Source organism: Diabrotica undecimpunctata, chromosome 1 (assembly GCF_040954645.1).
Source record: "Diabrotica undecimpunctata isolate CICGRU chromosome 1, icDiaUnde3, whole genome shotgun sequence".
NCBI classification, from domain to species: domain Eukaryota; kingdom Metazoa; phylum Arthropoda; class Insecta; order Coleoptera; family Chrysomelidae; genus Diabrotica; species Diabrotica undecimpunctata.
Genome location: NC_092803.1, coordinates 130,017,079 through 131,170,511, shown reverse-complemented (window position 1 = coordinate 131,170,511; position 1,153,433 = coordinate 130,017,079). Strand labels below are relative to the sequence as shown.

The 1,153,433-nt window shown below is 33.2% G+C and overlaps 5 protein-coding genes and 1 non-coding gene across 22 annotated transcripts; 1 reads left to right on the top strand and 5 right to left on the bottom strand.

Moving 5' to 3' along the window:
• Positions 1-161,111: 161,111 nt before the first annotated feature.
• On the bottom strand, positions 161,112-195,326 carry LOC140431821 (facilitated trehalose transporter Tret1-like). 2 transcript variants are annotated; one of them, XM_072519702.1, is made up of 3 exons: positions 195,204-195,326; positions 166,218-166,276; positions 161,112-163,212 (listed from the first exon to the last, which is right to left on the bottom strand). In XM_072519702.1, the coding sequence occupies exons 1-3, from the start codon at positions 195,215-195,217 to the stop codon at positions 161,885-161,887; spliced, it is 1,401 nt and encodes a 466-aa protein (XP_072375803.1). In that variant the 5' UTR covers positions 195,218-195,326; the 3' UTR covers positions 161,112-161,884. The 2 variants fall into 2 exon arrangements, with proteins under 2 accessions (XP_072375803.1, XP_072375807.1); XM_072519706.1 differs by lacking the exon at positions 195,204-195,326 and adding an exon at positions 180,572-180,690.
• A 42,370-nt stretch (positions 195,327-237,696) lies between these two features.
• pico (ras-associated and pleckstrin homology domains-containing protein pico) lies at positions 237,697-877,081 on the bottom strand. 6 transcript variants are annotated; one of them, XM_072519677.1, is made up of 11 exons: positions 876,909-877,081; positions 801,368-801,475; positions 266,659-266,863; positions 260,571-260,812; positions 259,907-260,141; positions 256,395-256,848; positions 255,425-255,670; positions 253,203-253,372; positions 250,087-250,529; positions 247,791-248,666; positions 237,697-246,753 (listed from the first exon to the last, which is right to left on the bottom strand). In XM_072519677.1, the coding sequence occupies exons 1-11, from the start codon at positions 876,942-876,944 to the stop codon at positions 246,433-246,435; spliced, it is 3,336 nt and encodes a 1,111-aa protein (XP_072375778.1). In that variant the 5' UTR covers positions 876,945-877,081; the 3' UTR covers positions 237,697-246,432. The 6 variants fall into 6 exon arrangements, with proteins under 6 accessions (XP_072375778.1, XP_072375770.1, XP_072375791.1 ...); XM_072519669.1 differs by lacking the exons at positions 801,368-801,475; positions 876,909-877,081 and adding an exon at positions 483,470-483,801; XM_072519690.1 differs by lacking the exons at positions 801,368-801,475; positions 876,909-877,081 and adding an exon at positions 447,608-447,758.
• LOC140432944 (U6 spliceosomal RNA) lies at positions 865,597-865,703 on the bottom strand. Its single transcript, XR_011949850.1, has one exon. It is a non-coding gene; the product is annotated as a U6 spliceosomal RNA (small nuclear RNA).
• Positions 877,082-908,606: 31,525 nt separating the features above from the next.
• On the bottom strand, positions 908,607-992,406 carry LOC140431776 (venom carboxylesterase-6-like). Its single transcript, XM_072519661.1, has 10 exons — positions 992,178-992,406; positions 977,504-977,647; positions 966,474-966,621; positions 955,099-955,293; positions 953,566-953,762; positions 932,496-932,664; positions 930,309-930,481; positions 926,591-926,741; positions 925,817-925,952; positions 908,607-908,844 (listed from the first exon to the last, which is right to left on the bottom strand). The coding sequence occupies exons 1-10, from the start codon at positions 992,370-992,372 to the stop codon at positions 908,655-908,657; spliced, it is 1,698 nt and encodes a 565-aa protein (XP_072375762.1). The 5' UTR covers positions 992,373-992,406; the 3' UTR covers positions 908,607-908,654.
• Positions 992,407-1,002,492: 10,086 nt separating this feature from the next.
• Positions 1,002,493-1,030,125, bottom strand: LOC140435079 (uncharacterized). The gene is made up of 2 exons (XM_072523781.1): positions 1,029,724-1,030,125; positions 1,002,493-1,003,101 (listed from the first exon to the last, which is right to left on the bottom strand). The coding sequence occupies exons 1-2, from the start codon at positions 1,030,123-1,030,125 to the stop codon at positions 1,002,493-1,002,495; spliced, it is 1,011 nt and encodes a 336-aa protein (XP_072379882.1).
• Positions 1,030,126-1,079,693: 49,568 nt separating this feature from the next.
• LOC140431731 (facilitated trehalose transporter Tret1-like) lies at positions 1,079,694-1,145,821 on the top strand. Of its 11 annotated transcripts, none has more exons than XM_072519631.1 (5): positions 1,079,694-1,079,797; positions 1,105,409-1,105,552; positions 1,129,419-1,129,612; positions 1,136,745-1,136,947; positions 1,144,393-1,145,821. In XM_072519631.1, coding segments are annotated over exons 2-5 (1,569 nt in total). In that variant the 5' UTR covers positions 1,079,694-1,079,797; positions 1,105,409-1,105,550; the 3' UTR covers positions 1,145,563-1,145,821. The 11 variants fall into 11 exon arrangements, with proteins under 11 accessions (XP_072375732.1, XP_072375755.1, XP_072375741.1 ...); XM_072519640.1 differs by having other exon boundaries at positions 1,079,735-1,079,797; positions 1,105,361-1,105,552; XM_072519635.1 differs by having other exon boundaries at positions 1,079,741-1,079,797; positions 1,105,358-1,105,552.
• Positions 1,145,822-1,153,433: the final 7,612 nt, after the last annotated feature.

The window sequence follows — 1,153,433 nt, the reverse complement described above, 5'->3', positions numbered from 1 at the left end:
CCAAGACAGTTGAATCATAAGAGGAAAACTACCAAATAATGATTTACAATGTATAAACTTGATTTCGGATTTAACACAATGTATATATATATATATATATATATATATATATATATATATATATATATATATATATATATATATATATTGTTATGATGTTTTGTTTGTGAATGATGAACAATGAGTATTTTTTAATAATATAGGGTTTTTATCGCGGTTCTCAAAGAATTAGTTTGTAAGTACTTTTTTAAATTATCTTTATTATATCTATTATGAAACACACATATATATCTAACCTAGCCAATGTAAATTTAAAATAAACTATCTTTAAATTGAAATTCTTATGAAACTAATTAAATTCTATACTTCAAAACTATCAAACTATCTTCAAAATTGAAATTGTTATGACACTAACTAAATTATATTAACAAAATTTTGTACCTTTCTGTCACTGAATGACTAAATGAACTGTTTTCCACTGTATAGATTCTAATCACCACTCAATGTCTTCGTGCTTCGGTTATCCTTGTTTTTGTGAAATTACTTTTTCCAATTATCAGCTTCCACCAATTTAAAATATATTTCTTCTTAAGCATTTATAAACCACCAAGCAAACCAGCAAACAGCATTTATATTTATTCTTCTTTTCAGTATACCAATATCCAATCACCAAATATATTATATAATTTTAATTTTCAATTAATACTTCTTGCATTATCCAATCACCATTTATACATTACATAATTTTTAATCTTCAATAATATTTTCTTTATACTGTTTCTTAATATTCATTTAACTCACTATATTGAACAATTGGACCTTCTGTCTGACTATAATTGATCTAACTTCTATTTCATGCAAACTCTAATTAACTTTCATACTAAACTCGCCTCATAGTAACTGTCACTCATAACTGATGCCTTGAATCCAAATCACCGGGTATTTATATCTTTTTCCATGTTCCAGAATCATCTAGAAAGAAATAATGTTCGATTTTGTTCTATTTCTTCTATATTGATGTTCTGGAAAAAATATATGTTCGATCCACAGACATAACCATTATTCGAGAATGTTCGACCGTAAACAAAGGTCAAACTCTGTACTCTGGAGAATTCTTTAATTTTCTATTGATAATTTTGTTGACATTTAGGCTTTTCAGATCAGAATATATACTTAAATCAGTAACTATATATAAATTAAACATTTTAAACTAACATATTATTATAACCCCACTTTATATTCCTAATTATTATTTAAAATTTCACTTGGAGAGTATGTATATCTGGTTGCCTAATCACATGGCTCACTTAAATATATTTACAACATTATAATTATTAAAATACAACTTTTTACAATTATTATATGCTAATTTCTTAAAAATGCCCTTACATAAATAATTTTTATAAAATTCTCTAGTATATAACTTGTAAATTAACCTTTTAAACACTATTTTTCTTTCTCGTATATTCTATATCGTTTCAATATATATATATTTCAAATATATATATATATATATATATATATATATATATATATATATATATATATATATAAGAATAAGAAAAAATAATTTAACACCATTTTTTGCTCAATCTCAAAACATTGTATCTAACAATCAGAACATCTATTATCATTCACTACCTTTTATACCATCATTAACACCTAAATTAATACAAACACTAAAGGTTATTGACAATATAAAAATAGCAACAAAGAACATCAAAACTATTTCATCTTTATATTCTAAAACTAAATATCCTATAGACAAATTTGAAAAAACAAATTTAGTATACAGCATTAGTTGTACTCAGTGTGAGGCTAAATATGTTGGTGAGACCGGAAGAAATCTTTCAAATCGCATTATTTCTCACAAAAGTGATTGCAGAATTAAAAAACCATCTTGTGCTTTGGCAGAACATGTAATCGATAAAGACCATATTATGGATTTTGATAACATTAAAATTTTATGTAGTGAAAGTAATAAATTTAAAAGGACTTTTTTGGAAATGGTTTGTATTAGCAAAAATGATAATAGTTTAAACAAAAGATCAGAAATTCAAAATTTAAGCAAAATTTATAATTATATTCTTTCTTTATGATTTATATATAAAACTTGTAAAATGTCATATTTAATTCTCCATATATCTGTCACATTCTTTCAGACATCTGTCAACGGTGAATAAATCTTCTTCTTTTTGTTACTAAACAAAAAAGAATGTTTAAACGAAATTTTACTTTTGGCAATATAATTGTCAAAAATAAAAATTTTATGTTGGCATTTATGACATTGAGGCTATTTGTAATTGGTTGCTATTTGAACTTATTTATAAATTCAATTATTTTTATATTAAAAAATGTTTTCAAAATTATAAAAATTTATTTAGGATAGGTTAGGAGAAACATTTATTAGATTAAAACATTTTTGTATTAAATATTTTGAAGATGTAAGCAGTGATTTTTACTTACCAAACTAATTTTTATTTGGTAAGTTAACAAGGCTTATGATACAGTTCCTTTAAAACTCTTATTTAGTGTCTTGACGAAAACGGACCTTAGTAAAACATATCTAAAAGCAATACTGAACATCTATAAATGTCCTCAAAGCACTGTAAAAACAGGAAATACTTTCTCAAGGGTATTTACAGTAACGAAAGGCTTGAGACAAGGATGTTGTCTTTCCCCTACCCTATTCAAAATATATATCCAAGAAGCACTGCACCAGTGGAGACAAAAATGTGCGGGAATGGGGTTGAAGCTTAACAACCATTATCTGACAACGCTGTTCTTTGCAGATGATCAAGTACTAATTGCAAGCTGTGAAGAAGATGCAGATTATATGCTTAGAAAGCTCAAAGATGAATACGAAAAATGGGGGATGAGTATGAATATGTCTAAAACAGAATATATGCGAATAGGCAATGAAGACGAAGACCCGGATTTGGAAATTAGACAAATGAAAAGGTGCTACGAATACAAATATTTGGGAAGTATTATCTGCAGTAAAGGAACAACGGAACGAGATATAGACTATAGAGTGCAACAAGGCAGGAAGAGTGTTCAAATTCTGAATTCGATACTTTGGTCCAACAAAGCTACTATGAGAACTAAAATGACTATCTACAAAGTAATTGTAGAGCCCATTCTTACATATGGAGCAGAATGTTGGCAAATGACAGTAAAAGGAAAGAAAAAAGTTGACACGGTTGAAATGGACTACCTAAGAAGAGCTTGCCGTATATCAAGAGTAGAACGTATACCTAATTCTGAAATTAGAAAAAAAACAGATAGAGTACATACAACTTCTGAAAGAATAGAAACTAGACAGTTAATATGGTATGGACACGTACAGAGGATGGACGACAACAGATGGCCAAAAAGAGCTATGGAATACAATCCAAGTAATAGAAGGAAATGAGGAAGACCAGCCAAGTCTTGGATACAAGGTGTTATGGAAACCATGAAAGATAGAGCAATTGATGAAGACACCTGGAGAGATAGAAAAAGATGGCGATCGAAATGCGGGAAGCGGCAGAAGCTGTAGGATCCCCGCTTATATATATATATATATATATATATATATATATATATATATATATATATATATATATATATATATATATATATATATATATATAACAAAAATTGTTTTTTCTTTTTAGTTCAACCTTGTAAGTATTTTGTCTTTTTTAGCTCTTGATAATAATTGTAAACACAATTGAAAGCTCGAGAATAAAAAAAATAGTTAACCAATAGCCCTTTTATTTTTATTGACTCCAACCCATCCAAAACACTTATATATATTTATATATATATATATATATATATATATATATATATATATATATATATATATATATATATATATTGTAAATCATTATTTGAGAGTGCTCCTTGTAACATTTTACGTGTCTTATTTTATTTATTTCTATAGTGCATCTTGATTGTGATTTTAGTATAGTCTGTTTATAACGTCTTCAATTTCATCTGTTGATGATGGTAGTATTACAGTGTCGTCAGCATAGCGGGAATTGCTGATGATTCTTTTTCGCTAAAAATTGCATTTGCCTCTGCTAAAAAAAACCGATCGCAAATCATTGTGTGTTTAGAGTTATCTTACATGAAACGTTTATTTATTACTTTTGTGCACAGGAGTAGAACAAACAATAAGAACGTTTATCTGTTGGATTCGTGAAACACGCACATATTTCAAAAGTTATTTTTCCATCGTTATTTTAAATCCAACTTTATATGTTGTTACAAATCTAAGATAATTTTTATGACTAATAATATAATGACATAGATTTCAGAAAGTTTGTCAAATGTATAAACATCATATTTCAAAAATTCGACAGATGAAGTTTCTCTTTTTTAAACCTGTTCTGGAACCCTGTGTCATGTTGCTTGCAACATGTAGAAACGGATATTTCATTGCGACTTTCATTACTACATCTCATTATTTTGGTACTCTGTGCCAGTGTCGCTTTTGCTTCGGATATTTTCGAGATATTATTGTTCATTCCAAAAACATTCATTGTTATTTGTGTTTCTAATATTGGCGATAGTTAAGGTAGATATGCAGATTCAAGATTCCCTCTATAAAACTATATTGTTATTGGTTACTCGCATTTTATTAAAAAATTATATCCAATTACAATGCAACATTTTTAATTTATAATTTTAGTGTGACATTTTCGTCTTAGTGTTACTAAATATTTTGCAATTTAATTTATTTTAAAAGTAGTTTATTCAGTAGGTAAGGAATACTGAGTGATAATGTTACCTGTGAACAATATGAACGTATTAGTTTTTGAGGAAGAGGAGAGGCTAAGAGTATTAAGAAACTTTAACATTAATAGGCGTTTACTTAGAGATGAAAGTGATCCTTTCAATGAACTAACAGATTTTCAGTTTAAAGAATTGTATCGTTTAACCAAAGATATACGATTATCAATAGTTTGCCAGATGACATGACCTCTCGATTTGCCAGCGGCTCCGTTAAATTTATTGGTAATTATTTCGGGGTTTTTTCCGCCATACTAATTAATAACTCCCAGTGGTTTGCTCTCACTTTCATTTTTTTTTAATTAAAACTTTTTTTCAGAAATTTTAATATAGGTTGTTATAAGATGATAAGATGTTTACGTTTAGATATAAATAAACCACTCTAACTCTAACCAAAATTTTTAAAGTTTTTACTTGTATCTCTTTCTAACCAATGCCTCCAATTATCAAGCGACGTGTGTCTCTCCCTAAAACAACACGTCTGAAGGTGTTGACTAGAAGCGAGGCCACAAGCTACAAAAAGTTGATACAAAACGACAATTGACACCTTGAAATGGAAGACAGAGTACGACAACGTATTGTTTTTGGCGACTATTGATATCAACATGACACAGGGTTTACCCGCTGTAACTCTCAAAGCGTATTGAAGGTTTTGGCTAAAATGTTTCCCTGAAAAATCATCTTTTTAAACAAACAATCATTTGACAAACTATTGTAGGTCAACAAATAAAAAGCAAAAAATATCATCAACTTCTACAAATTTATTGAGCAATATTTTAGCAAGTAGTATCTCTTTAATCGTATTTACTTTACTCAGCAACATTTAAATTTCTAACCGAAAATATCACTGCTCCCTGTACAAATGTAAAACGATCACGTTACTACTAAATCGCAAGAAAATCCAAATTCTCTCGAGAGAGCACAACGTCCAGCGTGCACTGAAGTGGAATAACAGGTACACAAGTGGCGTACAGTTCCAGCTGCAGTCACAATTTAATTTATTCCTGCAACTATCGGCCCCTGCGGACTCCCCCAAAGGGTAAGAACCACCCCCATTCGTCTTCCGTTAAAAGCTGTTTAACGTTGACAATTGCCGAGCGCATGCAGAATGCATGAGAGTTGCATGTTGCAGTTCGGACGGAGACAAATGTGTTGGTTAAACATTTTAATATGCATCGAGTGCACTGGAGCTTTTGATAGTGATGAACACAATGTTCTAATAAACAAAGATAGCAGATTCTCTATTGTGATAACCTTTTTATTTTATTTCTCGGAATCTCGTACAGAAATAGAGGTTTTAGAAACACAGTAATGTACATGAGTGTTTTTAAAACATTTTTATGTTTGTTGGTCACATTAAAATTGGATATTTTACAATGTAAAATCTAAGCTTTCTTTTTTCAAATATTCTCCGTATTTATATGACTCAATCAAGTATTTGTATCTAAATACCTCTCGAAACTTTCCCCCTATTTTACTGTTTTCTTTCTCCAGTATTATCTTCTCAATGTATTTCATTTATACATAACATATAGTAGAAATTTTTTTAACCGCAGTACTAAATTTTTTAATAAATCCGAGATTTTTTTTATTATATTTACCAAAATATTTTCTCAAAGTATTTCTTTTTCGATAATATCGCTATTCACAGATTCTAAGCAACTTTCTTTGGGGTTGTAAGCAAGGCAACATTTTTAAAATTCAAGGGACGCTTGTAATCGAATTTGGAGTGAAAGTAGCGCCGAGTGACCTGAGGTTAGCCACCACCCTTCTCCCTACTCATATGTATACCCCAAAATCCCTTAACCCCTCTTAGCAGTGGCGACCAAAATACCTTTCTAGAGGTTTAATGTAGCCAAAAATCTCACTCTAATATCAATAGTAAGTACTACAACAAGGTTTTTGTAACATCATTATATAATGTATATATATATATATATATATATATATATATATATATATATATATATATATGTATATATATATATATTTATATGTATATATATATATATATATATATGTATATATATATATATATATATATATATATATATTTCGTTTCAATTTCCACTTCGGAAATCTTTCTCAAAATACCAAAATACAAAACTTTAATAAATTAAACAAATTTTGTTTTTTGTTACTTGGTAAAAAATTCTTCTAATAAATCAATTTTATCTGACTCATTCATATTGACAATTCAGACATATATTATACATTTTAAACAGACGACTAAGCCAATATTGCTGAGTGGCGTTCCTGGGATGACTTTATTGTAAGATAGTTCATTCGATCACATGAAATCAACTTTAACTTGAGAATATCCGTCACGAAATCATAGCATGTGATTCGTCTTTAAACAGACAACTACATGCCATGATGACAGTAAAATTTTTTGTGTTATCTTTTACTGTGTTATCAAATATCTTGTTCACTGACACACTAACGTACGCTTTCTCTAGATCTATAAGAAATATAGGGTCAGTTTTTAAATCTCTTTCCACTTTATTACCAGTTATTGTAGTGCAGTATTATCCAAACAGAACCTACCAGTGCAAAAACCGCTTTTTTCTTCAATGTCTGGGAAATATTATTCAATTATTTCTTTTAAAACTCTACCATACAGAATCCCTATAAAACTGGTTACGCTAATACCTTTATAATTGTTGCAAGTTTTTTAAGATCCTTTCTTATATATATTGAACTAACTGATGAATGATATCTACAATCTTTTGGGATGCTCTCCTCATTCATAAGACATTCATTAAAAATCTCTGCAATGTTTTCGATTAGCAGATCTGAACTATATTATACCAATTCTGTAGATATGCCTCCAGGTTCTGCTGCTTTCCCATTTTTCATACATTTTAAAGCTTTTTAATTTCATTTTTAGTAATCGTTTTATTTTCCCAGTAATTTCTTGAATTTCAAATTCGTTTCTTACCATAAGTTCTGGTGTAACCTTAGTTTTATAATGCTCTCACCATTCTTCTGTTTTCAATGACAATACACTTAGTCGTAGAGATGTAATATCTTTCATAAAAATAGGTAAGCTTAGATGGGCGGGACATGTGTTGAGATTAAATGAAAATTACCCACCCAGACGATCTCCATTAGCAGCACAAGTAGGAAATAGGAATAGAAGTACACCAAGACTAAGATGGAGAGACGATGTGGACGAGGACCCTAGGAAGATTAGTGCAGCAAACTTGACAACGGTTGACGATAAATAGAAACGACTGGCGTAATTATACTGGGGATGGTCGAGGCTCAACTAAGGCTGTAGCATCACTGATGACGATAATGATAAAATCTCAGCGTTTCCATCTTTAATGTTATTTATTTTTTAGCCCGGCTTCATTTATGAAAATATTTTACTGACTCCTGTCTCAAACTTTGCATATTGTATTTTTGTGTACTGTGAGCTTTTCTTCTTCTCGTAATTTCTACCTTTGTTATGTTGTTGTTGGTATGAAATGTATTTATCAGCTGTAATTTTTGCATTTGAAGCACATACTTAATAATGCTTTTCTAATTTAACACGTATCTTAATATATTTGGATGGAAAAAACCATTCATAACTTTTAAGCATAGACTTGCACACTTGATAACATAACATGTTGTCTATCAATCTTTGATCACTATCATTTTTAGTATCTGTACTTATTTTCTAATGACTCTATTGTTGTTGGCTTTTGTCGTTTGTGCAATAATGTTTTCTAAAACAAGCTTTTCTGTTTTCCTACTTATTTTTGTTAGAAGTTATGTCAGTTTTTCATAAAATTCCTCTTTCGTTGTTACATCTGGGTCATCGTTAGGTGTGTATACTTCAACAATAACAACTATCGTCTTTTTAAACGTTACTATTCTCTCATGTAACTCATCCCAACTCTTAATTTTCTCTTCTATATAATCCTATACCCACCACGTTACTAACCAGGACGTTTTATTAAGAATGCAAAAAGGAAAAGACTTGTTAACCACAATAAAAACAGCCAAAATTGAATACCTCAGTCACATCATGAGGAACAGCGAAAGATATGGGTTGCTGCAATTATTTCTTCAAGGAAAAGTAAAAGGAAAACGGAGACCAGGAAGGTTAAGAATTTCCTGGCTACGTACGTGGTTCAACACAACAACCACAAATCTTTTTAGAGCAGTAGTTTACAAAATACCCACCGACCAGATTACCATGATGGTCGCCAAAATCCGAAATGGATAGGCACTACAAGAAGAAGAAGATGGTTTTTGTATAGCAATGGACACTTCTTTTTCTGCTCGTCCGTTCTTATTGACTCCACTGTAAAAGTGTATATACATATAGTCACCAATTATTTAATTTCCCTTGCACTTCTACTTTGTTTCAGCAAGTACAGCAACATCAACTTTCATTCTTGACAGCTCTTTAAATACCTCCTGTCTTTTTAGCACAATCTTGTATATTCCACGTAACGATATTTCTCCATTTTTTTATCCGTTTCCATTGTTCAATTGTCATATCTTTGATTTGCCCTTATTCAGATTCTCTTGATTGAAGTTTTTAATACTTTAGGAGTTTTTTAAAATATGAGGAGTTTTCACCCCCAACCTGAAAGACCATGATTTTCTATCTAAATCTATTTCCTTAGCTGAAAAATTCCATTATTTTGACGCCGATAATTCTCACTTCACCCTCTTTCATTAGCTACATAACCTACATCCATTGTACGCCATACATTGACCAGGGGTCATGATGTGGACTTGAAAATAGGATTTGTCAGTACATTCTACTGAACTGTAGACATTTTTCCAAGTTTTAACGTAGTCAAGGAAACCTTTAGCAATTCGGAGATCCAATAACAATTATTTGACTCCCCAAAAACACATATGAGACTTTCTCAATTCTAATCCGAATTTTTCTATAGTAACCCCTATTCTAATTCAAGCTGAAAACATATGAAATTATAAAATTCTTACCCAATTCTTATGTTTTATTGTTTATAGAGAATACCATTATTTACATTTAGATTTTTGTTGAATTTTAGTGTGTTTGATTGTTTAGTTTTATTTGTACTAATATCATTCCAAAATTGTTGTCAGATAGTTTGATACGATTAATTAAATATTGAAGGAGTTCTCTAATATCTACAAGCAGAACAGTATCGTCATCATATCGAATAATATTCATAAATATTCTTCTTACGAAAACTTCATCTTAATTTTCGTAAATTGTAAACAATAACGGACATTCCTCTCTAAATGCTTAAAAAGATACAAGGATTATTGGCATATGTACATATAATTGACCGTATGATGTATTCTAGAACTATAATAGAGTGGAAGATAGAAGAAATATTATCATTTATGAAACTAGCCACAATAGACCTCTTAGGTCGAGTGGAAAGGTGTTAGGATTAAACGCTCACTCATATTAAACCTAACCTATCATTTATGAATTTATTTATTACCTTGAATATAAATTTTATTAAATTTTTGTATTTAATATTTACATAGTTTGAAAAATACCTAATTTAAACAAATTAGCTAACAAATCAATATTAAATACTGATAAAGGATATTTGAGTATTGCGCCGTCACTGGAGTCTCTACTCCTTCCTAGAGCCCAGTTAGGCAAACACGCATTCAAATTGTCGTCCTTTTCGTATGAAGAAAGGACACTACCCTTAGTGTGTACATCAGGCACGTGCGGTATGCGTCAAGGATTATCGGACAATTCCACCTTTGATTGAAATTTAATGAGAAACGGAATCTCAGATATTGATGACATTATTATATGTTTGGTCAAGGGATAGATAGAATTCTTGGGATGTAATCCTATCTGGTTAATGACTTGTTTTATATTTCAAACATGAATTATTTAGGTAGGATAATTATTATTGAAGGTATCTTGAAAAATTTAATCTGGAGGAATGGCGCTAACCAAACAATGGGTCCGAAAGGAGATGAGACACTTTGGCTGTCTTAATAATTAACTAGGATATTGACGTGACCCTTCCATTTCAAAGTTGTTTGCCTCGATAATTTGATCTCAACATTTCTACTTCGTTCATGTATAAAAAAATAGGCTGAGGTGACCAGATAAATATTTATTTTCTTCCTGCCACTTGCAAAAATTACCATACGATTGAAAAAGTAGTTAAGAAAAAGGTAGGCAAAACCCTAAAGAGATTTTAAATCCTCTTTATGGAAATATAAACAAAAGATAATATTTGAATTAAATTTATCGCGAGAGATGTGTAATAAAGATTAAAAGTTTAAAACAAACCGTTGACCATGACAAAATAATTTGTAAATATAAAATAAGGTAGAGCCTGTGAAGTACAGTTAAGTCCACGGTTCTTTACACGTGCTTCGTTATTTAAAGCAAACGAAATAATTCGGAAACTTACTCCACGCAACAGCAACACGCAACAGCAAGTGGCTACTGCTCCGATCACGGATTATATTATAAAATTTGACGTTATCAAATAAACAGAATGTAAAATGTTAGTTTTATCATAGAATAATAAACAATCAGAATGTCCACTCTGCTTGAAAAAATAAGTACGCGCAGAGGGAATGAGCCATGTTTTAGTCGGAACCAGTGCTGTTCAGTGACGTTTTATCTTGTGTGCATGATTTGGAACAAGTCTTAAAATCAATCACAAGTCTCAAAAACATCACACTACAATAGTAATGGGCGACTTAAAAGCCAAAGTTAGCCAGGGAAGAGTAGATGGATATGTGGGGGAATATGGTCTAGGAAATAGAAATGAACGTGGTGACCGTTTGATACAATTTTGCGAGACGGAAGAATTTGTAATAGCTAATACACTTTTTAAGCTACCAAAAAGAAGATTGTATACATGAAATTCTCCCTGTGATACAACGAATAGAATAATCCGAAATCAAATTGACTTTGTCCTCATTAGACAAAGATTTCGCAATTCTATACTGTCTGCCAAAACTTACCCTGGAGCAGACATCGGTTCAGACCATAACCCCATAGTAGTCATATTACGAACAAAATTGAAACTGGTTAAAAAACCCACACAAAGTAGAATTGATATTAAGAGATTAAGGGAACCACAAACAAAGGAACAAATGTAAAAACTCTTACTGAAAATCTACGTAATGCCCAAGATCTAACTAAAAATAGTTATTACATTGATCAGAAATGGGAAAATATAAAAGTAGCAATTATTAAAACAGCAAATGAAAACTTAAAACCAAAGAAAAGAAAACATAAAGACTGGATGACTAAAGAAATAGTACTATTAATGAATGAAAGAAAATCATTCAAAACAAAAAATCCAATTAAATATAATGAAACTGATCGATTAATTAAAAAGAAAATAAAAGAAGCTAAGGAGAGAATGTTACATGAGCAGTGCCAAGAACTAGAAGAAATTGAGAAAAAATATGACTTTTTTAACATGCATAAAAGAATTAAAGAATTAACAGGAATGAGAAAAATACTTCAAACTAGGCAACTAAGAGATGAAAGTGGTGCAATTATAACAGATATAAACCAAAAAATGCAGAGATGGGCACAATATATAGCACAACTTTTTGAAGACAAAGAGAGAACAGAAGCATCAAAAGAATTTAAGGATGATACTGGGCCTGACATTATACGAGAAGAAATTGAATATGCAATGAAACAAGCTAAAAGTGGTAAATCTCCCGGGCCTGATGAAGTTCCTCCCGAATTACTCAAAATTGTGAATACTGAATCTATTGATATTCTTTTAGATCTATTCAATACCATATATAGAACAGGTATAATACCTAAAAAAAGGCTCCAATCAACATTCATACTGCTACCCAAAAAAGTCAATGCAAAGGAGTGCAATGAACATCGCACCATAGCCTTAATGAGTCATGTCTTGAAATTGTTTTTAAAAGTAATTCACACTAGAATACATAAGGAATTAGATGAAGTCATAAGTAATACACAAATGGGATTTAGGAAAGGACTGGGAACACGAGATGCATTGTTTGCAGTAAGTGTCCTTTCGCAGAGATGCTTAGATATAAATGAGGAAGTATATGTCTATTTCATTGATTTTAAGAAGGTATTTGACAGAGTGCAGCATAATCGGCTTAAAGAAATTTTATTAAATAAAAACATAGACAGTAAAGACATTAGAATCATATGTAACCTCTATTGGAACCAAACAGCAAAAGTGAAAGTTGAAAATGAACTGACCGAGTATATCCAGATTCACCGTGGGGTCCACCAAGGGTGTATTTTATCAACCTTGTTTTCAATGTATACAGTGAAGCCATCTCAGAATTAGCGCTTGCCGAGGTCAGTGAGGGCCTTATAATAAACGGTGAGCCTAATAACACAAGATATGCTGACGACACCGTCCTTTTGGCAGGAACAATAGAAGAACTGCAACACCTTGCTGAACAACTAAATATATATTGCAACGATTATGGACTAAAAATAAATTTGAAGAAAACCAAGTTCATGGTATTTACAGAAGCACAAAACATCAAAGTTAAGCTAGTACTAGATAATACAGAAATTGAACAAATATCTTCTTACAAATACCTTGGAGCATGGATCACAGAAGATACTGATCAGACAAAAGAAATAAGATGCCGCATTAAAATTGCACGGTCAACTTTTAATAGAATGAGAAAACTTTTTTGTAATCGCGATATCAATATATCGCTCCGAATAAGAATGCTTCGATGTTATATTTTCTCTTCCCTTTTATATGGGGTTGAAGCTTGGACACTTAAAAAATCCAACATTAAAAACCTAGAAGCATTCGAAATGTGGTGTTACTGACGTATTTTGAAAATGTCATGGATGGATCGCAAAACAAACGAACAAGTTCTAGAACAACTAGGAAAACAATGCGAAGGTTTAAATTCCATAAAAATCAGGAAATTGGAATATTTGGGGCACATCATGAGAGGTGAAAAATACGAACTACTAAGGAATATAATGCAGGGAAAAATCAAAGGCAGAAGAAGCGTAGGAAGACGTAAAATCTCGTGGCTACGCAATCTCCGTGAATGGTTTGGATGCAGTTCAATTGAACTATTCAGGCGCGTAACCAACAAAATTATAATTGCCAGAATGATTTCCAATCTCCGATAAGAGCGGACTTGAAGAAGAAGAAGCATAGAAAAATCAACCAGGTTTAATTTATTTACAGCAACTATAAACATAATATTCACTATTTTATTCGTACTTTTAGTTGCAGAATAGATTGAATTATTTCACATGTACTAAATTATTAATATCTAAAAATTTAAATAACAGTTCTGTCGTTTCCGTTTAAAATATGGCGATCGCGTGCTGACAAACTTTAAAGGCGGCATCTGAGAGTGGACATTCTGATTGTTATTTATTCTGTGGTTTTACTTTAAATTTTGGTGCAGAATTACAGCTACATTTGAAGTAGCTTAATAAATTCTTGTAATATCATTAGTAATAAATAAATAAATAAACAATTTATTAAAAAAATATATTATTAAATATACAATAATATTTACAGTGTGTTGATGTAATAAGTATTTCATTATTATCACCTTCAGAATCTGAACTGTTATCATTAATACTAATTACTACAGGTTCGATATTAATATTAAACATATTTTCTTCTCTTGTAAACTACTGTTCAATTAATTTGTTAGTATGTTCTACACAATTTGCCTAGACGACATCGTTACACCTTTGAATTGCTTCCTTCCACATACGTAAAACATGTTTATCTCTATATTTTCCTCTGCCAATAAATGTATTATAGTAATAAGAATAAATATTATATTTGCCCATTCACACAGTTGAGGAATGGTTTTGTTTAAGTTTCCTCAAAACTTTTCCGAATTTTTTTAGAATATTCCTGGAAAAACTCCTAACTCACAAGCACAAGAATTCGTTTTAAATTTAATCGAGTACTTGAGTTAGAAAAAAGGAATGGGGGACAGTTGGAACTGTTGTCATCTGTTCAAGAGGTACAAAAAGTACATTTTTCAAATGTGCACTATTATAAAGCTTTAATGATAACAAGCATAATAAAATATTAATAATATTAAAATGTAGACTGTCTGTGTGAGTCCATTTTAAATAGGTAAAAAGAAATAAGCATAAGACGTACTTAATTAAATAAAAAAATTAAGTGAAAAATGATTTAGTATGTCAGTTACGTGCACGAAATCATTTTTTAAAATAAAATTTGTAAATTAACTTAAAGTGTCCTATCGACGAAAATCGTTTTAAAGATGAAGAGTGCAACGTTCGTATGCAACTTTTGGATTTTGACGCAAATAAGGTCAGTTTCTATGAAACTAATAAATAAATAATTGTTGGGCGATTTTTGCCATTTTTACGATTCTCATGAGATCAATAAAATTTATCACTTGACCGATCACTGTAAAAATTCTATTATAACTATTACTACTATTATTACTTATTATTACTAAGTATAACTAAGATAAATAATAATAATACTATTACTTATAAACCTCTGACGATGACGGCACTGAGTGGAATTTATAGCTAAACTTGAATAGTTTTGAAAACTCTACGTGCAATCGAAAGTAGTTTTAAACATTTTAGATAGTTTTTAATATGAAAGTTCAGAGTTTTTTAGGCATATTTCAAATGCCTCATATTTGTTGTAAAAAATCAAAATCGAAATTTTATGTTATAGATATTAAAGATTCTTCTTCTTCTTGTGCCACTCCTATCGGAGATTGGAAATCATCAAGGCTATCCTGACCTTGTTTACCTTGTTTACAGCTGGTCTAAAGAGTTCATTAGTGGTACAGCCAAACCACTCTCTCAAATTACGCAACCATGACATTCTTCTACAGCCTGGATTTCGTTTTCCTTCTATGTTTCCTTGCATTATATTCTGAAGTAATGCTTTTGAAGTATTAAAGATTAGGCTCTAGCAATGGAAATCCCATAGTGACAGGTCATTGGAAGTGATAAATTTTATTGATCTCATGAGAATCGTAAAAAATGGCAAAAGTCACGCAACATTTATTTATTAAACACCTGTATATAAACTGAATTCCTTTGCGGCAAAATTCAAAAATTCATACTAAAACTGCACTCTTTATCTTTAAAATACATTTTGATTTATGTCGATAGGATACTCTTACTAAAAGATATCGAATTGTTACCGTCGAGTTGATACAGATTTTATTTAAAAAATTGATTTTGCGTGCGTAACTGTTAACGAAATATTGTTAATAAACATCTCAGCTATATTTCTTGTTTGAAATATTTACGTTATACAGATTCTAGGTATGGATGGTGATGGTTTTCGTCCCCCCCCCCCCTAAGAGAGGGATTTCAGGGGAAGGCCTTGTTATTTTTGACTACCAAAATTGACATTATCAGAAAAATGAAGCTTTTCTGTATGATTTTTAGAGGATTAGTTGCATTTTCGTCTCTGACGACTGGACTTTTTGGTTTTAGTACGATTTATTATAATTAGTTTCTAAATACTTCTTTCTCTTCTAGTTCCGTGACCGTTACCGATCACTAAATATCATGTTGGCTACCATATTCGCTATCGTGACTTTATTGACAGCAGCTCTAAATAGCGATGTAGTCGATTCCAGCTTAGTCTCTTTATTACTATTTATGACTTCAAATTACAAATTAATCAGTTATTAGTTGGATATATCATTGAATGCGTTGAGCGCATTGAAACCGTTGCGAGAGAGTATAGAAGACAAATGGATGCGGAAATGGAGAGCCTGGCGGCGGGGAAAAATGTGGAAAAATTGTGGACAAAATGGTGAAACATAATAACTGAGAAGGCAATGAAAATATTGGGTAAAACCAAAACAGTTCAACAAAATGACTGGTTTGACGCAGTGCCAAGAAGCAACAGATAACAAAAATAGAGCATACCTAAAGACAAATCAAGCTGAATGCACAGGCAGAGCAAAGGATGAATACCGGACCCTAAGAAGAAAAGAAAACAGATAACATAGAAGAAAAAAAAGGTAATTTAAGGAAAAGCAGCTAGAAATCATAGCGTGGTTTAGAAACCAAAACGAAACTCGAAAGTTCTACAGAAATCCAAACATAATATGCAAAGAGCTTAAGCCAATAATGGAGCTGAATTCAATCTTGAACATGTGAGTTAAATTTGTGACGCTATCTATTCAACCCAAATAAAAGACCATCTACCATTGAAGAGGTTGCCGAAGCCATTAAAAAGCTTAAAAATAACAAATCAACAGAAATTTGCAGTGAGCTCAAAGAATGGTGGTCACGCTCTGCTACAAACACTGCATAAACTTTTACTTCTTGTCTTGCAAAATGTAACCATGCCCTGTAAATGGTCTCAATATACACCCGTTACATGAAAAAGGCGATCAGCTCCAGTATGACAAGCACAGAGGTATAACCCTGTCAATAACTGCTTACAAAATACTAGCAAATATTCTCTACGAAAGGCTACAAGTTTACACAGTTGGCATAGTTGGAAAATACCAGGCCGGATTCACTCTAAAAAAATCAACAATTGACAATATTCATTCAAAAGATAGATCCTCGAGGAAATATTAGAATTTAACATTAAAACCTATTCGCCAATTCAAGGCCGCATACAACAGTGTCAAGAGAACAGTACTATACCAATCAATACGTGAGTTTAATTTACTACAGAAAAACTTATCCGATTAACAAGAATGACAATGGCTAACTTAAAACCCAGTGTTAGGATACATGGAGAGAATTCTCGATCCTCTGATATAAAGGATGGACTCAGACATAATTGACATTGACATAATAGGACATAGCAAGCGAGAGTTGAGCAATATTTTCAAGAATTGGAAACGGCGGCGAAACAGGTCGATCTAGTCATCAATGAAGACAAAACCAAGTACATGTGGGTTACTCATTCTATAGCATGTGATCCTATAGCAAATGAGGAACGGGAGACAGTCTTTGGAAGTCATGTCTTTGAACCTGACAGCTTCATTTACCTTGGCTCGTTACTGGCTACAACCAACAAAACAAGCTAAGAAATCAAAAGACGAATAAACCTTAAAAATAGGGCATACAATTTCACTCACGAAATATCCAAAGAAGAACTAAAACTATCATATACAAAACACTGCTGTGGCCGATCCCCACATATGGAGCGGAGACATGGAGTCTAACGCAGAAAGGTGAAAGATTTTTGGGAATATTCGAGTGTAAAATACTGTGCAAAATATTTGAAACTATAAACAACCAAGGGCAACAGATATAATTTTGGGAGACCGGCCCTGGCAAGGTATGGTTAAGTTGTACTGATATTGTACTCCTAGTTTTTAATAAAAACAAGTGGTTTTATTAAATAGTTTTTTAAAATTAAAGTGTTTATCGACTAAAAAATGACTTCACACAATGTAAACACACCTTCCAATCTAACCAGTCCAGTAAATCAACGTTCGAATATCACAAACAGTTATGCATCAGCCGCTTCACATTCTTTTCCAAGTAAGACCCAAGCAATTGTATTTAGTTATTAGTATTTAGTATAAAAAATAGTATTTTTTCATCTAGATTATCTCATAATATTCTGATGTCTTTAGATATTCTAATATCTGCATGTATTTGGCAAACAAAACCATAGTAGATAACTTCATGATACAAAAAGGCTCTATAGAAGTACTCGGCGAAGTTGTAACAGCACGAAGACTTGTCTCTCCAGCAGAAAGGCTAGTCTTGTCTGGAGTCTGCCAGTCAATTCCTCATCAAGTATTAGTTGAATAATTACAGAATATTGGTTTAAAGCTTATTTCCCCAATAACATTTCTGAAAATTAGCTCGACTCTTCCCGAATATAGTCACATATTGAGCTTTCGGAGGCAAGTTTATATAAGCCCTATAACATCACCAATTCCAGATTCTATTCTAATAAATTTCGACCAAACACCTTACCGCATATTTTTGTCACAAGGTACACTCACCTGTTTTATTTGCAAAAATACAGGACACATATCATTCCAATGCAATAACAGTTCAGTAACGAAATCAACTCATATTAAGTCAAACAATTAAGTACCAAATCAAACAACTTCAACAAGTATACTACACAAGGTACCATCCTTGTGTAGTATACGCAGCAATCATCAAGTTATCCATTATCAAATCCGAGCATATCACCTACACATACAAATCTCCATGACAAAGAAATTACTAATACTCCTACTCACAGCAACACTTTCAATCAACCTCATTCAGCGGCAATACCGTTTTCACAAACTTCAGAAGCAATATCCTCCAACCTATCAGCTCCTTTTCCATTAGATACAACTGCAAAAAATTCTAATACAACTCATACATCACCACAATTTTCTGAAACAACCATTTCAACCAATCTTACAAATAAAACTTTAAGCTCGACTTCTGTCACTACCAATGAGTTTGCTCCAGTACTTTCAAATGCAATAAAGCCACAGCAGCTAAGTGAAAACTCTAATAGCAAATTCAGACTCAGCAATTTCATTAGAAAATCTGTTTGCGAAAAACAAACCATCTAAACCAAAAAAACCGCACTCAGCTAAAGTCCCATCTACACGGGAAACTCTTGAAAATTTCATTGATAGTCATACCCCACCATTCGTTTTAAATTACCAGCAATTGTCCTTACTGATTGATAATATCCAAGGCTTCCCCGACACTATTAGCGTCGTTAAAGAATTTACAACTGTTTTGGCTGGTCTACTCCATGTATTACAAAGCAACTATCAATATGCAAATGATAGATCTACAAAAAGCAAGTTTACAAAACTTTAAAAGAAACTACACAACAATTTAGGGAAAGAGATTTCTGACTTAGATAGTGACTCTTCTGTAGACAATTGTTCAGTATCATCTAACTCCGAATCTGTTAACAACATTCAACTCGATACTTCAATGGAACATTTATGGATTTTTCCATCGTCTTCTTATGCTACAGCTTCTTTTATCTGAATATTCTCCAGATATTATTTGTCTACAGGAGACAAACTTAAAGATCAATCAGTTGTACAATTCAAAAAATTTCACTTGTTTCCGCAAAACAGATTCAATAAGCTCTCTAAACTCATTAAAACACATTTTTCCAAAACATCCTTTTGAAAATTTGCTAAAATACCAGCTTTCCCAAGTTCATGAACATGAAAGAAGCGTCCAATTTTTATGGGTTCCCTCACACGTCGGAATAACAGGAAATGAAGAAGCTGACAGGACTGCACGAGAGGCAATTTTAAGTGATTTGTTGGAACCGATAGACAAGTGTGTTTCCAGTGACTTAAAAGCTTATTTTAAAAAGAAAGTGTTGTGTTTGTGGCGAAATAAGTGATCTCAAACTAATTCCAATCTAAATAAAATCAAAAATAATGTGTATCAGTGGTTTCCATCGTCGCGCAATAGACGAGAACAAATTGCGGTTGCGCGTTTACGTCTAGGACATACCAGATTAACGCACTCCTACCTTTTTACAAAGAAAAATCCACCTATATGTGATCAGTGTAACGTCCGATTAACAGACGAACGCTTTTTAAAAATTTGTAGTAAATATGACCAAGAAAGACAGCGCTACAAGATCCCAAACGCTCTACCACAGGCTCCAGGTCAAAACTATTTTGTTCCGTCGCTAACAACCTTTTGGTGGATGCGACATCTTTTTTCTAATAAAAAAAAGATATAATTTCGAATTATACCAACTCTTTAATCAACCAGATATCGTAACGTTTATTAAAACACAGCAACTTAGATGGGCTGGACACATAACGTCTGACATGACGATTGCTAGATAATACGGTTGTTAAAAAGTTAACGACAGGAACACCTACAGGAAGAAGAAACAGAGTCTGACCGCGAATTAGGTTTTTAGATAGAGTTGAAACCGACTTGGGAATTTTAAAAATTAGAAGATGGCAAAAGGTCGCCAAAAACCGAACAGAATGCCGACGAATCTTAAAGAAGGTCAGGATCCACAGAGGATTGTCGAGCCAAAGATGATGATGATGGTGATGATCATTGAATAACATTTCATTGGATATGTAACATGCATTCAGAACGTGCTGACACCGATGAAATTTCGGATAAAAAATCTGACAAAACGCGGGATTAAAAATAGCATCGGTGTGTTTCAAGATTTTCTACAAACTTCTCCAACACAATTAATATATTACTTTCATTTGCTCCATACTGTATGTAAGTACTTCGTATTAAAAATAAAATCGTAGTGAATATTACATATCTCTCTATATTTACACTCAGTGTACCTACAAACCCTCAACCAACTTATAAATCTTCTCTAGCTTACTTAAGGGGGCTATGTATCTCATATTTTAACCCTTTCCGAAGACAAACTGTAGCTTCATTGTCAGGGAAATGAAGAGCGGTAGGTACATATCCTATTGGAATCAAATTTAGCGTACTTTTAAGTTGTAACGAATTTATGTATGTGCCAGGTATGATTTTTTCTTTTAATGGATAAAAGGTGATATATAAAGCAGGGGTACTGAAATAAAATTTGGTAATTTAGGACTAACTCTTGTCGTTTTCGTTGAATTTAACGGATGATTTGTAGATTGGCCATTCGATAACATAACTGGTTTGTTTATGGACACAATGACCGTATTAAATATTATCATTTTAAAAGGAATACTGAGAATAAAGCTTTATTTACATTTTTTTAATAAAGCGCCAAAAAGATTATTTTATTCGTTGCAAAATACGCGTCTGAATAAACTTACCGGTTTAAACTTATCGGTAAAAATTAATTAACAAACTTTTAGGCAACTGATCTAAGGAGGTACGTTTTCATACGTTTTTTATGTTTTATTTGAAATTGGATTATATAGCAAGTACCTAATATATAGATAGACACTTCTCCAACCTTATGGATGTCCGCACCTATCGAGGTGTCAATATTGATTCAGATCATTTTCTAGTTGGCACAAGAATTCGGGCTAGAATCTCAAATGCGAAGAAGGAGAGAAGTGCCAAAACAAGGGGCCTTAATATTGAACTCCTTAAAAACCCGCAAACGGTAGAAAGGTTTCAAAACTATATCGAAACTTAATACATAACTAAAGAGAATCTAACAATTAGTGAACAATGGAAAATGTGTAAAAATTACATTAAAGACGCAGCAAATAACATTCTAGGGCCGTAAAGACCACCACCACGCAATGAGTGGTTTGATGCTGAGTGCGAGGACATTACAAGAAGAAAGAACAATGCATATAAACTGATGCAGCAAAGAAGAACCTGAGAAAAAGAACAAAAATATAAAGATCTCAGAAGAGAAGAGAAGTACATCCATCGGAGAAAAAAGGGAACTTATGAAAATAGAATATTGGAAGAACTTGAGGCATTAAAAAAGGAAAATCAAACAAGAAAATTCTATAAAAATCTAAATAAAGCAAGAAAAGAAATTAATTCAAGGATCGGACTATGTAAGGATAAGGAGGGGCACATACTCAATACAAAAATTTTGGCATATTATGCAGATGATGTTGACCTAGTTGCCCGCACAACACGCAAGCTAGAAAAAATGTTAAACGCCTTAAAAAATATGGGCCTGCAAGTAAATGAAGAGAAAACTAAGATAATGGCATCAACACCCAACAATAGAGCCAGAAACATCGGCCACCAATTCACGGTTGATAACTTTACCTTTGAAGTGGTGGACAAATTCACATACTTAGGCTCCCTGATCACCAAGGAGAACGTCATGATGGAAGAAATCAAGCGAAGAATAATCCTAGCAAACAAAGGCTATTTTGGACTAAGTCGACATGTGAGAAGCAGAAACTTAAGTCAAAAAACAAAAATAACCATATACAAAACCCTTATACAACCAGTGTTGACATATGGGTCGGAGACATGGACCATTTCCAAGGCAGATAAAAATCTCCTGCTTATATTTGAACGAAGAGTGCTGAGAAGAATATTCGGTGGCATCTGTGAAAATGGTGTTTGGAGAAGGAGGTACAACTATGAGATATATCACAGATATAAACATATATTTGGTATCCACAAGGAATCTACGTTCCTGTATTTGGCTGTATACCATATATTAAAAAATTAATTAAAATCCTTTGTAAAAGGTATATATTTAAAAACCCAAACGGGCTGTGTTAGACAGAACGTTTTCGGAATACATCATTCCATCATCGGTGTCTAGGAGTACATGAATGTAGCCACTAAATATATGGGTAAAAACCGGTTAACAAATAATTAATTACATTTGTTCGACATATGTCGCCATGTTACCTAATCCAACGGTAACTTTAACATCATAAGTATTTATAAGATATAATGTCGAACAAATGTAACTAATTATTTGTTAACGGGTTTTTACCCATATATTTAGTGGCTACATTCATGTACTCCTAGACACCAATGATGGAATGATGTATTCCGAAAACGTTCTGTCTAACACAGCCCGTTTGGGTTTTTAAATATATACCTTTTACAAAGGATTTTAATATATTTGGTGGTAAGGACGTAGTATCCTTTATAAAAATAGGAAGACTAAGATGGGTAGGACATCTGGCAAGATCACAGCAGAACAACCCCTTCTAGAAGAATCCTTATGTCACAATATGTGGGAAGTAGAAGTAGGGGTAGGCCAAAACTCAGATGGAGGGATGGTGTAGATGAGGATGGTAAACAAATAGGCGCAGCAAACTGGCAACAGTTGGCAAGGGATAGAACTGACTGGCGTAATAGACTTGGGAAGGTCGAGGCTCTTTTATAGGGCTGTAGCACCAATGATGATGATGAATATATAATTTAAGAGCTCTTGTGTCTCTCAATATATTCCTAGATTTTGTGTGCCGTTTAAAAATATAGGCCGGCCAATATTCAGTGGCAAAAGTGTAAAAAAAGATATGAACTACTTCTAATAATTTTATCTTCAATAATCTAGTTTTAAAATGGTAACCAATTGTCAATAGTCTATACATCCCACATTTTAATAAAAAAATTTTTATTAAAAAGTGGAAAACTAGAAAAATCAATTTACTTTTTAAGAGTTTTCCATAAAATCTTAACAGAGGTATTCGATTTTTTTTTCCTATTATTGCCATTGAACATTGAATGGTTGCTTTTTTGAAACGGTACGATAGAATCGCTCAAAACCCTAGGAACAAGACAAAGTTGAGCAAAAGGTAAGTAAAAGCGAAAAAATGTTCCTGTTTTATTATCTTAAAAGTTGTTTTATTTTTATTAAACTCTCGCAATATAACCAACTGTTATACTCTTCGGTGCCTTTTCGTGTCATAAATTTGTTTTAACCATCTTTGTTTTTGTTGCTTCATCAGCCTTTTCGTTTTAATATATTACTTATTTTTAGGCTTAAATTTAGGCTTAAATCGTGTTCTTGCATTTTTCTTCCATATTATATTTCAGCTATAGTTATATTCTAGTTACCTTATTTGTTATTTTTTTAACTTTTTTTTTATATTTTAATGCCAACTTCCTATGGATTAAATTTTTAAGATATCTGTTGTTAGACTATTAAATATTGGGCAATGAGCATCCTGACTGCATAGTCCGACATAAACATAAACTCTTCATTTTAGAATTTGGAGCTCGGCCCCCTACACCCACGCAGGCTTGTGGCCCAGAGAATAAATATTAATAATATTGATAAATAATAATAGTAGTAGCTGTTTGTACTACTCTCGATGAGCAGATGTGTACGAAAATTTTTGGGGGATACTCCAGCATACCAAGTCACCTAGGGCTTGGTAACACGGAAATATCCCCACCAGAGCTCAATCCTTTTGATACCGTAGGTATCTGGGATGAGTGAATTTTTGCCTTAAAGGGAGTGTGAGCCGTATGGCTAAATCTGGATAATAATATTATTAAAAAATTGGACAAATTACAGAATACATCCGATCAGTAATGAAATACTTAAATTTAAGAAATAATTCTAAACACTCCAAGACACTCACAACATGATCCAGAAAACAACACAACCCAACACTGCCTGAATACATTAAAACGAGAACTCTCCATTTATTCAGATCGCCTAAGGAGATACAAAGTAAGTAACAACCGGAAATACGACAATATACTTTTTGAGCATGCAGAGAAGGCTTTCCCTAAGAAACTGAATTCCACTGTAGAAATCAAAATAAATCCTACCCAAGCTAAGAAGAAACTCATGAGATTTGGGTAAACCAACATTCGACGCCAGCTTCTCATAACAATATGGATGGATGGATGGATTGAAGACACGACGACAAACTGTCAACACTACAGAAATATTCCTTATGAACCTTTCACTACTGACGAAGTATCGAACTTTATCAAAGGACTTCATAACTGTAAATCTCCTGGACCAGACGGAGTTTAAAAGTTCTGGCTACAGAAGTTTTGAAGTGTTCATCAGTTTTTAACAGAATTAATAAATCATGTTATTTCTAATTCATAGGAAATACCAGCATATTTAACAGTGAACCACTTATCTAATACCGAAGTATCAAAATAACACTCAAGATCCAGCCAAGTATCAGCCAATTAACTGTCTTCCAACTTTGTACAAATTGGTCACATCCTGTGTAGCCCAGCGTATCTACCAACACTGTTCTCTAAACAATATCATCATAGAGCCTTAACAGAAAGGATGCGCAAAGAGTTCCATGGGTGCAAAGAACAACTTATAATCCACTCAGTCATTTCTCATGAGGCGTACACCAAAAAAATAAACCTTTTTACTGCCTTCCTTAACTACAAGAAGGCCTTCGATTTAGTACCGCATGAATGGCCTATAGTCATATTGAAAATATATAAAGTCAGTAATAGTATAGAAAGAAAACAACTAATCTGGTTCGGACATGTTAAAAGAATGCCAGAGTACAGATGGCCTGGAAGAGTATTGGAATAGATCCCTCCTGAAAGAAGAACGAGAGGACGACCACGGAGAAGTTGGCGCAACGATATTGATGAAGCAATGGGGACAAGAGACTTAGAAGAGGCAACTGCATATGACAGAAAAATGGAAATTGGGGGCGGAGAAGCGGCGACAGCTTTAATCAATCCTTTATTATATATAATAGTATAGTGACCTTTTAAAAGCATATAATAACAGAGTGGAAGACTAAAATTCACCTTGAAATACCCAGTAAAAACAATATGGAAACTGAAGATATCCCAATTAACAGGGAACTTTGTCAGAGGGACTCGATGAGTCCACTTTGGGTCTGTTTAGCGATGAACCCACTATCTCAGCTACTAAACTCCACAGATTCAGGTTTTAGCATCAAAAATAAGAATACTGTTGTGGCAAAGCTTAATTATCTGCTGTATATGTATGATTTATATCAATGGCTTCCAGTCGAAACGATCTGGATGAGATGCTGAAAACTGTGGAAACATTCTCAAATGATATCAATATGCACTTTGGACTAAACAAGTGCCGTATTTTAAATATAGTCACAGAAAAGGTTCAGTCCGGAGGTTTCGATATGCAAGATAGCCAAAACATCGAAGCAATGTGTGAAAATGATATACACGAATACCTCGGAGTAAAGCAATCGCGGAAAATTACTTCCTAATTACCTAATTACTTACTAATTAAATAGAACTTCTGAGTTTGTGCGAATAGTAAGACTGCTAAATCGGTCATATCTTAATATTAAAAATCTGTTTAAAGCATTAAATACGTACGTTTGTTTCGCGCTTAGCTACTCATTTGGTACTATAAAGTTATCAAAAACGGATATAGAAACTCTTCAGCGGAAAGTAAGAACACCTCTCACAAAGGCGCAAAACCATCATCCACGCAGTGAGACATCTACTTTACATCGAGCAATTTGCGCAGTAGATAACACAACACCGCTCAAGCTAAGGAACAAGAAATGTAATAACCACCTGACTAAGCAAGAAAAATGCGCACCTGGATGAGCAAACCTCTGCATAGGCGACATCTCAATGAGGTCAGCCAAGAATATGTAAAGAATATAGCGTCGAACTATAGGTTGACATCAGGAAAGATGTGTCCCGAGATAGAGGGTTCCCTACTTGCCGTTCAGGATCAGGTTAATCTAACTAAAAGTAAAAGTTTCATCAGATAAACGACAAATGCCGATATGCATGTCAACCCAAGAAACCATCCAACATCTTACGGGGGGCTGCCAGGAGTTTGTAGGAACTAATTGCAAAGAACGCCATAACTCAGTAGAAAAGATTTTTCACCAAGTACTTGTTAGCAAACTGAGACTTCTCCAAAACGATGACCTCCCTTATTATTAATATGTCTCTGACAGAATGCTTAAAAACGACAACTACAAACTTTACTGGGACAGCACTGTGCTCACAGATCAACCGGTGGCACATAATAGACAGGATCTCATACTAGTTACTAGTATAATAATAAACTTACTTTTTGTGCGCTTTTTTGAGCTGATTCTTACTGATCTCATCACAAATTTATTACAATTTTTCTCTTATAGTACTGGTATCTATTTAATGCCCAAAGGTTTATTTCTTTATCGTTCTGAACATTTTAATTTTCTCGGTAATATCGAAACTTGTCTGAACTGTTTTTTGTATAATTTCCCTTGTCTTTAATTTCATTTTGATACTTTTTGCTACCGTTACTATAAACACGTTTTTTTCACTCCTGCTGTTGACCGCTAGCTCTAAAAAATAATTTCAGGTTTGTTCAAAGCAAATTAAATTGTCATCACTAATCCTGTGTCGGGTGCTATATATCACGTGACCGCGTGTCACGGCCCTTCCGGCGGACACCGCCTCCATTAATTTATAACAAACATCTCGTCTAGTTACACACAAAACTTTACTAAACGGATGCTACAAAAACTGATGATGATATTCAGAGCAAACTCTCTCTAGGGCGTTATTTTATACAGTTTTGTAGAAACACGAAGTTTTAGTAATAAAATTATATCATGAAAGTTAGTAGGTAAATGAATATGGAATATTTTCGTCTATAGAAAACAATCATTTACATAATAATTCATACTAACTCTATTCGAACGATAATAATAGAACCAATAATTTTATTTCCATATTAGGTAATCTGTGAAGAAAGCATTTTTCTAGATATTGTTCTGAAGCTATTTTCTTGTGGCATGTTAAAGTAATTACTATTTAAATGGTAATAAGCCACAATTAAAGGTTAAAGTACGTTTATTTACTTTTCAATTTCCACTTCGGAAATCGTTCTCAAAATACAAACATTAGTAAATTAAACAAATTTTGTTTTTTTGTTACTTAGTGAAAAATTTTTTTAATAATTTAATTTTATCTGACTCATTTATATTGACAATTCAGACATTCATTGTACATTTTAAAGTAGACGACTTTAAAATGATATTGCCAATATTGTTGAGTTGCGCTCCTGGGACGACTTTACTTATAAGATAGTTCATTCGATTACATGAAATCAACTTTAACTTGAGAATATCCGTCAGAAAAGATCATAACATGTAATTCGTCTTTAAAAAAAATACAGATGGTTGATCTGTGTGAGCACAGTGCTCTCCCAGTAAAGTTTGTAGTTGTCGTTTTTAAGCATTCTGTCAGGGATATATTGATAATAAGGGAGATGATCGTTTTGGAGAAGTCTCAGTTTGTTAACAAGTTCTTATTTTTATCAATTAAATGGTAAGTAGAAAACCCTCTGTCTCGGGAAACATCTTTCCTGATGTCAACCTATAGTTCGACGTTATTTTGTTTACATATTCTTGGCTGACCTCATTGAGATGTCGCCCATGTAGAGGTTTGCTCAGCCAGGTGAGCACTATTTTTTGTTGCTTAGTCAGGTAGTTGTGCACATTTCTTGTTCCTTAGTTTGAGCGGTGTTTTGTTATTTACTGCGAAAATTGCTCGATGTAAAGGAGATATCTCAGCCTGCGTCTGAAAATAGGTTCTTAAATTAGCACCCTGTTTATGCATTTGCTCACCTATGCCCATAAGTCCTCTTTCCCCTTGATACTGCGGTAATGTTTTTTTCTCTACTGCACTGCGTGGATGGTGTTTTTGCGCCTTTGTAATAGGTGTTCTTACTCTCCGCTGAAGACTTTCTATATCCGTTTTTAACCACTTTATAATACCACATGAGTAGCTAAGCGCATAACAAACGTACGTATTTAATGCCTTAAACAGATTTTTACTATTAAGATATGACCGATTTAGCTGTCTTACTCTTCGCACAAACTCAGAAGTTAGTTCGGTTTTAATTTATTTATGGTCAATTTTCCGTGATTGCTTCACTCCGAGGTATTTGTATATATCATTAGAAACCTCCGGACTGAACCTTTTCTGTGACTATATTTAGAATACGACACTTATTTAGTCCAAAGTGCATATTTATATCATTTGGAAATTTTTCCACAGTTTTCAGCATCTCATCCAGATGGTTTTGACTGGAAGCCATTAATGTCAAATCATCCATATAGAGCAGGTGATTAAGCTTTGCCATTGTTTAAATTTTGTCTATCTATTTTCTCTCTTAAAAATTTTGGTAATCCTACTGCAATAAGATTTATTAAAGTTAAGGTATCTATATTTTTGTTAGTTTCTAGTAGTAGACATTATTTCTTTAAGGCATAATCTAGGAGTGAATCATTCAAAAATTTGTAATTTACAGCATATATCACTGGGGACCATCCTTTATCTGCAAATGTTTTCAAGAAATTTTCTCTCCAAATTCTCCATTCTGAATCTAGTGTATTTTTTATCAGCATTGAGGTATACCAGTCTTTAGCAGTATTTTCTAAAAACAATCTTAAAATTTAAATTTTTTCAACATCCTTTGTGATATTAAATCTGCTACATTCACTCTCATATGTTGATAGCCACTGATTTACGTTAACAATATTACCACTAAATCTATCAACTATGAATTTTTTAGAAATTTGATTTATGTTTAGATTTTTTTGCAGTTGATTTTCTTCTTTATTTTCGGATAATTTTTCCAAAATCTGGATTAAATATTCATGAGAAATGTGGGGAGATGTGTATTGTTGAACTTCTTCTAAAAGATAAGATTAGATCTTCTATTGCCATATTTCCTCTATCATCCTTGTACATGTTTAATGTTTTTAATTTAAATTAAACCATACATTTCGTGTTTGATCACGTTTCTTTAGTGGTCTTAAAACTCTTTTATACCCAGGTAGATTGGCGAGTTTTGTGTGATATTTTATTGGCCATCGATTATTTGGAATGTAAAATTTTTCTTTTTGTTCAATACTTATTGATTTAACTGCTATTACATTGAATTTTGGATCTTCTGGATTGGATTTGGAACTTCATACTCAAATCTTAATCTCTCCATAGCAATTAATAATAAATGAATAAACGGACTAATTTTTTTTTAATTAACTTTCCAATTACTCACGTATTTCTCGCACAAACGTGACAATTGTTATAAAATTTAAATTTTAAGATTGTTTTTAGAAAATACTGCTAACGACTGGTATACCTCAATGCTGATAAAAAATACACTAGATTCAAAATGGAGAATTTGGAGAGAAAATTTCTTGAAAACATTTGCAGATAAAGGATGGTCTCCAGTGATATATGCTGTAAATTATAAATTTTTGAATGGATCACTCTTAGATTATGCCTTAAAGAAAGAATGTCTACTACTAGAAACTAACAAAAATATAGATACCATAACTTTAATAAATCTTACTGCAGTAGGATTACCAAAATTTGTAAGAGAGAAAATAGATAGACAAAATTTAAACAATACACAAGACTTACTTAATAAATTACGAAGATACGAAATAATAATGAATAGGAAGTTTATAGAGGAGATAGGTGATGTTCAAAAAAGTACAAAACCAGAAACAAAGAAAACTTTTAAAAATTTGCCATGCAAAAAACCATGCAAAATTGGTGAAGAAAAAGGTAAGAGTAACCGCTATCAGCCAGAAAATATATGTTGGTACAAATCAGAAAAAAATAAAAATATGTCTACAAATTCAATTTTAGAAGTTGAACTAAACACTGTTCTGTTCAAAAGGTCAAAGCGCCCAAGAACTCATAAAGCTGATAGTAAAGGTTTCTGCAAAAAACGAAATAGAGACAATACTTACAGATCAATACCCAGCTCAAAATTCTAATGATTTTAAAAATTATCTTGAACAGAGGAACATTCAACGGATTTTCACAGCAGTAGAAGTACCACGCTCAAATGGTTTAAACGAAAGGTTAAAGCAGACCTTAATGAATAAAATACGATGTAAATTAAATGAAGAAAAAAAATGGCATGGTCTAAAATAGCACAAGAATGTCCAAATAAATATAACGAGAAAAATCACACAGTTACAGGATTTTCACCAAAATATCTTTTAAGTGGTAAATCTACTGACTTGTTACCACCTGAATTAAAAGAGAAAAGCGAAAAAATAAAAAATTTAAAAAATAGCAGCACAGAGATCAACAAGATATCATCAGTACAACAAATCTATATTTGATAAGAAGAGAATACAATAGAAATTTAAAGAAGTTGATCTGGTTTATGTAACCAATGGTTATAAAGAAAACAGAAAAAAAATGGAAGTCCGAATTGGTCCATTTGAAATAATAGAGAAAGTGTCTGATTCAGTTTATAAAATAAACACAGGACATGGAAAAAGATTGATTGGTTTGTATCATATTATAAGGCTCATTCCTATGTCTATTCATAGTGATATATCATAAAAACACATAATTTGCACTGCATAGTGAAAATTATATCTTGTGGAGGAAAGATGTAAGCTTTGTGAATGCTTGGTATTACGCAACGCAGCAGCTTGTTTCGAGGTGACGGATACGTACAGCAGGCTGCTTGAATGACTGTGACATTTTTCTCTTTTAATTTATAACTATTGTCAGATAGATAAAATAAGTTCATATTTGGAAGCATAAACATTTAATTGTTGATTCTTTATTTTTAGACAATCAACTTTATTTTGATGTTCCATTATATATATATATATATATATATATAACTGTTTTGGATGGGTTGGAGTCAATAATAGGGCTATTGGTTAACTATTTTTTTAATCTCGAGCTTTCAATTGTGTTTACAATTATTATCAAGAGCTAAAAAAGACAAAATACTTACAAGGTTGAACTAAAAAGAAAAAACAATTTTTGTTAACTTACCAAATAAAAATTAGTTTGGTAAGTAAAAAATCACTGCTTACATGTTCAAAATATTTTATATAAAAATGTTTTGATCTAACAAATGTTTCTCCGAAAATTTATAAAATATTTTGAACATGTAAGCAGTGATTTTTTACTTACCAAACTAATTTTTATTTGGTAAGTTAACAAAAATTGTTTTTTCTTTTTAGTTCAACCTTGTAAGTATTTTGTCTTTTTTAGCTCTTGATAATAATTGTAAACACAATTGAAAGCTCGAGATTAAAAAAATAGTTAACCAATAGCCCTATTATTGACTCCAACCCATCCAAAACAGTTATATATTTGTTCCAAACGAGTCACAAGTACTTCTTTTTTCTTATTCTTATATATATATATATATATATATATATATATATATATATATATATATATATATATATATATATATATTATATCCGAATTTTTAGACCAATACAATTCCCATGATTAACTGAAATCTGATTGAACTACGTCTGGAATATGCTACATAGAAGACTAAGATGAAGCATTCCGGTAATTTAAAAACACTGACAAAATGAGAACTGCTCTAATTCAAATATGACAGAATCTGACCCAAACAATAATCGACATCGTAAGAAGTATGAGAAGTAGAATAGCTACAGTCATCATAGGATACATACGTTTTTGAAAAAATGTACATACATATATAAATTTTATGAAAATTTAGCAAACATTAAGTCTAGAGTCGAACCCGTGAAATGTTTTGTTCGTCTTTGAAATAATCACGATTGGAGCACGTTTTATGTGTCAAAAATATATTCTACATAATCTTTAAAATGGATCTATTGAAACGTGTAGCCCTAATAATAAGTCTTTACACTAACGTAAAAGTACACACTAACATAGAAACCTAAAGATCTCGATAAGAACTTTCTCATGGGTGCATCCCTTGCATCTACCGGGCCATTTATCATCATTCCACAGCCATTGTTACTAACCTACATAAAGGGGGTAAATTATGAGACTCGCATCCCCATCTTACACACATCTCACCCTCTTTTTCCTAACCTGTAGTAATGACGTTCACTTGCCACCTTTCTTCGGTTCAGATAAAAGGTAGTTTCAGTGAGGATAAAAAACGAAACGGAAGGAAGTAGAAATGATCAGTGTTGCATTAAAAGTTATTGTACTTAAAAAAAGATCAATTTACAGAAAAGAACCTGTCTAAAATATCTTTTTTATGTCATGCAATACCACCCTTCTTTTTGGAACTTATATTTAAATTTTTTTCAACAGTCTTAGTTCTTCTCCGACGGATTTCAATATTTTGTCTGTTATTTAAGTGTCGCAGATATTCTATTTTTTAATTTACTATTTTTATTGGGAATAAGGCACAATTTTACTTTAAAATAAGTTTATTAGGCGTTTCAATTTTTCACTTTGGAAATCGTTTTCAAAATACAAACCAGTAATAAGTTAAATTAATTTTGTTAATTTCATATAATCCAATAAAGTCGTCGCAGGAACGTAACTCAACAAAATTGGCAAAGTCGTCTACTTTAAAATGTATAATATATGTATAAATTATCAATATAAATAAAGTGAGATAAAACTAAATTAAAATCCACAAGGAAAATAATTCCTGTAGCTGGCTGTATACCACGTATAACAAAAGAGGTTATTCTTTGTATGTGGGTATATTTTATTTTATAAAAACCCTTAAAAGGGCAACATTACAAGCACGAACGTTTTCGGAACAACTGTTCCATCATCAGGTTAAAATGCAGGTTAACATGCCTGAGCCACCAAAATATTTGGGTAAAAACCCTTTAAATTGAAAAATGTTACCGAAGAATGTACATGATGTTTATAATATTATATGATGTTTAATATTTTAATTAGATTTTACTTCAGGTAACATACACCCATGCTTAAGTGAGTTCCAGTGTCCGGAGAGTACACCTCTTCAAACGGACTACGGTTGGCAACTCAGTTGCCAACCGTAGTCCGTTTGAAGAGGTGTACTCTCCGGACACTGGAACTCACTTAAGCATGGGTGTATGTTACCTGAAGTAAAATCTAATTAAAATATTAAACATCATATAATATTATAAACATCATGTACATTCTTCGGTAACATTTTTCAATTTAAAGGGTTTTTACCCAAATATTTTGGTGGCTCAGGCATGTTAACCTGCATTTTAACCTGATGATGGAACAGTTGTTCCGAAAACGTTCGTGCTTGTAATGTTGCCCTTTTAAGGGTTTTTATAAAATAAAATATACCCACATACAAAGAATAACCTCTTTTTTTTTTTTTTAAAACTAAATTAGTTATTGGAAGAATTTTCTAACAAGTAGCAAAAAACAAAATGTGTTTGATTTATTACTGTTTTGTATGTTGGGAACGATTTCCGAAGTGGAAATCGAAACCTCAAATAAACGTATTTTAAAATAAAAGTGTGGTTCATTCCCAACAAAAATGGTAAATTGCATTAAGATGCCACAAGAAAATAGCTTCAGAATAATATTTAATTTTTTAGTTTGAGCAATATTATTTTTATTGTTTTCTGTTGTATCTACTAGATTTATTTATTATATTAATTTTTTCTTTTTTTATCTTCTTTTTAGTACGTTAATTTTATATGAGCTTATAGAAACCAATAAACTAAATTAACCTTAAAATACTGCAGTAGAGGAAGATACATGAAACTGAAATATATGTTCTGTAGTGAAATATCAGTAGAGAATGAAATATATGCAAACTGCATATATATGCATAAATTACATGTTTTTGCTTATTTTTGATTACATATACTATATACAGGCAAAATATTATCAAAAATAGCCAAACACATAAAAAAGAAAGGAATAATGCCAGCTTTTAGAACAAACAACAACTTAAGGAAATATATTAAGAACAACAGAAGCCAAAAGAAAAAGCACCTACACAGTGGTGTAAACAAACTTGCATGTGACGACTGTCCAAATACTTACATCGGTCAAACAAGTAAAACCTTTAACAAAAGGATAGCAGAACACAAAAGGGCGTTTAATAATATAAAACAGATGCTATGTACGCACTTCAATTTCTAGATTATAATAATTCTTTTAATAACCAATTTCAAATCCTTCACATTCAAAATAAAGGCCTTGAACTATAATTATTAGAATAAATGGAAATTAACATATTAAAAAATATAGATATAATTCTGAATGACCAACTTGAGACAAAGAGTTCTCCCCTTCTCAACTTATTCAGTTAAAGACTATAAATAACAAAATATAGCTATAGCTATAAATACACTGGGGTGCAAAATTGACCGGACACTCAGATTTTTTTGTTTTTTGTTGGTGTTTAGATCAAAATTTGTTTAATTTGTTTGAATTGTATTTTATGCCTTATTAGCCATAACGTTTTTTTCTTGTTTAGATGTTTTGTGCGAACAACAACACTTTTACATAAACGTTTTGTTATTAATGTGAAATAGTGGCTTAGTATTAATTTAAGTTTATTGTGGTACTATACATAATTATAAGTTCGGCTGTAGGTTTTTGTATTGTCTCCTGTTTAAAACTTGCTTCAAATTATGACACAAGAAGAAGTAGCACAAGCTGTTGCTTTACTGGATGATGGGCTGAGCATTCGTTACATCGCAAATGCTTTAGGAATTTCTCGAAGTACAGTATTTGATGCAATACAAAGATTTTGGGAAACAGGACAATACGCTAGGAGGCCAGATCAAGGTAAACGAAGAACCACAAGTCAAGTTGAAGATCGCTTTCTTAGGTTACAAGCGTTATGCGATCATACATTTTCAGCACACCAATACTTGTTAAACGATTAAATGATGTCCATAAAAACACAGAATCCGTTCATACCATTCAAAGACGCTTAAATAAATATGTATTAAGATCCAGAATACGTGTGACGGAACCTCTATTAACAGCAAATCATCGGAGTCAACGTTTAAACTTCACTCGCCAACATCTTAATTGGACTGTTGACGATTGGAGTGCTGTGCTTTTCAGATACTCATCACATGGGCGGCCTAGAATATGGAGAAAAACTGGTGAACGTTATCAGCAATGTTGTTTTACTCCGAGATTTCAATTTGATGGAGGTGGTTAAATGGTGTGGGCAGGCATTTCTCTAGAGGCTCATACAGAACTTATTACAATTCAAGGGGACAATTTGAACATTCAACCGTATATTCAGCAATGTTTGGAAGATCATGTATTGCCATTTGCCCCATTTGTTGGAAAAAACTTTCTATGAAAGATAATGCTCGTCCGTACATCGCAAGAAAACACGGGATTACTTGGATGAAGTTGGGATTCGTTTATTACCATAGCACTCAAGGAGTAGAGACTTAAATCCAATAGAGCATGCATGAGATATTCTGAAACGACATTTTCAACGTAACCATGGTGAGTTTAATATCATGAATGATTTGGAGCAAGCAGCAAGACGAATGGGAGCAAATCACTCAATCAGACTTTGCTGCCTTAATCTGAACTATGCCTGATTGAATGAGAGTCGTAATTAAGGCTCGTGAAGGTATTACACTCTACTAAATATCATTTTCCGAGTAAAAAATTTTTATATTTAAAAAATAATAATTTTTGTTTTTTTGCAGATTTTTAAATTTTTTGAATTTTTTATCTGTGTAACATACTTGAGTTGTAATAAATTTGACTTTTAAATTTGTTTATTATTAAATACTCAATTGGGAACATCTTAAATTATTTTAAACGCCAGTTTTTATGAAAAATTTGAGTGTCCGGTTAATTTTGCACCCCAGTGTTTATTAAATAACAAAAATAGCTCACTAGAGAAAAGGTACTCGGACGAAACAGCTGTAGTGTTAATAAATTATACTAAAATTTGTGAAAGTCTTGAAAACAAGAGTTTTCAGTGTTTGATTATTTGATATACATAAGTATTAATCAATTAGCTCTAACGGAACTTTTTGTTTTAATTTTCGAACTGTGTGCGGTTTCGGAACTTAAAGTGCAACACTTTCGGATGCACTTTAAGTTTCTCTGTATGTTTTTTCACGCACTTTTTGATATTATCTTTGACGTATCTTAGTCCGACGTTTTAATGGGGGCTTCATTGATTATGATCCATGGAACTCCTAGTATTGTTCTTAATATTTTGGATTGAAATCTTTGTATTATTTCAATAACGGAATGTGCGACGGTCACCCACAATTCTAGTCCATAAATCCAAATTGGTTTCAGAATGAATTTGTAGATTTTTATTTTATTTTCAGTTGATAGTTTTGGTTTTCTGCCTATCAACCAATACAGGTTCCTCAACTTATGACCCAGTTGTTTTCGCTTGGTAAATATATGCTTCTTCCAGTTTAATCCTCTATCCAAGTACATACCTAGATAGTTGATTTTATATCCTTATGAGATTTCTTCACCGTTTAAATATACAGTAGGACATTTACAGGTGCAGTGATTTTTTTTTTCATTTAATTTGACTCGCCATTTTGTCATCCATTGTTGTATTTTATTTAAGTTATTTTGTAGGATTTCTAAGGCTATTTTGGGATCTTTGTTAGATAATAGTATTGCCGTATAATCCGCACAAGTGGCTGTTGTGATATTTGTATCTGTCGATAGGTCAACAGTGAATATAAGGTATAATATGGGTGCTAGGACGGTTCCTCGGGCACCCCAGCGAGAATTTGTTGTTTGGTTGTGTATTTATTTTCATTATTTACCTGGAAGTTTCTGTTGGTGACATAGAACTTTAAAATTATATAGTAATTGATTGCTAAATTCTGTTTTAGTTTACTTAAGAGACCTTTATGTCACACTTTATCAAATGCTTGGCTTATGTACAGGAATACCGCTGAGCAGTACCTATTATTTTCAAAGTCTTCATTAATTCTCTCTACAGCTCTTTGTACCTGTTTTATTGTTGAATGTTGTTTTATGAACCCAAATTGGTGTGATGGTATTAGTTTTTGTTGTCTAATATAGCTAACACTTACTAGGCATTAACTTAGTAAGTGTCAGCTATCTAAAAACCGCTGGAAGAAGACTAAAAGAGGGTGGGAATGTACATTTTCTGGTTGTTTTCCTGGGTTTAGTATTATTTTTATCTGTGCTAATTTCTGTTGTGGTGGCAAAGGATAAATCTTATACAGAGGTAAATAACTGTGTTAGAAATTGGAAGCCTTTCTTTGGGAGTTACTGCGTTTTTTAAGGTGTGTCGCAAATGTTTCGGCTTTTTCTAGTGGACTTTTCGCTTATTTTTCTGTTTCGTTTCTTAGTGGTGAGATTGTATAATTCTGCATTTGTAAGGTCCTTGTAGTCTTCCATTACGAGTCAGTGGCTTGGGTTGTATTTAGTTTTTGTAAGTATTTCTGACAAGTTGCATTTTTTTCTGCCATTATCAGTTTTTTAGTTCTTTTTGTGCATTATCGAGATCTGTTTTATACTGAGGTGATCTCGTTATTTGCCATTATTTTCTGAGCCTTCTTTTCTTTAATATGTTTTCGTATATTGTGTTGGAACAGTTTTTATTCGTATGAAGGTTATCTATTTATTCGTCTTTAGTGGGATGTGTAAATTGATTTGATTGTTCACTTGATATCTAAAATAACTCCAATTTGTTTTATTTTTATGTAATATGCAGCTTTTTTCGGTTGTTGATATGTTTTTACTTACGGTTATGATAACCGGTGAATGCTCAGAATTTGTTAATCTTATGATTATATTTTGTAAAAATGTCCTAGATCTTAACAGCCTGCTGTGCGTATCAATAAATAACTTTTTAATTTCTCTTAGTGTTAATGTGTTTTTGGCCATATAGTTTTATTAAGGCATCTTGCCAGTCATATTGCTTTTTGTACTTCTCTCTTTCTCTCTTTCTCTCCCTCTCCCATTTCCCTTTACAGGTTTTCATAGCTGGGCAGTGTAAGTCCAAGGAATTTACTTTTATTACTTGCTCAATGCTGACGACATCGATTTCCAATTTATGTTTATTCAATTTATATTCTATCAATCTATGTTTCTTTATTCATTACTATTGTTTTGGTTTTCTCAGTTCGTCATATTAATTTATTTTGCTCTTGTGTTGAATCTGTAGACTATCTTCATCTTGGGCCATTAATATTACGTCGTATGCATAACAGAGTATTCTCGCTTCTCTTCTCTCCATTATACATCTTCCTTGGTTGATGATTTAAATGACTTTATCCATAATTAAATTGAAGAGTATGGGACTTAATCAGTCCTCCTGCCGAGTTCCGGTTGTCTATGTTTATAGGTACCGTCAGTTGTCTCTCTATACTGACTTCCATCTTGTTGATTTCGTAGATGTTTTCAGTAGTTTTTATAATATCCAATGGATCTTCTCTATTATCCAAAAAATGATATTCTCTAATGGTTTCTCGGTAATTTGGTTTATGACGAATATTGCATCTGTGCACGATATTCCACTACGAAAACCTTGTTGTCCAGCTGTCAAAACTTATTTTCTGATTTATTTGTTTTTACAGAATTTTATTTATAAATTTCAGAGGAGTATTTTATAATTTAATAATCCTGTAGTTTTCTAGCCAAATTTAATTGGATTTTAATTCGTGTATCTTCTACCTTTTTTAATTATTGAACTAAAACTGTTCACAAGATATTGCAACATTGTATAAATACAGATTTATAACAAAACTATAAGTAAAATATAAAAAATAGGGTAATTGTATCAGATAGTAACTTATATTGTTCCTTTTCTACGATATAAAAAGTTTTTTTCACACGTGTAAATTAAATATAAAATTATTTTTTATAGCTACTGGGACAACCCAAGTTTCCTTTTTATATATTATTCATGTGAATAATAATTTTACTAGGTCCCTTCAAATTCTTATTATAATTTTTTTATTACTTGTTGATTCCTTCGTCACAACAAAAAATCCTAAACGCGATGACAAGTGAAGTGGGTAGCACAAAAACAAAATATGAACGAAAATAGCGATATAAAGTTTCATCACCTGATCCATAGCTAAAAACAAAACGTGAAACAAAAAGCGCATAGGTTTCTTACATCAAGGCAAAAAATATATGTGCTTCCTAATTATTGTTTACCGGTATTCTTTTGTTCTCTTACATTACGAGACCAATTCAATCAGGAAAGATCCCTTTTACCTCGTTCCTGTTTGGCAGTGGCGTATTATACGTCGCCACAAAGGTCCATATTCTTTTATAATATAATGTTTTAAAATACGAACTATTTTATTTTAACTTTTATTTTATTTTATATAACTATTTACCACAAAACTCAAAACTTTGAATGGTAAAAGGTGGAGAAGTTTTATGGAAATTTTTAAGCAGAAGCGTATAAAAATATATCTGATTACCCTAAAACCATGAAAAGTGATAACTAAAAAGTTTATGATGAGTTACAGTATAAATAATAAGTAAAGATTTAAGTTACAAATTTGAGATTGCGGCCATTAGATTGAAATGGTATGGAAAAAATTCTCGAAAAAAATAAACAACACCATGTTAAGTGGAGTTATATATTTTTTATTTTTTGAACAAACGTTGCTTTAAGCAATGAATAACAATAACATTATCACATGAAACTTTAAAAAACTTTATATTATAATATTAGAAACTTTGAAAGCTTCATTGCTAGATACAATGTGAAACTTTTTTTGTAGAAAGTTGTAGAGGAATAATTTTTTGTAGCGTTATATGTTTTAGACGGTGTGCTAAACAAAATTTTCTTTAAAAGAGCTAATGGATAATTATTATCTAGCAACAGTTGGTATAGGATTCTACGGTTTTTTTGTTGTAGTGATGTATCTGAAATTTGTATAACCCTACATTTTATTTGTTTAACTAAGTTAAATTTTATAGAATATTTATTAATATATATAAAAAAAGGTGTTGTAAGGGTGAAAAAGCGAAATAGTGATAGGTGGCAGAAAAATCACGAACCTTACATATGCTGATGATACCCTAATATTAGCCTGCTTAGAAGATGAACTGATTGAAATGTGATGAAACTGATGAAAGTGGATACCGTCAGCAGGAAGTACGGTCTTATGCTGAACAAAAGGAAGACTCAAATCATGATAATATATCCAGTCCCCACCTACTACGGTGGGGACTAGATATACTTCTGCCGCTCCTTGTGGAAATACTCAGAGCCTCTTTGGCTCTGAGAAATATTCCTAGGAAGTGGAGAGAGGTACGTGTGGTCTTTATACCAAAACCAGGTAGGATGGATACTACCAACGGCTTTCCGACCAATTAGCCTAACACCCTTTCTCTTGAGAACGATGGAAAGGCTATGCGAGAGGTACATAAGGGATGAAGTTCTGGTCCATAACCCACTTCACTCAAATCAGCATATATACTTCGGGAAGATCTACGCCATAATGTAGTGGAAAGAATTGAAACATCGCTGGACAATAAGAATCTACCCTAAGTATATTCATAGAGGGAGCGTTTGATAAAACCACATTCCCAACTATTACCCAACAGCTCAGCGTCAGGAATGTTCCCCTGGCCATAAGCGAATGGATATTCAGTATGCTCTCTAATAGAGCAATAAGCATAAATGTAGATGACGTTTCCGTAAGAGGCATGGTTACGAGGGGGTGTCTACAGGGAGGGGTGCTATCACCACTCCTCTGGAACATAGTTCTAGACATCCTGGTTGACCAACTCAGCTGCAACGGGTTCTACCCAATAGCCTATGCAGACGATATTGCTGTTCTGCAAAGCGGTAAGTTTGAGAACACACTATGTGAGAGATTACAAGTTGCTCTTCGACTAATAGAAAAATGGTACAAGAAACACTCACCATCTATAAATCCTAAGAAGACAGAGATGGTGGTCTTTACCAGGAAAAGAAGAATCACGGGCTTAATACCCCAAGGATTTTTAAACTACAGTCTAAATTTTTCGGACGTGGTGAAGTACCTTGGAATTACCCTTGACAAAAAATTAACATGGAACTCACATTCAGATGGTAGAGCTAAAAGAGCATATATTGCCTATGACAAATGTCGAAGAACAGACGGGCGCACCTATGGCCTTTCGCACAGGGTGGTCGCCTGGGTCTACACTGCTGTCATTACCAAACTAAACCATATTCAGCGGATGGCTTGCATAAATATAACAGGTGCCATGAAAACAACACCAACTGCTGCAATGGAGTTGATCATTGGCATCACGCCTCTAGACATATATGTCAAAGATGTGGCGCTGGTGACAATAATGCGACGGCGCTCAGCTGGTGCAAACCTTGATGTAGGAATGGTATAATTGAGAACTCGTTTCTGGTGGGGAGAGCTGGATGCGCTACGCCTATTACAGGCAGGCTGCGACCCAATTGAACCAAAGTTTGTATTTGACAAACCCTACAAACTAGAAACAAGACATTATAGGGAGACAAATGTGGCAAATGCCTATTGCATATAGATCGATGGCTCCAAAATGCAAGAAGGCTCAGGATGCGGGATATACTCCAGATTACTGAACCTAAGAATAAAGTGGGGTATGGGCAAAAATGCCAGCGTAGTTCAGACATAACTGGCTGATATCTTTATAGCCGCAAAAGAGATAACCCAGAAAGGTATAGCCGGGAAAACTATAATAATCTGCAGAGAAGCGCTACTAACCTGAATAGACCACGTGTCAGATCAGGGTTAGTAATGGAGTGTCACGAGTCACTAACTCAAGCTTCGGATGGTAATACCATCATCCTGAGGTGGGTTAAAGGACACGATAATAAAGGCCAATTGACCAGGAAGGCGGCAGGTCTAAGACACTTAGGACCTGGTGATTTTTTTGGTTGGTTAACTACAACAATCGCGGAAATTGTCGAATGTCACTCACATACGCAAACCGTAAAAATATAGGAAGAAGGGCAAGGGAAGAAGGGGATGTAGACTTGCCAGTAACCTTGAAAAAATAGCATCAAAGAAGTACTTGGCAATGACCAGGAAAAACCTACGCTTTACAGTTGGTTTTTTAATTGGTCATTATCAACTTAGCAAACACCTCCACACACTGGGGCTAGTATGTTTAGAGCATGTCCTATGTGAATGCGCGGAGTTATCGTTAATACCAGAGTACGCGTTCGGCGAGTCCTGGCCCACACCTGCCCGCATAAGGGAGATGTCTCCTGGTGACTTGTCCACCTTCCCAGAAATGGCAGGATAGACAATGAGCTAAGGACGATAGTTCTATGGGAGGATGCACAATGAGTCAATTAATGGGTATGAATTAAGATAACTTCTTATATAATTTATTGCGTAACATTAATCTAATTAGAACAACGGTAGATTTAACACGCATTTTTGATATCATCCTACTTTTTGTTTTAAACTTTATACTATTTGTTAGATGTACCCTTTGTTTTATTGATTTCTATCTTATTCCTTGCTACTTCTGTTCACCTAAAACATTAACAAACACTCTATTTATTTTATCAAAATCTTTTTTAATGTCAATAAAATATATTTTTAACTCGTTACCTTCCTCCCAGAAGTTTCACCACAAAAATCAATTTTTAATACACCTTTATTTTCAGAAAGTATATTAAAGTTGACGAACTTTATTCCAGTTTTTGCTTAGTTTCTTTTTCAATTCATAATAAACATTTCACCAGGTATTCTAGACAACGTAATGTGGTTACGTAATCTGGGGCATGTTATGCGTAATGAACGATACAACATACTTCAATTAATTATACAAGGGAAAATCCAGGGCAAGAGAAGTGTAGGAAGGAGAAGAATCTCATGGTTGCGTAACTTGAGGGAATAGTACTGATGCACATCAATCGAACTATTCAGAGGGCACGTAAAGAAGAAAAATGTGATTACTCTATACTTTGACCAATTCCTTAGCTCAAAAATTTGATCAGTGACAATAAATTACTCAAATACGGTGGCAATAAGAAATATTAAAATGGAATGAGAGGAGAAACTGAAGCAGTAGATACACACACCTTGAAATAACTAAATATACATAATTATACAAAATACTAAAGTCTATTAAATGATAAACAGGTGATCTTGAAAAACTTAGTGTTACATACTTAAAACTATCTCATCTAACATATTAAATAGTCCTTAGTTGGACGATTTACTCTTCAAAAGGATGTTGGCTATTAAATATATAATTTAATTTGTAATTTTAATTTCACGCAATTTTTAAGTTACTGTCTATTATAACAATTTTGCTGCACTTCTTTCACACTTTTTAAAATTAAAGTAAGTATTGGTTTTTCTTATAGCGACAAAGTACCTACCTCCGAACATGTTAATCATCAGCCAGCCACTGTTCCTATGTCCTAACTCTCAGCTTTTTCAGCACTTTAACATCGTCGATAGAGCAAAACAGGTTCTTCATTGTAGACTTTTCTTAATAATATTTTTTTATTTAAAGCATAACAGGTCTTACTACAGGTTATTACTTTATTAAATTTGATTCGCGATATTCCACTCAACAATTATCTTTTGTATAGTTTATTTACTGCGAACAAACACCTACCGTCAGTTGATACCCTTTATTTCCTTTATTTTAGCTGATCTATCCAGTTTTAACATTCGAAGCAGTTTACCAGTATAAGATGCTTGAAGCTATAGCAGACTATAGGATAAACCACTAGTATATTACAATAATCAAATATATTTATGAAAACGCAACATCAAGTGTTAGACTCGACGAAAATACTTAGAAATTTCGAGTTGAAAGAGATGTAAAAAGGCAGATACTAGCTACCGAAGTTATTTACCGCAAAACTCAAACATATGTGCAATCAGATAAATTGTAATGACCTGGGCATAAATATTAAGGCGAAATTGGCTAAATTTAGATTATATATAATAGTAATTAATTAATACAAATTTTAAACAGAAGTTAAACAAAAAAAAATCCATTGTTATTGTTCAAATAATTATCTAGATTTTTCCCAATTCATGTGTACGAATGATTGTTACATTTCATACAGTATGATTTTGTCATAAATTTTTTTGTTGTATATATATATATATATATATATATATATATATATACAACATATATATATATATATATATATATATATATATATATATATATATATATATATATACTATTCTTTAATTTGTACTCGATTTTCAACATTTATGCTATTATCCCATTTTTTATTATATTTTGAAAAAATTAAAAAGAATTATTTCATATTTTCATCTTAGAGAATCTAAAATATTTACCCACGTCACTGAATGCAGTGATTCCTCTCGTCTCTTGGTTGGATTTACTTCCACCACAACTAATTGTCTCTCAAGTTAGGGTGATTCTTTCTTGTTTTACAATAGAAATCATCTTGGTATTCATCAGGAAACGTTAGACATAACGGTTAAAACGTCCCTGTCCGAAGATAGACAGATGAGCTTACATTCATGTGTTATTAGAGAGACGACCATTTAATTTTTAAATATGGCTCTAATAATGACAGTCATATGAATTTTTTGTACAAGAAACTTAATCTCAGTGCTTTAATTTTAATGTAAAGGTAGTTTTAAAATAAATTTGGATTATTTTGTATAAGGTAAATTTTCAAAATTCGAGAAAACATGGTTTATTACAACTCAGATAAACGGTTAAAATTGTTCGACAGGTTAATTAACTTGCAGAGTAATGTACTAAGGAAGGTGTAAGTTTAAATTAAGTAGGTAAAAAATTAACTAGAAGAACCTGTAAAGAATTGATTTAACAAAAAAATGAGAAAAAACAAAATCTTCAGAATAATCATTCTAGTCTGAGACTGAGATAAAAATTGTATATCAAAGAACTTAAAAAACGATGGCCTGTTTGAACTTTATTCGCCTAAAAATTTCTGTTTAAATTTAATTGTTCTTTTTTAAATGGAACACTTATTAACCCTCTACTGTATAAGCAATTGCAAACATGAAATAATAGTTATTTATTGTACAAGACGATAAAATTTTACTTTATCTTCGAGAGCGTTTTTTAGCGTCGAGACGTCAGTCGAGACGCTAATTATGCTCGAGAAGATAATGCGATTTTATCGTCGTGTGCAATACAACATTTTTTTCTATAGCAAGAGTTCAAGTTCAGGTAAAAAATAGAATTTTAAAGAAAATTGTAATTTTTAGCACAAAAATCGCAATTGTGTTGGTTCGTTGCTAGGGATATGAATTACTCTATCAACAAATGTCAAACAAATGTTATTAATCCAGTACCTCGAATCAAGTGTTTAAGCAAACGAGTACAATTTGTGATGCTCCAAAAATAGATATTTCTAATAATGTTAATTGTAAAATTTCAGTTGTTTTTAATCCTTAATGTGTTTGAATTTGTAAATTTTATTGAATAAAAAAAAGTTAAAACATTTTATCTACTCTTGCTGTTAAAGTGTCACTTTATCTACCCTTGCGGTTAAAGTGATACTTTATCTACACAAAACAGTTGTTATAGCAACACTTTAACATTAGCTATGGAAAAAAAAATATTTTTTTGTAGGTATTGTGGTTTTTGTTAAGACATATTAAAGGTATTAGTATATTTAAAGTTTAGTCTTATATAAGTTTTTTTTTTGCAAACCCGTATATGGTTTCTTATGCAATAATCACAAACGGGAAGTTTTTTTGTAAATTTTTGAAATTTTTCTTAAATTTTAATAAAATTTTAACATACAAAAATACATTTTAGTTCTGGAAAATACTTTACACTTTATACATTTGATGTAAGTTTTTGTTGTACATATTTGACACTGTTGAAGATACTTTTGCCATTTATGTGTTTAATGTTGTCCGTACTCACGAGTTTTTCTTGTTCTTTTTGTTGGTGTTGGGGTTCTTCCATTGGTTAACACAGGTGGAGATCCTTGACGACTAGACGTTGGAGTCCCGTTTTGTCCTACTGGACGACATCTTTTTTTTGGTAGTGACTTCCTAAATTTACATAAATATTCACAAGCGGCTTGTCAAACAATGGTGTATAGCAATTTTGCTCATTTTTCTACGTCAGAGTATCCGAGCGTTTACAACGCATAGATACAACATATGAAAAAAAGTTCGTTTATAACATTTTCTTTAATCTCAGATGGATTCTGTAAATCACCAGCATCGAGTCTAATAGGTTTACTTCTCTGATAAGCTGAATATCAACTTTAACAGCTTGAGGTCATGAAATCTCTTTGTACGTTTTTTCTTTTCGGAAGTACCTACGTTTTATGGTTCTAGGTTCAGTACCAACATAAGATACTAACGTATTTACTGGCTAATCATGTTATATCGAACCAAGTTATTTGACTTATGTTTACGTCTTTAAAAAGGGTCACTTTTTCTACAATGAAACTATGTTCTTTTTTCTTTAGTTTTTTTTTTTCGGAGAGATTCCTGAATTTGGAACACGATTTAATCGGACCGTGACTAAAGGCAACAATCCATTTTTTATTAGATAATATTGTAATTTTGGACTATAAAACCAATTATCAATAAATATTTTAATATTAACGTTCTTCGACACTGTCTCTGTCAGTCTAGTGACTAAAACCTGATACACGACTAAGTAGGTACTTGATTTTTGTATCCCCACTTGTGAGGTTTTGCCGAATTATGTGGCCGAAAAGTATTTCGGCCACAAATTTGTGCAAATTTTCTAGTTCTACATCTGTGTTATCTGTTTCTGTACGGGCCCATGGTTTTTCTGTACGAGCCCACGTTTTTTCTTTTAGGCGTTTTTGTACGTTTTCCTTTACTGTTTTATTTTTCAGTTGGTTAATATCGTACTTCATAATTTTTGGTATTTGAACTTTCTTTAAACTAAGTTTCATTTTGGCGATAAGTGGATTGTGGTCCGAATTTATGTCGGATCCCGGGTACGCTTTAACAGATGTTATAGAGTTTCTAAATCGTTTGTTAATAAGAATATAGTCTATTTGATTTCGTACTGTGTGATCTGGAGTATCCTGGGGAGATTTCCACGTATATAGTCGTCTTGGAGGAAGATCAGGTGTTTTCAGTGATCAAAAGGTGTTTGTCACTACGAGCTGTTCTTCAGTTGCAAATTCAATCAAACGGTCTCCGCGTTCATTACGTTCCCCTAGACCAAAGGATCCCACTAAATTTCCACTTTGTCCTTTGCCAACTTTGGAATTAAAGTTTCCCATTATTAGTATTATTTCGTTTTTCCGAATCCTTTTGACAATATTAGTAAGGTCATTGGAAAATTCTTCTATGATTTCTTCTGGGGCGTCCGCTGTAGGAGCGTATACTTGAATAATGTTTGTTTTTATGGGAGTTGTGTTTAGCTGAATTAAGAGCATCCTTTCTGATACAGGTACAAAGTGACTGACACAGTTGGCGATTTTATTATTTATAATTAGGCCCACTCCATTTATATGTTCGTTCTTAAGATTTCCCAAGTAGAATATTTTGTGATCTTTGATAACTCGGTATCCCGTATTTGTCCAGCGCATTTCGCTTATTCCCATAATATTAATCCATCATCTAGAATGTAGTTTGGTTCGTGAGGATTTCTCTTGATAACGACTTGGAAGGCCTCACGGTTTGAGCTAGATTTACCTTCCCTGCCGGATCTCGAATTCCGATTTTCATGATCAGTAGTCGGAATCTTAAAGTTTTTTATCACCATGATAATTGTACTAGAGATACTTACAAGAAGTCTTTAATGCAGTGGTTTCTCCTTGCCTTCTGCATCCTTATGCCGTTCACTAAAAGTCTTAGTTCCTCCGCCTTCGAAGCCGATTTCTCAAACTCCAGGACAAAAGAGTGCCCTAAGATCGCAGTATCACAGCCGCCTAACTCATAATGTGAGTGTCGCCTGTGAGTATCTGGAATTAAGCCTACAGGATTTTTCCTTCCCACAGCCTTAATCCAGTAATGACATTACTGCTGCCTAATGTCATATCCTCAGTTGATCCGCGGGTACTTATTTGGCAATGCCTTATTAGTACCTGCCCTGCATATCTGCAGGAACTTTCCCTATCAGCCATATGGGACGTGCCGTGTCGAGGTTGAGGATATCCCCCGCCCAGTCTGTCTTCCGTGAAGTACAGAAGAGCCCCTACTCAGTTCGGAGCTCCTCCTCCACGAAAGCGGAGACCGGCCACGGTTACAGCAAATAAATCCACTATTTCGGTAAAAAAATATTTCAAACTGGAGTCTTACATAAAGTACCGTAAATTAATTACTCGTTTACGAATGAATAAGGTTATAGCGGATCTTTCTCTTGACTGCTGAGCAACCAAACATACAGATGCACAGTTTAATGAGTAATAGTTATGATATTATTTATATATATATATATATATATATATATATATATATAATAGATACAAGGGAAGAGAAACCCAGGACGACGCAAAATATCCTGGCTAAGAAATTTGAGAGAGTGGTTCGGTTGCAGCTCATTAGAATTATTCAGAAGCGCGGCCAATAAAATTAAAATAGCGATGATGATTTCCAACCTCCGATAGGATAAGGAACCTGAAGAGAAGTTATAATATAGTCAGAATTTTCTATGGGTAGGTAATGAATATTATGCATAGTAAAACTCTTTGAAATATTGAAACTATAAAAGCTTTCGTATACGGTAGAGGGTTAAAACCTTGAATTTATTGCCTATGTGAGTCCATTTCAATTTAGGTGAAAAGAAATAAGAATAAGACTTAACTGCTTTACTTCTTGTCCGGTTCAATGTATGTTTCGTAACCATGAACGCTTTTTATAGCATATCTGTCTTTTGCCCGCCACTTTAATTTGGATAATTAGGCGAGAGATAGAGATATAATATTAACGGTTCGATTCTCTCTATCTTCAGTCCTGACCCTCGAAGGATGTGTAGTGGTCATCGTAATGTAGTGTTTTGCTTATCTCCAAAGATCTGGTCTCTGGTCATTTCTCTTAACTCAGGCATAGGTCTTTTGCATATTCCAGTAATTTAGTCAATATATCTCGTTGGGGATATTTCTCGTGATCTTCGGCTTTCTACCTTTTCTTGTATAATGAGTTTTTCCATATTTTCTGTGTCTGCTCTCATAGCATGTCCAATCTATTTTAGTTGTGGAAGATGAACTTTGCTGTAAAGCCATTGCTTAGCCGATTGACTCATTTAAAATTGAATTATTTGTTTTGTGATCGATCTCGAAATTTGTAACATTCTTCTCCAACACAACATTTCAGTGCCGCCTATCTTTCTTCTTTCCGCTTGATGTAGGGTCCAAAACTCACATCCATATGTCAGTATTAAGATTATTCAGACTACAGAAAAAATAGCTACAGCCAACCAAATCCAAGAAAATATAAACGGTTACTATTAGACAATTATTATTACGATTACGATAACTTATTTCTAGATGATACTGACTAGGAATAGCATCCAATTGAATTATCTTCTAATATTAAATATCATCATGGACGACATAATAAGAAAAATGCGTATAATGAACAGATATACAGTAAGAAAACACAAGATTGATGTGCTAATAGCTGAAAATGAAATTTAATAGAATGGTCAAATCTTGAATGAATCTTTCTTATCGCGAATTCTTAAATTATCGCGAATTCTTAAACCCAATTCTACAAAGACAAACCAAACTACAAGACTGTGGGCATTTAAAACATTTGTCACGAAAAAGGCTTTTTATTTACTAATTTCTCTGGTCTGAGTGAAAGGTTTTCTCAATTTTACACTTTTCGTATGTTTGTTTTTGAAACGCTGCTATATTTGGAAATTTCTAACAATATGACAAAAATATTTATAAACGTAGTTAGACAAAAAAATTACTGAAAAACTACGGACACCAAATACTTAAATACAAATAGCTATTGAATCAAATTTCAAAAGAAATGTTTGCTTTTATTCCTGAATCCCTCTTTAATACACATCATTAGGAATAAAAACATCGTTTAATAAAGTTATAAACGAACCCCTTCAATAAGAGACTCGTGCTGGAGTTCAGAGGTCAACTGACCGGTGGTCATTGGTCACCACGTGACACTCTCACCCTTTTCTCAGTCCCTTCTTTTTCTATCACGCTAATCGTCTTGTGCTCTTCTGGCTCACTTTACCTCTGCACTGTCGTCGCCTCACGCTACTTTTCATTTATCAAAATGTAGTTCTGATTTATATAAACAGTTTTCCCTTCGGATAAAATTGGTTTGTGTTTTGTTCGGGGATTCTGTTTCAATCTACCAATTCCGATTCCCCCGTGGCAAAAAAGTTATGTTAAATTAGAAACTGTGTCAGAAGGTTAAGGGAAAATACTTTTTTAGTAAAAAAAAGTTTAAACATTTTTTAAATTCATGAATTTTAATAATGGACATAAATAAAATATTATGATTATTTTTTATTACAGTTTTTATTTACTGCTTTAGATACGCTTTCATTACTCGAGGAAGTTTGGTTATCATTATGACAAATTGGATATGTTCTACATAACCTATTTTGCTTATTTTAATACTGCTTAAAAGTTCGGTGTATGTTCCTATAATATTTAACACATTTTTAATCGTCTTGTGATTTGTCCGGGACATCTTACGCCAGTCATCAAAGACGAAAATGCCACTGAACCTCTCAAAATCATACCAACAAGCTGAATTTTGCCGAGAATAATAATTGTAGGAAACCAAAAAAATATGCAAAAAAGTTTACCACTTTTACCTACAGGCTTCCCCCTAAAACCTCCCTGGTAGGGGGGTAGAAACGTAGCGAAAAAGGATGGCAACATGGCCTTTGACGAGAGTGTTTATAAAGAACTAGATCGTCTAAAAAAGTCCGATTTAATAGAAATTTTAATATCTAAAAAGGTGCCAGACTCGTTAAAAGTGAGTGAAAGTATCAAACAACTGGTGGAATACAGAGAGACTGATAAATCCGCTGAAAATTTTGTGATCAACAGTGATATTCTCGAGTTGAGGTTAGAAATCAATAAGCTAACATGTGATCTAAAATGTGCTAATATTAAAAGTCAATACTTGAAAGCTTTAAACAGTAAACTTACAAAAGGTAACCAACGTCAGGATGAAATAATATATTTGTTAAAATCAAAAAATATTCTTTCAAATGCACCTTCTAGTTCGAACGTTGCTAAATCTTCAGACAAAACAGACCTTATAATACTAATGTCTGCATATCTACGGAGAAACAAGACAATCTTGAAATTGAAAACAATCATGAAACGTTACAGAAAAAAAAGAAGGTAAATGTAAGTCAACTACCGTCTACACATCGATTCCTCAACCGTCCAATAAGAAAAATGATCTTATCACGGAACAAGAAAAAATTATGACGTCAATCGTTTCCCTGGGAGAAGGCAGCTCTTCAGACAACGGCAGATGGGAAGAATTTCGTCAGAGAAGCAGACGACAGAGACAAGCTATTGTAGGCACAAGTACAAATATCACGATAAAAGGTACTCCTAAACTCGTGGATCTCCACATATACAGAATAGAACCAACTGCAACAGCTGCTTGTATTGTACAGCATCTAAAGCCTCATTTTCCAGAGGTCATTGGTGAGGGGATAAATTCCCGTCATCCTGAATTATATGCATCTTTCAAAGTACGGATACACCAAGAACACTTTAAGAAGGCAATGGATTCTGCAGTATGGCCTAAGAACGCTTGTGTAAATAGTTTTTTATACCTACAGGGGCAACCCCAAAATCAGGGGTAAGTTTTAATTTAAATTTAATGCTGTTAAATATTCAAAGCATAAATAGTGATAAAATTTGTGATATTATTTTAGAACTTACTTCTCATAAGAGCATAAATATTATCTGTTTAATGGAATTATGAGAATCAAATGATTATATTGGGAACGTCAACATTGAAGGTTTTATCCTAGCAAGTTGTTATTTGCGAGGTAACTCAATAAGAGGAGGAGGCGTAGGAATTTGGGTTCGAAAAGGTCTTAATTTTAATAACAAACTCAACTTTAGGATAAAGCAATATTGTGTTGATAAACATTCTGAATTTTGTATTACTTTTTTCAAAGATAAGAAAAATAACTCATATATGTTATATTAAATTGTTACAGATCACCATCTGGTGATTTAAGTATTTTTTTGAAAACCTCGAAGGTATTTTAAATTATTTATATAAACCAAATATACGTTTTGTAATGTGTGGTGATTTTAATGTAGATACCAGAAATATGACTAACGACCATGTTAATCTACTCAATGATTTACTGAATTTTAATATTAATTTTAATCTTGTTAATTGGCCGACTAGAGTCAGGGATACCAGCGTTACAACATTAGATAATGTATTTGTAAATTTCTCAAACTCCGGTTTGTCATGTGTACTTGACAACACTGTATCGGATCACAGAACAGTTTTAGTGGAACTTGACTTTGAAACGGAATTGTCTTACTTTATTCAAAAAAGACAATTTGGTGAGGAATCGATAAACCACTTTATCGTTAACCTCATTAACGAAAACTGGAATAATGTTTATGGAATCTTAGACACTAATCTAGCATTTCAAGCTTTTATAAATATCTTTTTGTATCATTTTAATAATAGCTTTCCATCAACAAGGAAAAAAATCAAAACAACTAAAAATAAATGGATTAATAATGTAGTAATAATGAAGTGCGAAAGAGTTTTGAATTAAGAAATTTACACGCTTTATCAAGGGCAGTACCAATTCTTAGAGATTTTTATCAACAACAAAGGAAAAAACATAGAAACCTTTTGACCAAACCAAGAAAAGATTATTACCAGAAAATCATTATTATTACCAGTTTATCTGATAATCCCAATAAAATCACGTGAAAGATTGTCAATGAATTTTCAAAAAGGGCTAATAACAATACTTGTTTAATGTATGATGATAATAATATAAAAACAGATCCCCAAGAGGTAGCCACTCTTTTTTACACATTTTTTAAAAATGCGCTCATTGATATCGTGTCGAAAATTCCATGTAATACAGTAGACAAAGACAGTCAGTCTGTTATTATAGATCATGAAAATTTCTTTTAGTTGTACCCATTTACTGGACAGGAACTGATCGAACTCCTGCATAGTAAACTTAAAAACAAATCCTCTAGTGGTTTTGACGAGATACCTGCATTTTTGGCGAAAAAGGTTTTACCTTTTCTAATCAATCCTTTAACTTATCTTACCAATTTGTCTTTTTGCAATGGGGATTTTCCTAATTACTTAAAGACAGGCAAAGTAGTTCCCATTTTTAAAAAAGGAGATCCAAAACTGGTCAGCAATTATAGGCCTATAACAATTCCCAGTATATTTTCAAAGGTATTTGAGTATGGATATTTAAAGAGACTAAATGGTTATCTAAAAAACAATAATATCACAACTACAAATCAACATGGATTTCAAGAAAATAAATCTACTAATACGGCAGGCCATGCATTTTATGCTCATTTAACCAGTTTGATTGATGCAGGCGAATGTCCTATTGGAATATTTTGTGATCTTAGTAGGGTATTTGACTGTGTTAACCATGAAATATTATTTAAAAAACTAAAAGAGATAGGTATTACAGGAAATTCTTTATAGTGGATTATGTCATTTCTAGACAATAGACAACAATATGTGAGCCTGCAGATGAGGATCGAGGATTGTGTGACCAGTTGTAGATCTAGTCTAGTTACTACAAACATGGGTGTTCCCCAAGGATCTGTAATAGGACCAATTCTCTTTGTAGTCTACATTAACGACATTTTAAGTGGACAGAGCGGTAAATTTCACTATATATGCGGATGATACGTTAATTATTCTATCTAACAAATCCAACGTAATCCTACAACATCAATATAATGATTTTCTTTCATCTTTATATTCTTGGTTTTGCGATAACTCGTTGCATCTTAATGCAGAAAAAACAATACATTTTCACAACAAAAATAAAGCTGGAAAATTTTCAGCTTATTTTTAACAACATGTAAACAGCTACGGTGTCGTTGGCAAGTTTTTGGGTATAACGATTGACGAAAGTTTGGATTGGAAGTTGCATTGTGGAGCGGTTGTTTCGAAGTTGAATTCCATTAACTATCTAATTAGAAATTTAAAATATGTTCTGACGGAAAATCAGCTAATTATGATTTATTATGCACTCATGGAGTCCAGGCTAAGATACGGGATATGTTTTTGGGGTACGTCTGGTTATGCAAATGGTATTTTCGTCATACAAAAGAAAATATTGCGCTATGTCGCTGGTGTCTCCCGACTAACTAGTTGTAGAGAATATTTAAAAAAATATAAGATTTTAACATTGGCGTGTCTATACATTTTTGAATGATGTGTTTTTATTTTTAATAACTTACATCAGTTTAAAACGAGTGGTGATATGCTTTATTTAAATACTAGATATTGTAATAAACTTTATATACCATTTTCAAAAGATAACATTAAATTTAAATCGTCTAGGGTATACGGGCTACAGGTGTTTAATCATTTGCCCACAGTTGTAAAGTCCACCAGTTCAATAAATGTATTTAAGAAGAATCTTAGGCAATTTTTATGTGAAAAAGTGTTTTATACAGTCGAACAATTTTTTAGTTCTTAGATATTAGCTGTATTTCATTTAGCTTTTAAATTCATTTCATGTCTTGTTTAGTGTTTAGTTTTTAGCAATGTATATTTATGACTAATTCTATACAAACTATGTTTGTCAGAAAGAAAATAAAGAATTTGATTTGATTTGATTTGAATTTAAAAAAAAAATGTAGAATGAACAGTTCTCTCACAAACAACGCTGGAAGCGACCGACTATTTTGATTGTCAGCTACGCGCGCGAAATCAATATTCAATAAAATTTGTATCAGCTACGCGGTAAAAATTCGAAATCTGTTGATTCAAGTGTCCTATCGACAAAAATCAAGATGCGTTTTAAAGTTGAAGAATTCAGCTTTTGTAAATAATTTTTGTATTTTGCTGCAAATACACTCAGATTTTATAAAGGTGTTAAATAAATAAATGTGGCGCGATTTTTCCATTTTTTATGATTCTCATAAGATTAATACAATATATCCCTTTCATTGACGGGCCACTATAAAGTTTAGATTACTAGAGCCTAACCTTCAAAAGCTATAGCATAAAATTTTAGTTTTAAGTTTTGGCAACAAATGTGAGGCATTCGAAATGTGCTTAAAAAACGCTGGATTTCAACTTTCACATAAAAAAAGGATCTAAAATGTTAAAAAATTTATTTTCTTTTCAATTAAACTAGTACGTTTTTCGAAAGAACTAGCCTTCTGCTATAAACTACACCCAAAATCGTCTTCTTGGGGACTTTCCCGTGACGTGCGATCGTTTGTAACGTAAAATAATAAATTCTGCGTATTTTATTCATATTTAAAATGCCTCATATTTGTTGCCAAAAATCAAAATTGATATTTTATGTCATAGGTTTTAAAGACTGATCTCTAAAAATGTAATATTTAGTACGACTGGTCAATGAAAGTCATCAATTCTATTGATCTTATGAGAATCGTAAAAAATGGCAAAAATCGCGTCACTTTTATTTATTTAACACCTTTATAAAAACTGCGTTTATTCGCGCAAAATACAAAAACTGCATACGAAAGCTGCACTCTTTACCTTTAAAACGCACCTTCACTTTTGTCAATAGGACACTTGGATCAAAAGATTTTTTACCGTCGAGCTGATACAAATTTTATTAAACATTGACACTCAAAATCGATGGTCGCTTCAAGCGTTGTTTCTAAGAGAACAGTTCATTCTACACAAAAGGTGCTAATAAATATTTTTGTTTAAAATTATCTCAGCTACATTTTTTATATAAAAAGTTTTTTTTCTACAGCGTACATATTCTTGGTAAATCGATTTGTTTGCTTTTTTACTCCCTTACGAGGGGCGTTTTAGGGGGAAGCCCGGGTGTAAAAGTGGTAATCTTTTTTGCATCTTTTTGGGGCCCCAAAATTAATATTCTCAGCAAAATTCAGCTTGTTCGTATGATTTTTAGATGTCAACTCTCTGACCACTGAACTATCTTTAGACCTTCAAAGCATATTTAAAAATAAAACTGAAAGAATTTCCAAGAATTTTCATTTATGCTGTATTATTATAACTCCTTACAAGGAGTTTGCAAATATTATTTCCTTCAGAAATCTTGTGTTCAGGGACGTCGAAGTACTTACTCCATCCATTTAGGTTATTGAGTGTACGAGATTATGACAACTTTTGGTTTCGCTAGGTTTTGTGCCATATATTTTAGGCGTTAAGTGTGTTACGCTACATTCAACGGAGTAATTAATCTCTTTAACGTTATTAATTTTTGTCTTGGTGTATAGTATATCCTAACTTATTCCAAAATATCATAAAAATTGTAAAGTAATTTTTCGTTTGGTTACAATAGACGACCATTTAGCAATTTTAATCAAGCCTAAATAACTAAACTTAGTTAAAGTCCGTAGCTTACCCCATGACGATCTCTTATTTAATCTAATAAATAACGCATGAAGCTCTGCTTTTACAATGATACTAAAACTAATTCAAAATCATTCTTGGCTATTGACTTGCTATTCATGAATCCTGTCGTCTTCTTGATGATTCTAGCTACAGTTTCCTTAACTAGGACCTCATAACCTCATTATGTAGGTATGGAAGTTTCCTACAATATTTTTGAGAACTGAGTAATACCACATAGTGCTGATACCAGTCCATACAGATCTTAATATTGGTATATAAAATAAGAGCTTGTTCTGCATATCGTCGTCCTCAACACAAACCTCGTAAGTACATATTTTACCAAGAACCGCTTTTTCTATTATTTCCATTCCTTATAACCAGTAGGGTATAAATACAAAACCTTATAATGCAATATAATCTAAACAGTTCTTTAAAAAAATATTTTTAAATAATATATTTAAAATTAAATAAGATAAATGTTTTATTATTTATTTATTTTTTTATATTTTAAACAAATTCAATAAATTATTATGTTTGCTCCTAATGCCACCTGTTAACCTATTAAGAAAGCATACGTTCTTTACGTATGACAAACCTGTTAATTTCAGACCAAATATTAACTTTAAAATATAAATAAATGTCAATGTAAATATAATTGTTGTATTAACTAAATATGTTTAAAAACAATATTTGTGTTTATATGAAATTATTTTAAAACGAAAATTATTAATGGCTTGTGTGTTAAATTTTGACAATCGTTACGAAATGAATCTTTTAGTGACAGATATTTTTTTAATTTTTTACTTCTCATTTAATGTCTATATTTTGTTAGATATTTTTTATGTACTTTTTAATTTAAATCTGCTTAGAGTAAGATGACTAGAAACGATGTCAAGAACTTCTATTCTATGACGGTACCCGTGACGGTGCTATTTCGTGGCGCTAATTCTGTGACGGTCGCCTCAACATTTTACTGTAGAGAAAAAAGTAATACAACGCCAGTATAGAAGCTTTGCTTCAATATATTTTAATGCTTATAAATATAGAGAATGTAGGCATACTAGGAGAGCTTTTTAACAGAATATATTATGCAGGAGAACTATTGAAAAATTGGTTCAAATTTATTTTAATACCTATATAATGAGCCAAACCCTAAAGCTATATATAAAATAATATGAAAATTATAAATGGCAAAGGACTAGCCAAGATTGGAAAGCGGATTAACAATTAAAACATCTATATCGTTGATACTAAAAATATCCGCTAGTTAACATATAAGATATGTTAATAACACAGCGGTTTGAGCAGATAGAGTGAAAGACTACCTATATACTTCTTATAAATAAACTAACCACAGAATGGAACGATCTTGGCCTAAAAAATTACCACGCTTAAAACCAAGAATATGGTCATAGGCCGAAACCCCAACTTGCATACTAACATCACTATTTATAAGCCAATAGAAAATATGACAAAATTAAAATACTTGGGCTACTTCATAACAGACAACCTAGTCCCAGTCCCAAACCTAAGAATAGGAACAAGGGTAGAAATGGCAAGAGCAAATTTCATCAAGGTGAAGCCCTTGCTAAGCGACCGCAGCCTCAGAATAATCGCCAGATTCAGATTTATCCAATTAGACTAGGCGGGATCTGTAGAAATTCAGACCAAAATGGACATTTTCCATAGGAAGCTATTTTTTTGCTAGAATCCCTTCAGGATGTGCCCAATATCGATAATCACGATATGCGCCAGTTGCAAACCCTGTGCTAAATTTTTTATTTAAGAAAATCTGAAAACAATTGAAAATTTCTCATTTTTTTGCTCCTATTTTCGTTTATAATTCGGAAAATATTGATCCTAGAGAAAAAATTATAACAAGTTAAAAGTTTCGTTATTTAATTTTACACAATATTTCGTTAGCTAGACATTGAAAATTTAATGTTTATTGTTGAAAAAATAGCAATAATTGGAAAAAAGTACAAAAAAATTAAGTGAATCCTTTAAATGTTTTCGACTTTCTAAACTTGACTTACAAGCTCCATATTCCGCCTAGAAAAACTTTTTAATATGTTTAAAACGTGTGCTAAATTTTGTTAAGATCGGTCGGAGAGGTTTTGCATAATAATTTTGCAATCCAGCCTCCTGGAAAAAAATCGCAAATTTTCAAATTTTTAGTAGGCCCTAAATAAGTCTTTCAGATAGTTGTAATTTTTTTTACATATAAAGGAAGGCTCAAACTTTCAAACCCTTTTTATAAAATTTAAATCGGTTCACTAGGAGAGCGTAGAAATTTTTTTTAAGTTTTAAACATTTTTTAGGCTTATAAACAAATTGAATAACTTTACGAGCTTTAAACATATCCTTTCAAAAAAAGAAAAAGACTTTAAAAAAAATTATTGAAGATTGAGTCAAAATAAAGTTTATTTATGAAAAAAAAATTTTTTTTCGTTCGCCTTTGTTTTAACAATTTAAATTATTTATTAACAATTTATAAATACATATTTGTTTACTAAAAGTAACAATTTACTTCAATGTATAAATTGCAAGCTCAAAAAAAATGCATGAAGAAAAATGCAAATACTTGTTTAACATACAATTGTTTATTGCTAATTTCCCAATTTGCAACTAAAAATGGTATTTGAAAATATGATATTTATAATCCTTGTCGTCAAGAAGTCGAGATAATGCAATTTTTAGCGCGCGCTATGATTTTGCGCACATTTCGAGTGAATGTCCCCCACCACCACCTCTCATGCATTCCGAGCGACATTTTACGCGAAAACGGTTTTTTATTTGTCTTTTTTATGGATGTTGCCATGAAGCGCATTACGTAAAACTTTTGATATAAAAAGTACTTGACAAGACGAGGGTATTTGTTTAAAAACGAGCCCTCTATCACTTACGGTTACACGGCAAATGTATGCCAACTTTGACCTTCAATCTTTTTTTTAAAGAAGCATCTTTTAATGTTCTTTAAGTGTATAAATTTTGAAATTGAAATATTTAAAGCTCGTAAAGTTATTCAATTTGTTTATAAGCCTAATATATATATAAAAAATGTTTAAAACTTTAAAAAAATTTCTAGGCTCTCCTAGTGAACCGATTTGAATTTTACAAAAAGCGTTTGAAAGTTTGAGCCTTCCTTTAAGTGTAAAAAAATTTGCAACTATCTGAGAGCCTTATTTAGGGCCTACTATAAATTTGAAAATTTGCGATTTTTTTCCAGTAGGCTGGATTGTAAAATTATTATGCAAAACCTATCCGACCGATCTTAACAAAATTTAGCACACGTCTTAAACATATTAAAAATTTTTCTAGGCGGAATATGGAGCTTGTAAGTCAAGTTTAGAAAGTCGAAAACATTTAAAGGATTAACTTCATTTTTTTGTACTTTTTTTTCAATTATTGCTATTTTTTCAACAATAAACATTAAATTTTCAATTTCCAGCTAACGAAATACTGTGTAAAATGGAATAAAGAAACTTTTAACTTCGTATAATTTTCTCTTTAGGGTCAATATTTTCCGAATTATAAACGAAAATAGGAGCAAAAAAATTAGAAATTTTAAATTGTTTTCAGATTTTGTTAAATAAATAATTTAGCACATAGTTTGCGACTGGCGCATATCGTGATTATCGATATTGGGCACATCCTGAAGGGATTCCAGCAAAAAAATAGCTTCCTATGGAAAATGTCCAATCCAAAACAGATCCCGCCTAGACTAAATAACTCTGTCGTGTATAGAGTAAATGCTTGGGCTATGAAATTCGGTGCAATGAAAAAAAAACAGAAATCTGCTATCATTAATCAAGATACGAAAGATCGCATACATAGGACATAAATCTGGGCAACAGAGATATGAGCTTTCAAAACTAATCTTTTTTTTTTCTTTTCTTAAGAAGATTTTTTTTCTTGTACTGATTTTCGCTTGTTTCTTTCGATTTTATTTATGTGTTTTTGTTTCATGCATTTCTTTTATTACAACATGTACAATAGTTTTTATGATGTTGTTTCTAAAATAGACCCTTTTTTTAACTTCCTCGTATTCTTTATGATTTAATACCGTAACGTCATTTGAGTCATTGAGTCAATTGAGCTAGAATAATAATATCGATCATATTATCGCCCAAGAAAACCTGACGCCTTGAGAGAAACATTAATATAGAACAATTTTTATTTTGCACTTTGTTTTTTAATTTTATTAAATAAATTTTACTTTCATTGTTTTTATGTTTTAATTTTAATTAAATGCGTTTTGTTGTAACCTGTCGTAGTTTTATTTTAATTTACAATTACGATTATCAAACTTAAGTGAGTTTCTGAAAATTGTATGCCGAAGTATGAGATGTCCGAAAATAATATTGCCAGAATGTATACATATGTTCGCTTAAATTTTTTACTGTGCCATTAAAATTCTTCCCACTGAATTAAATTCCAACTCTTGAACGTTGTCATTGTAGATGTCCATGGGAAGACTGTCCACTGAATTATCTCTACCGGAGCGGTCACAATGGCAAAAAATAAAAATTAAAGAAAGTCCTTATCAAGGGTTGTCGTCCAGCTAGTGCGTAACAATTGCCAATTTCCTAGCCCTTCCTGGTTCCCTTTACCTTTTTTCGAGGGATCCCTAATCAAATTATTCCTGTATAGGTACTTCCGATTGACCACTTTCGCTTCCAAAAAGAGAATGGACTAGATTTGAATAAACGGCTAAAAGGGCATTTTGTTCTGATAAAAATCTAATTTAAGGTAACTAGGGGTGATTTCGATAGACTTAACGGTGAGAAAATTATTTAATTTTGTCCGGTACGTTAATTATTTGAACGGAAAGAAAATATACCGTAAGGAATAAAATAAACAATAAAATATTAGTTATATTTTACGGATTTAAAACAGAATCATTTTACAATAATTTTCCTGAGAGCAATCTTTTCAAAATTATTAACGAACAGTCTTGTTTAACCTAACAGAATATTAAAAATTTTAAACCTTCGTCTAGTATGGCACCTGGAAAATAGTAATCTTCTTTTCCCTTATCAAAGTGACTTTCGAAGAGGTAGATCGACGTCAGATAACCATGTTACTTTACAAACCTCAATTAATGAAGCTTTTGCAAACAACCAAAAACTGATTGCTATTTTTTTTGACATAAGCCAAGCTTTTGAGAGAACTTGGAGACACTGCATTTTGAAAAATCTAAGCGATAACGGGATTCAAGGTAACATACTAGCATTTGTAAACAATTTTTTAAATAATCGATCAATAGAAATTAGAACAAATGGCCTTAAAAGCTCAACAAGAACATTAGATAATGGTATCCCTCAAGGTTCCATCATAAGTCCAACATTATTTTTAATAGCTATTAATAGTGTTATTCATGAAATTAGAGCACCAATTAAAGCCAGTCTTTATGCTGACGACATCGTCGTTTATACTAAATCAAACAATATAAAATCGGCAACTAAAATTTTACAAAACTTTTTAACTCAGATTGAAAATTGGACGTTAAAAACTGGGTTTAAATTCTCTACAGAAAAAACACACTACATAATTTTTAATAAAAACAGATCTCGGTATTCAACTTACCTAACTTTAAATAATTTAGCATTAAAACAATCAGAAGAAGTTAATTTTCTAGGTTTAACTTTTACCAGAACCTTAAATTGGAACTTGCATATCAATAATCTACAACATTCCTGCCAATCTAGCTTAAATATACTCAAAATTATGTCTAATAAAGTTTGGGGCGCAGATACTAAAATATTAATAAACTTATATAAATCACTCATTAGGAGTAAACTAGATTTTGGTTGCATTTGTTATAACTCTGCAAGCAAAACTACCTTAAAAAGGCTTAACGGTATTCAATCTACAGCTTTGAGATTAGCACTTGGTGCATTTAGAACTAGTCCCACTAGTAGTTTACAAGTCCTAGCTAAAGAGCCACCTCTAAACATAAGGCGACAACAATTATCACTAAACTATATTGCCAAAATTTCAATTCAAAAACAACATCCTCTTTTCTCTCAAATTTTCCACTCTGGCATCCTCTCTTTTAAAAAGGCAACAAACTGTATTCCTCTAATAGAAAGAATAAAAGTCACAAATTTTAACATGGATCAACTTAGTCTATTGCTATATACAAATGCAATCTCTCCTCCATGGACAACCCGCCTACTTACCATTGACCTAACACTAAGAAAGTATCCCAAATCATATACAAACTTCTCGATAATTAAACATCTTTTTGCAGAAATCGTATCAAATTACCCCAACTACTTACAAATCTTTACCGACGCCTCTAAAACCCAAGATGGACATGCTGCTGCTTACTATTCTGATGAAGAGAACTTCTACAGCATACACTTACCTACAAATTGTAGTATACTCACAGGTGAAACCACAGCTATATTAAAAGCCTTAACTTTTTTCAAAACGAGTAACAATATGAAGTGCGTCATCATTACAGATTCACTTAATGCCTTATTGAAATTAAAGCAAATTTATACAACAAATCCCATTATACAAGCAATAAAAAATGAATTAGAAACACTTCATTCCATGGGAAAGGACATAGCTTTCATTTGGGTACCATCGCATACTGGAATCTGGGGAAATGAAAAAGCAGATCAACTAGCAACTACAAGCCGTATCAACTTAGAAGATACTACAAAAATGACAAAATATCCTTATTGTGACATGAAACATCTGATTAAAGATCATTGCAGTAACATTTGGCAAAATTACTGGGAAAATTCAGTAACGAAATTAAACCCAATATGTCCAAAGGTGAACAGCTCTTTAAATAACCCCACAAGTAGACGAGATCAAGTAATTATAAACCGTTTAAGAATTGGTCATACTGCTGTCACACACAAATTTTTAATCACTAAAGATCCACCGCCAATTTGCAATAACTGCTCCACTTCATTGACAGTGAAACACTTCCTACTTGACTGCCCATGTTTCCAAAATCAAAGAAGAATGCATGGAATTCCAGACGACCTCAAATCCATCTTGACAGATAAGAATTTAAATGTATTAAGTTATTTAAAAGATATAAAATTGTATAATACTATTTAATGTACATAATCGTATTAAAACTATTGTGTTTGTCATCCCACTAATAACCCTGCGTGGTTGATGTGGTATAAGTGTTTTTAAATAAAAAAAAAAAGAATATTAAAATAATAGTTTCATTAATATTTCGATTAATTTACTTCGTATCGTATTCTTTACATTTAAACGCATTGTGGTCTGCTTTCTTCACTAATATTATCATTTTTTAATATCATAGAATTTTTTCGTTCTGCTTCCCTGTTGCTATTTTCTATGGCCTTAGATGGCCTCGACATTGCAGTAAACGTGCCGACACATTTGGCTATCATCTGGTTAAAAGTGTCCGCCTGTATCAAAGCTGTTTCTTATTGCTTTAATTTATTTGCTTTACCTAATGGCACATAAGTATCTAGATGTAATCATATATACTTATCAGAACTTACGAAAAGGCATCTGATTATCTTGATTCTAATAGACCGAATATATTTGATAATAAATATGTCAAAGGACGACACTACAAACTGAAAAGTTAGAGATAATAAGTACTACTACTACTACTTGTCGGTTTATAGCGTTCTCCGCCGTTTTCCGACTTCCAATCGCCACTTAGACTGGTTGTTCCATAGATTTTCGTCTATGGCCCTCTCTCTCAGTTCTTTATTTATTCCTTAACATTATACAGAAGCTCTGCGGTACCACCTGGGGAGCATCGGTTTCCACTCTCCGCTCTACTGCCTTAGCCCTTGTTTTCTCGACCGCTGAATATTGTGCTCCAGTCTGGCTACACAGTCCACACGTAAAAAAGGTCGACAATCAGCTGCACAACACTATGAGGATGATAGCTGGTACAATTAAATCAACTCCCACCCAATGGCTTCCAGTATTAAGTCACATCCCACCTCCACATTTACGACGAGTCGACGCACTTACACGTGAATACAAAAAGATCATGAACAATATAAACCTGCCGATCCACCAAGATACCAAGGATGCACGAAATACCCGTCTCCGTTCTAGAAAACCACCAATGAAAACGGCAAGAATGATACATGAGGAGTTCAACATCATGAATGCATGGTCCCAAGAATGGAACGAATGGCAAAATAACATGTCCTGCATTACCCACAAGCCACCAGGTTTTGATCTTCCACGCAAAACATGGTCCACTCTAAATAGGATCCGAACCAGACATGGCAGATGTGCATACATGCTACATAAATGGGGAAAGAACCCGTCTCCTCAATGTGACTGTGGGGAGAACCAAACCATCGACCACATTATTCAAGAGTGTCCCTCAAGATCCTACAATGGTAGCCCTGAAGACTTCCTCTTTGCAACTTCAGAGTCAATTGATTATATAAATACACTTGATGTTTGTTTGTAACTATTTAAAGTTTGTCAAATACCTATATTACTAGTGTTTGTGTATTTGTTCTAAATGTGTTGTAATTGCCATACGATAAATAAATGTATGTGTCCGAACCAGATAAGTTGTTTTGTTGTTAGGTCATCTGTGATTGTTCGTTTGATTCCCATTATTTCTCTTATGCGTTAGTTGGTACTCCTTTCTCTTCTAGATCTTCCTGCGGCTCTTCTACAAAAATCCATTTCCGTCGCTTTCAGCGTTGACAGTGTTCTTTCTTTCAGTGGCCATACCTCACAGCTGTATAAAGTGATACTTTTTAGTATAGTCTCATATATCCTCTTTTTATTTTCTTTGCTGATGGATTGGTCCCATACAATGGCGTTTAACATTGTGATGGCTTTTCTCCCTGACGTATTTCTCTCTCTGGCTTTGTCTAATGTTCCATCTTGTGAAATAGTGATACCTAGGTATTTGTAGTCACAGCAGTGCTTTATCGTAGTGTTATCGTCTAATATAAGATCTTTTTGTTCTGCTCCAATGCACAGGTATTCGGTTTTCTTTTTATTTACTTCTAGACCCCATATATCATACTCTTCAATTAATTTTAGTGCCATATAGTTTAAATCGTCATAATCTTGAGCCACTAAGTAAAGAGCGAATAAGATTTAACACAATGGTGATAGGTTTAGCTGAGACATACCGATGTTTATGAGAAATCCAGAAAATTATAGTCACAATATAATTGCCGTTATAATTAAAAACAACAATAGTGACTTATTTCTTAGATATAATGCTATAAACAACCGAAACAATCTCTACGCCTTAAAGCAAGCCCATCCAACCTAAACCTTATCCAAGTTTATGATGCTACATTCACGGTACACGAAAAATAACCAAAGACTATAATCTACTATAACCTATTGCAAAAAACAATAAATAAAATCTCAGATCGAGAAATTATTATCATTTTTGGAGACTAGAACACTAGGTTGGGAAAGCGATCGGATAGTGATGAAAACCTTATTGGAAATTTTGGTATCGGAAACAGAACTGAGCGAGTACAACGACTGCTGCAATTTTGCACTACTAACAACTACCGTCGGCAAAAAAACTCTATCTTTCAACAACATATACGGAGTCTGACTATCACCTGATGGTCGTACGAAGAATCAAATTGAATTAGTTATCCAAAACTTTGCCAGGTGCAGTTTGTAATACTGACCACAGCTGGCTAATGATATGAGTGTAAAACGAAACTTATGAGAATAAAGAGGATTCTTAATAAAAAATGCCCCCAATAAAGAATACAGTAGCTCTGGAGAACAATATCAAAGATAAAGTGACATATTTGAAAACATGTATCTCTAGAGTAGAATAGTTGTGGTAACAAATATAAAATGCCCTTATTATTAGAACAGAGAAGAGAAGATTAAACAACAAAGGTATCACAAAAGAGAAAGACAAAAGTCGATAGAAACAGCTCTTGTCCCATAACTAAAGAAGTTCTTTTCTTCTTCTTCTTCCTCTTAATAACTAATTCTACTTGTTCATTAGCGGAATAATACCTCTAATGTCCATTCGTTTATACGCTACACGTTACATTTTCTATTATTGTCTTCACGTCTCTTTGGATTTCTCAGCATATTTCCTGTAATTCTTCTCAGTACTCTTATCCCTACCGTTTCCAATAGCATTTGTGTTATGACTGTGTCGGTCGCATTTCTGAGGTATATGTCATTATTAGTCTTACACTGACTTTATAAATTCTTAACTTCATCTCAGTGTTAATGTGTCTGTTTTGTCATATAGTGTTATTAAGGCATCTATTTAAAGAAGTTATAGATACTATATGCGCAAAGGTAAAGCAGCATATTAACTCGCCACAAACAAGAGAGCCGTTTTAAAAAAATGAAGGTTTTCACATGCTATGAATATTTTCATAAATGGAGGCTACGGCCCAATGCAAAGAAAACCAAGGCGTGCAGTTTCCATCTGAATAATGTCCAAGCCAACAAAAAAACTCTCTGTTCCATCATCCTCTGAACCATCAACTTCCCATCCACCGTGATTCGCTTGATATCGAAATAAACAGACTGCGCTCCAGATATCCTCTATTTCTAAGAGCCAACTCCTTACATCAGGAACATTTTAACCTCACCAATGCTTCGAGAAGACGATATGAGAGCGACTCACCACAGGAAGCACACCAAATGGTCTGTATCGATCAGAAACCGCCAGGCTTTAAACTGACCTGCAATGCATGGACAACGCTAAATAGAATAAGAACAAGCAGGAATAGATGTGCTGACAGCTTATATAGATAGGAAAAGCCCTTACTCCTAAGTGTAACTGTGGTGCGCAACGATAGAGCGTTTGTCACATAGTTAAAGAATGCCCCCGAAGGCAATGCCCTGGAGTTTTCGATGAGTTCCTGAATGCGACCGAAAATGTTTTACATTATATTAATAATACATTAGATGTTTGTTTGTATTATTTTATGTAACGTTGTATATTGATTTTTAATTATGTGTTCTTATTGTATGCCATACGATAAATAAATAAATCAAAGAATCGTTGAGTGTTAGGTTCCAAGAAGGACTAAGAAAAAATAGTCCAAATAACACGATGGAAGAACGGTTAGACAAATATGTCTCTGAAGAACATTAATATTGGTATGAGTTAAGATATAACCATGTTGACAAGTGTAATTAGTGAAACAAACTAACCACACTTAAAGACAAAGAGAATGATGAAAGATAACATTTATTCTTTTTTTCTATAGTTTGTGTTATTCTGTAATTTTCCACTTGTAAGGATAATGTTATTAAATATTTTATAGCAACCACACTATTATTTGTATATGACAATAAAAATGCAAATATTTTTAACGGTGTATGCCCAGAAAACTATTGCTCGTAACCCTTCAGAAGAAAATAAAGGGATTCTGGACAAGAAGGGCGCAAGCAAGCCTTCTCGTCAGGGAAGTGTCAGACTGGCTATGACCTTTTTTGATTAATGTGTTGTTGGTCAAGAAATACACCGTCATAAAGTACTTTTTATGGCGTGTCATGTTCCGCATGTTATTTACTTTTCTTTTTTCTGTCCGATGGTTGGAGGAATGAGAGGGCTTTTGTAAAAACACGAAGGGAGAATTGCCATAAAAATGATACACTTGATTTGAAAAACGACTTGATTTTTGATCAGATAGCCTAGACGTAAGATATAAATTAGAAATTTATATTAAACATAAACAGGATTTCTTTGGTAAAATATTGTTCTTTGCTAAACAGAGATTTTGTTATTATTCGATCTAAGTATACCTTTGAAAATTTTAAAAAGGATTCTTTATATTGAAACTTTATTTAGAACTTCGACTAGTAGACTAATTAAGTGAGTAAAAAATAAACATTTTTTTATCTCAACTGTATAGACGGGTTTAACAGTTGAAATGTGTAGTATACTATATTATAAAAATACTCTCATTTAAGGATTCATCAATTTTTTAGTGGCACTGTTTTTAAATAAACAAACGTCAAACTCATTATTTAGCAGATAACTTAAAAACTTGTCTATTTAGAAATTTGACGTCAACAGACAACTTTTTGAGAAAAAAAGTTACACAAAATGAGATGAGTCGGTCAGAAGCACAATGGCCTAAGTGTAAAATTGATGTTTTAGTCTAGGCGGGAACTGTTTTGGGTTGGACATTTTCCATAGGAAGCTATTTTTTGCTGGAATCCCTTCAAGATGTGCCCAATATCGATAATCACGATATGCGCCAGTCGCAAATCCTGTGCTAAATTTTTTATTTAACAAAATCTGAAAACAATTGAAAATTTCTTATTTTTTTGCTCCTGTTTTCGTTTATAATTCGGAAAATATTGATCCTAGAGAAAAAATTATAAGAAGTCAAAAGTTTCGTTATTCAATTTTACACAATATTTCGTTAGCTAGAAATTGAAAATTTAATGTTTATTGTTGAAAAAATAGCAATAATTGGAAAATAAGTACAAAAAAATGAAGTTAATCCTTTAAATGTTTTCGACTTTCTAAACTTGACTTACAAGCTCCATATTCCGCCTAGAATAACCTTTTAATATGTTTAAAACGTGTAATAAATTTTGTTAAGATCGGTTGGATAGGTTTTGCATAATAATTTTGCAACTCAGCCTACTGGAAAAAAATTTTCAAATTTATTGTAGGCCCTAAATAAGGCCCTCAGATAGTTGTAAATTTTTTTACACATAAAGGAAGGCTCAAACTTTCAAACGCTTTTTCTAAAATTCAAATCGGTTCACTAGGAGAGCCTAGAAAATTTTTTAAAGTTTAAACATTTTTTATATATATTAGACTTATAAACAAATTGAATAACTTTACGAGCTTTAAACATATCAGTTTCAAAATTTATACACTTAAATAATATTAAAAGACGCTTCTTTAAAAAAAAAAGATACATTCGGTTTACTGGTTGCCGAGATATTGAAGGTCAAAGTTGGCATACATTTGCCGTGTAACCATATGTCATAGAGGGCTCGTTTTTAAACAAATACCCTCGTCTTGTGAAGTACTTTTTATATGAAAAGTTTTACGTAATGCGCTTCATGGCAACATCCATAAAAAAGACAAATAAAAACCGTTTTCGCGTAAAATGTCGCTCGGAATGCATGACAGGTGGTGGTGGGGAACATTCACTCGAAATGTGAATCGGTGAGTTCAAAATCATAGCGCGCGCTAAAAATTGCATTATTTCGGCTTCTTGTTAACCAATTTTGCTTTTTTTTTTTTGAATCCATGTCTCGGACGACAAGGATTTCAAATATCATATTTTTAAATACCATTTTTAATTGCAAATTGGGAAATTTGCAATAAACAATTGTATGTTAAACAAGTAATTGCATTTTTTCTTCATGCATTTTTTTTTGAGCTTGCAATTTATACATTGAAGTAAATTGTTACTTTTAGTAAACAAATATGTATTTATAAATTGTTAATAAATAATTTAAATTGTTAAAACAAAGGCGAACGAAAAAAAAATTTTTTTTTTAAATAAACTTCATTTTGATTCAATCATCAATCATTTTTTTAAGTCTTTTTCTTTTTTTGGAAGGACAAGGATCTTCAGGTCTTATTTCTTCCTCAACCTTCATTTTCCATTTCAATATCTGCATCCTCGATCTGTAAATTTAATGTTTCCTCTCCTTCATCTGTAGCTTTATCTTGTGCCTCTAGAAAATCTAAGGAATCCATCGACTCCATATCCATATCTCGTTCAACTTCTTCCAATATTTTACTGTGTTCAATATTTTTACATGTCTGACCATTGCAGTGAAGACAATAGTCAGAACATTTGAGACCATGTTTGATATAACTGCATGTTTTTGTACAAAGTTTTTTACATTTGCAACTAATATTTCTGAATAATGAGTCAGGTAGTAATACCTGCTCAGTTTGTATTGGCTCAAGACCATTTTGAATTAGTTCCCACCCCCACTCAGTAGCATTCAGGTTATTTCCAAGCCACTGCTGTAGTTGGAAATATACACGAAGCGAGTATTGCTCAGTTGCAGATTGTGTTGGTGGCAGCATGGACAATTGAACATTTTTGCAACCTTTTTTAAAGCACAAGTAGCGACTTTTATTCAATGTAAAATCGCACTTCGAGTGGCCCATATACAATACCGATACAATTTTTATTGCGTCTTTTAATGTACTTTAAGTGTATAAATTTTGAAATTGATATGTTTAAAGCTCGTAAAGTTATTCAATTCGTTTATAAACATAAAAAATGTTAAAAATTTTAAAAAAATTTCTAGGCTCTTTTAGTAAACCGATTTGAATTTTACAAAAAGCATTTGAAAGTTTGAGCCTTCCTTTATATGCAAAAAAAAATTTGCAACTCTCTGAGTGCCTTATTTAGGGCCTACTATAAATTTGAAAATTTGCGATTTTTTTCCAGTAGGCTGGATTGCAAAATTATTATGCAAAACCTATCCAACCGATCTTAACAAAATTTAGCACACATTTTAAACATATTGAAAAGTTTTTCTAGGCGGAATATGGAGCTTGTAAGTCAAGTTTAGAAAGTCGAAAACATTTAAAGGAATTACTTCATTTTTTTGTACCTTTTTTCCAATTATTGCTATTTTTTCAACAATAAACAATAAATTTCCAATTTCTAGCTAACGAAATATTGTGTAAAATTGAATAACGAAACTTTTAACTTCCCATAATTTTTTCTCTAGGATCAATATTTTCCGAATTATAAACGAAAATAGGAGCAAAAAAATGAGAAATTTTCAATTGTTTTCAGATTTTGTTAAATAAAAAATTTAGCACATGGTTTGCGACTGGCGCATATCGTGATTATCGATATTGGGCACATCCTGAAGGGATTCCAGCAAAAAAATAGCTTCCTATGGAAAATGTCCATTATGGTCTGAATTTCTACAGATCCCGCCTAGTCTATTTTGAGATATCGGCAACTAGAGAACTGAGCTAAAAATGAAACCAGTTTTTTTAATAACCAGTACTATTCTATTCACTTACACAAACATTCGTGAAACTTATACATTATATCAGTCGAATGAGCAAAGATTAACAAAAAAAATCTTTTCTTATGCAAAAAAAGTCAGTTGGGTAACTATGTCAAATATTAAGCTTGTACGAAAAAACATAAAACTTTCACTTGGGTCACCTATTCATCTGTTTGCGATCGAATATAATTATAATTCATGATAGACCATAATTCATTCAGGAAATGAAGATTAAAATGTTCATTAAATATTTTCGAAAAAACAAATTTGGATACCTTTACTTCTGGTTCTTCACTTTGCACATATCAAAAAATTTTGACAAATTTAAATCAGGTGACAGATACTTTTGATTAGGATTTTTGTTGCGACTATAGTGGGATGTATATTTGGCAAATTTGTTAATGAAATCTTTTTTATTTTGAATATCCGTTTCCCTTGTCTATTCTTAGGAGGAAGTTTGCCTCTTTTATTCAGTGACAAAGTGATTAATTCGCCACCTCTTGATTTGTTTTTATAGCTCTGGTGAGCAACCTTGAAGAGTTTTTTGAAAAATGGTTTGCAAACAGTTACCATATCACCTGATTCGTGTCTTAGAACGTTTAATGTGATTTTGAGCTACTGTACGTCGTCCTTTATTAACAACATTTACTTGTATATTAATGTAAGCAGTCTGTAAATTAAAAACAGATAAGTTGTAGAAACTTTGAAAAATATTTTTTCTTTCTTCAAGAGATAACAACAAACGACACTTTCGTGGACAGCTACAAACTCCATAAAAAAATTGTTTTTCAGACACAATTCTACCTAGAGAATTGAAATATGATTTTCCTGAATTTTTTTCCAACTTACCTTAGATCTTTTCCAAACTGACTTATTTTTTTTATGTTTTTTACCCCTACTTGATCAATAAGTTCATCTTCTTTGAAGCTTTTCCTAGTTGTAGAAGACTCATCATCAGATGGGGATGAAAGCCCGAGCCAGAATATGTTTTAAATTCGCTGGGTTCACAAGTACTGGATGTATCCGACAACGGAATTTCCAAACTATAACAATAATATTCTCTATTAATTAATTCAAGTAATCAATTGTCTTAAAGTTAAAGATTAACCTATACTTTTTACAACATCGTTAAGAAAACGAGCATGCTTTTTTCATTTTAAGATCATAATTTTAAGGTTATAATTTTAAACAATTTAGAATCCTAATTTAAATTTTTAAGCCGAGATATTTACAATCACTATAGATATAAATACAATAATTTACTCACCGTTATACAAGATTGCACAAAAATAAACAGTATAAAAGGCTGATAGTGCTGTAAAAAACGAATGAACGACAAGAGTGATAAAAACACACAAGACTAAAATATCATACTGCACACTGGTCCAACTATCACTTGGGCCACATTTCCGTATATGAAATGTTTACGTAGCCTTACTGTAGAATCTCTTGGTATACAGCAAAATATTAGTTGAGCCACTTTGAAATTAAAGATATGATAAAATGCCACCTATTGTACTACCTGTCTGAATTATACAAAAAAAAATCAGCTGGGCCACTCTGCTTCTGAGCGATATGGTAAATTAAAATCGGTTAATAAACAAAAAAGTTATGGCAAAATAAACAACAAAATCGCTGTTTTTGAAGAAAAAAAAAACATTTTCTATGGCTGGTCCAGATAATAATTGGACTGAATGAATATTTTTGTGAGTTGTTGTTGAAATGTTCCTTTTAAGTTTTCTGATAGTCGTTTTATGTAAGGTATTTTTATTTTCCTCTCATCGTGACTTCTAAATACTATAGGATCACGATTTGTGTTGTTCTGTTCCATTTAGTCTGATCTATAAAACTCCTTACAAATTCATGGTAGTACAAATAAGTGTATTTGCTTAATGAATTTTTGGTACTCCATTAAAAGTGGGATGCTGTAAGGAGGTGTAATTAATTTTCTTTGGTAATCTGATACGATACGAGGAAACACAAATAGTCCCGTCATCAGAGAGTTATCCCCTAAAAATCATACGGACAAGCTGAATTTTGCTGAGAAGAGGCGTTGCTTTTGCAATGCCTAAAAAGATGCAAAAACGTTTACCACTTTTACCCCTAAGCTTTCTACTAAAACCCCACTCGTAGAGGGGTGAAGACCGAAAAAAAAATCGATTTACCAATAATCTGTACGCCGTAGAAAAAACATTTTTTAATTAAAAAATGTAGTTGAAATAATTTTAAACAAAAATGTTTATTAGTGTTTTTTGTGTAAAATGAACCGTTCTCTCACAACCAATGCTTGAAGCGTCCGTCGATTTTAAATGTCAGTTACCCGCGTGAAATCAATATTCAATAAAATTTGTATCAGCTTGACGGTAAAAATTCGATACCTTTTGATTTAAGTGTCATATCGACCAAAATCAAGATCCGTTTTAACGGTAAAGAGCGCAACTTTCATATGCAGTTTCCGTATCTTAAAAACAATAAACTCGTTTTTATAAAGGTGTTAAATAAATAAACATGGCGCAGCTTTTGCCATTTTTTACGATTCTCGTGAGATCAATAACATTGATCACTTTTATTGACCATTCGTAGTAAAATTTTTAGAGATCAATATTTAAAACATATGACATGAGATTTCAATTTTAAATTGTGGCAAGAAATATGAGGCATTTGAAATATGAATAAAAAATGCAGAATTTAATGTTTTATATTACAAACGATCGCACGTCACGGAAAATGCCTCCGAGAAGACGGTTTTGGGTATAGTTTATAAAAGAAGTTTTTAATACGGCATAGCAATATGTTATTATCAGAAAACTTAACAGATGGAATTTTAGAGGTAATATTATTAATTACATTTCAAATTTTCTTTAACAATCGAATTTTTAAGTGAGGGTTAACCATTGCACATCTTCAATGAGACATCAAATAAATAGCACCCCTCAAGGGTCTGTAATAAGTGCAACGGTATTTTTAATTGCCATGAATAATATAACACCATCAAAATCTAGCTTGGTTAGTGGCAGATTATATGCAGATAATCTGGTGCTAATATCTTCGGGCAAAAATATATTTTCAGGATTTCAGGATTCAGGATTTCAGTTTTCACTCAGCAAATCAAAGTACTTGTTATTTACAAAGAAACGTGATTCGAGTAAACTACAGCTAAAATTATATAACCAAATCCTAAATTAGTTTTTAGGAATGATCTTCGATACGAAACTAACATGGAAAAAACATATACTGCAAATTAAAAAAAAGTATAAAAATGGAATATGATGAAAACTCTCTCTAATAAAAACTATGTATAATAATAATAAATTATAATATAACTACTTAATCTATGTTTTTAAAACCCTAATAAGATCTAAAATCGATTACGGTTCCTTAGTATATGTATCTGCCAAAGCATCTTTATTACACCGTCTTGACGTTATTCAAACTCCGGCATTAAGAATAGATAGCAGAAATTGGAGAGGCACCACTTAAATATAGAAGGATGCATTTAACTCTCTCATATGCATTTGACACTAATTCCAATCCGAACAATCAAACTAGATACAACATATTCACTGATTTTAAGAACTTATATATACTGAAAATATGATTGTGAAAACACCATTCTAAAAAAGAGTTAGGCAAACTTACATGGCTTTACAAATTCCGATACCAAATACCTATTCGAACTTCATAAAAATTTCTCCTACTTGGACAATAAGCACTCCTAAATCCGACATATCCTTTATTATCTTAAGAAAGAACGATACTCCCTACTCCTTAATTAAAAATACCTTTATCAAAAAACTTTTCAAAAGTTTTTTGAAAAACTTATCAAAAAGTTTTCTAACTTCTATCACATATAGGTACACAGATGCCACTAAAACATCACTAAAACATCAGCTGTCGTTACTTAAAATATTATACTTGAGTATAAACTACCATCCTTAAGCTGCATACATACCGGCGAGCTATTTGCCATCTACCAAGTTCTCACTCATATTAACTCCGGTAATATATCCAAAACTCTTATAATTACCGATTCCCTCAGTTTCATCAGTACCATTAAGCAGCTTTACATAATACATCCAATTGCTCTCCTAATTAAAAAAGATCTAGCTACCATACAAAACAGCAACCATAATGTACAATTTCTATGAGTTTGTTTTCACACATTGGACTTCAAGGGAACGAAGAAGCAGACCGCTTTGCCCAACAAGCAAGAAACAGTGAAACCGCCAGTGAAGCAAGAACTGTGCTAAATGACTTAAAATCATTTGTTAAAAAATTTGTGGTAAAGCCAGTAGGACAGTTCAACTTCAAAACTTCGCGAAGTGCAAACATATGTAAAACCATGGAAATATCAAATTTCCAACAGAGCTCATTAAGGCGTTATTACTAGACTTCGTCTAGGACATACCCGACTTACCCACTGGTAGATAATCGGCCACACTAATCCTATTTTATGTGACAATTGTAATGTTCCACTCAGTGTTAAGCATGTCCTTGCAGAGTGTCCAAGATACCAGTTGCACAGGCAGACCAATTACATCATCGGATCAACAAGTGAAATCTGAAAAATGTAAAATTGAACAATTGGTAAAATTCCTTAAAGACATTAATATACTTAACAATATTTAATATTTATAAGTAAATTATCTCATGTATATGTACATATGTCGCTAATAACCTCAAAGGTTGATGCGACAATTTTGTAAATAAAAAAAAACTTACACTAAATATATTTATTATTTCTTATTGTTTATTACATATTTACTTTGAATACTCTACAACTTACTATAATACAACTCCTTCCAACAAAAGTTTTTTTTATAATGCTCGTTTAAAGCTGTTTACATGTGTACTTATGTTATGAGCAAACTATAAAGTATTCGCATAATACGGTAACGTTCTGTTGATAGTCGTAACTTTTAATATAACATATCTTCAGTCATAGTTTAGGTTTCATATAAGGGGCCAAAAACTCGTAACTCAAGACAGAGCATTAAAACATCGTGAAAAATATTGCGCCAAAACTTACCACCTTCCCCATAAATTCGAACGAACGTTAGAACTAGTCAAAAAACAATAACGAAGAATTTACATACAACTTACAATCCTTTTTGTCCTGTTTCTTTAATTTTGTACCTGGCCAATACCTCACTACCTCCCAATCGGAAACGTCCACTGTCTTGATATAGGTCATATTACGGATAAAGGTCCTTAGAGGTCCTTTTGGTCCTTAAGTTGATTCGATTACAATTCTTTGAAGCGTAGGGGCCGTTTTTGAAATTGTAATTCTCTTGTAACGTTTATTCATTTGTCCAATTTCTTTCACACTCCTGTTTTAATTTGAATATAAATGAGAATGTTATCGATACTTTTTATCGTCATTAAATCGACTTTACAAGATGAATAACGTTAATTTGGTAGGTATTTAATGATCAATGGTGTTTAGAGGATTTAATTTTTTTTAATATGTACTTAATCATATAGTTTTAAAAATGAGACATAAAAAATATATAATTACTATTTAGTATTTTTATACTACTTATGTTAATACAAAATATTGCATAAAATTAAAAGAGAATAGACACCAAGATAACTCAAAATTATATTAATGTACCATCTTCTCTAAGATGTTTGACAGTAATCCAGGCAGTTTGTATTTTACGAATCTAAATGGATCAATGGAACTACACTTAAAGCTGCCGTACAATTGGTTTACAAGTTTTGTCTTCTTCTTCTTCTTCCCACTGTATATCATGACTTAAATTATGATTTGAAGCAAGTTTTAATATTTCCCTTTCCAATTATGTTGTGACAAGTATTCAACTTATGAATGAAAGGAAGCAAGAATGGATTACAGATAAAATATTGCAGATGATGAAAAACCGAAGAAAATTATAAAAGGTGAAAATGACAACGAATACAAAAAGTTGCATAAGACTATACTAAAGGAGAAAAAAGGAGCCACAGAAGCATGGCTGACGAAGAAATGTACGGAAATTGAAGCACTATAACGCAAACATGACGATTTCCATATGTACAAAAAAATTAAAGATGTACAGAACACCAGAAAACAACGAAATACAGGCATATTTGTACACATTGAAGGCCAGATTTTGACTACCATTAAAGATAAATTACGAAGATGGAAAGAATATATGCAAAAATTATTTAAAGATGCAGCACAAAGTCCGACTGAAACAAACAATCCCTACCGCCCAGAAATTAACAAACGAAGAAGTAACTATGGCCATTAAGTGAATTAAAGATGGGAAATCACCAGGAGCTAATGAGGTGCATGGTGAAATTTTAAAGCTATTAGAAAGAAGCACGCCAAATCACAGCTCTTACAAAGCTATTCAACATCTACAAAACTGGTTATATACCAAAAGACTGGTTACTATCAATTTTCATTCCACTGCCTAAAAAAGCCAACGCTAGAAAATGTGAAGAATTAATTAATTTAATAAGCCGTGTACTTAAAGTACTACTTACTATCATGCACTAGCGCATATACACCAAATTAGAAGAACACTTGAGTGAAGTCAACTGCGATATGTATGCATATTTCATTGATTTCGAGAAGGCATTTGATATAAAGTCCCACATGGAAAACTAATCGATATCCTAAATACATCAGGACTCGATGGTAAGGATATAAGATTGATCTCAAACTTATATCTCCAACAAAAAGCAACAGTGCGATTAGAAAAAAAACTGTCAGATCTTCACAGTCGAAAAAGGGGTTATATAGGGTTGCATGTTATCACCGGCATTATTTAACATATGCTCTGAAAACATCTTTAGAGAGGCCTTGGACGAATCAAAAGATGGAATTGCTGTAAATGGACAACTTATAAACAATATTAGATATGTGGACGATACAGTGTTGCTGGCAGATAGTGCGCAGGGGCTCCAAAGGATGATGGATAATGTTGTAGAACCATGTAACAAATACGGCCTTAAACTAAATTGCAAGAAGACAAAAATAATGATCATTAGTAAGAACACCAGCATAAACGCTCAAGTTACAATAGGCGATACACTGTTAGAAAGGGTGGAAACAATATGCTATTTGGGCTGCAATAGGAAGGATACTTGGGATCACAACTACGAAATAAAAACTCTTATTGAAATAACCAGAAGCTCTTTCAAAAGCCTTAGGAAGATTCTCTGCAACTTATCTCTAAGTATCAATATACCTACGCATAAGATTTTTTAGATGTTACGTCTTTAGTGTTTCCTTCTCTATGAAGTAGAAAGCTGAAGCCTTACAGAAGATGCCATAAAACGAATAGAGGCATTTGAAATGTGGTGCTACCCACGTATGTTGAGGGTCTCATATATACACTACACTATAAGTAATATAACTATTCTCCAGAGACTAAGAAAAGACAAACAAATTATTAACACCATAAAGAACAGAAAATTGGCTTTCAACTTACGAATACCCGTCAAAAAAATCATAACATGTGATTTGTCTTTAAAAAGACAACTACACGCAATGGTGACAGTAAAATTATCCTGTTATTAATCCCACAATAAAAGCATTATGTCTAGTAAAATAGAAAAGGCGGCAGAAATATATTCACAATTAAAAACAGGGGCAGAAGAGACCGGACTAGACATGAATATTGAAAAGACAAAAAAACTAACACAGGCAAGAGCTAGGGGAAACAGACGCACAGTTGAATTAGAGGATGATATTGAAACTGTAGATATGGCATGGAAATCCCTTTCAACGACGAGACTACACTGTACACCTTATGTTTCGCTGATGACAAAATACTGATTGCTCAGGATCATGACGACTTGAGTTACATGAGTCGGAAGCTAATAGAAGAATATAACAAATGGGGTCTCGAAGTCAACATTAAGAAAACTGAAACCATGTGTATTGGAGGGACAAAGCAGTCCATTATATTAGACGATGGGGTAGAAATTAGACACTGTGATGAATACAAGTACCTGGGTATGAAGATAACTCAAGATGGAACACTCGATGCTGCCATAAAAGACAGAAACATACAGGATAGAAAAGCCATATCCATGATGAACGGCATTCTGTGGGACCAAACAATATCTAAAGCGAACAAACAACTCATATACAACACCATACTTAAAAGTGTAATCACATATGGCAGTGAAGTTTGGTCAATGAAACAAAGAACAGAGAAACTGTTACTAGCAACAGAAATGGACTTCTGGAGAAGAGCAGCAGGCAAATCAAGAAGAGATCGGATACCAAATGAGAGAATACGAGAAATGATGGGAGTCAAGCATACAATAGTTCATGACATAAAAACAAAACAGTTAATATGGTACGGCCATGTACAGAGAATGCCAGATGACAGTATTCCGAAACAGATTTTGACGTGGACACCACAAGGAAGAAGAAAAAGAGGAAGGCCGAGAAGAAGCTGGAGAGAGGGAATTGAAAAAGAACTAGAGGAAAGAGAAATCCCTCCAGGCCTATGGTTAAATAGAGAAGAATGGCGGTTAGGAGTCGGAAGGCGTCTGAGAACGCTGTGAACCGACAGTAGTAGTAGTAGTATTGAAACTGTATAAAGCCTTACATATCTGGGAGTTACATCAAACACGAATGGAACAGAAGAATCAGAAATTCAAAGAAAAATAGTAAAGGGAAACAAAGCTTACCTTTTACTCTCCTATGTGTTCCGCTTCAAAAACAGACACTGGAGATCAAAAATCAGGGTTAACAAGACTATTATCAGACCAATAGTATGTAATGGATGCGAGACATGTGTGATGATAGAAGATACTGAAAGTCTTATAACGAAAAGTCGTAAGGAAGATATTTGGACCTATTTATGAAAACGGAGTATGGAGATCTAGGTACAATCATGAACTCTACCAACTGTTCAAAGAGGCACCGATCTCAGAATTCGTTAAACTTCAGAGACTTCGATGAGCTGGTCATGGTCATGTAGTGAGAATGGAGACCGAAAGATTGCAAAAAGAGCCCTAGATAGTAAAATCACGGCACAAGACCAAAAGGAAGTCCACGGAAAAGGTGGGAGGATAAAGTGACAGCGGATGCGCAAAATTTGCTAGACGTGAGAACCTGGAGAAGATCGGCGCAAGACCGTCAGGGTTGGAGGTATAGTTTGGAGAACACCAAGGCTCGATTTGGAGTGTATGCCATTGGAGAGAGAGAAAGAGATCTCATAATAAATAATGAGGAAAACACCAGGAAAAAACCTCATGAGACTATCCCGACATGGTAATGGTATGATTAACATCAAACCCTGATTATATATGTATATTATTTTAAAATATAAAGGATATGTCCTCGATATGCTATTGACTTAATAATAGTGGTATTTTCTTTCTATTGATTTCCTCTTTTAATATGGGTAACCAGATCCTACTGCGTTCTGCCGAGCAGAATTTAACATAAAAAGACCCGCTTCTCTCTTTTTACCATCTGTTTCTTTCAGGACTATACTTCAATCTTTCCTCTGAACTCAGTATTCATTTTCCTATTCGTGTTTACATATTTGAGATCTATCAAATTTTCTATTTTTGATATCAGATTTTTGTTCATTTTCAAAATGTTTCATTCTCAAAATGTCTGCATTCACAAAGTATGTTGTAAATACAATTCTTTTTTCTTTCTTCTTTATGGTTAGGTTTAGTTTTAGATATATAAGCTTATTTTAAACTCAAATTGTGTCCAGTAAAAATAGTAAATATTACATTTAATTTTATATTCCACGTTTTTAGTTCGATGTTTTAAATTTTCCAACCATTCGTCCTCATGTTATTTTAAATGTTTCGTCGTATTTAACTCAATACTTTTCCTGGAAAATGTAAATTGGTTATAGTGCAATTATTATACTATTTATTAATTACTTATAAGTCTATTAAAAAATACATAGTTCAATTATTAAGAATATTAACCATTGACTGTAAAGTAATAATTCCGTACTAAAGCTGTGCAAATAGAGGCATCTTGCAGTAGAAACAAAGTTCAAAGAGAATTTCCAGCTGAGGGCTATTTCCAAGATACAAATTACAAAGGACTTAATATTATTGCTTGCCCAGCAGTGGTGTTTGCAGAAATAATGTTTTGCTTAGTCAAGTTCTCTAACTTCACCGTTCTATTCATCCATTATCTATTCAGATCAGATAATCGAGGCCGATTGTTATACCAAGAGAAATGAAGTTTCAGTTTAGTAATAACGAGATGAAGGTATGTATGTAGAAAGTACCAAGAGTTGGAGTGAATTATTATTTGTGTAGTACATTTAACAAATTATATACGAGGAATATTAGATATAGTGTTTATAGGATCTATTAACAATTTCTTAAAACGTAACATAAAACATAGATAATGTTAAGGCTCATAAATCATCGAATTGATAATTTTTGTACATTCAATTTGTAATGAAATATATTAATATATATATATATATATATATATATATATATATATATATATATATATATATATATATATATATATATATAATATATATATATACACATATATATATACATGTTTTTCAAATTACCAATTCGATGATTTATGAGCCTTAACATTGTCATATATATATATATATATATATATATATATATATATATATATATATATATATATATATATATATATATATATATATATATATATATATATATAATACTGGATATTAGTGACTGTCGATATAAACAAACAACACAGTTTATTAGGGCTGCAGTCAGAAGTTTGGCAGGGATGTTAAAGAAACACTCTTTTGACTTTTTGTCTAGCTTTCGGATTGTTTTATTCCTTTTTCAAGGCACTGTAATATAGATAAAAATAATATGTAAATATTTACAAAATATCACAATTCGTCAGTGCAGCTTACTAGTCGTTGAGATTATTTATAAAAAGCTTTGACACTCAACATTAATAACACAAATATAAAATTTAAAATATAAAATAATGGACAAAATACATTCTAAAATTTAGGTAATGATAGTAAAACTTAGTTTATGAGATCTTTTGATGGTATGTTTTAACTCTGATACATAGAGAACAGAAAGAAAAATCAATATGATTAAAATGTAATGAGGTGTTCTTAATATTGTATTTGTTTTCAAGAACCAAGAGGCTTACCATGGATAATTTTACTTTTTAATTTTTAAACCTGTCTTAATGATATGCAATATGTTATGCATACAAGTTTATTATGACATTATGACGTATATATGTAGAGGTAAATATTTATTTTATTTTTGATGTTTTCAGTTTATCTATGTCAGACTTTTTATTTATGCAAGACGTACTAGATATTATGAAACACATTTCCAAGAAAACACGTTTTGAATGGTTTTTTTCTTTTGTCAAAATACAGGAATCTTCGAAATTAAACTCATATTTGAAAGTTAATGTATGTTCTGTAAGTGCACATGCATTTATTTTTTTGGTTTTTATGTCACTACAATGTGAGATCACCCTACTGTGAAAATCTTTTGTTTTTGTGTACAACTTCGATACCGTTTTCACATTCTTAGTTGTAATTTTTAAGCCACTAACATTTTTGAATATGTTCATTAGCTTAGACGTCAGAGCTGGAATATAGGGTAGGCAACCATAAGTTATTTAGATCCACAATTGGTGTTTCGCGTGATTTTGTTTTGTGTCATCTTGATTTGAATGGTACCGATTACGAGATGATGAACACTTGCGATGTCTGCTCCTCTTTTATTACATACATCAAGAAGAGATGATCTCCATCTTTTTGATATGGCGATGTGGTCTATTTGATTTTCTCTTATATGACCTGGTGCAGTCCATGTAACCTTGTGGATATTTTTGTGTTAGAAGATATTTCCACCAATAACTAAGCTATGATTGGAACAAAAATTTATAAAATGCTCTCCGTTTTTATTCATCACTCCAGGTCATGTTTGCCCATTACGGTTTCTAAGGTAATATTGTCTTCTCCAACTTTAGCGGTCATATCGCCCATCACTATTAGTATATCGCCTTGGAATATTTGTTGGGTTGTTTGTTCTAGTTGTTCGTAGAAAATGTCTTTATCTTCGGGGGGAGATGTGTTCGTGGGAGCATAGCACTGAATCACTGTTATCTTGCGGTATCTGGTATAAAATCTAGCAATCATAATTCTATCAATAATGGGTTTCCATGAAATAAGGCTTTTTTTTGGCTTGTTTGCTAAGTAGAAGACCCACTCCGCTCTTTTGACTTCCATTGTTTTTACCACTGTATAATAGGAGTTCTCATGTTTGGGTATGTTGTTTACCATTGCCCAACCATCTTACTTCTGATAGACCAACAAAGCTTAATTTATACTTTAAGTAGCATTAGGGTCACCTTTACCACGTCCAGGACGAATGCTTTTGACAAACCTAACGTCATCAAAACTTTTGAAAAAACTATGGTTTAAGTAAGTTACGTCGTAAGGTCTGGGGTGTTTTCTTGCTGATTTGCAAATGGTGATGTACTCCACGTGCAAATTGATATTCTTGTTTTTCTAAGAGACCCTTCAACAGAAGAATGAATACTGTCGGCTTCGATCTATGTATGCCTAACTTTTTTTTTGTCCTATAATCATGTTATTGTTTATATCCGTGCATAGCAGTGCATTAGAGATAACACAGTTTTGGTTTTAATAGGTACAACCATCGCTATAAAAATTATATTATTTGGTTTTTCTGACTCATTTTGCAGAATTTTTTTTTTTTCAATTACGCTTACCAAAACACTTGCAAACTCTTCAGAATTCAAGCTTCCATAAATAATAATAGCCATATTTATTTATTAAATTAAAAAAGGCAAGATTATGTATTTAAATATTTGTAACACAAGATTTTCTTCATGTATGTCTTTTTCCTTCTCAGATCTAGATTCATTTTTAATTTTTCCAATTTAAAACAGGCCACCTTCCAACCCCAAGCGTATTCAAAAACTGTGTTCTGTAGACTTTGATTGGCTCATCGACCTTTTTTAAATGATAAAATAAAGATTGTGCTCTTTTCGATTCGTCATTAGTTTTTCTTTCCCTTAGTCTCTTAACAGGCAAAGATGTCACAAGATTATCAACAAATATTTTTTCCTGGCTAGCTTATTATCTAAATTTTTTTTTAAATATTCTATGAACATTGAACATTTGAGAGATCCTTTGTGAGCTTGTTTGCGCGAGCATTTATTTTTTATAACTCTAGGTTGCCTTGGAACTTCATAAATCCACTTTCCTTCATTTTTCTTCCATAGTATTATTTTCCAGACTCTTTCAACTTTTTGTTACTTTCAGCATACTAGGTCTCCTTTTCCTTCTTTTATTGCTTTTCTGTGGATAGTTTTCGTAGTCAGACTCAAAGTTAAAATTAATTTTGTATGGTACCTAAATTCCTTGCATACTTTTAACTCATATCAAATCGTCTATATGGATGAATGGTCTAGTGAAAATAGGTTGGTCGATAGTATCTGCAGAAGAATTTCTAGGACTATTTTCAATTTCTTGCAAAGTGCTCTACTCGATAGTATCTTCAGAAACCAGACTATTGGTACAGTGGTGGTCATCAGTCATTAATTCAACCAAAGGAAATTCATCTAAAGGGGAAATCATACTGATATCTTTAAATTCCTTGGGTTTCTTTAGATTCCTTGGGTTTATATTGTTATTTCTATGAGAATACGATCGACTATTTTAAAAATAAATACTAAAACTACATTTCAACTGGAGAGGATATTATTTTAAGTGATTTCAGTATGACCACTTTACCGGCTGTTTTCAGATTAGTAAAGATTTGCATTTGTAGTGAGCTGCTAGTTGTAAACAAATAACGTATAAATTTCTATTGATGCCAACTACAATGATCCAATAAAATTTAAATAAAATGTTAGAGATCGGCTTAAAACGCCTGATTAAACCTTAGCTTGCTTAACCAGATTCAAAATAGGACAAAAAGGTAATTATGACGTGTTTAGGGACTGGTTTTAATTTAAGTGTAATATATTTGCTTTTTCCAGGTGTTAAAATATTTTAACAAATTATTAAATTATTTTGAAATAAATCACTACAACTATATTATGCATATCTATATTTAGATGTTTTTAGGTTTTTTCATTACTGCGGTTTCTTTGATTTACATTTTCCGTCATTTTATCGGCTAATAAATCAACAAACTAATCATCGCTCGTTAACAAAAAAAGTTCAGGGAATTCTAAACTGTGCTACACAAAAATATTCGTGATATTTATTGCACCTTAAATAATAATAGGTTAGAAAATACAATATTCTAACTTTATTAACTTACGTGATTTTCGTGCAAGACAAAATATGTTTACGATGATTATCTTAATAATGTTGCAAACAATTTTATTATGTAAATTGCAGTTTTTTAATGTATCACATTAACAAATTATAGCCTGTCGCGTTATAGAAACTAACACGATAATATTTAACACATTAATTAAGTAATTGCTCCCAAAATTTTAAAAACCAGGACCGAAGTGATTGAAGTTTATATTAAGACTTATAAAATGTTGACAATATCAAAGAACGTCTTCCAAGTAAACGTGCAAAATTGTTCCGAATTCGAAAAACTATCTGGTCATTATACATAAGTATAAAAATGGCATTTAAAGGAAAGAATTTGTATAAATATATTGTAAATATTGTAGACCATCTTGATCTCAATAACAACTTTTTGTTTTAATAAGGGATCCGAGTAATGTTCATGTTGGTAATTAAAACACGAATTCTAAAGGATAAAAACTAATGAAGTAAATATAGGGGCTGCTTCCTAAGCTGCTTTATTTTGCTGAAGATTCATCTGTGGGACCTTGATTGGAGATATTAAGATCTATTTTAAGCGGAAATAGAGTCCACGACCAAAGTGGGTTCAGTTCAGAGTCTGCTCGTGTCCTTCATATTTTTATTTTTAAAACTACAAGAATCGTTGATTTCTAAGTTCTCGTCTAGACTAGACCATTTCCTTTTGCTTCCGTCCTATCTTCGTGTCTATTTTATTGATATGAGTTTTGATAAAATACTGTCATGGTTTTTTTCTTTTAGTGCCTATCCGTTTCGGATGTTGGTGACCCTCATTTCAATCTGTATTTTGCACACTGCTGCTCTAAAAAGATTTTTGGTTGTTGTGTTGAACCACGAACGTAGATATTTCAGTCAGGAAGCTCTTCGCCTTCTTGATATGAATCAGTTATTTATGAAACATAGTAAGTCATAATACTTAAATTTAATAGGAGAAACAAAAAACTGTTTCCAGGAAATTAGATGTTATAAATTATTTTAAATATATAAAATACTGACAATAGGGTTTAAATGAAACATGACAAGGGTAAAATTACAAAATTTTGAATCTAAGTTTAAGAATAATTTTTCAATTAAATGCTATGACATAGTATGATTCATAAATAAACATAGTTGTTGATATATATTTTTATCTAAAACATAAAAATAACACGTAAAAAAATAACAAGAAACTATTGCCAAAAAAAATTTGTGTGCTTTTATAAACTTAAATTACATGTGATAATGTAAGAAACTATTCCCTATTGGCGAGTTGGCCAGTCTTATAACGTATTATAAAATTCTTTGTGCTCTTCTGGTAAATACTGAAGTGTCTTCTTTAAATCGCCTATCTTCTCTTTCAAAATGGGACACTTCGATTGATAAGCTTGAGTAGTAGGTAGTTGAACATCATATTGCCCTGGTTTTTTTAAAGTAAACGTACTCCTTATAGCGCCACCAATAAAATTACTAACAGTAACAGTACCTTTTGTTTTTGAGTCAAATACAAATTCGTTGTATTCTGAAATTTTAAAAGGTTCTTTCCTTTGTGCTTTGTTAGCAATACATTCAATAGAATTGGTAACTTTTTTGTAGAGAGTGGGCCACCATTTTTGAAAATCAAGAACGTCTGTAGTATCAACTAGCTTTACTAAAAACTTATGTCTCTTTCCAGGACGTAGTATTAGTTCCATGACTTCTTTAACAGTGTAATAGCGATCTGTTCGATGTAATACACGCTTAACCAGACCAAAGTCTCTATCATTCGGAAGGAATGAATGCCCTCTTAAAGGCAATCCCTAGAAATTTTTTTAATCGGCCCATATCTGTCAATGCCAAGAGAAAACGTATCATCGAATGATTTTTGTTTTGTCCTGCACAGTTGTCACTGTACAGGTACAAATTTTCAACGCCGGGCAAAGCATACATTTTCAAGTAATCCAATAGGAACCAGCAAACTTCGTTTGGTCCTTTCTTAGCAAGGTCTTCATGGTATAGGTAAAACATACCAGTTCCATCACCAACATTATGAATCGAGAATGGAAGCACGGATAATTGCCTAAAATAGTACATTTCCTGGATAGAAATGCATGGAAGTGAAATATTCTGCACATAGTCGAAAGTTAAACAAAGTGATGTACCCTTACTCGCTTTACATAGTTGTGTTGTATCCCGTATAGATTTGTAAAATTTGTTACTTCGTTTTTTGTGGACAAGCAATTCGGCAGCAGCAACACGTTTTGCAGTATCGTTTGTTGTGTTTTTGAGTCTTACGTTAAACGTTAGTCTTTCACATTCACAGCACGTGTCCACTTGTGGCCGACCAAACCGGTAGTTAAATCAATCTTTAAAAATTTTGTAATAGAATGGATATCCTACTTTTGTGTCAGGGTACCTAGTTTTAAAAAGATCGTACATAATTGTTATGTTCAGGGTTGAACAAATATATTCGACTTCAAGGGAAAACATTGAATGTGATCCATTATTTGAGCAACAGTGTTGGCTGGAATGGTTTTTCTGTTATTCTGCTGCCCTCTCTTCTCTTCAGGAGTTTTTGCCAAAAGTAGTAAATTTTGTAAGCGATTAATTTTGGTTGATGTTACGTCATGGAAGCTTTCAAATGCTTTCTTGCAGATCATTATTTTACGTTCTCCCAAATGAACGGTATAAACAAATGAACTGGTTCTCTCTTTAAATGATCTTTTCCTCTTGTTCTCCAATTTTTTTGGTCTTCGATTTTTTATAGGTATGGCCTCGATTAGACTCTGTAGGTTCATGGCTCTTGTTCATTTTTGGTCTTGAAGGAATATATTTTCTTCAAAATGTCCTGACGCTGTTCTTTCGTAATTTTATCCCAGCATTTCATCTTGCAGCTAAAATATAACCTAATTTAACATAACTTGCCTATGTATATTAGTTACAACTATTTACCTGCACGGTTTTCCGGTTTTTCTTTCACGTACTATATTGCCTTTGTAATTAACATACTCTGCTCCAGAAAATATTACATTTTTAATTCTATTGACTTTATACTCGTCAGTGTGTCGTACACCTTTTCTCTTCTTCCGTTTAACACTAACACTCATTTTGTTACTAAAATACGAATCTGAAGCAACAATAATGCTTTCGCAAACGACAGAGGCCAAACAAACAAAAGTTAGGTTAGAGGTTTTATGTATTCTGTCAAATTGGTAGATGAACGTTTATTTGTGAAACATATTAAGTCGGCGACTTAATATCTTTCATAAATAAACTGAATGAAATACGGTCTGTTAGTGAGGGACCTGTAATAGTACTTAATATGTTTCATCAGCAAATGATGCGCCTATGTGTAAACATTGGTGTTCTGTCTTATATAACTGAATTAACTTATTAAATTAAATAACTTATTCATATAGGCATATACCTACCTTTCGCAGGTATATGCCTATATCGTGATCAGGCTCTCTAGTGCATCGTTTAGGTAAAACTTCTTCCTTGTACCATGCATCTTATGGTCAGGATGGCATTACACCCCTGGATTGAGGATTCGCAGCATATACTTTACCGCTTATTTACACCTTTGATATTGTCTTATATGAACCATATCAGGGGATGAAAACTCTCTTCTGCGATGATTCTTACTCAGTTTATAGCCCCTCTTCCCCACATAGTCTTTTACACCAGCATGGCTCCCTTATTCTTGGTCTTGTTCTGTTTCTTTTGTTCTCAATCTCCAAGTCATTCTGTGCTTCGTTGTTCGTTTTCTCCAAGTATCCAGAACATCTTCATACCTCTCTGTCCATTTTTATTTGCATTACTTTTAGTTTTTAAAGTGAATACTTCCTATCGTACGGTATGATGTTTTTGCACGGGCACGAAATTATATTTAGCGTGACTAGAAAAATAGAGGCGGGTGCCATAGCATACATATATATGCACTTATAAAAATAAATTTTAACAAACGTCATTTTATTTTATTATAACAATTCTAGAACGACTGGATCGAGTTGGCTAATTTTGATTTTAAAATATTTATACAAAATAAAATTAAGCAAAATTAAATAATATTAAATAAAATAAAATAGAATTAAATAAAACTTACAAATAAATTAATTAAATTAAAAAAAGGAAAAAAATTATTAAAAATAAATAAAATTAAATACTATTAAATGAAATTTAATAAAACTTAAATCAAATAAAAATATGAATATATATATATATATATATATATATATATATATATATATATATATATATATATATATAGATATATATATATATAAATAAAATAAATAAAATATATATATATAAATTAAATAATATGCAATAAAAATAAATAATATTAAATAAAATTAAATAATAGTAAATAAAATTGAATAAAATTAAATTAAATTAACTAAAATTAATTAAATAAAATTAAACAAAATAAAATAAAATCGAATCCGAATAGTGACAATTATTTCATAAATAATACAAAAATTTAAGTAAAATTTTGCAAATTTATGTATTACAAACAGATATTTATTACTAACAATTTAACAAACGACAAACGTACTAAATAAAAACATAAAAACATGAAATTTTGTTATAATAGGAAAATACCCTGACCAAACTACATAGTACTATTAAGTAAAAGCTGTGCTTAAGTAGGTACTCTGTTTTTGAATAGAAACAATATTTTTAAAGGTGATTTGATTTTAAGCTTAAACGATAATAAGTGACTTTTAAGACTTTTTACTTCATCAAACAAAAAGTTATACAAACCAACATCAGTCGAATTTTTTATACTCTTTGTCAACCTAAAACTTTGTGCTCTAATAGCATCTTTAGATCTTGTATCGTGATCATGGAAGTTGGAGTTCATGTTATACTTACTTTTATTGGCATGTACGAGTATATAGAGTGGTCTCAGTTGGTCACATATATACAGAGTGAAGGTAGTGTATCTTTAGGTATCTTCAGTACTCTTCTTTTTTAGAAACTTTTTGTTTTTAAAAATTCTGTCTGCGTTAGAAACACCCCAAACAATATGGAGTGGAATCATGGAATCATGGACGTTAAATCTAGACACAATGAGACCACTTAACGCCTTTGAAATGTGGACCTATAGAAGAATTATGAGGGTTTCCTGGGTAGATAGATTTACGAACAATGAAGTACTGAGAAGAATAGGTAAAGAGAAGGAAGTTGAACTTACAATTAAAGAAAGAAAGTTACAGTATGTCGGACATGTGATGCGGGGCGAGAAGTATGGCATCCTGCGACTCATAATGCAAGGAAAGACAGATGGCAGAAGAAGCATCGAAAGAAGACGAATTTCATGGCTTAAGAACCTGAGAGAATGTTTTGGATGCAGGTAAAAACAATAATAATAACACACACATATATATATATATATATATATATATATATATATATATATATATATACAGTGCTAGTCAAAAGTCCGTTCCCCCCTCGTATCTTTTGAACGGTTATTGTTATAATAGTGAAATTTGGAGAGAGGTAATAAACAGACGTAGGCTTCTCAACTAGTCATAACAGGTGGCGTAATAGTGACAGATAACGTTACAGCGCCACTGTGACATGTAATTTTAAATGGGACCTTACGGCAAGTGATACCTCGTTTGAAAGGTATTGAAAATACCTATTCAGTCATAATAATTTTATTTAAGTTTAAGCTCATTTTGATAAATAAATTAAATAAATACTAGAATTGTAGCTTCTCATGTAATTGATAAATATTTAACAACCAGTTCTTATAATAGCTGTTCAAAATGTGCTCCATGTACTTCCTGACAGTAATGCATCCTATTTTTTAAACTCTTGCCGTACTCGTTCAAATGTGTCGGGGGATATTGCCTTACATTCTTCAACAATTCGTTGTTTCAAAATGTCAATATTGTCGATTGCTGTAGCGTAAACTTTAGATTTCAAGTATCCCCCACAGAAAAAAATCTAATGGTGTGAGGTCCGGTGACCGAGCTGGTCATTCTATCGTACCTCGTCGTTCAGTCCATCTACCACGATATTCCTCATCTAGGTAACGTCTTGCTGCACCATAACGGTGTGCAGGAGCACTATCTTGTGGAAACGTTATTTCCAAGTTGCCGAATTCATCTGGATTATCCTCCAGAATTGCAAGTATTAATGGTTCAATTGGATTTTGTAACATCTCCAGATACACTTCACCGGTTAAGTTAGTATTGAGAAAAACAGACCCAACTATGTGGTTCCCCAAAACACCAGCTCAAACATTTATTTTTTTTGGAAACTGAGTATGTGTTTCACGAAAGACGTGAGGATTTGTGTCACTCCAATACCTCACATTGTGTGTGTTAACATTTCCATTGAGAGAAAAAGTACTTTCGTCACTAAAACAAATTGTTTTTATGTAATTGGGCTGTTGGTTAATTTTATTGGACATATTTTCACAAAATTCTAGTCTTCGGTCGGGGTCATCATCTGAAAGTTGGTGCAGAATTTTTAATTTGTATAGATGAAGTTTGTTTTCAGCCAACACTTGGCGTACTGTCTTTTGACTGATTCCATAGATATATGCAACTTGGGCTGTAGAAGACGTAGGGTTCACTACCATTTCTGATATTATGTCAATTTTTTTTTCATCACTAATTGTTGGTCGACCAGATCGTTTGACCAGATCTTGAATACTACCTGTTGTAAACTTCCGAAGAAGATTTCTCAAATAAGATCTCGATATAGGACGATCGGGGTACCTCTCATGAAAAAGACGTTCCGCTGCATGGAAATTATTTCCACATTCACCAATTAGTAACACAGCTGCTACTGTATCGGATACAGTACGTACCATTCTGCCTTTGTAAAGAATAACAACTTGACTAAACTTGAATTGACCAAACTAAGTAGAAACAGAAACTAAATATTGGGCTATAAACGGTTTTGCAAACTAAAAACAACTAGAGAATTGACAAACGTCAACTTTTTTTGACAAATAACCAAAGGCTGAAGTTAGAATTTTTATTAATTAAATACCAAATTAGAATTTTAGTTTATTCGTCAAAAGCATCTTAAATCCAAACAAAACTAGTATGATTGAATAGGTATATTAAAATAATTGTAGTTTCGCATTTAATTAATAAATATTCTAACGTTCGTCTCTGGTTAATTGTCAAAAAACTTGACGATGACGTAAAAACAATTAAAGAATTGAAACACGTCAACTTTTTGACAAGTAACCAGAGGCGGAGATTTTAATATTTATTAATTAAATTCGAAACTACAATTTTAGTATTTATTTAATTTATTTATCAAAATGATCTTAAACTCAAATAAAATTATTATGACTGAATAGGTATTTTCAATACCTTTCAAACGAGGTATCACTTGCCATAAGGTCCCATTTAAAATTATCTGTCACAGTGGCGCTGTAACGTCATCTGTCACTATTAAGTCACCTGTTATGACTATTTGAGAAGCCTACGTCTGTTTGTTATCTCCCTCCAAATTTCACTATTATAAGTCTAACCGTTCAAAAGATACGAAGGGGGGAACAGACTCTTTTGACTAGCACTGTATATATATATATATATATATATATATACATATATATATATATATATATATATAAATATATATATATATATATATATAAATATATATATATATATATAAATATATATATATATATATATATATATATATATATATACATATATTTGTTGTTGATTTTATTGATAGTTCTTGTACCAGCTGCTTCACAAGCAGTTTCTTTTACGTTCTTTTAAATTTTTATTCCCAACTTTCATCGATGTCATCTTCCCAGTATCGCAGTAATTTTGACTTTCTCTTATTACTTTCTTATCAAGTTCTTTTGTTGTGGGATTCCATAAGAATTATTCGTCAATTTTTTCGACTTTATTCTTCCGCATCAAATGGTTTATATAGTATATTTGCAGTACTGTTAGAAGAACCTCTTGCTGGAGATCCTTTATTTACGAAGGAGGCTTAATTTTACGGCTATTTATAACTAAAAAGGAATATGTTAAAAATTTACGATATTTTAATGAACCAGTGCGACCCTGTGGTATTATTAGAAAAATCCTTGGATATTAAAACAATACCGCTCACACGCCCGTCAAAACAAAGGACCTTTTTTATAAATTTCGAATTGTCAGAGGTCAGGCATTTTTTTCACAGTAGCGCGTATTCGCCTAGTTTTGGTTCTAATAGATTCAGCCTTGATATTGGTTAATCTTCTGGAATTCTATTATAATTAGTTGAACTGAAATTTATCAGTATCGCATTACATCAATCAGCGATTGGGACGTTTAGAAATCCTTGGAGAGAATTCCTGTCTGCTGTTTTAGCAAATATAATAGGAACTAGCTGGCGCAACTCAGTCTGAAAATCCACCTCTATTTCACAAGACATCAATTCACAAATTTGATGAACATATACGAAATTAGGAATTTGCAAGACCAACCAGATAATGAAATATAATTTAAGTAGAGCAAATGAATAAATGAAAACTTCTAAAAACAATCCTGAAAATTCATCTATTTTATGTATTGAGTCAGAAATTACTATTTTAAAGGGAATAATTGAAGTTTAAAATAAGTTTATTGACGTTTCAATTTCCACTTCGGAAATCGTTCTCAAAGTACAAACCAATTTCCGAAGTGGAAATTGAAACGGCATAAACTTATTTTATACTTCAATTGTGGCTTATTTCCATTTAAATAGTAAGTGCTTTAAAATGCCAAAATAAAATGGCTTCAGAACAATATTGTGCCAGAAATACAAAATAGTACTTAACTATTGAAAGTGGTTAAAGCGCGGAATACTATCGATGTAAAATTCATTATAACAAGACACTATGACCAATATTAATTAATATTTAGGTTTTAAATAATACTAAATTAATAAAAAAACAGAATATTTTAAGTTAATTAATCTTCCTTCGCTCGCAAAAACGTTTCTTGGCTTATTTTAAATACCCTTGAAGATGCTCTGAGAGCGAAGGTACTTGGGCAAGATTTAATAAAAAAACTATTGGTATTGGTACAGTTTTATGCTAAGTATTGGCACCACCTATCAGTGACACCAGTGTCAACGTCAACAAGTAGTTTTTAGACATTTTTGGTAAACAGGAATTTGTGTTAGAATAAAACGTTTATTTTTGTCAACGTATCGTTTTAGTGTTTCATCTATAAGCAGACTTTTTCCATCACGCATCCCTATAGGTTATGGGCCTAGAGTTGTGAAAATTCAAGAAGCTTGCATAGTGGTAATCAGAAAACAAAAGTGTTAAGAAAAAAGTGTACAGAAAACGTAGTACGGAACTCAACGATGAAAATGGCGGAAACAAATGTTGTAAACATCAAACCCTTTAATGGAAATAATTTCTCCAACTGGGTATCCAGAGTTAAATTGTTACTGGAACAGTCTGGTGTCTTAGCTGTACTATCCCAAGATGAACCTGCAGATGATGTCGCTCGAGAAGTATATAAGAAAAACTGGAACAGTCTGGTGTCTTCGCTGTACTATCCCAAAATGAACCTGCAGATGATGTTGCTCGAGAAGTATATAAGAAAACGATGTGAAAGCCCGGAATCTAATCGTGCAATCAATGTTTGCATGACAATGTACTGGAAATGATTAATTCAAAACACCTGCTGAAATTTGGTATGGTAAAAAAACAAATATGGAAAAGATAAAATTATTTGGTTGTAATGCTTATAATTTAATTCTCTCCAGCTGAGAAGGATCCTCGTAGTGAAAAGCTGATTATGGTGGGTTATTTAGGTAATGGTTACAGACTATGGAATCCGGAAGAAAAAAAACTAATCTATGCACGGAATATAATTTTTGATAAAAATTCAATTAAAAATAATTAAATTTGACTACCTAAGAATGAACAAATTGCTCAAATTCAAACTGAAAATAAAGTGGAAAATATTCCTTTAAAGAATCACTGAACAAGAAAATGTACACGAAGAAGAAGAAGAAGAAGTTGAAAGAATTAATGAAAATAAAAGAAGTACACGAAATAAAAAGAGACCAACATAAAGACTAGGATTGTGAGTATAATACAGAGATGAATCTACTATTAGCTTTATCAGTAGGTCAATTTCTTAATGGTGTTCTTGAAACCTTTTCTGAAGCAGTCAAGGACATGGAATGGAAACAAGCAATCCAGGATGTACTTCAGTCTTTGAAAGAAAACAATACATGGACTTTAGTGAAACAACCTGAAAATATGAGTGTAATAGACTCCAAGAAAAAAAAACTGTGAAAAGAAGTGAATGGAAAGGTAGTTAAGAAAGCTAGATTGGTAGCTCGAGGCTTCCAACAGAGTAATTTTAGTAAAAATGTGTATGCACCATTAGCAAGAATGTCTACAATTAGAGTATTACTATCATTGTATGTAGAATATGATCTTTTTGTAAAACAGCTAGATTTTAGGTCGGCTTTTCTTTATGGAACGTTGAAAGAACCAGTGTATATGTATCAACCATAAGGGCTTGAAGGATATGACAAAAATATAATTTGTAAGTTAAGTAAATCACTATATGGTCTAAAAGAAGCTCCTAAATGTTTGAATACACTTTTTTATGAAAGTCTAACTGATCCCGGTTTTCAACGATCTAGGAAGGATCCTTGTTTGACTGGTTGTATTTTAAGGATTTTACATTTTTACTTGTGTATGTTGATGATTTGATAATATTTTCAAAAGTTGAAGACAATATTATTTTTGTAAAAGCTGAGTTAAAGAAAAAATTTAAATTGAAAGAGTTTGATGATGAAAAATTAGTATTTTTAGGTTTACATATAAGTAAAATTGGAAATGAAGTTTATATTTCACAAAAGAAATTAATTAAGAAAATTTTGCACAGATTTAATATGAGTGATTGTAAAATGTCAGATATTCCAATGCAAGCTAAACTTAACCTGTCATTTTGTAAAGATAAAAATTTGGTAGGAAATGTTAAGTTACCTTATAGAGAATTGATTGGTTGTCTGATGTATGTAACGTTAGGCTCTACAGTCGGTTCACAATTTGTTGATAGCTCACTACAAGTTTAACCCTAATTAGAAAACTGAAATACAGAGAGGATAGGTAATACGATATAATAGTAAAAACCAACCTAAAACTGACGGTTTAAGACGTTTTCGACTAACCCACCTTATATCTGAAGGAATACAATACCTTATAATCCTATTACGGGGGTATTTTGAATGGTTAGAGATGAACGACCAGTGTCGTAGAGTATATGATTGAAACATTTATTTGAACTAAATAAATATATTTTTTAAATTGTACTTATGTAAATTGTATTTTTTAATAAAACTTATTTATTTTATTCAAAAATAAAAAGATTCTTGCCATTTGTAAAATATACATTTATTTAATTAAGGAAAAAGGCGCCAAATGTCGCCTGGCAAAATTTCCAATGTGTTTTAAATGTATCCATTATTTTCGAATCCGGAGAAAACTAATAAATATTTTTGAAAAATTTAAACGCAGAATGAAAGATTACATTATTATTCAGGGCAGAAAGTCCCTGAAAACTTCTACAATGTTTATTTTAATATGTTATGTAACAGGGATGAAAATAAAAGAGAAAATATAGTATAATTTTTAATTGAAAATATTGCATGCAAAATTTATTTATTCTAAAAAATATTTCACTCATTTCATAAGAGTATGACCTGAGTTTACCCACGTTTCATCCTGGTAGAAGATGGGCCTTTCTTCAGCCCGGAATTTTCGTATGAATCTTAGATAATTTCTTCTCCAACATCATCTTCTCCTCCCGGTCAATCAAAAGTGATTTTCGGTCTGATTTCTCCCACCGGAAATTTAATTCTTTTAAAACTTGCCACAATTTAGTTCGTCCGATATGAGGCAAATCCGGGTCGTCTCTAACTTCTTGTAAAATTTTGTTTAGGTTTGGTAAAATCCATGAATTTTCCTTCGAATACCATTTTTGGCAAATTCATCAATTTCAATAGGCTTTTTCCCTCTCATTAAGTGTTCGTTTGTGTTTGGGTTAGCTATACCGTGTTTTTTTCTTTCTGATAGGAACCTATATAAAGTTTACTCTCCTACGCCAGTCATGTTGGCACAACTTTCGACTATGTTGCGAACAGTGTTTGTGGGATTCTGAGAAACCAGAGCATCGTGAACATTCAGGACAATAGTCTTCTCTCTTGGTGAATAGACAGACTTACTGACTGTACGCAACAGTACCGGTGTAAAACTTGATGATGTTGATGAAGCCATCACAAACAATCTAACAAAACGAGCACGAGCCAAAGGTACGTATATGTTCGTAGGTATATGGAATAAAAAATCACTCACGCACTGCATATAATTCGCAAAAGAAATATTCGAGACGCTAATTACTGCCGTAGACGCGGACACACCGACGAGTCGTAAATTACATGCGATCAAAAACGTACTAAACAAAAAAATTGTTTTCGTTCGTAATAACTTTACCCTTTTAAGTTAAGTTTCGAATATAAACTGAACAAACGAGGCAAGTGGCCAAAGCATACCCATTATATTATTAAAAATCTGGGGAATTCCATCCTAATTATCTTGCAACGAATAGTACCTTTGGATATGAATTCCAGGTTTTCTAGTAAAGTGATTAAACGCGAAGATTAGTATTGAAATATCCAAAGAGATAAGGTATTCTTATTTACAAAATTGTTAATGGTTAAATTCTTATTTTTATTAATATAATATAATTACATAACATTAGCCGTGAAAGTTTTAATTGTTTTTTTTGCTAAATATATTAGTATTAAAATATTATTAATATTTTATATATAACAGTATTAAAAAATATTATATTATTATTTAAAGAATAAACACCTCAGGAACGCCTATGGTTTACGACCGTTTTATGAGTTTGAGGCACATTTCGTGCTCTTAACAATTTATGAACGGAGAATAGGCCAGATTTAAGTTTTTGTATGTCATACTTTATTTAATTTCAAAATAATTACACTGAATAACATTGGAATATTTAAAAAAATGTTTTGAGATACTTGAAATCTACAGAAAAGTATGTCTTAAGTTTTGTTAAAGGTAGAAATAAAGAAATAGAGATAGTTTCCTATGTTGATGCAGATTTTGCAAACAATCAAATCGACAAAAAAAAATTTTAGTGGTTATGATATAAAACAATAATGTTATTTGTTGGAAAACTAAGAAGCAAAATGTAGTGCCACGATCTAGTGCAGAAGCCGAATATGTGGCGTGATCTTCATGTGTCACAGAAAGTTTGTTCTTTAGTCAGATGTTGGAAGAGATTTTTAAAATTATGTATAGTGTACATGTGTGTGAAGATAACCAATCATGTATTAAGATGGCTTCTACATTGGACTCAAAAAGAACCAAACCTATTGATGTTGCACATCATTTTTAGTCAGATTTTATTAGAGATTGTTTGGAAAAGAAACTTATTATTTTACATTATATCTGATCAGCAACAAGCTGATATGTTTACAAATTTATTGTCAAAAACTAAATTCACCTATTTTAGGGAACTTTTAAATATTATTGAGTTGTAATAGTTTTGTAGTTACGCTAATATAGAATTGCAGAAGGGTGTTGGTATTACAATTCTATATTGTAAATTTTTATGTTTAATGTTGGCACCAACTGACAGTGATACCAGTGTCAACGTCAACAAGTAGTTTTTAGACATTTTTGTAAACAGGAATTTGTGTTAGAATAAAACGTTTATTTTTGTCAACGTATCGTTTTATCTATAAGTAGACTTTTTCATCACGAATCCCTAAATGCTCCATATCTGCCTTTTAATTGAGTAAAGTTTATATATTTTTGTCTTTTTATTTGCTCAGAATTTTGTTTTTAAGTAGTAAGTGATAATTCCAATGCACCCTGTTCCCCGTTTTAATTATTTCCCTTCACTTTTTCCATTTTTGCCGTCCACTAACTCTTTCAAGTATTTAAAGTAATTGAGCCTCTTTAATTTATTTTCACCAATTTTTATTTCTGTTATTGTGTTTTTATTTCTGTTTTGTTCTGATTGATTATTGGTTCTATGTTCTTTGCTTCTCTTGTCAACGTAAGTGTTTCTTACACTTCTAACTATATAATATATGTAATTGATTTTTTCATCTCTGCGTCTCTGATTATTCCTTCTAGTATGATATTAAATACCGCCGTTGACAGACTATCTCCTTGTCTTACACCACGTTCTATTTTGATGTCGTTTGTATCTACTTCGGTTGTTTTGAGTCGTGCTGATGAGTCCTTCATTATCATTCTAGTCAGTTTTATTAACTTTGCTGGTATTTCCATCCTTTTTATTTCTTTTAATAATTGAAGTCTTTTTATGCTATCGAAGGCCTGTTGAAAGTCGATGAACAATATGTGTAGTTCTATATCATGTTCGTAGGTTTTTTCGATGATTTGAGTTAGTACGTGTATTGCCTCTGTGTTGATCTCCCTTTTCTAAATCCCTGTTGACAGTGTCTTATATGTATTTTTTTTATGTAACAATTTAATCGGTTTCTAATGAATTGGTACTTAGGATCTTATACGTTGTGTTCAATAACATAAAAGCTCTATACTTGTTGCATTTATTTGGGTCCTCTTTCTTAAAAATTGATGTGATCTGTCCGTTTTTTCATTTACAGGCATGTTTTCGTGCTTCCAAATTTTGACCATTAGTTGATACATCCATTTCAGCAGCTCCTCTCCTTTGTTTATCATCAGTTCGGTTTTAATTTCATCTAGCCCCGGAGTTTTATTTAAGTTTAGTTATTTTACCATATCTATAAATTCTGGATAGATAGGTGCGTCTTCCTCTGCTTCTCTATTATCTGTTATTTCTTTGTCGTCTGCATATGTCTCTTGGCTGGTTTTATATAGATCCGTAAAATGTTTTCCCCATCTTTTTTATTTATTTTTAGAGTTGTTTTTTGGTACTGTATTGTTGTTTTATATATTCAAAGTCTTTTGTTATCCTTATTTATTTCTAACTGTTGCATGTATTTAGAGATCCAGGTCTCTATCTTTCGTTTATAGAGTTTCGTGGCTTCTTGTTTTACTGTTATTGTTTTAGTTGTTCCTGACTTCTATTTTATAACCATTTGTTTCTTGTGTGGTTTTTAGTTTGATTGTTTGTGTGACATATTTCATCAAACTACGCTTTCAATTTTTTATTTTCTTGGGTTCCCTTTATTTGTTCTGTTTCTGTTATTTTCTGTTTTTTGTGTTGTTCCATTCCTTTTCTATATTCTTATTATTGTATCTTGTTGTTGTTGTTATATCTTAGTTTCTGTTCTAATTCTTCAGTATACCGTTGTTTTGTTTCTTGTATTTTCAATTTATTTATGTTCCATTGTTTTTATCTTAAATTTCGCTTTTAATCGTATATGATTAGTGTCCGCATTTGCATTTGTATCTATTTTTTCGAAATTAAGATATGGTCTATTTGATTGCCATCCGTTCTTCCCGGTATCATTCACGTTATCTTGTGTTCTCTTTTGTGTTTGTGTTTTGTACTGACTATATAAGTGTTTGTTGCAGAGGGATGCTAGGATGCACATTTTTCCTCCATTATCATTTGTGGCTTTATGTATTGTATTGTACTCTTTGCCCTCTATATTTCGCATAAGTCGCCCATTATTATAAAAATGTCATTCTGGAGATATTTTTAAAGGTTTCTTCTAGGATTTTATAAAATGCTACTTTATCGTCTTTGTTTGCATTTTCTTTGGGGCATAGCAGTTGAGTATCGATATTTTTGCTCGTTTATTCTCTATTCTGATATAGAATATCCTTCTATTAACAGCTTTTAACTGTATTACTTTTTCTCTTAAACTTTTATTCGCCATATAGCCTGTCCCATTTTGCTTGTTTTATTTTCTACCAAATAGGACCTAGTAAAGTTGTTTTCTTCAATTTTTTCTTTTTTCTTCCATCGTGTTTCCTGCAGAGCTAAAATTTCTGGTTTATATTTTCTTATTTCTAGGGCTATTTCTTGCATCTTACCTATTGCTAGCATGGCTTTGTTATTCCAGGATCCGATTTTAATTGGCTTTATTCTTTTAAAAAAAAAGTTACAATGAAGTAAAAACTTCTTTTTGTAAAATGGTATAAATGTTTTATTAAAATTTAAAAAAATTATCCAAAGTATCATAAATTTTCAGAACGTTTTCAATCCTACAAGATTATCATCAGTGAAAAACGTCTGTAAGGTAATTGGAACTAGCCATATAATGAGGTCGGATGACCTTGAAATTACATAATTTGAGTAACAAAAATTATAATGCTTAAGACACTTTGTTTCACTTTATTGTTTTTAATGTTTTTAATTTTAAGTTTTTTGAACAACAGCCAACCACTTTGAATTTCTATTTTAAATTTTACTCTCTTCCTCCAATTACGTTTTTTTTTCTGTGCGTCTTGTTTTGTTATTATCGTTATCTTTTTCTATTACCGGGTCTGTTTTCTTAGTCGTTATAATTATAAGTATCGTCTATGTATTTCGTATTAGTCTTTTGGGCGTCCTTCCCTGACTGTTTGTGTTCTTTCGGTCAGTTTACCATTTTCTTTTAGTTGTTGTTTTTCTTTATCACATACCCATTCTTTCCCATTTACGATCAACTTCTTATAGGCTATTTTTGTTTGTTTTCCTTTACTTTTTTCTTCTTCTGCTATTTTGATTATTTCGTTCTGTATTTCCCTTTCTTTTGATATCAGATCATTATTTATGTAGATGCGATCCTTATGGTACTTCAATTAACTTTTCTTATTTAATATCTCAGTTTTATCTGTGGAGGTTTTTGTTTCTAGGGCATAGACTGTTTCTCCTATTTTTGTTGCATTTCTCGGTTTTATTTGCGCCTGCATGAATGTTTTCATGCTTTCTTTTAATTTCTTATTATCATTTGAATATATTTTTAAACCTGATATAATCAATCGTTTTACTTGTTTTCTCCAGTTGTTCCATTCTGTCTTATAATTGTTTCTCGTCGTTTTTTAATTTTCTGTTTTCCTCCATAATCCCTTTTTATTTCTTTATTACTTTCCATTTGTCTCTCCTTATTTGCTTTATGATATTAACATTTTTTTTTTTTCGTTAATTGTTGCATCATGTTAATCATGACATTCTTTTTTTCTTTCTTTCTGTATTCTTTTTTCCTCTTATCTCTTTTATTTCTTTATTACTTTCCTTTTGTTCTTTCTTTATTTGCTTTACGACATTCACCATTATTTTTTTTTTTTCATTAGTTGATGCATCATTTTAATCATGAGATAATCTTTTTCTTCCTTTCTCTCTGTTTCACTTCTATAGGGTATTCGCTTTGTCATTATACTTCTAAAAAAATATTGATCCTGGTCTCTTCTCTTTGGTTTTTTTTCTTTATCTGTATCTATTTCGCTTCCTATTCCTTTGTCACGTCTATTCATTTCCTTATTTTAATTAAACTTTTAAATTAAAATGTCAATTAATTTTATTATTTTAATTTAATTAAATCTAACTTTAATCTAAATTATTTTAAGGCCGGATATACATTTTTATGATAAAATTATCTGGCTTTTATTTTAACATTTAATTTTTTGTGGGCACTAATTACTTTCCTATCAACCAAAAAAAAACGCGTAGGAATGCCTAAGTGGTTCGACCCCTCGGACTCAAGACATTCGGCTACCAGTTTTTCAAGCTTTGGCAGAATTATTTATTTACCCAAAACTTGTTAAAATTTTTAAAATAGTTCTGTTTCACTTGTTTGATGTTATTTCATTTATCCACTACTATCACCTGTATGTACTATAAACATAAATATAACTATTAACACTTATTTTTGAACTCTGTTGAATTTTCTAACTTCCCAATTCCCTAATTATTTAAATTTTATTGCATTACCTGCATTGCTTTTCATTCTTGGTTTTAACAATTAACTATAACCATAGCATTTGTGCTTTATAAGAGGTTAATAATACTAACGATTTACCCTTAGATTATAAATTTCTAAAATCTAAAAAAATTGGGTAAAAGGATTTACCCAATTTGAGTTTAATTTTAATTCAATAAGTATATTAGTCACATTTATAGATTTACAACAAACAACTGAAATAACATGTAAAGTAGATACCGAAGATTACCTATTCAAAATAAATATTTTTAATACTTATTGTATGTACCCTGTAAATAATAATATAGGCACCCACACCTGAAACTGCCTGCTTCTACAAGTTTATTATTTCGTGGCGATTACGAAACCATTATAAGCAATAACTACTTTACAATAACATGCCATATTTTCTATTTTTGTTGTCTTAAACTTAAACATCTTAGTTGATAAAGTCAAATAATTTAACATTTTTTTACCCATGTATTTAGTGGCTCAAAACATGTACATGCAGATAGCACTGATGATGGAATATTAATTCCGAAAACGTTCTGTTATGTAGCCCGATATGGTTTTTTCAATATTAGGTATACCTTTTATAAATGTGTTTTTTAAAATGTTCCTTGTAAAACAAACGACCACAGATCATTTAAAAATAAAGACCGAACCAAACATCAGCAGATTAACCGACAAATACGAAAAGAGTGTCGAAAAGCTAAAGAACAGTGGCTGCTAGACAGATGTGCAGAAATGGAGGAATTAGAAGAAAAACATGATCACTTTAACATATATAAACTCGTTAAAAAAGTGACAGGTCATACAAAACCTTGCAGTTTTAACAGTATTGTGAAGGACAATAAATTAATTACTGATCCCAAGGATCTACTTCAACATTTGAGAAACTACACACAGTAACTATACTCAGAAAACACTAGAAGAAACTCTGAAAGTGAATATAAAAATGAACCCTCCATCAAAATATTGAAGTCAGAAGTTGCAGTTGTAAGCTAATGTCTCTTTCACAGATGTGAAAGAGACATTAGCCCCACACAGTTCGGTTTCAAGCAAGGTTTTGGCACAAGAGGAGCACTTTATAGCTTAACTGTCCTACTTCAGAAATGCAGAGATCAATAAAAAGATGTCTTCCTATGCGTTATAGATTACTAGAAAGCCTTCGATTGTGTTAATCATTCAGAATTAGTAAGATTGCTCCAGGAACGTTCGATAGATGATAATGACCTTAAAATCATAAAGAACCTTTATATGAATCAAGTGGCATCTGTGTGAGTAGGACTGGAATCTACATCATATTTCTTAATCGAAAAAGGTGTACGACAGGGTTGTGTTCTGTCACCCCCCCGCCCTTTTAATCTTTACTCTTTACGATTTTCGATAGAGCCTTAAGTGACACTGAAGATGGAATCAAAATCAACGGACAGACTATTAGTAATCTTCGCTATGCTGATGATACAGTCATAATAGTTGATAGCCAAAAAGTGCTACAACGACTAACAGATAGAATAAACACTGAAGGAGAACGACTGGGCTTGAAGATTAATATAGACAAGACGAAGGTAATGGTGGTTAGCAGAACACGAAATATGCAACTAAATATAAGAGTAAACAATAAGAACATCCAAAAGGTCCCCAAGTTCAGATATCTCTCAGATATCTCAGTAGTTGGATAACTGAAGGTCTAGATCCAGACATAGAGATACGTAGCAGGATTAAGTAAGCCAGAACAGCATTCACTAATATGAGAACCTTGCTAAGCAACAGCAGCCTTAACTTAATGCTTCGAAATCGCTTTGTAAAATGTTACATTTACTCCATACCGCTATATGGTGTAAAAACCTGGACCATAAAGGCCAATGTGATGAACCGATTGGAGGCCTTTGAAATGTGGTTATTTAAAAGACTACTTAAAATTTCCCTGGACAGATCACACAACAAATGTCGAAGTATTAAATCGAATGGGCAGAGAACGAGAATTGCTGCCAATAATAAAAAGAAGAAAAACTGCTTATCTGGGTCATATATTTCGAAATTTCAAGTACCAGTTCTTAAAGCTTATTATGGAAGGGAAGATAGAAGGAAAACAGGGCATCGGAAGACAGAAATACTCATGGTTCAAATACATAAGGGATTGGACAAACCTCGATGCCCATGCACTCTTTAGAGCCACAAAAGACCGAGAGGAGTATGCAAGAATTGTCGCCAACATCCACTGATTGGATAGAGCACCATAAGAAAAAGAAAACAAGTGCCTATTCTGACTGTTCGGGTTTAAAATAACAATATTTGATCTATATTCAGCAAAAACATTTATTGCAGCAGTGCTGCAAATAGAATAACACTTTCATAGATATCTACCATTATTGGACTAAGACAAAAATGTCATGTCAGATAAGACAATTCATTGAACGTAAAAACAAAGCGTAGAATAATAATTCGTTGTCACTAGATATCTGAATATTTTATAGTTGTGGCAAGTGGACACCACTAGATTGGTGGATAAAAGAGGTTATTTCTAATAAACACATCAGTCCATTTTTGTAGGGATTAGTCTAACGTTGATATTTGAATTATATGGAATCAACAAACACCATTCACCGACACCGTCCATTCTTATAGTTGCAAGGAATATTGACCCCATTTCTCCAATGATGCACTTATTATTATCCATTTTTAATTCAATCGGGTAGATTTCAAAAGTCATCGGCTCTCAGTACGTATTGGTACGTCCTGTTTTATTTATTTTATCTGCTTAATCTCAGTTGAGATACTCCGACTGGTCTAATACCGAAAAAGTATATTAGCAAAAATTTATAGCTCGTTGCTTTTGACAAAATTTGACATTGGCTTATTGGCGAATATTTAGCGGTGTCCGCATCAAGGTTGGCTGTGTATTCAGTTCTTTCCTGAGAATTTTTAAAACGGTTTTCTTTGTTTTAGCCGCCACGATCGTAAATATAGATTTTTTTTATTCTTGTGTCTTGCGTGTTACACGAATATACGCTGTCTTCTTTGTTGTCTATATATGACTCACTGTTATAAATTCAGAAATGATTTCAAACTTCTTTGAAATAGTAAAATTTTTCGCTTTGGTAACCTAGAAACTATCTAGGATACTATGGTATATAAACTAGTTACAAAATATGCCCTGACGCTGATGCAACATCGATGACAACTCACTAGTAGTTTAAGTGTACTAAAATTATAAATATGTTGTATAAAATTCATAAAAACCAGTAATATAATGTAAATTTGCTTGACTAGAAGTCTCTTAACCCTTCACTGCATGATTTTTTATTTTTCGTTACAAAAAAGTTTGCAGACTGGATTTTCGTTACTTTTACAGGAAAAAATAAAAAAAACTTTGAACAACTATTTTTTTTTTATTTTGGAAAAATATAATTGTTGATTATGAACAACATTATGCAAATAAGGATATACTTAAAACAATATTTAGGAAAAATTAAAATTTTTAAAACGGTCTTCGTTTTAGTAAAGCAAAGTGCTACACCACACATTTCGCACAACACATGTGTATAGCCATTGCACTGTGGAAATTTTCACCTTGTTTTTCGGACCACACAGGCCAATGGTGAATTCCATCCATTCGACATCCTTTACTGGCATAACCTGTGCTGGGTCTTTTCTCTTCTTTATTTGTAGCGCCTCCTCAGTTTCACTTGCTGAAAGTCTTCCCCTTTTTGCAATGGTAATCGCCCTCCTGTCCTGCATAATGCTTCTGCCAGTTGTGTTCTAAACTGAGAGTGTGTGACTTTAGGCTTCGCGCCAGTTTTATAATCAGCTGAATTCTTGTAAGGAATCCAACTGTTAGCAACGGTTAAATCTAGTAGATGGTAAAATATTCTAAAATATCATTTTTTACTCCTTCATCATCATCAGCCGTTTTGAGTTCACTGCTGAACATGGGCCTCCCGTAAATAATTCCAATGCATTCTGTCTTGAGCACCCTGAATCCAGTTGTGCTGAATGCGCTTGATGTCATCTGACCACCTTGTTGGAGGACGTCCTCGATTACGATAAGCATCGTGTCTATGTCTCCATTCTAGACATTTTTACTCCTTAGAATAATTTTATTCCGTCCAACAAATCAAGATCGCCCATATGACGGTTGTATTCTTGTACAAGATATGGACAACTTACTTCTTTTGTTATCTTTTCTTTCTTTTTATATCTCTTGGCAGTAATTTTTGGGAACTTCGCCAGCGAAATTCGATAGAAACGTGACTTATTTGTTATCTTTTCACACTAAGCTACTTATTTTCACACCATCGCAAGTACCAACAAACTGTACATTAGTTCCTCTTTCTTCATTTTTCATAGCCTTTTCATCCGGAAGCTTACAATTTGGGATCCTAATCCTTCTTACGGTTCCTAAACTGTGAATACCTTGTTTGGAAAGAAATACAAGGAGAGGTATAGAAGAGTAATATTTGTCAAAATAAAGCCTGTGACTCATATTCTTAGGAATAATTCTAGCCAATCTCACCACAACATTTGCAGTTGCTCCGAGGTCAGGTTCAAAAGCAGGTATCGTTTTTTGATCATTCTCTTGTCCTGTATATAATTCTATACGATACACATATCCAGAGCTACTGTATAAGACACAAAATTTAAAACCCCATTTATGTGGCTTCTTTGGTAGATACTGTTTTATGTAGTGCCTAGCTTCGGTAGAAGAAATTTGCTCATCGACGGATATTGTTTCAATGGAATTCCGTTTAAAAATGCATCATTGAGGTGGTCAATTATTGGTCTAATTTTATAAACTCTATCGTAGTTTGGATTGTCACGGGATAAGGCATTCTCGTTAGTTTTGAAATGTAAAAATTGTCTGATTTTTTCTTTATACTCTTTATTAAAAAAATATTTTTTTAGATTTTTAAAGTGTATCCGGTTTTGCGGAGAATTTTGTCAATTTGAATTTCTCCAATTTTTTTCCGAAAGTAAAATTTGATTTTAATTTTAAATTTTTTGAAGCGAAGTTTCTATACTGGCGTTGAATTACTTTTATAGATAGCGTCGTTACGGGTAGCGTCATAGAATAGCGGTTCTTGACATCGATTCACTATTCTCAATTCGTTTCTAGTCATCATATACATACTTACTCTAAGCCAAATTAAATTAAAAACTGCATGAAAAATAACTAACAAAATGTAGACATTAAATGAGAAATACAAGATTAAAAGAATATCTGCCACTATAAGATTCGATTCTTAACGCTTGTCAAAATTTAATACATGTCATAACTATCATCCGATTAGTAATAACATTGAATCATATGTTTAAATTTTTATATTAATTCTCGTTTTAAAATAATTTCATATAAATACAATTATTATTTTTTTTATTATTTCATATTTTATTTAGTCACAGCGCAAGAGTCCATTTGTGTACCTAACGAGGTGTACCTAACGAGGGGATGGCCGTTCGGTATACGAAATGTCAAAACTGACAATTTGTTATTTGATTTTTGAAATGTTTCATAATTTTTTGTACGCGAAAAGTAAAAAGGAAATTTAATTGAAAACATTATGAAATTGTACAGACAATAGTAAAAACAGCAATTTTGTTGATTAATATATTTTTTTGTTGGTGGACATAACGGTATTAATTTATTTGTAAATAAAGAAATACCTCCTCTTCGTTTAAATATTTTATGACAAATAATGACGAGCAGTTTAGATTGTCATTAACTTTTATGAAATCGGCATCATTCATTGTCAAATTAATTGGTTTTTCTTAAGATAGGGGTAGGTTTTTAATTTGCGAATTTTTATATTCGATAGTATAACTTCAAGAGTATCCAGTTGAAATTTCAGAGTGATCAGAGCAAAATTGATGGAGTTATAGGCATTTATGAGTGAGTGAGTTGAGTGAGTGAGTGAGGTGAGTGAGCTTGGTGAGTGAGTGAGATGAGTGAGTGAGATGAGTAAGTGAGGTGAGTGAGCGCTCACATAAAAATTGGAATAAATACAGTGTCAAATTCTCATAATTATGCACTCGCGGTAGATAACAATCGAATTACTAGAACGGATAAAATAGTTGCAGATGCAACAAAAAACGAAATATTTTTGTCAACAGATGATCCAGTTTTAAGTTAAGATGAACACCGCAAAGTAACTTTTTTTATATTGAAAAATTAGCTGCCATTTTCTTAATTTTTAATATTTTTGTACTAAAATTTCAGATAATACTCTTGAAATGTTGTACTATAATGTACTAATCTTATAAATAAATTTATATTAAACAGTTTTTCAAAAAAATAATCTTAAAAATATGTTTAAAATATTGAAAATCCATCCTACCCCCCCTAATAGGACCATTAACTATATTTTGCAGCATTACATTTTCTGACAACATACACTCGCATTAGAACATATTCCAAATGGAAGTAATCGCATTCGCATTCCCCTCGCGCCTTCTTTGACCTCCGAAATAATTTGGAGCGCGACTCGCGAGATTTTTGGGAGGTTCGACCTTGGCACCGAGACATTGACGGTGCATCCGAGTTGGCCTTGGCCTTCACCGTGATGCACGTCTCCTCAACTGTGTTTTTTGCGATAGCGAACGTCGCTTTTTTATTCTCTCTCCTGTTGTTGTTTATTTGCGTTCGAGGCAATGCCGTGCGAACTAATTATATTTTGTAGCGCTTCAATAATAAGTAGATGCTATTAGGTTTCTTCAGATCTGAAATATGCATAGGAAGTTGTAAAAAACATGTACAGTATGACCAAGTATAATCAATTGTATAATTAAATTAGATATAAAAAAACTATCAATAAATAATCGGCTACACGGAATATACAATCATCTCTTTATGCTCTTGATAGTCCCGACGATATCTGTTTTGAGTTGGATGTGAAGCATACAAACTCAGTTTTTTGCATAAATCGTTTTAAAATATCGCTATAAATGACAATAATTTCACTATGAGTGAGTTGTAAAATGTGAACTTACCTTTTTATTAAACAAAATATGAAAAACTTCTTAAAAAATTAAACGAAATATGAAAAACTAAAAAATTCTATTTTATATTAGCCTACTTTATATTTTTCCTACTTTTTTAGCATATATCTCAAGAACTATTAGTTTTAGAATAATTTTGTATAGAACATAAAAAATTTTTAACCGCTTAACGCACAAATTTATTTTAAAAATACGTCACAAAATTATTTATTTATTTTATTACAGTAAAATAAACTACCAACAAGATATATCTAAAATAAAAAACGCATATCTTATCAGAAAAATATAAACTAACAAAAATCCTCATGTGCTCACCCGAGTTAACTTTTCACATTAAAAAATACTGCAAGTAAGAAAAGAAAATCTCAATTCAGGTACAATAGTTCTAAATATTTGTAACACTGTGTCATCATCATCAACCTGTATGCATCCACCGCTGGACATAGGTCTCTCTCAGCTCTTTCTATCTATCTCTGTCTTGTGCGGCTTGCATCCAGTTACTGCTAACACGCTACAGGTCGTCAGTCCATTTTTGGTGGGCGTCCTCTGCTCAGTATTGCTTCTTGCTTTGGTCTCCACTCTAAACTACGTTTTGTCCATCGGTTTTCTGATAATCTGGCGACGTGTCCTGCCCAATTCCATTTTAACGACCCGATTTTTTCGATAGCGTCTGTTGTTTTTGTTCTACGACGTCTTTCTTGGTATTCGGTCTCTCACAGAGACACCCAACATCTGGCGCTCCATAGCCATCTGAGTCACGCGAATCTTATTAACTACAAAAAGAGAAATCAAACGATTTCTACTTAGCGAAACCGAATTCAAATCTTAACCACTGTGTTTCCTAAAATTTGCGAAACAAACAGCTGGATGAATTACTCGGCAAGGGAATCTAAAATTGCATCCCACAAGCCGTTCATCCTAGTCAAAATTCGTAGTGAATTCAGTTTCTCGTACTTCCAACGAAGTAAATAACAAAACAGAATGACGGTATTAGATTTTTGTTTTGATAAAGTGCAGCAACAACCGTTGATACGTATTTCGACCTCCTTAAGTCTCTTCAGAACGGTATAGCCACTGCTCTGAACCAAAACAAAAATCTTTCCCGTCCTAGATAATAGTTATTAAAATAACTATATACAGACGTAACTACGCCATCTAAAAACAAAAAGAGAAATCAAACGATTTCTACTTAGCGAAACCGAATTCAAATCTTAACCACTGTGTTTCCTAAAATTTGCGAAACAAACAGCTGGATGAATTACTCGGCAAGGGAATCTAAAATTGCATCCCACAAGCCGTTCATCCTAGTCAAAATTCGTAGTGAATTCAGTTTCTCGTACTTCCAACGAAGTAAATAACAAAACAGAATGACGGTATTAGATTTTTGTTTTGATAAAGTGCAGCAACAACCGTTGATACGTATTTCGACCTCCTTAAGTCTCTTCAGAACGGTATAGCCACTGCTCTGAACCAAAACAAAAATCTTTCCCGTCCTAGATAATAGTTATTAAAATAACTATATACAGACGTAACTACGCCATCTAAAAACAAAAAGAGAAATCAAACGATTTCTACTTAGCGAAACCGAATTCAAATCTTAACCACTGTGTTTCCTAAAATTTGCGAAACAAACAGCTGGATGAATTACTCGGCAAGGGAATCTAAAATTGCATCCCACAAGCCGTTCATCCTAGTCAAAATTCGTAGTGAATTCAGTTTCTCGTACTTCCAACGAAGTAAATAACAAAACAGAATGACGGTATTAGATTTTTGTTTTGATAAAGTGCAGCAACAACCGTTGATACGTATTTCGACCTCCTTAAGTCTCTTCAGAACGGTATAGCCACTGCTCTGAACCAAAACAAAAATCTTTCCCGTCCTAGATAATAGTTATTAAAATAACTATATACAGACGTAACTACGCCATCTAAAAACAAAAAGAGAAATCAAACGATTTCTACTTAGCGAAACCGAATTCAAATCTTAACCACTGTGTTTCCTAAAATTTGCGAAACAAACAGCTGGATGAATTACTCGGCAAGGGAATCTAAAATTGCATCCCACAAGCCGTTCATCCTAGTCAAAATTCGTAGTGAATTCAGTTTCTCGTACTTCCAACGAAGTAAATAACAAAACAGAATGACGGTATTAGATTTTTGTTTTGATAAAGTGCAGCAACAACCGTTGATACGTATTTCGACCTCCTTAAGTCTCTTCAGAACGGTATAGCCACTGCTCTGAACCAAAACAAAAATCTTTCCCGTCCTAGATAATAGTTATTAAAATAACTATATACAGACGTAACTACGCCATCTAAAAACAAAAAGAGAAATCAAACGATTTCTACTTAGCGAAACCGAATTCAAATCTTAACCACTGTGTTTCCTAAAATTTGCGAAACAAACAGCTGGATGAATTACTCGGCAAGGGAATCTAAAATTGCATCCCACAAGCCGTTCATCCTAGTCAAAATTCGTAGTGAATTCAGTTTCTCGTACTTCCAACGAAGTAAATAACAAAACAGAATGACGGTATTAGATTTTTGTTTTGATAAAGTGCAGCAACAACCGTTGATACGTATTTCGACCTCCTTAAGTCTCTTCAGAACGGTATAGCCACTGCTCTGAACCAAAACAAAAATCTTTCCCGTCCTAGATAATAGTTATTAAAATAACTATATACAGACGTAACTACGCCATCTAAAAACAAAAAGAGAAATCAAACGATTTCTACTTAGCGAAACCGAATTCAAATCTTAACCACTGTGTTTCCTAAAATTTGCGAAACAAACAGCTGGATGAATTACTCGGCAAGGGAATCTAAAATTGCATCCCACAAGCCGTTCATCCTAGTCAAAATTCGTAGTGAATTCAGTTTCTCGTACTTCCAACGAAGTAAATAACAAAACAGAATGACGGTATTAGATTTTTGTTTTGATAAAGTGCAGCAACAACCGTTGATACGTATTTCGACCTCCTTATTTCGACCTCCTTAAGTCTCTTCAGAACGGTATAGCCACTGCTCTGAACCAAAACAAAAATCTTTCCCGTCCTAGATAATAGTTATTAAAATAACTATATACAGACGTAACTACGCCATCTAAAAACAAAAAGAGAAATCAAACGATTTCTACTTAGCGAAACCGAATTCAAATCTTAACCACTGTGTTTCCTAAAATTTGCGAAACAAACAGCTGGATGAATTACTCGGCAAGGGAATCTAAAATTGCATCCCACAAGCCGTTCATCCTAGTCAAAATTCGTAGTGAATTCAGTTTCTCGTACTTCCAACGAAGTAAATAACAAAACAGAATGACGGTATTAGATTTTTGTTTTGATAAAGTGCAGCAACAACCGTTGATACGTATTTCGACCTCCTTAAGTCTCTTCAGAACGGTATAGCCACTGCTCTGAACCAAAACAAAAATCTTTCCCGTCCTAGATAATAGTTATTAAAATAACTATATACAGACGTAACTACGCCATCTAAAAACAAAAAGAGAAATCAAACGATTTCTACTTAGCGAAACCGAATTCAAATCTTAACCACTGTGTTTCCTAAAATTTGCGAAACAAACAGCTGGATGAATTACTCGGCAAGGGAATCTAAAATTGCATCCCACAAGCCGTTCATCCTAGTCAAAATTCGTAGTGAATTCAGTTTCTCGTACTTCCAACGAAGTAAATAACAAAACAGAATGACGGTATTAGATTTTTGTTTTGATAAAGTGCAGCAACAACCGTTGATACGTATTTCGACCTCCTTAAGTCTCTTCAGAACGGTATAGCCACTGCTCTGAACCAAAACAAAAATCTTTCCCGTCCTAGATAATAGTTATTAAAATAACTATATACAGACGTAACTACGCCATCTAAAAACAAAAAGAGAAATCAAACGATTTCTACTTAGCGAAACCGAATTCAAATCTTAACCACTGTGTTTCCTAAAATTTGCGAAACAAACAGCTGGATGAATTACTCGGCAAGGGAATCTAAAATTGCATCCCACAAGCCGTTCATCCTAGTCAAAATTCGTAGTGAATTCAGTTTCTCGTACTTCCAACGAAGTAAATAACAAAACAGAATGACGGTATTAGATTTTTGTTTTGATAAAGTGCAGCAACAACCGTTGATACGTATTTCGACCTCCTTAAGTCTCTTCAGAACGGTATAGCCACTGCTCTGAACCAAAACAAAAATCTTTCCCGTCCTAGATAATAGTTATTAAAATAACTATATACAGACGTAACTACGCCATCTAAAAACAAAAAGAGAAATCAAACGATTTCTACTTAGCGAAACCGAATTCAAATCTTAACCACTGTGTTTCCTAAAATTTGCGAAACAAACAGCTGGATGAATTACTCGGCAAGGGAATCTAAAATTGCATCCCACAAGCCGTTCATCCTAGTCAAATCGTTTGATTTCTCTTTTTGTTTTTAGATGGCGTAGTTACGTCTGTATATAGTTATTTTAATAACTATTATCTAGGACGGGAAAGATTTTTGTTTTGGTTCAGAGCAGTGGCTATACCGTTCTGAAGAGACTTAAGGAGGTCGAAATACGTATCAACGGTTGTTGCTGCACTTTATCAAAACAAAAATCTAATACCGTCATTCTGTTTTGTTATTTACTTCGTTGGAAGTACGAGAAACTGAATTCACTACGAATTTTGACTAGGATGAACGGCTTGTGGGATGCAATTTTAGATTCCCTTGCCGAGTAATTCATCCAGCTGTTTGTTTCGCAAATTTTAGGAAACACAGTGGTTAAGATTTGAATTCGGTTTCGCTAAGTAGAAATCGTTTGATTTCTCTTTTTGTTTTTAGATGGCGTAGTTACGTCTGTATATAGTTATTTTAATAACTATTATCTAGGACGGGAAAGATTTTTGTTTTGGTTCAGAGCAGTGGCTATACCGTTCTGAAGAGACTTAAGGAGGTCGAAATACGTATCAACGGTTGTTGCTGCACTTTATCAAAACAAAAATCTAATACCGTCATTCTGTTTTGTTATTTACTTCGTTGGAAGTACGAGAAACTGAATTCACTACGAATTTTGACTAGGATGAACGGCTTGTGGGATGCAATTTTAGATTCCCTTGCCGAGTAATTCATCCAGCTGTTTGTTTCGCAAATTTTAGGAAACACAGTGGTTAAGATTTGAATTCGGTTTCGCTAAGTAGAAATCGTTTGATTTCTCTTTTTGTTTTTAGATGGCGTAGTTACGTCTGTATATAGTTATTTTAATAACTATTATCTAGGACGGGAAAGATTTTTGTTTTGGTTCAGAGCAGTGGCTATACCGTTCTGAAGAGACTTAAGGAGGTCGAAATACGTATCAACGGTTGTTGCTGCACTTTATCAAAACAAAAATCTAATACCGTCATTCTGTTTTGTTATTTACTTCGTTGGAAGTACGAGAAACTGAATTCACTACGAATTTTGACTAGGATGAACGGCTTGTGGGATGCAATTTTAGATTCCCTTGCCGAGTAATTCATCCAGCTGTTTGTTTCGCAAATTTTAGGAAACACAGTGGTTAAGATTTGAATTCGGTTTCGCTAAGTAGAAATCGTTTGATTTCTCTTTTTGTTTTTAGATGGCGTAGTTACGTCTGTATATAGTTATTTTAATAACTATTATCTAGGACGGGAAAGATTTTTGTTTTGGTTCAGAGCAGTGGCTATACCGTTCTGAAGAGACTTAAGGAGGTCGAAATACGTATCAACGGTTGTTGCTGCACTTTATCAAAACAAAAATCTAATACCGTCATTCTGTTTTGTTATTTACTTCGTTGGAAGTACGAGAAACTGAATTCACTACGAATTTTGACTAGGATGAACGGCTTGTGGGATGCAATTTTAGATTCCCTTGCCGAGTAATTCATCCAGCTGTTTGTTTCGCAAATTTTAGGAAACACAGTGGTTAAGATTTGAATTCGGTTTCGCTAAGTAGAAATCGTTTGATTTCTCTTTTTGTTTTTAGATGGCGTAGTTACGTCTGTATATAGTTATTTTAATAACTATTATCTAGGACGGGAAAGATTTTTGTTTTGGTTCAGAGCAGTGGCTATACCGTTCTGAAGAGACTTAAGGAGGTCGAAATACGTATCAACGGTTGTTGCTGCACTTTATCAAAACAAAAATCTAATACCGTCATTCTGTTTTGTTATTTACTTCGTTGGAAGTACGAGAAACTGAATTCACTACGAATTTTGACTAGGATGAACGGCTTGTGGGATGCAATTTTAGATTCCCTTGCCGAGTAATTCATCCAGCTGTTTGTTTCGCAAATTTTAGGAAACACAGTGGTTAAGATTTGAATTCGGTTTCGCTAAGTAGAAATCGTTTGATTTCTCTTTTTGTTTTTAGATGGCGTAGTTACGTCTGTATATAGTTATTTTAATAACTATTATCTAGGACGGGAAAGATTTTTGTTTTGGTTCAGAGCAGTGGCTATACCGTTCTGAAGAGACTTAAGGAGGTCGAAATACGTATCAACGGTTGTTGCTGCACTTTATCAAAACAAAAATCTAATACCGTCATTCTGTCTTATTAACTACCTTTTTTGTGAGTGTTAATGTTTCCGCTCCATAAGTGAGTACAGGTAACACATATTGGTCAAAGATTTTTCTTTTGAGGCATATGGATAGATCCGATTTAAATACATAGTTTAATTTACCAACCCTCTGCAACCCTCCTATTTAAATACATAATTTATCTCTGCTCAACCGAATTTCATGTCCTAGGTACTTATACAATGTAGTCTGGCACAATATTCCTTCTATCAACAGCAATATTTCAATTTAGCACCAGATTACTCATTATTTGCGTCTTGTCCATATTAATCTTTAGTCCAACCTTCAAGAAAGCGTGATATAATTTTTCGTTATATATAATTTCATATAATTTAACATTATTATTGCATCATCCATACGATCGGCTATTAGGAGGATGTCATCTGCAAATCTCAAATGACTAAGCTTCTCTCTATTTATATTGATACCTTGCTCGTTCAGATGTGCATTCTTACAAGTATGTTCTAATAGCTTTGGAGAGACTGTGTCTCCGTGTCGTACTCCTCGCTGTGTACAGAATTTATTTGTTTCTTGTTCAGATAGTCTTACGCTAGCTGTGGCATTTTGGTAGATATATTTGATTATGTTAGTGTAGCGATTGAATGACAGTCTATTCGGCATTCTGTCAATGCTTTTAACATTTTCTGATGGCTTATGGTATCGAATGCTTTCTCGTAGTCGACAAATATCAGTGCCAATGGTTTGTTGCATTCTGCAGACTTCTCTATCAGGTTCTTTATCACTAGTAAGTGGTCGTTAGTGCTGTATCCCGATTTAAATCTAGTTGATTCTCTAGGCTGATAGAAGTCTAATTTAGAGTCCAATCTTTTTTTGATAATTTTTTTGAAAAGTGTATATATGTGTGAAAGTAAACTGATAGGACCGTAGTTTTTTAAATCTGTTATGTCTCCTTGCTTGTGTAATAAAGTAATGACTGCATTATTCCATTGAGAAGAAGTTTTTTCTTGGTAGATGCATTCGGTGAAAAGCTTTTCCAAAGCCTGGATAATTTTATTTCCACCTAGTTTGATCGCTTCGATCACTACTCCGTTATCTCCAGGGGATTTGTTATTTTTCATTTCTAAAAGTGCCGTTTTGATTTCGTATGGAGTTATGTCTGGCAATAATTCTGATCCCTGGTTTGTAATTTTGGGCAGGGGCTGATCTTGCCTTTCGTCGGTGCTCTCATATATTTCGACAACCTAAAGGATTTTGGTTCAATCAGAAGTAATGTTTCCATCTTTGTTTTTTATTTTGTACATATTTTTGTTGCCCATGTTGTTCGTATTTCGCCTCAAAACTGTTAAACTTTTGTTTTCTTGAATTATTTTAATTATTATTTCTATTGTATTGTTTTCTCTCATCTCTTTTTGGATTGACCGGTGGATATCTTTATTTAATTTCTTCATTCTTATGTAGTTGGAGCCGTATTTTTCCGCCAGCTGTCTTCTTTTACCTATTAGCTCTTTGGTGGTATTTTGGCTTAGTTTTTCTTTATGGGTCAGAAGGGTCGGGCAGCACTCCCTTTCCGTTTCTTTTAGAGCCTTCATTGTGCCATCATTTGCTTGATATACATCTTCTATTTGGTCTTGCAACTCTTGTATATGTCTGGTTAGTGTATCTTCATACAGGTCGTTGTTTTCTGGGGGTATCCCAGAATTTTTTTTCTTGTTTTTAGGATCATCTTTGTACTTTCCAATTCGACATTTAATAGTATCTTAACTCGGATTACTCTGTGGTCGCTTCCCATTGAAAATTTGTTGAGTACTCCGATATCTTTGATTATTTCTTTTCTGTTTGTTATGATATAATCTATTTCATTTTTGACACTGCCATCTGGGCTGATTCGTGTTCATTTACGTTGAAGCTTTTTATCGAAAAAAGAGTTCATTATGAATAAATTTTCCTGGTGTAAGGTCAGCAATCTTTGCCCTCGTACATTTCTTTCGCCTTACTACTTCTTCATCATCTTATTTAAACCTCATTTTCCCAATAAAGTCGCCCATAATTATTGTGTTATATGCTGGTGTGGCATGTAACGCTGTTTCTAGGTCCTTATAAAATTTTTCAATTTCTTCATCCGAGTGGGTAGTCATTGGAGCATATGTCTGGATTGCCTTAAGGTTATACCTTGCATTTAGTTTGAAGATGAGATATACAATCCTGGGGCTTATGCTGATAATTTAAACTATATTTTGTATGGGCTTTCGATGTAAAATAAATCCTACTCCACCATTTGAAGTGTCTTCTTTACCTCTAAAATGAAATACGTGTCCTGATTTACGAGTAATTTAGGCTTCTCCTCTTCGTCTTATTTCACTGAGGCCGATGATGTCCCATTTTATGTTTTTTAGCTCTTCCTCCGTTTCCGTTATCTTCTGGTCTGATATAATAGTTCTAACATTGTATGAAGTCATTGCATTTGTCGCTCTTTGTAATAGTGTCTGACACACTTTAAACAAGGATTGACACAGAGGTATGTCACAGTCAGGGCAGAAGTATCTTGTCTCTCTTCTAATCTTCTTTCCGCGCGCATTTTAAATTCTGCTACTTATTGACGAGTTGAATTTTGTTTCATTTTTGTAGCCGGAATATACTCGAGGAAATGAGACCCTGCGAGTCTATCAGGTATAAGACTCATTGATGGACGTCTTTTGCTTCATTTAAAATAATCTCGATGGTATTTTTCCATTAAAAGTTATATTAACTCCAATTTATAAATTAATGATGAGTTATTCCCCTCAGTTTTGCGGAATAATACAAATGAATTCCACAAAGCCAAATCTAATAGGCGAAAGAAAATTTTCTTATAATACTTTTTTCCTTTTTTTCGTAAAAAAATGTAATCTGCTAGATTCCAATCGACACAGTCGACACCGCCCATAGTATTGTTATAGTCGATAGCAACGGTAAGCTTAATTTTTGTAAAATGAAAAAGACAGAAAAGATTTTATTTCACGTTCAAAGCGTCTATGTATCTATTGATACGTATTTCGACTTAAAAAGTCTCATCAGAATAGTTATTCATAGCCGTTCGAAAGAACGGCAAGAACGGCTATGAATAACTATTCTGATGAGACTTTTTAAGTCGAAATACGTATCAATAGATACATAGACGCTTTGAACGTGAAATAAAATCTTTTCTGTCTTTTTCATTTTATTCGGATCTACTCTGTATGAGTACGAGAAACAAATTCGTTAGGATTTCTGCCTAGATGAATAGACATGTCGTGGAATGCAAATTTTAGATTCCCCATGTCTTCTTTAACATCTTTATCATCGTCTGGTCATGTCTTGCAATTTTTAGAACGCTCCAGATTAAAGCAGAAATCTGAATTTGTTCCGTTCGAAACTATCTTACCGATTTTTTTAATTTTTGTAATATTTCTTTTTGTTACCTCCCGGGCAGCGTTGGAATAGACAGTGGAAATCAATGATATATCCTTTTTAGTATGTTTCATAATTTTTTGTACAGGAAACGTAAAAAGGATCTTACGAACAAATGCGATAAACTATAAAAAAAGGTTAAAAAAGAAACACCTTTAAAAGCTGCTGCTTTTAGAGTAAAAATTTGAGTGAAAATATTTCCCGGCGTGCTATGTACTCATTAGTATTTTCTTGATATATTTGAGTATTTATACCTGCAATATTTAGCATGGAAAAGAATAATGTAGGAGTTCACCTGCAACTTTTTCGAGACACTGAATAATTTTCCTTTAATTCATCCATTCTGTCCACTTTCTTCCCTTGGTGCTATTATAAAATGTTATCATCGCAAGTTGGCACTTACCACCTGTGTTTTCATCGATCTCATCTATATATTGCATTGTTAAGAGCATTAGCATGACTTTATGTAGCTTGGGTTTATATGACCCTAATGGCATGTCTTTAGTGAAGCCAAATATACTTGTATTCGTTTTCCGTTCCTTCAGTTTTGCTGAAAAAAATTCAGGAACTTTTATTTCCATACCAAGATTATATTGTGGTTTTGGAGTAACTCGAGTGCCAAAAGTATTAACCAATTATCGCACTTAACATTTCTCCTTGTTCCAGAATTTGGCTGAATTAACCTTTTAACGACAGAAGAAACGCTTTTGTCTAATCGAAAAAGTCCATCAGGCTGAGTTCCAACATAAACTTCCAAATTATTAGTATAAAAAGTTTTAGCATAGACTCTTGCTAAAATCTTCAATCTTTACTTCGCCGGCTTATATGGAATATACTGCTGAAATGCATATCTGCCACTAAATGATTCTACCATTTCATCAATCGTTACGAATTCAGAAACGGAGTTCGTTCTACATCAATAAATAAAATCATTAAAAATTTTCCTACAGGGAGCTAATTTATCAGACTGTTCTCTAAATTCTCTCTCGTTCACATTATCAAATCGTAAGCTATCAATAGAAGCTGAAAACAATTGAGTCCCAGGATACGTCGTAAAAAGTCCGAAAGTTTTAAAAAATTTTAAAAGTTGTTATTGCCTCAAAAATTGTAGAACATGTCACGCTCAAGAAGTGTCACCAGAAAAAGTTAAGAAAAAAGAATACAGGGATACACAAATTTGTGCAACAATCGAGGTAGATTCAATACGTTCAAGTAGAAGCATTACTAGAAGGTTAGATTTTAGCAATGTTACTGTAACGAAAGTATGGAAAAGTCACGGTTACAAGAATTTTAAATTTTTGAAAACGCAGCAGCTTTATCCAGACGATTACTTTTGAAAAATAGAGTTTTTTGAAACTCTAATAACGAAGGCTAATGAACCAAATTTTATTAAAAACACTTTATTCACTGATGAATCTTCTGTTTCTGTTTGGTTAGTAGGGAGACACAATCCTTCCATTACGAGGGTATTGGGCGCGGGAAAACCAGCACAGAAGTTTTGTTTACCGAACTCAACGTCCTCAAAAAGTTAACGTCTGCACTGGCATTTTAGGAGACCACATAATAGGTCCATTTTTTATTGAGAGCAACTTGAATAGTAGAGTATACCTCGATTTATTACAAAATCATGTTCTTCTCCTATTCTTAATCTTCCTGATGTAAATCTGGACAATTTTTGGTTTCATCAAGACGGCTGCTCAGTTCACAACGCTCAAATAATTAGATAGTATTTAACAATACTTGTTCGAATCGGTTATCAGTGGAACAGGCGATATTAAGTAGCCTGCGCGATCTCCAGTTCTTACATCCATATTCTTCTTCTTTTTTTTTTGAGACATTTAAAAAGCATCATCCATGATCATTCTCAGTCTAGAGCCCAAAATTTGGATCAAAGAATCGAATAAGAAAAGTCTCCAATTCTGTTACAGCAGAAACTCTTTCATCTGTCCGCAGAAGTTTTTATGACAGATTGGAATACTGTTCAGCCGTAGAAGGTCAAATATTTGAATCATTTTGTACGTAATTTGATATGTATTTAACAACATGTAAAATGTAAAGTACAAATTTTTCGAGGTAATGCAAGCCGAAAAAAGTTATAATCCTAATAAACTCATATGATTATTTTATCTCTCCATATAGAGAAGGCAGGGGACGGGAGGTAGGGCAGATCATAACAGTACATAAAAAGGGAGACCAACAAATCTGTGAAAATTATAGAGGAATAACGTTACTAAATACAACATATAAAATAATGACATCAGTAATAAAAAAGAGGTTATCAAAGATCACAAAGAAGACAGTAGGACAGTACCAATGTGGATTCACAGAAGGAAGATCTACAATAGATGCAATACACACAATAAAACAAATAATGGAAAAAGCAAACGAGTATAAATTAGAATTGGAAATGTTATTCATAGACTTCAAACAGGCATTTGATTCAAAAGGAACGGATTAATGATAGCACTTAAAAAATTAAAAATTCCACATAAACTCAGAAAATTAATAGAAATGACAATGAGAACTACAAAAATAAGCATAAAGACACAAAGAGGAGAGACAGAGGAATTCATTATAAATAAAGGGATGAAACAAGGAGATGCCTTATCAACAACGCTATTTAATCTAGCATTAGAATATGTACTACGAAATATAAATAAAGGAAATCTCAGAACAAGAGGTGGTCAAATAATTGCATATGCAGACGATATTCCTATTATTGCAAAGAACAGAAAAATAATGAAAGAAATGCTAGAAGAAATAAGAGAGAAAGGAGAGGTAATGGGGCTAAGATTAAATCAAGAAAAGACAAAAATATTAAGAATAGGGAAAAAACCAATGAATGAAAAAATAAAAATAGGAAGTTCTGAGTTTGAAGAAGTAGAATACTTCAAATACCTAGGAGTTACAATAAGTAAATCCGGAGAAAGGAAATCCGAAATAAAAGAAAAAATATTAGCAGCGAATAAAGCTTATTTTGCAAACAAAAGATTACTTAAAAGCAAAACACTGACTAAAAAAAGTAAGATGAGCATTTATTACACCATAATTAGGCCAATATTACTATATGCAGGAGAAACAATGACGATGGTTAAAAAAGATGAAAAAGACTTAAGAATAGCAGAGAGAAAGATTATGAGAACCATACTAGGACCAATCAGAACAGAGCAAAATGAATATAGAAGCAGAACAAATGCAGAAATTAAGTGAGAAATTAATGCAGAGTTAGATGGTTAGGTCATATTTGGAGAGCAGACGATGAGGCAGTGACATACGCAATGATAGAATGGAATCCAGGAGGAAAAAAGAGAAGGGGAAGACCGAGATCAAAGTGGCTGCAAGAAGTTGAAGAAGACCTCCAAAGGGCAGGAGTCAGAGAATGGAGAGGAAGAACTAGAGACAGGAAAAAATGGAGAGATATTGTCAAGAAGATAAGATAAACAAAAAAGACTGATCCACTTAAGAAATAGGATCTAGAAAGCATTTGTGGTTTAACCCCACACTGGGGTGTATAGCCATTATGTATGTATATAGAGAAGGCAGTTATAGGGGTGTATTCTGTAACACTTCCGTTAAATTTTAGAGGTCTCTAAAATTTTAGCGTCCGTCAAAATTATTTTTGTATTCTGTAATTTATGCATCCGATAAAATCATAACCTAAACCGTTAAAACACCCGCTAAAACAGAATATTTTGGAGGATGTCAAAAGTTGTCCTCTTATTTTTAGCAGTCTGTTAAATATCACTTGATTATTTTTGTTTGGTTAGGTTTATATAATTATTAGTTTGTTATTTATATATTATAGTGCAGATAAACAATTAAAAAAGACAAATGGCTTTTTATGATATATTTGATACAGCTTTAGTTGATGAAATAATAAATAATAATGAAAGGTAAGTCTCAGTTTATTTTATAATCCATATGTTACACCTATAACAAAATTCAAATTTTTTATTCTTTTGTAGAGCTGAATTCAGATTACATCAAAGAATAATCCGAGATATAAGCAATCCTTTCCAGCTACCCACTTCAACATTTACAAAACTTTTTAGATTTAATAAAGATGTTGCAACGATCATCAATGATTAGTCCGTATATGCAAGAAGGGCAAAGAATATCTGCAATTCCTAAAGAACTGAAGATTTTAGCAACTTAAAACTTTTATGGTAATGAAAGCTACCAATTATCCTCTGAACAAGGATACAATTTTGCGTTGCATTGATGAAGTGGAAGAAAAATTTATTTATTAGAAATTTTGTGGTTTGTGGAGCACGAGACATAATAAAACTTTAATAAAACGAAAATACAAATACAACGCGAACACAAATAAACTGAAATGAAAATGAAATATATTTTTAATAATACTAAAATAATAAGTCAAGCAGACTGTCAATTTTTTCCTCTTTCTTAAGTTTTTAGCCTCCGACACTTAGTTTTTGGTGAATTTCTACCTTACAAGTAGATTAAACACGATCAACGTGCGACGTTGTCGTATCTGATTGAAAACCTTTTAGAGGGTTTCTCTAAAAAAATATATTTAGCGGTTCTCTATAATATTTCTTTACAGAATGTCAATTTTACATAAAACTTTAAGTGGACCATTGAAAGTTAAATTTTAGAGGCCTCTTAAATTTAACGGAAATGTTACAGAATACACCCCATATATTTCTTTTTCTCAGTATGTCTATCACTGATGACTAGACTTCCGCAAATATGCATATTGCATATTTTGCATATTGTGCATATTTTATGCAAATATTTCATATTTTGGCATATTTGTATAAAAGTTTGCATAAAGTGCATAAAAGTTCAGATTTTTATACTGTATTTGGAAATTTTTAAACATACCAATTTATTTCAATTCTTGTATAAAATTTTGTAGTCATTTTAATCAAGAAATGATCTAAGTACGTAATCTCTACAGGTACAAAACATTTACAATTTCAAAGAAGATCAATTTAAGTAGCCCTCAACATTCTTAGAAAGTCTCGGTCACTGAGGCATTCAGTTATTGGATAATCGCTAAGGGTTCGCTCATTTGCATTTTATGATCTAATCCCCAAATCTATCTACAATTTATTGTATCTTAACAGCAGGTAAACGGCTAATAGTTTTGTTCCTAATTTAGAGATTTTCCAAAATCTCCCAGTTTATTGAATTAGGTACCTAAACATTTCTTAATTTGATGCTCAGATTTGTAAATCATTTTTGTTTTGATATTCAAAGCGTAAACACTCGTTGTGCGTAATTAAAAGGAAGATTGTGATTTTATAATGCCTAAAACAACCAGTGCTTCAACTTGGATTAAACCTTATAAAGAGCTGTCTATGGATATGGGAAAAATCTACTGTTCAGTCTGTGGCAAAATTGTAAATATCTAATATTTTCTATTAAATATCTAATATTTCATACATACAGGGTGTTTCCAAATGACACTTACAACGTTTGACTGTAGATACTTCTCGAAAAATTGAACAAAACGATATAGTTAATGAGGGGTCAAACTTATTTACTTTTCGAGATACAGGGTGTTAAAATTAAAAAAAAATTAAAATTCTTTTAGTTAATAACAACAATAACTTTAAAACCAATAAACGTATTTACTTGAAATTTAGTACTCGTAGGTTGTTTTTAAATGAAAAATAGCTTCCTTTAGTGAGAAAAAATTGTCCATGGTACAATACAATGGTGTGTATTTAGAAAAATTTTTCACCTTTACTTTTTTTTATGAAGTCAGCTATTCTAAAACACAATTATTTTTATTGTAATTGAATTAACAAAAAAAAAAACTTTTGTTGAATTTTAAAATAAGTTATATGATGTACTAATGGTTAGTAACAAAAACTAATTTGTGGATTAATACTGCATTTAAAACACTTAGCGAGTGTTTTTTTTCCAAACCAGTTATTTGATTAACCAAAAACACCTTGTATATTTTTATATTTTAAAGGTTGGGTTAAAATAAAGGTTTTTATTTTTATTTATAGATAGCATGTGAGAAGAAATTTCAGATAGACCAACATGTGAGAACTGCTTCACACATTGCAAAAAAAGGAAAAATAGGAGGAAAACATCAAACTTCAATGGCTAAATGTTTCCAATCTACTTCAAAAAAATTAGATGATTAAGAAACTTTTAATGAAGACTTGTGTCGCGCATTAGTGTCTGCAAACATACCGCTTTCAAAATTAGCAAATGTAAATTTTAGTTCGTTTCTAAAAAAATATTGCAAACTTAATGTTCCAAGTGATCGGTCTCTAAAAAGAAATAATGTGAACGGGCTATACTCGTCGGTGTTAATTGAAATTAATTAAATTAATAAAAAAGAAATTGCAGATAATTATTTTTACATATCTGTAGACGAAACCATTGATTCCTCAGGAAAGTATATTGCTCATTTATTGATTGGTGTTCTTAAAGAAGATACCTTACCAAAATCTCATTTTATTTCATGCCAGCAACTTGAGAAAACAAATGCTTTAACAATTTCGCGTTTTATACAAGAAACATTAGCAACTTTTTTTCTTCCGACAACTATTCCTTCTAATAAATTACTGCTTATTTTATCGGATGCTGCTCCTTATATGGTGAAAGCAGGACAAAATTTAAAAATATTTTTCCCAGATTTAATACATGTTACTTGTGTACCGCATGGATTAAACAGAGTTGCAGAGGAAATACGAAAAAAGTTTCCTCTTGTAAATACCATGATATCCAGTGTCAAAAAAGTATTTCTTAAATCTCCTATAAGAATTCAACTTTATAAAGAAATGCTACCTAACATTCCTCTTCCACCACAACCTATTTTAACGCGATGGGGAACATGGTTGGAAGCAGCTAATTTTTATGCAGATCATTTTGTTAAAATAAAGAACATAATTGATACGTTAACAGATGAAAGTTCCCAATCTCTTTTGGATTCTAAACAAACTTTTCAGAGTAACTTGCTTCAACAAGAACTTTTATTTATAAAATCAAATTTTAGTTTTGTTCAAAAAACAATTACTCAGTTAGAATCACCAAAACTGTCATTGTTCGAAAGTACAGCATTAATAAAAGAATTTGCGTCATGTTGTCGGAACGTTAGAGGTAATATTGGAAAAGATATTTTAAAAAAATTTGAAGCTACTATAGAAAAAAATAAAGGTTACCATATTCTTTCTGAAGTAGTCAGTGTTCTAGCTGGAAATATTTCGGAAACAATTAATTTAGAACCAAATGTTTTGGTTAGTTTGAAAAATGCTCCCGTTACATCAGTTGATGTTGAACGAAGTTTTTCCATATATAAATATATGTACTCAGACAGAAGCCACAAGTTTTTGTTAGAAAATTTTGAACACCACTTGGTCATTTATTGTTACCATAATTCTAAATAAGTTTATTCATACTTAAAAATGATGTAGTTACTTAAAATAAATGTAAATCTTAATAAATAGTAGGAAATGTAATGTACACTTTTTTTTAAATAAAATTGTTACTATGTTACGATTTTTTTATTTATTTGTATGCATATTTTGTAAAATATTTGCATATTTTCGGGTAAACACGTGCATATTTATGCGCATATTTTCTATATTTTTATTTGCATATTTGCCGAAGTCTACTGATGACTATTGCCAATGATACTTGCGAATCTCTCTGTCCGCTGCAATGTATATAAGTTTGACAAGACATTTACTATCTTCTAATTTTGCGTTTGTCCTCGATCTTTATCTCGATTATGGTCTGAAAAGTATTCTGGATCCTCCGAATCTCTCCGGTGCTGCTTGTTTTTAATTTTTCGATATTTTGATCAATCTCTCTCATTTATGGGTCAGGTTCAGGTACCCATTCTAAATAGAATAAATCTTCATACAAATAGAATTTTGCAATGTGCAACAAATAATCAGGATAATATCAACCGCATAAACCGCATTATAAAAAAAAATCCGAAATTTTATTTAATCGGATACATTTACATTCAACAATCTACTCTAATTGCGATAGGTATAATAAACAAATCAGTGTAAAATAATTATAAATATATAAAATTTCCCACGCATAGGTACATTACCAATAGGAAGGAAATAAATACAAGGAAGTTTAAAAAGTAAAGGGAAGTAACTGAAGTGTGGTAAGTGTTACGCGAGGGTTAAAGGTAACATCGAAAAATACCTGCTCGGTGGTTAAACTCAAGGGGTGGTCTTCGAAACCCTTCTGCCAACTCGGACATGATTTAAAGTTTGTTAAAAAGTGTTACCTTGGCCTTAAATTACAATTAAAACGGTCACTTGACCGGCCTACGAAATTTGTACTTTTATTTCTCTTGTTATTTTTGTTATTTTAGCCTAGGGGTGGGCCCTGTTTTATATGTATATCGAAATGATTGTATTATAATGTTATACTAAATTTATTTTAATGGAAGGGTCGTTTTTCAAAATGTAAAACGGTCAATCGTTTTTGTATTAGTTTCTGTCAAGAAAGTTAGTCTATTTCTTAGGGATCAGGCTAACGGTTATTTTATTTATGATTTTTAGCGCCAGTTCATAAGTTACTATCTACAGCTGGCAAACTGTCCTTCCCATTTTTCATTACAGTATACATTCATTGCATTTTCATTACAAGAATTAGGAACGTAAATGCAGACCTACAACCAGATATTTATAGGGTGGATAAGAAGGCACTTAAGAGAATTACTACAGAATTGTTAAAAGTAGAAAATATCCCTAAATTATCTTTATATCCAGCATAATTTATTATCGTTAAAAGCGATCTGGAAAATTGCCGTCTAATAACATTACTAAATACGACTTACAAACTAAATGCTTGTAATATCGATTTGATGATTTAAAGACTTTTCATTAAATCAACGATTTAAGCAGAACCATTAAAAATGGGGAAAGAGTTTTACAGACATGTCTCAGTTAACCTGGACATATTTTTAAAAAGTATACATTGGACATTGGTCATTGGTTGAAGAGCAAGTTTTTATACAAAACAACTATACAACCAATAGTAACATACTGCAGTGAGACATGGACAATGACAAAAATTGAACAAAAGTTACTGGAGATATAGGAAAAGAAAATCCTGAGGAAGATGTATGGAGGAATAATAAGGGACGGTTTATGGATAAGAAGATCAAATAATGAGTTAAAGAAATTATATAATCAACCTAACATAATAGGAGTCATAAAGGTACAGAGACTAAGATGGCGAGGTCACCTAGAAAGGATGCCGAACACGAGGACTCCAAAAAGGGTACTAAACTACACTATAGCTTTAAATAAGAGAAAATGAAGGCCAAAAAATAGATGGAATCAAGAAATAGAAAAAGATATAGAAGAAATTGGACTAGAAGGTCAGAAAAGAAAAATGAATAACAAGAAGGAATGGAGAAAAAACACATATCGAGCCAGAGAAGATCTCAGTACATAAAGGAAAGCAAAATGAAGAGAAAGAACAAACTTTTCAAGCCATAGGCATCTAAGGCCTTTAGTGCTATTGTATATATATATATATATATATATATATATATATATATATATATATATATATATATATATATATATACATTGGACAAATATGAAAAAAAAAGAACACATTATTCGAACATCAAAAGATCAATTTTAGATTAGAAAAATCAAATATGATAACTTTCTTAGAATCCATCAAAATTAAAATGCGAAAATAGTTTTCATGTGTCAATAAATTTATTTATTTTACTCCTGGTGCCTTTGCTCTAATTATGTTGGCAATTACATTGGTCCACATAATTTTATTAACAACTGCTCTGAATAATTGTATGGTCGTCATTTCCGCGTTTATTTAATATCTATTTCCGGTTGCAAAATCAGCTGAATTCGTTGTTACTTCTCATTACGCATGATATCTAAGTATGACATCTTTCTGATTTTTACAGTATGTATAACATCCAGATCATTTTTTAAATATTTGATTAATGTGTTGTTTGTGACATGATAGATGTGTGAAATTCTCAGCATTCGACCATAGCATCACATTTCGAAAGCTTCTAGTCGGTTAGATGTTGCCTCCACGAAGGTTCAGGCTTTCACTCCATAGAGATAGCACCTCAAAACTCGTGTTACTTTATTAATTTTCAGGTTCATATTATATCTTCCTAAGCTAGTTAACTCTCAAGTACAGCTCTTGTCTTTTCTATGCGACACCGAATTTCTTGTAAGTGGTATAAAACTCTTTATTGAAACTTAATCCTAGATATGTAACTTTGTGGACTGTTCCTAACGTTTCATTATTGGCTGTAAATTGGTGTTGTATTTCATCGTTTTTTATAACCATAAAAATTTCGTTCTGTACGTACAAGTTTCTGATTAGGCGTAATTTTCTTACGTAGATTAAAAGTCTCATTTTTCTGTTCCAGGAATTCTATTTCAATGCATTGACTCTAAACTGTTTTGGTTCTTTCATCGTTTTGTTGATCGTTCTATTTTTTTTGTGCATCTTTCATCTCTGTTTCTAAGTTTTCTCTGATCTTCCATTATTTTTTATATTTCTTCTCCCATTCACGATTGCTTCTTTATATTTTTTTATACTTTTAGTTTACGGTCTGTTACTGAATCACGTGCATTTTTATTTAATTTCAAATATCATCTACACTTATGTTCTCTTGATTAATATGCTTGATGTGTGACTTCTTCTTCTTTCGTCTTCTTCTTCTTCTTGTGCAATGTTATCTTTTAATCTCTGAATGTTCATTCCTGGATATATTTGCAGATTTTATGGAATTTTGAAATATTTTGCTTACGATGATATACTCAATCTGATTTCTTATAATTTTTGGGGACACATTTTATCATACATAAATTTACTAAAAACCCAGAGAAAGACTATTCCCAGTTTATTTATTTTATTGTTTTATCTATGGATTCCCATCAAGTGGGGTTCAACAGTATAAACTTGTTCAGTATTATCGTTTTTCTGTAGGTAACTGTAGGTAGCTAGAATCCTAGAATATAATGCCTTCATTACACTATCCAATTCTATTAATAACACCTAAAATCCCTGTTCAAAGGGTTGTTTAAGAATTCAAACCGTTTTTGAAATTGATGTAGATCTTATCAATCAAACTTTAAATTTTTCCTTAAAAAGTTCACATGATTACCATTTCAAAAGTAAGCTATCAACTTCATTTTAAATTCACGGAACTTTACAGAACCTGTTCAGTACTTGGGGTATTTTTGAAAACTGGAATTAAACAGGAAATGACCCCGATTGAAGTGTTTTCCGAACCATAGCCACGCTTTGACTTGAATATACCACTCTTACCGTGTCTTGTGCTACTTGTCTAACTTTAGACGGGTCGTTCATCATCCAGTTCAAATCAAGTTTTCAGGCAACTATTAGTTTGATACGGTTTTAATCCTTTTTGTAGGTATACTTGACTGGATATTATTAAAATGTCGTTATTTTCAACGTTTATTAAGAACTTGTTAAAGGGGTGTTTTTAAAAAAAATAGCATTTTTCTCATACATGACCTGACTTAAGATAATCTTTTAGGAATAAGGAAATAGATATAGAAATACACTGGAACACAAAAACTTGACAAGATGACATTGAGATATTATTATATTTATACTGCTTTTTGATGGTTTAATCAACGCTCTGCCTGACGTGACACATGGATCGACATTGACATTGTCAATATGATTTGTTTACAATTCTATAGTTTTATACAGCTTTCTTAAGATTCAATTAAAACAGTGGTGCTCAACAGAGCAAAAAACAAAACTTTTTACAGGCGTGAATGTGACAGTATTCGATTCCTGAAAATATGACTGATTTTCGTGAGGACTTTCTAAATTAGCCTACAGTTAAAATACTTTTTCAATTTTGACAAATTGTATGCAGTTATTCGAATATATCGGTAGCATTGGTCAAAAAACTGGAATCGGTCGTTTGTCTAAACGTACAGCTACAGCTTACAGAATATCGAACATTTCACTATAACATATATCGAACATATATAGACCAGAATATATGGTCAACATGTCTACCTTCTTCTTAAGGTGTCTTCTCCATTACTGAAGGTTGGATATAACTACAGCAAATTGCTCTCTATCTTGAGCTGTTCTTAGTATCGAATGTGTGTCCATGCCTGTCCAGTCTCTTACATTCTTCAACCAGGAGCATTTTCCACACTTCTTCCTTCCACTTTCCCTTCCATTATAAGTCGTAGGAAGTTGTATTTTTCTCCACTGTAAATATGTCCTAGATAACTCGTTTTTTGGTTTTTTACAATATTTAGGAGTTCTCTCTCAGTACCCATTCTTCTTAGCACCTCGTTGTTGGTCACGTGCTCTGTCCAAGAGATCTTCAGCATCCTTCGAAAAACCCACATCTCAAAGGCTTCTATACGCCTCATACTTGTAATTCCGAGAGTCCATGTTTCCACTCCGTATAGCAATATGGAATAAATAAACGTTTTTACAAATATGGTATCGGATTTCTAACGATAACGTAAGGTTTATTAGGAATTTTTTCATTCGTTGAAATGCGGACCTAGCATATTCTATACGAGCATGTATTTCGACCTCGTGGTCAAGGTCGTTTGTTATCCAGCAACCAAGATACTGGAATCTTTGTACTGGTTCTATATGTTTGTTATAGATACAAATATTAATGTCGACATTTGTTTTATTTGTTTATATTCAGTCCCAAGCTATCTCCCTCTCTGGTTATGACATTCAAAAGTTGTTGTAAACCCTCAGCATTGTCCGCAATAATGACAGTGTCGTCTGCGTATCTTAAGTTGTTTACGTATTCTCCGTTGATTTTTATTCATTCTTAAATATTTTCGAGGGCATTTTGAAAGATCTATTCGGAATATATATTGAATAACAGTTAAGAAAGTATACAGCCCTGACGAACTCCTCTTTTTATTGGCAATTCTGCTGTCAGATGATTGTCTATTTTTATCGACACCATTTGATCCCAATATAGTTTTTTAATAAGTGCTACAGTGTTATGGTCTATACCATGTTGTGTTAGGGTTTCTATGAGTTCTGTGTGTTTTACTCGATCAAACGCTTTTTCGTAGTCGATAAAATAGAGAAACACGTCTTTTCGCTGATCTCGACATTTTTGTAGTAATATCTGGAAGCCAAATAATGCCTCCCTTGTACCAAGCTCCATACGAAATCCAAATTGATTGTCGCTCAGGTTTCTTTCGCTTTCTCTGTATATTCGTTGATGTAAAATTTTGAGTAAAATTTTCAGAAAATGGCTCATTAGGCTAATTAATCGGAACTGTGAGCATCTATTTGCTTTATTTTTCTTGGGTATAGGTATAAATGTCGATCTAAGCCAGTTTTCTGGGAAGATTCCAAAGGTATATATTTTCTTAAATAATAGTGTTAACGTCTGAAGATTTTCTTCATTGATAAGCTTTATCATCTTCACGTAAATTTCATCTGGACCTGAGGCTTTTCGTGGCTTTGTCATATTGATTATTTTTGTAACTTCCGATGTTAATATATCAAGTATTGTTTCTTGTACTATATTCAATTGTGGTTCTGTTCTCTTGTCATCAAACAGATCTTTGATGTATTTTTCCCAGATATCTTCTACATTTTCTGGATTAGATACTATTTGGTTGTTATCATCTTCTAAAGTTTTTGGTAGTGATTTTTTTCTTCATATTTATGACTTCCTTAATCTTTTTGTATGCATTAAAGTAGTCATGCTTTTTTAGTAAATCTCCGAGTTCCTCACAGTTGCGGCTCATCCATTCTTCTTTGGCTTTCCTGATTTTGTTTCAGATGATTTTCTGGGTTTCTTTATATTTTTCTTCATTGCGATTTTTCTAAGATCTCCTTATGTCCATCAGTTCTAGGACTTCTTCTGTCATCCATGTATTCTTTGTTTTTCTGATGTTGTCTTGTAGTTGTTCTCTTTGTATAGTTGTGATTGTTGTTTTGAAGGTCAAATAGTTTCTATTCTTTCTTCTGTTTCCACGGGTGCTTCATTGAACTTTTCTTTGAGTGTATTATTGAGTGTTTTCTCTATTTCTGTCTGTACTATTGGATCTTTAAGTTTTTCGAGGCTAGGTTTTATCTTCTCTCTGTGTTTGATTTTCTTTAGTTTAATTGAAATTTTACCAACAACAGGATTGTGGTCGGAACCGATGTCCGCCCCGGGATATGTTTTAACTCCCCTCAAACAATTTCTATAACGTTTGTCAATTAATATATAATAAATCTGGTTTCTTATTATGCGGTTTTGATTGTCGCCAGGTGCTTTCCATGTATATAATCTTCTTTTTGGTTGTTTAAACCAGGTGTTTGCGATCATTAGATTTTCTTCTTGGAAAAATTGGACCAGTAATTCTCCTCTATCATTTCTTTGGCCCAAACCAAAGTTTCCTACTACGTCTTCGGTTCGCTTTTCACCTACTTTGGCGTTAAAATCTCCCATAATAATGTTTACAGCATTTTTCTTTGTGATCTTCATTAGCTCTTTGATCTCTGGGTAGAATTCTCGTACTGCTCTTTCTGGTTTTTCTGCTATAGGAGCATATACTTGAATAAAGTTAATATTACGAGGAGTGGTATTAATTTGCAGCATAGCTACTATGGTATACTACTCTATCAGATATAGGTATAAATTTCTTTATACATTTACTGCTTTTCTGGTCAACTATAAATGCGACTCCGTTATAATAATGAGGATCCTCATTGCCAGCATAGTATATTACATGGTTATCGATGTTTGTCTGTCCAGATTCAGGCCATCTAACTTCACTGACTCCGAGAATGTTGATTCCCATTCTTTTCATTTCTCTCACGATGTTATGAGATTTTCCTGGCATAAAGAGAGATTTTACATTCCAAGTTCCAATTTTTAACTTGTAATTTTTATTTTCCACTTTCGGGTGGTTCCTAGCATTTATAGTGGGGATTCTTAGCACCCCTTGACCATCTAAGGTCTGCCACGGACTAGGGGCCTTTTGTTTTCCGTAACCTGCCATAGTTATAATATCTTGAGAATATTTAGTGTGTTGGTTTCTCCTTGCCTTACACACCTACCTATGTCTTACAGTGATTTTTTAAAAATCACTGAAAATATTATGTTTTGAGAATCTGCTTTTATTAGATTATAAAAATAGAATATTGTTTTGTTAATGATTTAATAATAATATAAACAATGATATTTATAATAGTCTTTTTACAGCTGAAGCTTAATTTTAACTTTGTCAGAATATGAGATGGTGATAATTTTGAAACCCTCATTCTTTGTTAAAAAATCATTACATTTACAAGAAGTTGGTGTTTTTGTTGAAATATGCCGCAGAAGGTTGGTTGGTTCCATTTGTTACGGCACATTTACCGCTAAAAATATCTCAATTAGATATTTTCGTCCATTTGTAAATCAACGGGATGATGAGAAATTAAATTACGGATATTTTCAACAAGACGGTGCAAAATTAAATACAGCTAAAGAAATAATTGGATGTCTTTCCAGAGTTTTTTAGGATAGGATAAGCAAGAATACTGATATCCTATCTACAACTAGATCTTAGAAGCGAACTATAGTTATTTTGGATCTTTGGCTGATCTTCGTATTGTATTCGTTTATTTGGACATTTCTATTTCTGTTTTTCAAGCAATAAATTAATATTAGTAATATTGTTATCTAAAAAGTATGTACAATACTTACAATAATAAAAAGTATGTTTAATATTTATTATTATAATTTAATAAATGGCTTATAATTTAATAGGTCCCTAAATCAGTGAGCATTTTTAGCGTAATAGTGTGTATCAAAGGCTCATACTTTTCAGCATCCGTATAGGAGCATGTGTAAATATGAGACCGGGTCACGGAAGGTGCAATATAAATGGCCATACAGTGTACTACTTAGGTGAAAACAGTAATCTTTATCGAAATAAAGTAGCTTTTATAGTCTCCAAGCAGGTTGGGAGTTGTATTAAATCAGTATGTTACGTATCCAACGGAGTTGTCCTGATTCAATTGAGGTCCAAAATTTCTGTTATAATCTCGTTTAGGCATATGCACTAACAGCAGAAAGCAGTGACAAGTTAGAAAGAAAAAGTTTTACTCAGATTTTAAGTGTGACTGTAAATAGTAGAAATATAAAAATATAATAATGGAGATCTAAATGCCAAGATTAGAGTGATTAACGCAACTATAGACGAGATCGATTTGTAGAATTATGTAAGCAAGTTAATTTGTGTATTATGAATATGTTTTCTAAAATGCCGAAAGGGCGAGTTTACACTTAGAAAGCTCCATCAGATGGTCCCGAAAAAATCAGATAGGTTACATTACTATCATTGAGCGTTATTGAAACTCGGTAAAAGCGGCAAATATACAGGGTGTCCAGAAACTCTCCTGACAAACAAATTTTTAAACGACAATTTAACCCAATTCATCTAGTCCAAAATTGCTTCCTAAGGGGGCTAGAACTTTGAAGATGGCGCCTTGTAATTAGTTTTTTTTTAATTCCTCCAGAACGCTTCTAGACAAAAAAAACGAAAACTGGTATGATTATTTTTCATTAAGAGCTAAATCGATTGCATCAATTGCGAATTTCTAATACCGGTCATCGGCGTCCGTTCGGGTAGGTCAATGGTTATTTTAACGCATAACTTTTTACCCTTTACGTCTTTAACCTTTTAGCACTCGTTATACTAGATTATAGAAGAATCCTGAAGACATTATGGACGGAGCATGTAACAAACAACGAAGTCATGAGAAGAGCCAACAAAAGAATGGAAATATTGGAAACCATCAAGACACGAAAGCTGCAATACCTGGGGCATTTTATGCGTAATGAAAGATACAACATACTTCAATTAATTATACAAGAAAAAATCCAGGGCAAGAGAAGTGTAGAAAGCAGAAGAATTTCATGGTTGCGTAACTTAAGGGAATGATACGGATCCACATAAATCGAACTCATCAGAGCGGCAAGATCAGAATAGCCATGATAATTGCCAACCTCCGTCGCGGAAATGGCACGTAAAGAAGAAGAAGATACTAGATTTAGGTCGATTATGAAATCGAAAGCAAATTGAGTATGTAAACCATAAACCGACTTGGCCGTTCGGCGGAGTGAGTCGATTCGACGGAAGTAGAAAGACTGTCTACTTTTGATGGGCGATTGTCGCCGAATCGATGACGAACGACTGAAATCGAATGTGTAAACATCTCGTCGAACGAAAGCACAACGTGCAGAAAGCCGAGTAGAGTACTTCTAACGTGTATGCAGTTGTTGTTTTTAGTGCGATAAGCTGTAATTTTGGTAAAAAATGAGTGAAAATGGTCAGATGCATACATGGCAAGATTTTTGAATGCTTAATAAAACTATGATGTATTATGGAATCCACAAACTGAGCTTTATAGCAATCTACAAGCGGGGCGAGCAGCATTGAAAGCAATTCTACAACATATGAATAAACCGAATATGTCTGAAAATTACTTGAAAAATAAAATAAAAAATATTACAACAATTGCACACCTACAATAATAATTTCAAGTGATGCCGTTTTATACCACAATTAATTCAACATTTGTCGCCTATCGTGTAAACCTTTTTGCTTTCCACACAGATCGAATTATGGTCGAACGATCCAAATCGTTCAACCTAGATCGACCCGTGAAAACGCGCCTTTAGCCAAAGTTGTGCACGATTTTGTATCAGAACGGAATAAACAAATGCTTTTATGTATCCCCAAACAACCACAGGCCACCTTGCTGGCCAAGCAACTGGACCGCCTCGTCCAATCCAGTCGTCTTCGTAGTTATAAGAAAGTCCCGTACATTCCCACTAAAGTGGGCCGAGCAGCCGTCATAAACTATAAGTTTTGCCGAATCACATCATCTAACGAATCAGGTAAAACATTTTGCAGGAAATGTAAGTAATTAGCACCATTTAAACGAGTGAGCAATTCCACAGGTCCAAGTAGATAATCGTTAACTACTCCTATCCAGACGTTTATGCTAAACCTATGTTAATGCTTAAAATCTTGAACAACGTGGGGATTGTCACCAACGTACGAATAATATTGTTCATTATACACATTAAAAATTCCATTTTTGTGAATGTAGCTTTGTCGCAAAACAAAATGTATCTGAAAAAATCTTCATTTTGATTTTTCTGATTTTGTAACCATCTAGCGATTTTTTTACGAGAAGGCAAATCTCCTTGCTTGCAGCAGTGCTTGTACCTTTGTAAAATGAAAAGAATATAAATTTTCGTTGTGTAAGATATTTCCTATGAAAGATTTTAAAATTGTGGGATACATATCAGATAGTCTTCGAAAACTACTTTCTGGATTTTCCTCAACTTCCATTAAAATAACATCTTCATGTGCTACTATTACATCATCAAATGCCCTCTTTCATTATTTTTTGGACCATTGAACCTGTTTCTGTTAATCATTGATGAATAGCTGTAAATATTGAGTGCGTGGGATCACGATTGGGAAATTTTTCAGGGTAGCTACTTTGTGCAGCACGAGAGCACGAGAGCAGGGTAGCTACTTTGTGCTGCATAAAATCTTTTTCATTTCACCATAAACTAAAGCATATCAACGTATTTCTCATTAATAAAAACCATTTTTCTTGAATTGAAATTGTTATGTAACAATAAAACACTAAAAACTTTGTTTTCAAAACTTCCACAAAATTTATTTTAAACTCTTATCACTACAGCAGTTTCGGCTGATTGCCTTGAAAAACCACCGCAGAGGAAGCAATGAGATTGGAAATTTAATGTCTTTCTTTTCCTTCCTTTGATTTTCTCTGTCTTAAACTACGGAATGTAGCTATTGCAGTCTCATCATAATATTGACTTTGAAAAGAAGTCTCAAATTTTTTGTATTTATTAGCGATTCTTTTCTTACTTCTTCTTTAAGTGCGATCTCCGCGACGAAGGTTGGCAATCATCATGGCTATTCTGTCCTTCGAGGCAGCTGCTCTGAACAATTGCCTTGAGCTGCAACCAAACCACTCTCTCAGGTTCTTCAACCAGGAAACGCGTCTTCTTCCTACGCTTCTCCTACTCTCTACTTTTCCTTGAATTATGAGTCTCAAGATGTATCTTTTGCCTCTCATCACATATCCGAGATATTGCCATTTCCTTTCTTTTATTGTATTTTCCATTTCCCTCTCTCTACCAATTCTCCTTAACACTTCTGTATTCTTGACTCTATCTACCCATGGAATTCTTAACAATCTTTTAAATGTCCACATTTCAAACGCGTTTAATGTCCATGATTCAGCTCAATAGTAAAGTACACTATGTACATAGCATTTAATTAGCCTTATTCTGAGGGCCAATGTCAGATCTTTGCTGCATAAAATCTTTTTCATTTTCACGAAGTTGGCACGTGCTTTTTCAACTCTGACTCTTATTTCTGCAGTATAATCGTTATTTTCTGTGATTATCGTTCCCAAGTAAGTATATCTTTTTACTCTTTTAATCTGCTGGCCACCTAGCGTTAATATTTTTCGTTTGTATTGTTGTTCTTGCTAATTTTCATGAATTTGGTTTTTTTGATAAGAGAGAGTCCGTATTCTCCACTATAGCTTAATATTTTGTTCATTATTCGTTCTAAGTCTTCCAAGTTGTCGGCTATTATGACTGTATCGCCGGCATACCTAATGTTATTAATTAAACTTCCGTTCACTTTTATGCCGACTGTCTCGTTTACCAAAACTTCTTTAAGTCGGTCATGTTTTACTTTATCGAATGACTTGTTGTAGTCTATAAAGCATACATCGATTAACATCCATATTACTAGACCTCGCTAAACGATTATTGCAGATTATACAAACAGATTCATTCATACTGATAATCTGAAAACACAATAATAATATTTTTATTTTAGAGCTGATGAATAGAGATTAAAATATAAGTAGTATTTACTTTGGTAAGTATATTCCAAAAGTTTCTTTTAACCCTTTCCGACACGAATTTTTTAAAACGATATATAATTTTTTTAAGTTTTACCGATTATTAGAAATATTTTTCTACAATTTTTAAGCTCCTCAGGAAATTTGTCAAATTTGACATTCTGAAGTTATGTCATGTACACTACAGTGTACACAATGATTAACAGACACATATCAATATGAAATGATTTTTATTTATAAGACTGTAATTGACAAAAACTATTTATTTGGTATGAAAATCTGTAAAACAGTTTTGATTTCGAGCAATACATAATGATACTTGACATTTTGTGCAACGAATATACGTTCTTGATCCACAGTTGCTTTCTTTACAACGAGCGATTTTGTCACAGAAAGTCGGTAAATGGCCAAAGTTATCATAACGAATATCTTCAATCGGACGCACTTGTTTACCAGAAGGACCTGCTGCGTTACCTACAGGAGAACTACCTTGAGGATGTAGAGGATTATTTGAAACTGGTCTCCCCCGTTTTTTGCTGGGTATTTTTTCTGCCAAAATAAGTGCCTCAGCAACGTGTTGTCGAAAATGTATAAGGTCCATGACATTTTTTTGCGGTATTTTCAGCTCCTCCGATTGCTTTCTATATTCCAACCAGCTGTTGGTGACAGCCATGTCAACAGCATGTGACATTAATCGAACAGTCCATTCCTTTGTTCTGATAAACGATCTGTACAAAGAAATAAGAAAATCGCACTTGTCAACACCTCCCATCCCATTGTTATAAAGAGAAACTACTTTGGGGCGTGTCACTTCAATACACTCTTTTATCTTCTTATCCCATCTTCGACATACATCAGAAGAACTTACTCCAACGAAATTGGAACCCAGAGTAACAACTCCGCTATCAATCCACTTGGTCAGTACAACACCAGATTTTCTGCAGATAACGTTCTCGACGAAACCCCTGGTAAGTTTCTTTTTATTCTCTTGGCACATAGTAAAAGGTGGTTTAGAAAAGCGGTCCAACCGAATTGTACCAGCGGCATATATTGGTTTCTTTGACAACCATTGAAATAACCAATAAGAACTGAAATGATTGTCAAAATAAAGTTGTGCTCCTGGAGGTATTTGCTCGGATAGGTGCATTACTACAGCCGGAGACTGGCCAAACAACATATACTCTGCCTTCAGTTCTGTATTTGCACCTTGGTAGACGATGAAATCATATATTGTTCCACTTATCCCACATAATAGGAATAATTTTATACCCCATCTCGTCGGCTTATTTTTAATGTATTGTTTAATATTCACAGCACCCTTAAAAGGAACCATTTGTTCATCGATACTATATACCTCCTCCGGTTCCAACTGCCTGCATCTTTTTCTTATGGTATTGAAAAGGGGGAATACTTTCCACAGTCGGTCTTCCGGCTGTTGATCTTCGTTGGAAGTGAAATGCATCGTATTTTGTAGTTTGAAAAATCTGTTTACTTGCATATTTTCAGATATTAGAGGAACTGCAAATTTTTGTTCCCAGTACATTCGGACTCTCGGATAATTCAAATTACCCATTATTAACAGAATTCCAAAAAATGTCTTGACTTCTGCAATGCTTGTAGCGGAAAAGTTTGGCACAGAGCTAACAACAGCATATAAGTTTGTTTTTTCTACGCAGGTATTGAGGAGCTCATCCGTGAAATACTGGTAAAAAATTTCTACTGGACTGGGTAAACTTATCACTTCTTGTTTCTTACTTTTATAAAACTGAATATTTTTTGACATTTCATAGATCCCCTTTGTCCAACTGATCTGTTCTTTTTCAATTAAATTTTGTGACTTTAGGTATTCGCTTGCAAATTCGTGTGCTGTCTGACATGTGTGTATTTCTTGCATTGGCGTGTCTTGAATATCATGTGATTCGGACACAATTTCAATCAGCGCAGCTTCTTCTGGTTCCTCACATATATCGCCTTCCACCAATTCATTCTCATCTACAAACAACAGTACTCTAATATCACACAATTTTGCTAAAGAAAAAGGAATAAAAAACTAAGAAGAGTCCCACTTACCCCTACACTGCATATCACGATCTTCAAAGTAATTATCCTCTTCCATATCTAGTTCCTCTAAATCGGAATTATCTCCATTGATGATTTCATAAAGTTCCTTCTCAGTTAACGGTTTTTTCCAGTACCGTCTGTCAGTCATCATGTACACTGTAAAGTACATATTTGTAAACCTTCATGCTATCAAAATATTAGTTTTCTAAGAAACCAATAATTCATACCTGAATTCAACTTACCTGAAATTACAATAGACTCGAGAAAAATATAACAGTTTGATAAACACGCAAAAAACACCAGAAACACTTATAACTAATTTGAGGTTATACGCCAACGTGATATTCACTGTACTAAGAATGGTCACTTTACACAAAACAGTAGAAGGTAAACGTTTTGATGTGATGCGTCGATTTTATATGCAATTTGTCATACGACACTACAGTGTGCCGCATGACTTACAGAGAGTTGATTCGGAAATAGCCCATTACTAACATTTGAAGTATATGTACACTACAGTGTACGCCGTGTCGGAAAGGGTTAAAGAAATAAATTCGTCACGATTCTCTTCAAGTAACTCAGCCTAACTAACTACCATCGTTTTTGGTGCTGTTTCCTTTCTTAAATCTTGTTTATAAGTGACAATGGATAATCATTTTTGGAGTTTGAATAATAATTTAAATTATTGCTTTTATATTTTTATACTATTTTATACTATTTATACTATTTTTCTACTTATAGCTCAAGATACGAGCTAATATAAATAAAGATTATAAGAGAAAGATCAACTCGTGAAATCATAATATTAGGATATCTGTAACATATTAACGACAGAAGAACTACTAAGTTGATAAATGCATATTATATATATATATATATATATATATATATATATATATATATATATATATATATATATATATATATATATATATATGTATATATATATATATATATATATATATATATATATATATATTATATATATATATATATATATATATATATACTAATAAAAATATATTCCTTGACCTACTAAGCTATCCTTAAATACGTTACAGCCAACAAGTGGTTCACATGTACCAATTCATAAGAAATTTTACTACAAAAACTCAGGTATAAACTCATATGTGGACCCTCCTCTGGAATTTTTACGCTACTAGCACGTGGCTATCTAGTAGAATGGCTCGAGCCGGGCATTTACAATTATATCAAAATACATCTTGAATAAAGAACCCCAGGTCAGTTTTCTAGAAACAAAAAAGAAGAAATGGCGGGATTACCTGCTAGATACTGTTGTATGTCGTAACGGTAAATGATTGTGTAAATGACACTGATAAAAATTTTGGAGATGGGTCAGTGTGTTATTTATGTAATACCTACGAGGTAAGAGGATAAAGGTTTTTAACGGAATTATTACGCAATATGTATAAAACATAGTTGATTTAGTCGCTTGCGAATATATTGTTTTTAAACTTTATAGCAAAATAAAGTATCTGATGTTTTGAGGATGCTTCTATAAAAGCTTCGATTTTCTTACAGTTGGCAGCAGTAAGAGTCTAAGATACTTTATAAAAAAGCACCGGAAACATATAGAATTTCGGTAATAAATTTCTATAGAATAATATCTTTTTGTCATGGCCATCGAGCAAAAAGACAAAAGAGGGAATGTAAAGGTAGTGGGGGCAAAAATATTGTTAGACAGGAAGTGCCATCTTGAGAGGCCAAATTAAACAAGGAAAGAGAGTCTTTCCTTGTTTAAGAAATCAAATTTAGTTGGGTTATGTTATTATGTGTCCCAACTGTCACATGAAATCTTATTTATATTGAAGTTTTTTAACAATTGTTTCACATTTTAGACTGTTATCGTTAATACAATTTAATTAAAATTTTCTCGTCTAAGACACATTCTGAAAACTATTTTATAGCTACTGTTAATAAGTGTCGGAAAATTTAAATTTGGCGCATTCGCATTTCCGGATATGTCCGCCATCAGAGGCCACTTTTTTGGTCGCCTTTTCATAACGATTAGATTCCCTCTTTTGTCTTTTTGCTCGATGGTCATGGCGCAGTCTCCTTTCGAAGGTTGGCGATCCAAATGGCAATTGTAGTTTTGGAAACTGCTGCGCGAAAGATTTCTGCGGATGAGCGGTCGAACCATCTCCTCAGGTCTTTCAGCCACGAGTTCTGACGTCTTCCTACTGATTTTTTGCCCTGTACTTTTCCTTCCAGTATAACTTGAAGTAATTCGTATCTTTCGCCTCTCAACACATGACCCAAGTGTTGCATTTTCCTCCCTTTGATTATTCTTAGCAATTCTTTTCGTTTACACATGCGACGAAGTACCTCAACATTAGTAACTCTTTGTACCCGTGGAATTCTCAACATTCGTCTGTATATATACATCTCAAAGGCATCTGTTCTTTTTTCTATTTCAGAGTCCATTGTCCAACTTTCACAGCCATACAGTAAGACAGAAAAAACGTAACATCAGATCATTCCTATTCTAAGCTGCAGACTAAGGTCTGATCTTGTAAAAAATGTTTTTATGCTCATGAATGCTTTCCTTGCTTGTTCGATTCTTGATAGGATTTCTTTTTTTGGTTTACACTGACTATTGATATTTGCTCCCAAATATTTTATGGAATTTACCTGTTCTATTGTTTGACCCTTGGCATACACATGTAAGCTAATTGGTGTCTTTGAAAATACTAAAGTTTTAGTTTTGGAAACGTTTAGATGTAAACCGAACATTTCGCTGTGATGAACTACCACATTTATTATATTTTGTAGTTCTTGTGCGTTTCTTGCTATTAAGACGGTAAAAATAAAAATGCAAAAGCATAGAAGTAAAGAACATGAACTTAGAAAGATAAAGATAAGATAAGTAAGAGAATACAAAAATCTATTAGGATAGACAACCGGAAGCATAAAAGTAAACAAATGCAACAAACGATTGCGAAGAGTCTCAAAGTTCTCAGGAGAAAATACAAAAATAGTAAAAAAGAAATAATGAAATTAAAGGATAAAAATGGAAATATCACTACAAACAGAGATGACTTACTAAGGGTAGTAGAAGATTTCTATACAGAATTATACAGAAGTCAACAAAACCATCATGAGTAACTAACAGAAAAGTTAAAAAACTCGAAAATAAAAAGAAATAAATCGCCGGGAGAAGATAATATCGTTATAGAAGCCGTAAAAATTTGAGAAGACAGACTTTTAGAGAATATAAAGAAATTGATACACTTATGTCTGCACCAAAGTGAAACATCTACAAATTGGTACAGTGAATTTACCACTTTATTATAAAAAAAAGAGCGACCCAACCCACCTCTAAAAATACCGACCCAATAACCTGTTGTACCACCATTTTAAGTTATTCACAAGAATAATAACAAATGGAGAGGAAACAAAACTAAATTTTTACCAACAGGGAACTGGCAGGTTTTAGAAGAAAATTTGGCACCAAAGTTCACCTTCACTGCATAAACGGGGTTAAAGAAAAACCCATCGAATACAACCGACCATTGGTCCTAGCTTTCGTAGATTTTCGCAAAGCATTCGATACGATAGAAATTAACAGCGCAATCATAAGTTGTGGTATCCAGTTCAGCCTGCTGCCATGTGTCTAGTGGTATCAGTTTCCTTTAGACTCAGTAAAGTGCACCCTGAATCAGTATTTCTTCACCATTCTAAGTGTATTTAGCTGACACTTTTTGGAGCGAAGTAATATTTATCTGTTTTATCTCTTCGTAATGTCTTCTTCACGATTCTCTTATTAGGTTTCTCAATTTTTTCCTACATTTAGTTTCCTTGTAATGTCTTCTCTGCGATTCTCTTTTTGCCCTTCTTAATTTTTTATTATATTTAGTCAGAGCTTCATTCGTTCAAAAAATTTAATTTTTGTCTGACTTCTGTCCTTTGATTTGCAAGATTGTCATTCCACTTTGGTACTTTCCTATTGGAATTGCTCACTATTACCGGACAGTTGTCTTCAAATGTTGACATGACAGCCTCTTAAACTTGTTCGAAGGTTATGTCTAGATCTAATATGCTTCTAGCTCTGCTTGATATACCTTACTGTTACTTCGACTGTTACTTCAAAACAGATGTGCAGATGGTCTGAACAAGACACCTCATCTAACACATGTCATTTTTTACCAGTTCTAACCACATAAATCGTGGCCAGTGTTATATGAATAACCTCCTTTCTTTGTGAAGTTACGAAACTTGATTTATATCCTACGTTTAGTGTGTCCTAATCATGCCCCATTGAAAATTGTAGTAATCACTCGCATCTTTCATTGGTGTCTGTACTGCCCCAGATCATATGGTATACATTCGCATTGACATCCAATGATTAATTGCAAGATAAGGTAGCCAGATATTAAGAAGGTGGAAGAGTGGTCTGAAATAGGTGCACTATGTTGCCCTTGAGTGGAGAAATCAACTCTAAAGGCGGGAGAACCAATAAGGTCAACGGCATCAGGATGCATAAAGCAAGAAGAAACTACTACATTAAAGATCCTTTATGGATATCTTAAGAAAATTACTCATCATGGCAAGTAAAATAAATAACGGCTCTGAGTAACGGCACTTCTTAAATAAAGCAGGGGTGCGAGAAATCTTCGGACTTGTTACAATGAAAAATTGATAAAAATTGGAACTCGGTATATTCAAAGCCTACTGTCCACAATGTAATTTAAGAAAAGAGCAGGAATACTATTGCTATTGAAATATTAGGATAGAGCGAAGTAAGACGGCCCGGTACAAAAAAACCTCAAGAAACACCACAAAAAGCCTCAAGAAACACCACATCAACATTTTACTAGGCGACTTTAATGTAAGCATTAGCAAAAAAAGTAGCTGATATCACTGGAGGATACGGATTATTTACACGCAATGACAGAGGCAATTATCTGATACAATTTTGCCAAGAAGAGAAATATGTGGCATCAAATACCTGGTTAAAACTACCTAAAGTAGGAAACGAAGAAATAGAAAATATATGGCAAACCATAAAAAATAGCAAATACGAAAAGTAAGAAACAAAAAAAATGGATGACGGAAGATATTTTTTAACTCATGGAAGAGAGAAAAAAAATATATAAAGAAATCCAAAGAGCCATTGATTCAAAAATCAAAGAAGTAAAAGAAAAGTGAATAAATGAAATTTTTGAAGAAATAGAAAATTTAAGCAACAAACATGATACATTCAACATTTACAAAAAATTTAAAAACTGAAATGGGATCCATATATAGAAATAAAACAGGCTAGGAGCATCCACAATAAATGGAAGCCAATTATCCATAACCGAAAACTAAAATTGGACATCCAAACGAGAGTTATTAAATGCTACGTTTGGTCAGTCCGTCTGTATGGGGTTAAAGCCTGGAAAATAAAATTAAATATGAAAATATATGAAATATTAAATGAGATGGCTAGCAGCCATTAAAAATGACTTTATCGCAGAATTCTCAGAATATTATGGACACAAACATTACGAATTCAACAGTATTAAACACCATAAATAGAGAGTTAGAACTTATAATAACGATTAAGAAAAGGTAGACCTCGTATCTAGGCCATATAATGAGAAATGCCAAAAAGCTATGAATAATAAAGCGAAAGTAGAGGGCCGAAAAGGATCACGAATGTTCAATAATTACTAACAGTGGCGAATAATAGAGAACATTTTGATGTAGTGATCGCAAACCTCCAGTGAAAGAGTACACAAAAAGAAGAAAAAGATTAATTATTTCAGTCCATTTCCTGCAATCTCACACTAGCTGCTTCCACTCTCTTGAAGATGGTTGTTCGGGACCATCATATAGACAGTGGTGCTGAGACTTATACCGCATGGGATCTACCACATACACTGCAAGCGTCCGGAGATCGACTGCTATATCCTGTTTTTAAACCAGGAGGAGTAATTCAAATATGAATTCATTGTTATGAAATTTTGACACTAATGGCATTTCATAGGTTAATTAAGTTATATTGGCGATTTTCTGTATTTTCTGCGTTATTCTTTTAATTTTTAGATTTTTAGTCTGCTTTTATATAAAAAACATTTGTTTTTAGAACTCCTTAGCCACGTATTAGTATAATATAAAATTTTTGGATTACCGTCGAAGGCCGATATATTCAACCAAAAAAGACGATGTATTTGGTAAGTTTTCTAGTAACATTCTTTGGTGTGAATCTGTCTCTTTAGTTTACTCCTCCTGGTTTAAAAACAAAACAAATATAAAAGATAAGTACTTAAAAAAAAACAATTTTGAAAATAAAAAACTTTATTGCACATTTCTAGTTGATAAAAAGGTGTAATTACAGAGAATTGTAAATTGTAAATAAAGTTATTTTTTTCATATTAATTGTATTTGGATGTTGATGCATGGCACTGCATATCATCCACAAGTATTTCATATGATGGTACGTAATTACCAAGCGCCAAACGCAAGCATGAAGAGAGATGTTCGCCAGTTAGCCGATTACGATATTTTGATTTCACTATCTTCATTTGAGAAAACGCAGACTCACACAAGTATGTTGATTCAAAGAATGCTGTGAGCTGCAGAGCTACTTGTTTTAAAGACGGATATTTCTCAGACGATATGAGAAGCAGATATCAGACCATATATCTGGCTTAAGGCAATAAATTATATTTAATAGCCTCTTGATGAATGAGATGGCGAATATCAACACGTGCGTTTGTTTACAGTTGGGAATTTGCTGAACGAATGTACCATAATTTATCTGTGAATGCTGATATGCCGAATCGGCATTATCGCAACTTTCGAGTGAAGAGATAGCATCATAATTATTTCGATCGTGCACGTGTGGTGAGTCAGGACAGTCCCCGTATTTTCTCCGTGAATCGCGATCGACTTCAAAAACATTGGCGATCGACAGGTCGATCGCGATCGACTCTTTGAGCACCGCTGATAGGAGATATACTGATCTAAGAATCATCTCCCTCATACTTGTTCCCTTTATGATATTTACCGTTGGTATCAAAACTGTCGTATCAAAACTATAGCGAACCTTCTAATAGCAACAGTATGTTCTGTCTAAACTGCGTTACTCTGCTGTAAGGTCCCTGCAGGTAATTAGATAAGGTATTTCAGTGTTGACTGTACACTGCTGGTTATTACCTCAAATATATTGAATCGTTTCTCTGGTTACACTGTTTTGTGACTAGTTGTCTTTTTTACACAGACACATATATATATATATATATATATATATATATATATATATATATATATATATATATATATATATATATATAATATATATATATATATACATATATATATATATATATATATATATATATATATATATATATATATATTCAGGGATTCTACAGTATTCACTACCTTCCCTCGCTCAACCGTTTCCATCTCTCTCTGTTTTTCCATTCTCCATCGTTTAGGCCTCTCTTACTCATGGCGTCGTCTACTTCGTTCCTCCAGGATTTTCGGGGTCGTCCTCTTTTCTTCCATCCTATGGGGCTCCATTCGATTATTGTCTTTATCCATCTGCTGTCACTAGTTCTTTTTACATGTCCATGCCACTTTAGTCTTTTTTGTTCTATGTATGTTAGTATGTCTGCTTCTATTGATGTTCTTTACTTTATTTCGTCATTACTTCTCCTATCCATTCTTGTTACTCTGTAGCATCCTTCCAGGCATTCCATCTCTGTTGCTACTATCTTACTGCTGTTTTGCTTGTTTATGATCCAATTTTCAGCCCCTTATGTCATAATATTTCGTACTAATGTTTTATAAATCTGTGTTTTTGTCTTCATATTTAGGTGTCTATCCCACCACACTGAGTTAAGTTGTCGGATTGCTGTTCTTGTTTGTACTAATCTTTGTGTAATTTCTTCCTCTGTTGTTGCCTTTTTAGTGATTATAAACCCCAAGTATTTGAATTTATCCTTTCCTTTGATTGTTACGTTGTCATCAATCTGTAGATCTTCTATGTCTTCTTCACTTGTAGATAGGTATTCTGTTTTCGCCAGGTTAATATCTAGGCCAGCCTTGGTATATTCTTCTTGTAGTTTCTTCATCATGTAGCTGAGGTCGTCTTGGTCTTGTGCAATCACTACTTGATCGTCTACAAAGCTTAACGTATATAGGTATTCGTTCCGTACCGGTACTCCCATGCCTTCTCATTGTCTTTTCCATGTAGTCAAGGCTTTCTCTAAGTATATTTTGAATAGGGTTGGAGATGTGGAACAACCCTGCAGGAGCCCTTTTGTTGTGGTGAAGTCTCCTATGATTCTTGTTCCCATTTTAATGGACTTAATTTTCTTTATACAGAGCTTTTGTAGCTTCTATGAGTTCCGTCTGTATTTCTAATTTGTACATTGCCTCCCATAGTTCTGACATTTGTACAGAGTCATACGCATTTCTCAGGTCCACAAATGCCAAATGTATATCTCTATTTTTTGCTTTTTTCTTTTCAAACAGTTGTTCCAGTGTGTATATGTGGTCTATGCATGATCTTCCTGCCGTGAAGCCTGCCTGATCCTCCCCGATTTTACCTTTTATCGCTTGCTCTATCTTTTCTCGCAGTATCTTTCCATATAATCTTCCTATTGATGATATTACGTTTATTCCTCTGTAGCTTTTTACATCTATATAAGCAATATTCGTCAACAATTACTGTTTGAATATCACGTTTTCTTAACGTTTAATACAAAACCAAACATGTTTGTTGCAACTATAGATCTAACCATTTACATTGACAATGTCAAACCATAAAGTCACGTCATTCAGCATGGTGACCATACTACTACGGAGTAGTAGAAATTCCATGTCTTCCATAAATTACGATTTTTCGATGACGATGACTATTTGTGATTATACCCAAAAGTAGGCATTTATATTTAATTTTTTTTAAATAATTTCACCAAAATTAAAAAGGGCTTTAAATGGTATCTGAATATTAACTAATTCAGTACTATTGGATACACTTCTAATGAAATTTGGTTTTTACCGACTTTTCATTTCCAGGTACCCAATTGCATGTAATCATTATTTGGTAATTTTTCTTATAGCAATACTGTATATAGTATGCTACTAAATAAAATATGGATTGCAAAAACAGTAGTAAGTTACCTCAAATATCGGAAAATATTTCGTCGTGTGACAATGACCTATTCAATATCGCCAGCGGAAAAACCTAAAATTAATAAAATCAATTAAAATAATTTACGGCGATACTTAAGAAATATTTTCGTAGGAGGCGTTGAAATAATTTAGAAACAAAAGAATCTCCGCTAATTAAATTTCTTTGTTTGATAGTTAATTTGAATCCGTTTTAATTTGGTTACAACCGGTTCTTTGAGTTTGCGTCGTCTTTCTTCTCATTTGCGAAATTAAAATTGCATCTTTTCATCTCGGGACCATTTTTTATTTTTTATGTTTATATTATGATGGGATTTAAAGCTGTCAGTAATGCTCGTAGTCCACCTTTATACGAAAACACAATAACTTATATTATTAACTCTTCGAAAGTGTTGGAAGATATTTGTTTAATAAATATAGCAGCAATAACATTTATTAGAAACATTCGAATTATAGATTTATAAAAGGATGGTGGCATGTCTAAGAGAGTGAGGAAAAATATGGTTTTCTACATGCAGATTCTGAAAGGTTAAACGACATATTTTACGTTGATCAAATAATATTTTTGAATTTGAATGCCGAGAAATATGTTGAAATCTTTTACTATATTTTATATGAATAATTTGAATCCGTTTTAATTTGGTTACAACCGGTTCTTTGAGTTTGAGTCGTCTTTCTTCTCATTTGCGAAATTAAAATTGCATCTTTTCATTTCGGGACCATTTTTAATTTTTTATGTTTATATTATGATGGGATTTAAAGCTGTCAGTAATGCTCGTAGTCCACCTTTTATACGAAAACACAATAACTTATATTATTAACTCTTCGAAAGTGTTGGAAGATATTTGTTTAATAAATATAGCAGCAATAACATTTATTAGAAACATTCGAATTATAGATTTATAAAAGGATGGTTGCATGTCTAAGAGAGTGAGGAAAAATATGGTTTTCTACATGCAGATTCTGAAAGGTCAAACGACATATTTTACGTTGATCAAATAATATTTTTGAATTTGAATGCCAAGAAATATGTTGAAATATTTTACAATATTTTATATGAATATATAAACCAGCATGATCCTTTGATTATCACTAAAAATACGATATTCTCTGTATGGTTCGATAGACAACTTGAGAATCTTATTTGTTTAAAGAACGCTTTGCCATGCTTAATATAAAAGAACATGCTACGTTAGCAATCATAATTAATTTTGAAAGTTGCGATCTTTATGTAAGCAAAAAAGTAGAAACTGCTACATGTCATTTATAGAAAATACTGAGAAATCACTTAACTGAAATATAAAATCTTATAATTTGGTTAATTGTAAGAGAAATAATTTTGATATTCCAAATTGCATGAAATTACATGAAAGGCCAAAAATAATGCTAGAAACAGTAGAGATGAAAATCTTTAGAAAAATCAGTGGTAACAGACTATGGGACAGAGCTAAAAGTACAGAAATACAACGTAGATGTAAGGTGAAAAACATCGAGAACTGAAATAGGAAAACGATCAGTAAGAAGATCACGAACTCGATGGAACGATAACTTACTAGAGGCACATTGAACAAGTTGCAAGAAATTGCATGAAGTTGAATGATTCTGTTTTTAGTGAGCCGAAGTCAATTGTTTTTTTTTCTCGCTGTCTCCGTCTGATCAAAAAGATTTCCGTTATCACTAAAGCTGAAACTTATTATATTGGCTACCCATTGTTGTTTCTTACACCCAGTCTAAAATGTTTGTACCTTGTAGAAGTTTGTACAGGTCTTTTGCTTGGTGTGTCCTAAATATACCCTTGGTTCTCTTGGTTGCTCATACAGCGTTTGTTTTTTATGATCCAGCGCCTCACAGGCGCATAATACATGTTTTACAGTTTCTTGTAAATTGTAAATGCTTATTTTATTCAGGAATTCTCTTACTGGTGCATGCCCGATCAACATTCCTGTTATTCTTCTTAGTTTGTTTCTGCCAATATGAAGCAGTTTCTCTGTTCTTTTTCTACGTGGTTCACCAATGAAGATTCTTCCAAATGTTTGTTTTGGGATTCTCTACCAATATAGCTCATGACTCTCTTTGATTCAGTCCCTACAGCTCTGCGAACTGCAGTCTTTTGTATTCCAAGAGTTACAGCCTGTTTGTTTGATTCGTTTGATCTTTTTTTTTGCAAGTTGATCTGCTTTCTTATTACATTCGATGCTCTGATGTCCTGGTACCCAGACAAGCTCAATCTTGTTTCGGTCTCCCAGTTTATTCAGTTCTTTAATGCAGTCCTGTACTAGCCTAGAAGTGACTTCCTGACACACCAGTGCCTTTAGTGCCACTTGACTGTCAGAAAATAAATGGATCTGCCCTTTTTTAAGAGCTCTCTCATTATTTCCTTTTGCACATTGCAGTATCGCATAAATTTCCACTCAAAAAATGGTGCAGTTTCTCTCCAAGGCAAAGCTTTCGCTAATTTTTGTATTATTTGTAGTATATTCCTGCTCCCACAGCGTCTGTAGTTTTGGATTCATCTCTATACCAGATCTTACCCTGTTGATTATGGTAGTCCTTGTTTCTCCATGCATTCCTGGCTGAAATAGACACCCTATATGAATTTTTAAAATTTTATTTTTTTGTCATGTGATCTAATTTCTTATTAAAAGTGTCCTTTGTCACATTTCTTGTGATACTCATATGCTCTATCTCTTCATTGTAAAGTTTCAGTGATTGTTTTATTCTGTAGGCTCCCAAACTTACTTCTCCTTGTATTATCAAATGCATGGGAGGTAGACCTAGTAGAGCCCCCTTAGCTGCTAGTACGCACTGCACCAGTTATCTCCATACACGCAAGTCTTTGCACCTTGCTGAATTTGGATTTTGCAGCTATTTGAATTATATAAGTTCACCACATCGTCACTGCGTAGGTAATTGAGGGTTTGATCACCATTGTGTACACCAAGTGCACGATATCCGGTTTTAATGTCCATTTCTTCCCATACATACGCCTGACCCTTATAAATGTTGTAACTGCACTGCCTGTTATTTTTTCTAATTGTCGGTTCCAGGTAAGTTTCGAGTCTAGTATAACCCTGAGATACTTTACCTCTCCCTTTGGCTGAATTACTTATCCCTGCAGCTTTAGGGGACCTAATCCCTCTAGTTTCCGTCTGCGTGTAAAGGCGACTATGGTTGATTTGTGGGGACTTATATTTAGCCCCTCTCTATAAGTCCATTGTCTCACTAGTGCTAGGGCCTCGTTCATGCGATCTCTGGCTATTTTTCTTGCGAAATGATTACCAAATCATTCTCATATCCAATTGTTTTGTGACAACAACAACTTGTGTTTAAAGTTCCTATTAGTCCATTCATCACCTGATTCCACAGCAGTGGGGACAGAACTTCCCACTGTGGACTTCTTTTGTTGACCCAGGTCAACACGGTGTCTCCAAAGATAGTGGTATTTACCACTCTATTCCTGAGCATAGAGTCTATTCAATTCATATGTCCTCGACTCCTTTGCGTCTCAGAGCATTGGTTATGGATGTTATCGAAGGGTTGTAGAAAGCCCCCTCCATATCCAAACAGGCTCCCAGCATTACCTCTTCATTTTCAATTGTGTTCTTTACTTTTTCTACCTTATTGAGTCTGTGGAGTGGTGTCTCGGTTAAATTCCCTGCTTTATAGGCATGTTGTTCTTGATATATTGAAGATTGTAGAGATAGTGCAAACACTCCTGACCACGGCGCAGTAGACGAAATTTGGTTTACAGTAGAACCTTTCTGCCTGTAAGTGAATTTTGACTCCGCCTTCGCGGATCATGGAGCTGATCAGGAGTGTTTGCACTATCTTCACCAATGATTCATAATATATATTCACAATGTTGAGCAGTTTCTCTAATGTCTTCTGTAGGAATGACATTTAACTTATTGCTCTTAAATACGGCATCCGAAAAAAGGTTTATATCTTATAAATTCTTCGTATTTGTTATATACTGTATAAACTTTGGAATTTATTTGAGTAAATTTTTTTTTTATTTTCATCTACATTATTTTCCAATAACTTGCCTCCTTTAGAGAAAATGATATTCTATTCATACTTTTAGTTTTAAAGTATAACTAATACCGTAATATAGAAATTCCTTTGTGCTAACTTAATTTTCGTCGCTTCATTATATCCGTTATACTAATAAAGTTTAATCAGATGATGATTTTTGTCAAGTACTCTTAATTGAATGCTGGATCTAGAGACCTAATTTATATGCTTATTGTGTATTATGCCCATGCTTATGTGAAATCATCTAAAATCGTATATTTAGGCCATTATTTGATATTTTTCCGACAAGCTGTAACAGTTATAGGATGTTTACTAATTTTTAATAATTTAATGCTTTGTAAATCTTTTAAACGGAATTGAATGTTCTTATACATTGCTCTGCTGGGTATATACTTTATACACCCGAGATCAGAGCTAAAACACTACAAAAAAAAAGGTGATAAAACAGTAAGAATTGGTACTAGTAGGGGTATTCAACATCTCTTTGTCAACCATTTTCCATCTACTCCTGAATGTAGGTCTCTCCCAATTGCTTCCATCTTTCTCTATCTTGCGCCAATCTAATCCACTGTTTACCTGCCACTGCTTTTCTGTCATCTACCCATCTTTTTTGAGGTCTTTCCATGCTTCTTGTTGTCGTCCTTGGTCTCCATTCTAGAATTCTCCGTGTCCACCTGTTGTCACTATATCGGGCTACGTGACCTGCCCAGCGCCATTTCATTTTTGTAATTTCTACCACAATATCCCTAATCTTCGTTCTACGTCTTATCTCGGTGTTTCTAATCTTTTCTCTCAGTGATATTCCAAGCATGATTCGTTCCATTGCTCTTTGCGTTGTTTCTAATTTTTTTAGCAGATTTTTTGGTAAGGGCTACTGTCTCCAAGTCGTAGGTATAAACTGGTAGTATGCATATGTTATACACCTTTTTCTTTAAGTGTACAGGAATGGAGGTGTTTTTCAAGATATATGCTAGTTTGCCGAAAGCTCCCCATGGCTAGTTGTGTTCTTCTTTTAATTTCAGTATCTTGATTTGGTTTTCCCAGTTTGATGACATGACCTAGATATACATATTGTTCAACATTTTCTATGGTATGATTTTGTATTGTTATATTTGTCTGGTCTCGGCTCAGTATTTTTGTTTTGTTGTAGTTCATTTTTAAGCCTACCGCTCCTGAAACTGCATTCAATTGTTATAACTAGACTTCGGCAAATATGCAAATAAAAATGTAGAAAATATGCGCATAAATATGCACGTGTTTACCCGAAAATATGCAAATATTTTACAAAATATGCATACAAATAAATAAAAAATCGTAAAATAGTAACAATTTTATTTAAAAAAAAAAGTGTACATAACTAAATATTTCCAACTATTAATTAAGATTTACATTTATTTTAAGTAACTACATCATTTTTTAAGTATTAATAAACTTATTTAGAATTATGGTAACAATAAATGACCAAGTGGTGTTCAAAATTTTCTAACAAAAACTTGTGGCTTCTGTCTGAGTACATATATTTATATATGGAAAAACTTCGTTCAACATCAACTGATGTAACGGGAGCATTTTTCAAACTAACCAAAACATTTGGTTCTAAATTAATTGTTTCCGAAATATTTCCAGCTAGAACACTGACTACTTCAGAAAGAATATGGTAACCTTTATTTTTTTCCATAGTAGCTTCAAATTTTTTTAAAATATCTTTTCCAATATTACCTCTAACGTTCCGACAACATGACGCAAATTCTTTTATTAATGCTGTACTTTCGAACAATGACAGTTTTGGTGATTCTAACTGAGTAATTGTTTTTTGAACAAAACTAAAATTTGATTTTATAAATGAAAGTTCTTGTTGAAGCAAGTTACTCTGAAAAGTTTGTTTAGAATCCAAAAGAGATTGGGAACTTTCATCTGTTAACAAAATGATCTGCATAAAAATTAGCTGCTTCTAACCATGTTCCCCATCGCGTTAAAATAGGTTGTGGTGGAAGAGGAATGTTAGGTAGCATTTCTTTATAAAGTTGAATTCTTATAGGAGATTTAAGAAATACTTTTTTGACACTGGATATCATGGTATTTACAAGAGGAAACTTTTTTCGTATTTCCTCTGCAACTCTGTTTAATCCATGCGCTACACAAGTAACATGTATTAAATCTGGGAAAAATATTTTTAAATTTTGTCCTGCTTTCACCATATAAGGAGCAGCATCCGATAAAAGAAGCAGTAATTTATTAAAAGGAATAGTTGTCGGAAGAAAAAAAGTTGCTAATGTTTCTTGTATAAAACGCGAAATTGTTAAAACATTTGTTTTCTCAAGTTGCTGGCATGAAATAAGATGAGATTTTGGTAAGGTATCTTCTTTAAGAACACCAATCAATAAATGAGCAATATACGTTCCTGAGGAATCAGTGGTTTCGTCTACAGATATGTAAAAATAATTATCTGCAATTTCTTCCTTAATATTAATTAACACCGACGAGTATAGCCCGTTCACATTATTTCTTCTTAGAGACCGATCACTTGGAACATTAAGTTTGCAATATTTTTTTAGAAACGAACTAAAATTTACATTTGCTAATTTTGAAAGTGGTATGTTTGCAGACACTAATGCGCGACACAAGTCTTCATTAAAAGTTTCTTGCTCATCTAATTTTTTTGAAGTAGATTGGAAACATTTAGCCATTGAAGTTTGATGTTTTCCTCCTATTTTTCCTTTTTTTGCAATGTGTGAAGCAGTTCTCACATGTTGGTCTATCTGAAATTTCTTCTCACATGCTATCTATAAATAAAAATAAAAACCTTTATTTTAACCCAACCTTTAAAATATAAAAATATACAAGGTGTTTTTGGTTAATCAAATAACTGGTTTGAAAAAAAAACACTCGCTAAGTGTTTTAAATGCAGTATTAATCCACAAATTAGTTTTTGTTACTAACCATTAGTACATCATATAACTTATTTTAAAATTCAACAAAAGTTTTTTTTTGTTAATTCAATTACAATAAAAATAATTGTGTTTTAGAATAGCTGACTTCATAAAAAAAAGTAAAGGTGAAAATTTTTTCTAAATACACACCATTGTATTGTACCATGGACAATTTTTTCTCACTAAAGGAAGCTATTTTTCATTTAAAAACAACCTACGAGTACTAAATTTCAAGTAAATACGTTTATTGGTTTTAAAGTTATTGTTGTTATTAACTAAAAGAATTTAATTTTTTTTAATTTTAACACCCTGTATCTCGAAAAGTAAATAAGTTTGACCCCTCATTAACTATATCGTTTTGTTCAATTTTTCGAGAAGTATCTACAGTCAAACGTTGTAAGTGTCATTTGGAAACACCCTGTATGTATGAAATATTAGATATTTAATAGAAAATATTAGATACTTACAATTTTGCCACAGACTGAACAGTAGATTTTTCCCATATCCATAGACAGCTCTTTATAAGGTTTAATCCAAGTTGAAGCACTGGTTGTTTTAGGCATTATAAAATCACAATCTTCCTTTTTGTTACGCACAACGAGTGTTTACGCTTTGAATATCAAAACAAAAATGATTTACAAATCTGAGCATCAAATTAGAAATGTTTAGGTACCTAACTCAATAAACTGGGAGATTTTGGAAAATCCCTAAATTAGGAACAAAACTATTAGCCGTTTACCTGCTGTTAAGATACAATAAATTGTAGATAGATTTGGGGATTAGATTATAAAATGCAAATGAGCGAACCCTTAGCGATTATCCAATAACTGAATGCCTCAGTGACCGAGACTTTCTAAGAATGTTGAGGGCTACTTAAATTGATCTTCTTTGAAATTGTAAATGTTTTGTACCTGTAGAGATTACGTACTTAGATCATTTCTTGATTAAAATGACTACAAAATTTTATACAAGAATTGAAATAAATTGGTATGTTTAAAGATTTTCAAATACAATATAAAAATCTGAACTTTTATGCACTTTATGCAAACTTTTATACAAATATGCCAAAATATGAAATATTTGCATAAAATATGCACAATATGCAAAATATGCAATATGCATATTTGCCGAAGTCTAGTTATAACATATCATTTAGTTCGTGGATATTATCGGCTATTAAAACTATGTCTCTCTATTAATCTCAAGTGGTTTAAGTATGATCCATCGACGTTGATACCCTTGCTGTTCCATTCTAATTTCTTAAAAATGTCTTCTAGAGCAAGGGTAAATAGTTTGGGAGAGATGGTGTCTTCTTGTCTTACTCCCCGTTGTAGTCTTATGGGATTAGTTTTTGTGCTTTCGTCCAGCTTTATCTGCATGGTGGCATTTTCATATATGTTTAGTGTATCTTGAACCTATACGTGCATTTTCTAGAGATTCAAGCACTGTCCATAATTCTATGGAATCGAATGCTTTATAGAAATCGACGAACGCCATATGAATTGGAACATTATACTCGATACATTTTTCTATCAGTGTTCTTACGGTGTGCAAATGACCTATGATTAAAATGTTTTCTGAATCCAGCCTGCTCGATAGGTTGATAGAAATCAATAGTAGTAGTATTCAACATAGAGAGAGAATAAGGAACGAGGATTTTAAATAAAACACACTTGTAATTATCGCAGTGTATATTTTATAATAAAATTTACAAAATAAAATAATTACAATAACATAATGTTACATATGTTAAAAAAAACATAAAATTATTACACATGTAATTTATTTTTTTTTACAATCACTTGGGCAAGAAAATTTTTTGGCAAACATTGACAACGAAAGGATATCATTCACTAAAGTTGGTCACAAAATATAAAAAATTGAGATTAAAAATTTTACGCAAGATAAAAATATTTTCGCCATTTGCTTGTTTAACTCGGTTAAACCTAAATAAATAAAACAATATGGACAAACTAACTGTGGTGTCTCGAATACACCTCTTAAGATCACAAGTGGTTTAAGAGTTGCAAAAATAACTTTCATTTTAATAGTGATTGTAGAAAAAAAAATGATTGTATTAAGAGCAAAAATAACATTTTTGTTCTTAAGTAAGTGAGGCTAACTGTTTTCTTCATTAATAATGTATTACGTTTTTGCTCAAATGCATAAATGGTTGCCAAATTACTAAATAATACTGGGAATTTATAATATTATAATAATTATAAAATGCTATGATCTAATATAGCTACTTTGTAGAAGAATTTCAATCGATTAAATTAGTACAATACTGTCAAAAACTATTCAACATTAAGATAAACTTTACATTAAAATAATTAAAATATTGCATTTAAGAGTACAAAATCAACACATATTATCGAAAATATGTTTAAATAGAAATAAATAAATAATAAGATCATATCTCTAATTTTGTCATCATGTTGTCACATTTCCTTCAGCGCTTTCCTTCTAGTACATACTGTATTTCTTTAAAACTTTTACCTTTTGTTTCAGGCACGATAAATACTACAAACAAAATAGAAAAAACTGAAGTTATCCCGAATATCCAAAACGTGTACGGCCTACCAACTGCATCCGATAAATATGGAAAACCTAAAGTAACTAGAAAGGCCAGTAAGAGGCAAACACATGTCGACAAACTGGCAGCCATTGCTTTGATATTACTAGAAAATAGTTCCCCACACACTGTCAAAGGTAATGTACCAAATCCAAAGTTAAATGATACGAAAAATACAATAAGACTAAGAATAGGTAGCCAGAATATGGCGTCTGTATTAAAATTGTTCTCTTGGCAAAAGAAAAATGCTCCCAAAGCGGCTAGTGATATTGTACAACCAACATTGGAAGATAGTAAAAGTACTTTTCTTCCTAATCTATCTACTAAAAGAGTGGAAAATATGTTGGAAATAATCTGAACACCTCCTAATATTAACGAGGCTGTATTCGAATTAATGCTAGTTTTAGCAGCTTCGAAAATAGATTGCATATAATTCAGTACTGCCATAAAACCTAATAATTGTTGAAACATCAGAAGTCCACATGTAATAGTCAAACCTTTTCTAGCTGCTTTAGTGGAATAGATCTCTCTCCAATCTGATTTCTTTTCCTTATTTTCATTTATAACTTCTTCGAGATATGCTAATTCTTCATGCACCTTACTGGTAGTTCTTATTTTCTTCAAGCACGCTTCAGCCTCTTTATCTAACTTTTTAGCCACGAAGTAATAAGGACTCTCAGGTATAAAAGGTATAAACATTACGTAGAACAGTATTATCGGAATTAACTGAAGATAGGCGAACATTTGAATAGAAACGACAGGTCCAATAGCGTAAACAATAAAATACCCTATTGCTCCCATAATACCCATAATGCACCCTAGGAATCCTCTATTCGAATCTTCAGAAATTTCTGCAACGTAACTTGGTAATACAGCTAAGGTACATCCACAACTTATACCAAGCAAAAATCTAGTTACGTAAAACACAGCCACTGACTTGGCTAGTGCTATACCTATATAACAGAATAAAAACGGTAAGCTAAATATGATCAGTGTTTTCTTTCTACCCAGTTTCTGAGACACAAAACCAGCTATAATTGTTCCTGGGACGCTAGTAAAAGTTGGTAAAGAAGCTATTAATGACTTTTCAGCTGTTGTTATGGGCCGTCCAAGAGGATTGACATCTGGATCCAAGCTTTCCAGTTTTAGTAGAGATGGAGAAGCCCATGACATGGTTATTCCTGTCGCTAACGTCAGAATGTTTACTAAAAATAAATTGTTATTAAGTAAAAACTGAATACTACAAATAATCTTAAGGGTTACTTATAAGGTTATTTATTTATAAACTAGAGATTTTTCCCCTCGCCATGCGACGGTGGATTACAGAGTATGCGGCACTTGGGAATGGGAAAATTTTGTATCTCAATAGCATTGTCAGCTCCTCACACTTTGACGTTACACATTACGTCGAGAAATCTACAGTATTAACTGTCATAGTTTAAATATTATCAGCTGGTCGGCGCCAGTAATTCGCCATTTTTAATACAAATCAATTTTCAAATTAATTTACAAATTAATAAGAATTATTAAATAAAAAGTTTTATTATATGGGAATCGAGACCGTAACCTATGGCTTCGTAGGAAAACCTTCTAACACTTTGCTATGTGGACAATTGACAATAGTTATCGAGAATAGGTAAAAAAAAGCAGGGTAAGATATTAAATGACCAATATTTTTGGTAATTTTTCGAAAAAATAACTACTGATGAAGTAGTAAAATTTACGAGTAAGGATATTTGAATCATCAATTTGTAGATTTATCCACTTATTATACGCAAGGGAGATACCTCTAGGAATAATCAAAATGATCGAACATATTTACCAAAACAACACAATAAAAGTAAAGTAGAAGAAGTCCTTTATTGTTCAACCTAATTATGGATGAAATAATAAAAAAAAAAATAACTAAAAAAGGATACCGAATGGGAGAAAAACAACGTAAAATAATCTGCTATGCAGACGACGCAATACTACTTTCTGGAAGTGAAGATGATTTACAACGTACGCTGCACAAATTTAATATAACCTCCAGAAAATTTAACATGTTAATTTCTCCAAAAAAGACAAAATGCATGGTTATAACAGCAAAATTGGCTAATTGGCTATGCCAAAGCCATTATACAATAAAAAAAAAACAGCAAATTTTTTAAGATGTAAATTGGAACTAGAAGATCAGACAATAGAACAAATGATGGAGTTTAAATATCTAGGCATCACATCATATAGCTACGGAAAGCTCGAAACATAAGTTGAATATCAAGTGAATAAAACAAACACAGCCGCACGTTGCCTGAATGGAACAATATGGAGAAATAAAAATATCAGGAAGGAAATGAAAGGCAGAATTTACAAAACGGTTATCAGACCAATAATGACATACGCGGCAGAAACACGACCTGGCACAGAGAGGACGAAAAGGATGTTAGAAATAGCAGAGATGAGAACACTTAAAAAAATTTATGGTAGTCATGTCTACATAAAAAGAAGAAGTAGAAGGGGAGAAATTCCGAAAGAATGGCTAATATCTGAGTTCATCCTAATACCCAAAAAACTCAATACAATGAAATTTGAAGAATATAGAACGATCAGCTTGATAAAACTTATTTTAAAAGTCTTCTTGCAATATGCAGACCATGCAATACTCCTTGCAGCCAGTAAAGAAGCAGAAAATATTGGTTGATCGCACTACGCAGTACTGCTAGAGGTATGGAATGGTTCTGAAGACAAAAAAATAAAAATCATAATTGGCAGTAAGAACAATATTGAAGCGGAACAATCTACGTTGAAGGAAAAGTATCACAGGCATCACATTATATAGCTACGTAAAGCTAGAAACAGAAATAGAAGATCAAGTGAATAAAGCAAACAGAACTGCAGGTTGCCTGAATGAGACAATATAGAGAAATAAAAATATCGGGAAAGAAATAAAAGGAAGAATTTACAAAATAGTCATCAGACCAATGACATACGCGGCAGAAACACGACCTGACACAGAGAGGGCGAAAAGGATGTTAGAAACAGCAGAGATGAAGACACTTAGAAAAATTGATAGTAAAACATGGGAACCACATTATGGGATAGAGCTATAAGTACAGATATATGACGTAGATGCAAGGTGCAGAACGTCAAGAACTGGGTAAGAAATAGAAGAGTAGGATGGAACGATCATATAAGCCAAATGACAACAAATAAAGTAGTAAAGACGTCAAGAGACATTTCCCAAATGAGTCATGTCTACATAAAAATAAGAAGAAGAAGAAAATTTGTAAAATGAATTGCTAATAAATTAACCGGATCATTTCAAGAACAAAATATGAATGATTAAAACTCAGTAGGTTAAAATGTCAGTTGGTAGTTCAGAATTCTTTCTTAAGTAACGTTAGGGCCGCTAGGAGTTATCGTCTCGGACAAACTGCGTTTCTGTTTAATGTGTCATCCTAGCTATTTATTAGGTTAGATATTTAAAACTGGCATCGTAATATGATAAAAGAAGATCTCGTAATCTCGCGATATTCAAAATGATTGGAAAATTGTTCTTTATATAGTTTTAAACTGATAGTATTTTTTTAGTGTTGAGGCACATACTTTAACTAAGCTATGTATAAGAGACTGAAGGTGTCTTGTATATAGCTTAGTTACACATAACAAGTGTGTTATTGACGACTAGAAAACGATTGAAATAAGCCTAATTAATAAACAAACACAAGTTATGATTATCTAGATTAAAGTCATACTTGCTTTAAGGAGAAAATTCCAGACACCTACGGTATCATAAGAATTGGGCTCTGATGAAAATTTTTCGTATTAACGAGCCCTAGGTTACCTGGTATGATGGTTTCCCATAAAAATTTTTGGACGCATCTAGACGCCGAGGGCAGTACCACTGTCTCCATGATCTTATAGGGATGTTTACCAAAACCCAATTGTTATCTAGAAGGTTCTTTGGAATGACATCAATAGGAGAGAGAATAATACCTATCATACACTTTCATTTTTTAGTATTCCATTGCCTTGTATTTCTCTCCATTGCTCCACTGCATTATACTTTTCATTCAGCATTGTTTCCTTATGTAATCCCTAAACTTGGCGATTTTCTTGTTGTATTTACTATGCAGATTATTGTTGTTATTATGTTGTTGATATGTCTGATTATAGACACAGACACGTTAAAAAAGAATAAGAAGCAAGTTAAACAAAAACTAAAACTTACCTGTAAAGGCTGCCCAATGAAGGAAGTAGTTTGTCTTGCCAGACATGTTGAACTGAAAACTAATAAAAAAGTTGTAATTTCATAATAATTATAAATGTTTCCATAGTGTTGCATAAAAACATTATATATAAACAGTATTTTTAGTAGTAGTTGTATAACATTGACTTTATTAACCCTTTGGGGCCTAGTGGTTCCATGAAGATACCACAAATAAAATAATTTTTGTTAACGGCCTAGAAGTGATTGCTTGGAACCACACTGTCGGAGTGCATTTCTGTGTATATCCCTACTTTATACAAATCTTGCCGCCGTAATATTTTATTGTTCAGACACACTAGTCGACAGTTGTGTTGTATAAGTCACGAGTGTTGTGAAGTGAAGAACGACAAACAATATATTTTATTTGAAATCAGCAATTTATTCGGTAAGTTTTTTGTTATTTCTGTTTGTTATGCGGTTCTTTTGTGATATTTGATAATTTAGTGTTTGTAAAACTTAGCATAAATTTATTATTTGCAAATAAAATGTGTGGTTCTCCTATGGAACCACCAGGTCAGTGGGATATGCCTACATCTCTGTTTTTGTTTTACTTCAGGTGTTGGTCATGGACATTAGGAAGTTGGCCTCAGACGAGGCATATGCTTTGATTGACGAAATACCATCAGATTTACAGTCTGTCACTTCAGGGGCTCCATCTGAGGATGAATTAGATGAGTTTGAGGATGACGAGTTTTAAGTCATATCAAATAATAGCGACAGTGAGAATGACGAGGATGCTGACATTGAGGCAGCTCCAAATCAAAAATTCAAATGGACGAGTAATGCAAATTTTTTTACTACAACTGCGCCCTTTACCGAAAGTTTTGGACCCAGCATACCTGAGCAAATTGAAAGTCCTATAGATACGTTTTTATGTCTATTTCCTAATAAATTAATTGAAACCATGGTTTTTCAAACAAATCTGTATGCAACGCAGCAATTTGGTGAACGTATTATTCCCACGAATTTTGCCGAAATGAAGTGTTTCCTTGGAATAAATTTGATGATGGGACTTACGAAGAAGCGTAGTTATAAAAACTATTGGTCATTTAAATTTCAAGTAAGGGATCACTTTATATCATCGGTCATGTCCAGGGATCGATTTTCATGGATGTTGGGAAATTTGCATATGAACGATAATACAGTACAACCCCAGAAAGGTGACGAGGGCTATGATAAACTATACAAGTTACGACCAATGATTGACAGGCTAACACATACTTTTGCAAACTGCTATAAATCTGGTGAAAATCAAAGTATCGATGAATCGATGGTCAAATATAAAGGGAGAATAGGTTTTATAAAAAGGTCAATAAAAAGGGGGTATAAAATTTAAATACGAGCAGATAGTTGTGGGTTTGTATCGCAGTTCCAGATTTATACTGGAAAAGTTGGCTCTGGCGAAGAAGGTTTAGGTTCCAGAGTAGTAAAAGATTTAACCCGTCTACTTGTAGGCAAGCATCATAAAATATATTTTGATAATTTTTTTTATTCTATCCAGTTAGCCAGTGACCTTTTGAAAGATGGCATTTACTCATTTGGAACTATGAGAAAGAAACGTAAGAATCAGTCAACAAATTTAGTCAACAATAAAACAAAAATGGCAAGAGGAACTTCAGAAGGAGGATCACTGAAGAAGGTCTAGTATATCTAACGTGGATGGACAGCAAGCCAGTTCTATTTCTCAGTAACTTTCACAACCCAAATGATATCCAAACTGTTTCCAGAAAAAACAAAGATGGTACCTCTCAAGACGTTGCTTGTCTTCAAATAGTCAAAGACTATAACAAGCATATGGGATATGTCGACCAGTCAAATATTATGTATATTTCTTTATACAAAATAAATCGCAAGTCTAAGAAATGGTGGCATAGGTTGTTTTGACATTTTCTGGATATATCTGTAGTAAATAGTTATATTTTATATAGAGACCGGGCAGAAAACGTAACAAGTTTTTCTATGAAAGACTTTAGATTGGCTGTAGCGTTGGGATTAATTGGAGCTAAACCAGATCCAGATAAAAAGGGCAGAAGGAGTACTCAAGGTGTACCAAATAAATTTAAGACTATAGTTCCCCCTAAAATAAAATATGATAAATGTGCCCATCTTCCAATCCACGGAAATAAGGTTCGTTGTGCCTATTGCAGTACGCGTGCGCAACCACATCGTTCTAGGTGGCATTGTTCTACATGTCGTGTTGGACTCTGTTTAAGTGAACAAAACAATTTTTTTTATAAATTTCACCAAAAGAATTGATTCTGATTTTGGTCTAGTTTCCTAGTTGGACCTAAGGTCCAACCAAATAAGTAATCGCGGATCAACTGAGGGCATGACGTAGGGCAGCAGCTATGTCATTATTGCACTGGGGCTGTATAATCCATACAGGTCTAGTGTAAGTTACTCACAGGCGACAACTACACCTTAGTTCAACCGGCTGTGAGACTGCCATCAGGCAGGCAACGGGAATCCACCTGATTATCTTCCCAGAGTGCGTTATGAATGGTCTGAAATAGGCGACCGGGCAGGTGATTGTGGACGGCTAGGCAATATCTGCGAAATGGGATACTGGAAGATCAAACTTAAAATTACGTAAAAAACGCGGCATCGCAACATGGAATGTAAGCTGCTACAGCCAGGTAAATTGTATATATTAGAAAATGAACTGATCAAGGAGAAGATAGATATCTGTTGGATATCTGAGACACACTGGGAAGGCCAAGGACATTATGAGGCCACTCACTACAAAGTTTTCATGTCAGAAGCTAACAAATGAGGACAAAAAGGCGTAGCAATATTAATTCAAAAACGTTGGGCAAAATATGTACATGAATACTGTAACGATGCTCTCATCGTTTAACAGTTCGAACCGTGGGAGTGTCAATATTTGCGCATCCACTTCTACAACGTGACGGCGTAGGGCAATTCAAACGGCTATTTAAGGCGTGTGAATAGCGGAATTAGACAGTCTTGTAGCTAGCGCTCTAGGCTCCCTGACTCGCCGGTGTAGTGAACCAGCGAGACATTCTGGACAGAGATAGTTCCGTATTGAGGATCATACTCTGTCCCTAACCAAGCGGAACCCATCGGTATTGCGTATTGAGCATTACCGTGGATCTGCACAGAACCAACCGGGACAGAGATTTCCGTATTGAGGATCATACTCTGTCCTTAGCCAAGCGGAACCCGTCGGCATTGTGTATTGAACATTGCCGTGGGTCTGCACAGCTAAATATTTTGTTTGCGAGCATATTCGGAGCTTTCGCTGAATTGAAGCGAAAGCGAGTATATTAGTAGTACTAATTAGTTTCTTTTCTTTTATAGACGTTTGCCGGGGAAATTCATTCATCGCGGGACCCAGACGGAAACGTAGAATTCATTTTATTTTTGTTTTATAAGTATACAACGTAGAATTCCTTTTTTTTTAGTTTTTATTTATTGTATATATATACTTAATAGATTTATTTTTATTTCAAACCTGTGTTTTACTGAGTCTGTCGCCCCGAAAGAGCTACCCATCACAAACTGGCGCCCGAGCAAAAATTAATAACATGCCGACAGATAAAGACACAGACTCAGTAACAGGTACGTCGTGGATAAACCGACTTTGCAAAGAGGAATTGCAGAGCGAGGCCGAAAAATACGGCTTAGATCCCAAGGGAACCGTCGACGAATTGAGAGCACGACTCAGAACCTATTTTAAAAATCGCGAGGAAGCTACAGGAACAATCCCAAAAGAAAAAACTTCCAAGGGAACAGAATCCGACACACTGGCCCAGGAAATTTCGGGCATCCGAAGACAATTACAGGAATTAACAATAACGAAACAAATGGGGCAACCAGAATTGCTAAATCAAGTACGAAAGTGGAACACACACTTCGACAAGAAACATTCGGATGCAATAGAATTCTTAGAGAGGATAGACGAATTAAGCTTGGCCTACGAGATCGATAAACAAGATCTACTAAGAGCATTACCAGAATTATTAGGAGACCACGCCTTGTTATGGTACAGAAACAATAACAAAAATTGGAAGTCATGGACAGATTTCAGCGAAGATTTTAAAAAAGCTTTCTATCCCAGGGGATATTTGCTACAACTAGAAGAGGAAATCTGAAACAGAAAACAGAGACAGAACGAACCAGTAGATAGATATATCACGGAGATTCAAACATTAATCAGACGAGAAGGATCTTTTTCTAAAAACCAAGAACTCGAAAGGATATACAAAAATTTGTTACCAGAATATAAGCTTTATGCTCGCCGCCGGGATTTCGGAAAGTTAGCCGAATTACAGGATTTAGCCCAAGAATACGAAGCTCTAGAAGACGAAAAGACCCGAGCAAATCAGATTTACCGTGGAAACTGGAGACGCACGGAGCAAGCAGAGTACGATGCGAAAACGGCATGCTTTAGATGCAAGATGCCAGGTCACAGCCGTAAAAACTGCAAAAACCCATGGAAAAAGTTTTGTTCGCGTTGCGGCAGAGAAGGGGTTTACAGCAGCGACTGCTGTTTCAGGCGTCAGGGAAACGAATTACAGACTGGAGAAACAAGGAATCGTCCCAGTCTGTAAAACAAGATTCGACTCCATTCGTTTTCGCCGTTACACAGCCAGCAAGCAATGACATTCGACTGTTCGCATCACTAAAAATAGGGCAAAGAACATACAGAGCGCTCATCGACACAGGAACTACCAAAAATTACGTCGGGGATAGAGTAGCTCAGATATACAAGGACTCTCTAGATAGCTACAGCGGGAGAACAAGACTAGCAAATGGAGCGTCAATCGAGCTTAACCAGAAGTTGACAATTGAATGCGAGATCGATAAGTTACAAACCCGACAAACATTCATAGTAATGCCAGGGTTGACGGAAGATGCATTAATAGGAGTGGAATTCCTCAGGAACCATTCTATCGAACTTAAATTCGATAAACATACGACCAAACAATACATACAACATCAAGAAGAGACATGTAACACTTTAAAAGACTCCACTCAAAATACGGAGTTAGAAAGGTTCCTAAGAAAAGAACTAAGGGAGTTTGAGAATATAACAGGACCCACGAACTTAATAAGACACGAAATAAAATTGAAGAAAAAGTGCGATCCAGTCAAGCAGCCTTATAGGCGGCACAATCCCGCAATGCTACAGATCATCAACCAAGAAGTGGACAAAATGTTAAAAGAAGGAACCATCGAACCCTCCACAAGTGGTTGGAGTTCACCGATTGTACTAGTTAGGAAAAAGGATAACTCGTACAGATTTTGCATTGACTTTAGAAAAGTCAACGAACTATCAGATAAGGACGCATATCCGTTACCCAGAATATCGGAAATTCTGGATAGACTTAAGGAAGCAAATTTTATATCGACCCTCGATTTGAAACAGGGATATTTTCAAATACCCCTAGAAGAAACAAGCCGCCCAGTGACAGCATTCAGCGTACCCGGAAAAGGCCATTTTCAGTTCAAAACCACCCCATTCGGACTGCATTCCGCAGGAGCCACTTTCCAACGCCTACTGGATAAGGTAATACCTCCCGATATGGAATTCGCGTTTGCCTACTTGGATGATATCGTAGTAATATCTAAAACGCTCCAAGAGCATTTAAATCACCTACATGAAGTTTTCCGAAGACTGAAAGAAGCCAGATTACAGCTGAACTTCGAGAAATGCACGTTTTGCCAGTCAGAACTCAAATACTTAGGACATGTGGTTGGAGCAGAAGGAATAAAAACCGACCCGGAGAAAACCAACGCTATAACCGGACTTACAGCACCGAGAAATGTGCGTCAACTCCGCCGGTTCCTAGGAATAACATCATGGTACCGCCGATTCATAGAGAACTATTCGACAATAGCAGGACCACTAAACATGCTTCTGAAGAAGAAGATAAGATGGAAATGGACCGATAAGCAGGAAAACGCGTTTGAAGAGCTAAAATCAAAACTTACATCGGCCCCAGTATTAGCATGCCCCGATTTTTCGAAAACATTTTACCTGCAAACAGATGCGTCGAACTGTGGACTTGGAGTTGCACTAACACAGAAATACGACGGCCAGGATAAAGTAATTGCATATGCTAGTCGAACCCTCACACCAGCCGAGACAAAATATTCCACAACAGAAAAAGAATGTCTATCCATCGTGTACGGGATAAAGCAAATGAGGCCGTATATAGAAGGATACAATTTTAAGGTCATATCAGACCATCAGTCCCTTAAATGGCTGAAGAACCTTAAAAACCCGTCAGGTCGGTTAGCCAGGTGGAGTTTAGAACTGCAACAGTACGATTTCGAGGTAATATATAGAAAGGGAGTCCTCAACAAGGTAGCAGATGCTTTGTCACGACAACCACAAGAAAACCAGAGCGAAGAACCAGAGTCGGAATTATTAGCATCAGAACTGGAATCATGCAGTTGGTACGATAATTTATATAGGAATGTACTCCAGAACCCAGACGATTTCCCGGATTTACAAATATCAAACGGGAAATTATATAAACACGTTTGGAGCAGCCGTAATTTAGCCGACCCAGAGTTTAATAACCCATGGAAATTATGCGTACCAAGATATAAAAGGAAAGATATTTTGGAGGAAAATCATGACTCGACCACAGCAGGCCACTTAGGAATTGCAAAAACAATTTGCCGAATAGCGCAAAAGTACTATTGGCCTAAGATGTTTAAACAAATTGCAGACTACGTTAGAGCCTGTACGAAGTGCCTCCAATATAAACCGTCTCAAATGCAACCAGCCGGGAAAATGCAACCGTCCACTGTAGAAAAGCCTTGGCATACTGTCTCAGTTGATTTAATGGGACCATTCCCAAGATCTGCAAAAGGAAACATTTTCTTAATAGTCGTGCAAGACCGGTTTACCAAATGGGTCGTCGCCCAGCCAATAAGAGCAGCATCTACGAACTCAGCATCGACACTCTACGATCTAAAGTAGTCATGCAATTCGGTATCCCGAAGAAAATCATCTCGGACAACGGCGCGCAATTTACAAGCGGAAATTTTAAGGCGTTCCTAAAGTCCTATAACATAAATCACATTCTAACACCACCGTACTCACCTCAATGCAATCCAGTAGAACGAATGAACAAAGTACTGAAAACGATGATAGCTACTTACGTGGAGGATAACCATTAAGACTGGGACAAATTCATACCAGAATTCTGCTACGCCATAAATTCGTCAAGACACGATTCAACAGGATTTTCACCAGCGCTTCTTAATTTCGGAAGGGAATTAGACATAACAGAGGCGACAAATGGACAAGATATACAGGGGTATGCAGAAAACTTAAACAAGTTAGAAGCGTTAAGAGAACTAGCGAAAGTGCACATGGAACACGCTTTCGAGGACCAAAAGAAACATTACGATCTAAGACGAAGAGACTGGCAGCCGCATCCAGGAGATCGAGTCATGAAAAAGGAACACCATCTATCATCAGCCAGTGCAGCTTTCACCAGCAAACTAGCGCCGAAGTACTCAGGACCATACATAGTAACGTCAGTGATATCACCAGTAATAGTAAAACTGAAATTGGCCGATAGTAGTAGCCGCAAGCAGACGACGGCGCATGTAAAAGATTTAAAACCGTGGGGAGGAAGATTGTAATAAAGATACCGAGAGGGATAGATGGCATCACGAGGCTGTAGACACCATATACACAAAAAAAAGGTATGTTACTTTTTTTTTCAAAGAGAAGGGGGTGTAACGATGCTCTCATCGTTTAACAGTTCGAACCGTGGGAGTGTCAATATTTGCGCATCCACTTCTACAACGTGACGGCGTAGGGGAATTCAAACGGCTATTTAAGGCGTGTGAATAGCGGAATTAGACAGTCTTGTAGCTAGCGCTCTAGGCTCCCTGACTCGCCGGTGTAGTGAACCAGCGAGACATTCTGGACAGAGATAGTTCCGTATTGAGGATCATACTCTGTCCCTAACCAAGCGGAACCCATCGGTATTGCGTATTGAGCATTACCGTGGATCTGCACAGAACCAACCGGGACAGAGATTTCCGTATTGAGGATCATACTCTGTCCTTAGCCAAGCGGAACCCGTCGGCATTGTGTATTGAACATTGCCGTGGGTCTGCACAGCTAAATATTTTGTTTGCGAGCATATTCGGAGCTTTCGCTGAATTGAAGCGAAAGCGAGTATATTAGTAGTACTAATTAGTTTCTTTTCTTTTATAGACGTTTGCCGGGGAAATTCATTCATCGCGGGACCCAGACGGAAACGTAGAATTCATTTTATTTTTGTTTTATAAGTATACAACGTAGAATTCCTTTTTTTTTAGTTTTTATTTATTGTATATATATACTTAATAGATTTATTTTTATTTCAAACCTGTGTTTTACTGAGTCTGTCGCCCCGAAAGAGCTACCCATCACAATACCTTCCAGTAAATGATCGAATAATCAAAATAACTCTAAACACTAAACCAGCCAAAATGCATATTATACAGGTATATATGCCAGCATCCGAAGTGACAGAAGATGCAGTAGAAGAAACATACCACCTGATACATGAAACCATCTCTAACATTCCCAAATAAGAACCAATGATGATAATAGGAGATTGGAATACAAAAATAGGAAAAACTAAAATAGATGACCATTTGAAAGGAATGATAGGTAAACATGGCTTGGGCGAACAAAATTAACGAGGTGAACGGCTTCTTCAATTTGCCATCGATATGGATCTTAGTATAGTAAATACAATGTTTAAACATCATCCGCGGATATTGTCAACACGGTCTTTGCCTGGAAGACGATACAAGAATCAAATAGATTATATTCTTGTCACTAAACGATGGAAGAGCTCAATAATTAACGTGAAGACAAAACCAGCTGCAGACTGTGGTTTCGACCATAAAATGTTACAAGCAGAATTTCGCATTAAGTTACACAGTAAAACAATCACAAATAAAAGATAAAAATAGATTCCAAAACACCCGGAAAAGTTTTGAGAAGCATTAGCAGAAGCTGACCTACCAGTGACTACCGAGGACCCTGATAAAACGTGGGACTACACAAAGAAATAGATCACTGAAACCATCAACAATACTAATCCCAAAGACAAAACAGCTAGGAAAAAACATTGGATGACTGAATAGACTCTCAATCTTGTAGAAGAAAGACGAAAACCTAGAAACGGCACATCAAATTCAAAACAAAAAGAAATAGAGATATGCACTTATAATAAAACCATTGTGTATAACTAGAGGAACATGCTGACCGTCAAGAATCTAGACAACTTTTCTGAAAAGTCAAGTATCTAGCGAGTTCAAAAATTTAAACCGCAGACACAGATCATCAAAGATAATAATGTAAATACCATAACAAACCCAGACGGTATAGCAGGGGTGTGAAAACAATATTGCGAAATACTATTTTCTAACAACGACCCAGACAATAATATAGAGAAAAGAAGTTATGAAAAAGAACTTCAAATATTGAAGTCAGAAATTGAGGCGGCAATTAAAAAGCTGAAATTCAAAAAAGCAGAAGGAGAAGATGGAATAACAGCTGAAACACTCAAAAAAAATGGGAGAATTAAGGACGGTAAAGTAATGCTTAAAATTTGCAATGAGATCTGGAATACCGGAAAGTGGCCAAATGACTGGGGTAAACTCACGTTTATTCCCATATATAAAAAGGTTCACCGACAGATTGCAGTAATTACCGTACACTAGCATTGATATCACACGCGAGCAAAGTACTTCTAACCATCATCAATGAAAGACTAAAATCAATTATCTTACCACAAATTCCCCAAGAACAATGTAGATTCGTTCCAGGTAGAGGAACAAAAGAACATATTCTTAATATTCGTCAAATTATCGAAAAATCTCGAGAGTTTAACATAGAAACATATTTATGCTTTGTTGACTATTCTAAAGCCTTCGATGTCGTAAAATGGGATATATACTTAGAGAAATGAGTACGCCAGAATATCTAATCTATTTATTACAAAAACTATATGTAAATAATACTGCTAATGTAAGAGTTAATAATGTGGTCTTCGAAAATCTTATTCCAAATTAAAATCTGAAGGTCGAGTTCGACAGGGATACATAATATCGCCTATTCTATTCAATATATATATATATATATATATATATATATATATATATATATATATATATATATATATATATATATATATATTGAATATACATTTCCATTATATATATATACAGGGTGGTCCTTAAGTAATTGTACAAACGAAAACTGTAAATTCTACACTTTAAAATATTACGATTTAAGCCAAATTGCTTTAATAAAATGTTGATATTAAGAAAGATACAGGGTGTTAAAGTGCAAATTTAAAATTCTATTTTTCGCTATAACTTTCATGTTTGTAAAGATTTATGCAAAAAAATTTACAACTGGGTACTTTTAAATATGAGAAATTATAATTTGATGCACACTTTGATGTAGCTGATAGAGTGCGCCACATATGCCACAAATGTGGCATAAATTTGCACTTAACTTTTTTGCTGTTTGAGTTACCTGTATTTTTGATAAAAAATATTAAAGATACATTATTTTAACAAAAAAAAGTTATACTTCTTAATAACTTCAAAACTTAACAGTTTTCGTGATAATCGCATTTTACAAATCAGCTGCATAATTCTGATTTAAGGCAATTACTCCAAGCAACGAAGGAAAAATAGACAAAAACATTAATAAATCTAAATTTTGGTATAACATACATTTAACTAAAGCCAATAGTTAACAAAATATTAAATAAAATAAATATATCAGCAGGATAATTAATAATAGGATTTGACAAAAACAGAATAATAGGGATTTTACATCAAACATTTTACGTTATATGTTAAATTAAAGTCATAATCAAAACATTTTGTTTACAAACCAAATTAAGAAATAGTTAAACTAAATAACATAACTTTTTGTCAACGTAAGTTTTCGATATGTCCACATTTTCTTTAATTCATTTGTCAATATATTACATAAAAGATCGTCTCATCTTAAATAGTATCATTGGTTCTAAAGAAACTACTGCAGTATTTATTTCTTCCCATAGTTGGTTGCGAATGTTTATGGAATTCTTATAGACACGTTGTTTTAATATGCCCCATACACCAAAATCAAGCGGATTAAATTCTGGGCTACGTGGTGGCTATAATGTATAATGGATGAATATATTCTTTTGGATACATATCCAAACCTTATGGTATATTATGGAACTACATCTTATTTGTGGCAGAGGTTAAACTGTGATGTATTTGATTCATTGGTTACTTGTATAAACACGGAATAACCTATGGATGTCATTACTTATTTATATGATTACGTTACAGCTTACGAGTAACTATAATTACATCTCGAACAAATGGTCTATTATGATTAACTAACGAACTAATATTATGCTGAACTAAATTACCTGTGTGTTTACTATATTTATAACAATATCGGTTATTAGGCCAACGATGATGTTTTTGTAAAAATGAGTCTTTAAGGTTAGATTGGTAGCAAAAGTATTATGAAACAAGACACATATGTGTTATTCAATACCTGGGCTTTAGTTTCTAATTGTCCTAATAAAAATGGTCCTAATTTATAAATTAAATAATTATATATTATAATTATAAATAATTATATCAATATCTCACCACATTGCAAAGGAATATGACTGCCACGATAAATCCAACGTTCAGAACAGTTATATTTAAGTATGTTCTCACTGCCTTCTCTCTAGAATGTGGTGGTGTACCATCTTACATAAACCACATATTTTGGGTTTTCAGCATTTTACTATAGGGAAAAAGTAATACAACTCCAGTAGGTATAGAAACTTAAGAAGCGATATAAAAGGGAAATTGTAAACATGATGACGGCCAACGTCTGAATACGGACACGGCACCTAAAGAAGAAGATGAAGAATATTTTCATAAGACATTTAGCAGACATAACAAAAATTTTGTTGAAAATACAAAAAAAATTGATGAAAATGAAAATTGTTGTACAAAAAAAGTTGTTGTAATAAGAATAAACTGTGAATTATGCTTATCTACAGGTATTCAGTGCTTCACCGCACAAATATTACAACTAAGAATTATTATGCAGCTCACTTATAAAATGCGAATATCTCGAAAACGGTTAAATTTTGAGGTTATCAACAAGTACACCTTTTCCTTGTAAAAATAATGTATCTTTAATATTTTTTAACACAAATAGAGCTAACTTTAAGAGCAAAAAAGTTAAGCGCAAATCTATGCCACACATGTGGCATATGTGGCGCCCTCTATCATTTACATTAAAGTTTGTATAAAATTATAATTTATCCTTCTTTAAAGCATCCAATTATAAATTTTTGTCCAAAAATATTTACAAACGTAAAAGTTATAGCGAAAAATAGAATTTTAAATTTCCAATTTAACACCCTGTATCTTTCTTAATATCAACATTTTATTAAAGCAAGTTGGCTTAAATCGTAATATTTTAAAGTGTAGAATTTACGGTTTTCGTTTGTACAATTACTTAAGGACCACCCTGTATATAGTGAACATATTATCCAACAATAGCAGGAAGGAAAATCAAAAACCTACGTTATGCTGATGACACTGTTATATTGGCGTCATCACCAGAAGAACTGGAACAAATTATGAATAGGCTACGCACGGTGAGTATGGAATATGGTTTGAAAATAAATATGCAAAAAACCAAAGTGATGATCACCGATAGAATCAGAAACAACCAGGCAGAGATAAGAATCATGGCAGGTTACGAAGTGGTCAGGCAATTTAATTACTTAGGCTCAGTTATTACTAACAGTGGAGGATGCGAAGACGAGATTCGTCGACGCATCACAATGGCCAGATCGGCAACAGTCAAACTCACAAAAATTTGGAAGAACACTGACATCACAAAAAACACAAAATTACGCCTTGTTCGAGCATTGATATTTCCTATCGCCACCTATGCTTCAGAAACTTGGACAATAAAAAAAGCCGATTCAAAGCGTATAATGGCATTTGAAATGTGGGTCTACCGTAGAATGCGCATACATGCATCGCACATCCCACAAATAACTCAATTCTAGCAGAACTTAACATAAAACCTAGACTCATCACAACTATCAACCAAAATATACTGAGATATTTTGGACATATAACTAGAAGGGAATGCATGGAGCGAATGGTAGTTGAAGGTGACGTAGCGGGTAAAAGATCCAGAGGAAGATCTCCAGTACGATGCGATGGTTGACCCAAATAAATCAGATGACTGGTTACTTATTCTCCGAAGCAAAACAACACGCACAGGAGAGAGATAATTGGACAGAAATAGTCAAACCAATTACATGACGCCACTACATCCTTACGAAGGAGAAAATATTGAGGAGGAGATATTATGAGGAATAAAAATGATATGATTGCGGTGAAAACTAAATACATATGTTCTATTAGAGTGAATGAAAGGTTAAAGACAGAAATAAATTTGGAAACTATACTAGTGCGTTTAAACAGGTTTATGGAAGTGGAAATATTTAATTACTCGAAAGGATGAAGAAATACAAAAACTGAAATAAATAGGTATCTAGGATTAATACTACAAAGCTGATTCAATATCAGTGTAAGAATTCTTCAATTAGAAAAGTTTAATTATTGAAAAACACGAATAAGGACATAAATGACATGGTGATATATCGATACGCAAAATGTTATTTGTCTTTGAGCTGGTCTACGTTTAATACATTGTTCTTTTGTGTTGGCAAACACATGTTAAAATATTTAATTTTATTAATGATAATCAATAACTTAAAATAATTATTATCCATATTTTCAATAATATATACATTACTGGAAATATCACAAGCTTGGCTCAAATCAACATTTATAACTTTGCTTAAAAAACCAAACATAAAAATTGATTCATTTTTGAAAACTATACACAGCAGACCATATAAACTAATATAAACACAACTGAGCCGATCGCAGTTTGGTTTTACGGAAGCACATTATATAACCAAATGATAATGATTAGTTTTTGATATGAAAAAAAAAGTGGGGTCGAAGAAGGAACTGGAACTAATATAAAAAAAAATCCTGAAAAACAGTAAAAAATATATATAAGAATGAAGATATAAGATAAAAGGGAAATAAAATTGTCGAATATGAACATCAAAAGGTTTAGTAGGAATTTCTAAATAAAAATAAATTGTCAAACGTTATAAAATATTAAGGAAGTTTTACGCTTAGTTTTAGTATGGTACATTAAAAAAACGTTAACCTATATTTTAATATTATTTCCTAGTAAAAAATGTTACCTTTAAATCAAAATCAGCTTTAATTGCCTGGTAAAGGGACATAAACAAATTGTGCGTAACTAAATCGATAACTTAATTTTGGTGTTAATTTATAAAAACAAAATAATTGTACATACACTCATTGTCATTTTAAAACAGATCCGTATTTGCCTCATTTACGTAAATAAACGAATAACTACTTTGGTATGGAAATAACTAAACAACTTGGAAATTAAACAAAACAAATACATTTAAAATACTAGTAGTTAATGCTATTTCCTATCTTTAATTAGAAATAAAAACGATTAATACGTTTATTTTGATGTTTCGATTTCCGAAGTGGAAATGAAAGGATTATTAGACGTATCTAGCAATCTAAACGAATTTAAAATCTGAAAATTTTTAGTCTTAGTCTTTAGACTTAGTCCTAATCTTCGGTGTTTTATTTGTACTCGGACTTGGATTATTCTTTCAAATTATCAAACCTTGGAGGTTTGCAACCTGCACCACTGGGTGAAGGTAGTCAGTGATCAGTTTGCAAATCTCTCCGGGTCTATTTTAAAATCCCTGCTTTTATTACGGTGATGAGTTTATCTACGAGAGCATTTATTTGTATGAGTTTATGCGTACCCTTAGTTATTGTAATTCCTGAAATTTTTTGTTCATATATTACCTCAATTCTTTCTGCGGTTGATTTTCTTCTTTACATATTATTAACTTATATTTTTAATCTGCTTGTCAGTTTCTGTGATCCTGTTGCATTAGTAAAAATGCTGATTTTTCTTTTTGTTAAAATCTGACATTCTTTGTCAAGCCAGACATCCGTTCTTGTTCTTCTTTTTTCACTTTCCATGCCCAGTAATTCTTCAGCTGTTCTTTCATGATATTTCTGAACCGTTTTAATCTGCATTCTAGATTGATGTTTATATTTTGTTTATATTCTCTATTTTTGTGCGCATCTTTGAGTCCTACTACATTATATCGTTCATGTTTAGAACCTAGTAGAAATGAAAAGGAAGCTATGAGAATGGAAATTCTGAAGGCTGCTAAAAACCTAAGAGGAACTAAAATATATATTAATCAGGACTTCCCGAAGAAAATACTACATGAAAGGAAGCATCTTCTCCAGCACATGAAAATGGTACGCCAGGAAGGACACACAGCCGCATTAAAATACAACAAATTATGGATAAATGGTGAACCGTTTTCACTGGAGCAACTAGAAGGCATAGATGTAAATTACTGGAAGAAACCTAAAGAGAAGAAGAGTAACGCTAGGACAATAAACGACAGATCTCCCATATCTGATAATATAGATCCAAGAGAAAAATTGATGAAAATGGCGTCAAAAAACTAACAAAAAATATACCAAAAGATGGCGACAGTATAACGGAGTTGGCAATGAATACGGACATGAAACTGTTTTGTAAGAAAAGACGCAAAAACAAAACAAAACAAAATAAAGCAAAAAACAAAAATAGAAAAATAAGAATAGGAACGTGGAATATCAAAACACTTCTAAGACCAGGCAAAATGGAAGAGTTGGCAAAAGAAATGATAAAATACAAGATGGGAATACTAGCGCTACAAGAAATAAGGTGGGCAGGAGAAGGGATGATTGCTAGAAGAAATTACACAATGTACTACGCAGGAGAAAGCAAACAGGGGCGCAATGGAACTGCCTTTCTAGTGAGTAATAGCGTTAGAGCCAAGATTATTAACTTTAAAGCGGTTGATGGAAGAATATCATATATTAGAATGAAAAATAAACAAGCAAATTTAACATTTGTTAACATATATGCTCCTACTGAGAATGCTCCTGAAGAAGGAAAGAATGAATTCTATGAGAAACTTGAAGAATTGTACGAAGAAATACCAAAGAACGACATACTAATCCTGTTAGGAGACTTCAACGCAAAGATAGGGAAAGAAGACACGAACAGAGAAATCGCAGGAAAAGAAACGATCCATCAAAATACGAATAACAATGGTAGGAGAATATGTATTCTAGCAGCAGCAACCAATACTTTTATTATTAGCACTCAATTCAAGCACAATAAAGGGCACAAAGTAACGTGGCTAATACCTGAAACAACAGATGGAAACCAAATAGACCACATCCTAATCTCAAAAAAATGGAGAACAATTTTACAGAATGTAAGGTCTTACAGGGGAGCCAATGCTGATTCGGATCACATTTTGGTGATAGGCGACATGAAATTGAAGATACTTAAAGATAAAAACGACAGAAAGAAAAGAAAGAGGTGGAATCGGTCGAAACTAAATACAGATAATGCAAACAGAAAATTCTGCACTAAATTGGAAGAAAAACTACTAGTCCTAAAACCATCGAACATAGATAAAACATGGGAAGACATAAAAGATAGTATCTTAACAACAGCAGAGGAGACGATAGGACTAATGGAAGACAATAAAAGAAAGGATTGGTACGATGAAGAATGCGAGCAAGCTAGTAAAGACAAGGACAAAGCAAGACACAGGTGTGTGGCCACAGGGAAACAAGAAGATCTCCTACACTATAAAGAGAAGAAGAAAGAGTCAGACAAATGCTGCAAAACAAAAAAGAAGAAATGGATCGAAGAATGACTGCAGGAACTCGAAGCCAATAGTAATGATAATGCAAGACTATATAAATACATAAAATCACAAATAGGAATGGAGAACAATCAGAGCCTCCCTCATACAGCGAAGTATTGGCGACCATAAACAGATTAAAGACAAAAAAAGGAGCAGGACCAGACGACATTATAAATGAGTTCTTCAAGAAAGGGGGAGAGGAACTAGCCCACAGAATCCACAACCTAATAGAACGAATATGGGAAGAAGAACGCATGCCGAACGACTGGAATTGTGGTCTGATAACACCAATCCCTAAAAAGGCGACAAGACGAAATGCACTAACTACAGGGGAATCACGTTATTAAATACAATGTACAAAATATTAACTAATTTGATCAGACAAAGAATAGAAAAAGAAACTAGAACAAAAATAGGTGAATACCAACATGAATTCAGAGAACGTAAGTCAACAATAGATGCAATACACATTGTAACGCAAATCGTCTATATATACTGTTTATATAGATCTATATATACTGTTTATTGACTACAAGCAAGCTTTTGACAGTGTAATAAGGGAGGAGCTAATTAAGGATATGAATCAATTAGGCATCCAAGAAAAACTAATAAGTCTCACGAAAATGACGATGAAGGAACCCAAGGCACGAATCTTAACAAGGGAAGGCCCGTCAGATGAAGTACAAATGGAGGTAGGTGTCAGACAGGGAGGCTCCCTGTCAACAACATTATTTAACATTGCCATAGAGGGGCAGCAAGAGCAGCCAAAATTATGGGAACGATTATCGAATCTTCAGCCCAACTGATAGCGTATGCAGACGATATTGCACTGGTTACTAGAGATTTAAAAAGCATGCAGAACATAATATTAATACTAGATAAAGAAGCAAAGAAGAGAGGGCTAGTAATTAACCAAAGCAAAACCAAATACCTCAAAAGTTCAAGAGAGAATACAAACATAGAGAAAGAAATTAAGCTTGGTGCATATACATTTGAAAGAGTACACCGTTTCAAACACCTGGGAGTGATGGTGAATGACAGAAATGATAGAACGGATGAAATAAATGAACGCATCCTACTGGATAATAAAACCTACTGGAACTACCAAAAATTCCTGAAAGAAAAGAACACTAGTAAGAAAACCAAATTAAAAATTTACAAGACTGCAATCAGGCCAGTGATCACCGATGGTGCAGAGACGATGTGCCTAACACAAAAAGATGAAATGAGGTTGGAAATATTAGAGAGAAAGATAATTCGACGAATAATGGGACCGGTGAGGATAAGTGTAGGCGAATTTAGAAGATTAACCAATGAAGAAATTAAAGAAGTCATCGAGGGTGAAGACATAATCAAGTTCGTGAAGACGCAAAGGCTGATGTGGCTGGGACACACAGAAAGAACTAACCCAGACTCTACGCTAAAGCGAATAACTGGATGGAGACCAACAACAAAGAGACCAAAGGGGAGACCCAAAACAAGATGGAGAGATCAAGTCTTAGCAGACATAAAGAAGCTGAGAATCTACAATTGGAAGGAGCGCTGTAAGGACCGGAAAGAATGGAAGAAAATTGTAGACAGGGCCAAGTCACACACGCTGCTATAATAATAAAAAAAAACAACAGCGGACTGATTCTCCGCAATAAATGAATAAGAGAGCAAAAAAGGGGGGCAAACACTCCGCCAGGAGTGAATAAGCCATGATGATGATGATGTTTAGAACCTATTTTCTTTTTTATGTTTAAAATTCTGGCCCCTACCCTACTTTTTACCCAATAGTGATCAGAATCCACATTTACCCCTATCTTGCTGCGGACAATTTTTTTTATTTTGTTGTGCTGTATTATCATTCCTGTTCTACACCATGCGTTTATTTTGTATTCTACATGGTTCTTCTTTTTGGCTGAATTTCCAGTTTTTTTATTGACTCTCGTAAAATGAAAGTGTTTGCTTCGTTGCGCAGTTGAAGCAATCGTTGGTTTAGCTGCTAATTCAGCTGTTGTGCTTTCATTTTGCTGTGTAAACATATTTCGACATAATGTCGGGAAAATAATTAAATTCGCTATTAAATAGACTAGCCCGGTTATTTTGACACTCAAGGGAATTAAATTTTTCTCCGAAAATATCGAATCGACTATTTAGAATCTTGATCATTGCGTTTCGTTCTGTTTACTGCGGTAAACGCAATACGTAGGATCGATTGCGGGGAAGATTGTATTTGTAACAATATGATTCATGTAATGCATGACTCGATGTATTAGTTCTTTCAAATAAACACGTTTTGGCATGTTATTAGAAGACCTTATATACACACAGACCAAACAAACATCTGCGGCTGCTAGTACTCTTTCTATTGATAGATTAATATTTGGATATCCTTCTTAAAAATAATATACCAATTTGAGTATTTTACATCTTTAGGTATATAGTCGACTCTCATTCATCTACCCAATTGACACATTATTAATATGAATGAAAACTTATTTTATAAACTAGATTTAATGTATTATTTGATTAATATAAGCAGAAATACAATGTAAAGTGACCGGTAAGGAAACATATTTTCTTACGCGCCGCTAGTCAATGTATTCAAAATTTCCGAGAATTCACGATGTACACGTGATTTCAGCTAGTTTTCACCACTTACAACGCGTAAGTTTTGATGACCAATTTCATTTTCTGTTTGTTCGAGTACATAAAGAATAGAATCAAAGAGAGACGAGAACACATTGAAACTATCCAAAATTTTATCTTCGATAAGAAACCCAAAAGAACAAGAAGGTATCAAATGGTTGTTCAACATATCACAAACGTGTTTGCAATGGTGTTTAAACTTTGTTACGAGAAAAGTACTAGAAAAGATCAGAAAGTGTAGTATCGATTATAGATCAGAACTGAAATGTAAACATACGTATGAGGACGAATAAAGGCAAGTATCTAGTGCGGTATACCAGAAATAACTGCAACTGCGATGTGCGTCAACTTAATGAATGACAAAGATGGTTGCTTCCACCCTGTTGTCAAATCAATTAGTATTTTACAGATTTGATTTTGTTAAAATATCAACAAAATAAAATTGAGTACACAATAACTACAAGAATGATTTTATAATACTATATTACAATAATTATTTTAACGGTTTATTGGGACTGCCATAATGTTACGTTATTTGACAATATAATGACCGACTTCATATGCAATATTTTTTAACTGGATGTTAACAGCTTAGTCTGCCCTATTCGATTTACTGCGCAAATGATCTTGGTGGTTTCAGGTCTCTGTGTCTTAGCGTATTATGTGGTATTGTTTATAACTGCAATGGGTTGTAGCTCTAGTTTTTGGTTTTTATGAAATTAACGAAAACTAAAAATTTGTGACAAGCAGAAAAAATATAACAATTTTTGGAATAAACGACAATTTAATGATGAGCACGTTTACATATTTTTAATTGCTAATAACAGAAATTATGCCTGCATGAAATAAACTTAGATAATAGCTCGGAAACGTTACAGAAATACAATGGATTATGTGTAATAAGAAGAAACTACCTTTACTGCCATTAAAGTTACTATTCAAATCATTGTTTTATTTTGTCGTATGAAAATATGCATTTCAACCATTGTCAGTGCTAGAAGAGTCGAGGTGGCTTTAAAAAGAATTTCCATGATAACGTAGATAAATAATTACGTTTGACACCAATGAAAAAATACAAAAAAACTGATACAAATTGTAGATTTTGCAGAAGTAGTGCATTTTGTAGAGAACATAATACAGGTATGTAAATAGAAAGATGTGTAGCTTTAAAATACCAAAAAACTGATAGAAATTGTAGATTTTGCAGAAATAGTACGTAATACAGGTATGGGAATAGAAAGAGGTGTACCTTTAAAAATCAAGATAGTGTAACAAGAAAGAAAATAATAGCATGAGAATACGGTTACCATAATAAATTTTATGAACCAAGTTCTATTAATTGCATATACTAATTTGTCGATTTAGAAAAGGTCATTGACTATGCCCAACTAAAATTAAAAAAATCTAATTTATTGGATAATATTTAATTGTATCTTTAAGACGTAAATTGGATTATATGTAAAACGATAAAAATTTAAAGGTCATAAATGGCCAGGTAGACACAAATGAATATTTTTCCATCTATTCCGTAATGATTACATTTTGTTGAGCCTTTCACTCGTGTCTTTTCTAACCAGTTGGTGCGATTAATTACCTATTTTAAACTTTAAACACGCATTATCAATGTATATCTAACCACCGTTTTAGTATCCCGTTTTAGATTCACCTACTACACTTATCTTCTCGTGGTCTCCAATAAATACTGTTTATTGTCTATCTCTCATTCACCTTTAGTGCTCCGTATCTTATTCAATTTAATTTTATTTCTGAAATGATACCAATATTACAACTTCTGTTTCTATTTTTTTATTCTTTTTGCCTCGTTTAGTTAATGTTGTCTTAGATATATGTTATTCTTAACCTATTAGCTGATCACTAAGTAAGTATAATTGTTTTCATTTTATAGATCATAATTGGTAGCATTTGGTAGCATTTCTCAGTACCCACATCTTCCTCTAGTGCCCAAGTCAAACGGATTCTCTTAGTGATCTCACTGTTAAATCTTCGATTTCAGTTCCTTCTATTTCAATATTTTGATCTGTCATTACTCATTACTTTGTTCGATTTGATTCGATTTTTTAACTGACTTTCTCCGATTCTCTTTTAGATTCGTCTAGCATGAAAAAAATTTATAAAGACAATATAGAACAAAGGAACACCGATGAAATACAATAATGATAACAACATTGGTTTTGGAAATATAATACAATAAGAAATTGGAAATAGGAAATACAATAAGAACAGTCAAAAGAAGAAAAACCAGTTATTTAGGGCATTTGTTGCGCAACGAGAAATACTACATCCCTCAGTTGATAATAAAAGGCAAAATAGAAGGAAAGCGAGGAATTGGAAGAAAAAAATTGTCCTGGTTACGTAATATCAGAAACTGGACAGGACTTGGATTTGAGGAACTCTTAAGAACAGCTGAAGATAGACAAACGTTTGCCACCATAACCGCTAACCTCCATTGATGGAGACGGCACTTGAAGAAGAAGAAGAAATAGATAAGTACATAGTTGGGCAGATGAACTATGCCGGTATATTGGAAAGGATTTCTAAAGAAAAGTTCCCTAGGCCAATTTAAGTTAGTTTTTTACTCGACACAACTATATAGACAGGTTTAATTGTTGAAATATATAGTATAAGATATTACAAAAAGAATCTTATCTAGAGATTCATTAATTTTTTAGTGGAACTATTTTTAAATAAACAATCAAAACGTCAAACTTGGTATTTTGCTCATAACTTAAAAACTTGTCAATTAAGAAACAGACAAATAAAGACACACAACATAAAATATTCTACATTAAAATCAGTTTATAAACAAAAATGATTATTGCAAAATGAACAACAAAATAAAATCACTGTTTTTAAATATTGTTACTAACTAAATTCTTGTTTATTAAAATTTGTGTAAATGTACCAGAACTTGAGGGTATTATGGTGTTTGAATTTTGTACAAAAGATGGGTCAGATCGGTTAGGTATTTTTGGCGAAATTTAATTTGTTGATAAGATTTTTTGAAAAATAAGCTAATTTCTGATGCTAGTCCAGATAATTTGACTGAATGGATCTCAATAATCAGGAGCTTATTTTGCTGGTTAAGCCATATACAAAAGACGTTTGCAAAAGTTAAAAAAATATATTTATGTACACAAAATGATTTAATAATAAATAGTACTTTTTAAGCTTATAAACATTTACAATAACTCCGTAGAATTTAGTTCAAATTATATATACACCGTTATTTAGGCGCCACGCCCTTTCGGTAGGGATCTATGGAGGAGTATCACCGAGCCATAAGCCCTCATCTCTTGCCGCACTGCTCCACCATAGGCCGATCGGACACCAGCATATTCTAGTCTAAGCTGCAGATTCATCTAGAGTTTTAAACTGCTGCGTTAGCCTTTTTTATTTTTCTGTACACCGAGCTGGGGCTCGAACCCACATCCACTGAACCATTCGACAGTGAAGCGAATGAGAATCGGCCGCCTAGCCCGCTTGGCTATCTGAACGACAAGTTCAAATTAAATGGCTAAAAAATATTTGAAACCTGGGTAAAAAACACAACTTTAAACAATGTCCTACTACCGTTAGCAGCCAAGATAGCCCTTTGTTAAATCGTTAATTAACAACATTAAGGGCTGAAATTAACTAGATTTTACAAAATCCCGAAGATTTTTCGGGTTTAAAAACAGTGTAAAAAAGAAAGAGCAAATTTGGTCCAGTAGAACCCGAGATATGCAATTTTTTGTTTTCTATTTAGAAATTGTGTTAGATTTTTTGAAGAGCGCGCCTGCGCTTCAGTCGGCTACCCACACTCCTGTTACTTTGATCGAAATGCAAAGTACATACGCTTTGCCTACAATTTCTGTTCAAAATAATTTCAATAATTTTATTTGTTAAAAGTTTTGTTATAAAAGATAAAAACTTTGACTCTTGTTATAAGAGATGATTAGTTAATTTCACCCATTAATGTTGTTAATTAACAACAGTAAATTACAGTAGAGTAACATTAACATAATAAAAAGGCTGTTTTATTGCCTACAGTTCGTATTACTTTTTATTTTTTTAAAGTTGTATTTTTTAACCAGCTTTCGAAATATTTTTAGCCATTTAATTTTAATTAATTTCATAGGAGACATAACAGATTTAAAAAACTGCCGTACTATCAGTTTGCTTTTATGCATATATAAACTTTCCACAAAAATTATTAAAAAAAGACTGGACGCTAAATTAGACTAGAGAACAAGCTGGATTTAGATCCAGAGACAGCACTTACTAATAATAAAGAACCTGATAGAGAAGTCTTCAAAATACAACAAAACCATTAGCACTGATATTTGTTGACTACGAGAAAGCATTCGATACCGTAAGCCATCTTCTTCTTCTTCATTTACCACGTCCTTTTAGAACGTTGGTTACCATCATAGGTATCTTACTTTATTCACTGCCACCCTAAATAGCATGCTTGTATCAACACCATATCAATCTCGCAAGTTCTTCAACCATGAGGTTCTTCTTCGTCCTGGACTGCGTTTGCCTGCTATTTTGTAGCAACCTATATTTAGGACCTCTCATTACATGTCCGAAATACTCCAGCTTTCTCTGCTTGATGCTTTTTATGATCTCAGTAGTCTTGCTGTGACATTCTAGTATTGTGGAAGACCGAGAACACGTAGCAGCGAAGTAGGTGGATCCTCAATGCCAATTTTAAGTCTCTGTTACATAACACCTTGGACATCCTTCTAAAAGCCGCTCTAGCCTGCTCTATCCTAGATCTAATTTCGCCGTGACTTTCTGCGTTACAGTTTAATTGCTGTACAAGGTAAAGGATTTTATCAACTTGCTCAAGTTTGATATTATTTACATATATAGACGGTTTTATATGCTGTTATTTACTTATTACGAGTATTACTTAAGCCATCAGAAAATGTTAAAAGCATTGACAGAATGCCGAATAGACCATCGCTACACTAACATAATCAAATATATCTACCAAAATGCCACAGCTAGCGTAAGACTATCTGAACAAGAAACAAATCAATTCTGTATACAGCGAGGAGTACGGCAAGGAGACAGAGTCTCTCCAAAACTATTCACGACGCTTTTAGAACATACTTGTAAAAGGGCACATCTGAAACAGCATGGTATCAACATAAATGGAAAGAATCTCAGTCATTTGAGAATTTGCAGATCACATCGTCCTTATAGTGGATTGTATGGATGATGCAATAATAATCTTTGAAAAATTATATCACGCTTCCTTGGAGGTCGGACTAAAGATTAATATGAACAAGACGCAAATAATAAATAATCTGGTGCTAAATCGAAATATTGCTGTTGATGGAAGGGATATTGTACAGACTAGGTAGGATAAGTACCTAGGACATGAAATTCGGTTGGGCAGACATAACCAGACATGTGAGCTCCCACGTCGCATCGGATTAGCCTAGGCAGCGTTTGGTAAATTAAACTCTATATTTAAATCGCATCTACCCATATGCCTCAAAAGAAAAATCTTTGACCAATGTGTGTTACCTGTACTCACTTATGGAGCGGAAACATTAACGGATGAGCGGATGAATTTCATAGGTCATTAGTAGACTTCGGCAAATATGCATATTGCATATTTTGCATATTGTGCATATTTTATGCAAATATTTCATATTTTGGCATATTTGTATAAAAGTTTGCATAAAGTGCATAAAAGTTCAGATTTTTATACTGTATTTGAAAATTTTTAAACATACCAATTTATTTCAATTCTTGTATAAAATTTTGTAGTCATTTTAATCAAGAAATGATCTAAGTACGTAATCTCTACAGGTACAAAACATTTACAATTTCAAAGAAGATCAATTTAAGTAGCCCTCAACATTCTTAGAAAGTCTCGGTCACTGAGGCATTCAGTTATTGGATAATCGCTAAGGGTTCGCTCATTTGCATTTTATGATCTAATCTTCAAATCTATCTACAATTTATTGTATCTTAACAGCAGGTAAACGGCTAATAGTTTTGTTCCTAATTTAGGGATTTTCCAAAATCTCCCAGTTTATTGAATTAGGTACCTAAACATTTCTAATTTGATGCTCAGATTTGTAAATCATTTTTGTTTTGATATTCAAAGCGTAAACACTCGTTGTGCGTAACAAAAAGGAAGATTGTGATTTTATAATGCCTAAAACAACCAGTGCTTCAACTTGGATTAAACCTTATAAAGAGCTGTCTATGGATATGGGAAAAATCTACTGTTCAGTCTGTGGCAAAATTGTAAGTATCTAATATTTTCTATTAAATATCTAATATTTCATACATACAGGGTGTTTCCAAATGACACTTACAACGTTTGACTGTAGATACTTCTCGAAAAATTGAACAAAACGATATAGTTAATGAGGGGTCAAACTTATTTACTTTTCGAGATACAGGGTGTTAAAATTAAAAAAAATTAAATTCTTTTAGTTAATAACAACAATAACTTTAAAACCAATAAACGTATTTACTTGAAATTTAGTACTCGTAGGTTGTTTTTAAATGAAAAATAGCTTCCTTTAGTGAGAAAAAATTGTCCATGGTACAATACAATGGTGTGTATTTAGAAAAATTTTTCACCTTTACTTTTTTTTATGAAGTCAGCTATTCTAAAACACAATTATTTTTATTGTAATTGAATTAACAAAAAAAAGAACTTTTGTTGAATTTTAAAATAAGTTATATGATGTACTAATGGTTAGTAACAAAAACTAATTTGTGGATTAATACTGCATTTAAAACACTTAGCGAGTGTTTTTTTTCCAAACCAGTTATTTGATTAACCAAAAACACCTTGTATATTTTTATATTTTAAAGGTTGGGTTAAAATAAAGGTTTTTATTTTTATTTATAGATAGCATGTGAGAAGAAATTTCAGATAGACCAACATGTGAGAACTGCTTCACACATTGCAAAAAAAGGAAAAATAGGAGGAAAACATCAAACTTCAATGGCTAAATGTTTCCAATCTACTTCAAAAAAATTAGATGAGCAAGAAACTTTTAATGAAGACTTGTGTCGCGCATTAGTGTCTGCAAACATACCGCTTTCAAAATTAGCAAATGTAAATTTTAGTTCGTTTCTAAAAAAATAATGCAAACTTAATGTTCCAAGTGATCGGTCTCTAAGAAGAAATAATGTGAACGGGCTATACTCGTCGGTGTTAATTAATATTAAGGAAGAAATTGCAGATAATTATTTTTACATATCTGTAGACGAAACCACTGATTCCCCAGGAAAGTATATTGCTCATTTATTGATTGGTGTTCTTAAAGAAGATACCTTACCAAAATCTCATCTTATTTCATGCCAGCAACTTGAGAAAACAAATGCTTTAACAATTTCGCGTTTTATACAAAAAACATTAGCAACTTTTTTTCTTCCGACAACTATTCCTTCTAATAAATTACTGCTTATTTTATCGGATGCTGCTCCTTATATGGTGAAAGCAGGACAAAATTTAAAAATATTTTTCCCAGATATAATACATGTTACTTGTGTAGCGCATGGATTAAACAGAGTTGCAGAGGAAATACGAAAAAAGTTTCCTCTTGTAAATACCATGATATCCAGTGTCAAAAAAGTATTTCTTAAATCTCCTATAAGAATTCAACTTTATAAAGAAATGCTACCTAACATTCCTCTTCCACCACAACCTATTTTAACGCGATGGGGAACATGGTTAGAAGCAGCTAATTTTTATGCAGATCATTTTGTTAAAATAAAGAACATAATTGATACGTTAACAGATGAAAGTTCCCAATCTCTTTTGGATTCTAAACAAACTTTTCAGAGTAACTTGTTTCAACAAGAACTTTCATTTATAAAATCAAATTTTAGTTTTGTTCAAAAAACAATTACTCAGTTAGAATCACCAAAACTGTCATTGTTCGAAAGTACAGCATTAATAAAAGAATTTGCGTCATGTTGTCGGAACGTTAGAGGTAATATTGGAAAAGATATTTTAAAAAAATTTGAAGCTACTATGGAAAAAAATAAAGGTTACCATATTCTTTCTGAAGTAGTCAGTGTTCTAGCTGGAAATATTTCGGAAACAATTAATTTAGAACCAAATGTTTTGGTTAGTTTGAAAAATGCTCCCGTTACATCAGTTGATGTTGAACGAAGTTTTTCCATATATAAATATATGTACTCAGACAGAAGCCACAAGTTTTTGTTAGAAAATTTTGAACACCACTTGGTCATTTATTGTTACCATAATTCTAAATAAGTTTATTCATACTTAAAAATGTAGTTACTTAAAATAAATGTAAATCTTAATGAATAGTAGGAAATATTTAGTTATGTACACTTTTTTTTTTTTAATAAAATTGTTACTATTTTACGATTTTTTTATTTATTTGTATGCATATTTTGTAAAATATTTGCATATTTTCGGGTAAACACGTGCATATTTATGCGCATATTTTCTACATTTTTATTTGCATATTTGCCGAAGTCTAGTCATTATATACGTCTTAACGAGCAAAATAAGCACCGATTATTGAGATACATTTAGTCAAATTACTAGACCAGCCTTAGAAACTAACTCATTTTTCAAAAAATCTTATAAACAAATTAAACTTCACAAAAACTATTCAACCGATCTGACCCATCTTTTGCACACAATTCAAAAACGATAAGGCCCTTAAGTTCAAGTACATTTAAGCAAATTTTGATAAATAATAAAAAAAGTTACTGGCAATATCTAAAAACACCGATTTTGTTGTTCATTTTGCAATAACTTTATTTATTAACCGATTTAAATTTAGCATATCTCATTTTGTGTATCTTTTTTCCAAAAAAGTTGCCTGTTGACGTCAAATCTCTAAATAGACAAGTGTTTTAAGTTATGAGCAAAATAATGAGTTTGACGTTTTGTTTTAAAAATAGTTTCACTAAAAAATTAATGAATTCCTAGATGAGAGTCTTTTTGTAATATCTCTTACTATAAATTTCAACTGTCAAACCCGCTAAAATTTAAGTTCTTACCTAAACATTTTGAGAACATTGTTTAACAGCAATACTATAAATTTGTTTCGAGCTGCAATTAACAAATTGTAAATAGCCATGATAGCTAATCACTAACGTTTTGGAACAATTAACAAACAAACTTAAGCGTCAAAAGTTAACTAAGATACAAAATTAGTATCAAAATAATAAATTTAATTTTCCATTTAAATGATATTAAATACAAACTTTATTAGTATAAAAAATTTGATAAAAAACTAACAAGCTCAGTTAATTAAATAGTTATATCAAAAAAGGAAATTAACAGAATATATTGTTTATTTTAAATATTTTGAAAAGAAAAATCTTTAAATCTGGTACTGTGTTCTTTTAAAATTCTAATTACCAAAATACTTAGATTAGATATTTATCTTACCAAAAAACATGCATTTTCACTTTATTGGATAATTTCACAAACAAAGTAACACTCAAATTTCTATGTATAAACGGTTGATATATATACAATGTATTGATGTTATTTTAAATTTTTTCACGCTAATATATACACTATTTACAGAAGCAAACTGAACTTTCTAACGAACTGTGTGTATGTTTTTGTAAACTCAGATATGTTACTTACTGGTCAATAATAAGAATGAAAATATTTATGACGCAAATTTAGATTCCTTTTGATTAGACATATGTAAGACTGTAGGTCAAAATAAGATCACTAATTATCTAGATGTGGTAAATATTTGATCTGTTGGGTACTCAAATAAAGAGTGAGTATTCACAAAACATGACTAAATAGAGAATATACAAACAAAGCCCAATTCTTGCATAAAACCGTTTAATCAAAATTAAAAATATAGTCAAACTAGGGATTTTAACAAAAGTAAGTTATAGCCAATGGGCAAGTCCTATTGTTGATGACCGTATTCTTCTTTTGCCAGATAATATTGCTGCAAGCGTCATCTGTATCATTCAATCTTGTCCACTGATGGATACAGATTTTCTTCTCGTAGCATTACAACCCAGGGTGCATTTAAGCTAACTGCACAACTTGATACTATCTCACGCGATCGTCCACGATAGTTGGTTCAGTGGTTAGCCACATTGTTCTTAAATCTAACCATATGTACCTCTCCATCGCCTTCGTTGGCATCCTTAAAGCCTTTTACTTCGCAAGTCCATTATTAGGTAGCCTGTAAATATGGCATCTTAGGCGTTGGGATTTAAATTCTTAGACGACGTCGCTAGCGTTATACATAGTACTGCCATAAATATTGATACGTGTAAACGTGGCTTGTACGGCTGGCAAACTGAATGCAGTTAAAAGTTATGTTGACATTACTGATTGTTGACATGTACACTATAAACACGCCAAAACATTCCAGTCTAGTTTGAGCCGTTATGATACAGACAAAGAGAACCGTATTGCTGTCATTGCTCTTCATAAGTGTGGAATAGAAAGAGCTCGTGTTTTTGAATTACTAAAACCGTTAAATATTACGCGTGTTTGTGTGTATTGTACTGTTAAATTGTTTTTGGATACAAGAGGAGTAAGTGACCAAAAAAGATCCGGCCGGCCTTGCATGGCTCATGCTCTACAGGTTATTAAAGCGGCTAAGTCAAAAATTAACAAAAATCCTGTCTGAAAACAAAAAATTATTGCTCCGGGATAGATATTGCGCCGAAAATCATTATCAGTTACCAAGTTACATTATCAAACAAGACTTGGGACTTAAGTTTTCAATCGATAAACAAGACAACGCCTTATCGTTGCATTAAAATCCTGTTTACAAATAAAAAAAATAGTCTGGAGGAAACTTTCAATAAGCAAAACGATATAGTTTATGCACTGTCATCCAAGGAAGTCCTCAGGAGCTATGGATCAAACGAGAACATTTTCCTGCCTCAGTGATGGTTTGGTGGGGAGTGTCCTATGACGGCGTCACTTCTATATTTTTGTGAAAAGAGCATTCAAACAATAGCGTGTTCTAAACTACACATATTGTAAAACAGGCCATATATATCCAAACAAGACTCTGCATCTTCTAAAGCTTGCATCTTTAGAAGATGCTCGCATAAGATCTTCGCATAAGGCGAAAACAACTCAACAGTGACTTGAAAATCATATACCCAAATTTATTAGTAGTGAACATTGGCCGTCAACAAGTTCAGAGCTTAATCTACTTGACTACTAATTGTATTTATTTTTGGAGTGCATGGTCTGTACAAGACGTCACCATAATCAAGAATCATTAAAATAAGCTCTGGTAGAAGTTGTGAACAATGTGTCTATGGATGTCGTCCGTATAGCGATCGATGAATAGCCTAAGGGTGCGTTCATTACGGAGACCATAGCATGGTATCCTCGCCTAGAGCATAGCACTGACAGTGAACGCTCGCATTTAAAATAATGCATTTATTTTAGGTGGCGATGATAATATAATACCATCCTCGTTATGAACGCACACTTAGAGAACGTTAGAGTCTTCGGCACTGTATTAAGGCAAATAGCGGCCATTCTGAATAACCTTTTTGTAGTCGCAGTTTATTATGTTTTATGTATTATGAAATAAATTGAGAAAAAAACATCTTAAATCAACTCAGTAGTTTTTTCTTAATAAATACCTTGTATCAATATGTATGGTAAGACTAGGTATATCTGTTTGATCTAGTCATTTGTTCTCATATCGTATTGTTTAGTATACGAGTCGTGATTGGGTTCAAAGATCCTTTTGAGGAGTTGTCTCTTAAATCATCTTAGTTTTCTTTCCCTTACTTTTATTAGCGTTCATACATAGGCATAATCTCTTGGTGTCTATTGCAATATCCGCTTTGTCCATCTGTTATTTATCTCTCGATACGATCAGACTCTTTTATTCTTCGTTATAGCTGGCGGTTGAACATAAACGTTCAACATAACACATTCCATCAACCTTTGAGCCACACGGATCTTTGAACTGTTTCCCTATCATAGTCAATGTTTTGCAGACAAACATTTTTCATCAAAGGTTTTTCTTTTAAGACATATTGGGAAGTCGGATAATTTGAAAATATGGTTCAAATTTCCGAAGGCTGTCGAAGTTAGTCTTATATGACTGAGAAGCAAAACAGTTTAATTCTCTTTTCCTACGCGAATCTCGTGACCTAGTTATTTATAGACCATTACCTGGTCTACGAATATTAATTCTGCGTATGCATTTTCACTGACTTCAACATTTGTCATCATCAGGGTTATAAACATATTGATTTTCAATCCCTTTCTAAAGAGGCAATGTAGAGCTGGTTTAAAAGTAACTTGCTCTTATCTATCCTATTAGCACAATATCAACTGCAACCCTCAGATTTGCCCTTTTACATATATATTTCAAAAGTGTAGTAAACAGTTTTGGTCATACGATGTCTCCCTGATGCACTCCACGTTGCAGTGAATAGGGAATTTTTGAGTTTGACAATCACGCATTCTAACACTAGATGTGGCGTTTTGGTATACGTTTTGGTTCATAAACTAATAGTCAATTCGGCATTTTGTCAAGGCTTCCAACATTTTTTCATGCTTTATGGTGTCGATGGCCTAATCATAATCCACAAATATTAAAGCTGGTGGATTAACATAATCAGCACATTTTTTATTAGATTTTTTATTGCCAATAAATGATCGTTTGTTCCGTAGTTTTTTCTAAAACTCACCTATTAGAGTAAAAAGACTATTGTAGTAAAAGCTCGGCGTTGCTGCCTAAATGGATGAAACTTTCAACTACTACATATCCAGCAATTGGTCTGAATTTATGTTCTGTTACTGTTGGTTCTATCGAAAATCATTACTTTTGCCTTGTTTTTATTAATTCGTAATTCATGTTCCTCTTTAACTCTTTGAAGTTTGTCGAGTAGTAATGCTCTTCCTCATTTTTGGCTATAAACAATGTGTCATCAGCAAAACGAAGATTGGACACCTTGACTGATCTACTGATATGCCTCCTTGAAATAACTAATAAAATGAAATGCAATAATTCTACTAGTCCCTTAATTACTTGGTAATCGATCAACTTTAGTAATTCACATATGATCATATCAGGACTTGCAGCTTTACCGCTTTTTAAAGATTATTGCACTTATCACCTTCGATTCCATTATATCTGAACCTGAGTCTCGATTCATGTTGCATTCATAAGATTACGCTCTCTAAAATCTTAGAACAATTCTTCAATATATTCTTGCCACCTTTGTCTTTGTTTGATTTTATTCAGTTTCAACATTTATGCTTTTCTTCTTTTGGGTTTTATATATCTATTTTCGTTTGAGTTGAAATCTAGCAATAAGGGGGCTGTGTTGAGTGGATACCAGCTTAGGTTTATTACGTCGATGGTTCATCTATTGGTATAGGCTCTGCTACATGAATTTTTCAATCTATGAACACAATTTTAACCGGTTTTAGATAGATAGATTAAATAGATAAAAATCGACTAACTAAACAATTAAATAAAACAATAGATTAAATACTTTGGTTCGCAGTCTGAGGTATATTTTTATTTTTAAGTATGTATGAGAGTCTTCCGAATGCTGCCCATCCCATTTTTATACGTCTGCTTATTTCGGTAGTCTGATTTTCTTTGCTTACCTTGACATTGTGACCCAGATATGTATATTCATCTACGTGTTCTACCTCTGTCCCTTCGATGTTTATCATAGGTTTGTCATCTTTGTTTGACATTAGTTTTGCTGAAATTCGTTTTCAGACCTTTTTTTAGGGATTCTATGTGTAGCTCCTCAATCATCGTATTCAGTGCATTCCACGTGTTGGTTATTAGTACTACATCATCTGCTTATCTAATATGGTTCCAGTATCTTCCAATAATAGAGATTCCCTTATTTTCCCAGTCTATTGACTTAAAGATATCTTCTAAGGCAGCTGTAAATAATTTTGGAGATATTGTATCAATATCTATATTGCGAGTAAAATGTAGATATTCTACTCGCCTCCGCTCCACTGGTTTCGGCGTGAGGGAGTGTGTCGTCGTTTGTAGTAGCAACTAAAACACTAAAATTAACAACCAAAGTGATATCAAATAAACTGAATGAAATTATATAACACTATATTATAATATATAATATATATATATATATATATATATATATATATATATATAGATATATATATATATATAGATATATATATATATATATATATATATATATATATATATATATATATATATATATATATATATATATATGTATATATTATATAACACTAGCAGAAGAACAATAAGGTTTTAGGTCGGGAAGATCATGCACCGACGCTATATTTATAATTAGGCAAGTGCAAGAGAAATCATTAGAATACAACAAACCGGCATATCTATGTTTCGTGGACCTTACGAAGGCAGTTGGCCGGGTCAAATTAAAAGACGTACGTTACTGTACGCAAGGGAGATACCTCTGGAGGTGAAAATGGAGTTTAAATATCTAGGCATCACATAATCTAGCTACGGAAAGCTCGAAACTGAAGTGGAAGATCAAGTGAATTGAGCAAACAGAGCCGCAGGCTGCCTAAATGAAACAATATATGGAGAAATAAAAATATCGGGAAAGAAACGAAAGTCAGAATTTACAAGACAGTCATCAGACCAATAATAAGATACGCTGCAGAAACAAGACCTGACACAGAGACAAAAAGGATGTTAGAAACAGCAGAGATGAAAACACTTGATGGTAAAACACTATGGAAGAGAGCTAGAAGTACAGATATACGACGTAGATGGAAGGTAAAGAACATCAAGAACTGGGTAAGAAATAGAAGAGTGTAATCGAACGATCATATAACCTGAATGACAACAAATAGAGTAGTAAAGACGGCAAGAGACGGTTCCCCAATAGGAAGACGATTGGTAGGAAGACCAAGAAAACGATGGAACGACAACTTACTGGAGGCACAGTGAAAAACAGACAGAGTCATGTCTATATAAAAAGAAGAAGAAGATATTGATTTTGCTATACTTATATTTACTGGTTATAATTAAAGCTTTAGTGTTTTATACTTTTAGTTTCAACTTATTTAATGTTAAATAATTATAAACAGCTTCCAGAATCATATTCATTTTTGCCACTGCATTTTCTAAGTATACATCACTACAAGATATTAACATATCGTCAGCAAAAAGATTAACAAAGTCACAATCAACAAATAGATCAATATCATTTAAGTTGAGTATAAAAAGTAATGTAGAATTCGAAATATTTTGAAGAAGTCGAAACATTTAAATATTTGGGAGCTATAATTATGAGAAAGCCCGAATACGAAAACGAAATATAGGCCAATGTATACATGCTCTAACAAGGTTATTCAAAAGCAAGCTTACATCAAATAATCTCAAAGTAAGACTTATGTCAGTAATTAGACCAATATTACAACAAGATAACGAATCCAATTCAGAAATGGAAATCTGAGAAGTTAGGCAGCTGTATTATGTTTCCATTACTGTTCAATGTATATAGCGAATCCATTTTTGAAGAAGCATTACTATCTGGAACTGAATGAATAATAATTAATGATAATAAGAATACTACTAAGCAGAGTTTAAAAGCAGATTTTATTCAAAAGAATTGAAGGCAAAAAGAGAAGAGGAAGGACAAATCAGGTGGAGAGATGAAGTAGAGGAGGATATTAAGAAGCCAAATGTTGTCAACTGGAAGAAAAAACAGAAGACAGAAAAATTTGGAAAGAAATAGTTGACCAAAGCTATATATTTTATATGTCTACTTAAAAAGTAGACATTTGCGGCATTTAGATTAAACTTGGACAAAGCTTATATAATCTATATTTGGTCTTATAGAAGTTATCTTTTGAAAAAATGTACCGTAGATAATTATCATATATATGTTATTCTATTTTTAAAAATACGTTTATTTTCTGTACCTCAATGAGGAATTATTTCAGTAACAATTATTACTTTTATTATGCTAAGTGTGAAAGATTGAAATAAATTAAATAACAATTAAGATGGTATCAATTGATTTCGTTTTAAGGATAACATCAGATAACAAAACAATATGTATTATTAAAATTATGACTTCTTTTTTTACACCAAAAAATCATAGTAAAAATTATATAGGTGTAGGAATTAACTATGTTTCTTGTATCCTTTATTTAATCAATTTACGTAGGTTACTTCTTACTTAATTTCATACAAATATTTAAAAATTATTATATTTATAATATTTAGACTACAAGCCCATGGGACATTTATAAGGGGTCATTTGACCCAGAACGTATCACATATAAATCAATACAATATGTAATAATAACTTCAAGCAAGCAAGCAATTTGATTAAACCCAGCCTATGAGAAATGTTCACCCCTAAGAATTACGTTCGGGTGTAACAATTCATTGGAGCGAGGTGTGTTAACTCGTGTGAATACAGGAGTCACCCCACCGCGCTCCAATGCTCTAGACCATCCCTTTCCCCTCTATAGCACTCTGATGCGCGATAGGGGCACAACTATCAGCCAAATGCTCTTCATGTGGAGGTCCTGGGTAATAGAACCCCAACATGGTTTCCTAACCGATTGCAAAAACTCAGGACAGCGCATTGTCGCTATGATCCTGTTATCTTAATGTGGCTTATCCGCGAACTAAAATTACTTACTTGGACCTCAAGTCTCCGCTCTGAGCCTAGGCTCAGTTCGGCGACTTGGTGCTCAAGGGGTTGGGCCCTACGTGCCCGGGTTTTTGGGGTTTTTGTTAATTTTTTTGGTGGCTTGCGCCGGTTTTTGTTAGTGTTTTTTGTGATTTTTTTTTTTGTAGGTGGCCCTGAAACAAAAAATCAGAATTAGTGTAAAGTCCATACTATAACATAATATATATATATATATATATATATATATATATATATATATATATATAATATATATATATATATATATATATATATAATATATATATATATATATATATATATATATATATATAAACAATATACCAATATAGACTTTATCGTCTGTAGGCAACTGGTCCCACTCTGTGCTTTGCGATAGTCCTTGGGTGTTTTGAGCTACGAACTGTCTTCTATGTGCGTTGTTGTTATTTTGAAGTGTTTTCTCTCTAGTGTTTTTTATTTTCTCTCTAGTGTTTTATTTTCTCTCTAGTACTTTTTATTTTATTCTACTATTTGTTGTTTTGGTCTTTTGTGCTTCCATCTGTGGAAAGCGTCGTACCTCATCATCTCTCTTAGTATGTGATTGGGATGGTTCTCTATTTCTGCAAACTTTATCCTGGCTTTTTCTTTCATCGTGTCTGTCACTCTGATTTGTTGCAGTTCTCTGAAGAGGAATCTTTCTGCAACGTATCTTGGTACGTTGACTGCTTCTCTAAGGCTGTTGTTGTGGGCCGCTTGTATTTTCTTTTTTGATGTGTTGCATACGTGTCCCCAAGCGAGGGATGCATATGTCAGTATGGGCAGTATTATGCTGTTTATTAGTCTTAACTTTGTTTTTATTCTAAGTTTACTTTTCCTCCCTGTTAGTCCTCTTACAGAAGCTCTTGCCATGTTTGCCTTTTGTACTGTGGCTTCTACGTGTATGTTGAATGTTAAGCCTTTATCCATAATTACTCCGAAGTATTTTGCTTCGCTTTTCCACTCGATGGGATTACCTTGCACAGTTACCTGTTCTTCTGGTTGCTGGTGCCTCTTTTTGAAAAGTACAGCCTGTGTTTTGTCGGAGTTTATTGCTATTTTCCATTTTAAACTCCATTCTTCTATGTCGTCTAGTGCTGTTTGTAGGTTATTTACCGCAATGTCTATGTTTCTATGTTTGGCCGCTATCGCTGTGTCGTCGGCATAAAGGCTTAGTAGTGTACCTGGTATTCTAGGTATGTCTGCTGTGTATATTGAGTACAGTAGGGGTGACAGTACCGCTCCCTGTGGCACTCCAGCCTCCGGGCTCCCGAGTTCGGATAGGACTTGTCCTATCCGGACTCTGAAACGTCGGTTGCTCAAGTACGACGAGATCAGTCTTGTCATTGCTCCACTGTACCCGTATCCTCTCATTTTGTATATTAGTCCTTTATGCCAGACTCTGTCGAATGCTTTGCTTACGTCTAGTAAGGCTGCTCCTGTGTATTGTTTGTCGTTGAATCCAGCTGCTATGTACTCTGTTAGTCTGAGTACTTGTAGCTCACTGGAGTGTTCTGCTCTGAAGCCGAATTGGGCTTCAGGTATTATCTCTAGTCTGTCTGTTTCAGCTTGTAGTCTGCTGAGTATAATTCTCTCTACAATCTTGCGGATTGCAGGTATTAAGCTTATTGGCTTGTAATTTTGCGGGAATGTGCTGTCTTTTCCGGGCTTTGGTAACATTATGACATGGGCCCCTTTCCATCTGTTCGGGAATTTCTTAAATCTTAGCATTGCGTTTATGATGTTAGTTAGGTACACTATACTTACTCGCTGGTAAGTATTTTAGTGCCCTGTTTGTGATTTGGTCAGGTCCGGGTGCTTTTTTCGGCGAGCTATTTTTAATTAGTTCGTTTATCTCCTCTGATGTTGTAGGAGGGATAATTTCGTTTGGATTGTCAGGTCTTTCTCTTTGTCTTTAGACTTCTTCTATGAAGTCGATGTCTTCGTTAATAATAACTTTAGAAACTTTGCCGTCAATTTATATCGGTACAGGTGGCTACACAGGTAAGGTAACCTTATCGTTCATAGGAGGGAGGTATTTTGGTCAAATATTTTTGTACGGCATTTATAACTTAGGTATGTTATACAAAAATAATGAGCTATGACCTGATGCCGTACAACAATATTTGTACCAGTAGCAGGGACAATCTTTGATTTTCGCAAAATTTTGACCCCATTTTCGGCAATTTGACACAGTACACAGTACACAGTAATTCATATACATAGTTTCGGATCGTTATTTAGATTACTTTTTTGCAGTGCCATACATATCGTCTGGTACAGAGGTGAGAAATCTAGAGCACAACAATTGATTTTAACACCCCTTCGTTGAGGTCATTGAAAAATATACAGCATCAATTCCAAATGATTTCTTGATTCGTAAAAGATTAATGAAGAGAAGACGAAATATATGTGTATAAATAAAACGACACGAAGAGACAGAATAGGACAAAATGTGACAATCAACACCTTTAATTTCGAAAGAGTACAACGTTTTAAGTATCTGGGGGCCATCATCACAGCCGACAACGATGTTACTGAAGAAATAAAAGACAGAAACCAATCTGCAAACCGCTGTCTATTCGCACTGGATAAGCTCATAAAATCAAAAAATCTTACAAGACGTTCAAAGATTAAAATCTATAAATTCATCATCAGACCTGTAATAACATACGGATGCGAAACGTGGACCATGACTAAAGCAAACGAGAAAAGCTCAGACGCTTTGAACGAAAAATACTTAGAAAAATTTTCGGACCTCGCCATGACATCACCACAACCCAATATAAGATCAGAACCAATATCGAATTAAAAGCACTCTACAATGACGCCGATATTGTCCAAGAAATTAAATCACAGCGACTAAGATGGGCAGGCCACGTGCACAGACTGCATAATGAAAGACTTTTAAAACTGGTATGGGAGGAGATTCCCACAGGCAAAAGACCACTCGGACGTCGCAGAATGCGATGGAGAGATAACATCCAAGCAGATCTCCGGAAAATGAACATTCCATTTGACCCTAGGTTGATGGAAGACCGAACAAATTGGAAACAAGTTGTACAGTCAGCCAAGACCCACCCAGGGTTGTAGCGCTACGTGTTGATGATGATGTAAAAGAACTTTTAGCAACTAAACCGCCTAAAAGTTATGGTTTTTGCTAATGTTTATAAACAGTTATCTCTATTTGGAAATAGAATTGTTGTTTTTTCGGTAAGATAATTATCTCTTATATGGTAGTGATTTTTTTGACAAAATATAACAAAAACTATCAAACTAATTCATAGCCGGTTACAATAAATGGTACAAATAAAAAATTTGAAAATTGAACATATTTTTAAAGTACCCCGTGGTGTATGTTATGTTATATTTTAAGTACTCTGGCTGTTATTAGTTATTTAACAGTAGACAAACAAAAAAAACACAATGCCGTACATTTTTAACTGATGGATTTTGCACAACTGATATATAGTCTATTGAAATGTTACATTTTTTAGGGCTTAGCGTGCATTTCTTAGAGGACGCAATTTTATTCTTTTGAGATGTTGGGAAAGTAAGTATAAGCTTAAATTTGTGAAATTTCCACATTGTCACGCGGTCGCCATCTTGGAAAAAGTGGTGCAAAGGGAAACTGGCAACCTACAGAAAATTATATTAAATATTATTTGTAGCAAATTAAATTATCTACAACTTTATTTCTATTACTTTTTATCATAAAATGGAAAATAAATTAGTTATTAAAAGTAATAAATAAAAATTTTGTCACATTTTTTTTTGGGCCTTACAACTTTTTTGTGGTAATTTTACAAAAAATGACATTAAGGCAATATTAAAGAAGGTTTTTAAAGAATAATTTTCACTATAAATTTGTTTAATTTCATTAATTTCTCTGGATCTCACATTGCTCCGAAATTGACCGAGTTCTTAAATACTCGCCATCTTGGAATAAGGGATGCTAAGGATTTTCGCACTGTATCTCGTAAACTAGCAACCCAAAAGAAAATTTTTGAAAAAAATTTCTTTTATGCATGAGCCATAATTTTCATATGAGTTTGAAAGAAAAGAATATGAGTCAAAAATTACATGAGACTTTTTTTGTTTAAAATATCCCAAGAAACTTAAAAAAATGTTTCTCGGAGCAAAAACCGGTTATTTTTTAAATTTTTTTAACAAATTCTGTCCAAAAATTTTGCTCCGCACCCTTCTGATTTGTTTAAGGCGGCAGTTTTAAACAAGAATCCGTAAGAAACCGAATCATTTTTCCTACGGGATCGGCCTCACAAACTAGCTATAATACTTTTAAAGTCATTTAGAATCATTTTTTTTTGTACGGGATTTTGTTTTTGTTAATATTTGATTTCAATATTAACATAATATATATCAATGCCGTACAGAAATTGTTGATCGTAATATTCCACTTATCAGAGGGAAATTAATATCCTCTCATAAGTGCATGTACGGTTAAAAATGTACGGCATGTCCAAAAATATTATTTTATGTAACTAAATTTAAATCAGTGAGTTTCATATTGGCCAAACGACCTCATTTGTACTACTTAGTCGTAGTATTAGAAATGGGGTCAAAATTTTCCGAAAATCAAAGATTTTCTCTGCTACTGGTACCAATTTTTGTACGGCATTGGGTCGCAACTCATAATTGTTGTATAACCTACCTAAGTTATAAATGCCGTACAAAACCGTTTGACCAAAATACCATCCTTTTGCTTGAGTGGTAAGTTTACCTTACCTGTGTAGCCACCTGTACCGATACAAATTGACGGCATAGTTTCTAAAGATGTTATTACATATTTTAGTATTCTATATGTGATTCATTCTGGGTCAAAAGTTCCCTTAAAAATGTCATATGGGCTTGTAGTCTAATTCATGCAGAGTATTTATCAATCTTTTAACAATCTTCAAGCTCTTCATGTGGATCAATAAATTCTTATATGCATATGAACTTATTAAAAGTTTTATAACTTTTATAATAAATCAAACAATTTCTTTGTTCTCTATCAGAAAATTTTAATATTGTATATGTGCACCCCCAACTTTACGAAGCATACTTAGAATACGGTAATCAACGTCTTCTTGAAGAATTGAGTCCAAAACACCTTGAACTTTATGTCTTAGAAACGAAAAACTATTAATAAACCAGGAATTTGACCCAATCTTTTACATATATCACGTATTCTATAGATTTAGTGAGCAAAAGATCAGGATCTGGCTCTAGCTTGTTAAAAAATGTTATTTTATACCGTAGAACGGGGTGACTTTGTTAATTTTTTTTATATTTTCTTAATTAACTTTTGAATGGGTGATCCCAAAAATGTGGAAAAATGTCCATTGGGATGCATCTTATGTTTATGTAATTTATACTGTTAGTATATATATCTTTAAATTGAGGATTTTCTCAAAAAAAAATAAGTAATGTTATATCAAAATCACCCATTGATTGTGGGGTCACTTTGATATCCTATTTTAAAATAGCTTGGACGATGCATAAAAGCTGTAATGGTGTCAATGTCAACCCATTTTTAAATCGATCAAGCCAATTTTTAGATATTTCAATTTTAATTTTTGGGGTGACTTTGACAGCTGCTATAGGCACAATAATTAGTATATAATAAATAATTTTACAGGTAGCTAATACTTTATTCAGGTAAAAAACATTTTAGCAAATTAGTAAAACAGTATAAAATAGTAAAAAAAGCCAAAAGAATGTATTTTGAACGGAAACAAAATCAAAGTTATTTTTCTTTAACATCAACTCTGTCAGGAAATGTACATGTAGTTGCTGTTTCATTTGTTTCAACCGATGGGGTCTTCAGAATTGCTAAGATATCATCGAAAGGAGCGTTAAAAACGTCGGTCTCCACAACTTTAAAATGTTTATGGGTCTCATCCAGTGATTTAAGTCCAATGAGTTCGTATTCGTCAAAAGGTAATTTCTCTTGTATCCTTCCGGCATATACGTAATTTTTACATTTTTGTTTACCTGACATAATTTTTACAAGCACGTAAGTTCCAACATTCAATTCAGCAAGGGAGGGTTTTGTATTCATCTCATCTTCATATGATTGGTCCTCCACAGAATCTTCATTTTCAATTTCATTTTCGATTTCACTATTATAGCTGTTTAACTCGCTATCGGAGGAGCTGTCATCTGCCGTTATATGTCGACTTACACTTTTACCAGGTTGGATATGAAGTTTCTTTTTACTTTGCCGTTTAGTAACTTCTATCTCGGACTTCTTATTCATCAGATAGTCTGTGAGGCTGTCGTTAATCAGAGGTTCTACATAATCAACATCATGGTTGATTGGTGTAATCTTACTCAAGACTTTATTTGGATCGAAAGGGACCATGCCACAAGCCTCGAACCCATTCTTCAAAACTCTCTTAATTGCACTTTTTTCACAATCTCCACATTTGTACTCAGTTTTTCTAATTGTCTGATCTTTAGGTACACCAGTAATTTTTGGGTGTCGCAACTTAAATTCCGTCAAAACTTTTCGCCAAGAGACTTTCATGGGTTTAAAAAAAGACACATCCAAAGGCTGGCATATGTGTGTTGAATTACTGGGAAGGCACGCAAATTCAATATTGTGCAATTCACACAATTCTAAAATATGATCTGAAAAGTGAGACGCCAAGTTGTCGTTGATCATAACTTTTTTACCTTCCAGCCGTCTTGCGTGGGGTAATAATATGGTCTCAAACCAGTCTGTAAAACAAGTTACCTCCATCCACCCATTTTTTGTTCGGTTATATCTAGCTCCTCTTGCGCAACATCCACTACTACAACAAGGAGAGCCCTGTGGACCTCCTAATGTCCATGCATCCCACATATGTTCGCTGCGATATATTATATAAGGAGGGAGTAGTGTACCATAAGCAGCACCGCACATCATTATTGATGTGGCGGCTTTACTATGATTAGTGATTTGTTCTGGATATTTGGTCCCTCTTCTATAAAGCAATCTTCTTTTCCCCGGATCATCACTAACGTTGGTTTCATCGTAATTGAAAACGTGTGATGAAGGGCAATTTGAGAGAGTTGTTCTTAAATTATTGAAATATGATTCTATCGTTTCTTTTGTGACACCTGCCCGAGCTCTAGTAATGTTAGACGCAAGTCGTTCAGAGATTTGCTGACTCTGTCTCTCTAAAAAAAGTTTTACCCAGTCGTTACCACGACTTACCCCGTTTTTAAATTTAGAGATAATTCTTCCAGTTCTTTCTAAATAACTCTTAGTGAAAAGTTGTACATCTAGCGTCGATAATGGAAATCCCCAATCTGCACATTTGACAATGCAGGACACGATTGATTTTTCCTCCAGCTCCGTCAACGCAGTTTGGCCCCCTGGCTTTTTCACATGCTTCCCTTTGTATTTATTATATAAAGTACCATACGGAATTTTAAATCTTTCTGAAGCGGCTTTAACAGACAAGTTTCCGTTTACTATTTGAAGCAGAGCATGTTCAAGAGTTTCGTCAGAGAAGTTCTTGTAGCTTCTTGATCCCAACTTTCGTTTATACACTCGCGGCATTTTTTCTTTTCATGCAGATAATGACGAAATCCTAAAAATAATTAACGATTTGAAGTTTCATTAAGCAAACTATAAAAAGAAATAAAGTATCAAAGTCACCCCGAAAAATGTATCAAAGTGACCCCGGATAAGAAATCATTCAATTTCATGGAGTAGTTACGGAAATAAGTTAGGTTAAATATTTTAAAATAGTGACAACTAGACCTACATTAAGGCAACATACACAAAATTTCCTGCAATTCTATTGTAAGAGCTGTATGTTTAAATTTAGTAACACAATATAAAATCTTCAAATTCAAACAAAAACTTCAATGGTGAATTTACAACCGTATACTTTTGATATTGGCCACAAACACCTTCTGCTATAGTGAATCAACATGTACACTGAAATCAAGTTCAGACAACCACCATAACGGACGAAACATTTGGGTTGTATACTCTCTTGAAACAAAATATTCATGTTTTATCAAAGTCACCTTATAGAATCAAAGTCACCCCATTCTACGGTAGTGACTGAATATACGGTACAGTAATCGGTTCTAAAAATGTGAATATAGTTCTGAATATTTGTGGTTTTTTCCAATGGATACTAATGGAGATTTGTTTTCATATGAAACTGAACGCCACACCATAATATCTCAAGAAACCTGTCTCACGTTTCTGACAAAAATGATTGTGCTACCTTTCACCAGGTCTTAAAGGAATCGTTTGTCTTATATCCAGACTGGTCGCTAAATACACAATTAAATTCCATTTCTGATCCCTCTGGACATGATCCCCCACATTTTTGATATCACTTCAATCGCACTTCCTATATCTTCAATCCAATGACAAGATAAGAAGAGGTCGATAAAATAGAGTCAAAAGACCTGAGCCTACAGCAAAGTGATCATAAAAGTCGTTGACCTGTAGAAACTAGTGATTCCTGTGCTAGAGGTATAAAATCCGTAAGTAATGGCATTTCTCTCTGAATAGTCATTTTTAACTGTCTGCAGTTTTTCAAAAAGTTTTAATTAAATTGTTTTAAAAACCCCTATATTAAACAATGTTAAAGCATTGTTTATAAAAAATCTCACAAAATAATTCCTACAAAAGATCGGAACTAATTTTTTATCAATATTTACTTTTAATACCACATACTACTCCAGCATGCTATTTGTCAAAATGATAAAATTCATTAAAATTTACTTTATATATTGCATTTTCAATGTCACGAAGTATATGACAAAATAGAGGTTATCAGTGTCTTGTATTAATATTTTTAAGATAAACTTTTCCAGACACAATATTATATTAACAAATTCTACCACATTATGCAACTCTTATTTTCTGTCTTAGACGTTGTTTTGATATTCTTCACGTGCATCCAGATAAATATATGCTGACGGATATTCTTAAGTTAAAGTTGACTTCATGTAATCGAATGGACTATATTCCAATAAACTCGTCCCAAGAAAGCAACTTAGCAATATTGTCAATATCACTTTAAAAGCATCTACTTTAAAATATATAATGTACGTTCGACTTGTCAATATGAAAACAAATTTTTTTTAATTAATTAATGTTTTATATTATGAGAACGTTTTTCGAAGTGGAAATCGAAACATCAAATAAACTTATTTTATAGTTTATTTTTATGAACGAGAGAGTAATTAGCATAATTTTAACTGGTACCTCCGACCACTCCATGGGCGTGCTCAAGATTAATTAAAAAATTACTTTGAATAATTGTAAAAAATAAATGAATTATTTCAGTGTTATAAAGTGTTATGTGTATGTAAACAAAAGTGACCTCTTTTATCACACACTATATTAGAACTGACTGGCCTACATTAAAAAGGGTTTTAAAAAATTCACATTTTTTTTAATTTTTAAAAATTACAAAAGAGAAAAAGAGTTTTTAAAACCGTCTAAGGTATGTTAAATAGACGAATAAAAATATTAATATAAAACTTACAGCTACTTGTTACAAATCCAAATCAGATTCAGAAGATGAACTTTCAGAACCAAGATTTATAATAACTGGCTCGATCATTTTATCAGTAATATTGTCCAGCTTCCACATTGTTTCCTCTTCTTTAATAGTGTGATTTACTGCCTTTTCCCAGTTTTCAGGTTTTATATTATTTACGGCCTCCAAAAACAACTGTTTAACATCATGAATTTTAAAAGTGGTATTTTTTCTTGAAGCTTCACTCTTCATCTGTGCCCATACCAGTTCAATCGAGTTTAATTCACAATGATATGGTGGGGATCTAAGTACTGTCATTACACGATTTTTGGCAATTTCATCAATTTCGTATTTTTTAAATTTTTCTTTATGAAGGGCACACAACGAATAAAGTTCCTTTCTTATAGATCCGGGATGGTACGTAATATTTTTTGAACTCAGCCAATTCTGCAAGTCTTTTTTTAACCACTTGGTTGTGGGCAGTGCTTCTATAAGTCTGGGGTGACAACTTGCATTATCCATTACTATTACACAGTTCTTAGGAAGAAGATCTATCATTTGTTCGAACCATTCTTGAAAGACATCAGCGTTCATGTCTTCATGGTAGTCACCGGTACGAGTTGATTCAAAAGTTAATAAACCACCTTCAACAAAACCGTCTGAACTGCCAATGTGTACTATTATCAGCCTGCGTCCCTTTCCTGATGGTGGGTTTAAACCAGTAGATAAGTTATTTACAAAAGCGTGCCTTTGACTTGTAACAGTTTCATCCTGCCAAAATTTATTTGGTGTATGACCCTCGTTGATCCATGTTTCATCAAGATAAAATATTTTTCTTTTTTGGTTTCTCATTTCCTTTATGGTTCTTAGAAAATGTCTTCTCTATATGACAATATCGCTTCTTTCTAATAAAATAGACTTTCTGGGATTCTTTTTCCAGCGGAAGCCTATTTCTTTTAAAAGTTTCCATAACGTACTTCGACTCATTTCTGGGTAATCCTTATCATCTCGAACTAAGACAAGAACTTTATCCAATGTTGGAAATTCTTGTCTAAAGAAGAATTCATGCACTTTCCGTCGAAGTCCTTCTTTAAAATGATATTCTATTTGAAATTTTGGTTTCCCTGGAGCATTACGTGGCATTTCTCTTCTTTAATAACTCTGTAAATCGTAGATTTCCCAACACCAAGTGTACTGCTAACTAACTCAATGGTCTCACCAACACTTTCACATAAACGTTTGTCTGTAAATGATTTAAAACAATTAAATATTAATGTTTTTTCATTATTTTTCGGCGTTTACACGGCACTTGCAAATTTTCCATAACACTAGTATACACAATAAACTGCACCTTGCAACTGAAGTACCTACTTTTAGTGAACTGTTAAGAATTTTGAATACGTCACTTGGACCTTCCTATAAAATGGAAAAACCCACTATCACATTTTCTGTGGAATAAGTTTAGAAGGTAATTATCTAGTCAATTACTGTCGTAGATTCCTGGAATTAAAGAATTAAATGTTTGATTGTTGAAACCCTTACTTCGTGGAATGCACTCATTTCAGATAAAATAAAACGTTTTATTTTATCTAAAGAATTAAACTTTATTTTGCAAATAGGTAGGTACTTATTAAACTTTTATTGGTTATATATAACCAATAAAATAAACATCTTACATTTCTTGCAAATTCATTAGTACCTGTTAACCTCCATCACTCCGACACTGGCAACCTTATTTAGGGATTAGTAATCCTCACAACTATTGTATTCTATTCTGCTCCAACCTTTATACCTGGTGGTCATACTCAATTTAAAATTGTTTTCCTATATACTTCTGTAAACTTGTTGACAAATATCTGTTTTTCATTGAGTCACCCGTATCAACAGTTTAGGGATTTGCATACATAATTTATTGTTTTATTACTCTCTCATACATAAAAATACACTATAAAATAAAATTGTGGCTCATTCCCAACAAAAATAGTAAATTAGAAATATATTATGTTAAATAATACAAAGTAGGTACATATTAAGTAACATTATATATTTGATCATGTAGGTAGTATGTATATTTATATATAATTAATTAAATACCATAAAATTACTAACATATCCTCAGATGCTAATAAACTCTTCATAATAACCTTAAGACGGGTTATTAACTTTGTAGATGAGTATAGTGTCGTGTGATTTACAATATTACATTTTTGTTTTAGTTTATTTATTGATAGTATTCTATTTTTTATATACTACATTAATATAATCAAACAATATAATCAAAACAAGATTTTATTTCAAATAAACCAGGGTCACTACGAGAATTTTAAAAAGTTTTATAGATAATACGAATGATGACAATAATCCTACATGCGTTTACAATTTATTTTGTTTTTAGTTACGTTATTTATTAATCAAATAATATAAGCGTCATGCTTTTAGTCTTTTTATTTCTTCGAATATCTGTCAGCAACTCTTTGGCAATATGGGTGTAAATACTGGAAATGGCATTTCGAAAAACACATCTCCGGATATATCATTATCATTAAACAATCACACATCATTATTAAATTTTCTCGAGTCATCGCAAACAAAAACCCGCCAATAAATGTACTAACTGGGAGATCTTCTGAACCATAATGAAAAGCAAAATTAGTTTCAAGGTAAGACTTCAAATCATAAAAGATCTTGAGCCACAACGTCAAAATCTGATATAACAAATTCAAGAAGCGGAGAAGGTAGCTACGCCTAAAGAAAAAGCAGTACAATAAGTCAACTATAGTTTGGAAGTCAGGAACATGGTCAAAGTAAGGAGAATATGGCAGAGAACCAGAAATTCTGAAGACAAAAGAAAATTCAATAGAATCAGTAACCATGTTAGACAAAAAACTAATGATTTCAATGAGAATTGCTTTACAGAATATCTTGTAGAGTGAACTGAGTCCTGATGCAGATAAAGATTACTCACTACGGAAAACAACTCGGAGAGGTAAAAGACCTATTATTAGAATGCCTACATTCAAGAACGCACATAATCATTGGGTCAGATGTAATGAAGAGAAAGCTGAATTTTTTGCTCTATATCTTACTAGTCTGTTTCAACACAACAACATAGAATCCACCATCAACCCAACTCCAGTCTATTAAGCCGAAATGGAGATAAAGATGATGACTGTAATGGAAGTAGCTCAAGAGATTGATGCTAACATTAACCAGAAAAAAACTCCTAGAATTGATGAAATTTCACTTGACTTACGAAAAGAACTGCCATGAAAGTATATCATTATGCTGACAATTATCATGTTTGTTTTAAATGAAAACATGTTCCGGAATATTTTAAAACAGATCAGATAATTATTATTGAAAAATCAGACATAAGCAGAACAAGCAGAATAACAGACATAAAAGAGAAGTCCAACAATGCAACCAATTAAAAATGGAACAACAATCATTACATCAAGTATTTTAAGCTAGGCCTACCAAAAATGAACAGCGCGAATTTAATAGTGAATTGCGTAGATATAGAGCTTTCATTTCTACCAAAATTCCTCTCAAAAATTACAGAGGCAGACATTTAAAAAAACAAATTTAAAAAAAACTGCCGTTTCGACATACCGAATAAAAACACTTTGCGCAAATATTACGAAAATAATGATTAGTTGGAAACGATAGAGGATGTCAAACAGTTATCAAAATTAGATTATCAAAAACAATTACATATGTTTTGACGAAACTACTGATTCATGCAAACTGTATACTGAGCAAAAAAAATTTATTTATAGAATCTTCTAATTGGTGTTTTAGATAATAATTAGGTAAGGCAAGTAAATCATATTTGATTGCCTGTAGGCAGCTGGACAAATCTAATAATACTACAATAATTTTACGGTTTGTAAACGAAACTAAAGAATTGTTTTCTTCCTCTAACTCTCAATAACAAGTTCAATTTTCAGATTTAAAGTGGCTACTAAATAATTGAAACCAAAATTTTCTTAACGCTTCTTTAAGAATTTAAGTATACCGTTCGCGTCATAAAAAACTGGTACAACTCTTATTACCGAAAATCATGTTTTTCAAGTTGTGTAAGTTGATCTTGTCACATGTGTCATTCTAATTTCTAGGGCACTGTTGCCAGTTCAACGAAAATATGAAAATATGAAATCAGCTAAAAGCAGGGCTGTGTGACAGACCGCCAGTTTTGAGTATTCTCAAAACTAAAACATCGAGCATTCTCGATCAGTCAGTCACATTAAATTTGTTTAAACATGCATCCTAAAAAATTCTTATATTAATTTTGTAATTTTTCATTATCTCAATTAAGTACTCATACCTTGATTTATGTTTTATTATAATTTATGAAAATATTGCAATTCAAATATAGTGATAGATAAAATCAATCTAGACATAACTTTAAATTATTATAATAAAACATTACAGTGAGGTATTAGATTGTAACTGTCACTTTATAATCTACGTAGGATAAAGTATAATGTTAGTTTTTGTTAATGTTATCGTTCATATAATAAATAATAAATTAATCTTGGTAGTTGGCCTGTGACTAAACTTATTGATACAAAATACAGTTCGTGTTCGGTAGGTAATTGAAGTAAAAAATTAGGTACAGTAGATGCATTCCAATGTTCCCTGTGCCAATAATCTATGTTTAAAGATCCTTCAAATATTTTGGATATTAGCTGAACGCTATCTCTGGTTATTAAATTTATTAAATACGGTTTTTTGTTGTTACCAGTTTTATATGACGGGAAGTGTACCTATATAAGTAAAAGTTACCAAATGTTCTTCTGCACCCAAACCAGTAGGAAATTACACGCTTAGACGAGACGAAAAGCTAGGATTCGTTCGGAAAAATATTCCCATGAGATTTTTTTACATTCACTTTCCTGGGATACCGTAAAATGGGGTGAATAGAAACAGTTTTCAACTTTAAACATAAATATCGTAAAGTTTTATGAGATGTAAGAAATTGAAAGCTACCTTGGTTTATGGGTCTTGCAGTCCTCTACAAACCTACACCACTTTTTTTCTTTTAAGTACAAGGAAAAAATTTTAAAAAATTAAAACATGCTGTTTCTGTTCACCCCATTGAGTGGGGTGAATAGAAATAGACACTGTTTTCCAAGTATATTTCAACTGCAGAACCTGTGGGGCTTATAGAAACAGTCAGCACTGTCATGGGGTGACAAGAAACACTTGTTTTAATAAAAAAATTTATGTAATGTAAATATCAAATTATAAATGACCAAATATCAAATTACAAATGACAAAATGAATCATTGCTTATCAAGTTAATGTAACTAATAGATGGTAAAACTACTGAGATCATCAAGGAAACTAATGCTTGTTTTCATACGAGATAGAAAGACTTAGATGCTTCAAGTGGAAGCATGAGTTTCTTCATTACATCGTCCTTCAGGAAAAAGCACTCTTTTTCAATTGGTAAAAATGTGTTGTTAGAAATTGATTTCTTGTAAAAAATTCCAACATAACCATTGTATTCAAGGCGAAGATTTTGCTAATGTAAGAAACACATTTTTAGTTTTTATATATACTTTCACAATTGCAAAGACATCAACCTGGAGTGTACTGTCAAGTTCTTGATCATAGTTCGCCATATCAGATTGTTCGGAGTCAGATTGAATAACTTCTGCATCAATATCTTGGAGAGAGTACTCTGACTCTTCTTCAGATGAGGAATTAACATTTTTATGTTTTTTTACTTTTCCATGTTTGTTTTTTGACCTACTTGTTATTTTATTTTTAGACGTACTAGAAGTCCCATTGTCAGTGCTTGTACTAGCACCACCGGTAGGTTCGATCTGAACTGGGTCTTCTGGAATTGGCAAATCTGCCACAGAAACACTTTTTCCAGGCTCAAGAGAAACTTTCACACGTTTTTTTGCTATGTACAGTTGCTTCTGGTTGTCTGAGAGCTTTCAGGAGTTCCTTGAAAGTGTCGTCAATAGCAGCGACAGGAGTTGTGGCTGTTGGAGTTGTGGCTCCTGAGTCATTTAAAGATGGTAACATCTTTAGTACTTGATTGCGACAAAGAGGCACAATACCACATTTTCTAAAACCAGCAATTATGTTCTCGGATTTACACGCTTCAGATAGTTTTTTAGTAAACTAGGGAACTTACTCTTTTGTATAGTAGCTTCATATCTGCCAGGTCCTTTTTTCTAATCAGCAACAATAGCCCGCCATGCAATTTTCATTGGCCGAAATAATGCTACATCTAACGGTTGTATTCGATGCGTCGAGTTTGCTGGTAGAAATATAAAATAAACATTGTTTTCTGAACACGTTTGTATGATACCAAGTGAAATACCAAAAAAGAGTGAAGTAATTTAAAAAAAAGTAAAGGGATGATATGGGGGTGAGGGGGTACCTTTCCCAGCAAGTTTAAATATGACATAATGTCAAATATTAATTGACGTGGTTTTGTGTTTTTCCTAAAAATTAGAAGTTCGAAAGTTATTTACGGTGGATAATTTTATCTGAAAAGCTCGTATAATCTTTTGTCGGTAAATTTCAATTTTAAAAGAATTTTAGATAGTATCTCAGCTATTGTTTTCGAATTACGTTTGAATAACGAAGTATACGGTAATTTGCACCACTTGACGTCTTAATTTTATTATAAGTTCTCTGATAAGATTGTGATCTTAAGCCTAGCAATAACAGAATTCGATTTTTCGGAAGAAACTGGTTGATCTAAGATTTTGGCCTTGTACGGAGGAGTTTACACTTTTGTGTCGCAATACATTCTCTGTTTAGTTTTGCCTTGTCTCATATAGATAAAGTATTTTAAATATATTAAAAATTAGGAAGTATTCTGTTGCTAAAACAGTGGTTTTACACATTTTTTAGCAATGAAAACATTACAAATTAGGTTTAAATATTCCATTTTCGTTCAATTAATAGTCTTTATCCATCAAAGCATGGTTTGTCTAATGGCCAATCAGCATGTGAGAACATTTAGCAGCTAATTGGACCTCTTCGTCACGTCACCTTATATTAGCTATTTTCATTACATTTGTAGGTTTACATTAAGTAACTAATTAATATTTAACAGTTAGTAGTGTTTATGTACCAAACTAACACGGTAGAGTCTAACTCATAGTGACCGACTTTAAACACCGATGGACAAAAAATGGGTATCAGAAAACAAACTCGTCAACCCGTCTAACAAGCGTGGCGTTTAAATGATGCGTCAATAAAATGGCAAATATTAAAACAGTAGGAGATGGTTCACCGGTAAGTAGAAAATTATTCAAATCCCACACTAATAAGGCATATATCATGGAATGTCGAGAACGCACAAATTCGCTTGTCAAACCAAAAACCAAAACTTCCATGAAGAAACCAAACCAATCAAAACTATTAATAGTAACAAACCTTTGGGCATGAGCTGCTAAGCTTTTCCCTCTGACAAATTTAAATTCCTACCCTAGAACACCAAATCCATTAAATTCGACACTTTCATTTATTTTCTCAAAAATTCCTAGAAACTATCAAACCCTAAAATTTTTATTCAGAAATATTTTCTCCAAATACCCTTTTCACAAAAGTTATACAAGAGTTGGAACCACCTCTTTTGCTTGCCCTCACAAATCGTCTAATACATATCTCCATATATGTAAATTTTCTATAGAACTAATCGCCATCCTCCAAGATGTCATACTCACTCATAGTGTCATAGTAACTCACTCACTTAACGCTAGCGAACCTCTCAAATCCCTCTACCCCTCTTCAGCATTACTAGTTAAAACAATGTCCACAATAGAGAATATTTTCCGTCAGGGAAATTGTGTGTCACGTGGGCATAACAAGAAATGAAAACGCAGATAAGTTAGCTAATAAATCTAATGAGTAACTATTATTCCAACCAATTACATCGTCTCTTACAAAGACTTTCCAGAAATAAAGTCAAAAAATCATGCACCTGGAATGTGATCTAATCTTAGCTCGTTGACTGCCAAGGCACTGCCAAGGAAACGGGTCCAGGACGCCACGATATGAAAATCAAAATAATAAATCAAATATGCTGAAAAACTTACTTTTAACATTTCCACGTGCTGTCCACTCATTTTGTTTTTTGTAAAAAATTGTTTCGAAATATCTCGTGGTTGGGCGTCCCCGATCAGAATGGGTATTCTGACGCCCAACCACGAGATATCTCGAAACAATTTTTACGTACGCTTTAAAGATTCCGGTAGTTTTCGGCCGTTGTCGCCGTCGAACCTCTGGTAGGATAGCCGAGTCTGCAGAACCACGTATTTAGTATCTCTGTTGAGTTGGCGTGCGACACAGCTGTGCGTCTTTTGTGTGTTTTATTGGTGAATTCGTTTTAGTGTTCGCGTTTTTTTATAAATAATGTCCAGAAAACGAGGCTTAACTTTAGAGGAACTCGGGAACTATGCGAACATGAATGAGTCTGAATGGGAAGAATTCCTGAAGGATAATTCAGATGATGACTCGGACTATGAACTATCAAATGAGCAAGGTTCAACAAGTTCAATAAGTTCAACAGCAAGCGACGAGAGCCCTTTGTCACAATTACAATGGAACAACCTACTCTAGAGCCAACTGCTGAAAAATATTCAACGAAGAAGAATGGTGTGATGTTGAGAATGACCCACCAACTTTTAATTTTTTTACACAAGATGTTGGGCTAAAACATCAAGGTGAACTGACTATCGACATTCTGTTGTTTTTTTCTGATGCATTTTTGAACATGTTGGTTCAACAAACAAATTTGTATGCAGTCCAAGCAATTCAGAAAAATACACTTACAAGGTCTTTTCGAATGAATAGATGGGTTGAAACTGACAAAAATGAACTACGAGTATTTATTGCCCTTTTGCTACACATGGGCCCATGTACTTTACCATCAAGTGAACATTACTGGCCTCAAAATATTATGTATAAAATGTCATTTTGGAGGTTAGTAATGAGTAGAAATAGATTTCAATTACTGTTACGTTTTTTGCATTTTGCAAAACTAGATTTTTCCGACAACTCGGAACAAACAGAGGATCGATTATACAAAATAAGGAGAGTCCTCAGTCATTTGAGCAAAGTGATGGAACAGAATTATGTTCCCGATAAATTCTTATGCATTGATGAATCAATGATTCTCTTGCGTGGTAGGGGTAAATAAAATCTTTAATTTTCGAGAGATATTAATTTCGACGCTCCTTGGTGATAATATGCCAAAAGCTACACCAAATCCTCCAAGAAAATTTCATTACCTTGAAAGTATACCACCAACAGAAAAGAAACAACGACCAACAAGAGCTTGCCGCATATGTACCACTCATAATCGTCGTCGAGAAACAAGATATAGATGTGGTTCATGTGAAGAAAAGCATCCTTTATGTGTAGAATCATGTTTCAAAGAATATCAACATGAATAGGACTGTTCAAGCACATTTTTTATTGAACTTTGTATGTTTCTTTTTCATTTTGGAATTTTTAGTTTTTGTCCTTTTACCATAACCAAAAATAATAAATAAATCTGTTTTCTGATGTCCACCTATATTTTAATAACCTTTTGTAGACGCCCCAATATAAAATCTCCATGCATATCCCACGAATAATCTCGTGCTCGGCGCCACGAAAAACATTTACAAAAACGAGATAACTCGTGGTTGACGTCTAAGAACAGACAGCCAACCACTAGTTATCTCGTGCTTGGCAGTCAACGAGTTAGATAAAAACAAGCTTCATGAAACCAATATACATAGTGTTTACCAATAGCACCTTCTATAACATATCTAAAGCAACGGAGAAATATAAAACCCAAGAGTAATAATAACAAGTTGAAAAGCGCTCTAAACAGATGTAACAATAGTGAATAATTTCACAACAGGCAGTGATCCTAGATTAGTAAGAGAACGTCTTTATTTCAATAATGAATATGAAATGAAAGGATTATGAAAAATAACCAATGAGAAAATAAATGAACAACTTGAAAATGTTGATAAACTAAGAAAAAAGTAAGACTAAAGGAAGAGGAATACCAAAACTAAAATGGTAATTTTATATAGCAATAAAATGTAAAGATATGGATAGCTCAATGGGAAGCCCAAATGTAAGGGAGGCATCAAAAACGTTAGAACCAATAGAAGTGGACGAATGGGTACAATATTACCTATTAGTTATTAAAGAAAAAAAGAATTCTCACAATTTTCAACTCAAAACATGGCCATTCGCCTACAAATTCGAAGCCATCGCCTATAATAAAGGCAGGAATTACAGAATGGCATTGGAATTACAAGAAGATGGGAAACGGTAATACTCCATTCTTCAGATTAGTGAAGTCATGGCAAGTGAAGACAAACTTATGTGTACCAGAATTATCGTCAACGCCCAATGAAAGTATGATACTAAAAGAATCAGAATGGGGGGTAAATAACGATAATTCAATATGTTTTAACACTAGAGACGGTATTTATATATTTTTTAGCTAAATATATCCTAATTAAAATTGGTTTATCTTATTTATATAGCACACTTAAAAAAATTGTTAAGTTGTAATTATTCAACATTTCCAAACTCCGCTTGTGGCTTTCTCTAAAGGTGTACTAATTTGTATATTACCTTATTAATTACCTGACAAGTACATATTCATATTGTGCCGTTGTCGGTCCCTTTGTGTGATAACTCTAAGAAAAAGTTTTGTGAAACGCTGTAAGCAAAGACGCTATTAAATTTGGAGTAAATAGGCCTTCTTTTTTGCCCTAAATGAGAATAATAATTGAGTCTTGAACACGGGAACACGAGTAAACGGGTTCCTGCTGATGTACGGAACAATTTTGGATCAATAGGTTCCCCTTCTCTTTAAATTCTTATTCCATAAGAATATGATACAATATGAAGAAAACTCCTCGGTCTAGTCGTTTCAGAGTAGTATGACGACTAACGCTATGACAACAGAATTATATATATATATATATATATATATATATATATATATATATATATATATATATATATTACATTCTTTCAGACATCTGTCAACGGTGAATAAATCTTCTTCTTTTTGTTACTAAACAAAAAAGAATGTTTAAACGAAATTTTACTTTTGGCAATATAATTGTCAAAAATAAAAATTTTATGTTGGCATTTATGACATTGAGGCTATTTGTAATTGGTTGCTATTAGAACTTATTTATAAATTCAATTATGGGAGATTCCCCTGTCGTCGTTCGTGCAGTAAAGAGCTACTTACTGTCAACGAAGAAAAGAGGTGCGTGTTTGTGCCAAATAGAACAGAATCAAACCTATCCTTGTAAATTGAACAGGTATTTTGAGCATTGTACTTTGCTGTAATATTATTTTAAATTTTAGTTTGATCAAAATAATTTTTTATTCATTTTTTGTGACCAAAAATTTGACATTTCTGACTGATTCTTTATGAATAAGGTGGAGGGGGGGGGTTACCCCCCCTGATCCCAATGTAAATAAAAAATTAAATTCAACTGTCACTGTCAATATGTATTCTGAAAAAGATGTTGGTCCGTTTTTTGTATTTATAGAGTCAACAAATATAAATAATATTAGAGTTGGTTCTTTTAATAATATAAAAATTGCAAGAGATATTTTTAATTTAAAATTAAATAATATTAATAAAATTAGAAGCAAAGGTTCAAACAGAATTTCTGTAGAGTTTAATAATTATCAATCTGCAAATACATTCCTAAATAACAAAAATTTATTAGATCAAGGTTATAAAATTTATATACCTTTTAATTATATATCTTGTAAAGGTATTGTACGTCAAATAGATGTTGAAATAAATGAAAATGAACTTATTGAATGTTGTTCTACTAACAGCGATATTAAAATTTTGAATGCTAAAAGGCTAAACAGGAGAGTAGTCAAAGGGGATACAACTACATACGAACCTACAGGTACGTAAAAGGTAGGTAGGTAAAATTGGTTAATGTGTACATTCCCCCAGTAACACAATGTTACAATTGTTTAAGATTTGGACACACCAAAACAAATTGTAAAGCAAAAGAAAAATGTATGAATTGTGGTGAACTTAAACATACCGATGATTGTACTATGAAATGTTTCTTTTGCAAAGGTCCACATGTTTCAACAGCGCGTACGTGTCCGGAATATTTACGTCAAAAAAATATTAAAGAACTCATGTCTTACGAAAATTTAACTTTTTTTGAAGCTAGTGAATACATTCCCAAAAATTACATAGAAAAAGACAAATTTATTTTCAATTCAAAAGATTTTCCGTCCCTTCCGAGTAATAGTACTAAAGTAAAACCCCTTAATAATAAAACGATTCAGCACAATACCGTTTCACCATCAGAAAGAAGAACACACAATTTCGAATCTTCGAAAAGGACATTTCAGCAAGTAGTATCAAATACAAATAATAAAAGAAGAGTAATCCAACAAACTTATGATAGAAATGCACATGATGAATGTCTTTACGTTCCAAATGGTAGACCAGAGAATTACTCCTCTTTAACTGCCTTATCTCAATCTAAATCTCCAATACCCTCCCAATCGGAACCAAAATCTTCTAATTCATATAACGTAAATCCAAATTCAGCCTGGAATGCCAGTGCATCGCATAGTAATTATAATTTCGATACAATACCTTCACAAGATTTCCTAAAATCATGTATGAACTTTATTAATATTTCACCAGATAATTTAAATATGGTTAAAAAACTTGTTCTTTCCCATTCTAACCTTAAGTCCTATTGGACAATTATTCAGATAGTGATTAATAAGTTAAAACTTAGAATGATCCTAAAAACAAAAATAAAAATCATTCAATGGAACATCAGAAGTATCAATTCAAATAGGGATACTCTGACTGATTTAGTCTCTAAAGAGGACCCAGATATAGTAGTTATTAATGAAACTTGGCTTAAAGAAGATTTCAATTTTACTCTAAAATTTTATCACATTATTAGACAAGATAGGGATGATGGCTATGGTGGGGTAGCTACCTGTATTAAAAATTCTATTTCATTTCAGACTATTAAAAAATATAATTCGGACAAAGTCCCATATATTATAACAAAAATTGATGATATATTCCTAATAAATATCTATTCAAGTTCAAATAATGAAATATCAGTGCCTTTTTTAAATTCCATGTTAGAAAACCTAGATATAAAAAAATTAATCATTATGGGCGATATGAATTCTCATCATCCAATTTGGGATAAATGTTTAATTAATAAAGGTGGTAAAAAAATAGTTGACTTTATATTTGATAACGAGTTGACCATCCTAAATGATGGTTCAGCAACCTTGTTTCAGCTTCCCAACAATAATATCAGTGCTGTTGATTTAACAATCGTCAGTAGTAATCTGGCTTTATGTACCAAATGGGGAATTACTAAAGACTGCGGCAATAGTAACCATTTTCCCACATACATAAAAATCAACGACATTGAACTATCAGATACAACTTTTGTTAAAAATTATAAAATAAGAAATTCTTCAAGAGCTGATTGGGATCTTTTTTATGATGAAATATTAAACAACCTAGTAAATTTCTCAATAAATAAAATAAATTACAAACAATTCATGTCAGTTATCAATAAAGCAGCAGATGTTTCGATTCCTTATAAAAATTGTAGGATACAGGGTAAACCATTCAATCCTTGGTGGGATGATGAATGTACATTATGGGTAAAGAAACGTAAGGAAGCTTTGCACATATTTGACTCGTCACCATCACTAGAAAATTATTTGTATGTTAAACATATAGTTGCACAAACCAAGCGTAACCTTAGATTAAAAAAGAAAAATAAATTTAAACAATTTTGTGAAACATTAAATAGAGGATCCAATATAACATACGTATGGAATAAAGTAAAAAAATTTTCAAACCATAATAATTGCAAAAATTTTTATAATCCTTCAGATAACATTAAAAGAGAAATATTATATAATATGTCATCAATTTCTATTGATCCTGAATTCCGTTTACTTCACGCTAACCAAGAATTTGAACTTATTTCAATTTCAGAAATTGACACTGCATTGTTCAATAAAAGAAATTCTGCCCCGGGAATTGATGATATTTCTTACTCAATGATAAAACATCTCCCTCTAAAAGCCAAAAAAATCCTCCTAAATATATACAATGAATGTCTTAAAGGAGAACCCTTACCTAGCGATTGGAAAAAATTTAATATTCTTAACATCTTAAAACCCTTAAAGGACCCACTTCTTCCAACTAGTTTTAGACCAATTGTTTTATCCTCTTGCATACTAAAAACTTTAGAAATCATTTTAAAAAATAGATTAGATTGGTTTTTAGAACATAATCTCGTTTTTAAAAATACTCAAGCAGGTTTCAGAAGAGGTAGAGGAACTGCCAACAACTTAGCGCTCCTTCATACCTTCATTTTAGAAGCCTTTGAATCTTCCCATTCAGTCCTTGCCGTCTTCATTGATATTAAATCAGCATATGATAATGTGAATATATATAAACTTTACAATAAATTACAAAATTTAAATGTCCCTTGTCCTATAATTAATATTATTTTTAAAATTTTGCAAAACAGGCTTTTATATACTAGATCCAATAACGGTGACTTTTTGGGCCCGTCTGTAGTAACTAAAGGTTTACCCCAGGGTTCACCTTTAAGCACAATTTTATTTAATATATACATATTGGATCTATTTTCCATTCTTCCTGAAGATATAAATATTAATGGGTATGCTGACGATTTGGTTTTATATGTTAAAGGATCAGTTATCCAACAAATGGTTAATAAAGTCAATATGGCATTGTACAATGTACAAGAATGGTTGTTAGAACATGATCTATCTCTTTCTATAGACAAATGTGAAGCTGTATGGTTTTCGAAGGGAAAACGCAAAAATTTTACCCCAGAAATCAAACTTAGTAACACAATTATACCATTAAAAGATCAAGTTAAATTTTTAGGCATAATTTTTCAAAATCATCTCAAGTGGGACAAACATGTTGATAATATATTAGTTAAAACAAAGAAAAATATTAATATTTTACGTGCAATTTGCAGAGTGTGGTGGGGGGCAGACCCTAGGACTCTTTTAATAGTCTTTAATGCTTTAATAAGATCTCACTTAGACTATGGTTCATTCTTATTCAGACCTATATCTCAGAAATGTATTAATAAACTTAACACAATATTTTTTGAAGGGCTAAGAATTTCTTTAGGTTGTATGAAATCTACCCCTCACTTGGCCTTGCTAGCAGAATCGGCGCAATTTGATTTAAAACATAGAAGTTTAATATTAGCTACTAAATTTTTAAGTAAGATCGTTAATATCAAAAACCATCCTTTGATTTTGTCTCTTGTTAACTTACGGAATAAACTTATAATCAAACCTAATTTTTATAATGAAGATAACTGTCCTTACTTAGTTTTAACACTAGAATACTTTTTTCCATATTTTAACAAAATATATAAAGGTAATAATTTTCCATGTTATGAGATGGATTTTGATACATTAGTCAGTCCAGTAAAAACACTAAATTGCGAAATAACAAAGAATGAATATATGATTAGAGAAAAATTTGCAATATTTACTGAAAAATATATCAATGATTTCACGTTCATTTATACGGATGCCTCAAAAAATTGTAACAAAGTAGGTTTTGGCATTTATATTCCTAGTATCAATTACAAATTTTCATCCAGACTACCTGATGAACTGTGCATATGCAAAGCAGAAAACATGGCTATATACCAAGCAGTTAATTTATCCATTAATAGACAGATCAATAAAGTTATTATATTTTCTGATTCTCTTAGTGCAATTTCTAAAATTATTAATAGCAATATTTCTGCTTCGGTAGATTATTGGTGCCTTAAAACAAAAAATCTTATTACATCTGCAAATAGAAACGGATTTGAAATACTTATCTCATGGATACCGGGTCATTGCGATATACCGGGCAACCTACAAGCTGACACACTGGCCAAAATAGGGAGAGATCTTAATGTTCCTTTAAATATGAAATTAGATTCTCAAGACGTGTTACCCATAATTAAGAATAAAATTAAAAACAAATTTAAAAACACTTGGAAAACTTTAATTAGCAAAAAATCGTATCAGTATTACAGAGTACAAAATATTTTTCCTAATAAGACATGGTTTCAAAACTTTTCATATAAAGATAGGAGACACATTACAACTATTATAAGAATGCGGACCGGTCATTGTTTAACAAGTCAACATCTGTTCAAACTGAATTTGGTGGACAACCCTTACTGTGAGTGTGGCCTAATAGAGAACCTAAATCATATATTTTTTGAATGCCCGATAAGGATCATTCCGAGTTTTGACCTATACACAAAATTCATTTATATGAATTATAATTCACCAATTACTATATATTCTATATTAAATAAACTTACTGAAGAATCAGTCAGCATTTTGATAAAATTCCTTTCAATTAATAAATTAAATTTGTAATCGACAATGCTCAATACTTTTTGTAGTGTTTACTAACATAACCTATTAATTAACTATTAATGAATTTTTTTTCCTACAAAATTATTTGGCACAGGCACAAGTAAGTGGCCTCGAGTTGGTTTAGAGCCAGACTTTATCGGGGTCACCAGCAAATTGAGCTGGCGTATCACCATGATGTGAAAGCCATAGAAACAAAAGAAGAAGAAGAAGAATTCAATTATTTTTGTATTAAAAAAAATGTTTTCAAAATTATAAAAATTTTCGGAGAAACATTTATTAGATTAAAGCATTTTTGTATTAAATATTTTGAAGATGTAAGCAGTAATTTTTACTTACTAAACTAATTTTTATTTGGTAAGTTAACAAAAATTGTTTTTTCTTTTTAGTTCCTTGTAAGTATTTTGTCTTTTTTAGCTCTTAATAATAATTGTAAACACAATTGAAAGCTCGAGAATAAAAAAAATAGTTAACCAATAGCCCTTTTATTGACTCCAACCCATCCAAAACAGTTATATATTTGTTCCAAACGAGTCACAAGTACTTCTTTTTTCTTATTCTTATATATATATATATATATATATATATATATATATATATATATATATATATATATATATATATATATATATGTTCATAAGATTTGAAAAGAAAATAAGCTACGTTAAAGAATTAGGATAGGTTCTTCGATACTCCGTTGTATTAGTTTATTAATTATTGTAATTAATAGATTATACAACCCATTCGGACTAATAGGTCTGTAGGGGGAAAACAAAAAAAAAATCGATTTACCAAGAATCTGTACACCGCAGAAAAAAATGTTTCAAATAAAAGATGTAGCTGAGATAATTTTAAACAAAAAAGTATATTAGCATTTTTTGTATAGAATGAGCCGTTCTCCTAAAAACAACGCTTGAAGCGACCATCGATTTTGCATGTCATTTACTTGCGCCAAATCAATGTTCAATAAAATTTGTATCAGATCGACGGTAAAAATTCGATATCTTTTGATATGTCCTATCGACAAAAATCAAGATGTTTTAAAGACAAAGAGTGCAGCTTTTGTATGCAGTTATTGTATTTTGCCGAGAATAAACTCAGTTTTTATAAAGGTGTTAAATAAATTAATATGGAGCGATTTTTGCCATTTTTACGATTCTCGTGAGATCATTAAAATTGATCACTTTCATTGACCAGTTAGAGTAAAATTTTCATTTCTAGAGATCAATCTTTAAAACCTATGATATGAAATTTCAATTTTGAGTTGTGGTAACAAATATGAGGCATTTGAAATATGAATAAAAAACGCAGAATTTAATGTTTTACATTACAAACAATCACACGTCACGAAAAATGCATTTAAGAAGACGGTTTTGGGTGTTATTTATTGAAGAAGTTTTGTTCTTTTAAAAAACGCACTAGCGTAATTGAAAAAAAAGTTTTAAATATTTTAGATCGTTTGTTGTGTGAAAGTTTAAAACCAGCGTTTTTTAAGCATATTTAAAATGCCTCACATTTGTGCCAATACTCAAAACAAAAATTTCATGCTGTTGGTTTTAAAGGTTAGGCTCTAGTAATTTAAAATTCATAGTGACCAGTCAATGAAAGGGATAGATTGTATTGATCTCGTGAGAATCGTAAAAAATTACAAAAATCGCGCCACGTTTATTTATTTCGCGCAAAGATCATCATAGAGAAAAATCCTGAGATGGTTCGGAGGATCTTCAATGAACTCCTCCAGAAGCAAATGTTTCCCATAATGATTAAACAGGCAAGACTGACGTTAATACTTAAACCGGGCAGGGATCCCGAGATTGCCAACTCATACAGGCCGATCTGCCTTCTAGACAGCCTGAGGAAATTTTATGAAAATCTTATTAAAAATCGCCTAGAAGACGAATTACAGATAAATGGAAGTATATCTGACAAACAGTACGGATTCAGGAAATCTAGATCATCCATCGATGCGGTAAAAGAAATAGTTGACACTGTAAAAAGGACGAGGAAGAAATGGGCCGCCTTCATGATGTTTGATGTGAGAAACGCTTTCAACTCAGCCAACTGGGGTCACATTATCACCTCACTGGAAAAAACAAATGTGTCAGATTATTTGATCAATATAATTAAGGACTACCTCAATGAAAGGTATGTCCAAGTGGCAAAACCTAAAGACCTGAAAACATCAGCAGATGTACCGCAAGGATCCGTACTAGGACCAATGGAACATTTTATATAATGAAATCCTAGAAATCGACTATGGAGCAGAGACCAAAGCTATTGCATACGCAGACGATTTAGCTCTACTCATTCAGTGTAACAATAACTTGGAGTTAGAAATGTTAGTCAACAGAAGCTGTAGAAAAGTCAAAAGATGGATGGTGAAACAAGATCTAGAGTTGGCAACAGAAAAAACAGAAATTTTGATCTTGAAAGGCCCTAGAGCCCGCCCAAACCTGGCTTTTGTAGTAGGTAGTACAAGTATAGAGCCTACGTACGGTGCTAAATATCTGGGCATCCAACTAGACACAGGTCTAAGATTTACAAAGCACCTGATGAAAGTAGTCCAAAGAGCAGAAGAGAGAACCGCGGCATTAATAAAAATGCCAAATATCGGCGGCCCAAGTGCCCTCAAAAGAAGAATGTACCTTCAGATTGTGCATTCTACCCTCTTATACGGCGCTCCCGTATGGTACGAAGCCTTGAGAATGGCTAAGTATAAAGAACTGCTTGCAAAGGCACAAAGGAAGCCTCTACTAAAGGTAGCAAGCGCATACCGGACTACTTCTACGATTGCCCTACAGGTCATAACAGGTACGCTCCCCATTCACCTCCTAGCTAAAGAAAGAGACACTTTATATAACAGAGAAAACGGTCATTTACCGGAAATAAAATCCGAAGTAAGATCACATATGCTCCAAATATGGCAAAATGAATGGGAGGCACAAACGGAGAAGGCACAATGGACCAAAATGTTAATCCCTGATGTGGTAACTTGGTCTAAATGTAGGTTCAGAAGGTTAAATTATTTTTTTACACAATTTCTCACCGGCCATGGCTCCTTTAGGTCGTACACGTATAGAATAAAGAAGACAACAAATGATTTGTGCATAGATTGTGGTGTCATAGACGACGCAGAACACTGCATTTTTGCTTGCACTACTTTCCAAAGAGAACGGAATAATCTAATATCAAGGCTAGGAGCGATAACGCCCAACAATCTGATACAGAAAGCGACGCAAAACAAAGAATCCTACGATGTTACTGTCGATATAATTACGCAAATTATAAAGAAAAAGGAGACGCTAGAAAGAGCGAGACAGGAACAGGGTGGTTGAGGTAACAAATTGCATAATACGCTGTCATGAGTTCTTTACAGCTCGGCTGCACGACGGAATAGACGGCACCTTTACAGCCAGATCTGTAATTATATTACGTACGTAGTTTTCGCGACCTCATGCCTCTTTTAATTCACATTCCTTCCTTGTCAGGCTGAACACACCTGCACTTTTATGAACCCATATTTTGTTTCCCCACAATACCGTCTCTGCATATCATTTTAAGTGGTTCATATCGTTTTTAGGTAAGAACCCTTTTACAATGTTCTCCCAAATTTTCAGACTGCACAAGGCATCTCAATGTTTCGTTCACCGATTGAACTCGTCCGGGGGTGCCTTGTCCGAAGAAGGGGTGGTTTTTAGTTGGTAGGCGACTGGTCAGGGGTGCATGTGGAGCATATAATCCATACTTTGGATGCTATGTCCTAGCATGTGCTCCTTTCCGGATCGAATCCAACAGTACTAGGGACATCTTCCCTAGTCGGTTTAGAACTTTTCCACCTCAGTCCAAAAAAAAACGTTTATTTATTTAACACCTGTATAAAATCTTAGTTTATTTGCGGCAAAATACAAAAACTTCATACGAAAGCTGAACTCTTTACCGTTAAGACGCATCTTGGTTTTTGTCGATAAGTCACTTGAATCAAAAGATATCGAATTTTTACCGTCGAGCTGATAAAAATTTTATTGAAGATTGATTTCGCGCGCAAAATCGACGGTCGCTTCAAGCGTTGTTTCTAAGAGAACGGTTCTTTCCTCGCAAAAAAATGCTTATAAACAGTTTTGTTTAAAATTATCACAGCTACATTTTTATTTTAAAACATTTTTTTTCTACGGTGTACAGATTCTTGGTAAATTGATTTTTTTGCATTTTTAACCGGGGGGTTTTAATAATAATAATAATAATAATACAAGGGGTGTTTTAGGAGGAAGCCCGGGGGTAAAAGTGGTAAACTTATTTGCATCTTTTTTGGGAGTCCCAAAATTAATATGCTTGGCAAAATTCAGCTGGTTCGTATGATTTTTAGATTATTTTCGGTATTTTCATCTCTGACGACTGGAGTAACTAGGAAAGATCTCATTTGGTAGTAAAATACAGAAATTTTCCTTCAAGCTGGTTTTATGATAAAATATTTCATTGAAAAAACATAAAAAAGACTGTCCATTGGACTCCACAAAAAAACACATTAAAAAATTGGTTATTGTACGGATGTCAGAACCATACCATTTGTTGGAGTTGAAGCAGCAGTTGAAGTTGAAGTTGGGACTCGAATGCTAGCCTTTTAAAAGATTCCTCAAAGGTAACAATTGACATATGTCATACATAGAAGATTAAGATTATTTAATTATCAAAAAATTATTAATTAAAATTTATAATGAAATAAGAAATTTATCGAAGACTGTCTAAAATTAAGTTTTATAAATCTTGGTTTGCATAGCATCATAATGAATAATATTGTTCTGAAGCTATTTTCTTGTGGCATTTTAAATTAATTACTATTTAAATGGGAATAAGCCACAATTAATGGTTAAAATACGTTTATTGACGTTTCAATTTCCACTTCAGAAATCGTTCTCAAAATACAAACATTAGTAAATGAATAATATGTTGAAAATTGACTGAAGGTCAAAGTAAGTTAAATCGACAAGTTATACCCAAAAACAACAACTCAAGTTATTTAAATAATAGAGGAAACTAGATTGTAATGTTTCTAAGTATGATACTAAGTGTATTAAAAAATTGTATCTCTTAATTGGAATTGTAATAATTTGAAGTTAAAATTTGAAAATTTTTCCTGTTTCAATGAAGAATAACTTGTAAAATTATTAATTACAAATAATTGTTATAAATTAGTAATGGAATTTAAAAAAGTAGAAACTTTTTTTATTTTCTTTTTTCTCTAAAGTCTCCCACAATAAGAGGTTCATAATTAAAATTGAGATTGATTTTAACGGGTTCCGTTTCATTTCTTTGGATATCTCAAGGTCTTCTAAAAGGTTTATAAATCTAAAATTTTTTATTTGGGATGTTATGTAAAATTTTAGTGTTTTTGGTAGGAGAAAAGGAATGATTATTAAATTTAATGTGATTTCCAAAGTTTGATTTATCTGTGTTATTGAGATGTTCTTTGATTCTTTGAGCCAGTGTTCTCATTGTTCTACCTACATGTCATGTTACAATTTACCAAAAGACAATTTGTAAATACCACTTTTGTTTTGTTCATCAATTTTGTCCTTAGTTTTGCTAAAAATGGACTGGTTGTAGCTGCCATCTTATGTTGAAAAGGATGATTAGATGATATTTTTAAATTAGAGTAGAGAGGTAATTTTTAAACATTTATTGGGGTCAATGGTTATTGCGAGTAAGAGGTTATTGATGATTAAAATGGTGATCATAGTAAAGTTATTTGGAAGAGTATTTGAAGACATTTTGGAAATTAAATGTTAAGTGTTGGTAACAGTATATTTGGGAGTGTATATTAGGTCTTGGAGAAGAGTGTTGACAAAACTAACTATCGCTCTTATTGTAACATTAACTTTATGAAGTTTTGAAAGACAATGTAGTCTTAGCATCAAGGGATTGCTAGAAATAAAAGTTTTGGAAATTGAGTTTAAGTTCTTAAAACAAATTAGAAACGTTAGATTTTAAGTCATTTATAAGTTTGTTCATAATTTATAACAATTATACATATTTTATAATTTATAACAATTATTTGTAATCAATCATTTGACAAGTTAAATCTTCATTGTAGCAAGAAATATTTTCAAATTTTTACTTAAAATTCTTACAATTCCAATTAATAGATACAATTTTTAATACAATTAAGTATCAAACTTAGAAATATTACAATCTAATTTTCTCTTTATATTTAAATAATATGAGTTGTTGAATTGTCGATAAAACCTACTTTGACCTTCAGTCAATTTTCAACATATTATTCATTATGATGCTATGCAAACCAAGATTTATAAAACTTAATTTTAGACAGTCTTCGATAAATTTCTTATTTCACTACGAATTTAAATTATAAATTTTTTATTTCATTATGAATTTCAGTTCAACATTTTTTGATAATTTAATAATCTTAATTTTCTATGTATGACATATTATATCAATTGTCACCTTTAAGGAATCATTTAAAAGGCTGTCATTCGAGTCCCCACATTCTATCTTCTGCTTCAACTGCAAGAAATAGTCGAGTTCTATCACCCGTATCTTAACCAAATTTTGTAATGTCTTTACAAGTTATTCTTCATTGAAACAAGAAAATTTTTTAAATTTTAACTTCAAATTATTAAAATTCCAATTAAGGGATACAATTATTTAATACACTTAATATCATACTTAGAAACATTACAATCTAGTTTCCTCTATTTAAATAATTTGAGTCGTTGTTTTTGGGTATAACTTGTCGATTTAACTTACTTTGACCTTCAGTCAATTTTCAACATATTATTCATTATGATGCTATGCAAACCAAGATTTATAAAACTTAATTTTAGACAGTCTTCGATAAATTTCTTATTTCACTACGAATTTAAATTATAAATTTTTTATTTCATTATGAATTTCAGTTCAACATTTTTTGATAATTTAATAATCTTAATTTTCTATGTATGACATATTATATCAATTGTCACCTTTAAGGAATCATTTAAAAGGCTGTCATTCGAGTCCTCACATTCTATCTTCTGCTTCAACCCCAAGAAATAGTCGAGTTCTATCACCCGTATCCTAACCAAATTTTGTAATGTCTTTTTTGTGCTTTTTCAATGAAATATTTTAACACAGAACCAGCTAAAAGGAAAATTTCTATACTTTTTTACCAAATACATCTCTCCTAGTAGTGAATACTTTTAAAAACTTGGCGTAAGTGAAACATTGTAAACTTTAAATTAGTTATTTATATCATTATTCTAGTGTAGCATAGCTATGAAGATGGCTTTGTAAGTCGAAAGCGCTCGGCTAGGAAATAAATTTTTACACACTTCAAAAATACTTTTCTTTCCCCATTTTTGGATTTCTTAAAGAAGCTTCAGAAAGTGTCTACTCCATATAATAACGTAGAAAATTAATAGCATCTGATGATAAGAGATTTTGGTACAAAGTGGTAAATTGTGACTTCATCTTTACGACTGTTTATGTTGGTACCAAGGTATGTGTAGCTGTTTACCCGGTCAATTGGTTGTTGGTTAAACAAAATCCGGGTATTTAAAATTTCGCGCTTACTGAATACCTGTACTTTTTTTTTCAATAAGATCAAGTCCATGTTCTCTACTTTTATCGGAAATGCGCTACATTATTCTTTGCATACCATCTAAGCTATCTGCAAAAACTACTGCATCGTCGGAGTATCTAATGCTGTTTAGACGCACTCCGTTGACTTATACGCCTTCCCGAAGTTTTCCCAGTGTTTGCTCGAAGATATGTTCAAAGTACATGTTAAAGAATGCACTCTTGGCTCACTCCTCCATCTATTCTGTCAACTGATCATCCATTTTAATGTTGGCAGATTGGTTGTCATATAAATTATATCTGACTCTCAAGTCTCATCATCCAAACCCGCTTTTTTTAAACTGCATTAGCAGTTGTACAGCAAATAGCCTCTCGGGCGACTCAGCCAACACAGAATCCAAATTGTGTCCATCACATTTGTTCTTCGCATTTTTTATATATTCTGCTGTGTATTATTTTAAAAACGTTTTAAGTAAGTGGTTCATTAGGCATATTGTTCTGTAGTCTTTGCATGTTTTGCATTTAATTCTTTTTGTATTATTACGAAGGTCGACTTTAACCAGCTTTGAGGGATTTTTCCAGTTACATTCTTCTTCTTCAGGTACCATCTCCGCTACGGAGGTTGGCAATCATCATAGCTATTTTAATTTTTGAGGCAGTTCTCTAAAAAGTTGTTTTGAGCTGCATCCAAACCATTCTCTCAGCTTCTTGAGCCATGAAATTCGTCTTCTTCCGATGCTTCTTCTGCCATCTATCTTTCCTTGCATTATGAGTCACAGGATGCCATACTTCTGGCCCCGCATCACATGTCCGAGATACTGTAGCTTTATTTCTTTAATTGTAAGTTCAACTTCCTTCTCTTTACCTATTCTTCTCAGTACTTCTTTGTTCGTAACTCTATCTACCCAGGAAACTATAGGTCCACATTTCAAAGGCGTTAAGTCGTCCCATTGTGTCTAGATTTAACGACCATGATTCCACTCCATAGTATAGTACACTGTATACGTAACATTTTATTAGGCGTACTTTAAGAGCTAATGTTAAATCTTTGCCACATAGGACCTTTTTCATTTTTATAAAATTAGAACGTGCTTTTTCGATTCTGATTTTGATTTCTGCAGTGTAGTCATTATTTTCTACTGTCAAGATTTCGTTAGTATTATGGTTGTTTTTATAAATTTTCATAAACTTCGTGTTTTTTCGGTCTTTTTTTTCCAGTTACATATATTTTGTTAAATATAGTTGTTATCCATTTTATTCCCTGTTCATCGATAAGTTTTAGGAATTCTGTACAAAACTTGCCAGGCCCTACATCTTTACCATCTTTAGCTTTTTTAATAGCTGAAGTGACTTCCTCGTTGGTAATCGGGGGTCCTGTTTGGCATTCGGTATCTTTGGTATTCTGACTGTCATCTGCAAAAGTTACTTCCACATATTTCGTCTAAGTGTCTAGTTAACCTCGTCCCGAAATTATTTACTTGTCCTTCTGGCTGTCCCAAGGTATGCCATAATATAGTCATTATTATCTGTTTATTTTTATTCTACTACATTTTTAACTATATTATAAGTCTAAATTTATATTTTTTCTGATCTTGGTGTAATGATCTTTGGATTTTCAATGATAATTTTAATTTCAGACTGTATAACCCTTGTCAGGATTGTGTATAAACACTGAAAGATAATGAGTGCAATAAAACATTTGGTTTATATTATTTGTTTATTTAAAGTTTAAAAAAGGTAGTTTTTCCAAAAAAGGATAAAATATTAACATTATTATATATGTATGTGAATTATACACATTGTACAAAATGGTTTATTAAAACAAAAACCAATAGCAATAATAAAGTAAAAACTCTGAAAACTGTCTACAACGCCGTTTTGTTTGTGCTCAAGACAAGTAAAATATACGTTCGGAAATAATCATTACGATACAACTCGAAAATATCTCTTGTTGCTGCAAGTACACACTAGTAAAAAACTAGGCTCGAGAGTTGCGTACTTTCAGATACCCATGACTTGAGATGAGAGGGAAATATTCCTGTCATATGCGAGAGATGTATCACAACACTCCTCGAGACTTTCCCCAATATTTTAAACCTTAAGTTAATTTTAGGCGATTACTACTAAATACAATGGTGTTTTTGCTCGTGACATTCTGGATGATACCAGATGTAGCATGAGGTACTCTTCGTGCGGTTTGACTTTTTAATCTTTGTACTATAACCCACTACAAGCCAACTTGAAACAGACGAACAGCATTAAAGGAAAGCTTATAGTGGATTAAAATTATAGGTAGATTATCAGAAAATCAATGTAAGTTAAAGCCATAAAAGATAATAGCTTGACTTACTTATTTCAAGGATATATTCCAAGTATGAATGACAATGAGTTTAGAGCTCTTTAAAAGAAGAACTCTAAAAAAAGAAAAAAAAAGAAGCTAACTTTGAAGAGAAATAAAGGCAAAGAAAACTATGATATTCATTCAGCAGTACACATAGAATAGTTTGCTATCCTGATGACTCTCAAAATAACTATCCATATCTGATGAAGCTTTCAACACAGTAAAGAAGATTTGTTGAACACTGTAAAGAAAATTCTGTAAAGAAGAGACATATATTAAACACGTTAGTATTGAGATTTAAGTCAACTAATCGTATTTTCATGACAATATCCGAACTCAAAATTGCACACATCTTTTTATCGTATCAAAAAACCCATGTATAAATATAATTCTTGAAATAGGTATATATACTTGTCTACATACATAACTAGAGTAACTACATTTCGTAACATACATTAGTATAAAACATACAAAAAATATATAATAATGGCATTGTAGAGATCAATAAAGATTATATAAAAATTGTGAATCATTATATTACACTTACAAGAAATCGCCCCGCGTTTTATATTAACAGAACGATTAATGCTATATACATAAGTATTACATACAATAATTGATTGATCCACGTCCAGAATCTCTAAAAACAACATAAACCATCAACATAATTTTTATCCCAATTATAAATTAAATCATATTATAAATCCCAAAGAGTCCCCAAACTAAATCAATAATTACTATAGTTTAAAAATCAAAAATAAACAATGTTCTTACATAGGTCTAAGTCGAAATATATACAAACTTACAAACTTTATGAAGATGTAAATGATCATTGAACATGATTCAAGAATTTCAAGTGTATATTAGGGAAGTAGTAGTAATGAGAGACGAAAGATAAGACTAGTGCAAATTGGAAATACTTAAAAAATGCTACGAAAATTCGTCTTATTTTATATTTTCTTACTTTTAAGCTGCCATCTTAACGAATGAAATAAAAAGAGAATTGTAACACGTAAGTCTCAATTTTTATCGACGTTTACTTTTGTAAAGAGGATCTTCATAGGCTGATCAACATCCTTAAAATATTTTTTTAACATAGCAAGGTGAGGGAGAAAATTATGTTTCCATTTGCTCTAATTCCAAAATAAGAAACTAAAAAACTTGTATTTTGGACTAAGTGACAGACGACATTTAAGAGGTGACATTGCTGAAGTTTCCGATTTTAAAGTCAGCTCATTGTAGAGTCAAAGATAACAATGATGATGCATTGGGAGATAAATTTAGTGATTTAGAGGTGTTGGTGATGTTTTCCATAAATCTTTTTGAAACAAAGACAAAATAATAGACCAATAGATATCAGACATAAAAAAAGGAAAATACAAAGTCATTCCTTCTGTTAGATCACAGCGACCCTAGGATGTAAATGCTTATTCGTCTTAACCCTTTATGAGTTGACAGTATATCTGAGACACGTTTTCATTTCTTTTATAAATGCATTTTTTGCCGATTTCTTCAATATATCTTGAAGAAATAGGCAAAATATATCTTTGCCTATTTCTTCTTCCTTCTATTGCGCCGTCTCCTTTCGAAGGTTGGCGATCCAAAAGGATATTGTAGCTTTGGAAACTGCTGCACGAAAGATTTCTGCGGATGAGCGATCAAACCATCTCCTCCCTTGAGATGCAGATTTTATACTTCTTTAGTGTTCTTTACAACTTAATTGTTTTTTTTTGTATGTTCAATGTTGATTTTACTTTATTCCCTTGAAATATCCGTTGCATTTGGTATTGCATGCCATTATTGGTCGCACTTGCGATAGACCAGAACTTAAATTAGTATTGAAAATGTCACATTTAACAAATTTCGACAATAAAAGGGTTGAAAACAGAACTTTCGCGCAGACCTCTAAAATCCATATTGACAGTTCTAAAACAACACAGTTGTCGAAGGCAGTCTATGAATACAGAAGATAACACTATAAGATTATTAAATATGATACATATACAATAAAAGAACGTGGTCAAATGTAATAATAGTTACAAACTTTAAAGAATAGGTATCCAAGAAGTAGTACTTTTAAAACAAAATCTTCCCAGCTTTTGTAAGATTCTGGATCTGAACCATAAAGGATGATATTCAAACAAAACGAAATAAATAACTGACATTTTTAAACCCTGTAACTTTATAATCATCGTATAAATATTTTTAAACTAATTTAGGTAAAAATTGTTATAAAATTTATAAAACACACAAATTTCGCTACGTCTGTCTGTTGAAATTTTTAACTAAAAAATCCGCCGAATCCGTACCAAAAATTTTACAACTAAAACAATGTTTCACTGGATATTAGCTAAGGATAAGTCTATAAAGTGATCTGTCTTCTTGTTATACATTTTATACATTTTAATGTACATGATGCACTGCTGAGTCATCAAGTTTTCGTCAATTGTATGTGACACTGAGTGTTGTATTAGAAACACATAAAACAACAAATATTTGGAAATGTCCATCCAAAATCAGCGTTAAAAGATTTGAGATTAACACAATGATACAATTGATATATGTGTCGATATTTCGAATAACTATTCACAAATCAGACCAGCTTCTGCTGCTGCGAATATACAGACATACGTATATATCTTATAAATATTGATGTTCTTACAATATATAGAAACAATCAAAAAGTGGATGGGTATCAGACAATGATCTTTTTGTTACAGAATACACCAAAAAGAAATATCAAACAGTAAGAAGATTTAAACGGTTAATTAGCTTGCAAACCTACAAAACTTTTTAACACGTGTAAATAATAGCAAATAGTAACAAAGTAGTACCAATATCAGAGAAATATAGAAAACACTGTATATATAATCGAAACTATGCATAGTTAGATAGTAAAATGATGGAGCAAGGCGTGAATCGTTAAAATACAACACCACTAAAAATGTATACAATGAATACGACATACAAAAATCTTCTTGGAAAGTTTTAAAAATATTTTATAATTATGCATATGTAAATGAAAAGGCTTCTTTACTTTAATGCACAGAGGGCATTGTATACATACAATATACAGGAAGAGCATAGTATTATTACAAAAACACATGATCAACAAGTAATATCATTATGATACTTAATGTGTGGTGTTTCTATGTTTTTATTACTAATTTACCTCAATAATTTTTAAAATTTTGATACAGATTCGACAGATAGTTTTTAAGCACCATCAATGTTTGACATTTTTATTTATAAATAATTTAACTACAATTTTTAGATATATACAAAAAGGATTCCTCGCAATTTAGTTTGTCTAAGATTAAAAACTAAGTTAAGAATGTTCTTGACGTTCACTCAAGAAAAAATGGCACAATTAATTTAATAAATCACATCCCGGTGCAGACTTTTAGCTGGCATTTGAGTCGTGTACATATAAATTGGGAAAAATAAACTCAAATTTCAATTTCTTGGCCCTTTCAACCATCCTTGTAACGAAAATTTGACCGAAATATTAGTACATATGTATATGAACTAGACAGATTTTTAAAGTAAATTAACACAAAATCCAAATGTTTGACGCAGAATAGTAAATAGGTTGTAAAGCTTTGAGTAACAAAAGAATTTAGAAATGGATTTATTAAAATGTGTTCCTTCTTTATTGTTATTTATGTCTTTTCCAATTTAGGGTTTCTTTTAACAGGTAATAGAAAACTAGTTAAGTAGTTTATTCGTCTAGTTTTTTGATCTAAACTCTCCATGGAGATGTAGTAGTAGGTTCCTATTGATAAGAGATTTTACTATTCTTAACGTTGATTCACCTCGTGTTGAAATATTGGAGACTACGTTGAGATCATACTGTAAATTATAGAATGCAGATCCTGCAGGTATTGCCGTGCCTACAAATAGTTAATTGTTACTTGTAGATCTGAATTAATATCTCTCTATTATCTGGGCCTGCTGTACACAATGAGAAATCAGCTATAGTTGTTTTGCAAGGATATTCTTTACTATTACAAAAACAACTAAAAGTATTCGCGAATAAATGTTCCTACTATTCTGCTTTTTTTGTTCTATAGCACTCATATGGAATTGTAAATAACATATGATACGAGCTATTCCTATGACAGATGAGATGTAGAAGTGATTCGCAGTGTTTACCAGTTTTTTTTAAATCGACCATCAATTGTTGTGACTATTTTTTTTTTTATTTTCCTAGTCTCATGTATATAATTGGCTATAATTGTAACAAATGCATGTTTGTTCTACGATTAATAGAGAATGTTTATCATTATTGTCTATTTTCTTTTCTCCGCGATAAATATGCAGGTACTAAACGTTTCTAATTTTTAAGATTTGTCTGTCAAGAACACAATACATTACATGATAATTTTAAATACAAGAGATAAAATACCCATTCTAAATTCTGAATGTTACCCAAAAAATCAAGCATGAAGTGTAAATACAATATATTCAACACTAACCATAGATATCTCAGACAGTTAATGTATATGTTGAAAGCGGGAATATAGATAGGTATATGTAAATATTGCTTCCACTAAAATACATGTCAGGACACTGTAAATGATAACATTTAATATAAAATGCAGGCTTTATAACCATCAACTGTTTGTTGGAAGATCCCTCACTGAAAATAAAATGTTCAGTAAATAAGGAAATATTGGTAATTTTTAGATTTATGTCTAAATCTATGATTTTAATTATGTTTTTTACTGAACGCTCGAAAAACTGCAGATTTTGGTCAGATTCGATAAGATGATGATGGAATAATTAATGGACCACAACAGCACAACAGAAACAACTAATATCACACAGTTAACTTGAAATATGGTCTTTGCACCAATATGAGAACATTTTTTATATATTAGTCATAGTATACAAATGATTCGTCATTGTTCAGTATAACTAACCGAAATACAAGAGATTTAAATAACAACAGAATCTATTTTTGAATTCGTTTATTTTCTTAAATCAATTGTCGGCTTGCAATATAAGACAGATATAACAGACGGCATGAAACACATGGCAGATGAGCACAGAATTAACAAATGACCTATAACATTTACAGATGTGTAACATTGTTGCAGCGATTCGTAACTTCGGTCAAATCGTTACTGGTGTCCACAATGAAGACGTCATGCCTATGACCTGTTGTGATGGTAAGTGAAGCCAGCTATATAACTACTTCACTCATATCATGCTAATTAAAGCGTTTTGGGCGTTAAATGTTGAAAATGTTATTTCCTTCAGCTAAATCCGTTTATCAAGGAATTTTATATTATAGTTGTCGCAGCTCACCACATATTCGAACACTTGTCAAAGTTATAATTGCAGTAGCAATCGAAATCACAGCTAAAATAATTAATTTCGAAAACACCGTAGGTGTATTGGATCAGATATCCCAAGTTGTAGTATCTGTACTAAACATTAAATTGACACAAAATGTAGCTGAGATAAAAATAAAATAGAAATTATACAGAAACACACACTTAACATTGATTATTATACGCCAATTTTTTTTTCTAATATTATAATTTTTCTATTAAAGGCACGATACATAAAATATACGTTGTATCTTACGTTTATGAATACAGCGAAATTGTCTTGCCGATGATTACAAAGCCTGCCGACAAAATACATTTCTGACTAATAGAAGCAATGGCACACTTATTATCGGATTATGTTATAGGGAGCCTTTTAATCTCTCTCGTTATAAAATTGTCCAAAAAAAGCAGACGCTCGAATTGATTACACAGTTAATATCGAATATGGTCATTAGTATACAAGGAACTGATATGCCAAAACAGATTATCTCAAAGATTAGCTACTTCTGTGCCCATAATATTTTAAGGTTTTAATACTGGTAGTTCCAGTATCTCCTAGAATGTTGCAGAATGTCCTAAGCATACACGAGAGTCAGGTGAAAAGTTCTCAACCTAACCCAAACAATAAATATCTAATATAAATTAAATTACCGCTTCGTTAGTCTATTGTAATTCCTGTAAAAGTAAATACCAAATGAGAAATTGATCGGGGAAATAATTTGGATTGCATCTTCTCGTTGGTGTCGCTTCCATCGAAGATTGGAACTCTTGATTGGTGCTATCTTGACCTTATTTTCGAAGTCTTTTCGGTGTTTTGACAAATCTAATAAGCTGGAATGCCATTTCGTCATAAATATTTTATCGCTAACAGAAATTTATGGACAGTTGTTGATGGTGTATAAATATGACATTCACAGAAATGACAAAGCAGAATGAGGGATTTAAAGTAAAAATTGCTGAAACATTATCTCTATTCGCCAAATTTGGATCACTCTGACTTGCCATAAATTCCCAAACTCCCAACAATAAAATTTGGATATTGGAGGAATGTTGGGTAAAAAGTATTGCACTAAAGGAAGACTATCTAGAGAAATAAATGCATGTTCTAAATAAAAATTATAAAACTTATTTTCCACCAGTGGATCAAGAACTTTTCACCTTTTTCTCTCGAAAATTACCTAGTACAAAATATGCTACAAACTTCTATTTTTTTTTATTAAATTATTTTAGAAACGTTATTACTATTGTTTTACTCTTTTAAATAAATTAACAAAATGTGCATAAAGTACGTTTGTTACGGTTTCGTTTGTTTCTTTCACGATAAATCTGGTAATCAGGATTAATATAATTTCCCAGTGGCAATATAAAAGTTGGAGAAAAGTCTGGATTAAAGTTTGGAATAATAAAGCGGTAAAATGGATAAATGGATACATGGGGGAGTATTGGAGATTTACATTACATGATCAACATAAGGTAAGAGATATATTTTTATACAGTTTTTATATAATCATGTAACGCCATTGTTTCTCAAAACTTATACCTTATGGTAAATACTTCATAACATCTTCAGTTGGGAAAATATAAAATTAAAGCAAAGTTAAACAATTTACATTTTCCAGCTACTCTTATTCGTTTTTCGATCATCTGAGTATCATTCTAGACCCCTTTTTATCCTAGATTCCAACAGTTTTCCCGCGAAATGACTATTCTTCATTCCAAATCATTTCGATGTCAGATTAAAGATCTACGAATACTGTTCATTATCATTTCTTAACTATTATTCAATTGGTCAGTGACCAATATGTTCCAATAAGGTTTATTTTTCAATTATCTTTTATGCCATTTACAAATCTCGTTCATACGGTAATTTGTAGAGTGTAGGTTTTTATTTTGACTGGTACAATGTCGAACATTTTCTTTTCGGACGACTAATGAGCTGCTTTTTAAAAAGTCATATATTTTTCTATATGCCGTCCCTGGCAAATTATAATCTTTATTATATATGTGTAGTAGTCAACTGTTTAATTTCTCCGCCTATAATTTGAATACCATCACTAAATTAGTATTTCCTTAAATTTTTGTTTTGTTTCGCTTTACTGGATATTTTTTATGTTGCTGTAATAGCTCAATATAATTCTTAATTTCGACATTTAAGCTTATTTTGTTTTATTTTTGTCTTTACCGTCAACTGCTTATTATTTAATAAGCCTCTTTCATTGGTAATTGGATATTAATAAAGTAGTGCTATCCTTGTTCACAATTAAGAGAACAATTCCTTTCTAGCCCAATGTATCTCAAATTCACTTCTCAAAATCAGTTTTCTCAAATTTCATGTCCAATGTTTTCTTGTAGGTTTCCTACATTTTCGTACATTTATACTTCGTGTATACAATCTGGTCTATCTTTTAGTTAATTTGAAGTTGGATGTGAATGAAAATGATAAAAATATGTATTTATACAAATGTAGTTTCCAAAGCTGTTGACCTAGGTGTTCAAAAGAATAAAATTAATAAAACGGGATAAAATAAATATATAATCGTTTTAGTATCTCAGAAGAGATATGCAAAATATTTAGAAATTAACTTCCTATATTCAAAAAATTTTTACATTGAAGTTTATAGCTAGAACACCAGCTTAATACTTAAAATTATTATAGTTTCTTAAAGTAGCCTCTTTGACCCATTATCAACAGTAAAAACCTACAACATTCCCATTTGAGGTTATTTTCCGCAAGTTATATTAACACACGCAACATCAGTAAGTTTTTGGGGTACTTAAATGTGTTGTTTCACTACGTTTGGGGGGCGGGGGTGGAGGTCTTTTCGATTTAAATTCCATTGAAGACACCGACGACCTAGCGTCGCTTCGACCGTGAACAGGACTTGTGGCGTATTCGACTACGGCATCGGGAGTGTCTCTATATATGTTCTCGTAGACGTTATTGGGTCCATAGTGCTCTTGTACCCAATTGGAGACGTTGTGCTCTTTGTAGTCTGGTAGAAGGACTGGGGGATCACGGAAACCTAGTACTTCGTGGGGAGTGGTTTCGGGTTCTAGTTTGCACTTCTGTGCTACCTGTAAAAAGATAACCATAATGTATTTCTTAATTTTTTGAGAGATAAATTATTAGTTGCTTTGTTATAATAATATTAAAATACCATATGGATGCATGTGTGCTTTCCTAATCGAGAATACTACATAATGCTTATTTTTTGAGTTGTCTATCATAAATAAATTGTTATAATATCGTATCTGTGAGTTCTCAGCACAGATTAAACTTTATTCCAGATACAGAACACGACATTTACAAATAATTACTATATAACTATTTAACAAATTACTATATAACCAAGTGACATTGGCATTTCCTTGGTCCTTATGGTGAAATGTTAAATTATATAACGGTTTTCCATCTCTTTAAACAGCCTAGTTAGCTCTTTTAATGAAGCATAAATATTATTACTATCACTATCTATTTTTTTTAGCAATCACTTTGTGTTCTAAAACTATATAAATTGATAAAATTAATGAAATTTAATTAATATAATAGAGAAGAAATAACATGAAGGGCTTAATTAAATCTACGTTTATAGCTGTATCAAAAAAGACAATTTTTTTATATATTTTATATATATTTGTCCATTTATATATTTTATATATATTTGTCCATCAAAGCAATTCATTCGATTAACGGTTAAACGTTTTTAGCTCTAGTTTATTATAAATCTTCAACAAGGATTCCTAGGAAGGTCGTGAGACGCCGAATGAGTTCAACCATCGCGCACACCAATTGGATCTACTTCTATCCACTAATAATTTTCTTTTTCTTTTCTTGATTTTGGAAAAAATCTGTTTGCTGGCTTTGTGCGATTAGCCCACTTTTGGTTGAAAGGTTAGTTTAATAAACAAACATTTGGTAATCACATAATCTTCACATAAATATTGAGACGTTGTTACATCCAGAAAATATCATTAAGAATTAAAAAAAAAACTTTTGGATGAAAGATTGTTTCAAGAAATTCTGAAGTACTTAATAATTCTTATATGTTTTAAAGAGAGATCAAATCATATTTATTTGAATCGCAAAAAGTAAAGTTTGTAATAATACACACCTGCCATTTTTTCCTCATAACCCTCTGCAAATCCTTTAAAAAATCCATCGGGGGATCGACTAATTTCTTCGGGCTCGTCAACTTCGTCGTTTCCGCCCTCTTTGGTGGGGGTGGTTTTTTGGGTAGTGGAGGTACTTCCTGTGGAGTTAAATTAAAACTAATCTTTTTACCAGTCTTCTTGGGGCTCGTCGGTTCTTGGAAATTTACTTTTCGTTGAATACTAGGTGAGTTCTGGTATGTATTTCCTGAAGAGCCTGAACTGTTAGTAGATGCTATGCTGTTGGAGGATATCTGCCTGGGTAATGAAGTTTGCCTAATTGAGGATCTCAGACCATTATTGTTATTAAAAGCGTTAACACCTGGTAAAGGACTGGAGACTCTATACTGCGGAGAAGTGCCATAAACTATTTGTTCTTGGTTAGGAAGTGATCTGTGGGCCATATTAAAGTTCATAGGAGGGTTGCTCTGCACCGGCGTACTACATCCACTACCCGAGTTTGACAGTGGAGGGCTGCAAACAGGTGTATTCAACCTGGAGTGTGTAGGGGTCAAATCTGGTGACATTCCCTGCGTAGGAGTCCTCTCTGGACTTAGTACATTCACAGGTGTGATACTTCCATTCCTTTTTCTTATCGTACCGGTATCTTCGCCGGGTGGAGGAGGTAATGACATAAGAGATAGTTGACTACCTGTTAGTTCTGCGCCTGTCATTGGAGGTAGGTCATTGGGATTTGGAGGTGGAGGAAGACTGTCGAGGGAAAGGTTAGAATTATATACTTCGGGGGGAGGTGGCGGTAGCGAATAGTTAGGTGAAGTGTTTAATATAACGTCGCCATTCGTTTCGGGTGGTGGCGGTAGAGAAGTAATGGAGTCCGTCTAAAAAAATGAAAAAAATTAGCAAAAATATGGTAAAACCAATATGATTTATTTTTTATAACTTACAAAATGATATATTAATACCGGCATAAATTGCTGTATAAACAATATATCCGTTAGCGTAACATTCAACTGTTCAACTGCCGACATTTCCACAATGAAAAGTATTAATTAAGCTTTAATAAACCCTACTACTCAGAGTGAAAGCTTATTTTAACGAGAGAGTTTTGTGAGCGAACGTGTAAGGAAAGCAGAGACGGAAAGTACGCGTTAGCGGGTGGAGAACATATGAAAGAGGGAAAGTGACTGTGAGAGAGAGAGCGTATGAAAGAAAATTAAGCGTGAGAGTGGGAACGAGGTTTAAACAATAAACTAAACTCAATGTCAAACTGGAACATAAATATAGGGTCTGCAAAAATACGATGGAGATATTTTACTACAGTCGATAATTCGACTGTGTAAATTTTTCAATATTATGTTGCGGTATGTTAGTTTAAAGCCGTTCGATAATTTAAGTTTTAAAAAAGAATAAAGTGTTGAATAAAAATGTTAGAAATAAATTTCAAGTTACTGCTTTCTTTCTTTTCAATGTCAGTATGAAATTATCATAATAGAACGATCGTGGGAGCTACATAACTGATGGTAGCGTGAGTAAGCGGGAAATAACTTGTAAATGATATGTGTGTGCGAGAAAAGGGCGTATATATAAAGGAAGAGAGCCTGTGTAAGAAAAATCATGTATTTGCTAGCGTGTAATTGACACCGTGTTAGTGCGAAAGGGATCACGTAATTACAACAGAAACCACGTTCATACTCTATTTCACATTCGACATATACGACAGAAAAAGGGGGTGTGAGTGTGATAGTGGGCGTACTCACGTACTTACACGATCTCTACCATTCACACGCTGGCTGTATATTTTCTTACGAACTCACATACTCTATCGTACGCACTCGCTCTCTCTGGCACTCAATTTCTCAATTATGAATTATAATTACTCTTTTTTTATACTCCCACTCTACTCAATATACATTAAGGTATTTCCATTGTTTTCTTTCTCGCTCTCTTCCTCGCCCCCATGTTCTCTTTCACAGAAGCTCCCCTGCGCTCCCCATTTTCTTCTGTACGTACACACTCTCAGACACAGGCTCTATGTCGCACACATACTCTATTTTTGGCATTCTTACACTATATCTCCCACTGACACTGTCCCTCTTGCTTACACACGCTACCTTTTATAACAATTGTCTTCACAAATATAATAAGTTATATCATGGTGCTATTAAGTAAAATACGCAAACAGTAAGAGAAAAAAGAATAGTCAATTTTTTGAAAATTTCGGAAACAATATTTCAAGCGTTTTGTTTTTAATATGAATTAAGTCTTGTGTATGGTATGCAGACCATACTTATTACTTACCATACAAGAAGGCAGATTGCTAGTTGGTGAAACTGAGCCCCTCAAATAACCGCCGGTTGGAGAATAGTCTACCATATTTCCATTTCTCTCATTAAACGGCGAAACACCATTCCTTTCAGAAAACGGGGACACCCGATCTCTGACTGGTGTTCCACACAGTGGAGTGGAGTTTCCGCTTCTACTTCCCATAGACTCAATGGATCCTCTCTGTTTGTAAGAATGCTGTCTTTTAAGAGTACCTGTATTGGAGGAGTCGTCCGATTGGTTGGATTTTCGTCTGCTGTGTGTACGAGTTAAGGTACCGGAATTTGTGTAAGTTATGGGACTAGAAGGAAGAGGAGTGCCGTCCGTTTCGTCGCGAGTTTCACCGACCTCTTTAAGCTGGCGGGTTATGTTTGTCAGAGGAAGACTGGGTTTCATCGAAGGTTTGCGTTTTATTGTGCCTGCAAAATATAAAAGATGATTAACGAAACGAAACTATACTGTCAGTAATTTCAATGTATCAGAAGTGTCAAAGTTTCATACCAACATTCCATAAATAAAGCTTAGTGATGCGCCTCATTTAAATTTAATAAAATCTTAATATTAACTTTTATATTATCTTTCCTTCTTATCACTATAAACATACAATATAAAGTAATGTAGTGAAAGGATGGAATTAGACTTTGATTTTAATCTATTTTCTCTCTTTCGTTTTAGCTTCTGACCTGTGTTTCCAAATCATACAAATTTTTTATTCTCTAATGCACGGATTGGACTTTGCCTACTTTCTATTCAAAATAGTATTATTATATATTTTTCTTTCGTTTTCCATCGTGTAAACATTTTTTGTCCAGTACCATTTGTATTTCCAAAGTGCGGAAATTACTAGAAGAGCAAGACTAGCATGGGCAGGATTTGGAAATCTTAGTTGGATACTTAAGAATCGCAAAATACCCCAATACTTGAGGAGTAAAGTGTTCAACCAATGCATCCTTCCTATCATGACATATGGATGTCAAACCTGGACCCTAACCAAGGCAAACATGAATAAACTAGCCACAACAGAAAGAACAATGGAAAGAGCAATGTTAGGTATACGACTGTCAGATAAAAAGAGAAACGACTGGGTAAGATCCAAAACAAAAGTCGAGGACATAGCAACAAAAATTGCCAAACTTAAATGGAGCTTCGCGGGCCACACTGCTAGACAAAAAGACCAACGTTGGAATACTACAATACAACATTGGAGACCTTACGAAAGTAAACGACCAAGAGGAAGACCACAGATGAGATGGGTTGATAACATTAAAAGAATAGCCGGAACAAATTGGAAATATGTTGCTCAGGATAGAGACCGATGGAAGGAGTTGGGAGAGGCCTATGTCCAAACATGGACGACAGAAGGCTAAGAAGAAGAAGACCATTTGTATCAACTATCTTGTCGGTTGTAACGTATATATTTAGCTTAGGAGGAAGATTCTTTTTAGATCTATTTTTACCTTCTTACAAATCTTATCTCTGCTGTCTGCATTCTACTTGTGTGCTTTTTATAATGGATCCAACACTTTGTTCTTTGTTCATGTAATGTTCTATTTATTGTACCGCATAAATTTTTATCGTGTATCTTATGCATGTTCGGAATGCATACTGTCAGTTGTTTACTTTCCGTTTCTTGTAATATTTTGTAGTCTCAAAAGAGTAGGCATACACCGCGGTATTCTACTGATTTCCAGAGCTTGAGGATGTCTTCGAACATATGTTGATGAGAGTCGACGAAAGGTTGCTGTCTTGTATTAATCATTGTACATTTCGATTTCCCCTGTCTATTTCTTGAAAGTTTTCACCATTATCTTTGTCTGGTGAAACAAGCTTTTGTTTGTAAGATGTCAAGGATAGCGGATATCATGAAATGTTTCCCAGATCAAAACTTTTTTTAAAGTCAATGAAATATGGGTGTTAAGGTTAAATTCCCGGCGTCTTCTTATGAGTCGTCTAATTATAAATATGGTATCACTGCATGAGGGCCCTGTTTGGAATCGGTTTTGCTCTTCTTGTACAGTGTGTCCACGGATGAGCAAAAACTTTTTCGAATTAAAGCTTTTTTACGCAGACTACGGATGGAATGCATTGATCGGAGCGGTGGATCGGGGTATGAAAAAATAAAAACAAAAGAAACGCAGTGAATCGACAGATTGTGCGACCAAACACTACGTGGAGTAGCAAACGCAGTCCCATGCGTGTTCTTAATAAAATGAAATAAATTTAAAAAAATTAAAAAAAAAATTAAATAAATTAAATTAAAAACCATCATTTGGTGCGTAGACAATAAGAAAGCTGTTTCCCGCCTGGAGTCACTCCTGGAGTACCACATCCCGGTTTTATTTTTATTATTAGCGAAAAAAACATTCGTGATAAGAAGTTTTGCTTTCATCTAAAAATAATTTTAAAATTATTTTTATAACAGTGCATATACATTTTAACAGTGCTAACTCTTCAACAAAGAATATATCTTGTAAAGTACTGTACTATTGGGGCTGTTATGTATCCGTTAAGCTATGTATTACCCGTTAGGCGGAATGGATTAAAAATAGTATTAAAGAAATTCAATGAGATAGGATCTGTTGAAAGACAAAAAAATTGCTATTTAGTTCCTCCTATTTAGTTCTTTCCTCCTAAGGACCTCCTCATTGCTAACTCTGTCGACCAAGCTTATTCGTAGAGGTCGTCTGTATAACCACATCTCAAAGGCTTTCGGTGTTTAAACATCGCCTCACTTAAGGTGCGTTTCTCAATTTTACAAAAGGCCCTGCCTTCTGTTAAACATTGTTGAAGCAATTGGCATCTTGTTTAAGATAATGGTTTTGCATCCTTAATGTACAATTAAAAAATATCCTCTTGAAAGCAAAACCGATATACCCCGTAATTTCCTGGAAAAACTTCTCTCATTGACAATACTTCAGGTTAACTTTTTTATTTGGGTTACCCTTTATAGGGTTGAATATTTTGTAAAACTATTCATGATAAGTCTATATATAATAAAATATTGAAAATGCAATTATCCTTCCAATCAAATCGCTTTTCAATTTAATATTCTGGTTGATAGTAGTAAGAAAACAGTTCTTTCCATATCTTACCTGTTGGAAATTCAGAGTCAAATGCGTTTTCACAACTGGACGGTGCACCATCTGACATACATCCGCTGGAACTGGAACTGCTAGCCCTACTATGTCGTCCCGAACTTAAATCGGTAGATGTGGAGTAAGTTTCGCTTTGGGTTCCATAACCTGCCTCACTACTTTGGTACCTAAAAAATTAATTTGACAATATATTAAAGATTGAGAACATTTAGTTTTAGAATAATGTTATTCTTATACAATTAAGTGAATTGTTTGGAAAAGTATTTAGTATTTATTTCAAATTTTTACTTTCAATATTCTGAACATTTTTAACATAATATAATCCTATTTAATGATATATTTTAAGTATTTAAAATCTACTTATATATTGTTTAAATTCCTCTCTATAAAATTGGCTTGGTCATATTGGTTGTCAAGTTCAGAGAACCAGTTGTTGGTAATTATCCCCAAAGCACAAAAGCTTTTAAAATACCAAAATTCTGGGGAATTGTGCCACGGCCAAAGATGACAGTTTTAACACCTAATTTACTTACAATGTCATTCTTATACAATTAAGTGACCTTGTTTGGAAAAGTATTTAGTATTTATTTCAAATTTTTACTTTCAATATTCTGAACATTTTTAACATAATATAATCCTATTTAATAATATATTTTAAGTATTTAAAATCTACTTTTATATTGTTTAAATTCCTCTCTATAAAATTGGCTTGGTCATATTTGTTGTCAAGTTCAGAGAACCAGTTGTTGGTAATTAACCCCAAAGCACAAAAGCTTTTAAAATACCAAAATTCTGGAGAATTGTGCCACGGCCAAAGATGACAGTTTTAACACATAATTTACTTACAGTATGTTCTCTAATAATTCCTAAGGACCACCCTATAAGTTTTTGCTATGTAAGATGGTTTGTCAATACCGAAAGAACTGAGGGCAGATCTTCACAAGTTGTCATGGTGCGCACATCTCCAGTTTAACGTGGAAGATTTCTTCCAGTGTGTCGCAATAACAAGGGACTGATTTTCTACCTACCAATGAGCTTCGCTGCTGATTTCCTACCTGCCAATCATTACCACTGGTAAGTGATTCCTTTGTACAGATGAAGATTTATGAGTTATGCCAATTCTATATTCTATTTTACTTTTTAATATTTAATTAATTAACCAGCTAATTTGCAATACGTCGTACAATACTCAGACCTAATGGCACATAAAATTGATTCTCTTCTTCAGTGCCTTCTACTAGCGAGGGTTGGTGATAGTCATGACTTTGATGTATTTTAGCCATGTCGTTTGTCGTCTACCAGGAACTCGCCTGCCTAAATCGTGCCTTCCATTATCAGTTGTAAGAAGTAATATCTATCGTGCCTAAGTAAGTTTGTTTTTCGATTTTCCACTATGTCTACCAATTTTGGTTGCATGTTCATCTGTCTTACAACTTCTTCGTTTCTGACGTGGCCTGTCATGGTACAGCTCTTGTCATGGACTCTTTAGTATGCAGCGAAATATCTGATTTTCAATGTCAATGTTCCTTATCATATAGCACGATGCTATATACATAGCATTTCACCATGCAGTATCGCAGTGTTTAAAGCCATTTACAAAGAAAGATCGCATTCTTAGTAAAACGTTTCTGGAATTTTTATCCTTTTTTGTTATGTTTTTGATCTGGATCAACATATTGTTGATTGGACAGCCAAAGTATATAAATTTTTCTATGTGCTCTATAGGATGTCCATCAAGCGATTTATTGTGAGTGTGTGACTTAAAAATAATCATTGTTTTTGTTTTATTTTCGTTGACTTTGATATCATACCTTTCTCCTTGCACGATTCTATTAAGCAGAGTTTGTAGATCTTCTTGCTGTCAGCGATTAGTACTGCGTCATCGGCGCGACGTGTCGGATATTGGTGATAATTTTTTCATTTACTTTTATACCTTCATATGCGCTATTTATGGCATTTGTAAAGACTTCCTTTGGACATAAACTAAACAATAGAAGAGATAAAACGCAACCTTGTCTAACGCTTCTTTGATTAAGAATTGTGGCACTCTCGTGGGTTGTTTTACCTTGAACTATTTTTTAGATGGGATTAAACCATAATGGATTGTAATGATAATTACATTTCTATTCTAGTTTTGGCGTCTTGATTTCCAATTTCCAATCCGGAAATCGTGTTTAAAAAAATTCTGAAATAAATTGTGAAAATGATCTTGTACTTACCCTTGTGTTGGTGTTGTGACTGTAGAAGGAAATGACTGAACAGCTATAGAACTAACTGAACAACTCCTTGCGTGTGCTAAAATATCTAAATCTTCTTGGGCCAACTCGTCGATTAAACTCCTGTAATTATCCATTAACTGTTTTCCGAACTTTGCTATCCTCATCCCAACCATCCACCTTTCTAAAGTGTTTTGGTCTTCTGCACATAGGTATTTTATGTATTTTGTGGATTTTGGTTCTTGTAACCTAAAAAAAATATTTATTTTCTTTTATAAAAAGATATAAGAAAATATAAATATAAGAAATAATAACGCCCTAATGCGATTAGTATTATCTTATCTCTATTCACTGGTTTTATGTCTTTTACCGTAAATCTGTGCTATCTTCAGTAACTATCTCTGGTATAAGTATTGGTTACCCTCTTGATTACCTGATCTTTTTTGTCTTTTACTTAAATTTTTCTTAATTATTTTTATACAAAATATATATAAATTTTATCAATCCGTTTGTCTATCATTGTAAGCGGAGAATGTTATATATCTCACCATGCAATACATGTACAAAATATTGAATTTTTATGGCAGAAGTTTTTCAAATTCTCGTTATTTTAACAGTATTTTCAATATTATACATACTTAACAAAACATATATATATATATATTTACAAAACCCTTCTATAATCCATGTTAAAGGAATGAATTTTCTTAATCCTGGTTTAATAAGTTGCACTCCATACAATAATACGGTAGCATCTGGCTAATAGATTTGTCCTCGTCCTCTTTTGCAGGTTAAACTGAAAATAGGACAATCCAGTTCACAAACCAATGCCATATAGTGGTAGGCCTTAGTGACAGGACGTTGCCTTCTACATCATTTTTATAGGAATTATCAATAAAAACTAGTGAAGTTGTTACTGGTGTTAGTTTAAAAATACAAAGTCCTTTTAATATAATTAATATTTTAATCTTACCTTGGATGTTTAACAGCGAAACAAAAATCAGTCGGAGCCTTATATTTTTTCTTCCAACCCAACCCATAATAAATATGATTGTTGTCAAAAGTTGCTAAACATACGAGATCCTTAGCCGATTTAACCTTATCCTTAGGATAGTAGTATAAACCTGATGCTCTTAGCACAAAATGGTGTTTCTTCCACCCCTTCTTTGATTCGGCCTTGAGATAAAGTGGCCCTTCAACTTCTGGAGGATTGGTTGAAGAAAAATACTCTTCTAAAAGCATATTTCGTGAGTGCTCATCGAAATCTTGATTTTCTTTTTTGTCCGAAGGTGACAAAAGGAACCTTTCAGGTTGTAGAAAGAGTTTAATTTTATCTTCTCTTTCTACAAAGTAAATTTTGTTCTTCGAATCCCGCGTCCACAGCAGGAGGTTATCTACTAATAGTTCGTGGTCTTCATAAAATCTCTCTAAAACGTAAGGAAGTATTAGTAATATAGACGTATATCAATATATGAACTATAAAAAGACAAGATTTGTTGGGGTAAACTATGTTCCCCTTGGAGAAAAATTCAAGTAGCTTTATAGTCATGACTTGACATTAATGGACGAAATGGCGTATTTTCGCTGAATAATCTGAAGTTCGGCATTAATTTAGTGGCGTGTCTGCGATCTGTTAATTATTTTTAAATGTTAAGTGTTTATCTGTTATTCGCATGACTTACTTAATCAATACCGCTAAAATGTATCCTTTTAAAATCTGTGTGACTATATGTCATCATAAGCACGAATTAATGCATAAGATAATAATTAGTTTTAGTAAGAATAGCATAATCATCAATCTAACGAATTCCACAAAGATTAAGGTATGAGGCAAAGATGTATACTATCACCACAACTATTTAATATAATTATACCAAGAACCTTTTATGAGGAGGACGCATGAGGAATAAGAAAAAGCATCTCAATAAATGAGTGAAAAATAAACAATCTACGCTTAGCAGACGATACAGTTCAGCCTCTTTTCCAACAGCCAAGAAGACCTGATTTATCTCACACGGATGATTGGAAATGAGCGTAAAAGGTTTTGTCTAGAGTTAAGTATATCAAATAAAAATATATATATATATATATATATATATATATATATATATATATATATAAGTATATCAGATAAAAATCATGATAGTGGATAGGCAACTCAACAATGATCAGCATATAACCAAAATTGACCAGTTTGATATTGTAAACTCTTATATCTGGGATCATTAATCACTAAAGCGGGGACACTCCGGGAGGAGATAAAAAGTATATGTGATCTAGCCAAGATCGCTATGGAGAAGATGACCTAAACATGGAAATACCCCAATATTTAAATAACCCTAAAAATGAGATTGTTTAACAGCTTAATATTTCCAATACTGACCTATGGATGCGAATCTTGGACACTAAGGCAATCAGAAAAAAGAAAGACAGACGCCACTGAAATGTTCTGCTGAAAAAGAATGTTACGAATTCCATGGACCGACCATATAACAAATAATTCTATTCTAAGAGAACTAAAGATCAGTAAGAGACTCTCCGATTTTAATGGAGAGAACGGTAGAAGGCCGACGACTACGAGGAAGATCTCCAACAAGATGAATTGATTAGATTACAGGAATTTGCAAAAAACTTATGCGCGATGTAATAGAAATCACCAGAGACAAAAGTCTATGGAGACGGACCATACACGATATCACGTCGACCACTATACTCCCTCCAGGGGGTCCAGACTGAAGAAAGCGAGAGAGAGGGGTGAGAGAGAGAGAGGGGGGGTGAGAGAGATAGGGGGAGTGAGAGAGAGGGTGAGGGTGAGAGAGAGAGGGAGAGTGAGAGAGAGAGGGGAAGGGAGTGAGAGAGAGAGGGGAAGGGAGTGAGAGAGAAAGTCTTGACTAGGTAATAATTTTGTTTGGTATAAGAATGAACACAGCTACAAAAATTTTTATATTGTGTGTGTAATACGGTACTCTGAGAATAGCAACACTAAAGTGGAACTGGGCAGGTAACACGGCTCGAATAACAGATAACAGATGGACAAAGCGGATATTGGAATGGAGACCAAGGGATAATGCATACCGAAGCAGAAGGTCGTCCACCAACACGTTGGACTGACGATCTAAAACGTTGCCATAGAAATTGAATGCAAGAGGCACAAGATCGAAACAGATGGAAAATGATGAGGTCGATCTATGACCAGCAGTGGACAAGCGACGATTTAATGCTGAATACGGTACTCTGGGGTCTTGCGCCCTTGCTGTAGGGACACTGAATGAGCCAAGGAGTGATTGACTCATCATCAAACAGGCTGTAGGGTTCACTGCTGAACATAGGCTTCCCTCAGTTGTCTCCAGTGCCCCCGATCTTGTGCTGTGTAAATCCGATTTGTCGCAACCTGTTTATTTTTGTTGTAGCCCTCTTATCAATTGACCGTGTCGGAGTTATAAATATATAGAATGAATTCAGGCATATACCTTATATTCCTGAAAATCTAGGCCGAAACTGCATCATACGATTTCTCCACAGATTTTTTACTAAATTTGTCGCGACATTTTTTTAGGTCTGATATCATTTTTTTTTAGTTTTCCCATAATTGTTGCTATTATAAGTAGATCATCCGTGAACATAAAATGGTTTAAATATTTTTTGTTGATACAGATCCTGTTGTAAAAACAACAAAATTAATATTAGTTTATTTTTCGTTTCCACAAATATTGGCTTCAATCTTATGTGACAGACATAAAAATCTTGCCTAAAAATATTTGTCTCATAAATCTCTTATAAGGGACTTGGGTTTTAACCACTGACGCCGGCCTGTCGACACTTTTAGATAAATATTGGTTCAACCAAAAAGAATCACAGATGTGATTTTGTGTTGTCAAGTTGCTAGCCGAACGTGCGGCTGTGTGCGGTATTTGGTACCTATGCTCTCTTCGTCTCAAAAATGCAGTGAAAAGTGCATTAATTTTCGCTATATTCGCGAGCCCCAAAATACACCGGTATATAATGAACAATGGTAAAGCAAACTCTTTAATTAGTAATAGTGGTATTGTAAATATTCTCTAGTTATTAAATGTGTGGTATCGATTGGTTACGTTTTATTTTTCTTTAAGTACAACCCGATAAAACCAAACACATAAGGAATCATCGCCGTGAAGTCTGCTTACATATACTGAAGAAATCTCTTTAACAGTCCATGGTCCTAAAATATTTGGTAATGTAACCGTTGTGGAAAAGAATTTAATAAGCTTTCCCCCAACAATTGGTGGAGATCAGACAAAATTCCATCACTGATCCCTTTATCGACTTCGTTCATGGTTTTGAAAATGTCTTCTAACGCGATAGTAAATAGTATGGGTAAGATTGTATCTCCTTGTCAGACAAGGGGAAGTGCTAGCCTACTATTAATATATTAGATCAATGTCCATTAATGTAAAAAAAACAAGATTTTATCTATAAATTAAGTTCGAATTAGTATCCTGTACTTACCCATATACAAGTCAGGTAAATGTTCAACGATTGCCCATTTTGGTTCCATCTGAACGTGATTTTTATCTGCCAATAACCTAGTAACATAGGAACAAATCATCTTTTCATCTACTAGTAGTGATTTTGCCGAACCGTCTGTCGTAAACACTTTTAAAAACAACTTTTGAATATTGGCTTCCTTGATCTTCTCCATGGCCATCTTGATTTTTTCCGCTTTAAGTCTTGAAGCGTCATCCTAATAATAAAAATTGTTAATAGAAAAGTAGTACATATTATATAATGGAAGTGTACATATAACAAAATTTATGTTTTGTTGTTACTCTCTTTAAGTCGATTAAAACAAAATAATCTTTGTAGACTTCCTAACAACCTGGACTACAAGGTTTATTTATCCGACAAATCATGTAGTATAGATGGCAAATAAGTATATTAGCTCATTCTCTCTGTCGTTTTCCCCGTTTCAATTTATTTTCAATCCATATTGAAATTTAATCAATATTTGGCGTTATATAGATATAATAAAATCGGGAAAAGATTAAATACTATTTGAAACAAAAAAGATAATTCCTCGGCAAATAGTTGTTTGGTGTCAAAATAACAACAAAAGAAGATCTAGTAAGAATTCCTTAAGGAACTGATACTTTTATAACATGAAACAACTTACCTGTTGAATATTTTGAAGCCTTAAAGTCTGTGGTTTGGCTCCGCTACCTCCACTGCTCGCAGATGATTCGCTGGACAACATAGAAACAGTATCACTGAAGGCAGAATCGTTATCTGGAGATTCGGTCCTGCCTGAATCATTTTTAAGGATTAGATTGTCTTCTGTGTCGATTTTTACGCGCGAGGCTTCTGAGAGGGATCTACTGTGCGTTCTGTTTTCAAATTGTGACAAAGATTGAGCATCTGAAATTATAAATATTTATGTTAAATGAGCACATAGATATGCAAAAATATAGGGTATTAATTATAAATCGTGATGCTATGATTTTCTATCAAACGATATGCCCTAAATAATGCTTCAGCTAATAGCTAAAAAGTTTCTTATTTTTTTGTAAACGTTGAAAATAACAGATATTCATCTGTATGATATTATAATATCTTTACAACATTCAATATTGATCTAAGCTTGCTACTCCATTTTCTCTGGTATAATTTTTATAAACTAAATTTTTTAGGTTACCTGGTGTCACACACATTAAATAATTTGGACAACCAGAAACTTCTGACATCTAATCGTTTCTTTAGAATAGAAGGTAAAAATATACTCTTTCAGCAATTTCCAAACTGATGTAGTGGTACTTTTCTTTCAAACTAAATACTATGCTTTCAAATGAGACAGGCGCAGATCGGTTTTCATATCGACAAAACTCCGAGTAATGTCCACTGTTTCAGTTAAAGAAGTCGGGGGTTCTAGAAATAGAATTCAGCTTCTGCCAACAAATCCTACTCTCGAATCATTATCCTTTGGGATGTAGTAATTGTGTGTGTTCCTGTTTGGATGTTCTGTCAGAACGTGTTTGTATGTTGTGAATGACGGCACTAATTTCTGTTTGTTGGTCCTGGTGGTGTTTTGATGGCATACTGGAGGAGTGTATCTTCAGAGAATGTTCAGGGAAAGGGCTTGCTAAACGGTTATTTTCAGAATTGGTTGTGTTATCCTTAATTAGTGACTGAATTGAGTGATTATGTGAGCATGTGATAGAATCAATTTATCAATGGCTTTTGGCTCTTGTGTTACGCATAGGCGTAACCTCACGCCCCCGAAGGCTTTTGAATTCGAGGTCGGAACGACTGGGTGCATGGCGTACAATGAGTGCACGTTATGAACAGACGAAAGGGGGCGAAAGGTGAGTTCCTGGCGTCTAAAACCTGGAACCATATCGGCTAGGAAAAAAAACCATAACAGAAAATTCTGGTTCTCCAGGTTGGTGGTTGAAGCAACGAGTTTGGGACTCGTTATTCGTTAAAATATTGTTAATGCAAAAATACCCGATAATTCCTCGGAACACGACTAAACCTCGTATAAAATGATACCAGCAACGAATAAAGAAATTACTTTAGGGTGTTAGAAAGCAGGCTATAAGTATCAAACATCAGCTATCTGGGACTCTTGGCAACTAATGCCGGATACACACAGGCGAATTATTCACTATTCACCGAACTACCCTGAAAATGTTTACTTGTATTGGGGAACAAGATATAGGTGACTATTCGGTGATATTGATCTTCTTTGATTCGTGTAAAACACCGACCGACGATGGGAAATCTTGAATAGCGATTATTCGTTATACGAAACATATATACTCATTAGTCGCTATGTGCCAAATAGTTGGTATTTGCTATTCGAGAATCACCGAATACCGTATGTATGTATGTATGTATACGGTATGTATGTTAGATACTGTAACCGTAAGTGAGACAAAAAGAAAGGGAATGGATATGAGAGAAAAGGTAGTTAGTTACATTGTTAGCAAGGACAAACGTGCAAGAGTAAGAGTTAATAAACGAATTCTTAGAATGGACATAGACTTGTGGGGCCACAAAATGTCTATATAAAGGTGCGCTTATAATGGGCAACAAAAATTGCTCAAATATAGCAATAATGATCGAATGCGACATAACAAAATATCAAGCAATTTCAAGTAACGGCAACAAGTATCAATTTGTCAAAATGTTTAGCAACTACAATATTGAGCGATAAGAAGCAACTCGAAGAAACCATACAATACTTTCATACATCAGCAAGCAATTCATACGGCATTATGAGCTCTTTCGGCATTATGAGCATATAGCTCTTTCGGTATTATGAGTCAAAAGAAAAAAAAACGGAAATCGCCAATATCAGAGAACCAATTCCTGCATCGACAAAAGTTGCATTAACCCTTAAAGAATAAATAAATGCATACAAGACTAAAAATAAATTGACTTAAATTTCTATACCCACTGGATATTCGTATCAGTGGCATTGAATAATATGGAATATATGGAACAATTAGAAGCAATATTGCCGAAACAATTGCCGTATTTTTTTTAATTTGCTACATATCGTTCCACTAATTACTAAAAATTGATCCTTTCATGTTGTCGAGCAATTATTGCCCAAAAATTGCCCGTATAAGCGCACCTTAAGGCGTATATGCATCAAAGGACGATGCTAATGATACTGAAAAGGAAAAATTTGACACATGATCCTATTAAATAAAATGGAAAATAGAAAAGATGTATTAATTATGGGTAACTTTAATAGTAAAGTTGGACAGAAATAAAAAAATGAGATAATAGGACAATTTGGTGAAAATATCACCAATCACAATAGAGCATGGTTTATAAAAGTATATTTAAAGATTTTTAATCGATTCTAAGCATAAAGATATTCATAACTTCACGTGGACATAGCCCACTAGAAAATTAAAATCGATTGTTGAATATATAGCGGTTAAACAGAACACAAATATCAAATGGAACGATGTAAGAGTGTACCGAGGATCAGATCATGGATCGGTTAAAGGGAAAACTATATTCTATCTGAGATTTTTTTAGACTTACCAGATTCAAAGCGACGAAGATGATGTTTTTTTGGAAGATGTTGTGAGTATATTACAAAAGACCGATTTAGAAATGGCAATTATATCTATTAAAGCAAGTGTTTTATCCACAAAAAGATATTATTCGAGATTTACGATCGAAGTACTCGGTAGTTTTACGTCATCGTTTGAATATTACTCGTTCCCTGTCACACAAAAATTAGTAAAGTAATAACAGGATTCGAAAAATTTGGTTCTAGAAATTATTACTCTAAATGTTGCTCAGGTAATAAGCGTGTAAGCTGTATATTCGTGAAATGTTTGGAATGGAATATTGCGAGTTCTGTCACTGTTAAAATCAATGAAGAATGTTCATTTAGTACAATATTATCAAGAACAACTTCTTATTCATCGTACCCAGCATGATCTATCAAGACCAAAAACAACATGTTGAGTTTTGCGAGAACATGAGAAATATTTTATCAGAACGTTCCTTCAAACATTTTATTTACAGACAAAAAATCTTCATACAGTTTGTGTCGTTGTCGGTCTGTCCTTGTATGCGATAACTCTTTTTAAAAAAGAAAAAAGAAAAAGTCTTAAAACTTAGTTTAAGGAAGAACCCTATTGACTTTGGGGTAAACTAGCAACACTTTTATTTAATCAACTCTTTCAGTATCTGTTAGTGTTAATTGTATTGTTAGTATTATTATTTGTAAAGTGTGCTAAGTATTGTTATGATCCGAAATTATGGTTAAATGAGGATGTTCCTAACTAAATCGGTAGACCTTCGGCAAAGGCTATATAATAATGCGTTTAAGAATTTTGTAATATCCTTTGATACTACTCCTTTGTATGGGCTTATTGATATAAGGATAATAAATACTTAAACACCAAGAAAATAAATGGTATTTGATATCAGCCACATATCCTTGTACATCTTTCATTAACAACAATGTTAATTTTTATGTTCAAAATTTAGACATTTTGATAGTATTTGGTTATTATTACGACATGCCTTATATTATAAGAAAATTAACCGTCACAACTTTTATTGATGTATTTATTCCTTAACGGATAATGTCGACAAACAAAACGACTCTACTCAATCTACTCAATCTAACAGGCATGATTTTTTTCTGTGGGAATGTTTCAACAAAATCACCTTCATAAAATAACACCTAACATATAATAGACAGCACGGCGATTAAGTCCCCCGGAGGCGATGAAATAGTGGCAGATGCCTTGAAGGTGGCTGGAAAAGATTATGGCAGGTCCTTGCCAAACTATTCACTAGATGTTTGCAGGAAGCAATAACACCAACCCAGTGGTATAACGCAGAAATTATCATACTTCATAAAAAAGGGATGCTACCGACCTCAGGAATTACAGGCCCATAAGTCTACTTTCACATATTTATAAACTATTTACAAAAATAATTACGAAACGACTAGAAAATAAATTGGAATTTTATCAGCCCATAGAACAGGCGGGTTTTAGAAAAGGCTATGGAACAAACGATCACCTACTGGTAATAAAAAATCTTATAGAAAAATGCACTGAATATAATAAACCACTAGCTTTAATATTTGTCGACTATGAAAAGGCATTCGACACCGTAAATCAACAAAAAATGTTGGAAGCCTTGACAGAATGCCGAATTGACTATCGGTATATAAATATAATTAAATATATATACCAAAAAGCAACAGCCAGTGTTAGAGTGGGTGATCGTCAAACCCAGAAATTCCGATACAACGTGAGTACGCCAGGGGGACACCATATCGCCGAAACTGTTCACTACGCTTTTGGAATATATATGTAAAAGGGCAAAACTGACCGACAAGGGCATAAACATAAACGGAGAAAAGCTTAGCCATCTAAGATTTGCAGATGATATTGTACTAATAGCTGATAGGATAGATGAGGCCAAAGAACTTTTAAATCAGCTCTACCTTTCCTCGCTAGAAGGGGGATTGAAAATAAATATATCTAAAACCCAGATGATGACAAATCTTGTAGTCAGCGAAGATATATGCGTAGGAACAAGATCCATAGACCAGGTAATGGCCTATAAATACCTAGGTCATGAGATTCGCATAGGAAAAGATAACCAAACCGTTGAGCTTCTCCGTCGTATAAGACTGACTTGGGCAGCCTTCGGCAAGCTGAACCATATTTTCAAATCGTCTGATATACCAATATGCCTTAAAAGAAAAACGTTTAATCAGTGTGTTTTGCCAGTGTTAACTTACGGTGCCGAAACGTTGACCATGACAAGGAGAACAGTTCAAAAGATCCGTGTGTGTCAAAGGGCGATGGAGCGTGCTATGTTGGGCGTTTCACTACGAGACAAGATCCCAAATCGCCAGCTACGACAAAGAACAGGAGTGGCTGATGCAGTAGAGAGAGTAGCAACACTGAAATGGAACTGGGCAGGTCACGTGGCTCGAATGACAGATAATAGATGGACAAAGCGGATATATGTCCAGCAGTGGATAAGCGAGGATTGAATGATGATGACGGCGATTAAAAGTTAATAGAAAAAAAATTGGTCAACTAAAACAATATAATTTTGTTACTTTTTGTAATGTTGGCAGAAAAAAATTAACTAAAAACACAATTAACACTAAATTAACGAAAAAGCGGTTGCACTGATCTTACCAAATTTATGAGTAGAAGGAGTAAACCAGTATGTGCAGCATTGTAAGATCTAATCGGTGGTATTTCATTTTTTGGTGTTACCACAACCGTGTATTATTACTTATTTAATTTTTTGTTAAAGCTGATTCAGTTATTTTATTAATTTTCTTCATCTTAGGAAACCTCCATTTATAAACTGTTGCAATTATCACAACATGTAACTTATTAAGAGCTATTCAGAGAACCTTCTTTCAATACAAAACTGTCTAATGTAGGTATATAAACTTCCTTTTTGCTGTGAACTTAATATAAACTTTATTATTTTTCTACTATTACTTAATTCCTTAGTATAGATACGTCTGGTACCAACAACATTGATGACGGGAAATTTTCAACTTCTTTAGGTTTTTGAATTAGGCTAGCAATAATAAAACAGTTTTGTAATTTGTCGCGGCATAACTACAAGAAATCAATTATTTCGAAAGCGATAGATACTTTGTACGTAAACCGATAATTTGTATGATACTGGTAACTGATAACGGTAATTTTAACTGGTAATTTATATTACATTATGAAAATTACCTGATTGTAGTTTTTCTCTAGCTTGACCAATTTCTTGTTCGCAAACGGTTTCCAGAGCGCAGAGTTCTCCGAGGATGGCATCAAGGTCTACATCTTGGGAATCTTCTAGGTTGGCCATGGAAAACCTGTAACTGTCTATCCTAGGAGCGGTAATTTCGGAGTTTAGTGGTCGCAAGTGTGCCGTGGAATTGATGGGATCTAGACCCTAAAATAGAAAAACATTTAAAATTGTATTTTCAAAGACATAAACAATATTGTTCCAAAGATAATATATTCATATATCGTTTAAAATTACACAATGTAGGCAAAGTGACTCATAAACCTGTTGTTTAATTTATAAAATGGCTGGCAGGGGTGAACTAATAGGTTAATAAAACAACGAAAGCGGGATACCGAGAAGCGAGAATACATTGTAGTGCAGATGTATTCGGCGATGATGCCAATATATACATTTTCGGATGAATGTCTATTAGGTTTGTTCTTAGAATAATTTAATATTGTATGAATTGTCGCAGGGCGTTGATCTTTCCATAAAGCATATTACGTTTATTTCGTTTATTAAATTTTGGTAGTACGTAAACCATTTTTTTAACAACTTATAAAAGATGTCGTAAATTAAATCAATTTGGAACATAAAAGCCTTTATGTGCTTCTCTGAAATTAATATATAAAACGTAAAAAATACTGGATTAGGTTTTTATTTTATATTAGGAAAAATACTTTGAAATTGCCTTGTCACACGAAGCTCAATTTAAATTGAACAGACGAATTAATCGTCACAAATTGTGTGTATTTCGCATCTGATAACACTCATGTAACCATCACAGAAAAGTTAAATGTTCCTGACATAACAGTATGGGCTGGAATTTATGCGGGTGGTCTTGTCGGTCCATATTTTTTTAATGAAACGGTAAATTCTGATAATTACCTGTAACTTCTTATCGATTTAAAGGAAGAACTTGAAAATAATCCACAATACAAAGTATTCGATATTTTCAAGTGCAAGCCTCATTACGGATTGCAAGTTCTTGAGTTTCTAAATGACCAGTTTACTGTTTGAATAGGGAGAAGAGGCCCAATTGAATGGCCCGCGCGTTCGCCAGATTTGACGCCCTGTGATTTTGTCTTGTGGGGAGTACTCAAAGATAAAGTTTTTGCCACATTAATACGGGATATGCAGTACTTAAAAGGCAGGATTGCAGAAGAGTTTTAAGTTCTCTGTGCCAACTTTTAATTCTGTAGAAAGACGTGTTTCACTATGTATAAGCGTTGCCAAAAATGTATTGATGAATGTCGTTTACATTTTGAACACAAAATTTCAAACATGCACTTTTTTGTACCTACTTATTTACAATAAACAATAAACGTTTTTTTACTCCAGTTATTTTTGCCTTTATCAATATACAAAACGGTTAACTGAATTTTGGTCATTCCTACATGTAAAATATCATGATTGTCTAAGTAAAGGTTATGCTGAATAAATCATTTAGTGATTTTATTATTCACTTTACATTCGATCTGCAAATTAGAATAAACAAAGGCGTCGTCTAGTATAAATGTGTTCTTATTCTCCCTTAACTACTTAATACTAAACATTGAAAAGAACCTGCACCAGCATTATGACATGGCTATTCTGCGGTGTTTATTAAGTAGAAATTGTAAGTAGTCAATTGTACTGTTTAGTAACGTAGAAATTTATTATAAAACAAGAAAAGGTTGGGGATATAAGAAATTTGAAGGGGACTTTTACTCTCTAAATTGGAAAAAAGACAATTTTTAAATATTAAACAAAAAAAACTATTATATTGATGATCATAATGTTTTCTATTCATTATTAAGAATTTGAAGTATACAGAAAAAAATGTTGACACTTTTATTTGTTTTTCACGATTACAGAGGACGTCTTCCAAAAGATGCATTTTAATTTGGGGTACACTTTTCTGCCCCCTGTAAATTTTCTTTTTTAAATTTCAACGGGATTCAATTCTTGAAACCTAAAACTAATAAAAAATCTTTAAAAAGATTTTTTATATTTTTAAGGCCTTTATATGCGATTTTATAAACAGTTCGAAAAAACGCCTGTTTTGGGGTGAATTTACCCCTTTATTAAAAAGGTAAGGTGTTTTTTTTTTATTTTTAGAGGTTTATTTAGTACTCGTATATATAGTATCCAAAAAAATTTGGTTTACTGAGATTGGTCTAGTAGATTTTGAGAAAAACATCTCCTAGTTTTGAAAAATGTGATTTCGAGAAAAAACATTCTTTAAAGTATTTGTACTGTAATTTTATGGAATAAAATGGCCACAATAATTTTTTAACCTCTAATCAGCAATTCCTGTTTAGATTGTGTAAATTGTTGCCATTTCTCCAATTTTTATTCCAATTTATATTTTCATCCAATTTTGCCGAGGAACTGAGTACCTAATTTAAAATTGTTTTTTGTAGTTGAGCTAATTTCCTTAGAATTTTCTTTTATGTTATTCGAGCACGTTCTAAATGACCACCAGATCCAGGACAATTTTCTGATTTTCAAAAGAATATTATTTTCGATATATTTTAATATTATAAAACAACTTTTAGAAAACAATTGTCGAGTTGTTGATGCGCAGGTTAAGCGGGGCGCGCAGCGTTGTATAAAAACGAGTTTTAACTTAGGTGGGTACTGTTAAAAATACAGCTAACTTCGTTTCTATTGTGAATTTCTTAATAAAATTTTAGGACAGTATTTCTATGATACTAAGAATCTTTTAAAGTAAAAAAAATAAAAATCGATTTTTTGAAAATTTAGAAAGAAAATCCCCTTAATCAAATTTGAAGTAAAATAAATGGGAGTGAAAGAAGTAAAACTAAGAAGTAATAATTGCCAGAGAAGAGACAATCGACATTTTAACGATCGAGAAGTGGACAATTTTCAAGTGAACAAATCCAAAGGATTAAAGACGAAATTAAAAATAGGCAAACAAAATTTTAAGTGTTATTTGTAAATTTTTGAAATATAAAACGTAAACGGTACCGTTAAATCTAATTAAGTAACTGTAGGCAAAACTGTGGCAAAACGCTCTGTTGTACACAAACTCTCAAAAGAGAAAAATAGAAATATAATAAATGTGCACAGGAGAGTCGAAAAATAAATTTTTATTAATTGAATAAGATAATAGAATTTATCAGATCTTATTGTTATAGAGAAATATTTCTAATAGAACAGGAGATTATTAAGAATGTGTATAATAATAAAAAGTAACGGAAATATAATTGATAAAAAACTAATAAGAGTAATCATAAAATATTCTCATATAATGATAATAACAGGAGTATACTCTGTATGTAACGTACAAAAAAGCCGCTACGTTATATTTTTCTCTGAATTTCTTTTATTTGACTAAATTTTGTATAACTCTGAGAATATTAGTTTTTTTCTTTTTCGAAATCATTTTAAGTATGTCTTGTTAATAAAAAATATCTCCTACTATATTTTAACACAGGACAACAAAAAACCATTAAATATTTCTCAATTATCCACGATAATCCTCTCAAAAGGTACCGATTCTTTATTACTGTAAGACCCCGTTAGAGTAATTGTTTGCAAATATTCTAAATACTCCCTTTAAAGATATACACAACCGAACTTATTTGAAATCATCTGTTATTTCTTATTATTTCAAGCAAATTTAAGAAAAACAATATACGAAGTCAAACTATATTTATTTTAAAACAATTTAATCACAAATATCTAAAAATTAAAGAACACAAAAGTTCCTGAAAAAATAAATTAACACGATTTGTTTCCAAAACAGTACCGTAAAAAATTCAATATAAAACGAATAGTGTTCAATTGTTTTTTTTTATTGGTACCCCCATTTTTCTTATTTAAAGTACGCCTCAGAGTGTTTAAATTCAACTTCAAAAAAAAGCGCGTGTTTTAAAGTTACCATGGCAACATCATAGTTTTAAATATTGATCTAACCTGACAGGAGTACCTACCTTGTAACGTCAAATAAATAAAATATTACTAACAAATGTTTCAAAAGCTTTATTCAAATATTTAAAAATCTTAATCTTTTAAATGAATATGAAAAGTACAGTTGGTATTGTTTGAAATATTTATACTTCCGTTTTTTTAAATCAGAGGAAATGCTGTTCTGTTATTACTACCGACAGTCTCGGAAGCCAATGGGGTTGTATTTCCATTAATGGCACTCTCAATAATGTTTGAAAAATTCTTCTTATTGGTAATACTCTCCCCAATGTAACCAGCCGCAACATTTGCCGATATTTTTGCGGTATTAACCGCGATTCTGCTTTACTATTTAAGTAATCAATGTTCAGTAATCATCATTTTTAAGCAATATACAACCAGTAAAAACAATTAATCTTATGTGACAGATTGAAAATTAATTTTTGTTTTTCTCATTTCCATAACAACGAAAGGTATATTGATGTACATCAAAAATTCAACCATTTTACATTCTTAGCTCTTATTTCAATTTTTTTTAGTTATAATACATGATTTTAAAGTGTACCAATAAAAAAATAGCGTAAAGTATTCGTGGATAACTGGTCTTTAAAACACCAGTGGTACCACCCCTAGCCCTAACGCAAGCTTCAATTCACGTGGGCATGCTCCTAATCAAATTGTCACAGTTGTGGTAAGTTGTTCTATTCTTCAAGAGCAGCTTATACTAGCTGTGCGATGTTGTGTGGATCTCTTATTGCGGCCTATTACATCCATCTCTTATTATTCTTTTAAGCATATTCTACAAATACTCTATTAGGGATAGGCTTTTAGGAGGAAGGGCCGGGGATAGAAGTGGTAAACTTTTTGGCATTTTTTTTTCCAAAATTGACATTCTCAGCAAAATTCCGCTTTTTCGTATGATTTTTAGAGGTCAAATCTCTGACGACTGGACTAAAGTGACAAAATAACACATATTGGGTGTTTTTTTAGAGGTATCGAAATGTAAGTTGGTAACACTTTTTAAACTGTCGGCCATTTTGACAGCTGTCAAGTGATTTATGTTAAGTTTATTTTGGCATTTCAGCATGAATAGACTTGACGCCTGAACAACGCTTCCAAATTGTACAAATTTATTTTGAAAATTGTGGTTCTGTTCGAAATATGTATCGCGCACTACATCCATTTCATGGCCAATATAATACTCAAACAGAGCAAGCAACTCGATTAACCATGGAACGTTTTTGCTCCACGTTTACTCTAAATGATAATATGCATCCAAAAACACATCGTATAGTGTGTACAGAAGAAGTTGTTGCTGCTGTAGAGCGTAGTATACAGGAAGACCCGAATCAGTCTATCTGCCATCGTGCACAGCAGTTGGATACGTGTTCATCCATTTTATGAAAGATTTTGCGAAAAGATCTTGCTTTGCGTGCTTACAAAATATAACTCATGCAAAAATTGAAGATACATCATCACCTAGAAAGGCGTAAATTCGGTGAGTGAGCCAGCCGTGACGGTAATATACCAGAATTCATTATTAAATTATAATGCCAAAAGATTACCTTATAAAAAGTCAATTTTATGTCAATTTATAAAAATCATGTTTGTTGTATTCCATTTCAAACTTCCATACCTCTAAAAAAACACCCTTTACTTATAACAAATTCGTTAACATTGACATATCCTCAATGGTATTGTATTGTGCAATCATTAAGAACAAGTCTCCTTGAAATTGAATTATTAAATATGAAACCCGGATAATAAACGAATAATTGCTAAGAGATATGAAATATAAAAAACATATGGTATAATAAGATCTTTGTAATATCCTCCTGCAAAAACGCCCGCTACATTTTGCACGTAAAGCACACTATCACGTTTTAATGGGGCATTCCTTAAAATAAAACAGCTATTAATGATTTAAAATTTTTTGTCGAGAAATTACCACATAACGGATATCAGACACGCATTTTCCACTTATTATCTTCCAACCCAACGTAAAAATATAAAGCTGTTCATCTCTTTACGATCATTCCCAAATTGACATTGACATTTCTCCAAATCTCAATGGAAAATGCTCCAGTTTCAAATTCTTCGACCATAAAAAATTTATCTGTCACGATATTCTTAAGTAATCCACGAACTTACACACTGTTGTTTATCTTCGCCTCCTTACACGGATGATTCTCTCTAAGGCCAAATAAAAATTCAGGTCCTAGAAAATTCCTTTCAATTTCAATTAGCACAAATTTGCCGGTCAATTTAAACAAAATATAGTAATGGCAACATTAAATTATAACCATAACCGGCAGTAACAATTTCTTAAATACAATTCCCAGGGCATTTGTCAACAGAAATACAACCGTTTTGTGCTAAGTATAAGCATACGAGGACATTTTACTGCCATAACCATCCATTCGTTTTTCCTACGGCGACGTTGACGACTATATTCCGACTCGCAGGCGACATTTAACGAAAAAAATCAACAACAATTCATTATCTTGTCTGTATAATGGTTCAACATCTTTTAGTTCAACGCACTTTGTATTGTCATTTCCATACGTATGTTTATATATAATTTGAAGACTATGAACGTTACATCATTAATTACAATTAGTTTTTTTATTATTTTTCTGCGCTGGGGTGAAACGATCGATAACGGTTTGTTATTGGCGGAATATGTAATTCATTAACCTATTTTTCATAGATAGCCGACAAGTTTTTACCATGTTTACATTGTGTTTATAAAATATGAACATAATTTATGGTTTAAATAATATACAACCGCCTATATTCTTAATGTAGGTTGATAAGATTGTTATCTTATATCATAATGTGTTCAACAAGGCGAAAATGAAAACTTTTCATACACAGCCGTGCTCTATATGATGTCGGTGGCACTGTAAATTCTGAAACAGCGACTGAATACAATAGATTGCAAAAAAGGGGATTTTGGCACATCGAAAAATCCCAAATAAAATCTAGGATAAATGGGAATTTATCTAATATAGCTGTATATTTAATATAGATACAAATTTATATGCAAACAACTTCCTAATGGCCTAGAATAAGATGGTCTCAAACAGAGTACAGCAAAACTTATAAAATAAAATAAAATTGGCGGCGCACAAGGGAGAATATGCCTTACACAAATTATTTTAACTTATTGCGGAACGTCTGGTGTTCGAACAAGATCAGTAACTGACGAAGAAAACATAGAAAACAAAATTAGGAAGGCGACAGGCTCTGCATTAAAAGACTCCAAAAAAATATGAAACCCCATTAACCAATCATTGGCATCCAAGAAAAAGAACAATATAAAAGGAACTACACAAAAAGTGGCGAAAAACAGACGCTAATGTAAAATGATATTGCATCATATCCACTTATGACAGTGTCAAACCTCCTGCTAATAATTCCATTGTAAATCATGAGAAAAGCCAGAGAAACTACAATGGGACCCATTTCAGCATAACTTTGATTTAAAATATGGTTTTCTTTCAATATTGATATTAGTTGTGCCATTATGTAATATAGTTGTCTTTCCATCTTTTTCTGGGACGCCCTACTGATCTGCTATATGTACCTATTTGACATCTATCAATATACACACAACACAAAAGTCTAAGGATATTTTAATAATTTGACAATACCAATGACATAAATTTCATGACTATATAAATTTGCTTGTACTATAATTGTTGATACAGACACTCACTTCTTATCAAAAAAAAAAAAAAAAAATTGTAAAACTGATAGCAATACGTGTTTTAGAATGTTTTTTATAAGAGACAAAAAAATCGACATTTTTATGTTTTATTTTTAATTTTAGTCACTTTATACCATTCTTGCTTAATAGGTGAGATAAAGATATTGTCTTTTTAGCATGCAACGACAACATTTAACGTTGGAGGAGATGAATAGAGCCGTGGGCCTCCTTCAGCTGGTATGCGACAAACTCAAGTTGCTGACCAGCTGGGTGTCTCCCAAAGCGTCGTAAGTCGTTTGTGGCATCGGTTTAGAGCCACTGGAAGTCCAGCCGAGCAACATCCAGGACGTGGACGCTCTACAACCGTCGCTCAAGACCGATATTTAATTTTAAATGCCAGAAGGCAGCCAACAATCACAGCACCCGAGCTGGTTAATGAATTACAGCTTGCACATAATGTAACAATTAGCAGCAGTACCGTGAGGAATCGTCTCCATGAAGCCAATCTTCGTAGTCGGCGACCACTATGATGTCCACCTCTATCTAGAGGCAATCGCGCGGCAAGATGTACCTGGTGTCAAGAGTTTCAGAATTGGACTGACAATGACTGGGCCATAGTATTGTTCAGTGACGAGTCTAGATATGGATTTCATCCATATTCTCGTCGGATAAGAGTTTGGAGATGACCCGGAAATGGAGAACGATTACGACATCTTCAAGAAGTGTATGCATACAGAGGTAGTACATTAATGGTATGAGGCGGAATCATGATTGACGGAAGAACTGACCTTATTTTCCCACGTGGCTTTCTCAAAAGTCAGCAATATTTGGACACTATTCTTAAACCTGTTGTGCGCCCGTTTGCTACTGCTGTTAGAGAAAATTTTTACTTTATGCATGATAAAGCTCGACCACATATTGCGCATATTGTAACAAACTGGTTGGATAACGAGGGTATTGATGTATTTCCGTGGCCAGCACAATCACCGGACTTGAATCCCATTGAGCATGGGACATGCTCCAACGAAGAATTACTCCACATATGGGCAATATCTACAATGAGTATCAATTAAAAGAGCTTCTGAGAGAACAATGGACACAACTACCTCAAGCACACATTAACAATGTGATTCGGAGCATGAACAGTAGATGTAGAGCTGTGATAAACCAACGTGGTGGTCATACTTTATTTTAAGTTTATATTTCGTATTTTTGACATTTTATAGTGGTATGTGAAACATGGATGATTTTCAATATATTGTTTTTGCTCCAATTTTCTGTTTTTTTGCAATTTATGGTTTTTGACATATTAAACAACAATTTAAACTACAAATTTTGTATTACTTTTTTTAAGTTGATTACAGATAAACAAAATACGTCTATTTATAAAAATATCCCTAGACTTTTGCGTTGTGTGTATATTATTATACAATATTTTCATTTCTACAAGTAGTAACGAGAACTCTAAGGTCGGAGTTAAATTGGGTATGTATTATCTATGTCCCATGATAAGAACATAAGAGAGCTAGATGACAATCAGCACGATTAATGAAACTTAAAAAGAAAAACACCAAACCGATGGAGGCACGATAAAGTTCAAATAAGAAAGAAATGTTTTTTCAAGTAACATTCGTCAGATCACAATAGAGAAAATAGGGGTGCTACACGCCCGGTAACGCATTTTAAAAGAACTGTTAATGACATAAGTTAATATGACAACTTATGATAATAAGGAAATATGGAGTTACTTCTACGCATAAAATGGTATCTGTGTATGGTAAAATGATTTAAAAAAAAATTTATTAAATGCAAAGAAACACACAGGCTGTGAACTAACAGAAATATTCGAATATAACTCAGACCTCAATTCTATAAGACCTTCGTAAGATCTCTTCGTAAGGGTATGATGTATGGCACTAAATGTTGGGCAGTTAAAAACAAATAAGATTAACGAATGCATCTCGTAAAAATAATACTACTTAGATGGACAGAGTAATAAAAAAAGGATACGATTAAAAATCAATACATGAAGAGTAATGAATGTCCTAAGTTTTGGCACAAAATTCGCTAGTTTGAATATGAACAAAAACAAAATAACATCAAGTTGCCTTTGGAAACAAAAGTTTGTTTACTTTGTTTACTGTCAATTGAGATTTATTTATTTTAAAGTTTTCGTTTTAAGATGCTCTATAAATTAGAGATAAAAAAGTATCTACAAGTGAGTTGAGCGGGTACTCAAAGCTGAAATTGTCATCAGAATGAAAACATTTCACGCAGAACTATTTATAGAATACCATGTGTTAAACTTACACGTGGAGAGAAATACACCTTGCTCCAACTGATTATGCAGGGAAAGATCCAAGGAAAGAGAAGCATAGGGAGGCGTAGAATGTCATGGCTGCGCAACCTGAGAGAGTGGTACGGATGTACATCAAATGAACTTTTCAGAGCAGCCGTCTCAAAAGTCCGAATAGCTATGATGATTGCCGACCTCCGCCGCGGAGATGGCACTTGAAGAAGAAGAAGAAGATGTGTTAAACTCCCAAAAAATGGAAGATCACGTGCATTTATTGTACATATGCCAGAGAGATTGGCGAGAAGAGCAAAAAACCAGATTGGAATGTCAACGAGGAGACTGACTCGTCAATAAAGATCTTCTAAGAGTACGATATCGTTGGAATCGAGAAGAAAGACTCTTAAATATCGAAGGCGATGTAAGTGCCTTAAATTCTCTCAAACGCATTTCCTCATACCAAAATGTTGACGTCAACTGAGGCGGATACACTTTCCCAATGAAAAAAATATTATTATAGATGACGAAAAGTATTTCACTTACTCACGAGTAATTCTGAAATGAGGAGAAAGATTGATTTTATAGGGACAACGTAGGATAATGCCCTGATAATAATTCAAACACAAAGCAAAATTTGCTGATAAAATCATTGTCTGGTACGCAATTTCTAACAGGAGTGTAACCGTCCTTTGGTGGGAAGAGTGAGGGGTGAAGCTTTGAATAGTCAAAATTGCTTCAGTTTGCCGACGAACATCATGCTAATGACGATATCATGTTCTGACCAGCCATAGAATCATGTCATTACTCAAGAGATAACCAAAACTTGCTTCGACAACACCACATACCTTTTGTTCCCAAAAACGATAATGGTCCAAACTTGCCGCAGGCTCATCCAATAGAGGATTTTTGAACATTACTGTCTAGACAGGTTTATCATGGTGGATGGGAAGCCCAAGGTGAAGAACAATTTAAGACGACGAATTTACGAAAAACTGGGAGAAATCATCTGAATTCCGTCCAGGACCTCATGCGAGACATTCCAAGAAATTCGCGTCTGGTAGGCAGAATGGGGGAATGGGGATAGTTTAGTTACGTATTGAGTTATTATTTTATCATAACTAGATAGTATTTAAATAAATTTCTTATTAAAAAAATCCAATAAATATTTGTGCCAAAACTTTGGAAATATGTTACTTAGATGTGGCACAAATTATCAACTATTGATACAAAACAGAAATTGCATAGATTAACATGGTTAGCGGTCTTTCAATGCCGAAATCATATTCAACCAATGCGAATCTAAACGATAAATATAAAGTTCCCAAAAGACAAGCTGGGAGATGGATAGAGTAGACATGCCTGTGAAGGACTAATATTGGTTTTATGTAGGAATATTAGTAAGTTAACCGAAAAATATAATTTGGAGAGATCATCCCGTATAGTTGAGATCAATTATCATCATGAGTATATTATCATCCCGAGACAAAAAATTGTTGAGAACGATAAAAGTACGCAAGACTGCATACCTTGGACACATACTAAGAAATAATAAATATAGTCTTCTGCAGGTCATCATGCAGGGTAGAGTCGATGGCAAAAAGGGAATAGGTAGAAAGAGGAAGTCATGGCTGCGAAATATTCGAGACTGGACAAACATGACTGTAGACGAATTATTCAACGTTGCAAAAGATAGAGAAGCCTTTAAAAATGTGGTCGCCAACCTCCGTTAATGGGGACGGCATAGGAAGAAGAAGAATCCCGTATAGTAATAAAAAGAATAATTTATGATAGTAACATATTGCTTCCAACGTAATCTGATTTTTATTATTGATTCTTCTTGTTTATAGCGCTCTAATCTCTTAGCCGATCATCTAACTTCACAGCCGGTCATCTAATCTCATAGCCACTCATAATTTTCGCAGAAGCTGTTTTAATGAGTTACAACCATATAATTCTCTTAGTTTCGTCAGCAAGTTGTATTCTTCCCACACTCTTTGTACCCACTATTTTTCCTTGGATTATGAGCCGCAAGATGCCGTAGTTTTTGTTTTTTCTCTCCTTTCGAATTGCATTTCCGATGGCGAAAAAACGTCGTCCCTTGCCCTACATGTCTCAAATATATGACATACAATAAAGCTGAACCAAATGACAATGCTAGCTAAACTGATATTACGAAATTGAATAGAAATTGAAACAAATCCCACAATCTAAATCTACGATCTAAAACGTTTAAAACTGCTTCTTTTCAATTGCACAAATACGTTTTTCGAAACTAAACTAAAAGCTACAAATTCCACCCAATGCCGTGTTCGTGAAAGTATTTATCGTGGTGTAAGATCGTTGGTAACGTGAAAGTTTAAATTCGGCGTTTTTTAGGTATATTTCAGATCCCTCATATTTGTTGCCAAAACTCAAAAACAAAATTTCATGTTACAGATTTTAAAGATTAAGCTGCAACAACGAGATTAAGATTAAGCTGATCTCACGAAAATAAAAAAAAATGGCAAAACTCGCGCTACGTTTATTTATTTAACATCTTTATAAAAACTAACTTTATTTGCGGCTAAAATTGTATACGAAAGCCGCATTTTTCATCTTTAAAACGAATTTACATTCAAAATCGCCGGTCGCTTCAAGCGTTATTTCTGAGAGAACGGTTCATTGTACAGAAAAAGTGCTAATAAACACTTTTTTTTTTAAATTATATTAGCTACATGATTTCTTTTTTGAAATATGTTTTCTACGGGGTACAGATTCTTGGTATTTTTACGTTTTTCTTCCCCTAAAAGGGAGGATTTTAGGGGGAAGCTCGGAAGTGTGAGTGTCAAACCTTTTTTGCATCTTTTTTGGGGTTTAAAATAGACATTCTCAGCAAAATTCAGTTTGTTCGTCTCATTTTAGAGATTAAATCTCTGACGACTGGACTAAAATCATATGTTTTTAAATACGTTTAGTCCGCCTATATGTAATACACAATGAGAATTGTTGTTTTTTTAATAAAGGTTAATTAAAATGTTAAAATATGTATTATCTTTTTATTAAACTATTCTAAAGTACTGAGACGATATACCGTTACGTACAATTCATCATGACAGGCGACTGTCAAAACCTAACTTAACTACAATTTCCACTCAAACTTGATGGTGAATTCATATTTTGAAACTAAAAACTATCCGCTAATTCCATCAAGAATTGCTTTATACCAATATATACAATGAAACTAAAAACGAAAATCCAACGAAAAACAAATCAACAAAACAGGCAGTATAACTTCAAAGATAAGTGACAATTGTGTTACCAATTCCGGAAATGTACTCGTACTCTTCTGAAAAAGTCGTATTTACACCAATTAGAACCCAGCCGGCAACCAACATAATAATTCAAAATTTATTCCTTTTTATTTGTTAAGGTGGTATAGAAACAATTTTAATTGTGATTATGATTAAACGATAGAGTTAATGCGCTAGTTAGGTCCTGCTGTAGATAAATTAATAATACTAGAACATCAGCAATGAACTCGTCCTTGACACATATTTTAATTTCATATTCGTGTTTGTCATTTTCATAACGATGAGCACAAGTGGGTGTGGGACACATTTTACCAGAAACAATTTCTATTTAGCGAATGTTTACTCTTTAATCTAAAATACAGTGTACATAATGTTTTCAAGCTATTTCCTGAGTTATTTTCGCACATTACAAAATGTTGGACGCCTCGTCAAATAGAAATATGTAGTTAGAAATTCGTGCGTGGAGGATGCGGCATTCGGGTGGAAAAAGGTTTTCACACGAGATGAACTTTGTACATTCATAACTACAAGGATTTTATAACTTTATTTAATTGTACAACAGTCGCTAAAAATAAGAACCAGTAGGCAGCTTTTAATATTTCTTAGTACTTTTAGTTATCTTGGTTATATAACAAGCGAAGTACCTACGTTACTTTCACGGCAATAATTTTAAACTTTTTTCAGAAACTAATTTTCTTTTAGCTAGTACATTTATTTATTTAAGGTATATTAGCGTGACATTGATTTTCAGAAACAATCAAACCGCTGAACTGCAAAGAAGAATCACTTTATGGAAGAATCACCGCATATGGAGCTCTAACAGAGATCTTCAAAAGCAATATGCCAAATTATTTAAAAAATGAAGACGTTCGACCAATGTCTGCTTTTAGTTATGACCTACGACGCCGAAGCCATTTCCTTAACCCAGGCCACAGCAACCAAACTCAGAGTGGCCCTAAGAAGAATGGAACGGATTACTTGGAAATACTCTCAGGCACAGAGTTCGAAACGAAGAAATAAGAAGCAGAACCGGCATCACAGATATCATAGAGCGCAGAGCAGGCCTAAGTGGAACTGGCGGGCCATGAGGCCAGCTGATGGCCAATGAATGAAGGGCGATGGACCCAAAAAATTACTGTGTGGATACGACGAGCAGGCATAAGAAGAAGAGGTAGACCATCCACACGATGGACAAGACAAATTAGAGAAGACATATATTCTGCGTCCAAATATGGCATGTGGCCATATTTGGACGCAGAAGCCTAGATGATGATGATGATGAGCGTGATATTACAGATATCAATACTATATATATATATATATATATATATATATATATATATATATATATATATATATATATATATATATATATATATATATATATATATTATAATTAATTATTACTACAGCTGTTTCAATGCGTCAAGGGTGCATTTTATCTATTATTTAATGTATATCCCGAACATATAATTAGAGCTTCTCTTGAAGATCGCCCTGAAGGTGCCAGAGCCAATGGAATCATCATTAACAATATAAGATATTCCGGTGACACCGTAGTATTAGCAGAAACAGAAGACCAACTAAAAATATCGATGAACATATTATCAGAAGAAAGTCACAGGCTGGGCTTGGACATTAACTTTTCCAAAACCAAAATTCTGGTACTCCACAAAAACCCCCATGAACAAGTTACACCTAACATACAAATAAATGGTATCACCCTTCAGAGTTCCCAAAGCTTTATATACCTGGGCAGAGAATTAAATAGTCAACTAGACCACTCAAAAGAAATTAGAAGAAATAGCAAGATCTGGTTTCATGAATATGCGTAAAATGCTCTGTAACCCCAAGCTCTCATTAAGATTGAGAACACTAGTGTTATGTGTGGTCTCTATTATTATATGGCTGTGAGACCTGGACATTAAAACAGTATCATGTCAACAAATTAAATTCATTTGAAATATGGATGTACCGCCGAATGCTAAATATAAGCTGGACCAGCAATGAACACACGCCCTCTTCTGGTCAATACTATCAAAATTAGAAAGACGTCATATCTAGGACACATAATGCGTCATAGGGAATTTGAGCAGCTCCAGGTAATATTAGAAGGCAAGATTGAAGGTAAAAGGGGCATAGGACGAAAGAAAAAAGATCAAATTGTCCTGCTGCGCGAAATACATGCAGAAAGCTACAAAGATGGGAAAGCTACAGTGGTCATATTCATCAACTTTAAACAAGGTTTTTACAGAGTAACACGGAAAAAAATATATACAAGGCACTACGTGAAATAGGAGTTAATGAAAAATTAAACAGATGTTTAAAGTCAGTGAGGGGTTGCGACAATGCAAGCCACTGACATTGTTGTTGTTCAGTATCCTTCTTGAAATTGTCTTCAAAGAAGCCGGAATCAGCAGGACGGGACTTGTATATCAACGAAAATACCAATGCCTAGCATTTGCTGATGACATATTACTGATAGCCAGAAGTAAACAACAATTAAAAGAAATGCTAAAAAGACTACGAGCGAAAGCAAGAAAGAAAGGGATATACATAAACGAGGAAAGACCAAATGTATGGAATGGATAAAACGAGAACACATACATTACCTGACAATTATCACAGAAGTAAAGATATATAAATTCGAAGAAGTAGAAAAATTCCAGTACTTAGCAGCGACATTCAGTAGGAGACCATATATGAAGGAAGAAATTCAAGTGAGAATTATGGCTGGTAATCGTTGTATCTTTGCTTTAAACAAGTTATTAAAAAGTAAAAACATATCTAGAAGGGTTCAGAGAAGAATATATAAAACAGTGATAAGACCTATGCCAGTGAAACATGGACGATGGACAAATCCTAACAGGTCATGCTTCAAGTGTAGGAAAGAAAAGTCCTCAGGAAAATATTTGGAGGAAAGGTATGAAATTTAATGTGGATAAAAAGAGCAAATATAGGACTAGAAAAGATGTATCGAGAACCAAATATCACACAGATTATAAAGTCACAAAGAATGACATGGTTGGTACATATCCAAAGGTTGCATAGCAGCAGAAAAATTTTGTGAGGCAAAGTAAAGAAGAGAATTAAGCACGACTTACTCCAAAGTTAATTAAGACTTAAAAAGCAAAATACTCAGGGTCACATTAAGTACAACATGGACATTTTTGTAATATTTTTTTCATATATTTATTTTTCGCAAGAATTTGGTAAAATGTTAAAGCAAATAAAAAAGAAATATCTACAATATATTTGTTGCTTGTATATAATTATGAAGTAGGAATATTATATTGATTAATAATAACGAAACACTCGATTTCGTCCACTAGACAATTGTATTTTTTAGTTTTAGTATACTGATCAAGACTTTTTCAAGATCAACCAAGGTTAGATGGATTTAAAACCACTGTAGTGTTCCATTTTCTTACAATAATTTGAAATAATAATAACCACGTAGGTTTGCATGCAATAGTTTTCAATTAAAACTTATATCGTACATAAAAAACATTTATTTGTAGATTAAAAATACGTGATTTTTAACTTTAATAATTAATTTAAGATTGTTTCGAGCGAGGATAACTCAAGAAGTGTAGACAGGAGAATATAAAATATCTATAATGACACTAATAAATTATATTCACTATTAGTTATACTATAAATTGAATTACAATATAAAAAATTACCTTACTTCCGAACTTCCACCCCCTGAACATACTCTCGCATCACTCATTCCACCTTTGACATCTTATTTAACCACTGCATGATGAAAGCGGAAGAAGCCGATGAACACTATCAAGGTCGAACCGTAGTTCACATCCATGTCGACCAAAATATTAGACAAATGTCATTTCCCGCACGGAGAAATGGAAAACGAGAGAAAATCGAATCAAAATGGACAACAGCGAGACCGGCAAAACGGCATGGACGGATAACACACTCTGGCGACGACGAGATGCTTCCGCGTGTGACGTCACACTGCCAGGGATCGTCCACAGCCGCCTAACTTAGAGACGGGGGTGTTATTTACACCGAACTACTCGGGATCACCGTTACATAAGCCCTTCCACAAAATGTATTTTTAGAACGCTATTAAAACTTAAAAGAAAACAGAATGTCAAATAAAATTTTAAAAAATGAATGGCACTAGTATGTATTATACTGGTAAAAAAGAAAAGATGAATAAACAAGAAAATATAACGATGACCGTCAGTAGGGATGAGGTATTAGCTGTGCTTTTAAAAAACGAATATAAGATTGGATATATACAAATCATTGAAAAAAGTACAAAAAAATTAAATAAAGTTAGCAACATTAGCAGTAGAACCTTTTATCATGGTCGCAGTATGATATTGTGGAAATACTTAAACACTCAATATTAAAGATGACGAGAGATAATTCAGGCAATGGTATACGGAGAGGTTTAGATATCTGGGAATAGATACAACTAGTTAGGGAGATGTTGAAGAAGAAGTACGACAACAAAGCTAAAGCAAGTAAAGCGGCGGGATCTCTTAATGACACAAACACCCACTACAAGACAAAAACAAGACGAGATGACTACTAGAAACAACAGAGATTAAAATACCCTGACGAATATCAGGGAAAAATCTGTTGGATAGGAAGAGAAGCGAAAACATAAGAAGAGCACGCAATATAGAAGACATAAACGTATTTGTGACGAAACGGAACCAGGAGTGAAACGAACACATAGTATAATGACAGAGGATAGGATAGTACGAATAGCAGATAAGTCACCAAATGGACGAAGAAGTAATGGCAGACCAAGAAAAAGATGGTGCGACAATTTAAACAATTTAGGAAGCTAATCCTGAAGAAGAAACAGGCTTTAAAGCCTACATACAAGAAGGAAGAAGAAGAAGAAGTATACTGTAATTTTTTTTTCAATAGCCGGTTTTTGTTGTTATAATTGGTCGTACTGTAGCCAATTGGTTTATTGTACATCTTCCATTCGTGTAACTTTAGAGCTCTAGTTTTACTGTTAACGACACTTCATAGCCGGAACCGACAGTTTTACGTTCTCTCCGAAGAACGGTGACGGTTCAGTAAAATTAAAAATTAAAAAATTCCTAGTGTATGTGCCTGAGTCGAACCCGGGCCCTTCGACTTGATAAGCCAGTATAGTCGCGGTAATATATATTGTAGAACGCTTTAAATGCGGCGACGTTTGATCCCTTCTTTGTTGTTGCAACCTACCAGATGTCGTTTTAGTAAGACAAGCGTTTTAGTTGGGAAACAGTTTATTAGTAGAGCGGTAATTCAATTATTATGAATAGTGATGTGGCATGCAATAGTTCACAGCACTGATTTTGTATAAAGTGACAGTGCCGGTGTGAATGTAATTCCTTTAAAAAATAAACACCCGTAAAGAATATTTGAATGCATTTAAATGCTAAAACACGGCAAGTATGTTTCAATATGTACAAAAATCTACATAAGAAATTCAGCTTTGATACAAGCAACTTCTGATTTAACAGATATTCCACTTTCAACTATACAAAATAGTTAAAAGTGAACCCAATCATCGCAAGAAGCGATGTGAATACAAATATTCAAGACATTTAGATGCTTCAGAAGTAAAATGTAGAATAGAAGAGGCTAGGGAAGAAACGCATTTTTAAAAATGAAACAACTACAATCTAATTCTGCAATATCGTATCCTACTACATGCGACTGGAAAACTGAGATTTAGAGATTCCGCCGCATTCTAAAACATCCATGGACTGACCATATGAAGAAGTTTAAGACGTATGAATAGAGATCATGAATTGTAAGCTTGTTAAAAAACGGAAACCATCTTATCTTGAACATATATTCAGACAAGAGGGATATAACTTCAAAAAATGTTTATTCAAAAAATTCCTTTATAAAAGGCATATTAATATAAAAACCCTATCGGGCTACATCACAGAACGTTTTCGGAATAACTATTCCACCATCAGTGCTATCTGGATTTACATGTTTGAAGCCACTAAATATATGGCTAAAAACCCTTTAAATGTAGTTAGATCAACTTTGAATTACATCTTTAATATTAAAAAACTATTAAAAAAAATTTTACACATTACTCGTAACTGGCACAGCTTACTCTTAAAGCCGCTGGTGTAAACCAACCTTAAATAAAACTGTATTTTTCTGTACCTTTCGCGGTGTTTATTATTAAACTACATTCCACAATATAGTTGCACTATAAAAAATTTTGATTTTGACCAAATATATTATTTAAGGCCTATGAATATTTAAATTATGGTTTTCCCCTATATACGTGATTCCGTGGATTACAATATTATACTATTTCTCAAGTTGCCAAGATATAGCTATCAAATTTCCATTTGCTACTTGAACATTAAAAGATATTTAAAAAATTAAACTGTACAACAATGGTCAACATATTATCATCAAAAACGTCGAATTTAAGGTGTTATCCCTCAAAATAAGAACGAGATAGAATACTGAAAATATTGGGTCGTTCAGATCATGCAATATCTCTTGATCTCCAGACAGGCGTGATATCCCATACTGTCGGCTTTACCAAATTATTCTGATGTGATATTGTTATTATATTATTCTCATAATACAATGGACAGTTAGGAAAATTAATATTTTATTATGTTAATGTTAAAGAGACATTTACACATTCATTGTTTTGAACATGTTAAACTTTTATAAAAACAGATGGGTAAGTCATATTTAATTTATTGTGTAGTTAGTTTACTGTTAACTTGGGCCGTACTTCTTATTAATGTCAACTACTTTGTTCATTGAAAACTGTAGTTTCTAAGGCTCCTTGAAAAATTGCTTCTAAGTAGATGTTGAAGTGCTGCAAACGTCTATATGTGCAGCAGATACAGGTGTCCAAAAAATGGAACAATACTATAACCATTCTTTTACATAAAGAAAGAGATAGAACGGACCTAGAAAATTATAGACCTATTATCAGGTTGAACCACATATACAAGCTATTCACTAGGTTAATGACATTTAAGATTGGAGAAAAAAAATAGATTTCTACCAAACGAGGGAGCAGGCAGGATTCCGACCAAATTATGGTACCAATGATCACCTCCATACAGTAAAGACACTCATTGAAAAATCTATAGAATACAAAAAACCTCTTGTCCTCACTTTCATAACTTTTCATAAAGCGTTCGACACGACAACTTATTTACAAGATTTACAAAAATGCCACTATGATACACGATAAAATCCGACCAATAAAAATAAAACGTGGGATAAGGCAAGGAGATACATTGTCACCGAAATTATTCATAACGGCATTAGAGTATGCCTTTAAGATGGTCAATTGGGACCACAGATGAGTAACAATAGACGGCGAAAAGCTTAACCATCTCCGTTTCACATATGACATTGTCCTTATCACTGATAATTTAGGAGAAGCCACAGATATGCTAAATGAATTGGACTTTGCATGTTCGAAGGTGGGCCGCAGAATGAACTTGACCAAAACTGTGGTAGTGGTAGAACTGTGTAAAAGTGGTAGAACTGGTGGAGAAATATACGTATTTGGGTCATAAAATAAGAATCAGCAGGGATAACCAAACATGCGAAATCCAAAGACGAATTACTTTAGCGTGGACAGCCTTTGGAAAACTGCGAGACACACTTAGGGCCAAACCAATTAACCCCAAAAGAAAAGTATTACCAATGAGTATTAGCGGTCATGACCTATGGGGCGGAAACTATGACTCTAACCAAGACTACAGCTTCGAAATTGAGAGTGGCACAGAGACGAATGGAACGGTCTATGCTGGAAGTGACGTTGCGGGACCGAATAAGAAACGAAGATCTGCGAAGAAGGAGGAGTATTGCTGATGTTGTGGAACGCACAGCGGAACTGAAATGGAACTGGGCAGGCCATGTAGCGAGAATGCATGACTCCCGATGGACGAGCAAAATTACGAATTGGAGGCCAAGAGCAGACAAACGTGGTATAGGAAGACCAGTTACACGTTGGGCTGACGAGATCAGGTGTATCAATGGAGGAGTTTAAGAGAGGCATATGTCCAGCAGTGGACGTGATAAATGAAGGCTGGATGATGATGATAATGATGATGATGATGATGATGACATGTTGAATTTGGTGTTGATAATGACGATGTGTTTTATTAAATAGTGAAGTTGTTGTAATGGCAGACTAACTTGGATTGCTGGAATTTATGAGATATCCATGTGTATGACGTGTTTTGTCCTATGCTCAATCTCCGAAGAATATATTTGTCTTGATCTTTTTATTGGTTGAAGTTTGTGGTAGAAAATATTTGGTTGCAGAAGACTCAACTTGGTATTTATTAATTCTCTTAGATTAAATAATCTAACTATACCTCTTTAGAGATCTACCAATGTTTGAATTTCTGTGACTGTGTTCAGAGAATATTCTTGTGTTGCTGCTAGGTCCGCTTTTTAATTACCTGTAATGCCAAGGTACGATAGAGTGGCGACCTAAGTCCACTGGCTATGTTACTGGCTTACCGGTTTGATCTCCGGTAAAGACACCAGAAATGGTTTAATTACTAATTTAACTAAGCCGCCAATGTTCTTTGGAGAGCACGTAAAGCCATCGGTTCCGGCCATATAAGCAGTTAACACGAAGACCTGAGCCAGAAGACCTAAAAAATTGTAACCGTAAAATCGCCAGTTTGCATATATTGAGAAAGATTGCATACATTCTGGATTTCCTGATCTAATGGATAGGGAGAATGTATGTTTCTTACGGAGTAAATTGATGACAAGGAATCATGATTTGATGACAAAATTCTTGGATTTAATTTTATGTCAATTAATAATTTATGTGTGAATTCTTTCCACCAAACCTATTATGTAATTTTGTGTAAATCTGTGTTCCCAATAATTAATCTTTTTATATCCATAATTAGAGAGATTAATTATGTACTAAAGACATTTTCGAGAATACCGAAACTTATTGAGATTGGGTATTTAAACTTATAAAGAATTGAAAACAAACAAATCATTTTCAACTATATTAAAATTGAGAATGGCATTTCCATTCAATAACACAAGTGTTTTTCTATAGCGTAATACCCAGTTGTTCCCATCTTCTACCTTTATTATTCCCCTTCGTATAATTTCGCTCGTATTCGTATGCCGGGGGTGTAAAAAACGGAAAATACAGGAATTGTTTAAGCCGTTCAGGGGTTAATTATAGGTTAGGGGTGTTATATGGAAAAGTTTGAACCCATGTTGGGGTGTTGAGAGTCGATTTCGTATGGTTGACTGTGATGGATTGGTGCTAGAACGTGTTATGAATAAATATCGATTTGTATGACAAATGTTTTCAAACTAAATCATTCTGACTTCGTCAAGTGCGAAGTTATTGAGAAATTTTGTATGATTTCAATATTAATTATGAGTGGATTTTGCACAATTGTGTTGGATGGAAAATATATATGGAGTTTTCAAATTGTTATTCTGTAAAAGAGTTTTTATGTTTTACATGTATATTATTGTTTTTTTTTTTAATTAATATAACTTCTAGAATTATTATATTAAAAATGTTTTATGCACAATAAAACTGTAATGTTTTAAGTTAGATATTGTTTTTTATATAATACTTAATACACGTTGCTTTCTAAGTTTCAGAATAATGCAAACATCATCTTAACTTAAACTCCATTTTAATATTCTTGTATAGAGTTAAATTTTTCTAGTTTCATCTTTATGGTATTTACGTATTTACTTTTTGTATTTATCTGAATTTAAGAACAGCTCATATTATTTTTTCATAACAACATAACTATTTGTAAATAACTTGTTCAGTAGGGTTTTGTTGAAGTGAAGGGAGCATGCGACATCTCCTAGGGAGCAATCAGAAAGATAATTCCGCGAATAGATGTAACAAGCTGCAGGTGGATAGACAGAATGCTGAAGAGCCATGTTAGACACGCAATATCACAGTCGAATACAGTATAAGCAAAGATAGACAAAGCCTGTACGAAGGGAGAGTCTTATCTCCTCTTTTTTTGGTATCTGGTCATAGATGGGTTGATGCTAGAATCAACAACGGCTGACATCATCTAATGATTTATGCGAATGACCTGGTCATCTTAGTGAACAGTCAACTTAATGGCTCCGTCAAATATTAAATACCATAGACACTTCCTTTTGATGAAGCAAGGTAAAAAGAATTACACCCCTTGGAATTAGGGGGGATCTGATAAACACACTAATGGCAGCTATAGAAGAAGCCCTACTGCATCTCCCTTCTGTGTACATCGTTATAAGTAGGGGAGGTGAGAATCAAAAGTGGGGAAAAATAAGCACACAACCCAGGCTGAAGGGTTACACTTGATACATAGAAGGGTCTAAAACTGCAGAAGGGTAGGATGCAGAAATGTATAGTAGAGGTGGAAATGTAAATATTTCTACCCCACTAGGAGAAGGAAGCACACAACCCAGGCTGAAGGGTTACACTTGATACATAGAAGGGTCTAAAACTGCAGAAGGGTAGGATGCACAAATGTACAGTAGAGGTGTTGGAAATACTTGGGATAGAAATAAATATTTCTATCCCACTAGGAAAATATACCTGTGTTCCAGGCAGATATTCATGCAATCTCGTATTGTTCAAGAGAAATTAACATGAGTGACTGAATTTAAGTGGCTCAATATATGCACAGGTATAAGGCGAGAAGAAAACGACAGACTAGTGGAACAGACAACTAAGTGACTCCAAAAACGTATTATACCCATCCACTAGGGTATATCTGGAATGAGTATCATGACCTCATATATTTTGTTCAGTAAGATGTGCGGTTCCTGCATAGTATCGGCCAAAATAACTGTATCAGCAGCATAGCTCAAACTGTCGAAACAGAATTTCTTTTTCCATGCTTCAAAATAAATAATTTTCTGTTTTTTCATGATTAACTTCAATAGAAAATGATTCCTGATTGATTGAGAAGCTCTATGTCAATTATTTCTTGTATATTAATATTTTTCTCCAGATTTCGGATTACATTGTCCCTTGCTACAAATGTGTCTACTTTTTGTTTATTATCTACTCCACTATTCATTTTCTATTAGTTTCTCTTAATGGCTGAATTTGTCTATCGGTCTAATAAATTTTGTAGTTGCTGTATAACGATTCTAATTTAAATTTTAAATTTGGAATTTTAGTTTTTGTGCCTTTGATTGCGCCATTGATCAACCATCAATTTTTCCAAATTTCCTTTTAATTTTACATTTGTGTATGATGTAATTTTTTCTCACAGTTTTAGCCAAAATCTCCTACTCCTGACAGCTCTGTGGCCGTTTTTAATACATAATTTGGTCTTAACTTCTAGACTCCATTTCTGAACAGGGCGTTTAATTGAATGAAATAGGAAATGTAAATGGAGAATGATTAATATCCTGAATATAGATCCTAATACCAACAAGCAGACAAAAACAAGGCGTGTAATTCGATTTACAATACAAGCGTTGCCAGACTGAAACAATTACGAAAATAACATGGCGGATTTATATAATTGATTGAATCCGATAAAGTTTTATTAATTACACAGTAAATATTAAAAATAATCACGTTTTGCGGTCTATTTCCATGGGAATTGATCCGGCAGTTTTAATCAACTTTATGTCGAATATACGAAAGCAGAAATTGTATGCAATTACAACAAGAATGTTTACCTAGGAGCAAATCAATCAGGTTTATTGAAGTAAAACAATACGAGTCTCATGGCCAGCACCGCATTTGAACTATGCAATTATATGAAACTTAAAATAGAACTTTATTATGAAGCTATTTTCTTGTGGCATCTTAATACAATTTTCTATTTCTGGGTTACTGGGAGTTACTCAATTTTACTCTAAAATAAGTTTATTTTGACGTGTCGACTTCCACTTTGGAAATCGTTTTCAAAATACAAAAAAAGAACGATTTCCGAAGTGAAAATCGAAACGTCAAAATAAACTTATTTTAAAGTAAAGTTGCAGAGTATTCACATTAAAAACAGTACAAAGAATATTATTACTTATAATAACTTTTTATTAAATCATAATTGCAAGAAAGGCCTGTATAGATTTATTTTTAGTAGTTGCTTTCTTTTTAATCAGAAGAGTTTTTCCAAGTTAGCAGGGAATTAAGATGAAATTCCCATTTCTTGAGCTTAGAGCTTTTGCTAGTTTTCTAATCTTACAGCAGATCATGTTTCCGTTAGCACAGTAAAGTTCTGTACGGTTTGGAGTATGTATAATATGGAACCCAAAACACTAGCTTAAGTATCCTTCTTCATAACTATAAGGAATTATGCTTGGTCATTTATTGATACCTGTATGAAAGATTATCACTCAATTGACTGCAATTGCTTACCTTGACTGAGCCGGCTTCCTCCACTCTACTTATGTAATCATCCTTTTCTTTTTTTCTGTTCAGTATCCACTCCGTTACTCCTTGTACATTTCATTTACCTCTGATGTCTCTTATTTAATCGCTCACCGTATTTTTTGTAATTCTTCTCAGCATTGGTTTGATTTAACTTATTTCTCTACTATTAAGTCCAATTATTAATCTGGTCTAACGTCATTTTGCAGATTTTGTACTGCTTCCTCATGCTTATTTCCAACTAATATAATTGTCGTATCATCAGAGACTGTAGCAATAGTATCTTAGAGAACTGATCGAAGAACACTTTCTTGTGGGACACCAGCTCTTATTTGTCTCAGATCAAGAAATGCTTCTTCCTGATTGATTTTGAAGCATCTGTCTGATATAGATATGATTTAGTAGTAAGGAGTACTGCTCTGGGAGGTAACGGCGGAGTTTAGGTGTTAATCCTTTGTGCCACACTTTGTCAAAAGCTTGTATCACACCCAAGAAAATGGCGGAGCAAGCTTTTTTCTCCTCCAGTGCCATTTCTATAATGTTAGTGATCCTGTGCGCTTGATCAATAGTAGAACTAATTTCTCTAAATCCAGTTTGAGGCGGTGGAATTAAATTTCTTTCTCCGATTCTTAGTTTAAACCTTTGCAGTAGCAACTTTTCATAAAATTTTGATATCACGGTCGGAAACAGTGGATACTTCGTGTGGTGGTTTGCCAGGTTTGGGCATCATTATCTTTTCTGCCGACATATTTCAGTTTATGAGGCATTGAAGAGATACGTTAGTTTTAAAATTTTATATATATATATATATATATATATATATATATATATATATATATATATATATATATATACATATATATTCAGGGATTCTACAGTATTCACTGCCTTCCCTCGCTCAACCGTTTCCATATCTCTCTGTTGTCCCATTTTCCATCGTTTAGACCTCTCTTACTCATGGCGTCGTCTACTTCGTTCCTCCAGGATTTTCGGGGTCGTCCTCTTTTCCTCCTTCCTATGGGGCTCCATTGAGTTATTCTCTTTATCCATCTGTTGTCGCTGATTCTTCTTACATGTCCATACCACTTTAGTCTTTTCGGTTCTAGATATGTTAGTATGTCTGTTTCTATTGATGTTCTTTGCTTTATTTCGTCATTACCTCTCCTATCCATTCTTGTTACTCTGCAACATCTTTGCAAACATTCCATCTCTGTTGCTACTATCTTACTGCTGTTTTTCTTGCTTCTGATCCAATTTTCAGCCCCATATGACATAATACCTCGCACTAATGTTTTATAAATCTGTGTTTTTGTCTTCATATTTAGGTGTCTATCCCACCATACTGAGTTAAGTTGAGCTATAATAAGCTTAAAGCCAGGTGCTTTCCTCGAGTTGATGTGTTTTATCTCTGCTTCTAGTTCTTTAGGAGTAACCGGGTTGATTTTCGTTCTATCAATATTTACTTCAATTTGAGCTTGAAGTTATTCTCCATTATTTGACCGGAATGTGTTGTTTAAATAAGCTGCGAATCTTTCACTTTTTTGTTACTTACTGCGTACCCAACTACCATCGCTATTTCTAAAGGGAGGCTTCTGCAAGATCGGTCTCTTAAGCCGTTTTGTTGCTTTCCAAAGGGAGTATTCAGTGGTCTGATCAGTAATTAGTTCATTGAGATAATCTACAATGGACTATTGTTGAATAAGATTGATTTCACGCTTTAGTTGCTTGGGTAACATTTTTCAGTACAGTTTCTCTCCAGAGTTTCTGGTTCGATGCCATCTAAATCGTATTCTTCTTGTTTTTAGCTATCATATCCCTTATTTATTTAGGATAATTATTACCTTTGGTTCTTAGAGTTATAGTTGGTGTATTATTCCAGGCTGCGTGTTGGATGTTATTAGTAATCTAGATGGCAAATGAATAAGACATTTTTCATTTGTTTTATACATCTTTCCTCATTTCTCAGTCTCCTTTGATGAAGGCATTCCCCAACGAATGAAATTTTTTGGAGATATTGTGTTTCAAACTCTTAATTTAACCAGTTCCGTTTCTTAGATCTAACCTTTGATTTAACGTATATTGATTGCGCAAGAAAACATGTGACGGATGAACAAAATACCGTGTACACCACAAATATAATGGTTTGTGGACATCCATATAAACCTACGATGCACTTCTATAGAAACGGAACCTAATACTGGTAAAAATAAATAAGCATAAACCTTTACAGTACATCATGTGAACATAAGAAATTGTACTTGAACGACTAGTGAAAAAAAATCTGCGAACAAAAGTTTATATAGTAAAAATTAGAGATATGATGTCTTTATTGTCTAATTCAGTAATGAAGTATTACTTTTCTGTAACAACCGACTTTACGGACATACTTAATAAGCTTTTACATTTAGGCGTTCTTCGTTTTAACATAAGCAACACATATTCATCTGACCTTTTAAGGAGCGAAATAATTCCAATATCGTCAATCCGGCACTGTTAAACGTAAGGTTATATTAACTGACCTCTTTGACCTAAATCTTCCGACTTTATCTCAGCAAAAAATCTTGTTTATACTCCTTTTTCGTATATATCTGATCCATCGGCAAAGTCGTAAGACAATTACCAGGAAATATAGTCACGATTAAGGGTGAAAAATGTGCAATTGAGGAGAAAGAAATTGAATAGCATACTAATATTAACAATTACTGCCGTGAAATTAATATTAAATGAGATCTTATGTACCGTCGACCATTTCCGAGTTGTACAATGGATGTTTCATTCTTGATTTGAATTTTAAATGGATTGCTTTAATTGAATTTTATGCCTAAAGTGTTTATGTGATGAATTAGAATGTTGTGAAAATTAAATATAAAAACATGTACCTTCTTCACATACTAATAACAATAAACATAGTTTATGTAATATAAAACAACGTTTTTTCTGGGCTTATAGTCCATGGTCTAGAATTATTTATTCCTGATTTTTCGTCTATAGCTGGAGTAGATAATATCAAAGGCGATCCAACATAAGAAGTAGTAAGATAAATTGCCCCAATACCACAGAAGCTAGATAACTGTTACCAACGTTACAAGCAAAACCAAAAAGCTAATATTTAAGACAATAGTGAATGATTGTGAAGGAGATACTAAATGACGAAATAAAGAACTTTGAAACGGAATCCAAATAGAAGGAGAAAAACAGGACGTCTTAGATTACAGTGGAACGGACAAATAAAAACAGCAATGGAAAAAAGACAAGAAGATATATATGACAAGAGGAAATGGAGATTGGGATGCGGTAAACAGAATATGCTGTGTAATGCCAAGAATAAGTAAGTGAGTAAGTATAATAAACGAATGAAAATACATACTACATTTCCTATGTATTGTTTTAAACCGCATTTACTAACGTTAGCCAGTAGCCATTAAAAACCAAGATTTATACAGACCAGATATACAGCTAGAACAGAAATGGTGTTAGATCCTGTAGGTAAGAAAGAATAATAGGAAATATGGTTAAACAGTACCAAATTTATACAAAGAAGTTGGCCCAGTTACACAATTACTTTCACGTGTTTTTCTAAAATTTTATGCAAAATTTCTACATATATATCGAAATAGTTATAAGTATATTTATTAAAGTCTGATGAGCAACAAAACAGCCATAAGTATAGCGGTCAGATAAAGAGAGCGCGTCATTTAATACACTGATCACAATACTTCTTTTTGTGCAGCATTCTTAGGTACATTCTAAACTTACCTACATGTTCAAGCTGTTATATAAAATTTGGATAAAATAGACATTTTGGTAGACATATTACTATTTCGTGTTTATCCGATTTTTGATGTAAAATGACCACCCAGAGGTGCCTTAAGACATATTTTCCATTGTTTTCATCTCAACCGTTATAATGCCTGATTAGTCATCAATAAATTCATCTAAATTTTATTGTACTATGATTTCTGTATGATGAAATAATTAAGCAAAAGTTACTAATTTAATGAAAATTTTTAACATAAAAGTCAATATAAAACATCAAAATCTAACAACAAAGTAATATGTTTAATAATCTGTGTAATCAATTTCGTTTTGAAACAATAGGATCCATTCCTGTGTAAGAAGATTTTGAAGACCTTGTCTAGTATAAACACTGTGCAGAGAGGAGCAGTCCGTCTCTGAAGCATATCCCATACATGCTCGATGGGATTAAGATCTGGCGATTGTGCTGGTTACGGTAAAAGTGTAATAGCCTCATAATAAAACCAATCTCTTACTGTTACTTAGTATGTAGCCTTGCATTATCCTGCATGTAACGCAAATCAGGACCCGCGGTAGTGGCAAATGGAAGGACAACAGGTTTTAAGATACGATCAATATATTGGGATTGATTCAAAGCGCCTTCTATAAAAACAGGAAGAGTTGGATGATGAAAAATTATTCCAACCCACTTATATCATAACTTTCTGACCACTATGTAGACGAACACTTTATACATGCCGGAGTCTCTTCTGTTGACCAGGTCCTCTCCAAACTCTCACTCTTCTTAAATCAGGGTAGAGACAAACCCTAGCTTTATCTGTTAATAACACAGAACTCTATTCTTGTAAGCCCCACTACGCTTGTTATTGTGCCCACCTTAATCTAAGTGCTCGGTTTCCACGACATGGGAACCTTCAATAGATATCTGGCGTGCAGGTCAGTTTCATGTAATCTATTCCTCAAAGTTTGGTTACATACAGTGATGTGGGTATTTTCTAGGGCCCCATAGGATTTACGTGCAGTGATATGCACATTTCGACGAGCAAATCCTACCACATACCAATCCCGTCGAGGAGCAGTTGCACTGGTACAAACAAATGGGTCTTAAACACTCGAAGCTTCGAAGAAAAGATTCAAAGATCTACTAGATTGACCTGCAAATTATCCTACGTCTCCTAAGAGAACACTATCACTTCAAGGGCCACATGAATAAAATTGGACTAACAGAAAGTGCGAATTGCAGATTTTGTCAGTCAGTCTCTAGACGAGGCTTTCTGCGCAACTGTCCAGTTTTGGATAGGTTAACGGTCCATACATTTAAGCATTATGAACTCGGTCCCTACGACTTCGTAGAAGTGTAACCAAAGGCCACTTTAACCCATGTATGAGACACAATAGTCCTCTTAGGTCGAGTGGAAGGGTGAGTAAGCGCCCACTTATATTGAACCTCACCTAACCTAATATAAAATGTTTTTTCTCATGAAAACACTTAAAAAATAGATTAAACCCTTAATTCGAAGAGTTATTCTACACAAACAAAAATTAAGATTTTTGTTTCAAATACTCAAATTAAAATATAAACGCTGATAATAGTATGTAAGAGACTGAAGTGGGAATTGTCTTAATTGTTTTTGTGGACTTCACTCTAGATTCTAAAAAAGTTAGTGGAAAAAGCAATTCTGTTGTGTAAACATAACTTTCATTTTAAACTTTTAGATATTCCAAAAATATTTAAATAAAAAGTTTTAATCAATGCAGCTTAGTTAAACTTGAGACCAAATGTTTTCAATTTAACTGAGCACTTCTCAGATAACAAAGGTCGTTCTGTACGATGACTTTAAAAAATAAAAGTAAAACTATCCGCCAGAACAAAGACCGAACTACATTCAAACTCGTTTTTTTTTTTTCAATTCAAGTGCTCCCCTTAACTTCTGCATTTCACATCGGCTGCATGAAGTTTTGCATAGAAGTTATCCTGCAATAAAAATCGATATGATATTATGCAAAAGAAAATGTACGCTAGGTCAATATGTGACCTGAATTTAAAATGGAATTCGCTTAGGGCGAACCAATGTATATATAGATCTGCTTGATTAAACTTTTTCCTATTCCATTTCTTAAGCTAGAATTTATACAAGACCAAATTGGTTATTAAAAAGATGATGGATGAGGAGAATATTTTATTAAAATTTAAGTTAAAAGCATTTTGGAACATGGCGACAATAAGTATTTAAACTTTATTAATCGCAAAGACTAGGTTTGATCAAGAGAAGTGTAATAGGGTTTTTGTATTATATATTAATATTTTTAATTATATTTTCTATACAATAAAATCTTAGATCAAAAAGTCAATATGAAGATTGATTCGACATACTTATAACATGTATGAAATGAATCCCTTTAACCCCAAAGCGATTAAAAACGGTTAAAGGATTTTTTATTAAGACTAACAATAAAGCCAATACACACGCACACACATACATACATACATACATACATACATACATACATATTCACAATTTTTTAAAGATAGTCATATAATGTGAATTGCAAATCAGGGAAATCCAATCAACGGCCTAGAACGAATAGTTTCAAACTTATATTACATTTAAAGTGGTCCGTTATATATATGCGAATGATGATAAAGTCGAAAAGCTCTATAATCAAATCCTAGACATCTTACAAAAGCTTAAATAAACACACGAAATAGGTGACTTACTGTACCAAACTGTAGGTTTTTATGGTCTTGGATAACCTAACGATCGAGGACAGAGATTGTAATATTTTGTAAAGAAAATGACATGTTCATTGCAAACACGTAAGTAAATGCTTCCGAAATTCCGTCAAAAAAGTTACTACATATCCAAGAGCAGATATTGAATCTGATCATCAACCCCGTCTGGGAAAAATATTAAACTAATGTTAAAAAGAATCCAGCGACAAAAACCAAAAACTTAATTTTGATGATATAAGCATACAAGATAACATCAAAAAAAGAATTCAACCATAAAATAAAAAACATCGGAGAAGAACTAGAAGATCCAGAGGAACTATGGAACGAATTTGAAAACCAAATTAACGAAATCTCCACAAACAATTATTATAGAAGTAACTTAATCAAGAAAAATAAATGGATAACAGAAGACGTCTTGAAATTGATGAAACAATGTCCACTTCTAAAATTGAATGAGCAGAATATAAACATCTACAGAGAAGAATTAAAGGGAAAATAAAATTAGCCAAAGAAAAATAAATGAGAGGCATGAGATGACGAAATGGAGTATGTGATATTTAGACACGACTTATTTAATGTGCACAAAAAAGTTCTTAAAAGAAATAAGCAACACATTTAACAAAACGAGTTTCCTCTGTACTTGTTGACAATAACAACAAAATTATTGCAAATGAGAACGAAATAATAAGAGAATGCTAACTTTATAAGTCAGAGTTGTTTGAAGATGACAGAAATAATATTACCGAATTATACCAAAATTCTACTGAAGGATCAGAACTGATGAAATTAGAGGTTGACCACGCTATGAAAGATGCTAAAATCGGGAAAGCTTCAGGAGCAGGTCCAGATAATACACCGAGTTGCTGAAGCTAATAGATGAAGATTACTCTACAGCAGAATTAGACGCAAACGCGAAAAAGATCTCGAAGATACCCAATTTTTAGAAATGCCAACGGAACTAGGGAGGTACTTTTTGCGCTAAATAACTTATTAAAAAAATGCCGTGATCAAAGAAAAGATGTACAGTATAGACAGAATACTATAACTGTCCTTAAAGACAAAATAGAAGGCTTTAGAGGTGTAGGAAGAAAACAAGTAGTGTCTTGGTTAAACAGATTTGTGAATGAACTCAGATATCCAATGCAGGACAATTACTCCATGTTGCAGAATTTGCAATTACAAATCATGTTAGAATATGTATCTGAAGTATATGTATCTGTAAGATTAAATCCGTAAAATAGTTTCGAAACACAATTCAGACTTCTGCCTTAATCTGAGCCTTCTAAAAATTGCAAGGCATAGCAGACGTTGATAAAGATGTTAATAGAGACATGGGGAATCTAAAATTTGCATTCCACGACATGTCTCCTCAACTAAACAGAAATCTTTAGGCAGAAGTCTGAATTGTGTTTCGAAACTATTTTACGGATTTAATATCAGATGTCGCTATTGCGTCCGTTTCGAAGCCATTTTATTGTTGCTTCTTAAAGACAGGAAAGATTTATTTTTCACGTTGAGAACGCCTATGAATAGCTGTTCTAATGAGCTTTATTAAAGCGAAATACGTATAAACAGATACATAGACGCTTTGTACGTGAAATCAAATCTTGACTGTCTTTTTCATTTTGTATCTGTAAGACTTCTTCATTTCTAATATGTTCGGTCCAAGGAATTTTTAACATGTGGCGTTTCGCAAAAAGTTTCACTGATGATGGTCTGATAAGACCGAAAACGTTTGGAAATTTATAAATTATTTTAAAAAGATTTATACTTCCTTGTATATTTTTTTAACTAGGATATGCAGCCAACAAATGGGAATTTTTTAATTAAATGGGAAGTTAATATCATTCTCTTTGATTATGTACGAATGAATTTCTACGGAAAATGCGCGTATTTAATTCTGAACTATTTATTTTTGTCAGTTTTGCTACTACGTGATTGAAGGAAACATTATTGTAATTTGAAAAAATATGTTCGAACCAAAAATATAATCAATGAGTTTAAAAAGCAACATACTGTAAAAAATACGCAAGCTTGTAGAACATCTATCAAGTTTTACTAGACACAATGTCAACGTTGGAAAGCCCAATATATCGTTTATACTAATATTAACGAGATTTGATAAACAGTTTTCATCAAAAACCGCTTTAACAAAGTAGTATGTGTGTTATCGACCGATTTTGCATTCCGCTGTTGTAATTCTGACCCTGAAATTGCACAATGGCTCGCTGTTGAATTCATTCAACTCGTCCGCTAGTCTTGATGATATGCGCCAAACTGCTTTCATCTGAGAATCTCTTCTACGTGCTCATAAATCACTTCCTGCAGTGACGTGGGTGTCTAAGGGAAAAAATGAAAAATATTCTACTCCTTTTGATGTATCTGCACATAAATTGCTGCATTAGAAGGTAATCGTTTAGTCGTTTATCTACCTAGAGGGTAAACGAAGTGTAATTTTAAAACACCTACTTTTCTAATACCTAAGTATAAGCCGGTAAGACCGCATGCAGAAGTATAACAAATTAATGTTTTAGATACTTTTTATTAAATATGGCACTTTTTATTTTTCCGACTTTGAATAGTAATTCTTGAGTGTTTTAAAGTTTTATTGTTCTGCAAAATGCATACTTGCTTTATAATCCTAATATTAAATACAAAATTACTATAAATAATCACCTGGACTAAAACACATTATTAATATTTGATAGAAACGTCAAAGCGAATGATAAACTTTCAATGTACTGTCTTATAAATTGTTTTGAAGACTTTTGTTGTCAAATTTTACTTGTGTAATTATAAGATAGCGGAATATATGTAAAGTGCATATAGATGCATATATTGCATATTTTTGCTCATTTTAAACAGCATTGCATATTTAAGCTGAACACGATTTATTTTACATATTTTAAAAATCTATCTATATAAAATGCTAGAACGACAAGTCACACTGTTCGTCCGGTAGGGTAACTACTCCACCTAGGAAAGAAACCTAAACTACCAACATCTGACATTTCAATAATGTTTTGTTCTTGAAACGATACGGTTGATTTATTGCTTACAATTTTGATTTAATGACGTATAATATATATTTAAATAAAGAAATATTTATTAAATAAATATATTTATTCGATACAGAAATAACATTGTTTATAAAGAAATAAAGGCTTTAGAAAATTTATAAAATAATATGTAATGTCTAACTCTGGCAATAAATTAGCAATCAATTCCTTGCGGTTTGTTTTTTGGACTATATCTCGATTTTTCGGGGGATATTGGAGGAATTTTTGGGGATTAGTCAATATACCAATCAACAGCAATTATTTATCAATAAAATATGTCGCCAAGATGGGCCCTGTAACCCTTTTCATTGCCGAGATATAGCCATGGCCATGCTAGCTTTACCGTAAAGTTAACATAATCATTGTTTCTCGGAAACGGTTGCAGCAATAAATTATTGTTTCTTGTCGTAAAACTTCGTGTTGGTCTATAAAATAGATATGCTAAATTTACAGACATGATTTAATATATAGCGGTCGGCATGTCATGCAACAAATTTGCTCTAAGAGAAAAAATGCAGCGTCAAAATGAATTTATTCAAAGAAATTAAAAAAAGGGAATCAAAAAGGGTTACTGTAAGTGTTCAAATTGATGCCCATCTTGGTCAAGGCATTCACTGCAACGTTTCGCAATGAAGAGGCAGGTCCCGCAGGCTTCGCTGCCCGCGAAGATTTTCAAATTCTTCAATTGCAGTTCGGAGGTTGGGAAGGGTGAGTGGTCCTCTTGCAAAAACGAGGTCCTTGAGAAAGACCCACAGGAATAAATCACAGGGTGTCAGGTCACATGACCGTGTGGGACACTCAGCGAATCCTCGTCTGCCTATCCATTCTTCAAAATTAACATGAAGGTACTCCCGCACACATGCCGCGTAGTGCGGCGAAGCTCCATCCTGCATTAATGGCATGAAATGACGTATGTTCGCGAGTGTTGGATCGTTGTACATTTGCCCACGTAAATCTTCGAGCATTTCCGATTTTAGCCATGCCGATTTTTCTAGAGCGTTGTCTGACTTATTGAGTTATGCCGACCCCCGTATGTCTAAATTATCAATATAAATGAGGCAGATAAAATTTAATTATTAGGGAATTTTTTGTATCACCAAGTACCAAAAGAAAATCCCACGTAGAAATCGAAACTTCAAAGTAAACATATTTTAAACTGAAATTGTGGTAAATTCGTAATACAAATAATAAATGTCTAATATTAAAATGCCACAAGAAAAAAACTTCGGAATAATATTAAATAAAGACTTTATTTTACAATGTGTAGTTTATTCCCAAAGAAACCTTTGATAACAATTGAATACCAGAAGAAAATAATTTAAGAGCAATATTTAGAGAAACTATTGTTTTTGTCTTCCTAGCACACTGTGTGCTTTTCAGAAATATATTATATACTAAAACACCTTTTTCCATTTCAGTCCCTCTTTTTATTGTACAGCCTCCATAAACTCTTTAACAACTACCGCTCCTCTAATAACAAAACGGATTTATCGGCTTGGAGGCGAATTTAAATAATCTGATTTTAATTAAACTCAATAAAGTGTAAAACAGTAAACTGTAAATGTGTACTAAACACGTCGTTTATCTCTCGAAAACGAGCCCCACGGCTTCATCTCGCTTGAATCTCCAATGACACCTCCGAGAAAGCCGGGAAGTCACATTGACAATAATTCCGAGGATAGGCCAGATTCAGAACACGAAATGGTTCTGGAAACAACTTTATCGAAGCAATATCTAGACGATCAAACTAAAGAGAGAAATACACTTTATCAGTTTTTAAATTTATTGAATCATACTAATCAAAAGAAATTAGAACAATTTTTTGGTTAAAATAGTTTTTTTATATTCAAAGGTTATTTTACCTGTATAATTTCTACTTGAATTTCAGGAAAGTACGCTAATCTTTCTTTTGTAAATGGCTTGGTACGGTACGTTACTACCGTACCAAAGATAATACGCGGGTATTCCCGAAATCTGTAACGTCAGATACCAACTTTTTTTTTCTACCCTGAGTTACCTCTAAAACAAAACAATTGAAAGACAGTCGCAAGCCAGCCGTTGTAGAAAAAGTATCTTCCTTCTGGTGAAAGAATTTAAAGATTGTCGCAAATTAGTGGTTCAGAGGGCACAAATTCTCGCGTGTCTCATCTCTTAGTATATGTACTTACTTGACAAATATATCGCGACTTAGAAAGTTTAAAGGTTATCTCGATACTCGTGAGTGTGCGTTTAAGCTATATATGTTTATATATAGCAATAAGCAAATCTGCGAGCTCTAAGTCTTTTCTTCTTCTTCCTCTTTATAAGCAATCCTGTTTGTTCATTGGCGGATTAATACCTCTATAGAAGGTATTAATGCGCCGTCGAAGAAAGATGCGCCTTCGTCCGATACTTCTTCCGATTGGTGACTTATCCCTTGCTATTTCGACGACACGGGTCTCCCCCGTTCTGCTTATTTGGTAATTCCATTCTTTTTTTCTATTTAGTGTCCATTGGTTTATACACTATACGTTACATTTTCTTCTAACGTCTTCACTTCTCTTTCGATCTCTCAGCGTATTTCCTGTAATTCTTCTGAGTAGTCTCATCTCTGCCGTTTCCAGTAGCCTTTGTGTTATGGCTGTGCCGGGTCTTGTTTCTGAGGCATATGTTATAACTGGTCTTACACTGGCTTTGTAAATTCTTAACTTCATCTCAATGTTAATCTGCCTGCTTCGCCATATAGTGTTATTAAGGCATCCCGTCAGTCTATTTGCTTTTTGTACTTGATCTCTCACTTCTTTGTCCAGGCCTCCATAGCTGGACAGTAATTCCAACGTATTTTATTTAAATTACTTGCTTAATACTGATGCCATCAATTTCTATTTTATATCTGGTTGGTTCTTTCCTACTGCTTTAGCTTTCTGAGATGAGATTGCCATATTAAATTCTTTTGCTCTTATGCTAAATCTGTGGACCAGTCTTTGCAGACTGTCTTTATCTTGGGTTATGAATATTGCGTTGTCTGCGTAACGGAGTATTTATACTTCTTTGTTTCCCATTCTGTATTTTCTTCCTTTATTAACGCTTTTGATGATTTCATTCATGATTAAATTGAAGAGCATAACACTCAATGAGTCCCCCTGTCTTATTCCGCTGCCTATTTCTATAAGTTCTGTAAGTTTTCCATATATTCTGACTCTCTAAGTAAGAGCGGCAAACATTCCATCAGGAATGAAAGGCCTTGATAATGGTGATCCCCGGAACACAAAATCGTGGGCGAACACCCAGATTTGGAGCCTTTGAATGTGAATATCATTTCGCCATTGATACTATTTAAACACGTGATTTTCATAAAGTAAGGCATAATTGAAGCAGAAAAAAAAAACTATTCGAAGCTGTAACACTAACTGACTTAAAACATATACTAACGCTTTTGTTAATGTAAATATAATTAGACAATAAGTTAAAATACTTAGACAAGAAAAAAAAGAACCAGTTTTCTACTGTTAAACAGTGAACTTAATTCGACTGGCCTAAAACGGAAACTGCGTATGATTGACACTGTGCTGAACCGAACTTTACGTTTTAGACTATTTTGCCTACACAACTATAAATTCCAATGTCTCCCTGTTTAATTCCTTCGTCCTGTAGTGACGTATTCTAGCGCCTTTGCACATAATTGGTTCCACAGAATGAATATTTTGAACGGTAGTAAACTGCTAAAGTTAGACTAAAGTTTCACTGGAAATACCTAAATTAAAAACAAATGCTGTAAAATCGTATTATAATAGTTACAAACAAAAATACTTTTATTCAATTAAATTGAAAAAAATGTAATTGTAATTGTAAGTGGTACACTGCCAAAAAAAATTATGGCTTTTTAGAGGTTCATGCAACTTAATTTTTTTATCAGTATCAATCATAAAACGTGTAAAAATGGGTTCTAACAAACTGTTGCGTTTAAATCAGTTTACTTATTTATGATTTTTGCAAACACCGTGTACAAATTCAATAAAATTCTCGATTGCCTCTATTTTGTGCAAAAGTATCTATCTTGTATTTCTCTCTTAATTGCCCAGTTATTATTTTCTACCTAGCTTTGGTCTTAAAAATACACAATCCGGCAAATTAACAGGAACAGAGATAAAGTTTATAAAATGGAAGGAAGAAAAGGAAAGGAAAAATAAATTGAATTTGTTCTAAATGTGTTGTAATTGCCATACGATAAATAAAATAATCTGGATCTTTGTTACGACTTTACCCCAAAACATCATTTTTGTTTACTGTTAAACCAAACTGTTCTTAGTAGCTCAAATTGTGTTTAGTAGCGTCTGCAGGTCTTTCTTATTTTCACTGTATTTTATAATGACTGTATTTTTAGCATAACGAATGTTAGATAATGAATAGAAACAGTAATGGTTTTATGAAATTAATAATGTTTTTATGAATAGAAATTATAGTTGCATACATTTCTCAATATCGGCTTCCAACCATCTGATTAGGCATTTGTATTGCTCCCTACGTGGTAATCATGGTATAGAGAGAATGCTTATGGCAACTACACTAAGAAGCCAGACATGTTTACATGAAATAAAACAAAAAAAACGAAGAGTAAGAAGAGTTGATAATTCAGTACAAATAAAAAGAAAAAAAATTGATATGGGCTTTATTTGACAAACTCTGCTACACAGACTCCAGTATAGACTGGAGACCATGGACATACAAACGAAAAAGGTAGGGACCACAGGTGATATGAGTACATAACCTAAAAAATGTCAGTTAGAGACATTGATCGAGATACAGAAAATAGGCGAGCGAAGCGAAGGCATAATATGGCCAACCGTAGATGTTTCAAAAGTATGGAATGGAAATGAAATAATAGAATAAATTAAAATTATAAAATCAAAATGAAATCAATATGTCTGTGTAATTTACTCGTTACACAATGCCTTAATAAAAATGAAATCAAAAATAACACGACAATCAGGATATATAATCAGTCTTGTTTCCATACGCATATATGGGCGCTAAGTCGTGACAGTTTTTGGCAGGCTCTGGTTAAACAAAAATTCGAAGGGCACGAAATAAAAATTAGAAAAATTAAGTGTTGAAACACAAGACAAAACAAAAATATATTAAAAAGAATTGATGCAGCAGTAGGAAAAAAACTGAGAAAAGCAGACAATCATTTCGACATTATTGCTAGACGAGGACAGATTTTTAATAAATTAGACGAATTAGATGCGATTGAACGAAACTTATTATTACGACAAAGGTCTGAAAAATAGTACGAAATTCTATATATATATGTATACTCACGGAAGTCGCGTATTCTTAAAATGAAGACTTTATCAAAACAAGAAATAATAGTTGCATATTCCGTCATATAATATTGTTTACGGCAAGAATTTACAGTTGTATTAGGAGCAGTTGACATTTTAGCAATTTCACTTTTCAAATCGATGACAACCAGAAAAGACCCCAGTACTTAAGAAATTTTAAAAGAGAATAAATACTCTAAAAAAGCAAACAAAATTAATTAAAATGTTTTTATAATAATACCATGGTAGAAATCTCAATTAACCGAGGCCTTACAAAATTATTATAATTAAAGATCTTTCAGGACGGCATCATTACGTTCATTGTGTAACTTCAAATCAGTGATAGACAGTCCAAAATTGAAAGATTACACACTCCTTTTAAATCCACCGGATGTGAATATTCCCCGGGATAAGTGGTACATGTTTCCGGTTCTTCATTGTTGTAAATGGTCACCGCCAGATGTTCCCTGCTATTTTTATTTTAACAGTTGTCAATAACACATCTCCACTCGATTATAAGGAGAGATGGGCAGTCTGATATTAATAAGTAACTGTTACTGGGTAGAAAAAAGTCTTTTTGCCACATATCGTAGCCGCGCATGCAATACCTCCAATGTGACATATCTACCTTAAAACTAAAAGAATCATTGGAAATTGTCGTGTTCTTGAAGATTGCTTTAAATATGATATTTGTAGGATGTAGGAATTTTACTGGTATACAGGTCGTTCTAGGACGTTAAATTCGACTGAAAAAATAGCTCTGTTTTTACTATTTAAATCTATCCGCAATCATCTATATAAGAAATTGAAAGATTTTTCTTTCTAGGGTGCTTATACAGGGTGTGTCACGACGAGTCTACATTACCTATATATCGGAAACTACTTAGTACTTACACGATGTTTACACTAAATATAGCAAGAAAATAATTTAAACCAAGGATCAGACTATGTAAGGATAAGGAGGGGCATATACTCAATACAAAAGAAGAAGTATTGAAAAGGTGGGTGGAACACTATAAAGAACTACTTACTATCGAAGTAGAAGATCCAAATCAACCACCCACAGGAGCAAACAACAATACACCATTGGAGCCTCCATCAATTCAGGAAGTACGGAATGCAATACACCTAAAAAATAATAAATCTCCAGGAAGTGATGGTATACCCGCGAAACTTATTAAATGTGGAGGTGCTACTCTGACTAATCATATATATAAAATCATACTGAGAGCCTGGAATGAGGAACAAATCCCAGAAGAGTGGTGTACTGGGATCGTTTTCCCGCTACACAAAAAGAGCGATGAATTAGAATGTAGAAACTATAGGAAAATAACCCTCCTTAATACAGCATACAAAATATTTTCGAGTATTTTATATGGTCGCCTGAGTAAATATTCAGAAGAGCTTCTTGGCGAATATCAAAGTGGTTTTAGGCCTGGTCGATCAACCAGACCAGCTCTTTGTGCGAAGGCAAATACTAGAAAAAACCAATGAATTCAATATCGACACATACCATTTTTTCGTAGATTTTATATCGGCCTATGATAGTGTCCTAAGAAATAAATTGTATGAAGCTATGGATGAATTCCACATCCCCGAAAAACTGATAAGATTGGTTAAGGCTACAATGCGTAAAGTTGTTTGCAAAGTCGAAATACAGGGCGAACAATCACAGGCATTTGAAACGCATGTTGGGCTGCGACAGGGAGATGCGCTGGCGTGTCTCCTTTTCAACATAGCTCTGGAAAAGGCGGCCAGGGATGCCCAAATAGAAAACAGAGAAAACATTTTTAATAAATCATCCCAAATTTTTGCATATGCAGATGATGTTGACCTAATTGCCCGCACAACACGCAAGCTAGAAGAAATGTATACCACCAGCCACTAAGATAATGGCATCAACACGCAACAATAGAGATAGAAACATCGGTCACCAATTCACGGTTGATAATTCTACCTTTGGAGTGAGGACAAATTAACATACTTAGGGTTCCTGATCACCAAGGAGAACGTCATGACAGAAGAAATCAAGCGAAGAATAATCCTAGCAAACAAATGCTACTTTGGACTGAGTAGACATATGAGAAGCAGAAACTTAATCCAAAAAACAAAAATAACCATATACAAAACCCTTATATAACCACATATTATGACAAATGGGTCGGAGAAATGGACCATTTCCAAGGCAGAAGAAAATCTCCTGCTTATATTTGAACGAAGGATCCTGAGAAGAATATTCGGTAGCATCTGTGAAAATGTTGTTTGGAGAAGGAGGTACAACTACGAGATATATCACAGATATAAACATATATTTGGTGGTAAAGACGTAGTATCCCTTATAAAAATAGGAAGACTAAGATGGGCAGGACATATGATAAGATCACAGCAGAACAACCCTCCTAGAAGAATCCTTATGTCACAACATGTGGAAAGTAGAAGTAGGGGTACGCCAAAACTCAGATGGAGGGATGGTGTAGAAGAAGATGGTAGAAAAATAGGCGCAGCAAACTGGCAACAGTTGGCAATGGATAAAACTGACTGGAGTATAGACTTGGGAAGGTCGAGGCTCTTTTATAGAGCTTTAGCACCAATAATGATAATGATGACTTACACGATGTTTATGAAAATTGGTTTATGGGGATTCAAGCTATAACGAACTTATAAATATTTTGACAGACATGCCACTTCTAGTTATATCGGAAGTGAACAGCAATTTTGGTATTTTAAATGGAATAACTTCATTATTTTTTAAAACAAAACTTCATATTTTTGAGTTATTCATCTTTTTTCAAAAATTGTGACAGATAGAGACAAACTTTTCAGTTAGTAGGACCCGTTAAGAATTAAACAATGAAGAATGCATAAATTTACTCTTAATACAGGTGTGACAGATATTATTAGAACGTGTGCTGTAAGTGCTACAAGATATCCAGATCCACCACGAATTACCCGTGACACGGCTGATGAGAATTCTTTTCCCAAATACAGATAACCACTTATAAACATTTGCAAGAACCATAACTTTTAGACGGCATAGTTGCCAAAAATTATTTTACGTATTAAGTAATCATTTAGAATGGATGCCGTACATTTTTCAATCACCTCAACGAATGGGGGTTCAAATCAAGAGTTGCGCAATAGATTCCTCACCCCTGTTCCGATATGTACGGCACTGCAAAAAAAGTAATCTATATAACGATTCGAGGCTATGTGTATAAATGCCTTACTGTGTCAAATTGCTAAAAAAGGGAGCAAAATTTTTTGAACAAAAAATTTTCCCTGCTCCTGGTACCAATATTTTTGTACGGCATTGGGTCGCAGGTCATTACTTTTGTATTACCTACCTAAATTATAAATGCCGTATAAAAATGTTTGGCCAAAATGCTCTCCCCCCTTGAGTGGTCATTTTACCTAACTTGTGTACTCATTAGTACCGATAAAAATTGACGGCATAGTTTCTAAAGTTGTTATTACATATTGTAGTACTGATTTATGGTGGGTCAAGTGACCCCTTGACAATTTTCCCTAAAAACCCTTTCTTTTCACGCATTTTATATATAATTTTTTGAATTTTAAACTTAAAAACCTCAGGAAGATCTTTATTTTTAGGGCGTGGTGTAGGTTAATATTGTGCGACATTTACTTCCCTATTTACACTTCTTCTGTTTTTCAAAACTGACTTGAGTTTTGTCTCACTAATACACAACGCATCACACACGCGTTTATGTACGGATTGAACTTGTCGCAAAGAGCCTCCATTGGCTTTTTTAGTAGTAAAATAAGCGTGCAAATTAAATATTACTTGATTTATTTCTAAAACACGTCTCGTCATTTTCGCTGTCACTACACCAACAAACCCTTTCCAATCACAAGTACTACTATTTGCAACCGGTCTGGGAGTATCGGTAAAGTAAGGTATCGGTTTCTCCGAAGGGTTAAAAACCCAAGTACAAGCTATGAGGGATTTAATAAATATCTTTTCTTATGTTAATATCTCAGAGCTCACTGATTAGTATCACATTAAATTCTAAGTGATAACTAATCTATTAGACAAACACTAGAATATGACGACTTATAAATATTATAATAAGGAATAGAGGCAAACCCCAAAAAGTCATATTAGATCCATTCGATTTTGCTTTTTATTTTGTGATGAGTAAATTTTATCCAGGATTGAAATTTATAATCAAAAAATAATATTTGACGTGAAAAAGTAAATAATAAAAAATAACTAAAAATCAATAGACATATGGCTGTCCACCTCATCACAGGAAGGATTTTCAGTCACAAAAGACTACTGGAAAAGATTACACAAAAGTCGTGATCAAGTTGTCAGAAGAATGTTGTATACAACAAGTAATAATGAAGTAACTACAGTTTTTGTAGGAGACAGGTCTGCGAAGTTCGTGTCATAACGAGCCATAAGAGTATAATAGAAATAAAAAGGGCTTTGACTCCGAGTGCACAAAATGGTGTGTTAACAACGAGTAATTTTAGTATTTTTTAATTATACAAGCAAAAGGCAGTGTTTTTTAGTTGTTTGTAACTTAAGCTTAATGGTCGGTTTCTTTTCGAATGTATGCCTGTGTTGATACGAGGGCTGAACTGGGAATATTTGGTAATACCCTATGTGTTGCCATGGTAGAAAAATAAAATCTGTTTTAGAATTTCTTGAAATAATAAGTATGAAAGTACAATATCATCTATGATATTAAAAATAATATACGAGGAAACATACCAAACACTACATAACATTAAGAAATATAAATTAGTTGGACCACATGATTTCCACGGAGAAACTACAAACTTCTAATAACTGAGATCTTACAGCCAAGTATCTTGTTTTGTTACACGTCATTAAAAGTTCGGACATCCTATAACATAGTGCAATGTGAACATAACCTCGAATGAACAAAATTTTGGCGTTTGGCAGTGTTGCCATGTACTTATAATGTATACGTTGAAAGCGTCAAATATATTCAAAATCGAGAAAGACCATGCAATATATATTAATTAATTAATTAATTCAGAAGCAAATTATGTGGACAAGCACTCTGCAAAACTGCAAGTAACTAACAGTACAATCGTACAATAAATTTTCATCTGGTGAACATCTGTTGTAATCTGGCAACTGGTGGTTTGAGGGTTCTGACTCTATTGCCAAATCTATCCGCTAATCGATCAAAGGGGAATTGCCAAAAATTGCTAATAATTAACTGCAATTAATATCGAAAGAAACAAATAAATAATTAATTGTTCATCTGTTATATAAATTAAAAAAATTGCAGAATCCATAAAATAATATAATAAAAATGTACTTTTTTTAGATTTTTCTTTTTATACTTCAAGCATACAATATATGCATTATAAGTACATGACAACACTGCCAAACACAAATATTTTGTTCCGTGGAGGTTAATTATTCGATGTTATGTTCACATTGCACTATTTTGTAGGATGTCCAAAAGTTCTTATATAGCAAGATAATTCATAGAGCAAAAGATACAGTTTTAGAACTTAGTAATTTATTTGAGAACGGAATTCTTGCAATGAATAGAGTTCTGCTAGTGACGGGTATAAAGAATGAACAACTGAATTTAACCTCAGAAAGAATACTTCTGCATCAAAAATTATTTTTTCCAAGAATTTGCAAAACAGTCCTCGTATTCTTAGAATATTTCTTTAGAACCTACTTAAACGCATACACAGAGGTTTTAAGAATTAGTTTTAAACATAAATTTGCGAAAAAACAAAAGTAATTATAAATACGTGATAATATTAAAGCGAAGATGGTAATTGCAAAAAAGGCCATCAAATTTCAATATATGCATGAAAGTAAAAATTATTGTGTGACTAGAATTGTTTTTACAGTGTTTAAATATACATACATATAAGTGAAGTTATTAAGATAGATTTTTATGATGGTATAAGTACTTTAGAAAGTTGCTAAATTAACAACACCGGGGGAGAGATGGAAATTGCGGGACCCCACATGAGAATGTAATACCGGGGATAACAAGAGATGGGGTTATTAAGGCTTTAAACAGGATAAAAATGGTAAGACAGTAGGACCTGGTGGAATAACTGTGGAGGTTTGGAAGGCTCCAGGAGATGAAAGGGTTGATCTGCTGTGACAAACGAAGAGTAGAATAAATGAAGAAGAAAGGATGCCCAATGTATGGTGGGAGAGCGTAAAAATTTAAGAGAGAACTGTAGAGCGAAGGTTAAGAAGGGAGATATCGATAGGAGAACAGTTTTGGGTTTATGCCAGGAAGGAGGACAACGGATGATTTGTTTGCTTTGATACAGTTGATAGGGAAAACAGCGAGAAGAAAACAGAGCTACATGTGGTATTTATAGACCTTGAGCAAGGCGTACGACACAGTTCCTAGGCAAAAGCTGTGGAGATGTATGAGAGATGTATATCGTATTGGTGGAGGAGAAGTTGGAGGGTTAGAGAAGAGCTATTGAAGAGTGAGGACTTAAGGTTAGCAGTTCGAGAACTGAGTAAATGTGGTTGAGAAGAACAGGAATAGTTGGGGACATCGAATTCCTAGGGGAAAAATTAGGACGAGTAGGAGAATTTAAATATCTTGTGTTTAAATAAATCTGTGAAAAAATATTTAAATAATCTATTATCAAACAATCGGCTAAGGGATAAAAGATATACAAGAGTGTGAGGGACATGCGTTGATGTACAACCTCTAAGTTGAAGAACATTGAAATAATTAAACACAATTATAATAACACAATATACAGGGTGTTGTATTTAAAAATCTAAAGTGTCTAATGATATCAGAAAAACGGTAAATCTCGCAGTATTGCAGGCATTATATTTAAATCTCCATATTGCAGAATAGGCGTATCCCGCTGTTCGTACAATTTTGCAATAAGGGGTGTAAAATCAAAGGCGGCAATCTCCAATTTTTCTTGTTTTTCGTTAGGGACGTCATCTGTTGTTTTTTTATTATCTGTTATATATAACTATTTGTAAGAACCAAAAGCGGTCTTAACTTTATACAAATCGCAGTGAAAAGTTCATGTTGGGATCAAAAGTGTCAATCTCCATAGCTGAGTGCGTACCAAACACGGCAATTTCCGCTGCGGCCAATAAAAACCACGTAGCACACGCACGTGATCAACACATGGTTAGATTTGCCGTTATATCGTGCTATTATAATTTGTTTTACTTTTCGGAGTCGTTACATTGCTTTTGTGCTTTTTCTAAACTATATTTGTGTCTAAGAAATTAGTTTTATATACAAAAAATGTATTAATTTTTTATCATAGAAGTTAATGCGTCTCCTGTCACACCAACAAAGGCAAGGAAACGAATCTGAAAAATGGAAGAAAAACGTTGCAAAACGTCTAAGGTGACTACTTTTGTGAATGTTATGATTTCATTTCCAAGCCGTAGTTGAATTTTGATATTTTGTTTTTCGTTTTTGTTAAAATTTTGTTAAAATTTGAACCCACTTCAGTACTTATGTTCATAATTATTTTTTGTTAAGAATATGCCAGAATACCCAACATGTGGACATAATTCAAAAACATATACGTGCTGCTTGCTGAAAATAAACGATTTTCATAGCTTATTCTATGAGACCAAAGATAAAGCAACTCAAGATGCCTTTATTTTGAAATACTGCGCTGAATCGTACTGTCCGTCGTCGGCCGAAAAATGAAAAGTATCCTTAATTTTTTATCCAAGGATAAAGTTCCAGTATGCCAAGCAGCTTTTTTCAACGTGCTAGGGATAACAAAACACAGGCTTTCCTATGTAATAAAATGATTTAATGGAACAGGCTAAGTACCGATTGAACGCAGAGGTGGCGATCGAAAAACTGCGAAATATCGGGATAAGCTGGAAGGAGTGCAAAAGTTTATAAACCAACTAGAATGTACTGAATCCCATTACTGCCCTTCGGGCACGAAAAGAATGTATCTTCCATCTGAACCCAGCGTCTCAAAATTGTATTTAATGTACACTGCTCAGACAATTCCATCGAAGACTGTGAAGAGATGGTATTTTCATTATATATTTAACAGAAAATAAAATTTGAGCTGTAAAACTTTAAGAACAGACGTTTGCTCAAAATGTTTAGAGCTAAGTGAACGCATTAATGAACTTATTTCAAAGAAAACAGAGAAGACTTAGACACTTTGTCGTTTGACTACCAAAAAAATTTGGTCCTCCCCAAAGTTCCTGATCAAAGTGCTTATTATTTAAGGCAGCTTTATTTTTATAACTTTACTGCTGTTGAAGTTTCCTCAAAGTCTTTACTTTCAAAGGAAAATACATTTTAATACTGTTGGACTGAGGACATGTTTGGCAAAGGATCAAATGAAATTTCCTCTGAAGTCTTTTATCAATTCAATGGCACTGATTTTGGCAACATGTCAAAGAAGGTACCACTGGTCGCCGATGGATGCAGTGGCTAAAATAAAAACTCGATAATGGTTGGTATGTGCTGCAAATGGCTAACCGAGAGCGCAACACCAATTGTTAAATTACTTGAGTTAGTTTTTCCTGTAGTTGGTCACCCATTCTTACCATCCTATAGAGTTTTCCTTTGCTCACATAACGCTCACATAAATGCTTATAATATATAAATAACTTAAAACTGCGTGATGTGCGAAATCTTTTGAGAAAACATTTTGGTTTAGACTGAACACAACTCCATCAGCTTAACTACTATAAAGAGCTTTTTCAACGTTATGAACAAGAAGCAAACGAGAACTACTTGGAGAATCCTGTTCCAGAGTTAGAGTCTGTCGAAACCTGTGAATATATACAAGAACTTCCGAAAATTTTAAGTGTTTTGTATATAAATTGTTTACATATTATATTATTGTTTGTCACAATGATGTTTTATTAGTTTCAAAACTGGCAATATCCTTCCGTCAATCTCCAAGTATTGCCAACAAAAACGGCAATCTCCAAACTAAAATATTAAAACAAAAAGGAAAAGAAATAATTTCTTATGCTCCTCTTTGTGGACATACGATTACAAACCAAATTTTATATCATTCTTCATCATTTTTATTGTTTTAATTTAATTTTAGTAGTTTCGACAGTTTTTCGCGGTTTTCCAAAATTATGGAAAAGGGAGATTGCCGACTTTGATTTTACACCCCTCAATTCTGACCATCTATATAAGAAATAATTAAGCGTTTCCAGACTTTGGGTCCACTCTATATATATACACACATGTCCAAAAGTTTGGAATACGTACAAATAATATATCTACGTCTATGGTGGTTTTAAAACTGTTGTTGATATTCATTCTGGAGGGTTTTTAAATGAAAATGATAAAAAATTTGAATCGTTTTTGTATGATTTTGGTCATATTCAACTGATTAGCGTATTTACACATTATTTCAGTCTTCGTTTAAATTTGAATTTAGCTGTTTAAAAATGCCTAAAAACGTGATATCTCATTTTGACAGATCCAGAGTAATTGCTTTGTTACAACAAGTCAAACTTATATTGTGAATATTGCTGATGTTACTCAGAGTGCTGTATCGAAAATTAAAAAAAAATTCCAAGATACAAATAAAGTCAAGGATCGTCTCAGAAGTGGTAGAAATCGATGTACAACAGCAGCACAAGACCGGCAAATAACATTTATAGCTCGTAGAAATCGTCTGGAATCTATAAGTGGTAATCCAGAGAAATTTCTAGGCTTCAAGGACTGAATATTTCACGGCAAACAATAACACGCAGACTAAATGCGGTAAATTTGTATCGTAGAAGACCGCTACGTGTTCCTAAACTAACCTACCAACACAAAATAGTAAGGTTGCAATAGGCTAGAGAAATGGCGCATCATGATCCTAACTGGAATAACGTGATGTTCTCTGATGAGTCAAAAATTGACTTGGTATCTGATTCGCGAAGAACATTGGTTTGTAGGGCCCAGGACGACAAGCCCCACTAGAAACAGCTAAACCGCGTGTCCCATTTGAAGGTGGCAGTGTTATGGTTTGGGGTGGTATTATAAGTGGTACACGGACGTCACTGCTGGTTCTGGAGAGAAGAGTCACTGGTGCTGTATACATCAAGGAATTTTTAAATCCTCTCGTACGTCTATTCCGAGGGGCAGTAGGTGATAAATTTGTGTTTATGCATGACAACGCACCTCCTCATCGAACATCAGCAGTACAAAATTTTCTTGAAGAAGAAAGAATATCTACATTACAGTGGCCCTCGAATTTCCCCAACATGAACATTATTGAACATGCTTGGGATATTCTCAAAACATGCATCAAGAAGTGAAACAATCCCCCTATTACACTTTGAGAACTTAAAGATGCTCTTCGTGAAGAATGGGATAGAATTCCACAAGCCCAGCTCGACCAGTTAATCGACAACATGCCAAATCGCCTACAGGCTTGCATACAGGCCAATGGAGGAAATACTTATTATTAGTTTTATTAAAAATTATTTTTTTCTATACTAATTTATTTTTAAATGTAAGTTGTACATTGTAAGTTTTTCACTCCAAGAAAATAAAAATTTTTTTCGCATATCGTTTATCTGGTTTTGAGATTTATTTAGTATTGTTGATAATTGAAACAAAATGATGTTTAACTATTCAGAAGATTTTATATATAAAAATCAATAAAAAGATGAAATATTCCAATATTCCAAACGTTTGGACATATGTGTATATATATATATATATATATATATATATATATATTCGATAATACAAAAAATAGTGCTTACGTGATTTACTGGTATTAGATTTTCTATTGAACTGCTATTATGGTAGTTGACTTACCTAGAAAAAAGAATAATAAGAATTAGAATTATAAAATTGTTTTGTGGTTGCATGAACGAATTAATTATAAATGAAAGATACGTTGAAATCTTACATAACAACTGAATTGCAAATATATTCATTTTAAAGGTTATATAGGATGGACTACAATGATTGTGTGGAAAGTGCAAAACGTTTAGATTTGAACGTCAGCTAGACAGTTTTGATGCATCTTTTAAAAATTTTTTCCAATTTATACTCGAAAAGTGGTGTCAAGATAGATTTGGAAGAGAGAGAAATCGTGATAGTACTTTCAAAGACGACATAATAATTTTCATCATAAATACGAATAACTAATTGTACTTGATAGTAAAAGATAGTAGTGGATATGATATGATGATATACACACAACCAAACTTATATGGAATCACCACGTATTCAAACCACTACTTATTTCTTTTGAAAAAACTTTTCCAAAGAAAACTAAAGAACTATTTTTACGAAGCATAAAGGTTTTTATTAAAAATAAGCAAACCAATAAAAAAATCAGATAACACAGCACGGTATAGATCAGTGTGGTCCAACCTTTTAGACGTTGCGGGCCGTATTAAATTTGAAATTATTATGAAGGGCTAGAGAACTCGACTCATTCAAAAAAAGTTTATTTTAAAAAATAATATATGTATAAAATTTAACATAAAATAAAAAATCAATGGGATATTTGAGGCAAGGGTTTATCCTCTACTAACTTTTGCACATCTATATCTATGCTAGTCGTAGTGAGTCTAATACACGCTTCCAGAGAATCGTTTTCCATGCGATTACGTGTTTTAGATTTAATATGCTCCAAAGCAGAAAATGTACTTTCACATATATACGTACTACCAAACATAGAATATAGTTTCAACGCAAAGTTACGAAGTTTAGGAAAACGATCCTTGGAGACAAAAGGTAGGTACTAACGTCTTCATTTTTCTTTGTCTAAAAAAACGAATCAGACTGTAGTTCGCACAGCTCTAATTGGTATTCTGCTGATTGGTTCTGGATGTTCTATAATTGGATTGTTAAAAAGCTCAAGATCGGGTTTTAGTGCGTCAAATTTCGAGAACCTTTCATCGAATTCTCTTTTTATTTCTGTAAGAACTTTTGCAAACCTCGAGAAATCGTTGGTTTCTTCTTAATTTATTTCGGAACACGCAGGAAAATTTGTTAGTTCGTTTATTTTCATGCAGTTCTCGAAAAGATCAAGTTTTTTGCGAAATGTCTCAATTTGACCAATCAACTGTGATACTGTCTTATTTTTCCCCTGGAGTTGTAGGTTTAATGTGTTCAATGAGAGGTAATGTCTGTTATAAATGCCAGTTCATAAAGAAATGTTTTGTTCTTAAGCTTTGTTATAAATACATCCGTGTTAATAACAATTTCCGTTTCAAAAAACAGTAAGATCTCTTTTCTTAAAGAAAAAAAAATTTCTAAGGCATTTACCTGCACTCAACCAGCTTACCTCTGAATGTAGGGGGACGTCCTTATATTCAGTATTTAATTCCTCCAAGAAAGAGATGAATTTTCGGTGTCGCTGAGCTCTGTTTCCTCCTCTTAAGTTGTTTACTATCTGCACTACAGTTTTCATAGTATCGTTGATTTTAATTATCTTTCCGCAGAGAGCCTCAGAGATGGATAATGCAATGAAACATAACACAGTTAATACCATTTTCCCGCAAAAGTCCAGCCAATCCCGTTATACGTCCCGTCATTGCTTTTGGTCCGTAGGTGCAAACGCAAAAGCACTTTTGAAAACCGCCTATATTTTTCACAGCGTGACTAACTGCTTCAAATATATTTATACCTTTGGTGTGGTGCAGTTTTAGAAGTTTCTCAGTTACACAAAAATCTTCACTGATGCATCTAACAAAAATTAATAGATGATATAATTTGTCAGTAATATCAACAGATTTGTCCAGGGCTAAGGAGTAGTACAAACAATCACGAACTGTGTCGACCATTTTTTAAATACATGAGTATTTAGCTCATCAACTCTTCTAGATACAGTTTGATGGAAAACTGAAACACATTCAAAATTTTTGGCCATCTTTTCATCTACAAAGGATCGCGCCATTTTAACGTCACACCGCTTGATCATTTCTCCATCTCTAAATGCTTTTTTACTTTTGACAAGCTCTAAACATACTTCATATGATGCTGCTAAGCTTGATGATTAAACAGCTGTCGGTTTTGTAAATAGAGATTTTTGTTTATTCAATTTAGCTTTAAGTTCTTGTACAAGAATTGCGAGCTTTACCTTGATATTTGTCGTATTTTGTTTTGTGCTGGGTTTCATAATGCCGCGTGTACTTGGCAACAAATAATGGACTGAGGTTTGCCTTTTAATTCGATGAAGAAATATTGATTTTCCCATTTTCCTTGGAATGTACGATTCTCTTGGAAAATTTTGCGTTTTTGGCACTACTCATTCTGAATTTAACATTCAATTTATTCGCCACTGTTAATTCAACACGACACGTGCAGCTGACTAAAGCTAACTTCCCGCTCATCGGGAGTGGGTATTCAAGGTTAACTACTTTCTTAAGATTACGGAAAGCTAGACAGGGTTGGAACAGGTAAAAGTTATCAATGGCAATATTTTTGAAATGTGTTTGCGGGGGCTCGGGCGGCATGCTACCCGCGTGCCTGAGGTTGGACCACACTGGTATAGATTATTTGTTTGAGGTGTAAATTGGACGAAAATAAATAAACTAACTTTCGCTTTTAAAAACCAAAACGTGCCTTATGTGGGGTTAACGGATGTTCAAAGAGGAAACATTATAGGTATTGTGGATCTAGAAATATCTCAGAGGGACATAGCTGCTGCGCAGTGGTAAGCGTAACACACGTCGTTGTGTTAAAAACCTGTGCTAGGGATCAGGAGTTAGGAACGCTTAAGAATAGACAAAGATAAAGTCGCCAAAAAGTAACAATGGCTTACCACGGTCGTCTTATTGTCTAAGTAGCTAGAAGAGACCAAACACTTTCTCACCCGCAACTCCAAAAGCAACTTTTGGAAGGTACAGGTAAGTGTTTCAGTTGAAACAATAAGAAGACTATACAGCAGTAGACACTAACGGGTTCCCCAGTTAACCAGGTAGCACAAGATTGATCGCCTTAATTGGTGTCTTTAATACCAAAACTAGAACATTGGAAATTAGCAAAATGTGCTATTTTCAAGAGAAACGAGGATTTGTGTAAAATCATATAACCGTTGAATTCGCGTACTTAGAGGGTGAGAAAGACAAGCAAAAATGGAAACAGCCAGATCTGTTCACAGACATAAAGGAAGACATGTTTTGGGGAAGTTATATGGTGGGTGAAAAAACTCCTTTAATTTCCATTCAACCAACCATTAATTTTCATGCATGATAATGCACCTTCACATACCAGCTTCACATACCAGAGTCACTACAGACTTCCTTGAAGCAGAAGATATCACGATTTTGGAGTGGCATGCTTGCTCACCCGACCTTAACTCTATAGAACATTTATGGAATATGCTTGAAAAAGAATAGACTTCGCCGGGATAACCCACAAAATACCAGACAGCTAGTACAAGCTGCTCTTGAAGAAAGGAAACAACCTATCACAATAAAATGTTGACAATTTGTTTAGGAGCACGCCCATGCGAATTGAAGCTTGCATAAGCCCTAGGGTTAGTAACACCGACTACTAAAAATAATATAAATAAATAAAAACAATTTAAACATTATTATCTTGTACATTGAAATTTTGTATGCTATTGACTTTAATTTTTATGTATTGGTGATTAAGTTGCTTTAAAATAAATATTCTTTGACTTCTTAGGTTCTCTTCTCTTCTTCTACGGCACTACAGCCCAAAATGAGCCTTGGCCTCCTTTATTTTTTGCCTCCACCCTTGTCTGTCTGTGGCTGCTCTTCTCCATACACGGACTCCTAAACTCTTTTTAATTCAATTAAAATAGTAAGAAATATCAGATGATACCATATAAGTTCGGTTGTGTGTATTTGATAGTAGAAGGTAGTAGTAGATATGATATGATAGTACAAACGATATGTTCAGTTATGTTCCACCACTGTTAATCTTTACGTGTCTTATTATTCTTTTAAATTCTGGCATCCTATAAAGTTTTAACAAGAAAATTTTAGGGCTTATAAATACCCCCTAATGTTTTTTGTGCTTAAATGAAATTCTAATACATTCTAAAAACTGCGAGGGCGGTATAATTCAATAAAAATCCGGAAATGGAAAAACTTTTTTATCGCTAAGTATAGCGGAATGTAAAATTTAACGACTATTCATAGCGAGCCTCTGCAAAAGAGAATAATTGTTTGTTGGTTGTCGGTTAAGCTCAAAACGCCAGTTTGTTATGAAAATGTTTTGTGTTACGGTTCAAAATCAGTTTTAGGGAGATGATTTGGGCAAATAACCATGGCACGAGTTTTTCAAGCTTAAACAGTGGAGACAAAACAATATAAAATGTGTTACTGCCTGAGTGTAGAAAAATATTGTTCTGAAAATATTTTCCTGTGGCATTTTAAAGTAGATATTTTAGAAACTATTTTAATGGGAATAAGCCCAGGGAATTTAAGGGAATAAGGAAATATTTCCACTTCGGAAATCGTTCTAAAAATACAAACATTATTAAATTAAACAAATTTTGTTTTTTGTTACTTGGTGAAAAATTCTTCTAATAATTTAATTTTATCTGACTCATTTATATTGACAATTAAGACATATATTATACATTTTAAAGTAGACGACTTTAAAATGATATTGCCAATAGAAAAGATAGTTCATTCGATTAAAATAAATCAACTTTAATTTGAGAATATCCGTCAGAAAAAAATCATAGCATGTAATTCGTCTTTAAAAAGACAACCACATGCTATGATGACAGTGAAATTCTCCTGTTAGTGATTACACAGTAAATCATGAGAAAAAAACCCTCAAATTCTAATTTTATGTTTGTTATTTAAAAAACTGATGTATCCTTTTAACTAATAAAATATGAAAAATAAATGAAGTTATTGATTTACTATAAATGATTTACTATAGTTTGGCCGCTGAAAAGATGGAATGATCAGGTGGTTGGCACTCAATCTTAAACGCTCCTCTCCCATGTTATCACTTCTCCCACGTTTACACCGCTCGACAAACTCTACTGGTATTTTCTTTTTATTAACTTCCTCTTTTAATATAGGTAACCAGATCCTACTGCAATCTGCCGAGGAATTCATTTGTGTCTCATTTAGCATAATTAGAGCGGTTTCTTTGATTTTTCTCTTATTATCATCTGTTTCTTTTAGGACTATACTTGAATCATTCCATTGAACCCTATGTTCATTATCCCATACGTGTTTACATATTTGAGATTTATCAAATTCTCTATTTTTAATATAAGATTGATTTTCACTTATTCTTACATTTAATGGCCTTGATGTTTCACCTAAATAAAACTGATCGCATTCACAAGGTATTTTATAAATACAATTCTTTGTTTTTTCTTGATCATTGTTAGGTTAAGATTTAGACAAAAGAGATCTCAATGTGTTCGTTGTTTTGAATCGTGTTGAAATGTTGAATTTATTTCCTATCTTTTTCAGTTTTTCTGATAATCCTTTTATGCATTGTATTTTCCTCGTAATATTCCTTGTGTATGCTGTAGGATCCATATTCAAAGTTGTTCTGTTCTATTCGGTCGATTGTTGAAAATTCCTTATTTATAAACGATAATCATTTTTTAATAAAAATGTAGAAAAATATATACGATAAACTTGACACCAAAAATACGAAAGGAACATATACTAAATAGTCAAATATAGAGCATAATATAAAGTTTTTAGGAGAGATATTCAGATTAGAATATTCGAGATGAAGATAATATGTAAAATATTAGTGTACAAAATCTTACCTTGACACTTATGTACTTTTTGTAAAATTTTGTTAGATATGTAAATGTGTCGCAAAGTCGTGCATGGAATCGGTATGTAGCGGATCTGGAACATACAGGCATGGAGGAGGAAGAGAACGATCTACAACTCGTCGGCAAGACCGTTTCGTAGTTCTGAGGGCAAGAAGAAACCCAACATTCACGACTTCCAGAATTAACAGTATCTTCAGGCATGCTACTGGACGAGCGATTTCCAGTCAAACTGTTAGAAGACGGTTACATGCATCCAATTTAAGGGCTAGACGGCGCGCTAGCCATCCACGACTAACTAGGGAGCAGCGTGCATGCAGATATCGCTGGGCGATGGAACACTATCAGTGGAATTTCGAAAATTGGAGGAATTGTCTCTTTACTGACGAGTCCAGATTTCGTTTGTATACGAATGATGGCCGAATATTGGTGTGGACAGAAAGAGGACAGCGTTACAATGAAAATCTGAGACCCAACCACTCTTTTTGGAGGTGGACCCGTTTGCGTGTGGGGAGGCATATGTTTTGACGGTCGCATGGACGCATAGTACCAATAGTTGTTCCATTTTTTGATGCAGTAGGCGAACAATTTGTTCTGATTGATGATAATGCTCGCCCTCACCGTGCGAGAAATGTCAACGAGTGTATAGAAGCTCATGGCATTACAAGAATGGAGTAGCCATCGTGTTCACCTGATATGAATTGCATTGAACATGTTTGGGCCTAAATATCTAGGCAACAAAACAGGTTCCTTCAACCGCCCCAAACCTTAGATCAGTTGGAAAATACATTACGTGGTATGAATACGGTAGGACCAGATAAAGGACATGACTGGTTACTCATTTTCGAAGCCAAACAACATGAACAGAAGACAGATAATTGGAGAGAAATAGCCAAACGAGTTACATGACGCCACTACATCCTTACGAAGGAAGAAAGATACAGGAGGAGGAAATCTGTATGGCATAATAGATATGCAGTAAAGGTAAAGAGAACAAGGAGAAGAAAAAGAAACACTGAAAAGAATTTGAATAGAAGATTGCAGAAAAAAAGAGTATAGGCAAGAAAAAGTCCTTTTAAATAACGAATCTAAAAATCCACAAGGAAATTAAATTCCTGCAGCTGGCTGTATACCATGTATCACAAAAAGAGGTTTAATTATTTGTAAGTAGGTATATTTAAAAAACCCTTAGAAGAGCTACATTAAAATAACAAACGTTTTCAGAATAATAATTCCATCATCAGGTTAAAAGCAGGTTAACATGCCTGAGCCACCAAAATATTAGGGTAAAACCCTTTACATAAGTTAAAGTTACCAAAAAATGTACATATTGTTGTTAAAAGTGAATGATGTTTAAGATTATATTAGATTTAACTTCAGGAAACATATAACCATGTCTCACGTGAGTACCAGCGTCCGGAGGATAGACCTATTCTAAAGTAGAATCTAAAAAGATGTTTAACAAAGAACAGCATGGGATAGTAACGTAGAATTTTACAAAGTTTACAATAATTAAAGTCAACATTAAGTAGTTAATAAAACAACTTAAAACAAAAAGAGATGCACAAACCGGCATATTTGAAAAAGTTTGAAAATTAATTTTGATATCTAAATTTGTTCGGATTTTTTAAACGATGTAGAAATTTTAAGATATCTACAATAAAAATAATCTTTTAAATGCCTTTGTGAGGTTTTAAAAATTCTCATCGGAAACCGAACAAATCCTCTTTGAAGGAATCCTTCAAAATACCAGTTTCAATCTACAAAAGAGTTCTTTTTTTTCTCCGACACGATCGGACAATATAATAAAATAGTTTTACGGCTTTTTTCTCTTCCAGTCTTTTTTTAGAGGGTTATTTAAAGGATCCGACATTCTTTAGTCATTCCCCGGGTTATAAAAAGAAAGGCTAGTGTATTTTGAGTGCTACAAATCCATCTAATAGATTGGATAAATCTTTTCGACAACACAAAAAAAAAGGAAAACGAACGTGAAGATAACCGTGATGAGTTATGTCTATTATAAATATAATTAAGTTGGGAGAAAAAACATTTTAGATTTAAAAGTGGGTGTAAAATCTTATTTATTTAACCTAAAACAACAATTTTTAGAGCAATAAATTTGAAAACTGGATTAATATTTTAAAGTCCCATTAATTTACAACTTGTAAAACGCACCTTGCTAACAAACAGATATTTACAATGACAGGAAAAATACTTTGTTAGATTTAATATAAAAAAAATATGGAAGCAAACTAGGGATCAACAAAATTACAACACATTACAACAACATTACAACAACACATTATAAAATTAAAAAAGCATGCTAATCAATACACATCGAAGTAATCTAACAGCTAATAATAGTACAGATTACTCATTACGGACAGTAAAAACGATTCAAAAAACTAAATGAGTCCCTTTCCGCCCATCCGGCTAAGAAATGGTAATTGGTCAAAAGCAATAAACACAAAGATAACAGATCTGTATATCTAGAAAAGCCGTTTAAGTCCAACAATAATCAGGGAGAAAGACACATATTCAAACAGATAATCAAAAAAGTAGATAAAATAAATCCAACATTCAACGTTAAAAATGCTGATGTCTACTACTTCCAATTTAATAATTGCAACCATCAGCGTCAGCAACAAGGTGAAAAAAAAAATGATTTTTTATTTACCATTTATAAGGATTATTATGATTGTCCAGTGTATTAATATTGTAAAACCTCATATTAAAACAGTTAAGTCGCTTTTATCAGAAGAGCTTGACGAGTGCTCAGAATAGAAGCTCAGAAGACGCACAAATAGGATTCATTCAACATCAGAAAGGATAAAAAGAAAGCAATTAATGTGGTATGGGCACGTAACGTGGATAGGGATAATACATACTCGAAAATAAACCTGGTCAAAAAAGAAAGCGAGGGAGAATGTATGTATTAACATTAAATGGGAGAAAAGTCTTGGCTACGAAATATAAAGAACTGGACAGACATAAAGAACAGAGATGAGATTTTGCATGCCGCCAAAGATAGACACGTCTGGTCTTAAGATAATTCGCCAACATACTATATGTGAACCGTATTATGAGAAGAAGCTAAACCGTTTTTTTTTTGTTGCTGTGACTTATGTGTCCCCCATGGAAAAGATGTATATGTAATTATTGGTAGTATGATGCAGTATTGAGTCTTAATTTTGTTTTCCTAGCTAATATTCTAGCTAATATTCTTCTTCGTCCTGTGAGTCCTCTTATGGTAGCTCTATCCGTTACTGTTTCTAGACTGTCGCGTTAACATGTGGCGTGAACTATTGTGACTCCTAGGTGTTTAGTTTCATTTTGCCATTCGATGTGCCATGATAAATAGTGAATGCATTCAAATGGGACTTGACATCAACACAGATAAGACCAAATTCATGATAGTATCAAAGAGTCCAATAAATAATGAACAACTAACTCTTGGTGGACAGCAAATAGAGAGAGTGACAAAATATAAATATCTGGGAGCTTACATTAACACAGAATTAGATCCAGACCAAGAGATCAGGGTACGAATAGAAATGGCAAGGGCAGCGTTCTTAAAATTCAAGCAATTGTTCTGTGACAAAAATCTGAATACTGCGCTGAGACTGAGGTTTGTTGAATGTTACGTCTGGTCGCAACTATTGTACGGGGTAGAAACATGGACATTAAAAGCGCAAATAGTTAAGAAACTTGAAGCCTTTGAACTTTAGATATACCGGAGAATGTTGAGAATTCCATGGACTGCCAGGGTCACCAATGAGGAAGTGCTGAGAAGGATGGGTCGAGACAAAAAATTGTTGAGAACAATAAAAGTACGCAAGACTACATACCTTGGACACATACTGAGAAATGATAAATATAGTCGATGTATATAGAGTCGATGGCAAAAAGGGAATAGGTAGAAAGAGGAAGTCATGGCTGCGAAATATTCGAGACTGGACAAAATGTGGTTGTCAACCTCCGTTAATGGGGATGGCATAAGAAGAAGAAGATTCGATATGTATGTGTATGTCTTGCACTGTGAGCTGTATTCTTCTGTATCTTTTTTTCTTTTTGAGAAAAATAACCTTTTAAGATAACCGCTTGGGTCTTTTCTGGATTTATTGCCATTTTCCATTGGATACTCAATTCTTCTAACGTATCCAGTGCCGTCTGTAGATTTCTTACAGCCATATCCAGGTTCCTATGTTTTGCTGTGATTGCAGTGTCGGCTGCATAAAGGCTGATTAGTGTTCCAGGTTTTCTTGGAACGTCTGCTGTGTATATGCTGTAAAGGAGGGGTAACAAAACTTCCCCCTGTGCTACTCCAGCTTCCGGTATTCTGTGTTCAGATAGAACTGGTCCTATCTGGACCCTAAATCTCCCGTCGATTAGGAACAGGGAGATGACTTTTGTCATGGCCCCGCTGTATCCATAATCTCTCAGAGTCTCAGAGTCAGAGCAAAAACAGCTCTGATGTTTCTTCTGATTCCAGCTTACATTAAAAAAGAGTTGTCATCGATGAAAGAAAAAAGGTATCCTAAATCTATTTACTACAGGAATAATACGAGCAATTCATTTTAAATTTAATAGTAATTAATAATAGAAAAAGTTGTTTGCATTAAGAAAAAAAATTGGTAAATTGCAATATATTTTTAGAAAGATAGTTCAGTTTCCGATTTCATAGAGTACTTTTTTTCTAAAATTGTCTTCGTTTAGTTACAAGCGATTGTTTTGCACCTGAATATGTCACTTTTTACCTTCAACCTCGTATTGTGCCTTAATGAAATTGATGGTGACGAAATCATAAATTCTTATCACTTAAAGGGATCCATTTTGATGTTTACAAAATTTTAGAAGAATAAATTTCTTACTTATAACGGCACTTTAAATGTTTTGAAACCTCTGTAATAGGTTCCTTATACTATTTTCACTGTGATTTAAATCCAAACAGTATTCACATTTTAACGACATGGAGGCATTTCTGCATATTTCTCTGGATTCAGTCAATAACCTGGTTACTTGTTACGAATACTTCAACAAGCAAGACTTTTTATTTTTATCATTAATTAATCAATTAATTAATTAATTAAATAATTGTAAAAACTTTGGAACGTTATGGTGAAAAACGTTTAATTTCGCGAAGCGTTTAAAGTGGCGAAGCCAGTTGTTGATCAGATATTGATACTTTTATAAATTCTTAATTGATGTTAATTTCATCACTTATGTATGTTAAATTACTAGACCGATATCGCTTAGCTATCACAATATATGCAATCTTGTACAGGTACAAAAAGTCTTGTATACGTATAAAAATGTCTTATGCGAAACGGCCTGAGGTAATACAACCATAAAATATTTATCTTCGTTTCTTTCAATGTTAATTTCTTTAACTGTTCGAAACTAAACACTAAGTTCATTGTCGGAAAACATGTAATATTTCATACCAGAAATTTACCGTTTTGAGAACCGCCAAATGTATTTATACACAACACAATAAAAATTTTCTATTATGTTCACGTGGTTCACGTCTATAGCATTCATTTCTATTTTTGCATCACCGGTAATTTGCGGTCGTCGTGGACGCTATTCAACTATTTAATTAGTGTTAAATTGATTATTGTTACCACAAGTTGTTAATTTAAGTTAGCAAATATCCTTTGAATAAATGTTCGCGTTCCTGGAACGTTTTCCTAATAAGATGTATTATGTATTGTACGATGGTTAATGATGACTAATTATATAAGAGTTGTAGAATTCTTTCCTCTTTACTCTGTTGAATCTATGCCGAAGTAAATATAGTAATCGTTTAATTTTATGTTTTCTATTCTTCAGTTAATGTTTTACTACATCGCCAGTTTAACGGTAATAATTAATTGCGTATAAAAGCGATATAAAAAATATAAAAATAAGCGTCTCAAATTTTTTTTTTATAAACAAATAGTAATAATTTCAAACAGCTGGGTTGACAAAAAAATATTTAGAAATAAATACAGCTGCATTTACTGCATTAGTTGACGACTTACGAGTAATGGGAAAAACAAATTGGATCTCAGACGACTATACGAAGAAGAATTGAGGAGGCAGTAAAAAATACAGTCTGAAAGTAAATTAAGAGAAGGTAAGTATAGTTAATGGAAAACATGCGGCAAGATACGGCAGATTTAAAGGTACAAAAAGAGAAGAAAGGGAGAAAATAAGAATAGAGGACATAACCGGAAGAAAAAAAAACACATATTTACCAATAGTCCACGATATGGTGTTCTGTTCAGAATTCTTTCTATATGCGTCGATTTGCTTGAAATTTTGACAGTACGTAGAAAATAGCTTAAAGATCAAAATCTACCATGTGCCAATATGTGCTTTTCCTCGAGGATGGTTACTACCCCAACCCAAGGGGTGGCAAAAGTTTATAAAAAACACTAGGTCAATCGCTAGAATAGCAAATTTCAATAACACAAAAATTTTCGTTATAGTTTTTTCAAAAAGTCAATATTTTTGAAGTTATTCATGACTGAAAGCTCACCAATTAAATCTTAAAAAACCATGTTTTGAAAGGGTTTTTCGCGCATAACTCCAAAAATTTAGATTTTATCGGAAAAACTGTTTTGATATAAAATGAAGCTTATAAAACAAAGAGCTAGGTTTTTTATTATTACCGTTAACTTAATATTAACAAAGTTATGGCTGTCCGAAAGTAGACTTTTACTCATCGAATACAAAAAACCAAACATGTGATGTTGAATAACCGGAAAACGGTAAGTTTTTCATGGAAACTTATCGAAACTTTTTAAAGAACTTAGAAATCCCCTTAAATAAACCACTGGTAACAGTCATTTGCTCGAAAATTAAGGTAAGTAAATAAAAATAAAGCCCGCTTATATTTTTTGTGACGCAGACACTCGCCAAAATCTCGCCAAAACCACCCTGGTTGGAATTATTCGTTGTTCATTTACAATTTACTTCACTTATTAATATAGTCTAAGATCTCACTTCAGGATCACTACGTTCATAACGTAGTTCGTCAAACTCACATTTTTAAATACGTTTAAAATTAGGAGAATACATTGATGATAGGTTTTTAGTCAAAAAGTGGCCGCAAATATTTTTAATTCATGAATGTTAGGGAAAAGGGTATTATACTCACAATCCGTGTTGTTACAGGTATTTATAAAGACAAAGATAGGGCGACCAGTTTCGCTGTTTACAAGTTATACAAAATCATCAGGACCTCAAGAATCTAAATGATATCAGTATAACGAATTATCTCAGTGTATTATTAATTAGATAATACTTATATTTTTTTCGGAGCATACCCATGCGCTCAGATTACTTGGACTGAGTCAGTGTAAATAACTACAGCTGTTATTTCAGTGCCACTGTAAACAACTCAGCAGGAGCTGAGTTTTGATAAAAATGTTAAGTATGCATTATGTTGTATATATATTAACTATTATTTCGTTCATTTATTTTATAAATAAAATACGCTGCTCATGACGTAGATGCATGTTTTTATGTCAAATTAAAGCTAATTATTTTCTCAATATGATGATATAAGGTTGACTGAGAAAAAATGTCGAAAACATAAAAACGCGAAGAATCAAAGATAAAGTAAGAGACAGTTAGCGCGCAACGCTACTGGTTTAAAGTGTCAGTTGTGTGTCAGAGCTTGAAGTGTTAGAGTACGTCAGTAACGAATTCATAAGACGCCAACATTAAGTAAATGTACTGGTAATGACTCCCCTGAAGAAAGACAAACAGGTTTCTAAATTTTACAATTTTACAATACAATCGACTTATCATCATAGTCATTAACGTATTGGCATATGTTTTGTGGTGCATCATTGAGCTTCAGCAGCTCGGATCGTCTGATTAATAATATTCTTCCACTGTTCGCGGTCATCTGCTACATGTACTGCCTCAGTACACTGCTTGTTGAGAAGCTGTTTCGTAATGTCTGCCCATCGCTGTGGAGATCTGCCGCGTTGACTGAGTCCTTCCTTGGACCACCTACCAATCCATTTTGTGATCACTTTGATGGATATGACAAAGGAACTTTAAAATTCTAGAGTAACCATGGAATTCAAAGCAGTCGTCTCCATATTCACATTTCAAAAGTGTCTATGCGGCGTTTATCTGATTCTTTAACTGCATGTCTTACATGCATAGTAAAATATGGAAAAGAAAAGGATTTTAAATGAGTCTCTTCTTATTTGTAATAGTAATGTGACGATCACGCCAGACCCGTTTAGTTCAGTCATGGCTGCTCTGGCTAGTGAATGTGTCTTCGAATTTCGGGTTCACAACTGCCTGTATTGTTAACTAGAGCTCTAAGATATATCATAGAGGAGACTGCCTCTGATCCCGCAATAATTCGGGTTACAGGAATTTGTTGTTGGCAATCAATAACCAAGATTTTGGTTTTATTGTAGTTAACTTTGAGTCCAAATTTAGCACTTTCTACTTCGTGTTTTTTTAATAAGTTAGTAATCTTGACACCGCTTAGGTTTACTCCTCCCTTCCAACCATCCAAGACTCTGCCCAATATGAACTCTAAATAGATGTTAAATCATAAGAAAGATAAAACGTATCCTTGGCGTACTCCCTTTTCCAAAGTGCATTCGTCAGATAGGTATCCGTCCATTCGAATATATGCCAGGTTGTCTTGACACAATAATGATATGCTAGATAATAAGATGAGTCAAGCGTTTAGGTACGCCCATTGTCGTTAATATGTTCCATAGTTTGTCCCATCTAACACTATCAAATACCTTTGTATAACCAACAAAACATAAATATCGGGATCTGATATTCTCTGGTTTTTTCTATGATGTTTCTTACATTAAGGATTTGTTCTCTAGTCCTTCTGCCCTTTAAAAATCCAGCCTGCTCGGGTGCTATTTGCCTACTTAAGTTTTCTAGCCGACGTTGTAAGATCACCTTACTGGCGTGTTACATTAGAGCTAGTAGTCTATAGCTCCTCATTCCAAACACCTGGTGTGCCAGATTTCATTACACAATCGATGTGATATTCTCACTCCAAATACCGGAAGATGCTTCAAAACATCAGCAGTAATAACACAATCGACTAGCACAGAATTTCAGAAGTTAATTTACCATAAGCTTAGCAAGCAGTAGTAGCAGAGTGTTCCCGTCCAGAAAAGTAGTTTTTTTACTTAAAGTAAAACTGACATTTTCAAGAATAAGTCCTCTTCCACGAGAAGTGATCCAAAACTTAAGCGAAGGGAATAACTAATATCCAGAACCAAATTGATTCTAAGAATATTTCCCTCCAATTTTTAATATTAATCGTATATATATATATATATATATATATATATATATATATATATATATATATATATATATATATATATATATATTAATCGTATATATATATATATATATATATATATATATATATATATATATATATATTAGTATGTCCAGAATATCTTTAAATTTAAAACAGAAAATCACCAGGAGAGGACAGATTTGATCGGATCAAATTTAAGGACCTTATCCACTTAGTGTACGCAAGAGAAATACCTCTAGGAATCATCAAAACGATCGGAATTATCTAACAAAACAACATAATAAAAGTAAAAGTAGAAGAAGAACTAACTGACCCTATTGAAGCTGGCAATTGGATAAGACAGGGAGATTCCCTGAGTCCTCTATTGTTCAACCTGATAATAATAAAAAAAAAGAACTAAAAAAGGATACCAAATGAGAGAAAAACAACTTAAAATAATCTGCCATGCAGACGACGCAGTACTACTCTCTCAGAGTGAAGATGATTTACAACGTATGCTGCACCAATATAATCGCCAGTAAATTTAACGTGTTCATTTCCCTCCCAAAAAAAAATTTATGTTTGTAATAGCAAATTTACTAAAATGTAAATTGAAGCTGGAATCTCAGATAATAGAACAAGTGATGGAGTTTAAATATCTAGGCATCACATTATCTAGCTACGAAAAGCTTAAAACGAAAGTAGAAGATCAAGTGAATAGAACAAACAGAGCAGCCGGTTGCCTGAATGAAAAAATAGGAAAAATAAAAATATCGGAAAAGAAACGAAAGGCAGAATTTACAAAACAGTCATCAGACCAATAATAACATATGCGGTCGAAACACGACCAGACACAGGGAGGAGTAAAATAGGTTAGAGACAGCAGATATGAAAAATTGATAGTAAAACACTATGGGACAGAGCTAGAAGTACAGATAGAATAGGACAATCATATAAGCCGAATGACATCAAATAGAGTAGTAAAGACGGTAAGAGACGGTTCCCACATAGAAAGACGATCAGTAGGAAGACCACGCAAACGACTGATCGCCAACTTACTGGAGACACATTGAAAAACAGACAGAGTCATGTCTACATAAAAAGAAGATGTATATCTTTACCGTAAACTTCGAGCTAGCAGATTCTTAAAATTCCGAAATTAGACCTTTTTGTTTCTAATTATTAGTATTTATTCTAAGTATTACTCAATTAGTGCTATTATTAAAATAGTAAGTGATCAACGACAGAAATAATTTAGCTTGTCAAACTAACAAAAATATATTAATACTAGTAATAAATCTGATACCATAATTTCATGGTACGATGGCAATGGAAATTGACAACGACGTTAATAAGATATATCAACGACAAACACTAAATTTACACACCATAAAAGTGTCTCATGTACGTTCCATCAGTAATGGTGGTCGTATAATGCATGAAGATCGACGGCAAGGGACAAAGGTTCTATCATAATTCAGCATAAAGCCAACCATTACACGGACCATTAATTTTTGTGTAAAATTCTGGAAACAATCCTTTGATAAGGCTCTAGACTATAAATTCTAACTTTACGAGATTGCGGTTTAGGGTAAACCAAGTATATTTTGCATAATACTAAGTTTTATTGTATATTATGCTTTCTTTTTAATTTGGAATATTAAAGAATTTTTGTGGTTTCTTTTTGGTAATCTACTTTTGTATGAACTAGTTTAGGCGTAAGCAACTTAACAAGACGTCGGAGTACGACAATACATGGTAGAATTTATATAACTAAAGATTTATGTCACATTACATATCATATATTATATTTTGGTCTACGGAGTTTGAAGAAGTAGTGCCTTTGTAGATGTGGGTCCATATATATTGTAAGGAGGGTAAAAAGGTGCACTGCAAAATGAGAATATAAATAAGCTTTCAGTCCAATCTAAAAACATACTACACATAAAAAAATACTTGTAGAGGGGTTTTTTTCAGATCTAACCTCATGTATATACAAACAATTACAAAGCGACATTTTTTAATGTAGTCAAACAAAGGTCATGCCAACACGTGGGGCGCTATTTTTTAGTGTAGGTAACTAGTTACCAAAATGAGAATAAATTGATTTATCAAAAAAAAATCCAAAGTTATAACTTTCTAAGAGCATCCTGTACAGCACTACGTATATTATTATTCTAGGCCCTTCGCTCATGTCGGAAGAGATTTGGGCGTAGTTCTTTCAAAATTTATATACAATCTGTTTATATTATCTTAAAATGAATTTAAGAGCGCCATCCGTTATTTAGCCTCATAAAGAAACGAGCTCAGACAAAGGAATAAAAAGAAAATTTTAAAACAAAGCTAATGACAAAGCTAAACCTTTATTATTTTGTAAACAACAAAACAAAAGGTTATTAAAAGATTCTAGGAAAATTGTATCATAATGCAAAAGAATAAACAGTCGAGAGAATAAACTAAGTTGAGTTTGAACTAGTTTGAACTATGAATCATCAATCACTATATAGTAACTCTTGTGCCGGAATGTAAGTAGTATTTTGTTTATTTCTAATTTATTACAATTCAACAGACTTTTTCTCTTATCAATTTGTGGGTTGTTACTCTGTCTGCTAATGCAATTTATGCATATTAATTAACACAGACATGTAATATTGGCATAATTACTAAAACCTTTTTTGATCTATATCTTTTTGATCTATATCCTTATAAGACAGCACCCTAATATGGGCTTTTTATAATTTCAGCATTTAATTTACTTTGTACCACCGACCTGATGATGCTTTGCAAATTTTAGAAAGCGAAACCGGTCGTCTTAGGTAGTAAAATTAAATTGATTGTGAGGAAGTCTAATTATTTCTTTTTTACATTTTTTTTTATTAATTTAACTATTTACTAGGAATATAATTTAAATAAATTTTGAAACTTTGAAAATTAATTTGTATTTTTTGAAACGGTTACACACTGTCATTCTCCTTAGTTGCCTAAGGTGGTATTGAGAAAAAATATTTTGATAGTTCAGAAGTCTGTTTTTGTAGTTTCATTGAGTTAACAGTTGACCAGTTAATCTACATAAAAACACATTTTTATGTAGATTAGCCTGAGATTCACTCCACTATTCCTAGATAGCAGCATTTCTGGTTGGTAAGATACTATTATTAATATATATGGACGACATACTTTCTTTTCGTAATGTAAATGATATATGTACATATTTGTTGCCATTTATTTTTACTCGCTACAGCTTTGACTAATTTTCTAGATTATTTAAATGAATTTACAAATTTTGACAAAGTGTAGCAGTATAGAATTAGTTATATTATTCTATGAGCTGAAATATCGCGGTTGTTTAATCTAAGAAACTCATGTAAACAAAACAACACGAGAAGAAGAGGAAGAGAGGGATAATATTATTTTACTTTAATAATACTATTTATTGATCACACTTGCTAAGTTTAAACGTACATACTTCTAAATCATTTTTAGATTCTGAGTTTCTTCGTGTATACTAATACCTCTTGATTAATTTTTTTTTCTAAATGGCTGTTAGGCTTTCTGCTTGAGTGGCGTCGTCTTACAAACTCGGCAATCTTTTACACAAGCTAAGAAGTAACGATTTCTTTCGGCAAACAAAACCATCCGAGCGCAACGTATCATTTCAATATACCAAAAATTAAGTGACATTCAAACTCCCCTCATTATTCGCCCCCGAAGCAGTGCATTTCCGGCAGCAGAACGACGCGCCCCGACGCTGATGACTCACCCGCATTATTTGAGTGTCGAGAGAAGGGATGCGTCATCTTGTTGTCTGCCAGACTGTCTGATTTTGGCTGTCTGGGTCTAAAAACTTACCCTTTCCAGTAAATACTGATGAATTGATGGCTTCGAAAGAGAGGAGCAGAAAAAGGGAAAGTACGGGAAGTGATTTGCGATTACTGTTTTTAACAAGCCCGGTGCTTTCGGTTGATGAAATATATTTTTAGAAAAAAATACCGCACTTTACCAAAGAAAACAAAAAAAAAAAAGATTAAAACACAAAGTAGCTTCTTAAAAAAATACTACACTCATTATGGCAATATCGTCACTATATTTGTAAGATTTGTTAACTAACAGATGTATAAACGACACTATAATACTTATATTATGGGGAAATAGTCAGTGATCAGATTCCTCATTGTGGATTCGAAGATACCAATTTATTTGTAGATCTAAATACACAAATAAACAACAGAAAAACTTAAAACGAATTCGGAATTCAATAATAAATATTATGTAAGGAAAAATTACAGAACTGAAAGTTTCTACTTCTGGTTCCAAAAAAATAAAGAAAACCTATTATATATGTGAGAAAGGTCACCCAAATTATTCCATATATATATAAAAACTTTTTAAAAATTTACTCCCAGTTCCCTGTTCACAAATAAGATCGTTTTTACTTGTGAACACTGATAGCTAAAGCAAATTATACACCGGATTCGTAATATAAAACAAAACATCAAATAATTGGTTTTGCTTGACTTCAAAAAGTAGAATTAACTGACTTTTTTAAAATTATTATTACATAAAACACTTAAAAAAACATATTTAATCAAATATTTTAAATATTTGAAAACGGCACGTTGTAACGCGACGGAATGATAGTTGTTAAAAAATAAATGAACATTGAACATAAAAATCTAAGCAAAAAAATTTACATTTTCAATAAAAATAGCGTTTTTAAGTTTCCGACAGTCAGTCTTTTCTGTAAGTATACTTAATATACTTAAGTATGCTCATTATAGACTTAGAAGTCGTCTAATTTATATCTGAAGACCTGAAACTACTGTAACATTTCTTTTTTAATAGTTAGGCAACCTTTTATCAGGAACCTAAAGATGAACTGAAACTGTAAAGCCCGAAACTGGTTGTCCAAGTTACAATAGAACAAACTGTAAACCTTTTCTTTTTCTATGTTTTACCTATTTTTTCTTTAGATTTTTTTTAAGATTTTTATCATTAAGCTACCCAGGAAACTGAACGCTAGGTTGCTGTTTTTTTATCATAGTTACTGCTATTGCCCTATATGCCCGAAGAAGATAGTAACAACATCGTACGAAACCAGATAGATTATCGAGCAGAAAAGATAGATCCGGACCACAACCCTTTGACTACTGATTTTTAATTTAAATTTAAAAATTATCGAAGAAAACAATAACAACATCTAGATATACCATTGATTAATTCAGAGAACCAACAGTTAGAGACAAAAGGAAGTCAGAATTAGCAGAACTATGTGCAAGCAACAATCCACGACATACTAAATGTCCGGATGATATCCGAAATAGCATAAAATATAACATTCAAAATGCTTTCGACACTTCTCTTCAAGAAAAATAAATCATGGATGGCCGATGAAACTACATATTAAATAAGTTACTGGTATCAGAAAAAAAGCACCTATAACATCACTGAAATAAGACGGAAAGTTGATCCGGCACCAGGTAGATCTATGCAATACACGGAAAAGCTTTGCTTATTTGATCTTTGAAAATTGGAGAGAAGCCAGACACCCTGTCAACTGGGAAGAATGGTATGGCCCAAAATCCTGAATTATTATATAAATCCTGAAACATTTCGTCTAACCTAACCAGCATCGCAGGACACAGCTGTAATTTGGTGTCACCTAAAAACTTCCTTTTATGTGATTTTCTTGCAAAGCGATTTAAAAGGACGACCCCTTTAGACCCCAGCAGTAATCGGCCATCATGTGAGTGTTCCATCTATCCTGATACCTCTGTTTCTTGTACACTCTGATATATTCATTTGTTTGTAACAGTCCTTTAATGTTGTTACAAAAAACCATATTATCTTGCTGAGAAAAAAACGGCAAAAGATATTTTTCTAGTATGTATGTAAGTATGTAATTTTGGTGACCAGATTCTTTGACTTTAGTCTGGAGGCAAGCAACTAGGAAGATTCCATTGGAAGGTTCAAATCAGTAATAAGATCATCTAGCTTGTCCTAAGTAAAGCGTTCAGGACGTGTTGAATCCCCTTCAAAATTACTATCGCTTCCCTCAAATTTATTAGTTTGTAGTTCGTCAGATGACGTTTCTAACATTATCCACTGCTAATGTAGGTAGGCTGGTAAATATTGGAATGGGTAACTGCTCAAGCTGATGTGGAATAGGTCTGCTAAATCCAGGTTAGGATATATCCACTTATGTCGATTGTTACGATTAATGCCCTTTACATTCACAAGACAAAAATAGCAATCGTCGTCAAACAAAATGATTGTTTGATTCCCTCCATACCATTGGAACACCAAACTTAAACATTTTCGTTGTCCTCTTGTCCACTGCCGCAAGTTTTTAACAAAAGTTTTGCACTTCTAAATGGACACTAAAATAGGATTGATATGCCCTTTTCACAAAGTCACAAACTGGTTTTCTACTTTCCTGGTTTATATTTAAATATTTGTTGACTATGTATTTTCGGCAGCAAAACAATTTTTTTTGTTGAGCTGTATTATTGAATACTGGTACAAAATATATATTATGGAATATATGTAGTTATTATTTTCAGAAGAAAATAAAAATCAGCCAGCTTTAATAATGCGCATAAAACGAAAGCTCCTAAAATATAAGTAAACTTCTTAATTAAAGAGCGCTGAAGGTGCTAATTTAATACAATTATCAAGATTCAAATGATTTTTTAATAGCTTTCGAACATCGTGGTTTCGTAGCACATAAAAAATCATTACTGCAGCGAGGTGTGGTCTCTCCCTCAGGTTAAATAAAATCCCTTTCCCACTTCGGCCACGCGACCTTGCTGCTATCAGCAGATTAGATCTACGATAAAATCTCACAACAAAACAGTGCTTATTACTCGTATCTAATAGGATAGTAACGATCACCCTGTACATGCTATATTTCAATACAATCGCAATGTACAACAAAATCCATGAACCATTAAATGCGAGTCCAGGTCTGCGTTGCCAGATTTAGTTAACATGACTGGTTGTTTATGTATTCTGGAGTGGTATGTGCTTTTAGTCAAATAGACGAGCACATGACAAAGGATCGGTTAAACAGTAGATAGTTGGGTATATACGTTAATGTATAACTTAAAGTACACATCAAATAGGTAGATCGGTAACCCAGAAATCGCAACGAAAGAAGTAAACCCACGATTCCTCATTTGCAAATCTTGAGATTTTTCTTAGATGTTTCAGTTTACAACACATGAAAATATTTTTTCAAAATAAATGACAATTACTGATGTATTAAGGGTACTTACTAAGTATGTTTTATTCACTTAGCCCAAAATCTTACAAACGCAAGCTGTGTACAAACAGATGTGTATTATTATTGCTAGATACAGACGTTTATCGTTTTAGTTTTTCATTGTATTCATAGTACAAAAATTAAAAAAAAATACGAAAATTAATTTCAATTTTTATTTTTTTTTTCATGGTAGATATTGAAGTATTGATTTGAAGATTTAAACTTAAAACTAGTTAAACTTATGAATACAAAAAATTTCTTACAAAATTAAAAAAGAAGCTCAAAAACAAGACAAAACTGAGTATGGAAGAAATCTTGAGATGTATACCACAGCAATTTATGACAAGTTACCAATAGTTGGAAACTGTTTAAAGATACCTTCACACGCCAAAGAAAAACTGAAGGCATGCCTTCAGGCGAAATGTATTGATACTCCATTCGTCAGTGACGAAAATATCAATGAACCACTAAAAACTCATACGAACAAGCTAAATTTTGCCGAGAATGTCAATTTTGGGACCCCAAAAAATGGCGCAAAAAAGTTTACCACTTTTACCCTAAATTGCCCATTCGTAGGGGGAAAACAAAAAAAAATCGATTTATCAAAAATCTGTACGACATAGAAGAAAATGTGTCAAATAAAAATGTAGCTGAGATAATTTTGAACAAAAATATTTATTAGCACTTTTTATTTAGAATGAACAGTTATTTCAGAAACAACGCTTGAAGCGATCGGTGATTTTAAAGGTCAGTTACGTGCACGAAATCAATTTTAAATAAAATTTGTATCAATTCGACGGTAAAAATTCGATATATTTTCATCAGAGTGTCCTATCGCCAAAAATTGTTTACTGTATTTTGCCGGAAATAAAGTCAATTTTTATAAAGGTGTTAAGTCAATTAATTTTGCGCGATTTTTGCCATTTTTTATTATTGTTATTATTTTATTATTGTCGGTTAATTGCTAGCTATCAAAAGTAATGAAATAAAACAAAAAACAAAACTTTTTTGCAATTTTTTGAATCTATTTACATACTTTGCAGAAATATTTTAATAATTGTTTGTATTATTCTATTCAGTCTTTTACAAATAGTTTCTAATTGTCTTCAAGGTGCGTTCGACAACTTACCACCCTTAATATCGTTTTAGACAACACAGTTTAGTCATTTAAAACAAATAGTTAACGTATTTTTAATTCTTTAATAAAAGCCTTTCTATGACAAATTGCTTGACGTGTTGACCCATGTAAACCGATCCAAAGAAATATGCCTATTAGGAGATTTCAATGCTCGGGTAGGCAAAAAATTACAAGACAATGTGGTAGGAAGATATGGTGAAGACAAAATAAACAACAACGGAGAGCGACTCATTGATCTTTGTGAAACATTACAGCTTAAAATAATGAATGGATTTTATCAGCACAAAGATATACACAAATTTACCTGGGAACAACCAAAGAAAAAGATAAAATCTATAATCGACTATCTCATCCAACCAGAAAACAAAAGGTTCCAAACAAATGACGTAAGGGTGTATCGTGGTGCCGAATGCGGATCTGACCACTATATGGTGGTCGCAAAAATAACCATACACTACAGGAAAGTAAACAAGAACAAAATTGAACAGGAGAAGGTAGCAGCTTCCACAAAGATAAGATATAATATTGATAGCCTCAAACAAGAATCAGTACAATTCCTCTACAAACTTAGACTAGCCTCAAAACTAACTCACTTAACTCGAAGAGAAACAGCCGAAAAAGAATATCAAGATATAAAAAATTGCATTCATCAGGCGGCCAAAGAGGCATTGGGGTACGAAGAAGCTGATAAAAGAAAAAATCCTGAGTGGTGGAACGAAGAAGTAGGAAAATTAATTAAAGACAAAAAAAAAGCTTATCAAACATGGCTATCCACGAAAGACTCAGAAGACCGCAGAATTTACAGCAGACTCAACAGGGAAGCAAAGAAGGAAGTCACTAAAAGAAAAAACGAAATGTGGGAAGAGAAATGCGAAGAGATGGACCGATGCTTAGGAGGAACCAAAGTGACACAAGCTTGGAAATTCATAAAAAGTATTAGAAAAGAAAGAAAAGATGAGGGAAATATAAACCTGATTCAAAATAAAAAGTTGGAAAAATATTACGAAACGCTATTAACAGAAAGTAGGCACGAATTTATGGAAAGACCTGACCATATCTCAATGACAGACAATTCAGAGGTGCATAAGATAAACAAAGAAGAACTGAAAAAAGAATTGAAACAAATGAAAAATGGAAAAACATCCGGGCCTGGAGACATTCCCATCGAGTTGGTGAAACATGGACCGGATGCTCTTTTGGAAAGCTTAGTGAATATTTTTAATAAATGCTTAATTGAAGGCCAAACGATTCCAGACGATTGGAATTTGGCCCACATTAGCCCCATTTATAAAAAGGGAGACAGAAAAGAATGCGGAAATTATAGAGGCATTAGCGTAACTAGCTCGCTGGGAAGGTTATATGGTCGTATATTGAAAAGAAGAATAGAAGAGGAGTATAAAGAAATTGAAGAACAAAGCGGCTTCAGAGCAGGAAGATCGTGCGTGGACAACACATTTACCCTTTAACAAGTAATTGAAAAACGAACAGCTCGAAACCTCCCTACGCATCTGGTATTTATAGATCTGGAGAAGGCTTATGATACAGTTCCTTTAAAACTCTTATTTAGTGTCTTGACGAAAACGGACCTTAGTAAAACATATCTAAAAGCAATACTGAACATCTATAAATGTCCTCAAAGCACTGTAAAAACAGGAAATACTTTCTCAAGGGTATTTACAGTAACGAAAGGCTTGAGACAAGGATGTTGTCTTTCCCCCACCCTATTCAAAATATATATCCAAGAAGCACTGCACCAGTGGAGACAAAAATGTGCGGGAATGGGGTTGAAGCTTAACAACCATTATCTGACAACGCTGTTCTTTGCAGATGATCAAGTACTAATTGCAAGTTGTGAAGAAGATGCAGATTATATGCTTAGAAAGCTCAAAGATGAATACGAAGAATGGGGGATGAGTATGAATATGTCTAAAACAGAATATATGCGAATAGGCAGTGAAGACGAAGACCCGGATTTGGAAATTAGACAAATGAAAAGGTGCTACGAATACAAATATTTGGGAAGTATTATCTGCAGTAAAGGAACAACGGAACGAGATATAGACTATAGAGTGCAACAAGGCAGGAAGAGTGTTCAAATTCTGAATTCGATACTTTGGTCCAACAAAGCTACTATGAGAACTAAAATGACTATCTACAAAGTAATTGTAGAGCCCATTCTTACATATGGAGCAGAATGTTGGCAAATGACAGTAAAAGGAAAGAAAAAAGTTGACACGGTTGAAATGGACTACCTAAGAAGAGCTTGCCGTATATCAAGAGTAGAACGTATACCTAATTCTGAAATTAGAAGAAAAACAGATAGAGTACATACAACTTCTGAAAGAATAGAAACTAGACAGTTAATATGGTATGGACACGTACAGAGGATGGACGACAACAGATGGCCAAAAAGAGCTATGGAATACAATCCAAGTAATAGAAGGAAACGAGGAAGACGAACCAAGTCTTGGATACAAGGTGTTATGGAAACCATGAAAGACAGAGCCATTGATGAAGACACCTGGAGAGATAGAAAAAGATGGCGATCGAAATGCGGGAAGCGGCAGAAGCTGTAGGATCCCCGCTTATATATATATATATATATATATATATATATATATATATATATATATATATAATAAAAGCCATATATTCTGATGATCAAACGGTCCCAGAAATCAAAAATATAAACAATGACAATTAAAAAGCTACTTAAATTCTTAAGGATGTACATAACCCATCAAAATATTTCCCTTGTAACTTGCAGAAAACAATCCAGCCACAAAATACATCGGGGAGTCTGACACCGTCAACGGCAATTATACAACCATATCCTCAAAACAAATTAGAAGCAAGCTCACTAACACACTGACAAAGAAAACAGAAACACACTAATGAAAACCAAGTCGGGCACTTTCCAAGCAAACAGAAACACCCTAGAACTCAGTAACTCATTTTATCCTCAGCAGATGTATCCTCGTTAAAATGTTTGGCATGTAGTTTATGCATGGGTGTAAAAGTTCGGTGTCGCTTTGTTATAATGCGGTACGTTAATATCGTTTGGTGTAAAATAATAAAGAAAATGTGTGGAGAAAAGATCAAATTAAAAAATGTATTGTAAAAGATACCAAATCACTACAACTCTAATAATCTTTTTAATATAAAAATATCATAATAATAGTAATATAATAATAATAAAAACAGAAATAGATCAAATATTGCAAAAAGAAAGTGGCATGTTTCTGATCGTAATGAGTTGGACTTAGACCTCTGAAATAAGCTCTTCATGACAGTTATTAGTCGAAGATATTCGACTCAATTTCCTTCAAGATAGAATTAATTGCAAAATTTAAAAAGTAATTATTATTACGGAAAATTAGCAACGACCTTTAAAAGATAGTCAAAGATCAATGTCTTTTAATAATCTTTTTCAGGTATTTAAAAGCCACATGGAACCTTAAAAATTTACCCAGAAAATCTTTTTAATATAAAAAAAACACTACACAAAATTTTTGGAAAATAATTTTGCAATCTAAATTTTTGATTTTCAAAATTATGCAGAACCACCAAAAAAGATTTTAATATTTATTTTAAATTTTTGTTACATATAAAATGACATTCAAGCTTTCAAATAAAATCGAATCATTGAAATCTGTCCAAATAGAATAACTTTTTTCTAATTTTCAATAAACATTTTTCTTTCATAACTTACATTGAAAGTTCAACGAAAAACGCGTATTTAAAAAAACGCATTTACAATAATATTTGTAAATATATATAATAATTATAATTATATATATATATATTTATATATATATATATATATATATATATATAATGATAATTAACAATAAACAAATAACTTTGTTGTGCCAGGCACATACTTGGTAGACATTTTTTCTTTTGTGTAACATGGTTAAAACGTTGATTTAAAACTTCAAAAATAAAGAAAGCATGAAGCTGGCCTTCACGCTATCCGTCCATTGGTCGACAAGACATACTTAGGGATGTACAGTGTGTTCGTCCGAATTTTTCATCATCAAACTATTTTTGAGGAATGCATTTTAAATCTATATCAATAGTTTGATCGTATCTTGGAACCTGTCCTTCCATTTGCAACTGCTGCAGGTCCTGATTTGGCAATCAATTATTAAACACATTTTTTGTTAGATTTTTATGTTTTATATTGACTTTTATGTTAAAGCCAAATTTAGACCAACATAAAGTTACCATAGCCATAGCTATATCTCGGCCACGCAAAGAGATACAAAACCCATCTTGGCGGCATATTTTATTGCAAATTAATTGCTGTTGATTGATATATTAAACAATCCCAAAAAAATACCAAATCATCCCCCTGCCGCAAAACTCATGCCTGGAAAACCGAGATATTAGCCAAAAAGAGAACCACAAGGAATTATATACTAATTTATTGCAAAAGTTTACGCCAAGAAACACTTTATTGCTACAACCGTTTCCGAGAGACAATTATTATGCTAACGTTATGGTAAAGCTAGCACAGCCATAGCTATATCTTGTAAAGGGTTACAGGTTTTCGAGAAAACGAGAAATATGCTATAATCTATTTTATTTACTATCTAAGTGGTCGCACATATTTATTATTTAGGTACGCGTGTATACAAACTAGATCACTGTAAATACGTATTACCTCTACCGAGATTGAGACGCTACTGGTTATTAGATATCTACTTATGATCAATTTTCTGCTTTTCAGGAAAAATCATGTATTTAGTAATATTAAGACCAGTTCATACGTGGTTTTTATTTAATTTATTTGCAGTTTAACGCCAAAAATGCTTTTTAATGCTTCGCCCTTTTCCAAAACACAAAAATTATTGTAGCTTCATACTTAAACTACAACACCCATTGTTTTTCGGAAGCTGCAGTACTCATTGTTTCTCAGTGAATTAATAAAAGGCTCAGGACTACAGTAATAAATTAACAATGAAAGACGCATGTGTGTACTTATCTTAAAACTAATTTATTTCCATTTTTTGCGAGGGAGTGAGATCGGTAGCACACAATGTGAGGGATGTTTTAAATTAGCAAAAATTTAGCAATAAAATATGGACTATATCTCGTAGCTGCAATATTATATGGATATTGTAGCTTAGAGAAATATTGTCTAGTCTATGCAAAGAATATTTGAACAGAACAGAAAAGATTTATTTTCACGTTCAGAGCGACTGCGAAAGCCGTTCTGATGAGGCCTATTAGGACGAAATACGTATAAGCGGATGCGCAGGCGCCCTGTACGTGAAATCAAATCTTAACTGTCTTTTCCTTTTTATTCCGATATACTCTGTACGAGTACAAGAAACCAATTCGCTAAGAATTTTGCTTAGTTGAGGAGATATGTTGTGGAATGCAATTTTTAGATTCCCCATGTCTCTATTAACATCTTTATCAACGTCTGTTTTGCCTTGCAATTCTTAGAAGGCACAGATTAAAGCGAAATTCTGAATTTGGTTTCGAAAATTAGTTTACGGATTTCAATAAATTAGTAATTAATTCATAGTATTCCAATTTTCTGGTTTCAACGTTTTTGGCCGATATCTCGATTTTTCCAGAAAACAGTTTTGCGCTAAAGGGATGTTGGGGTGGGTTTTGAGGACTGGTCAATGTGCCAATCAACAGCCATTAATTAGCAATAAAATATGCCGCCAAGATGAGCCCTGTAACCTTTTTCATTGCTAAGATATAGGTATTGCTATGTTAACTTTACTGTAAAGTTAGCATAGCCATTGTTTCTCGGAAACGGTTGCAGCAATATGTTTTCGGGGGTGTGTTTTGAGCTAGGCGATGATTTAGTTTTGAAATACGAAGACGATCAGTAGGAAGACCACGTAAACGATGGAACTACAATTTACTCGAGGCAAATTGAAAAAGGACATGATTCATGTCTACATAAAAAAGAAGAAGAAGAAGAAAATGGATATGCTAACTTTACAGACAGATATTACTCCAAAATGAGATGAATGCATTGCTGACTAAACAGGCATTACAATGGTATGTCACTTTTTAAAATGAAATCAAAATTGATGTACACATGAGAAAAAAACTTTGTGTTCCTTAGACATTTTTAATGTGTTTACTTCTAGGAAACTATTACCATAGAATATTTAAAGATTGCATTAGATTAGCCCTTCCGCGGGCGCGCATGCGTAATTCTATTCATATTCCGTAACTTTTAAATATTTCGTTATTATAGTTACAATAAAGTAAAAGCATATTAATAATTATTATACTAGTTAGATGACTTTGGGGTGTATTCTGTAACACTTCCGTTAAATTTTAGAGGCCTCTAAAATTTTAGCGTCCGCTAAAAATATTTTTGTATTCTGTAACTTATGCATCCGTTAAAATCATAACCTAAATCGTTAAAACTCCCGCTAAAACAAAATATTTTGGAGGATGTCAAAACTTGTCCTCTTATTTTTAGCAGTCTGTTAAATAATATCATTTACGGTGTTGAGGCATGGACTCTTAAACAGAGGAATGTTAAAAATCTTGAAAGCTTTGAGATTTGGTGCTACCGCCGTATACTAAAAATAAGTTGGGGTGGATAAAATTACAAATGAAGAGATAATACGCAGAATAAATAACGATCCAGAAGTTACATTGAATATAAAAAAGAGAAAACTTGAATACTTAGGCCACCTGATGAGATGACAAAAGTACACATTCCCTACAAAATATAATGCAAGGAAAAATCCAAGGACGCAGAAATCCAGGCCGTAGAAGAATGTCCTGGATGAGAAATTTAAGAGAGTGGTTTGGCTGTACCACTAACGAATTATTCAAAACAGCAGTAAATACAATTATTAGAATCGCCCTAATGATATCCAATCTCCGATAGGAGAGGCACTCAAAGAAGAAGAAGAAATATCATTTAATTATTTTTATTTGGTTAGGTTTATATGATTATTAGTTTGTTATTTATATATTATAGTGCAGATAAACAATTAAAAAAGACAAATGGCTTTTTATGATATATTTGGCGAAGCTTTAGTTAATGAAATAATAAATAATAATGAAAGGTAAGTCTCAGTTTACTTTATAATCCATGTGTTACCCACTTCAACATTTTTAGATTTAATAAAGATATTGCAAGGATCATCATTGATATGATTAGTCCATATATGTAAGAAGAGCAAAGAATATGTGCTATTGCTAAAGAACTGAAGATTTTAGCAACTTAGCGAACACAAATAAACTGAAATATATTTTCAATAATAAAAAAATAATCATAAGTCAATCAGACTGTTAATTTCTTCTTCTTTCTTAAGTTTTTGGCATCCGACACTTAGTTTTGGTCAATTTTTACCTTACAAGTAGTTTAAACATGATCAACGTGCGACGTTGCCGTATCTAATTGAAAATATTGTAGAGAATTCCTCTAAAAAAATATATTTTAGGGGTCCTCTATAATATTTTTTTACAGAATGTCAATGTTACCTAAAATGTTAAGAGGACCGTTAAAAGTTAAATTTTAGAGGTCTCTTAAATTTAACGGAAATGTTACGAATACACCCCTATCTCTCATATAATAGTGTAAGTATAATTTACAGCAAAAATTACAGGTGTAGGATATCAAACAGAAAATCCAAGGCATCAGGGATCTATTGGAAAGGACTTAACGACTGCAAAAAGAGAACTGTCGAGAATAAATCGAGAGAACAAAAATATTTTGTTCACAGATCATAGCAGGATTATATGCTATGTTTGTACTACAATACACTTAACAAAATACAAATAATTTAGAAATGCATGGCAACGTTGTTTCTATGTTCACAGTGCAATTTTCATGGTACATTGCCCTATTACCAAGAAAAGGTGATGTTTTTTTCTCTAAATCAACACGATTCCATGGTCTGGTGCCTTTGTATCTAATTTGTGACCTTTACCCAACTAAATAGTGGGCGTGGAACTATGTTGTTCACTGTCCATTATCACTGGAACTAATAACAGTAATCTATCGCACTCAACAAATAAAGGGTTAAATTTTAATGAACGTTGTTATTGAGGAGACTTATTTTTAGAGTTGTCGACAGCTGATGCGAAGAAGTCTTGCATGAAAAATAAAATGGCTGTTTAAAAGCGCTTCTGCACTCTCGGTATTTTGCAGTTTGAGCTTTTTAGCATCATAAGCTATTTAAACAATAAACGAAGTCACTAAGCAGGGACATATCTTTAATAAATGGTTAAGCGTAAAAACGTCGTCCCGAAAGTGTCGCTTTGTGACATCTCAATATTTTTCAAATATTGGGAATAAATAATAAACAGTAAAATAAATCCCATATTTAACATTTCGAAAAATAACTAAATAACTAAAAATGTTTGAATGTCAAAGAAAATATTTAATTCATTTTAAAACTAGTTATTTATGAGCATTGATTTATCTTGGTCTTACAATTTTCAGGAAGCCGTAAGTTCCGTACGAGATTATGTTCTTAATTACGCTAAATTCTAAACCAATCCTTTTCCCTCGATATCGTATTTATGGTATTTTTTTTTTTTTTTCATTTTCTGACTTTTGATGTGCTAACACAAAAAGAAAACAAAATTAGATCACAAACGCGTAGGTTTGAGAGAAAGAGAGGAAGATAGATGTGTGGCAAACAAGATGGATTGACAAGAAAAGCTGATTAGATGCAGCATGAACACAGAGAGGAAACTCATTTTAACTCACGAGGCACGGTTGTTTCGATTCCCACCGTTAATGAATTGGTAGGGATGAGGGGTAACCGTAAACTTATTACCAATTAGCATAAATGCACTCGTGGATAGTTCAAACTTATCACCGCAACCTATCTACCTGCACCCCATGGCAGATAAAGGCCATAAAATCCTTGTAAACCGCTAAGGTTTTTAAAAGAATCATCGAAGTCCGAATGTATACAACTGGATTTGGAATTTACACTAAATTCTATTGATAACTACCTAAAAATATGCGAAAAGAAAAATTTCTCTTCTTTGCGCTTATTCCTCAAACATGGATAGTGAATTGCTCATTTATTATCTCTAATACGTCTAATATGCCATTCACAGATATAAATAATTATATCAGTTGCAATTTGCTTAACATACTTTCTTAATTTAAAATATGACCACGTAAACAAGAAGTGCAACAGGCAATCTTCCGCATTAGAAACCAGCGCCTTGAGGCAAAAATGCTGGTGATGAGTTAACCTACCTGCGGTGATGAGCTCTGCGATCTGAGGAGAAAGAGCTGTGATGAAGTACTGCCACAAAGGTTTTGTGCTAAGTCAAGTAGAGTGTCTATGCCGGTTCCCCCCGGCATAGGGAAATCAATGAGAGAGAGCGTTCTATCAATGTGTTGGAGAGAGACAGATGACGTCACATGCCCCGACGCGCCGTGGAAAGAGTCTACTGACTTATAGTTCAACTTTTATCTGCTAGATGTCACTACTAGTCACTTGGCATCCGCCATTTTTCAACAATAATTTATAAATTATTTAGCTGCCAAATCTTGTTGACTAGTTGCAAATTTTATCCGCTAGACGTCAGTAGTAGTCACTTGTCATCAACCATTTGACGACAGGTTCAGGAACCTCAGCCACCTATTTTCGATATTTACCAAAAACCTCTGTTCGACGATACTATTAGAAAAGAAGAATTTCGTACGTACACACCTTACATCAAGTCATTTAACAATAGCGATGTTGTTGAATTTATCATAAATCAATCAGATGCATTTTTTGCTATACACGAAACACTTTTGGAAATTAAAGGAAGTATAAAGAAAGTGGGTAATGGAACTGTTTCTCTTGCACCAAATGCTGGAGCCTTCTTGTTTGATACATGTACATATACCCAAAGTTCACACGATATGGAAATAGTTCGAGATCCAGGCGTAGTTAGCACTATTCGCAGTTTGTTGTGTTACACTCCTGAAGATTCCAAGTTTCTCAGTACCGCAGGATGGAACTATCCGAATAATCCACATTTATCAGGAGACAGCTTTAGTTTACTGATTCCGATAAAACATATTTTTAACATTTTCAACGATTACAATAAATTAACTTATGGTCGTCAAGTGTTTCGATTTGTTCGGGCACGTAATGATAGAGATTGTATTTTAGTGGAAGAACCTAATGCCACAACGACAACGACAGTATCTTTAACTGTTACTAGCATGGAACTCAAGGTCAAACATGTCTTTCCCAATGATGATGTGAAAATTGAATTAATGACACCGATTAAGAATAATACGGCGATAACTATACCTTTCCGTAAATGGGAGCTTAATGAACTACCTTCACTTACGGCAGGATCTCGACGTGAGATATGGAGTGTAAAGACAACTTCAGCTGTTGAACGTCCACGCTATGTCATTGTAGCTTTTCAAACTTCTAAACGAGATGACATTCACGCCAATCCAACATCATTTGATCACATTAGAATGTCAAGCATACGAGTGGTTATTAATGGAGAATATTGGCCTAACGAGAGAATGCAATTAGATTTTGATAAAAATGACTATGCTATAGCTCACTACAACTATACCGAATTCTTTCCCAGTTATGCCCATTCGTCAACAAAACATCCCATCTTGGATTATCAGGCTTTTAAAAAATATACCTTGTTTACGTTCGACTGCTCCAAACAGGATGATACGTCATTCAGATCAGGAACTGTTGATGTTAAGTTGGAAATCGAAGCAGAAGAAGGTTTTCCGGCAGGCACTCGAGCGTACTGTTTAATTGTTAACGACAGCCTACTCGAATACTTTCCTCTAACTGAAGTTGTCAAAAATATCATTTAAAAAGATTAAATAAGTTGAATAGTGTTAGTGATGAAGTGTTAGTAGCAGACAAGCAGTCATCATGAGAATAGCGTTCGTAGACATTCAGGGATTCACCGTAGATGGGTGGTTTGTACTCAAAGAGCTTAGCATTGAAATTGGAAATAAACGATGTCATTATATATTTACGTCTCCACAACCGTTTGCTACATTAAGTAATCAAGATAAGAAGACTGCTGCGTACTTGGAGAAAAACGTTCATGGCCTTCGGTATTCTAATGGGGATGTTGAATATTCCAAAATAAATGAAATACTAGAATCTAAGCTGTTGTACGCAGCTGACTACATTTACGTTCGCGGAGAACAAAAAGCAGAATTTTTACAAAAGAAATGTCATATTTTTGGAGTTTTTCCCGTCATTATTGATGCTTGCAAGTTTGATGGTACACCTTGTGCTACTGGAAACTTTATTCTTAATGCCAATCCATGTCACACCACTGGATTATTTTCCTGCACCGAGAGAAATGTGGATCACCTCCGCCAATGGTTTTGTGAAAAGATATTACCTATGTAAATTAGACTTTTTTAAATAAAATATTAAACGTATTATTTTAGTTTTATTAAAAAAAACAGTCTTCCTTTTTTACATATTTACTTTAATGCAAGAGGATTAACATTTGCGATTTACAAAAAATTTTATAATAATATTAATCGTTAGAAATACATTTATTACTAATACGATAGTTAAAAGTATAATCGATGAACCATAATGTCCGATGGCATCATTATTAGTTTTGTACCATTTTGAATGACTTTCGGTGTTATTTGGGGATATTAGTATGATCTTGTAGAATGCTCCTCCTGACTTTGGTATCTTTTTGAAAAATACTGGAAGCTGGCCATAATTCACAACATCATGATCCATTAGAGCCCATTCAGTTCGATTACAATCAGTTTTTACGTCGTTAAAACATATCGCTATGTTCTTAACATTATTTGGAACGTTTGTATAAAGGACATTATTAACAATAGCTGTGAGAATGATGAACGAGGTTGTTAGTTGAGACATCTTGTTGGCTGAATTCTTTTTAACGGGTATTGTGTTGTTTTCGGTAATTTTCTTTCTGACAAATGAAAGTCTGCAAATCGTTTTTCAATTGCAGTTCTATCTTCGTACCACTGTATATCGGCTTTTAACTTTTGTATTTTTTCGTAAAACTCTTCTGATCTACACCGTATGGAAGACATTGATGAAATGAAGCACGTTTGACGTAAAGAATAAATATATATTAATTTTATATTTGTTTTAAATTTTCCTTAGTCCTGACCTGTGTCTAATAATAAAATATTTATGTGTTAAATAGTATGTACATCTTAATTGGATTTTGTTGTAAAAAAAAGCATCATAATTTGATATTTGACAAGATTTGGTAGCTAAATAATTTATAAATTCTGTCTCTCTCCAACACATTGATAGAACGCTCTCTCTCTAACACATTGATTTCCCTATGCCGGGGGGAACCGGCATAGACACTCTACTAAGTCATTTGTAGGTTTTTAGTTTTAGTTTAATAATAAAATTTTTAAAAAGATGTAAATAAAAATTATTTATGTATTTCCCACAAGCCATATAGGTTATGACAATATCCTTATGTTAAGAATACTATTCCATTGATACTACCTTTTTTAATGTAGATATACCTGCAATGCCTTCAACTTTGCCACGAACTATTATAATTACCAGAAAGCCTTATTTCAAAGAAATCTTTAAACTGCCAATTGTCTTTTTTGTTACCAGCTAGGATAAGGTTTCATCATATGTCTCCTGCACGACATATCTATTTTGAAAACGTACGTTTGTGTAAACTATTTAATTCTGATACTACTTACATTTGGCATTTGGTATATTCCACAGCGATTTTTTTGATCTATTATGGTCCTCTAAAGCTAGACTACATTCTCTAGCCTGACCCTTTCTAAAAGGTCTAATAGCTTCTGAGACTGAACCTTCCATGTACCGTTGTCGGTGACTTTTCTCCGCCTAATGTAAAGTGCCGCACATTTGCCAGGCTATCACACTGACACAAAATGTGCTGTTTCTAGGTGTCCGAATCTATATAAATCATCATCTGCTAAACCTATCAGTTTCAATTGCCTATTCAGCTTACAACGCCCTGTTAACAGACCTACTATTGCTTTGACTACTTTCCTGTCTTAAATATTAGATCTGCTGTAAATTTTGGCGAATTTTCTATAAAGACCTGATTCACCTGTCTTTGTCCTGGTGGATTCCTCCACCATTCCAGAAATTTGTGTGCTACCCACTTTCTTGTAGCTGTTCTTGTTACTGCCTTTTCAACGCCGCATAAAGTTTCCGGTCCTATAAATAGCATTAATGAGCCGTGTTTCATCTGTACTACATTTCTAAGTAAAAGAGTAGTCGACTGAAGTTGACTGAATGTTATTAATTATCTTAATTATCTTTATTATTCTGCACTAGTTTTTTTATGTATTGTAACACATCTACTTTAACTCAGTCAAACGCTTTAACCAGATCAATAAAGCACATAAGGTTGGTTTGTTATATTCCAATTCTTTCTCTCTAATTTACCTAGATATGAATGTATCACCCATAGCTGACTTAATTTGCCGACATTCTACTTACGCTTACTTACTTTAATCGTATTGAAAAACAGTTAGAGTCCGAGAGAAAATGGAATACATCCAGAACTTATTAAATTTAGATGAAAAACATTAGCTAAATAATTACATGAGCTTATAAATATTATATGGGAGAGAGAAGAAATGCCCACATATTGGAACAGATCACTCTTAATACCGGTATACAAAAAAGGATACAAGCAAGACTTTTCAAACTACACGGGAATAGCATTGCTGGATCCTGTATACAAAATATTAGCGAAGAGTATATTCAAGCAAAATTAGAAGAGCACACACAACAAATAATAGGAAAATATCGACATGGTTTTCTAAAAAGGAGATCAGTCACAGATTATATTTTTACACTTAGAGAAACCCCGAAAATGTTCTATGAGTATCATCTTCCTATCTATGCTTTTTTTGTAGATTTAAAACAAGCATGTGATTCAGTAAGTCGACAAAAATTACTGAATTTGTTAAAAGATTTGAAAAGTATTCTAAAAAAATGTACGCGAACTACATTAAAACCAGGGATTCTAAAAAATTTCTTAGTAAAAAAATCATCATTTTGAAACAAAAATTTACTCAGAAATGGAAAATTGTCATCATCATGGGTAATTTTCACCCATATAATCCTTAATGCTAAACCAATCCGTCATCAATGTTTCTGTATCTGTTACAGTATTATTATTGGATGGACCCGACAAAACAAAGTATCACAAGTTTTTTAAAATTTTTATCAATCCAGAAATAGATTATTAGTGATAGAATTATAATTTCAAACTGTAATGTCCAAAATATCAAAAAATGATTTCCATATTTGAAAGTAAATGCATATCGATCAGACATCATATCCCTCACTGATATAATTCTCTGTTTCTGATTTCCCTGGTACGCTACTAGAATCGTAGTAAAACGGTCCAAATCGTTCATTTTATAATATAAAGCGCTGGGCTGTTTGTTTTTATGACACTATAACTTATCTCTTGGGTACATTTCAAATTATATTGGGTATGAAAATGTAGTATAGTCCCGGATTTTATTAAAGAGCCCTTAAAAGTTTATCAAACTTTAAAGTATTCTGGAAAGCGGTTTTTTGGTTCTTTAAACTTTTGACACTAAACTGAACTTAAATATATTAGAGAAGAGTTAGTTATTACTTAAAATATCTCACAAACGAGGAGAAAAATAAATTTAATATGAGAGGTTCATTCAAACTTTTAACTAGCAAATACTTTGATTCATAGAAAAGTTTCATAAAAAGCTTTAATTGGTTATAAAAATATGCCATTTCCCCTATTTCTGGTTGTTCTGTATAATTTATGGTAGGATGTATATCTTACTTATACCGGGTAAGGTAAGAAATTAAATATCTATCTGTGAACTGAAGCGTAAGAAATTAAAGGATCAACTGTGACAAAACTAACACTATGACCAACCAAAACGAATACCTTAATATTGCAATACAACGAACAAACTTAGAGCAAGTAAATGAGTATGTATACTTGGGGCATATCGCAAAATTGAACAAGGAAAATCAGAAGAAGGAAATTAAAATAAGAATTATGAATATTTTTAATTTATGGTTTGTTTTTTAACCAGGAGGAGTAATTCAAATTTACCGCGACGTAATGCTTGTCTGTAATTGGTCCAACCGCAGGCAAGTTTACTCCACTAAATTAAGATATTTTGACACTAATGACATTTATGAAATTTTAAAATTCAAATCGACAATTTTTTGTATTTCTCTTTAAGATTTGACAGCGTGATAAATTCAAATAAAGCATTACACAGTTCAGTGAGTTGTTGTTGTGTCTACACAAAGCATAAACGGCTAAAAATAACTCAATATGGTTCATTAAATAATCGAAGAAAAAATGCATCAGTTCAATCAGTAACACCTTACATTGATTAATTATATACACAGCATATAGCTATGGGCGATAGATGAGGATCTAGAAAATTGCTGCATAGATTGCAGGATAAACTGTCACCATGAAAATTCAGCTAGACCATAATTTGCAACCACAAACAATAGTATTTGGTAGAGGGTTAAGTCAAAGGCATACAATATCAACCAAACTGTTTATTTTAACTTTGGAAGAGATTAAAGTAAAATAATATGCGTAAACGAAAAATATTTAAGTCAACTTAGATTCGATGGTGATGGTATAATACTGAAAGCAATAACATAGGAAGAACTAAGTACTGATACGATAATATCAGATCTGCAAAAAGCATCACTAGAAAAATGAACCTTGAAAGGAAAATGAAAATTATGATTAGTGAAGTCCAAGAATATACTTCGAAAAGCTATCCCGGCAGATTGTAATAACCAAATCAGATGGTCATTAAATTACCAAACCAAAATTAAATGTTTGGTCAGACAATTTTACTATTGCAAATTATTATTAATTACTTACCTGATGACAACATCTACGTTACATTTGATTACACGTTTCTTAAGGTTAAGTCACTTACCTGAAACAAAAAATTATTTTATTAAAAATTGTTTTCAAACACACGATTATACAAAAATTGCTACTTCCATGTTTCAAGGTTAAACAATCCAATACAGTGCTGGTGAACTGTATAAAAGCTACTATTTAACTTATAGGTTAAAATTGGAAATATGAAGTAATCGTAAGTGTTAAAATAGTTATATTTATGTAAAATTCGTGGCGAAGGAAAGTATGCGACAGGACAGAATGGAAGAACGTGGTAAAGCCGGTCAAGACCCACAAAGGGTTGTAGCGCAATTTGTCAAATCTAGTAATGACATAAAATCCTACAAGAGGCAGGCCCACTTGATCCGCAATAAAATTTGGGGAAATATTTTAGTAGCAGAAGTAGACTAGTCCAGTAGATTAAGTATCAAAATCACGTAGCCGATTCCCGGCATGTTCCAACTCTTCCGAATACTTTCTCTGTCTGCTCTCTGCGCCGAGGAGCAAAATTTCCAAAGTCATTCCTGGTCTCGACGAGTTGTACTTCAGATGCAATAGGGAAATATATGTATATGCATGCAATAGAATTAGCTCAGAATATAATATGAAAAATACATTCTACATAATCACCGTAAGCCAATGATATATGAAAATGATGTTGACCAGTTAAAAAGATAGAAAAATATTTCCCGTATTGTCTAGCTTAACTAAAAGCTATAAAATTAAATATATATATATATATATATATATATATATATATATATATATATATATATATATACTTCGAATTCCACAAAAAATATCCACTTTTTGATGGCAAAAACACTGATTTTGAAATTTGAGGGCACATTCTTAGGATCATGTTTTTTTTGTTCTTTAGTAAAGGAAAAAGTAGTGCCGCTCAAAATACATATATATATATATATATATATATATATATATATATATATATATATACATTCGTCTTTAAAAAGACAAATACATGCCATGGTGACAGTAAAATTCTCCTGTTAGTAATTCCATAGTAAATTATGAGGGAAAAACCAGGAGAAAAACCTCATAATACTATCCCGACATGGTAAGTATTAAGTAAAGTCGTCCCAGGAGCGCAACTCAACAATATTGGCAATATCATTTTAAAGTCGTCTACTTTAAAATGTATAATGTATGTCTGAATTGTCAATATAAATGAGTCAGATAAAATTAAATTATTAGAAGAATTTTTCACTAAGCAACAGAAAAACAAAAATTTGTTTAATTTACTAATGTTTGTATTTTGAGAACGATTTCCGAAGTGGAAATTGAAACGTCAATAAACGTACTTTAACCTTTAATTGTGGCTTATTCCCATTTAAATAGTAATTACTTTAAAATGCCACAAGCAAATAGCTTCAGAACAATATTAACAACAATGGGGAAATAAGTGAAAAAACAAAAAAATTTCAAAGTTATAAATTGCAAAATAAAAATGTTAAATTCTTGGTTTGTCTCTATTATCTGTTAATTATCTACATCTAATACCTCAAATCATTTTCTTTAAATACAATAATTTTCCAATATGAAATAACAAGAATATCAGAATTTCCTTTGTTAGATTTTAAATAAAATAAAAACCTTGTTCACATATGGAAACGTGGAATTTGTTTTCTACTTTTACGACAAAAAGTCAAAAAGAACTAAACTAACAGCAAGAAGAATATCAGAATTTCTTTTGTTAGCTTTTAAATAAAATAAAAGTCTTATTCACATATGGAAACATGTAATTTGTTTCCTACTTTTATGACAAAAAGTCAAAAAGAACTGAACTAACACATTTTTTAGTGCCCCTTTCTAAAAATAAGAAGAGCTCTTTCTCAAGCGTTTTTACCACAGACCATTAGATACAAACAGAAAATGTTTACACCATTTTCGCTTGAAAATTCCACACATGTAAGGCACATGTTCACTGAATAAAGATTGAGAATTTAAAGTCAGGATAAAAAATCGAATTGATTCACCAGAAGTTTTCCTAGAAGGTCGGAGGATGAATTAATTGTCTATTATAGTGTAATAACTACTCTTTACTGTAACACGTGTATACAGAGTGTTAAAAGTTTCTATGTGGGTGACATATTTCAACCTGATTCAAATGCAAAGACTACACTAATGAATGAAAAAGTAAATTTTCTAGCACCCCAATTTATTCTACAATCTGTACATTAAATTATATTAAACACATGATTTAGTACATAAAATAATTGACACGTCTTATGTTATAATTGAGACATGAATCTGATTACTCGATGGCGCGCCATTAAATGCATTCTGTCGTCTATACTATTGGTACGGAGCTGAGGGATAGACGTTAAAGGCTAGAACCACGTCACGTCTGGATTCTTTTGAGATGTAGTTGTATCGGCACCGGCGGTTATTGAAAATACCATGGATCGAGAGAGTATCAAATGATTCAGTGTTGGAAAGAATTCATAAAAATTAGGAACTGTTGACAACAGTTAAAAGAAGAAAACTAGCTTATTTTGCCATATCTTTAGAAACGATACGTATGGTTTTCTGCAGTTGATTGGAGGAAGGAATACGAGGCATTGGACGAAGAAACTTCTCTTGGCTGCGCAACTTATGCCAATGGTACGACATGAGGAAGGCCAACATAATTATACGATTATGAATGTTAATCTTAAAGCTCCGTTATGGTTAGCTGCTGTTTGATGGTTATCGAATTTACTGCGCTTTGACAAATATTGAAAAATTCTTGGGAGAAGAGTTATGTTAACAATTATAAATTAAAACCGGAAACTATTGATGTAATTGTTTGTCGAAAACTTGTGATTTTATATAATTAAAAGTTATTTTGGTTCCACGTACATATAAGAACATTCCTTGTATCGGATGTAAGTAACATTCATATAATTCATATAATATCATTCATATAACTTATATTTAATTCATACAATTTAAAATTGCACACTCTTAAAACTGTGCACATATAATATTGGAATAAATTGTATATCTTTTGTACCAGACAGCACCCTAATATTGCTAATTTGTAATTTCAGCATTTAGTTTACCGTACCGGAGACCTGAGGGTGCATAGTAAATTTTATTATGCGAAACCGGTCGTAAATATATATAGATTGCTAAAATATTTTGTGTAGTCTTTTTAACGGTTTTGCGGCGGAGGTTGCATGACAATGGACGTCGCTAGATAATTATTGTGTATTCCTAGCCTAGAACACAGTTCATGGAAAAGTTGAAAACTTCTTTTACCGTTTTGATTTTAGGTCTCGAGCTATCAAACGGTTTGGAAGAAATCATCACCATGAAAATGGAGAACTTTAAACATGTATCTCGCCAACAATTTAATTTGCTATTGGGTGTAGTACCACATAATAATTGGATCCCATAACTCCCTTATATACTATCGTATATAACCTTCACTCCCCAACGATGAAGTATTTATCGCCCAAAGGGAACAAGACGTTGGTACTTAATAGACGCAATTGAGAAACTACTGAATATAAACTTAGCGAGTATAAGACGGGCAATCAAAACTAGGGAATGATGGAGAGTTATTATATGAATATGAATACAAATTCAAACTAGACTAGTATGTTGTTTGCTAACACTGTCCTTAGGCAGTAGTTCCTTCAAAAGACGCCACCTCCTCGATGATCTTAAAAGAAAGTAATATCACATTGATTGTTTGCTGTACCTTGTGCTAGCAACCTTTCGGAAAAGTTTTGTGTAAGTTATATTTAAAGGAAACATTATACACCTAATTTTTTAATAATTATGTTTTAACACATATCCGCCTAGTGTATTCTTTCCGGTGTTTTCACCGTGTGGTAGTTTACTGCACTTTTCTTATAATACGGGTGCAGTTTTATTTTTTCAATTATAACTTAAGTCATATTTGTCTTTATTACATATCCATCATAATAACGTCGCGAATTTGTAACTACTAATAAAGATAAAATAATGAATCTCCCGCCTGCACATCTGGTCTGTTTCGACGAATAGAGGAAACAGCGTTTAATAAAAATTAGTCAAATTGCCCTTTATAACCGAAATGCGGGTACCAATTTTTCTCCGATCCTAATAAAATTATATTAATTAGTAACATAACGTCGGCCATGATGCATTCTTTGTAGGAGGGAGCGATATCTGTGTACAAGCAGTTGATTTTCTCAGTGGGACGCTTGAACTCAATTTCTTAAAACAATATACGAACCACACACTTGCTTCACTCATTCAGATATTATATAAACATGACAATTGGTGTCGTAACATATTTTTGAGTATGGGAAGGATTATGAGCGGAGGCGTCCCATCTTTCGACAGGATGTTCCAGATTCTGAGGTGAAATTTGCATTATCATTATTAATTATATGAAAAAACTGGCCTCTGTTAAATTATTAAACTTTTTTCTTTTGTAGGACAGTAATTAGATAAAATAGGATAAAACAAAATATATACATTTTTTTAAATATTGTTTTTAGAAATCTGGGAATTGTATATCATGTATAGTTCATGGTACACTGAATACACAAGGTATGATACATAATGTTCCAAAATCGGTTCGCTTTCGCGCATGACGTAGTCAAGATCGCTTATTCCCGCAACATTTGAATGTAGTTGTATAGGAAAGACTTTTAATTTTAAGTTTTTTTTATATAATTTGGCTAATTTAATTATAGTAATTATAAAGAGATGATAAAATTATGTTATTATAATATTTATCCTTTATAAAACATAGGTATCCTGTATAAGACAAGTTTTAATTATCTTTTATTACACGTAGGTACAGGTTAATTAACTTATACTCCAGAGTTCGATATTTCAGATGTTTAAAAAGATACAGAAAAGTGGTAATGGAGGTACACAAAATTTGTACGTATATATACCTACTGAACTAAACACAAAATCAAAATAAATAATGACAAAGTCAACTTTAGTTATATCGAATGAGCTAGCTGGCCATCGAATATGAGTGTAGTGAGGGCACACAATATTGCACAACATTTAAATGACATTTTTGTAATATTCACACATAAAATTATCTTGGTATTGTTTATAATAATGATAACATTGTATATTTTAATAATGATAACATGATTTAACAAAGAAAAATATGTTATTTTGGAAGATGCTAAATTGATTTCCTCCGAAATAGTTCTTATTGCAAATTGCATAGCAGGCTGAGGCTAATTTCTTACTTAACAAATCGATATGAAAAAACCATTTAAGGTTTCATGACTAATAATTATAAAAATAAAGATTTAGACTTACGTCGTTGACCTAGAAGTAGTAAGAAGCTGCTCAACATACTTTTTGAACTCTCTGTGTTCGCCTCCTTGTACGTGTTTCTTTTGGTTGGTTAAAAGGGTAGCCGATGTTGATTTAGGCAAATAAAGACTAGGTACTGCCTCAGGTTTGAGTTTTAGACCCTTTTTAGAAACGTAATTTAAAAGTTCCTGTTGTAGATTTCTTTGGTAATCTTCAGTTTTAAAATGTGTATAACAAATTCTTGCAGTATTACAATTAAAATTATCCTATCTACAACAAGATATAATCCACAGTTTTCTGGTCACGCTATCTTTAGGAAATGTATGAAACCTAAAGATTTTATCTTCATTGTCACTATTGCAACAAGCAATTGCACAGTGTACTTTGAAAAATGTACAAAACCAGATATACAATGGCAAATAAAAACTTTCAGTTTTACAAAAAAATACTATACAGTATAAATAAATAGTAACTAAACAACATTTGTATAAAGACACATATATAAGCATATATCTAAATTATTTTTCTATTATAAAATAGATGACTCAGTCAGTATTGAGATACTTTAAAATATATTTATTATCTCATAACTTGCAATTTGCAATAGTCACCATTGATAACCGATATTATTGTTGAACTTTTGTTTTTATACAAGCTTTCTGTCTTGCCGGTGTAAAGTCGTCTGAAGTCGATATTTATTGTGTTTTGCGTTTGAACTAATTCGTGTCTTATTTTCATATTATTATATTGTTTGATAAGTAAATCTTGCATATAATAATCGGTAGGTTATAGTAATGTGTATATTTTTTATTTTACTAAATTTCATTATAACTCATCTAAAATACCATATTGAATTGTAAAACAGATTTTTCTCTATTGTACTCTATTTTGTTTTTATTTCAGTAAAACTGCTTGGAAGTGAGTGACAGTGAATCAGAATAAGCAAATCTACTACTATTTACCTATTCACAGTATTTCCTCTGCAGAAAATTTTTAAATTTCAAGGGATTTGCATACAAAAAGAGTACTTATATTATTAGTATATGTATGAAAACAAAAATAAATATTTTGCCTGAATCTCTAGGAGAAGTAAAGGTTTTACGCTACTGAAAATATATTTTTTATTCAATTATAACCAAAACAAAACATTTAAAAAAAATTAGATCACTTTTTAACCATAATTTCAAAATTAATGTGTACGTTAAGCTGTAATAATGGGTTCGAGGTGATTCAGGCGATCTTAACTACGTCACACTACTGGGCCAGCTGTCAAATGTCATGCGCAATATCATACCTTGTGTATTAATTGTACCATGTGTATAGTTATGTAGGCTGCATATTATGTTTGAATGAGATTAAGCCACAATTGATTGTGATGAAAATTACATTTTTAACTAATATGACGTTTTGATTTCCACTGCGCAACTTGTTTTCAAGAAAGATTATTTTAAAAAATTCTGCTAAAATGTATAACCAACGAAGCTGTTGCAGGTTATATTTCTTCAAAATTTTTTCAGATATTTTTTCAACTAAAAGCAGGCTGTTGCCTACAAGTTCGAGGCCAAGTAAGTCAACTGATAATTATTATCAGTTGACTTACTTGGCCTCGAACTTGTAGGCAACAGCCTGCTTTTAGTTGAAAAAATATCTGAGGCTGGTGTTCGACAAATCTCAGAAATGGAAACATACCTGACACAACGTGCAAAGAGTACAACGGAAAGATGCATCAATGATCATAAAAGGAAACAAACATGAAAAGGAGAAAAGTCAAAAAAGCTGCTCTCATCCTACTTAATGAAGAAAAATGTGTAGCAAACCATGAGCAGAATGTAGCAGGTTTTGGTTGCAAATACTAAAAGAAGAAGTTAACAACAGGAATATACCTACAATAGCAGCTTAATACAAAGACGGAGACATATCATCTGCAATTATACACAATATATATATATATATATATATATATATATATATATATATATATATATATATATATATATATATATATATATATATATATATATATGCAACACACAATATACAAACATATAATCTACATAATCACACATTACACAAACAAATAATATATAAAAAACACAAAACAGTCAGAATTTTATAACCCGAGGTTACAAACATCACGCTCAAATATTTTTTCACTTATCATCTAGGCCAAGTAGGTCTCTTCTTCTTTTTATGTAGATATGACTCTGATTCCTCCAGTAAGTGGTCGTTCCATAGTTTTTGTGGTCTTCCTACTATCGTCTTCCTTTTTGGGGGAACCGTCTCTCGCCATTCTATTCCTCCACAATCATTCTACTCTTCTATTTCTTACACAGTCCTTGATGTTCTCCAACTTGCATCTGCGTCGTATATCTGTTCTTCTAACTCTGTTCCATAGTGTCTTACCATCAATTTTATTGTTCTAAGAGTTTTCATCTCTGTTATTTCTAACACTCTTTTTGTTCTTCCTCTCTGGGTCAGGTCAAGTTTCTGCCGCGTATGTTATTATTGGTCTGATGAGAGTTTTGTAAATTCTGCGCCTCCGTTTGCTCTATTCACTTGATCTTCGAATTTTGTTTTGAGCTTTCCAGAGCTAGATAGTGTGAATTCGTTTGCAGCATACGTTGTAAATCGTCTTCACTTTGAAATAGTAGTATTGCTTCGTGTGCATAGCAGATTATTTTAAGTTGTTTTTTTTTTCATTTGGTATCCTTTTTTAGTTCTTACTTGTTTTTATTATTTCATCCATGATCAGATTGAACAATAGAGGCCTCATGAAATCTCCCTGTCTTATCCAATTACTTTTACTTTTATCGTGTTGTTTTGGTAGATATTTTCGATCGTTTTGATTAGGTATTTCTAGAGTTTTGATTATGTCAAGTAAGTCAAACGTTAGTTTTGAAAAAACATAACCTGCAGCAACTTTGTTGGTTATAAGCTTTCACAGAATATTATAAAATAATTATTTTTGAAAACGATTTCCGGAGTGGAAATTGAAACTTTAAATTAGTTAAAACTGTAATTTTGGTTACAATTGTGGCTTAATCTCATAGAAACATAATATTTAACTTAGATATTCTACAAGAAAACAGTTTAAGAACATTTTTATATAGGCCAGTTAGCCCCTCTGCATGTTGAGTTCACAAGGATCTTTTGTGCACCTAACCCCAATCTAATTAACTCTATAATGCCAATAGACTTGACTGCAAAAATATTTAGGTCCTAGGAAAAAACAGTTTCTTCTTTTTTGTCATCTTGTTAGCTTTCGCATGTCCCCTGATCCTTTTATAACCTGGAATCCAAATTAAAATTATTTTTTATTTGCTAATATTTTGTTAAGATATTGTTTGCAGTCTTAAACCAAGATGCTTGTGAGATGTGCAGCCAAAAATCGACGGTTAATATTTATTTCCTGATAATGTTTTTTATAGAGAACAACAAATGTTATAACGGTTTATAATGTTCTACGTCCTCTTTCAATTCTCTGTCTCGACTGCGCCATGTTTTGGCACGTCCTTTCGTCCATTGCACCGTCGATACCTCCCCTCCAACTTGTTCGTGGTCTACTTCTTCGTCTTCCGTGTGGTGTCCGTCTAGTATCTGCTTTGGTTATCGATCTGCTCCTATTCTCTGAACGTAACCGTACCACTTCCCTTGTTTATATTTTATGTGGCCAATCATTGTGTTTTTAACGTTTATAAGACTTCCGATATCCTGATTGGTAAACTATTTCACCACGGTATCTTCCAGCTGACCTCCTTCAGAAATCCATTTTCGTGGCTAGAAGTGTTTTTTCCATTTTGATTTTTAGTGCAAAACTTCGAAAAAATATGTGACAATACTTTGTATAATGGTCTGGTATATCCTTCTTTTATCGGTCAGATAGCCAAGAGGGCTAGGCGGCTGACTCGCATTCGCTTCACTGAAAACAACAAAGGAAAATCAAAAAGGCTAACGTAGTAGTTAAAAATTCTAAATGAATCTGCTACTTAGATAAGAATACGCTGATGTTTGATCGACCTACGGAGGCAAAAGATATGGGTTTGCTGCTTGGTGATACTCTTATAATAGAAAGACGCTGTAAAATATTAGCAAAACCTCTTATATTAAAGCGGTACCCATCACCTCTTACTAACTAAAGAACACTCTTTAGTTTTGAACTTGACTTCATGAAAGAATTTAGATAGTCCTAACGATAATGTAATCTACAAAAATTTAAATTGTAAGTTCTATTATATATACTGTTTACCTACGTATTACAAATACATAAGAAAACGGATGAATTTATTCTGATTCTTCGCATTTTAAGAATACATCTTTGAATATTTTATGTATAGCAGATAAAAGTGTTTTATATTAATTTGTATATTTGTATAAAAGTAAACCAAGTAAAGTACTCATTTTGTCATTAGTACTTTAGTGGTAAATAAACTCGTTTCCACGCAACTTCAAAACTTTATGCTTTTTTATTCAATATTTTTTTGTTTCGTTTCGTTTATTATATTTAAAAGAGGGTAGTGACGAGTTTTTATAATTAGCATTATTTGGTGATGGTGGCACCCCTTTTGTTTGCATAGCAACAGGGATTGCAACCTCCCTTTTTAATATTTTGATGGGTTTAAATGGAAAAGGCTAAAACAAACGCCGTTAATCATTTTCATTTTCATTAGTGTCTATAACAAAAGTTACTATATAAGTACTTTGCACAATGATCCAGTCGATCTGGCTAAATTTTACATATACACGAGATATTTAGTATAAGCGCTTTACGGGATAGTTTGCAAAACATTTAAATGTTCTTCGATTATCTTTCACTATACCATCGATTTATAGAGCCTTAAACTTTACTTTGCTATTATTTAATTACTTATATAAAAAATTAACGCCTTCTCGGTAACATATACTCGATAATAGAACAAAAATAGGTTGAGTTTACCGAAAGTACAAGCTGAATATAGCCGCAAATGTCAACCATGAAATAAAATATTTCGGTTTGGGATGTTTTTATAATGCATATTTTGTATACTTCAAATATAAAGAGAGAAAGCTTTTAAAAAGTAAATTTTGATGAATTCTGCAATTTTTAATTTATATGAAACAATAACGAGTAAATATTTGTCTCCTTCGAAATTAATTGCAAACATCTGTTGCAATCTGACAACTGCTGATTTGACGATTGCCAAATCTATCCTCTAATCTATCAAAGGGTAATTGCCAAAAAAAAAAATCTAATAATTAACTGTAATTGATCTCCTAAGAAACAAACATTTACTAATAATTCTAGTTTTATATAAAGCAAAAATTGCAGAATGCATAAAATAATATAAACAAAATATACTTTTCTAAAGTATATTTTGTATATACCTAGTATATATTTACCTTTTTATATTTGAAGCATACAGCATCTACATTATAAAAACATGCCAACACTGCTAAACCGAAATTTTTTGTTCCATGTTTGACATTTGCGGCTATAATCAGCTTGTACTTTCGGTAAACTCAACCCAAAAATAATAAAGGAGAAAAACGCTCCTTATTAGACTCATTGGTCAAAGAAGAAGAGAAAGACCCAGTTATAAAGCCAGAATGATGATGAATTAGTGCATAGTAAGCTACAATAGAGAATATGTAAATCTCTAAAAGGAAGCAAACAACGATAGCGATAGTATCTGACACATTCCGCCAAATATTGTGTGTATTTCCCATCAGTTTTTTGTTTTCTGGCTTTTAAGAAACAATTTATATTTGATTTAAAAAAAAACGGGTGTGGTAGTCCAGTGGGACTGCCGGTGGAAGTTACACTTCTATACACGTATTCGCCGTTACAAATTTATTTGGGAGTCAATCTGCACAATCATTACATATGTAATGCTATAGATAAGACATAGCAGAAAGAGAAACAGAATTAATAACAACTTACTAACAATTAATAAACAACTTTTGACCTGTAATAGGAGTATAGTAAATGAAGGATTGAATCAATATTTTGATGAAAATGTATATTTTTATTTTCATATATGTATGAAAGGAGTTGAATGCAAAAATTTTTTTACACATACTCTGTAGTAAAATTCATTGTTTATTTTGTTTTTAATATAATAATACAATACAAAATAAAATGCAATATTCATAAGTATTTAAAAATGACAATAATATACATAAAAAAATACACTACAATACAGTGCAACATAATTCAATATAATAATACAATACAAATTAAAACGCAATATTCATAAGTATTTAAAAATGACAATAATATACATAACTTTTCTACTTACGCATATATGTTTAATTTACCATGTAAAAATATTAATAAAAAAGTCCTCCCCGACTGGGAATCGAACCCCGGTCTCCCGCGTGACAGGCGGGGATACTGACTACTATACTACAGAGACCATGACACAAACGTATTTCAAAATTGACAGTTCTGGATCATACAGTGATTTATTGAGATTATTATTTTGAAATACAAAAGACTAATATAATTATGAACATATAATAAATAATACAAAACATATCACATAAATAATAATATTAATAAATATTTTATTATATATATAATATTATATGTATATATATATATATATATATATATATATATATATATATCTTTATATAATATATATATATATATATATATATATATATATATATATATATATATATATATATAATATTAAATTATATATACAAAAGGAACATTTTTATATTCGAGAGAGAAAGAGAGAGAAAATATATCTTCTGTCTCTCTCTTACTCATTATCTTACATATGTAATGATTTCACAGATTCACTCCCATACAAATTTCCAACGTGGAGCGCGCGTATAGAAGTATAAGTTCAATAATTTAAAAAAATGTCTCTTATATTCTTCTTTTAAATGTGTTTAATTCTGCCATTAAATATAAATATACGTATGTTGTGTGCTTCAAATAACAGTAGGAGAATTCTTAGCATATTTAAAAAGTTAAAAGTTTTGCAATTGTCCAATAAAATAAAAACACGAGAATTACTAAGACCAAAACAATGACAATGTAAGCAAAGCCATGGGAAACTGACGAGAGAAGCGAACAATCATATAGGAAGAATGGACGGCGAATAGAGATCATTGGGAACGATAAGGGAAGATATGACGAATGAGTCCTCCCGAAAGAATATGGTCCAGGAAATGCTACGAAGGCACAATTTACAGATTAACTAATCTCATATACAATAGTTCTGAAAAGTTTTTTTTTTTTTCATTCATTACACATACGGTCTATTAATTTTTTGAGTATGATTTTCTTAAATATTTACTACCAGTGATATCTTGAGCTTTTAGTTAAGTGAACTCCAAAAGGTCATAGATGTATACTGTGTTTATTTTACAGTATTATTCCTACCAATTTACCCCTATATATTACTCTGGATGATTACATTCTGCCTTAAATACCTGATCACTAAAAGCCTTATTCGTTTACCACTATTAAATTCTTTACGAATAATGTTCTTTTTTCAGAAAAGTCTGATATCATATTTAAACTAAATTATCATAAATTGATTAAACCATTAATAGTATTAAAGTTTATGTTTAAAATTACTTTTATCTCGAAAAACCATCTAGAAACGAGCTGAACGATGGTATGATTTCTTTAAATTCAAAAGTTAGCTCCAAATATGTTGAATGGAGAAAGTTTATTTTCCGTGAAAACTGGTCTAAGTCAAGCAGCAAGAACGGCAGAAATTTAGAAAGATAAAGCACGCCTTGTCGAGCAGTGTCGGTTTATAGCAACGAATCGAAGTTGGAACGAATATCGTTTCACTGTATTACGATACGGATAAGGATAGAGGGAAACGAACAACCGCGTGCCTAATAGATTTTGAGCCGTTATTAAAAGTTGATTTACGAGAAGGTACCCTTTCGAATATGAAATATACTTTTAGGGGGTATTGAGATGATGACGGTTACGGCTGGTATTTCGAACTATGATAATAATTAAATGTGGGAGACCTCACCCTTCGTGTTTAAAAAACTAATAGTAGATTTGGTCCAATATTAATTGATTTTAAAATATATATAGTTTAAATAGAAGCAAAACTACTCCAATGACATTCTCTGTCCCTCTTCGCCAAAGGACGCCTGAAATTTTTCATAAAATATCTACGAACGCACCATCATGTAGAAATAATTCACAACTTTTTTCTTTAAACAAAGTATAAATAATGAGCAAATATACAAAAATAACTATTCACATCCAAACCTGCCATACTATGGCACGATGTCCTGCGGATATGGCCTGCTGCATTCACAAGACAGTCAATTCCCCGATCATACAGTCGTCCATCTGTATGATCGTAGTCAGATCGGAATGTTGCATGACATATGTTATCAAGCTTTATACACGACATTATGTTATGTAATAGGATTAATCAAAATTGAACTGACTTAAGTCAGACTTCACAGGTTACAAACAGGGTAAAAGTGAAGCATAGTAGGCTCTGTTCCGAAAAGTAAAAAAAACATCCTTATAGATATTTTGGTCTATGTATGTATATTTTCCTACATCCTACATGGAGTATTACCATTTTTCTACGATGTAAAAGAGAAAAAATGCACAATATTGTTACATTTTACACCAACATTTCAATAATTTTGTTCGTATTAGGTGGATTCATATCATCAAGAAATTGACGACTAAGTGAATGTCGAATACTCGCAAGAGACCTTACAAAATTTTAAACATCACTACCTCAAACTTATCCCTTGTCGCTGAACTATTTTATCCCTAAACCAAAGAGAACAGGTCATTTGGAAACCAGTGTTGTAACCGTTTCAAAAGATTTAATAAAAGAAAATCATTATAAATTTCGATTACTTTTTTTTTAAATAAAACTACTAACCCCATCTATCTGTCAAGTACCTACCTGTAGCCGACTCAAGGATTCTTCTGTAATTCCCAAATATATCCGGTAGATGAGCACATTCATCACCTTGTCACTCACGCCCAGAATCAGGCGCCATGATAGCGTCTCGCTCTTTTCTCTTAAGAACGTCCAACCGTTAAGACGTGTTTCCAAAGTGGGTCTCATTTAGAGAGACCCTTATTGGAGAGGCTATAATGCTGATATATTTCTAATACATGTCGCAAGATAGTATTGGTATGGAGTTATTCCAGATCATGGCCCAGTAGCGGTATCTTTTTATGGAATACCTAACCCCTCTTATCTAGGATGGTGGTGGATTAATATCGGATGTAGCCGAATCAATGGTTTATTTGGTGACTGATTAAATAAGAAAAGAAACAGAGCAGATTAAGGTTGTACCAATTTTTATTATACCTACTTTCAAGACAACGGAAATGATTATGAACTCAAAAAAAAATGAAAATATAGTGAAGTGTTCTAATTTTATTTAAAGGTTTATTTTCTTCATTATTCCTAGTTGATAAATAACTATATTATTTTCAATGTAAACAAATTTCGAAATTTGGGGTTAATATACATATATATTCATTTACTTTATAACTAATTCTTAATTTAATACGATACAAAGGTTTTTTGTTTATGGTAATGTAAACATGAAATGGTATTTTGGTATCTTTTTGGGATGACATAACTTTTAATGTTTTCTTTTTGTTCATTACTAAGAAATAATAAAGAATAGTTTTCTTGTAAACCTTCGATAAATCTTATTTTTTTTGCTCGTCCCCGCCGAGCATAAACCAGGGGTGGCGTCAAATAATAAATTATAATTTCATATTATCTAATTGTGCTTGGATTTAAGATACGATATAGTTTCTATATGTTTAAGAAAACCCCGCCCAATTCTCTTCGACAGTGAGCGATTCTGGCCTTGCATATATCATTGTAGCACGGCAGTGTTACAGTGTTACGTATTTCATTCTCGTATTTTTTTTTCAGTAGGTACTCATTTCATTTCTACTACCATGACTACTATTATTGATCTTTTTATTTACTCCTCAGGAATACCGGTAGTAATAATACTAGGGTTGACGTAAAATGGGTATTCTGAGGGGTAAATCGAGGAGACCGATTAGGTATCGGATAATAGTATATAGATCACTTAAAAATATTTTATAACAGCTCTAACGGTCTATAAAAACATGAGTGAGTTGAAGAACTGAAAATTGAAATTGCAGGTCGTACCGTTCGACAACATGAAGACAAATTAACCGAGCAGATCCTAGATTGCCGACCATGGTTTTACAGAAAAAAAAGAAGAAAGAAAAAAAAAGCATAGATTAACTACAGTGGCAATCGTAAAAAACGTACTGGAAACAAGATAGAGGAAGTCAAAACTGAATAGATACCACTAAAAACGACGAGAGGAGACCTATATCCAAAACTGAACAAAATATAACCAAGAACTAGAAATCCGGACACTTCTTGGTTGTCGAAACCAGAATTTAGATTTTTACTTAAGTCTGTGCCTTTTACAATTTACCAGACAAAACAGACGATGAATGGACCGATATGGGGAATCTACAATTGCATTCCATGACATGGTGTCTTATACTGATAAAGAGTAAATAAAGATAAAGAAAGACAGTTATAGGATAAAATACGTATAAACGAATAAGCAGAAGTGCTATACGTAAAATCCAATCGTAACTGTCTTTCTGAATAAAGTAAGTTTAAGAAGATAGATCATAGGAGTTTATATATTTTTTGTTGAGAAAAAATAGAATATTTTATTATGTTTAAAGTTATTTATTATTAATTGATATAAACAGAACATGTTGATATGATTATTAAACCACTGCAACCAAACAATCAAATATTTATTTAATTGTAAATACAAGTCAACAATTTGATTCTGTGTGTTCATTAGAACATATTTTCAAAATTAATCAAAAGCTCACTATGTGTGTATGTATTGTATCAGCTTTATTTACTATTCATAATTTTACCAGCACAATGCATTGTTGTATGCATGACCACTCCTGCGTGAAAATGCACTCACACACGCCTGCAAATAGATTAATTCTCGAGATATGAAGATCAAGCAATCACAAACTTAGATCTGTATCAACAGTCTTTTTACTTTAGCTTGCGGAAGTTGCCGTAGGCATGGATTTTTAATGACGTTAATGTTGTAAAATGACAATAATGAAGAGAAGCATATATTGTTCCTATGAATTTCTTTCTTATAATCACTGATTGGCGTATCTAAACTATGGCGTCACAAAATTGCACAGTTTTTATAATTTTTCTAAGATTATTATGTGAAATCCACACGAATATTCACAAATGATATTAGCGCTCGCAAACTCCAATAAATTTATGCCTTTTTTATCATTTAAATATCTATCAGTTAAGCCATATTTCATCTCATTCTTGCACACAGCCCTTGTGTATCTATTAGTGCCTAAATTTAGTCAAGTTTGTATTCAACTTTTTCCAGCATGTTTTTTAAGATCGTCGATTTCATCTCGTCTGAGATCTTCTTCTTTATATATTGCCTCCTATCCATATAATTTTCCCAAGAAAACCAAGAAACTATGACACTTAAATTTCCATTTAAGTTCCTTTCTGTAGGGCCAATATACTCAGAATGCGGCATTAGTGCGAGGAAGTCCAATTACTCAGTCGTAAGAGAGACGAAAAAAAAATATTTAGGTAAAAATTGGACCATAGAAAGGACCATACTCCATACATAAAAATTGGACCATAAAAATATTTTCAAATATACAGGGTTATCCGTATTGACGGGTTGGAACAAACTTATATTTTTCTAGTAGCACACCCTGTATATTTATACATTTATGACTCTTCTCGATGTTCTCGTCTTTGAAATAGAAAGCCTTGGAATATGTGAGGTAGTCGTGAAGTACTTAAGATTATTGGTGTGTAAAATATTAATACACACAATATACTAATAATACCACACAATATACTACCTATAATCTATTTCTAATGAGTGTAGAGTAATAAAATCTCATGAAGTATTCAAAAGCGCTACAGGGTAATCCGTCAATAATCCGTCAATAAATTCCGTCCGCATTGCAAAATTCTGTCGTTTCATAAAGAGCAGGTAGGTATCACCCTGTTTTAAGGGATTAGTCCATTGTTATCGACAGATAAACACTGAGCCAGAGGCGCGCTAGTGGGTTAATTGACAAAAGAATATGCATTCTTAAAAATCATATTAAAGGAAATAAAAATGTAATACAGCAGAACAGTGTTATTAAAAAAATATAAAATGTAACAATAAAATATATACGAACCGAAATCGGGAAATACTCACAAACACACACGAATGAACTTTACATATTGAAACACTTGTGGGGAGTTTAAATCAATTTATTCACAAAAACTACAAAAACTTTACTGGATACGTTATTACAATTCTACATCACTATAGTCTTCATCCGAAGAACTGTCATCATCCCCTGGTGTTATAATTATAGGGTCAACCACCTGATCTACCAAGTTGTCCAGTTCCCACATTTTATCTTCCTCTTTTAAAACATGCTGGATTGCTTTTTGCCAGTTTTCTGATGTGATTTCCATAATGGCTTGATCAAACAATACCTTGACATCTTTCATTTTAAATGTGGTATTGTGCCTTGCAACATATCCTTTAACTTGTGCCCATATAAGTTCTATGGGATTTAATTCGCAATGATATGGCGGTAGGCGTAGCACAGTTACTTTATACTTTTCTGCTACATCTTCTACGGCATATTTTATGAAGCGAGATTTATGTTGTTTTACTACGGCTAGTAGTTCCTTCTTTATTGAATTCGTCTCAAACTGAATACCTTTATTTGACAGCCAGTTAATAATTTCTTGCTTTCTCCAAGCTGAAGTTGGTACCTTCTCTATGCGCCTTGAATGGTAGCTTGCATTATCCATAACCACGACCGAATCAGCTGGAAGAAATTTTAACATTTCCCCGAAGTAGTCTTCGAAGACATCCGAATTCATGTCCTCATGATAATCTCTCGTCCGACACGACTCAAAGCTTAACAAACCTTCTTTTAAAAATCCTTCTTCGCTTCCAATGTGAGCAATTATAAGCCTCTTCTCTTTTCCCGAAGGCACTTTAATACCCGTCGAAAGGCCTTCTATGAAAGCTTGGCGAGCACTTGTTACATTTTTATCTTGCCACATTTTTTGGACTATATAACCTTCGTTTATCCACGTCTCATCAAGATAAAAAATTTTCTTGTGCTCTCTGCGGTACTGTTTTATAGTTCTCAAATATTTTCGTCTCCAGCAAATGATTTCATCACTTTCCAGTAATAGTGCCTTTCGATTGTGCTTTTCCCAGGAAAAATTCATACTTTTTAAAGTTTTCCATAAAAGTTTTCTGGATATCAAAGGAATATCGTTATCTTGGCTTATCTCCATTAGTATTTTGTCAAGGGTGGGTATTTCCTTTTTAAAATAAAACGAATGAACTTTTCTTCGAATGTCACGTTTGGTGTCTTCACCTAAGATTTTTATTGGTCTTCCTGATTTTCTCTTGCATGGACTTAACTGGCCTGATATCTTTCTATCTCGCAATAATTTAAAAATCGTGGACTGTCCAATTCCAGTCATTCGGGCACATCGCTCAACACTTTCTTGCACAGACAAACTAGGGTGATCGTGTTTTATGCAATCATATACATTTAAAATTATAACTTTTTCACTAACAGATAGCGGAGAATTTTTTACAGCTCTTTTCTTTGGAGTAAATGTCGCCATTTTATAACTTTTTCACTATTTCTATATCACAATATTACTGTACGTTTAATTGGTGTAGTAACAATTACTAACTCGAATGTCGAATGTCGAATGATAATAATAAAATAAAAGAGGGATTATAATGAAAGTGTAAGTAAAACCTCATTACGCGTTATTAGTCTTCATGTTGATTTATTTTAGTTCTTAGTAATATTAGGAGGTGCGTCATACCCTTATCAGTTTCTTCTAATGCTTTTATTCGTTCAGTAAGGAAGTGAATTTGTTTTTATAAATAAAAATGTAATTAGCTTTAATGACCATATAATGGAATACGAGTTTGAAGAATAAGTTAATCGAAAAATTAAATAAAATTGGTTATCACAAAATATCCAAAATATGATATTTTGAGGTACATCAATTTTTGACGACGAAGTTGACATCCGTCCATTTGCCTACGCCCATGACGACACCGAAATTCAGGCAAATTTTATGACACTTCATGATTTATTACTCTACACTCATTTGAAACCAATTATAGTTGGCAATCACTTTGACACCTAAACTTGCTTAGTTCATGTTGCTTTGTTACTATTACTAACATGAATTGTTTTAAGAAGAAACGTATTGATATAACTTTTGTGTCAGGAGGGTGTAACAAAAATCTGCTACTACAACAAGAATTTATCATCAGCAATTCCTAGATATACGACAACTAAGAAGAGAAGCTATTCAAAGCGTACTAGAGCAGTTGCAACGGACTGGCCACGTAAATTACAAGAAATTGGATCAAACAAAAATTATTGTAAATGAAAAAAAAAAAGGAATAAATGTAATCCTGGTAGTTAATATCACTGAGAATTCGCATATTAGTACTAGGGAAAATTGCAAATGCTTTTGAAATTAGTGGTCATAGTGTACGAAGAATTTAAAAAAAGAACAATATGCATCCATATCATGCAAAGTTGAACCAAGAGATTACTGAAAATAATTATAATATATGAGTAGAATTTTGTCGGCGGGCGCAGGAAATAATTCAGAATGATGCATATTGGAATACGTTTTATTTGGCGATGAAACTAATTACCACAAGAATGATATTGTAAACCGACATAATTTCCACATATTATTTAACTTCTAATTTACACCACATTTTCACCCGCAGTTAAAATAAAGACGACAAGCGACGGTTCCCCAATAGGAAGACGATCAGTAAGAAAACCACGAAAACGATTGAACGCCAACTTACTGGAGGATAAGAGGATAAGACCATATTAAACATAATATGAAAACCAAGTTATTTCTTAAATCTCCACTGTGTTTATTTCCAATGTGTCTTGAATACGCCTGGTTAACCCAAAGGCCCATAGAAGTCACGTGATTCATAATGTCGGTTTATTTCTGTGCCATAAACATCTGACATATTAGTGTTGATGTGCTGTTTTATTTCATTTATTTATGTAAAAGATGGAAGTAGATAAGAAGCCACTTTGACCTCCGCGGCTTGAACCGTACGCGCATCGACGTTTTATGTCAAATCAAAACACCATCAGCGCTCTGGTGGTGCTCAGCTCAGCTAAAAATGTGAGGTAAAAAGGTGACATGACATTTGACAGAATACGAGACATTTATGACAATGCGCATGCGCGTACGGTTCAAGCCGCAGTCATGAAAGGTCAAAGTGCGCTAAAGTGGCTTATTATCTACTAAGATAAAAGTCGTTAAATTTTTAGGTTGAAATTGCTAGAAATTATGCCATAAGTACCTTCTTTTTTGAGGATCAAGTAAAAGGAAAAAATATATCTACATTTTTTGGACAACGAATTGCCGGAATTATTGGAAATATACCGTTCAACATACGTGAGAGAATGTGGATATGGAAGGAAAGAAGCGAGAAAGTGGGCTCTATGATCTCCAAATTGAAACAAGCTAGACTTTATTTTCTGGGTTTATATAAACGATAGGGTAAGATAAAACACCAGCTACAACTAAAGAAGATATAAAAGAGAGAATTAGAAATGAATGTATGAGTTTTTAGCAGAAATAAATTGACTAGTTCTATGCCTCCAAAGTTAAAATGCCATTTTAACTAAAATGTATTCAGTTGCAGAATTTGTTAAATTTTATATGAATTGGGAAACCGCTTTTACGTTTAAAACTATGCACACCGTTAAAAAGATGTAAAATTGTAATTCAAAATGTATTTTTCTTTATGTATTATATTAAATGTTTTTTAAACAGTGCGTCAAATAGAAAATATTCCAAAAAACGCTGTCGTCTTTTAAATTATGTTCACTTTCATGTCCCTCCTAAATATATAGAATTAATTTACCAAGTGGCGCTGTTTGCAAAATCCTAAGCAAACTTTCGGCAATATTTGCGAATATATTCTGTTTATTTTATAGTAGCCGCATGCCAGTTATGAAATAGGAGTATCGGCGGTCCGGAAGGGACTAACCTGAATCATCCTCCCGACTCGTGTAATGGCAATCACCCAACGGTTTTCCAGACATTTCACTACTTTTCGAGGTTTTGATGTTCGGCATAAACTGGAAATGTAAGTATATCATTTTAAAATAAAAACCTGATATGCTTTAGATATAGTATATGCAGCTCTTTACATATTCTTAGCTTGTTTAAGGGGTTCGAAAATTTTCGTTTTGCTTACAGTGAATATTCCTTGACTCTTCTTCTTCCAATGGCGTTACTAAAGACACCTTTACATTTAACAGATACATATTTCTGGAAACTTATTTTTTAATTTTCTTATATAAATTACATTATGTCAGTACATAATATCACAAAATAATGTTGCTCTAAATGTCGACAACGTATTTTTATGTGAATAATAAAAGTCGAGTACCTTTAGTGTTTTCGAATATTTAATTTATATGTCATTCTTAACAAAGCGCCTTGTCAAGATCGGTGCCAACACCGTGTGAGTTCGAGTAGTACGAAAATAAAAATCTGCGCTGATTCCTCCAATTTGGCGCGTACTATAACAGGACCAGTGCTGCGCTTCAATCGAATTTTTTACTCCTGCTTTGATTTTTTTCAGGCCTAGTCGCCTTTCAGACCCTACCGTTTGAGCTCTCCGGCCTCCTTGGCTTTTAGGCAAGTAATTGTTTTAAATATGAGCAGTATGTGCAAATCAAAAGCTTTGAAGTGTTAAAATAAAAGTTAACCAATAAGATTTCAAATATTAACAATACATGACCAGACAACAAATTACAGCTTGGCAGTTGTGAAACATCAAAACTATTTTGTATAGAAAATATGCATGGAAGTTTACTATACTCCATCCATATGCATGGAAGTTTACTATACTCCATCCATATGCATGGATGGTTTACTAAAAAACAATAAATATGGCATAATCAATGCCAAATTTATGCAGACGATACAGTACACTAGCGCGAAACTTTAGACTAGATTTTCCATATTTTTAAAATTTAAATAATATTTTTAAAATTGAGTAAAGTAATTTTATTATTTATATTTAAAACAAATTATATAATATTTAAATAATTCAATGAATTATTATGTTTGCTCCTAACGCCATCTGTTGACGTATTAACAAAACATACGTTATTTACTTCTGTCAGACCTGTCAAATTCAAACGAAATATAAAATTATAATGAAATATAAATAAATATCATTTGATAATAAATTTAGTTATGTATTATACACTCGGATGGACAAAAATATCGGATATTTTGGTATTTTTTTTTTAAGATAAATTCTGGTCAATCAAGTCGTTAATTGTGAAGAAGAGTTTATTTTAACAATGTTTAATGAACAATTTTAAGTTTTTAGGCAGAGAAAATTACGAAAAAATAATGCTTAATGTTAGGTAAATAAAGTTACTTTACTCTAAACTTAAATGCTAATTTAAATTGATTAAACAAGTCTTTTAACTGAAACAAGTGCATGATCAGTAACAAGTATTCATCCTGTGCAGCAAGCTAAAGCTGCTCTATCGTATTTAAAACGGAATTTTTTTGCCGTATGGACCTCATTAAGATAATAACCCACTATGGCAGCAGCATATGTTCTAGCATTATTGTACATTAACATGAATCTGTCATATCCAATGTAACCAATATATGCCAAAACATGATCTTGCCGGATTTTTGTTTTGCAGTTTTGAACGTAAGAGTCACCAGTGATCCGTGTAATCATCTCCACAAGTCTGGGCAAACAATCTCCACAAAACTAACGGTATGGGCGAATTGCATGTGGCGAATCATTCTATAACTCTTCTGTAGACGTGGTTTCGACCATCTGGCTTCCATAATTCTGGTCTCATCGGTGAAAAGAATATGTGTTTCGACTAGCTTTATAATTTTGGAGAAGACGTGGAACTTTGGCAGGGCGTCTAAGCTGTAAGTTTGCTTTTTTTAATCGTCGTCTAACTGTTTTTGAACTTTACCTTATCTAACATGTAGTAACTCATTTCTGAGGTGCGTCGATGTCAATGAGCGATTTCGAGTAGAATTAAGAACCAAAAAACGGTTATCAATAATTGCGGTTGTGCACCTTGGGCGTCCTTGATCAGGCCTTTGTAAAAAATTGTCTGTCTTGTGGTACCTTTTTAAAGCATTCCAAATTCTAGATTGACTGCTCTTGAGACGTCGTGACGTCGGTATCTTTTGGTATATATCCTTCTTCATACAAAATTACTAGTGTTGCCCAAATGCAAGAACAAGACGAGACTTAGACAGTCTTGGTCTTGGTCTTGCGGCAATACACCTGGTCTTGGTCTTGGTCTTGATATTGCACTCCCGGTCTTGGTCTTGGTCTTGCAGCAAGAGTCTTGCAGTTACCCATTAGCCTATTGCTATTTATTAAACGTTACTTTAGATCTTAGAAACGACGTAACAGAGTAAGTACATTTTAAGCTTGAATTAACATAGCCATAATAAAGACCAACCAAATTAATAAATGTCTAAACAACTGACACCGAGTGGGGTTTGAAGCCACGATCTAAGCGATCCGTGCCTATGCTCTAACTAACTCAGCTGTCTACCATGCCCCACGGAAGTCAATCTGTTTATTAATAAACATTTGCATTTACTAAGCTTACATTTGCTAAAACATGGTTAAATCATAAAAAAAACAAATTAATAACATAAGCATCCCTGTATTTTAAAGAACATTATCTGGCTAGAAAGAGATTGATGGACATGATGGGCAAAAAATCCACATACATGTATCAAGGGCACAGATTTTTTAGGTGATAAGATAACAAATTATAATCCACTTATTTAAGCAAAATAAAGGTTTTTAAACCAATCTTATCTCTACTTTTATATAAAAAAGCTAACTTGAAAAAATAAAGAATAGTTAAAAAACAATGATAATCAAAAGAAGTTATTTTAAATTAAGGAGATACCTATTTAATAAATACATTAATTTACCAAAATAAAGTAATAGGTACATAATATATGTAAAGGTAATAAGGTAATAAGTATATTTTTTTACATGTCCACTTTTTCCAGCGGTTATTAAAAAGCTTGTGACATCTCCACCGAATTTTGGTTTTTCAGGAAGAAATATTTGTAATTCCTTTTTGTGGAAAGATATTAGATGCTTTCTTAAACCTTACGTGTTTCTGTTGATCATTTCCATTTCAACCTTTATATGTAGGCACAATTTACACAAAGCAATTTGGGAAGCATGAATTACTTCGAAAAACTCATCAAATTTGCTTTTAGGTCTTTTAGATCTATAACTTCAACTCTCACTACTCCGACTATAACTCCGGGAACAACAAGGATTAGATAAAAAACAATTATTACATTAGACTCAAAGGAAAGCTCAATTGGGAATGAAGTTAAGTGATGTCGAAAAAGTAACGACTATACTACTAGTTACCTTATGTTCGTATCCAATACCCTATTTTATAAGTATCTAATAACAATCCGAGAATTATATATCGTTACTTCGTTATTCTAAATACTCCAGTATTTTGTTTACACGGTAGGCGACATTATCTGTTATTAATTAGTCTCGTTACTTTTGAATATTAGCCGCGTTTTTTCAGCAAATTTTGTTTAACCGAATGATCTCATCGCACATTCAGCAGAAACAATTTATAGTCTTAGGCCGATAAGAATTGTTTATTTAGATTCCTCCTGACTAAATTATAATGGGAAAAAAATTGAATTATTAAGTGGGTGTCCGTAACAATTATATGTTTTATTTTATAGGGTGACATTTTATTTTAAAAAATATCGATACAATATTATTGTCGGCGTCGCAATGCAAGAAGATCATTTTTATAATTAGAGGGCGGCTATTTTCAAAATATGGACAGTTAATTTCAGAGCGAAGAAGTCGTCTGCTGGAAAGAATGTACAAAGTATTTTATTTTTACATTGTAATTATGACCTCTGAGGACGTGTCAAATGTGTTTTTTTAATGAATATTTTGATTCGGTATGTATGTTTATGGTATTGTTCACAAGTAATGCTCATAAGTCCAGTTTTTCAAATTCTTATTACATATTTTTTGCGTCTCCTAGAGTCTTTAAGCATATACCCGAACTACTATACTCGCTAAAACCACACTCAGTCCTAACTGCAAGACGCAAGAGTCTCGCAGGCTTAGTCTTGTTCTTGCTTAAATATTGCACGCTTAGTGTTGGTCTTGGTCTTGCTAAAATTAGGCGATCTTGGTCTTGGTCTTGCAAAAACGCAAGAACAAGACCAAGACTGCAAGACCAAGACCGATTTTGGGCAACACTAAAAATTAGAATCTGTGCTGCTTGGGTTTCATCGTAGTGTTGAATTGGTGGCATACTTGGTTTAAACTTGGTTAAATCAAAACAATATTTAATTAAATTTAATAAAAATAACCGAATTACTATGGTTTTTCCTTTACCTGAAAAAGGTTTTTTGTAATAAAATGAACGAATGCCACTAACCGCTGAATAAAAGGTACAATATTTCAAACCAAATGAGTACATCAGCCTATTATATGAATAACATCAGTAATCTAAAATTATTTTGAAATAATAGTGACTACATAAAAGTTTAATTTAAAAATTTCAAAATATTCGATATTTTTATCCATGAACGTATAAATGATATGTTTAGTAATAATAATTTTATTTAAGTGAAATTATTTTAAAACGAGAAGTGTACTGAAAATTTAAACAGATGATTCAATATTGTTATTAATCGGACGAAATTTATGACTTTTAAATTTTGACAATAGTTGCAAATCGAATTTTTTATTGACAGATATTCTTTTAATTTGTTACTTCTCATTTAATGTCTGTATTTTGTTAGTTATTTTTTATGCAGATTTTAATTTAAACCTACGTAGAATAAATACATGATGACATAGGAACCAATTGATCGAGAGTAGTGAATCGATGTGAAGAGCCACTATTTTGTGATGCTCGTGACCACGCCATCCTGTGGCGCTAGTTTGGTGACGGTCGCCTCAGCATTTTACTATAGAGAAAAATGTAATACAACGCCAGTATAAAAGCTTCGCTCCAAAAATACATATTGATTTAATATCAAAATATCTCAAAATATCCTCACATTTCGTCAGTTGACACACTTTATTATCAATGTTGATAACTTTCAATAAAACAACACGCTGGCAACTTGTTCCAAAAAACAGCAATAATGCATACATCAATGAGTTATGAGCGCGGGAGACTCTTCGCAGAACGAAGCATCGCCATGGCAGCAGCCGGTCTAACTATCCGCATTAGATGTTTCACATCAGAATAAATGATGTTTTAAAAGCTTTTTAGACGTTTTAAAAGCAACGGAACAATTGTGATGTTATAACAGTAATAATAATATAATTAGAAAATCAGAGAGCTGTTTAAATTTATATACAAGCAAATGCAGCTTCTGTACAAAATAAAGAATTATACTTGAATACAGGTAAAGCTCAGAATAAAGAGCAGAGTGTTGAAAAATGCACGAAAAACTCTAAAAGTAGGGATTAAAAATGCCAAGATTTACAAATTTTAACAAACTTATTGGGACAAAAACAATAGTGATAAAACTAATTATGTGACACAGAAGAAAGGTTAAAGAATACAAGCGTCGACTCTTGTAATACAAACGCAAAACCTAGAAGATATTTCTAATATTAAAATTATGTCTGGATTGGATATGTTAAGTAGCAGGTAAACATAAAAAGAAGAAGCAGTAAATACTAGAACACATATCAGGACCCCAGCACTCTGACGGAAATGAAAGTTATCTGTTTGATTTTGTTTATAATCAAAAATATTTTTAATTATAAAACCAACAAAAGCCCACTACTACAACTAATCTTCAGTTTCATAGACTATATATTATATTAGTGATATAATTCCGATGTTGTCACAGAATATAATGCCCAGCTTTACGACCAACCCACACGATGGCCGTACATGTGCGTCCAAATTTTTTTATAGAAATAAATGTCTTACATCTGTTATAAAAATCGAAAATGAGATCTAACTTTGCTTTGTCAAAGAATATAAATTTTTGGGTCAAGCTCACGGATCATAAAGCAGTCTGTGGTTTGTGCGAAGGCGCCACAGTAAATTTAAATATGTCTTAAGCATGTGTTTGCTTTCCAGCGATATAAAAAGAGAGTGCATTTACACATCAGTGAAGTACGATATCGTTCAACTAAGGTAAATAGACGTCTACTAGTTATCTATACCAAGAAAATTACTGCAGTGTGATGCAACTGATGAGTTAAAAATCGTATTAACGGAATTATCCAAAGTATGTATGATTCATACAGCCAAGTAAAAACACACAATATTTTGTTAAATAATTTTTAACAAAATGTAATACAATTTAAAAATTTTCAAAAATTGTTGGATTGATATTACTCATCAGTCATCATACTCTTTTTAACTTTAGCCCGATGCGAGGTCGGCTTCCCTAATTAGATTTCTTCGTAAGTTTCTATCTTAGGTCATATCAATATCAGTTCCCTTTACCGACATGTCCTGTCTCTCCAGGTCTCCAGGCATCTCTCCAGGTCTTCTTTGGTCTTAGTGTGCGGTCATAACGAGGCGCCGACCCTCGCTCGGGCCATAGGATGGTATCATATTATCATCGCCACGTAAAATAAATGCATTATTTTAAAACTGCCAGCGTTCACCGTCAACGCGCAGCGCCCAGCCTCGAGCCAGGTATTGGACCATGGACTTGGACCATAGTATTCAAGCTTAGTATTTTTTCTATCCTCGAGCCTAGTACTCTACGATCAACAATACGAGGCTCCGACAACCGACCCTCGCTCCGACCATGGTATCGTTCGCCAGGTAAAATAAATGCATTTTATTTTAAATGCGAGCGTTCACTGCCAGTGCTATGCTCTAGGCGAGGATACGATGCGATGGTCTCCGTAACGAAAGCACCTTAGGGTGCTTCCATAACGAAGGGTGCGTTCATAACGGAGGCCACTGACAGTGAACGCTCGCATTTAAAGTAATGCATTTATTTTACCTGGCGATGGATACGATCCTATGGTCGAAGCGAGGCTCGGTGGTCAGCGCCTCGTAAGGTCGATCCTAGAGTATTAGGGCCGAAGGTCGAAAAAATACTAAGCTCGATTACTATGGTCCAAGTCTATGGTCCGATACCCGGCTAGAGGCTGGGCGCTGTGCTTTGACGGTGAACGCTGTCATTTTTAAAATAATGCATTTATTTTACCTGGCGATGATAATATGAGACCATACTATGGTCCGAGCGAGGGTCGGCGCCTCGTTATGAGCGCACACTTAGTCTCCTACTCCTTTCAGGAATTTGCAAATCAACAATTCTTCATATTGGGTGATTACCGTCTTGACATTAAACATGCTCGAACTATCAACCTATGCTCTCTCATTTTGGCATCAATTGGTGACATCCCTAGACTTTCCCTAATATACTCATTCTTTATTTGTAGCCTTTTTTTTATCAATCCACTCATCCATCTAACCATTCTCATTTCCGCCATATGCATTTCTTGTCCCTCTTTATTTTTAACTGCCCAACATTCAGTTTCGTACATAATATCTAGTCTTAGACCAGTTTTATAGAATTTTCACTTCAGTCTCACACAACACACCACTCATCACAGACGAAAAAATTGTTTCTAATAATAATAATGAGGTTAAAAATATAGATACTGCTTCCATCTCTGTTTCTAATGTGACTCCCATTATTATAGTTCATGTATTAACACCAATAAATTTGTCAGATAAATTCTCTGGTCATTCTAAATCAGTGTTCCATTCCTTGAAGAGGTTTAAGATATTGCGGTGTCCCGCAAAGTTGACGATGATATTTTGTTTAGGTCCGCTCTTGTACATGAGTTGGCCTTACAATTAACTTTTCCAAAACACAATACATGACATTTAAACTAATCGCACACAAATTGAACAATTTTATACCTATAAGTATCTGGGCCACGAGATTAAATTAGGAATAGAAAATCAAACAACAGAGTTAAACAGAAAAATAGGATTAACATGGGCAGCTTACGAAAAAGCAGAGGGAAGTTTTTAGGCTTTCAGGTTTAACGTATGGAGCAGAAACATTGACCCTTGCCAGAAAACTAATCAATAGGATACAAGTGGCACAGAGAGCAATGGAGAGGCCAATGTTGAATACGTCCCTTAGAGACAGAGTTTCAAATCAAATAGGTAGGAGAGAAACTGGTGTAACGGACGCAGTTGAAAAAATTACAACGCGGAAATGGAACTGGGCAGGACATCTTTCCATGGAACTGGGCAGGAGATGTTTCCAGAGTCCGAGATGGAAGATGGAACAAGAAAATTTTAGAATGGAAACATAGATATGATGCTTATCGTAATCGAGGACGTCCGCCAACAAGGTGGTCAGATGACATTAAGCGCGTTAAGCACAACTGGATTCAGGATGCTCAAGATCGGATGCAATGGAATTATTTACGGGAGGCCTATGTTCAGCAGTGTACTCAAAACGGCTGATGATGATGATGATGCTCCAGCGTTATTCTCTGGTAGCGCATTTAATTGGCACCGGAGTGTCCGGGGATCCCTTTCTTGCTAGTTTCAAGTAGTAAATCTAATTAAAATTATCTTTCTCTTGCATGATTATGGCGAGGTACTTTGGCAGCAAATTAGGAACAGAAAGCAAAAAAGAAATTAATCTTTCAATCTCTATTAAGATGCCTTGGTCATTTAACAAGTGTCCCCATGGGACACCAAAACTAATCTGCGTCAAATCTTGGTGTCTGTATATTATTTATACTTGAAGCAAATTACTGACTTGAAATGGTAATATAAACATTTTAATAGGTAATAATATAAAACTACCATTACGACAAAAGTAATACATAATTTTTAAATAGAGTACAATTGTCCAGAAACTTGAAAAAAATACGAGTACTGTAGCAATCTCTGGGCAAAGCCAAGAACTTATGAGACCACCTTAGTGTAACCACCAGTGAAATATTCAATTATTGGGATAAACACTACAATAGCTATTAAATTAAGCACCTGTACACAAATATATTTGTACACAAAAACATTTATAGTATCAATCCGGTTCCGAGGCTATACATTGTTTCATTGAGCAGTATTCGTTTTTACGATTGGTAGGTTGATAACCTTGCCAATCACCCTCCACATTTTATCCGGGTTTGGGACCGGCTGTGGTAATGGCAGAGCTACTCAATCCAGTCATCAGACCAATAATGACATACGCGGCAGAATCACGATCTGAGACAGAGAGGACAAAAAGGATGTTAGAAACAACAGATTTGAAAACACTTGATGAAAAAAAAATGATGGTAAGACACTGTGGGACAGAGCTAGAAGTACAGATTTACGACGAAGATGCAATGTGGAGAACATCAAGGACTGGGTAAGAAATAGAAGAGTAGAATGGAACGATCATATAAACCGAATGACAACAAATAGAGTAGTAAAAATGGCAAGAGATGGTTCCCCAATGGGAAGACGATAAGTAGGCAGACCATGTAAACGATGGAATGACAACTTACTGGAGGCATATCGAAAAAACAAAGTCATGTCTACATAAAAAAAGGAAAAGAAGATTATTTACTATTTATAAGATTATTTACTATTTATAAGATTATTTACTATTTATAAGATTATTTACTATTTACAAGATTATTATTTATATAAAATTATTTATATTTTATATTATCTTGAATATTATAATATTTAAAATAGCATAATGGAATTAAACGAATTAATCTGACAATAAATTAGTATGAACTAGTAATATACTGGTTAATCACAAAATCAACACAAAATAATAAAATTATTACTGCTGTACTAACAGAATATTCCGATACTTTTCTTGAACTTTCGTTGTACATGAAAAGAATATATTAGTACAAGAATAGCATACACGGAATAGCGCTTGTCTCATTAAACTACCATATTAAATTATTTCAGATTAAGATTGAATCTACACGATGGTTTAAATGACGGTATTAATACTCTTATATCTCGTAGGCCGGTCAAAATAATTAAATAACGCCAACCTAAAGTTGACGTTATTTATCCCACACTGATAATTTCTTGTAAGAACTAGTGTAACCCCATTTTTTGTCATCAGCGTTACGACATTGACCGATAATTGCTTTTTATGAATGTTATATTTTATATTTGGTGAAGATATGCAAAAGGTGATTACTTTTGTTAACTTTTTTCTTAAACTTAATATTTTTCTGTGTGTTTGGTTGATCAAGGACAAAAAGAAAAGCTAAATAAAGTGGTTCTAGCCATTAATGTTCTGCTATCCTATATGGAAAAACTACAGCAAATATCCAAGACCCATATTCTATCTAAATAATTATATACAGCATACTAATCTGAAGATATCAGCATCTTGACTAATTTTGTGTTAGAACTTATTCTTCTTCTTCTTTTTGTTCAACCCAGACACTACCTGTCTGACATTTTGCCTGTTCCATTTAACCATTTCATTTCATTAAACTTCACTAAGAAGTCGTGTACTTAATAAAAGCAGGCAACTCTCTTACAGAGAGTTTAGAGTTTCTCAGTGTTTGGAAGTATTTATATTGTATATATTTTGTTTTATTATTCTTAATATTTTCAATATATGACCATATTTAAAAGCTTCTTTTAAATTCCCACGTTAAAATTGGCATATTCATGTGTTTGTCGAATCTTAGAAATACTTATCTAAATCACCACATGTTTCTGGGAAATCATTAATTTTACCCCAGAACACTTAAGACAAAAGATTTTAAAAGATTAATTTCCTGAGGGGATGTATAAGCAATTTTGTACAGAAAGCTTGAGATGACAGTTTTAAAGATTACGAATAACCTAATTCGTATTAAATTATTAATAATTATTCGTAAATATCAATTCGTACCTACGGAAAAGACAGACCTAATCAAGAAACTCCGAAAATCTACCGTCAAGTCATCGAAGGCTTCATTTTTTTCTCCCCGGCTGCCCGTCCATCATTCTTTGCTGCGCCGCGATGCCGCAGCGAGACTTCGACGCCTAGCTGACAACTAGAACATCTCTAAGATAATACCACTCCAATCTCGTAGACTGGTTTTTGGAAGCTATCCAAGAAATGGGATATCAAATTCGGGACGTGAATGAAGAACACCAAACAGGATTTACGCTGGCACACGGTACTTTGAGATATAAGGTGTAATACTGTCAAAGGATTCATGAGACCTTTTGCATGAGATTTAACTCTTGTTTTGTTTGTATTTATTTACATTAAATATTAATTTGTTTTGTTGTATAATCCACTTTTGCAATAATTGTGACCTATTTGATTTAAAATGGATTCAGGATTTTTTTTATACTTTGGCAACTATGTCAACTTCGATCTCTGTCAATGATAATGACGTGCAACGGTAAGTAAATTAGATGGACTGTATAGACTAAGCTTTAAAAAGTTAGTACAGAAAATGCGGAACGATGGGCATACCAACACAAGGAAATATATTGCACTCACTACTTTTCGCAGATGATCAGGTCATTTTTCCACAAGAAAAAGAGGACATGAAATATATGAGAAGAAAATTAAAAGAATAGTACGAATCATAGGACCTAAAGATAAATATGAGTAAGACGGAATACCTTAGATAAAAGGAGAGCTTGCAGATCTAAACTTAAGCTTAGTAGACAAGATTATTAAAAGTTGCCCGACTTTTAAGTATTTAGGATGGATAATACATAGAGATGGAACACTACGAGATATAGAAATGTAAATAACCCATGAGAAGCAAGCTACAAAAGCACTTCCTGGGTGGATATGAAACAACACTCTCACCAAAGAAAACAAAAAAAAAAGAATATGTTACACCATCTATCGTGGAAAACATTACGCTATACGCAGACGACGTATGGCCAATAACTGGAAGTATGGACAATAACAATAAGAAATACAATAAGAACAGTAAAATTGGACTTTATGGGAAGATGTTTTCAAATTACCAGACGGGACAGCATAAGAACTGAGGAAATATGGAACCGGATATGAATATATTGAAGTAGAATGCTCAATAACAACGGAAAACAGAGCATTAAAATGGTATGGTCAAGACCATATGTGGCCAAAAAAGGCAATGGAATGCAAACCTTCGGGAAGAAGACAGCAAAGGAGACCAGCTATAAGATTGAAACAGACATAGGAAATGCGATGATGAAGAAAGATCTCAGAGAAGGTGACTGGGAGGATATACTGCTGCGGAGAGTTGAACTGACGAACTCATAATGGGAAAATACCAAAAAAGAGGAAGCATAACCTGAACCACTAATTCAACCTATGTTGTAGACCTTTTCTCAATCACTGACAGTGTCCAGTCACCACATACGTGACCCTTTTTAACTCTCATCTGCTGAGATCCACCAGACTAGACACAAGCCTCCTGTCAATGTTGCTAGTGATTTTCTTTTTGGTTTGCCCGTCTCCATTTGTTGCTATGACTCTTTTCAGAAGCTCCTTATTGTCTTAGTTTATTAAGATCTTTGCAATTTCTTAATAATTTAGATTTGGGAAGTGAATTGTGGTTCCCGATCTTTGTCGCCTGGCTAAGGATGACAACATTTCAGCCTAGAACACACTATTTTCGTCAGTTTTATTCGCGAAATTAAGATATCTTTCTATTTTTGTAGAAATTACTCATGATATTAAAGCATGCCTTTATTTTCTTCGTTTCTTCACTTTTTCATTTTAACATTAACAAATAACCCTAGTATTGATATTCTTATTCTCCTTGTTTATATGAAGCTATACTAAGATCGACGTAGAAAATATCTACAATTATTAGTTTTTCTACGTTGGGCACTAATATTTTTTTCTTGAGAAGGAATGTATACACTTGGAAATTAACGAGATGCAAAGTTTGCATATAATCAAAAAAATCTAGATCTAAATCAAATATAAACTTTCTTCTAGACTAAATCTGGTAATGTTTATTTCTGCTTTTTTTTTCTGAAGCCAAAAATTCATTTTTTTTGGTATAAGATACATTTACTACACATTTTTGTGTAAGAATTACTATGAAAAATGCAGTAATGTATAGCTAGCACACAATCTTGACAACTACAAAGCATAAATAATTAGAATTTTTGTAAAAGACACACTCTCTTACACAAGAAAACCAGTTGTTACTGATGCCAGGCCTAATGCGCTCCCAAAGCTGATATAAATACACTTAGGCCAAAAGGCGTATTATACCAAAATAACTTCGTTAGACGTTTGTTATTGAAAGCAGGACCACATGTTATTTCATGTTATTTCGTAACTACCTATCTATAACTTCTTTGATAGCAAGACGCCTAGAATTTTGGTCTTTGATTATCGCTTACAGGATGATTTAACACACAATATAAAAAATGCAAGTTGCTTAGTAAAGAAAACGAAACGAAATCTTAAATATGGTGATGGCCGAAATTAGAAAAAAATATTTTGCAAACTTTTTGTAGAACAAGTTAACAAAAACAGATGGTAATTAAAAAGTTCAATATTATATTCAATATGACATACAAAATATTCACTTTTTATGTTTTTCCCACAATTTACTAAAAAAAAATTCTAATTTAGAATTGTCACTTTATCATACTGTAAAATTAGTTCGGCAGTTGGGTGCCTTCCTGTATGCATGGAAGGGTGGATAGTTGAAAACTATTCTATCTTATGTAAAATTTTTCGCCGAATGTGTAGGTCCCCCATTTTAAAAAGTGACATCATAAACCATGGTGCATCATTTCTCTAACAGCTGCACATAAATAGAAAGTTTGAACCCATTCTGTTTGAACAATAATTTTTTTAATCAAAATTTTAAAAAACAACCCTCATTAGTTTGTAACGATGGGTAAAAGTATGTCTTAACAGCACACTATTGCCAGATTTCACCAACGATACCTAAATATTTAAGAATTACCTAAGTGGACTTAGGTACTTCTTAATTCTAAAACGGATTTCACCATTGCCTAAACCGCTTAAGAATTACCTTTGCGATCTACCTAAACATTTTAGATATTACTTATAGTTGAAAGTACGGTTATGTTTTTACAGTTTTGACGGATGTATTTGTGAAGTTTGTCAATAATTTGCTTCTTACATTAATTTGTGTGTTGTTATTTGGTAGTTAGTTGTATTTTTGTATTATTTTATATTAATAAGTGTTGATTTGGTACTATTCATAACCATTCAAATCCAGATAAAGCAATAAATAACTTTGACAATAGTTATGTTATTTAAGTAGGTACATCTTATAATTATAGATGGAGATGATGCAGAGCTGTTTAGAAACAGAAAAGGCTACTTTTCTATAAATGTGCAAACAGTATCTTCGCCAGACTTAAAAAGAAATATCATTATAATGTCGCTGGCCTGGATCAACCCATGACTCTGTTATATTTCAAAATAGCAGATTATCTTCTGACGCCATATTTGCATCTAAGGAATGAAGCACAAGTACGATATAATCGTAGCCACATTCGTAAAAGAAATATTGTTCCAAGACAATATGTGGTATTAAAATGGAGGTTTCCTGTACTTAGTGTAGACAAGAGATTAAGCTTAGAAAGAGCTACAAATGTAATAGTAGCATGTGCTATTTTACACAATATTTGTATTGAAGCAAAAGAAGATGAACGCCCCCAGACGATTTAGAAAACATTGGTCAGTTAATTGAAGCTGGCCAAATAAATCAACCGCTTGATAATCAAAATCAATATGACATTGCAAGAGATGGTTTTGTCCAATTTTGTTTCAATAATAGTGAATCAAATAGAGTAAGATGCTGTGGTGCGGCATGCCACAGCATCTTAAGACTAAAGTATACAATCAATGCATACTCCCTGTTCTCACTTATGGTTCCCAAACGTGGACATTTACAAAAGCAAACATGGAAAAAATCATAAAAACCCAAAGAGCAATGGAAAGACAAATGTTGCACATGAGACTAATGAATAAAAAGAGAAACGAGTGGATAAGAGAGAAAACAAAAGTGAGAAATGTTGGACAAGAAGTTGCAAAATTGAAATGGAGATTTGCCGGACACAATAGAAGACCGATGGAACAAAATTCTTATAAATTGGAGACCGTGGGAATATAAACGAAACAGAGGAAGGCCCCAAATAAGATGGGCAGATGATATCAAGAAGCACGTGAGCTCTAGGTGAATGACTGTAGTAACAGACAGAGAAGAATGGAAAAGGATTGGAGAGGTCCCTGTGTCCAAAGATGGACCGAAGAAGGCTAATTAGATAGATAGAAATAGAGTAATTTTTATAGTGTAAATCTTAAATACCTAAAGTTAAATTAATTAATTCTAACCGCGAAAATTAATACTAAAGGAAAAAAATTATATAGTCTACCTAACTAACTAGTGTTGTCTTTCAAATAAAAAACAGTGAGGTTATGACATCTTCTTTTTATTTATCAATAATAGTTCAAATGTACCCGAACTAGTACTTAAGAAAGCATTTTCTAGATAAGCAGTTCTTTTAGTTGTGAAGCGCGATTGTTCCTAAGTATTGATTTATGAAGTTCCTTTCGATAAGAATTAGGTACTTCCTAAGGCAATTGTTTATGAGGCCACTATAAATACTACTCGCTAAGTTGATCGAAGTTCAGCGAGTACGAGAGAAAACCATATTTTAGGTTATTTTAAGGGCAATAAGAGCATTTAAATTATTTTTTTAAAGCCTTATTTTTAAAAGGGTTGCATTTAAAAGAGCTTGAAGGTATCACTAATCACGAGTGTATGCAAACTTTGAACAGCCATATCTTAATCAATGTTTGTCTTACAGAAAAACTAAAGAAAACAAAATGTTCAGAAAAGCAAAACCTATATTTTCTTACTCTTCGGGATTTTTAAAAAAAGTCCCAAAGAGCAAGAAATTTAAAAAATTTTACTTAACCAAATTTTTTCAAAAATAAGCGCTTTGAACCGGTCAAACTTACAGATCATATAAAAAATACATAAATAAAGTAAATTGTAAACCAGTAACGATTAATTGGATTTGAGGTGCTAATTAGATGGCGATTTTCATGATTTTTTTTAACAAAAAAAAGTGACAACTTTATTTTAAGTGAACCTAAGCAAACTCGCTTAGGTTTGTTGCTAGACATTTTATTAAAAAACAAAAATAGAGCTTTTCTAATCAATTTAAAAAAGATTTGATCAGTTTTCTCCAAAAAGTGCTTTTTTTGGTTATTTCACGTTGAAATATTCGATTTGGAATTTGACAAATAAGAACCTACTTTTCATGAGCTACAACTCTGCTTTTACTGGGTCTACATCCTTCATAAACACAACATTTCTTTTTTTTTCGATTTTCGATAAAATACTTACTTTTTAAAGTTTATTTGTTAAAAACCGTCTGAAAACGTGTTTTTTTTTAAATGACTTACAAAGTATTGACTTAGTGAAAAAACTCAATAGAGCAAAAGTTACCTAGAATTAGCCAACTTATCTATTTCCGAACTTAGTTTGAACGAATGTTTTTCACCCCTAAGTAGTGGTTGCTTTCACTCCCCAATTAAAATCAACCCTCGGCTCAAGTCCAAAAGTGAAGGTAAGAGGAACCTGAATAAAATTTTCAAGCAAATCCGTCGTGACGAGGAAAATTACACTCCAAAACGGTCATTTACTAGCTTTTGGGCTTTATCTATGATTAAAGAATGCTTTTAACATGACTAATAATGTTTGAAACATTGCTTGCGGTATTAGTTATATTTTTTATATTACAATAATCATATAGATCAACAGGAACGAATTTTATGAATTTTACCACTTTTGAAAACATACAACTTCGAATCTAGCTGGGCACCAGATTATTCTTAATAATTTTTTTATATGTGCCCAATCGATAGCTGCTCGAGTCATAGACACATACGAGAACATACACATTATACAAAACACAAAAGGGACTTAACCTGAATGCAATCGGCCAATATAAATATAATTTTCCTTTTGTCAGTTTTTCTCTTTTATACTCTATTTAGGTAGTCCTTGAAGATAGTGCGATCTCTTCTTTTAATTCTTTTGGTTCATTTTCTAGTGTTTTACTAGTTTTCTAGTGTTTTACTCTACAGATGAGCATTTTCTTGGAAAGTACTCTTGATACGTAGAAATATTTTGGATTTTCTTTCTTTTCTATATTAACATTGTTAACATTTTCATGTCTGACTGTATCTCACAAAAAGACAAAATTAAACATACTCACTTTTTGTTGTCAACTAAACACCCGTGATCCTAAACTAATTCTACAATATTTTTAGTTTTCTATAACTTCATGATCAATCCATCCATTTCTTTCTCATTAACAGACTGTACATAACTTGCAATAACTGCAGAAATGTGTTGTTCTTTGTAGTACCCTGTATACGATGCAAGACTCATCGGAAACATATGAATAAAGGTTACCATTTTAGGAGCTACAAAGGTTCTTTGTGTGGTAATGAACCGGAGTTGTTATCGGTACTTTAAGCATATATAAGGGACATTTTTACATCATCTGAATACGTTACTATTATTATATACGAGGAAGTGTCTGTAGATATTAATATACATAAATTTTAATTATTCTTTTTATCGAAGTCAATGTACAGATGAAAGTTGATTAGTTTACAGTATAACTGTAAAGGAATAAGCTTCAGGCTCTACTTATGTTCCTCTATATACTTGCTCTTTTTATATATTCTTAATCATAAAAATGCACATTATAATAGTTGCTTATCGGTAAATCCATCCAGTCATTTGGAACACAACAATAAACAAAAATTCCTAAAGAAAATAATGTATTCAGTATTTTTCTAGCGAACATCATAAGCTATTGAGCCGAACTTGTGGACTATAAATAAAATTTCAAGGAAAAAAGTAATGATAACGGGGAAAACTTAGACAACAGTTTTAGAAAATGTAGAGCCAATATATACTCCAGTCTTCAGAGACGAAAATGCCACTGAACCTCTAAAAATCATACGAACAAGCTGAATTTTGCTGAGAATATCAATTTTTTGACTACAAAACGATGCAAAAAAGTTTGCCACTCTTATCCCCGGGCTTCTCCCTAAAAACCGTTCTAGTGGAGGAAAAACGGAAAGGTGTAGAAAAAATTGTATCAAATAAAAAATTTAGCGGAGATCATTTTTTACAAAACTGTTTATAAGCACTTTTTCTGTAGAATGAACCGTTCTCTCAGAAATCACGCTTGAAGCGACCGACGATTTTGAATGTCAGTTACGCGGGTGAAATCAATTTTTTAAATAATTGCTTGTATCAACTCAACGAGAAAAATTCGATATCTTCTCTATTCGATGTGTCCTATTGACAAAAATTAAAATGCTTTTTAAAGGCGGCGAGTACAGCTTTTGTATGCAATTTTTGCTTTTTGATGCCAATAAAGTCGGTCTCTCTAAAACCGTTAAATAAGTATACATTGCGCGATTTTTTGTGATTCTCATGAAAGCAATAAAATTAACCGGTAACTATGGAATTTCCATTATTTGACTTTAGATTTTGAACATTGGGCTCTAACAATGCAAATTTCATAAAGAACGATCAATCGAAATGATAAATTTTATTGATCTCATGAGAATCTTAAAAAAGGCAAAACACCAAGAAAAATTGATGGTAAAACACTATGAGACAGAGCTAGAAATACAAATATACGAAATAGAAGCAATGTGGAGAACATCAAGGACTGGGTAGGAAATAGAAGAGTAGAATGACCATAAAAGCAGAATGACAACAAATATAGTAGTGAAGATGGCAAGAGACGGTTCGCCAATAGGAAAACAATCAGCAGGATGACTGCGAAAACGATAGAACAACTTACTGGAGGCGCATTGAAAAACAGACAAGTCATGTCTACATAAAAAGAAGAAGAATATTTTGTAATAGGCCCGATGAAAAAAAGTAACAACCGATCTACGCAAAACGAGGATACAACAATGGGAGATATTTGCACGAGACCGGCAACAGTGGAGGAAAATAGTAAAGGCGGTCAAAACGCCGATGATGATGATCTTTTTTAAACCGAAATTCTATACCGTTGATTGAATAACCCAAATAGATCAGCAACGCATATGTTTCACTTCATTTTTGAAATTTTAAAGTACCTAAATTCAAGCTCAACATTATTTTATCAGGTCTTGATAAGTATTTTGGACTTTCATTTGAAATCATTGTTTTTTACTTGTTAATGTAGCCCAGCCCGATCGCCTGTCTTTCCAGAAGGAACCTTCCTCATTACCAATTAAAAAATATTTGCAAAAATGCAAAACATGGCAAACATTCTTATCTTGACTTAATAGAAAAAATTTCGAAAGTTTGATGATTACAAAATTAATATTTTTGCTTGTGTTTTTGAGCCTTGAAAATCGAAATCTTTCGTTTTTTTCTTTTTAGTTTTAAATTATTTAAAACTCGAAAACAATCAACTTCAGAGAACAATTACAAAAGACCTTTTTTGTTTCGAATGATAAAAAACCTAACATAATACCTGCCCAAGCCTGATTTTTATTATACTTATAAAAAAAAGTTATTTTTAATAATTTTTAATTAATTATATTCAAAACAAAATTATCTCAGGCACAGCTCGTTTCTCATAATTTTGTTAACATACTGAATTACATATCAAATAATTTTTAGTCATTAAAAATAACGGTGCAGTTCTATATTATATCGGATCCTATACTAATCCAGTAAAATAAGGCATAAAAGGGGGCAAACCTCGGAATGAAAGATAATAAGCTGAAAATTTGCATACGTCTTTATTTTGATGGTATAAAACTTACCTCAAAAGTCTCATATAATCACGTGTCCGCGACTTAAGATATTAAAGGTCAAAGGTCACGAAAATGAGTTTTCTGCAAATATCTCGTTTCCCTTACACTTTATGACATTTAAGGTAGTAAGAAAAATTGTAGAATGGAAAATTCTCTTCAATTTTTATCTCAAATACTTTTATGTACCTTCAACCCTTCTTAAGATAGAGCGAAAAGAGTGGGGGACCGCTTACCTGTTTATACGGTAACGGTATAGACATGCTTATCGACAAATTAAAAGCTGTTAATATCACTACAAAACAAGCCAGAGATGATGCTGATATTCTCATTGTAGAAACAGCTGTTGCAGAGTCTGAACATGTAGGAAAAACTTCCGTCATTGTAGGAGAAGATATTGATTTGCTAGTTATCTTGATAGGACGAGCTCAATCACATCAACAAGAAATTTTTTTTAAAAAAATTGGTAAGGGTAATGCGGAGACAAAATTATATTCATCGAAAAGTTTTGATAAATACCCTCATTCTAAGAAACACATCTTATTTTTACACGCGTTTAGTGGATGTGATACGACTTCTGAGATTTATAGGAAAGGTAAAATATCGATAAAAAATGTTCGAAAAAAATCACCATTTACATCAGTCACCTCAACTATTTCAACAAAAAAACTGCTCTGTACAAGAATTATTTTAAAATGGAGTACGTATTTTCTTAGCAGCGTATAAGGCTCCAACATCAGAAGACGATATAGACTCTTTTCGATACACCCAGTTCATCAAATCAACAAGACTCAACAAACCAGTGCAGTTATCAAGTCCTCCACCTTCAAGTGCAGCAGCTGGTCAGCATATCATTCGTGTCTATTATCAGACCCAAATTTGGTTGGGAAATGATTTAGAACCCCAAGAATTCGGCTGGGTAATGCAAAATGAATTTCTGGAACCAATAACAACATTATTACCGCCAGCACCAGAAGAACTGCTGAATACAATATTTTGCAATTGCAAGAAAAGTTCTAATTGCGGATGCAGGAAATCAGGATTGCAATGTACTTTAATTTGTGGGCAGGGTAATGGACAATCATGTCTAAACGCTTCATCAACTTCAGATGATTTCAATGAAGAAAGTGAATATGCACCTGATATTCTTGAATATTTTTATTCTGATACTTTAATAAACGAGAATGATGATGATGAATCCGATATTGAGCAGTCAGGGGAAGAAGAAGAAGACTATGAAGAAGAAAATTAATACAAAAATATTAACCATAGATAATAAAAGAATATATATTATATTTGTAACTTTAATAAATCGATTATTGGATTAATAAATAAATATATAATTTAAAAAAATAATAAATATGATTTTTTCAGTATTTAATTAAATATAAAAATGATTATTGTTGAATTCTGCACTTGATGATGATGATGATGAATCCGATATTGAGCAGTCAAAGGAAGAAGAAGAAGAAGAAGACGATGAAGAAGAAAATTAATACAAAAATATTAACCATACATAATAAATCTTGATTTTTAACGGGAAATTTAAATAACACTACACCGTCTTTTCTCGATAGATTACAATTTTTATACACACAACGTGTCGTAATTTTAGAGGAATTCATTTTTCACCAAACAAATAAATCGACTAGAACACAAACAAATTACGAAACAAATTCAAAATGCACAGTTTGCAAGTATGATTATGTTAAGGAATTAAAGTGGGAGACCAATATTTACGTTGAGCATTAAGGGGAAATATTATGAAGAGAAGAAATCTTTTATGTTTAACCGTAGTGTAATTTTCTCTCCCGAAAATAGATGGCGAAAGTGTTTTTGAGAACAGAAAAGTTGCTACGTTTAATTTGTGTACGGCTGCGGATCTATTTGGATTATTCAATCAACGTCTATACATTTTGCCATACAACAAACTCAGGACTTATAACTTGTAGAATGTAGAGCCGATGATGATCTTTTTTTATACCAAAATGCGGAATATTTTGCCATACAACAAACTTAGGACTTATAACTTCTAGCAAAACAAAATACATATATATGTTTAGAGATTTATTTAAACAATAAAACAAATGTAGCCTTATTTTCTTTTTTTCATTGTTCTCAATATCAATATCGCATGACACTTTTACAACTATAATAAACAGGTTAAGTTTTATTTACCAGTTTTTTAGCCACTGAAAAAACGCAGCCCGAAGTAATGAATAGTTCGCATATACGAAGCCCATTGCGAGATAATTACACCAGTGTAAGTGCAGAGGAATGTGGAAAAATGCGTATTAATTCGTCTACTATTTAGCGTTAATAACCAACCAGAAAGGGACTGGCCCGTAAGGATCAAATTATAATTTTAATATTTTATTTGTAAACTATTATTTGAAAATGTGCACATTGCAATAGATTTAAACCATTCGTATACGTTTGATCATATAAAATAACGTTGCCAAAAACTATTACAGGAATCTGCTTAATTCTATGTTGTATCAAATCACTTATCCATTGATGAGATTTTCTGCTAAACTAAGTAGCTCATCTGTCTAAAATATTGGTCGCTTATATAAGAGTTTGCGACTATCAACTTTTCCATCCATTGCTTCCATATAGCTTCTTTGTGTTTTTCTGTTTGTCTTAATTTTCTAAGGGTTCTTCTTTAGCAGTAGAGAGCCCTTCGGTATTATTTGAACGGATTCCTAACCCGCTCGTAAGTAACTACCAATTAATTTGTCGTCGGCAAAAAAATACCTAGCACCAGCAACCTTGTAAGTTTTAATGCATTCATGCACATTTGCAAATATTTCTAGGTTTTTTGACGTGACAACGTCTTAAATTAGGTTGTGGCTCGGAGTCATTCATGAAAAAGTGTAACGCCCGCTCACGTCTGTTACAGTGAGTCACCGAACGAGAGAGAGGCCCGCCGGACCGGCGAATGCCTTGCGTCTCTCTCCCACTCAAACATGATCGGTCCGCTGCGCGCGCAGCACTAGAGAATTAGGCGCGTTGAATCGGTGCGTGCTTCCGTGCTTGTGTCTCTGTCAGTGTTGTTCCGTCTACCGATTTTTCGGTAGATCTACCGAATTTGATTCCTATCTACCAATCTACCGAACTGCCCCTTGAATCTACCTAATTTTAAAACAAATATCACAATGACTTGAAAATAAATTCGGATAATACAATTTATCTTTTTATTTCTGTTACCATCAAAAAACTTTTCAGTGTAACCTAATACTTGGTATTTTTAATACGTTTGTATTAAAATTCATTTGATACTTCCCTATAGTGTTTAAAAATATATTTGCAAAGATGCAAAGAAAGCGAAATACCCCGAGATTCAAGTTCGTAATTTTATACCTAATAATAACATATTGTATAAACATCATTCCGTAATCATAATCATTCACACACGTCTCTTCAATTCTCAAAGAATCTCAAGTATCAAGTGATAAATTATTAGCTAAATGACGGTGTGTGTGCTGTCGGTTTTCTTTGACTGCCGACTTAATCCATTAGCAGATAATGGTTGTTACATCTATTTGAACCAGAACGTTTTAACTTTCTGTAAATATTATGAGCTATAACTATTTCTCAAAATATTATTAAACCTTATTTGTATCATAATAGCTGATGTGAGCATTTGGTCCCAATAATTTGATTCTTTATTTATTAAACAAAATTCAATGAATTATGGTTATTTCTAATAATTAGTTCAGCATAATTATTTAAGGTCTTTAACTTTTGAACCATTAAGTCGCCACCATAATGGGAAACTTGTCTATTTTTAGTTTTATGGAAAAAAGTTATTCTTTCTAAAAAGTTCTGAATGATCTAAAACTTAGAATACAATCATCAGATATTAAATTTTTTTAGTAATATAGGCAGTTTATCAAAAAATATGAATTTTATGTTCATATTTTTTGACAAACCTCGTGTATATGGCTTTAGGTCATAAAACTAAAAAAAAATTCCATTATGGTGTTCACTTAATTGGACGCACTGTATTATAATATATATATATATATATATATATATATATATATATATATATATATATATATATATATATATATATATATATATATATATATAATTTACGTCATTGCATATGATCTACCGAAACCTACCGAATTTTGCCGAAGGCATCTCCCGATATTGGATAAGCTCCACGGAACATCACTGGTCTCTGTCTTTCTCGAGCGTCCTTGGCGTTCGACACATTACAGCAGAAACACTTCCTTTCATTTCATATTTCTCCTATCATCGTCCTATCCTCAACAAAATCACTCAAATAGAAATTAGTTAAGTTTAAGTTTACATGTACAATGTTTTAGTAAACAAAATATATTTCTATAGTTAAAATTTGTGCAATTCTTATTTTCATTCAATTCCTTGTTCCTATTGTGCAATTTAATAATATTCATATCAATAAATATTCTACCGAGAAAAAGACGTTGTCACGTAAAATCTTCGCCCGTAAAACCGACTTTACAGGCAACCGATTTTTTTTTGTTTTAAATTTCTACTCCACAATTCCAATTTTATACAAAAAGCATTAACTTTATCCCTCGTATCTAATATATGTGTATTAGCTTCTTGAAGCTGAAGGTTCAAAATATTTAGTTCCTCGAATATGTCAACCAAGTAGCTCAATTTCATCAAAAATAACCATCTTGAAACATCTCGGCTTCCGGTCTATTTCCGTCTGTTAGAAAAATGGCGATTTCATGTCTCAATTCAAAAACATGTAAAAATTTCCCATCTTGCCTTACAATAAAATAATAATGGAATGTACTGCACCCCTATTTTTTTAAAGTGCAGAAAAGATTCTAGTTTTCAAAGGTTTCATTTTTATGTAATTAACTACTGTTATAACCGTAGTTAGCACAATATTCAAGTAAGGAGACAAATCTATGGAAGACAGTGCTTCCCTGTGGATCATACAGTGTGTCTATATACAATTGGAGACTTTTGTTTCTCAAGCGCTTGCAGACTTTTAAATTTTCCGGACTTTGCACGAGCAACATCGGTGCATATTCCGACGCAATTCTTCCACTCTGTGGAAGTTCTTTCTGGACGCTTTCAGTTCTATTGGTTTGCAGAAAAGTAGTTCTTCTACTACTGATATACCAACACAAAATCGAACGTAGGCAATAAAATGAGCACCTTTGTGGCTAAATGTTGCCTCATTTCATCAAGCTGAATCGAAAACAGCTTCTTGAGTAGCTGATCCTGTACATCTTCAACTATATCACTCATTCGACGGATAAGAATATCATTTGATGGAGGTAGACTCCAATTTTTTGACAAAATTATCTCCAAACATAGTTTCTACAATTCCAATTTCAGTTGGCAAAAAAAGCTATTCACCAATAGTCTGAGACTTTTTACATCTGGCTATTTGTTTTGAGATTTTATAAGAGTCAAGTAAAGCTTTATCATTCACAGTGAAATTTTTTTTAATGATTTTTGCTTTTCATGTGATTTTAATTTTAACTAGAAGAATTCTTGGGGTTTGTTAATGTACTCATATTGAAACGTTTCAAATGTCTTTTTAAGTTTATTAGGTTTCATATTGTCGGCTCCAAAATTTTCTCATAGAGAGAGACATTGGTTCAGATCAGATGGAAAGGCAATCGAAAGAAACGTGCTAAAATAAGAACGCTAGACGCCAATAGCACTGTATCTTGACCAAGTGAAATGGACAAAAATGGAATAAAATATGTGAATAGATGGATAGCTTTGTGGTAGAAGATAAGTAACAGAAATATCGTATGCATAGTCTACATTTTCATAACATCTATTAATTCCAATTGAGTATTTCATCATCATATTGATAATTATTTAAAACTGTCTAGGTGAAGATATGCAGATAAAAGTTCGAGAAATGATACTAATTGGTGTTTTTAAATTATCTAATTAAGTTATTTGTATTTAAACAAAATTAGGACGAATATTCTTCTTTAAAATTATCGGCATTGTTATGAATCACATTATCGAACGAATATGGTCTAGTAATCAATTTATCCCATAAATTTTGCATAAATAATTGCCGGAAATGATCTAAAGTAAAATGAATTGTTTATAAAATTATCAAGTGCAGGAAATAATACCACATCAGCACAAATAGATTAATTCAAATTAAACAAACATTGGAAAGTTTTTCCAGTATAATAAATAATTCTTTTATTTACAAACAAATACTTACTTACGCGAAAATTGAAGCAGCAAGATATTTAAATGAAGACTGAAGCAGTCTGACTTACCTGAAAAAAAAAATGAAAATGATTAATCAAAAGTTGTAATATGTCTTAACAATAAAATATGTTTTAAAGCTATAAAAATGTTGCTTTGTAATTATCATTCTTTGGATGTTTGATAATGGTAATAATAAATCTTGTAATATATCACTAACCGACATAACCAAACAATAGAGTAGCGAAAATACAAATAAAAACTTTACACTTTATTTTACAACCATTTACTTCTTCCGCGCATGCGGGGCTCTGCCATTAGCGATCATACATTTCATAGCTTATTATGAAACAACAATAAACTAGCAACAAATAAAAATCGTGATGATGCTCTGCAAGTACTGAAACAGATCCATCGAAAGAACATGGGCGGCAAAATAAGTAGAAGACCTCGACTCAGAAGAGGCTCGACAGCAAGCGCTAAAGTCTATCCGAAAACTACAAATATACCAAAAAATCTTTTAAGTTGCAATGTGGAACGATGTACGAGGCCAAACGGTCCATTTATATAAAATCTAGAAACTTCACGTGGAGCGAAAACATCTAGCAGGTCAGTTAAGGTGCAAAAATAGGAGGAAGTACATAAAAGAAAATACTCAGCAAAGTAATAAAATAAACTTGAAAAATATTAGCTAGTTTAATAAAATCCAACAGTGAATAAACAAACAAAAGCATTGTTATTAGATCATATTACAGAGGAGAAAATATCAAAAACAAAACTTTACTGGTCTATATCTAAATACTACCCATTATCTTGTTAGTTACTTACAAAAATCTGTCTAAAATATCACCCTAAATATATTCGCTCTGGATAAGTGTTGGGAAGGAACCGTTACCTGAAATATCGCGATTCAAAACGTTACACGACGTGACCTGTCGTGAGAGTGACCATCTTTTTCGGGGATGAACGTAAGCAACGGAGTATAAGAGTGACTCACGACAATTCGAGATTGGACGGTCCCCGGTCTATTGTATCAGTTGAGTCGGTTTACGTTACGAAAGCAATCCTAGTAATATCACTAATCGTGCGCGAGCGCAGTATTATGCACATTTTAAGCTGTGAACGAAAAGTTGCATGTCGTGTTTTATTGTTGCGTTGTCAGAATGGAAATCGAAAGAGGAAATTGGAAAAGACTTGCTAACAATATTTCTGACGAAAGATATAAATTTCGTAAACATAAAAGTGCAAAAGTGGTGTATGAATTAATTTTGAATTAACCGAATTTGAATAAATTATTTTAGATTTTCAAGGTATATTCACTGTACAAAGCTACTGCGATGTTTCGTAAAACATAAAAAAATTTATGAGTCCCTTTAGAAAACTTATCTTTACCTAAATCTAAAAAGAAAAAAGCAATATATTTATTTACCCATACTATTTATTGTATTAATTAAAGTTATTTGTCATTTATTGTGTTGCGTTTTTTATTCTACTGTTGGGATTCTTAATCTTGTCTCAAATTAAGGAAAATCTATCTTGGTGGAAAACTGCAATCAGTCCGACACTGGTATTACCAACCGCCTAACATATCATTTTTAATGCAATTAGACGCCAGAGAACAGTCACCGAGTGTAAGTATATCAGTCAGTATGTACATTGTGAAAACGAGAAACTGTTGAAACTTCCTGTTACCATGATATATTTAAACCTTTATGGCGATTTTATTGCATATCGTTCTATGAAATACGGAAATTTTAATTTGTCCAATGCGTCAAACGTGTATATATGCAACTGCACTATTTTTAGTTTATAAATCATAAATCATAAATCGCCATATTGGTGGAAGTCGCCAGTTAATTCAAAACTATTTTAATTGAAACAAAACCTTACTATTCTTACTTTTACGTCTCTTTATATGTCGAATACATATATACGCATAAGCTTATGCTGGCTTGTAAGAAATATGAAACAATGGGGGTTAGTTGATACTCCATTGTTAAATGTTTAGATTTTCCCAACGTCAATATTTACTTAGGAAAAGTTTTTCTAATCAATTATGTCTTGAGCGGATCAAGCTGTTACATAATATATTTTGACCCCAATATCCCAGAGGAATAAGAAGCGAGGACATTTGGGAAGACTACTTTGTAGTGTATATGTCATAAGTTTATCACTTTTACATTTATATAAACCAGCGATGGTTAACAATGTGCTAAACGCTTATCTCTAGCCTGCAAAGTAGACCTGCTAAACTGCACCAGTCTTTGTAGACTGGTAATGATATAAAATAAAAAAAGCAATATCTTCATCTTCCATTTGGAAAAGGTCGCTATCGCAGCTACTTGCAAACTATGTTTCTCCAGTACTTCTCTTCTATGCCTAAACCCTGACCCTTACAACAGAGGCATAAAAAAGACTTTTGAAGTATGGCTATACAGAAGTCAGGGTCAGGATTCCCTCAGAGGAACAATTCCAATGAAGAAGTATTAAGAAGACTGCAGAAAGACAAGAATGTTTTTCAAACCGTTACAAAACGCCAGCTCGGATATCTATGCCAAGAAACGCAAAATAGCAAAATATATCTCTTTTCGGTCTTAACCCCCCGGAGGAAGTATAGTGGTTATCGTGATGTCGTATATTGTCCGTCTCCTGTAATTTGGTCGATCATCGAACAACATTATATAAAGTGTTAAAACTAATAAGGCTTCTAACTAACTAATAGGATTCCTTCTGCCTACTTGGCAAAAGGAATCCTAAAAAAGGATGTCCTGAGAAGCTGATGACTTGGTTTCTAACAAATACTACAGAGCTTTACCGTTGCCTAAAAGTAAGAATAATCGTAATTGTTATCAGTATGTGTAAAGAATAGGTAACGAATAATATAATTTACAGAAATATAATATGTCCGTAAAGAAGAATTGGCAAAAATATGTATGTCGTTAATTCAAGTACCAACTGTATCGTGATATCAGTTCGTTCAATGTTTCACCTGAAATAACTGGAAATGGAATTTCGAATAGGGGAGTTTTTGCTGCCATAATTGAATATGGCAGATTGTATGCTATTAATAAATATCTTTCAGCATCTGTAATAACTTGGCAGATGCGTTGATTTCATGCACTCAAATATGCTGGATCCCAGGAATGCAGTTCATAAATATACATATCGGCAACACCATTCGAAATTTTCATAATTTTAAATATATAACAGAATACTTATGTTGCTGGGTCATATTTGTTCAAAAAATATTTACAAAAAAAATAGGTATGACAGATAAACCGCTATGAAATAATATTAAGTTTCTGATTCAAATTTATTATATTAAAAAGCCATTATACACTTCTTGTGGACCGGGAACAGAAATACCACTTTAATTGATTAGAATTTGGGGATCGATAGAAAGGAGATTTTGGCGAGATGCGAAAATCTATCGACAAAAAGTTCTCCTGCGTGTTTGAAACTTTGGTGATAACTCAAACAATTGAAAAGCGTGAAGAGGCGTCCCTGCGATATGATAACGAAACGTATCTACATCCTGTTTATGATGGATAGAAGATGGTAGCAGGTTTTTGCGCTTCTTTTTTGTCGCCGTTGAAATATCGACCAACATTTATAAATTTTATATAAACAATAAATAAACTTTTTGAAAATGGAAGGAAATAAATGTGTTGGTAGCTATGGGGTCTTTTACTTGTATTTTAAATAACTATATAATTAAAAAATAAAATAAAATAATTTAATAACAAAGTTAATAAAATGACTTTGATCAAATAAATAAATTATACATTCAGAATTTTATTATAATATAAAATTCAGAGGGGGGTTACCAATAATAGCTTTGATTTTTACATAAGAATAGGAGTTAACTATTTTTGTTGGGAATAAGTTACAATTGTACTTTAAAATAAGTTTATTTGACGTTTCGATTTCCACTTCGGAAATCGTTTTCAAAATACAAAACATTAATAAATTAAACAAATGTTTTTGTTGACTTTGTTGAAGATGACTTTAAAATAATATTGTCAATATTATGAGTTGCGTTACTGGGACGACTTTATTAGAACACAGTTCATTCGATTACACGAAATCAATAACCAACCAGTTCACAAAACTGTTAACGGCGGTCATAATCATCCTCATTAAGTTCCTGCACTAAGAGTATTTTATATGGATGGAATTTGTTCTTCTTCAAAATGTTTTGGACGCTACTTCGTTTGATTTCAGATACAGCTGCTAGTTACCTCGTACTTAACATGAGATCTAGGTGAACATCAGGTGAACATGTCCTAACAGTGCAACTTTACATCTTCATTAACTGTAGGTCCTCCAGTTTCCCGTTTTTTATTCCCTACATTCCTAGTTGCACGAATTTTTTTTACTAACTCCAAAACATACTTCCTACTGACATGTTTGTCTTGATGTCGTTCATTATATATATATATATATATATATATATATATATATATATATATATATATATATATATATATTAATTGCTAAGCGGTGATATTGACAGATTTATTGTTCCTAAAATACGAGATAATGTCTACCCTTTCCGGAATGGAATAAACCATGGTAATAAACTTTCAAACACTACAAAATAATGCTTACAACTGATATTCACAAGAGACTCTTCTAATTTCACATTGTTTATGAGTTCGTATCATATCATTTACTTAGTGCGACAAATGTAACAAAAAACAGAACAAAAACTATACGAAGAAAGAAATTAAAATCTAAAGCATTGGCGTACTTAACTTATTAAGCAGGTAAATACAATTCAACGTTTATTCATTTTAAAGGGATAAGTATTAGACCGAATTTAAAAATTTAAAGACTAATGTATAAGGAATTGCATAAGCTTTAGGGAAAATAAAATAATCGAAATTACCGGTAAAATGTTGTAGTTCCTGATAATGCCTTTGTTTCGTTTTCGTTTGGCCACCATGATACATAGTTGTATTTAAATTAGTCCAGTGGTAGAAAAGGCCAGATTTTGAAAAAGACCGACAGTGGATTATAACTTCCAACAAATGATGCTAAAAACGGTTTTAACATAGAGAGATAAAAGCCGTTTGGCAAATTTTGAAATTTAAGTAAGTTGTTATAAATCCCGTCTAGATACAGGGTAAAACTAAAATACGATTATTTGATTCTGTAAAATAAACACGTAACAGCGTAATATTGAACAACACTCTCTATCAGAAACCATGTATTAAAAAAATTTAAAAGTTTAAGGAAGCTCCACAAATCCTGCCTGTCTATCATCCGTCGCACACTTCTTGATGAGTATCAATGGTTGCAGTTTCGCAACGATATATAAACATTTATATAATATCAACAGACTTTGTGGTAGTTTTGATTCTCCCCGTATCCATGTATAAAAATACAGCTGTGTTAAAAACTACTAATTTACAAGACGAGCCATCTGCGAAATAACACCAGACGTGTGTGTGAGATAAGGGACGAATTCCATCTACAAAATCATAGTCGAGTTTGGTCTCCCAAACGACAGATACTCAACCCAAACCCAGATCTATCTGGGTTTGGATTGAGAGTTGTGCATCCTACCACACAAACTTCGCTTCGGTCTTGTGACCGAGAGAGTCGTTAAATGCAGTTGGGGTGGAGCCTGGTCCATTATTAATTTTTTGTGGGTCCTGTACGTCGCTGAAGACGTTTTTTTCGATAGCGGTTGGTGCTATCATTTCATTGGATAAGGTACAATATACCATTTATCTTGTTGCTACATATATCAAGTACGTTATTTGGTATATAGATTTCATATTTGTTTAGAACTGTATCTCAGTTGTGCCGCGATTGCGATTGAACATTGTCAATTAAACATTTTGCATTTGTTTTGTTTTATTTACTGTATTCTATATTTGTATTTTGTTAACACCGATTGCATTTCATGTGTGTTTTGTATTAATAATTGTATTAATTATTGTATGCACCGAATTATTAATTTGTTTTTACAACGTTGACATATGTATCCGTAATAAGGTTGTTTTTTGTAATATTATTCATTTATCTTTTTATGTATAGTATGTTTGCGGCTATCATAGGTTTGTCTTTTAGTTGTTAAATACGTCGTAGTTGTCGCTTTGTTTAATCCATTAGTGTTCTAATCTTTTTGGTGTCGTTTCATATTAACTAATATTTAAGTTTGTATAAACTCTTGTTTAGTTATAATTGTATGTTTGGTTATGTATATTTATGTTTGATTTCACTTCTTTTTAAAATAGAGTTTTACATTGTCCTCTGGCTTTCATTTTTTTTTATTTTAATATACATACCCAATGTGAAAGGGAGAAACCAGCGAGTTCTAGATTGAACATAATATCTTCTCATCCCTCTCTGATGACCCCAATTATTATATCGTATGATATAAAAATGACATAAACGAAGACAAACTTTTTAGAGAGAAAAGACAGGCATTCATGGTCTCTGGAGCTTAATAACTATAAAACTATATAAGTACCCAAAATTTTTTTCTGGGGAATAGAAAAATGTCTAGAGAATGTTGTTTATTTCATAACATACACACTTATTCTGATTTCAGTTTTACCCGTTTCTATATTTTTTACGTAAGTACGTATTCCTGTTAAAAGTATATTCCTGTGAAAGGCATAAAATGACAAGTTGCTGAGATAAATAAAACAATGAAAATTCTAGATATAATAACAAATTAGTAAACTTATCAATCATTATTAATATTCACAATAAAAAATATGAAAACGATTCGATGCATCTGATGACGAACTCTACAGTGTAATGAATATGAGTCAGCTTGGACTACATCAATTGAAAATTTACAAGAAAAATCGTAAATGCAAGTAAAAGGCTATAAAAATAAGTTTGGTCAATATTGTTTCTTTGTGATATAATGTTTATGTCGGTAATTTAACAAGTCATTCGTACGAGCATGAGCTATATGATTAAGATGTCAAGGAAAAAAGATTTTTTTCCACAGAGTATAATACCAAATATATTAGTTAAAATGGAGCGTATGAAAAGTCGATATAATAAAGAAGCAATAGAAAAATACAGTCTTAAATACTATACAGTACAATAAACAAAATGTAAGATATTTATAACTCGTTATATGGGTGGTCAAAGTACAAAATCATTTTTCCATTGACAATATTTACAATAACTATCTCAACGTCCGGATATCCTACCACACATCGAGAAATATTTTCAATAAAATAAAAAATGACGCTATTTTGTCAATTTTGAAGCATGCGAAGATATTATAGTGTAATAACAAAAATTACAAAACAAAAAACTCAGACTCTTGATTAGTGTTCTTTAATGATATTTCTCTTTTCTCACAGTGATGACGCAAATATTTGCAACTTTTTCAGTATGATTAAAAAAACAAATATTAGGCAACAAAATAGAAGAGACGGATAGAAAAACACCATCGTCCTGTCCCTGTTTGTTTGAGTTTTGGGCTGAATGAAGCCAATATCTGACAATTTTTTGTCTGATATTGTCACTGACTATTGAACAATGTAGTCCTTGTGTCCAAATTAAAAGATAGTGAAGAAGAAATTACAACCAAAACAATGAAATAAATATGTGTATGGAAATTACAAAGACGCTTCAATTAAAATGAGGAAAAATCTTCAGCAACTGAGAAGTAAATATTCATCAAAGATTAAGAACGGTGAGAAGTAGTTAGCACCATTTTATTATATCGTGACTCTTCAACAGAAAAACATACAAAAATTTGTGAAATTTTGGAATTTGATGCCAGCGTCGAAGAGACGCGGTCATGATCTAGACTTAAAAAGAAGAATATTTGATTTGAACCACATTTGTGAAATTCCGTTTCACTCTGTATAGATTCTAAACCATGCCGATATTGCGATTCTTAGAAGGAATAACGAAGGAAGATATTTAAGCAGTTAAGCAAAAGTTATCATAGAAATAAGTCGCAAAATCTCGCAAGCCTCTTAGCTAAAATCGCTAGCTCGCAAAATATTCTCTTCGCTTATTAGTATATTGTGTTTGTAGTTAAGCAGTTCGTATCGCATTATTCTTGCATTATGTTCTTATTCCACCGCCTGTTGGCGATCCAAAGGGCAATTGTAGCTTTGGAAACTGCTGCACGAAAGATTTCTGTGGATGAGCAGTAAAACCATCTCGTCAGGTCTTTCAGCCAATAGTTCTGGCGTGTTTCAACTGATCTTTTGCCCTATACTTTACCTTCCAATATAATTTGGTGTAATTTATATCTTTGACTTCTCAACACATGACCCAGGTATTGTATTTTCCTCTCTTTGAATATGCTGAACATTTCGCTATGACAAACTACCGCATTTATTATATTTTATAGTTCTTGTGCGTTGCTTGCTATTAGAACGATATCATCAGCGTACCTGATGTTCTCTATGCTGGTCCCGTTAATATTGATTCCACCTTGAACCTTGTCTAATGCTTTACTGAATATTGATTCCGAATACAGATTAAATAACAGCGGTGATAAGACGCAACCTTGTCGCACACTCCTCGTCAGATTCGTATATCTTCGGATGTTATCTTGGATTCTTGCATAAATATTATTAAATCAATCATTGATAGTACTTAGTGTTTCCTATAACCGTAGTTTTAAGTTAATTCTTTCACTCAGACTAGCATTGTTGCCAGTAACTCGCCTTTAACATATAAAACGACATTCCGCTAAGCAGTTATTCTTGTAATTAGTAGAAGTGTAGTGAAATAATCCACAGGACAATAACGCCACTCGCTATCCATTCTACATATCAACGTTACTTAATGTCTAGCTAAAATCAGAAATTGCTATTTAATCCTAGAATTAAATTTAGTGTTTAATCTGTTTTTTATTCCAGCCTAGGCTGAGGGTCCTTCAATTCTTCCCTCCACGCCCTTTTACACCACACCTTGGGAGGAAATTGAAATAACATACTACAAAAGAAAATTGAATAAAAAAAGTGTCAGAGCCGTAAAAATGAAATTTGAAAGAAACAACAAATCATGAGGTAAATGAGGTAAAGAAAGCATTTATGATTTTCAATATCCGATAGGAACGATAAAATAAAAAGATAAGAAACAATTCAATTACTATATGTTTCATTTCACGGTAGGGTAATTTCTCATTTTGGCAATTAGAAGTGGCCAACAACATGACGCGATTTAGTGCCGTCGGATATTTTTGAGAGTTTTTGAAGACCATTGTTTTTATCATCAAAAAGCGAATTTATTGATTGACCCCACAAGATATTCAGCCATATTTATGCAAATGTTCCAAGAGTGCTTATTATCGACGTTTAGACCATTTACATATGTATTTATTTACAACGCTATGCTGTACAGTACCTATATGAATCAACAAAAATTTGTGATTTTTTTGTAAAAAAGTTAAATTTTGCGCGAATTTCTAATTTAATTAATACAGTTTAGATTGATTAACGTTGTGTCAGAGTATATGCGAATGTTGATAGGACACATTTCCGACTTTGTAGTATATTTAAGACGGGAAAGAATAATGACTAAACAGTATAATATTTCTATAAAACACTTAAAATTATCTGTAATAAATTTCATTTATAATATCATAATTAACGGATGGTTTTATAGCTTAACAATAAGTTTTTTATAAGCTTGAATGTACTTTATCAAATACTATGCTATAAATAACTTATCACAGTTAAGCAAGGCACCTCGAAGACTCCAGCCGATTCGAATAGAAAAGACATATGTTAAACGACGTTGCCAGGTTTAGTTATGAAACAGAACGAAAGGAATGCTTGGAACGAAATGTATGATATACGAAATTGAATGTCGGGATGTGAAAAAGAAAGAGGAACTATAAATAAATGTGGCGGTAATAATAATGCTTAGATGGATCAGTGGACTGATTGAGATTGATATGCCCGGAGAGACATTTAAGAACAAGTGTAATTAGGACAACACTTAGGTATAAAGGCAAAGATAATGAATTCTTCGGATCTATTGAGTTTATCAGGTGGAGTAATTATCACAAAAAAAACAAACATAAGATAACTTTATACATATTATAATGAATATGATTTACTTCAGTTTGATCTTGAAGGATTTAGTACAGGAGTCCCGGGAAGATGATGAATTTCCGGGGTTCATAACCGAGTTTTCGAGTATCTGTAAATCACAGTGCCATGGTGCATGATTGCCAATATCCGGAACAAATGGGCCCAACAACAAAAAGAAACAATTACATGACAATAGATCTTGATACAAGCAAAATAAATCTCGAAGTATGAGTCGCTTCCGTCTCTATATATCGCTGATTTATGATCCTTCAGCTAATGTATATGTCATCGGATAGATAATCTTGCAAAGAAACGTGTTGTGTTCTAGAATTTGATAGAAAACTCATACGCCACGTTTAGCAATACAAATATTGGGCGGCACAATCAATGAAAACAGACATAGCACACAAGGGGTAAGAAACCGAATAGAACAAGCTGAAACCGCTTTAACTACCCATATTGTCAGTATGTTAGAGAGTAAAGAGGGGAACTGAGAACCTCTCATATATTATGAGACCGGTTATAACAAAAAAAGAACTAAAACTAACATTCATTAAATAAAGGTCATTTACATGTGGCACATATCACAGAAGACAGAAAATCTACAATAGTGAACTTGGGGGGGTTTCTTTTAGCAAATATAAAAAAACATATACTTAACGATCTTTACACCGTCACTTAGAAAAAAAATAACCAACATTTACAGATACTATTTTTATTTAACACATAGTGTCGAATTTCTTTAATAATTTATGTTTCATCATACTTGGGGTTTTTGAAAATAGAATTTCTTTAACATATTACAAATACATCACATATGGCAACAGCGTATACCCGCTGTGGTGTACGCGACGAAATTAGAATAGCTGCCCCTTTTCTCATCTTTGTGTATAATACTAGAATCCACCAGTTGTCACTTCTTGGGGACAAAGATGTTTATCTGGAGATATTTAGAGGAAGGTTTTATTGGAAAATTTTATTTATATACCTGTTGAGATACTAATAAAAACCCAAAAGGAAAGAATAATAATAGATTATTTGATAGATATAATCCCTACTCTAAGGATATAATATAAGAGCATTCTAACATACATTTAAATTGCAGCTAAAGAATTTTTACGTACTCATCTTTTTATTCCAGTAATACACAAACCATTATATATATATATATATATATATATATATATATATATATATATATATATATATATATATATATATATATATATATATTACTCAAATTGACAAGATGAAAAGCCATCTTATGCCTTTTTTTCCTCCCTATCGGCTTATTGTACATCTTCCATTCCCTCATGATACCCATTCCAGTATTCTGGAATCCTGTACCAACTTATACAGGTCTAGTGAATGGGTACCATATTTGGAGTCATTTGTTTGTCTCCGAAAAGTGTTTGTCGCCTGCGATCTTATACAACCATGTCATTCAAGACATGGTTGCTTTTTTCAGTTTCCCTGCTACGGAGTCTGCAGCTCAAGTCTCAATGAAACAATGCTATTGTATGCTGGTGTCCCTTGACTGGCGCATGTCCAGTAAGGAAATCTGCTATGACTCACACCTGATTCCTGCTTGCGTTCAGCAGTACTTCAGTCCTATTAGCCTTGTGTGCTTGTGTCCATCCAATATATATTTTGCCATGTGTTTGACCAGGTATATTTTCCGAGTAGGATTCATGATGCCTTCGGATCTAGGCTTTTTCCGGTCGCGGATGATGTTTTTTCGCACTCCCACGGCCGGCTCTAGGATGATGAAGTGTTTTGTACATGATGGTCTTCAAGCAATTGCATCAGCTTTTTTATGGCCGTATATTTCCCGGTGACCTGGAACCCACACCAGTGTAACACTGTTATGTTCCACCATTCTGTTAAGTTCAAGTCTCTCGGCATTCCAACGCTAAGCTAGAATTTACCTTAGGGCTTATGCTTAAAATATAGAGGTATATTCTCCAAGTGGAAAAGAAATGTTTAAATTTACACCACTACTGAATATTGCTTTGCCCGACCAGAAATGAGTTCAAATTTAATTTAAGATCACAAAAAAAGGCGGATCTATAAAAGGCGGAGTATGTTATAGTTAGAGATCGTATGATTTTCCGTACATATTTTTCAGTAGAGGTTAAAATCTTTGTTTCCTTACCTAACTTCATGCTTATACTTGTTTTTAAGAATTGATATCGCTGCCTTTTTAATGAATCAATACAAATAGTTGAAAACATGGTATGATACGCTTTTTCATAGAGGATAGGTGTATCAAAAAATTTTAAGGAAGACCTCTACTAAGATGAATGGATCACATAAGTTAAAAATCCTCCCAATTTTCTCAAACTTGTTTCTTTCATTCTCCACAATTTCTATTTGTAAATCTATCTTATCTATCCTCAATGTATTCGTTATTTGAAAAAAATTCTTGGTATCTTTTATAAATTTTTACGACTAGTAGATTTGTGGCTTATTCCCAATAAAAATAGTAATTGCATTAAGTTGTCACAAGAAAAAAAACTTCAGAACAATATTAGGTAGATTTTCCAATATTATTTGTTTATACAGGCCTATATTTTTCCATTGCCTTCAGACTCTTCTATATTTTAGATACGATTTCATAATTAAAATTTAGAATTAGCCCACCACATCTATTTAATTAAAGATAGCATTTTCCATTATATCGAATACATTGATCCCACCTTGTGATCCCCAGACAATGCTTGTTACATATCTATCCTACCTATTAAATATTCTGGACATTTCAATCCCCCACATCGATCCCATTGTAGAGGTAAATTAATAATTACATAGATATAGGAAAGAAATAGTATAGGTATTTACTCTGAGGTACTTTATCTCCCAGGACTAATTTTTTTCAACATATTTCTTTCCTTGCACAATCAGGTATAGTACTTATAGTTTCAAGATGTTTTATGATGTATTAGAAATCTTTTGGCTTACTTAATTGTCTTGACTATTTATTTTAATTGTTCTATCTAAGGCACCCTCATATCTGACTTTATTTACCCTTCTTCTTAAGGTGCCGTGCGTAGGCGTCCACCGCACATCGTGTTGTCAGGTGAGATGTTAAATAGTCAGGATTAAATAATTCTGTTTTTAGCAACATTGCGAAGCATTTCATAGCTGTGGATTCCTGTCCATTGTCGAATATTGCGCAGCCATGACATTTTTTACGTCCCAGACCTCTCCTACCCTCTATCTTCCCTTCGAGTATCACTTTCTGAAAAGTATATCGTTTTCCTCATAATATGTGTCCCAAGTATGCAGTCTTCTTACTTTTTACATAACTAAAAAGTTTCCTATCCTGTAAGCCCGCTCTTCTGAGTACTTCCTCATTTCTGATCCTGTCCGTCCATGATATTCTAAGCATTCGACGCAGGCACCACATTTCAAACACTTCAAGTTTGTTAATGGAACTGGCCTTTAACGTCCATGCTTCCATTCCGTACAAGAGAACAGGCCACACAGATTTATTTACCCAGATAATTGTTAAGGTGCATCTATATATTGGTATCAATTTTAATATATATGTATATATATATATATATATATATATATATATATATATATATATATACTTATGTACATACGTATTTTGTTCGTGGGCTTAGGTTCATAAAAAAGTTTGTCTATAAATAACACTATTGTTTTGGCAGGATATCCATGCCTTTTTCAAGAAATATTATTAACTAAAAAACACTTTATCAACAAATATAATAAAGTTTAAAAAGAAGCGTTTGACTTACCAAGCATGCAAATTAACTGTGACGTGTAATTTTAACTTTTCTTGTATTGTATCTCTCGCATATTGTCAGCATGTTTAGTATACTTTATCCATATCCTTTATCAGTGCATTAGTTAAAACATCTTTACCAAACACATAATTCCAATTAAATCCAGAATTCCAAATTCCAGAATAAAAATTCTGGCATTCCCATTTCACACCTATGCTAGGTGAATTGAAATGCTACTGTTGGAACTAATTAGTACAAAATATCAGAACAATATTCCATGCAATAGTCTCCTATGACTACACCGCAGAAAGCACATACTGAAAACTACTTATATGGCTATTGGTTTTTGTGATAAGAGATTTTTTTAGTGATTGGCTTGAGAAAGGGTCAAAAGTAATGGTGAAAACTACGAACATGTTCTTGATGAGTTATATTTTAAAAATAGAGAAAAAATTAAATTAAGAATTATTCATATTTCTCCCGTACCTTTAACTAAAAATTAAGTTGCAAGAGATCGATTAAACAAATACTTTGACATGGAAGGTAAAAAATTTTTTTCATATTTTTACGTAGAAATATTCCATACTTAGTATTTTTTCCCTAATCTATACGTTATATCAAGTAAGCAGTTTAAACATCTATAGTCCGATGAGTAACCATAATATTATCTTGATATTTTTCCTTCCCCTGCTACTTATTTCAAGCTGTTTCGACGCTATTTGTAGTATATTTTTTGGTATCACACTACTGATTTATCCATTGCAATACCATTCTATTTTGCCTTAACTCTCAGAACTTTATTTGCTTTTTTTAAATTATAGTTTCCACTCATCACATGATTTACAATCATCAGTGTCTGTTAATTTATATTTGTATTTTGTATTTCTAGTTTTTGGAAGGAATCCGTAATCATTATCCTACACAAGAAAGGGGATAAAGCAGATATAAAAAACTACCGTCCTATAACACTCCTCAATGTAATGTATAAACTCCTAACAAAAATTTTAACCAATAGATTGACGACAAAATTTTACGGATACCAATCGAAAGAACAAGCTGGTTTTAGAAAGAGATTCAGCACAAGGGACCATTTATTGAGTATGAAAATACTTATAGAACGAGCAAATGAATACCACATCCCTCTATATATAGCGTTCATAGATTTCCAAAAGGCTTTCGACAGTGTCGAACATTGGGCCGTGAAAAAGTTCTTTGATTAACAGCAGAATTGACCACAGATATACGGAACTAATAGCCAATATATATAAGGAAGCCAAAACAACAATTAAAGTATATGAAGGAACAAAATCAATACAAATAAATAGAGGCGTGAGACAGGGTGAAACAATATCACCGAAACTTTTCAATCAGGCTCTGGGAGATATTTTTAAAAGATTAGAAATGGGAAGAAAAAGGTATAAAAATTTGTGGACAACACTTGAACCATCTAAGGTACGCCGATGACATCTGGATGAAGAACTGGACGTAGAAGCTGGAAAGATAGGCCTTAATATGAATTACAGCAAGACCAAAATCATAACAAACACAGATGAAGACATCGCAATGAGGATTGGACAAGATGAAATAGAACAAGTTCAGGATTATATATATAAAACTTAACACAGAAAACCAAACAGCAGAAATAAAAAAACGAGTTAGACTGGCATGGGCGGCATTTGGCAAACGAATCTACATTCTTAAAAACAAAAGATATCCACGGCATCTTAAGACCAAAGTATACAATCAATGCGTACTCCCTGTTCTCACTTATGGTTCCCAAACGTGGACATTTACAAAAGCAAACATGGACAAAATCATAAAAACCCAAAAAGTAATGGAAAGACAAATGTTGAACATAAGACTAATGAATAAAAAGAGAAACGAGTGGATAAGAGAGAAAACAAAAGTGAGGGATGTTAGACAAAATGATGCAAAATTGAAATGGAGATTTGCCGGACACAATATAAGACAAAAAGAAGACCGATGGAACAAAATTCTTATAAGTTGGAGACCGTGGGAATATAAACGAAGCAGAGGAAGACCCCAAATGAGATGGGCAGATGATATCAAGAAGCACGTGGGCTCTAGGTGGATGACTGTAGCGACAGACAGAGAAGAATGGAAAAAGATTGGGGAGGCCTATGTCCAAATATGGACCGCAGAAAGCTAATTAGATAGATAGAGAGATTTCTAGTTTTACAGCGTTGTATTGGTTATTGTTTTACCCGTAAAGCGTCATGACATCTCTTTGAATTGTGCCATGCATGCTTTGATTTTTTTAGTAGTTACTAATATCGAAGCATACACGCTTTTTGATTCAGCAATATATTTGTGGAGATTTATTTCGTATCGAATTATTACAACAGATGAATTCATATTACTTCAGATCAAGCTTTAAAATATTGCCTATGGTTTTAGACAGAAAAGTCCATTAGTTCTTGCTTTTATGTTCTCAAGCATGCGATTCTAAAAACATTAGTATGTATGTGTATATTATATTCTCTTCCTTGTACTTGTAAGAAAATGTATATTGTACTACCTTGAATTTCTGTCGATTTTGTTTATCTATAGTTCAATAGTTCATTTCCCTATAAATTTCTAATACTTACTTGATTTTTATTACGATCTTCTTTTTCATCATGCAGCAATTAGCTATTAATATCTTAAGAAAGTCTCAACGTGTTTAAAACTTTGATTTTCTAATTTACTCGCTACCTATTTCGAACCATCCCTTTGTTCTTTAGTCAACAAAGATCAAAATTACTACTCTGACATCTCCAGAGTTACATATCTTTAACCATGATTTGGAGATCGATCTTCGACCAATTTTCTAGCCAATTCAAGTGCCCAGTTAAATACATTTACTTCTTCAATTGAAAACGTTATTAAACTTTTACAAATAAACTCATGTGATTTTTATTGACTTGACCTTTTTAGAGAAATTTTTAGTGTAATCTTCTAAAGCTTTCCCCTTAGTCCAAATGATTCTGACTCTGGTACCGTGTATTCCCAAGTTTTATTAGAAACAAAATAGAAATCTGAATAGCAAGCACCTAGGTGAGCCATTTTCAAGGCTTGAAGTAATCCCAGCTGTTTCTTTGAGTTAAACAAGAAAGTGGGAATGAACTTCTCCTTTAAAGAAAGTCGATTAACACAAGACTGATGAATAGTCACTACCGCTTTAAGTACTATGTACATACTATCGGGTTACTGAAGATTGCAGTGTGCCAAAATTGTTTTGAAAAATTCCGAAGGACAAAGCTCATTTGATATAAAAAGTGAACTAAGGATAAGCTTTATTAAAGCAATGTTATGAACAGCATTGCAAGAAGGTAACGAGGTAGAGAAAAAAGCAATACACAATTTGATATGTTCAAAATTAGTATGTTTCTTCATTACTATCTATAACTGTTCTCAGTAATAACTCTTTTTATTGTGTCGGGTGTGAGCTCTTCTTTTATTTTATAGCGGAAATTGGTTACGCTCCCAGTTGCTTTCAATTTAAGAGATGTTGACCTTAAATATGAAACTCAAACTCTATTTAATCAAGTGAAGATGTTCCGAGGCAGTCGGTTAAAACAATAAAGACGGGTTATTAATTACAGCTTTATTTATTCTACGGTTTTTTTATCTTAAAATCGTACAATTCTTTGTTCGGAATATTTCCTCGAAGTGGTAAAATGTTTTATTTATTTTTTAATACGGGGTATTCGCTTCGTATAAAAATATATTTGGATCGGTTTGTTTAAAATATAATTGAAAATAACTCCATGTTTCTGTTTTCAATTTGAGGGATTCTTTTAAGCTCGTCGACCTCTGTGATCTGCAATAGTATTACCTATTTACATTCATCAAAATATAGTTTCATTTTATTATGTTTAATAATAACAGATTTTCGTCACTTAAACTTTTAGTAGTTCTGTATTTCTTAAATTTTTGTATTTATACATAACTTATTTTAATTTCTAAAGCCTTCAAACTGTTTTAGAATTATTCCTCTAACGTGCCTATAACATTTGAATTGCATAAATATGTTTTCTTCTAGATTTTCTTCTCTACTTTATTTTGAAGTATACTGATCTCCTAGCTACATAGTTTTTCTCGGGCGGTCTATTCTTGTATTATAATTATTTCCTACATCATCAATTTAGGTTCCACTAATACAATACAACAGATCAAAAAACAAATACACAAGGAAGGGATCTGAGGTAAATGAAAAATACCGCAGACTATCAATAAAATGACGCATTGAGATAGCCAGAAGCTCCTCCAATAAGAAGAAAGCAGTATTATGTAATCTAATTTTGGGAATAGAAATTAGAACTAGAGTATTGAGATGAAGATGTACTATCTGCCTTTTTATATGGAGTTGAAGCCTGTACAATTACGGACACAACGTTAAGAAAGATAAAAAATGAAAAAGAAATGTTCAACACTATAAAGGAAAGAATGAGTATGAGTATGAGTAGAAAAAATGAGTAGTTAGTTTGGTCACATACTAAGAAATGGAAAATATGGGTTGATGCGATTAGTTATAGAAGGGAAATTGGAAGACAAAAAAGAATTGGGAAAAGACACACGTCCTGTCGTCCTGTCTGAAAAACAATAGAACTTTTCCGAACTGCTGCAGACAGAGTAACATGAGCCGTGATGATCCTCAATGTCCTTAACGGATGAGGCACTTAAACAAAAGAATACAGTACTTCGTAATACCCTCATCTCTGTTTAGATGATCCCTCTGGTCATGTTTAAGCAAATGTACTTCAAAATCGAATATTTTTAGTTATGATGTTTTCAGATTTTTATTGTATTCCTAGATATGCTTTTTCCACGTCTTCGTTCGTCTTTTTTGCCGGTCATGATCGTTATTGTAGATTTTATTTTATTGATTATTACTTATATGCGATAACTTTATTGTTTTGTCGGATGTTTTGTCAAATTGCTCAGCCCTGACTTTCAACCTATTTGTATTCCCTATGCGCCTTTATGTCTTTGTCTGCTAAAAAAGGCACAAACTTCTCGAAGAGAAAATACTCAGAAGATGCATAATAGGGTTCTTATACAGAAACTCTGTATAATAACTTATAAAAATAATTTCTGAAGAGAATGTCGTATGTGAACGTTAATCAAGATGAACAAAAGCCTGCGGAAATAGATCTAGTGACTTGAATGGAGACCTAGGTCATCTTGAATCTGGCAAACGAAGATCTGCCGTAAGCTGCGACTGACAACTGACAAGTAACAGTTTTGTAATGTAAATACCGTAATTACTGGACTGTTGTGATGGTCATTACAGGAACTCCCCTTAAACTAATTAGTTGTGGAACTGCGTAGGCCGAAGGCTTGCTACCATATTCATTGGACTCCGATTATTAGGCGGCATCAGGTTCCGTTAGCCTTTTCCGGGCATCCAGAGCTCTACCGGCATGCGGCAGTGAGTATCCATTCCCAAACTTCTCGTGCGACTAAATTGGATTAGGATCAAACAACCCAATCAGTCCCAGTCATCCAAAAATTATAAAACTGGGTTCTGTTTGTTGAGAGTTTAAAAAATCCAGCAGAGACTGCGGTAATGATTTATTAGTATTATTCAGTCACACAACATAGATAGTCCGTTTGATTCCCCTTTACTTGTCCACATTTACACCATATTTGTTGATCCCAAAATCCAGAAACTTAGAAAAATAGCAATGTTCTAAATATTGGCAAAGAAATATGTGTTTTGTTATGAAATTATCCTCATTAAATCGTATTTCTTTCTTTTGCTATTTCACCAGCTTTATTGATTTAACCAGCAGTGTGCCAGCTTTGACTCACAACACATTTTTTTTACACATAAAATTAAGGACTTCAGGTCACTCTTATAGAATTCCCAGAGTGTTACACTTAAATAATATTGGCAAATCTCGTAAGATCCACATTTATGTGCTAAGAAACTATAGTAAGTAATTGAGTAGTCGATATTGTGTGCATAAGTGTCTGTAACTAAAAACGCGATGGTACCGGGTAGATATTAGTGCCATAATAGCACGTTAAGAACTAACTAAAGGCAAGAACATTTAATTAACATGATCTATTTGGAATTTAGTTATTAGAAAAACTTGGGATAAATTTTACAAATCGGCCCAGCCTTCTTCTTGTAGTACCACATCCTCATTGGACTGGCGATTATTCTGACCTACGTAAGTCCTTTTACAGCCGTCCTGAACAGTTCTAACGATGTTCAACATTTTTCATCCATGAGATACCTACGTTGTCCACCCAGCCTGTTGTTTTGATATTTACGTTACTAACTCAATGCATCCACTACGTCATTACATGCGATAACACCACATTCAAAGGCTGTTATTTGATTACTGCTTGTTTTTGTCTTCATCAGTGTATCTCACAATTATATCTGATTACGATACATAAACATTAATTCTATTAGGAGAACCTACGAAAGTAAAAATAAACAAAGTACAATGGAAATGAAGATGAAACCAATACGCCTTGAATACAGAAAGGGAACCGAATGAATTCAAGAACGGATATTAATAATGTAAAATAAAGAGTAGCCAAATACATCTCATCATCATCAAAGTTTGTAGTCCATTCGAGAAAGAGAATCAATAAAGAGATTCTGTAACGCAGCATGGGAATAAGCATAAGCTGGATAAATAAGCCAATGCTAGTATCGTTTTTAAGCAAAAACATTAAACTCTGCCTCGAATTTTGCTATTAAATAAGGAACGTGTCAATGTGTCTAAAAGTGTTAAACAGTAGACAATAATGGGCTGACACATTAATTCGATAACTTATAATTTCATAAACTAATGATGGAAATAGTTTTATTTTGGTAAATAAGTGACAAATTTGATTTTTTGATAGAAATAGATGCGACCTACGACCGCCTGCGTGCGGTGCCCGAACTGCATTCCTGCTAGGATCGGCCCTGACAAAAAGTGCAATATTTAAAACATGGCTATTTGGTATGACAGTAATGTCTTTATAAAAGAAGATTTGTAATAAATAGCATTCAAAAACTGCAATTTAGGAATGTCATTTTTGTATACAGAACTTTCACTGGACAATCCTAAAAAATGTCCTTTTATTTTTCAAATCAGGGAATAAACAGGCAGGTTTGATTTCAATAGAACGAATTCAACACAGTGAAATACAAGCTAGACTAGAATCAGATCAGCTGATAGCTTGTCTGGTCATAACAATAAACCTACAAATGGAAGTAAATCGGATACAAGTGAAGATACAATGGAAAATATAAAGCCTAATAGGTATATTATTTTAAAATTTTTGTCTAATTTCTCAAAAACACATAAAAGGTTGTTACAAGAGTTTAATTGATCAGTCTAAACACTGTAGGATCATTAATATTAGTTAAATATTATTATACTCACACGTTTTTTTACAAATGATCACTTTTGGTTTATGATATTAAATCTAATAACTTACACTACTTACACTATAATAATAAATTTTCAGATTGTTTTTCTTTTCACTAACGACTACAATAAATGCCTTAACCTTTGGACTGTTTAGCAGTAATGCTTGCACATATAAATTTATGTAGCTGATAAACTTATTTAGAAGAGATTTGTAGGTTAGAATAAATTATATTCAATGGAATCATTCATAGAAGATAATGTAGTGTAAAAATTATTTTATTTATATCTATAAGCATATTTTATCTCTTATATCATTAAATTACCTACCGAATCGTCTGAGTACGTTGAGCTGCTATCATCATCGTTTTCATTTCCCTTTTTATTAGCAGCCACTTTAGCGTTAGATCTCCTAATCCAAGACATGTTTACACTTATTCACGCACTTTTTCACACAAAAATAACACTCAAGTGAGAATTCTTAACGACTTAAAAGAAACACGATCGCACCATCTTTATCTTTTAGCCGAAGCATGTGAGGGCACCATTTCCATCTCACGCCGTTTTGTAAATGACGGGAATTTGTTGTTTGTCGGGTGCGTTTTCGGTGCACTCAGTCTTCCAAACTCGAAGCGACTGAACTTGATGCATATACATACACAACAGTGCGAACGCTTGTTTTCGTTCATGAAGAATCGCTGATTCCACTTGAGAATACAGTCGACCTGCTTAGTTACCACCATTAATATGTTTATGGTGGTGTAATAAAATTACTGTTTATCTTAGAATTAATGATTAAGGGCCAACAAAATAGATTTAGGTATATTACAAATTATTGTTTCTTTGATATTTAGAATCTATAAAATAGTTTTTTATTATTTTAACGAGATGATTTTAACTATAACAATTATTTATGGAATAATGGTGAATAGTTTAGTTAGAGGACGAATTACAGGTGTAATTTTTAATTCTTATATTATACCTATACGGGTGGATTCAAAATAGATCCAAAGGTAGTAGCAAAACCAAATTTCAGACTTTCATTGGAACAGCCTTAACTGACTTTAAGACGGAAATATAGACATCATAGAAGTTATAGACATCAGTACCGGGTATGCGTCAGCAGAGGTTTCCGTAGGTAAATGTCTATAATTTTTGAGACAACCAAGCTTTTAAGTCTTTTAGTTATAAATCAAAACTGGTTTAAAATTGTAAACAACCTCATAACTAGCTGTCAGCAACCAACAAGGTAACAAGACAAGGAGTCCAAGAATCAAAGGACAACATTTTAGGACTGAGTGCAAATTTTGGGTATGTCAAACACTAAAATTAGAACCTGTATCTTTTGTAGATTTGAGACGTGTAACCCGGAGAATTTCTTAAACTTCCCCAAAGAAAGTCAGTGTCTTTTATCTAGAGCCAGAACTTCTTGGTGGAGACTAAAGAAGGAGTAGGGTTTGGTACAACTACAAAATCTTCATTAGAAAGAGCCAGAGACAAATAGTGTACTGCTTGAGATAAGGCGAATATTTTGTGACTGAATATACCTACGAATAATTATCGTACAAACGACAGGAACCAGTGCTAATATACGTAGAAAGAGCTGTAGAAGATATTGAAGTAATCAAAAAAGAAGATAATGACAAATAGGTAAGTACTTTCATGTGAAATACTTTACAACAACCGAAATCAAAGTAAAGATAGATGGATTCAATAATTTTACGAGTAGAATCCATTCCTTCATCTATCGACGTCATTCCTTTTTTCCAGGAAGACGTTAAGGAGAATCATGGACATGAAGTGAATTATCGACTTTATGCCGAGAGTGGGAAAGTTGCAGATTGTCTGGCCGTGGTGAGGGATTGCATTTGTTGGGATTTGTTGTGGTACTTTTCGAAGTGGACGTCTAGGAGAAAATAAAAATCTATAAAGTCAAATAATAAAAGTTAGAGGACTGCGTGGTAGGTAAATTCGCTTCCACGTCCCATCCACCTACGTGGAAAACGTAAATTTATTAAATTCCGAACTTTCAGTGCGCTGATGGACCATCATCCGTAATCAACACCATCATTTCTTCGATTAAGCGATCTAAATGTAATAACCAATTCCAAGTGGGATCTCAAAGTTGAGTAACGTTCATGCGAATGGATCGCTTTTTCAACGATGGAGTTAAATAAACTCGTTGACTGCAACAGATCCATCGCCAAATGTACAACAATGGAATGTTGTATTTTTGCTATATTGTATGATGAGGTCCAAATCGTCTCATTGTACATGGAACTTGATATTGTGTGATTTAATCGTTGGTGTAAGGATTTTGAACACCAAAAACCGCCATATCCTTAGACATTTGCAGATGTATTTGATGGATTTCACTTAATTACAATTAATTAAAATTTCACGTTGTAATGAATGATTACGTAGTTGCAGCAATGCAAATACAAACATTAATAAAACAAATTTGGATGTGATTCTGCATTGAAGAGTGTTCATTTTCAGTTGCTTACGACTGATTGTTCCGCCAGTTATAGATTCTTCATTAAGTAAACACAGTATCAGTACTGAATACAATTTTGGTTAAAAACATCTAGAGATATTTAAAAAGTTTATGTTCGGTTTGCAGGCTGTTCAGATGGACTTCTGAATATCGCTTAAGAGTAGTTCTACCAGAATAATTGTCTTCATAAATACAAACTATGTCCCTAAATATTAAATTAATTAAGTTAAATAAACGGATTGCACTCTTTTCCATTATTTTCATTAAAGGGCCTTGTGATATACTATAGTTTTCGTTGTGCTGCCAGTCGACAGAATAAACAGTGGATGGTTTGCCTACACGTTAACATATGAGTTAACATACTGAGTACAATTGACCATGGGAGAAACAATTATTTTTTATATTAGTTCACAAACATTCAAGGATTGGTCTTGTCATTTGTTTATCGCCATGGAGAATGCAAAACGAATCTGATGTTAAATTCGTTTAAATTTGAAAGGCATATCGGTTGGTATCATCGGAATTCTCGGAATAAGAACTTTCTTATTCTTAAATTTTCCATTGAGTATTGGCGCTTGTGTTATATTGTATATGAATTTCACACCACCAAATGCGCCTTGTTACATAGTTTTAGTTGGTTCAGATTTATAATTACCATGACGACCTTGCCAACCTTTATTTATAAATTGTTAAGTGTGTAAAAAGCCAAGCACACGTTTTCTTCTCGTATACAGTCAATGGATTTGAAGGAATGCAGTGGACTAACGATTTTATTTTGAATTATTAAGTTATCTATATCCTTGTTCTTTGCTGCTAAAAGTGTTCTTTAACTCAACCAATTGTGATTTTTGTTCGGCGAAAACGAAATCAAATCACTCCATTTGTCGATAGGAATACGGTCATTACTGATAGCCTGCATTTGCTTAGAGAACTCTTCGGCAGAAAGATCGTTTTGCTATGCAACTTCCTTGTTTGTAGTCAGGTAGTTTCAGTACTTTATAGAGCACTTCTTGCCATTGTGGGTTAAACCTTGGTACATTCATTTGAACTAAATGGTTCAATGCATATCGGCCATATTCACGTTTACTTCCAATTCTCAATTTAAACGTAATTCACGATTTGGCGATGGAATTCCTTCCCATAACTTGATTAACAAACTGCTGCATATGACCTAATAAATGTCGTCTTCAACTGCTTCGACTTGCTTCCTACGTTAAAATTTCTTCGATGAATATCTTTTTTACAGTAAACATTTACGATATTTGAATGGTTATTCGGTTATTCGGAGATGAGAGAATCCAAAAAACCAAATATCATTCAAATCGATGCAGCAGTTCTTTAGTTATAAGCGTCTACCACCCAATAGCTGTTTGCAACACTGCAACAAAACTAATGCAAAACTAAAAATGTGATACATTGCATACATAAACCAAAGTATTCTAACAGGAATAAATAACTGACTTGAAAAATTAAAAACTATGCAGAATTAGTGTGTTGTCTTCAGTAGCGTAATATTTGGAAGAAGAAAGGGATTTGGTTACTATTGCTGTAAGTCAATGATAAAGTACAATTAACAAATATTAATTTTAGTATACACTACCTTTTTCACAAAAAATCTTGACTAAATTTAGGAAATTATGCTAATACAATAGTATGGCCAATAATATATTTTTTAATTTTTAACTGGACTTTTTTCCTGTCAGTCTCAGGGTAGGGGCAGCTCTCTAAACTGAGTAGGACTCCGCGCAGGACATACTACGTATGTAATTTCTTATTCTCGACAGGACACGTTCCAATGGCTAATAAGGAAATAGGGAACGTCCTATGGATACATAGGTCAACAAGATATGTGTGAGAACATGTCATGCAAATTATGGCTTTAATGTAGATGGTAAATTAGTCTTGTAGATCGCCCAAGTGATGCCTCAGAGAGATAACAAACTCTAATGCTAGAATATAGCAGATAAGCTTTGTTCCATATAACTCTTAACTTTTAAAGACCTCTTTAAAGTTTATATTTAAATGCTAAAGTTGGCATTCCAGATAACAAAACCATAATTTGAACAGTATTGTGAGCATCTGTGAGCATAATATAATTAAAAAATTTAGTGGTATTTTTACTGAAATATATGACAACAAAATAAATTACGTACACATCCATATATTATTTAGTTTTTTTTTCTCACTACCTAATACTTTTAATGAAGGTGTTCATTACAGATCTTTTTGTAAATGTTTTTTTTTCAAAATTTTACACATGCATCTTGTATTTTTGTGTCACAAACCTCTCGTTTAAAAATGATTGACCTCAACTTAAAAAAAGTTTTTGTATGACTGTATATTATATTATAGTAGGCTATCGATGACTTACGATAGAAATGGCTCCTTTCTATACTCAGTTTTAACATGTCGATATGCTTTATGAGTAGAGTTTACTCTGTGTTGTTCACAGTGACAACCGAATAATTATCTTTCAATACACCCTAAACATGTTACTATCAAAACGGTATTGAAATATACCACCCATTTTCTTCTTTAGTTAGCTGATGCCACAACACATATTTATCCGATTTTCTCGTCTCATGCTCGAAATTTTCTGTTTGAGATCTATCCTGGGAGAGCGCCGTGAAAAGTCATTAAAATACAACAAATATCATTATTTATGAGGAGATCCTATCCTCCTCCTGCTTCATAGAAGAGATCCATCACTTTCCGATTTTCTACAACAGATTTCCAGGTTGTACTGATAACTATTAGCTTTACACAACATACAAATTTTCTACGCGCCAAATTACTGGAGCTGTTGATACAGGCTCTCATAAACTGTTTTCACTTCTCCTACTTTTAAATTGTGTGCAGATTTTTTGAATCTATCTCTACGAATTTCCAAAATGTAGGAGCAGAAAAATTGACCAATACTCATTTTCTTCTATTTAGAAATAATACTCACTTATTGATACTAGTGGTCATTCTTTAGATGATTATTTATGTTTTTAAAAGCAGATGACGAGTCTCAAAATTTACTTACTCATTATTAATATACTTATACTTCATCTAATTTACTTACCGTTGCACGTCATCCGCGTCATAGCCCGTGAGGTCACATGATACCAACACGAAATATTTAGGCGGTAGGTGTGTTCTTTTTTAGAATCACTTTTCCGAGTACACTGGCATTACAGCCACTAGACATATTTTATTATATATGCGTAGAAATAATATTTAAATATTTCTATTAATGTTAACTTAAAGAAATACACAATAACATGTTTCATTTAATTTGTATAAATGCATTATAAAGCGTTTTTATGAAGAACATTTTTTGTTCGGAACACAGTGTAACTGTAGTCGAATGAAGGTGATATTTTGGCATAAATTGGTAACACTTATTTGACAGTTGCGGTGTTGACTAATGTGAATAAGTAATGAAAAAAGTGTTGTTTTTGTTTAAGTATTCCATTTTACATCTTTATACGACGCATACAAGCGGCTCAAGATTATTTTTTAACTCTTGTTTTGTTTTTATTTATTTACATTAAATATTAATTTGTTTTGTTGTATAATCCACTTTTGTAATAATTATGTAACCTAATTGATTTAAAATGGATTCAGGATTTTTTTATACTTTGGCAACTAAAATATGTCAACTTCTATATCTGTCAATAATAATGACGTGAAACGATAAGTAAATTAGATGGACTGTAGTTGCCGTGTGCGACCGTTGTAGTTGCTGTATTTTTTTGTTAATTGTGAACATACCAACGCTCTCAAAAAGGAAAACCTTTTTTTTCCAATTATTATAAACAATCAATCAATCACCAACATATATTACAAAAGACTGATATGTTATTGTACATACTTATGACAAATGAATTAATGGAAAAGAAAAGTATTTTTGAAGTGTGTAAAATATTTTAATTCTGAGCTATAGTCAAATATAAATAAATTATTTGACCATAGCTCTAAGGATAGCTTCGTAAACCGAAAGCGCTCAGCTTGGAATTAAAATATTTTACACACTTAAAAAATATATTACTTTACCATTCATTTTTTACCAAAGAGTAAGCCGATTACTAAACTGGTTGACTATAATTGACTTATTTGGAATCCGGCCGCTTTTTGGACCAAAACATACTAGAGGTTCACGCTGAACACGACACAGAAACAGTAAACCACGAACCACAGAGAGTAATGAAATAGAATTAGTCACCATGGTCCCATGGTCGTGCTGAGTTCAAATTTGACGAGATTAGACATAGGCGTGGCACTGGGAAAGGTACGTCTAGACGCCAGCGGGCGCTTTGAACTTTACTTTAAATAATTTTATTGTTACTGTAGTCGATTTATATCAAAGTTTATCAGACTGACATGTTTATTTACGAGACTACTTTAATAAATCGATATAATCATTCTTTCTGGATTGGGATATTATTATACCACTATTTTATTTAAATATGTCATGACGAGGAGTGATAAGAAAAAAGTAATTCATGCGATATCAATTCCTACAAAACAGATAACAAACAAATACACAAAGACAACTTATTGTCGATAAATTATAAATAAATATAAAGACGGATAGGGTCAAAATAAGGGCAATATATTTCAAATGATGTGCCAATCGACCACACTTGCTAAAAAAAACTGGGGGTTGATGTGGGACAGTAGGGGTTACATATGATGGCATTAAGTTTGCATGAAAATTCGTTCCCCACACAATAGAAATGACGTGTTTTCTACTTATATTTTGAAGAAACTCTTGGTTTCTGAGTTTCTGTGGGGGGTTCAAATTTTCGTTGGAACACACTATATATATATATATATATATATATATATATATATATATATATATATATATATATATATATATAGATAGATAGTTGCAGGTAATCGGGGACGACACAATACTAAGGAAGCAATAAAAAACGGGTGCTTCTAAGTGAGTGTCTTTTATTAAAAGTCTAGCTTTCGCCACATAATTTTGGGCTTCATCAGAACTTGCTGTAATGGAAAAACATTAATTACAATCATCATAATTAAAGATGTTATTTTTAATCTTACCTTAATATCGACACTATCTCTTAGTGTATATTAAAATTGATATGGAAATAAACATATTTTTGAAAACAAACCAATCGCATCTCCCAGCTGGAGGAAAAATGGCAAACAAAGCCTTTATGCTACAAGAAAACAGTTTTAGAACATTTAAAGTCCTTTTAGTTATTTTGTAACATTACTGGATTTGTCAGCAGTAATAAAATTCAGAAACAAGATTAGTCAAAGTTAAATCAATCATTCTCATTTGTCTCCGTGTCACTCATTTTAAGAATTTGCAAAAATTCTGAAAAAATAAGTAAATCCTGCAAAATGAGCTAACCTAAGATACTATCTACTTTAGAATCGAGAACAACTGTGGTGCTACTGGTGATTGTGATGAAGCGGTAACTACCTTTAAGAATGAATTTACTTAAATGACTACTGAAACAGCCTGGATCGAATCTTAATCTCAATAAAGACGTTCTGAAATGGAAATATGTTTATATGGAGTTTCGGCAGAATTGTTGAAATATGGAGGACCCAAACCCTGGGAAAGAATCCATTACCTGATAAAGTTGGTATGGACCAAGGAGCAAATGCCGGAGGAATGGGCAGTTGGTCTCATACAGCCAATATATAAAAAGGAGATACCAGGGAATACCAGAATTACAAACATTGCTAAATGTAGACAGGAGTATGTGTCAAAATTTACAGGAAAAACTGTACAGAGTAAGATATTTTCTGTTGTCTGTAGAAAAATGTTTTGCAAAAATAACTTCGCAAGATCAAAAGCGTTTATTTGAATCATTTTATGATAATGGTTCAAAAAAAAGAACAAGACACTCTTCTAGCAGGTTGTATTGCATTAGCGGAGCCTCCAGAAAGCTATAGAAAGATAGAAAATCCCAAAATTAGCAGACAGTATCAGTGAAAATACAAGCTTAAAACTTCTGGTCGTGATGTGCCCGTGTGCTGTTCCTTTTTTGTTGACTTATATCAAGTAGGAGTGAAGCGTGTAAGAATATTACAGAAAACAATTGTTGAAAAAACTCCACTTAATAAAAAACGTGGAAAACACGGAAACCAAAGAAAAATTTCAGATGATGTTTATTCTATGGCTTTAGGACATTTAAAATCTATTTCACATAAACCAAGTCATTACACACCTGGAAAAATACACAGATTGTACTTCTACAACCCAGACCTACCGATTAAGAACATTTTTGAGCAGTTCAAAAGTTGTTTAAAGACACTACTGGGAATAATCTTATCATGAAATACAAGACCTATTTCAAGTTTTTCAGAGAAACTAATTTTACGTTCAAAACACCGAAGGCCGACACATGTGATTATTGCCGTGAGTGTAAAATCAAACTAGAAAAGAACAAGAATGACGAACATCTCCATTACAAGAGACTCGAGGTATATTCTAAGCTAAAAAATAATTACTTGAGAAAGGCAACATATGATAGTTGCAATCTTGTCCTGGAATTTGATTATGCACAAAATCTATCGTTACCAAAGCTCAGCATAACAAAACAGTTCTATAAAAGACTTTTATGGATGTACGTATTCAATATACACGTGCATAATGATGGATCATCATATGGATATTCCTTCATGGAATCTCAATGTAAATTGTAGTGAGTAGAGAGCAAGTAGTGTTGCTTTATTCATATTTGACTGTATTCACAATAAATTAGCAGATTATCCTAATAAAATTAGCAGATTATTACCAAGCATATTGTTCTTCTATCAGATACAGTTACAGATACATGTTACCGTTTTATTATTGGATATCAAAACTATACAGAGTCGAAGTGACACATATTTAGCCTGTTCGTGGACACTCCTTTAGTCAGTGCGACAGAAATTTTGGGGTTATAAAAAGAGTTTAAGATGTCGAGGAACCCAAAATCTACCTAGAAAAAATCGTACAGTGCAGACAAACTCCTTCTCCTGTCTGGCTCAAACATGACTCCTCTATAATAAATGACTGAGATGCAGCACTTCTTCTATATATTTTTTAATGAAGCCTGTGAATAAAGATTGAGAGTTTAAAATACAACAGTATCGCGAGCTGAAGTATTTACCTTGTGGGACACTAGTTGCTTTTAAAACCTACTTTGAAATGTATACCACCTTTAAATATGCAAAAACATTGCCACTTGACCTTACTCTTACACCTTTGCCTCGGATTTCTATTAATCAGTCTAAAATAAAAGCCGTGAGGGACTTGTTTCAATGCTTAAGAGAAGAAAGTAGACACTTCTACAAACTTTTATTTCAAGAAAGCACACCGGCTAAAAGGGACAATGAGAGTAGTGCTGATGACTTAGATGGTGAGGAAATTTAGCATAAAATTATATTAAATAATTATAATGTAGTGTAAACAAAATAAAAGTTTTCTTGTTGTACAAAGACCATGATTATTGTTTTAAACCTTTGTATACTATAATATATAGTTATGGGCCTTATTATAGGCTTATGTAAACTTGTTTTAGTACTCTTCATTTGAAAAGTAAAAGACATATTTTATAAAGGTATTCTATTATTTTATCAATGGATCGAAAATTCTTAAAACTAAAACACTTAAACAGGGCAAGTGTTGGTTCGCCTTAGGCATGGATGTGAAATCTTTGAATGCTTGTTTCTCAAAATACACTTTTAGCAGATACGCCCTCCTTTACCGCCTCAATTTAGCGTTTTTTAGGCACATTTCAAAATGCCTCACATTTGTTGCCAAAACTCAATATCGAAATTTCATGCTATAGTTTTTGAAGATTGGGCTCTAACAATGAAAATTTCATTATGACCGGTCAATGAAGGTAATACATTTTATTGATCTCAAAATTGCATACGAAAGCTGCATTCTTTACTTTTAAACCGCATTTTGATTTTTGTCGATGCGACACTCTGATCAAAATATATCAATCTTTTACCATCGGGTTGATACAAATTTTATTTAAAATTGTTTTCGCGCTTAACTGATATTCAAAATTGCCGGTCGCTTCAAGCGTTATTTCTGAAAGAGAACGGTTCATTCTACATAAAAAGTGTTATTGAACATCTTCTTGTCATTGCGCCATCTCCTTTCGAAGGTTGGCGATCCAAATGGCAATTGTAGTTTTGGAAACTGCTGCGCGAAAGATCTCTGCGGATGAGCGGTCGAACCATCTCCTCAGGTCTTTCAGCCACGAGTTCTGGCGTCTTCCTACTGATCTTTTGCCCTGTACTTTTCCTTCCAGTATAACTTGAAGTAATTCATATCTTTCGCCTCTCAGCACATGACCCAAGTATTGCATTTTCCTCTCTTTGATTATTCTTAGTAATTCTTTTTGTTTACACATGCGACGAAGTACCCCAACATTAGTAACTCTTTGTACCCATGGAATCCTCAACATTCGTCTGTATATATACATCTCAAAGGCATCTATTATTTTTTTTATTTCAGAGTCCATTGTCCAACTTTCACAGCCATACAGTAAAACAGAAAAAACGTAACATCTGATCATTCGGATTCTAAGCTGTAGACTATGGTCTGATCTTGTAAAAAATGTTTTAATGCTTATGAATGTTTTCCTTGCTTGTTCGATTCTTGATAGGATTTCTTTTTTTGAATTACACTGACTATTGACATTTGTTCCCAAATATTTTATGGAATTTACCGGTTCTATTATTTGACCCTTGGCATACACCTGTACGTTTATTGGTGTCTTTGAAAATACTAAAGTTTTAGTTTTGGAAACGTTTAGATGTAAACCGACCATTTCGCTGTGGTGAACTACCGCATTTATTATATCTTGTAGTTCTTGTGCGTTGCTTGCTATTAAGACGGTATCATCAGCATATCTGATGTTGTCTATGCTGATTCCGTTAATCTTAATTCCGCCTTGGACCTCGTCTAATGCTTCTCTGAATATAGATTCCGAATACAAATTAAAGAGTAGCGGTGATAAGACGCAACCCTGTCTCACTCCTCGTCGAATTTGTATGTCTTCGGATGTTGTGTGCTCTATTTCAATTGTTGCCGTTTGGTGCCAGTGTTTATTCATGTTTATTCATGCAACATGTTTATTCAAAATTATCTCAGCTACGTTTTTTATTTGAAACAATTTTTTCTACGGGGTACAGATTCTTAGTAAATCTATTTCCCCTTGTACGAGGGGGTTTTAGGGGGAAGCCGAGTACGGTAGGAGTGGTAAACCTTTTTTGCATATTATTTGGGGTCTCAAAATTAACATTATCTGCAAAATTCAGCTTGTTCGTTTGAATATTAGAGGTTCACTGATCTTTTCGTCTCTGACGACTATCGTAATACATAACACCATTTAGGACCCTGTTATGTAAGCGCTAACAACGTCGCGTTAGATGCGTCGCGTTAGCGTCGGCCCAACCGGACAATGGCACTAACATGGAGTAAATTATATGATCGACATTGTCGTTGGTTGGACCAACGCTAACGCGGCGCTGCTACCACGACGTTATTAGCGCTCGTATAAAAGGGTCCTTACGTGTAAATTTTGTTTGCTTTCTTTTATTTATTAAGAAAGTACATACTACATAATTATTGTCCAAAAGATGTAACTAAGCACTGAGAACTTGATATACCTAACAGCGATAAAATCTCATTCATTTTTACTCCAAATTAGAAACGGTTATTTATTTGAACAGGATAATATAGTATTAGCCGGATAAATCAAGAATAAAACAAAATATATACAAATATAACTATACAAGATAATTTTAACTCTATCCGGGTAATTCTAGTCTTATAATCCAGTTACTGTGTTCAAAAATTTTCAAATTTTCCCTCAAAATTTTTTATAACTGCACCAATTTGTATGAAATTTTTACAGTTGGTACCAAATTACTCAAAAAACATAAGTTATATGGTGTAGATGCATGCTTCACTTCTACTCCTGGGGTGGTTGGCACCTCATCTCGAGGGTTGAAATTTTTACCACCAAAATAATCAAACTAATAAATTTTAAACAAAAAATGTTAAATATTTTTTTTTAGCTAGATCAATACTTTCTGAGTTATTCGCATTTAAAAAAGTATACATAACACAGAACAAAACAAAATGTTCAATGATTTTTCACGAATCAAAACAAGTCACTAAATTATATAACATTTTTGACGAGGTAAATCTAAAACGTTATATAAACATTTTTTATCAACCATCTACTTGGAGTTTTTTCAAGGATAACTAATTTTTCTTCAGTTTAAAAAACGTTTCTTGACTTATTTCAGATGCCCCTGAAGATGCTCGAGAGCGAAAGTAGTTGGGAAAGATTTAATGTGTACACAATATACCTTAAAGTTAAGTTTATATACAAGTTTGTACACAATATATTGTAGTTAGTTAAAATTACGAGACACCGCACCGCCTATGACAATTATCTAATTGAAATTACTGACAGTCTATAGGAAGCAGTGGGAGATAATATAAAACTAAATCAACAACCACGAAAAACATAACAGTAATCAAATTATCACTGTGCCAAGGTTAAAACAAACGAATCATCTACTTATCACACAATAAAAATTAATAACAATCCTAATGCACTAAAAATATTAAATTTCAAAATAAACCACAAGGTTCGACTAGATCTCGTAAGCACCAACTTAATATAATATAAAGGTGGGTACACATATGCGAGCCGAACGGTATACGTACAGTACGCGTACAGATCCTTGAAAAATATTCTACATCGTACTTATCGCATACTTATCTCGATCCATGGAAAGCGACAAACCAACAACGAACACATATGTGCGAAATGATCAGCGGCGGCTCGTGGCCTAAAAAAGTGGTGAAGATGAGGAAAGCTTGCCGGAGCCAAAAAAAGTTTTGGTACCTACTTCGCGCCCAAATCTCATTAAAAATTCGTTAAAAAAAATGTATAGAGTTTAGGGCCCTAATAACTTGAAAACAGTTTTTTAGGGCACTTATACTAGATACGAATCGTTCTGCTTGCCTGGGGTATTTTAGTTCTGAACCTCGACATTTCATTGACGGTTTTTTGGCGATTAAAACACCACGCCTGCTAAGACGGGTTGGTGAGTTTCGATTCATTCGCCCACTCTAAGTCAGATGCTGATTGCAGCCGACCACTCTGGATCAGACGCAGATGTTTAAAATACTGGTTGGTCGACAATGTAAAAGAACATCCCTTTTATCTTCATTTTTCCAATGCCTAAATGGAGTCTCTAATATATTACACACACCACTATATTTCACTAATATAGTCTTCTGCAGGTCATCATGCAGGGTAGAGTCGATGGCAAAAAGGGAATAGGTAGAAAGAGGAAATCATAGCTGCGAAATATTTGACACTGGAAAAACATGACTGTAGACGATTTATTCCACGTTGCAAAAGACAGAGAAATTTTTAGAAATGTGTTCGCCAACCTCCGTTAATGGAGACGGCATAGGAAGAAGAAGAAGAAGTCATTAGTTGGATTCATGTCTCTCTAAAATTATTTTTGTCCAAACGAAATCCACGAGAACACTTTATATCCGAAATCCGAAACAAACCACAGAGAAATGTATTAATAAAGTACACTAAACAAATAAAATTAATACTGTGACTAAACTAAACTAATAAATACTATACTATACACTATACTATATAAAAATATCTATATAATGGACTAAATTTCATAATATTGTCGCTTAGAGAAATTTTCGGAAAAATAGGAATACCAAATACACATCCAACAGTGGGTGAAGACGAATAATATATTTTTAAGCGGAACTGCATGCACCAGTTTTCTCAGCTATCACTAAGGATAGGCTGACGTCACGTTGCCATGGCAACCGTGAACGCTGATGCAGATGGATTTCGAATTTCAAAAATTATATTCACCTCTTCCTGAATTCTATTATACAGGGCTAGTGACACAGGTCAGGACTTGACCGTCAAGTACGTACCGCTAATAAAGCTAGTTGTCTTTTTTAATTTTTAGATTAATTAAAAGAGAATAAATAATTGATTTCAGAATAGATATAATAATGTTGTTTTCATTTTTTATTTATTTGTCTCAATTTAATTATATTTTTTTGGTGAACCTCACCTTCACGTACTTCACCTGGCCGGCCGCCGCTGGAAATGATTCATTTTATTTATAATTTGGGTACTGATTTATGTTCCTGTTTTTGCTTGTTTAACAAAAATAAAATGATGTACAGTAATCATCGACGTATAAATAAAGATTTTATCTTTATTTATACGTCCATGACAATAATCAGTTTACTGTTTTCTCACGTCTCTCTAGGAAGGAACACGTCATTTACACAATGTCGATTTGATGACACAATAAAAATGTTCGCTGCGTCTAGTAAGCGCCGTCCAAACTGAAAGCCGAGCTTTCTTTGAAGTCGTGAAATAAACCGCAACAATTTGGTTCGCGACGAGTCACGATGAAACAGTACGCAAGCGGTTTTTTCTGCCGTACACATTAACGAATATAGCGTTCACAAACGGTTCGCGAACAGTTCTGCTCGCAAATGTGTACCCGCCTTAAGAATAATACTTTTATTTTCCGGTAACTTTCTGAAAACCACGAATCTTATCAGACAAGAACTTTTTTGTTCCTAAACAACTTCAACGGGGTATTTTTATCGATCCTGTTACGATACTTTGTAACACAAAAGTTATTCAAGCAAGCTTTCCTACTTCAGGCGATTTATATACTGGGTCTTGTTAAAAACTCGTTAGAAAACTTTCCCCAAGTGACACTTGTTACTTGTAAACTATATACAACGCTTGAAACATTTAATATATTTTTAGGAAGGCAGTTTCAGGAGTATAGCAGAGTAGCCTTTTTGTTGGGGCAACTGTATAGAACTAAAGTAACAGGATCAGTGTTTTGCTTCAACCGCCTATTATAACTTTTGGTTTTACTAGTCGTATTCCAGTCGTGAGAGATTTGAGCTCTAAAAATCCTACGAACAAGCTGAATTTTTGTGAGAATGTCAATTTTGGGACCCCAACAAAAAAAATACCAACAAAGTATGCCACTCATATCCTCAGAATTTCCCCTAAAACCTCATCCTCGTAATGGGGAAAACGAAAAACATCGATTTACCAAGAATCTGTATGCCGTAGAAAAAAATTACTGTTTTCGTTCTGAATAAACCACTATATAAGTTTAAAATACGTTTATTTTTGACGTTTCGATTTCCACATCGGAAATCGTTCTTAAAATACAACCATTTTTCGTATTTTGTAAATATCCCCAACGGAAATAATAAGTGCATTAAGATGCCACAAGAAAATAGCTTCAGAAAAGTATTAAACACGGGCTGATCTGTTTTGTAGTGGATGTGAAAGGTGGCATTCGGATTTTTGCAGAAAAAGTTGGAGCATTTTGGATCAAAGTTGTAACGAAATAAATAGCGACACTTAAATTTTCTATATGATACGGCTGTTTAATAATGTTTCAATTTATTACCCTTGTATTTTATTACCCTGCAAAATAGTAACAAATAAAAAAAAGAGGGGAAACAACCCTTTTATTATTCAACGTTTTTCAACCACATAGATTGCACTTAAGATATTAATGATTTGGCTGGAAAATCTGGAAAGGGCAAATAAACGTTGCGCGATTTTTGCCATTATTCAATACAATTTATCATTTCCTTTGATCGGCCACTGTGGAATTTTCACTTTTGGTGTCTATTCTTCAAATCGACTTTTGACAACAAATATGAGGCATTTGGAATACCGCTGAAATAAGAAACGCTGAATTTAAACTTTAACGAAGACGGCATTATGTGGAATTTGTAACTGAAGTAGTGTACCTTTATTGATGTAACAACTTTATATGTACAACTTTATATGTACAACTGACTTTTATGTGTCAATATAAAAAAATTGATTACGAAAGCTGCACTCGTCAACTTTAAAGCGTATTTTGATTTTTGTCGATAGGGCACTCTCATTACAAGACATCGAAATGTTACCGTCGAGTGATAGCATAGCATCGAGTTAATACACATTTTATTTAAAAAATTGATTTCACGTGCGTAACGGACATTCACAACCGCCGGTCGCTTCAAGAGTTGTTTCTGAGAGAACGGTTCATTCTACAGAAAAATTGCTAATAAACATTTTTGTTCAAAATTATCTTAGTTACATTTCTTGTTTGAAATATTTTTTCCACAGCGCAGCGTACAGTTTCTTAGTAAGTCGATGATTTCCATTTTCTCCCCGTACGAGGAGGGGTTTAGGGGGAAGCCCATGGGTAGGAGTGGCAATGTTTTTGCATCTTTTTTGGGGGTCCAAAATTTATATTCGCAGAGACTTTCAAAATTCAGCTTCGTATAATTTTTAAGAGTCAGTGGCATTTTCGTCCCTGATGACTGGAGTAAAGGAATTCATTTTATTCAGGCTAAGTCGACCTGGGCTCTTTACGTATTTTAAAAAAATATAGATATTTTCGCCAGCGCTAGGTATCGAACCTGGATCTTTTCCGTGATATAGTTCAAACCAAACTCTTCTTTCAGTGCGTCATTAATTTTGACGGCATATGGGATTTTAAGAACATCGCGAATCATCGCATGACATTTTAGTTAAATCTGACAGTTGCCAGATTTATAATCAGTCAAATATGAAAAGGTGATTGCTTGTAACACTTTTATTGCAATTTGGATCAATCAATAGTGTTTATTAGGTATATTTATAAAAAGTTCTGTGTTCAAATGATTGATTATTAAACAAATTATAAGCAACTTTTATAAGCAACAATTAAATTTTCCATTAATTTTGAAAATAAAACAAATAGTTACAAACACTGCTCGTACAGTCTTGACAGATTTTGTCTTGACCAACAAAAAATTGTAGCCCTCTACAACTACCTCTACATTTTTTTTAGTATTGTCCTGGGGAATCGTAAATTAGTTCTGGCCAAAATAAGACAAGAAAGACGGAGCCGCTAGGCAAAAAATGTAAATACTTTATACTCATCAAATATAAAACGGATATTTAAAGGATAATATTGGACTTAATGATGAAACCTATTAGTTTTAAGTTTTTAATGTAATAATATATATATATATATATATATATATATATATATATATATATATATATATATATATATACAAGAAATACTGGATATTATTGACTGTCGATATAAACAAACAACACAGTTTATTAGGGCTGCAGTCAGTAGGTTTTTCCGGGATGTTATAGAAACACTCTTTTGACTTTTGGTCGAGCTTTCGAAATTCTTTTATTCCTTCTTCAAGACATAGTCGTTGAGATTATTTTTGTAAAGCTACGACACTCAACATTAAAAACACACATATAAAATATAACATTTAAAATAATGGACAATATACATTTTAAAATTTAGTTGGAAAGTTAAAATTTTGTTAGTAATATCTTTTCATGGTGTGTTTTAACCGGCCAAACCTACTGACTGCAGCCCTAATAAACTGTGTTGTTTGTATATATATATATATATATATATATATATATATATATATATATATATATATAGTTTAAGATTCTTCTACTATAAATACCTTTGGGACAGTTTTAAGACACCACCGAAAGAAATGGATGTGATTAAGATTTTGTTGTAAGTCTGGTAAATATTACTGGCTTAAAAAATCCATTTTGAAAGGAATAACTATAGAAAATATGACGTAAGAATTTTTAAAATTAGTTTTACTGCAATAAAGCCACGAACAAGTATACGCATGATTCATGCTTCCAGTTCCATATTTCCATAATTATGTTTCTATTATCTCCAGTATTATCGTCTTGATGGTAATGATAATACTTTGCATAGTTTCCTTTTCTGCGTAGAGGCATTTGCATATTTTAATTATATACAGAAATTTTACGCTGAAGCCTCCTCGAAGTAACAAGGGTGGCAAGATGTAGAAAAGGCATATGTGATATTGTGGTGTATTGCTTGATATATCAAGTTAAAACAATGGATAGATTCAGACCAAAAAAAGAAGGTCACTAAAATGTTGGACAGTTCAGCGACCAATTTACGCAGCATCCATGAGACAAGTCTTAAAAGTCATAATTTAAAAGACTAAAAGAAGAAAAAAAAAATTAAAAATCAAAAAGAAGATAACATATTCAGTGACCAGCGAAAAATTGTTAACTCCGATCTTCAAATATTTTTCCCAGTGTAGATTTATCGAAAAATTATACGTCGAACGCGGCGAGACAGGAATTCCTGCCATAGTTTGTAGCGAAATTTCGTTCGGGAGTAATTGGTAAAAAAAGAGATTCAGAACAGGTATTTCTATTTTTGGTAAGGTGCCGAGCTCCATCAATAATTCAAGAAGACTCTCAGTGGAACGCAGGTAAAGGGACAGGGGCACGAACGCGAATTTCAGTCCAAATAGGGCACTAAGAGACGAGATCAGAGTCAATTGGCGCATACTTTGATTTGATTTAGTTTAAAAACGAAAGTTCAGGTTAAAACTTGCAAATAGTTGGTTGGGTGTGCGGTCAATGATCCTTTCAAAAGCTTCAGAATATACAGGGAAAATCAATATTGGGTTCATTTCTTAAAAAATGTAGCTAAATTTACAACAAAAATGTTTGATAATGGCTGAGACGTGAAAAATAAACGTGAATGGGTAAATGAAGTAATAACGGGACTATTGTTAAGGGATGCTGTAGGAAACAAAAACAATACTAGGCTAATAAAGAAAAGTTTACCAATGTGGGAGTTACCTCGACGGAGTTGTATGTGAACTACATGGAAATCCCCTCTTAAGGTAGTAATAGAACAGGTTAGACCGAAGGCCTGATGTAGCGCAGAAACTACGTTGCGGAGTTAATTAGTAGCTTAGACGTCATGTTATGTTAAATGAGTTGCCTACTAAGCGAACTCCGGGTATCATGTGATACCGTGTGTCAATACACCGGTATTAAACCATTGTCTACAACCTATATGTCAATAGACCGGTAATAATAATTCTCACACATGCATATTTTTTGTCGGTAGAACAAAACTACCCGCCCGTATGATAAATTCTAGTTAGCAAGCGATTGGTGGAATTTAGAAGAATCTGGCAGAGGTATTTGGCAATTTGTAGACAGACACTTACTGTGCTTATCTTTTGAAGAATCTGAGATGGCATCCGAATGTTTATCATAAACTAACGTTCGAATATTTATTGTAAGTGGAAGACGCAGAATTAAAACCTTACACAGAGTCGCATAAAAGTTACTGCTTTCTAAATTAAATAGAATTTAAAAAAATATATAAAACATTTTTGAATCGTTCAGGATCGAAGAGGGTCCATGGTCGAGCATAAGCAGCGCAGCGAAGAAAAAGCTAAGTGTATATTGAAACGAGGGCGCAACCCGAAAGAGCCTTGACAACTGGCAAGAAAATCGGAAAGTCACAAATATACAGTACACATAGCCAAAAGTAATATAATCATGGTCCCAAATCAGAAGAATAAGTCGGATTTTGAGAAAAGAAGTAACTAACTAGTTAACAGTAATATTATGGTCATATGGAATTAAGAACTAATTGATTGTAATAAAAATTACATTTTTAACTGCTGTTTCGGTTTCGGCACAAAAATGCTTATTAGCACTTTTTGCGTAGAATCAACTGTTCTCTTAAAAACAACGCTTGAAGCGACCGTTAATTTTGAATGTCAGTTACGCGCGCGAAATCAACGTTCAATAAAATTTGTATCAGCTCGACGGTAAAAATTGGATATCTTTTGATTTAAGTGTCCTATCGATATCAGTTAAGATGCACGATTATTATGAACGATTTCCGAAGTGGAAATTGAAACGTCAATAAACGTACTTTAACCTTTAAAAAAAATGTTAAGATGCGTTTTAAAGGTAAAAAGTTCAGCTTTCGTATGCAATTTTTATATTTTGCCTTATATATTTTTTATGATTCTCATAAGATCAATACAGTATATCCCCTGCATTGACTGGCCATTATGAAGTTTCGGTTACTAGAGCCTAACCTTCAAAACCTATGGCATGGAACTTTAGTTTTATGTTTTATGTATGAACACCTTTATAACAAGTAAGTTTATTCGCGGCAAAAGACAAAAACTGCATATGAAAGCTGCACTCTTTGCCTTTAAAACACATCTTGATTTTTGTCGATAGTACACTTGGATCAAAAGATATCGAATTTTTACCGTCGAGCTGATAAAAATTTTATTAAACAATAGATGTTGCGCGCGTAACTAACATTTAAAATTAACGGTCGCTTCAAGCGCTGTTTATGAGAAAACGTTTCATTCTACACAAAAAGTGCTAATAAACATTTTTGTTTAAAATTATTTCAGCTAAATTTTTTATTTGAAACATTTTTTTCTACAGCGTACAAATTCTTGACAAATCGATTTTTTTGCGTTTTTAACCCCCTATGAGGGGGGTTCTAGGGAGAAGCCCGGGGGTAAAAGTGGTAAACTTATTTGCATCTTTTTTAGGGTCCCAAAATTAATATTCTCGGCAAAATTCAGCTTGTTCGTATGATTTTTAGGGGTCAACTCTCTGACGACTGAACTATCAGAGCTAACATCAACTCCCGCAATGTGAGGTTTGGCACTAATAATTGGAATCCATTAATCGTTCGCTATATTATCTCACCACTATCATCATTATGATTGTAAAACTGGTACAATACTTATTTATCTTAAACAATACTTATTTAAAAATCGGTAAGATACTTTCTTTTTCATTTCATAATACTTATTTACTGTATTTATCAAATAGTCAATTAAGCTGCAGATATTCTTGTAAATTTATAATGTCTATAAAAACTAAATTATTAAAACAATTTGACTTTTAATAACACATAAGTCTACGATTTGTTTACCTGTATGTTATCGTAAACTTTTCTCAAAGCAGTCCAGAACCAAATAGTTGAGGCAATTTCCTTTTACTGAAATTTTAAGCTAGATGACATAAAAGATGGACATAATAGGATTAAATTTTTCAATATCACTCGATTTTTTACATAAAAACACAAAGAGGCATTTTTGTAAAGCATAGAACACTTACCGAACATATTAAGCCGACTCATTGACAGAATTTTTCATTATTTTAAAAGGATTTTGTCAAAGCATTACACACACGAATAGAAGCACATCCAACCGAACTAAAATTATTGAAAATACTGCATTGTTAAAATTAAATTACAACGGAAAAATGTGATATTACCAATCAGGAACCGAAAAAAGTGATAACACAAGTAGCTAGCAAATAGTATACAGATAGTTGTATACAGATAAATAGTATACAGATAAGATGTCAACAAAAAAGAGGTATTCTGAATCATTCGTATTTGAAACCAGTCAAGAAGATACAAAATTTTTATCAAAATATGTATACAGGATTTAAGAATTATTTTATGTTAGTATTTATGTGCAAATAAATATTTGAGAATTTACAAATTGTGACTGTAAGCAGATGTCGTCATCTAGATGCACTACGATTATCAAACCTATGTATGATTAATTACAGTCTAATTTACGCTAAAACACAAATAAAATCATTCATTGAAAGGTTCTAAAATTGTTTTCTTATGGTATGTCTAAGTTAAATAATATGTGCATATGGGTTTAAGTCACAATTAATTGTAATAAAAAATACATTTTATAAATTTAAGCTGTAATTATAACCAAAAGTTCTTCTTCTTCTTTTTCTATTTATTGGCTTGCATACTCGTGCACCTGCCAGCGCATTTGGTGGTGTTGCAGCTCGTCTTGCTCTAAGCAATGCTGCAATACTAAAAAACTTTTTTTTCACAAATAACGGTAAACTTCAATAATTTCACTAAACAAACACAAAGTAGTAGTAAGACTTTTTAATTCAATATATAACACCGTAGTGATTCCCACAGATTGGCTCAAATCCATCTTTGTCGCAATCCCTAAAAAACACAATGCGAGAAAATGCTCAGAATATCGATTAATTAGCCTAATGAGCCACACTCTTAAAATTTTCCTAAGAACACTTCACAACAGAATTAGACGCAAATGCGAAGAAGATCTCGAAGATACCCAATTTGGTTTTAGAAATGCTATGGGAACCAGGGAGGCACTTTTTGCGCTTAACATCCTATTACAAAAATGCTGTGACCAAAGAAAAGATGTATTTGCATGTTTCGTGGACTTCAAAAAGGCATTCTATAAAGTACAACATGTAAAATTAATACAAATACTGAAAAATATCGGAATAGATGACAAGGTTATTCGTGTCATTAAAAATTTGTACTGGAGTAAAAAAGCTATCGTAAAAATTGGAGATAACTACACCGATGAAATCTCCATACAATGATGAGTCAGACAAGGTTGCATTTTGTCGCCAACATTGTTCAATGTTTACTCGGACCAGTTATTTAAAAAGGCACTTGAGAGACAACCATATGGAATAAAAATCAACGGGGAACTACTTAATGTGATTCGATATGCAGACGATACAGTAATTCTGTCAGATAATATTGAAGGTCTCCAAATTCTGCTTGATCGTATTCACGAGGTAGAAGAGGAAATGGGCATTAAAATAAACTCAAACAAAACCCAATTTTTAGTGTTTAGTCGTGACCCACACCCCGATGCAAATCTTCAGTTAAATGGAGTCCAAGTTGAGAAAGTTCACAAAATGACATATCCGGGAACTTTGATAATGGACCAACTAGATCCAGACATAGAAATAAAACGAAGAATAGCAATGACTAAAACTACTTTTATGAAAATGAAGTCATTTCTTTGCAATAATCATCTCAGTTTAGAACTAAGACAAATAATGGTTAAGTGCTATGTTTGGTCCGTACTTTTGTATAGTGCAGAAGTGTAGACGCTAAAAGTATCGATCATGAACAAAATTGAAGCATTGGAAATGTGGGTTCATAGACGAATGCTAAACATACCTTGGACAGCAAGGAAAACTAATGATGAAGTACTAAGGAGCGTCAACAAAGATAGAGAACTGCTAAAGACTGTTAAACATCGAAAAATGTCTTATCTGGGACATATAGTAAGGGGAAGTCGATATAAAATATTACAACTGATTCTTAAAGGCAAAATAGAGTGCCGTAGAGGTGTAGGAAGAAAAGAAGTTTCTTGGTTAAAAAACATTCGTGAATGGACACAGATATCAAATACAGGACAATTATTCCATATTGCAGAAGATAGAGAAGCCTTCGCAATGGTGATCGCCAACGTCGGATAATTCTGATATGGCACGCGAAGAAGAAGAAGAAACAAACACAGTAAAGAGCTTTGGTTTTACAGACTTTAACTAATAAATTACTTTTCTATAAGGATACTTAAAATAATTTGAAATAAACTTAATATCCATTGCTCAAACTAGTTCGGTGGAAGGGCCGCCATGGTATCCTCATGACGGCCAAGCCTCCAAACACTTCATAACCAAAAGTTGTTTAGCGGTTATGCTTTTTAAACTTACAGGTGACTTACCCTGCCTCGATCTTGTAGGCAAATAGCTATGCTTTAAGTTGACAAATTCTAAAGATGGTGTTTGTGCCCTCAGGATGATATCAAATTCTGATTATTTTGTGTAATTGTGTATTATGCATTTATGTATTATGTGTTAATATATATATATATATATATATATATATATATATATATATATATATATATACAAGGATTTCCACAGTTTTCACTGTATTCCTTCACTCAACCGTTTTCTCCAATTTTTCCTGTTTAGCCAGTCCCCTTCCTGTAGGTTTCTTCTACTCATTGCTTCGTCCACCTCATCTCTGAAAGATCTTCGGGGTCTGCCTCTCTTTCTTCTTCCTATCGGGCTCCACTCTGTTATTCTATTTATCCAGCGATTTTGGTCTGCTCTTCTGACATGTCTGTACCATGTTAATCTCTTTTGTTCGATGTAGTCTATTATGTCGGAGTTCAGTCCCATTCTCCTCTTAATCTCCATGTTATTTATTCTGTCTCTTCTTGTTACTCTGCAGCTTCTCCTTAGGAATTCCATCTCTGTTGCTCTTATTTTGTTTTTGGTTTTCTTATTTATTGTCCAATTTTCACACCCATAAGTGTTAATATATTATATGTTTATGTATTGTGCATTGTATAATATTAAGTATAATTGTAGATAATTAGCTTTGACTTTCTATTAACCCGCTAATGTTGGTTGTAATGCAATATTCTTGCGACTGACTTCTTCTTTTAGTATTGGCAATAATTGTGTTGATGAGTTTCCTACAGATTTTTCTTTATTAGGTAGATCAGAGTTGTTTCTTTGTTTTTCATTGCTTCTTCTGTGTTCATTGTCGCAGGTATGTTTGCATATCTGTGATTTGTCGAAGTTTCTGTTTTTGATGTACGTTTCATGCTTCTAACACTTAGTGGTTTCTCTCACATATAAATTTCTGCATTCACAGTGTTTCATTTTTCACATGCGAAAAAAAAATGTTATATTTTTCGCTGTATTAATTCCTATCATTATCTACCTCAATTTTAAACTCATTACCCTACTCCAACCCTTAGTAATAATTCCTACTCCCACTTCAACCCCACTCCTTTAGACAGACAGACAGTTTTAAAATAGAAAACAGAAAAGCCTCTCGACGTTTCTACGGAATAGAAGTGCCTTTTCGGTCTCTCTTTCTCTCCTAGCTGGGAGCCTAGTCTTTAAAACCTATAACATGAAATTTCGATTTTGAGTTTTGGCAACAAATAAGAGGCATTTGAAATTTGCCTAAAAACGCTGAATTTAAACTTTCATATTTCATTTTCAAACGATCTAAAACGTTTAAAACTGCTTCTTTTTGATTGTACAAGTACGTTTTTCAAAATGCCGTCTTCGTGGAAGTATTTCCTGTGACGTGAGATCGTTTGTAATGTGGAAGTTTAAATTCAGTGTATTTTAGGCATATTTCAAATGCCTCAAATTTGTTGCCAGAACTGTTGCTTAAAATTTCATGTTATACGTTCTGAAGATTAGTCTTTTTAACATGAGCATCGTAAAAAATGGCAAAATGGCAAAAATCGCGCAATGTTTACTTAACAACTTTATAGAAACTGACTTCATTTGCGACCAAAACGCAAAATTCCATACAAAAGCTGCATTTTTCACATTTTAAACGTATTTTGATTTTTGTGGAATTGATATATGTTTTATTTAAAAAATTGATTTCGTGCGAGTAACATTTTTTTCTACAGCATACAGATTCTTGTAAATCGATATTTTCCATTTTCCTCCTATTTGGAGGGGTTTCAGTGGGAATTTTCTGGAGTTTAAAAATTGACATTCTCAGCAAAATTTAGCATGTTCGTCTCGTCTTGAGAGATCAAATCTCTGAGGACTGAACTATTCTCTAAATTCTAAATAATTCGAAATAAATGTATTAAATTTTATCAAATCTTTTTTAAACACCCATTTCACAATTTAAATATTAATTTACACAAATTATAATTTATTTGATCCTTAGTACATATAAAAAAATATGTCTTTAAGTCAAGACACTAAATTAATACCAAATCATATCTTGTTGATCCTTCATCTGATGTCCCCATTAGATAAATTGTGTGTCAGCAGTTTCTCTTGCTCACTTCCTTGATGACCAACTGATGACCCTAAAGGGTCACAAAAGGGCCTCAGCCACTCGCCGGCGCTATCTGTGCACTTACACCTCATAACCTCAATAGCCCTTTCATTCGGAATAAATTTATGGCCTAATCCCTCGAATCCCTCTGTATTTCGCGTTTTATATAAGGATCTGCACAAAGACCTCATGAATGTGTTTATCTTTATTCAGCATTACGACATGAAAAAAGGGAAGTTCTGAAAGTCTTTTCTTGTGGCATGTCTAAGTCAAATATTATGTTTAAATATTATGTTTAGCCTAAATTGATTGTAATGAAAATTACATTTTTAACTAACTAATGTCTGACGTTTCAATTTCCACTCCGGAAATGGTTTTCAAAAAACAAATATTTTAAAAAATTCTGCGAAAATGTATGACCAATAATTAATGGTTGACTTACTTGACCCCGATATTGTAGGCAATAGCATGCTTATGGTTTAAAAAATCTGAAGGTGTTGTTTTTACCCTCGGAATATCAAATTCTGACTGTTTTGTGTGTTTTTTGGTATAATATGTTTGTGTAAAGTGGGATTACGTAGATTATATATTTGTGTATTATGTGTTGCATATGTATTATATTGTATTATTAATTAACAAGATGATTATAGAGAAACAGAGGAGAGGGTCATATTCGTGTTCCCATGGCATGCGAAAATTTCAATAGGCTTTGGAAAACAGGAAAACAGGAGTCCTGTCTAACATCTTTTATTCGTCAGAAAACCGCTGAGGTTTGGTTTCCAACTGCAACAACCGCTTGATTTTCGTTTTTTTATAACACTATTACGGAATTTATATATACTCTACTTACGAAGTCGAATATCTTGTCTGAGTCTTTAAAAATTATGTGAACAGAGAAAAGTTATAGAATCTTCCTGGTCGATATACACTTTGTTCTTCAACTACCGTTACTTCCTTTTCTATTTAAACTTTCAGGACTTTTTTCGTGGAGGTTTCAAATAAACCATGTATATAAATACTAAACTCTAATCGAATTTGCGTAAGAGTTCCTCCTATCATTTTAAACTCTCTCCACCGCTACAAGCGTAACAAGCATTTATTACAATTTTTACAGAAATTTGCTCTTGTTCAAAAGTGACCAAGAAGTCGTATGATTCAATATTATATATATCTTACAGAATTATTATAATTATACGTCATTAATGGTCTAAAGTATATCCCGACGAAGATAATGAATATCAGACGATATGTGAAGGAGACCAAGAAGAAGGAAGATATTGCTAAAAAGGAGTATTCTAAAATAAACTGTGACAACTGATCCAACAGATAAGGACAAGAATATCAAGCTCTGTAAGAGAACTATTTCTTGTAAGATCGTAAAAACTATATAAATTCTGATCAAAACCTGCAGCCAATTAAAATAATATTAGCCTCATCTAGTCAACCCTTTTAAATTCAATAAAAACAAAAAAATTGGAATATCTCGGACATATTACACGTGGAGAGAAATACACCTTGCTCCAACTGATCATGCAGGGAAAGATCCAAGGAAAGAGAAGCATAGGGAGGCGTAGAATGTCATGGCTGCGCAACCTGAGAGAGTGGTACGGATGTACATCAAATGAACTTTTCAGAGCAGCCGTCTCAAAAGTTCGAATAGCTATGATGATTGCCGACCTCCGCCGCGGAGATGACACTTGAAGAAGAAGAGTCAACCCTGCTCATTTAAGATATTGCCCCCGCAAGACACTGCTTAGTCAGATATTATTTCTGAAAAATGAGCAAATTGACAGAGCAACATACAGATTCTGCAACGATGTCTAGCAAACACCCTAACATTATATGTGCAGCTGGAGAACAATTATTGTGTAACGAAAAAACTATTTGAACCAGTAGTTTTAAAACCTTTAGTTAACAAACGTAGCCTCGAAACGGATAATAAGTGAAGTTTTATCAAGATTCACACAAAATAACTTTCAGGTTGTAGTATGGAAACGTCCACGAGACCAATCGACCACTTTGAACTATACAATATCTACTTTACTATTTTATACATGTTCTAGTTTATGATTCAAGAGCAGATAGTAAAAAATACTGTAGTAGCATTATATGAGACAACATATATGTATCTATCGCAGAATTTATAATTGCCAATTTGAAAAGTCTAAATGACATCCCAGTAGCAAAGAAAATCAGGAACTTTTTAGGCTGGACGATGTTTCAGATCGTCAGGGTAGAGTATGTAGATCAAAAAATACATCGGTTACGTTATTATGTTCTTATGTACCTATACTCTCTTGCGTTTTGGATATTTACTTACTCCTCACTGACTGTCTCTTCGGAGTTTTGTTTTGACATATTTTTATGTAAACTGTGTTTGAGTGCTTTTTGGTGAGTTTGTTTCTCTGTGCGAAGTGAGAACTAAGCGCAGGTTTATTTCAATGCTATTTTTGTTAGGTATTTTGAGTTAAGAGATGTTGTAGCTGTCATTATCACAAATAGGTTTAATTGTGTTGTGGATTCGGATAACCACAAACTAATCTCCCAGAGTAGAAGTTGTCTCCATGGTATTAGCATGGAATTTAATTATTGCCTGAGATGAGAAAGTTTATAATGGGAAAACAATATGCTTCTCGGATATTCGACAAATAGATTACCCGAAGAATAAAGAGGCAAGTATCATCATCATCATCAGTAGCTCGACAACCCTTTCTGGGTCCTGGCTTGTTCTAGGATTTTCCGCCATTCTGTTCCTTGCTTTGTTTCTCCAGTTGGTAATCTTAAGTATTTTCCACATATCTAGGTTTGGGTCTTCCCTTTGACCTTCTACCTACTGGTGTTTGCCTCATTATATGTTTTGGTGTTTCAGTCGCTAACATCCGTCAACATGGCCCATCCAGCGCAGACGTCCGATCTTTATGGATGTTATGACCTCGGGTTCATTGTATGCTGTGTATAGTTCAAAAAAAGAGGCAAGTATATTCTGGCCAAATTCAAGTTGGACTTAAGTTTGGCCAACAAAAAGACTGATTATTTCATGTATTGTTAGTTTATTGAAAATTTAGTGGATATTTGAAGAAAGGAAATTGTAACACTCATACTTTTATGCAGCATTTTTGTTTCCAACGTTATTAGCTTGTAATTTTGTGAGTAGTACATATTACAGAAATTCGTTTTTCAAATTTTATTTACACATATTTTGATTATCTTTACTTACGAAACTTCGTACGTCACTGGACCATTCGCTTACCTGAAACAATAAAAGTAAATTAGAGGGACATCAACTTCAACTGCAATTTGTCTTACTATCAAGATAATTAACTATTACATAATAAGGTCATTGTGTTATTATTTACAAGGTCATATATTTAAACTAGGTAAAAGTATGTTTGTATAATAAAGAAAGTTGTAGTGAGTAGTTCTTTGTTCAAAAGCGTTATCTCTTCGCTATGTTACAAGGATTTCTTCTTAACTGCCTAATGACTAAAGTTAGCTATTCACTGAAAACTAAGGCTCTTTACTATTTGTATAGTTATACAAAATAGCCCAAATACTATATAGATCTATAGTATATATTCTAATACAGCTGACACAAATTACTAAAGGCAGTAGTAAAAGTGTAGTTTTACGTGTGAAAAAAATTAAAATCAGGTAATATGTACCATAATACATAGATTGTTCAAGCCATTGAAAATATGTAAAATAAAACAGTCTAATAAGATTCCCAAAGACCTGTGTTGTCATATATTTGTCTATAGGAATGAATATTTTACTTACTATTTTTATTGGAAATAAGCTACAATTTGTCTTGAAAATATTTTTTTGAAAGGTTTTATTATTAGAGTATAGGGAAGTCGTAGCTGCAATCACAATCATATTGTTTCAAACCTTTTTCAAATTGATGTTTATACTCTGACATTTCAGTTTCCTTTTTAATCAATTTTTGAACTAATTTTTGGTAGCGTTCTTCTTTTTCCTTTCGTTTCTCTAGTTGACCTTCAAGTTCCTGCCATTATTTTTCCCTCAACATATTATTACAACACTAACTAAAACTACAGGAATTTTATTTTCCTTGTGAATTATTATAAGTAAGTTCTTCAAATCATATCTATATTGTTTAACAGCCTCGTCTTCAAGACGGTCACTTTCAGCTTATAAATATATCAGTTCGTTTTCAGCCTGCTTAAGTTTCAATTGATTTTCTGCTTCTTTCCGTTTGTGATCCAGTTGTTCTTCACTGCCTTTAAGTATAGCACATTCTTAATAATTTTACATGTTGCTCTTTGTATCGCTTATCGATGTTCTTCTAATAAACTATTTAGTTCTTCTTATTGCTTTTTAAATTCCAATGGTTTCAGATACTCCTTGTACATAGCAGTTTCTTTTCTTGCTTGAGTTATAGATTCTTCAATTTCAGCTTGTTCTGTTTCCAACTCGAGTTAACTCAACTGAACATAGGCTTGAATAATAGTGTCCTCATCTCTTTTCCGCTTCTCCATAATCTCAGTATTTGTACGGATTTTATTGACATTGAATTTATTTGTCCAATATTTCATTTTGGTTTAATTGATTGTCTTGTAACGTTTCAAAAGTTAATCCTTTATAATTCGTGCAAATTGTAATTCTTAATAAATATTTAAATTAATGTTAATCCCGTCACCTATCCGTCAAGTCTGGAAACATTTAAATTACCTTCTAAAGGATCTAAATGCATTTCATAGTAAGTTCCGGTGTAAGAACACAAGCTCTTTACGCTCTTCTTTGCTGATGATCAAATAGTGACCGCGGAAGATGAATACGATCTAATCTTCTAATAGTGGATATTTAATAGGCAATGATGGAACACCCGATTTAGATGTAGAAAATAAAACGATCAAGGATGTAAAAACCGGCAATTATTGAATGGTAATTTTCAATAAGAACAGGAATAATAAAGATGAAATCAGAGTGAAAATACATAAGGGTAGAGCAATGACACGTCACTACACAAAGGACTACACCAGGGAGATGCGCCAGCATGCACGCTATTTAACCTAGTGTTAGAAAAAACTTTGAGAGATTCATCAGACTTCAGACATCAGACTTCTAATTAACATGCAGAAAACATGAATATATGCTGGTTATAGAAAGAATGCAACAAAATAACTTGGTGGTGCAACCTGAAACTACAGAAACGGTGGAAGAATTCTGCTACTTAGGGTCACCGGTTGACTGCCACATACTGTAGAAACTGGTATGACTGGTTGAAAACAAAACATCCAAAGAAATAAGAAAAAATTATGCGTGACTAACCACTGTTTTTTGGCCAAGGCCCTCAACTAAGAGAAAGAAATGTGTCAAGAGCAAACTTTATCAAACAATAAATAATACGCATAATGCTTACTTACGCATCAGAAACTTTACTACTATGAATCTTTAAAAGAAAAGTATTGAGAACCATATATGAAGGAGGTAAAGAACAGGGTCTGTGGATAATTTCGAACTCTATAGACTTTTTGGTGATGCAGATATCGTGAAAACCATCACAATAAACCGCCTAAGATGGGTGAGAAACGTAAGGCGGAAGGATGAAACTGATCCTGCTAAAATAACCATGCTAAATAGGCCTGGAAGAATAAGAAAGAGGCGACCTAAACTCTGATATCTGGAAGATGTGCAGGACGATTTAAGGGAAATTGGAGTAAGAGGAAGGATAAGACAGACACTCGACAGGTAAGGATAGAATGTGTTGGGGCAGATCAGGGCCCATGAAGGGCTGTAGCGCCAATTGATGACGATGATGAGAGCAATGACACGAGCGTTAAACTCTTTTCTCTGGCAAAAGTCAAACAAAAAATATAGCTATAGAAGTATATTGTAAAATGCGTTATGCTATACAGTTCGAAGATATGTGATATTACCAAAGGTAATAAAAACAAACTTATGACGATATATATGGATTATTTAAGAAGTTAAATCAAAACTAGAAAGGGTCAGAAAAATGACGAGATTAAATGAAGCTATATCGTAATATAGACGAGGAGATTGGGAAAAGACAATTGACATAGTTTGGACAAGTCAAGAGTATGCCAGAAAACAGATGACCCTGAAGAAAATTATAATGGATTCGATATATCCGTAGGCACTCTTCCCCACAAATACCGTGGTAATTTTGTTCTTTCTACTGCACTTCGAGGATGATGTTTTTGTGCCTTTGTGAGGAGTGTTCGTACTTTTCGCTGAAGATTTTCTATATCCGTTTTAGCCCATTTAACAATACCAAATAAATAACTAAGCGCGGTACATGAATTGGTCTTTAGTACCTTAAACACATTTTTACTGTTGGATATGAATGAAGCAGCTGCTTTACCCTTCATATGAACTCTGAAGTTAACTCGATTTTCATTTGCTTATGGTCAATTTTCCGCCCTTGCTTTACTCCAAGATATTTATACATATCGTTTTCACTCTGATGTTAATGTCTTGGCCATTTTGATTACCTCGGGCTGAACGTTTGTTCTGAATATTCAAAACCCTGCAACGAAGTGCATACTTATTATTATTTTTATAATTATTGGAAGGACCTTACGCCTTTAATAATCTGCAAAACTTTTGTCAACTATGCGTCCACTATAACTTGAGAGAAGTTATTATATAAATTTCTAATAGAATCTAATCATGAGCCACCGTCTTTTTGTATAAAATTTGGAACTTGTTCCTCCAGTTCACTAAATAAACAGCGCTGAAATAGTCAACAATTGACAATTATTTGTTGATTGTTAATTGACATTTATTTAAAAATAATTACTGAAAAATAAAACAAAAGTAATTTTAGAAAACTCTAAATCACAATTTATTTTGGAATTAGAAGCCTCAAGAGTATAATTTTCTGTAAATGTTAAATGATGGGGACAAAATTCACGAAATTATTAACATTTCTATCAACCTATTTAACATATTTATTGTCGTCGGTGCCTCGTGCCATTGTAACATCTGGCAAATCTTTATACGGTTTATCGACCCTGCTCCCATGACTTCCAATATGGCACACAAATCCTATAACAGGGTATCAACAGCTACGATATGAGGGGTCGATGTAGCTTGAATCATGAGGGAGTTAACGAAAATTAAGCTCTTCCGAATTAGGAAGAATATTAGAAAGATAAATCCAATAACTAAAGAATAATCAAGCAATGACAGTAACATCCTGCGTAAAGGGAGAATCAGATAGCAGTGCCGTATTGACTTTTGTTGAGATAATTAAGAGGGAAAGAATGCATTTTGACATGGTCATGAAATTGCTGCAAATTCGATTTCCTACAATGGAGGAAAATAGTGAAAGGGGGAATAAGCATAATTATCTCGTTTATTATTAACTTTACGTTATGAATGTACCTAAAAAAATGGAGAGAATTATATTTTATATAATCAATAATTGATTATATAAAATATGAATGAGTTTGAGGTAAAGGCGCAAGCATAAGTACTTGCGGGAATTAGTTATATAGGAATTATTTTTCTTCAATATCTCGGCCATTTTACACTTTTCGACAGAACGGTAAGGACGTAAATTGTTGCTATTGCGATTTCCCACAATTTCTTCTTTGCAATTTTTTCGGGCGCTCGATATTTTCCGAGTTACGGGAGCAAATAGTGACAAAGCATAATTATGTATTGAATTATCTCGTGCATTGTTAACTTAACGATATATGTACGTAAACAAAAATGCAGAGATTTATATTTTATACAATTTTGATCTGTTTCATTTTTTTGCTGAAATCGATATTTGAGGCAGTACGTATGCGGAAAAGGCGCAAGCTTAAGATCTTGCGGGATTGGTTTTATAGGAATTATTTTTATTAAATATCTCGGCCGTTTCAAACTTTTCGACAAAATCATAATTCGACGCGGTCGATTTTTTCAGAGTTACGAGGGAAATAGTAAATAGGTATAATCAAATTTTGATTCCTTTGATTTTTTGAGCTACAATCAACAATTAAGGTCCTACTCCTATGACAAGTCTAGCCAGACACAAGTAGGTAACGAACCCTACACGCTAACGTTATGAGGAGCAAACCATAAACAGGACCGAACCTACGACCTTAAATATAGATTTTAGCAAAAAAATGAAAGATATCAAAATTGTATAAATTATAATTCTCTCCATTTTTTGTTTATATACAATTATGATAATTCAATAATTATGCTTCCTCCTTTCCCCTATTTTCCCCCTCAACTCGGAAAATATCCTTCTTCTTCTTCAGATGTCATATCCATATTCAGACGTTGGCCGTCATCATGTTTAAAACTTCATGAAACCTTTCTCTATCGGCCATTGCGCGAAATAAGTCTTCTACTGTGGCATCACACCATTGTCTAATATTATGCAGCCACGAAAGTTTCTTTCGACCAATCCGTCCCTTTCCCTTCACTTTTCCTTGTATTACAAGGCGAAGTAGACGGTATTTGGGTCCTCTAATTATATGTCCGAAGTATTCGGTTTTTCTCCTCTTTATGATGTTTGTTCTGAATTCATCATTTTAGGAACATCTTCATTGAAAATGTGCGAAACCCATGATATTTTTAGGATCCGTCGATAGCACCACAATTCGAATGTTTCTAAGTTGTTAAGCATTGTGGTTTTTAATATCCATGTCTCACAATCATATAGTATGATAGACCACACTATAACATTTTAGAACCCACTAGGAAACTAAGTTAGTGTACCACTAAGTTAGTGTACTTTTGTGATACCATGTATCACAAATTTTTTTTATTTAAAATCCTTTATAAAAGGTATATATAAAGGTATAAAATTTTAGGATCTTCTTGAGAATATGTATAGACAGTTTTCTGTTCCTTAAAATTGATTTCCAATACTTGTAAAAGTCAGATGAAATAAAGAATATTGGTTGAATGATTGATTGATTTCCGATACCTTGCTTCACTGACTATATTTACTAATGTCCTAATTTCCGGAGATCTTGTGAATGTTCTGCAAGAACGGCTGTATCGTCAGCGTATCTGATGTTGTTGATTACTTCTCCACCTAGTCTTACTACCTCTTGGCTGACATCCTAAAGATTTCTTCAGAGTATAGATTAAAAAGACTGGTTGACGAAACACAACCTTGTCATACTCCACGTTTGATAAGTAGTTTTCAGTACGACTATCTCCAATTTAAATAGAGGCTACTTGATTATAATATAAGTATTTTAGCAGTCTTATATCATAGTGGCAAGTCCTGCTGCCCGTAGACAATCGAAAAGTGTATTATGTTGTACTAGGTCGAATGCATTCTCGAAGTCGATGAAACAAACATAAACATTGTTTCGGAACTTGCAGCTTTTTTTTAAAGAACGTGGATAAAAAATAGTGCCTCTCTAGTTCTTAGACCATGTTTAAATCCAAATTGCTTATTACCCATTCTACTTTCGCACAAAAGAAATACTCGGTTTTGTACAATTCGTAAAAGTATCAAAAGTGTGTGGCTCATTAAACTGATAAGTTTAAAATCGCTGCATTTGGTGCGTCTGCTTTTCTTTGGTAATGTTATAAACAGTGACACCAACCAATCATCTGATATTATTCCTTTGTTGTATAAAGAAAGGTTTGGTGAAGTTGGTAATGTTTTCCTCATCCAAATATTTAAGTTGCTCAGTAGGGATTTGATCTGGTCCAGGTGCTTTATTATTTTTGCACCCAGGAGGAAAAGTATTGTCAAAAAGGTCACTGATGTATCTCTCATATTACTTGCACTGTTGTTCCTAATAACAAATTTTTCCGTCTGCGTTTTGAAGTACGTGAACATTTTTCAGTTTCCTAACTCCGAATATATATTTAAGTTTCTTGTGGAGGTTGAAACTGTCGTGTTTTTTTTTTGGAGGTCTTCTATTTCTCAACATAAATTCTCGAGTTCTTTGGCTTGCTTAATTTTTCTTTTTATGAGTTTGTTGATTTCGCGGAAAATATTCAAGGCATGAAAATATTTGCAAAAAAGAAATTGTAGGAAATCGCATTTGCAATAATTTCAGTTAGTGCCGTTTGTGTCGAAAAGATGAAAATGGCGGAGATACGGATGTTCTACTTTAAATTCAAGATGACGGCTAAGGCGTCGGTTTTAATTCAGTCGCGATTTTAAACTTAGACTACTACTTACCACCCCTAAAGGTTAGAAGGATAAAATTTGGGGTAACTCGCCATGCAAGGTCAAATGACATCCCGACTGGACTATTTAGTTTTCTTTTTTTGCAATCACATGAACATAATAGCCAATAATTTCCCCTAGAAATAACATAATTGATTGGATACCCTAACTGGATGGCACATGGATAAAATTGGATTGACAGAAAGAGCGGATTGCAGAATAATAATTTACATTGTATATAAAGTTCTTCACGACTTAAAAATAGCCTTAAATAAATTTTAAAAATGTACTAGAGCATTAAATGTACTTGTTAATAGTAAACTTTAAAAAAATATTAAAGCAAAACTATTAATAGCAACGGTGTATTAAAAACGTTTTTTTTTAAATAGTTTGTTATAGCTGGTCGTACTGAAGCCCATTGGCTTATCGTACATCTTCTATTCGCGCTACCTTCTTGCTCAGGTTTTATTGTTAGCAACTACTCACATGCCCTCCGAATCATGTTGGCGGTCTAGTTAAATTAGAAATTCAAAAAATTCATTTGTCTGCTGGGATCGAACCTGGGCCGTCCGGCTTGGTAAACCAGTATCTAGCCACTGAGCTGTGGCCGCAACTATTAAACACGTAGTTAACTGGAAAGTGGTGGTGAATATGTCTTCAGCAAGCTGATGAACGTCATTTTCAGATCTTGGGGAGCCTCGTTTTATAATTGTGGCATCAATATAATTAATTCGGTGATGTACATAAAAGATATGGAGGTAGTCAGTCCCATTATTGGAGTTAGACTCGACAGGATAGATGTGTGGTAGGATTAACTCGCCGAAAGATGCATCGAACTGCACGGTGTGCGTTCTGAACTCTTATCCAATAAGGATCCAAGCGTCCAATGAGGGTTGTCATGTTACATCATCAATTAAGACTAAGGCACAACATTGCGTTAAGATTTACGAGAATATAGTTCTGAGAAGTTATTCTCAAGATGGAACTATGATTAGTTTTTACCCTCATTCAGGAAGAATCAGTGTCTGAAAAATCTTAAAAGATAGTGTAAGAAAGCAAGCAAATTAAGCAGTTGATCAACCTCATTTTTAGAGTACGTGATACTTGAGAGTCCTTCCACTTTTTAGCCATCTTTCCTAAGGAGACTTTTGCTAGATCAAATCTATTTTTGTTTTATTTCTTCCTGTAGTGAGCCTAGTGTTTGTGATCAATGATCCGAGATATAAATATGATCTCAAAACCTCAAATCGGTCAATCGTGGCGATGTGTGGATGATTGTTATGTATCCACTATCATGATCTTTCTCTTTGATATGTTTAACTGCAGACCAAATAAGTATTTGACTTTTTATTTTCAACCAGTCATATGAGATCAATTAACTCTTCTTGACTATTTGCAAGGGGGCTGTGTAACACCTCTTGTGACACCTTGTTCTAGATGAAATTCGTGTGTCAAGCACTTTAACTGTCCCATTGATGTGTTCGTATAGTTCAGTTATAAGCAAAATTAAGTGCTGTGGTACGTCTACTTCTTTTAGTATCTGCGATAAGTGTTGCCATTTGACTCTGTCGAACGCTTTGCGAAAATCTATAAAACAAATGTACAGTGAGATATTGAATTCATTAGATTTTTCTATTATTTGTCTTATGTTCAGATGTTCTCGAGTACCTCTATCTTTGGTAAATCCAGTTTGCTCTTGGGGTATTTCTCTTTGTAGGAAAGTTTTTAGTCTCTCATTGATTATGTGTAGCATTACTTTGCTGGCATGTAAGATAAGAAATATGGCTCTATAGTCGCATTTATGGAAGCTGCCTTTATGTATTGCCGTTATTGTAGATTTTGTCCAGTCGTCAGGCTCTTGCTTGGATGCCATATTTTGTTACAGAGCAAGTTAAGCAATTTTATTCTGGTTTCTTCTGTAGCTTCGAACATTTCTGCTGTTATCATATCTATATATGGTGCTTTGTTATACTTAAGTTTACTGATCGCCAGTCTTATTTTATTCTCGAGTACATAAGTTCTTCTTCAATTTCTTCAGGAGTTTGGTGAACAAGTTCCTGGCGTTGATCATCTTTATATGGATCCAGGCAATATAATCTTCATGTCTCTGCTCTATCTTCTCTGTTGGTTCTCAGGGTTCCTGTGTGATCTTCAACGGAGGATTGTTTTGATCGTGGCTCTCAATTTCTTTGCATATATTGTATATATCATATCATACATATAAATCATTTGTAAGACCAATAATAATACATGCGATAGGAAAGACAGCTAATACAGCAGAAACAAAAAATACTTGACAAAGAACGTCAGATCGAAATTTCATTTTATAGGTTTTTTTTGTAATTACAACGATCACTGTTTCAAATCTCATTAAAACTAATTTCTATGCGTGAAAAAACTGTGTATTTATTCGTTAGAGATTTTTAATGTTTCTTATTTTTTTTTTTTGAAAATCATTAACAAACGTTTGACCACCATTGTTATTTGAACGATTACTATTAACAATTACAGACAATTAAAGTGTCTAGACGTGTATTTAATTAGCTTTTGTTTTCATTTATTACTATGATTGTTTACTAATATTAATGTTCTATCTATGCTTAAATATGAAAGCCATCCCGTGTTTATGATTTCTGTAAATACATCTTCTTTGAAGAGACTGCAAGGAGAGTTCAACTATATACAAAAATAACATCAATGGACGATCACACCTCATGGTTTGCCACCCAAACGACTCGAGAACCAGACAATAGATCTCGGATTTATTGCCTTTCCTGGTATTGGAAGTGTATAACCAACTAAGAAAACAAATATGTACAAGTACTTTCATAAAACGATATTTTTGTTGAGCTGTTTAAAAGGTCTTTCAGGGGCGTGTAATTAGAATTTTACGGATCTGAAGACGTGATCGAAAGAATAAATGGGGAATTTACTTGATTTCAATATAACTAAACAATGAGTTTTCTACTTTTTGTATGAATTTAACTAAATTTTCGAATTTGATTACATTTTTTTTTCAATACACAGTTAATCCGTTGCAAAGAGAACCTAGAATTAGTATTACATTTAAGTAATACATTTTTTATGTTTTGTATGTTAATACTTTATAATATATATATATATATATATATATATATATATATATATATATATATATATATATATATTGAGATGATTGGTGTTTAAAGAAAATAATTTATAAGTTATATATTAGATAATATTAGATATTAAAAGTATTTGGTTATTTTAATAAGTTATATACTAGGGAATATTATAAAAATTATTTATGTGAGGGCATTTTTAAGAAATTAGCATATAATAAGTGTAAAAAGTTTTTTTTTATAATTATAATATATTTAAGTGAGCCATGTGCATAGGCAACCAGATATACCTACTTTGAATAAGTGTCATAAGTTACAGAAATTAATAATTACGAATATAAGTGGGGTTATAATAATATGTTGTTTAAAATGTGTAGTTTATTAAATTAGAGTGTTCAAGTTACTGATTTAAGTTTATATTCCGATCTGAAAAGCCTAAATGTCGATAAAATTCTCGATAGAAAAGAAAGGAATTCTCTAGAATACAGAATTTAACCTTTGTTTACGGTAGAACGTTCTCGAATATGGTTATGTCTGTGAAATGGACATAACCAGAACATATACTTTTTCGAGAACAATCATATAGAACAATTCGAATATGATTTCTTGCCAGATGATTCTGGAACATGGAAAAAGATATAAATACCCGGTGATTTGGATTCAGAGATCAGTTACAGTTACTATGAGGCCAGTCAGTTAGTAAGAAAGTTAGTTAGAAGATAGACACATTTAGTTAGTGAAGTCAATTGTTCAATAAGTTGAAGATAGTCAGTCAGAAGGTCCAGATGTTCAATATAATAAGTTCAATGAAGATTAAGAAACAGTATAAAGATAATATTATTGAAGATTAAAAATTATGTTATGTAAAAATGGTAATTGGATAATGGAAGGAAGTATTAATTGAAAATTAAAATTATATAATATATTTAGTGATTGGATATTGGTATATTAAAAAGAAGAATATATATATAAATGCTGTTAAGAAGAAAAATATTTTAAATTGGTGGAAGCTGATAATTGGAAAAAGTAATTTCACAAAAACAAGGATAACCGAGGCTGAGAACGAAGACATTGAGTGGTGATTAAAATCTTTATTTTGGAGAACATTTTCATTTAGGCATGCAGTGAAAGAAAGGTACAAAATTTTGTTAATATAATTTAGCTAGTATCATAAGAATTTCAATTTTAAAGATAGTTTGTTTAAAATTTACATTATCTATATAATTTAATTAGTTTCATAAGAATTTTAAATTTAAAGATAGTTTATTTTAAATTTTACATTGGTTATGTTAGATATATATGTGTGTTTCATAATAGATATAATAAAGATAATTTAAAAAAGTGCTTACAAACTAATTCTTTGAGAACCGCGATAAAAACCCTATATATATTATTAAAAACACTCATTGCTCATCATTCATATATATATATATATATATATATATATATATATATATATATATATATATATATATATATATATATATATATGCGAACTTAACTTCGTACCGCCTTAAAATTAAATAATGTGTCTAAAAAATTAACAGAAAATGAAACAAAAAAAAATACTGAAACATTTTAACACTTTAATGCTTTCTGGTAAAAATATTTTTACTTTTTTTGCGTTGCATAAATATACAACAATGACGGTTTTTGACTCGCGGAATTTGTTTCTTGTCATTGCAAAAGAGAAAAGCACGAAAAATTGTAAATGTTTCAAATCAAATGGTACGTTCGTTGGAATCATCGGTATATGCGGGAACAAGACATCCTCTTCTTTATATTTTTCCTTGGTGGTCGTTGCCTCAATGATATTATTCATTTGTCTTTTCAGTCAGTCTCGTTCCATTACACCGCCGAGGTTGATTAATGTTACGTACCTATCATAGTAACAACTGATCTTACTTTTAGTTGTAAATTGTTAGGTAGGGACTCCAGGCAATTCCAATTAATTCAAAAGCTATGCAGGACAGTTGACTCCTGATTTATAATTGTGTCAACTGATTTGAACGAAAACAACTTTCCAGGAAGAAATTTCAGAGTAGTGTATTGTAACCTCGGAAACCTTTTTTGGATGGTGCTAGAAAGGTCACCAATGGAGACATTGCGAATGGCAGCTAGATGATTGGTGGAAAGCGAGTCGGGGGTCCGAAACTATCTTTTGGAACTAGGAAAATTAAGAAACCTCAGAAACAAATAGAGATAAAGAGAGATAATTAGGTTCTGAGAGCAAATACAACAAAAGATATTGACAAAAGGGAGATTTTTGGATACGGCCATTGACGTAGTTGCAGTAAATGCAAAAGGTTTTTAAAATTATTCTTAAAGTAATATATAATAATTAGTTATAATAACTAATCTAATTATAAAAAAATGTTACAATATTCAACCGAATATACATATAAAATTTCATAAAAATCGGTCAAGCCGTTTCGAAGGAGTATGGTAATTAACTCTGTGACACTAATATGACTGTACAAAAATAGGGATAATGAAAGAGTGAAAACTAAAGGTATTGTATGTATTTTTGAACATCACATCATAAAAAAAATAAAAAAGTTTATCCAAAAAATAAAAAAATTTTTGGGCTAGACCATCCTTATCACTTTTGTGTTCGGAATCGGAGGAATATGGCAACTAACTCTGTGACACTAATATGACACTAATGTGACACTAAAATTAGGGTTAGTAATAGAGGGGTGAAAATTAATGGCTGTATGTATTTTTTAATGCCACTCATAATAAATTTTGCCCAAAATATAAAAAAAATGTTTGGGGCCAACCACCCTTACCCCTTAGGGGTATGAAAATCGGATTACGACATATTCTCAGACCTACCGAATATATGTATATGTAAAATTTCATAAAAATCGAGTATGGCTACACTCTAACACTAAGATGGCTATTAAAAAAAGTGTTAATAATAAAGGGGCGAAAATTAAGGGCTGTATGTATTTTTAATATATGATACAATGTTATAACATTTTTTAGAGTTAAAAAATCGTGGCATATTTGATGAATATTGATTGATTTCATTGGCAAAAATGAATCTGTATCAAATACTGCACAAAAAAAAGTAAAAGTATTCTAACCTTTTTGACACAAGAGTATCAACAAAAAACGCTGTGTTATTAAAGAAGTTGATGCAACGTCTGCATCAAGTGAAAAAAGTGCACATATTGACTTTTATTATATTGTATTAAAGAAAATATTTTTAAATGTCCAATTATAATCAAAATATTAATGAAGCTCAATATTAATTTCTCATTCAAAAAGATTTTGATTGTACTTCTACACTTTAACATGACTACTATTAGTACAATTATTAAAAATAAAAGCTTTGTTCCCTAACAGCTTTATAAATGAATAAATTTAACTGTAATGACAAGAAAAACTGTCATAAAAAGGTTGGACGAAATATATGTTGAACATATAAATTATAAGAAAACAATTTCGCACTTTTTTTTAAAGGGCTTTTTGAGCGTGACATGTTACTGGATCAATACAGATTACCCCAGATAATGTTTTGGAATTGATCTAGCGTGCTGAGGACATTCTGTAGGTTTTGGCATTGATTATAAACACATTTATAATCAATGGTTTTGGTTAAGATGATTATTCTTTCATTAATTATTGAAATAAGGACTATCTATGAGTATATGTTTAACAGATAAAATGCCAGCGCAGTTTGCACAAGAAGGTGAATCTTGGGAAATTACTAAATTTTGATGAGATAGTCTTGTATGTAATTGTAAACAAATTGTTGAAAAGTTGAAACATAATCACTTTTGTGTTTTCAACAGAAAAGTTAAAGCCACTCACTTAAGACCATTCAAGCAATTTATCGGAAGTTTTTGTATTAGTTTGGACGTGGCAACAGTGCCCTGGCGTCGGCAGAAGAATATTAAATCATCTGCGTAGAGTATAAACTTGACTGGAAGCTTAATTTTTTTACAGATGTCGTTTAAACAAGTATAAAAAGTGTAGGGTTCAAGATTGACGGGAACTGAGGAACGCCATTAGTTTAAAATTCCTTTTCCAAATGAAAAGACTTTTCCATTTTCTTTTCTTTAAAGGTTTTATTTATTATAAATTCATTGATAAACGAATATATATATTTCCACATATATTGTACTCCTCGAGTATAGCTATAATAAGAGGTATGTATAAAGAATTAAAAGTTTTTCTAGATCAAATGCAATTGCTAATTAAAGAAATTTTGGATGGGCAACAAATGCAAGAAATGGATTTTTTTTATTTAATAATCATGAAAAACCAAATATTTTCCAATACTCATAAAAGTTAACAGCTGTCCCCATTGGCTGCGATCCTGAGCCATATGGACGGCTCAATGTAGGGATTTTCTCACCAGAGTCTTCATTTGTTCTGCCCATCGTGTTGGAGATCTTCCTCTTGGTTTTCGGTCTTCTATCTTTCCTTCTACTACCAATAGTTCCATGGTCTCCGTTCTTCTATCTATATGGCCAAAGTAAATTAGGTATGCTCGGTTTACTTGTTTCTAATAGAGTGTCTTTTAAATGAAGTTCTTCCAGAATTGACAGGCTGGTTTTATGTTCTGTCCAGGAAGGCTTCGATCTTAGTCCATGTTTCGAGAGTCCATGTTTCAGCTGCGAATATAGCTCGGAATGTGAAAAATAAGGGCATTGGCCAACCTAAGCTTAGTATTCCATGTTATTGTTCGGTCTTTCCATAGTTTCTACGCTTGATTTCTGAGGAGCAATCGCTATTGTTGGTTATCACATGTCTAATTTGTTCCATATCAAACTATGCAGTAAGAGACGTTCACAAATGCCGACTAAATGCAAGGGGAAGGACTGTACCAGTCAACATAAAGCGAATATTCTCTTTCCTGGCTTGCATTCGCCTAAGGTCTCCGTGATTTGTCTTTAATTTTGTTTTTAATATGTTTACTTTTACTCCTAATTTCTGCGATGAATTTTGTAAGTCATTCACCATTTTCTTCGGTTCTATCATATTGCTTTTAGTATAAAAATAATGCATCTCCGATGTGTTTGTTATATCGTTTAGTAATATATCTATGTTTTTTAGTATTTTTGATTTTACCATAAAAAAGTTTAGTTAAAAGTTAAGTTCCTCTTAGAAACGAGTTTTAATGTGGGTAACCAAATACTACACTTCAATTTATTTAGTTTAGTAAAATGACTGTAACCTTTATTGTTTTATTGTCAGGTTCTGTAAAATCTATTAAAGAATCTTTATATTCCACTCCACGTTCATTGTTCCATGCATTCTGTCATATCTAGTATTCATGAAATTAACTGCTTTTAACATTTTTAAAATTCTTCATTCAGAAACTTATTTTGTCGGAATTTTGCAAAACTGAAATTTAGCCTTGGGTTCATAGGTCAAATCACGTGCCGGTCAAAAAAATTAAAATTTAAACATAGCTGTTTGTAACCCAAAAAGTATATGACACTTTGAATTTGAATGCGCTAGAGAATCGGTTCGGTGGATGGAAGACTAGTACATACATGGGACCTTGGGTCAAAAATAGATTGTCGGATAATTTAGAAAAACAATTCAATCATAGTGGTACTAGTTTTTTAAACCTGTATGTTCAATGACCAATTATGAACAGGAGCTGTTTCTATTTTAGAATTCTCTATGATGAAGTGAGTAAAATCCAAAAAGGAGCCCCGTTCAGTTGAACGATCATTTAAACAAAATTTGTATTTTAAAAGACTTTGTAACCATAGCTATTTGCGTGACGTTATGGTGATGTGATATGCAAAACTTTTTATTCCTCACTGGCTAAATTTAACAATATGCCCACACATCACAAAGAAAGAACTTGTCTCCTCTGTGCAAACTTCAGAACAATCACCGCGTTCCGTTTCGTCCTTTTATGTAAGCAAATACAATCGGAACTGTGTTCGAAAACAAGGGGAAGAGATACACCCTCGAAAACAGAAAGCAACTGTCACCGCGTCATAGTTTTCCCATCTAGGGAAAACTGGGAAACGCACTGATTCATGACTCACAGAAAATAAAGTTAGATAATGAAAACGGAGTGTACAATAAATAGAGCCCTACACTGAAAAAATTAGTTTGGGAACTATACGGTTCCGTGACTGTTTGGTTAGGTTCGTTTAATAGGGTGAAAGTTTCCAACATTAATTTATATTTGTGGAGGAATCACGACATGAATAAACAAAATGAAATTAAGCGATGTATATATAGAATCTTTGTTTTCTCAAAATTTTAACTATATTCTAAAGGAATTAATTAGGGGAATAACGAGTGTTAAGCTCCTAAAGGGGTTAACGAGGACTTCAGATCGATACACTGTTACTTACTGCACTGTCTACACTACAGGGGTGTTGTTAAATGGATATACAATAGTGCAATGTATAGTGAAATATGTAACAGTACATCGATATGGGCACTTGAGGTTCCTCATGAAGAATCCAGAGACGTAATCTCTCACCAAACATGGAAATTCGACGAGCAATATCGAGAAATTAGTAATAAGTTTTATTATATGAAGCAGGGAAGATTTTGCGAACACAGATTTTTTCTCCAGTACAGTAGCTATATAGATTATTATAGCATCTACAGCGAACATTTCTATTACCCCTTCTTCTTCTTCTTCAGTGCCTTATCCGGTCCGGATGTTGGCGATCATCAAGGCTATCATGGTTTTGTTGACTGCTCTGCGAAACAGCTCCGCTGAGGTCATCCCAAACCATTGTCGGAGATTTTTCAACCTCCTCTTCTGCCAAATACTTTACCGGAATATCGAGTTGAAGACTTCGATATTTTTCTTCGTTCCGCATCACGTGGCAGAGGTACTCAAGCTTACGTTGTTTAATTAAATTAAGCACTTCTTTTTCTTTTGTCATGCGCTGTAGGACCTCAACGTTGGTGACATGGTCCACATAAGATATTTTTAGTATCCTTCTGTATATCCACATCTCGAAGGCTTCGATTCGTTTTTCAGAGGCTTGCGTCAGTGTCCAGGCTTCAACTCCATATAGTAACACTGGAAGAACGTAGCACCTCACTATCCGCATCTTGGTTCCCAAACTGAGATCACTGCAGCACAGCAAGGATCTCAACTTAATAAATGTAGACCGTGCCATTTCAATTCTGGATCTAATCTCTTGAGCGTAGTCCCATTGTACGTTGAGGGTAGTTCCGAGGTAAGTGAATCTGTCGACTCTCTGGATCTCTTCGCTACCTGCCATTAGTGCTCCGGGATCTAAATTTGTACGGCTGACAACCATGAATTTAGTTTTCTTAATATTAAGGTTTAGTCCGTATGTTACGCTCACAGTTCGCACTCGGGCTAATAAGGCCTGCAGATCGTTTAGGCTGGTTGCTAGTAACATAGTGTCATCGGCGTAGCGGATATTATTGATGTATTCACCGTTCACTCGGATCCCCATGTCTAGGTTTGTGAGGGCTTCATTAAAAATCTCCTCAGAGTATTAACCCTATTAACCCTGTATATGTTTAATCTTTTTTCTTTAAATATCCATGTCAGATCTACTTTTTGACTTGTATCAAATTTCCCAAAATTGTATTTTTAATTTTAATTGTAATTTTTTTCTGGAATGGAATGTTTATCTTTACTTTCTTGTGATCACTTGCTAGCGGGGCTAGGAGCTGGGATAGTGAGAGTAATAAGGTTCTTAGTAGATCTCACCTTACCTCTGAAATCTTGGCGATCTTGGAGATTACCAGGTAGAATTTCGGCTTGTTGCAAATCTTTTTTAACCTAGCTTGGCCATTTTGAATACCCCTGCATGATCATCTACAGCTTTCTAATTTTGATAATGTTTAGGACTTCTTTTTGTTTTCTAATTCTTTCCAATACTACTACGTCGTTTTTAACTCTGTTCATCCAGCTTATTGTAAGAATTCTTCTGCAAGCCCATATTTAGAAATCATCCAATCTATCGGCGATCCGTTTCTTTAGCCCATGCTTCCACTCTATACAGCAGCAGTTCTCTCTATAGAGAACACATAATACCTCAAAAGTCTCTCTTAATCCGATCGACAAATCTGTTATAAAAAAACAATGTTCATTTTGGTAAATGCGTATGTTGCTTGTCTAATTCTTAATTTAATTTCTTCATTATATTCGTTGTTGTCTTTAATGATTAATCCTAAATATTTGTATTTTTGGACTTACTTTTATATTTGTTCATTTACAAGATCTACATACACATCTACAGTGTGAATAATTATTTGAGATTCACAGGCAAAATCCTATATTGCTTCTAAATGATTGCTTTCTTCTGAGGTAATTCGAACATGTTAGCTATACGAGTTGATAACATTAATATATGTTAGTATATTACATTAACATATGTTAATATATTATAACAGTAAGTAATTTAAAAATAATAAAAAGATATAGAAAGTGAAACAAGTTAATAGATAAGTTCAGGAGCCAGATAGAAGTGTACCAGGTACGTATACTCTAGTGCAGAGAGACACAACGGTGGTAGCAGTACGCGTCAAGCGCGCAATGTTAACAAAAACAAGAGTTTTGCAATAAAATTCTTTTAAAAAACACATCATGCATATTTAAACTTTATTTTAAGTACGTTCTAAGTTCAAAAATAATGATTTACTGAGTTTTAGAGCTTTGAAAATGGCCGATTTCAAATTTCAAACGCTTATTATAAAACGATCAACTTTGAGAAAAGTTAATACCGACCTTTTTTTGTTCAGAATGACTCAAAAAGCTTTGTCCCGGACAAAAAAATTAATATTCGAAATCTGTTTGAAAAAAAATATTTAAACAAAATCTTAACGAAGGTGACCAGTGGTTTTTTTGATAAGCTTATATGCTGTTGTTGAGATATAATTATGGTTATAAACGGCTGCAGCAATAATTTTTTTCTTGACGTAATAAATTATAGTCTTGATCTGAATTGGGTATTATAAAATAGATATGTTAACTTTACCGACATTGATGCCTTGCAGTTCCCTATTTTTTGTTCCTATTATTGTGTGTCATCTTACATCTCACTATTATTTCTTGTGTATGGTCAGAGGATATCCCAGAAATAACAATCGAAGAAGTCTCAAAGTTATTAAATCGAATGAAAAACAATAAAGCAGCTGGTGATGAACAAATCGTTATTCAGGCAGTTAAAGCAGGTGGAAAGACAGTATTGACACAATTATATAACTTATGCCTTTCAAAAGAGGTTACACCATCTCACTGGAATAAAGCTGTTATCTACACAAAAAGGGAGATATAACAGAGCTAAAGAACTATAGACCTACTAGCTTGTTATCTCACGTTTATAAGTTGTTTATGAAGATAATAACTAATAGGTTGACATCAAAACTAGACTTCTATCAACCTTGCGAGCAAGCAGTATTTAGAGCTGGATACGGAACAAATGATCATTTGCAAATCATTAAGTCGTTGATTGAAAAAACCATTGAATATAATAGACCCCTGATACTTGTCGCATCAAAACGCATTTGATACGGTCAATCAAAGTGAAATTCTCCAAGCTCTAACACAATGTAGAATAGATCACCGATACATATCCCTCATCAGAGACATCTATCAGCATGCTAAAGCCTGTGAAAGACTTAATGAAGATACTGGGACCTTTCGTATTGAAAGAGGCGTTCGGCAAGGAGACAACATGTCTCCTAAATTATTTACAACTTTGCTAGAATATGATTGTTAAACAATAGATTGGAACGAAAAGGGCATCAATGTAGATGGAAAATGTTTAAATAACCTTAAATTTGCAGATGATATCGTTCTTATTGCAGACAGCTTTGATCAGGCACATATAATGCTCCAGGAACTTCATACTGCCACAAAAAGAGTTGGTCTTAGAATAAATTTTTCAAAAACACAATTTATGACAAATTTAGTCCACAACAAAAACATCTCAGTAGAAGACAAAGATATTGAGCCAGATGACTCCTATAAATACTTGGGCCATGAGATCAGAATAAGTCGAGACAACCAAACAATCGAGCTGAAAAGAAGAATAAACCTCGCTTGGGCTGCATTTGGAAAGATGAAGGATATTTTTAGGTCTAAGATTCCAATGTGTCTGAAACGAAAAGTATTTAATCAGTGTATTTTGCCAGTGATGACCTACAGCGTAGAAACCCTAACACTCACAAGAACAACAGTGAGTAAACTACAAGTTGCGGAAAGGGCAATGGAGAGAATAATGTTAAGAATTTCTCTAAGTGATAGAATACCCAAAGCTACTATACGCAAAAGATCAAGAGTAGCCGACGTTATTGAAAGGATAACAACACTAAAGTGGAACTGGACAGGTCATGTAGCTAGATCAGTTGATGACCGGTAGACAAAAAGAATTTTGGAATGGAGACCCCGAATATAAGCTAACACAAATAGAGGTCGATTTCCAACGAGATGGACAGATGACATAAAAAGGGTGACTACAAATTGGATTCAGATGGCGCAAATTGGACTAAGTGGAAAAGCATGCGGGAGGCCTATGTTCAGCAGTGGACGTTAAAGGCTAGTTGTTGATGATGATGATGATAGTAAAGAGTATTGTAGATAGCAAATCTTCTTGCATCAGTCATTGTTTTGCATCAAATTTGTCAAAAATTAAATCCTTTCCTTGTGATTTCGTCTCCTTATTTCTAACGTTATTATGTCCTGTCATAGACTTATTTGTCCATTGCAACTTGTTTAATAGAATATGGATCAAACTGATATGAAATAACCGAATTCTGCTTGGCACTCTATTTTTTCTTTCTATGTGATTAACACACTAAGTCTTTCTCTTGTGAACTTCTAGCACTAAATTTTGGTTTTCCTTTTATAAATTCCTGCCTTTCTCTGGTTGTCTGGTAATACTTAGTATTACCAAATTGTGTACGTAAATTAGTTCCTGTATTACATACAATATGTACTTGCAGACGCTTTGCTCCGACCTTTATCATTTCTGTTGTTAGACCTGTTATACCAGAAATTTTGTTGCTGCTCTTTAAGTTCGACTTATAATCGTTATATACAGTACTCATAAACTGTCGCAATTTTGTACATTTGTTAAAACTAACCTGTCATTTTATCTTGTGAAAAAAGGACCATTCTAAAATGTTTACAGTATCAAATTCCTTGAAAAGTTTCTTTTAAAACATCGATAGGCAAATAAATAAATAAAACTAGGTCTTGTAAATGTCATGTTCCGTCCAATGGGCCTATCATTGTTCCGTCCATCTTGCCAGCATTCAACAACCTCTCTAGCAAGACATCGATTGTATCTAGCGAATTAACGGTACACGTTCTCTTTCTTCTTTGAACTGCCGGTTTCTGCATACAAAAATGAAAGATTACGAAGGTAGGCTATCAATAATAAATGGCAGTGACTAAACTTACGGCGCACACAAGAAGACTGCCGCACGCGATGAGAATGGGTGCCGATGTACGAAATGCGGTTTGGAAGAATGATAAAATTTATACACGGTACGGGAAAGTTTACCTTAGAAATAGGTACATATTTGTTACATTTTACAGAGTTTAAGAATACGAGGATGGTTTGATAACTACGTGACCTAACAAAGAAAACCCAAGTTTATTTTAACGAAAATATTTTAATTTTCAATATACATAGTCCCTGCTATGTTAATATGAAAAATCTAGCGATATTACAAATTAACAATATCTTCAATGTAGGACGATAAAGCCAAGTCTCCAAATGGATTTTGCGGAACCAAATACCTTGAAATTAACCAAAACTCTTTGATTTTATGGCAACAAGTTTCTGCAACAAAGTTGCCTGGAACTCGCCATTTATTGTTTTCTATATATCTTTTCGTTTCTATATGTCTGTATCTTATAATACAGACATGAATGGTAGTTCAAAAAATTATCTATTTAAAAATGATAATCTTTCAATTTGACACGGAAAGAAGTATGGAATAACATATGCTCTGGCTGCTTTTGGCACAAATGTACAAAATACCTTTTCACATAGTTACATACCATTTGTCGGAATATCGAGGAAGTGTTTCCTTAAACATAAAGCATTAGAGGAATACCATTATAGACATGGTGGCTTAGACAGTACATATGTATAAAGGGATTGGTATTGTTATAACAAAAGATAATAACTTATGAAGAAATGTAATTAGGGAAGCCGACCCAAATGATCATGATAGCATAGAGGTTACTCTTTAACCTCCAATTACTGATCTACACAGTATCGAAATAAAAATTATTAATTTTAAAATAATACAGTATGTATTACATACAGTCGGCTTCCATAATTAGATTTCTTCATAAGCTATTATATTGGGTTATAACAATACCAATCCCCTTTATACACGACTTCTATGCCAATATCAAATCCCTACAATCCCCTTTATACACGATTTCTATACCAATATCAAATCCCTCCAATTCCCTTTATACACGACTTCTATGCCTACATTAAATCAGGAAATATGATCAAGTTTTTTGATAGTATTCATAGATACTGATAAGGAGAATCCAACAACCTTCCAGACGGCCGATATTGATTCATACGTAAACTTAAGTGCAGTCGTTATCTCATATACTTAGTTAACTTAAACAATCGAAATACGCTTTAGAACTGGAAAATCTAAAGAAAAAAGATAACAGTATTACTCACTATCAAAAAGAAAAACGTTGAGAACTCTGACAACTAACACATGACAAATACCGTTAACTGTAGCTAATAATTCAGGGGAAGTCTGTAAGTCAGAACTCTAAAGTCAACTCGAATCAATCTAGACTTCACGAAGAAACGGAAAATCAAGATCAACACCAAAAATACGCAACTCATCATGTTGGCACAGGAGAAAAATCCACCAGTAGTCGAACTCACAATGGAAGGAAACAGAATCTAATTAGAAGAATCAGTCAAATACCTAGGAGTCCTTCTCGACAGGAAACTTAACTTCACAAAGAACACTTAGCAAGTCAAGGTAAAAGCTAATGTTAAAAAAATACTAATACTACCTTATATTTTCAGATCCAGCCCACTATCGACGACCAAGAAAATCCTACTTTCAGAGACATTATGTTACAGAATAAACTACCGGACAATTCGGATTTCCACTCCGGAAATTGTTTTCAAAAAGATTATTAAACCACAAATGACAGTTATAAATTTATAAAGCCAGTGTAAGACCAATAATGATATATGCCTCAGAAATAAGACCCGAGACAGCCACAACGCATCCCTACTGGAAACGGCAGAGATGAAAGTACTGAGAAGAATTACAGGAAATACGCTGAGAGATCGAAAGGGAAGTGAAGACATTAGAAGAAAATATAACGTACAGTGTATAAATGAATGGACACAAAAGAGAAAAAAGAATGGAATAGCCACATAAGCAGAAGAGACCCATGTCGTCAAAATAGCAAGAGATAAATCACCAATCGGCAGAAGAAGTATGGGTCGACCGCGCAAAATATGGAGTAACAACCTTCCATAGAGGTATTAATCTGCCAATGAACAAGCAGAATTGCTTATAAAGAGGTAGTAGAAGAAGAACTGACAGTTATACACTTTTCAACAAAATTCCTTTTAATAAGGTTATAAGTAACCTGGGAATGGTTCCCCACAATATCAACTAAACCAGTAAACAAAATAATTATTATTATAGTCAGAATTATCGCTACTATTCGAAACGAAATAGACACCAACAGATGAAGAAGAATCTTCAAAAATATACTTTTAAAAAATATTGATGTTGACCAGTGAGACTAATGTCGAACAACTCACGTATATTTAGTCATTTCTCCACTAAACTGGAACATTACATTTGCATGTATTGCCTCGATCGGTTTTTAACCTGGTTCATAAAAAGTGCAATTTGAATTACCTGCATGTACGTCAACTAAGTACCGTGTTACGTAAATGAACAGGATCTTTTAATATCATAAACAGGCGATCTATTTATATTTATGGAGAACCTGAACGGCAGCTGTATTATTGTCTTCGACGGGTCATTATTTAACTTAACTAAAAAAAGTAAATACATTCCTAGCAACATTAATAATACATAAACTTAGCAACCGGTATGTGAGGACGAAGAACTATGTGAATTTGTAAGAAATTTATCATCTTGTAGTCAGCGAAGATATATGCGTAGGAACAAAATCCATAGACCAGGTAATGGTCTATAAATATCTAGGTCACAAAATTCGCATAAGAAAAGATAACCAAACCGTTGAGCTTCTTCGTCGTAGACTGACTTAAGCAGCCTTTAGCAGTTAAAAAACATTTTCAAATTATCCAACATACCAATATGTCTTAAAACAAAAATCTGTAATCGGTGTGTTTTGCCAGTGTTGACTTCAGAGCGGAAACATTGACCATGACAAGGAGAACAGTGAAAAAAATCCGTGTGGCTCAAAGGGCGATAAAGCGTGCTATGTTGGGCGTTTCACTGCGAATCAAGGTCCCAAACCGCCAGCTACGACGAAGATTAGGAGTGGTTGATGCTGTAGAGAGAATAGCAACACTGACGTGGAACTGGACGTATCACGTGGCTCGAATTACAGATAACAAATGAACAAAGCGGATACTGAAAGGGAGGCCAAGAGATGATCACTACTGAAGCAGAGGTCGTCCACTAACACGTTGAACTGACATTGTCCCCTGATTTTCATCGGAATTTTTCTGTGACACAACACACCACTCATCTCCTTCATATAGCTTCGAAATTACAGGCAGTACGGAAATAGGCCTGTACGATAATACTGTATTTGGTTGATTTCCAGGTTTAAGGATTATTATGACCTCTGCTACTTTCCATATGTCAGCTTTACTATGGCTTTTCTAGGGAGTTGTTTTAAGATTTTCCCAGTAATTAAATCAAACCCAGGTGCTTTCCTGAGATTGATGTTAGCTTTAATTTCGTTGGATACTTTTTTTTTGAGTGACCAATTTAATTTGAGTGTGCTATCAGATTTAATTTTACCACTCAAGTGTGCTATCACTTTAATTTAGCTGAAATGTTTCCTCTAGATGTTCAGCAAATTTATTAGCCTTCTTTAAATTGCTTTTTGCCCAGCTTCCATCTGTATTTCTTATTGAATTATTTTGCAAGATTGGTCGCTTTAATTTCTTAGATGCTCTCGAGAGGGAAAAATCTGTTGTACTATCATTTGTAAGTTCTCTCAGATAGTTACTAATTCAATATTTTTAATTTTTCTAATTTCTGTTTTTAGGTGTTGGGTAGCATTATTTAGTTTAGTTTTATTAGATGGAGCTATAGCACTGCCAGATCCTTCTGAGTTGGTATACAAATAAATGGTTTACAATGTTATACAAATAAATATTTAATAATATCAGACGTACTGTCACATTTATCTAAATAATGTTCAACTAGAACACGAGAATTTACATACCTAGGAGTAGCACTAAATGACAAGTGGGATCCAGATATAGAAATAAAAACATGAATTAAGCAGACCAGAAACATGGAACATACTCCAAATGGACGAAAATTACCTGCAACCAAAAATAAGCTTAGACGTCCGAATTAGAGTAACTAAATATTAAGTTTGGTCTGACCTTGTATGTAACTGAGATGTGGACACTAAAAATAAACACCGTAAGACGCCTAGAAACCTTTGAAACGTGGATCTACTATGTGCGACACAACATATAACAAATCAAGGAGTACTAAAACATCATAAACTAGGAGTAGATCATATAATTATAAATGAGAAATATAACTTAATTATCAGATTAATAACTGAAAGGGGTGTAGGCAGAAGAGTAATGTCATGGCTTCGTAACATCAGAACTTAGCAGCGATGAATGTCTAACAATTACTAAGAGCGGCGCAGAATAGTGACAAACCTCCAGTAATGGAGTGCACCAAAAGGCATTATAAGAGTAATTTGCAGACTCAATTTGAATAGTAGCTTCACAATGAAAGTCAGAGAACTAACTCGAAGATAGACACGGAAGGAAGATAATGAATTGCATTTCCATGTAATGTATTAATGGACATGTTAATGTAAAAATGAAAAGTTTTTGGATTATAATTCTGGATATATATTTAAAAAATACTACGATAATTACAGGGACGATTCTTAATAAGTTTTATAAATATGATAGAATATAAGTATGACATGCCCATAAGAATGTAAGAGAAAAAACTTTAGAGACAATTATATGATGGTACATGACAAATGTCGAAGAGTATATATACCTAGGTCACACGATCAAACTAGGCACACAGAATCAAACGGCAGAGGTAACTAAAAGAATCAGAATAACTTGGGCAGCAGTAGAAAGACTTAGTGTTAGAGGGCCATCGAACGAGCTGTTAGGAGTTCCTCTGAGCGAACATATACGAAATGAGGACGTGCGAAGCTGGACGAAGGTGGAAGATGTAACTCAAAAGAATTGCGGAGATAAAATAGAGCTGAGTAGAACACGTGGCACAACAAAACAACGAAAGATGGATGAGAAACATTATACATTGTAGATCACGCGAGCGCAGTCTTAGTAGAGGAAGAAGACCACACAAACGGTGGCTGGATGACATCAAAGCAAAAGTGGGGAGAAACTGGCACCAAATAGCACAAAATAGAGGAAAGTGGAGAACATATGGAGAGCCTTTGTCCAGGAGTGGATGCAAACAGGCTGAAAAAGATATGAGAAATTAACGAAATTAGCTACCACAAATAACAATATACGGAATTCTAGCATGAAAATTTTTTCCAGAACAATTACGAAATACAAGCAGAAACAATAAACAATATGCTTCACAAAAATGCTAAATTGACGGAGTTAATAATTCAACAAATATTCAAATAAATCTTTTCCTTAGGTCGATTTCTGAACATCAAATAATAGAAATTCACAGGCAGTTGATCAGGCAAAGAAAGCCATGTAACAAGAATGCACAAATACAAGTTACTGGCTACACAAGGAACGAAGCAACGATATAACATTGCTATGAGTGCTAAGTAGATTATGAAGAGATTAAAGAAAAGAAGAAAAAGCTGACTAAAGGCAATCTACAGAAGAGTTTCGTTCCCGGAACCCTTTTGTGTATTAATCAAAATCAATTTAAAAAGGGAATTCCTTGACTCCCTTGACACGATAGTTACGATCGCAGCACTGCCTTAATATGCCAGGATTAGGGCCAGCAAACTTTTTTAAATTATTGCTTGAAATTTCAAAGAGAAAAATCAGCAAAAAAGATCATAAAGTTAGCAATAGGTGTTCTAGCTAGACACTATCTTCTAAGTGTATATTGTTGGACGAATAAGACAGTGAACATTGTTGTTTCTACAAAACTGAAAAACCAATGGAAGAAGATATGACTGTATAATATATGTTTTGAAAATCTTATACTAGAACACCTAGAACATGTCACCTAGAAAACTGATCATCAAAAGTAAACTAGATTTATTCTAGAGGTTAATTAGATTAGAGCTATGCTCATGGATCTTGTTAGGTCAAGCTGCTGAAAGCCTATTTATCCTAAATTTATTAAACGTATTACTTATTTTTCTGTATACATCATTATCAAAGTTTGCTAAATATAAACCTTGCTAGAAACAGGTGAAGCGTTTGGTAGTTAACATTTTAAAAAGAAGAATATTTTTACCTTTTTAAACAAGATCTATTAAGATCTCACATTAAATCTAAATAGATATGCCGAAAAGCATACTTGAATTTAAGATTATTTCTATAAGTAATACACTTTAAGGACAATTTAATGTAGATTTATAAGATGGACCAATCAGTTTATGACACATAAGTAAAATGAAAATAAATAAATATTTATTTGGTTGACAATTTCTATGGTACACTAAGAGTATACATACAGGAATACATAGACGAATAATGTTGAAGAACGATAACAATCTGAGACTAACTATAAATCTGATGAATATAATCAGAATGCTTTCACTGGATAAGCTCCTAGGACTATATGCCAAAGGTAGCATCTATATGAAATTACGTATATACAGACCAGACGTGGCAATCAGTAAAATAACTAGAACAATGCAAACTTATCTAAAGACAGATTGCAAATTTTAAGGAATTTATACAGTTATTGTAGGTATTTATTGGTTATAATTGTTATAATCTTACCGTTTTTGACCCTGACGGAGACAAAAGTCTTGGAGGAGAAATATAAACATTGCGGCCGAAACCATTATTAGCACCACAAAAACTCGCACTTCTCAATATTTTGATTGTTTTCTTATCAATCTTAACCACGCGGTATTCGTCATTTTCCACAACACTCTTTGATCGAAAACTACCGCCGCAAAACATGACAGAAAAGTGAAGATTGACACAAACTTTGATACAGAAGAATAACTGTTCGTTTTCGACAAATCAAATTAACCTCATTTTCTGTGTAAACAAAATCGAAACAACTGAACAACCGTACAGTTTCTTTACACAGCTGCCCACTGATGAACTGCAATGGACTGAAATCTTTTACAACATCGAGCGATCCACACCTTTACTTACCTGTTCTGTAGTTAATATGCATAGGGGAGAGTCGCGCAATGTTAACCACTTTGGGCAAATACAATTATATTATTGTGAAGATAGATTCCAAAGGACATTAAGTAATTTTCATAGCTTATAATATAGCTCATAATATAAAAATAAATCTTATGTTAATGAGTCCTTTCTTTGAAGAATATTTTATTTTAAAAGTAAAATATGACAGACATTTTTCAAACTGTAAATTCTAAGTCTCTTGACTTAACTCTTTTTGAAAAGTCGCAATGATTTAGAAAATGCTGTAGTGGATATAAGTTCGATATTATCGTTAATTAATACTAAAAAACCTGTTTATTCTCTTCATACATTCTCAATACATATTGTAATTAGTTCAGTTAACCTGTAGTGATTCTTAGTTTCATTATAAGAAAACTTAAACTTCTTATCGTTATGTAACTTACCAGTGCAGGTGTTTTTTGCCAGTACTAAAGGGTGTTTTTTTAGAGGTATAGAACTATTAAATGGAATAAAACAAAGATGATTTTTTTAATTTACATGAAAGTGACTTTATTCGAAAGATAATCTTTCGGCATAATAATTTAAATATGATTTCTGGCATATAGCTGTCACGGCTGGCTCTGATCTGTCTGGATCTGTAGGTTCAATTTCCGATGACTTTTTCCAACATTTGTGGCCGTATATTGGCAATACCGCGGCGAATGTTGTCCTTCAAGTAGTCAATCGTTTCAGGCTAATCGGCGTAGCCCAGCGACTTCACACATCCCCCACAGACAATAGTCTAGCGGTGTTAAATTGCACGATCTTGGAGGCTAATTCATGGGTTCCTTTAACAAATCAATTGTGGTACGAGCTGTGAGACATGTTTTTCAAGTGAGGAATGAAAAAGACTGTAACGTTCTGGCCAGCATCGTTTTTGAAGAAGTATGGACAAATAATTCCAACAGTCCACGAAGCACACCTAATAGTCAGTTTTTCTGGATGTAGTGATATATGAACAACACTTGAGGATTATCTTCACTCCAAATACGACAGTTTTTTGTTTGTTGACGTAGCCATTCAACCAAAAGTGAGCTTCATTGTAAGCATGCAAACCAAGATCTTTCATCCAAAATCTTTACAACACCTTGCTTTCTATAAATTTTCATGTGATCTTCTGTTTTTTTTATTTTACGAAATACCTGTTCCATTTGAACCAAAACCTCTATTAGCATGAATATTGTACATATGTCTACTTCATCAGTGGTGGCCAAGACGTCATCACAGATCGGTTAGGTTTTACGTAGTTCAATAGTACGGTTTTATTTTGACCACAACATGCGTCTGAAAATAGCCTCAAGGGATGAGGTTAATGAGGAACATTTTCGTGTTTTTTTTTTTAGAAAAGAGATTAAGTCCATCAGAGCAGAGTATCATTTTACTCTTTGAATGACTGATTCTCGGTTTTTATTTTGATGTGCTTCATCGGTATTAAAAGTTAAATTATACATCCAAATATGTTTGGAAAAGGGTCTCACGCGAGACAGCGGACACGGGACAGGCTCTTGTCCCGTCTCGTGTCCCGTCCTGCAGCTATTTTCACTGACCCGATTTTGAAGCAATATTATTATTAAATTATTTTATTATGTTTTTTTAATATCGATAACCTTATTTTTTTTAAATTTCCTATTAGTTTATAATTTGTTTATACATAGATATTTTATCTAGGATGCACTGACAAACCAATGTATTTTTGACAGCAAAAGTCTAATTGCTAATAAAAATTTATAAAATAAAAGAAATGACACCTCTAGTAACACAAAATTCAAACTGTTTATATCTTATATCTTTTTCCTTTAATATATGTACAAACTGCAGTTTGTATGGAAGTTATAAACCGTATTTTGAATTAAAATCAAATTTTCTAAATAACGCTTGTCGACATTACTGCTGTAGCATGACTCGCTGAGCGCTCTACTTTTAAAATAAGCAATCATCCAAAAATGGTTACCGCGAGACTCACATCAATAGGAGCATACACAGGTAACAATTTCACACTCAAGCTCAACCCAAAGACTCAGCCCCTGATTATACGAAAGCTTATCTCATTTACATCAAAGGCTTCACTGAAAAAATCCTTACATCAAGAGGAATAAAGACAATATTTACCCCCCAAAAAAACTGACATCTCTTGTCCGATCAATCAAAGACAATATTCCAAATGAACAACACGGAGTTTACGAAATTCCTTGTGCAGACTACCCCCGATCTTACGTAGGCCATATAAACCGTAGAATCCAAAATAGGATTTATGAACATTCCATTTCTGTTTGCAACTCCGATTCAATTTCAGCTCTAGCTCAACACCGTCTTCATACAGATCAAAAAATTGATTTTGAAAACTCCAGAACCATAGCTCCCACCCGCTTCTATAAACCAAAAATTATCCGAAAAGCCATGGAGATTCAAAAAAGGCCAAATTGTCTCAATAAAAGAGATGACGGCATCCAGTTACCTTCGATATGGAGATCACTGGTAAAGAAAACATCGCCCGCTCCACCTTCCAATGAAAATTCCCCCTTCAGAAATCGTCGCACCAACTCCCATCCAAACCACGTCATCATCGATAGTATAAATGATCCGTCCGCTGTCCCCAGTAGTAGTAGTGCAGTGACTAGTAAACAGTGTAGTAGTGTGTGGGGCTCAGGAGACTGAGACCCCGGAAGCCCTAAGGAAGACATCAGAGAGGATGTCGAAAGCTCGGTGCAGTGATAATCGACGCGGTTCAACTCGGAAGCATGGTTGATATAATATTAATTTTTATATTAATATTGATCATAGTGTGCAAACCGTTATGGAATAAAATTGTTTGTGTCCTTTTTTTAAATATTTTAAAAAAATGCTAAGACAACCGTGATTCACGCAAGTCTAGCATAATCCATCATCTATTTTTAATGGAACATTCTATATATTTGTATGTTTTTAATAGTTATTTAACCAACAAGTGTATTAGCAAGGGCGACTAACAATTAAGATATTTTAACGCGTGAACTGAGCGAGCGCGTCAATGTTCGAGATTGTTAATCGCCATTTTAATTCACGAGTTCGTTACAAAACTTTTCCGTCGACCGTACTTTTCAGAAATAAAGATATCTTAGTTTATATTTTTATTTACTTAGCGATAAACAACAATTTTTTCAGCTTTCATTAACTTTATTCAAAGTTTAATTTTCCTTAGTGGTAGTTTTATTAATGTAAACATTAATATTCGAAATAGTACAATTACTGAAATTAAAGGAAGGTATTGATAAATGATTATGTGCTGTATAGCATTTTGACAAATTTAGATTTAAGTCTTCTTGGACCTCTGTAAATTCTGTGATAGAAGAAGCGGTGGTGCTGAAGGAAGTATTTTGACAAGGTTTAGTGGTATTTTGTCCCAAGAGTTTTTCAGCCGTCTCAAGTTTCTTCTGCATATAATTATCTATATAACCTTCTGCTACAGCAGTCGATTTCCAGCCACCTAGTCTTTTAATAGCTGAAAAGTCGGCACCACTGTCACACAGTATTGAGGCAGAGGAACGTCTAAAACAATGCCCAGTGTAGAGATGCGGGTGCTCTAATTTTAAGAATTTAGCAATAACGGAAGGAATTTTGGAAAACGAATTTATGCCAACTGGCTGTGTGGAACATTTGTTATTTTTATAAAAAATGAAAAATCGTTTATGTGGTGTGTGTGCCGATCTTAAAGAAATATAGTTTTTGATCGCATTGAGCATGGTATTTGCTTCGTTATCTACTATGGTAAATATTCTATTTGTGTGTGTTTTTGATACTTTTATTGTGACAAGAAACTTTGACCCCAAGTCTTGAACGTTATTTGTTTCTAATTTCAATGGTTCGTCCTTTCTTAACGCACCAGCCACTCCGAAAATCAAAGGAACCTACAAAATGAAATGTTATGAAATGCGAGTATTAAATATATAAACTTAATTTACTGGTTTACCTTTATCATTAGAAACACTTCGTTAGGAGCATCAGAAATGAATTTCTGGACTTTTTCTTTTTCAAGTGTTTTTGATTTCTTTGGTACATAACCTTTTTTTCTTGATAAACATAATTAACTTATTATATTTAGATATATCAATGTTTGATTTTAAGCTTATGGTTGATTTTAGCATCGAATATTTGGGCCACAAACTTGCTATTAGTCCTTTTTCAGCAATGTTTGAAAAATATGTCAACAATACAGATTCTGAATATCGTATTATTTTTCTCTCGTCACACCATGCAATAAATTCAGCGTATGTTTTTTCGTACAACACTCCGCTTTTTTCAGGCAGTAAACTTAAAGATATTTCATTTGCAGTTTCTACTACTTCTGGTGGAGTTAAATTAAACTCTTCGTCAATATCCATCTTTCGATTTTTCAAAAACACAGAATTTTAAACAATAAAGTAAATAATGACATACAATGACAGATAGTACTAACAGCGGCTACTTCATTTTAAATTTTTTAGTGGGAATATAAATAGGTATATGTTTGGTTGCCTACACCACAGTCACTGCCAATCACAGAGCGTTTAATTAATTTATGCAAGCAATGTATGTTGTGTTGTCTATAATGAAATCGTTCATTAATAGAAAGTCATTCGTTAATAGGGGTCATTAATCAATGATTTTGAGTGTGTTAAAAGTGATCATAAATGGACGGTCGACGGAAAAAGCTTCTTAACAATCTGATTTCACCGAACTATATAATGTAGATTATTATGAATAATACATGGTGAAATTTTGAAATTATGTATAACTTTCGTCAAGACATGTTAAATAATGGTATTCTTTCGGGCATTAGCTAAATACAGACATAAATTTTAACGATTATAGATATAGTGAGTTTTGTATTTAATTTCTTAACGAAAAGTATACATAATTCAAAAATTTCACCTTGTATTATTCATAATAGACCCTACATTACAGTTCGTTGAGATCAGATTGTTAAGGAGCTTTAAAAAACATAAAAATATACAGGGTGTTTCATTAAAATTAAAGCTGATTGACTAGGCTAGACCTGTGTTATAGACTGATATTTAAAATATTTAGAGCCTCCTCCCATTTCCAGTTATACCTTCTTCTTCTTCTTCTTCTCGTGCCACTCCTAGCGGAGATTGGAAATCATCATGGCCACTGCGACTTTGTTAGCAGCGCGCCTAAAAAGTTCAATCGAACTACACCCGAACCATTCACGTAGATTACGAAGCCACGATATTTTTCTTCTTCCCACACTTCTTTTGCCCTTAATTTTGCCCTGCATGATATTTCTTAAAAGTTCGTACTTTTCACCTCTCACAATGTGCCCCAAGTATTCTCAAGTTATACCTAAAGTGGACTAAAACTTCCTTATTATAAAAATATGCCGCCCTATATTATCTTATTGCGTATTTCAATAGACCAAGTCTCAAGAATTCTCTCAATATAAGATTATACTACCTTATACTGAGTGTTTTCCGAGATATGACCAATTTTATTTTGATAAACTTGCAAACATTTTGTTTAGTACCAAATTTTTTGAAGCGAAGTTTCTATACTGGCGTTGTATTCCTTTTTAATCTCTACAGTAAAATACTGAGGCGAGCGTCACGGAACTAGCGCCACAAGATGACGTCGTCACTGGTAGCGTCATAGAATAGAGGTTCTTGACATCGATTCACTATTCTCGATCAATTTGTTTCTAGTCATCATATGGTTTTCATAACTAACAAAATACAGGCATAAAATGAGAAGTGAAAAATTTAAAGAATATCTGTCACTAAAAGATTTGATTCGTAACGATTGTCAAAATTTAATAAAAGTCATAAATGTCATCTAATTAATAACAACATTGAATCATCTGGTTAAATTTTTAAACTAATTTTCGGTTTAAAATAATTTTATATATGTACAATCATTATTTTGAAACATATTATTTAGTTTATATAATAATTAAATTTACTATAAAATGATATTTATTTATATTTTATTATTATTATTAAGTCTAAATTGGACAGATTTGTTCAATTGATAGATGGGGTTTGATAGGTGGGGTTAGGAGAAAACGTAATAATTTATTGAATTTGTTTAAAATATACAAAATAAATAAATATTAAAATTACTTGATTTAATTTTAAATACATTATTTAAATTTTAAAAATACACAAAAAAACATAGTATGAAGCCCCGTGCTAGTGTACAGTACCGCCTACTGTTCCACTTTTTTATTGTCTATATTATTTAACTTTCACATTTTCTGGATAGAATAATATTTAATATACAATGTGATTGCTAATTCCTATACCTATTCTAAATAGAAAACTATTTCCTGTACCAAAATCTACCAGTTATTGAGATATTTAGCTTTAAATGCTTGTATGCTAATTTTGATTACTATTGTATGGCGGGCGTGCCATGGAAATTTTAGTTGACAGCTTCCAAAGCTATACATTGCTTTGTTCTTTTATTTCTGATTCGTTCTGTTTTGGAAATACATAAAGATCTTCTGATTGCATCAGCCTCTGTTTCTACCCGTTTCATGTTTTTTTTTTCACTAATTCTCCATGGTTCAGCGCTATAATACCACGTACTCAAGTTTTTTAACTTTTTAACCAAGGACTCATATAAATTAAATTTTGTTCCTTTTTTTATATATTCACTCCAGAGTATATCATCGCGACATCCCAAGACTTCTTTTGTTTGTGTGTGTGTTTCGTTTGTCTATTTCTTGTGGTTCGGTGTTGTTTTCTGGTATCATCAAAGGTGGTACCATTAAGTAGTTATAGCTCTGACAGCAGAGCACATATTCCCTAATCACTTTGGCATTTTGTTCAAATTTTAACACATGATAGAATGATGGGAATAAGCCACAATTAAAGGTTAAAGTATGTTTATTGACGTTTCAATTTCCACTTTGGAAATAGTTCTGAAAATACAAACATTAGTGAATTAAGCAAATTTTGATTTTAAATTTAAATTTAAATAGTAATTACTTGCCATAAGAAAATAGCTTCAGAACAACACATGATAGAATGATGTACAACAATAAAAATTCCGTTCTCAATTATGAAAAATCTCTTCTACAACAACAGTGTTAATAAAATTTAACCTTATATCTTACGAAAAATTCCAGGGGAGATATATTTTAATGAAGAATTATTATGCAATAAAAATAAAAACATATGGCATCCAAGTAAATTATTACCGTCGTGGTAATTTCCTATGTATACCTTGTGTTTAGCAGGAAGGTACTAATCAGTGTAAAATCAGTATTAGTACCAGATTTTTAAGAATCAGCTACCTGGAATAACTAATATTGGGACGGTATATTATTGGCCATTTAACACCGATATCTGTATTGTGTATGTAGACCTACAAAGAACAAGTCGATAAACCAGATAGAGGTTCAAGGAAAATGTTATCAAAGATTTATTTCAAAATATTTGGATTTTTTTTAGAAAACACTGGATGCCGTTTATCATCATTATCTTCGTTTTGTTATTATACAGGCACGGCTTTTCTTAGTATACTTCTGCATGCTGTTTAATTTTTTTGGCCAAATGAATATTAAATATTATTATTATTAACAATATTAAAATGTGATGATTGTGATGCCTCTTATATAGGGAGAACCATTCGAAAGTTATCTACTAGAATCACAGAACATTTGAAAAGACCAAACTCTTCAATTGTTGGTCACCATTTATTATCCAGTAAACATAATGTTACAAACATGCATTCGGCGTGGCTCATGTAACGGTTGCATCTCGAAAGCGCCGAGAACTTTCCATAGATGTATCGAACGCGGGAGGGGTTGATCCGTCAAACAACGAAATAGAAGTGGGATACTCCAGAATGTTCTAGTACATAATTACTTTTATATATAAACAACCTTCTGTACGCAGTCTTCCTCTCAATATGCTTCTATACAGCCTTTAATCCCAAGTGATTATTGGTTTAAAAATTATTCTGTTTCACGAAGGTATATAACATCCATAATTAGAATAAAATTTGGACACGCCTGCTATCCTAGTCATCTGTCCAAAGTAAAAATCGTAAATTCAAATTTATGTCCAGACTGTCAAAAGAAGGTGATCTAGATCACATTTTCTTCGAATGTAAAAAATACACAAAACAAACTGAAGATCTAATAAAAAATTTAGTCAACATCAAAATTTTTCCTCCGTACAATATGTGCTATCTGCTATCTCTAAATATAAGAGTTGTAAATGAATGTTTGATGGAATTTATTTGCAAAAGTAAGCTTAATATTTAACTGTAATTAGAATCCTAACCTCTGTTTTACCCCATTTGTTATTACCTTTTATCCGTGACCCAATCTAGTTTGTCTTAAAAGCAATGTCTTGATGGGTCCCTAGACGAGAAACGAGTGTCCTTGTTTTATCTCTATCCTATCCTTAATAATAGTTTTAATGCTTAAAATTTGTAATGCTACTTAAGTTTGAAATTTATATTATCTTTTTATATTGTACTACACAATCTTCTTTCTGGGTAGAATATTTTCATGTTGTGACTGGCTGTATGGCACTTGCCTATGCCATTAAAAAAAACCTTCTATGAGTTAAGTTAGTTGCTAAGATATTTTCGCGCTGTAAACTTATAAATAAATATATTTATATAAATTCGAACCGCTCGTTTTATTTAAAAACGCTACAATAATTTTAATATCAATACTGGTTTATCTATTTTACATGACATTAGTAGAAAGAAAAACTACTTGGAGTTGGACTTATTGGAAGATTTGGAAATTACAAGTGAAATAAATGAAAACTCTTATTGTCTTAATACTCAAATTAATTTAAATTGTACTAAATTTAAACCTATTTTAAAAACTTTATTGCAGCTTTACCTCGTAGGGGACCCAGCTCGACTTCCTGCACTGAGTATATCCATTAAGAGTTTATTAATTTCATATTTTAATTAATATTACTATTTCATTCTTCATAACTTGCAAAACAAGCTTGTTCAGGATCAATTGTTAGTTGGCGTTGATTACACTCTCCATATCTCTTCGTAATTTAGATATACCATCTCCACAGTTGTATATTTCAACATCTCCTACTGTTTATCAATTGGTCTTGAGTAATGCTTTGACATTTTAATTTTATGGTTTTCCCATTGACTGTGGGCTTAACTGAACTATTCCTATTATACCACATTTATACACATTGTTTTTTAAATTTTGATTTTTAATTCTAAGTATTTCAATTTCATAGATTTCTTTTCTCTACAGTATTGGTAGTGATTTGTAGACCTTTTTATTGTAGTCAACCACCAGCTATCTAATAGATTGTATAGTCTATTTCTATATTTACACTCTATGTCCACTTCAGTTGCCCCCAAACTAATATCCAAATTATTACTGACAGGTTTGAGTGTGAAATCTGGATTATGCAATCTACATAGAGTAATCTATATAATTTCATATTCCACCAGTTGACTTCCTATAGTAGCGTCAGTTGAACCTTTGGTCAATGTCCAGTTTCATAGAAATTTGAAATGTGCAGATCACATTACCATGATTGTGACTGCCCATCCAAGCTGCCATATGTCAAATGTCACTTTAACATTTCCGTTAAGATCAGGAGTCATTCTCTCTCCCGCTGTCACCCAATATGTAGCTTCTTGAAATTTATAATAATTTTTGTTTGTCCTTTGTCTAGTGTTGTGTAAATGTATCAGTTAAAGTTTATGACATTCATCAAATTGTTGGATAGCCTAATTTTGACGGAGTAAGTCCAAAACGTTATACATATTACAATTTTTTTTTATCAACCACCAACTTCGAGTTTTTTCGAAGTTAATTAATTTTCCTTTAGTTGAAGGCGGTTTCTTGGCTTATTTCTTTATTTGATTAAAGTTCATTTATTCGAGCATTCATCCATATACCACCTTAAATGAATATTAAACCTCTTCGCAGGGAGCTCTCATCTGTTTTATCCAAGGATTTTTTAGTCATACTCTTCTGGTATGGCAAGGGTATGGAAAGATTATAAATATGATAAGAGTTTAGCCATATTTTTCACTGCCCTGTCTTTATCGTTCCAGTTTTTGCTGTAATTTATAGAATTGTTTCTAAAATAATATATACAGGGTGGTCCTTAAGTAATTGTACAAAAAGAAACAGTAGATTCTACACTTTAAAATATTACGATTAAAGCCAAATTGCTTTAATAAAATGTTGATATTAAGAAAGATACAGGGTGTTAAAGTGTAAAATTAAAATTTTATTTTTCGCTATAACTTTCATGTTTGAAAATATTTATGTATAAAAATTTACAACTGGATACTTTTAAATATGAGAAATTATAATTTGATGCACACTTTGATGTAACTGATAGAGGACGCCACTTGTGCTACATATGTGGTATAAATTTGCACTTAACTTTTTTGCTCTTTAAGTTACCTGTATTTGGGATAAAAAATAATAAAGATATATTATTTCAACAAGAAAAAGGTATACTTGTTTATAACTTCAAAACTCAACAGTTTTTGAGATAATCGCATTTTAAAAATCAGCTGCATAATTCTGATCTAAGGCAATTACTCCAGGCAACGAAGAAAAAATAGACAAAAACATTAATACTTCTGAATTTTGGTATAAATACCTTTAACTAAAGTTAATAGTTAACGAAATAATAAATAAAATAAATATATCAGTAGGATAATTAATAATAGGATTTGACAAAATAACAGAATAAGTAATAGGATTTTACATCAAACATTTTCCGTTTTATGTTAAATTAAAGTCATAATCAAAACATTTTGTTTACAAACCAAATTAGGAAATAGTTAAACTACACTTGAGTGCAAAATAATCGACTCAAAAGCGATATTTGAGATTACACCTTCTGTTTCAATGTAAGAATTATGAAAATAAAAAAATGTAATGTGCAAACAATAACTTTATTATTGAACTTACAAAAACTGCTATTGCATTACTTGGAAGACGGATTATAAAAACAATATGCAATACAGAGTTTCCTAAATATTCATCATTGAAACTAACGTAAGAAAGACGTTATGAACAGAGAAATCATCAGTTACAACATGAATTTCTTAATTATTCAGTATTTAATAACACCACCCCTACTCCTAATTACACTTTCCAATCGATTTCGCAGGAATCGGATGACTTTTTTAGTAAATTCTTGAGGCTTTGCTTCCCATTCATCATTAAGCGCAGCTCTCAATTCTATTGTGCTCCTTGGTACATGATTTCTGTCCCGGACCCATCGTTTAAACTTATCCCAAACATGGTCTATTGGATTTATGTCCGGGCTTAACGCAGGCCAATTTATACCGAATTTATAGGTATACCGATCTCGGATAGATAGGTGGTGGTGACTCGTGCGATATGGCATCGTGCATTATCGTGCATTAAAATGAAGGCATCACCAATAAATCCCGCGTATGAAACCATATGTTCTGCCAAAATGTCTCTGATGTTACGATCTACCGTTAAACCTCCTCCACGATCTCCACCAGGCACGAAAATCAACTCGGTTTTCCCATCCATAGAACTGTCTGCCCAAAACATACAAGAATCGACTTCATGGCACAATTCCTCGTATACAAAATTGAGCAAATTACTCTACTGGCCTTCCATAGACTCGACGACTCTTGTCGTTGGCATGTAGGCAGATCCTACTTCCATTGGAGAATAATACCTGACTCCATTGATAGTAGCTCCAATCCAGATGTTCACGAGCAAATTCCAATCGCCTTTGCTTCTGGACTGTAGTTAGGTTGGGACCCATAGCTGCCCTTTTTGGTGTCAGTTTGGCTGCCTTTAGTCTCCTTCAGACTGTCCAAACGCTGGTTACCACACCTCGGACCTCTCTAAGCTCTTTTTGGAGTTTAGCACCACTCAAATGTTGATTTCTCAGGGATTTCGATACAAGAAATCGATCATCTCTCTCTGTTGTTATTTGTTTACGGCCTTCTCCTTGTCGACGGATATAATCAGCAGTATCTTGATATGCACGATACACTCGGGACACACCGTATTGGTTTAAATTTAGTCGATTTGCCACGGCCCTCTGGCTCAGGCCTTCTCTCAATAATGCTACTGCTTGAATTGCGTTGACGGGTGTGGTATCCATTTGTAATGCAGTTGCGAACTTAAGTGACTGATCTATTAGTGGATCACTATGGAAATTGATGCGTACGATATTAACCGAACGCGTTAAGTCAGTGCTTGTCGATTTCAATTAGTTAAATTCTGACCCCCTCTCCACTATTTATAATTTTTTTGTAATGAGTCATCCAATTCACCAAAAAACAAAATTTTTTTAAACCTCAATAATGAGGTTAATAATTGTACACTAAATATTTTTAAATTTACACTTTTTAGATTGAAACAGGAGACGTACTTTCGGAAAATAATTTTGAGTCGATTATTTTGCACTCAAGTGTAAATAACATAACTTTTTGTCAAAGTAAGTGTTCGATATGTCCACCACTTTCTTTAATTCATTTGTCAATATATTCCATAAAAGATCGTCTCATATTAAATAGCATCATTGGTTCTAAAGAAACTGCTGCAGTGTTTATTTCTTTCCATAGTTGGTTGCGAATGTTTATAGGATTCTTATAGACACTTTGTTTTAATGCGCCCCATACACCAAACCCAAACGGATTAAATTCGGGGCTACGTGATGGCTATAATGTATAGGATGAATATATTATTTTGGATACATATCCAAATCTTATGGTATATTGTGGCACTACATCTTATTTGTCGCAGAAGTTAAATAATGTATTAAACTGTGATGTATCTCTTTAATTGGTTACTTATATCCACACGGAATAACCAATCGATAACATTACTTATTTATATGATTACGTTACAGCTTACGAGTAACTATAATTACATCTCAAACAAATGGACTATTATGATTTACTAACGAACTAATATGCTGAACTAAATTGCCTGTGTGTTAACTATATTTATAACAATATCGGTAATTAGGACAACGATGATGTTTTTGTAAAAATGCTGAGTCCTTCAGGTTAGATTTGTAGCAAAAGTATTATGGAACAGGACACATATGTGTTATTCAATACCTGTGCTCTAGTTTCTATTTGTCCTAATAAAAATGGGTAAACAATTTACGTAATGAACAATAAGTATTCTTTTCTGATTTTTTATGAATTGAATAATTATATCAATATCTCACCACGTTGCCAAGGAATATGACTACCACGACCAATCCAACGTTCAGAAAAGTTGTATTTAAGTATGTTCTAACTGCCTCCTCTATAGAATGTGGTGGTGTAACATCTTGCATAAACCACATATTTTGGGTTTTTAGCATTTTACAATAGAGAAAAAGTAATACAACGCCATTATAGAAACTTAAGAAGCAATAGCAAAGGGAAATTGTAAACATGATGGCCAACGTCTGAATACGGACACGGCACCTAAAGAAGAAGATGAAATATATTTTCTCCAATAAGACATTTAGCACCCATATCAAATCATTTTGTGATGTTACATTATCATCTTTGAGTTGTTTTAATAAGAATAAACTATGAATTATGCTTATCTACAGCTATTCAGTGCTTTACCGCACAAATGTCAAACTAAGAATTACTGTGCAGCTAACCTATAAAATGCATTTATCTCGAAAACGGTTGAATTTTTAGGTTACTAACAAGTATACCTTTTCTTTGTAAAAATAATGTATTTTATTATTTTTTAACAAAAATAGAGCTAACTTAAAGAGCAAAAAAGTTTAGCGTAAATTTATGCCACACATGTGGCATAGGTGGCGCCCTCTATTAGTTACATTAAAGTAAGTATAAAATTTAAATTTATCCTACTCAGTAGCATCCAACTGTAAATTTTTGTCCAAAAATATTTACAAACGTAAAAGTAATAGCGAAAAATAAAATTTTAAATTTCCACTTTAACACCCTGTATCTTTTTTAATATCAAAATTTTATTAAAGTAAGTTGGTTTAAATCGTAATATTTTAAAGTGCAGAATCTACGGTTTCTGTTTGTACAATTACTTAAGGACCACCCTGTATATCAATTATTAAACACTACTGAATATCTACTTGGAACGCATGATTTATATGATCCAGCACTAATGAGAATAAATATATGTCTTCCTGTCTTCCTTCTTCTTTAGGCTCCTCCTTTTATGAGATTGGAAATTATCCTCATTTTAACATTAATAATCAAAATTATAAAGAATATGCAATTCATCTAAGTAATGCATTTCCCCATTACTATTTGACCCAAATATTGAAGTTTCTTAGTTTTACTACTTTTTATAATCACATTTTTTGCTCATCCTGTTATTGTTTCCATCCATGATAGGAGAATTTATTTTATTAATTTTAGATGATATTATGTTGTGTATACGATAAGAAGAATACAAATAAAGAGAAAGGGGAGATCAAGGAAAAAAAAGCACAGCAAATATAAGAGATCATAAAGAAAAAAAGAAAATAAAAGAAAATAAAACAGATATCAAGAGACAGGAAAAACTGTCTTGGTGGCGCAGTAGTAACACCATCAACTTACTGAGGATACAAACTTCGTGATGTCGGGAGTTCAAATACGGCAGAGAGGAGAATTGTTCTTAAAAAAATATATCTTGTTTGTCGGATCGGCACTCATATGAGGTACCGCAGTCGTTCGGATATAATAAACGATTCTTTGTAAAGACAATGTAGCTAACTTTATTTAGTAACAAGGCAATTACTCAACACACATACTAAGACATACACAATGTACAATAAGCCAATTGGCTGAAGTACGACAAAAAAAGGGACAGAAAAAAAATGGAAAGAATGGATAAAACAATAGCTATAAGTAGCTTCGATTCCTTTAAAGGACATAAGAGGAAGTTGAAAAAAAAAATATTTCCGATTGAATTTACTGTCCAGGTTTTCAAGCTCTATAAAAATATAAGGAAGGTGTAACATCGTAACATTCTGATGCAAAGCTTTGGTACAGTTGGAGTTGCAAAGTAAGCCCTTCAATTTTAGGAATTCACTATTTATTTTAGATATAATTTATTTTTGTATCCAAGTTATCCATTTTCCGTTAAGCATCGTCCTTAGTATTTGCATTATGAAATTATCTACATTTATTGATTGTTTTGAGACTATTCTGATTTTTCACATGTGCTGTTCACATATTTAGTATACGTTGTAATTCTTTCATATAGTCTCCATTACCCACAATACCTTCTACAACTTTCGATAGAGGGCTTTGAAATATGACTTCAGTGAAAAAGTTGAAACAAAGTCTTGAAAACAGGCATTCTAGTCCAACTCTTCTATAGTTATGCTTTTTTCCTCTGTTCAGTTACTCTTAAACTCCAACCCTTGCTGATTGATTTTGATACAGATTTTATACAATTTGTGGGTCCATAATATTTTCCTCAAAAATAACGAAAACGAAAAGTAAACACTTATAACTTCCTAATATAAAATGTTCAATTGGATGTTGTTTATATTACCAGTAAAATAAAATATTACATCGTTTGAATCTTATAATTTGTATTCACACATTTCAAAGTCTCCATATTATAATGGTAAACTGCATATATAAGAAAACATATTTTAAAACGATAAATTAAACGCTGCGAAATTTAAAATATTGCAACAGAAAAAATGTTAAAAGGTGCAACGAGTGAAGTCATATCTCTTATAAAGTACAACGATATCGTTGCTATCATTCTCAAATCCCAGAAAATTTAAGCACGACAGACAAGTACGAAGTAAGCAAAAAGGGGGCAATTGAAAGGATAGTTAACCATACCGTGACCCTCTGTATCTCTTTATTTTTTTTTTTTTGTAGTTGAAGCAATATTTGTTCACTCTCCATGCAACTACGACTTACTAGATGATTTTTAAAGTGAATACTTCTTATCGCTAGGTATGATGATTTGTACGGGTGCTAAATACTATTTAGTGTGATATAAAATAAAATAAATTAAATAAAACTATATAAAATTAAATAAAATTCAACCAAATTAAATAAAATTAAATACAATTAAATAAAATTAACTAAAATTATACAAAATTTAAAATTTAATAACATTAAATAAAGTTAAATAAAATTAAATAAAATTAACTAAAATTATATAAAATGAAATAAAATTATAAAAAATTATTACAAATTATAAAAAAATATTAAAAATTATAGAAAATTAAAGAAAAATTAAATAAAATTATAAAAAATTTTAAAAAATGTAAAAAATTCAAAAATTAAATCAAATTAAATAATCTTTTAAAAGATTACAAAATACAAAAAATTATAAAAAACTATAAAAAGTGATAAAAAATTAAATACAATTAAACAAAATTATAAAAATTTAAATAAAATTAAAATTAATAAAATTAAACAAAATTATAAAAAAATATAAAATTAAAAAAAATTATTATTATATCTTAAAATATAATTAAATTATATAAAATAAATAAAACTAAATACTAATAAATATAATAAAAGAATTAAATAAAATTAGGTAAAATTTAATAAAGTTTAATCACATTAAGTAAAATATAATAAAATTAAATATAATTAAATAAGATGAATTTAAATTAACTAAACTTTAAATATATAAACTTATAAATAAAATAAAATAGAATAAAATTAAATAAAATTATATAGACTTAATAAAATTATAAAAAATTATAAACAATTATAAATAATTATATAGATAATATTGAAAATTACTAAAATCTTTAAACAACATTTTTAAAGAAAAAAGATTTTTTAAAGTATAAAAAACTTAAATGTGTAGTGTTATGAAAAATATTAAAAATTCAGTAATAAAAGATAACTATATTTAAATAAAATGAATTAAAATTAAATAAAATAGAATAAAATTAAATAAAATTATAAAGACTGGTGTTCTGTAGGTGCTAATTACAGAAGTTTACGTATACACTAATTCCCACAATACTGTCCTGACACTAATAGCATCATAAACTAAAAAAGCTTCCTTTTTAATTACCTTGTCATAACTACATTACAGCGTCACTGGATGGACTCGATTTTTACATGTTGAACAAGGTTCTACTTGTGACTCATAGTGGTGAATGTGACAATAGTTAAGTCAACAATATTGATCGCAAGTATCTGTAGATGTCGCTGTTATTGGAATACAAAGGCGCATAGAAAATGTTCCTCGGTATTTTTTTAAGTGAAATATTTAATGCGGCAGGTTAGACCGACTACTGCCATTATTGCCGTTGTTGTGAGTTACAATAGTGACAATTAAATATGTGTAAAGTGTCTCACGAAACGGATGATAATATTTAAAGAAATTTTAATATTAAATAAATTTGTATTTTTAAGTAAAGAATATATTATGTACTAATTATTTCCTTTAATAAACCACCCTTTCATTCATATGTCCTATACAAAAAAGTTTTTTTTTTCATTTCTGGAGTAGGAATGCAATAAATCATTGGTTTACAGTAAACTTTTTAAATTCAACTTATTTGTAAAAAGTAATTTTTTCGAAACCAAACTGCTAAAGTTTAATTACCTTGAAATATAACATTACCTACGATTTTCTTAGATAACTTTAAAAAAAAGTTGGTATTATTTTATTTATAGTTGGATTCATTATAGATATATTTATTAGTTAAATTTATTCTGGTCTATTATTTTAATAATTTTTAAATATCTTAAATTATTCTTGGAGCATATAATTCCAAAACATAAAGAAACCTGCCTTGACTTGACTTAGCAACATGATTTTAGCCAATGTTGATCAAAAATCTTCACTCTCCCCTAGTCAATATACGACGATAACAAAGAGCATAGAATGCGCGGAAAAAGGACAACAAACCCACGATGGTATAATGGCCAATCGCGAAAAGGGTTTTTTACACGCTATATCCATTAAAATAATAATCACTTTCAAACGATGAGACTATGCCTACGAGGTTTTTGCGTTGAGGTTGTGTAAAATATGTATGTATACTGATATGAAGATTGACGTAAACTCTTCCTTGCCAAAATTAATACTACATACTTATGAATCGTATGGATGAATCGCAATATGGCTTTAGATAAGCAATATCACAAAATAGAAGCTACTGTATAAAGGAATATGATCTTCTTCTTCTTCTTCTAATGGCGCTACAACCCTTTGTGAGTCTTGGCCTGCTTAACAATGTTCTTCCATTCTGTCCTGTCGGATACTTTCCTTCGCCACTGCCTGATATTCATGGTTTTAAGATCCCTCTCTACGTCGTCTATCCATCTTTTACGGGGCCTTCCTCTTGTTCTGTTTCCTTGGGGCTTCCCCAAGGAAATGATACAGGAATATGATACCAATAAAAAGTCATGAATATTATTTATTTTAGGATTTGTTCTCTTAATTAAGATATATCTCTCGGCCAATCTGCATAGTGCAATATCTTTAAAGATTTATTGGTAGTTTCGTATCATGTCCTCCTTTTTTTAACAGCGGTTTCTACCTCATTTGTTGCTAAGCTGAAACATGTAAAACTTTTACGATTTCAGACTTTTATGTTATCTATCTCCCTTACCTTACTTTTCAGAAACAGTTACTTTTAGGGTTATTGATTTGTGTCGAATGTCGCTTTTTATGTCCCTTTTGTCGGCAAGGACTCTGCACTAATGCATGGTAGATGCACAACGTAAAATAGTTACCGAGTACATTCAAGAGAATGTTCTCTAATGCAATGGTAATGTATCCATTGGATTTTTCATTGACAATAAAATAAGCGCGCAAATTAAATATTACTTGATTTATATCTAAAACACGTCTTGCCATTTTCGCTCTCAATACACAAACCAACTCTTTCCAATTACAAGTACTACTATTACTTATAGTACTACTATAACAAATTTATTAGGGTACTACTAATTTGCAACCAGTTTGGTAGTATCACTAAAGTATCAGTTTTTCCGAATGGTTAAAAACCCAAGTACATACAGGCTATGGGGATTCAATAAATATCTATGCTTATACATAGCTTTCTATAAATTTCTCTACGCAATAAATCTATCTCTTAGAGCTCACTAATTAGAACCACTTTAAATTCTAGATAATAACTAATTTGGTCGTAACAAATATTTTGCAGGTAAATAAAAAATAAAAATATGTTTCAAAAGTGTAAATCTTTTCAAAACCTTCGTAACATGGAACTGTCTTTAATGTTGCGCAAAAAAGGTAAAACTTGTAGGCAAACATTTCTGTGTAAAATGTGCAGTGCATATAAATTATACCAAAGCCTGCTAAATCCTGACAATGTTTTAAAATATATAAGGCAGATGGAACAAGAAAGTTTCAAGATATCGTCAGTTTTTTTCGGCCGTTCCAAGGACACTACCAAGGTTCAAATCCAACACTTAAGAATACTTCGTTAATGTGAGTAAAATTATAATAACAACTATTCTGCCACAACAAGATCCCATTTCCGATCTCCCCAATTTAAAAAAGATCTAGAATTAAATCTTTATAAGACTATTTGATAAATCTAAACTGATCCAAACAATCAATAGTATCAAAACCAAATCTTCCTGTAGTACTGATGGACTATCCATAAAATTTTCTTAAATCTCCCAAAAAATGTGTTGAAAGTCCTGGTCTTACTAATTAATGATTCCTTTGAAAAATGTATATTTCCAGAGTCATAAAGACAGCCTCTTCATAAGGGTGGTAAAAAATCGAATGTCTGCAACTATAAACCTGTTGCCTTACTACCTCTATTATCCAAAATTATTGGAGACTTATAAAAGCCCGACTTATATCCTTTCTCGTTGAAAACAACATTTTATCACAAAGTCAGTTCGGCTTATTATCTAATAACTGAACCAGTGATGCTATGTTTTCTCTACTACATGAGGTCTATCAAGCACTGAACAATAATCTTTACACTGCCACTCTGTCTTGTGAGACTATGTCAAAGCTTTTGATTGTGTAAATCACATTTTGATAAAAAACTAATTTTCTACGGAATTCGAGGTGTTTCTTTGAATTGGTTCCAATCTTACTTGGGAAATAGGAAACTACCTAGAGCAAATAATACTGACTTTAGTTTCAAAAGCATTGTATGTGGAGTACCACAAGGTCCACTATTGGGTCTTCTACTTTTCTAATATTTATAAATACTAATATTTATAAATATAATACACTAATTTAAAAAACGATCGAAATTTTTTTCTTTTTGCTGATGATACCAGTATCACCGGGAGGAACTCTAATATTGCAACTCTTCATGGAACTATAACTTCTAATCTACTTAAAATACAAACCTGGTCCGACTCTAATTTACTCTCTTTTAACGTGAATAAAATAGTAGCATAATCCTATAAAGGAGCTCTTCAACCCTTGCTTCTTAATAACAGCCAGATCAGTATCGTTGATTGTGTAAAATTTCTTGGTATTTTTATAGACAGCAACCTTAAATGACCCTTTTTATCGTTTTGTTAAGTAAGAAACTAGGCTAAACATATTATGCAATAAGATCTGTTTCCAAGGAAATCAATTTACCATCTTCCAAAATAATATATTTTTCTTTGTTCGAGTCTCATCTTCGATATGGTCGTCCTTTTTGGGGTTCTAATAATACGATATCTTTTCGCCTAAGTAGAATAACACATCGATATTTTACGAGACAAGTAGGAAGTTTCCAGGGCGAGCCATAGGCGAGTCCAGGAATCCTGCGAGTCTCGTAAAATTACTTTTGGATCGTTTTACGTACAATATTTTTTCTGCAGTCGTTTTGTATGTTAAAAAGAATATATGGATAAACTTTACTTATGAACTTTTATTAAACACTTTAAAGTTACTCTTGTGAATTCAACATTAGAAAAATCTACTTATGAATATTAATAACACAATTATAACAATTATTTACATTTGTATTGTTAGGAATATTAACAGAAGTGGCAGTACTGAAATTAGTGCAGGACGTGTCAGTACTTTTACTATTTTCTGAGATATTAACTTGGTTCCGGCCATTTTCAAACTGTGAAGCTATGTGAATCTACGTATCCCTCTGTTACATTAGGTGAATTTCATCCTCCGTGTCTTTTCAAGTTGGTTATAGTACCACCACTATCAGCCAGTAAAGTGGCTGAGCTCCTTCGTAGACAGTGCCCGGTGTATTCTTTGGGATGCGGCAATTTGAGAAATTCAGCAATAGTGCAGCGATATTTCCAAAAGTGTGAATACCAATAGGCTGTACAGTACGCCTATAACAAGATATTAAAAGATAAAAGATAAAAGAAAAAAGAATCCTAAACAACTGGAAGGAATCCGTAACCATTATCCTACACAAGAAAGGGGATAAAGCAGATATAAAAAACTACCGTCCTATGACACTCCTTAATGTAATGTATAAACAAAAATTTTAACCAATAGATTGACGACAAAATTCGACGGATACCAGTCGAAAGAACAAGCTGGTTTTAGAAAGGGATTCAGCACAAGTGACCATTTACTAAGTATGAAAATACTTATAGAACGAGCAAATGAATACCATATTCCTCTATATATAGCGTTCATAGATTTCGAAAAGGCTTTCGACAGTGTCGAACATTGGGCAGTGAAAAGTTCTTTGATTAACAGCAGAATTGACCACAGATATACGAAACTAAGCCAATATATATAAGGAAGCCAAAACAACAATTAAAGTATATGAAGGAACAAAATCAATACAAATAAATAGAGGTGTGAGACAAGGAGACACAATATCACCAAAACTTTTCAATCAGGCTCTGGAAGATATTTTTAAAAGATTAGGATGGGAAGAAAAAGGTATAAAAATTTGTGGACAACGCTTGAACCATCTAAGGTACGCTGATGACATCGCATTGATCACCCATAAAAAAGAAGAATTATTTGAAATGATGAAAGAACTGGACGTAGAAGCTGGAAAGATAGGCCTTAATATGAATTACAGCAAGACCAAAATCATAACAAATACAGATGAAGACATCACAATGAGGATCGGACAAGATGAAATAGAACAAGTTCAGGATTATATATATCTGGGGCAAATTATAAAACTTAACAAAGAAAACCAAACAGCAGAGATAAAAAGACGAGTTAGACTGGCATGGGCGGCATTTGGCAAACTAAGCTACATTCTTAAAAACAAAAGATATCCACAGCATCTTAAGACCAAAGTAAACAATAAATGCGTACTCCCTGTTCTCACTTATGGTTCCCAAACGTGGACATTTACAAAAGCAAACATGGACAAAATCATAAAAACCCAAAGAGCAATGGAAAGACAAATGTTGCACATAAGATTAATGGATAAAAAGAGAAACGAGTGGATAAGAGAGAAAACAAAAGTGAGGGATGTTAGACAAGAAGTTGCAAAATTTAAATGGAGATTTGCAGGACACAATATAAGACAAAAAGAAGACCGATGGAACAAAATTCTTATAAGTTGGAGACCGTGGGAATATAAACAAAGCAGAGGAAGGCCCCAAATGAGATGGGCAGATGATATCAAGAATCACGTGGGCTCTAGGTGGATGACTATAGCGACAGACAGAGAAGAATGGAAAAGGATTGGGGAGGCCTATGTCCAAAGATGGACCGAAGAAGGCTAATTAGATAGATAGATAGATAGTACAGTACACCTTACATTTTTGTAATATATGACAAAGGTTCTTTCTATGTTTGTTTTAGAATTAGGAATTTTAATCACTAACATGGTTATCTAATCTTCTATATCATCTAAACTCATTTTGCAAAGCTCTATGCAATTCTTAATGCAACCTAAAATTTACAAAAAAAAAATAATAAAAAAAAAAGAGAAATTAGATTTAATTATATAACCTTTGTCTAGTACGCAGATCTTATCTTCAGCTTCTGATAAAAATTTATCTATTTCTTCTTTATTCAATACTTTCGATTTTTTTGGTTTGTATCCGATGGATTTTCTTTTAAGGAAAGCAATAACTTTTGGATAGCGGCTTATATCTATATTATTTTTAATGTTAAGTGTGGACTTAAGCATCGAGTAATTGCTCCAAAGGCTTGATGGCTTCAAAATATTAGATTTTTCCATTTTATATGCAAGAAGGACTTCTTCATTTATAGTATGTACATTTTTATCATTGCTCCATTTTTGAAATAAATCGTAGACCAATTCATACCTCTTTCTTGACTTTACCGGCAATAGCAGTTTCCCTAATCTCATCTGGAATAATTTCGGCTTCACTTTCACTGCTGAATTCCATTTCATGGTATTGAAAAACGAAAAACTGTGAGAAAACACACGAATCTTAAATGACAAGTTGATGTTATTGTCAAAGCCGTTATCTAGCTACCCAAAATCGTCCTGAAAGTAGTAGCTACTTTAAGTACGAGTTATGTAAAATGCTACTTTCGATTTAATAAATTATACCTAAAGTTTTATTTTCGGCACGACTGCAGAAAAAAGGATTTTATAATTCAATTTAGAAATTACTTGTTTCATATATTTATTAATAAAGCAATTTACTTTCGTTTTTTTTATGCTGTACAGTAGAGTCTATTGTGGCTCCTCTCTATGTTAAAATTGTACTTTCAGCCCAGCCTATCTACAGTTAATAACATAGCTGAAACTTCTAGTAGCATATTCCCTTATTCACGTCTGTCCTAGATTCTATTTACCCATAGGACGTTCCCTTTTAGCCACTGGAACGTGCCGTTTCAGGAATAAGAACTTTTCCACCCAGATTGTTGTTGTATGTTAAGTGGAAGTGAACTCCAGCTCGCAGTCCCAGAACGGCACGATCTATTGCAAAGAGTTGGGTTCATACACTGTCAATTTCTCTCTTTATCTATACTATAGAAGGAACTATCTTTTCGCTCTCTCTAAATAGAAACAAGTAAATAATTGTGACTAAATACTAGACGAATAATCCCTTAAAGGTAAATACATATTTGTTTTCTATATGTACATATATGTCTTATGAGTGTATCGAAGTTGTCAGTTATACAAGAAATATGTTATTTATGACATTATTGACATGTGAATAAGGTAGTACTAAGAATCCCGGTATATATTTGATTACTTTTTTTCTATTCATAGTATATTTTATTTCTATTTTTATTTATTAGAAAAGAAACAGAAAATCAGATAATAAACAGTCAAATCAGACCTTAAATCTGTCTTTTTTTTATTCCATAGTCTGATATCTTAAGCAGCAACAAACTAACTATATCTTTTTAAGTAGTACCTCGATAAAAAAATGTTATTGTAATAGTGTCAGTTTCAAAAACGAATTGAAAATTTTAACTTTTTGAACTCCAAATAAAAATCTATAAAACCAGCTTTTTTTATTTTTCTATGCATAATTTTCTATGACATGGTGTAATTACAAAGCTACAGTCCGTAAAACTGTATAAAAGATGAAGGTGAGATTTTCTCCTTGCTTTTGTTCGTATTAAATATTATTACAAGCGTGTCCTTGTTATACTTTTTTTGTTTCCGGGCGTTACATAACGACTGTATTTGGGATATTGCAGCAGGTTGTGTTTTGTTGTTACTTGCAACAACATGAAATAATTTTGTACAATATGATATTTACAAATAAAACAATAGAAAATTTATTAATAATGACCACAAATTACGGGACAGTTACATAAGTTGTGAGAGTTGACAATACCAGTGTAGATACCGTAAAACGTTTGATATTTTAATGGTATATGTGCTATACTCGGTTTGCTATTCCCAGTCCGAACTGTCTAGTGAATTTAGTAATTATTTTTTTGCGAAGTTAGTTACTTATTGACAGACTAAAAGTGGCTGGAAATTACTATACAACCAAGCACACGTACTATAGCCAATATTAATAGTAAACAAACTAAATAGTAAATAAGATAGAACTTTGCGAAGTACCGACAATCAATATTTATTTATCTGCACCATATAATAAATAGTTATGTTAAATTATAACAACTAAAATATATTTTTTAAATATATACTACAAAAAATTTGATGGGTTTAGTATACACTTCCACTATTTAGAATAATTCTTCTTTTTTAAAGAAAGAAGTCTGCAATAGTAGGATACTTGAGCTGTTAATACAGAGAAGTAGGAAATGTTGTGTTGTAGGTTTCCGACAATGAATCTGTCAAAATATGCCCGAGCTAAGCGAATGGAGTATAAGAATGTTTTGTCACACGAAAGTTATTTTCAGGTTTAGATTTAGAGTTTAGATTTATTTATTTACCTACTTAACAAATACAAATATTGTTTGTAGCAAGCCAAAAAGACACACATAGTATTAAAAAAGGAATATAAAACGTAACTTAAATATATCACAAACAAGAACTCATATTAAACAGAAAAATATTTATGGCAATGTCACGGTAAGCAGTTCAGTTGAAGTTCTGCAATGAGTTATACAGTCCCTGGCCAAATTATTAGACGCACTATAAGATTTTATAAAAAATGTTAATTATGAGCTCATACTAAATAGGTTTTTTCTATATACCAGAAACAATGTATGTTATTTGGTTGTCCATTTAATTGTCTATATTTTATTACCAATAAAACATCATTATTAATGAACAAATATGTATTTATTGACTCTTGAAAGAAAACAGAAATAACGACAATATTTGTTATTGTATTTATTAAGTAAGTTATTAAGTAAATATTGTAATTATTAAGTGTTAATATTTTGTTGAGCTACCTTTAGCCGCTATTGGAGTTTTAATTCTGCGCGGCATACTATCAATGCAAGCCTGTTGTACTGTCTCTTGCATTTGAGGATGATGATTCCACACGTAAATTATTCTTTCTAAGAGCTGCATTTTGTTTGTAATCATGTCTTTAGTCACTTCTCTTTTCATCAACTCCCAAACGTTTTCTATGGGATTCATATCGGGGCTATTACCCGGCCAATCCAACAAAGAGATGTTTTGTTCTGCCAAAAAAGCTTTGACAGACCGTGCTGTATGGCAGGGAGCTCCATCTTGCATAAAAATGAATGGTTCCCCATTTGGAAACCATTCTTGAAGCGGCGGAATCAACCGCCTTTGCAAGACATCTTTGTACTGGTCTTGCCGCATCATTCCTTTTACCACGTACAGACGTCCAGTACCCTTGCCACTAATGACTGACCAAATCATCACTTTTGTAGGGTGCTTCACAGTCTAAACAACACAGTCAGGATGAAACTTTTCTCCATGACGACGACGCACAAACTGAGCTTTGTTTTGCAAAATTTCAAATGTGCTTTGATCACTGAAGCAGACCTGTCAACAATAAAAAAAAATTATGTGCTGGTCTTTATGTTGGTTAAATGGTTAAATGCATTATTTGTGAAAGAAACATAAAATATAATGCAAGAAATTATGAACTTACCGACCTCCAGAAGTCCACATCTTTATCACGCAACTGTTTGGCCCAATTCAGACGCTTTGCTTTCATTGCAGGTGTTAACTTGGGCTTCCTAGCGGGGCGGCAGGCCATAAAACCCAAATCTTTTAATTTTCTTCGCACAGTACGTTCAGAAGCATTCACGTTGACATCTTGGAGTTGCGATTTTATCAATTCTGTGGTAGCAAATCTGTTTTCCAGGCAAATTTGGCCAGGGACTGTATATGTATATTCTTCTGAGCAGTAAAAGCAATGTTTCAGAAGATATTTTCTTATAACTTTTTCGAAACTATTGCAGCTTAGCTATTTAATACTTTTTGGTAAAATATTGTAATAGTTATAATTAAGGCAATCTTTATCTGAAAGACGTAATCTACAGCGATTTGGTAGTAAATAGTGACAGTTTCGCGTATTGTGAACGTGAACTGCTTTATTAAATGGGTCCGTTTTCTGCGAATTTCAGTCAGAACTTACAATATCAACAGAGTAGGTAGCGGCATAATTTTGAATTTGATAAAGAAAGGTCGGCAATGTTCTAGATAACTAATCCCTACTAAAATCCTGATATCTTTCTTTTGCATTCTAAAAATTTGAAGTGCATTTGTTGAATTGTCCCATATGAATAATCCATAGTTTAGGTGAGAGTGGAATAAAGAAAAATATCGATGGCTTAATCTGCAAACAAGCTAACTCCACTTTTTTCGTAATATCGTTTTATTTGGGTATTGCTTTCTTTACCCAGCTATATATCAGTTCACAAACCGCTAACTCCTAATTTTTATCGTAAGCCTTTCAAATAGCCTGCCCAAAAACAAGATACCTCCATGCATAAGACCTCCACTATGGTAAAAGCGCCAACTCCGTGTTGCACCAACCGTTAGAAAGTAGTTTAAACGTGGAATCGTACCCATACGGTTGTTATCAAAACAGTCGCTTTATGATTATTATGTTTCGGACTGGTGTTCCACAAACAACGTATTGCCTGTATCGGTGGCAAAATTTAATAACTCTTTAGATACGGAAAGCATATCATTATTTCATCCTTAAAAAGACGCCTGCGAAAAATGTACGTCATATAAAATGGGTTTTGTATCTGAAGATGAATACAAGAAACACACAACAAGAAAAGAGCAGGCTCGTGCTGAAAAAGGAAAGCATAAAAACTGAGAAGATTATGTATTTGCAGTTATTGTTCAGGCTCTGCTACAGCTAAACTTCTTCTTCTTCTTCTTCCTACTTTATAAATAGGCAAAATGCCTGTTTTACTTCGGATTTTAGACTCAATTGACGTTGTCTGACCATCTTTTCCTCGGTCGTCCCAATGATCTTCTTCCATTTGGCGATTTGTCTCTTGCTATTCATACTATTCTATTTTCTGTCATTCTTTCGATGTGTTAATTCCATTCCACTTTTCTTCTTTTGGTCCACGCGTTTATTTCCTCTATACCACATCTCGCTCGTATTTCCTCACTTCTTATCTAAATCTAATTTACAGCGATGGATGCGCAGCGTAAAATCGAAACGTTACGGCCTCAAATGCTTTGATAAATGTGGCGATGACCAGAAACATCGCTATTGAACAGAAGTACCTTGAAGTAGGTCACACATAGATGGAAAAAGATTCTATGCATGCCTCTATCGAAAAAAAACTTCGAAATAAAATTATTAATGTACCTGTTGAATACATTGGTATTTGCCGAAGTGCTGGCAAAAATTCAAAACCATACTACGTTGAATATTTAACACATTCATTCTTTAAGTCGTTTAATGATATCAAATTTCTTAAATCCATTCGACCTGGAAAAATGAAGGGGAATCTCGAGGTAAGTTTTTTTTCTTCACATTTGACAGGTAAGGTAGTAACATTTTTAATTTTTCTTTTCAAGGTTAATGAAATCAGAGCCTTGAAGTATACATATTTTATAAAGTAAATTTTGAAAAAGAATGAAAGTTACTTCCCCAACGGCGTTAAAAAATGACATCCAAAAGAGTTTGCTCAGCTGACGAACTTCCATTCTGATAGATTGCCATTAACCATCAGAAAGTTCCAGGATCTTCAAGATCTAAAAACCTCCATCCCGACTGATTATCATTCCTACTATAATAATCTACCTCATAAATAAACATTTTTTTTAACAATCTAAGTTTTTTATACTGTAATATTTTATTTTTTCTTGATACTTTTGAATTTTAGTTCTTTATATTAATTTGTTTTAAAAGATGTTAAAAAAAACAGGCTTACTCCTTTTGTCTATTTCTTACCGAATATGTAAAAAAGTTAACTCCTTTTATGGCACAAAAAAAAGTTTTAGGTCAAACAAAGTTATTTTTGATTAATTATTATTAACAGCAAGCATTAAAATAAAGAATTAATATTTAGTAATTAATCGTAAGTATAATTATTCATGAACTGAACGGTTTTATGTTCATACTGAAAAATTTGCCTAAATGGAGTTGGCTTTTTGCAGATTAAGCCATCGATATGTCATTTTTAATGTTTCAAAGTTGACAACCTTTGCTAGTTGCCGAATAACAAATAATGCATTTAACAGCTTTTTCTTTTGTTCTGAGATATGAGCCGACCAGTTCAGCCGATTATCTATGGTTATTCCCAATAGTTTAACAGTATCTTCGTTATCTGGATCATTATGTTAATTACTTGCAGATATAACCAAATTTTGCATTTTATCAGAGTTTGTTTTATCAAGTTTTAGTTTGTTTGCAGCAAACCATGTGCTAGATTTAGTAGAAACTTCATCATAAGACATGTTTAAATCATCATTACTTTTTCCTGATATAACGTATGTCGTATCATCTGCCAATTGTACGGATTTGTACAGAGATATAAACGTAGGTAAATCGTTGACATAAAGAAGAAACAAAAGAGGTCCTAAGACCGAACCTTGTTGGACTCCATGTTTTAAGGATAGAAAATTTTGACTGTCTTTTACGTTGATGGCGTGATTGTCTTAATTGAACTTCCATTTTACCGGCAGCATTCAAGAAGCCAGGAGTGGTAATTTCATTATACATTAAATTATTCAATTTCATTATTAATTAATACAATAATGCTACCTAAAGTAAAAATTAAATCATAACTATTGCTATATTGTTGGAAGTGCTTCTTTGATTTTCTTAGTTCTTCATTCTCTTTTTTAATGTTTTTTTTAACTTATACATTTATATATATAAAAAAAACAAAACCACATGTTCTTTCTGCTGTGCTTAGTTTTAACAAATTGTTAACTTATCTAGTTCAATTTATTGTTTATACATCATAATCGTATAATGTCCATTTACTTAAGTGTCTTTACAACTTTGTTATCACTGACTGCTACATATCTTTTTAAGGTAACACATGTAACAACTTTTCCATGCTTGTGTGGTTTTTTCATATTGTTCTTTTTACATGAACTGATGATGCTTTCTGATTAAGAAAGCGAAACGTCTTCAATAAATAGATGAAGTAGCCATCAACTTTGTCTTTTTTCTTCACCTTTTGACCGAAAAAACCCACCACTCTTCTGAGTGATCCTTAATTTATATATATATTGTTATGATATGCAAAATCGAGAAAAATATTGGGTTGATTAAAATATTTCAAAGTTCAAAAACATTAAAATAATTCAGATAAGTAGGATAATAAACAACAAACATTTCAAAGAAGGAAAGTTATTAAATTCTTGGATTACCTGTACTAAACAAAATGTAAGCTATACATAAATTATTTCTTTGTTATACTTGAGTGACCCGCATAATTTTAAGTGAAATCCAAAGACAATTGAAACGGGTTTTCCAAAATACATTAATGCAGTGATTAGAGACAAATAGAAGAGATTTTAGAAAGAGGTTTTTGTTAGTTTTTAAGAATTATAGAAAATATTATTTGTAAATAAGTTTTAGGAAATTTTATAATTATAGGTAAAAATTTGTTTGTTATCGAAATGAAAAAATGGGGGAATTGTGACGAGTTTTGATTGGCGGAGATTGAAAAAGGTGGGATAAGTATGTAGGAAAAAGTTTAGCGAGAGTGAGGAGAGAGAAAAGAGAATCAGTTGGTTTTCCAAGTCTGTAAGACGAACAGTGATTGTTCTCGGGTGGTTCCCAAGAAGTAGCAAGCAGTAGTGTTGAATGTTAGTGAGTTTTTGTGGAGTTAGTGTATCTGACAGAAGCTGAAGCAGAAAAATATTGTAAGTCATATTTTCCTACTTATATTCCAAGAGTCACTGTTCAGGCCAACGAGAGATTCAGTTTATCGTAAAGAGAAGATATTCCAAGAGTCATTTTTCACTCGGGCCAACGAGAGATTCAGTTTATCGAGAGGAGAAAGGCTATCATAATTTGAATGATTGTTGCTTTTGAAGGAGATCATTAAGGACGATATACTTGCAACAATCTGTTGTAAGATTGCTGATTACATAGGGAGCGGTTGAGAGGAGATAATACAGTCTACAAGGAACAAGGATTTGGACCACTCATCATCAGAGAGAGATATTTTTGTTTTCTGCAGTTTTTTTTCTTTTATTGATAACACAATTTTTACACGTAATTTAGAAAGGATATAAATATTTTGATTAGGAGAGTTAGAATAGTTTGGGATTTTGAGTTTTCAATTAATATTGTTTGTACCATTAATTTTGATTGTTCACGTACGGAGAACAAAATTTTGAGAATCCTTATATGAGATTTGTTTATTGAAAACTTTTGAGTGTGAATTATTTCATTATTTTTATTTCAATATATAGTGTTAGATCATATGTGTTTTTTATTATTCCGGTATTCTCTGGACCTTACCTTTCACATGTAATAGCATAGATATTGAAGCACAAATTTAACCCTGAGATAAAAGAATTAAAAATTGTGATAGAGTCATAATCATATCATTTAAATAATTTTAATTAATCAAAAATTAATTAGCTAATTATTGCTTGGCGCACCAAGACTTTAAATATCACAATAACTGGCTTCCAAAACGTGGGGCTTGAAAATATCGCAGCTTTACATTTGAAGGAAGGGAAAGAGATCTGGAATAAGTACAGGTGATCCAGAGATAAAAACATATAACATTGAGGGAATTTGAATTTGAAAGTATTTTGACAATTTTTCCAGGGAATATAAATTTGATTTATTGATTGATCGTAGTTAGTGGATATTTACTGCTATTGAATTATTTGATTTTATTTTCTTTACCAATCGTACATTTGATATTTATTTTGAATTATTTGAATTTTACTGATTGCATATTTGATATTTGTCGTGAAAATTTAATACATTTGGGGAGAAATATTGTCGTGTTCTGAAACATATAGAGTGTTGTAAAATTTCACATTTGGCGGGGACAAAAACAGTAACGAAAAGAAACAACATGTCGACCACAAGGAGTCAAAGCAAAATGCAAGAAAGGAAGGAGGATAACAGAGAAGAGGAAACAATTATTGATGAAGGATCGGATAATGAAGGAAATGCTACAATAATGGAGGAAAGAAAAGAAACAGGGATGCTGGAAAAATTATTAGCAATGATGCAAATACAGACACAAACAATGGAAGAAAACCAACGGGAAACAAGGCTAGCAATAGAACAAAAATTAGAAGAAAATGATAGAAAAATGGAAAAGCGTTTTGGCAAATATGAAAATGAGGTAAAAGTCTGTTTAGAAAAAGTCAGAGAAGAAACAGAGAGGAAACTAGAGATGCAGAGAGAAGAAATAGAAACTAAAATGAAAGATATTAAGACTGTACAGAAAAAAGAATTAGAACAGTTAGAAGAAAAATTTGAAATGGCGCTACAAGAAGACAGGAAGGAAATAGAAAGAAGATTAAAGCAAAATGAAAAACAAATGGCAGAAATTGAACTAAGAGGGGTAGAGAGAAAAGAAGTTATCATCCATGGAACAAGCGAGTCGAAAATACAATTTGGCGGGGATATTCGGAAAACACACCCAGTACCGTTTGTTAAAAATTTGAAAACCAAATTACAACATATTAGATATTTTGACGAGTGCAAAGAAACTATTAGAAACCATTTGAAAGAAGGAGCAGCGTTATGGTATGAAAGCAAGGAAGATGAGTTTGAAAATTGGACAGATTTTGAAAATAAATTTCTCAACTATTTCTGGGGGAAAAATAAACAGAGAGAAATCAACCAAGAGCTACAGAATGGAAAATATCACGAAAAAATGGGAATATCTGAAGAAAGATATGCTTTGCAGATATATAACAATTCAAAATATCTAGAATACAAATATTCTACCGAACAGCTGGTAGAAATGATCAGCAGACATTTTGAGGAAACTTTGGAAGATCACGTGATTTTGAGAAACTATCAAGATATTGATAGTTTGTGCCAATTCCTTCAATTAAAAGAAGCGAAAAGAAAAGAAATGAGAAATAGAAGACAACATGACCAATATAATGGACCGGAAAGAAGGTATTCATCAAATTATGACCAGAGAAACCGACATCCCAGATCAACAAACGAATATAGGCCGAGAAATTACAATAATTACAATAGACAACAAAATTACGATAACCGGAATGATACACAAAATAGAACAAATGAAAATCACAACAGGAATAGAGATGCACAAAATCCTCCGAATAGGAATACGAACGAACAAAGGGACGATAGAAATAATCAGAGATTCCAACGACAAAACAGAAGAGAGATGAATCATGTGGCAATAGAAAAGGAGGAAGAAGAAGTATTCAATGAATCCAGACAGGATTTTCAATAAGGCATCCACTAAACAAAAGTAAAAAACTCTCCGGTATATTTTGTCACCCGAGAGAGTTTATACAGTTGGCGGGAAACGAAAAACAAAATTCTAATTCCAATCTAATTTTTTTAGATGCATTTATAAAACATAAAGCGATTAAAATTCTGATTGATTCTGGATCGGAAATTTCGTTAATCAATAAAAAACTAGTAAAAGAATTAAATATGGACAGATTTGTGTATAAGATTCCGAGGGTTGCTTTAGTGGGTGCAAATAATAAAAAATTGACGACAGTAAACGAAGGTTTAGGAGTACGGATCAGAGTGGGAGACCAATTCTATATTATGCAATGTGTGGTGATCGAAGATCTAAATCATGATATGATAGCGGGAATTGATGAATTGAGTGAAAAACATATCACCATCAATTTTTCGGAAAATCAACTGGAAATCAGAGCAGAACCAGACAACATAGAAGAAGAAAAGGAAACAGATAGGAGAAAATTTTCTGAAAGGATAAATGGACAAGAAAAACATAAAGAAATCAATATGACGGTAGAGGATAAATCGAAAGCTCAAGAAAAAAATCAATCCGAAGAGGAAAAGAGAATAAAAAAAAAGAAGAAGAGTTCGAAAAGAAAGCAGGAAAACAAGGAAGTTATAAGCAGAAAAATGGAAGGAGCCGAAACATGGTGCTCGGAATACCAGATAGAAATTAAAGATAAAGAAAAAATAGAAGAAGAAATAACGGAAGAGGACAGAGAAGAAATGGCAATTATGGACGAGAATCCAGAATTTTGTGAAGAAGTAATACGGACAGTGAACACATGTGAACAAACTGAGGATGAAAGAAAAATAATATGTGGAGAAAACATGGAGAAGGAAATAGAGAAGATTTTAGAAAATTATGGAGATCTTATTAATGAAGAAAGCCGAGTGGCTAAAAATTATGAACATTCTTTTAAAGTTAAAAACTTAGAAAATTTTAAATCGAAAACATATCCAATCCCGTAAATACAGGCAAAGCGTCGGACAGGAAATTGAAAATATGATCAAAGACAAGGTGATCGAAAGATGTGACTCTCCATATATCAACCCGATAGTATGCGTAAAAAAATCAAATGGTGATTTGCGATTATGTTTAGATGCAAGAAACATTAATTCGCACACAACCGCGCAATACGAAGCGCCTTTGAACATAGAAGCCATATTTGGACGAATCACAGGATCACACATTTTCTCCAAAATCGATTTGAAACACAGTTTTTGGTTAATACCTTTGGCAGAAAAGTGTCGAAATTATACCGCTTTTTCTATCGACGGAGTGGTGTACCGATTTAGGGTAGTACCATTTGGACTACAAAGTGCATGCGCTGCTTTGGTTCGCGCATTACACACAATTTTAAATAGGCATGGAGAATTTGTTGTACATTACATAGATGATTTATTAATTTTCTCACCGGATATAACAAGCCATCTACGACATATTCATACTGTTCTCGAAGAACTTGATCAAGCCGGATTAAAATTAAATATTCAAAAGTGTCAGTTTTTCCAAAAAGAGGTATTGTATTTAGGATTCAAATTAGACACAAAAGGGATTAGTCTTGCAGAAGATAGAATCGAAGTCATAAACAACTACCCTAGGCCAACCAATTTAAAAACTTTGCGGGGATTTTTAGGAATGGTAAACTATTTCAAAAAGCTGATACCAGACCTCAGTACAAAAGAAATACCGCTAATAGCATTACTTAAGAAAAATGTCAGATGGAAATGGGGAACTGAACAAGAAATCGCTTTCAAAAATTTAAAAGGAGCGTTTTCCACAGCTGTAAGAGTGCACCACCCAAGATATGAGCAGCCTTTCATTCTCAGGACCGATGCTTCCATAAAAAAATTTGCAGGGGTGTTATCACAGATACAAGACGATATAGAGGTGCCAATATGTTTTGTTTCCCGTGTAACCAAAACGTATGAGAGAAAATACAGCGTTACTGAATTAGAGTTTGCCAGTGTGTTATTTTGTGTAAACAAATTACGTTTTTACCTACTTGGGGCAAGATTCACCATTGAAACGGACCATGCAGCGTTGGTACACATAATGAAAAATAGGTTGGTAAATAATAGAATTCATAGGGGCATTCTTTTACTCCAAGAATATGATTTTGAATTTAAATATATCAAAGGAACGGACAATATTTTGGCTGATGCGTTGACGAGAGATGAACAATTCCGCAAAGAGGATCACAAAACTCTCCACGTAGGCATGAACATAATGAGAGAAGAAGCAGGCTTATTTTCTTTGGCCAAAATTAGGGAAAATCAGGAAGAATTGAATGAAAGAGAAAAGCAAAGGGCTGAACAAGAAAATAACCTATATTTTAAGAGGGTCGATGGTAAAGAACTCTATGTAATCACGGAGCAAATGGCAAAAGAAGTTTTTTTAAAGTTACACTGTGACAACGGACATATTGGAAGTAGAAAGGTGTGGCTTATGTTCAGGGAGAACTACATTTGTCGACAGGACTATACAATAGCCAAATGGGTGACTCGAAATTGTGTGACATGCCAAAAGTGTAAAAGTAGGAACTTTAAAAATGAAAACGTCACAAAAAACGTCGTAGCTCGGAAGAAACTGGATATTGTTGCTATTGATATGTTGAGCGATTTGATACCAACAACTCAAAGGAATAAACACATATTAGTTATGGTGGATCTTTTCTCAAAATATGTTAAATTGTACGCATGCAGAACCACAAAAGGAATTGAAATACTTAGGAAGATAGACAATTTTATAGAAACGGTGGGAAGACCAGACAATATTTTATTGGACAATGCGACATATTTTAGGAACGAACGTTTTAAAAGGGAATTAAGAGAGAGGGGCATCGATACAAAATTTATAAGCATCCGTCATCCACAGAGCAACCCATCGGAGCGTTTTATACAAGAAGTCACAAAATTTCTACGAATTGCCGCGGAAGAACATCATCGACATTGGGACAGAAAAGTGTTTGAGATCGAGACCTATTTGAATTGTGCTCCAAATACGGTTACCAAAGAGACGCCTTTATATATAATGAATGGAACAATGCCTACAAGACCGTGGGAAGACACCGCCCCCAGACAATACGAAGAAGTGATCGAGTTGGTTCAAAGAAGATTGAGACGAAGTGGAGAGAAATATCTCCAAAGACAAGAGAGAACCCGAAGAAGAAGGCCGATCAAATTCCAGAAAGGAGATAAAGTCTTAGTGAAGGCACTGAGGGTGTCGAATTTACAAAATGGTATTTGTGCTAAATTGATGCCGATATTTGAAGGTCCATATAGGGTCAATACGGAAAATGGGGTAAATAGTTATGAATTAGCGCACATAGAGACAGGAAATATACGGGGTATTTTTAACATTCACGACATTTATCAATATCATGAATAGATTTTAATAACATAGTAAAATAATTTGATCCTGGAAAACTTTTGTCATTTTAAAATTTAACAAAGAGTTTTCGGCAGATCAAATGGCGGGGATTTGTTATGATATGCAAAATCGAGAAAAATATTGGGTTGATTAAAATATTTCAAAGTTCAAAAACATTAAAATAATTCAGATAAGTAGGATAATAAACAACAAACATTTCAAAGAAGGAAAGTTATTAAATTCTTGGATTACCTGTACTAAACAAAATGTAAGCTATACATAAATTATTTCTTTGTTATACTTGAGTGACCCGCATAATTTTAAGTGAAATCCAAAGACAATTGAAACGGGTTTTTCAAAATACATTAATGCAGTGATTAGAGACAAATAGAAGAGATTTTAGAAAGAGGTTTTTGTTAGTTTTTAAGAATTATAGAAAATATTATTTGTAAATAAGTTTTAGGAAATTTTATAATTATAGGTAAAAATTTGTTTGTTATCGAAATGAAAAAATGGGGGAATTGTGACGAGTTTTGATTGGCGGAGATTGAAAAAGGTGGGATAAGTATGTAGGAAAAAGTTTAGCAAGATTGAGGAGAGAGAAAAGAGAATCAGTTGGTTTTCCAAGTCTGTAAGCCGAACAGTGATTGTTCACGGGTGGTTCCCAAGAAGTAGCAAGCAGTAGTGTTGAATGTTAGTGAGTTTTTGTGGAGTTAGTGTATCTGACAGAAGCTGAAGCAGCAAAATATTGTAAGTCATATTTTCCTACTTATATTCCAAGAGTCACTGTTCAGGCCAACGAGAGATTCAGTTTATCGTAAAGAGAAGATATTCCAAGAGTCATTTTTCACTCGGGCCAACGAGAGATTCAGTTTATCGAGAGGAGAAAGGCTATCATAATTTGAATGATTGTTGCTTTTGAAGGAGATCATTAAGGACGATATACTTGCAACAATCTGTTGTAAGATTGCTGATTACATAGGGAGCGGTTGAGAGGAGATAATACAGTCTACAAGGAACAAGGATTTGGACCACTCATCATCAGAGAGAGATATTTTTGTTTTCTGCAGTTTTTTTTCTTTTATTGATAACACAATTTTTACACGTAATTTAGAAAGGATATAAATATTTTGATTAGGAGAGTTAGAATAGTTTGGGATTTTGAGTTTTCAATTAATATTGTTTGTACCATTAATTTTGATTGTTCACGTACGGAGAACAAAATTTTGAGAATCCTTATATGAGATTTGTTTATTGAAAACTTTTGAGTGTGAATTATTTCATTATTTTTATTTCAATATATAGTGTTAGATCATATGTGTTTTTTATTATTCCGGTATTCTCTGGACCTTACCTTTCACATGTAATAGCATAGATATTGAAGCACAAATTTAACCCTGAGATAAAAGAATTAAAAATTGTGATAGAGTCATAATCATATCATTTAAATAATTTTAATTAATCAAAAATTAATTAGCTAATTATTGCTTGGCGCACCAAGACTTTAAATATCACAATAATATATATATATAATATATATATATATATATATATATATATATATATATATATATATTTATATATGTATATATATATATATATATATATATATATATATATATATATATATATACGCAATTGAACTGTTACCCACTTCACATCGATATATCTGGCAAATCGAAAATGACAGCTAAGTCAAAGTTGGCTTGATAATACTTCAGTATGTTTATAAGCCGTCAAAAGCATTTGCATTTAAGTTTTATACATATACAACAAAAGTTATTCGCAATGGAATTTAAACGTAATAATGTGATTGCGTTATATTTGGCTGGAAAATCACAACCAGCTATTGTTCGTCAGCTCAAACACCTCAAAGTGAATAAAATGTATGTGTATCGCACCACAACTCGTTATAATGATACTGGTAGCATTACCAAACGCTATGATGATGGAAGAAAAAAAAAACAGCAACATCATCTGAAATGATTCGGAAAGTAAAGGCTCGACTTGATCGAAATCCACGTCGTAGTGGTAATCAAATGGCCAAAGAACTGAAAATATCCCAGCGAAGCATGCAACGAATATTGAAAAAGGAGCTCAAGGTCAAGCCTTACAAGTTCCAAAAAGCACACAATCTTACACCAAAGCAAAAAAAGTTCGACTTGAAAGAGCAAAGGAGTTGTTACGCCTGCGCGAACGTGGCGAATTTCCGAACATAGTATCCCCTGATGAGAAAAATTTCCCTATTGAGCAATAAACTCTCATAGTTCATAAACTCTCAAAATGATCGTGTTTACTTGACCGAACGCACCTACGAAAATTTGAGCTTACGAACGGCTACCCGAAGTAATTTCCCATCTCAAGTAATGGTATGGGCAGCTGTAACCGCCGATGGACGCTCTCCAATCGTTTTTATTGAATCTTATAGACCATGGACGTGCCAATAAGACTCAGCACCGTCTCATAGGTTCACTAACCGATGGCGAAATTTTATCTGCGACAGATACTAATGAAAAAAGTAGTGATGAAGATGAGTACGATACAGTAGAACCTTTGGCAGAGGTGTCAGTTAAGGAAGCAAGATCCTCATTCGATACCTTACAAACCTTCTGTCTACAAAACGAAAGTGATGAAAAAGCATTTGGGCACTTTTTCTCTTAAAAAAAATATTGAGCAGCAGCAATGTGCTTTGAAGCAAACCAGTATAATACAATTCTTTCGAAAGATTGATCAATTCACATTATGAATACATACATGTATGTACACGAATGTACCTCTAAACTTTTGTCATCGTTGTAGAATAGCAGTTAATAAATAATAATTGATCAACAAAATCGAAGTTTTATTTATTTTATCTCACAAATTTGGAACCATTTGATTCCCTCGAGTTTCGAATCAACGAGAGTCGACTGTATTTGTTTACAAATGAAAAAATAAACACATTTTTTCAAAAAGCCAACTTGGACATTCACTGGCTAATTAGTACTGTTAAACTGTTGAATATATTTATTTCAGAAAATATTTATGACGCATATGTCGATATTCTCTTCATTATTTTGTGTGCAAATACTTGCGGCACGCAGGATCCACATCACACTCATTATCCAATTGAACGCAATAAATTTAAAAATGTGTTCTCGTTCATTGTAATTGCGTACATAAACAAAGCAAAACATTGTCTCACGCCTAATTTTCCGAAAATAAAGATGATTCTACGCTCGACGAAGCTCCATGAGATAATAACTTGTTTCTAGTGGTGTTATTGTGATGTGAGATTCTTATCGTCTTATACAGAGCTTTTATCTCGCGATTTTACGGCAAATTAGTTATGAAAAGAGTTAAGAGGCGTTAAGGCTGTTCTATGTATATGCAGCGATATGTTTTATGCAATATTCATATCTTTAGATCTCTTAAGAGACTATCTACGAAGGAGACGCCTACTTCAGCGCGATATCAAACGCTGGTCGTTATTTGTATAATTTTATTCAGAATAATCTGCAAATATAATTGTCTGTTTAATTTGACGTGAAATTCCTCAACAAAAAGATGAATAATATTACCAAAATGGCATAATTTACAATACCCAGATTAAAGTAAACAGGATTTATTAGTATTGATGGTATTATTAGCATTTTAACGTTTAAATAGGATATGTAAATAAATCCGAGCCGAAATTAGAAAACGATACAAAACGTAGGGTGATTCACAAAAATCTATTTGTTACTTTCAGGTTTTAACAACTAATAATTAATTGAAATTTTTATTTTAATACTACCAGATACCCCTGCAGGATCACTACGTTCATATCGTAGTTAATCAAACTCACATTTTTACGTACATTTAAAATTAGGAGAATACATTGATAATAGGTTGCCAGTCAAAAAGTGGCAGCAAATATTTTAATATAATTAATAGTAATAATTTTTGAACAAAAATTTTATTTCGTTAATCTATTTTTTAAATAAATTATATGCATGGTTTTTATATCAAATTAAAGCAATTTTTTTTTAATATGATGATATAAGTTTGATTGAGAAAAAATGGTCCCAAATTAGGGTTGCCAGCTGTTAAAAATGCGAGGTATCAAAGATACATCGCATCAAAAAAGAGAAGATGTGACAGTATAAAACTAAAGCAGAAGTAAGATTAACATTAAGGAATTAAAAAACTTACATTAAAGTAAAAACTTCTGATGTATGATCATATTTTTCATTAAAATTTACTAAAACTTACTTTTCATTAAAACTAAAATTATCTTCTACGCATTTTCGATCCAGTGGAACCAAACATCTTGGAAGTAGTTGAAACTAGCTGCTTATCTAGGTATAATAACCCTTACATTAAATGAAAAACATATTAAATGTGAAAAATGTGGTGAGACGAGAGCGATTTTGTAGTTGTAGGATATTACTTTGGGAACGTATGTATCTCTGCTCAAAAAAAAGACAACTTGGTCCAACGGTTGAAACCAACCAACTGAATTTAATTAAGGAATTTTATGTAGTAGATTAAGATTGCTTTTTTTATTAATATATATATATATATATATATATATATATATATATATATATATATATATATATATATATATATATACTGGTTTTATATTAGGATAAACATATATGTATGGTCCTTTATATATATGTCTGTTTTTGAGAATCGGGGTTAGTCATACAGGCTGTAGAATTTAAATATTTTATTCCAAACTAAACAACCGTCTTTATGATACTGTCCACTCTGACCAGTTCCGTAATCTTTAAAATGTTTGTTGAAGGTAAACAACTCAAAGTTAGAGGTATTGAATGAAATCTTTTATGTAGTAAATAAAAACTTTACCAATTGTACTTTCTTTTCACCCGTGTACACAGCTCTTTAAAGTCATAATCAGCAACCAGTACCACTTTACCATAAATACATGTTCGAATTTAAAGTACCCTACACCAACATCCTAACTACGGATCTTTTAAAGTTATTAAAATAATGATGTACTCTATGAACTCGTTATTTTTCTATTAGATGTAAATAATTGTGAAAATTATTTCATTATTTACGTGTACCGTCACGGTCATGCGGGTGAGGTCGTAAGCATCTGCCACTTGTAAACGGTTAGCTAGCCACAAAGCTAATTCGTTTCTAATTTATTATTCTTTGTTTTTATGTAGTGAAGTTAACAGGCGAATTATTGATGCTTAAGCTAGTTGCCACAAAAGGAATATATGATATGTAACTGGAAAATTATAGGTTTTAATAGGGGCCAAGAATTAAACAATTTTTTAACGTTTATAGATGAAATACGACTTGCCCCATCTTTGTTCTTTTATCTTTGTCCCTACTATTTCTTCTTCTTCTTCAAGTGCCATCTCCGCGGCGGAGGTCGGCAATCATCATAGTTATTCGGACTTTTTGACGCTACTATTTACCTTATGCTTATTTCTAAAATTTTTAGTTGTACTTCCGTTTTCAAATGTATCCAACCATGGAAAAGAACTAATTTCGGATCCGTTCAAGAGGACGAACTCCTTGGCGCGGTCTTTGGGAATATGGTCATTTTTGTCAAACTTGTGACCTTGTGTCCTATTTTTGCACAGTTAATGTTAAAAGTTAATGTATAATTTGTGCAATTTTAAATAGTGACTCTAAATATACTAGTAATCTGGATAGTTACTTAATATCTTGTCAATTTCTTAGGCTGAAATATTTATTTTGCATCATTGAGTTTGTTCCACTATTGGTGACAATTTCCATTCGCCGCGTCCTAGAAGATCTAGTACATATTGTTACGAACATGCATTCGGCGTGGCCCATGTAACGGTTGAATCTCTAAAGCGACTAGAAGCTTCCAGTGATGTATCGAGCGCGGAAGAGATCGACCCGTCAAATAAGCGATTTAGAGGTGGACTAGATTATTCTAGTACATAATAACTTTTATATATATGTAACCCTGTTATGACTTGTGGCGTAGTTGATAAGACATTTTCGTGCTGTAAACTTTAAAATGGAATAAAACAAAGATTTTTTTATTGTTACATTGCGTGTTTACAATCTACTCTATACACAGAGTAATAAGTAAGTAATCTGTAAAGTAAATTACCGAGTTAGGTACCGTCCAGTGACGGTTCTCTAAGTAGTATTGCGCTAGTTTTTCTGGCTATACGCTTTTCAATCTTCTTCCGGAAAGTGATTGGGTGAATAAATTATTTATCAGTTCGTTGTTGTGATCAGTAGTGCGATTTTTATATTTTATTGTATAATTCTGTATTATGTCCGTAAGTAGGAGGATGTCCAGATCATTGTGAAGTGTTTGGTTAGATACATACCATGGAGCTTTACTTATCATACAGAGTATTTTAGATTGGAATGTTTGAAGTGTCTTCGTATTCGAAAGTTTACTGCAGCCCCATAGTTCTATTCCATATGCTCAAACTGGTATGAGTATAGCTTTGTATAGAAGCAGTTTATTTTCAAGAGATAACTGAGACCTTTTGTTAATAGCCAGTTCATATTTTTTAGTTTAAGATCTAGTTGTTTCCTTTTAGTTTTAATGTGCGTTTTCCATTTCAGTTTTTCATCCAGATGCAATCCCAAGTATTTGACAACTGGTTTTATGGGAATGGGAGTATTATTAATAGAAACTTGTGGACATGTAGATTTTTTTGTTGTAAAAGTAATTTGTACTGATTTACTGGCATTCACAGTGATCGTCCATCGGTTAAGAAAGTTTTGTAAATGATTTAAATGATTTTGTACTTTTGGTGATGCTAGATTAGGGCCGATATCCACTGCCAAGATTCCCGTGCCATCGGCAGAAGTAGCTAAGAAGATATCATTGCTGGTTGGAACGTCTGCTGTAAATATCAGATACAGAAATGAGCCCAGAACGCTTTCCTGAAGTACGCCAGATTGTATGATGTGGTAATTTGAGTAACTGTCTTTAATTTTGACTTGGAAGTAACGGTCAGTAAGATACGATTTTAGTATAAAGTATAGTTGACATATATGAGACAGAAATCAAAATTTAAGTGCCAAGACTGCAGAGTAAAAAGAGGATCTAACTGTGGGACAGATGTGTTCGTCTAAATCCGAATTGGTGTTATTGTATAATTTCGATTATGGGAACAACTTGCTAGATTTTATGTAATAGTATATGTAGGTCGATACGAATTTGCTTGTATTGCGGGCTTACCAAGTTTCGGAATCACAGTAACTTGAGCAAATTTCCATTGTAATTAAAAAAGGAGCGAAGACATAGAATGTTGTTGTATATTATTGTTAACAACACCACTGCTTTTCTAGGTAGCTTCTGAAATAATTCTCCTATTATCAAATCATTGCCAGGAGCTTTCTTAAGATTTAGAATTTTTATTTGTTGTCGAACCTCTGTCGAAGTAAATGTTGTCAGAGGAAGAGATAGTTCACATGGACTTTCGAGGTACATTCTTATATCATCATCTAAATCGTTATTAGTATCTGGAGCTGTGAATACAGTTGCACGATGCTCTGCGTTGGTTTTTCTGCGTTTGTGCCATCCCAGTCATTTTTTTGTAATTTCCAATTAGAGTGGGTCTTCATGTCACAGGTTCGAAATATAAAACTGGAAAGAGTCGTTTTTTTCTTCATGTAATGATCTATTTAGTCTATGACTTATCCTGTTAAGGTAAGTTAAAACAAAGATCTTTTTTTTGAATTGGCATAAAATTGACTTTATGTAAAAGATAATCTTTTGGCATTATAATTTAAATATGATTTCTGACATATGACCGTCACGGCTGGCTCTGACCTAGTTTAGTCTAGAGGTCCAATTTTTGATAACTTTTTCTAACATTAGTGGACGTATATCGGCAATAAATCAGCAAATATTGTTGTCCAAGTGATCAATCGTTTTAGACTTATCGGCGTAGACTAGCGACTTCACATATTCCGACAGGAAATAGTCTAGCGATGTTAAATCGCACGATCTTGGAGGCCAATTCATGAGTCCGAAAGGTGATTGTATGAGGATAGTAAACGTTTCCTTAAATAAATCAATTGTGACACTCAATCGGTTATGGCCTCGACAAGAATTACTTCACAAGCACGTAAAGAGTTAGTCTTCATACAAAATGGCTACATTACGGCTCACAGATACATTACAGAAGTTTAAGATGATCATGTTATGCCTGGACCAACAACCCGGAGATTAGAGCACGCATCGGAAAAGCTAGATCCACCTTCAATCGGATAGGGGCCTTCTTCAAGAGTCACAACCTCTCTCTTGATACAAAAGTAGGAATGCTGCGATGCTACGTCTTCTCTGTCCTTTTTTATGGTGTTGAATCGTGGACCTTGAACGAAGATATGTGCAGAAAACTGGAAGCATTTGAGATGTGGCTATATCGGAGAATGCTTAAGATCCCGTGGACTGACCGAGTCACGAATGAGGAGGTCCTCAGAAGAATGAATAAGAATCGAGAAGTACTGACCACCATCAAATCTCGAAAGTTACAGTTCTTCGGACATATTATGCGAAATGAATCCAGATATACTCTCCTTCAAGCCATCCTGCAAGGTTGGAAAACGAGGTCCAGGAAGAAGAAGAACATCTTGGTTAAAGAACCTCAGAATCTGGTTCAATACAACATCTGTGCAGCTTTTCCGCGTTGCTGCAGATAAGATAAAGATTGCCATGATGATCGTCAACATTTGTAACGGATAGGCACTTCAAGAAGAAGAAGAATGTTATGCGTTTCATGACTATTATGGGCGAACATGGCATTTTCATGCAAGATAATGTTAGACCCCATACTGCCAGAGTTGTCAGAGAATATTTTGATGAAGTGGGAGTCAGGCGGTTTGATTGACCACCACTCAGTAAGACATGTATCCTATTGAACATATCTGGGATGAGTTGGGCCGATGTATAAGAAGGCATACACCCGCTCCAAGAATTGCCCGGGAGCTACGAGAGTTGTTATTGCAATAATGGGATAACATCGACCAGAATGTGATCCGTAATTTAATTGAAAGTATGCTTCATCGTCTACAAGCTGTCATTAATGCAAGAGGGGGAAATACACGCTATTGATCAAGATTTTTTTTCAATAACGTTTAGTTTTAATAATTTTTTTGTCAGTTTCTTAACGTCGTACTTTGTTTTAACTGTAAACTTGTTACTTCTCCTAAATAAAGCTCACAAACCAAAATATTTCTATTAATTTAATATTGCTTATTAAAGTTGGTTTACAATATACAGCGCCAATGGTTTACAACCGCAAACAAAAGTTTATAATCGAAAATGTCAACGAGACATTAGAATTTACTTGTGACCTAATTTTTTTGCCCGCCAGTGTATATACCTGTCGTTACTTACCAAGGGGGGTGCGGTGGAATCCCGAGGAACAGAACTCACTATAACTTGTTGTAGTAAACAGCAAGCTATCGAAACTTTATTTTACGCTAAATTATAAATATATTTAAGAAACAAACCTGAAAGAAAATTAAATAAAAAAAATTATTTTTAAAAATATCACCAAAAATTGGTTCTGGGGGCTTGAGCTTCAACTGCATTCCGCCCGAGTTTACGAAGGTTAATGTATATTTTGACCCAAAAATAAACAAATTCAAACTTAACTGTAAGAACGTCACAGAATTTCAATTTTTTTACATTTCTCCATAAGTGTCTATTTTGGGTCATATCAATATTAATACTCTTTGCAGACATGTCCTGTCAAAGCGTCTCCCCCCAGGTCTTTTTTGGTCTTCCTTTGCTACTACTTCCAGGAACCCGCAGATAAGCTATTCTTATTATTGGCTGTATTAACGTCTCTACGTTTAATATGACCAAGCCATCTTAACCTATGCTCTCTCATCTCGGCAACAATTGATGCCACCCTTAGACTTTCCCTAATATACTTATTCCTAATTTTATCCTTTTCTGTCACTCCACTCATCTATCTAAGTATTCTCATTTCCGCCACATGCATTCGTTGTTCCTCTTTTTTTTTAAATGCCCAACATTCAGTTCCGTACATCAGAGCTGGCCATGGCTGTTTTATAGAATTTTCCCTTCAGCTTCATTGGAATCGTTCTGTCACGCAACATACCACTCGCTTCCTTCCACTTCATCCATTCTTCATGTATATATATATATATATATATATATATATATACATATATATATATACATATATATATATATATATATATATATATATATATATATATATATATATGTATACGTCAAATTCAAAAATCTGTGAGCAGATATCATTTTCCTCTAGGACTTTCGACAAATTCTTTTTTTAATACTCTTTCCGTTTGTCACTATGGTTATTACATCCGCATATTTTATTACTTGTATCCCATTATTTATAGTTCCTGTGATTCAAAACATTCTTGTTATTTACTCTAGGATGTCTTAACGATAATATTAATGAGGTTGCTTGTCACACTCAGTTTTTATTTCTTCTATTTTAAAAAAGCACTGATATAAACAATTCCAAACAGAATATTCCTCGTGTAATCTAAAGTAAATAAAATCATTAATATGATTAATTACTTTTATCCCCTCTTACATAACGCACAACAAACAAACAACAAACATCCTGACCATAAAAATATCGAAACATACGTCAGACCGTCCAATCCAACCATCAATTCTTTTTGAACTAACTTCTTGCATGCACGCACTATGATTTATTAACGAGTATTTTCGAGATTAGTTTGGGTGCCAATAACAATCGGGTGTCCAGTGATACTTTGTATTGGCGGACAAGAAAATCATAAACTTTTCACAAAGTTAGTTTACCGGCCGAGATGAAAAATCGACGCATCCCTATTGAAGTCCTTTAGGTAGATTACTGTACGCGTACTGTACGCGGTATTCAAAATAATATTACAGGATTTTTAAAAAATGTGTTAAGCATCTTTTGTATTTGACTCTCATGATTTTTTCTTCTTTCCCCTTCTTCAACCCTTTTCTAAAGTGTCAAAACATACACAACAATCTTCTTGTCTTAAGGCAGTTCATGTCCCGTACATTTCCTTGCTAATGAATTGTAGAAATCTTCGCGTGTAAAATTTTCCAAACATAGTACCTTCATTGTTGTAATTGGCAATGTTATTTCGTTTTATTTGTTCACCATGTAGAGTATTTCTATACAGCATAACCGAGAAAATATAATCTTCATGCATCTGTATTTTCAATTTATTCAATATTTCAAGATGTTTCGACTATATTTCGACATTTGTTTCATGTTGTTAAAGGTACTTGGTGATTTCTTATTCTTATTCTTACTTTTTGTTTGTATTTAGTTTCTTCTTCTTCTTAGCCTTCTATCGTCCATTTTTTGAGATATGCCTCTCCCAACTCCTTCCATTGATCTCTATCCTGAGCAAGATATTTCCAATTTGTTCGGCTATTCTTTTTATGTCATCCACCCATCGCATCTGTGTTACTCCTCTTGGTCGTCTACCTTTTTAAGGTCTTCAATGTGTGTCGTTCCAACGTTGGTCTTTTTGTCTAGCAGTGTGACCTGCGAAGCTCCATTTGAGTTTGGCATTTTTTGTTGTGATATCCTCAAATTTTGTTTTTGATCTTACTCAGTCGTTCCTCATTTTACATGACATATGCATCGTTGAAATGCATTTGTCATGATAAGAAGGATGCATTGGTTGAACACTTTGCTCGTCAAGTATTAAGATATTTTGCGGTTCTTCAGTATCCAACTTAGTTTTCCAAATCCTGCCCATGCCAGTCTTACTCTTCTAGTGATTTCCGTACATTGGTTTTCTTTGTCAAGCCTCAGAATTTGGCCTAGGTAGATATATTCCTGGACTTGTTCTATTTCACTGCCATTTATAGTTATACGTCTGGGATCGTCTGTGTTGGTCATTGTTTTCGTTCTTGTCATATTCATTTTAAGGCCGACGTGTTGGGAGCTTAAGAGATTAAGGGAACCACAAACATAGGAACAAACTGTAAATACTCTTACTGAAAATCTACGTAATGCCCAAGAACTGAATAAAAGTAGTTATAACATTGATCAGAAATGGGAAAATATAAAAGTAGCAATAATTAAAACAGCAAATGAAAACTTAAAACCGAAGAAAAGAAAACATAAAGACTGGATGACTGAAGAAATACTACTATTAATGAATAAAAAAAAATCATTCAAAACAAAAAATCCATTTAAATATAATGAAACTGATCGATTAATTAAAAAGAGAATAAAAGAAGCTAAAGAGAGAATGTTACATGAGCAGTGCCAAGAACTAGAAGAAATTGAGAAAAAATATGACTTTTTTAACATGCATAAAAGAATTAGAGAATTAACAGGAATGAAAAAAACACTAGGAACTAAGAGTTGAAAGTATGCACTTATAACAGATATAAACCAAAAAATGCAGAGATGGACACAATATATAGCACAACTTTTTGAAGACAAAGAGAGAACAGACGCACCAAAAGAATTTAAGGATGATACTGGGCCTGACATTATACGAGAAGAAATTTAATATGCAATGAAACAAGCTAAAGGTGGTAAATCTCCCGGGCCTGATAAAGTTCCTATCGAATTACACAAAATAGTGAATACTAAATCTATTGATCTTCTTTGGATCTATTCAATACCCTATATAGAACAGATATAATACCTAAAGCATGGCTCCAATCAACATTCATACTGCTACCCAAAAAAGCCAATGCAAAGGAGTGCAATGAACATCGCACCATAGCCATGAGTAATTTCTTGAAATTGTTTTTAAAAGTAATTCACAATAGAATACCTAAGAAATTAGATGAAGGCATAAGTAATACACAAATGGGATTTAGGAAAGGACTGGGAACACGAGATGCACTGTTTGCAGTAAGTGTTCTTTCACAGAGATGCTTAGATATAAATCAGGAAGTATATGCATGTTTCATTGATTTTGAGAAGGCATTTGACAGAGTGCAGCATAATCGGCTTAAAGAAATTTTATTAAATAAAAACATAGACAGTAGAGACATTAGAATCATATGTAACCTCTATTGGAACCAAACAGCAAAAGTGAAAATTGAAAATGAACTGACCGAGGATATAAAGATTCGCCGTGGGGTCTGCCAAGGGTGCATTTTATCACCCTTGTTATTCAATTTACACAGTGAATCCATCTCAGAATTAGCGCTTGCCGAGGTCAGTGAGGGCCTTATAATAAACGGTGGGCCACTTAATAACATAAGATATGCTGACGACACCGTCCTTCTGGCAGGAACACTAGAAGAACTGCAACACCTTGCTGAACACCTAAATATATATTGCAACGATTATGGACAAAAAATAAATTTGAAGAAAACCAAGTTCATGGTACTAGATAATACAGAAATTGAACAAATATCTTCGTACAAATACCTTGGAGCATGGATCACAAGAGATACTGATCAGACAAAAGAAATAAGATGCCGCATTGAAATTGCACGGTCAACTTTTAATAGAATAAGAAAACTTTTTTGTAATCGCGATATCAATATATTGCTCCGAATAAGAATGCTTAAATGTTATATTTTCTCTAGCCTTTTGTATGGGATTGAAGCTTGGACAATTAAAAAATCCAACATTAAAAATCTAGAAGTATTCGAAATGTGGTGTTACCGACGTATTTTAAAAATATCATGGATGGATCGCAAAACAAACGAACAAGTTCTCGAACAACTAGGAAAACAATGCGAAGTTTTAAATTCCATAAAAATCAGGAAATTGGAATACTTGGGGCACATCATGAGAGGTGAAAAATACGAGCTACTAAGGAATATAATGCAATGTAAAATCAAAGGCAGAAGAAGCATAGGAAGACGTAAAATCTCGTGGGTACGAAATCTCCGTGAATGGTTTGGATGCAGTTCCATTGAACTATTCAGGCGCGTAACCAACAAAATTATAATTGCCAGAATGATTTCCAATCTCCGATAGGAGCGGCACCTTAAAGAAGAAGAAGATATATTCCTGGACTTGTTCTATTTCACTGCCATTTATAGTTACACGTCTGGGATCGTCTGTGTTGGTCATTGTTTTCGTTCTTGTCATATTCATTTTAAGGCCGACGTGTTGGGAGCTGTCTGCGGTTCCTTCATCATCATTTGTAATTCCTCGAATGTGCTCGCTATAATCACGAAGTCGTCAGCGAATCTGAGGTGTTTTAACTTATTGCCATTAACGTTGACGCCATATGCTGACCAATTTGTAGTTTTTAAGACGTCTTCTAGTTTACTTGTTAATATATATTTCTAAATAATTGAAATATTCGCTCTATTTGACATTTTTCCAAATCTTTTGTGTTGATCCATACTGATATATTCTACATTAACTGCCATTCTTTTTACCAAGTATACAGTCCATTCAGCATTTCACTCTTGTTTCCTAAGTTGGACCTAACTTGAACAGCTTAATTATGACAACAGCAATATATGAGCTATCCTGCTAGTCCCACAAAGTCTCCTACCCAATTTCGACTCGCACCTCCTCGAGGTGAACTGTGTTAACCTGAGCAACATTGTGGAAGTCTGTGGTAACTAATCCCAGAGGAAAACAGAGTCAGGGCTGACAAGAGCGGGAGAAATGGTCCACCTAAGAACAAGAAGTTAGGCTATGGACTACCAACCCATTTCTGTAAAAAAAACTATGGTTACAAAAGCTTCAGGAAAATAAACTGAATGGACACTAAGGTGACAACATAGTAAACGTAATGAGGATATGAGAATGGGATCATGGAATGTGCGGACGATATATCGAGCGAAAGCCACAGAAAACAACATATAGAGAATGTCCTAGAAATGACGTGAAAATAGTAATGAATGCCAAAGTGGGCCAGGAGCTGGTCGTCTTGCCTACAATAGCAAACACAGTACCCACAAAGAAAGTAACGACAACGGAACTCGAGTGTCGTTGTCTCTTGTCGTTCCATGGAGTTTCCATTATTAGGATTTTGTTTCGGTAGTGGTTCCTCGGACATTCTCTCTACGTGGTCAAACTAGACTAACTAATATATCTTTCTTCTGTTAGTGAATGTTTTGTAACCGCAATATCTTTTATGCAGTCACTTCTTCATTTATATCAATTAGATTTTCTAGCAGATCGTGGTCAAAAATCTTCGATTTGTATCTATTGTCTTAACCATTTTCTTTGATGTATTTTTAATTTGTCAGACTTTCTCCGAGCCGTAGTGAACAGCTATAGGTTTTAGCGTGAGATATCAATCATAGCTTAGGTATTTCTATAGAGTGTAAGGACCCCCCCTCGCTGCAGCCAGGCTGCGACAGTCGATACACTAGAAATGGCATAAGTTTTTAGTAGAATAATATCTTTTGATCCCAATTCAATGCGGTTATTCTTTACACCGGGAGAGAGACCCCCCATTTAATAGAGTATATCCTTAGACAAAGGACAGCCTCAAAAGTTGCTAAGTTTAAAAAATGTACCAAGTTTTAAGACTCTAGATTTTTCTTAAAAGAAAAAAGTAAAAATAGGAGAAGAAGACTTATTGGTTTAAATTCAATAGGGTTCTTTACTACAGAGAGAGAAACCTATGTGCTAAGTTGCGAGACTGTAGGACTTTTTCTTCAAGGAAAATAAAAGGATGAGAAAGGTAACAAGAAGAACTATTGGCACCAATTTCTTCCCTACACTAATAGGAAACATTTATGACTTTTCCGTCATAGTAAGAATGTTTCCGTCAGTAAATATCGCAATTCATTTTAATAATAAAATTGTCATCGATTGCATAAGGAAAATAAATAATACTGTAATGGTTTCTTTCGAGTTGACTAGATAAATTGTGTGGTGCTGCTATATCTGTTAATCATTTTGAATTAGAGCATCTGATATCATTATGTCATTAATTTTAAAAATATTAATAAATCCCCAACGAAGAAAGGCAATAATATATAACTCAGGACCAGCTCCTCCACTAATTGCAAACGAATAGTTGTATTACTGCTGTTAGTGATTTGCTAGCTTCCGCATTTGACTTCCGTTGGCTATTTATAAATTTTCTCTGTCAGAATAATAAACGATTCAATATGATCGATCGGTTCCCCTTTTGATTACACAATTTGTCTCCGAATTAGCAGTGGGAAGAGTCGTGGAACGTGGAACGACAAATTACTATAATTATTCAAAGTAATCGTTGTGAGATGTTCCAATAATAGCACCGTTAATTGTTATTCTACCCATTTTTCATGTTTTTTAAAATATTTCTTCAAAATTATCCTAAAATTATACACTTAAGTCTTTATTGACAGTTTACTGAAAGCTATTGAAAAGTTTGTTGAAAATTACTTGAAAACGATTTACAATCTTGAAGTCAAAACATTAATATCAAGAATATTTTTTCATTTAGTATTTCCCAAAACAATAAAACTAGTTATTATTTGTACCAGACACAGCTATGATATGCATACAATTGTCAAAGCCGAGGACATATTTATCATACAGACTTCCGATCCTACTCCGATCATACATAGTTCGGCGGCTGGGTACCTTTCTGTACATATGGGAAGATGTATAGTTGAAAACTATTCTATCTTATGTAAAATTATATGGGTGACTACATATTCGTATTCAACGAAAAAATGTACACAAGATAGAATAGTTTTCAACTATCCACCCTTCCACGTATACAGAAAGGTACCCAGCCGCCGAACTATGTATGATCGGAGTAGGATCGGAAGGCTCTATGACAGGTGTGTCCTGTGCTTTAACCATTGCAAAATGCCATGTCCACTGATCCATAAAAACCATTTATTTGATTAAAAAAAGAAAAGAGAATAATCCCGTTTTTTCTTTACCTGGAAAAAGTAGATCTTGTTCAAAATCTAAAACAACTGATATACCTGAGGGTACAAAAATGACTATACGGAATACATTATGTATGAACAAAGTAAGTTTAGTATTAATTGGCATTTCTGAAAAAGTCATTTTTTTACTCACTCATAAAAAAAATAAATAGCTTTAGAAGTCAGCCAAGAGACAAGTTCTTTGTTTTAGAAACAGAAACTGTTTTACCGATCAAATACATTATTTTCAACAGTTCCTGTAAAATTGCTTCTTATTAAATAAATAATTTGCTGCTAATGGAACCAAATTCATAATGAAACCAATTTTAAAAGAATAATACTTCTTTCTGTAGCCAAATAATATTTATAATTGCAACATGCAAAACAATTTATAAATATTGTGTGGAATATTTGATTTGAATTTTTTTTTTATAAAGTACTAACTACACATTTATTTTTGAGAAAAGCATGTTACCGTGGCGGTAAAAGCAAGTTTAAATGATGAATTAAAAAATAAAGAAACTGTATTCATAAGCAATCCATCATTGAATCATCAAGTATTAAAAGAATTCTGATTCAAATATAAAAAGGATGACAACCGAAGATCATTGATGGAACGTACCAATATTATTAGTCAAAGGGCATGCTTTCTTCGTAAGTATATGGAAAATCGTCATAGTGCTTCCCCAAGGAAAGTAATTTTTTTAGATGAAACATGAATATATGCCAAAGGAACCAAAATAAATTTTTGGCAGGATAGTAATCTAAAAAGTGTACGCAAACCACAAGGTTACGATGGCAATCGTTTCATTATTGTGCATGCAGGTTCTTCTAAAGGGTTCGTCCAAGAAGCAAGTTTACTGTTTTCTTCAAAATCTTTGTCGATGGACTATCATGGAGAAATAAATGGTCATATCTCTACACAGTGGATTATTACACAGTTATCCCCTAATTTAGAGGAACCATCACTAATAGTAATGGATAATGCTCCTTACCACAGTATGCTAGTTGAAAATCAACCTTCGTATTGTTCCAGAAAAGATGACATAATCATTTGGCTAAATGCAAATAATATTAATTTCAGTGAAACAGTTGCAAGACCAGAATTGTTACAAGTTGCTAAAAAGAATAGAAAAGAAAATGTTTATGTTATTGATGAACTTTTACGAAAGCCTGGTCATGAAGTATTACGGCTACCACCCTATCATTGTGACTTTAATGTTATTGAGTTAATTTGGGCTAATTGTAAATCATACTATAATAAGTATATTGGTATATTGTGACGATAAAATATTAAGCATATGGAGAGTCATTAGAAAATTGTAATGTAGAAGTTTGGCAAAAATGTGTGAGACACACTGAAAAACTTATTGAAGACTGGTTTACTCGGGAGCAAAATTTAATAAACATTAATGATGAAAGTGTTGTTATAAATATTGGTGAGGACAGTTAAGATTCGGACCGTGATTAATGTGAAACAATGTTCTCAATTAATTGTTTTATAACTGTAAAATGTTGATTTCCTATTATTATAGTTGTTGTTGTAGTTTGTTTTTCTTTTTTGATAACTGATTCATTTGTATTTAAAATTTTATTGGTTATTCCTTAAATTCCTTGACATATTAATTTGTTCATTTTAGGACTAAGTTAAAATTTAATTATTCAATTTAAAATATATCAGGTCAAGGAATTAATGAATATGAATTTAGGTTATATTAACCAATAAAAATTTAAAACAATTTATTAATTATTTTAAATTTATTAAATTTATTAATTAATTATTAAAGTCCAAATCATCATTATCATCATCATCATCTTTGCTTTTATCCCTATACGGGGTCGGTTTCGACAATTGCACTTCTCGTTTCTATTCTGGTTCATACCAGTATTGATCTCCACAACGTCTTTTTGAATGTTTGAAAATTAAGATTGAGAGTCAGTTAGGCTGTATATATTCCGGAACAATAAGAATCCCTAATGTTCAAGTTAGATAAACGATGCTCCATATACTCTGCAGAAATGTTTGCAATTGATCAAGCTTTAGATTGGGATGTTAAAAAAATTCTAACCACCAAGTTGTTATTATATCAGACTCAATGTCTGCGTTATTAGCTTTAGAAAACTCATGTAAACATGTATATAAAAGCTGTTGGAAGTCCACACTTTTATAACATTCGTCTGGGGAAAGGGACACTTTGGTATTTACGGTAACATCAAAGCAGATTTTTTTGCTAAAAGAAATAACTTGATTGACTAGATAGAAGCGATCTAACAGCTATACGCAAGAAGAATCTCCAACAAAATTGGGTAGAGTGGTAAGTTTTCTGCAATCAAAGCCACAATGTCTATATCAAAATTCATCCTGTTCTACTTACTGCATCTTTTGCCAACAAACATGTTCTATGGGATTGATATCTGGACTGCGAGCAGGCCAAACAAATCGTGCAATTGTAACCTCATTAAGATACTCAGTAACTATTGGTGCAGGGTGGAGCCAGTGTGCATTATCATGCATAAATGTTACGTCGTCTCCAAGAATAACTATAAACGGTAAAACATAGTCTTCTAGAACCTGTGTCGAGTACATATGCGCAGTCAATGTTCCATTCTCCCTCCACCCTCCACCACATGGAAGTCTCTTGGCAGCACATGCATGAGCATGAGCATATCTCATGCCTGGATGTCGCTACACCCTTACACGTTAGTCTGAACCCGTAGGACAGAATCTCAATCCATCGGAAAACAATAAACGACTCCAATCCTGTATTCTCCAAGGCAATTGTTCTCGTGCAAAATTCAATCTGGCAATTCGGTGTTCATGGGAAAGCAGCAGGCCAGTTACTCTAGTTGGAGAAGATAAACCAGCAGCATGAAGTTCTCTGCTAACTGTCCAGTCCCTTACGTTTATATTTCTTACTTCTTTCAGATGATTTAGAAGGAAAACTGCCGTGACTGTTCGGTTTCTTAAGGCACTAGAAACGATAAAGCGCTCATCTATATCTGTTGTAATTCTGCCTCGATCTGAATCAAATCTTCGAGTAAGCAGACCGGTCTGTTCGTACCGTTGCCATATTAGTTGTATATCCGAGTGACTTACATCGACGTTTCTCGCAGTTTCGCGCTGACTGTGGCCATCTTCTAAAGGTCGATGCAAACACATCAGTCACGTCTCGTCACAGTCCCGGCGCCGAACCGAACAATCCTCCATACAAAATATTCTTTATTAGAAATATGACGCCGGCATTCACATTCATCAGTTGACGAACAGTTTCCCAGCAGTCAGGTTTCGACACGTCTATCGTCCGGCCGATTTTGTAATCTCAGCGACGAATTTTTTGGTTTTGCCGGGAACATGACGGGCGGTACAAGTGAACAAAATAAAATTATTGACGAACAATTAATAGAATGTGTGAGAAAATATAATATTTTATATGATTTGTCGCATGCAAAATACATGGACATTAATTTTAAAAATAATATTTGGCAGGAAATAATAATAATATTTGCTAATTCTTCATGCGAGAAACTTTCCATCTTTTCAACAGATTGGTCACCGAAGACTGATGCATTTCGGGTGTGTGCGAATAGAGGAACGAATAGTTCTGTGACCAGACGGGATTGGGACTGTGACGGAACTGATGTGTTTGAATCGACCTTTACGCCGCCAAAATTCTTGCCGCCACATTTATGCTCATTGCAATACACTGACAATGAAACACTACACAAACAATTTACAATTAACTTTAAAACCACAGAAACAAAAACCAGGTTGATAATGGTTTTTATGAATTAGGATAAGGGGACCTTTTTATTTCAAACGCTTGTTGAAACAGCAACAAAAACAATTTTTTTCAAGCAATCTATTAGTAAACTATGTTACAACCGAAAATAGTTAAAAAAGAATAATAATTTCTAAAATAAATTCAAATTCCGAAGTGACCCTAATTTTATGCTCGGCAGTGTATTTCGTATGCTGTTCATAATAAGTTATTGACAAACATTATGGAGGAATATATTCTAGAGATAAAGAAGGAATTCAGACATAATATTCCCTTAATTTTATTGAGGTAATAAAAGACGAAACTACATCTAAAAAATACGAGTATTACCCAAAATCAAACTGAAACCAGACTATCCACAATAAAAAAATAAGCACCCACAGAAATAATCAAAACACTTCCAAGTTCATCCAATCCAATCTAAAGAAAGACAGTACATTCAGCGTATATTACCCAAAACCAAACGCTCTCTGTGAAATCCATTAAGACGGACACGAGGGATATAATTAAGTTATTTTACTCCCCGACGATATAGTAGGCCTTCCCGACATCGACATGTATGCATGGAATGGCTATTTTCGGAAATTTATCTGAAGCTACCCCAAACGACTCGAAGTAAAAGTATTTATAGCGTTGTTAGAGGAAGAATGGAATAAAAATGCCGAGAATATCGTTTCTCTCGAGAGTCCTATATATTACTAAACACTTCCTCTTATATGATATAAGGAACATTAAAATGTCGTTTTAAGTTGATTAAGAAATAGACTCTTATTTATGCACACCGATTTATCTAATTTAGCAAAGAAATATGTGTCGTTTATTATAAAAGCTGTGTAACTCTTATTGTAAAAACAATATATGGTTTGCTTAAGGGACTATAGACTAGAATAGAATAGAATAGAAATATGCTTTATTGTCACTGAAAATTGTACAATTTTATGGACAAAGCTTACAAAAAGTAGAATAAATAACGATAACAATTTAAAATTTAAAGATAAATAAATTGTCAATATCACAAAATAAAAGATAATAAAATAAACAATCCATTCTAAACTTTAAATAAATTGCAAATTGTATAATAAAACCTTACGAACTAATAAATTTAAGTTGCGGCATGTGATACACAAATATATATCGTCGCTGAAAGTGCAAGACCTCGTATGTGCAAATATGAAAATTTTCCAGGAGGTCAAAAAAACCTTATAAAAATAGGGGAAGTGTGCCTATGTTGGACCCCTAACAATGATGGACCCCCTGCTGTAATTTCAAATATGGCGCGGTTACATGCACATCGCTGGTTGCCGCTTGCGCACGAAGTTTGTAGTTTAGTATTTGCAAACTTTCAGACCCGTGGCGGTTATAACAGTAAATTTGTGTTATGTGTAATATTTTACTGGTAACATACGTTAAGCTAAGCGTTTCTTTTGTTTTGTATAAAATGACTACACTTTCTTTGTCAAATACTATACTTTGTTTTAGGTTAGAATGGTCAAAACAAAAGCAACAGAATTAAATTTACTGTCTTGTCTATTTGCCTATGATGGACCCCTTTGTCGTTACCTATGACGGACTAGGGGTCCATCATAGGAAAAAGGAAATAAGTTGCTACTTAATGATGAACATAATACATTTTACAGGGATGGATCCTCATAAAAGGCAACAGTGGAATTAGAGTAATATGCAGCAAGCTTTAAAAAGCATACAAGAAAAAACTATGGGGTTTAAGCTGGCAGCAAAAACATTTAACATTCCAAAAACGACTTTGAAAAGGCGCTTTAATAAGCAGCAAGGAAGTACCAAAGGTGATTTGGGAGGACGAAGACCAATATTTTCCACTGCTATTGAAAAGGAAATTACTGACCATATTATTACCATGGAACCCCTTTTTTTTGTCCTGACCAGTAAAGATTTACGAAAACTTGTGTACGAAGTAGCTGAAATAAACAATATTAGCCACAGTTTTAATAAGGAAACCAAGATGGCAGGCTGGAAATGGGTCAGAGGCTTTTTAAAGCGAAATCCTCGATTATCATTACGAACTCCAGAAAATACTTCGTTGGCAAGGGCTCAAGCTTTTAATAAACCAAATATATGTGCCTATTTTACAGCATTAGCACATATATTAGACGAGTTTCAATTTCCACCGGAAAACATTTATAACATGGACGAGTCCGGTTTGACAACTGTGCAAAAGAGATCGCAGAAGATTTATGCTAGTAAAGGTCGCAAACAAGCTGGTGCTTTAAGTAGTGCAGAACGCGGTCTACATATTACGGTCGTATGTGCAATGAATGCAATTGGAACATATGTTCCTCCTGCTTTGATTTTTCCTCGACAGAGGAAGAAAGACGAAATTATGATCGATGCACCTACTGGAAGTGTAGCCTTCGCTCAAGAAAAAGGATGGATGACTTTCGACATTATCTGTCTCTGGCTGCAACATTTTTTAAGGTATTGAAAGGCTTTTAAAACCAACCAAGTTTTGTTGTTACTCTATGGTCATGGTAGTCATAAAAGTTTTGAAGCTCTCCAGTTTGCAAAAGAAAACGATATTATTATGTTTTGTTTTCCTGCTCACTGCTCTCATCACATTCAACCCTTGGACGTAGGATTTTTTAGATCACTTCAAACTTACTACGGCCAAGAAATTCAATTATGGCTGCGACAGAATCCAGGTAAAACAGTTACCCAATTTAAAGTAGCCAGTATCGTTAATAAAGCATATTTAAAAAGTGTTCTTCCATCAAATGCAATAAATGCATTTAAAAAGACAGGAATAGAACCGTTCAATCCAGATGTCTTCGAGGATTGGCAATTTTTGCCGTTTATAACAACAGATAGAGAAAATTATGAACAAAACCCACTACCAGGATGTTCTGACGAGAACTCACTACCGGAACATCGGAACCAAAATGTTTCTTCGATTGAAGGTTTATCAAAAATCACTGATCAGAAATCAACATCATCGTCAGTCCTAAACATCTCGTTCGAAGATATTTGTCCTCCTCCTTTAGCTGGAGTATCTGAAGTAACTCAGAAAAGGGGTAGAAAACGGGGTTAAACAGGATATTTAAATTCAACGCCAGAAATTGGTGATATAAAACAAAAAATTGCAGAAAAAGAAGCAAAAAAAAGAAAAAAAGACGCAAGAAAAGTAAAAAGGCAAGTTCGTGTTTCAACTACAAACAGTTCTGAAGACGATTGTGAATCTTCTTTTGAAGAAGACGATGCAGCTTGCATTTACTGTAACCAACTATTTTCGTATTCACGATCCAAAGAAAAATGGATTCGTTGTCAAGTGTGTAAGAATTGGTGTCACAATAAATGTGCAGATGTAAATCCTGGACGTAAACAATTTGTATGTGAATTGTGTATATAACTTTTTTCTTAAAAATACCTATTTGTAATATTATTTATCGTTTAGAATATCTTTTGGTTTAATAAAATAATTTGGTATTTACTTATTTTATACAAAATGCAACGGGTCCATCATGGGCGTATCAAAGGGTCCATCATGAGCGCATATATGCCCATGATGGACCCTTAACAGGATTTTAGTAAACTATGAATAACTTTTCTCATCTTAATTTTTATCAAAATTTGAAACATTTGCATATTATACAAATAACAAGACGTTATGTGGTCATATTTAAAGCCTGCTAAGTAAATAACTAAAATTATTAGGGAGCTTTTTCCTTAAGGGGTCCATCATAGGCACATTTCCCCTAAATAAGACGTATTTATGCCATAATTTTTAAACTGTATTTAGTTATAATAGTAAAACTTTGACATTTATTTCGTTTTGCTTATTAATTTGTAAAAAACATGTTTCATACGAGGTCTTATACAAAAAATTAGTTTTGTTTTTTTTAGATACGAATATCTGTACATAGCTTATTTAATGATTATTCAAAGTAAAATTTCACTGTGTTAACAGAAGAATTCTAATTGTTGACTAAAAAGGTTTTGGAAACTCACTGTAGGCTTATTGGTACCAAATTTTTATTTATTTGGATAATAAACATACTATAAACAACTTTAATTCTTAAGGCACTAGTAAACAGCACATCTCAAAATATTGAACAGAATTTTATTCAGGTATTGAAAACAACAATATAAACCTAAATGTGTAAGAAACATAACAATATTTTGGGAACAGTAAACTTTAAACAGGAACTTAACACAGTCACAAACTAAAATTCTAAATAAAAATCAACCACATAATTAATGAGGTAATTTGTCATAAAAATCCCTATCTTGTTTATCAAGAACAGCTTTCAAGCTTTGAAGGTGATCATATTTTTGTTTTTTTTGTTTTTGGCTTTGACGTGTATAATGGAGGAATAACACTTTTTTTGTTTTTGGAGGTCGATCTTTTTGGCAACGATTCATAATTATCTGTATGGTTAATTTTGTAGAATATTTGGCCAAATGAAGATTACTTAAAAGAACAAACATTACTGACTAGAGGATCTCCAGTTGTACAACCAGGTCTTATAGACGAATAAAATTGAATTTTTTTAAAGTATTTAAAGTCAGAAAAGTTCATGTATTTAAAATTGTAAGACTGTGCTCTTCTTGCTTCTTTGCAAACAGCAATGTAATCGTAAGATACATAAATATCACGATTTTTGAGTCGTCTTTCAATTGTGCTATGGACCGAGTCGACTTCCATCTAGGTATGATTCTTGTGGAGATAATTCGGAGTAATAAGAATATTGTTTTCCATACAAAATTGAAGAAGAGAATTTGAAAGTATTAAATTTTTGATTTGATACCCACAACCATCACTGTATATGATAAATTCTTTTGTTGATTTATTTTCTGAAAGGTAATTGGAGAGGAACTTTGTAAGGAGAGTTGCGAAAATATTAGCTTCAAGACCGCCTTGGGCTTCATCCCAGAGGTAACAGATTACATCTTTAGTAGCCATATTGTAGACAGTATAATTATGAACATAAAGTTTTGTCTTATAATAGATGGCACTGGCTTGCAAAACAGGAGACAACTTTACAGCTTGTACATCTATACAAAAAGCCGCGATTGTTTTGGGGTGGCTAATAGCTTTCTCTTTATCTTCCATTTTCAAACGCCTTGCTTGTTCTTTTTTTTCTTGATGTTTCATGTACCCTTCATCTGAAATATTTCCCAATCCGTGGGAAATACACAAATCGCATTGGCCTTATGCTCCCAATGGAGTCCCAGGAATGGGACTCCAATACTGGGAATCCAGTAATGGAGACTCCAATAATGGGACTCCATTTTAGGGATTTCTGACAAAAACTTTTGAAGTATGTGTCTTGATTCATCTGTACTCCTCCTATTTCTACCAGCTCTCCGAAAGTTTACTTCAGACACATTCATTCCACTATCTTTTCTAGCACATTCTGTAACCATCCATTCACCTACATTTATTGTTGACAAAAACATTTTTTTACAGACCTTTTTTTTCTCAGTTCCATTTTTTAAATAGTCATGGAGAGTGCTACTTCTACTTTACGTTTGCTAGAAATAACATCAACCATTGAACTTAAAAATGTCTTTTTCATATCCCATTATAATTGCCAAAATTAATCAAAAATTGCTTTTCTGTCTTGCTCCACAAGTTCATTACAAAATATTGTCTTTGATATTTGACATTTCCGAGAGTTGCATCCAGGTTTTAAAGTACGTTTATTTTTATTAACCATCAACCTATAATGCCCATCATCATCTTTCTTGAAGCCCAAATACTCTTTTCCAAGCATTCTAGCTTTTTATTTTCATTTCTGGCTCTTCTTGTTTGAGTACGCTTTCTGTTTTCATATGTTCTTCCATTTTGATTACTTTCTTCTTCGACTAAACTACTGGCTTCATCTTTGCTCTCTGAGCTCGAGTCTTCTGCTGTTGCAACAAAATCTGGATCTTTGTCATCAACCATCAACCTATAATGCCCATCATCATCTTTCTTGAAGCCCAAATACTCTTTTCCAAGCATTCTAGCTTTTTATTTTCATTTCTGGCTCTTCTTGTTTGAGTACGCTTTCTGTTTTCATATGTTCTTCCATTTTGATTACTTTCTTCTTCGACTAAACTACTGGCTTCATCTTTGCTCTCTGAGCTCGAGTCTTCTGCTGTTGCAACAAAATCTGGATCTTTGTCATCTATAATATCCACTTTTGTTTCCGCACCATTTTGACTGATCACGTCAAGGTTTGCATTTTCAAGTCGCTTTTCGTCACTGTCTAGATTTTCTTTATTATTTATTGTTGGCACAGTTATTTGAATATTATCAATATCTTGATTTAAGTCGATTTGATTTAAAACACCGATCTGAGTTTTTGGCTTAATATCGAGATATGAACATAAAATTTCTTCAACTAGTTGATTGCTCTTTATCTCTGGTAAGCAGATTCCAAGTTTTTCTAACTCTATTATTTCATTTATTATTTAATTTTTTCATTTATTCCTTCACAGAAGTCTGAAAAAATGACAAAGCTTTTTTTACCATCAGTTTGTTTCTGGATAGACCACTCGACCCTGCTATATCCACAGTACAAAACCTCGTATTTGCAAAATCTGAAAAAAAAAATATAAATATCGTATTAATATTACAATTACTAAAAAGTGACTGGGTTGCACTTTTGATTTAAATACATCCTGAATAATATTATTATATAAAATAAGTTTCGTCTCACACAAATGCATGCAATAAAATACAAAACAAGTTTAACCATAACCCAACTTTATAGAATCAAACAGTTTTTTATATAAAAATAAACTAATTACAAAACTAACCTTGAATAATATTCGGTCTTTGACTATTTACCAGTTTTTACTTTCGACAGATTATAAAACTCACGAAAAAATTACCAAAAAAAGAAGGAAAATATCCACGGCGCTTTATGACATTTCTGGCTCAAAAAACTTCGTATTTACAAGTGGCCGCCTTATACGCGGTTTTGTACGGCAAATAAACTACTCAACTAAACTACGAGGTATTGCATCTCGTCAAAAAAATAAGATCGAAATAACTTAGACATACAAGGTTTTGTGCATATATGCGCAGGCAAGCACTATTCTAAGTAACATGATAAAATGAATTTTGTCAAAATTGCAATTACGAGGTCTTGCACTTTTACCGACGATATTATAAAAATACTTTGATTACTTGTACATAAACGTACGGTAATTTCTTAGTTAGTTGTTAAGAAACTCTTCCACTGAATAATATGGTCTTTCACATAGATAGGCTTTTGTCATTTTACGGAACTTAAGGAAAAAAGTTGCAAAGGGAGATGGTAGTATAATACTTTTGCCGAATATACAAATAGATTTCTTTACTAACTCAGTGGATGTAAATCCCGTGATTTTTTAAAGTACTTAGTTTCTGCAATGTGTTATTCTATACTTAAACGCTTACTATAGTAAGCGTTTTTATTAACTGCTTGCAATTTTTCTGCTACTGTAAGATTTGTAACTTGTCAAAAATCCAAACACGTTACATCTGGTAAAATTTTCGTTTATTTTATTACATTTTATAAAAACACCCGATATGAGTTTAATTTGTGTAAAAATTCCCAAGAACAGTTTAATTAAAATAGCCCGTAAGTTCAAATCCTTATTTTTCTTTATTTAAAAATCACAAATACCTACTTATTTACTACACAAGTCACTTACTCATTTTACACACATTTTTACTCTGGAATTGGTATTTTTTTAATTTCTCCAAAGAAAAAAGGAGATATTAATTTCCCACCAACGAATTCAACACAAAAACAAAAGCTTTTAACGCCCAGAAGGCACTCTTCTACTTATTACTTCTCTGACCCACTTAGCGCCTACAACGTATTAGTATGCAGTATACAAGGTCCTGCAGAAGGTAATATTTTCAAATACATTTCATTGTGCCACATGAAAAGAAACAAATAAAGCGGTTATAATGTGATTAGTAGAGTCCATTTCGAATTATTTAATTTCTGATAAAATTATATAGCAAAATGTTTCAAAATTTCTACTTGTTATGATTCTGAAAGTATTTTCTTGTGGCATGCTTTTCACTGAGTGTTTGAAATAAACCACAACGATGTAATAAAAACGAAAGGCTACCAGTCTACACAGTTGGCATAGTTTGAAAATACCAAGTAGAAATTTACTCCAGAAAAATCAATAATTGACCAGATTCATTCAATACGACAGTGTCAAGAGATACTAATCAATGCGTGTTTTTGTTATACCAGAAAAACTTATCCGATTAACGAGAATGGCAATGTCTAACTTAAAAGCCAGCGTTAAGATACAGGAAGAAAATTCTCGATCCTTTGAGATAAAGAATGGACTCAAACAAGGGGATGCCTTGGCTTGCCTCCTATTTACCATTGCCTTAGAAAAGGCAATATATGTTGAGCAATATTTCCTAGAATTGGAAATGGCGGCGAAACAGGTCAGGTCAGTGTAGTCATCAACGAAGACAAAACCAAGTACATGTTGGTTACTATGGATCGTATAACAAATGAGGAACGGAAAGCAGCATTTGGGTCATATCTTTGAACGTGTTGACAGCTTCACATACCTTGGCTCTCTGGCGACTACTAGCAATAAAACAAGCGAAGAAATTAAAAGACGAATATCCAAAGAAAAACTAAAATTATTATATACAAAACACTGCTGAGGCCGGTCTTCTAAAACATGGAATCGGGAACATGTGGCGGAAACATGTACTCTAATTCAGAAAGATGAAAGACTTCTGGGAATATTCGAGCGTAAGATACTCCGCAAAATATTTGGAGCTACAAACGATCAAGGGTAGTGGTGCAAAAGATTTAATTTGGAATTATACCAACTTTTTTGTGAACCAGATGTCGTAACGTTCATTAAAACACATCGACTTAGATGGGCCGGACACATAATACGAATGCCTGACAACATGATTACTAAAAAGCTAACGACAAGAATACCTATCCACCGAATTAGATGATTAGATAGAGTTGAAAACGACTTAGGGATACTAGAGATCAGAAAGTTGCCAGAAACCGAACAGAATGGCGACTAATCTTAGAGCAGGCCAAGATCCACAGAGGATTGTCGAGCCAAAGATGATGATGATGATGTAATAAAAATAATATTTCTTAGTCATACTAACTTGACTTCTTCTAACCTAAATAAGAGCAACAATAGATACACCAGTTTTGACATAAGCAACATAGTTACAAACCTATTCGGCATTGGTGACGAATTACTCTGCATGTTCGGCCACGTATGCACAGTTTCAGTTTTCTCAAGGTCTACGAGTATTTTTGCGTAGCGAGCAAAAGAGTAAAATGACCTTTTTATTTTATTTTGGCCTGGAGTATTGTGCAGCTTGTGCAGCACGCTGCCCAAGGCTCTATTCTCTGATCTCTTCTACTAAGCGGCTTTGGCATACCGCAAAATTATTCTAGTACGATAAAAGGAGCACTCTCTCACTTTTTAGCAATACTATCAACAATCTCGTTACCAATAATACCTTTAAGTTCTAACATCGATAATAAAGGTACTTCGTTATGCTTCGCTAGCTGCTTAAGAAAATATTTCCCGTTTTAAGCTGTTATGGATTTCCATTGTTGTAAACTTGAGTTTTTAGTGCACCTTGGCTTTAAGAAGCAAAAAATATTTTTGCAAATTGAGGCAAAGACACGCTTAAACACAAAAATATATTATTAATAATTCTGGTTAAAATATCGTATGTAGATGATACATTTTCCATGGCATTGTGATAGTCTAATGTTAAGATCGTCGATCCATATTCCTACTTTTTCATGTGTTTTTGACCCATCGGTATTATAAGTGTGACAATACGTTTTGTGTTAATTCATAATCGTTTATGATGAACTAGTAGATACTAGTAAGTATAGAGTATAGAGATGATCATTTTTCGCGCAAGTGAGAGTAATTGTCTCCTATTTCTAACAAGATGTTTGGCAAACGCTGAGATACTAGAAAACAATAGCTTGAAATCTGTACCAAATAAGAATAGAATACAGTCAGTTAGATTCTTCCAACTGTAACAAAATAAGAAAGATACATCAATCGATTATTAATTTTAAAAATTGTAAAAGATAATAACATATACAATGCATTTCAGCTGCATGTCTATAATAATATTATAAGGACTAACTGTACAATCATAACACTAAGGCCATACAATCACCACTCCCTTGAAAGAAGACTCTCATTCACCCATAGTATATAGCACCCATTCAGTATGGCGGGAGAAATGATCACATAATCTCCTAAACCTGACAGCAACATAAGATCATCCTTGTGCTAAAATGAGATTTTAAAATTGTGTTTGTTAATTAAATGTATGTCATGTCCTTATAATTTTAAAAAAGGCAAAAATTTTATTCCATTAGTTACTTTTTGGACAAAGGACTTAACGAATGGGTCCCTTGGGAAGTTGGTGCGTTGCAATATTACACAAAATAGAAATAGGCTTCTTGTATCTGATATGTAAGTCTTATATATTTTCATTTAGTTTGTTTAACTTTTTACACACAGATTATATTTTCATGTAATCTGTGCGTCGTAGAAAACAATATTCAAAATAAAAAATGTAGCTGAGACAATTCTAAACAAAAATGTTTTTTTTTATCGAAAATTACCGTGCTCGGCAACAAAGGCCACTTACACGAAAACGGTTACAAATGTAAAGCTGTTACAATAAATTACAAAAATGTGTTATAGAGTACATACTGTTATAATACAATCAAAATTATATTTTATAATATATCTCTAAGGAATTTTAGACTTGAGGTTATTTGATTCAAGTTATTGAGTATGTCTTTTAGATCACTTTGAAGGCAATAAAATAGTCTTTTTGCTGAATATTGATGACGTTCGGTGAGAATATGGTTAACTGTTAGATGTGATTGACAGGTCTCACAAGTGGGTCAGTTGCTGGATGACAACAGGTATCCATGTGTTAATCTTGTATGTCTTATTCGAAGTCTTCGTGTTACAATAGCGTCTCGTCTGGACATACCGGCAGAGATCAAATCAAGGCGGCTATCGACTAACTGTTGGATTTGATGTAATGCTGAGTTATTGGTGTCCCAGTGTTGTTGCTAACGGGTTCTTGCTCGTTTCTTAATGTGAGACTTTCAATCTTTACTAATTTGTACAGTGTGGCGCACCGAAAACGAAACAGAGGCATTTACTGGCAGATGATTTCTTTTTTGAAAAAACGCTCGGACCCGTCGATTTTGTTTTCGAGGGGGACACAAAATTGGCATAAAATCACTTTAACATTTGCAGCCCCTTAAGCGGGGGTGGCATCATCCCTAAAATCTTAAATATAAACGGGGGTCGAATGATCCATTATTTGAAAGGTCTTTCAACTCCCTTTATAATGATGTAAAATTCATGTATTCAATTCAGTAGTTTTGGAGATTTATTGATTTAAAGTTTAAAGTAGACTTTAATAGGTACATCAAATTAGTTTGTACTTCTTTCAGAAGAAATTTGAGTAAAAGCATTTTCTTGATAAGTAAATGCTTTTATTTACTACGCCCATGATTTATTAATAATAAAAATAGCAATTGAAGTGTCCTTTGTGACAAAAATAGTTGTTTCTTGAAGAAAGATAAGTAGAGAATGCCACGTACTTATTTTAAATAGGAAATAGTACATTAGTTTGCGATTAATTTGACCAATCTTTGTTGTTAAAATATCATTTATTGCTTTATACATAAATTAACCATGGTATATTCCACGGCAGAAAGGGTTGAAATTATTGAAATATTTTTCGGAAATAATCAGTGCGCTAATAGAACAGCACAAACTTTTAATGAGCGACATGAGAACAATAATGTGCACAGAAAATATGTTCTAGAACTTGTAGCTAAATTTCGGGAAACTGGATCAGTCGCCAATAAAAAACGTAATATTGAAAATCCTATAAGGAACGACGCAACAGAAGTGGGGGTTTTAGGGCAAGTTATTGTAGATCCTACATTAAGTACCCGCAAATTGCAAACTTCGTGTGGTGTTAGTCAACGTACTATCCAACGGATTCTAAAGGCCCATAATTTTCATCCGTATAAAATTCACCTTGTACAAGAACTTAATGAAGACGATTTTGATAAGCGATTAGAATTTTGTGAAGTTATGAGTGAACGAATTACAAACGATGAACAATTTTTATTTAACATTTGCTTTTCCGACGAATGTTCCTTTTTTTTAAATGGCGAAGTAAATCGTCATAATTGTCGATATTGGTCGGACTCTAATCCCAGAATTTACCATGAGGTACACACACAGCAGCCGGAAAAATTAAATGTTTGGGCTGGCATTTTTGGCGATCATTTGGTTGGTCCTTTTTTCTTACCTGGAAATTTGACTGGTGAAATGTATTTGGAATTACTGCAAAATGCCATAGATTCTGTGCTAACAGATATAATTGAAAATCAGAATGATGGTCGATACGTTGAGAATATGTCGATGTTCCAACAGGATGGTGCCCCACCACATTACGCATTAAGAGTTCGGCATTATTTAGATCAGACCTTTCCAGGTCAATGGATTGGTAGAAGAGGTGCCGTTGAATGGCCTCCAAGATCGCCAGATTTATCACCTTTGGATTTCTTTTTGTGGGGTTACTTAAAAAGCAAAATCTATGCTACTCAGCCAACATCCTTAGAAGATTTACGACAAAGAATTGTGAATGAGTGCCATCAAATTACTCCTCAAATATTGCAAAATGTTCGGCAACGTTTTCAGCAAAATCTTTATTATTGCATGGAAAGTAATGGTGGTCATTTTCAACATCTACTCGGCTGACAGGTCAGTTCATTCTTAATTTTTTAACAACTTTGCTGCTATGTATTGATCTCCTCTTACGATGATGTATTTAAACTTTAAATCAATAAATCTCCAAAACTACTGAATTGAAGTACATGAATTTTACATTATTGTAAAGGGAGTTGAAAGACCTTTTAAATGATGGATCATTCGACCCCCCTTTCCATTTAAGATTTTAGGGATGGTGCCACCCCCGCTTAGAGGGCTGCAAATGTTAATGTGATTTTATGCCAATTTTGTTTCCCCTTCGATAACAAAATCGACGGGTCCAAGCGTTTTTTTTAAAAAGGAATCATCTGCCCGTAAATGTATCTGTTTCGTTTTCGGTGCGCCACCCTGTATATTAACCATATTATCAGATTATGTTGAGGCAGGTTTTGCATGGCTGTCTGCAAGATCGTTGCCCGTAATACCAATATGGGATGGTACCCAGATTATTGTAACTGTTATTTTTTGGGAAGCGATTAGTTAGTAACAATCAATGATCTTTTGGACAATAGGATGATCAGTGAATATATTTTGGATAGATTGTATTGAGGCTAGTGAGTCTGTGCATATTGCAACTTGTTTATTAGATGAAGAAATGGATTTGAAAGTTTGAAATATGCTAAATAGTTTGCCAGTATGAACGCTACAAAACGAGGGGTTACAAGATGATGTGATAAGCTTATCTGACGTGGTAACAGAACAGCCTACTTCTCTATCATTCTTTGAGGCATCAGTGTAGAGTACTATGTCGTATTTATTTGTAAATATAATTTCTTTAAAAGATTTTTTAATCAGTTCACGTCTAATCCAAAGTGGGGGCTCATTGGCTTCGCAATATAGACTTTCTACTGGGCTAGACCGAAAGGCTCCTAAATAAATTCGTAAGGCTGTGTGAAAACAAAAATGTTAATTCACACTTTATGTGTTAACTAAAAGGTTCTCTCGTTTGAATCGACGCCGCTATGCGCGCGAAATCGCGACTTAGTCAATTTCTATAAAAATGGTAAATAAATAAAGTTGCGCGATTTTTGCAATTTTTAACGTTTCTCATGAAATCATTAAAATGTGCCACTTTCCATAAATCGGTCACTTTTGAATTTTTGTTGTTAAGGCCAGTCTTTAAAACCTATGACATGAAATTTCGGTTTTGATTTTGGGCATTTGAAATATGCCTAATAAATGCCGAATTTAAACTTTCACATTAGAAACGATTGCACGTCAGGGGATATAATCCAATAAGACATCATTAGGTGAAATTTATAACTGAACTAGTGTAGTTTATAAAAACGTACTTATGTAATCGGAAAAAAACAGTTTTAAATGTTTTAGATTGTTTGTAATGCCAAAGTTTAAATTCGGCATTTTTTAGAAATATTTCAAATGCCTCACATTTGTTGCCAAAAATCAAAACCGAAATTTCATGCCATAGGTTTTCAAGACTAGGTTTTAACAATGAAAATTCCATAGTGACCGGTTAATGGAAAAGTTATTTTATTGATCTTATGAGAATCGTAAAAAATGGCAAAAATCGCGCAACGTTTATTTATTTAACACTTTTATAAAAACTTAGTTTAATTGCGGCAAAATGCAAAAGTCGTATAAGAAAGCTACACTCTTCGCCTTTAAAATGCATTTTGAATTTTGTCGATTAGACATTCTGATCAAAAGATATCGAATTTTTACCGTCGATTTGATAGTTATTTTATTTAAAATTGAATTCAAGCTATATTTTTGAGAGGACGGTTTATTTTACACACAAAGCCTAATGGACTCTTGGTAAATTGATTTTTTCTGTTTTTCTCCAGCAGAAAGAAGAGGGGTGGTGGTTTTAGTGGGAAGCCGAGGGTAGGAATAGTAAACATTTTGCATATTTTTTGGGGTCCCAAAATTAGCATTCTAAGAAAAATTCAGCTTGTTCATATGATTTTTATAGGTTCAGTGGTATTTTCATCTCTGATGACTGAAGTATAAATAAATAAATTTATTTATAACAAAACTAAAGTATTTCTGCATTTAGTAATGCATTTTGAATAACATGCACATTGAATAAGAAAAGGCTTGTTCCCCTCTCTTTTTTGTATTTATTGTTATTTTGCATCAAAAGCAATAAACTAAAATAATTTATCCAGCCGCATCTTATAGTAAATTTAATTGGCGCTACTTTATTTCTGTACGAATTGCTCCAAAATTAATTGTTTCAAAGGTAAGAAAAAAGAAAGTAGGAAAAAATGATGATTTTAGTAATTTTTAAATATTTTAATTTTTTTATTAATTTTCCCGACCTATTAAGGAGGAAGAAGTCAATTATTATTACTGAAGTTATCACCTAACTATTATTGCCAAAATCCGAATGACACACCTCTCATCTCCAAATTTAGTCGTTTTTTCACAGATCCGCTCTGATCTAACACACAACATTCAATACTTCTTTATCAAGTACAAATTTCATAGACATTATTCTATCACTCGTTCTTACAACTTCTTTTTAGATTTCCCCCTTTTATGTTACATTATTAACTTCGAAAAGTTTGTAAAATTTTAAAGAACTAGAATTCATGAACGTGAAAAGTAAACAAACGCAAACGCAGGAAGTTAAAACTAAGAAAATGATGGTGAATAATTTCAGCTATCGTGGGAATTAAATACAACACAGTAACCTGTAATATTCGTATAACGTTTACATTATTTACAACAGTAATAACCGCAATATGCTTTACAACTATTTAATTTACATTTACTCGTACAAGTTCTTTTATTTAGTTGTTTAAACATGTCTTGGGTAATATAAGTCCAAGGAGGCGAACATAGTCCTTTGTTTATCCACCTCCGCTCGGTTAGTTTTTGTACGAAGTATAAGGAGAGAACATTTTTAAGATACTAAAATGTAGTCTGCGGGTATAATTTCTACATTTTATTATAAGGGGAGCACTAAGTTATAGTCCTTAAAGGTAATATAAATCACGGCAAAATCTTTAAGTCAGATTTGTATCCATTACATTACCACACTCGTTCAAAAATGTATAGTGAACGTGTGAAATAAACTAATTGACTTAATATAACCGGTGGGTTGATAATAATAGAATAGATAAAAAATATATAAAAAACAAATCAGACAACAACTTTAACAATATTACTTATGCCTTATCATTAACGTTTGTTTCGTTTTTATATCTAAATTTTCTATAGTTACAGATTTCTTCGTCTCCCTTTTCCTTTAATTGCCATCTCTTATCGAAAATTGAGCACACACTAAAAATTCTATAAAGATCCATTTACATCAGTCCCTTTAATTCTTCAAACCAGAAAGGATACTTCTCTCGACATTCCTTAGTGTGGATTGTGGAGTGTCCCTTCTACATATAAAAGGGGCTACATATTTGAAAACGTTCAACATGCATAAGAGAACCGAATGAAAAAGGTGCAGATAGTACAACATTTAAGTGGATGGCTCAGCTACTTCGCACAAGAGTGGTAGATACGGAAGTAGAGCACGACACCTCCTCCATCTTAACGACTAGTGGCTGTGGCCAAGGAGCATTTGCGTTTCGGCTCAAAGTCTAGCATTTTGTCATAAATACGCTGTTATCGTCATAATGCGAAGTGAATTTCGAAAACATCATCTGTGACGTCATTCCATCCCATCCCAAAAGATATTAAATCAACTGCTCTTAAACTACCTTGATACAGAATTTACACAAAAAGAAAACCGTAAAATCATGATAAAGTTAAGTGAAAAACAAAAGATAAATATTTAAAATCTCATCCTGCCTAATTAACTCATCTGGAACAAGTATTAAAAAGAGATGATTGACAAGACCACACAAGTCCTAATGGCGTGTAGGAAGTTTGCGGAAAAAATTAGGAATGTAAACCAAAAATCATGAGATAGATGTACACGGACTAATATGGAGTCAACAGATTGTCATAACATTCGATAGTCAAGCAGCCATCACCGAAATCATATGCGATTAGCTACAAAGTTGTAAGGGAATAGTTACTTCATGGCGTTACAATCCTTCGTAGGTTTTAGCCGATTTGACATACCTCTATTTCTCTCTGTCTTGAGTAATCTCCATCCAATTCTCCACGTCCATGGCTTTAAGGTCTCCTGCTATTTTCTCTCACCACCGGAATCGAGGTCATCCACGTGGTCTTCTTCTTCCAGTTGGGACTTCTTCCCACATCAGTGTTACTATTCTTTCGTTAGAATGTCTTCTGAGGTGTCCTGCCCACAGGAGTATTCTGGACTTTATTTCTTTTATTCTGTTAGCGGCTAGATATAGTTCTTGGGAAATTTTTGGGAACGTTTTTGGGAAATTAGTGAAATTAGGATAATTAAACACCTTAATCATCGAAGAAATTTAAAGAGAAGCAGATTCGATAAAAGCATATTGGTAAAGGGTACAAGAAATGAAACAAACAGAAATACGCCTAGGACACTATAATCATAGAAAATTTAAAGGTAGCCTTAATGCTTATCCTCGAAAATCCTAACGGTAAAATTCAGTGAGATATCTATTTCAAAAATATCTTTCTTTACGAAAACAAAATCCATTCACGAAGAATATTCTAATCGTCATCTTGTACTAGATTTTATATTTATACCTACTTAAAACCCCCTGTGGTGAAAAGTCTTGGGTCTATACAATAAAGCGATCGGGCGGTATTCTATTCAGTGCGGTTATGGGGTAATTAGAATAATACGAGTATACCAGAGTAATATTATTTATTGAATAATTAATTCACAACTTAGCAAGGGTACATACAGGTAACAAATAATCGTCCTGTAAATGATTCATAACAATCAAATCGAAGACAAACTTTTATAAAATTCTATTACAAAATAATGTATAACAAGATATTTTGAGGTCACAGTACCTATTGGTTTTTTTATGTCTTATATTTTCTTTTGTTTATTTTTGTTACTTTTTTTTTACTGACAAATTGGCTTTTAACGTAGATTACAGTTTGATGATAAATATTCTGAAATGGAAAATGTTGAGATGTGGCGAATAAAAACATTCATGAAATTAAAATGAAAGGATTTACGTCTATTAGTGGTACGATTTATAAAATTAGTACTTAAAGCCCAAATCGCGGGAGGAATATGTGCATCAGTTTTCAAATATTTATTATTTACTATATAATTTCTAAATTGAACCACTTTCACTTCTTTAGGTAACAATGTATCTGCCTTGACAACTAAATAGGTAATTAGACAAAATAATGAGTATTATTAATTTCAAAACAGGAGTTTAAAAAATTAGAAGGAGGTAGTCCGGGCCCAGTTGAACGGTCAAGCTTATTCTAGTGGAAGCAATAAGGAGGATTATTTTTTGTTTTGGCTCAGCTGACATGCTCTCTCTAGCACTACGACCCAAGAATCTGTGGTAAAAAGCATGCATTTATTTACACGGTTGTGAAACGAGACGATTAACAGAGACATCGAAGAAAGATATGTCGCCGAAAGATATGACGTCGCAATAAAGTATGAGAATAGAAGGTACAGTCATGGATGGCATACAACGAAAGCAGCTCAAATGGTACGGACATGTCCAATGAATGAAAGACAGTAGACTCCCGAAACAGTATAAGTACCTGTATGAACAACTACAGGAATCCAGAAGAGAGGACTACCGTAGAAAACACGGATGGAAGGAATAAAAAACTCAATGAGCTCGAAAGAACTTAAAGAAGAATGGAACAACCGAATTGAATGAAAATGGACGTCGGAAGACGTTTTATACGGATTATATCATATTATAGGTATATTATTATTATATCATATTATATATATTTATATAATATATTATATACACGATATTGAAGGTGGTTACAACATAGACGCTCTATACAGTGCACGTTAAATGTCTGTCCCCCCCCCCACGATAATTTCCCTAAGGTATTGACATGTAGTATCTCATTTGAAAGCTCTTTTGTTAAATATTTTCCATGCTGCTAATGTTCGCTCGCTGGACCTTTCTCTAGTCGATTCTTCTCCCACAAAAAGCTAAGGAATAAATTGTCCAGAAGAACCCCGTACAGTCAACTACGCTAAGATACCAGCTCGTAGTTTACGATGGAATTCAATAACGTAATCAATAAAAATGAAGGACGTGTGCCATTTATTAAAGTAATTTTGAATGTATCCAGAGATTTTGAAATACGTAAGTGTCGCAGAAAAGGACCTGAAGGAAATTTCAAATAAGGTGTTACTTGCTAGATGGCCCGAATTGCAAAAAAGAAAGATTTTTTACTGTCACTGTCAAGCAAACAAGGGATCAAATAAACCAAATTACGTCAGTCTGACGTTATTAATTATTACGTTCCTGTAACGTCATAAAAACTATAAACAGTTGAAGTAACAGAGTTACCGAGAAATTTTTAAATTTATAGTTTTATTGATTGGAAAATTTATTAGGAACAGAGAGGGCGCGGGTGAAAGAGAAAGAAACTTTAAATTCGCTTTGTATAATTTGAATTGCCAATAATCGCTATTGGTAATTCTAGCTGAAAGTCGAACAGTGTATGCGAATTCCCACCGCGCCGACCTGGACTACCAAAATGGTGGAAAATTCTGGAAAAAATTTAAAATCCCAACTAAACAAAAAATTCCAGCCGACTCATACCTCCAATGTCATTCTTAATAATCCGCAAGACAAGGCAGATGCTTCTAAAAACTCAGTACAGACCTCTTTTATAACCTCAGACAACCCAAACTTCAAATAGCGATTTAGACAGAAAACCGAGAGTGGAATACGTACTAAGAAAAACTCTTCCTTTTAAGCAAAATATACCGTATTGTTTATAACAGTAATAATACCATAATATCAACCAAATTATAAGATCTTAATTCATATTTGTTGTTGTTTTTCTTCGTAATAATATAGTGCGTGTCTTCTACAATGTTGGAACTACAGGTAATTTAAATAACAAAATATTACTATAATTACATAGACGTATATAACGATTTTGACTTAAAGCGTACAGGTGTGCTCGTTCGAAGAAAAGGACACCTATTTTGTTAAACAAAGATACAGATTAATATTACCCAGGTAATTTTCAATTAGGGACAGGTGTTTGGGATTATTTTCAGCAACCTCTTTACAGGTAAGTGTACGGGAGTTGTAGAAAAACGACATTTGAGATGCAGATGCTTTTTATCTAAATATACAATGTTGCCGAATTGAATAATTTTAGACGTTAATGTCATAGTGATGCAGTAAGATACCTTAAGTATGTAAAAGGCTTAGCGAATTAAAAATAATGATCAATCACATGAAGCAATTTCATTGCCATAATATATGTACGCTTTACTCACATTATCCTTTAATTTATTTTTTAAATGTTTTATAAGTTTAAATACATAACTTATCGCTTATAAGTAGAGTATAATAATAATTACTTTGCTTACTTAAATTATTTATAGTGAACATTATTACGTGAATTTTGCCAGATATAGGTCAATAATTTAAAAAATATGGAGACTGGACTGGGACCATCTGGTAAAAACTGATAAAAACTGGTACATTTGTTTTAAATGATGACAACTGTCGTAATTAATGTTTAGGTATGTTGATAATACTAAAACATTAACTGGTTCTATGATTTACGTTGTCTGCAATAAAAACGACATCATCTGCAAATGTAAGGTTCTTATTGCAGACAGCTTTGATCAGGCACAGATAATGCTCCAAGAACTCCATACTGCCACAAAAAGAGTTGGTCTTAAAATAAATTTTTCAAAAACACAATTTATGACAAATTTAGTCCACAACAAAGACATCTCAGTAGACATCTCAAAGACAAAGATATTAAACCAGTTGACTCCTATAAATACTTGGGCCATGAGATCAGAATAAGTCGAGACAACCAAACAATCGAGCTGAAAAGAAGAATAAATCTCGCTTGGGCTGCATTTGGAAAGATGAAGGATATTTTTAGGTCTAAGATTATAATGTGTCTAAAGAGAAAAGTATTTAATCAGTGTATTTTGCCAGTGATGACCTACGGCACAGAAACCCTAACACTCACAAGAACAACAGTAAGTAAACTACAAGTTGCGGAAAGGGCAATGGAGAGAATAATGTTAGGGATTTCTCTACGTGATAGAATACCCAATGCTACTACTATACGCAAAAGATCAGGAGGAGCAGACGTTATTGAAAGGATAACAACACTAAAGTGGAACTGGGTAGGTCATGTAGCAAGATCAGTTGATGACCGGTGGACAAAAAGAATTCTGGAATGGATACCCCGAATACAAGCTAACAGAAATAGAGGTCGACCTCCAACGATATGGATAGATGACATAAAAAGAGTGACTACAAATTGGATTCAGATGGCGCAAATCGGACTAAGTGGAAAAGCATGCGAGAGGCCTATGTTCAGCAGTGGACGTTAGAGGCTAATTGATGATGATGATGATTTACGTTGTCAAATCCAAAATTAGTCTAAATATAAATTAATCACCACATACTTCTCCAGCATACAACTGTCGCCCAGCCTGCTGAATTGTGATTGGTCAAGTGGCAACAGTAATTGCAGCCAATCATAATTCAGGAGTCTGTTGCTCATTTTCTGTATTATCGTTGGTCCAAAGGCACCTGAGTTGCAGCCAATGATAATACTAAAAATTGGGCATTGGTCGTCGTGCAGGTCCAATCACGGCAAAGCCAAAACGACCGTTACAGATTCACCTACTTTTTTAAGCATAAAAAAGGTGCGCGACGGCCAGGACATCAGACCGGGTCAGGATAAGTCCGCTGGTCCAGCCTTCTTGGCATGTTAGAGATCCTCTGATCGATTCAGTTCTCAGAGCCTCTGTTTTTATTTTCCCAGAACCTAACGTTCTCTACATATCCAGAGCCTAACGCTCTCAGCTTTAAACCCAGAACCTCACGTTCTCAGCTTTAACGTCGATTTGTTTCCAAACCAACAGCGGCCATTTTTGAGGGATTTATTTCTGCTTTTCGACTTAGTCGAATTTGCTAATATTTTTCCTCAAGAGCGTCGCAATTATCGCCGATTTAATCTGTTCTTTTGGAACCAGTCCAAAATCTGATCATTTCGGTATCTTACAAGTGGTGTAAGAAGTTCTTCTCTTCCAGGATTCTGCTAAGTCTCTACTTTACGGGACTTAGTCACCGGACGGTGCTAATATCCTTAGAAAGAATTGAAAAATAAATAAAACTTGTAAATTGCGTTTTATTTTCACTTTCAGGTACACTGCTAAAAACTTATAAACTTAAACAGTTTTTTTTATACGTTTATTATTTAAACTTTGCTGTATTTTCCAGGTAAAAATAACTTATAATCTTTTTTAGATTTTTATTCTGGTTTTGGGACTCTGAAGAAATTCAGGTCCAAAGTAAACTTGTAAAATTTTTTCACTTTTTTCTACAGGTCATCGACAGTTTTGATAAAAATTTTTCGTTATTTGTTTATAATTATTTTATTTATAAACTTTTAATACTTTTTATTGTTGATTCGTCCAAAAGTCACTATACCTGACGTCCCACACCTATTTTGAGGTTCCTGGCACGATCCCATCATAGTCCTGACTTTTGGACTTATAAAATTTTTCATAAAAATTTGAATACTTTTAATTGATCTTAAACTGATCTTTATTGTTTTAACTAACCACTTTATTTACAGATTCTTAGTTTAAGACTAATTTATATAATTATCTTCCAGCTTCCAGACCTGGAGATAATTATATTTTATTACAGATTCTTAGTATTAGTACTTTGATTGTTGTTTATTTATCGCAATAAACATTATCTGTATGAGTTAAAAGGCATTTATTCCTAGCTAAGTGTCCATAGAGCACATCTATGGCCACTGACCGAGATCCATATTCCCTTAGGTCAACAACAGCGATGGAAAGAGCGTGTACTCAGCCTGCTCTTACTCCTGAGGGAGTTGAGAGTCTTTCGAGTTAACGACACAACAAATTCAAATCGATGAGCCAATAAAACCATTAAGGGACCAAGGCGTAATTCATACATACATAACATAACATACATAATAATTTGTGCGCACGTCCTATCCTGAGATAAAAAAGATCGTCATTTTTGAGTGCAGGCGAACTAGAAAGCGCATTTAAAACTAGAAAGATTTATTTCAAACATTCTAACCGAGAACTTGGTAATGACTAGCGGGTGTGTCAAAATGATTTCAAAATTGCTCACAACAAGGTAGAAAAAGGTTCGTTTAGAAGTCTATCTGGACAGCTTAGAAATTGTAGCTAATGATTGAAATATGTTCAAGTAAAAAGCTTATTACCAATTATGAGTCGTGTCTTCAAAAGAGAAGTTTCCATTCAAAACGTCCAATAATAAGAAGAATTTTTCGTTCAAATTATCACAAGCATAGCACATCATAGCAATTGTGATATTTTCGTGTTTCCAAAACTGAAAATGTCGTTTAAAAGGCAATGTTTCGTTGATAGAGACGGTTCAAACGACGACGGCACTGAAATTCATTACAAAATCAAATTTTAGAGCTGCTAAGTCCAAAGGGAAATATTTAAAAGGATACCACGAACTAGATGACGAAGAAAAAAGCATTGCGAAGTTATAACCAAAGATCAGATACTTTTTGGATATACCTCGTATTTTGAGAAGAGAAAAATGATGAAGAATCCCAGGAATTACAAAATTAAAAATTGACTGCAGCTCCGACTTCTTTGTTCCATCTACCATCTTCGAGACGTTCGTTGTGTCCAGCCCATTTCCATTTTAATTGAGCTGCTTGTTCCGCGGCGTCCTTTATTTTTGTTTTGTTCCGGATTGCTTCGTTCGTTTGCCGATCTATTAGTGAGATACCAAGCATCTGTCGTTCCATGGCTCGCTGGGTTTTTCGAATCTTGTCCATGTTTTTTTTTTACAAGACGCTACTTTTACAAGACCATAAATGCTGCTGAATGCTTTGGTCGCCAAATTAGGCATTTGTCCAGGAAAACATTACAAAATAATCGTATGAGACGATCGTATAATAAGTAGAATGATATTTGGAGGAGTTGAAGGCAATATATTCAACATTGGCATCCTTGTCAATGAGAAACCTGGCATGTGGTCACTGTTGATGTCGGGTTCTTTTTTGGAAGCAGTTTTTTGTTCTAAACTGGTCGTACCTCAGCCAATTAGCTTAGTCTCCGATTCATGTAATCTTCTGGATCAGGTTTTTTAATGTTAACGACTACTTACGTAGCCGGAACTGACTGCTTTATGTGCACTCCAAAGCATGGTGGCGACATAGTTAAATTAAAAACTAAAAAAATTCTGGTATCTGTGCCAGGGATCGAACCCGAGCCGTCCGGCATGGTATACAGATTGAACCAATTTAAAACGGAACATACAATTTAATATATATCGGTTTGAACTGCATTTGAAATAGTGGATCAATATAAAACTTACACAAAAATAAATCCATACCCGGTGATAGACATTGTATAAAATATTGTTCAACTATCAGTCTCCTTTAAAGGAAAGAGGAGCTTGCCTAATAGTCGGAGAGATAGAGCCGAAATTTTGAACTGATCAGAGTAATATGACATTTCTCTATTGGAATATATTCATTGTAACTGGGTTAAGACTTTGCCTTACAGGCGGGCGCCCCTCGTGGTACAGGGGGTGGCTATACAGGGATGAAGTTGTAATTTTTTTCAGAAAAATTAACGATCGATAATATGGCTAAAAATTTGCCCAGAGTAAGATCTTGGTATAACTAGACGAAATCCCAAAGGGCTGACGCGAGAGTGGATACATAAGGGGTGGCGGACAGGGGTGAAGTTGCAATTTTTTGGGGAAAAATTAACGATAAGTAATATGTCCGCCATTTTCATGGCTTATTATTTAGCCCCTAAAAACTATAAATCCAAAAGGGCGGACAGCTGGGTTGGTACAGAGAGCCATAAAACGGGGTCAAATGTACCACTTGCCTGCGCGTTTTAGGTCTCGGCAACAGTTTTCAAACTAATTTTATTATGATATTTTTATACCGATTGATTTGAAAATTTGTATGCTCACTTCTGTTACTATACTGAAAAGCGTCAAGTAGAGTTTTCCTCAAAATTGTCCAAAAAAATTTCCGTAAATGAAAATTTTCGTAATTTTTTGAGGTAAAATCTAATTTGTAGAATTCTTTCGATTTTCTGTCAGTTATACCATGATTTTTTTCCAAAAATTTTCAAACGATTTTTCCGATAAGAAAAAAAAATTTAGAAAAACTTTAAAAATTTCGTCATTTTTCTCACTCTCATTGATGTCATTACATTCATCATCTTCGTCACTTTCACTTTCAATAATATCACATTCATTATCTGCTTCATTTTCAATCACTACTTCTCGAACTGATTCTGGCATCTGAAGTCCACTAAACCATTTGAATTTATATGTTTCATCTTCAAACCCCCAACCATGTTCTTCAACAATCAATTCTGTTGGTACTTTTTTATGAGCATTTGTCCAAATATTTGAAATATAATGAGCTCGTAGTAGATGTTGGTGTAATTCATCTTGACATGGTGGTAAGCTTGAAGCATCGAAATTTTTTAGTTTTTTTTAAGGTTCGTTCACATCATGCAACTTATACTGCCGGTTAAATAGTGAAAATCTGACATCGTTTACTTTTCTTTTTGAAATTGTTCTCGTCAGTCCTGTTCCATATAAGTGACATACGAAAGTTTCTAAGGTTTCAAAAACTTCATTACAATCGAAGTCAGTTTCACCAAGTTGAATAAAAGCATCTTGATACTTATAACATTTAGCGCATGCGTCTAGAATTACTGATCTAAATGAACGCGCATCATTATTATTTTAATATTTTAAAATAATAATGATGCAAAATTAATGTCCAAACAGAATTTGTAAAATTATAATATAACTAATGAAAAAAATTCAATCAATTTGAAAATAAAAAAAAATATTGAAAATATCTACAAATTAAATTTCAAAACTTAAAAAATTGATAATTCCACTATTAAATTGATTTTTATTAATAATTATTTGTAAAATGTCAAAGGAATTCTACAAATTGAAGAGAGCCACAAAATTGAATTTTATCTATTGATAAATAGAAATAGAAATAATATATTTTGTATTTGATTATTAATGTAATAATAAATCAAATTTTTCCTATATCTGAACAATCATTATTTATGCAATATAAATTTAAAAACCTTTTTATTGTAATAAAAAATAAGTTAAATTACTATTTGTTATACCAAAAATATTTAATAATTAACATTATAAAATTACTTTAATTTAATAAAATATCAAATATCAAACATTTATTCAATTAAAAATTAATTCGTAAAATATTTATATTTAAGAAAAAAATGTGATTTGTAAAGTAAATATGACTTTAGTTTGGAAAAAAAAAACATTATCATAATATCATTTTAATACTACAAAATATTCTATAAAAGATTAAGACGACGACGTAGAGTTTTATCAAATGTTTTAGAAAAGTTTTTCTAAATTTTTTTTTCTTATACACATTTTTTTCTTCTACAAATTAGATTTTACCTCAAAAAATTACGAAAATTTTCATTTACGGAAATTTTTTTGGAAAATTTTGAGGAAAACTACTTGACGCTTCTCAGAATAGTAACAGAAGTGAGCATACAAATTTTCAAATCAATCGGTATAAAAATATCATAATAAAATCAGTTTGAAAATTGTTACCGAGACCTAAAATGCGCAGGCAAGTGGTACATTTGACCCCGTTTTGTGGCTCTCTGTACCAACCCAGCTGTCCGCCCTTTTGGATTTAAAGTTTTTAGGGGCTAAATAATGAGCCATGAAAATGGCGGACATATTACTTATCGTTAATTTTTCCTCAAAAAATTGCAATTTCACCCCTGTCCGCCACACCTTATGTATCTACTCTCGCGTCCGGCCTTTGGGATTTCGTCTAGTTTCTAGTTATACCAAGATCTTACTCTGGGCAAATTTTCAGCCATATTATCGATCGTAAATTTTTCCGAAAAAAATGACAACTTTATCCCTGTATAGCCACCCCCTGTACCACGAGGGGCGTCCGCCTGTAAGGCAAAGTCTTAACACAGTTACAATGAATATATTCCAATAGAGAAATGTCATATTACTGATCAGTTCAAAATTTCGGCTCTATCTCTTGGACTATAAGGAAGCGATAAGTGGTTTGACAGCATAATAACTGCTTGTTTAGTCTAGTTTTTTCAGTGATTCTAGGCAACCTATTTGGGTGGAGTTTTGACTTGTTCTTGAATGAGTTCCGAATCCAGCAGCCCGCTGAAGTATTGGATTTTTATAATATAATTATTTGACAACCTTTTGTTGGCCAACCACCTAGAGCGGAGTTGAGCTGAAATACATTGATTTCGTATGTTCCGTTTTAAATTCGTTCAATCTGTAGACACTGAACTACGGCCGTCACTGATCTCGGCTCAGAACCGATCAAAAGCTACAATGCAGAGTGTTGCTTTCGTTTCAGCATAATAAAAAAAGAGTTTTTGCATCGATATGAACATGAACACAAACTTCATCTGGCAAGGTTTTAGATTTTACTTTTTGGGTTGCACAAAATTGTTTCACTGACTAACTTAAAAAATGAAGAATTTATAATATTATGTAGCGTTATTGGTGTGCCTAGGGAAAAAATAACGAAAACAAAAACAAACAAAATTATGGAGTTATTGGGGAAACTGAGTTGTCTTTTGCGGTCAAAGACAAACTGTTCTATAAAAAATAGATAGAATTGTTAGAAACGCTTAAATCAGTATATTATCTTGGAACGATGTTAATGAAAAATTCAAACTTTCTTTAAAAGTTGTTATTTTAAAGCAGTTTTGAAACCAGAATTTTTAAACAGAATTTGAAAATAGAATTTAATAAATTACCTCTTTTTATTAAATTGAAATAAACACTTTATTTTTTAATTTACGATTTTTTCGTAAAGAAATATTTGATTCAAAAAGCTTATTCAAATTATCCTATGGGCCATAACTCTAAAAAATCTGCTTTTGAGATCAATAATATATTATCATTCCATTTTCTTAAAATATCCATTGCTTTGACGATTTCATAATCTTTTTATTCCGAAACTGAAAATTGCTAAAATCAATCTCGAATGCAGTCTTAATTCAAAAGACAAATTTGAATCTGGAAGTACCAGATGGTGCTAGTGCTTTATATTATCGCAAAGTTTCGAAGGGCAAGGAGGCCAATCCCGTAGCGTGGTCGTGGTTGTATCTCTCCTCTTCATCGTTGTCCATATGGCCCGGCAGCTGGGGTTTTCGACAAGAAGAGATTGTGTTCGACGTGTACTTAACAGAATCGGTTTAAGGATATTTGAGTCTTAATTAAAGATATACTAAATATTAGTGATTTGTTGCTTTTATCAATATATTACCAGCATACGAACGATAAAAAATATACAAACGGAATGAAATTTTATGAAAAATTCCTAGCGAAACTGCACATCAAAAGAATATTTAAAGTGATAGGTAAATCAGTTTCAGAAGAATTCGGTTCATTCATGCACCATCAATGTGGCAGAATTGTCATAAAATTAAATCTAAAGGAAAAAGTATTGCTAATCATTGTTTCTCACAAGTACAATTAATAAGCCTTCGACATGGTCTGGTATAATGCAATTCTTTGATTGAAGATTGGTTTAAGAAAGATATAAAAAAAATACAAATATACTAAATCTTTCTTTAAATCCAAACTGTAAAAAAACGAGAAACAAACACACTTATCTTGTATGGTCGCTCTACATTCTTAGATAATATTTTACTGGGAATAAGCCACAATTGAAGATTAAAATAAGTTTATTGACGTTTCAATTTCCACTCTGGAAATCGTTCTCAACATACCGTATTTTGAGAACGATCTAAGAAATTCATTCTCAACGAGAATCAAATGGAAACTTTATTTAATTTTCTATAAGCGAAACGCAGAAAAAACGAATTGAAGAGCGAGACAGTTGTGATCAAAACATCTTTGAAGCGACACTTGGCTAATTATATATAGTATTTTTCATATAAAAATGCGTGCACGTCATTCAAGATTTACCGTCAGAACCCCACAGCGTTGCCAAAACATCAGAATAGTTAGTAAGTAAGGAATTTTTAAGATGTTAACTATTTGTCAAACTATTATATTCACAGTAAATACACTTAGTTTTAAGATTACTGCAACACACTAAAATACATAAGAAAACATTTTAATACAAAATTATATATTTTAAATTTTAAACTTACCACTTTTAGAGCATTAATAATAAAAAAGTCCCGCCAATATTTCTTGTCCAAAATAATCTATGTTATATGAAAGCTTATTAGCTTTCTACAGACAATTTAGTTGTTTTGGCATAGCACAATCACAATACACAACAATAATTAGTTTTTAAAGCTATAAGTCTAAATTTAATATATATTTATAAATACAATTTATGAATATATAATATATTATGATTAAATTCTGTAAAAAATCAAAACATAAACAAAATTCTTACTCTAAAAAAACCGCAACACTTTAAACAATTTTACCACACGCTGAACTGTCAAAAAATTTGAAATATTCCCATATCAATTACCTACAATTGTCTAATATATTTAATTAAAATTATTATTTTGTAGAATATTAGACTTAAAAAGTTATTTCATAAAATTTATATTAGTAATAATAACAAATGTTTTTGGTTATTTATTCAATATAATTCTAAAATTCCCAATATAATGATGATTACATTTTTATGATTATTATACCATGTTGACGTCTATGAAAGATCGAGCAGTTCCGTATGGGTTTCGTATTATTAGCTTTATAGGAAAATTTGAACTCTAAGGTTGACGTTCTGGAAATTTTAAATATAAGTGACGTAACTTTATATAACTTGTGACGTGCACGCATTTTTATATGAAAAATAATATAAACATACTCTTTAAGTTGTTAGTCTAATATTTTTAAATCGCAAAAATATATGAACTATTTTCGATTTTTATAATGTATGGGGTGAAAAGAAAATGTTACAAAAGACAATTACTCTCAACAATGAACAAAAAATACACTGAGCACGATGATAATAGGAAAACGTAATACCGGAATTTGATTTCAGATTACTATTTTACTTAACACATGATATTGTTTTCGTATAATCATTCATGAAGTACTTAATGTAGTCAACGAGAATTGATAAAATTTTAATGGGCCATCTAGAATTATTTTATAAGTACTGAGAAACAGGAAAAATGAGGAAACAGATCGACAACTCATAGCAAATGATGAATAAAGTTATTGTTGAATTGTGGAGATGAATTGATTTGCGTTTAAAATTGAATTAAAAATATTTTCAAGAAAATCTGTGAGTTTATGTGATTTATTAATACAATTTTCGTAGATACTAAATCAATTATTTTGTCAGTAACTATGTTTACAATGAAAAGTTCAATAAATAAATACCACTTGGTGAAAATGGCTAATGTACTATTCAAAATATTTTAATTTCAGAACCTACAATTTTATGCAAACTTATAAATAATGATAAGGAATATAATACGTAGTATTTCGTTAATAGCTTCCACCGAAAATATCTGCAGACTTTCAATGCATCATTTGGCTCCAAAGTTCAAAAATTTAATACGTATAAAGCATTATTGAAAGACTACTTGCTTTACTTACTTACTGAAATACTCAAGTGAGTTCACTTCACACATCTCAGCTATTTGTATAAATCACTTACCTGAAAAGAAAAACAAATTTTAGATAAAATAAAACTAATTAAATATTTCTGCACCACAATGTTAAAACGTGATGAGATTTGTCGAAATATGAGAAAAGGGAACATATTTAAAAGATTCTATTACATAAAAGACAAGCCTACAACTTTTCTCTGAAAAAAGTCAATACATATATCGAATACTTTAAGAATTTCGGAAATTTAGCTACCGAAAGTAAACGACCAAGATACATTAAGATCTTTTGGACGTCCAAAATTCATTAGAAACATTAAAACGATTCAGTTTTTCAGAGTTAAAGATTTGCACACAATGTTATTAAGAGCGTAGGCATAAAATTTCGGGCCAATGCTTTTTAAATGCATTCATTTTTTTTTCGAATATTCGAAGAATTTCGAAGAAGGTGAAAAAGAAGAAAAAATTTAGTGTGATTTTTAATTTCAAATATCTCATTCAAAAAAACTTTTTGTTTATTCTAAGGGAATTTCAGCCCTCGGTAATAATGTAATCTTTTATTCTACGTTTAAATTTGACCATCGAATATCATTCGGTGGATTTATTTAATCACATACTAATATAAGTAGTAACAATTTTTGACGGTGCACTATAGAGTTCATTATTTGTGAAATAAAAAAAATACCAACAAATGTTTGTAAGAGGCCACGAAATAAATTATCGAACAATCGTCGTAGAACAAACAAGATTCGTGTTTCTGAACCATTTTTCTTGTAGTCAAAACATCAATCCAGAAAGCAATAGAAATTCCAGTTAAGTATAGAGGCAAAAGTTTAGCGCAAATGCGAAAAATATTTATCAGTTACCACGGCTAAAAAGATTGCAACGTGAACTGGAAAATATCTGATAAACATATTCGAGCATATAAACATAGTCGAAAACAAATGTCTTTATACATAATAATAGCCTAAAAAATTCGATAAATCTCTAAAAACAAAAAAATGATTTGCATTAATACATCTACGAACATAGATATTATTAAATTAGCATTTTTTTTCGAAACGGCACTGCCTTTTAAGTCAGAGAGGTAGGAAACTCTGGTGTAAAAGACAGGTGGCTCTCGTTTCAAGGGCTCGTGCTCTCTCGTGCTTCCAAAATCTACTTTTCGTCTTTATAGCTGTGTTTTTTTTATATTAATTATTTTGATGGCTGTTAGTTAGTTGGTAGTAGAGCACGTGATAGAGTGATTTCTGGCAAAGAGCCGTAGAGGTAAAAATAGAACCACAGGCTTAGTAGTTATCTGATAATTACTTAATTCATATAAAAGATTTTCCTACTCAATTTAATATCTGTTTAGTATGTAAACAATATAGGTATAAGAGTAAAAAAAATAAGTACTTGTGACTAGTTTGGAAAAAATATATAAATATGTTTGGATGGGTTGGGGTCAATAAAAAGGGGCTATTAGGTAACTAATCTTTATACTCAAGCTTTCAATTGTATACCATATATTAAAAAAATTTATTAAAAATCCTTTGTAAAAGGTATATATTTTTAAAAACCCAAACGGGCTGTTTTAGACAAAACGTTTTCGGAATCCATTATTCCATCATCAGTGTCCTATAAAATATATAACCACTTAATTAAAAAGAACGTGAAGTTAAAATTTTGACCAAGGTTAATGTAAAGTGTGGTTAATACTTACTAGGTGTACATGAATGTAGCCACTAAATACATGGGTAAAAACCCGTTAACAAAAATTTAGTTACATTTGTTTTACATTATATTATATAAATTACTAGGATGTTAAAGCTACCGTTGGATTAGGTAACATGGTGACATATGACTCCACGTTGAAGTTGCAAGTCCTGAGACGGTGTGTCTACGAGGACTTAATGGAAGCAACTGATTGAAATGACAATGTTGACAAGTTAGGACGGAACAAGTAACATAGTAGTCAATATAACTGTATGTGTCTACTTAAGACAAAAGCCAACGTTAATTAAATTTGTTAAAGTAATAGATTTTTTGATATTAAATAATATAACAGTATCAACCATCAATGTTGTTGTTTTTTAAAAATTGATTTTTATGTGTATGAGATGAAATGTGGAGAGAAGATAATGTGGTGATAGTTAGGCAACCAACTATGCATGTGTGTGGTAGTGTAATGAAAAAGAGATTTTTATATTTAGGCCCTTTATGTTTATTCAACATTTGGTACTTGGAAAATAGAAAATAGACACATGTAGAAGGTTGAGTTATAGAAATTTTGTTTGATATTGGTGGAAAATGAATGAATATATTTAAAATATGAAAGTGTTCTTACATGAATGAAATAAAACTTTTGTAGTATAATGGTCATGTGAAATTTAACTTATAACTCGATTATAGAAGGCCCTGTATGTCAAAAAACAACATTTGGTACCTGGTAAATGTAAAACTAATTAAGTTATAAGTACATGAAATTAAATATCTGATAGGGTGTTAACAGACTAAGTGGTATGGAAGTTTTATTTTATTATCTATTATGTGAAATGAATAGAAATTGATGGTTGGGACATGGTTTTTTAATAAGTTAATAGAATAGTACTCAACTTATAACTTAAGAAAGGTCCTATCTGTCATAAGCAACACTAGGTACATGGGAACTATAAAAGGATAAGTTACAAGTTGTATGATTTGCAGGTGTATAATTGTCCAAAATGTGAAAATGGAATGGTTGTGGGTTGGCTCTTTTAGAATTAAGTAAAACAAAAAATTATGGGGTCAGCTTTAATGGTAATTAAGTTGTGTGATTTGTTTTTAATTCTTAATGGATATGAAGGTCTTAAGGTGTTCATTAAACTATTATCTAAAATAAACAGAATTTGATGGCTGGAGCATGGTTTTGTAGTATGTTGTAAGTATACTACTCAACTTATAACTTAAGAAAGGCCCTATCTGTCATAAAGCAACACTAGGTACGTGAGAAATATAGAGAGATAAGTTATAAGTTGGTGATTTTATAGGTGTATATAAACCTCAATTATGAAAATGAAATGGTTCTAGGGTGGCTCTGATGAAATTGAGTGAAAAATAAGAAATTTATAGTGTTTTTGAAAAAATGTAGGATACGGAAAGAATACAGAAGGCTGAGATCCCCAGAGAGCTGCAACCAAACCCTAGGGGGGTTGTGTGGAAGAGTGAAATGAGGACTGAGAGGTTTGTTTGAAAGAGATGAAGAATAGTCTAAGGTTTGGAGGTGCCGACAAGAAGTATGGACAACAAAAGGTATAGTGGGTCGGACTAGAAGTTTGGGTTTACTAGAGAGAGATAAGGACTGATTGGGAGTGTGATGTGTAAACAGAAAAGTTTTTTGGAGTGGATTAAAGAAGATGAGTATTGGGCGGACAAATAGTGATAAATGTAGATTTTTGTTGTAAAAGTGAGTAGGGGATGAAGATTATGAAAATAGTTGGCGATGGAGAGGGAGAAAGTCTCGATTGAAGGATACATGACGATTGACGCAATTTGGGCTTTTTTGTTTTTCTTTAAGAATTTCAAGGTCTTCGTATAAGTCTAATTTAAGGAAATTTTTTTGGGGGATGTTGTGAATAAGTGAAACGTCTTCTGGGATATTAAGGGTGTGTTTGTGTTCTTTAAGATGTTGAGAGAAAGTGGAAGTATTTTCTCTTTTAGTGTGTTCTAGAGAACGTGAGGATAGTGATCTGCATGTTCTACCTATGTAAGAGGCATTGCAATCTGAACATTTTAATCTATACACTCCACTCCGATCCATATAATTGATGGGATCTTTGGAATTAGATATGTGTTGACCCAAATTGTTGGGTACTTTAAATGACACATGGATGTTTTCAACAGACCGTTGGATGAGATTTCGAATATCTCCAGAAAGACTTTCATGATAGTATGGAAGTAAAATGTAATTGGGCTTGGTGGTGAGGTCTCTGGGGAACGCATTCTCCTGCAGGGTCTTAAGGCGTTTTTTACGGATGAGTTTGTTGATGATGTTGGGATCATATCCATTGTTGACTGCTATTTGTCTAAGTATGTTGAATTCTTTTTTGTAGTTTATGTCTGAAAGTGGAATGGTTTCTAAGCGGTGGATGTAACTGTGAAAAGCTGCATGTTTATGTGACATGGGGTGGTTGGATGAAAATGGAATTGTGTGATCAGTCTGTGTGGGTTTCCTATAGATACTGAAATCGAAGTGGTCAGTTAATCTGGTAATGGTGAGATCTAGAAAATTGATTGACATGGATGATTCTAGTTCCATAGTGAACTTGATATTGGGGTGAATTTGGTTAATTTTGGAAAGTAAATGTTCAGCTGAATTGGAATTACCTGAAATGAAGACTAAACAGTCATCAACATAGCGGAACCAATGGAGTATTTCAGGGTTTTTCATGATCTGTGTGGATTCTAAATGATCCATAAATACATCAGCCAAAAAAGGAGAGAGACAGCTACCCATGGCTAAGCCATCAGGTTGTCTATAGTATTTGTTGTTAAAAACAAAGAAATCTTGTTCTAAACAAAGTTGTAGAAGTTGGATAATGGATTTGGTAGTAGATGAAGTAATGGAGTTGGCTCTGAGAAGAGAATTAACCAGATTAATTGTTTCTTGTTTAGGGACAGACGTGAATAGATTGCTGACATCAAATGAAAGCATAGTAATGTTGGGGTGAAGATTGATGTGTTGTAAATTATTGACTAGATGACTAGTATTTTTGACTGAAAATCGAGGGGTGAAGTTCGTCATGTTGTTAATAAGATTTAATATAAATTTTGATAAGATGGAGACTGGAGTGTTAATGAAACTAACAACTGGACGAATGGGAATGCCCTCTTTGTGTATCTTAGGTAAACCGTACAGCCTGGGTATCAAGGGGTTGCTTGGGATTTTATAATATGGGGCAAAATGTTCTGAGAAGAAATCTGTGAAATGTTTGATATTGTCTTTTAATTTATTTATGAACTTTTTAGAGGGGTCTGTTGTAAGTAAAGTGAAGTTATTGTTGTTGAGGAAGGTTAAGACTTTATTATGATATGAAGTTTGATCTAAGATCACTAAACAGTTACCTTTGTCAGCTTTACTAATAATTAAGTTGTGGGATATGATTTTATTCTTAATGGATTTGAGGGTCTTGAGATGTTCATTACGTTTATTTTGAGAAAGGTTATAAAAATTGGGTGTTGAATGAAAATTTTGAAAGTTGGAAGAAAAGTTAGAAGCTGAGGGTGTATTGGTATTAAGTATTATTGAAGAATTGGAAGAATTTTTGTTTTTGAATTTGTTTATAGTATTGAAGCAGGAGTTTCTGATTGAAGTTTTTTGATTTAACGGGACTGAAAGGTTTTGGATAATAATATCTAGCTCAATGGAGAGACTCTGGAGGTCTTTTTCAGAGACCTTACGAGGAATGGAGTATTTGAGACCTAGATTTAGTAGATGAAGTTCATTATTATCGAAGGTAACTGAAGAGAGATTTTTTAATCTTGGGTGAAAGGAAAAATTAGAGAATTTACTGTTGTTGTTACTGTTACTATTTGTTGAATTAGATTTATTTTTGATAAGATTGTTTAATTTGGATTTAAGTTTATTGAATTTGGTGAAAGTTACATTGTCCAGTCTGTCCTGAACGTCATTCAAAAAATTATTTAAGTTATCAAAGCCCATGAAATCAAGTAAAGTTTTTAATATATGGTATACAGCCAAATACAGGAACGTAGATTCCTTGTGGACTTTCAATTGTGTTTACAATTATTTTCAAGAGCTAAAAAAATACAAAATATCTTGAAAAATATCTACAAAATAAAGTGAAACTAATAATTGCAAAAAAGTCCATTCTAATTGATAACTCCTATCCCATCACTATCATTAATAAATATCTATTTTCTAAAACTTACGGGCACTCTATTTCAGAAGCCCCCAATGCCTAAAAATTAGCGTCCTTTTCTGATAACATACAGTTGATTAATTCCCCGTCCACCCCAGAACGATCCACAAAATACGCTTCTCTCCCGTACTTTCCATAAATCACTAATAAGCTCACGAAACTCTTCAGAAACTTACCCGTTACAATAGCTCTAAAAAACACCAGAACTGTAGGAAAGTTGTTTCCGAAGACCAAAACTCCATTGCCCCGTTTTGAACATAATAATGTTGTCTATCACATACCCTGTGAAGATAACTCCTGCTACATTGGCCAGACCAGCCGCTCTCTTCAAGGTCGACTAACGTCCCACAAAAGCGACATTAGGATTTTCAAACTTTCTTGTGCCTTAGCACAACATGCCATCTCAACCAACATGAAATCGACTTCACAAACGTCAAAATACTGGCCAAACAACAAAATTATCATAAAAAATCCCTCCTATAAATGTGCCATATTCTTAAAGATCCATCAGCCCTTCATAAACGAACTGACATCGATAATTTGAATTTGCTCTACATGTTGAATAAATTTACAGTTTCTAGAACACCTAAAAGACTACAAATTGTTTTGTAATTGTAGTAATCTAATATTGTAGGCGTTAACTTATAAACTTCTTCATTATATTTGTAGTGAACTGAAGAAGCTTTTGAAAAATTAAAAAAGCGAAACGGATTTAATAAACCAAAGAAGGAGCTGACTTTCAATTTTGTAACCTGTATGAAGATAGTGTTGACCTAGACCTGAACTAGACCTAGAGCTGAAATTGAATCGGATTTGTGAACAGAATTGGAATGTTCATAAATCCTATTTCGGATTCTACGATTTGTTTGGCCTATATAGGATCGGGGACAGTCTGCACAAGGAATTTCATAAACTCCGTGTTGTTCATTTGAAATGTAGTGTTTGATTGATCGGACAAGAGATGACAGTTTTTGTTGGAAGGTAAATATTGTCTTTATTCCTCTTGATTTAAAATTTTTGTCGATTTTGTTAGTGACACCTTTGATATAAGGAAGAAAAGCTTTCATATGATGAGGGTCTGAGTCTTTAGATTGAGATTGAGTGGGAGATTGATGTCTGTGGATGCTCCTATTGATGTGATTTTCGCGGTAACAGTTTTGGATGAGGGTTTGTCTTAAACTAGACAGATCAAAGGGTCTACTTGCGTCATCGCAAAGATGTATTGAACTGGAGGCAAGGGTATTAATGACTGAATTTTTGAAGGTGGATGATGAGTATTGGTATGCAAGTAACGATTAGTATGGGTGGGTTTTCGATAAATAGAGTAATGAAAACCTTAAGATTGGTTTTTCTTTATGATAACGTTGAGAAACGGTAGGGATGAATCAGTTTCTATCTCAATCGTGAATTGAATACTAGGATGTATACCATTCAGATGGGTTTGAAAAAACACCAAAGCATCCCTGCTAGGGGCCAAATGCCGAATGTATCGTCAACATACCGTAGCCAACATGGGGGTTTGAGCATTGATGTGGATAGTGCTCGGGTCTCGAAGTCTTCCATAAAGATATTGGCAATTACTGGAGATCGTGGGGAGCCCATTGGGGCACCATTTATTTGTCTTTAGAATTGATTTTGAAAGATGAAATAAGTGTTGGACACACAATGTTTAATGAGAGATAAGTGATCTTGCTGGATACTGTATTTAGTTTTCAAAATGTTTAAGAGTTTCGTCTACAGGAATGTTTGTAAAGAGTAAAACGATATCGAAACTTACTAGGATGTCTGACGGTGAAATAGGGTATTGTTTAAGAAGTTCGATGAAATGAAAAGATTTTTTGACGAAGGATGAAGCATTTTCGGCGAGAGGTTGTAAAGTTTTGGCCAATGGTTATGTAGGGCAGTTGTATGCACTGACAATGAGACGTAGAGGAATATCGGGAATGTGAATTTTGGGTAGGCCATATATTCGAGGTATATATATGGAAGACTTTTCACTAGGAATTAGAGATTGTTGTATGTCAACATGAAGAGAGGTTTTATTGATAATGGCTTTTGTTGTTTTCTCCAGATAGGTTGTTGGATTATTGGGGAGGGTGATGCCGAACATTGGAGGACCCAAATCCGAAAGGAGGAGGGTCTTACACGGTGTTGTACAGTCGTTCGTCCTCTACGCGGCACCAGTCTGGAGCGAGGCGGTAGAGATAACGGCCTACAGGAGTCTCATGACACGAGTGGACAGAACAAGTCTGTTGCGAGTGGCATGCGCCTACAGGACTGTGTCTGAGGCAGCCTTATGGACCATCACTGGATGTGTTCCGTTGAATCCGTTTTGGCGGTGGAAAGAAAAGAGCTTTATGAGAGAAGAGGTCCAAACCTTACTGTGGCCGAGAGAAGACAGGAAAGGGAAAGGTCAGTTGAAAGATGGCAAGAAGAATGGAACAACACGGAAGATGTGGCACAGTGGACGAAAATGCTGATCCCGAACATAAGAGATTGGGTGGACTGTGGCCACAGGCGACTGGATTATTTCCTGACGCAGGTGCTCACAGGACACGGGTGTTTTAGGGCCTACCTCTATAGGATCGGAAAGGCTGATACAGATGAATGCCTATACTGTGGATACTCAGACATTGTGACACATACGATGTTAGATTGCAGCAGATGGATAGTGGAACTGAACAGAATGGAGAAAGAGACAGGTGTGAATTTTGTTACAGTGAGAGAAATGATTGAGAGAATGATTGAAAATAAATTAGGTTGGACTAACATACACAGCTATATCCGTGCAGTGATCAAGAAAAAGGAAGAGGAAGAAAGACAGCTAGACCAACACTAAAGGTAAGAGTGATTGATGCTGAAAGGTGAAGCTAGAAAATTGTCACACTGTATGAGTTAAACAGCTCCTATGTTTGGGTCACACTGTATGAGTTAAAATGCGTGAGTCAGATTGTGGGGAAGGAGGAAATGCCCATCTGGGAATGATGCCGAACTAAGAGCTCTGATTGTCTTCTACGCGCTACCTGGAACGAGACAGGGAGCCTCCTTGCTGATGAATAGAGTGTGGATGTGTATGAATGGAGAATGAATGAATAAAGGTAGTGCTTCGGAGGTGATGCTGGCCTTACAGCGGCCATTCCGCTTCCGGATCGCTGGATGACAGAGGAGGGTCTGGTTTAGCAGGTAGGCGTTTGGCATAGACGCGGCGACGAGAGGGCATTTTAAAGTAACTCGGCAACTATCTCCGGGAGTACGAAGAACGAATCCTGCACTAAAGTTAGTCAGGCGGCGTCCTGGACTGAGATGTCTTTTGAAGATTCCAGACCCCTCCTCTATAAAGATAAAAAAGAAAAAAAAAGGTTGTTGGATTATTAGGAATGGGTCTGTAGTCTGAAGTATTAATGAAATCTGAGAGTTTACTAATATAAGAAGAAGTATTTAGGATGGCGGTAGCATTGCCTTTATCGACGGTAAGAATGACAAGATTTGGATTTGACCGAAGTTCTTTCAGGGTTTTTTCTCGGATTGACTAATGTTCGGAGTAGGAGGCTTTGAGTTTTTAAGAACTCTAGCGATGTCTTGTTTAGTTATTTCAGCATCTTCGGAAGATAAACTAGAGATGGTTTCTTCAGTTTGACAGATGATTGTCCCGATTGGAATGTGTCTTAGGGTAACAAAGTAATTGAAACCTTTTGCTAAAGCTTGAGTGGCAATGGTCGAAATAGGTGTATCAGAAAAGTTATGAACCACTGTAGTGGGTTTCAACGTTGTAGTTTTTGGAATTTGTCCGGCAATTAGCTAATTGAAATAGAAATTGAAAAAGGCCGAATTGTCTTAATAAAAGAGATGACAACATACGGTTACCTTACGACATGAAGACCTCTCTTAAAGAAAATATCTTCCTCTCCACGCACCAATCAAAATCCTACTGTCAGAAATGTTCGCGCCAATCCTCGCTCCAATCCTCACGCTAATACCCACGCCAACCTCCACCCAAATCACGTCACAATCAACGGTATAAATGAACCGTCCTCTGTTCCCAGTAGCAGTAATGCATTGGTTAGTGATAAGTGTGGTAGTGTCTGGGGGCTCGGGAGACTAAGACCTCGAAAGGCCTGAAGAAGACATCAAAGAGGACGTCGAAAGCTCGGCGCAATGATAATCGACGCGGTTCAACCTGAAAGACTGTTGAGTTTAATATTAATTCTTGTAATAGTATTAATCTTAGCTCTAGGTTTATATATATATATATATATATATATATATATATATATATATATATATATATATATATATATATATATATATATATATATATATATATATATAAACGAACGAATGACCGTTAAAGTACAGCATCTAGTAGCACAGCATCATGTGAGCTACTAACCTGATAAGACACGAATTTAAAAAAATTTAACTTATAATTTGATTTTGGAGACAGTATAAACTTATTATATTTTCACAAATGCGTATTTAAAAAACATTCCTTATGGCATCGTCAATAAGAAGATCTAACAGTAGCGCATTTTTATCTTTTAAGACTGATCAAAAAGCAATAAATACAGCGGCAGACAAATTACGAAAAATTATGTCATGAGATATGTCCGCGCCAGAAACTTTTAATTAATAATAAGAGACGTGAAAGAACAAATAGCTCGAGCTGCTGGGAATGCTTTTAAAATTGGTATTAAATTAGATGGGGTCATAGTCCTCATAAATAATCTAGTTACACCTATAAATAGAAGCATATCGGCGAAATAGGTTCACTGCAACCGCACGTATTTACTCGGTGTTAAAATGTGCATAGACTGGACGAAGATGACGTCGACCACAAAGAGATAGTACAAGAGCTAGAAGTTTTAATTTACAATCAATTTTCTGTTTATTTGAATCTGATTTAATTTATTTGACAGCGAATTTGCATTTGCCTTAATACATAGACTTTTATTTATTATGAATTGGATAGACGTTATCCACTAGACAGTCCCTTTCTCCCGCTCTCTCCCTCTCTCTCTCTCTCTCGCTCTCTCACTCACTATCTCTCTTGTTTTTCTGCCTCTCTCTCTATCGGATAGAGAATAGCGGAAGATTATTTAATTCCAAAGAAAGGAAACAAAGAAATATCTAAGGCAAAAAATAAGGGCGATGTTAAACGTATCTGAAAATAATATAAACCCAATATCACGTAGCTACAAGGCAAAACCAACAATAATATAAATATAAAAAATAAGAGGATTGGTATAGGTGAAAAGGTTGCGTTTCTTGTTATTTTCTCTAACGGAACGTAGGGGGGCACCACTAATTAAATGTTATTACTAAAAATTATTCTCCATTGTACCTAAAAAACGGGTAACTACAACATCGTGAGTGGTGATTAATCGTAGATTTACTCATACGAGCCAGAAAGTAAACGCTACTCGTCTGCTTGGGCTTTATATGGTGAAGACAAGCCAACAACATCCATATCGGTCTACAAAAACATATCGCGAAATTTGCACCGAAAGCAAGTCATGTAGCAATAATTATTTTCCAAGATCAAATCACTATTACTGCCAATTATTGGTATATAACTATTTGCTTATCGCAACTGAACGTTAAGTTTTGAAAAATCCACACCAAAAGCAGAATCGTCATCCATCAGACAATGCAATTTACTCTTCCGAATATCCAGGATGTATCACTGGGTCATGGATCCCAATAGCAGATGTCAGAAAATGCAGTAGATGGCTTCATAAACACAATTTTGACTATACAAAAAAAAAACGAGTGGAATAGCTGTTCGCAAAGTTGTTAAAGCGAATGCAATAGTTCAACAATAGTAATTCAAAATAGTTCGAAAAACAATCTTGACAAGGTCTTTACAATCTACGTTAAAATATGTTTTATTTTAAGCTCTATAAGCAAGATGTAAAAAGCACTCTAAAGATTGTATAAAAAAGAACTCTAGTATCTGTATATTGACAACAGATGCTATGAAACTCTTTCTCTTACTCTTTCTCAAAATGATGAAAAAACGCTTAGCATGGGCCAGAAAATACCGATTATAAAAGTACTGTTAACGACTGGAGAAAGGTGATTTTCAGTGAGGAGTCACATTTATTTGTACAGGGATATACATCAAGTTTTGTTACATGAAATGAAGGTAAACCTCTGCGACGAGATCATATCCAACATACTGTAAAATACTTTATAAACAGATGTTTTGTGGTTTTTTCATAACAAATGGAACTGGAAGCTTAGTTCATACTAAAGAATGATGAATTCTGAAAAATACAAATCTTACGCAGAAGATTGTTCCATTCATGGAAACATTTGACGAAACATTTCAACATGACTTAGCCCTTTGTCACAATTCAAAATTTGCCCAGACTTTTATGCGGGAAAATAAAGCAAAAGTGCTCGATTCGCCTGATAATTCGCCAGATCTTAATTCATTTGAGAACTTATGGAATATGTTCATGAAACGTTTAGCTAGGATACATTGCACTACAAAGGAATACATGATAAAAACTATACATGTGCGCTAAACTAGTGAATTTAATGCCAGGACATGTTGGAGACGTCATTTCTGTTAAAGGAGGACATACTTCGTACCAATATATAGATTTTTCAGTTTACTTATGATATTCAATGATTGAAAGCTAAGGTTTTAGAAATTGTTTTTTTTTTCATTTGTCCGAATTAATTCGAATAGTATATACAGGGCCACCCATATTGACAGGGTAAAACAAATTTATCTTTTTTTAATGGAACGTCCTGTATATGTTTACATTTTTATATACAAGGTTTTACAATCTTCTACAAGGCAAATAAACACCCTGTAGAATTATAAAAATTTGACACAAAAAAATCTATTTATGTTCAAACGATTTTTAATATAGTCTACAATTGCCCAAAATTATTAACACATTTCTAATTCTCTCCTTCATATCTTTAGTTGTAGCTGATGTTTTATACTACTCGTACACCTTATCTTTTAGATGGCCACAGAAAAAAAGCTCTAGCTTTTTTAATTCTGGAGATCGTGGAGACCTCCTTCTGGCTCTTCTCCTTCCAATTCATATTCCAGGAAAATTATAATTTAAATGCTCATTCACTAAAACATTTTGATGTACTGGAGCGCCGTCATGTAATACCCACATACTCTGAAGTATGTTCAAGGTCAAACAAGGTCTAAAACTTATTTCTAAGGTAGTATAAGTACTGCTACCTAAACTATGATCCCGATTATGTTCACAAAACGTAGCAAAATACGTAGGGCCTCAACCTTCATCAAGCGTCATAACAGTAAAATTAGCTTGGTTCCCTGGTGTCAGCTCTTAAACTATACGGAACTGCATGGCTACGATAAATAACGACACAAGCAACTATTATACTCAACACTCAATTACCTGGCCTTAACATGGTACATTCCTGACAAATGACCATAACAAAATGAGACTCACATATAATTTTTTACCGCGAGCGTGGCGTTAGAAATTACTATACAATATCTTGAGAGTATTTCGTTAGAAGAAAATTTTAAAAATATCCTAAACTGTTTGTTTTTTAAATTGTGGGTATTGTTTGGAAATTATCTGTTGTATATTTTCCAGACTTTTGATGTTTTTATGCAGATAAGCTGAACAAACGTTTTTTGTTTAATATAACCCTTTCTCAGAAAACATATATTGACACAGTGACTCATGAAACATTATATAAATTAAGAATGACCAGGGATCCACCTTAACAACAGAGGAAGTATTATAGTAGTACCATCTTTCTAGAGCCTCAATATTATTCATCTAAGGGGGGTACTATTGTTCTGGGTTTGAAATTATATAAACAAGATATCATTTCATAAAACAACTAAATCACTTGTTTATAGAATTTCACACTTCGAACAATAGCACCCCGCTCAGTTGTATATGAATGAGTCTCTTAGAAAGATGGTAGTACTATACAAACAAAGTAAATGTTAAGGAATGGTGATAACATATAACTAACTATAACCCTAACGAACCATGTACCAGATTCGCAAAAAGTGAAGGGAAGTAGTAGCCAGTCTAAATTAAGAAATTGATTGAGAAAAAAAAATGAATCCCACACTACCCGTACGGGATTACTAGTCCACCATCCAGCACCTCCTCAGATGGCAGATAGGGGAATGGCTCCCAGATATGGGTGATACCGAGGAAATGAAACACCCGGGATGGACCAAAACTAGTACACATGCAGCGACAGATGCACGGTGGACGGTTAATGGTTATCTTTATGCAAGTGGCAACATATAATGCCAGAAGCCTGTTACCAGAAGAAAGATTTATACATAAATAGGAAGCAAAATATCAAACCTTCTATATCTTCCTCTTCGTCCTGTTTGCATCGACTCCTGAAGAAAGGTCTTCCCAAGAGGTCTCCACTCTTCTCTGTTTTGTGCCATCTGGTGCTAGTTTCTCTCCACTTTTGCTTTGATGTCATCTAGCCACCACCAAACATTAACTGGGACATAATACGAGTAAGATAAGTCAGAAGCAACGGAGAAAGTTTAAATACTCAAATTAGGTTACCTTTTAACACACATAGGAAGCAAAGATACCTCAGTGGGAGGTATTGGGTTCTTTGTCGACAGAATACATAAGCATAACATCACATCCGTCAAAGAAATTTTAAGTAGAGTTGCTTATCTAATCCTGAAATTGTATAAAAGGTATAATATAAAGATTAATTAGATTTACGCACCAACCTCATCTCAATCAGATGAGGAAGTTGATGTGAAAATTATAAACAAATAATATTCAGATATATATATATATATATATATATATATATATATATATATATATATATATATATATATATATATATATATATATCGAGAAAAGGAGTACGACCGTCAATCCAAAATAAACTAAGGTACACTCGAAGAGTGGTGGGTTTTTCGGTCAAAGTGGAGAAATAAAAGACAAAGAAGGTGGCTACTTCATCTATTTATTGAAGACGTTTCGCTTTCTGCTCAGAAAGCATCATCAGTTCATCTAAAAAGAACAATATGAAACCAAACATCCATAGAGAAGTTACAACAAAAGTGTGTTACCTTACAAAGACATGTAGCAGTCAATGATGTTAAAAATATGAAAAAACTTACGAAACTGGACATTCAGAGTTAACGTTGTATAAAATAATTAATTGAAACTAGGTATAGTTTGCAATTTAACAAAATTAGCACAGCAAAAGAACATGTGATAAACATACATGTATAAGTTATAATAACTTTTTTATACATGTATGTTTATCACATGTTCTTTTGCTGTGCTAATTTTGTTAAATTGCAAACTATACCTATAGTTTATTTTTATGAACGAGAGAGTAATTAGCATAATTTTAACTGGTAGCTCCGACCACTCCATGGGCGTGCTCAAGATTAATTGAAAAATTACTTTGAATAATTGTAAAAAATAAATGAATTATTTCAGTGTTATAAAGTGTTATGTGTATGTAAACAAAAGTGACCTCTTTTATCACACACTATATTAGAACTGACTGGCCTACATTAAAAAGGGTTTTAAAAAATTCACATTTTTTTTAATTTTTAAAAATTACAAAAGAGAAAAAGAGTTTTTAAAACCGTCTAAGGTATGTTAAATAGATGAATAAAAATATTAATATAAAACTTACAGCTACTTGTTACAAATCCAAATCAGATTCAGAAGATGAACTTTCAGAACCAAGATTTATAATAACTGGCTCGATCATTTTATCAGTAATATTGTCCAGCTTCCACATTTTTTCCTCTTCTTTAATAGTGTGATTTACTGCCTTTTCCCAGTTTTCAGGTTTTACATTATTTACGGCCTCCAAAAACAACTGTTTAACATCATGAATTTTAAAAGTGGTATTTTTTCTTGAAACTTCACTCTTTATCTGTGCCCATACCAGTTCAATCGGGTTTAATTCACAATGATATGGTGGGGATCTAAGTACTGTCATTCCACGATTTTTGGCAATTTCATCAATTTCGTATTTTTTAAATTTTTCTTTATGAAGGGCACACAACGAATAAAGTTCCTTTCTTATAGATCCGGGATGGTATGTAATATTTTTTGAACTCAGCCAATTCTGCAAGTCTTTTTTTAACCACTTGGTTGTGGGCAGTCCTTCTATAAGTCTGGAGTAATAACTTGCATTATCCATTACTATTACACAGTTCTTAGGAAGAAGATCTATCATTTGTTCGAACCATTTTTGAAAGACATCAGCGTTCATGTCTTCATAGTAGTCACCGGTATGAGTTGATTCAAAAGTTAATAAACCACCTTCAACAAAACCGTCTGAACTGCCAATGTGTACTATTATCAGCCTGCGTCCCTTTCCTGATGGTGGGTTTAAACCAGTAGATAAGTTATTTACAAAAGCATGCCTTTGACTTGTAACAGTTTCATCCTGCCAAAATTTATTTGGTGTATGACCCTCGTTGATCCATGTTTCATCAAGATAAAATATTTTTCTTTTTTGGTTTCTCATTTCCTTTATGGTTCTTAGAAAATGTCTTCTACATATGACAATATCGCTTCTTTTTAATAAAATAGACTTTCTGGGATTCTTTTTCCAGCGGAAGCCTATTTCTTTTAAAAGTTTCCATAACGTACTTCGAGTCATTTCTGGGTAATCCTTATCATCTCGAACTGCGACAAGAAGTCGAAGTCCTTCTTTAAAATGATATTCTATTTGAAATTTTGGTTTCCCTGGAGCATTACGTGGCATCTGAAAACTACCACATTTCTCTTCTTTAATAACTCTGTAAATCGTAGATTTTCCAACACCAAGTGTACTGCTAACTAACTCAACGGTCTCATCAACACGTTCACATAAACGTTTGTCTGTAAATGATTTAAAACAATTAAATATTAATGTTTTTTCATTAACTGTTAGAGGACCAATTTTTCGGCGTTTACACGGCACTTCCAAATTTTCCATAACACTAGTATACACAATAAACTGCACCTTGCAACTGAAGTACCTACTTTTAGTGAACTGTTAAGAATTTTGAATACGCCTTCCTATATACAAAATGAAACCCACTATCACATTTTCTGTGGAATAAGTTTAGAAGGTAATTATCTAGTCAATTACTGTCGTAGATTCCTGGAATTAAAAAATTAAATGTTTGATTGTTGAAACCCTTACTTCGTGGAATGCACTCATTTCAGATAAAATAAAACGTTTTATTTTATCTAAAGAATTAAACTTTATTTTGCAAATAGGCAAAGAATTAAACTTTATTTTGCAAATAGATAAAATAAAACGTTTTATTTTATCTAAAGAATTAAACTTTATTTTGCAAATAGGTAGGTACTTATTAAACTTTTATTGGTTATATATAACCAATAAAATAAACATCTTACATTTCTTCCAAATTCATTAGTACCTGTTAACCTCCATCACTCCGACACTGGCAACCTTATTTAGGGATTAGTAACCCTCACAACTATTGTATTCTATTCTGCTCCAACCTTTATACCTGGTGGTCATACTCAATTTAAAATTGTTTTCCTATATACTTCTGTAAACTTGTTGACAAATATCTGTTTTTCATTGAGTCACCCGTATCAACAGTTTAGGGATTTGCATACATAATTTATTGTTTTATTACTCTCTCATACATAAAAATACACTATAGTTTCAATTAATTATTTTATACAACGTTAACTCTGAATGTCCAGTTTCGTAAGTTTTTTCATATTTTTAACATCATTGACTGCTACATGTCTTTGTAAGGTAACACACTTTTGTTGTAACTTCTCTATGGATGTTTGGTTTCATATTGTTCTTTTTAGATGAACTGATGATGCTTTCTGAGCAGAAAGCGAAACGTCTTCAATAAATAGATGAAGTAGCCACCTTCTTTGTCTTTTATTTCTCCACTTTGACCGAAAAACCCACCACTCTTCGAGTGTACCTTAGTTTATATATATATATATATATATATATATATATATATATATATATAATCAGCGAACATATAATCAGCGAATAATACTAGCCAAAGATAAAATATATCTACACAAAGAAAGACACCGATTACTGAGAAAAACTAAAATACACACATGGATAAAACCCAGTAACCTCAAAATGTACCACCAAGATATTGAGACCAAATTACAATCAAATACAAAGGCACCTTCTACTGAAAATAAAAATGTTTTTAATAAATATAAAAGAAAATATAAGCACAAGTAAAGAAGAAATAATGAAGATGAATCAAGAACTTACTGTCACCAGTTTTCCATCCAGTAGCCATTTATTTAAGTTATTTAAGTGTATTGTCCGAAATTTTTTTTTATTTTCTTTCCTATTAAGGCATGCAGCCACTTTGTAAAGGACTTACTGTAACGCAGAGGCAGGTCTATTTATTTAAATAGAATGTTTGTTTGAATTTTGTGTTATGCTTTAATCTCCTTTGTGATCGTTCTTGCTACCATTGTTTGTCTTAGATATTAGCCGAACAAACCCTGAGAAAAGCTAGCCAGGGTAGTGATCTCCATGATTGTCTTTGTGGTGGTGAAGAGAAGATACTTTCGCTAACGTTGACCTCCTCACGATACCAAGTCAATCGTGGATTTCAAAATGGTACAACCCACGTGGTTAAAATCTTACACATTGATGGTAAAACATTATGGGATAGAACTAGAAGTACAGACATATGACGTAGGTGCAAGGTGAAGATTATCAAGCACTGGATAAGAAATAGAAGAGTAGAATGGAACGATTATATAAACCGAATAACAACAAATAGAGCAGTAAAGACGGCAAGGGGCGGTTCCCTAATAGGAAGACGATCAGTAGAAGAAGAAGAAAAAGAAGAGAAAAATCGTTACTGTCTAAATAAAATAAGGCTGTAACAATTCTGTTAAGTAAAAAAGAGAAAAAACTGATCTAGAAAATTGTCGATACATTAAACTGTGAAGCCGTATGTACAAAATCTTCACAAGAATAACAACCAGACCTGTACCAAACAAGGTAAAACAAAGATTGGATAATTACCTACTTGGCTGTTTCCTCTGCATTTTCGCAAAATTCGCATGTTGGTTTGTCAAATTTCGTCAAGTTTCAGAGATGATGTCGAAGTGAGCAATTACCAGTAAGAACACTTATAATTACTGTAAGTTAACTTTTCTGAGGCTCTAAGAATATTTTTGTTGTAGGTTGTGTGAGTTTGTAATAAAAGATTTTCATCTTATTTTTGGACATTATACACTATGAAACTTTTTTCTTTATCACAGAATGGTTCTAGTGCGATAAAAAGAGTAATAGTTTCAAATTTACCAAAGATTATCAGCCATTCTTTTGTGGCCTAGCACCCATAACAAAGTTACTTTGTTGCGTTCCGCCAGTTGCTTAAATGACTCTTTGCAATCAAAAGCTCTTATGGATTCAAATTGTCGACTAAAGTTTTTAGTGTGGCTTGGCTATCAGAGAGAATAAATATTTGGGCAAAACTGAAGCAGGCACTCTTGAGCACAAATATTTATTTCAAACATTATAGAAGTCTTTTCGAGGTCTAGTCAAGTATTGTGTTACGACCATTAAACCCTGTTCCTACACCATTTCTCGAAATATTATTTTTCGGCCCTTATGTCTATGAGTATCTTAGTCTCGTAAAAAAACGTTACTGTATAGTCATTTGAATTTTTGTCCAGTAAATGAAACCAATAATAACCTTAATGTATTAGCGCGTGCTTGAAGTGTTAAACGAACATTTTCGAATTAAACTATTAACTTAATATACAGTTGTATTGTTCAGTTTCAGAAACACCTACAAAAATTGAAGAGCCATTTGTATTTCTCGAGTGGCGTTTGTACGAGCTCCGGTTCCGTTTCTTTATTTATTGTTTTGTTATTAAAAAGGTGGCTCTTGCTGCGATCTGCCGCAGTACACCGACAATTAAGATGCACGGCACGGTTACATTACCGGCTTGCTGGATATTATTCGCGTATTGAAATTCATCCAACGTTTCGGTTACTTCCTGTACCCGTCGGAGCCAGATAAATGATAAATGGAGATATATAGGAAGAGTTTATTAAACTCGTACACAAATCATTTTCATAATCCAATATGGATTATGAAAGTCAATATTTTTAACAGGAGCAGAATAGGAGTTTGTGCAACAAAATGTTCTAACAAGTTTAAAAGCATTATATTATGTATACCGAACAGAATGCACAAAATATCGTTACAAATTACACAGGTCTGCAACCAAAAATGTTCCATATTTAACTTTTAGAATAATTTCAACTAATTCCTATGTAATTTGATGTGCTGAAAACTAAAATCTTGCTCAACACAGAAAACTAAAACAATAGTAATTAGCAAAGACCCAATCAGATATAAAATAGAAATTGATGGCATCAATATTGAACAAGTAATGGAAATAAAATACTTTGGAATTACACTGTCCAGCTATGGAGACCTGGACAAAGAAGTGAGAGATCAAGTACAACAGCCACATCGGACAGCCACGCAAAAGATGGACTGACAACCTTCCATAGAGGTATCAATCCACAAATGAACAAGCAGAATTACTTGTAAAGAAAAAATAAAGAAAAAGAAAAAGCAGAAAATTATCAGAAAATGTTTACGACGAGAGAATTTTTTACAAAATGCGAATGTTTATTTAGTCCAGTAGTTTTATGTTGTCTGAGCTATGAAATCTTGCTCTTAGCATTCTGAAACATAGAATTTCGTATTATGTGGATATACAAGCTTCAAATTACATCACAGATGCTGCGGTACTATCTACCTATCTCCGTCTTACGCACGGTGCGCAAACTCATTGCACATATGGCACAGAACACCAAGTGTGCCTCGGAAGTTGACACAAGGGATACTATCCGGTACGCTACCTACTCAATTTTATTCCTAACCTTGATGAGAGAATATTAACTTTGTTTCTTTTCGAAAATTTCTTCTAGCTTGTGTAATGTGACTTACTAAGTTGGTATTATTATAATCTCGTTTATACAAAAATTTCGTAACATGGCCCCGCGAAAGTGAAGAAATTCACCTGACTCATTTTGTTTTATCTATGGCGAATATACAGCGGTAAAGCAACAACTCAATATAACGGACTTAAATGTTATAGACTAAACAAGCTGGAAGTGGATTCTTCAGGACTGCATACTGAAGAATGCTGTGATATAAGTTATGTTACTGGGGGATAGTGTCAGCGTAGGTAGCCAGAGGCTGCTCGCAGGGGAGAAGCTTACCTTCTCTCTTGTGGAATCTGTTTATGGATTGGTTGATACCTAGACTCAGTAACGACGGACATCGTGTCCAGTGAATGACCTGGTCATTGAAGCCCGTGTCAAAATTAATGGCCCGCTCAACAGGGACTGTTGCAGCAAAGAAGGAAAAACTGAATAGACTGAAGTATCCTAACAAACTGGTTGGGGGTGCAAGGTCATCGAGAAATACAAGATAACAAATGAGCTGATAAACTTACTAAAATTTTATCAGTCACACAATACTTCAGTCCAGAACCGGCATCAGAAATATCAAAAAGCCTAGATGTTAGACGCTACATAACACCCAATGGGAACCTACCACCCTTAGCTAAGCACATGGCGAAATGTATATTCGACGAAAATGTCATAATAAAAATTTAAGTACTACGGAAATCAAGAATCGGTACAAGAAGGAATCAGCTCAGGTTTATAATAATTTCCTTATTGTATACAATACGGCTTTTACATGGAGACTTCAGCTGCAACTTCTATGATATAAAACCTCAATCAATCAAGTTTTGCATAACTGGAAACATTTTTTTTAGATTACCTAGTGACGTATTATATTATTGAATTATTTACAACAATTTTTCCTCACCTGTTTGAAGTATTATTTAATATTTTTTGTTAATGACCCAAATCAATTTTTTTTACACCATACTACAATATTTTCCACACAGAAGTATTGACAGTCCACGCGGGAATTTCCCAGGGCAGTATAATTAATCCTGTCCTGTACCTTATGTACGCAGTCCAAATGCCAACAACATTCAATACCACCATAATCACATACATTGATGATACCGCCGTTTTACATTAAGTTACAGACTCCAACTCCAATATTGCATTACAACACCTGAAGAGAATGTTGAATAAACGAAAGTAAATCCAAACTTGTAAGATTCACAAACATCAGAGAGAACTGGCTGCCAATAATTCGCAACAATCAGCAATTACTTCAAAAAGAAAATACCAAATATCTATGCAAGTATATGAAAAAAAACATATTAAGCCGAATGTAATGGCTACTGGGACACACATCAACTTTTTCAATACGAAACAAGCTCCTAATATATAAGGTGACCATCAAGCCCATCTGATGCTATAGTATACCACTCTGAAAGAATGTAAACACTGCAACTACGAGTTATTTCGAAAATTACGCTCAAATAATCTAACAGCGACGTTAAAAACTGAGCCAATCGCCAGTTGCTGACTGAAACGTTTTGTTCCATATAGTCAACCTAATACATTTTAAAGTGCAGGACTTTAGAACTATCTTTATTCCATTTTTTAAGCATACTCACTCTTCTGGTAAGGATCTATGAAAGAGTAACACCAAACCCTAAGCCCCAGCTATTGCAGTCGTGCTCATCCATAGGTCGATCTAGAATTTTAAACTAATACATAAGACTTTGTTTTTGGTTAGAACTAAATTGTATAATACTAAATCGCTTCAAATATTAAGAAGGAAGTTTCAAAGAACAAAACGAATAAATACATCAGCGGATACAGCTTACTACAGTCTGTTTAATTTTAGTTATCAAATTATTTCCTCATTGTATTATGGCTTATGTACTACTCTCCAAAATTAACGCACAACCTCAAATGTACCATGATTTTGAAGCTATTTTTCTTCTGAACCATTAATTGGATTTTGATGACTTTTTTTCATGTTGTATGTATATTTCTAATTAATTACTATATTAATGTTTTCTGACAAGTGTAAACGATTTACCTACATATATACTGGGTGTAAAAATAAAGTTGTGTTTTTTCATCTTATTTGGAACACCCTGTGGAATTAATTAGAAACAAACACTGGATCTTATTAATATTTCGAGCTTCATCCCTTCTTAACATTTTCGTAAAAAACTCATCTCGATATCTCTATTATCAAACAAGAAAAGTACGTTGAAAGCATTACGTGATTTTGTACTCTCTAAAAGTAACGCACCACCTCAACTGTACCATAAATTTTAATCTATTTTTCTTTTGAATCCTTGATTGGATTTTTCTTTCATATTGTAGGTTTATTTCTAAGTAATTACTGTATTAATGCTTTCTGGAAAATGTCAACATTTTGCCCAGGTACGGAGTGTAAAAATAAAGTTGTATTTTTTGATCTTATTTACTATTGCGAGATAGCTTCATCTTTTACAAAATTTTCGTAAAGCAATCATCTCGATATCTTTATTATAAAAAAAGTACATTCAAGAAATAACGTGATTTTATTGAATTGTAATACTTTACTATGGCAGAACAATTTTAGACTGACAATATTGTTTACAATTCAGTAAATTATTTTTCTGCATTGTGTATGTTAGTTAGTTTAAATGGACCGTATTTCAAGAAATATGAGCTGAGATGAATGTGCAGGCACTTACTTTAGCTGATGTAGGGTTAAGTTATAGTAAAATAGGCTTGAGGTTAAGAGTTTGCCATAGTACAATACCATGAGTCATTCGTTTTCGAGAAACAAACGACAATATGCGATAACGTGGACAAGTAAGAAGAAGACTCACAACACCACGCTAAGATCAGTTTATCAGGCTTTCTGCTATAATAGAACATTTTTTCACAATGAGACATTTACAAAACAAGTGACAGATATTGTTCTGAAGCTATTTTCTTGTGGCATTTTAAATGAATTACTATTTAACTGGGAATAAGCCGCAATTAAAGGTTAAAATAGGTTTATTAACGTTTCAATTTCCACTTCGGAAATCGTTCTCAAAATACAAACATTAGTAAGATTTTACTAATGTTTGTATTTTGAGAACGATTTCCGAAGTGGAAATTGAAATGTCAATAAACGTATTTTAACCTTTAATTGTGGCTTATTCCCAGTTAAATAGTAATTAAGTGACAGATAATCATAATATTCAAATTAGTAGAAACAATATACAAAGACGTGTCGCTGAATAAGATTTGCTTGTAAGGATACCAATCAGAGCAGCAGCTTTAAACGTAAATCATCGTAGAAGTAGATTACAATTTGACAGAGAGTACCTTGACTGGACTGTTAATGGATTACTTTATTCAATAGAGGATCTGTAATCGTTTAGGAAGGAATATCTCTTACAATGCGAACAGGTCTTGTTGCTTTATGAAAAGGTTACTTAACAAGTGAAAGGGATATAACCGACACTTGGTCTAACCATGTAGTTCTATTTGATCTTTACATAGACAATAATTTTCTTTTAATGCATGATAATGGTCGACCACACGTTGCAAGTTTGGTTGGTGTTTATTTGAACGAGGTTTAAATACAAACGGTGAATTGGCCACCGTGCAGCTTTGATCTACACAATCACATCGACAACTTGTGGGATATTAATGATCGGCAACTCAGGAGCCGACAACCACCACCTGCCTATTGATGACATAGAAGTTATGGTGAGAGAAGTTTGAGATGCAATTGATCAAGACCAAATACGACGCTTGATTTTTTTAAGTATGCCTCGTCGCTGTGAAGAAGTAATTAGATGTAGAGGCGGAAATACTCGTTATTAAGTGTTTTGTGAGAGGGAATTAGTGTTTTCTTTGCTTTAAATGTCCATAAAAACTTGTTACATTTAAAGTTCTGTATAATCTTTGATACTAGAGATATCCAGATAATTTTCGTACGAAAATGTTGAGAACGGATGAGGCTATCTCGAAATATTAATATTATGTAGCATTTTTTTCTAATAAATTCAACTGTGTGTTGTAAAATAAGATGAAAAAACTTTATTTTTAAACCCCATATATGAGCCTCTTACCATATCAGTTGGCCCACCTAAGGAATTTGCAGTTTAAGTCGATTACCATCAACAAATTATACTCTGCATGTTTTATAAGTTCCCATATTAGTTATTATGGCATTTTAATTAATATTTATTAAAAACATTACCCGTTTTTTTATATTTATTTTCAACAATAAAAAAAAATTACTAAATCCTGACTATGCAAAATCCAGAAGTAGCTACGGAAAAATGACATCAAAATAATAATATTGTCAGTTAATGTCAAATGTATTTTGTAGTATTGTAAAACGTTTTGCCGTTTGTGGATTGTATAATGGGTCGAGGTAAAGTTATCGATGAGAAAATTTGTTCAATCATTATTAGATTTTTTAAATCCAGAAAATCCAATTAGGAAATCGCGAATATGTTACAATGGTCACGCTATAGTGTAAGAAATATAGTCAGAAGATACAAAACTACAGGTTCGGTCGTCACAAAACCTAGAAATGTACGAAAAAGTAAAATAACCGAAGCGGATCGAAGGGTATTAAGTAAGACGCATTATAGTAAAAAATCGACGAGCAAATTATATGGAGTTAAGCGTTTTATGGAGTGACGTTATTCGTAGACACGTTTCTAGATCAACATGTCACCGAGAGGCCCACAAATTAGGATTTGGTACTTACAAAGTATGTTTTATAGTTGAAAAAATTTGTACAAATTGTTTTTAATAAATTTAATTTTATTTTAGGTTAAGGAAAAGCCACTTTTAACATTACAACCAAGAAAAATAGACTAAGATGGTCAAAAGAGCATAAAGATTGGACTCAGTCGCAATGGGATTCAATACAATTGTCTGATGAATCCAGATTTGAAGTGTGTGTTGGAGACAGTAGGGGTCGCGTCATTCGCAGGAAAAATGAAGCTTTCGATCCCGACTGTCTGAAGAAAAAAGTCAAATTTCCTGCATCTGTCACGATCTGGGGCAGCATGTCGTCTAAATGTGTGGGAAAGTTACATTTTATCGATGGAATTGTAAACACGGACAAACATTTGAATATTTTAGATTAGAAGAATCTCTTTTACCGGTCATGGAACACTGTTTAACATCAGCGGAAGATTTTGTCTTTCAACAGGACGGTCCAGGTTGTTATACCTCAAAAAAGAGTTTAAAATTGATTGAATACAATTTACGTTTACATTAAAATTTTGTCAGAACTTGGTAAAAACTATGCCTCGAAGAATTATGTATGTCATTAAAAATAAAGGGGATGTAACTCAGTGGTAAACTTTCACATTTTTTTTTTGTTAATATCATATATTCCATGCGTTTTTTTTAATCTTATATACTAAAACGCTAAGCCCTTTTCTTGTCCACCACTTTACTCAAAAACCATATTAGATAATTAAAATATTTTTTCGAAATATTATTAGTATTACGTATGAGATTGTCAAGATATACTTTTGGTACAAAAATTCACTTCCGGTTTTGAGATGACCGGAAGTTAAAATTTACTTTAAGTTTTATCTTATATACTAAAACGCTAAGCCCTTTTCTTGTCCACCACTTTACTCAAAAACCATATTAGATAATTAAAATATTTTTTCGGAATATTACTAGTATTACGTATGAGATTGTCAAGATATACTTTTGGTACAAAAATTCACTTCCGGTTTTGAGATGACCGGAAGTTAAAATTTACTTTAAGTTTTAGACCCCACAATGTATATATGGATCGAAAGGTCTCGTCGAGACGAATCTAAATATGTACTTCCGGTTGCGATCCGACACCGGAAGTGACCTGAAACGCGCATAAAACGTCAAGATTGAGCAAATCTGACACCGGATTCGTGATCAGCATGCAAAAATGATATCCATGTCGACATTTGATGAACTAAAAATTGCATTCGGGTTTTTAGGTCGACTTCCGGTTTCGTTTTTATTAGTCAAATCAATAGAGAATTCAACGTAGAGTTCAAAAATGTAAGTTCACGAAATTATCATTTATAGGTTTTGAGTTATTAATAAAAATATTTTTACTTCCGGTCATTGTATATATTGTATATTTTTCTCGCAAAATAAAAATTTCATTTAAAAACTCGATGTCGAGTTGGTCCGCTAGTTTATTATTATTCTGTTTAATCAATAGTTTTCATTACGTTATAAAATATTTTCTATAATAACCAAATTTAAAAATGTTGTTTTTCGCTTTTATTTTTGTTCTCTAAAATTTAATTTCCTAATAAATCTAACGTTGGGCCAACTAATGTGGTAAGGGGCTAGTACGGGTAAAACGTCGATATTTCTAAGAAAACAGTGAGAAAAATAGCTTCAAACTTATGGTACATTTAATATACAATAATTGACATTGACACAAATATTGACAACATGTTTTCAAAGCATTGTTTATAGGTAATAGCTTTTTAGTAACTAAATGCCGCCTTATGTATTTTGTAAAATTGCTCCTGGGATGATTTATGATGCGTTGCTTTGATTGTAAATGCTTCTACTTTCTCTTGTTAAAAGATTTAAAAAATTTAAGAACGCAAAAACTCTTTAACATTACAACATCTCATTGCGCACAAATTGCATCTTAAAGAGTTGCAATTTATGACTTCAGCGTTCTCAAAGTATTGCTTATTTCACAAAATGCATTATAATTTGCAATCTGGACCACGTAAACAAACAGGCAATAGAGAAATAAGTAATACGGTGTTACAATGCTGGTTATAGTGTATTAAACATTTACATCAGTTGGCGATATCGAGATTTTTCACGGTTCACTTGACAGGAGAAAGCATTATCTGCCGAATAGACGGAAATAATGTTCTACCTCTTGTATGTTATACTTAAAAGTTTTTTATAGGCTAAACATGTAATTTTATTTCACTTTTACACACAAACCGAATAGTTTTTAAGTACATTAACATTCGCATCGCAGTGGATTAGGCAATTTGAAAGTGTGGAATAAATTACCTTTCTTACATTCTTAAAGTCTGTTAGATAAGGGATTTTTAAATTTGATCAAAGACACAATGTGAACATTCCAAGTCGTTTTAAGAAAAATTAAAACATAAAGGTTGTAGTTTGTGTACTAAATTCAGAACTAAAGCTAACTATATTTTACAAAAACACTAAAGCCGTGGGAACCAAAAAAGAATATTAGCTGAAAAGGAGACACAAAATATATTAAAGTTCACAGAAATATACAAAACCATTAAACCAATCATACATGTCAAAAATAAAATAAAATTTAGGACGCTAAAGTGTAAGCAGTCTTTGAAAAATTGTAAACAAATAAAATTAAAAATAAGATCAAATCGAAATAAATGGCAAAAAACAGATAACAGAGGTAAGGACCTGGTCTTCGGCGTTTTTGGGGCCCAGGCTATTCTGGGCTCCACATCTGCTAGAATCAGCACGGGCTCCAAATCTGGACTCTTCCTGCCTTTCTGAACGTATAATCCATTAGTAACTTTGTGGCCTCATAAAACGCCATGAGTCTCTTCAGGGGTAACCCCTCATTCAGCTCATTTGCTTAAAGGCCGAAACCTAGGTTCTGCTACCTCTGATAGGTAAGTGCCGAGCACTTCCAGAGAACATGTGAGGAAGTATAATCATTCTCATCATATAAATGGCACCGTCGGCCATCCGCCAATCAAAGTAGATGTAGGTGTCGCTGAGTCTAAAGTAGTCGGTAAGCATACTGACCACCAGAAAGCAACTTCTACGCATTAAAAGAAGAAGTTAAACTGTAAGATTTTGACTGGCTTCACTATGCGGAGGCTACTCTGACCCAGGAGTCCTGAAATCTTTCCACAAGAAGCTCTTGTGACTACCCCGACCAGTAATAAAGGCCACTCCATTCACAGGTTCGGGCCCCACAGGAAAAGTGGATGACCTCTTGCTGAGACGTCCATCCGTTCGTTCACTTCCACACCTGTGTATCCCGGTACCCATATCAGGTTGACCCTATTGGTCAGGACTTTAAGTGGCAACAGTTATGTCGAGCTACTCGATCCACCCAACAAAACTGCAGGCGGAGTTTTATCCACTAGAGTATAATAGACCAGCATTTCTGTGTCTGATTGGCCCAAAAAAAGCTTTTGACAGATTAAGACTCAAAGATGTAATCCATCTTCTGTTTAATAGAGAAGTTCCCCTAAATATTATAAAAACTATCGAAAACATCTACCAAAACAACAAAATTTCAAAAATCAGAATAGATGGACAACTTACAGAACCTATAGAAATAGGCAGCGGAATAAGACAAGGGGATTCATTGAGCCCCATGCTCTTCAATTTGATCATGGTTGAAATCATCGAAACCGTTAACAAAGGAAGAGGATACAGAATGGGAAACAAAGAAATCAAAATACTCTGTTACGCAGACGACGCAATATTGATAGCCCAAGATGAAGATAGCCTGCAAAGACTGATCCACAGATTTAACATAAGAGCAAAATAATTTAATATGACTATTTCATCTCAGAAAACTAAAACAATAGTAGTCAGCAAAGAATCAACCAGATGTAAAAAAGAAATTGATGGCATCAGTATTGAACAAGTAATGGAAATAAAATACCTGGGAATTACACTGTCTAGCTATGGAGACCTGGAGAAAGAAGTGAGAGATCAAGTACAAAAAGCAAATAGACTGGGAGGATGCCTTAATAACACTAAGGATGTAAGACCAATAATGGCATACGCCTCGGAGACAAGAACCGACACAGACACAACGCAAAGTCTACTGGAAACGGCAGAGATGAAAGTACTGAGAAGAATTACAGGAAATACGCTGAGAGATCGAAAGAAAAGTGAAGACATTAGAAGACAATGTAACGTACAGTGTATAAATGAATGGACACAAAATAGAAAAAAAGAAATGGAATAACCACATAATCAGAAAGGAGGAGACCCGTGTCGTCAAAATAGCAAGAGATAAGTCACCAATCGGCAGAAGAAGTATCGGATGATCGCGCAAAAGATGGAGTGACAACCTTTCATAGAGGTATTAATCCGCCAATGAACAAGCAGAATTGCTTATAAAGAGAAAGAAGAAGAAGAAAAAAGATATAGACCTGAAAGACTGATGCATGGGAGCCGAGAGCCTGGCAAGACTGAAATCAGATTTCGCTATCATATATTCCAGCATCTTCCCGCTCGTCTATTTTCATCGATCATTGCAGGTTCTCGTTCTATCCACTCATCCCGGTCAGGAAATTGAACCAGAAAGGAGGATGAGAAGTCATATTAATGGGCCAAGAAAAACTCGATAGCCTGTTTCCAAATATCACAATCGCCAATCCAACCAGTCATTCCAAACCAGTATCCAGAACAGTTAAGCCGATAGGTGAAGATATAGAGGAGGTAAATATAAGAGAGCCTTAAGAGCCGCTGTGGGAGTGGTCCTCATGGCTCTTAAGATGCCAACGCATGCCAACGGTTGGCGTCAGAGACAACTTGAAGAGCAACCTGCCAAATGATATGAAAAAGAAGACGTTTGACCAATGTGTGCCTCCAGTCATGATTTACGACGCCGAAAAACACTTTCCTTAACCCAGACCGCGTAGAAATTCAGAGTAGAACAAAGAAAAATAGAACGCTCGCTACTTCGATAGACTCTCAGAGACAGGGTTCAAAATGAAGGAATAAAAAGGACAGGCGTTAGATATGTCATAGAGCGCATAGCATGGCTGAAGTAGAACTGGGTGGGCCACGTGACCAGACTGTCTTGGACCTATGTTCAACTTTGGACACAGAAGGCTGGATGATGAAATAAGAGATCGAAAATCGTTTTTCTCTATATGCGTCATTTTTCCAAATACGTCAACTTATGCAGCTGTAAAAATATACTAATGGCTTTATCGCACTAAAATTTGACATATATGCCTCAAAAAAGGTTATACTTTCTAAAACTAGTGTTTTTGGGGATCGCAGTGCCCTAATCGGCGAAGGAGGTTACCTATCATACCATTCAATATATTTTTGTTACGCATTTTCTTGGTTATACCTTGTACTTATAGAATAATACTCATAGAGAATGGCTTGTTTATACGGTAAGACTAAAATAATTATGTATATGATACTGATAATCTATTTTGAAATATTTGGACGTGGCCTTAGTTTTAAATTAAGACCATATTAAAACATCTACTTATCGCAACGTCAATTTACCAAGTTGCCTCGACGAAATCCGATTGAAAATAATATGCAATAATTTTTGGCCACGGGTGTATTTTAAGTGACACGACAGGTTGCAATTAAAACTTAAATCGACACATGGCCTAAATTTAAGAAGGCTTTGCCCTATCGGAGCACTTGCATCACTGCAAAAAAAGTAAAACGAAGACGAAGAAGAAGAAAATAGTAGCAACTGCCGTCGAGCGCCGCAGGAAACTGATTGAAACGAATCGCACCTGCGACAGGTGCTCCATTGCGGCCGATCGACGCGACGTAGCCGTGAAATCAACAATATGCCAGATTTGTATTTTCGTTTTAAATAAACAACAAAATTATAGCTATTATGAAATACATTGAGTAAAAATTTTTTGGGAACTTGATGTACGTCAGTAAACAGATATTTACTATAAACTTATATAAAAAACATTTTTAACAAAAAAATACTCCAAGGTCCTTTACCAACCTCAAACCACCTAATATAAATTTTTAATGTAAAGAGTGTTTTTTTAGAGGTAGTATCGAAATGTAAGTTGGTAACACTTTTGTAGCTGTTGGCCATTTTGACAGTTGTCAAGTGATTTATGTTAAGTTGGGTTTGGCATTTCAGCATAAATACACTTGACGCCTAAACAACGCTTGTAAATTGTACAAATTTATTTTCAAAATTGTGGTTCTGTTCGAAATACGTATCGCGCACTACGTCCACTTTATAGTCAACATAATAGTCCATCACAGCAAGTAACTCGATTAACAATGGAACGTTTTTGCACCACGTTTACTCTAACTGATAATATTCATCCACAGACACGTCGTACAGTGCGTACAAAAGAAGTTGTTGCTGCTGTAGAGCGTAGCATACAGGAAGACCCGAATCAGTCTATTTGCCATCGTGCACAGCAGTTGGATACGTGTCCATCCACTTTATGGAAGATTTTGCGGAAAGATCTTGCTTTGCGTGTTTACAAAATCCATGCAAGAATTGAAGGTACATCCTCACCTAGCAAGACGTAGATTCGTAGATTGGGTGAGTGGGTTCAAAACGAGGTTGCCGTTCCTTCAGATTTTCATAAGCGAATTTTGTTTAGCAATGAAGCTTACTTTTGGTTGAATGGCTACAAACACTAACAAGAACACAATTCGGATTTCGTGATGCTCTGGGAACACGGGAGGCCCTTTTTGCTGTACAGGTGCTATTTCAGAGATGCAGGGATGTGAATTGTGACATATACGTATGCTTTATAGATTACCAGAAGGCATTTGACAGAGTAAAACATGACAAATTAATGACTGTAATGCAAGAAATTGGAATTGACAACAAAGATCTTAGAATTATCAGAAACATTTACTACAATCAAACGGCCAAAATCAAAATAGAAGACCAGTTAACTGATAAAATTGCAATAGAACGTGGAGTACGACAGGGCTGTATTTTGTCTCCATTTTTGTTCAATATTTATTCTGAATGGGTATTTAAGGAAGCTTTAGACGGTTGTGCGAAAGGAATACTAATAAACGGTGAATGGTTAAATAACATCAGATATGCAGATGACACTATAGTTTTTGCCGATAATCTGGATGACTTACAGATATTAACAAATCGCATAACAGAAGTCAGCAACAGATACGGACTAGCTCTTAACATAAAGAAAACCAAATTTATGACAATTAGTAAAAAACCAATACTAAACGCTCATCTTACAATCAACCAACAGAATATCGAAAGAGTCGAGCAATATACATGTCTAGGCACCAATTTAAATAGCCAATGGGACCACTCAACAGAAATTAAACAGCGAATAATAAAAGCAAAAGCAGCATTCGTTAGAATGAGAACCATTTTCAACAGTCGAGACATATCATTAAAAACAAAATGCCGTCTATTGAACTGCTACATATTCACAGTTCTGCTCTACGGAATGGAAGCATGGACACTGACTGTTGCATCTATGAATCGGCTCGAAGCTTTCGAAATGTGGTGTTATAGGCGCATCTTACGTATATCCTGGGTTGACAGAGTTACTAATGTGGAGGTCCTGCGTAGAATGGGGAAAGAATGTGAAATTCTCATGACCGTCAAAACTAAAAAGTTGGAATATCTAGGACATGTAATGAGAAATCAAGAACGTTACGGCCTTCTCCAGCTGATTCTCCAAGGGAAAGTAAATGGTAAGAGAGGACCGGGAAGAAGACGCATTTCCTGGCTTCAAAATTTACGAAAGTGGTATAACTCGACTACCACTGAACTGTTCCGCGCTGCAATAAATAAAGTAAAGATAGCCGTGATGATCGCCAACATCCTGAACGGATAGGCACTTTAAGAAGAAGAAGAAGAGGCTACAAACAAAACTGCCCTATTTGGAATTAAGATAATCCTCAAATGTATGTTGAGAAACCATTACATCCGGAAAAACTGACTGTTTGGTGTGCTTTGTGGTCTGGTGGAATCATTGGACCGTACTTCTTTAAAAACAATGCTGACCAGAACGTTGCAGTCAATAGTGACCTCTATAAATCCATGATTACTGCCTTTTTCAGTCCACAATTGAACAACCATGATGTGCAACAGCAGTCGTTTCAATAAGAGGGCGTAACATGTCACACAGCTCGTGCCACAATTGATTTATTCAAGGAAACGTTTGGTAACCGCATAGTTTCACGTTTCGGACCGTGAATTGGCCTGCAAGATCGTGCGATTTAACACTGCTAGACTATTTTATGTAGGGAAATGTGAAGGTGCTAGTCTATGACAATAAGCATGAAACGATTGACCATTTGGAGGATAGCATTCGCCGCGTTATTGCCGATATACGGCGACAAATATTGGAAAAAGTGATCTAAAAATGGACCTCCAGATTAGACTAAGTCACAGCCAGCCATGACCGTCATATGCCAGAAATCATATTTAAATTATAATGCCAAACGATTATCTTTCGAATAAAGTTAACTTCATGTCAATTTATAAAATCATCTTTGTTTTATTCCGTTTCAAAGTTCTATCCCTCAAAAAAAAAGCACCCTTGATATTCTAATATGCACTATTAGTAAAGAATAATCATTATTCACTACTCTTTATGTCAGAAATTATTTGTAGTTCGAGCTCGTTTATTAGAGAATGTTTGGTCCGACTGCAAAAGGTATTAAGATTCCAAAATACACTCTGATTACCATAACAGTAAGTTGCACAGTATTAAGTATTTGGAAATAATCAACTGTACAGGTAAAATAAAGGTTTCTCCTTAGATGTATTAACTGTAGTTTAATAAGGTGACACTAAAAAGAGGAGAAGTCAAACATGAAAAAGCATTATTAATAAATATTGGGAGGGAATAAAACTACTCCATGCTAGTTAAATATATCCTGTTGTTGCTTTCTGCACATAAGATGTTTCTTCCATTCGCCTTGAGTGTGTATATTACGACTTACAAGAAAATAAACAAAAAGACTATAGCAAACTCTGTTGAAAGCACCTAAAATAAAACAGAGAATATCATGCACATATTTTATTCTAAATCATTAATATCTACAAATTAATTGCGACGTGACAAACGATACAAAAACAAGTATTTATTTATAGTAGAGAATAAGTTTAGAAAAGGATATTGTACAAGCGACAATAATACAAAAGATTAAAATCTCACAAGACAACCAATTTTAACCCTCGCAGGCCGTTAATAAATTATCTGGGTACAGGTAGCTAGAATAACTGAATGTTTAGGCGTTAAAAACACATTAGTGACAAAGGAATTTATACACATTTAAAATGGTTAAAAACCCATACATATAATAATATAATTAGGTAATTGGTGGTAAAATGAATCAACCTTATTAATAAAGTTACACAAAATGCAATCGAACACAAAAGAATGAATTATATTATATATAAATCCCCCTCTTGCCGTCTTTACTACTCTATTTTTTTTGTCATTCGCTTATATGATTGCTTAATTCTAGTCTTCTATTTCTTACCCAGTTCTTGATGTTCTCCACCTTGCATCCACGTCGTATATTTGTACTTCTAGCTCTGTCCCATAGTATCTTACCATCAATTTTTCTAAGTGTTTTCGTCTCTAATGTTTCTAACATCCTTTTTGTCAACTCTGTGTCAGGTCGCCTTTCTGCCACGTATATCATTATTGGTCTAATAACAGTGTTGTAAATTCTGCCATTAATTATTTCTTTTCCGATATTTTTATTTCTCGATATTATTTCATTCAGGCAGCCTGCGGCTCTGTTTGCTCTATTCACTTGATCTTCCACTTTAGTTTCGAGCTTTTCTTAGCTAGATAATATGATGCCTAGATATTTAAACTCCATCCTTTATTCTATTATGTGACCTTCCAGCTCCTATTTACATCTTAGTAAATTTGCTGTGACCATGTCTTTTGTCTTTTTTGGGGAAACCAACAATTTTCTGGTGGTTATATTAAATTGATGCAGCATATGTTGTAAATCGTCTTCACTATTGCGTCGTCTGCATAGCAGATTATTTTAAGTTGTTTTTCTCCCGTTTGGTATCCTGTTTTAGTTCTTATTTTTTTTATTATTCCATCCATAATCAGGTTTACAATGGAGGACTCAGGGAGTATCCCTGTCTTATCCCATTGCCAGCTTCAATAGGGTGGGTTAGTTCTTCTACTTTTACTTTTATTGTGTTGTTTTGTGTTATTTATAACATCAGCTTTCAATAAATGTAAGGTTTGGGGTTATGGATGATTATTAAATCGGTCCATATTTCCTCCCACAATGACTAACAGGCGAATCTTACCTTAGTTTCCTACAGGAAAAATTTTTGAAGAAATTCCTCTACTGCTGAGACAACACTTATGGTTCATGCATGATGCTGCACCAGCCCATTTTAGCATTAATGTACGTAATCACTTTGATCCAGAATATCCAAATCATTGGGAAGATACAAAACATTCGCTTGCTTGATCGCCGGATTTAAATCCTTTAGATTTTTTGCATTTGAAGTTTTCTAAGTCCTTAGTTTACTCAACTCACGTCGAAAATGTTGATTAATTGAGGAATCAAATTATAGCCGGCTGTGAGACAATAAGACATACACCAGGAATATTTGCTGCAATACGACAATCAATAAGGCGAAGAGTTGAATTTTGTGTCACGTCGGAGGGAAGTCATTTTAAACCTTTGTTGCAGCTTTGCGCCTATTTACGTATAGTACCGGAATGTGGTGTCCGAGACACATGAAATAGATTGAGGCAGATCCCAGAAAACATGAGTAAATGATTACCTAACTAGAGAAGGAACACAAAGTACTTGGCAGATATCAGTGAAGAAACAGGTGAGTCATTTATCCAAGAGTTGATGAATATATGTTAAAGACGAAAAATATTTTCATCTAGCTCACATAAAATCAGCAAAAATTAATAAATCAGCAACAGCTTGAATTCGCTAACAGCTTAAAAAATTCAACAAAGAAATGATCGTCAACAAGATCAAATCACAATAACTGTTTAGAGACGTTTGCTGTTTCCATGGCGTTTGATGTTTCGTTTAATATCTTCTTTTTGAACTCTAGAGAGTGGTGTTGAAGAACAAAGACACCTAATATTTAACAGATCATAAGACGATAAAACTTTTTCAATTAATATTTTAATTGGGAAAAAGCCACAATTTAAGTTTAAGATAAGTTTATTGACGTTTCAATTTCCAATTATTAAGCGGCACCAATTATGCTAAATAAGACCAATTGTATCGCAAATTCATCGGCAGAATGCAGTAGGATCTGGTTACCCATATTAAAAGAGGAAGTTAATAAAAGGAAAATACCACTATTAGTAAGTAAGTAACATATCGAGGATACATCATTTATGTTTTTAAATAACATACATATAAAATCAGAGTTTGGTGTTTATTGAGAGTAAACTAAATGTAAGACCAAATACTTACCATGTACGGATAGTATTATGAGGTTTTTTTCGTGGTTTTTTCCTCATGATTTACTATCGGATCTATAACAGGAGAATTTTACTGTCATCATACGTGTGGTTGTCTTTTTAAAGACGAGTCACATGCTGTGATTTTTCTGACGGATATTATCAAGTTAAAATATATTGCATGTAATCGAATGAACTATATATTACATAATATCGAATACAACAGCAATATTAGCAATACCATTTTAAAGTCGTCTACTTTAAAATGTAGGTACAGTACAAGGACACTAAACACAGGATTGATTTTGTCCTATGCTCTAATGTAAGAAATGCGTTGAGTTTATAATATAGAATAGTTGTGCCTGCTGCCAATTTTTTTGTTGTACTAGCGATTTAACGGCCTTCTCAGACTATTTAATTATTGTTTCTATATTGTAGCAGTCACAACTGCTAACATATAATTAATTAACATAATTTATTATTGAAATCCTAAAACCCCTCAGAATCCCGTTTATGAAACGTTCATGGGCAATAGACGGTACGATGCGCAAACTACAGGTCAAGAGGCGCTCGCTAAAGTCAGTTTTGGCCAATAACTCACGCAGAGAGGTGTATTTCTCCAAGCCTTAACCGGCATTTTTTTTTGTCTTTAAATCGGGTAGAAAATCTGGGATTGGATTTAATATTTTCCCCGAACATCAAGGGAGAAATTAGAACAGATGATAAAGAACCTTGATTGAAAAACCGACTTCCAAATCTATAGAAGTGAATATTTAAGACCCGGCTTCCAAATCTACTGAAATAATTATTTAAAACCCAGGTGAGCAATTAAATCATTTAGTTTTATAGGCCTATCATTTTATTGATATTTTCATTGTCTTTTGAAATATTAAAAGTGTAAAATCCGAGTTTTCTCATATGTATCATGTGGCCTTGAGCCTAGATCATAAATTTATCGGACACCTAATTAGTTTTTCTGTTTTTTTTGTATACCTACTCGGTATAAAAACTGTCATGCCTAATTTACTAGATATTCTTTAAATGTGCAGACGCAATAAATAGACAGGATGACAGTCAGCTGATGAAATAAAATGTTTGTTTATTGTGGTAATTCGATGTAAGAGTATGTGTTGACAGTCATCTTTGGGTGCCTTGATGTTTCTCTAAATGTTATTTTTTTGTAGATTTCACCCGATTAGGATAACGTTTAATACTAGAATTAGTTTAACCAAACACCTAATTCAACCCATTGGTAACCAGGAACCGATTGTCTCCAGAACCACAGCGTTCCTCTTCATTCGTTTGTTTTCGGAGCCTCAAGGATCGTCAGAGTCTTAAGGGGACTTATCCAGGACCGCTGTAGCGTTGTGACAGACAGTAACAACTAGTTTCTCAGGGTTAAGGTTTTTCTTGTAATTTACAACTTTGTATATGCATATACCAAGGTTAGTACTTATTACAGTTTTTTGTAACATCTATAAAAAGTTAGGTAAATAGCTATTAATTAATTAAATTAGATTCATTGTTAGGGAAGGGGTTCATGATTTTTGTATAGCAGTTTTTAAAAGGGAAGGGAAGAAATTTATGTATCAGGGTTTTTAAAAATTATATATACATCTTTCCGAGTCTGTTGGCCATACTCATCACACTTGATCACTTTAGATATCTCCCAGCATCTGTGTGTAAGCATAACACTTACACATAGATCTGGTGTTTAGCTGCTTCGACACATATTAGTCGTATATTTGTTAGGTAAGGTAGTGTTGTGAATTTATTAATTGTTAAGTCTTTAATTTATAATGTCTTGTTCTTATCTTAATTCATTAAAAAGCACAATGACTGATATTTATTTATTTTCACTAAACATACATAATTTATTAAAAAGCGAACGTAACATTTTATCGCGAGCGCGTCGTCCGAATTAACTGTCCCTTCCAAATAAAGTTCCGTTATTATATACCAGTGCCGTTATCTCGAAAAATCCAAAACCTTCGATGGCGAAACGGTAAAGGCAAACTGGATTTCCCTCGCACTGGTTCTGGAAGGTCGCTCAGGTAAATCGAGGCCTCTCGTAATCTCTACAACATATTAGAATAAAAACATGTTTTAAAGGTTAAAAACTATGACTCATATTTTTACGTAACATTGCCCCCCTCTCAAAAGATGGTTCCTCCTGGAACCTTGTTGGGACTAGAACTGGAACGGTATGCTGGTATCGGCAACTGGACCCTCTTTTACAACTTCCAGTTGTATAAAAATGACAAGGGACGGTTTTCTCTCCGCACCAGTAACTATGCGGATTGCAACAGACTAACACCTGGACTTCGGTGTCTTTAAAGATCTCCTCCACCATATTTCGGATAACTCTCCAATCTAATTGGCGGCACTCCAACTTTGGCATGGCTAACTTTTGCACGTCGGACTCTAGTACGTGCCCTCTCAATTGAAGTAAGGCTTCCCATACATCTCGGTAGGTAGGTTGGTCACGGGCAGTGTCTTTTGTTACCAGGTAGAAAAGGTAACGTGATGCATCTTGGAGTTTCAAGGTTTTACCGGGAGCTGGCACTTGGCATTGAAGTTCTGCAACTCGACCAAACTTCCTTCGAAAGACGGATGCCAACCCTGGTGCGTCTTTGATACTGGCCGGGATGGTAAGGGCCAGCGAGTAGTCATCGGGGAGCGCGAGTAGATCTTGCTTTTCTTCAGTGGTAACACCATGTCTCGCTTTACCGGTACCTCCATAGGCACCCATGAATTCCTCAAACGTGAGGTCAGACACATCTTGGACTTGGTTTACTTCCACTTCTTCATCTACGTCGTGGTCACCTTCGAAAGATGCCAACCGGTTATGGTGTACTATCATCGGTTTTCCCCTCGGAATCTTGCTTATTCGGTAGATGACATCGTTGATCTTCTCCATGATGAGGTATGGACCTTCCCAAAACTGCTGCAATTTGGGAGAACAACCTTTTCGCTTCTTGGGATTATACAGCCATACTTTGTCGTTCTTCTTAAAGCAACCCTTTTCGGCTTTTGTATCGTACCGTTTCTTCATTCGGTCGCTAGCGATCTGAAGGTGGGAACGGACCAACTCATGTACATCGTCCATTCTTCTTCGTAATTCGATCACATAATCTTCACCTGCTACATCTTCTCCAGGTCGACACCCAAATTCTAGATCACAAGGTAGTCGCATTTCGCGTCCGAATAGGACTCTGGCTGGTGTCTGGCCCGTTGATTCGTTAACAGCAGATCTGTAGGCCATTGTGAAGAACGGAAGGTATTGGTCCCAGTCTCGCTGATGATCGGACACCATCTTTGTCAAATACTTGCCAACTGTCCTATTCATTCGTTCTACCATACCATCCGATTGCGGATGATACGCGGTAGTTCTTGTTTTCTTCATGCCTAGTCTATCACATATTCCTTGGAATAGATCACTTTCGAAGTTCCTGCCTTGGTCACTATGGATCTCCAAAGGCACTCCAAATCGGCTGATATATTCTTGGATCAACTTATCTGCAACGGTGGCGGCCTTCTGGTCTGGAAGTGCGTAAATCTCGACCCACTTAGTGAAGTAATCCATTACTACCAACATGTACTTGCCCCCATTTTCACTTTCTGGAAATGGCCCTGCAATGTCCAAAGCTATTCTTTCAAACGGGCTTCCAACATTATATTGTCTCATAGGAGCTCTCCTTTTCCGGTGAGGCCCGTTACTCGTAGCACAAATAGTACATTTCTTACACCAGTCTTTTACGTCGTCGGAACTGTTCATCCAATAAAACCGTTCCCGAATTCGCTGAAGGGTTTTCCTTACACCAAAATGCCCTCCCGATGGACTGTCGTGTAACTGACGAAGTACTTCGGCTATTCTGCTCTTTGGGATCACCAACTGTCTTCTCTTCTCTGAACCGTCATCATTTTCCAGGACTCGTTTGAGCAAGCCATCTTCGATGATAAATGAGTCCCACTGGGCCCAATACGTCTTAACTGCTGAGCATAGGTTTGATATTTCCTGCCAAGGTGGTCGACGGTTTTCCTCTTTCCATTTTCGGATTTTCTGTATAACTGGATCTCTCTCTTGTTCTTCCCTTATCTTAGTAGGCGTCCAGTCGTCGTTGACAATCGTCGTTCTTAGCACTGCTGCTTCCTTGGATTCCGTTTTGTTGCAGTGGGAACACTCTGCTGGGCATGGCCTTCTGGAAAGAGAATCAGCGTTTCTGTGGCTAACTCCGGCCCGGTGCTCAATCTTAAAATCGTATTCTTGGAGTCGTTCGATCCACCTGGCTATCTGACCCTCTGGATTCTTAAACTGCATCAACCACTTAAGGGCGGCATGGTCGGTTCGGATTAGAAACTTTCTGCCATAGAGGTATTGGTAGAAGTGCTCTACTGATTTAACTACTGCTAGAAGTTCTCTTCTCGTGACGCAATAATTCCGCTCAGGTTTTGAAAGGACTTTACTAAAATATCCGAGGACTCGTTCCTGTCCTCCTTGAATCTGAGACAGCACTCCTCCAATTCCCACGTTACTTGCATCCGTATCTAAGATGAACTCTCCTTCTGGCAGTGGATACCCCAAAATTGGTGCGGTTATTAAATGCTTTTTCAACGTTTCAAAGGCATTTTGGCAGTCTATATCCCAGCGGTATTCTCTTGCTTCCTCTGTAAGTCGCGTTAATGGCTTAGCGATATCTGCAAACTTCTTAATAAACCTCCGGTAGTAAGTACATAGTCCAAGAAAACTTCTCACTTGATGTTTGTCAGTTGGTTTTGGCCATTCCTTAATGGAATCGATTTTTCCCTTATCCACGGCCACTCCTTCTTTACTGACTATATGACCCAGATAATTGACTTTACCTTGAAATAGCTGGCACTTCTTGGGGTTTAGCATCAATTGGGCAGCTTTAAGTCGATTAAAAACGTTTTCTAAATTCCTCAAATGATCTTCGAATGTCTCCCCCAAGACGATTATGTCATCTAAATAAACCAGGCATGTTTTCCAAGATAACCCTCTCAACACATTTTCCATAAGCCTCTCAAATGTCGCAGGAGCATTACAAAGTCCAAATGGCATAACGTTGAATTGCCACAATCCAGATCCTGTGGTGAAGGCTGTCTTTTCTTTATCGACTGGGTCCATTTCTACCTGCCAGTATCCAGACTTCAAATCTAAAGAAGAAAACAATTTACTTCCAGCCAATGTGTCCAATGTGTCATCGATCCGAGGCAGAGGATAACTATCTTTCTTGGTAACGTTGTTCAGCAAACGGTAATCCACACAGAACCTCGTCGTTCCGTCTTTCTTCTTAACCAGGACCACCGGAGAGACCCATGGGCTCGTAGAAGGTTCTATCACCCCGTCTTTCTTCATTTCCTGAACAATCGTTTCAGCTTCCTCTCTTTTCGCCTGTGGTAATCGTCGAGCTGTTTGACGAATTGGCTTAGCATTACCAGTATCAATTTTATGCTTAACAACCGTAGTTCTTCCCGTCTTTCCTCCTTTCGGTACGAAAATATCACGATACTGCCGAAGAAATTCCCTTAATTTCCTTTTCTCCATCTGATTTAGAGACTGTCCTGCAACTGCAACCATTTGGTCGAATTTATCGTTGGAATTATCAGATGTTGTCGCCTGACGGATTATGGATGTCACAGGTACACAAGTTCCTACTTTTGTCTCTTTCTTTATGGTCACTGGGTAGTCGTTGACATTGATAAGTCTCACAGGAATTTCCTTAGCCGAAGTCACCAATTCCTTTCCAATTATGATTCCACGGCCAACCTCATCGTCGTGGTTCCAAGGCTCCATCATAACAGGTCTCCCTTCGTCCACAAATCCCTGTAGCCGCGCTACTATGATCGTTTCGCTTCTCGCAGGCACGACTGTATCTTCTGTAATGGCTGCTTGCACAGTGTTGTCATTATGTGGATGGAGAAATACCTCCTCGTTGCCAACTTTGATTACCTTATTCTTAAAATCCAATTGGAATCCATGCATATTCATTACGTCCATTCCTAATATAACATCCTCTTCGATGTCAGCAACTATAACAGTATGGACGAACTTTTCTGCTCCAATTCCCAATTGTACCTGGATTTCTCCATGAATGTTGGCATTTTCACCTGTAGCGGTCCGAAGTCGTAACCTCGTTGGTAACAGTTTCTTTCGGCTGTTTATAACTGTCGGGCGTATAATGGTTCTGGTCGCTCCGGTATCCACCAACAACGTATGCTTTTTACCATTTATGTCTCCATCTACATATACACTATCTTCACGACATTTCAAAGAAGCTATTAGTATGAGAGGGTCTTTGGAAAAGTTCTGGGTCGAAGCTGCCCCCCTAAGGCTGACCCGTTCTAGTTTTCCTGATGGTGAGTTTCTTGATTTGCGTCATACCTAGGGTGCTTACAGGAGCTTCGTACGTGTCCTATTTCGCCACAATTCCAGCATCTGATGGTCTTCGTTTTCTTGTATGTCATGCTTTTCATCATATTAACGAGCTGGTCAAGTTTATCTTCATCTCCTTCCTCTTTTACAGTCCTAACTTTACTGTACCCGCCAGAGGCCTGCGTAGCTGACTCGTATTCGAGGGCGGCGGATAAGACATCAACCAGCGTCTTGTGACGAGCTAATCGTAGTGTTCTCTGCATTTCATGATCACGAAGACCATCAATAAACGTTTGAACGGCCAATTTTTCCATCATGTCTTCGGGAGCTGTTGGATAAGCATATCGTACTAATCTGGCAATATCTACCTCATATTCTTGAAGAGCCTCATCTTTCTTCTGTCTACGATTTTTAAGCTGCGACTGATATACATGCTCCAAATGTTCGTGGCCATATCGCATATTTAACCTCTTCTTCAGTTGTTCGAAATCATCGGTCTCCTCTACTGCTATGGTCTGAAGCACATCTAAGGCATCTCCTCGAAGAGCGATAGTCAGGTTTACCGCCTTTTCTTTTTCAGACCATCCATTTGCTCTTGCGGCTGATTCGAACTGTTTCATGTAGTTGTTCCATGACGATTTTCCATCGAAAGTTGGGACTTTCACATGGACAGAACCTCCACTTCCTTCAAATTTCGGCCGTGTTTCCAACTTACATTTCGTCTCTTCTTCTTTTGTCTCCACTGTAATTGGATTGTTTCCTCTCTCTGCTGTCCCTGTTTCCTCCATCTTCCTTTCCATCTCTTTAATCTTTTCTTCGAAGGCCAACATATCGGCAGCAACTTGGTTTTTTAACGAAGACACTCTATCGTCAAGAGCAGATATCTCTGAAGTGACTTTAGAGATGTTAGCAGAAACTTTGCTTTCCAGAGAAGAAATCTCGTTAGAAACTTTGCTTTCTAAAGAAGCGATGTTGCCGGATACTTTGTTCTCCAATGATGCGATGTCGCCGGAAACTTTGTTCTCTAATTTCGAAATCGACGAGATGACAGCATCTTCAAATATATAAGTCTCTGGATCTAGTCCTTCTTCTAGCAAAGCGTTCTTTAGTCGTTGGACTAACTCAGCCTTTTTTCCGGTAGAAGCTAATTCTCTGTCTTCGAGATGTCTTCTTAAATTAGTCACTGTCAGCTCATAAATCGTAGCCATTTTCACAATTATTTTATATTCACTTGTATTATTATTATAAGTCTAATTTATGTTCGATCTCACTCTGACACCATTTGTTGTGAATTTATTAATTGTTAAGTCTTTAATTTATAATGTCTTGTTCTTATCTTAATTCATTAAAAAGCACAATGACTGATATTTATTTATTTTCACTAAACATACATAATTTATTAAAAAGCGAACGTAACATTTTATCGCGAGCGCGTCGTCCGAATTAACTGTCCCTTCCAAATAAAGTTCCGTTATTATATACCAGTGCCGTTATCTCGAAAAATCCAAAACCTTCGATGGCGAAACGGTAAAGGCAAACTGGATTTCCCTCGCACTGGTTCTGGAAGGTCGCTCAGGTAAATCGAGGCCTCTCGTAATCTCTACAACATATTAGAATAAAAACATGTTTTAAAGGTTAAAAACTATGACTCATATTTTTACGTAACAGTAGTTTCTTTTGTATAACCGTCACGGTTTTTTTTTTAGTATTTATATTCCCTACCTTACCTATCTAGGATTTAACTTTCGTAACTAACCTTAGTGTTAAGATCTCGCTTCTCCCATGGACTTAGATTATAGATTTACTAATACACCTTTTCGTTTGGCCCAGTAGTGGGGATATTTAATTTTGTCGTGGCTTTTTGGTCCTCGCATACCGTAGCCCCACTACTGTAATTATATTTTCTCTATATATATATATATAGGTGAGTTTTGTTAGTTGTTAATATTATAAATATATTTGTTACAAGTAGTTTTGCTTTTATTTCAGTTCCTGCTTACAATTATAATATAGCAGAACAAGGTCAATAGTGTCTTTTCGGTTTTTAAACATTATTACAGGGTATTAAATCAATAGTACTTTATTCCTTGTTGTTCATAACTTCATTTATTTTTTTTGTTAATTTCCTTCAGAAATTAGCTGGCGCCCATTTTAGTATTTTCCTAGGCATCTCCGTATATTCTCTTATCTTACCCCTTTTATAGTTCCAGATTTTCCGGTGCATTACTATATTGTATTCTTTTGGTTAAAAGATCTCTTTTCCCCTTATCTCAAAGCCAAATTCTAGTGTAGTGAGGCTAGCCCGAATTCGTGCTTGAGGTTTTGTGTCTCTGTGTTCTTTTGAGCTAAGCCATTCTTTTTATTATAACTTCTTTGCTAGTTCTTCTCTAATTGATCATCTCCTTCTCCATATACCACCCCTAAATTTTATTTAGGTTTCAATTGGCGCTTTTGCGTTTGCAATTTGGTTAGGTTTCAATTGGCGCTTTTGCGTTTGCAACTTGAGTTGTTTCAATATCAATTTACTTGTATAAACAAAATGGGTGGTAATATATGTGCCATATATGGTTGTGACAGTAATTTTAAGAGTGTCAAAACCAAGAATATGCCTGTTATTTTTCACAGTTTTCCAAAAGGAAAGGATTTAGTGTCGAAAACTATAAGATCTGAATGGGTTAAGCGATGCAGAAGAGCTGATAATTTTAATCCTGATTCTAGTATGCTCTGTTCATTTTACAAACAATGACTATGAAAGAGATCTTCAAAATGAATTATTAGGTAAAATGATTAAGCAATAAAATACCTTTAAAAATTTCTTAACGTAACTTATTTTAGGTTTACCTACTAAACGCCTTTTAAAGAAAACTGCAGTTCCAACACTTTGTTTATATAAACATACCTTTGACACACTTTCTTGTCTCTACTCGTGAAGGTAGATTAGATATTAGAAACAGAAAGCAACTTGTAGCAGAAATTACAAAGGTTGATTCAAATATTTTAAATATTACATCTAATTAACATGAACATACTATTACTGAATCTGAAATAATTTTTGAACAAGCTGGTGACAATATAGATTTAAAGCCTGAAGTAGATTTTGAAGCAAAATACAACGAATTATTAAACAAGTATGAAAAATTAATAGCTGATCATTCCAATTTGAAGAAAAAGAATCAAATGAAAATAAAAAGTTAAATAAGTCAGTTGAGTTATTCTAAAGCAAAAAATGTGAATGTTCAGAAAAAATCAAAAAAATCTGAAATTTTTGCTGAAAATTTGTTAAATAAAGTGTTAACCACAAACCAAATTGCACTTCTTTCTGAAAAAAAAAGAAGAAAGTTCGTTGGAATACAGAAGAAATATCTAGAGCTTTTACTTTGAGGTATTACAGTAAGAAAAGTTACCTCTATTTAAAAAATTCTTTGCGTTATCCTCTACCTGCTCTATCATCTTTAAGAAAATGGGCTTGCAAGATTAGTGTTAGTGAAGCCCTTTTGAAAGACATATTGTTAATAATGAAATCGGCTGGGGAAAATTTTACGACTATGGAAAAGACGGTTGTGCTGCAATTCGATGAAGTGAAAATAAAATCTATTGAAGAGTATGACGTCATTAAAGATAGAATTTTGGGTCCACACAAGCAAATACAGGTAGTTATGATTAGAGGTCTTTTTGCTTCTTGGAAACAATCAATTTATATCAATTTTGACCAAAAAATGACAGCTGGAACATTAATAGAAATAATTAAGGAACTTCATAACATTTCATATAACGTTGGTGCTTGTGTTGGTGATTGTGGTGCTTCAAATATTGGTTTGTGGAAAGAACTTGGAGTTAGTGTAGATAAAACATTTTTCAAACATCCTGAAACTGATCAAAATGTATATATTTTTGCAGATGCCCCACATTTATTAAAACTCTTACGAAACTAGCTACTAGATGTTGGTTTTCAATTAGAGGATGGTACTGTTACTATCAAAAAGCCTTTAGAATCTTTAATTGCTTTTACTGACCAAGAGGTTAATCAGTGTTGGAAAATTAATAAAAAACACATTGAATGTGAAAAATCTCAGAGACAGAATGTTCGAATCGCTGCTCAGCTTTTGTCTAATACTGTTGCAATAGCTCTTAAGAGACATAAACCTGGGAATGAACAGTTAGCCGAAAATTTGGGTAATTTCATTGCTGATGTAAATTTATGGTTTGATATATTCAATAGTTATACAACACAAGGAACAGTTCCTTCTAAAAGTGCTTATGGAATTCATTTGAATAAGCAAAATGAATATCTTAACAAAATGATAAGTTTAATGTCTTCAATGAAAGCTCTTGGTAAAAATACTTTGCAAATTTTTCAAAAAAAAATGGTGTTATCAATGAAATCTTTACAAATGTTATTTGTTGATATGAAACAAGCTTTTGATATTAAATATATATGTACACATAGACAACCAAGATTCTTTAGAAAATTTCTTTTTCCATGTTAGGCATCGATGTGCTCTTGATGAACATCCTAGTCCATTAGCAGCACTCCACAGAATTCGAATGATACTTCTAGGAAAAAACCCTGGTATTTTTGATGCTGCTGTTAACACAGTTGAACAAAGTGTGGATATTAGTCCAAAAGTATTCCAAAAAGCTAATCTTAAAATTCCTCAAGAAAAAATAGAAGAACCTGATGAATCTAACAATAGTAGTTCTTTCTCTTCCCAAGAATCATCTTCTAATCAGTCTGTCACCTCATTTTGTGTTGTCAGTGATTTGCAGGAAACTACAGAAGATGCCTTAGAATACATCGCTGGGTATTTAGCAAAAAAATTTAAAGATAGTTTACCTGATTTAGGTAATTTCACATACAAAGTTAGTGAACATAGTTATAGTTTACCATCATGGGTGCAGCAACTCTCATATGGAGGTCTTATCAAGCCTACAGATGAGTGGTTCATAAAAATAAAATTATGGAATAAATATTATGAAAAATATATTGATACCTATAGGAAAAATAATGGAGTTGTTGAAAACATTTCAAAAAGGATTTAAAAAAAAAAAAGAAAAAGTGTTTCCATATGCTCTTATTAAAAACTTTTGTAAACTTAAAACAATAATTGGAATAAATTATAGAAATTTAAAATCCAAGGAAGCTGAAAATTTGAAGCGAAAAAACTTATCCGTGTTGGATTCAACTAGGTCAAACATTAGAAAATTAAATAAAATTGTTCGGTAGGGAATGTTTCTAAAGTTTCCTAGTATTGGATACTGTTTAGTTTTACCTATGTACGTTTATGAAATAAATAGTTAAGTATTAAATAGTTTTATTTATCATCAAATGTTTTTGGATATTAATTTGTGCTCTGACTACGTAAGTAAAACACGGATTTATAGATTTTATTTACCAGAAATATTTACTTTGAAGTAAACTGACATTTATTAATTTAATTATAACACTAGCATTTTGAAAATCAATTTTATTTGGCATGTAAAACAAATCATTAAGAATTATTTATAAGTCTGAATGTCTTAGGTACTGTTAAAAATCTGATTATCTGCCATCTATTTACAAAAACAAAACGTAAATTTTTCGTTTTAAACTTTTTAATCTCAAATTAGGCTCATCTTCCGTAAGAGTTAATAGTAAAAATAAGGTCGATAATTGCTCGAGATCCCCACACTACGTCACAGCCGCGTGTTGCAGTGACAGACAAATTTGGGCGATGGAACCTGGAACCAAAGAATATAGCGTCTATATTCTTTGATGGAACTATCCTACGTAGTCAACCGTTCTTGGGTATAGTATATGTCTAAATTGTCAATATGAATGAATCAGATAAAATTAAATTATTAGAAGGATTTTTTACCAAGTAAAGAAAAACAAAATTTGTTTTTATTTAATTTACTAATGTTTTGTATTTTGAGAACGATTTCCGAAGTGGAAATTGAAACGTCAATAAATTACTATAAACTTAAATTGTTGCTTATTCCCAATTAAAATAGTAATTGCTTTAAGATGCCACATGAAAATAGCTTCGAAACAATATTAAGAAAACTTTTTCAATAACTAACTCAGGAAGAAATCAACCATAGTCTATTAGAATAGAAAGGTTAAATTCTCGACCTCGAATAGATACCTTTCCATAAGAGCCTAAGAGCCCATAAAACTGATTAAACTCCAAAAATCCTAAAAATTTAAAATATAGATATAATTTTTTTTAAATTCTCCTTATTTTCTGTGTAAAATACATTGCCCTCAAACATATTGTCCGCATGGAACAAATTTTAAAAAATATCAAACTTACGACTTAATATTATTTCATTAAAATACTTCTATAATGTTGGTCAATAAAAAATAAATATATGATTCTAATTTCTCTCGTTCGTATCGCCATCTGTGATGTGAAACGCTGACTACACAAACACACAGCGCAGTGGACTGCGCTTAGTATAAAATTCTACCTATTCGATTTAAATTTTAAATCTCTACACTGCACGCGCTGCAATCCATTATCATTATTTTGATCATTTAAATCCCTCAGCGTTGCCAAATGTAAAATGAGTATCCTTATTTCAAGGAAATAATTTTAAGCAAGGAAACAAAAATTATTTTGATTAACAAACAAGTATTATGTAAATATTTTAATCAGTATTTGTAAAGATGTCCAGTTGTTGCATATTTCTTAATAACTTTAAAAAATATTTTATCTATACGAATTTTTACGCGGATTTAATTATGTTTTGGTTATGTAATGCAAATAAATTTATGCACTAATTATTGATAGTTGTGGAATTTAAATTAAACATTTTGTTAGTAAACAGTAGATATTTTTAAATGTTTCGAACATATGAAAATAAAAAGATATCTAAATAACACAAAAACAAAAAAAAATGGATCATTAAGTAGACAAATCAAAATATAGGCACTTGCGTTAATATTTTCTATATAATATTGCTTTTTCTTTAATTTGTAACTCGTTTATAATGTATAATTAAATTATTTTAACTATAGTCATTTTGTTTTAGAGAATATCAATTTTAAAGACTCATTGGATAAGAAGACGCTTGCAGAAACCAAAAGTGTTCAAGAGTCAATTGAACAATATCCAAGTCGTTCAGAATTAATGTTATACTGCCATTATAAAGATGACAGAAAAAACAAGATTAAAAAGAGATAAACATAGAAAAAATCAAGTACCATAAAAACTGTAGTGAGAGAAGGTATGTGATGATGACTTCAAATACTGGTCCAGTTTCAAATACATGTATACCCAAATATGCAATAACAATTCCATCGTTGGGGAAATGAAGGCAATAATAGCAGTACGTACGTACCAATTGGTGTCAAGAGAAAGTGGGAGATTAAGTGAAAGAAGTTATTATCGAGATTTGTGTGGTAAAAACAAAAAACGAGACCAAGATGGAGGAAATTCGAGATATTATTGCCGCAATGGAACAACGCCGACTAGAAGAAAAATACGCTGATGAGAAACGTAGTCTGGAAGAAAAGAAAAGTAAAGAGAGACGACGTAAAGAAGAAAAAGAGGCAGACGAAAAACGGCAAGAAGAAAACGTCGACAAGAAGCTGAAGAGAAACGTCGTAATGAAGAAAGAGAGTTGCTTATAAAAAATAGAGGCCTTAAAAGTGAGTAAAGATGTTATAAGAGAAATTGAAAAGACCACATGATTAAAGAAGTTAAAGTAACAAGAGGTCTAGTAGAAAAAAGACATGATGAGATAACGAAAACCCTTGAAAATATTCGCTTAAAAATTAAAAATAAGCAACTGAGAGTTGAAGGTAAAGTAGAAGTGTTTTGTTCCCCTCTCAACGGAATAATTAAGCCTCCTACATTTGACGGCGAAATCTTCTGGTTTTTGTATAGAAGACAGTTCGAAGCCGCTGCACAAAATAATGGATGGAGATATAAGGCTGTCGAGATCCACCAAAATATCCCAGAGGAGGCACAAAAGAAGCATCGTTTCTCTAGAACTAAGAAAAGGCAGCCAATATTTGAAGCAAGTATACCAGATGCAACTAAAAGTGCGTATCTAAGGCTCCAGCGAACCATTGCAAGAATACTGAGCGGAAGTAGGAAATATGGCACGACTCGCTGGGCCCGAAGCCCCGGAAAAGTTCCTACACCAATTCACCATCAGATGTTTCCTTGATGACCGATGTAGATCTCCCGTAGATAATACGACTAAGAAGAAGACGGTACCAAATATTTAAGGACACTACTGTCGCAGCATTGGAGTTTGAAGCCATGAAAAATGTGTGGCGCCATCAACGCAAAGTCCATCAAGTAAGATGTGTTGACGAAGTGGAAGAAGGCGATCTAAATACGCTGTCGCAGGTGTTGGCCACCCAATTCGAGAAATATCTCGGCCCAATAGCTGATTCTTTGAAACAAAAACGCCAAGGGCGCCCAAAGTGTTGATTGGTAGACCAACTTCAAGGTGATTCCTGATAACGTATAAGAGGAGAGGACAGAAAATCGACCAGCAGGCCATTCCCACTACAGCAACGCAGTCCCAGGTTCTCAATATCAGCAACAGTTTAGATGCCGAAGGAATTCTCAATAGTTACCGAGCAGGAAAAAGTCATGGGAATGCCTACGGCCTCTCATGAAGATCATGCGAAGAAAGCAAGATTGCCGATTCTGCAAGTGATAAGAAGAACGAGGGAACCAGATTCGACAGTTGAAAACCGTAGAGAGCAAAAGTAACGAATAAGCTCTAACCAAGGAAAACCGCCAGGTTAAGCATAAGAAAGATCCAGATTTAAAGCTAGTCCGTGAGCAGAAGAAAGATCAAGATGTAAAGCTAGTCCTTGAGCGGACGAAAGATCCAGATCGAAAGCTAGACTGGAACAGCCGAGCTAAGCCATAATGGCAGGAGATTGCCAAATATGGGCAAGCAGTGAAGGGCTACTGACTTCAGCGGGACTCCTTGTGTCTGAGAAATAACGTCATCATTCGTAAATGGGAGACTCCAGATGGAACAAGAACAGTGCCCCAAGTTTGTTTCCCAAAGTCATGTGTTGAGGACGTACTTGCAGAACTCCATGATAGCCACTCCGGGGGACATTTTGGGATTAATAGGACTCTGGATAGAGTCTGTGAGAATTATTATTGGGTTAATCGTCGGCAAGATGTGGAAGATTGGTTCAAACGATGTGACCTGTGTGCATCCAAGAGGGAACCAAAACGAGGCTTAGGGGAAAACTTAAACAATCCATCACCGGAACTCCATGGAAACGAGTTGCTGTTGACATTCTGGGACAATTTCCAGTAACAAGATCAGAAAATAAGTATTTGATGGTTGGCTATGGACTAGTTTTCCTAAAAGTAGTTGCATTACCTAACCAAGAAGAAATCACAGTTGGTGAGGCTCTGCTTCACAATATCGTCTCCTGACATGGGGTTCCACTTATGCTTCATTCTGACCAGGGGCGCAACTTCGAATCGGAAGTTTGGAATATCAAGATTGCTTTGCTGGGAATTAAGAAAACCAGAGCGACATCGTTTCATCTTTAGTCCGACGGCATGGTAGAAAGACATAACCGGACCATCAATAACTACCTGCCTCTGTTTGTAAATGAAAACCAGAGAGACTGGGACAAAATGGTGCCTTTGTTTCTGCTAGCCTACCGAAGCCCTAAACATGAAGCAACTGATTACACTCTAGCAATGTTATTGACTGGTCGAGAGATGGAGCTTCCCCTCAACTCCTACAATCATGGCAATCTACCAGACAGAGAGACATTCCTCGAGTATGTCAGCGGCCTAAAAGATCGACAGGTTAAGGCCCACGCTTTCACCAGGAATAAGCTACAACTAACCTGTGACCGGATAAAGGTAAGGTGATGCAGTCCGGCTCTACCAACCAACGAGAAGAAAAGGTTTGAGTCCCAAGTTGCAGTCGCCCTGGAAGGGACCATTCCTGGTCACTAAGAAGTTAAAAGACCTTGTACATAGGGTGCAACTGACGCCACGGAATACGCCAAAGGTCGTTCACTTGGAGAGAATGCGTCCTTATGACGGACAGAATCCACCCACCTGGCTCATTTAAGTGCATATTTGACAAATAAACATTGCCTTTTGCATTAATTGAATGTTCAAATTGCTACCCACCTGCCTCTCGACAGTAATTAAACCCACGATGAAAATCTTCTTAAACATTGTGGATCATTTCTGGAGTTATATTACGAATTTCCACTTTAATTCCCTTTTAGTATTGTTAATTTAGTGGTCGACTAATGTAAACTTTTGATTTATTGTAACTTCATAGGAAAAAATCAAGTTGACCATAAGGCCTGGAGATCTAGAGACCACTTTATTTCTCCTCGTCTACAAATCTATTTCCTAGGAAAACATGTTTAAAAAATGACAAACAGGAAATACAAAGTGCGGAAGTGCACCATCTTGTTGAAACTATATGTTTTCATGTCATATATATACCCGCCACAAGAAAAAAGGACCAATAATTCTATCCTCGACGATCTCTGCACATAAGTTTACTTTTTGGGGGTGTTGAGTATGTGCCTCAGTCATCTAATGAAGATTCTCTTTACTCTAATATGGGCAGTTTTGTCGATTCACTGTTCGATGTAAACAGAAGGTTGCTTTATCACAAAAAAGGATTTGATGAATGAAGCGTGGATTTTAATTACATAAATCTTGTATTACTTCTCAAAACTGCATTCGGCCAACTGGATTAACCTTATTGATTTCATGGACAATATGCATTTATTTTAATAAGGATGATATTTCTATTTTTTTTAAGTACACGTAAAACAAACCTTTTAGAAATGTTTGTATGAGCTTCAATTTGCCTTGAATTAATTTGAAGATTCTCTGTCACACTTAATAATACATCAAGGTTTGCATCATCATTTATTGGTGGATGACCAGCACTTACAACATGTTTCACGTATCCAGTTTCTCTAAATTTCTTGTTGTGTCCTGGTTTTATCTTCATATCTAACCATAATTACTACTTCGATTCTTTTAGCTATACTATGCTTTTAAGAACTAGAGTTCTTTTTAGTCCTCATTATTTATGTGTCTAATCCGGGAAATTATTTTTTTGTTTTATACTAGTAGAAAGAACAGCAGTACTAAACATTTATTTATAAATTTCTTCAAGTGTTTTAATAGTAGACACTTAGGGATTAATTTACTTCTCATTTAATTAAATACATCTTAAGAAATCAAAAAGGATAATCTAGATCGCCGACCGAGCACAATTTTAATGTTTATATCACTGAATAGAGAATTAAATAAACTTTCAAATGAGCTAGTACACGACCTATATTTCCATTCAAAAAAATCATCGATTTCATCATCACGCCCAGATGATTTAAAAAAGCATAGACAGTGAGGTAAAAGCAAAACCAGTTTCTAGCGATAGTGCAACTCAAAAACTCGGAAAAAAAAGAAGAATACAATAAATAATGGACCATGGAACTGAGCCATAGACACTAAATTCAGACCACACCTACAGAGTTATTAGTTGACAAAATGAGCTTACGAATATCTGTTCAGAATATCAGAAAGGAAAGAAACCATCCACATATGACATGTATTAACCGACGTGTATTTCTAACTGAATCCGAAATAAAAAGCGTATGGATTTCAAATTAGATTTCTGTTTAAAAATTAAAAAGTATTAAAGTAACTCTATTTTGGGTTCAACTTCTAAGACAAAGTTAATATTCTATATAAATAAAAGCAATAATAAACATTGTAATAAATAATTGTAATAAAAAATTTAACTGCACACAAGAGGTTCACTACTTATATTTACTTAAAATCTTAAATATACGTTCAGCGTTAATAGGAAGTTTTAGTGAAATATTATCTTACCTTCAATTTTTTTTTGTACATTTTAAATTTTGCGTTCTACATTCAGCTGCGATGTAGTAGGCGATGCTTTTTCTCTTATTTAAACTGTTTTAAATCAACTTATATTTATATTTAAGATGTTTTAATTCAAAAAAGTAACTGCTGACATGGAAGATAAACTACAACTGAGCCAACTTTAAATCTGATTTAAAAGAAAAATCTCTGATACGCGTCAAAAATATTAAAATATTGTGAGCTATAAACTAAATGTTTAGTGAATCATTGGCATAATTAACTAAGAAATAAATAAACATACGGAGCCTACTCTATTTTCAAGGAAATTCAAGGTGATTGCCAAATATTAGCGAATCTAGTTCAAAAACCTTATTTCTCTACCGGAAAATACTCTGAATTTGTGTGTGAATCATTAAGCTTGGATAGTGTCCAGATTGTATCGTCCAATATTTACTATCGAAAGCTTAAAATCATATTTACTGTCATATTAATAAGCAGTTTTTAAAACACAATTATGTGCGAGAATAGTAAAAACAATAATTATTCACATTATGGAAAGCAAGAACATAATATGGATCAGATTATTTTCCACAGATAGCAGAAATAGAAATAAAATTAACGTAATATAACAAGACTATTTGAAAAACTATATACAGAATATAAAAAAAAAATACAACATTAAACTATTTCAAGAACAACTAATAAGGGAAGTCTATAAAAAGCGTTTAGTCCAAAAACTCATGTAATCTAGATTTACTTAACATATGAACATGTAAATTAGAGTCTAAAAACGATGCAATCGAAGCATTCGAAGAGGAAAAAGATACAAACTTCTTCTTTTTTACGATAGGTCTCTGACTGGTGTACTGTTTTAAGTTTAATAATATTTACGATTTGATGACCAGCTGTATCGTCATCTCTTTGGTGGTGTCCCACTGACCTTCCGTATATTACAAACTTTTACTATTCTATCACCAGCGATTCTCGATATATATTAGTTCCAGTTTGTCATTTGCTCTCTCTTCCATAGTACTATCTCCTGAATATCGCATATCGTATATATGTCTTATATCTTTCTTTTTACTCGGTCCTATCTAATTGTAACTACTATATGTTCTTTTTATATGCTCTGTATCAGAGTATGAATGCAGGTTTGCAACGATCCAAAAATCCTATAAGTTTTAATTTGGCGTAGTCCATTTATATATTCAAACGTTAGTTTATCATAAACATTCGAATATAATCTCTAATCTTCGAAGAAAAACACTTTAGTGTGTCTTCGAATAGAATAAACAAAATTTAAATGTTTAATTTTATTCAGCCCAAATCGCCTTCGGTAATCGTTTTTCTGCCTATCTCATAAGTTCCTATTTAACGCTTTAAGAATTGCGTTTTAGAATTTTAAACGCCAAAATATATTTATTGCACGCCAATTATTGCATCTACTCAGGTCTCCTTTATTGGATATTTTTTATTATCAAAAACTCCTTTTAATCCTCTGGCAATTCTTGTTCAAAAGTTTATGTAAAATTTCTATTGATTGCTCAGTATCTGCTTTTATTGGGCTATAGGTATTTTGTTGATTCCTGAGGCTTTGCCATTTTTTTAAGAAGAGTGTTTCCAATTTCTTCTCTTGTAATTTCTCCAATATCCACTTCAGTTCTGGTGATTCTTCTTCATCTTCTAAGACTTGTGTTATTTCATGTTTAGCATATATTTCCTTGAAAGATTCCTTTCATCTTTGTATAATTAATCTCTCATTTTTTATTCTGTTTCCTAGTTGTTTCTTTACTTCTCGTATATTTCTTTGTGCTTTTCCTGTTAGGTTTCGTACGATTGTTTTGTACTTAAAAGTTCAAATTCTGCGTTTTTGTATATTTCAAATACCTTATATTTGTTGAAAAAATCAAAATCGAAATTAGAAGATTAGGCTCTAAGAATGAAAATTCCATTATGACTGGTAAATAAAAGTGATAAATTTTATTGATCTCATGAGCATCGTAAAAAATGGCAATCATTGCGCAATGTTTATTAATTTAACACCTTTATAAAAACTGACTTTATTTGCGGCAAAATACAAAAATTGCGTAAGAATGCTGCATTTTTCATCTTTAAAACCCATTTTGATAGAACTCCCAGATCAAAAGATATCGAATTTTTACCGTTGAGTTGATACAAATTTTATTTAAAATTAATTTCGCGCGCGTAACTGACATTCAAAATCGCTGGTTGCTTCAATAGTTGTTCCAACCGTTCTAAGAGAACGGTTCATTCTACACAAAAAGTGCTACTGAAGATTTTTATTCACAATTATCTCAGCTACACACAAAGCCAGGGAGTAAAAGTGGTAAACTTTTTTGCATCTTTTTTGGGGTACCAAAATTGACATTCTCAGCAAAATTCAGCTTGTTCGTATGATATTTAGAGGTCAAATCTTTGACGACTGAACTAAGTGAAGATAATATACAGATATTGAAAGATTATTTTGGTATTCCTATGATGTAACTAAGATGAATTGGATCAAATAAATCCAAAATTACCTCATTATCTTTCGTTTTCTTATCAAACCGATGATACAGCTTTATGTGTTATTGAATGCCGTTCGGATGAAGCCCTGGACATAAAAGTGTCTTCCCTGTATACTCTGTATACTGTATTCCCTTGTATGAATATTGTTGTGGTGGTTGATTACTAACTAAATGACTAGATATTTCATAACCAAAAAAAGAAACAAAATTAGTGCATGTTAATTTAATGTTGTTTTATGCAACTAATTTCCCGAGAAATCTTGGAATCGTTAGTATTAATAATTATTAGTTTTTCTTTATTCTACTAGTATTGAGATATAATTATTTATTTGTATTTGTTGTAAATGAAATTTATAAGAGTTGCTGTGTGAGAAAATTCTCTTAATAATTTAAGTGTCGATCTTCCAATATTTATTTTCTAATGTTAAATTTTAGTTGTTAGATGCCTTTTTAACAAAAAATAATAACGAATCATACATACATAAGAAACAGCTATATCTCAAGCTGATTTGTTTACAAGGAAACTCAAGGTGATTGCCAAAAAGTTTCGCAAGTCTAGTTCAAGAACCCGATTTTTCCGCTGGAAAATACTCTGAATCGCTGTGTGTAAGATGAGTCATCTTAGTTGGATACTGTCCAAGTGGCATTGTAATAATTATTTATTACGACGATCCTTTCGAAGCACATAATAAAGATAATAGAAATTATTAGTAAGACCGGAAGTTAAACTGTACTTGTTATAAAATAACGGCAGTTCATTTATGGCGATGTTGATAAATTATTGGTAAATTTTAAGACATGTTACTGTAATAAAATTTGCTGTTATTCTGAACATAAAATTAAATTATAAAATAGAAAATTACAAGCAAAGATATTAGTGATATCTAATTATTTTAATACTTTTCTTTTTTGATAACAGAATACGTTATGAAATTTTAAGAGAGTTAAGCAAATAAATTCTAGCAATTATAATAGACAGATAATACAGTTTACTACATCATAACACAATATTAGAGTTTACCTAAAGAAATATATCACGACACCTCCTTAGTGTTAAAAGATTTAACTTATCATTAATTGCTTCCAGTGAGTACCTAAATACAAGAGAAAAATTACGCAAAGACTATGAAAAATGTCTGTCCAGAGGAACCATAAAAAAATAAGAAGTTTATTTCTGTAGTGGTCCATAGTTGGGACATAGTTCTAAAAACGGCAAAAATTTTAACTGCGGTATATTCTCCCATTCTTGTAAAAGAAAATAAGTATGGGAGAACGATTTGAACCTTTGGCGAGGTTGGACGTATTTAATTACCAGTCTAATCGCACCTAGTTTTTGTGCTTTTATTTATATCCACTTAATAATTAAAGTGTTGTGTTATTATAAATAAAAATTAGTGAACTTATTGGAGAAAATCTGTAAGTAATTTTAATCTAATTAGATACTTACTTCACAACAAGTTCATATTGTTTATATTACCTGATGTCATTAAAAAACGAAAATGGATGATGTTAATAGTCCAGGGGCGTCGAGTGCCCAAATGTTATTGACATCACATAAAACTTCTTCATATTCTGCAGCGTTAATCAATTCAACTCCAAAATTCCCATCCAAGAAACAAGCTATTTTATATAATGCTCTGGAAAACGCCAAACTTGAGGAATATCTACTTGCACTGGGAAAAATTATAGAACCAAGATATATTATTTTTTCATCACGAATTTCAAATCACCGTATTTGTATTTACCTAGCTAGTGAAGAATTAGTAGAAACTGTCATGAATGCTAACAACGGAACAATAACCATCAATCAACAAATAATTTATGCTCGACGCTTAATTACACCAAATGAAAGATTACTGATCTCTAATGTTTGCCCTAGTATTCCTCACACTTTTATAGAATCTGAACTTAAAAAGTTAGGCCTCAATTTATTAACTCCAATTAATTTTTTACGAATAGGTATAACAAACCCAGAATATAGACATATACTGAGCTTTCGAAGACATACATTTATCTCTCCTTTAGAAGCTACATTAATTCCTCCCTCAATTGTCATAAACCACGAACAAACATCTTATCGTATTTTCTTATCTTTAGAAAAACAGATGTGTTACTATTGTAAACAATCTGACCATTTTGTAGCAAATTATCCATCCTGTACAAATCCAAATCAAAACTTAACAACAGTGCCAACTACTACTATAAATACAGTAGTTAATACTCTTCCACATGACGTCCCGATCACATCAGTATCTTCAGCGAATTCCTTTTCCTTACAATCCTCGACTATACCTTCTTCATTAACTACACCAATATTAACTGCATCCCAAATATCACCCTCAACATCATTCCCAAGTTCTCAAACTACATGCACAGATACAAATATAACAACTACCCAGTTATCAACAACACCTAATGTTTCACAACCTCATACATCAATCCCAAACTCTTCCTCAACACTAGCATGCCCTATCAATAGCATATCAATAGATACCACTGATACACTTGAAATAACTAATACACCTAGTAAAGAAGTAAACACAGCTAAGCGCAACCTTGATGAAATTTTATCCCCACCTTTACAAGAACCTAAAGAAAATTTTACAAAACCAATACAAAAACTTAAAAAATCCAAAACTATTGATAATTCTGAGACTATTGCTAACAGTATGGAACCCGTAAAAGATTTTATTACTAATAAACTTATAACACCGATATTAAATTTTGAACAACTAACTGATTTTTTTGAAAATGCTTTAGGATCTCCAGATAAATTGAGTCTATCTAAAACTTATACAGAAGACACATTAGGCTTACTTAATCTGTTAAAAGAGATCTATCCTCACATTCTATCAAAAAAAAATGAAATCGCGATGTACTAAAATAATTAATTCAATTACTCGACAACTAAAACCTCAGCTCGATAGCGACTCCTCCATAGAACCTTCTACATAAGCTCACGTTCAAGTCGATTTTACAGTGGAATTTGAACGGTTATTATACCCGTTTAGAAATGTTACAATTAATAATTGCTCAAAATTCACCTTCTATAATTTGTCTACAAGAAACTCATTTTAAAAATAACAAAATTCATAATTTGAGAAATTATACAAGCGTATCTAAAATTAGGCAAAATCAAGAACATGCCAGTGGTGGAGTTTCAATTTTTATCGAGAATTTCTATGAATATTGCAGTATTCCTCTAATAACAAATCTAGAGGCTGTAGCGGTGTGCTTAGTAGGTCCACTAAAAGTTAACATCTGCAGTCTTTACATCGCACCTAATTCTGATCCAAGTATAGCAGATATTTCTAATCTTTTATGTCAGATTCCTACACCTCGAATTATACTGGGAGATTTTAATGCACATAATTCATTATGAGTTCAAAAAAATTGACAAAAATGGGAAGAAAAATAGAAAATATCCTAAATAATCTCAATTTAAATCTACTTAATGACGGCAGGAATACTCGATATAATGCAGCAACAGGAGAGTTTTCAGCAATTGATTTGTCAATTTGTGAACCAAACTTGCAACCTAGTTTATCGTGGGACACTTTACCTGATCTATATGGAAGTGATCACTTTCCCATCTTAGTTAACAATCTGTTGTACCATAAGCACAATACACACATCACCAAATGGTCCTTAAATAAAGCCAACTGGACACTGTTCTCAACATTGATTTCTTCATCAGCTATGAATCTTAGAGAAATGTTAGACTCAGAACAAGATATTAACGAGAAAATATTATTTTTCAATAAAGTCATCATTGATGCAGCGAATAAATCCATTGGAAAAACAGTTTTTCATCCAAAACATTCACCTGTACCGTGGTGGAATGATGAAAAGCAAGCAAGAGTCATGGCAAAAGTTTGTTTCAGAAATCAATAGATCTACTCCAATTGATCAAATCTGGAACATGATTAGAAGTATATCTGGAAAAAATTCACAACACTCTATAAAGTACTTAATAAAAGACAATCAGACATTTACGTCCGAATGCAATATATCTGAAATAATGGCAAATCAATATTGTACCGCTTCTAGTGATGAAAGCTATTCAGTAGAATTCTTAAATAAGAAACGATTTGAAGAAAATAAAGGAATACCAATAATCAATGACACTTCACCAATAAACAATCCTATAAGCTTGACTGAACTTATTGAAACTCTTAACTCCGTTAGAAATACTAGTCCAGGACCAGATAATATACCTGTGCTTTTTCTACAGAATCTACCACTAGTATGCCAAGAACTATTATTACAACTATTCAATTTTATATGGATCAATAAGGTATTCCCACACATATGGCACTCGTCAATCATAGTTCCAATACACAAACGAGGTAAACCTAAATTTGAAGCAGAATCCTATAGACCAATCTCTCTCACGAATGCAATGTGTAAGTTGCTAGAAAAGATCATTGCCAATCGACTCATGTGGTATATTGAACATAAACATCTTATTACACCCGAACAAAGTGGATTTAGGAAAAATAGATCAACATTAGATTATTTAATATCATTGGAATCAGAAATTCACGAAGCATTTATATGTAATCAAGAATGTTTAGCCATATTCTTTGATGTAAAAAAGGCTTTTGATACAGTATGGCGCTACGATATTTTAACCACACTCCACAATTGGAAGATTCACGGTAACATGTTTGCTTTTATTTCAAACTTTCTACGGCAACGATATTTCCAAGTTCGAATCAATAACCATTTGTCTGAATCTAAATTACAGAAAAATGGAATTCCACAGGGCTCGAATCTAAGCGTAGCGCTATTTTTAATTGCTATTAACAATGTTGTGTCGGACTGCAATGGCACAATTAAAACTTTTTTTGTATGCTGATGATCTGGTAATTCTAGCAAGAAATAAAAACATATTATCGGCTCATAATCGTATTTCTGCAGCTCTTAAGTCGATAGAATCGTGGTCTAACAATATTGGGCTCCAGTTTTCCAACACAAAAACAAAAGCTATACATTTTTCACGAAAATCAAATCCACAAAAGCTCCCAAATCTATTTTTAAACAATTCTCCTATAGAATATACAAAAGAAATAAAATTCCTAGGGATGCAACTGGACTCAAAATTAAGTTGGACAAGTCATATACACTCGCTAAGAGTATCGTGCCAAGCTGGACTAAACATTATGAAATCTGTATCACATAAAAATTGGGGAGCAGATTTTCCAACTCTAATAAATTTATATAGAGCTTTAATTAGATCAAAACTGGACTACGGATGTGTTGTGTATAACACCGCAAACCAAGCATTGCTTAAAACTTTGAATACTCTTCAGAGTTCAGCCGTTAGACTTGCTCTAGGAGCATATTGCACCAGTCCTGTGGACAGTCTACTCTGTGAAGCTGGAGAGCCACCCTTAAACCTAAGAAGAAAATACTTAACTTTATCGTATGTCTCGAGTATAAAATCTAACCCAAAAAATCCAGCTCTTCATCATGCTGTTGCTAACAGGTTTCAGGAGGTCTATCGAAAAAGAAATAGGGGTCCTGTACCTTTCTATGAACGAACTAATAGATATTTATTCGATTTTAATATTGAACTACCTCCCATTTATCCTATCTGTGAAATAAATTTATGTTGTCCTTGGGTTGCTCCCTCTCCGCTTTGTAACCTTAAACTTACAGCATATAACAAAAACAACGTGATACCAAATTTTTTTAAAACTCACTTTCTCCATGTCCTCACACAGTACAAAAATTACCATTTTATATACACGGACGCATCTAAGACCATAAATGGAGTAGGAGCATGCTTTGTGACATCCCATGAACATTCCATCTATAAATTGTCTCCTAAGACAAGTATTTTTACAGCAGAACTATTTGCCATCAATAAGGCCCTAACCTATATTCTAGAAAAAAAAAAACATCTCAAATCTCTTATAATATCTGATTCACTTAGTTGTCTGACATCAATTTCTCAGATTTATCCCTCTCATCCAACATTACAGCAGATTAAGTTAATTTTATACCGTATATACCAAAACAATTTGACAGTAGAGTTCCTCTGGGTACCGTCACACGTTGGAATAGATGGTAACAAAAAGGCAGATAGTCTAGCTAGGACCGCAGTAACCAATACAGCCGCATCAGTGGAAAATCTAACGGTACATTTGGATTTAAAACCTTACTTAAAATCAAAATTGCACGATGTTTGGCAAAACCAATGGAATAGAAGCACCACTAAATTGATAGAAATAAAATCTTCCGTCCTTCCATGGAACTTCTGGCCTTCAAAGCGACAACATCAAGTCCTAATAACACGTCTCAGATTAGGACACACTTCTACAACACATGAATACTTGTTGAAGAAAGAAGAGGAGCCAGTGTGTTTTGTTTGTGAATGTAAAAGTGACAGTGAAACACATTTTGATTGAGTGTCCAATATACTCAGTGGAAAGACTATATCATCACTTTCCAAAAACATTAAAAGAACTTTTAGGAGAATCTAAATACGTAGCTGACTAGATAGAATTCTTGAAAACTATAAACCTTTTCAATAAAATTTAATACAATACATCAATAATTAGAATATATATATTGTATACATTAGTATGTAATTGATATTTTGTATATGCCTATGTATGTCTTTATCATTTTTGTATTTTTCTTATGCTAATAACCCTAAGTGGTTGAAGCAAAATAAATAAAAAAAAAATACGTATGAAGCTCAATGCAGCTAAACAATAATTGTAAGTATCTCATATTCATTTAGAACACTTCCAACATAAGTTTGAGACTAAGCGTTACCCTGAATGACTAGAAAATATTTGTGTGAAGCTGCAGCTGTGTTTGTCCTTACACCTCGTCCTGATACATTTGTTTCGCGCACCATTCATAGGTTGCTGGTTTTTTCCTTGGGGAACAAGTTTTGTCCTCAGAAAATAGGTTCACTTTTCTATACTTTTTTGAAGGACCACCCAGAAATCTGGGACAAATGAATTGGACGACGATAATTTAGTCGTCTTGAATGTATGTGCAAAAACTAGAGAACTTGTCGGTGATGCGTATGATGCGTAAGAGTTGAGCAAAATATTTATATTCCGACTGAGTTAAACTTTTTGAAGTGCGGTTAGCGCGAGCAGGAGCTTCGAGCTCACCCAATGATCTTTTCGAACTGATCTCAACTCACCCCCTTTACAACATGATGTATAGGATCTGTTTACATTTCGCAACCTTTAACTCTCCTTTCATTGGTAAAATTACCTGAGTAGGTTTATGGTCGTAGGAAAAGGTTATTTTTCAACTTGCATTTGCGGTAGGGGTTTTTCAGATTACTCAAATCGATAATTTGGAAATTACTAATGATAGTTTCATTTCTATGAATCTTTGACGGCTTTAGAAGCTTATAACTAGAAAGTTCTTTTGACTACAAGTTTTTGGCGCCCGCACAGATTATTAAATGGTACAAAAAATTTTACAAATCAAAACTTTGAAACTAATATACAGTGTGATATGATAATATATTACAAAATGGAATAAAAATATTAAATGCTGTTGTTACGCAATAGTATTTGTAATATTTTAATCTAAACTGAACTCCGCCCAAACATCACAAATCTGCCACTGAATCCTTTAAATTCCGGGATGGCAACTGGAGATATTTTTCACCCAGACGAGGTGATCATGAGGTAGCAATATAGTATTTATATCAATACTCCGTGGACCGACCGCAGGAGATATATTTAAATTCTAAATGATCTAAAAGGCAGCAAAGTCCATTTCCAACAATTAAAATACTTTGGACATGAGGTTATGGTTATGAGAGCAGACACAGAAACATGGAAAGACTTATTATTTAAGGAAAGGTAGAAGGCCGAAAATCACTAGATAGATCCCCAAAAAGCTGGATCGATCAAATTACAGGAATACGCAAAAGACCTATGCATGAGTTAAAAGAAATGACCAGAGACAAAGATCTTAGGAGACGGACAATGCACGACATCACGAATACCACTACACTCTCTCCGGGGTATCAGGATTGAAGAGAGAGATCGATGCTCCAAATTTGCCTTAAATTTTCGGTTAATATTGTGAGGTTTATTCCGTGTGGAGTTGTCTCTTTTCCATTGGACGCGTTCTCAGGTGGTGGATAGAGGAACGCCCTAAGCGGTCCTAGTAAAGGCGGGTAGGTGGGAAACAAAATACCATCCGATAACCAAAACAGACTAAGGTATAGTAACCCTAACAGAAGAGTCCCTGGCCCTCCAGGTTGGGGGTTGAGCTAGAGGCCAACAACCTCTTGAAAAAAGCATATGATACGGAACCTCAGGAACTATTAGCTGCAAAGAACTTATGATGACGATTTTGCAAACGAAAAATGGGATTAAGATTAGGAACATGAAACTTTACGAATGAAACATTTACTAGACATAGTGAACACGTACACAGTAGATATTTTAGCACTGCAGGAAATGCTGTGAACGAGATCTGGCACTCTTGACAAGAGAACCCTTTTTATATAATTATAGCTGCAATGAAAGTCAACACTTAAATGGGGTGGAATTTATTGTAAAACAAAGAACAAAAGATCTTATTATTGACTTAAAAGCCTAAAGTCAAAGAATGCGTCAACTGATGACATACCAGACGAAATAAAAGAACAATTCTTCGAAGACCTAGAGCAAGCCTACAGAAGATATCCCAGAAATGACACTAAGATTATGTTAGGTGATATGAATGCAAAAATTGGACGAGTGCGAGTTTTCATGCCCACTATAGGAAGGCATAGTCTACACAACAACAGTAGCGATAATAAATTACGACTGATAAACTTAGCAGCAGCACTAAATATGACAGTCGCTGGCACCTATTTTAAATACAAGAATATACACAAGGTAACCTGGACCTATCCTGATTGAAGAACAACGAGTTAGATTGATCACATCTAATAGATTCAAAGCATGAAACCGACGTAATAAACTGCAAAGAAATTAAAATTGAAACAAAATTGAATATACAAAAGCTGAGAGACGCAACAATTGCAGAACGGTACTCGAAAAACATCACCAACAGGCTAAGGAATCAAAATGTAAATGAAGAACGTCAGGTAGATATACTGGACTCGACTGGACCAGAATAAAGGAAGCTATTGAAGCAACAGCAAAAGATGAAATAGGAACAGAAAATTGTGTCCGTAAAACTCATTGGTCTGACGATGAATGCAAGAATGTAACAAACGAAAAAATAAAGCCTACAGAAAGACGTTTACCCGATGAACTAGAACAACTGTAGAGAATTACCAGACAAAGAAAAGAGAAGAAAAGAGGATACATAAAAAAAACCAAAACCACTTAAATATATTAAATATATAGAAAACCTCAACAGAGAGAAAGACTTCAGAGCATTCTATAAGAAAGTTAATGATGATGGATCAACAGAAAAGAACTCAAGGCAACCACAACAACAGTGAGGAAAGATGTATTGAATAGATCAGTGGCGTACTTTAAACAGACACTTAAATTGAGAAAGAAGAACAAAACAGGGAAGACGAAAGAGATAAGGTAAGCGGAACAGATGAGAGAGAAGAGGAAACACCAACGATTCTTGAAGTTAAAGATGCAGGTAAAAAACTAGCCAAAAACAAATTACCCGCAATAGATAATCTCCCAGCTGAACTACATAAAGAAGGTGGCCACGATACCATAATGGTAATAAAGCAGCTTATAAAAGAAATATGGACTCAGAAGTCCCTACCCAGTGACTGGAATATTGGAATACTTTGAACCATACTCAAAAAAAAAGATATGTTTGAATGCCCTAACCACATAGGAATTATACTTCTAAATGCAGCGTATAAAATATTTTCCACAATACTATGCCACCGTATGGTACCATATGCAGAACGAATAGTAGGAAAATACCAGGCTGGTTTGGTAATAAGATGTGACAGTTCTAAATCACATTAATAGATAAGGTGATCACCGATTATTTCAAGCGGAAATAGAGATCAACAAGAATCTGGAAAGAAAAAAATATGCACAAAACAAAAAAAATCAAGAAGATTGATACAATAATCCACAAGGAAACAAAGTTCCTGTATTTGGCTGTATACCATATATTAAAAATTTTGAATAAAATCCTTTATAAAAAGGTATATAAAAAACCCAGTTGGGCTATGTTGTATTGACAAAACGTTTTCGGAATAAATATTCCATCATCAGTGTCAAGTTAATACATGGATGTAGCCACTAAATATGTGGGTAAAAACCCTTTAAAAATTATTAAATAAGATTTGATCTACATTATGTCTAATTTACAGTTAAGATGTTAAAGTTACCGTTGGATTGGTAACAGGGCGACATATGACTCTACATTAGTTGCGAGTCCTGAGACGGTATGTCTACGAGGACTTTGTCAAAGCAACTTAATACAACATAGCCCAACTGGGTTTTTTATATACCTTTTTATAAAGGATTTTATTCAAAATTGATACAATAATATTAAAGAGTAAAAAATAAGAATATGAGAATATAATCGAGACCTAAACTTACCACAAAGCAAGCAACAGTATTAATAGAAACAACAAATAGAACAGCGCCGTGCGATAAAAATCAAAACGAAGTCTCGAAAAATATAAGACAATGGATGGAAAAGAGGAGGGCAATAATTAAAGAAGGAGGACATCAATCACACATATACAGATACGTAAAGAAAACAGTAACAACGTTAATAAGAAAGGACCTATAAACTTACCATGAATTAAAAAAAAACTTCGTGTAGTGCCTATCCGTTTCGGATATTGGCGACCATCATGGCAATCTGTATTTTGCAAACTGCGGCTTTGAAAAGATTTGTGGTTGTTGTGTTGAACCACGTACGTAGATTTTTCAGCCAGGAAATCCTTCGCCTTCGTCCTCGTTTTCCTTCTATTTTTCTTTGTAGAATTAATTGCAGCAATCCATTTGTTCCGCTGTTTCTCATGATGTAACCAAGATATTCGATTTTGGCTGTTTTTATTTTTATTTTGGCGGTTTTTAATAAAACGCCCTGGTTAGTAACGTGGTCGATATAGGATATCTTCAAAATTCGACGATAAAGCCACATTTCGAAAGCCTCTATTTTCTTGCAGGTAGCGTCTGTGAGAGTGCACGACTCAACTCCGTACAACAGCATAGGAAAGATATAACATAGCATTTGAATAGCTCAGCCATTTTTTGCAATGCAGATCTTGCTTTCTCTAACCTACATTTTACTTCTAGGGAATGGTCCCAATTTTCACTGTTCGTACCAAGGTAGGTGTATGTTTTTACTCTTTCTATTGGTTTACTTCTGGCTTCTTAGAGATCATCATACATTTTGTTTTCTTAATGTTCAGTGAAAGTCCATATCTCTGACTCACTGTGATTCTATTTATTAACTCCTGGAGAGGTTTATAACTGTCAAAGAAAAACTGTAGAAGAAAATTGAAATATAAATCAGATAACAAGAAAATCATAATTATATCGCTAAATCGTTACCTAAAGCTAGAGCTAGCTAAAATCACCAAAGGAGTTAAACACCAAAGAAAAATTTTAAACGTAGGGTTGGAAGAGATCCCACAAATACGTTAAAAATAAAATAAGATATCCTCTGACTCAAATGACAAATAGTATCAGCATCAGATCAAGATAATGTCATAATCAAAGTTATAAACGAAGATGGAAAAATAACATTTCAGAGATTGAAAATAATATACTTGTGCATCTAAGAAGAGAGTATATTATCTGAAGACTGGAACAATGTAATCGTAGTGATGGTTTTCAATAAAGACGATATCGCAGTCCTTCAGAATTATCTTCCCACAAGTTTGCTGTCCTAGTTTCTTTTTTTAAACAGAATTACAACAAAACTCGACAATTATCAAAAACCGAACAGACCGCATTTAGAAAAGAATTTAGTACATATCACCAGTGTTGACTGTTAACACTTAATCGAATGAATACAACACATCTGTAAGCCTAGTCTCTATAGACTTCTAAAAGTCGTTTAATTTAATTGTTCACTGTGCTCTTGAAGAAAAACTTAACGCAATAATTGATCACAGCTATGCAAAAATGATATAGAATTATATAAAGTATTTCTGTTAGAATGCGCAAAAATTTATTTATTTTTTGTTAAATCACTACATAAATATTAAATATAATAAAAAATTACTGAGAGCAATTGAGTGCTAAGTAATAATCTAACAAAATAGGTGACATTATGGACGTTATTAATGGCATTTTTTTTTAAACGAGACTGAGATATTATATAATATGGCGTCCGTCGTGCAAAAATATCTATGAAACTGAAGAATCAATAGTACCTTCTAATTAACGGGAAAAGTTAGAAAGGATTTTCATCTAGAGAGAAGATAAAAGATAGTAATAAAGAATAAAAAAATAAAACGTACCCTTAATAAACATGGGAAGAACAGTAATATGAAATATTCGCTCCGTGCGTGACTGACGCGACCCCTACCGCCTTCATCTGACAGTTTTGGACCTCCCAATTTGAGGTTAAACATAATATGTTAAATACATACGAAATTCACAATTATTAATAATTAGTTTTTTAAATATATTTTTTCAGTTTATGTACAAAATAAATGTAGTATTTAAAACAGGGCTTCTAAAAATCATCATAATTTATCTTTTCAACCCCAAACGGGAAAGGGAAAAATCTAAAATTGGCAAATCAAATTTTTCATGTGGAAGAGCATGTAATTAAAAACAATAATAGTAAAAATTATGATATAAAAGCTAAAGTCATAAGGAAGGCTGCAGTTAGCTTGAAGCCCTATGAACCATTTAAGGTAAATTATTTAAATTTTTCTTATTTCAATTGCACAAAAATGAGATTATGTGATATTTACTTTTTCATATTAAGATCGATATATAAGTACGAATCCATCTTTTTCTTCTCTCTAATTTATATGTAATCTTTGGAAACCTATACAAACTACACTCACTATTTTTACTATTATTAGAACAATTAAATACGCAACATGTATTTGCACCCATTTTTGATAAAATTTATGCGTAAAAAGATAGGTCCAATTTTGTCATATTTCGCCGCTACGCACGCTGGCATCGTTTCAAGGTTCCCCTACCATGGTTACGCACGGAGCGAATATTTTTCAAATTATTGAAAGTCTCCGAACTGAATTGGTTCGAAAATACATTCTTACTTGTTTAGCAACAATAGTTTATTCCTTAAAGCTAATAATTTTAAGTATAAAACCATAGATAAGCACCAAGCGCTCATGGAAAGCAGTAGAATGTTTTCTTTAAGAAACAATTATATAAGAGATAGAGTTATAGAAAAATAAAACATTTTATACAGGGTGTTCAAAAACTCTCCTGACAAAAGAAGAACGGAAATTCCTCAAACAATTTTAAACCAATTTAACCCAATTCACCTAGTCCTAAAGATCTTTTTGAAGATGGCGCCTTGTAATTAGTTTTTTTAATACTTTCAGAGCGCTTCTATTTAGAAAAATGAAAATTGGTACGGTTATTTATTATCCAAAGATGAATCCATTTCATCAGTTGCGACTTTTTAGTACCGGTTATATGCGTCCGTTTTGGGTAAGTCAATGGTTATTTTAACGCATAACTTTTTTGTCTTTAACTTTTAAGCATTCGTGATACTAGATTATTAATTTTTCAGGTATTCTAGTACTAAAAAGTACTCTTACTTTAAGTTGGTAGGATAAACCGTTTTATAGAAAAATCGATTTGAAAATTTTTCGTTTTCTCATGAAAGTTAAATTAATATTTTTTGCATTAGTTAGCTTTAAACTGTCAACAGATGTATAACCTACGTTTTTCATTGCCAAATGGTTGTCAGTTCGTAAAGTTTATCTTTTAGTTTTTTTACTTTGTGCCATTCAAATACCACAATTTCAATTCAACAAAAATTATTTTTATTAATAAGGAATACGCTGATATGGATTTAGTTTGTAACGTTATAAACGTCACATATTTATTAATTTAAATTTAAATAATTATTTTATTTTAATTTCTTTATTAATTTATTAATTCCTTTTCCTTCAGATTCGTTTTTACTATTTTTTTCTTCAAAAAGTAGTTGGCGACCTCTGTCTTTCTTTTCTCTCTCTTTCTGTCTCGGAGAATAAATATTCGCCCTCTCTCTTTCTGTCCGGTAGACTAAATATTCTATTCTATGTTGATAGAAAAGCTAATTCCATCATATAGGAACATCCTATGACATCTGTGCTAACTTCATGCATTCCCTTTCTACTTTCTGTCAATCACCTTTAATGGTGGGATTATTTTTTGTTTATAATTGAAATTTATAAAAGAAGGTAGGAATTATAATAAGCTTCATTTTATGGTCTGCATTATTCTCTTGGGGTGAGTACTTTCATTGTAATCTTTAATATATAATTCTGACAGCATTTTCAATATTCGTAACCTCACTTCTTCCGAAAGCACGTTTTTCGATTATATGCATGTAGGGATCTAAACAGAATTTAACTAAGTAATAATAATTATATTTCATTTTATCCTTGCGATCCGCTATTTGTTTAATTGTAATTTTGTAAAATGGCAAGCAAAGTACACCCTTTATGATGTGTCTCTAATACAAGCTGTTGTTGTATTTTAGTTTATCGACCATATTCACGGTTTATTGGCTGTATTAATTGGCAGTATCATTTTACTGGCCGTATTATAAAAATTTAGTAAATCTATTGGAGGACCTAACCATTTAATTGGGAGGCCACACACACATGGAATAACTGCAGCTCTCAGGAGGTCCTAACCGTCTAATTGGGAGGCCATACAAGCAGCTCATTGATGCCATCGTTGCTTAAGTGTCACCCTTACTATATTCATTGTTAAGCATTGGCAGGGTTGATTGTTTCCTGTTTTTAATAAATATGATTAGTTAAAAATTATTTTATTTGCTATCAGCTAAAGGTTCATGGTTTAATGTCTAGGTTAAGACAAGACGAACTCACACTTGAGATACTGAGTTAGGCGAAGCATAGACGATAAGCTCCCATAGTTGATATAGGTATTTTTTTTAAATAACGGATTGATTACGGCTGTCGCCGCTTCTCCGCACCCAATTTCCATCTTTTTCTGTCATATGCAGTTGCCTCTTCTAAGTCTCTTGCCGCCATTGCTTCATCAATATCGTTGCGCCAACTTCTCCGTGGTAGTCCTCTCTTTCTTCTTTCAGGAGGGATCCATTCCAGTACTCTTCTAGGCCATCTGTACTCTAACATGTCCGAACCAGATTAATTGTTTTCTTTCTATGTCATCATTGATATTTCGCTCCATTTTCATTTCGTTTCTTATTTATTCGTTTTTAACTCTCTCCAGTTTCGATCTACCGCAGCTTCGTCTCAGATAATCCATTTCTGTCGTCATAAGTTTGTTTCTATTAGCTTTGGTGACGTACCATACTTCCGAACCGTAAAGTGTAATACTTTGGACTATACTACTGTAAATGTGTTTTTTGGTTTCTCGTCGAATTGTTTTTTGCCAGAGAAGAGAGTTTAAGGCACGGGTCGCTGCTCCGCCCTTGTTTATTCTTTCCTTGATTTCATCTGCGCTATTTCCCTTCTTGTTGAAAATGACCCCCAAATATTTGCAGGATTGCACGCCTTTTATTTTGTCGTCTTCCAAGACTAGGTCACATATTTCATCTGTTCCCACTGAGAGATATTCACATTTTGTCATATTCATGTTTAGACCTGCCACCTCATATTCTTCTAGCAGTTTTCTTACCATATAGCTAAGATCGTAGCTGTCTTCGGTAATTACTACCTGGTCATCCGCAAAGAAAAGTGTATATAGCGTGTTTTCTTCCACCGTTATTCCCATATTTCTACATTTTTTTACCCATTTCACTAAGGATCTGTCCAAATAGATTTTAAATAAGGTGGGTAACTAGAAAGAGTAGGATAGAAAACCCAACTAAGATTGGTATGACCCAACATAAAAATTTATCCGGAGTAGGGATAAAAGTAAAAAGAGCAATTAAAGCTACGTAAATAATACTAATTAAAACAAATCATAATGAATTATCCAGTTTTATATTATTATATGAATATTAATCCTATAAATAGGTGACACCTTTTCTTTTGGTTTTATTTTGGTTTAAATGGCCGTGAATGAATTTCTTTTTCGAGATAACTGCCACTAATTAACAAATACCGAAGTCAGGATACCCAGTTTTTAACTCATTTTCAGGAAAAAAAATAAAATAGGCATGTTGTTTATCTCCTATCTTCACCAAACCAACGTTTAACTTCCTTGTCTTGATAAATTAATGTACGACTTGTGAGATCCAATTGAAAAGTATCTAGCCATGACTTGGCTGATCCCGATAAGTGAGAAAAAAGTGCGATGTATTAATAAACATGACAGAGAAGTGTTTGATCGTAAAATTTATTTACTTTTAATGTATATCATGTATTTAGTGAAACGTCGGTAATAATAATTTATAGTAATTATTCATTTGGATACGTGCATTAAGAAATTCGAGCATCCGCCAAAATTTCGAATTTTCCTATTTTTAGGATCTTCTATGAAATTAATTATGTATTGAACATAATATAAACGTTTAAAAACGCAAGATTATTTTTATTAATTTATTAAGTAATTAACTGCAATAATAATTCTAAGTTGACAACATTAACTAGAAAAAATAAAAAGGAAAATCTACAAATGGTTTTTTCTGTTTAATATTTAATTAACAATATATTTATTAACTATGTCAATATTTTTTTAATTCAGTTGTAATAAATTAATACGTAAACTGCAGTACCAAACAAGTGAAATGAACAGTGGAGAAACTTTATACTAGCCTTGAGAGGTTTATAACTAGTGGAGTTTTTTGAATCTATGGCTTCTCGGATAATTTTTGGTTTATAGATTATATAGTTCTTAAATCTGGAAGAATCTGGAAGAGACGTTTGTTATCTCAATAGAGATGACAATGAAACTGAATCGGGATTACGAACGAAAATGAAATGTTCAAAGATTCTATTTTAAGTTCTTCAATTTCAAAGAATTTCATAGAATCCGTGTTGTTGATTTGGGATATTATAACGTCATCGAATCGGACAAGAGATGAAAGTTTTTGGGGAGCATCAAATATTGCCTATTCCTTTGATTTGATAATTTTATTAATGTCATTTTTGATATAAGGAATAAAGGCTCCCGTATGAATAGGATACATATTACGAAACATAGGAATATATGATCAGAATGTGAGAATCATTAAAAATTTATCCCGATATCAGAAATTCATAATAGAAGTAGACCAACAAAAATCTAAAGATGTACATATAAGAAGAGGAGTACAATGATGTATACTATCCCCTTTACTTTTTAATATGTGCTCAACAGAGATATTTAAAGAGGCACTAAAAGACATCAATGAAGGCATATCAATTAACTAAACACTAGTGAATTATTTCAGATATGCAGACAATACAATAGTCCTTGCGGAGAGCAGAGAAGGCTACAAATTATGATTCAGTACTGCATGAGGTATAGAATGGCCCTGAACAGAAAAATCATAATTGTCAGTAAGAAAATGATTCAAGACGAAAAAAAAGAGAACGTACCCAGATACGATTACGTGAGATGTGAGCTAAATGAACAATGGGACCGCAGCCTTCAAATAAAACGACGCATTGAGATGGCCACACACACAAAAATTTTTGTAGAATACCAGCTTCGAGTGACATGTGTGTTCCAAAGAAACAGTGGGATCCACATGAACGACGATCAAACCGGTCACTTTTCCTCTCGTATCACTATCTGACCCCAAGCTATATCGCCAGCATTGTTGTACACTTGTATCAAGTTATTCAACACCCATCAGGAACACTTGTGGCTGTTCAAACTAAAATGAAATGCACTTTATTTTGGCTGTTATAGTGAAATAATACGTCTGAGTACACACCTCTTCACGAAGCAACAAGAAGTCAGGAGACCTCTCTTCGATAGTGATTTCAAAAATCGATTTGGGCTATTAATTATGTACTTTAGAAAGGAACCACAACTTTAAATAGGGTTTATTATTTCATATTGTCAATGGACTCCTACATTTGAAAAAACCGCGGACTGGTTAAAAGTGGTTTAAAGAGGTGCGTTTCAAAGAAAGTGGTGAATCAGTCCCTATGCATTAAGGTGCATTTTAGTGAATTCTATGCCCTATTTGTAAGTATATATGTACAGAACAGTTGCTCAAAATTAAATTTCCTATCGAAATATCATCTTTTAAAGTCAAAAATAATGTTTTTTAACAAAAATATAGGTATTCAAAAAACAAAGCAAAAAAAAAACACGAAAACACGCGATTTTTCTTTTTTGCCCCATAACTTTTGTCAACGGGAGTACAAGTATAGGCATTGCTTCACAAAAAAATCTATTCTTCCTCTTCAAAGTGACGTTTGATATAAGTCTTTGCCATTCATAGTATTCGAGATACGATTGTTCAAAGTTCGCCACTTACACCATTTTTGTGTCATTTTCCCTATTTTTTCGCAAACATTGTTCTATAACTTTTAACTATCCGTAATTGGTAAAAATCGTTGCAAGCATCATACTTTGACGAATCATATCTTGGTTATCGTTAGTTCTAAAATATTTTACAATAGACTATTTTAAAGTATAGAAAATAGAATTTCTTTTTTATTTAGACAAAATATTTTGTGAAACATTCCACAAAAATGGTGTCAGCGGTGAACTTTGAAAAATCGTCTCTTGGATACTGTTAATCCTTCTTAGATCAAACTTCTATCAAACGTCATTTTGAAGAGGAAGGATAGAAGTTTTTTTCTGTGAAGCAATAGTGGACAAAAGTTATGAGACAAAAAAGAAAAATCACGTGTTTTCGTGTTTTTTTTTGCTTCGTTTTTAAATATATCTTTGTGAAAAAAAATATTTTTGAATATAAAAGGTGATATTTCGATAAGAAATTTAATTTTGAACAACTTTTCTGTACATATATATTTACAAACACTGCATAGAATTTAACCAAATGTACCCTAGTGCATGGGGACTAATTCTCAAAAACGCATCCCTTTAAATGGTAGCACTCTACGGTTTTTTCATATTTAAGGATCCATTGGGCATATGAAACAATAAAACTCCATTAACGTTGTAATTCCCTTTAGCCCTATTTTTTTGAACATAATCAATAGCCTAAATGTAGTTAATGCTAATTTATAATTTAAAACGGATAATCTGGAATAATTTGGAAGTACTGAGAATCGAGAGTACTGAGAAATTGGAAATAAAAGTTCGTTTACTAAAATGCTACGTATTCTCCGTTCTTTTATATGGCGTGGAGTCATGGACCTTAACTGAAGCATCACTGAAGAGACTCAAAGCATTTGAGATGTGGTGCTATAGACGCATGTTGAGGATTTCTTGGATAGACAGAGTTACCAACGAAGAAGTACTACATAGAATGGGTAAAGTGCGCGAACTAGTCATAACCATAAAACGTCGCAAACTAGAATACCTGGGCCATATAATGCGCAATGAACAACGATACAACCTACTTCGGACCATACTTCAATGTAAAGTGCATGGGAAAAGAGGTCCAGGACGAAGAAGAATATACTGGCTGCATAACCTGCGAAAATGGTTTAACTTAACCACTACCGGACTTTTCAATGCAGCAGTCAACAAAGTCAGAATAGCCATGTTGGTGTCCAACATCCGTAACTGATAGGCACCATAAGAAGAAGAAGAGAATCGAGAAAAATGAGGAAACAAATTGACAACTTATCGCAAATGTTAAATAAAATTATTGTTGGATTGTGTTTAATTGAATTGGTTTATATTAAATCGAAAATATTTGCAAGAAAATCTGTATATTTATGTAAATTATTAACAAAATTTTCGTGGACACGAAATCAACTGTTTTTTACTTTGTTTACAATAAAACGGCCAATAAATAAATACCATTCGGTAAAAGTCACTAAATTACTATTTAAAACATTTAAATTTTATAGCTACATAGCCAACTATTTTATGGAAACTTATAAATGATGATAAATAAACGATGAAATATATATAGTACATATTTCTTTAATAGCATCCACCGAAAACATATGCACCCATTTAGTGTGTCATTTGGATCCAAATATTAAAAATATACATTATATTATTGAAAGACTACTTAAATAACTTACTGAAATACCCAAGGCAGTGTATATCAAACACCTCAGTTACTTCTAAAAGTCACTCACCTGAAAAGAAAAACATATTTTAGGTAAAATAAAACAAAATAAATATTTCTGTACCGCAATGTTAAAACATTGGTAAACATTATCGAAATATGAGAAAAAGCTTCAACTTTAACTCGGTAACAAAGCTGTCCACATTTCTCCAGTGATATTATCTGATCCAACTGAATAGACCTTTTGTCCAGAATAGACCTTTCTTTTTTATCTTTTAAACTAGTAGATTTTTTTGGTCCTCTTCGATATTTTGGTTAAGTTTCTCTTTTTTCTACAATAACTTATGTTATCGTCTCATAGTGTCACTATTACCTTGCAGTCTTTTCATTCACATATATCTTCTTTTCTTGTTATGAAATAATTAATAAATAATTTGTCATAATAAAAACCGGATGTGGCACTTCGGGAATGACCAAGGATCATAGTTTTCTTATCGCCTAAGCCCGGAGCAACGGTTTTTAATTTAATTTAATTCAATTGAGTTCAATTTCATTCGATTGTATTGTATTGTATTTTACTTTATTTAATTTTAATTTATTTTATTTTATTTTATTTTAATTTTATTTTAATTTTATTTTAATTTTATTTTAATTTTATTTTAATTTTATTTTAATTTTATTTTAATATTATTTTAATTTTATTTTAATTTTATTTTAATTTTATTTTAATTTCATTTTTATTTTATTTAATTTTATTTTGTTTAATTTTATTTTATTTTATTTTATTTTATTTCATTTTGTTTTATTGAGTTTATTTTGTTTTTATTTTTCACAGCTGGGCGCGAGATGTAAAAATTCTAAATTCTAATATCAATAGATTACAAAGTAGTATCCCAAAACAATCCTATCCCATCAACACAAATAAAAACTTCGTATTATCTTCATATATTCAGGGTTTTCTAAAGAAATGTCAAAAATATTTTCAAAATTCATATCTATTATTAATATAGACAATCAATAAGATGTATTTTATAAAATAAATTGTAGACGGTCACTCATCATTGGAAAAACGCTATGACACTGGCCGAGCTTACATCTTGAATAGAAGTAAGCCACGTGAAGTAATATTATTAAGGCATTAACTGTTTTTGTACGATTTTATTTGTTAGAAACAGTTAGCATGTCCATTATCAAGTTTTAGTATTTATTTGAGTGTTCATTGATAATGATAGTTCGCCCAAACGTTTGAAAAACTTTAATGCCAGACAGCGAAACCAAAAAAATGAAAACATAAAATTTAAATAAAAATTCTGAAAGTGAGTCACAAAGAGACATCTATATAATATACCTATTGTGTAAGAATTTCAATATGAAAATATTCACTAAAAAGACGAGACATGGCGTTTGAATGTAAATGCCCAATGAAAAAAAAACAGTAATTCATGATTATCCACTAGAATAAGTGAGTCAATTCCATTACCCAGGGTGTTTTACATAGTTTCCAGAAATATAAAGATTAAAATCACAAAATTGACAGATGTCCCAGATAACAAACGATTCTTCTTCTTAGAGTGAGGTCTCCCTATGGAGGTTGACAATAATAATGGCTATGTTTATTTTTCAACTTGCTGCTCTAAACAAATCATGCAATCTACATTGATACCAATCACGTAGATTCTTCAATCAAGAATTCTTCGGCTAACAGATCCTCTTCCTTGAATCTTTCCCTGTATTATGTCTCAAAATTTCATATTTTGATCCCCTCATCACGTGGCCTAGATATTACAGTTGCCTGGTTTGTATAGTGGTGATTAGTTCTGTTTCTTTACCAACCCCCTCCAGTACTTCTTAATTTGTAACAAACGATACAATCATACAACTGTTCAAGGCAATTGCCACACCTGTATGAACTTGAAAACTAATAATAATGGAAAGAGATCACTCTAGAATCTAAGATATCAAAATAAGATTTCCGAGAAGCGCGAAATGCATTACGACTAGATAGACAGAGAAGGCGTATGACAAGAACTGAATATCTTCTCGATGAACGAGAAAATATAAGAATACAGGACAAAATAAATCTACATCTAAATAGAATGGAAGGAAAAGGAAATGTAGGAACCAACTTGAAAATATAGAGCGAATTTTAGTACCAGTTCAGGCAATAAATGACTAATTTCTGGAATGAAGAAGACCTCTTTGTTTTAGTAGGTCAGCGGTGAAAAACGTCATGTAATAAAATAATACTAAAAAACTTTTCAAAACTTGTATTTATATCATCTTATCGTCCTTCTCTAAAAAACTGTTCGTGTGTGACCCAAAATAAAATAAAATGACCACAAATTAGCATTATATTGGAAATTTTAACTAAATCAATAAATTGAAAAAAAATCACTAGATATAATGAAATTGCACTAGACCTGGCACCACTGCCTCAAAGAGACGTCAACTCGAAGTAGCAATCAAAGAGTGAGCTGGTTAATAAACAAAAAATCTCAGCTACTTTTGAAAAATGAAATAACCAAATATAAGGTAATAGAAACACTAATCTGGACTCATGGAATATAACAATGGAATGCACTAAATCACCCTATTAATCTCAGCTATTTTTTAAATGAAATAACTAAATATAAGGTAATACAAACAATAATATCGACTCATGGAATACAAATGAAATTACACTAAAGCACCCAATTTAAAAATACCATTACATTTCAATCAAAATGTACAGAGTAATATTATTTCAGGGCGACACCATATCACCGAAACGGTTCACTATGCTTTTGGAATATATATGGCAAAACTGACTGGCAAGGGACATAAATGGAGAAAATCTTAGCCACTTGAGGAAGTTTACAGATGATATTGTGATAATAGCTGATAGGATAGATGAGGCCAAAGAACTTTTAAATTATTTATTTACCTTTCCTTGCTAGAAGAGGAATTGAAAATAAATATATCTAAAACCCAGATAATGACAAATCTTGTAGTCAGCGAGATATATGCATACGAACAAGATCCTGAGACCAGATAATGGCCTAACTCGTAAAAGGAAAAGATAACCCAACCGTTACACTAATCCGTCCTATAAGACTGACTTAAGCAGCCTTCGGCAAGTTGAACCACATTATCAAATCGTCCAACATATCAATATATCTTACAAGAAAAACCTTTAATTAGTGTGTTTTGCCAGCGTTGACTTACAAAGCGGAAATGTTGATTATGACAAGGAAAACAGTGAAACAGATCCGTATGGTTCAAAGGGCGATGGAGCGTGCTATGTTGGACGTTTCAATACGCGACAAGATCTTAAACCGTCAGGTACGACGAAGATCAGGAATGGCTGACGCTGTAGAGAGACTAGCAACACTAAAGTAAAATTAGGCAAGTCCCGTATCTCGAATGACAGATATCTAGAATGACAGGACAAAGAGTATACTGGAATGGAGAGCAAGAGATGATGCCTACCGGAGCAGAGATCGTCCACCTACACGTTGGACTGACGATCTAAAACGTTGCCATATGAGTTGGATGCAAGAGGTACATTATCTATGTCCAGCCGTGGACAAGCGAAGATTGAATTATGACCATAAGTAACAGAAGTCATAAGATCAAATCCAAATAAACTATAAGATTCTGTTAGAGATCACGCTAAAAATCATGAATCTTAACGAAAACTGTTCAACTAATTAGTAAAAAAAGGACTATGATTAGAAGAAGTAATAAAAGAAATTTCCTGTGAACCACCTATGGCTATCTGCTACAAGATCTCTATACACTACATTTAATTGTACTTTACAGTATTTCTTGTTTTCTTGAGTAGATTGTGCAGTGAGTGTAGTAAGTAAATTAATAACTAAAAAATATCTTGTTTGGTAAATTTTTGTTGGGACTGCATAAACAACTATTAAGAATATTGTAAAAAACAATTATGTTTTATACTTCTATCTTACAAATTATAGATCATTTTGCCATCTGGCCCCAAGGCTCTAAAAATTGATCATTAACCAACTGAAATAATACAAACTATGGGGGTCATGATCTCCATCGATAACTATTAATTGTTGCGTTGTTAAAACAAATGCGTTTCGGTATTTTTAAATAATTCTTCTCAGTGTTAGATAAGATAATGGACCAAAATTATTATTTCCACGTATTAAGGACAAAAATAACGTTAAATTCTTTCGATAATAATATTAAGTGTTTCTCTTTTATTGTCGTGGCCTTTGACAATCATCAAAATCTTTATTATGTTCTAATCAAGTATTTGCGAATGTTCAACTTTTATAATTTGCTTTGGATATGGAGAAACTAATTTAATTAATCTAAAATTGACCTCAACTTCGTTGTTCCCTTTCTTTTTATTATGAAGAATTTGTACAGTTTATGCGTTGGATCTTTGCAAAAGTATGACTTTAGTTGTGCACACAATAGCACGAGCAATACAATATATTCGAGGAATTTGAGACTATTTTCGATTAGGAATGAAAGCTTTAGACTTAAACGGTCCGTTGTGGTGAGAAAGTTAATAGCAAATTCTCTCAATATTTGAAGCACTGTCGAAGACAAGCAAAAATACGGTTTTAACTGATAATGTATTTTACATTCATTTAGAGAAATTTACAAATATTAGTGCAAAAATAGAAGAAAATTACAAATTCTATTGCTTCTAAATTGGAGTGATAAGTAGCTCTCTATATAAAAGGCTAAGATGACAAGTCAAACTGTTTGTGCGGTAGGATAACTACGCCATCTAGGAAAAAAATTTGAACTACCAACACTACCTGACATTTCAAAAATATTTTGTTCTTGAAACCAAACGTTTAATTAATAATACTAATATTATTAATTACATATTAATATAATTAATAATACTGGTTACTGTAATTTTAAGGTAAGAAGGAAAATAATTAAAATCTTTATGTTAGTTTAGATTTAAACTCCTAGCACCTAGGAAAGAAATCTGAACTGCCAACTGACATTTCAACCTATTGAGTCAATCATATTTTGGTCTTCAACCAATACGTTTAATTAATTTAATAACATATATTAATACATATTAATTACATATATAATTAATAATACGATTAGTTTTTTCGCAGAATTGTTAAAAATGTTGGTTGCTGTAACTTAATAAATCTAAAGCTAAGATTTATTTCGCAAAATAATTTAAAGCTTTACGTTACGTTTATATTTATATGGTTTACATGCAAGGTTTCATACGCTGGTTTTTGTATGTAGATCGATTCTCCGAAAGTGACTAATTTGCTATGAAAAGGTTAATTTATAAATATTAATTTTTTATTTTTAAAAACTAATGATGGATAAGTTCTATTTTACAAATTTTTTTATTTAACAAATTTTGAAAATTACTAAAATCAATTAACAAAAGTTTAAAAAAAAATTAAGATTTTAAATTTTAAATCACTTAGTGTAGTGTTATTATAAAAAAATATTAACAGTCTATCTATGTAGAAGGCTAGGACGACAACTCACACTGTTTTTTCGGTATGAAAACTACTAGCGCCATCTAGGAAAGAAATCTGACCAATAGACTGACATTTCAATCATATTTTGTTCTTGAAACGATACGGTTGATTTATTGCTAATCATTCTACAAATTGATGATTCAAATATCCTTACTCGGAAATTTTACTACTTTGTCAGGAATTAATTTTTTCGCAAAATTGGTAAAAATATAGATTACTGCAATCGTAAGGTAAGATTTTTATTAAGTAAAATATCTTTTGAGGGTTTTGTGGTGGATATAGAACAGTTAGTCGGATCGTGACGTATGATAAGTACATCATTGGAGAGGAGAAGAGGTAGTGAATATGTTGAGACAGAAAAACACACTAACAAAAACTAATTACATTTAAAAAAAACTGAAACAAATTGCAACAACAGTTAAAATTTTTCTTAATCAGAAAATGAAAACATATTACCTTAGAGTGTAATTAAGAATTAGATCCATACTCATAATCGCTGTTGTGGGTTTCTTTATTTATATTGTAAATGATTAATGTGTTAATTTGCTTCGATACAATTTTGAGGCATTCAACATTCTTCTATTAACTTTTCACATTTCCGCACACTTTTTTCCTAAATTTCAGTTGTAGTAATATTCAATGCTTGTTGTTATGTTTCCAAAAACTGCTGCGTCATTAACCGTTACAGCGAACATAGTTATCGTAGTAAGTTTCAATGGGATTGAATTGACAATGTTAAGGGGGCAGTCTTAACAGATTATATCCAAAACTATGTATAATATCGTCTACTATAAATATTCTTGATTTTTGTTCCTTTTAACTAATAACAGTAATTCTACTACCCTTAGTTAAAAGGGACAAAAAATAAGAACAAAAAAAAAAGAATCCTGAGGAAATAAAGTACTTTCATTTGTTAACCATTCTTTCATTTTATGTACTGTCCAGGAATTTGTTGGTTGCTTATTTAAAATTTCCAAATGGTATGGGGCAATATTCAAAACTATAATAGATGTTTCACGTAAATTTGGAAGCAGTTTGCCTTTAAACCATTTCACAAACATCTCCGTATCCATGTTATCGTGATAATCAGAAGATTTTGATTTTGACGAAAACACAACCTCCGCTCCATCAATAAAACCATGTTTTCCACCCGCATGCAATATAATATTCTTTTTTCCCTTAGTATCGGTGTATTTTGTTGATTTTATACTCTCGTCCTGACAAAATTCGTTTTATTCTACCGTTAGCAAAAATCCACGTCTCGTCTAAATAAACAAATGAAGCGTGTTCTTTTTTAAACTTATTATAGTTTCTTAAAAACTCGATTCTTTTGTGAACGACACTAGCTTTTTCACACAAGGCTTTTCTATTCTCTTCCAATTTGAACCTAAACCCAATCTGTTCTTTCCAGAGACTTACCCTGGAAATTTCGCATGTATTTCTGTCTTTTAATTATTAACGAAATAAGTCTTCTAGCCATAATCCGTAATAGATTTTATTAAAGTTGAAAAAATAATGGGCTACTGGTTTCATTGTTTACAAACTATTAGAGCATCTTCAGGCCTCAAGAAACTAAGGATATCAGTACAAATATTATCGATACATCCAGTATAAGATGATAAGATGATGTTATAGTTGTTATAAATATTTATTATAAATATTGATGATTATATATGTTGAAGCATCCAAAACCTTAGGCAGCTTAGAAGCTGCCGTTATAGATTCTGATCAACAACACAAGTTCAAATTATCACTACTTAACACTATTCACACAGCATAGACTTATGCTATCCTATAAGCACTAACAATTATAAAGAACAACTACTATAGTTAGGCAGTAGTTATCACTGACTCTAAGTTTCATTATAAAAATTCAGTGGTGTAGTGAAAACTGAATTAGATATTTTACACCAAAAAACACCGACATCGTAATACTCTCGAATGAAGATATTCGAGGAAATGAAGAAACAGATTCCTGTGCTAAAAATGCAGCAAAAAACTAAAACTCAACAATAGTGAGTGGAGTGGTTGCTGGTGAAGTTAAAACGGTGATTAACTCCAAAATCCGGTGTAAGTGGCAAAGTGAATGGGATAACTCGCAATAGAAATTCAAAAATGAAACCATCGATAAAAATGCGGAAGGAGCAAAACACTAGTCATGCCAACCAGGTTAGAATTCATCGACTACCTTACGTAGGTCATTCACGAATAACAGTCATATTTATTCGACGAAAGGAATCAATAGATATGTAATAGACGTAAGACAACTCTTAATGTAAAACACTCAATAAACTGTGCAAAAGAAAAATTCAACAATAATCTTTCCTACGATCTTCTTCTTCTCGCATTAAGACCGTCAGATTTCCGACGACCAAAAGACATTATTAGACGAAAACTGTAACATAAGCAATATTGTAAATTACTTTAAAAATCACGAAAGTAGAAATCCGAAGATTTCTATTGACGAAATCAAAATCTAGATTTTTGCTTTAATCTGTGCCTTCTAAGAATTGCAAGGCAAAACAGACGTTGCTAAAGCTGTAAAGAGAGAAAATGGGAAATCTATCATTCCACAACACATCTCCTCAACTAAGCAAAAATCCTTGGCGAATTGGTTTCTTGTACTCATAAAGCGTATATCGAAATAAAACAAAGACAGTTCAGATTTGATTTCACGTATATTGCCTCTGTATAATCGCTTATGCGTATTTCATTCTAACAGGCTGAGAGCTTCTGTAAAAGTTGCTCTGATGAGTCCTGTTAGGATGAGATACGCATAAGCGAATATACAGAGGCACTATACGTGAAATCAAATCTTAACTGTCCTTCTTTTACTTTAAAAAAATTCACCGTTTCATCAATTGTAAATTAATTAAATAATAGTACATTAACGTAACTTATACAATTTAAATCGACACGTCGGCGTCATTAATAACCATTAGTAGTATAAACGATTTAAATAAATAAAATCTAAAATTTTCTTTAAAATTTTTTTACATTTCCCTTTAATTAAAGTAAAGTATAAATCTTTAAAAATTTCAGTGTGATGTAAAATCAAGAAATGTCTCAAGACCAATCAAAAAAAATATAGGAGAATACAATAGCCGATATCGAATCGAGAATGAAGCAATAATATTAAAAGACTCTTAACAAAACACTTCCTCATTTCTTATTTCGATATTCGTTATTCAATTTATTTACAACTAAAAAGTAATTAATATAATTAACTGAAGTAATTATCGCATTTTAAAAAATTATTCCTACCATGTAACAATTTCCTTTCATTACAAAGGAGCCATTTGATCTCCTAATTAATAGCGTTCTCAAATTACTCCGATTTTGGGTAAACATTACTCATCTAAGGATCTAGTATCCTGTTTGATTAGGGTCTTAGTATATTCCTTTGATCGAATTCGTGTTATGATTCCTTTCTTATTTGTTGTAGGCCAGATGATGGTCGGAGAATTTACGAAAAATCATGGAAAATGCGTCATAATAAACTTACGTTTAATCTCTTCGAAATAAAACTGACGGAGTGGTCAAGTATAAAAACGTATAAGGGAATGAGTAAAAATAAATTAGAAAGATGCTACGTAACACTTACATAATAATATAATAATAATAATGTTTATTTACTTCCCATTATACAATATAAAACAATGTTACAATATAATAGTTTAATATAATATAATTACAAATTAATTCTAAGTTAAATATTTTCCTGAATATACTTTTTGCATTACAATGCAAATACAATATACTTTTTGAGCAAGCAGAGAAGGCTTTCTATAGGAAACTGAATTCCACTGCAAAAAATGCAAATAAATCCTACCCAAGCCAAGAAGAAATTCATGAGTTTTGGGGAAACCAACTTTCGACGTCAGCTACTCATAACAATAATGCTGGATGGATTGAAGAAACGACGAACAACTGTCAACACTACCCAAGTACCGCCCAATTACTTGTCTTCCAACTTTGTACAAATTGGTCACATCCTGTGTAGGCCAGCGTATCTACCAACACTGTTTTCTAAACAATATCATAGAGCCTCAACAGAAGGGATCCGCTAAGGGTTCAAAGAACAACTTATAATCGACTCAGTCATTTCCAACCAGGCGTACACCAAAAAAAGGAACCTTTTCACCGCCTTCATCGACTACAAGAAGGCCTTTGATTCAGTACCGCATAAATGGCTTATAGATATATTGAAAATATATAAAGTCGATGATAATATAGTGACCTTTTTAAAGCATATAATGACGGAGTGGAAGACTAAAATTTACCTTTAAATACCCGGCGAAAACAACATCGAAACTGAAGATATCCCAATTAACTGGAGCCTTTTCCAGGGGGACTAGTTGAGTCCTCTTTGGTTCTGTTTAGCGATGAACCCACTATCTCAGCTACTGAACTCCACTGACTCAGGTTTTAGCATAAAAAATAACGATACTGTTGTGGCGAAGCTTAATCATTTGTTGTATATGGATGATTTGAAATTAATGGCTTCCACTCCAAACCACTTAGATCAGATGCTAAAAACTGTAGAAACTTTCTCAAATGATATCAGTATACATTTTGGACTAGACAAGTGCCGTATACTAAATATAGTTAGAGAAAAGGTTCAGCCCGGAGGTTTCGATATGCAAGATGACCAAAACATCGAGGCAATGGGTGAAAATGATATTTACAAATATCTCGGAGTAAAACAAGCGTGGAAAATTGATCATAAACAAATGAAAACTGAACTAACTTCGGAGTTCGTGCGAAGACTAAGGTAACTAAATCGGTCATATCTTAATAGAAAAAAATTGTTTAAGGCATTAAATACGTACGCCTGTTCCGCCCTGAGCTACTCTTTTGGTATTATAAAGTGGTCAAAAAACGGATATAGAGGGTCTTCAGCGGAAAGTAAGAACACTTCTCACAAAGGCGCAAAAACATCATCCACGGAATGCAGTAGAGAGAACAACATTGAAGAGGACTTATGGATATAGGTGAGCAATTCGATAAACAAATTGATAATTTAAGAACTTATTTTCAGGTACAGGCTGAGACATCTACTTTACATCGAGCAATCTGCGCAGTAACGCCGTTTAAACTGAGGGAACAAGAAATGCGCATAAACCATCTGACTAAGCAAGAAAAAATGCGCACCTGAAACCTCTGCATTTTTTCATCTCTACATCTCAATGAGATCAGCCAAGAATATGTCGATAATACAGCGTCGAACTATTGGTTGACATCGGGAAAGAAGTTTCCCGAGACTGAGGGTTGCCTACTTGCCATTCAGGATCAGGTTATTCCATCAAAAAATTACTTGAGATATATTATTAAAGATCCTCAAGTCCAAAATGACAAATGCCGATATGGATGTCAAGCCCAAAAAACCATCCAACATCTTACCGGTGGCTGCCAGGCATTTGTCGGTACTGATATAGTACTGATATAAAGAACGCCATGACTCAGTATGAAAGATTATCCACCAAGAACTATCTGACAAACTGGGACTTCTCCAAACCGACCATCTTCCTTATTATCAATACGTCCCTGACAGAATGCATAAAAATAATAACTACAAGCTATACTGGGACCGCACTGTGCTCACAGACCAACCAGTGGCGCATAATAGACCGGATCTCATACTAGTTAATAAACTTACTCGGAAAACAACACTTATTGATGTGGCGATACCCAACACCAATAATTTACGTGTTAAATACAACGAAAAGATCGCCAAGTACAGAGATCTAGAAATACAAATTAGGAGACAATGGAGAATGGAAAGTACCCAGACAGTACCTATTATTCTATCTACTACAGGTGTTATTCCCAAAAACTTCCTAGAGAACAGCTGGGTCTAAATGAACATCTCTATAAGGCCATACAGAAAGCTGTACTCCTCATGACGTCCATATGTGTACGAAAATTTTTGGGAGATACTCCAACATACCAAGTCACCTAGGGCTCGATAACACGGAAAGAGTCCCACCAGAGCTCAATCCTTTTGATACCGTAGGTATCTGGGATGAGTGAATTTTCCCCGTAGAGGGAGTGTGAGCCGTATGGCTAAATCTGGATAATGTTTATTTACTTCCCATTATACAATATAAAACAATGTTACAATATAATAGTTTAATATAATATAAATACAAATTAATTCTAAGTTAAATATTCTCCTGAAGCTATTTTCTTGTGGCATTTTAGAGTAATTACTTTTTTAATGTGAATAAGCCACAATTGAAGGTAAAAATAAGTTTATTGACGTTTCAATCTCCACTTCGGAAATAGTTCTCAAAATACAAACATAAACAAATTTATTTATAAAAAATAAAAAGAAACCAACGGCACAAGCCCAATTTTGAAGTGAAGGGTAAGTATAATCTAAATCCAAATTTCCATATAACTCAGTGGAGACAAGATATTCAATGACATTGTTTTAATGATAACTAATATAAGGGGGTCAGATTTAGGTGTTAAACTGTGACAAAATCTTAAATTATGCAGTTTAATATTAAATCTTATTCATTCACTTCATTGAAAGATAATTTGAATCAATTACCCGCTTTAATTTACAATTATACGACTTTTGTATAATAGGGATAGTTTTCATCCCTAAAAAATAAAAAGCAGCTAACGGCACAAGTCCAAAAGTGAATTGGATGGTAAGTAGAACCTAACTTTAAATCCAAATTTTCATGCAATTTGGCGATGACACGGAAAATTACAGTTTCGCCGTATTTCACGTTTATTTATTGGGCTCTAGAGGTTTGATAATAATTATGACATTTCAATCGTCCAAGTTTATATTTCTGAGAATTTCCATCAATGTTTAATACTATCGAAGGATTTATTGTATTCTAGGAACGTGTAAAGATCATGGTTAATATTTTATTAACTTTTTTATTAAGTTTTTATTTTATTAACAGATAGTTAATTAAGTTAGGTAATTAAGTAGTTAACAGTAATTAAGCAGTTCGCTTATACTATTTTTTATTAGTAATTATAAACGGATAATAATATACACACAAGCATTGCAAAGTTCTTTTTGTATTATTGGCTTCGAAGTCTATTCGACATCCTGCTAATTACTTAAGTTCCAAAGTTCTCATCCCGTTGGAATTCTAATCCAATGAGATTCGATTACAAAGTTCGAAACTTAATAATTTTGATAATATGTACTTGTGTAGAATAGTAGGTATCTGACACGGTGTTGTTGACTTATTATTAATTCGTTTGAGTCGAACTAAAGTCAAGTCGAAAACAATTAAAATTAATTGATTGGTTGACTTACCTGTTAAGGAAGGACAATCATCTTACATTTCGAACATTTGTACTAATGGTAGTGGTATTTTCTGGAGGTTGACCACAGTTTAAAGAAGAAGAAAAAAGAAGATATCCAGCTTCTTGACAAGTGACTAGGCGCAAATCACTGTTTTTTTTTTTTTTTTTTTTTTTTTTTGATCGCACAATAAATGGGTGGGTTTTAAAGAATCAATGGGGGGGAGCGTACAAATGTTCGAAATGTAAGATAGGACAATTATGATTGTCCTTCCTTAACAGGTAAGTCAACCAATCAATTAATTGTCCATCACATTACATTTCGAACATTTGTACTAATGGTAGGCTGTTGAAAGATTAGACAATATTGTGCGATATAAATAAACAAAATTATATTGCCATCCCCCAAAAATTAATAATTCACCCATTTTATTTATTTATTTTTTATTAGGAACTACAAAAGTGGATAACATATTACAACAGTTAAGGGTAATGTTTATATTTTAAGTACATAATATGTGTACCTTTAACCAGGTACGAAAAAATAATAATAATAATAAGAAAATTAATGTTATGTCATAACCATAACCTACACATATAATTACAAAATTCATAACAGAATTAAACAAAACCAAAATGTATATACAATTACATGGACTAACCAGATAATATAGTTCTTGCAAAGAGCCCGTAATCTTTTGCTAAAGGCTTATTATAAAAAACATTGAATACTTGAGAATTTTCTGTCCATCCTGCCGTCTCCCTAATAGTTTCTATATTTAATCCAGCCCTAGCCCCTGCTGAGGTAGATGCATGCCGAACACTATACCCTTTAAAAATATTGGTGTCTATATTACATAATTTTAAAATATCTTTTAGCCATCTACTCAATGTCTGTGTAGATGCTGCTTTATATGGTTTTTTTATAGTTATAAACAATTTGTCTTCCAATCGAGGACGAATGTTTTTAGAAATCTCTAAATACTGGCATAAAGTCGATGCTACACACAACTGTGGTTTTTCCTTAAAATATGGAAATCTTAAAACAGGTTGATTTTTATTTTTTGACGAAGTTTTTATCCTATCTGGTATCAGAATCTCAATCTTATCTTGATCAATGAGAATATTTTGAATTTTTATTAGGGATATGGTTTGCAACCTGTGTGCTGAAGTAAGAGCAATTAACATCACAAGTTTGTAAGTAAGTTCTTTCATGGAAAGGCCTGTCAGAGGAAATAATGTTTCTAAATAAACTAATACTGGTTGAGGGTCCCAAGTAAATTGATATTTGGGCAATGAAGGTTTGAGGTTATATATACCTTTGTAAAATTTTTTAAAAATGTTTTTATGATTTTCTGGAATATCTATTATCAACGCCAATGCAGCTCTGTGAATGTTTATAGAACTATAAGTGTAACCCTGATCTACTATAGATTTAATAAAATTAATAATATTTGATAATTCATAAGCAAAAGGGTCTATATTTTTTTCTATACTATACCTCCACCACCTCTTGAAAACAGTATTATACAAATTTAGTGTTTTTGTTGTAATAGATGCAGTCATAATTGGGATGGAATCCTCAGGAATGCCTTTTCTTAAAAAAGCTTGCCTGATAAACATGCAGCAGCCAGGGTAAGATGTTGGTGTCCCGGATATGGAAGCCTAAAAGGGTTCAAGATTAAATTTTTATCAGGTCCTAAAATTATCTTTTTGCCTGATACCAGCTTATTAAAGGTTGGGTACCAAGGCTGACTTGGCCATTCTGGTACTACCACAATCCCTATGGCTTTGTCACATATTATTTTTTCTAAAACTCGTGGAATAATAGCAAAAGGTGGAAAAGCATAAAATTTTAATCCCTGCCAATTTAGAGTGAATGCATCAACCTTTTCCGATCCGGGGTCAGGTTTCCAAGACACATACCTTGCACATTTTTTGTTAAGATATGTGGCAAACAAATCTATATCTGGAATATGAAGCTGCTCAAAAATTATATTAACACAATTATCACTTAAAGAATACTCTGTTTCTATTTTTAAAGATCTTGACTCTGAATCAGCAATAATATTTTCTTTTGTACTGATATAAGATGCAAATATTCTTAAATTTCTGTTTTCACAATATTGCCAAATTTCTCTAGAAATGCTATTTAGATTAGAGTACTGCACACTCCCCATCTTGTTAATACATGACACCGCTGTTGTATTATCTATTCTTAGCAATATGTTACAATTCCTATATCCCTTGGAAAAGGATTTCAAGCCATTATATGCTGCCAGTAACTCAAGTGCATTTATATGTAGTTTCTGCTGTTCATAACTCCAAAAACCATGAGTTTTGTTACCATTACAGCATGCCCCCCAGGCCAAAAGAGATGCATCACAAAATATTTCAAGTACATAATTTGATTCTTTTATATTTTGCTTACTAATTGGTATGTTATTTAACCACCAATTGAAATCGTTTTCCAAGTATTTAGGTATGGTCATTTTAGTGTTATAACTATTAGTTTTAGAAAGAGCAAGCCACTTTTCTCTTTCTAAATTTTTTAAGTATAATTTACCATATTTAACAGAAGGACAAATCGCTACCAACTGACCGATTAAAGCTGCAAATGATCTTATCCTACATGTACTTTTATTTTTGATTGTCTGAATTCTATTAACAATCTTTTCTTTTTTGTCAGCAGGTGCAAAATATATCATTTCTCTGGAATCAAACGTAAAACCAAGAAAAGTTATACTTTGCATGGGTGAAAGTATGCTTTTTTCTTTATGTATAGTGAAGCCTAAGCGGGAAAACATAGAACATGTTTCAGCAATATTTTCTTTACATTCTAAATATGATTTTGAAATTAGTAAAGTGTCATCTAAAAAAATGACAGAAGTAAAACCTCTTGTTCTAAGATTATTTAGAGCTGGTTTCAAAGTCTTTGTAAATATAAAAGGTGAGATATTCAAACCAAATGGTAAGCAGTTAAAATGATACAGAATATTTTTGTACTCAAATTTTAAATATTTTTTAGAATTTTCATGAACAGGTATAGCAAAATAGGCATCTTTTAAATCTACCTTTGCCATAAAACAACCCTTGAAAATGAGCTTAAGAACTGACCTATAGTCTTCCAGCTTAAAATGTGGGGCTTCTATAAAGCAGTTTAATTGTTTTAAATTCAAAACAAATCTGTGACTCCCATCCTTTTTGGGCACTAGAAAAAATGAAGAAAGAAATTGCCCTTGTGTATATGAAGAGGGAGAAATAGCTCCTTTCTCAAGTAATTGTTTTATAGCTAAGTCATATGACTCATTTGGGTCTATCAAAACTTTTGGTGGTCTCTCTTGAGAGGGCGTTGTTTTAAATAAAATATTAAAACCTTGGACCCAACTTAAAACTTTGTTGTCCGCTGTAATCTTTTTCCAGTTTTCAATATAGTTAGCAACATTACCTGCTAATTTCTTATTTACCTTTAATATGACCTCTTGGTTATTCTGCTCTGGTCCTGGTACTGCTGCCTGTTCAACCGCTTGTATCTTGATGTTGGTTGCGGGCGATTTGGGTACTGGCTTTGTCGAAATCTCGGTCTGTTCGAGGCTGGATTGTAGTTTAAACGCTGCTGATTGAAGTTGCTAGATTCTGCAAGAACTCTTGTTGGCTGTTGAGCTAAAATAACAGCTTGGCGTTGAGGAGCAGTCCTAGGGTAAAAATTTGATGTTTGTGGCTTCATAATAGAGCTGACCTGAAAGGCTGCTGATTTTACTTTTATCTTTTATTGCAGATACAATCTCAGGATTTAACTGAGGTGGGCAAAGTCTCTCGCAGTTTGTAGCAGGTGGGAATTTTTCTGTAAGCTTACCCACAATGCTTTTGTCTAAGCCTTTGGAGAGAGAATGATTTAGCCTCTTTGCTATATCTGGTAACATTTCATAAGCATTAAGGTTAGTTTTTGATGGGTCCTCCCCAATTAAGTTAATCATATCTATAGAAAAATTATCTTTTTGTGTAGATATCTCTCCAATGAAACAATCTTCTGCCTGCTGTTGCGGCTCCTCAATAGGCACTGCCTGTTGAATCTCTTCACTCGCCCCCAAATCTTCGATTATGCTCAAATTGTGTCGCATATCATTTTCTGTATTATTTAGCGAGGCTGGAGGGCTATGCACCTCCACAATGGTTTCTATAATATTATTTTGACCTTCAGTTTGCCTCTCCTCATCTAAAATTCAATGAATAAAAAGGACTTTAATATGTTTGACAATACCAAACAAAAAATCTAGTATTGAAGGTAAAAAAAGTATGTAAACTTGTTATGGTTGTAAAGTAAAAACCAGGTAAAATGTACAAAAGAAATTAAATAAAAGCGATTTCTCTTCTAAACTTTTAGGCTACTGTAAAGTACCTATGAGAAATGGGAGCAGGTCAAATAATCATAAAGATTTACTGGGCTACTAAAAAGTACCCGCTGCTCTAGTTTTTGTTAAGGCGTTAATTATTTATTCTGCCTTACTTTGGGCTACCTAAAGGCACCCTAATTGAGACAACCAATATAATATCTTTTTCCCAAAAAGCGTGTAGAATGTATAACATAACCTATAAATACCTTGGTCACTTTCTTCCAAATCCTCCCTTAACTTTGCCAATTTCTGTTGTAACTTTTCATATTTACGCCTCTTCCGGGATACACTATCCTTCTCTGATAACCTTTTTGGCATTTTGAACACTTTTTATAACAATATTCGGAAAACACTTGTGATCAACACCGCACAGAAAAAAACAGTGATTTGCGCCTAGTCACTTGTCAAGAAGCTGGATATCTTCTTTTTTCTTCTTCTTTAAACTGTGGTCAACCTCCAGAAAATACCACTACCATTAGTACAAATGTTCGAAATGTAATGTGATGGACAATCTTCTTTTGACGACATTTTGAATGCCGCTCCAGAAGAAAAAAAGCATTAAGAATTAATGAAAGTATGATTAATCGTTTCTTCGGAAAAAACTTTTTTTATGTTTTTGAATACTTTACTATCGTATGCAGAAAACCTTTAAGAGAAGTCAACAAAGTCGTTCACGAGCAAGAAACATGGCGTATAAAAAGTAACATAAAAGTGGTCGCGATGTTTGGAGAACCTGTCCTAGTAGTACATATCAAAATAACCAGACTAAGATGGACAGTTTATATGGAAGGCCACTAGTGCGATCTACCGAGGAATACGAGAAGGCAGAAGATATAAAAGAACTTTTTACTGGATTTACGGAAAAGTGGGAGATTTAAAACAACTGGGAGTCAGACGATCGCGAAGAATGATCAAAATCGATGTTGGAAGAAGTTAGGTGGTCAGGTCACAATTTCTCACGGCCTGTAGCCTGGGACGTAGACTGAGATAATACGTAATAGTATGTTCTTTGTAAAGTTGCAGAATACTTAAAACTTCATTATTTCCTAGTTCATCCCAGTTGATCACATTTTTTTCTGCTTCTTTTATTTGGAATTCGAAAGGAAAATATTGTCGTTTAAAAAAAAAAGACATAAATTGTTACTGTTCGAAAAGTCTTCATCTTTTGATTGAGTTACTCAAAAGTTTGTCGGTCAGATAGCCAAGCGGGCTGGACGGCCGGTTCTCATGCGCTTCACTGCGAGTGGTTCAGTGGTTCGATCCCCAGCTCGGTGTACAGAAAACAAAAAGGCTAACGCAGCAGTTTAAAATTCTAAATGAATCTGCGGCTTAGACTAGAATATGCTGGTGTCTGATCGGCCTATGGTGGAGCAGTACGGCAAGAGATAAGGGCTTGCGGCTCAGTGATACTCCTTTATAGATCCCTACCGGAAGGGCGAGGCGCCTAAATACCGGTGTATATATATATATATATATACTCAAAAGTTTTTGGTCTGTGATCTTTATGTATGTTTTAGAACAATACGGTTACTAAATAAAAAGAACGGAATTTTGTTTCAATATTCTCACGCCGCCGTTAATTAAACATGATCAAAGCCTTTGTCTCTCCCTCTAAACTGTTCCATCTCTGTGGTGTGACCAATATAGTTATATCTTAATTCTTTATGTATCAGAAAGATAGTACACATGAAAATAGAAAAGTACTGATTTGATTTTAAGTAAAATTTAAGGAGGTTCTCTATAAAACATGGATTGAAACATTAAAATATATTCTCAGATAAAGACCAATATGCGAAACAAAGCTTTAGAAATTTAAAGAACTACGGATTAAACCGAAGCATTTGAATTTGAATGAACAGGGTACGTAGTATGAAAAATTCATTAAAAAAACAGGCTAGCGGATATAACAGCTCACAATGCTTAAGAGAACACTAAGACTAATTAGATCAAATGTCATAACAGTTGTATAACAGGAATTAAAAAATTACAAGATTAACAGAAGAAAAAAAAATACTCGTAACATTTTATAGCCACATAGAAATATACACATCTATAAAGAATTAAATTTTGTGTTACAGAAAGCACATTTAAATAGATAGATTTATGTATTTTAGACACCGGAGATAGATCAGTTATGTTGAGTTTAGGACGAGGCCTACTTTTGCCTGGTTTTTATTTTTTAATTGTAAATCGTATCTGCAATGTATTTTCAATGCAGAAGCTAGTATCTTGTACGTACATTGATCAATAAATACAGATTTATTAAAAAATATATTATTTTTTAAACGCACAAAAAAGTGTTTGAAGGGCATCCGTTTCTTCCGTTTAATTCAACGTATTTGTACACATTCAACCAAGCCATTTTATTTTCAATTAACCTATATCGACCACGTTACTAACCAGAACGTTTTATTAAGAATGCAAAAAGCAAGAGTTGTTAACCACAATAAAAACAGCCAAAATTGAATATCTCGGTCACATCATAAGGAACAGCGAAAGATATGCGTTCCTGCAATTAATTCTTTAAGGAAAAGTAGAAGGAAAATGAGGACCAAGAAGACGAAGAATTTCCTGGCTGAAAAATCTACCTGGCTACGTACGTGGTTTAACACAACAACCACAAATCTTTTCAGAGCCGCAGTTTGCAAAATACAGATTGCCATGATAGTCGCCAACATCATAAAATATTTTACCTATTCATAAAATTGTATGAAAATTATTCGAAAGATGCTTAAACGGAGAAGAAGTTTCAGAAGAATGGAGACAATCGTATATCTCTCCAATACACAAGAAAGGCACAAAGATGGATCCTAAAAACTATAGAGGGATCGAAGTGATTGCTACTATAGGCCGACTATACTCAAAAGTACTACACGAAACCTGATAGAAAATGATATTAAAGACAAACAACCCGAAGAACAAGCAGGATTTAGGGCCGGACGCTCCACTATGGATAATATTTTCACATTAAAAATTGCAATGGAAAAACGAGTGAAGAGAAATAGAGAAACTCATATAGCTTTAATAGATTTGGAAAAAGCATATGACAATGTACCGATCTCCCAACTATGAATAAAAATGGGTAACTTGAAAATAAACCCAATTCTTATTAACGCCACTCAAAAATATTACGAACAAAACTTTGTAAGAATTAAAATGGGACACGAAATCACCTCTCCTTTTCAAACAACAAAGGGACTAAGACAAGGCTGCTGTCTGTCACCCACCTTATTTAAAATTTATTTGGACAGATCCTTAGTGAAATGGGTAAAAAAATGTAGAAACATGGGAATAACGGTGGAAGAAAACAAGCTATGTACACTTTTCTTTGCGGATGACCAGGTAGTAATTGCCGAAGACAGCTACGATCTTAGCTATATGGTAAGAAAACTGCAAGAAGAATATGAGGTGGCAGGTCTAAACATGAATATGACAAAATGTGAATATCTCTCAGTAGGAACAGATGAAATATGTGACCTAGTCTTGGAAGACGACAAAATCAAAGACGTGCACTCCTGCAAATATTTGGGGGTCATTTTCAACAAGAAAGGAAATAGCGCAGATGAAATCAGGGAAAGAATAAACAAGGGCAGAGCAGCGACCCGTGCCTTAAACTCTCTTCTCTGGCAAAAAACAATTTGACGAGAAACCAAAAAACACATTTACGGTAGTATAGTCCAAAGTATTACACTTTACGGTTCGGAAGTATAGGACGTCACCAATGCTAATAGAAACAAACTTATGACGACAGAAATGGATTATCTGAGACGAAGCTGCGGAAGATCGAAACTGGAGAGAGTTAGAAACGAACAAATAAGAAACGAAATGAAAATGGAGCGAAATATCAATGATGACATAGAAAGAAAACAATTAATCTGGTTCGGACATGTTAAAAGAATGCTAGAGTACAGATGGCCTAGAAGAGTACTGGAATGGATCCCTCCTGAAAGAAGAAAGAGAGGACGACCACGGAGAAGTTCGCGTAACGATATTGATAAAGCAATGGCGGCAAGAGACTTAGAAGAGGCAACTGCATATGATAGAAAAAGATACATATGCAAAGAACCAATGGACAGACTACGTAAACCTAATAACCTAAATAACTAATTCAAATTGTTATTCTTTTTTAATTTCCATATATCCTCGTTTATCCTCCATATATCCATTTAATTTCCAATATTCAGACCTAGGAAAGGTTAAAAATTTACAATATTGACAGCGTAGCACTGAATGACTGATTTGATCGGCAATAAAATTTGTAGAAAAATCCTATAATTAGATAAGTCACAAAAAATCACTTTCAGCCACTTTTCGTTTATCTCTTACATCGACCGTCCTACGAAAAGATATCAAATTCGTGCGGATAATGACCCTCTTTCTAACCTGTCAAGAACTCGGCAAAGTGTTATCGGCCTAAAAGAAGGAAAAACCCTCCCTTTCTTTTTTCTATTATCAAAATGTGAGTCAGAACAAATGGTCCTGACAGCTTTCGGGATATGAAATTTGAATATGGAAATAGTTAAGACAATAGGTGAAGCCATAAAAAGTGGTTTTAAAATAGCTTTCGTCGCATTATCGTTCTGGGTAATAAAATATTCGAATCACTTCGACAAAAAAAAATGTACAAGAACTTACCTGAGCTAAATACAAATATGGGTAGGAATAATTTTAAGTGGTTTTGGTATTTAATTATTTCCGCTGAGAAATATGACAAGAAAAGGTGATTAAAAATGATATTGGGGATAATAATGACAAGAATGGCAAGAAAATATACTGTTTTCAAAGAAAAATGGAATAGAGTTAGAAAGAGTCCACACTATTACCTATTTGGACGCAAACGTTAACGATAACTGGGATATAAATAAAGAAATAAGAATACGCATTGAAAAAGCCACAGCCGCCTTCTATAAATTAAAGAAAATTCTAATTAATAGAGATATTACGTTAAACCTTAAAGTCAGAATAATACGCTACTACATATTCTCCACATTGCTGTATCGTATGGAGAGCTGGACCCTTACAGAGACATTAATGAAAAAATTGGAGACCTTTGAGATGTGGATCTATCGACGAGTATTGCGGATAAGTTGGGTTAATCGAATAAGAAATGAAATAGTTTTATAACGAATGAAAAAGAGCACAGAAATAACAAAAACGATAAAAATTCGAAAGTTGCAATATTTCGGTCACGTAATGAGACATCCAGAGAGGTATAACCTTCTACACCTCATAATACAGGGTAAAATCGCCGGAAGGAGAGGCCCTCGCCGAAGAAGAACATACTGGCTCCGAAATCTCCGAGAATGGTATCAAGAGACCACCGCTAATTTATTTAGAGCCGCCGTAAACAAAGTTATTATTGCCAATATGATCGGCAACGTTCAATAATCGTACATACAGGGTACTGAAAGAAGAAGAAAGAAAATTGGGAAGTGGAGCACGATGTAATGAAAATATTCAAATACTTGCCCATTCTTGAGAAGAAGCTTTCACGATGGACAACACTATTCAGGACAGGAAACAATTTTGAATTCTTTAGTTATATGCGGAGAGCTGTTAAACAATAAACCAAAAAAAATATTATTTCTTTATATACATATATTAAAGAAACAGAGAATTCACTACAAGAAGCAGACGAACTGTTATTACCAAATTTGAAAAATGTATATACGAAAAACGTTTATATAAACTCCTAAAACGAAATTTTACTTGTTTCGAATCGAAAAAGAGTTTCATGTCTAGAAAAATATGACAAAGCCAAACACAATATTTTATCTCCAGTTTATCAAAAAATAAAAAAAGTTAAAAAGTTTAAAATTTCTAATCTAAAAGTATTCCTTATGGATCAGCATTTATTTAAGATTTCGCAAGGATAAATCTGGTGTAAGTAAACTCAATATAGAGCTCTCGAATTGTATTTCACACTATATAGGTGGCAAGAGCTAAAAATCGATGCTTCATATTTCCCACAGTTCATATTGCATCTAACATCGGCCCAAGTTGACCTTTGCAGTTCATTTCCTGCTAAGAGTCACCTTAGTCTAGGAACACTCGATTCAATAGGAAACGTTATTAGAGATTTGTGTTAAAGAACGATTCATTTCTAAATGAAAAATGTTTGTCATTCTAAACTTTTAATTTGAACAGAGGCAGATAGAAAGCTGTTTTTTAGCTTTTAATTCACTTTGTTTATAATAGTATAATTATAATGGACATTTTGTTAGCTGAATCTATACATTTCTATTTGTGTAATAATTTTTTACTTTTCCAGGTAGACTTTACGATTCATATGTTTAACCCCGTGAATATCTGCTCACCACCTTTTAGACCGGAATCCCTTCGAATATAATTTTTAAAACAGTCAATCGAACTTAGTTTATAGTACATTTGAAAATTATTGATAGAGATTTTTTAAAATAAAATATTCAGCATTTGGGTTTTATCTTAAATTTTAATCAAGAAATGACATAAGTACGTAATCTGTACAGGCACAAAATATTTACAATTTTCAAAAAGGAGATAGTCAATTTACAAGCCCTCAACTTTCTTAGAAAGGATTAAAATGTCCAAGCGGCATAACGTATTTTGCAGTATGTGAATAATTTTAGTTAAGATTAACAGGTTGTGTTTGTAAAGTCCTGTGATTATAACACGCAGAATTATTCATTCTATAATATAAAGCGATAATAATAAGTGAACTTGTGTAGTAAAAATGACACAACCGGCTAATTTTACTCCTGTGAAATTAAATTGTCATTTAATCGTGCCAATGAAAACTTTAGTGTTAAATGTACATAATGCTCTTGTACATAAACATTTTACAAGTACTGTTCGGAGTATAGTTTCTAAGTGTTCAGATATGACCAAAGTTGGAGAAGCAACTATTTAAAGACTTTTAAAGCAACGTAAGAGTGGAAATATTACAGAAGCACCTAAAACGTCAACAGGGAAAAAACACATCCGTATAGACGATACTGTGAAACAATCGATTCGTAAGAAAAGTTCATTAATTTTATTTACAAAAAAAAAACCTACTTTGGATAAACTTTTAGTAGACATTAATGAAGACGAATCTTATTAAAATAAATATTAAAAGAGAAAATTGTGGAAACGTTAAGTGCAGTAGGATTCGTTTATGAGAATAACAATAGAAAATCTGCGCTCATAGAAAAAGAAGAAATGATTTGTTGGAGGAGACATTATTTACGGGAAATTCGAAAATTGAGGAGAGAAGGCAAAACTTTTTTTATTTAGAGAAAACATGGATAAACGAAGGACATTTTGTAAAAAAAGTTTGGCAAGATAAACTGATTACAAATGCTCGTAAGGCATTTATAGAAGGTTTATCTACGGGTTTAAAATTTACAAATGGTAAAGATAGCCGTTTAATTATCACTCATATTGGAGGAGATAAAGGATTAGTTGATGGAGGCTTGCTAGATTTTATTTAACCCTTTAACACTTGGTGATCCCTATTTGGACCACCTCCGAAACGCGCACATTATTTTGAATCCCCACGTAATATACACAGTAACATACTGATTTGTTCTCTTAAAAGCTCTCTGGTTCTCGTTGGGACCGCTTCAGGGTCATGCGTACGAACATCGCGGCAAACTGTAATAAGTGGTCCGGGTATGGACCATAAACGTTATTATATACCTTAGTTTTGTACCAGGTTGACGTGCATCACAAGTTTTTTTATTTTACGCCAACAAAGATTGAACAAATAAACAAACTCTATTACTTTGTGAAGCTAAAACACAATATAAGGTAAGTACTAATATTTTAAGAACGCAAATTTTTCTGTACAATTCGAATAAGTTACACGAAATTTGTAATTTACGTTTCTAACCTAAAAGCTAATTTTTTCAGTCTCTTGTTTTTGTACAAAAAATATAAAGAATTGATTATTTTTTGTTATAAATCGTTAATACAAGAGTCATCCTTTACACAAACTGTTAAAATTTGTATGAAGAAATTACCGCTCAGATGTTATTAACATTATAATCAGATCAAAGAGCCCATACCACAGTTTTCCAATTTTTTATCGTTAATTTGTTATAGACCGATGACTCGTGAAACTTTTGATTGATAAACTTATGTGATCTTTACCTACATTATGTACAAAATAAGTAATCCAAGGGCTAGCAGTAGGCGAAAATATGTAAATAATATGTAAAATATGTAAAACAAAAAAAAATAGTAACTGAATACCAAATCCTAAATGTGACTTGGGACGATAGTATTATTTTCATGTTTCAAGCTGTCGGGTACGAACATTTACGGAAGAAAGTTCATTTTACTTCTTTTACACACAAAGTATGATGGTAAAAGCGACATACTACGAGTATTTATCGATAATTCTTCGATAAGTGACACTAGTCTGGTATAATGCGGTACTATTAATTCGTAATTGTTTTAGTTAGAATGGCTAGAAAACAGTGGTCCTTTATGGAGTTAAAAAACTTGGGGTCAGATGAGATTGAAAATATGTTTTTTGAAAACAACGAAGAAGACATAAATTTAGCATATAATTCAGATTTTGGCGGAGACAGTAACGCAGAAGATGTTTTGCCTACATCATTTTCAATCGATGGTGCTTCAACGTCAAGAGGAATATCATCTATGCAAAGACTGTCTGAAAGACTAAACACGTCGAAAATAATTTATGACTCGGATGATTCTGTCGAGGATCCGGACTACGTTCCTGATACTGCATCTGAATTAGAAAAATCTATTGACAGCAGCATTATGAGTAAGCAGCAAATTGAGGAAAGCGAGTTTGACCAGCAAAAGGGAGGAGGGGATGGAGAAGACGAACAAAATGATAAAGGTGGATCGGATAATGAAAACGGTGAATTTGTGTAGTCGAAAATGGCAAAACATCCGGTAGGCTACAATAGTTTTAATTTTAACGAAAACACATTACGCATTGTACCAGAAAATTTAGAAAAACCTATTCAATATGTTTGTAATTTTTTAAATGAAACTGTATTAGATAATATTATCAGAGAATCGAATAAGTACGGAAATCAAAAAGGAATAAATTTAGATTTGAATACAGATGAGCTAAAGGCGTTTTTGGACATTTTGATAATCATGGAATTCCATCAATTACCTGGTGTAAGATTATACTGGTCAACACAAGCGAATTTTCACGTAAACCGGATTAGTAAAGTCATGACACAAAAGAGATTTCTACACATTCTTAGATATTTATACTTGAATGACAATGAAAACATGGCTCCACGTGACAGTCCCAATTTTGATAAACTATACAAAATTCGTCCTCTGACTAATATTCTTAACAACTTATTTTTAAATTCTTTTATGCCTTCTCGTTATATTGCAATTGATGAAAGTATGGTCGGATTCAAAGGGCGCACGTCCATGAAACAATACATGCCCCAAAAACCTATGAAGCGAGGTTTTAAAATATGGGTAAGGGCTTGTTCCGTGACAGGGTATAATTTAGGATTTAAAATTTATGAAGGTAAGGAACCTATGACCAATAATAAGTGGGGTTTTGGTGATAAAACTATTCTGCAAATGTCACAACCGTTTCAGGGTAAAGGTTACTGCTTGTATTATGATAATTTTTTTAATAGTTTTCCCTGTGTTGCGTAAATTGCTAGAAACGGATACTTTTGCTTGTGGAACCTTGCGTCAAAATAAAAAGCACTATCCCAAACAACATCTAGTAGATGATAAATCTCTCAAAAGGGATTATTGCACAAATGATGATTTATCCATTTGCAAATGGAAAGATCGCGGCCAAAAAGCTGTACTACTTGCTAGTAATTTTCACGATTCCTCATCAAAAACTACAGTCGAACGAACAAATATTAAAGATGAGAAAGAAAAAATTCCTTGCCCGCAAGTAGTATATGACTATAACATTCACATGGGAGGTGTAGACAGGTTCGACCAGTGTATGTTTACTTATTCAATTCAATTCTGCACAGCACTATGAGGATGATAGCTGGTACAATTAAATCAACTCCCACCCAATGGCTTCCAGTACTAAGTCACATCCCACCTCCACATTTACGACGAGTCGACGCACTTACACGTGAATACAAAAAGATCATGAACAATATAAACCTGCCGATCCACCAAGATACCGAGGATGCACGAAATACCCGTCTCCGTTCTAGAAAACCACCAATGAAAACGGCAAGAATGATACATGAGGAGTTCAACATCACGAATGCATGGTCCCAAGAATGGAACGAATGGCAAAATAACATGCCCTGCATTACCCACAAGCCACCAGGTTTTGATCTTCCACGCAAAACATGGTCCACTCTAAATAGGATCCGAACCAGACATGGCAGATGTGCATACATGCTACATAAATGGGGAAAGAACCCGTCTCCTCAATGTGACTGTGGGGAGAACCAAACCATCGACCACATTATTCAAGAGTGTCCCTCAAGATCCTACAATGGTAGCCCTGAAGACTTCCTGTTTGCAACTTCAGAGTCAATTGATTATATAAATACACTTGATGTTTGTTTGTAACTATTTAAAGTTTGTCAAATACCTATATTACTAGTGTTTGTGTATTTGTTCTAAATGTGTTGTAATTGCCATACGATAAATAAAATTCAATTCAATGGAAAAGTCGTCGATGGTGGATGAAGCTCTTCTATTTTCATATTGATGCTGCTATTGTAAATAGTTACATTTTGTATCGATGCAATGTTCTTCAAAATAACAACAATGCAAAACCAATGACTCATCTATCATTTCGCAACATATTAGCCAATGAATTAATAGGAGACTGTATGGGGCGCAAAATAAAAGGTCCATTGTCAAATTATGGTAAAGATAAAGTAAATAAAATCGACGGGCGCAAATTATCTGTACTAAACCTAACTCGAAAATATGATGTAGGTAAGCATATGCCAACACCAGGAACAAAACGGCCTTGTGCTTTGTGTAGCACTAAAAAAAATGTAAAGAGAACAAAAATTGAATGTAAACAATGTAGTGTAGGACTATGTTTATCACGTTTCGAACCATTTCATAAAAAATAAATATATTTTGTTTTTAAAATAAGTGGTCCTTTATTGATACCATCCAACATTTCTTTCACTTCAAGTACATAAACGGTCAGTGGTTCCTAATCGGACCACCCCTTAAATCATAACTAAATCAAGAATAATTTTTTAAATAATTTTTAAGTGTTTCCAAAGGTATCCCTAAGTCATCAAATCGATCATAATAGACAAAATAAAAAAAAAATACCGCGCGTTAAAGGGTTAAAATCCTACGAACGACTAACATGAAGAAATGACTGCTGATGTTTTTGAGGAATATTTCTGTCAAATGATAGATTTACTACCGACCAATTCTGTTATAGTCATGGACAATGTCAGTTACCATTCAAGACTAAAGGAACCGTTATCTAACATTAAATAGAGAAAGCAAGAATTCTTGGATTGGCTAATAACCAAAGAAATAGTTTACTCAAAAAAAGTTATTGCAGCTATGAAAACAATATTCACCAAAATTTAAGAAGTACAGTTTAGATGAAATAGCAAAAGAACATGGAGTTAAAGTGTTGCGATTACCACCTTATCACTGTGAACTTAACCCCGTAGAACTAATCTGGGCTCAAATGAAGGGATATGTCGCGAGAAATAATATAACATTTAAACTTCAAGATGTTCGTCAACTATTATCTGACTCCATATCAAAAATTTCATCTGGCAATTGGCAAAAAGCTATAAGACGTGTGATAGCAGAAGAACAAACTCGATATGTTAATAGAGGAAACAATAGAACTAATTATTAGTTCTGTGGAAAATGAAGAAACCGATGATAATAATGATGCCTTCTTATTGGAAGAAGACAACTTAGGTATTTAGGTATGTAATTATATATTTATATTACTAATTATAAGTTGACGCTAGTACCCGAAATATATTTATTATTAAATTGTAAGAAAATGTCCTAAACCAATATTTAGGATTTTCATAAAAATTATTATTAAAAATATTATTTTTATATTGGAGTAATTTTATGTTCTCCGTCACTGAGGCGTTCAGTTATTGCTTAATTCCGTAGGGTTTACTAATTTGCATTTTATGATGTATTGTATTTAAGGTTTGCCGGGGTGGTCATATTAAAGTCGAGTGAAAATTCGGATAAGAAGGTACAATTCTTACATTTTTTCTGCATTGAACAACCTTGTTTTAGACCTTTGCTATACAATTTGTGCTATTAGTCATTTTCAAATGTACTATAGTTTTTTATTTTCTGCGCTAACGATGCGCGACGCTAACGTCAGGTACAATTGTATTCTTCGCTTTACTTTATATCTCTCTGTCTATAGTGCTGTCTCTTATTCTCTCTCTTTAATCCTAACCCCCCTTCCCGGAGGAAGTATAGTGGTCATCGTGGTGTCGTGTATTGTTCGTCTCCAAAGATCTCTGTCTGTGGGTATTTCTTTTAACTCGTACATAGGTCTTTTGCGTATGCTTGTAATCGATCCATCTTATTGGAGATATGTGGTCTTCGTGATCTTCAGCCTTCTACCTTTCCTTGGATATGATTCCCCTGGATATGATCCGACTGTTTGGATTGGTGATCTCCAGCGAATATTAGTGAAGATGTAGTCAATTTGATTTCTAGATCTATCTCCAGGACCTTTCCAAGTATAAAGTCGGCGTACATGGTGTTTAAATTGAGTATTCATAATAGAATAGTTAATTGTGATACATTCTTTAGATCGTCATTCTGTATAGTGTTGCCAACTTTTGCGTTAAAGTCACCGCATATTAAGGTAAGCTCTTTATTTGGAATGTTGGTAATTGTTGATTCCAATTTTTCGTAGTATGCCTCGACTGTTATGTCATCTGCTGTACTGGTTGGAGCACAAACTTGTATAATATTGAGTTTATGTGATTTGCCTTCCTATTGAGTTTGCCGGTAGCCAATTTCGCACTCCTTGACCCGGACTCAAGGTAGCGCCGGTCGTCATCACTGCGTAAAAACATTCGAGGCACTCTCCTTGACATTACGCATAACTTTTTTGTGTATCCAATGATAAGCCGATACAGAATATGTCCTATGTGCCTTATTTTGGTACTGCCGGTCGCTGCTCCCTTCGGCCAGGAATATTTAACAACCTTTTGGTCAAGGCATGGGAGGGAAAGGATATCTGGGGATAAGATGGAGTACAGAATTGAGATCTGTTTTCTCCTGGGAGGGGGGAGTAGGTAAGAAACAGTAGCTGGCGTAGGGGCAGCGTTGCAAAGCACTGAAGTAGTCTGTCCTTTACTGGGAACTGTAGAAGAGTACTACCAGCTAGCTACCGTCTCTTATTAAATGTTATTAAATAGTCTTACATCGAGAATTGGCCTTCATAACTTCCCACTTGTTTCTTCTAGACTTCGTTTAATAAGTTTCGAACTACATATTTTGTTATCTTCTCTCTTATGCGTTATTTTCTCATCTTGCAATCACTATCATCATCCAACTTTTTCTGGCCGCTGGCAGACATAAGCTTCTCCTAATAATCTCGATCCTGAGCGAACTTCTAACACCTTAACCAGATGTGAGCAGTTTTTTAATGTCATAACTCCAGCGTTTATTAGTTCTGGCTCTCCAGTTCAACAACTTGCCTCCTTATGTTCCCGAGCCTGGCAATAAGTCATGGCTATTTCCATTTCAGTGGTGCTATGCGTATTACCATATCAGTCTTTTGTCGTAGTTCCTCGTTTTGTATTCTTCGGAGGGTTATCCCTAACATCAATCATCGATCTTTATATCCGTCTTCGTGTGACCCACATTTTGTTAGATAGATCACTCAGTCAAGTGACTCAGTCAACTTAAAGCATCAGCGAGAAGCTCTATTACCTGACTTGACAATGACAAGTGCGACCTTGCCGAAACGTCGTCAAAATAATGATTTTTATCAAAACCAAAATTATTCAACGCGGAGTCAGATCCGGAAAAATGATCAATTATTGGCTTGTTATGTTATGTTATGAATGCCATTTATTTCAATCTCTATGTCTTTTTAATTGGGGATAGTTTATTAACTTTCTTAATCCCAGTTTTTTTAGCTATTTACTCTTTTACTTTTAGGTGTGGGCTTTCTGGTTCTAATAAATATTCGAGATAATTCTGATGTCCCTTTTATTCGGGATTTTCTCGGTTATTTGGCGTCATACGATAGTCTTGAGGTACGTTAGCAAATACTGTTTATTTATAAGACTGTATTTTGACAAAGGAATGTGACAAAACTCAATAATGCAGAACATATTTAACAATTTTGCGTGGACGACCGCGCAAAAGATGAAGCGACAACCTTATATATGCAGAGGTATCAATCCACCAATGTACAAGCAGAATTGCTTATAAAGAGGAAGAAGTACCTAGTAAAAGAATATATTTTACAATTTACGAGTTATACCCAATAGAATAACTATACAATATACAAACTTTCAAGTACAGAAATCCTGATAGTACAATAAATTTATTATAAATCTCCTGGTCTATATCGCATAGAATCTGATATTAAACTCCATAAAATGTGTACCAGTCTCAAAGGAAATATGTGAGAGATTACTTCTTCCGAAGAAATAGGACGCTTGCGATAGCCGATAGACTCAGACAGTAAAACAAATAATTACACGAATGATGTATCTTTAAGTAATAAAAAACAAAAAATAAATGGAGGGTGAAATACTAAAAATTATCAATACTTTTAAATGTTGCTTAGTTTCCTGTCGTAATTTATGTGGTAAGTTGATTTATGTGGTAAGTTATGTGATAGAAAATGAATTATATCCTGATTAATGTCTATATATATATATGCATATAAATCTGCTGTTTAATTTGATCAAGAGCATGCAGATGAAACTTAAAAATGTACGACTACTTAATATTTTCCTAGAATTTATTGTCAAAAAAATAATATAACAACATCTGTTAATATTTATGTAATAACCTTGTCAGACTTTTTCACAAACAATACAATTTACTAATATAAAAATTGTTAAATATAATGTATTGGAAAACAGACAACTGTTTTCAAAAGTAAAAGACAAGACTCCAATTCTTTATAAAAGTAATGTTATTTACAAGTTGCCTTGTTCGGATTGCCAGAGCTGTTATGTCGGTCAAACTTCACTATGGCTCAAACAGAGAGTAACACAACACAAAAGTGACTGTACAAAAAAGAAACATACGTTTAAAAACTGGGCACCAGTTTGACTACCTGAATATCAGTGTCTTGAGGCCAGAAAATAGTTACAAAAATAGACAAAAATATTAATACTTCTGAATTTTGGTATAAAATACTTTTAACCAATGTTTGTAGTTAACGAATTATTAAATTAAATAAATATATCAGCATGATAATTAATAATAGGATTTGACAAAATAACAGAATAATAGGATTGTACATCAAACATTTTAAGTTATGTTAAATTAAAGTCATAATTAAAACATTTAATTTACAAACCAAATTAAGAAATAGTTAAACTAAATAACATAACTTTTTGTCAAAGTAACTGTAACAAACATTTTAAGTTATGTTAAATTAAAGTCATAATTAAAACATTTAATTTACAAACCAAATTAAGAAATAGTTAAACTAAATAACATAACTTTTTGTCAAAGTAACTGTTCGATATGTCCACCATTTTCTTTAATTCATTTGTCAATATATTCCATAACAGATCGTCTTATATGAAATAGCATCATTGGTTCTAAAGAAACTGCTGCAGTATTTATTTCTACCCATAGTTGGTTGCGAATGTTTATGGGATTCTATAAACACGTGATTTAATGCGCCCCATACACCAAAATCAAGCGGATTAAATTCTGGGCTACGTGGTGGCTATAATGCATAATGGATGAATATATTCTTTTGGCTACATATCCAAATCTTATGGTATATTGTGGAACATTATCTTATTTGTCGCAGAGGTTAAATAATGTATTAAACTGTGATGTATCTCGTTCATTGGTTACTTATATACACACGGAATAACCTATCAATGACATTACTTATTTATATGATTACGTTACAGCTTACGAGTAACTATAATTACATCTCGAACAAATGGACTATTATGATTTACTAACGAACTAATATCATGGTGAACTAAATTGCCTGTGTGTTTACTGTGTAATGAATAATAAGTATTCTTTTGGGATTTTTTATGAATTAAATAATTATATCAATATCTCACCACGTTGCCAAGGAATATGACTACCACGACCAATTGAAGTCAGTTCAGAAAAGTTGTATTTAAGTATGTTCTCACTGCCTTATCTCTAGAATGTGGAAGTATACCATCTTGCATAAACCACATATTTTGGGTTTTCAGCATTTTACAATAGAGAAAAAGTAATACAATACCAGTATAGAAACTTAAGGAGCAATAGACAAGGGGAATTGTAAACATAATGACGGCCAACGTCTGAATACGTACACGGCACCTAAAGAAGAAGATGAAGAATCTTTTCCCCAATAAGATATTTAGCAGCCATAACAAAGCATTTTGTGATGTAATATTATCATATTTGAGTTATTTTAGAGAATAAACTATGAATTATGCTTATTTACAGATATTCAGTGCTTTACCGCACAAATATTATTATGCAGCTGACTTATAAAATGCAATTATCTCGAAAACGGTTGAATTTTGAGGTTATTAACAATTATACCTTTTCTTTGTAGAAATAATGTATATTTAATATTTTTTATCACAAATAGAGCTAACTTAAAGAGCAAAAAAGTTAAGCGCAAATTTATGCCACACATGTGATATATGTGGCGCCCTCTATCAGTTACATTAAAGTATGTATAAAATTATAATTTATCCTACTCAAAAGCATCTAATTGTAAATTTTTTTCTAAAAATTTTGTCTAAAGAACGTAAAAGTTATAGCAAAAAATAAAATTTTAAATTTCCACTTTAATACCCTGTATCTTTCTTAATATCAACATTTTATTAAAGCAAGTTGGCTTAAATCGTAATATTTTAAAGTGCAGAATCTACGGTTTCTGTTAGTACAATTACTTAAGGCTGTATATATATATATATATATATATATATATATATATATATATATATATATATATATATATATATATATATATATATATGTATGTATATCTAACATAACCATTGCCAAATGTCTAAGTAAATCATGCACAATAACTCTAATCAAACTCCGGATCGTTTTTTATCCGATTTCTCTATCAGTTACATTAAAGTATGTATAAAATTATAATTTATCCTACTCAAAAGCATCTAATTGTAAATTTTTTTCTAAAAATTTTGTCTAAAGAACGTAAAAGTTATAGCAAAAAATAAAATTTTAAATTTCCACTTTAACACCCTGTATCTTTCTTAATATCAACATTTTATTAAAGCAAGTTGGCTTAAATCGTAATATTTTAAAGTGCAGAATCTACGGTTTCTGTTAGTACAATTACTTAAGGCTGTATATATATATATATATATATATATATATATATATATATATATATATATATATATATATATATATATATATATATATATGTATGTATATCTAACATAACCATTGCCAAATGTCTAAGTAAATCATGCACAATAACTCTAATCAAACTCCGGATCGTTTTTTATCCGATAGAGCGTGACTTGTTCAAATAAATCCTGAAAAAACCCTTTCAGTTTCTCGCTATCTCAGCAAAACGTATTTTTTTGTTTGGACTAGTTAATTAACCGTATAGGAATCTTTCTCTACAATTTCATTTGGACGATAGCGCTGCATTTTCCGTATAATTAAATGGGGCAAGGCACACACTATCTAATCTAAATTATTTGCTAATTTATAGTGATAGAATTTTTTATCAATTGAAAGTTTTTAGAAGTTTTAGTTTCCAGTTGAATGAAGTGAAAATTAAATTTAGTGGAAAGTTTAGAAACAGCTTGTCCTTACGCTCGTTATGTGTGTTTAAAAGTGCCCTAAGGTTGGTAGTTAATTAATAAATTTCCAGCGCCTTTTCTCATTATAAGTTCGCCACTTTCGTCCTCCACAGCACTCTATTGTCCCAGTCACCTTCTCGGAGGTCTCTATCTATCATAACATTTCCTATGTTTTATATCTTACAGCAGTTCTTCTTCTCCATCTTCTTCCCATCGGATCCCAATCCAATATTCTTTTCGGTCATCTGTGTTCTGGCACTCCTTATACATGTCCTTACCACTGCAGGGCTCTGTTTTCCAACCTCTCTGGTGATTTGCAGACATCTCCGCATAAAGTCCAATTCAAGTGTTCTTATTTCATTTTGTATGCTGCCATTTGCCAAACTTCCGCTCCATATAGGATAATATTCAGCACTATGCTCTGAAAGATTCTTTTTTGGTTTTCCTTAGAGCGTTGTTCCATATCACTCCATGGAGAGTTTTCGTGGTTTTTTTCCTCTTGCTCTAAACTTAAGTTCAAATCTGCAACCTCCGATCCAATTTATCTTGAGTCTTCATAGCTAATATTCTTCCTTTAAATTCCTTATCATTGCATGCCTCTACAGTCTTGTGAAAAGATGAATTGGTCATCTGCGAAAAGTAGTGAATGTAATATATTCTCTTATTCTGTGAATAACACACACACATTATACCATATTCACCCATTTTTCTCTAACGTGCATCCTTCTCATTGCTTCACATGGTTGACAAAGGTCATTATTTATTACAGGTAGTTATTTATTGTCCTTTTGTCACCTTTTTTGAAAATGAAGGACATGTATGATACGATTCCACTTATCTGAAATCTTCTCTCCTGCTTCGATTTTATTGAACAATACTCGTGTAAAGAATACGATCCTTGCGCCTCCATATTTTAGCAGTTCCATTTTTATTTTCCCTGGTCCTTTGTTGTTTTTAGCTTTCTTTAGTGCTTTAGATATATCTTCCTCTGTGATTTCGGCTTCCTCCGTTATTACTGTCACAGGATCTTGTGAGATATCCTCCTCCTCAGTCCTAATCCCTTTTGGGATGTGGTGACACCATCAGGCCTTTACAGTTTTTGCACGATTTCTCTCCATCTTTCTCTGTCCTGGGCTAGTTGTTCGGCTTCATGTAACCCTTGGTTAATCAGTATTTTTGTTTGATCTACCCAACGGCTTGGAGATCTTCCCCTAGGTCTCTTTCCTTCAACTCTACCCTCGACTATCAGTTTTTCCATCGTACCTGTTCTTCTAGCAATGTGTCCAAAATACTGCAAATATCTCTGTTGTATTTGTTTGAGCAATCTATCCTTTACTTTAAGTTGTTCTAATATCGATACGTTAGTGCGATAATCAATCCAGGATATTCTCAACATGCGGCGGTATACCCACATTTCAAAAGCGTCCAGTTTATTTTTATCCGCTTTCTTTAAGGTCCACGTTTCGGATGCATATGTCGCTATGGGAAAAATGAGCGCCCTTACCAGCCTTAGTTTTGTGTGTATTGTTATGCTAGAATTTTTCCAAATTGCCACCAGTTTCATCATAGCTGTTCTAGCAATAGTCAACCTTCTACGTATCTCTCTGTCACACTCTCCGTCATTTGTTATTAGGGACCCCAGGTATATGAAATTATTTACTACTTCAAAGTGAGATATACTCCGGTTTATTATCCTGCAATAATTTTGTGTAATGCTTTGTTTACTCCTCTAATGTAATTATGGGCAGGATATTTTTACTTGGTTTATTATTTCTGATGTTTTTATACCATATATTGTTGTATATGTCTCTATTCTTTCTTAGTATTAGTTTTTCTCGAGTCTTATTCTTTGCTTCGCTTGTCTGAGGGAGCATATTGTTCTCATGTTCTTGGAGTTCTGCCATTTAGCCATTTATGAAACGTATCTTTTTTCCTTTTAATCATCTCTTATAGAACGTCACTGTATTTCTTCAATCATCTATTCTTGTGTTGTTGAAAACCCAGTACTTCGTTTGCCGAAAAATTGGCTTGAATATGTTTTTGTAACAATATTCATAGATTATAGGAGAATAATATAACATAATAATATTTAAAAATTAATTAGCCAAGAAAGAAGTATCGCATCGCTCATATAAGAGACAAATTTATAGACACAGAAAAACATCTACAACAACTAGAATCTAGAAGAAAATAAATGGCAGGTGATCTATTTCTTCGAGATATTCGAAGACAAGCTTCTGTTAAATAAAAGGCAATAAGATATGTTACTGTCGTGCAGATACCAATAGTCAGTTGCTCTTACAAGAAAGAAGTACTATACACAATGTACGGTTGAGAAGGGGAATCTTAAGGGGAGTGACACAGGGGTACATAATTTCACCACTGATATTCAATTTATACTCGGAGCACATTTTTAAAGAGGCTCTAACAGATATTGATGAAGGCATCTCAATAAATGGATCTAAATCAAGCTCAATAACCTGCGGTATGCAGATGATACAATAATTTTTCCAATGCCATAGAAGGGCTGCAAAACTTAATGAACAAAATAACGGAAACAAGTCGAACATATGGACTGGATATAAACATCAGCAAAACCAAGCTAATGATCATCAGCAAGGAAAACATAACTGGAGCAAATCTGTATGTGAAACAAATGAGAATTGAATGTGTCTCATAGTACAACTACTTGGGAACTATAATCAATGACTAGTGGGACAATACCCAAGAGATTAAATGTCGATTTGGAAAGGCAAAAAGTGCATTCTTGACTATGAGCTCTGTGTTCAAGAGCAATGTCGTCACCCTAGAAACAAAAATAAGGCTCCTTAAATGTTACGTGTACTCAGTGCTTCTGTACGGAGTAGAAACGTGGACATTGAAGGCGGAAACTCTATCAAAACTTCAGGCTTTTGAGCTATGGTTATACAGAAGGATCCTGAAGATACCATGGATAGACAAAGTCACCAATGAAAAAGTACTGCAGAGAATGAACACAACCGCGGATTTGGTCAACATCGTTAAGGGCCGTAAGCTGAAGTACTTGGGACATATAATGATAAATCAAGGCAGATAGTAAGCTACTCCAATGCATTTTCCAAGGTAAAATTGAAGGAAAAAGGGTCCCAGGACGAAGAAGAATATCCTGGCTTGCCAACCTGAGAGCATGGTATAGAAAGACCTCAACACAGCTATTCTGTATAGCAACCAACAAAGTCATCATAGCCAGAATAATCGCTAACGTTCGGAAGGGACAGGCACCCTAAGAAGAAGAAGAAGAAGACGGTTAAGAAATGATGGATACATTTCTTGTTTTTAAGTAAAATTCCCTTCCCAAAATTTGGCGAAGAAGAATATAATCAGTAGGTCCAAGACACTTGGGCACAAATTTAGGAATAAAAATTTTGTTCTCGATGAGATTCCTCGAATAACGAAAATAACTAACATTTGACAGTCAGAGAAAGAATTCAACAGGTTCCGACTGTAGTTACGCATGGACTTCAAATGTACATCAGCACCCAGAAGTCCAAAATCATGAAATTTACGGGAGGAAATTAGAGGTATTAGGTCCTCTAAAACTGAATGGTTTAAATCTAAATCAGGTAAGTGAAGCAAATTACCTTGGGAAATAGTTCGAAGCTTACTTTTAATCAGCAGATATAACGAATACCCAGTACTCACTCAAAATACGCACTCATGGAACTGTTTCATGGATAATCATTCACTGCCCAGCAGAGAACCTGAAACAGTTAATCATATTATCCAAAGAACTAGATTGCAGGCGACAAACACTTTTTGGTGACTACCAAAGGATTTCAAAAGCATATGGTACTTATCAATCAACTAGACCTGTGTAAGCTGGCAGAGGAATCCAGAATTTTGAAATGGTTATCACGACTAAATGGAAGATGTATAATACGCCAAGTTGGTGTATGACCGGTTTATAACTAGCAAATATTATTCTTAATTTTACACAATAGCTCGTTTAATAAAATAATTTATTGAAGTTTAAAAACTGTTTGTAATGCAGAAGTCGAAAAGTCTTCCAAAACAAATATTAAATGTTATTTATATTTTTTGGACGTTCTCTGCTATTTATTTACTGATTCTGAAATGAAGACTAGAAATAAAAGGCACACGTACTAAAAATAACATATGTGAAAATTAATAAAATGCTGTTATATATCGAGGACCTTACCCTGAAAAATAATTACGTGTTAAGGAATTTTTTCTAGAGCAATAAACAAATCATCTTAGTCCAGACGGGATAGCATTTGACCTTGCATGGCAAGCTGCCCTAAATTTTATTATTCTATCCTTTAGGGGGGTGATCAATAGTAGTGTAAAAAATTTAAAACCGCGACTGATTTTCGCCGTTGCGTCAGCCGCCATCTTGATTTTAAAGGATAACTGGTTTTGCTCAATATCTCGGCCATATTACACTGTAGTTTATTACAGAATGATTTAAGTAGTTTATTGGATTGGTGTAGCTTAAATGCTTTGAATTTGAAAATAAATAAATGTAAGCTAATGCGATTTTTTAGAAATAAACATCCGATTTCATTTGAATATCAGATTGGACCGAATATTTTAGAGGTAATCACAACATTTAAGGATCTTAAGGTAATTTTTGACCCTATAGTAAGCTTCATGGAACACTTTTCTTACGTTTCTAATAGATTCATGAAACTTTGAGGTTTCATGACACGTAGCCTCTCTGAATTTGATATTTATTGTCTCAAAAATATTTACTGTTCCCTTATTAGATCCGTTTTAGAATATGGTAGCAATATCTGGTCTCCTCATTATAAATGCTACAAAGATCTATTAGAAAGAGTACAGAAAAAGTTGTTAAGATTTATTGCTTTTAAATTGAGAATACCTGTAAATAAAATTGAATACATTGTTTTGCAATCTTTACTTAAACCAACTACTTAAATTGAAGAAACGCGAATATTGCTAAAAGAGATATAGATTATATATAAATTAATAAGAGGAGGCATTGATTTTAGTGCTCTTTTGGAAAAGGCTTACTTCCGTACTTTCTGTAGAGACACCAGATCCCAAGACTTATTTTATTTAGAATTTCATAATCGAACTTATACTGTAAATAAACCCTTACAGAGAATGTGTAGAAATGCATTAGATTACATTTTGAACTTTTCGACAAAAATGGTGGGAACTGATATGGTTGCAAATGCGATTTCCTGCAATTTCGTTTGTACACATTTTTTCGTGGGGTCGATATTTTCCGAGTTAAGGGAATGGAAAGGAGAGAAGAATAATTATCGGATTATCTCGTTTCTTATTACCTTTACGACATAAAGGCAAAAATGAAGAGAATTATATTTTATACACTTTTGATCTCTATAATCTTTTTGCTAAAACCAATATTTAAGGTCGTAGGTTCGTTTCTGTTTATGGCTTGCTGCTGATGACGTCACAGTCTAGGGTTTTTTATGCTTATGACCTTAAATATTCATTGTAGCACAAAAAACTAAAGAAATCAAAATTGTTTAAAATATTATAATTCTCTAAATTTTTGTAAATGTACATTTATGTCGCAAGGTTAATAATAAACGAAATAATTCAAATAATACTTCTTTAGTATTTTCCCCCTTAACTCGGAAAATATCGATCGCACGAAAAAATTTGCAAAGAAGAAATTGTAGGAAATCGTAATTGCAATAATTTAAGTCCATGCTATGTTGTCGAAAACTTAAAAATAACCGAAATATTGAATAAAAACAATTCTTATAAAACCAATCAATGCAAAGTCTTAGCTCTCGCCTCTACTGCATACGTGCGACCTCAAATATTGATTTCAGCAAAAAAATTAAAGATATAAAAATTGTATAAAATATAATTCTCTCCATTTTTTTATGTAGAATCGTGTCATGAAGTTAATAATAAACGAGATAATTATGCTTCCCCCCTTCCACTATTTCCCCCCTTAACTCGGAAACTATCGACCGCGCCAAAAAAATTTGTAAAAAAGAAATTATAGGAAATCGCATGTCAATTTCAGTCCGTACTATTTTTGACGAAAATGGCGGAGGTACTGAGCAAACCGTTCTCATTTTTTATTTTAAAATTCAAGATGACGGCAACTCAACGGTTGGATTTAGTCGCGATTTTAAATTTACACTACTATTGAACCCCCCTAAAGGTTCCAATAATCAAATTTGGGGCAGCTCGCCATGCAAGGTTAGGTCATTTTTTCGTCTAACCCGTGTAGACTATCTAATAACTTTAAAGAATAAGTCAATTCTGGATCCAAGATCCAATGACGCTATATATTAATTTGAGAGGAAGAAAACTAAGAAAAATTTGGCGAAATATTTTGTGACCATATAACAAACCAATCATTCGATGCAAAATATGGTTTGAAATTGAGAAAAAATTTAAAAATTTGTTTAACGCAGAACTGTAATGCATTCAATGTTGGTAGGGCTATTTATTATATAAAAGCTAATGACTAATTGAAACCTTTTAACTAATCAATTTCTATTAAAATTTAATAATTTATAAATTTATTTTACAAATAAAATAGGTTTAAGTACATAAATTCATTTACGTATAAAATAGATTGAACTATGATATTATAGGCCAGGGCTAATAGTTTTTGAGACCAAAAAAATTATAACAGGATGGAACCCATCGGAGAAGGAAGAATATATAACAAAAATTAAAAAAAAATAATTTACTGGCAATCTGAGGTCGCAAAATCTAAGGGGGTGAGTTTTTAAGGGTAAAAAATGATTTACCACGATTTCCGGTAAAACAACAAGTCGTATGAAAAAAGTTAAATAGAAAACTTGTAGGTAATAAAAAAAATCTACAACTTTTGTATTTACACTTTTTTCACATAGCCTCAAAATATATGGGAAAAATTCAAATAACCAAGTTTTTGGTTTTTTATTTTTATCTTCTACAAAAAAATTACCTGTTTCGATTCAGCGTAAAATACATAGTAAATAGAAGCAATGGCGTCCCTAATACAATGAAACGTAAACAGTTTCTATAGCCACTTCGAAATGCTAAAGTATATCTCCGAAATGGTTGATACTTTGTTTACAAGAGACCAACTGTAAAGATTCCAACCATGCATTCAAGTTTCAAAAATACAAAAACTTTTTCATTCACAGGCAAAACGCTGAGATAGTTAGCGTCGGGGTTGCTATTTACGTCGATAAAAAATATGAAACCCAGCAATTACAAATCAATACACATAACTTTCAAGCAGTAGCGATTACAGTAAAAATGGAACTTCTTCTTCTTCTCCTTCTTAGCCTTCTGTCGTCCACGTTTGGACATAGGCCTCTACCAACTCCTTCCATCGGTCTCTATCCTGAGCAACATATTTCTAATTTGTTCCGGCTATTCTTTTAATGTCATCAACCAATCTTATCTGTGGTCTTCATCTTGGTCGTTTACTTTCGAAAGGTTTCCAATGTTGCATTGTAGTAGAAACGTTGATCTTTTTGTCTAGCAGTGTGGCCTGCGAAGCTCCATTTAAGTTTGGCAATTTTTGTTGCTATGTCCTCGACTTTTGTTTGGGATCTTACCCAGTCGTTCCTCTTTTCATCTGACAGTCGTATACCTAACATTGCTCTTTCCATTGTTCTGGAAAAATGGAACAAACAATCAATATTTGCAACATATATTTACCTAAAAATCAAAATATATACCAAGAAGATTTTGATAACCTACTGCAACAAATTCCCAGTCCTCGTATTATTTTAGGCGATTTTAATGCACACAATCCTACATGGATTTAAACAAAAACTAACGCTAGAGGCAAAATAGTGGAATTTAGTATGACCTCACAAAATCTAAATCTGTTAAACAATGGTAGACTTACGAGGTTTAGCATTCAAGCTGGTAGTCAGTCGATCATAGATACATTGTTATGTTATCCAACGTTATCTCCAACACTAGAATGAGACGTTATCATTACTAGTAGAAGTGACCACTACCCCATTAAAACTGCGTTTCCAAAACAAAACAATAATAATATTGCTACAACAACATCAAAATAGAATATTAAAAATGCAAACAGGGAGAATTTCACAAAATATATACAGAATAAAATAAACAACATATAAAGATATTATTACTCTTAATGACATAGATAAAGACCTAGATACCCTCATATCAATAAACAACAAAGCAGAAGAAAATCATATTGGAAAATCAAAAACTCTAAAATATCACAAAACTTTACCATGGTGGTTACCAGAATGCAAAAAAGCATTCTTAAAATCATATAAAAGAGCTCTTTCAATGTATAAGCACCACAAAACTAATAAAACTATGGTAGAATACAAAAGACGTCGGGCAGAAGCTACATATATTCTTAAAAAATGTAGGAAAACATCATGGCAACATTTGTTTTAAGTATAAACAGTTGTATCCCAGCAAGTAAAGCATGGCAAAATATAAGAAAAATATTTGGAAAAAAATGTTCAAATACAATACCTTTCCTGGCAAAACATATCAAAATTATAAGCGACCGAAATTAAATTGCGGAGTTATTCGCCAGTGAATTTGAGTCAAATTCAAGTAACGATAACTATTCACAGGACTTTAAGCTTAAGAAATAAAGCCCAGAAAAAAACAAAGTTTAACATAGTGAATGTACCGACTACAATGCAAGAACTTAAGGATGCCCTAATATCAAACAAAAATTCCGCTGCAGGTACAGACGGTATACCATTAATATTTTTGTTAAACCCACCTGTGTTGGCTGTTAAAATTATACAATTTTATTTGGACAAATTAGGCCTTTCCATCTGTATGGTCAGACAGCATTATAATTCCTCTGCTCAAACCCAACAAAGAGAGACAAACATAGACTCGTACCGTCCTATATCATTCATTAATGCATCGTGCGAAATTCTAGAAAAAATTATAAACAAAAGATTATTATGGTACTTAGAACAAGAAAAACATTTAATTCCTCAGCAAAGTGGATTCGATCAAAATAGATCACGTGTAGACAACTTACTAGATAAAGAGTCAGAGATAAATAAAGGTTTTGCAACTAATCAAAAGACCATCGCAGTATTCTTCGACATCATCAAAGCATACGACACGGTTTGGAGGTTTAACATTATATCAAAATTGCACAAATGGGAAATCGGGGGTAACATGCATTTCTTCAGTCAAGAGCCTTTCTCTGTTGTCTGCGTCGATAATTCCATTTCAAAAAAAAAAATTCACGAACATGGAACACTTCAGGGATCAGTTAGAATCAGCAAGAATATAAGAATGATTCAACAACACTTACAAGAATCCATTTATAAACTAGATATATAGTCCACGTCAGTAGGCTTGCAATTCTTGCCACCAAAAACAAGATGCATGCATTTCTCAAGAAGGCACCGGCTCCAAAGAACACCTGTAAAACTGTATGGCGAGGCGCTCACACTCTCTGACAAAATTAATGTTCTCGGAATGGTATTTGACCAAAAACTAACGTGAAAACAACATATTTCAGAAATAAAAAAGCCTTGGCAAAATGGATTAAATGTAATGAAAATATTATTAACTAAAAAATGGAGAATCGACGAAATCACATTAGTAAATATTTATAAGTCACTCGTTAGATCAAAAGTAGATTATGGAGCTATTGTGTATTTTTTTTACGCACAACAGGCCGTTAAGGCCTAGGTCATTTTTTTTATTGTATATGCCTCTGCTAAAAGGCATGTTACCAAGTAACTTAAAATTGTTCAAAATACAGCACTTCGCATTGCCACAGGTGCATTGAGAACCACACCAGTTAAGAATCTTCAATGCCTTACAGGAGAAACATTTCTTAACCTACAAAGGAAGTATTTATGTCTCTCATATGCATCTTCAGTCGCCAGTAACAATTTCCACCAAACGTTTCGAAAAAAAGTGAGTTAGATTCACCATTTTACGAAACAGTCCGAAGAAATTTAAAAGATCTGCAACTCCAAATTCCTAACCTCTTTCGGTCAAATGTAAAATCTTCCCCTCCCTGGTTATTCATGATTCCCGAAAGCAATACGGCACTACTCCAATATCACAAATCAGAGACATCACGCAATGTAATCCGACAGTCATTTTTAAAGGAATTCAAGGCTTGCGTGGAAAGTTTTTGCATTTATACAGATGCCTCCAAATCTGCAAACATAGTAGGAGGAGTATTTGTCACTCCACATTCCTCTTCTTAAGTTAAATTAATGTCAGCCACCTTTATATTCACAGCAGAATTATATGCAATATTACAAGCCCCTATTCATATCAACAGTACAAACCACTCTTCTTTCGTCATTATCACAGATTCTCCAAACTCGCTAACAACAATTGGTCAACTAAATATTAAGAACCCTATAGTCTCACTTGTCAAGAAAGAACTTGCAGCCTTACAAGAATCTGGTTTCGAAGTCAAATTTATATGGGTTCCATCTAACATTGGAATAAAAGGTTTTGAAAAAGCAGACCCACAAGCAAGAGAAGATACCAAAAACGATCATGCAATAATAGTGTCAAAGACTATCTCCAGTGAAATAAAACAGTTCGTCAAAGAAAAAGTGATCACTGGGACTTATCGAAATCTAAATTAAAAGAAATTAAATCGACAGTGAAACCGTGGTGCCTAGTAAACCTAAAAAGAGCTCACCAAATCAAAATTTCTCGACATCGATTAGGTCATACTAATATTACGCATAAGTGCCTAATGATTAAGGATTCCATCTATTCCAGTGTGTGAATATTGACAAGTCAACATTACTGTTAAACGCCGTCTACACTCTTGATCGAAGTTCTTCGGACCAAGTGTCGAAGTGAAGTTAATCGAAGCGAGGTGACTTCCTACATACTCGTTGAATTGCCGAAAAAACTCAGTCGGTGTCGGTAGGTTTACTGCACTAGCAATGATATCAAGTAAAGTGAACTCGAAGTCTAGTAAATTAGTGTGACACTTCGTATTCGAACTTCGGGCCCTTTGACTCAGACGCGAAAAACCGACACAGAAAGGAAATAGAACGAGGCGAAGCGAAGTCGCATAAAGTACCTGTCTACACTCTCGTACTTGCTGAACTTCGATCAACTTCGCGAGTAGTATAATGGCGGCTTTAAACACTTCCTAACAGAATGTGGAAAATATACACTGAACAGACAAAATAACAATATTTCGAGTGATTTAAAAACAGTATTAGGTGGATATTTAAATACCAAAAGCTTTACTAAAGATACATCTTTATATAATTTATTAAAATGTAATAATTAAGGTCGCTTGACCCAGGTGGTTAAAGTAAGTATTATTTGTAATTAAAAAAAAATGTAATATACATCACTTTGTAGCGTTTAAAATAAACTACAAAATGGTGTATATTAATTTTTTTTCAAGCCCTTTGTTTTAAAACGGGTTGCGCTAAAGGGACTTGAAGATTGTGCTAAACGCAAGGGAATACAACTTTAAACAATCATATCGTTTAATTTTTAGTCTATAGAAATAAAAAAAAAGCAATAAAAATAAAAAAATTAAAAAGAAATCAAAATCTTCTGTAAAAAAAGGTATTTTATTTGTATTCTAGTATATTTTCTGTATCTTTTTTAGTTGTTGAGTCATTTTGAAAAAAAGGGGATTTTTTAAAAAAATTCCGAACATAGTGTCTTCTCATTTTCAACTCAGATGTTTTCAAAACTAAACCTTTTAAACCACTTACACTTCCATAATTTAATGTTTGTATTTAATGAAGTAAATTGTAAATAAACAACGAATAGTTTCAACCAGGGTGGTTTTGGCGGGGGTGAGTTTGTTACTTTCTGGGCCACAAAAATATAAGCGGACTTCATTCAACTTACCTTAATTTTCATACAAATCACTTTTACCAGCGGCCATTTAAAAGTTTCTATAAGTTTTCCATCAAAACTTATTGTTTTAACAATAACATAACATAACTTTGTTAATATTAAGTTTACGGTAATAATTAACAGCCTTTTATATCCAAGCAGTTTTCCCGATAAAATCTAAATTTTTGGAGTTATTCGATAAAAACCGTTTAAAATATGCTTTTTTGACGTGTAATTTTTAAACTTTCAGTTACGAGTAACTCCAAAAATATTGACTTTCCGAACAAACTCTAAAGAACATTTTTGTCTTAAAATTCACTAGTCTAGCGACTACTATGCTTGTTTTTTAATAAAATTTATTAAAAAAAATTAATGGGAAAATCCCAGTAGTTGGCTATAGACCATAGTTAAAAAACTTGGTATAAAAACATTTAATTTAAAACTTGTCGTCCACAATTTATATATGCATAACGTTTTCGATCTAGCTCAGATCATCCTCAGTGCCTTCTTTTGGTACTTGAAGCTAACACTAACATTGTGGCGGAAACATCAATATATGGCTTTACATATTTAAATTTAAATTATAATGCGACCCTAGGTCGATGACAATGGTTGAAGATTTTAATACTTAAAGAGCAACATGTTTCTTTGCTCGACTTGAACACGGGGTTTTTGTCAGTTAAAATGGCACAGACCAACTGGCTGATGTGACAGGAAATAAAATTTAGGAAGACAGCATTAACATCACAAGGTATGGGTATGATCAGAAACTAATGTAATTTTTTTTAAATATACGACAAATACTCAAGATACAATACACTATATGAACCGTAGTGGAGTTCACAGACTAATTTGTTCTGATTTCGATGCCTCCTACATTGGCAGGACTTATAGGTCACTCTCAACTAGATCTGCAGAACACTCTAAAAGAGATAATACGTCAGCTTTTTCTCATCACCTTAAAGTCAACAATCATCATTTTAACATCTCTGTCGGTGTCAAATTAATTCACAACATCCAAGATAGGAACACTTTGCGGTTGAGTTTGTATGAGGACCTTGAGATTTCCAGAGACATGAGCACTAGCCTCAATTGTGTCAACCACAAACTACCCTAAATCGACCTTTTAATCCCATACACCGACAACTATTCCCTTAATCTAAATCATCGTTTTAATAATTGTCTTTAAATTTCCTTTCTTTTCTTTTTTGCTTCTGTTTTCCTCCTTTTCCAACCACCCCACTAGCATCTAACATTTTACTACTTCCTCACTAATCACCCATTATCACATACCTAAATTTGTCCCCCCCCCCATTTTCTTCCTTTTGTATTTTTATCATATCCCTCCCACTTTCACTATCTTATCCCATCACAGCTTCTTTCTTTATTTTATCATCCTCCTTTCAGTCCTTTTCCGACTCACTCTGTCACATATTCTATCCTCATGTCTCTTACTTCTTGGGTCACCTTACTTATCTTGCTTGAATTGTTCTTCATCATCAATCTTCACCCATCCATTCGGCACTTTCAGTCTGTTGACCCCATTACCACCTATACTATACAACATTTCACCAACTCAGATAACCAGTCAATCTAATCTCCTCACAGATAACTCAACACATACTCTCTATTATTTCATTCTTTCTCTGATACACATTCACACACATATCATCGGTCTGGTTGTCCATTCATATATTTCAACTATCTAACTTTGTTCATGCCGTTAACAACATAGTATTCAATTCCTTTTGGATGTCTCATGTTATTCAACCATCATTTCACATTTCCTCCTTTCTAATATTGATATTATCATTCATTTATCTCAGCTTCATTTATATTCATTTAAATATACCTCACTACAGAGTAATATTATATTGATACTAACAAATACTACAATATAGTAATAGCTAGAATTCTATATCCTGTTATCATATCATCACATAAATTTTCTTAATAGGCATATTCATTTTACAATTTAATTTTCTAAACTTACAGATGTTTACACAGCAGGTTCTCTTACCGTTATTAGGCAACCACCATTACCCAATCAATTTTTACCTTAAATTTTATTGGATTTCAGCTTAATCTTTTATTATATACTACTGTTTATATCATTTCTTACACTATTATGTGTACAGTATAACATCCTTTCATTTTCTAACTTAATCAATTTTCATACTACTTATGATGTCATAGATTCATCCTCAATTATTATTTCCACTAATTTAATGACTTACTTGTTTCTTCAATAATAGAGATTTGCAGATTTAAGATAATAAATACTATTTTTTAAATAAATTTAATTTCACGTAAAGGCTTTTACTAATAAGATATTAGGTACTATTACAAAAATGTTATATTTATAAAAAATTACATTAGTTTCTGATCATACCCATACCTCGTCATGTTAATGCTGTCGTCCTGAATTTTATTTCCTGTCATCTCAGCCAGTTCGTCTGTGTCATTTTAACTGACAAGAACCACGTGTTTAAGTCGAGCAAAGAAACATGTTGTTCTTTAAGTATTAAAATCTTCAACCATTGTCATCGACCTAGGGTCGCACTATAATTTAAATTTAAATATGTTTATATATATTTAAATATGATGTCTCCGCCACAATTTTAGTGTTAGCTTCAAGTACCAAAAGAAGGCACTGAGGATGATCTGAGCTAGATCGAAAACGTTATGCATCCATAAATTTTGGACGACACTTTTAATAAGTTTTAAATTAAATGTTTTTATACCAATACAAATTTTGAAGTTTTTTACTTCTGTATAAAAAAATTTATTAAAATAACTTTAAATATAAATAATATTTTAAAAATAAATAATTTGTCTAGTTATATGGGGATAGTTACCACCCTAGTTGGGGTGGTAACTACCCCCAGAGGAAAAGCACATATTAGCATAAGGTAAATTTTGATGTGTGAGCTATTTTCTACCTATTGTCAGATTTCAAGCAAATATATGCATATAAAAACCAACTGAGCAGAAAACCATCATATCCTCGACTGAACATGATGAGCAGACTAAATGAAGACTCTGGTGAGAAAATTCCTACATGAAGCTGTCCATACAGATCACAGACAATGAAGACAGCAAGCTAACAATATTTAGAGTGTCACCACGCCTTGGCAAGGGCTCAAGGAATGGGAAGGAGTTATATATGTTTCGGAGCTATTTTTTTGTGGCTCTTTTTATGTTATTTATTATCTGAACCTGGAATTAACAACAATTTTAGTTAAAAATACATTTATTTTACTGTTTAGATTTGTGGCAGCACCAGTAACTTAAAGTGTTGGAACAAAATGATTTTGCAGATCCAAAATTAGTTTCAAAAATAGTATTCCATGTCCATGCAAAATTCAGTGTTTTAACATAAAGCTGTTACCCAATAAGTGTTTGCTAATAACCGAGTAAAGGTGGTCGACTGTTTTGTTAATACACTAGCCCTTAATATTATCAAAAATCGCCAGAAGCATATCGCAGACAGTCTACATACAAAGAGTCGTGATCAATATTAGGCATCATTTTGAGCAAAATCCCCAATTCTTTTTGACTTTTGTAAACTTTATTAGGTGAAATAGGATAAAAAACAGATAAAGTACGAACAACCCACACAAATACCTATATTTAGTGGCTTAACTTTTTAAGTAAAAAACTCCATTTTACCGTTTCGCTTAATGAATCTGAACAACGTCTTAAAGTTAGCTATCTATCTATCTAGCTTAATTAAAAATAATTTTTGGGTAAAAAGCTCCATTTCAACATTTCACTTATAGCATTCACCGTAACTTAGCTATCTATCTACAACCACCCGACTATATTATCGTCTTCTTACCATTTTCTACCTCAGCAAGTTCCATGCGAAACGTCGTAAATGCCTCGGTAAATTCCTGGGACTTGTTCACATTAAAATTGATAAAATCAATAAGATAAGAGTTGAAAGCCACATTAGCGAAAAGCATTGTATGCTGCTTGCGCCTCATTTCATCACATTAGCTTGGCTTGCAAGCCAGCAGCGTCGGCATTGTCGGAGAATATTGTCTTCGTTATATGCAACGATATATGAATATTGGAATATATTATAATTTCAATGTAGATGTTTAGTGAAAATGTCGACAGCCAAAATTATGGATTTGTTAAGGAATGTATTTTACCAGAATTACGTATTACAGCTAACTTAAGTCTAAAATGTATTATTCTTCTTACACATAATGTAGATATGAATTTTATGAAAATTTTAACAAAAGGCTAAAAATGTATAACAATTGATTTATACCAAACCCAAGAAGCAAGGAAGTCTTAGAGCAGAGTTTGATACAAAATTTAAAACCATAGTGGAAACTAGGGATGTGTACGAACTCACCATTTTATAGTCCCCATAAAATTATTAGACCCTCCAAAAAATAACAAACTAATCACCGGCATCCTTTGGAGGTCGGTAAACTCATCACCGCAGATAGGTAAACTCATAACCAGCATTTTTCCACCAAGGCGCTGGATCCTAATGCGGAAGATTGCCTGTTACACTTCTTGTTTATGTGGTAATCTATTAAATTCAGAAATTATTTTAAGCAAATAGCTTTACAATGTAACTGATGTATTTATTAAATATGTCTCCCGGTGAGTGACCTAATAATTGTATCTGCCAATCTAAACAGATTTATGAGCATGTGCTATTTCCGGTTATATTGGAAATATTTCCCAACTTGGCTATTTTATTTGCATTCAGACTTACATTATTCTTTCATTATCACTTACATTATTTTATGTTCTTTACCTGCCACCCGGGTTCTATTCCTACCTGGTCTCCGGATCTATTTTAAAATTTCTGGTTCATTATTTTTGCGGTGATAAGTTTGTACTATCTACGAGAGCATTTATGCCAATTAGTGATGAGTTTACGTCTACCCGAAACTAGACGTTCCAACAATGAACAATATCAGATTACACATTTTCTAGGAGGTAAAATATCTAGGGGAGATTCTAGATCAAAGACTGACGTGATACAGTCATATAAAAAAATATATCCAAAGTCAGCTACAAATGCCGTAGTGGTTACTTAAGGCTGACTAGTATGGTGGCGGAAACTCTAGTGGGTCATTCTATATTACAAATAGTGCAACATGTCTGAGAATTATTGGGGCAATGTCAACACCCCATAGAAGAGTCACAATAGTAAGTTTTCCTCCTTTATAAACCTATTTGATGAGAGACGCAGCAACTTAGGCCTGCACAAGATGCAAAAATAAAGCCGGCTGACTTTGTTGGTCACATAAAGATCCTTTCGAAAGTTTCATTCGAAGTTCTGCAACAACTAACAGTTAACGTAAACTTTGACATACCGTAGTTATACAAAATCTTTGGAAGGTTGATGGAGCTGAACCAGAACTGGAAATAAATTCACTCGTAAGACATACCAATGGATTCAAAATAGATAAGGGGATGGGTGTAAGATTTAGAGAACCGAATTTTAGGTTCTAAAAATTCTTTAGACCAACTATCTTGAAGGCGCCCCAACTATCTATTATGCATTTTTGCACTAGATCAAACGGCCTTCTCTTAATCTTTATGTTGATTGACGAATTGTCAAGAAGCTTCAGCAATTCATCGTTGATGTGGAGGTGGAGTCTCTCTTCGTGTTTCTTTGCGAACCTCTTTGCTTCTTCTTTTACTGTGAGTATCGTCGGTCTCTGAGAAGATCATAATTTCTATAAATCTACGGTGCAGCAACTATACATCTCAGGACCTTGCATAGTAGTAACTTGTATATTTATAAATTAGATTTAGTGCACAATTCTACAATGCGCCGTTGTCGGTCGGTGTATAAACGATAAATTAAAAAGTAAGTTATGAATACGTCTAAATAGACTTGAAATTATAGATATAAAAAAAATATATATTATTTATGAGGATACGGGTATCGAGCTTGTTGCAATTTTAAGCAGTTATTGAGTTCTGCATTATATCTTCTACGCTGCTGCAGCTGTCATCGCATGTGCGATGAACCACGAGGCTTCAGGAAGTTCCAACCAACAAGGAGGAACAAGAAAAATTTATTTAGCCAAAAAAGCTAAAATAATAAACCTTGCGTACGCACCATCATAACTTTTTAAATATTTCCTATGTTTCAAAGAACGCTATGTCTCCTGCACAAACAACAATGAACGTACACGTTTTCAATTTATAAAAGAACTAGGCACGGGTCTAATAATACCACACATGGGACAACGGCTGAACAACCGTTAGCAGAGAGAACTGAGATTACCAAATAAGTTAACAATTTATTGTAAAAGAACCTATCCCAGCATTGGCTCATATTGCATAGAATAAAAGGAAACGCTGAGGAAAATGACCCAGAACAAAAAGTAAGAAGACTTCTGTGGATTGCAAGTTTTGTGAGGTAATTATATGTTTAGTATGAACCGTAGATTCTACACTTTAAAATATTACGATTTAAGTCAAATTGTTTTAATAAAATGTTGATATTAAGAAAGATACAGGGTGTTAAAGTGGAAATTAAAAATTTTAATTATTGCTATAACTTTTACGTTTGTGAACATTTATGTATAAAAATTCATAACTGGGTACTATTGAACATCATAAATTATAATTTGATGCATGCTTTAACGTAGCTGATAGAGGGCGCCACATATGCCACATATGTGGCATACATTTGCACTTAACTTTTTTGCTCTTTAAGTTACCGGTGTTTGTTAAATATTAAAGATACATTATTTTAACAAATAAAAGGTATACTTATTAATAACTTCAAAACTCAACAGTTTTCGAGATAATCGCATTTTACAAATCAACAACATAATTCAGATTAACCGCAATTACTCCAAGCAACGAAAGAAAATTAGACAAAAACATCAATACTTCTGAATTTTGGTATAAAATGACTTTAATAAAGTTAATAGTTAACGAAATATTAAATAAAATAAATATATTAGCAGGATAGAATAGTAGGATTTGACAAAATAACAGAATAATTGGATTTTACATCAAACATTTTACGTTTTGTATTAAATTAAAGTCATAATCAAAATATTTTATTAATAAATCAAATTAAAAAATAGTTAAACTTAATAACATTAAACTTTTTGTCAAAGTAAGTGTTCGATATGTCCACCATTTTCTTTAATTCATTTGTCAATTCATTCCATAAAAGATCGTCTCATATTAAATAGCATCATTGGTTTTATAGAAACTGCTGCAGTATTTATAATAAGTATAATAATAAGTATTCTTTTGGGATTTTTATGCATTAAGTAATTATATTAATATCTCACCACATGACCAAGGAATATGACTACCACGAACAATCCAACGTTCAGCAAAGTTGTATTTAAGTATGTTCTCACTGCCCTCTCTCTATAATGTGGTGGTGTACCATCTTGCATAAACCACATATTTCGCCTTAAGTTTGATGACAATTCTTCCAATAAATCAAATAAAATCATTTTATAAAAAATGTAAATAAATCTCACCATTCAAATTACAAGGTAATTCGCATGACGGTAAAAAATAATTACCAATTGTTTCAAACCATAAGTTTATTTAAAATTCATGATTAAAATGCATATCGTATGGTTTGGTACAATTTGTAATTATTTTTTATGGACATGCGAATTACCTTGTAATTTGAATGGTGAGATTTATTTACATTTTTTATAAAATGATTTTATTGATTGGTACACCACCACATTATAGAGAAAAGTGCAGTGAGAACATAATTAAATACAACTTTCCTGAACGTTGCATTGTTCGTGGTAGTCATATTCCTTGGTCATGTGGTGAGATATTAATATAATTATTTAATTCATAAAATTCCCAAACGAATACTTTATTATTATATTATGTTTATTATATATTATACTTATAATACTTATTATAAATACTGCAGCAGTTTCTTTAGAAATAATGATGCTATTTAATATGAGACGATCTTTTATGGAATGTATTAACAAATGAATTAAAGAAAATGGTGAAATATCGAACACTTACTTTGACAAAAAGTTTAATGTTATTAAGTTTAACTATTTTTTAATTTGGTTTATTAATAAAATATTTTGATTATGACTTTAATTTAATACAAAACGTAAAATGTTTGATGTAAAATCCAATTATTCTGTTATTTTGTCAAATCCTACTATTCTATCCTGCTAATATATTTATTTTATTTAATATTTCGACTGTTTTGGATGGGTTGGAGTCAATAAAAGGGCTATTGGTTAACTATTTTTTTAATCTCGATATAATAAACATATATATATATATATATATATATATATATATATATATATATATATATAAATATATAACTGTTTTGGATGGGTTGGAGTCAATAATAGGGCTATTGGTTAACTATTTTTTTATTCTCGAGCTTTCAATTGTGTTTACAATTATTATCAAGAATTCTGCAATCATTAAAAAACCATCTTGTGCTTGGGCAGAACATGTAATCGATAAAGACCATATTATGGATTTTGATAACATTAAAATTTTATGTAGTGAAAGTAATAAATTTAAAAGGACTTTTTTGGAAATGGTTTGTATTAGCAAAAATGATAAGAGTTTAAACAAAAGATCTGAAATTCAAAATTTAAGCAAAATTTATAATTATATTCTTTCTTTATGATTTATATATAAAACTTGTAAAATGTCATATTTAATTCTCCATATATCTGTCACATTCTTTCAGACATCTGTCAACGGTGAATAAATCTTCTTCTTTTTGTTACTAAACAAAAAAGAATGTTTAAACGAAGTTTTACTTTTGGCAATATAATTGTCAAAAATAAAAATTTTATGTTGGCATTTATGACATTGAGGCTATTTGTAATTGGTTGCTATTTGAACTATTTATAAATTCAATTATTCTTATATTAAAAAAAAATGTTTTCAAAATTATAAAAATTTTTCAGAGAAACATTTATTAGATAAAAACATTTTTGTATTAAATATTTTGAACATGTAAGCAGTGATTTTTACTTACCAAACTAATTTTTATTTGGTAAGTTAACAAAAATTGTTTTTTCTTTTTAGTTCAACCTTGTAAGTATTTTGTCTTTTTTAGCTCTTGATAATAATTGTAAACACAATTGAAAGCTCGAGAATAAAAAAATAGTTAACCAATAGCCCTATTATTGACTCCAACCCATCCAAAACAGTTATATATTTGTTCCAAACGAGTCACAAGTACTTCTTTTTTCTTATATATATATATATATATATATATATATATATATATATATATATATATATATATATATATATATATATATATATATCGAGAAAAGGAGTACGACCGTCAATCCAAAATAACTAAGGTACACTCGAAGAGTGGTGGGTTTTTCGGTCAAAGTGGAGAAATAAAAGACAAAGAAGGTGGCTACTTTATCTATTTATTGAAGACGTTTCGCTTTCTGCTCAGAAAGCATCATCAGTTCATCTAAAAAGAACAATATGAAACCAAAAACATCCAAGGAGAAGTTACAACAAAAGTGTGTTACCTTACAAAGACATGTAGCAGTCAATGATGTTAAAAATATGAAAAAAAACTTACGAAACTGGACATTCAGAGTTAACGTTGTATGTTGCTGTTTATGTCACTCTGACCTCAAGGCCACCTATTTTCACGTGTTTTCGTGGGTGTTAAACTTGTAAATTCATTTATCGGCGAGTCTCAGTAAGCTAAGGACTGGTAACTTCATTTTATCTTATTACTATTATTCTAAATAACTTATAATGTTACCTAAAGTTAAAATTAAAAGCTAATTTATTAAATAAATTTGTTGGAAGTGCATTCGTATGATCTTTTTAGTTCTTTACACTTTAAAATAAACCTTAATGTTTTTTACTTAAGTTTTTATAATAACTTTTTAATACATGTATTTTTATCACATGTTCTTTTGCTGTGCTAATTTTGTTAAATTGCAAACTATACCTAGTTTCAATTAATTATTTTATACAACGTTAACTCTGAATGTCCAGTTTCGTAAGTTTTTTTTCATATTTTTAACATCATTGACTGCTACATGTCTTTGTAAGGTAACACACTTTTGTTGTAACTTCTCCTTGGATGTTTTTGGTTTCATATTGTTCTTTTTAGATGAACTGATGATGTTTTCTGAGCAGAAAGCGAAACGTCTTCAATAAATAGATGAAGTAGCCACCTTCTTTGTCTTTTATTTCTCCACTTTGACCGAAAAACCCACCACTCTTCGAGTATACCTTAGTTATATATATATATATATATATATATATATATATATATATATATATATATATACATATATATACATATATATATATATATACATATATATATATATATATATATATATATATATATATATATATATATATATATATTGTTATGATATGTAAAATCGAGAAAAATATTGGTTTGTTTAAAATATTTCAAAGTTCAAAAAACATTAAAATAATTCAGAAAGAATAACCAACAAACATTTCGAAGAAGGAAAGTTTTTAAATTCTTGGATTACCTGTATTAAACAAAATGTAAGCTATGCATAAATTATTTCTTTGTTATACTTGAGTGACCCGCATAATTTTAAGTGAAATCCAAAGACAATTGAACCGGGTTTTCCAAATACATTAATGCAGTGATTAAAGACAATAGAAGAGATTTTAGAAAGAGGTTTTTGTTAGTTTTTAAGAATTATAGAAAAATATTATTTGTAAATAAGTTTTAGGAAATTTTATAATTATAGGTAAAAATTTGTTTGTTATCGAAATGAAAAAATGGGGGAATTGTGACGAGTTTTGATTGGCGGAGATTGAAAAAGGTGGGATAGGTATGTAGGAATGAAAGTTTAGCTAGATTTAGGAGAGAAAAAAGATAATCAGTTGGTTTTCCAAGTCTGTAAGACGAACAGTGATTGTTCTCTGGCGGTTCCCGAGAAGTAGCAAGCAGTAGTGTTGAATGTTAGTGAGTTTTTGTGGAGTTAGTGTATCTGACAGAAGCTGAAGCAGCAAAATATTGTAAGTCATATTTTTCTACTTATATTCCAAGAGTCACTGTTCAGGCCAACGAGAGATTCAGTTTATCGTAAAGAGAAGATATTCCAAGAGTCATTTTTCACTCGGGCCAACGAGAGATTCAGTTTATCGAGAGGAGAAAGGCTATCATAATTTGAATGATTTGTGCTTTTGAAGGAGATCATTAAGGACGATATACTTGCAACAATCTGTTGTAAGATTGCTGATTACATAGGGAGCGTTTGAGAGGAGATAATATAGTCTACAAGGAACAAGGATTTGGACCACTCATCATCAGAGAGAGATATTTTTGTTTTCTGCAGTTTTTTTCTTTTATTGATAACACAATTTTTACACTTAATTTAGAAAGGATATAAATATTTTGATTAGGAGAGTTAGAATAGTTTGGGATTTTGAGATTTCAATTAATATTGTTTGTACCATTAATTTTGATTGTTCACGTACGTAGAACAAAATTTTGAGAATCATTATATGAGATTTGTTTATTGAAAACTTTTGAGTGTGAATTATTTCATTATTTTTATTTCAATATATAGTGTTAGATCATATGTGTTTTTTATTATTCTGGTATTCTTTGGACCTTACCTTTCACATGTAATAGCATAGATATTGAAGCACGAATTTAACCCTGAGATAAAAGAATTAAAAATTGTGATAGAGTCATAATCATATCATTTAAATAATTTTAATTAATCAAAAAATTAATTAGCTAATTATTGCTTGGCGCACCAAGACTTTAAAAATCACAATAACATATATATATATATATATATATATATATATATATATATATATATATATATATATATATATATATATATATATATATATATATATATATATATTTAAGCGAGGTTCCTACAGCCTCTGCCGCTTCTCGCATTTCGACCGCCATCGTTTTCTGTCCATCCATTCGTCTTCTTTGATGGCTATATCTCTTATTATGTGCCGTACATTTTGTTTCCCAGGCAACTGAAGGCATCTCCCTTTTTCTTCTTTGTTGTGGTATGCAATTTAAAGCTTTCTTTGGCCATCTATCTTCATTCATTAGCTTCACGTAACCATACCACACTAGTCTCGTTTCAATTCGGTCTACACTGGAATATACAGTATTTGTCCTCCTTCTAATATCTGGCTCCGCAATTGTGGTTTTGCTTGGCCCGTCGTTTGCCAGACGTAATTGGCTGAAGAGTTTAGCGAGCTTGAGTCTTCCAAATGTCTAGTGTGCGACCTTCCGTTATATTTGCGTTTGGGTGAACGTCGTGTTATACCTTAACACAAAAATCGTTCTAGTACGAAACTCCACGTTGACAAAGCTGGGAATCCATATTCGTTGGATCAGAAATACGAGCACTTTTCAGAGCATGTACCCGATTGGTAGTGTGCGCCATACTCAAGCTCAAGCCGGTCCCTGTGGGATCCTTGATTCCGCGTACCAGTACAGTTACTATCCATTTGGCTTTTCGAACTCATATAAGACTGTACACCCTTCCACTCTGCTGGAAGTTTAGTTTTAGAAATAGCGTAGATCCCAAATTATCTAAGTGGTGAGTAAGTTATTATTTCCTACTCATCCAGCTATTTCTTCAACCATCGAACGAGATGGTCATCTGCGTATGTGGTACTAATTTCGCCACGCAGGACGGTATGGATACTTACATACGGAGGCTAAGCTGCCGAGGACCCAGACAAGATGATGACAACGTCTGCGGCATTTGTGAACGCACATTTAAGTCCTACTCGGGTGTGCGTCAACATATGCGCCGCGCTAGGGGCGCATATGAAATCGCATATAAAATCCCGGTAGGCTGGTGAGATTCACCTACGGGGATCTCATCCGGATGGGGCAGGAGGAATTTCGGTACGAAGGCCGATTTATCCTGAAGCATTTGATGGATATTTTTCCTGATAATATCTACGAACAAATTTGGCGTGCTCAGGTCAAGCCGGAATACAAGGAATTCCTCGAAAGTCTCATGTTTATAAAATCATGAATGTGTTGCTTGTGTGAGTCCATTTCAAATAGGCGAAAAGAAATAAAATAAGGCTTACTCACAATTAATTTAATTTTACTACCAAAACGACCGGTTTCGCTTTCTACACTTTGCAAAGCATCTTCAGGTCAAACAGTACAAAGTAAATTAAATACTGAAATTATGAAAAGCCCATATTAGGGTGCTGTCTTATAAAGATAAAGATAAAAAATTACAGTAATTATGCCAATATTACATGTCTGTGTTTATTAATATGAATAAAATTGATTAAGCAGACAAAGTAAAAACCCACAAATTGGTAAGAGATAATCTATTGAATTGTAATAAATTAGTAAAAAACAAAAAATACTACTTACATGCCGGTACAAGAATTAGTAGTTAATGATTCGGGAAACATAGTTCAAACTATCCTGTATTGCTGATGATGGGTGACCTTCGGTTTTTATTGTAACTGTTTGATAATTAGCGGGGAAGTTTCTTGAGGGGAGAGATGTTAACAAATGAAATGGGAATAAGGTATATATGATGGTTTGTTAAATGAAAGTGATGTTTTATATTATTTAAATTATTAAAAGTTATTTATATTTATTCAAGAGATATATTTTAAAAATATGAGTTATTTATTGAAATTTTTGTTTTTTTTTTAATAAAAGGACAGTTGTATGACAATGAATGAAATTAGATGTACAATTTTGTGGGTGTGCAATTTCTTTAACTTATGATTATCAAATTTTTTTGATAAAGTGAATTTGATTTCTCTGTTTTGGCAGAAAATTGTGATGTCAGATATGTTAAAATTATTAAAACTAAAACAATTAAGGACAATTAGGAACAAACAGAACAAATTAAAAGGACGAAACAGACATTAAATTTAAAAGGGGGCACTTATTGGCACTAGATCACTTTGTTGGATAGGAACTGGTAAAATTGAGTTTTTTTGTTGTCCTCCAACAAAACCAACCTCATTATTATTTTGTAATAATTCAGTTAATTTCTGGAATTTGTTGATTAATTTGCTATCAACAATTTATCCACTTTTCTCTAGTTTCCACATTAATATATTAGAACTAAAATAAAAATTTTTATACATATCATTACCATTCACGCCGACAATGAGGTTTTTTAAAAAAAATTGTATATTTATTACATATTTGGATTAATATTTTGTTACCAAATACTCACTTAAGTTTGTTTTGTAATTCTGACTCTTTAAGTTTCTTATATAAGAAATTATTTCAATTATTTTGATTGTCACATTTAAATTTAATGCAAAGTATGCCAATATTATACATATTAGCTTAAAACTAGGCAACTTTAGTACAATACTAAGAAATAGAAGAAGAACTATCACACTTTAACCTACATTAGCTTCTCAAATTTACCTCTTAAAATTTTAGTAGACAACAAAAAAACTCAATTTTACCAGTTCCTCTTCTACAAAGTGATGTAGTGCCAATAAGTGCCCCCTTTTAAATTTAATGTCTGTTTTGTCCTTTTAATTGTGTTCTGCTTGTCCTTTTACAGAGTCAGAATTACAAAACAAGCTTAAGTGAGTATTTGGTAACAAAATATTAGTCCAAATATGTAATAAATATACAAATTTTTTTAAAAAACCTTATTGTCGGAGTGAATGGTAATTATATGTATAAAAAACTTTATTTTAGTTCTAATATATTAATGTGAAAACTAGAGAAAAGTGGATAAATTGTTGATAGCAAATTAATCAACAAATTCCAGAAATTAACTGAATTATTACAAAATAATAATGAGGTTTAACATATCTGACGTAGCGGGTCCAAGAAGATACTCCAAGAACGAGTGAAGACTGTTCTCAACAAGAATGGAGAAGACCCAGAGACATTCCAGTTCCAGTCAACAAAAGAAGCAGTTTTAATGAAAATAAAAAATGTCTCGCAAATGATAAAAGAATCTTCTAAAAAAAAAATGATGAAAGATTCGAAGAAACGTCTCAAATTATTAAAGAAACAGCTAGACAAAACGACGAGAAATTCGAAAATATGTCTAGAAGATTCGACGAAGTATGTATTCAGAACAGTGAGAAGTTTGAAGAAGTCTCTAAAACATTCGATAAAGTAGAAGAGAAGATCAAACAATTAGAGACCATGATAACTAACACAAAAGTGCTACCACCAGTTAATACAGTAGCCTTAGATCCAGTAGTGAAAGAAGAATCACCTAGAGAGGAAACGATACATCATATGAGATTCAAATTGCCACCATTTGATGGAAAGTCCTCTTGGTCCATATACCTTAGACAATTTGAAGCTATTGCGACAGCCAATCATTGGACAGAACAAGAAAATCTGTTTCCTTGACTGCTGCTTTATCCTAAGATCGATTCCTAAGGGTCAAGAAAAATGTTACCAGACCTTGTTCACTCGACTAGACAAACGTTACGGAGATGCCCATCTACAACAAGTCTACAAGGCGCAACTAAGAAGTAGAATTCAACGAGCAAGTGAAAATTTGCAAGAGTTTGAAGCAGATGTTGGTCGTATAGTGCGGTTAGCTTATTGGAACATGAAACAGCTAGCCAAACTTCACGGACCCATCGAGTAAGAACCATTGAAGAAGGCGACGAACCAAACGATGAACGTCTGGAAGAAATGGTACGAAAAGTAGTTCGTAACACGATGCCGAAGAGACGCGAGCCCAGATGTTGGAATAATTGTGGTGACGTAGGTCACATTCGCCGTAATTGCAAGAAAATGATACAACAGTCGGAAAACTAGAACGGGTCGACACCAAGGGGCAACTGCCGACCTCGAGAAACACAGCCCCCATAGTAACTGTGAACATTACGTCCTCCGGTGGAATTCATAGCTTGTACATCGAGGGTCGTATATGTAGATCGTTTTTGGTAGATACAGGTGCAACGAGAACTATTGCACGGCCAATCGGGAAGTAGTACGAGGCCATCTTAAATTATCGCCTGCAACAGTAAAGCTTAGAACAGCAACTGGTGAGATAATTAATACATATGGCGAGGCTAATATGTCAGTATCCATTGGCCAGACCACAGTGAAACATAGAGTATTAATTGCAGATATCTCCGAAGAGTTCATATGGGGGATGGATTTACTAAGGAAAGTTGGGGCTGTATTGAATGCCAAAGATGGAGTTCTCGAGATCAGTGGTGAAGAGTTGCCGTTTCATGAAGACAAAGATGTTATCAGCTTAATAACTACTTGTGACGAAACAATACCCGCTAATAGTGAGAAAATTTTGATGACCAAAATGATGGTTACTGCCGAGAGGGAAGTTTAAGGATGGTCGAAGATGTGAATAATGCCGAGTTCCTAACGGCAAAAGCTTTGGTGAGAATTCGAGATGTCGTTCCTGTAAGAGTAATGAATTTAAAGAGAACTGCTATTCAGTTAAGTTAAAGAACTTTGATCGGACAGTGTGTTCCCGTGGCTTCGATTTGTTCCATGAATACTAATGAGAAACCGTCGAAATCTAAGTATCCAAAGGAGCTTGTTGAGACAATGATTAAAACGTGCCAAGATCTTGATGATGAACGAACTAAAAAAGTGAAGTCTATGCTGATAGAATTTCAAGATGTTTTTGCCATTGATAAGAAGGATAATGGTAAAACAAGCATAGTAAAGCATAAAAGTAATACCGGAGACGCTCAGCCAATCAGACAACAACCTAGACGACTTCCATTTGTAAAAAGAGATGAAGCCGAAGACATCATCAAAGATATGAACAAACAAGGGGTAATTGAACCACCAAACAATCCATGGACGTCACCAGTAGTGCTAGTAAAGAAGAAAGATGGTTCAACACGTTTTTGTATTGACTACCGACAGCTCAATGCGGTAACTATAAAAGATAGTTTGGATACACTTTCTGGTTCTCGTTGGTTCTCCACACTCGATCTGAAAAGTGGATATTGGCAAGTAGACATGGAGCTAGCTGATCGTGAAAAAACCGCATTCTCGATAGGATCAGGGCTTTGGCAGTTCACAGTTATGCCCTTTGGTTTATGTAATGCCCCGGCCACATTTGAAAAATCAATGGAGGCAGTTTTAAGAGGTCTAACATGGAAAACATGCCTGGTTTATTTGGATGATGTAATTGTAGTTGGAAGATCCTTCGATGAACATGCCAATAATCTGACAGAAGTCTTTCAACGATTGCGGGCAGCGAATTTGAAGTTAAGTCCGAAGAAATGTCACTTGTTTCGACGAGAAGTGAAGTACTTGGGACATATTGTAGCAAGTAATAGTGTAACAGCTGATCCTGAAAAACTTGCAGTAATTAAGGATTGGCCAGTACCAAGAGATAAACACAAAATTAGAAGTTTTCTTGGCCTATGTACATATTACCGACGTTTTGTCAAAGGATTTGCCAACATCTCCATTAACAAAGTTGACAGAAGAAGGCAAAGAATATACATGGAGCGAAGAGTGTCAAAGAGCTTTCGAACACTTACAAATGGCTCTGATCAGCGCACCGATTTTAAGCTACCCTAGACAGGCAGGAAGATTTGTGTTGGACACCGATGCAAGCAACAGTGCAATAGGAGCTGTTCTCTCCCAAATCCAAATGGGCATGAGAAAGTCATCGCTTACTTTAGCAAAGTCTTGTCGAAACCAGAAAGAAACTATTGCGTTACCAGGAGAGAATTGCTAGGCGTAGTAAAGGCTTGCGAGCATTTTCATAAATACTTGTATGGCAGAAAGTTTCTTCTTCCCACGGATCACGCTGCTCTAAAATGGCTCCTACAATTTCGTAATCCAGAGGGCCAGATGGCAAGATGGTTAGAACGATTACAAGAATATGATTACGAGATCGAACACAGGGCTGGTAGAGTTCATTTAAATGCTGATCCCTTTCGAGACGGCCGTGCAGTGCAAATTGTAATCACTGTCTTAAATTAGAAGAACGACTTTGCCCCGTGAGACGAACCACCGTCATTAATGATCAATGGCAGCATCAACAGCTACAAGACGCTCAAGCAGATGATCCATGTATAAAAAGAGTATTGGATTGGATGCGTCGGAGTGAAAGACCTTCTTGGCAAGACATTAGTGCATGTACTCGAGAAGTCAAGTGTTACTGGGGCCAATGGAATTGCCTAGTGCTGAAAGATGATCTTCTGTATAGAACCTTTGAGAACGATGATGGTACAGAAACTAAGCTTCAGTTGAGTGTACCTAAAATGACCTAAAATGTACCTAAAATGTACCTGATGACGGTGCATCAGGTGGACACTTTGGTATTACGAAGACTTTGCAAAAGGTTCGAGAACGGTTCTATTGGGTGAACTGTAAAGATGATGTAAGAAGATGGTGCCGGAAATGTGAACTGTGTGCAACCAGTAATGGTCCAGTTGGTAAAAAGAGGGCACCCATGAAACAGTACAATGTTGGTAGTCCTATGGAAAGAGTAGCAATCGACATTGCAGGTCCACTTCCAAAGATGAATGATGGAAATAAATATATCCTGGTAGCTATGGATTATTTTACGAAATGGACTGAGGCCTATGCGATACCAAATCAAGAAGCTGCTACCGTTGCAGAGGTACTTGTTAAAGAATTCTTTAGCCGATTTGGTGTTCCCTTGGAGATCCACTCCGACCAAGGGCGAAACTTCGAGTCAACCCTTTTCCAAAACGTTTGTAAATTGATTGGTGTCAATAAGACCACGACGACACCCCTGCATCCTCAATCAGATGAAATGGTCGAGAGAATGAACCGAACAATGGGTAAACACCTGTCCAAAGTTGTATCAGAACATCAAAGATATTGGGACCAGCACATTCATTTATTCCTAATGGCCTAACGCTCGGCCGTGAATGAAACTACAGGCCAGACTCCAACCTGCCTGATGTTAGGTCGTGAAGTTCGTTTGCCCTGCGACCTAGAGTTTGGCTGCAAACTTTCCAAAGAACATGTTGCAAGCGAAGATTATTTCAACCGCCTGAAGTTAAGAATGAACAACATTCATAAACTTGCCCGACAACACATCCAGATAGCCAGTGACAGAATGGAAGATCAATATGACTCGTTTTATTTAATCTCGCTACAATATCAATATTATCTGAATTAAAAAACTATCATAAATGAATTAACACTAACGATATTTTCCCAGAACAAAAATATAAATATGTATTGTTTTTGGTTTATTTTAAGAATTATAGATCTTCTTGGTAAAATGAGGATGCATAAAACATTAATTGCTGTTTTTCATCCTGCTGATTCACATATAAATTAATTTCCATTTAGGCGCCTGAAATATGCGATAAAATGTGAAATTTTTTGCTCTCGTTAATATATCACGTCGTTTTATCGACGATTTTATGTCGGTATTGTAATCAGAGGGGCTATAAAATTGTGTAGTAGTTTATTAAATGCTGTTATGGTCCATAAATGCTAATGAATAATCAATACATTACCTCTACATTACACCAGTCGTTACGTTTCGTTTTTTTACTTGCTTTAGACGCAATATACCATAATAACATATAACTTTTTGAAAAGGTACGAAAAATATAGAATAGTAAACGTATACTACGGAGCTTGATATTTCCGTTAGCCGAAAAAATAGCGAAGAAGTTTTATATAAAAATCATTGATGGCTTTACGTTATAAAATTATTTTCAAATGTAGTGTCCCATAGAACTAGAATGAATTAAAGTTGCTTTTCTAATATAACACCTTGTATATTATTTTTAATCTATCTTGTAGCGCCTTTAAAACGTGAACATATTAATAAATTCGACGTCCTGTGTAATTAAAAAGGAAATACTGAAATTTTATTGCCTATACTCCAGTCACTCGGGCTATTTACCTGCCAATTTTGTCGGACTGAACCGATTCAGAAGTGAGACATCAAATACAAAAAGCAAATTGACTTGCAGGATGCCTTAATAATACTACATGGAGAAACAGACAGATTAATACTGAGATGAAGTCAATAAATTTATATAAATAATTTATCTAACAAGCAAACAAGATCCAACACAGCTACAACGCAATGGCTACTGGAAACGACAGAGATGAAAGTACTGAGAGAATTACAGGAAATACAATGAGAGATCGAAAGTAAAGACATTAGAAGAAAATGTAACATACAATATATAAACGAATGGACACTAAATAAAAAAAAAAGAATGGAATAACCACATAAGCAAAATGGGGGAGACCCATCTGGTCAAAATAGCAAGAGATAAATCACCAATCTTCAACAGAAGTATAGTAGGACCGCGCAAAAGATAGGTATACATTCTGTATAGGTATAAATCCGCCAATGAACAAGCAGGATTGTTTATAAAGAAGAAGAGGAAGAACCGATTCACTTGAAATTTGGTAAGTTGATTGGAAATTCTTTAAATAACATATATATATATATATATATATATATATATATATATATATATATAATACAGTGGGATACTATCGGCATATCGGAAATAAGAAGAAAAAGAAAACAAAAAAATACAGCTAAAATCAGGAAATTTGCTATACTATAAAGGTAATGAAGAAAACAACAACAATGGGGTAGGATATATAATAAATAAAAAAGTAGTTAAACACATACAATCTAACAAGGGCATATCAGATAGAGTAGCATACATGACGCTTAAATTAAAAAGAACGTCCTTAAAAATCATACAGGTGTACGCTTCAACAAGTACCTACAGCGATGAAGATATTGAACATTTATATGAAGACATAACAACAGCTATAAAAGAAAAGAAATCAAAATTAACGCTGATAATCGGGGACTTCAATGCCAAAATAGGAGAACAACTATATAAAGAAGAAGACAAAGTAGGACACCATAGATACGGCAAAGGAAATGATAGAGGATACACATTGATGTGGAGGATGTGGAGGAGAAGCAACTATATGCAATGAATACATTCTTTAAGAAAAAACCCTAAAGAAAATGAACATGGATTAGTCCCAATGGTAAAACTAAAAACGAAATTGATTATATTCTTTCAACGCCAAAATCCATGGTTAAAGACGTAATAGCCCTAAATCGCTTCTCAACTGGTAGCGACCATAGACTAGTCTAAGCCAAGCTGATCATTGATAGTAGATTTGAAACAAGAAAGAAAATGGAAAATAATCAAAAATTAGACATGGAAAAACTAAAACAAGAAAAACAGATGTACGAAGAGAGAATAAAGGAAATATTGCCGACCAAGGAAGATATAGAACACAAACATACCGATGAAATAAACATGATATTTACTGAAACTCTAATGAAAGTGGGTAAAGAAATAGCACAGACAACAACAACAAAAAGAAAGTTTCATATCCCAGGAAACAAAGATTCTTATGAACACAAGAAGAACATTTCTAGAACAAGGGGACAGAAATAAAATGGAATACAAAGAAATAAACAAAATATCAAGGAGAGCATAGGAAGAAAAGATAGAGAAATCAATTGAAAAAAATAGAAACATGAAGTGCCTAAAGCAGAACCTGGGAAACATACAAATTAATACCATAATGAACAAAGGAGTGGAGACCAACAATGTAAAAGAAATTTTACAGATAACGCACGAATATTATACAAATCTCTATAAAACAGAACAAAAACCAACCAAAGAAATCCGTAATCAGTTACAACTGAAAATAAAGAACGTTAACTCTGACCTACAACCAGAAATCAGTAAAAGTGAAATAAAAAAGGTACTCAAAGAAATGAAGAATAACAAATCTCCTGGCAAAGATGGAATAACTGTGGAAATGCTAAAAAATGAGGGGAAAACTACAGTGGAAGTCCTTTATGTACTAATGAATAAAATATTGAACACAAAACAAATACCCACCACATGGAAGGAGGCAATAACACTATTACTATTTAAGAAAGGCGATAGAAAAGATCTGAAAAACTATAGGTCTATAACACAACTGAATGTAATGTACAAACTGTTAACTAAACTACTAACAAACAGATTAACAACTAAGTTAGATAATTACCAGTCAAGAGAGCAAGCCGGTTTTAGAAAAGGATTCAGTGCGACCATCTGCTTACGATAAAAATATTAATTGAAAAGGCCAACGAATATCAAATCCCAATGTATATGGCATTTGTAGAATTTGAAAAAGCATTCGATAAAGTGGAACATTGGGCAGTAAAAAAGTCTTTACAAAATGGGAGAATAAACTATAGATATACGGACTTAATTTCCAATATATATGATCATGCAACAACATTCATCAAAATAGTTGAACAAACGGAGCCCATTAAGATACGGCGAGTAGTCAGACAGGGTGACACTATATCACCCAAACTATTCAATCAAGCTTTGAAAGACGTTATGAGGAAATTACAATGGGAAAAACGGGGTATTAACATAAATGGCCAATACTTGAATCACTTGAGATATGCAGACGACGTTGTATTAATAACAGATAAAAGGGAAGAATTACAAAATATGATGGACGAATTAAATAGCGAATCAACAAAAATAGGTCTACAAATGAATTATAATAATAAAACGAAAATTATGACCAACCAACCAGAAGAATTAATAATTACAATTGCACAAACAACTATAGAACAAGTAAAAGAATATGTATATTTGGGACTAGTTAAATTAAATAAAGAAAATCAAACCGGAGAAATAAACAGAAGGATACGGTTGGCTTGGGTATCCTTCGGAAAACTTTCGTGTATATTAAAAATAGAAAATACCCCCAATATTTAAAAACAAGAGTCTTCAACCAATGTATACTTCCTGTTCTCACCTACGGTTCTCAAACTTGGACGTTTTCAAAGGAAAACATGGAAAAATAGCAAATAGCGGTGTTATCAGATTTCCTGTTTTAATTCTTGTTGTTTGTTAGTAGTACAACGTTTTTACCGCTTTAATCAATTCTATATTTATATTTGTTTTCCCCATTGCCTCCCATAATTTATCAAGCGGGACACTATCATATGCTTTCCTAAGGTCTACGAACGTCAGGTCATGGTTCTAGTTGTAGACATGGTCTATTGTAGATCTACCTGCACGAAAACCAGCCTGTTCTTCCTCTTCCATATCTTGGTATTCTTCTTCTATTCGATTTTTTATTATTTTCCCATATTATATTCTGCTAATACTACTAGTAACTGCAATTCCTCTATAGTTTTCAGGTTTCGATTTATCTCCCTTTTTATTGATGGTGCTCATATGCGATTATTTCCATTCCTCAGGTATTTCATGTTTATTTATGCATTCCTGGAAAAGTTGTCGTAGTCGTTGAATTAGTATTTTGGGTCCATGTTTGATGAGTTCCGGCGCTACATTTCCTGGGCCAGGTGATTTGCCATTCTTTAGATGTCTGCATACGGTTTCGACTTCTCTCTTATTTATTCTGATTGGTAATTCTATCAGCCTGACGCCTTGTAGACCATAGTTCTTTATCTGTTTGAAGGGCTCTCTTGTCTCTGTTAGTAAATCGTTAAAGTATTCTTCCCAAGTTTGCGGTGATATGGACTGGATAATATCTCTTTTTCTGTTGTTTCTTAAATTTTTTAACAGTTTCCAGCTTTCTGACCTTTGGCTTCCACCAATGTATGTATTTAGCATGGTGCACTTTTTTTCCCAGGATTCATTTTTCTTTTGGCATATTTTTCTTCTGACCATCGCTTGCATTCGATTCTGTCTTCCACATTTCTTGTGTTCAGATATTTTTGATACAATTTTCTTTTCTGTGTTATTTCCTGCGAAATATCTTGATCCCAACCGTTGTCCGATCTTTTCATATCGCCCTAGTGCTTCTAGGGCAGCGGCGTGTATACATTCTTTAATGGTTTTGTATAACTGATTAACATTCCTGGTATTATCTTGCGTTTCAATTAGGTTTTGTTCCAGTCTACGTTTACCTTGGCCAAATACTTCCGTTCTGATAGGTGGACAGCCAAAATGTGGACCATGTAGGAAATAACAAAAACAGAATTGGATGTATGTGGTCGGATTTTTTACTGTGGACTTAATCCATTAGCCGAACTGAAAAAAATTGGATTGAAACTCAGAAAGTTGGTAAATGGCACATCTTTCAGATATCACGGATGAACAGATGTACACATGTATTATTTGAATTAATATCTCATAAAATATGACGATAATTTAAGAAATCTTTTAGAGCACAATACCCTTCATGCTGTACTTGCACAACAAATTAAATACTCTTGAAATCGCAGAAAAACTGGATATGCTCACTATAATCTGACATACCAGTCGACGGCGTTATTAATTATTTATCTATATTAAAAATCAATTTAACGACCTGCAACAACATATAATCTTGTAATAACAGAAAACGTGTCTAACTTTGCGTGACAAATTCGCAAATTTCCGTATCGTACATTTTGCAGCCACATACAGCCTATCGATATTCAAATAATGTCAGTTACTCTGATAGAACTGCATTAATAATTATAGTTTCGTCCATCCATTAAATTGTTCTGTATGCAGCAAGAAATCCCATTATACGTTTTATCTTAACCTAGTTTACGCCCAATAACGGATTATTTTTCAAAACAACCGCAGATTAAGAATATGGGAATCATAAAAGGTAAAGCGTGCGGCACACACGTCCGTACTACCAAGAACAAGGTTGTAAATATGCTGAATCCGCAGTAAACCCACACGAATCTGATTAATCGCCACGTTTATTTTAATTAATTACATATATGCTGAAAGTATGGTGATTTAAAAGTTTTATCTGAGAGATATCAACTAAGGGAAGGTTGCAACAGTGGAAAATGTTTTATTAATAGTTTGATAAATTAAAGGTCTTTAATTTTTTTAAGAAAGGATGCAGTTCTGTGTTTTTATAAGATAAAAAGGGTTAATGTCCTCTGTAATTAATCGTAGATTGGGAATATTCAACAAACATATATACGCATACACAGATACACAAATACAAACACCTGTGATGCCCAAAGGAAGAAAAACGAAGAATCAGTCATAATTAAAACTGGATTCGGGATAAATTCAGCTCCCAATGAGCTACAATTTTTAATAAAAAACACAAAGTATGACAAAGTTTGAGGTAATAAATAACAAGACTAAAAGCAAATCATAAAAACATCTTCGAAATTAAGGTAGGTATCGAAATGACATGCAGCACAATTTTCCTTTTGCAAAAATTGCCCATATCACATAATTATTGACATGCAAAAACGTTCCGTATATAAAATCCTTCTTTACGGACCAGAAAAAAACTGAACATGAAAGAGTTGTATCTAGGAGCAGTACCTATATAATTTTCTGATATATTCACTGGCGCATCTAGAATTTCGCTGTGGGGGGAGGGGGTTTTGGTTGGGCCCCGAAATTTATTTTTATGCTACCTCCACCATTTTAAGTCCTTAAAATTTGTGAGACATTTGTGCAACAGTGTCGGAATAGTGCCCTGGGGAGGGAAGGGGGAAGTTAACCCCCAAAACCCCCCTGTGTGCGCCACTGGATATATTCAATGATTGACAATGGAAGACAATATAAGTTTAAATGTCAATAAAGTTAAAATTTTGACTCACGATTTTGTTTTGTTATATTATGATTTCATGAATAAAATTTTGTTTCTACTTTCCCTGATGTTGGTTTAGCGTAGTTAGTTTTATTTTAACACAGTACTATTGGAGACTACTGCGTTACCGCCACCACTCTTGAATGCTAACCTTTCTAGAAGCAATAGATGAAATAGCGTAGTTCAGTAGAATAGTAGTTCATCCTCCTTGAATAATCCTAGATGTGGCTATAGAATTTTACAAATATTTGTATGAAAAACACGAACAAGATATGACTCCACAATACTCCCCCACATCATGAAGGACCAAAGGTCGTCTCTGAAATTACTATGGGGGATATAAGAAATGCATTAGACAACGAAAAAACAGCAAAGCAACCGGTAAAGAGAAAATAGAAACCAAAGTCATAGAAGTAGGTGGGCACATACTCCTACAAGCATTAAAAAAGCTATTAAATGAATGTGTTGCAGAAGGGATAACACTGAATCAGTGGATTAATGTATTGTACTCACAAAAAAAAGAGAAATATATCAAATCTTGAAAACTTCTACGCACAAGCTTCATGTCCAGTGTATACAAATTTTAAACGAGGATCGTTACCAAGCGAGCTAAATCAAAGCTAGATCAATAACACGCGAGCAAGCAGTGTTTAGATCACGATATGACATAAATGATCATCTACAGTATTAAATAGCCTTATAAAGCACAATAAACTACTCTATTTCTAGACTATGGGAAAGCGTTTGATACCGTCTACCAAATGCTTGAAACTTCAGCAGACTGTAGAACAGCCTACCGATATACTACACTAATTAAACGTATCAGCAAGTGTTAGGCTCTACGAATATAATACGAAATTTCGAATTGAAGAGTATATCAAGGTACATCAATATGTAAGCACACAGATAAATTGGAATGACTTAGCATAAATTATTATCATCATCGACCTGTATGCGTCCACTGCTTATCTCTTCCTTAGCTTTTTCCATCTGTCTCTGTCTTGTGCGACTTACATCCAGTTACTGCTAACAGGCTTCATTTCGTCAGTCCATCTGGTTGGTGGGCGTCCTCTGTTTCGTAGTGCTTCCTGTCTTGGACTACACTCGACAATACGTTTTGTCCATCGGTTTTCTGATAATCTGGCGACGTGTCCAGTCCAATTCCATTTTAGCAACGCAATTTTTTCGATGGCGTCTGTTGTTTTTGTTGAGTACAGGCAACACACATTGGTCAGATTTTCATTTTAAGGGATATTGGTAGGTCCGATTTAAATACATAGTTTAGTTAACCAAACGCTGCCCAGACTAATCCTATGCGAAGTAGGAGTTTACATGTTTGGTTATCTCTGCCCAACTGAATTTCATGCCCTAAGTACTTATACGATACAATCTGCACAATATCCCTTCCATCAACAGCAATATTTTGGTTTAGCACCAGATTAATCATTATTTGCACCTTGTTCATATTAATCTTTAGTCCGACCTCCAAGGAAGCGTGATATAATTTTTCAAACATTATTATTGCATCATCCATATAATCGCCTATAAGGACGATGTCATCTGCAAATCTCAAATGTCAGCTTCTCTCCATTTATATTGATGCCATGCTCGTTCAGATCTGCCTTCTTACAAGTCTTTTCTAAAAGCGGCGCGAATAACTTTGGAGAGACGGTGTTTCATTGCCGTACTACTCGTTGTATACAGAATTTATTTGTTTCTTGTTCAGATAGTCTTACGATAGCTGTGACATTTTGGTAGATATATTTGATTATGTTGGTGTAGCGATGGTCTATTTGGCATTCTGTCAATGCTTTTAATATTTTCTGGCTTATGGTATCGAATACTTTCTCGTAGTCCACGATTATCAGTGCCAATGGTTTGTTGTATTCTACAGACTTCTCTATCAGGTTCTTTATCGCTAGTAAGTGGTAGTTAGTGCTGTATCCCGATCTAAATCCAGCTTGTTCTCTAAGCTGACAGAAGTCTAACTTAGCGTCCAATCTTTTTTTGATAATTTTTGTGAAAAGTTTATATATTATGTGTACGAGCAAACTGATAGGACGGTAGTTTTTAGATCTGTTATGTCTTTTTGCTTGTGTAATAAAACAGTAACATCGCCAAGGGATTTGTTCTTTTTAATTTCTAAAACTGACGTTTTGATTTTGTATGGAGTTACTTCTGGCATTAAATCTGATCCCTGGTTTGTAATTTTGGGGCTGATCTTGCATTTCGTCGGTGCTTTCATATATTTCGGGACAAAAGGATTCGGCAACCTTAAGGATTTTGGTTCTATCCGTAATAATGATTCCATCTGTGTTTCTTACTTTATATTGTTTTAAAATATCAAAAATTTTTAAATTAGCATAAATATCAACAGCAAAATGCTAACGAATTTGAGATTAGCCGATGACATAGTCCTAATTTCAGACCGTATTGATAATGCCAAGAAAATACCGACTACATGAAGCCTCTCGAAAAGCAGGCCTAAAGATAAAATTCTCAAAAACATAATGAATGGCTAACTTGGTTCTCAGCAAAGGTATCGACATGGATGAAACTCAGATAGAGGAGACTGCTTCCTATAAATATCTAGACCACCAAATATGTATTGGTAGACATAACCAAATATACGAACTACACCGAAGAATAGGTTTGACATGGGCCGCCTTTGGTAACCAAAGGGTCACATTGAACTCAGATGTACCCATGTATTTTAAACGAAAGATTTCCAATCATTGTGTCCTGCCTGTACCTGCGTTCGGTGTAAAAACCCTAATACTGGCAAAAATAACAGATAATAAAATATGAACCACATAATATGCAATTGGACGCTCAATTTGGGTCCTATCTCTAAGATATCCGACTCCAAACACAGAAATCCGAAGAAGAACAGAGTACAAAATGTTGTGGAAAAAATAACAAACGTAAAATAGATTCGGCACATTTACGACTTATACATACAAACCAGATGTAAACAAAGTAAAGAGGATAGAAATATGGAAGCATTCAAGGGAGGCTTACGTCCAGCAGTAGACAAATTTATAAACTGACGAACATTTAATTCTAAATACAACCCAATAATTAAAGATTGTTCACTTGTGAATCGTATGTAACAACTTGACAGCACAAGTAGAATAGAAAGCAGCGAATCGATTGCGAATAGAAGTTCCATTAAAACTTAACACCACGATAAAGAAACAGGTAAAAATTCATAATTAATAAAAACATTTAAACTGAATAAATACAAATCAATATTTTTAATAAGACAAATTATACTCAAATTACGCCTAAAAGTTTGTTAAAAATTCTAAATGGTGTAAGAAAATAAAAATCACTGATAACAATAGCCCAAAAATTTAAATCCAACTGAATTTCAATGTATTACTGAAACGCCTTGAGAAAGGTTAGTATTGAACGATTGAAAAGTCCTGTGGGCAAAACCCTGTTAGCAAGGGACTCCCTATGGATCGAATCAGTTGCGTGATAGAGTAAATAACATCGGACATTCCCTGAAGGTTGAGTAACAGACTATTTTAAAGCGGCAAAGTTTCGTGTTAAATAGTAGCTTTCCCAGGATTTAACCCTTTGAAATCCTTGAATTATCAACGTTCGTATGAGAAACGAAACGAAAATACACAAACATGAAGTTTCAGTCGGTATCTAATACCATCTAGCTTATACCGTTAAATTGTAAATTGTTGCAATAATAATATATGTTATACAATGCACAACACTAACCATTTTATAAACTATGAAACTTAAATTAATAAATTTTTGTACATATTTTTGAACTCAACTTGTTCGTAGTTTTAATGATGGTGTATTGGATTAAATATTAAACATTGTAGGATCACATCCTAGGTCCTGTAGCAGCCAGCCATTCCTATGCCACTGAGTTAGATGTAGAAAATTGGTCTCATAAAGGTATTTACTAAGAAGTCGTTCTGCACGGTCCTTATTTATTAGGACAACACCTCTGTTATATCTACGACGTTGCTTCCTTTGCTTTGTCGTTAAATGAATAAAAACTAATAGAAATATTTAGACGTTTTGCTACTAACCTTTTTGCTAATTTCTCGAAACAAAATTACCTTAGACTAAAATCCTACCACGTTAAAATTTCTTCTTCTTCTTCTACTTCTTGGAGATCTTTCGATCTGTTTAATTCTGAAGCTGCCTCTGGTTAATTTACTGGGAGGTAGATTGACAACTATCCCTCCATCTTTTAGGTGGTCTTCCTGGAGGTCTTGAACTGGGTGGGTTGTTTTCTAGGGCAATTTTTGGGAGTCTATTCTCATCCATTCGTCTTACATGACTGTACCACATCCTTTTATGCTGCCTTCCCCATCTTACAATATCTTGAATTTTGCACTGCTCTCTAACGTTTGTATTTCTCACCCTGTCTCTTCTTGTTTTGCCCACTATTGTTCTTAGGGTTTTCATCTCGGCAACCCTTAGCATCTGTTTCGTGTTGTTGGTATCTTCGCGCACTTCTATGCCATATGTCATGATCGGTCGTATGCAAGTCTTGTAGATTCTAATTTTACTATCTTTGCGTATATACGGATTTGACCAGACTATCTCCCGCGGACATCCCGACAATGCGGATGCTTTGTTGATCTGATTCCTTAGGTCCTTTACTGAGTCGTGTCTGCTTGATATATCTATGCCCAGATATCTGAATTGCATCACCTGTTCTATGGGGTTGTTCTCAACCACTAACTTACATCTGAGCGGATCTTTTGCTATTGTCATACATTTAGTATTGTTGATAGAAATGGTCATATTTAATTGGCTGCTTATTTGAAAGAACTGAAAGAGTAGGTTTTGCCCATGAGTAGGTTAAACAAGAAGGGGCTTAAACTGTCGCCTTGTCTAATTCCTTCCGGTGTTAGAATATTTTCAGTGAATTGGTCTCCTGCTCTAACTTTGGTTACATTGTTGTTATTTAGGTTATGGACTATCTTAGTTATGTTGTTCGGCGTTCTATTTTCTATTAATATATTTAGAATGTCTTCCAGGCGAACCCTGTCAAACGCCTTCGTCAGATCAATGAAGTAAATATACGCTGGCATGCCGAACTCTATAGCTTTTTCTTTTATTTGTTTTATTATGAATACTGCATCTGTTATAGACCGCGCTCTTGTAAAACCTTGTTGTTCTTCAGCATTAGTGATTTGCCTTTCCAATTTGTGCTTAAGAATACTTGTGAAAAGTTTCACCGTTGTATTTAAGAGGATTATTCCTCTGTAGTTTTGTGGGAAAGTATTTTGTCCTTTTTTAAATATGGGGATTGTGATGCTCTTATGCCATTCCTCTGGTGATTCTGTGTCGTTTAAGATTTTGTTAAATAGTTGTGACAGTTTACTTGCAAGTTCAGGGCCTCCATATTTTAAAAGTTCATTGGGTATACCATCTGTTCCAGGTGATTTTCTGTTTTTTAGCTTCCTGATCTTTGCTTCTACCTCTTCGTCATTGATTGTAGCACTTATATCTGCTTCGTATTCGTTTATATTCAGCGTTTCTTCAGCATCATATAGCTCCTTAAAATGCTGTTGCCATGTCTCTATAGGTACTCCCTTGGTCAGCACGAACTCGTTAACTGGTTTTTTTCTAGCATTTTCCATACTTTCTTTTGGGCACCATATAGGTCGTAGTCCATGCCGCTGGTGAGTTTAGCCCAACGTTAAATTTTAATTATTCGAAAGTTAGCGTTCTCCTCACTGGAGAAATGGTACTGTTTTTAAATCTAGTAAAGCAATAAAATTAAATTATTTTAAAAATTGCTGACATCAAGTATACAGTATTCGAAAAAAAAACATCGTAATTCGCGTTGCAGCTAGGCATATTTGAATGTCCCCTCAAAATAGACAAATATTTTCAAAACTAAGTTTGAAAAATATATAGTAAAGTATATACATATATATATATATATATATATATATATATATATATATATATATATATATATATATAAATATATATATATATATATATATATATATATATATATATATATATATATATATATATATATATATATATATATATATATATATATATATATATATATATAGACGGTGGTAGAAAGTTAGAAAAGTTAGAAAAGGAGAATGTTAACTTGGGAAAGGATCACTACAGGACCAATGTCACAAAATGATCGCATTGCATGGTCAAATATGTATAAATGATCGAATATTTTATTGTATACGTTATGAAAATGGTTTCTGTGAAATTTTTGGAACACACTCCTATTATCTATTCTCGTCTTATCGTTTTAAAATTTTTAATTTTTCAAGGAAAAATGTATGATATTTTGTATCACCTTGTATCTTTGTATAAATTATAAGTACTAAAAATACTTACGAAATGCCGTCACTTACCTACAACAAAAGAAAAAAAAATTAGCTTTAAATATTGATAAGATATTATCACAGACACCCGTGACAAAAAGTAATAAACAATTAAGATCATATTACACATTGTCATCAGTAATATTTCTACATAAAATGCCAAGATAAAAAATGTCAACATTAATCTATATGTAATATGACTTTCATTAATTATTATTACGAATTTGACTTTCGCGTAGTTTAGAACAATGATAATCCTTCACTTTTTATAGCGTCTCTGCGTTTGTTCGATTCAAGGTGGATGTATTAATTTTATGTACGCATTTTATGGATCGGCATCAATCATTCTATGGTTTTAGTTTCTCTTCTTCTTCTTCTTAACATGCCATACACCAAAGTGCGTAGGCGACTATCTCATTACTAGAATTCTGTTCTTGGCGGCGTGACACAGCTCGCCTGTATTGTGTATTCCTGTCCATTCTTTAATATTCCTTAACCAGGATAATTGTTTGCGGCCGGCTCCTCTCCTACCTTCGATCTTCCCTTGTAGGATTAACTGTGGTATTTCATATTTTGCTCCTCTCAATATGTGCCCAAATTAGTTTCTCTATATTTGTTTTATTAAATATTTATATCTGTACAAGATAAACAAAACTTTTAGTTTGAAATTTAATATTTTGGCTGAGTGTTTGCCAAATATCATCTTTAAATACGTACAAAAAAGTAGTACAGTAGGCGGTACTGTAGACTAGCGCGAAGCTTCATATTACCATTGTTTAAATGCTATTACGTTTTATGTATTTTTAAAATTTAAATAATATGTTTAAAATTGAATAAAGTAATTTTATTATTTTTATAGATTTTAATAAAATTAAAAAAGTCTAGATGTTGTATAATGGTCACCTCTCGTCATGTAAATGGACTCTTCAAATTGTTTACTGTAACTACTATTTCGTAAAAAGCCATGTTTAATATATGCTGGTTTAGAAATCTATTCCAAAATATAAATATGAAAGAAATCCGACATTATACAGGGTTACGCAATTGAACTTTTACCAACTTCACATCGATATATCTGGCAAATCGATAATGACAGCTACGTCAAAGTTGGCCTGATAACACTTCAGTATGTTTATAAGCCGTCAAAAGCATTTGCATTTAAGTTTGATACATACAACAAAAGTTATTTGCGATGGAATTTAAACGTAATAGTGTGATTGCGTTATATTTGGCTGGAAAATCACAACCAGCTATTGTTCGTCAGCTCAAACACCTCAAAGTGAATAAAATGTTTGTGTATCGCACCATAACTCGTTATAATGATACTGGTAGCATTGCCAAACGCTATGGTGGTGGACGAAAAAAACAGTAACATCACCTGAAATAGTTCGGAAAGTGAAGCCTCGACTTGAGCAAAATCAAAGTCGTAGTGGTAATCAAATGGCCAAAGAACTGAAAATATCCCAGCGAAGCATGCAACGGATATTGAAAAAGGGGAACAAGGTGAAGCCTTACAAGTTCCAAAAAGCACACAATCTTACACCAAAGCAAAAAAAGTTCGGCTTGAAAGAGCAAAGGAGTTGTTGCGCCTGCGCGAACGTGGCGAATTTCCGAACATATTCTCTGATGAGAAAAATTTCCGTATTGAAAAATTCATAAACTTTCAAAATTATCGTGTTTACTTGACCGAACGTACCTACGAAAGTTTGAGCTTTCGAACGGCCATCCGAAGTAATTTCCCATCTCAAGTAATGGTATGGGCAGCTGTAATCGCCGATGGACGCTCCCCAATCGTTTTTATTGAATCTGGTGTCAAAGTCAATGCAACTTATTATCGGAAAAATGTTTTAGAAGCTGCTTTAGAGCCGTGGGCACGCAAACATTTCGGTTGTAGACCATACACGTTCCAACAAGACTCGGCACCGTCTCATAAATCTAGTGTGAACCAAGAATGGTTAAAAAACCATGTTCCACACTTCATTTTATCCACACAATGGCTTTCGAATTCGCCAGACGCAAATCCGATGGACTATTCCATCTGGTCCATTTTGGAGAGTAAGGTAAGGACTAAAAAATATGCCAGTATGGATGCGCTGAAGAAAGCAATTATACTTGAATGGGCCAAAATACCGGAAGATCACATTAGTGCAGCATGCAACTCGTTTTTTGATCGTTTAAAGGCCATAATCAAGGCAAAAGGTGGCCACATCAAGCTAAAGTGAGTGGATTCTGAAATTTTAATTATTTTCCCACATTTTTGTCATTTGAATCAATAAAAAATAATTTCACACAAAAAAATTATGGTCGTTTGAATAGGTAACAGTTTAATTGCATAACGCTGTATTCATACCAAATAATTTTAAAATGAGAAGCGTATGGAATAAAAATTAAAGCCCGATTTCATAATGACAACCTTAACTAATGTTCACTTCAGACTAAAGTACACTTTAGTCACACCCAGTTTCATAATACCTACAGCTGTTTTTATTATTAAAAGTAAACTTAGGTGTTTAAATTAGTAGGTCGGTAATTGTGTTTCTATCAATTTTACTTAATTTTCGTTCCGTACATTCAGTAAATTAATTGCTCGGTAGTTTTTGCATATTTCATGGTCTCATTGTTTTGGGATTGTCACTATAACTCCCTACTTCCATTCTTCGAACATTATTTCTTTGAAAAAAAAAAAAAGAGGTTAGTCTTTGTATGTGGGTATATTTTATTTTATAAAAACCCTTAAAAGGGCAACATTAAAGCACGAACGTTTTCGGAACAACTGTTCCATCATCAGGTTAAAATACAGGTTACCATGCCTGAGCCACCAAAATATTTGGGTAAATGTTAATGTTGCCCTTTTAAGGGTTTTTATAAAATAAAATATACCCACATACAAAGACTAACCTCTTTTTGTTATACGTGGTATACAGCCAGCTGCAGAAATTATTTTCCTTGTGGATTTTATTATTTCTTTGCTTCGTATATTTTGTATTAGTTCATAAATCTGTCTGTATAGTGCCTCCACTCCGTATTGTATCTGCACATCTGCACATTCCGTCTTCTCCCGCTGTTTTCCCGTTTTTAAGTTGGCATATTTTCTCTTTCACTTCTGTTTTGGTCAATTGTTCTTCTTCATCATCTTGTTCTGTGTTCGTTATTGTTTCTCTTTCTTCTTATCTATCTGTTTCTTATATATTTTTTCGAAATACTTCTGTCACTCTTCTGCTTCTTTAGCTATAATAGCTGTCTGTTTTCGGTTACCTAGTTTTAAGTATTGGTACAATCGTTTTGTGTTGTGTCTTTTATTTTCTGTTTCTATCTCGTTCGTAATTTCTTCTACCTTTTGATTTTTTTTTTGGTTTAAATAATTTCTTTGTCTTTTGCCTTTGATCTTTGTATTTTTCTCGTTCCTCTTCTTTGCTTGTGCTTAACCATGTCAATCTTGTTCTTCTTTTCTTCCACTGCTAATTTGCACTCATCGTCAAACCAATTATTTCTTCTTTTATTTTGCATTTTGTCAACCACTTTCTCTGCTGCATTGTTTATTCCTTGCTTAATTTTTTCCACTGTTCCTCCATTTGTTGTTCTTGAACTGCATCTCTGTATTTACTGCTTGTACAAATCTTCTTCTTACTTCTTTCTCTTTCAATTTATCTACGTTCCATTTTCCCTGTGCTTTTCGCCTTTCATTCTTCGTTGTTTTTATTTTACATTTTGTAATCACTAACATACGGTCGAAATCGATGTCGGCCCCTCTGTGAGATCTAACGTCATTTATCGATTGTTTGTGTGTCTTTTTAATCAGTACATGGTATATTTGATTTCCCTCCAGACTTCCTGGTCTCATCCATGTTATTTTGTATATGTCTTTGTGTTTATATCTCGTACTATTTTATTATTTTATTAACGGATTATAACTGTTTTCAATTATAGGACAAAATTCAAAGAGTTGCTGGTATAAACTAACAAAAAGCAATCTCATCAATTAATTAGAGTAAGACATTCTTTAGTTACACGTCTACAAAATTGTGTAGAAGTTAATGGTAGACACATTGAGATTCAGTTAAAGTAAATAATTATGTATTATTTTGTTATTACTATAATTTTTTTGATGAAGTTTTATTTTATTTCTGAAGACTGGGATTTTCAATACAAACCTGAATATTTCTGAATAAAATATTGTTGCATGTACACTCCGCCTATACGATTAGAAGAGGGTTTTGCAAAAATAACTAGCAGAATAATACATGTTTACCATCGCATCATGATTAATACTCACTTTTAATAAAACTATTGGAAAAATTTCAAAATATGAAACCAAATTAAAATTAAATGTGTATTGCAAATTTTTTTTTATTTGGTTTTTCTGGGATACAACTTTGAGTTGTTCTGAGTTACCGTTCTTTATAGATTTTGCTTCGAAAATGTAAAAGATCATTTTCTCAAGGGCTAAAGTTCCTGTATAATATTTCAATTTAATTTGTAGCTAAGGTTTTGGCTCATTTAAGCAATTCTTCTTGATTTATTTTGGTTAAAGATGCTAGAGATATACCATAATATGATTGTACCCCAGCATGGAGAGAATCTCATAAAACTTTATGGAGTTTATTTTCTAAATAGAGGTATTACGAATGAAAATCTATAGAGATTGGTTTTTATACACAGTACTAAAGACATTTTATAAACAAGTTTTTTTAATTAAATCATTTATTAATTACACCATCATTTGTTTATTTACATTTTTATTGGCACTGCAGAGTATTTATACAGGAAATATATCGCCATTGGAAGCCTGTAGAGATTTTTAAAGAGATTTACATTTATTATCACAAAAACGACAGTAAAACTCTAGATATCGTTTAATCAAAATAGACGAAGGTAGGCGTCAATTCCAATTTTTATTACCAAATCGATATCTAACCTAAAAATTTAATTAACAAATAAATCTTCTTCGATTGGACAGCATCCGAATCAATTTTATTACATACAACAAATTGATTTGAGAAGCGTGAATTTATTTTATTATAAAAAGTCACCGACACTCGCCACGCTGGCGCGCCAACCAGCGTAGAGCGATCGAACTATTGAATAACTTAAATTATTTATTACAAAATTTCTTCTTGAGCCAATTTTAATCTGAGCCAGCGGTTAAATAGGCCAGTTATGTGACGGTATCACAAAAAGTCGACAAAACATGTCGAGATTATTGAATTATACTATATCACATACAAAATCAGTCAATTATTAAGTTTATAAATATAAAAATAATAGCCGGCGCGGCGTTAAGTTTTACAGTATTATACTATTAAGTAGAGACATTGCCCACAAAGACGTAAAAAACTAAGGAGATTGATGGAAAGTTGAAAAAAAACTTTGGAACTCTGGACACCATAGGATAGATATTACGAATTTAGTGAGGAGAAATTAATTACAAACGACAAAGTATATCCACTGACTATTAAAAGATAATCAAAAGCTGGTGCACCTTAGAAAAAATGGGGCGAAAATCATCATACAATATTAAAAAAAATGTTTTTGCAAGAAATTTTCGAAATAAGGACGGTATTTTTGGAGAGTCAGACGATGTTCTAATAATTTCTGAAAATAGAAAGTCCAGTCTTTGTGTGTTAAAATAAAGTTAATCAATATTTTATAATAAACCAGCAAATTTCCTTCATAGAAATATGTGGAAAAGGTACGTCTTGTGGCATTTTAAAGTAATTACTATTTGCGTTCCTGGGAAGACCTTATTGTAAGATAGCTCATTAACTTGAGAATATCCGTCAGAAAAAATCATAGCATGTGATTTGTCTTTAAAAAGACAACCACATGTCATAATGACAGTAATTCACCATAAACACCAAATTCTGATTTTATATGTATGTTTCTTTAAAAAAAAACATAACTGATGTATTATATTATAATTAATATTATATTATTAATTATAATATAATAATTAAATTATAAAATTACTTTTTAACATCTGTTTTATCAAAAAATGATAATCCTTTATCGTTTATAACGAATTTTCAAAAATTGACCGAATAGAACAGAACAACTTAGAACGAGATCCTACAGCATACACAAGGAATAATAATAGGAAAATAATAATACCATATACAAAAGGATTATCAGAAAAACTTAAAAAGATAAGAAATTAATTCAACATCAGTTCAGAAAGAAAAAAGAATTGTATATATTAAAAATAGAGAATATGATAGATCTCAAATATGTAAACACGCACGGGAAAATGAAAATAGGGTCCAATGGAATGTTTCAAGTATAGTCCTAAAAAAAAACAGATGGTAAAAAGAGAAAAATCAAACAAGCGACTCTAATTATGCTAAATGAAACCAATTGTGTCACAAATTTCTCGACAGAATGCAGTAGGATCTGGTTACACATATTAAAAGAGGAACTTAATAAAAGGAAAATACCACTATAAGTAAGTTAGTAACATATCGAGGATACATCATTTATGTTTTTTAAATAACATATATGTAAAATCAGAATTTGGTGTTAGAGAGTAAACTAAATGTAAGGCCAAATATTTACCATGTCGGGATAATATTATGAGTTTTTTTTCCTCGTTTTTTCCTCATAATTTACTATAAAATCACTAACAGGAGAATTTTACTGTCATCGTTGCATGTGGTTGTCTTTTTAGAGGAGAATAATATGCTATGATTTTTCCTGATTGATATTTTCAAGTTAAGGTTGATTTCATGTAATGGAATGAACTATCTTACAATAAAGTCATCCCAGGAACGCAATAAAAACAAAATTTGTTTAATTTATTAATGTTTGTATTTTGTGGACGATTTCCGAAGTGGAAATTGAAACATCAATAAACTTATTTTAACCTTCAAATGCGGCTTATTCCCATTAAGATAGTAATTATATGGAAAGGATGCTGTGATGAAGAAATTAAGCACATATTCGAAATAGCCCGTAAAGTATCTATAAATCTATTTCATATATATTTCGATACTCAGCGATATCAAAATAAAGTAAACTTTTCAAAAGAGTATAATTTTTCTCAAAATGAAGTAAGTGTTAAATTGACATAGCACTGAATAAGTAGTATAAGTAAGAAATAACACCTAAGATGGATGGCTTGCATAAATATAACAGGTGCCATGAAAACAACACCAACTGCTGCAATGGAGTTGATCATTGGCATCACGCCTCTAGATATATATGTCAAAGAGGTGGCGCTAGTGACAATGATGCGACTGCGCTCAGCTGGTGCAAACCTTGATGTAGGAATGGGACAATTGAGAATTCGTTTCTGGCGAGGAGAGTTGGATGCGTTACCACTCCTACAGGCAGGCTGCGACTCAATTGAACCAAAGTTTGTCTTTAAGAAACCCTACAAAATTGAAACAGGACAGTATATGGATACAAACGTGGCAAATGCCTATTGTATATACACCGATGGCTCCAAAATGAAAGAAGGCTCAGGATGCAGGATATACTCCAGATCACTGAACCTAAGAATAAAGTGGGGTATGTGCAAAAATGCCAGCGTAGTTCAAACAGAACTGACTGGTATCTCCATAGCCGCAAAAGTGATAACCCAAAAAGGTATAGCAGGGAAAACTATAATGATCTGCACAGATAGCAGACAAGCGCTACTAACCTTGAATAGACCACGTGTCACATCAGGTTTAGTAATGGAGTGTCACGAGTCACTAACTCAAGCTTCGGATGGTAATACCATCATCCTGAGGTGGGTTAAAGGACACAATAGGAATAAAGGCAACCGCATTGCTGACCAATTAGCTAGGAAGGCGACAGGCCTAAGACTCTTAGGACCTGGGGATCTTTTTGGTTGGTCAACTACAACAATCGGGGAAATTGTCAAATGTCACTCCCATACGCAAACCGTAAAAAGATGGGAAGAAGGGAAAGGATGTAAACTTGCCAGGGTAACACTAAGTAACCTTGAAGAGTCAACATCTAAGAAGTACTTTGGAATGACCAGGAAAAACCTACGTTTGGCAGTTGGTTTTTTAACTGGTCATTGTCAACTAAGCAAACACCTCCATACACTGGGGCTAGTAGACACACCTCTATGTAGGAAGTGTGAACGAGAAGACGAAACTGTAGAGCATGTCCTATGTGAATGCCCAGAGTTATCGTCAATACGAGAGTACGCGTTCGGCGAGTCCTGGCCCACACCTGCCCACATAAGAGAGATGTCTCCTGGTGACTTGTCCACCTTCCTAGAAATGGCAGGATGGACAATGAGCTAAGGATGCACAATGGGTCAATTGTGGCCCAAGTGCTGTGAAACTTAACTCGCCCTCCCTACTCTACAGATACAGAACACCTAAGATGTGAAAATAAAAAGTCGGTTATTTCGGATTCCAGTCGTTTAGCGAATATCCTGCAGGGTATTAACAAAAGTAAACATAGTATATTTTCAACATATTTCAAAAAGGACACAGAATATCATGACTTAATAGTTGCTAACGAAGCTATGCGTTCGATTTAACCCACGTTGGGTAACCAGCTAATGCGTGAAAGTAGTACATCAGTATTTAATGAATCCTTTGGTTCTTTACTAACACTTCTATTGTGATACCTTTTGTATCCTATCCGTATATAATATTATTTCTCAAAATCTCTTGGCCAGTTGGTTTTGCTCTTATATACACTGCTTATATACCTGCTTTGCAAGAAATTAACGCACCACTAATAAATGTATTAATTAATTCATTAATAAAGTTGAACTAATAAATAAAATATTACATTTCAATAAATTTTAAATAAGTACTTTTAAATAAATATTTTGTACAAAATGTCCCATCGGACCACAATCCATCAGTGAGCCAGTTAGAACTTAAACGAAAGAAATTCATCAAGAGTAAACCAAAAGAGAAAACAGTACAACGATAGAGCAACTCGAAACCACTATAAAACAAAAACATAGTGTAGAAACAAAAATTGAGTAATATCAAAGATGTATTGCTAAATAAAGAAAAGAATAATTGATGGATTCGACCGTTACTTGATGGAAATTCATTTTATGTAACAATAAAACACTGAAAACATTGTTTTCAAAACTTCCACAAAATTTATTTTAAATTCTTATCACTACAGCTGTTTCGGCTGATTGCCTTTCTCAAGTGATCTGTTTTTGGTATGGGTTTACACTTTATAGTCTCTAATGAAATAGGTTGAGGAGGGGAGAACTGTTTGTCTCAAGCTGGTCATTCAGAATTATATCTGTGTTTTTTAATGTGTTGATTTCCATAGATTCTAACCAAGATAGCTTAAGGCCTTTATTTTGAATGTGGAGAATTTTAAATTCGTCATTAAAAGAATGATTATAATCTAGAAGGTGAAGTGCGTATAATCATTCTTTTAATGACGAATTTAAAATTCTCCACATTCAAAATAAAGGCCTTAAGCTATCTTTGTTAGAATCTATGGAAATCAACAAATTAAAAAACACAGATATAATTCTGAATGACCAGTTTGAGACAAACAGTTCTCCCCTCCTCAACCTATTTCATTAGAGACTATAAAGTGTAAACCCATACCAAAAACAGATCACTTGAGAAAGGCAATCAGCCAAAACAGCTGTAGTGATAAGAATTTAAAATAAATTTTGTGGAAGTTTGAAAACAAAGTTTTCAGTGTTTTATTGTTACAAAAGAAAAGAATATCTGAGAAGAAGAGTAACAGTAAAAAATTAAGATCACTTATGACATTCTGCAGATGATGGACCAAGGGAGAGTAATTAAGAACAAGGACGCGAGGAAATACCAAGAAATCAACAGAACAATAAAAAAAGAATTGAAAAGAGCCAAGGAGATTTAAAAAGAAAAATTTTAATTAATCCAAATTGACCAAGATGATATCCTTACTGAGCTGCTGTGACCTGCGGATATTGAGATGCTACATTCTTACAGAGCAACTATACGCAGTTGAAGCCTGGAAACGGACGGAAAACACTTAAAAGAAGATCGAAACTTTCGAAATGTGGATCTACAAGAGGATATTAGAGATATCTCTCTTTGTACAAAATGCATTCTAAAATTCAGCACAAATCTTACGAACAGAAAAAAAAATTAAATTAAATTTTATTTTCTAAATGGAACAAAATCTACAGAACGTTTCAACTCTAAAATTGGGTAGTTTCTCCTCTGTTTCTAATTCGTCTAGACGTCTACTATTCATGCTTAAAATAAGATTACGAACGCTGGCGCTGTTTTGGTTTAGGCCATTCCAAAGCTCAACCAGAAGTCGCCCCAAGTCTTCCAAGTTGTTTAGCCGGTTTGGCATATCTCAGACATGTTCTATGGAATTAAGGTCGGGGAAATGTGCCGGGCAGCCCATTGTTTTAATGCCAACTTCCAAGAGATAGTCTTGAACTACTCCGGACTGCATGATATCTAGCATTATCTTACATAGATTCACGCTTATGGCTCAGCAGTAAGATTTCCATTATTCAATATCGCTAAGTCTGTGCGTACTGTTAATGATATGCATGCCCACACCATAAGCCAGATAAATAGTATTATTTATGTTACATTGTGCATATCATTCATTTGGCCTTCTAAAAATACGAAATAGATTATCACTTGTATGCAAGCAAAAACGTGAATTATTTCTTCACAGAACACGTTCCCAATCAGCTTCTTACCAATTCACATGTGAAAATTCCTGTCAAAAATTTAACCGTGCTCTACGATGATCTCTGGTTAACGCTGAGCCTCGCACAACAATTCGAAAATGAAAATTTCCTTTGAGAAGGCGTTGTCGAACTGTTTGTAGGCTTATTTAAAGTCACTTGTGTTTTGAAGCTTAGATTGTAACTGTCGGGTTGTTACAAATCGTAGCCTTAGATCGAAAAGCATTAACGAACGATCTAGAAGGGGGATGATAACAAGGTGTAAGTTTTGTTCACCTCTTATGGTATTCTCACCAAGTACCTTATATCGTTCTTCGGGACACACCGAAATTTTCACTTATTCGGCGATAACTCCAACCTTCACGTTAGATTTCTGGATTGTCCTTGCATCTTAACAGTTCAAACAAAAGAATTCGGAAAGACCTAAAAATCAAATCTTAAACTGACTTCAAAGTCAATTTACCATTAAGGAAATTGGGAAATAAGGATAATACAACAGCAATAAATAGTCAGCACCGTTTAAAACGTCTTTTTTTGTTAACAGGCATATTTTATAGGAGACTTTCATATTATAGTAAAATACTGTACAGTTTAATTAAATTAACAAAAACTTTCTAAAAATAATTAATTTTTCTAAAAATATTCAGATAATATAAATAGTATTTTACCTAATTCTGCCATTTTTAAATGGCCCACCAATGAGTTAATCATCTATAGAAATTTGGACTAGGCTATCTCTAGCAAATTTTCATACTTCAACAAAGATAATATTAGATTACTACTTGGTAATGAAAAGAGAAATGTTGTCTAAATATAAGTTTAAAAAAATGGGATGTGGTACTCCAGGAGTGATAGAGGAGGGATAGCTTAGCTTTCATATCGTCTAAGCACGAAGCGATGCTTTGTAATTTAATTTAATTCGATTCGATTATTTTATATAATTTCAGTTAATTTAATTTGATTTTATTTTATTTTATTTATTTTAGTTTATTTTATTTTAGTTTATTTTATCAAGAAACACTCATCATGGAACTGTGTTTTCTATTCCAGGTAGTGTGTGGTCGAGCGATTCTTCCAAAAAAATTACGAACAAAAAATGATAAGAAAACAAGTTGGATGGAAATAATAGTTCTGATGCACTGCACTCCCTTAGGCATTATGGGAGAAACTAGAATTCGACAAAATCAGTACAGAAGGTGAAATAAAAAATACTTTAATCATCTGCCGTATTCTATGTTCTTGGTTCAAGTACTGGCCCAATTCGAATGTAAGTGTTATTGTAATGGAATAACGGTCCGAAAAATTTCAAAAGATTATTGTGCCTTATTTGGAACACGAAAAATACTTAGGTCCTTTGTATAGATCTGGAGAAGGAAAACATGAAATGCATGTTATAAAATGCAAAAGAGGCTAACTGTAGTATTATACTATATATATATTTAAAATGGTACCGACTTCCTGAAGAAAACAAAAAAAGTAAATCATTATGAAGTGTAAAAAGCGATCGTATCTAAACTCTCCGAAATGTAAAGGTCAACAAAACAATAACTGAAGTTTTTAAATTAAATTCTTGGATTTTTAATACAACAAAAAATATTTAATTACGTATAGGTAAAATACCCATGAAATTATCATGAATGTGTCGATATCTCCTACAGTAACGTATGTACCAAAACGTAAACAGGCAAAATTTAAATTATTCTATTACTATGATGGTATTTTACTTTCATAATTATTATAAAATAAAAATTACTAATGATTGTAAAATTGGAACTATTTATTTAATATTTCGGCCTCTCAAGTCGTAAGCAATTTAAAAATACGAAACAAATAAACTTGTTGCAATGTTGTAATAATTGTAAGTTTTCGAGATCACATCAGGACCAACTTGAGGCAGTCAACAAAAATATAAAAAAAAAATTATCTCGAAGCCGGACTACAGGTCACGAAGAAAAAAGTGCCAAAGAAGACAAAAAAAGTAGCGAAACTAAGCAACTAATGAAGGAAAGAAGACAACTACTAACAGAAAACAAATGTCAATTAGAAAGGAATTAAAATGTGACATAAAAAAATGGAATGAGAATTTAGTAGAGTAAGTCATAGAAAACAAGTCATACAAAACAGAGGCTTAAAATGTTTAATACTTAAGAAGACTTCTACAAAACCTTGTAAAGCTCGCAAAGCCAGCCTAATGATTAAATAAAAGAGAACCTTAAAAGAAAAATCGGTTGCCTGTAAAGTCGGTTTTACGGGCGAAGATTTTACGTGACAACGTCTTTTTCTCGGTAGAATATTTATTGATATGAATATTATTAAATTGCACAATAGGAACAAGGAATTGAATGAAAATAAGAATTGCATTACCGATTTATTAGGTATTTTATATATTATTTATATTTTATATATTATATTTTTATATATTATTTTATATATTATTTATTTTATATTATATTATTGATCTTATTATTTTCTACAAAATTTATTTGAAAATTTTTTCGATATATCAATTAGTTGCGGAGATATCGATCAATGAAGTTATTGTTTGCTACCAGTATTTTATATATTTATTTTTTTCAGTTATAAAAAATTACTATTTCCAATTGTGTCTACCAAGTATGGTCACATGTATTTGCCTACATATTAAATAATAATAAGTACAGATAATGTTATGTGACGTTCACTTCTGATTATATATATTTTAATATTTTTAATTTTAAAGAATCAATTTGAAAATCAAAACACTTATTCAGATCGAAGGTTCAAATTTTTGCTAAATAAATTTGAAATTAATTAAAATTTGTAAATGTAAATGGTAAAGTTGAAAATTAAAACATTTACTAAAATTGGAATTTGAAATTCTTGCTAAACACAGTTAAATTCTAACTCCGCGCGTGGTGATTGGTCGGTTTAGTTCGTTTGTTTGGTCGCCCTGTTTTGACAGGTTAGAAGTTATAATTTGTTATTTTAAATGTTTGACTAGCAATACGCGCTGTTTCTTCTCAATCGACTGAATTACGATTGATTGCAGAGTGATTTAAACTAATAATTTACTTAACACTATCAACATTTGTCAATAGTATGACATAACCTATAAACTCAGTTTCTCAACTTTTGTGTCAATCTAACAATTAATCAATCAATCATAGTTTATGATAATGAAATATTAGTGTACAATTATTTACCTTTATTGTTGTAGTTGTTGTAAATGACGAATCTAAGCACTCCACATTTTCACTACAGACACAGCTGACGATACTTTCAACGATTTTCAACTTTAGCGATTCAACGCGCCTAATTCTCTAGTGCCGCGCGCAGCGGACCGATCATGTTTGAGTGGGAGAGAGACGCAAGGCATTCGCCGGTCCGGCGGGCCTCTCTCTCGTTCGGCGACTCACTGTAACAGACGTGAGCGGGCGTTACACTTTTTCTTAAATGACTCCGAGCCACAACCTAATTTAAGACGTTGTCACGTCAAAAATATAAAAAACGTGGGATTTGAGATATTACCAAATACAAAGGGATTTGAAATAGAAAGAGCTTTAAGAGACCTAAAAAGTAATAAACACTGTCAGAGATATTTAACACATATCTCCATAGTAGCAAAATTCCCAAAGACTGGGACGAGAGTTTAGTAATGGTCCTACACAAAAAAGGGGGGAAATGTCACCTAAAGAATTAAAAACCTATATCGTTGCTCAATTAAACGTACAAACTGTTTTTAATAATTAGTAACAATTGTAAGTTGACTCACAAAATAGATAATTAGCAATCCGTAGAACAGGCTGGCGCCTACCCGAATTTCTTGCCTTTATCGACAATGAAAAAGTATTCGCGACAGTATCGAGATGTGGGCCATCGAATCGAATCGAAGCGATTATCGAATCGATTTCTTCTTCTTCATGTACCCTGTCCTTTCAGAACGTTGGTTACCATCATAGCTATCTTAATTTTATTCACTGCCACTCTAAATAGCATGCTTGTATCAACACCATACCAATCTCGCAAGTTCTTCAACCATGAGGTTCTTCTTCGTCCTAGACTGCGTTTGCCTGCTATTTTTCCTTGCATGATATTTTGTAGCAACCTATATTTGGGACCTCTCATTACATGTCCGAAATACTCCAGCTTTCTCTGCTTGATGCTTTTTATGATCTCAGTAGTCTTGCTGAGACGTTCTAGTATTGTGGAGTTTCGAATCCTCTCCACCCAGGAAACTTTTAAAATTCTTCTATAGCACCACATTTCGAAAGCCTCAAGGCGATTTAGATCGATTTTATTCACAGTCCAGGACTCGACGCCATAAAGTAAGACCGAGAACACGTAGCAGCGAAGTAGGCGGATCCTCAGTGCCAATTTTAGGTCTCTGTTACATAACAACTTGGACATGCTTCTAAAAGCCGCTCTAGACTGCTCTATCCTAGATCTAATTTCGCCGTGACTTTCTGCATTACAATTTAATTGCTGTCCAAGGTAAACGATTTTATCAACTTGCTCAAGTTTGGTATTATTTACATATTAGACGGTTTTATATGCTGTTGTTTACGTATTACGAGTATTTTGGTTTTCCGTATGTTTAGATCCAGACCTGCCTCCCTACAACTCTCAACGACACTATCAAGTAGTGTTTGCAGATCTTCTTGACTAGAAGCTAGGAGTACTGCATCGTCCTCATATCGCAAATTATTGATGACTTCACCGTTCACAAGTATACCTTCTTGTTTTTCAGAAAGTGCTTTTCTGAAAATTCTTTCGGAGTAAACGTTGAAAAGCAGGGGTGATAAGAGGCATCCCTGTCGTACTCCTCTTTTAATATTAAGAAAGTCAATAAAACAACAGTATATGTCTACAGATATATCTCGACATCTTTGAGCAAGTACCAACAGTGCCTCTCTCGTTCCAAACCCGTTACGGAAACCAAACTGTGTGTCATCCAGGTATTCTTCGCATTTATTGTAGATACGACCTTCAGAAAATTTTTCAATAAGTGGTTTAACAAACTGATGGTTCTATAATCAGCACAGGTTTTTACTGTTGTCTTTTTAGGTAGAGATATAAACAGTGAATTAGACCAACCATTATGTAGTTGTCCGCTGGTATAAATGGTATTGAAAAACGAAGTTATAGCCTCTAAAACATTGCTATCATTTATAAGCTTGTATATTTCAGTTGGAATTTCATCAGGACCAGTCGCCCTGCCATCTTTTGATGATTGTATGGCTTTTATAACCTCAGAGCGTGTATTAGGGGTCCGTCGCAGTTAGTAATATCGGGAGGATAACTACTCCTATCGTCTTCGAATAGGTTCGTGACGTAATTTTCCCATTCTTTAAGTTTGTCCTCTACTTCAAATATTACTTTACCTTGTTAATCCTGTATCAATGCAGTTTGTTTTTTATTGACGATACCAGCCGCTTCTTTCACTTTTTTATACATGTTAAACGTGTCGTATCTGTTTTCAAGTTCTTCAATGTCATGACACTGTTTGGCTAGATGTTGACTCTTTGCTTTTCGTATTTTACGTCGAATTTCTTTTTGTATGCTATTATAAATATTCGTTTTTCCCTAGTCGCCGTTGTTCCATCAAATCCAATATGTCATCTGTCATCCAAGCCTGCTTTTTTAGCTTTGACCTGCCTTGTAAATGTCTCACACATATTTCTTTTACTGTTGTAAATGTTGTTTCCCAAATAAAATTTTCGTTCAGTTGTCTTGGAACTGATTCCTTAACTTTCTCGTCTTGTAATTGGGCTGTATCAATATTTTTGTGAGACTTCTTTTTGATCACCTTTTTTAATTTTAATTGCGTTACAGCTACTATGGGATTGTGATCAGACCCAATGTCAGCACCTGGATAAGTTTTAACTGATTTTATGCAGTTTCTAAATCGATTTTTTAATAGAATGAAGTTAATTTGGTTCCTAATAATGTTGTCCTCTGATTCTGCATTTGACTTCCAGGTTAGAGTCTTCTCGGTGGTAGTCGAATCGATTTAGACACACGAATTAGAGAGGGCAGTACTATTTAAGTATAATAGATCGATATAAATATTAGCATATGATGATGACATTGACATAATAGGGCGTAGCAAGCGAGATGTTAAACAATATTTCCTAGAATTGGAAACAACGACGAAACAGGTCGGTCTAGTCATCAACGTAGACAAAACAAAGTACATGTTGGTTACAAAGGATCCGATAGCAAATGAGAAACGAGAAACAGTCTTTGAAAGTCATACGTTTGGACGTGTTGACAACTTCACATACCTTGGGTCGCTATTGACTGCTACCAATAACACAAGCGAAGAAATTAAAAGACGAATAAACCATACAAATAGGGCATACTATGGACTCCAAAAACAATTACACTCAAAACAATTACACTTAAAAAGGTACATTATAAACTGAATACTATAGAAATTTTGACAAGTTATGACCAAAAGTCGAAGAAAAATGGTAAGACCAAGCTGGAGTCAATAAAACAAACATAACAATCGTCCCTTTAATAATAATATCTACTATTAACGCATTCAGTTAAAATAGGTCAAAGCGTAAAGCTTATAAAGTAAAAAAATTAGCAACAACGCTCACTTCGCGTTGAGTAAGAGAAATGATTGAGGTTATGCACGAACCGTTTCTCTGAGACAATGTTTAGATTTCACCTTTCGTAGATAGCGACTGTAAGATAAAGCTTCATGTCTGGTTGAAAATGTCCATTAATTTGTAATCAGTTAGCGGTCTGTGCTTCGCGGTTGTTGCTGTAGATATCAAATATAAAAATTGCGGTAAGGTTCGCCACGGCTGCGGCGCCTAGTAAGAAGTCGTGATAAACTTATCTTGATCCACCGCACTGCCTCCTTACGCCTACCTACAAATACCCTTTAGTTACGCTTCATTTTGAAGAGGAAGAGAAAAATAAATACCGGGATTTTTGAAATTTACAAAATATTTGTACTACGTTTAGTAATATACCCAAGTGTCATACGAAATATAAATTTTATTATATTATTAATATAATTGAATGAATAACATCAGAAAAATTCGTCTATGTAAAACGATGTTTAATGCAAAAAATATTTGACTTCTTCCATACTCTATCTGTCCTGAATTTTTCCTTGGATTATAAGCCGTCGCATTTTAACCCATTAGCGCCTACAGTCACCATATGAACCCAGCTGTAAAGGTATTGTTTAACACAATAAAATTATAATAAAACAGGCAACCAACATTACATTTACCGCATGTATACTTTATTTAGACTTGGCTGAAGTCTGAACCTGCGTTGATGAATACTCATCAGTGTTTTATTAGATTTCACAAGCTAAGGAAGTTAGAAAATCGTGTTATAGTAAAAAGTGTTTGATAATGGACATTCGATTTATGTAAGTAAATTTTCAGTACCTTTTTTTGGGAATATTAGGATCAAATCAATTTTACTTATTTTAAAAGATCTTAAAATATAACGTAGTGTGCATATTTTTGTATCAAAATTACAAGATGCAGTTAAAAATTCATGTAAATATTGCTGTACCCATATGGACCCACTAGGCGGTTATGTAGTCAAAACATATCTTTTTATAATTTCAGTGAAGTTACACTACAGGAAGCTTTAGATATCGCATATGAAGAAGATGATGTAACAGACACTTTTATTGAGCCGCCTGATTCAAATTTCCTTACGGATGAGGATTCAGGTGACGAAGACGAAGGTGGTGACCCGGATAACTTGAATCCTCGTCAACTTCGTGCAGGTGCGGAAGTTGTATTTGCAGACTCTGATAAGGATTGGATAAGGATAAGCAAGCAATGATAAGGATTTGCAGAACGTAAATAGTTCTTACAAAATAAAAACTAATACAAATCCCCGAATGGTATAATTGATCTGCCAGAACCTACAACTTATATTGACGGAGACCTTCATTATACGCCGCGCAACTTTCCAAAAGGGGATTACAATAAATATTCAGAGATGAGTTATGTGCAACTGTTTGAATTCTCTATTACTGATGAGTTGCTAGAAATGATAGTGTCTGAAACAACAAAATATGCTCTACTGATAAATCAACCGAACCCTAACGTGACACTTTCTGAATTGAAAGTATTTTTGGCAATTCTCTTAGTAAGCGGATATAATAACCTACCATCTAAAAGAAGCTACTGGGAGAGAAGCCCTGACATGCAAAATATTCTGGTGTCTAATGCCATGAGGCGTGACAAGTTTTTACAAATTTGTCGTTTACTTGATTTTGCAGACAATAATAATATAGATAAAAATGACAAAATATACAAACTAAAATCAGTTACAGATATGTTAAAAAAATCGTTCATAGAGCATTTTGTCCCAGAAGAAAATATAGCTTATGATGAATCGATGATACGCCACTTTGGGCATCATGGATGCAAACAGTTTATCAGAGGAAAGCCTGTAAGGTTTGGCTTTAAGGTGTGGTGTATGAATACACCTAGCGGATATTTGATAAACTTTGAAGTATATCAGGGAAAAAATCCTAGATCTAATGAAGAATATCAAAAATATTTCGGAAAAGCTCCAGCTCCCATGGTACAGATGATCGAAGAAAGATGGGTGACAAAGGATCTCTGAGATACAAGTTTTCCGTTGATAATTTATTTACCAATACAAACTTGTTAAGTACTGTAAAAGCTTATGGGTACGAGGTTACAAGTACTGTGAAGGATAATAGAATTCCTAGAAATTGTCCACTTGTTTCCAAAAAGACGATGGAAAAGAGGGCACGAGGGTAATATTGTTCAACAATGAATAAGAAGACTGGTATTCAATATGTTCGCTGGAGGAACAACAAAATGGGTTCAAAAATGTGGAAAGATATTCCAAAAAGGATAGCAAGACAATACAAGTACCTAAGCCATATCTTCTTTCGCATTATAATAACAGCATGGGAGGAACTGATCTCATGGACAGTAATATATCTTGGTAAGAAATAAAGAGCAATATTTATATAAATGAAAATATATGGGTAATTTTTTTTCAGTTACCGAGCCGGCATACGTTTCCAAAAAATGGTACTGGCCAATATTTACGTACCTCATAGACGCAGCTCTTCAAAACGCTTGGACAATATGTAGTAAATCCGGGAAGAATATTAGTCTCTTAGAGTTTAGAAGAAGTATTTGTCAGGTAAAAGTATTTTTATACAAAACTCAGAAACTGTTTAGGATTCATTCAATTTTTAGACCTACTTAACAACATATAAAGTCCCCACTAAAAGAACTGGAAAAATAGGTAGAGCAGCAGGAAGTGAGAAGTTTTCGAGTGTCTGACTGCGTCAGGTTGACTGCAAGTATCATTGGATTATCTCTGTACCTAAGGGCAAAAGAAAGAGGTGCGCCATGCCAGTTTGCAGTTCAAAAGGGCGTACAATGTGTAAAAAATGCAACGTTGAGCTTTGCATTTCATGTTTTAAACCATTTCATACAAATGGGACAAATTAATGAATTGTTTTAATATTTGATCTTTCCAAACGCCTAGTGGTCCCTTATGGGCCACCTTTTTTTTCCAGAAAAAAAAAAGGAATTTAACAAAAATAAGTTGTTGTTATTGTTACATAGTTTTAAATAAAATTATTGCATATAAAAAGAATTTTATTTTCTTGGCGCTAATGGGGTAAATTGTATCAAATCAACCCCAACATACATAAAACAGAACTAAGTGTCAAATAGGTATCAATCTTCCGTTACACCACAAAACAATCTTGTGTTATTAGTATAGTATCAATGTTTTCTGACACAGCAGCCGATTTAGGATAACCTAGATCAACAAACTTGACGTCTCTATATCAATGTTACCATATTTCAAAACTTATCTAGCGGACCGCGAATTAACAATTTAGAAAGGAGTATCGGTTAGTAACATGGAAACAATATTAAATTAGAAGACTATTAAACACAATCACAAGTAAAATAAACCAAAAAGAAAAAAAAAAAGAAACAAACAAGTCAGTTTCCCGATCAAAATAAAAGTTTTCTATCTTATATTTTACAGGGAACTACAATATAAATAAAGAATTTTAATTTTACTGTTCTCTTTTTATTATCAACATCATTTCAGAATGGTATACTAACTTCTTTCAACAGTACAGACCTCTAATTTTCATTAATCGTCATTATCTACAGGAAATATTAAAAATAAAGTCTTGCACAACTTGTAATGATAAATATTTGTAATGCCGGAAAATACTTGGAGCATAAATCTATGTAATGAAAAGGATTAGTCTGTACGCTGAAAAATATTTCACATAATTATTTTGCAGAGAAGGATGCAGTAGACTCATTTATAACTGCCTTTATTTTTCGTTGCTTTTCTCTGCTTTGTTTCGAGAACAGAAATCAGTGTAATAAGTGAAATGTCTATTATTGTTTTGCCTTGTGTTTAGACTGGTTTAAGCTCAAATAATAATTCTTTTACTAAAATCACCTTATAGAAATTTTTGTCAGTGCTAAATTAACAACAATTGCAAATTTTAAATGAATTTTACGTTTTAGCCCTCAGGTGGGACGAGAGTTTTCTGTTTTTTACGCGAAACAACAAATAGTTTTTCTCGCAGTTTTATTTTCCGCACTTATGATAATTTACGCAATTTAAGTACACAAAATCAACTTTAAAACAAAAAACTGTATCCGGCAAATAATGATAATGTGCAAATAATACCACACTTCTTCTTTTTATGTAGTCATGACTCTATCTGTTTTTCAATGTACCTCCAGTAAAATGTCATTCTATCGTTTACGTGGTCTTCCTATTGGGGAACCGACTCTTGCCGTATTCAATACTATATTTGATGTCATTTCGCTTATATGAGAGTTCTATTCTACTCTTCTATTTCTTACCCAGTCCTTGATGTTCTCCACGTTGGATTTACGTCGTATATTTGTACTTCTAGCTCTGTCCCAGTATTTTACTATCAAATTAATAGAAAAATTCCAGTAGTTGGCTGTATACCACAGTTAAAAAACTTATACAGAAGTAAAAAACTTCAAAATTTGTATATTGGTATAAAAACATTTAATCAAAACTTGTTAAAAGTGTCGTCCAAAATTTATAGATGCATAACGTTTTCGATCTAGCTCAGATCATCCTAAGTGCCTTCTTTTGGTACTTGTATTTAACACAAAAATTGCAGTGGAGACATCAATATATGGTTTAAATTATAATGCGACCCTCGGTCGATGACAATGGTTGTAAATGTTAATACTTAAAGAGCAACATGCTTCCTTGCTCGACTTGAACACGTGGTTCTTGTCAGTTAAAACGACACAGACCAACTGGCTGAGGTGACAGGAAGTAAAATTCAGGAAGACAGCATTAACATGACGAGGTAGTAGTCGATTTATGAGTATGATCGGAAACTCATGTAATTTTTATAAATATAAAATTTTGTAACAGTACCTAATATATTATTAGTAAAAGTCTTTATATGAAATTAACTTTATTTAAATAATAGTATTTATGGTCTTAATCTGCAAATCTTTATTATTGAAGAAACAAGTAAGACAATTAATTAGTTGTCATTAAATGTTTTCAAAAGCATCTAGCAACTATCTCATTTCCAGAAATTCAATTTTTATTATTTTTGTTGTTGTATTGTGCTTGTTCATTGGCGGATTAATACCTCTATGGAAGGTTGTCACTCCATCTTTTGTGCGGTCGTCCGATACTTCTTCTGCCGATTAGTAACTTATTTCTTGCTATATGGACGACACGGATCTCATCAATTCTGCTTATTTGGTTATTCCATTCTTTTTTTCTATTAAGTGTCTGTATTATACCCAGTTAAGTGACAATCATATTATTCATGTTGGTAACAAGATGGCATGACAGGAGGTAATAAGACAGATTATTAGGTTAGACACAGTTGTTAGGTTAGGTTACTGGCATGTGAAGTTAATATACTTGTTGCTTATACAATTAATCAATCTAGTATTTGTTTTATTTATTACACCTTCCATCAGGCTTATACATGGTGTCAGGTGTGATAATCTTTGCGTGGTGAAACCATTTCTTGTTTGAATAGGTACTCAACTGTAACCTTCTAACACGTGAGTATCATTTTTTGGTATCATCATGGAATCCACGTTTAAGCCACCTGAATCTCTAGTATTAGATGGGAATATATCTGAAAACTGGCGCAAATTTAGCCAAAAGTTTGATCTATTTATGATAGCTACGGACCTAACCTCCAAACTAGAAAGTAAAAAGCTGGCAGTTTTCTTAAGTCTTTTGAGTGACGAGGCATTAGAGCTGTACAACACCTTCACATTTGACGAAAATGAAGACAGAACAGTAACTTGCGTAAAAAAGAAATTTGAAGAGTATTGTTCACCAAAGAAAAATGTCATTTTTGAAAGATTTAAGTTTAATAGTATTAGCCATATCCTATATCGCCGTATCCTAAAAATACCATGGGAAGCGAAAATCACAAATATAGATGTCCTTAAAATAATAAACCAAGAGCGCCAACTTTTCGAAACCATCAAGAAAAGGAAAACGACGTATCTAGGTCACATCATGCGAAATGAAAAATACCAGTTCCTCCAACTTATAATCGACGGTAAAATTGAAGGCAAGAGAGGAGTGGGACGCAAGAAAATGTCCTGGCTCCGAAACATAAGGCAATGGACAGGGATTAACGACATACAATCTCTGATACATATTGCAAGAAATAGAGAATTAATGGAAAATGTGATCGCTAACATCCATTAGTGGATTTGCATCTGAAGAAGAAGAAGTATTAGCCAGTAATAAGGGCAACCATTTGACTCGTTTGTTACAGAACTACGGAAAGCCATTAAAACAACAGAGTATAGCCAGCAAGACCAGATGATCAGAGATAGAATAGTAATGGGTATACACAACAAAGTAACACAAGAAAAACTGCTCAGAGAATCAGAGTTAACGTTAATGAAAGCACATATGTCGAGCGATAGAAATAAGTAAAGACCAGTCTAAAATGTTACAAAATGAGTCATTAATAAATGCAGTTCAACGAAGAGAACCAAGATGTGATCGTGTATGTACCAGATGTGGATATAATCATTTGAGACACAATCGATGTCCTGCTTTGGGTAAAACATGTGCTTAGTGTCAAGGCCATAACCATTTTGCAAAAGTTTGTAGAGAAGACGATAAACCTAGTGGGAGCAATGTGAGAAGGAAACCAGAAATTCCAAGAAAGGCGATGAAAGAGCAGAAGAAGAAAGTGCATCAAGTAGCAGAATCTAGTGTAAGTGATGTGCACAGTTCAGGAAGTGAGAGTGAAGGCAGTGAGTATCAGTATTTTGTCAGGTCAGTAAACTCTAAATGTAAACACGAGGTTGGACAAGATATGTGGTCAGCTGATATTTATGTTAACAATAAGCCTGTGTCATTTAAATTAGATCCTGAAGCTGAGATAAGCACATTGCCTTTAAATATTCTCAAAGTAATAGTCCCAACAGCACATATCCATAAATCTAATATATCATTAGTATCATATGGGGATTCAAAGTTCAAAATTAAAACTGTAGGTAGAGTTACATTAACTTGTGTCATTAAAAATGATAAAAAAGATATATCTTTTGTAGTTGTAGATACAAAAAATCAGGTTCCTTTGCTAGGGTTTAAGGAATGTATAGAATTAAATTTAGTCAAACGGGTAGATTCATTAGTAAGTTCTAAATTTAACAATTTAAATGATTTAGTAACAAAATATTCACATGTGTTTGAAGGTCTAGGAAAATTTCCAACAAAACACCATATAACCTTGAAAGAAGATACCAAACCTCGAATAAGCACCATAAGACTGGTTCCACATGCTTTACGAAAACGTTTAAAAAATAAACTGCGTGATCTTGAAGCGCAAGGAGTCATAACAAAGGTAGATAAACCAACAGATTGGGTTCACCCACTTGTCATTGTGGAAAAGCCAAATGGAGACTTCTATGTCTTGATCCAAAAGAACTTAATGGGGCCATCAAGAGAGAACATTTTCAAATTCCTTTTGTTGATGAAATTGTAACTCTACTTGGTAGAGGACAGTTCTTCACCGTTTTAGACATGAAGGATGGTTATTGGCAAGTGGAGCTGGATGATGAAAGTGCAGATTTAATGACTTTCGGCACACCATTTGGTAGGTATCAATTTAATAGACTGGCTTTCGGTGTCTGCTCAGCCCTAGAAGTATCCCAGAAAAAGAATTTTGAAATATTTGGAGATCTTGAAGGCGTAGGCCTTTACTTTGATGATTTAATTATCACTGGTGCCTCAGAAGCAGAACATGACAGGAACTTAATAAGTCCAAGGTACAGTTCAAACAAAGTAGTGTTAAATACATGGGTCAGATATTTTCAAAGGATGGTGTGAAAATAAGTGATAAATATATCAAAGCAATCTTAGACATGCCCACACCAGAGTGCAAACAAGATGTTGCAAGACTTTTAGGAATGGTAAAATATGTAGCCAAGTTCGTACCAAGCCTATCAAAAATATCTGCCCCGTTAAGAAACTTGACAAGATTGGATGTAGATTGGCAGTGGTCAAGTGAACATCAAGATTCACTGGATCAACTAAAGCATCTGTTGACTAACTCGCCAATCTTGGCAGTATTTGACCCAAAGAAACCAACAGAAATTGAAACAGATGCATCAAAGGATGGATTGGGGGCATGTTTGTTGCAAGAAGGCAGACCTGTGGCATTTGCGTCAAGGAGCCTTACAAAAACAGCAGCAGTATGCTCAAATAGAAAAAGAAACTCTAGCTATTTTATTTGCTGTAAAGAGGTTTCACTACTTTGTCTATGGACCTTGTGTAAAAGTCCACAGTGATCACAAACCACGGGAATCAATTTTTAAAAAAGATTTACAGTCAATTTCACCAAGAATCCTGAGAATGAGATTAAAATTATTAGATTATGAGTTAGTTGTGTCGTACAAACCAGGAAAAAGCATTTACATATCTGACACACTATCAAGGGCATTTCTAAAAAACAACAAAAAATCTGTTGATACGGAGGTAGAGTTTGTCGTTCATTCAATTGTCAATGATTTACCGCTATCTGAGGAACGACAAAATCAGTTTCGACAAGAGACAATAGCAGACTCCCAACTACAAGTTGTTTTTGATTTTATCATCAGTGGCTGGCCAGAGCAAAAATATAAAATTCCAGAAAATGTCAGACACTTTGCCAAACTAAAGGAGAATCTATTTATAACTAATGACCTTCTTTTTCTAGACAATAAATTAGTTGTCCCTTTTTCATTAAGAAAAGAAGTTCTAGGATTACTTCATGAGGGACATTTAGGCATAGAAAAAACAAAAGCACTAGCACGCCAAATTTATTATTGGCCTGGTATGGCGATGGATATTGAATCATATATAAGGGCATGAAGAGTTGTGAAAAATTTGCTAGAAAAAACCCAAAACAAACTCTTTTATCATATCCACTACCTAAAAGGCCATGGGAGAGGGTTGGGTCCGACATTTTCACATATGCTGGAAAAAGTTACGTAGTTTTATTTGACTCATATTCTAATTGGTTAGAGGTATTACCCATTAAAGACAAAAGTGCTAATTCAGTAATTGCTGAAATTAAGACAGTTTTTGCACGATTTGGATCACCTGATTTTCTTGTAACTGACAATGTACCATATAATAGTGAAAAATTTAGAAAGTTTAGCAGAAATTGGAACTTTACTTTAATCTTTCGTAGTCCTAATTATCCACGTTCAAATGGATCAGCAGAAAAAGCAGTGTCAATTGCAAAAAACATGTTAAGGAAAACTATAGATGAAACAAAGCATGCAGACCTTCAGTCAGCATTAATAAATCATAGAAACTATCCATTAAAAGGTATGGGATACTCCCCATCACAACTTCTTAATAGCAGAAGATGTAAAACAAAAGTTCCAATTTCAGTTGATTCGTTGCATCCATGTTTGTGTAAAAATGTTGAAATGAAAATAAAAGCTAAAAAAGAACTAAATTTGAAATTTTAATAAAAATGCAACAATATTGAAGCCATTGAGCAGGGACATGGATGTAACAGTCCTTTATCACTGTAATAACACCTGGAAGTCTGCAAAAATCTTGAATCAACATGAATCGCCTAGATCATACATCCTGTAAGATGACAGTGGAAACATTATCAGAAGAAACATATCTCACATAAGATCATCAGTAAATAAACATGTTGTAGACTGTGGTGATGATCATCGTGTGGGTGGCGATGTTAGTGTACTTCATGAATTGCCAGACAGTGAGGGTATTGAAACACATCAGGAACATCAAGCAACAGAAGTTTTAATCCCTGATAATAATCATACACTTGAAACATCAAATTATAATAATACTTACTGTACAAGGTCAGGAAGACAAATTAAAAAACCTTGTAAGCTAAACATATAAGGAAAAAGAAAAGAGGATGTATGATACCCAGTTAAGTGACAATCATATTATTCATGTTGGTAACAAGATGGCATGACAGGAGGTGATAAGACAGATTATTAGGTTAGACACAGTTGTTACGTTAGGTTACTGGCATGTGAAGTTAATATACTTGTTGCTTATACAATTAATCAATCTAGTATTTGTTTTATTTATTACACCTTCCATCAGGCTTATACAAGTGTCCATTCATTTATACACTGTACGTTACATTTTCTTCTAATGTCTTCACTTCTCTTTCGATCTCTCAGTGTATTTTTGTAATTCTTCTCAGTACTCTCATCTCTGCCGTTTTTATCGTAGCCTTTGTGTTGTGACTGTGTCGGGTCTTGTTTCTGAGGCATATGTGATTATTGGTCTTACACTGGCTTTATAAATTCTTGACTTCATCTCAGTATTAATGTGTCTATAGTGTTATTAAGGCATCCTGCCAGTCTATTTGCTTTTTGTACTTTATTGTCTCACTTCTTTGTCCAGGTCTTCATAGCTGGACAGTGTAATTCCAAGGTATTTTATTTCATTTCATCAGGTACTGTCCAAAATAACTCAAACTAAATAACCTAACTTTTACGCAAGAGATTGGAACGAGAGCTGCTACAAAGAAAACAAAACAGGCCATACGAAAAGCAGAAATAAGAATATTATGATCTATGGTGGGAAAAATTATTTGGCAACGGTAGAAACCATTAGCTTGGCTATTTCAGTTATTACTACTTAAAAATATGTCCGTTGACTATAAATGATTTTTATGCAAAGGAGAGAGTCTTTGATTGCAATTAATTGGAGAAAAAATGCAATACCCACACATATTTGATCCAGTATAACACAACCGTTCGATCGCGAACTACATGAAATCTCTAACAATATAAAAACATAAAATATCTTTTAACATTTCAGGTAGTCAAAAGCATTTTCGTTTCTGAGATTTGTTTTTGACCAGCAATGCAATTTTATTAAAAAAAAATTTAAAGGGCATTTTTGTCGCATTCGGTAAATATACAAATTTAGAAATCGATTTTGATTTACAGAGAACCTGGTTATAAAACTAAATTTTTAACGAGATTTCACATTCACACAAATCCCGTGAAATGCAAAGAGCCTGCAACCGTAAAATGGAGTAGTAGACTAGTTAACAGCGGTGTTGCCTAAAGCTTCGTGATGGCCCAAGAAAATCCCCCATTTGAATATTTTATTCAGCCGCGAAGAAAGGAATTCCGGTTTGGATTTTAGGAACGACTGAAAACGACTTGAAAATGAGTTATTCCCCACATATAATATAATCTTATTTATATAAGCTCTCAGTGTCGCTAAATTATGCAGTCTTTCTATAAATTCAAATGAGAACTAGATTGAATGTAATGTCTATTTACGTAGCCTAGTTTTACCTGCATATACTACACTATATTCACAAAGTAAAAGAACATAGAACTAGTTATGAATATGGAACAGTTATGGTATTCGATAAAACCGAAAATGAGATTATATGGAAATACTATAGATTATAAATACTTATATATTTAAGTAGAGAAGGCACATGGGGTGATCCACCTTCCAGAACAATGCTCCATGTGGTTCTAGAAGCAGCAGTTATGTTATAACACAGAGAGGAGGGTGCATATTTAACAAGAAACATCAAGTCCAAGCATTCGCAGACCATGTAGCTATAGTAGCAGCAAGCAAGAAATAGTTTATTAGCGCTGTAAAAAATAGTAATGTTAATATTTTTTTATTAAATCAACTAACAGAAAATGCGCAGATTTACGCACTTCCAGACCAGAAGGCCGCCACCATTGCAGATAAGTTGATCAAAGAATATATCAGCCGATTTGGAGTGCCTTTGGAGATCCATAGTGACCAAGGAAGGAACTTCGAAAGCGATCTATTCCAAGGAATATTATGATAGACTAGGCATGAAGAAAACAAGAACTACAGCATATCATCCGCAATCGGATGGTATGGTAGAACGGATGAATAGGACAGTTGGCAAGTATTTGACAAAGATGGTGTCCAATCATCAGCGAGATTGGGACCAATGTCTTCCGTTCTTCACAATGGCCTACATATCTGCTGTTAACGAATTAACAGGCCAGACACCAGCCAGAGTCCTATTCGGACGCGAGATGCGACTACCTTGTGATCTAGAGTTTGGGTGTCGATCTGGACAAGATGTAGCAGGTGAAGATTATGTGATCGAATTACGAAGAAGAATGGACGATGTACACGAGTTGGTCCGTTCCCATCTTCAGATCGCGAGCGACCGAATGAAGAAACGATACGATACGCAAGCCGAAAAGGGGTGCTTTAAGAAGAACGACAAAGTCTGGCTCTATAATTACAAGAAGCGAAAAGGTTGTTCTCCCAAGTTGCAATAGTTTTGGGAAGGTCCATACCTCATTATTGAGAAGATTAATGACGTCATCTACCGAATAAGCAAGATTCCGAGGGGAAAGCCGATGATAGTACACCATAACCGGCTGACATCTTTCGAAGGTGACCACGACGTAGATGAAGAAGTGAAAGTAAACCAAGTCCAAGATGTATCTGACCTCACGTTAGAGGAATTCATGGGGGCCTATGGAGGTACCGGTAAAGCAAGACATGGTGTTACCACTGAAGAAACGCAAGATCTACTCGCGCTTCCCGATGACTAGTCACTGGCCCTTACCATCCCAGCCAGTATTAAAGATGCACCAGGGTTGGCATCCGTCTTTCGAAGGAAGTTCGGTCGAGTTGCAGAACTTCAATGCCAAGTGCCAGCTCCCGGGAAAGCCTTGAAACTCCAAGATGCATCACGTTACCTTTTCTACCTGGTAACAAAAGACACTGCCCGTGACCAACCTACCTAACGAGATGTATGGGAAGCCTTACTTCAATTGAGAGAGCACGTACTAGAGTCCGACGTGCAAAAGTTAGCCATGCCAAAGTTGGAGTGCCGCCAATTAGATTGGAGGGTTATCCGAAGTATGGTGGAGGAGATCTTTAAAGACACCGAAGTCCAGGTGTTAGTCTGTTGCAATCCGCATAGTTACTGGTGCGGAGAGAAAACGGTCCCTTGTCATTTTTATACAAATGGAAGTTATAAAAGAGGGTCCAGTTGCCGATACCAGCATACTGTTCCAGTTCCAGTCCCAACAAGGTTCCAGGAGGAAACCATCTTTTACGGGGGGGGGGGTGTCATAAATATGACTCAAAACCTAAACTGTAAAACTGTAAACGTATTATTTCTAACAAGTATTTTTCTTAGGTTACCCTACGATAAAAACAACATATCTGGGTCGATGGCAATCGAGAACATTCAGGAAGGTCAAAGTCCGGAAGTCCGGTTCGAGGGAACTCTGGAATAACGGATATTTAATATATATAGAGAAAATTTTTATTTGAAAACAGTTAGTCTGAATAGTTGTAACGCGGAAATGTAGCATATAAATTAGAATTGTGTAAATAGTGTCAATGTAAAATAAATTAGTGTAATATTGTATATATATAAGTAGATATTAAATAAAGACTTTAATAAACTAAGTATTTGAAGAATATTTAATAATACATAAAGTTAATAAATTAGACATATAAAAATAGTTCAATACGTTGACAGTAAAAACAACCACAGCTAAAATTTTTAAAGATGTTGAATTATTTTTGTAAAAAATTGTGTTTATGTGTTATACCTTATTTTATTGTTTATTGGATTTCACCCCAAATGGATTAATTTACAGCACTACAAAATATCTCAAAAATTGATTAATTCGCCGTTGGAGGACGATATTCGAAAATAAATACTAAAGTTCGATATTTATGAAGGAAAAATTTGGCAACCGTGTTTTGCAGGCAGACAGGAAATAAAAATACGGACACATTTGAATTTCTATATGTTTCAGAGATTGAAAAGAGATCTTTTATTCAAACTTCTCCTGCTGGGGGTTAGTTAGGTATAAATAAAATGCAGTTCGTGGAAATTTTATTGCGTAGAGCAGTATCTCAGCGGTGGAAATTTAAATAAGAGGGTTGGACACAAAGAAACCGCAATAGTTGTCGTAATTATAAAGATATAATTTGTCACAGCAGGATTATGAATGTCTTGAAAAATAAGAAAACAAGTGATTTACTTGAAAAACAGAAGAAAGAATATACCTAACAATTGGGAGTATACAAATATATTATAAAAACTGGTTATTCTTTATAAATATTTCTTCCGGTATTTTACCACTTTTTTGGGAATAAATAAGTCGAACTTTAATACACTTTCCTCATCGGTATTTTATTAAAAAGCGCAGGTTTATACTGTTTTAAATACTTAATAATTGTAATTAATAAGTGAAGCTACTCGGATGAATATTCCTATATATAATTATTCGGAGCTGTTAACAATATAATCTGGAAGATTGATTATCTTGATGATTGATTGGATTTTGTGAAAATCTAAAACAAGTCGATTTTAAAACCCTTCCCTTCCATCAAAACAAAACCATGATTTTAAATAGGAAATCTTGTAACTTAAGCAAACTATTTACTTAAGTACACAAACAATCTAGTCCTTTCTGATCGTGTCGGAGAGTTTGGATGCGGTTCTTTCAAAAATCATATAAAAGTTGTTTGTATTATCTTTAAAATTAAAATGAAATGGACGCCATTCCTTAATAGTTTATCCTCGTAAGAAAACAACGAGCTCAAACAAAGAAATAAAATGAAAAAATTAAAACAAAACTATCCTTCTATTATTTTGTAACGAACAAAAAGTTATTAAAAGATTCTACGTTAAAAAGTTACGTCATTTAATTTACGGTATTTAATTACACATTGTCCAATATCAAATCTTTAGAATTCATATCCGAAATTGGACAGTATAATTTTATCACCCAGTAGACCGAATGAATCTATTTGTTATTAAATACACACACGTAGTTAATTAGGTTACATACACATTTGGTCAATTATCAATAATATAATTTGGACATCAGTCAAAAGTGCTGACAAAGTTAAACAATTTACATAAATTAAATACACATGTCACGCGAGGTCCGCGAAAATATTGACCCAATTAAAGTTTATATAAAACTAATATCTCTTGCCTAGAAGAGCATTCAATCAATATTCACTAAACGAACTTGATAGTCTTCAACGATCAACTTCATCAGTCTCTACTCAAAGTAATCCCGGGTCAACACCCATAGTGTACGTCTCTACAATAAACTCTGCTACTATTATTTGGTATTTCCATTACAACTGAACGAACATCTTCACTGAGCCAACGAAGGGGGAATTGTTCATGGTCCTTCGAGCCGGAATCTACTGGTCGTAGATTATAACACACTGCACTACTTCGAATTGACCGCGGAAGATAGAAAAAGGTGCTTACTGTTGACAAAGGCGCAGATAGCGTGCTCACCAACGGCTATAAGAAACATGGATACCCAACCAAACTGCATACTTGAAGAAATTTATAAGCGATCTAAGAATAGCACATGTCCAGTGGTAGCCAGGACAATACAGACAGCTCAATGGAGTAAGATGGGTACTCCCAACCTCTGGCTAGTTATCACGCCAGTCACGATACACATATCCATTATTTGCGATGGAAATCGGAGCGAAAGAGTACTGGAACGAGTCACATTCCTGAAGCTTTCACCCAAATGTATCGCCCAAACGAAAAATATTACATTACTCCCCACTAGCAGTGGGGTGGACAGAGCAGTGACGAGTTACCTAAAGTCGCCAATCACTCCCGTGGCCCAACTGGTGGCGAGGACACCCCGCAAGTTTAACACGCCTCTAAACACCTACCTTGACATACCAGGAGGAGAGCTACGTCATGTGTTACTTGAGGAGGAGAGTCTGGAACAAGAAATGACGCATACGCAATGGCGATCGATTCACGAATCTAATTGGCATTATTTTGTGGCCACCGGGATCATTACTATAATGGTAATAATTGGGATACTCACGTTATGGAAGTACCGTCCTGTTGCACGACTATGTCGTTCAGGGAATCCACAAACTCAGACTAACGAACAGAAAGTGCCTGTATTAGTTAGTAATCGGCACAACAATGTACCGTCGACTTCCCAAGTTGACATCCCACTTTCCACATTTTCATCCAATTGCCCTAATTTTAATCTAGAGATAGAGTCGGACATTGATAGCTAGGGTACGGTTGGAAGATTATTGATTATTCTTAAACTATTTATAATTTATCATGTTTGAATTTTACTATGTTATGTAATACTTATATGTAAACTTTGAGTATTGACACTTGGGCCACATTGCCCGATTCCGCAGTATATCCAATATCAAATCTTTAGAATTCATATCCGAAATTGGACAGTATAATTTTATCACCCAGTAGACCGAATGAATCTATTTGTTATTAAATACACACACGTAGTTAATTAGGTTACATACACATTTGGTCAATTATCAATAATATAATTTGGACATCAGTCAAAAGTGCTGACAAAGTTAAACAATTTACATAAATTAAATAGACATGTCACGCGAGGTCCGCGAAAATATTGACCCAATTAAAGTTTATATAAAACTAATATCTCTTGCCTAGAAGAGCATTCAATCAATATTCACTAAACGAACTTGATAGTCTTCAACGATCAACTTCATCAGTCTCTATTCAAAGTAATCCTGGGTCAACACCCATAGTGTACGTCTCTACAATAAACTCTGCTACTATTATTTGGTGTTTCCATTACAACTGAACGAACATCTTCACTGAGCCAACGAAGGGGAATTGTTCACACATTTTATATCTTGGCATTAGATTATGAATGAGAAATATATGAAAATAAAATTATACTCTATACCAAATTTCGAAATTCGTTCATATAAAAAATACATTTGTTTATTAGGTAGAATGTAAATATTTATTGTAATTAAAATATCAATAATACATAACTTCACTGCTATTTAGTTCATAGATAATATTCACTGTTCAATAAAAAACATATAAAATGGGTTCAATCTGAATTATCCAAATGCTTGTGTGGCGTGTAAAGGATATAATTTGTTTTTACCCTCTAGGTTCTCGGACTGGCAGAAACGTTGGATCTAGCATAGCAGGAACATAATATCCACCATAAAATTATATAGGATTGGGCGGCTAAGCAAACGGGATATTCTTCGAATTTTTGGTTTCGGAAGACATACCATAAATCCATAGCTATTTAGATAACCTCGGGCCAATAAACATAGTTCTATCAACTATTAGGGCTCCCGTAAGGGTCTAAAATAAATATTTATTTGAAAATATATAAGAGAAGAGGAATTTTTCGGCTTACCTCGTCAAGAGACCACTTAAACAAAATTTTCGTCTTGCCTATTGGACGTTCAAAGAGAGAAAGGGATGGGGATTATTGGTGCCAGGAGTTTACGAAAAACTTTCCAATTTTGAGGCCACGGTCGAAGCTATTAGGAACTACAGAAGGGTCGTTTAGGTAATTTAAATGCAATGGTAATTTGAGCAACATTGATTTGAATATTTACTAGGAATTATAATAATAAAATTTTTGAACTTTTGAAACAGTTACAATCTACCATCTATGGCACATCGTTAGACATGTATTCCACTGGAGAATTTAAGAATCCGTGATTTTTCTGTTTAAAATAAGTTTATTTAAAGTGTTACACGTCTTGAAGACTAAATTAACGCCTTTGTTTTGCTAGTGTTAATTTCAAATTATTCCTATCACGTCAAAAACTACATTAAAACGAAATTTGCCACATAAATAGGAAACTTTATTAAATGTTACGTAAATAAAATGAACTGATTATTGAATTCATAATTTAAAACAGCTTATTCATCAGCTATAATTATTTAATTAAATGTTCAAAATTATCTTCACCAACGTCCATACAGTAATTATGAAGTCGCTGTTCGAAATTACGAACATTTTGAAGCAATTGCAATAGCATTGCTTAGTATTCACCAACACTATGTTGGTGAATATAATATTTCTGGCACTTCCTAGACTAACGAGGTCGATGGCTTGGTCGCTGTTGGAAGGGACCATCAGCCGAAGTTATTGTTGGGTACCATTCTCTTTATAATTTCTATCAGTTAAACACAATAGTGAATATTTATAATGAAATGTTAGATTTAGTATTCAGTAACTGTTTTGTATATAGTGTTGAAGCTGTAGAAGATGTTCTGGTCCATTGTGATCCTTATCATTCGGTACTTAGTATGGATATTTCTCTGGGTGCCCCTGATTGCACGTCTGGGAATGAGGAAAATATGATTTTCTACATTCATATATAATATGTATTTGAATGCCGAGATATGTGTTAAAATCTGTTACAATATTTTGTATGAACATTGTCAGTGAGTTGTTGTTGTGAGTGCTAGTCAAAAGTCCGTTCCCCCCTCGTATCTTTTGAACGGTTGTACTTATAATAGTGAAATTTAAATTGGGGGTAATAAATAGACGTAACCTTCTTAACTAGTCATAACAAGTGACGAAATAGTGACAGATAACGTTACAGCGCCACTGTGACAGATAATTTTAAATAGGACCTTATGGCAAGTGATATCTCGTTTGAAAGGTATTGAAAATACAGTCTGTCCCCTTCTTTCAGTGCGTCACTAATTTTGACGTCATATAGGATTTTAAGAATGTCGAGAATTATTGCATGACATATTAGTTAAATTTGACAGTTGCAGGATCGTAATCTCTCTTTTTCTAATTGAAAATAATTTAATAATTTTAATATTAGTCTTTGTTCTTTCTTGATATATCTCGGAATATTTAAAATATTTTTATAACAATAAATACAAAATTAAATTTTCACTGTAAAATGTCTGATAATACTAACCTGGAATGACAATTATCATTTTATCAGTTGACATTGTGAAAGTACTGTCACGATCGAGACAATCTGCGTCAAATTATATTTATGCGCATCATTGATTGGATACCTATTTAGCGTATTCTAAACTCCAACCAATTATACATCCGTAAGTAGAATTAGCTTGACGATAAATAATTTTCTAAGCTCTATGTATAATAATCACAGACTCACGTTTTTTTCTGTCACTTCTAGCTTAATTTGTTAGAGAGAATTCGATCAACTATGACGCACTGAAAGAAGGGTTTGGGACGAACTATACCTATTCAACCATATTAATTTTATTTGAGTTTAAGCTCATTTTGGTGAATAAATTAAATAAATATTAAAATTGTAGTTTCGCATTTAATTAATAAATATTAAAACCTCCGCCTCTGGTTACTTGTCAAAACGTTGAAGTTTTTCAATGCTCAATTGTTTTTACGTCAACGTCAACTTTTTCGACAATTAACCAGAGGCGAACCTTATAATATTTATTAATTAAATACGAAACTGCAGTTATTTTAATATACCTATTCAATCATACTAATTTTGTTTATATTTAAGATGATTTTGACGAATAAATTAAATAAATGCTAAAATTCTAGTTTGGCATTTAATTAGTAAAAATTCTAACGTCCGTCTTTCGTTATTAAATAACTTTTTTGACAAATTTTGTCAAAAAAGTTGACGTTTGTTAATTCTCTAGTTATTTTTAGTTTGCAAAAGAGTTTATAACTCAATATTTAGTTTCCGTTTCTGCTTAGTTTAGTCAATTCAAGTTTAGTCAAGTTGTTTTTAGTTAGTTGTTCTTAGTTATTATTTAGTTTAATTATTGTTTAACGAGACGTTTATAGTTTTACAAAGGCAGAATGGTACGTACTGTAGCCGCTGCAAAGTAGCAGCTGTGTTAATAATTCGTGAATGTGGAAATAATTTCCATGCAGCGGAACGTCTTTTTAATGAGAGGTACCCCGATCGTCCTATATCGAGAGCTTATTTGGGAAAGCTTCTTCGAAAGTTTAAACAAACAGGTAGTGTTCAAGATATCAAACGATCTGGTCGACCAACAATTATTGATGACAAAAAAATTGACATAATTTCAGTTCTACAGCCCAAATTGCATATATCTATGGAATCAGTTAAAACACAGTACACCGAGTGTTGGCTGAAAACAAATTTCATCCATACAAATTAAAAATTGTGGACCAACTTTAAGATGATGACCCCGAGCGAAGACTAGAATTATGTGAAAATATGTCCAATAAAATTAACCAACAGCCCGATTACATAAAAACAATTTGTTTTAGTGACGAAGGTACTATTTCTCTCAATGGAAATGTTAACACACACAATGTGAGGTATTGGAGTGACACATATCCTCACGTCTTTCGTGAAACAACACATATTCAATTTCCAAAAAAAAATGTTTGGGCAGGTATTTTGGAAAACCACATAGTTGGGCCTGTTTTTCTTAATACTAACTTAACCGGTGAAGTGTATCTGGAGATGTTACAAAATGCAATTGAACCGTTAATACTTGAAATTCTGGAGGATAATCCAGATGAATTCAGCAAGTTGGAAATAACGTTTCAACAAGATGGTGCTCCTGCACACCATTATGGTGCAGTAAGACGTTACCTAGATGAGGAACATCGTGATAGATGAATTGGACGACGAGGTACGATAGAATGACCAGCTAGGTCACCGGACATCACACCATTAGATTTTTTTTTCTGTGGGAATACTTCAAATCTAAAGTTTACGCTACAGCATCCGACAATATTGACATTTTGAAACAACGAACTGTTGAAGAATGTAGGGCAATTTCCTCCGACACATTTGAACGAGTACGGCAAGAGTTTAGAAATTGGATGCATTACTGTCAGGAAGTAAATGGAGTACATTTTGAACACTTACTATAAAAACTGGTTGGTAAATATTTATTAATTAAAAGACAAACTATAATTTTAGTATTTATTTAATTTATTCATCAAAATGAGCTTAAAGTCAAACAAAATGAAATGAAATGAGTAGGCATTTTCAATACCTTTCAAACGAGGTATCACTTGCCATAAGCTCCCATTTTAAATTATCTGTCACAGTGGCGCTGTAATGGCGCTATTATGTCAGATATTATGACTAGTTGAGAAACCTACGTCTGTTTACTACCTCCCTCTAAATTTCACTATTGTAACAATAACCGTTCAAAAAATTCGAGTGGGGGAACGGACTTTTGACTATCACTGTATAAACTAGCACGTTCCTTTGATCACCACTAAACATAAGAAATTCCCTATATGGTTCGATAGAAACCTGAAACATCTGACCTCTTTAAAGAAAAGTTGTCATGCGCAGTATAAAAAAATATGCTGCGTTAGAAAATATGATACATTTTGTAGGTTGCTATCTTTATGTATGCGAAAAAGTAGAGACTGCTACATATCGTTTATAGAAAATACTTAGGAATCGCTGAATTACAATATAGTCTTTTCAAAATTTGGTTAATTGTAAGAGAAATAATTTTGATATTTCAATTTGCGTAAAGTTGAATGATTCTGTTTTTAGTAAGGCGCAGTAAATTGACAATGCTTTTGCCAAATTCTTTAGTAGTGTCCATAGTTCTTCTTTTCCCTGGCTAGAAGAGTGGAGCCATAGACTTGATACGTCACACCCATATTCACTGTTTAACTATTAATAAATATCCTGGTCCAGGTAGAATATCTGTTTTTAAGAAATTGTGCATTCTCTTTATGTAGACCTCTGTGGCTTATTTTTAATAAATCTCTGACCGAGGTTTACTTTCCTTCACAATTTATGAAAGCCTTTGTTAAGTCCGTACACAAATCTGGTGATAAATAATTGATTTCTAATTATCATTCCAATATAATTATTTCTCCGATTCCTAAAATTTTGAAGGCTTTACCGACTGATTTTTTGACAGTTAATCTGAAGGATCAGCTTCATACTGGTCAGCATGGTTTCCTGCCTGATCGTTCAACTTCTACCAATCTGCTAGTTTACACTAATTACATTATAGACGCATTGGAATAATGTCTAAATCAGCCTTCTTTTATTACATAAACTGAAATTGTTTGGTGTGAAAGAATTAGCAATCCATTATCTAAAAGATTGTTGTAAATTCTCGTTTTGAAATATTCCGTTTTGACTCTGAAAAAATCAATTATAAAATGTTATTTTTATTACAATCATTTGTGGCTTGATCTCATATAAACATAATATTTAAACATTAAAACGTTAAAAATAACCATAGTTTTCCTCCGCATCATATTTTCACACGTAATGGTCGTGATATATTCGCATTAATTCCGTTAAATTATTGTCTGTTCCCCAGATTTCGAGCAGCTTTAATAATCCTGCTTAGTAGGCTCCTAATAATAAAAAGGCCCAAGCGAAATTTGTTCAAAATGGCATCCACCGCAGATGGTCGTCTCGCGCCGCATCATCTCTTATAATATTTCAAACCTGGCGATGAAACCGCAGAGGATCAGTCAGTGGCTTCTTGTTTACCAACAAACATTTTATACGTTGAAGGGGACGCAAAGTGCTCTTCATTCGACTGTCTACTCGTGTGTTCAAAAACAATTCAGTCGTTTTACTTACACACCGACGGATAGATGAGTATACAGGGAAGTTATTAAATTTTCAAGGGAGATTATGTCTGGTAATATTCATATAGACTGTTTAACAACTTCGATTAGTCACTTGAACATCTTTAAAATACAGTTAACTGGTAAATAAGAGAAATCTATAGGATACATCTAAAGTAAAGTTTTTACTTTCTGAAATACTGTACTTCCATCACTTTTCATAAGTTTAAAGCGCTTATGAATTTAACTAAAGTGTTTCACTTTTTTTAAAAATATAAAGGTATGCATTAGTTTCTTCAAACTACATATTTAACCTTCCCAATACAGTCAATTTTAAAACACCTAGTACCAGGTTGGGCGAATAATCGACCCATTTTTTTTTGTTTATTATTATTATTATTATTTCGCAATAATTTATACAAAATTATTGCGAAAATAATATAAAAGCGGTAATATTTTAAGATGTTATAATTTTGAAGATATTTTTACCAATAATTATAACAAGAAATAATTCAAACATTAAGAAATATAATTTTATTTAAAAAATTTAAAATTAACAAATCAACTTGACCATTTATTACATATTTTAAATTTCTTGCTGTATGATGGACACACAATATTATTAAATTATTAAATATTATTAAATTATTAAATTTTTATTTATTAAATAATATTATTAAATTTGAAACATTTTTCGATTAAAAATAGTTTTTACCCTTTTTTGAGAAAACCACTTCGAGTGGCTATATATTCCACGAGTATAGCTGATATTCCACAAGTAAACAGTTCCAGTACAATAAACTATTACAAATGAGCTAACTCTGTTTTTTTATATATAACTTTAATTTTTTTTTAATTTTTATTCATCATTCTTTTTATCAAATTATATAAAAACACTATTAAAAACATCCAGTTTAATGCAGGTCATTTTAAACCAATGCATTTTTAGTGGTATTTATTCATAAGTATTAATTTCGTACTTACATAATTAATTTTCAATAATTTTAGTTAGATTTAAGTCCGCGATTTACCCTTTCAATTATTAAGAGTGGTAATTCCATGTGAAATGATTTTATTGGAAGAATGGATTAGTTTTTCTACCTTGCTTTTATTATCCGTATGTAAACCCATATCTACACCATTTGTGAATTTTCTATCCGGTATTTTTTTTTGTTTTTCTAGCCATTCGATGAATTTTTACTCTTTTCTACTCTAATAAGAATTTGCCAGTGTTGTTCAAAACTAGAATATAAAAGTACTGTTTCACCACCGATTGCATATATTATTCATCAAACTAAGGAACACTCACAAAGGTCATACATGCAACAGCACAGTCGTAAAATGTACGAAAACCCCATTCTCTTTTACATGACTCGCTGTTAACATCGGTTCATTTCATTTTTCGTTGAGTGCAGTGTAGTTACGTCGCGTCGTGATAAAAATACAGATATTAAGGTGAAACAGCAAGTTCTATCGAATTGAATTAGGCAGTCAAATTTATATAGGGTCAACAAAACTCACTTGAAATTTGTAGTTGCACGAATTATCCCACGAATCCCATACGGCTAGCTTGTCTGAGAATCACAAGGGCAATGTCAATTTGCCCCATTACAGCTCTAGAGGTGATGCTGAACCTTGAACCTTCCTCCCTTGCAGTTCTGCATAAGGAAGGAGGCAGTAACAACCGCCTTAAAACTGCGACATACACAAATAACGAAACCTGGAGATCTAGTTGGCCACCTAAAAATCTTGGAAGAAATTACAGTGGATTCTGAGGTCAGGCCGACAGATCCCATGAAAGTCAAATTCGACTTCGAAACACACATTAAAATGGTCATAAAAGATCACCAAATGGGTGAAGAAGTTAAACCGAAACTGGAAGAATGTTCACTCGTATAGTACACGAATGCATCTAAGATAGATGAAAGGGCAGGAGTGGAGGCTGTACCGAGTCCCCCACTTAATTAATTCTTAAATCGTTTCTAACTAAAATTTAAATCACTCATATTCATTAAATACATACTTCAGTATTGACTTGACTTGTCATCGGCATCTCTAAGAGACTTTTGACAAAGCAGCCAAGCTAACAGGTGGTGTGTGTGAATTTAGCAGTTCCAGAAGTACTATTTTTTTAAGACTATAATTTTGTTTGTTGGAGATATAGTTTAATTGAGCATTCTGAGCAGTCGATTCCCCCCAAGAAAGGAGTCAGAAGTCAAGGAAGAAAATTTAAGTTGGGGACTTAAGTTATTATTTTTTGTATACTACCCCTAATAATCAAGAATTGGGTTTTATTTTCTTTCATTTTTTTTTGTATGGGTTGAAGGAACAACTACTTTGAGTTTTCACCTTTATCCCTTCGGACGTCGGCGGTTTTCCTGTTCGGCACAACACCCAATCTTCGGAACCGACAGGAAAGTGTACCTCCATCTTTGTAATTAATTATTTGTACTTTTAAAATTTTACTAATTATTAGGTACTACCTCTTCAAGATTTAAAATTGTTATTTGCATTTCTATTTTTTTTACAAGTATTTACAAATTTAACATTTACTTTAATATTAATCAACAGTAATCTTTTTAATAATAATTATATATCAAGGGATGGTGTAATACCCCGATTATGTCTCACCTGTCAGGTAACCTTGTACACAATTAACCGTAGGGATCTGAAGCTATTTTCTTGTGGCATTTTAAATTAATTACTATTTACATGCGAATAAGCCACAATTAAAGGTTAAAATACGTTTATTGACGTTTCAATTTCCACTTCGGAAATCGTTCTCAAAATACAAACATTTTTTTTTAACGACTAAAACGACTGACTACAAGAGGTCAGTTTAGGGGCCACTGACATAGGAAACAAGTCACCTAGGAAGGTAATTAACTTCATCAAAAGTATTGGCATATTAGAGTTCAACTGTTTAAGGTATGTACAACAGATCTCTCTCTATAGGTCGAAGATAGATAATTTATCTATCTATTTATCCCCCGAATTTTTAAAACATTTTTCCTGAAGAGTGCAAGAGAATATATCAGAAAACACATACGTTTGTATTTTTTAATGTATCGTACATACATATCTGATTTGTATCTACTGATAGGAAAATATAACGGCTTTGTTGAAAGATAAACTAATCCTTTTGTTTTTTGTTGTTTATTGATGGTTATACGAGGAAGCAGTTATTATATTACAAAAGCAGTCTAAAATATTAATTTTCGTTAGGATTAATATTTGCTATTAAATGATTCATTTCGCATGATTATTTACAAGCGAATTATAATAATGTTTTTTTAAAAGTTAACATTAAAAAAACGAAAAAATAACAATATATTTATTTTGATATATTTAAACTAATTTTAGAGCATTCACGTTTTAATTATGATTTTGATGAACATATATATTTACACAATATATTCCTCTTTATTTTTAATATTTGCATTCAAATTTGCCACGCCCAGAGAACTTAAAACAAATAAATAACTTAATTCTACAAAAGCTGCTGGCATTTATATGACAAAAGAATAATTATGGAAACAACTACCAGTAACAGCAATCAAAAATACATGACATTAACCTGATAATTTTTAGACTGTTCTAACAACCATTCAAATTTTGTCATTTTGTGTCATGTGGAACAATTTCACCCAATCATGTCAACATTAGACTGATAATTGCATTCAGTGCAATTTTCAATCCCTATGACAACACGATCGAGTTTGACAACTTCATCCAAATAAATTTCAAAATGTCACGTTTCGGCAATGAGAATGTTCAAAGTATAAATGCGCTAATCAAAAAAAAATTCCCAGAAATACAACCTACAGTCACAAATATATTTGGGAATATTCATTTTCGAAAAATTATCCGCCGAATATACCTCGGACATTGATGAATGCCTCATAATTTCATGACAAATTTCTCAAGCTCGTTGCTTGGTAACAGCACTCAGCCTTCGGCTTCGTGCTGTTATCAAGGAACGAGCTTTCGATTTTCATGAAATTATCTCGTCTGTTATCAATGTCCTAGGGATATTACTACTGATAACAGAAGAGAACTTTCTAGAGAATCATTGATAAACAATTTAGATATAGTTAATGCACTATTTAGCTTTATAATAACCTACTGGAATTAAAAGTTTAAAAAGAGGCAAAGAAAGCATACCAGTGTTTTATCTTCCAAACTAAAAGTCTGTTAACATTTTAGTAAAATAACATATTGAAGCTTGACTTTATTATATTTATCTTATTGCAAGAAGGGTCAATTTCATAATTCCGCAAACCTACATGGCAATATCTAAAAAGAACTGTGACGAATAATCTACCGAAATCACTAGGGCTCACTTTCTTTCATATTAAACTTTATACGTAAATTGGGAGTTCTATAGCAACGGACCTTATTTCTCCTATACTCGTATATTGCGATGATAATTTGCGTAATACTACAGAAAACACCGATAAGCTTCAGATATATCGGCAATATAGAGTCGAAGTGAAACGCGGATTCACATTTCATCTTCAAATACGATAAATATTTGAATTACTATGCGTGAATCCTTCCTCATTTGTTGGTTCCCTCCTCTAGCTCCGTTGAGAACTTTAGTAACCCTGCCGAACAGCCTTCATCCTGCATCAGAAGCAGGTATAGAATGATTATGTATTTCTGATGACACTCATTCAAACTAAGTATCCCAACTTGCTTATGAGCTTTTGATGTTTGATGTATGCTGATGACGCAGTATCGTAGGAAATACTGAAAGGGATTTTGAACAAAAACTAGAACAGTGGTTAGAAGTTTTTGAGGAAAAAGTTTTTAAAACCTAATAGGACAAAAAAAAGTAATTGCAATATTCATAAAGATAGAGTTACAAATAATATGTTAACTTTGGATGCTGAATTGATCATGAAAAGTCATAGCTTCTAAGTACCTTGCATCATATACGTATATATTAACATATACCGACCATACCGGCCGCGCGTAATGACGAAAAGATATCTTGCGGTTGTTCGATCTGTCTCTCTCTAGCATTGAAACTCGTTACTCTCTGTCACCTCCACCAAAAGAGACACTACCATACTTACTTGATATAACATAGAGACACAACACACAACAAAATCAAAGTTGGTGTCGTCACTCTACTCTACAGACTGCTCACTATGTTAATGTATACGTATATGCCTAGCATCGGTATTACAGAGAAATGGCGAAATTGGTAGAGATGTATGCAGTAAAATTAGGTCAAAATATATTAAACGGAGACGGATAAAATAAAACGAGGTGAATTGTTGAAAACTGCCATAAGACCAGCTATTGTATGAAACTGAAAGTTAAACAGTTAAAATAACGGAATCACAAATGCATGTGGCGAAAATAAGAATGCTGAGATGGATGAGTAAAGTTACAATAAAGGTTAAAATAATAATGAATATATTAGGGGAAGTATACGGATGGCACCAATTAATTCGAAAGTGGGAGAGCATAGATGATGATGGTTACGGCATGTTCAACGTCGTAATACTAACTACCCAATACGAAGAATGCCAGTTCCTGGAAGGAGTAGAAGGTGAAGACCAACGAAGAATTAGTGGGAGACGCTTGGGCGGGCATGTAGGTAAAGGGGATTACTTTTGGTATAACCTTAGATATAAACTTTATAGAGAAATGTAATTAAAAAACCTAGAGATAAAGGGAAAGATAATGACGATTGCTCCAATGTTTGATTATATGAATTTAGTTAAATGTGTTTAGTTTTCTTGTGATTATAAGCTTGCTATGGCGATTTTATAAATTTCTGATTTTGAAAATATGTATATTTTTTAAAATAAAAAACTCAATCAGATTTTTATTTTATCATAGTGACAGTATCAGTTCCACAATTTCCCCATTTAGTTAATTATTCATCGTCACGTATATTTCATTTTATCTCGCTTAATGAATGACCCTGTACTTCTTCATATCCGATGTATACGTCGCGTACTTGAACAGTGTGAAATTACGCCTCCAGTATTGTTCGGTTCTTGCAAAACACACATTGGGGAGTCACTCCAACGCTAACTTTACACTCGCCTTTTTTTGTCGTCGTCAGTTTGATATATTTATGACATTTTTCAGAGAAAGTCCTGAAAAGGTTTATGAATGACTCTTCTGGTTCGATTTCATTAACTTCTCTTTTAACACGGTCTTTTATCGACTTTTAGTAAAAAAACTCGTGTCCCAGTTAACTACAATAATGACTTGCATTTGAGGAATATTTTTTACATATATGCGTAACAGAAAGTTTTAAATAAACTCACACAAGAATAAACTATGTTTTATACTGCGGGGTAGAAAGTTCTACAGAAATTCATGATAAAACAGTTATGTTTATCGATGATAACTATCTTTCTCTGGTTACAAACCGTTTGATTCTAGTATTTGAAATGATTTCTTAACAATCTATAACAGCTTATCCAATATTTCATCTCCACTATGTTTATTTTATTCCTATTACTCTATATTAGATATACTGGTTACAAAGGTATAACTAAGTGGATTGTCTCTAAAAGTTTTATTATTATATCCCAAAATTTTGGAAGGGATAGGTAATGAAATTTACGAATGTGTAACAGTGGTTTATTTGTGTAAATAAAAAATCATAGAAGCACAGGCAAAAGTAATGACAATAAAAATAATTCAATGAAAATTAACAAATACAAAGTAACAAACTAACCAGTTACAAAGATAATATTAGTATTTGGTATTATCACCTCTGATTCTAATCTAGCTAATTCTAAAGAAGGCTTCTTATTAGAGCCCGTATGTACCTACTCGATATCCACATTTTTCTATTCTTCTTTGAAAGGATTTTCCAGCCGGTCAAGATTATCTGTAGCGATATAACAAACTGTAAAAACATCTGTAAAAATGTTAGCTTAGTCGTTAGTATCCCAATTAACATCTCTTGCGAATCTAAAACGTACCACATTGCATTGAGTTAACACATATTCGAACATGAGGACATCGGAGAGAATATTTTGAATTTACATGGCTATAAAAAAACGTGCGGACCTTATCTGCAGATGTAAAAAACAGTCATCTGCTGGGTTTTTGTATATGAGACGTCATATACTACCCTGTTAAGAATAGAAGTCGTATCTGCAATTTTGAGTTTTTTAGGTTATAACGCCAACACATAGGATAGCCAAATAACCTACCTATATGTTAAGAATGAAAGTCTTATCTGCTGTTTAAAAATAAGTTATTCCACTTTAAAATTTTGTCGGATCTGCATTTTTACTGATTATGTTAAGCCAATTTGTCGAATCCCCATTTGTTAACATTTCTAGTCGTATCTTCATAAGACGATTTGTAGTTACGACAAAATATTCTAACAACAGGAAGATCTAACCTAATCATTCATAGTGTTCCCGCCTTTTTAGTTTCTTAACCTAAAAATTAAACGGTTAGAGCGTTATTCGGCGTATCTGATTTTCAGTTATTTACTAGTATTAATCTTATTGTTATAGTGTTTTTAAGTGTGTTTACATTAAAGTTTATTAACTGAACCAGTAACAATGGACAGAAATAGCAGAGCATTTAAAGGGAGAAAATACATAGTTTACGACGACATGTCGTGAAGAAACCTAAACTTCAGCATGATAATGACCCCGATTTTATTTTGTCAGATTCAGAGACGGAAGAAATTGAGGAACCGAAATTAAACAGAAAAGGTTTAAGTAAAGTGAAGATTATTGGTGATATAACTTTGAGAACTGCAAATGTTGTTCCTGAAGAATCTGATTCCAAAGGTGAAGAAGAAGGTAAGGAAGACTGTCTCCCTTTTATTCAAGAAATCTTGGTAGATATAATATATGTATCTGTTGAAAGGGCGGAAAAAGACAAATTATCTAAAACAGGGGACATCCGTAAACGAAATAAATTTCGAATTAACAGTCATAATTATTGCTAAGCACGTTGTAAAACCATCTTGTATCTCTTGCAAGAGATGTTCCGAAAAAATTACAGAAGCGAGACGAACAGAAATAAATGGAGAATTTTGGAAATTACACAAAGACGAACAGAAAAATTTTATTTTTAATAACGCATCTGAACAAGCCACCAAACGAAAAACCACAGCTAGTGTCTAGAAGGTCGAAAAGTTTTTTATATTTTCTTAAAGACAATGACGGATGCAAACATAGTGTCTGCAAAATATTTTTTATGAGAACGCTGGGATATGAAAAGAAAAATGACATTTTATGTCATTGAGTTATTAGAGATGCCATTACTAAAACCAATTCAAAAGTGACGGTCAACGGGAATAAACAAGGAAAGACAGGAAAAATTAAAATAAATCGAAATATTATTAAATAACATACAGAATCTTTGAAACCCACAGAACCACACTACCGTCGGGAACACGCACCAGAACGACGTTATCTTCCCAGTGGCATCACAATAAAAATGATGTACCAGAATTTTATTTAAAAATATTCAAATATCAAGTTTTCGTATTATTTATATCGAGAAGTTGTCGCAACTTTAAATATTTCATTTGTAAAATTGACACGAAGAGTGCTGATTGTGTGAATCATTTGACTTGCATTCAAAATCCACGTCTCACAAAAAGGATGCATTGGTGGATAATTGTGAGGAATGCACCAACTTTGGTGTCTTCTTCTTTGTGTGCCGTGCTTGTATTCAAGCGTTGGCTATCGTCATATTGACAAGCTGATGAAATGATTCACGGTCGGCAGCTAGATGAAACAGTTCCTCGACCGTTCGACTTTTCATTGTCTAATGTTACGCAGCCAGGACAGTTGTTTTCTTCCGACCCAACGTTTTCCTTCGATTTTGCCCTGAATGATTAACCGGAGTAAGCGATATTTAGGTCCTCTCATTATATGACCGAAGTATTGGACCTTTCTCATTTTGATGATGTTGATCAATTCTCGCTCTTTGTGCACGGTCTCTAGCACGCGTTCGTTAGATATGTGTACTGTCCATGGGATTCTGAGCATGCGACGGTAACACCATAACTCAAACGCTTCTAATTTGTTAAGATTTTTTATTTTTGTTGTCCAGGTGGACAACAAATCCATAGAACAAAGTGGACCAGACGTAGCACTTCAATACTCTTAGACGTGTGGTCTACGACAGACTTCTACTGCATAATACAGAACGCCAGTTAATAAAGTTTTTCCGTGCGAGTTCTATTCTGGTCGAAATTTCCTCGTCACTTTCAACCCTGCAGTCAATCCAGCTACCCAGATATCTAAAGTGTTCCACATTTGGTGTACATCAAAATAAATACACTGCTGCCAGATCAGAATATCAAACTGACTCGTCTGAAAAAAGTAACTAGGACGATACATCAATGGTAGTTTCAGCGGATTTGCAAAAGGTAATAAAATATTATATTAATTATAAATGTTTTATTTTGTTGTGATATTCTAGGTCATAATGCTTCCAAGAATGGATATGTTTAAGGAGATTATTTTTACACCTAGAATAACTGCTTTTAATGAAAGTTTTGTCGTCACTGCTAGAAAGCCAACAGTACCAACTGCAATTTTATGGCACGAAGGAATAGCCGGACGGAGTAAGTCGGATATTGCCAGCACATTCTATAAATTTTTTTTGTCTCACCGAGACGCTAAAAATGTTATAATGTGGCTTGACAATTTTATTGTTCTGTCCAAAATCAAAACTGGGCTTTGTTTACTTTCTTTACGTTGATTGTAAACTCTGAGGATATTGCACTTGAAAAATTAAGTATTATTTTGAGCCTGGCCATACCTTCATGGCTGCGGACTCATTCCACCACCAAGTGGAACGCTCCATGAAGCAAATGGGTAAAATATACGACTTTAAAGACTTTTCAGATGCAGTAGCAAATGCAGCAAGTAATGCTAAAGTAATTGTTATGGAATTAGCTGACTTTTTTAAATGGCAAGATGGTACTCCTACATGTAAACTAAATAAAATTAATCCCAGACCATACCTAAATCAAATGGTTCAAGTAAATTTTTCTAGAGGTAAATATACTATTTCGTACAAAACCAGCTTCACCTCAGAGACAGAAAGTGCAGTAAACATTCTAAATGCAAAGATTGCAAAACAGGGAATGACAAAATCTTCACCCAAGTCCATTCCTATAGGCATAACGACTGAAAGAAAACAACTAATTATATCCAAACTGTGTGGACATATGCCTAAAAGCAGATAAACGTTTTGAAACAATTTACCAACTTCAATGGAACCTGGAGCTTTAGATGATTAAAAAATCTGATTGTTATTTTGTTTATCTTAATAAACTATAACTTTGATTAAGATAAGACTTTTTAATTTACCTTATTTTTATGATTTGTTAGGATTAAATGTCGTATCTATCAAAAGTCTAATTTCAAATACTCTAAAAGAAAATTGCACGCATTCATTAAATTTGTACTCAAAAAATATATTGCTATGTTGTAACAAGATTTTTAATGATTCATTACAGTTGATATGGCAATTAATCAAATCTAAAACATCGAATATCTCAAAATAGGGATTGTGTCAGTTACGACTTCTATTCTTAACAGGGCAGTATAACTGTCCTTCTAAGGTAACCTCCAATTCCTCTAAACTTTTTTAAAAATCTAAAATGACAACAACTGATTCCTGCGACTGTTTTTGTCCACTTAAGGCCACAATTACCATTTTTTAGCCACATAGACAAGGCTCGGGTTCGCTCGGAAAAATATTCCCATGAGATTTTGTTGCCCGGTAATAAGGTTGTTTTTGAATTGATCAAGGATCTAAATTCAAGTTCAAACCTTATTCTATCATTTTCCGATAAGTATTTTGGGCCTATTTTATTTTAAAATATTGTTTTTTAATCTTTAATGAAGCGGTGTGTTTTTGTTATAATCTACTTCCCTTTCAACTGGTATGTTCTTTTTTAATTTACTTTCTTTCTGACCTGTTTTAAATAATCGATGTAAGTATCTCTCCGTTGTTTAAACCCTCCACTCTTAAATGTTTAAATCGTCCACTCTTAAAAAGTAAGTTTCCATCGCCATCACTCTAAAAGAAGCCATTATTTTGAATAAATTATTTTCCAATACTTTTAATTTCCTGATAGTATGATTAATTTTTTTAAACCTTTTTTATATTTTTTGATTACACTTTCCTGATGTATTTTTTTCTTTCTTATTTTCTTCTCATTCACTAATATCCCCTTCATAACTATCTTATAGCATACTCTGCATCATCATCAATGGTGCTACAGCCCTATAGTAGAGTCTCAACTTTTTCAAGTCTATTTCGTTAAACCGCCTATCCACTGCCAACCGTTGCCAGTTTGTTGCACCTATTTTACTAGTGTGATCTTCGACTACACCATTCTTCTATCTAATTTTTGGCCTACCTCTCAGTCTACTTTAATCAGGCTGTGACATAAGAATTCTTCTAAGAGGGTTGTTCTGCTGTGATTCTGCTAGATGTCTTGCCCATCTTAGTCTTCCTATTTTTGTGAGAGATACCACATTTTTACCAACGGATATCTGATTGTATTTACACTATATCTCATACTTGTACTTCCTCCTTTAAATACCGTTTTCACAGAAGCCACTGCTCTCAGAATGTGCTTTCAAATATGAGCAGAAGATTTTCATATACCTTGGAGGTAGTCTATGTTTCTGATCTACACGTCAGCACTGGTAGTATAAGGATTTTGTATTTCAAAGCAAAAATTATCAACAGTGAATTGGTGACCGATATTTTTAACTCTGTTGGCTGTTATTAATCGACCAAACTTAAAACTACTCTGATGTTACACAAGAAGCTCCTCTGAATATGCACTTAGGCGGTCATATAGGGCACTCAAAAATATTTTGTTCACATTATGCTCATTCCAGGCTACTATTATTCTATGTATTTGATGATTTTCTTGGTAAATTTCCTTTGTTCTCGATTTTTACTAATATTACTTTCATTAAATATTATCTTCATTACTATCTCTTAGCATACTCTACCTGACATATTTTCCTTTGTTTTCGTTACAATCTTTTCGCCAAACCTATATTTTACGTGTTTTGTCTTCTAGTTATCAACCAGACGACAAGAGTTCTTCTTTGTTTACTCCAAACATTGCTGTTTAAGTTTATTTTCACATACTATCTATGCTTTTCCCTAGTACCAATGTGAAAAACTCTTCTGTCTCCTTAGAAAATTATTTTAATCAATCGTAAATTTAATTTGCATGAGATAGTAAATCACCGTTTTTGATAAAGATTGATTTATATTTTGAGATCGATTTCCTAGCTGGATATCCAAATGGCAACCAGTGATGTAGTTGATTAAAACGTAATTGCGGCTACTGTCCGTTTACAGACCCCAAAATAATCTCCAGCTATAGCTTCATCTATTTGGATCAGATGACTTAAGAAAAACATTGATATCAGTGTAATACTCTTAGCAGAAGAATATGTTGATGAATAATAAGGTGGAATCTCTTCTGAAAGTTATTTCATTAGTCACCCTCAATACTTACTAACATTAACAGTTTTATTTAAATTTTTAGTCCATTCAAAAACTATGATAATCATGTTCAATAGCTGATGAATTATCTTGTTATTTAATGATTAATTAGTAGTAGCTCATACTCTCATACCATTTTTAAATTATTACCAAATGTACAAAAGCATACTTTTTTGAAAAATTGTGTGAACAACAAATAATGTCAGTATGAATTAAGATATTTTAAAAGTTTACTACACAGTATTTTTGGCAATGTTCTATGTCAATAAAACACCGTAAAGTGAATGTGTTAGCTATAAATAACTTTTGTGTTTATTTATATTTGCAACGAACTAAAATTAGTGTATTGTTTATCTTTCATCGAAAATTGGAATGAATGATTCCGGGAATTATATTTAGAATATACCTCATATAATTGAAAATTTAAAAACAGGTATTTAATCAAATACAAGCAGAGGAAATCACGACTAATAAAAATATAATAAAGAATTATTATTAGCATAGTTATTTTATTTTATTTTACAGAACACTAAAAATCCTAAGAAGCAACAAAGAAACGAAACTGAAACAAATAATGAACAAGGAAGGAACAATTATAAACGACGATAAGACAATAATGGAAAGATGGAGGAAACATTTTCAGCTGGTACTGAATGGAAATCAAGCGAATACAATGAAGAAGGAAAGCCACAACATGAGAGTATCCATGAGAAACACGGAAAATCCAGAAACTATAGAAAAAGAAGAACTGGAAGAAGCAATAAGAAGGATAAAGATTGGAAAGCACCAGGAAGCGATGAAGTAGCACCAGAAATGATGAAATATATAGGAGTAAAAGCAAACTAAAAATTGTTATACATATATAACCTAATATGGAAGAGAAAAGTAATACCCAGAGAATGGACAAATGCAGTAATTATACCTATATACAAGAAAGGAAACATAAGAGACTGTAGGAACTATAGAGGTATATCACTACTATGTGTAGAAGCAAAAGTATACAAAACCATAATAGAAAGGAAAATTAGAAAAGAAATAGAACATAAATTAGAGGACGTACAAAGTAAATTCAGGAAAGGACACAACACACAAGACCATATATTCACCATGCAACAAGTAACAGAAAAAGCCTTAAAGAAAAATAAAGAAATATATCTGAGCTTTATAGACATGGAAAAAGCATTCGACTCAGTCAAAAGAAAAGATATATGGGAAAGCCTAAAGAAGAAACAAGTAAGTGAAGAACTGATAGAAGCAACAAAGAGTATATACATGAAAACAACAAATACAGTAAGAATGTTAAATATACAGTCAGAACCATTTGAAACAACTCAAGGAGTTAGGCAAGGGGGAAGTCTCAGCCCAGTGATATGGAAAACACAGGAAAACTATTCCAAGCACTAAATAGAGGATTCCTTAATAACAAAGAAATATCAATAAAGACCAAGATGACAATATACAAAACAATATATAGACCTACAGTGACATATGGAGCAGAAAATTGGATATTAAACAAAAGACATCAGAGCAGAATTTAGGCAGCAGAGATGAAATACCTCAGAAAAACGATATGAGTAAAAAGAACTGAAAGAATTATAAATGAAGAAATAAGAGAAAGACTCAAAATCAAACCGATAATTGAGTCAATCAAGGAAAAAAAATTGGCATGGTTCGGACATCTAATCCGGATGGACAATAATAGACAAGTAAAAAGAGTGTGGGACGCCAAACCAATAGGGAAGAAGAGAAAGGAAGACCCATTAAAGAATGGAACAGTGACATCTCGCAGATACTGCAGAGTAAGGGTAAGACTTGGCAGGAAGCAACACAGATGGCATCTAATAGAAAGGAATGGAAAAAGTTCGTTAAGAGCTAGGACACCTCAGAAGACTATCAAATATTGTAATTTAATGAATTGTATTTTAAACCGCCCAACACCGAAAGGTACAAATGGGTCTACTGATTAAGTAAGTAAAGTATTATCATAGTAATGCAGATTAAACATGAGGTCTGCACGATTAAGATAGTGAAAAATGCCCCCAGCTATATTTCAAAAATAAAAATACCATGTTGTTGGTATCACATCAAAAAGTATCCGACTAAAAAATTTTTAGACCTGTAGACCCAAAAATAAGCTCAAAACAAATTAAAACGTGTTTTTTTTTTCGTTTTTTTTTTTATAATATCTTCAGTTCTAATCATGGTAGAAACTTATTCATTTTTTTCAATTTGTAGGATATTTTGTTGTCTACATCATGGTATTTTTTACAAAATTATTGGCGGAAATTCATAATTTTAAACACTTTAAAATTTTTAAAATTCGCTTAAAAAAACTGTATCGAACGCCACTCCAAAAAATATATATATTATTGAGTGGGTGTCAAATTATCTCCATGATATTTTTTTCAGATTTTTGTAGGTGGTGTATCACGGATAAAATAACGAAAAATAATTTTCAGTGTAGCCCAGGGGTCGGCAACCGTTTGAGTCGGAAGAGCCAAAAATTACAATTTACAAAATTTTAAAGTTTTTAAAGAGCCACAATTTTTTTTTGTCAACAATAAATAGTACTCGCATAAATAAAGTTCCTTGATAAAAAAAAATTAATCTATTTATTCATATGTAGGTATGTAGTGTTTTTCACATATATATTTTCATACATTTCATTTATTGAAGTAAAAAATTAAAACAACTAAATATTCACTTATAACACTAACATGCACTTCAATAACAAACAGTTGAGCAAATAACCTCAATGGGAGAGAGATTGCTCGCAAGAATATGTCGATCCGAAGATATTTAGTACTCCAAATGCTAACTTCTTCACCTCACTGTAGCAATCTGGAAGACTATTCCATGCGTCGAATATAGTCCCTCAATTCGCGGCATTTCTTTCAAAGCTGTCCACTTTTTTTGCGTTACGTACATACATTTCTGGACTTCCAACTTGCTTTTCAGTTCTGTAAATTTTCCACTTCACAAAGCTTTCCTTTTTAAATCGATCAATTGCATTTCTAAAGATCCAGTATAAATTCCAAATGGCTTAACGTAATTTCGTTACTATTTGTGTTGAGAGGATTTACTATGAATGCTAAAGTAGTTTTGTTGGTTTTGAATTGTTCAAATTTGCCAGCAAATTCATCTTTAATTTTTTTTGTAACTGTGCTGACGTAACTGTGCGATATTGCTTTAGAAATTGAAAATGAAGTAATTTACCGCTCTGAATATCTTCAAAAAGAATTAATTTTTCTTCAAAACAAACCAATTCTTCCACCAAAACATAGGCTGGGTTTCCCTTTGCTTGCAGTTTTAGATTCAGCTCATTTAATTTCGCTGTGATATCCACCATAAAGTAAAATTTTTGCAACCATTTGTCATTCCCTAATTCAGGGTAATTAATGCCTTTTTCATTTAGGAATGTACATATTTATTTCATTCAAGCACAAAGCAAAACGTTTCAACATCTTACCTTTGGAAAGCCATCGCACTGCTGACTGACACGAACTTGTTAGAACGTGTTTATCACGGCGCAGTCTGTACTTTTTGACGACAGTGACGTCGCGTGTCACGGCGGAGGGGTGGGGTGGGAAACCAGTATAAGTGACTGAGAGGATCGGTGTCTAATCATCGTTAATCGATTAAGAAGGCTTTTTAAAACTTTTTTTTTGGTAAAATAAATAATATTTAAGTATGGAACTAAAGAGCCGCAGCTTCACATCCAAAGATCCGCATGCGGCTCACGAGACGCAAGTTGCCGACCCCTGGTCTAGCCGGTTTTAACTATTTTGAAATTCTAAACTCATTTAAAAAAAACTATCTTGAACTACTAGCAAGTTTTACACGTTTTCAAAAAACGGGTTCCCTGGCTTGTTAGAGGATGTTCACTTAGGAATTATACGAAACATGTGGTGTTAACATGACGGATCATCACTGCATCGTACAATAAATGTTGGGCGTGTGCTAAATAATAACTGCAGCGACAGTTGGATCGGATACAGTGGTATAGACTATTTTTTTGGGTACCTAAATCAAGAATATAATATGTGACGACGAGCCCATAATACAGGATAATATGAAAATTGGTATACAAAATGTCTCTGACAGTGGACATGAAATGCTATAGGGCGTTCGGTACTCCTTTATCAACCGTATACGACTGTATGTTAAACATACTGGACAACTCTTTTAACATTTAAAACCATAGTTAATAATACATTTATGTATATAGCTTATCGATTATACTTTTATCAATCTTTTATCAATACTTTTTTCAATTTTTGATTTGATTTGTTTATAAAATTAGGTTATAATTTTTATAATTTCTGTTTGTTTATTTTTCAGTAGGAGTACAAAACTTATTCGTAAAAAATCTATAAAAACATAAAATCTATAGTCAGTCCTCTAAATACCTACAAAACGAAACATGTTATCCTAAATCAAAAACCTAATATCAAAAAAAAGGTTGTTATTTTTTTTACAAAATACAAAACTAATATACACGGTGTCCCATTTAAAAAATTAAAAAAAAATTGTATTTGAAAATAGTGATCACACTGTATATTATATGACTCGATTTTAAATGTATTAACTTATTTACAAATAACACTACACTAGAAAATCTTTGACATATCATTTACATTTTCATTACCTTGGAAACCTAATCCACAGCCCTTTAAATATTACCGTTTTACTTAATAAAAGTGTAAATATTTCAAAAATTAGTGGCTCAAACTTTAGGCCTATAACACATTATACAAACTCTTTATATTTTAAAAAAATGCTTTCATATACAGTTTGTTCCATTAAAAAAAAACACAACTTTAATTCATTCCGTTGTTCTGACTGAACCTGTATAATAGAAAATAATTTAAATTATAGACGTCTTCGTTATACATCAGTTTTGTTTGGAACATTTTTTTATATAGTCTATAGTTTAGCCATAATCAAAGAAAGCCAGAGGTTTGGCGCACCCTGTATAGAGCGTTATAATTAAAATAAGAAAGTGTAAATATAAGTTTAACCGGAAGTGATAGGAGGCTCTAAAAATTTTAGATTCATTGGTCATTTCTAGTAATTCCATACGTTCAATTTTCAGATATTAATTAAGTCAAATGGAACTTATTATTTAAATACGTTATTTTTCCAATTCTATCTTATAATTACAACTGTCATTCGTCTTATATGTGTTTAAGTATCTGAGTACCCCTTGTATACTTTTTCTATTCAACTTCCTGTTATACTGCTTCAGTTGTATTAAGTTTAATTCAAAATTGATCATAGCAATGGGTGTTGTCGTAGAAGGTTCGATCCTTGACCAGTTATTCTTTTTAAAACCGCTACCTCCGTACTTCTGAAACTAGATGAAGAAACGAAACAAGAATGTACTACATACATATATAAAATAACGCCTCTTTATATTGACCGGGCTGAGAGGACGATTCCAATCACGATGCAAATCATCGTAAATTATGTAAATTAATGACGCGTACCCCTTATGATGTCAAACAGAACCGTACTGGTTTGTGCCAATGGACTCGTCTTAGAGGAAGCACATCCGTACTGGATGTTGTTCTCACGGTTTATTTTTGCAATCGTACAGGGGCCGTCGTAATAAGATCTTATTCACAGTATCTTTAAAGTAATCTCAGAATTTGGATTTGTATATTTTTTTTCGGAAATTTTTTATTCGTTGAATATAATCAATGGTTCTTATTAAGATTTTGCCATTTTCTCTTGCTCTCTTGCTTGTAACGAGTGAGATAAATGGATACAAAATCGCTACCAAATTTTAGCATAGGAAATAACCAGCACACATATTAAAAAAACATAACTCTTAGGGCACCAAATAGGGTAAAAGAGAACTCATGAATAACAAAACAAGAATGAAAACCCCAATTTAAGAATCGTAAAAATTCTCAGTGCTTATGTTTTCAATGTCCCGTCGGTTACAAAATAATTATGGGCGATATTTTGTTAAATTATTTACAAAATTTAAAGACTAAAATCCTATCCAAATCCATAAAAGATAAGCTAGAAAAAGAAGTTGAAAATATAATGGGCGAATATCAGTGTGAATTTCGACGAGAGAGAAGCACAACGGACCAAGTATTCGTAATCAGAGAATTATAAGCAAAAAGCTATGAACACAGCTTACCAACGATAGCGCTATTCATCGACTACCAGCAAGCATACAATAGAATAAAGAGGAAGGAATTAAAAAAGACCCTTGAGGAACTGGGACTTAGCAGAAAGTTTCGTAACATGATACATCTTACTTTAGAGAATACAGAAAACAGAGTCAAAGTAAACAATCATGCATCGGACAAATTTATAGTAAACGAAGGATTAAGGTAGGGCTTAGTAAAGGCTTTAGCAAAAGCCTTTTTCGTCGGTTAGTATGTAACACCAAACATTGTGGTGCAGTCTCTACATTATAATAAACATGAGAACAAGGTAGGACACATTGAAAAGGACAATAAAAATGAACAAAAAAAACTTAACATATGATGAAGCAAAAAGGATCGCAAAAAACAAAAAACATGGAATACCCAAATTGTAGAACTTAAATCTTTACTAGACATAGTGAACACGTACAAAGTAGATGTTTTAGCACTGCAGGAAATGCGGTGAAAGGAAACTGGCACTTTTGACAAGAGACCCCAATCCATATATTATAGCTGCAATGAAAGCTAACACATAGATGGGGTGTACTTATTGTAAACCAAAGAGCAAAAGTTACTATTGACTTTATAAAGTCTACTGTCAAAGAATGTGCTATTTTCGCTTCAAAGGGAAATTCTTGAACTACAGTTTGATCGATGCACATGCCCCAACTGATGACAAACCAGAGGAAATAAAAGAACAGTTCTTCGAAGATCTAGAGACAGCCTACAGAAGATGTCACAGAAATGACACATAAGATTGTATTAAGTGACATGAATGTCGAAAGCGAGTTTTCATGCCCACTATATGAAAGCATAGCATACACAACATCAGTAGCGAAAATGGAAAGGGACTTCTACTGATGGAAGAACACTGTGGTCAGATTGATCACATTTTAATAGATTCAAGGCATGGAACAGACGTAATAAACTGCAGAAGTTATATAGGCGCAAACATAGACTCAGATCATTGCCTAGTGATCTCAACATAGGAGAATGCAACAAAAGAAAAAAATGAAGCCTACAGAAAGATGCTTACCCGACGAACTAGAATAACTGTAGAGAATTACCAAAAAAAAGAAAAGAAGAAAAGAGGATACACAAAAGAAAAAAACGAAACCACTTAAATAAGGAACTTAAATATATATAGAAAACCTCAAAAGAGAGAAATAATTCAGAGCATTCTATAAGAAAGTTAACATCAACAGAAAAGAATGCAAGCCAACCGCAAGTCAATGCAGAAGTCAGAATTTCGACCTATTAACAATAAGGAAAGATGTATTGAATAGATAGGTGGAATACTTTAACCAGGCACTTAATATAGAGAAGAAAGCAGCAAGCCTGGAAGACGAAAGAGATGAGGTAAAGAGAACAGACGAGAGGGTAGAGGAACCACCAACGATTATTGAAGTTAAAGATGCAGTTATAAAACTAGCCAGAAACAAATCACCCGGAATAGATAATCTCCAAGCTGAGCTATATCAAGAAGGTGGCCACGATACGGTAATGGCATTACAGCAGCTTATAACAGAAATATGGACATAAAAATCCCTCCCCAATGAGTGGAATATTATATAGTGAATGCTCTAACCACAGGAGAATTACACTTCTAGATGCTGCGTATAAAATATTTTCTACAATACTATGCCACCGTTGGCAGCATATGCAGAACGTATAATAGAAAAATACCAGGCTGGTTTCAGAGGTGGTAAATCGACATTTTATCAGATTGCAACCCTAAGACAAAGTTTAGAAAAAACACTGGGATATGGGATAGATACTTATCACATATTTATAGACTACAAAGCAGCCTACGACCCTGTAAATAGAAGAGAAATTTTCAAAGCAATAAACGAGCTAGGAATACCAAATCAAGTACGGTAAATTTAACAAAAATAACTCTTGAAAAAGTTGAATGTAGAGTACGAATTCAGGGGGAACTGTCTGAACCTTTTAAAACAAGTAACGAGCTGCACCAAGGAGACCGTCTCTCCTGTATACTCCTCAATCTGGCTCTGGAAAAAGTAATACGTATGTCACAAATCACAATCTATCTATACAGCCCTTGCTGTCCAATTTTGGACATGAGCCTCCTCTTCCTTCTTCCACGTCTCTCTATTATAGGCAGTTTGTATCCAATTCGGGCCTGCGTGTTTCTTCAAGTCATCTGACCATATCATTTGTGGCTTCCTCTTTTTCGTTTGTAAATAGTTACAAATCACAATCATTGGTTCAATATATAATAAATCCGTGCAAATCCTTGCCTATGCTGATGACATGAAAATAATACTACCGCAGAGATAACCGCAGAATTTGCACGGCCAACTGATGCTATTTTGGGCTCAATCTTAAATCCACAAAATTATATCGAGAAATACAAAAACAAAAAGGTAAAAGAAATAATAAATTAGACTTACAATCAATTTAATTTAACTAATCAGACGACCGGTTTCGCTTTCTACAATATGCAAAGCATCTTCAGGTCACGATACAAAGTTAAATAAATGATGCCGGTACTCTATTAATTGACGGTTGAAAGAACATGGTTCAAGAACTTAATGGTATAGAACATTACTTTCATCAACAATTACATTTACCTATCTCTACTTCATTGGATAAAATCTGTCTCCTCAAGAACTTCCCCGTTTACTGTTAAACAATTACAATAGTTGACTTGAGTTCTCCAATCAACAATACAAGATAGTTTGAACCATGTTCTTTCAACCATCAATTAATAGAGTACCGGCATCATTTATTTAACTTTGCATCGTGACCTGAAGATGCTTTGCATATTGTAGAAAGCGAAACCGGTCGTCTGATTAGTTAAATTAAATTGATTGTGAGTAAGTCTAATTTATTATTTCTTTTACCTTTTGAAATGGACTCACACAAGCAACACATTCATGATTTACAAAAACAAAACTCTACAAAACAATATTACGCCCAGTTCTAACATATGGTTCAGAGACTTGGAATCTAACAAAAAGTAATGAAAACATGTTAAGATGTTTCGAAGGAAAAGTACTAAGACGAATCTATGCAGCACTGAATGACAATGGAGTGTTTAGAAGACGACACAACTTCGAACTTTATAGAATAAACCAGAAACAAAATATCGTAAAACATATTAAGATAGAACGTCTGAGGTGGATAAGGCATCATTAGACAGCCAGACAAACGCTCCTTGATAGACCCATTAATTAAAGAAGAAGAAGATAACCCAGAACAAATTTCCTTGATAATATCGATGAAAATATGAGAAAATATAAGTGCTTGGCGGAGGAAGGCGATGGATAGGGACGACTGGAACGATAGGGACGACTGGGACGATAGGGACGACTGAAAAGAAATTCTTGAGGACCCAAGCAGGGTTGTAAAGCCAGAATGATGGTGACAAGAAACGAAACGATTGCAAAAAAGCTAATCACAGGAACACCTGTAGGAAGAAGCAGAGGCCGACCGCGAATTAGGTGGTTTGGAGTTGAAACCGACTTAGGAATTTTAAAAATTAGAAGATGGCAACAGGTCGCCAAAAACCGAAACAAAAACTAATCGATATCCTTAAAACATCTCTATTGTAAGAATATAAGACTAATCTCAAGCATATCTACCACAAAAAGCAACAGTGCGATTCGAAAATAAACTGCTCAAGCATACTGTCACCAGCACTGTTTAACATATACTCTGAAAACATCTTACTAGAAGCCTTGTAGTCCAGTAACTCGGGCAAAAAATAATACCTTATCTTCTATTTTTGTCATACCTACTGCATGGATTTTGCAGAAAATTTGGATTTAAGTTGGTCTTACCCTTTAGAAGGCACCTTTAGAAGAAGGTACCCTTTTCCCCACTGGGAGCTATGTATGATAAATGATGATGACTCTTTTCTTATCAGCCATTTGACCTTCCATAATAAGATTAATCAATGTTATCTTCTTTAAAAATATCCTGAATAATAATTGGTCTTTTTGAAGATATTTTATTATGAGCAGTGTTTAGTCAAATACTTCCAAACTGTTAACCGAATGTCTATATTTTCATTTCATATAGCAAAAACGAAAAGTTGTAACTTTTAATGAATCAATATCTATGTCTTTATAAATAGTAGTCTTGCATGATTATAGATTAATATTTTATCATTTCCCAACTAGCAACGAAAAGTTCTTACTCCGCCGAATAAATGGTTAGGACGTTGATTCACTGCATCAGTTTACTAAATGTCTCCAGGTTTACGACTAAATTAATGGTACTTATAATTTAACATGATATATGGGAAAGTTTATAAATCAAAACTTTTATTTCTAGCTTTTCTAAACGCCTTTAAGTTTCGTCTAGAGTTGTAAAATTAACGACAGTAACTTCGTGAGTAAAATAATATTAAAATAGATCTTTATAGGGAAGCCAGTGGCTTACTCAAAAAAAATATGATCGATCGTTTTGGAATGGAAATACGATGTGATGTTAGCTCATTGACACAGCAATTTGATAGTAAGTTTTTTGGATCAATTGAAAGGAGTGTGTTATATAGTTATACAGATAACGACATAGGTTTGTTGACCAAGTAATTAAGATTTATTGCAATCCCATCTTTAAAGTATATTGAATTATAATGCTCTAAAACTAATTTTGTTGGATATTTTTTAGGCTTAATAGCAATACAAATAATGAGTAATGAGACAAGAAAGAATTAAAAAAAATCAGAATAAGAATCGTTTGTACTTTTAAATAAAAAAAAACAATAAAATTCTTCCAAACTTAAACATAAAAAATACTACCTAATTAAGAAACTACAAACTTCGTAAAATATACCTAACAAAAAATAAAAATTAGGAAAGCAGATTAATGAATTAAGTGCTCAAATATTCCACATCCTTGTGCTAAACAGTAACTAAAATTGTTATACAGTTTTCTCCTTATATTTTGGAGTAGGGCTGGTGTAATGCTTGCAGGGAAATCAAGTATTTTTGCCCCTAATTCGACTAGGTTTGTGGCACTTTCAAACTGATGCCTATAAATGTTTTCTTTGAGAAAACCCCAAAAAAGAAATCGTTGGGCGCTAAGTTACAGGATCTAGGAAACCATTTAATTGTACCACGTGTACTTATCAGTCGATCAGGAAACGTTTGATTGAGGAAGTCAATAGTTGCTATAGAGTTGTGAGCCGAACACCCATCCTGTTGGAAATAAACCTCCTGAAAATTAACGGGAAGGCGTCGAACTGCCGGAATGATCTCATTCTATAAAAGTTGTAAATATTTGGGCCCGTTTAGGTTTCCATAAATAAAAAATAGACCGAAAATATGGTAACGGATGGATTGTGTTTTTTATGTAATGAAAATGAAGATTCGTCAGAAAATAAAATATTTTTTAAAAAGTGAACATTTTCATTCTGTTTATCTAACATAATTTCACAAAACTCCATCCGCCTAAAGTTATCTTCCGGAAACAGTTCTTATGTTGGTTGTATCTTAAAACAGTGATACCCATTCCTTTTGAGAACTCGCTGGATAGTTCGAGCAGTCACGTTAACTTCCCTAGCAATTTGTAAACTATTACAGGGCTCACTAGCTTCCACAAAAGCACAAATATCAATATCCCTGTTTTGACACTCCTGATCGACAGGTCTAACACGTGGTTCATTACCTTCATGACACTTTTTACAACTGTTTACACATCCCGAAGTTTAAAAATGTTTAATGGTATTTTTAACTGTTGTAACACGTTTCTTGGACGGTATACAACGTAATAGGCATTTTATTAATTATCTGTTTATTCTTTCAGAACTTCGTTTGAAATTTTTAATGTCAATGTGACAATTACGACAATTCGTACCTACTGTGAAATAAATATAGAGGTGGAAACGTGTAACATGTCACAGCAATTGAAATTGTGTTGTATAGTCAATAAAACAAAGTCATGATCTGTATATCGAACTTACAAATATATAATTAAGTCCATTTACGTATGAGCGGAAAAAATGCTTTACTATAAACACTTTCTCCTCAGTTGTGAGAATAATTGTCACGACGGTTTTAATAACAAAGCACTGTTAAAATGACAGTTAATGACAAATAAACCTAGTCAAATAAATACGTAATGCGTGAGCAATTTCACAGCCGTCTTAATTTCGGTACAGCTTATTTTGGCGAATACCGTATTTTAGAAATAAGTAAATTCTTTTCCATATTTTCCAATTTTCCGTATTTTCTTTACTTTATATAGTATATAAGAAGTCTAAGCTCAGATAAAACAGGCAGTGCTCCCAAATTTGTTCTGAAAAAATGCGAGGAAAGACAATATGTTTTTGTCTACATAGAGTGTAGGAGCCTCTTCCAGTGGAGAGTTCCTTTTCTTTATTTAGCAACTGTAAATATTTTTAATTTATTATGAATAGTTTAACTAAAAAGTATGTACTTAAGTTAAAAGCAATAAAATAATACATCACAATCTCAATTACATATCACATAATTAAGGTAGAATTTAAAATACAGATAGTTTGGCTTAAACATTAAATCTGTTTGGCAGATCATTTGGTTTAAAACGTTTCAGCCTACGCACTTCATTATTGTCATTGAATAACCGCTTCGCGAGTACATTGGGGTGCACTTTTATCCACTCATCATATTTGACACCGTAACCAGTTATAACTTCGTTTACCGAAGCGAAGGCGCTTCCAGATCGTTTTCTATAGAGGCGGATGCAACAGACCATGGAGCATTTACTATAGACCTTAACACTTTATTCTGGAAGCTTTGGAGGATTGCAAGATTATAATTGCTAGCGGTGTCCCGTAGCTGAATACCATATGTCGCTATGGGCTTGAGGATCCACTTGTATATAAGCAGTTTGTTATCCAATGTTAATTTAGAGTTTCGACCAATCAGCCAGTACATATATCTTAATTTAATGACCAGATGTTTTCGTTTGATAAAGATGTGCTTCTGCCAGGTTAGTCGCTTGTCTAGATGGATACCTAAGTATTTTGTGTCGTTCGCCTTACTTAATTGCTTGCCACTCAGTGTGATCACGAGGGCATTCACCTCGTTTCATTGTGAAGGTTACATGTGTTGACTTGGTCCCATTTACTTTAATTCGCCAAGTCTCTATTTTATTTAGGGTTTCTTGTAAATTTTCTGATGCTTTTGTGGTATTAGAGTCCATGGCCAGTATTGCGGTGTCGTCTGCAGTGAACATCAGAAATAACATAGGTCCTAGTAAGCTTCCTTGTGGAACACCTGCTTTGATAGGGTGGAGCTGAGTGTATTCATCGTGCTGCTTTACCAGGAAGTATTTATTTGATAGGATTTAGGATTTTAGTAGCGGAAAAAAAGGATATGGCAATTGTTTCTTTATCTTATAAAGTAGGCCTTCATGCCAAACCTTATCGAAGGCTTAACTGACATCTAGGAATGCTGCCGAGTGGAAGGCTTTATTTTCTAGCACGTGGGAGATTTTTTTTACTATTCTGGGTACCTGCTCGATTGTCCCATGCTTCAGCCTGAAGCCGAATTGGTGGTCCGGAATAAGTTTAGTTTCTTCTAAGATTGGAATCAATCTGATCAATAGAAGCTTTTCGAATACCTTTGATAGAATCGGCAGCAAACATAAGATTTTAGGTCTTCTGGTTTTTTTCCAGGTTTTGGAGTCAAAATAATCTGTGAAATTTTCCACTGACTCGGAAACTAGTCTGTTCTGATGATGACGTTGAAAATGCGCTGCAGATACTTGTAACCTTTTATTGCACATTTTTGCAATAACTTGCCTGTTATCAGATCAAACCCTGAGGCTTTCTTTGGTTTTGTATTTTTCATAATTGTATTTTTTATTTCTGTCAGCGTGAAGTTTAATCGTTAAGGAGATTCTAAGAAGTTATGATACTCGCTAATATTGTCGTTGAGATCTGGTTCGTTGGGTTCAAAAACTGCGGCTTGGGTTCAAAAACAAAAGGCTGCGGCTTTTTCTTTGTTATCTCTGGCCCATTTACTTTGCATGTCTCTTATTGGAGGACAATATTGTTGTGGGTGTTTTAGCTTTTTTGTTGCCTTCCAAAGTGAGTAGTCTGTATCTTCAGAGGCAGCAAGAAAACTTCGGTAATCCTCGATAACTTTTGTATTTGATATTATTTAGTAACTTTGTTAGATCTTTGATAGCTCTGTTTAGTTCTGCTTTATCGTTTGCGCATCTTGATTTCTGCCTTTTTTCGTAGCTGCTTTTTTTCTAGTATTTTTTGTTTAACTGTAGGGTCAAGATTTTTTTTCTGGTTTAGTGTAGTCAATAGTCTTGCTGCCCAAGCCGCTTTCTGTGTAGCTATTGTGAATTCGTTTATTCTTATTTAGGGATTTAACATAAAAAATTTGCCACAAGATACAAAAAGTCTAATAGTATTAAAAGAACCGATAAGGTGCAAACTTAAGATTAAAAATTACGTGGCCAAACAATTAGTGAAATTTAAATATTTTGGAATCAAGTTAACAGACAATATTTAAGTAGACATGAGAAAACAATTAACAAAAGCTAGAAGAAGAGAAGGATGCCTTCATATAAATAGGTTATCCAACCTATATGACGTATACCGTAGCCACCAGACACAATAAATGTTAAGCACAATATGCTTAAAATACAAGTGAAATGGGTAAACTAAAACGAATAACAGAAAAATCTTGATGGTTAAAACAAGGGGTAATAAGATCGAAAATAGCAGGATAGACGACATAAATTAGTGCGTGCAAGATAGAAAGAAAAAATGGAACTTGCATAATAAAATAGCGGAAAAAAGAATAATTAGAATAGCACGAGTAAAGTCATCAATCAAAAGAAGAAACATAGGTCCATCTAGAAAGAGGTGGAATCCAACACAAGAGGCAACGTTAAAGAATACCAGCCAACATGTCTAAATAAAAGAAGAAAAAGAACTCAGTGTTTAAAACTTATAAAAATTAGTTAAATTTTGTTATCGATATTAAAGGTAAAGCATTTTAATAAATGAAGAAAAAATACCCAACTTTAATTTTTTGTTATATATTATTATACTTGTCCCATTTTGAAGAATACGCAGCAAAATACTACTGTATTGTATAATGACTAGGAAAGTAAATGTCAACATAAAAAAGAAGAACCTGATGTACGTTTTTTGGCTGTAAATCAAATTTTTGGGACTGATCTTTTCCATTAAAAAAAAAAGACATAGTATCATATGACAATAATTTTCTATTGAATAACATGAGTGAACATTGTCTGATGCGCTACTGGGCAATATAAAAGGTATTGTTGACATTCCGGTACATGACCCCTTTATTTAATACCAAACAAATAGAAGATATTCAATATTGATTGTATTATCAACGGGACATCTTTTTATTAGTTGTGTTTCTTATATATAGGTATATATAAAAGCTTCGTTTGTCCTTGTTTCCATATTTACAAATACTAAAGAATTTTTTTGAACTTATAAGACTAAATATATTCTGTAATTCTCCAATACAGGGAATAGAAATAGAATAGTAAACTAATCCTTTCACTTACTTTTTCTTTATTTTCATTAGTATCAAAATGTGTAAGGCTAATTAATATACTTATTTATTCTCTACCGGAAAACAACAGATCAACAATAAATGCAATTTTCATTTTAAAACAGCTGAGGAAAAGATTGGAATGAAGAAATAAACGCTCATATGGTAGTAACTGATCTTGACAAAGTACATGATACAGTGCCTCGAGAGGTGGTGCCGGCGAGTACCTATGTGAAGATCGAGAGAGACATGTATCATGTATGAGGGAATAACAACTAGTATTAGAACAGGTGTGGGAGAGACTGATAAATGTCATGTGAAAGAAGGATTGATTGCATCAGAGTGTAGTATTGGATCAGATAACTGGGAAAGTACAGGGTAACATTTCCTGGTGCTTAATGCATGCTGATACTGTAGTGTTAGTAAGGGATACTGTAAGGTATCTAGAACAAAAGCAGAACATGTGGAGACAAGCTCTTGAAGAAAAAGGTTTAAAACATAACAGGACCAAAGCGGAATATCTAATGTCAATTTAAAGATGGAGTTACTAGTATAAATAAAATAAGTTTAAATGGTAAAATACATGTACAAAGTAATAATTTTAAATAACAAAAATCGATATTATAGAGTAACAAAGAAATAGATAGAGATTCATGCAGTAGAGTTAGGTTGGTATGGATGAAATGGAAGGAGGTGATTGGTTAGTTGTTCAGAAAGACTCTCATCAAAGTGAAAAGAAACTTCGATACAACTACTATAAAACCAGCTATGATGTACGGGCTAAAATATTGGACAGTTAAAAATAAATAAGAACAAAAAATGGACTTGGGTAGCACCAAATAGAACCCCTAAGAACGAAATTGACTTCATTTTACCAACAAGATAACCAAAATAAAAGATGTCAGTGCAATAAATACATTTCAAACAGGCAGCAACCATAGACTAATCGGAGCAAAAATTGTTCTAGATCTGAAACTAAAAAGAATAAAATTAATCACAAAACCAACCGTAACTGGTATAAATATTAATAATCTAAAAGAAAACTTAGATCACTACCAAAGGATAATTGATCAAAATGACCAAATCAACAGCTATCAATTAATGGAAATCATACTTGATAGTTCCAAAGAAATCGAAGGTCCGCAAATACAAAATGAACATAGTAAACTGACAAATAAAACCAAAATAATGCTAAAACAAAGAAGGGAAATTAAAGTAGCAACATACAGTGTAAAGCATTTAAGGAAAAGTATTAAGGAAGACATAAGAGAATACAATAAAAGACTGGTAGAAAATGTAATCAAAAACAAAACAAAATTATAAGAAAACAAGAAAAGCAGTAATTATTGATAAATCGACAGAAGCAGAATTGACAATTACAAAAATGAAAAGCGGTAAAACAGCTGGAATAGATGGCATAACAGTGGAACTGCTTAAATACGCTCGCCAAAAACACCTGGGAGAGAACAAGCTAGCTTCAGAAGTGGATTCAGTACCCAGAATCATATCCATACGCTGCGAGAACTAATGAGTAGAGCTAAGGAATATAAAATACCGCTAGCATTAACCTTCATAGTTTTGAGAAGGCTTTCGATTCTATATATCCCAAGACACTAATAGAAGCTTTGAGAGCAACTAAGGTATTGACAAACCGTACATAGAGCAAATATCTACAGACAAACAAAAGCCTAGGTAAAAATTTATGAAAACACTCCAGAATTTTTCATTACCAGAGGCGTCCTACAAGGAGACGTAATATCACCAAAGCTCTTCCTGCAACTTTAAAAAATGTTCTTCAACAAAATGAACTGGCAGAACAAAGACCTATCTATTGATGGACAATATCTCAGCTTTTTAAGATTTGCAGACGACATCGTTCTGATTGCTAATAATCCTGCAGAACTACAAGAACTTATGAGCGGCCTAAATGCAGTTGGCAATGAAATTGACCTAAAAATGAACTTAACAAAACAAAAACCATGTGTAGCGAGCTAGAGGATGTCTCAGATGTAATAATAAACAACGCTGCACTTGAGACATTAGACGGTATGTACTTATACTTGAGACAATTAATACATAAATCTGACTCCTTACTCCCAGAAATCAACAGAAGAATGAAACTGGCTTATGCATCTTTTGGTAGAAATGCAGTTATATTCAACTCAAAGATCCCACTCCACATGATGAAAGTGTAGACTACCAATTATGACATTTTCGGCTGCGAAAATTGGACACTAAAGAACGAGATAATATCGAAACTAAAAGTAACTCAAAGCTAGGTATAACAAAGAGAGATCGAAAAAGAATAGAATAGATCAGACGGAAAATCAAGGTCACTGATGTAATCCAAAGAATTAAATCTTTGAAATGGTAGTGGGTGAGACATTTAGCGAGAACAACTGACAATAGTCGGTCCACTAGAATTACACTGGAGTATCCAAGAGGATAGGGACGACTGGATAGACATTTTAGAGCAGTGATTCCCAACCTGGGGCGATCGCCCCCCGGGGGGCGATTTGAGATATTCAGGGGGGCAATAGAGCGAAGGGGGAGATATGGGGGGCGACAGAGAAAAGGGGGCGATAAGGGGGGCGTTTAGCATCCGGAAAACGAGAAATGGGTAATTGAGAAAAATCAGAAAAGAGAAAAAAAATACAATACTTTCGATCGGATATCCATAGGATAATAAAAAGTAAATATATGTATACCAATGCAGGTAATAATAACACAAACATCTCGTCTAGTCACAGAGAGCTATGAATCATAATACAATTTAATTCTATACATTATCGTTATAATTATACATTATAACGAATTCTGCATTTTCCTTTGATCGAGCTTTCGTATTGTGCGATCATCCACACAAAAGAGAAAGAGAGAGAAGTGGGATAAGAATGATGAGAAGTAGGTACCGCTCCTGCCGATCTGACTCGAACAAAAAGCATACGACCGAGGTTGTCGTCGCTTCAAATGCGGAGTCTTTCATTCCCGAGTTTTGTATTGTGTTTGTTAGAAGTCTGATTACTGATACAAAAGGATCTTCCATATTTGAGGTCGTTGGGAGATTTTTTGAGGAAAACGAGATTCCCTTATTAAATATGATCGCCTGTGCTACTGACGGTGCAGCAGCAATGACAGGACGCCATCGGGGATTTATTGCACATCTGAAACAAGCAGTACTTGGAATTTTGTGTGTTCACTCCGTCATTCACAGAGAGCATTTGGCTGCCAAGAATTTGAGTGGGAGGTTGCATGATTCTCTTCGACTTGTCATAGATGCGGTAAATAAAATTAAAGCAAACCAAAGAATGATCGAATATTTCGTACATTTTGTGAAGAAATTGATGAGATATTTATTACATTGCTACTACATACGGAAGTCCGCTGGCTTTCTAAAGGCAATTGCTTAAGGCGGTTCTTCAGTCTCATGGATACTGTTATTGAATTTCTTAATACTACTGACCCCACACTGAGTATAGAACTACAAGAGAAGCGAAATGACATCGCTTACTTATCAGATATTTTTCAAAAATTAAATGAAATGAACCTGTAACTACAGGGGAAGAACATAAATATGGCCAAAGCGAATGGAGTAGTCGGAGCATTCATTGACAAACTATTTATTTTTGAAGAAAATATGCAGAGAAGAGATCTGACCAAATTCCCCAACTTGAAATCTTCTTGTGGTGATTCTGAGGATCTTCAAACATACTGCCTCCACCTTCAAACACTGAAAGAAGATCTGCAGTCCCGATTCCAAGATTTGACTAGTCTGAAAGTGCCAACTTGGTTTATCAATCCTTTCAGCGTGGAAGTTTCAACGGTATGTCCTTCTCTTCAAGAAAACTTGATTGATTTGAGACATGATGTTGAAATTGAAAGTTTGTTTCGGGATTGTGGGTACGAAAGATTTTGGCCGCGGATAAAAGAAGTGTATCCAATCTTGTGGAATACAATCAAATTATTATTATTGGCATTCCCCACAACATATCTAGTGGAGAAAGGTTTTAGTTCTGTGTGTATATTGAAAAACAGACAAAGAAATAGGCTCGACAAAATAGAAAGAGGGGATTTGAGGTTGTTATTAACCAACATTGAGCCAGACATAAAGAAATTATGTGAGGGACGCCAGGCCCAAGGAAGCCATTAACAATTCTTTTACACACATATAACCATTTATCATTTTACGAAATGTAAAAATAAATAAATATGGATACTTACCTTTTGTATAGATTCATTATTTGTTTTAATTTAATTGGGGGGGGGGGGCGATTGTAGTATTCATAACTGGTGAAACCTGTCTAAGGGGGCGATCATGGGAAAAAGGTTGGGAACCACTGTTTTAGAGTAAGCTAGGACCCACGCAGAGTTGTAAAGCCAGAATGATAATGAAGAGGCGCAAAGAGACCAAGAAAACATCCAAATTTAAGATGGGACTGACATAAGGAAACAAGCCGGTGCAACATGGCACAGAAAAGCGAATATTGAACAAACGTGGGCGAAAATGAAGTACGTCTATGGGAGGCTGCACCATAATCGGTAAAATACGCTGGTGATATGATGGTGAAATGATGGGGATATGTATATATAGACATAATAAGCTGAGGCGGCACACCTAAAGTCAGTACAATAAAAAGAGAGCAGAAGGATCCGTGTACGTGCTCCAACCAACATGAATGTTGGTTGAAGGATGTGCCTCCTATACGTTGTATAGAGTATGGCAACAGAAGAAGAAACAAAAATAATCGTTCACCTTTTTTACTTATACAGTGCATATATTTTTACAATTTATAAATGTTAGTTGATTACTTATCAATAAAACATGCCTGCATGTGCTTTTGTACAAAAGTTTGTGCGCGGTCTACATTATATGTTTCACGTGTATTAAGATCAGATAGTTGTAGCTCGAAGACAAACTACGAGATGCAGGCTTTTTCTTAAATATATGATATGGCGACATTTTGTAATACATATTTAAAATACCTAAAGGTGGGTTATATATAGGACTTAGGGAATCACATATAATTTTTCATATTCAATAAAACTACACCAATTCCAATCTATAGAGACCACGTAAAAACCATGCAATTATAACCAAATGCTTGAATATCGCTTGTTCCAATTAGGAATGAGAAAATATCAGCCAGGTTTGTTCTAATTTTATACGTGTTAAGAAAAGGCTATTTTACAAAAAAAATCTTTCAAAGTTATGTGTATGTGTCTAAATTTTAGCTAATTAATATTATAATTAAGAAAATATTTTTAAAAGTACGAAAATATTGGAAGCTTTTATTAAATTTTTTTTTTTAAATAAATCTCCCAAAATAATTTAAAGTTAGTAATTTGTACCCTCAAAAACTTTAAAGGAATTTGGGGAAGGGTACAATACCTACTAACTCTTCTTCGAATACACATTCCGTTAACATTTCTCACCATATCAAAATTTTTGCGAGGGCGACCGATCCTTTATTCGGAAAATTCTAATTAAAAACTCACCCCAGTTAGAGAATCGAGTTCTCCCAGCCATTCGTTCAACAATTGTTCTGGATCTTCCGTATCCGAGTCCACGTCACCACTTTCGATGCTTTCACAAAACTTGTTCATCTGGAAAAAAATGAATTAACATTATAAGAATGGTATTTAATCTAAAAGGGCAATAACACTTAAGAAGACACGAAATCGTTTAACAGTAGGAATAAAATTAATTTATTTCCTGTAAAAATTGGTTCCTATTGCCAAGAGGATTGTTTAATCAAAATAGGTATTTATCTCCAAGTAGACAAAAAATTAGAGGATTGCTCGATAAATAATGTCCGATATTATTGTGCAGTATAAGGTCGATTTAAAAACAGGTGAGAATTATTAAAAACTATATTAAATATAATTGTTGTTATTTATATAATTGTTATTGTTCTACAGATATAATTATCCAGCTTAATTTTCTTTATGTTAAAATCGTTTTGTAAATTTAGAATTTAACAGTATCTTCCTCCTTCATAAATACTTTTTTTTAAAGAATTAAGTAGGTTCTGAAACTGTTTTCTTGTGGCGTGTCTAGGTTAAACATTATGTTTATATGTGTTTAAGCTACACTTAATTGTAATGGAAATTACATTTTATAATTGTTTTTAAATTATTTTTAAAAAATGGGTTAAAAAATATAACCTAAACTTGTTTGGGTTATATTTTTCAAAACTGACGATTGACTTACTTTGTCTCGATCTTGTAGGCAATGAGCCATGCTTTCAGTAGAAAAATTCTGAGGGTGGTGTTTGTGCTCTCAGTTTGACATCAAATTCTGATTATTTTGTGTGTTTTTGTACTTTGTATATTAGGCGTTTGTGTATTATTTTTTTACGTATTATGTGCTACACAGAAAGAGATATTTAAATTACCGCTCAAACCACAACGTAAACATCAAAAAGAGAATTATCAAATTATTATATGATAGAGCTCAAAACACCTGCTCTAATGAAAATGCATTTCAGACGCAAGAAGGAATTTAAAGATGAAAACAATACCATATGTAATGGGCTTATCGGAAAAATTAAAAGGATAAGAATTAAATACAATATCACAACAACATTCAAAATAACCAATAAGCTATGATATCCTGTCCAACACCAAACCTAACAACACACAAAAGAGCAAATAACTGCATCTATGAGGAACCATGTGAATGCAACAATATCTATATATAATCTAATATAGGGAGAAAAGTAAAGAGAGTAGATGGAAGACTAAAAAACGAGCAAATGCTGAATAACATTTGGCGGAGTTAAAATATATTAACATGTAAAAAACGTAGGTGACGTCAAAATTGATGAGGACAATAAATAAAAAGAATAATGTAGAATATTAAATAAATCAATACGAACTGATAAACATAGTACTATATAATAAAAATTTCAGCTAGGATTGCAGTAAAAATACAGGAATACAGAAAATTATTAAAAGAAAAAACAACCTACGGTAAATAAAACAAAACTGATTTTAAGTAAAACGTGCTTACGTTAGTTAAACAGGATAAATGATGAACGCGAATAACACACCTGTGGGAGATTAACTTTAGTATAAGGTAATAGATAAGAAACATATGGGCGAAATATATTCCCCGTAGGGGTAAGGGAAAAGAAAAATATGGCTTCACAATATACAGAGTGACCCAAAAGTCTGGAAACGGCCAATTTTATTATGCAAAGTAGTAAAGTTATGCAATTTCTGAGATAATTAGTCGTTTCCAAACTTTTGGGCCACTCTGTATATTGAAAGGTATGTGAAAAGGGAGAGACCTGGAAAATTGTGAAAAACGGTATACAAAAAGTATGCTGACGCATTTGCAACGTAAAATTAATATTTTCGTTTTGGGAAAAAGCCACAATCTGTTTAAAATATGAGTATATTTGACATTTCGATTTCCACTTTGGAAATCGTTCTCAAAATACAAACATTAATAAATAATAATTTTGAAGTAGACAATATCAACCGTTTACAGTAAATATGTCTGAATGTAGGTATAGTCCGTCCCAAACCCTTCTTGCAGTGCGTCATAGTTGATCGAATTCTCTCTAACGCATTAAGCTAGAAGTGACGCTAGCATCAACACAATAAAGTAAAAAACGCGAGTCTGTGATTATTATACATTGAACTTAAAAAATTATGTATCGTCCACGAGTATTTGCATATTAAAGCGAATTCTACTTACGGATGTATAATTGGTTAGAGTTTAGAATACGCTAAATAGATATCCAATCAATGATGCGCATAAATATAATTTGTCTCGATCGTGACAGTACTTTCACAATGTCAACTGATAAAATGATAATTGTCATTACAGGTTAGTATTTTCAGATATTTTACAGTGAAAATTTAATTTTGTATTTATTGTCATAAAAATATTTTAAATATGCCGAGATATATCGAGAAGGAACAAAGACTAATATTAAAATTATTAAATTATTTTCAATTAGAAAAAGAGGCTGGGACAACTTTATTACCAGTTTCTGCCATTCATTAACCAATAACTATGAACATGTTATTATAACTCGTGTATACAAAATGTTTAGTGAAGGTTTGTATCAAAATATGAGGGAAAGAAATTCCCTCAACAAACTGAAAAAGTACTCTGCAGCAGGGACATTTCAATTTCTTTAAAGATAAGACTTCTGAGATGCTACGTGTTCTCCGTATTATTTTATGGGCTGGAGGCTTGGATATTAAAGAAAGATGTTTCGGACAGATTAGAAGCCTTCGAGTTTTGGGCCTACAGAAGGATATTAAGAATAAGTTGGGTGGATAGAGTCACGAATGTCGAGGTGTTGAGAAGAATAGGAAAAGATAAAGAGGTTTTAAATACAATTAAAGTCAGAAAACTGCAATATCTGGAACATGTCTTGAGGGGTGAGCGTTATAACTTGCTGCAATTAATAATACAAGAAAGAATACAGGGTAGAAGGAGTCGCGGAAGAAGACGCATCTCCTGGTTAAACAATTTAAGAGCTTGGTTTAACTGCACTTCTGCTGACCTCTTTAGAGCAGCGGAGATGGCACATGGAGAAGAAGATAACCTACTGAAATATCACTAGCGTCTTTAAATTTTCTTGTTCATTTTAGGCCAACATGTTACCCTTCATACCAAAAATACCAAATTCAAGTTGGACTAATCACTCTTTAGTAGAATGGTTAAAAAAGAGACATATACATGTTTCAACAACCATGATAAAACTTGAATTATTGGAGATGGTAAATCTTAGGTAATTAAGCACTTTCCTTGGAATGTATAGAATAGGAATTATGACAATCTGCCGTTCCAATATAATGCGCAATAAAAATTAATATACAGGACGGGACCTTTAATACGTAAATTAAAAAACAATTTTGAATTGTTAAAGTCTTTATTCTATATTTAAAAAAAAGAACCTTTTCACATTTAACCGATTACGATCCTGCAACTGTCAGATTTAACTAAAATGTCATGGAATAATTCTCGACATTCTTAAAATCCTATATGACGTCAAAATTAGTGACGCACTGAAAGAAGGGTTTGGGACAGACTGTAATGTGCAGATAACAGAAATTAACATTATTACATTACTTATTGGACGCACATCACCATAAATAACGTTTTTTGTATACGTCTTCGGATAATCAAATTTTGACTTAACATTTCGGTTTTTAAAATCCAAATATGTTGACAAAATAAAGAAAAATAGCTTTGCTTATGCAAACTTTATTATCAAACCTTACGTTCCTCTTCTATAATGTTGAAAACGTATCTCAACTTATTAAATTATATCTTATTGGTATTATTATTGACGACGCGTGGACAGTGTGCTGTCAAGGTAATTTTTTTTGGGCTTAAAATGGGCTAGTTCCTGGGAGTTGGCTGTATACCATATTAGTTAAAAAACTCGAACATCGAAGTAAAAACTTCTGTTGTAACTAGTATATATATATATATATATATATATATATATATATATATATATATATATATATATATATATATATATATATATATATTTATATATAATAGTAGTCTCCCGTTTTATACCGCTGTCGCGGCTTTGGGAGTATAGCAGGGTAGTCTGCTATATCTAGGGCCTACGGTATACAAGGAAGGTAACATGGCCAGTGCTACGCTTCAACCGTCTATTATTACCCCTGGTTTTACCCAAGGTACTCATTTTTATTCAGGCTGAGTCGACCTGGGGCCTATAGACATTTTTAAAATGTCTAGATGTTCTTGCCGGCGGTGGGATTCGAACCCCGGACCACCGGCTTGCGAGTCAAGCATCCTACCGCTTGCGCTACGCAGGCCCATATATATATATATATATAAATATATATATATATATATATATATATATATATATATATAAATATATATATATATATATATATATATATATATATATATATATATATATATATATTTGATTAAAAAATTAAGTTAAAAATCCAAATGGATTATAATGAGTACAGAACGTTTTCGGAATAATCAGTTCATACTCAGTGTACTTTTAGAGTACTTGCATAACTAACAGCAAAACCAACTCAAATGATAAGTGTGTTAAAAGCACTATTTGGTTTTGCCGTTAGTTATGCAAGTACTGCAAAATTCCCTGAAGATGAACTAATTAGTCCAAAAACGTTCTGAACTTTTTATAATTTATTTGGATTTTTAATTAATTAATTAATTAAGCGTAAAGAACGCCAAAACTCTCTCAATGCATTTCCTCTGCTTTCTATTTTTCTTATCACAAATCTAAGCATGATTTCGCTCAATTTGTAATTGAATTCCATTTCTTTATATCTTCTATCTTTTACCTCCAGTTTAGAATATTCATCTTTAAGTATCATCCCTGACCTGGTTTTTCATCTCACTTTGGTGATCTCATCTCGAGATCCTGAATTTGTTGGTTTATATTTTAATATTTTCTTAAAGTTTATCTTATGTTCTTTTGTGATTATGACAGAACCATTTCTCCTTTTGAGCTTTTATGTAGAGAATTATTTTCTCCGTTTACATGACTTCTTATTTTGTTATTGGATAATCGCGTTAGGTCTCCTTACTGAGACTTGCGGTAATGCTTGGCATTTCCAATGTTGTATTGCCTGTGTTACTCCGTCATTTTACTACATATTTCTGTAATTCTGTTATTTGATATATCAAGTACTACTTCTAAGTATTTAAATCTTTCATATGCTTGAAATGTGCATTATTTAATTTTTATAAAATCTCCGATGCAGGTGTTTCTTGACACTAGAATATTTTTCATCTTATATTCATTAATTTTTACTTATCTAATTTTCACCGGCTCTGTTAGAGTCTTCAGTGCTTATGCTAAACCTTTTTCTTTCTTGTTACAAATATCAGACCATTTGCAAATCTTATAATTTGTGCGAAGTACCATGTAAAGTTTTTTAATTCCTGTTTTCTTCGTTGGGCCATCTAGTGATATTAAAAATTGTAGACAGGTGTACAACAGTTTTCTTTACGACCAATATGTGACCTAATGAACTTTTCCATGTTCCTCCATTTTATTTTATGAAGTGCTAAGATATATAATTCGTATTTCTTTATCTACTGAGCTATTGAAGTTTTCCTACTGCTAGCATTGTTCTACAAATCACATAACGGTGAATAACTTACATTCCAACACATCTAACATGGTATGAAAATTTGTTATTGATTGTTATATTCTAATATCTACCTTAACATAGTATGCTATTTATTGGTACCTCACTAAATTGTAACACTTATATACAAAACTAAAAAAAATTTAACAAAAAATATAGGAACCAGTCGTTTTTAATTAACGCCGCTTTGAAAATTGTGTTTGTATTGTCACCTAATTAACATATTAACCACCCTGTATGATATATTGTAGTGACCATATGGTCAGGCGTAAGAAGTGGACCCGCCTTTCTTCTTAAAAATGCTATTACACCCGATGATGCTAGTGCCGTAGTGACTTTCCTCCATCTACCCACATTATCTTAACGACAACCTACTCTGACTTATATTTTTTCTGCCTACATCGTGTGGGCGCGCCAGTTTCATGAATGGATTGTTAATCTTTTGCCTCAACTGTTTTTGTTTACTTCTGTCTTTTTCAGATTTGAATAAATTCTGATAGGTCGGTAAAATTATAATGAACCAGGGGTTGTAAGGATATATTTGTAAACGATATTACCAAGTACCAAGTCCAATACCGACGAAAGTACAAGAAGAAGACTATTTTAAAGATTATATTTTAAATAAAACACTTAAAAAAATTCTATCTAACGAGATCACAAAATATAACTTACCATTGATATTCAAAAAAAAAACATTGACAATTTGGAAACTGCAAAACATTTATAAACCAACAAAAAATTTAATTATTTGTGCAGCAAAATAAGTTTTGAAAAAGAAATTTCTATACACAGTGGTAATTTTTAGTGGACAGAAGAACTAGGGAATATAAAGCAAAAACTATATTAAAAATTGCTTACCATTAAAACCCAGAACAAATAGAAATAAGCAAAAACCAGATTTAAGCGAAAAAAACTACAAAACAAATGAAAAGTGGGAAAATAAATACCGAGAACTAGATGAAGAAGAACCCTGGAAATTTTTAAGAAATCTAAAAAGCTTAAATAGCTCTTAAACTAATTAATAAGTCCTGGCGACGACTGGCATCAATATTTTATGATTATTATGATTAAAACTTGTTTACAGACAAAGATAACAGTACCAAATACAGAAATTTGCTATCAACATTTCAGGAGAAAAAATATAGACTTTAGTAAGTACGCTTAGCTCAGCAATCAAAGAAATAAAATGTAAACTAGCTGATGTATCAAGTGATCCAGCTGAACTGTAATGGACACCCGAACCAGCATAGCACGATAAAAAAAGTATGAAAAATGTATTATTCAAATCCACCTAGACTGGAAAATCAGTTGGATAACACCAATCTATAAAAAAAGAGTCCAAACATCAGCATAAAAACTACAGAGTACATGGTACCTTGAAGAGAAAAATATTAAGCATATACCAGATTAAACAACAGAGCTAGACGATCTACAATTGTCAATATTTTCTCATTAAAACCATTAATAGACAAAATAAATACATATATGGTATTGTGACCTTACTACGGGTTATGCTTTAGGCAGCAATTCTCAGAAAACAAGTTTCGTCACTGCCTTACCACAACATATTTCCAATGGGAAGGCGGATTTTACGAACCGACTGCAATGGAAAGTCTGTTAAGTCTGATTCTTGCAAACTTTTTTAAGGACAAATTTAAACAAACATCTCTACAATTAGCATATAAAAAGCCATCGTGTTCATTCGTTAATATTAAATCATGAGACTGGTAAACTTATAAATTTCTTGAATTTGATAAATTCTCTAAACCCTAAGATCCATTTTACCATGAAAATAAAGAATGGAGAAGAGAAGGAGGGAAGAAAAACGGAGCATTATTTAAACAACAACTCGAATCACTCAAAAAAGAGATGTCATTAAAATCTTAACAGATTGTGTGTAAATATATGAACCTGAATATTGGGAGAAGAATAAAAACATCTAGAATAGGCGTTAGGACATGAATTACGGCTCCGAAACACTTTCCTTAACCCAGGCTATAGCAACCAAACTCAAAGTAGCCCAAAGACGAATGAAATGCTCGCTACTTGGACTGACTCTTAGAGACAGAGTTAGAAACATAGAAATGAGAAGGACAGGCGTCACAGACGTCATACAGAATATAGCATGGGTGAAGTGGAACTGGGCAGGAGCAATATTTCAGTGTGGAGACCACGAACTGATCGAAGAAGCAGCGGTAGACCACCTACATGATGGACAGAAAACGTCAAAAGAATCGCTGGGAATTTGCTGTAGGAAGCTCAAGACCGACAGAACTGGAAGAAATTAGGGAAGGCCTATATTCAACTTTGGACGCAAAAGGCTAGATAATGATGATAATGAAGAAAAAATAAACAATGTAATTACATGAAAAGTAGTTTACCATAATATAACTTTCTAATTTGAAGTATTTGAATTTCACGGATGATCTAGCACTAACATGAATATCGTTCATGTTATCTAGTACCTGTGTTGATACAGGAACACCCGTTAGGTATCCCTCCCACTAAGGGCGAACAGGTCAACGCAGGTAGGAATAAGGTTATAACCTCGCTCGTTAGACAGGTCGCCGTCAAGGAGCCTACTTCTTTACCACTCATCTAAAAACGTACCACAAGTTCACGTCCAGCTGGTGGCTAGAAGTTTTAAGCATGCGGTTCGTTTAACCAAACTTAGGTTATGTGGAATGAAAGTAGAGTGGCCCCATGTGAGCTCGTCCTGGATACTAATGACGCAGATCGGTGACAGTACATCTAGCGTCCTACGTGCGTTTCTGCGATCTCGATACGTCAGGCGACTGCTCACCACCTCTCATTCCTCCTCGATAAGTCACCTCTTACGACAGGTAGGCAAAAGCGCACTTAGTAGTATTATTTCGCCGCTGTTAGACAGCGAGATTGAGGATACACGAAGAAATTATACAGAAATTAATACTGAAACCACCAAAAATTTGGACTGTAAATAAATTAGAAAAAGAAAAAATATATTACTATGCGACACAAAATAAACAGCAGAAAATTATTTACAGTAAAATAAAAGAAATGTACTCACTATATAAAGTAGCTAAGTAATGAGTGAAACTGACATGAATAGAATGGAATAAAGGCTAAAATTAGAAAAGAAAATCACAGTTCAGATCAGAAACACAAAAACAAGAATTTACAACACAGTAATCAGAATAACGGTAAGACACGAACGTGAAACCTTGTACTCGCACTGAGAAAATCTGATATGGATCTGCTAGAAAGATGGGAATAAAAAACGCTCAGATAAATTTGCTGAGACATTTACAACCGCTAACAAGAGTCAACTTAATATTCTAAATACCTTAATTCTTTCTATAAAAGCTGAGTACGGTGCGCAGTAGAAACAAATTCTTACAGAGATACCAAATTCTACCAAACTATATTTTGTGTATTACGTAGTATGTGTAAAACGTATACATAACGATCTCTTGGGCATTGTGTTGGTGTTTTTGGACTCCATTGTTTGAAGGATATGTGTTTTGTTTAAAATCTGTATTTAAATAAAAAGAAATATTGATTTAGATTTTGTTTTCTAACACAGCAATATAAATATTTTATAACGGGACACGTTTGATTCTTTAATTCAAAAATGGCGTCATATTATTAATATTTGATTAGTATTTAGTTATTAGAATGACATTTCGTCATAAAATTTTTCATTTTTGATAATTTATTAACAGAAATTGATCATAACATGGCGAATGTTATAGAATAGAAATACGCTTTATTGTCACTGAAAATTGTACAATTTTATGGAAAAAGCTTACAAAAAGTCAAAAAAATAACAATACCAATTAAAATTTACTAAAATTATATAAATCGTCAATATCACAAAAAAAAAGATGATAAAATATACAATCCACTGCAAAATTTACCTAAATTGCAAATTGCATAATAAAGCCTTACAAACTAGTTTACGAATAAGTTTGTTGCTGCATGTGATACCCAAATATATATATATATATATATATATATATATATATATATATATATATATATATATATATATATATATATAAAATACTTAAGTTGCTTGTACCTAAACGTACTGTAATTGATTAGCTATTCGGTAAGAAACTCTTCCTGAATAATATGGTCTTTCAGATAAATAGGCTCTTGTCAATTTAAGGAACTTTAGGAAAGAAGATGTAGATTTAATTTGCAAAGGGAGATGGTTATATAATTGTTTTGTCGAATATAATATAGATTTCTTTAAGTACTAATTCAGTGGACGGGATCGGTAAATACACATCAAAGCTTGAATTTCTGGTGGAATAGTCATGATTAGGCCTTGCTGGAAAAACATGTAGGTGTTTACGAATTAATCAACAGTTTCTAGAATATATAAAGAGGAAAGAGTTAAATTACCGTGATTTTTGAAGTAGCTTCTGCAATGTGTTATTCTACTGAGGTCAAAAACATATCGTATTACTCTTTTTTGTAAATAAAAAATAACATCAGTTTGAGCAGCTGTACTAGAACCCCAAAATGGAAGGCCATATTAAAGATGAGACTCGAACAAAGAAAAATATGTTATTTTGGAAGATGCTAAATTGATTTCCTTCGAAACAGATCTTATTGCATCCCAGGCGGAAGCTAGTTTTTTACTTAACAAATCGATATGAAGGGACCATTTAAGGTTGCTGTCTATAAAAATACCAAGAAATTTTACAGAATCAACGATACTGATCAATGCTACTGGCTATTATTAAGAAGCAAGGGTTGAAGAGCTCCTTTATAGGATAATACTACTGTCTTATCCACGTTAAAAGGGACTAAATTAAAGTCGGACCAGGTTTATATTTTAAGTAGATCAGAAGTTATAATTGCATGAAGAGTGGCAATATTAGAGTTACCCCAGGTAATACTGGTATCATCAGCAAAAAGAAAAATTTTTCCATCGATTTTTAAGTTAGTGATGTCATTTATAAAGATAAGGAAAAGTAGAGGACCCGGTACTGAACCTTGTGGTACTCCACATACAATGCTTTTGTGACTAGAGTCAGTATCATTTGCTCTAACTAATTGTTTACTATTTCTTAAGTAAGATTGGAACCAATTCAAAGAAATACCTCGAATTCCGTAGAATATAGTTTTTTATCAAAACGTCGTGATTTACACAATCAAAAGCTTTGCAATAGTCACAAAAAACAGTGGCAGTATAAAGATTATTGTTTAATGCTTGATAGACCTCATGTAGTACAGAAAACATAGCATCGCTGGCACATTTATTAGATAAAAGACCAAACTGACTTTGTGATAAAATGTTGTTTTCAGCGAGAAAGGACTTAAGTCGGGCTTTTATAAGTCTCTCAATAATTTTGGATAAGACCGGTAGTAAGCCCTTAGGTCTCTAGTTGCAGACATTAGATTTTTCACCACACTTATGAAGAGGAATAATAATGGTTGTCTTTAGGCACTCTGGAAATATACCTTTTTCAAAGGAATCGTTAATTAGTAAGTCCAGGACTTCCAGCACATTTTTTGGGTGATTTAAGAAAATTTTTATGGATAGTCCATCAGTACTACAGGAAAATTTGTTTTCATACTCTACTGATTGTTTGGATCAGTTCAGATTTATCAATTTGTCTTATAAAGAATGAATTCGAGACCTTTTTTGAATTGGGGAGATGAGAAATAGCATCTTGTTGTGGCAAAATAGTTGATGTTATATTTTTACTCACATTAACGAAGTATTCATTTAGATTTTTAGGGTTTGGAAGAGAAAATGTTTGAGTTGTGTTAGTTTTATTTTGAAGATCGTTTATTATGGACCAAGTTCCTCTTGCAACATTTTTAGAGCTTCCCAGACGATTCTGATAGTACATTTTTTTAGCTGTTTTGATAAGTTTTAGATAGGCTCCTCTGTACTTGGCGATATATTCAGTGACAAAGACGTTGGTAGTAAATTTCTCGATGTACAGTAGTGAACGCATATTCTTGGCTGATATGCAGATACCTTTGGTAGTCCAGGGTTTGTGATGTTTTGACTTAATTGTAATTAAAGGAAATGCCTTATTGAAAATATAGACAGGCCTATCTAAAAAATCACTAAAATTATAGTCCACGGCCACACAGGAAAAGTGTCACCCAGAGTTCAAGCACAAATTTTGGAATTTACGAAAGTTCTGAGCGGAAAAAATCTTACCTAAACGTTGGGTTTTCGAGGATGGTTTGTTAAGAGTGTTAAACTTGGTATATACTGCTTCATGATCAAATAACTCTGCATTAATAATTGTAGAGCGTACATCAAGGGGTGAGAAATCTGAGACAAAATAATCAATTATGGTAGATGTTGTTTTAGTAATTCTTGTAAGAAAATTAACGAGCATTGTAAAACCATACGATTCGAATATATTGATCAAGGATAATTGGGTAGCACAAGCAACAGCGTAATTAATATTCTGGTCACCGCATAGAATCTTTCTGCTTTTATTGGACAGTCTAGCAAATTTAACACGTTCTGAAAAAATAGTTACGTGGAATTATTAGGTGATCTATAAATGCAAAGAATGTAAAGATTAATATTCTTGTTATAAATCAATGAAAACTTAAAAAAGGATTCATTCAACTGAAAGTCATATTTTGTCTTAGGAGAGAAATCATTATTTGTAAAAATTGGACGATCATACCTAGCAATTGTGGTTGCTCGATACTTAGCAAACAAAAAGGCTCGTTGACTTCAAGTCAGTGATCGATAACCGCAACTATCGGGAGAAATCATAATTCCTCTAGAAACAAAAATAATTCATCTGTTTTATATCTTATAGAATGAATATTAATCAGAACCATGCCATGTTTATAAAGTATCAACGATTAAAGGAATATAAAGACAGTAGGAATTTCAGAAAAAATAGTATGGAACTAAAACACTAAATATAAGAGAATTATTCAGAAAGAAATACCGAATACTCTTTCTCAGCAATAATTTGCGTCGATTTGTTATCCTCAACCAAGAAAGTTTCACAAGTATCTTTTGAAAACGGATAGCGTTCTTTGGTATCTCAAAAAAATTCTTTTAACTACTCGTACATGCAGAAGGGGGAATTTAATAAAAAATACTATTACGAGAATGATCAGATTGATTTGCACTTTTAGGAAATAAACTTTAAACACCCAGTTGGTGTTCTATTAAAATACAGTACTAAATAGAATAAATACTATTAAACAGAAATACTATCAAACAGAAAATTACCCTATGGCCGATATGACCAATAATACGAAATAAGCTCGATCTTCTGCAAGCACCTTTCACACTTCAACGTAAATACCAGTTGGGCTAGAGGTTTTTCAGCTTTTAAATAATTTCAATAATAATGATTTATTTTATTTCTTCTCTAAACGACTTTCGGTATCAAGCTTTAACGTATCAATTTGTGGTTTGTACTTCCACCTTAAATATTTTTTTCAATTTTGGTCTGATTAAAGTAGATAACTGGTAATTAGACTATTAACTCCTGGATGTTTTTCACATCCAGGATCACTAATCAATGTATTGATATGTAGATATGATTGTATAATGTAGTGATCGGTGTAGTAGTGTCTGGGGGCTCGGGATACTGAAACATCCGAAGCCTTGAAGAAGACATCGAAGAGGATGTCGAAAGCTCGGCGCAATGATAATCGACGCGGTTCAACCCGGAAGACTGTTCAGTTTAATATTAATTCGTGTATTAATATTAATCTTAGCTCTAAGTTTAATTGTACTAACCGCAGAAACCTTTCGGATTATCATGTTAAAGATTCTGATTCAGCGGGTTAAAATACATAAAAATCAGTTGGCAAATCTCATGGACCTCAATCAGCCACGAAACTCCCCTTTGAACCTAGATTAAAAAAAGTATTGCCGATCATCCACTACAACAAATTAATGATTTCAATTATGATCAAGGATATACAAGTTTTGAGAACCCCAATATTTAAGAGTTTACTATATATATATATATATATATATATATATATATATATATATATATATATATATATATATATATATATAAATATATATATATATATATATATATATATATATATATATATATATATATATATATATATATATATCGTTACTATGGATATATTGTGACTTTCTTAGTGATAAATCAATTTTCTACCTCGTTGTGTTTGCCTAGTTGTGTATTTATTTAGAAGCCTCTAATATAGCGAAAATGCGACAAAGAACACAACTGAAGTACAAAGATTTCCTCTACCGGTTTCAACCAAAACACTGGTATATCTACTCTTACAAAAATTTCTAATCTTGAGATTCGCCCCTTTGAGTTTAACCTCAAACGAAAAAAACCAACAGAAAACATATGTTCCTAGCTACGAAGCGTCACATTCTGCATTGTGAAAAACTGACCTAGAAACGAGCATGCAATTTTGAAAAGCAGTCTTCTTGAAGAGTCGGGAATTTTCCAATTATCCCTCCATTTTCATCTGAAGTTGTTTAATTTTCCAGACCGTTTCGTACACACAAAGGAAAAGCAAAAAAATCAGGTTAATAGTGCAATCATATCCAGACGTATATTGAAATATTTGAAAACTGTTTTCGCACAAAAACTGTAAAATATGTCAATATTTTTAAATACGTTGCAAATTGTAGGAAAAATTTAAATACAATGTTGCAATTAAATTGGCATTACAAGAATATACGTCAATTAAAAATACAAATCGGAAAAACGTGGAAGGATACATTTTAGAAAAAATAAGTATTTATGATGTGTTATTTTTCTCGTTTTTTCGATATTGTTTCTAACGTCATGCATGTGTAAAGATTTGTCTTTTGTTAAGTTATATTAAATTTCATTTTGCAATGTTTAGTGTGGGTTTTCATGTACGAGGCATGTTTTTTAAGTAAGTACCGTTTTGCGATTCCGCCGCCGCAGCGCTACGGTCGGCGTTCCGCGCATGAGCGCTGGTTACCTACATCTCTCGTCTACGCACTGACGCCATTACTGTCTGATTCTTCATTGTATACTTGTTTACTCCAGTGTTTAAGATGCCTCCAACAATCGTGAGTCACGCTGACTGTGAAGTACGGGCTGTTATACGATTTCTTAGTGCTAAAGGCGTAAAACCGATCGATATTCATCGTGAGATCGTTGAAGTTTACGGACAAAACATTATGAGTGATGGAATGGTAAGGAAATGGGTGAGAGCATTTAAAGATGGCCACTCAAATGTGCATGATGAAGAACGGAGTGGGCGTTCTTCGGTCGTTAATGAAAATTTGGTGCAGAAAGTGGACGAAAAGGTGAGAGAAAACAGACGCTTTACAATTTCATCATTGTCCGACTGCTTTCCTCAGTATTCTCGTAGTGTTTTGTATCGCATTGTTACCGAGAACTTGAATTACCGGAAATTGTGTTCACGTTGGGTTCCAAAAATGTTGACGGATTTGCACAAAACCCAACGTTTAGGCAGTGCGTCGACTTTCCTTGAGCGGTACCACAGTGAAGGTGAAGATTTTTTAGACCAAATTGTTACTGGTGACGAAACGTGGGTGGCCTACGTCACACCAGAATCGAAACAACAATCCATGGAATGGCAACATTCATCATCACCCAAAAGAGTGAAGTGTAAGCAAACAATTTCTGCCCGGAAAATCATGTGCACAGTTTTTTGGGACAGAAAAGGAGTATTGCTAGTGGAGTTTCTGCCTCGTAATGAGACAATCAATGCAGCGTCTTATTGTGAGACATTGAAAAATCTGCGTCGTGCAATCCAGAACAAAAGACGTGGCAAGTTAAGTAAGGGTATCGTTTTGCTGCATGACAATGCCCGTCCACATGTGGCTAATCAGACCAAAGATCCCATCAAATCATTTAAATGGGAAACTCTAGATCATCCTCCATACAGCCCTGATCTGGCGCCCAGCGACTACCATTTGTTCCAGCACTTGAAGAAACACCTGGGCGGTCAGCGTCTTCAAGACGATAACGAAGTCAAAACATTTTTGTGATGTAGTGGTTAACAAGTCAGGCGGCAGAATTTTATCAGGAGGGTATTCAAAAACTGGTGCCACGTTTTGACAAGTGCCTCAATATTCACGGAAATTATGTAGAAAAGTAGATTAAGGTACAGGCTTTCATGTAAAAATAAAATTATTGCCATATCTTTGCACGTCTTTTTTTAATTCCAACACGGTACTTACTTAAAAAACACGCCTCGTACATGCGTAAATAAGAAAATACAATTATAATTTTTTTTGTCATTACCGGTACAATCAGATCCTTCATTCGAACTGGATTTCTAAATAAAAAAACTACAACCCATTAAAACAAACTTAGTTCTTGAAACAGCTTTAAGTCACTTTATTCCAATTCATGGAGAGATAACGGCAACCATAAAGATTGGTAACACCTTGATAAAACATTTATTTCTTGTAGCCGACATTAAAGATGAAAGCCGTCTTGGGATCGATATTATGCAGAACAAATTTATCATAGATCACTAAAACAAAATTTTTTATTGAAATGAAGAAGTTTTAACTTTGGAAGAATCGATACCCAAGTAAGAGTTATAGTGAGCGGGAATACAGAAATTCCTCAAAATTCTGAAAGTATCATTCCAGCGAGATTAAGTCGAAATCCAGCAGGTCTTATTTTAATTTCGGCGTTGTGGAAACCGATGAACTCGTTGGTGACGAAATTTTGATGGTCAGATGCCTCGTTATTGTAGACGAGATGATTTCCGACGACTGAATAGATGATACACTTAACAGTTTATCAGGTGCTTAATGATTTCCGAACCTAGATTTAAAAAGCGGCTACTGGCAAGTATAAGTACTCACAAAAAATACTCACCAAACCAAACAAAGCACAAAGAAATACGCACACAGAACAACACACTCCTATCCCGTCCACATACAGAACATCCACTCCTCACCACAATCTTTTACTCCAAAACTCCCCTACCTACTTACCCCTACAAGCACAAACCACACTCTCACCCATACATACACAACCTACACTATCACCTATACACTCACTATCTACACTACAACAAGTATCACCTACACAACCACCAACAAACAATACACAAAACATACAACCCACTACACAAAGCACACAACACCACCACACATAATTCCATCCCAAATTACAGAATCGAGGATATCCCCCCCCCCAAACATTAGAGACTCCTCTACCGACGTATCAAAGAAAATAATCTAATCCCAAATTTAGGCTCAATAAAACTGGTATCAGCTCAAAAGGCAGCTTTCATACGAACTACCAACCTTCTAGACCTCAAAAATCTTAAGGCAAAACTAAATCAAATCACAGGAGATAGTAAAATCTCCATGAATTCAGAGCACAAACCCAAATCTCAGGGCTCAACTAATCCGCAATCCGCTCTAATTCATCAACAAAACTTTCACTTAGTCATTGCACGCGCCGACTAAAACAATTTCCCATTCACCAAAAAGATCGTATAATTTCCCACCTCTTTCGTTTTTACGAAAGCAAGTTAAGTTAAGTTAAGAAAGTAAAGTTTTCAGAGTTTTTATAAACTCTGAAACCAAATTCGCTAATGCACTCTCGAATGGTATTAAGTTCGAAGGAGAACAATTGAATTGAGACATTCCAAGATCACACAATTCCCTTCCGGTTCAACTAAAATACTGTTCGAGATTCTGCAAGAGCGGATAACTTAGCAACGAATGTCCCGAAAAATCTATCATCTGTCCATATTGTGGACAAAGCACATAGGTTTACTGCATGCCCCACGATAAATGTTCCCAAATGTCCGAACTGTAATGGAAATCACCCGGTATTTTCAATGTATTTTCAAAAATGTCCACATAGAAAGGTCCCACAAAAAAACACAACCAGTACACACTTCCAAGCAAATTCCCTCATACGACCTATTCTTGGACATAAAATCCTTAATCCACTTCACATCCATGATCCTATTTAATGTCTTTCCTGAAAAGAGGAGTGACACAATCCGCTATTTAAACCAAATGTCCAATTGATTATATGAGTATGCCACATCTACTTCCTGTTATAACAGCACCATAAACCAAACCTTCACTCAGATCCGCACATAAACACACAACACACATTCATTCTTAGATACATATATCATTTATCCACACATACACTTCACCAACCACAGAAGCTCACAAACCAACAAACATAAAACGCCAAACAATAAAGAAAACAACACCATACAACTAATAACCACACAAAATACCCACACACACCAAATACAAAATAATGAGCACCCCGTACACTACTTAAGAGTTGCAATTCAAATCACAAGTACAAAAGGAGATTGGTTTACTGTCGTTTCCCAATCTCATTACACAATGATACCTGATCCTAGGTGAGGAGATAGCCACATAGCCACAGAAAAGAAACAAAAGTCAATAATAAATCTAAAAAGGACTGCTTGATCCAATGGAACTTGTACTTAGCAGAGGGCTTGGCCCAGCCGGCATCCAAAATGGCAGGAGATCTTTCTGACATTCACTGCTTTGTAGCCACCACATAAGATCTAAGAGAGCGGCAATACACAGATTCACGTTTCATAATTCATAAACCCCCTTCTTTGAAGAGGCAATAGAGGCTAAGCAAGGTAAATGGGCTGCATTTGGAAAGATGAAGGATATTTTTAGGTCTAAAATTCCAATGTGCCTGAAAAGAAAAGTATTTAATCAGTGTATTCTGCCAGTGATGACCTACGGCGCAGAAACCCTAACACTCACAAGAACAACAGTGAGTAAACTACAAGTTGCGGAAAGGGCAATGGAGAGAATAATTTTAGGGATTTCTCTACGTGATAGAATACCCAATGCTACTATACGCAAAAGAACAGGAGTAGCAGACGTTATTGAAAGGATAACAACAATAAAGTGGAACTGGGCAGGTCATGTAGCAAGATCAGTTGATGACCGGTGGACAAAAAGAATTTTGAAATGGAGACCCCGAATACAAGCTAACAGAAATAGAGGTCGACCCCCAACGAGATGGACAGATGACATAAAAAGAGTGACTACAAATTGGATTCAGATGGCGCAAAATCGGACTAAGTGGAAAAGCATGCGAGAGGCCTATGTTCAGCAGAGGACGTTAGAGGCTAGGTGATGATGATGATGAAGGTAAATACGTACGGACCGATCGAAGTATAAGTACATTCGGATGATCGAGACAAAACCGCTTTTTCAACTGGCCGTGGACTCTACAGATTCCAGGTTCTACCATTTGGTCTTTGTAATGCTCCAGTTATGTTTGAACGTCTAATGATGGTTTTAAGAGGACTTACCTGGAAAATATGGCTATTATATCTTGATGATATAATGATTATGTACGTGATGGATTCGACCGTTACTTGATGGAAATTCATTTTATATAACAACACTGAAAACTTTTGTTTTCAACACTTCCACAAAATTTATTATAATATCTTATCGCTACAGTTGTTTCGACAGAACACCTTTCTCAAGTGATCTATTTTTGGTATGTGTTTAGACTTTATAGTCTTTACAACTGAATAGGTTGAGAAGGGAAAAACTGTCTTAAAATGTTCATTTAGAAGGCATCAGGCTATGCTGCGACACAACATAGCATGTTACATAGATTAATAGAAATTCCGATGTCAAAAAACAACTTCGAGATAGAATTAAATATCATTAAGCAAATAACAGTAAACAATGGGTACAATGAATAAACAATAAATAAAATAATATAAGTTTCACATTAAAATGCACGTCGTTGTCCGTTATATAGTCTGGTAGTGTTAAAATTAAACATTTATATATTTATTTACTTTTTTTTTCTTCTTGTGTGATCGGTATTTCATTGCTGGTCTATGGAATCTTAATATCTAATTTAAATTTAAAGCACACGTACATCACAGGAACAAAATCATCATAAAAAGAATACCAAACGATTCAAACAACAGCCCTTTTTTAATTCGCCGATTCTACTTTTACGTAGTGTGTACGCCAATTTTGCCTTCTGAAAGGGATTGCTGTATAATGCGAAAACTGAACAATGTTGATAAGATAAGGTGTCGGCCATCCGGCATCTGCATATTCTATGTGGACGTACATACGTGCTTTTAATTCATCAAGGTAAACAATGCAGGCAATACAACAGACCACATGCCGGCTATGTTAGATCTCGTACCTGCGATCAATCGATATTTTCAGAATAATGGCGGTTTGTATAGGGATATCAAGGAAATTTTACCGCAAAAATTATTAGAAATGGAACTGGTTATGTGTGTAATGCATGCGTTTATGTATGTATTTATTCCTTCATGACAACAATAAAGAGTCCGATAAGATTTTCTTTGCAATCACATAAAGTTATTAACCAAAATAGCATAGACATTAACATAACGCATATCAACAGTAGTTTAGAGAAAAAATTTATCAATGTTAAAGTTATTATTAGTGTTAAAGTTGACACGTTCAAGCAACATTGCTTTAAATACGAATTTATGTTAAGACTTATTAAGGTCAGATAACCTGCTGCGATGGCTTAAGGTGGGTACACATATGCGAGCCAAACGGTATACGTACCGTACGCGTACAGATCCTTGAAAAATATTCTACATCGTACTGATCGCATACTTATCTCGATCCATGGAAAGCGACAAACCAACAACGAACACACATGTGCGAAATGATTCATTTTATTTATAATTTGGGTACTGATTTATGTTTCTGTTTTTGCTTGTTTAACAAAAATAAAAATATGTACAATAATCAGTTTACTGTTTTCTCACGTCTCTCTAGGAAGGAACACGTCATTCACACAATGTCGATTTGATGAGACAATAAAAATGTTCGCTGCGTCTAGTAAGCGCCATCCAAACTGAAAGACGAGCTTCCTTTGAAGTCGTGGAATAAACCGCAACAATTTGGTTCGCGACGAGTCACGATGAAACAGTACGCAAGCAGTTTTTTCTGCCGTACACATTAACGAATATAGCGTTCACAAACGGTTCGCGAACAGTTCTGCTCGCATATGTGTACCCGCCTTTATATTATATTGCTTTTTATCAGTTCATCTGTTATAAAAAAAATGTCGAAAGATCAACCAACTCAAATATTTCTATTAATATAAATTAACAAAATTAACAACAAAGTTCCTAATAACATAATTTTATATTAAATACACAATCGGTCTTTTAATACGTAGTGTATCCTCTATGTGTTTTAGTAGCAGTTTTGCAACGTTTTTACATACCTTTTACTAAATTGTTAAGTAGCCTTTGGCATCTAAAGTTGAGGGAGTAGGTTCATGCAGTGATCTAATAATCTCTGTTATTGGTCCTAAGCAAGTATGTGTAGTGAATAACGAGGAACTGAAGGGATAATGGAAAAAGAGGAAAAGCCTGCGTTTCTCAAGCTTCTACTGCAGTGAAACACTAGTGTGAACTTAAATTATTGTCGAGGAAGAAGAAATCATTTCGGGTAGCGCGTGAAAATTTAAAAAAATTGTTAATGACTTCTATATAAATCAAACTGTTCATATTCCCTTTAATGACCAGCACTCCAATAAAATTAATTCACCTGTTACAGAATTTCCTTGAAATTGATCAATGTTCTGGATATATTGATGAAATTTAGATTCTTTTTCTTATAAGTGCCTGGTCCAGTCCCAATAGTAGTCCCGGTAAGTGTGAGTCCCAGATACGCTATTTTTCTACACTTTATTGTGGTCAATAATGTTCTGTTAGTATTAGCCCTTTGCAGAACATCTGTGTTATATACATAATCTACCCATGAGATGCGAGGAAGTCTTCTCTGTACCCGCATCTCAAATGCCTCAACACAGTTAATTGTTTTTGCTTGTAATGTCCACGTTTCAACACCATATAATAACACTAACCACACATAATATCCCGTCATCCGTTTTCTTAGTTTCAAGTTAAGATTATCATCACATAAGAATGGTTTCATTTTGTTGAATGTTGCTTACGCCATTTCAATTATACTTTTAATCTCAGAGTCTGGGTCGAGGTCTTGCATATTAATGCTTCCCGAGTATTAAAATCTTTGTAGTGCTCCATTGACTTGCAACGTGATGTTCAACACAAATCTGTCTACTTTTGCATTGATTAAAGCCCCTCTATAGTGTCAGACAAAATGACCGTATCGTCTGCATATCCAATTGTAGCTAAAATGGCACTCAATTTACCTTAACGCCGAAATCCTGCTAGATCTTCTATTGCTTCCTTAAAAATGTGATCAGAATATAGGTTTAATAGCAGAAGTGATAACAAACAGCCCTGCCAAACTCCTCACTGTATGCTTCCATTTACCATTAAATTTCTTATGGGTAGTTCCATTATTTTGGATAATATCTTCAGTTTTTCTCCCCTCAGTGATAGAGGTCTGTTTTTGGTTATTATTTTTAAAATCTAACCTATTAGTAACGACTTAAAAATGGGGCATTCTTAGGCTTTTCACATTTATTTAACAAGTGCTTACCAGTATATTTAACATATCGTGGTTCTCTTGTAGAATTTTAACTTCTAGCATCTAATTTAGAATGAATATTTTATCAACATTCTCTATCAATATATGAAAGTGCATAAATGTATTCATCATCACCATCTTCACAGTGCTACAGCCCTTAAAGAGCCTCGACCTGCTTAAGCTTTGTGCGCCATTCTGCTCTGTCTCTTGCTTGGGATCTACAGTCGTCTGCACAGATCTTCTCATCATCCTGTGTTACGCCGGCTATCCACATTACCTTTGTATCCGATCTTATTATTCCCCTCGGTGTTAAGGTGCTTTTATCTTGTTCGATTGTGTGGCCCGGACTACATTTCCTACCCACTGCAGAAGGTTTCGCTTGATTATAGTGTTAATATCTTTTCAAGCTTATGCCTGTAAATATTCTATATTTCAAAATGATATCTACGCCTCCATGTTCCTTTCTGACAGAACGCTCCGAATACTTTTGGTAATATCTTTCTTTCAAAAATCGATAGCGGGTTTTGGTTAGGGTCCATGCCTTTGATCCATATATGAGAATGGGAACTATCAGTGTTACACGAGTTTTTTGAGACATGAGTTTGTTAGCTAAGTTTTTGATAGACCACGATAAAACTTATGTCATATTATGATCCGCTTTTTTATTTCCCCTGATGAGTTATTATTGGGGCCACTATTGGTCATAAATATATTTCTGTTTCATAATATCGCTTTGTAGGACATGGCAGCCCTACGGCGTATCTCAATTATGGAAAGAATATCCTCGTAGAAGTCATCGTCAGTGTTCAGCCGGCTCAGATGGAATCCGTTCCGTGACTATACAATTATATTGTAACGAGTCCGTTACTTAAATAATCGTTTACCTTTTTTTGTGACTTGAATCTTTTAATTTAATTCTAAATTAAATTCATATTGAAATATTCTTAAACTAAATATTTAAATAACTCCCAGTAAATCTTATTTTCTAAAGTTGGCATTAAACCGCGCCACCAGTGGTAAGATTCTGAAAGTACATCCACTCGACGACGTGTAGAACTTTAACAGGGCACTTGTCAACTGGATGTGATCGAAGAAGGATCGTTTCGATCAGAGTAGTAGCGGCTGGGAAGTGCCATTTTTTCCCGAATTGAGTTTAAGTTTATTTTATTGTCAATAGCTGTTTGTTTTAGAAGAAATCAGTTGAGTTATTTTGTTTTTTGTACGAGGATACTTTCAGTTGGGTCATCCTAGCCGGTAAGATGAAATTACAAATAAATTATAAGGAAAAATCCTTCATATCATCCGCCATTGTTAGTAAAATTCAAATATATTTTAATTTCTTCTTTGATAGGTATTTCATGTATTTTATACATGTCATATTTCACCTTATTTCATTAAGGAAAATGTTTTATACCTAAATAAATTATAAGTATTAGATTCTATTTCTATCTCAAATTTTATTTCCTTTCAAGAGTGAAAGTAAACAATTATTTATTTCAATTTCATACCGTTTAAACCGGCTAATATTTCTTTTTTTTCCTATTCTATAATATATAAAGATCATGCTTTCCGTTAAAATTGTCACACCATTCGAAGGTCACTATTTACCGAAAACCATTAAGGTTTTTATTTCAATTTAAGGTCACTTGTTGACATTTCTTGTATCGCCTTTCAAGGTTGATAACCCTTGTGTTTTTCCTTACTTTTTGTACGTACAAAAAACATGAAGTAACACAATTGTTCCTTTTTTAGCCTACTCCCAGAATCCAGTTGCAAGTCAGGGGAAGAAATCTTTTTTAGTTTTTTTTTGGTTGTACTTACTAAGGACAAGGGGAAGAAGTTTCAAGTTCATTGGTTTTTATTGGAAATTTAAGAAGAATTTTAAGTTGACTTGTTTGTCTAAGAGTACCTGATACAGGGAATCCAGGTTTGGTGTACCTTTTACCACCTGAGTCTAGTTCTCCACCGGATCATCTTCAAGGGCAACCTACGGAACCCGGCAGGAAGAACTTACTTTTATTTTTGTTTCTCATTCAATTATTTTAAATAACTTTTGCTTCGTCCTCTTCAAGGTTTTAACTTTTGGTTCCACTTTTAATTTAAATATTTATCCTTAATAATAAATACCTTCAATTTTCTTAAAACATTAATCATTGTAACTTAATTTAATTATTTATTGTCTACCAAGGGATGAGGTTATAACTCTCCCTTGAATTTCTCTTTGTTAGGTTATCGTGTGCACACATATCCAGAGAGTTTTCACCTAAAAACCTAAACAATTCTTGAACGAAAACTAAACTATTAGTGAGTAGTATATAATTATATTTATTATTTATACATTATTATTGGGTATAACTTTTGTCACGATTTGAAATTAAGGGGTATATCAGGGGTAAATTGTTTTATAATTATAATTAGGGATTTTACTGTAAAGATAGCTAAGTTAACTGTACATAAGAGGTGGTGGTTTAGTATATAAGCATTTAAAATAGTCTGTACCTAAGTTTGGTAATTATTAAAGTTGTGGTTAAAATTTAATATTTCAATTAGTACCTATCTTTCATATTTTAGAAATACAAGATATCTCGGAAGAAAACATTTAACTTCCTGGCGCCCAAGCATGCATTAGAGCAACTTTTATCTTTCATCTGTTTATTTCTTGGTGGTTTTCTTGTCATTAGTTCTTATATCTTAAGGTCTCTGTAGGGCATGCAAATTGGCCGAATCCTTCTTTGAGTGTGAAGTGGTCATTCTCCTGCATAGTCGCTAGCCAACACTTAATTCTGCTATATTTTAAAATTCATATTTACCCTTTATTTATTTCTTTTACATAATTTATTTCTATCTAACCCCTTCCATCTTCCGTTATTCCACATATTAGTTCGTTGGTGTATCAAGGTACATTTTAGAGTTCACCCTTTTGCTACACTGGATAGAGTCACCCAGACTCCTTAGCACATTTTTGTTACAATATGACTACACAATACTTCCATCCACTTAGCTTTCGTAGTATCAATATTATAACCTCTACGATGACTTTCGTGGTCTACCAGATTATCAAAGGTCTGAAGTGTTGTTTTGTCGTCGGTGTATCTACATTACTAGTTATTTGTCTGCCTGTTTTCACATTGTGTGTAAGAGCCACATTCGTTCCCCATTATTTGATTTATTGGAACTTTTTTAGTATAAATATTGTTCACTTTTATAGTTGCGGTAGCGGAAATATTAAATAAGGAGTTTATTTTTTAATTGTAGTTTATTTACAAAGGGATGTTTCACAAAACGTTAGATGTCTCATGTAAACAGTTTCAGCAGAATATTTTCTAGACACTCCGAAACCTATTTACTCGTCATACTTTACCAGGTTGTTCACTGTAGGCGCTTTCTATATCCATTTATCAATTTAGAATATGGCTACATCCATATTCAGAACGGTTAATACAAAAATTGTTATTTGTTTATTTATAGACATCGCCAATGTTCATTGATGATGATCAGACTAAAAGAAAATTAAAAATACTATCTTGGAGGCAGCAGACCAAAGTATACAGAAAGAAAACCGTAAACATAAAAAAACCATGGATGACAAACGAAATATTACAAATTATGGAGAGGAGACGGATGGTAAAAAACAAAAACCTAACAAGATAAAAATAACTCAACAGGGAAATTGAGAAAAAACTAAATGTAGCTAAATAAGAGTGGATGAAAGAAAAATGTAAAGAGGTAGAAGATCGGCATATGAAGCATAAAGATAGAGAACTACACAGAAAGGTTAAAGAAGTAGCTGAAATATGGAAACCCAAACACTTATCGATTGTAACAAACAAGGAAAACCAAATAGAAATGGACCCTGAAAAACAGAAAGAAATATGGGAGCAATATCTTAAAGATTTGTTTGGTGATCAGAGAACAGAAGAGCCGCCACAAATAGATACAGATGAAAAATTAAACATTCTCACCGAAGAAGTTTTGCAGGCAATAAAATACGCAAAGAACAACAAGGCACCCGGCGAAGACCTAATAACAGCCGAACATCAAGAAATTAACATCCCTCTACAGCATTATATATGAACATGGCATAATACCGCATGACTGGATAACATCCACATATATAGCTCTTCCTAAGAAACAAAAAGCAAGGAAATGTGAAGACCATCGAACTGTATCCCTAATGAGTCATGCCGCTAAGATTTTTATGCGAATAATTTATAACCGAATTCAAAATAAGTGTAAAGAATACCTGAGTCGTTCTCAATATGGCTTTAGAAAGGGTACAGGCACTAGAGAAGCAATTATGGGATTGACACTGATGGCAGAAAGGTATCTTGAGGTTTAAAAACGGCTGTATGTGTGCTTTGTCGATTATAGAAAGGCCTTTGACCGCATCAAACACGGAAAATTGATCGAGGTGCTAAAAGAAGTAGGGTTGGACGGGCACGACATAGCTATCATAAGTAATACATACTGGAACCACACAGGATGCGTACGAACAGAGAACGGAAACACCAAGTACATCAACATAGAACGAGGAGTGCGTCAAGGGTGCATTTTATCCCCCTATTATTTAATGTATATGCCGAACATATAATTAGAGCTTCTCTTGAAGATCGCCCTGAAGGTGCCATAGCCAATAGAATCATCATTAACAATATAAGATATGCTGATGACACCGTAGTATTAGCAGAAACAGAAGACCAACTAAAAATATTGATGAACATATTATCATAAGAAAGTCACAGGCTGGGCTTTGACATTAACTTTTCCAAAACCAAAATTCTGGTATTCCACAAAAACCCCCATGAACAAGTTACACCTAACATACAAATAAATGGTATCACCCTTCAGAGTTCCCAAAGCTTCATATACCGGGGCAGAGAACTAAATAGTCAACTAGACCACTCAAAAGAAATTAGAAGACTAATTAAAGGTTTCATGAATATGCGTAAAATGCTCTGTAACCCCAAGCTATCAGTCTCAATAAGATTGAGAACACTAAAGTGTTATGTGTGGTCTCTATTACTATATGGCTGTGAGACCTAGACATTAAAACAGTATGACGTCAACAAATTAAACTCATTTGAAATGTGGATGTACCGCCGAATGCTAAGAATAAGCTGGACCAGCAGAACTACGAATGAAGAAGTACTGAGAGCAATGAATACACGCCCTCATCTGGTCAATACTATCAAAATTAGAAAGACGTCATATCTAGGACACATAATTCGCCATAGGGAATTTGAGCAGCTCCAAGTAATATTAGAAGGCAAGATTGAAGGTAAAAGGGGCATAGGACGAAAGAAAAAATCTTGGCTACGAAACATCAGAGATTGGACCCACACAAAAGGAAATGAATTAATTCATCAAGCCCAGAATAGGGAGAAATTTGCCATATTGATCGCCAACCTCAACAGAGAAGGCACTTAGGAGGAGAAGGAGACTAAAATAGGAGGAGAAACTCACTTACTGAATATAAAATAGTAGTACGACACAATTTTCTAGAATTAACGTTTGGTTTTTTTTCGAACAAAAATTTGTCGATAAATTCAGAAATAAATGTCCATAAAGACAGAATCCAGACAGTGTGTGTTCTTGTATGATTATACACATCAATACAACAATCACGGATTAGCAGACCGATGAATGCTTTTTTAAGGAGTCTATTACCTAACAAAGAGCAAACTGGTAAAAGCAATGAGTGTCAAAATATTTTGTTTCCGTTTAGACATTGAATAAGAAATACGACGTTTCACGGAGCATTGACATTATATGTAGGTATGTGGGCTAGGAAGGAAGGAAGAAAGAAGGGAAGCGCACAGAGTCGCATTGTTAATTCTCGTACAGAGCGGTTCATATTCCGTTTAGTGCCAATTTTGGCACATTTAACCCGCGATCGGTACCGCTTATGAATCTCCCGCCGTAGGTACCGTGTTAGATTTTATCTAACATAATAATGTTGTTCCCTTTTTTAAGATATTTGGAACTTGGCAGTATTTTTCATAGCTTATATTATTATTTTATTTATGTATTTATTATATTTATTGAAAAATTGAACGACTGATATGATAAAATATAATTTAGTATAACTGTTGCAAATGATAACTTTATGCAATTTGTTTAACGGTTTTATAAAAGAACTGTTTACAACCAAAAAAATTAACAACAAAAAATAACAAGTTACTAATTTAGGAATCTTCTCCTTTGTTAACTCAGTCAGCGCAAGTCAAAACTGTTTCTGCAAAATGCTCTTTGTATACGGATTTCAAACATGTATGACATCGGTGCTGAGTAAATCTGTTTTTTCTCTTCGAGCAAAAGAAACAACGAAGTTTCGCATTCGCCTCATTTAGTTCGGCAGCGTCAACTGGAATGGCTTTATTTCGTAGAATACTTCTAATTTTTTGCCTTAGTGGAATTGACAGTGATGTAATACTTGATCGACGAACAATATGGGGCTTCTTAAGTTGCTTAGCAAGATCTGTCAGATATATTCTTCGTTTGAGCTTTGTGTCTGTATTGCTGTAGTAAACAATTTGTGAATGTATGCCAGCAACATTGAGTAAAGAACAAAAAACTGTTAAAGGCCAACGGTTGCTGACTCTTGTAGTCGAATATTCTACCTTCATCCTGTCCACCACATCAACAGCTACTTTGGTTAGATTACATGATGTTATGACTGAAGGTTTCCTTACATCGCCACTTTCTGGATCAATTTCATCATCTTTGTGAAACGTCGATCGCATAAGCACATTTCTATTAGGTTTTGGTACATGTGAGGTAAGAACGCATTTATTGGGATCGACTCCCCAAGCAAATATGCTGCTTTTTCTTTTTCGTACTTTAGTATCTAAAAAAATTGGGGGAACCTTTCGCTTGTTCTTACGTAATGTGCCAACTAACGTTATACGGTGGTTGTGTACATTAGCCAAAAATACAGATGTAAAGTAATTGTCCATAGTTACATTTCGTCCAGTACCACTATAATATCTTAAAAGTCTTGTTCAAACACTATGGGCATCGTTCTTTAGTTCATATGAACCAGTTGGTTGTTTACCTCCATAAATTTCAATGTTATGTGTATAAAACATTCGAGAGTCTACAACAGCGTAGATTTTTATGCCATATTTCGCAGGTTCATATGAACGAACACCATGACATACCTAAGTCTCTGTTGTAGAACAGGTCATCTCCAAAGTACCACTATTCTTGAATAAGGTAAACCAGGTCTTCTTGATACCTAGCTTTATCTGTGAATAATACAGAACTCCATTCTTGTATGCCTGAATGCACATGTTGTGACCACCTTAATCTGAGTCCACGATTTTCAGGACTTAACATGGGAACCCTCAATGAACGTCTGGCGTCGGCTTCATGTACTATATGCCTGAACATTTGGTGATATACAGTAATGTTGTGGGTATTTTCTAATGCCCCATAGAGGTCACGTGCAGTTATATACACATGTGGACGAGCGAATCTTGCCACATACCGCTCCTGTCGAGGAGCAGTTGCACGTTGACGACCTCCATGTCTTTCAGGTACATGACGAAATTCAGCTACATTACCAAATTATGTTTTACTATAATTTAAAAATAAATAGAGCCGATCTTTAAAATTTAAAGCACTTTTTCTTTGCAATTTGAAGTAATTAGAATTTGAAGTGCAAGTTTTATTGAAAAAATGGAATAATAGTGGTGTTCCTTAACCCTTTCATTACTGATTTCATTTTAGCTAAATAAAACTGTTTAAAAAGATTTTAATGATATTCGTTGATACCTAGAGACCTAATTGATTTTTTTTTACATTGTTGCGTGTCCTTGTATCCCTAGAAAGGACATAGGACATATTTGTCCCGTTAGTGTTGATGGTGGGATAAATAAATCAGAAAATTAAAAAGTGAAAATTTTGTATTACCTTGTTGTACACTTCTTTTATGCAAATCCTTGTAAATAATCCAAGAATTTACAATAGTATACATAACTAATCTATAAAAAACTTTTTTCCACCATTTCGCAGATTTTCGGTCCATATCATTATGTGCTAACGTTTTGATCGGCGAGATCTACTCCTTGTATTGTTGTATATTATTGTAAAAAATAATTGCTTCTGGACAAGTGAGCTTTTTTTCCAGTTTCCAGCTTTCTGTTGATAACTCCAACAGTTGTATTTTGATAATTGGACATCACATCACCTCTTTCGTATCTTTTCATTTAGTCGCTAAAATTCCTTCGGATGAAACTAAAAACTTCATATTACCCCTTAACATTTTGTTATTTTCAAATTTAGCTATCGTTTACCCGATTGGCCATATAGGTTCCTAAAGATGGAAAATTTAGGGTGTTTAGTAGGTTGAACGAAGTGAAAAATCTATCAAAGCATACTGATGACCGTATCGTGTTGGCTAGAGTTTCAAAAACTCGTTCTCCTAGAGTTCCAGTAGTTGGTGTAGATTATTTTCCCGAGTAAATATTGAAATTGTATATATATCTTGTGAAAGAATCACTTCGTTCCCACATTTTTATAATTCTTTTTACTGGCTTCATACTGCTGGCAGGATACTGCTTCAGGGCAGATCTTTCTTTGAACTTAATCATTGATTCGGCGATGAACTGATGGGAACTCTCAGTCCTCGCCTTTACAAAGGTTTGTTTTAAACAAGTGCTGCTATTCTTTGATTTGTACAGGAAGTAATATGCATAAATAAACTACGCGAAAATAATTTTAGAAAAATATCAACAGGACGAGAACTTTTATCAATATTTAGTATTATTATCTCATTTTTCTGGGTAGGAATTTCTTTTTTCGGACAACAGTTTGTATTTGGTATATTCAATTGTGCAGTCAATTCATTCCCTTCTGACTCATATTTAGATATTTCCGCGTTATCAAAACTTTCTTCATTGGAAGCAGTGACGTTTACATCCACACGGTCAGGAGTATTCTCAGGTACTTCATCAGACTCTGAGGCAGCATAAGCTTCTTCCTCGGATTCATGTTCAGAAATATTTAACAGGTTTTCAATTTCTTCTTGAAGCTCTTTTGTGTTAGAAAATGTCTACGTGCCATAGTAAGTCTGCAACCAAACAATACGCATGAAATAAATACGATCCGGTATAAACTACTACTGGGACATTAGAGTCCCGTTTAGAAATCATGGTAAAATCGATGAAAACAATATCAAAAATAAACAATATATCACTAACCTGTGTTAATCAGCAACTAAATTATATATAATCCGTTAAAAAAACAGAGTAGCCACTTTTTCTTTACTAAAATTGTATTAATTATGAGTTGTTGTTGCACGTGTTTAGTTAACATCAATTTATAGGTTACGTGCGAATGTTTTCAAATAACATGGGCTTTGGGGACAAACAGATGCCAGCAGATTTTTTGAAATCCGCTGGGACATATATGTTCCCATAGTAATGAAAGGCTTCTACAGAAAAATATAAGATTATATAAGATAATCCTGCACTTTGCTATCGTTACTGTTTTAAGTGACTACTATAAAAAATATTATAACTTTATGAAGTAGGTGGAGATGCATGCAGTTGATGAAACTGCTATTGATAAATTTTTCTAAAGATAAGGAAGAAATGTGAATGCGTAGATATATAAATTTGCTGTAAAAAATGATAAAATTTATTAGAGAAAAGTCTAAGTGAATCATCAATTGGTGATGAAATAAGAGAGCATAGGTTAAGATGGTTAGGGCATGTTTAGAGTCGAAATAATAATCAACCAACACTAAAAATTAGTTTCAGATTCCTAAGTAAAAAGAAGGAGTAGGGAACGAAGGAGCAAGCAAACGTGGTGAGTGACAGTTAGACCAGATTATTATTAGAGATTAATATTAGTTGTACCCAAGAGGGAAACTTATGGAGCAATGGAATTAAAAACGCCGACATCTTGTAGAGATAAAGGCAGAGATAATGCTAATAAAGTAAAAAATTAACTAAAAAGTTCTAACGTCCCATTAGATGCAAAACTAATACGATTGCCTTTAATTTTTCACTTTGTGTGTGTGTGTGTGTGTTTGGTGAGTTGGCTTGGAAACTAGTCCTTTAGCCACAGAATTGTAATGTAAGATATTAGATTTTAAATAGTGTAACCAACTTTAAATAAAAAGTTACATATTAGTTCGTATACTTCTCTACTATCTAAGGAGAGTAAATGGGTGATGTTTATGGGAGTCTGAATTTTAAGTTCTGATAGTTTTGAATACAGCTGATCTGTTTCATACCTATGTTTATCGCACTTAAAAAGAATATGGTTGATGTCACATTGTGATATATTATCGCATGAGCACACCCCAGAAGGGATAATATTTAACTTAGCCAAGTGAGCTGGGAATGCACCGTGATTAGTTTTCAGTCGTGTAATTGTGGCTGTTAACTTCTTTGGCATTGCATATTTGAAAATATAGTCAACATCTTGTGGCAAGGTAGGGTGGATAGTATAATATTGATTATTTGAATTCGTTGCTATGTTTTTCCATTTTTCTTTCCAATTTATAAAAATTTTGTTATAATAATGTTGTTGTAAGTCCTCCAATGTAAATATGGGAATATAGAGTCCAACATGGGTCGCATCTTTAGCAAGCTGGTCAACCAGTTCATTTCCCTCGATACCAATGTGACTTTTAACCCAAATAACTGTAATATCTTTACTATATGTTTTATTTTTAATAGCACAAAGAATATTATTTCTTTTATGTTGAGTCATATCTGAGTTTAATCCTTTAATGACCGATAATGAATCTGATAATATTACTGCTTTATTTAAATTGTGTGAATCTAGCCAATCTAATGCTTTTTCGATAGCTACCGCTTCAGCAGTATATATTGAACAATGTGATGGAAGTTTAATTTTCAAAGATTCGCTTTTATGTGGAATGTAAACAGCACAACCTGTGGCACCATCCTCTTTTTTGGATCCATCGGTATACATTATTACGTGATCATTATAGTCACTCAATATGGATCTAAGTAAGACAAAGTTTATTTGTGGGGATTCTGTGTACTTTGGTATAATGACTTTTGGTTTATTTAATGTTACCTGAAAATTAGCTTTATATATTGGTAATCTTTTTTCTTTGCCATAGATATTAGGATACTCATTAGTTTCTAAGAAAGCATCAGCAAGTGGAGGAGAATTTTTTATGCGCCAGTATTTATTTGAGAGGTTTTCAATAGATAACTCATACAGTTGACTAAGTAGATTATTATTATTTAATCTTAGCTTCAGGATATGTTTAATTGCCATAATTTCTCGACGATTTTGAAGAGGTATTTCATTACTTTCAGCAAGTAGTACAGGGCAAGGAGTAGACTTCATGGTGCCCAAGCATATTCTTAGACATTTAAACTGAATGCGGTCTACAGTTAATAAGTTTGTGTTACTGGCGGCACCATACAGAATGCAACCATAGTCTACAATAGATCGCACGTAGGCTCTGTAAAACATCAATGCAACTTTAGGGTCAGCGCCCCATCTTCGATTAGTAACACATTTAAGAATATTAATACCTTTTTCACACCTACTTTTTATATATTCCACATGTTTTGACCATAAGAGTTTGGGATCAAGAAGAATGCCAAGATATTTGTATTCTTTGACAATAGGTATATCATATCCAGACAACTTTATTTTGTCAGGCGTACGAATCCTATGTCTAGTGAATATCATTGTGGCTGATTTGTCAGGGGAAATGGTCAGTCCATGATTTTTTACCCAGTTATTAACGTTTTGCATGATGGATTCCAGAGCCTCCAGGCAGTCAGTATACGAGTTACGCTCTGTATAGATGCATATGTCATCAGCGTATTGGATGCAATTGATTGTGTTGTCAAAAATGCCATGAATACTTGCTGAAAATATGTTGAACAATAACGGACTTAAAACTGATCCTTGTGGAAGACCTGTATGAGCAATTCTAGGACCGTGTAGTTGGTTTAAATGATCTTTAATATATATAACACGATTATTATAAAGATGAACAATATTAGTCGCTATATTTTGAGGTAATCCTATATCATATAGTTTTTTGTGTAAAATGGATAAATTAACAGAATCATATGCCCCTTTTAGGTCTAAAAACAAACAAGCAAGATAATTGTTTCTGGAAAACGTTATTTGAATGTCGGTAACTAAATGTGATATTGCATCCAGTGTACCAACACTAGCCCTAAATCCATATTGTGTACTTGGAAGGATACTATAATGTTCTACAAGCCATTCTAATCGAGTCTTAATAAGTCTTTCAAATGTCTTGCATATGCAAGACATTAATGATATCGGTCTGTAAGAAGAGGAGAGTGTTTTATCTTTATTAGGTTTAAGAATTAAACAAATAACTATTTCTTTCATATGATCCACATATCTTCCATTGAAAAGCCAATCGTTGAAAATTGTTAGTAAACTTTGTTTAGCTATAAGAGGTAATTCATATATTATGTTATAAGTAATTTGATCGCGCCCCGGAGCCGAGGACTTTGAAGACTTAAGTGCAGCCTCAAATTCTATCATATCAAAACTTTCCTGGAAAATATTGTATTTACTAGTTTTATTGTTATCCTGAATAGGAAGGTCAACATATGGCGGAGCAAATTTGTCGAGCAACTCTTCTATTAGTTCATTTGGCAGGGGATATCGTCTTGTACGGTAATTTTTATTCACTAGTTTATTAACAAAATTCCAAATTTTACTGATGGGAGTATTTTTGTTTAAAGTATTTACAAAGTTAATCCACGAACTTTTTTGTTTGTTTGTAAAGAGGAGTTTACTTTTGGCTTGAATTTGTTTGTATTTAATATAGTTTTCAAAATTTGATGCTTCAATGTATCTTTTGTATGCAACTTTTCGTGAAATGATCATATTTTTGCATTCATAATCCCACCAGACTGGAATTCGAGATTTTGGCTGAAAGGAATTTTTGATATTCATAGAAAATGAGGCAGCATCGTCAATTGTCTTTAACAGGAAGTCAAAACGTTCCGCTGAAGTGATATTATCGGTTATATTTTCGGATAATGTTTTTTCTATATGGCCTTTAAAGATATTCCAGTTTGCTGAAGACTCTTTCCATTTGGATGAAGGAATTATTGTACATGGGTGATAGTCCAAGTCGATGGTGATTACTATAGGTAAGTGAGTTGAACCCAGAGTATCGGAAACAGGATCCCATGTGGTATATCCAATTAGATTTGGTGTAACAAGGGATAGATCCACCATTGATGGAAGTTCATTAGGTCTTGTTACTTTGGTCGGTCTACAGTCGTTTAGCAGAACTAAATTACTGTTATCAAGCGCGTCTACTATACACTTGCCCTGAGCGGAATCCTTCAAGGAACCCCACCTACTGTGGTGTCCATTGAAGTCCCCACCAATGACAACCCTACCACTAAATTGAGTTAAAAGCTTTTCCCAATCTCTATTATTGACTATCACTTTGGGTGGTTTATAAATACAAACGATTACCAATTTAATTTGTTCTATAAAAACTGCACACGTTTCAATACCTTTATTAAAGTTTTTCGTTACATTAATTTCAGTAAAACAAAGGTTATTTGATATGAGGATGGCTACACCACCGTAACCATCAGGTCTATCGCTTCTGATAACGTTGTAACCTGTTAAACCAAAATTTTTATTTTTAGAAAGCCATGTTTCATTAAGCAGAATGACATCAACAACATTGTGCTCGAGATAATTAAGTAAACTAGGTTTATGTTTATTTATAGATTGACAGTTCCACTGCAGTATGTTAAATGTCCTGTTGTTCCCCATCGCTTTCAATATCTGTTAGGTTGTTCAACATTTTTTCAATTTCTTCTTTTGTATTTTTTTGTAAGTTAGGTAAAAATATTTTAGGGTTAATTTTCTTGATGATATTTTCTATCAAGGCTGGAATTTCATTGATTATTTTACATTCTATTTTTTCTTTATACGCCATAAACTCGTCCCTGTAGGGATTAGGGATTATAGGTTGGGATGAGGTGTTTGTAGCATTTGGAAATCTTGGGAAAGTTGGTGCGTTTTTGATCGCAGTAGGAGATATAGCTTTACGCTTGTTTCTTGTTTTTTTAATGGTAGGTACATAGGATTGATTTTGATTTGTACCTTCAGGGATGTTAGGGGTTAAGGCGGGGAAATTTTGTATAGTATTGAGGATACCGAATCTATTATTTGTAGTTACCTTGGCGTATGAAGGATTGTTAGCTATGGTTTCTGCCTCTTTAAAGGTAGTGTTTTCTAAAGCCATTATTGATTTTATTTTGTATTGGTGTTTAAATGCAGGACACTGTTTAGAGAGTGAGTTGTGTTCAGTGGAGTTGCAATGTAAACAAAATAGGGAGTTAGTGCATGTTTCATTATTATTATGAGTTTGACTACATTTTTTACAACGATTTGATGTTGATTTGCATTGCCGAGCAGTATGACCGAAACGAAAGCAATTAAAACACTGAACAACCGGATATATATATTGTTCAACATTAAACCTAACCAAGTCTAAATTAACAGTCTTAGGAATGCTATTTCCTTCAAATGTCAAAATGACCATCTGGCGAGGTACAAGAATTGTTTCATTATCCGAATCAATTATTTTCCGTTTTAACCTTTTTACTTCGACAACATTTTTATCTGAAACAATATTTTCTAAAATATACTTTTCATCCAAAAACGTATCGACTTCCCTAATAATTCCCTTCTTTTGAGTAAAAAATGATGGAATATACGCTACAAGTTTATTATCCTTAATAAGCTCATGTTCAATTAAAGAATTTGCGCAAGTATAAGTTTTAAAAATTACTTTTACCTTATTTCTGCCAACAGGTTTAATGTCTAGTACATCGTGTTTAAAATATTGGTTTTTAAATAGATAATGACCGACACGTACTGGTGATAAACGGGACAAGTTTTTGTCTGTAGATTCTACAAAGACATTATAATACCCTGAATCATTTATTTTATATCTATTATTTAAATTAATATACCTTTTGTCTTCCGTATCCATTGATGATATATTATTCTGGGGTGGCTCAACACCACCCCCCGATTCACTCATAATAATAAATAATTAGATCCTACCTTTATTGAAGATCGGTTGGTTTATTTTCAAATTAAATACCTATTAATTTGATAATAGCACTAGTTAAGGACACGGCACAGATTTATCGAACGATGTTCACCTGTTAACTGTCCAACGAATACTGAATTTTTCACTTTGTTTACTCACAATGAATAATTAGTGTAATAATTAAGCTTAAAACGCGGCAGGTTAATGTATTACTGCCTTGCGTTCTATATAATTATTTCTGTACCATTCGCAGAGTAAATTATGAAGTTTTTATGTATTACGTACCAAGACTTTCGAAGATGTTAATGTTTATAGGCATCTGGAAAATCTGCGAAATAAAATCGTCGTTTGATGGAAGTGCTGAAATAAAGGCCATTTCTACAACTTTTTATGAACCACTCAGTAGCTCGGCACTTGTCATTACTGTCACGTTTTTCATGTCGCATCGCGTCTGCTGGCATTTACTTCAATTTTCATGCCATCGGCGGAACTATTAATAAGACGCCATCAAGAGTTAAAAGTTAACACTCTGTTTTTATTAGGAGATAGAAATTTATAGGTACAAGGTGTCGTACTTTTCTTGAATACGTAATTTTTCAGGAGACTCTCGAGCAACTTTATGTTAGTCAACGCTGTTTTAAACTATTCAGCTCTTTTAAAATTTCAACAGGGTTTCAACCACGAGATGCAGCTAGATAAAACTTAAATTTATATGTCCTTTGTTTCGAGCATATAAAAGTATTTTAAAGTACACCATACCGGACGGCTAATTAAAATCTATGTTTTGGTTTCTTTTGAATAAAACCGTTCACTAATCAACTGAAAGCAGAGAAAAAAAAAGCAAACAAAAGGCACAACAACTACAATAAAAACTAAACGAAAAACAAGGCTCAACATAGGTCACTAGGTTAGGAAATAAAGCTGAAAAAATGGCAAAAACTCGCAATTTTTTCGTTCAGCATCGATTTGTACAAAAATTTGGGATTAGGTTCATTTCACTCTCTAATTCATTTTCTATATTGAGCCGTTGTACGCTTGTGTTGTTTAAGGGTAAAAACTACTTTTAATTGTAAAAAATTATACAAAAACACTTTAGTCAACACAATAGTCAACAATTAGTTAAATAATGATTGTTGTATGATTTAAAATATATTAATATATTAAAATATATTATAAATAATATTTCAACATTTACAAGTAAACTAAGTTCCTGTAGCTGGCTGTATACCATCATAAAAAAAAAATTTATTAAAATCCTTTATAAAAGGTATATAATTATATATACCTAATTATATACGTTTTATAAAGGATTTTAATAAAATTTTTTTATTATATATTATTAGTTATATATTTAAAACAACCCTTATAGCTATATATATATATATATATATATATATATATATATATATATATATATATATATCTATAAATTTTTTGGATGGGTTGGAGTCAATAAAAGGGGCTATTGGTTAACTATTTTTTATCTCGAGCTTTCAATTGTGTTTACAATTATTATCAAGAGCTGCTAAAAAAGACAAAATATCTTACAAAGTTAAACTAGAAAGAAAAAAATTTTTGTTAACTCACCAAATAAAATTAGTTTGGTAAATAAAATAAACACATCTCAAAAATAAATAATACAAAAATGTCTTAATCTAATAAATGCTTCTCTGAAATTTTAGTATAATTTTGAAAACATTTTCTTAACACAAAAAAAATTGAATTTATAAATAAGTTAAAATATCGACCAATTACAAATAAGCCTCAATGTCATAAATGCAAACTTTTATTTTAACCCTTAAAAACCACCCTTACTAACATTGCAAATGTTATAAGTAATTCAAAAAATCTATACAGAAAAAAAAGTAGAATTACGTACAAAAACATTTATTTACACAAAAATACGAATTTACAAATACAAATTGTTTTTTAGTCATCTTTATCGAGATCGATGTCATCTTCTATTTAAATGGAGAAAGTGGAACATATAAAGTATTACTGCCGAAAATCCGGTTTTGTGGTATTATATACATTGAAAATGCTCTATTACATTCCCAAGTGGGTTATTCGAATTTTTCGAAAAAAAAGTTCCTTCATTTTTGGTGATAAAAAGTTTTTTTAAAAATGATTTTGTAGGATATTTTGAAGAGATATGACTATATAAATTAAATTCCTAAGATCCCTCAGTTTTTAAGTGCGGTGAGTTTAAAGGGCTCGAATAAGGGGGTGTTTGCTAGGAAAATATAGGTTTTAAACAGCTATACCTTGCTAAATATTCAATGTAAAGAAAATCTATGGACAGGAAAATTTTAGTTATTGAAAAAGTACTTTCTAAAAGATTTAGTACTTTATCATTTTTTTGTATCTCCAGTATTTTCAGCGATATTTTGAAAAAAAAAATGGTAAAAATTACGAAATTGCAAAAAACCAATTTATCTTTAAAGTCCAATTTTTGTAAAATTAGGCCTTTTAAATACGTCAAACTTAAGTGTATTGATAATACATATATAAAAAGAATTACATAAGGGTGAATATCAATTTTAATTAGGATGGTAGTTAAGGGGTTGGTTTCACTGATTTTTTGAAAAATTATAAGAAAAAAGATTTTGTTTGTGTTTCTAAAAGATACAATTTTGATTTCTACAGTCTTTTGACAAAATGCATGTTTTTCAAGTTATTCTTAAAAACCCTCTAAAAAAGTAATTTTTCGTCGAAAAACTGTTATTTTCAACCGCGAATAACTCGAAAAATATTAGTTTTACGAAGATAACGTAAAGAACATTTTTTTCTTAGAATTACTTTTTTCATCGATTACCATGGTTAAAATGTAATGAAAAATTCCCACCCCCGAGATGGGGTGGCAACCACCCCAAAGGTTTTAGCGTACAGCGGCATCATATAGAAAATGATCATTGGGCTATTCCCTACCTTCTGTGAGAATTTCAAGTAAATCCATAATGGACGAAAAAATTGCGAGCCAAAATGCTTCATTTCCTGGCCTACACAGGTTTCCCCTCTAGGTGCTGTCATTATATTTTTTTTAGGACAAACCAAAATTAGGAAACGGTTAGAAAGATAAAATAAAGGTTATCCATACAATAATAAATCCTACAATTACCACTAAACATTAATTTCCCTACTTTCGCTAGAAACTTTGTTACATCATTTATTTTGGGTTATCAGTTGCTAAAAGAGACATGACAGTTTACAGATTGTAAGTTTCAAGGTGGTCGTTTGGGACTGCATTCTTTTCCACAAGGCGATCTTTAAAAGATATTTTATGGGTACCCTACGTAGTTGTATAAGATAAAAAAAATTAGACTTGGAAGAAAACCTACGTCCCTTTTAAACATACGTTTGTTACTTATTATCAGGTTATAAAAACAGCTGGTACCATGCCATAAAGACCAAGTATATGCTTACCATGCAATTGGAGACAATATATTTTGCTGCATGTTCGCAGAATCTTCATCATTTTGCTGTGTGTTGCTCATTATATAAGATGTGCCAAACACCCCCCCCCCCCGCCAATATTTCGCGTTTACATTGCATGGAAAAACTGACTGAAAAACGTCTTTTCAATATTTTTAATCTATCAAACGACACCAAACGTGACTCCCCACAACCAGCCATGATGGCAAGCGCGGGTAGCAACTTTGAAATATTAAATGGGAATTCCCATTTTTTTATTACATATTTCTTATACAAAAATAAGTAACTTTTATTTGAGACATTTTTTCGAATTGTTTATAAAAAAAAACGATATTTAGTATTTTTTTAAATCTATCGAGTGACACCCAACACAAGTCCTCACCTCTCCCTCCTGGAAATGGGGCGGGGAGAAACATTGAAATCTTAAATAGAAACTCTCAGTTTTTATTCCATATTCAGATTCTACGTCAAAAACTGTATTTAGTACCATAAAAATTAGTTTCTTGACTTCTGATACCTACTGTATTAACTTCTGATTTTGTATTTGTTTTTCTGGGATTACAGCCCCATCTATCACGAATGGAAAATTTTCACATAAAATCCGAATCTGTTTTTTGGTTTTTCATTTAGAAATGTGTAGCATTCTCGTCTCACCCCGTATATATACGGGGAATAAATAAGAATTTTTTAGCTTATGCTTATACTGATTTTTGATGATGGAGTCACCGTATGAGGCGGGCGCTTTCATTGTTTAAGTCCGATTTGGGTCATCGGGAATTCGATGTATTTCGTTGTCGTAAAGTTTTGGAAAAACCAGCAAAGCTATAGCTTAACCCCATTATCATAACGCTGTCCCCGACATTACTTTATTAATGGAGTTAATGTGGTCACTGGAGTTTTTATACACTGGTTGACAATTTTTTATGTATATTTTTTCAATCATGATAAGCACGGGAACGCTTGTCCAACCTAGTCGACTATCAATCAACGATTCGGTATAATTTAGACACGTTTCAGCAATAATTATTAGTATTACGTTTTTCTGTTAAATAAAAACAAAAATTAATTATAAAAATTAAAATGTAAAAATCTATTGATTTTCGAGCCCTAAAAATTACGAGCCCTAGGCACGTGCCTAGGCCTGTGCCTAGGCCTTAGTCCACCCCTGGCAGTGGGACACGATTTTATTGCACCCATGATTCCTACAACACAAGCAAGTCTTATCACTTTTTGCAACTCTGTTATTGCCTTTCGGTGCATTGTTTTGTTCCATCCTACTAACGCAGCATAAATAATTATGGGTCTGACAACTACTTAATGTAACCAACAGATCAGTTCAGATTTCAGGTCTTTGCCACAAAGACTACGGTACGTCTATACAGCACTTTTTGCTTTAGTGGTGATAGTAGTTACGAGATGCTCATTTCACGTAAGTTTCCTATTAAAGATCTTATTATACTACGATAAACAAGGATCATTAGAATTTAAGTTAATAGATTTATACGACTGATTTTCTTGTAAGACATTTACCACTCCTAAAAAAATCTGGAGACTGCTATATCATTTCAACAGAAAGGCTAGGGAGCTCAATATGAAAATATAATCACAAAAAAAAATCGAAAGATGGAAAAGGGAAGTATTTTTGAAGTGTGTTTTCTTCTTCTTCTTGTGCCACTTCTATCGGAGATTGGAAATCATCAAGGCTATCCTGACCTTGTTTACAGCTGACCTAAAGAGTTCATTAGTGGTACAGCCAAATCACTCTCTCAAATTACGCAACCATGACATTCTTCTACGGCCTGGATTCCGTTTTCCTTTTATTTTTCCTTGCATTATATTTTGGAGTAATGCGTATTTATGTCCTCTCATGACAGGTGACCCAAATATTCGTAACTTGATAGTTTTTCAATTTGAATGCCGTTTATACTAATATGTGCTGGTTGTGTCATGTTCTTACTGAAGACCATATACTCGGTTTTTTTGATATTAATACTTATGCCATAATTGATGCAGGCAATATTTATATTTGTAAGTAATCGTTGTAATTCTTCTACTGTTCTTGCAACTAGTACAATGTCGTCTGCGTATCGAATATTATTTACAACCTCTCCATTGATTACGATTCCTTCGTTTGCTTGTAAAAAGGGTTTCCTGGCAGATGCTTTCACTATAAACATTAAATAGCAGCGGTGACAAAATGCATCCCTGTCGTACTCCTCTACGTATTACTATTGCTTGTGATATCTCATTTTCTATTTTGATGTTAGCTTTCTGATTCCAATATAGATTGAGAATTATTCGAAGATCTTTATTATCTATGTCCTTTCTTTCAAGAATGTCTCTTAGCTTATCATAGCCTACTCTGTCAAACGCTTTTTAAAATCGATAAAACTGCATGTACTTCCTGATTAACGTATAGGCATCTTTGTGTAAGAACATTCAAACCGAAGAGAGCTTCTCGAGTACCTAGTCCCTTTCTGAACCCCATCTGTGTATCACTAATATCTGAATCCAACTTTTGATAAACTCGGTTGTGGATGACTTTTAGAAATATCTTTAGTAGATCGCTTATTAAAGATATTGTTTGATGTTCTGAACATTCTTTTGCATTGGATTTCTTTGGCAGTGTAACGAATGTAGACAACAGCCACTCTTGAGGTATAATACCAGTTTTGTATATTGTGTTAAATAAGTGCAATATTATACCTATTCAGTCATCATTGTTATTTCTGTTGTCCTCAAACAATAAAATTCTCTTATGTATTCACTCCATCTATTAATTTTCTCTGTTAAATCTATAATAATATTTCCGTCTTTGTTCTTAAGCAATCTTATTTGATATCTTCTTTGAGTTCCTGTAATTTCCTTTACTTTTTTATGTACATTGAATGTGTCATATTTTCTTTCATAGTTTTCCATTTCTACACATTGTTCTTCAATCCATTATTCTTTGGCCTTCTTTATTCTTTGCTTTATGTTCCTATTAACCTCTCTGTATTTTTGTGCATTATTCTTCATTTTACGTCTTTCATCCATTAGTTCTAGTATGTCTGGTGTCATCCATACCTTGTGTTTATTTGCAGATCTGGTTAGGTGTTTCTTTCCCGTAGTTCTTATTGTAGTGTTTATATACTTAAGTTTTTCATCGATGTTGTCTGTTCTGCGGATTTGACTTTCTGCTATTTTGAGGCTCGTGTTTATTTCTTCTTGCACTGTTTGTCGTAGGTGTTCACTTTTTAGCTGGCTTAAGTCTAACGCTGGGATGATGGTTTTTCTTATTTTCTTTATTCTAGCTTCTATCACAGATACTACTGAATTATGATCTGAACCGATATCAGCTCTAGGTTAAGTTTTAGTAGATTTCACGACATTACGGTATCTTTTTGTCACCATTATGTAATCTATTTGGTTTCTGATTACTTTTTCTTGAGTGAGTTGAGGTGACGTCCACGTATACAGTCGCCTTGGGGGTAATTTAAAAAATGTATTTATAATTTAAAAATTTACCTTCTTCTACATTAAATTTATTTGGGATTCCTAATCGCTGAGATAAATTAAAGGCCATGATTCTTACTTCAGTTCTGGTTGGTACAAAGCCTGCTTTTTGTTGTTTTTTTTATATGGCTAACGATTTTAGCTTCAACAGCAGTTCCTAAAGAACAATCTGGACCAAATCGGTTCATCTTATTCATACTGTTTGTTTTTATTCGACGTTTAAAAGTCGTTTTGGGTATTCCAAATGCCTTGGCGGCTTCATTAATACCCATATCACCATTCTTTACAGCATCTACGGGATCACTTAGGTGTAGTTACCTCTCTTACGTGTATTTTGTTTGCGAATATATTTATTGGGCATAATCCTAAAACAAAACATACTGTATTAAATCTTCACTTTGACAAAACTGAACTAAACGGTTACCCCTTTCATTTCTGTTACCTAAGCCATATTCACCGACATTTTCTCCAACTTTACCCTGACCTACCTTGGCGTTCAGATCGCCCATTACTATGTTAATGTGTTGTCTCTTTGTTGTTCTCATCACCTCGTTTAAAGTATTATAGAATTGTTCTATTTCGTCTTCGTCTTTGTCTGCTGTAGGAGCGTACACTTGTATGATGTTTATTATGTTTTTCTTATCTTTCAATTGTATTAACATATTTGAAGTGTGTAAATAAATATAAATTTCTATCTAAGCGCTTTTGGCTTATAAAGCCATCTGTAGAACTATGCTATAAATAAAATAATGATGTAAATGACTAATTTTAATTTAACAATGATTCCCTTACGTCAAATATTTAAGTATCCTACTAGGAGAGATCATATGATAAGAAAATTACAGAAAAATGCTGGTTCTTCATTATTTTTTCTTCTTTGTCAATAAAAAAGCACGAAAAGGACTGTACACTGGACTCCACAACAACACATTAATAATTTTTGGTTATTGTACGGGTGTCAGAAGCCCACCATTTATTGTAGTTGATGCAGCAGACAGAATGAGCAAAATCGAATGCCAGTCTTTTAAATGTTTCTTCAAAGATGACAATTAACATGTCATTAGAAAATTAAGATTTTTAAATTATCGAAAAATTGCTGAATTGAAATTCATAATCAAATAAGATATGTATCGAAGACTCTCCAAAATTAAGTTTTTTAAATCTTGCTTTTTATTTTAATTAGAGATTATTTCATTTACGACAAGGATGCTATTTTAAGTTTTTCTTTATATAAGTATTAAACATGTGCCTTTTCAAGAATGCAGTTGTATTTTAAGTCATTTTTTTGGCATTATTTCATAATGTGAAATTCAAATAACATTTAACTACAAACCCAACAGTAGTCCTACTAATCTTTCGCTAATAATAGTCTGGTCGATGTTATTGCTTAAATAATAAAAAATCCAAATAATTTTGAAATATTTCCTAACTAGTTTATGACCTGAAGGATTCTGTTATCTGTTAGCAAACTAAAACAAATTATTGGAAAATGGACATCTAATATCTAAAACCATTCATAACCAAATTATAAAAACATTTATTAGTAAAAACGAGGCAAAACGATTTATCTACAATATTACAGTATTTAACTAAACTATAATACGATATTGATTTTCACAAAAGATTTATGAAACTATGCAATAGTAACATGTGCAAAAATAGACTAATATTTGCCAAATGAACACTAAAAAAGATAAGATAAAATTTACAAGCTTCTAATCAGTGTTTCAGTACAGTGTTACCGTAAAGGAAAAAACGCATATTGTTGTGAAATTAATAATAATACCACTAAAATAATGTTACAAAATATTAAAAAAAATCTGTTTAATTTACAATTGGGCAGATTCACAAAACAGAACGAATCAGGAAATTCTGTTAGAAAGGACATCATAATGAATAGTGAGCAGATAGAATTGACAGAGAAGCCGTGGATGAGAACCAACATAAAGAAAAGGATGAAACTAGTTCCAGCAGTACACAACTGCAATGAACACAAAAACTTGAGGAAAAAACAGTGGCTTAGCCCCTCCCCCTCCCCCCTTTTTATGAAAACATTGTTATATACACTTTTCTTTTAGTACATTCTGTTTTTTATTGATTCATGAGCGGCAGTTATAATCCTAGAAATAAGAAAATAGATTTAGGATAGAAGACTTTAACGTACATAAAATTCAATTAAAAAAACTTTATTGACCCGGTATTCAAGATCGAGTAAAGTACAAATATTATAATCTTAAGTAATATTACAATCAAAACAAACTTCTTTTAAGTTTGTGGTATACATTTTAGTTCCAATTACAAGTCCCTCAATCAAAAGTGTCAGTCCATGACACCTGAATCCATGATTCTAAGTTGTTGATGATATTTGATGTTTTCTGTTTGTGTGTCTGCTCACTTTCATCCGATTTTGTAATATCCACGTCGTTCTCATCGAGCCATTTAAAATCGTAATGCTCTAAATTTTGAGTACCGCACATCAGTTCATTAGCACTACGAGCAGTGACTCTTATAGGCATAACTTTCATTTCGGTGTGCGTGTTAACTTTTTTATGGATCTTCTCCATATGAGTTAGTGTAGAGTTGACGAAAGCATGATAAAGACCATACGTTTTGCACGTTCGACTTAATAGCTTCAATTTTACCGTCGGTAGTACAAAAATAATCATAGGGTATTTGGAAGAAGTCTTTGGGTGATGCATTTAAGCGTAGAGCCAAATGAACTGGAATATTGAGAAATTGTCATCCACCATTTAAAATCAAGTCATCAACTGTTTGTTTTAATGTTGTTGGAAGAAACCTGTTATCTAGTAACCTAAATAGGCCACTTCTTGGACGATAGCATTCTATGTTCTTAAATTTTACAATTTACCCTCAGACAAGTGAAGCCAAGAATAAGGCTCGAGAAGAACGAATACTGGCAGAGATTGTGCAGAGACATCGACAACAAGAACGGGTAGAACAGATCAAAGGAAGTATGGAAAAAAATAAAAAACATCAAAAGTAATAAACGAAGTAAAAATATTATACAGATAATAACATCAAAGGAGTGGACAAAACATTAAACAAAATTATGGCAGGAGAATAGACCGGAGTGTACCTCAAAAGACTCTGTGACAACAATAATAAAGGAAGTCGAAATCACACAACTAAAGCACTAAAGAAAGCCAAAAACAAAAAAGCACCAGGACCAGGGAACATAAAAATGGAACTGCTGAAATATGGAGGCGCAAAGATCGTATCATTCATACGAGTATTCAATAAAGTCGAAGTATAAAGGTGGAAAAAAGTAGAATTTTCAAAAAAGGTGACAAAAGGTCATCAAATAACTATAGAGGGATCAGTATAATGCCTTCAATAGCAAGAAACTTTTTCACAGTAATAAAAGAAAAAATAGAACAACACATGGACCATTATGGCGAAGAACCAGCGGGATTCCGAAAAGCCAGATCGTGTCTAGATAATAGTTTCATCATGAGACAGGTGATAGAAAAAAACAAAGAAAAAAATATTAAAACACACATTATATTCATGGACTTATAGAAAGCCTATGACAGCGTGCACAGGCTACAATACCCAAAACGTATATAGGAAATGCTATGGTAGATAGAGACCTCAGAAAAGGTGATGAGGAAAATAGAGTGCTGTGGTGGACGAAAACGGAGAACTCATAATGGGAAAAAGCCGAAAAAGAAGAAGAAGACAATGTAAACCAAGTATTGGCATCCACGCATATGTTCTGAATACCATTTAATGTCGGAAATCAGAAAGATCTTGTTCTTCCGGTCGAATATATTTTACAGTAAAATGATAGCCATCAATTTCCATTGAACTCCGTAGTTCAGCTAACACATTTCCTGCAAACTCGAAATTGAATTTTTCTAAATGTTCATTAATTGTAAGGCCATATTCAATCAAATGGGACCCAAAATGGTCATGAAGCAATATCAAACAAGCCAGTTCACGACTAAAGCCGGCATAAGATAGCTCGTGGAATAGCGCTCTTCGCTTGTTTAAGTCGGCAAAAAGACAAAAAAAACTCGTTGCCTAAAAATTAAAACATTCTATTGATACTGCTAATGATTCTCTTTAACTGCAAAAACAAAAAGGTGTGACTTTAACAAAGACGAGGCAGTCCAGCGCATGAGTAAACAAAAAGAACTATTAAACACCATCAAAAAAGAAAAATGCAATACTTGAATCATGTATTGAGATAAAATATACTAGCTACTTCGACTCATAATATAATGTATAATACTGGGTAGAAAATCAGTAGGAAGATTCCAGAATTTATGGTTAAAAAACTTGAGAAGATGGTTTGACCGCCCACCTGCAAAATTTTTTCATGTTGTAGGTTCCAAAGCTACAATTGTCATTAATATCGCCAACCTCCGGAAGAAGACAGATTAATTGAGATATTGCATGTCTGGGAAGTCAAACTTTAATCAAAACACTTCATAATTATAGATATGAGAACCAAAACATAACCTTTACATTCTTAAATATGTTATTACTAAACAAAATATATATTACATAAGACAGAGGCGTATCCTGGCTAGCATACATAGGTAATACCAGCAAGAATGACTCAATAAAACACTATGTTGTTTTGTTTTAGTTTATATCACAAATATTTCCAAGCGATGATATAATCGTTGCGCTCATAATTTTATTGTTAAAACACGTAAGTAATTTATTACCTTAACCTGTACATTATATATTTTTAAAATTAAATTTTATAGGAACATTAATACCTGTCTCTGACACGAACAATGATAAATGCGAATTAATATCTTGATATTAGTTTATGCTAAATTAATTTCAGTGAAATAGATCATAACGTGGCTACTTCCTATTAGGATTTTCTAAATTATATATATATATATATATATATTATAAATATATATTATATATATGTATATATATATACATATATATATATATATATATATATATGTATAATATATATATATATATATATATATATATATATATATATATATATATATATATATATATAAAAGAAAGTCAAAGACAGTAACGGGTTACTGGTAAACAACAGGCAGTTGAGGATAACCGGGAACGACCCAATACTAAGGAAGCAATAAAAAACGGGTGCTTCTAAGTGAGTGTCTTTTATTAAGAGTCAAGCTTTCGCCACATAATTTTAGGCTTCATCAGAACTTGCTGTAATGGAAAAACATTCTTTACAATATCATAATTAGATGTTACTTTAATCTTACCTTAATGTCGACACTATCTCTTAGTGTAAAATAAAATTGACATGGACATACACATATTTTTAAAAACAAACCAAACGCATCTCCCAACCAGAGGAAAAGTGGCAAACAAGGCCTTTATTAAATATTTAAAATTACTTTATTATAACCATGTGGCCGGCATTTTTGACAAGAAATTGTTAATTAAGTCATGTGCTATTTTAACTGTCACCTATCGAAACAGCACCTGTCTTAATCACTTCTTCTATATATATATATATATATATATATATATATATATATATATATATATATATATATATAAATATATAGTTGGTATCGACATAGCTCGCAATGAAGGAAAAAAATAAAAGGCAACCGTATATATGTATTTCTGACTAATGGTCGTCCTTTGCACGGTGCAGCCAAGTTAGAAAAGGATGTCAACTTGGGAAACGATCACTAGAGGAGCAATACGACCAATTTGTAGCAACAACGTAAGAAGACTCTGAGGTTTCCAGAGCAACAACTAACACATCCACGGAGGAAGCTAAGGTATTTGAAAGGAATGCCAAACGTTTAGAACATTTCAAACAACAAGAAAAGGATAATGCGAGTAAATAGCAAAATAAAGTTAGTAGGTGTATCGGCATAGCTCACAACAGAGGCAAAAAAATATAATAGAATACGTGTATAAGATGGAAGGCAACCGTATATACGTATTTCTGAATATTGGTCGTCTTCAGCACGGTGCAGTCAAGTTAGAAAAGAAACTTTATTTTGCTATTTACTCTCATTAACCTTTTCTTCTTCTTAAGAAATGTCGGATGAAATAAATATAAAAAGAGGAGTGAGACAAGGCTGTATGTTGTCGCCTTTACTTTTTAACTTATATTCGGAGGAAATATTTAAGGAAGCCTTAATGGAGACAACCGAAGGTATTATTGTGAATGGAGTAACCGTCAACAATATTAGATATGCCGACGATACCTTAGGGCTTGCTAATTGCGGAGAAGGCCTTCAAAATCTAATGAACAAAATAAAACAGACTTGTGATCAGTATGGATTAAAACTCAACGTTAAGAAACTAAATATATGATAGTTAGCAAACAAAATTATATACAGGATGACGGTATAAAAGTCGGAGATGATACACTGGACAGAGTAGAGAAACTCGTGTATCTCGGCAGTAATATAAATGTGAGCTGGGATCCAACCGCAGAAATTAAAAGCCGAATAGAACAAGCCCGAGCTGCCTTTGTAAAAATTAGAAACGTACTTTGCAGTCACGATCTTAGCATTGACCTTAGAGTTCGAATGACATCTTGCTACATCTTTCCTATCCTGCTGTATGGAGTGGAAGCGTAGACTCTAACTGAGGCTATTCTTAGACGCTTGACAGCCTTTGAGATGTGGGTATACAGACGACTACTGAAAATAAGCTGGGTTGACAGAGTTAGAAATGGGGAGGTCCTTAGACGGCTGAACCAAACAACACAACTGGTCAATATAATAAAGAAATGCAAGCTGGAATACTTCGGTCACATTATGAGACACCCTGAAAAATATGATCTCTTACATCTGATCATTCAGTTAAAGATCCAAGTTAATTGTGGTCCTGGTAGAAGAAGGACATCATGGCTGAAAAATCTGAGGCAATGGTATGGAAAATCAACTACATCGTTATTTAGAGCTGCTGTCAATAAAGTCACGATAGCGAATATGGTAGCCAACATGATATCCAACGATCGATAACGGTCATGGAACTAGAAGAAGAAGAAGAACCTTTTCTTGTGGTTTGAAACGTTCTAAACGTTTGACGTTCCTTTGGTGGTAATTGCTATCGCGATAAATTTAATAAATGAAATTAAACATAATCAAAAGAAGAGAAAACGAATATGGTTGAACAATTGGATAAAACGCAGGAATACTTTGGGGGAATTTGCTTGACTAATAAAAGAGATTGCAACTGAGGATGCAGAAAGTTTTTTATGCAGATATGAAATTATCTCCAACAAAATTTGAGAAATTGTTGCAACTAGTTAAACCAAAACTTACAAAATCAGAATCATGAATGACGGCTCCAATTTCTCCACGTATAAAACTTAAGTAACATTACGCTACCTAGCAGCTTGTAATACCTTAGCTTCTTTTCAGTATTTATACAGACTACCCAAGTGCGGCATTTCAGTTTTTTACCTGAAGTGCTTTTGCAAATTTATACTTTTCTCAGAAAATTCATAAAGGTAAGATAGAAAAGTTATAAAAAAAGAATTCGGTATTTTAAGGGAAAGAATTCGATTTTGTTGATATACTATTAATTTAAAAGACGAAACTATAGATTTAGTAATAAAATATTCTTGTGCATTGCAGAACTAGCTCATAACAACAAGTTCCCGAGTATATCTGCATAATGGTTCCGTGAACAGCTCAGATATTAATACAGAGGAAATTATAGGTGGTATATGGCGCTCAGAAGTTGAACCTCTGCAATACATCGGATATTTAGCAGTGAATAATCCTTCGCAAGCATCATGTACAAGTCTTTTCGTGATGAAATCATGATCAAATTACTTTTAGGGGAAAGGCGCTATACTGTGGCAAAATTGAGTGATTGGTTTATAAAAGATCTTAATAATAAGTAGTTATAACAACAACAAATATTATTACTCCAGTCGTCAGAGACGAAAATGCCACTGAACCTCTAAAAATCATACGAACACAATGAATTTTGCCGAAAATGCCAATTTTAGGACGCCAAAAAAGATGCAAAATAGTTAACCACTTTTAACCCTGGAGTTTCCCCTAAAAGCCCCCTCCTAGAGGGGGAAAACGGAAAATATCGATTTACCAGGAATCTGTTAGAAAAAACTGTTTCAAATAAAAAATGTAAGCAGTCGCAGATTTAGAACAGGTCTACAACTTCAACGAGGCGCCATCGAGTTGCGCGGCTTCAGCTTGCCAGAAACCATGCTCATTTTACTGCAAATAATGGGAGGCACGTTTTATATAAGTATCTATGAGTCCTCGAAAGACCTTGGCAGTCTCCAGATGGCCGTGAGAGAGTATAGCGAAGACCACAAGAGTGTTTTGCAAAACAGGGTAGGCTATCAAAAGGGCTCAATTATGGTGTGGCTGGAATTTCTCTAGAGGCATGTACGGAAGTGTACATCGTTCCGAGAGGCACCATAACAGGTGCCAGGTACATTGATGAAATTCTCCATTGATGAAATATTTTGTTGTGCCTTTTGCTGATTTTTTTGGAACTGACTTTGTTCTGATGCATGATAGTAGAACAGTTTTTAAATGAAGTAAATATTCATGTAATGGATTGGCCAACATTTAGTCCAGTCGCAAACTCAGTTGAACATGTTTGGGACATGCTTGGGCAAAGGATACGAAGTTGTGTTTCTGCCGCTTTAACCTTAATATAGTTACAAGAATCCCTTATAAAGGAATGGGAACTTACTCCTTAACAGGACATTTCTCATTTGATTTTAGGCATGCCAAGTAGAATTCACGCCACAATTCGAGCACGTAGAGGAAACATTTATTATTAAAATCAGTTTGTCCGGAAACATGATTTAAGTTTTCATTAATTGAGAGTCATTTTGTTACAACATTTACTTACGTTTTTTTCCTTAATTTTTAAATTGTTATCTACTGAAACAGTTCTTTGTTCAAAAGTTAAATTTTTATTAGAAATTACTTAAAGTTTATTTCGTTTGTGTTTTATAATAATAAAATTTAAAGAGAATTAAAATTTTAAGTTTTTATTTTAAAAATGCAAGTGCTCCGTTTTTCATGCGAGTGAGTGTTTAATAATATAATAAATATTCTATTAAATATTATAATATATCTTCTTCTTCTTAAAGTGCCTATCCGTTCCGGATGTTGGCGATCATCACGGCTATCTTTACTTTATTTATTGCAGCGCGGAACAGTTCAGTGGTAGTCGTGTTATACCACTTTCGTAAATTTTGAAGCCAGGAAATGCGTCTTCTTCCCGGTCCTCTCTTACCATTTACTTTCCCTTGGAGAATCAGCTGGAGAAGGCCGTAACGTTCTTGATTTCTCATTACATGTCCTAGATATTCCAACTTTTTAGTTTTGACGGTCATGAGAATTTCACATTCTTTCCCCATTCTACGCAGGACCTCCACATTAGTAACTCTGTCAACCCAGGATATACGTAAGATGCGCCTATAACACCATATTTCGAAAGCTTCGAGCCGATTCATAGATGCAACAGTCAGTGTCCATGCTTCGATTCCGTAGAGCAGAACTGTGAATATGTAGCATTTCAATAGACGGCATTTTGTTTTTAATGATATGTCTCGACTGTTGAAAATGGTTCTCATTCTAACGAATGCTGCTTTTGCTTTTATTATTCGCTGTTTAATTTCTGTTGAGTGGTCCCATTGGCTATTTAAATTGGTGCCTAGATATGTATATTGCTCGACTCTTTCGATATTCTGTTGATTGATTGTAAGTTGAGCGTTTAGTATTGGTTTTTTACTAATTGTCATAAATTTGGTTTTCTTTAGGTTTAGAGCTAGTCCGTATCTGTTGCTGAGTTCTGTTATGCGATAACAACAATGGAGACAAAATACAGCCCTGTCGTACTCCACGTTCTATTGCAATTTTATCAGTTAACTGGTCTTCTATTTTGATTTTGGCCGTTTGATTGTAGTAAATGATTCTGATAATTCTAAGATCTTTGTTGTCAATTCCAATTTCTTCCATTAGAGTCATTAATTTGTCATGTTTACTCTGTCAAATGCCTTCTGGTAATCTATAGAGCTACAATTCACATCCCTGCATCTCTGAAATAGTACCTGTACAGCAAAAAGGGCCTCCCGTGTTCCCAGAGCATCACGAAATCCGAATTGTGTTCTTGTTAGTTGTTCCTCACATTTTGTATATATTCTTTTGTGAATGACCTTTAGAAATGTTTTAAGTAAATGGCTCATAAGGCTTATAATTCTATAGTCTTCGCAATTTCTCGCATTGGGTTTTTTTGGAAGATTTATAATATATAACATATTAAAACTATACACAAGATTATTAGGGTGTGTACTTTGTTAACAAAATTTGACAATATAATGTCTACACAGTGCTCTACCTACATTATCAAAGGTGTTCTCGAAATCCGTAAATACTATGTATATAAGCATTAAAATTTAGTTACGTTATCAAACTATATTTTTATAATTCTACAATAAACACCGTTATCATTTTGTACTAAACTTTCCCAAAAGTCACCTAATTTGGAAATTAACTATTAGAATATTTTGGTACGTAAAGTTACAAAATAGACTTGGATTCATGTGTTTGAAACTATTCATTAGACTTTGTGAACCGTCTGCCTATTATAAACTTTGCTTTTGAAATATCGTGCAGCTCGCCACTGCCGTTGTTTAGAGGTATAAATCCTCCACACTTACCAAATGTAAATAAATCTAAATTTCATAAATATACACCTTCGAGTATTTAATTTTTAACACGAGATCTGATAACATTCGGAGAGGTCATAAAGATTTAGTTAAACAGGAAGTAATTTTCACTTTTTTAATAAATGAAGGATATCTGGTTATAAATCACTATCATTTGTGGAAAGTGAGTATTTTTAGCTTAAGTTTAGATACATTACATACAGGAGGGACGGTAAATAGTACGGTGATATAAATATAGGCTAAAGTGCAAACTTTTTCTTCCTGTAACATATATATTCGTCAAAGTGTTGAGTTTTATGGTCTGGAATTGAAAAATTCAATTTGATTTGTACAATTTAGAAGCACATTTGATGTAATATTAGTTGGTCTTTAATCATATTATTATTTTCTTTCCTTTATGTTACCTGTTGATTCTCTTCATAGCGGCACGACACTTCGCTATGTGTTATTTGTTATGCGGCTTTGCTGTATTTGCCCAAATATTTGTTATTCGTCAGCGAATATCAAATACACTACTCAATGCTTGTGCCGGCGGGCCAAACATGCGAAAGAAGTGCGTCATGCGTGTTTGGCAGAACCAAAATTGACGTAAACGTATTGAAGGTCGCTGCAACTTATTTTTATTTAAACAGTTTACCAATACTTGTTGTGTCATCGTGTCATGTCATCCAGGCTGCATCTGCTATAAATACAGAAATCTATTACCTATTCATTTTTCCACTCCATTTCTCAGTAAAGAGAAGTGAAGACATTAGAAGAAAATGTAACGTACAGTATATAAACGAATGGACACTAAATAGAAAAAAAATGGAATAACCACATCGAAGCGCAGTAACAACCTTCCAAGAGTGCAGTAACAAGATTTCATAGTAGATATACTCGTAATTAAAGCGTAATAGATACGATAGTTGTATATAAAAACACAAATTTGTCTAATGAATGGTTCAATAATAACGAGAATTACAATAAAGTGAAGTTAAGATGAACTGCGAGATAATTATTGGTGCGAGCCAGTCGACACAAATTCGGCTTAATCGTGTCCCTTGAAGTGTATCAAAAAACCGAACAGAAGTGGACGGAAATGCGTATTTGCTATTTGGGTATTTGTTTATGCCTGAATAAAGCAAATAACGAATGTACTCTCCACACTGTAATGCCTGATATGGCGCACAACGAATAACACATCGCAAAGTGTGGTGCCGCCATGTAAGAATGAGTCTCTGTCTGGTCAGAGATACTTCGACGTTATAAATTACAAAGTTCCTGGTTAGAATCAGACTGTAACGTTTTCAACGTCACATATTTGTTGTTTATATTATATATATATATATATATATATATATATATATATATATATATATATATATATATATAACAAGCGAGTCTTCTACAGCTAGCTCCGCTTCTCGCATCCTAATTTCCAGCGTTTTCTGTCGAAGCAATCTTCAGTTGTTAGATCTCTGGCGGTCATTGCATCGTCGACATCGTCTCTCCAGGATCGTCTTGGTCTATCTCGTTTTCTTCTAGTTAGCGGAGTCCATTCTTCTATTTTTTTTTGCCATCTATTTTCAGGCATTCTCTGAAGGTGTCCATAGCAGTTAAGTCTTTTGGCTTCGATTGTGTCTATTATGTCTAGATCGATTTCCATTTCTCTCCGAATATCTTCGTTTCTCTCCCTATCAAGTCTAGTGAGCTGGCAACATCGTCTCCAGTAGTTCATTTCCATGGCCTTAATTTTTGATTTGTTTCTTTGGTTTATTTCCCAAAGTTCGGCGCCGTACAGCCCAATACTTTCTATTATTATTTTATAAATTCTTCTTTTATTTTCTTTTGTTATTTTTTTATTCCATAATAGTCCGTGTAGCTGTCTGGTGGCTGATCTTGCTTGGGCAATCCTGGAGTGTATTTCTTCGCTAACGAAGTGTATCGTGTACAATCTATCATCTCCGATTGGGATGCCCATATTGCAGCACTTTCTTCTCCACACTGAGAGTGCCTCATTTAGATATATTTTGAAGAGTGTAGGTACTATGCAGCAGCCTTGCTTTAGGCCCTTACTAATAGGAATTTCTCTACTTAATCTATTTCCAGTTTTATTGTTTGCCGTCATATTTTTGTAGAGCTGTTGTACTGCTTGTATATTTTTTTTGCTTATTCCTTGTTTTTCCATTGCTACCCAAAGCATTGAAAGTGGTACACTATCGTATGCCTTTGTCAGATCTATAAATACTATATGAGTTGAAAGGTTGTGGGCTAATCTTTTCTCGATAACTTGCTTTAGAGAGAATATACTGTCCATACAAGATCTGCCTGCACGAAAGCCATTCTGTTCTTCAACATCTGTCATCTCTTTTTCAATTTTGTTTGAAACTTAGCCCCCTGTAGTTTGAACAATTCTTTCTATCTCTTTTTTTGTAGATGTTGTTAATATGTGCTTTTGTCCACTCCGGGTTATTTTTATTTAAATAGTTATTTAATTCCAATTTCTTTTGATTTTATTCTTTTGTTAACTTTCTGTTGGCGCTCACCTCTTTGTATATTTCCAGTATTCTACTCCAGTCTATTTTAAGCCATAGACATTTATAAAAGGTCTATGATGTATATGCCCTAACACAAGTTGATACAAAATATTTATCAGTTTACAATTCTTGACTTCCGTCTGTCAGTCTTAACTTCTAAATAAAGGAGGTAGCAACGTTTTTTCTGCATCTTTTGTCTACTTAAGCTGATGTTTTAGCTTCTACAGTCTGAGTTAGGTAAGCTGATTTCTTTATATTTCATATTTAACCAATATCCAGTTTGTTTTTTACTAGTTTCTTATAATACTCTTTTTTTGACATAACCTATTCTCCAAACCACGTTTTATTTCCAATTTTATTAATCCATTGTATGTGCAGCTAGGATCTTGATCTTGTTTAATAATTATATTAACTTAGTCCTTGTAATTCGCTATGTTTTGTTCTTATACTCTGTTAACCTTTTACGGCAAGGAAATGTTTAAAAGTTATAATGTTGCTAACACAAGGTTTCTCTTGTTAATTGGAACTTCATGTGCCTCGTGGTGCACCACACATGGGATAAAAACTGCCAGCTACCATGCAAAACTCAATAGCTGCCTGAAACTACACAGGGTTCGATCCCCAGCATCTCCATCAACTTACATTTGTTTTTCTTCTGCATAGACCTTTTTTAGATAGACAATCCATGTATCCCTTTCTATGTGTTTCGGTCCTAGTAGTTCCTTTACCTCCGTTCTTTGAACTCTTATAAAGTGCCATATTTCCTTTTGCAGACATTAAAAATCATGTTACATTAGTTTCAAAAAACGTTCCCAGTCATCATGTTTATTCTTCTTACGTGTATGTGTTTCGTTCTTTATTGTCTTGCAATTATCTAGAATTAAAGAACCATGGATGAAATAGAAAAAATCGAGTTTGTAAATGTAATGTAATTTTTAATAAAGGTATTTATGGTTTAATCATTTCTTATGTCCACTTTCTGCAAAGTTGTAATAAAAAATGCTAACAAAACTAGGTTAGCAAATAAAAAGCTGATCGTTCATCAAGACTTAACGAAGATCGCGTTGCTTAGTTTGGGAGCCATATATAATAATTAGATAACAGTTAACATACGAAACAGATAAGAAACACGAAATATAGCTAAACCTCAAAATAAAATGGGTGCCAATCTTATATACTAAAAGGCGAAGCCCTTTTCTTGTGCGCAATACTCCTCCTAAACGGTGATAGATAGGAGAATAATTTTTTCGAATAATTAAACAGATTGTTGAGTAGATTCCCCCTAAGGTTTAAAATTTAAAAAATTCGAACCGGTTTAAAAATGGCGGCCGTAAAATGAATTTTTCCTATAGTAAAGTATAGGAATTTTACAGGTTTCATTCTTCAAAATTTAAAGTCCTAATTTTCAATGTATTTTTAAAATATGCCTGCGTCTACTCTTTTCTTATACTTACTGATTGAATTCAGAATTGTATATTATATATAAATATATTAAAATCCATTTCTCATTCAATATTATACACAATGCAACAACGCGTCAATTCTCGAATGCTGGAATGCACCAAAAAGTGTTTCCACTTAAGGAATAACGATAATGACCACTCAAAATTCGGGATCCTCCTGTCTCCGATTTCAATTTATGGGGTCTGTTTTACACTATCTGATGAGTTGGTATTTTTTTATTTTTATGTTTAGTTAGAAAGTATTCTGTTTCCAACAAGTGCAGCGTGTGTAAGGTGTTGTGATTGATATTTAGAGATTTAGACTACGTTTTGAGTTTAATACTTATATAAATTTAGTTAGTTAGTTAGAGTTCTCAAACCGACTTCTTTTTCTTAAACGTGGCATTTTACAATCTAAAATATGCAAAAAAACCTCTGAACAGTTCGGTCGATGTTAGTCCGAACCATTGTCGCGGGTTATGCATCCATGAGTGTCGTCTTCTTCCCGGTCCTCTTCTGATTTACAGTTTCCATTTATCTCGGTCGTTCCAAAAGTTTTCTTCAACTCCCCTCTCCATTAAGTCTTTATCGATTCCTTCTCTCCAACTTAATCTCGGTCTACCTTACTTTCTTTTTCCATGCGGTGTCCAGTTCAATACTTTCTTTTCTATTCTGTATTTATACATTCTTTGGACGTGTCCATACCATCTTAGTTGATTCATTCTGATGTCCTGTTATATTGTGCTTAACACCCATAATTTCTCGTATTCTTTCGTTTCTAACTCTGTCTAATCTTGATTTTTCAGCCGCTCTTCTCCAGAAGTACATTTCTGTTGCTTCCAATGCTTTTAAGTAGTTTCTTTTCAGTGGCCATACCTTACTTCCATATGTAACAATGCTTTTTATAATGCTGTTATAGATTTTGTGTTTGTTTTCTTTGGAGATTGTTTTGTCCCAAAGTACACTGTTTAATTGCCTAATGCCTTATCTTCTCTGGTTATTTCTATGTTTAATTTCTTCGTCTAATTTACCATCGTTGGTTATTTGCATGCCTAAATATTTGTATTTTGACAGTGATTTATTTCTCGCTGTATTTCTTCCAAGATTAGATTTTGTTGAATTCCCCCAATACAAATGTTTTTAGTTTTATTGATATTTACTTCTAGCCCCCATAGTTCGTATTCTTCGATAAGTTTACGTCGTTACGTCCTACCTACAATATTGCGTCATTTAGAGGAATTCTCATGATTCGGCATTTTCTTTTCCACGTCTTCATCGCTTGCTCCGAGTAGATCTTAAACAAAGTAGGAGACACGCAGCTTCCTTGTTTAAGTCCTTTGCTGATAGTGAAACTATTGGATACCACCTGACCTTTCTTTATTTTATTTGTGTTGTTCTTGTAGGGGTCTTAAAGTGCCTTGATTAATGTTACACTAATATTTGTTTTCTCGAGAGCTTCCCAGAGTTTTTGTTGTGGCACACTATAAAGACAGGATCGTTTTAACCTTGTTTAGGCCTGAGCCTCTTCAAGGAATGGAAACTCCGTTTTTTTTTTTTTTCTAGGAGTTGTGGGGGTGTGGTAAACGACAATCGCGTGAAAGGTTGTTTGTGGAGGTGGAAGTGGTGGACTACTAAGAAGCAGGAGGGTAGCTGAAGGTGACTAAGTGTGTGTATGATCTCAGAAGATCCAGTAGCGCACAAGAGGAAATGGGTGCTGCCAAGCATGCCAGTTTAGGTACTTCGGTGTTACCAGCCAAGTTTATGGGAACGGCTCTTTATTAGCGTTTGTGGCGCGCAGACTTTACCTGCGATATTGTATGGGGAAAGATTCTAATATTTCAAAATACTCATCAGGAAGTTCGTGTCCAGTGTTGTGGAGAAGTTTAGCTGGAGGAAATGGAACTTTCTTTAAGGGGAGCCTGGTGAGTATTTGCCCTCTATGATTGCAAGGTGTCTTTAATGTTTGTTTGGCTCTGTTGTTCGAGCCGGCTATGGTTCTTAGGACATACTTCCTGCTGAGGGTTAGGATTCTGTCCTTTATCGGTGTTATATTGGATATTGCGTGAATGTGGGCTGATGGATACGACCAATCCTTCCTCATGCAGTATCGTAAGATACGACGTTCGGTGGCCGTGATGGCGGTAAGTTGATGTGCATTCAGGGTGGTGTAGATGCAGGCCTTGTATTCGACTATCGGTCTGACAAAGGTCTTGTATGTGTGCAACAAAGTTTTTGAAGATGTCCCGCCCAGTTTGCCTGATAGCACTTTCAGGAGGTTAAACCTCTGCCTCATCCCATCTAGGGTTTCTTGGACGTCGGCCTTCCAGTTGAGAGTTCTCGTAAAACGAACTCCCAAGTAGAGAACCGAGGTCCTGAAGATGAGGTCTTCTCCTAAAAGCGATATCCGGCCACGGACGTCTTGACAGTACGGAGATTTAAATAAAATTGTTTGGGTTTTGGTGGGATTTATGGTTACCCTCCATTTGTTGCACCATTTCATGACTCTGTCCAGGTAATGCTGAGACCGTTCAAATACAGACCGCTGTAAACCCTCCCTGTGAAGTCCAGAGGTGAGGATGGCCGTATCATCATAAGCTTTTTTAAGGTCCACGTAGAGATGTATTCGTTGATTTCGTGCTACTTTTTTTTCGATTATCTGGGTAACAGTAAACAGATGGTCGATAGTTGATCTACCTGCTCTAAAGCCGGCTTGTTCTTCGGCCTCCATATCACAGAATTCATCTTCCATTCTCTTTTTGAACAGTTTCCCGTAAACTCTCGAGATGGTGCTAAGGACTGCGATTATTCGATAATTGTCACATACATCTTTACTTCTCTTCTTATGTATTGTCGTGATAAACGATGTCCTCCACTTCTCCGGTATTCTCTGTCCATTAATACATTTTTGGCTGGCTAGCTGCTTATATGATTTGCTTGTACCGTACCGTAGGTCAGGCGGGATATTGCCAGGGCCTGGTGATTTTCTATTCTTTAATGCTTGGCATACTCGTGCTACTTCTTTGTCGTCAATCCTAATTGGGGAAGCTATTGTATGTACTTGCACCTCTGATTGTAATAAAATATTAAGTCTCAAAAAATGTATTTATTAAGCCTTCAAACAAATTAAACGAAAACATACTAATTAAAAAAAAGACACCATTATTTATTTAATCTCCAAAAAATAAAAATATATAAACGGACAAATATCGTTAATTAAATAATAGCTAAGAACAGGTTGCAGTCTTTAAACAAATAAACAAATATGTAAAACGTACATTAATTCAATTAATACTTGAAGTTTCCCGACACAAAAAATGATAAATAAAAAGATTTGAGGCTGTAACCTGGAACCGAGACAAGGCCTTAATTTGGTTTGTCTTAAAATTATACCATAAAAACAAGAATGTCCATAATTCCTATACCTAGTCATAAACATTTATATTCTCTCAAAAAATTTGCTTATTGACAATAAAAATAAGCAAATTTAATAATTAAATCTAATGTGTCTAATAAACCTCAAACAAACAAAATTTCAATATAAAATATTGCACTCACAGTTCGTTGCAAGGGCATATATGTCAAAGCCAAGGAAAGAAACATGTAGGTATCCAGATGAATCAACAAAGAGGATTTGATGCCCTCAAATTCATTCAGATCTTGTCGGAAGAAATCAGATGGTAAAACAAAGCTAAGAAGTTGCCGGCCGTTATCGGCTCCGGAGAAGAACCCTATACGAAGATAAGCAAAATACTTCTTAATACCTAATTTAGATATATTGACAAAGATTAATTATTAAGCTTACCAATATGTGAGTTCTCGATCACAATTAAACAATTATATTAACGTCAGATTATTTCGATAGACAACTAACTACCAATTGAGACTAAAATTGGGTTTTGCTATTTTATAACTTCTAGTCAAAGCTAATTAATTGTTGGAGATAATATATGGTAAAAGCGGTACTTTTCGTTCAGATGGAAAAATCTTATTTCTTTAACTTTAATTATAGCAAAATCTAGTAAAATCCTTAGAGATTATGTAAGATCGTTCGTAAGTGGACTATGGGTAGATTGAGAAATGCACGTTTTCATGAGAAATAAGAATACTTATCTGTATTCAGATAAAAAATTAATTTCTTAGGCAGAGGGTTACCGTGCAAATACAGTTTCATTAAAAGTTTTAAAATTAAATAAATTGAAACGTTATAAGGTATAAGATAGTACAACCAAATACACCTAATGGTAGACAGTAGACAGACTACACAAGGAGATCAATACCGATTCACTTCACAATAAAATCAACAAATGTAAGCCAGTACCACCATAGGGATAAAAACAAGAAGAAAACTCCATCAATAGTATTATTTTTTCTTTAGTTATAAACATATGTACAAATTGGTTGCACGTTCTACAAGCAGTTCACTATATTGTCACTTTTTTTTTATTGAAAAAGTTTACCGCATCCACCATAAGGTGATTAGCGGGAATACAGTGTAGGTGTACAATTCTAATAGTTTAAATTTTATAATATAATCCTATACATTTTAAATATTTTTCCAAATCAGCATAATTTAAGTCTGTGCCTAAGAGTTTATTGATATTGTTTGGAATATTGAACCTGTTGCGTTCATTTACAAAAAGTGGACAGTCAATTAAAAAATGTTTAACACTGTTTGTTTCGTCACAAATGTCACATTTAGGGGGATTATCTCTGGTAAAAAGGTACGAATGCGTATACTTGTATGGCCTAAACGTAGACGAGTGATTATGGTTTGCAGTTTTCGGTTGCGAGTTCTAGGTAGCCATGGATAAACATTGTCTTTAATTTTCCGTAGTGTTGTCTGTGAATAATTCCATTCTTAATTCCACTTACACGTAATTAAATTTTTTATAGGCGTTTTTATATCACCCGCGGGATTTCGACACTCCGTTACATCTGTTTCGACACTTTACTCGCGCACTGGTCTGCAGCTTCGTTTCCATCAATACCAATATGAGATGGGATCCATATGAAAGTAATCCGTCTGGAAATTCCCTCCAGCTTGCTTTAGTTCAGATTTTACCATTTTTTCTAGGGGGCTTTTAGGATATATATGATTTAAGGTTTGTAAAACACCAAGGGAATCACTTAGAATCAAGCATTTTGGTATTTTATTATTGTTGATATGTTCAAGAGCTTTGAGTATTGCATAAAGTTCAGCGGAGAAGATGCTGAAATATTTGGGCAGTCTGAATTGAAATTGATTGTTAGACGTTACACATGCAGCACCAACTCCTGTGTTGCATTTGGATGCATCTGTAAATATCCTGCAGCAATTTTCTCAATGTTTGTTTATGATTGAATTAAGGTTATTTTTAATAACAGCCGGATTTGTAGAATGCTTATTAAATACAGTAAGATTATAATTTGTTTCGAGGATATTGGTACACCAAGGTGGAGGATCCAAACTTATTTGAAATATATCTGGAAAATCTAGGATAAAAATGTGGAATGCTTCACGATTTTGCGAGTCATCCTTGCGCAGGGGCCATGCTAATCTTCTCTGTATCGTTCCAATTTTAGTATATGTACCGCCGAAGCGAGTACAATCACTCTTTTTTACTACATCTTAAACTGTTCTATAAGCACTTTCTCTTCAAGGCATATTCAATACCAAAGAATTTATCTTTTATTGTTATCCACGTTACGCAACAGTTTTCTTTTACCGTACTTTAAAGGTAAGTAATCAAAATGGTATAACCAAGTTTTAATTTAATCATAAAAACAATATTAATAAACCGCATATAAATAACAAATGAATGGAGGTTTAATTATAATCGAAGTGATAAAATCCTATTGTAAATTAACACACATACCACATGCAATAACATGATAACTGCGGCCTTGAGAGATCTCATATTAAAACACATAAGAACATTGCCGACATGGAAATAACACGAGTAATATTGAATTTTTATTACACTAAATGAGTATATATAGCACTTAGATACACTGTAAATACATTACATATCATATGTAAATTAACCAAGATTTATTGCAGATCTATCTGCTAAGACAAAAACTTAATCATCTGAGATTTGCTGTTAATAAATAAGAGAAAACTTGTCTTGACTTGTGACACGGTGCATTTTCCTTAAGAAGGAACACTTTTTCTTTATAATGTGTGGCAGTGCTTTAGCAATTTCTTTCCTCAAACGCATCAATAGCGTTATTGCTAATCAGTATTAATGCTTTTGCCTTTCTTAAGATAAGCAGGAAATAATCTAACTAGGGCATCTCAGAATATGGAACCCATGTCACCTAATATTGCACGTTTGGTTAGTTTTAAACGGCTTTTGCCTACTGTTGTTTATTTCCGAGAAAGACCTCCACTACTGAACGGTTGGTTCGATGGTAAGTGCGGAATTATCAGAAAAATAAAAATTTACTTGAACGTATGTGATAAAGAAGAACCCTAGAAAAATCATAGTTTTACATTTTTCCTCCCATTTCCCCAATTTAACTTATATCCTCATTATCCCATTTTCTAAATCTTTATTTTCGTTTTTTATCTATAGGTTTCGTCTTGTTGTCTGTTGACCTGAGATTGAGAAATTGGTTCGGAAGGCTGAAGATCCAAGAAAGTGGTCAACGGCATCAAAATGCAGAAGGCAACGAGAAACTACTGCGTTTTATGTTCCTGATGACATATCTAGTAAAGCTAGCATGGCAAACACAAATAAAGTGGAAACAGCTACTAATCATGGAATACGGAAGACAAGATTCGACAGGAAAGGTGATCCATCTCTAGATCACAGGGTTTCCTAGGTTGTAACCCAGAGAAACCCCTGTGACAGAACTGGAAAAGTGTTTCTAAAAACTTCAGAGTTGATTATAAAAATATGTACCGGGAATGTGAAGACAATGTCTCAGGCGGAAAAACTTCATACCATTCAAGAAATGACCAGACTTGGAGTAGGTATAATAGATATAAGCGAAATGAACTGGCCAAATAGTGGTGCTTGCATGTTGGACAACCATATAAATCAGAAGAAGAGGTAGAGTAATTCGATAAGTTGTTGATAAATTCACTTAAGCAAATTAAAACGAAGATATAATTATTATTATGAGTGACTTAATGAGAAAATTGGTAAAGAGAAAAACTGAATTCATTGGTGATTTTGGTCTATGTAAGAGAAATTACATATGTTCTACTACCACTAGGATCAACCAGGAAACATAATAAGGAATCAAACTGATTACATAGTGGTGAACAATAGAGTACTTAATGGATGCCTATCAGTTAAAAGTTATCCCGGTGCTGCGTCAGATCATGTTCCTGTTATTGGTAAATTTAGGTTTAGATTTAAAAAGGTTACAAAAAAGAATAGTAACAAAATATGTGATATGAGAAGACTAAAAGATATGGAAAGCTAAGTAACATGGAGTATACATATAATCCAGAATAATCACTCCATAATATATGTGAAACCTTTAACAAGATCAAAGAAAAACTTCTAATAGAAAATAAAGAGAAGGGGAAATGTTGGATGAATGAAAATATGCTGCAACTCATGGATGAAAGAAGAAAATCAAAGAACAACAAAAGAATGTACAAAAATATTCAGAGACAAATAGAAACCGAAATACGAAGGGCCAAAGAACATTGGTCAAAAACGCAGTGTGTAGAGATAGAGTTGTTGGAACAAAAACACGATGCATTTAATATACATAAAAAGGCAAAACAAGCAGCTGACCTTCAAAAATCCAACACAGCTAGCAAACTGCAAGATGAACAGGGGAACGTCATCTCAGATAAAAATCAAGAAATATGCATATGGACCAAATACATACAAGAACTCTTTGATGATAGGTCCGAATAACCTCCGTCTTACATATGTAATGAGCACTTACAAATAATACCTATCAGATGAAGTGGAAAAAGCAATATCAAAACTAAAAGATCGCAAAGCTCCTGGACCTGACAATGCATATGCTTAACTCAAGAAGCTATTTAACACCGACGGTACTCAACGATTAACAAAAATATTCAATGACATATATTTAAACGTAAAACGGTAAAAAGTAATACCAAGATCATGGCTGAAGTCAACGTTTATTGCTCTACCAAAGGAAATAAAATCCTGCAATCATTTCCGGATCAGCAGTTTAATGGGTTATATTTTAAAAGTATTTCTAAAAATCATACATCAAAGGATATAAGACTGTGCGAAGAAAAAATCAGCCGTACACAGTTTGGTTTTCGGAACGCAGTGGGTACGAGAGAGGCTCTCTTTAGCATACAACTGGTATTTCAAAGATGTAGAGATGTGAATTTCGATATTTATGCATGCTTCATTGATTACTATAAAGCATTCGATACAGTAAAATACGACAATCTGATGGAGATATTAACAAACATTAGACTAAAAACTTGTGATTTAAGAATTATTAGCAATCTTTACTGGAATCAAATACCATCTATCCGTACAGAGGCAGGAGAAACCGATGATATGAAAATCAAACGTGGGGTCCGAAATTGTTGTATACTATCACCCCTGCTGCTCAACATAAACTCGGAAAAAATTTTTTAAAAAGAAGTAGAGGATGTTGAAGCCGGAATTCGAATTACCGGATAATGTATCAATAACATCAGACACGCGGATGACACGGTAGTATTCGCTGAGAGTTATGAAGCCTCCAGGAGTAAATGAATAGAATCACAGAAGTAAGTCAGATATATGGACTTTCACTGAACGTTAAGAAAATAACATGTATGATGATCTCTAAGAAGAAACAGCAAATTGAAATAATCAGTGTGAATGGTCAACCAATAGAAAGAGTGAAAACATACACTTACCTTGGTACGAACGTCAATGAAAATTGAGACCATTCGCTAGAAATCAAATGTAGGATAGAGAAAGCAAGATCCGCATTTCAAAAAATGGCTAAGCTATTCAAATGCCATGATTTATCAGTACCCATAAAAATCAGGTTACTACGATGTTATACCTTTCCTATACTGTTGTAAGGAGTTGAGTCGGGGACTCTCACAGACGCTTCTTCTTATTCGCGTGCCATATCAGAATTATCCGACGTTGGCGATCACCATTGCGAAGACTTCTCGATCTTCTGCAATATGAAATAATTGTCCTGCATTTGATATCTGATTCCATTCAGGAATGTTTTTTAACGAAGAAACTTGTTTTGTTCCTACACCTCTACGGCCCTCTATTTTCCCTTTAAGGATCAGTTGTAATATTTTATATCGATTTCCCCTTACTATATGGTATCTTCAGCATTCGTCTATGAATCCACATTTCCAATGCTTCAATTTTGTTAATGATCGATACTTTTAGCGTCCACACTTCTGCACTATACAAAAGTATCATACATTTCGTCGCATCTTTCTCTCATCCATTTTTCTTTGGCTAATTTGATCTCCTTTTTTATTCTTCTCTGCAGGTGTCTATATTCTGTTTCATTAGATTTTATCAGTCGACGTTGTTCCATTAATTTCAAGATGTCGTCGGTGATCCATTTATTTTTCTTGATTACTTGTTTTTCTTATAATCATTGTTTGTGGAGATTTCGTTAACTTTGATTTCAAAATTTACTCCATAGTTCTTCTGGATCTTCTAATTGTTCTTCGACGTTTTTTATTGTATTGTTAAATTCTTTTTTAATGTTATGTTTTATATTTATATCGTCAAAGTTAAGTACATTGGTTTTTGTCGCTGAATTCGTTAACCTTAGTTTAATATCTGCTACAAGTGGTTGATGATCAGATCCAATATCTGCCCGAAGAAATGTAGTGACTTTTTTGACGGCATTTAACGCTCATTTACAAGTACCTAGGTATATAGTCTTTGTGATTTCTTGAGGACTCAGGGTTATTGCCACCATCAAATGGGTCTTTCCAAGTGTATAGTCGTCGCTTGGATAGTTTATACCAGGTGTTTGAAATGATCATATCGTTTTCTTTACAAAATTCATACAATCTCTGTCCTCGATCGTTAGGTTCTCATAGACCATAAGGACCTACAGTCTGACCTCGTAGACCTTCCCCAATTTTTGCATTGAAGTCACCTATAATAAATAAAATTTCATGTTTATTAAGTTTCTGTAAGATGTCTTGGATCTGATCATACAACTTCTCGACTTCATCGTCATATTTTTTATCTGCAGTCGGGGCATAGATTTGAAGTATCTTAGTTTGAAATGGTTGAGTATTTATTTGGAGTAATATTATTCTATCTGAGACTGGTACGAAATTGGCCACATAGTTACTCATTTCTGATATTCACAGACGCTACCTGCAAGAAAATTAAGGCTTTCGAAGTGTGGCTTTATCGTCGAATTCCAAAGATATCCTGTACCGAACACGTTACTAACCAGCACATTATATTAAAAAAACAAAAAGGAAAAGAGTTGTTAACTACAATAAAAACAGGCAAAATCGAATACCTCGGTCACATCGTGAGAAACACAGAAAGATATCGGTTGCTGCAATTATTTCTACAATGAAAAGTAGAAGGAAAGCGAGGACCAGGAAGGCGAAGAATTTCCTGGCTGGATAATCTACGTACGTGGTTCAACACAACAACCACAAATCTATTCAGAGCAGCAGTTTGCAAAATACAGATTGCCATGATGGTCACCACCATCCGAAACTGATAGGCACTACAAGAAGAAGATAACGACTTTCAGCAAGAAATTCGTCATGGAAGAAGATCCTGAACAGAATGAACATTTTAAAATGGCAACAAGTAACGCCATATTGGATATGTTACCAAATAAATTAAGAATGAGAGTACTTAAATTTTGACAGTGGTGTGTACGAAAACGAGTTCAATAAGTTCCGAAAATATTTTATTGGTGTATTTAGAATGCGAGTACGTTTAGAATTAAATTAAGGAATTACAATAGACAGGTATAGTGTGTTGATAATAAAAAAATTTATTGAACGAGTAGTTAATGTATTATTGTATCTATATATGTATCTAAAGTATTATTAGTTTTATTCCTATTATAATACAAATATTTGCAATAAAAGGTTTCGATTAAATGACTACAATATAAGATTATAATTTTTTACAGTTTACGCAAATAATTTAATCAATATATAAACTCCTATTGTTCCATTCGCCAGCATTTTAACAATTTAAAAACGTATTGCAATATTAAGCAAAACTTAATAACCCAATTCGAGACCAATTGTTCCAACAATGCAACGCTTTTATGTTATAAAGTGACGTAAACAATGCATATACCGAGTTGAATAAAAAATAATACATGACAGTGGAAAATCACAACTACAAAATAAATTTCATTTGAAATGTGCCCTTTATACAATCAATTTTGAAGAAGTGAACCAAAAAGGTAAACAAAAAGAATATTAGACGAACGTCTATAGTGGTAGTATTTATAAAAATTGGGGAGAGAGTAATAAAAAATATATCAATATAAATAGATCAATTAAACGAAATAACCTCTTTCACTTAGATGACGTAGAAAATGTAGAAACATTCGAAACTGTGCGATTCTCACCACTCTATCTACTTCCATTCTGTAATTGTCTTCATTGCATTCTTTTTTTACGGCCAGTTAATAATGTCCCCCACCTTTTATGTGCGTCTTACCCTATAATTCCCTTCTCTGTCTATGCATATCTTCCATCCGTTCTACAAATTATGTATATTTCTTTTGTTCGTAGAATCCTTTCGATTTCTTATATTTTTGGTCTAGTTTGTGCATTACATGTCATGGTAGTTCTTGTTACCTTAGTAGATTCTTGTTTTATTTGTAACGCTATTTTTTTATTTTGCCATATATGTAGTACCATTTAGACGTGATTCAATGTTTGCTGCTCTTATTGTTTGCCCGTGTACCTTTGCCTCAAGATGGCCAAAACCTGATATTTATACAAGGTGCGCCAAACTTCTGGCTTTCTTTGATTACGGCTAAACTATGGAGTATATAAAAAAATATTTATTGTACAAAATTGTACCTATATTAAAGACCTCTATAATTTAAAATTATTTTCGATTATACAGGGTCAGTGAGAACAACGGAATGAACCAAAGTTGTGTTTTTTTAATTGAACACCCTGTACAGTAAACAATTTTTGAATATATTTTTAAAAAATATAAAGAGTTTGTAAAAGATTTTATACGCCTAAAGTTATTAATTTTTGAAATATTATATATAGATATGAAAGGGCTGTCGATTAGGTATCCAAGGTAATAAAAGTGTAAATAAGATGTCAAGACATGACAAAAACAGAGATTTTCTAGTGTAGTGGTATTTTTAAATAATTAATTATCTTTGACATCAAGCCACACAATACAATACAATATACAGTGTGATCACTATTTTCAAATACAAAATGTTCTCATTTTTTGTACATGGAACACCCTGTACACTAGTATTGTCTTTTATAGAATATTACAAACTTTCTTTTTGTATAAGGTTTTTTATACCTAGCATGTTTCGATTTGTAGGTATTTAGAGAAGAGTTATAGAGATTCGGTTTTTGCATTTTTTTTAAATAAATTTTAGGTACCTACTGAAATACATATAACAAACAAAATTATAAAAATTGTAAACTAATTATACAAACATCTTCTTCTTTTTGGTAGACATGACTCTGTCCGTTTTTTATTGTGACTTCAGTAAGTTGTCGTTTTATCGTTTTCGTGGTCTTCCTACTGATCGTCTTCCTATTGCGGAACCATCTCTCGCCATCTTTACTACTCTATTTGTTATCATTCGCCTGATATGATCGTTCCATTCTACTCTTCTATTTCTTTCCTAGTTCTTTGATGTTCTTCACCTTGCGTCTACGTCGTAGATCTGTACTTCTAGCTCTGTCCCATAGTGTCTTACCATCAATTTGTGTTTAAGTGTTTTCATCTCTACTGTTTCTAACATTATTTTTGTCCTTTCTGTGTCAGGTCGTATTTCTACCGCGTATGTCATTATTGGTCTGATGACTGTTTTGTAAATTCTGCCTTTCATTTCTTTCTCGATATTTTTATTTCTCCACATTTTTTCAGGCAATTTAGCTGTTTGCTCCATTCACTTGATCTTCCATGTCTGTTTCGGGCTTTCCGTAGCTACATAATGTGACGCCTACATATTTAAACCCATCATTTGCCCTTCCAGCTTCAATTTTCATATTAGTAAATTTGCTGTTTTAACTATGCATGTTGTCTTTTTTGGGGAAATTAACATGTTAAATTTTCTTGCGGTTATATTAAATTGATGTAGAATCCGTTGTAAATTATCTTTACTTTGAGAGAGTAGTGTTGCGTCGTTTGCATAACAGATTATTTTAAGTTTTTTTTCTCCCATTTAGGATCCTTTTTTAGAACTTACTTTTTTATTCAGGGAGTCTCCCTGTCTTATCCAATTGCCAGCTTCAAGTAGGTCAGTGGGTTTTTCTTCTACTTTTATAAGTTATTATAAATAAACTCATTTAAGCCATATAATTCACTGGGTCTGGATGAGATTTATCAAATACGTTCGTTCTGCCTGACCTTTTGCACAAAAAGTTATGTATAGTAGTACAGGATAGCTTATGACTGGGATACACATCAAAAGCATGAAGACTAGTAAAGGGTGGCTTTTATACCCAAATCTGCCTAAACCGGACAGGAAAAAGCTAAGTCTCTGAGGCCATAACTCTAATTTCATTAGTACTAAAGACTATCGAAAAACTTAGCAATAGTCACATTAGGGATGGTCTATTGGTTAAAAGTCCGATACATGAGGGAAACTATGCCGTATCTACGTAAACGGCACTGCACCATCTCGTACAGAGGGTGAAGTGCGTTTGAAGTAATTCATATCTTTTCCCTCTCAACAGATGAACCAAGTATTGTATTTTCCTCTCTTTGATCATGCTTGAAAGTTATTTTGGTTTAGTCATGCCTCAAAGTACCTCATAGCTGGTAACTTTTTGTATCCATAAAATTCTTATCATCCGTTTGTATATGCACATCTTAAAGGCATGTGTTGTTTTTACTGTTTCAGTGTCCATTGTCCAACTGTCACAGCCACAGAATAAGACAGAAAAAACGTACCATCTGATCATTCGGATTTTGAGCACCAGACTATCTTGTAAAAAATATATTTATGTTCACGAGTGATTTACTGGCTTGTTCGATTCTTGGACTCAGGGAATCTCTCTGTCTTATCACATTGCCAGCTTCAATTGGGTCAGTTAGTTCTTCTTCTACTTTTACTGTGTAATTTAGGTAAATATTTTCGATCGTTTGGATTATTCCTGGAGGTATCTGTCTGGCGTACAATAAGTGGATAACGTTCTTTAATTTGGCCGTCATATGCCTTCTTAAGGTCAACGAAACATAGATATGCCGGTTTGTTGTATTCTAGTGATTTCTCTTGCACTTGCCTCATTGTAAATAAAGCGCCGGTGCATGATCTTCCCGACCTAAAACCTTGTTGTTCTTCTGCTAGTGGTATATTTTCAATCAGTTTATTTGTTATCCCTTTGGTTGTTAATGTTAGCGTTGTATTTAATAAAGTAACTCCTCTGTAATTAATTATTAATAAAATATATTGCTAGATGTCAAACGCTATTAAATTATTTAAAAATATCACTACACTAGAAAAACTTTGATTTGCCATTTAAATCTTTAAAAAATTGATAACTTCAGATCTATAAAACCTTCATATTTTTAAGAAATATATTAAAAAATGGTTTACGATGCAGGGTGATCCATTAAAAAAAACACAACTTTGATTCATTCCATTGTTCTTACTAACCCTGCATAATCGAAAATAGTTTTAAATCGTAGACGTCTTTGATAGAAGTACATCAGTTTTGTTATAAACATTTTTTATATACTCCATAGTTTAATTAATCAAAGAAAGCCGGAGTTTTGGCGAAACCTTTATATATCTAAATAATGGAATTTGGTGTCTTCTTATTTTTCCTTTTCATACGTTAGGTCTATGGCCTGTGCTTACTAGGTAATATTTAGTCTTATTTGTTATTCCGAAGACCAGCTGTCTTGCCATTTCTTTGGTGGTCTTTCTGGAAGCTTTCTTTCGTTTGGTTTCCACTCTTACAATTTTTAAAATTCTATATTCTCCCTTTTTCGATACATGTTGGTTACATTTTTTTCTTATTCATTCGTTGTTTTTTTTTGCGAGTAGTGGTAAAATGGTATAATTTCTTTCAGGAGAGCCTTTTGAACGATTTAAAATGAATGTTCTCGGTCCACTTCCGATCACAAAGAGAGGAAACAAGTACTTAATGGTGGCAATGGATTTTTTTTTTTCAAAATCGACCGAAATTGCACCCCCTCCTAATCAAGAAGCATCTAGAGTAGCAGAAGCGTTCATGACACACGTCTTACCAAGACATGAGTTCCTTTAGAGTTACATTCTGATCAAGGACGACATTTTTAAACAGAATCATGGCACGAATTAATGAAAATATTGGGTATTAAGAAAACTCGTACTACGCCTCTCCATCCGCAATCAGGCGGAATGGTCGAATAGAACTTTTGTCAAGACTTTTCAACGTTTGTCGCTGATAATCAAAAACAATAGTTAGCTTTAATTTCTCTGTTCCTGTTAGCCTATAGAAGTTCCGAACATAAAGCCACCGGTTACTCTCCATCGAATAATCACCGGAAGAGAAATGAAGCTTCCTCAAGATCTTATTTTTGGAAGATTGTCTTCCTGCGAAGAAGACGTTCAGTGGAAATTGAAACGTCAATAAACGTACTTTAACCTTTAATTGTGGCTTATTCCCATTTAAATAGTAATTACTTTAACATGGCACAAGAAAATAGCTTCAGAACTGTATTAGCTATAGATGTGCAAAAGAACAGTGAATCAGTTTTATTTCTTTACCTAGGATAATAAACTGCAACGCAAGAACCACGGAAAGAAGAAAACCTAAGGATTTAAACATAGATTTATGTAATAAATTTTAGACGTATATTCAAACTATGGTAAGCAAAAAATAACTTGATTATTTACGGAACACAACTCGGAAAAGCAGACGCTAAAATCGCCGAAATTTTAGGAAAATAAAAAAATCGTTATCAGCAGGTAGTAGTAGAGGCAAAGAATAACAGTTTTACACAAAAATACGAAGGTTGCATATCTTCACCAACACAGAGGCCATCCAGTTTCTGAACCAAGGAAATGCAAGATAACAGGTAAAAAACATTATATTGTGTAATGCTGTAAAGTCTCTTATAAAGCAAATTAATACCCATGATAAGAAAACATGTTTGATAGTTTGAAAATAAACTGTAAGTGCTTAATTGAGAAATGCATTTGTCTGTCACCTTTATATAATATATTTTGTGTTATCGACACAAATCACAATATATTGTGTTAAGTACAGGAATTTAGTTTCCTTGTGGATTTAATCGAAGTTGTTTCAAACAGTTTAAAAGAATCAAGCACTACTTATTCAAGAGAAAAAGGCAAATCCAACCTGTATGTTGATGTACCTAATTATACGTTACACTTAAACAAATAATAATATAGGTATACCTATCTAATCGCCTAAAACCTGTGAGCAAAGTACAGCTTACCTATAATGACCGCAATGTTCGTTTTATAAACGTAAAATATTAAAAGAAAGTATAAAGATATCGACAACATTTTATCAACAATATCAAGTAAATAATTACAAAAAAGATAAAATCCGGGGAAAACATAAACCTTTAGCTACCTGACACATAACCTAAAATCTGTCAAACAAAATAAAAAAGTAAACAAAACAACTTTCGACAGTAAAATAATCAATTAGCCACTTACCTTTACAAAACTATTGGATCCATGTAAAGAATACATCACAGCTCACAACAAATCTTTGAAGATTTGTATAATTAAACACTAAAATAGTAAAAAAAAACCATCAACGCGGAATTTCACTACACTACTTCCTACACCTTGCATCCGAAACTGACTGAATCAAGCATTGAACATATGAGCATGGAGCATCTCAGCAGTGTTGTCATATTAGAGAAAAGTACAAGGAGTAATCGCAAACCGAAACAAATTTTGAATACCAGTCTAACATGAGCCCTATGAATTAATAATACAATAATGCTATTTTTTAACTATAATTTTTTTATATACGTAATATAATGGATATTTATTTATAATGTAATTATTTATAATGTAATTGTTTCACAAAATAAAAAGTTTTTTAAGCATGGTTTGCCTGTTTTATATACCAATCATAATATTTTATATATTATATATATATATATATATATATATAAATTATATATATATATATATATATATATATATATATATATATATATATATATATATATATATATATAACTAAAAACGCAACAAAAAACTTAAATTTAGTGACGGTTTAAAGATAAATTTTGTAATCTCGTATTTGATATCTCAGTCTCAGATATATAATATATAAGTTTAGTGATGTACTCCTTTTGTGTCACAAATTATATTTTTAATATAAATGTTATATGTATGTATATAGTTGTTTTTTAGTGTAATATGCACGAAAAATTCGATTTTTCGTCAACACCGTATTTGTGGCTGATAGGGATATGCAGTTTAAGATAAATATATAAAAAGTTTGGCAACAGTGTTGTAGATTGTTGAGGCTGCACTGAATTGCGGGGTTGTCGGATTTTGATCTCTTCCTGTTTAATTCTTTGATAGTTGGGGAAAATTAAATAACATAAAAATATTTAAATGAATGTAATTATTGGGTTATGTTTTGCTTAATAATATTCGCGATTCCTTCTTCTTCTTCTCGGATCGTGCTAAGTACATGATCTGTATTAATTTATTGGGTCGAATGGCTGATCTAGACATTTACCATGGAGGGGGGACTTCCCCAATGAAACACCAACCAGAAGACATAAAAAAGAAAAAAGATAAACCTAAACGACAAAAAACACATAAGTAAATAATATGTTTTCTTTAATTTTGGACCGTGTTGGGTAGGGATTTTTACGGGTATTTACCCGTTTCCTTCCTGTGTATACGCACCTGAATGGATATTGTTTAATAATATTCGAGATTCAGATGACCAACTATGTCGTCATTTCTTGGGTGGACTTTTTTGGAGTCTCCTTGCTATTAGTTTCCCGTTTCTTATAATCTTGACCGTTCGCCCACCCTCCATTCTCGTTAGAAGTGGCTACCAGCTCCGTCTGCTTTCTCTGCCATATCGTATGCCTATGTTCTGAATATCACATTGGGTTCTTATATCCTATATATTCGAGCCCCATTTTTTCCGTATTAAGAATCTTAATGTTTTTATTTTGGAAATTCTTATGGACTGTTTTGTTTTCTTTACATCAGCTTTTATTTCAGTCGTTTATGTAAGTATTAGTGAAATGCAGACTATGTTTTTATTTTGAATCCCAGCTGCCTGTATCTTCATATTGTGTTTCATAATGCACTTAAACAATTGTTTAAGGCACTGTCTTGAGTTCTGAAGCTGGTATAATAACTCTAGCCAGAAAGCTAACCTTACCAAGAAACCAATGAGTGAGAAAGACAATGGTGTCAGAATTGACTTCTGACGTGCTTAATCTACTATTAGTTATCACTTTCACCATTGACGAAGTATCCTTTTAAAATTCTCAATTCTTCGATCAATTTTTGAAGGGAAGCTTCTATACTGACGTTTTATTACTTTTTCTCTATAATAAAATGATAGACTCTTTTTCTCTAGAGACTAAAACTAATCGAAGAGCTTCAAGTGAAACACGATCATATAAATATCCACCAAAAGATTCGAGAAGCCACTGGTCAATACAAGAGGAGAAACACACACCTCCTCATAAACAAAGACGGGAACCTGGCGACGACCGTTAAGGCGAAGTGGGTGACCTGGAAAATGTACATCGAAGAACTTTTCTGGGACTACCGAGGTAACCTTTCAGAAATAAATTGCATGACAGGGCCGTCAATACTAGAAAGCGAGGTGAAAGCAGCTTTAAAACAGTGTAAAAATGGTAAGGCCACAGGTCCGGACGAAATACCCGTTGAACTTATTAAGGTGATAAGTGAAGTGAGCACAAAGGAGTTAACTGAACTGTTTAACGCCATTTGTCGCTATTGTCAACATTTGTAACACTACCAAAAAAACGATCTGCAAAAACGTGCGAAGATTTCCGAACTATCAGCCTTGAGAGTCATGCACTTAAGATTTTTGTTAAAATCATACATGCCAGAATTTACAAGAAATGTGAAGAAAATGTAGATGAAATGCAATTTGGATTCCGCAATTCCATGGGTACACGTGAAGCATTTTTCACGTTACAAGTCCTACTTCAGAGATGCCGCGATGTCAGTTGTGATGCCTATATTTGTTTTATTGACTACGCCAAGGCATTTGACCGTTGTCAGCACCAGAAGATGGCCGCCGTCCTACAAAGAGTAGAATTGGATGAGATGGACATTCGGATCATCATGAATTTATACTGGAACCAGCGTGCTCGTTAGTTCTCCGTGCTCGTTCTTCGTGCTCGCCCAGTTAAGGTCGAAGACCAGCTGACCGACCAAGTGAAGATCATGCGAGGAGTAAGGCAAGGGTGTGTGCTCTCGCCGACTCTTTTCAATATATACTCTGAGCAAACTTTTACTGAAGTCCTCACAAACCTAGAGATGGGAATCCGAGTGAACGGTTAATACATCAATAATATCCGCTACGCCCATGACACTGTGTTACTAGCTTCTTCTTATGGTGCCCTATCCAATTAGTGGATGTTGGCGACAATTATGGCATACCCCTCTTGGTCTTGTGTGGCTTTAAAGAGTGCATGGGCATCGAGGTTTGTCCAGTCCCTTATGTTTTTAAGCCATGAGTATTTATTTCTTCCGATGCCCCGTTTTCCTTCTATCTTCCCTTCCATAATAAGCTTTAAGAACTGATACTTGGAATCTCGAAATATATGACCCAGATAAGCAGTTTTTCTTCTTTTTATTATTGGCAGCAATTCTCGTTCTCTGCCTATTCGATTTAATACTTCGACATTTGTTGTGTGATCTGTCCAGTCAAAGGCCTCCAATCGGTTCATCACATTGGCCTTTATGATCCAGGTTTCTACACCATATAACAGTATGGAGTAAATGTAACATTTTACAAAGCGATATCGAAGCGTTAAGTTAAGGCTGCTGTTGCTTAGCGAGGTTCTCATATTAGTAAATACTGTTCTGGCTTGCTCAATCCTGCTACGTATCTCTATGTCTGGATCTAGATCTTCAGTTATCCAACTACCAAAATATCTAAACGTGGGGACCTTTTGGATGTTCTTGTTGTTTACTCTTATATTTAATTTCATGTTTCATGTTCTGCTAACCACCATTACCTTCGTTTTGTCTATATTAATCTTCAAGTCCAGTAGTTCTCCTTCAGTGTTTATTCTATATATTAGTCGTTGTAGCGCTTCTTGGCTATCAGCTATTATGACTGTCACATCAGCATAGCAAAGATTACTAATAGTCTGTCCGTTGATTTTGATTCCATCTTCAGTGTCACTTAAGGCTCTATCGAAAATCGTTTCAGTGTAAAGATTAAAAAGGAGGGGTGACAGAACACAACCCTGTCGTACACATTTTTCGATTGAGAAATATGATGTAGATTCCAGTCCTACTCTCACAGATGCCACTTGATTCATATAAAGGTTCTTTATGATTTTAAGGTCATTCTCATCCATCGAACGTTCCTGGAACAATCTTACTAATTCTGAATGATTAACACAATCGAACCCTTTCTGGTAATCTAGAAAGCATAGGAAGACGCCTTTTTGTTGATCTCTGCATTTCTAAAGTAGGACAGTTAAGCGATAAAGTGCTTCTCTTGTGCCAAATCCTTGTCTGAAACCGAACTGTGTGGGGCGAATGTTTCTTTCACATCTGTTGTATCTTCTTGTGTGGATTATTTTTAAGAAGAGTTTTAGGACCTGGCTCAATAAGCTGATCATTCGGAATTGGTCACAACTATTAGCTTTTGGCTTTTTTGGGATTGGTTTAAAAGTTGACTGAAACCAATCCCTTGGTATTTGACCGGGCCCAAACATGTCATTAAAAAGATCTACCAAGGCGTCTATATTGTCTTCACTCAACATTGTTAGAACCTCTATGTATATGTCGTCTGGGCCTGGTGATTTTCCCCATTTGCTCTGTTTGATTGCCCTTACAACTTCTAACTTCAATATTTTGGGGGAGGGTTCACTTTTATATTCACTGTCAGAGTTTCTTCGAGTGTTGTCTGACTATAGTTGTTGTTTGTAGTTTCTCCAATGTTGAAGTAGATCCTTGGGATCAGTAATTAATTTATTGTCCTTCACAATACTGTTAAAACTACAAGGTTTTGTATGACCTGTCACTTCTTTAACGAGTTTATGTATGTTAAAGTTATGTTTTTCTTCCAATTCCTCCATTTCTGCACACCTGTCCAGCAGCCACTGTTCTTTAGCTTTGCGACACTCTATTCGTATTTGTCGGTTAATCTGCTGATGTCTGGTTCGGTCTTTGTTTTTAAATGATCTGCGGTTGTCCATCATTGATAATATTTCGTCAGTCATCTAATTCCGCACTGTACAGTGCGCTATACCACACGGGAGCAGCGTAAGTTACCACCGACTGTAAAACTTCATTTAGCACCCTTCTTTTGGTGCTATCTGGGCCTCCAATGTTAGGCATTAGTTGTATTAACGCCTTCAGATTTCGGTTCGCCTACCAACTTTGGATGTGCACTCCGAACCTCAGTCCTTCCGACAACCAGACTCCGAGATACTTAACAACCGATTTAACCAGTGCAATCTCCACACCTTCCACTATAAAGCGAAGAGAGGATTTGTCCCGGCCCCCTTTGAGAACTAACACCTCAGTTTTCTGAGGTGCTAGCTGTAGATCGTTCTCTCTGATCCACCTACTAATACGCCGCAGGGCTGTGTTAGCCGCATTATCCATGTCCGTTTTATGAATCGCCTTAGCAACCAGTGCGAGATCATCGACATAAGCTACAAGAGTGCATCCTCTTGACATCTGTAGTCTCAACATCCCGTCGTATATGTTTATCCCCCGTTTATCTACCGAACTAAGAATGCAAATTCGACGAAATCGCACGTCTTCCTCTTCACCTCTACCTTTCGCGATAATGACAACCTTAGCGTCTTTAACACTGTTGGACAATCAACAGAGTTGGAGACTGCTGTTGTTCAAGAGGTTTGTTTAGCAATCTCAGAAAAACCTACGGGTATCTTAGTGCGGCGAGTATAATGAATTATTCCATCTGGCTTAGGATGAATTAGTTTGGAGTAGGCTATACCAATTAATCCTATCGCGTATATGAAGAATTAGTTTAGCCTAGTCGAAACTAGTTTGTCCTCAAAACGGCTTTGTCCGTTACATAAATATCAGTGAATTATATTCGACAATATTTACTCACGATTAATGTCCTTACATCATACACTCACATTACCTACATTGAAAGAACATAATTATTGCTATACGTGATTTTAGTTTTAGGATTAAAAGTCAGTTTATTATCATTATTTATTGTATTTAACAAATTAATTACTGCCTTTTTTACTTTTACTGTAAAAATATTTACATTACTTAACTTTGGTACCTAATTATCTGTCTGTAATAATTTTTATGAGAAATGGTACATAAAATATTTTCTTTATGTTAAATGGTAGGTAATATTTTCACTACTTATTTCCGTTAATAACTTTTGCAAGTCGTTTGGTATTTCCACGATTTTAACGGGAATAGAAATATATTGCTTAATTTACTTTTATACCAGTATGCTCATTTAAACATGTCTTAATGATGTGTTCTGAGAAGGAGTGGCAAGTATTCGACATTTGATTTAGCGTATATCTGGTTGTTACATTACTGGTGGTTACATGTAACTTTAATACAATATGATATACTATATAATATAATTAATAATACATTTTTCCTCACAAAGAACATAAACATACACTTTCGAAAACAGTAGGGGACAAAGATCTATGACAGACTGTATTCTGTCGAATAGAGAGTTACACCCCTCTCAAATCCTGGATGTAAGAGCACTAACATCAGCAGAAATAAGAAGCGATCATAAATTGGTATTGTGTAAAATCCGAATGAAAACACATATGTGATAACTCCACAAGATACTTATTCCAAAAAAGAATAACCGAAAAAAGAAGAAACACATATATCACAAAAAGTGATGGAGTCGAAGAAAGCTGGGCAAAAATTAAGTCTAATATCTTAGGAAGTTCTTGGTAAAAAAAAAACTAAATCGTTCCCTAGGCGAAGAACTCCATGATTTTGTACAGAAGTGAAGGAAAAATCTAAGGGACAGAAAAAAGCTTACCTGAAATACATGTCAACCAAAACACAAGAGGCATAATTACAATACAATTAGAAACGAAACACACTTGTAAGAAAAATAAAAAATGATCACTGGGAACGCTTTTCGAAAGAAATGGAACACGATTTTTACGGTCTGCAAAAAGAAATATGGCGCTTCATAAGAGGTCAAAGAATGGAAGTAAAGGAACTAATAGAATCAAAACACATAGAAAATGATACGTGGATTGAGTACCTAAAAAAGCTCTATGCAAAGGAAGAACAAGCGACGCTAGAACCGGGAACACCAGAAATTACTACAAATGAAGAGCTTAATATAAATGAACAGGAACTTGTTAACATACTTAAAAAGCTGAATAACCGAAAAGCAGCAGGTAAAGATGGGATACCAAACGAATTACTGAAATACTGTAGAGCAGCAATGCCAGAACAATTACCATTAATTAATAAAATAATAAAACACAATAACATACCGGAAGAATGGAGAACGATCGAACTAAATTTACTATTCAAAAAAGGAGATAAAAGGAGTTAGAAACCACAGAGGTATAAACTTGTTAAGTACTACCCCAAAACTTACAACTAAAATTTTACAATAGCTAATAAATTAGAGAATAAGTTTAGCAGAGGAAAAGTAGGGTTTTCGTAGTGGTGGATCGTGTACAGATGTAATATTCATTATAAAGCAAATTACTGAGAAATCACTAGAGTATAATAGACCAGCATTTTTGTGACTGATTGGTCTAAAGAAATCGTTTGACAGAGTAAGACTCAAATGATGTAATCCATCTTCTGTATAATAGAGAAGTTCCCCTAAATATTATAAAAACTATCGAAAATATCTACCAAAACAACAAAATGGAAGTCAAAATAGATGAACAACTTACAGAACCTGTAGAAATAGGCAGCGGAATAAGACAATGGGATTCATTGAGCCCCATGCTGTTCAACTTAATCATGAATAAAATCATCAAAAGCGTTAACAAAGGAAGAGTTTACAGAATTGGAAACAAAGAAGTTAAAATATTCTGTTACACAGACGACGCAATATTGATAGCCTAAAATGAAGATAGTCTGCAAAGACTGGTCTACAGATTTTTAACATAAGAGCAAAAGAATTTAATATGACAATCTCATCTCAGAAAACTAAAACAATAGTAGTCAGCAAAGAAACAACCAGATGTAAAATAGATATTGATGGCATCAATATTGAACAAGTAAAGCAAATAAAATACCTGGGAATTACACTGTCCAGCTATGGAGACCTGGAAAAACAAGTGAGAGATCAAGTACAGAAAACAAATAGACTGGCAAGATGCCTTAATAACATTATATGGCGAAACATACACATTAATACTGAGATGAATCAAGAATTTATAAAGCCAGTGTAAGACCAATAATGACATATGCATCAGAAACAAGACCCAACACATCCACAACGCAAAGACTACTGGAAACGGCAGAGATGAGAATCTTCTTCTTCTTCTTTAAAGCCTGTTTCTTCTTCAATATTGGCCTCCTAAATTTTTTAAATTATCGCACCATCTTTTTCTTGGTCTGCCAATACTTCTTTGTCCATTTGGTGACTTATCTCGTGCTATTCGTACTATCCTATCCTCTGCCATTCTACTAATGTGTTCATTCCACTCCTGTTTCCGTTTTGTCACCCATCCATTTATGTCACCCATCCATGTTCTTATGTTTTTCATCTCTGTTGTTTCTAGTAGTCGTCGTGTTTTAGATGTGTCAGATCTTCTCTCGGTCGTGAATATTAATATAGGTCTAATTGCTTTTTGTGTCTTGTCTTAGGTGTTTGTTCTTCCAGATTCTGCCATTAAGAGATCCCGCCGCTTTACTTGTTTTTAAGCTTTGTTGTCGTACTTCATCTTCAACCTCTCCGTAACTAGTTATATCTATTTCCAGATATCTAAACCTTGCTTCCTGCAGAGATGAGAGTACTGAGAAGAATTATAGGAAATACGCTGAGAGATCAAAGGAGAAGTGAAGACATTAGAAGAAAATGTAACGTACAGTGTATAAATGAATGGACACAAAATGGAAAAAAGGAATGGAATAACCGTATGAACAGAATGGAGGAGACCCGTGTCGTCAAAATAGCAAGAGATAAGTCACCAATCGGTAGAAGAAGTATAGGACGACCGCGCAAAAGATGGAGTGACAACCTTCCATAGAGGTATTAATCCGTCAATGAACAAGCAGAATTGCTTATAAAGAGAAAGAAGAATATAATATAATATAATATAATATAATATAATAAAAAATATTCAACTAAATATCGATATATAGGTGTGAAATCCATTCTAACAGTCGAAGATCAGAACAAAAAAGACCTTCACTGATCTGTTTAATGGATAACAATAATTATTTGATAGATAATTTAGTAAGTTAAAAATTATAAAAAATAAGAGGTGCCAGACATAATTTTGTCCAGACTATGATTAATTAATAATTAAATAGTAACTTTAAAGATTTTGTTCAGTGCAAAAATTTTATTATTCTAAACCGTATATATAAATTACATTTCTAAAACATTGATTTAAATTAGTGATTTTTATTCTACTTCTGATTCACCGAAACTAAAATTTTTATTATTGCCTTCGATACATTTGTCATCATCTTCTGTTATTTTGAGAATGTCGTGCAATTTCAAAGGCGTTTGGTCCCTAATAAATCCTGCTGGTTTTAAATAATTATCTAAATGCCAACAACAGTTTTCAGAGTAGAGTTTTGTATATTCCGACTCAGTTCCATTAAGCCACATGAAATTGTAAAGTGTATTGACTTAATTCTGTAGGAATATAATCAGCAAGAAGTTCAGGTTGAGATGGAATAATCATTTCGTTCGTCTAGTTTCCATATAAACTTATCATAAGCAATATATAATCGGTAGTTTGAAAATTCTGGAGCAGTAGCTAGAAACATAAAATCGGGAACAATGTCGCACAAATTTTTGAGGATCGGCTGCCCATTTAATTTGTATTGAATTTTCGTCCAAGGTTGACTCAAATGTCCACCACAGGACTCCACTATCCAAGGTAGACTTTCTGTTTTCCATGCTTTTTATATGTGTGTCCAGGATCCTATACGTTGAGTCGTTTGGACGTTACAAGCTTAGTGTCCTTTTGACAATGCCGCCATCTTTGGCGGCAACAGAAGTAGAATTTAAACGTTTGAACGATGTCATACGAAAACAAGAAGAATTGACGCTATCTTCACGTTTGAACGATGACAGTTGACATGACAGTTAAAAACAAGAAGAATTGACGCTATCTACACGTTTGAACGATGACAGTTGACATGACAGTTAATAGATGACAGTTGTCAGTTTAACGATGTCATACGAAAACAAGAAGAATTGACGCTATCTTCACGTTTGAACGATGACAGTTGACATGACAGTTAAAAACAAGAAGAATTGACGCTATCTTCACGTTTGAACGATGACAGTTGACATGACATTTAAGGGATGACAGTTGACAGTTGTCAGCCGCCATCTTATGACGTCAGAGTGGGAGTGGAGGGGGGTGGCCCAACCGACCCATACTCTGCTCAGCTTCTTCAGTTTTTTAATGTAATTGTTGTGAGCTTGACACGAGGAGCACTGATGATCAATGCTTAAAAATATTTTTTGTTTTGGATAATTGTAAGCAAATTTTTACTATCCCAATAATCAGCCAAAAAAGCGTACCAGTGCCTCTTTAAAACGCTAGTTTTTAAGGCTTTGCAAAACATATTTAGGCATAACTTATTAAGGTCCTGAAATTTTATATAAAATATCGAATTCCTTTTGAGCTTGACCTACGAATATCGATTCTTTGATTGAGGGTGACAAATAGCGGTCAAATATTAAATCGACTTCTACAGCATTTGTAGAACAAATTTTTATTAGTATTGATTCTGTAATTTTCTCCAATGTTTATGGCATAGAGTTACCAATGAGGTGTAAGTAATAAAAACCATCTATTATTTTTATGTGGGCTCATCCATTTCGGTACTCCATTTAAAAGTTTTCGCAAATGTTGCTTTAGAAGTTTTCAACATTTCGCCAGTACATAAAAAGTACAGGGGGCATGGGTGCCAGTGGAAAAGTCAAGCAATGTAATAGAATAATTTTCTTTTGAATGCTAACTGCCAGAAGTCGTCCAAAGGTATCTCGTTCCATTTTCATCAACACCTTTTTATTTTTATCTTTAGTCGTGAGAACTTTTGTCATGTTTTGTCATGATTTTATTACGTTTTAAAGGTGTCTTAAATCTTACTGGAGTTAAAGAGCAGTTTGAAATAAACTCTAATTTTTGTTTATTGCCAGTTTCTTTGACGTTCAGCAGAAAATCAAAATATTGCCAGTCGAAAGTTTAAACCACTGTTGGTGATTAATTGTATCTTCAAATGGATTCATCGTTTCTTTTATTCCCTTTTAACGTTCTGGCACGGTATACTGACAATATAATAGGATCCTACCAAAGAGGCTTCTTAAAAAATAAATCTACCATTGATCACATATCATCCATCAGACAAATATTAGAAAAAACGACGGAGTACGACATAGACTGCCATTACATCTTTTTAGACTTTAAGGCAGCGTACGATACTATTGACAGGCCCCAATTATATTCGGCGATGATCGAATTAGGAATACCAAAAGGATTGGTAAAATTAATTAAAATGACAATGATGAAAGTCGAATGTAAAGTGCGCGTACAAGGGGATGTTTCAAAACCATTTAAAACCAACAGAGGACTGCGCCATATTTTGGACAAAATTATATCGGGCACCTCTTGTTTTTTTATAATTTTTAACATACTAATACATATCTATCAAATAATTCTTATCCATTGAACAGATCTTTGAAGTTTTTTGTTATATCGGATCCTCTACTATGGTTCTTCTCAGAGCCTTCTTTCAGTGCGTCATTAATTATGACGTCATATAATGTATTGGATGTTTCGAGAATTATTTCATGTACTTATGGACGAATCTGACAAATCCCAGGGTTATACTTACCCACAGGTAAAAAACTTATGCCATTAAACTAATACTTTTTTTGCAAGCTGGATTAAATGGAAAATCATATTGTTTATTAAATTTATTGTTTATTTATAATCGTACAATTAATAATAATTAATGTACGTAACAATTAATATGTCGGTTTGTCAACCATAAATAATGTTTGGCCCAACATGCATTCGGTATTTCTTCATTCAACTAAAGTTGAATGGTATGATGCATTGTCCATTATAATTAATGATGATTCTTTTAAATTTGGTAAAAGCTTTGGAAAAAATTCATCGAATCATGGTAGTCACCAGATTTACTTCCACTTTTGAAAATCAACTCACAGTTATCAATAAACCCATTTTCAGAACCTGCATGAAGAACAATGTATGGTATACCTTCTTCTATCTTCTTTCTGGCTGCCTTAACACTGATATCATGCCAGTTCTTACCGAATCCTTATAAAGCCTCAGCAACACGCTGAAATATATAATGGTAAAACAATTTTATTTTCATCATAATTTTAAACTTACCTCACGAACAGCAAAAATTGGTAATAAAGTTTGTCCAGCTTCCTTTTCTAATTAAAAATAGTTCAGTAATTTTAGTATCAGTACTTGTTCCTTTTCCGTAAATCTTGGCATTTTTTAAATATTTTAATGAGCAAATAAATAATCCAAAACAGAAAATAATGCGCAGCGCTGTGAAATAATGTTAAATACTGACCTGAACGACAACGATCACCTCACTCTTTGACACTTTGAAAGGATGGCAAACATGAATGAAGTTTTACGCCAAGTGTTCGTAATTCGCGTAATTGATTGGCTTTAGAAAGAGCGCATTTTAAATATAAACGAATCAAACGTATGTAGGTTAGGAATAGACCTCTTATGTATGTAAAGCTGTAATATTTGTGTATTTAATGACGGACCTACAGATTTTTCCATCACATCCAACTTAATGCGTTAGAAAAAAATCGAAAAACTGTGACGCACTGAAAGAAAGCTCTGAGAAGAACTTTATAACGTCATCCACTGTTTTATAGAATCATAGTTATTGTTTTGAAATTTTTCAGCATTTGTGCGTTTAGGTGGCTTTCTTGATATTAGTCTAGTACACAGCAGCCGTGGAAATTCTTACTAAAATTGGTAATTCTAGTTTATCTTCAATATTTGTAAATTCACTCATTAGAATCATATTTCTGCGGAAATCAGGGGGGTGGTACATCACATAGCACAGGTAGCCAGCGTATGGGCACAGAATAAGAAAGCAATTGTTATTTGTTCTGTGGTATGTATGTCGACTTAATAGTACCAGAATTCAGCCTCATTGTACGAGTATTATGAAATTATCTATCAATAAGTTTGTGTGGCAGCTATTTGTTCAAACAGCCACAGAGCTACCGCTGATTATATTTTGGCAACTTCTGACTTCAGCGGTATTTTCTAAGTTTCCGATGCGAGAATGTACGATTAAGTGTTATACCTAAGTATTTTAGACATTGCGTTCCGTCTCTATTCACATATTTTTAATTTGTATTGAGTATTTTTTTATTATTTTTATTTCATATTTAATTATTTAATTAAGGTGTGTCTATGTCTTATATACGTAAACTAATACGGCCCTGTAAACACTACCCCTAACATACTTAAAATACGCGAAGCTATTTGGTGTACTCACACTCAGTTTTAGTATAACCGGTATGCGAGACACTTCAGTATTTTGTTATTAACATCGAAAGTCGCCTATTAAGATTTGTTGGGATTCGGCCTGTCTCCATTTTTTTTTAAATAATTGTATAGTATTCGAGCTCGTCATTACGGACTTCTGTATTGTAGAGATGCTTATCTCTGGTGGCCAGTATTATGTCATCCACATAGAAATTTTTTTTACTTTATGTCTGGGAGATCGGATATATAAAAGTTGAATAGGAGGGGAGCCAGTACTGAGCCTTGCGGAAGCCTATTATTGATGAATTTTGGTTTTATTATATCATCGTTAGGAGTTACTTGGAGATTTCTATTCGGATCGCATGGTATCCCTACTTCTCGTGTTAAGCTATTCTTGGAAGTGTACTCTTGGTAATATAATCAGGTGATTTCCGCTTACGTGCTTGATTGCAGTGTCACCTTTATAATGTGAATTATAATGTGATATTCACCATTGAGAGTGTGTTATCAAGCTGACAGCAGAAATCATTCCAGTGTAGCATTGACTCAGTAATAGATAGATAGACCTTTATTTAAATAGAAAAAAAAACTAATATACATATAATATAAAGAAAGTTCACTATAAATTTTTGGTATACTGTTTAAGTAACATTTTGAAATTATTGAGACTAGTACATTTTTTTACAGATGTACGTAACTGATTAAATTTAAGGAAGCTTTTAAAAAAGAACGAATTCATCGTACTTTTATACGTAGTTCTAGGTACATATATGTCATTTAAACCTCAGGTATTATAAGAATGAATACTTTTGTCGAAAGAAATGAATTCTTGGAAATATTCAGGGGATAAGCCCTTTACTATTTTGAAGACCAAAATCATAGTGAAATAAAACAATCTACTTTCAACAGAGAACCAATTATTTAAATTTATGATTTCAGAATCAAGCAAGCTATATTTATCTTTGGTTGTGAAAACTATTGCCTTTGTTTTTTTCACATACAACTTCAGTTTATTCATTTTTATTTTTTTAATTAACCATATCTATTAACCATATCTAAAATAGTGTTCATTTTTTGAATAACTACATCAAAATTTTCATCACTACATATTAGAATATCATTGACAAAAAGATTAATAAATTCACAAATTACAAGAATATCGATATCGTTAATGTACAGAATAAATAAAAGGGGACCTAAAGGTGGGTACACATATGCGAGCCGAACGGTATACGTACAGTACGCGTACAGATCCTTGAAAAATATTCTACATCGTACTAATCGCATACTTGTCTCGATCCATGGAAAGCGACAAACCAACAACGAACACACATGTGCGAAATGATTCATTTTATTTATAATTTGGGTACTGATTTATGTTCCTGTTTTTGCTTGTTTAACAAAAATAAAATTATGTATAGTAATCATCGACGTATAAATAAAGATTTTATCTTTATTTATACGTCCATGACAATAATCAGTTTACTGTTTTCTCACGTCTCTCTAGGAAGGAACACGTCATTCACACAATGTCGATTTGATGACACAATAAAAATGTTCGCTGCGTCTAGTAAGCGCCGTCCAAACTGAAAGCCGAGCTTCCTTTGAAGTCGTGAAATAAACCGCAACAATTTGGTTCGCGACGAGTCACGATGAAACAGTACGCAAGCGGTTTTTTCTGCCGTACACATTAACGAATATAGCGTTCACAAACGGTTCGCGAACAGTTCTGCTCGCAAATGTGTACCCGCCTTAATACGCTATATTGAGGAATACCTGTATTAATATCCATTTCAGATGACAATTGGTCTTTAAATCGAACTCTCTATTTTCGATCTTATAAATAATTTTCTAACCATGCAATTACTGTACCTCCTGTACCATACCGTTTAAGTTTAGAAATCATTATTGTCCTGTCAATGGTCTCAAAAGCTCTTTTTAAATCAAGAAATACACCGACTACGTAATTATTTTTATCTAGATTACTCTTTATGTGACATAATGTAACTTGTAACGCTGATTCACAAGAGAATTGTTTTCGAAAACCTGATTGATTATTAATTAAATTTTTTTTTTGTTACATATTCTAATAATTGTTCATAAACAGCAATTTCTAATATTTTCTCTATAGGAGGTAAAGTATTGATCGGTCGGAATTCTTCAGCTTTGATAGTGTTGGGTATTTTTTGAATAGAAGTGATAGTACTTATTTTTATTATTATTAATGGCATAGCTGTTGCTCTATGCCATGTCATTAGTTGATCCGCGGTTGCTTATTTGGTTATATCTTATTCGCACCTGTCCTAAATGTCTGTAGGAATATTCTCTATCAGGGAATCCGTATATATAGCCGTATTGGGGTTAAGGGCATCTCGGCCCAGTACGTCCTCTGCGAGGTTTTAAAGAGTGTCCACTTAATTCAGAAATCTTTCTCCACAAATGCTAGAACCGACCTGCATGGGTTGAAAACGGGTTATAAATCTACAAGCCCATTAATTGTAAAAAAAACTTGTCAAACTTATATGTGTGTCAAATAACAATTGTTTAATATTGCACTTCGAATAAATTTGCTTCAAATATTTAATTAATTATTCATTTTTATGTCACATACGTTCATATTTGCCGATCAATTTTCTTGTCAATCTACAAGACAGAAAGTGAACTTTTTATCTTTGAGTTATTTAATTTGTTTGAAATATATTACTGTACATAACGACGGCAATCATTTGATTGTTTTGTAATGTGTGACAGATTACATAAAGAAATTTTTGGGGGTTGTTTCCCTCCGAGACTTGTCGGAGTTGAGTAAGAATTCCCGTCGGAATCATTCTGATCTATTTAAAGTCGACAATGACATAGTACTTGTTACAATGAATTATACTTTTGTATAGACATTTATTTTGGAAGCTATTTTACTAATGGAAATGGGACAAGGCGCGTCTAAGTTTACCAAAAAGATAAATTCTTCTTAATCAAACGGACTGCATCACAACCATTCCATTGTGAACGTGTGCCAATTGGATACGCAATTACAAGTTAAACAAATTAGGTTCTCTTGTGGTGTTTATTTTTTTTTTATTGCAACTTGTAATACAGTTTTTTTTAATAATATGGACTTATTAAGCGGATTTTACAAAAATTTAAAAATTAATAGCAGCACATTAAGTACATAAATATTATATATAACATTGTTTGATTTTTATGAGCGAACTAATTTTTTTAACTCCATCTTTTTCAGTTGGCTCACATATACAAATAATAAAATTAATATTGATTGACTTTTATTTACTCTTCAATATCAAGAAAAACAATAGATATATTTCAAAACGCAACATTCCGTATTTGTTTGGGTGCAATGAAATCGACCTATTAGTGCTCTACATGTGGACGCTCTAGAAAATATCTTGGACTATGGAACATAATACCTCAGCCAAAAGTTTTTTATTAGCACGCAATATTATAACTCTACTTTCTACTCAAATATAAGAAAACTCAACGAAGAAGATTTAACTAATCGTTATTGAAGACTCAAGAACTCACCTCTACTTTGTAAGGCTTTTGGAAGCCTGTCAAATTTTGATTATGATTTTAAATTAGAGAATAATATAAACATCGAACATTTTTATTCTTGCTTGCAACCCATTACTGTGATACAACCAAAGTATCATGTAAATTCTTCTATTAGTTCCAGTATTCTAAAATCCTGTTTAGCTAGTATGTCAGACGCATTAGTTCTTTATACTGATGTCTCAAAATCTATTGTTGGTACTGGGTGTGCTTTCTACATCCCAATAAACAATACAGACAAACTTTGTCTACTAAATCCTAATATTTCAATTTTTAGTGCTGAAACTGTAGGAATATATGAAGCATTAAGATACTTTGAAAAAACTCAGAATACATCTGTTACAATAGTACGTAACTCATTATCTGTTATATTGCAATTTTACTTTTAATGCAATTTTTCATCTGATTCAGATGAGCAAATGTAAGACAGTGATGGAAATGAGATATATGCAATTACTTTAACATCAAGTGAACCAAAACTCTTAACCCAGGCTCAATTAAATGATCTGACAAGAGATTTGTGTTTATACAAATAATCTGCACAAAAACAATTTTTTACTGGTACAGAAGTCGTAAAAAATAATTCAGAGATTATTTCACAACAGATAAAAATAATTACTTGGTATATTTCCAAAATATTATTTCCCTTGTTGAAGCTTTAGGTTTCACATATAACTCTACAGAATGGCGACCCTTCAATGATTCATCAAGCAGATGTTTCAACGCGCCTGGAAAGTAAGACCTAACCTCGAACCTGGTTTACACAACGTTCTCTCAAAAGCTCTGGTGGATCCTCAGAAAATTCTACTTCCCCCTCTGTATATTAAATTTAGCCTCACGAAAATTTTTGTTAAAGCCACTCACAAAGAAAGCAGAGCTGTTATATTTCTGAGAAAAAAATTTCCACATATTAGTGAAGCCAAGCTAAAGGCGGGCATTTTTGATGGCCCTTACATTAGGAAACTCGCGTAAGACTCTAAATTTAATGAGAGTATACAGGCAAAAGAGAAAAATGCTTAGCTTTCATTAAAGTCTACTATTAAAAACTTTTTAGGTAATTATCAGACTCAGGACTATGAGTTTACTGTAGAGGAACTTCTTCAGAACTTCAATGCTCTTGACGCACGTATGTCTATAACGATGAACTTTCTCAGCTAACATTGGCTCAATAGCAGAGCTTAGTAGCTAAATTTGTGTATATTATTTAAAAATATAATTCTTTTTTCAAATAAAAAGCATAATAATAATTATGGTTATACCATATTAGTCATTTATTTTGATAATTTGACTTTCCGAAAATATATAAAAATTTAAATGGTAAATAAACCTAATCTAATGTTAGAAAATGTATAAAAAACGTTGTTGAAAATGTATAAAAAAAGTTGACAGTTTAAGTAACGGTAGTATTTGAGTTTTTGAAGTTGACAGTTTTCATTGAGTTAAAGTTGTAAACAAATATTGTAACATTGTTGGTGTTTTAATAACGTAATAACGTTAATAAGGTTATTGGTTAATGCAAAATTTTCTGAATTTAATAAAGAAATGGATACGTCCGGACGCTTCGCATGGTTTATAAAAATGGAAGAAGCAAAAGAGAAGCGTAGGAGGTAAATGAAAAGCGTAGACAAGGAGAGAAAGAGTAGAAGGAGAAACAAAGAACTGAAGGAGAAGCATAGACAAGAAGAGAAAAAGATGAAGGAGAAGCGTCGACAAGATGAAAAACTAAAGGAGAAACACAGACAAGGAAAGGAAGAGATGAAGAAGAAGCGTAGACAAGAATAGGAAGAGAGGCATAGAAAAGTAGACGTAGAAATCCTAAATAGTTTATCTCAAATTCACGAAAATTTTTAGCTAAAAGTAAGTCAAATTACTAGTCGAATGGACAAATTAGAAGAATAACAGAACGATATAAAAACCGATTTAGAAAATAAACTAATATAGCAACAAAACGATTTAGAAAGTAAAATTATACAACATCCAAATTATTTTAAATCTAATATAGAAAGACAAATAGTTAAGTTAGTTGAGTTGAAAATTGGTACCCAAGCTTCTTTATCTAATTTCGTTTCAGTAAATTATGTTGAATCTGAACAAACAGCTTCATCATCTTCCATCCATCCAATTGAAACAGCCATAATTAGAACTAGCAAAATTTTAAAACCACCAAGTTCTCACATTCGATGGTCAAAGAGCATGGGAAACTTATTAGGTTTAATTCGAAGCTACAGCTATTACAGAATCTATTCGACAGAAGCTATTCGAAGTTACAGCTACATTTTTTGTAGAGCAATTAATGGTTGGACTGAGAAAGAAATGGCAGCGTTCTTGGTAGTGTCTCTTCGAGGACAGGCGGCAACCGTTTTGCAATTTCTTCTCCAGGATGCATCCAGTTATACCTCTCTCGTTTAAGCTTTAGATACATGACCAGCAAAATCTAAAGCAGATTTTCCAAAGTCAGCTGAAAGTTTGATCTCAAAAACTTAATGAAAGCCTGCAAGAATTTGAGCCCAATATTAGAAGATTATCTGAAAATGACACTACCGCAGAGATAAACCGCAGAATTTGCACGGGTAATAGATGCTATTTTGGGCTTAATCTCCTTTTTAAATCTACAGTTATATCAAGAAATACAAAAGTAAAACTCTACAAAACAATAATACGCCCAGTCCTAACATATGGTTCAGAAACCTGGACTTTAACAAAAAGCAATAAAAACATGTTAGGATGTTTCGAAAGAAAAATACTAAGGCGCATCTATGGAGCGGTAAATGAAAATGGTGTCTGGAGAAGACGATACAACTTCGAACTCTATAGGATATACCAGGAACCAGATATCGTAAAACACATAAAGATAGGACGTCTGAGGTGGGTAGGCCATGTAATGCGGATGGAGCAAACCGACCCAGCTAGAAAAACGCTCCTTGATAGACCTATTGGTCAAAGAAGAAGAGGAAGACCCAGAACAAGATTCCTAGATAACATAGACCAAGATATGAGAAATATGGAAATACGTGCTTGGCGGAGGAAGGCGATGGATAGGGACGACTGGAGAAAAATTCTTGGGGAGGCTAGGACCCACACAGGGTTGTAAAGCCAAAATGATGATGATTAGAAGATTATTGCATTGTCGTACCCTTAGGCACCTAAAGATTTTTTTGAATAAATTGGCCTACAGGCATTCATAGATAGACTACAAGATGTCGAAATGTAACAAGCTCTCCGATTACAAATTTTAGGCATACTGTACAATCTTCAACAAAAAACTCGAAGTGAAAACAGAAGATATTTTAATTGCGCAAGAATGGAAAATTTACAAAACAATTGCAGAAGCCGATCCTAAGAAAGAAAAGAAAAATCAAAGAATGAGATCAAAAGGTCATCTAGATTGATATTTAGAAGCCTGTCACAGTTAAGTTCTACTAGAAATACTAGTAGAGATAGGTCATTGAGAAATTGATTTCCCACAATTGACCATAGTTAAACTAACCAGAGAAAAGAATGAGATATTCTTGAATATAAAGTTGCTCATTTGAAGTAGCAACTAGCGATTATTAAAAATGAAATAGAAAGTTAAGAGAGCAGTTGGCAATTTTGCAGAATGTGTTAAATGAACAATTACAATAACTTCAACATGTTTTAAACGAACTGCAGGTTTAAAGCCATTGTCAGCTTGAAGAAAAAGAGTACATAATCGATGAAGTGAGTCTTCAGGTATCCACAGTTAAACAGGTCGAAGAAAATGATCAGATTTCCTTGGAAAATTTTAAAAAGAGCCAAAAGAAAGATATTCACTTAAAAGTCATACGGAGATGGCTAAAAAATGAAGTAAGACCTATTTGGCAGGAAATAACCAAATACAGTGAAACTATAAAGGCTTACTGGACTTAATTGGAATCTCTGTATCTTTCCATTGATCTATTATATCGGAAGTGTGAAAGACCCGACGGAGTACGTGCAGTTTAACAAGTCTTACATTAAAAGTGTGTTACAAGAACTTCATAGTAGGCTTTTTGGGGGCCATTTTGGAGTCAAAAGAACACTGGCCAGAGTTCGAGATCAATACCAGATCGCGTACTGGATCAATTTTCGTCGAGATGTAGAAGATTGGTGTAAGAAATGCGATTTATATAATGGTAAGGTCCTAGAACAAGAAGTCGTGCTAAAATGGCAGAATATCATTCTGGAGAGTCTTTTGAACTACTCTTCTTCTTCTTTTTCTCGTAGTACTACAACCTGGGGTGGGTTTTGGCTTACTGCACATCTTGCTTCCATCTTGAACGGTCGTCCATAATAGTGGGTCAGTGGGTAGCCCCATTGTTCTTAGATCTGACCATATATTGTCCCTCCATCGCATTCGTGGACGTACTAAGGGCCTTCTTCCTGTGGGGGCTTCCTCCCATGTTAACTTGGCAAGGCGATTAATAGGGAGTCTATGGATAATCTTAGACGTTGGGATTTAATCTCTTGGACTATATCGCTCGCTATATACATTTTCTTGACTTCAGCATTTGTTCCCATTTGGTATTGGTTTGCTATTAATGTCGTGATAAGGCCCAAAGATTCTTCTGAGGATTTTCCTCTCAAATATTTTAAACTACTCGCTGCAGATATTCTCGCATACATTATACTTAATGGTCACAATGTATTATTTTTCAACATGGCATGAAATTGCACTCCTTCCTAATCAAAAGCGACTACAATAGCAGAATCATTCATTACATAAGTTATATAAAGACATGGAGTTCTTTTAGATTTACATTGTGATCAAAGACGAAATTTTGAATCAAAATTATGGTAAGGCAAGAATTAATGAAAATCTTGGGCATTTAGAAAAGTCGCACCCTCCATCCGCAATTAGACGGAATAATCGAAAGATATATTAAAACTGTTTTTCAATATCTTTCAATGTTTGCCGTTGATAATCAAAAGATTACTCTATTCCTGTTAGTCTATAGAAGTTTCGAACATGAAGCAACTGGTTATTTTTCATCAATGATGATCACTTCAAGAGAAATGAAGCTTTCTTAAGATCTTATTTTTGGAAGATTGCCTTCCTGCGAAGAAGAACTTTTATCCCTGATGTATATCGGAAATTTGAAAGAAAAATTGGGAAAAGTCTACGAATATGCTCGTAAAAGTCTGAAGGAAGCTGTAAAGTCAAGATATTATCTTGAGTGAACATTAATAGATTTAGATACCTTGTTAATCATGCTACTGTGAAAGTGTATCTTCATAGATTTATTTAAGTGAAACAGAACTTTGCGATTGTAATGGTAACACTGACGATATCAATCACTGGATGTTCGGGTGCATACCTATATCATGATGCTGCTATTATCTATTGGAAAATCTGATAAAAAAAACAAATACCTCTTCCTCAGTGTCCATATTCTATTTTATGTATCTCTCGTCATAATAGGTATTAGGCTTAATCAAATTTTTTGGGAATATTCAAAAATGACTAAAAGATAAATTTAGGAGAAAATTTGTAATGTAAATGTATAAATCTAGCTCTGTTCCCTCTGTCTATCCTTATGCTATATATTTACCTCCTAGCCGTTGCCTGTCTTGTGTTGCAATCAAGTCGCTACGAAAGGCACCTTAGCGTGAAATTTATCCCTATATTATATACATATATCTCTATTTCTATTTCTATCCCTGATCACATAGTGTCGGTGTATAAACGTGCAAACTCGAAACTGTTTTTGATCCGTAAATGTTTTACACGTATATCTCTAACCTATGTTAGTAAACTTTACTGAATATACGTTAGACCTATTCTTGAGTTTGCCGGACCAGTGTGGATCCATCTTACGACATTCGAGCAGCGACGTCTTCGAGGTGACCTAATTATGTCCTTCCGTATTTTAAAACATAAACCATATTCACTTTGAATCAAGACGAAACATTAAGAGGCCATCGATACAAAAAGGAGGGAACAAACTACTACAAGGTCCAGGGTGACCTTCTTGCCAAATAGAATCTTTAATATCTGGAACAATTTGGATCAAGACACCATATCGGCAACTAGTGTTAACATCTTTAAAAATAAATTTGTTAGCGCCTTATTTTATTTATAGGATTGTGTTATTTTTTGACAGCATTATTTATTTATTTATTGTTTCACAATTCAATTTTTGTATGATATACTTAATTGTTTAACTTTGCTTAATTTTATAATTGGTATTAGTTTTATAATATATTTTTATATTTTTTATTTTTGCTTTTTGGGCATAATAGGAGCTCGCTCCTCTGTCCTTATTTGTTATATAATTATAATAATATTAATAATTAAATTCATTAAAAAATTAAAAACAACAATACTGTAGTGGCGAAGCTTAATCATCTGTTGTATATGGATGATTTGAAACTAATGGCTTCCACTCGAAATCAATTAGACCAAATGCTAATAACTGTAGAAACTTTTTCAAATGATATAAGTATGCACTTTGGGTTAGACAAATGTCGTGTACTAAATACAGTAAAGGGAAAGGTTCAGCCCGGAGGATTCGATATGCAAAATGCCCAAAACATCGAGGCTATGGGCGAAATTGATATGTATAAATAACTAGGAGTAAAGCAAGCGCGGAAAATTGACCATAAACAAATGAAAATCGAATTAACATCAGAGTTCATAGAAGGGTAAAACAGCTACTCCGCTTACAATAGTAAAAATTTGTTTAAGGCATTAAACACCTACGCATTTTCCGCGCTTAGCTACTTATGTGGGATTATTAAGTGGACTAAAACAGATATAGAATCTCTTCAGCGAAAAGTACGAACACACCACACAAAGGCACAAAAACACCATCCTCGAAGTGCAGTAGAAAGAACGACATTACCACGGTATTTAGGAGGACGAGGACTTATGGATATAAGCGAGCAATTAGAAAAACAGATTACTAATTTAAGAACTTATTTTCAGGTGCAGGCGGAGACATCTACTCTTCATCGCGCGATTTGTGCAGTAGATGACACAACGCCGATCAAACTGAGGGAACAAGAAATGTGCATAAACCATCTTACTAAAAACGAAAAAATGCGCATCTGGATGGGTAAACCTCTGCACGGGTGACATCCGAATGAAGTCAGTCAAGACTATGTCGACAATATAGCGTCGAACTATTGGTTGATATCAGGAAAGATGTTCCCTGAAACAGAAGGTTCATTACTTGCCATTCAGGATTAGGTTATATCAACCAAAAATTACCTGAAATAAATCGTCAAAGACCCCCAGGTCCAAAACGACAAATTCCGATATGGATGTCAAGCCAAAGAAACTATCCAACATCTTACCGGGGGCTACCAGGCATTTGCTGCAACTGAATATAAGGAACGGCATGACTCAGTAGGGAAGATCCTCCATCAAGAGATAACTTTTAAACTGGGACTTCTACAAACAAACCATCTCCCATATTGTCAATACGTTCCTGAGAGCATGCTTGAGAATGACAACTACAAGCTATACTTGGATCGCACTGGCTCACATACCAAACTGTAGCACATAATAGACCAGATCTCGTGCTAGTTAATAAACTAACAAGACAAACAACACTAATCCATGTGGCGATACCTAACAACAATAATTTGCGTGTTAAGTACAACGAAAAGATCGCCAAGTACAGAGATCTGAAAATACAAATATGGAGACAATAGAGAATGAAAAGTACCCAGACGATACCTACCTATTATTATTTCTACCACTGGAGTCATTCCCAAGAACCTCCTAGAAAACATAAAAAAACTGGGTCTAAATGAACATCTATATAAGATCATGCAGAAAGCTGTGCTACTTTCGACGTCCAGATGCGTGCGAAAATTTTTGGGAGATACACCTACGTACCAAGTCACCTAGGACTCGATAACATGGAAAGAGTCCCACCACAGTTCGATCCTTTTGATACCTACGGTATCTGAGATGAGTGAATTTTCCCCTTAGAGGGAGTGTAAGCAGTATGACTAAATCTGGATAATAATAATAATTATGTAATCCCTTGTTGGTTCTAAATATTCACTTTAAGTTGGTTAGGGCCTTAAATGTAACGATTGAAAGTATGGGTTCTTGTCAATCTACTGATTCTTGTGATATTGATGTTTACAATATATTTTTAATTTAACTCTAGGCGGAGTACTATTTTGTTAACAAATAATGCAATAGGTCAATACAGCAAAAGGACAAAAATTTACGACAAAAAATAAAACAAAATAATAATTTAATTTCATATTTTATAGAGATTCTAGAAAACGTTTTGCTAGCGCCATCTATCTTTCAATAGTAAATTTAAAATCAGCGTGGCGAAAACTTCTACAAAAATTTGTACTCAATGTTACAATTCAGTTTTAGTTGTTGAAAATGCCGATAGGTTACGTAAAAATTAAAAGTTAGGAAAATAAATTGAAAGAAATTTATGTATTGCATGTCTTAGCAAAACAGCTTTAATTAACATTAATCGTTTTTTCATACATTCAAAATGTGTATAATAAATCTTCATATACTGTAAACAAGTTTGTCACCCAAAATTTACTTAAATATGGTATGAGATTTCTTTAAAAATATTAATAATAGTAATAAATAAATAAAAAATATGGATAAAGAGAATTTGGATGTGGTATTTTGAATTTAGCTTTTGGCAACAATAAAAAATTACCTGAAAATTTTTATTAAAACTATTAAATCCTTCAGTGCGCGTCTTCTTCAACGGCTTTTGATTTACAACAAGAACCGTCACACTGTGCTTCTTGCAAATCAAGGCTGGAAATACTTCAACTTACATGCACTTCTTCTTCTTCTAATTCCATGATTGTTATCGATCGTTGGATATCATGTTGGCTAGCATATTCGTTATGATGAATTTATTGACAGCACCTCTAAATAATAATGATGCAGTTGATTTTCCATACCATTGTCTTATATTTCAGCCATGATGTTCTTCTTTTACCACTAACAGGACCACGTTTACCTTGGATCTTTACCTGAATGATCAGATGTAGGTTTTTATTTATTATATATTTACTCTTTATTATTATATTTACCAATTGTGTTGTTTGGTTCAGGCGTCTAAGGGCCTCCTCATTTCTGACTTTGTCGACTCAGCTTATTCGTAGTAGTCATCTATATAACCACATCTCAAAGGCTTCTAAGCGTTTAAGCATCGCCTCACTTAGGGTCTATGCTTCCACTCCTTACATGCACTGGAAAACTTTAAAAACTTTAAAAACTTTGTTGTTCTGTTTTTTTTTCACAAAATTGACTTAGCTAGATGAAATATCTGAGCTGTAGAAGTGTTCACCACAAATGCTATAATATTTCCACTTTCAGCTGTCGTCAATATATATTTTTGCAATCTAAAGTAAATCACGAGTTTTGAGAAATTTCCAGTAAAACATTTCCAAACCATGATTGAACAATCCAAGCTCAATCTTTGTTGCAGATAAATGTTGTTTAAATAAGTACTATTTACATTTTAGTACAGTACCTTTAAGGGGAAATAAACGTATAGGAACTAAAATAATTATAATTTAACAAAAGGATTCATCAATATTCAGTTGACATTTTGTGTTCTGAATTAGATTTCATAACTTTCATCTCATCTCAACAAAACAATTTATACTTACCTGTAATTAAAAAAAAAACAAACTTGTATCAGTAGAATGCCTAAAATAAGCCAATAAAGCACAGTGAGTAGTTGCAGAGTATTTATATGTCAATTGTACACCACTGGTTAGATCAGGAAGCAGTATATTAGTATCTGTTTACAAAAACAAAGATGTTCACCAATGCCTACACTATGGGGCTATGGGGATATAAAACTGCTACCGATCCGTCACCAATGTTGGTGATCATTATGGCAATGTTTACCTTGTCTACAACAATGCAGAAAAGCTGCACATATGTACGTTGAGTTGAACCAGGTTCTAAGGTTCTTTGATCGGGATGTTCACGTTTTTCCTTCTCCTGAGGCTTTCTTCATTTGTAATTCGTTCAGTCTATGGGATCTTAAGTATTCTCCGATACAGCTACATTTCAAACGATTCCACTCTCTTGCACACATTTTCGTTAAATTCCACGATTTAACACCATAAAACAGAATGTAAAGAAGCAACATCGCAGCATTCTTACTTTTATAACAAAAGAGAGATTGTGACTTTTGAAGATGGCCCTCATCTGGTTGAAGGTGTCTCTAGCTTTTCCGATACACGCTATTATCTCCTAGTTGCTAAACCATTTTTTATTTATTATGGTGCCGAGGTAGTTGTGTAGCTGTATGAAAATATCGGGAGAGTAACGCATAGATGGATACATGAAAAAAAAAAGCAAAGAAAGATCAAGTTAGATCTATTGCAACAAATGTGATTTTTATTATGGCAGCTGATGGAACAATGCAGGAATAAAAAACAAAAGTTCTGGTATTTATTACATGGTATTTATTGATCCTGTACTGAAAGATCATATACTTATTCTCATTACTGTTGGATTCGAGAAACTACAGAGTAACATTACCTGATGCTTAATGTGTGCTGATGATACAGTTAGTATCCGAGTGACAGTGCCTTCGAGATACAAGTGTCCTGGTCTGGTAGAAACCTTTCAGTAATTATCGTTTTTGGCATGCTGAACGTAGGACGCGTCAAGATATTTTTCACTAATAATATTGCTTTTTGAGATATCTTTTTTTTCTAAATTTGTCATTCTCTACTTTTTCTTTCGCAGTATAAACTTTTTTAATTTTGTATTACACAATCTCTTTTATTTTGTATTACTCAATCATGAAATCATCACTTGTGGCTTATCTTAAAAGCAACAAATTAGATTATGAGGCATTAAAACTAAGATTAGTTTTACCGAGAAGAGATTTTATTGATAATCCACTAAATCTGCCAGCATAGCATTTGCCAATTAAATATTTTTGTATCTGAGGTTTGTAATGTGGAAATATACAATACTGTTTTTGTCTGGCTTTAATTGTAGATTTGCTGATAATAGTTAACAACGGTATTATTATAATATTTTATCTGTAAATTTAATGATTTTTTCGTAATTTCAAATCTTTCTGTGATCGTATATATTGCAGTCCAGTAAGATAAATAGAATGAATCTCACAGAAGTAAGTTTTTTTGTAAAGAAACATTTAAAGTGGTTTTATTTCTTTTCTCGAAATTATGTAAGATACAGATAAGAGATCTGTAGCCTTCTGATTTATGATATATTTTTTCGTTATATGATGGAAACTAGACTGGTGAAAGCAGAGAACAACCGAACACACACATTGTGTGTTCGGTTTTTCTATGGTGAAAGTTCTTGGTGCATTCTGTTGCAAGATATTTTTATCTTGTAATATATTTGTCTCATGATGATTTGATGTGACTCACAGGTGAAAGAACATGGTCTATTCTATTATTTCCCTTTGTTAGTGTTTTTCAAGATTGTCCAATTTGGCAAATTGTATTTTGGATGTTGAGTTTGATATCAGTTTTTTTATTGTTCTATTGACATGGGATAAGTCCTAATGTACCATGCATGACGTAGTTTTTGTAAATCCAGGCATTTAATAAAGAATTCTTTGGAAAAACTTCTATATTTAGCGGATAATAACACCGTATTCGATAAATTTTGTGAGTATATGATTTTTTATGCGCATTCATTTGAGAACTAAAAGGCCACTTATAATTTTTTTAGTAGTGTTCGGAACCGTTATCGTATGACATACAATGACATAGTTGTCATATGTCAGGAACATATATCTACGTATTTGTGCCCCACGCCCACGTTCAAATTAGACAAATAAAGTGAATATAAACGTGAAGGGTTTTTAATACGTTACAGTGCGACATGAAGATTCCAATGAAGCTGAAAGGAAAATTTTATAAAACTGTCATAAGTATAGCTATGACGAACGGAACTTAATGTTGAGCAGTTAAAAAGAAAGAAGAGTAACGAATGCATGTGCCAGAACAGATAATGTTGAGATGGATGAGTGCAAAATATATTCATATGGTTAGAGCACGTACAATGTCAAGAAGCAAATAAACTAAAGTGCTGATTTTCAAGTTCCTGAAAGGATTAGGAGAGAAGACAAAGAAGACCTGGTGGGAGATGCTTATATAGTCTTAAGATAAAAATGGAGAAATTACGTACAATATCAAAAACCAAATACGCAGAAGTGCTAATTTTTAACTTCCTGGAAGGATTAGGAGGGAAAAAACAAACAAAACTTGATGGGAGATGCTTATAAAGACCGAAGATATAAATTTATGGAGAAATGTAATTGAAGAACCCTACGCGGTATAGGAACGACAAAGTGAATGAGATAATCTAATCTTAGGTCTTGATGTTTTCAATATTTGCTGACCTCTCAATTTGTTTTCAATTTCTTCTTCCTTATTAATCCATTATACCTTTTTTCGTCTTCTTCTTTTGGTGCCCATTCGTTTTGAATATTGGTGATCATTCTGGCTATAATTATTTTATTACCTAATGCTTTAAATTGATTAATTGTTGTTATGAAGAACCATTTCCCCAGGTTTTTTAACCATGATTCTTCTTCTCCTAATTCCTCGCTTACTGAATACTTTGCATTGAAGGATTATTTTTAGTAATCTGTATTTATTGCCGTTTCTCATTATGTGTCAGAGATATTCTAATTTTTTCTTTCTAATCGTATACATCATTTCTCTTTCTTTCCACATACTTCGTATTACAGCCTCGTTGGTTATCTTGTCCATCCATGACATCCTTGGGATTCTTCTGTAGAGCCACATCTCGAAGGCTTCAAGTTTTTTCTCCGTCGTTTCAGTGAGTATCCAGGATTCAACTCCGTAATATAATATCGAGAAAATATAACATCATAGGAGCCTTACGTTTATCTCCAGAATAAGGTTGTGGCTTTTAAAGAGTTTGGCCATGTTGCTTAATGCACTCCTAGCCTTCTCTATTCTACATTTTACTTTTTGTGAGTGATCCCAATGATCGTTTACTATTGTTCCAAGATAGGTAAACTGTTTTACTCGGTCCACTGGTGTATTCTTGATAAGCAGTTGCACGTCTCTAATTTTATTTTTGCTGATGATCATAAATTTAGTTTTTGATATGTTTACTTGTAGTCTAAATCTTTCACTTACTTCATTTACTTTGTTTTTTTGTTGCTGTAAACTGTTTAAACTATCTGAAAAAATTACGGTGTCATCTGCATGGTAGATATTGTTTAGGCGTTCTCCATTTAAAACGGTTCCATGTTTGCAATTTTCCAAGGCTTCACTAGATATTTCCTCTGAATATAGGTTGAATAATATAGGTGAAAGTATATATCCTTATCTAATGCTTTGCAGAATCTGGATCGCTTCCATCGGTTCATCTCCAAGATTTGTTCTTATTGTGGCTGATTATTTCCAGTATAAATTTTGTATTATACGCCGGTTTTTATCATCTATTTGGGCTTTTGTTAGAACATTCATCATTATTCGGTGTTGAACCGTGTCAAATGCTTTTTGTAGTCCACATCGCAGGTGTAGATATCGCAAGTCATATCTCTGCATCTTTGGAATAATACCTGTAGACGAAACAGTGCATCTCTCGTACCTACGCCTTTCAAGAATTCAAACTGTGTGTCTTGTATTCTTTCTACGCATAGCTTGTATATTTCTACTATTAGCTTATATTCTCCCCACTTTTTCGCTCCCTGTTTCTTTGATAACGTAATAAATTATGAAACTAGCCAATCTTTTAGAATATTGCCTGTGTCATAGATATTATTGAAGATTTTACATTTACAGTATTTTTAAAAATTCATCATCAAAAAGTTTAAGAAATTTAGACCGTACTCCGTCTGGTCCTGGAGCTCTCCCTTCTTTTATTGATATTAGCTGCCTTTATTTCTGCCACTAGTGGTCCTGTTTCCATAGGTATTGGGGACTGGTTCTCCCCCTCATCAAAAAATAAAGTTCGTATGAAATTTTTCCAGGTATTATCAATACTCTTTTGTTTTTACATTTGCCTACAATTTCTCTTACCTTTTTATGCACGTTGAAGTAGTTGTATTTACTTTGTAGAATTTCGATTTTTCTGGCATTTTTTCTCCAGTTCTTTTTGTTTGGTTTCTCTGATCTTTCTCTGTATATATCGTTGTAATGTTTTATACATAGAGTTATTGTTCTTGTTTTTCCTTCTTTGTTCCATTAGTTGCAGATTCTCTGTCGTCATCCATGTCTTATTCTTACCTGCTTCGTTCTTCATACAATTTTCTTTAGTGTCGTCTATAGTTTAATTAAGAGATTCTATCTTCTTTTCTGTGCTTTCCGTTGTATTATCGATTTCTTGGAATTTTCTATTTATTGTTTTGCTAACTATTTCTTTTACTTCATTACATTTCAGTTTTCTTATGTCATGTTTTTTACAGTTTTTCTGCGTGTTTTCTTTAACTTGGTTCTATACACGTCCACTAAAGGATTGTGGTCAGATTGAATATTAGCACCTATAGGTAGATTTTAAAACTGTTGAAACTATTTCGATCAATTTTGTTAATAAGTATATAGTCTATTTGGTTTCTAATAATAACGTCTTCTCCGTTTTCTCTAGGTGATTTCCATGTATACAGGCGTCTAGGTGGGTAATTTGTAAAACCTGTATATCTTTTTTAAGCATCGAAATTTAATTTATTGCGTTTTATGTCTCTTCTCAGAGTCGTTTATTACTTCCAAACAAAAGCGCCAACTTGAGTGACTACCGACCTTATGAAGATGAGAATTTTTCATTTTTTTTATTTTACCAGCAATTCCCATCCTAGGCTTGATAGTTTTCAAACTTTTCGCTGGGATTTTAGGACTCTTTCCCACTATACGATCAAGAGAATGTTCTCTATTTCAAAATAAGATTAATCTAACACAAAATAAATAATACATAAAAAAAGAAAATTTTATTTACAGTAATTATTAATTATCTTATCTACAATTCTTCTCTCTTACCCTCCTTAAGAGGATCATTAATAAGTTCCCTCCAAAACAAAGCTCTGTTTCTTAAAATTCCTTTTCTTGTTTCCAAGTTATCATTGTCGATAATATAGTACTCTTCATTTTCTAAAGTATATTTTTCCCATTTATTCGGAAGTAAGGCGTTGGTTTCTGGTGTGGGATTTCTGTAACATATCAGAAACATTGAATATGAACAAAATAATAAATAATTAAAAGGTTTTAACAAACTAATGTAAATATCGACAAGGAAAATGAAATTCTTGTAGTTGGCTGTATACCAAAAATCATATAAACTTTTATTTAAAAAAATCCTTTATGTAAGATATATATTTATATATACTCTGAAAATACAATTTCGAGTTACATCACGGAACGTTTTCGGATTAATAAGTCCATCATCAGTGCAGTTTTCAGGTTTAAAGTTTCACACATGTATTCCTGGTAACTCCGCTGATGATTGACTTATTAGTCTGAAAATGTTCTGTATGTATCTCGCGAGGGTGCCAGTATTTGAGTACAAAACCCAAAATATCCTTTATATATATATATATATATATATATATATATATATATATATATAATATAAATCAAGGATCACTCAAAGAGAACAAAAGACAAAGGGTGGAGAACAAAAGACAAAGAAGGTGGCTACTTCATCTATTTATTAGAAGACATTTTGCTGTCTAATCAGAAAGCAACATATAAGTTCATCTAAAAAAAATAATACGAAAAAACCAAACATCCATCCAAGGTTAATACAAAAGTGTTACCTCAAAAAGACATGTAGCAGTCAAAGGTATAAAATGTAAAAAAGCTTTGAACATTGAATAGTTAAGTTGTATAAACAATCAATTAAAACTGAGTACAGTTTACAATTTAACACAGACTTAGAACAACAAATGAAACATGTGGGTATGATAACGATAATTGCGGTATAATTCAAATATATATATTTGAGGGATCCTACAGTATTCACTACCTTCCCTCGCTCAACCGTTTCCATCTCTCTCTGTTGTTCCATTCTCCATCGTTTAGTCCTCTCTTACTCATGGCGTTGTCTACTTCGTTCCTCCAGGATTTTCGGGGTCGTCCTCTTTTCCTCCTTCCTATGGGGCTCCATTCGGTTATTCTCTTTATCCATCTGCTGTCGCTAGTTCTTCTTACATGTCCATACCACTTTAGTCTTTTTTGTTCTATATATGTTAGTATGTCTGTTTCTATTGATGTTCTTTGCTTTATTTCGTCATTACTTCCCTATCCATTCTTGTTACTCTGCAGCATCTTCACAGACATTCCATCTCTGTTGCTACTATCTTACTGCTGTTTTTCTTGTTTATGATCCAATTTTCAGCCCCATATGTCATAATACTTCGCACTAATGTTTTATAAATCTGCGTTTTTGTCTTCATATTTAGGTGCCTATCCCACCATACTGAGTTAAGTTGTCGGATTGCTGTTCTTGTTTGTGCTAATCTTTGTGTAATTTCTTCTTCTGTTGTTGCCTTTTTCGTGATTATAAACCCCAGGTATTTGAATTTATCCTTTCCTTTGATTGTTACGTTGTCATCAATCTATAGATCTTCTATGTCTTCTTTACTTGTAGATAGGTACTCTGTTTTCGCGAGGTTAATATCTAGGCCAGCCTTGGTATATTCTTTTTGTAGTTTCTTCATCATGTAGCTGAGGTTGTCTTGGCCTTGTGCAATCACTACTTGATTGTCTGCAAAACTTAACGTATATAGGTATTCGTTCCGTACCGGTACTCCCATGCCTTCGCATTTTCTTTTCCATGTAGTCAAGGCTTTCTCTAAGTATATTTTAAATAGGGTTGGAGATGTGGAACAACCCTGCAGGAGACCTTTTGTTGTGGTAAAGTCTTCTATGATTCTTGTTCCCATTTTAATAGACACTTTATTTTCTTTATACAGAGCTTTTGTAGCTTCTATAATTCAAATAAGTTACCACAAAAATTTGAAGGCGATTGAATTTTAAGATCCATTATCGATTTCAAAGCGTAGTTAGGGAGAAATCGAACTGGCTGCGAGTAAGAAACTGGTACGATGAGATACGAGTTTGACGGGGTGTGTAGCAGTCGACAGTGAAAGGAGAGAAATTTAGGGTCTGAACAGAAAAACATCGTTTTTAATTAGTGTTTTGAAAAACCGGCTTAATTCCATAAATTTTCGCTTAATTCCATGAATTTTGGTGAAAAGAAGGTAATTTAAGCTCAAAATGTTATGTGGCGTTATTCCGTGTCAAATAATTTGACAATAGTGTCCTGAAGGCTAAGTAAGCCATTTTAAGTGGAATATGAGCAGCTGGATTTAAGGAAACACATACTGTTATCATGCAGGATAACCTGAAGTCTAGTTTGTGTGTTTGGTTTGGTTTCTCCCAGGATTTGTTAGCCTCCATTTTGTGTCTCCCATAGGTCTGATCTAGATCGTTTGAAGTTTATGTGGGACAGTGTTTTTGTATTCAAATGTAAGGTAACAAACTTTTTTAATAATTTGAAAAGACATAATTAGCAGTGAAGCAAAGTAGTTTTATTAAATTTGTTTATGTTATGTCATTAATAAAAAGTTAATAATTAAATATAAGTTTTATGTATCAGCTAATTGTCATATTTTAGATTCTTTCAAAATTAACTTTTGATAATTATGTAATAATTCGGAAAATTTGAGTAGTTTCATTTCGACATATGACAGTTAATACATCTTTTTTGTCATTTGGTACCTAACCATAGTTTTAAAGTCTGGTTTGTTAGAAGGTTAAATGAAAAATTTGTTAATAAACATAGTTTAATTTCTGTTTTGTTATAAGGTCCAATTCAATGTAAGGTTTGTTGATAAATTTAGATGTTTTTATTCGTAATAACTGTTTATGTGAAATAAACATAAAAATGTAATTTTTTTAAACTAGGAGTTCAAAATTATTTCTTTTAAAAATATATTCACCCTTAAAATTTTTTAGTAGAGAAAAACTTTACTTTCTGAGCAGCAAGAGGATTTTTTTTAAACGGCGTCCCAATTTTAAAAACTTTAGGCATTTTAGGAATTATACAAATAGGGTTGCCCAGGACACCTCTGTAAGTATTTTTTGATTTCTTTTTAGTCGTTAGTTCTCCCAGTTCCCCCCAAATAAAGGAATCCTTATCCACGACCTAGTTCTCCAACCAAAACACGGGTAGCCATTCGTCGTATCCATAGTCGCAAACGTTTCAATTTATTTGTCTCTAAACCCAGTGATTGTTCAGTCTCCCCTTTCAACACCCTATAAGCAAATAATTACTTGTTACATGTTCTGTATTTGTTCTCAGTTGAAATGTTTTAGTTCCTACGTATAAAGTAAAGTGAACGGATTACTTTGTAATACTATAAGACAGTACTAAAAACAACAGTCATGCAATATACGAGTATAACAAAAAGTGTTTAACATTGTTTTTGTAGCTGCAAGAAACAAAACAAATATACACGCATCACGCTTTAGGAAAAAGGGGCCACCTAGAATTTTGTAAGAATTTTTCAATAACTTTAAGTTTATACAATTTATTATATTGTAACTAAATTCCCACAATGCAGAAACACTTTTAGCGTCTTTTAGACACCAACAAACGGTGCCGACAGGTCAATTAAGGGTAATAAGTTTGTAGAATTGATATCAGTTTTATGACTTCAGATAATGCACGTGTTGTTTGTACCTTATTTTTTTGGAATATGGCTATTGTGTTTTTCAAAAACCTTTTACTAGTGTACAGTTGTTCGAAGAGTAAACTTGTGCAATTTTTAAATTTAAAGCTATGGATTTGTTAGATCTGTTCAAATTGTTACTTTGATTAATAATGGAATGAGTCAGAGAAAAGTGGCCAGACAGCTTGGAGTCAGTCGTTGTATGTTCCAAAAAATTTACCAACGATTCGTAGAGACTGGATCTCACGGACGACGACCAGGATCAGTCCCGAGAAGAATCACGACGGCCAGAGAAGACCGTTCTTTACAACGCACTTCTTTTCAAAACCGGTTCTTTACGGCTAGATCAATCCAAAACCGTTTTCAAAATGCTCACGGATGGATTTTAAGCTCTTCTACTGTGAGAAAAAGGTTGAGGGAATTTGGTCTAAGGGCTCGCTGTTCAGCAACAGGACCTTTGTTAACAGCAGCACATCGACAACGCCGACTACAGTTTGCTAGAGACCACGAGCATTGGACGATAGAAGATTGAAAAAATGTTTTCTTTAGTGATGCGTCCAGTATGGTACTTTATGGCTCCGATGGTCGCATCCAAACATACAGAAGACGTGGGGTACGATATGCTGCTTGTGTTCGACGAGTACGTGTTGCTTTTGGAGGAGGTTCGGTAATGTTTTGGGCAGGCATTTCATTCAAGGGCCGTACTGATCTCGTATTTATTGATAGAGGAGCGTTGAATGCACACTGATACACTACCCAAATTCTAGACGAGCATGTAATGCCTTTTGCTGGGTTTGTCGGCAAAAACTTTATCTTATGTAAGGCAACGCGCGGCCACACAATATCTGGAAACTGTCGGTGTGCCAAAAATAAAGGGGCCGGCTCAAAGTCCAGATTTGAACCCGATTGAACATGTTTGGGTCCAACTCAAACGAAGGGTAAGAAACAGAATACCTGCTCCAATAAATCGTGAGCAGCTTCGGTTGGCGCTCATGGAAGAATGGGAAGCTTTTCCTCAAAACGACATATAGAATTTGATCAATTGAATGCCAAATCGAATGAGGAGTGTAATTCACAATATATATATATATATATATATATATATATATATATATATATATATATATACAAGGATTTCCACAGTTTTCACTGTATTCCTTCACTCAACCGTTTTCTCCAATTTTTCCTGTTTAGCCAGTCCCCTTCCTGTAGGTTTCTTCTACTCATTGCTTCGTCCACCTCATCTCTAAAAGATCTTCGGGGTCTGCCTCTCTTTCTTCTTCCTATCGGGCTCCACTCTGTTATTCTATTTATCCACCGATTTTGGTCTGCTCTTCTGACATGTCCGTACCAGGTTAACCTCTTCTGTTCGATGTAGTCTATTATGTCGGAGTTCATGCCCATTCTCCTCTTAATCTCCATGTTATTTATCCTATCTCTTCTTGTTACTCTGCAGCTTCTCCTTAGAAATTCCATCTCTGTTGCTCTTATTTTGTTTTTGGTTTTCTTATTTATTGTCCAATTTTCACACCCATAAGTGAGGATACTTCTTGTCATGGTATTATATATTTTTTTCTTTGTTTTCATGCTGATGTTCTTATCCCATAGTACCGGGTTCAATTTTCGTATGCAGTCTCTTGTTTGTCCTAGTCTATTTTTTATATCTTCCTCCGTTGTTCCTTTGTTTGATATTATGAAACCTAAATACTTATACTTGTCTGTTCCTTTGATTTGTTTACCTTCGTCTATTTCCAGCTGTTTTATTTCTGTATTCTCCGTTGTTAGGTATTCAGTTTTCTTTAGGTTTATTTCCATCCCATTCTTTGTATATTCCTGCTCCAGTTTTCTCATCATAAAACTGAGGTCATCCTCGTCTTGTGCGATCACTATTTGGTCGTCGGCAAAACTTAGCGTATATAGATATTCGTTCCTTACTGGTATACCCATTCCTTCTCCAGGTTACTGGGTATACCAGTAATTCACAATAGAGGTGGTAATACACAGTATTAATAATCACGACTTAATTGTAATTTTATAAAGAAAACAGAAAAAATGTACAATGTTAATTTTTATTTATTTTTCAATAAAATCATTATTTTGGAAGAAGTTATTTTTGGACATTTGTTATTTAAAAAATAATTTTATACTGCTTTAAAACATATTCTTAAACATTACATAAACATCTAATGACAATCACTTTGTGGTATGATTCGTAAAAATTAAAAAATGGCAAAAATTTTAGGTGGCCCCTTTTTCGTGACGCGCGGTGTATTATAATATGAGATTCAAACAAAAACATTCCTATTACAGATCTGTAATTTCCGGATTATTTTCATCAGAAGGTAACTTGCCACAACTTAATGATTTAAGCACCTTTTACGCATTCTTGTGATATATTACATCATAAACATCGTTTAATCACCGTTTATTCCTTTTGGTCAAACGTTCACTTTTAAATCATAATGTAACATCGAGGTTAATTGCTGTTAGTGTTAATTAACGTCAATCACTGATTTGTTATGGTAAATACTCTTTACGATTAATTATTTAATGCGAACAGATAAAGATATTCAAATTAGCCACTGAAACGTGATCAACACTGAAAAAGTAAAAAGTATTAATATATTATTCACAATTATTATTCAAACTACGTATGACCTGGAACAAGTGAATATATTAAAGACATGTACATAAATTAAGAAAATCTAAAAGGGAATGATTTCTTGCTATGAGCTATGCACACGATCTACGAGCCCAAACAACTAAATGTTCGGACAAACGAAAATTTATTGGAAACGTTCAATTTCACAACCTTGCGTATTGAATAGATCACATGCCATAAGTCAGTTAAAAAAATATCCGTAAGGGGTGCTTACGTCGAGGTTTGGTATTAAATCATAACCTCATATTATTCCTTTGATTCAGATACACATTTCACTTTTCAATACATTTTTGCCGATTTTCAGCCATAGTTTCACAATGTTTAAAATTTGTGAAATTAGTGAATTATTTAATCTATAGTTCAGAAAAAATATCTAAACCGTCCCAGTCAATATCTAAGAAGGACTTATTTTGTGATCTATTGGACTTTGGGTATAATAAGTCAGTGGGTATAATAAGTCCACTGGCAAAACTTTCCACTATAATAAAAAAGTTAACGCTTCATGTATCCTACAGCATTTCTCTAACTAAAGAATACTGTGGTGTGGAAATAAATAAACTTGCATTTATCTGTTTTAATAAAATTTTAAGAAGTCTCAGTGTATATCTATTTTATCTAAACAAAATACTTACCATGTACAAAATGATGTGCTTGATAACTTGGTGTTATGTTTAGTTTTTGAGATACAAATACAAATAAGAGGATTTTAAACTATTAAACAACATTCAAGTGGCTTGTAACAAAATTTGGTAAACATTTTTCAACTTTGCAATAATATAATCTATCGATTTTTTTTTTAAATTTGAACTACAATTGTAAGCAAGTAAATAAACCTTCTTTTAGCTATCCACGTTCTAGGTACCTACATAATTTTAAAAAAGCTTTAACAAAAAGATCCACATCAGTGTTTCACATATTTTTGAAATATTGATGAATGTTTATCCAGATATATGTATATGTAACTGCTTTGCTTTGCCAATAAATCACTATTTTTTTATTTTTTATCTTATACAAAAATTAAATCTTCTTTAAGTCTTACATTTTCCAAGTTTAAAACAAATTATAGTTGATAAATAGTAACAAGTCACAAATATTATAATAGGTAAAACTAATATAAAAAATAAATGCTGTTCCACCAGGAATTCAATTGATCAATATAGGTAGGTATATTTATAGATAGGAAAATAATTTTCACAAAGTGTTATTTACTCTATTTTTAAAATTACAAATCATAAAACAGTTATAAATTACTTCATTCAGATATGAGAATAATTTAGAACGAATCTATCTTTCAGTATTTTATGTTTGTTTTGCCAATTATATATTTTCAACAATGATTCTACGATTGACAATGGTCCTTGTTTTGATATTACTGTTGCCCTTGTTTTTAATAAAATATTAATGTCGGGACCCCAAAAAGACGCAAAAAAGTTTACCACTTTAACTCCAGGGCTAAAAACGGTAGGGAGTTAAAAACGCAAAAAAATCAATTTACCAAGAATCTGTACGTCGTGGAAAATATTGTTTTAAATAAAGAATGTAGCTGAGATAACTTTAAACAAAAATGCTTAGTAGCACTTTTTGTGTAGAATGAACCGTTTTCTTAGAAACAACGCTTGAAGCGACCGTCGATTTTAAATGTCAGTTACGCGCGCGAAATCATAAAATTTGTATCAGCTCGACCGTAAAAATTCGATATTTTTTTATCCAAATATAGGAGAAACCGGGGGAATACCGCGCACAGGGGAACTTCGCGCATCAGTATCTTGCCAACACGGCGTAAGTATTGCAACATTCAACACAGTGCGCCGTCTCGTATTTGCTAGCTGACCACATGTTTGTAATATGACTGCATTCGTAGTATTGGTTTAGACAAGGTCACAGATTGTTTGTTTTTCAAGACTTTGATGTAATTTTCGACTAATCTTTAACAAGCGGTAAGTGCTTTTGTTATTAATTTTCATTAAAACTATTCAGTAATTATTTTGCTTTATATGTATAGATAATTTCACGTACAAAAATAATGCGTTTTATTTAGCCATTAACGAACAGTGATAAGTTAAGTTAGGTTAATCACTTAGGGGAAATACCGCGCAGCTGTGTCGGAGTAATTTCGTGCTGCGCGGTATTACCCCGTGTAAGAATTTTTGCTCATATAGTGCTTTTATTGCATTTTAGATTCCAAAATGCCCCGTGCTTACGTTCGAAAAACTGAAAGATCAAAATGGACAGAAAATGAACTAAAAGCTGCGATCACTGCTTTACGATCTGGGCGAAAAATACGAGAAGTAGGTCGATCATTCAATATTCCATAATCCACTCTATTTGACAAACTAAAGTCCAATAGTCATAAAAAAATAAAACTTGGCAGGAAAGCAATTTTTAATGATGAACAGGAATCCTCTTCCTAGCTCCTCTTCCTTCCAAATTTATAAAGAAAAGTTCCAAATCACGTGCAAAACAACACTCAAAAATGTTCACTTCCACGCCAATAAAAACGCAATTAGAAATAAAACAAGAAAAGAGAAATATTAAGAAAAAAGCTGAAGATGCCAAAAAAAAAAAAATGAAACCAAGAAAAAAACAGGAACCGTAGAAAGGAAAGGCTACTAAAGCAAAGAAACGACTTGTACGCAAGAAAGCTGAAGTTTGAAAGTTACATTTTGATGATTTTGAGTCTAAAAGTTATGATGAGATTAAGCTTTGTGATGATGATGAATTAGATGATGTAGATCTAATATTAGAAAATGAGGAGTGTTTGGTCTGCGGTGAATTCGGGCGAGACAAAGAAATTTGGTACCGTTGTGTAATATGTTCGAATTGGGCTCATTCAGAATGTAGTGGTTTTTGTCTTTACGAAATCTGTTTTGTTTACAATATTTGCTTTATTACAATAATTTTTTTTTTTCGAATAAATATTTATTTAATTCTGTGCAGAATAGCAGAAGAACTTGGGGGAATACCGCGCAATGACAGTTTTTTAATGTAATTTTTTTTCTTCAAAATCCGTTAAACTTTAATCCTATTTTTTATGGGAATACCGTTTTCAATGAATACAAGTTTCAGTAGTTAAATTATGGAAGTTTGTTTGCACATAGGAAACTTTTTGTAAGTAATTTGCCTTAGGTGCGCAGAATTCCCCCGGTTTCCCCTACTATCGACAAAAATGAAGATGCGTTTTAAAGGTAAAAAGTTCAGATTGCGTATACAATTTTTGTATTTTGCCGCAAATAAACTCAGATTTTATAAAGGTGTTAAATAAATAAACGTGTCGTGATTTTTGCCATTTTTTATGATTCTCTTGAGATCAATACGATCTATACCTTTCATTGACTGGCCAATATGAAGATTCGATTACTCGAGCCTAACCTTCAAAAGCATGAAATTTTAGTTTTGAATTCTGCGAACAAATGTGAGGCATTTGAAATATGCTTAAAAAACGCTGGATTTAAACTTTCACATAACAAATGATCTAACACGTTTAAAACTTATTTTTCAATTTCACTATTACTTTTTTTTTAAAGAACTAAACTTCTGCTATGAACTACACCCAAAAATCGTCTTTTTGTAGGTATTTGTCGTGACGAGCGATCGTTTATAATGTAAAACATCAAATTCTGCGTTTTTTATTCATATTTCAAATGCCTCATATTTGTTGCCTCAACAATGGATGTTTTATTGATCTCAAGAGATTTGTAAAAAACGCAACAATTCGCGCCACGTTTATTTATTTAACATTTTTATAAAAAATGAGTTTATTTGCGGCAAAATACAAAAACTGCATAAAAAAGCTGCGCTCTTTTAGCTGCAAATTTTATTGAACATTGATTTCGCGCGCGTAACTGGCATTTAATATCGACGTTCGCTTCAAGCGGTATTTGTGGGACAAACGAGGGAAAATTCAGCTTGTTCGTATGATTTTTTGGGGTCAACCCTCTGACGGTTGCACTATAAGGTTGAATCTTAATTTTTTATTGGATGCGTAATTTTTTTATTACTCGTAATATTTTAAGCGAAAGAAAAACCTCTGCTAACAGAGAAGCAAAAAACAAACCGCTTCAATTGACCAAGTTCGAATATTTCATGTACCGTTGATTACTGGTTCAAAACTTATTCAGTGACGAATCGAAATTTTATGTTTACTTGGAGACTTTCGAAAACGGGTTATTGGAAGTAAAAATGAACCATTGCATAAAGATTGTCCCAAATAACTGTGAAGTTTCCCAAAGGAATTATGATTTGGGGGTGTATGTCATTAGAGCGTCTAGGAAGATATGAAGTGGTGGATGGCACAATTGACGGAGCAAAGTATCAAGAAATTTAAAAAAATAGTGCTTACGATCTCTACCCGGACTTGAATTTTATATTCCAGCAAGACGGTGCTGCAGGCCATACAGCTAAAACAACTAAATAATGGATTGGAGACAATAACATTAAAGTCGGCTCATGGTCTTCGAACAGTCCAGACCTTAATGTTATTGAGACATTGTGGCATAAGATGAAACAGAAATTACCTAATGATCCTCAGAGAACCGTCACTGATTTGAAGAGTAAATTAAGTTAAAAGTGAAACTGGAACAAACCATGAAGTGGAAATATCCAGGAGTGGCTAGTATACCTGTTGAATACAAAGCACGTGGTGTTCGTGTGTATTAAGGTATAAAAAAAAATTGCTTATTACAAGCTTAAATTTTTATTTTAAGAAGATCTTTTCGGAATTAAATCATTCCATCATCAGTTAACTAAAAGAGAGAGTAAAAATACCAATATTAAAAAACACAAGTTAAAATTTAAATATATAGAAATAACACGTTGGTTTTTTACTACTTACATAAAAAGTTGTTAAAAAACATTGTATGGCCACTTAAAAAAACTTTCGAAGGACATCCGTATTAAAATATAATCCTCATGGTTTTATCAAGGTAAATGCAATAGACTTAACTTATTGATTATTAAAACTGAAGATGGGGGCATCTTACATGACCCCCTGTATCTGGTGAAGTTTTTTCGACTTACATTACCTCTGATCTGTTCTGGAGTCTTGGGCTAACTGATATAAAGATGGTATGAAAAATCAGTTAGTACCCATCAATGTCAAGTGGAATGATGTAGTAGGAGCAAAAGTCATTGTGCTTAAGTTTGTGAATAGGCAGTTTTTAGTGAAGTATTGTGTTTTGTGTGTAGTAAATTCAATAGCAATTTTTGGTATTTTAAAAAGGTGGTAGAATGTAAAACAATGAGTGACTGTGATGTAAAATCAATTTGGTATACCAGGGTAAGGCAAAATTTAAGTTAGGTAGTTGAAATTAATAAATCATTTGGAAGCGGTAAAGAAAAGGTTATTACCTAATTGTTTCCTTGTATGAAGTAGATATAAATAAAAGTTGGTTTGAAATTTGTGGAAGATGAATCGAAGAAAAAGAAAAAGAAATAAAGGAAAAGAGAAAGAAAATGAAGTAGGAGATGAATGTAAAGATGTAAGCTGGGGATACTGAAACTGATTGTGATAAGAGATTGATAGATGTGGTGTGAGTATTTATAAGAAAATCTGTGTGATTAGTCAGATGGTAGTTATTGGAGAGGATGGGAAATGGGATATTGGAAAAGTGATGTTAGTGTATTAATGGTGACAAGAATAGAGTTAAGTATGGCGGATTAAATAAGGTGATATTAAGATATGGGAAATTAGAAAGAAATGTAGAAGTAAGTAAAACTGGATGTGTAGTTAACAGAAAGAAAGTTAGATCAGGAAAATAATTGTCGATGAAGTGGAACAAAGTCTCTATTGATGCTGGTGTGACGATTAACACAATTGGGACTGTTTTTCTTTTCCTTGACTATTTCCAAATCCTCAAAAAGGTCAAGTTTGAGATAATCTCTACCTGGGATGTTATGAAGAAGAGAAATATCATCTGGTACCTTGATTGTGTGATTGTGATATTTGAGATGATGGGAGAAAGAAGAAGTGTTATCTAACTTAGAATGTTCAATGGCCCTGGTTACTAGAGATCTACAAGTTGTACCAATATAAGTGGCATCACAGTCAGAACATTGAAGTTTATAAACCCCACTGCGTTTGCTGAAGTCAATAGAGTCCTTACTATTGCATAATGATCTACTCAATTTATTGTTTACTTTAAAGGAAATCTTAATATTTTCAACAGAATTCAGGATAGTGTTTTTGATTGATTCGGAAAGTGTTGGACAGTGAAATGGTAATGAGAAGTAAGATGGGGAATCTGAAGTAATGTTATGGTAAGCTGATTGTTGAAGCAATTTACGTTTCTTTTTATAAATGAGTTTATGGATGATATCTGGGTTGTAGCCATTATTGAAAGCAATCTGTTTGATTATGTTTAGTTCTTGGATGTAGTTAGTGTTGGATAATGGAATGGTTTCTAAACGATGAATGAAGCTGTTGAATGCAGATAATTTGTGTGAAATGGGATGGTTAGAATTGAAATGTATGACATGATCTGTTTGTGTGGGTTTTCTGTAGATGCTATAATCAAAGACATTATTAATTCTATTGATGGAAAGGTCTAAAAAATTGATGGAGAAGTTAGATTCTAATTCCATAGTGAATTTGATATTGGGGTGAATATTATTGATAGTGTTTAATAAGGAAAAAGCTGTATTTGAATTACCTCTAATGAAAACTAAGCAATCATCAACGTAACGGAACCAGTGTAGAATTGTATTGTTAGTCATGATTTGAGTGGATTCTAGATGATTCATGAAGAGGTCAGCTAAAAAAGGGGAAAGACAACTTCCCATGGCCAAGCCATCAGGTTGTTTATAAAAAATATTATTGAAAGAAAAATAATCTTGTGATAAACAAAAGGAAAGTATTTCTATTATTGGTGTGATGACTGAGGGATTAGTTGATTTAGATGTGAGAAGGTCCTGGACTAACTGAATAGTTTCAAGTTTAGGTACAGAAGTAAAGAGATTGCTAACATCAAATGAAAGCATAGTCATATCTGGTAGGAGTTTTATGTGATTGAGTTTGGATATAAGTTGGGATGAGTTTTTGATAGAAAAAGTGGGAGAAAAACCTGTTATGTCCTTGATTACCCTGAGTATGAATTTAGAGATTATGGAGACCGGGGTGTTGATGAAACTGACTACTGGACGGATTGGAATGCCCTCTTTGTGGATTTTTGGAATAATATGGCCAATTTTTGAATAATAATGGCTTCATAGTACTTCCACATGACCCACTTAACAGATTCATTAATAAACAAAAAGCATTTTTAAAGAAATATTCTACTTTTTTCACTGATTTTCATGCACCATATTACAAAATCCCTAGTAACCCATTAATGCCTAGACTGTATGGTCTTCCAAAAATCCACAAAGAGGGCATTCCAATCCGTCCAGTAGTCAGTTTCATCAACACCCCGGTCTCCATAATCTCTAAATTCATACTCAGGGTAATCAAGGACATAACAGGTTTTTCTCCCACTTTTTCTATCAAAAACTCATCCCAACTTATATCCAAACTCAATCACATAAAACTCCTACCAGATATGACTATGCTTTCATTTGATGTTAGCAATCTCTTTACTTCTGTACCTAAACTTGAAACTATTCAGTTAGTCCAGGACCTTCTCACATCTAAATCAACTAATCCCTCAGTCATCACACCAATAATAGAAATACTTTCCTTTTGTTTATCACAAGATTATTTTTCTTTCAATAATATTTTTTATAAACAACCTGATGGCTTGGCCATGGGAAGTTGTCTTTCCCCTTTTTTAGCTGACCTCTTCATGAATCATCTAGAATCCACTCAAATCATGACTAACAATACAATTCTACACTGGTTCCGTTACGTTGATGATTGCTTAGTTTTCATTAGAGGTAATTCAAATACAGCTTTTTCCTTATTAAACACTATCAATAATATTCACCCCAATATCAAATTCACTATGGAATTAGAATCTAACTTCTCCATCAATTTTTTAGACCTTTCCATCAATAGAATTAATAATGTCTTTGATTATAGCATCTACAGAAAACCCACACAAACAGATCATGTCATACATTTCAATTCTAACCATCCCATTTCACACAAATTATCTGCATTCAACAGCTTCATTCATCGTTTAGAAACCATTCCATTATCCAACACTAACTACATCCAAGAACTAAACATAATCAAACAGATTGCTTTCAATAATGGCTACAACCCAGATATCATCCATAAACTCATTTATAAAAAGAAACGTAAATTGCTTCAACAATCAGCTTACCATAACATTACTTCAGATTCCCCATCTTACTTCTCATTACCATTTCACTGTCCAACACTTTCCGAATCAATCAAAAACACTATCCTGAATTCTGTTGAAAATATTAAGATTTCCTTTAAAGTAAACAATAAATTGAGTAGATCATTATGCAATAGTAAGGACTCTATTGACTTCAGCAAACGCAGTGGGGTTTATAAACTTCAATGTTCTGACTGTGATGCCACTTATATTGGTAGAACTTGTAGATCTCTAGTAACCAGGGCCATTGAACATTCTAAGTTAGATAACACTTCTTCTTTCTCCCATCATCTCAAATATCACAATCACACAATCAAGGTACCAGATGATATTTCTCTTCTTCATAACATCCCAGGTAGAGATTATCTCAAACTTGACCTTTTTGAGGATTTGGAAATAGTCAATGAAAAGAAAAACAGTCCCAATTGTGTTAATCGTCACACCAGCATCAATAGAGACTTTGTTCCACTTCATCGACAATTATTTTCCTGATCTAACTTTCTTTCTGTTAACTACACATCCAGTTTTACTTACTTCTACATTTCTTTCTAATTTCCCATATCTTAATATCACCTTATTTAATCCGCCATACTTAACTCTATTCTTGTCACCATTAATACACTAACATCACTTTTCCAATATCCCATTTCCCATCCTCTCCAATAACTACCATCTGACTAATCACACAGATTTTCTTATAAATACTCACACCACATCTATCAATCTCTTATCACAATCAGTTTCAGTATCCCCAGCTTACATCTTTACATTCATCTCCTACTTCATTTTCTTTCTCTTTTCCTTTATTTCTTTTTCTTTTTCTTCGATTCATCTTCCACAAATTTCAAACCAACTTTTATTTATATCTACTTCATACAAGGAAACAATTAGGTAATAACCTTTTCTTTACCGCTTCCAAATGATTTATTAATTTCAACTACCTAACTTAAATTTTGCCTTACCCTGGTATACCAAATTGATTTTACATCACAGTCACTCATTGTTTTACATTCTACCACCTTTTTAAAATACCAAAAATTGCTATTGAATTTACTACACACAAAACACAATACTTCACTAAAAACTGCCTATTCACAAACTTAAGCACAATGACTTTTGCTCCTACTACATCATTCCACTTGACATTGATGGGTACTAACTGATTTTTCATACCATCTTTATATCAGTTAGCCCAAGACTCCAGAACAGATCAGAGGTAATGTAAGTCGAAAAAACTTCACCAGATACAGGGGGTCATGTAAGATGCCCCCATCTTCAGTTTTAATAATCAATAAGTTAAGTCTATTGCATTTACCTTGATAAAACCATGAGGATTATATTTTAATACGGATGTCCTTCGAAAGTTTTTTTAAGTGGCCATACAATGTTTTTTAACAACTTTTTATGTAAGTAGTAAAAAACCAACGTGTTATTTCTATATATTTAAATTTTAACTTGTGTTTTTTAATATTGGTATTTTTACTCTCTCTTTTAGTTAACTGATGATGGAATGATTTAATTCCGAAAAGATCTTCTTAAAATAAAAATTTAAGCTTGTAATAAGCAATTTTTTTTTATACCTTAATACACACGAACACCACGTGCTTAGTAAATTAAGTGATTTATGGGATATTTTCGACCCTTACTTATCTAAATCCGTAGTACGAACAATGCCAGATAGGATTGCCGCGGTTGAAAGGGCGCGTGGCGATATAACCAAATATTAAACTAATAATTCCTTGAATTGTCCGAACATTTAGTTGTAACGGTAATATGCAATATTTTCGTTTATTTTACCGCCAATAGTGCAATTCAAAGTTTATAGAGACCATGTCATTTTAATATTTTATTATTAATGATAAAGTTTAATGTATTGTTGATCTCGTTCATTTAACTCAATAATCAAGGTTGTGAAGATGAACTTTTTCAATAAATTTTCGTTTGTCCAAATATTTAGTTGTTAGGGGTCGTAGTTATAATAATAGACAGAGGTGAGCATGGCAGTAATACTGCTAATTGCGTGCCAGATGCTTTAAACCTAGTAGCTATGTAGTAGGGATGCACGCGAGACGGCCCGTCCCGCACTTTATCCTGCGGGACGGAATGTTACTCATGAAAACGGCACTTTTATTATTATCGAAATGATCTGGTAATTAAAGTTATATAAATATCTGCATTATATTTGCAACGTAAAAATATTTATAGAAATTAAACGGTTGCCTGCTGTAATAATTCATATTAATAAAATATAATTAATAGATTTAGAATAACAGAATATTTTAAAATGTTTTCGACAATTCTTTTTGATTTATTGCGATGCAGGCCTGGTATGAAAAAAATTGTTTTAAGTTCTCCTAATAAACCGCCACCCGACATTACGGCCATATCACCAGACGACGATACGTTTTAATCTAACCGTGAACGTGATAAATTAGTGCATAAAAATGATGAAATATTTTGATTCATTGTACATTGTACATTGTAATATACTTGATTGTGAAAACCTTACCCAGTCCTAGCGAAGTTCGTCCAGAGGGTTGTAAAAACTTTAGCTATTCTTTTATCACTTTCTGACGGTATAACATCCGGGAAAAGTCCATCACCAACGGGGAAGAGGTACTGCAAATCATCAGCATGAATTGTACCTGCACAAAAGGATCGTCATCATTATTGCAATATTAGTCCGTCGGATTTCAATAGAAGCTTAGCAACAATTTTATCCCTTATGCCATTAAGTGTACTGAAATATTAAATCAAGGAGATTAAAATATGTGAAAAGAGTGGGGTTTTGTAGCGAAATCGACGTGAAAATAAATTTTTTTATCGATTTTATCCCTTGTGCTATTTTACGAATCGATAAAGGAATATTGATTTTATTTTTAAAAATTTTGACATAAGGGCCACTGGCGCCCTAAGGGTGTTAATTATGACCTGAATACGTAATGTCAATAGTTCAGTGTTCGTGATTTTTTCCTTCATGCCACTTGAAAATTTATCAGTTTTCACGATAAGGAATCTGCAAAAAAGGCATAATAACAGGTGGTGAAAACAGAAAATGTTACCTTGGAAACGTTGAGAAAAATTAGGAAGGATAGATTTTTAGAAAAATGAACTCGGTTCAGCTCTAAATGTCTTGTTACTTATTTCATATGAAAATTTTAGTACACAAAAAGGCACAAGGCATAAGATTGGTTGAGCTTCGTATTGAAATCTGACGGTCTTTGTGATCTTTTTTTCAATCATATCTACTATCACCACTATCAGAAATAGACGAAAAACTTACCGTAATAATCTTCACCTCCACCAAAAACTTTGGAAAAGCTTACACTTCCGTTGTATCCAAAGAGATAAAAGTATACAGGTTGTTTGTAGAACTTTGTATAAAGTCTTGCCACATCATCGGAACATTTAAAGAACCAGCCATCAGTGTACATCTACGAATATACATATAGATATTACATAGAATTTGCAAAAAACCACATGAAACATGAAACATATTATCAAAGACCCCTAAAATACATACGCAACTTTACCAAATGCTTATGAAGGATGAGAGACAGATGAGAGATCGTATTAAACACGTATTAAATACGTATTAAATACAAAGAGCAAATTGCCAAGTGTAGATAACAATCACCAATAATGGATAGTCCCCAGACAATACCTATAAGTTTATCAATTACTGGTGTCATTCCGAAAAAACTCCTTGAGATTATCAACCAGCTCGGTTTTGGTGAACACTTCTTTTAAAAAGAATACCGCAAAATGTTTTACTGCTCATGACGTCTAGATTATCAAGAAAATGTGTGGAAAATATTTCAGCATATCAGTTCAATTCAGAGTGGATAACACAGAAAGTGTCCCCCATAGTTCAATTATTTTCCTTATCTTAATAGCTCAATAACTAAGGTATAGATGAATACTGAACGACGGAATGAAAGACTTAAAGGGAGTAAGATCGCTATTGCTTAAATCTGGTAAATATTAAAGATTTTAAATATAAATTTAAAAAAATCCTTTATAAAAGGTATATATTTTCTAAAATTACGTTTTCGTGTTACATCACAGAACGCTTTCAATAAGTAAATCATCAGTGCAAACTTTGTTAATTATTACATATTTGTTGATAAATTTAACTGATGTTGTTTTAAACAGATTTACTTTATGGCAACGCAAGACTCCTAAAAGTTTCTAAAGGTGTCTCTATACTTTTAGGATAGCACTGATGATGGAATATTAATTCTGAAAAAGGTTCTGTGATGTAGATCGATAAGGAGTTTTTAAGATTAAACCTTTTATAAAGGAATTTTTAAATTAATTTTTTAATTTTTTCTTAGTTCATTATTGAAAATGTAAATTGAGCACAAATAACTTGTTACAAGTGTCATCAGTTCGGAATATTAAAAAATTTAAAAATTATCATCTTTATCATCATCCAGCCTTCCGCATCCAAAGTTGAACATGGGAATCCCCTAATCTCTTCCAGTTCTGTCGGTCTTGAGCTTCCTGCAGCCAATACAAAGAGATTCTTTTGACGTAGTCTGTCCATACTGTAGGTGCTCATCCTGTGCTTCTTCTGCCAGATTGTGGTCTCCACACTGTAATTTTTTGGCCCGTCATTCATTCTCGCCACATGGCCCACCTAGTTCCACGTCAGCCATGCTATACGCTCTATGACATCTGAGACGCCTTTCCTTCTTCTTATTTCTTCGTTTATATCTCTGTCTCTTAGAGCCAGTACAAGTAGTGAGTGAGCGTTCTATTCGTCTTTGAGCTATTCTGAGTTTGGTTGCTATAGTCTGTTTAAAAATAGTATTTTGGCGCCGTAAGTCATGACTGGAAGCACACATTGGTCGAACGTCTTCTTTTTAAAATAATTTGGCATGTTGCTCTTAAAGATGTTTGATAGAGCTCCATATTCAGCCCATGCTAAAGTGACTCTTCTTTCCAGTTCAGCAGTTTGGTTGGCCCTAGCAATTACAATCCCATTTCGTTGCAGTCGACTTTTGGATTTTCTCTGTCTGTCTGGATCAGAAAAATGTCGTCCGCAAATCGTAAATGGAAGAGCATTAATTCCTTTGGTTTCCCACTCTAATTTTTTGAAAGCATGTTCCAGAACTGCCGTAAATAGTTTGGCAGATAACGTGTCTTCTTGCCTGATTCTTCTTTTGAGATTTATACATTTTGTATCTTTATGTAGTCTTATGGTCATGATTACATTATTGTATATATTCGCTATGAGTATGGAGTACCGATAAGCTATGCGATTTTCCTGTTAATTTAATTAATTAACTCTGATTACGTTGTTAATTTCTATCTTATCGAATGTTTTGCGAAAGTCTACGAAAGCTGAGACCAATGGTCGGTTCTATTCGATGGATTTTTCTATAATCCCTTTTATGCAGTGGAGGTGGTCATTGGTGCCAAAGTTTTTTCTAAAACCCGCCTGTTTTCTAGGTTGGTTAAAATCTAATTTTGTTTCCAGTCTATTTGTATTTTCTGTTTCTTGTGAATAACTCGTAGAAATGGTTTAATAGGCTTATGGATCGGTAATTCTCGAGGTCTGTTGGATCGTCCTTTTTGTGTAATAAAAAGGTAAGTGCGCTGTGCCATGTACGTGTTTACTTTGGTGCAGACACTTCAGTGCGATCCTTATTTCGTCTGTTGTTGTACATCAGGCATCAACTCCGATCCTTGGTTGACTACCGAAAAAGTTATCGTCAAATTGCTTTCTTTTTTATAACACACAAAATACTATAGAGATTAATCTGTAACAGAATCCCAATGAAACTTATTACTATTCCAATCAAAAAAGCAGATTTTAGACTAAAGCAAACTTGTACTGTACTGTAGGTACTTCTATATTGGTACCCTGTACATATATAGAAGGCAGCTATTAAAGAAAATTTTCGATAAGATTTAACACGGTCAATATGCATATATATATATATATATATATATATATATATATATATATATATATACAGAACATAGAAGATCTAGGTATGGCAAGAGAGATGGTACAGGAACTCGTTGTGGCTACAGAAAGTGTAGGTTTAAATATAAATATCTCGAAAACAAAAATCATGACCAATTTGGTACCCAACCAGAACATTAGTATTGGTGGGAAAGAAATAGAACTCGTAGATAGATATAAATACCTGGGACATGAAATTATGATTGGCAGGGATAACCAGACTCATGAACTGAAGAGAAGAATCGGCCTTGGGTGGGCAGCATTTGGAAAACTGAGAGAAACTTTTAAAAGTGAGCTGCCCACATGCCTAAAGAGAAAGGTATTTGATCAGTGCGTCCTCCCAGTCTTGACGTACGGAGCAGAAACACTTACCTTAACAAAAGCAGCAGCTACCAAACTGAGAGTCACGCAGAGAAGAATGGAGCGGTCCATGTTAGGAATAACTCTGCGAGACAGAATAACCAACGGAGACATCAGGAGAAGAACCGGAGTGACTGACATCATGGAGAAGATAGCCAGACTAAAATGGAGATGGGCAGGACACATAGCCAGAATGACAGATGGGCGATGGACAAAGAGGTTATTGGAATGGAGGCCAAGAGAAGACAACAGAAGCGTCGGTCGACCACCTACAAGATGGACTGACGATTTAAGAACACTCAATAAAAACTGGATAAAAGCGGGGCAAGATAGACGGGGTTGGAAACATGAGGAAGATGCCTATGTTCAGCAGTGGACTCTTGAGGCTGGATGATGATGATGATATATACATATCTATTACACAAATTACTACCAATCATGTGGCTGCGGTAAGGTTAAGTCATTAGAATTCCCAATATTTTTTATTTGCGACGCCAATTTTTTTTTTAAAGTTATTATATTTTTAAATATGTCGTAATTACATGCTCTACATTAAATAATGTAGTACATTTAGTGTTTATTTTTATGCCATATGTTATTTTAGTTGCCAATAATATCAGCAATTTATATTATTTGATAAATCAAATACAGGACGTATACTTACATCAGTTATGCCTTGAATAGAATCTTGAACTCTTTTATTTCCAAAATAGAATTTTTTCAGACGGCGAGTCACCCTTTGAGGATCTTTTTCCGTCCTATCATAAAATAGAGAAATTGGAACAAGTTCGTCGAATCTATCGGCAAATTCGTCCAGCAAATTGGCGTTTTTATAACCTAAAATAAAAAGTAACCAGGGTAAGTTGACACAGATGTTTTGAAAACCCTGTCCAAAGCATTTAACCAAATAACTTATTGATGTAATATTAACAAATAATTAAACTTTAGGCAAAACCGCTGGAATATGTTAAAATGTATGTTTTATTTTCAAATAAAACTATTTCCTATTATTCTACATTTTATCGATAATAGTTACTATTGGAATCCATATATTACAAATGAAAATGTGGAAATAGCTTTAAGGAGAAAGAAAAATCTTATTTGTTAAATATCTTCTGTTCCAGAATGTTCATTTTAAATGTAAAGTTGGTGCGTTATTCACGTCTGTTAGTAGATTTCTTTAACTAACAATTTTAACTGACAATCTAACAATAAAACACTGTACACCTTTGTTTTCAAAACTTCCACAAAATTTATGATAATTTTTATTTACTTTTTTATCACTATAGCTATTTTGGCAGAGTGACTTGACTTTCTCAAGTGATCTATTTTTGGTATGCGTTTACACTTTATAGTCTTTAAATGAATAAGTTAAGGAGGGAAGAACTGTATGTATTTTTTAATTTGTTAATTTCCATAGATTCTAATAAAGATAGCTTAAGGCCTTTATTTTAAAGAATTTTGAAGAATTTTAAATTCATCATTAAAAGAATGCATATGTAGAAGTGCATACGTAGAATCTGTTTTTCTATTATTGAAAACCCCTTTATGTTCGGCGATTTATGTTCGGCGATGCGTTTGTTAAAAGTTCTACCAGTGTGACCGATATAAGTTTTTTGAGCAGTGGCCACATTTAAGTTTGCATACACCACCTTTTTGGCTCTTGTTCTTAACATATTTGCCTAAGTTATTGTTTGTTCTAAAGATGGTGTTATTCCTTTTTTTATGTGTTTAGCTATTTTAGATGATATCTTGCCTGTATATGTAGACGAGCAGAAGATACTGGCATATACTATTAATAAATTTTGGAGTATAGGCAACATTGTAATCTGGAGTAAATTAAGATGCCAGTTTTAAATCGACGTTGCCATATTGATAGTTTTAACGTTAATATTCTTGGATATGATTACTCATTGGTTCTCACAAGTGAGAGTTTGAGATTATCGGTGAAATTCTCAAAAATGTTAATAAAGGTTTTGTGTTAGTTCTCGGCTTTTTAGATCCGTAGAAGTCTATTTTGGATATAAAAAATTAGGAAGGTTATTTTTAGAGCGTTTTTTGAAATTTTCACCAGAACTGTTTTTCTGTAGTCAAAAAATACTTCATATTGAACTGTCTTGGATTTTTTTTTATTTTTAAATTAAAAAAGGTGGCGAATATATGGAAGATGTTCCATTTTTTACATTTTAAAGTATATCTGAAGATCTTTATATTATTATTATATATAATTATTTTTAAATTCAACGGGATCCTGTAGAGAACAATACAAGCTGTAACATTTTTAAAAAGTTTTGGCGTTCTGTATTTTGGTTTCCTATTAAATAAAAACTATTAAATATAATCTTCTTCTTAACGTGCCCCATCCCTAAGGACATTGGCGATCATTATGGCCCATTTGACTCTATCTGCAGCCGTTCTGAAAAGTTCTATTGACGTTTTCCCACTCCATTGTCTCTGATTCTTCAGCCATGACGTGCGTCTTCTCCCTGTTCCTCTTTTGCCTTCCACCTTCCCTTGTATGACCAGCCGCGCCAATTCGTATTTCTCGTTTCTTAGTATGTGACCAAAGTAGCTCATTTTTTTTTCTTTATAGTGTTGAGTATTTCTTTATCTTAGTATCGTAGCGTTTCCGCATTTGTTATGTGTTGTGTCCAAGATATTTTTCACATTCTTCGATAACATCACATTTTAAAATTCAGCTTGTTTATATGATTTTTAGGGGTCAACTCGCTGACGACTAGACTATGATGGAGATCTACCCTTATATTAATAAGATTATTTCTTTTATAAATATTGATATTATTAAGAAATACACCTATTATGAAATATTTCATCATAATTGTTTATTTACCTGCGTTTTTCAGAGCACCATCTTCCTTTGTGATTCCGACAATAATTGGAACATCCATACTTTTTCCAGACTTGATAATATTTAGCGGATGATCAGGCATAAATGGATCTTCAACTTCACTTGGTTCTACAACTGGTTTGAATGGAATCATAGGATCGTAGTCCCATACCTGAAAAAATATTGGGATTTAATTAAATTTAATTAATTAATAAATTTGCCTCAGTTGCATCGTACTAATATCGTAAAGTTCTAAAAGATATCGGTGGTGGACATACTTAACTCAAATATAGCGGAATCATGTTTTTTTTGCCTGTATCTTGTTACAGTACAATATTAACTAGTACCGAATAAAAACAACCAAAATTATAAAATACCGAGATTAACACTAAAAATAATAACGGGCGAGATAGTTAGGAAGAGAGTAAGGAAACAAAAATCAAAATAATTTTGAAATAGATGGTATAGTTTGAGATTTGAAGAAAAGTCTCTTAACCAGAGATACCAAAACTCCATTTTTACTACGTTAGATAAAATTATTCCCGTAAATTCAAAGAAGAGTATACATTTATAATAATTTTGTGCAAAAAAAAGATAACGATACCTTTACATAAATAAACAAATGATGTATATAGATAACGGAAATTTTAATCCCTCATATTGTTTTCCAAAATATATATCCTCTTCATTCCTTGAGCTCTATACATATTATTAGCTTGTTGCCTGCGATCCTGTGCCAGATAAATGGATTTATGTAGAATTTTCACACCAGAGTCTCATTTGGTCTGTCCATCATGTAGTAGATCTTCCTCTCGGTCTTCGGCCTTTTACTTTTCTTTTTACTACAAATAGTTCTATAGTATATAATTTAGTTAAGCTCGGTTTACTTTTATGTAGTTTGTATTTTATATTAAGCTCCTCCAGAACTGACAGGTTGGTTCTGTGTCCTATCCAGGACGCGCATAGACATCTTGCTTAGATTCACATTTCGAAGGCTTCGATTTTACTTGGGAGTACATGTTTAAGCTTCATTTATCGTAATGTGAAATATGACGGCATTGGCCAATCTAAGCTTAGTATTCCTTGTTATTGCTCTATCATTCTTCTGATTCCTTTATCCCATTCGTCTAGTACTTTTCTAATTATATGTTCAGAAGATATGTTGTATGATGACACTATGCAGTCCTGTCTAGTATTTTAATTTATTCCGTATACTTTAACTTTGGCTGAGTTTTATCATACAGATTTCTTATTAGGGTAACTAGGTGGTTGGTAAATCCCATATTTCCCATAATACTCCAGATGGGATCCCATTTTACTGAATCTAACGCCCTTTTGTATTCAACGAAACAGAGCAGCATTGTTATATTATGTTCCATCTCTATTTTTATTATCTGTCTAGTGTTCAATAACTGCTCACGCGTTCCTTTCCCGGTATGAATCCACATTGTTCTTCGGTTATCTCTGGAACTAAAAAGTTCTTTAGACATTCACTGATTATATTCATATAGCACTATTTTGCTTGCATGAGAAATAAGAGAATTGGTTCTGTAATTGCAGAATACAGTTGGTGATCATTTTTTATGGATATGGATAAAGGTTGATTTGCACCACTCGTCAGGCCATTCACCTGTGATCTATGCCATAAAGTCATGCCGAGCTATGACCTTTTATCCGACTACTCCCCAAATATATCAACCATTAGCAGCTTCATAGTTTACAAAACGGCCACATCAATTCTGCACACTGGGAGAACTAACTGGTACAAATTCCGTAGTAAATTAGAAGAACATATCAGTCTACAAGTAAGTCTTAAAACAACAAGGGAGATAGATGAAACACCAGTCACTAACAGCCTTAAACAACACTCTTATAGAATAGCCGTATAAAATGCTACACCAAACCAAACCCATGTCACAGTAGACAAGACTAAATTAAACAGGCTAAGCAATCAACTAAAATCCAAACTTACAGAGGCACAAGAACTGTCATTTGCAAACTACATAACAAATCTGAACCGACACGATAACTCAATATGGAACCCGATAAAAAACTCCAAGAAACCTAAAACTTGGGTTTTAGGGTTTTTAGAAACCAACAGGGACCAACACTACAATGGACCAGAAGTGAAGAGAAAAAAAATAATGTTATTTCCTAAACAACTAGCTCAAGTATTTACCCCCAACAACGAAGCTCGAGACATTGGAATTGAAAAAGACATAAATAACATTCCAGCGAAAATACCAATAATTAGATTACTTACCAAAAAACGAAGTTCATCAAGAATTTCAATACTTAGACAAATCTTCTGGGCTGGACAAAATAACACCCAAGATAATAAATGAACTACCAGATAAAAGAATCATGCTGTCTACTCTCATCTTCAAATTACTGGTCCAAGCTCTTTAAAACCGCTGAAACAATACTAATTCCAAAAACAGGAAAAAATCCTGTTTCATTATATGGGTCAGTGAGTGTACTTCCAATCTTATCCAAAATATTTGAAAGGTTACTGTTACAAAACATTAACTCAGACCCCAATATGAAGGAATGGATACCGAACCACCAGTTTGGCTTTCGAAAAGAACACTCAACGATACAGCAGGTTTACAGAATAGTAAACTCCATAAATTCTGCAATGGAAAGCGAACAGTACTGCCTTTATAGACGTTAGTGAAGCCTTTGACAAGGTTTGACACACAGGCCTGATTTTCAAAATCAAGAAATATCTTCCCATCACCTACCTGAAACTGTTAAAATCCTATCTAAGTGCGAGAGAATTTCGAACAAAAGTGAATGAAAGAAATTCCAATAATTTTTCTATAAAATCTGGTGTCCCACAGGGCAACGTTCTTGGACCAATATTATATGTGCTATACAAAGCAGATCTACATCTACATCTACATCCTCCAATAATGAAACCATCACTGGTACGTTTGCAGATGATGCTGTCATCCTTGCCGTCGACGTAAATCTAACTATAGCGTGTAACGTTCTAGAGGTACAAGTGTATGAATTCGAGACGTGATCAAACAAGTGGAGAATTAAAATGAATGAAACAAAATCAGCCATTTGTGACTTTTACCTTGAGCAGAGACTAGTGTCCCCCAGTTTCACTTAACAATATCCAACTAAGAATAAAAAATCTAAACTGGCTAGTCGGTAGGAAATCGAAACTAACGTTAGAAAATATAATCCTTGTCTATAAAGCTATCATAAAACCTATCTGGACGTATTGAATCTAACTCTAGGAATGAAAAAGCAAGTCAAATACAACCATAATTCAAAGAAGCTAATCGAAAATACTGTAAACGATAACTGATGCACCCTGGTATATGTCAAACCTAACGCTTCATGAAGACCTAAGAATCCCGTCCATACAGGATGTCTAAATATAGCACGAAACACCATGAAGGATTGGAATCACAATCCCTTAATCGTAACCCCCTACTTCAACCTCTAATAGAACATAATGCCAATAGAAGACTCAAAAGTAACTGGCCAGCTGACCTAAGAAACGGTTTGATCCATATTATGTTGCAAATATCCAGAATTACATCTATACAAACCTTGCCCATTGGTATTAGAGTATACGCTGGTATGCCAGCTATCTATCCCGGGATTTTTTTGTTTCTTAGCTGTTTAAGAACCGTGCTTGAGTCATGCATCTTGTTAAGTGTCTTTGTATAATTCTGAGTACTAATTTTTCCTGGATTCTACAACGTTCTCTATGTCAGTTTTTACTTCTCCATTATAGTCTTGAATGGGTTGAAGTTATGGCTTGAAGTAGCAGACCAAATATTTAACTTTTTTAAATAGTTCATGACTTTCATGGTAGTTTACATGTTGCTTCAGATCTTGATATACGTTATTTAATTGGCTGTTTTTATCTCTGATGCACACATATTTTATTTTCCAGCTTAGCTCTGCTATTTATTGAGTATTGTTTCCTGTTCTTGTGATGTAGTATAGCGTAAGTTTTATTTCTTTCTTTATGCGCTGTGCATTCCATTCCATTCCTTATTTTCTTTGTGTATTCTAATATTTGTGGTTTATATGTTTCATAGGAAATTCGTCTGCATTATTTACCCTTGGCTGTTTTGTTTGATTAATTTTTCTAGTTTTTTGTAGTTTGAGCCTACAGTTTATTTGTAGCAGCTTATGATCTGATCCACAGTATGCTCTAAGCATGGCTTTTAACTTTATTACTGAGGTTTTCCATCTTTTCCGCATGAGTATTTGGTCGATTTGATTTTTGTGTTCTTTATTTGGACTAGTCCACGTTGTAACCTTCCTGGGTGGTGTTTATAAAGTGTAATTGTTATCACTAGATTGTTTTTACTACTGGCAAACTGTACGAGATAATCTCTGTTGTTTCTAATGCATAAGTAAAATGACCCGACAATATCTCTCAAATGTGGTGCATTCTCAGTTTTCTTTCATTTGGCGTTAAAGTTTATAATAATATATACTAGCTTTTTTATGGCATTTTCTTCACGACGTTTTTTAGCTTGTTTAAATGTCGTCAATATCTTCATCTGGGGCAAGTGTTGTGGTCTATTCATATATACCTAAATAAGATGAAAATGTTCTGGTTTGGTTTTTAATATTATTTTAATGAATATATCAAACCTACAGTTTATGTATTATTTTCCTACTTTAACACAGTTTTTTATTAAATAAACATAGTCACCTTCAAACAACATGAATTCGTCTTTTTTTTTTCAGTGTAATAAAAGAACAGTATGTAACCAACAATTTAAAATAATAATAAAAACTGGTTGTTTCATTACTAACGTTTGTCCTTTAAATTCAACATGCAATGCATGTACCAAATTATACTAAATAATAGATTTTGTAATTTCATGATAATTTTTCAGTCCAAATGTTTGTTGGCTACAGAGGAAGTAGATTTTGTAAACGATCTAATCTGTACAGTAGCGGCTCGTCTATTCAATAGGTTAAAATTAAATAAAATAATTAAAAATCATACACCACTACCATCTTGATTTTTAGATTTTTTTTTCTTTCTGGTTACGCGGTGCAGATTTTTGGTGATTTTTGATTATATTTTATTTTCTGGGTTTATATATATAAATATTATAAAAATATTAAAAGCATGGTAGTCGCCGACGTTCCGTAGGGATATGGCACTCTAAGAAGAAGAAGATATTGTGTTCTGGAATAATTTCTTCTTAATGCTTCATCTGCTACTGCTACATACATCAAAGGTCATGTGGCAAGGGGTAGAGTTTTCTTCGTGACTTCGACTAATTGCTAACTAAAGGCAAAGCTTTAAGGAAGGAATTTGATTAAACCCCAGCCTGTGAGACTTGTTTACCCCTTAGAAAAACGTTCGGGTGTAACAATTCATGGGAGAGAGGTGTATTAATTCGTGTTTAAAACAGGAATCACTCTACCGCGCTCCAATACTCCAGACCATCCCTTTACCCCCTATAGTACTCTGACGCACGATAGGGCACACTATCAGACAATGCTCTTCGTGTGGGAGTCCTGAGTAAGATAACTCCAACATGGTTCTCTAACCGATTCAAAATTCAGGCTATGGTGAGACGCTTTATTCCTGTTGTCCTCCTGTTGACTCAAGCCTCCGCTCTGAGCTACGGCTTGTTCGAAGACTTGGTGCTTAAGGGTTTGAGCCCTACGTGCCCGGATTTTTTTTTTAATTTTGTTAATTTTTTTGGTGACTTGCGCCAGTTTTTGTTAGTATTTTTTTGATTTTTTTGGTGGCTGAAGCCGTTTTTTATGTTTTTTGAAGATTCATTTTCTCTTCGGATATTTTGAAAACAATTTCCGAAGAGGAAATTGAAACGTTAATAAACTTATTTTAAACTTAAATTTTGGTTTATTCCAAATAAAAATAGTAATTGCTTTAAGATGCTACAAGCAAACAGCTTCAGAAAATTAAGTGTATGTTAATATTATTTAATATACACAGACCGAGATTAATACACACAGTATAAAATAGTTTTAGTTTAAGAAGTTGTCGTTTGACCATCAACAACTGCACATCTATTTGGCCCTTATTATGATTTTCTTGTGAAACCCTAAAATCCCTGAGAATTTAATAAAACATGCTAAAAGGTTCATATATTTGGTTCGTATGATAGGCTTATACTTTTATGAATTCTCTATTTTGTCTTACAAAAAAAGATCTTCATTAAAACATCTAAACATGCAATGTGTTTGTTCGTCTCTATTTCCATAATGAGTGAAATTTTATATTTTAAGTAATTTAATATGTTTAAAAAGTTTGTAAGTTTTCCCACGAGTATAGACCAGATGAGTGTTTACAAATAAAATGGAACGATAACAATGGCTTTTTATCTATAATTATGGGATTTTTGTCCAAAAAGAAGCAGTGTCCAAAAAGAAGAAAATTCGCTAAATATGTGTGTACTTAGTGCACTGAAAAAGACATTTAAAAAAGTTACAGTGGAAGAAAGATTTGTATCGAAAACCAGATCTAACAAGATCGTTCAAACAACTTCACATCAGGATACGTTACGAGAATAAGAGGTGGAAGATGGGGAATAAATATTTTGCTTAGGTAGGAAAAGAAAAAGAAAATGGTGTCCTTGAGAACAATTATTACAGGTAGATAACAATGATCTACAAAAAGCATATGTTACAAATTGGAGGATAACTGAGAATTTGAGAATTCCAAATCATAGGCTTCGGAGGCTTACAGTGCTGTAATGAATTTTTCCAATCAAAAGATTGCTATTACTCAGTTTAAAGGCTCCCCAGTGCTTAGCGGTCGGTTGATAGAATTTATAGTTGTTCATGTATTATTATATTAACTTTGCAAATAAAAGGCAGATATCGAGGACAGTATTTTATTAAATCTTGCCTAAGTACTTTCGCTCTCAGAGCATCTTCAGGGGCATCTGAAATAAGCCACGAAACGTTTTTTCAAGTTACGGAAAATTAGTTAACTTCGGAAAAACTTCTGTTAGACAGTGGTTGGTTGACTACACCACTCTCTTGTTTAGTCTCGTTTTTACATTTACACTCTGTGTCCACTTCATTTGCCCCAAACTTCTTTTCTTCTTCTTTTCATATAGACATGACTGTTTTTCACTTTGCCTCCAGTAAGTTGTCGTTCCATCGTTTTCGTGGTCTTCCTACTGATCGTCTTCCTATTGGGGAACCGTCTCTTGCCGTCTTTACGACTCTATTTGTTGTCAATCGGCTTATATGTTCGTTTCATTCTACTCTTCTAATTCTTACTCAGTTTTTAATGTTGTCCACCTTGCATCTACGTCGTATACCTGTACTTCTAGCTCTGTCTCACATTGTCTTACCATCAATTTTTCATCTCTGCTTTCATCTAACATCCTTTTTGTACTCTCTGTGACAGGTCTTGTTTTTGCCGCGTATGTCATTATTGGTCTGATGACTGTTTTGTAAGTTCTGCCTTTCGTTTCTTTCCCGATATTTTTATTTCTCCATATTGTTTCATTTAGACAGCATGCGGCTCTGTTTGCTCTATTCACTTGATCTTCCACTTTAGTTTCGAGCTTTCCGTAGCTAGATAATGTGATGCCTAGATATTAAACTCCATCACTTGTTCTATTATCTGACCTTCCCGCTCCAATTTACATCTTAGTAAATAGGATACTAAAAATATCTTATGTGGACCATGTCACCAACGTTGAGGTCCTACAGCGCATGACAAAAGAAAAAGAAGTGCTTAATTTAATTAAACAACGTAAGCTTGAGTACCTCGGCCACGTGATGCGGAACGAGGAAAAATATCGAATTCTTCAACTTGTTATGCAGGGTAAAGTATTTGGCAGAAGAGGACCGGGACGCCGTCGTATCTCGTGGTTGAAAAATCTCCGACAATGGTTTGGGATGACCTCAGCGGAGCTGTTTCGCAGAGCAGTCAACAAAACCATGATAGCCTTGATGATCACCAACATCCGGACCGGATAAGGCACTGAAGAAGAAGAAGTAAATTTGCTGTTGTAACCATGCATTTTGACTTTTTGGGAAAATTAACATGTAAAATTTTCTGACGGTTATATTATATTAAATTGGTGCAGTATACATTGTAAATCATCTTCACTTTGAGAGAGTAGTATTGCGTCGTTTGCATAGCAGATTATTTTAAGTTGTTTTTCTTCCATTTGGTATCCTTTTTTAGTTCTTACTTTTTTTTATTTCATCCATAATCAGGTTGAACAATATATGACTCAGGGAATCTCCCTGTCTTATCCCATAGCCAATGGGCAATGGGATAAGAGCCTTCAATAGGATCGGTTTGTTCTTCTTCAACTTTTACTTTTATTGTGTTGTTTTGGTAGATATTTTCAATCGTTTTGATTATTCCTAGAGGTGTCTCTCTTGCGTACAGTAAGTGGATAACGTCTTTTAATTTGATCCGGTCAAATGCCCCCCTAAGGTCCACGAAACATAGATATTGCCGGTTTGTTGTATTCTAATGATTTCTCTTGCACTTGCCTCATAAATATAGCGTCGGTGCATGATCTTTCCGACCTAAAACCTTGTTGTTCTTCTGCTAGTGTTATAATCTCATTCAGTTTATTTGTTATCACTTTGGTTGTTAATTTTAGTGTTGTGTTTATTAAATTAATTTCTCTGTAATTTTCCGGGTCCGATTTGTCTCCCTTTTTGAAGAGAGGTATTAGGATGCTTGATCTCTATTCTTAAGGAAGTCTGTTTTATTCTATTATTTTTTGGATTAGTTTTAATAGTTGTTTGGTCAGATCTGGTCCTCCGTACTTTAGGAGTACGTTCAGTATGTTGTCCTCTCCTGGTGATTTTCTATTTTTTAATTTCCTTAATGCTTCCTTTTACCTCTTCCTCCTCAATATTTATTTCTTCGTTTTTCGTCACCTCTGCTGTTGGCGGTTCATTATCGTCACTTTTAGCAAATAGGGATCGAAAGTAGTCTACCCATGTTTCCTTCTGAATGTGTTTCGTGTTTATCAGTTCATTCATCTCTTTTCTTTGTCCTCTGATCCTTCACCATATGTCTTTTTGTGTTCTGTAGAAGGTATGTTCCATCTGTTTTGGGAAGTTCTACCAGTGTTCCTTTTTTACTTGTTTAACCAAAGTATTCGTTTCATTTCTGATTCGTTTATAGTGGTTGTATGCTTGTTGCGTTTGTTGTATTCTGTATTGTAAAAAGGCTTTCCTCTTTTCTTCACATTTTGTCTTTACTTCCTCTCTAAACCATGGTGTTTTCTTTTTTGATATGTTAGTGTTCTTTACTTTTCTCTCTCCAAGTGATTCTGTTGCTGCGTTAATTATGTTATTTTTGAGTTTTTCCCAGCTTTCCTCGATGTTATCGTTTTCTAATATTTCATTCCCAGCGATCTTCTCTGATATTCTTTTCCTGTATAAGTATTCCGTGGATTCCGTATTTAGTCCTTCGACTTTGATTTTTGTTTGTGTTGGTGCCACTCTCTTGGGTAGGAAGTGTTTCAAGATGATTCTTATTTTACATAATACTAGGCTATTGTTTCTTACATCTGCTGAGTTAAGGCATCTTACGGCGATTATTTTCAATGAATGTATATCTATGTTGGTTATAACATTATCTATCATAGATCTTTGTCTACGGGTGTTATTAAATGTATATTTGTATTGGTCTTTGTGGTCAAAAAATGTGTTGTTTATTCTTAGTTCGTTATTCGTGCAGAAGTTGATCATCAGTTCTCCATTTTCGTTTTTAACATTCTCGTTATGTTTTTGTTTAATGCCGGGTATTACTCCAAAGTAACGCCTAAATTATCACTAACATGTTTGAGTGTGAGATCTGGATTATCCAGTCTATATATGGTAATTAATATAATTTCATATCTCATCAGTTGGCTTTTCCTATATTAGTGGTCAGTTTTACTTGTGGTTAATATTCAGTTTACCATAGAATTTTTGAAATGTGCAGATCACCATAATTGTAACTGCCCATCTAAGTAACATTTTGTCTCCTTTCATTGCCCCCAATGTGGCTTCGAAATAATTTCAAAACTGTTTGTCCTTTGTCTAGTGGTAGTTTTTGTGTATATGTATGTATATAATTCTCTGACGTGCTGGATAGGCAACATTTTTGACGAAATGCCCCTGAAGATTGCTCTAAGAGCGAAAGTACTTGGGAAAGATTTAATAAAAAACTGTGCTCGATATCTGCCTTTTATTTGTAAGGTTCGTATATTCGAGCATTCAACCATATATTATTTAAATATTATATCATTAAGTATAGGTGTATTTATGTGTGTGTCTCTTCTAATTTCTAGTTGATTAATAATTCTATAAGGTAGCTGGACGACATCAAGCGCATCTGGATTCACGGTGCTCAAGATCGGATGCATTGGAATTATTTACGGGAGGCCTATGATCAGGGGTGGAGTCAAAACGGCTAATGATGATCAATAATTCCTTTGTGCAACGTTGACAAAAAGTTCAAATAGGAGTAATATTGCAATAACTATTTATTTAATAACAATAAGCAAGCGGGGTCAGAATAAGTCAGTAAGTAGGAAGTGACAATGAATGATCATCATCGTTTAATTACTTTTTTATTCCTGACCTTGTCTCTAGTATAACTAATTGAAAGATTTTGAAATTGGCAAGTAATTACCGACTTACAGTAAATGACGTAAAGTATACAAAAAATAAAAACTCATTTAATACAGTTAGATGTACTAACAGCAATTACATCAATATACTAAATGTAATTAAAGATAAGCACTTCGCAATTTATTTACTATAAATAATTATTACTTGCATATATATTTAATTTTTTTAGTATTTTCCACAAATATTTTTTTAAAAGTGTTAAGAATTCATTGAAATAATATCATAAATAAATTCACAACATTTTTCTATTCAATTCAATTCAAAAAATCTACCTGATAGATATTGACATCATTCATCCCAAGCAAAGATTACGTTATTTGTGATTTTCTTTTTTGATTTCTATTTTAGCACATAATTAAGGTCATTATATTCGCCCTTATCCCTACACGTTCCGCGGAACTTATTAAATGTGGAGGTGCTACTCTGACTAATCATATATATAAAATCATACTGAGAGCCTGGAATGAGAAATAAATCCCAGAAGAGTGGTGTATTGGGATCGTTTGCCCGCTACACAAAAAGGGCGATGAATTAGAATGTAGAAACTATAGGGGAATAACCCTCCTTAATACAGCATACAAAATATTTTCGAGTATTTTATATGGTTGCCTGAGTGAATATTCAGAGGAGCTTCTTGGCGAATATCAAAGTGGTTTTAGGCCTGGTCGATCAACAACAGACCAGATCTTTGTGCTAAGGCAAATACTGGAAAAAACTAATGAATTCAATATTGTTACGAACATACTTTTGGCATGGCCCAGGTAACGGTTGCATTGCATCTCTAATACTCTCGAAAGTTCGCGGCGTATCGAGTGCGAGAGAGAATAACCGGTCACGTAGGTGAATTAGAGGTGGGACAACGCCAGAATATTCTCGATACAGTAACTGTAGTATATATAGGTTACAATGTTAGAAGTAGGGGAGTTGTTAAGATACTACCGAACTGTAAAGTTATAAATAAATATATGTATATAAATTCGAACCGCTCGTTTTATTTAATCACGCTACAGTGGTGTCACGGTGTAAGGATAATTGATTTGTTTAAAAATAAATTCAGCAGTGACTTTTGAAAAAGACTTTTGAACATTTTAAAAAGTACGCGTGCCTGACCAAAGATGCTGCTAGTACAACTCTCAGTAAAACAGTTGCGTGAGCAGCTAGAAGAACGCGATGAAGATTGCAGCGGGTCCAAGAAGATCCTCCAAGAACGACTGAAGAATATTCTTAACAAGAATGGAGATGACCCAGAGACATTCCATTTTCAGTCAGCAGAAGAAGCAGTTTTAATGAAGATCGAAGAGAGTTTCAGAAAAAATGATAAGAAATTTGAAAACGTCTCTCAAATGATAAAAGAATCTTCTAAAAGAGATGATAATAAATTAGAGAATGTTCCCAAAAGATTCGATGAAACATTCGAAAATGTATTTAGAAGATTCGACGAGACTTCACAAATAATTAAAGAAATATGTATTCAAAACAATGAGAAATTTGAAGAAGTCTTAAGAACATTCGATAAAGTAGAAGAGAAGATCAAACAATTAGAGACCATGATAAGTAACACAAAAGTGCTACCACCAGTTAATACGGTAGCCTTAGATCCGGTAGTGAAAAAAGAATCACCGAGAGACGAAATGACACATCATATGAGATTCAAATTGCCACCATTTGATGGAAAGTCCTCTTGGTCCATATACCTCAGACAATTTGAAGCTATTGCAACAGCCAATCATTGGACAGAACAAGAAAAAGCTGTTTCCTTGACTGCTGCTTTACGAGGTGATGCTGCGGATATCCTAAGATCAATTCCTAAGGGTCAAGAAAAATGTTACCAGACCTTGTTCACTCGACTAGATAAACGTTATGGAGATGCCCATCTACAACCAGTCTACAAAGTACAAATAAGAAGTAGAATCCAACGAGCAAGTGAGAGTTTGCAAGAATTTGAAGCAAATATTGCTCGTATAGCGCTGTTGGCCTATCCAGAGGCACCAGACAACGTTTTGGAAGAAATCGCTGTAGATGCCTTCGTCAATGGGTTAAGAGACATTGAACTACAGAAAGCTTTACGACTAGCAAGACCGAAAGTTTTAGATGAAGCGCTCGCTATTGCCTTGGAACATGAAACAGCTAGTCAAGTTTCACGGAGCTATCGAGTACGAACCTCTGAAGAGAGCGACGAACAAAACGAGAAACGTCTGGAGGAAATCGTACGGAAAGTAGTTCGCAACATGATGCCGAAGAGACACGAAACCAGATGTTCGAATGATGGCGACGTAGGTCACATTCGCCGTAAATTGCAAGAAAATAATACAACAGTCAGAAAGCTAGAACAAATGGAACACAGGGCTGGAAAGAGTCATTCAAATGATGATGCTCAGTCAAGACGGGCATACAGTGCAAATCGTAATCATTGTCTTGAATTAGAAGAACGACTTTGCCCCGTGAGACGAACCGCCGTCATTAATGATCAATGGCAGCCTCAACAGCTACAAGACGCTCAAGCAGATGATCCATGTATAAAAAGAGTATTGGATTGGATGCGTCGAAGTGGAAGACCTTCTTGGCAAGACATTAGTGCATGTAGTCCAGAAGTCAAGTGTTACTGGAGCCAATGGAATTGCCTAGTGCTGAAAGATGATCTTCTGTATAGAACCTTTGAGAACGATGGTGGTACAGAAACTAAGCTTCAGTTGATTGTACCTAAAAGTAAAGTGTCAGAAGTTTTACGTCAGTTGCATGACGGTTCATCAGGTGGACACTTTGGTATTACGAAGACTCTGCAAAAGGTTCGAGAACGGTTCTATTGGGTGAACTGTAAAGATGATGTAAGAAGATGGTGCCGGAAATGTGAACTGTGTGCAACCAGTAATGGTCCAGTTGGTAAAAAGAGGGCACCCATGAAACAGTACAATGTTGGTAGTCCTATGGAAAGAGTAGCAATCGACATTGCAGGTCCACTTCCAGAGACGAATGATGGAAATAAATATGATTCTCGATGCAAGAGTGAAAGCTATGAAGTAGGTGATCTTGTTTGGCTTTATAATCCACAACGTCGTCGAGGCTTGTCTCCCAAACTACAAAGACAATGGGAAGGTCCGTATGAAATTAAAAAGAAAATAAATGACGTAATATACCGAATTAAGAAGTTGCCGAAAGGTAAACCAAAAGTAGTTCACATAAATCGTCTTGCACCATATGCTGGCTCAAATGAAACAGAAGAAGCACGAACCCTTCAACATGAGATCAAAGATGACCGGCGACCAAGCTTTAATGAATTTATGACAAATTACGCAGAGAGAAAGAGTGCTAGATTCGGCGTAACCACAGAAGTTCAGCAGGATCTTTTTAGTGTTCCGCATAACGTCTCTCTAGCCCACTGTGTTGCTCAAGATCTTGAGATGGCTAAAGGAATCTCATCCGTATTTTATAAGAAATTCGGTCGTTTGGACGAGTTAAAAAACCAGCAGCCTAAAGTTGGAAGAGTACTGAGATTAGAAGATGGTTCCCGATCTTTGCTGTATATGGTGACCAGGAAGTCTTATACAGACAGGGCAAGCTACGAGGATATATGGCGTGCTCTAACTAATTTGAAGAAAATTGTGTGCAATTACGACATCAAGAATTTGGCCTTACCCAAGATAGGCCATGCACTAGATAATCTGGACTGGAAGATTGTCAGAAGCATGCTTGAAGTGATCTTCCGAGACACCGGCGTACGAATTACTGTGTGTTGCATTAACCCGATGGGATCGTATCCTTCAAAGTCAGTAGACTGTTATTTCTTTCTAAAGGGTTCATGCAGAGCTGGAGAGTCCTGTAGATTCCGCCATGCTGTGCCTACCGGAGTTGCTGATCGGGACGATCAGATTTAAGAGGGGAGCAGTGTTACGAACATACTTTTGGCATGGCCCAGGTAACGGTTGCATTGCATCTCTAATACTCTCGAAAGTTCGCGGCGTATCGAGTGCGAGAGAGAATAACCGGTCACGTAGGTGAATTAGAGGTGGGACAACGCCAGAATATTCTCGATACAGTAACTGTAGTATATATAGGTTACAATGTTAGAAGTAGGGGAGTTGTTAAGATACTACCGAACTGTAAAGTTATAAATAAATATATGTATATAAATTCGAACCGCTCGTTTTATTTAATCACGCTACAATATCGACACATACCATCTTTTCGTAGATTTTAAATCGGCCTATGATAGTGTCCTAAGAAATAAATTGTATGAAGCCATGGATGAATTCCATATCCCCGATAAACTGATAAGATTGGTTAAGGCTACAATGCGTAAAGTTGTTTGGAAAGTCGAAATACAGGGCGAACAATCACAGGCATTTGAAACGCATGTTGGGCTGCGACAGGGAGATGCGCTGGCGTGTGTCCTTTTCAACATTACCTTGGAAAAGGCGGTCAGGGATGCCCAAATAGACAGCAGAGGAAACATTTTTAATAAATCATCCCAAATTTTGACATATGCAGATGATGTTGATCTAGTTGCCCGCACAACACGCAAGCTAGAAGAAATGTATACCACCTTGTCAAACGCTTCAAAAAATATGGGCCTGCAACTAAATGAAAATAAAACTAAGATAACGGCATCAACACCCAACAATAGAGCCAGAAACATCGGCCATCAATTCACGGTTGATAATTCTACCTTTGAAGTGGTGGACAAATTCACATACTTAGGCTCCCTGATCACCAAGGAGAACGTCATGACGGAAGAAATCAAGCGAAGAATAATCCTAGCAAACAAATGCTATTTTGGACTGAGTAGACATATGAGAAGCAGAAACTTAAGACTAAAAAACAAAAATAACCATATACAAAACCCTTATACAACCAGTGTTGATATATGGGTCGGAGACATGGACCATTTCCAAGGCAGATGAAAATCTCTTGCTTATATTTGAACGAAGGATCCTGAGAAGAATATTTGGTGGCATCTGTGAAAATGGTGTTTGGAGAAGGAGGTACAACTATGAGATATATCACAGATATAAACATATATTTAGTGGTAAAGACGTAGTATCCTTTATAAAAATAGAAAAACTAAGATGGGCAGGACATCTGGCAAGATCACAGCAGAACAACCCTCCTATAAGAATCCTTATGTCACAACCTGTGGGAAAGAAGTAGGGGTAGACCAAAACTCAGATGGAGGGATGGTGTAGATGAGGATGGTAGACAAATAGGCGCAGCAAACTGGCAACAAATGGCAATCGATAGAACTGACTGGCGTAATAGACTTATGAAGGTCGAGGCTCTTTTATAGGGCTGTAGTACCAATGATGATGATGATCCCTACACGTGGTCAGATTTCTTAATTACATTTCTTCATATACTACCGTTTTCCGTTACTTTCTTATGGTGCCGAGCACTTTCCCTATGCTCAACGAAAAATTATTGTAAAACAGAAATGGGAAAGGTAGCGGATTTGTCTCTCTCAGTTTTCAGTTTTTGTTTATGGGTGGCAAAATTATATTTCTTTTAGTCTCTGTTTTTTCAGAAATGGAATAGATAGGGGATTGGGGATTTAAGCTAAGCGTCCATAGATCCGCTTCGTACGCATCGTACGCATCGGATTAATTTTTCATATTGCAGCGATCGGATTTGCCGACGCCAGTATAATAAATGTAATTAATATTGGTACGGAAAAGTTGTTAGGGTAGAAATTTAAAGTTACTAAATTGAATTAAGTTGTACTATAATTAAGTTATAGCATACGTTTTATTTTAATCTTTTGTTAAATTTTTATTGTCATCTTTGATATTTTAATGTATCTGTTTGTTAATAAAATATCTGCAAAAACGTAAAATATATAGTTCTTTTTTAAATATCTACAAAACAAAACATGCTAGGTACATACAATCTGATATCAAAAGAAAGCTTGTAATATTTACCACAAAATGCAATACTAATATACAGGGTGTATCAATTAAAAAAATGAAAAAAAATTGTATTTGCAAATAGTGATCACATTGTATATTTAATATACCTATGTCAAAGATATTAAATTATTTAAAAATGCCACATTTTTTTACATTGAAAACCTAATCCACAGCTGTTTAAATATTACCATTTTTCTCAATAAAAGATAAATATTTCGAACATTATTAACTTTAAACCTATAAAGCAGTATTGACAAGACGATCGTCAAATGCACATAGCCGTAGATTAGCTCCCATTGGACCTTGCGACCATGCGAAATCGTGAACAAAACGAGCGGAGTGCGTCCACTGATCGGAATTCCGTATGACGTCATGCATCGCAACAGTTGCCCGTGGAATCAACCCTTCGGCATTGTTGATGATGGCATCCGTACGATGAGCTTCAGTGGACGCAGATACATAGTTTTTATACAAGACAAACTAAAATCCGATGAATATGATGCGTCCGATGCGTACGATGTGGACCTGTGGACGCTTAACTTTAGTGTTTTGTTTATCTGTTTGCAGTTTTTGTTTACATGTGACACAATTGTATTTTCAAAAAATTTTATTAAAAATCCTTTATAAAAGGTATATAATTTAAAAACCAAATCGGGCTATATCACAAAACGTTTTCGGAATCCATATTCCATCATCAGTGTACATGTATTGAGCCACTAAATATGTGGGTAAAAACCCGTTAAAAATTGTTCGTTTAAATTTAGTTTACATTATATGGTGTACAAAGGTATAAAGACATTCATCCTTCGCATTCCATTTTAACCAAGTTTACATCTCAGAAGTCCTCAGTTTCTCCGTTGATGCTGCAGTCAAGTCCCGAGACTATACTTGGATAACCGCTGTAATTACTTTTTCAATTGTAACTATTATTTTCTGTAAATTGTTTGCTCCGCCGCTAATTCTCGCTAGACCTATTTCAGTCCTTGTTGAGCTTTACATCTTCGCTATCTTTCAGTATTTATTAGTGAAGATAGAGTAAGTATTCCTCTTAAAGTAGATTGTATCTTCAATGTTTTTCCAATTATCGTGATTTTTTTTATTTAAACATAGAGAACCCACATCAACCACCAAGGGTTATTAGTGGGGGGACATACACAGTAGTACAGTTTGATAAATTAAAGTTTATTATAAATGTTTATGTCTTTTAGAAACTGCAATAAATCCGAGATATTTGTCGTAAGCGCACTTCTCAGGTTTCCACTAATTCCTCGGCATGTTCTCTGAGGTTGGAACTGCGGACAGTCGATTATCAGATGCTTCACGGTAAGTTGAGTAGAGCAATAGGTAGAAATCGGAGCTGGTTTTGTATTTAGAAGGTGTTGGTGTGTTAGTATTGTGTGGCCGATTCGAAGACGATTTACGATTACTCTCTTTTCTTTTTCCTTGTTGTGGTAGGCTGGCGTTTACTCGAGGCTTTATTGTTTTCAATTTAGAGTTTGTTGTGTCCCAGGTTGCTTGCCATAATTTTATTATATGATTCATGGACTGTCGTTTAGGGTCGGTGTGGGGATATTTAGTAATTTCTGGAACATTTTCATTTCTGATGGATTTTAATCCCAATTTATCAACTTCCTCGTTGCCTCTAATGCCAATGTGTGAAGGTATCCAGATAAATGTAACATTTTTATTTATATGGTGTAGTGCAGTAAGTTCATTTCTTATATTTTGTGCAATTGGATGGCTAGGGAAAAGTTGATTAATTCCATGAATTGTGCCGTGTGAATCTGTGATGATTACGATATTATTTTCAGTCGTTGAAGAGGAGTTTTTGATAGCTTCTAATATCGCTGTGGTTTCCCCGGTGTAAATGCTGCAGTGCTGTGGAATTCTAATGGCATATTTTTGTAATTTTTATTTGTGAAGGCTGCGGCATGGTTATTTTCAGTTTTTGATGCATCTGTGTATATTATGTGGTGATTTGGATACTTCTCCATAATTTCTTTGAATGCATTAATCATAAGGTTAGGATTTGTGGTATTTTTTGGGTACTGTGTTAAAGTTAAATCGGTAATAGGTAAGGGAGTATATCGTGATTTTATTTTAGACAATGATATCTGTTAGGACATACCTTTTATTATTATCTTCAGCTAAATTTTGACTTTAGATAGTTCCTGCACAAAATTGATTATTTAACTGGCATATATTAAAACAAGATCCAGACCGTAAGAGAATTGGTTTTTTTCTGCTCGTCAACATGCGTCTTTTAGTAGAAATGGCGAAAATGTTGTATGGAAATGTAAGTATCATTTTTGTACACTGCGTATCAATTTTATGATTTATTAGTTTCCTTAGTTTTTTAATTTTATTTTATTGTGATAATGTTTCTTTCTTTTTCAGAAAATATTTCATGGACTTTTTTCTCAAGACTTAAATGAGAATAAAAATCACGTTGATGCTTTTAAAAATAATGCTGCAAGTGAATAATGTCGACACCTGTGTGCTCTCCGGTAAACATACACAGAAGTACGCATAACCTTCTCTCACAGAACATGGAGCGGCGTTCGAAGAGAGATAGAAAATACACAATAGGAAAAGACAAAATATAAAAATGTGAACCAACCTAACGTGGAATACCGGTTTTACCCTAAATATTTGTGGTTCACGATCACTGGGATATGACAAAACTGATTATTTATGGCCAGCGCTTATACTCCCATTATTTGTCGGTAAATGAACACAGATCAAAGAAAATGGAAGGTGATTTATAGCAGGTAACTTACCCGATCAAACCTTCCGACGTGACTAGAGACAGATACGGCCAGTGTCATGGTAATTTTACTGTGAAATGGTCCTACGAAGTTGCGTTGGAATTTATATCATTGTATAAATTATCCAACTTACCAACATTTTTGCAGGCAACACTGGTCGATTAAACCATGATCTCGAGGGGACACGCTTCATTGGGATAGTTATCAAAAAGTAAACATTTATTAACTTCACGTTTACATGAGGTGCCATGCGTGGTCTCTCTCCTTTACACAGTTTATCGTTTCTGTTTCTCTTTGGCGACGTGAACCACCGACGAGCGCTATTTCACGAGCTGTCTGATGCCGCCTTTGCAGATCTTTTAGGGTTGAATACTTCATATAATTTAATAATTTAAAATAACTTTAAAATGTTGGAGCCCGTTTTACCTGATTCTATGATTAAACTTGTTGAAAATTACCATCACTATATAGACCAAATGCAAAGAAATTACAATAGAGGGCAGCATGGTGGAAATGCATGTAATGGTTGAACTCTTACATATTTGCTGTGTAAACTAAAAACAGTTTTTGTTTGCTTTTATTATGTACACTATTTGGCAATGTTTAAGACTGTAGAAAGAGAAAAGTCCTGGATATATTGGTGGTTGTTGTTGGACAAACTTATATCTAATTGTGAAGAAAATTATACTTTTGATGAATATATGTTTTTAACATTTCGTTCTCATTATTCTTCGTGTAAGTTGATTTTTATTTTAATGGTAAATATGCCCTCATCATCCAAAGATGTACTTTTATTCTATATAATATACATTTTTTGGTTTTTGTAGTTGTGTCTAGTAATTTAATACGTACGGAATGTGAACAAAATTATCACCGCAGGTAACCAGGTTTAATGCAATACGTAGGACATGAGAAGACTGGCCTTCTGTGGTTGATGATAAGTAAGGTAAGGTAGGTAAGGTATACTTCAGGTAAGATGATAGCGGCAGCCATCTTCCACGCATTGCTAAAAAACTCCTAAAATTCCGAAGGGATGGTTTCCTTTATGATGCACTGAATTTCAATTTTGATTTTAATTAACGATCTAACTCTTACAGAGTAGACACTTCAGCACAATCTCCTGGAGTTAAACTAAAAGAAAAATACCCCCACTATTTCTGAAATCTCTGTTATCCTGCTATCTCCATCATTGAAAATCATTTGGTCCAATCTAATCTACTCACACACCCCATCCTTTAAAAGGTTTTGTAAAAAGGTTCAAAACAAAGATCTCCCATTAACGAACTCCCATTTATAGAAAGACTAAACTAACCGTAAACATCGTACACCGTAAGTATTGTTCGAAATCACCACCTGAAGCATATGAGACCAATGCAATATTACCACAATCCTTATGATGTAGTACGGAAACAGCGAGAAATGAAGAAAGTAGTTATATTGATTAAATTATAGAAGATGTGGACACCTAAATAAAAAAAAAGAATATAAAAAGTTTAAGAATAAATAAAATTGAAACAAACGAGTACCCAATAATATTATTTGTAATAAGCACTAAAGAATACATTTACTGTAGAAGATATCTACTATAAATATTATTTTGGATTATTCTAATAATCCAAAATATTGAAGTTTTCATTGCATTTGCAGCATATTTTGATTTAATGTATGTTCTTAAAAATCCGTTCAAGATTTTACACCACAATATTCATGTTTCTCCTTTTATTATTTCAAACGAATTTAATGTGACATACATTACCTGATCTGTATATTACCGACCTTAAAAATATCATCCAGTTCAACAAATGTTCTGGCCTCCACTTTTCTTAAACATTCGACCATTTCTTGACTCGAATCAGTTGGGCAGTTTAAAGCTTTAGCCAGCTTTCTTGAATTCTTTTCTGTTTCTTGGTTTTCACTAAACGTCCATGGACATAATGTTGTACCACTCTGCAGAATAGCTTTTGTAAAAAGACCTAAAATATACATAAATTAATTTAAAAGTACAACTTTCCACAGAAAATACGACAGTATTTACAAAAGTTAATATTACCGAATATAGAAAGAGTAATTATTTATTCATTTGCATACTACTCTGAACATAAATTATTTTTCGTTGTAGCAGTCCTCCAATAGTTCCTAGAGGATTTTTTAAGCGAAATAATAAATCCTATATCACACCCTAATTGTAGATGCTAATGATGTAATATTTTATTACCAAAATCTAGTCGGAACAATTAGGTGGAGTGTTTAATTGTAAGATTCTTAGTTTCATAATATGGAGTCTATCTTACTGAAAATCTTCGTATGGAATTTTTAACTGTGACACACAAAAAATTATTCAAATCTCTTACAAAATCCATAACAATATTTTCTCTTCACAAATTGCTTTGATAAACTGTTGAACATTTGCACACTCAAATTCATTTTAATGTGAAACTTGCTTTCCAAATTCATCAATTTATGTGTTCCTATTTTGACTCATACCGATAATAATCTCCATAATATCATATCACATATCACTTAGAACTGTCCCGTACCAGCTTTTCTTTGAACGCTTTCTTCTACATTTTCCAGAACATAATAGTTAGTTGGGTTTAGTACTGGGTGATCTTTATTCCAACATTGAATGTGTCCTGTAAACTTTTATATTTTTCTAAATCATATATTGATTTTTAAGATCACCCTTACTTGAGATATTATCTGATATGGTATTGTATATTTTACATTTATCGAAAATCATTTTCAAACAATATTTATATGTATGCGAATTATGTATTCTCATAACCTGTAAATGTTTATAATTGGTGGTGGGTGGTAATACCAATTTGATAGTTGACTTACTTGCCATTGATCTTATAAGCATTAGCCATGTTTGAGTGAAATTCTGAGAGGTATTGTATCCTCGGATTGATATCAAATTCTGATTATTCTGTGCTAATTGGACTCAATATTCATTATCCCATACTTCTGTGTATATTTGGGATCTATCAAAATCTCTGTATGATTTATGTTTATCCTAACAGTAGTGTTAAAGTTTCTCCCAAATAAAAATTGTTGCATTCACGAGTTACGTTATATATAAATTCAGATCTTTGATCTCTGTTATGTGTTGTTGGGTTTGGTTTTGGAAAGAGTGTATTAGTTGTTTTAAATGTTGTTGTGATGTATTTTTTTTCTATTGTATTTCTATATTATATATTTGGAAATCAGAAAGTTATAGCCATAAAATATTTTGTTATAATTCGAAGGAGATATTTAGAAAAAAAAAAGGTAAAATACTTCTAAATTCTTAAACCCTTAGTAACTTACCTCTACTTAAAGGTGATATCATATGGAAATTAGAGCTAGATCCTCCAGCAGACTCACCAAATAAGGTAACTTGATTTGGATCACCTCCAAATTTCTTGATATTTTTTTGAATCCATCGTAAGGCCAATGATTGATCTCGAAGACCATTATTTCCAGGCACAACTGCATCACCAGTTGCCAAAAATCCTAATGGACCTGAAAATCAATGATTTTTGTGAAAATTTTTACAAAAAGGAAAACTGATGAAGAATGTTTCTTATAAAATATCGAAATTTTATTTCTATCAATATTTTAATTGTTTATTAATATTTACATTTACTTAACATACGTTTAGTAACATATGCTTAAAATACAACTTCTTTCAATCGTAAAAACACATAAAAAAATTTATGATAAATACGTAATTGATTGGAGCAAAAGCCTAGAAAAAACTAATATTTAGTCTTCCTCCGTATCACTCTGAGTTAAACCCCATAGAACTCATCCGGGCAAATATTAAAAATGGTAGTACTGGAGAAAGCACCACCTGCAAATTTTCAGAAGCCATAAATCTATTTTAAATCCAATTTCTTCAATTACACCAGAAATATGAAAGAACTGCAATTTACATGTTCCAGAAAAAGTAGAAAAGAAAATGTGGCTAAAATAAGCTATTGATGTCCATTATCTTAAGCTTCTTTACAATTTATACCATTGACTGCTACATGTCTTTTTAAGGTAACACATTTATATTGACTTGTCTATGGATGTTTGGTTTTTCATATTGTGCTTTTTAGATGAACTGATGATGCTTTCTGATTAGAGAGCGAAACGTCTTCAATAAATAGATGAAGTAGCCAACTTCTTTGTCTTTTTTTCTTCAACTTTTGACCGAAAAACCCACCACTCTTAGAGTGATCCTTATTTATATATATATATATATATATATATATATATATATATATATATATATATATATATATATATATATATATATATATATGTATGTATATATTTTATGGAGTTTCTTGAACCATACTATATTTAAAAATTAGTATTTCTTGTGTTTAGATTCAATAAGTTATATTAAATTTGGAACTAGATTTTATTGTGCCATTAAAATCAACGTTTCGGCAGGTAACCTTGCCTTTGTCAAGATTCTAAAATTTACAAGATTAGCAACAAAAAGTTATTGTAAAATATATTAAAAAACCAAAACGTAAAAGGGAACACTGGCATTAATGAATTGACAGAAGTAAAAATTGATGACTGATATCTCATGGTATACTGTCATTAATGTATAATTGTTATATGGGCGTATCGTTCGTGTTTTCGAAAAAGGTAAAGTGGAGATATGTTATAACTTTAAGAGTCTTTTATGGTGTTATATTTATTATTATTTAAATCAGATTGAAATATATTTTATTTAGGTTCTGTGTATTTTTTGTCATTGATTTAATTGAATTACAAATAATATAATATAAAAAAAAACATTTAACATTTGTATTTTGTTTAATAGTTGATTTTTCTCAAGCAATTTCATCGCATTGTTAACTTGGTCTATGCTGCTTAGGACCTCTTTGAAGATAGGGCTGATACTGAGCTGTTGGCGAATTTTGGTATAAAAAGAACATTCGATAAGTATATGTTTGATTTAAAGAGTCGTATTACATTGCTGGCATTTTGATGTCATTACATAGCGATGTGATAGACAGGTATGTCCTATACGCAACCTCTGTACGATAGCCATATTTTTCCGAGATAAACTAGAATAGATAAATAGGTTCACTGAGACTTTAATTTCGTGAAGTAACTTTATTCCAGTAAATTTGAAGGTGGATAGATTGAGCTTGTCCAAGAATGGTGTCCATGGACACCATCATTAGATATCGCTAGAGATTCATGGGTAAGGCAATCGGCTCTGTCGTTACCAATAACTTTCATTACCCATATTTGTTGTATTTTGGATTATAAAAAGTTTTATACGTCATGAATATCTTGGACGACGGGAAGGTTGGTGGATATATTATCGATAGATTGTAAAGAGGAAAGTGAATCAGTGCATATGGCTATGTATGTATTTGGACATTAATGAGCATATTTGAAAGCACGTGAGAGAGCTCGTAGGTCACCAGTATGGATACTACACTAAAGAGGAATTTTCAAAGAGAGTTCGATTGGCTGTTGTACAGTGGTTACAGAACATTGATATCCATTTTCAGTTTTGACGCGTAAGTCAAATGAGTCTAAAACGTCTAAAAAACTATGTTATGTTTGTTTTTTTTATCAACTCTAGAAAGATAATTCTTAATATATTAACACTGGTATCTTCCTTGTTAAATATGGTAAGAGAATATCATGATGTGGGAGTATGTGTGTCTAATAGGGAGTATTGGATAGTGTTAGAGTTCTGATTTTAGGCTAGTTTATATTTTTTAATAACAGCTGTAGAAGACTAGGAAAAGGATATATAGTTAAGTTACATTTTTATTAATTTTATGATTTAAATATCCTTGGATTTTTCTATATATATATATATATATATATATATATATATATATATATATATATATATATATTTATATATATTGTTTTGATTCTACTTATTTTCTTATTAAGTAAAATTATAATTATATTTACTTTTAATTTTCTTCATAGATCAAAAGCCTTCTTGGGCTAGCTCAAATTAATAAGTAATCTCAGGGTTTTACGTCATTCAAACGACAGAAATACGAAACCAATACTCAGAGGAAGCTCATGGATAAATAAAGTTCAAAAATAAATTATAACCGTATAATAAAAAATATTGTGTTTATACCAAAGAAATAAATAAATGCAAATTTTTAATGATAGAATAAATTGTTTAAACAAATAGTCTCTGAAACGAGTATTTAATTTAATGTACAATATAATAAAATACCGAAAGTTATTTAAAAATAGCAAATTACCCAGTATAGATACAAAATGGATTATTACTGGTTCTAACAAATACTTTTAAAACACATTACGAAATTGTTTATATCAAATTTCACTATAGTCTTTGTAGAAACATTGAGAGAGGGGAATATCGTTAGAAATATAGGTGTACACCTTGGAACAATTGCTATATACGATGGCAGGATACAATTCATTGAGTACTTACAAACTGTTGTCACTGATCACTGAATTTAATCTTTTACTTTTTAAAAAAAATTCACTTTCTACTTTTTAACTTTTCATCATCATAAGTGGCTCGACAATCCGTTGTGGATCTTGGCCTGCTCACAAAAAAGTCGCCACTCCTGTCGATTCCTGGCAACTTCCCTGCATCTTCTAACCCTTAGAATCTGTAGGTCTTCTTCCACATCATCAATCCATCTCATTCGTGGTCGTCCTCTGCTTCTTGTGCCCTCTGGTTTTGAAAATGTTAATCGCTTCGTGTATTCGTGATCTGACATCTGACTTTTTAACTTTTACGGATGCCAAAAAGCTTTTGTTTAACGTAGGCCGACATTTTTAATTTTTTTTAAGTCACCAACTGCTCCTATCTGCTATCTCGAACACACTGATGTTTTTTCCGTTTCCAAAATTTCTCCTCTGATGCAGACCCTTTCTCTCAATGAAGATTCCTTCCTTTTTATTGGTCAACACAAATATCCGATGAAAGTCTTTGAATTTCCCGTCGTAATCATTTTACCTGTTCCTAGGAAATTCTACCCTCCGATTTCTAAATACTTGTTTTGCCTCGATCTTAATCTCTGCTAACAATCTCCACAAAAGCCCCATACATTGTCTACCCAATTTATAGAATATTAATTTATAGAATAATAGAAATTTAAATTGTTTATAACCAAAGAACTTAATACTGGGCAATTCCAATCTGTACATAATTTTTTTCGATAAAACGGACAAATAAGTATTTTACATAATTGAATGTAACAAACAAATATTTGAAAAAATATTACTTTACCGTTTTACAAATTGACAAATTTTATGTACAGGGATTTTCATTAAATTTTGACCCCCACTTATTTTCCTTAATTTCGGGAATACAAAAAAAAATGTTTCAAATAAAAGTTGTATTATTTTATCTGTACCGACCAATAGTGTAGCAACAGACCAAATTTTGTATATAGGGAGTGTCCAATAAAATGCATCTTCAATATTTCAAATGGGACACCCTGTATTTTTTTATAGTTTTGAGTAGCCCTGCATTTCCTGATTACAAATATATAACATAGTGTAGCATTAGTTTTGTTCTATAATGGCGTATAGTACTATACTATACTATACTAAGACAAGAAAAAAATATATTTAGAAAGTTAACAAAATTAATGACTTACAATACTACATTTAAGATTACAATAGATGCTCAAAGTGCCCTCCATTGTTATTATTATAGTGTTAATATTTGTATTTGAATCAAAATACACTTTTTCTTTTAAAAACCCCCATAAAAAGCTATCACATGGTGTTAAGTCGGGACTATTTGGTGGCCATGTAATGATACCCTTATTGCAGATCCACACATAAAATAGATTATTTAAATGTTCTTAAACGGCCACATTATGTCACGGTTTTCCATCTTGTTGCCATATCATACTTTTTGCGTATAATTTTGATTTAATAACTCATCCACTTCTGTAATGACTGTGTCCAAATATGTTTCCCCAGTTAATTTATAATCATAAAACAATGGTCCAACTATTTTGTTTTGAAATATTCCGCACCACACATTTATTGATTTTTTTCCTGACTTTTTTATTTGCTTAATTTTTCTTTTTCTATTATTTTTCTGTTCCCACGAATACCTATTTTTTCTATTAAAAATGCCTGAAGATGAAAAATTTGATTCGTCTGTCCATAAAATGTTATAAAAATAATTAGGATTATTGTTCAAATTTGTAAGCATGTCTTGACAGAACTGTAAACGCTTTCTCTTATGAACATCGGTATGTTCTTCTATATACACATCGGTTTAGAACGTCTTTCGACGTTGTCCGATACCTAAACACCATCTCTTCCTATCTTCGCAGTCGTTTGTTGTTAAATTTCTTTCGCTCATGGACTTGTTTACGCCGTGTTGCCATTCTAATCTGGGTCTTCCTCTTTTCCGTCGACCTATCGGTTGCCATTCTATTACTTTTTTGGGGAGTCTTGATGCTGGCATCCGTTGAACATGCCCATACCACCTTAATTGTTTCTTCTCTATATCTTGAGTTATATTTCCTTCTATTCCCATACGTTGTTTTATTACATCATTTCTGATTCGGTCTCGTCTGGAAATACCTAAAGATCTTCTAATCTTTATGTATGTTCTTCTACCGGTAATATTTTGTACGATAGTTGGCTCTATGAATCGTCGCACGGCTTTTCTCTAATACATTAATAGCATTGTTTAGACTAGTTTCGGAATTTTCTAAAATAAAAATGATATTATGGATTTAATCTATTATTTAAGTATTTAATTTCTACCTTCAAAGTAAAGCAAAGTATTAAGATTTTCATCATCTTTTCCTACGATGGTACGTTTTTTTCCGTTTTTTGCGTTTTTTACGTGTTTTCCGTAAATCAGCCTATATTCTCTTCTTGCCTCTTGCTTGTTTTTATTATTTTTTGCATAAATTGAGAATATATCTACTTTTTCATCTGCAGTATAACCCATTTCGGTATGAGGACTGACAGTTTATAATAAATTAATAATTTTTTCATTTTGAAATGTCAGTTGCATAGCCACCTATGGTTACCCTTTTGTAGTACCATATGCCATTATAGAAAAAAACTACAATGTTATATATTGGTAATCAGGAAATGTAGGGCTACTCAAAACTATAAAAAAATACAGGGTGTCCCATTTGAAATATTGAAGATGCATTTTATTAGGCACTCCCTGTATACAAAATTTGGTCTGTTGCTACATTGTTGGTCGGTACAGATAAAATAATACAACTTTTAATTGAATCTTTGTTTTGTATTCATGAAATTAAAGAAAATAAGTGGGGGTCAAAATATAATGAGAAACCCGGTACACAAATTATTATACAGTTGGATATTTAGATTTCCCTTCTTCTTCTTCTCTGCCTTTATTTATCTACAATAATATATATATATATATATATATATATATATATTATATATATATATATATATATATATATATATATATATATATATATATATATATATAGAAAAGAAATTTAATCTTTGCAGATAAGTTAAATAGTAAACTCTTAAATATTGGGGAAATCTGCAATCTTGCAGATTTCCCCAATATTTAAGAGTTTACTATATATATATATATATATATATATATATATATATATATATATATATATATATATATATATATATATTGTTAAGCTATGTAAAATTGAAAATAATATTGGTTTGCTTTTAATATATTTCAAGGTACAAAATATAATAATTCAAATAATTCAACTAATAAACTATAAAAGATATTTCGAAGAAATGAAAGTCCATTATCCTGGATTACCTGTAGTAAACAAAATTTAAAGATATGCATAAATTATTTTCTTTGTAAAATATATTCGAGTGATGTGAGTGAGCTTAGTGAAATCGTGAACAATGCGAGCGGGTTTTCCAAATAGACTTGTACGTCGATATACAGTGAATAAGACAATAGAATAGAAATATTTAGAAAATATAATTTTCCGTTAGTTCTTAAGAATTAGTAGAAACCGATTAGCATGTTAATAGTTTTTAGGAAATTTATAATTGTAGGTAAAATTGTTGTTTGTTATCTAAATGGTAGATGGGGATAAGTGTGACGAACTTTGATTGAAGGAGATTGAAAAAAGTGGAATAGGTATGTAGGAATGAGAGTTTAGCTAGATTTTTGAGGGAGAAAAGATAATCAGTTGTTTTTCCAAGGGTTCAAGGCGAACAGTCGTTGTTCTCTGGTGGTTCTCCAGAGGTAGTAAGCAGTAGAAGTGAATGTTTGTGAGTTTTCTTGGAGTAAGTCTATCTGACGAAAGCTGATCCAGTAAAATATTGTAAGTTATATTTTTCTACTTATATTCCAAGAGTCACTGTTCAGGCCGGAACGAGAGATTCAGTTTATCGAGAGGAGAAGAGGCTAGCATCATTTGAACGATACGTGCATTTGAAGGAGATCATTAAAGACGATAGGCTCGCAATAATTTGTTTTAAGATTGCTAATTACCTAGGGGACTGCTAAGAATAGATAGTGTAGGCTACGAGGAACAAGGATTTGGACAACTCATCATCAGAGAGATAGTTTTACCATTCGTCAGTTTTTCTTTTTCAGTCTTTCTTGCTTGGCGCACCTCAGACTTTTAATATCACATTAACATATATATATATATATATATATATATATATATATATATATATATATATATATATATTATATATATATATATATGTATATATATATAATATATATATATATATATATATATATATATTAAATATGTATATGTATATATATATGTTATATATATATATATGTATATATATAATATATATATATATATATATATATATATATATATATATATATATATATATATATATATATACTTATCATCCACGAGTGGCATGTTTTTTATAAAAAAATATTTTTATCTGCATACCTGTACACGTGTAGCATCATGAAATTAGTACAAATGGTTTTTTATTAATAAATATTTATATACACTTTATAAATATTAAATATGTATAAAAGTATATTCACAATTACACAAGCAAACACATCTCTATGTAAATATTTAAAAACTAGATTTAGATTTCCTTTTTTTTATTGCGCTTCTAACAATAACCTCTAATTGCCCCTTAAATAACAAGTTATGAAAATTCATTTAAAAATGATAAATAGTATATAAAGGATATTTTCTGATATATTCGTTATGCTATGTCACGAATTAATATTGTTATACTTTTTATAATAAGAAGAGAAATAACAAAACTGAGATGGGTTCAAAATATTTAACATAAAATATATATCATTTTATTGTTGTTCAGTGTTAATTTTAATAACAATTCTTTGTGTATACATGTGAGCTCAATAATTTAATATAAGATTTAAATATTTATGTCTAAGTATCGCCTTATATTTACCATTTCACTGGTCTGGTAAATTTAACGTATCATTAAATTTACGCCGATAATTATAACTGAGATTAATTGTATAATTACTAAGCGAAAAATAAAAAAAAGGTATCGAATTTTTTAAGCCATTGTTTTAACGATAACTTTAAATCTTTTATACAACACTTTCAGAAAGTTAAATGGGTTTTTATGATTTCTTTCTATAAGCAAATTTCGAAACTGTTCTTTTTAAATTGATTTTTTGGCGAATTTTTATATCTCGCGCTGGAAAATATTTTTTTACTAATTGTACAAGAATTGTTTGATAACAAATTTAATTGCGAATAATTTTACATTAATTTATTTTTATCGCAGATATCTACAATATTTCATCATAGAATTTATCAAAACTTTACATAAACAAACATGGGAAAATTATGTTTGTTTTAAAATTTATTATCAAATACGTATATTTGATAATAATGATATGCTTATATGAATAAGAATGAAATAATAATATTTGATAATAATGAAAATATAATATTTTTATTTGTCTGTTCCTGGATTTGGATTTAAACATATAACAGGTGAATAAATGAAAAAGTATGAAAGGAACTATGGTTTATTGTCAAAAGGAGCATTTAAATATTAAAATAGGCTAAATGCATACTATGTCGGGATATTATCAGTTTTTAAACCTTTCCTTCAAAAAAAAAATTTTTGTGCCAAATATGGAACATTATGTATCAATATAATATTAAAGTCAAACTAGTTTTTAGTATACTAGATACTAGATTATTAGATATTATACTAGATTATGGTATATGCAGAATGAAACTGCAAATAAGTTTCTTTCTTTATTAAGACACAACAGTATTGTGCATTTTGTGCACATTATATATACTTTCCCTGTACAGCCTGGAAATTTGCATCTTGACCTAGTGCTCTCATCCCAATAGGGAAAATGATCAAACCCATTACGGATGTCTAGGAGCATTTCTTTAGTGGGTCCCTTTTATTTTACACTCGTAAATCTGCCTAAAGGCTACTACTTGTCGGTCTTCCTACTCTGTTCTGTTTAGTTGGTTTCCCGCTTTGCGTAGAGTATCGGCTATTGCCAGTTTGGTATCCAAAGGGGTAAATCAAATTTCTTCGCTATTCTTGCTTATATAACAGTTTACGGCTGTCATATCAATGAAATGAAAAATTATTCGTAAATAATATTTCTTCGGCCCGATAAGATAAAATCCTAACATGGAATCAAGGAGATTTACACCTCTCATGTAGTTGTTGTAGATAAGCACACGGTTAGGACAAGGTATCATTATATGTGTACTTTCTTGTTTGAAAAATCTTCATTTTTCTCCCTTTAGTTCAGTTCCAGCATATGCTGACATTGTAGTAACGATTTTATTATCAAACCAGGATACTACACTGACATCCATATTGTCTATATTGGCTATTTTCTCTACCATATGACTCTGCCGCGCTTCTTCATTTCTTTCTCAGTTGGCATCACAACATCAAAAACACGGTTTAGTCTTACTTTTCCCAAAGGTAAAATGCCCCCTTTGGTCAGATATATGACAAGAAGTATGCTTGTGAACCAATTGTCAAAAAAACTTGTACTGTTGATGTTTTGGTATCGAATCTGCTAGTTTGACAACTACGTTGCTACTCATACTAGGATTTGGTGCTCCTAGAGGTACAATATTACTTTGGGAACCAGAAAATAAATTAAAGTCAGCTGAATCCCGAAATATCTCTCAGCACAAAGGTTTTAAAGCCCCACTTATATGTTTTTTTGGGTTATACTGCTTTAGCTGGCTTCGCGCTTTTGATGGTATAATCTGTTCGTCTACAGCTAGAAATTCTTCTTTCGGAACCATGAGTAGCCATTCGTTGATTTTGCTCAAAACAGGTGTGATTTTGAATAATTTTTCATGTCAAGGTTGATCATTTTCAATCATATCATCATTGTTATTGAAATTAAAGAAACTTTTTATTTCTTAAAATCTGCTACAGCTCATCACATCGCTAACTGCTCGGTGACCATTATTAGCATTCCAATAGTATCTTGTTGATGAAAGTTGACATATCGACATGTAAGTAGTAATTTCTATAAATTGTTCTATTTCGTATTTTTTTAGAATAAGTGGTTAATCTGGACGTTGTTGCACAGAGTATAAATTTGATTGTTCTGTGATATGCTTTAGAAGACTATCAGGAAGAGAAACTTAAAAAATTGGACCAGAGTTTCTAATCGAGGAAGGTAAATTTTCAGAACCAGTACATTTTGTATCATTTTCTGATCTTCTCAGATTACCTTTCACCCAATTATGAGATTTCTTTCTTTTATATCGCAGTCTTTCAGACAAAGGGGTATCATCATCTAAGGAATCTGAGGATTTGGCAAGAATGACAGTTTCCTTGACATTGCTTGATAAATCTTCACGATCCTCATCGTCAATATCTTGACACAATATCGTCTTATTTGTGTCATCTTCATCGGAGAGATCTGATTCTTCACTATTAGTACTATCTGGTATTCGAACTGCACTGATTGTACCATAAAAGAGTTTCGGGTCCATTTACAAAAACAATCAAAAACAATGAGTCCGTAACTTCATAGTGTACCATATATAGGAAAAACTCGTTTTGGGGTTTTCGAGAGACTTTCAACGTTTATAATTTTGGTAATCACTAATCACCTACGAAGATCTTATATCACAATACAATGAATTTCAATTTTTTCTCGCCGTAAAAACCATTTTTACCATGAAAAATAACCTCAAACTTTGAAAACTGCTTCACGTGGTTTAGAATTTTTTTTTTGGTTTGTGCCATTTATGGCACATAATGCGGTAGAGGATTAAGCTTTTTCCTTATAATGATGATTTATAACGAAATTACTAACATAAAAGTTTTTATATCAATTGGATATATTAAACTGTGCGATATTCTTAAACATGGATGCATGTTATCATTATTTTTGCTGAGTTATAGTTATTATCATGTATCTAAATAAACCATCTTAGTACACAAAGTCGTTCCAGGAAAACACATTAAAAAAACTGACATTAACACTTTAATCATGTTTAAAACGGAGAAAAAATTTTAAAATTGCCATAATAAGTGAGGTATTTAATGTGGGTTTTTTGCGTTTAACGTATGAAACAAGACAATTTATTTGTTTCTTAAGAAATGTATTTCTGATCTAATGGAAACAAAACAGTTTCACTTTTTAGATTGCAATCTATCCCCAATCATAAAGTTAATGGCATACCAAGACGTAACAAGAAAATATGTAGTTTCAAAACTTATTTCTAATAAATAGTGTTACTTACCTAATCTGTAATTTGTTACTACGAGAACAATGTCCCTGTCTAACAAAATATCAGGTCCGTACCAATCCGAATTGCCACCACCGCATAATAGTCCACCACCATGAAACCATATCATTACAGGCAACAGATCATTTTCAAAATTTGATAACTGTAAAAGAAATGTTTATTGTAAATAGTGTAAGTACAAAACAAGTGTGAGACATTACTATAAACTTAAAACTATTTCATTAAGTAAGAAGTTTGGAATACAGTCAGGTGTATTACTGTTTGATGGAGTTAACTGCCAGTTATAAAATTAAGTGAATCCGACAACAACGTGTAATATAATTATATATATGTTACCATGAGAGCAGGCCTATAGTTCTCATTAGTAATCAAATGGAGCCAAAAAAATAACAAACAGGTAAAAGTAACAAATCAATAGATACTACATCAATAAAAATAAAACAAAATTCGTTCTATAAACAATTGAAAAACAATATGAGGAGTGTAGATGACAACAAAATAAGTCACCATAAGGAGAACATCAGAAAAGCAAACTCAAAAATTCATAAATAAACGTCTCCGAATTATATGGTACATTTTCTGGCCAAATAGAATATAATGGAACGAACCCTAAATGTTATTCTATCCAAAAATAAACGAGCAAACAGACCACAAAACAGGATAAGAAGTATAGAAAAAGAGAAACAAACGAAAAGAAGAATATTGAAATTAATTACAGGGCTATCGAGAAACAGGATACAATAGGAGTACTTAGTAGACAAACTATCAAAAGTCTTGAATTCCTGCTATAGCATCGTAAAAAACCGCCTATGCTTTACAAGCAGTAAGAGAGTAAGTAAAAATGATAAAATGATCATAAACATAAAAATCATAAACATTGATAAATATTTAAAAACGTGCGAGTAAGGCCGACTTGTATACCATGACGGGAAAACACTCGATCTCGTATGATGACACACATGATCTTATCTTTTATACCGTATTTTTTCTTATTAGTTGCTACTTTATCGTTTCATCGAATCATCATTCAGCATTTCCACTGTTGGACGTAAGCCTCTCTTCAATACTTCTATGTCTGTCTATTCTGTACACTTTACACTCAGTTTTTTAGTATGCGTTGTAAATTGTCGTTGTATCTCATTGGGCTACGGCCCTATTTTTAAAGGCATTTCTCCGGATCTTCATTAGATAATTATTTAAGATTAATTATTATCGTCCTTTCTTGCAACAATTCCCAATGCCCAATTCTATTTTCTTCTTTTTGTGTAGACTTACCTCTATCTGTTTTTGAATGTGCCTCCAGGAAGGAAGACTGGGGAGAATTGAGACAAAGGAGGAATGAGACACTATATTTATTTCCTAAAATTTGGGTAAAAGTGCCATCTATTGGTTACTGGCTCATAACTTGAGTCAAGTCTCTTACTACTTTGACAACGTAACGGTGACAATAATTAACAGAACGTTGTTGTTAATACATGTGCAAAAGTTACGCCGAAAGTAAATCTTAATCTTGTGATATCGTTGTAGTTTGTAGCAAGGTTAAGTGAAAATTCGAGTGGATTCTTCAGATATTGTAACCTCAGGTACGTTTTAAATTATTTGTTTATCTGACAAATTAGAATTTAAAAAAAAATTTTAGGTTATATTATTTGATGAAATGCTATATAGAAAGACATGAGACAGTTGCTTTAGGGAGACATGCGACAGTTGCTTTAGGGAGACATGAGACGTCTCAGGGAGACATAAATAGAGTTTTATAAAATAATATGACTTAACATTATGGTTAACTTAATTTACTGGATTACTAGTATTTTTAAATGATTAATGCCTATTTGCACCAGTTTCACTTAAAATTTAACTCATAGTTTTAGATGTCATTTGATGATTAAAGTGTTGGTCGTTAATTTTTAACGAAAACTGCTGCAAATGGGCATAAAACTGCTAAACTGATTGAAAAATAATTTAACAGTATTTTTTCAGATATAATATGCCTCGTCTTTGAATTAAAATTCAAAATAAGTAGTTCCTCCTCCTGAAGTTATGAAAACCGCAGTGGAGCAAGTCCTTGGGGGAGCAAAATTACGCGCAACTGCAAGGAAATATGATATCGATAAGCAAACGCTTAACAGATATATGCAAAAAAGACAGTTACATGCCCGACAACATTACTTATTCACCTGATTTTAAAACTGCGTTAGTCTTTACCTGTAAAGAAGAGGCTCTTTCATCGGATTCTCTAGTCCGTGCTTCGTAAATGCACCATGGTTTAACAATCCCATATGCACGTCAACTTGCATTTTAATTTGCGAAGGCCAACCATAAAAATATCCTAAAGCATGAGATATTAAATCCATTGCTGGCTATAATTGGTATCGCGGTTTTAGACATCGCCACCCTGAGTTATCGCTGAGGACTCCATAGTGAACCAGTTTGTCACGATGTACGAGTTTCAACCGCACAAGTGTTTTCACTTTTTTTAATAATTTAGAATTGGTCATTGACCTCATCAGATCTGGAACATGCATGAGACAGGACTTACAATGGTCCATAAACCACCCAAAGTTCTGACAGCAAGGGGTGTTAAACAAGTTGGAAACGTTACGTCTGCTGAACGAAGCACATTAGTAACTGCCTGTTGTGGTATTAGTGCTGGAGGGAGATTCATTCTACCATTTTTATCTTTCTAAGAGTAAATTTTAAGAACTATACAGGATATAGGTCTATATCAGTTAAGTGGTAGTTTTCCAAGTGTTGCTGTTGGTCATTCCACTAAATGGATGTCTTCCAAAAACTTTGTTGTTTTCCTGGACCACTGTTTAATGGAAAACAAAGTATTGCTGCTAATGGATAACCATGAGACCCATATTTCCGTTGAGTCCCTAAAGAAAGCAAAAGAAAATGATATTGTGATGCCTACGTTTCCACCACACTGCAGCCATAAAATGCAGCCCTTTGACGTATCCGTTTACTCCCTCTTTAAAAATTATTATAATTCTGAGTGTGCGTCATGGATCGTTTCAAATCCAGGTCAAATTTTGACCATTTACAACATTGCGGCTATAGCTAGTCAAGCGTTCGAATTAGCTTTCACCGAAGAATATTGTATCCGGTTTTTTGGCGACTGGCATTTATCCTTTTAATCATACTGTGTTTTCTAAAATTAATTTTATGTCAAGCGCAGTGACCGTTTGACCACTGGAAACATCAAGTACAATTCTAGAAGATGCATCATCTTTACCAAAAACTGGCGTGCAAGAGGAAATTTCGAACCCTGTGAACATTCTACAGTGTAAACACTCAAAACTTCAAAAGATCACGTACAAGAGAACAATGTCAACACTAAACAAAATTTTTTTAGTCCAGAAATTTTGCGACCGCTTCCGAAGGCAGGTCGTCCACGAAAGCGTATTACAAAGCGAAAACGGGGTTCTACAAGGATTCTTACCGACACGCCAGAAAAAGACGCTATAGAGGCTGAAGCAAATGCTCAAAAGATAAAAAGGGTTGTTCCATTGAAGCATGAAAATCTTTTTTCAAACAAACAGAAATCTTCACAAAAACTTGCAAGTCCACCAGAATCTTCTTCGAGTGATGAAGAAGAACGAAACGAGTTAGGCGGAAGCAGCGAAGATATTTCAGATGTAAAAAGCTACGAACGAGAAATGCTTTAAAGTAAAGTTCTTAAGGATGTCAAGATCCTCCAAATGGGACACTTCGTTTTAATTAAATTTGACACAAAGACTTCAACTGTGAATTATGTGGGTCTGGTACGAACAAAGGCAGATAATGAATATGAAATTAAATTTTTACGTCGTCACGAAGCCACCTGAAAAGTTATTTATCCACCAATGGAAGATATTTCTTCGGATCGAGAACAAGATATTATTTTTAAATTACCGTATCCAAACAATGTAGGTGAAACAGAAAGAGTTAAATCTACACTGACATTTTACTTGGACTTCCGTTATTATCGAAATGTTTGTTAATTTTTGCATTTTTTTAATTACTAATATACAGTTTCCGTTGTTGATTAATAATTAATAAATATTTTGCGTTATAAACTTTCTTTATGTTTTATTTTTTCAATAATTAATAACATTTCCCAAAAGCTTACAATGTATCAATGTTCCCTATAACCCGTCTCAACGCTCCCTATGTAACACTTTAGACCATTTCATTTAAATACATCTAAACATTTTAAGTAATATTTTGGAAGCATAAAAAAGTATGGCAAGATTAGCTAAATGACACACAATTCACTTCCACTATATATTATCTTTAAATAGCAAATTGAAAAATTTATAAAAAATAAAATGCATTTTTTGTCTCAAGTCTCCTTAGTCTTTCCTAAGTTGTTGTTCCATTATTTTTGCGGTCTTCCCCCTGATCGTCTTCCAATTGGAGAACCGTCTCTCGCTGTATTTATTACTCTATTTGTTGTCATTCTTCTTATATGATCGTTTCATTCCAATCTTATATTTCTTACCCAGTTTCCATCGTATATTTGTCCTTTGCGCTGTCTAATAGTGTCTTATCGTCGATTTTTTAAAGGATTTTCATCTCTGCTATTTCTAGCATTCTTTTTGTCTTGTCTGTGTCAGGTCGTATTTCTACCGCATCTGCAATTATTGGTCTGATGCCTGTTTTGTATATTCTGTCTTTAATTTTTTTTCCGATATTTTTATTTTTCCATATTGTTTTATTTAGGTAATCTGCGGCTCCGTTTGCTCTATTCACTTGATGTTTCACTTCTATTTCGAGCTTTTTGTAGCTAAATATTTAACCTCCATCACTTGTTCTATTATCTAGCTCTTCAACTCTAATTTACATCTTTGTAGATTTGTCGTTATATTACATTTTCTGTTAAAACTTCTACAGGCTATGGTGGAATTTCAAATGCCGCTTAATCTTGTTCAACTAGCGGAACTTACACTCACAGGCGTAGAGAGTGTAGTCAGAATCCAAAACGACTTTTCCAGACCCTACCATTGTAAAAATGGACTGAGACAGGGAGATGGACTGTCGTGTCTCTTATTTAACCTTGCACTAGAAAAAGTAATTCGAGAGTGCCATATTAATACGAATGGCACCATCTTTAATAAATCTGTACAAGTGGTCGGATATGCAGATGACATAGACATTATTGCTAGGTCCACAGAATCTCTGATCGAAGCATTTCGATCACTAAGGGCGTCTGCACTTAGAATGGGATTAAAAATAAACGCACAAAGACAACAATGTCAGCGAAGAAATTAAAAGAAGAATAGTGCTTGCCAAAAAGTGCTATTATGGCTTGAGGAAACATATGGCCCCAAAACTACCCAGAAAAATTAAAGTTATTATATATAAAACACTAATAAGGCCAGTGTTAACATACGGGTCTGAAACGTGGTCACTTACACAGAACGACCAAGAATTGCTTAAACGTTTCGAGAGAAAAATTTTAAGAAAAATATATGGTGGAATCCAAGAACAGGATTTGTGGCGTATGGGCTACAACTTTGAGTTATATAGAAGTTTTGGGGAACCTGACGTTGTAAAATATATTAAATTAGCACGCCTTCGATGGGTAGGACATATAATTAGGCAAGATGAAGATGCAACGATCAGAAAAATTTTTGACCGAAGAGGACCAGTGGAAAGACGAGCCAGAGGAAGACCAAAACTTAGGTATCAAGATAACATAGACGATGATCTAAAATCCATCGGAGTTAAAACATGGAGAAGAGTTGCCAGAGACAGGGGCGAATGGAAGATTGTTCTGAAGAAGGCTTTGGCTCATAACGAGCTGTAATGCCACTAATGATGATGATGATGATGATGATTACATTTTCTGGCGGTTATATTAAATTGGTGCAGCATACGTTGTAAATCATATTCACTTTGAGAGAGTAGTATTGCGTCGTCTGCATAGCAGATTATATTAGGTGGTTTTTCTCTCATTTCCAATCCTAGCCTATAAGTTACTACTTTTTTTATTATTTCATCTATGAATAAATTGAACAATACAGGACTCAGGGAGTTTCCCTGTTTTATCATATTGTCAGCTTCAATTGGGTTAGTTAGTTCTTCTTCTACTTTTACTTTTATTGTGTTGTTCTGGTAGATATTTTTGTTTGATTATTTCTAGAGGTATCTCTCTTGTTTACAATAAGTGGATATTCTCCTTTAATTTAAACCTGTGAAATGCCTTCTTAAGGTCCACGAAACATAAACATGCCGGTTTGTTGTATTTTAATGATTTGTCTTGCACTTGTCTCATTACAAATATAGCGTCGGTGCATGATCTTTCCGACCTAAATCCTCGTTGTTCTTTGGATAGTATTATAATTTCATTCAGTTTATTTGTTATCACTTTGATTGGCGATTTTAGTATGGTATTTAATAAATTATTTCTGCTATACTCCGGGTCCAATTTGTCCACCTTTTCGGGGAGAAATTCTAGTTTAGGGTTGTTATTTTTCCAAAAGCAACTTGTACTCCGGTTCTGTACACTGTGTTTGGAATCTGATCTCCTAGAGATTAGTCCTTTTTTGGCGGGATTCTTAGCACCTTTTTTTGGCGGGGTTGGAATTTTTGTACCGTAACTGAGAATAAGTGGGACACATTGATTGATAGTTGCCGTTTAAGACACATTAAAAATTTGGTTACATTGTGTCTCGCAGATTATCAAAGTAGATATTAGTCCTAATTTCCGATAAAGTTTACATGTTTGATCTCTACCAATATCTATTTTATGGCTTAGATCTGTATACGAAGCAGTGCCCCTTCTATCTAAGTTCTAGCAATGTATATACTTCCACTTAGAACCAAGTTTGCAATTAATTGTGTTTTAAGAAATTAATGTTTAGGCCTGCTTATCGCACGGTCTAGTGTCACCACATCCCAAAAGGTATTAGGACTGAGGAGGAGAAGGATGAAGAACAAACATGTTTTTTGGGTATATCTAGTAGTCAGTATAGAAATAAATAAATGAGAGATTCTGCTATTAATAAAATAGAACAAAAAATGTAAATAGATGATTTTGGTCCTCAAGATATGAAGAACAAAATAAAAAATCTGAGCACGATATATTACCAGGAACGCGCTGTGATTGCAAAACATAAAAAGTCTAGTGCTGGAACAGGTGATCTGTTCTTGTTCAAGTTCAGGTCTTTTACTTAAATAGTGTAAATGCCTTACTTGAATGCCCTTCAAACTTGAATACTTGATAAAAGTTACTTGTACAAGTAACTTGAACAGCTACTTGACTCATGTAAACTAGGCTTAATGGCGGGGTGTTTTCTGATCCTTGAATAATGATAAAGGGTATTGTGGCGTTTGCTATATCCTCTTGGTGATTTACATCCAATTATTAATAGAAAGTTTCCACTATCTCCAGGATCTCTTCCCTATTTTTGTCCTAATAATACTAATCATTAATGTTGATATTTTACATCTAGTAGGCGTTCCCCGGTGACTACGTTTTTTTGTTAATTTTAAATGTAATTATTTTCCAAGGTCGTTTGTATAATATACCTTTTGGTTTTAGAAAGTTTTGAAAATCAGTTGGTTCAGTTATGCGTGATGCTTTTAATACAATTTTCGTGGCTATTCTTATTTTTTACTATTTATTTATTAGCTATGCAACTATAATTTGTTTTCTATTGAAGGTTACCTCCAGGAGAGTTAGCTTTTTATTAAATATGTTGCATATAGTTAACATATATTAAAAGTGCATACATTACGAGTAACTATGTTGATCAGCAAGCTGTGCAATATATTAATGATATTACAGAAAATATTGAAAGCTCTTAGTGTTTTCTTCGATAGTATCATAAAATTACTATTCTTTATGTCCAGTATTCGATATATATTTATCTTTGAATCTTGGCTAATGGTGTGTCTAAGTTACGTAGTTTTGCAATCGTGAGAATGTTGTAAGTGCATTTTATACAGTTAACTTGTTTCAAGATTGTTTTGCAGTTTATTGATTGATGGTTTCTATTTATTATGAAATTCCAATAGATTTATCTCGTCAATCAAAGATATATAATTTATGAGATATTGGATAATAGATTTACTGAATATAGAAGTTTTGTCTTGAAGTTTAGTTTTTTCAGTAATTTAAAGCATTTTACTAATTATTTTCTTATATATTACTTCTACAGCATACTTATTCTTATTACACCTTGCACATTGACATCTAAATTTATTTTTCGTTATTTTATTTTGTTTTAATTTTCACAATCTTCCATTCTAACTCCATTTTCCATTTTAACCTGACAATATTTTGTAGTAAAACGTTAAAAACCTCCTTGTTGCTTCCTGTCCTTTTTACTTTACAAAAAAGGAAGAAGAGTCTGACAGATGATAGTTGTGGTTGTTGTAACATGTAGTTTAAATGTATGTTTAAAGTATGTAATAATCCTAAATAATCTAGAAAAATAAACTGACAGTAAGAGAGGATGTGGTTTTATTTAATATTTAAATTGATAATAGAAGGAAATAAAAGGTTATGGCTCAGTTCACGGACGAAAAATAATAATAAGGTATCAATAAGTGGATATAGGCTATATGTACATGTACAGTATGACACAAGGAAAAATGTATAATATTGAGGCCCTAACAGGAGAGAATTACTTATCATGTAAGTTTCGGATGGAAATAATATTGACAGAAAATGAAGTATTAGAACGTGTAAAAAGCAAAATAGACATAACAGGTTTAAGCGAAAATGAGATGTAAAAATTCCAGAAATACAACAATAAAGCAAAATCAACAATTATTTAATGTGTTTCGGATGCACAGTTAGAGATATTGCGGGACAAAGAACAGGACTAACATACGTGGAAAAGTTTAGAAGGAAAATATGAGAAAAAAAGTTGACAGAAACAACTGTTCCTAAACAAAAGTTGCTGTCCATGAAATTGAAAGAGGATATAAAAGAAATTTACAACGGATATTTAATTATGCCTATAAAAGCAGAAGAAGGAGAACATGATGACGAAGTCTAAAAAAAACTAGAGTAGCATATTTATATAAATTAAAAAAACACAACTCAATATTCGATGGCTTATCACGTAAACTATTTAAATATTTTGGGGAAACAATAATTGAAAGCATAGAGCTGCTTTTCAGCAACTTTTATACAACAAGCGTGTATCAGACCAGTAAAGGATGAGCATTATAATATCAATACATAAAAAATGAAATAGTAGAAATAAGACAAATAGCAGTAAGATTAATTAAAAATAACTAATCAATGAAGACAAAAATACTTTTGGCGACACCTTACAATAAAGCAAATATGCCTATACGTCCTTTGAAGATTTCGCCATTGCATTTAAATGCATTTAAAGGCTTTAGTAAAAAGCGTGTTTTTGGTTGATAGGTTAATTATAATGATGGTAAAGCGCCGTATAATAGTGGAATTATAACAGCAAGAATTATAACACCAACAAGAAAAAGTCAAATCGGACTCGGAAAATTACAGAGGAAATAATTTATTAAACACAACACTAAAATTAACAACCGAGGTCCACGAAACTATGTTTCGTGGACTTTAAGAAGGAATTTGACTCAGTTAAATTAAAGGACCTTATCCACTTAATGTAAGCAACATAGATATCTCTAGGAATAACCAGAACGATCAAAAATATCTACTAAAACAACACAATAAAAGTAAAAGAACTAGACTAACAAAAAAGAACTAACTAACCCTATTGAAGCTGGCAATAGAATAAGACATGGAGATTCCCTAAGTTCTCTATTGTTCAACCTTACTATGCATGAAATAATAGAAAAAATAAGATTTAAAACAGGATATCAACTGGGAGAAAAACAAGTCAAGTGATACTATTTTATCAAGTGAAGATGATTTACAACGTATGATGCACCAATTTAATATAACCACCAGAAAATTAAACATAATAATTTCCGCAAAAAAAGACAAAATGCATTACTAAGATGTAAATTGGAGCTGGAAGATCAGATAATAGAACAAGTGATGAAGTTTAAATATCTATGTATCAAATTATCTAGCTATTGAAAGCTCGAAACAAAAGTGGAAGATTTAAAGAATAGAGCAAACGGAGCCGCAGTTTAACTGAATAAAACAATATGGAGAAATAAAAATATCGGGAAAGAAATAAAGGGCAGAATTTACAAAACAGTCATCAGACCAATAATAACGTACGCGGCAGAAACACGACCCAGAGAGGACAAAAAGAATGTTAGAAACAGCAGGAACGAAACCACTTAGAAAAATTGATCGTAAAACATTATGGAACAGAGTTCGAAGTACAGATATACGACGTAGATGCAAGGTGAAAAACATCATACAATGGGTAAGAAATTGAAGAGTAGAATGGAACGATCATATAAGCCTTACTTGAGGAACATTGCAAAACAGACAGAGTCATATCTAGATAAAAAGAAAAAGAAGAAGAAAAACTTGAAAGATGATTTGTTCCCTACCGGGAATGTTGGTTGTTGGTTGTAGTTTTATTAGTTATACCAGGATTAATTGACTAAATATCCATTTTCTATTAATACGTCAGTTATTTACTCTATCGCTAAAGAGGACTTCGCTAATTATTGTATTCTTCTTAATGTCTCCTATCCAAATTTTAGCATAGGCAACTCCTCTTCATTTAGCTTGTGTGTGGACGTATATGTTGTATCATGTATTTATATATTGTATATTATTAAGCGTACACAGATCCAGGGGACCTACACTTCAATTGGGGATCCAATTGAAACGACTAAATGTAGAGGAGCTGTACTAGTGAGATTACGATTTTGCTGTTCCTCATTGCCTTCGAAGCGGCGACCTGGACGACACTTTTTGATTTTGTAATGTAAACGAACCCAGATCATCCAGTACCAAAGGCAGTACCTCTGAGCTACCTAGGTTAATATTACCTAAAATTATAGTCGTAAAACTCTATAGTCAGGACATTGCCCTAAATCGAAAAATGCTTTGTTTTCTTAACATTAATTTTTAGTTCATAACATAAACGTTTAAGTTATTCAATCATTACCTTTGGCGTATAAACATTCAAGTACAGGCAGTCTTCTTCTCCTGATATTTTGGGAGATCTTCTATATACATCTCTTTGAGGACATTCGGCATGGACACCAGTGGCGTTCAGTTGTCCCTCCCATGGATCATTTGGAACGGGGGGCTACAAAACAAAATAAAGTATTTAAAAAAATTAAATATAATTACTCTTTTAATGGGAATTAGCCACAATTAAAGGTTAAAATAAGTATATTGACGTTTCAATCTTCGGAAATCGTTCTCAGAGGACGATTTTTCTATATACATATATAGAATAATATATCTATAATGATATAACTTGATCGTGTGCGAATAACTCATCAGTTAGCTGTCAATAGCTGTTGGCTTTGGTACTATAGAGTTTTTTTCTATATAATAATACTAATACTATGACTAATAAGTCAATACTTATTAGTTATTTGTGAATGAAAATGTTCATTAAAAAAATACGTTTGTAGACAGTTTTTCACGAATATCTAACTCAAAAAGTAATTATTTTATAAAAAAAATTATTCGTAGCAAAAACGTAGCTTAAAAAACAAAAAAAAAAATGGTGTATTTAAGAAGTCTGTAGACCCAGTAAAAGCAGAGTTGTAGCTCATGAAAAGTTGGTTCTTATTTTTCGAATTCTAAGTCAACTATTTTAACGAGAACTAACCAGAAAATAAAGCGCTTTTCGCGGAAAACTCTCAAAACTAAGCTACTTAAGCATTTAAACTACGCAAGTTACGCTTAAAATAAAAATAGACCCTCTTTTTTTATATAAAAACATTCTGAAAATCACCCCCTAATTACCACCCCAAATGCAATTAACCGTTATCGCTTCACAATTTATTTTATTCATGTATTGCTTGTATGATGTACAACCCTTTTAAAAATAGGGTTTAAAAAAATTAATTTATATATCTTATTACCCTTAAAAAACCTACAAAATGTTTTTTAAACACTATAGCTTAAACATTAATTTATAGCTTAAGAACTAACCCATTTATGTATAAAACCAATCAAATATTTTAGGAGATATCAGAGCGCGTATACTGTATCATAATGCTAATTGACATTCATTTACTTCATTAAAAGATTATTTAAATTAATTACCCGCTTTAATTTACAATTATACGATTTTCACCTCTAAAGAATAAAAAGCAACCAACAACGGCACAAGTCTAAAAGTTAAGTAAGGGGTAAGTAAAACCAAAATCCAAATTTGTATGCAATTCGATGGTGACACGGAAAATTACACGGTATCGCCGTATTTTACGTTCGTTTACTGGCCTTTATACATTATTAATAGGCTTCTAGTCAAAAAGAGCCCGCAAATATTTTTAATTCAATTCATAGCAATTAATTTTTGAACATAAATTTTATTTCGTTCATTTATTTTTTAACTAAAATACGCTGCTCGTTGATGACGTATATGCATGTTTTTTTTTTTATATTAAATGAAGGCTAATTTTTTTCTTAATATGTTGATATACGATTTCCTGAGCCAAAAATGATCGCAAATTAGGGTTGCCGGCTGTTAAAAACTCGAGGTATTAAAGATAAAGTAAAATAAAGTTACAGCAAAACGACATTGGTTTGACAAGTGAAAATATGTTTATTATTATCACTATCCATTGACATATGCTTTAAAACCTCATACAATTTACACTTCAAACCAGTGGCGTGGTGCGCTATTATTTTGATTTTTCTGATTTTGTAATCATCTAGTGAATTCTTTCTCAAAATAATGCATGGATGACACCATGACACCCAGTTTGGATTCAAGGGAGGATTAGGAACAAGAGATTCTCTGTTCGCTTTTAACGTTCCCGCGCAAGGACGACTAGATATGAACCAGGATCTCTATGTCTGCTTTATAGATTATCAAAAAGCTTTTGATAGAGTACGACATCAGAAACTCGTAAAACTGTTAAAAAAAAAAGAATGTGGATAGTCGAGATATACGGGTTATTGTCAATATATACTGGAATCAAAAAGCAAAGGTTAGAATGGAAAATATCGATGCAGAAACTATAGACATCAAAAAAGGTCATGAATGTGTTGCTTGTGTGAGTCCATTTCAAAAGGTAAAAGAAATAATAAATTAGACTTACAATCAATTTAATTTAACTATCCAGACGACCGGTTTCGCTTTCTACAATATGCAAAACATCTTCAGGTCTCGATATCAGCATCTTTGTATCGAGACCTGAAGATGCTTTGCATATTGTAGAAAGCGATACCGGTCGTCTGGATAGTTAATTTAAATTGATTGTGAGTAAGTCTAATTTATTTTTACTTTATCAAAAAAGGTGTTAGACAGGGTTGCATAATGCCCTCATTGTTATTCAATCTGTACAGAGAAGCTATTTTTAAGGAAGCAATATCAGAGAATATTGGAAGAACTTGAGGCATTAAAAAAGGGAAATCAAACAAGAAAATTCTATAAAAATCTAAATAAAGCAAGAAAAGAATTTAAACCAAGGATCGGACTATGTAAGGATAAGGAGGGGCATATACTCAATACAAAAGAAGAAGTATTGAAAAGGTAGGTGGAACGCTACAAAAAACTGCTTACTATCGAAGTAGAAGATCCAAATCAACTACCCCCAGGAGCAAACAACAATACACCATTGGAGCCTCCATCAATTCAGGAAGTACGGGATGCAATAAAACACCTAAAAAATAATAAATCTCCAGGAAGTGATGGTATACCCGCGGAACTTATTAAATGTGGAGGTGCTACTCTGTTTAATCATATATATAAAATCATACTGAGAGCCTGGAATGAGGAACAAATCCCAGAAGAGTGGTGTATTGGGCTCGTTTGCCCGCTACACAAAAGGGGCGATAAATTAGAATGTAGAAACTATAGGGGAATAACCCTCCTTAATACAGCATACAAAATATTTTCGAGTATTTTATATGGTCGCCTGAGTGAATATTCAGAGGAGCTTCTTGGCGAATATCAAAGTGGTTTTAGGCCTGGTCGATCAACAACAGACCAGATCTTTGTGCTAGGGCAAATACTGGAAAAAACCAATGAATTCAATATCGACACATACCATCTTTTCGTAGATTTTAAATCGGCCTATGATAGTGTCCTAAGAAATATATTGTATGAAGCCATGGATAAATTCCACATCCCCGATAAACTGATAAGATTGTTTAAGGCTACAATGCTTAAAGTTGTTTGCAAAGTCGAAATACAGGGCGAACAATCACAGGCATTTGAAACGCATGTTGGGCTGCGACAGGGAGATGCGCTGGCGTGTCTCCTTTTCAACATAGCTTTGGAAAAGGCCGTCAAGGATGCCCAAATAGACAGCAGAGGAAACATTTTTAATAAATCATCCCAAATTTTGGCATATGCAGATGATGTTGATCTAGTTGCCCGCACAACACGCAAGCTAGAAGAAATGTTATACCACCTTGTCAAACGCCGCAAAAAATATGGGCCTGCAAGTAAATGAAAATAAAACTAAGATAATGGCATCAACACCCAACAATAGAGCCAGAAACATCGGCCACCAATTTACGGTTGATAATTCTACCTTTGAAGTGGTGGACAAATTGACATACTTAGGCTCCTTGATCACCATGGAGAACGTCATGACGGAAGAAATCAAGCGAAGAATAATCCTAGCAAACAAATGCTATTTTGGACTGAGTAGACATATGAGAAGCAGAAACTTAAGCCAAAAAACAAAAATAACCATATACAAAACCCTTATACAACCAGTGTTGACATATGGGTCGGAGACATGGACCATTTCCAAGGCAGATGAAAATCTCCTGCTTATATTTGAACGAAGGATCCTGAGAAGAATATTTGGTGGCATCTGTGAAAATGGTGTTTGGAGAAGGAGGTACAACTACGAGATATATCACAGATATAAACATATATTTGGTGGTAAAGACGTAGTATCCTTTATAAAAATAGGAAGACTAAGATGGGCAGGACATCTGGCAAGATCACAGCAGAACAACCCTCCTAGAAGAATCCTTATGTCACAACCTGTGGGAAGTAGAAATAGGGGTAGACCAAAACTCAGATGGAGGGATGGTGTAGATGAGGATGGTAGACAAACAGGCGAAGCAAACTGGCAACAGTTGGCAATGGATAGAACTGACTGCCGTAATAGACTTGGGAAGGTCGAGGCTCTTTTATAGGGCTGTAGCACCAATGATGATGATAATGATATCAGAGGAACAACAGGGTATATCAATAAACGGAATAATCTTGAACAATATAAGATTCGCAGACGACACCGCTGTTTTTGCAAACAGTCTAGAAGCACCACAACGGTTAGTAAATAGATTACATCAAGTCAGTAAAAAATATGGGCTACAAATAAATGTTAAGAAAACCAAGTGCATTATTTCTAAGCAACATACAGTAGGAAGGCTAGATATCGAGGGAAAACAAGTAGAAAGAGTGAATAACTACAAATATCTGGGAACCTGGGTAAATGAAAACAATGACCAAGGTAGAGTAATAAGGACACGCATTGCAATTACAACACAAGCATTTATGAAAATGAAAACAATGTTTGTTAATAAAGACCTTCCTCTGGAGTTGAGGATAAGAGCCTTAAGATACTATATGTTCTCGACTTTGTTGTATGGAATGGAGGGCTGGACACTAAAAGTGGATAATATAAAGAAGTTGGAATCATTTGAGATGTGGTGCTATAGAAGGATTTTGAAACTACCATGGACCCAAGGAGTTAGCAATGCAGAAGTGTTAAGAAGGCTACAAAAGGATTGCGAGGTCATAAAGCACATCAAAACAAGAAAGCTGAAATATTTCGGCCACATTGCCAGAGGTAAGAAATATGAGATACTAAGACTAATAATGCAAGGTAAAATCAAGAGTAAAAGATCCATAGGAAGACGAAGAATTTTCTGGCTAAGAAACCTAAGAGAGTGGTATAGTTGCAGCTCAGTAGATCTTTTCAGAGCAGCCGCCAATAAGATACTCATAGCTGTGATGATACCCAACCTCCGATAGGAGAAGGAACTACAAGAAGAAGAAGCAAATTCTTTACGAGCAGGAAAATCTCCTTGTAGCAGTACTTTGTAAAATGAAAAGATTAGAAATCTCCATTGTGTAAGATATTTCCTACGGAAGATTTTAAAATTGTAAGATACGTGGCCTTCGTAAGATACATGGAACGTTTATTTCTGGATTTTCCTCAACTTCCATTAAAATACCATCTTTATGTGCTGGTTCTACATAATCATGTCGTCCTCTTTCATTATTTTTTGGGACCACTGAACCTGTCTCTCTTAATAATTGATGAAGAGTTGTTAATGTTAAGTGAATGGGATCACGATTTAGAAATTTTTCAGGGTATCTACGATGTGCTTCTAGAGCGTTACACCTCATTTCGCAATAAACTAAAGCATACCAAGTATTCCTCAGTAGTAAAAACCATTTTTCTTAAGTTATGCTTCTGTTGATAGGTCAAAGCCAACTAGTGCAAAACATTTTAACAATAGCATGTTTAAATTAACAAACAATTTAGCTTTCATGACTAAAAATCGAAAAATTTTTAAATCGTACCTTTTAATACTAGAATACCTAAAAATTTAATAATCTAGTATCACAAATTCTTTAAAAGGTAAAGACAAAAAAGTTATGCTTTAAAATAACCATTGAACTACCCAAAACGGACGCCTATGATCATTACTAGAAATTAGCAATTCATGAAATCGTTTCAACTCTGGAGGATAAAATAATCGTATCAGTTTTCTAAATAGAAGCGTTCTGGAGGTATTAAAAAAAAACTAATTACAAGGCGACATCTTTAAGAGCTCTAGCTCCCTTAGGAAGCATTTTCGAACTGGATTAATTGGGCTAAATTGTCTTAAAATTATCTGAGGAATCTCCGGTCTTCGTTTGCCAAGAGAGTTTCTAGACACCCTGTATAAAATAGACTGAGTAAGTCAGCCGTTTCCAATGTCAAAAGACCTCTCCACTAACTTCCTCTATCTATTAAAAGAAAAAGGAAGATGGTCTCTTCACTTGGCCTGATAAAACGCACACTGCATTTATATTTTAATAGTATGCATTTTCTTAATCACCGTTAACAAGATTAATAATTGACAATAACTTTTTTTCACAAACTTTGACCTTCACTAAATAATCATTTATACACGATTGTCGAATTTATAAGAAGCCAGGAAGCAAGTTTTTAATAGGTTTTAATATCAATTGAAATAATAAGTGTTGAATCGATGTGTGATGTTTCTAAAGTTGATGATTAATTGAAGAGTCAAGGTGATCGGCATGCCGAAAAAGTTATGTTGCGTCAGAACTGGACAGTGATCTGGTCCCAGATATTACAGCGTACGATGAAAGTTTTTATTGAAATTTTAAATACAGGGAAATAGAAAATATAATAGTAAACTGTAGTAAGAAAATAGGGAATTTATTGAAAGTAAAAGTTGTTTCCAATTGTGCAAGAGATATTAGTGAGAATAGACAAAAAGCAAATGAAGATAGGTTTTAAAATAAAAGAAGAAATTATTAAAATACACGAAAGTAGCAAATTAAATATTACTGGTAGTACACAATTAACTATACCTATGTATTTTTTTTGGCTTAGTGCTACTGTATGCTAATAAAATGAAAATTGTTAATTTTTTTAAACACATTTCTCATTTTTCCGAATGCAGCCTAGCCTAAACTTACTCTTCTGAGTAACTCAGATGTCTAGTTGTCTTGCGTTAATTTTATTTTGTGGCTCAAACACACATATCTTTCTACAACTTCTTTCCCACACATTCCCACTATTGGCTCATTGGGGACGAGATTTGTCATCATTTTTGTTTTTCCATAGTTTATCCTTAAACAAGAACAGCAATCCGACAACTTAACTCAGTATGGTGGGATAGACACCTAAATATGAAGACAAAAACGCAGATTTATAAAACATTAGTGCGAAGTATTATGACATATGGGGCTGAAAATTGGATCATAAACAAGAAAACCAGCAGTAAGATAGTAGCAACAGAGATGAAATGCCTGCGAAGATGCTGCAGAGTAACAAGAATGGATAGGAGAAGTAATGACGAAATAAAGCAAAGAACATCAATAGAAACAGACATACTAACATATATAGAACAAAAAAGACTAAAGTGGTATGGACATGTAAGAAGAACTAGCGACAGCAGATGGATAAAGAAAATAACCGAATGGAGCCCCATAGGAAGGAGGAAAAGAGGACGACCCCGAAAATCCTGGAGGAACGAAGTAGACGACGCCATGAGTAAGAGAGGACTGAACGATGGAGAATGGAACAACAGAGAGAGATGGAAACGGCTGAGCGAGGGAAGGCAGTGAATACTGTAGAATCCCTAAATATATATATCCTTAAACTGACTTTCTGTGATACTTGCTGTAGTTGTTGTAGCATAACTCTAACTTCTTCTAATTCGTCTGTTATATAAACAATGTCGTCGGCATATCAGAGATGATTTAATTTTTGTCCAACGATGTTAAGACCATTTCAGCCCCACTCTAACCGTTTAAATGTATATTCCATGACTGTTATAAATGGTTTGGAGACAAACTATTTATAACAGTTATTATATAGTATAAAGTTTACAGTTGTTGAAATTTTCCACAGTGGGGTTCAACCAGGGGTCTATTATATTAGATCAACTCTTCGACTAGAGTCTTAAGGCAATGAAGATGGTTATTTTTAGTCAAAATTGACTTAGTTAATATTCAACAAATTAAGTTACATATGAGCATATACAAAGAGTCAATCATTAAAATAACATATTATATAAGAGCATAGTTGAGTGAAAAATAGTGGTTAGTTATCTAGGCCTCATTCTAGTTAAAAAAATTATCTGGGATTAGTATTATCGTAAAGAGAATAAACGCTGTAAAAGGTGTTAAAATATTTTGTAGAAAAATTTGGAGTCATTCAAAAACCCTAAGGTACATGTATACGATAATGTTGAGAGCAATCATTCCTTACGGAGCAGTAGTCAGTACCTTTTATATGCATAACAGTTGCAATAAGAATATACCCGATGACTGCCAGGGAAGTAATTTTTAATTGCACATTTTATATATCCTAGTGGAGAACGTATAAACAAAAGACTATAAATATAATGATCAAATAAGAACCTATCAAAGAAATTATTCGATTATTCGGAAGAAAAATCAAATATACTTTTTTGAAAAAACAGCAATAAAGATAGAGCCAAATTAAAAAAGAAATCAATCAAGGAGATACGTTATCTCCAAAACTCTTTACAACAGTTCTGGAACATGCTTTCAAACGATTGAAGTGGAAAGCCAAACAAATCAATTTGGACGGCGAAATTATCTCCTACCTACGATTTGCGGACGACATAGTTCTGATAACAGATGACTTAAAAGATTTTGGAATTATTGATTGGAATTTTAATCTTACAGAGTTAGATGCGAACTGTAAGGAAGTGGGTACAGACCTGGTACCGAAAATCCAAAAGTCGGCTGCAACGAATAGCATGAGTTTATTTACTTATAATACAAGATCCCACTGCAGGATCACTATTTTTATAACAAAGTTCATGAAACTCATATTTTTACACAACTTTCAAATTATGAGAAAACATTGATAATAGGTTGTCAATCAAAAAAAGACTCCAAATATTTTTAATTGAATTATTAGTAATTAGTTTTTGACAAATATTTTATTTCATTCGTTTATTTTTTTAACAAAATACGCTGCTAATGAGGTATATGCATGTTTTTTATATCAAATTAAAGCTAATATTTTTTTTATAATGATAATATAAGGTTGCCTGAGAGAAATGGTCGAAAATTAGGGTTTATAGCTGTTAAAAACGCAAGGTATCAAAGATAAAATAAAATAGACTTAGGTCGCAATCACACTGGTTTGACAAGTGACGTATATTATTATATATCTAACGATACATGCTTTAAAAACTCACACAACTGACTTCAAACCAGTAACGTTGCGTCTTAGCAACTCAGAGTGGCCCAAGGAAGAAAGGACATGCGTTATAGAGATGTCATAAAGCGCATAGCATGGCTGAATATAAAATGAATGAATATAAAAAGCCTCCAAGAATCGATTGCGATTTACAAGATACTTTTAGAGCGACTGTTTGGACAAGTACAGTTGTTTAAATAATCGATCTCCGGGATAAACAAATTGAATAACTTGTAAACTATTTTGTCGAACTGTTTAAAATTTAGCAAACTTTAATCACTCAACTGCCCCAATGTTCAATAGTCATACATATTACATGTAATTATGCAAAAATCAAATTTATTAACTCGTATAAATTACGGCCAAAATAAGGGTTTTTGAAATTATCTCCCCAATGTTCAATAGTCATACATATTACATGTAATTATGCAAAAATCAAATTTATTAACTCGTATAAATTACGGCCAAAATAAGGGTTTTTGAAATTATCTCGGTTAATTCTTTATGTATTTTAATTTTGAAACTCTTAATATTAAAAAACTTTTGATGATCTATAACTTTTATTTGTACCATTTGTCTATAAAATGTACAAAATACGTTTTTTACGCAAAAACTATTTTTGTCACTTTTTACGATTATTTAATACAAAAACAAAAAAATTAGCAGTACGTCTTCACATAATTGTCATCAGTTACCCCTCATATACCTTTGAGAACCTTTAAGTACATGAATAAGATTTTTCAACTTTTTTTCAACCGTTTTTTTTTGACCGGAGTAGACCAGTCTAATATGAAAAACTGAAAAAAAATTACTGATTTCACTTAAAAATCTTAAAGACGCCATACACACTACAATGAATCGTTACGATTTAACTGTACCGCTCAAATTACACCGATAATAGCTACGTGTATGGGGAAAATCTATGTTTTCTACGATTTTTAAAAAGGTTAACGTCGAACGGAACAGTACAAAAATTTCAATATATTTATCGGAATTGAACGAACTGTGCAGTTTTATCGATACGTGAATATAATAGCATTTCTCGTAACAGTATCTTTCCTTTCGATAATTGGCGCTACCATAGACAGCGGATGTAAGTATCATTATCCATTCTTGGAAAATTATGCCAATCTTTTGGAAATATTTTTAATTTCTTGAAAAAATTCACATGAGAATAATCATCTCCTTTCATCAGCCAGTCTTTAGACCAGATGCTCCGATTTTTCCGCCGTTTAATATTTTTCAAGGCGAATATTAAATCCATGACGTTATGTCATTAGACATGAAAATTGTTGATTATTGATACGAAGAGAACTTTGCAGTTTATCGTAACGTGAATAATAGTGGAATGAACGACGAACTGTACAGCTTTAACGGTACAGTTAAATCGTTATCGATTTATCGTATCGTGTATGACAACCTTTATACAGATACTTAAAGGTTCTAAAAACTATATTTTATGAAGGGTATCTGATCAGAAATCCATGAAGACGTACACATGGTTTTAATTTACTTTTTTTCTAAGCCTTAAAAATGAAAAACATATGTTTTGCCTATAAAACGTGTCTTATACATTTTAGAGTAAAATGGTTCAAATAAAAGATTATGTTATTTTGGGATTATCCAAATTAAAATACATAAATAATTGACCGAGATAATGCAGAAAACCATTATTTTTGTAGTAATTTATAAATATTAATAACTTTGTTTTTTGCATAACGACACAACAGCCACTTGAAATTGTGGCAATTTAATAAGTTATTTGTGCTAAATATCACCCAAATAGAGCAAATAGTTTATAAGTTATTCAATTTGTCTATCCCGGAGAGCAATTATTTAAGCAACTGTACTTGCCCAAACCATGACTCTACAGGTATTTTGTAAATTGCAATCGACTCTTTGAAGCTTCAGTTTTAGACTATATTAAAAAAAACATCAACTCAACATCAATTTATTAATTTTTTTATAAAAAAAAACAGTTTGAAAAAGGGCTGACTTATTAGCTTATAAACATTTACAATAACTTTGATATTGTTTATGCCACACGCTTATATGGATGCTCAATCAAAAACTGGTGAAAACACACTTTCCAAAAAACAGAACCTTGTATGACCAATAGGAACCAAAATAACATTTTATTCTAAATATATTTCTAATATATGGCGTGTTTTATTCTTAAAATAATACTTCCATTGTTATTAAGCGCTGAAAATTGAAAGGATTCTAAATGAAGATCTAAATTTTGTGATTCAAATTATAGATCTGAGTGAAAGGAGTAAAAAGTTATAACCCATTAAAATGATAATACTCGCAAAATACCGCCACGGAAAAGTGAAGGGGAGAACCGTGGAACTTCAAATTAAAGCGCGCTGGTAAAATTTGCAATATCTTGGCTTATAGCGTACGTAGAATCTTATTTTTTTTTAACTGGGAAAGCTGAACAAAATAATAAGAATTGTGCTATTTTCACATATCGGAAAATCCCGATAACATAATAATAATAAATATAAAAATAACCCGTTTAACCCGGATGATTCGCTATGCAAAATGGCCAAAACATCGAGGCTATGGGCGAAAATGTATAAATATCTAAGAGTTAAGCAAGCGCGGAAAATTAGCCATAAACAAATGAAAATCGAATTAACATCAGAGTTCATACGAAGGGTAAAACAGCTATTCCGTTTACATCTTAAAAGTAAAAAATTTTTTAAGGCATAAAACACCTACGCATTTTCCGCGCTTAGCTACTCATTTGGGATGATTAAGTGGACTAAAACGGATATAGAAGCTCTTCAGCGGAAAGTACGAACACACCTCACAAAGGCACAAAAACACCATCCTCGAAGTGCAGTAGAAAGAACGACATTGCCGCGGTATTTAGGAGGACGAGGACTTATGGATATAAGCCAGCAATTAGAAAAACAGATTACTAATTTAAGAACCTATTTTCAGGTGCAGGTGGAGACATCTACTCTTCATCGCGCGATTTGTGCAGTAGATGACACAACACCGATCAAACTGAGGGAACAAGAAATGCGCATAAACCATCTTACTAAGACCAAAAAAATGCGCATCTGGATGGGTAAACCTCTGCACGGGCGACATCCTAGTGAAGTCAGTCAAGACTATGTCGAAAATATAGCGTCGAACTATTGGTTGACATCGGGAAAGATGTTCCCTGAAACAGAAGGTTCATTATTTGCCATTCAGGATCAGGTTATACCAACCAAAAATTACCTGAAATATATCGTCAAATACCCTCAGATCCAAAATGACAAATGCCGATATGGATGTCAAGCCCAAGAAACCATCCAACATCTTACAGGGGGCTGCCAGGCATTTGCTGCGACTGAATATAAGGAACGGCATGACTTAGTAGGGAAGATCCTCCATCAAGAGATAGCTTTTAAACTGGGACTACTACAAACAAACTGTCTCCCATATTATCAATACGTTTTTGAGAGTATGCTTGAGAATGACAACTACAAGCTATACTGGGATCGCACTGTGATAATAGACCAGATCTCGTGCTAATTAATAAACTAATTAGACAAAAAACACTAATCGATGTGGCGATACCTAACAACAATAATCTGCGAGTTAAGTACAACGAAAAGATCGCCAAGTACAGAGATCTGGAAATACAAATATGGAAACAATGTAGACAATAATAATACTTATTATTTTTTCTACTACTGGAGTCATCCCGAAGAACCTCCTAGAAAACATAAAAAAGCTGGGTCTAAATGAACATCTATATAAGATCATGCGGAAAGCTGTGCTACTTTCGACGTCCAGATGCGTGCGAAAATTTTTGGGAGATACACCTACGTACCAAGTCACCTAGAACTCGATAACATGGAAAGAGTCCCACCAGAGCTCAATTCTTTTGATACCGTAGCTATACGGGATAAGTGAATATTCCCCTAAGAAGGAATGAGAGCCGTATGGCTAAATCTGGATAAAAATAATAATAAATAAAGAATAATATTTAAATTTGTTTATAAAAAAGTTATTGAATTTTACTATTATTTCGAAAAAACTATTTAAATTTTATTGAAAAGAGTATATTATTTGTATACATATATAATAATTATAAATTATTAAAATACATTTAATATTTATTTATAGTCTTATAATGGAAATATGATTTTTATAAAAAAAAATGTCATCTTGTTTTCTATTGGTCATAGAAGGTTTTCTCGAATTTTGGAAATCATGCTTTTTCACCAGCTTCTCATTGAGACTACTAACAAGCGTGTGACATAAAAAATGTTAAAAGTATTATAATTGTTTATAAGCTAAAAAGTCAGTCCTTTTTTAAACTGTTTTTTAATAACAAGTTTAATTAAATTTTTTTCAATATACCTTAAAAATGTATCCTTATAGAATCAATTTTGAGAACAAAATACCTCTACAGTAATTGTCTCGGCAAGAACACTTGTTTAAATTATTGCTTTTCGGGATACACAAATTGAATAACTTACAAACTATTCGGTTGATCTATTTAAAATTTAGCATACTTTTATAACTCATTAACTACCATAATTTTAAGTAGTTACATTACATGCCATTATGCAAAATAAGTTAATTTACTGTTTTTTTAACCATCTTGGTGAATTCTTTATGTATTTTAATTTAGAAACTCGTGAATTGAAGAAAATTTTAAGATCCCTAACCTACAGATCTGCAATCTATTTAAACCATTTTTCTCTTAACTGCATAAGAAACTTTTTATAGACAAAAAAAGACTTCTTAACTTTTTAAGATTGTTTAATACAAAAACAAAGCAAAATCAGCTGTAGGTCTTCACAGATTTTTTATCAGCTTATCCTCATATACCTTTTAGAATCTTTAAATATCTGTATAAGATTTTTTCCCAGATAGACTGGTATATTAAGCAATTTTGTTATATTGTAGAAGTTCAAAATCTAGTATTGCCATAACGTGCGTCTATGGGTTTCTTCGTAAATTGCACTGTTCCAACTCTTCCAATTCTCAGATCTCGTGTTTCAAAGTATATAATCTACAATCACGTAAAATTTTGTTTTTTTAAATATATTTAACTTTTTTACGAATAATACCTTAGGATCGCAAGTCGACAAATTATAAAAAAATTATTTCTTTAAGTTGAATCAAAAACAATAAATTTTAATCAATTAAATTTTTTTCTTTGTCACGGTCATTCATTAGTTTTTATCGAACGTTTATATAAATTATTTATTTCCGCATCAGCAATCAATCAACAAAACTATTTGCAAAATAAATACAGTGGAAAATATGTTTATAAATAATCGAATCTGATGCATATGGATATATTAAGGACTGAATAACATTAAATGTTTAATACTCAAAACAAAAAAAAACTGGAAAAAATTGGAAATGTTTAATAATAAATGTTAAGTAGTTCGCAAAAAGTCACGAGGAACAATTCCATGATTATACAAATTTTTAAGTAATTTAGTTTTTGGACGATATTATTTACGGCAAACGTACAAAAGACCTAAATCATTATTATAAGCTACTTTAAGTGTCCCAAAAAGTATAACCTAGTGCTGTGAAATAGACATATTGGAGTATATACTAAATAAATGTTTTTACTGTTAATTCATTTAAGTTAGGTTACACCTATTTCATTTATCATATTAAAGGTAAAAAAGAAAAAAAATAAAACCAAAATTTTGTAAAAAAATAAACGAAACACACCTGAAATCTTAGTTCGCCCACCGGAGGTTTGGCAAATGGTATTCCATTAAATCCGCTAAATTTTCTATTATTTCGAGTTTTTAAAAAGGCTCCCTGTAGTATTCCATCACTAATCGTAACCTGTGGGTAATCACTACATACCACAGAACATACCAATACACTTACAAAAAAACCGACCGTCCTAGAGCTCACCATTTTATCGACTTTCGTGGTTTAAGCTAATAGCACTGTTTTAAAATATTTTATAGATAAGATTGACCAGTAGCGGAGCAAAAAAATTGGACAGGTGTAGAACGAAATCTTTTTAATTGTATATATTTTGTTACCATTTAGTTTATTCTGATTGTTAATTTTAATTATTTATTTTATTTCAGTTTGACAAGAACTTTTTAATATCATGTCGGAACCAACTAATTTATTTTTCATGGTGAAATTCACATTACTGTTCATTTTTTTTAAATTCAATAATTAATCTGTTGTAATAAAGTTAATATTTTATTAAGAAATATATATACCGAAATATATATATATATATATATATATATATATATATATATATATATATATATATATGTTAGATCACTAATCACGTATTTGACTTTTTAAAAAAGAACTTTATTTGTTACAAATTAAATATTAAATAATAGTACAAAATTAATTTAAAATGACTACAATAACTGGACTGGTCGAAGTTGCAGCTAAGAGTGGTTCCGGCATCTGAGAATGGTAATTTATATGTTTGGTATGAAGTGCTGAATTGCTGTTCCCATGAATATTGGCCAACGGTTCGTACAAAGTTCTAATGCGTGCTCAGCGGTTTCTATGGGAATGGGATGATGAAATCTGAAGTCGGCGAACTTAAGCTAGTTCAAGGTTAATATTTTCTCATATAACAGCTCCCCTTATTAGTGAAAAGTCAATGCCATTGCTTTGACTTTTACAGAGTAATTGGTGTTTCTGCTTCGCTTTCTTGTTGGACATTGGGTCTTCTTCTGAAGGAGGCTAAGCCCTGAAGTTTCTGTCTAATGGAATTTCTGCGTGGTAATGAAGTTGGACGCTGATCCTGGGACAAGGAGATTGCAATTTTTGGGAATATTTTGGTTCGGTATTTGCAGAAAAGGTATAAGATAACTAGGATAATAATCAGGGATAAGGTTGATATAGTGAATAAGGGTAGATGTTCCTCAATGAATGATTGGCTCATAATATGGTCCAGTTCTTCTGAATATTGGTCCAATTTGTGTTGTGCAATATTTAAGTCATCTACGTTGATCTTACTGAGTTTAAGTGGTTTCAATTTTGATAGGTGACTCTTTGTCTCAAAATGGTCACAGCATCTGTAGGGTACGTTAACTGGGTGACTTCTATACGTGATATTTGTATATTTCTCAATTTGGTCTCTAGCATGAATTCTGGTACTGCCGATGAATGCAATACATTCGGGAATTAATCTTAAGATTGAATTTGTTTTGATTATTTGTGTAGTGACGTCTTTTCTTGCACATTTGATTGTTACTGGTAATGGATCGGAAATGGTTAGTAACCATAAATTTCGGTCAATTTCTTGTACATTGTAACCTTGTGCCAAGAGCATGGACATCTGGCAAGTTTTTGGTAAGTTGCTAAGAGGTTTCAAAAGCTGGGCTTCACATATAGCATCTGTGTCTATGGGATACGGAAGAATGTCTGTACACATTCTTTGGTTTTGACTGATTTGTTTGCATTTTTCGGTGTCCATGGGTAAGACATATGAAATTGAATCATCATCTCGCGCTATGTATTTATGAACAGTTGAATGTATATGATGAAAACCAGTTTGATTATCTAATATTGGTATTGAATATAATTGATACAAGGTGAATATTTCGGGATCAACTAACGGAATTTCGAGAACGAAAACAATTTTTGAATCAAGCTGATAAGCTTGCAGTTTTATTATGTCAATATACTGAGCTATATTTGACATATAAGTGGGTAGAGGCAATACGTTATTTTGTAATGACTGTGAGATTTCTTTTAATGTGTCCATTAAGTCTATGGGCGAAATAATAGAACTATGTAGAATTTGCAGGCGAGAGAATGTTATAGAATTTAGTATATCATTTAAATAATTTTCTAAAAATACGTAGCTTTCCATTAAGGACTCACATAAATCTAGTATTTGTAATTGTGCTTGGTAAAAGGATATGTCATTATTAATGTCCAGAAGTGTAGTCTCGATAGTTTTTAAGTCTTTGTTAAAAGTTTCTTCGTCTATTTGCAATTTTTGAATTGTAGTGTTGAAAGTTCTTATAACTGAAGTGGTAACAGATATTTGATTTTTTAGGAGATTTTCAATTTGAGTTTCATCGGAATTTATCTTATTTATACATTTATTAAAGTATTCGCCATCAGAGGCGTCTAAATTTCCAGTAATAGATTTCCAGATTGTTCCAATACCATTTACTAAACCGCGTTTTAGGCGTTTATTATAAGGTACTGTGTCAGAGGTTATTTCTTTATATTTTAAATTAACGGAGTTTGAGATTTGTTTTAGCAGACTAACATGTGTCTGTACTTCGGCTTGAAAGGCAAGTTTTCTCGGTGTATCCACGTTAATAAATTTTTCTAACAGGTTTTCCAAAATTCTGTCATTATTGGATATTGTAGTTTTGATAGGTAATAATTCTTTGTAAACAAGTAAAGTCCATTTGTCATTAGATATTCGTATAGTTCCTTTTTCATGAAAAAATATTCCAATTGTGTTATTAATTGGAGTGAGGAGAATTTGGGATTGGACGATAGGAAGGAGTCCATAGAATCTGTAAAGGAAAATTATTCAAAATAAGGTTTGAGTCTGTCAAAATTTACTTTAGAGGTTTGGTTAGTTTTGGGGTTAAGGATAATTGCGGAATTTGTAAAAACTTCTTGAATTTCGAAAGGTCCATTAAAAAGATTATCCGATTTTGATTTAATTTGTGATTCTTTTACGTAAACTTTGTCACCAATTTTAAAATCAGGTCTTCGTTCTGAAATATTCTCGTCAAATCTTACTTTCGCCTTTTCTTTCTGTCTTTCTGTTTTTGCTCTGGCTACTTTGTAAAAATATTCCATGCGGTTATTCAGGTCTCGAATATATTTACTCATTAGTGTTTTTTGATTGTATAGAGTTTCTGGTGGTCGGCCTGCAGTGTGCCCAAATATAAGTTCATATGGTGTGAAACCGTGGGTCTTATTCTTTGTGTTGTTATAGCATATTATTGCATAAGGAAGTATAGTAAAGGGATGATCGTTTGGGTTCTCGGCTTGATTTGCTCTAATCATTTCTGAGAGTGTGGCATGAAACCTTTCTATAGATCCATTAGATTGTGGATGGTTAACGCTAGAAAATGTTAGTTTAATGTCGTATAATTCGCATAGATCTTTGATTATAGCATTCTCGAATTCTCGACCGCAGTCACAATGAATTCTTAGTGGTGTTCCATAGTGTTGAAAAAAGAGTAGGAGTGTCTTGACTACTGTTACTGCCTTTTTGTCTTCCAAAGGATAGGCTTGCGTGAATTTTGTCAATTCGTCACGAATAGTTAAAGCGTAGTTCCTAGTAGGGTATTCGAATATATCCATATTTATTCTTTCGAATGGTGTTTTTGGAGTTTCTGTTATGGCCAGTGGTCCACTTAAGTTTTTCCTGCAAATCTTAACTTTTTGGCAAATTTCACATGCTTTTACAAATTTCTCTACATCTTTTGTTAAATTCTTCCAATTGTATTTCTGCTTTATTCTTCTGACAGTTTCGTTTATTCCTCGATGTAAGTTGTTTTTACCGCAATGGTAATGATCTAAAATTTGAGGGATTTCGTCTTCGCTGGCTGTTTTAATTATATTTTGACAGATTCTTATATTTAATTCTTTGTCAGCAAAAATATAAGAAAATATCTCTAGGATAGGTAGTTCGAGATTATTTTCGACGCAATATATTTTTGATTCATTGAATTGATCTTTATTTGCAAAAAGTACAAGAAACAAGTGTGATATTACTCGTTCGGGATCAAACGGTAATGGTATAATAAAATATTTTCGATCTTTTACAGTTTTGCTGTGTACAATATTAATTCTTCGGTTACTATATTCCATGTTTTCTTCGAATATGTCATTCATTATGTTCTCGTGGAGTTCTTCAAGTTTATTTTGCCAAAAAAATGTAACAATATTTTTGTTGGATTTGTCTAATAAGTCCGTATTCGATGTTTCAATTTTAGAATAATCGATTATTGACTTTGTTCTATACAGTTCGATAAACTTGTCAAGTTCTTCGGACATTTTTTCTATATTTTCTTCATCGTCGTCTTCGTTTTCTTGAGTTTCCGTATCATCTTCATTCGATGCATGTAATGAGATTTTTGATTGAAAGTTTGCACAATCCTTGAAATGGTTAATCTTTATCCTTGAGAGGGCATCTGCATTTCTGTTTATTTTTCCTGCGCGATGTTCTATTTTATAATTGTATTCTTCGAGTTTTAGGCGCCAACGCGCTAATCGGCTTCCGGGATCTTTTATCGAGAAAAGCCATGTAAGGGGTCGATGATCGGTAATCAGGGTGAATTTTCGGCCAAAAAGATATGGTCTAAAATGTTTGACTGCCCATACGATAGCTAATAGTTCTCTCTCTATCGTCGAATATTTTGTTTCGGCACCGCATAATGTTCTGGAGGCATAAGCTATGGGTAAATCTTTTCCAATAGGGCCTTGTGATAGAACAGCTCCAATCGCGAATGCACTAGCGTCAGTTGTTAGTAAAAATGGTTCCTCAAAATTGGGATATATAAGTATTGGATCCGAAGTTAAAATATTTTTGAGTTCGTTAAAGGCTTCTTTGCAATCAGAATTAAAAATAAAAGGTACGTCTTTCTGAAGTAGTTTCGTAAGTGGTTTAGAAATTTTGGCAAAATTTGGAATAAATCTTCTATAGTAACCGGCTAAGCCTAAGAATGACTTTATTTCTTTGGTGTTCTTTGGTTCCGGGAAGCTTTTGATACAAGATATTTTAGCTGGATTTGTTTTTACACCATTTTCTGTTACAAGGTGGCCTAAATATGCTACTTCTTTTCTTAAAAATTCGCACTTGTCTGGCTGTATTTTTAAATTTGCTTTTCGTAACCTTTTAAAAACTTCTGTTAGTCGTGACATGTGATCATGAATAGTGGGTGAGTAGATAATTATGTCATCCATATACACTAAGCATCTTTCGTTTTGTATTCCTAAGAGGATGTTGTCCATTACTCTCTGGAAAGTAGATGGAGCATTCATTAGTCCGAATGGCATGCGGACAAATTCGTAATGTCCATTTTCGACGGAAAAGGCCGTTTTCTGGATGTCTTGTGGCTCGATTTCAATCTGGTGAAATCCAGACGCTAAATCTAGTGTTGTGAAGTATTGGCATCTTCCTAGTTGGTCCAATAGTTCTGATATTTGTGGTAGAGGATAACGGTCTTGTACTGTGAGTTCGTTGAGTTTTCGATAATCAATAACAACTCGCCATTTTTGTTTTCCTGACGCATCTAATTTCTTCGGTACGACCCAGACTGGACTCGACCAGGGCGAGACACTTTTCTGGATTATTCCTTCTTCTAACATTTTATTAATTTGCGTCTTTACCTCTTCCTTATGTATTTGAGGATATCTATAGGATTTAGTGAAGACAGGTTTAGCGTTGTTTGTTTCGATTTTGTGCTTGATTTCGTTTGTGAAGGTCAGTTTGTCGCCTTCGACATAAAATATATCTGCGTATTCAGTACATATATCTAGAATTAGTTCTTGTTCTTCGCAATTTAAATGATCAATTCTTAGTTGTTCTTTAATTATTCGTGTTCTATCTACTACGGGTTCTTCAAAATCATTTCCGTTGTAGGATAGGATTGTCTCCGAATTTTTGAAAGGTTCGATTGAAATGTCTGAAAATTCGATTGTCTTCGGCATAGCATTAGCATTTAGTACGGAAGTTAAGAATTCTCCATTTTCATCTACATGGACTAATGCATGAGGTAATCTAACTTTTTCTATTTCTTGAGCTGATAATATGGCATCTGTATTTGATAAGTTGCATTTTAGTCTGCATATTTGTTCGGTCCGGCTGTCAATGGTAATTCTGTTTTTTCCTTTTATTCGTTTTCTCTCTGGTCTTTCAAGATTTTTGTCTTGATCTCGATTGTTTACGATAGTATATTTTTCATTTATAGGGTTTTGATATTTTAAATTTGATTCCTGTTTAGAATCTGATTTAATTTTTATTTTAGGTTCGTTTTGTGTTGTTTCTGTAGGGTGTGTCGGTGTTTTGTCTTTAGGAGGTGTGTTTGTCTCGTGCCCTACTTTGTGAAGGGTGACAGTTTTAAAATTTGTATGCAACTGTCGGGATTTGAGATCTATTACGCATTCATAATGATCTAGAAAGTCTAGGCCTATTATGCCATCGAAATCAATGTCTAAATTGAAAATAAAGACTTTGTGAGGATTATTGTCAGTGAAGGGAATCAGGACAGATTCTGTTATTAACAATTTTTGATCGGTTATACCTTGAATAGTAACGTTTTCAGGAAATCTATTATGATAATTGCGTGCTGTGTTTTCTTTGAAAACAGTGATTCCAGCACCTGTGTCGATTAAAAGTTTAAAAGTGTTGGTAGCATCGTTAATGTAATATAAATTTTTGGAACTCATCGTATGAAATGGGGTTACATGAATGTCTGTTCGGGAAAATTGAGATCCGGATGAAAGTTGTCCAAGTTGAGTGCTTGAATTTGTTCTTGGATATTCGTAATATCCGTTGAGGGGTTCGTATGAGTGGGAGGATGATTTTGATTCTGAAGTGAAAGAAAATCCTGATAATTTTGTGTGTTATTGGTTTCGTAAAAGTTATCAGTTTGCGGATTATTTTCTGTATAATAATCCGTTTCATAGTTTTCATAGTTATCGGTATTATAATAATTATCTGTATAGTAGTCGTCTGTATAATAGTTAGTCGTCATTTCATCAGGGTATTCGTTTAAAACATGTGCTCTTTGGAAGTTTGGGTTTCTTTGAATAACAGATGGACGATTTTGATTTTGATTTTGAGATGAAAAGGAAGGTCTCTGTTGGTTGAAATTTGGATTATTGGACGAATATTGATTCCTATTAGGGTTCTGATTGTTTTGATAGTTGTTAGGTCCATTATTATATTGGTTTTGGTAACCGTGTGGCCTAGAAAAAGTTTGGTTTGGCTGTACGAAACGTGAAGAGCGGCATTCACTATTTAGATGACCAATGCGGCCACAATTTGTACATTTTGTAAACTGAGATGAGGGTCTTCTCATTGGTTGAGAGGGTTTAGGAATAGTTGATCTAGAATTAGATTTTTGTTCTTCAAAATATGACAATTGAAGTTCGCGTCTAATACGATTGCTTGCTTCAATGAGATCTTTTGGATTACTAGCCCTAATAATTTGTCCTAGACGAGGTTCTAAACCGGTTAAAAGTGTGTTTAGGGCCATGGTATCGATTAAGTCACATTGGGCAGTTTTTTGATCTGGGGATAAATTTGCTACTTGGATCGAGGCGTGCATTTTTGCATTCAGAACTTGTAAACGGTTAAAGAAAGTTAGAGGAGATTCGTTAGATAGTTGTCTTAGTCTTTGTAAGTCTTGTATTAAGGAGGTCAGGTCTCTACTGTCTCCGAAATGTAGATTTAGTAATTGTTTTATTTCTGTATAAGAAATTGGTTTTCTAGAATTAATAAGCTGTGCAGCTTTACCTTTGAGTTTATTTTTTACGTGAATCGTTAATAGAACGCGCTGATCGCCTGTGGCCATTTTAAAAGCACAGTCGCACGCATCTAAAAATGTAGAAAGAGAAATCGGATCGCCTTCAAATTCTGGGATAATAGAAAATATTTCCGAAAGCTTGTATGGTTCGATTTCTTGTTGAGTCTGGGAACGTGTCTCAGGCATTTTTCGAGATATTTTTAAACGAAAATGAAAAATAGAAGTATGGAGAAATATAAAATGTATCAGTATGTAAGGGAGAAAAAAAAAATGTGGTGGTATATAAAGGGCAAAAATGTATCAATATAAAAATATCAAATAATATATCAACAAAAATGTATCAAATATACCAAATAAAAATATATCGAGAGAAAATATACCAAAATATAGCAAGTAAAAAAAAATATGTCAATAAAATATCAGTATAAAATAGTATGTAAAGAAATATCAATAATTTCAAATATTAGATAATCAACTTGTATTTTCTTTTATGTATCTTGATTAATTGACTTGCAGTATAGTCAATTTCGTAAATTATTATAACAAAATTATTAACGAGATGATTCAAAATCCACTTACATAAAGAAGAACATCGGGACGCCTTGTTCTCTCTGCTCAGCTACCAGGGGCTTCACTAGGTGTTCCTTCCGTAGATTACAGGAGTGAGGTTGTTCGGAGATGCTTTCTTCTTTAAGGGTCGTCTTGTTCTCTCTGCTCGGCTACCAGGGGCTTATAGGGTGTTCCTTCCGTAGGTCACAGGAGTGAGGACTTCCGTAGATTCTTTGTTCCGTTAAGGGATGAGAATCCGCCGCTGCCAGTGAGTATACACGTGTTCTAGCAACGTTAACCGGATCCTACTGACTTTGCGCCAATTGTTAGATCACTAATCACGTATTTGACTTTTTAAAAAAGAACTTTATTTGTTACAAATTAAATATTAAATAATAGTACAAAATTAATTTAAAATGACTACAATAACTGGACTGGTCGAAGTTGCAGCTAAGAGTGGTTCCGGCATCTGAGAATGGTAATTTATATGTTTGGTATGAAGTGCTGAATTGCTGTTCCCATGAATATTGGCCAACGGTTCGTACAAAGTTCTAATGCGTGCTCAGCGGTTTCTATGGGAATGGGATGATGAAATCTGAAGTCGGCGAACTTAAGCTAGTTCAAGGTTAATATTTTCTCATATAACATATATATACTTGAAAAACCTTAGGAAAGAAGTTTGAGAGACCTGATAGTGGTCAAACAAAGTTCAAGAAAAAATAAAAGAGGTGAGAAAATTATATAAACAGTGGCAAGAAAATAGGTCATACACAAATCTTCATACCTATACGGTCGCCAAAAAGAAAGCGATAGTAGCAGTAGCAAAAGCTAAAGCAGAAGCTTCTTCTTCATTTCCGTTTTGTCCAGACATGACTATAACATGACTGACCTTTTGGCTTTGCTAGTGCCATTAACTAACTAAAAAAAAAAGACCTGACTCTGCCTGTTTTTCAATGTGCCTTCAGTAAGTTGTCGTTCCATCGTTTTCGTGGTGTTCTTACTCATCGTCTTATTATTGGGGAACCGTCTTTCCGTCTTTAGAGGAGGAGGTAGTAATATGGAACCCCATTTTGTTTTTCCTTCCCTAAACTTTTTAGTTTTTTGTGGATCGACAAAAATTAAACAACAACTCGTTGTGTGATTGATAGTAATTTATTAAGAAGATTAACATCTTGAAAACAGTTTCAAAAAGAAATACAAAATTCTGAAAAAGTGTAATTTTTGTTCGCCCGAAAAGTGATAATAATATGGACCCCCTGAAAGTTGATCCACATTCTCATCAAAAAAATATAGATTCATACTAAATTTGGCCCTGGCCCACTACACACAGACAATACTGCCTACATTTGGCACATGATGCATTGCACCCACAGTTCACCTTTAGTATCCTCGAAAAATTTTTCTTCGCAGAAAATACAAATTGCATCATCTTTTGAGTTTTCTACTCTCCCCAAACAATTGTCTAAAACACTAGATGAGCTAGAAACAACGCTGTTACCCCCTTCTTGAGATGATTCTCAGATGATGAAGTAGAAGTGCTAGTTGTAGGAATCTGCTCTTGGATAAGACCAGAATTTAATTGTGTAACCTTTCTCTTTTTTTCGTAAATATCTCAAATTCATTTTTGTAAGGTGAACTGGTGATAACAGCCACAAAAGAAGCTTTGCAACCTCTATTCTTTTTGGTTTAGGAACCGAAGTAATATTAACAGGCACAATTAGTTCTGGTGTTGCATGTTGGTGAGCTGAATTACATAGAGTCCTAGCCACTGCTCATTATGACGCGTCTAAAAGCGGTTTTAATATACTATATTTATATTTATATTTATATTATATACTATAATGGGGTTTTAGTCCAAACGTTTTATCCAGAGGTTGTATATATATGTATATAATAACATAATGCCGGGCTACTTCTATAATTTCGATGTTTCGTGTAGGTGACTAGTGTCCGTAAGCATACTAGGATAACATGGTTTTGAAAAGCTAGTTCTATAACTTCATTGTTTCGCTTATGTGAATAGTGTCCATAAGTAACAACAACAGAATCTGATACTCTGCAGATGACTTAACATGTTCAATAAAGTGTAAAAACCAGTTACGAAATAAGTTGCTTTGCACCCAACCTGAGGGATGGCATTTCCTTCTTTCGGAACTAAGAGCTGCATTAGTCATAAGATTATCGGACATATTTTTAAGAGGAAATATAAGCATAGGCGATGTAAATCTGCCATCTGGACTCATGCAACGTATTATTGTCATTATTGATCCCTGTTCAGCTGCAGTCAGTGCTCCAATCTGCCTTTTATCTTTCATGTCAATTATGTGAGGAATTTTTGTTTGAACGATTGACAGGCCAGTTTCATCCACGTTAAAAACTCGATCGGCTATAAATTTGTGCTTCTCATCTTCACCCTCTAGAAAATCAAAAAGCATGTCAACGGATTCGTAGGTACGTACGTACCCGTAGGTGGCAGGATGACGACGCAAAAAATAGTCTAGCCATGCACAATCGGCTTGTTCTTTAGCACCGAGTAGATGTTTAAAATTACTCCGCACAACCAATTCAAAATCCATCACTTTTACGTCTCTACAGTCAATCTGAAGTATTTACTCTTCATTAAAAGTAAATATTCAACTAACTGCTCTTCAAGGTAGGGATGGCGGCGGCGGATGGCGGTGTTTGACAAAACACCGGTTTTCGGTTATACCGGTTTTTTTTTGCTTACGGTTTAACCTGGCGGTTATAACCGGCCAAAAAAAACGGTTTTTGTTTTTTTTTATTCCAATAGGTTACAAGTTGCACTGTCAGTTTGCTTCTGTATTTATAAAATAAAATAAAATTTGAATTATGGTATTGTTTGGAATAATTACTTGAGAATAATAATTATGATTGGGATCAAAAATAATACCTAACCTAATCCTAATTACCGTAAAAACCTAATAACCGGTTTTTACTTTAAAAATCAAAAACTGGTTATAACCGGGACAAAAAACAACCGATAAAACCGGTTATTGCAAAGTAAAAAACCGGTAGGTTTTTCCCATCCCTATTTAAAGGTAAGTTGGCAAGACAGTCCTTTCTAACTTCTTATCAACTACTTCCCCTGCAGAATATTTTTTGGTTTAATAGATAAAACGTTACAACGTTGTTTTTGGCACACTAAAACGTTTGACAGTTTGACAGCCTTTTTAAGGCCACTTATTTTCTCACGTACGGCAATATTCGCATTCATTATAGAGTGCTTGTCCCAAGTTTTCCACTGAGACGATCCTGGTGAAGATTTTTCTCTTAGCGTTGACAATTCTCAGCGCGGCATAATGGCGAGCCTATGACAATTAACACTTATTTGAAATATAGATACGATCCTTATCCAGGGGTCCATATTAACAACAATGCATGGTTAAAAAAAGAAGATTATATTGTTAAACTAGTTTATATAGATATTTTATTGGCAAAACAATAAAAACAAAGCCTATGGTAAACTATTGAATCACTCATAACTCACTTACCACTAGATGGGAACACTATATGAGACAAAACACTTTGTAAATAAAACTTCTTGAAGATCGTGATTCACAACTTGGCGACATGCGGCGAAAGCCACTGCCGCCAATAGTTTTGCATCGTTTGTACTTAACTATTAACGTAGTTTTGTAGCTTACATATAGATGTTACTGGGCGTTTCCAAATAAACAAAGCATATAAACAGCAGGTTCCATATTACCACTTTCTACTCTACTACTCTATTTGTTGTCATTCTGCTCAAAAGATAGTTCCATTCTACTTTTTTATTTCTTACCCAGTCCTTGATGTTTTCTAGCTTTGTCCCAAACTGTCTTACTATCGATTTTCTAAGGGTTTCCATCGCTTCTGTTTTTAGCATCCTTTTTGTCCTCTCTGTATCAGTGTTTCTGCTACTTATGTCATTATTTCTCTGATAACTGTTTTGTAAATTCTGCCTTTCATTTCTTTCCCAAAATTTGTATTTCTCAATATTGTTTAATTCAGGCAATCTACGGCTCTGCTTGCTCTATTCACTTGATCTCGCACTTCAGTTTCGAGCTTTCCGTAGCTAGATAGTGTGATGCCTACATATTTAAACTCCATCACTTGTTCTCTTATTATCTTACCCTCCAGCTCTAATTTACATCTTAGTAGATTTGGTGTTATAACCATACACTTTGTCTTTTTTTGGGAAAATTACCAATATTAAATTTTCTGGGGGTTATAATAAATTGGTGCAGAATACAGTGTAAATTATCTTCACTTTGAGAGATTAATCTTGCGTCGTCTGCATAGCAGATATCTTACTTGTTAGACAGTTGGGTCAGTTAGTTCTTCTTCTACTTTTACTTTTATTGTGTTATTTTGTTGATATTTTCGATCGTTTTGATTATTTCTAGAGATATCTCTCTTGCGTACATAAGCGGACAACGTCCTTTAATTTGACCCTGTCAAATATCTTATTAAGGTTCACGAAAGATAAATATGCCGTTTTGTTGTATTCTAATGATTTCTCTTGCACTTGCCTCATTATAAATATAACGTTGGAGCATGATCTTCCTGACCTAAAACCTTTTTTTTATTCTGATAGTGTTATAATTTCATTCAGTTTTTATCACTTTGGTTGTTAGTTTTAGTTTTGTGTTAAATAAATTATTTCCTCTGTAATTCATTGGGTCCAATTTGTCTTCCTCAGATAAGAGAGGTATTAGGTATGCATGATTTTCATTCATGTGGTATTCTGTTTTTTTCTATTATTTTTTGGGTTAGCTTTAATAATGTTTGGTCATATCTGGTCCTCCATACTTTAGAAGTTTTTACATTTATTCATACATTTATTCCTTTGTTTGTCATCACTTTCGGTGTTGGTTGTTAATTTTAGTGTGGTGTTTAATAAATTAATTCCTCTGAAATTTTCCGGGTCTGATTTGTCTCCCTTTTTGAAGAGGGTTATTAGGATGCTTGATGTTCATTCTTCAGGAATTCTGTTTTGGTCTATTATTTTTTGGATTAGTTTTAATAGTTGTTTGGTCAGATCTGGTCCTCCGTACTTTAGGAGTTCGTTCGGTATTCTGTACTCTCTTGGTGATTTTCTGTTTTTTAATTGCCTTAATGCTTCCTTTACTTCTTCCTCCTTAATATTTATTTTTTTGTTTGCCGTCACCTCTAGTGTTGGTGGTTCATTATCGCTACCTTTTGCAAATAGAGATCAAAAGTAGTCTGCCCATGTTTTCTATTAGTTTATCTCTTTTAGGAAGCGTATAGAAGCGTTCAGAAGCATATAAAAATATGGCTTATAAGATTAACCTAATACCAGGGAAGGAGAAACAAAGATATATAAAATAGCCGAATATAGAGCAAAATCAAAAGATTTTAATAAAATTAGATGTATCCGATATAAAGATAATAAAATACTAATTCACATAAAGGAGGTTAAAAAGGGACGGAAAAAGTACTTTAAGAGTTTATTAAATAAAGAATTTGAAAAAAATCCAGTTGAGTAAACGGAGACAGTAACAGCAATGATCACCAAAATGCCAAACGCGGTTTGTAAGTGGTTCAAGTACTTTAAAAAATAAAGATAGGAAAAGCAGTTGGACCAGATGATATTCTTGGAGAAGTATGGACAGCATTGGGAGAGACAGGAACAAGTTAGTTAACATTTTTATTTAATAAAATTACATAAGTAGGACAAATGCCAGACGAGTAAATGCCAGGGAGGTATATAATAATTTATAAACTACGGCGTCATTAAACTACTTAGTCACTTCTTCTTCTTCAGTGCCTTATCCGGTCCGGATGTTGGCGATCATCAAGGCTATCATGGTTTTGTTGACTGCTCTTCGAAACAGCTCCGCTAAGGTCATCCCAAACCATTGTCGGAGATTTTTCAACCACGAGATACGACGGCGTCCCGGTCCTCTTCTGCCAAATACTTTACCCTGCATAACGAGTTGAAGAATTCGATATTTTTCTTCGTTCCGCATCACGTGGCCGAGGTACTCAAGCTTACGTTGTTTAATTAAATTAAGCACTTCTTTTTCTTTTGTCATGCGCTGTAGGACCTCAACGTTGGTGACATGGTCCACATAAGATATTTTTAGTATCCTTCTGTATATCCACATCTCGAAGGCTTCGATTCGTTTTTCAGTGGCTTGTGTCAGTGTCCAGGCTTCAACTCCATATAGTAACACTGGAAGAACGTAGCACCTCACTATCCGCATCTTGGTTCCCAAACTGAGATCACTGCAGCACAGCAAGGATGTGAATCTGTCGACTCTCTGGATCTCTTCGCTACCTGCCATTAGTGCCCCGGGATCTAAATTTGTACGGCTGACAACCATGAATTTAGTTTTCTTAATATTGAGGTTCAGTCCGTATGTTACGCTCACAGTTCGCTCTCGGTCTAGTAAGGCCTGCAGATCGTTTAGGCTGGTTGCTAGTAACACAATGTCATCGGCGTAGCGGATATTATTGATGTATTCACCGTTTACTCGGATTCTTATGTCTAGGTTTGTGAGGGCTTCATTAAAAATCTCCTCAGAGTATATATTGAAAAGAGTCGGCGATAGCACACGTCCTTGCCTTACTCCTCGCATGATCTTACTTGGTCGGTTAGCTGGTCTTCGACCTTGACTTGAGCACGCTGGTTCCAGTATAAATTCATGATGATCCGAATGTCCTTCTCATCCAATACTACTCTTTGTAGTGCGGTGACCATCTGACTTAGTCACACCATGAAAAAATAAGAGAGAGTAATTGATAGACAGCTACGTGAAGAAACCGAAATGTCCGATAATCAGTTAGGCTTTATTAAAGGCGGACCAACAATAGACAAATTTTTTATTACAAGACAGTTGATAGGAAAATACAGAAATAAAAAAACAAACGCTCATATGTTATTCATTGGTCTTGGGAAAACATATGATAGAGTTTCTCGATAGATTCTGTGGTAGGTACTCAATTAAAAAGAAGTCGCCGGTGAATATTTAAAAAAATAAAATATGGAAGAGGGAAGTATTTTTTTGAAATGTGTAAACAATTTTAATTCCTAGCCGAGTACTTTCGGCTTCGAAGCCATCGTCAGAGCTATGCTATGTTATGAAGATGGCTTCGTAAGCCCTTGCCCGATAACCCTTGCTTATAATTACCAAAAAAAGATTAGAACAGTTTTTAGCGAAAATAACTGGCACAGGGAAAAATATGAGAAATCGGTCGTTTTTGCCCACTTAATATTTCAACTTCAAGTGGTTGGAATATAGGTCAGCTCTCTGTTTTTAGTGTAGATGTTTTGGCATAAACTACAGTACTAAACTTGGATTGAGAGAGACTGCTTTATATCTAGTGGCTTTTCATCATGGGATAAAGTTAAAGAACGATTTAAAATGCATTCGTGCAGAAACTTGGAAGAGTTATAACGTGAATTATTCCGTAGATCTTTAAATCAAAAAGAAAAAAGAGGCTGAAAGCCAAAGACAAGCAACTCCAAAATTTTTTAGATTATATGAATAAACTAATTGATATAATTATAGTCCAAGTAAAAGGTAGAAAACCTCTTCGTGGTCATGATGAAACGTAACAAAGGACTGAAAAGGGTTGTTTCCTGGAATTGTAAATTTTCTTAAAAAATATGACCTTACATTTAGGACATACAGGGAATCGGCCTCAAAAAACTGCAGTTATCTTTAGTAACTACACTTAGTAACTACATTAAAAATGATGTTTTACATTATATCAAAAATGTAAGAGATTTTCAGAAAGAAGGAAAAGGGCAGCCTCTTTATGTGATTGCAGATTGCAGACGCGACTTCTGATGTGTACTCGCCACAATCAGATTCCTATTGCTTTTAGATATATCCCTAAAGGTAGTACGTTTCAAGTTGTAAGGCTAGTAGCATTGAAACGTTTAAATTTACCTGATGTAGAAACCATTTTTGACAGAATAGATTCTACTTTTCATGATATGAATGTTTCGTGGGAGAATGTTGAAGCTGTATGCTTTGATGTAGCTTTCAAAGAGAAAAATATTAAAATTTTGTATATTCATTGCTATGCACATTGCCTTAATTTAGCCAACTGCGCTATCATATTGAAAATCCAAAGATTTTCGATTTTTTTGGTGAAACACAATTAGTTTATTCTTATATTGAAGGCAATCTAAAAAGACCCCCTGTTTTTAAAGAGATCGTGTAGGTCACAAATAATAAGTCAAAAACTTTAAAATATTAACTTTATCTGAAACACGTTGAGCTTGCCATGCTGAGACAGTTGCTGTGGACAAAGATCAGCTTAAAGCAATTATATAAGCCATTGAAGAGACAGTTGATGACGTAACTTAAGCAAAAGATAGATCTAACAGTAAAGGGATACCACATCGAATTTGATGTATAGTTGTCAAAGTTAGCAAATTACTTCAATCTGCAGACATTGATGTTTGGTAAGCTATAGAAAAAGCTTCAAATTAGCGTTTGCTTTGAAAGAATTAAGAATCAAACCATCTACATTTGAGATTTATTTCAAAATAAAAGACACTTGTGATTAGCTTCAAATTGACATTCCTACTCCAACGATAAAAAAATAAGTGGTACTCTTTGTATTTTATCCGCGTTCAGACCAAATAATTAAGTCATTAAACGATAAATTTGACCTCTTGACTGGTTCTATTGGATTTCTCAGCATAATAAAAAATCAATGTTTCCAGTGCTTTACCAAATAAGATTAAAATTTGCCACAATTCCTTTAACAACTTGTACTTGAAAACAGTTTTTCTAGACTGAGAATAACTAAATCGAGACTTCGATCGACAATGCTGCAATATTATTTCTGCTTCTTCTTTTTATATAGACATGACTCTATCTGTTTTTCAATGTGCCTCCAGTAAGTTGTCATTTTCGTGGTCTTCCTACTGATCGTCTTCTTATTGGGGAGCCGTCTCTTGCCGTCTTTATTACTTTAATTGTTGCGGAGGGTGATTGGCAAGGTTACCAACCTACATACCAATCGTGAAAACAAATACTGCTCAAGGAAACAATGTACAGCCTCGGAACTGGATTGATACTATAAAGACGACTACGGCAAGAAATAAGGACAAGCGAAAAACATCCAAAACCCTGATGAAAATTACTACTTGGAATATCAGATCGCTCAACTCAAGAGACCAAGAAATAACCCAAGTGCTGAAAGAGAAATAAATAGACATTTATGCTCAACAGGAAGCAGAAAAAAAGGAAAAGGCAATCAAAAATTAGTTAATACATACTAATCTACATTAGAGTAGCAAAAGAAAACAGGGCCAAAGATGGTCTAGCCCTACTAATACACCAAAGGTTTCAAAATCACATCAAAGAGTGTCAATATCAGAATTCCAAAGAGATGGTTCGACCGCTCATCGGCAGAAATCTTTCGCGCAGCAATTTCCAAAACTACAATTGCCATTTGGATCGCCAACCTTCGAAAGGAGACGGCCCCATGAGGAGAAGAACATGCTATGGTAGGCTCCAATTTATTGTGTAAGATAGGATGATGAATTGTGTATAGTCATATTAGTATGGGTAGATTTATGAAATACCTAGAACTCATGTTTGTTTTTAAGTGTGATAATTTTTAAATCTAGAAAATTTATGGATTGATTCTGTTCTGTTTCTATTGTGAATTCAATATAACTATGGGGTGAATTAATATACGATAAGAATTAGTTAGTTCCTGTAAAACATGCCAGTACAACATCTACGTATATCCACCAATACAAAACTGTTTGAATAATGGATGTTGTGAAATCTTTATATCTAGATGATTCTTAAAAATATCTGATAGCAATTGCTCTAGAGAATTACCCATTATAAGTCCTGCACTGTCATTTGTACACATTTGGTTATTAAATTCAAAGTTGTCCTGGCTAATGAAAATGTCAAGAAGATGTAAAATTTCAGATGTAATGATTGGATTTCTACTGATATGGTCTAAAGGTCTAGAACAAAAATGTCTTATGAGAAATACTATTGAAACTGTAGTATTTTATTTGCAAGTTAAATTGTATTTTTTACGGTAAAATACAGTATTTTCAATTACCTAACAACTCCAGATTAATTTCTTCTTCTTCTTAAGGTGCCATGCATTTCTGCGTAGGCGTCCACCGTACATCGTCTTGTCAGGTGAGATGTTAAATATTCTGGATTAAATAATTCTGTTTTTAGCAGCATTGCGAAGCATTTCATAGCTGTGGATTCCTGTCCATTGTCGAATATTGCGCAGCCATGACATTTTTTTACGTCCGAGACCTCTCCTACCCTCTATTTTCCCTTCGAGTATCAGTTGCTGAAAAGTGTATCGTTCTCCTCGTATAATGTGCCCCAAGTATGCAGTCTTCTTACTTTTTACATAATTAAAAAGTTCCCTATCCTGTAAGCCCGCTCTTCTGAGTACTTCCTCATTTCTGACCCTGTCCGTCCATGATATTCTGAGCATTCGACGCAGGCACCACATTTCGAACACTTCAAGTTTGTTAATGGAACTGGCCTTTAACGTCCATGCTTCCATTCCGTACAGGAGAACTGGCCACACGTAACACTTAAGCATCTTGTATCGGAGGTTGAAGTCCAATTTGCGATCAGTCAGAAACTTACGAAGCCTCAAAAAAGCATTTCTGGCTTGTTCAACTCTGCTCTTTATTTCATTCTCGGGGTCCCAACCCTCATTCAGCAAACATTCCAAGTATTTGAATTGCCTGACTTGTTCGATTTCTTCTCCAGAGACAGGCCCTATGAGCCGAGTTAATGGGAATGTGTGATACCATTCCCAAAAGCATTAGTTTAATTTCAGTTAAAAGATTAATTTCAGTTGACGTCAAAAACCTTTTTTCCTCTGTTTCTCTTTCTTGGGGAGGGGGGTAATTTGTCCAATTTGTTCTGGATACAATTATGTCCGATTTTTGAACTGTAGTGATTCCAGGTTCGTTGATATTATATAATGTCTTGTGGTCAGATAAGTAAGTACAAGAAATAACGCTGAAACACAAAGGGACCACACTGGTGACAAAAAGAGTGAATTCACTACTAAGACTAGTAAGCAGGATAAAACAACCAAAAATATAATTTAGAAAAAAGGAATAAGAAAAAAAAAAGAAAAGTGAAAACATTTGAATTAGAACATGGAAACAAAACGTTATTGAACAAACAAAATCTACCAAATAGATATTTTAGCGTTGCAGGAAATGAGATGGATGAACATCTGATCAAGTCAACATAAGGCATCTGGGAATATGGAGAATATCCAATATGACAATTTACGAGGTAAACAAGGAGGGATGGGTTTCATAATAAGTGAAAGATACAAGTATGCGGTAAAAAGTTGTACTAACAGAAAGAACAGCTATTCTGAAAATGAAAGACACGTTCTTGTCTTGTAAGCGCAAAAATAGAAAGAGAGAAATTATATCAGGGAATAATAGCTATATATAGCCTGCATGCAATACGTAACTACAACGGACAAGGAATTATAGATTTCGCAACAGACAAAAAATGGTGATAAGCCATACAAAATTTCACACGAAACTATCCACAAAGAAACCTGGGTTTCTTCAGATATGAAAACAAAAATTCAGATCGACCATGTCTTAATATAAGCTAGACATGCTTCAGACATTTCAGATGTGAGAAGTCACAGAGGGACAAATAGCAGTTCCTCATCATTACCTTGTGCTAATTAATTATATAAATATAAATATAAACAAAAAATTAACGCCAAGGAAATATAGAAAGGTGAACAAAAGGTGAAAATAGAAAACATAATTGTATAATGTAATAAAGTAAATAAAACTCAGCTCGGAAATATCGAAGATAAGTGGAAGGTTTTAAAAGAAGCAAAAAAAGATGGTATGACAAAGACTGTCGGATAACAAAGAAGAATAGTTTGCAGGGAGACGACAATTAAAAAAAATATCTATGATTTAAAAAGAGGAAACAAAATGAAGAAAAAACTGAAAGTCTAGAATAACATGAACAGAAAAATGATATATAAGGAAATATTTCTATAAAGAAACAAATTTTGAGAAAAAAAGTTTCCAACCAAGAACAAAATTATGCAAAGGCAAAAATGGTAAGCTAACAGCGGACGGAAAAGTACTGCTAAAACGACGAAGAGAATATTTTGATGAACTCCACAAGGAAACTAAGTTCCTGTAGACGGCTGTATACTATGTATCATAAAAATTTATTAAAATCCTTTATAAAAGGTATATAATTAAAAAACCCAATCGCGCTATATCAAAAAACAAAACGTTTTCCGAATCCATATTCCATCATCAGTGTCTAGGCATTGATGATGTCAACATGTATACCTAGACACTGATGATGGAATATGGATTATGAAAATGTTTTGTCTTTATGATATATCCCGATTTAATAAATTATTTTGACGAACTGTTGAATAAACAAAATCAACATTACGAAGTAGAGGTGTTAAGATTAGTCGAAGAGGCTGATGCAGACCTACGTGCACCAACAGAAGAAAAAATAAAAGATGAAATAAAAAAATGAAAAATAATGAGACCCCATAATGCGATATAATAACGTAGAATTAAGTTTATACTAGATATATGGAACACAGAAATAATGCCAAACCAATGGGAAATTGCAGTGATATGCCCTATACATATGAAAGGAGAGAAGTTAAACTGCAATTATTTTCGAGGAATATCACTACTAAACAATATAATGGGACAAATAACAGAGGATTAATAAGGAGGATTCAGGAAAGGTAGGTCAACTATAGGCCAAATATTTACACTAAGTCAAACGCTGGAAAAACTCTATGAACGACATACCGAACTATATGATCTTTTTGTAGATTTCAAACAACTGTACGATCCAATAATTAGGAAGAAATTATATAGCGCAATCTTCTTCTTCCTATGCCGTCCCCATTAACGGAGGTTGGCGACCACATTTCTGAAAGTTTCTCTGTCTTCTGCAACGTGAAATATTTCGTCTACAGTCCTGTTTGTCCAGTCTCGAATATTTCGCAGCCATGACTTCCTCTTTCTACCTATTTCCTTTTTGCCATCGACTCTACCCTGCATGATGACCTGCAGAAGACCCCTTTCGCAATCGGTATATTATTTGTTTCTATATCGTTCACATTTACTACTGCTTTCTGGTTCCAGTATACAGCTTTAATAAACTCAATGTCTTTTTTGTCTAAATTGATGTTTTTTAATTCATCTAATAACTACATATGCTGTACCCATTCAAAGGCCTCCCTAAAGTCTATGAAGCATACATAAGCACTCTTGTTATATACCCGACATTTCTGCAAGAGTACCGTCAACGCAAATAATGCCTCTGTTGTACCCATGCCACCTCTGAAGCCAAACTGCGTTTGATCTATCTGCTCCTCACATTTCTTATAAATTCGGTTTTGAAAAATTTTTAAGAGAATCTTTAAGGGTGGCACATTAGGCTTATCAATCTATAGTCATTGCATGATTTGGGATTGTTGTTTTTTGGTAGAGGTAAAAATATCGATTTAAGCCATTCCTCCGGGATGTTGCCCTCTACATATATGTGATTGAGAATTCGGGTGAATCTCTTTATATTACCCTCATCTAAGGCTTTTAATAGTTCAACTGTAATTTGATCAGGACCCGGTGCTTTTTCTTGTTTTGCATTCTGTAGGGCATTCTTTACTTCTGAGGGTAAAATTTGTAGGTATTGTTCTTCTTCTGCTATGTCTTGTTCATTTTCCCTCTCGTCATGGAACAGATGGATTATATATTGTTCCCATACTTCCTTTATTTTGCTCTCTTCAGTAAGTATTCCTCCATTATTATCTCTTATTATGAGTGTTCTTCTTTGTCTGGTGTTGCCTGTAAGTTCTTTCATTTTTTTATGTAAGTTTGAGGTGTCATGTTTTTTGCTGAGTTTTTCCAGTTCCTGGCAGTCTTTGTTCATCCATTCCTCCTTCCTCTTTCTGATTTCATATTTGATTTTATTCTTGATGGTTTTATATTTATTTTCATTTTTATTTTTGTATTTTCCTTTTTCAGTTATTAGCTCAACTATTTTCGGTTGCATCCAGTCTTTTTTAGTGGTTTTCTCTTCTTCGTCTAGGACCTCTTTTCCCGCTTTTAATATGGCTTTTTTCATATCTGCCTATTCCACGCTTCCTTCAGTTCATTTATTTATCGCGTTTTAGTTGCTGTTGGCAGTTGTCGTCTTTTAGGTTTTTGATGTTTATTTTGGTGGTTTTAACTTTTTTCTCCGGTTTTCTGAGTTTAATGTTGACGTTTGCTAGTAATAGATTATGGTACGTATCTGCATCTGCTCTTGGATTGGTTTTTGAACTTTGTACTCCATTACAAAACCTTTTTTTAATAGTTATAAAATCTATTTGGTTTCTAATTATATTGTTGATGTTATCTTTTGGAGAAGTTCACGTGTATAATCTTCGTGAGGTTAGGTCGTCGTTTGTATTTGTTATGACTAATTCTTTCTCCTGGCAGTACTGGACTAGTCTATCACCTCTTTCGTTTCTTTTACCTAAGCCAAAAATTTCCTACTATATTTTCAGTTTTTCCTCGACCGACTTTAGCATTAAATCCGCCCATAATTATTTTTACCTCCTGCTTCTGTATGTTTTTGTTAACAGCTCCAAGTCCGCGTAAAATTTTTCGACCTCAGCATCATTGCTATCAGATGTTGGTGCATACACTTGGATTAGATTTATGTTTAGAGGTTTGGCTTTCGGCTGAAGTAGCATCATACGTTTGTTAAAGGAAATGAATTTTGTCACAAACTCTTTTAAATTATTGTTGATAATAATACCAACACCATGGCTGTGTTCTCCAGTGGTTTTGCCTGAGTAGAAATTAGTATTATTATCCTTGGTGTAGTTTCCAGAATTTGGCCATCGAACTTCTTAAAGGCCCAATACTTAATAATATGTATAATCTCTCCATTTCTAGCATGACTGTTGTTAATTTTCCTGCTTCATAAAGTGTTCTTATATTCCATGTTGGTATGCATTTTAAATCGCTCACACTAAATTTGTTTTTCCAATGTACGAGTTAAATGTACCAAAAAGTAATCAGATTAGTAAAACTATACCTAACCAACACCAAAGCAAAAGTAAGAATGCAAGGAGATGCGCTATTCACAATACTTTTTAACCTTGCGTTGGAACAAGTTATCAGGAAAACTCCTATAAATAAAGGTGGTACAATATTTAGAGAGATCAACCAAGTCATAGCTTACGCAGATAGTATAGACATAATTAGCTGTACATTAAACGACCTAGAAAAGATTTGTATATATTTTAAAGAATCAGTACATACTATGGGTCTAGAAGTTAATGTCTCAAAGACATAGTACATGAAAAAACTACAAATGAAAGGCACTCATATATTTTTGAGCGGGCAAAAATTTAAAAAAGTAGACAATTTTAAATATTTAAGATCAATAGTTACAGAAGGAAATAAAAACAGTGATGTTTTAAATCTCAAAACAGTATTAATATTATCAGCATAGGCAAGGATTTTCACTGCTTTATTATATATTGAACCAATTGTTGTGATTTGGGACATACGTATTACTTTTCCCAGAGCCAGATTAAACAGTGTACATAAAAGAGGGTCTCCCTGGCGCAGCCCGTTATTTGTTTTAAAAGGTTCGGACAGTTCCTACTGAATTCGTACTCTACATTCAACTTTTACAAGAGTTAGTTTTGTTAAATTTACCAACTGATTTGGTATTCCTAGTTTTTTTTATTGGTTTGAACATTTCTCTTCTATTCACAGAGTCGTAGGCTGCTTTGTAGTCCATAAATATGTGATGAGTATCTATGCCATATTCCAGTGTTTTTTCGAAAATTTGTCTCAGCTTTGCAATCTGATGAATTGTCGATTTACCACCTTTGAAATCAGTCTGGTATTTTATTACTATCTGTTCTGCATATGGTGCCATCCGGTGACATAATAATGCGGAAAATATTTTGAACGCTGCAATTAGAAGCGTAATTCCTCTGTGGTTGTAATGTAGTGCCATTACGGTATCGTGGCCAACTTCTTTATATAGTTTAGCTAGGAGATTATCTATTCCAGGTGATTTGTTTCTGGCTGGTTTTTTTAAGTGCATCTTTAACTTCAAGAATCGGTGGCGATTCCTCTTCCTTCTCGTCTGTTTCCCTTACCTTATTTTTTTCGTCTTCCAAGTTTTTTTCTTCTTCCTCTATATTAAGTGCCTGGTTAAAGTATTCCACCCGTCTATTCAATACATCTTTCCTTGTTGTTAACAGGTCGCCATTCTGATTTCTGCATTGACTTGTGGTTTCCTTGAATTCTTTTTTGTTGATGTTAACCTTCTTATAGAATGCTCTAAATTCTTTTTTTTTTGTTGAGGTTTTCTATACATTTAAGTTCTTTGACCTAGGTTTTCTCAGACTCTAAATTGTATTATCTCATACATGTACAGAATTATGCAGTTATAATTACCACTGTTGATTTTATTTAGTGTTAACTTATTTTTACTAAAAAATATCTTTTGTTAAGTTTACTTATTTTTATACCTATCAGCAGTAACCAATACACCATAACTTAAAATCCAAAAAAGGAAATATAAAAATACTTAAAAATTTATGGCTTATTTCCAACAAGGTTTAAGAAATTTACGACACCATAAAGAAACAGTTTCGGAAAATAATGTAGGTATTATATATACGTATATTCTATTATATTATATATATGTATATTTTAGTATTTAATTAATACATATCTGACATAAAGCTTATGAATAAACAAATAGATAAATCTATAGGTGAAAAATGTTAATCTGCATTAAGTCAATCAATCAATACATTGTATATATGTCTGTTATTTAAGCTTTTGCATTAAGTAAAGTGAACTAGATCATGAATAAAAGCAATATTATTTAATTAGAAAGGATATATGCAAATGTTTTCTTAAATGCGTAGAATTCTACATCATTAATATTGTACAAATCAAAAATAATTTTTTTTATGAGGCAGAGACATAGATGGAGCATGTAAATAAAAAAATGTGACAAACTATTTATCTACGTCAAATATCCGTAAAATATTTGCATAGGAGAGGTATATATGCAAAATCCGCAAAGTTACATTTTTATGAAATTTGTGTTATGATACGTGAATTTGTTCTTTATGTATTGTAATAAGTGTAGGGAGTTTTATTTTAATAATTATAATATTGTAAATATATTGAAGTGAGCCATGTGCATAGGCAACCAACTATACATAAAAGTGACATTTTAAATAATAATTACGAATATAAAGTGGGGTTATAATAATATGTTGTTTAAAATGTGTAGTTTATTAAATTAGAGTGTTTTAGTTACTGATTTAAGTGTATATTCTGATCTGAAAAGCCTAAATGTCAACAAAATTCTCGATAGAAAAGTAAGGAATTCTCTAGATCACCGGAGATGGCTTTGTTTGCGAATGGACTGTTCCAGAAAATTCAGATATGTAGGAGATGGAACAAATCGAACATGATTTCTGGCCAGATGATTCTGGAACATGGAAAAAGATATAAATACCCGGTGATTTGGAATCAGTTATCAGTTATCAATCATCAGTTACAGTTCAGTCAGATGGCCAGTCAGTTAGTAAGAAAGTTAGTTAGAAGATAGACACATTTAGTTAGTGAAGTCAATTGTTCAGTAAGTTCAAGATAGTCAGAAGGTCCAGATGTTCAATATAATAAGTTTCATGAAGATTAATAAACAGTATAAAGATAATATTATTGAAGATTAAAAATTATGTTATGTAAAAATGGTAATTGGATAATGGAAGAAAGTATCAATTGAAAATTAAAATTATATAATATTTGGTGATTGGAGATTGGTGTATTAAAAAGAAGAATAAATATAAATACAGTTAAGCAGAAATATATTTTAAATTGGTGGAGGCTGATAATTGGAAAAAGTAATTTCACAAAAACAAGGATAACCGAGGCTGAGAACGAAGACATTGAGTGGTGATTAAAATCTTTATTTTGGAGAACATTTTCATTTAGGCATTCAGTGGAAGAAAGGTACAAAATTTTGTTAATATAATTTAGTTAGTGTCATAATTATTTCAATTTTAAAGATAGTTTGTTTAAATTTTACATTGTCTATATAATTTAATTAGTTTCATAAGAATTTCAATTTAAAGATAGTTTATTTTGAATTTTGCATTGGTTATGTTAGATATATATGTATGTTTCATAATAGATATAATAAATTTAATTTAAAAAAGTGCTTACAAACTAATTCTTTGAGAACCGCGATAAAAACCCTATATATTGTTGTACTTTTGAATGTCCATAAGCAATAAAAAACCGATATACAAATTTTATTACTTAAATAAAAATTAAAATTATTGATATTTCATAAAGACACGGGCATATGAATTTTCAAACATCCTGTATAAGACAAAATATGTATTTTAAGTTGTTCGAAGAATTGTTCATTAGGCCTCAGAGACAAGACTTTCAAATATTATCGATAAGAAATTTAAATAAGTCGGTTATTGTGAAATGGTTTTACCCGGAATAAAAGTGTATATAGAAAGTGTTGAACAATGGACCGGGATTTGCGGTGGTTTTCTCCCCGAAAGATTATATCGGTAAAAGTTTATTAACAAAAGACATTGAATTGAGAAACAGGTATCGTTTGTAGCTATTAGTAAGAAATATTTGTAAAGTAGATAGATTTAGTTAGAATAATTAAAGAAGATTTGTTTTCTGGAATTACCCGAATGACGTTTTATAGAGAGAGTTGGGTGGTAACGATATACTCACAAGAGGTGGATGATTTTGATTGGTCAAATTTTGAATGCAAGGAGGTTTGGTTTTGGCTATGAGATAGGAGAGAGAAAAAAAGGTTAGTTAGTCAGTTTTCGTCGTCCAAGAAGGAAGGAGCTTTGTGATTTGTGTTTGTTTGAAGTCCCGAAGACGTAATTTACCGGGTGTGTTTATTTGCGGTGGAAAAGCTGACCAGTGTGAGGAACGGGGTACAGAGAGATAGAAAACCAAAGGGCCTAAGAATATTAATAGCAGACGAAGCCGGAAACATTTGGAGATACAAGGACAGATAGGAGAAAGGTGTACGTCATCTGGACCACAATAGGAGCAGAAGCAGAGAAAGGATTTTTTTGTTGTGGCGTGGCCATAGAATTGCAACGGCAGAGAAGGAAAGGTCAGTCAAATTTCATTAGAGCCGGAGTGTGATTTTCATTTATTAATTAAGTAAATTAAATAAATAATAGAGACAGTTAATTTTGCGATCACTAAAAAAAAAGGAATTATAAAAAGAGCTTAGTTATAACACATATTAAAAATCAATGTAAAATAACATTTGGGTCCATGATAGAAAACAACTTCTCATATATTTAAAGTTAGTATATTGCAAATATTACAGGATTGATTGTTGTATAACATTTCATTAAAATAAAGGACATCTCACATATAGTTCAGTTGAAATTCTATGTATTTTATTCAGGTCATATTACCTATCCCGATTAGGACGCCAATTGGAAAATATTTTGAATCCACGATCAAAGGTAAATCGTACAATTTAAATAGCCTGAGATTGTAATTAATTAATGCTGATTTATTGTGATTAATTGGAGATTAGTTCATTTAATAAATATAGACAGGATTTTTCCAAAGTAAGCAATATAATACAATTTAAATAGCATAACAAAATGGCCCCCAACGTGTAAAGCTTTGAAAAATATTTCTAGTTGGCAAATTTGAAAGGATAGGAGTAGACGAGCAGATATTTGAAAGTTTATATGCCGGGGATAAAGTGAAATATTATGTAAAAATTGAGGACATAAAGATTATATATTTTTTTTAAGATACAATTTACCATAATTGATTTATTCGTGATATTGACAATTTATAGGTTACCATAATTGATTTATTTGTGTGATATTTAAATTTGATAATTTTACCATACTTGAATGATTTGATTGATTTTGACATTTGATATTTTACCATTTGATTTATTTGTGGGATATTGAAATTTGATACTCGTACTCAAGAGTTATTACATTTGAACAGGAAAAGTCCCGTTTGTTGCAACAGACCAGTAGAATTTTATATTTGGCGGGGAAATTATTGCACAAATTTCAAAGTTTCATATTTGGCGGGGATAAATAATCTAACGAACATGTCGGCCACAAGGAGTCAAAGCAAAACGCAAGAAAGGAAAGAGGATAAGATAGAAGAGGAAACAATTATTGATGAAGGATCGGATAATGAAGGAAATGCTACAATAATGGAGGAAAGAAAAGAAACAGGGATGTTAGAAAAATTATTAGCTATGATGCAAATACAGACACAACAAATACAAGAATCGTCACAAAAAATGGATAAAAATCAACTGGAAACAAAACACATAATGGATGAATCACAACAAAGAACGGAACAAAAATTGGACAATGTGGAAGAAAACCAAAGAAAAATGGAACAAAAAATGGAAACGCGTATGGACAAATATGAAAACGAAATAAAAGTCTGTTTAGAAAGAAGTAGGGAAGAAACAGAGAGGAAAATAGAATTGCAGAGAGAAGAAATCGAAACTAAAATGAAGGATATTCAGAGTATGCAAAAAAGGGAATTAGAACAGATAGAAATAAAATTTGAAAATGCGCTACAAGAAGACCGGAAAGAAACGGAAAGGAGATTTAAACAAATTGCAGAGATGGAGATAAGAGGAGTAGAAAGAAAGGAAGTCATCGTACATAGCACAGAAGACGTAAAAGTACGATTTGGCGGGGATATAAGGAAAATACACCCAGTGCCTTTTATAAATAACCTAAAGGAAAAAGTCAAATACATAGGACCGTTTGCAACAGCAAAGGAAACCATCAGAAACCATCTCACAGAAGAGGCAAATCTTTGGTTTGTCAGCAAGGAAGAAGAATTGGACAATTGGCAAGATTTTGAGAGAAGATTCTTAAATTATTTCTGGGGAAAAATCCAGCAACTACAAGTAAATAAAGAGTTACAAAATGGAAAATACCATGAGAGGATGGGCGTATCAGAAAAGATGTACGCATTACAACTCTATAATAATGCAAAACATTTGCAATATAATTATTCATCAGAACAATTGGTAGAGTTGATATCGCGACATTTTGAAGATACCTTGGAAGACCACATAAATCTCCAAAATTACAAGGACATTGACAGCTTATGTCAATTTTTGCAAATGAGAGAATCGCATAGGCATGAAAGAAGAGAAAGAAGACCGCAAGAAAATTATAGACAAAGAGAAAACCAAGAATATAGAGATAGAGGTCAAAATTTTAGAAGAGATTATACAAGACGAGAATTCATACCTAGACGGGGATATGAAAATAGACCGAACGGAAGAGAGAATTATGAACCCAGAACCCAGAGATGGAATGAAAACAGGGATCGGGAAAATCAGAGTAGAAATAACCGCCCATACCAAGGAAACAGATACAATAACCCACGGAATGAACAGGAATCTCGCGGTAATCGATACGGGAATGATAGACCAAAAGAGAACAGAAGAGAAATAAATAATATGCAAAGAGAAGAAAATGAATATGAGAGAGAAGATGACGGGAGAGAAAACACAGAAGAACAACAGGCGTGTTTTCAAGAAGGCGCTCACTAAAAACGAAGAAACAAACAGGAATTTTTTGTCACCCCAAGGAATTTATTAAACTGGCAGGAAACAATGAAAAGAGAAATGGAGTTAATTTAAAATTTGTGGATGGATTTATAAATGAGAAACCAATTAAAATTATGATAGACACAGGCTCTGAAATAACACTGGTCAACAGAAAATTAATCGAAGAAGTAAATTTAACAAGTCTAATTTATAAAATACCTAGGGTGAATTTAGTGGGCGCAAATAAACGGACATTGGCAACAATAAATGAAGGTATACGAGTAATGGTACGATTGAAAAAAAATATGTATGCACTTCAATGTGTAATAATGCCGAATATGTCACATGACATGATTGTAGGCGTTGACGAATTAACGGAAAAACATGTAGTGATCGACTTCAAAACCAATACGATGAAAATAAACAAGGAAAAAGAAGAAGAACAGGATAAGGAACAAGAGAAACAAATTACGGACGAATCAGAGAAAGAACAAACGGTGGAAATGAACCTGGCGACGAAGAAAGGAAAAGGAAGAAAGAGGGGAAAAGGTCTGAAAAAGATCAAAGAAAAAAAAACCTGGGATTCCTCAAAAGATGAGACGAGCTCAGGAGAAGAAGATGGAAAAATTTTGACAAGAAATAAAAGCAAAACTTGGGATTCCTCAAAAGAAGAGACGAGCCCAACAAAAAAAAACACAAAGGAAAATGAAGAGGACACAATGGAGACAGTGGTGTTTGAAGAAGACACGGAGTACACGGTGAATATGTGCGAAAAATTTGATGGGAGAGAAAAAAAATTGATATGTGGAGAAGGCAAAGAAAATGATTTGCGTATAATTTTAAGAGACTATGAAACGCTGATAAATGAGGAAAACCGAGTGGCCACAAAATACGAGCACTCATTTGAGGTGAAAAACTTGAGAAATTTTCGATCGAAGACTTATCCAATTCCTTATAAGTATCGGCAAGAAGTAAAGCAAGAAATCAAAAAAATGTTGGAAGATCAAATCATTGAGAGATGTGACTCACCCTATATTAACCCAATTGTGATAGTGAAGAAGAGCAGTGGAGAGTTAAGACTCTGTTTAGATGCCCGAAATATCAACCAACACACAGTATCACAATATGAATCACCGTTAAATATCGAGGCCATTTTTGGAAGGATCACGGGATCACATATTTTCTCAAAAATTGATCTAAAGCATAGTTTTTGGTTAATACCTTTGGCTGAAAAGTGTAGAAACTACACTGCCTTTTCAATTGATGGTATAGTATACCGATTTAAGGTAGTTCCGTTTGGATTACAAAGCGCCTGTGCAGCACTTGTACGAGCTTTGCATACCATTTTGAATCACCATGAAGAGTTCATCGTCCATTACATCGACGATTTATTAATTTTTTCACAAGATATGCAGAGTCATGTGGAACATATCAAAATAATTTTGAAAGAATTGGACACAGCGGGATTAAAACTAAACATTGAAAAATGTCAATTTTTTCAAAAGGAAGTGATTTATTTGGGTTTCAAACTTGACACCGAAACTGTAAGTCTAGCCGAGGACAGAGTAAAGCTCATCGACGAATACCCAAGACCAACAAATCTAAAAACATTGCGAGGGTTTCTCGGTACGATAAATTATTTCAAGAAATTAATTCCCGATTTAAGCCAAAAAGAAATTCCTTTAATAAAATTGTTAAAGAAAGGGACAAAATGGAATTGGAAAGAAGAACAGGAGGAAGCTTTCAAAATATTGAAACAAGAATTTGCTAAAGGAACAAAAATATATCACCCTATTTACAATTTGCCGTTTATACTCCGTACGGATGCGTCGATACAGAAATTTGCAGGAGTGTTGTCGCAAATACAAAACGGCCAAGAGGTTCCGATATGTTTTATATCTCGAGTGACTAAAACACATGAGAGAAAATACAGTGTCACCGAGTTGGAATTCGCCAGTGTACTATTTTGCGTAAACAAATTAAGGTTTTACTTATTGGGAGCTAAATTCACCATCGAAACGGATCATGCAGCATTGATACACATCATGAAGAATCGATTGGTAAATAACAGAATACACAGAGGCATTCTGCTCTTACAAGAGTATGATTTCCAATTTCGATACATCAAAGGGAAAGACAACATAATAGCTGACGCTTTAACACGGGACGAAGATACAGGAAAAAAGGAGACAATTACATTACATGTGGGATTGAATATACTGACACAAGACGAAGGGATATTTTCGTTAAATGAGATAAGGACCGACCAGGAAGGCCTAGAAGAAAGAGAAAAGAGAAGAGCAGAGCTAGAAAACGAGATATTTTTTAAGAGAATAGACGGAAAGGAATTATATTTAGTGACACCGACATTGGCAGAAAGAATCATCAAGAAACTACACGAGGAAAATGGACATATTGGCAGTAGAAAGGTATGGCTTGTATTTAGGGAAAACTACATCAGTCGACAAGATTACCGCATTGCAAAAGAGATCACACAGAAATGCGAAGTATGCCAGAAATACAAGAGCAGGAATTTTAAAAACGAAAATATTGCAAAGAGCATTGTTTCCCGGAACAACCTGGACATTATAGCCATCGACATGTTAAGCGATCTAATTGTGACCACGCAAAGGAACAAGCATATTCTGGTGATGGTGGATGTGTTCTCAAAATACGTAAAATTATATAGTTGCCGCACCACAAAAGGGGAAGAAATATTGAGAAAAATAGACAATTTCATCGCTACGGTAGGAACCCCAAGAAAAATTTTACTAGACAATGCAACGTACTTCCGAAATGATCGTTTCAAGGGACAGCTTAGAGAACGGGGAATCGAGACAAACTTTGTAAGCATCAGGCATCCCCAAAGTAATCCTTCTGAGCGATTTATACAAGAGGTAACGAAATTTCTTCGTATAGCAACGGATGGTCAACATCGGCGATGGGACAGAAAATTGGGAGAAATAGAGATGTACCTAAATTCCATGCCAAGTACAGTAACGAAAGAAACACCAGAATACATCATGAAAGGCGTCATGCCGATAAGACCGTGGGAAGATCCAGAACAAAGAGAGTATCGACAGGTTATAGAAACCGTTCAGAGGAGATTAAGAAGAAGCAATGAGAAATACATCCAGAGACAGGGTCATAATAGGAAACGAAGACCAGTAACTTTCCAAAAGGGTGACAAAGTAATGGTAAGAGCATTAAGAGTGTCAAATCTTCAGACCGGTATTTGCGCAAAATTGATGCCTGTTTTCGAAGGGCCATACATAGTAAACAACGAAGATGGAGTAAACAGCTATGAGTTGAAACATATGGATTCTGAAAAGATCAGAGGTATTTATAATATCCATGATGTATATAAATATCACGAATGAAGATTTAAATTTGTATAAAGTAGATAGTAGGATAGGATAATACGTAGCATAAGTACAGATAGCATACAGGAAGTGCGTTTATTTTGCCTCGAGAAAATTTAGTTGCATAAATTGATAAATTTTATCGATTACAAAGGCGGGGATTTGTTGTACTTTTGAATGTCCATAAGCAATAAAAAACCGATATACAAATTTTATTACTTAAATAAAAATTAAAATTATTGATATTTCATAAAGACACGGGCATATGAATTTTCAAACATCCTGTATAAGACAAAATATGTATTTTAAGTTGTTCGAAGAATTGTTCATTAGGCCTCAGAGACAAGACTTTCAAATATTATCGATAAGAAATTTAAATAAGTCGGTTATTGTGAAATGGTTTTACCCGGAATAAAAGTGTATATAGAAAGTGTTGAACAATGGACCGGGATTTGCGGTGGTTTTCTCCCCGAAAGATTATATCGGTAAAAGTTTATTAACAAAAGACATTGAATTGAGAAACAGGTATCGTTTGTAGCTATTAGTAAGAAATATTTGTAAAGTAGATAGATTTAGTTAGAATAATTAAAGAAGATTTGTTTTCTGGAATTACCCGAATGACGTTTTATAGAGAGAGTTGGGTGGTAACGATATACTCACAAGAGGTGGATGATTTTGATTGGTCAAATTTTGAATGCAAGGAGGTTTGGTTTTGGCTATGAGATAGGAGAGAGAAAAAAAGGTTAGTTAGTCAGTTTTCGTCGTCCAAGAAGGAAGGAGCTTTGTGATTTGTGTTTGTTTGAAGTCCCGAAGACGTAATTTACCGGGTGTGTTTATTTGCGGTGGAAAAGCTGACCAGTGTGAGGAACGGGGTACAGAGAGATAGAAAACCAAAGGGCCTAAGAATATTAATAGCAGACGAAGCCGGAAACATTTGGAGATACAAGGACAGATAGGAGAAAGGTGTACGTCATCTGGACCACAATAGGAGCAGAAGCAGAGAAAGGATTTTTTTGTTGTGGCGTGGCCATAGAATTGCAACGGCAGAGAAGGAAAGGTCAGTCAAATTTCATTAGAGCCGGAGTGTGATTTTCATTTATTAATTAAGTAAATTAAATAAATAATAGAGACAGTTAATTTTGCGATCACTAAAAAAAAAAGGAATTATAAAAAGAGCTTAGTTATAACACATATTAAAAATCAATGTAAAATAACATTTGGGTCCATGATAGAAAACAACTTCTCATATATTTAAAGTTAGTATATTGCAAATATTACAGGATTGATTGTTGTATAAAATTTCATTAAAATAAAGGACATCTCACATATAGTTCAGTTGAAATTCTATGTATTTTATTCAGGTCATATTACCTATCCCGATTAGGACGCCAATTGGAAAATATTTTGAATCCACGATCAAAGGTAAATCGTACAATTTAAATAGCCTGAGATTGTAATTAATTAATGCTGATTTATTGTGATTAATTGGAGATTAGTTCATTTAATAAATATAGACAGGATTTTTCCAAAGTAAGCAATATAATACAATTTAAATAGCATAACAATATATATATATATATATATATATATATATATATATATATATATATATATATATATCATCATCATCATCATGTGCAGCTTTATCAACCGTTTCCAATTACGGTGCAGCCTCCCTTATTTCAATGTTATTTTATGTTCTTATTATTATTCGACGATGTCTTAGTTATACGTTGTTCTAATAATTTGCGCTCATTTGCGCCCATATTTTTCTATCTTGTGCTATTCGAGACCACGTTGTTCCTGTTAATTTTCTAATATCATAATCCCATCTGAGATTTGGGCGCCCCTTTGGTCTCTTAGCGTTCCTGGGGTACCACATAGTTGTTCTAGTGGTCCATCTGTTATCTGTTCTTCTTGCCGTATGTCCTGCCCATTGCCATTTCAGGGATTTTATTCTTTGGATTACATCAGTCACCTGGGTTTGCCTCCGTATCCATTCAATTCTTTTACGATCCCTCTTTGTTATCCCTAGCATACATCTTTCCATTGCTCTTTGAGTTACTTGGAGTTTCCACGTTATTTCTCTCTTTAATATCCAAGTTTCACATCCATATGTCAAGACGGGTAATATGCATTGATCAAATACTCTCTTCTTGAGGTATAGTGGCATTTTGGACTTGAAGACTATGGAATTTCGTCCGAATGCTGACCACGCTTGTTTTATTCGTCTGTTGATTTCCGGAAGTAGTGATCCCGATTTATGTATGAGCTGTCCCAGGTATATGTATTCATCTACTACTTCTAGCGAGGTTTCATTAATTTTTATTTCCACGTTGGCGATCAGATCATTGCACATTATTTTAGTCTTTGCTAGGTTCATTTTTAGGCCTACCTCATTGCTGGCTGTATTAAGGTCATTAATTTGCAGTTGTAATTCTTCAGGACTTCTAGCAATTAGAATGATGTCATCAGCGAATCTAAGATGGTTTAGGTATTCTCCATCTATACATAGACCTTGGTTGTTCCAGTCTAATTTCCGGAAGATATTTTCTAAGGTTGCAGTGAAGAGCTTAGGGGATATGGTGTCTCCTTGTCGGACTCCTTTCTGAGTGGGAAATTCTGGGGTATTTTCATATATGCTTACTCTAGCTGTGGCCTCTTTGTATATATTTGCTAGCGTTTCGACATATGGTTTATCTACTCCTTGGTCGACAAGAGCTTCTATGACTGCTCTTGGGTATACGGAGTCAAATGCTTTCTCGAAGTCTATGAATGCTAGCGCCAGTGGTAGATCATATTCTTTTGTTCTGCTCATTACTTCCCTTAATGTTTGAATATGATCCATTGTACTGAAGCCACTTCTAAAGCCTGCTTGCTCTCGGGGTTGTGCAGCGTCAAGTGTGTTCTGTATTCTGTTGTTAATGATTTTGGTGAATACCTTGTATATCACAGGTAGCAAGCTGATCGGTCTATAATTTCTAATGTCTTCCTTGCTACCTTTCTTGTGAATAAGGATTATGTTGGCTGAATTCCACTTTTTTGGAATATGTCTCGATTTTAGGCAGTCTGTGTATATTTTTGCTGGGATTTTCCAAGTTGTTTGACCAGCAATCTTTAGAAGTTCGGCTGTAACACCGTCATTACCGGCTGCCTTGCCGTTCTTCATGCTCTTAAGAGCTGCCTCTACCTCATCCACGAGAACATCGGGTACATCTTCTTGAACCGCAATTTCTTCTTCGCCTATTTCTTGTGCTTCCGGAGCTTTATATAGACCCTCATAGAATTCGGTTACATGTTTTATTATTTCATCCCTATTTGTGATCCTTTCGTTGTTGTTTCCCAATGCTATTATTTGCTTTCTACCGATTGCCAACTTCCTCTTGGTTTTCCTATAGTTTTTATGGTTTTCGATTGTATTTTGTACAAGTCGTTCATTGTAGGTTTTTATATCTTCTGCGATTTTTTTCCGTATTACTTTGCACAGTTCGGTATATTCAATTCTATTAATATTGGAGTTAATTTTCATTTCTCTTCGTTGTTTCAGGAGAGCTGTTGTTTCATCTGAAAGTTTTCTATTGCTGTTGTGTGCTTGTGATCCTCCAACTTCTTTGGCGCAATTTAAGATTGTTTCCATTAAGTGTGTGCTATTCGTTGGGTCTTGTAATTTTTCTTGAATTAAATTTTGATAGCGTTCCGAGTTGTTGCTTAGGTTAGTGATATTTACCCCTGCAGTTGGTTTCTGGAGTAATTGCATTCTTTCTAGTTTAGTGTTTAGAACGACCCGAGATCTAATTAGTCTGTGATCGCTACCTGTTCGGAATTTGTTGAGCACACTTACATCCTTTATGGTTTTCAGCTTATTAGTTAGGATGAAATCTATTTCGTTCTTGGTAGTTGCATTGGGAGCTAACCATGTCCATTTCCTATTGAGGTTCTTCTTAAAATAGGTATAAGCGATTGAGAGGTTCTGGTAATGTGCGTATTGAACCAGTCTCTCTCCCCTTTCATTTCTTTCTCCAATGCCAAAGTTGCCGGCACATTGTTCTTGATTTGATTGTTTACCCACTTTGGCATTAAAGTCCCCGACTAGATACTTAAATTGGCTTTTGTTCTTGTTAAGCACCTCAGTTATTTCATTGTAGAATTCCTCTATTTCCTCATTGGAGTGGGATATGGTTGGTGCATATACTTGCACAATTTGGATGGTGTATCTTCTGGATAGTCTTAGACTTAGACTAGCTACTCTGTCTGAGGTGCTTGCTATGTCGATTATCCTATCCTTCCATTTCTTATTAATTAGGAACCCCACTCCACTTGTTCGTCCATTTTCTGTTCCTTTGTGATAGAGGATGTTGCCCGATTCAAGTTCTATTAACTCTTCGTCCTTTCGTCTTACTTCGCTTATTCCGATGACATCCCATTTAATATTGACTGCTTCATTTTCTAACTCTATGAGTCTTGCCTGGTTCGCTAACGACCTGCAGTTATAGGTCGCTACGTATAGTGTTGTTGATCTGGCTGGGTAGTGGTTTAGACTCCGCAGATTCTTAGCACCCTCTGCCCTCCTGACTGGTTCCCGAGAACTACCCATCTCGGGGTCAGTTGGGCCTACGGAGAATGAGGGCCGTGGCTTTCTTTTTCCTTTATTCATCAGGGGTCGCGAGGCATACCTTACCACGCTGCCTCAGGTCGGGTTGGTAAGGGGCAAGTGTTGTCGTACAATGGCTTTTGCCAGTAACCATTGAGTTATATTATATTAATTAGATTTATAGTTCCATCGTTGATTAAAATCAGTTTCCCAGACATTATCTAAAAAATTGAATGTTTCACATTTTTCATCAAAATTATCATCATTGTTGTTGTATTTTGGATCAAAAGTCGTATTATTCATAAAAACTGTAACAAAATGAGATTTTCTGTTGCTATTTTATCCATTTACTTAACCAAATTTCAAATTTTAATATATATAAGATCTTAACGGAATTTTTCATATATTGTCATTTTAAAAGTTTTGTTATATAAATAATCAACTGGATGCATTTTCATAAAAAAGGTACTTTGGGGTACCGTAAACAAACCCACAAACTGACACATATACAAAACGTGATTAAAATGTTCATAAGTAATTGTCAAAAACACTATAATTTCGGTTCTTATCTTACCGTTGATAATTAGTGTCATTGCGTGATATGTTTTCGACGTGGGAATAATTTCGTCTTCACTTAAATCAGTTGTATTGGAAATAAATTATTTAAACAGATTAGCAATAAAGTTTGTTGCACTACTAATTTCTACATCTGACTGCATCCAATTATGTGGTAACATCTTTTTGTAAATCTTTACAGAAATATCCAATTTATTCAGATCTTCTTCAGCTTGCTATTATTCATGATCTATTAAATAATGAAAAGTGATTTTCTGTTGCTATTTTGTTCATTTTTACCTTAAAAATTGGATATTTATAAGATCTTAACGGAAAATTTTGATATACAAACTATATATATATATATATATATATATATATATATATATATATATATATATATATATATATATATATATATATATATATATATATATATATATATATATATATATATCATTAAAAAAACACTTATTGCTCATCATTCACAAATAATACATCATAACAGTATATATACATAAGCTCAAACATAATTTAGGTGCCAATTTCACCTTAAATTTGAATAATTTAAAGAAGAAAATATGTACGCTTAAGCTGCAAAACCCGCCTTGTCCAAAAAAAGTTAGTTGCAAAAACCGCCAACTCCGGCTTGACCAATAGCGAAACATTTGGACTGACACATGATATTCCAAATGTCATGTGGCAGCTTCTAACCATGTAATGTTTTTAGTCTTGTTTGGATGTTAGAAACTAGGTTTGCATATATATTTACTTTTTTTTGTTATAATGGACAACGATAATATTCGTTATTATCTCTATAGAAAAAACGACCCCAGACTGTAGCCGGAAAAGAATCCTGCAGTGTGGTAAACACAAAAAAGTTGTAGCTATGAAAAATAGGTAAGCATAGAGAGCAATACTTGGGTCATGTGTTAAGAGGCGAAAGATATGAATTACTTCATGTTATACTGAAAGAAAAAGTAAAGGGCAAAAGATCAGTAGGAAGACGCCAGAACTCGTGGCTGAAAAACCTGAGGAGATGGTTCGACCGCTTTTCCGCAGAAATCTTTCGCTCAGCGGTTTCCAAAACTACAATAATTACCATTTGGATCGCCGACCTTTGAAAGGAGACGGCGCCATGAGAAAAAGATAGAGTGTTAGATAATGTTTCAATGCATCGAACTAATAATTTTTTTTAGATATTCAGGAAAAAGTTTGGCTGAAAAACCAAGATAGGTTCATAAAAATTAGTTCTTGAAGTGCAATTTATTAACTATGAGGGATCTGCAATTTATTTATGAAAGATTTTATGAAGTTCCATCAAAACAAGATGCTTTCATATTAAAATGTTATGAGGCTAAGACACCACAGAGAAGATAAAGACGAGTAGAGAAAGAAGTGAGCAGCACAATTTTTTAAAAACAGGTATCAATAAATTATAGATTACCAAAGCAAGGTGGCGAATGAATTAGTGTATGCAGAAGAGCCTTTATGCAAACTTTGGGCCTGAAAAAGATAGAATTCAGGGTGTTGTAAAACGATTTTTTTTGAGGGTTTAACTCTATCAGAAAAACGAGGGGGCGACCGCCTTTTAGAAAGGAATAATCAAAAAATGTTAGCTATCAGTCTTTTTATTGAAAGTTTTAAATGTCTGGAATCTCATTACTGCAGAAGTCAAATAAAAAAAGAACCTATCTAACACGTGATCTTAATGGAAGCTCTTTAAACTTTACACCACTTCAGTGGATAGCTCTTTTATGGTTAAGAAACATTATTTTCGTTAACATTTTAAAACGCACTATAATATAGATTTTGGAACGCCTATCACAGATGCATGCTCGCTTTGTATAAGGAAGAGATAACGAAGGAAAACGTTGGAGCAAATAAATAACTTAATGTTTTACAGGAATTACATAAACTTAAAGCAAAAGCATTTTAAAAAATTCTTAAGACTTTATTTTAATTTAAACAGCAGGGAGAGAGAAGCATTTTCAATGGATTATCAAAAAAAACTTTGCTCTTCCGAAGTTACCTGATCAGAGAGATTTGTCAAAAAATTCAAGTGTATAGCTTTGATTGTTTGCAGATGGCTGTCTAGGTCAAAATAAAAATATTACAATGCGCCTGATAATATTTGCTGTATTGAACTAATATTCCAAGTTGTAGGCCTGTTTTATGCCACTAGGTACAGTTTTTGGTATTTCTGAAGGTAAAATAAAATAAAACAGAAATTATAAGGAATCCAGAGCAAGCACTAAATAGCTATAATAGAACAAAACGCCTCAATCTACAAATTGGACGGAGACTGCGACGCGTTTGATTGGAAAACCTCAGTATCATAAGTAATTAAACCATCAGGAGCTTGGCACTTTTAATTTCAATAGTGCAAACGCTTTGGGATTTTGAAGCGAAATGATAATTCAATTGAAGGTCAGGGCAAAAGCAACTATAATTCTTCTATTAGTGTTCCAAAGAGCATTTGTAAGAAGGGAAAAGATATTCGTTCAATTAATCCCGACAAATTTGAAGCTGGCAGAGTAAGTGACAAAACGAAGGCTCAGTGTTGCCAAACTATTAGAAACGCATTATGGAACTGATTGGCAAGAAAGTTCCGATATAAAGTTTTATAAAGATGCCATACATTTTTCCTTAAATCATATTATGTGAAGAATTTTCTCCAGAATAAACAACTGGGATGTAAACTTCGTTGTGTTAAAAAAAGTTTATGATTTTATATTATTTTTTTTTATTTATTTTTTTATTATTTATTTTTTTTATTTTATATTTATATTATTTTATATTAATAAAATAATTATATAAATATGATCAAGTTTTGGCATGATCCGGTTTCATAAATATGCGTAAAATGCTCTGTAACCCCAAGCTATCAGTATCAATAAGATTAAGAACACTAAAGTGTTATGTGTGGTCTATATTACTATATGGCTGTAAGACCTGGACATTAAAACAGTATGACGTCAACAAATTAAATTCATTTGAAATGTAGATGTACCGCCGAATGCTAAGAATAAGCTGGACCAGCAGAACTACGAATAAAGAAGTACTGAGAGCAATGAACACACGCCCTCATCTGGTCAATACTATCCAAATTAGAAAGACGTCATATCTAGGACACATAATGCGCCATAGGGAATTTGAACAGCTCCAGGTAATATTAGAAGGCAAGATTTAAGGTAAAAGGGGCATACGACGAAAGAAAAACTCTTGGCTACGAAACATCATAGATTGGACCTACACAAGTAGAAATAAATGAATTCATCAAGCCAAGAATAGCGAAAAATTTGCCATATTGATCGCCAACCTCAACAGAGAAGGCACTTAGGAGGAGGATCGTTTTAAAAAATACGCTGTTCTGAATTTTTCGGGAATTTACAATCCAAAGCTGCTAAATAAAATCAATTTTATACTGAAACTGCAGCTCAAATATTTTTTATTTTGTATTCTTTTAATAAAACATTATACTAGAATACATGCAAATCAAACAGAAAGCTCAAAATATCTTAAGTCTCTTAAACATTTTAATAAATGTGACTTAACGGATTTTGCTTCTATACCCTCCTATATACCAACGATACCAGAATTCAGATGTTAGATCATTGATTAGCACATCTGAAAACTAAAACAAAGATATATCAAATGGGATACAACAGGATGAAGAGAGGTAGGCAAAGAAGGAGAAGAATTAATAATAATTAATCATTATCTGAGTTGATAAGATTTTGGTTTAATAGTAGGGTTAGAATTTATGGGGAGGATAGGGGTAGGTTTTATTACCTCCAAGAAATAACCTAAAATCATTTCAATGATTTTTGTTTAACAGATCCAAAAACATCGATCACCAATTTACTATTGATAACTCTAACTTTGAAGTGGTAGACAACTTCACATACTTATGCTCCTTGATTGCCAATGACAACTCTATAACAAAAGAAATCAAACGAAGAATAGTTCTAGCAAACAAAAAGTGGTATTTTGGACTAAACATTTTTTGCTCATTTACTACTATAAGTGTAGTGTCATCAGCAAATCCTAAATTGGAGATTTTCCTACAAGCCACTGTTATTCCACCGGCCCATCCATCTAAAGCCATCCTCATGACATGTTCACCATAAATATTGAATAAGTCAGGTGACAACACGCATCCTTATCTAACACCTCTCTTGGTCTTGAATTGGTGTGAGAACTTCTGATCTAGTCGTACTGTTGCTATATTGGACTGATACAGATTTTTGTGTCAGCAGGTGTATTGGTGTGCCCATTTCTATTAAAATGGACCACAGATTTATCCAGCTTACACAATCAAATGCGTTTTGTTAGTCAAAGAAGCATATAATCATAGGTACTTGAATTTCTCTAGACTTTCCAATGAGTTATCTCAGGTTCAGGATTAGTTCCCGTGTACCTTACAATGTACAACTCCCGCTTGCTCCTGAGGTATTTGGTAATGTTCATAGGTTTTTAATCTGTTTTTGATGATATGCATTAAGATTTTGTTATTAGTGATAGTGTGCTTTAGTTTTCAGATCTGGTAGAGATAGTGCAAACACTCCTGACCATGGAGCTGCGCGAAAGCGGAGTCAAAATTTATATAAAGCTAGAGAGCTTCTATTGTAAGCTAAATTATACTAACCAAACTGACACGTTCTACCTTCGACTGCAACCTCGAAATTGTCGAAATTGTTACAGTGTTGGACTGAGTAATAAATAAAATATTGCACGGTGCATAACGAAAATGATTAAACGTGAAAAAGCCCTTTTATTTATTACAAGATTATTGTGTATAAGTTTATATTTTCAATTTGTTATTTTGAGTTGAGACATATAACTAATATTATGAGATGTATAACTAATACACATTTAATTTATTTATGTTAAATGTGTTAAAAATTATTTATAAATTAACTAATTTTTTTATTGATTTATAATGGTATTTAGGACGGTAAATAAAATGCTATTCAAATAAGGGTACAACGGATAATTTAATTTAGTGATAATGATAATTTGTTTACTGATTTGGTGAATGCTAATGATTGATTGATAATTTGTTTGGAATTCTCCATACGTCATAACTACCAAAAATCAGAGATTACTAGGAATTGCAATGAAGTTAGATAAGAACAATTAGAAACAATAATTAGATTCTACCTACCTATATGGCTACATGGATTTCCTTTTAGTAATTAGTTGGATTTAGTTATATACCTCAATTTCTTGAAAGGTTTCGACAATATATACACAAAGCAGCAAAATTAACACACCACCTTAAAAATTGGACATTTTTGATGTGTCTTTTAATTGAAACTTTAAATAATAAAGCTAGGTACTAATTTTTACAAAAAAACAGACACTTTGTCAGTGTTAATATTTTTGACAGCCGGTAATTTTAATAAGAAATAATCTAATAAACAAGTTTTAAAATAAAATTTGAAGGGATATAGATAGATTATTGAGGGAGTATGATGATACAGAAATATAAGTTTATAAAAAATCTTACCCAAAGTCACTGTTCACTCGCGTTATAGTCACGTAAGAGTATATCGTTCTCGTAAGAGTTTTAATTGTCTATAGCAGATTCTTTTAATAGTCACATTCTAGGTCACCTTCATCATCGTCAGTGTCTGACCACAAACTGTCAGAATCATCTTCGCCAACGTGTATAATTAGTTCAGCCACGTCATCTTAAGGTACTTCTGTTCTACTTCAATAACGTGTTCACATGTATTCTTCCACACATCTGCTCCGAGATTGTTGAATTTTTCTTCGGCTATTTGCTTAACGTCGGACACATATTTTAAATGACACATTCTTTGAAGCGACATGATTTTTAACTACTCTCCAAATTTTTTCAATAGGATTTAGTTCAGGGTGGTATGGAGGAAGACAATGTGTCCTTGTTTCGCCATTATAGTGTCTACTACATGTTGTTGATGCTTAATCAATTGAATTTTTTCATAAAGTTCTGGTTTTGTATCAGTCACTGCAAAATAAATGCTTTTTTCTGTTATCCATCGCTGCATGTCCTTTTTTTTATGAAGATGTAGGTGCCGTTTCACAGGCTACGTTATGATAGGAAACGTTGTTCAATACAAGCACGGTTTTCTGATGCAAGTTGGGAATTAACTTTTCTTGAAGCCATTTTATGAAGTTTTCGTGGTTCATATCGTTAATCTCCAGTAGGCTGACCAGATTTAAAAATTAGTAGGCCATTTGGAACGAAACCTTTTTCCCCTTATGTACGATAATTAACCGCTGACCTTCAGCAATAGGAGACTTTAAACACTTGCTTGTGCCATCATCCCATGATTTAAATGTTGTATGGCTACTGTGGAAATACGTTTCATCAGTGTAGATAACATCACAACCCTCAGTTCTATATACTTTTATTTTTTTAGATATTCGGTTCGTTGGGCTCGAATATCCGTTTTTTCTAGAATATTTTTCGGTTGTCATTTGTTTTTTGCCATTTAAAACCTAATTTCTTCACCACTTTTCTGAACGATGATAGTTTACCTTGGAAATTAATCTCATTCAACAAAAAACTAAAAATTTTTAAGTCGATATTTTCACGTTGCATAGTACAGTGCGTTTCGCATGGAAGTGGGGACTACACCAAATTTCGTCTACTGCGCCGTGGTCAGGAGTGTTTGCACTATCTCTAGTAGTTCCTTTTTTGTATCTTCTTCTTCATGTGCCATCTCCTCTAAGAAGGTTGGCAACCATCATGGCAATTCGCACCTTCGATACCGCTGCTCTAAAGAGGTCAGCAGAAGTGCAGTTAAACCAAGCTCTCAAATTGTTTAACCAGGAGATGCGTCTTCTTCGACTCCCTCTACCCTGTATTCTTCCTTGAATTATTAATTGCAACAAGTTATAACGTTCGCCCCTCATGACATATCCCAGATATTGCAGTTTTCTAACTTTAATTGTATTTAAAACCTCTTTATATTTTGAACCCTCCATAACTTGAAGGCTTTTAATCTGTCCGAAACATCTTTCTTTAATGTCCAAGCCTTCAACCCATAAAATAATACTGAGAACACGTAGCATCTCAGAAGTCTTATCTTTAAAGAAATTGAAATGTCCCTGCTGCAGAGTACTTTTTTTAGTTTGTTGAAAGAATTTCTTGCCTTTTTTTGTGAAGCGGGACATAAATTGAGGTACACCAATCAGATGGCCATTTTGCTGAATTCCAAATATCGACACAGATAGAATGGATGAAGTGTAATCCTTTGTTACCTAGTAACTGTAGTATTTCACGTGGTATTGAATCAATGCTTATGGATTTATTTCTCTTTAGCGATTTAATTGCATCTTTGACTTCAGCGAGTAAGACAGTAGGTTTTCTAGGGTAGTCAGAGGGCCATTGATTTTCTGCTGATACCTCGTGTTGCACCGGCCTGTTTTCTGATTTTTTTCGATAACGTTCTGTAGTCGTCGTTTTTCACCGTAAGCCACCGCGCACCGTTTGCCATCCCACATAACGATATACAAAATCCTTATACTGCCAGTTCTAACATATGGATCGAAAATATGGACCATCTTTAAGACAAATAAAAACCTCTTGCTCACACTTGAACGAAGAATCCTGCAGTGAATTTGGAAGAGAAGGTTAACTATGAGATTTTCCATAAGCAGATATCTGATGGTAAAGACATGGGAAGTAGAGGGAGAGGTAGCAAGGATTTAGATGGAAGTGTGGTGCAGCAACATGGCAACGGTTGGCAAAGGATAGGGCTGAATGGCGAAATAGACTTGAGAAGGTCGAGCCTGCACTATAGGGCTCTAGTATCATTGATGATAATAAACCTTTTACATATGGTGTTGTTATCTTCAAATTCCTTTGTGTGAGCATTTTTGGATCGCTTTTGGTGTTTTGTTTCTTTTCTTCAATCGTGTGGAATTCTTTTGTTAAAATTTAAATTTGTATTAGCAGGTTTTCGGTTGTTTTGGGCTCTATCATATAGTGATTTGATGATTCCCTTTTTGATATGTATGTTGGGGTTTGTGATGATAATGTAAATATCTGATGGTGTTGTATTGACTAAAATATACAGACTAACTAATTAATTCTGATTAAATATAAAACTATTAGAAATATTAAATATTCATATACCTTTAGGAAAACTCAATCAAAAATGTTGATATTACATTAGTCGTCAATTAGTAACAGACACTCCTGTCTCTTAGGGAGCTGTAGACTTTTTTATATATTGCTGTTTTTCATGACACAACATTTATGTACCTATTAAACTTTTGTTTAAAATAAATTTGTATTTATGTAAAAAATATGTATAAAATTAATGTTTACTAAAGATAAAAATCAATGTCACACAAAACAACAATCAATGACATAGCTTATAATATATCATAAAAAAATAAATAACATGGCAATGCACCCACAATTTTCTCGGGGAATTGATTGAATTGTATAACAGTTTTTAAGTAGTTATGTTTTAAAACCAAGTAGATTGCATTACAGGTGTCAGGAATTATTTGGCTTAACGCTGGTTTGGATATTATGATTGTGAACTCCAAGTCCTTGACGCTGCGTCCTGTTGTAAGATATCTGAGAGTTGCTGTGAGTCTTTCATGGGGTGTAATGACTTTTCTCATGAGGTGTCTTATTTCAATATGCATGGTGTTACCAACCCTAGCAATTGACAATAGGCTGAGGTGTCCATTCGCAAACAATTGCGCCAGTCATCTGGTTCGCCTCTTTTAGTAACGAGACGTGGGAATACTGGCTTCTTTTTAGAAGCCCACTCTCTTGACCAGATTGTGTTTTCCCTCTTCATCCCCTTTTTCCTCAGTCGTAGTATCTTTATAGTTGAAAGAATAAAAGAAAGCAGCCGTGTTTCCTCCATAATAAAAAAACACTAAACAAACTTCACACAACTCAAGACTCTGAATTAGAAATGAGGTAGAAAACGGAAGGTAAAACATAGTGTGTATACACTGGACATAAGGTACATTTTATCGTACGTTTTATATGACCCACAAAACGTACAATAAGACATGGTGTGAAAACGGGCCTTAAGAAGCCAGTATTCCCACGTCTCGTTACTAAAAGAGGCGAACCAGATGACTGGCGCAATTATTTGCGAATGGACACCTCAGCCTATTGTCAATTGCTAGAGTTGGTAACACCATACATATTGAAATAAGACACCTCCTGAGAAAAACCATTACACCCCATTAAAGACTCACAGCAACTGTCAGATATCTTACAACAGGACGCAGCGTCAAGGACTTGGAGTTGACAATCATAATATCCAAACCAGCGTTAAGCCAAATAATTCCTGAAACCTGTAATGTAATCTACTTGATTTTAAAACATAACTACTTAAAAACTTTTATACAATTCAATAAATTCCCCGAGAAAATCGTGGGTGCATTGCCGCAAATCTGACATTATTAGGCTTTTTTTGGGAAAAATGAAACGAACTGCAATGGAACTAGTCGTCAAATAAGTCAAGATCGGACGACTTGTCTGAACATGTATTTTCACGTAACGTTTTATTCTATCAGTTCTCGCAAAACTATGCTTCTCCCATCATTTCTACGATCTGACCTTGGATTTCATTTCGATTCGACAAGACGTACGTTTTGCTGTTTACATGCCACGTTTTATTGTATAGGATTTGTCCTATCCAACAAAACGTACAATAAGACGTAGCGTGAAAACCGGCCTTAAGAGAAGCATCGAGGGAGCACAAATATCCTGACCGAAAAATTTTAACACCTGGTTTGCAACTTCCATCACTGTTTAAAGCAAAAACAAATGAAATTATCGTCGCTATAATTATTTCTAGTATTCTTTAATCGATAGAAACCAAAATAAAATAAAGAAAGGTGCTCTATATTTTACAATTACTTCACCTGCAATCTACTTTTGATATTATTTAGATAGTTGTGTTGGTCTGCTGAAAAGCCAGTAGTTAGTTGATTTACGAAGGTTTGAAAGTATAATGGAGAGTCCTTAAAATATTATTTTTATGCCTGGCAAGGATATCGATATAAACTATAATAATTATAATTTATTACCTTGCATTTTTATTTATTAATGAATTCCACACGCAAAGATCATGTTAGCTTTAACCAATTAAAATGATTGAGATCTACATTTTCATTACAGCGGTAATTAAGTAACTAACATTCCAAACCTAATTTTGTGTTAAGATTATGTTCATTTAATAGTTGATTCCATTAGACATGAGTGCACCAAGAATGATTAATTATATTAATGTTCAAAGTTATACGCTAATTTTTTTTATTAATGACTTTAATGTAATAATAATCTTTGCCCTAGTCGTAAGATTTGATTTGTAGTGGCTAAATATTAATTTTTAGCACAAGAATGCTACCGTACATAATTGAGAGGCTCAGGTGTACATAATGTTATCTGACAAATTTGTCGAAATTAAGTTTTTGCATGAAAACAATGGTATGTGCAGTTCTAAACAGGAACCTGTTGATATTTTGTTACTAGTTTAAAAGATGGCGCTGTAAATAAGTTGCAAATGGCAGCTAAGTGACATCAAATTTGCGTAAATAATGGTATGTGTAAAACATGGCGTCTAACGATCAGCTGGATCAATGTTTTGTTGCCAAAAATAAATATGTTTTAAGCGAAACTTTGCTAACAAATAGTGACAGCGAGTTTTATGATTCAGATAAAGATCCGTAATATATGCCTAACGATGACAATGTACGGAGTAGAAACGTGGACATTGAAGGCGAAAACTCTATCAAAACTTCAGGCTTTTGAGCTATGGTCATACAGAAGGATCCTGAAGATATCATGGACAGACAAAGTCACAAATGAAGAAGTACTGCGGAGGATGAACACAACTGTGGATTTGGTCAACATCGTGAAGAGCCGTAAGCTGTAGTACTTGGAACATATAATGAGAAACCAAGGCAGATACGAGCTACTTCAATGCATTTTGCAAGGTAAAATTGAAGGAAAAAGGGCCCCAGGACGAAGAAGAATATCCTGGCTTGCTAACCTGAGAGCATGGTATAGAAAGACCTCTACACAGCTATTTCGTATAGCAACCAACAAAGTCATCATAGCTAAGATGATCGCCAACATTCGCAACGGACAGGCACCCTAAGAAAAAGATGACAATGGGGCAATAAAGATATGAAATTTGACATATTATCGAATAAAATACACTGTTTTTTTTTTTTTTTTTTTTTTTTACATTAAAGTTTTATCAAATCAAAAAAGATTAGCAAATCCTAACAGTTTGCACGTTCTCCTAGAGGTACTGATCCATTGTACATATATATTCATACATAATCATACAGATATTTCTTGGATCTGAACTAGCTGGGGGTACCACCTCGACGACCGGCGACGATGAGGTCATGTTTCTGCCGAGCAGCACGTCCTGGTTGGTGGTCGTTACGTCAGGGGGATGAAAACTAGACTGGATGTTTTCGATTCGTTTGGCCGGCGGAGGGGAAGATTTAAAGTTTTGTATGGGTAGTTCAGTTATTTGGATATCGGTGTGCATTTTTTGATTGCAGCTGTAGTCGGATCCGTATTTGTGGCGACTGCATTTCATTTCGGAATGTTGGATTTCGTAGGATTTGTCGTAGCCTTCACCAGAGGAACTGCTACAACTTCCTGTTTCATGTTGGGCTTCTTTCCTCTTCCTCTTATTCTTCTCTCTGTCTCTCTGGTGATAAATTCCGGCGAAGATTAGAACATTCAATAACAGAAGGAAGCAGCCCACCGCTATGGTAATTGTGAGAGCAGTGGTATAATTTTGATAGTGACTGGAAGCAAAAAAAAAATACACTGCATGTAAACAATGGTAAGTTAACTCAGATACCATTTTTTACACGCATGTAGATATTTGGTTATTTGTATGGTAGTTCTATGTACACATAGATTTATATTTTCTTTTTTCTTGCAGAAATCTAAGATAGCAAGTGAAATTCCATCAACATCGTCAGACCAGGATATAAATGAGGAAAATTTGACACGACAAATAACTGAAGATACAAACACTGAAAAGAAAGGACGAAAACGTAAACGTGGAAATAAAAAACAAACCAAGGAAAAGAATAAAAGAAATAGTGGCGAAATAGTGAAATAAAAAAATACCTCAGCTATCGTGGTAAGGGAAAGGTACAAAAAGAAAAGTCTGTATGACCAGACTGCTGTTGTAGAAATAAATGTTTTACACTTTTATCCGAAGATGAAGTGAAAAACATTTTTGAGAAATTTTGGAAATTGGGCAACTTTAATATCCAAAATGTATATAGGTATATTTGGCTGCATAGAGCTAAAACTTAAAGCTCGTAGTACTACTAAAAATACATCTTCAAGACGAAGTCACACCGTGATGTATTACATGAGGTCCTCTCTGACTGGTAAATTACAAATTTGTAAGAAGGCATTCTTAAACATACATGGGTTAAAAAACAATAGATGAAGAGTTAAGAATGTAGTAAAATCTATGAAAACTGGTTTATCAACTCCAAAGATGGATGCTAGGGGTTCACACAAAAATCATAAAAGAAAATATACTGATCTACAAATGATTTTGTCAGGTCTTTCATTGAATCATTACCTAAGTACGAGAGCCAGTACTCTCGTCAAGGTAATCCTAACACGTATTGCATGACATTAGAATATACTGTAGAGAAGTGTTATGATATTTATAAGCAAGAATGCATACGACAAGTCAGCAAATGTGTATCTTCAGACAAATTTAGACGTATATTTACCGAAGAATTTAATATTAAGTTTAAAAACCCACAAACAGATACCTGCGGTGTTTGTGACAGCTGACAGCATAAACGTCGCTCTTAAGAATGCCGCTTCAAAAACTGATAAAGGCGTTATACAAGAGTTAAAATTTAAACAAGAATTGCATCACAGAAAAGCCAAAGCTGGCCAAGACGCCATAAAAGAAGCGACTCTGGAAGCCTCAACATCTGATAAAATTTATGCTATAACATTCGATCTTCAGCAGGCTCTGCCAACTCCCAAATTATCGACAGGGCCAATCTTTTACAAAAAGAAGTTGTTTCGTTACAATTTCAGCATCCATAGTTTGTATCCCTCCCAGGGGTATTTCTAGATGTGAGATCAGGCAACAGCTGGCAGAGGAGCTGACGAGATTGGAAGCTGTATAATTATTATTTTTCATCCTATGATATAAAAGGTTCCAAACTTATTGCCATTTCTGACAACTGCAGTGGACAAAATAAGAATTGGCCACTTGCCTCGGTTTGGATTCCTCTAGTATCAGAAGGCCGTTTCAAAGAAATTATTCATGTGTTTCCTCAAGTTGGGCATACAATGCTTACTTCAGATCAAGATTTTGCCCTAGTGGAAAAATATATTAGAGCTCACTACCAATATGTATATTCTCCAAAGGAATGGGAAGTAGTTTTACTCACTTCACAAAAAAAACGCCATTCCAAACACCTAGCATACCGTATGAAACAAAAAGACTTTTTAAAAATTTCTGATATGAGGAATTATTTCCAATAGCCAAAACCGACAATCATCAGATGAGTATCCGAAACGCTGTTAGAATAAGATTTTTAGCTGAACATCTTGATATGATAGAGTTATCGAACTCATATAGTGGCCATTTTACTATTGTCTCAATTAAAAAAAGAGGCAGACCGGTTCGATTTAAAGAACAGTTTCTCAACAAACTAGAAAGGAAATATGAAGCTCAGCTTCCAATTGAGTCTGGAAAACTTGAACATGTGCTATCATGCCTAAAATGGATACCCTTAGTGCATCATGACTATTATACCAATTTACGCGTTAAATCCAATGCATGAATTTTAAGTTTTGAATTATTTTTTAGTTAAGGACATATTTTCTTCAAAAAACTTTTATTGTTTATGTAACTTGATTTTAAATAAAATAATGCAAATAATGGTATCTACTGTATGTTTTTTTCAAAAATTCTTGTAATATCTTTGAAAAAAATCCAGTGCACATAAATTTGTTACTGTACTTTCGAATTGTATTATTGCACTTTCAGTCTCAAATTTGCCGTAATTAGAGTATATATTTCTTACATAAGATTTTTGAAACTTTCAAGAGTGTCTCCTTTAACATTTAAAAAATGTCACATACCATTTTTTACACCCGAGCCCTTCAATTATTTTTTCTTAGATATAATGAATAGTGTTTTATGACTTGAATACATTAACCGTAGGATGCATATCATGGGTATTTTCTACCAAAACATTTTTTCATATTGATTTTTTCATATGATTTTGAATATAATTAAGTAGTCATTACTTAATATATTCCTTCATTATACATATATACACAAAATAAAATTATTGTTAAAAGGTAAATGTTAGATACGGAATAAATATTGTAAAATTGGTAATTTTTGCGTCTTTTACGTAAGATGGGTACTTTGGACCCACTTGAGTTGATTTCAAGTTTGGTCAAGCATTTTCGATTAATTTTGCTTTCGATTAAGAAATGACTTAGAAAGGGTTTGATGAGTCTTCTTTTATGCTCAATCTAAATCGAGTGAAAAATGAGAATTTTTAGATGCACCAAAGTTGTTCTTGAGTCTTCTAAATCTAGCAAGAAAATCAGGAAACTATGCCTTACGTAGCATAATACGATTTATTCCGGGACCACGATGCAAAGGTGAAATATTTACTCCTGTCGATGCTTGGAGAAAATTTATTACTCCAGAGATTACTAATGAAATCATTATTTGCACAAATCGCGAACCTTACTGTGCTTGTTCTCTCAAGAATAAAACTTGGCAACCCATATAAAAAGACGAATTAGATGTATTTTTAGGAATAATGCTTATGCTTGATGTTGAAAAGAGTTGGGACGATCCAATTAGAGAAATATTTTTGGATAAGTGGTTTAATCCTATTATAGAGCTTGTACATCTGTTGGTAGAACTAAACGGACATTTGTTCAACAAATTAGGATGGCGATCTTGCTACCATTTAGACCATAGTAAGTAATATAATAACTTCCAACTTGAAGGACCACACACTGGCGTGGGAAGTTCCACACAGTTGGCGAGTTTGGATATTAGCACAACGTAATTGACCAGTAATAAATTTGTCAAAATTTTCCTAATTTGTTTTTGCATCCTTAAGGAAGATGTACACCGCATTCCGAATCAGCTTAACAGCCGTAGATCGCATATTAGACGGTAGACCGCATACGGAACCGGCACCGTATTAAATTTATTTTCGTAAAATAGTTTCGAAACACAATTCAGATAACTGCCTTAATCTGAACCTTCTATAAATGCAAGGTATAACAGACGCTGATAAAGATGTTAATAGAGACATGGGGAATCTAAAATTTGCATTCCACGACATGTCTCCTCAGCTAAGCAGAAATCGTTAGCGAATTGGTTTCTTGTACTCATACAGAGTAGATCCGAATAAAAATAAAATTAAAGACAGTCAAGATTTCCTTTCACGCAAAAATAGTCTATGTATCTGTTGATACGTATTTCGCTTTAATAAAGCTCATCAGAACAGTTATTCATAGGCTTTCTCAACGTGAAAATTAATCTTTTCCTGTCTTTGTGAAGCAACGATAAAATGGCTTCGAAACGGACGCAATAGCGACATCTGATATTAAATCCGTAAAATAGTTTCGAAACACAATTCAGATAACTGCCTTAATCTGAACCTTCTATAAATGCAAGGTATAACAGACGCTGATAAAGATGTTAATAGAGACATGGGGAATCTAAAATTTGCATTCCACGACATGTCTCCTCAGCTAAGCAGAAATCGTTAGCGAATTGGTTCAGAATCGGAGAAGGTTCAGATTAAGGCAGTTATCTGAATTGTGTTTCGAAACTATTTTACGGATTTAATATCAGATGTCGCTATTGCGTCCGTTTCGAAGCCATTTTATCGTTGCTTCACAAAGACAGGAAAAGATTAATTTTCACGTTGAGAAAGCCTATGAATAACTGTTCTGATGAGCTTTATTAAAGCGAAATACGTATCAACAGATACATAGACTATTTTTGCGTGAAAGGAAATCTTGACTGTCTTTAATTTTATTTTTATTCGGATCTACTCTGTATGAGTACAAGAAACCAATTCGCTAACGATTTCTGCTTAGCTGAGGAGACATGTCGTGGAATGCAAATTTTAGATTCCCCATGTCTCTATTAACATCTTTATCAGCGTCTGTTATACCTTGCATTTATAGAAGGTTCAGATTAAGGCAGTTATCTGAATTGTGTTTCGAAACTATTTTACGGATTTAATATCAGATGTCGCTATTGCGTCCGTTTCGAAGCCATTTTATCGTTGCTTCACAAAGACAGGAAAAGATTAATTTTCACGTTGAGAAAGCCTATGAATAACTGTTCTGATGAGCTTTATTAAAGCGAAATACGTATCAACAGATACATAGACTATTTTTGCGTGAAAGGAAATCTTGACTGTCTTTAATTTTATTTTTATTCGGATCTACTCTGTATGAGTACAAGAAACCAATTCGCTAACGATTTCTGCTTAGCTGAGGAGACATGTCGTGGAATGCAAATTTTAGATTCCCCATGTCTCTATTAACATCTTTATCAGCGTCTGTTATACCTTGCATTTATAGAAGGTTCAGATTAAGGCAGTTATCTGAATTGTGTTTCGAAACTATTTTACGGATTTAATATCAGATGTCGCTATTGCGTCCGTTTCGAAGCCATTTTATCGTTGCTTCACAAAGACAGGAAAAGATTAATTTTCACGTTGAGAAAGCCTATGAATAACTGTTCTGATGAGCTTTATTAAAGCGAAATACGTATCAACAGATACATAGACTATTTTTGCGTGAAAGGAAATCTTGACTGTCTTTAATTTTATTTTTATTCGGATCTACTCTGTATGAGTACAAGAAACCAATTCGCTAACGATTTCTGCTTAGCTGAGGAGACATGTCGTGGAATGCAAATTTTAGATTCCCCATGTCTCTATTAACATCTTTATCAGCGTCTGTTATACCTTGCATTTATAGAAGGTTCAGATTAAGGCAGTTATCTGAATTGTGTTTCGAAACTATTTTACGGATTTAATATCAGATGTCGCTATTGCGTCCGTTTCGAAGCCATTTTATCGTTGCTTCACAAAGACAGGAAAAGATTAATTTTCACGTTGAGAAAGCCTATGAATAACTGTTCTGATGAGCTTTATTAAAGCGAAATACGTATCAACAGATACATAGACTATTTTTGCGTGAAAGGAAATCTTGACTGTCTTTAATTTTATTTTTATTCGGATCTACTCTGTATGAGTACAAGAAACCAATTCGCTAACGATTTCTGCTTAGCTGAGGAGACATGTCGTGGAATGCAAATTTTAGATTCCCCATGTCTCTATTAACATCTTTATCAGCGTCTGTTATACCTTGCATTTATAGAAGGTTCAGATTAAGGCAGTTATCTGAATTGTGTTTCGAAACTATTTTACGGATTTAATATCAGATGTCGCTATTGCGTCCGTTTCGAAGCCATTTTATCGTTGCTTCACAAAGACAGGAAAAGATTAATTTTCACGTTGAGAAAGCCTATGAATAACTGTTCTGATGAGCTTTATTAAAGCGAAATACGTATCAACAGATACATAGACTATTTTTGCGTGAAAGGAAATCTTGACTGTCTTTAATTTTATTTTTATTCGGATCTACTCTGTATGAGTACAAGAAACCAATTCGCTAACGATTTCTGCTTAGCTGAGGAGACATGTCGTGGAATGCAAATTTTAGATTCCCCATGTCTCTATTAACATCTTTATCAGCGTCTGTTATACCTTGCATTTATAGAAGGTTCAGATTAAGGCAGTTATCTGAATTGTGTTTCGAAACTATTTTACGGATTTAATATCAGATGTCGCTATTGCGTCCGTTTCGAAGCCATTTTATCGTTGCTTCACAAAGACAGGAAAAGATTAATTTTCACGTTGAGAAAGCCTATGAATAACTGTTCTGATGAGCTTTATTAAAGCGAAATACGTATCAACAGATACATAGACTATTTTTGCGTGAAAGGAAATCTTGACTGTCTTTAATTTTATTTTTATTCGGATCTACTCTGTATGAGTACAAGAAACCAATTCGCTAACGATTTCTGCTTAGCTGAGGAGACATGTCGTGGAATGCAAATTTTAGATTCCCCATGTCTCTATTAACATCTTTATCAGCGTCTGTTATACCTTGCATTTATAGAAGGTTCAGATTAAGGCAGTTATCTGAATTGTGTTTCGAAACTATTTTACGGATTTAATATCAGATGTCGCTATTGCGTCCGTTTCGAAGCCATTTTATCGTTGCTTCACAAAGACAGGAAAAGATTAATTTTCACGTTGAGAAAGCCTATGAATAACTGTTCTGATGAGCTTTATTAAAGCGAAATACGTATCAACAGATACATAGACTATTTTTGCGTGAAAGGAAATCTTGACTGTCTTTAATTTTATTTTTATTCGGATCTACTCTGTATGAGTACAAGAAACCAATTCGCTAACGATTTCTGCTTAGCTGAGGAGACATGTCGTGGAATGCAAATTTTAGATTCCCCATGTCTCTATTAACATCTTTATCAGCGTCTGTTATACCTTGCATTTATAGAAGGTTCAGATTAAGGCAGTTATCTGAATTGTGTTTCGAAACTATTTTACGGATTTAATATCAGATGTCGCTATTGCGTCCGTTTCGAAGCCATTTTATCGTTGCTTCACAAAGACAGGAAAAGATTAATTTTCACGTTGAGAAAGCCTATGAATAACTGTTCTGATGAGCTTTATTAAAGCGAAATACGTATCAACAGATACATAGACTATTTTTGCGTGAAAGGAAATCTTGACTGTCTTTAATTTTATTTTTATTCGGATCTACTCTGTATGAGTACAAGAAACCAATTCGCTAACGATTTCTGCTTAGCTGAGGAGACATGTCGTGGAATGCAAATTTTAGATTCCCCATGTCTCTATTAACATCTTTATCAGCGTCTGTTATACCTTGCATTTATAGAAGGTTCAGATTAAGGCAGTTATCTGAATTGTGTTTCGAAACTATTTTACGGATTTAATATCAGATGTCGCTATTGCGTCCGTTTCGAAGCCATTTTATCGTTGCTTCACAAAGACAGGAAAAGATTAATTTTCACGTTGAGAAAGCCTATGAATAACTGTTCTGATGAGCTTTATTAAAGCGAAATACGTATCAACAGATACATAGACTATTTTTGCGTGAAAGGAAATCTTGACTGTCTTTAATTTTATTTTTATTCGGATCTACTCTGTATGAGTACAAGAAACCAATTCGCTAACGATTTCTGCTTAGCTGAGGAGACATGTCGTGGAATGCAAATTTTAGATTCCCCATGTCTCTATTAACATCTTTATCAGCGTCTGTTATACCTTGCATTTATAGAAGGTTCAGATTAAGGCAGTTATCTGAATTGTGTTTCGAAACTATTTTACGGATTTAATATCAGATGTCGCTATTGCGTCCGTTTCGAAGCCATTTTATCGTTGCTTCACAAAGACAGGAAAAGATTAATTTTCACGTTGAGAAAGCCTATGAATAACTGTTCTGATGAGCTTTATTAAAGCGAAATACGTATCAACAGATACATAGACTATTTTTGCGTGAAAGGAAATCTTGACTGTCTTTAATTTTATTTTTATTCGGATCTACTCTGTATGAGTACAAGAAACCAATTCGCTAACGATTTCTGCTTAGCTGAGGAGACATGTCGTGGAATGCAAATTTTAGATTCCCCATGTCTCTATTAACATCTTTATCAGCGTCTGTTATACCTTGCATTTATAGAAGGTTCAGATTAAGGCAGTTATCTGAATTGTGTTTCGAAACTATTTTACGGATTTAATATCAGATGTCGCTATTGCGTCCGTTTCGAAGCCATTTTATCGTTGCTTCACAAAGACAGGAAAAGATTAATTTTCACGTTGAGAAAGCCTATGAATAACTGTTCTGATGAGCTTTATTAAAGCGAAATACGTATCAACAGATACATAGACTATTTTTGCGTGAAAGGAAATCTTGACTGTCTTTAATTTTATTTTTATTCGGATCTACTCTGTATGAGTACAAGAAACCAATTCGCTAACGATTTCTGCTTAGCTGAGGAGACATGTCGTGGAATGCAAATTTTAGATTCCCCATGTCTCTATTAACATCTTTATCAGCGTCTGTTATACCTTGCATTTATAGAAGGTTCAGATTAAGGCAGTTATCTGAATTGTGTTTCGAAACTATTTTACGGATTTAATATCAGATGTCGCTATTGCGTCCGTTTCGAAGCCATTTTATCGTTGCTTCACAAAGACAGGAAAAGATTAATTTTCACGTTGAGAAAGCCTATGAATAACTGTTCTGATGAGCTTTATTAAAGCGAAATACGTATCAACAGATACATAGACTATTTTTGCGTGAAAGGAAATCTTGACTGTCTTTAATTTTATTTTTATTCGGATCTACTCTGTATGAGTACAAGAAACCAATTCGCTAACGATTTCTGCTTAGCTGAGGAGACATGTCGTGGAATGCAAATTTTAGATTCCCCATGTCTCTATTAACATCTTTATCAGCGTCTGTTATACCTTGCATTTATAGAAGGTTCAGATTAAGGCAGTTATCTGAATTGTGTTTCGAAACTATTTTACGGATTTAATATCAGATGTCGCTATTGCGTCCGTTTCGAAGCCATTTTATCGTTGCTTCACAAAGACAGGAAAAGATTAATTTTCACGTTGAGAAAGCCTATGAATAACTGTTCTGATGAGCTTTATTAAAGCGAAATACGTATCAACAGATACATAGACTATTTTTGCGTGAAAGGAAATCTTGACTGTCTTTAATTTTATTTTTAAATTTATTTTGTTCTTTCTATTACAAGAAATTTATCTTAAGAAAATAATAATAATAAATTTTGTGGTGGCGGAAAGGGTGAATAATAAATTAGTAATAACATAGAAATAACTATAAGAAAATGATAATTGTGTTAAAATGATATAAAAAAAAATATATCATAGAAAACTAAGACTAATAGTTCATTTTTATCGTATTCTTACGAGTAATCAAAAATCCGTTCAACTTCGGAGCGTTGTCATACTCAGAAAAATTGGTGAAATTATTTGTAGTGAAAATTATTCTTTGAAAATCCTATACAATATTTCTCTGCTGTCATTTTATCGTAAATTGTTTAAAAAAAAGCTAAAGGCTCAACAGAAAATTTTTAGTTATTTTTGTTAATAATTTTTTTATTTTCTATTTTACACTAAAAAGTATTAGGAATAAAGTTGTAGACAATTTAATTTGCTACAAATAATATCAAACATAATTTTCTGTAGGGTTGCAATTTGAGAGATACGATGCGAAAACACTTTGCATCTCAAGGGTGGCGACCCCACAAACGTAATCTTAAACTTTACACCACAAGGTATTTTAAAAATATGTTAAATTTTCATTTTTTTTTTTAATTTTAAATTTGTACCATTTTTCATAACCGGCTATGAATTTGTTTGATAATTTTTGGTTATATTTTGTAAAAAAATTGAATACCGTACAAGAAATAATTATCTTACCGAAAAAGCAACAATTCTATTACTAAATACAGATTACGGTTTATAAACATTTGCAAGATTCATAACTTTTAGACGGCATAGTTGGAATTGATGCGGTACATTTTTCAATGACCTCAAAGAATAGGGGTTAAAATGAAGGGTTGTGCCCTAGATTTCTTACCCCTGTACCAGCCGATATATACGGAACTGCAAAAAAGTTATCTAATACTATGTGTATTAATGCCGTACTGTATCAAATTACCAAAAATGGGGTCAAAATTTTCCGAAAATCAAAGATTGTCCCTGCTACTGGTACCACTATTTTTGTATGGCATTAGACCGGAAGTCATAATTTTTGTATTACTTACCTAAGTTATAAATGCCGCAATATCTTTGACCAAAATGCCCCCCTCTTGAGTGGTAACTTTAACTTACCAGCGTAGCCACCTGTACCGATAAAAATTGACAGCATAGTTTCTAAAGTTATTATTACATATTTTAGTATTGATTACATTATAGTATTTATTTATATGTGATTCATACTGAATGAATGCTAAGGGGTCATCAAATTACCCCTTAAAAATGTCTCATGGGCTTGTAGTCTATATCTCCTAAAATTTCAAAAGAGCTGCTCAAAGAATAATTACAATAAGAAAAAAAATAAAAAAACAAACAAAATAGATATGAGTTGGAAACAAAGAGAGGAGCAGAAAGATTTACAATGGATTACAAATCGACTTTTCTTTAGAAAACAAGGTTATATAATTATAACAAAATCAGGTACATTTAAAAAATGTAGTAAATAAACAAAAGAGATTAATTTTAATACGATTTTAGAGGTAAATAGTTAGGCAACCAGTTTAACTTACTAACAGTCCCCATAAATGAAACAACATTATAAGCGTATTTTTAGGGATTAAATGGGAAACGATACGTATGAGGATTAGATAGGGGTAGTTCGAACGATTTATTTCTTTGACAGTTCATGCGTTAAACAAAACATTATCTACTCATATGGAATGCAATTATTGTGCATCGGACTAATTAAATTCCCAAAACGACATACAGGGTGTCACTCTTCACAAAATTAATATTTTTATACCTATCTAGTAATAGAATTAAAACTTAGACATTGGATTGACGCATTAATTTGCGAAAGAAATAAAAACACGGAATAGTATTTTAACCCTTTGTAGGGTTATCAATTTTTTATTAGATGCCTATTAGTTTAAGTTGGTCAATAAGTAGGTACAGTGCACAGATTCTAAACATGCCGGTGGGAGATGGCTTCTATGCGTTGTATTATAGTTGGTGTATGAGAAAAGAAGTTCTCGAAATAATGAAATAACAAATTTTATATTATTATTGGTTATTTCATTATTTTGAAAACTTTCTCTTATACATCGACTATAATACAACGCATAGAAGCCATCTCCCACCGGCATGTTTAGAATCTGTGCACTGTAGGTACTTACCTAGATGAGTAAGTAAACCTACTCTGTGTTTGTTTGGTTTCATGGGCATAAATAATTGACGAATAGTGCTTCGTCCTTTCAATCATTCCCATTAGAGAGAAAAGAAATGTTTTACTTTATCTAGATAAGAGTGGTCTGATGGTATACAGTTTGTCATAAATTGGTTGATTTATTTTCTGATTCTCAGAATTATCCTTTAGATAAATAATAGATAACAATTTAGTAAATCTATCTTTAAAACTTTTTAAGTCCCTGTATTGGCTCCCCAAAAAAGCTAAAATTCATCTTTGTTTGTGCTACTGAAATTTTTATTTTTGCCATATTTTTCAATGCCATATTATATGGCACATATATTTTTTTTTGAAAAATTACATGGCATGGCAAATAAGATCTTCGGGAAACAGAGGTAAAAATAAAAATGTAGAAATCTCTACCGAATCAGTCAATTCCTCAAATTATTACATCTTTTTAAAATATATTTTTTCAAACATTGTTAGTCCAAGAAGTGGAGCGAAGATTATAAAGTCTCATTGCCAAAGCTATAACGTTTTTAGTGTTACATTCCATATTAGTCCTTTTAGCATCTTCGAGATCTTCTATATTTTCAAGAAGTTCTTCATCTGTACTGACGATTGGTAGATCAAACGTATCTTTCTCCAAGTTCTCTTCCAGTGATTCATTATCATTGTAGATTTCCTCTAAAAGGACTTCTTTGTAACACAAAACACTATAAAAAAAACAGAAACTATTGAAAATATTGCAAAATCAAGTAATACGGGTTTGTCTCTCAGATATACTAATGAAACAAAACAATGATGAGACTCTTTCATTTGTATGTATCTATAATCGCAGCATCATCGAAATTAAGTATATTATATCGATGACTAGGATCTAAGTTATGCAACACATTAAACAAGGTCGCTACATGCCAAAACCTACAGAGTTCTATTAAATCGAACTCTAGAGAAGCCGGCTAGAGGGCGCTACGTGTTGGCGGAAAAAATAAGGGGGCAAGAATTTGAAAATTAAACTTTACTGAATAAAGGAATGTTTTAAAAGATATCGCTTATGTTAGCTTTATTTATGATTTTTATTATGAAACAATGAAGTTTGGGACCATCAAATTGAACTTGTAATCATGTAAAACGATTGTTTCATGCCAAAATAATTAGAAAAAAGGTATTAGGTACCTATCCCGCGGGTTTAATATTACAGTTAGGTCTAAGGGTTGAATGCCTCTCAGGAACTTTTCTTCTTTATTTTCTTCTACGAGTGATAGTTTTTATTTAATTAATTACTGCGTATTCGTATTCTTATGTGAATAATTACTGCGTATATACTTATGTGTATAATTAGGTACTTTAACAAGCATTAACTATGACATCTATTCTTTCATTTTTCACACACATGATTGAAGCATGCATTCAAAACTCAGTAATGACAAAAACTTTGTCATTGGACAGACAGACCACGGCGGCACTTTTTCAAACTTCTCAGCTTTCATTAAGCAGCTTTTTTAAAATTCATTTTACAACACAATTTAGTAAATAAATTTTAAGAACAAGAAGAAAAAAATGTTGAAAGAAAAGAGGTTAGTCTTTGTATGTGGGTATATTTTATTTTATAAAAACCCTTAAAAGGGCAACATTACAAGCACGAACGTTTTCGGAACAACTGTTCCATCATCAGGTTAAAATACAGGTTACCATGCCTGAGCCACCAAAATATTTGGATAAAAACCCTTTAAAATTAAATGTGTTACCAAAGATTGTACATGATGTTGATAATATTATATGATGTTTAATATTTTAATTAGATTTTACTTCAGGTAACATACACCCATGCTTAAGTGAGTTCCAGTGTCCGGAGAGTAAACCTCTTCAAACGGACTACGGCTGGCAACTCCGTTGCTACTACTCCAGATGATTCTCGAATAATACTTTTGGTATATATATGCAGCGCTGTTATGAATTAAGTTAGATATAATATATGTAGTATATATATATATATATATATATATATATATATATATATATGTATATATATGTATATATATATATATATATATATATATATATATATATATATATATATATATATATATATATATATGTAAGATATAATCGTACTGTAAACTTATAAATAAATATATTTATATAAATTAGAATCGCTCATTTTATTTAAAAAAGTTACAGTTGGTGTCAGGTGCGGGGTAATTGATTTATTTAAAAATAAATTCAGCAGTGACTTTTGAAACATACTTTTGAACTTTTAAAAAGTATTGTTCGTCAAGAACATCCGCGTAGTTTGGTAGTGATCTTTGTAAAAAATAGAATACTTTAAAAAGTACGTGTGTGCCTAACCAAGGACGCGAGCCCAGATGTTGGAATGGTGGCGACGTAAGTCACATTCGCCGTAAATTGCAAGAAAATAATACAACAGTCAGAAAGCTAGAACAGATCGAACACTGTTCTATTCTGGCTGGAAAAAGTCATTCAAACGCTGATGCTCACTCAAGACGGCCATGCAGTGCAAATTGTAATCACTGTCTTAAATTGGAGCAACGAGTTTGCCCCATGAGAGGAACCACCGTCATTAATAATCAGCCTCAACAGCTACAAGACGCCCAAGCAGATGATCCATGTATAAACAGAGTAATGGATTGGATGCGTCGAAGTAAAAAAATCTTCTTGGCAATACATTAGTGCATGTCCAGAAGTCACGTCTTACTGGAGAGAATGGCCTAGTACTATGAAATGATCTTCTGTATAGAACCTTTGAGAACGATGGTGGTACAGAATACAAGCTTCAGTTGTCCGACGGTGCATCACACTTTGGTATTACAAAGACTCTGCAAAAGATTCGAGAACGGTTCTACTGGGTGAACTCAGTAAGAGGGCACCCATGAAACAGTACAATGTTGGAAGTCCTATGGAAAGAGTAGCAATCGACATTTTAGGTCCATTTCCAGAAACAAATGATGGAAATAATAATCCTGGTAGCCATGGATTATTTTACGAAATGGACTGAGGCTTATGCGATACCAAATCAAGAAGCTGCTACCGTTGCAGAGATACTGGTTAAAGAATTTTTCAGCCGATTTGGTGTTCCCTTGAAGATTTACTTCGACCAATGGCGAAACAAACATGACACCCCTACTTACCCAATCAAATAGAATGGTGGAAAGGATGAACCGAACTATGAGTAAACACCTGTCCAAAGTTGTATCAGAACATCAAAGCGATTGGGACCAGTACATTCATTTATTTTTAATAGCTCACCGCTCGGCCGTGAATGAAATTACAGGCCAGACTCCAACCTGCCTGATTTTGGGTCGTGAAGTTCGTTTACCCTGTGACCTAGAGTTTGGCTGCAGACCTTTCGAAAAACATGTTGCAAGCGAGGAATATGTCGACCGCCTGAAGTTAAGAATGAACAACATTCATGAACTTGCCCGACAATACATCCAGTAGATACTATTTTATTGGGAATAAGCCACAATTAAAGGTTAAAATAAGTTTATTGACGTTTCAATTTCCACTTCGGATATCGTTCTTAAACTTCCTTTGACGTTGTATCAAAGGATTTGCCAACATCTCCAAGCCATTAAGAAAGTTGACAGAAGAAGGCAAAGAATATACATGGAGCGAAGAGTGTCAAAAAGCTTTCGAACAATTAGAAATAGCTCTGATCAGTTCACCGATTTTAAGCTACCCTAGACAGACAAGAAAATTTGTGTTGGACACCGATGCCAGCAACAGTGCAATAGGAGCTGTTCTCTTCCAAATCCAAGATGGGCATGAGAAAGTCATCGCTTACTTTAGCAAAGTCTTGTCGAAAGCAGAAAGAAACTATTGCGTTACCAGAAGAGAATTGCTAGGCGTAGGGAAGGCTTGCGAGGATTTCCATAAATACTTGTATGGCAGAAAGTTTCTTCATCGCACGGATCACGCCACACTAAAATGGCTCCTACAATTCCGTAATCCAGAGGGCCAGATGGCAAGATGGTTAGAACGGTTACAAGAGTATGATTACGAGATCGAATATAGGGCTGGAAGAGTTCTTTTAAGTGCTGATGCCCTTTCGAGACGATCGTGCAGTGCAAATTGTAAGCACTGTCTTAAATTAGAAGAACGACTTTGCCCCGTGAGACGAACCACCGTCATTAATGATCAATGGCAGCCTCAACAGCTACAAGACGCCCAAGCAGATGATCCATGTATAAACAGAGTAATGGATTGGACGCGTCGAAGTAAAAGACCTTCTTGGCAATACATTAGTGCATGTCCAGAAGTCAAGTCTTACTGGAGCCAATGGCCTAGTACTATTTTGAATAAAATCAATCCAGCATATTTTCTGGTGAAGTATGTGCTATATACAAAGCCCTTGAATTGTGCTGTGAAAACCAGTGGAACAAAATTGTCATATGAAGTGATTCACTGTCAGTATTACACTCCTTACTAAACTTTAAATTCACAATCAATAGCAATTATAAAATAAATAAATAAAATTTATATTATAAAACTATCAGATCCATTTGGTGTTAAATTTTTATGGGTTAAGGGACACTCAGATATTTTTGGCAATACTATTGCTGATTATATATCTAAAAATCCATTACAGCTACTTGTCTATATCAAACAACATATTAAATTTAAATGGGGCAGACGATGGATTCAGTTTGGTGAAAGCACAGGCACTAATTTATAGAAATTACAACGAACAGTAGCTGTAAAACAATTTTACAAAATTGTAACTAGTATAGCTGATTTAAATCACATCACATTTTTTAACTGCCCACTACATCGTAATACAAGCACGTGGCTGCTAAAAGAACTTATAAAAGAGGGTTTAAGTACACCATTAAACATAAAATTCTTGTAAAAATTAAATTAAAGGTATAAGTGTAAAATTAATCATATGCATGAACACTTGCTTTGTATGTTTACCATATATGTTACCCACCTACCTAACCGTGTCCTCGGTTAAGGGTCCCCGTGTCCACACTAAAAGTGTCCTCCTTGTACAATCCTGTATGAATGAATACTAATATTCATATGTAATTAGGTGGCTAAAGGTTCCAAGCCAAAGCCAATAAGCAAAAAAAAAGAGAGACCCATGAAACAGTACAATGTTGTTGTCCTATGGAAAGAGTAGCAATCGACATTGCAGGTCCACTTTCAGAGACGAATGATGGAAATAAATATATCCTGGTAGCCATGGATTATTTTACGAAATGGACTGAGGCATATGCGATACCAAATCAAGAAGCTGCTACCGTTGCAGAGGTACTTGTTAAAGAATTCTTTAGCCGATTTGGTGTTCCCTTAGAGATCCACTCCGACCAAGGGCGACCAAGCTTTTAATGAATTTATGTCGAATTACGCAGAGAGAGAGAGAGAGAGAGAGAGTGCTAGATTCGGCGTGACCACAGAAGTTCAGCTGGATCTTTTTAGTGTTCCGGATAACGTCTCTCTAGCCCACTATGTTGCCCAAGATCTTGAGATGACTAAAGGAATCTCATCTGTATTTTATAAGAAGTTCGGTCGTTTGGACGAGTTGAAAAATCAGCAGTCTAAAGTTGGAAGAGTACTGAGATTAGAAGATGGTCCTCGATCTTTGCTGTATATGGTGACCAACAAGTCGTACACAGACAGGGCAAGCTACGAGGATATATGGCGTGCTCTAACTAATTTGAAGAAAATCGTGTGCAATTATGACATCAAGAATTTGGCCTTACCCAAGATAGGCCATGCACTAGAACATCTAGATTGGAAGATTGCCACAAGCATGCTTGAAGTGATCTTCCGAGAATCCGGCGTACGAATTACTGTGTGTTACATTAATCCGAAGAGATCGTGTCCTTCAAAGACAGTAGACTATTATTTCTTTCTGAGGGGTTCATGTAGAGCTGGAGAGTCCTGTAGATTCCGGCCATACTGGGCCTTCATGTAAAGTTGCTGATCGGGACGTTCAGATCTAAGAGGGGAGCAGTGTAATGAAATAGCCCATCAACGATGGTTACGTGTCACAGTTCTTAGAAGTATAGATCTAGAATATTCGATCGTTGGCATTCTCGATGCGCTTTTAACGTGAAGGATCGAGGTGGACTTCTTCAGAATATTCTAGTACATAATAATTTGTATATATATATATATATATATATATATATATATATATATATATATATATATATATATATATCTAACGGTGATTGAGGTTTTTAGTTAATAAGATATTTTCGTAACTCATAAATATATTTATATAAATTAGAACCGCTCGTTTTATTTAAAAACGGTACAATATCTTTTGATGTATGATTTTAGAAATAATTTTTAAATATGGCTCATTAAGCTGATGGTCCGGAATTCTTTGCATGATACGGAGTTTGTTTTCTTTGGTAAAGCAATAAATGCCGATTTCAAGCCATGACATATTCTCCGCTTCTTGACATATTCTCCACTTAAATACGAGTATGTTATTAAATATTTTTGTTATGAGTTGAATATCGTCGCTGTTAAACAGTTTTATGAGTTCAGCATATGCATTGTCAGGTGCAGGAAGTTTTCTATCTTTTAGGTGTGATATTGGCTTTTCCATCTGATCTGATGTGAGTGGTAAGTGGTTATTACATATGTAGGAAGCAGGTTGTTCGGACCTAATACCATTAAAGAGTTTTTGTATGTATTTGGTCCATATTTAAATTTCTTGATTTTTATGTGTGATGCTGTTCCCCTGTCGATCTCGCTGTTTACAACATTGGTTTACCTATATATTTAATGAACTGTAGGTTAATTAAATATACTGTAGGATAAGGTAGTCGAACTTCTAAAGAATGTAGACATTTGATATTAATTACATCGCATTACAAAGTTGACATTCCAAAAAATTTTGGTTTTTCGTAATTGAAATATAATTAATTACGTTTGTATATAAAATAAATTAAATAAAATTTTATATAGTCTGGGTTCAAATCATAAAATAATTATAATATTTAATAGATATAGCTCTACCACCTGATAAGTTATTGTCCGATTTGAGGGTAACGTTCTTGATAATTCCAGAATATTTACCGACAGTCAATTTTATTTTTTAATGATAGTAAATTGTTTTCTTACATTTATATTCAATGTTTTAGTTAGCGTTAGACAAATTTTGTTCACTTGGAAACAGTTAATCAGATTATATCGGCAACAATTATACACTTTTATTGCTTGTTGTTCGTTAGGTTCATTTAAGTTTTGTTCGTTATTAGCAGCATTGTACTTTTTCATATTCATGAATTTTTGTTTCTTTATTTATTTATTATTTATTATATTATATTATAATGCACATTGTTTTAGTTGTCAATATTTTCTTCCTCTCTTGATGTTTAAGTTTCGTGCATCTAAAACTTTGTAAAGCTGAGGAAGACTTTCGACCGATTTTCAATTCGACAGATGCGACGAAAAAAACCTAATGAAAAAAAGCAGCACAAAAAGAACATACATATATATATATGTATATATATATATATATATATATATATATATATATATATATGTTTATATATATATAATAACGGATTTATTACGGCTGTCGCCGCTTCTCCGCCCCCAATTTCCATCTTTTTCTGTCATATGCAGTTGCCTCTTCTAAGTCTCTTGCCGCCATTGCTTCATCAATATCGTTGCGCCAACTTCTCCGTGGTCGTCCTCTCTTTCTTCTTTCAGGAGGGATCCATTCCAGTACTCTCCTAGGCCATCTGTACTCTGGCATTCTTTTAACATGTCCGAACCAGATTAATTGTTTTCTTTCTATGTCATCATTGATATTTCTCTCCATTTTCATTTCGTTTCTTATTTGTTCGTTTCTAACTCTCTCCAGTTTCGATCTACCGCAGCTTCGTCTCAGATAATCCATTTCTGTCGTCATAAGTTTGTTTCTATTAGCTTTGGTGACGTCCCATACTTGCGAACCGTAAAGTGTAATACTTTGGACTATACTACCGTAAATGTGTTTTTTGGTTTCTCGTCAAATTGTTTTTTGCCAGAGAAGAGAGTTTAAGGCACGGGTCGCTGCTCTGCCCTTGTTTATTCTTTCCCTGATTTCATCTGCGCTATTTCCCTTCTTGTTGAAAATGACCCCCAAATATTTGCAGGATTGCACGCCTTTGATTTTGTCGTCTTCCAAGACTAGGTCACATATTTCATCTGTTCCCACTGAGAGATATTCACATTTTGTCATATTCATGTTTAGACCTGCCACCTCATATTCTTCTTGTAGTTTTCTTACCATATAGCTAAGATCGTAGCTGTCTTCGGCAATTACTACCTGGTCATCCGCAAAGAAAAGTGTATATAGCTTGTTTTCTTCCACCGTTATTCCCATGTTTCTACATTTTTTTACCCATTTCACTAAGGATCTGTCCAAATAGATTTTAAATAAGGTGGGTGACAGACAGCAGCCTTGTCTTAGTCCTTTTGTTGTTTGAAAAGGAGAGGTGATTTCTTGTCCCATTTTAATTCTTGCAAAGTTTTGTTCGTAATATTTTTGAGTGGCATTAATAAGAATTGGGTTTATTTTCAAGTTACCCATTTCTATCCATAGTTGGGAGATCGTCACAGTGTCATATGCTTTTTCCAAATCTATTAAAGCTATATGAGTTTCTCTATTTCCCTGCACTCGTTTTTCCATTGCAATTTTTAATGTGAAGATATTATCCATAGTGGAGCGTCCGGCCCTAAATCCCGCTTGTTCTTCGGGTTGTTTGTCTTTAATATCATTTTCTACCAAGTTTCGTAGTACTTTTGAGTATAGTCGGCCTATAGTAGCAATCACTGCGATCCCTCTATAGTTTTTAGGATCCATCTTTGTGCCTTTCTTGTGTATTGGAGAGATATACGATTGTCTCCATTCTTCTGGAACTTCTTCTCCGTTCAAGCATCTTTCGAATAATTTTCGGATCATCTCAAACAGTTTTGATGATCCATACCTAATCAACTCTGGATGTATTCCGCCTGGGCCTGGAGATTTTTTTAATTTCATTCCCTTAACTGCTTCATTCACTTGTTCTATTGATATTTCGATTCTTTCTTCTACTTCCACTTGACTTGTTCATTTGTCTGTTTCAACCTTTCTCTTCTCTCTGTTAATAAGTTCTCAAAATGCTCTACCCATGTGTTCTCTGGTATTATATTTATTATGACTTGGTTTTTTGTCGTTGTTCTCATCGTTTTTATAGTTCTCCAGGCTTCAGAGCTCTTTGTACCTCCTATATGGTTGTCTAGGTAATGGCATTTTTATTCCCATGTACTATTTTTCTTTTTAACCACTTCTCGTTTGACTTCTTTATTCAAGTTTTTATATTGTTGTTTTGTATGTTCGTCTCCCTGTTGTAATAACTGTAGATATACTTCCTTCTTTCTTTTTATCTTTTCTTTCACTTCTTTATCCCACCAATATGGTTTATCTACTCTTCGTACCTGTGGCCCTAAGGCTTCTAGCGCTGCGTCTTTCATGCAGTTTTTTATATGTTCGTATTCATCCGTCGTTGATCTGTGTGATTCCTGTAGTTTTTGTGTTAGTCTCCAGGAGTAAAGTAACTGTGTGCTCTCGTTATCTAGATTATCTAAGGTGTACGTAGTTCTCTCTATTTTTTCTCTGTGTTCTTTGTTGATGTCTGTGTGGTTCCTGTCTACGAATGGTGTATATATTTTTCCTATTATCAGGCAGTGGTCCGAGCCGCACTCTGCTCCTCTATTCACCTTTACGTCCTGTACTCTTAACTTAGTTTGTTGTCTTGTTATGAAATAATCTATTATCGATTTTAGACCTCTTGTGTGCTGATACCAGGTGTATTTATGTATGTTCTTGTGGGCGAAAAAACCATTCAAAATTTTTAACTCATATTGTTGGCATATATTTATGAGTCTTTTTCCGTTGTTGTTAACAGTTTCTTCTCCATGCATGCCTACCACTTTACTTTGAACTTGTTTTCCTACTCTGGCATTCAGGTCTCCTCCGCATATAATCTCATGGCTGTTAGGAATTTCGTTCAGGATTTTTCTAAAGTCTTCTTCAAAAGCTTCCTTTTCTTTCACTGAGTAGTCATCATTTACGGCATATACCCCCAGAATTGTTATTTGTGTTCCTCTTAGGAGAACCGTCACTTTAATAATACGTTCGTTGTATGCTTCCCAAGATTTAATATATTTTTCAAATTTCTTGTGTACAAATATTGATATCCCTGCTCTTGCTCTTTGATCCTTTCTCACTCCTGAGAAGAAATGTACATAGTCTTTTAAATTTTTCGCTTCCATTTCCTTTTTTCTTGGTCTCAGAGAGAATGGCTATATCTAATTTTCGATTTACGAATTCCTGCATAATTTCTTGTTGTTTGTTCTGGATTCCCTGTATATTCCAGATTCCGTAATTCATGGTCCATTTTCGTTGCTGTGTTCGTCTACTGTAATTTCCGTCCGGTAACCGAGGCTCATTGGATATTTTAGCACTGTAGAATTTTCACAAGTGTAAGGTCGCTGGCCTTACGACTTAACCCCCATCCTTGGAGGACCGAATTTTCTGTTGGGGTTTATTCCTCTAGCCGATAAGTTTTTAGGCGCCAGAAACTCGCCTTTTACCCTCTCTCGTCTGCTACATAACGTACTCCCATTGTACGCCATGCACCCAGTGGTTACGCGACATGGTATGTCTTCGTGGACGTGAGAGTAGGATTTGCTGGCAGAGCTGAGTTTTATTCCTAAAACCTCCAACTCATTCGTTGGAAAACAGTGGGCATTTCTTAGCGTTTTGTTACGACAAAAGCATCGGCAGCTTCATGTCGCCCCCAACTCCCCTTATTATTATATATGTTTATATAATAAAGGTAAAAAATATCGGCATAGCTCGCAACAAAGGATGATGTAATGATCCTTTCCCAAGTTAATATGCTCCTTTTCTAACTTGGCTGCACCGATATATATATATATATATATATATATATATATATATATATATATATATATATACATATATATTTGGACAACGCGTTATGATGTCTCACTTATGAAATGATGTTATTTATTTCACAGGGGAGGTTATTAATAATTTTCATGTTACATTTAAATCATTTATTAACATAACTTAAACTGCTTTGACATTTAGATCCACCAAGAACTTTTTTCTTGAAGCAAGAACATCTCAACATCTCATGATACGGCATTGTTTTTGTGCTGTTTTACACGAGCATTTTTGTCCCCGCCAAACTTTGATTCTATAGTCACAGCTTCTTGTCGGAGTATCTAAAATTTCATCATCATAGCTTGCCGTTGACGATTGCAATTTTTGTCTCACAAACCAATTTTTAATAGTTCCTGTTTTTATGCCAATTCTATAAACTCCATTTCTAAAATCCACAATTTTTCCTTTGATATTTTTGGTGTCCAAAGGTCCACTATCCACTTACGGTAGACTTATCAGGACACTACTGCCAATAACTGCAGTTGTCAATTTTTTTGCTGTGTTCTCAACTATTTTTTCAGCTGCACGTTTTAAACTTTTGTGGGCCTTATTTCTCTGAAATAGTATGTTTTCTTCCATTTTACATCTAAAACACAATACTGTGGAACCAAAACCTTCAAACTAAACAAAAAACATGTGACATGAACAGGATTATTGCAAGACTTACAGCTATGGGCACTAGTGGTAGGATTCTGACATGTGACACAAATTAGTTCAATGTACTCAGTCATCTTTAACTGACTAGATTCTTCGTCAATGTTATTAGTATCAACATTTGTAGAGCATTTGTCACACATATTTTGAGAAACTAGGTTCAGCTACTATAATTTCTAAATGAACAGTATTACTTATTAGATTCGTATCAGTCTTAATGACTTCACAATTCTTAGAATTGGGATTGTTCAGGTTGTTGAATCTCAGTACTATCGTCTGATGCTGAATCTCAGTACTATCGTCACATTTTCTATTTTTTTATTTTTGTAACTGTTCTTCTGTTTTAATGTTCATCAACAATTGGGAGGGTATATTAGTACCTTTTAAACTAGCTTTAGGATTACTACCAAACAATGCTTTATAACGAGACCTCCTGATGATTCGATAAAATGAAGAATGTTTTTAGTACTGACAAAACAAACAACCAATAGACCACCTGGTCGAATTTTTGTCTGTCATCCAAGAACATATCATATTTTCCACGTCCTGGTTGCTACGTTCAACGCTGCCCTAAGTTTGAGGGCACCTTGGGTTACCATGTACAATTTTGCAACCATGCCAGAGTGCAACCAGTTCTTCTATCACTTTTGCCTTAAACTCTCGTCCACTGCTAGATTGTAAAATCAAAAATATTTCCATAAGCTTCATTGCTACCTCACTCACCATTTTCGTTTTCAGTGGTTGGAGGTTTAAAAATTTTGTAGCATTATTTTGTTAATTGAGCAGCCATTTATATTTGCCATCGGGACAAGATTAAAAATCAATTAGATAAGTCAACCTGTCCTCGAATATTAAAATCTTGAGAAACAATAGGTCGTGGACAATACTACTTATTTTGATTCCTTTTTTATCATTTTAACTCACAACCGTTAAGAACAATAGTGGTTGCCACTATATTGTTAACAATGTGTTGAATATAACACTTTTGAATGTTATCATAAAGATTCGACTTAATAGCTAGTCGTTCGGTTGAATGGCGTCGTTTCAATCATACGACTATTTTCAACCAGTTCACTGGTGCTGCTAGCGACTGAACTTTTTAATTTCTTAAAAATTCGACAAAATAACTAGTCGTGTGATTGAATGGCGTTATTCAATAAAAGGGCTAGGTGTTAAATCGAACGGCTAATTAAACCATCTGGCTGCGACAAATATATATATATATATATATATATATATATATATATATATATATATATATATATATATATATATATATATATATAGTAAACCCTTAAATATTGGGGAAATCTGCAAGAAGGACTCTAATGAGTATCAATTGTTTCGCCGAACGTTTTCGTCGAAGAGAATTAATTTGGCTTCTTCGGGGCTGAAAGAGAATAAATTATAATAAATAAATTAAATAAATTATAATTAGCTACCATATATTATCTATTAAAAACATTATTTATCTTACCGTAACTTAGAATTGTAGAGTTAGAATATTAAAAAACTTTGCTAGTAACATAATGGTGTTTTTTGTTACTATGTGCAAAAAACAGTTTTTTTAACGTTGGAAATGTATGGTAGCTTTGAACTTAAAACGTAACGGTTTACCCAAGGTTAATCGAAAAACCCAATGTAACTACATTTAAAAGGAGGTAATTCTTTGAATTGTCGGCAATAACTATCAATCAGGTACTCTTAGACAAATAAGTCAACTTAAAATTCTTCTTAAATTTCCAATAAAAACCAATGAACTTGAAACTTCTTCCCCTTGTCCTTAGTAAGTACAACCCAAAAAAAAACTAAAAGTATTTCTTCCACTGACTTGCAACTGGATTCTGGGAGTAGGCGGCTAGGGTGACCCAACTGAAAGTATCCTCGTACAAACAACAAAATAACTTAACTGATTTCTTCTAAAACAAACAGCTCTTGACAATAAAATAAACTTAAACTCAATTCGGGAAAAAATGGCACTTCCCAGCCGCTACTACTCTGATCTAAACGACCTTTCTTTGATCACATCCAGTTGACAAGTGCCCTGTTAAGGTTCTACACGTCGTCGAGTGGATGAACTTTCAGAATCTTACCACTGGTGGCGCGGTTTAATGCCAACCTTAGAAAATAAGATTTACTGGGAGTTATTTAAATATTTAGTTTAAGAATATTTCAATATGAATTTAATTTAGAATTAAATTTAAAGATTCCAGTCACAAAAAAAGGTAAACGATTATTTAAGTAACGGACTCGTTACATTCCCCTCTTACTTGGAGAAAAAAAATTTTAAGTGAAAAATTTTTTTTTTCTTTTACTTGACTGATTGTTTAGCTGTAGGTTAACCAATGCTTCAACCATTTGTGGTGCAATCAAGAATCGAAAAAAAAAATAAACTTATATATAAAAAATTATAGTCATGGCACCAGTTTGCCAAATACAGCTATAAACTATATTAACTCACTAAAATACTTCCAAAACAATCTACATCGATTCACACGATTATCATTAACCACAGATTATGAGTGATGTAGAAATAAAGATATGGTTTCATCTAAAGATACCCACATGAAACTAAGTACAAAGTCACATACTATCTAGAGTAAAATTAAAGTAGCGTAAAGCTTTAACATAGCATAGTATAGACTAGTACTACAAATACTCAATGCAAATAATCCAAAATAATGTGAAATCGGACCCTAGTTCCAAAATTGACTCATCAATGGACAACGGATTTATAGAAGAGCATATCCAAGGAATAATCAATCATGCAAATGGGTGGACCGATACACAATAATAAGTAACAATAAAAATACCAAACGTATATAAAACAATATAAGTGTCGAATTGGATGGTAAATCCAAAATTGATCATACAGTGGACAACAGATTTATAAAGTAGCATATCCAAAGATAATCAATCAGGCAAATAATGACCCAATTCACACTATAACCAACTAAACCAAATATGGTAGGTCCACATATACCCACATCCGGTAATATGTGCCTAACCTTAAAATTCATCAAATAAATTATTGGATCAAAATGTGGGACTAACGGCTTAAACAAAAGGACAGCCATAAAATCGATTCCATCCTGATGATCTGCCATCAGTACATTTGGGATCCAAAATAACGACCAAAAATAAAAACTAGGAGGTGTTATAAACTTAATCATCCTAGCAAATGCAAAGCTGAACAACTTGAACTCAAAAGGTAGAGTACCAAAGCATGTGAACTGCTGTGGTAACTTCTTACAACAAAATTAACTTATGCTGATACTCGATAACTATAGCAGGTAGCTACAACAAATTTATAAGAATATCTAACATAAGAGCACTAAAAGGAGTTTAATGTGCCAGTAACTCTAACAAGCATAGCAAAATAGTAAGAGTTAAGGTAGAAGTAATAACAAAACAGAACATCAAGAACGAGTAGACCAATTTCTGAAGAAACTGCAGATTTATAATTCGTTCTGATATTAATAAAAGAGAACAGGATAATTCCTAGTTCAATATACCAAAATATAGATAAGTGCCTAAGGAAAGAAGTGAAAATAACTATAAATGGTCATTTGTTGCCAAAATATGAAATACTATCCATAACTGTAATCTAAACATGCTAGCTGTAAAGGGAGCAATCCATGACTTGAATAAACTATATAAGTAAGAATAATAAATCAGCTAAGGAACAATTCTGTTATTAGACCAAAGTCTGAAAATATTAAGGATTAAAGCTAAATGTTCAAATCCTAATTAACATTAACGATAATTTACTATCTATGGAAGACGTTCTACTGCCTAGATAACTGTACAACTTGTCATGAAAATGGTGAATTTCGAAATTCATTGAACAACTGAGGCCTCTAATTGAACTAAAACTTCGAACCCACATATTCAGTCACATATACACAGGCAGAATAGTCTATATAATATAGGAGTGTACTAAAATTATGCATACTGATTATCTATATAAATTCCTAATGACTGATAAAAAAAACCATCCCACATAGCAAATCCAGATACATGTTCCTATATAACTTGATCATGACCAATAAACGGAATCAAATCCATAAAAAAATTACAACATTCTTTCCAACCTGGCAAAACAAGTAAGCAAAATGAGAACATAGGTTATACAACACATAAACATATAGCACAGTATAGTAGCATTACAATATTTAGTTCCATACCAGTGCAACATCTAATATAAGTAAACACTCTAATGGCCTTAATAATTTTAACTTATTATAAACAGATACTAATCAAAGTATAAGCTGTAGGTATACCAAATCTGGTGATTAATAACAAAAATCTAAGAAAATACCAAATCGTAACCAAACCGAGCCAAAACAATAACAATCAAAGGAATAGGTTAGCTTAATAGACATTAAGTTAATCTTCCTCTGAAGATGAAGATGTTGCCTCATCTGTTGTATTATCAGGGAGTAAATCCTTTAGATGAAATTGACCAATTAGTCTATTTGTCGAATTGTCTTTTAATTCATATATTAAAGGAGATATTACTCTAATGACAGTACAGGGAACATATTTCTGACAAAACTTAGCAGAAATGGCATCACCTTTATTTGATTTTACAAAATTCCGTTTCAAAACTCGATCGCCCACAAAAAATCGCAAATCTCGTTTCCTCAAATTATACTGATGCTGATTTCTACGGTAAGAAGCTTTCAACTTCTTCCTAATGTCAGCGAATATTGGAGGTAAGTTTTGGAGATCTTCCATACGGTGAAGTTTCTCAGAAATTTGAGGAAAAGTTGTTGAATTTTCAGAAATTAAACCGAAATAATCACCTGACAATGGAACATGCCTACCAAAATTAACATAAGCTGGAGAGCACTGAGTGGTTTCATGAACAGAAGTTCGAATGGCTTGAGCAACTGAATGAATGTACTGATCCCAAGCTCTATGATCAGTGTAAGTGTAAGATCGAAGAGCAGTAACAATGCTACGATTTACACGTTCAGTGTGGTTAGCTTGCGGATGATAAGCTGCATTGTAGAATATCTTTTGGACCTTATATTTACTTAAAAGATTTTTAAAGGCTGTAGAAATAAATTGTGGACCATTATCACATGATACTATTTGGGGAATACCAAATAGTAAGAACACTTGCTCCTCTAAGAACTTCAAAATAGCTGGAGTTGTAGCCTTACGAAGAGGAAAAATTAAAGGAAATTTGGTGATGTAATCTACAACTACCAAGCAATATGTATTACCTAAATAACTACGTGGATACGGTCCAATAAGGTCTAAAGAGATCATTTGCCAAGGAAAATTAATGTTCCTAAACGAACCCATTAATCCAGCTTGAGGTAGGTTACTCGGCTTGCATGTTGCACAAATTCTACATCTAGAGATATATTTCTTAACTGAGTTGCGCAGACCAGGACAGTAATATAACTCAGCTATTTTACTAAATGTTTTATAAAAACCAAAGTGACCTGATGTCACATCATCATGAAAAGTTCTCAAGACTTCATCCCTATGTGCTGTTGAGACTACTATTTTCCAATCAGACATATTCGATAAAGATTCAACTGGACTGATTACATGTTTATAAATGATATTATTCTCTACCTTGAAATCAGGATATCTAGTAGGTTCTTGGGTGACATTATGAATCATCTTTCGATACCAATTATCTGGAGATAAAGTGGACAGATCTAAAAGATTGATATCGAATGTACGTGACAACGCATCTGCAACCACAACACCATTGGCTTTGCGTTGAAAAATATTATAATCAAAGACAGAAAGCCTACAAATCCAACGGGACAAACGTTGTGACGGATTTTTCATGGAATGTAACCATAATAAGGAACTATGATCTGTGATGATAGTAAACTTACGACCCTCAAGGTAGTACCGAAAGGCATCAAGACCATGGATAATTGCAAGAAGTTCTCTCTCTGTGGTGGAATAATTTTTCGGTGCTTTATTGAGCTTTTTGCTGGTATAAGCTATTGGATGTTCCGAACCATCCTTCATTTGAAATAGTACACCACCTGAAGCAGTGTTGGAACAATCTGTCATGAGATAGAAATGCTCTTTAAAATTCGGAGATGTCATGACAGGTGCACTAGTAAGAGCTTCTTTTATACGCCGGGAAGCATCATCGGCTTCTGAAGTCCATGTAATAGTTTGGCCTTTTTTCCTATTTTTAAGGAGATCTGTAAGTGGGGACAACAAAGTAGAAAAAGACGGCACAAACCGACGATAATATCCACACATGCCTAATATCCTACGGACTTGGGTAGTAGTCTTAGGTATAGGAAAATCCTTGATAGCAGTAACTTTATCAGGATCAGTCCTTAAACCTTTACTATCGACTACATATCCTAAAAATTTAAGACTAGGACGACAAAACTGACATTTATCTAAGTTAATAGTTAAATTAGCCTCTTTGAGACGTAAAAACAACTTATCCAAAATTTTCATATGAAGAGAAAAATCAGGAGTGACAACCAAAATGTCATCCAAATAATAAAAAACATAGGGCTCTAACTGAGGACCAATGACTAAGTCCATCAGACGACACATTGTCTGAGGAGCTGAAACAAGACCAAAAGGCATAGTGACAAACTGAAATAATCCTTTCCCACTAACTGCAAAAGCTGTATACTTTTTACTTTCCTCACTTAAAGGAATTTATAAAAAAGCTTTAGATAGGTCGATAGAAGAAATATACCTAGCATTCTGGAGTTTACTTAGAATGACGTCTATTCGCGGGGAATAGGATAAGCATCCCGATTTGTAGTAATATTATTCAACTTTCGACCATCGAAGCAAACCCTAAAAGATCCATCCTTTTTCTTGGTTAACCACAAAGGACTACAGTAAGGAGACGTGGAAGGTTCAATGATCTTCAACTCTAACATGGAATCAATTTTCTTTTCTAAGTCAACTTGCCAAGCCTGAGGAATAGGATACTGGTATTGTCGAAAAGGTGTGGTATCTCCCACCTCGATAGTGTGAGATATTAAGGATGTACGACCTAACTTGTCTTTCGACGAAAGAGTTATAAATTTAGAGATCATATTCTCTAATTGCCTTTGTTCGGAACTAGATAAACTAGTAAAATCCTGAATAGCACTAAGTAAGGACAGATTAAATTGAGAAATAGAAAAGGAAAAATTTGAGCAATTTAGTGTGCTATTAAAAACATTTAAGAAATCCATACCTAAAATTATGGAATTCTGAACTGAAGGAATGATATAGAATGTAATTTGCTTACATAAATCTGCTACTGTGATTTCGGTTTCAAATTTGCCTGTAATAGACTGAACTGTACCATCTGCAGTAGACACTTGCAGAGAAGAAATGGGCATAATGGAAACCTCAGCATCTTTCAGTAAAGCTAATGAATGTGAACCTATCACAGAAATGTTCGAGCCACTATCTAAAAGAGCTAAGCAAGATTGTCCTAAAATCTTAATAGGAAGATAAGGTCTATTATCATTATGTTTTCTCACTAATAACGAATTCAAATCAAAACAATCATTATCTGATTGGTCAAAAATTTTAAATGGTACTAAACTAAACTTATTATCTCTACTAACACAATCAGAGGATACGATAGGCAAACAAGAATAATCAGAAATAAAAGAATCCTCCTGAATTGTGGTAGACTCTGGTATAGATACTGGAACTACTACACTGCTACTATTATGTTTATTACTAAAATTTGGGGAGATATTTGGGGAAGATAATCTATGCAAATCAAATGTATTATATTGAGAAGTTACTTCTTGGAATGACTTGGTGTGGTGTGTGTTGGTTTTTTTGGGGAAAACCCCTTTCCCTTTCCGACTGGAAGACGGGTTTGGGTGGCTTGACGTGGTTGGACCAGTGACTTCGCTTGATGTAACGGTTTGATGCCCTGATGGGGGTGTGGACGGAGAAACGCTCAGGGGACGGACCTCCGATCGTTCGTTTCCCGAACACTTAAAACAATTTCGTTTGAGGGTATTTTCCCTACCACAACCGTGGCAGAAAATACGGGTACGAGGAATGCCGCAATCATAAAAAGTATGACCAGACTCACGACAATTCCAGCACACTACAAAAGTTACAACTGAAATATTACGCTCAGGGCCCTTAGGTTGCCAAGAAGGGTGTCTAAAAGAATTTTGGTGACCGAAAGAGTCAGAAGAACGTTTGGAAGTGGTTGGAGGTTGAGAAAACCAAGAAAAAGTTTCCTCCAAACGTTTACACTTCTCGGTTATGTCTGCTATACTGTTGATGTCTACTAAAGCTAATTGTTGATGATAAAATGGCAATAGACATTTCAGAATAATCCTAATTTTTGCAGAATCTGTTAAAGGAGTCTCAAGGCGACTACACATACCCAAAATGTTATTGATAAACATCGTAACAGACTCATTTGGCTTCTGTTTACGATTTTTGATTTGGTCTAGAAGGTCATCTTGAAAAGAATATGGTTGAAAATCCGACTTAAGTTTCTGAGCCAAATCAGACCAATTAGAAAAATTATTGCGATTGTTTCTAAACCACGTAAAAGCTGCGCCTGTAAACAATTCAGCAGAAGCTGCAAAAAGATCATCTTCACTCAATCCTCTCGATACACGAAGACATTCCACCCTATCCAAAAAAGAAATTACTTGGTCATAATGACCTTCACCAGAAAACGAAATGCCCCATTTATATACCTGAATAGGTTTGGGGTGTAGAAATGAGTTAGCTGCTTGGACAGAAGAAATAGGAGTTGAAGTAGCAATTGGATTTACTCGTGAATCAAGTTCACCCTCTAGGCTAAGAATTCGGATTGAAATTGAGCGTTTATAAGATTGCTGCTCCTCATTCGAACACGACAATAAATGAACACGGCCTGAGACATGAGCTAGACGTGATATCAGCCTGGAGTATAGGCTATCTTGGACAGTCCCTCTAAAATCGGATATCCTTTTAGCCAAATCATCCACAGTCTCATCAATCTCTTCTTGCTGCTCTAGAAACGGAATACTTGTGGCAGAAATTTGTCGAAAGCTTCTGTTTCCTTCTTCTTGCCTTAAAGCTCCGCGCAATAATTTGCGTTTTAAATCCACATTGGAAGATTCGTCAATGGTGATCTCCCTAATTCTCAACTCATAATCCAATTCCTTTACTAACAAATGTTCTACCTTGAATGCAGACATTAAGAAAACCAATAACAATAGATATACCAACACACCACAAAATCAATCCAAGAATAATCTAAAGTTATTCACAAAAAATTTCAAAATGGTTAAGTAAAGTTAAGTAAATATAAATTTGAGTCCTTAAAGCAACACACAATGGTTTCAACAAGTATATGGTTAACAAATAATTGAATATAAAAAACCCACCAATATTGGCTAATATATATATACATATATATAAAAATAGTAATATCTAAATTATTAAATTTTATAGTTCAATAATAGTAAAATAAGTTGTTAACTACACAATGAGATTAAAAAGGTGAGGGTTTAAATATGAATGTAAGTAAACTACAGCAATACAAGTATACCTATAAATGTAAATCTAATAAGGAAAAATAAATAAATAAAGAAGTTAAAAAAATTGAACAAAGAGCAACAGGAACAAATTAGAAATAATAAAGAATATTTTGCAAAGAGAAATATACTACAGAATGTACGGTCTGAACTGAAAATAGGCACCACGTTGGGCTCGCCAATGTAACAAAAATGTGCTAAGGAGTCTGGGTGACTGTATCCAGTGTAGCAAAAGGGTGAACTCTAAAATGCACCTTAATACACCAACGAACTAATATGTGGAATAACGGAAGATGGAAGGGATTAGATAGAAATAAATTATGTAAAAGAAATAAATAAAGGGTAAATATGAATTTTAAAATATAGCAGAATTAAGTGTTGGCTAGCGACTATGCAGGAGAATGACCACTTGACACTCAAAGAAGGATTCGGCCAATTTGCATGCCCTACAGAGACCGTAAGATATAAGAACTAATGACAAGAAAACCACCAAGAAATAAACAGATGAAAGATAAAAGTTGCTCTAATGAATGCTTGGGCGCCAGGAAGTTAAATGTTTTCTTCCGAGATATCTTGTATTGCTGAAATATGAAAGATAGGTACTAAATGAAATATTAAATTTTTAACCACAACTTTAATAATTACCAAACTTAGGTACACACTATTTTAAATGCTTATATACTAAACCACCACCTCTTATGTACAGTTAACTATAGCTATATTTACAGTAAAATCCCTAAATATAATTATAAAACAATTTACCCCTGATATACCCCTTAATTTCAAATCGTGACAAAAGTTATACCCAATAATAATGTATAAATAATAAATATAATTATATACTACTCACTAATAGTTTAGTTTTCGTTCAAGAATTGTTTAGGTTTTCAAGTGAAAACTCTCTGGATATGTGTGCACACGATAACCTAACAAAGAGAAATTCAAGGGAGAGTTATAACCTCATCCCTTGGTAGACAATAAATAATTAAATTAAGTTACAATGATTAATGTTTTAAGAAAATTGAAGGTATTTATTATTAAGAATATATATTTAAATTAAAAGTGGAACCAAAAGTTAAAACCTTGAAGAGGACGTAGCAAAAGTTATTTAAAATAATTGAATGAAAAACAAAAATAAAAGTAAGTTCTTCCTGCCGGTTTCCGTAGGTTGCCCTTGAAGATGATCCGGTGGAGAACTAGACTCAGGTGGTAAAAGGTACACCAAACCTGGATTCCCTGTATCAGGTACTCTTAGACAAATAAGTCAACTTAAAATTCTTCTTAAATTTCCAATAAAAACCAATGAACTTGAAAACTTCTTCCCCTTGTCCTTAGTAAGTACAACCCAAAAAAAACTAAAAGTATTTCTTCCCCTGACTTGCAACTGGATTCTGGGAGTAGGCGGCTAGGGTGACCCAACTGAAAGTATCCTCGTACAAACAACAAAATAACTCAACTAATTTCTTCTAAAACAAACAGCTCTTGACAATAAAATAAACTTAAACTCAATTCGGGAAAAAATGGCACTTCCCAGCCGCTACTACTCTGATCGAAACGACCTTTCTTCGATCACATCCAGTTGACAAGTGCCCTGTTAAGGTTGGATGTACTTTCAGAATCTTACCACTGGTGGCGCGGTTTAATGCCAACCTTAGAAAATAAGATTTACTGGGAGTTATTTAAATATTTATTTTAAGAATATTTCAATATGAATTTAATTTAGAATTAAATTAAAAGATTCCAGTCACAAAAAAAAAGGTAAACGATTATTTAAGTAACGGACTCGTTACAAATTTTGTATACCTAACGGCCACCCCTTCTACGTCAATATGTTACAAATGTTATACAAGTTTTTGAAAGATTAATAATAATCCAACTGAATACTACTCCGGTCAAATTAAATGTTTTACAAGTGTTTGTCCCAACCAGCGATAAACCAAAAAGAGATAAGGCAATTATATGAGTTGTCAATAAATTTACTTAAACAAATTAAAAAAGAAGAAAAGAACTATTATTATGGTTCACTTGAATGCTAAAATTGGTAGAGAGAAATAAAGGGAAAAGCGGTGAATTCATTGGTGATTTTGGTCTAGGGAAGAGAAATAAAAGGGCAAAAAAGATTAAAAATAGAAGAGTAGAGGAAGAAGAATTGGTGATACTAAATACGTTCTTCAAACTACCACCAAGACGTTTGTATACTTAGTTTTCTCCGCAATATCAACAAGGAAACATAATAAGGAATTAAATTGATTACATAATGGTGAACAAGATATTCCGTAATGGATGCCTATCAGTTAAAAGTTATCCCAATGCTGACTTATCTACAGATCATGTTCCTGTGGTATTGGTAAATTTAGGTTTAGATTTAAAAAGATTACAAAAAAAGGAACGAAAAATGTGATATGAGAAGACTAAAAGATAGGGAAACAAAAGAGACAGTCGCACGGATTCTTTCAGAAAAGCTAAGTAGCATAAAGCAAACATATAATCCAGAAGAATTACTCCAGAATATATGTGAAACTTTTATTAAGATCAGAGAAAAACATCTAATAGAAAATAAAGAGAAGAGGAAAAGTTGGATGAATGACAACATTGAAGTATGAAATACTTCATACTTCAACTCATGGAAGAAAGAAGAAAATCAAAGAACAATATAAGAATGTACAAAAATATTCAGAGACAAATAAGAACTGAAATACGAAACAAAATTGGTTAAAAACACAGTGTAAAGAGATTGAGTTGTTGGAACAAAAACACGATACATTTAATATGCATAAAAAGGTAAAACAGGCAGCTGTTCTTCAAAAATCTAACACAGCTAGCAAACTGCAAGATCAATAGGGGAACATCATTGCAGACAAAAATCAAGAAATATGCAAATGTACCAAATACATACAAGAACTCTTTGATGATAATAGGTCCGAACAACCTCCGTCCTATATATATATATATATATATATATATATATATATATATATATAACTTACCAATTACATCAGATTAAGTGGAAAAAGCAACAAAAGATGGCAAAACTCCTGGAACTTACAAGTCATATGCTGAACTCATGAAGCTATTATAATATATTTAAAGGGAGGACGGAAAGGGAGAGAGGAATGAGACAATTGCAAGAGAGAAATTTTTTCCGTAAGGGGGATGGTGCGGTACTATCCCTAAAATATTACAATTCATAAAAAGAATAAGTCAACAGAAACGTGAACACACTTCGCATTTGTTTATATAATATATGTTTAATAATTCGAATCGAGGACATTCATAAAAAATAGCCTCGATTAGAATGTGTAAGTCAGCAGAATTGTGAATCGCAAACGTATTGTTGTCGTAGGTTGATAAAAAAACTTGACCCACTAATGAATGACTGCTGATATAGCAAGAACTATTATAAAAGAGACAACGATTATCATCTCAGGGATCAGAACTAAATTAACGTCAAGATGGCAAGTTGACGTATCACGTATTAGTAATTATGAAGTAGTCTCATAGCAACTTTAACTAAGTACTAAATACAATTAGGATAAGTACTGTTATAAAAGAGTGTACAGTTATATTCCAAATAAAAGGTCATCTAATTTAATAACCACATTATTTACCATACCAAGATCATGGCTGAAGTCAACGTTTATTGCTCTATGTTTAAGTTATAAAAGGAATCACATGGCAACGTAGGACTCCACTGGGGTTGCTAGTCCTAAGACTAATCCAAAGTTAATCAAAACTACATTTAAAGGGTTTTTGCGCACATATTTAGTGGCTTCAAACATGTACTTCCAGATAACCCTGATGATGGAATAGTTATTCCGAAAACGTTTTATGATGTGTCCCGATAGGGTTTTTTATTATTATACTTTTATAAACGAAATTTTTTAAATAAAAATTTTTTTGTGTTACATGGTATACAGCCAACTACAGAAATTTAGTTTCCTTGTGGATAATAACAAATATTGGAATAAACACCTGTGATCTAAGAATTATTAGCAATCTTTTATCATGATTTATCAGTATCCATAAAAATCAGGTTACTACGAAGTCATATCGTTCCTATACTGTTGTAAGAAGAAGATTATCTAGTACTAGGTCCCACTTTATACCAGATAGAACTTCTTCGAGTTCTCGAACCTTTATGTCATCGTTTATGTTCATGTTTATGTCACGGATCTAATACTGTATGTTCCTATATTTAATCCTACCCATTAGGGGTACCATTCCTTGAGTTTTTATTTTCCACATCATAGAGGGAAGGCTTGACAGATACATCGCCACGATTGTCAGGAGGGTTGGCGATGGGTATGGGGTGGAAAGGAATAAATAGGGATTTGAAGGAATAAAAAGCTACAGTCTGTTGCTCATGGGGAATGGAATCTAGGTGACAAACAGTAGTTAGCTTAGCGCAAGATTGCCATGTCCTAAAGTAGTCTGTCTTCTACTTGGATTATAGAACAGTACTATTACTACTCGCATTGTCGTTGTCGCTGTTACCACTACTAAAATACTATAGGACATCCTTCACTATGGAATCTCCTCCTGCTATTCTAACTCAATCTGCCATCTGCCATAGGTCTATAATAATATAGTGGTTAGAGTTCTTGTTCAGGAATTGGGTATTTTATTATGTTATTAAAAGTATTTAACACTGAAAAAGTATTATTCTTGATATACAAGAGATATCAAAAGATTTGATTTAATTAATGAAGGTCAAACAGGTATGTATACTTTTGATATAAAATTGTAAAAACCGATTCGCTAATATTTTTTGCAGCGCAGCGTAGGTACTCATAATCTCTCAGTGTTAACACTCACCTTGCTTGAGATGCGATTATTGAATTAGTAGTTTTGTGAGAGTGAAGAAAGTTCTATGTATTAGTAGGTATTAGTGAAGTAATTTGCTGCACATCGTTGGTATTTCTGTGCCGTTATCTTGAATGTTTACTGTGGAAAGAAAATGTGTACTGGTTTGAGAATGTGATATCAATAATAATTAATATGTGTAATACATTTGATCATCCTTCGTAAGTTTTATTAAATTTACAATTATTGATAAATATTAAATGTTAAGAAATATGTCACTTTTCTTAATTTAATAAAAAATAAAACAAATTTATTAACAACCATCGTCATAATTACCTCGACAATACTTCTTGTGTCTTGACCTGTTCAAGAACTATTTTCTATTCTGATCTATTTCGCGTTTGTCTTTCCAATTATTTATTTTTAAAATTGAAATGTATTGTTTTATCAGTTCAATTATATTAATTAATTATTATATATATATATATATATATATATATATATATATATATATATATATATATATATATATATATATATATATATATATATATATATATATAAGTATATATATATATATATGTATATATATATATATATATATATATATATGTATATTAAGCCTAGAGCTAACATTAATACTATTAAAGGAATTAATATTAAACTCAACAGTCTTCCGGATTGAACCGCGTTGATTTTCATCGCGTCTAGCTTTCGACATCCTCTTCGATGTCTTCTTCAGGGCTTTCGAGGTCTCAGTCTCCCAAGCCCCCAAACACGACTACACTGATGACTAATCAATGCATTACTGGTACTGGAAATAGAGGACGGTTCATTTATACCGTCGAAGGTGACATGGTTTAGGTAAAGGTTGGCGTGGTGGTTAGCGTGTGGATTGTCGCGGGAATTGACGCGAACATTTCTGACAGTAGGATTTGACAAACCACTTCACCATCGACGGTATAAATAAACCGTCCTCTATTCGTAGTACTAGTAATGTATTGAATAATGATCAGTGTAGTATTGTCTGGGGGCTAGGGACACTGAGACCTCGGAAGACCTGAACAAGACATCGAAGAGGATGTCGAAAGCTAGACACGATGATAATCAACGTGGTTTAAGCCGGAAGATTGTTGAGTTTAATATTAATTAGTATTAATCTTAGCTCTAGGTTTAATATTGTACTAACTGCGGAAACCTTTTGGAACATATATATCTATATATCATATATATATAATATATATATATATATATATACATATATATATATATATATATATATATATATATATATATATATATATATATATATATATATATATATATATAATCATCATTATCATCGTCAACCTGTATGCGTCCATAGGTCTCCCTCAGCTCTTTCCATATGTCTGTGTCTTATGCGGCTTGCATCTTGTTATTGCTACACGCTTCAGGTCGTCAGTCCATATAGTTGGTGGGCGTCCTCTGTTCCGTATCTTGGTCTCTACTCGACAATACGTTTGTGTCCATCGGTTGTCTAATAATGTGATAATGTGGCGATGTGTCCTGCCCAATTCCATTGAAGCGACGTGATTTTTTCGATGGCGTCTGTTATTTTTGTTCTACGACGTATTTCTTCGTTTGGGATTCGGTCTCTTCGAGAGACACCCAACATCTGGAGCTCCATAGCCCTCTGAGTCACACGAATCTTATTCACCACCCTTTTTTTGTGACTGTTAATGCTCCGCTCCATAAGTGAGTACAGGTAACACACATTGGTCAAAGATTTCCCTTTTGGGGCAGATGGATAGATCCGATTTAAATACATAGTTTATTTTACCAAACGCTGCCCAGGCTAATCTTATGCTACGTGGAAACTCACATGTCTGGTTATCTCTGCCGAACCGAATTTCATGTCCTAAGTACTTATACGATGTAGTCTGCACAATACCCCTTCCATCAACAGCAATATTTCGATTTAACACCAGATTAGTCATTATTTGCGTCTTGTTCATATTAATCTTTAGTTCGACCTCCAAGGAAGCGTACTATAATTTTTCAAACATTATTATTGCATAATTTATACGATTGGCTATATGGACGATGTCATCTGCAAATCTCAAATGACTGAGCTTTTCTTTATTTATGTTGATACCATGCTCGTTCAGATCTACCTTCTTACACGTATGTTCTAAAAGCATCCTGAATAGCTTTGGAGAGACGGTGTCTCCTTGCCGTACTCCTCAGTGTATAGAGAATTTATTTGTTTTTTGTTCAGATAGTCTTACACAAGAAATTTCTTGTTGTTTGAAACGTTTGGTATTCCTTTCCTCAGGTAGTTTAGCTTCCTCCGTGGATGTGTTGGTTGTTGCTCTGGGAACCTCAGAGTCTTCTAACATTATTGCCACAAATTGGTCGCATTGCTGCTGTAGTGATCCTTTTCCAAGATAATATGCTCCTTTTCTAAATTGGCAGCACCGTACTGAAGACGACCAATAGTCAGAAACACGTATATACGGTTGCCTTCCATCTTATACACATATTTTATTATATTTTTCTTTCTTTATTGCGAGCTATGCCGATATCTTTTACCTTTATTTTAATGTTAACTCGCATTATCCTTTTCTTGTTGTGATTGCAGAATTAAAAAACCATCTTGTGCTTTGGCAGAGCATGTAATCGATAAAGACCATATTATGGATTTTGATAACATTAAAATTTTATGTAGTGAAAGTAATAAATTTAAAAGGACTTTTTTGGAAATGGTTTGTATTAGCAAAAGTGATAATAGTTTAAACAAAAGATCAGAAATTCAAAATTTAAGCAAAATTTATAATTATATTCTTTCTTTATGATTTATATATAAAACTTGTAAAATGTCATATTTAATTCTCCATATATCTGTTACATTCTTTCAGACATCTGTCAACGGTGAATAAATCTTCTTCTTTTTGTTACTAAACAAAAAAGAATGTTTAAACGAAATTTTACTTTTGGCAATATAATTGTCAAAAATAAAAATTTTATGTTGGCATTTATGACATTGAGGCTATTGAGGCTGGAAAGTTATCTTTAGCCCTAACAGAAAATCTTTGGATGCAGTTTATCCGACGATAATCTACATCACAATTTACAATGGAGGAACTCCATTTGTGTGGAGAAAAAGTAGCTTTCTCCACACACTTGAAATTTCTATATGTATGTTTCTTATATGTCCTTTCTCAATTTTAATCCACTTGACTCCATATTTAAATGACTTGTATATACCATTGTAAATGCAAAACCGTTTGATTTAAGAAATTTCCATGGGTTTATGATAGTTTTAAATAATTATTTTATTTCAAGTTCACACATTAGTCTATGATTTCTAGTATAGCCCAAAAAGAACCGTAATTTTTTAGTGACTGTTTCATTTTGTTCTTTCTATTACGTTTTTGTAGACTGCTAAAATTGAAATATTTGATAAAAATGCCTTCCTTTCTAACGTCGTACGTTTAAGATGTGTTTCTAAATATTACGTAGGTTTTAACTTTATGTATTAAAAATTGGTATACAAAGTTAATTTGTACATTTTCTGCTTTTCAAACGTTGAATTTTTTTGTTCTTGTACACTTTTCATCTTTTAAGTAAAAGTTTGAGAATATAATAGAGAGGCGAACTCTGATATACTAGTAGACAAAGCGGATAACAAGGAAATTATTGCATTTTAACAAGCAGTAGACAAATTAAAGAAAAATCAATCGTTGGGATCGGATCAACATACCGCCAACTATAGAGGTGGCTCCAAACACCTAAAAGAAAACTAGTGGCTCCACAGCCAACCAGGAGCAGAAGTGTACAAAGTACACCAGCAAATAAGAACGTAGAGTACGTACAAGCGACAAAAAGACCCCAAACCAAGTCAAAGCACCAAGCACCGCTACAACAATAATTTCTGCAGCAACCAACGAAACCACTGCACTCATCGCCAGTTTAAACAAGTAGTTAAATAACTTCACCAGTATGCTTGAAAAAATGTCAAATTTCATGACTGCACTGGAAAGCTTCAGTAAACAATAATGTTCTACCAGTCAGATGATCTACGGATTGGGTCATGGAACTCAGGAGAGCTGAGAACAAAAATCAATATTCTGGATGAGTTTACCAATAGACTCAAATTAGATATTATAGCAAGAAACAAAACTAGCGGAAACTAGTATGAAGAACCAAATTTCCGGGCTATGGTATCTATAGAAATTATTACGGGGCACTATAAGGAAGTACAGCTATTCTAGTAAAAAAAGGAATAAAACTAATTACTATACTAGATGGCTTGGTTACTATGGAAAACACTGTAGTAAAGATAATGACGGGAAATATTACCCTGAAAATAGTTTCAGAGTATCATTTCTGGTTTGTTGTTCTATCGAACTATAACTGGTTCAATAAAACAACAAAGTCGTTACGGGAGACTACTGTGTAGCTATCTAGAAGACAGAAACAACACGTACGTAATGGGATCAGTGGAACAAACAGTAATAGAACAAGTAGATGCTTCAACGGAGGAGATAGACTTCCAAACTACCTAATGTAGTTATTATACTATAGCTAATGTAGTTATTCACTACATTAACGCTATTTTTGTTAACTCGGCCGTTTCTTGTTCTCAATATGTACTTTTGAGATTTGCAGCGGCTCTTCCTGTTTCCGTTACATAAGTGAGCACTGGTTTTAATTATCGTTTTATAGGTTTTGGTTGCTCTTGGAATACTGTTTACTCTAACTTAAGGGTAATGGATACAGTATCAAAAGTTAGCCACGCATACTAGCTTTATTATTTCTTTTTTAAGTATTTTTGCAGATCACCAGTGACCTTAAACCTACATTATAAATATTTGGTTTTCCGTTTTGGTTTTTTTTCCTTAATTGCATGAATAATTATGATAGTCTATTAAGAATAGATACTTACGACAATACATGCTAGAATATTAATAGTCGGATATTTATCAAAAAATTATTGTAATTTACCAACTAATGCTATAATATTATCATTCTTTTGTCACGATTTTTCATATAAATGTTTAGGTTTATATCCAATTTAACCTTCTTCAATATCTAATGTCAATAAAACGAGATATTTATATTTTTATACGGAAGGTCGTCAAAGCAGAAAATAGTTTATATTTCTAAATACCTTATTAACATTAATTTTATACAATATAAACATAAAATAATGTAATGTGCCAATTTATCGATTTCTGGTAGATTTATTCGGTCAATACAAATTAAAAAAGGTTTATGATAGGAACGTTTTTATTATCATCACAATAATTAATTAGTCAAATCAAGTTTATTAATATGTGTGTGTGTGTGTTTGGTGAGTTGGCTTGGAAACTAGTCCTTTAGCCACAGAATTGTAATGTAAGATATTAGTTTTTAAATAATGTAACCAACTTTAAATAAAAAGTTACATATTAGTTCGTATACTTCTCTACTATCTAAGGAGAGTAAATGGGTGATGTTTATGGGAGTCTGAATTTTAAGTTCTGATAGTTTTGAATACAGCTGATCTGTTTCATACCTATGTTTATCGCACTTAAAAAGAATATGGTTGATGTCACATTGTGATACATTATCGCATGAGCATACCCCAGAAGGGATAATATTTAACTTAGCCAAGTGAGCTGGGAATGCACCGTGATTAGTTTTCAGTCGAGTAATTGTGGCTGTCAACTTCTTTGGCATTGCATATTTGAAAATATAGTCAACATCTTGTGGTAGGGTAGGGTGGATAGTATAATATTGATTATTTGAATTCGTTGCTATGTTTTTCCATTTTTCTTTCCAATTTATAAAAATTTTGTTATAATAATGTTGTTGTAAGTCCTCCAATGTAAATATGGGAATATAGAGTCCAACATGGGTCGCATCTTTAGCAAGCTGATCAACCAGTTCATTTCCCTCGATACCTATATGACTTTTAACCCAAATAACTGTAATATCTTTACTCTATATTTTATTTTTAATAGCACAAAGAATATTATTTCTTTTATGTTGAGTCATATCTGAGTTTAATCCTTTAATGACCGATAATGAATCTGATAATATTACTGCTTTATTTAAATTGTGTGAATCTAGCCAATCTAATGCTTTTTCGATAGCTACCGCTTCAGCAGTATATATTGAACAATGTGATGGAAGTTTAATTTTCAAAGCTTCGCTTTTATGTGGAATGTAAACTGCGCAACCTGTGGCACCATCCTCTTTTTTGGAACCATCAGTATACATTATTACGTGATCATTATAGTCACTCAATATGGATCTAAGTAAGACAAAGTTTATTTGTGGGAATTCTGTGTACTTTGGTATAATGACTTTTGGTTTATTTAATGTTACCTGAAAATTAGCTTTATATATTGGTAATCTTTTTTCTTTGCCATAGATATTAGGATACTCATTAGTTTCTAAGAAAGCATCAGCAAGTGGAGGAGAATTTTTTATGCGCCAGTATTTATTTGAGAGGTTTTCAATAGATAACTCATACAGTTGACTAAGTAGATTATTATTATTTAATCTTAGCTTCAGGATATGTTTAATTGCCATAATTTCTCGACGATTTTGAAGAGGTATTTCATTACTTTCAGCAAGTAGTACAGGGCAAGGAGTAGACTTCATGGTGCCCAAGCATATTCTTAGACATTTAAACTGAATGCGGTCTACAGTTAATAAGTGTGTGTTACTGGCGGCACCATACAGAATGCAACCATAGTCTACAATAGATCGCACGTAGGCTCTGTAAAACATCAATGCAACTTTGGGGTCAGCACCCCATCTTCGATTAGTAACACATTTAAGAATATTAATACCTTTTTCACACCTACTTTTTATATATTCCACATGTTTTGACCATAAGAGTTTGGGATCAAGAAGAATGCCAAGATATTTGTATTCTTTAACAATAGGTATATCATATCCAGACAACTTTATTTTGTCAGGTGTACGAATCCTATGTCTAGTGAATATCATTGTGGCTGATTTGTCAGGGGAAATGGTCAGTCCATGATTTTTTACCCAGTTATTAACGTTTTGCATGATGAATTCCAGAGCCTCCAGGCAGTCAGTATACGAGTTACGCTCTGTATAGATGCTTATTAAGTTTATTAATAAAAGCTGACATTTCACATTTTCGTATTTTTCATTTTGACAGGTTATTAAAATTGTTTTATATACAATGAGGTGCAGCTTCTAGCCAAATTCTTTTTTTTTTTTTTAATAACCGCATCAACCACTGAGGGTTATTAGCGACAGGACAAAATATAATAAACTATCTATATAAAAGGCTATGATGACAAGTCACACCGTTTGTCCAGTAAGGTAATGACGCCACCTAGGAAAGAAATCTGAACTACAAACATTTGACACATCAATCATATTTTGTTCTTGAAACGATACGGTTAATTTATTGCTAATTTATTCTACAAATTGATAATTCAAATACTGTTAATCAGAAATTTTACTACTTCACAGTAATTAATTTTTTCGCAAAATTGCTAAAAGTAAAGGTTAATGTAATTGCAAGGTAAGATCAATGATGTATATATATTTATTATATATCATAGGGTAAGATAAACATAAACTTACTATTAAAATAAAATAACGTTTAACAAACGTTAACGCTTTACCAAAATAAAAATTGCTAAGAGGGCATTACATCATATCTCCTTTGTTACTGGTCCGATTGGAGCGTGTGAAACGTTCAATAAAAGGGAAGGATATCACAAATATATTAAGATAGAAAAAAACAAACAATGCGACTACAAAAAGGACACTAAACAGTGTCTTCATTATTAATCAACGTATATGTAGTTGCATACGATATATCATAGGGCACTATCATAGGGCATCAAAAGGGTACTACGAGCGCATATAACTAATATATTTATATATGAAAACAAACAAGGCGACTACTAAAAGGGCACTACACAGTATCTTCATTATTAATGAACGTACATACGAGATATAATTTAGCATGGTTCTGATTAATATTTGTTCTCTAAGATATAAAACAGATGAATTATTTTTGTTTCTAGAGGAATTAGGATTTCCCCCGATAGTTGCGTTTACCGAGCACTGGCTTGAATTTAACGAGCCTTTTTTGTATAAATATATACCACAATTGCTAGGTATGATTGTCCAAATTCAGCTCATGGTGGCATCCTAATTCTTTCTACAATTAATGATTTCTCTCCTATAACAAAATATAACTTTCTGTTGAATTAATCCTTTTTTTGAGTTTTCATTGGTTTATAACAAGAATCTTAATCTATACGTTTTTTGCATTTATAGATCACCTGATTTTTCCACGGAACTCTATTTTTTCAGAACCTGTTAAATTTGTTCGACGACCTATCCAATAAAAGCATAAAGATTCTATGCGTGAGCACTTATACAGGAGCTCTTCAACTCTTGCTTCTTAATAACAGCCAGATCAGCATCGTTGATTCTGTAAAATTTCTTGGTATTTTTATAGGCAGCAACCTCAAATGGTCCCTTCATATCGATTTGTTAAGTAAGAAACTAGCCTCAGCCTGTTATGCAATAAGATCTGTTTCGAAGGAAATCAATTTAGCATCTTCCAAAATAACATATTTTTCTTTGTTCGGGTCTCATCTTCGATATGGCCTTGGTGGGTTATGTGTGGGTCTATTACAGCTGCCCAATCTGATGTTACTTTTAAATGACAAAAAAGAGCAATACGTATCTTTTTGGGCTCAGTGGGATACCACATTGCAGATGCTACTTCAAAAAAATTATAAAATCATCTCCTTAAATATACAACTTCTTTCCTTATGGTCCGTAAATTGACAAAAGCCCATCTATCTGTAAGAGCATATTATTGGGTGGAAGAGTTTTTTAACGAATAACTAAGAAATTACAGTACGTTTAGGTACAAGCAACCAAAGTATATATATATATATATATATATATATATATATATATATATATATATATATATATATATATAGTAGTATGTTAGATCTCTAATCACGTATTTGACTTTTTTAAAAAAAGAACTTTATTTGTTACACATTAAATATTAAACAATAGTACAAAATTAAATTAATTTAAAATTACTACAATAACTGGACTGGTCGAAGTTGCAGCTAAGACTGGTTCCGGCATCTGAAAATGGTAATTTATAGGTTTGGTATAACGTGCTGAACCGCTGTTCCCATGAATATTGGCCAACGGTTCGTACAAAGTTCTTCTACTGCGTGCTCAACGGTTTCTATGGGAATGGGATGATGAAATCTGAAGTCGGCGAACTTAAGCTCGTTCAAGGTTAATATTTTCTCATATAACATATATATATATATATATATATATATATATATATATATATATATATATATATATTCTTCTTTAAGTTCCATCTTCTATCGAAGGTTGGAAATCATCAGGATATTCTTCGTCTTCCCACATTTCGCTTTCCTCGGATTTTGCCTTGCATAATAAGTTGTAGTAACGCGTATTTTTGCCCTCTCATTTCCTATTTCCATTTTCCTCATTTCCTATTCTTCTAGTATATACATAATATATATAAGTATACATATAATCCATTTTGGAGCCATTATCAAGAGGGATATGGTTTCCTTCGAGTTCTGGGTCTCAATGTGCCTACTTCTCTCACGCGTGACGTACCAGTATCTTCTTCTAATGGCGCTACAACCCTTTGTGAGTCTTGGCCTGCTTAACAATGTTCTTCCATTCTGCCCTGTCGGATACTTTCCTTCGCCACTGCCTGATGTTCATGGTTTTAAGATCCCTCTCTACGTCGTCTATCCATCTTTTACGGGGCCTTCCTCTTGTTCTGTTTCCTTGGGGCTTCCATCTCTGGACTACTTTTACAGCTCGATTATCTGGCATTCTTTCTAGGTGACCAAGCCAGTTTAGTCTTTGTGATTTTACAAATCTGACAATATCTGCGCTCTGCATTAGTTCATCCAGCTCGTGGTTCATTTTAATTCTCCACGAACTATCGCTGCATTGGGTTGGTCCATAGAAATACAAGAACTGTCAATCTGAGGTCTCAATCTGTCTACTCCTCAGTGTCGAGTCACTCGAAAAACATAAAAATGAGAAACGTGTTCTAAACAAATCTCTTAATCCATTTTGAAAAGGAAAGATTTAAGTGAGTTCTACCAGTCCTCATATACGAAGCAGAAATCTTAACTCTTATAAAAAAAATTAGTGGAAAATTGAGGACACAACGTAAAATGGAGAGATTAATGCTTGATAAAAGCTTGAGAAATAGGCTAAGAAACTAAGAAGTTACTAGACGAACCACAATCGAAGACATTATCGAACGTATTAAAAGACAAAAATGGAGATGCGGGGAAATGTTAAAGAACAAAAGACAGCAGGTGGACAAACAAATTGCTTCAGTGGATACCACGAGCAGATAAGCGAAACCGAGGAAGACACTCAACACGATGGTCGGACGACCTCAAAAGAACTGCGACCAATAAGAGGTATATGTTCCACAATGAACAAATCACAGCTGATTGATGATGATGATGCTGATGATGATGATGATGATGATGATGATGATGATGATATATCATGTATCGATAGAGCCATTGTTGCAGAGAAATTAGAGGACTTCTAAACATTAGTAAACCGGGTTCTTTCAGCAGACAACCATGTACAACTACCAAGAAGGTAAGGGAAAAGCAAAATAATGATAATAAGTAATAAAACAAAACACAGAAAAAATATTCAAAATCAAAGAGAAAGAAAGAATTGGAGACAGTAAAAACATATTATTATCTAGGGTCCATAGTTTCTAACGATGGAAAAATATATTTAGATGATATGCATTAAATAAAACAATATTGGGAAAAAAAGGACTAAATAAAAAACTTAAACTTAAAAAAAATTTTAACCTATAACCTATGCGAGTGAAACATGGACATTACAGATAGTACACAAAAAAATACTATGAAAACGAAATATCTTGGATTGCTAAATAGACCTAAATGGATAGATATAGAAATAAAAAAATGAGACAGTAGATAATTAAAGGTTCTCTACTGGTAAAAATGGGAAGAAACAGTTGGGATATTATAAAAACATCTAATCAGGCAGAACCAAAACAACATACACAAATTAAAAGGAAAATAAAAGTAAAGATAACAAAGAGAAAAATAAAAAGCCAAAAAGAAAATGGATATCTAGAAGACATAGATAACCAAAAAACAATCTGACACTTCAAGATAAGAGTTTATAAGAAGAAGTAGATGTCACATATACATATTATTATGTTTGTATCCTTTCGCAACTAATCCTCGTCGATGAGTATCAATAAGCATAATCTGATTTTATTCCTGAGTTACCTGGGTTTGCTTTTCTATCTGACGAGCAGTTAAGTCTAGCTTAATATATTTTCTTTATTTTTCTTAAAAGTTATGTCCACATAAAAGAAGATTTTACGTCCTCTATCAATCTATCAATTAGTCAACAACTATTATTGTTAATGAATCACTCTTGTCTTGTTTTTAGACAAAAATAAGGTATTAGCATTGTGCTCTCACCTTTGCTAACATCTGTTAATAGCACAATAAACATTAAAGTCATTTACCGTATCCTTTTCATGTAAATAAATAAAAGCATGATTTTGTGAAAACCCGTATTTTTTGTTTCTAATTAGAACCGAGTAAACACACTTTATGATTTAGATGGATATAAGAAACCACCATATTTTCTTCACAGGAATACCATTCGATTTAATTTTCTAATTAGCAGGACTACTATATTGAATTTTATTTAATTTAATCTTGAAGATATATTCAAATAACTATGTGAAGTCCAGTATGGTAAAGGTAACCTTGAATAAATCAGCAATGTACCTCAAGATTACAAATTATAATTTGTGATTTAATTTAATACAAAACTTCTACGAACTACACCCGTCAACATAAGTAAATACTAAACTTCGTTTTTGAAGCGAAGCTTCTATACTGGCGTTATATTATTTTTTTTTTCTACAGTAAAATGCATGATACTATACAAAACAAGATAAGTCAACGCGCATGTTCTTGTGACGTAAGCCCGAGACAACTTTAATGGCGGCAAGTTAAATGCTCATAAGTCTTCATGTTAATTATATTGCTGTGTTAATCGAGTTTGCTATCCCGTGTATTTCAAAACGTAGTGAATGATATTTTTATTTATTCATTGATGTAGTAAAGACTTTGTATATTATATTGTTATATAAATTTTGTGGTGACAACATTCAGTTTATTTAATAAAATCCTCAAGCGCTAAAACATCGCCTGAAAATAGACGCAAAAGAAGAATGGAAAAATGTAATATATTAAAAAACATGTAAGTATTTTGGTTTTAGACACACTTTAACAGCAGAGCAAATGTTTCTATAGATAATAATAAATGTTTCTATAGATAATAATATATACTAATGTCCATTTTAATAGAATTTATTTTTGATAGGTCTTTAAAAAAAGTTACTTTGGATGTATGTAGTATGTAGTGAACTGGTTCGTAGTTATAATGTCGACACATTAAAAATAACAAAAAATTATTTAAACTTAATAGAAGCTGCAAAATATGTAAATGTGAAGATGTAAAATTACTTTTTTTTAGATGTAAAAAATATTAAAGATAATTCCAATATCCGCAAAAGAAAAATCACAAAGATTGTAAAATAAAAAAACAAAAAGAGAAATCAAACGATTTCTACTTAGCGAAACCGAATTCAAATCTTAACCACTGTGTTTCCTAAAATTTGCGAAACAAACAGCTGGATGAATTACTCGGCAAGGGAATCTAAAATTGCATTCCACAAGCCGTTCATCCTAGTCAAAATTCGTAGTGAATTCAGTTTCTCGTACTTCCAACGAAGTAAATAACAAAACAGAATGACGGTATTAGATTTTTGTTTTGACACAGTGCAGCAACAACCGTTGATACGTATTTCGACCTCCTTAAGTCTCTTCAGAACGGTATAGTCACTGCTCTGAATCAAAACAAAAATCTTTCCCGTCCTAGACAATAGTTATTAAAATAACTATATACGGACGTAACTACGCCATCTAAAAACAAAAAGAGAAATCAAACGATTTCTACTTAGCGAAACCGAATTCAAATCTTAACCACTGTGTTTCCTAAAATTTGCGAAACAAACAGCTGGATGAATTACTCGGCAAGGGAATCTAAAATTGCATTCCACAAGCCGTTCATCCTAGTCAAAATTCGTAGTGAATTCAGTTTCTCGTACTTCCAACGAAGTAAATAACAAAACAGAATGACGGTATTAGATTTTTGTTTTGACACAGTGCAGCAACAACCGTTGATACGTATTTCGACCTCCTTAAGTCTCTTCAGAACGGTATAGTCACTGCTCTGAATCAAAACAAAAATCTTTTCCGTCCTAGACAATAGTTATTAAAATAACTATATACGGACGTAACTACGCCATCTAAAAACAAAAAGAGAAATCAAACGATTTCTACTTAGCGAAACCGAATTCAAATCTTAACCACTGTGTTTCCTAAAATTTGCGAAACAAACAGCTGGATGAATTATCTATATATATATATATATATATATATATATATATATATATATATATATATATATATATATAACTATACCGTTCTGAAGAGACTTAAGGAGGTCGAAATACGTATCAACGGTTGTTGCTGCACTGTGTCAAAACAAAAATCTAATACCGTCATTCTGTTTTGTTATTTACTTCGTTGGAAGTACGAGAAACTGAATTCACTACGAATTTTGACTAGGATGAACGGCTTGTGGAATGCAATTTTAGATTCCGTTGCCGAGTAATTCATCCAGCTGTTTGTTTCGCAAATTTTAGGAAACACAGTGGTTAAGATTTGAATTCGGTTTCGCTAAGTAGAAATCGTTTGATTTCTCTTTTTGTTTTTAGATGGCGTAGTTACGTCCGTATATAGTTATTTTAATAACTATTGTCTAGGACGGGAAAGATTTTTGTTTTGATTCAGAGCAGTGACTATACCGTTCTGAAGAGACTTAAGGAGGTCGAAATACGTATCAACGGTTGTTGCTGCACTGTGTCAAAACAAAAATCTAATACCGTCATTCTGTATTGTAAAATAAATATATAAATAATATTCATAAAGTCTCAAGTATGACCCGCTTTTCCTTTATGGTCAAATTCTTTACATTTTGCCGGCCTTTTATATTTAATTTATGTTTTGTAGCAATATTTATTTTGTTTGTAATACACACAATCAAATCGTAGATTCATACATTTCTTTAATTCATTTTACAAATTACTTATTAATTTTCAAAACACGTTTTCACATAAAGTAACTAGTTATGACTTCTTAGTGCAAGATATGGCATCGAGGTATACTTACCGTTAACAATTTAAGTTTCGAAGTTATTTATTACAGTAATGGAACAACGTTGCCATATGATGCATCGTTAAAATATAATACATACAAGTCCCCTGGCTTTGTCTCGCTATGACGACATGCGCAAAGTCGATTAAAATTAGAACGGCACGTGAGCATATCTTGTTGTTATAGTATCATGAGTAAAATGGTGAGACGAGCGTCATGGGTAATGTCATAGAATAGCAATTCTTGACATCTATTTATTACTCTCGATCAATTGGTTTCTAGTCATTATATATTTACTCTAAGGAACTTTAAATTAAAAACTGCATAAAAACTAACTAACAAAAAATTTAGACATTAAAGTGGAAGTAAAAAATTAAAAGAATATCTGTCACTAACAGATGCGAATCATAACAGTTGTCAAAAGTCGTAATGTCATTCTAATAACAACATTGAACGTCTGTTTAAATTTTATAATTATTGTCGTTTTACAATAATTTCATATAAATAGAATTATTATGATACCTAAATGATATTTATATTTTAATATTAATATTTGGTCTGAATTTAACAGCTTCGTAAAGTAAACAACGTATGCTTTGTCAACACGTAAACAGATAGCGTTAGGAGCAAACATATCTAATAATTTATTGAATTTATTTAAAATATAAAAAAATAAATTAAAATTACCTTATTTAATTTTAAATATAATATTTAAATTTTAAAAATACAGAAAACATACTAACTACTGTTTCAGTTTCTTTAATATATCTTGTGTTATTTTTAAACATCTTATTTAGTTTATAGGTGTATTAATTAAATTTACTATCAAATGATATTTATTTATATTTTCATAATTTCATATAAATATAATTTCATGTAAATACAGTGTTGGGTTTTTTTGAGTCGATGTTTAACCAAAAAGCGAGAAAGACGTGTTTTAGGCACTAATTTATCGTGCTAGTTAAATACTAGTTATTGAAGTAAATTTAAAAGTAATTAAGTAAAAAACTAAGTGAAAGTGACTTGTATACTGAATATTGGAATCGTGAGTAGATAAAATATACTTTTTTTTATCTATTTGGATATAGATATTTAGGTAAATCACTGCAATTAGTTATAAGTATTATCCAATTTCCATGAGTTGGTATCACGGCGAAAGCTATAAAACAGCACCAGTTTTAGTCGGTTTTGAAATCCATTTAAAAGGTGTCATCTTCCAGTCAACTACCACAAAATGCATCATATTCAAAAGCAGATAGTGAACCACGTAGTATATTAATCCCAAACAGAGATCAAGCTATTCTATTTAACACTCTAGGGAATTGTACAATTAATGACTATCTTGGAGGATTGAGTCAGCATATAGAACCAAAGAATATAATTTTCGCATCCCGTATATCAAACGGTAGAAAATATATATATATATATATATATATATATATATATATATATATATATATATATATTGTTGTGAAATTTATTTATGTCTTTATTAAAAGGTTCTTATTTTAATTTATTAAAAAGCACAATAACTTATATTAATTTATTTAACGAATTTATACATAATTTATATAGGCGAACGTAACATTTAAATCGCGGGCGCGGATCTTCTTTATTAACTGACCCTTCCAAATAAAATGTCCTGTTAATATATGCCAGTGCCGTTATCTCGAAAAGTCTAAAACCTTCTTGAGTAGACGACGGCGAAACGGTAAGGGCAAACTGGATTTCCCATCGACTCGCCTCGAACTTTCGAAATGTTGTTTTTTTTGGAAGCTTCCGTTTAGGCCTCGCACAATCTACAACATAACAGAATTAGTCATAATATTTACAGTTATTTTAGGCCAGGATTTTTATCGTAACAATATATATATATATATATATATATATATATATATATATATATATATATATATATATATATATATATATAAATATATATATATATATATATATATATATATATATATTATACTAGAAGCAAGACGATTAATAACTCCATCAGTCTGCTTAATTCTGTCCAATGCATGTCCAAGCATACCTTCTAACTTAATAATAGACAAATTAATAAAACTAGGTTTAAATCCTCTCATCATACCTACGAATAGGAGCAACAAATCCTGCCTTCAATCATATTCTAAGCTTCCGAAGGCAAATTTTCCTTTTACCTCTTCCATACAACTTTGTACTACCTAAATCTTTTATCATCGAATTGGAACAAACATCATACAGCATATTTATAACCCAAAACTAAACATGTTTCAAATGCAAATCAACTGGACACAAGGCAGCTAATTGTCAACGATTAGCTGCCTGGTGTCCAATGTCAACAATGATAGTGCAATGCAAACAGAAATGAGACAAAATTCATCAATAAATCATACTCAACAAGATAATCTACAAAATACTCTCACAATCTCAAATACCACTCTCTCCACACTTACTACGTCTTCTCAAATCACATTACAAACAGTAGCAATCCGAAATTTATCAATAAACCAAACTCAACAATGCTCACTACAAAATACATCTATACAACCACTTCTTCAGTTAACACTATAGTCGCAACACCTACATCGTCTGAGTCATCCTCTAATACCCAAAAACATAAATCAACCTCACTCGAAACGAGTCAACACTTACCTACAAATAAAAATACACATGAATTCTCACGAACCCCAAATAACTTCGAACAGAGCAATCGGAAAAAGAACCTTAGAAGATGCAATCACGCCACACGTGGAAGAAAACTTTGCAAACCGTAAGTTTAAATTAAAGAAAAAACCAAAACTGATGACAAAAACTTAAGAGATGAGATACCAAATCTCGAAACATTACTAGAACCAGTTAGAGAATATGTAGAAACGGAAAAGCAATTGTTAAGCTTCGATCAAGTAATGGATCTATTCGAAAATATACAAGAATCAAAAGACATAATCAGCGTAACAAAATTGTACTCAGAAGACTCGCATGCCCTTATAAAGTTTCTAACGGAATTACGTCCATACTATATCGACAGAAGAATAAAAACCAAAAGCACCAAATTAATACCAAAACTTGGCAAACACATAGGTTTACTCTCTGCAATGACAACTTCATTGACTCATCGGTAAATAATTCCTCTAAAGAATAATAAGTTCACTGTTGACTTCATATTTGTTAGATCACATTCAGGTATACAAGGAAATGAAGAAGCAGATGAACTAGCCCGCTTAGCATTCTTTAGCCAGGACCCCATTATATTTAATGAGGTTTCTTCTGGTGACTTCAAGTCAGAAATAAAATATAAAGTGTTGAGTGCGTGGCGGAATAAGTGGAGTGCATCGCAAGGTAAACTCAAGGAAACCGAACAATTAGTGAAACCGTGGCTCCAACCCACAGCGAATAGACACGATCAAGTGAGAATAGCGCGTTTGCGGCTGGGACACAGTGATTTGATACATAAACGCCTTTTTGCGCGGACTGTGCCACCAATGTGTGATAATTGTCAAGTAACACTCTCCCTGGAGAATATACTAACTCGGTGCAAAACATATGAAGCAGCAAGAGGCAAGCACACTATCCCAAATAATATAAAGGAAGCCTTAGGAAAAAACATGAACATCAAAAACACAATAAGTTATCTTAAAGACTCAGGACTGTATCAATTATTGTATTTTTTTTTAACTTTCATCATTCAATCTTCGCTTATCCACTGCTGGACATAGATCTCCCTCATAATTTTCCATCTATTTCGATCTTGTGCCTCTTGCATCCAATTCCTATGACAACGTCTTAGATCATCAGTCCAACGTGTTGGTGGACGACCTCTGCTTCGGTAGGCATCATCTCTTGGTCTCCATTCCAGTATCCGCTTTGTCCTACTATTATCTGTCATTCGAGCCATATTTTTTAGGACGCTAATAACCCTTGTGGTTGCACCGTAAATAAATAAAAAAAAATGTTGAATTTTTGCGATTATCAGTACGACTATAAAGTGCGATAAAAAGATATTTTGACTTTGACCTTGGTCTTCCCCTTCTATTTTTTCCTCCTGGATTAAATTCTGTCATTGCGTATATCACTGCCTTATCTCCTGCTCGCCAAATGTGACCTATCCATCTAACTCTGCATTGCTTTATTTTAGTCACGATGTCTTCCTTACGTTCTTCCTAAAATATCTGCATTTGTTCTGCTTCTATATTCATTTTGCTCCGTTCTAATTGGTTCTAGTATGGTTCTCATAATCTTTCTCTCTGCTATGCTTAAGTCTTCTTAATCTTTTTTAACCATCGTCATTGTTTCTCCTGCATATAATAATATTGGCCTAATTATGGTGTTACAAATTTTCATATTAGTTTTCTTAGTCAGTGTTTTGCTTAGTAATCTTTTGTTTGCAAAATAAGCTTTATTCGCAGCTAATATTTTTTCTTTTATTTTGGACTTCCTTTCTCCGGATTTGCTTATTGTAACTCCTAGGTATTTGAAAGATTCTACTTCTTCAAACTCAGAACTTCTTATTTTGATTTTTTTTTTCATTGACTTTTTCCCTAATCTTAATATTTTTGTCTTTTCTTGATTTATTCTTAGTCCTAATATCTCCCCTTTCTCTCTTATTTCTTCTAACATTTCTTTCATTATTTTCCTGTTCTTTGCAATAATAGCAATATCGTCTGCATATGCAATTATTTGACCACCTCTTGTTCTGAGATTTCCTTTATTTATATTTCGTAGTACATATTCTAAGGCTAGATCAAATAGCGTTGTTGATAAGGCATCTCCTTGTTTCATCCCTTTATTTATACTGAATTCCCCTGTCTCCCCTCTTTGTGTCTTTATACTTATTTTTGTAGTTCTCATTGTCATTTCTATTTATTTTCTAAGTTTATGTGGAAGTTTTAATTTTTTTAAGTGCTATCATTAATCCGTTCCTTTTAATTGAATCAAATCCCTGTTTGAAGTCTATGAATAACATTTCCAATTCTAATTTATATTCGTTTGCTTTTTCCATTATTTGTTTTATTGTGTGTACTGCATCTGTTGTAGATCTTCTTTTTGTGAATCCACATTGGTACTGTCCTACTGTCTGCTTTGTGATCTTTGATAACCTGCTGTTTATTATTGATGTCAATATTTTGTATGTTGTATTTAGTAACGTTATTCCTGTATAATTTTTACAGATTTGTTGGTCTCCCTTTTTATGTATTGTTATGATTTGCCCTACCTCCTGGTCCCCTGGCATTTTCTCTTCTTTCCATATATTTTTCAATAGTGCCAGTATTTTTCCTCTCAGATCTCTTCCTCCGTATTTTATAGTTCCATATTAATTCCATCTTTATCAGGGGCTTTTCCATTTTTGCTTCTCTGTATTGCTTCATCCAATTCCTCTAATGTTGTTTCTTGTGTAATTTCGATGTCTACTTCATCTACTTCATCTACTTCTTCTCCAGGCACCGTTTTCTCCTCGTTATGCATTTCTTCTCCTGTTGTTTCCTCCGTCAAGGGCTCCCTGTAGTAATCCCCCATACCTGCTTGTATTCTTGATTCTCTATTATCACTGTTCCCTCTCTATTTTTTATTCCGTTTGTTTTGTCTTTGTATTTTTTGTTTTGTTCTTTAATCTTTTTGTAAAAGTTTTTCGTATTTATGTTTGTTCTTTCCTGCTCTATTTCCTGCATTTTTTCGTCTACCCATCTTCTTTTATTTTGCCTTATCACTTTCTTAGCATTCCTTTTTAATTTTTCATATTTTTCTCTGTCTTCCTCTTCTCTATCTGTTCTTAGCCATTTATTTCTGGTTTGCACTTTTTTTCTGTTATTTTTCTATATTCTTGGTTATACCATCCGTTTTTTGTTTTAGCCTGACTTTTACATACCTGCACATTTGCACCTTCTTTGATCGTCTCCCATTCTGTGTTTGTATCTTCTGCTTGATATTTATCTTTTATTTGAACTGTTACTGCCTCTTCATATGTTTTTCTTACTACTTATTTAATTATTTTATTGACATTCCACTTTTTATATTGGTTTTTCTGTTTAGTTTCAATTTTAACTTTTTGACTTGTAGTGGCTGTGACCATGTAGTGGTCTGAATCTGCACACGCACCTCTAAATGTTCTTACATCTTTTATTGACCATTGTTATTAATCATTATGTGATCAATCTGACTATATGTTTTCTGATCTGGTGACCTCCATGTTACTAGGGTGTTCAAATTTTGTTGAGCTTATTAACAAATTTGTTCTTGTTGCTAGGTTACATAGTCTTTGCCCATTGTCATTCGTGTTTTCGTGTATTGTATGCTTTCCTGCAATTTGTTGTAAAAAGTTCTCTTTTCCAATCTGGGTATTGAGGTTTCCTAGTACAAATATGACGTCTTCTTTGGGTATTTTTTCTATCTCCTCTTCGACCCTATCATAAAAGATTTCTTTTTCGTCTTTTTTTTCTTTGTTTGGCAGTCTCCTAGTCTCCTAAGCATGTTTTATTTCCTAGTTTCTGCTTCTTCTATATTTACAGTAATATTAAGCTCTTTTGTCATAAAATTTCCTATTACTTCTTTTAGTGTTCTTCTATCTCCAGTTTCTATTGTTATTCCCTGTATTATCACATTATTTTCTTTTCTTATTCTATCCAGCCTTTCAAGGCGTCCTTTTGTATCATTCAGATCCTTTTTGATTTGTTCATTTTCTTTCCGGATTTCACTATTCTCATGTTTTAATTCTGCTAGTTTAGTTTTGAGTTCCCTCATTTCTTCTCTGTATTGTTTTTGTTCCGTTTTAACTTCTTTTATATCAGTTTTTAATTCTTGTAACTCTATTGTTAAATTTTTTATCATATTTAGTATATGATCTATTTTGTTTTCATCTCTGTGACTTTTAACTGGGCTTCTTTGTACTTTTTTACTGGAACCAAATAACAGTTTCCCTTCTTCTCTATTTCTTTTCCAAATGTCATCGGATGTATTATCATCTGAATCCATATTTCTATTGCTACTAGTCGCGATAGAGCCAACCTCACCACTCAACGCGTCGATGGAAGATGGTTCTCTCAAGCAGTAGCTTGTAGTAATTTATGTTCACGTTTTCTTCCTGGATAAATTAATTTTCAATTAAAATAATTGTTAGCTACTTTGGAACGGTCTGATGTAGCAACGATCACCTCTAGCTTTTAAAACTAATATATTAGCGTTAATTACCTGGGCCGGTTTTGTTTTTAGTTTTTTGTGTTGAAAGTAAATAAAATTTCCTTCGCCTTCCTAAATTTATAGAGGTTATGCACTTACCTCTCTTCCAATGTCTTCGCTATAATTACCATTAACATTTTTATTCGAAATTTACAGAAAATTTTACAGAATTTAAATTATGCGAGAAAGAGTACCTTTAAAGGAACCTTGCAACAATTTAATGAATTTTTGTTTGTTTGAGTTAATCTTTTGTAGATGGTAGAAGAGATTTTGTATTAGATAAAAGTAGAAAATATTTAGTACAGTCTAAATTAGTACAACTATTATATAAAATATTTCTTCTCCAACTGTTTACAACATCGTCTGATCAATAGTACAGTATACTGAGATATACTGAGATACACTTTAGATTTAAAGTAACCCCATAGAAAAAAATCTAATGGGGTTAAGTCAGGAGATCTTGGTGGCCACTCTACATATCTCCGTCGGCCAATGCATCTTTCTAGAGAAACATGATCTAGCTAGTTTCGCACCCTGGCGGCATAGTGGGGCGTAGCTCCGTTTTGTTGAAATATGACATTTTGAGGAAACTCTTGTGGATGATTTGTAATTATATAATTGCCAGCATTATCTCGGTTTACAACATATTTAGTTGAGTTTCACCATTTCAATTATGCACCGTCAATAAATATTGGGCCTACAACATAATTACTTAACATGCCTACCCAAACGTTTAGTTTTTGTGGAAATTGCGTGTGACCTTGTCGAAATAATCTGGGATTTTCATCAGCCCAGTATCTAACATTTTACGATCAACATGACCATTAAAAAACGTCGCTTCGTCAGTAAAACAAATGTGTTGAAGACGATTCGAATTCTGTGCAATATTATTTGTCATGTTAATGACATGATTACAAATTCTAGATGCATTAGCTACTTGAGGTTTCTTTTTAAATATTTGGTGTAAATGATTAAAAAATGTTTTCACATTGGGTGGGTTAAACTAAGATTCCTTCGTTTTTTCATAAATTGTCGTAGCCAATCAACCCCAGCTTGCTTGTTTTCTGTCCAAGATTCAGGAACAACCAGTTTGTTTACAATCGCCATCTTTCATGCAAACCTTCTGAATTCTTTTGTGGACATTTTAATGCAGGTATTAATATACTCTGCTAATCTTATTTCCTGTTCCTCTGGAAAAATTTGTGGGACGGAATAATTGGGTGACATTTTTATATTTGCGTCAGGAATATTGCGTTTTTTGAGAACATATCGTCGTAAAGTTACAAAACTAATATTATATCTCTCGGCTGCTCCACGTAGAGAATAATTTTCCTCTAATATCAACTTTGTGGCAGCAGCCATTACATCTGCAGACGTATTCCCTATTTTCCTAGGCGTTTGCTTTCTCACCATCTGAAATGCCAAAATAACAAATTGTTGGTAATAGTTTATAATATTGCGGTACACAGTGAAACGCGTATCACTGTGTACCACATAACACTGTTTCAGTGTGTACCAATAACCTAACCACACAATAAAATTTAAAACTTTCCTATGTGAGTCATTATCTTACAAATTGTGTTTAAGGTTATATTATTACATAGGTATAATGCCATTGTAATAGTAAGAATACTTAAAATCGGCTGTTAATAAATAAAAAATACATGACAACTACTCTTATTAAGTTACTAAATACCTTTAAAAAACATAAAATCCAATTATTATTCGCAAAACTTATTCCACGCACGTGAATGCTCACAACAACATTTAACTCTACTGGGCAACTGTAGATTTCACAAATGCGCTTTACGAGGGCGCCAAACATGGACGTATAAACACAGATGGACTCAGTTATTTACATAAAAATGTGAAGCCAAAAATTATTTGACTAGGTCACATTCTCAGCAACTTCAAATGTTGTCACATTTTTTTATTAAAATATCTTATTCACGTATCGCTGAAAATATTACTATATTTATTTTATACTCTACAGGTGCTGTCAAATCAAAATAATAATTTATTACTTATATTAATATATTTAATTGTAATTAAAACATTAAATGTGCACATAGTGTGCATATCATTTAATAATAGCGCATAACAGATATCAATCAATTATTTTATATGTAGAAGCACTGAAACCTATTTATTAATGGCAACGGTATTTACATTTCTGTCTTATGGCTCTACGTCAAACTTCAAATGCTGTTCTATGTCATGTCCATGTTTGTTTACTTTTTACCCAAGATGAGGAAAAGTTGTTTTTCGATATTTTGGCTGTATTTTAAGTGATATTTGTAAATAGTGAAATAAACAAATTATAATAATGGTGCTACAGTTTCGCATTTGCAAAAAAACGAAATATTTACATCCCAATGTCTCATTTAATTTGTAAGTACTGTTTGTTTACGTTATTTAAGATGAGGAACTGAGGAAGCCTGTGTGTTTACATTTTAAAATATGTCTTTCATAGGCGTACCATTGGGTTTATTCATATTAATTAATGTATTGAACAAGATATTAGTTCATGAAATTAGTATAGACATTTTTAAATTGTAAGTAGACATCATTTGATTAAAAAGATCTGTTTAGTAGCTTTTTAATTTAATATTTCTCATGAATTAACAATAAATTAGTGAAATGAATAAAACTTATTTATTTTTCTATGTAGGTTTCCAAATAATATTGATTAATGATGAAACTTACTCTAAACTTCAACAGAGAAAACAGTATAAAAAACCTTTCAAAAGCATCCTTTTTGGTTATTTAAACTTGTAAGGAAGCTGAAAAATATTTCAGATTTTTTAATAAAACTATAAATATCTACAACAGACTAGTTAAAAACCTTATGAATATTTTGATTAATAAAACCATACAAAATGTCCCAAAATCAATCTATGAGCATTTTGGTGACCATATGTATGATGAAGATGCAATCGATGGTCACTCTATGCAACTTTTAAAATTGGTTCTTGAGAAATATTTTAAAATTGGAATTCATCATGAAACGAGGACTAATTTAGATGCTAACACCGTGCGCATAAGAAGCGTTCTTACTAAGATTGCTTTATTTCGCAATCAATAAAAATTTATTTCTATACCAACGTCTTCTATTATGTCTATTTACCATTTTTACTTTAATATTTCTGTTCGGTAAATAGCTTTCCAATAATTTATACATTTTCACGCCTACTTTTTAATAAGTAGGTATATTTGCAAATAATTTTATGTCAAATGCCAGCAAGAGCTTTGGAATGATCAATAAATAATTTTGTAGCAGAAACCCTTACTACGTGGAATCTATTGATATTGTATTAAAACAAATTTGTCACAATTTGAAAAAATATGTTTTAACACATTATCAATAAATATAGGTATGTACTTAAATTTGACAAATGTATATTTTTTAATTGTTTTTTTTTTATCGTAGGATTATTTGATACCTATTAAAAAATTAACTTGAGCTTAACTATATTTTATTGTATTAATTTTAAAGCAAATAAAATTGTATTTTATTTTTTCTATAAAAACGTGTTTTTATACATTATTACTACTTCCAATTATTAACGTTTGAATAATTATCCCCGCGAGTAAAAATTCAAGCACGCTTATGCTCATTGAGGAAGTATCACAGTCTATCGATACCCGTTTTACTCCCCTTTACCCTCTTGTCCAGGAATATCGAAGATTCAAAACAATGTGTGTTTAAGGTATCTTATTGCTGGGTCCATCTATGTTTCTACGTCCATGGCGCCAAATTTAAAAATAAATTTCAGTGTTTCACTGTGAACCATGTACCACTTTGCCTATATAAAAACTGACTAGTTCTGTTTTTTCTTATAAGAAACTAAACGTTTTTTAATCTGTATGGTTCATAACTGATGACGTGTATGAATTCATTTACGAAACATTTTTAATAAAAGAATGAAGTATATATAAAAAATATTGAACTTGAATACTCTGGCAATAAATCTTGCCCAATAAAAATACTATTTATTCGTTATATTTATATTGTTAAAACTTTTTTCAATCTCTAAAGTGACATACAGTTTTAACTAGAAATACAACACTTAATCACATTCTCAAAAAACAATCTTTCCACTAGTAGCTCAAGTAAAAAAATATTTTTGTGTTATAATAATGATGAAATTAATAGTGGATGCAATCTTATCTTATCTTAATGAATGGGGACAATAATAAATAATAATAAGATATATTAAGACATTTTTGTGTTTATATGAAGTCAGCACTAACAAACCATTAATAAGAGTGACCGCTTCGGGATAAGGATACTGACAATGTAAGTCTCTATTTCTTTTATTAATAATTAATTTATGATTTATTTTCTAATCAGCAGTGTGTGGAACTGACCCCTTAATGTTAACAGACACGACAAATATAAATGATTTTTAATGTCTTTGGTAAAGAAATAATTTTCTTGACATAACTCAACTGAAAACAATATACATATATATATATATATATATATATATATATATATATATATATATATATATATATATATATATATACAACCTATAACATATAACATTATACATTATTATTTGCCATTTTTTTGCAGCAGATAATTTGAACCATCATTCTAGATTTCTGGTACCAAATTCTTTGAGCTTCTAGTTCCTAGCATCTTCAATCTTTTCTATATTCTTGTTGATGTATTCTTCTTTAGTTTAATTTCTTACAGGCACGATTCTGTTAATTATTATCTTTGTCTTCTTGGTAGATTTTTTAAGTATTGTGTTTCTATTATAATCATCATCATTTTCAGCGTATTCTACCGATTAAGGTACCTTTTCTGACGGATATTCTCAAGTTAAAGTTAATTTCATGTAACCGAATGAACTATCTTACAATAAAGTCATCTGGATTAGACAAAAATTATTAGAAGAATTTTTCACCAAGTAACAAAAAACAAAATTTGTTTAATTTATTAATGTCTGTATTTTGAGAACGATTTCTAAGGGGAAATTAAAACGTCAGTAAACTTATTTTAAACTTTAATTGTGGCTTATTCCCATTCAAGTAGTAATTACTTTAAGATGCCACTATAAAATAGATTTAGAACAATCTTAAGAGGATGTTTAGCGTATGTGACACAAGATTAATTGTTCAGTAGTCTTTGCTTCTTTTGAATTTGTCTTTGGTATATTCTTCTCTTCTCCGCATTCAACAACATACGAATAAAAATATTGCACCAATTTGAGTTACTATGGGAAAATGACCCAACTGGAGTTAGCTTTTCGAGAAGAACGAAATAATTAAAAGTGATTGGGCATAATGAGGCTACTAAAGATAATTGATGGGGTTTTATAACATAGACGAAAAAGCTCAGATAGAAACCAAAGCCAAGCTCAACTTATTCTCCCGAAAAGCAGAGTTCTGTAGATGTCACTGGAGTGTCACTGCGGTATCTCTGGAGGTCATTTGGAGATAAACAATATGTAAGCTAAAATAAGAAATCCGTTGGTGCTATTAATGCACAAAATGTTTGGGTAGTAAAGGTCCAAGAACGAGGAACTAGGGCATGATAAAGCAATATTTGGTTGGTACAACTTTTGAAACCATGGCTGTAGACATTTTTGGACCGTCTTTGGATACACTATCTGCAACCGGTACGTCTTGGTGATGACGGTATACTTCATTAAATGTCCAGAAACCTATTTACTTCCCAGTTCCCAATATAGATCAAGGTCGAAATCCAACATCCAATTTGTTTGACAAAATATGTCAAATGCTACAAAATGTGAAAACTATAACCACACTTTTACATCTATGAACTACTTTAAATATGTTTTTTCAAACTTATCAAAATTTAATTTTAAAAGCGCTTTTCCAATTGTATACCCGTAAAATGCATTTTCCCTTTTATTGAATACTTAATTAACAGATTAGATATAAAAATTTCGAAATGCCTCACATACATGTTTTTAATCAATACAACTGAAATTTATAAGCCATATAAGAAGCAAAAATAGGCCCCACTACTCGTCATTCAAGTCTTTTATTTTGTATTTATACATTGCTAAAGACATTACACAAATTTCCATAATCTTTGTTCCTTTAGTTTCGGTCTGTGACTATATTTTGTGCTAGAGAAATGTAATGAATCTATTGTAATTTATTTTCTTCATATTCCAACCCTGTGTAGTAAATTGTGTAAATTTTATATAAATTCCGTGGAGCTTTTGAGTTTTGGGCTGACCGCAAAAAATAATTTAACATATTTTATTCAGTTGTCTTATGTAGAATTAAGTGTTAATAAATAAACGACTATTTTTGTATTAATTATGACTTATGACTTATGACATTGCATTGATTTACATAAGCACACGTGTTTATGTAAATCAGCCAATATTGCCAATATTAATTGTAGCTTAAAGTAAAAAATTATTCATTCACAAAATAAAACTGAATAAATTAAAACAAACGTATAAATGTCTATTTGTGAAATTTTTCAGTCGTTTAAAGATTATATATACATACAAGCTAGACGCTCCCGAAAACGCTGAAGCTGTTTTCACTTGAAGATCCTTTTTGTGTGGGGGATCATCCCATTCTGGATTTGGTTTTACAGTGTATGGTGTGACTTCGCTGTTTTCACTCATTTTCTCCATTCTTCTCTCTCTTTGATGGTCCTTTTCATATTTCTAATTAGCATTCTCCTTTTCACCAAGTTTTCTTCGACTTGTTGTCTCCATCTCAGTTTAGGTTTGCCTCTGGTTATTTTACCTGGTGGTATCCATTTCGTTGTAACTCTTAACGGATTGATCTTTGCTCTTCTCATTATGTGTCCATATCATTTAAATCTTTGTGCTTTTATTACTCTAACTATGTTGTCTTGACCCATTCATTCTTGTATTTCGTGATGGATCCATTGTCTTGCATCCTCTTCGTTTTCCTTCTTTAATCCCAGTATTTTTCTCATAATCTTTCTCTCAAAAACTTTCAATTGCTCTTCTTCTCTTGCTGTTAATGTCGTTTTAAAGATTTTCATTTTTGTGCTTCGACTTATCTTCTTATCTCTAAACATTTTTTTTTATTTCTATAGAACGCTGTATTTCCCGCTTGAATTCTTCTTTTTATATCTACACTTTCATTTCTTATGTTGAGTAGTACTTTCAAATATTTGAATGCTTCAACCTCTTCGAAACTGTGTGCACCTATTATCAGATCTGTCATTTGTGTCTTTTTTTCTTGCTTACGTTCATATTTCAGTATTTATTCAGTAAATAAATTGCTCGGTAGTTTTTGCATATTCTATGCTCTCCTTGTTTTGGAATTGTCACTATAATTCCATTCATCTATTCTTCGCGCAATATTTCTTTACTCCATATCTTCGTATTAATTTATAAATCTTTCAGTCCCTACCGTACTTTATAAGTTCTGCACAAATTCCGTCTTCTCCCGCTGTTTTCTCATTTTTAAGTTTACATATTTTCTCTTTCACATCTGTATGGGTCAATTCTTCTTCTTCTTTATCTTGTTCCGTGTTCGTTATTGTTTCTCTTTCTTCTTCTCTATCCACTTCTTGATATATTTCTTCGAAATACTTTTATTATTTTTCTGCTTTTATAGCTATATTAGCTGCCCGTTTTCGGTTACCTAATTTTAAGTATTGGTACAACGGTTTTTCTATCCTAGTCCGAGGCTCGTCACCGGTTCTTTGAACCTTTTTTTATTTTTATATATGGCAGGCTGCTAACCTAACCCTACAACCCTCCTCCTTTATCCGGGCTTGGAACCGGCAACATCACCCACCAAGCTACTCGATCCACCTAGTGGGCAATGCAGGCAAACAAAACTCTAAGAGACAGAGTAAGAAGTGAGGAAATACGAGCGAGATGTGGTACAGAGGAAATAAACGCGAGGACCAAAAGAAGAAAAGTGGAATGGAATCAACACATCGAAAGAATGACAGAAAACAGAATAGTACGAATAGCAAGAGACAAATCGCCAAATGGAAGAAGATCATTGGGACGACCGAGGAAAAGATGGTCAGACAACGTCAATTGAGGCTAAAAACCGAAGAAAAACAGGCATTTTGCATATTTATAAAGTAGAAAGAAGAAGAAGAAGAAGATACACTGGTTTTGAGTTGTGTCTTTTATTTTCTGTTTCTGTCTCGTTCATAATTTCTTCTACTTTTTTTCTTCGATTTTTTTTTCAATTTAATAATTTCTTTGCCTTTTGCCTTTGATCTTTGTATTTTTCTCGTTCCTCTTCTTTGCTTGTGCTTAACCATTTCAATATTGTTTAATTTTTTTCTCCTACTGCTAATTTTGCAATCATCGTCAAACCAATTATTTCTTCTTTTATTTTGCATTTTGTCAACCACTTTATCTGCAGCATTGTTTATTAGTTGTTTTATTTTTTTCCACTGTTCCTCCATTTGTTGTTCTTTGAACTGCATCTCTGTATTTAATTCTTGTACAAATATCTTCCTCGTAGTTCTTTCTCTTTTAATTTATCTACGTTCCATTTTCTCTATGCTTTTCGCCTTTCATTCTTCGTTGTTTTTATTTAACATTGTGTAATTACTAGCATATAATCCGAATCGATGTTGGCCCCTCTGTGAGATCTAACGTCATTTATCGATTGTTTGTGTGTTTTTTTAATCAGTATATGGTCTTTTTGATTTCCTTGCAGACTTCTTGGTCTCATCCGTGTTATTTTGTGTATGTCTTTATATTGTCATACCTCGTGCTACTTATCTTCTTCTTATGGTGCCTATCCGTTATGGATGTTGGACACTAACATGACTATTCTAACTTTGTCGACTGCTTCCCTGAAAAGTCCGGTAGTGGTTAAGTTAAATCATTTTCGCAGGTTATGCAGCCAGGATATTCTTCTTCGTCCTGGACCTCTTTTCCCATGCACTTTACCTTGAAGTATGGTCCGAAGTAGGTTGTATCGTTGTTCATTGCGCATTATATGGCCCAGGTATTCTAGTTTGCGACGTTTTATGGTTATGGCTAGTTCGCGCTCTTTATCCATTCTATGTAGTACTTCTTCGTTGGTAACTCTGTCTATCCAAGAAATTCTCAACATGCGTCTATAGCACCACATCTCAAATGCTTCGAGTCTCTTCAGTGATGCTTCAGTTAAGGTCCATGACTCCACGCCATATAAAAGAACGGAGAATACGTAGCATTTTAGTAAACGAACTTTTATTTCCAATTTTATATCGTGGCTGTTAAAGATTTTTTTTCATTTTGACGAAAGCTGATTTTGCCTTCTCGATCCTTATCTTAATTTGGTCGATTGGTCCCACTGTTCATTTAAGTTTGCACCCAGATAACAAAACTTGGTGATTTGTGTTATAGGTTGTCGCAAATCTCTTTTTATCTTTATGTCGTCTGTTAACAGATCCCCAACTCTAACAGCTGCAGTTTGTTCGTAATAGATATTGTTTATTATACGACGATCTCTGCTGTCTAGACCAATTGAATTTAATATTTTCATCAGTTCATCATGTTTTATTCTATCGAACGCTTTCTGGTAATCAACAAAACAGACATATATATCACAATTCACGTCTCTACATCTTTGAAAGAGAACTTGTAATGCGAAAAGTGCCTCTCGAAACCCAATGCATCCCTGAAGCCGAATTGTGTGTTTGTCATGTGTTCTTCACACTTTTTATATATACTTTTATGTATAATTTTTAAAAAAGTTTTCAGGAGATGGCTCATAAGGCTTATTATTCGATAATCTTCACAGTTTTTGGCATTGGGTTTTTTAGGGATTGTTATAAAAGTTGATCTTAGCCACTGTTGGGGTATTTTTCTATTTTTATATATATTGTTGAAGATCAAGGTAAGTCTTTTTACTTCGTCTTTATCCATAATTTTCAAAAATTCCAAGTAGAACTCGTATGGTCCTGCGGCTTTTCCCTCCTTAATGTTGTTTATAGCAGCTTCTACTTCCACTTAGAGAATAGGTGGTCCGGTATCGACATTTTTATTTTGTGTGATGGTGACATTCCTATCGTCTTCAAATGTTGTTGTCACATAGTTCATCCATGTTGTTTTTGTTTCTTCAATATCAACTATTGGATTTCCTTGAGCGTCTGTTAAGTGTCCCGGCCTTTTTGATTTATAGATGCCTGCTGCTTCTTTGATCTTTTTGTGGAGGTTGAACGAATCGTGTTTACGTTCCAATATCTCGATTTCTTCACATTGTTCTTCCAGATTTCTATTTTTAGCTTCTCTGACATCTTTTTTTATTTCTTTGTCTAGAAATTGATATGCAATTGATGTGCTACTTATGTTCATGTTTAATGTCGGTGCTAAATTACATAGTCTTTCTCCATTATTGTTTGTTGTGTCATGTATTGAGTTTTCACCTGCAACTTCTCTGAAGCAATTTTATTTGCTTATGTGGGCCTTGAAATATCCTGTAATGATTAGTGTACCTTCTCCTGGGATTTTCTCGGCGTTTTCTTATAGTGTTTTATAAAACTGTTGTTTTGTCATTATACATTAGTATTTAAAAATAGAAAGTTTTAATTAAACTTAAAAAATACATATACACTTCCTTATTCATGATTATTCTTTGTTTTTTTCAATAAAAGAAGTCTGCAACAGTTAGTATCTTTCAGCTATCAATAAGGTGTGGTGGAATTTGCGTGTCGTATATTTCGGACGATAACTCCAAAATATTACCAAGCTGAGTCAATCTACTATAATTTAGGTAAAGCTATTTGATTTTTTTACGTTTATTGCGTCCAAAATATATTTACGTTGCTTACAGGCAAAAGCGTACAAAATTATTGTAGTCAAAACTGATTACATTGATAAACCAAAAAAATTGGCAAATGAAAAGACTTTTTCGTAAAACTCTTTGATACAGGTATCTCACAACTGCTTTTGATAAGTTTGGTCAAAACGATATGTAATAAACAAAATATGCAAAAGATTAAATATCATTTTTTACTCATAAAAAAAGATTATAAACAATATAATATCGCTTCTTGATTTTAAATACTAAAGGTGAAGACCGGTAAATTATATGGAAAAGTGACACAATTCTACTGAAAAAGCATAGAAAATCTTTTATAATGAAAGTTTGTAAAGTTATACTTGTTAATTTGTTGCTTAATTATTGCAAAAATAGATTCAAAAGTCGAATTATCAATAACTTTTCTAAAAATGCACAAAAAAAGTTGATTTTTCGTGATGATAGGGACAATATCACATGTATTCAGCTTTAGAAATCTCAAGAAGTTTCACTTAACAGTTATTGCAAAAATAGGTTTACAAAAGTACTGTGATTTTAAGCTTATAAACATTTAAAATAACTCAGACGCATCAACATACCGCACCCCTTCTACAAAAGTGACACAAATGGAAAAACATTAGTATTTCAGAAATTGCAAAAACTAGTTCTGACATAACAGAATCTAGAAGATTTAAAAGCAATGATTTGCAGCTTTAATTAGATTTAACTAGCTTTTAATCCTTAAAAAATCATTGTTTTGACTTGTGTCGTTTTTTGATCTTCTTTTGGCTCTCACAGAATTGAAGTATTTTGAGTTGTGACAGTTTTGATGATTTTTTAAACCAAAATTAGTAATATAACATTGTTGATGATATAATAATCGACAGGTATATTTACCGTACTTAGGTAAAACGACACAAATCAAATTAAAAAAAATTGTATTTGATGTTTTACCTACAAAACTGTCACAACACAAAATGGACAATCAAAACAGGTACTATTTTCTCTTTAAAACAACAAAACTCAAAATACTTCTGTTTTGTATAATTGTAACCACATCTTACGCCAACAACTCTCAAAGCACAACTATCGTTATCACTTAAGTAGAATAATAAATATTATACCCATTTGAAACATGAAAAGTGACACTATTGCCACTTCGTGGCCAATAGATACAGTTAATTTAATATACTTTCGGTGATGGAGTCGTATATTAATATGAAGTAAGTTAACATCACTAATTCAAATATAACCAATTTTGAGTTGTGCCACTATTGCATATAAGGTGCGATATAGAAAGTGATTTTTTTATTCGAAATATTGTCATTTTTACATAAATTTAAAAATAATATAGTGTCCTACGTCCCTTAGAACCCGAAGAAGCCGTTCTATTTTACTATTTCGAAAACTGAATTATTAAGTTTAAATTTATAAAAGTCGCAGTATCTCCAGTTGTAAGCAATGAAAATTGATGTTTTTTTTAATTTGGGGTACCTCGTTGCATAAATCATAAAAATTCAATTTGTTAATTTGTGAATTTTTTATTTAACCGAGTAATTTGTTACTAATAATATTAACAGAAAAGTAAAATCTTGCAAAATAAATCTTCTTCTTCTACGGCACTACAGCCCAAAATGAGCCTTGGCCTCCTTTATTTTTTGCCTCCACCCTTGTCTGTCTGTGGCTGCTCTTCTCCATACACGGACTCCTAAAAGTGCTTGTGCGTCGCTGCTTACTGTGTCTTCCCAGCGCTTTCTTGGCTTTCCAACTGGTCTCTTTCCCTGCATTCTGGCGTTCAGTGCTCGTTTTGGTAGCCTATCCTCTCCCATTCGTATCACATGTCCGGCCCATAATATTGCAAAATAAATATTTATTTTAAATTATTTAAAAAAACTTGGTTAAATAAGCAATTTACAAATTTAATATATGCATTTTTATTATCTATGCCAATAGGTACCCCAAATTTAAAAGCAAACATCGCTTCTCGTTGATTAGAACCGGAGATATTGCAACTTTTATAAATTTTAATGTATGAATTCAGTTTTTAAAATAGTAAAATCGCTTTGCTTTTAAACCCTTTATCTTTGGAGCATCATGTATTAAAGGAATTGTTTTTAAATTTTTTTTCTATTAACTTGAACTCATAATTTTTTAAATGGTTCTTTTTAAATTACTTATTGCTTAGAAGAAAAGGCTAACTCGGGTTTTAAGCATCGTAAGATATTATGTAAGATATTTAATAAAAAAATTAACTTCCTACATTTTATTGCGTCTGAGTTATTTTAATTGTTTATAAACTTAAAAGCACAGTACTTTTGCAAACCTATCTAATAATATTTAACATAAACTTTTTAATCATTATATGATTTATTTTGATTAAATAAGCTATTTTCTTCAATTTTGGGTTTTAAAAATTTATGTAGACCCAATAGTTTACGCGTAACAACGTTGTAGTTTAAAGAGTTTTGGGAAAAACTATTAAGTGCAAGTACAAGTTCAATTTTGAAATAAATATTAAGTGGAACTTCTTGAAATTTTTAGAGCTGAATATTTGTGATTTTGTTCTTATTCTCACACGAAATCAAAGTTTTTTGTGCATTTTTAAAAAATCTATTAATAATTTCTAAAAAATTGACTTTTGAAACTATTTTTACAATAATTAAGCAGCTTATTATCAAAAATAAATTTACAACCCTTAATTTAAAGGGTTTTCTTTGCTTTTTAGTATAATTTACCGATCTCTACCTTTAGTATCCCCCAAACTTTAGGTCCCGAAATCCTACTAGAAGAAATAACGGCAGCCGTCAGACAAATGAAGAATGGAAAGGCACCGGGACTTGATGAAGTTCCTACAGAACTGCTGAAGCTAATAGATGCAGAACAAATAAAAATAATAACTGAAATATTTAATGAAATATACAAGGCAGGAAAATACCAGTAGAGTGGCTCGAATCGGAGTTCGTACCATTGTCCAAAAAATCAGGAGCAAAAATTTGTACTATAGGACCATAAGCCTAATGAGCCATCTGCTGAAGCTGTTTTTAAAAGTCATCCACAAAAGAATCTACCGGAAATGCAAGGAACAAATTTGTGATTTGTGAACGCCGTTGGTACGAGGGAAGCTTTATTCAGTGTGCGGGTATTATTTCAGAAATGTAGAGATGTCAGCTGTAATGTTTTTGCATGCCTGATTGACTACAAGAAGGCTTTTGATAGAGTCAGGCATGAACAAATGATGAAAGTGTTGAAGAGGACAGGGATTGATGGAAGAGGCTTAAAAATAATAGCTAACCTGTATTGGAATCAATCAGCGGTACTCCGAATAGATGGACAATATATAGATCATGTCAAAATCTTAAGAGGGGTGAGACAGGGGTGCATAATTTCACCACTGATATTCAATCTGTATTCTCGGCTCTAAAAGATATTGATGAAGGCATCTCAATACATGGAATCAAGCTCAATGCCCTGCGGTTTGCAGATGATACACTAGTGTTTTCCAATACCATAGAAGGGCTACAAAACTTAATGAACAAAATAACGGAAACAAGTAGAACATATGGACTGGATATAAACACCAGCAAAACCAAGCTAATGATCATCAGCAAGGGCAACATATCTGGAGCAAATCTGTATGTGAACCAAATGAGAATTGAACGTGTCTCACAGTACAACTACTTGGGAATTATATTCAATGAGTCGTGGGACAATACCCAAGAGATTAAATGTCGCATCGAAAAGGTAAAAAGTGCATTCTTGACTATGAGCTATGTGTTCAAGAGTCATGACCTCACCCTAAAAACAAAAATAAGGCTCCTTAAATGTTACGTGTACTCAGTGCTTCTGTACGGAGTAGAAACGTGGACATTGAGGGCGGAAACTCTATCAAATGCATTTCGCAAGGTAAAATTGAAGGAAAAAGAGCCCCAGGACGAAGAAAAATATCCTGGCTTGCTAACCTGAGAGCATGGTATGGAAAGACCTCAACACAGCTATTTCGTATAGCAACCAACAAAGTCATCATAGCCAGAATAATCGACAGCGTTCGGAACGGACAGGCACCCAAAGAAGAAGAAAACCTTTAGTATTTAAAATTAAATAGCGATCTTGCATTGTTCATATATTGTTTATAAGTAAAAAATGACTAATCTTCTGCATATTTTGTTTATAACATATTGTTGTCGTAAAATTTATCAAAAACAGTTGTTAGAAAAATTGGAAAAACAGAAAATTATGCAGAATTTCAATGAAAAATATATATATGGGCATTTTTTTTAATTATATATCTTATATATCATACAGAAAAGATCTTTTCTATTTCATTAAAATCTACAAAAAGTAAGATGAATTTTCTTCATCTTAAAGGACACTGTGAATGTACAAAAATAGTAACATAAATATATCTTTAACGATGTAACTAACAAAACAACTCTATTTGTCAAAATCAATTAGATCCTTTATATAACTGAAAGTTCACTTATAAGTGAGAATATGTCATTAAATCAGTTAGTCCAACCAACTACTTAACTAGAATAGGAATAAATATTTTTTTAACAATAAACTAAAATAAACTAACTTACCAAAAACATATTTATTTAATAATAAAATTCAATAATCTAACTTAAAAACAAAATAGAATTTTAAGAATAACCCAACTTCATTTTAAATTGAATATCGATATTTTACAAACGATTATAATAGTAGAACAGTAGGAATTTAGGAAATAGAAACTTTGTGTACTGGTGTCTTTATGGTTTATAGTCATCCAAAATCCTGTATAAACAACTTTGTTTATACAGGATTTTGGATGACTATAGAGAAGGAAGGATTATTCCAAGGTCTTTTCTAATTAGATTTTTTTTAAATTTTTTAATCAATCAATATTAAGATTTAAAATTGATTCTTGATGTGGCGATAGTGAAATATTGTAGTAGTTCTAATAAAGTTTGCCGTATATTAATTTCACATTTCCTGTTAATGGGGGTAAAAATGGTAGATCTTGTTTTTTGGTAAAAATTTCTGAACATATTTAATGAAAGAATGAAGATTTGTAAATACATAAACTTCTTCAAATTTCTATTCTGATCTATTCTATGTTGTCTTATTTTAACTATTTTTGGTCAAAGATCACCCTCAAAAACGGGGTTGTTAGGTGTAATAATTTTACAAGCTCGCCAAATAATTTGGAGTAATCATGGGAAATACATTACTCTAATTACCATAAGACAGTATACCTCATATAACTTCGTTATTTATCTAGGAAGTTAGGTATACTGAGACAACTGTTGTCTACCACTTGTATAGGTGAGTTTGACAATAAGCATAAGGCTGCTTGATGCTACGAGTTTTTAGTCTGACAACTTGCACTCTTTTTTATTCTACGTTCATTCATCTATTTGGCTACGTGTTCAGTGAAAAATTTTCACACCGCCATTTATTCAAAAGAAAGAATACATCACCGAAGTATCATTCAAAACACGTTCTTTCCTAGTATTATTTTTGCTTTGAATGTATTTTATATTAAAGAACAAGTCTGATACTGTTATTTTTATTCTTTTTATTGAGATTAATTTTCTTTCAAAACTTAAATAGCATATTATTATCGAGGTTTATATGCAGAAATCTATAAACTATGTCAAATCCATCTTCAAAATAAGTTTACAATCAACCAAACATTTAATTGAACCGTACACTCCAGAAACTTACTAAAACGTACTTAAAGAACAAGTCTGATACTGTTATTTTTATTCTTTTCATTGGGATTAATTTTCTTTCAAAACTTAAATAACATATTATTATCGAGGTTTATATGCAGAAATCTATAAACTACGTCAAATTCAAATCCATCTTCAAAATAAGTTTACAATCAACCAAACATTTAAGAGAACCGTACACTCCAGAAACAGCCCTATATTTATAGTTCGATTAGGAATCAATACACATTTGACTGAACATACGAGTAATTATCACATTTTGTCTTCATATAAACAAGATATAGATGAACAATGTTCTAGAGACCTGACCTAAAAATAACTCATGATAGGATAAGAAAAACTCAATAAACTATAGCGAAAATTCATACAACACATACACAAACAAACACACTACTACTATACACTATAAGACGTACTTCCAGGATGTCCTCCGATCGTGTACACAGCAAAAATTTTTCTCTGCTTGGTTATGATCTTACACGCAAGATGCTAACTTTGGAAATAAGAATTATGTTTTTTTATTCTAAAAATAAACCATGAATTGTACTCAGCGTTAATTATTCAACCATCGAATTTCCCAAACATAAATGAGAGATTGTTCTCTCTTAGCAGGAGTTACACCCAAAACACTATTCGGGGCTAAAACGTCATAACAACTCGTACAGAAACCCAACACAAAAAGAAACTTTTTCATCTCCCTACCAAAGTAGTGACCTCTACCAGCAACGAACTTCCTGGCAAATAAACTGACAGCGTAGTGGAAACTCCACGTTTTAAATCGTGAAAAAAGAAAATATACCATTACATGAACTAAATACTACACAGTAGAGTTCACTGTCTCAATCTGAATAAAAACGGTCCAAAAAGGTATTAAATAAGTCATAATAGTCCCAATACCGCAGCTTCATTAGACATTTATCTAAATTGTTCTGCTTGGATTTCCAAGGTCAATTTTGGGTCAAAACACATTTTTAAACCTTATCTAAGAAGTTCATTAACTTCAAAAATTTCTTATGACGTGACACCCAAACAAAGTATAATCAAGTTTATTACAGCTTATTTTTGCTAATATTAAAATTCATAATTTGCAGTGTGATAAGAACCAACTTATCTGCTTTTAATATTATTTAAGTATGGGATTAAGCACGATTGATTAGCGGATACCTTATTATTAAATCGTTAGCGTTGTTTATTTTTTAATTCGATAAATATTCATTCAAAATTCATTTAAATTTGAAGGTGAACTTCCTGCTGTTTCTGAGAATAGAACTGAATTTTAAAGAACAAATGCCATCCTAAGTTAAGATATTATGAAGGTAAATTATTCTAACTTTTTAATAAGCAGTTATGAAAAAATTTTAAATATAGTATTTTTCACGTCAGAACCCCACAGCGTTGCCAAAACATCAGAATAGTAAGGAATTTTTAAAATGTCAACTATTTGTCAAACTATTATATTAACAGTAAATACACTTAGTTTTAAGACTGCTGCAACACACTAAAATACATAAGAAAACATTTTAATACTACAAAATTATATATTCTAAATTTTAAACTTACCACTTTTAGAGCATTAATAGTAAAAATGTCCCGCCATTATTTCTTGTTCAAATTAATCTATCCTATAGGAAAGCCTATCAGCTTTTTACACACTATTTAGTTGTTTTGGCATAGCACAATCACAATACACAACAATAATTAGTTTTTTAAGCTATTAATATAAATTTAATATGTATTTATAAATACAATTTATTAATATATATTATATTATGATCAAATTGTGTAAGAAATCAAAACATGAACAAAAGTCTTACTCTAAAAAAGAGGCAACGCTTTAAACAATTTTGCCACACGCTGAACTGTCAAAAAATTTGAAGTATTCCCGTATCAGTTGCGTACAATTGTCTAATATATTTAATTAAAATTATATATTATATATATATAAATTATATATATTTCAATAAATTTATATTATTAATAATAACAAATGATTTTGGTTATTTAATCAATATAATTCTAAAATTCTCAATATAATGATGATTACATTTTTCTGATTATTATACCATGTTGGCGCCTATGAAAGATCGAGCAATTCCGTATGGGATTCGAATTATTAGCTGTGTTAAGAAAATTTGAACTCTGAGGTTGACGTTCTGGAAATATTAAATAGAAGTGACGTTACTTTATATAAATTGTGACGTGCACGCATTTTTATATTAAAAATATTATAGTGGAGAATTACTTAATTAGCAATAGTAATGGAAATAATTATTAAGTCTATACTAAAACAGTTTTAAGAGGCGCGTTAGAGCTCTTCTTACTCTGATATAAACTTTATAACTAGGATGTAGTGTTTAAGAAACTAAGTTTCTGAAGCTTTTATGGTGTAGAAGAAAGACTAGCCACGTGGAAGAGATCTTCTTCTAGTTCCATGACAGTTATTGATCGTTGGATATTATGTTTGACTTTATTGACAGCAGCTTGAATGATGTAATCGATATTTCGTATCATTGTCTTACCTTAGACCTTTCCCTATAGATTAACCAATTTTGTTGTTTGGTTCAACCGTTTAAAGACCTTATTTCGAATTCGCTCGACCCAGCTTATCTTTACTAGTCATCTGTATATCCACATCTCAAAGGCAAGCATGGCCTCACTTAAAGTCCACGCTTTCACTGAATATAGTAGCACTGGAAATATTTAAGTCTTAATACATTTTTACAAATGTAGCTCAGGCTCGCTCTAATTGGCTTTCAGATTCTACTGTTGCATCTCAGCTCTCATTAATATGTTTCTCAACTTTGTCTAATACGGTATCGTCGACTTATAAACCGTCATCCTCTGTATAATGTACCCACCATTAATTATTTATGCATTTATACTGACCATGCTGCAGCGTTAAATAAAAAGTTGAGGAAGGTTGGTTTTTTAAAAGAATTAAGTTGTCAGCTCATAAACGCCAAATTTTAAACCGTTCTACAATTCAGGATCTTCGAAGAGAAATTCGTAGATGTGCAAAATTATTATTAAATGCTCCAGAGCCTGAGCTCCAGGACACACCTATGGCATCGTCACGTGGGAGATGTTATCACTGTGGACTAGGATGTGACCGAACAACCCGGAGATGGTGTCTAAAGTGCCGCGAGTTGGACATGCGTTGATCATTTAAAATACATTTTGTAATTAATGCCTAAATGACTGATAATATTTCTTGTTTCCGTTTTTCAAAGATTTTTAATAGAACTAGTGTATCGTTTTTAGAATAAAAATTGGTTAATGCAACCAGTAGGTACTTATTTTTCATTTTATTTTATTTAAAAATGTCTTTTTTGCAAAAATACCATAAAACCACGTCATACTTAAAAGCGCTCGAAACGCAGGGTTAATATATTTTTACGCAAGATCATATTATAATGAAGATTTCAACCTTCGTTTTATAGCACAAACAACAACACAATTATATTATAGTACTTATATTTTTATATGTCTATATCTACATTGCCAAAGTAAATATCTTTGATTAAGCTTAACCAAATGATAATAGATTTCTTAAAAAAGTTAAACGTTTAGACTAAACAGATAGGAAATTCTGTTTAATCATTTAGTACCTTCAATAAAGAGGTTTTTTTTTGACAAAAACAATAAATAACGGCTGTGGTATTATTTATTTAAGGTATGTGATTTCAAAATATACACACACTCGAATAAACAAAACATCAATAAAACTATAATAAGATTATATAAAATGAAAACAAAAAATTAAGACCATAATAAGAACATAAAATAAAAATACCTTGACAACAGTTGTATACGGACTCATTATTAGAAACTATTATTATTTTCTTAAGTGGATATATTGGCCGATATTTAATCCAGTCGTCAGAGAGTTGGCCCCTAAAAATCATACGAACAAGCTGAATTTTGCAGATAATATTAATTTTGGGGTGAGATGTTGTACAACTATTTAAACAACGAAAATTTATTTTGTCTCAATACTTTCTTTGATAAATCTTAACAATGTAAATGGACATGGATCAGCCCAGACAAGAAAACTAAGAACGAAATAGACTATATACTCTCCAATAACAAAAACATATGCACCGACGTGACAGTACTAAACAAATTCTATACCGGGAGTGACCATAGATTGGTTAGAGTGAATATTAAAATACAGACGAGAGTAGAACGAAACAAACTTATTAAACGAGAACGATACCCCAACCACCGATGTCCTATTTCAAAAACAAACGGAATACCAAGAAGAGCTAAGCACAAGACAAAAATCAATAGAGACACTGAAACAAATGGATATAAACGGACTAGCCAATAAAATAAAAATACCTGTAACAACATCGGTTAAGAAGATATGCTCAAACACGAAAACAGCCAAAACATCTAAACTCCAACCAAATACAATTAAACTACTCCAAGAAAGACGAAACAGAACAGATCGAACTTCGGACAGCTTCAAACGTTTAAACAAAAACGTGAAGAAAGAAATTAGGAACGATCATAGAAACTATACTAACAATCTAATAAAAGATATAATACAAATTAACTGCAATATGAAAGTACTGAAAACAAAAAACTCAAGCGGCATAACAAAAATCATAGACATAAAAAATGAGAAAAACGTCACCGTCCGAGACAGAAAGGAAATAAGCGAGGCCATTGAAAAATTTTACACTAAATTATACTCGGTAAATACACAACCACAACCACAACAACGACGTACTGAACGAACAATAATTAACACCGGCTCAGAAGAAATACCGGACATAACCAACTCTGAAATAAGAATGGCCCTAAATCAACTAAAAACGAATAAATGTCCGGGAGAGGATAAAATTACAGTTGAAATGTTGAAAATTGATGGCAGAAAAATGGAACCGGTATTAAATATTTTATTTAATAAAGTAATTGATGAAGGAAAGATTCCTCAAGAATGGTACAACTCCGAAGTCATTCTACTATTCAAGAAAGGAGACAAAGCAAACATCGAGAATTACCGACCAATATCCTTATTATTACATCTGTATAAATTACTAACTAAAATCATAACCAACCGCCTAACACATAAGCTCGATTTTTATCAACCTATCGAACAGGCTGGATTCAGAAAACATTTTAGTACCATAGACCACTTGCACACCGTAAGAACACTGATAGAAAAATGCACCGAGTATAATGTTCCAATTCATATGGTATTTGTCGATTTCCATAAAGCATTCGATTCCATCGAATTATGGGCAGTGCTTGAATCCCTAGATGCCCTAGAAAATTCACGTATAGATTCAAGAAACACTAACATAATTAAAAACATAGATAAAAATGCCACCATACAGATAAAGCTGGACGAAAGCACAAAAACTAATCCCATAAGACTACAACGGGGAGTAAGACAAGGAGACACCATATCTCCCAAATTATTTACCCTTGCTCTAGAAGACATTTTTAAGAAACTAGAATGGAACAACAAGGGTATCAACGTCGAAGAATCATACTTAAACCACTTGAGATTCGCAGATGACATAGTTTTAATAGCCGATAATATCCAGGAACTAAATAATATGTTACAACAATTGAATGCAGTTTCAGGAGCGGTAGGCTTAAAAATGAACAACAAATCAAAAATACTGAACCGAGACCAGACAAATATAACAATAAAAAATCATACCATAGAAAATGTTGAACATTATGTATATCTAGGTCATGTCATCAAACTGGGAAAACCAAATCAAGATGCTGAAATTAAAAGAAGAACACAACTGGCATGGGGCGCTTTCGGCAAACTAGCATATATCTTGAACAACACCTCCATTCCTGTAAACTTAAAGAAAAAGCTGTATAACATATGCATACTACCAGTTTGTACCTACGGCTTGGAGACAAATAGCCCTTACCAAAAAATCTGTTCAAAAATTAGAAACAACTTAAAGAGCAATGGAAAGAATCATGCTTGGAATATCACTGAGAGACAAGATTAGAAACACCGAGATAAGACGTAGAACGAAGATTAGGGATATTGTGAAAGAAATTACAAAAATAAAATGGCGCTGGGTAGGTCACGTAGCCCGATATAATGACAACAGGTGGACACGGAGAATTCTAGAATGGAGACCAAGGACGACAACAAGAAGAATGGGAAGATCTCAAAAAAGATGGGTAGATGACATAAGAGCAGTGGCAGACAAACAGTGGATTAGATTGGCGCAAGATAGAGAAAGATGGAAGCAATTGGTAGAGACCTACATTCAGGAGGGAATGGAAAATGGTTGACAAAGAGATTAATTTTGGGACCCCAAAAAAGTTGCAAAAAAAGTTTATTACTTTTACGCCCGGGCTTTCCCCTAAAACCTCCCTTGCAGGAGGGTAAAAACCCAAAAAAAAGTCGATTTATCAAGAATCTGTACGCCATAGAAAAAATTGTTTCAAATAAAAAATGTAGCTGAGATAATTTTAAACAAAAATATTTATTAGCATTTTTTGCGTACAATGAATCGTTCGCTTAGAAACAACGCTTGAAGCGACCGTCGATTTTGCATGTCGGTTACTTGCGCGAAATCAATGTTCAATAAAATTTGTATCAGCTCGATGGTAAAACATCGATATCTGTTGATCCAAGTGTCCTATCGACAAAAATCTAGATGCGTTTTAAAGGTAAAGAGTGTAGCTTTTGTATGCAGTTTTTTTTTATTTTGACGAGAATAAACTCAGCTTTTATAAAGGTGTTAAATAAATTAACGTGGCGTGATTTTTGCCATTTTTTATGATTTTCGTGAGATCAATAAAATGGATCACTTTTATTGCCCATTGTAGTATAATTTGCATTTTTAGAGATCAATCTTTAAAACCTATAACATGAAATTTCAATTTTGAGTTGTGCTAACAAATATGAGGCATTTAAAATAATATGAATAAAACACGCAGAATTTAATGTTTTACATTATAAACGATCACACATAACGGGAAATGCATTTAAAAAGACAGTTTTGGATGTAGTTTATTGTAGAAGTTTTGTGCTTTTAAAAAACGTAGGTACTAGTGTAATTAAAAAAAAGTTTTAAATGTTTTAGATCGTTTGTTGTGTGAAAGTTTAAATCCGGCGTTTTTACGCATATTTCAAATGCCTCACATTTGTTGCCAAAACTCAAAACTAAAATTTCATGCTATAGGTTTTAAATGTTAATCTTTAGTTATCGAAACTTGGTAGTGACCAGTCAAAAAATGGGTTAGGTTGTATTGATCTAGTGAAAATCGTAAAAATGGCAAAAATCGCGCTACGTTTATTTATTTAACACCTGTGTAAAATCTGAGTTTATTTGCGGCAAAATACAAAATCTGCATACGAAAGTTGCTCTTTTTACCTTTAAAATGCACCTTGATTTTTGTCGATAAGACATTTGGATCAAAAGATATAGAATTTTTACCGTCGAGCTGATACAAATTTTATTGAACATTGATTTCGCGCGTAACTGACATGCACAATCGACGGTCGCTTCAAGCGTTGTTTCTACGAAAACGGTTCATTCTACACAAAAAATGCTTATAAACATTTTTGTTTAAAATTATCAGCTACAGTTTTTATTTGAAACATTTTTTTCTACGGTGTACAGATTCTTGGTAAATTGATTTTTTTTTAACCCTCTGTGACTGGAGTTTTAGGGGAAAGCTTAGGGATAAAAGTGGGCACAATAATGTCACTACTTCAGTGAACACTTGAACCATTTACCGCATCATTTGCACATAAATGGCACAAACCAAAAAAAAAAAAATTTTAATTCAATTTTTGTCGTAGCTGCATAGCAGCCCATATCTGACAAGTACGCGAGATATGCGGCATAGTTCTGACGGCATCGATAGGCAGCCGTGCGCAGTTTCAAGTTCATTCTTGTTGAAATTCTGAACCACATGAAACAGTGCTCGAAGTTAGAGGTTATTTTTGATATAAAAACGTTTTTACGGCGAGAAAAAATTGAAATTTATTGTATTGTGACGTTAGATATCTGCTTAGGTAAATACTAAAAATTAAAAATGTTGAAAGTCTCTCGAAAATCTCACAGAGGGTTTGTGCTATATATGGCACACTATAAAGTTATGGACTCATTGATTGTTTTTGTAGATATGGATCCGAAACTCTTTTATGGTACAATGAACGCAGTTAGAATTTCAAATAGTACTAATAGTGAAGAGTCAGATCTCTCCGATAAAGATGGCACAAATGAGATGATATATTGTCAAGATAGTGACAATGAGGAGCGTGAAAATTTACCAAGCAATGTCAAGGAAACTGTCATTTCTACCACATCCTCAGATTCCTCAGATGATGATACCCCTTTGTTTGAAAGACTACGATATAAAAGGAAGAAATATCATAATTGGGTGAAAGGAAATCTGAGAAGATCAGAAAATGATACAAAATTTAGTGGTTCTGTAAATTTACCTTCTTCCATTTTACAATTAGAAACTTCGGCCAATTTTTTAAGTTTCTCTTTTCTGGTAGTCTTATAGAGCATATCACAGACAAATCAAATTTATACTCAGTGCAACAACATCCAAATAAACCAGCTAATATAAAAAAGTATGAAATAGAACAATTTATAGGAATTACTACTTACATGCGGATAATTCAACTTCCATCAACAAGACACTATTGGAATGCCAATATTGGCCACCGAATAATTAGCAATGTGATAACCTGGTAACAGATTCGAAGAAATAAAACGTTTCTTGCATTTCAATAACAATGATGACATGATTGAAAATGATCAGCCTGGACATGACAGATTATTCAAAATTAGACCTGTTCTGAGCCAAATCAAAGAACGACTAATCAAGGTTCCGAAAGAAGAATTTCTAGCTGTAGACGAACAAATTATACCAACAAATGCGCGAAGCCAGCTAAAGCTGTATAACCCAAAAAAACCACATAAGTGGGGCTTCAAAAACTTTGGTCTGATTGGTATTTCGGGATTCAGCTATGACTTTAATTTGTTTGCTGTTTCCCAGAGTAATATTATATCTCTAGAAGCACCAAATCTTAGTATGAGCAGCAACGTGGTTGTCAAATTAGCAGAGTCGATACCAAAACATCAACATTACAAGTTGTTTTTTGACAATTGGTTCACCAGCATACCTCTTATGATATATCTGACCAAAGAGGGCATTTTACCTTTGGGAATAATAAGACTTAATCGTGTTCCTGGAGTTGTGATGCCAGCTGAGAAAGAAATGAAGAAGCGCGGCAGAGGTTATATGGTAGAGAAAATAGCCAATATAGACAATGTGGATGTCAGTGTAGTGTTCTGGTTTGATAATAAAATCGTTACTACAATGTCAACATATGCTGGAAGTGAACCAAAAGGAGAAAAAAAAAAGATTTTTCAAACAAGGAAGTATAAAATGATACCTTGTCCTAACAGTGTCCTAATCCACAACAACTACATGGGAGGTGTAGATCTCCTTGATTCCATGTTAGGATTTTATCGTATAAAAATCAGGTCGAAGAAATATTATTTACGAATATTTTTTCATTTCATTGACATGATAGCCGTAAACTGTTGGTTATTAGCCAAAAGAGCGAAGAAATTTGATTTCCCCTTTTGGATACCAAACTAGCAATAGCTAATGCTCTATACAAAGCAGGAAAACCAATTAAATAGAACAGAGTAGAAAGACCGTCAAGAAGTAGCATTCAGCAGATGTAGGAGAACAAACGAAAAAAGGGACCCACTAAAGAAATACCCCAAGAAGACATCCGTAAAGATGGGCTTGATCATTTTCCCTATTGGGATGAGAGCAATAGGTCAAGATGCAAATTTCCAGGCTGTACAGGGAAAACATATATAGTGTGCACTAAATGCACAATACTGTTGTGTATTAGTAAAGAAAGAAACTGTTATTTGCAGTTTCATACTATATAGTGTATACTGTAGCTTTAAAATAGTTTGACTTTAATATTACATTGTTGCATGATGTTCCATATTTGGCACCAAAAATTTTTTTTGTCAATAAAGTTTTCCTCGTAGCTAGATTTTTTTCAATATTTTTACATAAAAATAGAATTAAAATTCTTATCTGAGAATTTATTTTTGATAAAAAACAAAAATTCATGCGGTAAAGGGTTAACTAAAAGAAAAGTAGTTCGGCAGCTGGGTACCTGTCTGTATACATGGAAGAGTAAATAGTAAAAATCTATTGTACCTCGTGTAAAATTTTTCAATGAATACGAATATATAGGTCCCCCAAGTGGTAACCAATTGTTATTTATTCATTTTTTCATAAATACCTATATAAATAAATAAATTTTTAAAGTTATTAACATTTTAAAGTCGAGAAATTTTACAAGATTTAGTCTAACTTTGAGTCGACATAACCTTTTACATAGGGCATATTTCTCTAACAGCTGCACATAAAGTTTTAACCTATTTTGACAATTTACTATTGAAAAAAATGGAAAAAACTTACTTTTTTATTGCGTTAACAAGCAATAATCAAATAGTTTTTCGGCCTTACAGAATCAACAAACACACGGCGTGCTACGCACTAGTCATCTGCGCACGTTAATGATATTTTTATATAGAACATATATAGCATTTTGAAGTTTTTTTTATTTAACATCAATATGATGTTCCCATTATTACAAGACTATTATTATTCTATTATAAGACCAATAAGCAATTTAATTCTAGCCTAACTTAACCAACATAATCCATTAATACACTCTTTAGCGTTCTTAGTAGTAATATCTTCGTTTAGTACACCACATTAAGTTGTACAAGTTTGTAGTAACCTTGCGGCATACTGTAATAAATATTCCTAATACATACTACATACAAACTTTTTAAACATATTTTTTATAACAACTCGAGAACGACTTAGCTAATTTTGATTTTAAAATATTTGTATGCAATAAAATAAATTAAAAAAAAAATCAAATTACATAAAATTATAAATAATTATAAGAATTAAATAAAATTATATCAAATTAATTAAAATTAGAATAAATTAAATGAATTAAAATAAACAAAAGTTTATTTTAGAATTTTTTTAGTATTTTATAGATAAGTATTAACAAACGAAAAGTTTTCAATGAAAATTAATTAGTATACCCCCCATTATAATTATATATTATATTTAATACGTTTTGAAAATTACTTAAATCATTAAAAAAAATTTTTAAAGAAAATCATTAAGATTTTTTAAATTTTAAAGAACTGAAGTGTGTAGTGTTATTATAAAAAATATTAACAATTCAGTAATAAGCGTAATTTTATTAACCAGATATAGTAGTAACACGCTATAAGAAAATAGCTGTCGGCACTCCCCAAGTGCCCCGATCTTTTTTTTTATGTATTTTAACCGAGCTTTACGATGGGACTGGTTGTAAGTCAAAATATTCAAATTTAAAAATTTATTTATAAAAAAATTGTTTACAGTTGGTACCACTTTTTGAGATAGGGGACCTACATATTAGTATTCAGCGAAAAATTTTACATAAAATAAAATAGTTTTCAAGTATCCAAACTTCCATGTATACATAAAGGCATCCAGCAGCCGAAGCAATAGTACCAAAAGAAGTATATCAAAAGATCTAGATGCCATAAGCTTAATAGTAAAGAATCGAATAAGGGAAAAATTATGTTTAAAAGATTATACTATTTATGTTTGTTAGGCTATATTTGGTTTGATTTGCTTTATTTTTGATTTCAGGAACTCGAATGGGAACCCAAAATATAGCGTTTGGAGACAAAGTCTTCCCCAAATAATTGCAGTTTTTATAAAAAATACTTTACTGTTTATCCATGGTATGAGCTTGGGATTTCCGACAATTTTGGTTCCAGGAATATCTGGAAATGACCGTTCCGAAACGATTTTATTCGGTCAAGATGAAATATCCTGGATTAGTAAGTACATTGTTGATAATTTGGTTTTCTTAGTAATCTTGGTCTATTTGAAATTAGTTCAAGAAAACGTTGCTACATATTTCCTACTTAAAAACATACGAGTTGTTCTTAATCTGACTGTCATGGTCATAGATTTTCAGGTTTGGTAACATCGATAGCAGTACGATTTGATAGTTGTTGTGTAATAATTCGGTAACAGCACCGTACTATGAATTTATTTTGACGTTGTTTTGGCCTTTTCAGGTATAACGGACAGCTGAATACGAACTCCAAGCCATCAAACGTTGACAGAATGTTTTCCACATTAGTGGTAAGCGTACAAAGCGTACTTTGATGGCCATGAACGAAGACAATTTATTATTTATCGTTTTTCTAGAAGGAATAGAATAAGGTCAGACGTAAAGATGACATCAGTAGTAGAGAAAATAATAGGTATCGTCTGGGCTTTTCCATTCTTCATTGACTTCTTATTTGTGTTTTCAGATCTTCACATTGGGCGATCTTTTCGTTGTATTTAACACTCACATTATTTTTGTTAGGTATCACCAAATCAATAGATGTTGTTTGTCTAGTTTATTTATTAACTAATACAAGATCTGGTCTATTACGTAGCAATAGTTAATTTGTGAGCACAGCGCGATCCCACTATAGCTAGATGTTATTTTCAAGCGTACTCTCAGAGAGGTATTGATAATACCCAAGGGAGATGGTTGCTTTCGAGAAGTTTCAGTTGCAATAAATGCCTGGCAGCTCCAGGTAAGATGGATGGTTTATTGAACCTGACATCCTAGTTGGCATTTGTTGTTTTGCATCTGAGAATCTTTGACATGATATATTTTATTTAATTTTTGGTTGGTAGATAAAACTTAATCTGAATGACGAGTATCGAACCTTCTATTTCAGAGAATATTTCCTGATGTCAACAAATAGTTAAACACTGTATTTTTGAAATATTTTTAATTTGCTACATTGGGATACCGCCCAAGCGCAATTTTACCCATCCAGGTGTGCAATTTTTCCTGAAAAAGGTATTTCTATCCGATCGAGGTGGTTCCGAATGAAAACCATTCATTTTAAATCTTCTATATACAAATAATGATTAACTTCGCCACTACAGGATTGTTATTTTTAATGCTAAAACTGAGTCAGCAGGGTTAAGTAGCTGGAACAGTACCACAGAGGACTTAAAATGAGACTCCTTTCGGATTCTATCTTATTTTCACTAGGTGAATTGCATTTTGGAAGTTCATTTTAGTCTTCTATTTTATCATTATATATTTTGTTTTATATATATATTTTGTTTTATATTATTATCAACTTTAGATATTCTTAATAATCTATTTATGCAGTACTGAGTCAAACGATTTTCTGTAGTCAACAAATGTAGTAGATTCTTTTTTTGGTGTATGCCTGTTTAAAAATGACTAAGTCGATGATAATCTTCTTTGCAGCTCATAAAGCTTTAGCGTACTCTTTCTGTTGAGGTTCTATTATATTGTTTAGAGTACATGTAGATACGCCAGGTTGCACAAGGTGTGACCAATTTATTTAAAGTTGCAATACTAGCAATTCGGCGGTATTTATCTGTTATGATATTACTTCGGTATCAAATAAGTTTGTCCCAAAATATCTACCAAAACATCACAATAAAAGTAAAAGTATAAGAAGAACTAACCTACTCTATTGAAGCTGGCAATGGGATATGAGAGGGAGATTCCCTGAGTCCTCTATTGTTCAACCTGATTATGGATGCAATAATAAAAAAAGTAAGAACTAAATAAGGATACCAAATGGGAGAAAAACAACTTAAAATAATATGCTATGCAGACGAAGCAATGCTACTCTTTCAAAGTGAAGATGATTTACAACGTATGCTGCACCAATTTAATATAACCGCCAGAAAATTTAACATGTTAATTTCCCCAACAAAGACAAAATGCATGGTTATAACAGCAAATTTACTAAGATGTAAATTGGAGCTGGAAGGTCAGATAATAGAACAAGTGATGGAGTTTAAATATCTAGGCATCACATTATCTAGCTAAGGAAAGCTTGAAACTGAATTGGAAGATCAAGTAAATAGAGCAAACAGAACCGCAGGCTGCCTAAATGAAACAATATGGAGAAATAAAAATATCGGGAAAGAAACGAAAAGCAGAATTTACAAAACAGTCATCAGATCAATAAGAACATATGCGACAGAAACAAGACCTGACACAGAGAGGACTAAAATGATGTTAGAAACAGCAGAGATGAAAACACTTAGAAAAATTGATAGTAAGACACTATGGAACTGAGCTAGAAGTACAGATATACGACGTAGATGCAAGGTGGAGAATATCAAAAACTGGGTAAGAAATAGAAGCGTAGAATGGAACGATCATAAAGCCGAATGACAACAAATAGAGTAGTAAAGACGGCTAGAGACGGTTCCCCAATAGGAAGACGATCAGTAGGAAGAGCACGAAAACGATGAAACGAGAACTTACTGGAGGCACATTGAAAAACAGACAGTGTCATGTCTATATAAAAGGAAGAAGAAGAAGTCCCTGAGTTAGGAATAGCGCTCATAGAGAGTAGTACTTAAGTGTTGACAATTGTGCGTCGTATGTTCAATCTATCTAGCATTGGTGTTAAAGAGCAGCTGATGTGGAAAGTTGGTTTTCCCAAAACAATTTGTATTATTGCAAATAATTTCTTAATCAATTAAATTTAGGTAAGGAAACGAAACACTAAAACTGCCAATTATCCGCAGTAAGATAAATCGCTGTGAAACTTTTGCATTCAATTCGAGAAAGTGTCAGGAATATTGGTAAATAAAATTCATGGTGGTAAAAGGAAAATTGTATTTTGTGCATAAGAAAAATTGAACATTTGAAAAAAATTGACAGGAATGAATTTAATTTTGTTACTCGGGGGGTTTTCGAGGTCCCTGAACATAGATATGATAACGACGGTGGCCCTCAAGCTACTTGGTGCCGATGATGGACGCCCTCCTGGAATATGTTACTTTAATTATGAATCAGTTGTCAGTCATAACTTGTAGATTTTCGAGGCATCTAAATACAAATATAAGAACGACGATAATCCTCGAACTTCCCTGTGCCTAGGGTGGATCTCGTCTTCTGGAATTATGTTATTTTCATTCGAAACTAGTCGAAAATCATTACTTAGAGGTTTTCAAAATTGATGAACAAAAATATTATGACGGCGATGTGCCTCGAGCTACCTAGAGCCCAGTGTGGACCTCGTCTCCTACAGTTTGATGTTATTTATCAGTCAAAACTCACTACTTGCAAGTTTTTGGGGTTGCTAAACACTACGTTTACGACCACGATAATCTCCAAGGTATCTAGGGCCCAGCATAAACCTTGTCTCCTGAAGTTTTTTGTTAATTTGTTATTTAAGATTTGTATGAAAGTGTGGTATCAAACAAAAAACGCACTTCAACTATGTAGCTATGAGATTATGATGTGTATCCCCTGACACTTCATCAGTGCTACCCACTGCTTAAAAGCACCAAATTTAAAAAATAATGTTTTGGGTAATTTTTTAAAGCTTTATATAAAGTTGCATAAGGTATTCTAAGGCCATTTTTTAACGAAATATTCGTCTTCAGCGACCTCAAAAACCCCGAGCAATGACTGTCGACTGATTTAGAATGAAACTTGCATCGTGTTCAACAACCCCAAACACATCCGAGTAATGACTTTTGACTGATTTCGAATAAATATAACATAAAACTTCAGAAGACTAGATCCACCCTGAGCACAAGGTACCTCGACGACCATCGTCGTTAACATATTTGTGTTTAGTGACCTCAAAAACCCCTGCGTAATGACTATCGACTAAATTAGAATGAAATTAACATACTCTAGGAGATAAGGTCCATCCTGAGCACCAGGTAGCTCGAGAACCATCAGCGTTATCATATTCGTATTCAGCGACCTCGAAAACCCCCGAGTAATAAAATTGGAGTCATTAAGTGGATTTTTTGTCCTGTTGCGTCTTATTAACTTGACTTTCTTGTATGTCAAACTCAGAAATCTGTTAGTGTATATCATTAGATTTACAACTACCCTTGGTTATGAATCTCCTGTTCGTCTTCGCTTCTGATGGTATTGCGTCTATTTTGTGACATAAGATTGTTTCTTATAATTACCCAGTATTAATCTGCTACTTCCTGTTCAGATTCTTGGATCTCAGGGTACTTCCTACAAAATTTGGAATACAGGTGTTGTTGATAACCCAAATTTCTTCACCGAGTTTTGTGGCCTTGTAATAGAAGCGCAAAATATGTTCATTCTTCATTCATAGACACAATCTATTTTAAGCGCATATTAATATTTAAACGTTGACAGGTCCCAGCGTTTTTCATATTTTAAAATAAGGACACAAACAATTTTATTTCATAAGTGGTTTCCACTCTGTGTAATTTCAAAATTTCACTCTGTACGATTCATAATAGACCCTACATGATATAGTTTGTTTAGATCAGGTTGTTAAATAGCTTTTAAAAATATAGAAGTGTTTATAAGTATAGAGTGTTTCATTAAAAATAAAGATTATGGACTATGCTAGACTTGTGTGAATTTTAGCCTGTACATTTAATTTATACAGGGTGGCGCACCGAAATCGAAACAGATGCATTTACTGGCAGATGATTCCTTAAAAAAAAAAACGCTTGGACCCGTCGATTTTGTTATCGAGGGGGAAACAAAATTGGCATAAAATCACATTAACATTTGCAGCCCCTAAGCGGGGGTGGCACCATCCCTAAAATCTTAAATGGAAAGGTGGGTCGAATGATCCATCATTTAAAAGGTCTTTCAACTCCCTTTACAATGATGTAAAATTCATGTACTTCAATTCAGTAGTTTTGGGATTTATTGATTTAAAGTTTAAATACATCATCGTAAGAGGAGATCAATACATAGCAGCAAAGTTGTTAAAAAATAAAGAATGAACTGACCTGTCAGCCGAGTAAATGTTGAAAATGACCACCATTACTTTCCATGCAATAATAAAGATTTTGCTGAAAACGTTGCCGGACATTTTGCAATATTTGAGGAGTAATTTGATGGCACTCATTCACAATTCTTTGTCGTAAATCTTCTAAGGATGTTGGCTGAGTAGCATAGATTTTGCTTTTTAAGTAACCCCACAAAAAGAAATCCAAAGGTGATAAATCTGGCGATCTTGGGGGCCATTCAACGGCACCTCTTCTACCAATCCATTGACCTGGAAAGGTCTGATCTAAATAATGCCGAACTCTTAATGCGTAATGTGGTGGGGCACCATCCTGTTGGAACATCAACATATTCTCAACGTATCGACTATCATTCTGATTTTCAATTATATCTGTTAGCGCAGGATCTATGGCATTTTGCAGTAATTCCAAATACATTTCACCAGTCAAATTTCCAGGTAAGAAAAAAGGACCAACCAAATGATCGCCAAAAATGTCAGCCCAAACATTTAATTTTTGTGGCTGCTGTGTGTGTACCTGATGGTAAATTCTGGGATTAGAGTCCGACCAATATCGACAATTATGACGATTTACTTCGCCATTTAAAAAAAAGGAACATTCGTTCATTCATCGTTTGTAATTCGTTCACTCATAACTTCACAAAATTCTAATCGCTTATCAAAATCGTCTTCATTAAGTTCTTGTACAAGGTGAATTTTATACGGATGAAAATTATGGGCCTTTAGAATCCGTTGGATAGTACGTCGACTAACACCACACGAAGTTTGCAATTTGCGGGTACTTAATGTAGGATCTACAATAACTTGCCCTAAAACCCCCACTTCTGTTGCTTCGTTCCTTATAGGATTTTCAATATTACGTTTTTTATTGGCGACTGATCCAGTTTCCCGAAATTTAGCTACAAGTTCTAGAACATATTTTCGGTGCACATTATTGTTCTCATGTCGCTCATTAAAAATTTGTGCTGTTCTATTAGCGCACTGATTATTTCCGAAAAATATTTTAATAATTTCAACCCTTTCTGCCGTGGAATATACCATGGTTAATTTATGTATAAAGTAATAAATGATATTTTAACAACAAAGATTGGTCAAATCAATCGCAAACTAATGTATAGTACATTATTCCTATTTAAAATAAGTACGTGGCATTCTCTACTTATCTTTCTTCAAGAAACAACTTATTTTGTCACAAAGGACACTTCAATTGCTATTTTTATTAATAATAAACCATGGGCGTAGTAAATAAAAGCATTTACTTATCAAGAAAATGCTTTTACTCAAATTTCTTCTGAAAGAAGTACAAACTAATTTGATGTACCTATTAAAGTCTACTTTAAACTTTAAATCAATAAATCTCCAAAACTACTGAATTGAATACATGAATTTTACATCATTATAAAGGGAGTTGGAAGACCTTTCAAATAATGGATCATTCGATCCCCCTTTTCATTTAAGATTTTAGGGATGATGCCACCCCCGCTTAAGGGGCTGCAAATGGTAAAGTGATTTTATGCCAATTTTGTGTCCCCCTCGAAAACAAAATCGACGGGTCCGAGCGTTTTTTCAAAAAAGGAATCATCTGCCAGTAAATGCCTCTGTTTCGTTTTCGGTGCGCCACACTGTATTTAAAAAGCGCACATTTATATTTAAAAGTTGACGGGTTTCAGAGTTTTTTATAATTTTTGAAAATAAAGACACAAACAATTTTAGTCACTGACTGAAGATACTCTAAACTTAATGGTCTAGTATTTTTTGTAGTAAAAAAAGAACTGTATTATCCCTAAAAAATGGAATATTTTAAATTTTTTTGTATTTTTTTTGTATACTTTGTATTTTTTTTATTTTAAACGTAAAATTTTTGGATACAATTTGTTTATTTGTAAGTGAATTTTAATCTGTTATAACTTCGTCATCGATAAGGATATTTTTGCGAAATTCAATTAAGTAATAAAAAAATTTGTTATATAATAAATCTTCCTACTTTCGACTAAAATAAAATAGTAAAAAGTAGAAAAGTAAAAAATATATAAAAATAGTAATAAAAGAACTAAGTCTTTTATAACTTCATATTTTAAATTAAACTAATCTAAATTGGCCACACTAAGTATATCCACTTCCTATATAAAACACTTACTTGCAGGTTCTATAAATCTAATATTTATACCCATGGGTTGTTTGATCTCTGGTTCCATCACGCAAGCGATTGGAAGGAAAAGAGCAATGCAGATTATTAACATACCATTTATAGTATCATGGCTGCTTTTCCACTTTTCCACGAAATCTTGGATCATTTTTGTTGCTGCGTCCATATTAGGGTTCAGCGGCGGTTTATTGGAAGCCCCGGTAAGTAATCTTATGTTTTGTTTGTTTATTTTTCTTAGGTTGTAAACCAAGTACTGGAAGAGGGCGGGCGTAATTTCGGCCGGAAAAAGAGCAGGTACTAAAAGCCGGTAGGTAAATTCGGCCGGAGGTTTTAAGTTGCTTCCTTATCTCATAGGTATTTTCGGCCGCAAATCAAATAAAATAACAGAATGCTTTATATTAAAATATTTCTTTATTTCAATAAAATTATTACATCAACTTATTTCTATAAATTAAGTAAACTATAAATTTTTAAAAAACGTTTTGATGTGATACAGATTTAACGAAATTAATTCTAGAAATATTGTCAGATCGAAGCATATTTACCATGTTTTCGATAAATTTTAGTTTGTTTTTTACTTGTTTGTCTTTAATTTTTGCTGGAATATTTAAATTTTTTATTTTTAAATATGCATCGATCTGACAATCTTTTAATTTTTCTATAAAAATAAATATAGAAGGGTGACTTGAATAAAAACTAGAATTAAAGTGCGAATGGAATGATTCGCAGGCATTTGTGGTTCTTTTAATTGATGGGTTTTCATATGCCCATATATTTGGTGGAAAATGAGATTCTGGCGCTATGTAGTTTTCTAATAAATAGTCTGCGTATTTATCTATAAGTTTATGGTCCGGTTTGTATGACATAAGATCAAATATGAAACAATCTTCAACTTCAGAGGGGTCTAAATAAGTTAGCCCAAAAGTATGAGTAAGCCATTTGCTTTCCTCGCAGTTTTTATCTTTATACATTTGGGTTAACCCTAATGATTGTATTTTCCTATACCACGCCTGGTGCAAGTGGAATCTACAACCATTTAGTTTGGTTTTGGGAAAGACAACTTTTAATGCGTTATGAATTGCGATTTCAAAATCCACAAATACCTCCTTCGGTTCAAAAACAATATTATAAAGTTCAAAAATTTTAGATTTTACCAACAGAAAAAGTCTCATATATGTGTCACTGGTCTTATTGGGCAACAGACAATACAAAAGAGGAACATAATGCCCATTTTCCAGTCCATGGATGGTAAATAACTGATAAAAATATTTTGTACAATAAGAAAATGTGCCATCCATGTAAAAATCTTTCATTTTACATAAACTTATTATATTTGTATGGCAAGAAAAAACAATGATATTATCAGCTGTGCTGTTAATAAACAAAAAATTTTCACCTGTTGTGGTTTTCGGTCCATAACTATCGAGTACAGAATGTACATCGTGAATATCCTTAGGCAGGGCTGGTAAGAGCTTACGGCGGCTGTTGTACAAATTTCTTCTTATTAGACTGACATCTATCGATGACAAATTCTCTGGCAAATGATTTGAAAGAACGCTTTTAATAATTTTTGAAGGTTTCTCCGATATGTCTTCCTCAGCTTTGCGCTTGCATGAAGTCGTCACTATTTTTCTCTCCAACGTAGTTTCATCGGACTCGTGGTTGTGGATTAATTCACTTCTAGTAACTGTGTATTCCGCACCAACAGTGTACAGTTTGGCTAAACATCTTAAATTTTTCTTTATACACCTCCAACGTACTTCACCACTTTTTAATACGTCCTGTTTACAAAACTGAAACTTTTCTACAACTAGTAAGTCACAACCGCGTGAACTCTTAATTACTGAAACAGATGCCATCGTATACAAATAATATATTTTATGCTTTCTATCGACTAGTAGCTTCAAGATAAGTTATAATACTGACTAGCTATAATAATTTTATACCTGTTATTTGTGAATTTTATACATTTAAAGGAATAATCTTAAGTAGGTACAACATAGTTATTAGAATAAAGAGATAAGTAAATTAAAGGTATTTCCGACAGGTACACAGGATTAGGTATTTCCAAATAAATACACAATTAATATTTTACAGAAACTATGAAGCGTAATTACCAATATTTTAATCTCATCGTAAACATCAACCCCTCGGCCGAAATTACCCCTGTCATAAATGGTACCCCTTGATTTATGCAGGTAGGCCAAGGGATTACCGGCCGAAATTACGCCCGCCGCTGGAAAATTTACTTAAAAAATTGGATTGAAACTTTTTTTAGTGTAAATATAAAAGGGTAGTACTTTAATTACCTACCGTATGTTGACAATATTCTTCTTGTAATAATAACGAAAATAAACAAAAAAAAAAAAGGATAAGGTCCAGGTTAGTGAATTAGTATAAGCTTTTGGAAAATTTTATTTCTTTTTTCAAGAATTTTTATAATGCAATAAAAGAAAAAAATTACAAGATGTACAAATGTAATGAGTCTTTGTTAAAACTTATCAAAATTTAGATTAAAAATACATATTACAAAAACTCATTATATTTGACTGCAGCATTTGACCATGACCATATATGACTTCACGATCTCTAATATAGGTGTTTTCAAAGTACTGCAAAAATTCATTAAGTTTTGTCATCAAATTCAGGAAAAATTCCTTCAACTTGTAAATATGCATCAGTTGTTTCTTCAATAAGGAGTAGTGATATTGAAGTTAGCATCAGCACAGAAACTGCAAAATTTTCCACGATAGAATTAAATTCAAGTTTTAAACAGATTTCCCCTATCTTTCGGATCACTGATTGATTTGAATGAAAAAAACTTCCTTTTGCTATTATTAATATGTGGTCTGTATATGGTCTGTGTCAGCGTTTGCTCCGCTATATAATCTGACAGCTTGTGTTAGTCTTAGCCATTTTTTTGAAATAAGTTCATAATCTATTTGGTTACGTTCTGTTCGCCCTGGAAATAGCCATACTATTTTATGTTGCTTTTTATTGTGGAATTCTGTACTGACAAAATGTGTATTTATCGGCTAAGCTAAGCTACATAGTCTTGTTCTATTATCATTTGTTTCTTTGTGAATTGTTTTTCATATGTCCTAATTTTTATCCATGCAGTCCGTACTTGTTTTTTCTTTATATTTTTTGCCTTGCATTATTTATCAAACCACTCTTTTGATTCACTCTTGGTATTGAAGTCTCCTATTATCATTAGAATGTCGTTTCTGGCTACGTTTTCACAAGCCTCTTCTAGTTGCTCGTGGAAGTTTAATTTGTCTTTATTACTTGCATCTTCTATTGGATCTTAAACCTTTGTTATTGGCATATTTGCTTGTGTGTTCTTGATTTTGATATATGAAATTCTTCCACTAATTCCTTTGAAATCCATGACTCTGCTTCTTAGTTTGTTGCTGATCATAAATGCTGTTCCATGTTTTCCCTAGTTATTTTCTCCGGAATAACACAGTGTGAAGCTTTTCTTTTTTATTTTCATCCTTTTCGCATCTTATTTCCTGAAGTGTCAAGGTATATAGTTTGTATTTTCTCATATGTTGCGCTTATTCCCGCATTTTCCACACTACTAGCATTTTTTTACATGAAATTGTATTATACCGGTATTAAAAGTACCCATTCACACATGACAAGTAACATTGTTAGTAATCGGTATGAAAAATGGAAGTAAAATTGAAAAGATGGATGTATAATACTGTAGACAAAATAGCAGAATAGAAAGCAAATGGATGTAGGCACTGCCCTGCTATTATGCGCTAAATACTATAGCAATATACGATAGCGATGCTAGCGCGTACTCGGACTTAAACTTACGAAAAAATGTTTTTTTATCATGTATATAAGCATGTTATAGTCAGATGGGCCGAAGGCGAACACTTGATGCTTAGGTGATGTATAATACTGTAGACAAAATAGCAGAATAGAAAGCAAATGGATGTAGGCACTGCCCTGCTATTATGCGCTAAATACTCTAGCAATATACGATAGCGATGCTAGCGCGTACTCGGACTTAAACTTACGAAAAAATGTTTTTTTATCATGTAAATAAGTATGTTATAGTCAGATGGGCCGAAGGCGAACACTTGATGCTTAGGTAACTCAAAGGGAATTTTAAGTCAGCTCTATAGTTTAGGAAACACAATCCTGATCTATGCTTTGGTCAAGTAAGTGTAACAATGCTCCTCTAAAAGCTGAAAAAAGAGTGTTTCTAGAATTTTCAAGTAGCTAGCCACGCAGAGTTATTATAGAGACGTTAATACAAATCCCTTTTATCATCTCGAAAACAATATATCCTTGGTTGATGTCAAAATAGTAAGATTCTATACCATTCTACCACTATAAACTTACAGTCAAAAACCAAAGCTATAAGTCCACATAACCGTCCATAAGTTAAATGCAGAAATATAACAAAAATGACATCAATAATACTTAGCGATAAATCTCATACAAGAAAAGTAAAGGAACTTTAAGAAAATTAAAAATCAGAATTAATATAAACTAAGTATCACAAAATTACAAATAGGATCTAATCTTAAATACATTTTTTTATTTATACAAATGTACCTGCATCAACCACTAAGACATACGGCGTAATTTAGCGGGAGTACATGCACAGACAGTAAGATACATGTTATTACATAAAAATACGAGTACTTTACAATTTGACAAATAGTTTGGTAGTTTTGAGATAATTTAAAAAAGATGTTAAATTTAAAGTCAGCACCAATTTTTAAATTGTCACTCAGGACACACGCGATCGTTTTGTTCTTGCATACTGAACACTCGATATTTATATGTTTCACTGATAACTAAGTGTTGCACTTGGTACATATTGGAGCAGCCTCCTTGTTGAAGATATATTTTTGCGTAAGTAGAGTATGTCCTATTCGACGTCGGTTGATCATCACTTGGTCTTTTCTATTACTTGATAAAATTAATGTGGTTCCTATTTGACCTAGGCATTCTTTGAGTTTGGTGGTAGTGTAATCCCAAATAGTCTGCCATGCTCTGGTCTTTCATGTTTACTTTGTGATTAGTACAAGGTGTTTGATTTATGATAGCAATATTTTGGTCGATTATTGTATATCTTGCCAGAGTGGTCACTTCCTCATTGCCACTCTTTACCATATGGGAAGGTACGCAGATAAAGGAAATAGCTTTGTGTTGAGCACGTAGATAAGATAATTCTTCTTTAATAGAAGAATAACGTGAGTTGTATATAACCGTTTTATTGCAAGTGTACTCATTGAATTGATGATGATAACAAATTTACTTTCATAGACAAAATTACATTTTTTTATGGCCTGGTGACTTGCCGCAATTTCTTCGCTATATATAAAACAATTTGTTGGAATTTGTACTGTGGACTTGATGTTTTCGCAGATATGGTCTGCATAACATTTGAAAGCATCAGTGAAGATTTAATGGGTTGTTTGGTATTTGGGTATTAAATTTTTAAAAGATTGCTGAATAGGAAAAGAATGTGTGGAATGTTTGGGGATCTTTTTTAGAGACATATATGTTTTTGGAGGTTTGATCATCCAGGGAGGAAAATTTACACGAATAGGCAAAGTCAAAACTGAATTATTCTAAATTAAGACAAAACGTTTTATTCGCTCAGGAAATGGTAGCATCTATCTTTCAATGTTTCTGTAACGGTCGAAAGATACATTTTTTATGCAAAACATTGTTAAGTAGGCTACGTTGCTTTTGTTTGCTGAAATTCTGGCAACCTAATTTAGTGACAGGAGTTCTTTTTTTGGATTAAGGTGAGTTCATTAGCCAGAACTTGTAAGGTACTAACTGTACTGGTTCTTGAAGCACCTAAAAAGAATCTCAAGCATGTATTTTGAATGCAGTCAAGTGTTTTAAAGATTTTCTATTACCAGTATTGTAGCATAAACAACCGTGGTCTAATTTACTTCGTATTAATGATGTAAGTAAAGTTGTTGTATCAGGCCCCAAAGAGATACTTGATAGTATTTTTAGTAGGATAGTTCTGGATTGGCAAGAACATTGCAGATTGGTTATGTGGCACTCCCATTTTAAGTTGCGTTCAAGGTTAACTTCGTTTAATGTTAAATGAAAATTTGGATAATTTTTTCTTTTGTTAAAAATTAAAACGTGTCTTTTCACCAGAGAATATAAAACACTTGTTTTGAGACCAGCGTTCAGTTGTGTTTAAGCTGGTATATGTGATCCCAGAGTTACATTGTTTGTTTTTAGATAAAGGACTAAGTGATCTGCATATAGGCTAGTAAATACACGTAGCTTTATTTGCCTTACAATATTATTTATTGCAATTAGAAAGAGTATTGGACTTATATATCCTTGTGAAGTGCCGTTTTAAAATACTCGTTTAGAAGATGTAAATCCATCGATTTTAACTCGAAAAGTTTGTGGTAGAAAATTTTTAATAAAGGACAGCATATGCCCTTGAACATTTCAATATTGAAGTGTTTTTTAAGACTTACGTATTATTAGATTGTCTATTGTGGATCTACACGTATGAAATTCACTTTGTAAGTTTGCAGGTACAGCACGTAAGGAATATTGGGCGATAGGAATTTGGATCGTCTTTTGGTTTATTATATTTAAGGATTGTAATTATAGTTGCCTATAACCATAGATCAGGAGTCATTGTGAATAAAAATATTGTTTAAAATATCAACTAACATTAGTTTTGCATTCAGACGAAGATTTCGTAAGAAAATAGGGTGGATATCATCAGGTCCTGGCGTCAAATTTATACATTTAAATATAATTCTAATTCCTGAAGACTTATAGGTTTTTTTTATTGGACTTTCGTTCTCGGTTATTTGTGTATAAATCCTCCATTAGTCTCTTTTGTTCTGGAAAAGATATGCTATAATAATTTGAATCACTAGAATTGAGTTCATATTATATCTGCTAGTAGTTTTAGAATATCTTCCTTGAATGCTTTCGTGAATGCATTTGGTTATTGTGTGAATCTATATCTCGGAAATATTTTTTCCCATTTATTCTGCGGAATTTGTTCGATATATTACCTCAGGGAGTGAAAGAATTTATTGAAGACATGTAGTTTTTCCAACTTTCTCGTTTTCTTTTTTTGATTATATTTTTTGTAAACTTTAAAAGAATGTTTAGAAAAAGTGAGTGCCTGTACAATTTCGTTATTCCACCAAGCAACTGGCTGCCTTTTCCTCGGTTGTGTTTTTCTCACTGCGATTGTTGTTAAACACCTTTATTCGACGGCATTGACCCTGATTCGCACTGATCTACTGTGGAAAATAAGTAAAATCGTGGTTAGCATATTCCTTTGTGAATATAATTCAGCCTGATAAAACTTATAAATAGCTATACGAAAAGAGGAAAAACCACCTAACCAAAAAGTTTTATTGTACATTGGGCGACCAATTTCGGGCTCTCCATTTGCATTAAATTGTCAGGTCTTGAATTAAACTTACTTAACTAAGAACCTTATAATCGGCTGAAAATTTTAGAGCCTTAAATCGGTCGTATAATGTACAATACAACAAATTGTGAGTCTTTTCTTTTCATTTCTTACCAATTTTGGAAATGGACTCACATGTGCAAAAAAAACCATTATTTAAAAAATATGTAACATTAATATCAAACTCTTTTTTAGGTATTAACATACGTAGCAGAGGTAACCCAACCACATCTTCGAGGAATTCTCTCATGCACTGGCACCATGACAGTCACATTGGGAATGTTAAGCCAGTTTATCTTGGGATCATTTATGAAATGGCGTACAGTGACCCTGGTAAATTGTTTTATACCCATCATTTCATTTCTTTTGCTGATGATTGTACCAGAAACACCCGTGTGGCTAATATCTAAAAATCGCATAGAAGAAGCCAAGAAAAGTATAGCGTGGTTAAGGGGATGGACTGCTATAGAAGATATTCAGGATGAATTTCAAGAACTGCATAAGCAGATTTATAATGAAAAAGAATCAGGCAGTTTTAAAGAAGTGATTTCGCAGAAATTGAAAAATTTAAAGCTTTTTTCGAAACGTATCTTTATATATCCAAGCTCCTTATTGGCTTTTGTGTTTTTCCTTGGACATTTTAATGGATACGGGCCATTCCAAGTGTATGCCATTAAAATATTCCAACAGATGGAAGTTTCTATTGATCCTTACTATTTAACGATTATTTTGGGAGTAATGCAACTTCTGGGAAGTTTTGTGTGCGTTACTTCCATCAGATTTTTAGGAAAAAGAACTTTAACCTTTTTTTCACTGTTTATGTCAGGAATTTGTTGTTTAATAGTAGGTATATATGCATACAACAAAAATATTCTTAAATTTGATCCATCGGAAGTGAGCGAAGAACCAGTAAATTTGGAACAGGGTAACTGGATACCTGCAACATGCCTTATCTTATTTGGATTCTTCGCATATGTAGGAATCAAGGGGTTGCCATTTATATTAATTGGTGAGCTATTTGCTGTAGAAATACGAGCATTTTCTTCTGGTTTTTCTGCAGGGGTAGGGTATGTATTCGGTTTTATTGCAAACAAAACTTTCTTAGGAATGGTCTCAAACTTTGGTTTCCCTTGGGTATTTTGGTTTTATACCACTGTAGGCTTATTGGGGGCTGTAGGTTTATATTTCGTTCTTCCCGAAACTGAGGGAAAGACGCTCTATGAAATAAGCGAACACTTTGCTGGAAGAACAAAATTAAGCAATAGTGTTAGAAGAAACAAGAAAAAAGGATCACAAGAAAACGGATGCCATAATGTTGCATTTGACGCAGAAGAAGGAGCCGAAAGAATAGAAAGCAAATTATGATACGAAATTATTGTAGGATTAATTTGCTGTACTTGTATAGTCAAGTAAAGTTATTTTATTTTATAAAACAGTGTTTTGTAAACACAACACGAATCTTATTTATTTTTGAAAAATTGATAAGTGATTGAAAGTAGGTTAAGTCCTAATTTTTCTATTTATTGAATTGTTTTAAAAATGTTACTCGAATATTTGAAATTGATGCTGTGTTTGTTTCGATTATTATGTAATATATTTTTATTTGATAAAAATACTTTTTTATGAAAAATGGCTGGTTTTTTTATATAAACAAACATTTCCCAATTTTTTACTTTATGTCTCATCTTCAGCTATACAACTGAGCTATATGCACGTAAAGAAGGGACAGCCAATATAAAATACATACTTTACAAGAGTAACTACCCTGCAAATTATGAAGGTTGCTGACTTTTATACCAAAATAATGTTCTCCTACAGCTCATATAAATTCTGGACACTTACAACCCGGTATTAATTATTATGATCAGGTTACAAATAATCAGCCACAAGAAATATTAAATAATGCAGGAAGCACACAAAGAGTTCAAAATACGAATGATATAGATGAACTTCTTACCCCTCTGTCGTGACCAAATTAACAAAATGATTAAGTTGCTTAAAATAGTTGTATGGAATGCCAACGGGCTAGCAAAGCATTCAACAGAAGTAAAAGTCTCCGTTCTATCTATCTATCTATATAAGGATTTTTACAGCTGTCGCCGCCTTCCTTCTTTCAGCCAACGTCTCCAGTCCTTTCTGTTCTGCCATTCTCCATCTCTAAGGTCTCATCTTTCCATGGCCTCGTCCACTTCATCCCTCCATGATCTTCGGGGTCTACCTCTTTTCCTCCTTCCTATTGGGTTCCAATCCGAAATCTTTGTTATCCACCTTGTACGATCTGTTTTTCTCACATGTCCATACCAAATTAAACGTTCTTCTTCGATGTAGCTGAGTATGTCTTGTTCTACTGCCATTCTTCGTTTTATCTCCTCATTTCTGATGCGATCCATTTTTGTTACTCTGCAGCTTCTTCTCATGAACTCCATTTCAGTTACTGTGATTTTGGACCTGTTTCGTTTATTTATTACCCAATTCTCTGCTCCATAGGTCATTATACTGCGTACCAAGGTGTTATAAATTCTCTTCTTTGTCTGAATCTGTCTATCCCACAGTACCCCGTTCATTTGTTTAATACATGTTCTTGTCTGTGCTAATCTGCTGGTTATCTCTTGCTCGGTGGTTCCATTTTTGAGAGTATGAATCCTAAATTATTTGAATTTGTCAGTGCCGTTAATTTCCCTATTATCGTCAATTTCCAAGTTTCGTTTCTCACTGGTTCTTGCTCTGTTGTTAAATATTCGGTCTTTTCTAGATTTATTTCCATTCCATTTTTTGTGTATTCCTTTTCTAATTTTCGGAGCATATAGCACAGATCTTCTTCATCTTGAGCCGTTACCACTTGGTCATCTGCAAAGCTTAATATGTACAAGAAGTTGTCCCGAATTGGTATTCCCATCCCTTCATATTTCCTTTTCCATTGTTTTAATATTTGTTCGAGGAATATCTTGAACAGTGTCGGAGATGTACAGCATCCCTGCAATAAGCCTTTTGTGATCTTAAATTCGCTGGAGTATATATTGCCGGTTTTAACTCTTACCTTTTTGTTGTTTTAAAGGTTTTTTACGGCTTCTATTAACCTCTGAGTTATTCCGATTTCCTTCATCGTGTTCCATAGTTGTTTTCTGGGGACCATGTCATATGCCTTTTTTTTAATCTATGAATGCCATGTGTACTGGTCTATTTTTTGCTATTTTTTTTTTTTCAATTAATTGTTGGAGTGTATATATGTGGTCTATGCAAGATCTTCCTGCCTTGAACCCCGCCTGATCTTCTCCGATTTTATTTGAGATAGATTTTTCCAGTTTTTCTTTCAGTATTTTTCCATTTAACCTGCCCATACATGTTATCACACTGATGCCTCTGTAGTTCCTGTATTTCTTCTTATCTCCCTTTTTATATGTAGAGGTTGTGTATGCTTTGGACCGTTCATCTGGTATTTTGTTCGGGTTTATAGCGTTACTGAACATTTCGTGTATAATTCTGTGTAGTTTGTCCGTTCCGTACTTAATTAGTTCATTAACGATTCCTCCTGGTCCCCCTGATTTTTTGTTCTTTAAAGTGTTTATGGCATTCTTTACTTCAATTAATATTATCTCAATCTGTTCTTCATTCTGATTTTGTTGTTGTTCCTGTTCTGTGTCTGTCTCTATGAAATCTGGGCGGTTTTCTGTGAGTAGTTCTTTATAATAGTCTTCCCACTCTTTTTTTGATATGTATTGTATTTGGACCTTTTCGTTGTTATTCTTCCTTAAAGATTATAGTATTTTCCAGGATTCCGAATTCCTTGTTCATTATAAACCAAGTCTTCATTATAAACCATAATATAGATAACATACTTGTTTATGAAACCCATTTCACACATTTCTACAACTAAACAAATATTCAAAAAGATTACATACAAGCCGATATAAGCATAGAGGACTGGCATTGTTCACTGACAGTTTCTGCAATATATAGCCCACCAAGGCACTCAATAACTAGCGAACAATATGAGCAGCTGTTTACTACACTTGGAAACAGATTTATTGCGGCTGGTGATTATAATGCCAAGCAAACACAATAGTGCTCTAGATTAATAACACCAAAGGATAGATAACTATTAAAACCAACAAAAGTCTTTATTTGATATCAACAGGTGAACCAACCTATTGGTCAACCGACAGAACTAAAATCCCTGATCTTGTTGACTTTGTAATTTACAAGAGAATTCCCAAAAATTGCGTGTTGGCAAACTCTTACCTTGAATTTTCCTCTGATAATTTTCCAATTGTAATTATAATCAGCACTGACATATACAAAAAGAACCAGCGCCAACCTTGGGCAACAAATACACTAACAGGAATGATTTTTCATTGGAATACGATGGAACATTTTAAAAGATCGATACAGAAAGCGATATGGAATACAACTGCAAGCCAAGTGTCAACCAGCACATCTCAAGAACTACCTTCAATAATTAAAAAAAAATAGCCTAGATACGGAAAATAAAGAAAATCTCTAAAAGAACTCGTGCTCCTGCAAACAAAACTAAATTAAATCAAGACTAGAACAGAACTAGAACTCCTTATTCTAGAGATCTTCTTATTCTTCTTGAAGTGCCTATCCGTTTCGGATGTTGACGGCTCTCATGGTAATCTGTATTTTGCAAACTGCTGCTCTGAAAAGATTTGTGCAAGATTTTTCAGCCAGAAAATCCTTCGTATTCCTGTTCATCGTTTTTCTTCTACTTTTTCTTGTAGAATTAATTGCAGCAACCCATACCGTTCATTTAAAATGAGGGTTTCTTAAGTAATGTTTGTTAATTCGTTGAACAGTTATTGCAAAATAGGTTAAAAAGTTCGTTTTTTAAAAATTATTAACAACTCTCAAACAAAAGTACAAAATACTTTGATTTTGCTTGACAATATCACAAAAACCTTTTATCTACATTATTATGCGTTAACTACTAGGGCTACATGAATTCTGAAAGCACAAGATTGAAGAGAAGGCTTATTTTATCAAAATAAATCATTTAATGATTAAAACGGTTATGTTAAATATTGTAAAAAAGGTTTGCAAAGTTTTGTTATTTTAAGCTTATAAACAATTGAAGGGGTTATAATACAAAGGGTACAAGTACCTTTGTCTTATAAAATGAGATACATGTACTCCTGAAAACTAGATACAATTATTTATTGGAATACATAGGATCCAAGTGCATTTTGTAACTCCTAACGCCACTTTTTGGGTACTAGAAAAAGTATGTGAATATAATTGTAGATAACGTTAGAATACAACGGATGTAAGTGTACTTGTACCCTTTGTATTCTTACTTAATCAGCCTTGGGTGACTTTAATATACCTTACTTTTAGTACAATACTTTGAATTATTGTTTTTGTGTTTATTTGTTAATTAGCTAAAGCTAAACTAAAACGTTTTAACTGAAAGATAAATATTACTACTGACGAATCATAACAATGGAGATCGACGAAGGTAAGTTTTTTGTTAATTTTAAACAATAGTATTACACTATTGACATTTATTTTTCCTAAATTTTGTGAGGTTATTTATTTTTGTTTCCAGATCCTTACAAAACCGATGAAGATGACTCGTACCACCCTTCTGGGAGCAGTACTGATAGTGAAACAGGTTATAGGAATGAAGCCAACTCTATAACAAATGAGGCAATGTCATCCGTAAGTAGTCTATCTTCTAAAAAAAACTAGAAAACGGCAAAGGCACGAATCCCCATGGAAAATTAAAAAACGTCAAAATCTACGAACCCACGGGAAAGAGTATGTGTGCCGTAAAATGAAATTACACGAGGCCAAATCTTTAGTCGCGTATCCACATCAATGTCGTTATAAATGTACAGAAAATATATCTCAAAATGAAAGACAGCAATTATTTAATGCGTTTTATGAACTGCCATCGTACGACCACCAGACATCATTCTTGTCTTCGTCTATAAAAAAAGTAGGTGCAATAGAAAGATCAGTGGAAACGACACAAAATTGATTACTGATCACATCAACAAATTTCCGAGATACAGAAGTCACTATTCTAGGAAAGACAATGCCGCTTCAAGGTATTTGTCTTCAGAGTTAAACGTACAGTGTATGTATAATCTATACAAAGAGATCTGCCTTGAAGATAATAGGACCCCAGTCAAGTTATCTTATTACAGATATGTATTCAATAATCATTTCAATTTACGATTTCATAGACCACATTCTGATACCTGTTCCAGATGTGATAAGTACCAAAATATTATTAAACACTCAACAGATCAAAGAAATGTCGCTGAAACTAAGGTTCAACTATCTGTCCACCAACGTAAAGCTGAGCTAGCCTGTGAAACAAAAAAAAAATAGATATAGATACCTACATATCTTCAGCAGATACCTTAGTTGTATGTTTTGATCTGCAACAAACTTTACCCACTCTGCTGATCACAACATCTAAAGTATTTTATTTGAGGCAGTTGTGGACATATAATTTTTGTGTTTACGATTTGTTGCTCAACAAGGCTCATATGTTTACGTGGTCTGAAAATATTGCTTCGAGAGGGTCACAGGCAATAGGATCGTGTCTTCTGCAGTTCATCAAGTCGCTACCACCAACCGTAACAAAACTTATTGCCTACAGTGATTCATGTGGAGGGCAAAATAAAAATAAATACATAAGCAAATTGTTCATGTTTCTTGTACAAGCTACTCACTTAGAGGAAATCCACCATAAATTTTTAGAACCTGGACACACGTATATGGAATGTGATCGTGCATTTGCTCTTATTGAACAAGCCAAAAGAAAAAATCCACAAGTATTTATCCCACAACATTGGACTTCCGTTATAAAATCATCTGCAAGAAGTTTTGTTGTGCATGAAATGACTCAACAAATGTTTTTTACATTCCAAAAATTAAATACTCTAATAAACGATCCAAAACTAGATGTGGAAAAAAAGCCTCTATATTTTAGAGAGATAAACCACTTTAAATACTCTAAAGATGCTGCAATATTTTCATTTCAATTTAAACATACTCTTCAAGAGGACTTTCCGTTTTCTAAATGGGTATCCGTTTTACCAAGAGGTCGACTTTCCCTCAAATTAGAGAATATATTGTCACATTACCACAGCAAAGTGGAAGGATCTCCAAACATTACTAGACTATATACCACCTTTCTATCATCAGTTTTACAAGGATCTACCTCATAAGTAACAAAAAAAGAAAGAGACAAAAGCAAGAGAGTCTACAACTCGAAAGTCCAATAATATGACAGCTTCAACTTCCAGGGTAGCGCATGAATCAGATTCTGACAACGATATGGATGATAGTGCCATAATTGACTCTGATTATGAGAATGTATAGTAAAATATGTGTTATTATGTGAATAAATTTATAATAGCCTATAGATATTTTGTTTCTACCTGTTACTAATGCTGAAATAATGCTGGAATACAACGGGTACAAGTAACTTTTTTGCATTTTTTATGGAAAAAAAGCTTTAAATTTTTAAACTACTAATGCTAGAATCTATCATTTGTCTTATATTTACCTTCTTTATCGAAATTGTAAAGTTTTTTTAACTGCAGATTTTACTGTAGCAAATTAAGTTTAAAGCCAGTTTACTCAATATATTGGAATTAGTACTTATACCCTTTGTATTCTAACCCCTTCAATTAAAATAACTCCGACGCGATAACATGTAGAAAGTTATTTTTTTTTATTCGTTATGTTGGGTATTTTTACACGAATTCCAAAAAAAAACATAATACCCTACGACCCTTAAAACCTGTGGTTTTAGAACTTTATCTTTAGCTTAAAAGATAAAGAGTTTAAAAGCTAAGTGATTTTACAATTTCAAAACTGAATTCAAATTCAAATTTATTAATCGCAGTATATCCGGTTCTAATTAACGAAAATTAATGTTTTTTTAATTGGGGCACATCATGGCATAGATCATAAAATGTATTTAGTTGATTTGTAAATTGTTTATTTACCCATATAATTTGTTTAACCAATTTAAAATAAATATTTTATTTTGCAAAATTTTGCTTTTTTCTTATTATTACAAGAAGAAAAGGTTACCAAATAATGGGCAACTAATAATTATGTATTAGAGTTATAAATTATCTTTTAACAATAAATTGTACAAAAATTAATTTTTTATTTGAAAATTAAATCTATAGCGTGAGTTAACCAGTAATTGACCAATTAAGGAAATTTTCATAATTAAACTCATATAAGTCCTCTTACTTTTTATTCTACACAAAACAAAAAATGCTGAAATGTTCACTTATAATGTAACATCGATAAGAAAGATTTACAGGTATCTTATTTTTAGCTTTAGAGTTCTCTTTGATCAATTAGGTACTGGTTGCTGGTCAATTACTAGTTAACTCACCCTACGTGTTAATTTTTTTTGAATTATGCTTAAAGTTTTTACAATTATTTTTTCTTAAAAACATTAAAAATATATTTTAGGTAAATTAATTGTTGTCAAATTTTGTATAATTATTGAAAATAAAAATTGTTGAAGTAATTTGTATATATAATAAAATATAACAATTTACATACTTAATTTTACAATTTTATTTTTAATTATAAAAAGTTTATATCAATTAATTTATTTAAAATATATTTGTAATGTTTTTCAATCAAGATAAGTATTTGTAAAAATAGTAAGCATAATTCTGTTAGGTGAAACTTCTTGAAATTTTAATAACTGAATACATGTGATATTGTCCCTGTTATCACGCAAGATTAATTTTTTTTTTGTATTTTAGAAAAGGTAATAATAATTTTCAAAAAATCTAGTTTTAAAGGAATTTTTACAACAATTAAGCAACAAATTAACAAAAATAACTTTACTTCCTCTCATTTTAAAGGATTTTTTATACTTTTTCAATAAAATTGTGTCACCTTTCTATGATTTGTCGGTCTTCACCTTTAGTATTTAAAATTAAATAGATATCTTACATAGTTTACATACCTAATGTTTATGAGTAAAAAATGACGTTTAATCTTTTGCATATTTTTATTATTAGAGGAAAGGCTGCAAATATGGGCTGGTCTTGTAATATGGGCTAGGCAGGCTTCACAGTTAGTCCAAAGAATATAGACGCTTAGCGTCTATATTCTTTGGTTAGTCGTTGCATATCTCTACATTTCGACTATTGCAAACGGTATTTGGCGAAGTTAAACTATCACCGTAGCGATGGCGCCACAATGGTAGATATTTCCCAGTTTAT

Bases quoted from the DNA above. Each gene is read 5' to 3' on its own strand.
- LOC140431731 (XM_072519614.1), top strand. From the start codon at position 1,092,042: ATGGAAAAATGTAATATATTAAAAAACAT. The intron at 1,092,071-1,129,418 runs GTAAGTATTTTG...TTTTGATTTCAG, and splicing joins TGTAATATATTAAAAAACAT to GAACTCGAATGGGAACCCAA. The intron at 1,129,613-1,136,744 runs GTAAGTACATTG...ACTTACTTGCAG, and splicing joins AGATGAAATATCCTGGATTA to GTTCTATAAATCTAATATTT.
- LOC140431776 (XM_072519661.1), bottom strand. From the start codon at position 992,372: ATGGTGAGCTCTAGGACGGTCGGTTTTTTTGTAAGTGTATTGGTATGT. The intron at 977,648-992,177 runs GTGTGTTTCGTT...TTTGTTTTGTAG, and splicing joins TGGGCGAACTAAGATTTCAG to CCCCCCGTTCCAAATGATCC. The intron at 908,845-925,816 runs GTAAGGTTTTCA...GATATGTTACAG, and splicing joins ACGAACTTCGCTAGGACTGG to AAATCCCACACCAGAAACCA.
- LOC140431821 (XM_072519702.1), bottom strand. The intron at 163,213-166,217 runs GTAAGTTTTAGT...ATTTATTTTTAG, and splicing joins TCATTGGGCAGCCTTTACAG to TAAACATTCTGACGTTAGCG.
- LOC140435079 (XM_072523781.1), bottom strand. From the start codon at position 1,030,125: ATGGGTAGTTCTCGGGAACCAGTCAGGAGGGCAGAGGGTGCTAAGAAT. The intron at 1,003,102-1,029,723 runs GTATATGCACCA...TAAATACTTCAG, and splicing joins ACACCATCCAAATTGTGCAA to ATTGACTGTAGAGACGTAAA.
- pico (XM_072519669.1), bottom strand. From the start codon at position 483,655: ATGTTTTGCGGCGGTAGTTTTCGATCAAAGAGTGTTGTGGAAAATGAC. The intron at 260,142-260,570 runs GTAAGTTGTTTC...TTTTATTATTAG, and splicing joins GGCTTCAAAATATTCAACAG to GATGACGCTTCAAGACTTAA. The intron at 248,667-250,086 runs GTAAGTAATAAG...TCATTTTTTTAG, and splicing joins GCAATCTGCCTTCTTGTATG to ACGGACTCCATTACTTCTCT.